The sequence below is a fragment of the Balearica regulorum genome, chromosome 5 (assembly GCF_011004875.1).
Source record: "Balearica regulorum gibbericeps isolate bBalReg1 chromosome 5, bBalReg1.pri, whole genome shotgun sequence".
NCBI classification, from domain to species: domain Eukaryota; kingdom Metazoa; phylum Chordata; class Aves; order Gruiformes; family Gruidae; genus Balearica; species Balearica regulorum.
In genome coordinates this window covers 27,296,396-28,295,147 of record NC_046188.1, presented here as the reverse complement: position 1 = coordinate 28,295,147, position 998,752 = coordinate 27,296,396, and the positions used below count along the sequence as shown (strand labels likewise).

The following is a 998,752-nucleotide window of genomic DNA, read 5'->3' as shown; positions in this document are numbered from 1 at the left end:
TTTTTCGTTTTTTCTTTGAAGTTGAAAGAAAAAAAAATAGGTTTGGCTTTTACCAAAAGTACTAATCCTGCTCCTAGTCTCCTGGAGAAATTCTTCAATTATTACTGAGGGAGGAGCTGCTTTTATTTAGCCTTTTTTTGAGGACAAGGGGAAGAGGTAGGGAGAAAACATATTCAACAGACTTCCCATTTAAATCGCTGAAATCTTCAGTGCTTTTATCCATATCACGTTTGTTGGAGCCTTTCACTGCTCCTTGTGGGAGCTAAATGGGATGTGCTTTCTTCTGTTTCTGCGTACGACGGCCCTGACCAAACACCCTTTTACAAGTGGCCATGTACGCTCTGTTCTAAGGGTACTTGATTGTTCCTAAGGAAGTTTTTTACAAGACCCTTCTTGGTCGGGTGCATGGTTACCATTGGAATTAAGACCAAGTAGCCAATATTTTACCTTAGGTACCTAAGGTACCTCATGAGGTCTGACAGGTAGGATGCTCTGGGTGATGTGTACTTGCAGGTAGCACGCTGGAAGTACTTTGGGGTTTCTGCAGCATGTGGGTAGGTCAGCTGCATGGTACATCTGCAGTAAATCAGCATGGGATTTGCAGTCTACGATTTAATCAAAAGCACAGCATGTATTCAGTAAGCCTGAGATTTCCTGGAAGTGCCAGCCTAACTGTACTTACATGGCATTGTGTATGCTTTTATGTCTCTATGGAAAATACAGTCTTGATGGAACAGATGTGACTTTGGACATATAAGACTCATTTCTGTTTTTTCTGGAACTCTCAGACTGGAAAGCCGAAAGTGATGTGCTGAGCTGACTCCTGTTTCAGTGTGCTGGCTCCTGTAGATCACATTTCTAGAAACCTGGCTTTCCCAGACATTGTATGAAGAGCTTGAATGCTGAAACTGAGCTGAGAGATTCACTAGTGGGCGGAGGACCCGAAGCTAGGTGCAGTACTAACTGCAATGCTGAAGAAATTCCAGCTCCAGAATAAAGATTGGAGGGATAAATGGAATAAATGAATGGTGGAAGTGTATGTCGAACACCAGCATTTAAAAAAATGGTAAGATGAGTAACTTAGCCCTAGTTACCCTGGGCATCGACAGGGACAACTTCTGACAGGAAAAAAGTACTGTATGATTTTCTAAGTAAGGGTTGTTTCACATGGCAATGGCTTCAAAAAAGGGCTTTGTAGGCAAGCTTTGTATTTGATGTTTCCAATCTTTAAAAGTGTCGATAGTCCTCTTCCAGTATGGTTTGTGTGTATGGAAGAATATAAATATATAGGACTCAGGTCACTTAGTAAAGCAGTAATCTCCAAATTCTCCTAGACCAGCATTTTCAGATGTTTTAACTACAGACATGACTTAGTAATAAGACCTGACTTGCTAGATTTTTTTAAAGATCTGGGTTATGTTTTTGAAGATAGTAATTTCTTTGAACAATAGGAAAATACAGAAAGCACCCAGTGTTAAAGAGGTGGTTAGCAGCAGTGGAACTTGTATCTTTTTTTTTTTTTTTTTTTTTTTTTTAGCATGTCAGCTCAATAGGAAAACCTTGAGACACCACCACTCTCTCCATGAACAGAAGCAAACTGGAATAGGGCAACACAAATGAAAATAAGCTGCATTATTTCTTTGAACAGGGCAACCTTAGCGGATCCTCCTTTTCCTGTAAGCAAAATAAATCTGAATGGGTTGGCAGGAGGAGGAATAAGAGATCTGCCTTCCCTCTGTGGCCGTGGGGTGTGTGCTGGGGGTACCCTTGCTCCTGTGCTCGGGAGACCCATGGTGCTGACAGCCTGCAGGTGGCAGTAAATTTATGCTGAAGTTGCTGAACAGTAGTTACAGAATTTTCTGTCTAGATGCTGTTAGGTGGGTTTTTTTAACTCGTTTTCTTTTAGTTGTAGCAGTACTACGACCGGTTTTAATCCTAATGCATACTAATTAAAGGATATTTGGAGAGAACAGATAGTACCTGGAGTTCTAAAGAAGGATTAACTTTTGCTACTGTATCATGAAAGAAAATTGCTATGTAAAGGCTTAGGAAGGAACAGAAATGGATTAGATGCTTTCTAGTTGCTATAGAAACAAAATATGTAATTAAACAAAATGAAATATATTACAACTCTTACACTGATGAAAGTACTTAGGAAAGGTTGGACAATGAACGGGTGCTTTATATTGCAACACCAAACCGAGAAATAAACAGAGGATTCAGGTTTATTTTTCTAATGCAGTTTTCACCTACTGTATTTTTTGTGCTTAACTAAAACCAAAAATGTTTTGTTCCCTAAGATGAATCTATAAAAACGAATGCAATAATAATAAGCAATGCAGTGAGGATTTGCATCAATACTGTTGCAAATTAATAACATTAATATTATGCGATATTAATTAGATGCTGAAATGAATACAAATCTTAAGTACATGCTTTTTTTGGAAAAAAACCCCAAGCATTATTTTATGAGTATGAACCGTTTAATTATGCTTGCTTTAAAATAACTTTTAACACATCACTTCAATGTTTCTTATTCTATAAAAGTATATTAACAACTCCATACCCTTGCTTTATAGCTAGTAAAGGCAATTTCATAACAAAAAATGCGTGTCAAAAGAACTTTAATCGGAGAGTAAGCCCTGCGGGTTGGGGATGCGTTTCCAAAGAGGTAGCAGTTAGTGGCAGCTGCCAGAAGAGGGCACTTTGAGGTTTCGCATGAAATGCTATTTACTTTTAAAGTTTAACTCGAGTTCTCAGAATTTTCTTTTTCTTTCTTGTATCGTAAATTTTCACTGTTTAAAGTTCAGAAATGTAGCAGTGCTTGTTACTTCTCTTTGTTAGCTTAACTCTGAATGTGCCCACATTCTACTGTTGTAAATCGAGGAGGTATGTTTCCATGGAAGGATCTCTAGTTAGCACGTGTCTCTATGTGTGGCCATGGGTGGTGGATGGGAATTGGTTGGGTTTGTATTTTACACCACCACCACCACCCCCCAAAAAAAAAAAATTATATAGAGAGAATTATGGTATATGATTCTTATTTTTATTTGTCAAAATGAAGATCAGAATCTTCCCTATGCAGACAATGTTTTCCTTGGAAGTACTTTATGTGGTACATCTGCACTTGCTTGCCAGGCTTCTACGTGCAATGAACCTGGTTTATCCTTTCTTACAATCCTGGTGAGCTCATTGCCTGCCATGATTTAGCACACCTATTCCCAGGGCTCTGCACCTCCGGGTGGAAGCAAACAGTAGGAAATGTTGAAAGGGGACACAGGGCCAGCTCTGCTGCAGAGTCAGTATGTCCAGTGTACCTGCTCACTCAAGACCAAAAGGGAAATAGAGGAAAAAAGGAAGGAGAAAAATAGTGAATTCGTGGAATTTTCTGGGATAGAAATTAATTTTAGATCTGCCTGCCTTTTATTCCTCCAGCAACCAGTTGCTTCATCTTCCAGTGTGTGTGTCCTGTTGTGTTTGGCTATATTTATGCTGATTTCTAAAGCATCTTAAGCATTAGTCCAGGTAACCAGCCCTATCACTATAAGTATCTTTAAACAAAACTCTGAGTTACTTCAAATGCCCACAAAGAATCATCTCGTGACCACTGCTTTCTCTCTTTGCTGTAAGACTGCAACACCCTGGGCTAATACAACACCCTGCTCACAGGTAAGGAGAAATACTTCACCACAAGCAAGGTATTTAAGTGTTATCACTAGAAATTTTGTATTACCTTGCAAAAATGCAAAATTAACACAATTTACCTCTCCTCTTAAATAATTAACAACATGCTCCTACACTGTGTTCCAACAGTGTGTGCTCAGGATCTGTAAAATACCAAATTCCTAATTTTCTGTGGGCTAGCACTACGCTGATGTACTTGACCCTTAAACCATCTACAACTTCCTAAAGGCTGAGACGATTCACTGCTTTTTTTGATCCCTGGCTTTCTTTTAACCAACCAAATCCTTTCCAACTTTTCTTATCTTGGTAAAATGCTCTTAAAAATAATTTTCCTTCAGTTTGCAACTCAGCTCTTGATGGTTTTGTTGTAAGGTCACAGCTGAAGTATCGCAGTCAGAGTATTTATTTGGTGGCCAATGTGTTGCTCCAAAGCAGCTGGAGCTCCTAGGACAGGCACAAAGCTGTGTGATGATTAGTAGAGCTGTGCCGTGGTGGCTGAGAGAGGAGAAAAGAAACTGGGAAAGGCTGTGGGGTGTAGCTGTGTTGGTTGAGGAGCCAGCTGTGTTCTCCACCTAGTCTTGCTCTGTCCTGAGCAGCAGTACTGCTGGGCAGCTGCTGGAGAAGGTCTCCTCTTCCACTGTCTGGTCTCGGTTGTGTGTGTGTTGTGGATGAGGGAGATGTGCCAGAAGCAGAAGAATGCGGGGCTCGGAGGGATCCGTGTCAACTGAGGTGGATGCCTTGGGTGTGATGTAATTAGTAAATAAATTAAGGTAATCTTCAGGGCTGGTGTTTTCAGCCTTTGCAAGTCCCAAATAGCAGAAATGCAAACCATTGCATCTTTGTGACAGCAGAGATGAACGTACTATGGAGAAAATTTTAAACGCACAAAAGATAATTTACCTCTTGCTGATAAAGAATTAAAGCTTTCCTTCTAGTGCGGAAGAATAGGCATTAATGGTAATATATGCAACAACTTCAAGGAGCTGTGAAAGCGTCAGTCCCTGAGATTTGGTGCCGATGACATTCCCCGCAGGTCTGGGATACGCAGCTTCACCCCTTCAGTACCCGTCCAGACATGGATGCATGTTTGAATCAGGGATGTTGTAGCCACCTGCGGACAATGACTCTGTCTGTGTGCTCACTCTCGCCTCAAAATCCTGCAAGGCTTTGCTGTTTGGCTCCTAAATACCCCTGGGAGTTTGGCTATTAATCTCTGCACGTGTCTGTCCCACTTGTAAAATAGCGCTTCCTCGGTGGGAAGCTGTGAGGTTTAACGTGTTCGACACGTTGTTGGAAGATTTGGTTGTGGGAACCCTAGAACTAACAAAAATAGCCACATATGTCACACAGAATGTATTTTGAGCCCAGCACAATAAACAAGTTATTTTGCATTTAAGACTATGAAGCGTGATCCAGTTTTTGATCATACAAGGACTATTTTGTTGGAACTATTACTGGATTGAAGTACATGAGAAACTTAAGTGAGACAAAGTCTGAGCATGGTATGTAACCGATAGCTGACCATTTTAGGTTTTTTACCATTCTAACAGCAGGAATCAAATCACAAATCAGTTTTGTTAGTGTATCACTTCTGTTTCAAGAACTCCCTTGTGCTGAACAGCCTAAAACTCAGCACCTGTGGAAAAAGTTGTGAGATGATGTGATAAAATTTAGTATTAATTGCAAAATGGGGTTACTAAATTCTCATATTTGTCCAGGTTTTCATTCTCTGATTGTGTGGTCTTGCTGCTTGTATGACTGGAGTATCCATTAAATCTCTAAATAGAACGCAAAGGAAAGCTTTTTAGGCTGAAATGCATTTTTGTGTATTTTTTTTTTAATTCTTTCTTCTAATGTTTCCCTTTTAAATAGTTTGAGATGCATATAAATATTCCTAATGATTAGGCAGTAGTCAGCCAATTCCAACTTGCCTACAAATGAACCATTTTTAATCAGACTTCATCTGAATTGGGCTCTATCATAAAAATTTCATGCGCAACTCAGAGAAAGCTGTTTCTCATTTTAAGTAATTCTCTTTCTTTGTGGGTTTTTGTTTTGTTGTTGTTGATTTGGGGGGGGGTTTTCCCTTCCTGGGGTATAAATAGCCCAGTATTGTTTGGAATAATATAGAATAAAAATGTTTTCCTGGCCCTGTGGGATTCAGGATGTGAGTTGCTTTATTATTGTACTTTATAATACAAGAAAGATTTTTGTTACAGAAGATAAACCATATCCCACTTATACTTTATTTTACGAAGGAGGCTATCACAGCAAGGGTTATGTCCTGATATCTAATATCAGGCTAATCTCATTATCTCCAATTTTAACTTTGGAAATATACCTAACCAGACTGTTGTTAGCAGTCAATCACATTTGGTGATGATAATTTAGAAAAAATTTCAGCATCACCAGCTTTTGGGATTTGGCATCCTGCCCTCGGAAGGAGCGATTCCAGCATGGGTGGGCAGCCGCTTTCTTGGCCCTGAAGTTACAACCCCCCAGCCAGGACTGGACAGCAGAAACACTCCTGATGCTTTAAAGACAAGAGGTGGCAGATGTTGTGGCTGGTGGAAGAGGAGCAAGAATGACCATAAACCTCAACCTTCAGGTCTCCTCTGCCTCCCTCCACAGGGAACAGCAATGATGTAAGCCGTTCTCTCCCACCCACAAGTTCTCACACACTGTGTAGTGAGTGCTTTCTCTGAAACCTCTCGCTGCCTTGTCAGACGTAATTAAAGCTGACGAAGTTCAGAAGTTGTTAGAGTGAAAGGACTGGTGAAAAAACAGGTGGTATAGTTGAATAAGTCTCATTTCCTTAGAAAACTGAGCTAGGTACGTGTGTTCAATATCAAAAATAGTGAGCAAGCAAACCAAAGCCAGGCATAGGGTTTGTTTCTTTTGCATTTTTGTTCATAACTTTTATAATGCTTTGTGTTAATTGTAAATTTAATCCCAAATACTCATACTACCGCCTGTTCTCCATATTAGTTTTCTTGGTATCCTGTGGCCTGAAAGTTACCACAGAAGATGTCATTTCTTTTCTAAACTGGTACAATGTAATCTAATCTAATTGCATAAAGAGTATTATGGAGATATTTTAGGGTTTTCTATGCATAGAGGCATGTTTAGGAATTTAAATTTTATGGTTCATGCAACAAGTTTAGATGTGTGTAATAGATACTGATTTTCTTTGGGAGGTTTTTTCAGCGCCATGAGGAATTCTTCAGTAAAGCAGAAAAATAGGCTTTAGGGATTTGCAGCTTGGCCAAGCGACAGGGGGTTGCTGCGTGAATCAGGAACGCCAGCAGGCGTGCTCCGCGGCTCTGGTGATCCCAGCCAGGAGACAGCTGCGCGCCGAGGAGTTGGCGAGCCACATCACAGTTAACCTGAGAAGCTGCAGACCTGTGCTGCACTTATTTAGGTGTTTATATATTGCATCTATAGCTTTGCTTTCAGGCCTGTGCTGACCCGCACGTCTGCCTTGGCCATAGGATAAACGTTGCCAATGAGCTGCAATGATGGAGCCCGCAGGCAGCTGCCGTTCCTACCTGTGATTACACCACCCCGGTCTCCTTGTCTTTATCTGAAAATGTGGCAAGTTCTCCTGTGAATGTCCTTTTTGTTTGACAGTAGAAGTGAATAGAATTGTTTTCAGAAAATCCCATAAACACTTGAAAGCCCCAAATGAGATAGGGATCCATGCAGCATGCTGTGCACTGATTGGAGACCCATCTGATGCTGTGCAGCTTGGGATTCCCAGCATCTGAAGAGATGTCAAATCATCTATACTATTCTCTGCTTTTTTGTATTAGCTCCACTAAATGACATTTTAAGTGATACTTCAGAGAGTCTGAGTGCCTTTCGTATTGGGATCATAACAAACCAGGACCTCTTGGTGCAGAGCAATGGCACGCTAATTTTGAGGGAGAAATGTAAAACCAAACGAGACCAGTCTGTGTTGCTGGTATGACTTGCAGAGAGTAAATGTACAGAGAAGAGTACTCCTCTAGTTGCTCTGAATGCCTGCTATTAAGTTCCAGATGTTTGGCTTCTATTTTTCATGCCGTAGATAAGCCTATTGATGTTGTTTTAGCTCAGTACACGTTAGCTACTCTCTAAATAGGAGGCCTGGCCCTGTACCTGAGAAACCTGTGGATGAACTTCTGCATTCCTGGAAGGTCTTACTGACATGGAAGTAGTACTGCTGAGGTGTAAATTCTGCTTGTGTGGGTATGCAAGTGCTGGAGGATCAGGGTTTTGGTGTTTAGAGAAGGGGGAGAATTACCTGCCATTTGTCTGATCTTATATTTAGAGCTTCTGTATTGCTGTAGTGCTAAAGCCACTCTGACTCTGTTTGTGCTATTGGTAATATTCCCTCCATGCTGGTAGGTACAGATGTGAGCTATAGCATCAGTTGAAATTGCTGTTGACTTTGCATAATATATAATTTGCCTTCTAATGTTTTGCATAAGATCTGTTTAGGAAAGCTATGGGAATTATTTTCTTAGCGGTCTGCAATTTAAAACAAAAATATTTACCAGTTTTACTTATTGAAAAAGAAAATGGGGACTGACCTGACTAGCTGTAAAGTGCGTGCAAGGTTAATTTTTCTGTGAATTCAGGGTTGAGTGTCAGCACCTAGAGGAGCGTGGAGTCCTGGCAGCGCAGTGGCTGAAGGACCACATTTCCTTCTCTGATTCATTACTTGGTTAGATCAAATCATCTTCCCAGTTTGCCACTGGGTCTTGTGAATGCTGGGGCTGGTACAGTGAGAGAAGTGGGAAGTGAGCTCTTCAGTGCTTAGTGCCTGCTTAAATGTGCCTCAGAGGATAGCCTGAGGCATTCGAGCTTTGGTCCTTGGCTAAGGATGTCAGAGGAAGCCTCGAGTGCGCGCTTCTAAGAGCTGCACAGTAAGTTGGGTTGAATTGCTCTGCAAGGTTCTTGATTTTGTGGAATGATGGAAGTTTTACAGCAGCTTCTCTTGAATAAACAAAATTATTGAATTAAAAGTGAAAATACGACTGCAATTGGTATGTTAGCATTTGTGTATTTTCCTTTTGAAAAAATTTATTTTTCGATCTTAATTTGTGTGCAGTGAATACTTGCTTTTAGCAGCTTTTCTCTGACATCAATTTGTTAAGTCATGTCCTGTAATCCAGAAACGCAAATTTTTGTGATTTTTGGAATAAGTGCATGTGTGGACTTCTGGTATTTTGAGCGTAAATGGATAATTGGTTATTTGGATAATGTAAGAAAATCTGATGCTCATTGTGCAATTTCCTTGCAGCTGCAGACGATACCAAAAAATACTTGACCAGTGAAAGTGTGTGCAATCTCTTTACTGGACTGTTTCTACACATAAGTGATAAATGTTTGCTAGCATTTGTTAGTAAATCCTCAGATGCTCAGCATAGTGTAACAGCCTTGTTTTAAAGGCAACTTCAAGTGTAGCGCACTGTGGAGGGGAGGGAATCCTAATAAAGGCATCGGTGTGTTAGATTCGCTCCACTACGGTGTTATCAGGTTTTCCTGGATTTTGATAAAAAGAAACTGTGAATTAATCCTCTGTGGTTTTGCCTGAAGTATAAAGAGCACATTATATTTCCAGAACCCAAGCTGAAAAACCCACCAAAGGGAAGTTATCTCTGGGTTTTAGTATAAGTTGGAGAGATGACTTTTGATACGTAATGATTCTTGACTGTGCAAGTTGTTTTATGGTATTTTACGGCTTTTCTTTTTCCTGACAGCAGAGAAATATACTTGTCTATTCTTAACAAACGTTTTTGAGTACTAAATTTTAAAAAACCCAACACCTTTTTGGAATGGTATTCAAGCTGCTTCACCTTTTGGTCTTGGCTCTCCATGGTTGCCAATTGCCGATTTCAGCCCGGCTAACTGGGATCTGATACTCGTCGTGGCTGTGGGTGTCACCTCGAGTGCACTTAAAGAATGTGTGTATCAATGCAGTGCATGAAGGTAAAGCAGAGGAATAAATAATGGTAGTGTTCTTTGATGTGTGTCTCCATTTCCCTCTGCTGCTCCTCTCCCTTGAATTATGTATGTCCTAACACGAGATGTTGATGTTGCCAGTTAAAGTCAGTTTAAGTGGCACTTTCTAATTTCTCCATGTGAGTTTGTTTTTGTTTCTTGGTTGTTTGGTTTCATGGGTTTTTTTCCCACTTGGGTTCTCATTGCATGAGACCCTGGCACCTTGCTTTAGCTGAAATTTCAGTAAGTAGGTTTTTCTTAAGATTTAGTCCTAAGTGCCTTAGGTTTGGAAAAGTGAGTTCTAGGCACTGAGGTATTATCGAAAATCTTCTGCCCTGAAATCATTGGATATTTATGAGAACTAGGTTGTTAAACAACAAAAGATGTTTGTAGTCATGTGCCACTTGCGTTATGCTGTTGTTGATCTCTCCTTTATTTTTCTCTTCGTCAGTTGGTTCAGAGCTTTTTTCAATTATTAATAAAAAGTACACAATGATGAAAAAAAAAAAGGTATTCACAGGTAGCTTGGTAATAATTAACTTTTAAAATAATGGTTTAAAGTATTAAAAATAAAATCTTATTATAGAGAAAGCACAGATGCTCCCGCATGCACACAAACCCGAAGGCATTATTGCCTTTTCAGTTATGGTTCTGCTGCTCCAGAAAACCAAATATTATGTATGTTAAATCTGGAGAGACAATTGTTCATTGTCCTTGTCCCTCAGAGTAGCTCTTAGATAATACTAGAAATGACGGCTACGTATCTCATCCTAAAATATCTGTTCCAACTCTTTTGAACTGAAACTGCAGTCTAGATGAAACTATCTCATCCAGTGATCTTTTTATTTATGCCTTTAATAGTCATGCAGTGGGCTTGTGATGTTTTAGCAGTTAAGATGCTTAAAATGCTTCTCAAAACCAAGTCTTCAGAGGATAAAGATGCAGTAGTACATATTGTGTTCATCTCTATGAGATTTCCTGAAAGACCTAACATTTCACACTACAGCAGTTTCTCCTTCTCTTTCTGTCTGTCTCTTCTGGGAATGGAACAAGTTATCTTGCTAGAAAGCGGTTTTTGGTTGGTTGGTTGATTGTTTTTTAAGTCTTTGATATGCTGGAACTAACAGTAAAGATGCTAAAAGGTAAAATAAAATGAAAAGTCTGTTCTTGCTTAAGTCCCTTCATAAGACATCCTTAAATATATTTCTGTTTTCAGGGTCACGTTGGGCTCTAGTTTTCTCACACAGAAAATGAATATATGCTAATTATATAAGTTAACTATTAAATCCAAGGATTTCTATTATTCTGAGAAGAAAGGGCTGCAGAACTCCTATAGAAAAAAGTGCACAAATATCGAGCATTCTCATTACCCCATTCTGATTTATGTCCTGCACTGTTATTTATGAATGGCTTCCCTCTGATTAGATTTGAAACGTAAAACAAATCTCACCGATACAGTAAAGATTAAAAAGCATTGACCAAAATTTTCTATTCTGTGTAACTGATTGTATACCACAGAAAAGTATTTTAAAATATTTTATATGGTTGTTAAGACAATTTTATGGGAAACAGCTTCGATCACTAAATGAAAATCTAACTTCTGTTTCCAAAAATTCTTTTTTTTTTTCTTTGTTTTTTTCCAGGCTGCAATGTGGAAAGTTTGAGTTTTGCTCCATGCTGTTAAAAATAAAAACTCTTGCAGTATTGATCTTTGCAAGACAGAGGGAACACTTTATATTTGTTAGGAAAACTGTGGGCCTAATGCATAATGTGTTTAATCTGCTATATCCAAGTGCTACAAAAATAGAAGCCTCCAGTGTTGTTAGCCAAGTAGGCATTTTCTGCTTAAAATACTTGATAAACTCAAGTTTACATCTCCTTGTGGAAGAGAGGCCAAAAATAATATTATGGCAAAACCGTATTACAGAAGCACAAGTCTAACACTCCAGCGTAATTTACGCTAAGATTACAACACACCTACACATGTGTATTTCCACACACATGTAAACATCCGTGTATATGCAAATACATACCAGTGTGTCTCCAAAGGGCCACTGCAAACCTACTGCGTTACGTTCAATGCACCTCAGGGCTGCACCAAACTGCTTATCTGCTCAGATTTATCACAGCTCAGTGTCCTGGACAACACCCAGCAATAATCTTATTTCAAGAAATGAAGTATTTTGTCTGTGACTTCATGATAGTTTAGTACATTATTATCAAACCTATTTTATAAGCAGAATTACTTGGTGCGGGATGTGCTCGTCTGTAGGAACACAAGTTTGGATGCTTCTTGGTCATGTCAAAAGCTGAGATACCTTCCCACGGGTGCCTCCTGCTGCTTTGGCTGCATGGTGCCATGGGCGTGCATCTGCCTGTATCCTGAGCACGGGTCATCCTGCAGTCAGGTATTTCTGTTCCCCTCCGCATCCCCGTCTCACGTGTGCGTTAGTCTCCTGGTCAGTCAGACAGGCCTTTGCTCTGAGAGGTGACCCCGCCTTGAGATACAGGCAGTGGGAATGGTGACCTTTACTCTGCCGTCTGAATTTGGTACAGATACTTTTTAGAATATTAACAGATGTATGTTTAGAAAAGAGCATTCTTTCCCCAAATAAAATCTGTAAACAGATGGAATGATGACAAATTTAATGAGCTACCGAGTATCGCAGTGTTTCCTTTTTGTTAGATAAGAATTATTCTTACTGAAAAAAGGAGCCAAATGTTGCAGATGTGCCTACGTATATCTTTTTTTAAAAAAAAAAGTAAACTTAGGCTGTTAGACTGAGCAATAAAATGTCACATTTGTCTGATCCTCCTTTTTAATATCAGATTTAGAAGACATCTGTTGTCTTTGCAGGACGGTGGACCCTGAAGGTGATGGTGTCTGGAAATTCTACTTGTTTTCCAGCAGGCAAGAAATTAACTCTGGGCTTCGCCCTCGCCCAGGAACTGAGTGCTGAGGAGCAGGGTGATGTGGAGCCGAGATGCCCAATTGCCTCTTGGAACCAACATAGGAAACCAGAAAGGCTGCCAGGGCTGGAAATGAAACTTCTTCGTGAAGGAATGGCGTTTTTTCCGCCATTTGTGTCACGGGAATGTTTTCTATTTGCTTTCTCATTACAAAAGGATACTTCGTTGGTCTTGTTATAGCTGTATGCTCTAAAGCTTTGAGCAGAATTATTTACTTACGGAAAAATCATCTTTGATTGTTACGTGAGCTGATGCACTTGTTTACAGTTAACATGTCTTTCATCTTAAGCTGCTATGAGCTTATGAAATTAAAACCAGTACCATTCCTGCATAATCGAGCTCTTGCAATTTACTGCGCTTACTGTAATACGGTAAGATTTAAGAAACATATTGAAATCAACTAATCCTAGAACTTTGGTAATATTTCAAAGGAACATATGCATCATAAAGCTCTGTATGTGTTGATCTCTCTTAGACACATGCTTTTCCTTTTTATACCTGTTTCACTTTAACAGCCAGTGCACGTGCTGTTGCTCAGCTACAAAACACTTGAAAAAGTTGTGTGACACAGGTATTCTGCCAGATGACTTTTGCTATGTTTTGTTTATCAGATGCTGTATTTTCATTTAAATTTTCATTACAGATTTCTATACAATAGTTGCATTTTTCTGTGAAGGGCAACTAATGTACTAAGCAGTCAAACCCAGAGCAGTAATTATCCTGGGAGAGATCAAAGGGTGCTCTTCTAAATCCCAACAATTTGATGGGGGTGAGCAAAACCAACAGTCTTTCTTTTACCTTGGTCTCCTATTAATTTTCACTCTCGTTTGCTGCAGAGCAGCTGCTTTCCTGTCAATCCAGTGCACTGCTTGAAAAAAAAAATCCATTTGGATGTCACAAATGCAATTTCAATGGGCTCAGCAAGAACAATTACTCTTTAACTTAACCTTTCTCTTCTGCGAGGGACTCATGGGAAGAAGAAATTCCTTGAGGAATGGTGTCTCCAAAATCCATCGGAACACATCACAAGGGGAAAGCGTATCTGAAGCCAGCGCCACGTCCCAAGACGTGGGTTGGTCTGATTCTTTGCTGAGCGACAGACACAAACCATGTGTGATTTAAAAGGGAAAAAATAAAAGAAAGAAGAGTGAATGACAACCAAATTCTCTGATGAGAAGTTGCAGAGCTGGAATGGTAGTATTAACAGCCTGCCATTAGTATTGTCAGCAGAGAGATTTCTTCCTCAGCGCACACTGCTGAGCTAGATGATCTCTTGAGATCTATTTCAGCCCAGCATTTTTATAATTTCATGACAATATCTCAGTATTTTGGCTAGTACGCAAAGTCTTGTTCTGTCTCCTTTCTCTGCCCTATATTGTCAGGTGGCTAGGGAAAAAAAAAAAAAAAAAAGGTTTGATTCAAGTTCCTTGTTCTTAAAAGCGGAGGCTACTGCTGCACTCTGCAGGAAGATGGGAGCACATCCGTGTTCCCGTCCTCACCAGAGTGAGGTGGCAGAAAAGGAGATCCTTGCTGAGCAAGGGTGAAAAGGTAATATCACCCCCCACCCACACACAGCCGAGCGCTACAGGAGGAAATGATGGAGGCAATTCTACATGCTGGAGAGGAAGATAGCATAGAAGTTGCAGAGTGCCTTAAGATGAAGGGGAATAAAAAGAAAAGAACATCTTACTGCAAAAAACATGCCATGGCCATAGTGTCTCCTTCCCTTTACTGGTTGTCTCTCTGCCTGCCTGGTGAAGGATATTTTTATAGTCCCTTACAGGGGAGTGGGAGGAAGGAGGTGGAGAGGGCTTCTCTGCAGGTTTAGTCAAGGACCTCTGCTACTACATGCTGGTCTGAATTTTGATCCCTGTGGGGTTCTCCCATTCGCTGGTTTTCTGTGAACAGTTGGTAGATTATAGCAGCAGTGAAAGGCTCTCCCCTTGCCTGGCTGGGAACTGGGATGATGGTTTACCAAACTAAGGCAACTGGCAGTGTTTGCTTTCTTCTAGCACTGGTGGACGGTTTTCACTCCCAGATTTAATTCTTGCAGGACAGAGTAGCTGGAGTCAAATTCTTCTATCTGTAACAGTTTGCACCGGAACTATATCCGGAAAATACTAACAGTTCTCAGTTACCTAAATCCATGGAAAACCCCTCTGGTCATCACATCTTTCCCACAGAGATTCTTGACCATTTAAAAGTGTGCACATTTTCTTCAGTATTTTTTTAATGAATGATAGAAATCCAGATAGGTTTTTTCCTACAAGTTATCCATAGGCATTTTTTGCAACAGGATTTTGTTGTTGTTGTTCATGTCTTTGCATTACAGAATGGTCAAGCAAGAACTCAGCCCTGATTTGGCTGGCCAGCTGCCCTGGTCCGTGCTGATGGGAGAACTGCATCTCCCTCCCAGTCTGCAGCACGCCTGTATCCCCGAGCGCCAAAAAATTCTGTGCTCCAGACACTGTAAAGTTGGAGACAATCGTTTTACAGTTGGGTGGGATTTTCTGGGGGGTTTTTGATTGGTTGATTGGCTTTTTTTGGTTTGTTTGGGGTTGAGTGGTTTTTGGTGGGGTATTTTTTTTTTTTTGGTATTTTTTTTCTCCAGTGAATGCAAACATTGCAGTAAAACAGGATTATTGCGTTGTCAAATGCTGGGACAGGGGTTATTGTCTCATTTTTCACCCAGAACAGGTGGGCTAACTGTGAATTCTTACAGCATGCCAACTGCCTGCAAATACAGCCAAATGGAAATGATCTCTGTCACCGCAAATGTTCTAATGTAGGTTGTTTCAGTGGGGATAGCAGTTGCCATTTTCAACATATGAGCAATCTCTTTGAGTTTAATTTTTAAATTATCAGACAATTGTAGAGACATTTAATTCAGGTAGCCATAATGCAGTTTCTTAATGTGATACGAAGGCTTTTAAAAACACCTCTTTAAAAAGAAGCCCATTTGCATTAAAGAAAAAGAACCTTTTCTCTTACTGCTTTTGTTCTGATCTCCTTTGAAGTGACAACGTCTGAGATCTATGTAAAGCTCAAGTGCTGTGTATGATTATAGGAATGACATGATATTAAGTGGTTGACCTACCTATTAGAGAATTTGTAAGGCACAGAACTTTTTTATTACACAGTGATAAATATCACACTATGAAGAACTGAAGCTGCTACTCCCATTTGAAATGGGGCCATCTTTTAAGACAGCTGTAATCTTCTAAACCCAGATATTCTTTGCTTTGTCGTTAGGCTAGAGAGAAATAAATCTTGACCTTTTTTCCAACCTCTTCATGGTACCAACCAGTATTTCAGAAAACGATCCTGTTCTATATTTGGATATATTAAAAATATATTTAAAAGTGTCCGAAAAAAATGTTTTAGCCAAAGCTTGCTATTATTCCTCTGAGTGTAACCGGGTAGGTTTGTTAAGCATGTTTGTAGGGGTGAGGCCTTACACGTACGACCTTCCAGTCCTCATTATATGTTCTGTTACCGGACAACATGGTGAGAAGAGCTGGGAGAAACAGAAGCAATCAGCACTGTAAATCCCAATGTTTTGAAAAGCAAGTAAGGGCTATTAGTTGTGATTTTAAGGAAGATTTAAAATAAGTTTATTCTGAATATAAAAGTTATCCTATAAAACACTTTGGCATGTACCAGAAGATCAAAAATTGTGTGAAAAGAGCTGTTGTGCCAGCTGGTACGGAAGCCTACTGCTCATCCCTCTGGGAGAGGCAGCAGGATCCTCGGTCTGCCGGCCGCGCGGGGCAGCGACACGAAAGAGCAACTTTTAGAAGTGGAGAATTGGAGACATGGAGGGAGAAGGCCAGCTGTGGAATTATTGCAGTTTGTGGTTTTGTGCACATTTATAAAGGCTTCGAAGACTAAAAGTCGTACAAAGCAGCAGGAGTTTCTTTCCCGCTTCACGATTTAAAGTTCCACAGAGATCGGCTAAGCCTTTATGGTCATAGGCATACAGAGTAAAAGAAGGAGGAAATAATGAAAAGCAGGTGATTCTATGCTAAGTAAAAGCAGCTTTCCTTGGGGCAAACTAGTTTGAAAAAGTTTATCCTGGTGTTTTTTTCTGGTAGAATCTTTTAGGATATCCTTTTGAATTTGTATAGCAGCATTTAAGGTGAAACATGAAAAAAAAATCATTGTTTTTTCTGAATGACAAATGACTGACAAGTAATGAAAATTATTATAAAATGCATATGAAGAACACAGCTTAAAAGATTCCTGAAGTCTGCAGGTTAGACCTGTTCTTAGACAAAATTTCTGTTAAATTTTCTGGAACTTTTGCATGTTGAATGTGAAGTAGCAAACAAGGAGCAACAATTAGTAAACAATTAGGTACCAGGGAAAACATTTTTTTTTTTTTTTTCAGGATATCCTTGGCATATTCTTCCATCTTTCAAAAGCCCAGAGAAAGACAAACATGCATGAAGTTTCATGGAAAGGGTCACAGAAAGTCTGATTTAAAGGCATATGTTTTTACAAATGGCTTACTTGTGTCTTATGGTGACTTCTCTATATTTTTATAGAACCTAAACCAAAACCTCCTTTTTCAGTGGAGCTGTCCTATTGTTTTTAATAAGTAATCATATACGCCACAGCCAGGTTGATTTAATGATTATTTGAAAATGTTCTCACTCTGTATCACAACTTTTTATGTTATGAGCCTGAATTCAGAATAAGTTAATTATACATGAATGAAGAACCCATTGATAAATAATGCAAATCATATCCAGACCATTGAACAAACAAGTAAACTAAAATCTTAGTTCAGCGTCTGTATGGATATCATGAATTCTGTATTCACAATAATGGATTTTTTAAAAAGTTACAGCAGCTTGGAAAAAACCCTACCTTCTGACAGTAAATCTAGTACCACGTGATGCCAATGGGGAAAAACCCACCTGTTTTTAATTAATCTTAGCTCTCTGTATCAATTCGGTCATATTAGTGGATTTACTTTGCATTTAAGTGGAGGAATGTTAAATCTGTTGCTTGTACAGGACTGGCTATTGCTTAGTTCGTGTTTCTGGCCCACAATTTCTCTCCTGTCTATATGAAGTGGAAGGTGTCAAATAAGAGCTGAAGTCCAAATAAGAGATATTTTTCCCCCAGGCTGGACTGCTAGGGAATTTTTCCTCTCGCCTTTGTAGCGTGGCGCTCAATTTTCTTCCTAAAATTGTATTTAACCAATACCCTGTAGCATAAAGACCTAGAACATCGGTGTGGTTTCTTCTGTTTCTTTGTGTTTCTGTTCTGTTTTTGGTTTCAGGCTCGTTACAGAGTTGAGGAAAGCTTTCTGGTGAGCGGTCTGTGTCCACGACCTGTGCCCTGTCCCCAGTGACTGCCTGTGGCTGTGAAATCGCTTTTGGAAGGAGTCTTATCTCAGCCTCCTTAAGTGCTGGAGTCTCCCCCAGCAGGGGAATTTTCTTTAGTGGTTTTTGTTTTCTCCCCTTCTGTTCTCATGCGAACAAATTGAAAATGAATGCGAGTCTGCCGGCCTAACAGAGGAAGGTGTCTCTCGTGTTCAGAAGTAACACGTTTTGTGGAGATGGTTACTTCCCTTCTGCTGCACATTTACCACCTACTATGAGCACAGCAATGGAAATCCATTGCCAAAGTTATGAGTTGTTAATTAGAGCAGAAACTGTGGCGGTTCTTTGCCTCCGATGTGCTTTGCAAATTCACTTTGTGTAGATGTTGCATTGAGAATTGTTAGGAGCCCTGTTTTTATTGTGCCCGGTTTTATCTCCAAAACATTAGAGGTGAACATTGTACTCAAGTGAGAAGAAAAGACATTCATGTTCATAGTGGGTGTGAGTTCAACCATATTTTGATTTAATTTCTTTTTTTTTTTAAATAAATCAAAATAATGTGCCCTCTAAGAATTAATGAAATGGTGTAATAATGTGTCCCGTACTGTTGTGAATACTGAAACAGTTTCCTTTCTTGCTTGCAAGGTCCATTCACGCAGCTGAGAAAAAGTAAAGGAAATTATTTATGTGTACCTTAAAAACTAAGTTTTGTGCTTCACGCAAAACGAGACTTTAACATTGCCTACAGTTGGTGTGAATAGTAAAAGAAACAGGAAACAAAAAAGTCCTTTGGAGCCTGGTTCAAGGGGGTCTGACACACTACAAGAGAGCCACATGACATCTGCACATTTTTCTGTACGTTAGCGCTGGAAAGAGGATGGAATTACCAGGAAATGTTGCCCTGTGATTTCTGTATTGAAGTGGCTGCATCTGTGCCACCTGTTGATGACATGATTGGAGCATTAGTTCTTGCTCTGCCTTAGCACTATTGATAACTCTGCTTAACATCACCACAGGGGAGGCTTTGTTGGAGGCTGCAGTCACTTCGCCTGAGCAATGGTGTACATTGGCTCCTCCATTCAACTCTTTTTTTCTGACATTAGCGCATTTGAATGGGCCACCAGTGAAGCCATTCAGTGAGAACATGCAGCGGGGCTCCTGGGTGGCCCGGGGCTGGGCTGAGAACCCCCGTTAATGGACTGCCAGCCGCGGCCCATTGAGCTCCATGAACTCGGTGACCAAAGAAAAGTGAGACAAAGATGTCCCTCAGCATAACGTGTAGGTCAGCGCCGGACAAAGGCAGACAGTGACCGATCAAACCTATTTGATTACTCGGCTGAAAAGGGGATGCCTACCACAACGGGAGCGCTGCTCCGGCCGGGGCCGCGCTGCTCCTGCGCTCCGCCCTGCGCCCATCACCTGGGCGTCGGGACTGCAGACGCGCGGCGGCTCTGAGGACTTCGCCGGGCTCCTGCTCTAATCACGGCGGGATTTGCATTCCCTTTAAGCTTGCAATTGGTATAATAAGTCCTGCGGATTGCTTATAAACATGCGCGTAACCCTCTTGTATATTATTCACCTATAGAGTGATAACATACTCGTATGCACACGAAACGTCAGCGGCAGCTGAGTGAATTAAGTGCAGAATCAAACTTCTCATCTGACTATTTGTGCTTATTATTTTGGTAAAGGTAAGTCTTCATCAAACATTGACCAAAAATTGATGAATTCAAAATGGAAACTGGCAAATACTCTGTTGTGCCACTCTCCTAGATAATAAATAAATCCAATACTAAAATCACCTTCCGCTGAAAGAGGATTTTCATTCCATTTTGCCAGTGATTATGAAATATTTGTTTCCATTTGTTTTGTTTTGTTTTGTTTTGCTTCTAATTTATACCTGCTGGAACTAACAGCTCCTGTTTGCAATCATTAAAACTGCTCTGTTCAGTCAGTCAAACACCAGGTAGTGGGAGCTTTTGTTCTCACAGTTACGGTAAAAAGGCTGGGGGGAGCTGCCGGCTCTGAGCTCTTTACCAGGCTAAAGCTGAGATGGTCTGCTTTGGATCAGTGGCTTGAAAGCCACTGGTTGGCTTGGAATAGGGATAGTATGCAAGGCTGTCCCTGCCCTTGCATCTTTGTGTGCTCTCCCTGAAGTCCTTTGGGCAGGAGATTCTGGGTTTCCATGAAGGTTAACGGTAGAGCTGCAAGAAACATCCTGAACCCCAAGAAGGTGTTGTGAGCTCAGTTGTCAAATTTGCTCGTCTGATGAACTGATGGGGATATGCCTCTACTATTTATGTGTGCGGATCTTTGCTTTCAACCTTGTGAAAATAACCCTCAAAAATTTTTATGGGTGCTGAACGTCCCTGCAGCTAGGGGGAACCACATACATGTTATATTTCCTGCACCTCATTCCCCAGTCACTTCAGGAAAAACCCTTGGGACTGAGCTATCTGGTACCCAGAAGATGCATACTTGTTTTGCAGTCTCCCACAGATCTAACCCTGCCTCTTCTAGATGACTTCTCTTGTCTTCAAAGTGCATGTGAGTTTTCTGCAGCAAAAGACAATACGACAAGCTCTCAGCTTCTTGTAAATAACAAATTTCCATTTTGATTGACAATGAAGGACAGAAGAGAAACGAGTAATTTTCTTTCCTTGACATTGTAATACCTTACAGCAAATATTCTCTACCAAGGTTTTTTGTTTAGTTTTGTGTTTTTATCAAAATTAAGACAAAGTTGACCTAGCCTCAGAGTCCTCAGAGAGAAAATAGGAGGTACATGGATACAGAGGTGGGGGGAGGATGCTAAAGCAGTAAGAATTCATTGAAAAATACTGTGGGCATCTCAATTCCACACCTGATTAATTTTAAATACAGACTGTGTTTTCGGGATTGTGAAACGTACAGTTGAAAGTGAAAATACAAGCTGAGAACTTTACAATGGCATGAAGCCCTTTGAGAATGCCTAGATTGGTTAAAAAAATGGGGGGGGGGGGGGGGGGGGGAGGGACCAAAACAAAGAAAGAGAGGGAGCCAGGTGAGATAGTGGACTGGAAGGGAAGAGATAGCTGAGCCTGATTTGCTCAGAGAAGATTAGAGAGGTCTGATGAAAAAACAAATATATGTGGAGCGGCAGGCTAGACTGAGCCAGCGAGTCAGCTGGGAGTGTTTGAGCCCAGAGTTCTTCCTTCCTAGGCCTGGTGGGGTTTTTAGTGATAAAAGTACTTCCTACAGTACACAATTGTCCATGACTTTGTGTTCCTTTTGGTGCCATTGTGACATTTTACTGTTTTTTCAAAACCAGACATGAACTTGGTCTGCTAGAGAGGCTTTGGAAGCATGAGTGGGAAGCCTTCCTCACCTTGGTACGTTTTCATGGCCACTAAGCAGATAAGATGCAGTCAAATCACTCATGTTATTTTCTTAATGTAAGCACAAAGAAGTAGTATGTGGGGACATGTGATTCTGTGTGGGCAAATAGTAAATAAGCATATTTATTTTTATGACTGCGGATATACTGGAAACTTCAGATACACAGCAAGAAAAAGCATAAGACATTGCACCTACCTATTGCCTTTAGAATCAGATTTGAGCTGTGGCAGTAAAGAAAACGGTTATTTTCCCTCATATGGCTACCAAGGCCTGTAACAGCTCAGAACTAACTAGATCAGAGTTGTTTGGGCCTAGGGCAAAGCAAGGAGGCAAGACTTTTGCTGCTAATATTAAAAAAGAGAAAGCGTTAAGAGAAGCAATCAAGGCAGTCTCGGGGGGGCAGCACACTACCACCTCCTGCGCCTGGATGTGACAGCCACTTCAACTTCACACATCACCTTAGAAGGATAATTGCTTCTACTGCTAAGTCTTCAGAAGACTTGGGTTTAATTTCACTAGGCTTCCTACAATGAGTAACTTGCATTTATTTTTATATACTGATTATAAGACTATGTTACTTACAATCTTGTGGCTTTGCCAGCATCACCAGTTTTATGCACGCTCAGCAATATCACTTTAAGTCTTCTGTTATGCTCTTGTCTCCTGTGGTTACCCTCTGTGGTATAAAATTTGATAAAATTACCTTGATCAAAAATGGTTCTCGTTATTTTTCTCCTGTTTCCTTCTGAATCATTTCCATTACTCTAAAGGATCCTGACATGTGGAAAAGCAGTTCTTTAGCAAGGAAGCTCTTTTGTCACTTCTTGCCAAGGGGTTTCTGTATTGGGTGTTGTAGGATCACTTGTGCACCCATTACTGGAACCCCAGCAGGGCAGGTTGTCTGCTTGACACTCCATAAACCCAATTAGAATCAAATGGGTCTATGGGATTCCCAGTATATATTTGTTCCTGTGGTATTATCAGTAATCGAGAACTGTGCAATGGATAAGGAAGGATCCAGGGGCTAATTTAAGTCAGAATTTTCTTTGCTTGTCAACTGTCGTGTGCTATAACTGAAAGTGAGAACAGGGGAGTGAAGAAGAGAATTTCCCTTTATTCTTCAATAGGTTCCACAGTAGAAACATCCTGCTATAAAGTAGTAAACAGCACTCTCTTTGTAGCTAGCAGATGTTTCTTCAGTTATTAATTATGGTTCTCAAAGCTGAAAGTGAACATATGTGAGTGCCCTCTTTAATTTGATTGATGATTCTTATCCCCAATAGGATCATTTTTTCAGGAGAAAATTTCAAGAGAAAGGGAAAACTTTGCCAATTCCAGTGAAATTTGATGAACTGGTTTTGGTTGAATACAAATTTTAAGGTGGTAGGGAGCATTCGCAGGAAGAGCAAGAAGAAAACTCACAAATCTATTTGTAATCAGTAACCAAGAGTCCCACCAAGAGTGTATAAACCTACGTTCAGGTCTCCTTGTTGTTTGATTCAGGAAAAAGGTTGTAACCCAGGTCTCTTATGTCCCAGTAGAATCCTTTAACAAGCAAGCCAAAAATGTGTGGTTTAGAGTCGGAATCTATGCCTTACTTAATCTTAATTTTTTTTGGTATGTGTTACAAAGAATTTTAAATACCTATTGGGCATAGAAGATAGAGATTAGCAGTTCAATCGCAGTTTTTGGAGACCTGTGTTTCAGTCCCAGTTCTTGGATACTGATTTTTTTAGGTGGGTTTTTTTGGTGTTTTTTTTTTTTTTTAAATATGAAGCAAGGCGGCTCCAGCTGGAATGACCAGAGCATTTGATGGGTTCTTTGGGGACTTCTATAAGAGGTGAAACAGGTAAATCTTAGTTCTAAAGTTGTGCTCTGAATCACATAGCGAGAGGCCGAATCCTGAGTGTGACTGTCCTCGTCAGTGCTGGAGCACCTCCACTGTCTCCTTTTCAGGGTTCTGGAACATTCTGAAATGGCTTTAATCCAAAGCATGCATACAAATTTCAAAGTGCATGTGAGTACCAAGTGATAGGTATACAAATATATGCTTAATTTTTCAAACAGATACCGAATGAATTGTTTGCTTGGTCTTACTAGCAACTATGGTGTGGTCTAAACTATATTAAAAAAAAAATCCAAAGAAAATGAAAGAGAAAATACTGAAATTTGATTCTTCATTTCTAGACCTCAAGGGATGCTGTTAACTTCCTTGGGATGCTGGAAAGCCCTGATGGCTTTCGTGAGCTTGCGAAGGGCACACCGCTTATTAATTATTGTTGTCGGAAAGTGAGAAAGTTGAGAGAGAAGCATAAGACACTGTCATCTTGAACAAATGGAAGACAATAATTCTTTGCATAGCATTTATTAAATCTTTGGAGGTCAAGAGAACAGCATCTAATTTAGGTAAACAGTATGACATGATTGAATAAGGCCTTAATTTTCATGTCCATCATTTCTGCAGGCTCAAACAACATTGAAGGGATTAATTTGCAATGCATAATCTGGGAAAACAGACAATGGATCATGTTAACTAACAGTTAGGATAGAGAGGCTTTTAGTGCTAAGATAGCACAATGCGTGTAACACTTAGCCCTTCTGCTAGTAGTAACGCAAGTCTTAGGAGAGCCCAATCCCCACACTTCATTTCTTCAGGACCTTCAAATCTGTTATTTTCAATAGAGAAATCTTTCTCTTTAAACAGCTGCATCATCCTCTTCCCTGGCTTCCCAGACACATCATTGTGTCCTTCTAGTCCATAATAAGTTCTTCTAAGTCATCTTTCACATCAATTTTAAGTCATCATTGTGCTCTCTAAATTCTTTACGAGGTTTATCAATTGGGTGTTGGAAATTGCCCAGTACAGTAATGTATTAAAGTATTTGCACATAGAGCTCAGCTATTGAATATTGCTGCCTAGAATTATGCCTATCCTACCATTTTTGTATGAAACGCAGAAGTTGTCTAGAATATGTGTCTTCAGCATAACCATTTAATATGCTGTACTGCACTGAACATGGAGTTCTGTTTTGTGCAAGAAAAGCCCCTCTTTAATATATGAAAGCTACAGAGATTTTCTTCAGAAAATGTGATGAACTCAGAATTATTTTTTTCTTTTAAAAAATATTGCATTTCAATATGAAAAATAATTTGAAAAGAATTTAAAATTGGGTCATGTAAAAAGTTTCTGCATCTTTCTTTTGCTGTGAATGACTAAGAATAACCCTTCTGTTAAGAGGGCAAGAAAAATGCTTTTAGAAGTGGATTTTATCTGGGAGTATAAGCACTAAAATCCCCCATCTAAGAGCTTTTTTTCAATTCTGAAAATTTTCAGTTTCTCATGGTCTACTATAGCGTCTATTATTATACTTTTAAGAATAAATTCTTTAAAGGCTATGCTAAAACTATAAGCTTCAACATTGCTTCATGGAACAGCTGTAGGTCTCTTAACTTGGCATTGACAACCATATTTACCTAATCAGAATCTCATGAGTATTAGCTCGTGTTATTCCACGCCAGTACGTAAGGCCTTTGAATATGAAAAAAAGTAAAGCATACAACGATACCTTAGATATCTTCATATATTTGGATTTATTTCAAGCGTGACTTACCCTGATTTTCGAAGGGTTTATAAAGCCTGGTTTTTAGAACAGTTACAGTTAGCCCTGTAATGGTTTTACCCTGTCATCACTGCATACATCTCAACTTCAGCTCCATCTTCCTGTAGTTTTCCTCTGACAATGAACACTGATCTCTGTTGTGGGGTTTCGGAGGGAGATCCAATGCATGTAGGTTTCCTTAGAATTTGCAACATGAAATTCTATGTTTAAACATAACAAAGAAGTGAGGACAAACACTACAGAAATAAGGCTTTTATGAATCTAGACCATGACTTTGTTGCTCAGCACCAATCTTGGGTATAGAACTGTTTTTATCTAGAAGTGATTTTTGCACGTGGTCTATGGTGATAAACCAAGACTTCATCTTTAAGAGCATGTTGAGAGGGGACTTAGCTCTGTGAGAGCAGACATACGGTAAAGAAGATATTTGTAGAACATGTCAGAGAACTGAATAAGGATGTATAAGGGGTCAAAAGCTAGACTAGTAGTGTGAGGGAAGCATGAAAACAGGGCTGGAGAGGGTTTGGAAAGAGGAACAGGCAGCTGAGAACCTGGGAGTGTCAGTATTGCAGGGAATTCAGTGGGGAGGTAGGTAGGCAGCGCTCCTGGAAAAGAGTTTGTGATGCCAGGCTCAATTGCAGTGGAAATCAGACCAAGCAGGGTAAAACAAAAGTAGTAATCTTGTTTAAAGTAGGATGGCAACAAATACATTTCTTACTGAATTAGCAGCTTTTCAAACGCTAAATAGAACTATCCGTGAAACAAATATCCTTCTGAATGCTAGAGTGCTATTAAAGGCAATTAATTTTGCAAACAAACCACAAAACAAAGTTCCCCATCACCTCAAACTGCTCTTTTCTGTAACCCACATATGCAGTTTTTAATAAGCAGCCTGTCAGTAGGGAGAGCCCCAGAAAATGAGTATAAAAGGTTGAGACACTGAAGTGTGGCCATTGCAAGGTTTTTCTGACTGAGACATTGCTAACCCAGCTAGTTTGGGTTCCAGCTCGGCTCCAGCTCACAGTCACAGCTTGGCCCAGGTTTGGGAGGTGCAAGTCATTCAAAGCTGCATCGGATAGTTTGGGGCAGCTGCCTATGTACAGTTTATTAGTTGTATTTATTATTGCACGTCTTGTATCAGACTGAGAGCTGTATTTTAAGCAGGGGGTTGGTTGCATTCCCTGCCGTGCTGAAACATCTCCTGCTGAGAAGCCAAAGCAACGGATCCTGCTGGAAGCCCCGGTACCCGACAGGACTCCTGCAAGGGGCATCCAATAGAGGAAACCATTGGCAAGATATAAGCCCACGGTGTGCACAGCTTGGAGCTCTGGGAAAGGTGTGCTTGGCTGGTTAGGAGGGTCTAGAAGGAACTGATGCTTCACATTTCAGTGGAGAGGTAAGAGTGTCTTTGCATCAGGTATAAGCCCATGCCTGAGTTCAAAATTGCTAATCAGTCACAATCAACATGCAGGCAAAAATCTGGGCTCCACCACAGACTTGAGTTGAGCTTCCAAGAGAAGGCATAAGGAGAATTTTGCTTCGAGTGTCCTAGCTCAACAGCACACCTACGTGCAGTGTGGCTGAGTACGGCACTCCTGGCCCAGCAGTATCACACGCATCATTTCCCCTTGCAGCAAGATAAAATCCTTCAGAAAAAGACCATGACATCAAATGCCATAAAGGCAAGTGGGCTCTACAGACAGCTTGGATTCTGGATTCTGCCATCGCCATACTGGCAGTCCCTGCCACACACACTGGTGCTTCATTGGCATGAGGGCTGTGGCATGGAGCTGGCTGGGGGAGAGTAATAGGGTTTGTCCTCCTGTTTCTCCTGGTTTCCTAAAGGCAATAAGAATGCAGCCTAAAGAATCTTTCTAGGGACCATTTTTTTTGGGGGGGGGACACGACTACACACAACACAGGCTCAATCACAGCAGTCTTGTAGGTGTCCAGCAAGGAGTTTCTAGCAAGCTTTGTGGCACTGTCATCACATAAGAAAACAAAGTTAATGTATTTTTTTTTTCACAAAATGTTCTGTGGTAGTTTAGAGAATGTGAGTTTATGTTGTGGCACACTTAATCTTCACTCTAGTCTTTTGTTTGTGGTAATATTTCCTCATATGCCTGACTGGGTGTAAAGAAGGCCAAAGATCAGTGTTTCTCCAGGAACTCTGAGTTCAGAGCTCTCCTGTCCCTCTGAGACCCTCTTTTGGAAAGGAGACTGTAGTAGGCTTTTGACTAGGGCAATGTAACCTGCCTCCTTCGGCAGCTTCTTAAGTTTCCAAAAGGTGTTTCTGAGCTGTAAAATAAAGCTGTAAAACAGGGGAACATAGAATTGTTGTAATTAAGTTGGGGAAAGCTCAAGCAGCCTAGCTGTTTCATGCGACAAGGGAGCCACCATAGTCAAATTCAGGGTTTGGGAAGGAAAAAAAGTGAGGTGCCAAACCTGCAAGGAGCCAAGAGTTCACTGGTGAAGCCCTCCTTTGGGACAACGACCCTGGGTGGATTTGGCATGTCACTGCCTCCCTGCACTGCGCAGAAGTGCTGCGAAAGGTGGGGTGGCAGAGCAGCACCAGCAGACCAGGTCCTCAGCAGGAAGACCAAGTCCAGCAGACCAGGTCCTCTGGAGAAGCATGGGGTCAGCAGCACCTGGAGGAGGACAGAGTCAGGATCATAGAAACATAGAATGGTTTGGGTTGGAATGGACCTCAAAGATCATCTATTTCCAACCCCCCTGCCATGGGCAGGGACACCCTGCACTAGACCCAAAGCCCCATCCAGCCTGGCCTTGAACACTTCCAGGGAGGGGGCATCCACAGCTTCTCTGGGCAACCTGTTCCAGTGACAATTGCTAGGTACTCTGCTGGGGTGGTGGCATTGTCTATTGTAAGTGGTTGGTATATGGTTTTTCTTTTCCTTCCTTTCCAGTTGAACAAAGTCTGTTTAAGCCCACATGTCCCACTCTCTGCTTGATAGTGGAGAAGGTTTGTCCAGAACCCAAATGGTCCAGGTCAGGATGATACTTGATGAGTTTTCCCTTGTTTCCTCAGTTGCATTCTGCCCCTGCAGTTATGTTAGCAACTATTTGTGGGTTTGTAAATTTAGTAAAATTTGAAAACTAAAGAAGACTCTGTTTTTGAGTGGAAGGACAGCTATTTTCTTGAGCTCACCTCCCGCCTGGCATCAGCAGACGTTCATCATTGCAGCTGCGAGGGAGGAGTGGGCTGGGGTGAGCCTGTGAGGTGCTCCATGTGGCCTTCATGTGCCAGGTTTCTGCAGAAGGGAGAGCGAGGTGGGCTTGTTTTAAGTGTTTTAGTGATTTAAGGATTGAACCTGGCCCTTGTGGCTGCCAGGCAGTGATGCCAGAAGGATTACATGGGAAACTGAATTGCTCCATTGAAAGACCTCTGGAAATGGCTTTGGCCCTCCTGTGAGCACAGTGGCAGCGAGGCAGTGAATATCTACCATAAACCCAGCACAGGAGGTATTTGTTCCACCTGCGTTACACTTTGAGAGCAGAAAAGTCTGAATTGCCCCTCTAATTTACTGCCCTGTAGTAGTGATGGGAGATGTTTTGCCCATGTTACCCTCTTTGATCTGTTTTGAGTCATTTGGTGCTGCCTGCTGAATCACCAGTCTGAATTTCTTTTTTATGACTGTAACCCTAAATTTTTCCATCTAACTCTTTATTTGATTTAACTTGTTGAACCGTTATTGAATTTGTACTATGTAAACATCTACCATGGGACTCAAATCTGACAGAAGAGAAATCAATTAGGGTAGGAACAAAAACCATACTTGAGAAGTCTTGAAGGACACTCAACTATATTTAATATCCATTGTGGGCAGGGAAGCTTCTATAAGGTGACTGTTCCCTGACATTGGGAGTGTATTTACCATTAAATCATAATTGGAATACGAGATTGCGTTTTATTATCCAGAACTGTTAAAATATAGAAAGGTTTTATTTCTTCTGCAGGTCAGAAAGGTATAAGAGTAGGTTGTACATATTTGAACACTGATATCTTGAAAACAGTAGATAACAAGTATATTTTAAATACTTTTCTTCTGAATAATATATTGAAGCCAAACAGTAGTATACTAGGTTCATCCGTATTCACAAAAGGGCTGTATGTTTACTTGAAGCTTTGAATTTGCATGGCATATATCCTATGCAGTCTTATAGAAGAGATATTTCCATTTTAGAATTCAACTTTTGTAACCTTTGGCAACATGTAGTATCAATGGCTCTTTGTTGTTTAAAAAAAGTGAAACTGTAAGCTATCCACAAGGATATGCAGGGCATTGCTATAGCAACACAGCCTCCCTTCCAGCACCAAGAGAGAAGTCATGAATAAAAGATGGGGTTCTAAAGACAACAAAATAGAAAAGGTTGTTTCAACCCTTCTAATACCTGACATTTGCAGTTATTTTGTTAAATGCAAACCACAAAAAATGTTGGGAAAGGGCATGCCTTTGCTGAAAGTACGCATTTATATATTGGGAATGTCACTAAGCAGGTAACACACTTTTTGCATTTATCAGCTCAGGAAAGGGGAATAGAAATCAATAGCAGAAGCCAACAGCATGCAATTTCTTAAAATGTGTATATATACATAAAAGAAATAATCTTCTTAAATGTCTATCTGATCTGAAAAAACGGTGGATGCTTGCTATCTGAATTAACATAATGAAAATACAATGTTGGAAAAATACCACCGATTTTCTGGTCCGTACTTGAATTGTAAAAAAATTGAGATGGAAATTGTCCTTCAGAAAACGAAAGATTCTCAGCCTCAACAAACCCATATTTTCCTTTAGCTGCATAGAGATTATAATGAAAGTAAAGCTCAATCTCATTTTCCTCTGTGCTCTACTCCACTTTCTGGCCCTTAGTATGTTTTGTGGAAATGTCTTAATTAATGAATTAACTGTGAGGCATAAGAACAGCAGTATGGTTTGAAAGCTTCTTTTTAAAAATGCACATTATTTGTTACCGTATTTGAATTCAAATTAAATCCAGGGAGAACTACAGGACCATTTCCTGGCTACAGTCTTGTTTACTAAAAGATTGTTTTAAATGTGTTACTCATAAAGCACTGTATTTGAAAAGTAGAGTAAAAAGGAACTATGAGAACCTTATTTGATTTATTCTTTGGAATAATTTGCTGAGTATGTCTGCACTTGGATATATTCTATTTGAAATGATAACATTGCGAGAGATGACTGTCGGTTATGCTGGCAAATTTTCACCGTGTAACTATAAATGTGATGTAGGAAGCAACGTGAATCAGTCCTGGTGTTAAAACCTGCCTCATCGGTCAGTCCTATAGCTTGGCTTCCCAGCTGGGAAACTCATTTCCTTCAAATCATAATTTTCATTTGCTTTGGGGATACACTTTACTTATAATTACATCTTTGTCTCCAATGAGCTGTATAAGTATGAAGAAAGATTGTAGAACAACATTGCTCCTCACCACTGGAAAACCCAGTTAATTGTTATTCTTTCTTTTTCTTTTTTTATTCCAATCCAGTCACTTTCCTGTGCTCTGAAGTACAGCAAGCAGATGAGATTTCATCCCAGAGAATCCTGAGAAATGTTCTGATCGATTTTTTAGCCTTTAGTGTTTAAATGTGGTGTAAATTGTCCTTGGGCTAGCAAAAAAAACCCAACCCCAAAACCCAAAAAACAAAACACTTTTCAGGGAATTTTTTTACTTTGGCGAGATAAGTCCCCTTTTGCATCTGTGCTGCTGCAGAGCCACTGGTCATTGCCATTGCTCAAAATCTTCTTTATTCTGGGTGGTAGTTCTGCAGCGTGTGACACACGTCGGCACTGAAAGCCTTCCCTTGGGAAGACTCGTGGTTCTTTCACAGCCCTGGACATGGGAGCGCTGAAGTTTTTCTTGAAGACTTGTAGCTTAGTGGTGATGAGCAATGGTGTTATGGTTTTCAGGTGAGGTTTTGAGAGGCAGGGTTCTCCTCGCTGCCTTCAGTTGTTACATTAAGCAATGTAGTCATCAGAGCAATGAGTGGTGCTGCTTAGATCATGTATTAGTCAACTGCCGCTAAACAATCCTCTTCTCTAGAACAGGCGCCTTGTGTGAAATCTCATCAACTTTTGTTTCTTACAGTTTTGACATTTAATGACTCTGGTCACTGACTGGTTTTTTGGTTCATTTCTCAGTGTCCGTGGGAAACAGGTAATATGAGCAAAATCCATTTCTCTGTCTCCCTGCAGAATTCTGGTTTGGTGCAAGAGACCTGCTGTAGGGCAAATTGGAATGGAAAAAAGTATATATCTGTATTCAATAATTTCAGAAATATTCCACCAAGAATTTTGTTGTAGTTTGGACATCTCAGGACATCTCCTATTTTCATAAAACTTCTAAGAGATGTGTTTTTCCAAACAAATATCTCATCATCATCTATCACAGATGGCCTTCACCTAAGCTATTGAAGTTTTTCTAAATGAAGAGAGGTATCTCCCATCAAGCTTTGTTCAGCAATACTGTTATGTGACAGTATTACCCTGCCACAAATAGTTAGCAACATGATCCCATGCCAGTTGTTAAGGGTATTTTAAGACCCTTTCTAATGCAATTTCATAATGATTCCTTTTTCCAGTCCTTCAGGTGATGGGTATGTCAGACAAAGGGCAATCATTTCACGTTCTCTTTGCCACTTTTAGCAAACCTGTAGCTATTTAATCCCACCGTGCCATGTTAGAGCTCTTTGGTGTTTGGACAGCAACTTTAAGTTCCCCCCACAGGTATTTCCTTGCTATCATTGTCCGAATTATCCCATTTTGACTATGCTGTCAAGATTTAATTTTGATCCTCTCTCCTATTAGCAATTGCTGCACAAATTGCTTTTGCAGCTCTCTTTGTGGGAGAAATGGTTAATGTTGATCAAGTCATTTCTCACTGCTACTGCATGAGCCAGTTGTGTATGTTCCAGCAGTGCTGCTTAGCCTCTGGATTGCTCTCCTTTTTTTCAGCAGCCTGCTGTTGAAGGCCCTTATAGGATGCTATACAGTTTACCTTTGTCTTATTCCTCATGCTCACCCATTCAATCCCGAGCGTCCCCTTCACGCGGTGTGTGGAGCAGCTGCCTGTTGCCCGGGGCCGCAGGGCTCCATGTGCCCTGTCACTCGTGACACGGGCACCTTCCTTCCTCCCTCCAGCTGCACTATTAGGTACACCATTGCTTTCTTGTCCAGTCGGATACAATAAGCACATAGCTGTCTAAATCTGCTTGCAAACAGGTAGTAATACTCTGAAGAAATTAAAGATTTTTTTTCATAAACATTTTATTAGGGTATTGGAAACTGTGTTGCCATATTCCATACGTAGTGTCTGCTTTCAAGGCCTAATGATTTTCATTTTAAACATGAAACACAAAATAAAATCCAGGAAGCATGATATATCTATCTTCTCTTTGTACGAGTCTGCATCTGAACAGAGGATGGTTACTGCTTCTTTGTCACAGCACATGGCTTCACTTGAAGTGTCCCTATAAGGAAAACATGCCACAACATATAGCAGAGCAGCCAAGACCACTACAACTTAAATTTGCAAATAGACCTCATTTGACATTAAGGTTAGGTGGAACAATGAGACATAACTTGAAATTTGGTGAACACATACGGATGCATATTGCAAAGGTAAATGTGGAGAGGTTGTTTTCTGCTGTGTCAGGAGGACGGTTCTTTACCAAAAGCCTTCCAGTATAATTGCAAATAAAGCATTACATCAACATACAGGAAAATAAGCTGTAAGCTGCTTTGCCAACATAACAAGAGCTCTAAAAAGAAACTTTGATTATTTAATCAATTACTAAACCCCTTTATTTACTGCTCTAGAAATCATAGAATCATAGAGTGGTTTGGGTTGGAATGGACCTCAAAGATCATCTAGTTCCAACCCCCCCTGCCATGGGCAGGGACACCCTCCACTAGACCAGGTTGCCCAAAGCCCCATCCAACCTGGCCTTGAACCCTTCCAGGGAGGGGGCATCCACAGCTTCTCTGGGCAACCTGTTCCAGTGCCTCACCACTCTCACAGTGAAGAATTTCTTCCTAACATCTAATCTAAATCTACCCTCCTTCAGTTTAAAACCATTACCCCTCGTCCTATCACTACATGCCCTTGCAAACTGTCCCTCTCCAGCTTTCTTGTAGGCTCTGTTAGGTACTGGAAGGCTGCTATAAGGTCTCCCCAGAGCCTTCTCTTCTCCAGGCTGAAAGCAAGCCATGTGGTGCACAGCACTACCTTAACTCCTAATGGCAAGGAGGTTACAGTCAAACAGGTTGCATAAATGTGCAGAGAATGAAGAGACAACTTGCCTGGTCACAAAATCCCACAAGCCTTCGGAAAGGTAATCAGTGGCAATCTAATAATTTAAGCAAGAAACAGGCATAAAAAAGGAGGAGATCTGTTCAAGGAGGGTATCCACACTTATCGCCCAACTGTCTAACAGCCCATCTTGTTATGGCATTTGCTGTTTAGGATTCAGTTATGACTTTGATGTTTTTTGAAGGTTACAATTCTATTAGCAAATTAATGGGGCAATTACTCTATTTTTATGAATGCATTGAGTGGCTCAATTTAATAGGAAATGACAACTTAACAATGAGTTGATTCCCAGCAGAATTAATTGTTATTTTTGCTGTTCATTAAAGTATTTCTGAAGAGGAAATCTCTTGCTGACAAGAATTTCATTCAATCTTTCACTTTTACAGAAATTTCATTAGTTTTTAAAAATTTTATTAAAAATTATATAAACTGGCAACTGTACTATTCTATTAATTTAAGAAAAAAATTATAAAATTAATGTGCTGCTTAATCCAGGGATTTTTTTTTCTCCTTCTTGGTTAGGAGAAACATTTTTGCCTAAATGTAGGAATAAACATAAAGAACCCAGAGTTTCTCAAGCTCATGTACTTCTGGGATATAGGATTTGTCACAAGCTAAGGCAGATTTTTTTTTTGCAAAAACGTCTTGGTAAACGAATTGGCAGAGTATGTTTGAGAAGGTTTCACGAATGCCTTGCTAGCACTCTGTTAAAAGAACCTTCTCTCCTTGTCAATAAGTTTTAATATAATTGAAGATTAATTGTAAATTAATTTTACAAATTTACATTACAAAAATGTAAATTGCAGAAAATGTAGCAAATACCTGTCAGCCTCTGTGAATAGATGTATATTCAGCAATAAAAACTTTCATTCTTGTGTTTTATAGCCAGACAAAATCTTTTCAGAGATTCTCAGCTACACATCCTATTGATTACACTCTGAGTTAATTACATGCAATAATACTAGGGAAGAGTGTTGTCCTTGAAAACATCATGATGTTGGCAAGAAAAGACAGGCAGGCAATTGTCTGATACCTGAGAACTTCTATGGCTTCTGTCTCAACTGGAACCTGGGGCTGTATTTGTGCCAAGTAATCTGAGAGTTGTGTTTTCGAGCATTTCACTGACATTAACATGGCTTAATATTCACCAGAGGACATCTTTTTTATAAATGTCTCTGTGAATTCCATGAAACCACAAAGTTCAATGGTGAAATTGTAAAACAGGGTTTGCAAGACTTCCAGTCTTCCTTCATGGCCCTGCGTTTCCCTGGTTGCTGTGCGTGACTAGTACCTCTCTTACGGATGAAGGGTCCACCGTGGAAGATGTGGGAGGAGGAGATAAGAAGCATCATTTGGAGAAAACAGACACCCAGTTTTATTTTTTTAAAAAACATGCTATTGAACACATCAAGTGCAAACCCAGAGAAGAAAGCTAACACAGGAAGATATCCACTGTTTGTGCTGAACTGCAAACAGGCGTAAAGATGCCTAAGCCAATAGGTTTTCTATTTATATTATTTTTAGACCATGCTGTGACAAGACTGTGCTTGGATATAGTGGACACCGAGGTAGCGGGGAAAAGGCATTTATGCCCCGAGTACCCTCTTATGAAAGCAGTGGTTGTAAACTAGCTGAGGTTGGCTTAGACAGAGGTTATGTCCTAGGCAGCACAGCTATTTGAATGCAATAAAATAAATCAGGAAGCAATAGAAAGAGGAAGGAAGTCAGGTAGGTGAACAAAAGAATACACATGGATGAGGAAAAAGAATCTAAAAATGGCAGGAAAAAATCAACAAGGCAAGGTGTAGAAGGAAGAAGAAAAAAGGTATTAATTTTGAAAAGAGCAGAGGAAAAGAGAGAAAATATTTTTGTTTTCTTTTATTAGAAGTTTGCTGTAAAAATTTATTTAGATGTAGTTTAAACTATTTTCATTGTTGTGTGTACATGGATTTGTAGATGTTTGCCTATATTTTAGATTGTCTAAATTTTATTTCTTTAGAGTTCTTGCATGAGGTAGTTGTGTGCAATATTTTATTATATTTTAAGTGTATTTGAAAGAAAAATATTGCTTTTCCAGTGTGAAGTGCATAGAAGGGGGCTTTGGTTGCAATCCATGTAATTATAGGATGGAAAATTCCTCTTGGCAATGGCGCTGCCATTCTTCAGTTCCTATCATTTAAATTTCAGGCCGTCCTGGAAATTGTTGCTAGTTTCATACTCACTTAAGAAAGTAAGAGCCCCAAACATAGTCTTTAGTCACCTTTATTCATCCTTCAATTCTGTTCAAAATTTGCTACATGGCACAGCTTTTTTAGACCACTCAATACACTTTTACTAATATGAACCTTTTTTCCCACCCACTGTTTCTCATTGTGTTGGGGTGGCCTTAGCGAATTTATATCTGGGTAAAATGATCAAGGCTTGTCTTCATTCAGGGGAGCTCACTGAGCTGGGAGAAGAAAGACTGTGGGTGGCAAAAAAGATAGAGAAGAAATTGTAAAGCACTATCCAAGTATCCCTGAACCAATTTAATTGTGATCCAGGTGATCTGAAGACTCTGTTGTGCTGAATTGAGTCATTTGCTGACACTGACTCTTGTTGCAGCAACTCTCAGTATTTAAAAAGTCAAAAAATGTGAGTCAATATTTATATCACAGAATCAGAATGGTTTGGGTTGGAAGGGACCTCAAAGATCACCTAGTTCCAAACCCCCTGCCACGGGCAGGGACACCCTCCACTAGACCAGGTTGCCCAAAGCCCCATCCAACCTGGCTTTGAACCCTTCCAGGGAGGGGGCATCCACAGCTTCTCTGGGCAACCTGTTCCAGTGCCTCACCACCCTCACAGTGAAGAATTTCTTCCTAACATCTAATCTAAATCTACCCATCTTCAGCTTAAATAAAATACAAAATTGAGGTTTTAAAACTTTTGACCCTCTTTCACTTTTTTTGAAAAAACACACTGAATTGGAACACATCCTGTTAAAACACTGGTTTTGGATTAATATTCATCTGTTGCCTTTGTTTTGCTCCAAGTCTACCAAAAGTGACTTTTGTTGTGCTCAGGCATGGGCAGTGTCTTCAAATAACTTGGGGTCTGCCACAGTCATTGGTTAAAACACGGACAGAGAAGATTGAGATTGTTTAGCACTTTATATATATAAAAATTTGGTGTGATCAACCAAAAATAAACTTCCATTGAATATCATTATGGCCAGTACAATGTGGTAATTATAGAATCATAGAAGCATAGAATCATAGAATCATAGAATGGTTTGGGTTGGAAGGGACATTAAAGACCATCTAGTTCCAACCCCCCTGCCATGGGCAGGGACACCCTCCACCAGACCAGGTTGCCCAAAGCCCCATCCAACCTGGCCATGAACACTTCCAGGGAGGGGGCATCCACAACTTCTCTGGGCAACTTGTTCCAGTGCCTCATCACCCTCACAGTGAAGAATTTCTTTCTAACATCTAATCTAAATCGACCCTCCTTCAGCTTAATTTTTTTTATTTTTTTACTGCCACACAGATGAAAAAATAGTTCAGTAATTCAGGATTTTTATTTTGCCTTTTGATATGCTTAAAAACAAGAATGCAAAGGTATTTCTGACAATAAAAATACTCGCTTTTTCATGTTATTCACAGAGAATGAAAAGAAATTGCTGACAGATTGAAATAATTTCTGTGAGATCATTCATGTTGATAGCAACATGCAGACATTTTTGTTCTTTTAGTGAGAAATTCTTTAAGCTATTTATTTAACTAGAAAACTGCAATTATATTTTTTGCTTTTTCATCTTTAGTGGTGCAAATAACACTGAAGTCTTTGCTGTGTTTTTCATTTCAATAATCTGCAAAACAGAGATTGCTGAAACGATAACAAGGATCTCTTTTCCTTGCAAGATTTTCTGTATTTATGTTGAATGATAAAATGCAATATCTAATCTTTATCCTAGATGAAAGGTTCTACAATTTCATGAAAAAGGCAGGCTTAGTCATGTACACAAATGAAATCCTTTTTTAAGACAACAACAACAAAACCCCCCACATAATAGATAAAAATGATCATAATAATATATTATTTCACAAATAATCCAAGATAACATAGGTGTTATTCCACTTTATTATTTAATGGCAGTGATTTAAATTAGATTTTGATGTTAACTATGTGCCATACACTGCACATATCCATCAGTGGTCACAATTTTCAAGAAGGCAGTTATTTTAATCCAGCAACAGATTATTAGAAATTCATAATGAAAATAAAATTCATGTTACCCTTGAAATTCTTTTTAAAAATCATAACGATGACCTGCAATCCTGGCCACAGCCTTCTCAAATTCAGTATCCCTGAAGGTAATAAAAACACGCCTTCTTGCCCATCTCCCCACCATAATATAATTTCCAGCAGGAAAATACATACAAATGAAGAACCTTTCTCAAAAGAAATTAAAGAGGCAGTCCAAAGGGTAAAATCCTTGCAGGAGACTGTTTAAAGCTGCCAGAGGCATCTTCCTTTGTGGAACTTCTATCCAAATGAGAAAACAGAAAACCCTGGCAAGCTACAGTAAAACTGTTATGAAACAGGCCAAAATGTTGTTGAGCCTTGACTTGCTAAAAACATTAACAACACAACTAATAACAGCATTTAAAATACAAAGGTAGAAAGCCTGACTCTGTAGTTCTGACAAAGTGTAAAAGAAGTGTCCAGGAAAGCTAAGATTTTGGCAAAAAAACCCTCCATACATGAATTATTTCTATTGTTGTTTAGTAAGAAAGAGAAACAAGAAGTTTGGGGTTTTTTCATACTGGAGCCTTTTTGTGTGGAAAACAAACTAAGGACTTCTGACTTAGCTGTCATGAAAAAGTTTTGGAACAAATTGATATATGTATAGTAACAAACTAACAGAAATAAATTGTGTTCGTCTAAGAATGCTAGCAGAAATCAAAACTACGGTGCTGAACTACCCGCTGTGGCGGATAACTATGGCTTACATCAGCCCCGATATCTGAGCAGCAGAAAGTGATAGTCGTGAAGCCGGGTTTTTAAAGAACGTGTAGGGTGTGACATCATTGAAATTCGTTAGCATGTCTGGACTCTGTAGCGAGCAGATTGGCTGAAATTGTCATGAAGACCAGAATTAGTATGCCACAGTGTTTTAATGGGTTATAATGGAGAAGAATCGCCACAACCTGATATTTAATAGGCGTCGCACCAAAGGCTAATAGAAATTAACTGATATGGGATATGGAATAAGTTTCTTCCTGAATTAGCAATGGGTTAAAGAAAAGGGGGGAAAAAAGAATAGGATAGATAATCTTTTTCTAAAATATTTACTAGGGGAATGAACGGACCTGTCTGCTATTCAACATATTCTTAACTGATCTAGAAAAGGGAGTGAACAAAGAAACAATTTTTGGCTGATACAGAATTGCTCAAGATAGCCAAGGCTTACTGTAAAAAGTTGTGGAAGGATTTTACTGTGTTGAGTGATTGGGTGAGAAAAGACCAAATTAATGCAAAGTAATCCTCCAGAGGAAAAAACAATTCTAATGACGAAGATCTCAGTGGTGGACTCGAAATTAGCAAAGATCTTGAAGCTCTTCCTTAATGACATCAGCCCAATTCTCAGCAGCTGTCCAAAGACAAACAGAATGTTAGGAAGTATTGGGAAAAGAATGAAAAAAAGAAACACAAAACTTAATTATGTGTATATTGATGAGAGGGGCACATAGTGCATGGTTTGTGGAAATGTGGGAGGATATAGACTTAGAGAGGGCAGGGAGAAGAGCAGAGGGGAGGGTTAGACGTATGGGACAGCTTCTGTGTGAGAGATATAACTGTAGCAGTACTCTTCAGCTTGGCAAAGAGACAACAAAAGGCGGGTGTGATAGAGGAATATAAAATTATGAATGACATGAAGAAACTGAATAGGGAGTGATTACTCACTGCGGGGTACCCAAGGAAACTATTAGGCAGAAGGTTTAAAACAAACAAAAGAAAGCCCTTTCCTGCATAACAATATTACTTTTTGAGATTCATTTTCATGGGATGCCAAAATTACAAAAAAAAGTTCAAAATGTGATTAAACAATTTTATAAAGGAAAGATCGTGTAGAGCTATTAAGCATGAAATGGATGATTTTAAACAGGAGTAGCTGGCAGCTACCACTCTACTTTCCCTCTTTCATATGTTCTTTTTTCTAAATATCAGCTGCTGGCCACTGGCTGAGAAAAATCTTTTCATTTGACCGAGCATGTCTGTTTTTATGGAAAACAGCATAAAAAATATGGTTTATTCAATACTAAATATGTAAGCTCTGATTCTGCTATCCTTTGTCATGGCCTATTCTCAGTATAAAAGCTAACCAGGTTTCACTGGGGTTCCATAATTAAATGTCATATAGCTGAGCACTTCAGAATCACTAATCTTTCAATAATAATCCAATCAAAACCTTCCATCAAATGATTCCTTTTAGACATTTATGATATTTCTACATATTTCTAATAGTATACAAATATTTTCAAGGTTGCTAAGAATAAGGAATAAAATAGAACATACAGCTTGAAACTCAAAACAATAAGTATAGTATGGGTTAAGGACAAATGAGAGAGATATATTTCCACCACCTAGCAAGGGATGCTAATTCAGTTTCCCTACGGTCTTCCTTTAGTGAAGGAAAAATAGGGAAGGAAGGAATGGTTCAGTATTTTCAATATCTTTGTGTTTATAAAATAGTACCAGAAGAACAGTAATCCAGGTGGTTGTCATCCTTTATTACTGTATGAATGCGGAGACTTCCATTCATTCAAGGGCTGCCCCCACGAAATATGTGGTTTCTGTGGGAACAGAAATCAGCCTGGTCAGAGAACACGGGTGTCTTCACGGGTCTGCAAAGCTAATGTGACAAAGATCCTTTCTCTGTCAAGGCCCAGTGTGAACAAAACCTCAACTCTAGGATCGGCACATGGAAGGTCTGCAAAACGTTAGCAGGGTTTTCCTCCCCCCTTTTCTGAGGAGAGAAAATGAGATTCTCCTGACCGTAAAGCTGAACAAGTTACAGTTTAAATTTGCTAGTTGAGAGTATTGTGCGAAAAAAGCCCTAAATATTTGAGGCAGAATCAAATCCTTACGGCTTGTGAGATGGGAGTAATGACAGAAAATGGAAAGGCTGGCTGTTAATGTTGCCATCAGCAACTGAAATGTTGAGATGAACTGTCAAGAATCAAGTGTTCTCCTATTTATTTAAAATTTATAGACAAGTACTATTGTATTACCTGGAATATTCACTTTTGAAAGCTGAAGAATGAAAGAGCCTGTTTGAACGGGCGCCCCGCTACTCAGGCAGTTTCCTAATGGAGCTGGGACTTGTGCTGCCGTTTGTTTCCAGCACAAGAGGTCTGGTGATGTTAAACTCGGCACTGGCTTCATGTGACGATGCGTGTGCCACGCTCGGCTCTGAGAGGCGTCCGGGTGGGCTCCAGCTGTAAGAGTAGCGTGTCTGGTGAGTCAAGTTGGGCCAGCTGGAAATGCCACGTGGAGGTGGATATATGCAGTGTTGGATATACGGCACAATGGCGACGGGCTAAACAATCCTGTCGCGTTGACAGCCTGTGGTGTAAGAGAAACACTGTCTTGAGCACCGTATCAACATCCTGAACTTTGGGACTTGGACAAACTCTAAGAACTCTTTCTCCTTGTCCCTGAGCAGGGCTCAGGTGCTGTTGCGTGTGCTTCAGTGTCCACATTTAGGTGCTTTGAGGCATTCGTGTCAAAAATTGAAATGCAAATTGAATACAGGTATCAGTGAGGATAAGATTTCCAAATTACTCTCTTGAACTTTTGCATTTAAGTTCTCATCCACTCTGGCAGGCTTGAGGCATCGTGGGCACTGCCAATTGCTTTCTGATCACATTTGATGTATGTTTGCAGCTGGTGGAACCAAGTAGTTATTTGCAGAAATGTTCTGCACTCACTTCTTGAACTGCTGGAATGACAGTTCGATGAAACCAGAATAGAAATGGGATCTGCATTTAAGCTGAAGAAAGAATACTCAAAATGGAAAATTCCTAGCGTGTGGTCTGGATGACCCAGTATCAGTGTAGGTTTGATTTCTATGGGCTAGTGGAGAGAAAGTGTTGGGTGAAAAGAGCAGGCAGTTCCTGTTGTTATTCTGCAATTTTGAATAAAACATCCGAGACCCACAGGCTTTGATTCTTCATGCTGTTAAAATACAGGTAGTAAACTTTGGCCATATTTGGAAATTATTTTGTATTTAAGTTTGATAATACAGTTTGGAAACTATTTTAACAAAGAAAATGAGTATGAATATGACAATGTGGAGAAGAAGTTTCCTCAAAAAATTTGAGAATAGTATAAAAGAAACCTATCTTCTTGGTGTCTGTTACCTCCACAAATTGCCCATGAAGGATGATGGTGGAACAGAGATTCCACCTGCAGTCTGTGGAGGACCTCACACTGAAGCAGGTGGATGCCTGAAGGAGGCTGTGACCCAGTGGGAAGCCCGCGCTGGAGCAGGCTCCTGGCAGGACCTGTGGCCCCGTGGGGGACCCACGCTGGAGCAGTCTGTTCCTGAAGAGTCAGCTGCACCCCGTGGGAGCGACCCACGCTGGAGCAGTTAATGAAGAACTGCAGCCTGTGGGAAGGAATCACATTGGAGAAGGTGGTGGAGGACTGTGTCCTGTGGGAGGGACCCCACGCTGGAGCAGGGGAAGAGTGTGAGGAGTCCTCCCCATGAGGAGGAAAGAGCGGCAGAGACCACGTGTGATGAACTGACCACAACCCCCGGTCCCTGTGCTGCTGGGGGGGACGAGGTAGAGAAAATTGTGAGTGAAGTTAAGCCCAGCAAGAAGGGAGGGGTGGGGGGAGGTGTTTTAAGATTTGGTTTTATTTCTCATTACCCTACTCTCATTTGATTGGTAACAAATTAAACTGATTTCCCCAAGTCAAGTCTGTTTTGCCCATGACAATAATTGGTGAGTGATCTCTCCCTGTCCCTATCTCGACCCAGGAGCCTGTCGTTATGTTTCCTCTCCCCTGTCCAGCTGAGGGGGGCAGTGACAGAGTGATTTTGGGGGGCACCTGGCCTCCAGCCAGGGTCAGCCCACCACAAGCGTAAATACAGGATCTAGTGCTGTTGTACTGCTGGCATGCAGTTATACTGGTGATAATTACTAACTGGAGGGAGGATATTAACAGGCATACTTCCTTTCATTTGCTAGAATAAAACCAAGGGAGATAAGGTGCAAAATATTCTCTATGTTAATACTAATTATATTTTCTCAAACTTTTTCATGTAGGAACCACATTTTAACATGCATTATCCTCTACTAATTGCATGACATTTCTATGGAGAGATAGAGCAATAAGGATGTTGGAGAATGTGACAGGGAATGGTGCTTTTTATTTATCCCCCAGTACTGGCTGGCAAGGTCACTGTCTGAATAGATTCTCTGCTTATAATCTTTTGTGATGTACAAATAAGAGCTTTTCTGATGCAGTTCTCAGAAATTATTAAAAAGTTCAATTAAATATTCTAAATTTGAACACAGGTCTTGTGGCTTTCCTTCTGCATTGGCGTTTTTGGTAGTCTTCAGATTTGTTTCTTGATTTGAAAATGTGCTTTCTGAAATATCCCCTGTCTGGTCGCATGTGGTAGTGTTATGTTTTCCTGAAGCTGTTGTTGTTTGTGATGAATAGGAACTATTGGAATAATCTGTAGTGATGCTAATTCACATTCACTTGTAGTGCTGCTGCCTAGATACATAGTAATTGTTCCAGGAGCCTCCATTCTCATAAGGACAAATATTCATGATGAAGGCATCACTGATTTTTAACTCATTTGTTCTTTAAGCTCAGAATAACACTGGTTTGTTCCTAATGACGAGAAGTGAAAGGATAGGTATATGGATAGAGGTTTTGAGGATGTGTATATATGACTTTAGTAATCCTAAGGTACTGTGACACATTGATTGAACACATATGATGTGTATTTATAAACCAAATCTTGTATGTCACAATGTATTTAAAGTGTGAATGTCTTGGATACCGCAATGCCAACATATCTCCCATATTTTGCAACTGTCTCCGTCCATCCCCAGTATTAAGGCACTGTTGTATAAGAAGGAGGAATTTTCCCTGAAGATAAAATCAGGAGTGCTCTTCAGTCAACTGTTGATTTCATGCGGTAGTGCATCATCTTAGGATGCACAGAACTGCACCAAGCTGGACACCTGTGTCATTAAATTTAAAATGACTTAGTTGCAATCCACCCTGTTGTGTTTTCAGCCTTCAAAAACCTGACGATAATTTATTTATTCCAGAGTGGTTTAGTGTATGGCATTATCAAAATAGTTTTCAATTAAAAAAAAATTAGAATAAACTCTAATCATTTAGGGTTTTTGGCTTGCTTGCATGTATGGGTGTGCACAACTATGCACCTGTTGACTGCAAATGCAGTTGTCTGTTGCCAAGCGTTTTTGCAACAGTTTTTGAGATCAGATTAAAAAACATTGTTCTAGAGTGTTCACTTGGGGTTGGGATATCTGACACGAGAGGGTGGTAGAAAGAGGTAAAGGTAGAAGAGAGCTTGTAGAAAAAGCCATTGACTCAATGCCAGCAACTTTGACATGACCATTTTTAATGGTGAAGGTTAGATGGTGGAATCTGTATTGCCTGGCATTTTAAAATAAAAATAAGTTATCTTTCTAAAAATCTTTGAATGCATAAAATAATTGTCCCTATTTGTGTCATGTGTTCTGTTGGGCTCTGACAGAGTTTTCTTCAGCTGCAGAGGTGCAGGCTTTGCTTTCAGAGCACTCACCTCTGAGTTTTATCTCTAGCGTTGCTGCTAAGCCCTGCATGGCCACGGTGTTCACGAGACCGACAACCAGCAAGTCTTAGAAGGTGAGAGGACTGCTTTGGTATATTAATAATACCATACTTTGTTCATTTAACTGTATTGGAATTTGATAAGCTGGTTATTTGGTTGGCTTTTGCTCTTCATGAGCGATTTGACATGTGTTTTCTCTCATTTAACTTCTCAGCTTCAATCTTCTTGCTTTCGTTGGTAGCGGTTAATTTGAACCAAACTGAGAAAATGCTGGAGAGCTGCTTTTGTAATGGCAGTTTGCTAATCTGACTTCTTTGTCCACAGAGAAGTCGGGGAATTGGCTCTCAGAATAGCTTCTCTTTGTTCTATCTATAGTACCCTTAAAGGCCTTTTAAAAATGGTGATTGTGAATTACCATATAGCAAGCACAGAGACTCTATATGGGAGAAAGGAATGTAAGAGAAAATAAAATTGCATGTCAGAAAAGTTGTACTATAGAACAGAATGGGAAAACAGGAAAAACTGGTTTCGTTTTCATCCTCTAAGACAGAATTTTATAATCTTTCACACAGTTTTGCTCCTAGTTGTTATTGGGAATGAATACTTAAAGTTTGGATGAAGATCATTTAAATTCAAACTAAATATGTATTTATTTTCAGAGTATATAGATTTTAGAGGGCTTATTAATACCTGTTACAATTTAATCTAACACATTTATTTATGGATTACTTCAGGTTTACTGGCCACTACTTCCCTATATCAGTATTTAAATTATTTAATAAGAGAGGAACTTTGTAAACAATAAACAAGCAGTTGCCTGTTCTTACATCAGCAAATGTGGACTGACTGCGGTTTTTCTAACTCATATGGACTGTTACCGTTTACTGGCATTCTGCTATTAGAAACTCATTTTATAAAATAAACTTCTCTACAGTTTAGGACTTAACAGTGGTATCTCTTGGGAAAGAAAACTTCTGTGGGTTGTATATCTAAGAAATCAAACACACTTTTTTTCGAGTTAAAAACTAGACATTTATTTCCAACTTACCCATACGGACTCCATTGCTCTCAGTAACCAGGACTGGTAAGTTATGCCTTTTAAAGTGCTGATGCTTCATTGCAATATCCTTTATTAGAGCATATTAACAAAATGCTGAGAAGCAATTGCTTTGGGATTTCCCAAAAGCTCCAGAATCAGTGACGTAGACAGACATCAGCTCATAGCTGATGGAGGAATTGACTTGCACAAAAGATTGTAGATGGAGTAACTGCAGAATCTTTTCAAATGGATACGTTGTGCTTTCCCAGGTTATTCTCAGATTTGACTTGATTCTGTGCTGACTTTACTCAACCTTTTCTGGAGACTGGTATTAATAAGACTAAAGCAATTTCGAAGCATCCCTATGAAATCAGAAGCTTTTCAGGTAAGCATCTTAGGACTCATAAGCTTTCCCCCTTTCAAAAGTGGCTCTGAAAAGTCCAAACTGTGCGTGAGAACTAAGCAGCAGCCCACTTCAGGAGGTCTCCACAATGCAGGCAATATTCTCAGCAAGATAATTACCAGATAATACCCTGTTAAAAGTTTCAAACAAAAAGAATATAAAAATAGAAGACCATGAGAGGCCATACTCGCATTAAGGGAAAACAAATGTGCGAGACAACAGCAAATTCCTGATGTATACCAGGAGGAGCTGAGGACATGTGCTGCCTCAGCATGCGATGCAGCTGTGGCCATGCAGCTCTTCATCCCCCACACAACTCCAGCTATGTCAGCACAGTGGACTCACCCCCAGTTCTTTCCACATTTCCCACAGGACTTCACCCGTTTCTTGCTGCACAAAGCTGACAAAATGTGATGTAATCTTTTATTCCTCCTCCTCTCTGCCTTTCCCGCTGTTCTCCCAGGCTAGGGAGCCTTCTGTCCTACTTTCTGCTCTACCTGGTGACCACATTTGTACTCTCCCCCAACATTGTCCATAACTTCACATTCTTTCCTCACAATAAAAGCATGGTTTAGATTCCTATTCTAAAATGATGAGACCTTTCTTCCCATTTACTTCTTCCCTCCTTTTCATCTCATTGATATCTGATCTCGTAGATGCTCTATTACTAAACTCTCCTTTCCATTTCTGTCTTCCAGTTCTACCCTTGATCCCCTTGGTCTGGTTTTAGGATCTACGTTGCACTGATATTTCTTTTTGTCACTACAGCTTCTTTTTAGATAAATTTAGTGAACAAGTATTCCATTCTTATTCCTTGGACTTGTTGGCCAAGTGTGACTGTGACATGGTTATTCCTTCTCAGCATTTCATTTGCTCAGATCCTGTCCTATTCTGACTTTCTCCTACTTCTGACTGAAGAATTCCCTTGGAGAAGGTGTTTGATTCACCTTTCTTACAACTTTTATAGTGGTTCTGGACTGTGTCTGTTTTTCTTAACCGTATTTCTGCATGTCTGCCTGTGAAAACATGAATTTGACAACCTTTTCTAGGCTGTTGCCTCACAAACCTGTCTTGGCTTATTTTGTCCAAATTAAAATCTTAGACCAACTTTCTTGTATATCCTCAAGGAGGCCTGTGAACTCCACTTCAGAGATAGCTACAAACCTTTAACTCTAATTCAAGCCTACAATTTCATTTTTAGGAGTACAGACACTGCTAGTCTTGTCAGTGAGACACATAGCATGGGTTTGCTCTGTAGGTTATTGCTCCCATTCAGGCTGTCTTGATCATTCTCACTGCAATATTTCAAATCTTTCCTGTCTCTCTTTCCATGTAGCAGAAGTCAGTATTATGTTGTGACTCAGTTACTATGGCATACTTTTTTGTCTTTTGTTGTGATTTTGTTCCTCTGACACTTCTTCATATTGCTGCAAAGATCGTCCGTCCTGTGTTTCTCTTACATTTAATTCCCTTGCTTTGCAAAATCCACCGCCCTTTGCTTGCCTCACAAAACTTAAGGTGTTGATTAATTTTCAAGGCCTTTCACAACCTCTTGCGCTGTACTTACCACCTCACCTTCAAGACTGAGGCTGAACACCAACATCCAGTTAGCCCGCAAGCAGCCCAGCCTTCTCCATCTACTTGTTGAAGTTCCAGGCAGACACATTTGTTTTGTTCCCTGTAGTATTCCTATATGGCCCCCTAAGCTGGGAAAGGGGAATGTGCCTATAAGCAGCCCCAAAATATGTCATTATCCTCCAAATCCCTTCTTAATATTCTTCTTAACTATGACTAATGCATGAAACAGCATGAGCACGGTCTCCTGAGATCAAGCTGAGCAATGCTGGTTGCTTTATTTCCCCCACTGATCTGTCTGCATTAATTTCCTCTGTACTTGCAACATAAGTCATCTGGGGCAGAGACAAGTAGCATAAACAACTTCAAAGTGCTACAGCAGAAGAGTCGATAAGTAATGATTTTGGAAGGCTGGTACCTCTAGGAGACTTTGAAGTGGTGGCCTACGGTGTGTGAATGCTGCAGAACATGTGCCTCTGGCTGAAGAATGAGAAAGTGTTATGGGATTTACTTTCTATTTCCTTACTTCTGTGAAAGGTTTATTTTATTTTACAGAAACCTTTATTGTTTCTCAATTAAGTTGTTTGTATATTAATGGTATCTATGGATAACATGGGAAGATAAATATTGAAATGGGATGTGGAAGTGATTCATATTTCATGAACTCTGGTCCTGACCTTCTTACAATTACCAGAACAAATTACATTAATTACACCAAATTACATGACAGGTGGAGGAAGTTGTCATTAGTATCCATTACATACAGCAATATAGAAAGAAATTCCCCGGGTTTCTGTGGTAATTGACCGTAAACATGACCAGTCTTACATAACAGCAGTGCGTACTCAGGACGTGATGATAGTTTTGTTTGTGCACTTTTCATGTGAAAAGAGCTTATTTCAGAATAAAAAGGTTGTTCCTGAGTGATAATATCAATGAAGCCTGGATTCCTATGGATTAGAGTCCCCTGCGCCCACTCTTGCAGCACCATTTCCACCTCCCGCCGTGTCCTCTGTAGCATCCTCGACTGGTCCAAAGCAAACCGTAACGTGTGTGCCTGGAGTGACGTGCACCGACCTCCTGCCAGCTGTGTGGGCAGCTGCAGGGGCCGTCTGTCCTCCTCTGGGGCAGCCAGGAGTTCCTGTCTTTCCCTCTCTATTGTTAACTGCTGTTCTTCAGGAAACCTGTAGGAGCGCAATCGTCTATTGGACTTCTAGTACCTTTCAAATTTGGATTAATAATTATTGTGTTTTGGGGAAATTAAATGAGAGAGACATACTGTGGTAACATAAACCTTGCTTTCCTAGGCACAGAAACAAGAAAAAATATTTTGTATGAAGGTCAGCATCTGAAAATGTGAACATGAGAGCCATCTAGCAGGGTCAGACAGTGCGACCCATGTGACAGGCTGCCGTTGCATGACATCATGCTCCACCAGGAGCCCCACCAGCCCCTACCACAGTGTGGACATCACACTCGCTTCGCCTTTTTAGTCACAGTGCAGTGTTGCTCAGGTGAAAGACTGTGATGAAAAAGGGACGTATTCTGATACATACAAGTTTTCTTAATATCTGCCATAGTTGAATTGTTTACTAAGAACATTGGAAATCCACATTTTACCAAAAATAATTTTTTCTTCATTTTTTTCAATGGGAGAAAGAAGCTTAAAGGCACAGATAAGATCTTGTTTCTCCTTCACTTTGTTTTCTAAAGCCTGTAGAGCTTGTAGTGCATGTTTTCCTTTTGCTTTTTTTCCTTGTTCTGTTATTCATCCTTAAATATAGTTTTACCCTGATGATGGTTTTTGTTAAGAAAAATAATTTTACTTTAAATCTTTCAAGGTATTATTACAAAAAAAAAAAAAAAAGAGAGAAAAAATATATGAAAAAGAACTGAATGACTCCCTTTTAATAATTTTTTTTAAATTCTCTGATTGTCTGTGAAGGGTTTAGAGGATGTGACTCTAATAATATAGTCTAAAGACTGGTTTATTCCATTATCTATGTTACTGCATTTGCTTTGTAGACTGTTTTTAATCAGTAAAAAGGTTCAAGTACCTTAGAAAAAATGGAGACATCTTCCTTTTCTGGATGTCTGAGCACAGCAGACTTTGACTTTGAATACGATTTATACATTAACTTTCAAAATATTGGCACAGACTTTCTTTAAAATGCATAGCCAGATTTTTCATCCATCACTTGAACTGATGGGTGCCAGATCCCTCAATACCTCTGAGGACTGGTGCCTGAGACCATGCGAAAGCAGCTGACCCTCGGTAGACTGTTGTGTTGCGATCCATCCAGTCCCGTGGAGCAGCTTCGTGAAGGACCACATGCAAAAATAGCACGCAGAGGTATTTTCTTGCACATATGTACTTTTTTCACGTGGTAGGCATGATAAGAACAAATCAAACTGCTTCCATAAACTCCAGTTTGTTTCCCAGGTAGGTCAATCTGCAATTTGATATATGTAAAAAAACCCTCAGCCATTAACAACAAAAGGGTCTTACCTTAAAAAATGCGATGAATGCCCTATTTGAGTGATGAAACAATCATTATTTTCACATAAGCTCTGTGGTTTCAAAAATGTAGTAAAACCTCGTAAACTAACTTAAGAACATAATCAAGAAATCAATGTATCAAACCTTTGTAAAAAAGACAACAATCTGTCAGAGGAGACAGTGGAGAGGAAAGGTGTGAATGAAGGCTTAAAAAAAAGAAAAAAAATGAAAGTAATGCTTTAAAAAATAGAAGAATGTGGTAAATGCACAGTGGTGCTCAATGCAGCTGCGTAAGAGGGAGTGATGTGGTCAGCACGGGTGTCCGTGACCTTCCAGCCCACCTGGGGCAGCTAGAGGTGGCCTTTGGCTTCAGTCCAGGACCAACCTCAAGCTGGGGACCCCACAGAAATGACGCTGTAACTCCGCTGTCGTCATCGTCTAGAGATCGTCTTTAAACAATTCAGGTTAGCATACGATTAAAAAACCTTTCCTCTCGTTGTTCAATAAAATACTTTAGAATGACGGCCCAGCACTCTAGTTTGTGGAATGAATAACCTATTTCTGCTATAGGTGCACTTTGTCACCAAGATGAAGGATGCTGAGAGAGCCCTGAGGCTGGGGACAGCTGTATTGTGTACAATGAGATTTCTGCGAGAGCTAAATGTTGTAGAGATCACAGGGGTGGAAATCCTGGAGAGAAGAGTGAGGTTTGTGCTTTGCCTTGCACAGACTGAAGCATGTATTTACTGGATCTGTGCAGGGGAAGCTTTTCTTTTTGAGGCTGCCTGACACAATAGGAGAACTTGCCTTACACGTGGAACCAGAATTTAGAAAGGTTTTTGTATTATAACAAATACACAAACGTATTAAACTACAGTGATGTGATCCAGGCCTTCAGCAGCTTAGCCTGAAATGTCATCTGCACATGCCAGCCAAAGATGCAGGAAGACTAGAATATATGGTGCACAGGATTTAGCTATTTCACAGTAAATTAAATAGGACTTCTGAAACCTTTTGGAACTGTATTTTTGAAATTTTGTGATGTTCAGCTTGCTTTATAGATGTTAAGCCTTGCTGTCCTTTTCCTGGAAAACTACGACACTAAAAGAAAATTTACTTGTTTGGTATATTATTACAATTTTTCTTCAACCCAGCATTGAGCTTTAGTACTTAGTACCATTTAACTCTGTGTAATCATTTAAATCCACTTTAATGACTTTTGTAATATAAATGTTTTAAGTATAATAACAATGATTTTAACAAGTGTTTCCTGATTCCAGGCATGTGTAAAGAAGATGGGGTATGTAATATGTCTGACCAGATAACTGCTTTTACAAATTATATTCATTCTTCTTTATTTAGCTGCAAAATGAAGAGAGTTCAGTGTAGTTCAAGGAAAGCATTGTGGTAAACAGACAGCTTAAATGTGAGCAGTGTAAAGAGCAGCAGCTTGCAGAAATATTGCTATAGATACTAAGACCGTATCCTGCCTCGCTACGGACCACACATAATTGAATCATGTTCAATAGAAGGCCATTACAAAACAGAGCTGATTTGCAATGCTAATGTGGTGAAGACAGCTGTCACTGGGAATTAAATATGATCATTCAAAGCCTGAATAAATGAGGTACCCATTATCTTCTGGCTCTGCTGCAGCCTGCTTAAAGAACACAAATAAATGATACTGTCTCAATAACCAGCTCAGTTTTGTCTTCCAGCCATAGAAATATGAAGAAGACAGAGGGAAGAGGGAGGGCACACAACAACATCAACAACAAAAAGCAGAGTCAATTTACAAAGACACGCAGAGAACCAGTGCCCTAGGACTCCATTTTCAACAGGACGGTATCTGTGGAAAAACGGAGAAAAAGCTCTTTAACCAAGCTAACGTGTTTTCGTGTAGAGCAGGCATACTTATTTACAAAGAAAGAGTGAAAAAAACCAGTTGTCTAAAAATCATAGCCAGTGATTTTCCAAAAGAAATCAGTCAGAGAATCCAAACTGTCAGATGAACTAGCACAGAGTCTGCCAAGAGTGATAAAGGGTAGCTGAAGGTAAATTTCTTTTCTTTTTTTTTTTTTTGCCACCCAGTGCTTTGAATGTCATAAGGTATTTTGATTCGATTTGAATGTGAACCATAATCTATACACAAGGAAAATGTTGATTGCGGTGGAAGAAATTTACATTTGTTTGAAGAAGGAATTTCTGGGAAGTTTCTGTCGTTTCACAGACAGCATAAAAACCAACAGCGCTAAGAAGAAGGAAAAAGAAAAGTTAATATAAAAATCAAGGTTATTTCTACTTCAGATAAGTCTGTCACAGCAAACTTACTAGTCCCTGATGTAGCTAGTTTGGTCCTAAGTGGAATCCACCCGGTTTAAGCTGTAGCTGGGCAGAGCTGTGAAGCAGCCGGACCCAAGTGAGAGCTGTGCGGTGCCGGGGATCTGCATTCCGGAGGTGGGCATCCTCCGCTGGCTCCGCGTCCCAGCCGAGCAGCCGCCGGGGCTGCGGTGCTGGGATGCTGCCGGAGGGGAGCACCGACAGCTGCAGTGACGAGCGCTGTCTTAATCGGTATTTAATTAGCAACTCACGCCTATAGAAAATACTCTGTAAAATTTGCACTTTAAAGGAGAGAGAAAACAGAGAAGTAATGTGCAGAAATCATATTGGTGGCATGGATGCATGTGTGCAAGTGTTTCTTTAGACCCATGATATCCACAAAAGATTACTATATATGAAGGACTATAGAGCTGCTTTTCTGCCATCAAATTATTTGCCCACCCACTGCCTCTTCATAATACTTTACATTTTCCAACACAAAAATCATCTGGCAGAGCTTGGAAATAGTCAAAACATGCTAGGCAAAGTGAGAGGAAAGAAGCGGACAAGAGCTATGCCTCAGATCCCTATCGCTTGTAATGCCAGGTCCCAGGGCAATTTGAGACCTTTGGCAATCCCGTGTAAGTGTGTGGCAGGCAACAGATTCCACAGTGGAGCTGGCTGCACACGTGAGAAAATATGCCAGTCTAGAACAGTGAACTAAGTGCAAAGAAAATAAAGGTATGAGCAAGATATTAATGCATTCACTATGGAAAACCAGCAAAACCCCCCGAAGGTTTAGAAGGTATATGACTGTGAAAAATTGCATCTGACATAATACTAAATACCAGCAAGTACAAGGTCATATATATGGCACAGGCAAGCAAATCAACAGGATGGATACAAATTGGGGATTAGCTCTTTAGAAGTCAGCAAATTTAGGAATGATAACAAAAATAAATGTGAAGTTTCAGTCTGAAGCACAGGCTGGTTGTGGTGGAATGTATTGTAAGTCAGTGCACAAACGAAAAGCAACAGTTTGCAAGACATGGCATTAACGCATCCGCACTTGAAATGCTGTGATTTTGTATGTCCTCACATGGACTGAAATGTTAATGAAGACAAAAAGGACATTTACCACGGGGAAAAAACATAGTACAGAGTACATCTGGAATGACCAATAGCACCATATCTCTCTTCTTTAAAAATGAGGAGCTGGGGACACAAATAAGTCAAGCTATACCTGAAGAAGTAGAAGTATTTGTATTTCAAAAGAAATCATGGATGTAAGAGACACCAGTGTAAAGCAGGTGTGAGAGGAGTTTCAAGGCCAGAATCCTTTGAAATCTAAACATTTTGTAGGTAAACTTCTCTTGTGAAATAAAATAGAGCAAGGCCAAAGAAATAGGTATTTGAAATTACTATTTTAAGTTCCTTCATCTATCATTTACTTGATAACTATAGTTTGCAAACCCCTTAGCTGTGAGCCATTAAATAGAAGACCTATTGTGCCCTACTGTGAGAATATCTTTAATGGATTCTCTATTTTCCCAGTTTCGCTTGGGGTTTAGTATTTTTCCTGTTTTAAAACCCAGGGAAGGAAAACCTTACATTCACTGTTTTGAAACCCTGTGGGTGCAATGTAGCACCTGTACATTTAATATCAAAGCCTTTGATTGTGTTTAGCTGAGGGGGTTCTTCTTCCCTGCCCTATTCCTTCCAGTGACTCCTAAATTACCTGTAGATTTATGCATTTTACCACTTCAAGAATTTCAAAATACATTTTAATTGCTAGGTACCTTTGTCTGCAAGACTCTGGTTGATACAGGTGTGTTGGTTTTTTTTAATTTAAATGTGACTGGCAACGCCGCAGGTGATACACAGCCGGAGAATGAACCAGGGCACGGGCAGATTGTCATGCACTGCGTGATGCTGCAGCACTGTGCACATGGGTATGACACCTCTCACAGATAACTGGAACATGCACGGCAAGGCCTTTCAAACATTCCCCTCTGACTCTGGTTGTGTGTATCATCCTTCCTTGGAGAGACTTCGTGCAGGATTCTTCTCAGATCCCTTCATCCCTCCCGTCTCACAGCCCCCATGGCCACAGCACTGTCTTTTCTTTCTCTTTTTTGTTAGATGTTTTTACTACCAAACATATTATTATGTCCATGTGATCAGCACTTTTACTGACAATATTATTGCATTTTTATGCAGGGACTACTACTACTGTGTTTACTTCGCAGCAGGGAATGCAAGTCTCATTTGACAGCTTTATCCTCAGGAAAGCCCTTCATGTGTCACTAGATGAATGAGCAATCCCATTGCTCTACAAAGCAAATGAGGATAATTCAACATTTCCTCATCTTTAGTAAAGCACTTGATGTTTTCATGTGCTGCAATTGTAGCATTTAAAACTGTAGACATGGCAAATGTAGAGCAATTCATGTATTTACCAAATGGAAGCATGGCTCATCCACGTGGGTTGGAATGGACCTCAAAGATCATCTAGTTCCAACCCCCGTGCCATGGACAGGGACACCCTCCACTAGACCAGGTTGCCCAAAGCCCCATCCAACCTGGCCTTGAACCCTTCCAGGGAAGGGGCATCCACAGCTTCTCTGGGCAACCTGTTCCAGTGCCTCACCACCCTCACAGTGAAGAATTTCTTCCTAACATCTAATCTAAATCTACCCTCTTTTAGTTTAAAGCCATTACCCCTTGTTCTGTCACTACATACCCTTGTAAACCATCCCTCTCCAGCTTTCTTGTAGGCTCTGTTAGGTACTGGAAGGCTGCTCTAAGTTCTCCCTGGAGCCTTCTCTTCTCCAGGCTGAACAACCCCAACTCTCTCAGGCTGTCCTCATAGGAGAAGTGCTCCAGCCCTCTGATCAACTTCGTGGGCCTCCTCTGGACTATCTCCAACAACCCTCTTGTGCCTAATTAGTCAATTTAGGGTGATGTCATTTAGCATAGAGAGAAATAAAGAATTATGAAGCATTTATTAGGGAAAGTGAAATTAAATTGGCGCTGGCATGTACAAGGAATCAAGCATATAAGGTGCTCAGAATGAAATGGAGCAGTTATTGCTGTGACTGTAAGATATATATTAGATTTGTACCAGAAAAATAAAACTATGCATAATCTAGGGAAAAAATCAAAACCCAGGAAGCTACATGGACCCTTGTTACAGCAGGCAAGGGTTTTGTTCCCATCCATCTGCCTCCTCTTTGCTATTAATTACAGAGCTAGTGAAGCTTGATTTCACAAATTTTGGGACTTGTGTTTGGACTGCAATACACCTAGCTCCCTCCTGTTCCTCTCATACCTTCCTACCTTGCTGAAGGAAAAGGGATGAAGAAATGTATTTTGACACAGTATTTACCATTCCACTTAAAATCAAAGCACTTGTAACTAAGGACCAGGAAAAAGGGGAGAAGAACGGAGCAATGGGGGGTGTTACTCTCAGTAGCTGGAGCACTTTCTGCGTATTTCAATTCTAAGCCAAGCTGAATCCTCTCACGTCCTTGCTGCTAGCCTCATTTATTTCAAATTCCTCTTGAATGCTACTGAAATCCATGGGAAAATTCCTGTTCATTTCTAGGTGTTGACTGTATTTATTTTCCTGTGTTGTGGTATTTAAGTACTAGAGTCTAAATTTTATAAATATACTCTTCTTCATGATGCCTAGATCTTGTTTCATTTCCTGCTTTATTGAGATATCTAGAACACTTAAGAAAGAAGAGTAAAGATAATGATGGCATTGCTTCCAAATAGGACTGGAGTAAAATCCCATTTGGATCAATCCTCTTAACAGAGTTAAGGAATGCAGCTTGTGTCTACGATGGAAACACGGTTGGTTTTGGTGACTGCTCTTTTTTTTTTCCAGACTTCACAACTCTCGGATTAAACCAACATTTACTATAGTCAATGGTAAGTAATTGATGGAGACTAATTGGAGACTATCTCATAAACAATTATGGTTGTTAAATGTTGATCTTTATTGATTAATTTTTGTATAGCACTGCAGAACGCTTTGAGATTTCACTCGTTATGATAAGCGTCACTGTTTCCTACATTACTGGCTACACATTGCCTCACAGCTCTGCGTCAGGGCTTCAGGTGTTGCCTTGCTCTTATTATCATGGCATGTAAGAGATGTAATGCAAAGTGAGCAGATCTTCATAGAAACCTTCAAGTTAGAGACCCATGTGCTTAGATACCTACATATTTTAGCAATCACCACTTTTTTTCCTGCTATATGTAGATGGATGCATCCAAACGTTGACTAGGTTTGATGTATGTCCTTGAACTTCTGTTGTTAATCCTGTGCATAAGCTGTAATTTATTTCATTTTCTCATTAAACACTAGATTGAATACAAATAAGTGTTGTGCTAAAGTGTTAGTTTCATGTTGATAAGGCTGGATACATAGCTATGAGGTTGTTGCGCGGCAACAAAGTGTATTTTCTTTACATTACGAAGACACTGTAATTTTTGTATGTTATACTCTAAATATGAAAATAAACTGTAGTGAAAGGTCTTCAGTAGAGCTTTGTTCTCAGCTTGCATTTTTTCAGTCATTTTATCTTTCCCAAATGGTCTAAACTGTATTACATTTCCTGTCAAATTTAATTAAAAAACCCCCAACTTCACACTAATTAGCTAATTAGGGGCCATAAAATGTTCTTTCCGTCCCTCTCTATTTTTATTCTTGTTTATTTCTGAAGTGTGAATGGGGTGGAAAATCCATCCACTAAAAGGGAGATGGAGATAATTGAACTCTTTTCATACAGTCTCAGGTAGAAATCAAATCCAAGACCCGGAGGTGAAAGGTGAGCTCTATAACTACTATACCAAACTATTCTTGGTAATTATCAGCATGAGCATAATTATTAACATTTCAATTATACTCACAGTATTATATCTCTCCAAGGGGTTTAACTCCACTGATTTTCAACTTGTCTTGTTTTTTTGGTAGACATCCAGTTGGAACAAAGTTGCTGGATAATATTTTTGACACAAAAGGGTAACATACTTTTCAGAAAACGTGATCTATATGTTTTGTCCTCAATGACACTTGTGCGCTTCCAGATTTTGATTGCTTGGTAACACTACTTGGCATAGTGAGGTATCTATTTCAATAGATTTAAATAACTTATTACACAAGGAAAGAAAAACTGCATCCAGACTCTTCTCTCTTAAAGTCTAAAGTTTGAAATTGCAACCTAGATTAATAACACTGCATCCTTTGATTTTAAAATAATATTCACTCTTTGTCTGCTGTCTAATAACTTTTAACATATCTGTTTCCTAAAATTTACTTAGCCAAAGTAGAAAGCCAAATAATTCATGTATTTTGAAATATTTTATGTTTATATATCTCGTTAACTATTTCTCAGTATTCAAACCTAAAATGTTCAATAAAATAAGGATTTATGATAAGAGGGAATCACATGAGGCATTTCTATGCCTTTAGTAATTTTATATAATCATCTTTAGTGCTTGTGCATTATGGCTGAGCTCTAGTTGCTTGGTGCTTGAGCATCTCCAAGTAAAGATGCAGTATTATTCTATATTTATAGGTGTGGTACTTTCAGAAAATGCTTATGAGAGAGACCAGCCTGTCTGGGAGGGGAATGGAGACTTCAGCTTGAAGACTGAGTATGACGGCGAAAGTGACTCACATCCTAAAAGGCACGCGAACTCAGTACAAAACAAATTAAACAAAACAACTTTAAACAGCAGCAAAGGTAGCATCCTGTATTTCTGCTCCTCATCACATGGGCATGAAAGAGGCTGTTTAACAACTGTAAAATCCTTCAATCTTCACAGAAAAATGGCAAACTTCCAACAGGGCTGGAAGACAGATGACTATAGTGAGCCTGGGAGAGTATTAAAAATGTATCTTTTTTTTTTCTTTTCCTTTTCTTGTGCACTTTCAGAGATATCTGCTTTTGGCCACAGCAAGCTGCATTAGCTGAAGCTTTGGACTGATACCGTGTGGCCATTTTAATGTTTTTGGGTTTGGTTTTGGGTTTTTTTCCCTGTAAGATCTATCTTTCTAACAGTTACAAGCTAAGGCTGCAACATGGCCTGAGAACATCTGCTATACCAGCAGGATGTTGGGTTTAGTGACAGGATTTATGTGTAATCAAAAATCTAGAGAAAAAAAATAGATGGGTGTATTGCCAGCTTGCACAAATTGTTGATTTATGATTAGCACATTTTAAAGGGTGGACCAATTCATCGTACTTTCGTAATGAGCACGAAAGATGTAGAAACCTAATGGGAATGCTCCAAGATCGAACACAAACTCTACCCAATGTTGCAAATATGTGCCTTGCTAGTACAACCATAGCAGAGAAACCGAAAACAAATCACCATTAGTACAAGGGAAGCTTACTGATGCATGGAAAAACATGCAACAATAGCTTCAGAGGACCCTCCCTGCCTCCTCCACAAAAAAAGCAGGATGTCTTTGGGTACTGTAGAAAAAATGGTACTTTTATGAAAAGATAAGTCTTTGTCAAAAGGCAAGGAGGAAGCAAAAAGCACTATATGGAAGTGTATGGTAGTGACTTAAGCTGTTTTGCACGTATCAGTGCCATGCAAATCTTGAAAACCAACCGTATTGTGCAGCTCAGAAAATGAAGGCCAACAGACAAGCTAGGTACACACCTAGCCTGTAACATGTAAGGCTACTGTGATGTCATCTGCTCTTTGGAAGAAAAGCAATCAAACCTAACCAAACTGCAGTTGTACAATGGAATGATAAAATATCATCAGGAGAAATGTAAATAATATTTATAATGCCAAGTAAAATTTTCAGCCTGAAACAATCAGGTAAGTATCAGAACTTGAAAGAATTTATGATTTTAACCTAAAGACTTTGTATAACAAACAATGTAATGCAAAGCAAAACCATCCGCAACAATAATTAGGTACTGGACTGTCCTCCAACTATTAATATAAAATTGCCAAGATGGAGTTGAGGGACAGAAATGTCTTCTGGGCACATTACACCCAGAAAAACACTGAGTAATTCAGCAAACAAAAACTGTCTATCTGCATTACAGTGTACTTATTCGTAGGTTTAAAGAAAATTGAATGGAACAATTATGTAAATTGAAAATGCTGGGTTAACTGGCCATCTGATATTGCCAGCATGTTTGGTGAACAGTGTCTTGCCCAAGTCCAGCCCTGCCACACACCCCTGGCAATGGGCTGGTTCTCAGTCACCACGCTAGTAAAAAAAATTCCTTTGTAACAAATGGCTCTGGCACTAGTTTACCAGGTTGTCCTTCTGCTCTGTCAGAGCTTGCCACTCTTGCAGGTGAGAACGATCATGCTCCAAATCCCAGCTGCTGTAGCTGACACACGAACACGTCCTGTGCTCTCCACCACCGCTGCCGCGGGAGCAGCAACTTCCTACGTAAACTGAAGGTTTGTGATTGCACGAATGATTATGGTAAAGGTGATCCCTCTCTGCCTTGCAAAGTCCTTCTTTTGAATGAAAGCAAGAGTCTCTGATGTGTTTAAATCAAAGCTTTTGCTCTGCATTTGGTGGATTCAGGTCTGGGGGCTGAGCCTGGATCTGGAAACACAGACATCTGATTTATGAGATACAGTGGTACTTTGGTATGAGGAAACTCTGAATATAACTTGAAGGCCTCCTTCTTCCACACAAACCAAGCTGAAATGAATCCAGAGTCCTAGAAAACAAGTGGAGAACATTTGGGCTGCTCTGCATCTGTCGCCAGCAGGTACGGGGTACCATAAACCAAAGGAGACTGCAAGAAATAAGGAAAAGGAGAGATGAAGGTCAGAGAGATAAATGTCAACAGTCACAACAGAGACAGATGATGTGGGACTGGTTGTAGTAGAACAGAATTTTTTTTTTTTTTAAATAGGAGATGAAACTGATAATTGCAGTGTTCTTGGATGTTGCTGAGTAGGGACTAAGCCAGGATATGTTACCTTACCTTATAATACAGATGCAGTTGCTGAAGAAAGACCTTATGAATGAGCTGCAGCCACTTTTGCGTCTCACCAGCAAACAGGTGATTCAGGGTCAAATGCTCCAAAACTCCAAGTGATAAACGCGTTTCCAAAACTCAGTAATTGTTACTACAAGCACATCTCCAAAGAATTAAGAGATTTTTGACTCAGCTATAAACACATTATTTGTCAGCTGAGTAAGCTTTGTAATAACTGAAGGCAGTAAAGGCCACAATTAATTCAGTACTTAACAGTGTAGTTAAAAAAACTGAGTGCGCCTTTTCTCCCTCCCCAAAACCCAACCAACCAACATTGTCTTGTCTCAGATAAAACTCACCTGCTGTTAGCCAGAAATACTTCTGAGTGCTTTTTGCTGGATATTATCTTCATGTTCATTAGTACAAGATAGCTGATGTCACATTTTCCTGGCCTCTACCATTTTAGCAAACTAGGTGGACATTTATTGAAAAACATTAAGGTGATAACTTGTAACAATAATTTAAAAAACAAGTTAAATAAAAGAAAAGTTGTGTGAGTAACCATGAAGGATTAGCAAGTCTATGAAAATAGTTTTAGAATATTTTCTATGGACAAATTAACATGAACATATGCAAAGCTGTTGAGCTGTTGTGTCTGCCAAAAATACAGGTCAACTCACAGAAGAGTTCCTGATAATTGCAACAGAGAATTAGAGTCTGGAACAAAGTAATTATACATTTGTTTATGTGAGTTTGAACCAGATACATGCTAGCCATTATTTCCCTGAAATAGCTCTATTAGAAAATACTGCAGCTAAGGAAGTGATTATGTACCTCATACCTATTGTCCCTTGCCACCTCTATCACCTGCTGACAAGTCACACTGCTACCGGCAAGAAGTCAGGCAGTTGGCCGAGCTGTGCAGTCTCAGGCATTTGGTGCTCCTGACCATTCGCAGCCTAACTAGCCAGGGAAACTGGTGTGCAAAATTGTATTTAAAATAACGGCAGCCACAGATTGCCTGCTGTGTTTATGTCTGATTAAATTATGGCACATTACCACTACAGTAGCAGCAGATTCATCCTGAACCTGATGGTAATGGGAGACATGAGCTGCAGAACCATTTAATGGTGACTTTGCCATGAAATTTGGGCATATATACATTGCTTATGGCTGTAGCACTCTTTTCCCTCTTCCCAGTAAATGCATGCTCACTCCTGGTGCCACCACCCAAGTGTGAGTGCAATGCTGCATGACTACATGGTGTCCATGTCCAGGAGAGCGTTGTAGAGTTGCCCTATTCCAGACAGAGAAGCAGTGCTGTCCCCACAACCAATTAATGAGATGAAGGATAGCAAAGATCTGGTTTTTGCCAGCCTCAGGCAAATGACAGCGGTAAGCTCCTTGAAACATGGGAGTCAGAGCAGATGCACTGACCATCTCTTAATAGTACTGATGTATGATGGGTAGGGTTTGAAAGTCGAGTGTCCACACAAGATCCTTCAAAGACTGTCTTGAAAGTTGTTAAGAAATTCAATTGATAGTATAGGCAGCTTATAATTATTTGTATCACATTCATGTATTCTTCTATAAATGCTTTGTTTTGGTTCAGAAGAGAAGTTGTGACACTGGAAACTTAACTTCAATGTCCACAGTTATTAGGGGTAAATGGTGCCATGGAAGTCTGTTTCATCACAGCTCACTAGATATGACCAAAGAATAAATCAGCTCTTCTGCAAAACTGTATTAAGAGTCATGACTGAATAGCACCAAAGTTGGAGAAGACCTGTTACATGGCCTTCAAATCGAGAGCAGGAGTGTGAATTTTAATGAAGGGTCAGAGGGAGGGAGTGAACAGCACAGGAGGAATGATGTCTTCACTGCTTGCAGTTGGGCAGCGTGTAGAGGGGAGAGCTGAGAGTAAGACATGCTAGAAGGGAAGATGCTGTATTAATAGTTTAGAGGAAAACAAAACCATTAAATGAGGCTGTAATGGTAACAGGAACAGTGGTCTCCTTTTCTTTGTAGAGAGTCTGGAAACAGATGAAGTATTACTAAGGTCAGTGTTGAATGTATTGCCTTGAGTGAGAGCCTCATGAAAATGAGGAGTCTAATCCCGGGAACAAGCAGTGTAATTGAAGTACAGATGCTTTTGCAGTGCACAGAATGGTGAATCTCTCAATCCTCCATAATCATACTTCTGACCTTAAGTGATGTATATGCATAGGCGAGCATATGCGTACAAACGCGCACGCACAATAGGATTGGGCACTGTCATAACTACTTGTTACTAAGCAAAAATTGTCACCCGATCATTTTGCACAATAGGAACGTCCTGTGTCAACAGTAGCTCCTATAGATTGAAACGAGTCAGCAGGTTCTGCCTGTACTGCCCCGAGGCATGATGACAGCCCCTGCCAGCACAGCACCCCAGTGCCGTTGCTTCTTACACCCTCTCTTGTATCTGACCCTGGAGCATTTGGTTTTGAAAGGACACTGTTTTCTGCTGCACTGGAGGAATTAGGATTGCACTGCTTATATAGTCCATCTTTCCTACAAATCCATTTTTGCTTTTAGAAAAGTTTGTTTCCTAACCCCTTTTTCCTCTAATAGTTGCAAGTGTGGTGCTAGTGTCTAATCGAGGATGCAGAGCCACCACATTACACTGCACCGTACCCAGCAAAACCAGTTCCCAATGCAGCTGAGCATTTGGAAACCTGAAAACCCAAACTACTTTCCCTACCATACTTCAAGCTATTTCAGATGGTCTGTCAAAAAAACCCCCCAACCAACACCCAAACAAACGAAAGTCAAATAAAAGAAATTGGGCCATAGACATCCCTGACATAAGATTGTGTAGTTCCACTGCCTTAAGTCAGTGATATTTTAAAGCATATGACGATCTTGCACTAGGATTCATGGCCTGAGCATGCAAGGACACCTGCCTTAATACTACAAACTTCATTTTTTTCAGTGGGTTTTGCACTGATGGAGGGCTTCACAGACTCAAACATAGTAGTTTGCTCAGGGATAGCCCTAAAAATCTGCCTGTTGGTAGCAGCTGACATAAAGAAGTTCAATATTTGCTTTGGTTCTTCAATTCCTTAGTTTAAAACCAACCAACAAAACCCTCAGTATTTCCCTTCATTTTTTTAGTGCATATTTTGATGATATGATGTAATATTTTCCTGCATAGAAAAAAATACTGCCGGGAACTTTTAGAACAAGTGTGCTGATGTTAGCTAGACATATAGGTATGTCTGTACGTGCTGCTCTAGATGGTTTGGCTATATGTCCTTGTGCAAGATGGGCTTGACAGCACTTATGTATTTACGTGCTATATTTGATCGTGAAGCAGTAATGTATTAGGGGATGACAACAAGAGATTTACCTGTAGAAATAAAAGGATGAAAACAGTATCCCTGGATGACTGGAGAAACATAGAGATACTCAGAGCTCTCTACTCTTCCCATTGCCATTGACAGGAGGCGGTGGTATTCTGGGGATTTGTCCTTAACCACAAAACCATAAAAAGAGTTACTAGACTTGTCATGTAATTATTATACTGGATAAGAGCACACAGCTACTCAATAAATAACAGTAATCTTCGGTTTTTTTCTTGTTTCAACGAATTCTTCTGTACAAATAGGTATTTAAATAACACAGGCTATAAAAGCAGCAGCAACCAGCTAGAGTGTATGTGTACAGAAACTCTCTAATATAAATTAGTGCCTTTTAAAAATCACTGTAAACTCTGTTTTCTGTAATTATAACAAACCCTAGAGTTTTACCCATGTAATAGTAATTTTTTAGTGTCTTCACCATTATTTTCCTTTTGATTTATTTAACTACATCTAACTTGAGCAAACAATGTTAAGTGGGGAAACAGATGTGGTTAAATAGCCTGTAATTATGCCTTTAGTCATCTGTTACCATCACAAGGCTCCTCCTGCTACTATGACCAGAAAAAGTGACCTAACTGATTTCACCAGCAGCCTTGCCAGTGCCTGATGCAGAATAGATGGCCTTATTAAGCAATCAGAAAAAAAAATAAATAAAAATCAACCATTACATTGGAATAGTAATCAGCAGTGTTTATACTAGCCCCACAATGCACAATCAGAACCATGAATTCTGCTAATTGGGTACCTTCTGCATCCAGAGGTGACTGCAATAGGAAACAAAAGGGACTTGAAAATTAGTGTTTGTAGCAATTAGCTTCTGTCTAAAGGCTTAGCCCAGTTCATGGAAGCCATGATTCAAACAGGGATTATTATAGTAACTATGGTATTTAAATGTCCTCTGTCATTATTCAGCATCAAATTTAGCATAGCAAGACTAATTTGGATTTACTCTTTAAGACTAATTTGGATTTACTCTTTAAAATATGATTGTTGGGAATTTTTAAAGTCCCAAACTGCAAACCATTTATTTTATGCTTTTTTATATTTCCCACATCAGTTGTTTTCTGTTAAAGATTATGAGCCAGTTTCAGACTAACTGTAGAGGTGATTAAATGTGTTTGCTGTTGAATAGCTGAGATTTAACGAATAGCATATTGGAGGGTGTTGGAGTATTATTTTTCACAGAATGATCTGTACTATACTGGCATGTTGAGGAATTCCATACTTCATATAAATGTAAGGACTGCAACTTTATTGTTTATAAACACAGCTACAAATTCACACCAGTGAGTAGTAGTATACAAATGTTTAAGAAGAGAAATTTGGGCATGCAATTTTCTGAGTAAACTGCCAGTGCATTTACAGATAGGCCTCGGTAAAAGCTCAGTGGATTATACTAAATTGGTTACAAAAAGCCTTTTGCCCTTTTCTTTCCTTTGAATCTTTAGCATTTCTGACGTAATAATCTGATAGACAAATCTCTGTGCTTCAGTCCTTACCATTATAGACTCCCTGCTGTAGGTGCTTAAAGGACAAATTAACAGTAGTACAATTCGAGTAACCTCTTCACCTTCGCTATCAAAGCATCAGCTGCATATTCTTGCTTTGCTAAAGCTCTCCATATGGTTACAGCAGGACTGTGACAATAGCATATAAAAAAAAGCTTAGAATTCAGGGAAAAAACCTCAGGAAGAAATAGGAAAAGGAAGGCAAAAAGTCTTTAAGTCAACCCTCAGTCTTAGCTCTGCTCTTTAAAGGTTACACTGAATAACGGAAATGTATCATCTGCAATTTATTAATAAGTTGCCATCCTCATTAGTTAACTGCTGTTTAATCCGTATGTGATTAACTGTGTGACCTTAAAAAGATTGTTATTAATACAAAACATTACATTATGAAACCATTAAGTTATAGGAAAATATTGGTACTTTGAAGACAATCAGAATGATAAGTGTGATAGTTTTTAGAGATACTGTACCAACATTTCCTCTGACTGATTGCATTACATATTGATATTAGCAAGTATCAGTATGTAGTGCAATCAGTCAGTGGAAAATGAGTGAAATGTGAACTAATGAGAGCTAATTGTCTCATATAATAGCAAGGACACAGAATTCTATCAATTAAATTAGTCTGAGTTGAAACAACTATCAGTGTAATAATGTTGATAATATCAACCAAATTAGATGTAATGAAATAAATGGTATGCTAAAGATCAAGGATACCCATCGGCTTCGACCCCCACCTCCTGCTAACTAGTGTGAAAGCATCGTGACTTTGGGCTCAGTTTGCTCCAAGTTCTGCCTAACGCACGGCCTGAAACACGCGGTTCTGTACTCAGGCCACGGGTACAGAGGGTTTTTTAATTCTTGTCATTCGCGTCTGGCAAATGGGGAAAGCCACCTGGGACGGTGAGGCAGTGAACAACAAATAGTAGAGATATGCTGTTAAAGGGTATTGTTGACTTTGGCACAGCTGTTGGTGAAACCAGGAGATGTGGTGGGTGAGAAATGCTGGCTTCAGCACGCCAGGTGTCGAGGCTTTTGTTTTTTCCTTGGGAACTGCTACAGCTGAACATCTGTATCACCTGATCAGTAATGATCTCATGGTGCTCAACACTCTTTTTTCTCCCCTTGCTTAGTCCCATTCCTTCCAGCTGATGTTGGGCAAGGCTTCTGAAGGTGTTCCAACGTTGTTCATGAATAGGTCCCAGGCCATAAATCCACGTGGGGACCGAATGGTGAGGGCTGGGTTCTCAGAGGTGCTGAGCATACAGCAGCTCCCACTGAGGCCGAGGGAAGCATTGGGATCATCAGTCTTTCAGCCCTGGTATTTAGGAGTTCAGACGGACCCAGAAGCCTAACTTCACCCACTTCTGAGGCTCCAGCCTCTGAAATTTGTGTATTGCTCTGTTTCACCTCCTAACTGTCAGTCTTTCTAATTCTGTGATCGCTATGACCAAGAAATGTCCATTTAAAAACCAAGTAAATCTCAGTCACTCCTTTAACAGGGCTTGCGATTATTAACGGTATGAATTCTCAAAAGGAACAGAGAACATTGATCTGGGTTTATGAAATGAGGCAGAAAGGTATTTAATTGATTTTAACAGTCCTAATCACCTGATTTCTGCAAATCCCTCCACAGTTAACGCCCTAGAAACGTAACCTGATAAAATAAAAAACAACCAAAGCCAGAAATTGAATGTTCAATGGACAGTGACATTTTGGAGTTTAAGATAAAGACCAGACCAGTCAGTTTTTGACTCACGTAAAATTAGTTTCAGTTTGTTAAGCAGAGTCGCAGCTTCTGAACTTTCTCAGAAACACGTGAAACAACTTGATGTCCAGACTGAGTGTGAGCACTGTGAAGGGTTAAAAGTTGAAAAAACCAAATGAACTTTGTGATGCAGTGAAAAGTTATCTGTAAAAGCCACTTTCTGCTCCAAGGCTCTTGGACCATGCAATCATGCAAGTACTTGAGCTGGTGAGATACGGTAAAAATAACTCACACATAGAGAGCAGATATAGGACAGGGGCCATAGAAGCAAGTGGGCTGATAAACTCAAAGCTGGCAAAATAAGACAGAGCAAATGCATGCAACTTGTGACACAAAGAGAGGAGAAATAATGATAAAAAGGTCTCCATGGCCAGACTTAGCACAGCCTCTTTCCTGGCTGAATATAGTAAAAGGTGAAGCGGGCACTGGTGCAGTGTTCACTTTGCCAACCTGCGTTCCTCCCTACTACTCACAGTCTAGGATGGCAGAAACACAGAAAAAAATCAGGGTCGCACAGGCTATCAGTTCTACCAGGGGTGCAATACATGCTAATCTGAAAGTGCAGCTTGGGAAAGCACTGTAGAGGGAGAATGCCCCAGCAAAATTGCAAAATTTGACTGGCAACTGTCATATTGATCTTGCTGAAAATCTGCAACTGTGTATGAATAAAAATTTGCCATACAGCTGGATGAAGGGAATGTTTCTATCCATATCAAAGAAAGTGAACATAAGAGTGTTAAAACTGAGCCATCTTACTGATATTCCCTTCAAGTAAAATTCATCTCCTTGTGTTACAGGATCACAGGAAGCAAATGCTGGAAATATCTCCATGCTGCAGAAGGCTTGGGTCAGAGAAGGGTAAGGCACCTAATACACCCACAGTGCTGAAACCACATCACTGAAAAAGCATGATCACCCACTAACTGCATATTTTATGTATTATTTAGAAAGCATTTAACACCTTTCTCCCTCAAAGGCTTTGGGGGATGCTGACAGATGTCGAGATTCAACAGCATATCACTGAACTCACCACAGACCTCTACTGTCAATATCAAATCACAGTGTGAAAAACAGCAGGTGAGAACAAATGGTTTCCATTGGGCTGGGCATAAAAATCCCACCATTCCAACAGGAATATTGAATCTATTTTGAAACTGCTGTGAAAGATTTTGACACAGGGAAGGAGCAGAAGTTTCCATTGATGGGACTGTCCTAACTGATCTCTGATGCACTAACAGCATGATGCCCTGTACAACAGTGACTGATGCAATACAATCAGTTCTTTGAATTGCATCATGAGACTTTTGCAATACAAAGATGAGATGAGAACAGGCGATTAATCAGGGACATGAAGTGTCCTGAATATGATGAAAAGAACAAGCACATAAACTGACATAAGTCATAAAAATAAAATGCTTTTTAGTAGTAGAAATACAGTTAGAGAAAAAGGGACTCTGTCAAAAACTAGCTGACAGTCTTTGTTAAATTTTGTGTGGGTGGGAAAAAATATCAGGAAAGCAATTACAGAAACACTAGGGATGGAATAACATAGGGAAGGCTAGCCAACAAGAAGATCAGATAGGTGATGGATGGACTGGTGAGGCCACAAAGATACCGGTCTGACTAGAGAAGCACCCAGAAACTCTGCTACGACATCATCACAGGTCATGGATGATTATGCAGATGTACTTACTGAAGTTATAATAATCAGTGAATAAATTTGTTAGCTAATTCTTTTAATACATAAGGATAAATTAAATATCTAATGTGGAGTCTTACATGTGAGTACCAATGGTTATTTTTAGGGGACATTTCAATTCCTTATTGTTCCTTCTACTTTTCATTTAGCAAGACTATTATGTCACCCATTTCTGAGTTACCATTAATTTCATCCCCATCATCTGTTAATGGACTTTCTTTCTCTTTCATATTTACTTTCCTAGCTGTAAAAGCCTTTTTAATCCTCCCGAGCCCCTTTTGATTCATTCTGGGCTTGATTGTAACACTACACTGTGCCCTGGGTAAGTAGCTACGTTGCCCCAGGAGCAGGACAGAGAATTAAGTCGGACTTGGAGCTCTGGTCTCTCCCTGTGCTCAGCTCCTGAAAACAGGCCTGAGTTGTGGCTGTGCGACTTCCAGTCTAACCAGTAATCTGGTCAGCAAACCAGAGAGAAAAGTATTTTGCAGATATAGTGGCTTCTTTCCCTGCTGATCTGCGTGCAGGCGATGGGTCCTGCCCTCCTTTTGCTGCACAAGAGAGCAGGTAATGTAATATTTTGCTGTCTCTGTTAGTCTTGGCTTCAATGTTTTAATTTTCCGTAGCCTTGAGCTAGCTGAGGAGGTCTCAGTGCTGTGGTGGCCAGCAGGCACACATGTCCTCTCAAAATGTCACAGTCAGGCAGCCTGTGTAGGGAAACAGCATCATGCCCTGGTGCATCACCAGTGGAGTAACGCCTAGGACAGTTCACCCTTCTACTTGTTGGCTCCCCTCTGATTAAGTCTGGATGTTTTAAACTGGTTTGCTAAGGAAATGGCCCTTCTGGGATTTTACTACCTGCGTGCGTGTATAGGTCTGTCTGCCTAGCTTTTGGTTATTGCCTTTCTCTCTTTCTCTCCTCCCCCCTCCTCTATAATTTTTCAGCACATTTTCCAAATCCAATCACACAGGAATAGAGAATCCAAAGATGTTAGGGACACAGGTGGTCAGGTAAGGAAAAGAATCCCTGTGAATGCCATCTATGAGGAAAATGCTGTAGCCTGTGTTTAGCCTCCATTAGGGATGAATCCACTGCTTGGTAAAGTTTTACCTCCTGTATGGGTTCTCTAGCATGTAATCAAGGAAAGCTTCAGTTGAAGCATTTCCCATGGCTGGGCCACTGGCAAGGGCTTGTACATGTGCCTTCTCTAATGTCGAGTAAGCTCACGCTGTATATTAACGTTAATTCAGCCAAAAGAACAGTCGGCCACAACTCAAAAAATCCATCGGCTTCCTTAGTTTGGTTTCACTGTGTGCTGAGCAACTGCTTTCTTCTCCACTTTTTTTACATCTCTTTATAATCTCAGATGTATCAGCAATACTTCACAAAGCCAGTGTTTAGGTTTCACTTTTCTCCCCCATTTTCTTTTTGACAGGAACTATCTGTATTACACACATTAAATCAAACTTAGTATTCGCCTTTTTTGAGGGCTCCCTTGCCATCTTTAGTACCTTTGTTTTCATGAAATCAGATGCCCTTTAATTTATGTCTTACTGTTTTGTTTTCAGATAGCTTCTGATTGCTGTTTCTTTATTTTTCTCCAAGAATTAACATGGTTTCTTGTTCTTTTTCTGAGTAATAAAAGTTTGTAACTTGAGAACCTCCTTAATACACGTGTGATTGTATTTGTTATCCAACAGAGAGATGGGAGGTCAGCATTTCTCCATAATGGTTTTTACAGGCTGGAGAAATAATTATCCTTCCTTGGCTCTGTGTGCTTTGTAGTCAGTGCTGTTCTTCCCTCCAGGTTTGCTCAGTGTGTGTCATTCCCCACGCTCAGTGGGGCAGGAGGAGGGTTGCCATATGTGGCCAGTAGTCTGCCTTGTATAAAATCCAGCCTGTTGCACTGTATTGCCATAAAATCCCAAAGCATTGTCCACGTAACCACGTGCAACTTGCGGGGGAAAACCAGTGGGAGTAGTTAATCTGCAGAAGGAAAGGAGAGAAACTAGTCGGATATTTTCTCCATAGTTATTAACGATCAAAAATGCTGGTATGAAAATATGCCAGAATATTGGTGTGACATATGAAAATGTAGGATAAAAAACATTCTAGATAATCTTTACTTGGTTATTTCTGCATTTTTGCCTTTAGCCTCCTGTCACTATTAGTCCTGAATACTCTTGTGAAACAAACAGCAGTTATGACATCTGAACATGATGAATGTAATGACCTACAAAATATGCTGTTTTCCAGTAACTGCTTTCAAGTAACCTTCACATTTGGCTGCTGCTATGTTTTATCATGTATATTGTGGCTCTTTTTTTTCTCCCTTTGCTTTTGTATTGCTTTAAAAAGACAACAGAACATGCTGTGAGTTAATGTTTCACTTGTAAAAGGTTATGGATTAAGCTCAGCTGGTTTCTCAGGCTGACACAGGGTTCATGATTAGAAGAATGAAAACAAACATGAATTGAAAATGTCAGTAACCTTTATTGGGCCCTGAAAATCCCTGAGCCTGCATGACAGGAGGCTTTCCTGTTTTCAACAGGATAAAGAAGATTGAAACAAAACAGCACGGATCTTGGCTATTTACATCTTTTAATGAATGCTCTTCACGTTTGGGTCCCTTTGTCAATCTCCCAGTTTTCAAGGGTTTAGCTGTGAAAAGTGCGGATGGTATCACATACTCTTATAAACCATGGAGTAGACATCTGTCTAGGATGCTTTTTCCTCCAAATTCTGCTTAGTGTAAAGGACCACGTTTTAAGCTTCATTTACGACTATGCATGTATAAGGTAGCCAATTATCCAGTCTGAGTGTTCAATAGCAGAAAGGCTGAATAAAACCATCTCCAAATAAAGCAACTGATTTTATTTTATTAAATTAAATCAGAGAAAATATTTTAATAAATTCTGGGTGACAGTGTAGTTCAAACTTTAAAACTGTTTAATGAAAAACACCCCTTTCAGTTAAAAAAAAAAAAATTCAGTTCTTGCTCTAACTGCTGTGGAAGAGCATGCCCTGTCTTAGCAAAGGCAGGAGGAACTCAAAGCCGACTCAAACTGGCCAGAGTGGAAACCAAAAATGCCACTGATCTGGGGTGCTTTGTTTTATCAAAAGCACAGATTCAGACCCAATATCTTAGACTACAAACTGAAGGAGTCTATTGCATGGTATGACTGCGCTTCCTTAGCACTAACCCTTCCCATGCATTAGGGAAGAATTAAGCATTGCACTTGGCGTTACAAGACTCAGATATTCCCTGCTTCCTTATTACCTTACACTGCTCAGCTCATTTTTTTCCCAGTCAAATTATTGGAAACACAAAAGAATTATCAAATGTTTTTTCACCTAGGTTGTGAAGGAACAAGGCGTACGTTTTTCTTCGTTTTAAAATTTTTAGCTGCATGTTTTAGTAACAGCTGTGCCATTGCTTCACTGATTTCATAGGGAACCTGAGAAAATACTTTATGGAGGAAGAACACCGGGGAATTCCGCAACCAAATGTATTTCCTTCTCCCAATCTATAAATGACTGTTGGATATGGAATTTTTGCCTCACAAAATCACGTTTAACTTTTTCACAAAGTGAAGTGAGGCAATATAGACCCACGCTTAGTACATAATTATTTAACATATCCTACTATTTCATGGTGCAACTCTGACCTGTAACTGAGATTTAATGAAGTGCTTTGGCAGAGAATTAATATTAGGGGGAACATAAACCTGCAATATTTTAGTCTCACTTCATCCAATTAGAGTTTATTCTTACATTACATAATCTATTTTACAGTTTTTGGTGTAGGAGTGGAGTGAGATCTTACAATATTTTAATGAGGACTACGTTTTTTTATCTCTAGCTATTTTAGTCTTTTGCAACTATTGAGGAATGTCCTATCTGATAAAATGTTCTAAGATTTCTCAATGATATAGGACCCTAAACCACAGCTTCAAAATCAGTTGAGGCCTCAGTTTCTAAGGGTATGTGGACATGTGAGGCCTATTTATTGAAAGTGATAAACCAGATTAATTGAATTAACTGAAAATTAAATCAATGGCTCTTAAGTGCTCAAAAACTAGAGTGTTAGCTCCTTAAACGGTTGGGCTTAGGTTGACAAAGCGGGCTTTGCAAGGCAGCATTCAACTTCCAGGTGTTGCGCCACACAGTGAATTCACATCTACCATCCCATGCTCTCTAAGTGGATGGACAAAGTAGGGAGCACAGTGGAGAGCTACCCAAACTACCCGTGGGAAGAAATACCAAGGAATATTAGGGACATGACTACATATCTGATACTGTCAGGGGAGTATCATGCCTTGCCACTTACCGAATTATGTCTCTCTCACCTCTTCAAAATTAGCTTTTGAGAAGCTGAGAGAGAAGGAGAGAAGGATCTAGTGGAGGGTGTCCCTGCCCATTGCAGAAGGATTGGAACAAGATGATCTTTGAGATCCCTTCCAACCCAAACCATTCTATGCTTCTGTGATATGATTCTAGGATGGTGAGTCTCTTCTCCATAACCCTGTAAATCTGTAATTGCATATAAATGGTAAGGCATGCCTCTGATGTGCTTCTACAAAACAGGACAGCTTGATGCAATTTGATGGTTGAGGTGTTCACACAGAGAACAGAAGTAGGATTTTGATCCTGCATCCCAAGGAAATACTTCTAATACTTCTACTAATGATGGGGATGAGAAGGGCTGGAATTACAGGATGGATGGCTTCTCCTCCTGGCTGTGATTTGTCTGAGATTAGACATCCTCGGGTTATATCTGACATTTCAGCTCTTGAACATAAGGCAGGTAGTAGAAAGCCTTGTCTGGGAACGTCAGTGGGTTTAGGTGTGGGATAGACACCAAATTGCTGAGTGCTTTCAGGACTCAAGCACTTCTGCTCATCCCTCGTGCAGAAACTTAGTCTCCTAGGAGATTTCTCTTGTGGAAACTTGAGGAAGTTTTGAGGATCTGAATTTTTGATTTGGGTGCTTAAAGTGGTATTAAGATGCCTCCATTCTTCTCTTGAATCTAATTCACAGAGGCAACTTTTTAAAAGATACATAGTGCATGAAAATACACCTAAGTGCTTTGTTTTGATTTGTCAAAGGTGCATAGGCAATTCACTTTACTTTGGTACTATTTGTCTGGGACACATCGGGATTTTCGGTAGAAATAAGTTAGAATTAGACTCTTGGGCTCTTCAATAACCTTATCTATCTACCTATCTATCTTTATGTATATCTATCTATCTATCTACCTATCTGTCTTAGTATATGTTTAGGCACTGAATACATTTGTTAAATTAGCCATAAAAGCCCAATAGGCCAAGGCTCCAAAGGCACTTATGTGTCTTTGGAAATGTCTTTTTACAGCATTTTACTGCCGCATTATCTGTTCTGTGGTAAGAGAAGATGCGGAAAAGAAAAGAGTAAGTGCTGGGTTTTTCGTTTTGTCTCCAGCTATAACAGTTAAAATCCCATGTTATTTCTCTGGAAACAAGGAAAAGAACCACGCTGAGAGCATTTGGAGTAATGTAACATTGTTTAGTTTAATTTGCTAAGCTCTCGAGAGCAGTTTCACTTAATATATGGTGCTATATAATGTCTTGGCTTAGTTTGTGTGAGAGTGAAGCATGAACTCAGGCATAACTCAGTGACTGCTGTTTTTAGTTTTGAAAATACATGGGCACACCTGATTTACAATCAAAGCGAGGGGTTAGTGATACTTGGCATGTGGAAATTACCGTTTAGCTCGGTGCCAGTTTCTGCTAAACTCTCCCAATGTACTTTTGTCTTGGCCCGAGTACTTTTGACTGTTCAAGCAGAAAGGTCCCCTTCAGCGAAGAACTAAGCCAACTGTTTAAAGGGTGTTTTTTTCCCTAATAAAACTTTACAGCACTTTTATGTGAATTTAGTGTTTGTGAAAGGCCCTGTACTGACAGCCCAGGGAACAGAGGCCCTAAGTTCGTTCACAGACCATGTGCAGGGCAGACAGGGGTGGCAGCGGTGCTCCTGCCCTGCCGCACTCCCATGTGTTCTTCGCAGCCCAAACATCATCACCTGTGGTGGATAAAAGACTGATTTGGTCTCTGATGCTCTTCAGTCATTTGATTTTCACCTGAGACTGTCACAGAGCTGCAGTCTGATTCCAGCTGCGGAGAGGTTTTGTGGTTTGGACGCTTGCACATTACCTTCCTCTTCATAAGGTATGCAACAGCTTTTACCAGGTAGTCTTTTTTTATTGTAGTACTGAAACCAGCTGGATTTGTACCGATAATTTGCAGTGAATGAAACATCTTTCAAGTAATAATCCAGCTCTTTAGCTCAGTTGAAATGTGGTGATTAAAACAATGGAGGAAATGTCCTTACATACTAGAATTAAATAGAAATATTTATGTAGGCATCACCAACAGAGGTTCTAACACAGTGTAGGGGTAAATTTGTATTAAAATGTATTAAAATCAGTATGCACCTCAGAAGTTGGAGATGGTATATTCAAAGACTATAAATCAAGCCAGCAAAAGATGCTAGAGAGACAAGGAGCCCTATCAGGATTAGTTGGGCTGCACCTCCACTGAAGCTTTGTGTCTGACATACGTACCCCCTTGCATTACCTGGACAGGCTGCCCCACTGAAGCCCCATCACTCTTTTCCTCTAAAAAGTGAGGAGGGTGCCTGCTGTTCATTGAGCAGCCCGGTGCTGGGAGCGATGCCCAGGAATGGGGGGAGGAAGGCATTGCCACCACCATCAGTGAGGGAGGCAGCGGGGGACCGGGCAGACCCAGTACCCCAGGCTCTGCTGGAAAAGAGGCTCAAGCATCTCAGGCAGTCTTAGGCAGGAAAATCGGTACGCAGGTGCTTCAGCAAAGACATGGTACCTTTAGGTATAAGAAGTAGCCCAGCTCTGAGTATCTAGGACACTTTTTAAAAGATATCTTGCAGGTTTAAGCATTGAGAATCGATGCAAATTATGGCTGAGTTTTGTGGACTGATCTTAGGAAGTTCAGAGGACAAATTCTCCCATTTTAGGCTTTGTTCTGTCTCTCTTCAAGCATTTTTTAAATTATCTAAATTATGGTCTGTGAAAGAGTTATGGTGAGGTAATTAGCATTTTTACTGGGGCTTTAAAGCACAGGAGGAACGAAACACTTAGGAATGGAAAATGCACTTCTCCCAGTCTGGCATAGGCATTTACTGGAGCTTGCAGGAATATTTTCTATGGGAAAAAAAGATAATATAGGAAAAAAATTGGTTATTTGAGAGAGTAATATCAAGGTGACTAGTTCTCTTGGGGAACTGTCTCATAGTGATCTGAGATTAAATGCCTCGCTCTGTATTTCCCTGGTGATTCAACTCTGAGGGACTTGTGTCTTCCTTGCTAATTTCCCTTAAAGAATCAGTTAAAACTATTAAACCTCAATTAATTTGAGGCTGAACTCAGTACAAGCGACTGTGCTTAGAATTAAATGCAACGATTCAAAGATAAAGAACTTGATGATGATGCTATTTCAAAGTATACACAAAAATACGGCTGAATATTTCCTTAGTTTTTCTATGCTCTGTCTGTACTTCTTAAAGACCTACTGGAATCTTGTATTAATTTTTATGCTTAATTTTGCATATATTGAGAAATGGGGAGCAGAAGAGTTTGACAGAATTAATGTGATGTGCCTCATTTACCTGTCTACCAAAATCCCTCCTATAAAGCATTCTTCTTGGATGGCACTGAAATCTCTCTATGTTTCCAAGCTGCAGCTCATCTTAGACAAGCTTATTTCATTGCATTTCATTTCATGGTTCCCCCTAAATGCCTTGTACACAGTACTCCTATATGTTTTCTCATTTAGAAAGACTTGCCGGGGAAGTTAAGATATTTCAAGTAATTCTGTTCGTGATCCGCAGCAGGATTATTATAGATTGATGCGTGACGGTATCTTGGATTCCTGATGGAGCAACGTCCTTAGGATATGAACCTGCATACGCACGCAGTACTGGGAGGCTAATTGTGTTTGGTTTAACAACACTAATTTATTGAAACAGGCTTATTATCTGGCTCATAATTTACAACCGGAGTTTAATGACTCCTTTTCTGTTTTATTTCACTTTTCTCTCTCTCCTTTCTCTCCCTCTACCTTGGTCCCTCATTTTCTCTTCCTCCTCCTTTCTCTCTCTTTCTCATCCCCTCGCCCCTGCCCTCCCTCTGTCTCCCGCTGAAAGCACGGACAAGCATCATCGTTACAGTTTGAAAGATGAGCATGTGCAGATAACACTCCCTTAGAGTTGTATAGCATCATCAGTGGCTTTTGAGGCCTCTGTGGCATGCATTGTCCTTGGGACACTGTCACTGAGATGACGGAGAACTCCCATAAATCTGGGCCACCTAAAAATAGGGCAGCTACCCAGTGACTAAGCGTTCACTGTGCTTTGCTCCCCGTAAGGGAAGATGCTTACGTGCATTAGGGCCAGCAAAACAGTCCCCGTGCGCTACTTACCAGCCTCAAAATAGAGCTTGCACCACACGTAAGAGGCTCCAAAGACTTATTCTGGCCCTCTGTGCTGGAACGAGTGTCGTGCAGCATGCGTGCAATGACTGCCTCCTGATGAGGAGTGGTGTCATCTGATGCTAAATGACAAGGGAGCAAACCAAACACAGGAAGGTCTTTGCTTGCTGCAACAGCTGCTCCCGCTGCTAATTGATGCTGTGTATCTGTGGCATCATCCCAGTGCCTATTTTAGGTTGTTTCCAGCTGTGAAGGTTTTTGTCTCACAGCTAGTGGTATCTGTGCAGCTGGCAGAGCGAGGTAAAAATAAACACAACTAATTCAGCAAAGCAATGAGAAAAATGTACAAAGAAATGTAAAAATAATATAAGCCAAGGTTATTTGGGAGAGACATCTGAGTTTGCGTGGAGAAAGGCTGATCTGGCATGGAAAAGAGTTGATCACCTGCCTGTGACTGCCAAGAACAGGGAAATATTTTAATGTGAATTTTGGGCTTACAAAATGTGTTGGGTGCTGAAATCTTCTGAAGACCAAGCTCTGATGGCACTATTGACAGTTCCTCTACAATGTCCTACCCGTATGTTGAAATATTTACTGTGAGGGAGGCGTTTTGAAGAACGAGAATATATTTATTCATTCCTCATTTTCCATAAACTCGTTGCCTCTTTCCTGAGCAATAGCAACTAACTACTGCTACTTAGAGGGCTTTTTGTTCCTCTTTTAGTTTGGATATTTCTCTTTCAGAAACAAAACTTGTACCACCAAACTCATTTCTCCTGTTTCCCCACATCTCTTCCAGTAATACATATGTTAACCCAGCTTAAACTGCTAACAGCATTAGGGATGATTATGTAGACATTAGGTAGCACCATCCTTGATGAGACCCTAACCATGAGCTTCTCTTATCTGCAAGGGAAGACAAAACCAACTGGTTTTGTTCTGCTGTTTAATATATAACCTGTTTGAATCCAGCTTGTATGCAGGCAATTTTAGAGGAAAAAGATCAAAGTGGATTTCCTACTAATCCTTCATAATATTTAATTAGGGCATGCAGTGTTAGGACAGGGGGTAATGGTTTTAAACTAAAGGAGGGTCGATTTAGATTAGGTATCAGGAAGAAATTCTTTGCTGTGAGGGTGGTGAGGCACTGGAACATGTTGCCTAGAGAAGCTGTAGATGCCCCTGGAAGTGTTCAAGGCCAGGTTGGATGGGGCTTTGGGCAACCTGGTCTAGTGGAGGGTGTCCCTGTTCATGGCAGGGGGTTGGAACTAGATGGTCTTTGAGGTCCCTTCCAACCCAAGCCATTCTATGGTTCCATGATAGTTAGAGCTTCTGGTTATTGTAGGAACCTTGACTTTGGAAAATTGTCATGAAAAGAGAAAATTTGAGGCACAAATAACCTACTCCTCGGGTCCTGTGTTTATAGACTTTTAAATATCTTACCTGTTGGTCAAAACAGCTATAAATCTGTGTAACCAGAATTAATTTAGACTTCATTAAACATTTTAATATATGTACTTCTGGTAATTTGTCTTGAATTTTAGTGACAAGAAACATAAATATTTATACAGGTATTCTAACAATACCTGTCCTGGTTTACATCTCGGTTAAATGCAAGGGCTTTCCTTTTTAAAATACAATTTGATCCATTTTATTTCAGTAAGTTTTTTCAGAGGTGTTTGTATTTCTTTTAACTCTTTGCAATTGGCTACAATTTTGTGAAAATTGTAGGTCATGTGTTTGTTAATGCCAAAACCACCATGTACTTTCATTAACTTAGGAAATGAATTTTAGTTTTTCAGAAGGAAGATTTTGACTACAACACAAAGAAAATATTTTTAATTCTCTGCTGATGACCTGTTTTTCCTTCCTCTGCTTCTATGTTTCTAAATGTTTATTTTTACTGTTTTTCCTCAGAGTTTTGGATACAACACCATGAGCTGTGCATCGGTACCGCAGGTGGGGAGCTTGCTAGAACAATGCCACATTTTAGCCTGGAAATACTTCCCTCTGCTCATTTTAAATATGTGATAAATTTCTTCCTGCCTGAACTTAGGGAACTGGCATTCTTGAGTCAGTCACATTACCTAGAATGCAAATACATGCTACTTGTAGTAGTGAAGCATGAACTAACAGAAAGCTAAAATAAATGAACCTTACTTGCTTTTATCAAATTGGCCTTGCTCAACTCTTGCTCAACTTACAATGTCATTGGTGTTTTCTTAATACATTCTGACCTGTTCTGTTTTGTAAAGGAGAGACGGTACCTAGAAACGCAGAAACAAACATTGCAACAGAAATGAAGCAAGTTCATAAAATAGTATGTGGTTAATCTGCAAATATAGAGCAGTCCCTACTTTGTCTCTTTATTTCAGGACATCCGTTTCTTAAAGTTTCCTGTAAGACTAGATCCTACACTGGTGTAGAGCTATACTAATATTGTTACATGTCAGTAGAATATGATATGAAGCATATCTATTTATATAATCTGCAAATCGAAGCAGCTTGTCCATCATCACCATGTTTGGTGAATTTTAATAGAAAATAAAATCTTTAAAAGTTGTTAAAAATCAGTGAGTTTAATTTTCTACCACAGTGTCTGCTCTGAAATAGTATCAAGTAGGAAGGAAATTTGTCACGCTTTAGTCAAAAGAATATTTTAATCTTCTCATTTAGAAACAGCTCAATTATAGGTATGTGAGTAAATACGTAGAAGCTTTATATCCACTCTTATCTCGCATTGAAACATCTTCAGTTAAAAAAAAAAAAAATTCTTAGTTTTACAGAAAAGTATGTGGGAGAAGCTTACAAATGGATTTACACTGAATGAGCCCTAAACTGGTAAATGGGACTTTGTCTCTCAGGAAAAGTGTGTACAGTTGTTAAGCTTTCAAAGACATTTATTAAAATCACTTACATTGCTCTGAAATCTTAATTTTTTCAGTGCATCTTTTGAAATGTGTGCAATGTTCTACCTGTTAATGAAGCTTTCCAGACTAGTTGTTTGCATAGCAATAGGACAGATGACATCTTCTATCCACTGCTGGAGGAGTTCTGTCATTAACTCCACTGAGACGGGTTTTATTCAGTGAGTTTAGGCTGGGGGAATAGAGCCTCACATAAGGACGCAGCTCCTGTAAAAGTCACTTGCTGCCTGCCAGGCTGCTGTTTTGTAGCCTGTGAGAAACAGCACCACTGATATGAATAGAAAAGCATCAAAGTGTAGTTTACATGACTCCTTAAATTCTGACTTGTGTTCTACAGTGTTTTCCAAATCTTCTGATGGGGCTGCATCTCACCTGCTTGTGCCAACTGGTCAAAATCCAATGGAGAGATATCCACAGTCTTTGCCCACAAGTCTGAAATTGCTGCAGTGGAATGAGCGCTGCTGAATGAGAGGTCTCCCCATTGCTAAAACTCTGTCCTTAATGCATCCCCTCTCAAATAAATCACGCAGGATGATTTCCACAGATGTCCTACCTAAAGGGACAGTGACCCAAGGAGAGAAAGGTCTGAGAGTTGGGGAGATGAAAAACTTTCTGGGATAAATAAGAATCAATGATTTTTTAATTTATTTTTCTCAGAGCATCCCATTCCTTTTATCAAGCCACCTAGGTAGATTCTTGAATCCACCTCCTGGAAAGGAGGCACAAACCTGCTGCCTGAGCTGTCTTAAGAGCTTGATCAAGCAGTGAGGTAAGTGCCTTTTACTACATGGAAACTACAAGGTCAGAAGGGGAAAAAGTACTGACGAGATGGTGATTATAAGCATTAATCATAATAATATTGAGGTCTTCTATAGCACTTTTCATCAGGAGATTTTAAAGCACTGTACAAAAGAAACGAGTCTCATTATCTCCGTATTTTAGATCTAAAATGTGACCTCCAATACCTTAAGGCTTGTTCTCTGAGGGGAAAAAAGACTTCTGGAAGCAACAAAACTTATTCTCTGTTAAATTTGTAATCATCACAATGAAGACTTTTAAAATCTACTTGTTCTGTGGATTCTGTAATAGAATTTTAATTGCTTTACTAGCAGCTCGAGATATAATGACTGAATAAATGTAATTCTTATTAGGACACTGCCATCAGTTGATTGAACCAGTACATTGGCATTCGCAGGCCATATCCAGATAATTACTTCAGCATGTTGAATTATGTTACTGGTTATTGCCTTATTTGTTGGGGAACGGTAATTGAATATATAGGTGTTGCAATGAACAGTAAAATGGATCAGCTTAACCCACCTTCAGCAAGGGTTTAAGCCAATCCCTCTCCTTTGCCTTTGCAAAGGACCGATACATAGATCTTGCAGAGCATCCTAGCTAAAAGCTTGCACACTAGCTAGCAACCAAGAAGTGTTTTGTTTTTTTTTTTTTTTTGTTAAAACAGGCTAACACTATCATAAACAACTAACTGTGGCCTGAATGCCCCACAAAATAGTTATGCTGAGCAAAACAGGAATATTACTGTAAGCTATTACTCAAGGGCCAGTTTTTACCTTGTGCTGTCATCAAAATATTTATGGTTTATTGTGTTAGAAGATGGACCTTGGCATCTATCAGAAGAATTTTCTCGTAGGAGAAAAGATTTATGCCTGCAGAACAGCAGAGAACAAAATTTGGTGCTCACCTTTCTGCAACGTCCCTGGTGCAGAGAGGCTCAAGCATTTGCTTGGGATTTTGTTCCTCTCTGGGGCCAAGGCTGATCTGCACAAGTGAGTCTTAATGAGAACAGATATTTTCCAGAGGTGTGAGGAGTTTTGAATATCAGGGAGGAAAGTCAGAAAAATAAATAAAAATATAAATTTGTCTGTGTTAAGCCAAATGGCATTAGTGAGGTAGTATTTAGGAAGGTTTAAAAGCCACCCTATGGAAAACGCAGTTTTGAGACCCTGCTCCTTGGAAACTATTTTGTGACTTGATGTTGCTTTTTAGAAGGAGGTCAGTTTTGAAGAATGATGTGGACACTGGCTGTGTCCCTGACTAGCTGCTTCTAGTGTGGGGCTTGTCCCCTTTTCATTTAAGCAAAGAAGATATGATATGTGAAATATACACAGCAAAAACCTCAAAACTACTGGAATATGCTACATTTCAGGGGATTGTCTGTCTTTCTACAAACAGTGAGATCTTTTTGTCTAGGAATTGCAAACATTTTTATCTAATAGCAAACTATCACATATTCTCCTTTTGGCTAAAAATAACACAAATGCCAGACACAAGGCCTGAAGTACCATCTCCTCATTTTTTAGAATTTCTCTTTTCATTTCGTCTTTTTTGTTTGCAATACTGATAAAGAATATATAAGACTGATCATTTAAAGCTCTGCTCATCCAACTTGTCAGCTCCATTGGAGCTGGTGATTGACTTTCTAGATCCTGGACCAGCTGTTCTTAATGCTGTTCATGAACTTTAAGTTTCCTGGCACCGATGAAATGAGATTGTTTTTCCTTTGGACTGTAGCTCAGAAAACTCTTTGTCTATGTGAATGTATTGGGTCTGGCTGAGATGGAGTTAATTCTCCCCACAGCAGCCCTCATGGTGCTGTGCTGTGTATTGGTAGCTAGCAAACTGTTGATAACACACCAGTGTTTTGGCTACTACTGAGCAGTGCCAGCACACATCAAGGCTGTCTTTCCAACATTTCTTTTTCCCCAGCAGCAGGCTGGGGGTGGGCAAGATCTTGGGAGGGGACACAGCTAGGACAGCTGACCCAAACTGACCAAAGGGATATTCCATACCATATGACATCATGCTCAGCAGTAAGAAACTGAGAATAGGGGGAGGAACAGGGCGGGGGCATTCGTTGGTTTTTTTTTTACAATGTTTGTCTTCCAGAGTAAGGGGCACGCTTACTGAAGCCCTACTTCCCAGGAAGTGGCCGGACATCGCCTGCTGATGGGAAGTAGAGAATAATCTTTGCTTTTTGCTTTGCTTCCGCGCGCGGCTTTTTGCTTTAGCTACATTAAACTGCCTTTATCTCGACCCACGAGTTTGGGATTGTTTTTTCTCCATCTTCCTTTCTCCCCTCCCTGCCTTGCTGAGGAGGTGAGTGATAGAGCGGCTCTGGTGGGCACCTGGCCCCCAGCCAGGGTCAACCCACCACAGTGAAAAATGAAAGATACTCAAAACCCCAAACCAAAAGGCCCCCGGACACTGGACTAATACTGGTTCCAGCTGCATAAAGTTTAATGGTATAAAAATGAAAATTTGAGCTAGCACTACAAACACCTATCAAATTTGAATTTGCTACAGAATTCACTACAAGTTATTTAACATATTTGGTTTCCCTCTGGTTTTGGTTATGTGCTGTTTGCTAGCAATCTTTCAAATATACTCGTTCTTCTAAAGCATTTGCAGAACATCTAATAATTTTTGGTGTGCAATTTCTTCAGGTGAGATTTTTGGTATTACAAGTCTGAACTAGTTTGACAAAATTTACTGATTACTTATTTGGATTCCCAGATGGATAATTGCAATTTTAAAAAATCAGTTTTCTCATTAATATTCTCCTCTTTTTTTTCTTCTTCTTCCCCCCCCCCCCCCCAATGGTACTGTGGCTATACCTTATAAGGAATTAATTTGCTAAGATCATTGCAAGAATGGTAATAGTGGATATATAACATCAAAGTGAATGTCTTTTAGTTTTTAGCAAATCCTTCAGGGATCTTTTGGTGTGTTCTGTCCCCATAATTATATCTATATATAAGATGGGATTTGCTTAACATGTGTGATTTCAGTTCCAAGTAGAAAGAGTATGGGGACAAAGCACTCACTGAAGCGGCTTTACATTCCTGGAGTAAGTAGCTACTACATTTATATCAAAAGACTTGGGGGATTATAACAGTTTATGGCTTACTCATGTGATGTGCTGACTACTGTCAGCTTTCAGGAGTCAAAGTGAACTGACAAAGTCAGCATTTCCCGGGATCCAGACCCAGATGAATGCCACTAATCTGAGTACTTCCTTCCAACCTCTCCCAAATGTTTAAAAACGTGCTGTTCATCAAAATAAAGAAGCAAAAAATATTAACCTCTCTGTAGCAACAGGGTGAACAGGAGAAGATAGGCATAGGGAAGACATACTGCTTTGTACCATGTAAAAAAAAAATTAAAAAAATCATCCAGCGGCCTTCAAGAGTCCCTTCAAGTAAGAATCTGGAGGTTTTGAACAAGCTGTGGAGTCAAGAGGCCCACGGAGGTTTCTCTCGGCCGTTGTACGGCCCGTGTTTCACAGAGGGGGTTAGGCTGATCGCACGCGAGGCGAAAGGAAAAACTGCAGAGGATGCAGGAAAACTTCAGAAGATGTAGTGAGGGAGAAGGACTCAATGGAAGAAACAAACCAAAATAAATGAGGCAAATGAAGTGCTGGTGGTTTTCTTAGCAAGGCAAATGCAGCGCTAGTGTTCTAGCTTCTTTTGGTTTGGTCGATAAAACAGATAAGGACTGCATTACTGATGGGAACTGGGATGTCCTCCAGATGGGCAAGTCAGAAATTACTTAGTTGCAATTCTTGTTTTGAAACCTACTTTTGTTTAAGAAGCCATGAAATGAAACCCTGAACATTGAAATGCATCAGAAATTTTGGTTTTCAGAAGAAGAATTGAAGAAAACACTGATTTATGATTAGGAGCACACTGTCCACAGATTTCATGCTGTTGTTCTCCCTTGAGGGCCAGGGTACCATATCCCATGGCAGTAAAGTGACTCTAAAGAAGCGTTAATGGCAGCCTGTTACACCACAAGGTGATGAATGATGTCAGACTTCCTGCACTGACGTAGGTGCACAACACTAAGTGCAGCTGCCAGCTTCAACCTCTGAGTATAGAGGCTTAGGCTCAGTGGAGGCTGGTACTTTCCTGCTGATGTTAAAGCCCAGCCTCTTTGAACACTCCTTGAAGGATGGCAGATATTGTACCTCTTCTTATATTAGCTGTAGCTCACTCTATACCACCTCCTGGACAGCAAAATCCCTCTTGAGCAGCCTCCCTACTATTCCTTCCGTTCTCCTGGTTGTCCCTTGGGAAAGCAAATTTTGGGGACAGACACTGATTCCTCCTTCTCTTACTATTCCACCTCTTTTCAGAGTCTTACAATGCACCATCAGTTACAGTTCATAAGTGAATATATATGGGAATATTATATCTACCCTGGGAGGTCTCCATGCCATTTATTTAAGCACAACCAGTATTGACTTTGCCCTCATTTCAATATGGTATTATCTTTCACTCAAACTGTGAGAATTATCTGCTGTGAATGTTTAACAACTGATTTTCCAGGTTGGTGATCTTGGTCATAAGGTCAGGATGCCATGGTTTCTTGATTAGTTTAGTGTGTCTCCCCTTTTGTTGTCTGATCTGAATGACAATTGCAGGGTAAGTACTCTGTTTTGTCACTGTCCCAATACAGCAAATTATGTTCTTGTTATTTGTCACATTGCTAATTTTGGTGAATGGATAGCATTGATGAAAAGCTACTTAGCAAATAAGACTTATTTTGTGAATGCAATAAGCTTATTCTGGAGGGAATCTGACTTTTTTTTTCCCCATGATCATGGGATAAAATATGTTAAAGAAGATTAATTCTGCTGTGGTACATTACTTTGACAAGACACTGAAATCCTTGCATCTAATGACAAAGGTACACTTAGATTTGCATGAGTGAAGAAAAAATGAACATATGCTCAGAGTATTAGGTCTTAAGGTCAGGTTATTCACCTTCCAGACCCACATTCTGTTTGCTCAACCTACTTAATTTCACAATTAAAACATCGAACAAATGTGCAGTGCACAGGTCAGACAGCTCACTAATAACTCTGAAAAAATAAATTTAGCTTAATATCCTCGAGGCTGAAAATGAAAGTTGGGCACTTTCACGCTAGTGGGTTTGGAAATCTCCCACACATCCCCACAGGAATCCCTCCATTGATTGTCGTGCAGCCAAGGACCTCAAGACCTGGTCGATACTAGACATACTTTACTTGGTGACCTATGGGCTCAAGATAAGGGACACTATGGAAGCGACTCTAAGCAACAGGTTCTGAGTAAAAGAGAAAAAAAATTTGAAATTATTAGTGCATGTGTTGGAATTTCCCAAGTTTGAATTTCTGTTTAACAAAAAGTCTTAAATGGCTGAAATAGTTGGTTAAAGTTTAGGAAAAAACACTCTAGGAGAAACCATCTGAGTCACCTGCAGTATCCAAAATGGCTTTTCTAATACTTTTCCCTTTCTTTGCCAATTAAGCTAACTAACAATTAGGGCTACATTTTCTTCCCAAAGTGTTTTGGAAAATTAATTTTAAAGACAAAATTTACTGGTGCATGTTAAAGATTTTCTGGGTTTTTCCCTGCTGTTTCTATGCTTTCCATGGTTCCCCATCTCTCTTAGCAGGCAACAGACTTCTCAAATATCTGATTGCTTTGCTACTTTTGGGAAAATCAGGTAGATTGCTTTTCTGTGTGCTGAAGAAACGCAATGCAAGTTTTCACACCACTAAAACTCCTTCTGCGAGTCAATCCATTTCTTGAGAGCATGTCTGAGCACCCCAGTTAATTCACTCCAATTGCTACTACTAGCATTTTGCCGTTCTACATTTTCTCTCCAATTATAATCAGCTGCTCTGTAATCATTTGTTTCAAAGTGAAATGGATGTAGCATTATTTTTTTTATTACTATTTATTTATTTATTTATTTGTCTCTGTGTGCTACCATTCCAAACACCAGCAAAATGCGTGCCAGGGCCACAGAGGCATTTTGGCCTTTCGTTAAAGGAGGAAAGAAGATACTAGGCTTTAGAAAATATGCTATTATAAGCCTCACTAAAGGAACCCCCCACACACACGCAAATTTTCTTCTTTTGACATTTGTCATTAATACATTTACAACCTAAAACAAGTAACAGAAACCTACTTATTGCACAGCTGACCATATAGAAATAAAATACGTATGAAATTGTTGTTAAAAGTTAAGCCAACAGAAGGAAGTGTAGTGTAGTGTGGAAATTATCAGGGAAAAACTACAGGAACCAGTTTCTCCATTCTCCAGCTGCACCAGAAAACATTGTGCATCGAAGGGGTAAAACCAGACCAGGCAGCCCTACCACATCAGGGATATTTTATCATGTAACACCAAAGGCATTACATTGCTATGTTTCAAGAGCTTATATGGAGGATGAAGACATCTTGTCATCTTTGATTCCATGGAACTATGGAACAGGACCTGAAATAAAACGCAATCTTATATGTGGGGGACTTGATCGATTTGTTTCTGTGGTAGCCTGTCGATTTTCCATCATTCCCCAGCACGTCTCTTGTATCCGTGCAACCTTTGATAGCAATGAGAGACTCTTTATTCACTAAGGAGGTGTTGATTAATCAAATCATGCAAGGAGTTGCCTGAATTTTCTTCTTACAATTTAAATACTCCAATGCAATTATTCTGTGAAAAATATACACCAGTTTTCACTGGCACTGATCACTGCTGTGGTTGATGTGCTATGGTAAGTTCAAGACTTGCTAGCAATGTACTTGGATCTCAAGTAACAGCTTATTTAATGATCAGTGAAGACTTTTGAAAGCTCACAGTCCTAATACTAAGATTATTTTGAAGATGAACTTAAAATAACTTAGGCTATAATGTTAACTAGTCTAGCATTTTTTACATCTTAGATTGTTTCATTTTCACTCTAAAGTGTCCAGTCACCCAGAAACACAGAGCTGAGCTAACCGAAGCGGTGCTTCCTTTAGCTAGAGGTCAGCAGACGCTACCTGGAGAGACATGATGAAGGTCAGTTGACTGAAGAGTCACGTAGTCCTAGAGGAGATGCTGAGGGACTGGCCATGCCAGAAGGTGCAGGCACCTCCTACAGTCCCATCTGCCTGTGCTGGGATGCCTGGACTATCTGCTGGTCTCTCAATTAGCACTGGGGTCCTACATTTAGGGAACTGACCGGTGCCCTCAGTGTTCAGTAAAATTTGTGGTCAGACCTTTGAATGTGCACATTTGCTGAAAAGAAAAGAGCAGTGGGAGATGGCCAAAATCTTCATTAGACAGCAGTTCTGATTTGGTTAACCAGAGAAAATAAGCAGAAAGCAAATATATAGTAAGTAAGTGGAGCACAGTCAGTGCTTACTCTCTGTATGCTGCTTTGTTTTGGAAAGACAGAAGCCAAGATCTCACAGGTTTCCATTTTGCTGTTCTCATGAATGATGATGCCATGCTGAAATTTTCAATGACAGAGAGAGGAAAGTATCTAAAGTATTTTTGTTAGGGTCCAGTCTCAGTAGAAAGAAAATATAATACAAAGGTTTTGAATAATATTTGAATGGTACATGTTTTAAGGAGAAACTAGCCATCTTCCTTCTGGTGAGGTTTCTACATTCATCTCTTTAATGCAATGCCTTAACTAACTGAACTTCTTTTTCCTTTTAATCTCCACAGCATGGTTTCCTGTAAGTATTCTACTGAGACTATGAGATTAAAAAAATAATAAAATATCTTATCAGACTAGGTCTAGGAATAGAGCTAGCCAAAAATGGGGAATTTCCACTCCATAAGAAATTCTGATACCTTGAAATTTTTGTTTATGAAAAAACCCAACACTCTAATACTCCAACAGTGATATGTTTGTTTCTTTTGGATTAAATATTACTCTATACTTTTCAGTATAGAGGTTTTCAAATGTTCCTGCCCTGGTCACTTCTACTGGGCGGGCTACTCCCAGAGCTGTACTTCTCTGGGCATCTTGTGAAACGTGTCCCAGTGGTTGGGAGTCTCCTCCACATAGGGATGTAGGGGCTACAAGCAACTGACCCATACTTCCTGCAAAGCACAACAGTAACTTAAATAGATGCAAACCCCCCCCCCAAATCCTATATATTTTGACTGGAATCAGCTTGATCCTCAGAGAAATCCTTTTCAGTGGAAGACTGAAAATGACAACAGGATTGAAGTAATTAGGCTAATTCCAGTTCTACAAAAAAAATATTTTCAAAACCAATACTATGTATAGGAAAGTATCTGACCAGCTCTTCTTTAATTGTCTTCATGACATGGCATGTCTAAACTTTACAAAAGAATGGAATGTTTCCCCCCAAAACTGTGTTCTGTTTGTTCTATAAATAATCCAATAGTCCTGAGAGGTGACTCAAGGTGAAACAAGCAACAACCGAAGGACAGAGCTGGAGACCCGAATCTTACCGTAAGTTTATGCACAGCGCAGGGCCGTGCAGAAAACACCCAAGTACAGGGGGCACAGTATGAATCTCTTTAAAGTTTAATCCAAAGGCCACAAGAATCTCTATGAGATTTTGGCTCTGGCAAAACTGACATTATAATGTTAAGTAAGAGTAAGTCACTTGAGTGTGTATCTCTCTCCACCCCCCCACCCCCCCGAAATACACTGAATAAAACTTAAGAAATGGAAAGAGAGAGACTGCAAACCTGCATATGAAGAGTTTGCCTACTGTCAGGTGGAATTCATGTTATAATTGTTTGACTTGGGAAATATGATCTTTCTCTTTAAGTTCAGCCTTAAATTTTAAAGCATAATTTGTTTTGATTGAATTTCTAATGTTAATTAGTGAGGCTTGCACAATTAAAGGCATCAAGAACATATAATTATGATCCTTATAATTATACCATAATTGTTTTAGTATGTTAAATGATCTAATAGATTTTTTCCTGTTTCAACAGCAGCATTACAACCATCTCTGTTTTATGAAATAACTGGCAAACATTCAGTAGGTACTTTCAAGCATTTCAAGTAAAGTTTTGATGGATATTCATCTACTAATGAAATATTCATGCATTATATTTTTCTCTATTAGAAGTGACTTTCCCTGAAGCACCTAATGCTTGGTTTGCTTAGACAGATATAACATTCAATCAAACTAATGGAAACTGTGGAGTACTGTTATTGGTACACTGGATATTATTAAATCAAAAGCTCTTGATAACTATTGAGTCTCTGATGTTAAAAAGCATTTCTAGCCTGATGCATGGCTAGTAAAACAATACTCTGGCCCTTTGTTAATAATGTTAATATTACAGCTGTCATCATTTGACAACTAATATGATTTCCCATTCCTTACTCTGAGAATATTAAAAAAATACTCTCTGTATACTGTTTAAGATTTTCCATATTGTGTACGCACTCACTCCCAATATAGAACAATTGGAAAAGTTTGTATTACCAGCAAAGTACATACATACACTTTATCTGCTTAAAATTGAATATTTCCTTCAAGTAGCAGAACTTGCACCCATGTCAATACGAAGAGATCAGTTCTGGTAATTTCATAGGCAAGAAGCTAATGATCCTCTTACAAAGCAATTGCTAAAGGCCTTTGGAGAATCGTCTGGGCATATTGATGCTGTTTCTCCTACTTGTTCTCTGGATGCTAAATTTCATTAAATGAAACTAAAATAGATCAAATGTTTTCCTGCAATACTTTCCCACGTGAGTTCTTTTGACAGTTTTTGCAAGAAAAACAGGGTGCAAATGTGAAGTAGTTGACAAAGCAATGAATAACACACACCTCATGCCAGGTTTTTAATGAACAAAATTAAAGTTCAGAGCTTGATATTATGCTTAGTTTTACCACTTCTGCACATATGAAAGTCGTGATTCCATCAACTTAATATATCCCCAGTCAACACGAACTTTGAGTTCATTTCTTTTCAGACGACACTGTATCGGCTTCTTCCAGGGACCAGAAGGGACTCGTAAAGTCAGAGTAAGAGCCAGCTCAGCAGGGAAAGTGCCAAAGGAATACTGGGAAAGAAGATGCAGAGAAGATCAGTAATGAAATTGCACTGTTTGATACCAATTATAGGGGTGACCGCACACGTAAAAATATTTCACCAAATATTTCACCTGTTCTGAATCACCCAGAAAACAGACACCTTAAGCCACACTCGCTATAAACACACACTATTCACAGGTCCTGGTGAAAAAACTGTCCTTTCTCATCGTGTGCCATGAAGGCACGTGATTCTCTGCCTTCACAAAAGAGTTTATGATATGTGGATGCTGTGTGTATGCAACGCACGATATTCTAGGATCAGGTAACCCCTGCTCAAAATTAAAAATAAGATCCAGATGTATTCTGAGGCTTGTATGAATGAGTTTGGAAAACCACCTAACATCTAAGCTAACCTATTGAGTCACCAGCATGTAGTAGCTTCCTTTGCCACCTTGCAGTCTGTTGAAACACTGAAAAGGCGTAGATGCCAGGACTAAAACTTACTCCTTCTTGTGGGCCCAATTCTGCTGCTTTTACATTGAGTTATTTGATTTAAAATACTATTATACAGTATTCAGGGACCAGCTGAATAGTTCTTTTGAGATTGCTGGTTTATATTCTTTTTTTCACATTTAATTTTAGAACGGCAAAGCATGGTGCTAGAAAAATTAGGAAATGTGTATAAAATTACGGAGCAGTGACTCTGTAGGGAAAATGTTTACTCTGCAGGCTTTTCTCTTTAAAACACAACTGCTTTAAAGTATCACATTAAATTCCAGTGTGTGTGTATTTAAAGAAGGCACAATATATGTGAGAAAAAAGCATATGAAGTGCGTAAGGGTGGGGCTGCTGTGGCTAAGCACTCCTTCTAGCAGAATACTACAGTGGTGCCATGAAATCCTACGTAAGTGGTCAGAACAGAAGTAAGAGCTGCCAGTGGGTAGTCCCAACCTATTCACAAGCCCTTTTGAACAATTTTCCTACTTTTTTAAATACTGTTTTTGGCAAACATTTGATACTTGAAATACAAAATGCATGAGTCACCTACTGGGATAGGCACGGTATGTGGTTTATTGAATTTAGCTAAATTGTGAGTCATCTATCAATAGTCCTCATAGTGAACATACTTGTAATAATTTCACACATTACAAACAAGAGTAGGTATGATTTTTCAAGATTTTTTTTTTTCAAGTATTTTTCACTTGGAGTCTTTACTCTTTTTATTGTGCTCTGTTTGATGTTGTAGCAAATTGTTAACTTTTTAGTGATGGAGGCTATAAAAAAAAAGGTAGTTTATTGCTCGTCAGTTTAAACAACAAAGACCAGAAACGCACAACCTGACATATTATCAAATACTGTCTGACAAAGCAAAGTCCTCAACATGAGGTTGAATGCATACAAATTCTTCTTGTATGGCTATTGTGATTTATTCTTCTACTAGCATACCAATTTCTGTTGAGATAAGTAGTTTTAAAATTCAGAGGCAGTAGTTCTGAAGGAGAGAGCTGCAGATTACCACAGATTCTGACTTGCCAAAAACATATGGTAATTTTTTGTGGTGGGGTTTGTGTTGGTTTGGTTTTTGGGGTTTTTTTTGTGTGTGTGTGTAGGTTGCTTTTTAAAGGGGAAAACTAGTAAGCAGAAGAAAAAAAGGTGAAAAGTAAGTATGTATAAAATAGCATCGTAACTGTGGTCTGTTGGATACAAGGGAATATAATCTCTTTACTACATAAAACCATAACCATTTAAGCATAACAGTATTAAGGAGCTTTCCAAACAATTTCTTTAGAGGAACAGGAATTCAGCAGCCCTATGATGAAAGCAATTGAGCGGTCAGCCCCCCAAATCCTTCACTTTAGAGCCGGCCTCTGAAAAGAACTTTTCCATTTAGAGTGAATGATTACACAAGCATTTAAATTTGCCCCTGAAGTAGTTATTTCAGTAGCCATTTGAGGACTGGAAGCTGTGAACCCCCTTACTCACGGCACAGAAACTGGCTTCTGCTTGCTTTTCTCTTCTTGATCCCCCTGTATTTTCTTCCTAGGAAGACCAGGCATCCCCCAGAATCTCCTGGGACTCACACAGAGCTCTGCTTCCCGTCCATGACCCTCGGAGAAGGTGTTTGCCCTGACGATGGAACAACTGGTCTGTTGTGATAAACTAGTATCTTGTGGTCAGCTCCCTCCCGGAATCACTTTTTTCCCTGGGCGGGGGAATAAATAAATACATAAATAAAAATAAATTTCTCCTGCCTTTGCCTTTCCGACGAGGCTCTGCCGAATTAACTCCTCACCTTTAGTGCCATCCCTATTCGTTCTGCCCGCAGGTTACTGGGCACCGTTCCTTGCGAGGCGGCGGTGCTGCCGGCGGGGCCGGGGCAGCGGGGTGCCGGCTCCCGGGGCGCCCGGCGGGGAGGGCAGCGAAGCGCCGCCCGCCGCGCCCGCCAGATGGCGCCCTTGCACAAGCGACACCACCGCGGCGGGCGCGGAGCGGGCGGCGGGGCCGGGGCGGCGGGGCCGGGGCGGCGGGGCCGGGGCGGCGGGGCCGGGGCGGCGGGGCCGGGGCGGCGGGGCCGGGGCGGCGGGGCCGGGGCGGCGGGGCCGGGGCGGCGGGCAGCGGCGCTTCTCTGCCGCTCCCGGGTGGGACGGCGGTGTCTCTCTAAGCCAACGGCGGCGTAAAGACCCGTCGTTTCACTTAGGCGACTTTAGAATCGCCCAAAGCCTGCCCCCCGCCCCCCCGCCCCGCGCAGCGGGCTTTACAGAGCTGGGTGTTCACACGGCCTCCGCCGCTTTGCACGCGTTTTTTTTTTTCCTTATAAAATTACGGAATGCTTATCGATGTGGAGGAGGAGCGATTTGACGAGGGGGGTGAGGGCGGCGGGGGGGGTGAGGGATGAGGCTGAAAATGAGGACATGCGTCTAAATTAAGCAAAAAGCGCTGGTGATTCATAAATGCGAAATGTAGGGAGGAAAAGGAGGGACAAACCGCAGCCGGAGGTGTGAGACGTAGTCACCCGGGTGGCACCTCTGCACACACCCTCTGTCACATTCGTCATGTGGTACTTCTTGTTTTATTAAGCTTAATTAAAAAAAGAAAGTGTATTTCTTGGAGTCACTTTTAAGAAGATGTTATTATTTATTAGTGCGATTTCCTGCCCAGAACAGCACTGCTGAATTGCTAGTGTTTTACATTGTTTTGCTATCTTTTTAACTCATCAGAAGCAACTTCTGGTTGTAATATGAGCCAAATAAATGCGCCTGTGGTTGTTTTTTGTTTGTTCTTCTTTTTAAAGAATGATTAACTATTGGGTTATTAGAGTGAAAGAAAGGGCTAGTAGAATGGCATGTATGTACACGTAAATATCTGTGCAATCAAATGATAAAGAAACTCAGGCAAATGTGGCTATTCCTGCTGGTCCTGCAGCCAGCAGCATGGAAACTCGATGTAGTGTGAGCAGATGGAAGAAAAGCAGCATGGACTTTTCCCCCTTTTTCCTATTTAGTCTCATCTTTAACTCTTTAAATTCTTTCATTCATATTGCGGCACAAATTGTCATCTGGACAAAGCACTTTACTTTCTTTGTTAAGCGGTGTGGAGATCTCAGAGGAGATGAAGAGAGCAAAGGGACCTGGAAGACCATAGTTAGACAAGCAGTTTGAAAAACTGCATGTTAAGAATTAGGGGAAGCTGGCTTTTCAGTTTGTAAGCATAACTCTTTGTATGCCTCTTTCTTATTTCATGCCGTTTATGAGTTGCAATGAAGTAATGCTTTACAAGACAGAAAATTGTTTTCTGTTAAATCTTAGAAAATGGCTATGCCAAAACATAAAATATTAATATTGTGGTGTTAAAGGTACAGGTCTCTGGTTAACTTACGTGGACTTGTGTCAGTAATTAAAATCGTGGCTGACAAAAGTTTTGAATTGTACATTGCGGAAAACAGGAGAGGACAGACATGGAAACATTTAAGGAAACCATGGCAACAAATGGCTCAGTAGCTCTATAACAGGTAAGAAATGCATGAAATGTATTCATAAGAGAAAGAGGCTTAGGAAAAGAAAACTCTGCAGCCATAGGGAACCAGGGAAGCAGTTAATGCCTGACAGATAACACCATGAGAAAAAAGACCACCTCCCCTTAGGGTATTTCCTGAGAAAACTTCACACACCATCTCTTTCCCAGTCACGATTTACATCTGCAGTGTCTTGGGTGTGTTGTGAAAGCTGCAATGAATCCGTGCTTACTTACATTGCTGGTCAGAGCAGCAGAGCACAGAGGCTATGGAGTCAGGACCAATGCTCCAGCCTTTCCCAGATCTATGGGACAAGAAGAGTCTGGAGGAGAAGTTATATATTGGACAGAGAGATGATTCATCCTCCTGGAGAAAATGTCCATTCTGAAGGACCCTTACAATGATTCCCTGACCTTTAACTTCTTCATTAGCTGTGCTTAAGCGAACACTGTAGCTCAGCAGTCCTTAAAATTTGTCAACAGCTTTTTAAATGACAATATTCATAGTTTTGTGAGTTAGATTTCAAGCTGTCTGGTGTGAATTGTTTTTGGACTCTGTTTTGAGGAAGGTACCGTCTTCTTTGAGTACTTATCAGTGTGAATCCAGTGGCACATGTGTGCTTAGTGTATGAGAAATCAGACTTCTGAATAGCAGGGTCTTTTGAGAACACATATGTAATCCCTGCCTTTCATGCCTCCATGTGAGGCTGTAAAGAACACAGAATTCATGGCTCTTACCCAGGTCTTTTAAGATGCAACCCAATGACTGCTCAGCTCATCTTTTTTGAGAACTTTAAAACCTGTAAAACCTTTTTATAAAGGTGTGAAGAGCTTTTATTCTCTCGTTACTTGAAATGGATATTTTTTTTAAAATATCTGCCTATCAGGCAGCCCTGTCCAATAGGATTCAGTGTTTTGCACCCATGATGGCTTCTACATCAAATTCTGAACCTTTGGTATTTATGTATAGGCACAGTCTGTCCTAATTAGAGAAAGTCAGACCCCAGAGAATTGTTCAGCATGTTTGTCTTCTGTCTAAGCATGCCAAAAATTGGGTGTTCTTGGCTTAACAGCCTTAACACTAGTATTCTCAATATTTTTAAAATTTAATTCTAACAATTGCTGTGCTGGTAATGTCAGACCAATACCCAAGCTCATGACATTGAAGTCTCCGTGAGGGAGACTGTGGTGGAAAATAAACATAGTTCAAAAAAATCTATGTGGGATCCTTCAAAAAGAGGACTAAGAACATTATATTGCTCTGAAGCTAAAGACACAATGTCCTGCCTTGCCCCCTTGCATGGAGATACAGAATACACTGCTAGGTGATGGATGTGAAGGGAACCTTGGAACTAGTCCCAACATCACTGTCCATCCTGATAAAACAATTAAGGAACAGTGATGCATCCAAACAGAGGATTTAACATCTTGTCCAACGGTATCCTCTACTGCTTGTGGCAGTTGGGTCACTTCGTAAGCCTAATCAACCCCACTCAACTCATTGTTTTCATTGGTTTCAATTGAAAAGTCTTCCTCCCTGTTTGTGGAAAGGAACCCCGAGGAAAATTCTGTTGGATCCCACCGGAGTGATAACCCAGATGACTATTGTGGCTACTGAGGATTCATAATCATTATTGTGCATCAAGGAAATGATCCTACTGTCCACCAGCATCTTCAGCCAGATGATCTATGCTTAAACCAAGCACCATCCTCCCTTGCGTGAGCTGGATGAATTCTGTTTGTCAGTCATCTGCAGTGGGATCTACTCTAGCACACACATGGAGTAATCATATATCCTGTGGTGGTGCTTTGAGGTGCTGCAGCCAGCCTGGACACCCACCCACACCACCATGAGTTTCGAAGGATTTTCAGGAACTTCCTGTATGACAACAGAGACCCAGGATGCATCACCCACCGCAGTGAACATCAGCCCTGGAAAGATCCCATTGTCCTAAGCATCTACAAAGCTGTAAGAGTCCTCGGAGTGCCTGTTACAGCTGGGTAAGTTACTGCTCTCCCACTGCTTTACACCAGCTGCCTCTGTTCTGTCTAATGAACACTTAGGAACTGAAAAAGAGAAGAAATGGAAGCTGTTCATCAGTTGCAATTGTGGCAGCAGAGGCTGTTGTCACAAATGCTGTGTGTAGGTCAGAAATATGGCCTGAAACCACAGAAAATGCAGGTGGAGCGACTGAAAACTTAGGAAGGAGAAAACAAGCTTAAACAAGCTGAAGGCTGGAAAACCACAGGGAAAAGAAAACACTCCTTCTTGACACTGGATTCTAATCTGAATAAAACCAGAGTTCAATGCTTGCTACAAAGGATCAAAGAGATCAGATGACTAACTGGCAAGAATGAAAATGAGGATTAGAAGTGGCAGACGGGAACCTGAACTGGAAAGCAAACCAAAGCTTTCTGCAGCTGAAGAGGCTTGGCAAAAAGGATCAAACCATCACGGAGAACGAAAGCTTCAGGCACAATGAAGATGAAATAATGCTTGCAGAATCTAAAGTGGTGATAAAGGAAGCCGATTGCCTGAAGCCATACCTAGAGTGCCTGTCTCTGCTCCTTGGCTCTTTTGTGGAGTATTTTTGATGAATTAAGGTTTGGTTAGTATACAACATTGAAATTTAGATAATACATTTTCTTGGAATTTCAATGATTTAATTCATACATATCTTAGGAGCAGTTCCATCTGTTACAGGTACAACATCTCCAGGGGGCTTGGTGGTGTTTGAAGGGATGGAAATTGGGCAGCAAGGCTAAGTGGGTCTAATGCACACCTTCATGAACAGGATACGTGTCCCTCTCTTTTCACAGTCTATATAATCCAGGTAGTGTGGGGGAACTGAACTCTTGCCAGCTCTGTTAATTCAGTTCCTAATTAGCCAGTTGATGCTGCTGAATCGGTACTTGTCCTCTACTAGAAAAGTTGCTAATGTCTTTATCTTTGCAGAGTTGTGTATGTATTTGATGAAGCTGGTAAGGGAGGGATCTGTATCTTGGCTGCTGACTGCTCAGCTGCCCCTGCCCAAATTGTCACGTTGACTGCAGCTAATATATTCATCTCAGGACTCGAAGGGACCACCACAGATTCAGTGGAGAGCTTCCCTGCTTCTGGTGTCATTAATAGGCATAAAGTCCATGGGACCACCAAAATGTTTGCAAGGTGTTTGAATTACGGCTTTCTTCAGCTTTGAGCTCTCCTTCTGGCTGTGGAGGCAATCAGTCCTACCTCCAGGTTGCTGACGTTTGATCTCGTAGGAAGCTTCCACTGTTAGCTGGCGTCACAAACAAGCAGGAGAATGTGGTGGTATGAAGGACAGCGTGGAGGAAACTCAGAGATCCCAGCACAGGCTGGGAATTGTGGAAACACGGTACCATCATGAGAGGGCTTGGAGGCATCTCTAGTTGCACAGAAAATTTCAGTAGTAGCTGGACCTGCAGATACCTGTTTCCTTGCAGAAATAGCTAAGTCCTGCTGTTTATCCTCAAGATACCAGTGTAGTGATCTGAGGATCAGAGGTCATAACAGAAAGCCCATTACAGAGAGAAACAGCAGTTTGATCTTCTCTGATGTTTCAGGCATACCTTTGACCCTTTCTGCAGGGTTTTATAACATTTCTGGTCCCAGCTGTGGTTGTCTTGCACAGGTCTTGTTCTTCCCTGCTTCCTTCTGCGTTTGGCATGCTGCGGCGGGGAGAGGCGAGCTCAGATCGCTGCTTTGCTTCGGTTGCCTGCCGCTGATGGGACAGTCTTCTGAGGCTCCTTGCAGATAAGTAATTCAGAAAAACTTCTCTAAATTGTCCTGATGACTGAATTAGCTCCTTGCTTTTTTAGTGTGTGAGAGATGTGGATGGATAACAAGCGTGACAGAAAATTACCTTTTTCTTATCCCTTGATCTGGTCCTGAGTACAGCTCGGCTGTAACTGTGCAATAAAACTGGTGTTGGGATTGATTGCAAGTTATTACATGATCTTTCTGTAAAAAGATTTCTGAGGTGAGCCAGGTGTGTTTCAGCAGGCAGGGAGGGTATGGAAGAAAGAGGTGGTGTTTCTTAGGGGGTTCTTTTTTATATTTAAATTATCTTTAAATACAGTTGCAGAGGCTGGGCAATGGATTCTGCAAGCAGGTGCAAATATAAACCAGTGTGAATAACAGAGAGAACGGAAATAAATATTCCTTACATGGCTGGTTGAAAATTTTTGCCTGAAACAATTCTTCGATGTCAGATAAGATAGTCAATGATAAAATTATGGTGGGTTTTTTTTTTCATAATGTGTAGTTTCCTTAAAAATGTTGAGATTTCTTGGGAAAAAAAGCCCTGAGCATGTCAAAACCCAAACCAAGGATTTGAAGTGGTGCCTTTTTGGTGACTGAAGTTGTTGAGGCTCAAGTTGAACAAAACTTCAAAATAACTAGGGAATTGTAGTTTTGGTTGGACCAAAACCTTAGCTTACTACCAAAATTATGCATCCAGGAATTCCCACATGGAAACTGTGACTTGTTTGTCTACTTTTCTCTCTGAGCTGAACTCTGCTATCTGACTGACTTTTATAGGGCACAGAAATTAAGGCCGGGAGTGATGGATGTTTCAGCTGGAAGGGAAACCACCGTGTACGGAGCCCGGGAAACTTCGTCCCCACTGGTGAGTGGCAACACAAGTCACAGTGGCAATGTTTCCAAATCTGAATTTTCTGTATTTGGCCAAAAGTATTTAACTAAGATTTCTTTTACTCTTCCATTGAAATTGAAAAAATGTTCCAGGGAAAGTGCAGTTACACAAGCTTCTTTTTTTTTCATCCCAGTATTCCAGTGGATCTCTCCCCAACCCAGTCTCTATCAAGCATTTCTGTATTCCTCTCAGCTAAAGGGTCTGTCCTCCTTCATTAAAAAGCAGAGAAACGTGGAAATGCTGCCAAACGGTTGTGGTGTGCTCTGCTCCGGCTGCACGCTGCCGCTGCTGTGTGCCGATTACTGGGGAGCTGTGGGACCAGCAAGTCCTCCCAGGCCAGTGGGATGCTGCAGCTGGGACCAGCAGGTACCACAGACCCAGTGCAAGGTTCCACAACCTGAGAGAAGCTTTCTGGTAGCACAATTAAAAATGACATAGAACTGTAGAGAAATTTTGGGGAATTCAGCTTATATTATTGTGTTACCCATTACCAAAGTGGTGAGCTACCTTGTTCTCCTTACTGTTTGTTCCTCAGCCTGTTTTTGGTGCTGGCTGGTCTTGCTCTTTGTTCTGAACACTAGTCCAACTTTGTGGCAGGATCAGTGCCTCCTTGGATCTGGGAACCTCCTTTTGTGAGAGCACCTTTTTGTCTTCCTCCGAACATCAGTGCAAGGGTACTCTCTTCTGTTTGAGGTGTCTTTGGCCGTCTCATCCCTTGATATTTTTCACTGACTTCTTGGGTCCTTGACTTGACCTCTTTGTGGTTTTTTGATTTTGGTTTGTGTGTTTACATGCTGTATTATCCCAGAAAAAATATATGTAACATGGGAAGGGCTAAACTTCCAATTTATGTTGTGATATATTATGTTGTGAAAGAATATCTGTGCCTTTCAGAATGTCTGATTATGTTCAGATGGTTCAGTTGACTTATAAACTAAACAGTGACAGGGACATGCAGAAGGAGAAGGATGAGGAAGAAGTGTTTGTGAGTAGACAGAGCCGTACAGGTTTATATGTTTCATGATTTGAATAGAGACCATGTGGTCTGAGAGCACTAACACTAGAGTTAGGGCTGTTTTTGTTGTTGGGTTTTTTTCCCTAGTTCAGACAGTGACGTACTATGTGCCCTTGGGTAAGTCACTTTCTGAATTTCTTTCCCTTTCTACTTTGCATTTGCTATTTGGTTTGCAGACTCACCAGGGAAATGGAGCTTCTCCCCCGGCATATTTGTACAGCACTGAACTCAGTAGAACTGTGTTCCTAATTAGAGTGTTCAAATATGGATGTAATACAAATAATAATAATAATTAATTAGGCATTTAATCATCATCAGTATTTACATAACATTGCCAGCATTTCATGTGAATGTTTTATCCAAATATTTTGTGGGAGTTTTCCCATGTACTCTTATCACAGTAGTGCTATACATCTTTTTAAGGGAGAAAGAATATTTAGGGTTTTTATGGTTTTGAATCATTATCTCTCTCTCTTAACTAGAATGTAATGTTCTCTCTTGCAGCTAATAAAATTTCTTCAACCATTTAAAAAGGCTCTCTTTGCTTGAAGGACATTGCACATTGGACCATAGCTGGGCTGCCCCTCATGCCCCTGTCCTTATGAAAGCTCTTTAAGTAACCTACAGCGTAGATTCCCCAAAAGAGTATCTCGTAGATGCTGGAATGCACAGATTTATTTAATTGGTTTTGGTATAGTTTAGCCAGTTGATTCTCTATAGCATGAACTTTATTTTAACAAGCTGAGTATGCTGTTATCCCCAAAAAATTAATTAAGTGCTGCACATATTGTTGCTAACACTGGTGAAGAGAGTGCACAAAAGTGCCAGAATCTCAGGCTGGTGGTCAAACCTGAAAATTTGCATGTATGTGACATCCCTCTGTAGCAGTTGAGAGAAAAAAGAAGGCTTACAAGATGAGAAGAAATAACACCAATACTGCAAATGACAAATTCTTATGAAATGGCAAAGATATACATAGCATATTGCCAGGCCAAAAGCAGTTTTGACCGTATTGATTTAACACTGATGGCAGTGTTACCGCTCTGTGCCTTGGCCTGAGTTCTGCATTACTGCTGGATAACAAACCAGATCCTGTTATTGCCAACGCAACAGAGAAGAAATATTGTCTCGGGCAGAAAAGCAACAACAGGTTTAATTATTGCAATTTGCGTTTGAACCTGGGAACTGCCTGGGGGCCCAGGCACCGGAGCAGCGTGGGAGGAGAGCACGCGCAGCGGGGCACGGTGCTCTTTGCCCTCTCTCTGCAGGAAATCTCTGCGTGGTCTGCAGGTAGTTCCCAACACGCTGGCACAGGATGAGTGGACAAGGCCATCTTATCTGAAGGGTTGGAACAAGGACTCCGATTAAAACCACTGGTTGCAATGAGATTGCTGTGGCCTTCGAGCTGCCCTCTTCTGATGGAGGTGTCAGCACGACTGCCCACCAGAAAATATTGTCCTTGTCAAAATATTCTGAGGCCTGGTTGGGGCTTTCATTTGGAGCTAACACAGGATTTGTTAGCAAAGTCTAGATGGAAATGTAGAAAAGACAAATATGCTTCTTAATTTGCATAATATCAAATCAGGGATTAATGAGATCACATCTGTTGTTTGCTCTGTGATAGTTGGTATATGATGTTTGCATTTCCTATTTCATATGGTGGTTTGGGGGTTTGCTGGAAATGGTTATTTTTCTTTAAATTTGGTTGACTGGTCCCTAGTACTCAGAGGAGTAGTGGGGCAGTGCCTCCCCCTAGCAGACCCATTGATCTGCCACTGCACCTCTCACACAGTTTTTTTAACTTCTCTGCAGGCTGAACCAATTTCCAGAATAAAAACCCCTGCACATTGGTTGCTGTTTTAACTACTGTATAGGAGCGACATTCGCTGGAGTGACATTCATGATGATGGGGGGAGAAAGGAGATCTCTTTCCTATTCCTTCTCCCTTTTTTTAGCTGAGAAGCTGTTGAGAGAAAGCTCCATACTGCTACAATCCAAGGCAGAGTTTCTCAAAAATTCTGGAAACGCTGTAGTCACTAAAATATTGCCCCTCTCTCGTTTGTCCAATGCTTGTCAGCAGGGCTTTGGCAAACTTTGACAACAAAGATTTTTCTCGGCAAACCTAGAATTCAGTTCTTACAGGAGCATTGCACATGTTCTTGGAAATGTATGCACTCTCCAAGTGAATGAGGCACACTGTGTTCCTGGGTGGTCCTGCTTTATCACGACATTTAAGTTAAAAAAGTGATGTTACTTCATTCTGTTAAGATAAGGGGTAAATAATATGGGATCTGCAACCACGGGAACAAATGCAAAAGACAAGAGAACACGATTTTGCGTTGCTTATTAAGCAAGCTTTTTTTTTTTTTTTTACTGCTTTAGCATCTCAGCTAGCTTGAAAGACTGGCTATTAGCTTCTCTGTCCTGCCCCAGGCGGGCACTAGGTCTTCTTAGGGCTACAGCTTCCCTGTTCCTAATTTCACTCTGCCAGCGCATCTTTTCACCTTCCCTGCACTGGAATATCTGACTTCCCAAACCCCTCATAGTAACTGGGCAACATCACCAGTTATTGCGGTGGATTGACCTTTTCTCTTCCTCAAGCTTTCTGAAAGAAAGCTACTATTGTGCTGCTTAATTTGTATGTCTTTCCTTGCCTGGCTGGCTTTTCTTGTTATAATTTCCCGAAGCAATTGTAAAACTTCCTGAATTCTGTATCTTGAATTTTTTTTGTTCTTTTTTTAGACTTACTCACTTTGGTATATGCATCATTAGAAGGTGAAACATGATTCAAGGCACAGTGCCACAGATAAGAGGATATTTGGGCTAAGAAACAGCTATGCACTGTTAATTAAGTGGGGATGAATCAGAGACGTGTTCTACAAGGGATCTCTATTCCATATTCCGCTTGGACAATGAGCAGGTCTGTGGCATTGAAGGGGATGGTTTCTAGCAAGCTTATCCTTGGCAGCCATAGCCAAGCTATTTGGCACACTGGTTCTCCTAATTTTAACTGAACAGAAAATGCAGTCCAGCTCCTTTATAAAAGCAAACAATGAAATAAGAGATGTCTGTGCCCAAAGCAGAAAGCAGTTAGAAATATTGCAGAAAAGCTATCTTGGAAAGAAGGTGGTGATTTATTTTTTTTTTGGAAGTGGGGGAGGGATTACCATTGTTTGGTAGTGCAAAGCAAGGGCAGTGGGTGGAACACAGCTGTGGATGTTTGCTCTGGAAGCAGAAAGGCAAAAGCTGCAGCAGGAGAGGCAGGAGCACTCGGAGCAGCATTGGCCCTGAGAAGAAGCCAAGCCCGAGCTTCTTTTGAGCAGATTGGTGTTTGAAAAGGCAAGCTTGGAAGTGTGCCCAGATGAACTGTTTCTTGTCTGTTCCTATTGTTCTCGGGGAAGCAGAATGATACGTACATTCTTTGTGTACAAAAACAGTTGTGGCAAAGAAATATCTGACTTGAATCACAAGCTTTGCCACCTAATGGAAACAATTCAGCAAATCCCAAACATTGGCTTATTATGACTAGAAGGGATAACAATAATGTAAGCAGATGTAGATAGGTATGGCTTTTCCATTGGGACAGTTTACCGCTGGAAGACACTGTTTCTACAACATGAATGATTTTCATTAGAAAACCCTTATTTGTGTATGGTTTTAATTTAACTAAATGTTTTAACTAGAGTCGGTTTGACCCTAGGTAGAATGTTCTGTTTCATTTTGTTTTGCTAAAACATAAACCTACATTTCCATGGCAGTGAATTGCCTTTAGGAGCAAATGTTCAGGTCTGCACTAGCTCTCTACTGCATCAGCTTGCTGGAGGACTACATCTCTTCTCAGTTTATCTCCCTGTGAGTTGCATGATGTTGGGCACCCCCGTTCCTCCTGCTCCCTCCCTGCACCCGGTGGGGAAAGAAGGGCAGACTTGCAAAACCTCTTTCCCAGAGAGCAACATGTACAAAGCAATTTAGGTTGAGCTGATACACTAGAACGTGTTTTTAAGACATTTGTAGTGGAATTCAAGACAGTGGAAATATCTTCCTTTAGTTAGAAATGTCAACATTTTTGGCATTTCAAATCAGATGGTTTTTAGAGTTTCAATTTGGGAGGAAAAAAATTATTCAGCATGGGTTGTCCTGAGTTTGGACAAAGCCTGTCTCTTCCTTCAGGATGGACATTTCAAGTTGCAATCAAAGTACTCAAATCCTAATGATCCCCACCTCTGGTCTTCCCAATGCATCTTGTATATTCTCTGTTGGTTTGTCTGTAAACCCTTCAGGGAAGGAAGCGTAATTTTTCTTTAGCATCTTCCGAGGCACTGTTAAAGCTCAGACAACAACAGTAGCAGGAAGAACAGTGCCATTATTAACTTCACCTCACTCCTACTTTCTCCCCCTTTTCCTCAGGTGTTTTCTGTCATTTGACTTCTCTTCTAACTAGTTGGAAGAGGAGATCTGTAAGTTGAAAGCTGATGGAGAAAGTTGAAAAGGGAGTCCATCGGTGTTGTCCAGCATTAACAAGACCTGAATACCAGGGAAGCAGAGGGCTTTTCTTCTTCATACACAGACACGGAAACTCGTTCCAGATGGCAGGGATTTGCCTATAGTACCTATTAACCATAGAGTTTCACGTCCTGATGGAAATCCCTAAAAATCAATTAATAACTGAGTTGTCTTAAAATCTGCTGATGGTTCAGAGTATCGTTTAGATGCCCCTCAGGCAGGCTGAGGATGGAAATGCTCAGCTCCCATCTCCTGGGAGAGTGACCTAACCACTGAGAAACATGAGGCTCTCCTTTTCCTTTTGTTGGAAGTTGGTCTGCTGGAATAAATGCAGGATCCATGGCATCTGAGAAAGCCACAGCCAGAAACTTGATGGACAAACAGTGAGGGAAGCAGGGAAGTGGCCAGTTCTTACCAGTATCAGTTTGGTGTAAATTGCTACAGTGCAAAATTGTCTATGCTGGACTTTGGAGCTCTAGCCAGTCTGTCTAGATGAGGCTGCTGGTCATTTAAACTAAAATAACACTGCAATGGCATAAGGAAAATCATAGTTCTGCGAAACCCTCTTTTCCCCTATCCTGCACATAGTTGTCTGTTGTATTAGCCTTTACTAGATCATTAAGATTTTTCAAGAAGGTATTTTGTGGAGAAGGAAGAACAGCAATGCTAAAAAAAAAAAAAAAAAAGGAAATCAGATCAAATCTAGTGAAGATTTTGAGAGGGAGATATTGAGAGGGAGAAGCTGACGTACTCCAGTATTTTCCAAGAAAGAATATGACTTACCATTTTGAAATGGCTTTTGAATTTTGAAATTGGCGCATTTCTAGAAATTCATTAAAAGGCATTGAATACTCCAAAAGATTGAAATAAAATTACTTTTTCATATCTTTTGCATCTTTGGATATCTTATTTTATAACTTCTTTGCTATTTGTCAAGAATATGTAATGTGTATTGAGTCTTGTTTCTTCTTCAGATCCAGAAGAACTTTAAGCAATCCCTGTTCCCACAAAATCCTGTCAGCCCAAATCAGTCTCAAACATGTCTCACCTTTTTTCTAGGAACTGCAGCCAGGCAGATTTTTTTTTCCAGTGAACATTACATTTGCTGAAAACAGAACTTTAGGGATAGGAATCTAAACTTTCTATAAGATTAGGTGAAATTTAGTGATGAGTTTGGACAAAAAGAAGTTCATAGAATCATAGAAAGTTAAAAAAGAAGTTGAAATTCTTTCAATGTTTTCAAAAGTAAATAACTTGATGTCTCATTTTGAAATCATTTTCAGAGTCAAAATGCTGAACCTGGAAGTGTTCTTTAAAAATAGGCTAGAAAAGGCAAGTTTTTAAAAACCAAGGTGAAGCTATTTTCCCCGTTTTTCAGTTCAGCCATTGAACTGGAAAACCAGAATTCATTCTGGTGATCCAACTCCGTTTCCCCTGTCCCTGAAAGTGGCAGGCAACCTTAGCAGGCATTTCTTATTGTCTGAAATGGTGAGTCTAATGATTTTAGATATAAAATAATTATTCTTTCTGACATTCATCCCCCTAAACTCAATACCAAAGCTGTACCTACATGGCGCTCACCCTCTGCCTTCTTCACTCGGCTGGCAGGACGTTAGTGAGCGTAGGTGAGGTCTCATTTACCCCACTTCCCAGCACCCAGGTGGGCATCGCTGCACCCAGATCTAGAACCACCCCAGGCCTGGGACAGGGGTCCCCTTCCTTACCCTGGCACCTGCCTTCTGCTGTGACCTGGGACCCTTTAATTTCCCCTCAACCGATGGCTTTAGTTAATGAAGTGTTTCCTCTAGCTCCTTGCTTTAAAATAAAGTCGAAGCTGTTTCTGAAGCTTTCTTCTTTAAGTGCTGTGTTTCTGGATATTACAAGGATAACTCCAGAACGATCTTGGGGATGTAGTGTAAGCACTTGCTCTGGGGAAGCAAGTGGAGGTAAATTAGATCTTTCGTGTCCTTCAGGTTAAAGATTTTGTTGTTTTGATGGGCTTAATATTTTCAGCAGCTGATGAAAAAACTGTAAGCAATTAAAAACTGATTCTATTAAAACCTCTTGTATGCCTGTTAGTGTTCAGTTCCTATTTCAGATCGAGGTGATAAGAACTTTGATTAAGTTCAATTTTTACACTGTTTGCTGTAAAGTGGGCTTTGCTAGTGGTGATACGTTTTACTAATGACACTGGCAGTCACTCATGGTCCCTAGTGATTTGTTTGTTCTAAAATGAACTAGAGATTACACATATCTCATTTTTTCCTAAGGGCTAACCTAAGACTTTTGATCTGAGAAAAATCCATTTACAAGTAAGAGTCAGACTAGCTTTATCCATTGCATCCAAGGAGATCCCAGAGGTGATCATTTGGGAAAGACTGTAAACAGCAGTAGAACTGGAATGATTTGGAGGAATGCTTGCAGAAAAAGAGGCAGATTTCACTTGGGAAGATGTTCATGGGAATGTCAGGTCATGGACGCAAGAGGTGGCTACTTCTGTTGAGAACTGTGTCCAGTTTTGGACACGGTACTTCTAGAACAAAGCAGGTCACTGGAGAGAGAGGCCACAGGAATGATAAAGAAATCATATTTGCTAAACTGTGTGGAAAGTATGATGGGTCTGGATCAGTTCATGCTATAAAAAGGGAAACACAAAAGGGAACAAGACACAGTTCTTTCAGTATATCACAGGTGATTATGAAGAGCATGACAATCAGTTATTCTTTATGTCTGCTACAGGGAGGACAAGGAGTTTAATAGGTTTTCTTCAAATGGGTCAGTGATAGTCTCTGCATAAAACCAAAAGGCTGAAGCATAACCAGAACACTAATTGTGATTAATTTGCTGGGTTTTTCAGCTTATGCATGTTGTATTAATCATGATACTTCATGGTTTTACTGTTTTATCTTCCTCACTTTTGTAACAACAATAAAACAACAAGTTTTATTAATAATTTCATTAATTATTTGTATTGTTATTCATAATATTAATATTCACCCAAGACATGGTGGAAAGTTTGCTTAGACTCACCCAGATAACTGACAACTGTGCCATTATTCTCATTTTAGGGTGGCACTCATGGAGCTACTAAAAATGGCCACTGCATGGTAGGTGGTGGTTTGTCCCACCTGAACCAGAGCATCGTGGCACCATCATTCCTACTTCTTGGACTCAGGTGGGCAGAGGTGGGTGCTCGACACCCCACTGCGCAGAGCAGGGGTGTTCGAGATGTACAGAGGAACTGTGACATTCAGCAAGGCTTTTGGTTATGCAGGAAGCCCCCGAATCGGGGAGGTGCTCTCAGTATCAGCTGTTGAGCAGGGATAATTTTTAATTGCAGTTTTGGAATTTGGCATCTGAAGCTTGCCTGAGTTTTGTAACAGAGTCTGGGTTCTGTCATAAGCCTGGTCTTAAATGTTGGGCAATGAGAGATTTGGTAAGGAAAAGGCTGTAATAGAATCAGAGACATCTGGGGACATCTATGTGATGAAGTTACAAGCATTTATCCCAAAAGTAAGATTTTGTGTACCTTTTATTTTATTAGAGAATCAGTCATATTTAACTTTTCACAGAGTAACATTCCACGTGGTAATTCCACGCATTGTGCTCATCTTAATTAAAATATTTTAAAACAGAACATTTCATTCACCAAAGGAACATGAGAAAAATGAATTGCAACTGATACTCTAGCTAATTTTTTTTTTTTTTTTAGATTATTAATTCCATGCGACCAGGCTGAACATAGGCTGTGCAAATAATACTGAGCGTTAAAGAACTCTGTTAAAAAGGCTAGTATTTTTACATAAACCACTAAAAAACCAACACATGGCATAAAACCCCTGGAACAAAAGGATTCCGTTCATTCAATGAAAATCTTGTCATTCACTTCAGTGAAGCCAGGTTTTATCTGGCATTTCACCTCACATTATCTTATAATATGAAAATAAGTTTCTGCTACCTATATAACTACAAAATTAGAGTACAAGATAATCTCCTCTGTAAAATGGCAGGCTTTTGCTCAAAATGTCTACATTCATTGCTTTTTATCTGCCTTATCATCTCTTTTCCTCTCTGATGAATGCAAACTGTTTGGGTAATTTGCTTTGACCAGATCTGTGTCTGTGAGATCTTAAGTGGAAAAACTATTTGCATACTTAAGAATCCCGAGAACAGAGAGTGGCATTATAGTTTGGGATTTGGTTGGGGGTTTTTATCCCTGTGCTGGGCCAAGAGAGACACTTTACATTTATATGTAGCAATTACCATTCCTAATTTTTGTAATTAAACCGTCTTGTGAAAAATTTAACATATAAAATGGAGGCTGCCAGGCTAAGCTCCCTTGCTGTTTGCGTTATTCATTTTTAACATACCAGCCCATAAAAGTTTGGATATCTGTTTCTCTCTTCTCTCCTCCTCTCACTTTGGTTCAAAGTTGTTTTGGAAAGTATCTTCTCTTAAAAAATGTGGTCTCCGTAGAAATGGTAGTTCACTGGAACGGATATGCAGAAATACTAAGGGGTCGCTTCCATTAGTTTTTCTAAAGTAGTAATAGAAATCAAGTGTCACACACACACACAAATTGTAATAGAACGGGAATTGCAGCTGATGATACCTTGTGCCATTTTTTGATTGAAAATGTCAGTGGCACTAAAGAAGACTGTGAAAGAAGTTACTGACGAAAAATAAATGCCGCAACAGAACTTGGTGAACTGGCCAGAAGTGTGAGTGTGTTTGACAAAATGCACGAATCTGCTTGCAGGCAGGACCTTCGCTCCGATGGCAAGAGCGATGTGCTGAATAAAGCCCACCGCTGTGGCTACACCAATACAGAGAAGTCCGTGGAAAATGACCACTCTCCTTTTAGCTATGAAAATTTTTATTTAAAAAAAAAAAAATCCAAACAAGAACGTACTATTAGCAAATTTTTTTTCATTTGTATTTAATCATCCGAGTGCAATTCAGAGGCTGAAAGAGCAGTAATGTTAATTGGAGGCATTCTCTCGGCAAAAACTACAAAGCGGAGACTAATAAACTCAAACTAGGAGTGCAGGATGTTTTTGCTCATAATACTCATGCACGTTTCATTATCCTTTTTGACCCTGCTGGCTGGCAAAATGTAAAACCTATGATTAAAAATATAGATTTTTTAATATTAAATTTTATGGCTGTTGCTAATAAGAACTGAAACCGATGCATTAACTTCCACTAACAGGTCCCCGCTTTTTCACAGGGCTACAGTGGTCTTTAAAGAGTGTGGGAATAAACCTCGCATTTCTTTCTGTCTCCTGTCTTTGGGTTTCAGATTATTTACAAGCAAACATATTTTAAATAATGTTTTGAACTTGTGTTCCTACTCTTACTCAGTCACGAGACACTGTAGATCTATGAATTCCACTTCAGGAGGTTTCAGTGCAATTGCCTAATTATTACATTTCAGACTAGAATTATATTTACTTAGAAACTCACATGAAATTTCCATGGTGTATAAGTATTTTATAATTAATTCCCATTATCAGTTATGTAGCATGTATAACTCCTTATGTGGATTTATGATGTTGATAGTTTTACAGATATTAATTTCACAGTCCTTTGATTTTGTGAATTTCAGTAAAAGCTCTATATTCTGCATGAATTTTCAGGAGCATTAATTTTTTCATGTTGCTCAGACTCAGGATAGAATTTGCTCTCTGGTCCTGTAAAAATAGGACTGGCTGTAATGGTAGAGAAAACAAGATCTTATGTCCAGATGCTTTATAATTTATATCTGTTTTTTTAAACTATTGAAAAACTACAGCCTGTGGGCAAAGAAATCTCATTACTTAAAATTTGCACTTCAAGAGAATTTAAAGTTGTACAAATAGATTTTAAGTTTGATAAGAAAATTGATTGGAGATTGTACATTGTGAATACATTAGGTTTATAAAGACAAAACATGCATGAAGTGCAATTACTGCTAGTGTTTCTATATTAGTATGAATGTTAATAGCATGTTTGTTTTTGAAATGGGTTATGCATTCTGGTAAATGTCTGCTTGAATCTAGTCATCTGTGTATCACTTGTCTAAGTACTCTCATTTAAGATGCCATATCCCTTCTTGTAGCAATAAAGGGGTAAAGCAACATTAATATTAAATAATTAGAAAAACAAAAGGGGAATGATTAAACATATTTACATAATTGAAATAACACTGAGTCGCAGTGGGAAATCGGGACAATGTTGTCTCCTTTCAAAGTAATTCATAATTCAGATTTTTAATTATGGCATATTCATTCATTTAAAGATGATTCTGGATGAGAGGGCCACTAATGAAATACAATCATTAGCATCTAAACAAAGTAATTTAGAAAGTCTCCTTTCGGGGAAAAGATTTCTAGAACATCATCAATCACACAAGATATGCAAAAACAAGCAATTAAACCACACACAAGAACTACAACAACCTTATATATTAGTAATGTACACATGAAAACATAACTGATTACAATGATTAGAGTAGGGTAGTGTGGTTAATTTGTATGTTATGTAGCAATTTCATGGAAGAATGTACCAGGACAGACACATCACACAACAAATGAATGCCATGTCATTGATCTCTGTTTTAAATATATTAACATCATTGCAGTCAGTGCCAAGTTATCAATAAAAAAATCCAGTGATGAAAATCTGGAACCGTGTTCTTCAAAGAAGCATAACTCCCCTAGTATGGACCCTGGGCTATGGTTTTGTTTTGGGGGTTTATTTGTTTGTTTCTTTTTTTTCTTTTTTCTTTTTTTTAAATTTGTATTGTATTTGATTTTGTTAAATTGGCAAAATATAGGCTTAGGAAGATATGTCATGAGAGAGGCAGGTGCTGCATTAGTTTCTCATTAACTACTCAAATCCTGCTTTGGGCTTATAGCAACAAAGTGCTCATAGACCTAAATGGGTCAGTGATTTACAGGGTCTTTCCATATACACAATTACAATTCATTAAACATGCAGCAGCATTAAATGGATGGAGTAATTCCGCACGACTTTTAATGTCCGTGTGCAGTGTCCTGTTAAAGGGACACAAAAAGGCTGGCTTTAAACACCTTCTTCTTTGGGTTACATTATAATCTCGTTGGAAGCCCGTACCATTCCTCCCCTCATGTCAAGAAAAGGCAGAAACAGCGGCGTATGCGTGCGGGGAGCATCCTGCCGCAGTGAGGCAGGAGCGGCTGCCTTTGATAACCACCAGGCTTAGAAGCCAAAATATGTTCTATCGGGTACTCAAAGGATAAAAATACTGGTTAATTTTCAACAGTGCTCCTTCATTTGACTTTACAATTTATAGCAGTGAACATTAATGCAAGAATAGCTTGGTCGAGGAGGAGTTTAAAATTAGAGCACCTCTTCTCATTAGCCCCAGCAGCCTGACCCAGGGTGAACTGAGAAGTAATTTGCCGCCAGATCCTCATTTTGCTTCTGTTATCACTCCTTGTAAATGAAGCGCAGCAATTTATTGTAGCACCTCAAGGAGTCAAGAACATAATGTGTAAAACACATACAAAAAAAAATCTTTCTTCACATTCATTAACACCCAGCACATAGAGGCTGTTCACTTTTCACTCTAATGAAGGAGGGGGATCTTAAATCTAAAGCTTTCCAGCCTGTGAAGAAGGCCTCTTCAGGTCATTAGACAGAAGCTGAGTTGGACTGAAGAAAGGTCATTGACAAAAAAGGGAGAATGGCAATATGATGAAAAATAGAAAATGGATAAAAGAAGAGACTTTAGAAAGCTCGGAGAATGGAAAGTACATTTTTGGCATCAGTGATCAACCCTTCTTGTCTCTATGTTCATTTTCTGTTGTTGGTGAAGAAAAGAATATCTGGCTTTTTATTTAGCTGGGAATTGCTCTCATGTTTGGTCAATTCTCATTTCATCACCCTTGATCTGACCTTGCAGGAAGCATTAATAGGCTTATTTTTAAGGGAGCTTTGTCTGGTGGCTATAAATTCAGCCCTTCATTTTTCTCTTTTTTATTAAAAACATGCAGTCTACTAGATTTTAATGTATTCTGATTATGTAACTGACAATTTCCCCTTAGGGAGATCTTTTGTCTCACTAGTCCTGATTAACACTTTGGGTTTATAGCTGTATATTAACACCACATTCAGGAATATTAGGAAGCTCCTATATGCAAATTAATTTATATTGGTAATAGAAATAGAAGAACTTGAAGAGGAGTTAGGAGCACTCCCTGAACATGTGCTGAATGCAGAACGTAACATGTGCTTAGGGGTGGAGGGTACCTAAGCCAAGAGGCATAGCAACTCATAGAAAATACCCTTTTGTTGTATTTACCCTGTCTCCAATGGCAGCAGGGTTGAATCCTGCAGTTTTGTAGCAATCACTGTTAAGTGATTTTTTTTTTTCTTTTCCCCACAAATGCATATAACTTACACTGATATTACACGTTATTGACAGAATAAAGATATAACAAAGTCATCTTTTTTGTGTGTGTTACGATTTTTCTTGTTATGGACAAGCAAACATTCTTTTTCTCATAATGTGTTTTCTTATGTTTGTCCACATCCCATTGCTGGATCTTCCCTTTGTACAAGTTAATCTCATAAATTAGCATGTATATATTTTACAGTAAATGCTTTCCCATTTAGTTAACAGCATGAGACCATTATCTTGTGACAAAACTCTGTTCCAGTGAAGTCTCTTCATTAAGTAAGTAATCATCTTTTACATACAATGGAAACTGGAATTAGTAGTATATAAATATACCATGCTGAAAAGCCATCATTTGACAACAACATGACCTTCATCAAATTATGCCTTATTCTCCTAATCCTCCAGAAACTGGTATGCAGTTATATCGCTTGGATAGTCTTAGATCAAAAAAACCCAATACAAACGAGCTGTCAATGTATTCAGCATATCAAAGAGAAGGTAGAGATTATTTTGGAACTCCACAAGGGTTTGGTTTTACTTTTCTCTAAGAAGCACCCTCGTGAATTATGCATGTAAATAATACTGCAAACCACTTTATTTGCTGCTGAGTTGGAACAGCAGGTTGCCCAACACTAATTCTTCACTGTACCCCCAGTTCTGTCAGCTTTGGTGTTCAGCTGCTGTCTTGGTATTAGGTTGCAGTATTCTTTTTAACCCATATATAGCCTGGCAGATTAAGGTTAGGGAACGGTCAGATGAACGGTCAGACAGGCAAAGCCTCTGGATTGCCGCTACTGAAAACCATGTTTAGGTGAAGAAGGCACCAAACCCCCCAAATCCGTTCATTAGCAGTTAGAACAATTTTTCTATTTGTTTAAGCCATCGGTTTCATCTTACTGCTGATTATCAAGCAGATGGTATGAGTAGAACTAAAGGGAGTAGACATGGGAGGTCTTCCAAAAGCCCTGCGTGTTGCAGAGATTTAAATAGTGTGGCGTAGCTCATGCTGGCACTTCTCCCGTGCGCCCCCCAGGTCCACAAGCATTCCAGCACAGGTGTTCGTCGGCAGGGGCATCCTGAGCCCAGTTTGGCCAAGGCTTTCAACAAAGTTTTGTCCACGCACAAATGTTTTGTGGGGTCAAATAAAGTACTCTTGGGGTACCGTTTTTTTCTTCTTTGCCAGTATTTTCCATGGAATATATACATTTTGTGCCTTTTCCAGGCAGTGCTGGAATTATAATTGTTGCTGGAATTACGGTTTTCTCTCAAAAACCTGCTACATCCCTTTGCTTGTCTGGGACTCAGCTGAGCACGTAACCCTTTTGCTGAGCCCAAAGGAGTACGTCCTGGAGCACCAGAGGACAGAGCTCAGCTGGCTGGAGGGAAGAGAGGGGATGCTATCTGGATTGTATCTAACTGTCCAGACTGGCCAGCTCTAATTGGGAAACCAATGTTGTTCTAAATGCTGTTTATATGGCTCTGTATGTTTATAGCATATTCTATAAGAAGATAACAATAACGTGACAGCAGCAGTACTGCTATCTGTTCAGTGGTGCAATAGTACATTTGCAAGAGCCATTACAATCACGGGAGTTTGCAGAGTGAATTTGAAGTCAGGGTATTTGGTGAAATACCCACATATCCAGTCCCTGACGTTGGCTAGCTAACATTTACGCTGAAAAAAAAAAAGCAGGGCTTCCTTCCATGGCTGGAGGTCCTGTTTGTTCCATGGGTAACTGGGGGATGGAGGAAAGAGGTCACATCACACCCTCCCACCAGGAGCCTGAAGGCACCATGAAGGGGTCTTTCACCCTGGGGGAAAGTGCTTGTGCCCAATGTAGTAAATGCCATGGCAAGTTGTGAGGCTAAGTTATTTAAAACCCCTCCAGAATCAGAATCTCCTTCTTTGTTCCCCTACTAAAAGGTAAAAAACCAGAATGGTGTTATTCAGAGTACACAGCTACTTTCTCTGTTTATCAATTATTATTTTTTTAACTACTCAGTGAATAATATGAACTGAGAGACCTTTAAATGGATGTAATATTTATTCATAACACAGTAGGGCAAAGCTGCAGCATTCTTTTACCTGATATCCAAATGCCATTGTTTTACTTCCTTCAGCGACTTCCTGCTTTCCTAAAAAAATATAAGACATCTCATGTAACTTGTACCTGAGACATACACCTCATTTCTATAGGTACAAATGGACTAGAACAGCTCAGACACTAACTACCAATGTTGAATGAGGAACAGCAACATCTCACAGAAATATCTGCACTTATTGAATAGGACATTAAAACCAAGAAAAAAAAATGCTTCAGAAAGAAGGGACCGACTAGTTTGAAAGTCCTGAAACCTTTGTTCAGCAGTTATCCAAATGAAAGATTTCTTTTTTTTTTTTTTTTAAATACTCAAGAAAATTTCTCAGAATTTCACTTGGGAAATTCCTTTATGAAGTTTTGCTCTTTCCTTTTATTTGAAATTGATGACAAAAAAGGGAAGAGGGAGATGGAAGGGAAAAACAAGAGAAAACTTACCAACCATAACCTGTATTTTTTTCATAGTCCAGTTACAAAAAAAGACAACATTTCCAAAGGCCAAATTATTTTCATGTAACAGTCTTGGTCTTTCTAAGGTCCTAAATACTTGTTATTGAAAACTGCCAGTGTAGTCTTTCTCTTACCATCAAATCATTTTGGAGGACTGGGTGGTATAAATTATGTATTGCAGGTATAAAAGTAATTCTTTTGACAGTGTGTATTCTAACCATGTGTACGTACGCTCACTAAAACGAGGATGTATATACTTACTTTAATTTTCTTGTACGATCCTTTCTGATCCTTGGCTCCATTCAAACCTCCCCTTCCTCCGCTCTCTTTTCATCCAGCTGTTTTTCTACATTTTTAACTCACCTTGAGGTTTAAAACACTGAAGGCTGTCTTCTTTTTTTTCCCCAGAGAGCGGGATATAAAGAGCTTTTATGCTGATTGTCACCCTGTGTGGTGGGGAAGGAAGAGCAAACCGGGAAAGGTGAGCCAGCCAAGGCGCAGAAGGAAGAAATGGTCCAGCTCCTGCCCTCTCTAATTCACACACTGTTTCAGACACTAAAATTGTGACAGCTTGCTCTTGTGGTAAAGATGTTAACAAGAAGAGAAAATGACATTAATTTAATCTATTCTTACAGGTCATGCTGAAATGAGACTGTGATGATACAAAATTATAATAATAAATATGGTAGTAATTTCACAATTCTTTATAGATACTGTTCACAATCCTTTCACATGCAAATGTCCTATCCTGTCCTTCATGACAGTGATTTTTGGTGCCATCCAGACTCTAATTCAGCATCTTCTAATAGTTGATTCCATAATTACTTTATATTGCAAGAACAATATAAAATACTATCCCAGATTAGGATCTCAAGATGGCTTTACTTTTATTACTCTTTCTCTTGGGCCTCTAAGAACATTTCCGATTTAGGCATTTTCCACATTTTCAGAAGCAAATTAGATCATCAGCATTCTCAGCTCATAGTACATTAATAACCAGAGACAAACAGTGTATGAAACACAAAGTATTGTAAAATAAACAAAAGATTTAAAGCTCTTTTTGTATGAATGAAAGTGGTGATTTTCATTTATTGATATCTTCAGTAGCCAGATAAACCCGACACATTAATTCCCAAATCCTGAAAAGTTTGTGGGCAAATGATTATTTAAATCTGAAAATTATTTAGTTATCTAAAATTCAGCATTTTTGTAACTAGGCGCCTCATTCAGTCAGAGAAATACCATTTCTTCTAAGGAGTAATTCAAACAGCAGTATTAAAATTATTGAAAAAATATACTTTTAATTTAATCTCAAATTCTAGTTCTAATCTAATTCTAAAAATGAGAATTGTGTCATCACAGTGCTTCTCTTTTTTCTGGATTAGTTTATCCCAGGATGATTTTTACTAATCAGTGTTTGCGATCTACACTGACAAAGGCAGCATCTCTCCTGAACAAAAGATGCTGAGCTGCACCTTCCAGGCAGGGGGAGCGTTATTCTGACCAGACATGAGTCCTCGTGGTGTAACTTTGGCAGCAGCATCCCCAGCGTGTGTTTTGTTGAGTTTACACCTTCTGTGTAATCTGGTAGATACCGAGGGTGGAGCTCAGCCTCTGCCTTCTGCATAATAGCCTCAATTACAGGTGGAAAAGCATACGGTATGTAAATCAGTACACACTAGATGCGATATAATTGCAAGGTCAGCGTGGACAACGTTTTGCTGAAGTGCTGCTTTAAGTGAATAATTTCAATGATGAAAGTGTATTTTTTCATATTTGAGAGCTAATGTACTGAACTGGTCTTTCAGAAACACTGCTCCAATTGCACTGTAATGTTAGCAGAGAAATATTAACAGCCAGATTTCCCCAACTTCAGTATCAAGCACATATCTTAGTAGGTAATGTGACATGTAACTACCCATAACTGTACCAGGATTTGAAATACAGAGCTCTTAAATTTAGGATGGGGAGTCATAGGAGAGGACGCTGGAGAGATTTGATAGTCGTGAGCAGAGAAGGGAGGGGACGAGCATCTGTTCCGCCGGGATGCTGAAAGCGTTGGAGGAGGCACTGAAGCATAGTGCGGTCGGTGGGCACTGGCCTATGTTCCTCCTTCGAGAGCAAAGCTTCAGGATGCCCATATGGATTTTGAAAAAGATAACTATGCTTTCCTGTAAACAATGTTAAATTGATTTCAACTATTAATATAAGTTATATGTAATGCAAGCGATTTGGTTTTCAGCTGACGTTGGGATTTACTTCAGTTAACAACTTCCACTGACTTTTACCGAGTAAGATCTCACCTGATGTATTCAGGCAGAAATTGCCAAGATATTGAATTTAAAATGCTTTTAAACAAGTTTCACAGGACAGTTGCAGAAATGTCCCCTGCTCTCCTTTGAAGCACCAATTATTCCCATAAAAAGATTAAGCATCAATTTGTTCTTTCATGCAAGTGTAAAATAGGTGATTCAGCAAACAGTTGCTTACAGACTCGTATGCAAAAGTACTAACTTGAATTTAGCGGGATTACTCTTGTGGGGGAAATACATATAATAATGAAGAACAGTAGCAGTCAAGAGCCACAATACAAAAAGAAAATCTGGCAAGATCGTAAGAAAAGCATAAACAAAACCCATAAATTGTAGCTAAATAAATCTGTGATCATGTGGCATATTTGAGAGCAACAAATTCCATTATCTGCAGCTGTCTGTCTTTTTCACCGTAGTGATTTGTGGTGTGAAGACTCTGAGATAACTGTTTAAATTAATTTACTCTATTTTCATCATTCTGATTTATTAAGGTATGTTTAATTAAGCTGATTATTACCCAATAACTTCTGCTGAACACCGCAGTTACTCTTTTGCTTAAGTTAATTTCGCATCCTGTTCCACAGAGATTATTTCTGATTTATTATGAAATTCAAGAAAGTAAGCATCTGGGTAAAAAGGATATTTATCGGCAAGGGCCTAATTTACTACACATAAGTACCATTATTCATTATTACTCTCATTATAGTGCAAAAGACTTGAGTTAGCCTTTCAAGTAACACAATTTGTAACTAGATGGAGCAGGTTAGGAAGAAATACAACTTATTTCTCTATTCAAGCCAATGGTAGCAGGAGCCATTCCTGGAGGGAAGCAGCAAATATGACCTGAGATGGTTACATTTCTTCTCTCCCTCCTCGCCATTCGCTCTTTGCTGTAGTGTAATGACTTTTCCTTACGCTTACCCGGCTGGGAGAGCACAAGACCAAGCCCTGTAGGAAGCTCTATTGGACCTTGTGGTGTAGCCGCTGTTGGGTGTGTGTTATGTACGCTGCGATGAATGGCATGAAACTAAATGCGTTAAATGTCATAAAACTAAATTAATTAGCTAGAGTTATAAAAAGACTGTGGAAAGTTTCTGCTTTTACAGGAAATGTTGATGGAGGGGTGTTTTTATTGAATTTATTTTCTTAAAGTAAAGCTCCCTGATTTTTAATAAAAGACCAAAATTTTACAGATAAAGAAGAAACCCTTCTTTTATCAAAAGAGAAAAAAATGTACATAATAAATTACCATGGTGTCGTGGTTTTGCCCCAGCTGGCAGCTAAGCACCACACCGCCTCTCGCTCATCCAAGAGGATGGGGAGGAGAATGAAAAAAACTCATGGGGTGACATAAAGACAGTTTAATAGGATAACAAAGGAAGACAATAATAATAACAACAACAACAGTAGCAGCAGCAACAACAATAATAATAAAGGCAAGTGATGCACAAATGCAATTGCTCACCACATGTAGGAGGAAAAAAACCAAGCCAATGCCCAGTCTGTTTCTGAGCAGCAAATCTGCCTCCCGGCTAGCTTCCCCAGTTACATAGGGAGCATGACATCATATGGCAGGGAATATCCCTTTGGCCAGTCTGGGCCAGCTGTCCTGGCTGTGCTCTCCCGGCTTCTTGTGCACCTGGCAGGGTGTGGGAAACTGAAAAGTCCTTGACTTAGTGTAGATGCTACAACTACCTAGCAAAGACTAAAAACATCCGTGTGTTATCAACATTATTCTCATACTAAACCCAAACCACAGCACTACACCAGCTATTAGAGACAAGATTAACTTTATCTCAGCTGAAACCAGGACACATGGCTTTCAGATTAATTTGGTTTCCGCTTCAACTCTTTGGTCAGGAAATGAGTGTATTATGCGCCGTGATTACAAACAAAAGCAGTGACACTGACAAATGGTAAAGCTAATTGAGCAAGGGGTTTTTTACCCTACAGCCCAAGCAGTGTAAACAGTCACCCCCTTGAAAACTTCCTGCTGGCATCAATATTCCCCTCTGCATGGCAGCAAGACCCACACTCTTCCCAGCTCAAGGAAGGTGATGTTCTCTCTTAAAAAAATTTACATAAAATTGGTTTTCATGATCTTTTGTAGATAACAAAAATCACTGGAAGAGACAGGGAGACAGCTAGAGACACCAGAAGTCCTATGGTGGCCATCTAGCAGACACATTATAGGTGCATGGAGGCAAAGGATGCACCCATGGCTAGGAGACAATGTTTAAAAGTAGCCACTTGCATGCTGCTATGGCGTTAAAAAGAGGAATACATTTAGGTGCTTGTTTTACTAATGCATTTGGGTGCATTTTGGGTGAACAAATTTCAAAAGATGCCTATTCTCTTGGTGATACCAGCCTCCTCCAGACAGGAGAAAAAATTGCTTAAAATAACAGCTGGTGTTAGAACAAAAGTAAAACACATTCGCCACATAAATGAAATAATTGTAATCAGAAGAGTGGAGTTATCACACTAAGAGGATTTCAGTGAATAGATGAATTCTGTGTACAACATAATCAAATTGTCAACATTGTTTAGTCTAGTCCTACTTTTATTCATTTCCTGGATTTTCTGATTATTTTAAATCATGGTTAATTGAGTAATGAAACATTCAGGAAAGTTCAGCTAGAAGAACAATTTTCTAGAGACAATTTCCACTTGTCTTTGTTAATATACAGTTTACTAGATTCGATACATTAATAAAAAGCCTGAAAAACTATTAGAAGAAAACCGGTATTTTTGACTGAGGGGTGCTTAAATTGTGAAGCTACTCTAAAGGGCTCAGTAACACTTAGTACCAAAGCTCCAAATAACTGATAATATTGGTTTTATCTGTTATACAAGAAATAGAAACCTGGGGAATTTCCCAAAGGGGAATATCCAGAGGCTGGGAGAAAGAGGAGTCTCTTTTATAAAACACCTTTCCTTCTGATAATTTTATTTGCTGATAGCACTGAGTGACAGCGAGGAAAAGCCAGTAGCAAAGTTTATTATATTGTCATTGTCCATCAGCTTTTGTCTTCTCCAAGTTCAGCGATCTCGTTTGGGGCCACGGAATCTATTCATGTTCAATTAGGCTCAGCCCAGACTTGGGAAAAGAACCAATTCTTGCAGGCAGGGCAAGAGGCTAGCTGTGGTGGGGAGGGCAGCAACAAATATTGCAAAATGAGACAAAGAACATCTGTTTGCACAGGGTGGGCAGGCACGTGTGCCCAGAAAGCTACTGGCAATTGTAAATGGACCCCGCAGTTCAGCAGGTTGATTAGGTTAGCTCTGTGCTGGAAATATTGTTCTTGGTCATTAATCGTGATCTTACTTCTTGTCCAGATTTTTTTTTTGTGAGAACTTAATCAAGCTTAAAGAATAGCCTTTCCCACTATGCGGCCGCTTTTTCTTTATCTTACTATATATTCACAGACTGGTCTTAACAAAGCCGTCTATAAAGCAGATAGTGTGCGACAATGCATTTAACCTGATGTTCTGACAAAAGATACCATCGGAAAAATTATAATTCTTTGAAATGGTAGCTGATGAGGCAAAAATGGACAATCTAAATAACATTGCTCCAAATGGTAGAGGTGGACAAACGACGCTAGAGTACATTATTCCACTCCACTGGATGAAGTGACTTTCAAGGACTGATTAGCTCCATGTCTGAGAGGGTTAGCCCCCTGCCTGTTATAACAAGTGCCTATGAAAGGGAGAGCTGATCTGACAACTAGCTGTGCCAACCGTGAAGTTATTTCAATACTTTCTCTGCTAACAAGTTGATTAATCCCATCATCATTTTGAAAACCTATTTTATATTGAATAAATCATTTTCTAATAAAGAGCAGTTAGGAGGTGTAAAACTTTGACTTCTTCTCAACGACGCTGTCGGCTCCTGTGTAGATTTTACCATTTCTGGCTCTCTGCAAGTTCTCTGTGCTAAAGATGATTTTTTTTTCACGCTGGCTGAAAAGTTTTATTTTAAAAGTGCAGCCTTTAACACTCTAGTGACAACATCACATCGTGAATCTTCTGCAGTGAAGACGTGTACAGATTTTACTGTAAACACCAATGTTAAATGTCTGTGTTATTTCTATTCCTTCTCCTCATTTTCCCCCTTGCTACTTCTATTAAGCCAAACATGATACAAACAGATGACTGCTGCCTCTGGGGCCACATGACAAATACATCACTACACACAAGGGAAAGCTCCAATATAATGTCTTGCATTTGCGACATCACATAATTGTTTGGAGCATTTAAGAGACTGTAGACTGCCTGTGAGGAAGAAAAAGAGCTCCAATTAGCTAGGGAAAGTGCTCATTTATGTACTTGGAAATGCAAAGATTTGAAAAATACAGAGCTTAACATTGCAGTGGAACTGCAATAAGGCAAATTATAAACATCACAATAAGCATTTTGTTTTCGTAGAGCAGTTCCTATAATGACATACCATTAAAAATCATCCTGAAACCCAGCAGAAAAAAGGAAGAAAAAAAAAGACAAATTTAAAGACAACTTATATTTTTTATAATATAAATCCACGATTTCACATACATTTAAATACAAATTCCTTTTTTAGGGCAAGGCTATTTTGTACTGAGAAGCTGCTAGCTTAATAATTCAGAGGAGGTAAAACCAGACAAATTTAATAAATAGCATCTTGTGGAGAAAAAGGTACATTAGTAACAATCAGAAAGGGTGAAATTCCTATATTGTATGTAACTGATAAAACTATATAAATCAAATACGTCCCTTGATTTTGGGAAGTAGAGATGTTCTTCCTTTAGCTTTTGTGTGGAGTCCCTTTGTCTCAGTTAAAAGAGAGGTCCTTTAGCTGACAGTAGTTGTGAACCCTTGAAAAACCTCCTGTTCCCAGTTAAGCAATTCTCCCTGCTCACGAGCGACGCATCTGCCCATCTGCCGAGAGGAAGGTTGTCGGTGAAGAGAGGAATGGCAGGTCAGGCTGGGAGAGTTCGGTCCATCTGGAATATGAGGCTCCATACACACTAAGACTTCAGTTGTACAGAGGTTTTCTCCTGGTAGGAATGAGAGTTTCATCCTTTAGTGGGTTATTTTTTGTTTTTCTAACATTTTCTCCAAGCACAGAAGGTGTTTTCGCTTGCCTTCCAAAGGGACAGTAGTCGATCAGAGAACAGTTTGGAAGACGATACTGCAACTGCCATGGAGCATGTGGGGGGGAGCAAGTGGAGAAAGGGGAGATCTGAATTTTAAAGAACACCTAAGCACAATTCAAAGGTGTAGCTATAAAAGATGTCCGTCTTGCAGAGAAGGGCCTTTTCTCGTATGTGCAGTGTAATGATAGGGAATGTGCCCTTGGACCAGAGTGGTCAAGTAAGTCCACACCACTGATCAGCCAGCTAGAGAGAGAAGTATCTGTTTGGTGGGGTAATGGGGATGAGAAAAGTGGAATAAGTGCATTTCTATCTTCCTCGCACTTTTAAAAATCTTTGTGCTATTTTGGAGTTTATAAATAAATAATCGTATTTGCTTGTATTAACAGTGGTTTCAAGGTGACTGGTGCCTCATTTCTGGTCGTGGTGAGCCTTGAAATTGTGGTCCCGAGGCTACTCTGAAGCACGTTGCTCCAAGCAATGTACAAGGTAATTGAAGACACCTTCCCTAAGCCACACATCAGCAGCGGTACTACGGGGGTGGCTGTGGAGGAACAATCTTCTGGCAATCTGATTAGTTAAACAAGGTATTATTTACCTGGGACTCTGAAAAATTTTATGACATGAATGTGGAGACATTCCATTAAGGGCTATTTTGCATTTTTAAGATCTCATATACTTAGCTAACCTTTTCCAGGGCATGAACACACCTAGTTAAATACATATCCAGAATTACAAATTTGTTTCATTTGCCCTATCTTGTTCCTCTTGAACTAGAGGAAAGAAGCACTATCACAGTAATAGCAATGACTAGAAAAGAAGAAAATAAAAGCTGAAAGTTCTAATCAAAACTGTAATCAGAAAGATGACAAATGGTGAAGATTATTAAATTTTCTTTGCTCCCTTGATGAATTTAATAAAGAACTAATCAAAGATCATTAGAAGGCTTTTGTGCTTGGTGTGCATTGTAACCGGATTGCAATTGGATTTTCTGTTTTAGTGGTTATCTAGGGTTGAATTGGACATGTAAATATAGAAAAGAGATATTTTTAGCATTTGTCTTTGAAAATATTTATTTTAAAATGTCAAACCATTGTATGTTGCTTCTAAGCTTTACACAATAAAAGCAGAGCATCTTTCACAGTGGTTAGAAATTTTGAAATTAATGTCAGTGTCTAGTTTGAATTTTCTAATGATCTTTGATTGTTTCTTCCTTTAATTCTGTAGGAAAATTAGAAGAGAGACATTTATTTCCCAGGCAATTATGTAAGTATTCCAATTGCTAGGACAACTGACAACTCGTAGAGTGCCATAATAATATGGAAATTTACCTTTTGCAACTCTTCAGGGTTTAGTGTTCTTAAATTTTAAAGGGTGCTTTCGAATCTCCTTTTCATATCCCCTGTTTGTGCTCAAGTAATAATACTTATTGGATGCAGTAACTGAAGGTGTTATAGTATGAACCATCCCTTTTTTTTTCTTCTGACTCTTGATAACTGCAGTATCAGGTTCAATGATGAAAGACAGATTTCACTTCTCTCCTTTGGGTGAAGTGTAATTGAAAGGGTAGCTAATGCTTGAATATGCTGGAAGAATACCTAATTTCTAGCTAGCAAGAGTAATGTACAAAAAAAAAAAAAAAAAAAAAAAATATCTTTAAGCTCTTTTTAAAGTAACTCTTTGAAGAGTCTAGTTAGCTGGTGATTTATAGCCAACTGGTTGGTTATGACAGGGTATTGATTTCATTGCCACTTGCCTTTTGTGTCATCTGGGCAGTCTCTAGTTTGAAAGCAAGCAACAGTAACGCTTACAATACCTGACCTTAAGATCTGATCTATTTGTCTGCCACTGAATAGAGTTTTGCTCTTACTGTTGCTTTAGCATTTGGGGACATTTTTTGCAGTAAGGTGTAAATATTAAATTGATTAAAGAAATAAGAGTTGTGGATCTGGTGTTACAGAATAGTGTAGAATCTGAAGCAGCCTAATATCATGCTTCATCATTTTTGTGGGAACAACATAAATATTTAAAGTAAAATTGTTAAGACTGTGAAGGACACATCCAAATTCATTAGAGCACTCTGGCAAGAGATAGCAGAAGGCTGTAACAAAAGCGGTAAGCATGTCCCCTCCAGTGGAATCTAACCCAAACCTAGGCATTACATATCAACACATTAGAAATCCTTATTGTTTTTACTAAATGGGATGTTACAGCTTGCATTTGATTTTTTGGAGTTAGGATGTAAGAATATCTGTATGTGAGAGACTAATTTTTAAAAAGCATCAACTTGCTACCCAAAAAGACAAAGGCTACTTGAAGTCTCATCCAACTCCACTAAGGAATGGGAGATTGCCCTTGATAGCAGCGATGGGCACACGATTCTTAAGATATTTATTATGGCATGATTACAGTATTTTTGGAGTGACCGACTCTGTCTGTCATGCAATGAGACCTACAGATATACATGCAGAAACAGATCAGCTGCTCAGGTGCTCAGAAAGAAAGAACATTATTACCCAATATCTATTATAGATGCACCTAAAAACTGTTGTTTGAATGTGCAGTGTCCAAAAGTATGAATGGGCTTTTCAACAGAAAAATTGTTAAAGAAAAATGGGATATTAGCCTCCAAAGTAAGTGCATGATAGTTTCAGGAATAACTCTTTCTAGGACTAATAAGACATGGGATCAGCATCAGAAGGCAAAGTTAGCGTTGGCTTGATTCCATATTATTGAGAAATTGAAAGTGAGAGAAAGCTTGGCCTCTGTGAATTAGCAGGGGATGTAAATTGCTACCTGTGTAACGAACAGGTCAATAATTTCAAAGCTAATGTAACTCGACCGCATCATCAAATCTACAGACATGGAAAATGTCAGATAATGGTGAAATCCTAGCAGAAACACCTTCTGGCATTCAATCTGCATAAACTGTAATTGTCTGCCAAGCAATAAATCATTTCAGTCTTTTTAGCAGTGAAAGACCAGATTTTCAAGTATTACAGACAGAGGATGGAAGGAACATTTTTCTTGGGAACCTGCTTGAAATAGCTGTGATACTCTTCTTAAACAGTAAGAAACAGAAAAGATACAACTTCGAAAAATTTCCAAGATTTGCCAGCCAAACTCTGGAGAATAATTAGCCATCATCATGAGCTTCTAAAATGCTAGGGAGCTAAGAAAAATTCTCATAAACTTATGAGAATTTTCTGTAAGCATGGTTTGTTTAGGTCTTGCAAATTTATTCTGGTTTTGACATTCTGTGTTAAAACAATATATTAGTTGATTCCTAAATCATAGTTGGTGATGAATCCAGCTCTGGGTGATCTGCCACAAGAAGACATTTTATTTCTCTGGATTGGCAAGCCCTAAATGCAGGGAAGTGGGGAATTCTTGTTGTGCCTGGCATTTCCAGTATTTGCAAAATACTTCCATTGGACATTCACTGGGTTACGTAAGTAACAGCACTTCATGAACTGGTTTAAAATCTGGTAAAGCATGAATCTGTGTGAAAGAAATTTCAGTCCTGGCCCAGAAAAGATCCTGCACATCATTAATGCAAATGGGAAAGGTACCTGATGTCTTGGGGTCTGAGAGGACATTGTGAATGAAAATTCTTGCTCCTTCTAGATAGCAATAGTTCATGGAAAGGGATAAAAGAAAGTGATCAAATATTGACAATAGAAAAATAATGTCATGAAAACTGGGGTTTAGGTGGTTTCTAGAAATACTATAAAATTCAGTACCCAAGCACCAGCATTTTTCCAAGTGCCCTCCAAAAACATGTAGTGTGGGGATGATGAGATTCATGTTGACAGTATTCAGCACGGTAGGTGACCGTTTACCACACGGCACAGTACTACAGAAAAGATTTTAGAGGTGCAGCTTATTTTGCATTTTCTTTCCCACATAGAAGGAACCCTCAACTGGAGACGTGGTTCCTTCTGGTTTATAGTCCGTGAATCTAGAAGATATGGAGTGAAGCAGTTATAATTCTGTGTGCAGTTGCATCATGCCCCTGTGTCCTCCTATAATGTGCCAAATGAGAAGAAGGTCTGTGTTGAGAAGGACCTACAGGTAGCAGGACCTACACGATGAAATCCTGCCTGCATAGCACAGAGCTGCTGTAGGGCTCCTCTGAATGTCACCTAGCTGGAAACTGAGCATATTCCCAAGAAAGCACAGTTAAACTTGCTTTTATAATTCCCAGAGTCACCACTATACTCAGCAAAGTGTTTCAGTGGCTGATTAACATCATTATGGAAGTGTCATACCTCATTTCAAGCTTGAATTTGCCTTGGTCCAAATTCCAGCAGTTGGAGCTAGTTGTACCTTTCCTTGGTAGACTGCAGAGCCCTTTATTACATTTTTGGTTCCTACAGAGACACTTGTAGACTGTGATGAAGTTACCCATTAGTATCTACCCCTTGTAGTTAGCTAAATAAATACAACGTATTTAATCTTTTGCTCTAGGACATATTTACTATCTTTTTTTTATTGCCATGCATCCACCCTTGAATCAGGTGAATGCAAATCTTTATTTAAGTCCCAGGTCTTGTGTCCACTCCTTTTCAGTTTGACTAGAAAATCTAGTAAGAAATGATAAACCTGCATCTATTATTCATTTTTATTTTATTGGGGGATTTTCTAAGTGCATCTGAGTGTGCAGGCACTGTGGAGGCCAAGGACTGAATATACCCTGAATCTGAGATGTTAATAGATTGATTTTTTTTTTTTTTTATTTTTCTTGTATAACTGTCATTACTTTAAACCCATTGGGTCTCCTTTCCTCTTCAAGAGGAACAAAGGACATTCCAACTCTCCCCAAGAAATGGAGGGCTTCCAAAGGAAACAAAGAGTTAAGCCATGTAAAATAAAAAATTCTCACCTTGCAGCAGCGGGAGAGACTCAGTGTGTGTTTGTGTGTGGGGTTGTGCCCTCATGAATTGTGTGCATCGCTCCTGCGGCAGCGCCGGCACCGCTCACCTTCCCAGAGCCGTGCGGAGGCAGAGGAACGGGGGATAGGAGCCGGCAGCAGAGGAGGGGTAAAGCCTATCCCCCCCCCCCCGCCGCAGCATGGAAGAACAAAACCACTGCCTTGGATCTACGCTCGGTGTCAGGTTTGCTTTTGCTGTGTCAGAGACGGAGGCTGCACGCTGCTTCGAGCTCAGGCTCCTGTGTGAAACCTGTCCTCTCAGTGGGGATACATCTCCAGCTGTGGAAAGCATCCTGCACCCCCGTTGTGGTACCCATGCTGCCATATGAGGTCCCCATCCTATTCCCCCGTTCGCCTCAGGGCTTTGTCTTCCCTTTGCAAGAGCCAGAAAATTGTCCTGCAGCAGCAACAGTCCGGGGTCATGCCTGGCTCTGTTATAGTGCTTTCTGCCTGGAAATCTCAGGGTGCCTTACCAGCATCACCCTCCCGGGTCAAACCTAAGTTTAACTGGCAGCAAAACCCCAGTTCTGCCTTGCTGTTAGTGTTATGATTGATGATTTTTTTTTTAATTTCTTATCTATAGCTGGTCTGAGATTGTATTGCAGTACAATAAGTAGGAGCACAGCTATTTGTAGATATAGTAGTAAAGGGGTTTGTACCCACTCAGTATTTGTTTCTAATTACTGCAACATTTTGAATTAGAGTAAATGGGGAAAAATATTAAAATTAGTTTTCTAGGTCTGTGTCATTACATCTAGGTAAAATAAGTGATGGCTGGGGAGAAAAGTCTATGTTTAGGTTTCCCCCAAAGCACAGATAAAGTGAAGAGCCAAGTGAGAGGCAGCGAGTGCTCTGGTGTAGCTCTCTGCCTGTGCTTGGGAAACTGCCACTGCAGAAAATACATCTGTGCTGGAGTCGAAGGAGCGATGGCAGCAGGAGATCGAACACAGACTTCTGCAGGATTGCTACAGATCGCTGGGGTCTGGGATGTGCTCTGGTTGTTGGATTGCATACTTGCACAGCTTTCATTGCCGGGGCTTGTTGGATTAAAGCTGGAGTGGGTCTATTTCCAGACACTACAACACTCCCTTCGCACTGCTCTGCAGACACATACACGCATGTGCAGAAACACACACACCCCCTGGCACACATACACAGGCAGAACTTGGAATCACCCATCCCTGCCTGGTCCTCTCCTTCACTGCTGCAGCTACTGCTCTTTGCTTTTCCTAACAGCGTTGCACATACAGGCTGAATGTCATACTCCAGCTGCCTCTTATACCCAGGCTGATCTTACGATGCAAGAATAGTTAGCTACGCAATATGGTATGTATTGTTAAAAAGCACCCCCAGATTAAAAATCGTCACAGAACTTATTCCCACACAAGTCTACCCTGAACTCGGTTATGGGTTTGGTAGACTGTTGCCTTGCATTGTTTGTAGCTGAGCAGAATTAGTGCAAGATGCTACTTGTTCTTTTTTTTTTTTTTTAAATATACATCTGCATGGAGAGGTGCCTTCCTCTCCCAGTTCCTCTCCAGCCTGTGTGCCTCCTGGTACTACCCGGCAGTAAATAAGTGTCTGTTATTCAGTTGTTATTCACCTTTCCCTTTTGTTCTAGCCAATTTTGTTGATACAGTGTGAGAAAACAAGTCAAGAGAGAGGGCTGCAATGTTCATTTCTAAGAGCCATAGTGAGTGTTACATTTGTACTTCTGACGTTGTCTTTTATTGCATAATAAAAAGTGAAGAAGCCAAGTACTTTGTTATATGAGTAGAAAATACTTGTGCTCACAATTTAGCCCTTCGAGCAACATATAGGAATTGAAGCATAATCCGCAGAGTTTTTTTAATTACTGAAGGCATTGTAGTGCAATACTTCCTATAGTTCTACAGTCCCAGAAAGTTGGTTGTAAAATATATCTTACTGCTTTTATACTTTTAACTGACCTTTCTTTACAAAATTATTTATGCTCAGCCTACTAGTAAATTTGGCAGTATAACAGGAACCATGAAGAAGCTTGAGTCTTGGACTGAATGTTTTCACTCCATGTGTCAATAATTACTTTAATGTGTTAATATTGACTTTAATTGAGCGGTTATTACTAGTGAGCATCTTACGGACATTGAAGGCATTTTTTCTTACTCATGTCAGTTACATTATGCAGACAAAATTATGTCCTAGTCTGTTACATACAATCTGAAGAAATAATTAAGGAGTTAAATGAAATATTTCTGTTGAGAATAGAAAGAGTTGTGGCTGCTTTTAATGTAAAATATCTTCTCATTTACACATCTTGTGGTGAAAAATAGCATTTTTTCAACTTCTATCCTGTTGGTACATTTTTAGCATCGGGTAGAAGTTTAACACAGCTCATCAGAGTAATTAGCTATTTACGATTTAAATCATGGTGAAAGTATCTTAAAACTTCTTTTGTGCTCTTATCGCTTTTTAAGGAGCACATTTATACACAAATTGCTTGGCATCTCTGTATCAAGGCTTTGATCTCCTGCACTATCAATTGTTGGCTCAGGTACAAGAGACTGTAAAATATACAAAGCCGTCTCCTCTAGACTCCAGTTGAAATAAAAAAGGAGGCTGTTTATACACAGCCACTCAGCTAAGTCAGTCAATATTTACATGTTGCAAGTATAATGCCTTCTTTATGTTAGATAAATTATTTAATTCAACCTCTATGAAACTTCCTTTCAAGAGACTAACATTTACAAATAAATAACTTTTTAGTTCCTTAACTATAATCATAGCCTGAATGAAATCCTTTTCTGCATTTTCTTTTTTTCTCTCAACTACTTGCCCAGCTTTGGTAAAACATGGTAGAGTGTTTTACAATTGATACAGAAAGCTATTTACGATTTTGTTCCCATAGAACATATTTTTCTGAAAATGTCATCGAAGTGGGCAACTAGCTTTTGTGTTGTGTAACATATATTTTCCAAGTTTGCTGTAAATGCTGTATGATATAGACTTAGTACACCAACATCTGAGAATTAAAGTTCAAGCCTATAGGACCTGGCAGTTGCTAGTACAGCCAACGTGTCTTGCTGACAGAAACACGCGTAATGCATTAGATGACATACATCTGCTGGTGACTTGTTTCTTGATTAATGCTTTCCAACAAATTAAGGCTAGAAGCAACAGTGCCTTTCTCCATTTGGGCCTCTCTCTGTTAGGAGTTTTTGTTGATCTCCAGCCCGACTCCTTTCTGGCCCGCCAGGTCTGCTGTAGGCAGAGGAAGAGCTCAGAGCTTGGTGTCTTCTTATTATTTTAGTACTTGAAATGGCACACAAATGTCATGATTGCAGATGATTATAACAATGAACAAGACAGTGGCAGCATCTTTTGGAAAGAACAGGTGATGGGGGGGAAAGGATCTCTGGCCTTATGTACACACAAGAAAATACAGATATGTGCTCATGTGTTTTCAGATAAAGAGGGTGTTAAATCCTGAGCTCAAGTTAGGTTTCCAATATTCTGAAAAATAGTGTGGAATCTGGGTTTGTTTTATTTGCATTATGATACATTCAGACTGCTTTCAACATGTGGCTCAGAAACTTTTTTTTTTTTTTTTGCATTTGTATATGCACATAAAGAAAAATATTTTCCTGTTATTATGTCTTTCTAGCTGGGTTTTGTATAATGCTATCATCCTTATGACATTTCTGTGGTGAATTATGTTAGTGGCATTTTTGTGTAAGTGTTTCAAAATATGTTTCAGAGATGTAAGAATGCAAGTGACATTATTTGCAGATGTCACCTCTGACAGTTTTAGAATTTTTATGTGTTTCTTCAGTGGGTCTAATAATGACTGTTATCTTCAGCATTATTATATCCAATAGTTGATTGCATATAGCCATTATTTCCTTAGTGAAAGTCCTTAGCAGTATGACACTGAAGCTGTGTATGTCCTAAAGAGATAAATAAGGAGTGTTTTGCATGGGGAACACAGATATAGGTTAGGTTTATTCCACAAAGAAGAGTATAACATAAAGCAGTATTTTCCATTTTGTAGTCCTTAAAGAAGGGAGAAAAAATGGATTTATTCTTCATAGAATCATAGAATGGTTTGGGTTGGAAGGAATCTTTAAAAGTCATCTAGTTCCAACCCCCCTGCCATGGACAGGGACACCCTCCACTAGACCAGGTTGCCCAAAGCCCCATCCAACCTGGCCTTGAACCCTTCCAGGGAGGGGGCATCCACAGCTTCTCTGGGCAACCTGTTCCAGTGCCTCACCACCCTCACAGTGAAGAATTTCTTCCTAACATCTAATCTAAATCTACCCTCTTTTAGTTTAAAGCCATTACCCCTTGTCCTGTCACTCCATGCCCTTGCAAACTGTCCCTCTCCAGCTTTCCTGTAGGCCCCTTCTAGGTACTGGAAGGCTGCTCTAAGGTCTCCCTGGAGCCTTCTCTTCTCCAGGCTGAACAACCCCAACTCTCTCAGGCTGTCCTCATAGGAGAGGTGATCCAGCCCTTCTTGCTCCGCCATGAATCTTCTATTTGCAGATATTCCTAGAAATTCCACCAGTGCCAGTGATTTAATAACACCTGAAAGATTTATGACCCACCTACTTTTCATCTTCTGTTGCAATTCGTCTGCTTACCGATGTTGCAGCCCAGGAGAGCCATATAAAATTAAACGTACGCAGGTGAATTGTTAGAAGAAGGGATGTGACTGAAAGAACACGGTCCAATGGAACCAGTGTGCCCCTAAGCTACCTGAGGGGCCGAGGCAAACCTCCCTCACAAAGCTTTGCTGGTTCCTAGCAAGCTGAAGGGATCACTCGTGTGGCCTGCAAACACAGCGAGTCCTAATGGCTTGGTTACACCCTGATCCCATGGGGGGTCGCGTCTCTATTCTGGGTTCCCCTCCTCCCAGAGCCCAGCCACAGCAGGCAATGAATGGCTGTGGTTAAATGCCCTTGGCTCCCAACTCAGCTTGGATGGGTGAAATCAAGCTGGGTGAAGGAGGTTTGGGAGATCAAATGAAACAGGATAAGCAAAAAAATCTCATGCCTATAGTGAGGGAAAAGGAGGGAGGGAGGAAGGGGTGGGAGAAAGGAGGATTATTTCCAGGCTATCTGTAAATCCACAGTGATTTGGTGTTTGAGACTTCTATCAAAATCGTTGCTTGAAAAAAGACGGATACAAACTTTGTGTTGGTGTAAGCGGTTACCCCTCTCGCTAGAGCACAGAGCTTTCACAACGCCATGAACATCTTGTCCTGCACTTATGTCATGCGTAGGCGGGGGGTCCTTCTTTGACCGCCTAAAATGCCCCCCTTCCTTTTGTTTTCTTTGTGGATACCTAGTGCCAATATTTCATTTCTGACCGGCCTCGGTGTCGAGTGAGCCTCACGGAGGCTGAGTGCAGGAAGCCTGAGCCAGCACGGGGCACTAAACTGGGACATACCTCTCTGCCACTTGAGAGGTTGGAGTGGTGGAGCTGACTCATACCTTGTAGCCATCAGGCTCCTGGGGGCTGGAGATACTGTGGAGCCAATGTACTTGATTTAAAGTGGGAGAGAGCTGCAAGATCCTCTCTTCACACAGCATTTCCTTCTTGAAGTGGTATTACTGTTGGCTCTAAAGAAAGCATGTTCTCATACTAAAGATTACGCTAAACCCCACCATGTATTATTTATAGAGTAGCTCCCAGGGAATATTTCCTAATTTGAAGGAAAAGCTTGTGGATTTTTGATAGCCAAAAGATTTTCTACTTATTTGACCATTCATTTTCTACTCATATTTGACTACTGTGAAATGGTTTTCTATTATTAGCATAAAAGACATCTTTTGTGCTATTGCTCCTTCTGCCTTAAAGACATGAAAATACAGTTTTAAGATGTCTCGTGAAGGAAAGCAAAGTCATCCATTAAGGTCTTTCCTATGATCCTGTGCGATTCAGACTTGTGCTGTATGATGAAATGTAATGATATCCTTTATATTTTATTTATGTGAAAAAATGTCATTACATTTCATGCATGACAACTGATTGGTAGCTGGTAGGTTTGGATTATTTCTCACAAGCCACATGTACTGCATACGGTCTGTGAAAGCACAGGAGCATACTTTTAAGTTGTGTGGACAGTATATCAGAGAATCTCCCCATGCTACCAATTAATCTCATAAAATGTTAATGTAATCCCTTCACAAATATGTAAATGCAGTGCCACTACGGGTCTGGCAAATAATAAACAATAGTTATCTTATCCTGGCCTTTTCCTTCATGTAATTCTCAGCAATAATTTAGTCCTTGTCTTCCACTCTGAAGGATTTAAATGGAATGACCTTAATTCTCGTTTTGTTTGCTCTCTATCTACTAAGCAGCTGCAGTGAAGACGAAGACAAACAGTAGATTAACAGTGGTACCTTTTATAAGGCTGATTAGTTCTTAAAATATGCTCAGTGGAAACAAAAAAGCATGAAATGAGGTCTGAGAGAGAGGCTTTTACTCTTTTCATTGAAACTGCTACATTTCTTTCAGTAACCCACAGATACCGACTTTTCAATGAAATATTTTCTTGGAGGGCGGTTGTTTTTGCCAGCACAGCCTGTATAATATTTCAGAAGTGCAAGGTACGTACTTCTAAAATCATTTTATCTCATTTATTTTTCTGGTTCAGATGAGAACTTCGTGATGGATGAATTTAAAATATTTACTGATATTGCATATCATCCATTTTTTGGATGATTTTATATATATCATCAGCTGTTAAAACAAAAATGAGAATTGATACGGGTGACAGCTGTAATGGGTGCAGCTGGTATTCCTGAAATTTATAAGCACTTTGCAGAAATATATTTTTAATATGTCCAAAGCGTGTAGGACAGAATGACTTGAGACAATGGGTTGACAACATGGTTTATGGTGTGGCTTAACCACATCTGACAACACCCTGCAAATTTAGGACTGGATGTGCATTTATCCATCAGTCAGCAAGGCAAAATGTACTTTCCTGAGCTGGTGTTAGTTGATAAAAGGTGTGATAAAAGGGTAAAATAATACCTCCATCGGGATTTCTGTTATTACACCTATCTCCCCCAAAAGGTTACCCCTTCTGCAGCACATGGTCTGCTCCGTTTGCTGGTGGAGGGGAGAGCAAGCTTGCTGATTTAGCCAGCTTGCGAAATCATCCACATCCCCTTCCTGAAGCACCTAGGCATTCCTTAGATGTCTGCTATCAAAATCCTCACCCAGCCTGACCCTGCTTATCAACAGCTTGTTGTTCTTTCAAAGAGTTGAAAGGATTACGGCAGATTAGCTAACACAGCTCCCTTCCCCATATTGTTCTGTGTGACAGTCAGTTCTATAATAAAAATAAAATAGCAATTTTAAAGCAAGTTTTAAGAGTGGATGTACTTCTAATTTGCTGAAACTCATGTTTCGCTATAGCTGAATCAATTTTTGTACTTTTTTAATCTCTGTTTATCAGCAGCCAACTATTTTTTCCCCTGTTTTTTTACTTGATCTGGTTTAGTTGTAATGAAATTCACCTCATGTCTAGTAAAATTCCATCCTCTGAGAAGACATTCTGCCATCTGATGTAAAATATATGTTTGTGTTTGATACAGAATGTGCATAAATACATTTTGCATCTAGTTCTCATGTCTGTTTTGATTTTTTAAATATATACCTGTTCAGGTACCTAGCACCATCAAGAATAGCCACAGGTATTTGGACATTAAAAATTTGTGTTTCCAGGAAGCACTTCAGTTTGGAATTGTAACTGAGAGTTATCCACACTCTAAATTTTTTTTGGGGGGAAAAAAAAAAAGGAGATAAAATAAAATGGAAACAGAAAGGAAGAAAGTAGCTGCTACAAAGCTGGGACAAAGGCATCATCAGAGAGAAATTCTAAAGGAAAGCCAAGCTCCTGAGCAAGTCGTGAACCTGGATTACTGCGTTTGCAATAATGTCAAGTTTAAAAGAAGACAGTCAGTTTGGACAGTAACTTCAAAGTCTGTCTCTCCAATGAGACCTGAAGAACTCAAGTCCTGAAGTTGCTTGTAGGCAAAAACGGAGCAATATGGCACCAGTTCCTGTTTTGAAAACTAATAAATTAATCCTTTAATTCTTATTTCACATTTGGTTGACTCAGAGGGCTTCAGTGACATTAATCATTGTTTAGCATGGATGTTTATCATCCTGAAACATTTAATGTGTTTCTTCTGGCATAAGTGACTTTCTCGAGATCAGGTCGGAAAATGGGAACCACTTGCACACAAAATTCAATGGCACACGTCAAGCCTTGTTTGAATGTGTATCCAAGGGGGTGGCTTTGAGGTGAACAGACTGTGATGGCCACCAGCCCTCCTGCTTGAAGAGCACCAGTACGTGCCAGCCAACCCATCCTGCCAGCCAGCTGGGCACCTCCTGGGTTCAGCTGTGCCCGTTCCTAGGCTTCTTGTCCTCTTGCCCTGCAGATCTGGCCTAATGGGAGACCCTGGGCCAGTGAGGACATACCCAGAGAGCCAGAGTTTAGTTCTGCATGTCTTAATGTTGTATAAATGGTTGTAACAAACTTTTGTCCTTTTGTATGCCAAACTCCATCCTCATTTTTTTAAAATTAAAAAGTCTCCTTTGGACTGTATTTTCATTTTTCTAGTCAAAGAGAGTTCCATCTGCTCTGGAGAACTGGCAAGTGGTCTTCATTCTTGTCATCTTCAGCCTCACTGGTCACTGTGTTACGTTTGCTGGGTACAGAGCCATGTAGGACTATGGGCTCAGGAAGCTGTGTGTTTTCTGCTTGTATCAGGAGAGATTTTAGAAATTCTGGAAGGTCACCCTTATTTAGAAGTCAAACTCTGGGTTTGAGAGATGAAATGTTGGCAGTAAGGTCTGAAATCACCTTTTAGGCTTGAGCACTTGCATGGGAGCCAACTGGTCACTACCTACCTGGGTGGGTGTAAAGTGTTACACATCACTTTTCATGCACTTCAAGTTCAAGAGATGTGAGACAGCCCTGGTCTGGAAACTGCATAGCTACAGTAGCAGCGTCTCTGCGGCTTGACCTAATAAGTCCTGCTGAGGTGCAGAAACACAGAAGATTTGGCAGTTCTGTCTTTTTCCTTGATCCCTGTCTGGAGCAAGTCCCTTTTCGCTCTCTTTGTCACTTGTGACTGTTAGGTATGCAGAACAAACTCTTATTTCCTTTTTGTTGCCAAGTTATTAATTGATGTTCAGGAGAGGATGGGAGGAAAGAAGCTTTGTCTGGCTCTGAAAAGCACCAGATGTGCGGTTTTTGAATTGAGGAGAAGAATTAATTAAAATGAGGTAATAATATTAATCTGTTGACTGCGGTTAAGGTTGGCTGTAACAGGAGGGGGAGCTCTCAGCGCATCAGGCAGGGGAAAGGGGGCTGGTGGGGAGCTCGGCTCTCCCAAACCAGAGAGGGGCTGGGGGCCCTCCTGCGCTGCAGCAGGAGTGTGTGTGTGTCGGGCAGGCGGGTGTCTTGTCACCCCCTTCACCAAAATACCTGTGTGACTCTGCTGGGCTGCTGCCACACTCAACCCAAAGGCAGAAGCAGGAATGAATATTCAGTGATGAATGCCAGTGGAAATGCTGATGGGAGGAATGAAGTACAAATTAAGAAGCATTGGGATTCTTCTTAAAGTGTGTCTGTTTTGATTGCTATTTCTGTAGATTTTTGCTATGTATTATATTGTTTAACAGAGCAAAAGAAAAACAGAATACATGTTTACTGTGTACTAAGCTGTAAGTACCTTTTTCAGACATCAGTAATCATCCTTTCCAGCTGAGAAGGCAATACACTTGCAATAGAGCTCTCCAAAAAACAGCAATTGTCCTATTTTAATGTTTCTGAAGCTATCCCTTATGGAAAAGCTCTCCTGAATTTAATAAGGGTAAAACGAACAGGGCTATATAGTAATTTCATAGAATTAAAAGAGAATTAGGAATTTAGCAGGAATTATACCTCTGCCGTAGATGAGGCTGGCATTAGCTGATGCGAGGCTGTGTGCAGACCTGCCTCTGCCGTGTGAGTAAATAATCTGTGTGCATGTGTGCGAGCGTGATAAATCCTGATTTCCTACCCAGTCCCAGAGGTTTTTGTGTGCACGTTCTCTGCTGGAAGTGCCGGGCATGTGTCCGGAGCACCTCGCAGCAGAGGAGCACGGAAAGGCAGGATTGCTGCTGTGGCCAGACCCTGCTCCAGCAAGCGCTTGCAAAATGCAGGGCCAAGGTGAACTCTAGTAAGGGAGTCATTGGACTTCAATGTTCCTTGGCAAATTGTATGAAGACTACCAATTTCTCTAGCTTTTAAAAGTTATTTCTGAGAAAATTAGAAATTTCTGAGAAAACTAGAAATGACAAGGGATTTGGGGATGTAATACTCATGGGAAATCATTGTGGCACAGATGCCCAAGTAATTTCATTATTTTGAAATCCCCACTCTTAAGCTTTAAAAGCACATGGACTCCATGATAGGACAATCTTTTTACCCCAAAGGACAAACCATTTTTCTCTTACGCATAATAGTGATTTAAAAAGTTTCATATTTGTGGCAAATTTTTATTTTTTCCATCTTCACCTAAATTATTTTGGCATTAGTGAAAGAAGTACTCCTTGGATTACATGATTTTATTGCTTCCCCTGCAAGGAAATCAGCATCTCCTACTTTTTCTTTTTAGTTTCCCAATCTGATACGTGCAGGTGCTAAGCACCTGAGAGGCAAAAACTTCTTTCAGTTCTTGTGTGCCACCAGTGCAGGAGGCACAGGGGGTACAGAATGGGCTCAATAAACAGTCCTGACAAAAATATTCTCACTAAATAAAGAGGAAAAGGCAAAATGTCATTCTTATTTTACAGATGTGAATGGGTGAAATTTATGTCAACAGGTATTACAACCCAATCTAAGCTGCTCTGTGCAGTTTTTCAAAACAGCCATCACCTGTGCCAGCAGTCGAAATCCCACCTGGCTCCCTATCAGGGATTTTGGGCAGCTGAAAGCCACGGCATGTGAACCGCGGTGGCTCCACTGAAGATGGTGAGCGATGGATCCATAGCTGTCTGAGTGCAAGTTCTGGCCCTGCCAGCTTTACAGGTAAGCTGGGTTACCTGCAATACTCATTTTTGCTTGCTTTCTTTAAGACTCTTGAGTTTTATTGATAAATTAGTGCTGTTTTGCCTGCAAATCCATGGAACTTTGGTGACATCCAGTGACAGGTTCTGCTGAAAGGTGTTTTTTCCCCCTGAAATGACAGGAGAGAAATGCTGGTACCCTGCTGGTTTCCCTTAATGGGATCAGCAGATGAATTTGAACACAGGCTGAAAGTCAGACTCTCAAACCATGTACCATCCATTGTTTTAAGGCAGTTGGGATTTACATTAGGTTTACCTTCAATCTTTAACGTGTATATTGCTGTTGAAAAGGTGTTAATTAATCATAATTTAAAGCCAACATCTTCTCTGGCAATCCATTTAAATAAGCTGAGGGACTTTGAAGAACTTTCTCAGGGCTTCTCTCCTAACTTTCCTGAGGTGTCTCTTAAAGAAATTGTCTGAATGTCAACGTCAAACCTGTGAATAGTGCCTCATGTTTTAATATTTTTTCAGGTAGTTTAATTAATATTGGAGTAAAACCTCAATTGTTGGAGGAAAAAGAAAAGAAAAATCAGTGATTACATACTCTGACAGTGATATAAAAAATAATAAACTAACTGTGGTAATTTACTTAAAGAGGCAGACAATCATAGATTAAATTTTCAAAACCAAATTATTGCATTCACCTCCTAAAGTGTAGTGTTTTAAGCTAAATAGAATCCAGGGTTAAATGACATTGCAAGCTGGAGAGAAATCAATGAATAGTTAAAAACTATATTCAAGCTAAATTGCCAAATGGTTAGCATTGTATAGTAACATTCAAATCACAGCGATTGTTCCTGTAATAAATATAATTTCTATAGCATTTCCTTAGATTATTCAGTTAATCGCCAGCGCTGTTTTACCTCTTTATAATAATGCGCGCTTTCTTTTAAAAAAAAAAAAAAAAAAAGAACTTGGTTATTTCTTTGGTCAGGGCCTATTTGCTCCTTTTTTATGTGAGATTTTCAATACTCTGCAATGATGCCGAGCAAAAAAGGTCCATCCACTTCACTTGTGATGCCTCGTGCATTACCTAAAGCACAACAGAACAATGCCAGACAACAGAGCCTTTCTCCCCGCTAACAATGCAGTCACCATGACAACCAGCAGAAGAACGTTTGGCCAGAAAAAGCTGGGAGCTTGGCGGACCAGCCTAATCAAAAAATGGAATAACATGACAACAATTACACTGATGAGTGAGAGGGAAGCTACAGATGCATTCAGACACCTATGGCACTGCCGGCTGGATGCATTCAGCGTGTTTTTTTTGTTGTTTAGTGTCTTGTGTTTTTTAAGAGCAGGTAAATAGACAAGATCGAATTGTGTAACAGAATGTCAGTGCTCTAGTTAAATTGAAAATTCCTTTTCTTTTGCTGTGCTACTTCAAGCACACTGAAGAGGCTTTAGGAGAGATGAGGTTTTGAAGTGAAATATGTAATAGATACAATATGAGTGTCACAAGCCAACTTTATTTAGCTTTAAAAATGTAAACTCAGATTTTCAAATACACGGATGCAAATAAATATGACCAGATTGTGCAATGAATAACTGATCTCGCCTTTCACTTTAATTTCAGAACACTGAACACGTGTCAAGCATTGATTAGAAGTGATGGCTTGTTGTTTTTAAACCAAGCCCTTCTGCATATTAGTATCCGCTGTAAAATTTATCACAGCATTTTGTGCAGACCTCTCTTCCAGCTCCAGGGAAACTTGAACTGCAACTGTACATGTGCCACAAATCAAGCAGCAGACATAACAATGTAGTTCTTTTAAATATCCCAAATTTAGCGTCACGCTAATAGCCTCCTATTATAAGCTCCCAATTGTATGTTAGAAGTTCTGGTATTTTCTTTATAGGAAAGGGGGGAAGGGAATTTTCGCTGCTATTGCTGAAAAAAAATGTGTCTGTGATTTCTACTGTTGAGAATAATTTTTACATTTTAGGGAAGTGAATGGAGGAGGGAAGCTGCTGGTTTTAAATGGTGAGGTATTTGGGGATAGCCAGGAGGTGGTTTAGTGATTTTAAAAGAGCGGTGGGCACAAAACCCTGGCCATTTCTTTGTGTTTATCTAACAATGGCATGCTGAAGTCCTGCAGCCAGTCCTTTCCGTACTACCCCCTGCCTTAGCCAAAACTGCCTCTATACGCCCTCCTGCCCCCTTTCATGCTCTTGCTGGCTGCTGGGTAAATGTTGCGGCCAGCTTTAGATAAGGTATCGCATGGAATTACTAATGATTTAAATGCGTAATTAAAATCACTATCTGAAAAAATGCTCAGGCAAACCTTTGCCCTTGCCTGAAGCACTTTGAACTTGACTGGTTGTGTAAAGGAGCCTTCAACCATTGCAAAGAGAAAGCCAGGGGATTCTCCTACCGGAAGCAAATCTTTGCCTGGCATAGCCATCGGCACTCATTGCTGAGCCTCCAGCACACAGGATGAGGAGACTGCTGGGCGCCAGGGATGGGCCATACAACTGGATATTAGGAAAAATTTCTTCACCAAAAGGGTTGTCAAGCATTGGAACAGGCTTCCCAGGGAAGTGGTTGAGTCACCATCCCTGGAGGAATTTAAAACACACATAGGTGTGGTGCTTAGGGACGTGGTTTAGTGGTTGGACTTGGCAGTGCTAGGTTAACGGTTGGACTTGATGATCTTAAAGGCCTTTTCCAAACAAAACGATTCTATGATTCTGTGATTCAACAAACTGAGGATGGAATACAAGCTAGCAGCAAAGCTGAATGGTGCTTTATATGCAGTTGTCATTACACACTGGCATCATCCCCATAAGTTAACATAAGTCAGCAGTATAAAAGATTTTAGGCTGCCATCTTCTACTCCTACTCTGCCACTCTCCCACTAAATTCTGCTCTCCCACTTGCCCACCACATTTCTAGCACCATCTTCACATCTGAATTCAGTACTCAGCTAGAGATACCTCCATAGAGATCCTTAACCCCATATGCTACTTGTTTTGTACATGTACAAAACTCCTTCTCTCTTGCTCTCTGAGATGCCTGCATTTCAGTGAAACACCGATGATGATCATCACCTTTGTGCAGCCATCTAAAACCCACTATCCCCACCAGAAATGTCTTAAGCCTAGCTGAGCTCAGGCTTTTGGGAATTAAAGTTCCCAGACCAGCAATGAGCTCTTCTCTCAACATAGAAGTGCTAACCCTCATCACACTCGTCTTGGAGTTGGGGATATTAGTGCTATGAGGAGGGACAGAGGAAAAATAGGAGGTGAGCTTAGGTTGTTTGCTGGGCACCATTTAGGTTAAATTAGAAAAGATGTTGAAGAGATTAGATAGAACAGTTCTGGGTGATAATGGTAAAGCTTAACAGAAACCTTAGGAATAAGATAGAAAAGGGCGGAAATGGAGAGATTAAGAGAATAGGGATTGTATTGAAGACAAGTTCAGGTCAGCCATGCCTAGGCTGGAGAGTGGGGATAAACGGATTAATGCAGAGGAGGCTAGAACAAGGCTGGGGCCTTAATCATGGTTGTACAGCAAGCTACCATGCTTGCCCTGGCACCCTGTTGACCTTGGATCTGTCCTCCTCTTACACCGGTCCTGTACATCTGGCCTTCTGCTTGCCCTAATGAGTGTTAAATATTAGAAGAGTTGGGGGTTTCCTCTCTTCTTTCTTTTTTCTTTCCATGGAAGACCATGTTTCCTTGCTCTGCTTCTGGCTCTCCACCCCATTAAATCCCCTCAGGCATCCATGAAGGCACAGAAAGAAGATACGTTGTAGGAAAGTGAGCCTTCTTTCTACTAGACTTGGGGCAGCAAAGCCTCCACCTGCCTGTGAGTGCCCTTGATAACTTGAACAGGCTGGTATACCCTTGGGGTAGGCTATTTTCTTTAAAAATCTGTCTCTGTAAGAGAATTGTGAAGGTAGAGGCAGGTGCCTGCTCAGGAGATGGGGAGGCTGTGGACAAGAAGGCCTCAAGGTATGTTGGGTTGTTACAACATCTCAAGAGAACAAGACAACAGGCACTGGTACATCAAATCAAAAGAATAAGCGAGATCTTGCAAATTTTAGAACTGGAGGCATGCAGAAAGAGCAAATTACAAGGAAATGAGACTTAAGGTCCCCTCGCAAATCCCTGAGAAAGCAGAGGATCAATCAGGAGCCAACAGAGGTGGCTCCAGCCATGCTGCTGCTCTGGCACTGCGTGCACCTGAGTGTGGGGGGTTAGCACAGTGCCAAGTCTGCTCTCCTGCTGGAGCCAGCCCTCCCTCACTGGTCCTCCTCCTCTTCCTCCTTCCCTGCCTAACCTGGTGAAGAAGGGAGCCGGCAGACAGTGGGCTGTGCAGATGTGCCATGCTGGTTTGGCATGCTGGAATAAGGAACGGGGAAGAAGTATCCCCAAAATGGTCTAAAGAGGATGTTTACTCTAGAAGCCTCTCTTCTGGATCTGAGCTGCCTGCTTACTTCAACGAAATAAGTACTTTTATTACTCGCACATATACACAACCCAAGGGGATGCTCCATAGTAAAAAAAAAAAAAAAAAAAAAAAAAAAAGGAAGTAGCATTTACACATCTTGAAATGTATTTGTTTCCCTTGAAGTGCACAGAAAACTTTACATGCTCCTGAGGTCAGGCTGTCACTGGTCTGTACTAGCCCGGGGCATTTTTTGCTGTTTTAAATACAGGTGTTATGTTTGCTCTTTCTCAGTCAGACAATACCAGCCTGACTTCATAGATTTTTATTTTTACTCCTTTCTGTAGGGCTCAGAATTTCATGTGTCAGCCCTTTCAGTAGTCGGGGAGGAAGGTTATCTCATGTACCTTCCTTGAGCACATTGAGCTCTTTGAATCCTTCTTCCGCCTAAGATATAAAATCCTATTCTAACCATTTCTAGATACTTTTCCTATTAGCCAAGCTGCTTTTGTTCCCAGCTTCTACTTTGTTGTCCTAACTGAAACCTAATGTAAATTAATAATTTAGTTTGGGGGTCGTACACGTGTTATTTTTAACCTCATCCTCTTTTCTTTGTTCCTTCTTCTCTTTTTATTGTTGAGAGCAGGGAACATTTTGACAGCTAATTTTCACTTCCTTTGGAGAAACATTTTGGGTAAAACCCTGATCCTGGTCTTCCCATTACTTACATGTCATGAAAACATTTGCTTTCTCTTTAATATATAGTAAATTACAGGTGTTGAAACATGCTTCTTGATCATGTCTCATTTTACTGAGCATAAAGCTTTCTCTGTGTAAAGGATCCATTAAAAAAAAATCGAGTCTGTCTTTATGCTTAGGACATCTTAGTAATACAAATTAGAGTATTATTGCCACAAATCTTTTACTAAAATATCAGAACACACATTTTTTTCATTGATATCCATAGCTTTTTATATCAATGAGAAAAAAATGTGATTGATGCAAAAGACAGAGGAAAACATCGGTGCCATTGTTGTATATTGTACATAATGTACAATTGTATATTTTTACAAAATGCATAATTGTATATAATTGTATTGTGCTGTATAAAATGTACGTTATAGTTTGCAGTATACATACATGCTAGGTTAGATGCTGGCCCTCTGAATATGAAAACAAAACTCCAGATTACATTCTGTTTCAATTAATGGAAAAGTTGTGTGGCCAAGTTTTTACATATAATACTGTTTCCGTTAAAAATATAGAAATATTTTCCCCTTGCACATCATTCTGATTTTTTTTTTTTTTTTTTTAAAGAAAGGAATGTATTTCTTAGCATAGTATAATCTTTAAATTGCTGTGGGGGCTTGCAGGGTTTGAACATCTCATTTCTTTCTAATTTTTCTTCCCCTGGTATTTAAAAATCATGATACCTGATAAAAAAACCCTGAACTCAAGAAGAGACATGGGGTTTAAGTTAGAAATAGAAGATTGCTTAGTATGTTAGTGGAACCAAATGTTAGTATTTACACAATATATTTATTCTTTCACTTGAATTTTTCCTTTCTTCTTTTTATGTTTATCCTATCCATATAGCAGCCATATTCTGATCTGAGTGGCACTTTTGGGCATCTGATGTTTGAATTTCCCATCCATAATTAATATTACTCTAATAATCTTTAGGAATGACTTAAAGCACCACCCTTCACCACAGGTTGTTCAGGGCTGTTTTTATGGACTAGTGCACTTTTAGCAAGTCAAACCTACTTGGAGTGCAGCAAAGTCCTTTCTTCTCCCGCTCTGCTCCCCTCCTTTCCCCATCCCCCACTGACAGCATGATGACCCAGGGAAGATTTTTCCTCTTTTATACTGTCCCACTCGGTTGCCATCCTTAGGACAAACTGCATGAAGAACTCACCAACCTGCAACTGGCAGGGGTGTTTGCAGGCTTCTGGAACACAATATGATTCTCCATCCATCCATTGATAGTTGGTGAATATCTCATTGACTTTTCAGGGTTGGGTTTTGGGGTTTTTTCTTCCCTTTCTGCCCCTTTTACATCTCCCTGTCCTGTCTTCTCTTCCTTGTCCAAGGCCCCTCACTTTTCTTTCCGTTGAGCTTCTTGTAATTAACATACCTATAAATAAACAATTATGCCACTTGCAGCCTTATCCAGACTGTCTAGCTGAAGTAAAATCTAACCTGGTCCTGCCTAAGGAGTTTGTTCTTTGTAAAAAGCTGAGATCTCTCTGTTATCAAGGGATAGCAGAAAAGTGGTTCGTGTTTCTAAATACGCAAAAACAAGAATTCTAAAGAGGAATGAACAACTGCACTTGCAAATAAGAAGCCTATCTCAGTTTTCAAAGTTTTGGGTCATTGTATCAAGATGAAATTTCCTATAGTTTCATTGGATAAGCTTTCTGGAAGAAAGATAAGTCAATAGTCTTAAATAGTGTGAGGAATGCTGGCAAGAAAACCATCCCAGAATCTGAGAAGAGATTGAAAAGCAACAGTAGGAATAGCAGGCTGGGAATTTGATACAGCCTTTACCTTTTTCATGATTTTTTTAAGTAAAAAGGGGAAAGATGGATGACATTCAGCTGACGGAATATCATCAACAGACACAGGTGCTGTTTCTCCAGGGACAAGAGGCAGCAAGTTTCACACTCTTCTTTGAATAGCCAGCAACAGGAGTGAGTTCCTACTCTGACCAGAGGAGTGGGCTCCTAGGAGGAGTCTTGCGAGACCTGCAGAGGTGAAGTCTGGGCTGTGGGGAAGTTGGAAGCTAGAGAAGAATGCAGTCCTGAGACTTTCCTCACCAGCACCAAGTAAGTATTGCACCATAGAAAGGATCAGCTCAAGTCCCAAGGGTGATGCTGTGGTCCCCAGGACCCCTGTGTGGGTCTTCAGACTTGGTTGGTTTCTGGTAGGAGAAGTTCAGCAAGTATGCTGGGCCTTGAATACAGGACAGTCTAGCTCACCTCTTCAGCTGAAACCTGGTATGTCAGACAAGGACTTTGGTCAGAAGATGTTATTTTTATGTTCTAACTCTCATTCCTGTGGAGTGTATATGTTTGGAGACCCACTGTTGTAAGTCTGCCTTCTTTTTTGGAGACAAACATGGATCCAGTTATTCTGGAGCAGATCTTGGTGGCTTTAGACACTATTGTATTTTACTTGAATAATAACAGAGCAGAAATTGCTTCCCTCCCTCTTATTTCATCCAAGATCCTTCTAATCTATCTTCAGTCCTCACCACCTCGCTAAAAGCTCACGTGACTTCTGCGTGGCCAAATCTCAGAAGACTGCATTACTGCCCTTTTTCTGCCATTAGCAATCGTCTCCTCCTTCAGGTCCAGCAGCTGTCACTTACTTTCTAGGTCTGCAGTAATTCACATGAAGAATTGTTCTGATGCAGGGGTTTTTTTTGTTGTTGTTGAGGTCCGACAAAGCTTTGTGCCAGCCCCTTTGGCTTCTCTTCACAGAAGTTTCTACTACTTAGTTACAGATGTTAAAGGTACTCCCATCACACCTACCTGCAAGCTGCTGTGGCTAACAGATACTAGGAGAGAGTGAGGCATGATGTCACCACAAAACAGGTGACACACAAACTCCTTGTAAGCAGTAGATGGACATTATCTTATACCAAAAAAAAAATAAAATCTTTTTGTAGAAGAGAAGAATTAATTGATGTCTTCACAATAACAAACAAAATATGGGGTTTTCTCTGTTTTTATTAAACTAAATAACAAAATGCACTGAGCTCAATGGTTTTAAATTAAACTCTTACAGAAGATATATTTTTACTCAGTGCAAAACTGGGAATATTTCTCTCCAAAGGACATACAACCTTAAATACAATCTAATGCAACGAAACATCAATTTGAACTCTGAATTGTTTTCCAATATCTGACTATAGAGACATATAATCACTGGTGCTGCATTCTTAAATTGAAGTTAAAAAAGATGGATAAAGAAATAATATCTAAATGGATATCAGTGGAAAATAGGATTATTTAAGGAGACTCATCTCCTAGGTGGATAAAAATAAGATATTCAGGTAATTTTCAAAATGCAAAGCTATCTTATACAATGGAGACAGCTAAAAAGTACCATTTGCTAGCCCGCAGTGAATGATTTGTAGTCATCAGGATCCTGCAGGTAATTGAGGATATCTGCATCAATGTATTCTGCACTACTGCAAGAGTATTGTTGTAATGAACCGGCGCGCATGTACGAGTGTAATTGCCCTCTAGTGCACAGCCTTGGAACTGATCCCAGCTGTGCCATAGGACTGCACTGCTCAAAGGAAAAAAATCCTGGAAAAAAGTCTGAAACAGGGGGAGCTAAATCCAAACCCCAGTGGCGTCAGGAGGCTCTGAGTAGCCATGGATGTGATAAGGCAGGGAATCCAGTGAGTGCTCACCAAAACCATCCTGTGGTCTGAACCAACACGCGGTAAGTGGAGATGACTGGGGGATTTGCCTCAAAACCTCAGTGCTCCTCCAAACCCAAATGCTAACACAGACATGGCCATTAGGAGCCTAGATAACCATGAGCCTGTTCTGCATCACTTCCAGTTGTTTGCGCAGGGTCATGTTTCACGGGAGGCTCAGGCTGGAGCTCCATAACCTCTTAGCAAAATCTGATATTTCTCTTAGTGCTGACAAAAAATGAGACACTCTGAAGGTGCTAATTCTTTCCTCAACTGTGCAAGAGAATGAGCCCTGTGTTCCCTGTGCAAATCAGGTAAAATCCCCTCCGTGCTAGCCAGCAAACGTTGAAATGGTCTGCAATTAAGGTCATAGCTCCAGCTTCCAAGCTGGATATTTTCTTTGAGTTACTTCTCACTACATAAGATGTAAGGATTTGCGGGTAAGGGAAAGGAATGTCTAGACAAATCATTGCACATTGCAGTACCTTTTCTCCTTACGTGAAGAAATGATTTGGTGATTTGTGTGGTTCTCATACACGTCTCACTAGTTGTTTGTTCACAAATTTGAGTCCTTTGTTGCTCCTGGTTCTGTGTCTGGTGTTGTAGTTATTGCAGGTTGTGCACGGTTATCCGCCTTCTCTCTGCTTTACTCAGTGTTACCGGACAGTTATCCCATGGTCTGTAAGGGACTGATTGTCGGCAGTATTTCAGTTCCTTGATTGCTGTGGTAAGCTGCTATGGGTGAAGTAGGAATAAAATAATGTAAAGACTTTTTGTCAGTGTTTTCTAAATTTTCCTTTGGTTCATTCTCTCCTCTATTCCTCACGTTTCCATCTCACAACTTCTGAGCACATTGACCAGTTTTAACCACATTTCTTAGAGTTTCCCACAAGTACTGTAAAAAATTGTGGCTGGGAAAAGGACAGGGAGGCCCAACACTGAACTTCTCCAAGGCTGAAGCTCTAGCTTGAACCCACCAAGGCCTGTTTTGCTCAGCCTGGGAGCTGGCTAGTCAGCAGCCACATGGCTTGAAACCCCCAGTAGTGCAGCTGGGAGACCGTAGGAGGTATCAGGACCATGGAAGCGGTTTGTTTGTGTAAGTGGAAAATTGGAGATATAGCAGATGGGAGTGAGGTTACACAGCAGATGGAGGCGCTGGTGTTATGGCAGCGTGGAGATGTGAGGGTGAGAACACAGATATCTCAGCAATCAGCTTCACTCATTTGACTGCTCATGGAATAGCCTGATGGTGGTCAAAGGCAGAGGAGCTGAGTCCCCACCATCCTCCCCAAGCAGGCGGAGCTTCTGCAAAATCTGCATTAGCACCAACCTTACGGCAGCATCCCCACCCTGGTTCGTCATTCAGCCACGGCCCCCACACTCTCCCCCAGCAGAACTGGTAGGAATAGAAAGCAAATACTAAAGGAATCTTTTAAAAAAAAAATTAAATCTCCTAACCTAGTATTACTGTTCTCGTCTACTCTAGTTGCAAAGTAGCAGTCACTATTGTTTTAATTAATTTGCATTTTCTTGATTGATTCAGTCCTAATTCCAGTTTCTGGGGATGAGCTGCCCATTCGTTGCCCCTCACTACGCTTCCCTATAACAAGCTGGGGTCAAGTTTTTGAATCTTCTTAAGGTCTTTCCTGTATGGGATCAACTCTGGATTCCTTTCAAGTCAGTGGTAAAATTTCTATTGACTTTCACAGAATTTTGTCCATAGCGATTTCAGTATAGGGCATCTCTTCACTATTTGTCTTTATATAAGACCTTATCAAAGTTTTAAATCTGCCAAAGCTGTATCTGAGAGTTTGCACTCTTACTAATAAGATCTACGTGTTCTTCAGTCATCAACTTAAAAGAAAAAGTCAATTTCTACAGATCATTTTCCTGGTTTTCACACCATTGTCCTTCCTTTTCAGAAGGAATAAATACATTTCCAATGCAGTTAGAACCTTTCTACAATAGCATGTAAGAAATGGCCTCTGCCACCAGACATTTGCAGCAAAACTGTGTTATTACATTTAAATTTCCAAGACTCAGTAGCCAGCAAGTTACTAGAGTTCTATTGTAGTTGTGATACATGAACTGCACATTGTTATGGTAATGACTTTTTTTTTTATTCCCTTTGAAGTAGCAGTGTAAATACAAAGAATATCACGTTGGTCTTGGAATGATATCTCCTTTGCCTCAACTCTGTGTACCACGCAGTAATCAGAATTGTGTAAGAAAAAATTAAAACACGATACAGCTCATTCAGTGTTCCTGCTAGCTTAACAAAGGTCAAAGCTAAGCCAAAGCATCTGTAAGCATTAACTTCAAAATAAGTGAAGGAAAATATAAATGATACTTTCCCTGGCCATCAGTCATGACACCCAGGAAGCTGGTCTTCAGGTTCAAAGATGGCCTTGGGGCAGAATCCGGATGTACACAGCTGTGCTCTGAAAGCATCATGGTGGTTTATGGGTGGCAGTAAAAAAAGTACATTGTTTCTTCATATAGTCATCATAAAATATTACAGCTGACCAGATGGTGGAGCAATTACATTTCCATAGTTCTAAATGGCTATTTAGCTTATCCACTTGTGAACTGTTAATTAAAATTGGAAAAGATATCATTCACATTCAAAGGGAAGACATCACTATATGGGACATGCTTAAACAAAGACTCAAAAATTTTATTAAACCAGAGATCCATTTCCTTCACCTTCCCACCCACCTTAGTAAGAAACAAACAAACAAACAAAAAGACTTTGACAATAGGTCTGTGGCGTAACCGGATGAAAAGCAGGAAACTGAGGGAGCTGTGCTGTCCTGAGAGCACAGGTGCCCAACTCGTCGCGTTGTTTGCTGCGAACGAGCTGAACCCCTCCAGCTGCATGGGTGAGCACATGCTGCAGTGAAGATCGCTCACACACACACACACACACACACACAGAGGGATGAGCTGCTGTGTGAACGTAACCCCCTCCCCCAGAACCAGCTGGCATTGACACTGACTGCACCCTGCGCCATCAGGTCGCATTTGCGTGGGTATTTGTCTTCATTCAGTTGCAACATAGATAGTTTGAGGGTTCAGCTTTATGCAATAGTTAGTCAATGTGCTATTAAATTCTATTACAAACTAAGGATTAATTTAGCCAAACAGATATACAGTTCAAAGTACTTATCTATTAGGGTAATGATATATTCCTATTTTGTTATAAAGTGAATTTTTCTGCCATTGCCTTGATATGGGTACACAGGAGCTAATTCATTAACAAACAAAGGAGTCTTAGGGCTGAAGTGAATAAGGCAGGGAAGGTTTTTAGGAAGAAGCAATATCTTTTATTGGTCAATCTAATTTAAATGGAAAAAGAACAGACAATACTTCTTCAAGACTGAAACAGATGAGAGCAGAGAGGGGTTTAATGTACCTTAATGCATTCACTTTAAATCACTCTCTTTAGCTGATTCAAGTTAACTTTCCTGAGTGCCTGCATGTAGACTAACCCTCAGGCTTCTGAAGATGGAGCTGCTGGGAGTCCTCAGCTCCCACCCAGCCTCCACTCAAAGCCATTGGAGTCTCAGTCCCTCTGCGGCATCAGCCCTTTGAGAGGGTAAAAGCCGCAGGTTCCCCACCGCCACCGTGTGCCCCGTGGTACCAGAGGGCAAGGAGGATGTGCATGGTCACCAGCATGGTCTGTCCTATGCCCGGTCTCACGTTTCCCCCCTCCTGGTGTGTCATGACCCTGATTGTGCTGGAGGACTGCAACAGCCTCAAGCCTGTATGGGCTTCTCTTGGCCCATGGAGGGGGAAAGTACGGTCTGCTCTTATTGTCCATAAGGTTGAAAATACCCAAACCAGCTCAAACAAGAAAATGTAAAGAAGAAAAAAGAAGAAGGGAGACCTGTGTCTCAGCCACCATCCAATGACTTCAGGCACCCGCAGAGCTCTGTAGTTAACATGACCTTGGTAACCTGGGTTCACTGGGAAAGAAGAGACTTCAATAACTGGAGTTTGATGGCATTTGAAAACAATTAACATGCTAAATACTTTTATAGTTTACCTACTGGGGGTGCTAAACACACATTGCTGATCATTTCTGCCCATTCGATTTCTCAGCAATTTTTAAGTCCTCCTCCTGTTGAATGTATAATGTTTAAGGAAGCCACAGGAGGAGACACTCATACCGCAGTAGCTGCACCATTGTTGCTTAGGAGGAATCAGCCAAGACTGTAATTCACAATTTTTCTTCTTCAAAGGATTTCTGCATTGTCTCCTGTTAGAGTACCTTAAGGCTGTGCCTTAAAATATATGGAATTATATGTTAGAAATAATGTTCCTCTCCATTACGGAAGGCCTTTAATTTAAAAGGCGCTCTCATAGAGACCACCCTTTAAAACTTGTCCCCTCTTTCTGGGAAGCTCACAGCTTTGTGCCTGCCCTTGCTCCAGACCCCCAGGCTCTGCTGCACTGTCCCTCTCATGGAGCAGCCCTCCTGCACCTGGCTGGGGAGGAGATCACAGCTCAGTCCACTGAGCCAGAACACGGCTCTTTTAGAGGACAGGCGTGATACTTGAATTCCCAGGCAAGCAGTCAGCTAAGGCAACCTGTTTTTTCCCTTGCCGTGGCAATTTCTAAATGCAGAGCCAGAGCAAAAGCTCCTTCTCCCAGCTCCTGGCTCCTCAGCTAGGAGCTCATTAAGCTTATTTCCTGAATTTCCTTAGACTTTGTCACTTCCTGGCTCCTGTATCCTTTCCTTTTAATGCTGTGACTGTCCTATAAGAGTATCTCAGGTAGCTTAAAACTGCCCTGGATGGCACTGCCAGCATGTGGCAAACCTGAGTTCATATCCAAAGTCCTGGATAGACTTGTACAAGTTTCTCTCAAGCCTGTTTTTACCTCCGTGGCTTCACTCCCACATCAGTGAAAGCTAGCGAATGATGAAAATATGAAGAACTGGATTTCTTAAAAGCATTAGAAGGCATGGGCTTTCAATAAAAAATAAGGAACAAAAGTAGAACTAGCTGCTGCCTGGTTTTTTGAGCCACGTCTGTAATACTCCATTACAGGAAAAGAGAGTCTGAGCTCTGAAAGCAGAGCCGGCTTGAGCCTTCACACCAGGGAAGGCCAACTGGTTTGGTTTCTATTTTTAACACTTTGTTTATAGTGAAAACCAAGTGAGCTGGGTCTGGCTGTATTTTACGGAAAATGCATCTTTGAGTGGGAACTATACAAAACATACTAGTACTCAATCCTCCCAAATTTAAGAGAGCTATAATTAGCATTGCATGGAAATGCTTAAGTGATGCAAATTGCAGCTACCTTGCACTTTCCTTCATCCAGGGAATCCCAAGTTCCTTCACAGTGAATTATTGTAGGAAGATTTTGGTGGCCATTTTTTGGTCAGCAGTGTTTGCACTCGTTCTGCATTTAGTGAAGTGGGGCATCCACATGACTGCGTGTGCTTTGAAGAGAACAACTGAAACCACCATACCAAGAGAGTCTACGGGTATGACCTTTACCAATATGTTAACAATCCCACTTGCAGACTGTTTGCGGGAATCAGTTTTCCTTTCCTTGACTTCAAAGTTGGATGCTGAATTATACAACTCTCCAATTCTCTTGACTGGTCTTTCTGTTCTCTGAAGATTGACTCATTTCCTCTGTTTGAATAAGATAGTAAAAGTGGATATAAAATATTATTTTGCAATTGTAATCAGAATAGCTCTCAGTGCAGATATTAATAGTGAATTCTAAGACTCTGCCTGATAACAGCTGAGTTTATGGTTTCATGGGCTGGATTCTGCTCTCATTTGTTGCATTGTAAACCCAGAGTAACTCCCAGAAGTCAACTGACTTTCTCCAGATTTCTGCAGAGATAGCGGAGATCTGCCTCTTGCTCTGTGTTTCTTCTGCGGTGGTGGGGGGTGACATCATCAGTCTGGATATATGAATCAGGGCGTAGATGAATCAGTTCAGGCAAAATTAAAAGCAGCTCATTCTCTAAACGGAAATCTCTGCTTTTTTGATTCATTTGTATAAAGACATCCGTTACCTCACTGCTCCTCTGACCCAGGTAAATCCTATTTAAACTCTATCAGCTTTTACCCGTCATTTTTTCACTGCAGTTCATACAGTGTTCTCCGAAACACTGAAGCATGAAATCTTGCAGAATTCAACACAGAGGTACAGAAACAACAGGCAGAAATGAGGTATCTTTTATCAGTGAGGCATGTGGCTCTTAGTACTTTTAAGGAGAGGCTGTTGAGCAAGAGCTCTTTCGGAATGCAGTTTGGCTGTTAATTCTTGATTTTGCCAGCTGCTATGTTGCTTCAGACTTTGCAGAAGTGGGTGCCTATCCACGTGTGCATGTTTGAAGCAGTGTGGGAGGATCTCGCGCTGAATCTTGTTTTGTTGGTTAGAGTTCAGAGGCTGAACTGCAGAGTGTAATTCTGAAATTTACCTCTCTCATTAATTCAGATCAGAAGTGTTCCTTTGGCACACCTGCCCTAAGCATACGGAGGAAAAACATCAAAACTGATAACACATTGGAATTTCATGAACATCACATGCCAGTTGTTTCCTCTTTTGATGCAAAGGTCTATCATGGCTTCTTTATTCAGCCTCAAGAAGGAAGAGAAAACACGAACCTGTCTTTGCTCAGACCAAGGCAAGTAGAGGAGAGTCTACTCTGCCTGCAGGCTGGGGCAACCACTGCAATGCACATTTTGAGTTACTCCTTGGTCTCAGAGAAGTTAGATGTTAATTACAGAGCTTCACATTTTTACATCCCCCCTTAATTCTGCCATAACTTAAAGATTCCTTTGGTGCCTTTTTCGTGGGCCACAGTGTGTGAAGTACATTGGTGGTCTGATTGTTTCCGAGTGTCTATTTTTTCTGTGTTTCAAAGATTGTCACTTCACATTATAAAATGACCTTCTAGGAGAGCCGGGGTGAAACAAACCACAGAAAACAAATTGCTGTCTTTTGACTAGATACATTAAAGCCAGCAATTAAGTAACTTTTCTGAGCTCAGTATCTTACCCAGAAGTGTCATCCCAGACGTATATTAAGAATACCATTTGTCTTTTTGAAGGTTTGTAGGGCTGCAATAGCATTCTGCAAACTCCTGGTGTGTCTCAGTTGTCCAAAGTGACTACAGGAGTTAGGGTTGAGCTGCAGTTCAAGTTTCCTGTGTATTCCTGGACATTGCAAACCAGCAGATTTTGAAGCATGGTTACAGGCTGGTAAGCTGGATTTTGAAGCAATGCTGTGAGAGGTCTGCACATGTTTAACCTGGTGCTGTGCCCATATCCAAACCGTATCAGTCCTGTGATTAAACCGACAGGACAGACCCAGCAATGTTTATACCAGTTGCACGTTTAAGGTTCTGCATATCCTACCCCTGATGTCTGCATGCCCAATGGATTTCAGGAATCTGCAACTTCAGAGGGAACAAGTTTTAGAGAAAATGAGAAAAAATGCTGATCATATGGGCCAAGATTTGCAAACATTACCTATGATTAAGTTTTGGGACAGGCATAGGTGTGGGATGGAGGAAATGGTAGGAAAGAGGTTCATGGGACTCTAGGGTTCACAGAGGCTTCTAATGAGGTGCCAGAGAGATGAGGCTGCCTGTGTATTTATAGTAGGGCAAGGCTATGCCACAGTCCGCGGACACCTTCTGAGGGAAAGGAGAGGAAAGGCAATCTGGTGTTGAGGTTCTGTTAGAGAGTCCACAAAGGTCAGGCAAGTTCAAGGTTATCTCTTGACACACGTCAGTCTGCGTGGATGACATACAATCCTCCTGCCACCTCAGCTTCTCAGCTGGGTGTCTGGCTCCTGGGCCTTCTAGATGATCCTGAGAGCATTATTGGCATGGCCAATGCCAATGCGACTGCCTCAAATCCTTCACCCAGTGCTAACCCCACCGCCTGCCCTTGCAGCTCTTACAGCCACCATTCATCTGGCTGAAGGCTCTGGTCCTCTTTGGGAGGAATTCTCCCTGGAACAATGAGTATGCAAGACGCACACCAAATAATAATGAACTACTTGATTACCTAAATGGGACTGTGGGAGGTAGAGCTGATGGACCTAGCTGAATGCCAGATCATTATTAAAGCTGGGTTTAAAAATGACACCATTCCAGTGTGTCATCTCTTGGCAGTCTCCCTCTTTTCAGAGGACCCTTGCAAGGGATCTTGCTGGGGGCTACTGTAGAGTGGAGAGCTGTCAATTAACGTGAGGAGGTCTATGGGCAGAAATATTTTATCAATGGAGTGTTTGGCTCTTCTGGATGCTGTGGGAGAGCAAGGAGGCTTCCCCAGTGCTCTTCTCACCTTGAGTGAGACAGGGCAACTGGAAATGGTCCAGTGGCTGCAGGAGCTTATAATCGTGGCAGAGAACAGTTAATGTGATGCTTTGCAATACAGCTCTAAGGGATGGGGAACCTTTTTGTCCAAAAAGATGAGTATGTGTTTCTTGGATGTCATATGTGTATATCAAATAAAATTTAATTCAGGAAAAAAAAAAAAAAAAGCACGCTAAGATATGTTTGGCGCATCCAACAAGATGCACTGATGGACATAATCTGACATGGAGAAAGTCAGGTGCAGTTATTTCTTAATGATATCTGTCTCCTTTGGCTTAGACTGTGAATGCAGTTATATTTCCAAATATGTACTTGCTGATGTTTTCATTTTTTCAGCGCTGATGACATAAAAGATCTTTGCACTGGGTATGCTGTTTGCTGAGGAAAATTCCACTTGAACTCTGGAGCAATCTGAAGAATTCTGACAGAAAGTTTGAGGGGGCAGGATTTTACTTTGCACTCTCTCTTGACTTAAGTCTGCTCCCTTTGAAGACAGCCTTAAAGCTAACATTGATTTAAATGGAAGCATAAGTAAATCAATCCTGATTGCTTTCTGAAGCCCTGCCCTGAAAATTCTGAGTTCACAGAACTTCCGATTTTACTTCTACTGCTACTTTGTGCCTTACAGTTTAAAAGGAAAGACCTGCCTACCTAAATTTTCATTAGTGTGAGTTAAACTCATTTATTATAATCTTTTGTAATGAACAGTGTTTTTTCTCTTAGGTTTGCAAAGTCTGGAAAAAGCAATGCTTTCAAGAGATTGCACCTAGGAAAAGAAAGGAAACACTGTGCTAGTGTTGAAATAACTTGTTTTAACATTTTGGAACATGTTTTGATAATGAATTTTTATATGCATTTTAAGATGCAATATGTAAATAGAAGCAATATTAATTTTAAAATAAAAATTTGAATGAAATGTTTAAATTCTTTAAATAGATAATTTTAACCCAGCAAAATTTTTCTGCCTGAAACTTCATTTGGTAGCTAACTTAAAAAATATTTGCTGTTTGAATTCCATTTTTGAATTTTCTGGAAAATAGAAAATGCTGTTCCAGACAGTTGTAATATGTGGGAGATATTTTGCTTAGCATTGCAGAATGAAAGGATTGTTATATTTGCGGGACTGTACTCTTTCTGACGAGATTTGTTTAAACGTGGTCGAATACAAGGTATTTTCATCTTCTGGAAGAAGGAATGCTGCTCTTATTTTTAAGGAAGGGACGTGCATTTTGAAAAAAAAAAAAGGGGGGTTGAAATAATTTGGGCTAAAAATAATTGAGCTCTTAGTGTGGGAGTTGGCAGCTAGGAAGTTTTTGGATGGGATCAATGGGGAAAAACTAAGTAGGAGGCAGAGCCCTAATATTAAGCATTAGTGAGATTGCTCCTGGAAGAAGAGCTTGTGTTTGTCTAGCTGCCCTTGAAAAGGACCCTGACATAGTGAAATAGTTTCAGTAAAGGGTTACAAGAAAAAAATCTGGGAAATCTGTCTGCAATAAGAAGGTCTGTCTATGGTAAGAAAGTTTATCTGGAAGACGATGAAGAGGAGGCTCGACCATGGTCTGTAATTTCTACAGAGATGATTTCTGATAGGCCAGGGCTCTTGAACTTTGCAGACCAAGACACAAGTAGGTAGAAAAAAATTCAGACTAAAAATAAGGTACTTTTATGGTGATGCTAATTAACTTTCAGAATAACTTGCCAAGAGATGGAGTAGATTTTCTGTCATTTGAAATCTCGAAACCAGGCATTTTTTTAATTTTTTTTTTTTTAACTATGTGTCTTCCAGCTCATCCCTGGGATACAGACAACACACAGGAATTACCAGCTGGAAACCTCTGTCCCGTGTCATGCAAGGGATAAGGATAGTCCCTTCTGGCTGTATATCTGTGCATATACATTTTAGGTAGAGATGACAAATAAAAGAATAGAAAGAACAGGATAGAAAGGTGCTGCAGAGGTTGACAGTAGAATCATATGGTTACTGCAGATATTATGCTTTAATATTCAGTCTTTGATTCATTTCTTTTGGGCTCAATCTCGAAAGGCTCAGGTCTTAAAAATTAAACTACATACGAAGAGAATGTAGCTGGAGGGATCTGGCATGGGATGGGTTTTCTAAGGCACAGCCGACGGGGCTGGGGGGTGGGGAGGGAAGGTGAAGAATTTGTGCATTAAGAGCAGGCAGCTAACCCGCTTATCTTTGCTGTTGTTTTTAAATCTATGGATTCCAAAGGGAGTGGATTATATTTATATAAATGTATAGAAAGAGGCTTTTGCTCTAAACAGCTCCTAATGCAGGTGAAAACTGTGCATTGATTACTTAAAGAAAGTTAAAATAAAAGCAATTTTTCCCCCATTTCCACACATTGCAGCTTTTGGCCTATCCACTCATAGCTAAAAAAGCATTCTTTCCTGATAATCAAGCTTCAGCTGTCTGAATTTCAGGCCGAGCCTCTCATCTTGAGCTCTGCTGAAGAGCTTCTTTAATTAACCATTATACCACAGATGTTATTGATTTTTTTTTTTTTTTTTTCAAATCTGGTTGAAACATCATTGTGCTGGATCGTCGCCAAGACGAAGGCCTGAATTTTTTGTGCACTGCTTTTACTCCTTCTGCATACCTTATTAGTCTCCATGTCTGTTAAGTGCAACCTTAGTATTAACTCAGAAAATATAGCATTGATTTTTAGCCTTGCAGCCATAATCTAAGGGCTCCTAATTTGGAATGTGGAAACCAGAGTTCTACAAGGAGCTGTATTACTGTACACTTCCTACAAGTAAGACCTTTCACTCTCTTTGCCTTTTTGCCAGACTTTTGATGTGGTTTAAAGTTCTTGGAATTGTTTTGTTGCAAGACATGTCCGAAAGATGTCTGCTTACATGTGTGTAAATAAACATGTGTTTATATATATTTAAAAAAAAAAAAAAAAGAATAAATAAAAAGTGTGATTTGCAAAGATGCTGTTCACCACAGTTTCTGATCATTTCAGCCGAGCTGTGGCAGCTCAGTTTCTCTGCAAACCTGTTTGCTCACCTTTAGCTGCATATATGTAACTTGGGGAGCTAAATTTTGCTGCCCAGGTTCCGATGTTTTGACAGCATTGTTTTAAATTTGACTGTATTTTTCTCTTCTAGCCTGTCATGGGGATACTGGGGTCAGTTATTAGCATGGTGTAACATCTCTGGTAGAATTAATTCTTGAATTGAAGGACTCGGTTAAATGAAGTCTGCATTGTCGGGGGGGTGGGGGGGGGCGCGGTGGGGTGCGTGGTAAGGGGGGGTATGCTTTAGCGTGGGGGAAAAGCTGAGTCCAAGCCTTGAGTGAATCTCAGCCTTCCTAACAGCGGCGCATTCCTTTCAAAATACGTCTTCCTCTGACGATGAATTCAAGAACTAAACCAACAACAATAGGTTCTTAAATTCTGATAAGATTTCTCCGAGTTTAGCGATATGTTATTTAAACATAATTTGAAGCTTTTAAAATACTGTAATGGCACCTCTTGACCTTTCTGAAATCACATGGAGCAAGAGATGGTGAAAAATGTTTATTTACTCTGCATTAGAAGCTAAATCCCTGTTCCTTCTTAGAACCGGTAGTTCTTTTATACTGGGGAACTCATGCATGGCACTTCCATTCTTCAAACAAGAGCTAGACAGTCCTACTTGAACTGCAGAAACAATGACCTGCAGTCTATCCTATGCCTGAGTGATAAACAACAATGCAGACCTCTTGACAAGCTCTGGCATCAAGCGTGGAGTCTTGCAGCTCAACATGTCTGCTGAACAGAAGTTAGAAAAAGAAAAGATCATCTTGTAAACAATTAATTAATGTTTGTCATGAATTATCATTTTTACTTCCTTCTCAAGAGGCTCAAAGGGAATAAAAAGGCATTTTTGCAGGTGGTGGCATTCAAAGTAAGGGCAATCAAATGTTTGAGAGCAGTGGCACAGCACTTTGAGTCTCTAAGGGTGAATGGTGCTAGGATTAGAGCACAGCAGGGGGTTGAGGGTTTCAGGTGTGAAGCTTAATGTTTGTGATCAGCAAAAAAAAGTCTTGAATTTATCTAAACTGCTCTTCTGCTAACAGTACTTCTAGCACATAAATGTTCTGAAAGTGACAAGTGTTCTCATTGCTCTTCTAATGCAAACATGATCTGCATTTGAAAGATGCATCCCTTTTGCCTAAATTAGAATGTGCATCACAAAGAGCGTAAGATGATGACCCAAAAACAGTTCTTTACACACACACTCTCTCTCTCTCTCTCTCTCTCTCACACACACACACACACACACACACACACTTCAATTCAAGATACAGCCACAAAAATGCAAACTTCCACTCCTTTTTACATAGCTACCAGAACTGCCGCTCTGTCCATTATTCTGCCTGCACCGCAGGTTTGTAATTAGGATGCTTTACCACCGGTGCTTCAGTTCTTGTCTAGCATCATTCACACAGAGCTTCGTGTCTTTGCAGCGCTGTGCACGAGTAGCTCAATTTTATTTCGGCCAAGCAGTTTTCAGGGATTTTGTGCTGTGCCATCCTGATGCATGCACACTCCTTACCTCCTCCCCCTGCTCATATAGCTGAGCACCACAGAGAAGCTAGCATGATAGGAGTCCTAACAATAAGTTTAAGCTATTCTGAGGAAATAATGGGTTTAAGATTTGCGTAGACTGTTTGCTATCCCTGGGAAAGAAAAAAAAAAGGTTGTAGTAAATAAGACTAATAAACAGATTGTACAAATTAATTTCTGTCTCTCCTGGGATCATCTATTTTGCCTTTTTGGAAAATATTTTTCCTCTATTTAACGTTAAATAAAATCTTAGTAAGCAGCAGGAAGAATCCGTCCCTAAGAGAAAAAGCATTGTGCAACGCAGGTTAGAAATGAAAGCAGCAAGGAAAAAAAAAACAACTCAGATATTGATGTACAAACGCAGGAAAACCTGCATGGATTCTCTGTTTTTGCTTTAAATGTTTTCATGATGTAATAGGCTGTTACAATTTGGCATCCGGAGGGAGCATGCTGTGTTCTAGAATTTGAGAACTATTGAGGCAGACTGCACAGGCTGCAGACAGTAACCATAAAGGTAACTATATACATATATATATTCCTACATCTTAATTGAACAATCAGAAGAAGCAGTGTTGTCTGATGATTTATTTCATGGGCCTGAGCTGGCCATGTAAGATTGGGTGAATAACTTCAGCTTTCAGTTCATAAGCTTGTCTGTTTGTAAAATAAGATTTTTAACTGGTATAGAAGCACATTACCTGGGAACTTTGACATTTGTCTTTGTCATAAATTAATAAATTAATTTCATAAGATACTATGAGATAGAAGAGGAAGAGTGGTAAAGCAAAATAACTTCATTTTTTCCAGTCTCTCACATAAACTGATATGACCTGACAATAATTGATTAGTATACATTTTCATCAGCTAATATCTGAAGTTCAAGGACTAGATTTCTATTCACCCTAAGGTCCTTTCACCTCTCTTTGGCAGAGTGTCAGGGACTCCATGACGTAGCACTTTCTCGTCAGAAAAAAATCTCTATTTGTCAAAACAAATTAGTTTTAATCTGTGCTGCGGAAATACCCGTTTCTAGGCAGTGGTGGCAGGAGAAAGCGTCTAAGCTCTAGTTCAGCCCAGGGGGATGCTCTGCGGGAGTAACCAATCTCCGGCTCAGAGCTCTCACTCCCCTTGATTTAGGCAAGGGTCTGGACGTGGTCTTTCCTACTCCAGTGAGTCTCTAAACCCCTTTTTCAAGTGCCCGTCAGCTGGGCTGGCGGCAGTCTCTCTCAGTCTCTCTGTTTTGGAGTTGTTCCTTTTTGGGTCATCCCTGCCCCTCACTCAAGCAGAGAGCTGATCCCCAGGAACCTTCCACGTATTCTCACCCTTCCTCACTGATTCTTTCTTGTTTGCTTGCTTTTTGCAGAAATAACTAAATAAGAAAGAAAGGTCTTCCTGAATCCCAGTAAGTAATGGGGAAAGTTTTGCAGCCCAGGAAAAGTTTTCTGCCCAGCTTAGCACAATTCCCACGCAAAGACGGTTTTGCATAGGGCACCCATGACTTGCGCCCCCAATTTAAGGATCCTTTTACATCATCAAAGTGGCTGAGGGGTCCCAGAAATGACAGGGATCTGATCCAAAATGTTTCTGCCTGACTTCCTGTTGCCAACTGCTTGTTAAGGCAGAGGCAGGAAATAAAAATATATCAGAAAGAGCTGTGGGATTGTTTGTTTGTTTGTTTGTTTTCCCCCTCTCTCCCACTGCTCCTCCTTGCCTGATTTCAGACGTTTCTGAAATAACTAAGGCCCCCCCCACCCCCGACTCAGAGGGACCGATGTTTGGGGGTGACTGAGCCAGGACCTTTCCTCTCGGTTGGTCAGGCCCCGTGTCAAAACACTCCTGACTCCCGGGAAGTCGGCTCTGCTGAATCCCGAGGCTTGCGGGTGCCAGTCAGCTGCTGTTTGAACTAAGTCCTGACCGCAAAATCAAAAGTGGGTCCAAAGAAAGCTGTAAACAGTGAGCAATGAGCCATTTGAAGGCAGCTGATGCCTCATTTGGGGTGACATGTTGTGGCTGATGAGTGTGGATGATGTGGGGTTTTCGATAAGTGCCTCATCAGTATCCTCATCATGATCGTGTTGCTCAGCCACGGCGTGTGCCCTGACTTGATTGTAATTGCCTGAATCTGCTCCTGCTGCTCAGGAGCGCACAGTAATATGCAATAAAACAGCAAGAAGTGAATGTTAACCATCTGAGTTCTGACATGGTTGCTTGCAGTTCAAGTTTTCCATTAAGGACAAAAAAAAAAAATCTATATAGACACACAAATATGGATATATAATTGCATGTTTAGAATAATTATTGTTTGTATATGTAATAAACTCGTTTTATAAATAATGCATGATGGTCAGATACGGATACAGAGATAGATGTATCTATATACATCTTCCCCCTGACACCTGTATATACTGTATACAAACGAATATCACATGCTCATGGTGTGTAGGTAAATAGTAGAGGGATGAAGAGCATCATGACCGTACCTTGACTCAAATTTATAGGAACGTAAGCAGAACCTGTAGTTAAATCTATGCATAGTCTTCACAAATCTTAATAACACGTGTGCATACAGATAAGTAATTGATTTTTAGATGCAGTTAATCTACTCATGTAAATGTGTGCGTGTGTGTACTTGTGCAGGTGTGTGTAGGGGGGGGTAAGGTACACATGCATATGTGCTTCGTACCCCTAAATTAGTCTTTGGAGAGAACACAATTTATTTTCACAAGTTAGCCGGTTCAGATTAATTCCATAGCATCACTGGCTGGGGAAAAAAAACACAAAAAAAACCAAAACAAAGAAACCCCCCCCCAAACTTTCTGAACCTTGTGCCTGTGAGTCTGACAATACAAAGTACTGAGAACTTGTGCCCAGCGGCAGCTCTTCAGATCAGAGACTTTTTGTTAGGTGGGAACTGTCATTACCCTGTTGGGGTCCCAAGGCACGCGAGGGGTTCCAAGGTGTCGTGTTCATGCCCATCAGTGGCAACAGAAAGAGCAGGTTTGTTGATGACTTGTCAAAAAATAGAATGTAATCAGAATGCGGGCTATGCTCCTTTTTAATAAACGAGTGGCACGGATGGTGTTCTTGACTTTAAAATTATGTTCAGCTTTGGTTATAGGTCAGAAAGGTAATAAACCAAACAGATTACAGTTGTATAATGATAATCTGTGGTGTCTCAGAGTCTAATACTACACCCTTGCAGTCAACAGCTTTGGGGTTTCTGTATGCAGCTGGTTTTTTGACATAGTTTTGGGGGACACTTAAATAATAAAATTTACACAGGTAGACTCTTGTTTGCATTCAGTTAATGCTTGATGGAGTGAACATGTGGGTTTTCTTCATCTCCGCTGTGTTATTTAGGCATTTCAGTAAAAGTGCACAAAAATGTTTCAAAAATGTTATTTGCAGCTGCTGTTGCTACTGTGCATCGTCCTGCGTGCTCTGTGCCTGCGTACAGAGGCTACCGCTGTAAGGTACCGGTCCTGCTACACCGAGACAGAAAGATCAGCGTTAAAGTGAAGGTGGAGAAGAGGGAGATTGTTATCTGCAGACCAAAATGGCCAGGGCATAAGATTTTTGAAACCCTTTAAAAGTAATTCTCTTTCCCCAATTCAAGCGAAATTTGTACTGCCTTGGAAATGTCCTTAATATCTTCATTATAGAAAACAAATCTGTACAGATTAAACACTCTAAGTCTGACCATTTGAGAGGTAAGACAATCATTATAATTATAAATACTTCTGTTGTCATGTGTGATCAAGTGGATTCGCTGTTGTAGCTTAAATATATTAACTTTAACCCTTTTTAATTACGGATTTAGCACAATGCTGACGGAGTCCCTCCTAGAATCCCGCATTCACCCTGGGCCTCTCTTTATGCTCAAAATATGTAGACAAATAGAGAGGAATTCCAAGGAGGATAGAAAACATGACTGAGAAGTTGGAAGGATTTGTTTATGAGGAAAGATTAGAAGAATGAAATGGGGAGCTTTACTTAAATGGGATTAAAAGCAACTAATCTGCCCAGCATTTATAGTTTCAGCGGATGAAACTCATCATTCATATTAAATTAACTATGCTTCATTCTCAAAACTTGTATGTCAGCTGATTATTGCTTTACTTATTAAAAAATAGCTTAAGCTATCAACAATTCTGATTTTTCATCATTTTAAGAAAAGGACCTACATTTGTTCAGCAGAGCAAAGTGATAGATAACAAAGGGATGGGTACAAGCATACGGAGTGTTCAGACAAGGAATGGCATTTCTTGACTTGGTAAATATTGATTCTGACTATCGGCAGAGAGAATTTTTTAAAGGGAATGATAGCTGGGCGAAAGCCCAGATTTTCTCTCAGTAGCACCTACAGGCAATAAAACAGTTTTTCACAAGGGCTGCTAGAATCTCCATTGCAAGAAACGCAGACTACCAGTCTGGATTAAGAACTGGGACAAGATTTAGCATTGAGAGCAACGTGACAGCCCTGAGTTATGCAGTTTTGCTCTTGAATTAAATCAGTCTTGCACCTGGTATTATTTCTTTTTTTCCTTTTTTTTTTTTTTTTTTTTTTAAATAAAGTATGCATTGCATTCACATGCACACAAACAACTTTGGATGTGATTTATTATTACTGCTAAAAATTATCCTGAGAAAAATTTCATTCCGAGTTTTGCCAGGGACTTTCTAGACATTCAGAAAGAGGCAATGCGTGTCTTGAAAAGTTTTGATACTAATTTAAATTAACTCAAAACCAACAGCTTTATATAAGCTTAAGCCCAAATTAATGCAGTGATGGCTCAGGCCCCTTATCTTGGACCATTCCGAGATCTAAATAGCAAGCCACCGAATCTTGAATACAAGGAAGATGCAGCCTGGTGTGAACTGGCTCATTTGTTAACTTTGCAGGATTAACGTATCTTCACAAGAAAAGTTTTCTTAAGAAATGGAGGATAAACAATTCTTTCAGTTTGCAGTTTCTACTTAAAACCCATGACAAGAAAAATTTTTTTTTTCTTCTTGAAGATTTGTGTAGCATCAGGATTCCTTTGCATAAAAGAAATACTCCCTAGTAATAAAATATAAAGGTGAGTACAAAAAAACCCACCAAAAAAACCCACCCCAAAACAAACAAACAAACAAAAAACCCCAAACAAGGTGAAAACCTAAGATTCAGCATAAACCAATTGTAAAAATTATTTTTCTAGCTCTTGTGTTCATAAATAAATGCACTGGCCCAGATTTTTTTATCTGTATTGTTTAAAACTCCTATCTAGTTCTGTCTGTGCCAGATGGGATCAGCCAAGTCAATTTGGATGCCACTTCTAATTCCAACCTGGTGCTCTGAGCCCATCCAGTATAGAAATGTTAATGCAGCATTTCTTGATCAAATAATCAAAGAAATCCTTCCAGATCTGAGCTGGGCTGCAAATTCCTTCTTCCCCCCCCCCCCCCCCCGCAACCCTCCATTCCTGCAACACACATGATATTACCCCCAATTTTGCTTTCCTCTGCCCATGCAGTATTACCAGGAAGGTGGAAGAAACTGTCCCATGGGTGAGATATGTTCACCAGATTGCCATCCCTGAAACAAAATAAATTTTATGAGATCTCAATTTTGCTTGAGCAAGAATAACAATGACCACATAAGGAGGTAGTTGTCAGTAATGGGGGATTTCAGGCTGGGTAGGAAGAATGACATCAGATAAAAATATGATTGTCCAATAGTAATGTTAGAAGTCATTCACATCTCCTGCCAAGTTGAAAGGGGTATTTGACTCATAAAGATATTTTTCTTTTTTTTAAAAAAGGTGTAAATTTAGAACTAAAATCTTAGTTATTCAAAATTACACCTTTTGCACAGCACATGTTCTGGTTGCAAGGAAGAAATGGGCCCATGCTGCACCTCAGGACACGGTTTGCACAGCTTTACTGCTGCTCTGGAACAACTCTGCCAAAGCCAACACACGGGAGGATAATCTGTGACCCATCTCCTCCAGCGGAGTTTCAGGCTCTCCCTTTTTCCAGATCTTGTTTTTCTGTTCCGACCGTAAGCCTCCCACACACCTGAAGCTGACTCCTTGCCACCATGACGCACAGCATCTCTCAGAGCACCAGCGGGGTTGGGTGGGCTCTTTCCATTCTTTGTACACTTCCTGTACAAGGGCCCAAACTTTATGTCTATATTATACCTGTCGGCAACACCCAGCTCCTTCTCGGAGCGTTGCTGGCTTGCTCCTCAGGCAGGGGGGATGCGCCTGGCTCCGAGCGGGGAGCAGAGCTCAGCCCATGCCACAGTGCACAGCAGAGGGGAGGTGCAGCTGCACCCCAGGTGAATTTTTCTCTTGCTAAATATTGGCGAGGGAAGGGATTCTTCTTGCATCACCACGGCAAATGTTCCGGCTTCACCTTGAACGCATGTCTCAAATATTTCCATGTTCTCAAGATAACTTCAGAGATAAGGGGTTATTTAACTCTGGCGTTTGTTCTACATGATGTATAACTGCCAAATATTTATGCGATTAACATCTGAATTCAAGCATACTTTAGTAGTTCAAAGATGTGATTAGTCTCACCAGAATATGATTTTTTTAATGGACGTGGCTCCCACTTTCCAGCAAAGATTTAATAGCTGAGTCCTGCAGGGAAGTCTCCATTTACTGAACTTTCATAGCTTTAAAAATATCCTAGGGTACATTTGCTAGCACGCAGCGTGGCACAACACAGAATTTAAATGAAATGTCATGTTCAAAATGAATGAACAAAGTGCGTAGTGTCAATCACTACCCTCGTCCTTTCCTTCTTTTTAGCCAAAATCATACAAATGACCGGTACTGACAATCGGCACGGTTCTGGTACTTGGGAGAAGCATTTTTCCTCTTCAGCCTGAAGATCTGGAACGGGGGGCTCCGGGGCTCCGACCGCACGTTGGGATAGCTCCTCAGCCCTCTCCCCTCCACAGAGCTCTGCTGGCATCTCCAGCATGCGGCGGAGAGGCTCAGGGGCAGACCGGCTCCCTCGGCTGTTTTTGAGCCTCCTCAATCCCAACGCATGTGCGGAGACAGGAGACAGTGGCAATGGCACAGGCCCTTCCCTTTCACCCTGCCAAATACACCTGCGGCGTCTGCTGAGGTCCAGCTCAATGTGGGCAGGCTCTGACCCCTACCAGGCGTCCCAAGGGACCTGGTACACAAGCTTTGGTGAAAGCTCCAGGGCTGCGGGAGCCAGCCATTGGGACTTCCCCTGGACTTCTCCCAGGCTGGTTTTCTTTTAACCAAATGTACTTTTTCCCCCTTCACATCATTGCCCTCAAGATCAAAAAGTGGGTCCTGAGCCACCTAGCAGAGGGCAGAGGCCAATTTTCATGTTGATGCATTTGCAGATGGAGAAATGTAAAAAAGAAAACAGCAGCATCATCTTAAAACCTAAACCCTGCCACCTTCTGCAATTTCTTCACACAGTTAAGTAAACTATGAAAAATAAACAAGTTGGTTGTTATTGTGGGAAGAAAACCCAAACAAACTAGAACATATGGAACATGTTTCTTCCCTAACGATGATGAGGACGGGCGGTGGTCAGCAGAATTGCTTACCACGTGCAACTGAGGGCTCGGACTACAAATCTGATATAAGTAACTGGGTGTGCAATAACTGCAGAATCAGCATCTTGTTTTGAAAAGACTGCTGCAAATCCTGCAGGAACATTTCAGTACTAGATGGTGTTGCTATGGGCACCAGAAGAAAGCTTAATATAAGAGAAACTGTCTTAGGAATTCATGGGGGATGGGTGTAAACAGAATATGTACATAGGAACCAAAATGTCACTGGCACTAAAAAGCAAGTGGCATTTTGGGGGTTTTAATGTTCTGCTAATAACATTTTTGCGTAGGTCTTTCCAGAGGCAAAATATAACCTGGTACCTTTTTTTCAAGTTGCCTAAAGTGAAAGATAGGGGAATACATAGGTATATCTGCATCCTGTGTAGCATACGCTTAAGGAAATCGGGATGCTCTAGATAGATGTAATTTCTCTTTAAAAGCAGATGTTGAAAACAGGAGTGGAAAATGAGGGAAAGAGAAGCACTGCAGTTCCCACTAGTATTCAGGAATAAGGATCCCACACTGCCTTTGAGTACAGTTCAAACTTTAGGCAAAAATCACGTTGGCAAGGGACAGCGGATGATTTAATTCGTGGCTAGATTTCTCCCATTCTGGCTGTCTCTCTGTCAGTGTAGACTACCTAAGTGGATGAAAAGAAAGAAAAAGTAACCAGTGTAGAATAACTGCAAGTATATCTCCAGACAGACAAAGAGAATGCAAAATTAAATTCTCTATGTGAAAAGGATGGGACAATGAGCCCCTCTCCCCAAGATACCTTCAGAGAAGATTCCATTTCAGCACTTGCTTGCTTGCTTGCTTGCATTATTTTTCATTGACGTGTCCCAAAGAAAGCCTGAAAGCCTTTTATTATTTCCTATTTTCTTTTTCTTTTTAGTATGTGGTATAAGTTCTTTTATATATATATATATATTATTTTCCTGCCAATGTTAAAGCAGTTCCCATTTTTCTAGTTTGTTTCTGACACCTAGCTGTGATCAACAATGCTTCCCACTGAATCACTTCTTTCATCTATTCAGCTTCTGTTATTTCCCTTATCTCCTCTCCCCCCTTCACCAGCTTACCTCTCATTAACCCTCAGGGTTCCAAACATATTGTATCTCTTCCAAAGATACATATTTTTATTCAGACATAAGTCATTTTTGCTCGCTAGCCTCAGTTTCCATAATTCCCCAGTAGAATAGCTGTGTGTAGTACATACTTTTTATGGCACAGTGAACAATAAACCCAGACATTAATTTATACTTGTGCATTGTACGCTGTTCCACTTCACCTTTTTGTCCCCCTCTGAACTGATAGTCACATAAAAACTCATTCTTTTCTATCGTAGGAAATATAGCTCAATCCACATGTAAAAATCTGCTTGGCTAGCAGTTTTGTTTGACCAATAAAACTATTATTTTCTAAGAGTCACTTTAACCCACCGCAATATGTTTAAAATCACGTTTTAACTTTAAAGAGTAATGGCAGTGATACATTAAGCTACATTTCTGCTAGTATAAAATATACGGGGAGGTTCTAGGAAATAAGCTCTCTCTTACGTATACCAATATATTTATGCCTCATTTTCAGAGCTGCCTTTACTTTTCTGAGGATGAAAAAAACAGGCAAAACCTAAGAGATCTAACTCCTGAGTTTTAGCTATAACTTTTGTGATTCAAACTGGTGAAAGCAGCTGGAAATATATTCAACTATTCACGTAGACTTCACTTTTTGCTTTCCCTCCAATTAATTAAACCTGGCTCCAATGGTGAAGTCCTTTCCCAGCTAAAATTCATATAAAGTTTTTGGAGATGTGTGTTGTGCAGCATGAGGTGAGAGTGTCTGTTCAGATACAGAGAAGGCTCATTGCTCACTCTGGGAAATAACGTACCTATGTCAATAAGCTTACGCAGGCATCTATATTTAAGAAAAATTAAGGTCATATATAGAATATTATGTAAATAACTTCATAACTAGTAGTGTGTGTGTAAAAAGAAAACATAATTTGGAAAACGTATTTCCAGCATTAATTTCAAGCATTATTAACATTGGCTATAAACAAAGGTTATTTAACACTCATGGAAAGTATTTGTTTTGTTAATACATTAATGGGTGTTTTTATTGGAATCAGATGGGAGTTTTTATGTATCATATGAAAAGATATTAAACTGTGTGAATGGATTAATCTGTCTCAACCTAAAAACTAACGGTTGGACGATTTGATGTTTATAAAACACAAACCAGTTTTTCTTTTTTAATTTGGGCAACACTTCTCCTGATTTTGTTATGTAAATAATCATTATCACTTGACTGTATATAGTATCTTTCACAACAAAACAAAACAAAACAAACCCTTAAAAAATTAATACAGTTTCCATATTTTAAATGAAATGTTTACGCTGGTCTATTGTAACCTTTCTCAAAATGCAGTAAGATTGTAGCACAATTCAATGCAGTCTTTTGAGCAAAAGCAAATTACACCCAAGGACATTCTTATAGACTTCAAAAATAATTGGCGTCACTAAAAATTTCAAGTTCGTGCCAGGAGCAAAATAAATATTTAAGTTACATTGTGTGCAAGTGGTCCTTGCTAATTTAATCCTCAGAGATAGTCCTGTAGAAACAAATCTCTCCTTCATCTTATATTTATTACTTCAAAAGGTTAGTTTTCTATTACAGAGGAACTTATTGCTGCATCAAAGGTTTAATTGAGCTCCTTTTAAAGTATCGTGATTGTCACTATAAAATCATGCATCCTAGTAAGCACGTTTATAGAGAACTTACAGCTTTAAATTTCACTTAGAAAAAAAGCCTTATACTTTCCTGCAGGTTTTGAATGCAGATTTACTATAAAATAAGTGAATAATAATACCAGGTTATTTTGGAAAGTGTTCTTTCATGCAATCACTGCATTTAACACAATCCCAAAATGGCAGCCCAACAGGTGGTCCTTTCACAGCCTTCAGCCCAAACAATCGGAACAAAAAGGACACCAAGAATCGAATGTTCTTCAGGATTTAAAAAGCTGTTCACTTCCCTTTGTTCATTTTCAGATTTAGCCATGTTCATTATTGTTGAGCCACAAATGCAGGACATTCTTTTTTGACATTTTGCCATAAATAGACACTGACTGAGGCTGACTAGCCAGCTAGCTGCTTTGTCACATGCAAGCGGAAACTACTTCTTCACAAAGCGAATGCATTCCTGGTGCCTCAATGGCCCCGGCAAGCACCGGTTGTGACATGCTGCAAATCTGGCAAAGTCTAGGTTAACAAAAGTATGGGTGACAAAGGCTGAAGTTTCTCTTCCTATATTTTCCTCCACAGTAAGTATTTAATTCTGGCCTAATGAATTTGCCTGGAAGACTGGGTGTCACGTTGACAGGCTCTTGAATGTCTGAAAATATACTTCTGCATTGTGGGCTCTCTTTGGAGGTTAGTTAACCGGTAATGATGGACTTCAGGGCCGAAATCTAAGACAAACTACTTGCTTCTTGGTCTTTTAAAAGTTGTGAAAATTCCTCGTTACAGTGATCTCAGTCTCAACATACGTAAGAAAAGATGGGCACAGTCCTATGAGTCTTTAATGATGCAAGGAGCCTTTACAGCCCCCCTCACCGCGCTGCGAGGAATTACGCACACAAGTAACGGGCGCAGAGGCACAGATCAAGCTTTTTTCCCTCATGTGTGTGAATAAATGTGTAAAACGCATGTTTTGTAGAAAAGGCAGAGCTATAATGGTACCTCACTGTTCAAGTATAGTAAGTGAATTTATCTTCAAAATTGTTAATTTACCAATTCAAATCCTCTTCCGCTACTGTATATTTTAAATGTAGTGCTCACAGCTTTTTTCTTTTTTTCTTCCCCCCCCCCTTTTTTTTTGATATCTCCAGCCAAATTCAAAACTTCCAGGCTTTCCCGCTGCTATTACCTTGGGGATGTTCCAACCCCCATGCAAGTCCAGGGCTTCTGATGCCTGCCAGGCTGCAGATGAGACCTGAGTTTGTAGGCAGTCCTGGTGTGCGGTATGAGGGTCTGAAACTAGATCCTTGTTAACCTGTTTGATTACAGCTAGACTCTGTTAACCTCTTACTTTCAGCATGCAATTTTTGGTGGAAAACATGACTTCCTTTAAATTGTCTTATGGAAAAATATGTTGCAGATATAAATAAAAGATTAATGTGTTTTAATTTTAAAACACCTCTATGTCCGGAATTGCTTGTAACAGTAAAAAACATATTTTGAACACCGCTGGTAACAATTCCAGCACATGCACAAGGAAACGCGAGTCCCTCAAGTCCTACTGCTGCCAAAGACAACAGCACGGTCTAGAAGAAAAGAACCTTTAGGTACAGACACAGTCTTGCCTGTTGGCACAGTAGCAGTTAGGTAAGGTGGCAGCTATGCTGAGCAGTGAATTTTTCCACTTCAGTTCAAAAACTTGAAATCAGTAATGAAAAAACACAGTGTTGGATAGGTTGTTGCACGAAGCCGATGCTCGGAGTGGTTTGCCGTCCCGATATTCATTCCATGGTTTTTGTGAGCCGTTGCACGTGGAGGAGCCAGATTACAAATGAACGGAAAGGTGAAAGCTGGGACTTGCTGTTGAGACCCTGAAGATACTTTGGCAAACTCCTTCACCATGGGTCTCCCCTTCCAGGCTCCTGAACCCACCGGGGTTCTCTCGCAAACGAAGCTTCACAGAGGGCAGGGGGTCCTCATAGCGTTCCTCTAAAGGAAGCGGCTCCTGCTTCTCCTCGTACTAGCAAAGATAAAACTGCTCAACTTTTTAATATATGAATTTTAAATTCATAACCCTCATAGATTTCAGGGGGAATCAGCAGAATGTTTGGGCAACCACCAGCCAAAATAGTTGTTGGGTGCTAAATAGTTAATACATGTTGCAGGAGGACTTCGGCTTATTTTAACCACGAAGTACACGCAGGCCAAAAAAGTCAGTTTGTAAAAAAAAAAGAGTACAATGACACAAAAGTGGGACTTGATGCCCTTTCTAATCTTATCCTTATTTTTAGTTTTATTCCAGCTTTATTATCTTTCCAAAATTCCCTAACAACTGTTTTAAATCAAGGTATCTTTCCTAAAGAAAAGTACTTATGCAAAACGTCTACACGTATTTTTGTAAACTCAAGTCCAAGTCTCAAGTTAAAACTCTGGGAAAAAAAATATCTGTTTGAATAGCGGTGCTGGTTTAGGGGAAGAAAAGTAGGAGTCGCAGGACACAGAGAAACTTCATTAGAATAAATCAAACAGCACTGAAAGTCAATTAATGCGGAGGTAGAAGCAGGGAAGCATCCAGCTTTACCTCTCTCCAGACAGCAATAAGTCTCTTGCAAATTTAGCTGTCAGAAATGATTGCTTTGTTTTCGACAAGTGGCATTACTTCCTCTTATACTGGAATTAAAATTGATTGAAATTGATTCATGACTTTTCAATATTTTCTGCACCCCTTCATTCCTTTCAATTTGAAAACATTTCAGTGAAATAAACACAGAAACAATATATATATGGGGTTTTGTTTCTTTTTTTCTTTTTCTTTGAGATGTCTAAGTATTAAGATGAGAGAATGGTATAACTAGTGTTTTTTGACTGGGTAGTAATTCATTTTCCATGAAAGAAATGCTTTCAGAAATGATGCCTTCCTAAGGGAAGAAAGTTTTTTAAAAAAATTTTTATTCATTTTTCCAGGGGGAAAAAAAAAAGGAACAAAATAACTGTAACTTCTTAAGTGGCCACACATGGAAAGGTTCGAATCAGAACAGAAGTTTTGCTGTGCTGCTTGGAAGGGTTTCCCATTTGAAGTCTTGCCCCTGCTTTTGGACTCTCCTGGAGGAAGGGCAGCTAGCCGGCGGTGATGCCAAGCGCTGGGGCCGGCCTGGGAGCGGGGCCAAGGAGGACGAGGAACCTGTGCCGGGCAGGGACACGGGGGGAAAGCAGAGCCTGGCAAAAGCGCGCCGATGGTTCAAGGAGCTCGTGATGACGTTTGATGGTGAAACCGCCTGCAGCGTAGCTCTGCCTGAATTTCTTTGGCGTCGGCAGCTGTAAAGCTGTGTGTGTTTGGATTCAGCTGCAGGGCCAGTTTCCCTAAAGTCTGGCAGCAGCAGAATACAGTATAATTCAGGCATTTTTACTCTGTAGCATTATTAAAACAAGATCCTATTAGAAAGTCTGCTTATTCTTGTCCTAGATACAATATGTGATAGCACCAGTTTAAGTGCAGGACCCAAACACATCCCGAACATTTCTTAATGTATCATAACAGCAACCTTGTAAGACAGCCAGTCTTTATGATCCCCATTTACCTACAGGGAACTGAGGGGTAAGGCATGGAAAGATCAAATGATTTGCACAGAGCTTCACCAGTAAACTGTGGATGTGTCAGGCACTGGACCACTCCCTGCTAAATCTCAACAGAAAACTGTAACCATGAGGAGAACATCCTTTCCCCTAGAATATAGAAGCTTGTATTCAGTTTAATTGATTTTCAGTGTTTCTACTCCCTTGTATTTCAAGTCTTTCCTGACTTCTGGTCAGCTGTAGACCCCCACATGAAACCAGGGTGCCTTGCTGTGAAACAGAGACCCGTGTGTCACCCTTATATAGACCCACTGGCAGCAATCCAAGGACTTCCCTCACCCCAACGGGCTCTTCCACATGTTCAGAGCAGTGAATAATGAGAAGATCTGAGCAAGGGAGAGCAGGTGGGAAAGGTAGCAGTGATTGCATAGCTAAATTGGCAAGAATGGGAGCGACTGAAATAAAGCAGCTGCAGTCATAGGGAAGGTGTTGGGATATGGTGAGGAGTGTTGGATGGTGGAAGGATGGCAGGGTTTCTTTCTTGCCATGAAGGTATGTCTTGTGCTTGGTGATTACTGCCTGATAAACCTGTTTTTTTAACTCTTGCTGTAGTACATCTCTTCCCTCAGAAGGAAGTATGCAGACAAAATTCACTGTTGTCATGCAGCAGATTCTGGATGACTGACAAATTGGAAGGATGTAACAAATATTTTGTAATTACTTGAATCTGTGGAGTTATGAAAATGACTGTAACAATGTCCTTAAAAAATAGATTGTGAAGCTAATTCCTTCCTTAGTTAATTCTTGAACAGCCCTGAACTCTTGTTATAAGACACAGCATGGATATTATTAGAGAGAAAACCAGTTCCTGTAGCCATTGCAGGCAGAATGATGGGGCTCTGTGTCACTAGGAGTCAGAAACACCTTTTGCACTGAGATGTTCTGAGGGACTAATAGTCTGGTTTTCTTCTGCACGGAAACAGCTCTTCTCCAGACAGTTAATGACCTGATACCCTTTAGACTTCTTGGTGTCTGTGTAACCTTCAGCAGCAGCAGCCTGTCGGAGTCATGTAACCAGAATTGGTTCCTTCCTCTCCTGTCAAACTGCTTTTTCTTTGTTTTCATCTCCTCTGTGCTAACAACCCTTCTGTGTAGCATCCTGCAAGGTCAATCTCTGACACTCTCCTTTGGCCCATCTTGTATCACCCTGGTCTCTTCTCTACCTTCACAGCTATCTGTGTTCTGTAAGTGTCTTCTCTTCTGCAGCTCCACCACCTGGAACAACCTTATTTTGTCTCTTGTTGACTCTCTGTCTTGTTTCAAATTGCCTTTGAAACAGCTTTTCACCTATTTTTCTCATTCTCTGCTGCTTGCTTGCCTTGTAATTGCATTAGAGGCACTCAGTGAAACACTTTGGTACAGCTAAAAGACAAATCCAGATACAAAAATCTTATTGTATTAAAGTGCAATTCACAGGCAAGAACAGTCTGCTCTTTGGTATGTGTTATTGTTGTAAAACCAAAGCAGAGGTGAAATGCTCCCAGTAAGTGTGGGGTTTCAACTGATGCTTCCCTCAACCTGTGCTGGAGGGTGTGTCAGTACTGTTTCTCCATGGGTAAGAAGCAATTGGCATCAGCAATTAATAACATAAGGATTTTTAAATACTCCAAAGCATCTTCATTTTGCAGTGTTTTTCATCCTTTGCTGTTGTAATGTAATGACAAAGAATTGTGACTGTTCACTCTAAAGGAGAATCTCTCTTATCCCCACAATGTAACAAATGTTTTTGTCATAAGCTATTGCAATGTGTCAGTGAAGATTTTCCACTGTGCTGAGGAATTCCTGTGTTTTGCTGTCTCACATTAAGCTGTGGTAGATACTCAAGCAAGTATCATGTTTCTTGTTGTGCTCTGTAACTGAAGTTACAGGCAGTACAACCTGCTTAGCTGTGTCATCTGGTCAGGCTGCCTTCCCACAGCAGTAGTTTAGTCTGTATTAAACAGAAGGCTCTTTTTGCCCTCCTCTCCCGTTTTGTGATGCTATTATTTGGTGACATCAAAGTCTGAAAAATTAATGTATACATGAAGGCAACAATCCATACATTTTCCTTCCTTCCCAAGTTTTGGGCAAAGGCTGTAGTTCAGGATTTGAGCTTGTTTGATACTACCTACCCTGTTAGCCAGAGAAGCATGTGGTTAGTAAAACTCCTCGCTAGTTTTCTTCAGCTTTATCAACCGTGGCTGTTGTGATTGATCACTGAATGATTTCCCTGTGTGGTGGCCAAGCAAAGCAGCTGGCATGCTTAAGCAAACATCTACAGGATGATGCTTACCAAATTATGGGCATGAAAGTGTGCCTCTCATTACGGCACTAACTCTGCAGACATCTTGCTTTCTTGCTATTACTTGTGCAGGTTACATGCATGCAGCTCTGACTGTGTAATTCAGAGGTGGGACCGTGGGGTAATTAAGGGCACTTTGTGCACTCTTTCAATGATTCAAGGTCTAGGGTTGATAACAAGTCTTCTGTCTAAAGACAACTACAGTGCAGCTTATTCAGACTACTCCCTGTCTACCCAGAGGGCTCAGAAATGAAACAGAGCAAGAGCTAGCTTTACAGGCCAGTGCTTGGGGAAGACTTGCTCTTGCTATGTGTTCTCACAGCAAGAGAGGAGACTGTTCGGTGGAAAACATCCAGCAAGCTTCTGTTCGTTTTGACAACTCAAAGGGAAGTGGGAAAGTGTCCACAAATGCAAAAATCTGTATGCATAAAATAATGTAGCATATGCATGTACAGCTGTGTGAGATTACATATAGACTTAGTAGAATTACCATAGAACAGGATACAGAGGCATAGCTTTTATTCTCTCACAAGTGTTAGTAGGGGTATAATTCTAGTTTTGAGCCAAATGAGTTTGTGAGAATTTATTTAGCCTGGCTGTTGCTACAAAACTTCATAATAACAGAGCATATTGTAGAACCGGTGAAATAGGTCATAATTAAGTAAGAACTCTTATTATATTTATGTATAAACAACTTATTTGTATTCATAGTGGATTGTCTTCACAAATCTATTCTTGTCTCAGAGCCAAATAGAAATTTAATGTCATTGTTATGTTTAGGTGAACATCACACTCTTATATATATTCCCCTCTGTTTGGCCTTGAATAAAAATCAGAGTAACAATAATATAAATGGTATGAAAGTAGTCATGAACAGTAGCCCATCTGTACTGGACAGAATTCTACAAATCAATTAGATGGTCATAAAAAGCTAAACAGATGTGGATGAATCAACTCTGGAAATAAAATGGATTGAACTCTTATGTTTATTGTTCATGTCTAACCCTTTTTAATAACCAAGATGGGTAAATTACACTAATTAACCTTTAAAAATCTAGATGATTTCTAAATAATAGCTTCAAACAATGTCTATTCTTTTCATTGTTACTTCTAAGTGGTTTGTCCATGACAAGGCAGTTTCATTGGAAGATCTACAGAGGTAGGTGTTTTAAATGTGTTTTTTTCTTTTTTCTGATTTCTCTGTCATTAGACTTTCTACAGTACACACTCCCACCTCTCCCCCATCAGGTAGCTCTTAGAGTCAGAAGAAATCAAATCCATATATCCTGGGAAGGAATGACAAGAAAACTCATCTGCTGGAGGCCACTTGAGTTGGGTCTTACTGCTCTTGGGTGGGATAGATTATCCACCAGGACACCAAATCCTATTCCTAGCCATAAGAATGTGTTACCTGCGCTAGAGCGCTGCTGGCAGCAAAGGCAACGTGTAGCCCAACGCTTCTGGACAGGTTACCTGGGCCCTCAGCAGCCTGCAGGGCTGCAGGTAGTTTTCAGCCACTTTTTGCCATGCTTTGAGATAAAAGCAATTGTGAGAGGATTGATTATATGGGTTCATGTTATAGCACAGCAGAAATCAGTGTAGAGAGATTCCTACGGCTGCAGAAGCCTGAAGTACTCGGCAAGTCTCCAGCAGGAAAGGTTAGGACCAACGCTTGCTTTTATGGGGAAAGGGAGAAGGTATGTGTAAGGGAAACTTTCTGGAGACTTTTTCTCCCCTTTTTTTCCTCTTCAAAGCCCCCTCCCCATGTCCTCATTCAGGAGAGGATGGTTCAGCACGCGTAGGAAATGTTTTGTTTGTTCTCACTGGTGCAAATGATTTGTAAACTCATCAATCAAAATAGTCAAAATACTGAATAAAAATATCTACTTCTTCCAATAATGTATTTTTGGCCTTCTAGGGTTAAAATTTCTCAGTGGTGTTGTAAGGTCATAATTAAAACAAAAAAGATAACTTATGATGTATTTAAAAAAATATTAAATACAGCACTGATCACAATACATTGGGTGGAATGGTGAATGGTTTGAGTTTCCTAAATTACTGATATTACCTGCTGATACGAGGGCTGTTCAAAAGGGCACTTCACTTTTGGGTTTATTTATTAAAATCCTGCACTCAACTGTAAGAAATTAGCCTCCTAGAGATGAATCGCTCCTTACTCAGGGGATCTTGAAGCAAAGAAACGGATTGTGCACACATTGCAGAACTGCACAGTAACACAAGCTCCGATGTTTTACTACTTCTCTCATGCAAGGTACTAAACAGCAGTGTGAAGCATTCCTAAGGGAGACAAATGTTCTTGGCTTAAAAGTGATGCTCTTAGACATCTTCCTCAGATAATTAATGCCAAATTTATGGTGCTGTAAGATTATTTTTTTTTATCTTGTAACTGGAAGCCCTTAATACCTGAGGTGAAGTGTGAAGCACAGGCTCTTGGACTCTAGCAAAACCTTGAGAGAGCTCTACATTAGCTCTCAGGTAAGCATAAATAAGACAACAGAATGTCTCACTTATCTGTTACATTTTATGTATTGCAGCTGGGATATAAGTGTGTCTTGACTTCTTGCAGCAGAAGCCAAACTATCCTTTCAAATCTTGGTTGGCTACAGAGATTTTAAGCATTTCCTTCAAAGTGTGCATCCTGAAAACATCAGGACAGAAGAGATGCAGCTCAGCCAAGAGCCTTGGCAGCCTGGAATGCTTTGCAATCTCTCTCCAGCAGGACATGCTGTGGTCATTCTCTCTTTTTCCAGCCAGCTTACAGCAGAAGAAGCTTGTTGGTGTTGATAATGTGGAATGGCTGTATGTCAGAAAAATGGTAAACCTTCTCTGGGTAAGTTAATTAAGCAATGTTATTCATAATTACATGTCATTTTAATATATAGAGATTGGACATGTGTGGGAAATGTTCACAGAAGTTCATCTGAACCTTGTGATATACTATCCTGCAATGGGTTGCAGTTATGTTCAACACGAGTTCCTCAACAGGGAAACCTTCTATACAAAGTTACCATTGCATAACCCAAGTGCGGTTTTGGCTACTTTTGGCTACTACAAGTATGGTAGTTCTAAAAGAGAATCAGTTTCCATCCTCTTGTGTGACTCCAGTAATGAAGCCCAGAATCCAGCTATGTAATTCTTGCATGACTGATGTCAATAGCATTTCCACTACTGACTGTGGTGGGGAAAAGTGGAGCTGGGACACCCTCTCCAATGTCCATATCTTGAAGGAGAAATGGATTTCTAACAAACACCACACTTGCTTGTGAGCCTAATTTAATGAAGAATCTGCTCTGCATTTATAATTTTTACTGCAGTGTGCCATCTCATGGACTGAGATACCATCTTGCAGGAAAACCAGCAGCAATAGTTGTCCCAAATTGTTTGCAAATTGAAGAGCTCTGGACTGACAGCCAGGCAGAATGCTTGTTGCTGTACAATAGTTGTTGTTCTCGCTATGCTTCAGGTGCTTCCCCAAAAGCGCTGGTGGCCTTTCACAGGCAAATCTTTAACCTTAATGGGATTATGCTGGAGGATAGTAAACTGGATCACTTAACCTATAAAAATGCTTCTGTATAGTTTTGTCTATTCAGTAAATTATTTTCTGGAGTGAGCGTGCACATCCAAACTATTCCTTTGTCCAGTTCAGATTCAAACCTGGCCTTTTGCTGACTGAGAAATGTTGCTGTGGTAGCAGCAGCAGCCACAGCAGTGCTTCTCATTACACTGGAATTTGTACTTGCCCAGCTGTGTTCTTTCCTCTTAGAGCATGATGGAGGACTGTTTTGTTCTACTCCTTCCCCCAAATTCACTGAACATCAGCATGGTTCTGCTAGAGCTCTAATACCAAAGAAAGGCAGCCAGTAATGCTGGGCTAAACTTACTGAATTCCCACTTCTGTCTGAAATCTCTGACTCAAGAGTCTTTATCTGAATAACCGCGTCATTTCCTTGCAATGCTCAGGCCATTGTACCTCTCTGCAAAACAAATGTAGAGGCTTAGTCAAGCCTGGGATCATCAACTGGAAGAGCTGCTTCCTTCTAGTGCCTTAAGCCCTAGCTGATCATCACTGAGTGCTCTCAGTATTCATATGAGGTGGTTTGGTGTTTTGTTGTTAGAAAATCTGCCTTCTTGTAATGAAAAAGGTCCTTTTTGGAACACCATTCCCCTTTTGTGTCTTGCCGTTCTTCTAGGACTCTTACCTTAAAATGGCTTTAATACAGTTAATTCCTTTTCATGTTTTAAGGGTATACTGCCATGTTACATTGGGTTGGGTGAAGTGTTTAATGCCAAGCTGCCTCTTGCAAAAGATTTTAGGTAACAGCACTGAGAATACATAAGAGACATCAGACATGTGAGAAATACCAATGCTGGGAAATGGAGGCAGCCTTTCTGGATGCCAGGAGCAGCCTGAGAGGAAAACCATTCTATGAGGGAAGGTATCCTCAGCGTTATATTGTACTGCTAGCTCTAGTTGGAAGGGAAAGAAAACATGGTGTTTAACAAAGAAATAAAATTCTGTTCTTATGAACACTTTGCATCCTTTTGGAGGAAAGGGAGGGTAGATCAGCCCAACATTGGTAAAAAGGTCTTGGTCAAAGTGTTGAGACATGACAAAAGTCAATGTACCCTCTGCTTTTGCTTCATTTGTGGTTACCTTGCAGGCTTCCTCGGCTCCTGCAGCCCCACCTATCAGCACTGTAGTGTTTCAGGTGCAGGGGAAAAAGAGCTTAACTGGTAATCTGGAAAATGATAGATGTCTGTTCCAGATCCCCTTTATTATGTGGGTGGAGAGCATTGGGTAGCACATCTCTTACTGCAGAAATAGTCCTTATAGTGGAAGTCAGTTGTAGAAGGTAAAGCCCAAAGAGGCAAAAAGCAAGGATCAACTAGTAAGACCAGTGGTGTTAAATACAGGAACAGTGTCCTGCTTCCCCATTCCTCTATGCATAAAAGTCATACAGCAGAGGAAGGGAAACTTCCAACAGCGGGGCAGCCATCTGAAATCTGCAACCACTTTTAATGTGCAACTCACAGCAGAGAATATCTTTCCAATGAATTTTTATAGGCCATGCACACTGGCATTAAGCATACAAGAAATTATCAACTTGAAACCAAAGAATGGCAAAGGTCTAATAACCAAGCAAGATGAATACCTTGACATTTTTTCAAGTGTATCTATCATCTGTAGCATTTATTTGATAAAGTATATAGGGCTAATAAATTACCATCCAGAGTACTTCTGCTGTTGTGTCCTCAGCTATTGTCTTGTTAGAATGCATCTTCATTATGATTTCAACCCTTAACTGCTATGTTGCTGCCATCTTGAGAAAGAGGAGAAGAATCATCCCATGGCAAGAGATCTTTCAAGTAGCAAGCAATTCACTACAGAAAAAGCCACTTTGAAACTGCTAATGCAGTCTTTTTGTAACCAGTCTCCTTTGAGGAAATCACCAGTGTTCACAATTCATTCCAAGAACTGACCCCAGATGAGGATTAAGCATTATTTTTTCTGTTTGTATATGTATACCTATGCACTTGTTTTAATGTAAACTAACAACAAATAATTTAATATTAGATAAATATTTCAGACCTAGGTATGTGCCACAGGTTAGTATCTTCTAGGGTTTCACTCCAGACTTTTTCAGAGAAAACAGCATAGTGCAAATGTAGTAGACTTGGCCAGCATGTCCCACCAGTACTTGAATTATCATGCACAGGAGTACAGGCTACTGCTTTATAAAAGCAGTGGTCATCCTTCCTGTCCTCAGTTGTAACAGCCACCTCCCACCACTCTTTCAAGTACTACTGTGTGAAGTATGTGGTGCTAGGTCCAATTATATCCACATGGTGCTCTTGAGCTATCGCTCTTGGGACACAGTACAAAAAAACAGTTTTGTAGATAGAAAGTAAAGCTTATCTACTTGAGGTAAAAGTTGCAGCTTACTATGCTGCTTCACCAAAATACCCCTCATAATATGAGGTGTTAAGATTTTCAACAATGGCAATGGTTCATATAACAAAAGTCATCTCTGTGTAGGATACTGTACTCATATGTAGCATACAATCTGAGTAACGGGCCTACACAATGGCAGGCCATAGTCTTCAACTGCAAAAGTACCTCTTTGTATCCAATGTTATATTTGGGGCACTCATGACTGCTTGGGTCAATCTCTTCCTGGGTGGACACTAAGCATTTGAACAGGTAACTACCATACTGTCATCCTTCCCAGAGCCAGGACCAGAGCTCAGGCAGCTTTGCCTCCCACCTCTGCTGGTTCACCTTCAGAGAAAGCATTACGTGCAGTTGCTACAATAAATGTTAGTCTAGATAAGAACATGGAATCACAGAAAATGCCTACTATTTTCAAAGTGCAAGACTGTGTCCAGTCAGTACTGTTCATAGCATCTGTCACAGGGACTGATACAGGGACATCAACAGTATGACTGCTGTAAGCAGAGCAGTTAACATAGGAGACTCCCTCTGTAACAGCTACTTTTTTTTCTAAACTGGAATAAAGACAGAGACAACAAAGAAACTAAAGAACTGGTATAAATAGAAAATGGTTTATTTAAAACAACAAAATCACACTTCAGTGTGTGGCCAAAGGTCTGACTTTAAATTAAACTACGTACCCAGCATCCATGCTTCAGAAGTCATGTAAGCATGCATATGGAAGAAGGGAAGCTGGTGCCTGCTGGCATTCTCCTCAAAACCTCCCCTGGAGTGGTCTTTAGAATATATTAAGTTTGTTAGCAAGGTATAAAGTTTTAATTCCTACAGGACACTGAGGAAGTAAAGAACAGGTGTCTCTATTTACACATATTAGTATTTCTATAACCATCTTTCAAACAGAAATGCAATTTGCTGCATTTCTAACAGCTGTGGAAACAGTGACAAATACAGAAAAAATGCAGGTAAGCATGCATACTGCAAGAGTTTTGTAATTTATTTTTTTCCTAAGACAGTTTACTTATGAGTAAGTATTTCATTTTATTTCACAAGTCTATGCAAACTGCTTACATGAAAAGTATTCAAAAGACAACCCTTTCAAATACTCAGTCATCAAGAATTACATGTGAAATGTAGCTTTTGTATGCAGGTTAAGACTTTCCACATACAAACAATGCTGCGATCCTCCTTTATAACAGAAGGGAATGAATTATTAGAATGCTATTCCTAAAACATTCTTCATTTTAAAATAACTTTCATTATTATGACTGTTTTTAAACAAGTTCTTCTGAAAGCAAGCTTTCAAGATCATCCAAAAGGCGCTTACATGCATGCTTTGTTTTCATTGCTAAAGTCATCCCGAGTGAACACTACTCAGGTCTATGGTTTAGGTGTGTGTAAAGCCAGATGAGGATTCTGAAAAAAAATTTTTTTTTTTTTTTTTATCGAAGAAGCCACTCAGCCTCCTTGGACTTGCTTTCTTTTGTTTTCCTCAGTAATGCCTGTTTTATAGCATTGATCTTTTCATCAAGTTCAGCCAATGAATAGTTCTGCTAAAAGAACAAAATAAAAACCACAATCATTTACATCTTATAATTGCTAGAGAAGTGGCCTAGCACTTGATACTTGAGGTCACTGCATATTGCACTAAATGATAGAAATACTTTTGCAGAATTGTCTGAATCTAGTCTATGGCTATTTAAACTTGAAAGAAAAAAAATATGCAAACTTAGAACAAACTGACAGTCCTAATCATAGATCAATATATCCATGCGCTACTTCCATTAGATGCTTGTTTAACCTGTTCATAAAAAAAACCCATAAATCCTTTGATGGTAAAACACTGGACAAGACTATCTAGATCTTGTAGAACCTGGGTTTACAACTGAAGTGGGTTTTGCATATTGCCCAACATCAATCCCCTCTGTGCCCACTTAACCTGACAATTTTTTTGATCTCTTCTTATGAAAAGAACTGGTCATCATCCTTTTTCTAAAAATATGGAAGATTTTTTCTAGTGTAAACAAGTCTATTTCCTCAAGTCTCAGATGGCCCATATCCTGTTCTAAGCATTCTCCCCAGTCTATCTGTCTCCAAGTGTGACGGCTGGTAGCAGACAGTGTTCCAACTATGGTCTCACTTGCACTTATAAGAAATTCTCTTACACCGATGAGAAATTCTCTCTTGTAGCCTAAGGTACACTGTTAATGTGTCCCTTATGTGATGGTGGTGTGAAAACAGGAAGTCTTACTGACTTAGGTTAATATCTGCTGTAATGTCAGGTCTTTCTGCAACACTTTTGCTGAGCCAGCCATTTCTACTTTTATTGTCTCTTTATAAACAAATAAAGCAAATTAAAAAAAAAAAAAAACAACAAACCAACCCCAACAAAAAAAAAAAACACAAGCCACAAAACAAAACCAGGAGCTGTTACTAGGAGGCCGATCAGAATTCACAAATTGCTTGTTACCCCTAGCTTGATTAACATCATTACAGAATTACTCTATTCTATCATCCTCCTAACTGGTGAAAACACTAACAAACCTACCCCAGTAGAGACTCTTAGAACATTGTGACACCCAATAACCTACTTTCTGCTTCCCACCCTTTCTTTGCCAGCAAACTATACAATACTGATGCAGCTACTTCTGAGAAGTTAGGTATTTGCTTTGTAGAACTTTAGATTACTTTTCACTCAAAACATCCTAAACTAAGGTAAACAAAAGTTAACAGCACTTACGTGGGGAGGTTGAACCTTTCTCCTCTTGCCAGAACAGCTCTAAAGAAAAGACATAATAAAAACAGATGTAATGTTGCACTGACAGAGGACCACAAGTAATTCTGTAACAGCATTGACAAGAGTTTTTAAAGTACAGAAAGAACAGTGACTGCCGTTCCACAGATTAAAGAAATCTTTTTATAATTAAGTGTACTTTGGATCACGAGAAATACTACTGGAGAGCTGTCAGAAGCTGCTGAAGCTTCTCCATGCTTGGCAGCCACAAACTATCAACTTAACCGAAGCTTTCTTCAGACAAAACCAAGATCAATATCCAGCTTTTGAAACTGTCAATATTTTTCTCCCTAAAATTTTCCTGTATCCACACCAATATTTATGCAAAACTTTGGGGAAAAAAAAATACTAATTACTGCACAACTCTACTATTGCAACCATCACAAATTTCTTCCAGATTCCCATTCTGAAGAAGATCCTAAAGCACTTTCCGTGGAAATTTGAGCTTATGAAAGTATATGTTTTAACTTCTGGTTTTAACAACTTGAAAGGACTTTATTGGTCTCCAACACAAAAAAAACAAAACAAAAATTTATAATAACATTATTGACTTTTAAATGCTGACTCTGGCTGGTCTCAAGGGAGAAGATAGATACAAATTAAAAGATGATCAACAGTAAAAGAAGCATTCTTACTGTTACATGGAAAAGAAGGAAGAGCAAGATAACAGACAAGAAATTTCTATTGCCAAGCAGAGCCTGACGCAGTAACAACTAATATTCTCTTTGTCCTAATCTCCTTTGGTGAATGAAGGATAAGGTCTACTATTCAAAATGAGACAGAAGTCTGCCTGAAAACTAGCAATAAAGAAATCTAAGTCACAGAATCACATGAAACAATTTTTAAAGGGTTTGCTCTCTCATCCTATTGGAACAGTTATTTCACATAGTTGATCTTTAGCAATCATCTCATGTACATAAGCCCAAGGGATTTCAGCTGATTTAATCCATTAATGATTTGTTTCGAGATCAAAACTTTACTCAATTTTCTTGTCATTAGAAACACTTCAGATTTTAAGGCAGGGGGGGGGGGGGGGGGGCAAATCCAACCTCTATAATACATTTCTTACATATTAGTTAAGCTCGGGTGGTTGCAATTTTTTCCCCCCCAACAAATACTATTTTCTTTCAAATGAGAAAGTAGGTAGAAACATGAACTTATATAGATGGTCCACAAGAAATGTAACCATTACGCTAAGCCAGAGTTGTCTACCAAAAGCGTCTGCCCTCTAACTCCTTAGGCTTTTGCCTCCACGTCAAAGATTTAAGCACAAAAGTCCCAAATGCATTTAGGCATGCTAGAAGAAGTTGAGAGAATTTCTTACTACAGATTGAAAATATTCAGGAGACAGTCCTTCCAGCTCAAGGATTTTATCTTCAAGCTTCTTAATTCTCTGATAAATGTCTCTTGGTACAGGACCACCTAAATACACCAGTACAAATACAAAGAAATCAGAAAAGTACTTGAATAACTTTTTAAACTAAAGATTGCAAGTTTTACAGGAGAATTCTTCAAGTCCAGCCATCAACCAGTAGCTGAAACAAAATGAGTGGATGGGATAATAAAAATGAAGCGTAATTGATATGATTCAGGATAAAACCCGATTGATAAGCCAGTGCGGTCAGTGAAAGCAACAGACAACTTTATGCAGGTGACTGAAACATGTCTAACAAGGTCCCTGGAACAACTAATGATCACTCTTACAATACATTGGTCACACACCAAATGTTACCACTTCAAAACTGACAGTAGCATCAGGAGGGAGCAGATGGTTTGGCAGACCACACATGAATTCAGCACTGATATCAAAGATTGTTCTGAAGGAAACCTATCTCCGCTGAGCATCAGAGGTTACAGGACACGTGTGAGTTGCGCTTGACAAAGAACAGTGTTTGGCTGGTCATAGATGGGATAAGCAGGGTGAGGTTGTGTGTGGGGAATGGAATAACAGACCTTTGGGGAAAAAAAACCCAAAAAACAACCAACAAAACAACCCCACCCCTACCAAAAAAAGCCCAAACAAAAAACCGCAACAAAACCCACAAACACCACAAAAACAACTGCAACAAAAAAACCACCCACCTCAACCCATCTTCTGTTTGCAACTATGCTACAGCAGCTTGGGCTTCTTTCCCCATGTAAGAACAAAACTGATCAAAAGATCAGCTTTAGAGAGCATCTTATTTATGCTACACAGTATTCTATAAACTGAAATCAGTGTTTATCACAACTAACTACTGGCTATCCCAAACAAAATAATAGTCTGGTTCTTAACAGTAGTAACAACCAAAGCCTTAGCAAACTTTCATTTCTCTTGTCACCTATTCCCATTTCTTTCTAGGTCTGTCAGATAAGACAATTCTATACCACAAACTACTGAAATAAGCATTAATGGGGTTTTTTGCCATTCACCTATTTCCTCACTTCAGAAAGACAATCTTGCAGGTAGCTTCACTCTTTCAGTTCTGCTCTCTACTCATCACTCAGCAACTACTAATTAAATCATCTAACCTCTCTTCTTAACATTGCTGTCTCAATGTAAAGGGAAAGGAGCAGCACTAGCACTAGAAGAAGCTGTTCTGAAAAACAGCAGGTGAGTCAAGAACAACTCTTTCAGTCATCAGAAACAAAAACCTGGTGAGCAGGTAGCTGAGGCAGGTTATCCGCTCAGATGAATACTTTTTGCACAGCTGCTGGGGTAAGTAACAAATGATCTTGGACCTTCCACAGGAATACTGATTTGGACAGGAGTTGAGCTGGAACTGCACACTTCCTCTTCCTCTATAGTGTAGTTTAGCTGACCCGTTCCCTCAAACAAAATTGTCACCTATTATAGGCACAACCTCAAAGCAAGGGCCCCTCCTTAGCTATCTCCAATCATCCCTGATACACCTAAACTCGCAAAGCCACTACATGTTGTCACCTTAATGCTGGCCAGCTACTTGCAAATTCTACTTCCATGCACAAAAACCACCTTATTTTTGAGACAGCTGTACAGCTAAGCATCAAGCTCTGACTGCTGTCTCAACATTATCCAGGAGTATTCTACTCTCCTTGCGGCCAGACGACTTTGATCCAGTATGCATTCACAGGAATCTAGTTTAGTCAATGTTGACCATATTCTTAGAGAACGGATTGGTATCTATTCAGTATTCAGAAGACAAAAAAACCCCATCAGTGTGTGTCAGCAGCGTGATGTGTAGAACATTCACTTTATTAGGTGAAGATCTTGTCTTCTGTTTTGAAAACATTTTTCAGGAAAAATACAGATTCCTCCTTGATTTGTATTCTAGAAAACAGGGGCTCGGGTGAGGAAAACAACTACTTTTTAAAAGTCAGTAGCCTGGTGGCTATGGCATTTGTTTTGGTGAAAGGTGTAGACTCATGTTTGCATGGCGAAAGGGAAGTATTGACACAAGCTTCCCACAATCTGGGAAATAAGCTACTCTACTGTATTTCAAGAATCATCCACCTTTAGGAAAAGGTTTCAGGTTGTCTTTTGGGTTTATCCTATCCGCAGCCCACAGGATGTCCATGAAGCAGGACTGAGTCCTAAACTCAGCTTTTCCTGTTCAGTGGGTCAAGGCAGAAGAATTCCACTGCCTATAGAGAACCCCTACCTCCAAATATTCTAGATTGTTTAAAATCCCATTCTGAAGTGCCTCTCTCTCTTGCCACCACATCAAGTGTGGATTCGCTAACTCAGCATCCTAATTTGGGCATAAATCTGGGTACCATTTTGTGCATAAGAATCTAAACATTAGATTATAGTACTTGGGGTGACTAAACCCTTCAGTGGCTCTACCCAGTTTTTAGAGTCACAGTTTTTATAGACCTGCCCAATTTTACTACAGTAATGATAACTGCAGTACAAACTGGCATGCTGATGTCAAAATTAAAACATGATACAAACCTGTTTGTAACCGTAAGTGTGCTTCAATGTTTTGTAATCTCTCCTCAACAGCTTGGTTTCCACAATCATGAATGGGTACATTGGCTTTGTGACTAGACCCATGTGCTCCTTCAGATCTAGTCTGAGGTCCATATGTATTTACTACCCTAGAAACTAGGTAAAGAGAACACAAATTTAACATATATGCACATGAAAGACAAACTACATCTAATTAAAACAATTAAAAAAATAAAATACGAAAACCTATCTTAAATCAATTTCACACCAGTCTCTCATGTGAAGGGTCCCACACACATTAAGATCAAAGGTTCAAGTAAAAGTAGTTTCCTATTTTTGCATGAATAACTAAACTAAACAAAACCCTAGGACTTTACATATGCAAAGTAAAAGAATTACTCATACATTCACATAGAATGGCAGTATCAAGAATTTGTCATCAGCTGCTGATAAATAGTAGAAAACCCGGTATCTATGTCAGCAGTTGCATATGTGAGCTGCTGTGAATGCAAAGAAGAGGCCAAACCTAATATTACAGGAAGCAACATAAATACATGAAGATGAGGGGATGTATACAATTAAAAGAACTGCTACAGATCTCAACAAGGAAGTTCTAATTTTTGTTATTCAGGTAAGAGCTTTAATGACTCTTCAGCTGCTTCTGGGTCTATCTTTCCCCCCTGCCAAACCATGTCTTCATCAGAAGATTTTGATCACTTCTCTTAAGTCACGGTCACTTCCCAAGTCCGTCCCGATAGGACTACTGCAGTGTACTGCAGATGTAAAGACTATGTTGGCAACTCCAGACACTGAAGCGTACACCTTACTCAATACTTCATGGAGGCCACGTGTTACATTCTTGCTTCAGTTTATGCTGGTTTTACTTCCAATTCCTTTCAAAGTGTTATTCACGTTTCAGTTATGAACTGTTCGGGTTTTAGTCACTTGAAGTGCAAAATTTTCTTTTTTTCCTGTAATATGCTAGCATCCAAGTTACAAACTAGCATTCAGTTTAAAAAAGTGACTACTGAAAAGGGTTCTTAGTAAAAGCATCTAAACTCAAACTCACTTCCTCATCTCCCTCTTAGCTCACCACCCTTTAATGCTTATACCTATCATGTGCTTACAGTATTATTTTGAATTCTAGAATTTAGAATAATGAATTGGCTTCTACAATCAGTATCAAGTGGATAACTGAATACTACTACTCTCAAAAATAGAAGAAAGGATTACTTTTAGTCTCATTTTGGAGACTTTGTTTTTAAACAAAGTAACTTGTGTACACCTAGAGAGCAGTAGATGGACAAGCAATCTTTTATACATAACTTCTGTTGGAGGAGTGGTGGTAAGGTTGGTCTCTAGCTTCTCAGTTCCCATAAATCTACGTCTCAGAATTTCCACTGTGTCCCAAAACTATTTTCTAATTCAATGTACTTGCACAGACTAACAAAAACCAGAAGATAATTTTAATTAATCTCAATTCCTCAACTGGACTGCTGGCTTCACCTTAGAAGAAAAATCAATAATTGCTCAGTTTCTCTGTCCTCCTTTATCTTCTGCATCTTTCCTTTCAGACAATGAGAATAGGCTCCTTTATTTTGGTCTTTAGTGCATAACCATCAGCGTAATGAAGCAGTTATGGGATTGAAAACCTCAGAGAAGTAAGCAAAGATGTAAGAGTATTCACTAGAGTCAAAAATCAATACATTAAATTTGCATTTTTTAAGCATTGTATAAAAAGTTTTTAAGTCAAAAATTCATCAGTGCTGTTCTATCTGGACACTCTTAATAAAAGGGTATTAAAATCCTTGCTTACCCTTTATATGGCTTTTAAATCCAGGATAGGGTGTGAAAATTGCATCTGTTCTGGCACAGCTATTTTCTAAATAAATAATAATAATATAAAAAAGTAAGGTCCTAATTATGTATTAGTAATTAAAAATATTCTAACCATCATCAGCTTTGAGACTTTTAACAAATCTAATTAATTTTTTTCATACAATAAAACATCAGAAATACTTCATTCAGTCTATAAACACTTGTTCACTAATAGTTTCACACACTTGCATGGACCTACTGGTTTTAATTGGGTAAGTCACTTATATAAATGTATGCACACATGTATATAAAAGTTTATTGGATCAGGATCAAATTTCTTCCAATTTACATTTAATTTGTTCTTATATTTCACTGTGTTTCTCTAACTTCTTTCTTTCTTCCTGTACAGAAGTCTTTTCCCTGCTTACCACTGCTATTCTGTTTTTATGTCCTTTTTTGAAACTGCTCTCCTCCTATTTTTAGACTGGTCTAGTTTACTCATCAGCATTCTTTTCTCACCTTCCTGCATTATTCTGATGCCTGTGACTTCTTTATTTTGTTTAACCATAAAAACGTGCAGTACAGACCATCTTAGTTTATTCTAATGTTTATATTTTAATCTCTGTTCATATACACCAATGCTTTGCACATATTTTATTATGCCTGAACATAGAAAGGAAGGTCTTATCATCATTTATTCTGTACGTAATTAACAATTTTAGGAATCAGTATTTTACTATCTAGTATATTCTACTAGACTTTAGGTGTCGTTTTCATTCCAACTAATATTCAAGGAGTTAAACTCTCTTATGGAACAATAAGCTTTAATCTCTAAAAGCATAAATACATCACAGAGACAACGCACATCTGGGTTCACAGATACTTAGAAAATGTCTCTGTAATATTTATGTATACAAAAGTGTCTTCACTTTTAAGACACGTTTGGTTACACAGTTACTGATTGTGCTAATGGGATCCAGCCTACCAGATGGATTTATGATTGTTTGGTTATAAATACAGCCAATTGTGCCAGTTGGTGCATTAAAACCACCAATAGCATGAGTAATGTTGAAAGGAAAAAGTTATTCTAAGTAGCTAGTCATTCAAATTCATTGCAAAAATACTTTTTTGTAATTTAACTAGCATTAAAATAACTTAAATTTGAATAATATGCAGTTCACAAGACATTTCTGAATTATAATTCTGTTGATTTTGGAAGGAACTTCTAGCTAAAACACTGAGAAGAATAGTTACAAAATAATCTGATTTAAGATCACAGTTTTTCAAATGAACACAGTAATAGCTATAATCTTTCTGTATGGGATGCATTAAACATTGGCATCCAGTGACTACTCTCTTTTTTTGTCTATCTGACAACATCTGCAATGCACATGCAAGATCTTCACTTTCAAAGTTACTCTTAGAATAAAGTTCTGTTTTAAATACAGAATAGTGCTTTTGAAAAATAAAAAAATAAAAATAAAAAAACAAATTGCTATGAAGATTAAAGTCTGGCTAGCCAGTTACCTTGATTACAATCAATAACATTGCAAAATTCCCTGACATTATTTTCATTGATCTCAGCTTGTTTCCTCTCGATGAAGGCTGATATCCGCCTGTCAATCTGCAGGTAATAAACATGATGGTATATATCTATTTCATTCTTTAAATTTAAAATTTAGAAAGGTCTTTTTTTTCTAAATTTAAGTAAATCACTTACTTCTGCTTTTCCAGCTTTTATTTGGACCACCTCTGGATCAAAATTAATGTGAGCATCCTTCAGATCTCCCAAGTCATAGCTTGCATACTTTTCTTCAGTCTGACAGTTACCATCATAAACATCTAAACTTGTTTCACAAGTTTGGCCTTCTGTTTTACCTGCAGGTTCAACATGGCCTATATTTTCCTCTTTAATCAATGACTGGAGTTTTTCTAAAAGAGGCTGAACAAAGAAAACAGTATGTTAGGGTTAAAAAAAAAAAAAAGCCAAAACATCCCAAAAACAAAAAGCAGAGAGTCAAGTACTATTACAATTTCTAAAACAGACCAACTGAAATAATTTTAGAAATTACAACATCTGTCTCTGTTGGAACACAGCAATGAAATAAAATTAAAAAAAGGAAAAAAAAAGCTATAGTTTCAAATACCATGCACACCACAATTCTGGCCTTTTCGACCTGTGCCTTTTAGAAGTTTGCATAGGAAAACTCACAAATTTCTGCAAAAATCTGCCTGCTACTCATCTGTTACCACCTAAATCAAAGCTTCAGTCGTTGGCACCAATACCACGTAATTAACATGTCATTCAAATGCCTACTCAGAACAGTAAGGCTTAGTATTTTTCCTCCTTAACATGAAAGCCAATGCTTTCACACTGCAAAGCCTTTACTTTATCACCACAGCACTACATTCTCCACTTGAAACTGCAGTTGCCCAAGTGAATGAGAGAACACAGACATGAAATACATAGGCGTTATCCTGAACACATGCTTTTCTTGACACGGTTGATTATCTACTTAGGTCATGAAATTAAATGAGAGAATGCACTGACATTTGTAGCAGCAAAATAAATGCTTGTTATTCTACTGCAATAACTCTTACACAAGATATAGTAACGAAACCTCACTACATATATAGTCACACCTTTTTTAATTTTTATGTTTCAGCTAGTCTGAATTTCGCTGCTTAATTTCCCTCTAGAAATTATTTTTTTAAAGACAACATTATTTTTACCAGTTACATTTCCTGAAAAGGAATCAAATTCCTACTTGCAGTGTTCTTACAGTTTGATGTAATTTTTACTTGCTTTTATCTTGCATATTTTCTCTTTTTGTTTATCACACAAAGATTTGGTGGATGTCTGGAAAACATGGTCTTTCTTTCACCTACAGACAAGCAAATACAGGAACTTCCTTTTTCACCATCTCAGTACTACACACTTGAAATAATTCATTGACTAGCTGAAGCAAAAAAAAGGTATTAAAATCCCCACCTTTTACAGATGAACTATCAAGGTCAAACCACTGTTCAGTTACCAGCTGACAAAGTGCTCGCCCTCCCTGCCACACAACTTAATTACATATACTTTTGGCAGGGTTGGAAAGTTTCAAATAGTTAAAAGAAATGCCAGTAATGGTGACTGGCTACTTGGCAAGATGAGACATTAATGTCAAAGAAATTACTCTTAAAAAAAAAAAAAAAACTACGCTGAAAATATATTTAATTGCAGTAAGACACTCCAGGATGTGTCATGCTGGGATAATGCCACTTCTTGAACCACTGAAAGCACTCCATGAGCCTCAAAACTCACCCAACGCATGGAATCATTATCATAGCATGACACACACCTGCCGTGTCTTATTGCTTAATTATAACCCACCATAGATGGAAATGTATCACATTTACAATGCAAGTCTAGAAATCAATGAGGCTGCATTTATTCAGCCTGCTCACCTACAGTGGCTATTCCCAACACTAACCTAAAAAATCCGTAAGTGTGAGTACCTATGAAACACAGGGGAATCCCAAGCGTATAATACTTTTGCATTCTATTTTGCTGGACATAGCAATATAAAATCAAAACAACTGAAATTTTACAGTTTAGATGATGTAACTACATTCAGTTGTTGATCACTTTTGTCAAGTCGAATGTGTCCAATGGAATATTTACCTGCAAACATAAAATATGCTGCTGAAGTGCACTAAAGAGTAAGGTTGGCTGAAGCGCTGATGTGCTTCGAAGCTTGCTCCAATCGATTACAACTTTCACGATATCGTCTCCAACGTTAAGCTTCAAGAGGGCAAAACAAACACCACAAAAATTACGTTGTTATGTTGTATTAACATCACAAAAGTACACAAGACTTCTACAGGACAACAATTATGCTCAATGTCAAACCTTTCCTTATAAAAATGGGGTCTGTATGAGATTAACTGTAATTCAAGCAGCTGTCATTTTCAAAGTAAGCTAGTATTTGTAGAACATATTCAAAAATTAAAAATTCCTTACTACCTCATCACACTTTCATTGTATTAATTTGATCTTTACCTCTAGGCAATTCTCAATTCAATTAGCTATCATACCAAAAACATACTGTTCATGTTAATCATTCAAATCTTTTCTTTTAACAAATGATAGAACCACCAGTATGAACAAACATGCACCCAGGATGGCAGTCTCCTCTAATTGCATGTATTTTCTTCTGAGATTCGCAAGGTTATCTATGCGTGTATGACCAAGGTCTTGATACTGCACCATGCCACATTCTTGAAATTTTTACTTGCTGCTAATACAAAGGAGGTTTTATATTAAAAATAACAGTGTTTAAAAAAAAAAATTAAAAAATCTCAAGGTTAAACTCTGGACTACACAGCATCACTATCAAACCCATTTCCAAATCACACTATCTCCCTTTCTATGCATCCAGATCAAAATAACAATTGTCATAGTCTATTCTCTTCGCCAAGGCATTGCAATATTTAACTCCCAGAGTAATAAAGAGAAACACACATAGTGAATCTGAAGTTTTATTTAAAGGAACTATGCACCTTCTGTAAGCTAAAAATAAGTTTTCCATTTCTAATACAAACTTGATTGTTAATAATCACTAATGAACTACACACTTTGACACCCACCTTCGTCATTTTTGTTACATTAAAGCTCTTCTCAAGATCTTGAAGCAATGAGCACTTTCATTTCCCAAAGCGAAGTAGGTTGCTCTCCAACCAAACAACCCATAACTGATCCCCCAAGTTCTAAATACAGGTAAAACTCCTGTTTAAAATCAAGAGCACCTGTAGGTGCTCTCTTTGAGACACAGAATTCCCAAGTCATGTGCATATTTGTATGTCTACATCTCACTCCTTCCCGTTGTTTGGTTGGTTTGGGTATTGTTTCAGTGTTTTGTTTGGCTTTTTTTCAAAAGGAAAAAAAGAGACCTCAAGCAGATGACAAAAGTGACCTTTAACATGTAGTCTAAAGATAGCTAACTTCTAAAGGCATCACATATTATGGGCAAGAACACAGAATGCATATGCACTTGTTTCCTGAATCCACCGCACAGTGTATGAGGAAACAAGGAGAACTAAACACAAGAATGTCTCAATCACTCCGAAGGCAAAGCAGTGAATACTAAGTTGTTCTACATTAGTTTTAAACCCCAGCATTATCACAATTTTGTATGTAGAGAACTGTAAGCCTGAGCCTTCCTTCTTTAAGCAGACAACAGCCTTGTTATATTCAGTGTTAGATTCCAAATTACATTGCAAAGGAGATGGTCTGACTAAAGTATATAATGTATTTTAGAGAGTTTTCTCACAAACTGTTATTCCTGTTTAGTACTTAAACTAATGTAGGAAAAGTAATGTTTTAGGAAATATGAGTTTTGAAGACCTTAGAAAATTGAGAATGTATTAATAATTTAGTAAGAATATAATTTAAGAATTAAACCACTGTGCATATGTGATCATCTGAAGCACATAGCTCTTCCAAAAGTTTCTAGAGTAACATCTGCCACACGCTACATTACAGTGCACTGACAGTGTAAAAAAGGTGTAGATGTAAGTCTTGTAGTGAAACAAAATAGAACAACTGCAATTTCCTAATAAGCCTCCTTTTACAAAAAGAATCAGCTGATATGTGTCTTCATATCTTCGTGTGTGACTCCTGCCCAGGTGGTTCAATGTACAAAACCAGTAGCTTCGGACTTAGAATAATTTAAGGGCAAGTGACACTTTAAAGTCATGGATGTTGGTTTTAAATATAAGTAAAGAATAAACCCCTCCCGCATCCAAACATGTTTCTAGTACAACAGAATTAGTTTTCTCTGTGTTTCACATACTTCTACCTATAAGAACTGTGACAAGCAGGTTTATAAATTCTGTGATTTGGTAACTTCAAAGCTTTCATATATTTACAAGCCCACAGCTTATTCTGTAGCAATTTACAGGGTCGTAAGTCATTTTAGCCCTTTGAAATTGTTTTATGAAAGACAGTAACCGTTGCTCAGGGCTTAAAGAACTTTTCACGATCAGTCATATTGGTTTTAAAAGTTGTTAAACCCAGATGTCCTCCCAGTCACTGTGCTGCAAGTGATTGCTCTAGTAAAAAAATTCCTGTGCCAGAAATATTCCTGTTTACAGTCCAACCTGCTAGCATAAATCCAACTTAAACTACTACAATGGATCACAAACTGTGACAGCTAACAATCTGGCACATGTTCACTCATCTCTATAGAAGAGAAATGAGGAATCAGTAGTTTAAGTCAAAAACGCAAGATAGATTGCTACTGATTCTAAGTCAGTAAGGTGGTAAAACACCACAGTTAAAATCTACCAGAACTCAAGGGCTGGCAGACAAGAGTGTAACTGAACAACTGGAGACCATAATGACTGAGCAATTAAAAGGGCCTTCTCAGCTAAGATGGAGCAACCAGACTACTGCTTATAGTTCAGTGCAGTGCACAGTAAAATGGGTTTGTTGTCATAGAAAGAATACACTCCAAACACCAGCAAAGACAATTTTACTCTACACCATAACTACTGTAACTCTACTGAGGGATGTAGCAACTCTAAACTGGTCACTTGGAATTGTCTATGCACATCCAAACATTGTGAAAAATCACTAAGTTCTCTTCAGAGACATACTAGACACAGCATAACTAGAACAAACTCTGGAGAACAAGTAACCTACTGAAGACGAGAGAGAAACTAGACTGTTTAATGTAGTTTTGAAAACAATTCATTAAACTTGTGATGAGTACTCTAGTTAAGAGCTTAGGAAACATTTCCTTTATTCATCCTTATGTTTTTCAGAAACACAAAAGTTCAACTTTTCACTCATGCTTACACTGTAAGAACAACAGTATGAATGACAATATCGCATCTGGGCAGTCACTAGTTCTTCATTGATTACATTTAGAATTTTCACCAAGAAGAATTATGGGATATGTCATCCTCAATACTAGACAGTTTTCCTGTCTCAGTAATCCTGTGAAGGTGTATGATCAAGTTGTTTAGCACAGCACTCCTGTTCAAAAGCTAGGGTAGTTTTTAATCACTTTAGAGATAGGAAAAACAATACTCTTATCAGACAGTGCCTGAATTTTCAGGCCCTTACTTCTGGATGACTTTTGTTTGAAAAAGGAGACAATTACTAGCAGACTTCGAGGTAAGAAGCAATTACAATACACAATTCTATTCAGATGAGAGGTGAAGTGCTCTAAAAAATAATTTCACATCAGTCAGAAGCTACTACTAAACTGCCTTTCTATCTAACAGAGCCCATTTCTGAGTATTTTTGTGACATAAACATATATTAAGTTATATTATCTCCTGCAGATATCACTCATCATCTGGTCCCAAACCTTCAAAACTGCTGTCTAATTTCAGAAACAAGAGTGTACTTCTGCTGCCTTCACAGAACTACATATATGCTTCCACAGTGGAAAAGGAATTAATCTGTAAATTATTTAAGGTAATAATTAAGTTGTTACTAAAACCTTCTCCTGATAAGGGCCTCCCACCACTACCGTAACATCTGTTAAATAATTCATAGCCACCATTAAACCTAAAGTAGGTGTTTCACCTTAAGTACCACAAAGCAAAGCTGCTTTAAAAATTCTGACCCACTGAGATGCACTGTGTTTCACAGTATGTTATTACCAAGGCAAGGCAAACTTCAAGCTCCTGATCATTTATTTTGACTTAATGCACAGTAATCTCTTAGTAGCTTTTCAATTCAGAATCATTATTAAAATACAGCAATTAGACAGACTGCAGTTTCTCATGAGTAAGATCATCCCTCAGACTACCAAGTGACATGAGACACCTCGTCACTAAGGGGCAAAGGCACTGCCAGGACCATGAGATGCTGAAACGGCAGCAGCAGGGCACGCACCCTGGGGGTGCCCAGGCCCGGAGGGATGCGGTCGGTACCGCCAGCCCCCAGCCCTGACAGGGGTTTCACCGCTCCCGCTGGCAGGCGCGAACAACCTCCAGAAGCGAGGCCGCTCCCTTGTTTGTGGCACGCTTCTTTTCTCCCTGGCGCCGTGCTTTATCCCTGGAGCTCAGAATGGCCCCGCAGGCCGGGGAGAAGCAGGAGCACGCCCTGCCCTGGCCGGGCACCGAGGTGAGGCGATGTGGGCGCGGCGTGGGGCCCACGGCGCACGGGCCAGCCCTGCCCCGGGCCTCCCCCTCCACCCGCCCCGCACTCACCTGCCCCGCCAGCCCGGCCAAGGAGCGCAGGGCGCTGCTCGCCACCTCCGAGGCCGCAGGGTCGGCGCCGATCTCCGGAGCGTTGCCGCCAGGCTGGAGCGGGCTGGGCGCTGCCGCCGCGGCCGCCGCCATGACACCAGGCCAAGCCGCGGCCGCCAGCGACGTCCCCGCCGTCGCTCCGCGATGACGAACCCCTCGGGTGGCCGTGCCCGCCGGTCCCGCCTCTGCGGCTGATGGACAGGCGCGACAGCCTATCGCGAACTGCGCTCTCGAGGCCGGCGCAGCGCGCGAGGAGCGGCTCGCCCTGTGGGCTCCGGCTTCCTTTGCCGGGCAGGGGAGGCCCGCGTTACCGGCAGCGCTGGGCGGGGCGGCGCCTCCGGGCGCCTCCCGGCTCCTCCCGGGCTCCTCGGTCTGGCTGCCCTGCTCGGCTGGGGGCTGCTTTGGCCCCACGCGTAGGAGCGGCGGCTCGGGGCAGTTTCTCGGCTGTGGCAGCTGGGCCCGGGGTGGGGAGGCAGCCTCAGGCCTGACTGTCCAGGCCAGGCTCTGCCCGTCCCCCTCTGGCCCGCTCGGTGTTCGTGCTGTGGTGTGTGGAGGACACCACCAGCGTGATGAGCGGCCCTATTGCCCACACCTAAGGATACATCTTAGCTTTTGCTCCTTTCTCAGACCTCTGGGACCCTGAAGCTTTTCTCAGCTCAGGTCCGTTGCAGCAGTCGGGTGAAAGACCGACTCAGTGGCCACAGTCACAGTGTGTTGGCCCAGGGGTGGAGGCCTGCCTCTGTGTGCACCTTTGGTACCACCAGGCTTTGAACCCTGGACTGCAGCAGCTCCTGTGGGGCATCCTCCCCTTGCAAGGTCACCTTGCCCCCTCACTGTTTTCTTTGCCTCCTGGCTCCTTCCTGTCCTCCAGCAGCCTCCACAGAGCTGTCTGCATGGGCACCTGGCAGGCATGCTGACAGGAGTGCCTCCACTGAGTGCTCATTCATGGAGGGAAGGAAAACGTGTATTAATATTTAAGTATATCAGATTACTGGACTTGTTTCAGCTGTGCTTTTCTGGTTATACCTTCACTTTTTTACATTCATACATGCTTCTCTTCAAAGCCTTGACTCTTCTGGTTACAGCAAGGTTGTTTTCATCAGACCACAAGGAGTGAGTTTGTCAGAGTACTCTCATGATGGAGCTTGCAAGACTGTAATTCCTCTAAGACAGTCTACTTGATTTCTTTCCTAGGACAGTAGAAATGCTGACAAAGATTTTCTACCTGATGTTTTGTAAGCTTCATACATGTTCCTGTTCCCTCCTCCCCAATATTTTTTATTCCATTGGGAAATGGTGATTGCTATTGTATATACAAATGGTAAAACATTCTTAAATAAAAGTGTTAGAATGGCAACTTACTTGACTGATATTGATGCCTCTAAAGTATCCAGATAAAACTTACCTGAATTTAGTGAATATAAATCCCACTAAACTGCAGACATAGTATTCTGTGTCTCCATTCGGCAACCAACTTAAATATTTGAGGAGACTCAAGTAGAGAAAGTCCTGCTCAGTTCCAGAGGAAAATTAGTTACAAAAAGGACTTCAGTGCTAATGATTAGAAATACACTTCATGGAGACTTGTGTTTTGGAAGAATGTCTTATCTAAGGTGACCTAGATGGCATTTGGCTGGATTTGGAAGATGGGAACCACTCTTTGGATTCAGAAATGCCTACTGCAAAATATGTTCCTGACTTGGAAGCTCGGAAATGTAGAGAAATTTACTTAGTTCCTGCAAATATATTGTTACTGTCAAATGGCAATGTCTTGAACACGTACCCAGAACATGATAGTCAGTTATGAATGGTAAGAAAGATTGTGAAATTTTATTTTGCAGTTCTGTCCAACAATGCTAATTCCAGCTAATGGTCAAGGACTCGCTGCTTCTTCCTGCCCTGCCTCTTGCAGTTTTATCTCTGGACAGGCAGTTGAAACAACTCTGCAAAATGTAATCATCTCATTACATCAAACCATGAAGCTTTCAAGAATAAAGGAAAACACAATCTCCCTTCCTCCACCAGCACTATAACATGGAATAAACATGGAAGTAATTTGCTGGCCAGAATAGAATATGGAGCACAGATGTCACACCCTGGCATTGATTGTTGCAGGTCAGTGTCAGCGGAGGCAATTTGCCCTGACTGAATCTCCAATGACCTGCAAAGATAGATCAAGCCCAGGCATTTGAACCAAGTTTTAACTTCAAGTGATGAATGCTCAGCTACTTGATAAATTCCACTTCTGAAAAATGCCGCCTTCCTGGAATGATGGAGCGGGTATATGCCTACTTTAGCAATGGCTGGATGTAGCTTTATTAGTTGAGAGACCTGATATCTTTCCTTCGTATTTGGGCATGTTACCTTTACCTCTAGCAAGAGATTGGTTTGGGATACAAAACATTTCAAATTAAAAATAAAGAGATAAGCACATAAAGATCAGAAAGATACTGCATGTTGTCTTACGCATGGAAATATAAGGGATAATGAATGAATGTGGACAATATCAAGAGAGGCTGGATGTGATGTTCCGTTATCTATTCAGTGATCATTACAAGAAAAGCAGGCAAAAGACCATTAAGTAGTCTGTAGAGTTGTTGATGTCCAGCCATTATTTACTCAGAAAAGTCTGGTGTTCTTCCTGATGATGGCAAATGTCTTCTCTTAGAGAAACAATAATGATTCCTATTTGTAAAGAGGCCACAGATTTTCTTCCTACTTTTCACTATCTCAGAAGGCCTTGATCTTGCAGCTGCTATCTGAATAACTTTGGTATCATCTGAAATTTCACAGCTTAAATTATGTAACGCATTATGCAAGCATGAACAGACCAGAAATAATCCAAAGTGATTTAAGAGATTAGAAAAATGGGAGTGTGTGAGAAAAGGAGAATAAGAAAAACCATGGGGAAATACAGCTAAGACAAACTATGTTAAACATTCGTATCTAATGGAAGAGACAGACCAGAGCAGAATGGTTCCAAAAGATGATCATATGCTCACTGCATGTAGTGCACAGTACAAATGAATACACTTGCAATCCCCTCTGGCAGTAAAGCTGGCCACAGTAAATCCAGGCCTCCCATAAAGACAGAGGAAATTATATGGCATGCTCACTAAAGCTGGTGAAACAATCAAATATTGGAAGCTCTCATTGCTGGAAAGATGCTGGTAATTTGGAGGGAATTTGTAGAAAACTGGCAAGTGGATTGCCGGAGATAGAGACACTGGTTTAGAAAGAGGGATCAGAAGATTTAAATATGTGTAACTTGGCAGGAATGGCCGTTTTCAGATATTTTAATGATGAGAGGGAGGGAATAATCTGGAACTGCTTTCAGCATTCAGGGATAGAGCTATCATGAAAAGATTAAATCCTCTGCAGTTTTTTTTTTTGTGAAATGAATCTCTGAGGTGTAAAAAGCCTCTCCCACAAAAAATGACCTTGAAAAATACAAAGATAAAACCACTAAATTCTTCAATAGCAAATATAGTTGTTTGAGTGAAAATTATTTTGAACTGTAAAGGATTATCTTTTGATTTTGGACCATTGCTCCTTTTTATTTGTTTTGTAAAATGATAAAGATATGCACCTCTTTCCAACTCTAGGTGCTCTTAAACACTTTAAAATCACAGTAAACTTTAATAAATTGACACAACTTGTGTTTGCTGGTCACCGCTGTCATTATTACTAGCACTATTTCTTCTGCTGAATATTACATTAACATAATTTGTGAACTTGCACTTTAGTTTTGTTCCTAACTAACACCCAGAGAAAGGTGGGTGCTTTGCAGAATGTACCAGTGGTTGAGGTTTGTTGTGCTAAAGAATGAAGTGCTGAGCTAAGGAGCCTGTGTAATGTATAAGCAGATTTTTCTCCTGAACTGAAAAGCTCCTGCTGTGTACTTCTGCTTATGTCAGCTGTAGTGCATGGAAAGGCAAAAGAGACAACACTTCAGAAAAAAATTAAGCTGAAATCATTTGGAGCTTCAAAGATAAAAGCAATACCCTGAATTCTGCCCAGAGCCCCAGGCAAGTGGTGCAGCTTGGCACTGACTGCTGTAAATACAGTTTTCCTTAATATTCAGATTATCAGTCCTGCTCTAAATTATCTCAGGTTATAAATAGAAAATTGATAGTATCCTACCCATTGGATTAAAATAGAACAAGACATAACAAAGTCCCCTTCAGAATAAAAGGTTTTGTTTACTTTTCCAAGCATTAATTTCAGAAGAAGAGCTGAAAAACCTCAGCCTGCTTCCCTAAAATGTAGCCATGTGCCTCTTAACTTCATCAAATAAGAGCTCCAAATTACAAATCTAATTATCCAATAGGAGCAGCATTCCTTCAAAGCAAATGTCTTTGCTGACCTTTTGGTGTTTCTCTCACTCTACCAAAATTTAAAAAGTCCCATTCAGACAGAATTGGAATGGAATTCATATGATAAAGAAAAAAAACCCCAATATATTAATATCTTGCAGTAATTTTATCATTCCTATCAAGATGCAAAATCTTCACGAGGCTGTTACCCACTTTCTGTTTAGTGTCCTTACCCTGACAGGCACATAGACCCATGGCCCTTCCTGGCTGAATCCAGCAATTTTTTACCCTTGAGATTTTCTAACACTGCTCTGTGCTTTGCTTTACTTTGGTCATTATTGTTCATGGCTTTATTTAGTAATTTTACACAGTATTTAAGTTTTATCTTCCTGCCTGCCCTCTCACTGCCATCTGCAAATGAGGTTAGCATCCTCTGCACAAAATTCTTCAGTTATATAATTTGGGATCAAGAACTGACCTCTGCAAGGCCCAGCTCAACAGCTCTTCTTAGAAGTCAGTGAACTATTATTATAATTATTCTGTGTTCACAAATTTTAGACTTCTATAGTTACTTTGAAACATTTGATTATAAACCTTCCTATAATTTCCTTTTGAGACTATCATCACATGAAAATGTGTCTTGCAGAGTAGGTGTCTGTGCTCAGTGTTTCCCTTGTCTGTAAACTGTCAATAAATTGACACAAGCATTGTAAAATTAAGCACTCATATCTGAAGATAGTCTAAAAATTAATAATTTTCCACTGCATTAATATGTACATGCTGCACATATTATATATTTAACTCAGGTTTAATGGGATACTTGAAAATCTATATTTAACAGGGAAACAGGAATATAGCATATTTACTTCAGAGAAACTTTAACTTTTGGAATTCCTTGATTGCTGAGTGCTTGATTTTAAAAGCTGTAGCTTGCATCTTTATTAGTATAATTTGACTATTATTTTAAAAGAAATAATAGTGATGGATGTTTAGGAATCCTTAAAATAGGGTTCTTTGGCTGTGCTATGCACAAGCTTTTCACACAGCTTAATTGGGAGCCAAGTCCTTTTCTAAACAGACAGTCTTCCTAGCCTTTTCTGTGGAACTTTTAAGTTGCTCAAATTTAAATTTACCTCCTGCTTCAGCAGTTTAGCTTACAAATGTCTATACTCCAGTAGCAAGACAGTTATCGTCTAATAGACCACATCTGTTATTATTGATCCAATCAATCATTCAGTATCCTAGCAGGTCCCTCCATTGACTTCAAAATCCAGATCCAGATCTGCTTTAGATATGAGATTCGTGGACTGATAGTTGAAATTAGGGACCTATATTATGCAGTTGAGCCGAGCCTCTCGAAATAGCGTTAAGGGGTTAATATATCCATATTACAATGTGAGATGGGCACCTAAATCCTTTAAGCTCCTCTGGATGTATCACTCTGTGTTCATACCACCTGCAGTATTCTTCAACTTCTACATCTGTATGAGTAAATACATAATGCCCTTTTTTGATATAAAGTTACTATGAAGTTATTTGAATGATCCCCATTGTATTATAGTAAACGGACAAAACAAAAGATCACACTCATCTTTACGCTGTCAGTATTTTTCTAATGCAGAAGAGGCATTTGTTAATAGGGAATATGGAGTCTTTGACATTTTGGGTCCCAATCCTTCAGAGAAGCTAGTCAGGCACCTGCTTACTTTGTGCACAAATCATTCTAATGAATTCTAAAGGACTATTCATGTGCATAAAGCTAAGCCTGTGTGTAAAAGCCTTTGCAAGACTGGGCCTAGGTTGTAAGTTTGATAATGACCTGAGGCTGATTCAACAGAGAACAAGCAGTCCTTTTTAAATGTTGAGAAATGTAACACCAGCTCAGCTGCACAGGTATGGGCAGTGCTAAGAAACCTTGTAGTACATGGAACTCTCAAAACTGACCAAGAAAAACTGACAATGGGGATCGTAGATATTTTTTTCATTTACATTTTATAATACTGCATTTTACCTAAATATTTTTAATCCTTGGATTCAGCTTAATTTCATTATGGCTATGAATTCCATTTGAATAACTTTATTGCAGAAACTCAGAAGCTTTCCTGTTTAAAATTTTTATATATATATATATATCCCCTGTATTAAAGAGTAGATCTGGCTAGAGAATGATAATTGTGAGAAATCGTAACTGTGCTCTTTGGAATGTTTTTGCTTGAGGAGAAGGCAAGACATCAGCGCTGTTTCATAAAGAAGTGCACAGAAGAGCTTTCCATACTTAGTTGTTCTAACCATGCCATTTTCTGGCTTCTGCTACAAGTGCTTTGTGCTGCACTGCAGCAGTTTATGTTCTCAGAGACAGCGCATCGCCTGCTGGAGCTTCCCAGCAACATCAGGGCAATTCCAGTCGTTGCAATACATCTCCTGAAACCTTGTTCTCGATATTGCTTCCATCAGGTGCTTCCATCAGGAACTTCCATAGAATTTGATAAAGTTCTTTTTCATGCGGTTAACATTAAACACACAGGCAGTGCTACTAAAATCACCAGGAGAAATCAATTAGATTACTTAAATGTAAACTGAGTTCCTACTTGGGGCTATAGATTTTGGCATTTAATATGTTGACTGTAGGAAATAGGCATGTTTATGCACCATCACAAAAAAGAAATGTTTTCTTTTGCGTAAAGCTAACTGTTGCCTTATCATGATCTATTCACTGCTAAACTGGTCACTCTACTTTGTGGCCTTTAGGTAACATTGACTATGAAATGCCACTTGCTGGTTAGGCTCACTCAAGATAAAGTTAGTTGGTAAAAAAGAGGGAAAGAGTCTTTGTCCTGCAGCTTAATCAACTTTTAGACCAACTAGACTGGTCCATCAGAAAATTCCAGTTTCCTCAGTTAAAGGACGAATTTAATTATCTCAGCTGGGTGAAGAAGTGAGCAGATTAGGGATGGAAAAAAAGCATACCAAAGATGCAGTGGGTGAAGGTGATAGTCCTAGGACCACCACTGCTGGCTTTATTCTAGTTGTTGGCCTTGGGGACAGGACAGATCTTTTGCTCGGTTTGATGCAGGAAAAAAAAATGAAGAAGGTACCTCTTATAAGGCACGGTGTTCCTTTGCCACTCTTTTTTAATTATTCTTATTATTTAAATGAAGATTAAAGTTATGGAGTTGGAAAGTATTTTGCTGTTTTATAATTTAACAGTTCAGGCTGAAGTTCCCTTTATGTTCTTTCTGTTTTTATGCAGGCAGCCTAGAAGATGGACATTTGACAGGCCACAATAGACTGCTCCTTTCCCAGGTATCTCCTGCTTGTTTCCTTTATCTGTGAATAGGAAATGGCTTAAAGGCACCTGTGTTATGAAGGTCCCAGGGGCAGCTGCCTGACTAGTGAATGCCTGATTATGTGTTAACATGCTTTGTCAGATATTGGCAGAATCTGTTCTCTTCTTTTGCCTTTTCAGCAAGGGTACCATTGACAGACTGGCTACCCATTTATAGAAATGTTGTCCATCAAACTGTGAGGAAGGACAATGGTGTTTTTCTGTGGCCAGTGACTGTGGGAAACTTTTCTTTGGCTATTCAGGCAATTTTTGTAGCTTGCTCTGAAGAGGAGAGACTGATGAGTGCAAAAAGTACAATTAAGCAAAGCCAGACTTCAATTGAAGGCTGTAGTGTAGTCTGCTGTTCTCATTTTTTTATTTGGAAAAAAATCTATGGGTTTTCACGTTGCTGTGTGGCATTCAGCGGGGGGCTATTACAATCCTAAATTTTTTTTCTAGACCACCTAATTCTAAGTAAAAATTAAATGTAATGAGAGCCACTTGGAGTTCTGAATATTTTAAAGCATAATTCCCACAGAAGGGATTCGACCTAAACTGCGGAGAGCATCAGTTGGCTAATTATAGCTGCATTTTATATTACAGCAGGTGTCAGATGCAGTCATCTCAATAAAGTCCACATAATACTCTGGAAAATAACAAAAGCTTTTCTTTGAATGTGGGTACTAATTTCTGCTAGGTGTCATATGAGCTCTGATACTTCTTATTGGCGTTAACAAGAGCACTGCAGCACTCAAACATGCTTTTTGCTTAGGATGAATTGATACTGTAAAGCACTTACTAGTCAGCCTTGGCAGATGTCAGTAGTTAATACTAGTGTTGCAGAGGTTGGTGTATAATGCAAAGAGTCTTATGTAAATACTTTTAGATGATGGGCTGGTTTTGAGAATGAGTGTGAGCCGTGCACCAACTTACTTAATGAAAGCTAAATAGACAACAGCAGGATAATGGCATTTCCTTCAGCTTCTATCTTGTTTTAAGACCTCTCTGCAAGTAAAGGGCAGATGGGAAGGCAGTAAACTAGGTGAATGAAAACATTAAACTTAATAAGCACTTCATGCTTTCATACCATTTTCCCAATTCAATGGAAGCAGCAAGTTTGAGTTACTGAAGTGATGGGTGAGAAAGGTCTTTCCTAAGCCTTGAAACTAAGATTCCGTAAAGATTGTGTCTTCAGAACAGCCTGCATGTGATGAAACTACAATCTATAGGCATTTGATGGTCACCTGACTTTTTAATTACAAGATGAGATTCTCTGATTCCAAGAGGAATGTGTTTTAAAATATTCATGAATCAGTAAAATAAATCCTGAAGTGGGTAGCTTGCACAGAAGCCCTTGAATACAAGGAATTGTGATGACATTGAAGTGGAATTGCAGGCACAATGGGCAGGGTGAAAAGCACAGGCAGCAAAGCCTGTCCAGCTGATAGTGCTTGGCCTAACATGCAACAGAGGCACTTCCCAAGCTTGCCAGGTATCCTGAGAAGCAGTAAGATAGGAGAAGTCTCAGTAAAAAACAGCAGGGTCAGGTCATGGGAGGCTTGCTGCTTTTCCTGAAGGGACTAGGACATGCCTGGTCCAAGCATGGATGAGGAGGAGGGCTTCAACAAGGAATAATGCCAAATGTTAGGCTAATCATCCAGGAGGAACAAGCGTCTACCATGTACTAGCGAAACAAAGGAAATTCAACAGATGATGAAACCTCCTCGACATCTGAGTCTTCTGCGAGAGCCACAAGCCACTTCATGATCTACTATCTAGTGCTCTATACCTCTCCCCCACATCGTCTCCACTGAGAAAAGATAATCCCAAACAGCAGGCTGCCTTTGTCTGTGGCATAGAAGCCCATGGAGAATTGCAGAGGTTATAGAAATAATAAATGCAACTTAATATAATAAATCTTTTCTTTTTAATATGCAATAAACAGTCAGCTGAAAAAAACTGAACCACAAGTTCTAGCATGTTACCTTAGCAACTATGTAAGAAAAAACAATCACAGGTTATAAAATATCGTTTAATATTGTGTAGAACTGCAGAATAGTTTAAATTATAATCTTACCACATTACATACTGAATATACTAAAATGTAGCAAGAGCCTGGTTTTGGCCTGAAGACTAGATGCAATAAGTAATTTGTAGAAAACAAGTGAGAGTAAATTAGAGGAATATATTCATATTAAGAATACATGTATTTCTGGACTGACATACACATATTGTTCAAAAAAGTTTCTAAATTCAATAATGAACATGTATGATCCATATAGCCTCTAAACCTGGCCAAAACCAGATACAGAAACCAAACACCAGAGAAGGAAATGAAGGGAGAAATAATTCCTTGCCTAATCTGTGACCGGCATCTGGGGAGCAGAGCGCTGTCTATGAGAGAACTGCTTTAACTCTCACACACGAGGTTACCTCTAAGGAAAAGACATATGAAAAGACCTGAGAACAAAAGCCCAATTATAAAAGCTGAAGGCATGATTGCCATTGTACAAACGAATTTACTAATTTACCCCATTTATTCCACATAGCCCCTTTCTGAAACCTTTTAATATTGAGAGCAGCCCAGCTTAACTTGGAAAGCTCCGAGGAGTTCTGTGAAAGGTTGGGAAGGTAAACAAGAGGTAGAGTTAACTGCAGGAACTGGCAACCTAGTCGTCCTTGGTTATCTCCCTTTTAGCCCAAAAGGCTTGAGGAGACCACCACTGTACTACATTGCTTTTGCACTATTGCTTTCCCCTGTCTTAAATTTCTGGTGTTAGGATATGCTGCTGTGCATGTGATACAGAGCTGGATATTAAAGAATAAAACTTCTTCCTGCCAGTAGACATCCTAATTTTTTTTTTCATTCCAGGGGGAGAAGGTAAGGGTTAGTTATCAGCAAGTAGAAATGCTATTGTAAAAAGTAATTACCAATAGTGTCGCTCAGAATTTATTACCCTCTGCAGACTACAAAAACCTAATGGCTTCTCCTTGTGATATCTCTGAAGGATTCTTTGGAAGCAGGCATCTGACAGACAGTTCCTATGGTAATGACTGTTACTGCCCTATATATAACATGAGGTTTTTTGTGTGTGTAATTCTCCTCGATTATTCTAAAAACCTGAATGAGTCTAGGATAATTTTGTATATCACCTACTGTGAAAATTGCTTTGGTGGCAAGCAAAATCAACTACTCCGTGACCTACACTTCTTGATATTAGAGGTTACATGAAACTTACTGCACTCTCCTTTCTCCACAGTTATTGCTACTTCTTCCCCTCCATTTTTACTCTAAGATTACAGGGATGTGATTGCACAATACAGGCAGCACAGATGGCAGCTGAAGGTCTGTATCTGCCAGGTGTCTGCGTCACAGCTGAGTCAGTGTATGCAGCTGAGCACAGCTCACTTTCTGACATAGATGTTCAGCGCCATTTCTCTGCATCATGGCCTTGCATAACCTTTGGAAGTACCTCTGGCAAATTTTAGGCTATACTCAAGTACGCAGTACTTTGGCAGGCAGAAATCAGAGGAATTCATTGTAAATGCTCAGAAGACAGAAATACTTCCTGCATTTTCTACTGTGGATGCAAAGGATGGACTTAATGATGTAAAACACTGGGAAAATGTAGGCCCTATATAAATACATCACCTATAAATATAAACCGTATGTAAATAATCACCTATACTAAAGAAAGTTTGTAGGAGATCTGCTCATTTTTGCTGACAGACACCAGTAGAGAGAGGAAGCTGAATCTTTAGAGTCAAGGAGGAAGTCATGTAGTCCTATGATAGCTAGGAGAGAAGAACTAGTTCTTGTAGTTTGGGAGGACAGGATGATGTCATTCTGAGCTCTGTGGAATTGCCGCCATCTTGACAGGGCTCAGATACATCCAACAGCTCCTTTCTGATAGCTGAGGTTCGCAAATCAGGTGTCATGGGGAGAGAAGTGGTGCGATGCAATATATGCACCGTCCGGTGACGACACCACAGTAAGGTACCCTTTTCTGTAGACACTGCAGTTATATGCCAGTAGACCGTGCAGATACAAGCTCTTCCAGCCTAATGCTGCTGGTCCCCATGTGCAAATAGATGAAAGAGGTTGGAGACTGGGAATGTTGACTGAAGGGGGGCAAGAAATCTGAGGAAGAAAGAAACCAGATGATGGCTTAATTAAGAAGCAGTTTGGGAAAGAAGAGGAAGTTCTAGGTCCAAGAACAAATAGCTTAGGGAACAGAGGAAGGTAGGAAATGCAAGAAGAAGTTCTGGGCATGGTGCCTACTGTGACTGACACACTAAGGGACCAGAAATGGAGCCAAAGCCATATGTCTGAGAAGGCTTTGTGCTTCTCCAGTAGTTTTATAGGCAACATTATTTCATCTGCATGAAACATTAGAGCTGATTACAATGCTGTAGATCCAAACAAACTGGGGAAGTTTGGGGAGGATGTTGTTCCCTTGAACAGCTTCACAAGATCAGCTTGCAGAACGGGGTGAGTGGTGGGGAGTGGGGGAGAAAGAAAAAACCACATGGGAAAGAACTGAAAATACCCAGAGATTTCCGCTGACCATCATAGCTGTCAGGAACAAGTTCATCCATTACTAGCACTGTGAAAAACTGAGCTATGGAGTCTAAGTGGTGGACAATTTGATTCCTAGATCCAAGCCTATGAGAGTGAAACAATGGTGCTTGCTGCTCCATGTGAAAGATATCTCTTCTTTGGGAGCTCACTTCTTTTCTTTTGTTAGAAGAGAAAATAAAACGATTTTTGTAAAAATTAAGAGTAAAATAAACACTTGCTAATATATCTGTGGACGTAGTTTCATTTTGACTTCAGCTGTGGCATGAAAGACCATGAAATATCTTCATCTGGCCTTTCATTATATCACACTATCTTTAAATACATTTCAAGGAAAGTTAAGATTTTGGAGTATTAAAAACGTATACAAAGATTTTGCAGGTAATGTGTGTGTGGCAGTTCAAGCAATCATCCAAGGCCAGAGTACCTGAAGAAGTGAGGGACTGTTAAATTACTATGATCTTAAAAATAATTACTGTAATACTTTGGAGAATACATTTGCCATAACAAATATAGAACATATTTTCTAATTTCTATTATAGTTATCAAGGTCATTCAGTGCCAGAATGCAAAATCTTTATTTTTCTCATTCAGATAGTCAGATGCATAAATACTATAGCTAACGTAGAAAGGCATTTAAAAATTGGAAATCACTAATGAAGAAATTATGTCTTTGCCCAATATCACACAATAATTTTCATCTTGTGAACAGAGTTTAACAATATGCAGACTCAGGCTGGCTTTATTCCACTAATACATGCCATTTCCAAAAGTGTGTTGCCTATGTATTAAACACAGTGCACACACAAGTATCCTAGCATTCCTTGAAAATGAATTTCAAATCCACATTTATTGTAAGTGCTTTGGGGCAAGAACCATCTTTTGTTATTAAACAATGCAAATGGGATCTTGGCCCATAATTGGGGCTCCTAAGCACTGTGAATTCTTTCACCAATGTCTCACATTCTCTTTCTCCCTCTCTTTGTCCCTCTGCAGATTATGCCAGTGTTTACAAAGGTTGGGATCCCTTGCATCCTCATCAGTTTTTACATTTGCCCAAGAATCAGATTCAGTTAGCCTAGCATTCTTCACAAAGATAAAAGGGTGACAGATCCTGACACATTTGTGCTTTTGAAAAGTAGAAAAGCTGATTTCATGCATAAACCCTATCCTAAAACTGTCTCCAAGGTGAAATTGTACCAATCTTGGTATAAAACGTCAAAGGAGCCAGATATTTAAGCTACATACAGCGATGTGCTTGTACTATAACCAGAAAATGCTGTAATAGCCTTATTTTTCAGTTTTTAACTATTGAAACTTTGCTTTAAATCTCATTTCTTTGTGATCAAAAGACACCTAAGACACCTCATTTGTGTCTTAAGTGATATCCAATCTTCTTCACATGTATGGGCTTCTATCAGTATTATTTAAAACTATAATACTGGGCAAGAAGATATATTATTGAATGCTTATTTTACACTTGCATTACCTGGACAGACATATACATGAGTCATGCATTAATCACTGAATTACTAGACTTTAATGGTCAATTTATACATGACAGATCAGTATGTTCTGTCACAAATAGATGAATGAATTTACTAAAGTATTGATAATTCTTTGTGATTTTATTCAGTGACAGTGATTTAGTAAAACTAGAAAGAAATGTGAAAATATTAGACATACAAAGAGCCAGAATGGGTGATACTGCCAAATTAGAAGTTTCTTTTTAGGGACTGATACTTCAGCCTGTAGTTAAAATGAGCTTTGCCACTGAAAGAGCATTGTGACCATAATGCTTGTTCCCCAAACAGGAGTGGTGTAGCAACAACTATTCAGTCACAGGTTCTTAGGTTGTTTGTATAGTATAAAGCCAGTAGAAACCATTGCAATTCTCTAGCTGGACCTCCCACATAACATAGATCTAAGAATTTCCTGGAATTAATTCCTTCTGGAATTAGAGTGTATGTTTGAGAAAACATGCTATTCTTGATTATAACATTTCCAGAGATAAAAAAGTCTATCAAAACCCTGAATATGATGTTTCAGTGATTATCATAACAAGGGAAAAAAAAGGGACCTTTAGTCTGAATTTATGTAGTCTTTGATTTCAGTCACTGCGTCTTGTTACACATTGATTTGCCCAGACTGAAGACATTGATCAAACTTCATCTTTCTTTAGGAAAAAACTTACAGAGCTTGGACAAATCACTCTTTAATTTTCTTTCTGGCCTTCTATACAGACAGAACTTAGTGTGCAGAAAGCATGGGAGTTCACAGTGCTTGAGCTAGTCAGCTCTAGTTTGCCAGGCATACCCATCTGATGAATGCTAAGTAGCTAAGACACAAACTAGCTTACCTTAAAGACAATTTTAATGTAATATACATGGCATTTTTTATTTCACTTTGAAATGAAACAAACTGCCTCTAAAAAAGGCTGAACCAGCAGCAAGGAAAAAAAGTAATGATGTACACCATCTCCCTTTACTCAATGCTCTTGTACTTGTGCATGCAGATCACATGAGGCCACTCTTATCATTGGCATATATGCATCGGGCCAGGCTAAACCTTGTATTATCGTAAGTATTCAGTATGTTTATACTTTGGTCTGGTCTGGTCAGAGAGCAGAACTGTATCATTTGAGTTATAGTCTGCATTGTACATAGGCTATAGCTGTAGTTAGGATGTTCCTAAAGCTCATGTATTGGCTTTAAATGAATTAAGGGGGATAAAGAAGTTGTCAGGGAAGGAAAACTGTTGATGCCAAAATCTTTTCCAACAAGAAGTTCATTATTAATAGCAAGACATCAGTGGAAGCCTCACCTTCAAGGAAATCACAATTAGAGGCTGGAAAGAGTTAAAGACTTACAAGTACAGCAGAATGTCAAGGGAATCTTGCTATTAATTTATCTCATGGGACATGTTACGCAGTATGGATTTGGATGGTAGAACCACTGACAGGCATGTGACTGCATGGAATTGCCAGGTGATGAGCATAGCTCGTAGGCCCACGTTGAAACCCAGTGTTTTCCTGCTAAAGAGCAGACAGAGATGATAGTGACCCCCCACAAAGAAGCAGACCTCTAGAAAGATCCAACAAGTCAATTTTATAAAATATTGATTTGGACAGCTGATGTTCCCAGCATGATCATGGTATTTCAGAAATCTATCCAAAGCCACACTGAAATGGACCCGATGTGGGCGGTGTATCATTGAGTCCCTGCTGAGCTAGATATGCAGTTCCTGAGAAAGGTATTCTTAAGGTAGAAAATACATGACCATGATTTTGAAGCATTTAGCTACAAATATCAATTATGTCAGTAGCTTGATGTAACTGCCTGATCCGAATTCAAGGCGTCCTTCTTAGAAAAGACCTGAAATTGAGAGCCCAAAGAGCTGTTAGTACTACAGGTTGAGCTTGAGTGCGGTGTTGCAGGGAGAAATTTCATCTGAATATCTGCCATATCCTCTGAGCTGCTAACAACATCACAGATTTCTGATTCAGGGCCTCCCATTGAGAGAATTCCTGTCAGCTTCCTGGTTCCTGTGACAAAACCAGGCCATATGAAACCACGTGTCGTTTCCTTGAACCCCATTACCAAACAATGCAGATGACTTGGTATCTGGTTTCTCCTCAGGCACTTCTGCCTGAGACACTTTTAGGATGGCCCAGCTGCAGGACTACACTCGCAGTTGTAGGGCAGTTCTGAGCAGAAATGTTCTCCCCTTCTGTAGAAGCAGAGTCAGTGTGCATACTGGTGTGCAAGGAGTGTGGGTCAGAGATGTAAATGACCACACAGGTATGGGGGAGCAGGGTCAAGAAACCCAAGCTCATCCTCCCTTCGGGGTCCCCTAATCACGTTAGCTGAAGTCAGACTCGGTCATGCTTTGTCTCTACCTGGGTCGATGACTTTTATATTCCTCACTGTTTTAACAAGAGATGGAGGAGGTCTCCCAGTCAGAAAAGCCAAGGCCTTGTGATGGGATCTGCTCGTACTGGGCCCTTGTAGTTATGCTGCTTGTTTGGGAGGCAGGACCTTGGAGTGAGGAGGCCTAAGCCAAAATTTTCGTAATTATTCTTGGAATTAATATCACCATGAGAGGGTAATACGACTATACCATCTTGGTTTTCCAACTATAGAATCTAAATATTGATATAGAGCTTCTGTTTAATTATAACTAGATCTGCCATTTCAATCTAATAAAGTTGCTCTTTGGATTTCTTTTGTTCCAAATATTTTTAAATGTATTTTTTTTAATTTAACTCTTTGTAGTTTTAATTTTTGTTAGTTTGCTGTAATTTCTCTTCTCTGATCTGTATCCATTACCCTTAACTTCTCTATTTCTCTCTATTTCTCTTGTTTTATATGAAGTGTGAATTTGCTTAGCAATTATTTTTACAGCTGCTTTCACTTGGCTGTGGGCTAGGTTTGTTTCATAATTAGTGTTGCCTTCTTTCCTTGTTATGCGAATGTTTTGGGAGATAACTATTAAAATGTCCTTAAGCAGCTCACAGTTACTGGTCCCTTTTTTTCATTCATGTTCTCATGTTTGATTTGATTGATTTTTTTCCAGATTGGGTTTTATTCTGTTCAGACATCAAATTTCCTCACGATCCCTTGCACCCAGGCAACCACTAATACTTAATTCTGCAAATAATGCCCCTTTACCTCCTCACCCTGAGGTCCAAGATGGAAACCTATGTGGTAGAGGCAACAGTCTGAATAAAGACATCATCATCTAGGATTTCTAGGCAATCCACTGACATTTTTATATTGGAAACATGAGAAACATGACCACTCTTGTAGGGCAGCCCTCTGAAGGGGAGCAGAGGTTAGCCAGTCCCAGCCTCATGGCAGACTGCCACTTCTCCCCTTACAGCCTTTAAATAAGTGATAACATCCCAGTCATGTGAGTTTCCTTTCAGGTCTCAGTAATACCAATGAGATTGATTTTAGGCTCATAATTGACCTATTCCAATTCCCACCCACCCTTTTTTTTTTTTTTTTTTTTACAGTTGGGCTTCTAGCAGTGGTGCCTTGGCAATTCCATAATTTCTTCTCTTTGTGCACTTTGATGTCTTGATTAAATCTGTTCTCAACATCTCGATTTTTTGTCCTGTGTAAGTGCTCTTTTGTTTCCTCTTCCACTCTGTCCTGTAAGTGCAACACCTACTCTGACTCCTGTAGTTGGTCCATCTGCTATAAAGACTGATTCCTCCTCCACAGCAGAAGCCACCTAAACTGTGCGGCCTCCATCCACCTACAAGATAAACTGGTACTCCATCCACCTTGCATCATTTACCTAATAAATCAATTTTTGTTGTACATTTTCTATTGTCTTAGAGTAGGCTTGCAGTATTCTGTGATAAAGTGTAGTATTGCATCAAGCTAATTACCATCTTGTGAGCACTGTGTTGTACTGTTACTCACAGAGTACATTTCTGTTAACTTCATCATCTCAGGATATATTCAAAATAGGGGTATAAATAAGCAGGACTTAGAAGAGTGAGTAGTTATATGATTTATCCTGCACATAGCTTTTAGCTTCACCTTCCTCTATTTAAAGATCATCTGTCAGTCTTCCCTGCCTTCAGCTGGAAATAGTAGTGCTGTTGTAGCAGTGGTGGTCTAAGAATAGGCAGAAATACAGGGCATGGAGAAAGAGGTAGATCAGATCAGATGGTGTAGTTGCAAAAGAGAGGCAAGCTTTCGGGAGCAGACTCCTCACTAAATTGGTACCCCTGCAGTGCTGTGATCGGGGACTGCCTGAAAGCTTGTCCCCCTTTCCCACCTTCATTGGCTTGTCTTATAGAAGATATTCTCTCTCTGTATGAACTGTGTGTATCCTAAATTGCAATGAGATTATGATGTTTGCTTTAATTAATTGATGAGTTTTGTCTTGACTTCTTTATTCAGAACCCGAGTGAACAATTTGGGATCTCTTCTTTGAGAGAGAGGTTGACCTTGTATTCTTCTTGTGATTCATTTTTGGAGCACTGTCTTTAGCAAATGATTTGGAGAATGTTTAAATTCGCAGATTAAGGCTATATCAAGGGTAATTGTTAAAAATCTTCCTACGTATTGTCATTTTTTTAATCCTGTCGGTCTCCCCCATGTTTTTCCCAGTTAGGATTTCTCTTACCAGACACTCAAAAAAAGTAAGAGGTTGAAGGGTAATGTGATGTTAACATGTTTATAATATATTAACTATAGTATTTGTGTCTCAAACAGATGTCTGCATAGGTCTTGGAAGAAATGAAAAGCAAAATGCTGCTGTGCAAACTAATTCACTGTTCTGTCATAATATTTCCAGAATTGCAGTCAGCTTTAAATTAGTTTGAAGGATTTTTTCTGTAATAACAATTTTCAGCATGAAGCTTGACATTCAAGTTGAAATCTCAAACTGCTACTGATATTAGAGAAGAAACAGAAAAGGATTGGAGGAAAAAAATAGAGAATTTTTTAGCTAAATCTGCTCTGGTTTATCTTATGTATTATGTAGTTATGTACTTGGGTCTTGTGGTAGTGATCTGTTTAATGTAAACTGATACAATAATGAATGTTAATGAACAGATTTTATAGTACTCTAAATTTGGTTGATATCTATATATCTCTATCTAAATTTGATAATTCCACATCATAAAAATATATTTCTATTGAGTGTGCTGCACAATTAATCTTAGATATTTAATTACAGTTTGTCTTAGTTAAGAATTTCAAGAATTTTGAGACACTCAAAATTTTCAGTTCTTTTTGAAAAATCTTGATCGTACCACATTTTCATTTTTTAAAGTACACAAAATTTTCTGAGCCAAGGCACAACAAATTGCAGAGGGTGGAATCATGAAGTTGGATGGATCAGAAACTCAGAAGTGAAATCTCAGTATTTTGGAAATGTTGAGAGGGGACAGGTTAAAAAACTGTGTCCTGTAATTATCAGATTAGCTTCCTGGTGAACATGTTGGAGAAATTGCTTCTTTTTTTCATATGAATGACTTTTTTTTTTTTTAAATCTGGATTCTTGGTGCTTATATTAGAAGGGGCTGAGTGTGCCATTCTCTATAAATTATTTAAGCACCTGAGTAATTCCACTTACTTTAGCAATACTGTTTCAGCATCTGCTTAGAGTTATATTCATGTTAAGTACTCTGTTGGGACTTCAATGATGTGGTTTTGGATAGCCTGATCTTGTTATTACTATTGTCACTAAATCTATATAAAAGTACAAAGCTCTATCATTAATACCCATGTTGTTCTGCTCCTCTTTGTTTCAGAATAACAAAGTTTTCCTCTTAGAAAAATTATTTACTTTATTCCTTTACCAACATCCCAGTACACTATATTAGTCCTTGATTTAAAATTTTCCTGAATACTCTCTGAAAATGAAACCCAAATGCCTGGTATCTATTTGTTCCCTTGATTATGTATAACCTGAAATTCAGAAACTAGCGAAGCACGACCTTTCATTCCTGAGGCAATATTGGCTATTCTTCATCAAGCTGTGCTTTTCTAAATGGTACCCATTTAATGTCCAAAAATGCTTTTTAAGATTCCCTCCTCCCAAAAGGCATCCAAACTAAATGGTCTATAATTTCCTGAAGTGTTCCCAGAGTCTGTCTTCAATAATGACATTACGTTGGCCATTTTCCAGCCATCAGGTCTTTTTCTGAATAGAATGACTTTGTAAAATGTCCCCAAAACTTGCAATAATAATAGTCCTACTTTTTAAAAGTAATATTGAATATTGGTAACTATTTATTACTGGAATGCTATTATTAAATGTCAATATATTATTAGTCTGTGTTATAGATTAATTATTAGTTTCCATTTCCCATAACCAAATCCACTGTCTGTGTTTCATCTAGAAAATGCTCACTTGAGACATTTTCTATAAATACTTATTTGAATTCCGTATCTGGTTGCGTATAGTTATTTATAATAAATGTCCTTAAAATGATGTGTTGTTTTACAAATAGGAAAAGAGCTAAATCACTTTGTGTAATACATTGTCTCATAAACTGAAATACGGTCTTCACAGAACAGATTTTAAAAGGAAACTAGCAGGAAGTTAGAGAGATATCCTTGCTATTTAAAATATAATTTCACTTAAAGTGCTTCAAAGCTAAAACAAAAAATAACCAGAAAAAATAGGTGTAGGACATGTGCAATAGTACTACATTAAAAGATGGGTATTAGGAGTGCTTCTTGTACACTTGTCATGGCCTGTATGCTCTAGCTACAAGCCAATAGCTTGCTAACACAGACCCTGAAGTGTCATATTCCTTTCTAAATATGTTTAGTAGTAGTAGTACTATCACTGATATTTCTCTGTACTGGATCATATGTCAGTACAGGAGTTTAAGCCTAACTGTTCTACATCCATATAATAAAGCAGGGGTTACTGCCCCACAGAACCTACGTTTGAAATACTGGAAGAGAAAAAAGTCTGGATACTGCAAAAAGAGGAGGCAGGATGACAGTGAGATGTCAGTCGCTAGCAGTCGCTATGAAACTACTGTGGAGGGTTCCTCATTAAGTCAACGTTAAGTGACTGACCGTATGCATACTCCTGTCTGCACCAAATGCAAGGTAAAATATGCTACGTGAAACTGCTTTCCATGAAAATAAGGCCACGTGCACATACGGTCAATTACTACAGCTCAGTTGATGCTCAATACTTTGCTAAGAGGTGGTACTGCAAGATGTCTAAGCTTTGTGTTTGGGTTAGTAATTTTTGTGAGGTTTTTGGTGGTTTGTTCAATATATTGCTCCAGCACTTCATTTGCAATACAAATTTTTCATTTTAAATAATTCATACTTAATTACAGTAGTTGTCAGTTTATATGGTCCTTTTCATTCTTGAAATGCTTTAGAAGCATTAATTCCCACAAAGTTTTGAGAAGCAATTAAGTATTAATGTCCCATTTTTACAAACAAAAACCAGAAAAATACAGAGGTTGGGCAAACATTTCTGAATATCAACTGTAAAATTAGGCACTGACTAGATAGATACATGATCTAATTTTCAGAGGCACTGAAGAAGACATTTGCATATTCAGAATGGAAACTTTTGTCCTAGTAGTTAAATCATAAAGAATCTTGGATACCATAATACTGAGCATTACAAGTTTTTAACTCTCCAGGATCAAGACGTGGGAGGAGTTTATTAACTCAGAATAATGTGTACAGCAGGTGAGCATGAAGCAGCCTAAGCTAACCCAAAGGAAAGACTGATTTCCAGATTCCGGCTGTATAAATAAACCTTTGCTAACTTCCCTCCACGTGGACTGAAGAACTCTGCATGCTTTCCTGGCATAAACTGCTTAAGTCATTTTTAGAGAAAAAGGAGATTGAGAGAACTGGTGACTGTATGATAATAATAAAATCTATTGCCTTGAGCACTCACAAGACTGGGGAAATTTTAGGACTGCTATTTAACAAAAAATGTGTCCCAAGAAGAGATTTCAGCCAAACAGTGAAGCTGTGGGGAGCTGCAGATTTGACCTTGCTTTTTCTCTCAGCCCAAGGAGACAACTGAACCTAAGGGAAATGCTCTGATCACCAGAGTATGGTACAAAAAGCAGGTCAGTACATGCCTTTATTTTTAATAAAATAAATGGCTAACACTCAGTTTCACACAAAATCAATCTCCTAGACAGACATTTCACATGCTCTGAGCACAGCTACTATTTCAGGCTTCTCAAAAAGCATAGGTGGGATGTGCCCAGTTTCTCAATATAAACAAGGGAAAGTGAGTATGAGGTGGGTGTTCTGCTGCTGAGCATTTGTGAACATGTACAGAAAGAGACGTTTAAGTAGTGAGAATTTTAACTGGTAGTATCTCTGGCCTATGGGACTAAGTTACAGCTTTGAAGATTTGGATGAGTGGTGTTGAGACTGTTAGAAATATATGCCCTAGGGGTATGTCTATAATGACAGACATTCAAGGGTTCGCCTTGAAGTTCTTCTCAAACATTTTGAGCCCCATGAGCTAATATTTCTTGTTTGCATCATATATCTATGGGCTGTTTGGTATAAACCAAAGCTGTTTGCATTGCATTTCTCTTTCATGAGCATAGAGGTAAGATTTATCCCACATTTCCTTGTGTGACACTGCTGTGAATCATTGGGCAGCCTTGTCTCTTCTTCCAGCCGAGCTTCCATTTGTAGAATCATAGAATCATAGAATCATAGAATGGTTTGGGTTGGAAGGGACCTTAAAGACCATCTAGTTCCAACCCCCCTGCTGCGGGCAGGGACACCCTCCACCAGACCAGGTTGCCCAAAGCCCCATCCAACCTGGTCTTAAACACTTCCAGGGAGGGGGCATCCACAACCTCTTTGGGCAACCTGTTCCAGTGCCTCACCACTCTAACAGTAAAGAATTTCTTTCTAACATCTAATCTAAATTGACCCTCCTTCAGCTTAAACCCATTACCCCTTGTCCTGTCACTACACTCCCTGATAAACAGTCCCTCACCATCTTTCCTGTAGGCCCCTTCAGGTACTGGTAAGCCGCAATTAGATCTCCCCGGAGCCTTCTCTTCTCCAGGCTGAACAACCCCAACTCTCTCAGCCTGTCCTCACAGGAGAGGTGCTCCAGCCCTCTGATCAGCTTCGTGGCCCTCCTCCGGACTCTCTCCAACGGCTCCATGTCTTTCCTGTACTGGGGCCCCCAGAGCTTTACTATTATAAATAGTAAAGAAAGAAAGGAGGTACAGAAAGAGTTAGAAGCAAAGAACAGCAAATTGCTGCATTCCTCGTGAAAGTATACAAGTATCTTGTGATGTGAATATCTGAGAAAGTGTAGAAAGACATAGCATAGTGAATAATGTCAGAGTGAGCTTCACACCCTGAGGCATGGCAGAGTTTCCAGTACTGAGGTAGATGACTGGTGATAATGTTTAAGTATTCACAATTCCTAAAAAAATTTCTGGGTCCAGGATTGAAGGTGACTGTAAAATTGACTCCAGTCTAGGCACTACCGGAGTGAATTATCCAAAGCTACAAAGGGAACTTGGGGCCAGAGCTAAAATCAGATGTTAGGATTTCTGACTTCCTCCATCCGTAGCCCAGATCACTGCACCTTACTGCTCCAAAAAGCTAGATCAAAACATAAAAGTGCAGTGTTGCACTCAGTGTTTAAGAAAAAGCAAATAACAATGAAAAATGAGGAATAACTGATGTGCAAATTGTTACGAGCCATTTATATACATACTATTAGCAAAGGATTACATGCATCGATGAATCAGCGGTTTTAATCAGATGAAAATACTTTTGAGCACAGTTCCAGTATGATGAATATGCTAGAGTTGTAGATCACCAGGAAGAAGATTAATATTCTGTGTATAATTATACACATTTCTTCTCGATTCTTTTTTTTTTTTTTTTGAAGACAGACAGCAAATAGGATTTAAAGCAACAGTCATTCACTTCACATGAGCACAAAGAAAACGTACAAGGAAGCATGCAACTGCCTGCCCCCCACCTGCCAGCTTCCAGCATCTCTCTACAAGACATTTTCTACTTTGTTTCCTGTCTACTCCCATCTTGCTCTCCTGAGCCTGGTCTCATGATCCCCTCAACATTATTCTTGCATCGTTTTTTAGGCTCCTGGCCTGTGGCAGCATATGCAGAAGTGCAGTGCTGGATAGTTACCCCCTCACTGGCAGTGGTCTTACGCTCTGTCCCTGGGATGAGATGTCTCAGTGTAGCTGTGTGGTGACCCTTGACAATGGAGGTTTCTGTGGGTCCATTTGTAATGATGCCTGCACTGGATGAATATGTTGAATATTTTATTTGCAACCCTTCTGAGTACATCTGTGTTCAGAGTCTTAGATGCTTTCCTCTTTCTTCAGTGAGCAGCGCTGTACCTTCTTGTACATAAGTACAAACTGTCCATCTTCAGCCCTGCTTGGAGCATCTCTCAGCATTTTCCCTGGCTCACCTGCACACTGGTTTGCCAGAACAGGCAATAATCTCTGTATAGATGTAGCTGTTTTCAAATGTGTAGTCTCTTTGATCCAATTTCCATTTGGAAAGAATCACACGAGCCTCCTACTGGGATGAGAAGTTGTGTCGTCCCTATCTCAGCCATTTGACACTGTTAAGATTAAGCATTTGTGCTGTGTTGTTTTGCATAGTGGCACAGGACATCTGAGGTAGAGTGTGAAGTGCAGTTTGGGCCAAGCTCATGGTTTTGTAGGACAGGGTGAACTTGGGCTTCTGTAGACCATCCAGATATCCATAATGCTCTGCAGGTTGGGTGCTCTGAGGTTCCCCACTTGCGATCAGTTGGAGAGCTCAAAGGGCACCCTGCCGGACAGGTAGTGGCTAGGCAGTGTTGACAGGGAGTGAAGACACTCCCTGGGATGCTGATGCAAGATAACATAGATGTAATTGTTTCTGCATCTGTGGGTCAATGGTCATTAATTTGCATTCATTGACTGCTTGATACTGTCAAAGGTCTACAACATAGCAATCTCAATAATGTAAGAACAGCAGCCAGTCCTATTTCAAAGAACTAATTGGATGACTCATCCTAAACATCAATTAGCACGATCAGGTCCTTAGTGATGATTTTTGAAGCATTATTGTTAATTTTCTTGTTGGATTTTTTATAGCTGTCATCTGTTGCTATCAGACAGTGTTAATGCGATACACAGTGTGCTCTCTTTGTAGGAGCAAAATGGGAAAAACATTTCCGTACTGCACACTGATAGCTACTAATTACCTTTGCTGGGGAGAACTCCATTCTGTGTTGAAGAAGTATTTAAATACATAAAGTGGCAGAAAATCATGTTAGGTAAAATTGAAATAAACTCCACAATTTCCAGTAAAACCCTGGCCTTTGTGGGAGTCGTAAAGGTGACCGGAGTGTAGTTGTTTGCCACAGTGCATCCTTGCATGCCAGTCATCCAGATGAAGAACTTTTTCAGAGAGCAGCCCAACTCCCTCTGCCATTAGAGGTACAATGGGAATGGCGTGCACACTGATTCCCAGCTCAGGAGCACTCTTTCCTTGCTGTTTGCTGAAGAATATAAATAGGCTAGATCCCTGCTGCAACTGTAGTGGGGGATCAAGATAGCTCAGCCACAAAGCGTTCCTACTGATGGCAGCATTTTTTTGGAAGGGAAAATTGATCCAAGCTGACAGCTGTGCTGGAATGGCTAGACTGCATCTAAGTCATTTAAGGCCAGTTCAGATATTTCACCCTGCACTGCAGCCCAGACATGGCACAGACCAGTCCCTATGCAAAGAAGGCACACTTTAACTAAATAGTTATTGTGGGATTTTTTTACTGCAGAAGGACCTTTATACAGTGTGGTTTAGAAGTTAGAAAAAATAGGGATGAGGATAAATAAAGGAACATACTCTGAACATGGACAGGGTCTTTTTGCTCTTGCAGTACAACAGAGCTGTAAAATGGCCCTGAAAACAATAGCTGAAATCACTTTAGATACCCCAAAACTTCTACACAAGTTGCATTGAGACAAGACAAGCTGCAGATCTTGCTGGCTCACTCTGAGAGCACAGAGGGACCGTGACCTGCACAGCAGCAGCCCCCACCGAGGAGCTCAGCCGGCTCTTTCATGTCCAGCTCATCAGGTAGTCACAACCTGGAATGCAGGTCACGAGCATCTACAGGTATTCAAATGTAGCCATCAGTGCCCAGAAGTGGCAGCATCTGAATGCTCATGGGTACTCAACATTAAGTGAATTGATAGTTTACCTTTACTTTTTGCTGGTAATGGTCTACTTTATAGAAAATACACCTGCATGTGGCACTCTTGTTAGTACTTCCAGCAGTGAGACAAAGAAAGGAGTATGTCTGGAGAGTGAGCTGCCCAGGGACGCTATAATAAATCTGTGGTTCAGAAAGATCTACACAGCCTCCGTCCCTAGGTACCTGTAGTTTGGACAAATTAAGGAGTTGGTATCCTTTTATACTATCACCAACTTAATTATCAAAATTAATAAAAATGCTTTAGAATTTTATTTTTTTTTAACTCTCTCCCTCCAGTACATTTATATCTGCTGTCTGGAGCAATGACTATGCCAGACCTTGGCTTTACTCCTAGGCCTAGAGAAAGTTTTATGCAGAGAGGTAGAAAAGTCTGGGATTCATTACCTGAGAGAGGAAATTAATAAAAGGGGACAGATTAGAATATGTAAGATAGTGAGAGGCAGAGAAGACTGAAGAGGAACTTCTGTTCCCTGAGGCTATGTTTAAACTGCAAGATCGTGGAATACTTCTCCATCCTCTGATCCAAGTATGGGATGCAAGTAGAAGCGTACCTCTCAGGTGGAGGCATCTTTGTCTGTCGTCTCTTCTCTATGTTGGTTTCCACGGAAAATGAAGCTTAAGGCAAAGAGCAACAGTGCTGGTACCATACTCTGGACAGGTTCCTACATAGACCACAAAGGAGCAGGATCCTGATGCTTTGGGGTTTTTTTATACATATACATACCTAGAAAGAGAGAACCTACCAGCATCTGCTTATCTACTCATGTTTTTTTCTCTTGTGCCAGATTTTGCCTCAAAAACAAGTGTGATGGCATGGAATAATTTTATCTTAAGACAATGGTCATGTGTTTCTCACCATCAGCTGATGAGGCAGAAGAGGTGGTAGCTATTACATCATCTAATGCTTGTCTGAGCATATGTGATGTTTTTCTAGCACTTCTATATAGTGCCCCACCTTAAACAGGAGGGACAGAAAGTGCCTCCATCCAAATTAACTTGTAGGAGATGACACCTTCCTAGAACATGAGAGGTGAACCATGAACCTGTCAACTTGCTCACACCAAAGGGACCTGTTCAGCCCTGGTAACCCACATGGCCCAGTGAGCACTCTCACTGCTAGACAGCTTGGTTGTGTGAAATTGCAATTAAGTGCTTAATTCACTGTGAGGGTTTTGAGATTAAGCAGTTTTCTTCTGATCTGACAGATTAGAAATAGGTGCCTAAGCATTGAGGAACGGGGTCATTCTGTACTGGTTAGTTTGGGCATCTCTCTCTTACCATCTGTTACGAAGCCCGTTTTGAGATGAGTTTAGCCCAAAAGGTGCTTAAAATCTTGGCACTGCAATAGCTACATATCTGTGGGTTTAGCCTTTAAGCCAAAATCCTCCTTTTTCATTGCCTAAATATGCTTAGTGCCTCTGAAAATCAGGTCACGTACTAACTTCTTATATATGAATATGGCATCTGCAGCCTTTACCAACAACAAGTTTCTATTTTCTTCCATCTCATTGATAAAGATATTGAATAGCACTGAACTAAGAATAGATCTATGTGGAACCCCGTTATATAATGATCCCCTCTGTGCAATTACTTTTTAGCTGTATCAGCCTTTTCACGCCATTTAAAATATGCCACACAGATTTTACGTTGTGTCACTTTTAACCAGAAGGTCAGAGTACAAGGTAAAATATCTCAGCTCAGTTATATTAAGCAACTTCCTTTAGCAACAGAACTTTTTCATTTCATCAAAGATGTAATCAGTTCTATCACTAATTTTCCATGAAAACCCATTCACTGGAATGAATTATACTACTGTCCTTATAAACTTACTGATTAGATCCCATTCTATTCTATATCCCAGTGTTTTGTCTGGAATGAATATAAGGTTACTAGGTTTTTACGTACTTTGGTAATGTTGTTTAGGCATTTAAAAAAAAAAAAGCCAGTGTGTTAGATGTTTTCCAGACCACTGAAACTTTGACAGCATTAGAGTATTTTTAAAAGATTGTTCTATGAGCAGTAGAAATAATTAAACCTTATTTTCTTTGGAGTTACATCTTCCACCTACTCACTGCTATCATCCCAGCTCTCTCCACGTCTTTCCCAGCACAGTTCTGCTGTGTCATCCCCTCCATGTCTCTAGCTCTCCTCCATCACATCACCTAGCCTACCACACCACTGCTGTGCATTCCTTCCAGCATCTTTGATCTCCAATACCGTTGTCCCTGTCCCCAGCTCCCTTCCCTCTCCCGTATGTCCAGTATAACAAAAGCTCCATGTTCTCCATGCTCTCTGTATTCTTCTTCCCATGTTCTGTACCTCTGTGTTTTGCCCTGCCAGGTGGGGAAGAGCCAGCACATCTGGCACAGACATGCTGGCTATCTGGCTAGGACATGTGAGACTACAGAATAACCTGGCTGCTGCTAAGCGTAATGGACAATAAATTCTCCTCTGTGGCATGAACAGTCTTTCTCTTTTACCCAGACAGTATGTTTTTTTCCAATTAAATGTGGAGGAAATTAGTTCTGTTTGCTACTTCTATGCCTGTGCTAAATGTGACTGTAGCCAACCCAAAGGGTGAAAATTATTTGGGGGTAGGGGAAAAGGGTGGGGAAGGAAAGGAGAACTAATGGCCAGCTGAAGGGGCAACCACACAAACCGCGTTATTTGTTAAGCCACACACATAAACCAACCTTAGAATGCTTCTTTGGCCAATTGCTTTAAAACTTGGGGGTGCATATTACACCATCCGTCAGATCTGAAAATTATTTAATGTCAGTGTTTACTGTAAACATTCCCTATCACTGGGAAAATAGAAGGAACGTTTTTATCACTGAGGTATCTCTCAGTTTCTTTCTAGTTGCCAAAAAGAAGAATTTATATCATGCATTCTTATGAATTAATAATATGTTTTTACAATAATGAGTCTAATATAACCTTCAAATACAAAAGAGAAAACTGTAGCACGTAAACTTCGTAACACAACCATGCGATTGAAAGGGTCAGTATTAGTTCAGAGGCTTTTGCTGGAGACCTGTAAAAAGCACAAGCTGTAACTTGTACTGCCGAAGAATGCTCTTGTTAACTTGACTCATGTGAAACCCCTTCAGTTTGCCAGTATTGTGCCCTGCACTGCCCCAGACTAGGAAAGTGCACTTCACTTAATATACATATAAAAATACTAAACAACATAAATTCTTCTGCAAGAGCTTGAAGCAGTATCTGTGCTACAATCACATATCACATTAACATTTGATGTTATTACTGCTTCGCAGGTGCAACAATCCTTGGTCCTTGCCCCTGTGGGAGAGCAGTGGTTGACTTCTATTTCTTTTTTTAACTGTTTACATTTTTACTTCAATCATAGTTTGTCTTATCTCTCCCTCTGCAGGAGGGCAATCATCAGTGAGATTTGCCGCGAATACATTGTGGCTGATGTATCTAATGGAACCTGCACTTATAGCCAGACCTGTCAATAACCCTAGCACCATTACAGTAGATAGCTTTTCACAAGATTGGCTTCTTCTTGCAAAGATTATTCAGTACCATATGCGCAAACAACAGCAGCCATTATTGCCCTTTATTTCCCACCTCTCCTTTCCTTAGACTAGCACATCTCTTTATTATTATTTGACAGCAATGAAGAATAGCCCAATCTTTGCCATCATTTGGTAACAACAATTCTTAGCACTTTTCGTGCTCAAAGGGCTTTGCAGTCATTATCTAATTAATCTTCACAACAGCTCTATGAGGCTGATAAGAAAGGTTTAGCCTCATTTTATAGATGGGGAAACTGAAGCTGTGAGTTTAGCCGCTTGATTTTCAAAGGTGCTGTGCATTCTTGGCTCTCATTGGAGCTAATGAGAGTGCGGAGGGAGCAACATCTCTGAAAATAAAGGGGCTGGTGCAAGCTTGCAGAGATTACTGTCAGCATTCCTTGGTCCCAGACCCGTGCTCAGGCCGTTTGGCCAGGCCTCCCTCAGATCTGGGTTGTCGGTGGCAAGCCGGCCGTTATACCTTGGATATTCCCGGCTAGCTTTTCATTTAAATGTTTCAGTGTCACGGGGGAATATTTCAGCAACTCTGCACTTGAAGTTTCACCGCAGGGGGATTTTATCTGATCTCTCCTCACCCTAGAAAAATGCCTTTAACCTTTTAAAAGATGCCACTGTGCAATGCAGGCACCAGGTTTCACATACATTGATTCGCTTGCAGTTTTATGGCTACATTTTACAGAAATTGCACTTATTTTGAAATACTCCCTAAGCACTAAGGACCGTAGATAGAATGCATTCACTAATGCTTCCCTAATTCATGGAGGTGGCTGCTTTACCAGTCTCTATCAGATCCTTAATCAGTGGAGTTGTAAAGCTTGTAGATATTCAGTAAAAGTGCTTAATAAAAATCATTTAATTCTAAATTACAAGAGTGCACTTAACCCTAAAGATATTAAAACTGATTGTTTGACGCACTGCACTGAGTGGTAGAAATTTAAAAATAAAAGCTTTCCTTACTTGCATCAAAGCGAATAAATCTTCTAGCCTTCATATCCTAGTGTCATGATATTATGCTGTGATAAACTAATCCATTTTAGAGTTTTAAGCTGTAAATACAAAGTACTTCAGCCTGACTGGTGACAACAGGAGGAGCTGAGTTTTGAAGAAAAGAGCCAGCATTGTGGCTGGCTTTCCTATTATATGGTTCTTGAAGGCCATCTGTCTCTGCCGGTGTACTTTCTGCTGTGGATTTATAAATCCATCCTACAGTCTGGCTGGTGGTGCAACGTAGTGGAGCGCTGTAGTGGTTGTTAGATATTTTTGGCAATAAATTATAAAACATCTGTGTCTCCCCTTTGTAAAATATACCCTAAAACATCTATATTCATCCCTATATGCATGGATCAGTCCGCCTCCAGACACGTACACATGCACATGCACTCACCCCCTCCCCATCTTTTCACACCTTCTTTCCTTCTTTGCACACCCCTTCCACCAGTAAACATTCAGAAACTGGACCAGCAAAGTCCAGGCTTTGGGTGGGCGGAGGTGTTGGTATTTGTTTACATGATATGAAAAGTAATACATAAGCATATTTAGACCTCATATCAACTTTTTTTTTTTTTCAATAGAAATGGTTTTACAGTTTGTTTGTTGTCAAAATGTAGCCTTTTTGGAAAATATCGGCAGCAGTGATTCTTCTGAAGAAATTAAAAAATCAACATTTTTTTAGGCAGTTAGTAACAGAATTATTTCTTTTTATCCAAACTCAACAAATGTTAATATTTTATTGTCAAAAAAAGAGAGGAAAGAAAGGTGATGGTTGTGTGTGGATTTTGATAAAATGCAAAAACTTATGAACATCTATTCATTGTTGCAGCGGCAAATACCTTTTAAGTTCCAACTCTTTTCCCATGGGAACAAAAATCATCTTCCTTCCATATCTATTGTGCAAATAACTATCACAGAAATATTTTCAAATATTCTCCCCCTAGCTCTTTACATATTGCCTGTCTTCCTGGACAAGATGCAGGACTTGCCTAAGCGTTGGTGCTTGGCAGCAGGACTGAGCCGGGTGTCAGACTATCACAGTTCTGTATTTCTCTCACTGCAGATATTGTTTGTATTCAGCTTCCTTCATTTTCCAGCTTTATAGCCAGATGTTTCCAGATGCATTTTCTGACAGCTTTAATAGAGCATTCATGAATTCTGGAGTGTTTTATTTGCCTAATTTGGAGGATGTGGGAAGGTGCAGGTTTTATTTTCTCTGAAGTCCTCCAGAGTTGTGATATGAAATCTGTCAGTTCACTGTACTGAGAATTGCTTGTAATAAAAGAGGTTTAATTCCATCTTATGATGTTAAAAATCTCACGCAATTATACGTTATTTGTCTAAAAACGTTTATGTGTTCCAGTTGTTAGGATTTCCCTTATTCCAAAATAGAATATAAAATCTTGGGAACAAAGTCAAGGAGTCATATGCCTTTTGCTTAATTTTTTTTCTTGTAATTTTTTTCTGACAAATTTGTACAGTATGTTTGATTGCTTAATTGTTTAATTTTGCCTTCCATAAACAAGATTAATTGCAACTCGCTAGCCTGAATAAATATATACCCATTATAGTAAATAAGCAAGCACTGACATTCTGCTTCTGAGCTGTAATGAAAACTTAAGACAGATAGAATTGGGTGCACTGCCATCCTCAAACTGTTCCCGTCACCTCATTACACAGCATCAGAATAAAAATGGAAGATTTTGAAAAGGGTGTTGCATAGGCATACAGCCTTGGAGGGCAAGAAGGAGATGACAGGCAGGCACTGATTTAGAGGTCTGCATCTCCTCTCCCATCACTCCTGGATCCACTGGGGCAACCTCCTGTTTCTGGCTGGTTTGAAGGAAAGGAATAGGATCTCACTACCCTTTAAAGTACTCTAAAGAGAATTCCTACCACATTTAGACGTCACTGAGCTTCAAAGAGGCCACGGTCAGGGATCAGGAAGGCTGCCTGGCTTTGTGGATCTCCCATCATATGCTTAAAGCCTCAGTCTTGTCACATCATACTGTTAGACTTCATGTAACAGAATTGACTTAGTCCACATAGCGCATAGTTTGAGAAATAATGGCTTCAATATTATATATCACGAGGGGTGATGCAAAGAAAAAATACTAAAAACTCTGTTGATAAGACCCATACTAATGAAAATTGCCATATAGTAATCACCTAATTCAACATAACGTTCACTTAGCTTAATTTACTAGTTTAACCACTCACACACACGCAAATAATATTTCCATCCCCCTGTCTCCCAAGCATCATGCTGAATTAGTTCATCCAAGTTTGCACACAGCTGGGTGATTCTGAACTCAGTTTTTACCCATTTCACACAAAACTAAATATAAACTTCACTCTTCTATCTGGGATAAGCATTGTGAGTGCAGAATACAGTGGCATCTTTTAAAATACCCATCCAAAATGTTTTAACTGAATTCTACTGCTCTGAGTCTGTTCCCTTTTCTCTTTGGCAAAACCCCAGGTTCAGTGTATGTAATCAAAGTTTACAGTAGATATGCACAGGGCGACCAGCTAGCTTAAGATAATGTTACAACTGCACATCTATTGATAAGAGATTAACAGTTCTGCATTTACTCACCAGAAGAACTAGAGTAAATTCATTAAATATGTGTGTTAATAGTTCAAAGAATTGTTGTTAACTTAAAAATCACTATCTTCTCGTCTGTTCTGCATCTTGCATTATTTTCCACACATGTACAAAGAATTGTCCACGTTCACCTTCTAATAAATTTGCAGAAAGATATGTGGCTATACAAAGGACAAAACAGCTGCATGAAAATGGTTCATTTCCTTGTTTATATTACTAAATATTTTAGATTGCTGAAAAGGGAAAAAAATCCAAAATTTACTGAAAGTGTCATGATGTTTTTCTGCCTGTTTACTTTTTTGCATTTATCTTAGCTTAGACATTTAAAAATTATAAATTGAATTTCACTGCAGCTTATTATGAGCTTTTCTGTTTACTACTTAGATTTTACCAAATACCCTTGCTATATTAAATATTTCTACTGATTATTTTGTTTGGAAAAATGTACTGGTACAAAAAGCAGAAGTTTGTATTACATTTCAGAATTTAGCCCCTTGTAATTTAATGAGTCCCATCAAAATTATTTATCAGGCAATGCCATTCACCAGAGTCCTTTTTCAACCAATACATATATCCTTGATACTCAACATGAATGCTATGCAACACTAATTGCAACTCATCTCTGTCTGCCTGAATTTAAAAATAACTTCATAATACTTGTGTTCCAGAAAAAAAGAAAAAAAAAAATGTTCAGAGCAGCCTGGTGGCCAGATTCTCGGCTCATGTAAATTAGTATTAAAATCACTGATCCAACGTAGTTATTGTTTCAATGGCATGAGAAATAATGTATTGAGTTTTCATTTCCAGGAGTTTTTCTTTATTCAGCTCTGCCAGATGTATAATACTAAACTCTTGAATAATTCCTTTTTAAATTAAATAGTGGATTCGTATCTTACCAGATTTATGAGTCATTTATATTCCACTAAGCCACACTACCCAAATGGCTATGTGTACAATTTTGATGAGCTGGTAGTTTAAGCACAGAGATAATACAGAGAGCTTTTTCTGAAGTGGGTATGGAGATATTAGTATAGTTGCTGTTTAAATATGTTTTCAATGTGAAATAGAAAAGCTGGAATAAGATCAGTTTGCCATTAGAAATCATAAGAAGTTGTAGTCTAAAGTTTTTCAGAATGATGTTGATGTTATGATAAATCCACAGGCACGGTGATGCTAAAGTACTATATATGTGTAGGTAGTGCCTTTGAGGTCACTGAAAACTGAATATGGGTTGTGGTGACAGGATTACCCCCAAATTATGTAAAAATGGAAATTAGAGTTCCACAAGAAATTCACTATTATGGCAGTTTTCTGGAAAGCCACTAGGTGGAAGTTATTTTCCTACTGAGCAACTTTATTCCGCTCACAGAGGCCATTGCTTTCTAATACAAGGCTGTAAAGAAGGCATTTCCCTTCTATAGTATCCATGCTAGAGTTTCAAGCCAAAACTCTGCATAAAAAATTGTCATTTACAAAAGTCCTGGAATATAAAGCCAAAACCTGTCTTTACTGGGACAAGCGCTAGGCAGGAGTTATTCTACTAATATTAGTGCAATTAAATTGATATAACATTTGTCAAAGTAGAAGGGATCAGGCCAAATACAGGTGAAAATGGCTGTAAAACTAATGATAGATGGAGAAAGAAATGAAGCACGATATAGTATTAAATCTGAGCAGAAATAAAGTCTGGTTAAAACTCCAGGAATTACAGAGGAAAAAGGTCTTTCATCAAAAATGCTTCCAGCTAAAGTATACTTTTTTAGATCACTCTTTTTATTTTATAAAATTAATCCTACAGCACAGGCTTTCCGATAAATTGTTCTAAGTTTTACTTTCCGGTCTTTTCTCAACTTGTCGGTATAAAACCCAAATAGCTCTTCAACTGTATTTGCAGCAAAGTTGAATGAGTGTGACTTCGAATCGGTTACCAAACCTCTTCTAAGGAACAGATTTCTGCAGTCCCCACCATGCAGAAGGTGAAGACTGGTCTTTCCTGGATTTGCCCTTTGCTTTCTAGTAGTCCTAATTTCACTAGTGATGATGAAGGATTGTTACTTTGTTCCATGCCAAAGAAGAGATGAATAGCAGAAGGCCATGCTCACGTTCTCCATTGCAGCTATTGCTTTCTGCTCCCGGTTTAGCCTTTACTGAAGAAGAGGGGTGGGATGCACAGCACTAATAACTGGCACAACTTGTGTGTCATGTCAAAAGAAAAATTTGGACAATTCTGAAATATTTTGTGCTGAGATATGTGATGAGGAGCACAAAGAACCAGAGCAGATCATACCACCAACTTTGTGTGGTCTCCAAAAGAAAGGAAAGAACTGATTGTTAAGAATGCAAATATAAAAATCATACCTTGGGTATAATGTGCACTGCTGGGAATACCAGGTGATTAGTGCCGATAGGCTGAAAATCATGACTCTTCATGGCAAAGTGTTGGGGGGCTTTTTTGTTTGTTTTTTTATTGTGTGTGCTTTGGGTTTTTTTAATTGACTAAGCCCACAGTAAAGAATTAATTACCAACCACCCTTAGCATTTGAGGAACAAGCAACTTTACCTTTTTAGGCCTTTTATTTCAAATTAAAAGAAGCAAAATCATTATGTTGCTTTATGTAATATTTAAGCATTAAATACAAAAATATACATAGCAAGAAAAATCAGGAAACTAATAAAACTTGATCTTATAAATAAAAAAATAAATACCTAAAGGAAGTTCATATGATCTTATAATGATTTTTAGCAGGATGAAAACTTAAAGTTCAGCAAATCACTCTAAGATCTACCACCGTTTTCTCGTATAAGGATTTATCCTGAATGAACCATGGTGGTAAAAAAATTTGTAACAATAATATGTCTAGATGATATAATTGTACAAGTCATGGAATCAGGGGGCCTGAAATCCTTTCAATGAATGCTAGCAGTGGTTAAATACATGCTAATAACCAATATGAATATACTTCCTCTTCCCCTACTACTTCATGAGGCAGAAGAGAGAAAAATCTATTGAAAAAGCCAAGATGGGGGCAAGCAGTTTAGAAAGTGATTTTTGAAGGGTTTTCTCCCTTCCTACCTGAACCTCTTCTCTCCAAATAGATTCTTCCATGAATCATTTGGAATAAGAACAGAAACAGATATGGGGAGACAAAAGTCAGAGACAAGCTAAATGGATACTCACTCCAGACTACAATCAGTCCTCGAGAAAAGCCAGTTAATGATACTTGAGACAATGGGCCTGATCTCCTGCTCTCCCATAGCCACACTGAAATGCTGCCACTGTAACAGTTTCACAGCAGCCTGATTCTGCCTCAGCCCATCCTTCATCCTTTGTGGATGTAGTCTGTGGGCCTCACCGTGGGACATGATGTTGTGTCCAGGGCAGAGTAAATGTAAATAATTCAGAAGACAAAGCTGAAGGCATTTTAGGCAATTAAATGTGTTAAGATTTTTTTCTTTGTTGTATTCATATAGCAATTTTGACAAACTGTGTCAGTTTTCCTGGCTCTCCGCTGGAGAAGGAACCCTTCTGCAGTGTCTCTAACCAACAAAATGGGGCTTACCTGGTGAGGAGATCTGAGAGTCCTGGCTCCAACAGAAATGCCCAGGATCTAGGATACCAACTCTATGACAATAATCCTCTGTACTTTGAAAGACTGAGTTGAAGACTGGGCCTTAGGACTTCTCTACTCTCTGTCTCATAGTGGAAGCACTCTGTGACTTTGGGGTCCTTTCTAAGCTGTCCTGATCTAGATGGTCTCTGCAGTAAACCTGCGGCAGAACTGGAGGAGGCTGGGAAAGGTGTCTATTGCAATACTTGGTACTTCAGCTGAGGGCAGGAAACCCCAGGGATTTCCAGGGTGTCGCAGAGTGGGTATGACATGGCAATATGAAGAATGAAGTAGGACAGATAAAGAGAGAGGGACTGGAGAACAGGAAGAAGTTAGGAGCATGGCGGAAGCCGGAGATGGGAGGATGAGAGTAGTGGTGGTTGTCAAACAGCGAGGATGACACAATGAGGACAGCAAAAGAGGAAGAATCTGGGGATATGAGAAAGAGCAGTAAGTACAGAAACTGTCTGTGTGAGGCGGGACCCTAGAGGACCAGAACTTCAGATGACCTTCTCATCCACCTTTCAGTCAGCTCCAGAAGGTTCTGCGGCTCTAAATATTTCAGTCCTACTAAAGAACTATTCCCTGTGGGGTCATGCAATGACACATGATGAAAAGTGTTCTTCCAAACTCTTAAGATTTTATCATCTGGGAAATTATTAAAAAAACCCCAAATTTCAAAAAATCCACATAAAAAGGCTTGTACAAAAATCATATAGTCAAACACTCAAAATAAGAATTACCAGAATTAAGACTGCTTTTATTATTAAGAGCATAATAATACACTCTTTAATTTCATGATTTTGTAAGCTTTCTCAGCATGAGAAACCTTAACCTCATTTCACTGTACATGGGGACTAGTCTGAGAATGAATCCAGCTTACGTGCTTCTGGATATTACCACCTCAATAACCCTATCTCATTAAGTGCTGAAACCTGAGAAGGCATGCACTCGGTGAGAAAGGGAATTGCAGGAAGGGACACAGAGTGGCCTGATGACTAAGGCAATAAAACAAACTGGTTTATATATCCTAACAAACTGGTTCTTATCCCAAATTCTGCCATGGAGTTCCTGTGTGATGCTGAGAAGTCACAAGCCACCATTTTCACAAAATTTGTATTTCGTCACTTTCCAAAAATCATGTTTTACTTCACTGTTGTACCAAGCTCTGACCTCTGCATCCTAGAGCCCTTGGAAGCTCTACTGTGAAAATGAAGTGCTTTGAGAAGTTAAGATACAACAAAATTAGGTTCTTGGTCCTTCAAACCAGCCACTCACGTTTACCTGCCACTGTCAATTTGGGATTTAATGTCGGTGGCTATGTCTGCATTATAGAATTTAAAAGTACTTTTATGCTGGAGAACTCCTTGAGGAGGAGGAAGGGGTGTGCATCAATGGCTTTTCCTAGCCTTATGTTATTCAAAATAAACCCATAGACCTGGTCCACAAGAGAATGTCAGTAAGTAGAGTCATTGCCACAGCGCCTTACATGGACAACCAGGCTGTACCCATGGGATGCACTTTCCCTGCCTTTTGCTTGCCTGTCTGGAACGTAGGAAGGATAATGTCACCCCTCAGGGAAGGAGCAGCGCAGGTCCTAGTGTTTCTGAAGAGCTACACTAGTGTTAATTCATGAGGTTTTGCTTCCCTGCATCCCTGCATTGCACCAGCACAACTAGACTCCTTTCAAAGCTGAGCTGCTGAGTCTACATAAAGCTGTTCTGCATTGTGTGGATGTACTAGGTTAGGTCAATATTGGCGAGCTCAGGGATCTTTGCACTGAGATCCACTGCAGTATAGACATGCCTTTGGGCACGTCCAGGAAATGTCATGAGCTCCATTGTGCCCAAAGTTAATATTGTGACAATTCCTGGAGGTGACTAATCTCCATAAGCACCTTCCCCTCTAATTGTGGCATTCCCAGGTGCAAACATAGACACTTCTACATGCCCAGATCTGCCCAGTTCTGACAGATCTCAGCAGATTCACCCTCAGTTTCCATAGGATACCAGTAGACATTCCTAGAGCACAGCTTACTAGAGATCTCTACAAAATGCAGTTGTGGACACCATTTTCTTTTCATTTTCAGCAGGAAGAGGAGGAGATGCTGCCACCCTTCTTACAATATCCAATTATTGGAGCTATGTATCTTCAGTCAGTGAAAGCCAGAATGAATACAGAGGGAATCCCACTAGGGCCTTTTCTAGAGGGAGATGTTCAGGATTTCAGTCAGTCCCTCATGTCTTGATAGATATATTCAGCATACAGTTGGTGCTGTCTCTGTGCCTTACACAGAAGTTATTTTGTATTAAAATGTAAACTATGAGGTGCCAGAAACTAAAATCCTCATTCTAGTCCAGTGCTTAACCATTAGTTATACTCCTTCCTAAGACTTGCTTTTCTGCACAGAGCTTCACATTCAAAACAAAAGGAGAAGAGCTGACATCTGGATCTTCTTGCTAAAGTTTATGTGGGTTCAAGAGAATATGGGACGATTGTGATTATCCCATTGTATTCAGCATTGGTGCAGCCTCCCCTTCAGTACTGTGTGCAGTGCTGGGCCCCACAATTTAAAAAGGAGGTGAAGGTTCTCAAACGCATCCAGAGCAGGGCAACAAAGCTGGTGGAAGGGCCAAAAAGTATGTACTATGAGGAGTATCTAAGAACTTTGGATTTGTCTAGTTTGGAGAAAAGGAGGCTGAGGGATGACCTCATTGGTCTCTACAGCTTCCTGAGGAGGGAAGGTGAAGAGGGAGGTGCTGAGCTCTTTTCCCTGAGATCCAGTGCTGGGACATGTGGGAATGGTTCAAAGCTGCGCCAAGGGGGGTTTAGACTTGACATTACGAAGCATTTCTTTAGCGAGAGGGTGGTCAAACACTGGAACAGGCTTCATAGAGAGGTGATCAATGCCCTAAGCCTGTCAGTGTGTAAGAGGCATTTAGACAATGCCTTAATAACATGCTCTAACTTTTGGTCAGCCCTGGATTGGCCAGGCAGTTTGACTAGATGATCATTATAGGTGCCTTCCAACTGAAATATTCTATTCTGTTCTGTTCTATTCTGTTCCATTCCATTCCATTCCATTCCATGGGAGACAAATCCATTGGAAGTTAATAAACATAGAGAAATCACATCCAGCTCAGGAATTCCCTAAGTGGACAATGATTGGAGGCTGGAAGAGGGCTCAGAAGTACTATAGAATCATAGAGTCATTTACGTTGGAAAAGAGCTTTAAGATCATTGGGTCCAACCATAAACCTAACACTGCCAAGTCCACCGCTAAACCATGACCCTAAGTGTCTACAAGTCTACACGTTTTTTAAATACCTCCAGGGATGGTGACTCAACCACTTCCCTGGGCAGCCTGTTCCAATGCTTGATAAAAATACACATCTTCTCCCCTCTTCTTGTACTCTTTCCGCAGCATCTGCTTTTTGCCACTGTCAGAGAGCAAGGGACTAAGGCACGGGATACACAGCAGGCAGGGTGGACACAGAGAAACGTTCGGCAGTAACCCATTGCATGAAGGTCGACCATCTCATACCGTGAATGAGGCAAGGCCACATGAGAAAAAAGCTGAGAGTTTTATTTGTGACTGGAGTTATGGGGTTGTGGTTGTAATGGTGATTTAAAGATAGCGACCTAAGGTAAGCTCTGTGGTGGGAGAGGATAACGTTGATTGGATCAGGCTAATACCTTTAAAAATAACTGACTTGTCTTTGGGTACACAGTCCCTTCTGCAGGTGTGAAACAGAAGTAAGGCCCTTCCAAAGCACCAGAGGATCCTGTATGATGAAAGCTGTTGTGTAATGCAGTCACAGAAGATACTGAGTGTGGTTTGCATAGACAAGTGCGGTGAGGTTTTCCTTAGCTTTTGAGGGCTTGTCTTTTGCATTCTTTCAATGCAGCTTTGTCATATAATATCGATAGGAAGGCTATGGAATTCTTCCTTCATACCTGGAGTAAAACCCAGTACTTCATCTCCTCACTGATGAAACTGCATCACGCTTTTTCTGCATTACCCACATTGCAACCTTGCGATCCTTTTAATTTTCATTCCACACCCCAAAAAGCACTGCACACTCTGGACTCACTCCTGCTGATACTCTTCACAGAAATAAAAGTGACAGATTTGGTGAAAGGGGAAGTATTGCAGCGAGCAACATATGAGCATTGAGCAGAACAATGCAATGAGTAAGCAGCTGAACCTTGAAGGGAATCTCCATTGAAGTAAAACACAATAGGAGAGGCTAATTCAATTAGCAATTGATGCTTGTTACTTGAACAAACTTCACTGAATTTTGGAGAGAAAAAAAAGTAGGAAATACACAGCCAGTGAACATGTTGGCAAAAATAGACAAAAACATGTTAATTTCTTGAGTTTGTTCCATTTCCCTTAGACCTTAGCAAGCTTCCCAGCTTAGTGGTGTATTGGGTTTTGTTTTGTTCGTTGGGTTTTTTTTTTCAGGTTCCCTTTCATCTGCTGTATTTTCTTCCATAGATGAAAATCATCTATCATGGCTAAGCCTCTGAAAATATTTTCACACCATCCTGCTATCCTATGTATTTCGAGTACCCTCCTGTACAATCTTTCCTCCAGAACTGCTGCCCTCGAAGCCTTGAGTTACATAAAGACTTGTTCATACTATTTCATTGCTATCGCTATTTCATTTCATTCCACAGAAAGATGCAAGCATTCATTAAGCAGAGGTGTGCCAGGCCACTAGTTGGAACATGCTATTAACCAGACTAGAGCAAAACAGAACTTAAATATCACACAAATACATCTAGTTCTCTAGGAGCCTTCCTACCCAGACCAAAGCATCCTGAGCGCTGACGGCACTGATTTAAATGTATTATAACAGCAAGCCCATTTTTTTCCTACCGAAACCTTATTATAAGGCAGCCAGTCATTCCATATAGTCACTTTGAATAGCAGTGAGAAGGAAATGAGTCAAACGTCAGATCACTAGGTGTGATCATTTTCACTATTAGTATAAAAATCCTGCCAGGGTAAGCCAGAATACTTTAAATCTAGTTAATGTAATTTGATCCGATTTTTGAAAAGGTTATTAAGACAACGAACAAGCAAAAAATAACAAGAAAAAGTTATCCTTATTTCTATGTAAATACATGATTTCATCCTTCTAAGAACACCCCTTGCTGTACCATAAAACCAGTTTCCTTTAGCTTAGCAATAAAAACAATTTTACTTAGCTCATGTCAAAGTTTATCGTGTGACTTTAAAGCATCTGTTAACTTTAACAGCATAAATGAAATCATCACTGAATATGGCCTCACAAGGCAATTTTTTTTTTTTTAATGTTTAAACCATTCTTGTCTATACCCCCTTGTCATTAACTGGTAAATCAGTAATTTATTTCCTATTAGAATTTATATAGTTTGCAGCAATTAAGAAGAAAAGCATAATTGCTGACAAACCCAGGGCACTATTTAAATCACTTCCTTGTTGACAACATATTTCTCCTTCCTAAAACTGAATGTCACTGAAATCTGATTTGTACAGAACCCTTGTGGACTCATCATTCAAATGTACTGCACCTGTCACCTGTGTGCTAGCATTCTGCTAAGGATCAATTTACATAACCTCATTTAATGGTTCATAAATCATACCCATTAAGCCCAGCTAACAGGAACCAAGGGTTCTAATTTATGCTGCCTTTCATAGCAGAAAATTGGGAGGCTGGAGCCTGTGGATAAAGAACCCAGGTCTTGCCTTTGATTGTTGATTGTGATGGTAAATGTATGGATGATGAGAACAGATTTTCACTTTATTGATTTCCTGCCAAAGCACAGCATGCTTTATTGTGAAAGGGGGCCTTTTGGCAGCAGTGCTAAAAGTGGCAGTTGTTTAGGAGCCCTTTGCCAAGATGACATCTAAGACAATACCGAGTGGTAAATACTAAAATAATATCAAGCTGAAATGTTAATTTTTAAAAAGAAACCTCCCCAAAGGTTCATAAAATCAATGATGTTTTCTAGCCCAGATCACCTCTCTAATAAACATGAAGCCAGGTGGTTACTGTGGGGTATTAATTTTTTTAAAATCTATTTTTCTTAAATTCTTTATTCTATTATAAATTATTCATGGTATTTCAGTCAAAGTAATGCAGATGTTTGAAACCCGCTGTAGAGTGACAGTTCAGCCAGAGTTGTGTGCCGGGCCTGTCTTGAGCTTTGTACTCTGATCCTCCCTTTGATTAAATACCTGGAAATAGCTTTTTCTGTCATTTGATTTTCCATTTTTAAGTTCTATTATTTAGTAGGTGGCTGAGTGCCGTAGTGAGCGTGTTGCCAAATGGAATATGCATATGCATAGGCATACAGCAGTCTTCCCACATGAGTTTAGGCAGAGTCTCAAAATACCAAAAATAGTCTTGGTATTACTTTCTAGAATGAAACAAGCAGTGTTGGTTTGTTCCCCTTGCCTCGCTCAAAATTGCACCCCTTCGCTTCAGCTCGCTCTATAATTTTCAGCTTAAAAGTAAGAAATCCTACTTTTCTTTATCTTCACTTGGGACAGACTAATTCTCAACAACTGGGAATTTAATCACTAATCCTGCAGGTGGACAAATAACTCTGCAGGACTGAGAGGACAGTTTGTGTCTTCTACCAGCCTGATACTAATTCGATAAAGACAAACAACCTGCTGGGTTTTTTTGTCTTTCCTAGGAATTAAGAGCTTTCTCTTGGAAGATGCTGGCCATGCTCTGGGGAAATCCTGAAGTTATGCTTACAGTCTTGTTGTAAAAAAACTTGCTCACAACGCAGTGGTTGGGGCATTAGCTGAGTGTTTTGCAATATTGAAGCCTGAATGTTAATTGTTTTGTAGATTGGAGTCCTACATTGCTTTCTTTGTCTCACAGACTCTAATATCATTCTTTCGAGATGGCAACTGTTGGGTCTCCTCCATTTATTGTAATGCACCTGAGTCCTGGGCTCAAACATTCCTACTCTTCAAGTCCTTGGCCTTCGCTTAAACAGAAACCAACAATCCTACTGAAGAGAGGGAAGGCTTTGTAATGTCAGCCTACATGCTAGTAGGTTCATGTCACTGTACTCGTTTTCACTTGTGACATAAATAATATTTCAGCTCAAGATTCCAGAGGTGAAGGGTTTTAAACTTGAGCTTAGCTCTACTAAATAAAAAAAAAAATACTTGGATCCTGGAGTTCTGCTATTCAATTTCAAGGTCCTATTAATCAAAACAAAATAAAGAGCCCATAAAATATCATTCTGGTTGCTATTTATATGAGCACTGTTTTTCAGAGGCAGGAGTGAGCTGAAGCTTAGTGACAGAAGTGTCTCTGCAGGTGTTGGAGGATGTCACTGGCAAATCTTACTGATGTGTTTTAAGGTGTAACCACACACAGGTGTTCCCGTGCCTTCCTGACAAAGGTTGCTGCTGCTGTGATAATGATAGCAGCAGCAAAGATCACATGCCTACATCTTAAGTCCACTGTCTGAAATGTTATCTGTGTCCTTTCCTGTGGAGGTGATAAGCCCAAACAGAGCAATGGAGATGACATCTCAGGAGGTGAGATTGTCACAGGTGTGGTGTTTGGAACCCACAGTTACTGTGATTCTTCCTTTATTTAAATGAAATCACAGTTGTTTTAACAAGGACTAAAGCAGATCAAGACCAATTCTAATTTTGGTGGAATATTTCCTCCCTGGTGCTACTCCTTCAAAGCTTATGCGCACGGTTAGCTTAATGCACTGTAAGTAGTCCACTGACGTGCCTAGATGAGATCCACAACTTACATAAATTCCATTCAGATCAACAGGACTCCCATGACTTGCAATTGATTATGATCTGCATGAGTTGAAGCTGAGTCTGTGAGAGAGATTGTGATCACCAGGTCAATCGTTTCTGCTTTTGACTTCAAGGCAAGCAAGACTTCACTCTACAGTATTCCTACGCAATGTCAGTAGCATTAATGGATATACATCATGGTGCATAAGACTACCCAATGGCACAGCAAGTGTGCGATCTGAATGACCAAGGTACGCTGTACTGATGGACCTGCCCATGTGTGTATAGATCTATTTCAGTCAGTTCATATCAACACTATTCAGCCTGTATTAGGAGAACGTGAATTTGCTGGAGCCATTGAACTGTCATTCTGAGTTACCATATCTCTTACTTCTTCTTTCCTTGTCCCAAATGCAGACAACTCTGTGTGGCATACTGAAAATGGGTTAAATAATTTCTCTCATGTTTAGTCCTTTTTAAATATTGGAATGAAAATAATCCTAAAATATGCCAATATTGATTCAACTGTATTGCTTAACAGGGAAAGAAATGTACTTTTTGAGGTTATGGAAGTCCAAATAATACTTTTTGTTAGCTTTTTTCCTAAAGGTGAAAAAGGTTTGTGTAATTGCTTTGTCTATCATCATGCTACTCCCCACTCCCCTTAGTAATTCCTCAATACGTAGTCTAATTTCAATGAAATTATACAGAAAGGTTGGAATTCTTAAAAAGAGAGATTTCAGATTCAGGTTGAGTAGGAGATACATGAAATAAGGCAGCTGGGCAGGAGTGTAAAATTAAAGTGTTCTCATTGCTAGTAAGACTGTGGTATGACATCAGCCATCAAGCCACAAGACATCACAGCTAACACAGGAAAGAGACCATAAAACCAGGTTTTCTAATTCTTACATTCACAAAACTATTGCTTTCTCTGAAACTTTTAGATTCAAATCTAATCATATATCTACAAACTAAGAAATCTGCTGACTTTCTTTTAAAGAAATCCAAGGGGCTTTTTCCTAGTATCTTACCTCTCCTTTTGGAAGATTTTCTGGCTTCCCAATTATAGTGTCTAAATGAATAAATGTCTGAATGCAGTTATTTCTATGATTACTGAAACCATGCTGATGGAGTTAGTATGCAAACTCCATTCCAACAAAAGTAGGTTGCTCATTTTGTATGAGATAGAAAGATGTAGGTTAGATTAAGTTCAGCAGTGGGTAAGTCCCTTTAGAAATATAACTTTGAACAATTCTGAGGTACCTGAGAGGGAAAAAGGGATATTCATGGTCATGATAAATACAGGATGGGTGCAATAAGCTCTAGTGTTAGCTGCATTTCAAAATAGCTTCACTTATTAAACATATGTATGCATCTGTAAACATAAATCCTACAGAGTGTAGTTAGATATTCTTTACTGATCCATCTGTTCGATTGCTACCGCAACTGATGGGTCTTACACATGATAAATTATGAAAAGAAATTGAATGCCTAGCCCTGTAAGATAATGACTATCTGTAGTTCCTGTTGACTTCAATATCTTTTAGAAATAGTCTTTAAGGACGGTTTTAAGAATTTGATTAAAAGTCTATCATGGACCCTTGCTCTCTTCTTTCCTGAATAGAAGAAAAAGAAAAAGAGAAGAAGGTAGATTTGTCTCAATAATATCAGTACCTTTATCATGCACATGGTATCTTTAGACTGATTTGAAACACTTTTGATGTAACCTACTAGATCAATATTGACCACAGTGCATGTTAATGATGGAGCTTCCTCTTTATATGCTCACGTCTTAGAAAATCCAATTCTTGGCATTCTTCATATATTTTTCTTTGATTCAATTTGGTTTGTATAATATGGGGGTGGGGACTGGATTTTTGGTTGTTGGGGTTTTTTACAATTTGAAGGATTTTAATTCAGCTAATTCAGTTGCCGAAGTACAGGAAAAGCTCAGACTGTCATGGGCCCTATCCATTCATGGTGGAACTGCAGGAGACAACAGAATTACACCAGCGATGAATTTTGCTCATTGTGTTTCTTCCACTTAAATTTAATCAACCCTTTGTGAACCTCTTTCATTTCAATGGCATTACATGAAACAACTCAATGTGATACAATTCTTTTGTTGAAATTGCATTGATTCCTCTGGAGATGCAGATGTCAACACAAGTCTATAAGATCTCGTCTCCTTTAAGGTTACTAAAATAATTGCATTTTTATTTAATGCTTTTAGGCTTTTAGGTAATAAAATATCTAAATGAATTTGTATGTTAAACCTGGAGTTAAATTGCATGAGTTCAGTGTTACATTATTGCTCTCTGCACCAGTATCACTGAGAACTGAATCAAAGCTTTTCTTTTCCAACTATGAATGATTGCACTTCTGAAATAAAATGTACTTATCTAGATTCCAGATCATTATTATATAAAATTCTGACAATTTATTTTTATATATTTGATGAATTAGGGATATTTACTTATTTGGATATAATTTTAAAGTAAATTGGGAATACTAAAAAAATAACACATTTCCATGTGGGGACAAAACATTGTGCTCTTATAGACATTAAAAATTTCATGTTAAAAGTTTGGTTGCTAATAAAAGCTTAGCAGTAACATATAAAAGGGATCACTATAATTATTATCCCCTGCTGTTGGAAAGAAGTCCTTTTGTCACTGCCGGTTTCTGAGGCAGAAAAAAATTATTCTGCGGTTCATCCAAATGATGATGCCAAAGAATTGTGCAAACATTAGTGCTGAAATTAACAATTAGAGCAATTTGCTCGACATAAATCCAAGGTTATTTCTCATTCTTCTCCTTTTCTATGAAGCAAAGGCATGTCAACACGCAAACCAACAGACTGCCTATATCATTCTTGTGTTACTGCAGCCATCTGTTTAAAAGGTGCCCTCCACGCCAGGTCAGTGGTTAAATATGTCTTTAAAATGGAGACACTAGTCAGTTTACCTCTGCTTGTTCTGAGTTCCTTTATTTTCTTCCTGACCTCATTTCCATGCTTTAGTGATTATCAAAACATTCGTGTTGGAGAAGGTGTGGTTTCCTCTAGACCAGATCCCGAAGGGTACATCATCTTTGTGACCTAACTCCAGGGAAGGCTTATAGTTGAGGATCCTGAGCTAAGAGAGGCATTCTCTCTGGCCCACCAACTGTATTCAACAGGTGAGCCAGGAAAGTGCCTCTTCTTCACATTCTGCTCCTTGGGAGCTTAGGAAGTTGTCCATCGGCACGTGCATCTCTGAAAACACTTTCCTCAGTTTCTGACTGTCTCGTGAACATGGAAAGCCTTCATGTCCCCTCAGGGCCGAAAGTTTAGCAAGGAGTAGGTTGAACCTTGAAATGAGTTCTCCAAGAACCTGGAAGGGTCTGGGCTTTTGGCTGCTGCTTGCTAAACCAAGGGTCCAAATACTGCAACACTCACATATATATTCATAATTTTCAGCATATGAATAGCCCCATTGATTTCAGTGGAACTATTCAAATTTAAAAGGAAGGTATTCACAATTGTTTGCACATTCAGTGATGTAAAAGTGATTCACATGCCTTTTTCCTAGTAGGTTGAACTTCCCCTTAAACTGGACTATTAGACTCATAAGTCATTTTATGAATATTAAGGCAGGATCTAAAACTGTGAAAGATTAACAGAAACTGTTCACTTTCATGCTTTTTTTTTCCTAAATAAAGGAATTTGAATTTACATTTTTTAAACTGCTTTGTGTGCATGTCTGTGTAAAATTGGCCAGTGCTAGCAATCTTTGTAAAATATTCGTATGCGATGTTCACTGTATTTTCTTCTTCCCAGATACACTTTTTAACACTTACCTACATTATGATAATAAGAAAATAAATATTATGTTCCTAAAATAACTCTTCAAATGCAGAACAGATAGCAAACCCATTCTTCTTGCAGTGAGCAACAGTGTACTTTCCAGCAACCGCCAAACACTATGAAAACGGTTTCATTTACTTCCAGAATTTGCCAAAAACAGATGATGACTGAAACTGGTAATGACTATTTTCTATTCTCTATCCCTAAGTAATTGACCATTAATTATAATATCAATAGGCTGTGGATAAGTAAAGCAGACACATGTTAGGGCTACATTTCATTTGTAACTGTTTTGTATATATCATAAATCTCTAATATTGGGCTATTGTCACACATGATGAATTATTGTAAGCATGTCAGCACATAGTGGAAGTCAAGTACATTCAAATACTACTCAGTCAGAATTGAATTTGGCATGATAGTCTCATAAAAGGGGACTCAATTGAGAGTTTCCACTTGCCTGCTCTAAACTTGTCACTTGTAGGTGCTAAAGAGCTTGTTGTGTTGGTTTAATTAGTCAACAAATCGGTCCTTACTTGATTGCGTGGTCGTATCACATATGTTAACACTTCACTGTTTGATGGAGATATTAACAAGTGACAAGAGTCTCTTGGTCTATGGACTTTAAAGAAGAGAAGCTCTTCTATATTATTTCATTTGGTCCTGCCAATATTTATTAGATCATGCAGGCTGCAGGCTGCCAGCAAGAGAAAGACAACACAAACATTTTTCAGGGTTATGCTCATCTGTATCCCAAAGAAGGGTCACTAAACAATCGATGGTAGAAGAATATAAGTAAGATGAGTGTTTTCTACCACAGCTTAGAAATTCATTATTTGATACAGTTTGCTGCAGACCTCCTTGGAGCTTTTTTCACTTAAAGATAATTTATGACAAGAACAGAGAGGTTCTTGAAAATGCTATAGCAACTGGAGCTGAATGATGCCACTCTGGCACTAGATGCATAGTCACCAGAGGCCAGTAAAAAGGAAGTTTGCATTTGTATGAAGAACTGTATTAGTTAAGCATTCATCAGTGTTGTATAAAATATTCATATTACTTGGTGGTGGAAGATTAAACAAAAAAATTTCAATAATTAAAATGGCTTATTCCCAGGAGTGGGGGGTAGGGAAAAAGTTGGTCCTCTGCAAGTTTGCAAAAGGGCTTGTCTATTCACTTTTTGTATAGCAGCAAACAAAAGAGGAGTGCATACTTTATAGGCTCCACTTGTTTGACTACCATTCTGTTATAGCTTTTATCTGTGCTTTACCAGTAATCAGGTCTCTGAAGCATGTGCCATAGGAAAGGGAAATATATCATATATAGAAAATCTCCTTAATAATTTTTGGCAAGTCTCTCGGTAGAAAAAGCCATTTATAGCATTTTGATAGGTGCCATAAATGCTGTCATAAATATTGACTGACTGGTCTTGGCAATATGTGAAGAATTATAATGAGAGAGGATCTCTTTAAGTTTGCTACTATAATAGTTTATAGCTAATTTTATTTCTTTTTATTGGAAAGCTAGGGGACAATTTGAATAATTCCCTCATGAGGAAAACAAATAACAATTCACATACCTAAAACCTCATTGCTTCCATCTTCATCAAAATGTTACATCCTCCCGACTTCTTAATTTTCACTATAATGGTCAAGCTGAACTTTTCCTTCCTTTTAATGCACAGACTGATCCTCAAAAGTCAGGGTCTGCTACAAGATAGCTGTCTTAAATCACCCTGAATTTTTCACAGTGATTTTAGGTTTCTCATGTAATGATACTGGTACAGGAAAATTCACAAAACCAGTTAAAACATTTGTAATAAACTTGCTCATTAATAACCGATGATAGAACAACATTTTTAAAAACAGTGGCAGAGAAGTTGCTTGCCTGAATTTCTCTACGCACCATTTTGCAAAAATGTTAGGTGCATTTAAAAGCTTGATCATATATATAAAAAATAAATTTTGTAAAAAATTGAATAATTTGTTAATAGCAATCATGCACAGATATTGGAAATGCAAATGCACAATCTTAGGAATAGAAAGTTGTAATCTTTTCAGCTGCATTGAGGTCCCTCATTAGTACAGATCATTTATTTGTACACTTATGTATAGACACATACATTTTTGTGAAAACAATAAAATTATTTACTAATAAGCATATAAAATGTAATGGCTGTTCTAAACCAATTTTTATTTATGTGACTAGACTGTTGCCAAGTATTTTTGTTTTCTGTTCTCAGATATAATATCTATTAGCTTGAATTGTTTTAATTAGTTTGAAAGTATTGTTCACTTCTTATTCATGTGTCTGGAGTTAATTGCCTTATAGTGTTATAATTATTATTGCAATAACAATGAAGATGGCAAGTACGAATTTAGGGCCCAGATATTCTGGAAACATCACAAACACAGAACAAAAGATGATCTTGCTTTTGTCTTTGCAATATTTACCTTTTTTTATAGTGTAATATTTTTTATGGTCTATGGTCATATTGTGTATGCTTGAAATACAGATTATAAATTTCCAGAGCTTTCAAATTACTCCTGCCCTGGGCAAGAGACCACACCTTTGAGAGGTGTTCTAATAAGATTCTTTGCCCAGATGCCCAAAGTGTCTTAGAGAGTTTGCGGTTGTGCCAGTCCTTCAAATTGTTGGGGAACTTCTGTGAATTAGTAAGGACTCTTAATTTCTATCGATTGCAGTGAGCAGGGGAAAATGAAAATAAATAAAACTGGAGACTTCAAAATGCATTTGAAGCCTTTTCAAGTGAGGGTTTGCAATGTCCCAAATTGGTGACTACTCTGGATTTGGTAGGAGTTAATTTACCTTGATGTTTCTAGAAGTACCTCTCTCCCTATGTACTAGTTCAAAATTTTCTTCATTGCTTGTTAATTCAAAATACATATTTTTTTATTCTAAAATGCTGTTTTACACTAATCACTGGTCAATACCTTTTCTTTCTCTTTTCCTGTCTTTTTTTTTTTTTTTTTTAATCAGATCTGTTTAATTGATTGCCTTTGCTACAGGATATTATTTTGGTTGTGTGGCAGCACTAGCTAAATTCCACCTCCTCTATACAGAGCTGAATGACCTTCCCAGTGCCACCATCATGACTGGCAGCTGTCCTTCCCAAAGCTGAGACCAGAGGCTATTGAGGTAAGGCTGGTAGGTCAGTCCAGAGAAGCAATGCCCACCCTACAGGTACTTGGGGGCTGCTGTTAGATCCCTCCAAAGCTGACTCTTTTCCAGGTTGAACAAGCCCCGATCCCACAGTGTCTCCTTACAGGGCAAGTGCTCCAACCCTTGACCATCTCAGTGGTATTTTGCTGAACTCCTTCTGGCTGATCATTATGTTTCTTGTACTGGTGCACCCAGAACTGGACAAAGTATCTAGATGTGGTCTCCTGGGGCCGAGTAGAGGGGGATAATCACTTTCCTTGGTCTACTGGCTGTGCTCCTGTGACTATTGCCCTGGATGCTCTTGTGCACGGGCACACTGCAGGTTCATGTACAACTCACTGCCCACCAAAACCCCCAGCTCCCTTGGGGAGCAGAGCTGCTCCCCAGCCTGGCAGCCCCCAGCCTGTACTGCTGCAAGGAGCTATTCCTTCCCAGGGGCAGGACCCTGCATTTGTCCTTGTTGAATTTTGTAATGTTCCAGTTGGCCTGTTCCTCCAGCCCATCTTGGGTCCCTTTGGGTGGCAGCCCTGCCCTGCAAGTGCATCAACTGGTCCCACCAGTTTGGTGTCACCTCACATCTGATGAGAGTGCACTCTGCCATCTGCTTCAGATCATTGATAAAGGTGGTTAACAGGACAGGTCACTGTTAGATCCCTGTACTGCTCCATTTGTTACCAGCCTCTAGGTAGAACATGACTCATTAATCACTACCTTCTGAGTCTGATCGTCCAACCAGTTATTTACTCATCCATTTGTACAACAACCTAGGCCATAACATCCCACTTTGGATACAAGAATATTATGGAGACTGTCCAAAGCCTTGCTAAAGGCAAGGTAAAGGACATCCACTGCACTCCCCTCATCCACAGATCTATCCATTTCATCAGAGAAAGCAATCGGGAAAAGCATGATCTTATCTGATGACTTTCCAATCACTACCTTCTTCATTCACTCATAAGTGCATTCAAGGAAGACTCATTCTGTGCTTGTTCTGGAAACCAAAATAAGGCCTGTACTTTCCCAGATGGCCCCTTTGGCCTCTTTTGAAGATGGGTGCAGCATTTGCCCTTCTCTAGACATCATGGATCTCCCCCAGATCTCCATGTTCTTTCAAAGATGACAGAGTAGCCTCACTATGATACTGGCTATAATATAGATTCCAACAGAGATCAGAATAGTCATGCCCTAAAAGCTTTGAAAAAATATGAACTTTTTGCTATTCAAGCCACAATTGCATACAAGGAAATAATATTTAGTTTCAGTATAGGGAATTAGTTCATCAGGACAATTTGGGTGATTGTCATCACCCTGTAAATAGCCTGGAAGAAGCCCTTTCAATAGCCTGGAAATAGCCTTTTATAAAGAGTGGAATTATATGGAAAGTGTTAAAGAGAGTCCCTTTCTGAATGCTCTTTATTCTGTCCCTCTGGATTCTTCTTTACATATGTTCACTGAGACACTGAAGTAAGTTTTTTTCACTATTGAACCAGTGCCGCTATGAGAGGATGAATCCCATCCCCTTTTGACTCATACATTATCAACATAACTGTTAGGTATGCATTGACTGAAACATGTGCAGCTCTATTAGGACCAGTTCTTTCTTACATAGAGAGATGTCTCATCACGGCATACATATGTATATGCATAGTCATTCTTCAGATTAGCCACAGCCACATCTTTGTAAAATGCTTAATTACCAGAACACAAAACACAGATTACATTTCCTCCCTTAATCAACTTCAAGATACAGTCGATTCTGCCTTGGGGCTGGAAGATCAATGTGATGACATCTTGAGATCCCTTCCAGCCCTATTACCCTTGTAATAAACAGGAAACAAAGAAATCCAATTGCCATCTATGTATGCTTGGATTTCCTGCATTGCCAAACATGAATGAGAAAAATGATACTTAGCTGTTAGTACTGAATTGTCTCTAACCATGCACTTAAGAGTCAGCCAAAGACTGAGTTGTCTTAACTATACCAGTAAAAGTGAGCCAAAAATGACAGATGCATTGTTATTTGAAAGTAATGTCGACAATGCAGTAGTCCTCAACTACTCTTAAGTCTTTAGAGAAAATTTTTATTTTGAAAGATAAAGATATTCCAGTAGCATCCCCCTAGCCATGTTCTTAGGGAAATAATAATAAAAAAAATATGTTCTAAACACAAGCAGGGATGCATTGTTTTTCAAGAGAACCTGTAATCTAATATCAAATGTTTGACTCTAACTGGACATTATATATTGGAAATATATGGATAATCTGTGAATATCATGAGTGTTATCTGCTACTAAGGTAAATATTAAATGCACAGTTTGCACAGTGTGGGGCTTAATTATTTTACAGTCTCTGGAATTCGTTGTCTCTCTTCAGTAGCTGCAAAAGGACCCTGAATGGCATCTCAGGTGCCTCACTTTTAGGCAGCTAAAGTGTGGTGGAATGAATCTTTTCTTTAGAAATAATGTGTAGTTCATTGATGTTCTAAGCTGAGAGACTGAGCAGTAAGCCAAGATGGACTGAGGCACAAATACATATCCTGTTCTGATACATCTGCTAAAGGGGTGGTTATCTCTGACATGGGAACTGGAGTGGTAAACCCTGCCATAGCTACAGCCCAGAGGAAGCAACAACTCTGAAAATACTGCAGTTATTTCAGCTTGTCTGTCACAGCCATTAACGACACAGATGTAATTGCAGAGCAAAAAGTTTTGATTCCTACTCAAGTTTGTAAAATGTGAACCATATGTTATTAAAAGAATAAGAAACAGCAATAATGATCCTTAATGCTTGTGTGTGGGTGCTTTCCACATACAGTATGTTCATCGCCTATACCAATATATGCCTCTACCCTTACATGCAAAGTGCAGAGACTCCAAAGTGTCATCTGCTCAGCGGTTTTGGAAAGGTCTATATGCGATCCACTAGGTGTCAGGGCACTGCACGCAGAAGCATCCTCACAACATCAGATACACAGTGGGTTTCTCTGATCCACGCTTGGTTCATGTGGAGTTCCCCAGGAACTCAGGAGTAGTCCTGCCAACAAACAGGACCCTCACCCGGATGCCATGGCATGGAGACAGTTGGCAGATGCTTTCTTTCTTTACCCCAAGATGACTTCTTGTATGTGTTCAGCTTTGCAATACATCTTGCAAACACTTTGCAACACTTGCACGTTATCTATGAAAAATTAAGGAAGTGATGGACCTACCTACACGTGACTTCAATTCCAGTTCAGATCAGTGCTAAAATCTAATAAATGTATAAAATCTGATAAATGTGAAAACATAGGGAGTTCACCTGCAAAGGATCCCACAAAATGAAAAGGCACAATTTATTGTATGTCAAGTTTAGTTGTTTTGCAACAGCCACATAATGCTTACATCTCGGTTACAGGTCTTAAAATGTCCTTTGGCTAGTTTCAGATTCTGTTGTCTTTCAAATGCTGGCAAAACAAGAAGAAACTATATCTAGTTTAGGACATGTTTAAGGTTGCCATACCTGCACAAAAGAATGTGTGTACATAGTCTTAAGTCACATAGGCTCTAAGAAGATAGAAGCACAAGAACAGTATGTCCATTGCTTAGTGGTTACTTTTGTTTTGCCACAAAAAGAATGGACATGAACATATGTTCAAGTTTTCCATCAACGTGAGGGCATGAACAGCTGTCCTACTTTATTAAATATGTTAAGGGCAGATGTTAATAGGTAATTTGTAGTTAATTTCACATTCCTTATTAAGCTCAAGGTACCTCACGGCACTTGCTCTAATAGTCAAAAGGTAGCATTTCTAGCTAAGTGCTTCCAACTAATTTTAACCAATTGTTCAGTCACACTTAATAACATATCTCAACTATTGATGTATGTGTGGTAAAATGTTAAAAATAATTCTTAGTGAACTCTAAATGTTGGCAGGGCCACTGCAGGAGATTATTGTGAACTTCCATTTGAGACTGTTTGAGTTATAAAGTGATTTCAGATTTCTCACCCTCTTAGAAAGCTAAGCATCTGCTCTGTACCGGATAGCGTATGTGAACTGTAAGGTCTATATTAAAACATCGGGAAAAATAATTAGTGACGTATTTTATTGTTTTTATGGTGCCTTTCATGGCTCCTTAATCTGCACTCTAGGGAAAACACTAGCTTGCACAAGGGCCAGAAGGTTCAGGAATACTCGGATTCAGTGGTCCAAAATCTTTCAGACAGGATCTCAGTGTCTGCGCCTGCTAGCTAAGTTGCGACCCTGAGCATTGGGGTCTGTGATGCCGGATTAAATTCCAGTAGACAAAGCTCAGCCACCCTGAGTTTGTGTAAGATGTGAGGAATGGTAAGTCATCCCTGAATTTACAGCAAAACATAACATCTGCATATACATGCAGATGCAGACAAGGTATATATGGTAAAATATGGAACTGTGATCATTTATTATGCTTCTATGATTATTGCACTTACCTCTTACATTTCTATCTCCTGAGCAGCCCTTGATTGCCATAAAAAAAAAAGAGACAAACTTCCAGAAAAATATTCTTCTCTCAAAATTAAAGTTTCATTTCACTAATCCTCTCTGCAATTGGGGAGAGTATTACACCACCAGAAAGGATGGCAAGACACCGGAGGATAGAAGTCTAGCAGGCCTGGCAAGACTGAACATCGAAGTTGAATATCTTTCGATAAATACTTACGGTCACTTTTAACATCTCCAACTCCCTGTAACAGCAGCTGTTCTAAAAGTAATTAAATCAACTTGACACTAAATATAGCCCCAAAAAATGTTTAAAGGCTTTCTAAAATAATTTTGAAGGGGTTTTTATCTGCTGGAAATTAGAAATTACTTCAATTAATACAAAAATATACTCCAACTGAGGCTATAAATATATACATACATATTTAGGCTATATGTGTGTGTAGGCTATATATATATTTAGGCTATATATATTTAGGCTATGTATATTTTTATATATGCACATGTATATACACTGAAGAGTTTACAAGGAATTTTACAGAAGAATGTCACATCTTTAAAGGTCAATGAACAATATAAGGATTTCAAATCACGGCCATTAAAAATAACCCTCTAGACAAGCGTTTTCTTTTTTCCCCTGTGGTTAGAGTTTGTAGGCCAAAATTGTGGTGGATTTAATCCTGGACAGATTGCCAGTGCAGTGTCTTAACCCTGGAGTACCTGCCAGTGCAGTACCTTGCCCCAGTAATCTTAGAAAGGAGAAAGCCCCAGCTATCTCCGGAACTTGTTTTAGGTCCTGGAAACACCTCTGATGCCAGCCACTAAAGGTGTGTAACATTCCTATTTGCCTTTGTTCGCTGCAAGGGCTAGAAATATCGATGCTGTGAGCACGGCAAGGCAGCTAGTCCCCTCTCCTGGAGGTGGCTTCCCGCCAGCTGACTCCATTCCAGGTACATCCCTTTCATCGCAGGATTGCCATGCGCCACGGCAGAGGAAGAGGAGAAAATGGGTTTCATGAGTATGAGATTTACAAGGGGGGAAAGGAACATATATTAAAAGCTTAAATGTTTTTTTAAAATTCTCGTAAGGCCCATATGGCTATGCTATTACCATATTACTGAATAGAGCAGGAAACAAAATATCAAAACATCGCTTTAAACCTGTAGTTAGAGTATTAGGGGCCTGATCCAATGCCAAGGGGAAACAATGGGGAGGGTTTGTATCAAATGCTGAATGCCCTCTGAGCCCATCAAAGGGATTATGGACCATTTGATGAATCTGTGTCATCCCATGGCGGACCATGCTAATCTTATTGTGCCATTTCAATTGTGGTAAACATGCAGCTGATGCAAACATATATAGGACTTACTTTTTTTCCAAATCCCAAAGGATTTATTGAAGGAGGTCTAAAACTTCCCCTCATTCTTGCATATCTTAGTATTGCAACTTACTGAAACATTTAAGGAACTTCAGAATTTCTTCATACAAAGTCTATGTCAATTCCCTTACTTACCAAACTCAACCAAATCTTATAGGATACTTGATTCTTCCTTCACAGAAAATATTTTACCCATTAATGAAAAGTTGTCTTATATACAGGAATTCAAAATTTTTTTTGATTGGCGTTAGACTCACAGACAGACAGAAATAAGCTGCCATTCTTCCATTTGATAGCCAGACGCTGCCAGTTGTTGCTAGGGCAGTCATGCTGTTAAATTAGGTCTAATGAACGAGTAATTGCTTTAGGTATAGTGAACCATTTCAAAGAAAACAAGGATTCTAATTGATTTGCAATTTGTTTGGCACATTGCATTGTCTGGGGCTATTGATTAGTCTTCTGGATTTCACACTGCATGTGTTTCCCTTTATTAAGGGAATAACAGGTTACTGATTACTTTCCTTCTGGGTTTAATGTAGCGGTTAATGTCTACTTTGTTCTTGTGTCATGTCACAGGCAAGGAAGGAATAATATGCAAGTGGGTGGCCCTTTGCTAAGAAACTCCCCTGCTGCTTTGAGCTGTGTACTCTAAGACGTGCTGAAAAGCAGATCAAGAGAAAGGGTTAGAATAGCAGGACTCACAAGTTATGGCCTGAGTCAGGCTAGACCCAGGCTAGAAACTTGGCTTTCCTTCGCTATCAAAGCACAACACAGTATGAAGCGGTTGGTGGTAGATTTGTTCTTGTTTGATTATATGTCTTCATAAAAGGAAACATACTATAGTTTTATATGCCTCGGTTTAAATACAGCAGCATCTTAAATAAGGAAGCTCACAACACATTTATCCTTTTGCTGCAAGAGATTTACTCCATAGCTTACTTATTCTGGAGAACATGCCATTACACATTTGAAATCGATCTTGGTTTGCAAAAAAGTGAGTTCATTTAATTAACAGCTTTGTTCCTTTCATAGGACAACTTTTATAACATAGTAAATGTGTATTAACCTGTAATTCATTTCTAATTTTTTAACATTCTTAGCTAAAAATGTAATCCTTAGCACACCTTTAACAGGTATGATGGTAAAATAAAACAGGCGTCGTGGTTCTAAAATTGATCGTGGCTCTGGACATTATTTAGCTTTGTATTTTGTGCCCCTGTATTGGGAGCCAGTACAAATGAAATGAAACATAGGCATTTAGATTACTTAGAGGGTCTAAGGAAGCATGATTTTGTGTCCTTACTATGCGTCTTCCTCTTTCGGAGGGATCAGCCACGTAACATTCATGTATCTGAAGATCTCTACATAAGCCTGTTGAAATCAACAGTAAACCTCTCATTGATTTTTCAGAAGCTTTTGCCCATGAGCCCATCAACTTTCTTGATTCATCTCTTGAGAACCCATACATCTTTTCAACAAGTAACAGAAGTTTTATTGCCAGGTGAGCCACCATGCAGTGCTCTAAGTGCCTGAAGCTCCAGGTAGCACCAGTGGCACCAAGTGAGTGATCTCAAAAATCTAGACTGCTCCATGTGCCAGGATTTGAAATTTCTAATGCCATAAAGGTATTTTTGCTGAGTCGTTATAAAGATTATTATCAGTAAACTGCCTGCACACTATGATTTATTTTCTTAAAAGGACTATGACACATCTCTGAAATAGAACATCGATCGTGTTCAGGTTCATCCAAAGATAAATTTAAAATTTTGTAGCTCATGAACTTTCATGATACAGAAGTTGCTGATTTCTAAGTATTTGCAGTGGGATATAGAGAAACTGTGACTTATCTTGAATGAATCCTGAATTTCAGGTCATCCCAAATGTCTTTATTAAATCAGTTCCACACTTTCAAATCCCTGTTAGACTGAAATTAATGAAACCATTGGTCTTATAGGCAGAAATAGAATAGTCTCACTAATGGAAACAAAAACATTTTGGTATCATGTTTGGCAACCATTTGGCATGCATCAGGTACAGAATATAGTGCTCTAAAATTGTCACTGCTGTTTTGGGATACCCTATGTAATTCATTTTTGCTACCCCATTCACAAATGATGAACCATTGTACACTGAATGTATATACCAGATGTATACTAAAATAGTTTTTATAATTTAGCAAATCATAATCTATTTATTTCTATATTCTATCATCTTATGACATGAGCATGCCCAAGCCATACAAAATGTGTACTTAGGTATATATTATATTGGTAATTAAATATATTTTATACCATATGGGTGACCTAGTTTAATTGTAAAGTAAGAGAAACCGTAAAATTTTAATTCCCCTGTGTTTGTACTTTAAGCCTTATATGCGGTGGGGGAAGTCTGGGATGAGAGCAAGATGGTGCAACCATTCAATAGTTACGGTGGACCACAGGCTTGAGGCTAGCAATTTAAGGAACTTGCAGAGACGATGTGAGAGAGTTGAGACATTAATACCTCTCACTTCCCCCAGCCTTTGACTCAGTAAGATAAACCTGAAAAGAAACATTTTCAAGCAGGAATGCTCCTAGGAAAATATATCAGTAGCTATTGAGAACTAAGATTAGAGTCCATGTATACTCCAGTTACAACCTTTAAACCAGATTAGAGATTAGACTAAATGTGAGCAGTATAGAAGTATCCTAACATAATATGACTTGAACCTTCCTAAATGGCATGTTACAGCCCATCAGCTGGATCACTGTGTGCTATTGGAGAAACTCAAGATGGCTTTAATAGAGATGATCAGAGCTGCTCTCCTTCAATAAAGTATACACATAGAGGTAGATCACTGTGTTAAGATGATTAATTTTCCCCAATTCAGGGAAACCTTCTATGTGCGATATATGTGTGTTATCGCTATGCAAGCTCAAGCTTTTCATTTCCTCTCTCTTCTTTTTTCCCACCAGGATTGAGTTATGGCATTTAATTCTCAACAAAATGATGTGGAACATGACAGTGAAGCAATGATCAGAAGTGATTCTGCTTTTCTCCTTTAGTTGTAGGGCTTGCTGTGGAACGAAGGCCATGGGATGCATCGCAACTAACAGATACTTCACTGACAAATTCAGTGAAGAGCCAAGATGCTGTTGGCACTTAAGGTTATTATGTAGTTGGTGCATTCCAGTGAAATCTTTTTTTTTTCTGCTTAGTGGAGGGACTTATAGGGGAAACTCTGTTTCCTAAATCTTCTTCTAAATCTTCTTCTCTTGGGTTCAAATAGTCAAGTTTTATGGTCCAGAAAGTTACATATGCTGTGGGGTGGCGCAGGATTCTGGCCTCATAGCCCAACAAAAGAAGTCATGCCAATGCCCCTGAGGAGAGTGTTCCACTTTTTAGAAAATAATTCAAAATATGCTCGGACGGAGAGAAGGAATGAGAGATGCGTGACAGCTGAGCCTAACAAAGTAATTGCACACGTTGAAGAAGTCCCAGGTTCCCTCCTCCTGAGGGTATTTCTGTAGTTTATCCAACAGGTACCATTCATTGAAGAGCTAAAAGTCTCCCTTTTTCTAGTTAGTTAAGTTCTCTAATCTTTTGAAGCACCTGTGAAAATGTACAAACAGTGGCCATTTACCTATGGAAACCAAATTCAAAGGCCAGCACCTATTTGAAGCTTTTTGTCTCTGACACACATCTCCTGGTGAACCAAACTGGGAAAAATTGTACCAGGGAGAAAAAATAGCATTTGTGACACAGTATCAGAAGCAACAAAAATAAGTGTGTATCAATGCCTCAGCCACCTGACACATCGCTCAGTATGTTAATGTAAGTCCTTCTTCTTTTGTGGGTGAAGCTCAAACCTAAGTTTGTGAACTTTGCATCAGCCCTGACTAGCAGAGTTAAAATCACACTCTCCTGTGTACTGGGCTCTGCCTCACAGAGGATGCAGGCAGGATACATCTACCTCGTGGGCCACTGTGAAGCTCAGCTTACCACTACTGCTTATCATTGACAACTGAACGATTCTTCTTAGAGTGATTTAAGCAGCAATCTAGACATGCACAGATTTTTTCCAGCTATAATTTAAGTCTCTATAGACATTGAGCGCCTGTGGCTTTAAGACAGAAACCTTGAGGATTGCCCCTTTCTATGTAGATACTTAAACCACCCACAAGTGGCTAATTCTTTCTGTGGCTATAGAGTTTAGTTGCTCAGCTGGTGTATATGAAAAAAATTTCATTCAAGTCCACAGAGGTTATGGTCATCAAGAATATTACCTTAAATATTCACATAGCTCCTCAGAAACATTCTGATTTTCATTAGTTGTTCTCCATCACTGATTGAAACATTGCATGGAAGTCACAGAACTACTGAGCCAAGTGTGCTGGGTACAGCCGAAACACGCCTGACTCCTTACTCTTGTAACTGATCCTTCAACCATTATTGCCTTAACTAAAGGCTTAGACTCTGTAGTTTAGTCTCACTCTCCTACCTCACTCTGTCTTCTTTGGGTAAATCACACCGATCTCAGAGAATGTTTTCATTGCTTCTTTCTGACTCCATCTGTGTTGAGCTTCTTTATTAAAAAATAAGGTCAAAAACTACAGTTGCTGAAATAGCTCACTTCTCTCTAACATGGCTTTGCTGGTTAGTATGCACAGGAGCAAATCACATTTTAAAATATTTTAAAAACATGGAGGAGCTTTAAAGAACTGTTTAAAAAACTGCTCTTGGTTTGGTGCCAGCTACAGATGCCATGCTGATTACAGAAGATTACATAAATTCCCCAAGCCTTATTATCCTTTCACACCTATAAAATTGGGAAGAATTCCACTAGAGTCACTGGAGTTACATAGGTGTAAGCCTGTGCTGGAGAAGAATACAGCCCTTCTGGTTAGCCAGATACCAGTGTTTTCAGTGGGTCCAGTTATCTCTACCTATCTACTCATACAAAAATAGCCCCAAACTACCAAAGCAAAACATGCAGGGTATGATCTGTCTATGTAAATACTTCAGTCTTCATTGATTTCAACTGAGTTGCACAGATTTATGTGTCAGCTGAATTTCGACCTGAATACATTGGGAAAAAATCCAACTCTTTGGCATCTTTGCTGTAGCACATTAGGGAGATTTTTATACAGCATGTATTGCTAAACAAAACAAAAGATGACTGGAGTAGGTCAAACCAAAGTTTCAACTAGCTCTGGAAGCCTCTCTGTAACAATGGCTTAGAAGGAGGTGTAAGGTGTTTGAGGGAAAGCCGTGTACGTGTGGACAGAGCTTTCCCTGCTACACAATTGCATATCCTGACAGTTTCAGAGACTTTTTGAGCCTGAGGCCACACGAGTAGATATGTGTGGGACCTACGTACTATGAATCCAACCATTTCTTCTTTCAGCCTGTTTAACCATTTGCTCCATGCCATCCTGTGGCAATGAGTTTCACAGCTTAATTATGCACCATAAGAAAAAGTAATGGCCTTTGAGCCTTTTAAACTGGGTGATTTTATTGGGTGTGCCTCAACTATTTTTTTTAAGAAGATGCAATTAGTTTTTTTCACTCACTTTCTTCACACCATCTATAAATGTATAAGCCTATGCTATATCCCAGGTAGTCATCTTTCCCATACTGATCAGTCTGTTTAGTTTTTTCCCAATTCAAATGCCATTCCACACCATTGCTCATCCTTGTTGAACTTATTTTCTATGTCTACTGTTACTCTCTTTTGAGGTGGCTTGCAAGACCAACATACAGCATTCAAGATGAGGGCATACCATTAATTTGCGCATGATAGTCCTTACTCTTTTCTGGAGTTTGGGTTGGTTGTTTTGGTGTTTATTGGTTGGGATTTTTTTATTTCTACAATATGGATGATACACTAGTGATGATTCTGAAGGGTTCCTAATAGGATTGTGAAGGCCTTTGTAATTCAGACAACTTCAGGGATAACACCACCACATGTTTACATGAAAAGCGGTAAGAGGTTGGTATATTCCATGACTCTTTTTGTGTTACTTAGCCGACAGTAGCAACAAAGAGAATTAGAACTTTGTGACCTGCCAAGTTTCCACAGACTGCCACCAAGAGCTCCACAGACAACCAGTGGCCATGAACCAATGACTTGGAACGCAACTGCAAAGAATAATTCATAGTAATTTTTCCAAAAATTTGGGGTGATCCTATGTTCTACCAGTGTAAAAAAGCCTTAATACCTTCGCTGTGGTCCTAAGCTCTCAAATAAGACGAGAAGTTCTTACTCTACAAAAGAATAGTGTGTTTCTTGAACAATACAAAGTTGAGAATAAAAACAAATTTGTTCCTTAGAAATTGCCTAGTGAAGCAGTTGTTTCATACTGCCTGTTGAACATTTGGGTAGACTGATTCAAATGTTAAAGCTGTGTTCAAACCAGAAAAAATAAAAATAATAAGCTGTCAGAATAATTACTAAGAACATACAAGGATTATACAAAGTAAACTGCAGCCTGCAAAAAGAGAATTGCATGTTAGCTAATTGTTAATTTTAGCAATTGCAATGGCTAATTACTGTGGCACACATTGACTATTAGCATGATGCCCCAGCACCTGCTTTCTCCAATGAACAGATTTCTTCATTGCTCGTGCAGGAGCAAAATGTGTAATTATTGGCCATCATTGGGGCGATTTTTCAGTGATTCTTTTGTGTGATGTGAATAAAGCATAATGACATATTTTATTAGAGGGCAAATAGCTGTTTGTTAATGGAAATGATTTGAAATCCAAGAAACTAGGAGCTAGGAGCATGTTTTCAGTATCAGCATGAATTCAAATGTATTTTCTTTTAACTCTTTATAAAAGAAGCATAGAAATCAAATCTAAACTTAGTATAATATATTTAATGATATGTGCAAACACAGCATTGATTAATTGCCTCAAATGTTTTCAATGCTACACCATTTCATTTGTTACAGCAGTCTGCTAAATTTATGCATTTCTTATTTAAACTCTTCTTTCCTGGGCATACAGTGTTAGCAAGATTATGTGGCTTGTTCCTCTTTTACTGGGGAAAAAAAAAAAATCATCTTTGTAACTTAAGCAACAATTATGGGCTTTATGAGGCACATTTTCATTGCACACATTGTAGAACACAGTGCACTGGCATTATTATTCCTGAAAGTACATGCTTGAATGTATCTATCAAGACCCAAATGTCAGCCACTGAATAGATTATGCATAGTTATCCAAAACAGAATATAGATACATAAAATCTCAGCAACAGAATACTCAATTTCTGAGAAAAGATTTTTATTAGATAACTGCACGATACTTTTGAAGAACAATGCAAATGAAAAAATCACATATGAACCTTAGACTACAGTGGTGTTTAAGGTAGCAAACTGCTTTGTCATTTTTGAAGGACAGGTTATGACTAGAGTAAGAAAGCTGGCCTTTGCATTTTGCTTTTATTTGAATACTGTTCAAAGTTGAAAAAAAAAAGGTGGGAGGGGTTACTAGGGGACATATTTTGCTGAATTCCACTGATGTAAATCTGAACTAACTTGATGGAAAATAATGACATGACTTTGGATATCCAAGGAAAGTAGAAGCCTTGTGAACCTCTGTGAAACTTTTACCAATAAGTTGGAAACCTAAGCTTCTTCTAGACTCCTCAGATAATGAAGCCAAACATTTAACGCTACCTTAGGAGTATAGTAATGAGAGATTTTTTGGCATGACTGATTTCATTCCTTTTTGACAAAGATCCAGTTGTTGAACTTTGATTAAATTTGACCCAATTTACAAACACATGAGTTAGTTAGATGAAATGTAGACCTAATGGATACATATGAAATGACTGATTGAAATAAACTCGGTTTTAAAAGCATATTCACATAAATAAAACATGCACATGGTAGGTGTAATAGGAAGATATAGTAAGGGATCGTATCTTCGACATTTCTTCTACAATTGCATATGATACACGTATCGCATTTCAAAACCGCGGCTTCCAAGGCCACCATAAGAAAAATTAAGCCAATTCTACATACACTGAAAATCTGGCTCATCCCATATACCCAGTCTGAGTTATTTACAAACTTGAGGAAGAAAATGTGAATGGGCACTTCCTCTTCTCACACAGGGCCTATAGCTTCTCTGCTGTTGCAAGATGTAGATAAGTTTGGTATTCAGGTTCACTGTTTGACCCATTAAACTGGTATTGAGGTATAATTTGTGTGTTTTCCCAGTACGGTTGCACATAGAATGGGGTTCATTTCCACAAGTTTGAATAAATTTATCCAGTTCAGTGAACCTGTTGTTAAGCTTAGCAAAACTCAGTAGGTGGCTTTAAAGTCCTGTAATTAGCCCATTACATAAAATCTGTACTTTAGATTTTTGCACATTGGTTAATAAGTATAATGTGCTTCGTATATATAAATAACATTACATTAAATGATGCAATATAAAGGAATTAAAGGCCAAAGTAGTTAAATAAAATACTTCAAGGAGATCTCAAATTAGCATGTTTAATTCCAACTCATTGAACAGGAAAAGGCTTTTTTAGCCTTACTGTACCAGTTCCATACAATGTGCAGAATAGCAGATATTTAGTCTCCATTTTACATAAGGTCGCTGTCATCCCTGACCTCTGTGTGACTTTGGAAAAATGTTCTAATTAGCTTGTTTCTTTTAAAATCTAATCATTACAATGTCTAAATATAGTCATGAATTACCAAGACAGCACTTGCCTCAACAATTTTTCATAGTTTGTACATAGCTAATTAATTCTTGATCCTTAATTTTTGCTTTCCAAATTAAATAGGTGAGGAAAATGAAGTCTACAGCTAATTAACCCGTGCAGTGCTTACTGTTTCATAGTAAAAACACTTACCTTAAAGTTCAAGCTTTTCAGTAGCTATAAAAGTAAAACACAGCTTTGAATCCTACTGCAATAGGTCAAAGTTCCACTTCAGTCTGACAGATTATTATATTTGTTAGCTTTAAACATTGAAAAAATTATGTAACTAAAATCCCAGACTTCAGTTTTTCTTTAAATCTATTGATGAATTCCATTATATGAATTAATATATTGAAAGGTAATGTTGCATATATAACCGTTATTATTTTATTATTTTTAAAATTTATATATAATGAATACTGTGCAGCATATAGAGATTCAACATTATCAGTGCATGAAGAAATATATTTGAAAAGTTTTGGATAAATGCACATATGCATACGTACATCTATCTATCTACACTGCATCTATCTATCTATATGGGGAAGCAAAACAGTATTTTGGACTTACATGAAATACTCAGCATTAATACTGCAGCCAAAGGAAACTTGCTCAGATTTGATCTCATGAAAAACTCAGTAGTCCTGGATAGTTTGCCAAGATTCATAAATACACAGATTCTAGTGGATAACCTGTCCTTGTTTATGTGTTTATACTGAACTAATAGTAAAGCGATGGTTTCACTTGATCTCAACCTGAAGCCAGACCTCATTTAAAACCCACATCTCATTCATTTGTAATGTTAGGATTCATCAGCAAATTCACAGAAAAAGCCTAGATAAATGTCTTTACGACGCTCCACAAAAAGTAAAGAGGAGGTTGAAAGTGACAAATTTCACACATCTTATTATGCTTATTGTGATATGGCAAATAAAACTACTCCAATTTCCATTGTGTTCTGTTTATCTTGTGCCATTTTATATCATCATCTTTGAGTGCCTTTGACTTTTTTTTCCCCACTTAATTTATTGCAACTGACCCTACACTGCTCTAAAGTTGTTGCTAAATTGTTCATTTTACTGACAATCTTAGTTTAAAACCAATGCAATTGCTTCTTTTTATATATATATCTCTACATTGTCTCCTTTTTTCTCATATACATTGACATCTGGAGCATTTTTGTCCTTTGGCAAGACATGTCCAGCCTTGGAGCTACTTCCATTCTCAGTCATACAGTTGCATTTCCTGCCGGTTTCGTACAGAGCTGACATCATAAAATTGGAGTAGAATTTGATCTCTGGTATAAGTAATTATATTTCTTGTAGAACTATTTGGACTATGTTTGGAGGTAATAGAAATGTTGAAGAAAATATTGCATATGGTACTTATACGTCAGAAAGACTAAGAGGTGGAATGGCTTGTATTGATTGAGTATTCCATAATTTGTGCAAAACTAATCAATTCAACAGTTCAACAGTTAAAAAAAGACGATCAGAAGAAATTGCAGGAAGGGAAACAATCAGTAGAAGACACAAGACAAGCCAGGTGGATCTTCTTTAACTTGTTTCATCCTGATATATTCCCAACCCTCCATCCTGTCTTGTAAAATACATGTCCTTTGGTTACCTCTGAAGGCCAGGTTAATACTCTGTAATGTTATTCTCCAAGACCTGTTTAGACTTTTTTTTTTTTTCCCTGACAAATTTGAATCGAATCTGTTAAGTACACTATCAATTACACTTCTTTACACTATGGATCTACTTAAGTGAAAGAGTTAGGAGGTCACAGCATATGGGTTATTTTTGTGAATGGAATACTTGGTTCAGTTTGTTAATCGACCACGTGCATGAAGTCTACTTGTGGGGAAAAGTTTCACGTAAGGGTGAAATCTGCAAGAACACTGAAGGGAGGCAGTTATGGACAGCAACTGCAAAGCTGCCTTTTTCCCTCCCTAAATATATTACTACTCATTACCACCTAGCAGTAAGTTAATGAATCAAAGAACTTGTCTACCAGCCATAACTCTCTGTCTTACAAGTAGGAGCCACTAATGACCAGAGCAGACCAAATCAAATATTTTTTCTTCTTATGAAAAATTTACTAGATGGAAGATGAGGAAAAGTGTTTGTGTTCACTAACTCATTTTGTAAATACACATATCATTGTCAAGCAATGCTTGACCACAGTCATCCTTGCACAGCTTTGGAAAGAAACTGTGTTTAATTTACAAGATAGATAGATAGATGTGTCTTATTGTAAATGAAGAGGGATTTTTCCCCAGCAAATAAATTGAGCTCAACAGAGCACTTTTAGTTCCCTCTTTCTAGAAATGGATAAGCATGTACAAGTAGATGACTATTTGCCTAAAGTTAGACCCCTGAATATACACATGGCAATAAATTAAAGTTTTCTCAAATGGTGAGAAATGCGTGTTTATTTTGAAAATCAGCTCTACACAGTGAATTAGGTGCCCATCTTTTGGTTGTATACAGGTTGCTAAATATCATCTCAGGCTTGCCTCTGCATCATTTCTAAGGTTCCCGTATCTCTGAAGCTTATCAGTGGTACCCATGAAGCAGCAAAGCTACAGAATTTTATTTTTGGTTGCTTTTGGATCAAGAAATAATTAGTGACATTGTAGGTGGAAGTCCAAGTTTAAGGACTTTGGCTGACTAGTGGTTACATTATTTTGGGCTATTTACAGAATTAACTATTGAAGCACAGAAATTTATAAATAACATGGTCATAAAGACAGCTAAGGTGGGAAAAACTGGTGTAGAAGAATTGTGGTGCCTTCAGTTCTGTTTTTTGGCTGAACAATACTACTGATGGCTGCCAGGGCTTGCTTTAGTTAAGTCCTTAGTTTTCCTAGATACACACATTGATTTTAAAATGTGTGCTTTTAATAATTGTTGACTACTTTTCCTTATATACTGCATTAAAGACTAAAAGGCACAACAGAGCAAAGACACTGAAGAAGTGGCGTGTTCTCTGTTGCTCCGCTGATTGTGCTTTCCCAAAGTTGAGACAAACAAAAGTCCATTCCAAACTTCCTTTTCATACTGGAGCTTTTGCAATATATATTGAAAACATGTTACCTGGGAACATTTTGTATGGACCTAACACAAAAGACAGATTTTTTTTCTTACAACTATTATTATGAAGGCACTGGTCATGACTGGATAATGAAATATGAGTTGAACTTTTTATTTAAATGTAACAGACTAACCATAAGTGCTCTAGTATATCCGATTACCATCACACTCCCCAGCAGCTGGCAAAGACAGAAGTAATACAGAAGATATGTTACATGAATTTATGCAATGCATGTGATAAATATTGTTTGATCTTTTGAATTTATATTTTGAATTGTAGAAGTTTTAAGTATCCTGGGGAGGTTCGAATATCTTACTGAGTCTGCTGCTTTCTCCATCTTCTGCTAAGACAAGCTTGCTTTCTTCTGTGAATCTAATTATGGATACCTCAAAAAAATGGAACAGCATATAGCTCACATAGCAATTAACTCACGTGATTTCATCTAATATCTTTGGATGGTTGAAAGCTAGAAGCTAGTCCCACAGATTCCATTGGGACAGCTAGAATTTTTATTTCCAGTAATACAAATCTCTGAGAGACAAAGAGTTTGCTAGTGCAAAGTCACTGGCTTCAGAGAATATAGCTCAGCAGAGGACCTCGCCAAAGATTTTTGTTCTAGCTGTTCACACAATGTGAGAACTGCAAACTTAGGGGAAACTAAACAGTGACCACTCTCCAACTCAGATGAGGACACATTGGTACTCAAACGAATACAATGTTTGAATTAGAAGGGAAGTTTCTGTGGTAGAACAAAAACTATCTGAACTTTCACGGAAAATATCATGGTAGGCAGAGAGCACGTCATGCTGCCAAAAATATATGGTAAATATGATGCTGCAGTGTAATACATTATTACCATCACTGATGTGGAGCCTATGCTTCTACCAGCACATAAACTCATGGAATCTGTTTCTAATATCATTGAATAAGTTAAGAGAAAAATTTCTGTATGCAGCATTAATAGCAATACTTTTGATTTATAAAATACTCATTCTAGAAGCTGCTGAAGATCTAAAACTACAATTTTGTTCATTGGTAATTTCTACACTTATCTACTCATTTTGTGGGCTAGTTGTTCATCTATCAAAAAGATCCATTAAAATAGATATCAGATGATAAGAAAAAAGGTTACTAAAAAAAGTGTGACTCCTTAATACAGAATATGATGTAACTGTATTTCTTATGGTTACCAGCAAATTTTATTTTACAGTAATTCCTTCTCAAGGTATATGAAATACAAACTGACTGCTTTTAGCTCAGGATTGCAGCCAAAAATCCCTGCAGACAAGACACTTTAATGAAGTGGAAGGAATTTTGAAACACACAATGACTGCAGAATCAGGCCTAAACAAGATACCAAGACTGCATTATTAATTTTAACCTATGTCAAAAAGAAACTATATTTATTACCAAAAAAAGAAAAAAAAAAAGCCTCAAACACTATTAAAGCACAAAAATTGTGTGCCATTATTATAAGAAAAGGAACAAGTTGTGTGAAAGAATCCTTATTTGCTGAGGCCATTCAGTTTCATGGACCAGGTAAGAGAACAGTGCTTGTCTTCAGACTATGTCATTCCACTACCCAAGAAATCAGACTTTCCGACGCAATCCTGCTAATGTGCAATTTAGAGAAGGGAGAATAGGTGGCTAGGAGGGAATAAGAGTGCAGGGAGAGAACTCACACAGCAGACAAAAGTTTTAGATCAAGTAAGAGGAAGTTATATCCTCTAAATCAGTTATCTAAGCTCTTTTCCCCATCAAATGTTCAGAGGGTTATACTGGAAGATCCACTATTCAGGGTATAAATTTCCAACACTGCTCTAGTGAAATGCGCAATGAAGCTTATTAATTTTTCCGAAACAAACTGTTCCTAATACATTCTAGCTGTCAGAACTTTCCACGCTTTCTCTGAAAGTGTTTTAATTTCATATTCACAAAACTTCTCCCACTTTAGCAAGTGAAGCACAAAAATTTCAATCCACTTAAAACTCAATGCAGGAATCTGGAAGGCCCAAGAGAAAGAATTTTGCATCTCTTTTTTCTGAGCACAAAACCTTTAAAATGTGTAAATAAAGCACCAATTAGGTTTACCATTCCAGAGGATAATGAGAAGTGCCCATCAAATATGCTACATTCTTAAAATGTTTTGATTTAGCAGGGCAAATTCAAAACACCGTAGTAGCTTCTAGAGTAAAACCTGATTGCACTTACATGTCACATTCATAAAAAAAGCAACCAAAAAAAAAAAAAGGGAAAGACACACACACACACCCCCCCAACACACACACACACACAAACCATAAAGCTCTAATTGGAAAGCTTCCATCATCTGAGTACTTGCTTCCTGGCATACATGAAATGATCAGTGGGGAAAGCAGGGTCAATCGAGACAGACTGAGAGTGAAATTAAAATAATAAAATGTCTAAACATTTAACTGCAAATAGGAAATCTTTATACCCACCCACACCCTATTCTGTAGCATAAAACTAAGGCAACAATTATTCATATACCTCCAAGTAATTTGCAGGCTCCATACAAAAATCTCATTTAAAATAAGAAATTGCTATTTCTGCACATTTATTCTCCCCAAATGCTGGCTAATTGCTGCAATGGCCATTATAAAGAATAATTTTCGCTTAGTGAAAAAAAAAAAAAAGGAATGAAGAGAACATTTTCTGGTTTTGTTCCTCTGCGGAGGCTCTATTCAGCAAATCCTGAATGCACAGCGTTTCACTGCTACATTTATTATGCTGAGAGGTCAAGTATTACACAGCATCTTGTATTACGCTTTGCATGCTAAGTATTTCACTTCACAAATTGACCCTTCGGTGTACTTACTACATAATGCTCTAAAAACCCAGCTAAAACGCAGGACAATTAGCAATACTTTGGCTCCCGCTTAACAATGGGAACACCAATGTAGGTGATTGCATTTACAGTGTTGCTTTCTTCACAAAACATTTTTGACACATTAAAGGTACTTTGGAATTGTGCAGTACCAGTCGCCTCTCTCGTGAATGGCTTTTCCAGCATGTACCGAGAGAAACAGTTACTGTAGTTTAGGGCTTAATTGAAAAGAATTCAGGCACGGCCCTATGAAGCACCAATTAGAGGGATATTATATCATAAAAAGCTGTAATATCCATTTTCAGGCTTGTTCACCAGCCAATACAAAGTAGGGCACGGCTTAAAAAGGGACGGAGCTGCGACTCCGGAGAGCGGGATGTTTGGGGAGGAGGAGGACAAGGCGGAGGAGGAGGGCGGCGGCGAGGGCGGCCGCCGCCCGCGGGAGCAGCGCCAGGTGCGGCCGCTGCGGGGGCGCGGAGCCTTGCCCCGGCCCCGGCCCCCGGTGGGAGCGGGAGGCAGAGGCGGCAGTGCCGGCCTCTGGGCGCCAGCTCCTCCTGAAATAAAAACGCGACGGCGGAGCCGGCCGGTGGCGGCGGCGCGCAGGGGGAGCGCTGCCGGGAGCAGCGCGCCGCCGGGGAAACCCCCGGGACACGGAGAATGAAAACACCCGAAGTTGTCGGGGTGTGGGTTTTTTTTTTTTTTAAAACTATTATTATTTATAGCTGTAATCATGGAAACAAACAGAACCCTCCATTAGCGCCGGCGGCTCGGCGCGTTCCCGCGCCTCCCGCTCCCACCCCCCCGCCTGGCAATCCCAAGAGCGGCAATTTCTTTGGGCTCATTGTGAGCGGAAAACAAACAAACATAAACTTATCGCCCCGAAAATTTTTGATTTCTCGTGTCAAGCTGCTAATAAAGCGACATTAATGGATCAGCCCCGCGAAGTGTCTCTTCATCGCCTTTAAAGTATCTTTCGAGTGCCTCGGGGAAGCCGAGACGGGCCCGCTCCCCGCCGGCACCCGCCGCCGCCCCGCCAGGCCCACCGCGCCCGCCGACCCTCCGCGGATCGGGGCGGCCGCCCGCTGCGGAGCACCGCCGCGCCGCTCAGGGAGCGCCACCGCCCCAGATAAAACGCGTATCCCGCAGGGGTAGCCTGAAATTCACTGGCCGTACTTGCCGAAAACTTTTTTTTTTTTTTAACATTTTATTTTATTTTTAACTGGGAGGAAACGGAAAGCACAGAACGGGAGCGCGGGAAGCCAAGAAGCCCTGAGCCGTGCCCCGGCCGCGGTGCTACTCCGTGCCTCTGTGCCCTGCCCCGGGGCGCGCTCCTCCGCAGGGACCGTCTTGCCGCCCCTGGCGCGGCCGGCCGCTGGACGGGTGCCCGACGGGCCCCATTCTGCTGGCTGAGGCAGGGCAGCACCGCACGGCCACCCTTTTTACTGCCCCGCACGGGTGTCATTCCTTTGCCTCCGGCAGGTCAAGGGCCTCCCGGGTGCCATTATCCCACCTCGGGCGGGGCAGCACCTCACAGAGGCCATTTTATTACCTCAGGGAGGGCACCTAACTCCAGGGTGACATCCAGGGTGCCACTGTCCTCCCTCAGCAGGACAACGGACACATGTAAGGATGCCAGCTGTCGGGTCCACCTTTGAATTGGTTAAGCAACAAGACCCCCAAACTTTTTGTGTCCTGCCCAGGAGAGACTCCCCTCCCAACATTTCCTTACTACCTACCTAATGGTAGTCAGGGTGGGCCTTGTGTGGGACCTTATACCGCAGCCCAGGGCTGGGAGAGAGCACTGGAGGAGACTAAAGGCAGTTTTAGGCAAGGCCCCGGGACACGCTCACTTTTCATCTGAGCTGCTGGAAGGATGTGGGCTGTCATATGATATGTCATACGTCCTCTTCGTTCAGCCCCATGCCACTCCTCTGCACCCGGAGGTGCCCGGAGAGCATCCTCGGGGACAGCTGTGCAGCGGGCCTGCCTTTGGCCTGTGAGAAAGGCATGCTGTTATTGTAGCTACATGATTCCCTATCCAGACCATTTCTAAGGTTTACCAGAGTATTTCTAACTGGCATATCTCTTTGTGTTTAATGAATTTAAAAGAAGTGGAAAGAGAAAACTCGGGGGTAAAACTCCACTTCTGTTCAGCACCAGCGAGCGTGGTTTTGACTGGGGCATGCGGCATGTCTCCTGCCAGCTCTTCAGCCCATGGTTACAATAACTTGTTCCTGGCTCCTTCGCACCCAGTGATGAAAGGGTGAAGTCCAGCATCAGCACAACTGGTGGAGAAAAGATGTTCGCTGTGGCTTCCTGACAACATGGTGAATGGGTACCTCAGGCTGTACCCCTGTGAAAATACAGGCCCTCAAGAGGAACAACAAAGGCTGTGTTACAGAGTTGCGACACATCTGATGCCTCTTCTGTTGGCTTTTCTCAATCCATGTATTCTCTTCCTTTCTCTTTTTCCTCGAAGCACTGGCACCGGGTCTTTAGCACTGTCCTGGTAACACAAGTGGTGCTAGGATCATGGTATGAGGGAAGAGGACAACTAACAGCAGGAAACTGAAGCTAAACGCTGTGGAGGGAGGGGACTGCTGGGGGCAGGGAGCTGTTGGACGAGTGTACAGTCTGGGGAGCACTATCCCCCTGCGATCCCAGCTCCTGTTACACACGCTTCATGTGCTTAAGAGACATCCTGTAAATGATAAAGCAGAATTTTTCCTCTGAAGTGAACGTGTAAAATAGCACATGTCAATGGAATATGGTTCCATCAGAGCTCCTCTGTCTTGCTCTCGAGACAGTCTTCATGCATAAAGCACTGTTGTTTGTGAAGAGGAAGAGCTTTGAGGGCTGATAGCAGCTGTAAATTCTAGAGTGGCCCTGCTTTAGCAAGTGCAAAGTCACATGTTTTCCTTTACTAAGGGCTTCTCGGAACTGCACATAGCAGTGAGTCATGCTTTTTTGCCATACTTAAATTTGTGACAGCTCACTTCAGGTCAGGCAACTTAATACTTTCACATGAATGGCTGGTGGTTCAACTTTGGCAGTGCCAGTGGCATCTGATGGCAAACTTTTCAGCACCTGCACATAGCCCTACCTGTCTTAACCCTAAATTAAATCTTTTGAACAAGCTATAAACGAATATAAGGAGCCAAACCTGGATGGGTGACCTTTCTCTGTGGGCAAATGGTATTAGGTGGTGATGCAGGGGAGCAGTGTGTGATAATGGTTTTCATACTCTGCTTAATTAGAATTTAATTAGAAATTAGGGATATTCACCATGGCCACAGAATGCAGCTGGTTTAGCTCGCTCTTCTCAGTGTAGTGTTAGATGGACTGTTGCAAGTACACAGCGGTTATGTATCTCCGCAGCCAAAGCCCTAGAAACCTGCTCTGCTGCATGTGCAGGAGTAACCAAAAGTGCAGCAATCTGGGTTTAAAGTTTGAGGGGGTTGTGTATGGTACAAAATTGGTACTTGCAGAGACCTGCTGTAAGACTCTTGTTGGGAAGCCTACGTGACACATAAAGGGTGTGTTGTAAAATGTGACGTAACTGGCATTACAGTGTGGTTGTAAAATGTGACGTAACTGGCATTAACCAAAACATATTTTTCATATGCCTTCCAGAGAAAAATATTTGTTCTGTAGATCAGTTAATGCGATCACATAGCTGATGAGATGTAGCTGGTCTTGATGGAAAATAATAAGTGTTTGATATTACATCAGTAAACCTATATTGCTCTGGTACAGCACATATCTCATTGCACCTTGTCTGTGCTTTTGAATCCCTGGTTTAAAAGCAACAGTTAACCTTTATTCCTAAGAAAGAGAAGAATTACTTAAACATTGGTAAAGCTTGGTTTGCACCATGACAAGCTAGCTACATCAGTTGACAATAGCCACAACGTGGTGTGGAATGGATAAATGCCTTAGCAACACAACACTTGACAGAATGATGCACATGCTGATGAGTCCATTGAAAATTACAGGCTAGTTGTACTGTAGAGCTTGAGGAAAGCATGATGGAAAATTTTTAAGACACTATTTTTATGCCTGCCATGTTAGAGTCAAGTTTTAATGGGCACGCAAGATAGATGTATGCTGAACATCATGTAGACTTGTCTTCCCTTAGCTGTAATGTTAATCCCAAACCAAACAAACTACAGACACAAAAAAAAGGAGGACGAAAATATCCAATAAGGAAATTCTAAGAAGGAACAAGCTTGCAACAATCAGCAAAAATAAAGAAAAAGACAGAGAATTAAGTATCTTTGTACAATCAGTCAAAATTCTGTATTATGTATGTCTATATTGTTGGTTGCTACATTTGTGATTTTTATTTATAAAGTATTTCAATTACTTATAAAGACTTACACAGCTAATCAGTTAGAACTGACATACATTTTGGCTAAATACCTATAATTACAGTTGTTTCATACCTGAGCCCCTGTTACTGATGTTGTGTAACAAGCAGTCCTGATTGCTGACATCAGCCCACTTAATGTTCCTGCATTTATGTGATAATTAGATAAAATCAAATAAAGACTTTCTAGTAACTTCATAAAATACAGCAAATATATTTACTGAGATTAGTGTAGATCTAAAATATTATTTATGGCTTCATCTTTTTCTGACAGCAAAAAAGAGCATGAAAATACATAAGTGTTTTAGCTAGGAAATGTTACTTTTCAAAAAATGTTTTCCAGTGTAACAGTGTACAGGTCTGTGATATGTGAAGTGAGATTTGTAGACATAGTATCTTTGATTAGACCTGCTATGTAGAAAAAAACCCCAGGCAATTCAAGGCCTTGTGCTTGGAAGCTTTCTGCTTTTCCCAGCTCCATCAGCTCTCACTTACACCCTTAGGCCACCATTGCTACGACATGAACATTACATATTTGTGTTGACCTAGAATATACAGAGAACCAAACTAATGTGCCCTTATAAATGAACATGTGGAAATGATGGTCTGTTTAGAAATGAAGCCTCAAAGATATTTTAGATTATCAGCTTGTTCAGAAGATGCTTCAGATGTGTGAGGTTAGAAAAGCTGACAAAAAGAACCTTCAGTCATTCTAAATAAGGCACAACTGAGTGGTAGATTTGGATTGAGTTATAGCTGTTTCTATTTAAATGGGAATCCTGAAAGTGTCAGTTATTCAGTGCATGCTACAAGTAAAATATACGGGTAGTGTACATGTTACAGAGCATCACTTTTAACGTTAGAGCGATAAAAACGCATTTGTTTACTCCGCGGTGAAATTCAGTGTGGAGCAGTCTGCAAAGGGAGGTTTTCCCTACGTTAACCCGACAGTCTGGATGTACAGGGAGCGTGAGCAAAGTGACCGCTCTGCAGCAGTCGCTCCATGCCCAGTGGAAGCCAGCGGGCAGGGTGCTCTTGCCCAGCATTGGCCGTGCGCACCCAAGGTGACCACTGAACCCAGGAGCGGTCAGTAGTGGCTTGCATTTTCTCCCTCAGTCTGTAGGCTAGACGAGATTAGCACTGGATCCTGTCAGGCTGTATACAAACAGGCAGTCGAATTCCAGTCCTCAAAGCTTTCTGCTCTCCCCTGTTCAAATCTTTATTTCACTGACTCTGTCACTCAGTCCTTCTAAAGCTCATCCCGCTAGGCACTCCGTGATTGGGTCCTAGCCTTTTGGATCAGTTTGCTCTTAAGCTTCCCTTAGTCTGAGTAAGCTGCAGCACTGCTGCTTTCCCTGACATCTCTGACACGTATCCTAGGCATCTGCTTTCTGTCTTTAATCCCTTTACAAAAATGGGTTCTTGCTGGCCACCTGCCATAAGCCTGCAAGAGCAGCTTTGGCTTACCAGGCTTCTCATCAAAGTGAGTCCCCCAAGCTCCAACTTTCCAAGCTCGGGTTTATCACTTCCTGGGCACATGTAAGAGTTAAAGTAAGACAACACAAAGTTTGTGAAGATTTCAAACTCAGCCACTCTATACCTGAACTAATACAGCTGTAGACAAAAATAACAAACATTTACAGGTGTTTCTTCACTTCATCAGTCTTGTGTGTCCTTCATATTCCGATGAGAGTGCCTCTGCAGAAATCTTTGCCTTTCCTATCCTGCCCTCATAAGCTTTTCCTGGAATCGTAGAATTTCCCTTCTGTATATCCATTTTCTTTTTCCTTCAGCTGATCTTGCAGTTAAACAGAACTGTTCTGCTTTGGAAGTATGCCCATCTGTTCTGCCCCGGCATCCTTTGTCCATGTGCAAGTTACCTTTGAGTGACCCTGCAGTCTTTCAAACTGTGTGGTTTAAAAGTACTCCTGTTAGCTCCTGTTCTTTTTCCAAATCCTTCAGAAAGGCTGGAAATAAACGGTTTCAGCCAGGATATGGCCATTCCATTGCCTCAAAATTACTTTTGATTGTTTCTCATTAGGTAGATACATGGTAGAGCCATGTATAAAAATAGCCAATTCTGCAGCCTTTAAGATAAAGCAATGGCATAGTGGTTTAATAAGATCAATGACACTTTTTACATTATATACAGATTCTCCAGGTTGTCATGTGGGCATTTTAACTTCTTGTGATTTTATCAGGAAACTCCTAATATTTATGTTTACCTTAAATTTCTGTTTTCTGGAAGCATATGGCTACATGAAAATACCCGCTTTCATTTTTTCAGAAAATTCTCATGTGAACATAACCAGAGAATGGCTGTGTTGGATCAGATCCAGCTAACCCAGGACACGGAGTCTGACAACATTCAATAGCAAACTCTCAGAATCTAATAGTTAGGGAAGTACAGCGTGGTACTACTGTGGTGTCACTTCCACATCTAAGCAATCAATGGCTTAATGATTTCCTGAAGAGAAAGTTGCACTGAGGTCATGCTGTGGCTAGTAACCACATGAAGATTTTAGTTCCATAAATTTGTCTAGGGTTTTTTTTTAACCCTTTTGTATGCCTGGCCCTACAAAATCCTGCATCAATGAATTCCATAATAAGATTGTGCAGTATTTCTTCTTATTACTTTTAAATCTGCTACTTCATCCTGGATGCCCTATAGTTCTTCTTTATTCACCTTCTTCATGTCATTCTTTACAGGTCTTACAACTGAAGGGTCTTAATGTATTAAACTAAGACTTGGTAAGAAACTATGTTATCCTTGTCATAATTCTCAGTCTTTTTTTTTTTTTTCCTGAATCTGTTGTAGCCTTGCTATATTCCTTTGTGGTGGGTTCACTGTAGGGCTGTTATTTAATATGTGGCTGCAGTATGGATTCATTCATTGACAGGGAGATACTTTCTGTTTTCTCCTCTATCCCTTCCAGTAATTCATAACTTTATCATGTACCGCATACGTCATTTCTGACCACTGAGCTGATATTTTCAGGGGACTCTACAAAACAACTGCCAAGAGTTCCTTCCTGCACAGCTGGATAATTTACAGCCTGTCTTTGTGTACATAGATCTCTATGTAAGGGGATTGCTTTTCTTCAGGTCTGTTACTTTGCATATATCGACATTAGGTTCATCAGCCATTTTAGTGGGCACCTACTAAAAGTCTTGAGATCTTTCTACAACTGTCCATAATCAGCTTTAGTTTTGAAAAACTTGAATATCAGCAACAGTCTTTCTTTTTTTATGGCACCCTCCTTTTTCTCATCATTTATGACTATTCTGGACAGATAACTAGAATGTACTGGTAACCTACTTCCGTATTTTTCATCAACATGGTAAAAGCTAGACATTTGTTCCTGTCCTTTAAGCAGAGAACCTACCCTTTTATACCAGGACAGCTTCATTTCAGTCTTTGGTGAAGAACCTTATCAAAACTTTTTTTTTTTTTTTAAATGCCATACACTGTGTAGCCTATATATGAGCGTTATTTTTTTTTTTTTTCCCCCAAGTAATCCTGGAGTTACTAACTGCTGCTTGCTTAGAAAAACTGGTGGGAAAAACCAAACATTCAAATTTAGTAAATGCATAAACAGGATCCTACACATATGTTAAAAATTGTTATTTTAAAGCCTGTTTTGTAACTTTTCAATGATTGGTGTTGGCAATGCAACTAATTGCATGTAATTGGTAGTACTTTAGTATTATTTATTTCCCTTCCCATTCTGTATGGCTTTTATTATGCACGGCTACTTGTAGTTAGGGAGGAGGTGCCTCACTGAAAACCCATTTCACTGAAATAAACCCTTAGATTTACTCCAAAATTGAAGGGGATTTCCAAAGTTCCTGGACTTTGCATTAGTCCTGCGCAGAAGGCAGAGTACCAGGCGTTGTAAGCCAAAGCTACTTTTCCTATGCAAAGAACTGAATGGTGTGGAATGCTATCATTAATAGGCACTCATAGTATTGGAGATAAATGTAGAGAGGGAAACTGTAAGCATACTTATAAATATAGAAGGCTTAACTGTACCATTAATCCACAGTCACCACTAAAAGACTGAATTGAATCAGAGGATGTGGGGATACTGTGCTTCCAAAAGTGCCAGGCAATATAGCTGCTAACCACGTGGACCTTCCAGCAAGAGATCCTCTCTGTGTCCATATCCTGCTCCAGGTTTCCCATGTGTAATGTGTGATAACAGGTGAGATGGACAGAAATATCAGGAAAATGCAAGGACTGAGATAGTTTCAGTTATGAAGTAGTCTGTGTGCCATGGCCCTCATTAGCCATTGAGCCCTGGCTATGGCAGTACTGATCCTGACACTATTTTAGGAAGCTGAGGTGCAGAAATTTTGTAAGAGCTATAGCGTGTACCTTTTAGAAGCAATCCTGAAATTGGGGATATAGAGAAGACAAGTTTGCTTTCTTAGTGTTTGTGCCTTCTCTGCTATTGCTTTTGTATCACAATTTAGAATATCAATATCTATACTTCACTGCAGCTTGCTATTTTGATAGAGAAATGTACTTGACTCCCTACAGTTATTGCAATTGGAGGGGGATCTGATTAGGATGCTTTTCCTAATTAAGTGATATCACCTAAAGTGAGTTTCCCTACCATTGTCTCACTGCAGTGTAAAAATAACAACAGAGGAGAATCATTTGGCTATTTTATTTTCCTGATTAAAATGTCTTTACTCATTCATATTTTACAGGGTAAAATTCCATCTTAATGAAAGACTGAGGGTCAGTTTTCTAACACAGCTAATTATGTGTCCTCATATCCCAATCACAGTTAGGGCTCAATTTTGTGAATTCAGCAACAGCACGGCTCAGTAGATCCCTACGTAAGGAGAAAGCCCAAGGTGGATACTCAGCCACCAGAGATCAAACAAAGGGTCCTTCAGAGGAATTTTTGTCTGCAGTCAAGGCTGGGAGAAAGCTACGTGTCGTCCCCTCCCCAACCAAATGCATCGTAAAAGTGGATGTTCACAGTGTGCCTGAACTTCTTTGACTTCAGTAGATGCCGTAAGATCTGTGTATTTCCGATTCAATTTTTATGTTTCTGCTTTGGCAATAAACTACTCTCTCCCCAGGGGAAACTCTCCTCTAGAGTTTTCTCCCCTTCTGTGCTCTTTTTAAAGGTCTAGCTGAGCCCGTATCTGACCAAAATTCTGCTCTCCTAACCGATGCAGGTAGTTCCATTGAACTGGTTGGCCAAATAAAGGGGGTTTGGAGCATCTTTCCACATGTTTCTTGTTAATAAATACAAACAGGATAGATGAGCTCTGTATTTTATCAGCACTCTGTCTTCAGTTCCCCATCTTATTTAGGCATCTGCTCATGAAGTTTCACGGGAAATATTTTTAAGACCTTTAAAGTTAAAAGGCATGGTCTAAAAAGAGATGCCTCTCCCAGAAAGAGAAATAGTTTGTCTTGGCAAAAGAGCTGCTTTATTTAAGAAAGTGTTAAAAGTTAAATATTCATTTGTCTTTTTAATTAAAGAATTGCAGGCACAGGTGTTGGATCCAAGTCCTGCAGTTCTTACGGCCAAATACCATATTTATGGAAATCTTGCCCAGAACAGGCTTCAGCATCAGGCCCAGTTAGAAAGATTTTCTAAATAGATTATCAGGTAATGTTCATTCATTCATTTCTTGTTTGCTTACTTGTAACACTAAAATTTATGTTGCTTCTGTTTCTTCTCATAATTGTATGCAGCACACCTTACAAAGCAGTTTTCTTTAATATCAAAGCTGAAGTGGGATTTCATATGGCTCATTCATCTCATTCTGACTTGTAGTATTCCGTATAGAATATTTCATCCCTGTGCTGCTGTCTTCTGTGCCTTTGTGCCTGCATGCTTAGCCATTAATGGAAAAATAGACTTTCCTGCAGTTCTGGGTTTTCTTTCTTCTACTTCCTTTCCCAGTTCTGTTGTTTTTATTGATTCTATTACAATAAGTAACACACAAAAGAGAAGATTAGGGCAGAAAGATTTCCCCAGTCCATCAATAAATTTCCTAGGCTTCATTAGCTGTAATTTCTTGAAAAGATTTAGAGTTACATTTACATTATGTAAATAAAATGTATAATCCAAGGGATCAGCTCTTTCACATTCAATAATGTGTACCAAAAATAATTCAGCTGAAGCCAGTGGCTTAAAATTTGTACGAGAGAGCAGAAAACCAGGCTGGTGTACAAAATGGCAAATTCTTGTCACTTCTGCTTAGGCAAAAATCTAGAGAAAGACAGCTGTGAGAGTTTTGTCCAAATAAGATTTTTGATCATCAGCCAAGGAGCATGAAGAAGACCAGAATTAAGTACCAGTATTTTCTAGATAGAAGTGTTTGACAGACTGCTCTGTGCTTGTGATTTTTTTTTTCTTCAAATGTTTTTCCTTTCATTTGTACACACTGCACCAGATTCTCTCCTCATTAGGGGAAGCGAGTTTTGCCTGTTGAAAATGATGACAAATGATGTGATTGAATCTTCTGTTTAAAAAATTGCTCATACAGTATATCCTCTTGAGCCAAAGTCTAATCTCAACTTTCCAGAACTTCACATCATTCCCCTTACAACTTTGCCTATCCAAAGGATTAAAATATTTTTACCTAAACCATTTGACCTTTTCCTGAGATATATTTGCTTTAAGAAACAATGAGTTCAGAGACAATTCTGTGACTACTTTAATAGTCAAAGTTGGCATTATGACACTGACATTGTATTTACTAAAAAATGGTGTCAGCGATGTAATTTTTCATTAACCACTGATCATAAAATTGCCCTCAGTATTAAGAACATCGGGGTCTTTACAAGCAAGCAATGTCACATTCACAAATGTTTAATTGAAATATGAACATGAATGGCACAATTGTCCTGCTGGTCAATTTTGAATATCTCCTGTAATAGGAGCATTAAATAATTTGAAGGCATATGCTCTATTGTAATAGCAGTTTATTAAATACAAATGAAACATCAGAGAGGCTAAAGAGCAGTCTTTGAAAATGCTTTCAATTTTTGTTGCAAGGGTGTTTGGGTTGGGGGTTTTTTTGTTTGTTTCCTTTTTTTTTCTTTTTTTAGTTTTTTTCCAAAACCAAGCAAACTAATAATACAAGGTAGTTGCCTCTTAAAGTAGGAGTCCTTACATTCCCTCCTCCTAATTAATCCCATCCCCAAACCCCATTCACTTTTGCAATAAAGGTGGCCCCTGTTCGGTTGGCTCTGGTACATTTACAACTGACGGGCAGAAAATGTCTTAGAACTACTGATTTGTTGTTAGAACATGAAGAGCAACAAAGAGTGAACAAATAAGAAATAATGTCTGAGGAAAACATGTTGTCAGGATTCAGAAAGTTCACAAGAAAGCTGTTCCGCTCAGCATGGCTTTTTAGACAGAAGATTTTTTTATCTTTTGCATTCTCTAATACGTATCCTGGTTTAAAAACAAGCATCTGAGCTTGGAAGCACTGGCTGTGACCTCAAAAATAGTATATATTTATAAATAGGTACACAGTGAATAATAAATCCCAATTTTTAAAATCATACATTTTAAAGCAAATACTCTCTTGTGTTGTATTTACTATTAGTAATCCATGGACAAGCTTTGGTGTTCTTCACAAAAGTGAAGTTGCAGTCACTTCTTTGGAAAGAAAGCGTTTTAGACACTTCATCTCAGCTGTTAGGTAAAATGGGAAGCTGTTTGGTGCCTTTCTGAGACTGTAAAAACCAGTAATTTTTATGTGCCTGTTTGAAATGCATGATGCAAAGAGTCTTAATCTTTTAAGTACACATATTGTATGATCAAAATTAAATTAAATAAACAAAATCCATTAAATAGGGTGCTTCTCCCTGACAAGTCACTGGCCTTATACAAGTAAACTCTACAGCCTCCTCTGGGTCAGAACATTAGTTGAATAGTTGCAATAAGAAGAGAAAATCAGACGCTATTTAAAGGCATTAAGCAAAGTGTAGATGTTTAATACAGGTAACTTAGCTGTGCATTCAGTTAATATGGAAATAATTATTATAATGTAGCACTTCATTATTTATAATGCATTAAATGGAGATTTTATATGATGCCTTTACAGAGCAGACAGTTCTCTTGCGTAACAGATAACTAAAGTACCCAAAAATTACAATAAATACAGAAAGGCTGAAAGATCTTTTAAAAAGCAATAGGTATGATTTGATGATTAAGAATACATGTTGTCGCTCCCAACACTAACCAAATAGGATTACAAACCACACCGTTCAGTGGTTTAATCTCTGTTTTTATGGACATTATTTAAAATTTCTTCTCTGGTGTGGGAAAGATTGTCTGAAATACCTCCATATTTTGAATGACTAAGCTATGTATTTTCTAGTTATTTTCTTCATGCAGTGTGGGGAATATTCATTCTAAAGCCCAGATGAAGCACCGATGTGAGAAATGTTGTAAAGCATCTCATGTTGACTGGAGCTAATTAACTGCGATGCTCCGGTGTTGTTCTCAGTTTTAAGCAGGAACACACAGCACAATACCTTTTATTTTGCTATTCAATAGATTTTTGCTTAAAACCAGATGAATTCAATATCTGTACATTTTTAACCCTTTTTTCCCTAAAATGTTCTTAGTGGATACACTAGAAATACTTCCAATGGCATGTTGCTTTTTATGTTTTAAAATAAAATATCATTTAATAAACTCATTTTACTATTGTGCCCTTCTATAAGTACAGTGTGCATGCGAAACATACTACTTTGTGATTACATTTCCAAATCAGAGCTATGTTTTTAAAGGTATATATACAAAGAAAAGAAGCCTAGACATAGAAAAAACTGAAAGAAAATCAGTTAGTTATTTCCTTTTTTTCTCTCATATACAAGCTAACCTTGAATCAGAAGTAAATGCTGTTATCCTATACATCCTATGCTTGCCTCTGTATATCTGTGGAGACACATACATTCAGGGCATTAGAAGCTGGAATACTAAAAAGCCATTTCAGTGCTGGAGAAGCAGGCATTTTGTTATTGTGCAAATCAGATTGTTTTAATATTGAAGAGGTGTGAAATATGTAAGAATTCATGATTTGCCTTTAGCTGGTGCGACTAATATTTTAACATCTAGAGAAAGTTCAGTGCAGTGAATTTTATTTAATATTACAAACCATCACTTCTAAATAATTTGATTAAAAACATCTCATAGTTCCCATCGGCTACACACACACGAAAAAAAACCACCTCTGTAATTTTTCATCTGACTAGCTGCAAAATTACCTATCGTCTCCATGCCACTTTCCAAATCCTTTATCCTTGCTTCAAAAGTGCGGTTTTATTTTTGCTGCAAAGTTTCTTCATTCCTGCCCATACCAAGTCTAAGAAGCAGAGTCAGAACAAGGCATTCACCTAAAACCGGAAGGTCTCAAACAAGTCATCTGAAGATTTTAAATTCAAGGACAGTTCAGCTCTGCATCACGTAGGAGCCTGTCCCCTGCCTGCAACGGGAGCTCTATCCCACTTGGAATCTGCATCTCTTGAGGCCGCATCTCGTGATCAGTCTGTGCTCACCGCTCTCACTGCCCCTCTGGAGCGTCAGATTCTCCTGATGCTTAGGAGGGCTGCGGGGACAGGAGGGACAGACAGCTGGCTAAAACACGCAAAAACAAACTCCAGAGTGAAAACGCCAGAGCGAAGGCTGTCAGCTGTTGGACTGTGGAAGAAATCAATCCCAGCTGAAATGCTATGTATATTTTATGCTAACAGTAGGTAGGACCTAGCTGCTCCCCTATCCTTTCTCTCCATCCCCTGTTATGCCCCTCAGGCAACCATGACATATTCTCAGACCCCTATGAAATCACACTTCTATAAAGTGGAATTGGAGCTGAGAGGCCTCTTCAGGTTTGGGGTCAGTGAGAGCATACTACATCTTTTGTTTCTGTTATGCTGCTCCTGCTGCTTCTAGGGATTTGAGAGCAAAGAGAGGAAGGAGAGACTTGTGACTGAGATGTTAGCTGCACAGCTTGGCAGGCTGCTTTCTCGTTCCACATCATGCTACAGATTTCCAGAGGAGCCTTGAGCCTGTTTCTTCATCTCCCTCTAACTCAGGTTTCTCATTAAGATAAAACTATTTTTCTCCCTCTTTTTCTCTGGTTGAGGCTGGGGCTCTTTCTGGGGTTTAGGCACTGCAGTGAGATGATTAAGTTCCACTTTATGTACACATCATCATCACCTTTACACCAGAAAGTAGGAAACATCGCAGGTCCTACGTGTGACAGTGATCATCTGTGGAGAAAGCAGAAGTCCATTCCAGTTCTGACCATGGTCAGTTTTTCAGTCTTTTTCAGTCCACAGAAGAATATGCAGTGAAATCCCACCTTGTGGGGAGGTTTCCACAGAGATTAAGAAGAGAATAGAGACTACTTGTAATAAGTATCCAATCACCTATTCACATTAAATCCTTTCTATGGTGTTCAAGATTCAGAAAGAAGAATTCTACCCTTCAGGACAACCACTATATTCCAGTTCTTCCACAACCTCCTGCCTCCTCTCTATTTTCTCTGGCTTTATTCTTTTCTTTTGGTTTTCCATCTTCCTCTTTCTCTGCAACCTTTTGAGTTCACATTACTACCACCAGCAATTTTTTTTCATCCTCCTTCCTCTCATTATTTGCTAAGGTTTGGGCAACAACGTAGCTAAAATTGAAATGATCTCTGCAATGGGGAGGGAACATGTGCTCAGTTTCATATTTTCTGAAAGCATTGACTCAGGCTTGTTATATTTGTTTGACTGAGAGTTGGAGGCATTTGAAAAATGCGACTGTGACTCCTGTACAGTCTGAATGTATCCTCTGGGTCACCAAGACATAGTTTATAGGCCATATCGCTAACATCTCAGGTCTCCAAACAATTTTTATTTTTTTTTAAATTAACATGGGTCTTGTAATACTCTGCCTTGAAAGCAGGTGACACCTTTTCCCTATAAAGTACCATATGGCCCTCTTCTAGAAGTACCCTGATTGGAAGTATTGTGTAGGAAAGAGATCCAAAAGCAGCCTTCAAATCTTATTTCAGTAATATTCTTCTGGATGTGAAGCTAGAATCGAATGACAAAAGGTAGTCTGATTCTTAGCATAAAAAGCTAAAGTGAAAACCATGTTTCAGATTAATTGGGATTTCTCCTTTGCCTGACTGTGTTGGGTCTGAAGAACCCCTTTTATGAGTGTTGTTAAAGGCTCATTGCAGCGGCCCATCTAGGTAGACTTTTCAGCCCCAGTTAGCTCCTGGTACACCAGCACGAACTGCCAGCAGAGCTGACTCCTCTGCCCTCTCCCTCCCTCTCTCCCTGCAGAAAGAGTTAGGTTGGAAACCATGCAGAAGGTACGTCGGGAGCAGGACAGTGGGGCAGCTATGGCAGTGTATTCATTCCAGCAACAGACAGGTGGTGAAAACTCACTGGAGGCCTCTCCGCCTTGGGTCACATACCCAAAGAGCCCAGACTAACTGTAGCTTGGATAGAGACTATGAAAGACAAGCTCCTTGTGTTTCCATCATGCATCTGCTTTCTCCAGGTAGTCCTAGACCATCAAGGAACTTGTCTGAGGACTGAGTACTGGAGCCCTGTAACAGCTGACGATAGCAGGCATTATGGATTTATATTGGTTTTAGTGTGGGCTTTTCAGTGGCAATTAGGGTTTCAGTACCTTTGTGTGCCTGTGCGACGGCAGGTTTGGGTTGTTTTGCTGAGAAACTCATGGCTGGTTCCTGGAATTGGAAAGGTCCCAGGATTTCACATGCTGTGAAATGATGGACTTGTCAATAGAAAACGCTGAAGTGAGAAAGTAATGCCTCTCCCTGGGAAGCGAGATGGCTGGGAATTGATTCACTGGCTTGTTGACCCTTCACATGTGATGGATGACACAGTAAGTATAGAGAAGCAGTGTCCCCACGTATACTGAGCATTTACATGGGGACAGAAATATTTTTCTTCAACTGAAACTTTTGTTCCTATTCAATGTTTCAGAGTTTTCTGAGTGTAAAAGCTCTGCAATCTTCTCTCTATATGGAATTCAAGTTGGCTATAGCATAGATGCAGATCTCAGGTTATCAGTGTTAACTTTGTAATTCAGTGGTCAATATTCTTGATCTCCAGTGATACCCTTTCTGAACAGGAGAGTATTGAGTCCTTGCAAGGACACAGAGACTTTGATCTGGGATTCCTCAGAGTCAAAGAAATCAAGAAAAGAAAGAGCCCGTGTTTATCTCTTGTCTTACTGCCTGCACACAGCAGACCACTGTATGTCACCCAGTAATTTCTACATCAGGTTTCTGTCCATGCTCCAGAAAGACATACACCTTTGAGTTAAAGTGGTGGAGGCTCTATCATACCACTCTTACACCTTCACTATTAAAGATTTGCACCTTATTTCACCTGGACTTTGCCTAGCCTAGGCTTTCAGCTGTAAGGTGTCATTATGGGGTTTTTTCCTACTAAATTAAAAAGACATCTAGTATAGGAAATCTTTTCTTAGTTATATGTAGACTATGACTGTGTCATCTCAACCTCTTTGCTACTGCCCTGGAAAAACACAGTTCATTGATTCCACATACTGGAAAAGCCTCTTATATTCCTTAAATAAATATAACTAAGATGTCACTTCTGGATCAGGGTAGAAATGAAGTGCATAAGAGAGAACAAAATGGAAGGTACTGGTTGTATTTGCAATGAATTAAAAAACAATACATTCCTAAGAGCATCATGTAGGGAGAGAAAAGAGTTTGGATTGTGGCACAGATGTGGCTCATGCTCTAAACTGAGATAATAACAGCAACAAGGACATTAGAAATAAGAGCAGATCTTTGGATCTTACATTGCTTACTGAGTCAACAGGAGGAAGAGTGACTCCTCCAGGTCACCCCACTCTCTGCAGCTTCTGGAAAAAAAGTTCCATTAGAAACTGCATGGGAAGATCATGGTGGAAGTGATTCCAAGGTGCAAAGTACTGTGAGAAAGGGCAACCCTAACTTTAATATAACACCACAAAGTAAGTTATGCTATGGAGTCTGCCTGTTTTGAGACCTCAGGAAAAGAGAGACCTTGAACTGCCAAATGTGAATCATGTCATGGATTAGTGGTGTAATGCATTGCCACGAGATACCCCTGGGAAAGTCCAAGAAGTAATGAAGTTCGGAAAGCTACCAGGCATGATTCAGAAAGCTCTTTTCTGAGCCAATTATTCTATACTTACCCGCTTTGAGCACCTTGTTTTAGAAGCAATAGGTAGTACTATTGTCAGATGAAAGGATACTGAGTTACATGAGCTGCTAGTCTGATTTTACTTTGCCTTTTCTATATAAACTTTTCTCTAAGCCTAACAGTTGCTTTATGAATAATGTTCTAGTGTCTGTGAACTTCGAATACTCACACCATCCCCATTTCATTCCCATACCTGCAGTAGTACCGGGATTTTTGTCTAAGCTATAATATCCTCATACATCCCCATGGGCGTTACCCCTTCATTAGAGCCTGGATTTTATTGCGGCAGCTCATTATTGGAAACGAGTGGCAGAAGTTTTCCTCACTTCAGCCAGTAAGGAGTCTAGGCGGAGAACTTCCAGAATACACCATCTCCCTTTCGTTATTTCTCCAAGCTTTGGGACTAGCGTGCGTTACAGTACAAGTTGTTTTTTGCAAAGCAGACTCTGGATCATTCACTCATTTTCCTGACTGTTTTGAACTAGGTTTGTCCAGGTAAGACAAGACACCCAAAAGGAATGTGACCGCAAGGCATTTTTAAAATCTGTTGTCCTCTTTAGAGGCAGCTACTTTTCATGCTATTTGCCAAAATTCAGGTTGTGACCAAGGCATATTTTTTATGCTTAAAAATATGGAAAAAACAGACTAATTTCATCGCTCTGGGCCCATTAGCTCAAAACAATGAATGATAAAGATTGCATATTGGAAAGTTAAGGATGACAAATAATGCATTTCCATTATTTATATTGCTAAAGGACACGACTGCTCTGTGGCTTATGTCCTGTGAAGAAGTCTTGAGGTCTGGGTTTAACTTAACTAAATTATTAGATAAGGGAAACAGGAAAAAATACTGAGATGTTTTTGTCACTGAGGTCTTCCTTTCTACAGACAGATCACTGAATGCTACACTCTGTTGCATAAGAAATCCCAGTGCATTGAATCTATAAGCCAGCACCAGATGGACCATGTTTTACTCTAGATCAGCAGATCTGGCCAAGTGACAATAGCCCTAGCAAAAAATAGCAGTAAAACTCATAATTTGACTTCTTCACAGAAAGATACCTGTAACACAGAGGACTTCAGAGTCATATAAAATAAAAAAAAAAAAAAAAACTGTCTTGTTCTGTGTGCAGCTTTGCTGAGGGTTTCTGTGACTGGCCTGCAACCCTAACCCTGGCCTCTCAGAAACCAAGAAAGCTTTTCCATTAACTTCAGCGTAAGCAAAACAAGGCCATTTCTGGATGTTTTGAAACCCTATCTCGAACTTTTCCACAGATCTGGTTTTGATAACACTGGGTCCACCCTTTCTCTAACTAGAAAGACCTTCTCTGCAACCTAGGAAGCTCTTGGTTGCTTCATATCAAAAGAACCTGCTAGTATCCCTCTTAGCATAATTCAGAGACTTATCACCCACGACGCTTTGCCCCCCTCCTCTATTTCAGTACATAACTTTTCTGCATTACTGTGTTGGAAAACCTTTCCTTCCGCAGTGACAGTGAACCGCCGAAATCATCCAAATAGACTGTGAGCTGAGACCACTTGCATATGGTCTGATCAGCTGCCTCCTGTATCTGGTAAGGACTGGATGAGGAGTCTTTGGAGAACAGGATCATTGTTCTTATCTTCCATATGGTTTTTGCAGAGCTTCGCACATGTTAGCCTTGCTCTGTCTTGTTTCTTCATGTTTGTTCTCCATTCTTAGGGCAGCTCATCTCATTATCCTCATCTTAGGATGAGGATAATAATAGCAGAAAAAAATGGTTACTTGTCTCAGGTTTTTGCCTGTCTATAAGCATTTTTCAGTACAGTCGTGGATTTACTAATATGTTGAGAAAAGTATCAGCTCTACCTGTTAAGTCTCTCCTTTAAAGCTTCTCTAGTCCTGAATTCTGTCTTAAACAGGAACAGTACTGTACATTTCAGTTTCTTTTGTCAAAGTAGAACCTTTGCTGTATTAACTTTGCCTTTCGTTCAGCTGTTTCTGCCTTCTGTTTTCTGTGAATATCCCACATACACACAATCACAGGCACTGCGAGCAGGGGAAAGAGGAGGGGCACCAGAGATACTACGTTACTCTTGGACTGGAACCCCCAGAAATCTTGTCATTCCATCACTCATTCAGCCCTGTTCAAGCCTGATTTAAAACAGATTAAGTTGTAGACTGAGTTGCTTTCATCTGTAAAACAGCCCTTTAAGGCAAGAAGAATTGCCCATTCTTTCAGTCTGCAGGAAGAGAACATATTTTCCTTTTAATAAGAATAATTTTCTTAATGTTAAAATCAGTTGATCTGGTGCATCCTACATTCTGCAGAGAGTATCCTTGAGTTTTACTATTTTATGTTCTTAGAGCAATGATTGTTTGGCAAACGTATCTCCACATTGTGATAGGAAAGGTCTGAAGAGCACTTTATGTTGCAGAAATATAGACATATAATGGCAAACCTCAAGTTTTGTAAGGGAAATTTATGTCTGTTATTATGAAAGGAACAAACAAACCATACATCACTGCAGGTCTAAGGAAGGAGTGAAAATCTGAGGTTTAAAAATAATCCTGCAAGACTGCTGCAAAGTTGTCATTTCTGTTAAAAAAAAAAAAAAAAAAGTCTGGCTCGTATCCCTCTTGCAGCCCTGAAACAAAGTTTTTACAGTGATAATGCTAGACTACTCCAACACTCCCTGTAAAGAAGTTTTCAGGTCAAACAGAGCAAGCCCAGCAGCAAAGTTGTGGAGCAGGATACACACAGGAGCTCTTGAAGTTCCACTCCAGCGCTCAGTTCCGCACTCAGCATCAGGACAGAGATTGCTCAGAGGGTAACTAACTCACTTTTAAAAATGTGACTTTTTGCTTCAGCAGTGACCTTTGGACTGAAACGTTCTGGGCAGTATAGGCTGATGGGGCTAAAAGATGCAGACGGTATTATTATTTTTTTACTCTTACTACCTATTAGAGCAGACTTCCGAGGGGAAAGGATGACAAAAGAGCAGTGGGTTATTGGTATCACTGCCTGTGGGTTATTGTGGGTTGTGAGAAGTGATAAAAAGCCGTTTGCTGTCACCAAGGAAATGCAGGATAACTTTAGGAAGGGTAATATCATTGCACCTGACCGGGTCAAGGTTATAATGGTGGTTGTTGGGCATGTGCTGATGCTATTAAACCTCTGTTCTCATGGAAGAGCTTGATCCTATTCTGCCGAGAGCCGGAGGAAGTCTCGCATCGCAACTTCACTGGGAACAGGAACAGTCCCAGACCTTCTTGACATAGGACACTGATGGCAAATGTGTCACATGGGGAGAAAAAAATAGTCCCCACATTTTTAACGGAATTACCCCTAATTTTAAAGCGTTTTGGAAAGTTTCAGGTTTGAGTCACAGAAACTCTGTAAAGACCTTCTGAAAAGTCCTAATGACTGGGGAGAAAAAAAAAAAAAAAAAAAGAGGAAGAAAAAAAGAAAGGAAACGTTTCAGTTTAAAGAAAATAATTCTGATGTGAGAGGATGGCACTTGAAAACCGTAATTATGTGAATGTCAGTAGTAAAACCATCCTTCTTAAGCTGGCCATCTGAAACCTGAGCACAAATAGAAACTTGCCATCCGAGCGAGAAAGGAACCCCTCCGACTATCCGTTTTTCCCATTTCACCGTATTATATCCTAAATTTAAAAGTATCGGACAACTACAGGCAGGTGGCGTGGTTAGGTGGGTTGTTTTGGGGTGGGGTTTTTTGGAAGCTGCGTTACTCGAGCGATGTGTTCGAGCTGCCCGGTGGTGCAAGGAGAAGCGTACCCCAAAGCGTGGGGCGGCCGGCGGGGGCAGCAGGGCCGGCGGGGATGGCAGGTGGGCATTTTGAGCCTCACGTCGGTACCAAGCCCATCCCAGGCTCCCGCAAACGCCGACAACCACCGCCGCAATCGCTTTAATAGCGATGAACGCCGGGCCCGATCCTGGGACTGGGTCACCCCCCTCACCGCCGCCCCGTGATTTCCCCGCTATAAGCAGAGGGGGTCCGGCCCGGGGGCACGCCGCTGCTCCCGCCTGCGCCACAGAGAAGGGGATGCAGCGGACATCTTCTCCCCTTCGCAACGCGAGGAATTTCAGCTTGTTTTTTCTTTCCTGCTGGTTCCTTTTCAGTCCCGCCCGCGGAAGCCGAGGAGTGCTTTGCACTCCGAACCGCCAAGAGATGGGGCGGTGAGGATAACATTCAGGGTTTGAAAAAATTTGCTAATGCTTGCAGAATATCGCTTAAAAACTGCTCCGAAATATTCCGTAGCTTTTTAATTGAAGTAAACAAAGTGCAACAAATCCTAACTCAAATATGATTGCACTGAGATTAGGCTCTAATTGCTTAAGGTTCAGGTGGAATCTGCAGGCTAAAGCCTATAAGAACAATCTGAATTTCACAATCATTCTGTCAAAAGCAAAGAGATGAGAGCCCACACGCTTCCTAACAAGTCATTTTTAACAGTTACAAGCTTCTTACAAAGACCACACAGGGAGTCTAAGAGATGCAAATCTAATCCCTGGTCATTCTGCAGGCCTTCAACAAAGATGTACTAAAGCCTAATAGAAAAGAAATCAGTTCTCTGTCACCAGCTCCTAGTAAAATCTATTAGAGAAAGTACGGATCTTGTATTTACAGCAGTTGCTTTTAAAGGTTAAGGACAAGTACATATAAAAGGTATATTTTTTTAATGTGAAATATTTAATAAAATCCATCATCTGGTCTTTTTTTATTCCTAAAGCTGCTTTGGTATTTAGGTTGTATTCATTGAGCAAAAGAATTATCCCTTTGTTCTTTAAAATATTAGCAAGAGGTTGTTTGGGGGTTTTTTTGTTTTTGTTTTTTTTTTTAAATCTTAGTCGTTTGGATGGGCGCCGTTTCACTTTATTTTGTTTTCAGGATCCCTCATTTAAAAACGCGTCCAGGGACCTCAGAACAGCGGTCGGTATCTTATCAAAAATACCTTCAAATGTCTCTATCCCATCAGTAGTTTGACCAGTGTCCAGGAGTGACTATTTAAATCAAACGAATATCTAAATAAAGAGGAATAGAAAGTCCGGCTGCGCATTGGCAAACGATGCACAGAAATAGCCAGCCTTTTCCAGGATACTTTCCTAAGTTTTGTTTTTAATGAGATAGTCTTTTTTTTTTTTTTTTCCTTCTCCTCACTTGCTGTATACCGAATTACCTCTATCTCCCGGCAGATCTCGCCCTGATTTAGTAGGGCTCTCTCTTGTACATTTGAATAATTCAATTTAACACGAAAGTCATCACTTTTCTACACGAACACACTTCTATGCAAACACACATCTACGCACATCTTAACGTATATGCATACATCATGCTTTTGCAACATCTGTATTAACGCAGAGGATACACACACACACACGCGCACACACACGTAGCAACACTAATTTTTAGGTCACTCTTGTTCGTGAAATGTTGGCCTGTTCCTTTTGCCCGGGGAAGGCTCTGGGTACGCAGCCTGTAGCTCAGTAATGTCAGTAAATGAGGTCGCAGTCCTGCGGTCTCCCACTTGCCAGGCGCCGATTGGGTTAAGTGGGAATCTCGCCTGCCTAACCGCTGTGGGATCAGACCTTCTATTTCTCCCGTGAAAATCATTGATAATAAAATAAACGGGTCACTTGTTGATGGGCTGCAAGTTTTCTTAGAGCGCAATAGGCATCGGGGGAGCCCAAGTGCGGGGGGGGGGGGGGGCAAGGGGAGGTCGTTCTTAAATGACGAGGGGAACTAGAGTCTCCTTGGGAGAACAGGTGATGCCTCTGGGGGTGACATGGCTGTTTCTCGTTCGGGGCTGTGTTACCGATGTGGGTAAAGATTTGATCCCCGACAACAGGTAATATATCTCCATATCTTGGTGACACCAACACACACACACACACACACAAAGCAAAAAGCTGTTCTTTAGGAATTCTGTATAAAAGAAATCGGATTGGAATCGTTTCCCTGTTCTGCGGGGAGCCCTGCAATGTTTCTCCTAAGCGATGAGAAATTCGGCACGATTCAGAGGGGTGAACAACCAACGGACCAGCGTGGGCTGAGGAGAGAAGAAAAACACATGGGGCCAAAACCTGCTCCTTTCTCCCCGTGATTAGCACATAGGCTTCGGTGGGACACCTCGTGTGAATAAAAACATTTGTTCCCTGGGCTGGGAAATAACTTTTCCCAAGCGGAATAGGTCCCCTTTCACGCTCTCTTTTCGTCCTCCATGCCCACCTCCTCAACCCGTCATCTTCTTGCGAGAATCGGCTCCCGCCGCTGGCCTGGAGCCGGGGCTGGAGGAGAGCTGCTCTCCCCCGGAAACAGCGACGACCACGAAACCTTCCTTCGGCACAGCAAGTGCATCATCCCCCGTCAAGCGGTACGGGCTGCTCCGGGACACTGGCGGGTCGGGAGCCCTCACCCCGCGGGCATCTCTCGCCCGCCGGCTTGGAGGGCCCCTTCCCTCCATCCGGCTAGAAAATGCCTAGCCGTACCCCCGCCCCCCCCCCCTAAATTTGCTTCGTGAGCGTGATGGAGGTCTCCCTGTTCCCGGCGCCCGGCTGGACATCGGAAGGGTCCCACGAGCCATCGGCGCCCACTTTTTTTTTTTGGGGGGGGATACACAGGGGACAGAACAGGTTTGTCACTGCGCTACCACTGTGGGGAGGAAACGTTTCAAAGAGCAGAGCGCTGCCTTTCGGGGCCTCCTGCACCCGGCCCCTTGCCAGGCCGTCTGGCCCGAGCCCTAATTAGGGCTCAGACCTAATTAGCTAGTGCGGAAGGGGGAGTGCGGGGTCTTCCTTGGCGGCCTGGGGGGAGCAAGGTAGAAATCCCAACGGAGAGAAGTTTCTCCACTCTTTCTTTCTTTCTTGCCGAGGAAAGGGCGAATTGCGCGGGGGTGTGGGGGGAGGCGCTGCCGGCCGCGGGGAGCGGAGCGGGATGAAGGGGTCGGGGGAGCAGCGGGGACCCTGAGCTCTGCCCGGAGCTGCCCCTCCCGCGGAGCCAGGGAGCGGGGTACTGGCGGCCCCGCCGCGCCCCGGGTCTGGTCCCCTTGGCTGCCCGCGGGGAAAGCCTCCCAAACGGTGCCGGGGAGAACGGAGCTCTGCACAAACCCACCTGTCATCCTCCTGGGCGTGCGTGCGGTTTGCAAGTCAGTAACAACAGTTTGTACCTCTTATAGGGCTAATTCAGCTTTCTACGACATTGCCTTATTTATTCAAATATTTATTTATTTACTTCCCCCCCACCCCCCTTCCCGAGAGCTGATTTGGCCCTTTGAAGTGGAAGAGAATAAAACAGTGTGGCAGAGGGTGGGAGCCGGGAAAAGCAGGCTGCTGTGACTGGGACGGGCCACGGTATTTAGCTGCAAGAAGCAAGTGTCTGCTTTCAAAATCCAAGCAGAAAACAAGGCGGAGGGCTGGGACCGGGGCTGGGACGCTGCCTGCAGCCACAGCGCGCTGTCAGCGGCGCGCACAGTCACATAAACAAGTAAATGAGGGAAATCGGAAATGCCAATTAATGTGCTATGTGCGAGAACCTTTATTTCGCTATTGGTTACGCGCAGGCGAGCCTCAACTTCCCTGCCCGCTCCTCTGCGGCAGGATGATTACGATGGAGGACGCGCAGGCCTCCTGGCTTTCTCTTGGCTTCGGGCACTTGAGGAATAAGAAAAACGCTCCAGAGCGAGCAGAGGCGGGGAAGTGCGGTGCCTGCTCGGAGCTGGAATTGCTGCGGGGGGCGAGTCGAGAGGAGGGACGGGGGGTGTCTACCCTCGTCTACCCTCCCTGAGGCCAAATCATCCCCCAGGCTCTGCGGTCTGGCTTTTGAGCATCCTTTCCCCCATTCTGTCAGCAGGACAGGACCGCGGGGAGTCCCGGTTTGCCCATTCCGGGATGGGGCTTCTCCGGGGCAGGGCTGGCTTTGCTGCCGAGCTCTGAGCTCGGCGGGCGCTAGCTCCTCTCTGTACCCCAGCGCAACTGCCCTTCCTCCGGGCCTTACTTTAAAAAACAAGTTACCATTTTCTACGGAATCATTTACCCGGTGTATTCTTGATTAACTGACTGTTAACCCTAAGAGATTGATAGGACAATCAACATGCTTTTCCAATCATCATTCTTTTCTTGGTTTTGGTTGTTGTTTTTTTTTCCCCCCAACGGGGAGTCTCTCTGTAGGTCAAAACCTTGCTTTCTAAAGCAATTAAGTCATCTTTTCAAAGACAATATTAGATTAAAAATACATTGTGAATAAAGCATCGTGTAAAAGGTCTGCAGCGGGAAGAAAATATTTGATGCTCGTGTGTAGATTCTCTCACCTACCACCTACTCTGAATGCGTCCTGTATCTTCCAGCATGTCCGGCCCTCATGATTGCAAATAGGCCTGTTTTCAAATGGAAATAGGACTTCCAAACTGATTATGTGTATTGAATCGGAATCACTCGCTAGATCCTCTTGTTTAAAATGTATTGAAAAAAAAAGCATGATGGTTGCACAGCTCTGAAACTGGCTCCTTCTCATCTCAGGGAGGTCGATCTATTTTGCAACTTTTTGCCATTTGAGAATGTTTCAGCTAGATAATTACGCTGCCATTGTGGAAGGGCGATGCACTGACACGCAAACACCCCCCTCCCCCGCTACACACACACACGCACACACACACACACTCCCCCGCCACCTCCCCAGCGCATACACCTTCAGTCACCACCGCAGTGCCTACTCCGCGCACAGCCCACGCCGTGCCCGGACTTCCACGACACGAACACGCCTGCCTTCCCCACGGCAGCGCAGCTTCAGCGCCTCGCCCCTGCCACTGCCACCCAAGCACGGCGTGTCCCAGCGCCCCGCTACCGCCACGCACAGCCTCCCCGTGACACCGGGCACGAAATACACGATCCACCAGCACCCTCCCGAGTCCCACGAGACAACACGTTTCCCACGTCTGGGTTTTGCTTCGTGAGCCACTATGTAAAGACAACCAGGCTGTGTATCTGTGTGTGTGTCCACGGAAAAGCCGGAGCCAGGGAGCAACAGCTATTACTGAAGAATGAGGACAACCTCTGTGCAAAGGTTCCGTCTATTGATATGTAATGAGAGCTTTAAACCCTGTCATAACTGCCAAAGAATATCCATTCAAATTCAGAAGGCTAATTAAAAAGCGAGGAGAGAAAAGGGGGATCTGCACCGGGCAGAAAGCGGGCAGACCCCCGCGCCCGGGTAAAAGAGAAATCGGCAGCAGGAAGCGGGGTTCCCCCGCCGCGCCCCCCCCCCCCCCCCCCCGGGGAAGGGGGGAGGAAGGCAGCCCCGGCCCCGCACGCCCGGCTCGGGCTGCCCCGCTCCCACCCCCCGCCGTCCCGCCGCTGCTCGGGGCGAGCACGCCCAAACTTTCCGGGGTGTTTCCTCGGGGGTTGCTTTCCCCACACCTAAACCAACCAAACGAAACCCGAGCTGGGAGGGGGTGGGGGTGCCCAATCCTGCGTGCCTGGCGGGGCGCGGGGAGCCCCCGCGGCCGGGCTGGCCGGGCAGGCAGGGGCCGGGGCCGGCGCTCCGCCGGACACAGCGAGGGGAGCGGCGGCCCGGTACCACCCAGCAGAGTCCCGCGAAAGTGTCTGCACGGGAAACTCCTGACAGCGCCGAAGATGGCAGTGCTGGGACCTGTCCTCCGTCCTTCCCCGCACTTGCACAGTACCTTTGCGAAGACGCAAATTCATCCTGCCGCATCCCGTCCTCGATGGTTTTTGGGTTACCGCGGAGGTGCCGCTCACTTCCCTGCCATTACCCCGCTAGGCAAGTGTGGTGTGTGTTGCAGTGACGGGGCAGTACCGGGTCCCCGAGCCCCATGCCACTCGCCCTAGCTATGGCAAGGCGCCATAGGCGGTCAACACCTTGTCAGGGCGTTTGGACCAAAGTCAAAGGGGTTCCTGGCCCGGCGTTTGCAGCCCTCCCGCCTGGGGATCGCCCTGCGTGCCAAGGACGAAAGAGGCGGTGTATGCGCACAGCTGGATCTGCCCGGGAGCACCTGCAGCCTGGCAGCGCAGGCAGAGGGCTGCCTTAGCTGGCATTTAAAAAATACAGAGCGAGACAGGCGCTGCCCTCGCTCGCCTGTAGCCCGCGGGCGGGGAACTTTGCTGGGCTGCTCCCGGTTCCCGCGGGCAGCGCAGCACCCGGGGCTGCGGCATTGCCCGTCCTCTGCTTGCGAGAGACCCCGCGGCCGGGGTGCGGGCAGCCCCCGCGGCCGCAAAGCCCGCTGGCAAAGGGCAGGATCAGGCCCGTTCCCCTCGACGGAGAATCGCGATCTGAGCACCGGCGGCAACTTTGACCGTGTCGGGGTTTTTTGGGTTTTTTTTTTTTGGTAGGCGATGGCGGGGGGGGAGGGGGTAGCCCAGCGGGCGCCTGGCTGGGGTCTGCGGCGCTGCTCGCATGGAACCCGGCGAGGCTGCGCTGCGGGGCCGGCTCTCGCCGCCGTCCCGTCCCGCCGGGGCAGCCTCGGGTGGGCAAAGGCAGCAAGTCGCGGGAGGATTTCCTCAGTGTAAAAATAAAGAGCGGAGCGGAGGCACGGGCCGGCGTGCAATGCTTCTTTCAAAGTAAGATTTTTCCCATTCCTGCCCTCCTCTGCTCCCCAGACTCCACGGTTAATGCCGGACACATCAACTCCTACATACGCCATCAGATGCACACATCTATAGGTATATTTCGTATATAGACGCACATATATAGACTAAACCCTCCGCATCGTTCATCCACTTGTTTTTTTCCTCTGCGTTGAGCTAATGCAGAGAGAGGTGCAGGGGACGGGGAGCTTCGTGCCCTCCATTTCGCAGCAGCAACAGTGCGTTTCTGAAGTAACGCACATGTTAAGAGCAAAAGCCCAGACCAAGAAGGTGCTCCAAAAAAAGATAATATTTTTAAGAGCTTCTCTGAGAAACAGCAGCACCGAAAACAAAAAGTTTAAGGAACAAAAGCACCGAGAGAAACCACGAAAGAACCGTGTGCTAGAGTCACGTTATTAGGTCAGTAACACACTGAAATGAACTCAGCCACTTCAGCAACAGCTTTGATATGAAGCAAAAAAGTCTGTTCCCTCCAAGATCCCAGGTGTGTGTAAGTTCGTCGCCTTCTAGTATGTTATTACTTGCCCAAATGTACTTGATCGACAAGGACTCCGGTGAAATCCACCAGAATAGATGGAAGATCTCATACCTTGCTTAGTTTTCTAAGCATTGCAACCATCCCTCTACTAAAAAAAAAAAAAAAAAAAAAAAAAAAAAAAAAAAAAACCCAAAAAAGAAAAACCAAAACAAACAAAAAAACCAACCCCCCAAAAAACCCAAACCAAAACCAAAAACCCGCAACCCCAAACCAACCAACAAACAAACAAAAAACCCCACAACAACCAAACAACAATCCAAACAAACAAGACTCCCCTATCTCCCCCCCCAAAAAAAAGAAACAACAAAAAGAAAACCAACCCCAAACCCCAACCTCACGTGTACATGCGCTTTATTCTTTTCCTATACACTTTACGAAGCCCCTGTATCGATGAAGCGCTACTCAGAATGATATGGGGAGTTCTCATCGAATTATTGCAATAAGTCGTATACGTTCACTAAAATCAGCTACGTAAATTCACTTGCTAAAGAAGCACAACCTACAAACTAAATTGAAATTACTCGGAAAGTCTGGCTGTGTTTAATGAATAGAAATATAACTCAGGAAACAGCAGTCTTCGTATTCAGATTTAGTTGTTGGCGTGACATACGGAGCTAGCCAGTAAAAACAGACCTAAGTATCGTTAGTCACTTGCTAAATATTTCTAGAACATGCATTTTTAACTTTTTTTCCCATTTCTATATACCAGCTCAGGACAGTGGATTCGTACTGTCTTTCATAGGTAATGCATTCAGCCATTTGTAAATGTCTTTGCTTCTTAATGTCTGTGTTTTTGTAAAAAAAAAAAAAAAAAAAAAAAAAATCCCAATTTCCCTCTTCCCCCTCCCCCTAACAAAAACCTTTAAATCGAAGATTAAATGTCATAGTTAACGTTTTCATCTCTAGGTTACCCAAGAAATTTTCTGCATAGTAAGTTGGTTTAAGCATTAAAACGAATTTCAGTTTCTTTTTAAATCAATACATCTTATTCACCGTCTTACTTATATAGCTGACCAGAAGCCTTCGAGAGAAAGACATAGGATATAGAAAACTTTGACCTTACCTGCTCCCTAATGTGGTTGCAGCCAGGGGAAAAAAAAAAAAAAAAAAAAAGAAGGAGAAAAAAGTCATTTCGTATTATTCACCACTTTGCCAGAGACGGTGATCTCTCTACCTCATAGGAACAGCCGTACTGGGTCAGATCTCTGTACACATTTGATACATATAAACAGTATTACCATTTACTTAGGGTTTGGAGGGGTTTTTTTTTTTCCCCCTGAAGGGGATCATGAGAGGAACAGCGGGTCAGACAGAAGAAAAAAAAAAAATATTTCTCAGCTTTGCTCCCGACACGACCATGAAAGGACTGAAATTCTTCAGAAGTCACTCAGTCTTTACCTCTAGGTCCCCTTTGTAAAAGCAGCCGTCACGACAAGTTGGACCGGGGCTGCCTTCCCAGCGAGGCCCCTCTACCTGCGCTCCGCCACAAAACTCCTAAAATACTTTTTTCCCCCCTCCCTGTGGCAACTTCTTTTGGTGTCATCTCAGAGCTGTCTCAGATTACATTGTTTGGGATCTGCACTTTGAACACTGTCTTAGGGCCCTGCACTGCCTTTTGAACCGAGATGCGGGCAATATACTTTTAGATCAGCTCCCCATCGCCTTCCCCCCCCCCCCCCCCCCCCCCGTAGGTACGGTAACGACTCCGCGCTGCTCCGTTAGCGCTGCCGGGGGAGCAGCAGCGCTCGGTGCAGGCCCCGGCGCCGCTGGCTCCTCCGAGCCCTTCCCTCTGAGCATCTCTGCTGCGAACAGGCTGCTGTGAAACAACAACAACAACAACAACAACAACAACAACAAAAACCCAACCCCACAACCCGTTTTGATATGAAACAGCAAATATGAAGAAGCCTTTTGCTATTGTTATTGTTGTTGTGGCGGTGGTAGTGGTGGTGCTGATGGGTTTTTTGTTGTGGGCTTGTTGTTTGTTTGTTTTTTTTTTATTTTGGGGGGGTTTTTTGTTGGTTTTTTTTTTTTTTTCCACAGCCTGCTGTGCCACTACATGCACACTTCATGGCACTCAAGCATGAACTCCTATTTACAGCAGGAAGAAATGCCCTCTGCGATTCTCCTACATTTACAGGCAGTGCCAGGGAGTGGGGGAGTAGAAGGGAATAGCCATTCTTCACTAGATCCCTTTCTCTCTCAAAATACGGGGTGACCACTGTCTCTTGTCGATAAAGGAGCAATTATATTGGGAAACGTGCATTTCTTCCATCATTTCAGATTTGAATCATGCTGGGCCCCCCCTTCCCCTTCTCCAGCCCATTATCCAAGTTCTGCATTGATTACGGGGAGCCTGAAAATCAGCGTATTGGAAGAAGCAGGCATTTAGACGGAGGCACATATTTTAATTTAGAAAAGCTATACAGTGACTAAGTTCTCGTGAATGTTCTCGAGGGAGACTGGAGATTAAAATGTATCCCCCCGCCCCTCCCCCCGAAATATCTTCGTCCCAATCAAGGCATAACTGGTTTATACAAAGAATTTTATGATAAAAGGCAATAACATAATGTCATTAAAAAACTCTATAAAATTGTTAAAGAGCAGTTTGTTTGCATTTCTCCTGATTGATATGTAAATACAGTTTGAACTGTGTTTGCTCGGTCTCTAGTGCTTAATAAAGAGATGAATTCACCTTTCTGTGGAACAAGTAAACAGACTTTAAACTAAGCCGACATCAGACAAAGTGGAAACGAGTTTATTTAATCGAAACTAAATCTAGTTTAAGAAAGATAAGTCAGTGTACATAATAATCCATTACAGTAATTACACCCACCACCAAATATGTGTTTATGAGGTTGTCGAGACACAATAAAATTCATTTATTTCCCCCGAAGTCTATAATGAAAAGTCACTGGCTGGATCTCTATCGAACATGCTAACTCCAATATTGGGGGGGGAGGGGGGGGGAATATTTCTCGGCTGTATTAATGCCTTTCAGTACTCCTCACTTTTCAACGTTCCTATGTTTGAAAGGATAAAAACATTAATTACACCTGAAGGGGAAACGTCGACTTAACCACAGCACTTTCCCCTCGGTCTTGTATATTAACTCCGGGAGAAACTAACCCTAATTTAAAATATCCGTAGAGTTAACCCTGCCCTCGCTCCCTTCGCGGGAGCTGGCAGCACTGTACCACGGACTAGGAATTCCCAGCACTTGCTTCTTTTAGCAGAAATAACAGCACTAAGCTCCAGACACCCCACTCCCCCCCCCCCCCCACCACCACCACCACCACCCCCCCCCGCCATGCTTAACACGATGTTAGAGACCTGAAACGAATATTCTGCGTAGAGAAAGAAAAAGAAAAAGAAAAAAAAAAAAAAAAAACATGAATATTTTTTGGGTTAGTTGAGAATGTCGCTGTATAAAGCAAGACATAATATAAAGAATGAAAGGTCTCGAAATTCCTGTTGACACACGTGATGTTCTCTAGTTAGAAATAAGGGGAGGGGGAGGCAGAAAGAATCCGATAATTTTTTTTTTTCCCCTTTTTCTCCATCCAAACTGGTACTTGGTGTTCGAATAACACCGACTATCTTGTATAAATAAAAGACTGGAGCTTTCGAAAGCTGCTACTTAAACTGGAGGTTGGGTTGTTTCCATCCCGGGCAAACTGCTTTCTTTCTCTTAAAAAATAGGAGCATTTCATAACACCTCTGTAATTCAGAGGTCTTTCAATGACTGCGATTGGCTTCTGTGGTTTAACTGGGGGGATCTGGAGGAAAAAACCGAAACCGAGCAGGAGATGCGAAGGAAAACACGCTACGAGGTCTTTTAGGATGGGGGACTTATTATTTTGTTACACTCACAAGAGGGATATTTGGAACCCGAAAGAGCGAATTACATGGATTTCGGGCTTGTCCGATACGAGCTGCTTAGCTTGATATGCTTCATATATATTTACAGCAAAGTTAATATCTAAATGCGTTGCGTTACCCATAATATTTGCCTTCCTACCAACCGCCCCTCGGTGTCTCAGCCAGGCGCGCAGTCCGCGCACCCACGCACACCCACGCACAACACACACGTGCGCGCACACGCACTTTCTTTTAATCTCCTTCTTTACAAGCTTCCCAAATCACTACACGAAAATCTGCGTTAAACCGAGATACAGCCTGCAGCTAACCTCTCGCCCGGGTAACGAGGTGGACATGTGCAGGAGAAACTGCGTGGTCGTGTGTGTGCGTGTGTGTGTGCGTGTGTGTGTGCTGGCGGAGGTGGGTATGTGTAGAAAATTAAATACAGTCTGATAAAGAAAGTTAATTCAAACTACGTGTCGTACACAATAAACTATCTTTTTATTTTGATTATAAATAAGGTGACTGTACTTCCCTTAAAATACAAGTACATAGGAAAACCTGGTAGAAATTATTATCTTTTTTTTTTTTTTAACAAGGTATTAAAACTGGACGCTCTTTAAATCGGCCGCATGTTCTATACTGTCAGCAGATTCTTCGTTAATTTGTTTCTAGTGGCGTTCGGCTTTTACCTTCTTTCTCCTCCGTGCCTTTGGCATTTGAATTTCTACTCCCGGAATACTTTGCTTTCTCTAACAAGAAGTCTCTGAGGTGCCCCCCGCCCCCCCAATAATCGGGCTAATGAATTTGGACTCGATCCCTTCGCGCTCGAGTTTGTGAATCCCACGCGTTCGGTTGTCACTTTTGCACGCTGAGGACTGATCCCGTATCCCGTTAACTCCCTGGCGCAGTTCCCCTCTGGGAACACGGTCCGGGCCCTGGGAGGGGCAGCAGTTTGGCAGCATCCCGGGTTGTTTTTCCATTAAAAGGGAAAAAAAAAAAAAAAAAAAAAAAAAGGAGAGGGGGAAAAAAAAAAAAATGCGGGGAAGGGAGGGTCGGGAGGGGAAATCAAAAGGAAATTTAAAAAAAGAATATTCATAATGTGTATAATTTATTAGAAGCTTCTTAGGAACTATATTTAAGCCAAATATCTACATAAGTTACAACAGGAAAAGGCGGCGTGCGCAAATAACAAACTGCCAGAGGATTTACGACGGGGCGATCAGTGTCCATAAAAAAAGGTGGGGGTTGGTTTGGTTGATTGTATTTTTTTTTTCTTTTTCTTTTTACAACAAAATATACAGGCTACTAAAAACTATGGGTTTAGTCCAACTTTTGACAGCATTATACAGCTACAGGTTCACATCAAACGTAAGAAGGAAAATAAAAGCCAAGCCTTTGATGACTCCACGTCTCCATCCGCTGGCCCTGGCGGCGGGGCTGGGAGAGGAGACCGGGGGAGGGGGGAAGCTGCTTCTTGTGTCTGGGTGACGCGAATGCGTTTTTTTTGGGGGGGAAAACCACCCCATCCCCCAAAATCTCTATATTTACATGCAAGTCCTAGACGCTGGCAAAGTGTACATCTGAAATCCAAGCCTTCGGACCATTCCTAACGACGGTCCCCTTTCTGCAGACTGCTCCGTGATTATTAGTCATATTTTTTTTTAACACCCCATACAACAACCTTGGGAAAAAAAAAAAAAAAAAAAAAAGAAGAAAGACCCCAAACCATCAAGAATGACAACAAAACCGAACAAAAAAAAGTCTCTCTCTCTCTCTCTCTCTCAGAGGTTCTCAGAGAACCACTCAGTAAAACGGGGGGAGGGGGGGAAGCGTTAAAAAAGAAAGGAAAAAAAAAAAGGGAAAAGAAAAACACCCAGTAGTTTGGACAGGACAGAGATTTGTGTGACTGGGAAAAACTGCGCTCTTTTTTTTTTTTCTTTTTTTTTTTTTCTTTTGCTTTGTTTAATCCTTTCACCAGGTCCTACCGTATAGCAAGGTGGAGCAAGACATGGCAGTGCCATAGTCAGAAGTAGAAGAGTTTAGGTGAGACAAACTGGAGACTTGGCTCTGCAGAGAAGAAGGGCTGGCCGAGTGCTGTCCCATGTCTGGAGACTGCCCCGCACTGTTTGTCTGGTGGCTCTGATGCTGTCCGAGGCTGTTGCCATTGGTAGCCACTGTGATCGTTGTAGCTGCCTGCTGCTGATGGCTCTGGATAGCTGCTGTGGGTGTGTTGGAGCCTGCTTGGCAGGGCTTGCCATCCTTTACAAGCACTGGCACCGCCACCCTTCTGGGAGACTGCTGCTGCTGGCAAGAGCCGTTCTCCTGTTGCATCTGCTGCTGCGCAGCCTTGTCTTTGGCCTGGCGTTTCATCTTGTAGCGGTGGTTCTGGAACCAGATTTTGACCTGAGTCGGGGTGAGATGTATCATGCTGGCTAAATGTTCCCTCTCCGGGGCGGAGAGGTATTTCTGCTGCTTGAAACGTCTCTCCAGCTCGTAAACCTGGGCCTGGGAAAACAGGACCCTCCGTTTCCTCCGCGGTGTGCTCTGGAGCGGGGCCATGCTCTTGCTCACGTCTCCCAGAGAGCCGAGGCTGCCCATGCCGCCCATGTTCATGCCCGAGGACGGCGCCATGAAGCGGGAGACTGCAAGGGAGAAGGCGGCACGTTTTAGGCGGCTCGGCTCGGCCCGAGCGGGGCTCCGCGCTCCCGCGGTTCCCGCCGCCGCCCGCCCCCGGCGGGACCCCGCAGCCCCCGGCAGCCCAGCCCCGGCCGGGGCCTCGGGGCGCCCCCGCTCCCGAACAACGCCCCGCGTCTCCAGGGAGAGCGGCGGGCATCGGGACCCCCTTCTCGCCCGGCCCAGCCCCGGTGAATAAAGACGACCACTCGCCCCTCGCCCTGCCCGGGGGGTGACATCCGAGCAAGTACCTGACGTGACAGCGCGGCCGGAGCGACCGGGGCCAGGGGCTCCGCCGGCGCCGGCCGGGGTGGACTCGCCCGCTCCCCCCCCGCGCTTCCCGGGACGCGGCTCGTGCGGCTCCGGCTTCCCCCCCTCGCCCGCCCGGTGCCGGGCGGCGCGCAGGCGGACGGGGACCTCCGCCTCCCTCCCGGGCTCCCGGGCCGTGCCGCTACCGCCCCGCTGGACGGCGAGCCCCGGGCTCCCGCTCCCAGCCACCGCGGGGCTACCCACCCCCTTCCCCCCGCAAAAGCAGCCCCGGGAGGCTGACACGAAACCAGCCGGGGGAGGAGGGACCGGGCACGATCCTCGGGCTGGAGGAGGAATTGGGGGGGCCGGGGGGGGGGGGGGGGGGGCGGCTGGGATTTGGACCGACTTTTGCCCTGGCGCGGAGCCCCCGGCGCCCGTTGCCCGCGGTGCGGCGGGGCAGGTGCACGGCCACCCCCCGCCGGCCACCCAGCCCCGGTGTGACTTACTTGAGGAGAAGCGGGGGTCCGGGTTGGTGCCGTACCATCCTGTCGCCGAAGCGCTGTTCCGCATGGTGTCCTGGTAAGGCGGGAGTTCGCTCATGTTGCCCAGGTTCCCATTGCAGTAGCCCCCCATCGTAGCATGGGAGAGCTGGGGGACCCCTGCCGCTGTCATATGGTAGGCGGCAGTCACTGTTCCGTTGTGGCCCATGGGGTGCTGCTGCATGGCCGGCTGAGAAACCTGAGACTGTCTGTAGGCTGACAAGGGAGCCCCCAAGTTACTGCCCTCCATGCCCACTTTCTTGTAGCTTTCCTCCAAAGGACTCAAGATGTCAGACACTGAGAAAGGAGTCGTATGCTTTGGGCTCATCGACATGATTCGGCGGCTGGGGAAAAAAAAAAAAAAAAAAAAAAAAAGGAAGGGGAGGCAAATCTTTTTTTTTTTTTTTTTTTTTTTGCCAAATATTCTGGTGTTGCCTTAACGCCGATCTTGTTGGATGTACACGTAACCGAGTGGACGAAGTCCGCCTTAATTGGATTGAGTGGAGGCTCAGGGCTGCCTTTCGTTTGTTTTAGCCAGACGCCAGGTTTTAGGCTGCCACCAGAGGCGGGGCATAGGCACTAAAGCAACAAGACAATAGAAGCCTACATCTTGCCCAAGATAATTAGCTTACATGCTGATGACAAGGTAAACACCTTTAAGTTTTACTTGTCAGGATTTTTTTTTTTTTTATGTCTTAAAAAAAGAGAGAGAGAGCGGGAGAGAGAGGGAGAGAGAGAGAGACCCCGTGAGCACAACTCATTTTATTTTTCTCGGGGGTGGCAATATCGTGGACGGGAAATGGAAGGCAAGGCGAAAAGACCCCCATTTGACTGGGTGAAAGGATTTAAAATCAGCTCCCGGGTGGCAAGGCTGTCAGCCCAGCCTTTGTGAGAGCTGGGGAGACGGGGCTGAATGCCGGTGAGCAAAAGGACTGAGTCCCCCTCTCCCCCCACTAAGTTTGGTCTGGAAAGAGCCACGCTGCCGGGAGGGCAGCTCTCCGGAGGGCAGCCGTTTCGCTCTGGCCCACCGCTCCCAGCGCTCCGCACTCCCCGCACCGGCTTGTCAGGTACCCCGGCCGGCCGGTGGCTGAACAGCACTTGGGATTTAACATCTCGGGAACCTTCTCTATGTCCGCTAAGACCTCCAGTGTGAGACCCCCAGTGCGAGGATCGTTTGTCTCCCTAAAACCCTAAGTTCCGCTCACCTAGGGCTTTTTTCTTTTTTTAACCTCAGGGAGAGGTGGAAGATGCAAGTTTGCAAAAACAAGCAGTAATTGAATTGCCTGGGGCGAGAGGCTGCTGAAAAATAGGTTAGCGCAAAATGTCGCTCGTTATTCTCAAAGGCAAAGACTGTCACAGGCTGTCGTGGTCCCTCTGAACCTGGAGCTGCTTTCTAAGGTTATTTATACAGCACGGGAGCTGGATGGAGAAGACCTCTCAGGTCATCTGCTACACCATCTTGCCAATGAATTCCCTGCAGTTTCGAATAAACTGCGATTTCTGGCACTTTCGGATCTGTTCTCGGATCCGGTGTGAAAACAAAAGCGAGCCCCTTCACAGCCACACACACGTAGATGCAGCCAGCAGCTAATGTCACTCGGGTCTTTGAAGAAATCTCCCAAGTTGTCCAGTGCCTCCAAAGCTTCTGTTTCGGGGTGTTCCTGGGCAGAGGAGAGAAACCTCCCCTGAGTGTTTCACACCCGGGCCTACGGCCCTGGCAAACCCAATGTAATACAGCGATTACCTGAATATTAAGAAAATTACAGCGAAGGTACAGTTAACCCAGTGACTTTGAAGTGTCAAGTAACTATTTAGTAATTGCACTTGTAAATATGTTTGTGCTCGGCTGGTTCGTGCTTAAAAATGCAAAAGTGCACTTGCTACCCGGGAATAACTAAATATCTTTGTCTAAAGTGGCAGCATAAATAGCCGGTCGCTTTGTGACTGTGCTTGATATTAGTACATAAGGATCATTTTGCTTCAATTGGGAGGCTCTCATTCACTAGGCAAGAAACCGTTTAGGAGAAAGTAGGTTCCCGTATGAGAGTTAACATCCTTCAAGTGTAAGCCTCAGCCTTGATTACACTTTAGAGCTCTGCAAGAGGTGAGCTTTTCCACACAAATATAATCGGGGGAACTTTCCTTCAATCAGGCCTCCAGCCTGATCCATCATCTCAGCTGTCTCTTTCGGCACCAGCTCCTTCAAGGCTGAATACCCCGAAGTGGGCTTGTTGTGAGTCTGCTGGGCCACCAAAGGCAGGGAAGGGCGACTTTGGGCTAGAAAGGCGGCTGCTTTTACTTTTTTTTTTTTTCTTTCCTCTTTTCTTTCCTGATCTTTAGATCTTGTATTTCCAGAACCCTGGAACCTTTCTCTCCCCTCACCCCTCTCCCCCTTTCTCTCCCCCCCCCCCCCCCCCGCGTGTTTTTCAGTACGGTCTTTGGTTTTGTTCCTACAGAGAGAGACACTCGACCTTGCCTTGGTGGCTTGTTGGGGGGGGGGGGTTTGAGGGTTTTTTTTGCCCCCCCCGGATTTCTCGAGCACATCATCTCCGTGCCTGTTTTATTAGCCTTAAAAAGGAGGGGGTGGATGGAGGGAAAAAAACAAAAACAAAAGCCAGGATCCACCAAAATGACGCTGCAGTCGGCTCAAATCAGAGACGAACGACAGGGACTGACCGCGCAATTTGTGGGGCAGGAGCAGCGACTCCGTTTCTCTCCAGGGAGTGCGAGGTGGGGCAGCTGGGAGGCCCCAGCGCCGGCTCCGGCGGCGGGGAGCGGGAGCGGGGGCGGACGAGGCGCCCCGCCGCCCGCCCTGCGCCTTCCCGGGGGCGCCGCCGGAACGACCCCTTCCACCGCCGGCTGCAGCTGGGCGAGCTTATTTATCCTCCCGCTGGAAGGAGCGCAGGTTAAATCGCCTCCGAAACATTGCTCAATTAGATTAGCCCGAGCGAGCGCAGCCTTGACTCTGAGCGGGATCTTGTAAAGGGAAGTTAATGCGAGAGCTCTTCATTCCCCTTTCGCTGAGGAGCGGGCCGAACCTCTCTTCGTATGTCTGACCGCTTAGTTAGAAATACACCGACGCGCGTACAGGCACAGCTACACCCCGCGAGGTCCCGACAGCACTTTTTAGCCCCGCTAGATCGACCTAGTGCAAAGGAAGCAGGTCAGCCTCTGCTCCTTCTTTCCCGCCCCAAATGAACTATAACGGGGCGAGTCAAACCGCGGACAAGTGGCGAGAAAGCTTCTTCGCTGCTGTCCTGTCCCGTCCGCTCATCCTTTACTTTCAAACCCTCCACCCAAGTTTCGTCTGCCAGAGCTGGCTCCCCGCAGCCCCCCGGGGAGGGTGGCCGCCCCCCAGGGTCCTGCCTAGGCTGCCTCTAGTGATGTGTTCGTTTACCTGGTGATGCTGCTTAGTAAAACGCTCGAGTTAAAAGGAAATGCTAAGGAGGATAGCTGGGAAGATGAGATGCGTTTTGCCTGGTGGAAGCATTTTCATGAGAAAGGCACGGTCTTCACCCCGTGTTTGCAGAATGCGGCTACACGGACGTCCCTTCAATAGCTTCTGACCCCACACAATCCGTTTGATAACACTCGAGAGGTGCAAGAATGTGAGACTTTGTCAATCAAATGGTGCCAATCCCAATGGAAACTGTGCCACCAAGACCGCAGCGCGTTTCCTCGTCAACTGGATTGCGGGGGCTGGGAACTCAAGGATCAGCTTTTGAAAGTGCGCACAAGGCTCTCCAAAGACAACAATGTCTTTTTTCATACGAGCTGTTGTGCCTCCCCAAGGGGAATCAAATGTGCTCGGTCAGCCCGAGCCGCCGAAGGGCTACGGCTCTGCCTCGCCACCCATTTGGCCGGGCAGGAGCCGCGGAGTGGCATTTCTGCCTGGTCCGGCGCCTAACTCGGCTCCATGCCCCAAAATGCTTTTCCCCTCCTTTAGGCACTTTCAGCTCCCACCGTGCCTCCTCCGCAAGTGGAGCCCACGCAGGAGCGCGACCCCGATTCACCGCAGCGCTTAAGCGTGTGCTTAGGTGTGAGCGGCCGGCTGGGCTGGCTGCAACCCTCGGGACACCGAGGCTCGGAGGGGAGAGGGGAAGGGTCCCACGCAACCCGCAGGGAAATTCCTTCTCAACAAGAGAGACACTCTCTAGGCGCAACTTTTCGATACAAAGAAATGAGGCGCTCCCTGCTCCCCGTGGGCCGGTTCACGGGTGCGTGTCTGGCTGCGCCAAGCACCGGCCCACGAAGCACCCCCTGCCCAGTCCTGCCGCTCCTGCTCTCAGCCCCGGGGCGGGCGGCCCTGCCCGCAGCCCTGCCCGCAGCCTGCCCTGCCGCGGGAGCGGGGCGCTCCGGGCTCTGCGGCGGGGCCAGCCGCTCCTAGGGAAGCCTGAGTTAAAGGGGGCAAAACTAGAGCTGGGACAGAACTCTTTCTTCTCTCCTGGTCATCATCACAAGCCTAACACATCCACAGAGATATTTAAATTACCCTTCCAAAGCCTTGCGCGTGGAAAAGAGGAGAGAGAGCCCGCACCGCCGAGGCAGCTTGCTGCAACTCTCCCCTCCCGACTCAGCGAGCTCATAGAAACTTCACCACTCCTTTCTTCTGCATGTCGGTGTGATACACCCCCTGTTCCCCTATCCACCCCCCCCACCTCCCCCCCAAAAAGGGCAGATGTGCCCAGCACACCATCCCCGGAGCCCACGCCGGGAGGGAGCGGAGCGGAGGTTTCCGCAGTGACCGAGTCACCCTACTCGGACCTGGGTGGCTGTCACTGCCGGGCGCGGACAGGGCGCTGGAAGCCGCTCCCTGCCTGGAAAGCACATGCTTGGGTGGGTAAGGCAGGAGTCCTACCCAGACACGCTTCCTGCGAGCGCTCCCTAGGCACAGAGCGCTCGGGGAGGGGGCGGGGGGGGGGACGACGACGGGGACGGACACACTCTTGCTGTGGCTCATGGGGACCATTTTCCCCCGTGGGAAAGCCCCCCTGCCCTGGTTTTCTCGTTAGGGTGGGAGAAACACCGCACTACACCGGTGGAAATCTCTTCCCCTGGCTTGAGAATCTAAGAAAACAAGTGAAACAGCCAAAGGCTAAAGCCAAAATCCTCACCCCTCCGCAGCGCACGCACAGTTGCTCCTCCAGCTGCTCAGGGCGTGGAGCATCTCGCATCTGGAGTTTCTCGGGGCCCCTTCGCCACCAGCCCTTGGTGGCCACACTCGCAAGGCTCTGAGCGAGGGCAGAGCTGCCTCCTAGCAGCTCTTTTACCTCCTTCCCCAATTCCTGGCGGACGGCTGAGCCCTCCTGCCCTAATCCTCCTCCGACCCCCACCCCCCCCCCCGCGTCTTTTCCTTTGCCGGGCCGTTCCCAGCCAAGAGGGCCAGGGTGGGGCCAGGTACGGGGTGCCAGGGCAGGGCTCCCGGAGCCGCCGTGCCAGGGAGGGGGCGGCGGGGCTCCGGGGCACGCCTCGGCCCGGCGGCCACACCGCACCCCGCCGCGGCTGCCCCGCGTGGGGACCCGGGGGAAGGGGCTGTTTGTAAGTATGGATGCCCCGGTAGCCTGGGGCGGATAGCAGCAGCACTCTCGCCGATGTATCTGCCTCACTCATCCTGGCACCGTTATTATTAGCAATTAATATAAATGTCCTCCAAATCTGTCTTCTTTAATGTCAGTAGACTGTCACTGCCACAAAACTGTCAGAACGCACACACAAGACTTATCGTTGCCCCGAAGCATCTTGGATACACCCAAGACAGACGCGATGTCTGCGGAGGATTTCTGGAAGGTGGTTGTTGAGACAATTTGCAAAAAGTTGTTCTATAGTTAAAAATATAGGCGTGGGTTATATACATAAATACGTAAATACTTGTTATTGGTACATATCTACAAACAGAGTCCTGCCGGGATCGATCTATTTAGATGTTTTTAGATGTAGCTATCAGTGTGTTACATGAGATGGTTTAGGAGTTACGTGCGTTTGTATGTATACCCTGACATGCCTACACACACACGCGCACACACACACACACACACACACGTACATGGACGCGTGTGGGGTGCATACCTCCAGCAGTGGGTACGCATGAGTATATATTTACGCATACATTCACAGTCCTCAACCCTGTCGTCTCTAAGTGTTTCAAAAAGGAACTCAGCTTTTAAGTGGGTCACTTGGCCGCCCTCCCCTTCCCTTCCCTTCCCTCGCCCTCCCCGTGGGCTCCGCCGGGGCCCAAGGCGGCTCCTGCCCTGGCAGTGGTGCCGCCAGGCCCGCGGCCGCGTCGGCGCCGGGGAAAGGGGCTCTCGGCTCCCAGGTGGGGCTTGATGCGGAGCCAACGGACACTCGTGTGCCTGTGGGTGCAGAACGGAGGGGCGGGCTGGGAGCCGGCACCAACGGTTTGATTTACCGCAGCCTTTTTCGGCGGCCGGTTTCAGCGTGGCTGGCGGCGGCGGGTGGGGAGGGGGCGCGTTGCCCACTGCCCCCTGGTTTGGTCCTGAAGCCCCCCCCTTGTCCCCGAGATGCCCCGTCGAGGGGCTGGGGTTGCTGCAGCCTGGCCTGGGCGCGCTGCGGGGCGGGGGCTCCGCGCCCTCCCGCGCCCTCGGGGCTGCTCGGGGGGCTCACGGCCGCGGGCCGGGGCCGGGCTCGGGGGCCCCGCGGAGCTGGCGGCCGGGCCCGGGGGCGCTCCCCCGCGTCCGCCGGGAGTACGTGCGCTGGCGGGAAGGCGACCTTTCCCCCTCGACCTTTCCCTGGGGGTAACCAAAGCTCGCTTTTATTTTCAATGTCACTTCGGAGTTTGCCTTTTGTTCCCCGCTACCTCTCGCTTCCAGGGATACGGGCGGCTCCCCGCTGGCTCGGGGAGGGGCGAGCGGTTGCAAAGATATCTCATTTAAAAACGACAATGGAGCCCTTTCGACCAGCCCGGGTGGTGCCCGAGCTTTATTTTCGGGCTGGGGGGAAGGGAGTTGTTTGCTTTGCTTTTGTTTTCACAGCAAAACTCGAGGGCAAGTTGCAGGAAGGCTGTGAAGAGCCCCGGTCCTTCCTCATTGCCCCAAGGTACCGGGCAGGGCCACCCTGCCGAAGGCCAGCGCGTCCGCCGGCATGCCCACGGCAGCCTGGGAACCCGCGCAAACTGCGCGACTCCCGGCGGTTCGGTCCGCAGCTGTCACTGACTTCGGAGTGACCGAGTGCTCTGGTCATTGCCCCCGAATCCTCCTCCGCCTCCCCTCTGCTCCCCAGTCTGTGGCTTGGTCTGAGTTCCCCCAGGGGCTTTAATTCGGAAGGAAGCTGCCAGCTGCCCCGTTGCGCCTTTGGCTTTTTTTTTCCTTGGCAAGGGCAATCACTGAAAGGTGGGGTGGTGCCTTCGCGCTCCCGCGGCTCCAGCTGCCAGCCGTGCCCGGGGAGGGACGCCTCGGGGCCAGACCCCCGCAGGCCCTCGGGGCGGAGGCGACCCACAGCAGCCTCCGCTGGCCGCCGGGGGAAGTGCAGCGCCGGGCCGCGGGGGCTGGAGCTCCCCTGGCCCTGCCGACCTGCTGCTGCTGTTGAAATTTTGCCCTACCCAGGACAAAAAAAAAAAAAAAAAAAAAAAAAAAGAAATGAATGAGGAAACGGAGTGGGATTTTGCTCGGTCGTCCTTGTAGGAAATCGGAGTAATTACGTGGATATTTGTTCCTCTTCACTGTGTGTTGCTCCAGATCTAGAGGGAAGGATTATTTTCTTTTAATGTTGCTGCAGCTCCTCCTCAACACCCTCCTATAGACGTAGCTCGGCCTCTGAGTAGCATTATCCCCTCTCTCTGGGAAAGTATTTGCACATCGTCTGTTCCTGGATCAAGAGGAGCTGTTTAATAATTTTTGCCCCCTCCAAGTGTTCGCTTTTGAGCGGCACAGCCAAACAGTTTCAAATTGTGCCCTCGACAGTTCATGGTCACTTACACAAAAGATTCTCGCTCAAAAACTGCCTGTTGGGAGTGAGTCTGCCTCTTTCCCATCTTCCTCCTACTCCCTGAGCCTGTAGCCTGCGAGTGCATCCCCTGAGGGCTGAGCTCAGTCCCCCCCTCTGCATGGGCAGCCTGGTTGCCCCATGCTGTTCTCTGAGTGTGGGGAGAGAATTTGCTGTGCCATGGGAGGCTAAAGTCTTCAGAGGTAGAGCTGAGATGACTCAGTGAGCTGGCCTGGTAGGGCCAGACTGATCCAACTGCCCACTGTGAGCGGCAGGTGGATTTATTTCTCACATGAGTCTTAAAATCAACTTTTCCACTGAGTCTTAAAAAAAAAAAATCACAATTCACTCTGCCTTGATTTTCTTCTGTTCCTTTCCTGGGAGAGAGGACACAGAGGTTTCCTAGGCAAAGAGGACCATTTCAGAAGCCCACGGGCAATTCTAGGGATGTTTCAGAAGTCCCCTTTTCACTTCATGGGAACCAGAGTCTCTGGGAAGATCATGCCCTCAGTCTGGCTAGTACAACTGGTAGGTCTAGTTAAAAGCTGACGTAAAAAGCTGCAGCACAAAGGAAGCCATTTGTACGGAAACTCAACAATGAACTTTATTGGTCCTGCTACCAAACCCATTAACAAAGCCATACACTCTGCAGCATTGTTTCCAGGCCTGGGTTTTGTTAACCAGCTACTGACATATATATGGCCCAGGGTGCTGATGTAACAGGTGCATTCCTCTTGCCAGGAAAGAGTTGAGTTCAGTTACCAGTTTCAGCTAGTTCAGTTTCTAGGTACCACTTGTTCAAGAGTTTCCTGCTGTAAATAGGGTCTCAAAAGTTCATTGTACAGTGGGATGTATACATGGCAGACATGGCAGGGAAGCTTTGCTAGGGCCATGAGACCTGTGTGCCACAGAACGCATTTGACTACTCTGACAACAGCTCTCATTGCCTCTAAGGCGATGGGTCAGACATCCTGGAGGCCAGGTCAGGCTCCATCAGCTGGACTACCCTGCAGTACTGTGTTTTTCAAAGAGTGCCGTAAAACCAGCGTATGGGGCTCGCTCACTCCAGCACCCATGGCACCTGTATTGCCATACATAGCTGAGGAAGCAGAGTCCCTCTATTTTATACAAGAAACGGAGGTAGGGGATGGTGAATTTCAACTGTTTGCTATACTGAATTACTACTGGGAGCAATGAGCATCTGTGCGTTTCTGTTACTGCACGTACCCCATATCCTTGCCCAAACACTGGCATTTTCACTCTCTGAAATTAACTCTGTCAAATATGTTTGTTTATATGAGCTGCACAGTATGGGATCTGCCAGGATGTTTTCCTTACCAAAGAAGGTGAAGCAAAGGGTTCATAAAAATGTTTCACCTTTTCTTTCTCCCAAGAACAACCGGTAACCGGCAAAGGAAGGACCCACTTGGAAAGAGGCTTTTTGCCCACTCTTGCAGGTAGAACGGTTTCACTTGCAACTGAGTGCTGACCAAAATGTTTCACAGATATAACAAAAGATGGGCTCAGCCTTGCAGAACCTTTCTTCCTGGAGTTGATCAGCAAGAAGGAAAGAGTGAAGTTCAGCTTGAGATTCAGTTGGGTTGAGGGACTGAGAGTTGGAAAACAAAACCAAAGTCTATTCGTATTGTAACCTAACAAATGCACCTAAGAAGTTTCTGAAGGTCCAGAAGTATTTTACCTTTGAATTAGAACAGCACTTTCTATTCAAATAAAAATCTTAAAACATGTGCTAAAACAGGTCCTTGCTAGCAGCTCTATTTTCTATTTCCCCAGACATTAGTCATTATTAGCATTCTAGTGTAGAAGAGTCTCCACGTAGCAGGACTATCTTCTAAATTACTTTGGATGATAGACATAATGAATTTAAAAATTTCACTCATCTTTGCCCTGTCATAAATGAAAGCACATATTATACTCATTCAAAAAATAGCTAACCATAGAGTTAGGTTCAAGTTACATTTTCAATGTAGAAATGTTTATGCTGAAAAAGCCTAGATACTTTCTTGGAAGTAGTTTAATGATGTAAAATAGTCCATTAATGGATTTTGACTACTGTGCAGTTTTTAAAATAATTTCCCTTATAATTAGTTGTTTCATCATTCCTTTATGTGCCTTGCTTATTTCAAATTCCAGGGAAAGAAGACTGCTAAGCTGATATAATGAGATAATATCCTTCACTGGCATAAGTAAGGCTATGAGATGGACTGCTACCCACATTGGTAATTATACATGCTCCGTTTCCACAAGTAGAACCAGAATGAATACTCTACAGCATTTTACTGTCTCTGAATAACATTAACTGAAAAAAACAAGTGAGTAACTTGTTTACGTATTAGTATTGGAGGAAGCAACCTGAGCTGGTTGTCCTTGAGTCTGTGGAGTCAAACTCATTCAGCAAGCACTTAACACGGGACTAAGGAGGAAAGCCATTTTGCCATTTACATACAATACTTGCTGTACTGACTCTTCTACCCTACAGGGGTGCCAGCTTCAGGTTCTACTTGCCCTGTGAAGTCACCAGAAGGCAGGGAGAGCATCACAGATTTGCCCAGTTGTGAGATACAGGCTTTATATGTGAACAAACTTGACGCTTCCATCCCATCTTCTCCGTAGGATCTCAAAACACTCTGTGAATATTAATGGTCTTAGGGTGAGAGAAGGAAGCGTTCTATGCCTTTTTTTGAGATGGCATAAGAGGCAAAGATTTAGTTCATGGTCATATGGGAAATAGGTGGGTCCAACGTCATCGGTGTGCCCTTCTAGAAACCTGTTTTGACTAATGAATGGAGGCACATCCACCTACTGCCTATCTGGCCACACGGACCTCGCTGGCAGCACAGCTAGCACAGTTTGCTGTCGAGGCCGAGAGGCATGATTTCTGGTAAAAAGTACATGCACAGTCAGAGCAGCTCAATCCTGCAGATAAATGAAGCCCCCAGCGGTCCCTGTGCCTGCAGCAGGTACAGAACAGCTTAAAAAAGGTTGAGAGGAAAAACACCGGGGTGACCCAGCAGCTCCACAGTCCCTCCTTGCGGGGCTGCAAACAGGGCTGCAGGCTGTGCCTCAGCAGCGCGTACACTCTGCCATCGCCTGCAGGCAGGGGTCCGTCCTGCCACTTTGCCGCCTGTGGCCCAGGACTCCCCCAGAGTGAGAAATAAGGATTGCATTTAAATTCAGTGGGAAGAGTCTTTGGTACTTACAGCCTTTAAAGCTTGCACTGCAAAACCTATCAAAGAGTACTTCCTTTTCATTATTGCATTTTGGTGCTTTTTCAGTAAAAAAGCTTTGTCCTGAATGCAGCCTGGAAACATCAAATTGAAATACATATTACATGAAGCAGGGGTTTCCAAACACATCTTGCTTTGGGTACTGCTTGCTGCAGCAACCCTTGCTGCTCGCAGGGATGGCAGCTGGAGCTCTTGGTGCCAGCTGTGGCCAGGGCTCCTGACAGCGATGGTACTGCCAGCACTGACTTTGTACCAGCCCAACGCCTCTGCCCATCCCACCTCCAGCTCCCCAGCCTCTCCTCAACCCTCCCCCAGCAGTAGGATGCCAACCACAAGCTTCCTAATCTTTCCCCAGCCAGACTGCCTTTCTTTTCCCTTCTCTTCCTCCTATCTCACTCTCAGCAGCTGACCAGCACTGGCAGCGTACTGGCAAGAGCTGGCTTTGGTGGCAGAGGCTGTGGGACAGCTTGTGTACAGCTACCAACCCCACAGCTGAGCACCTTTCTACACAGCGCAGAGCAGTTTGAGTGCCACCAGTACTATGCAGGCTGCAGGATCTTCATGCCTAGGAAAATCATGAATCACAGTGACCAACCACTTTGGAAAAAAGAAAAATAAATATTTCTGAAATGTTTGTACCTCTGTGAAACTTTGATTTCTGTAGAAGCTTTTCAATGAGTTTTGTATGCCCAGCTCTCCATGGCCTGTTCCTTGCAAGGTGTAATGCTTTGCTGAATGTGAAACCTCTTTAATTGCTGGGCTTCTCTAAATTTTCCTTTTCTAAGTCATTATCTACACTGCATTTATCAAAAATGGCTAGAAATGCAGGACTTTGCCTTTCTCGCAATCTGCATGTCATTCCTTTACAAAGCTTGAACATATTTTTCCTCTGGTATTTATTCATTTTGCTGCGCTGTATATCCAATTAGACTACTCTGCTGCAGATTCAGAAATGAGAACAGTTCCACCTCCCTCGCACGCAGCTCCATTTCTCTTCAGTTTCATTTCCCTCAGGGTCACTGTTAGGTGATGATATGCAGTAACGTCCCCAGTGAGGTGCTGTTTCCATTAGCTTTCCCCTTCAGAGGTGGTCAGAGGTCTGAATTCTTACACGATTTGTTTTCTTGGCTACTTAGAAAATAAGGTTCAGTTCTGATCTCTCTTCTACACAGAAGTGCTTCATTTTCAGGTATTTCTTCCTTTCTAATAAGACAGTGTCTCTTACCTCTGGTTTTAAAACAAGAAGTATGTTTTGGTGGATGATTCTTTTAATCGGCATTCAATACTATTTATATAAAAATGGTTATAAAAGGAGGAAGAAATCACATGGCAGGATGTAACATGCACATGCATACACCCCTATTAAGAGGACCACAGAAAATGCTCTCAGACACATCTACATGAAATGCAGTGAGAAAGCAAAAAAATACCTCCTCCTGTGGAACACAAAGCACTTTCTGTAGATGGGTAAATGTACAAGCTCCATACTAAAATGATGCAGTCAGTTCAGTAGACGTAATCCTTGCTGAATCAAACATGATTCAACATCCAACGTGCTTTTGGTTGTGCTATTTTGGCAACTGCCTTTGGGGGAGGAGAGCGGACAACAAACTCATTCCTATTCTTCCCTCAATGAAGGGTTGTTTGAAAGTTTATATGCTTTTGAGCACTGAAATGTGTTTTTTTTTTTCTGATCATGAAATTCTGACATGTGAGGGCACTTCAGTGCCTTGCTGCACTTTAGCTTACAAGAGTGGTTATTCCCTTAAAGTTAATATTACTCGGTAGCCTTATATTGGCTCTTCACACCACTTGAGGCCCGTGGTAGGGCTTTGCGAGAGAAGCTGGAGACAAATGGCCCTGTACTTCATCATTATGGACCTTGAATAAACTGTTGTGGAACTGGGTTTGGAGACAAATTAGGGCTAGCATGTCAGGGGAATCCATGACCCAGAAGTTTGGAGGAGGGGGTTAGATGTGCAGTGACTGTTACTGAAAAATCAGAATTATTGCTCATATGGTCAAACCTATAAATAAGCATCATAGCTGGGGTGAATTTCAATCACGTCCTATTTCTTTCATCTTTTTGTTGATCTTTCTATGTTTTCATTGTATATTTCCTACAGTTATCTACATTTAACTAAGTAAAGAGTCATTGATAGATACTATACTGTAATTAAAGCTGGCAAGTTTAAAGCTGGATTAAACCATATAATTTTCAGCAGAAAATATATTTTTTTCTGAATTGGCCTCTTTTTCTCTTGAGCGAATCTAATTGAAACGCCTTAGGGGTGTTGCTTGTTCACATATTTCTCTATCCTTCAGCTCCTTAGGTGGATGCCATCTCCCAGCTTTATTGTTGATTACAGTCTGATGTTATCAGAAGTTGAATTTTCTCTCCCACAAATCTTTCCTCTGTTTCAATACAGAAGCAAAGCAAGTATCAAATGTCAAGGTTTTTTTCAGAGACAGAAATTTCACCAGAACTCCTGATGTTTTGATAAATGGTCTGGATTCAGGAGAAGTATCAAATTCTTCTGTGAGAGAGAAATTTCAGTTTGCAATCATCTCAAATTTAAATAAAAACCCCAATTGATCTGAATTCTTAAAGCTGTTTTGAGTAACTAAAAGCCCATGAGACAACCTAATAGTCTGCTTCCTTCTGGGGAGCAGAAAGCTGTGGAAAAAACCTCTCAAACTCTACGTCTGAACATCAAATGTTTGGCAGAAGCAGGCTCCATCCCACAAGCTAAGTACTTACCACAAATTTTTTCCTGCTATATGAATAACTGATGTTCGTTTATGCAGTTTATCAGAGTGAGAATGGAAAATCAGTCATGTTGTCACCACAGCAGGACTAACTGGGTCTTATTTAGCATCAGGAATGTTATGACTGCTTTCCAGGCACTGAAAGATTCCTTTGCCAATCAATGCCCACATTTGCTACCTGTCAGAGAAGGCCTTCATTCTTAGCTATTAGGGGGGTTTGTATCCAAAGCCCATAGCTTAGATTCTTGCCTTAGAAGACATACACTTGGGAATGGATATAGCTGGGAGACAGGTAGAATCCAATTTTAGGCAATAGCTATATATACTATATACCACCCACCTGCCTTTATAGACACCCTTATGATCTAGACTGCAGAACTCTTCTGTGCAGTACAGAGTCTGGTCAAGCCATACTGTTTCATTGCATTAGAAAGCCTTCAGATAATCAGAGCTGACTATGTTATTCAGCACTGTTGTGGCAAGACTGAGGCATTGGCAAAGGCAGGAATCCTGCTGCTTCTAGCTGGGCAATAGCCCTTGTTTCCCAGAGGGATGGTATTATTGAATTTTACTTTAAAATATGCTCTTCCAAAATGATTGGTCTTCAACAGGGAATCAGAATGCCTCTAGCATTTTGGTCTTTTATTGAAAAACAAAGTCTAGTGTCTCCATATGAAACACACATATTACCATTTTATTTGTCGAACTAGACCTTTCTGTACCACCGCTTTTAAAGAGAACATTGTGCAATACTTTGGATAAGACAACCTATAGCCCACTATAAACTGTCATAAAGCATTTGCTAGCTTAAATTTGTTATTGCTATATAAAGTTCCTTTGTTTTTTGTTTTCAAGTCAACAGCTCTGGAGATGCATACATAAACATCTTCTCCTCTCTTTTTTCCACAGGAAATGTTTTCCACCATTTTACAATGGGCATTATTCTTTGTACACTATAATGTCTCTCTTTGGATTAGTTATCTAAATGAATGCTAGGTAAAGCTCTTCACTTTCACACCTTCCCGTCTTCATGTGCACACATAACTTCCGCTGATCTCAGAGAGTTGTGTACACATAGGGAAAGGGTAGAGACCTGGCAGTGGCCACCATTGCAACTGCCAACACGACCATTCTTTTTGCTTCTTTCTTTACCTTTAAATGCAACTCATCAAATCAATATTAAACTCCTCCTCTCTGTGATTGCTTTTATCTGTTACTTTCTGTTGCTAAGCTTCCTCCTTCCCTTGTCATCTGTGTGCACAGGTCTTCTCTCTCTGGGTTTCATGTCACAGAGCTGAGGAGATCAAGTCACAGTCCAGGAGAAAAGAGTTTTGTGACCATGAAGGACACACAGTTGCAAAATATGTTTCTATTCCAAATCCAGCTGCATGTCCACTTGTAAGAAAGCCACAGAACCGATGAACCAGGGAGAAAAAGAGTCAAAAGAGCAAGTGGTATGTGTAAATCAAAGCCTTTATAGAGGGATTTGTTTTGGCTGCTCAATGGCTGCATGAGTTGCTCAAAGGGCCTCTAAATGATCTTGAAAGTAGAAAGCACGGACATTTCTCTCCAGTCATTTGTGCAGTGGAGGGGACATGCTGTGCTAGGAGGGCTCTGTGTGCCGAGACAGGCTGGAGAGGGGCGGGAGCATCGCAAGCTGTATCTGTCTCTCTGGCATCGACTCCTCCCCAATGTATAGTTACATCTGATGTATAGCTTTTGGATTGGCTCCGGGTGGGATAGCTGCTGCTTGTGTCCATTTACCTTTACCTCAACTCAGCTGTCCTCGGACAGCCTGGAAAACTGGGTCATAAATGGCTTATTCTCCGTCTCACTCAGCCTGAGAGGCAAGTGACAAGGTGAGGAGACGGTATGGCTGACCTCAGCCACCTGATGAAATATGTGTAACGAACAGAGGCTACCATGGGGACTTAGGGGAGGATGCTGCTTTTGCTTGTTTTCACTTGTTGTTTGTGGAGCCAAAATTTTCATGGGGCACTGGGAGAAAATGTGCCTTTACCGTTGGTCTGGGACTTGACTCGATGTGACTGAAGCTTTCCCTGAGTGAATCAGAAAAAAAAATCATCTCCCATATCCACCTACATGATAAAGTCCCTCTCAAAGTGATTGTATGAGAGAGGAACACGGAAGCTTTTAAATAATCTATATTCACATGTTTCTTTCCAGGTTAGTTTCTTTCTGGTAATAATTTCTTTAAAATTCGTTCTTGCCACATCTCATTTCTTTTCCACGTCATATGCTTCATTTTTCTGTTCAGAAAAGGGCAGGTTTTCTTACTCTGCATCCATGTGCATAGCCGAGTCAAAGGGCTGGAGTCTGAAGGGTATGTGGCTGGAATATAACTGCACTGACTTCAGTAGTTACTCCAGGAGTACTTGAGAGAAAAGTCAGGGACAAGTTATTTTTAACAAAGCAAAGCCTATTGTCACAATTGTTTAAAGCTTCGTGGTACAATACAGGATGTATCAGACAATGTTCATTTTTAAAAAGTAGTCCTTTATTGTTTGCAACCTCCTGCTAGCTGAGAACTTTGATATTTTGTTGGATTTCTCCTTCTCATCACCTAGTTTTGCAATTCTTTTCTCCACTAGCCCAGACTAAGAAAGTCTTCTGAATCACTGCATCTGGTAGCTCTGATGGTCTCCTAATTTATTTGTGTACTTATAGATGAATCATGAGTAAGAGAAAACAAACTTGAACTCTGCCATTTCTGCTTGCTCAAATGTATAATTTTAATGAGCAGTAAATTTGCCGGAAAATGCAGTATGAGTTTTCATTGCATTAACCGTGTGTGAATTGCGCAAAATAATAGGACTAGGTGGACAATTCGACTGAGTTGTCTCCTTTTTAACTGGAGTAGAAGACCAAGATTCCTGGGGGGATCCGAATGAGATTATTAGCCCCAAAGGCTAGTGCTGTCACCCCACTGTGCCGGTTAGACAGGACCTCACTTCTTTGTTGGCCTCTCCTGAGACTGTTGCTCTGCCGAAGATGACGTACTGGCCGGAGCAGGGGCAACCAGAGCCCAGCGCAGCAGACTCTCCGTCAGACGGCACAATCGCGGTCACTCAAGTGTCTGGCTCAGTTGTGTGGTTTACATCAAGTACTATAGCTTCAACAGCGGAGGATTGATTCTTCCTTCTCTAATGCTTTATTTTGTCTTGGATGGGTTTTTCATTGCTTTCCCTGAGGGTTCTCCCCTCTCCTCCAATTTTTCCAATGTTAAAACTACTTTTTCTTTCTATTGCAAGCTGCTGCTTTTATTCACACATTTTATTATTCCATCACTTTTAGATATGAATACTCTGTCTCTTTCACATTTTTATGCTACAGATGTCCTCTTTTGCCCTGTTTTACACACCTACTTTGTGAGGAGTTGACTCGCCCTAGAAATTCCCTGTATTGCCTACGAAAAGCAGTTCATACAGCTGTCTCTGCGTAGAAATCTGCACACTAATATCTCCAGTTAGGTGTGTTGAAACTAGTTCTTTCAATCATCACCAGCATCCTTGCCCAATTACTGCTGGGGGGCACAGCAGTGTTTTGAAATGCTCCTTCTCAGAGAGGAACTGCCCCAGGAGCCGAGTGCTAGCCCCTCTGTCCTTTCCCCCTGCTCATCTCTGCCTCTTTGCTCAAAGTTGAAACTCACTCCCTTTTCTCACATGCCTTTGATCAAAGCTTCCTTACCTCTTTTTTTTTCTTTTTTTCTTTTTTTTTCTTTTTTCTTTTCTTTTTTTTTTTTCCTCCCCATCTAGTAGCAATGTAGCTTTTGAAATTACATTCACTGGCTTGGTATATTGCTGTAAAAATTCACATGCATCTTCCCTGCTCTTCTCTTACATGTTCTTTTAAATAAAAATGCAAAACTAATACGTAAGATTCCTTTCCTGAGTTTGTACTTCTTAATTAGCACATTTTTTTCTAGCTTAGATGGCTCTCCTGCTGTTCACAACATCAGTAAGATAGTTACAGTATTTCATTAGTCATATAGCGTAAGAAGTATTTGTTGGACAGCAAGTTTCAGTGAGTACTTTCTGTCCACTCTTAATGTATGCATCATCAAGGAGGACGATATGATTCATCATCCCCATTGAATAGCCTTGTTCTGGGCTTTCCTCCCTTCCTCCAGATTCTCCACCTTCTGGTTTTCCTAGATCACTCTTGTGTTTTTATTTCTATCTCCCCAGACTCCTTTAGTCCTTTCGTATTATACATCTGTATAACATGATGTCCCCAGTGAAGGATGGGAACATTTCCCAGGGAAGAATAATCTGCAAATGCCATCAGTGTGTTTCTAATCTTCTTTTTTCTAATCACACTAAAGATATTAAATAAAATCGGAGCTAGCTTCGGTCTCTGTAAGAACCCTCTAGGCACCTTCCCCAGCTTGTCACATTAGTGCCTATCATTTCAGTCCAACAGCTAATTTATAACTCATGTGTTAGTGCTCTTGAAGAAAATTAATGTAACAAAATGCAATTCTAGACCTTTTGGAAACAAGGGTGATATTTGTTTTAAAGAAAACTGACTGTGGTCCCTTATGCTCCTTCTTCCACAGACTTCACTCACTGATATTCTCATGCCCACATACAAGCACAACAGTGCATGTGTCCCCAGGATCAATTGTGTGTGAGTGGGCAGATAAAGAAGACTAGCTATTGAGTCCTCACTACACCTTTTGGGTTCCTCTTTGTTGGTGACAACAGCCAGGATTTTGAATAGGCCTTTTATACTTTTTAAAGTCAAACTTACTACGAAATGATCCCTTGACTCCAAACCTTGCTTAATTCATCTTTCATAAATCTAAAGTTGATGTCTGTTGTCTTTGGGTATCTTTAAGGCTGCAGCCCACCTTCACACTGGGTAATGGCAAAAGGAAGGACCCATGTCATGCACCGTAACTTTTTTACCCCACTTCCTTGCCATCAGAGGTCTGTGCTGTGGCCTTACTGGAGCAGCTGATCATGTCCCCGGTTACCAATGCAGGTACCTTACAGATTGTTTTATTATTGGTCTGTAAGTATGGCTACTTACAGGGAATTTTCAAAGTTGCCTCAAGTAGTCATTCAAGGGATTTCAATTTATTTTTCGCATTGTGGGCTTATTTACAGGTTTTGTTTTGTGTGTAATCCACTTCCTTTTTATGGAGCTGGTCAACAAATGCTAAATATGTTTTGTTTATTCCTGATGAACTTCTAAAAATCTCAGCCTGAATAACCAGTCATCTTGGACTCTAAGTTAACGTGGCAAATTATCAAAGCACTCAAATAGAGAAGGTCCCATCCTGTGCAGTTCGATTTTGGTAGAGTGACTGAAGCATACTCTAAACACGGGACAAACAAGTTCCGTATCTCGATGGTTTTAGAGTTGCAGTCTGTTGAGCTGAATCAATTACCAATGGAGGGTCATTCAAAGACAGCAAAACATTTAAACTGTAATTTCTCATTTTGCAACAATGAGTCAAATAGTACCGCACAAGCTCATCTTCTGCATGTTTTTGTTCAATGTGTATGGTTTTTAGCACTGGTGGTGTTAGCTATGAACATGTTACATATTTATTCTATTTCAAGGTCAAGATTTCCTGAGAGGATAGAGATATACAAATAACTTACATTTGATATGGCTGGGTATTCAAGCAGCAGTGCTATTGTAAGTGATGACAAAAGACAAAACATAAGTCTGATACTTAAGGCCAGAACATGTTGTTTTTTGAATCTTCTGTAATAATACGAAGGAATAGAAATTTTATCTTCGTTGAAAAAAATGTTTATTTCTCTGTATGTTTAGTTCATTATATTGGCTTTACAACATAATTCAAGCGGTCTTTGCAATAAAAGATAACACATTAGTGTTCCTACAGTATTAAATACTATTTCTTTATACACGTCAGTATCCAGAGGTCATTGCTTTCTTGTCAGAGAGAAATCGGAAGCACTGGATTTTGTGTTTAATGATAAGATCCTTACGCTTCAGGAAACAAATTCTGACCTCGCTTAGATGCTGGTTTAGAGCTCTTTTTGTAAAAATGGCTGTTTGGGGGTTACTGTTTTGTTCATTCTGTGTGTATGCATTGTCATCTCTAGTTTGGATTGTAAAACTTGACCATTGGTGTGCACATACATTGCTAATTTCTTTGTCTTCTGCTAAGTTTAGAATTTCATGGACGAACTAAGATAATCCATACTAGAAAAACATTGTCCTATATATTTTTTTGTTCTATCACATAATTGTCAGCTTTATGTGAAACCATTAAATAGCATTAACCATTTTAAAGGATTTTTGCATCATTTCCTCCATTTAGGGCTGCATTATACCCTGAAGTAAAGCCCTTTGAAGGGGAGGAGATCAGAACACGTCCATGGGGCTGGAGTGCTCACGAAGCCGTGGTGGATGCTGTTGTACTGGCCTCATATTGTTCACAAGTGTGCTCGGAAAAACAGTCATCAGTGGAATTTCATTCAGGTTCATGTTCAAAACCTAACACAATGCATTGGAAACAAAGGCTCCCAAAACCTTACAGCTCAATTCCTATCCTGTTCTGTGAAGAAGGATAAAGAAAGAGCCAATTTTTTTCCCGATCCTTTTCCTTCACCTGTGCTCCCAAGAAACGCATTTGTTGAAAGTTCAAAGGCAAGCATTAGGCCAGCCAATCTGTGCAGTAGTTGGAGAGTGCAGGAGAGAAAAGGTGAGGCAAGTCCTGCAGAAGGATGCTCGTGGATCAGAGCCAGCCTGCACAGCAGAGAGGGTGCACAGGGTCAAGGGACAGAAGACGAATATCAAGTAAGGAAGGAAAAAGAAAGAAAATCAGAGAAGAAGGAATGGACAACACGTGTCCTGGTACCAACCTGCTCTCCAGCACCCAGAAGCACAACACTGGCTGCTATTGCCCCAGAGGGCTCTGCCTTCTTCTCCTGCTTCCCACTCAAAATAAAGGCCTCTGTTCTGATGTTCAAATCCCTCTTCAGGGACAGGTCTGAGCAACACAAAGATGGTTTCTGCTTCTGTGCTACTGATCTGATTCCCCAACTAGATTTCAACCAAATCTTGACTGTTTAGTGGGAACTTCTGTCACCGGGAGAAGAATCCATCAGTCTTGCAAGAAGTGCACTGAAGTTGGAGACCTTGTTCTTGCAAGCAGCAAAGATCTGTCTACAGATCTTAATACACTGAGAGCTAAATGCCAAATGCTGTTCATCTACTTGGTGCCTCTGCAATAATTTTTTTTCGAATACAAACATTTAGAGGTGCAGCACACCCATTCAATCAACCTAGAAGAACAGTTTCCATTTTCTCGCTTGCATTGGGCCATTATATTTTATTTCAGCCTGCTGCAGGCAGCTGCACTCTTGTGTCAGGTTCAGGTACAGTCTTCCACAGAAGAGAAAAAAAACCATGAATTTTCTTTTCTCCTCCCCCTCTGCCCCCCATTTTAGTGTTTTCCCTATCTGGAATAAAGAATTCAGGCTCTGTCAGCATTACTCTAACATGAGCCCTCTGATACTTCGTAGACCCCAAGGTCTCTTTAAACATATGATTGTGTCAGTTTAGTCTTATTTTATCTTCGTAAGGCAAGGTTCTTGCTCTCATACCTGCAAAGGACAGACAGCTTGACAGAACATGCAAGGCTCAAAGAGAGACAGAAGAAAGAACTAGGGATTTCCTATTTTTAACAAGTTCATGTTTTGAAGACAGTTTGAAGATTTTAGAGAGACTGAACCTAAATTTTTGGACTTTCGGTGTTGGCAATCATGCAAATGTATGGGGTTCTTTTTTGAAAGGTAAATTACCCATTCAAAGGAAGTTAGCCTGTTAACCAAAATACGAGTTATTTTGCTGGTGCCTGGCAGGACTGCAACTCAAACTTTTCTTGTTCAGGAAGATTTCTCATAATATCAAACCTTCAAACAGCAGACAAAAGAAGAAAATCAGGGTAAAATAAAGAAAAAATCAGTGTCCAGTCAAAATGGGCAGAAAAGTATAGAAAGAAAAAATTCCAAAGCAATGAGCCTAATCAAATTATCCCTTTGTTCAGATCATGTTATATAGCCTGAAAAATTCAAAGGAAATCCAATTCAATCTACTGAGCTTTGAAAATCCCACCAAATATTAAGGAAAATCCACTGAAATCCACGCATACAGTCCAGTGAAATCTTAACTGGAGGCTGTCTGATTTTCTATTGAAGTATGTTATTGTTGTAACAGGTACACAAACGGTAAGCAATTTCAGGGAAAATTATTTATTTTTCCTCCTCTGACATTTGCAGCAGTAGCAGAGCAGGTTCCATAACTCCTTTTTGCATTTAGCCCCAGCTCTACCCGTTTTGCTATGATCCCTGATTCCATCACAGCAAGACTTAAGTGAGATGGTTTCAGATCCCAACAACCGTGGTTTGTCCCCTGGGGCAAAGCAGGAGGTATGAGTCCTCAAGGTCATGAGTCTCTTTCTTTACTCTATATGGGAAAAATCATTCCATCTTCCTGTTTCTTTCTCCAAACACTCAGAAAAAGCCCAGCACTGTTTCAAATCTTTTCATGCCAGTTTTCCAAGGAAGAGATTAGAGAAGGAAAATAAACCTTGTGAACTTTTGAGCCTGGGAAATCAGATACTTTTCAGATCTGGAACAAGAATCACTATCTGGCTGGAAGAAGTTCTGAGCATGTCTCAGATGACCTAATTTACTTGTCAAACCAGACAGAAACAAAAATGAACTCCTGGGTCTCAGGTAGGAAGCAGAGATAACCCTGCTTCTGCTCAGCCTCGCAGGAAGGAATGGCAACTCTATCCCAAACTGAAGCAGATCTTTCAAGATTTTCAGACTACAAAGGTGTGACTAGTTGTACTGGTTTGGGCTGGGATAGAAATTTCTTCTTAGTAGCTTCTGTGGAGCTATGTTTTGGATCTGTGATGAAAACAGTGTTGATAACATAGGGATGTTTTAGTCATTGCTGAGCAGTGCTTACACAGCATCAAGGCCCTTTTTGCTTCTCACAGTGTCCTGCCAGCTGGGGGTGCACAAGGAGCTGGGAGGGGACACAGCTGACCCCAACTGACCAAAGGGATATTCCATACCATATGATGTCATGCTCAGCAATAAAACTGGGGGATGGAGGATGGAGGTTGGCCACAGCTGCCACTACTTGGGGTCTGGCTAGGCATCAGTCAGTTGATGGTGAGTAACTGAGTTTTTTGCATCACTTGTTTTTCTGGGTTTTGTTTCTTTTCCTCCTTACTGTTGTTTTGTTTTGTTTTCATTTTAAATTGTCTTTAACTGAACCCATGAGTTTTCTCATGTTTAGCTTTCCAGTTCTCTCCCCGATCCCACTGGAGTGACTGTGTGGTGCTTAGCTGCCCACCAGGGTTAAACCACAACACTAGCGAGGTCACTTCAATGACTCAGAAAAAATGGTCTAAACAAAGATATTGACTAAAGACCTTAAATGTAAGCATCTTACACTGCATAAAGCTTAATTTAGCATCATAGATGCAGCACTCAGTTGGGGGTGGGGGTGGGGTGGGGTCTTGAGTTTGGTCAGTCGGTAGTCTTGTATCGTATCCATATTGATCTTCAGTGGTGCATTGCTTTTCCATTCCTGTAAACACTTAAAAAGTACAGGAATGTAAGAAACACCTCCAGAGTCTTCCAGACAGGAAACGGAGCCCATCCCCATGTTTCATTTTCCTCCCATCAAGGATGAAGCCCAGCTCCAACAGACCTATTCTCTTACTTCAACAAGCTGCCAATAAAGAGCCAATCTGCAGTGGAAGCATTAACACCTATTCCCACAGTAACTGACAAAGGAGACTTGCTGCCTTTGCTACATTTCAATAGGTGTTGTGTGTCCTTGGCATTTACCAACCTCTGGCAAATCTTTCCCTTTTGCCATTAGTGTGCAGTGCTGTTGATGTGCCCACGCTCTTGCTTCCATCCACCAGCTGCCTGCAGGACTAGGAATCTTGCATGGGGAGCAAGGAAGGGAATTTGAAAGGGGAAAGAGAAAAAAAAAAAGTTACTTGGGGAAATCCGTTATGGATTCCTGGTCCCTGGCTCATGCACGAACAAATCTCAAATCATGCGTCTAATAAATCTTAGCAGGGAAACAGAGTGGGTTCAAGGTCACCATCTTTGAAAAACTGAATTGTATTTACCAGTAGTATACCCCTACTGCAATTCTTGCTAACTTACATATTCAAAGAAAGAAAAGACCACTGCCAGCTCTTTCAGACAGAGAATAGCTATTAGTGCATAGAAGTGTCCCCTCTTGGGAGTGTTTCTCTTCCCAGCATGAAAATTCAGGGTCTTTTTGAGAGATTAGTATGAACTACCCATGAGCTGCAGGATCCTTTCCTTCTCCTTAGGAGAGATTCAAGAAAAGCCAGTCAGAAAATCAGAAATGTTTTATTTCATTTTGAAAATATTCATTCCTCAAAACCAGAACCCCTCACAAGGACATTTTGTCTTCAGTTAGCATTTGGCAGAAACATTTCTCAGCTCTCTGTTCTCCCAGTAGCAGATTTTAATCCAGAGCCATGATATCTGAAACCAACTGCTTCACTGCCTCTTTTTTGTACAAAAGGAGAATCTGATTTGGAAGATGTAATCTTCCTTTTTCAGAGATTCCATAGGAGATTCTGCCCTAGAGCCACCCTCTCCTGTGTGGAGAGGCTGAGCAGTTCTGCCACATGAGGAAGAGCACAGAAGAGGCTGAGCACACATTCTGCCATGCAAGAAAGAGGATGTCCATGCCCTGAGATATCAGGTATCTTCTCACATTAGATTTGTGCTTCTTTACTTTGTTGTCCCCATGTGGCACCTTGGCATCTCTGGGAGACAGCTGCTCAGAGACATGTTGAGTGTCACCACCGCCACCCAACACCAACACCAGCTTGTGTTGAAGCTAACTTGAGCTGGAGGACTGACAACCTGCCTTCCCTCTACTTATCACCCCCAGCAAACTGCTCAGCCCCTGCTATTCGGATCAGTCCAAGGCACAGCTAACCTTACATCTGCTCCTCAACCTGGCCTGACGTTTTGAAACCCGTCTGTGTTATTCATAAAAATGACAACGCAAGAAATATCATCTTTTCCCCACTGAAAACTTGAAGTTAAAAGCCATCACAGCTGCTGCAGAGGCTTCACCAAAAGCCGTATCAGCAGTTTCTGTTTTAAAAACATTTTTTTTTTTTTACCCAATCACACTGATGCAGCTGCAGTTTTCGGCAGAGCCTTCTCTGTGGCTGATTTGCCGTTTTCTCTCACTTTCCATTAAAAACATCTAGGGCTTTCAACACCTCAAGACTTACTTTTTGAAACTCTGAAAGTGAAGGTTAAATATATCACAGCATCTGGCAAAGCTCTGTTAGACCCAAGGTCAAGTATTTTGCATTTTAGATGGAGGAAAGTCTGTGTTCTCCTACTGCATTCTGGATGCCAGCTGAAATTACCAAAAGTTACCTGACACTTACCATGTCAGTAATGCAGTGTGAATACCTCAGTGTTAATGGGTGCTACCTGATGAATTTGAATTCATCTGCCAAAGGCAATGGCAGGGCATCCAAACCTCCTGTGGTCACAAAGGCAACCAGGAGCCTGTTGGTTTCATAAATAGGTAGGAGCCAGAAGGTTTCACGAATGCCACCACCAGACAGCATGCCCTGGGAGCCAAAGACTTGCTGGAGTTTGTGCTGCTTCCCGAAAGTATTTTCCTCTCTCTAGACACTCACGTCCACTCCCCCAGGAGCCACCTCATTCAACTCCTCCTACCCAAGGTGCAGGTTCCTTCAGAAACAGAGACAACTGTGCAATAGCTGCTCAGGATGTGGAAAAAGAAAAGAGTTGGCTCTCATGAGCATAGTGATAAGAGGGTGTCCGTTGCTGATTTGAGACCTTTCTTAGTAGCCTGGGCTGGGCAGGAGCAGGTGGCCAGGCTGATCCCTGCAGGGCTTTATGAGGGGAGCTCGCAGCAGAACAGGGAAGGCTGTTTCTATGCCCTGAGTGTGTCAGTCCCTCAGCAAGGCTTTGAGAAAACCTTGTGGAAGAGGGAAGAAAATAATGTCTTAGGACTCCTAGTGATGTGATAGGAGAAAGGAAGGGAACGTATCATCAGCTTAAAGATTTTGTTTTCCTTTTCTTCATGTACTTTTGTGCTGTTTGTTTTCTTGGTTGCTGTCTTCTGTGAGTGCTGTTCCCACACATCTCAGAAACAAATGGATGGGTGAAAAGGATATTCTTCTCCAGCTGCCCTTGATATCAAAGCAGAGATGAGTACTTTCTAAGGTAAAAGATACAAAGACTGATTATCTAACACCTCTGCTTGACATCTAGCTTCTGCGTCCATATATGTGTGTGTATATATACACAAAAAGATAACAACCTCTTCCCTATTCATTTCAGTCATTGCCTGTGCTAGTGGAGATGTGGTAGGATGAAAGTAATTTTGTGGATGTTGTGCAATTCATTGCATGTAATTTAACAACAACAAATTGAAACAAAAACATCATTAAAAAATCACCAATAGTGAGAAGACACCAGTGACACTATCCTATCTCTTCATTATTACAGCAGGCATCTGAAACAGTGGTCTGAACAAAGATACAAATCTTTGAAGGTTTGTTATATGATGCATTTTCTTCCCTCTGGTGGCTCCGCTTCATTTCTGTTAAGCCGGACAGATCTGGTCGTTTGTCTGAGGGTATCTCTGACAAAATTCCTACTGAAAGGGCTTCCCCAGAGCGGAATCTCATTTGATATAAGATTGTAAGAATATAAGAGCTTCAATGCTAAGTCACATCAAAGGTCCACTTAGCCAATATCCTATAACAGTCGACAGTAGATGTTTGGAGGAGACCAAGAGTGTAGAGAAAACTGTGTAGCAATGCTTCTCCAAAATAACCTTCTGATCTCCAGCAACTTGTGGCTCAGAGATCTCCTGGGCCAGACAAGGTATTTCATTTTTGATGAGTTTCTGTTACTTGAACTTTTCCAGTCTTTGCCCAAATTCATGCACAGTTTCAGTACCCACAATGTCTTTTGCTTAACAACATTGTGTGGAGAACCATTTCCTTTTTGTTTGTTTATAATCTGCCACCTGCCAATGCCACGGGATGCCCCCTCGCTCTTGTACTGGGAGAGCAACCATCATCACTTTCGATTTGTGCTCTCCTTGGCATTCAGGACTTTATACACCTCAGATATATTTTCCCTCTGTTATTTCTTTTCAGCCTGAATATACCTCCCCTTGTAGGGAAATAATTTCATACCTGTGCCAACCTTTTCTGAGCCTTTTCCAATTTTACTATGTCTTTTTTGAGAAGGGCAACCAGAACTGTACATAGTGTTCAGGATACAATGAATTTATACAACGGTACTATGTTTTCTTTTTTGTTCTCTTTCCTTTCCTCAGCATTTTTAACATTGTTTTCATTACTAAGCATTGAGATGACATTTTCATAGGGCTGGCTGTCGTAACCTTTCATTCCTAAGTAGTCACCTCTGAACCCATAATATTATACATCAAATTATCATAGGATTTTTTTTAAAATGTGCATCACGCAATGTTCATCTACACTACATTTCATCTGCTCTTTTGTACCCAGCCACTCCATCTTGCACAATCCTTCTGGATAGTTCTACCACCCTACTACTTATACTTGAAGCATTCAGCATCTGCTATTTCAAAGAGTAGAACATGCAGTTAATTACTATTTAACTTTAAGAACATATTCAAATTAAATATATATCAGAGAAAGTTATAACCACTTGGTCTAGTTTATATATTCAGTAATGCCAGGCTTCCTATCTATTGCAAACCTGTGAGAGAGGATGAGAAACTTTCCCTGGAAATGGCTGGTGATGTGATGGTGGGTGGGGGAATGCATCTAGGGTGTGAGCTGGAGCAGTCTCATGTAAATAATCCATGCTCTCTCCTTCCTTGTTTATAAATAAGGTACTTCCATTGGCTATTGCTGCAGGGGGAACAGGCTGCCCATTCAGGACATTGCTTGTGCAGCTCAGAGGTGTCTCAGCAGATGTAGCCAACATCTGATGTCAGAAAAAATCTGGAATCCCAAGCCTTGTTCTTGGGATTGAAATATTTTTTAATCTATTTTAAATAACAGTCCCATTTTTTTTCTTGAAAAAAAAAAACCCAAAAACCAACAACCCAAAACACTGTTTGGAATGAACAACTAGTGATTAGGGAAGGGATGGGGGACAATGACCCTACTTTCAGACTGTGGACTTTGACTGGTTAGTTTTTCTTCTCTGCCAGGCTCTGAGCTCCATACGCAGCACAAATGTGCCATGGAGGGTGTACGCAAGGAATTCCCAAGTTCTTTCCCTTGAGCCCCATGATATCATACTAGCATGAGTCCAAAGGAGAAAAGGGGCCCATTGTTTTCCTTGTTCTGAGCCCTGAGAGCTGTGAACTCCCGCATTCACCATGGAAATGGGCTTTAATCTGCAACATTTCAGAAATAGAGTACAAGAAGAATAAAATATGGAAATTGATTAAAAATTATGAGGAGGCAACCTAGACTTCACCAAAGACACCTTGTAGAAGCATAAACTTTTCCCCTCTGGCTTCATAGGGATGATTTAACTGCCAGGATGCAAAGAAAACAGAAGCTAATTATCAAATGAACATTGTCTTAATATGTTAATGAAGCGGTTTTGCTAATAGCGAGAGACCTGAATTTTAATACATTTTAAGAGCTCCTTGATTACGTGTTTGTTAGTTGTTATGATCATTTTAAATTATCTGTGCATGGCTTTATAATGGGTTAAAAACTGTATTAAGCACTGTATTCTAAACAGGCCTTGATGAGGCAGGTGAATAGTGCAAACATTGTCGCTAGGAAATTCACTTCAAAAGAAATGTAAACTAGTTAACCTAAAACGTGTCATCAGATCCAACAGTCACACTTAGCAATGTAAGTAATTTTTGATGTACCTGCCAGCTACTTCCTCAGAAATCTTTTTTTTCTCATGAAAAGATTATTCCGGGAACCTAAGAGTTATTATATCAGAGTGTTTCTGTATAACTGGTCTCAAAACATATTTTGCTGTTGGATTTAGGGGAATGAGTGAAGTAGTTCCAAATATACTGAGTTAATCCATCCTATCCTTGGTGATTACAACCAAATCCTGTTTGGTTTTGTTTTTTTTTTTTTTTTTTTTTTAATTCATTTATCCACAGATACACGTATTTTGTTCTTCCCTGTTCAAAGAATCTGTGTAATAGTATCTAAACAGGTCTGGGACCAGTACAAATCAAAAATACTTTCTGCAATGACACTAGCATAAAAATGTGCACACCTACACGGCACTTTTCTGTTAGACGGCTTCTTTGCCCCTTTTTCCATCAAGTTTATTTCCAATCAAGTCGTCCTGGACCTTCCTTCTCCAGCTTATTTTCAGCCAGCTGGAAAAGCCTTCAATCAAAGGGTTCCCGATGACTGACTCTTGCTCCTACAGAACCTGTTAACTGACCGGGATCTGCTGCTCAAGAAATTAGTGACTGTTACTAGTCCTCTGGCTTCAGTTTCTGAAATTTCTGGAAGCAGCCAAACAGAGATATCATCTCCAGGAGAGAGCCTTCAGCCCTTGAAAACCTGTTTTCAGCCAAACCACTGACAAAAAGCCAGCATGGTGTGGTCAGAGAGGTTGTAGCTCCTGGAAGGATGTTGGTGTTTGCTGGGGGCTGCTCACACTTTCATGTCCATTAGGAGTTCTTTTCCCCCTGTTGTTAAATGAAATAATAATTGAGCTGTGTGTGCCAAACATGCTCTGTCTGCATGCGTATGAATGTGCGTATTCTCCCTGCTCAGGCAATTAAGGAAGTCAGACCTTAGTTTCCCAAAATGAGAAAGTGGAGCTCTGGATGAGAAGGGAATGCCGACCTGGGCACAAATGGGAGCTGTATTTATATTAGACAAACAGCCACTGGGTGGTTTAAACCTGCACCTCATTGCTGCCATTAACATCAAACAGAAGGCTCATGCTTGCAAATAAAGGTGTTTTGTGATCCTCATATACTGTATAATATAAAGGTATGCATATGGGACAGAGGCTTCCTCATTTCAATGGAGACACGTCTCCCTCATTCAGACTCCGAAAGTGCCTGGAGGACTGGGTCATTGTAGCAGTTTGGTGAGCATCTGGGCTACCTTAGAGCACCAAGCCCTGGCAGCGCCTGATTAATGAGCCAGTGCTCCCTATCTCCCTCACACTTGGGTATCTGATTTAATTTAATTCCGCTGTATCAAGCCCATGCAGTGGGAGAGTCAGGCAAAATCTTAAGGCTAGCACGGAGAATGGAGACCACCCAAAACAGAAGCCATAATACCCCTCTTAGGAAACCTCCTGAAAGGATGCTTACCTGAGAGGATGCTTAAGCACAACGTACTTGAGTTTGACAGTTTGCAACATTAAATATATGTATTATGTGAGCTAAAGCAATTAATATAGGGTGATACTGCTCATTTTATTATATTAATTTTCTCATATAATTTTGGAAACTATAAGTATCTCCCTGTTCTTGCACCTTTGTTCCAATTTGTCAGAGGAAGGAGGAAAGACAATCTTTAACATAACCAGCCTTTGAAAAAATCCGAATTGCCTGGCTCGGTTTAATTTATTTTTAGGTCATACTGCCCTCTAGGGGATTAGGCAGATAGCGAGGGATTTTTGCGTAGTAGGAACATTTTGGTTTTTTAATTCACAGGAAAATACATCTCTTCCTTTGTACTGCAGTAAAACATAATAATGCATGTATAGAGCTCGTAATTTAGCATTTTAACTGTAATTTGCATTCATTTTCTTGGGAAGTATCTTTCATAACTAGCATTGGGTCTCTGCTTTCTGGATGCAGGGCTGGCTTCCCATGCACAGGATATTCATCTTTTTTACATTAGGAAATTTGTACAAGGTCCAGTCGATACAGTTAAATCAGAGGAACTTTCTCCCTGATTTCAGGTGGTGCTGCATGAAAAACATACATACTTTAATATCCTGTGTAGAGAACATACATATTTGTACATCAAACGTAATCTCTCATTCAATGTTTTTGGAAAAAAAACAAAACAAAAACCCCCCACATGTTTTAAATGGAACAAACAGCAGCAAACTCACCATATCAACAGTTGTGTGTGCTTTTTGATGGAATATAAAAGTAAAAAGAACTAAAATAAGGAGGAAAATGAAAGTTTGGAAAAAAGAAAGAAAATTATTAAGAAGATTGGCCTTTAGGCGGGCTGAGAAACCTGCAGGCTTTCTCAGAGGTGTCAACACTTGCTAAGGAGGGAGAGTAGCCTTCTGTAAAGGGCTAAAAGGCCAGACATCTAGTTGCCTAATTTGCTCCAAAAATAGAACTCTTGGCCCCGTGGGTGTCCCTTATTGATGTGATGATTCTGCCACTGACTTCTCTTCATCCCATTCTAAATAAATTCCTATTCTTCTCATGCTAAAATAGCATAATCTTGGCTGGCCAGATTGAATTAAGAAACAAGGCTGGGAACTGGGGATGCCTCACCAGGTCATCATTGCAGTTTGTGCTTTGACAACTGAACCCAAATCTGCTTTGCTGCTTGGGTTTGTTTTGGGTTTTGTTGTTTTGGGTGGGTTTTTTGTTTGGTTTTTTTGGGTGTTTTTTTTTTGAAGCAGCTAGGTCATGTATCAGCAAAGTTTCCTCTTTTTGGAAAGAGGATCTTGGTCTAGCAGCTCACTAATCCCTGATCTGGGATGCTTTGGAGATGAGTCCTTCCTCCAGGTTTTCACTTGGCTGTGAGAGCTTTGGCCAATGCTGCCCTCATCCTGCTTGTCAGTATTTGAAGGAGATATGATGGGAAGTTCTCATTTGGCCCTGATTAATTTAATTTTCCTGTGGAGTGAATGGTCTGAGCACTGCAACTTGCCTCCTGTTTCTTGTTTGCTGTCCTCCCTGCAGTGGAGTAGCCATCTCCTGTGACCACCTGCAATTAGAAACAAATCAGTCTGTTCTGATCTCTTCCCAGCATCACACTGGGCTTTTATGAGATTTTAAAGCTGTCAGCTTTACATGATCAGGCTTCTCATTTCAATCTTAGCATGTTCCATGCTAATGGTTCATGAGATATTCACCTACTCATCCTCTAGCTTCACACAGCCATGCTTCCATCTCCTCATTTAAAATCTGTATCCACGTTATAAAGTTTGCTCTTATACCTGGAAGGAAAAACTGCTGAGCCTTCTTAGGCAACATCTCTCTTATATGCTTCCTTGCTTGGCCATGGCAGTGGGGGTTCATCTCTGCAGCACTTTTTTCTTTGATCAGGACAGCCCTATCTTATGATTTGCTTTATTCAGGCTTGTACGACCTGTGTTGTAATCCATGGCATGCCAACGGTTTCTGCTTCCACTTCCAGTGGCCCAGCTATGTCATGCTGTGCTCAGCAGCTCCACAATAAGTGGCTTTTCTGAGTCTCTGCTGATTCTCACCTCATCATATCAAAATTTGAGAAGTGTGTGTAGCCTCATATTCAATTTTCTGTTTAGGAGTAATGATATCTTTATACCCTAGCTCACACTTTCTTGGTAGGTCCTTCTCTTACAAATACTATTAACCACTGATACTAACATTGAATGGTACTTGTCTTGATGTGGTGCAGTGACTCGATGGCTTGTATACCTGCTGATGTGCCAGAACCTTGTCTTAGAGTCACTAACTGGGGAAATGTTTGGCCTGAGTGATTTGAGCAATACCTCCTGTACTAGACTGAAAATTCACTTCAGTGCTCTGTTAAGTCTCTGGTTTGTTCTGGGTTTGTGTAGATGCTCCATTTACCTGGGAGCATGTTCCAGCAGGGGTAGGATAGCTCTTTCTTTGCTAACCTGCTCCACCAATGCAAACAGAAGTGTCCTCACAGGTTACTCACAGGTTTCTAGTATTGCTCGGTAGCTATAGCCATTGCTTTCACCGCCTGTGCTTATCTCAATGTACAGTTTCCATGCTCATGTAATATCAACTGTCTGGAAATCATATGTTCCCACTCACCTTTCTGCAGATTAACAGCAGTTTGCTGTTCTTTCTGGAATTACAGACTGCTCACCTCCATGATTCAGTGGGAATCACTGATTGCACAGTTCAACCCTTGCAAAAAAGGCTGTCAGGTCTTTCCCCAGGCTGTGGACTAGGACCCTCCAGATTTGGAGGTGCTGGCCCAAGTGCTCTCACAGGAAGTCTCTGTGCCCTCCATCCTTGGCTGTGCCAGTCCCCGCAGAGTGTAAAGGGCAAGGTCTTGCTTCTGCAATGTTATCTTTGGAAGTCTAACATCCCCAGAGACGCCCTCAGGTTGTCTGCCAATTCATCATGCTTTTTCATCCCTGTGGGTCCCACCAGCAGAGCTGTTCCAACCATGGTAAGAATGGAGCTGCACGGGCTCCCTAGTGAGATGCCTGCTTTCGGAGATGGTACGTTCTCAGCTAGCATTCCAGGCATGCGCAACCAGACTTAGATTACACTTCTCTTCCTTCCTACAACTGTACTTCTCCCTCAGTTTCCAAACAGGCAACCTCTTTGCAAGGGGTGGTTGCACTTGGGAATCTATATTCTGTAAGGAAATCCAAAATACCAACAAAAAGCCTGCTCTACTTCAGAAAAAGAGTTAAACAATTAGAAATACCCTGCAAAAAAGGATGGGAGTCCCATGACTGCAGTTTGAAAAACCAAAGCAATGCTTTTGCATTGGCATCTTAAAAAGAATTCAGTGAGGCTGAGCAGGTGTCAGAGGAGCTTTGCATACTCCATGCCACTGAGCTTGGTGTGCTGCCCCCAGGCAGGAAGAAGGCATGGAGGATAAATACTAAACTTCAGCAGTCATATAACCAGTTAAGAACCTGCGTGGCTAAAAAGACTCTTTCAATGTAATTTAAGACACATTTTACATAATATATTTTCCTACATCTTGCATGCCTGCATGAAGAACTTCTTGACTCCATAAGTGATTCTCTGATGAAAACAAACAAGGGCTGATGGTGACTAAAGTGCTCCTCAACACAAGAGCAGTGCTGTAGCCAGATTCTGCCACAGCCATTCTCGCATCAAGTAGTGACTTAGGCTACAAGTAGGATGTTTAGTCTCAGCCTGAGCACTGCTGGTGAAAGGTGCTACTCAGCCTGAAAAAGAGCCTGATTTACAACAAGAAATACAAGCCAAAACAACAGCTTCTCCAATCACAATAGTTGAGTGGGAAGGTTAAGATTTAAGATGCAATGCTTGAGTTAGAATTTGCCTTGGAAAGCGGGGTTAGATCCTCTTTTCTGCAGTTCTCCTCAAAGCCTTCCTGCTTGCCTCCTCCAAGGATCCAGTCTGCAAAACAGGACTCAGAGCCATGCTGTGCCTCACAGACCTATCACTAGCATTGCTTCTGCACTGATTTACACAGACAAGAATAAAATCAGAAAGCAATGAATCATCTTGTTCAACCTCCTATATATCAACAGTCATTTCATGCCACTGTTAAGACCTATCTTGAGCCTTGAGTGATTTGAGTATGATTCAAACATGCCTTGCAGAGGGGCCTCCTGTCTTTATCAAAAAAGTCCTTACCTTGGCTAATTGGCCTCACGCTTCTGATGATGTGCCCTGCTCCAAATCTGGATTTGTCTGGCTTTCAGCCTCCTCCTTTCTGCCCTACATTGAAGAGGTTTTTGCCTCTAGGAAGACTAGAGCACAGCTGATCCTGTGGATCAGCCCTCTCACTGCAGAGTGCTCAGCAATAAAATTCCATGTCTCTTCACATAATAATCATCATAATAATCCCATGTGTCTCTGGGAAGAGAACTTTATGGTATAATGAAATTATCTTTCAATCTTGTTTCTGCTAGGCCCAGTAGAAATACTTTTTAAAGTATTTTATCCTTTTATTTTCATCTTTCTTAAATTAGTTTGTGGCTCCCGTTTGCATGCTCTCCTGCAATGCACTTTGAATATAGGGATACAGCCGGTAGACATAGTGACCTAGCACTGGTCTCATCAGAGATGAGGTGGAGACAAATCACTTTCTTTCTTGGGCTTTCCAACTCATTCTTCAAAATCCAAGGTTTACACTAGCTTTTTTTACTCCATAGTTGTACTGGCAGCTTCCACTGAACTCCTGGTCCACTCGATCTCTTTCAGACTCAGGGCTTTCCTGCTCTTTTCCCTATTCCTTCTGTAGGACCAGTATTTGTCAGTCCTTGATACATCGCTTTCCCATGGCAGTATTCAAATGCAGTTTTTAAAGGCCCACCTTTCAAAGGAACATGGGCTGCTTTTTATGGCTGTGTTTTTCCACTCACATTCTGCCCTACACTTGGGGTGCTGGGGATGGGAAGAGAGAAGGGAATAGCATAGCCCTTCCAACAGCAACAAGCTGATAAATTAGCTCAGCTGTCTTGTCATCACATTATTGACAGGACATATAAAAGGTTTTCTATCATCTGTGCATGTTTTAACTTGGGAAAAATAATGTGAGGATCAGGAAGAACACAAAACATTGAGCAATCACCTTTTAAAGGGACTTCAGCCGTGCTGTGCGCTGAATGAGGCAGAGATCTCATAGGAGAAATTCAGTGTGATCAGTTGATTAGAGACTATGTCAGAGTAAATAAGCCCAAGGGGCTACCTCATTTCTGGAATGTCCTGGCTTTTGGAGGTTTGACTTTGCAAATAAAAAGATATTTAAATATATTTGCATATGTAACACTCATTATTTATCTCCCCTAGGAAACAGCCTCTGGATAAGCATGAGGCAGACCATGAACTTTAAATTAAAGTTAAGCAGGTGCTTAAGCATTTCCCTGAATGAGACAGGCCTTAACTATCACTCTAAAACTACAGGCCAATGTAGGAGTTTTCAGACTGCATACTTAGGCTTCCAAGTACACCCCTAATGGTGTCAAGGGCTGGTTTTCTGAAGTGTGAAGTGTCCTGCAACACTTCATCCTCAGCTAATCTGTCTACAATACGTGGCTCACACCTATGCGGGTATCTTCTATACTCGTCCACTGCTCTGTCCGTGAAAACTAATGTTTATTATTCAAATAATAATATTCAAATAGGTTTAAGTATTTTTAAGCAGTCAAGGATGGCTCAATGCATTTAACTTCCTTACTGTACTATTTTTTCCCTTTTTTTTGGCCTGTGAGGGAGGCTCTGACAGTGTCTGGCTATATATTTAGATAGCTCCTACTGTAATGTGGAGCCCTCCTCCTGCTGAGGGGCTTAGATGCTGTTGTGCTATAGATAAATACTGATGGCATATTTACATAGTAAACAAACAAACAAAAAAACAAACCAAGAAGGTTCCCATATGACTAATGCTTAAGAGAACCTGGGAGAAGATGGACTTATTTATTTCCATTATTCTTTCAATCATTTGGTTTCTGAGAGCAAAAGGTATTTTTCTTGAAGTTAAGATCTGCTATTCTTTAATCCCCGGGAAAATGATTACTATCATTTAAGAAAATTATATTCTTTCTAATTAAGCTGTTTTCAGACAATTAAATTGCTTCCTGATTTTCATAATTGTCTCATTGCTAAGATCTACCTCTTTCCTGATTAGCAAGGTGGAAAAACCCCAATGCTTTTACTCTGTACAATATTTAGCGGTTAAGAAAGAAGTCCCAGCAAATATTCTGATTCAGAATCTTCCTCCACATGACCTGCCCTATATATGCTGCTCAGGCTTCACAAAGGCGGATCAAATGGCCAAAGGCACCCAGAAATGTGACCAGAAAAGTAAGAAGAAACCTGTTTGGGATAGTTCTGTGAGTTAACAAACATGGGAGGCACTGCACCCTGGGAAGCCAGGGTGAATCTCTCCATCACCTTCAGCTTTCATGAGGAGAAGACTGGCTTCCCAACCAGTCCCAGAGGGTGGGCTGTGGATGTGCTGTTCAGACTGCCCTTCTCTGCAGAGCAGCAGAGGATCAGGTCAAAGGGGCACGCTTGAAGGACGCTGGTACCATGGCACTGCCTCACAGTTACAGAGTATGTTTCTTGTGCCACTTCAGCCAGTTCACCTGCACATCCCCCCTCCCTGAGACTCCAGATCTCCCAAGAGCTGTACATAGCTACCCCATGTCAGTGCACTCTTGCTTTGTCCCTTTCCATATGCGTGTTCCCTTCTTCTTTCTCTCTTTCATTTGCTTTCTCTCTCCCCTTGATTTCCTTCTTTTTTACAGTAGGGCATTAGCTGTTGATGTAAGAAGTCTAACACTTGTTGTAATGTACAAGTGTCCGAGGGTGCTAGGTGTTATAGGGTCTGGGGAATACCATGTGGCTTTTGGCCTGGGAAAGGTGCACAGTGGAAGTCCTGTGGATCTTTCCACAGTTATGGCATGGTTGCCTGAAACTTCATGGAAACTGTTCCAAATATCCCAGAGGGTCAATACCCTTAAACTGGTTTTTGGAGGAAAATATGTGGACGGGGAGTCACTGTTTCAAAAGCTCTGTTCCTGATTTGGCATGCATACACTGTCAAGGGGTTGTTACGAGAAGTAAAGATTAGTTAAGTAAAGGTTAGTCAAAGACTATGGACTAGAGCTGTGTAAACATCAAGGTGAGAGAACATATGGTAGGTATGTATCAATGTCAGGTGATTAAATTAATCGGGTCAGACCCTCAGCTGGTTATAGAGATGTTCCTAGAGCTACGGTGACAAACACCAGCTGAAGAGCTGGCTCTTGATGTTTTTAAAGGTAGGGTTAAGACTGAAGAGACCTACAGCTAACCACATGAGGGAAAAATTATTTTACAGCTAGGTGGGCCTGCCTCTGAAAATGTAGAATTCATCAACTCTCATGATTTTCACAGGACTGCCACTGTAATTATTTCAGTGGCCCAGTTCTTGAATTCAAATGATGAAGTGACAGCATGTACAAACACGTGCCATTTTAGTTCTCACTGAGCTTAGTAAGCTCTTTTGAAAAAAGAAAAAAGATCAAAAAACATTTAAAATGTAACAAAAATGTTCTTCAAAAAGAAACTGGGAGGCAAAAAAAAGGTTATCCTTTTCTTTTTAAATCTCATAATTCTTTACACTGACCTCATGATTTTTGAAATCTGACTCGCTGATTTTTAATACTTGTGTGGCATGGTCTTGAAGATGTGGCATAGTCTCATAAGCATAAACACATTAATATAGCCAGAAATATTCCTTCATTACAGATATTCATGGGAGTGTTGGATAAGTCCTACAGTCTCCTGCCTTTGATATTCCCAACCAAAAGAAGTCCTGAAAGCACACGGTTTTGCCTTCCTGATGTGAGGAGCTGTTTTGTTACAGTATCAAAGGCCATTATTGTTAACTGCCTCTTTTGTCTTTCAAATCTGTCTTTCAAATTGTTCCATGAGAACTGATTTTATATGAACTTCATTTCTTTATTGACGATTTTGCAAGAGGAAAGGTAGTGGCTGTCAAAGGTGAGGCGGGTGGTTGTGGCACAGCCAGCATCGAGAGAAACACAGGTGGCAGAGCAATGGCTGAGGAGCAGCAGTCCCGAGGGACACAGGAGTATGAAAATAAGGGAAGGATGCAACCAGTTAGTCGATAGGTTTCCTCTGAGAGTCAAGCCTCTGCTGTCAGTCTCATTTTGGTTGTTCTCAGAAGTACTGACACTCTCATACTCTTCAACTTTTTGCCTTTTTCACCTTGCACTTTAACAGCCTGTCTCAGAGGGTGGTAATGAAGTACAAATAAGTTTTGTCTGTGGAAAAAAATCCTGCAGAAAATACCATGTGTGGGAAGCGATCCTTCCCAACACCTGCATGCCCCCTCCGAACCGAGGGCTGAGCTAGCTGGAGTATGTTATGAGTGATACACAGATGATCAGTAAGCTCTTTGCTTGGCATCCCTTTTTCATTATGCTGCCATTTTAGAGAAATGTTTTTATAGCCTCTGCTTGATTTTCCATCAGATCCCTCCCTCCCTGTGAATCCTCCCTTCCTGCTTCCTACAGAATGTGGCCAGCTGGTTACTGCTAAATTTAAACAAAGTTGTTCTACTTGTAACTCTCTCTGCTTCATCCACACAATATTACTAGCCTAACTCAGCTAGCAAGAAGTACTTCTATTTTGATGTGCACAGGGACTGTGAGCCCAGATGAAGGTCAGTGAAGGCCACTGCATAGATAGATAATGCTGACAGGGAGTGCTCTAACTGGTTTTCCGCAGGAAAGTGCTGATTCGGCGGAATTGGGACGTTTGAGGGGTACCTGTGAATTCTGCTCAGTATGTGGGAATATGAAGGGAACTTAAAATTGGGTGACCAGTGGATGTCTGCAGAGCAGCTTCGTGAGCAGCAGCAAAGCACGGCCCAGGTGTCCGTCAGTGCTGTAATACTGTCATGCTGATACATGACAAAACACCCAGCATCTCCTGTGAAATGGAAATCTTCCTTTCTAGACAGCTCTAATTACAAACAGCATACCGTGTTTAAATAACCAATAAAACAGGGCATCAACAAAGAAGCTGCTCTTTGCATCTCTGAGATTCATACAGCATCCAAGAGCTCAAACATCAAGGAGAAAACAGCAGGTAGCTTAACTCCCAAGATCTCTCCCCTGCTGTTGTTATCATTGACAATGAAGGCAGTGTTGTAAGTGCAGAGTGCAATGGACAATTCATGCACTTACCGTATCTTGCACTCTAGCGACAGGCGCGTGATTTTCTGAAGAAATGATGACAGGATCAAACATATTCTGGCAGATGCTCACAAAATCAGAGCCCCTTTCACTCAGTAAATGACCATAAAAATGCTTTGAAGATGACAATAAAAAGTTATTTAATCATGTTCAAAACAGAAGCACCTGCCAAGTCAATATATCATTTTTTACATGATTGGCTGGTACAGTGACAATAGCGAAAAATGCAAAGTGAGGCTGTTAGGAGCAGCTACTGGCCTGATTCTATAGTAGGCATAGCTTGATGGTGGGGAGAGAAAGCAAGAGAAGAGGAAAGAAAAAGCAACAGAGTCAGTCACACATACATTTCCTCAGCCTCCTGATTTTTCAGCTTTTTTCCCAGCTGTTACAAGGTGCCCTTGGGAACCTAGTCTGACGATGTCCTTAGCAGCCCTCATTTTCTGTGAAGTCAGTGCCAGAGGGAGAAAGGACAGTGACCAAAAGGAAACCTAAGACAGCCTGGGTGATCTTCATGCTGCCATAGCAGAGGGGAAAAGGTGCTGGGGGGAGAGGTAGAGATCTGGCCTTTTGGCAGCATGGCTGACCGAGGATGTCTGCAAAATGGTAGGTGGGTCCTGCTAGAAACACAGACACAGAGAGTGTTGTGTGTGGCTGGGCACAGATCTACGGAGCAGCCCAGGAGAGCCGGTGCCTGCCTTTAGCAGTGCGGGCTGCGGGGCTGCATCATGCAACAAAGAAGAGCCCGTGCTGCTGTTCAGCCCCACCGCTACCCTCGCAGCTGCATTTACCCCAAATTCAGCAACTCTTCTAGACAAGCCGTTTACCTGTGAGTTGGCATATGCAGTCGTAGCATTGAAGAGCTTTCCAGCTCTACGTGGTGCAGTTCAAAATCACCTTTGTAATACTGATTGATTGGGTTCTTTCATGATCAGCTGAAATCAAAGGAACCCAAGGGCGGTGATAATTTACCTGGGTTGATGACAGAGGCTATTCTGGCACCTGAAATCCATCAGCATAGCAAATTTAGATGTCCATATTTTAAGGTCAAAAGGGCCTGTTCTGACCAAGCACTGTCATTTCGAATACAACAGGAGCCATGGGGATCCCTGGAATTAACTATCACAAGGCCAACATCTATGATTAAACTAGAACATTTGTGTTCAAATATCCCATGAAAATTTCTCAGAGTCAAGGAATTTGCCACCAAGTTGTGGTAAAAATGGCTAATTATTTTCACTGATTAGGAGTCAGACCAGATTTCAAACTAGGTTTTATCTAACTATCGGACATTATTAAACTTTGCCAGTTAAACTGAAGAGCCTTTTATGACCAAATTTATGTTTACTGTGTGAGTGCTTTAACTTTGGTTGCTTCTTCAGTCTAGCTTTAGTAAGCTAGAATAGACAGCACACCTACCCCAACCTTCATTCCACAGGATGATTGCCAAGCCTTCACCTTTCCCATGGCTCTTGCATGATGGCTCTTGAGTACTTCAACATCTTTCTTAAAATGCAGACACCAGAACAGTATACCTGTAGCGGCTTGAAATTTCCGTGCGCCCAAAATTCAACTCTTTGTTGCCAAAGGAACATTTCAAACTAAAGTACTCAAAGCTGAAAACAATCATAAACTCCAGGTTACTTTGAAGCATAGATAAAGTTAGTTTTCAGTCACTAAATTTGAATAGACAAACATTAAAGTAATCACAAACATACACATTGGTACTGTGAAAACTGGTTGGATAACTGGGTCTGAAGGTTACTCCGTGGTAAAATTAGTTCCTCAAGATTGTTATATTAGACATGAGTGAAAAAAATTAAGTGCTAAATTACTGGTTTAAAAAGAAAAGATGAGGAAGGAAAGAATATTAACACAATCCCATCCTTCGGCAGAAGGCAGGTAAACCAGACACAGAGGAAATACTTGTGGTGAGGAAGGCAGAATTTCACGGCTGAAGACACAAACAGTAACACTGGTGCAGCATCCTGCGGCCAGTGCAGGGCAAGTAAAAGGAAGAGATGAGTAAAAGTCATGTCCATCTTGTAGCTGTATGGGCAAACAGCACAAAAGGACGTTTGATAACATGGTACTCTCTGAAAGCAACTGGGAAATGGAAGAGATCAGGAGGAGGCCCCAACCGGTGCCCGGCTAGCAGCAGCAGATGCATTTTCTGAAGTGTGATGGCAAAGCAATCATCACGGATGATACTGTATTTTGCAGAGAGCAGATGTGTCCAATTAGGAGCTCTACGTGAATGCACACAAACAGAAAGATGCAAATCAACAGCTTCCAGAAAAGCACTGCACTAGCTGCTGGGCACCTTTCCAGACTGGACTGCAGCCTTTTCAGGGAAGTTTACTTTGTCCAGCAATGTTGGAAAGTCATGAGCATATGGGATAGGTGTAGAAGATATCTGAGACAGGATACAAACCTTGAAGAATGGCTATAGAAAGACAACAGTAATAGAAAAAAGAAGTAAAAGGCTTTATGCAGGTTTTATGAAAACAGCAGTTAACACAAATAGTTACATGTCTGGGCAAAAATACAACAGAGGACAGCGATCTTCGGTCATTTCCCACAGCATTCAGATATGGAGAAGTATCAATAGTATGTTTTCTTCTCAGTTGACCTTTTATCACAGCTAAAGACAGACATGATTTACTTAAATACATTTAATGTATATGGGCTAAGACATGCAAACACCCCAACATAGCACCAATATACTGAAATTCTGCTATATAATTCATATGTAATTACATAAATCAATTGATTTCATAAAAATAGGGATTTTTTTCTCTCCAGATTGATATTTTCTGTTTATTTTTAAGTGTCTATATTTATGATTTAGTAAAATCATGATTAGTGTTGAATATCATAAAGTCATTAATTTAGTACCAAACCTCCCATTCACCCACCACAGGAAAATAAGGGGGTAAGAGGAAAACTGCATTCCTAGCATACCGTCTGATGCTTCCTGCCAAGGAATATTGCAAAGCAAAATAGTATGGCTGTTGGGAATGCCAAGAAATCATTTTTGTCCTTGGGGACACTATGAACAAGTGAGCAGGACTGCCCTGCATGTCAGATGCCCCTGAGGAATTTGGCTGACTGCTCAAAAGCAGCATGGACACTCCTGTGGAAATGCACCCTCCGTGCTCCAGAACTGGTGAGGAGATTTGCTCTTTTCATTGTTGCTACTGGCTTGTCTACAGCTTTTTCCTGTTTCTCTCTGTTCCTTTTCTCTTTTAAAGTATTCCTCATACAAAGACAAATTCTGTCAGGTTCTGAAGAGGACATCTAACTCCCAAGTTTAAACATTAGATGGAGAAAAGGCTTATGAAAAAGTAACTAACATGACATAGTCTCTAAATGATTTGGTCTCCTTTTGTTTGGGAAGGCAGTCTGAGACCTGAAATGGACTCATTCTCTGTGTTGGTCCTGAATATAAAGAAAGGTATAGCTCTGCTCTGGAGAGAGGTGTCCCAGCTTTTACTTGGGAGACCTATCTTTGGAGGGTACATTTCCAACACACTTCACGACCTCTTTTAAATAGAGGAGGACTGGAGAAAGGATGAAAACTGGCACAACCGCCAACATCCTCCATCTAGAGAGCTGATTGCCTTCACTGTTTAGAATGCAATTGTAAACCTGAATATGATGAAAAGTAATCCTGATCTCATAGCTTGGTAATCTGTGCTTAGTGGCAGGCAGAGATCTCTTATGCCTGTTAAAACTTGTAGATGTGTAACCAATTTTTTTATCACATTAATGTTAATTACTGCTGATCTGAGCTACTCTACTCCTGCATGATACTTGAGCAGAGCTTTGTGCTTGAGGAGCATAAAGCAACTTCTCTGACCTGGACAACTCTGCATCCACTGCCTTCTTTCCTGCAGGAAGTTCCCTTTCAACTAAGACCAGCTAGAAGCCTCCTGGAAGTTACATGAGGTGCCTGGGGTCCTTCTGTCATTGCTGATGCTGGCGGCACTTGACTCTTCATCTGATTTTTTAATGTCAAGTAGATGGAGTGGAATCTTTGCTTTGCAATTCTTTGGTCATGGCAGGACTTCTGGAAAGAGTGCAGTACCTGATGGCCAGTACGAATGGAACTGGACCAGTGCTCAAGGGCTGGAAGCACCAGCTGAGGAAAAGGAAAATGCGCTATCTAGGCTTTTGGTAAAAGGGCAGAATGCCATTAGTGAGGCCCAGAAACTGCTAATCCTTGTGTCCTAGCTGTTCCCATCTTCTCAAAAAGCAGCAGTTATCAGGCATTTGAGTCCTGTAAGACACTACCTTCATGAATGGACTGTGGCTTGTGAAGAGCACTGAGCACAGGGAGAGTCAGGCCTGTGCTCCTCCACAGACAGTGCTGGGCACCACCCCTTTCCGAAAGCAAAGTGAGCTCACTGCCCCCCTCCAGCATCAGCTGAGCTCTGACCAGGGGGGGAAGGCTTACTCCTACCCAGTGCTGGGGGGTAGGAGGGGGTGAAAAGGCCAGAGAGTTTCCACAGATCTGACTTGTGCTTAGTTAACAGCACAATCCAGATAAGTTATTAACTCAGACGTACATACTGCAAGGCTGTCAGGAGCCTTTCCTAAGTCAGTGATAAGAGAATTTATTTTGGTGCATGGCAGAGTTCTGCTTGGGAGGTGATGTTTTTCATCTGTTGCAATTTTTAAAACGTATGTGTACATCCAAAGACTAACGGTGGACATGCATTGGCAGGGTTATACTCAACTTGTTCATCAATTATTGCAAAGAAGCTTGATCATATCCTCTTTCAGAACTATTGTCCATTTTTTTGAGGCAGTGTAGTGATTTGTTTTAATGCCTTAGTTCTGAGTTAACTAACATGTGCCCAGGGGCTCCCACTGAAACAGGGCTGGGCCTTTGCAAAGTCAATAGTTTATATACTGACTAAGAATAAAGCACCCGGGAAGATGTTTGAAGATGTTAGCAATGCTTTTCATCAGCTGAAGATGGCATTTAGGTCTTGATCGTGGCATGTTTATTCATTAGTTTCAGTGAAATCACAGGCCTGTTTGCAGGGTAAAAGTAACAGTGAGACCTGGTGGGGCAAAAGAAAGGGGGAAAAGGCAGAGATTGTGTGTGCATTCACACCTTCCAGGAGCAGAAAAAAACCCACAAACCAAACCAACAACTGAGGTGATTTCATGCCTTATTAAAAAACAAGTCAAAGTAACAGAAAATACACTGAAAGGCAGTAAGTTTCTTTTGCCTCAAAGCCATTATCAATGACATTTGTTAAGATATGTCTCCTAGACACGGCTTAACCACTAGTAAGGTTAACAAAAAAATTTTCCTTGCTAAACACACTTAGAATTTAGATGAACTAATTAATTTCTATCAGGAAAAATAATATTTTCAGTCCCACCCTATCTTGTTCACAAGACTTTTACTTTTTACTCTAAATCTCCATAGTCTACTGAATTGACTCATTATTTAATACATTGTTTTTCCTACTTGGATGTATCAAATTAAGGGGGGGGGGGGGCTGCTTTTCTCAGTACTTGAACCTGACTCTATCATCCTCCCTGTCCACTGTTGCAGTGATGTCCTCTCAACCTGCAAGGACACAACTTTAGCCTTTGCCAGTGCCCAGGAGTCTCACCTTTCCCCATTTCCTGGGTTTCGTAAAAGCAATGCTCACAAGCCACACATTTTGCGTCAAGAACCCTGCATCAAGGGACATTGCAGCCGGTGACAAGAGGAAATCACTGCAGCCTGGGGCTGGGAAAGGACACCCTAGCACTCTCTGTCATCACCCGTATGAATAATAACTGATAAAAGCAGTAATATAATGAAGACCTATTTTACAGATCCTTCCTATGGCCATGTGTGGGCTCCAGGACAGGAGAGCAGCCCAAATAACCAAGGAGCCAAGGAGGGCACCTTCTGGGTGGGATGCTGCTAAACCCTTGGCAAGCTGATGGAGGGTAGATTTGGGCTGAGGAGGAGGGGGTCTTCTCCTGTTGTCTTTGTTTCCGTTTCTAATGACAATATCACGCTATTTCCATGGCTGATCCTGCTGCATAGCTGGGTCTCAAAGAGTTAAAATGGAGAGCAGTGTGTGCACTTTTAAAACTACATGCGACAAAGTCCATTGCTTGAGGTCCGGGTCCCTTCTCCCCCTGCCCCTCCACAGCTTCCAGCAATCATTTATTATAAAGGGGTTTTATGATACAAATTTGATAATCTCCCATACACATTGGCACTGTTCTAATTGGAGTTGTAAGCCCATAAAATTCAAGCCCTTTGTTTTCATGAAGGCCACAAGGTTTTAAAAGATACTATTGTACCGCCTAAAACCCATAAAATTGTCACTAGGGACTGATTAAACAGTCCTGAATTGAAACAGTGCGGATTTTGTCTAGGTCCTTTTCATGCACAACAATACTCTTTTCAACCCCCAAGACAAAAGGAGGTTTAAGGAGCGATTCTCTGGGAGATTCTTCTAAGATAACCCCATCCATATGGGAGACAAGGTGGCCAGCAGCTGAGACGAAAAAAAAAAAAAAGGAAAAAAAGAAAAAAAAAAGATTTCGGATGGCAGGAGGAAAAATAAAGGGGGGGTGGGGGAAGGGGAAGACAACAACAACACAAAAACCCCAGGTGACACAGAGGCTGTATTTCCCCGGGTCTTTCCTGCCCATCCCAGAAGCCTGGTCCGCTCTGCATCTCCCTCTTGGCACATGGTCCCCTGCCCAAGCGGGGAAGGGGATGCAGCTGGGAGGACCGGCGTCGCTCCATCCTCCCCGCCCTGCCCTACCTTGCAGCTGGGTCTGAGCCTCCCGCACGGGGGCCAGAGGCGACACCGAACCACCGCAGTGGAGGGGACGCAGCCCTGGGGAAGGCAAGGCTGGGAGGGGAGAGGGGCCACGCTGCCGCCGCCGTCGCGGCTGGGGAGGTGACGCCTCGCAGCTCCGCTCCCCGGGGCTCCCCGGGTTGTGTAGGCAGCACGACACATCCTAGGGGCTCCTCTGGTCCGTAGTAACCCCCTTCCAGGGAAAAAACAAACAAACAAACAACCCCCCCCCCAAACAACAACAACACCCAAAAAAAAACCCAAAACCCCCAAACAAACCAAAACCCAAACAGCTTCCGTGGGTCCCTTTCCCTCGACAGCCTTTCCTCGGCCGGCAGGTTGCCTGCATCAGTCCCCGTGGGGTTTTCGCCCCCAAATATTCCCTCTGCGGCTCCCGTCGGAGGGATGGAGGCAGCCGGTCTAGTCTATATTTCAGAGACCTGGGTTTGGTTGTGGGTTTTTTAAGGGTTTTTTCCCCATTGGCTGTTGGCAGGACAATTATATGACACCCCCCACCCCCCCCAAAAAAAAATAAAATCAATAGTTCATCAAGGCATCTCTATTTTCCCTTGGCTATTCTTCCCCAGTCGATCTTTGGAACAGATACAGACTAACGGGAAGATTGGGAAAATTCTGAATCTTGCTTTAGCTGCTGTAAAAAAAGTCGGCAATGAACCGCGGGCCGGGCTGGGAGGAGGAAACCCCGCTCCGGGGCCCCGGCCGGTGCCGGGCATCGCCGCCCTAAACGAAAAGTCGGGGAGCCTCCAGAGACGGGGGGCTCCGGGCTCACCCTTCCCCTAAGAATATACAGCGAGATGCTTGCAGCAAACTTTATTCGCCGTTTACGGGCGCACGTGGGGAAAAATAAACGAACTTGAAAGTGAAATTCCGCCGGCGCTATCAAGACAAGTATTTCAACTTTTATGGCACAGAAGGTAATCCTACGAAAAAATCCCAATAGTAAAAAATACACTTCTCCGCCGGGAAAAATTTATTTGCAAAAAATTATTTTATTAGTCGCTGGACGAATAAGCTATTTTAAAATAAACTAGGTCGCTAGGATTATTATTAATTTTTAACAGGAATCTCTCGAAAAGGAGCAGGAGGAGCGGAGGCTTTACAAAATTAGAGCCGCACCCGGCATCCGCGCCCTCGGGTGAGACCGGCGGAGGGGAGGGCGGCCCGGGCGAGCTTCGTCCCGGCCGGCCGCGCTGCCCGCCTGCCCGCCGCCGCCGCCCCGGAGCCGCGCTCCGCCACCCGGCCCGGCCGAGCCCGGCAGCCGCGGTGCCCCGGCGCGCCCCGGCGCCTTCCCCGCGCTAGGAGCCCGGGGCTGGGGCGGGCATCCCTGCGCCCGTGGGATGAGTCCGGCCCTGGAGGGCGAAGCGCCGCTGTCACCATCCCCAGGAGACGACGGCGGGGTGCCCTAAGTGCTGGTAAGCGGGGAAGACGCCGAGAGCGGCGGCGGGCGGGCAGGCTCGGTAGCCCTGCAGGGCGAGGGCAGCCTGGGCGCTGCAGCCCGCCAGGGCGCAGCCCAGCTTGGGGCGGGCAGCGGGCGGCGGGGGGCTGGCGGGGCAGCCGCGGCAGGGCTCCCCGTCCCGCACCAGCACCGGCACCACCACCCGGCGCAGCAGGGCGGGCGGGCGCGGCGGGGGGCTGCCGGGACCCTCGCTCCGCGCCCGCTTCATCTTGTAGCGGTGGTTCTGGAACCAGATCTTCACCTGGGTGGGGGTGAGGCTGAGCAGCCGGGCCAGCTGCTCCCGCTCCGGTGCCGAGAGGTACCGCTGCTGCCGGAACCGCCGCTCCAGCTCCAGCGTCTGCGCCTTGGAGAAGAGCACCCGCCGTTTCTTCTTCTTCTCCTCGGCCTCCGAGCCGCGGGCGGGGAGCGACCTTTGAGTGGAGTCGGGCAAGCTCAGCTCCGGGCCGCTCTCGTCGGAAGCTGGGGACAGCGAGGGGGGTTAGAGAGAGGGGGCGGCCGGGGACGGGACACGGGGCAAGCACCGAGGAGGCGGCGGGCCGTCGAGAGCCGAAACGCCTCCAACAGGGAGAGCCCCGGCTGTTTACCGGGCCGGATTAATCCCAACAGTCAACAAGATGTGGGCTAACCCCCCGAATACATTAAACCTAACCCACGGGACGGAGCGGGCTTTCCCGCCGCCGGCGAGCGGTTCTGCCTCGGCCTCAGTCCCCGCAGGGGCACGGCCCCTTCGCCGCGCACAGCCCGGGGGTTTGCGGGCTGGTAGCGTTTGTGCTCGCTCGGTGCTAAAGCGCAATATCGGGCTGCCCAGTCCCTTCATCACGGCTTTTCTCCAGCCGCTCGATTACCTTAATATTTAACTCATCCCGCTGGGGTTCCCGCATCCATCCAAAGGTCGGTCTCCCCCCACGCACACCCAGGGATACATTAAACGCCGTATAAACGCCGTATTAAAGGCGGCACAATTTATGTCTGTGAGGTACCACCGATGTGCTACCTAGCTGGGTTTGTAAGCCGGAGCCTGCTCTCCGCGATGGCCAGTGCGTGGATCTAGGCGGTGGCGCCCAGGGCGCGCTCCGCGGCAGGCGGGGAGGCGAGGCACGGGGTGTGTGCTTAGCTCTCCTCCACGGTGCGTGGGGTGACCTGGAACCCCTCCAGCACAAAAAGGCAGTATTTCTTGCAACAGTGAAACGGGGCGGGGGGGGGGGGGGGGGGGGGGGAATAATAATCCGGGAAGCGAGCTTAAACGGTAAGCGCAGAGAGACGGGCGGACACAGCCTGAGGTTTTGCTTTCTGCCGTAGCTGGGAGCATGCACAGACCTACGGGGAAAAAAAATATCTTTTCTCTCTTAAGCTCGTGGCCGGGATGTTCCTGCTGTTTCATTGTTGCAATTCAGTAATATTCTATAAATTTCCCAGCCTGGATCCCCCCGATCTTGTAGGCTACACACGCTGGCGATTCGCTTCTTCGCATCTTCCCCAAAGGACAGGGGGAAACAAATAAAAAATAGCTCTGCGGAGATGGCGAATTCTTGTCCGTTTCATACTCACAGGGATAGTGATTTCTGTCTGTTTCTATCCACCCTCGGTACGGCGAGCCGGTGTAGTTCTCCGCTGAGTGGTGATGGTCAGAGGCTTGCTTTGTGCTATTAGCATCCTGCTCTGGTAAATCCAAAATGCTCCTCACTGTAAAACTGATCCTGCCAGATGTGGCCATGGTAGGTTGTGCACACACACACCCCCAAAAAAATATCGTCCCGATGCCCTGAACCCCCTCCCTTAAAAGCTGCGAAGAAAGGACTGCGCCCAGTTACTGGGGAATCTCCTGGCTCAAGAGGACCTTCCCTTCCATCGCCACCTAACCCCAAATATTAGTGTCGTTTACAGAGGTGTCCTGTTTATATAAACAGTCCTCCCCACTGCAAACACTGCCTGCTTTCAAACCGTCCCTGTCTATAGGATGCTAAGTACCTGAATTAGTCAAGTGCTAAAGCCCTAATGGGAGTAGGTGTAACCCCCCCTCCCGCCACCCCCATGAGAGAATAACCCGTTACCTCCCAAAGACAGCAGGAAACAGGCTTCATCATTACATATTCTGTCTGATTAGCCAAAAGTGGGGACAGATAATGGTAATTGTTAGCAGTGAATAACATCTTGGGTGGCATGTGGATGACCAACAACCACCCCCCTCCATCCGCCACCAAAGCCACCAGCGTCCCTTCTATCCGCAGACAAAGTGAATCCTCCCAGGACATCCGCAGAGCCTGCCGAGAGCCCCCTCCCCGCTTCTCCTTCTTTATTTCTCCTCTCTCCCCTCTCTCTTTAAACCTGGAAGGAATTTAAGTCGTTATTTGTTTTATTTCCCAGGGCTGTTTGCCGTGCTACCTCCAATTCTCCCGCTTGTCATTGGCAGGCTTCCTACCCTCAACGGGGGATTTTTCACACCTCGGCTGAGCTCTCGGCGGGGAAGACTGGCGGGTGTATGCGTTGAGGGGATGGGATCTCCGGGGTTGGGGACTTTTGCCTGTCCTGAGCACGGTGGATGGAAGGGTGCTTTTTCTCGGGAAGGGTGGTGGCGTGAGCTTGGCTGGGGAAACGCGGGGAGCCGGACACACTCGGTCCATAAGCAAGAGTCGGGAGCAGGGGTGGTGGACGTATATATATATATATTTTTTTTTTAGCATAATTTTGCCTTGTCATAACACAAAGAATATCCCCTCGGGTAATATGTGTGAGTGCCTGAAACGATTCCAGCTGGGAGAGACGGAGAAAAGATCAAACACGGCGCGTTTATTTATCTGCGCGTCTCCCGTCCCCGCCGAGCGCCGCTTCATCTGCGAAAGCAGCAGCCAACAAACCCCGAACCCCGGGATCCCCCCGGGAGGAGGGGTGCGGATACCGGCTGGGCACGGCCCGGGGGCGCCCGGCCGCAGCTCTGCGGTCCCCTCCGCAGGACAAGCACCTCGCCGCAGCCTTGCACAGGGTGGCCCCGTTCCCCCCTCCCCGCCCCCGCAAATCTGCGGTCGCTCTTTGCCCAGCCTCGATGGCCGCCGAGGACTTATAAAAAAATTTATATAGAAACAAGAAGCCTGATGAGCCGTTCAAATGCAAAACCCGCAGTGGCAGGGCTCGGTTCCTAGCCGCAGGGCAGGAGCAGAAATGACGGCTGGGCGCGATTAGCTTAATTCACGCGGGTCGCGCAGCGTGGGTCAAGCCATGGGGGCCGCAGAGGGCGGGGGCGGGACACGGTCCCCACCCGCACGCCGCAGCGCCCGTCCCCATCGCTTCCCGCCGGTTTCGCGGGAGGGACCCGGCGCCCGTCTAGAAAACCAGTGGGAGGTGAGTCCGGCTGGATGGAGGAAAGCCTGGAGGGAAGGAGACACCTAACCTCTCCCCAGCAGATCCGCTTTCCCTTGAATGCCGGCCAAAGCCCATACTGCCCAGCCCCGTCGGGCAAACGGCGTGAAACGGCGTGATGATGCACTGAGGGCCTGAAAATAGAAACGCAGATACACACGGAGATACTCTTCTAGCCGGCTGCTTCGTTGTTTCAAATTTCCCTGTCCGAAGAGACATCTATAAGCTATTGTGTATAGATTATATTTATCTGTCGCTGCTTTCGGCCCCCCCCCCCCCCCCCCAGCCCCGCTCCCCCCTGCCTCCGGCCGCCGCCGCCGCCCCTCCCCGCCCTGCTCTGGGTGTCGGTTCTGGAAGCAGTTACACTTCAGGGGGAAAATGTCCATAGAGCAATAACAACAAGGGAGAGGCGAGATTTATATCGGCGAGATTTGTGGGCGAGATGAACGGGGCACAAGGCTCCATTTGGCCAACTTCCCGCATATTTCTTCGGGACTGGACAGGCTCCATATAAACGATTCCCAGGCCGTGATTACTGCAGCCACCTATCAAGCGTGCCTGGTGACAGTAGTTATCTTCCCCGCTCCAAGCACAGCCTCCCAGCCGTCCTGGGTGGTCGGAGCGAGGGGAGCACAAATACATGCCAACTGCTAGGCCGTGAACAAAAGGGAAATGTAGCCCTATGTCCCGGACCTGTTGGAAGCATTTGTTCCAGTCAAGATTTTGCATTTGTTCAGATCTGGAATAATAGGTGATTGACGCCTTCCCACAATGTGCTTTAACTCTCTGGGATAAATCGGAGCTTGTTCCTTGTTGTCATGGTTTTCAATAGGGTTCAATGGGATTGAACCACTATCGACTCTGCTTTACGTCTTCGGCAGCCCCGTCCATACAAATTTATTAGTTATGTCTTTTTAAATGAGATTAAATTGAAACGACGTGGCCGTCCTCGGCGGAGCGGCTCCTCTCGCGGCCGCCCCGGTCCTCCCCGCCCCCCCCCCCCCCCCCCCCCCCCCCGGCTGCCCGTGTCACCGGCGGGGCAGCCCGCGGCCGGCGGGAGGTGAGCGCCGGTCCGGGCCCCCCCCCGCCCCGCCAGGTACGGCCGCGCTCACCTGCCCGCCCGGCGGGCCCCTGCCCGGCCGGCAGCGCCGCTGCTGCCCCGCTCTCCCGGACGCCCCGAGTATAAAAGGAGGCCGAGAAGTGCTTATTAATATCTTGACCCCGCAGGCAAACATTTGCTGAATGCCTGGGCTGGAGCGGAGTTTCGGGGGGGTGGGGGGGGTGGGGGGCGCGGGGGGAGGCGGCGAGGGGAAAGGAGGGGGCTGGGGTTCAGAGAGCCACAAACTTATACAGTATCCGAGGTGGCTCTTAAGAGGAGTTTGCCAAGGACACTCTAAAGAAAGTGCAAAAACTTTGCGAGGAAAAAAAGTCAGGATGAGAGAGAGTCTACTTCAGTGACCTCTCTTAGCCTTTTAATCTATTTAACATCCTAAGCCCACACTGATGTGTAGAAATAAGTAAATGGTACTCTTCAAGCCTTAAGAGCTCTTCAGCATCAAATATTTGCACTTACTCTTAGAGTTTTTCTCAAATAGCGCAAGACACATTCTCCTTGGACGGGCCGAGCTGTCTAAATATACCTACGCATTGTTATCTGCGGGAAATAGTTCGCTTCAAAGGGAGAACGTAATAACCTGAAATGTTTCATCGCTCGGTTTGCTTGGGACCGACTTGGATACTTTTCAGCTGTGGCTGCCCGGCCTCATTTCGGGGTTTGCCGGTTCACATTTCATCCTCTCCCGCAAGACTTCGGCTTTGGGGCCGGGGGACCACTGTCCCCGACGGGAGCCCGGACCCGCGGTGTCCCCCCCCCACCCCGGGGACGGCATCCTTTGACCGAGGGCTGGATTTGCCTCTCGACCCTCCGCACAGGCCGGCGAGTGCCCGATAGCCCCGGGGCGTCACCGAGAGCCGCCTCTTCCCCGACGGCACCCACGGGGATGAGACAGGGCAAGCATTTCTCCGAGGATGTTACACCTACGCGGCAGCACCCACGCGTGTGCCCGACCAGCAGAAGCAGTGGGGCCCGCAGGGCGACCCTATAGCAGGTGACTCCCCGCCCCGCGGCGAGCCCGTGTCCGTGGGCCGCCGGGGAGAGACCATGCCCGTCTCCATCCCGTCCCTCCAGCTAAATCCCCAGAGGCACTTCGGGGTCCCCAGAGCGTTTAAATAATTTTTCACGCTTTCTGGAAGGTAAAGAAAAAAAAAAACACATTTAAAATAAAATAAAAAACGTTTGTTTCTACGGTATTAGCAGGGCGCTTTTCATCCCACTCGCCGACGACCGTGCTTCATTGAGGCTCATGTGAAAGAGGGCAGGCAAACGAGGAGCCCGGGAAACCGGCCGTGTCCCCCGCAGCGGCCGGAGCCGAGAGAAGTCGGGGCGCGGTGGCCGTGGCCCTCCGTGGGGATGTGCGGATACCTGTGGGGCAGCCCCGCAGCGCGGCCCGGGCTGCTCGCACCCCAGCACACTGCGGGGCTTTGAGGGAGACCGCGGGGTTTCCAGCCCGAGATGTGGCCCGGCCATTTTGGGTATCCCGGAGCTGAGTCGGACCGTCCCGTCGGGGCTCCCGCCGCGCTTTTGCCCGGTTCTCCTCCACACCGGCCCGGGGGAACCGCCGGGGGAACGGAGCTGCTAAAAAACACCTCTGACCACCTGAGAAAATAGTGGCTTTTTCTCTCACTCTCTATCTTTTTTTTTTTTCTTTTTCTTTTTTTTTTTTTTGAATGGGTTCATTTATTGTGCTCAGTGGAGGATTGCAAAGCAGATTTATCAAATCGATGTATGTGGGATGTAGAAATCGAGCATTTTCCTGAAATAGTTGATTGTGTCTACACCTCGAGAGAGGAGTGGGGGGAAAAAAAATAAATTACATCGATTCAAGTGGCCGTCTGGCTGTAGCTGATGTAGTCCCGGCTTTAAGGAGGAACTCTCCATAGCGCTGCGCCAGACCAGCGTAGGGCAGCGCTAAGAGCCCGGAGGTAGAAGCCCTTTTGCCGGGAGGCTTCCAGGCTGTGTTCCGGCCTGGATACGTTTGCATGTTAGGTTAAATCCTTGGGATAAAAGCTACCGAGACAGCACACCTCGCCAGGCTCACACCTAAGGGTCAGTTGATGTCTGAGAACTGAGACACGGAAAATGAGTGAGCTGGCAAACATCACAAAAAACCCTGTACCAGAGCTGGCAAATGAACCCCTGCCCGAGAGCTTCCTTTCTCTAGAATACTGGATTTTAACAATTTAATCTGGATAATACCATATTTGAGAGGGAGTTAAAGTCAGTATATTGACGTTCCTGAAAAGAAAACCTGACCTCACAGAATTCAATGTGAATTTTAGAATTTATTCTAAAACAGACAAGATACCACCTTTCTATAAAACCAAATAATCTTCTACCTCATTTTTCCAGTAACAAGCATTTCCATAACTTTACTCCCTTTTCCCTCATCATCTCCTGAAAAGAATATCTTTCCCTCTCAACAAGGAACCAGCTTTGAACTTTGAATTTTACTACAAGCTATTCTTTGTCTTTTTGCTTTGCAACTGACATTCATTATGGTATATTTTCTAACTAGGGAAATATTGTGGAAGATGTGGAATATTCCCTATGGGAAGAATCGGTTTCTTTATATTTCTGTATGTTGTATTTGTCTCTCTTTCCCCATAGAATAATGTAATTTGCTTTTCCCACTTCCTAATACTTCCTTACAATCTACATCTTTTTCTGCAGCACCTTTATTTCTTTTTTTCATGACTATTCCCTGATCTAAGTACATACATACATTGACTTTAACCTATTAAAAACTTAAACAAACTTTAACTAAACTTCTTTCTTTAATGGACAGTTTTGAAGATTCTTATTTTCTGGTGCACTAACTTCCATCCCACCCAAATCATGACTCCCTCTGTTGTCAGTCTTCTTTTGGTTTTACACGGCTCATTAATTAAAAATAAATAATAATTATTAAATCTGATACGTGCAAAGCATGCTATCCAAGGCTTACACTTTCTCTGAAACCCTCAATTTTCTATTCTGCATTTAAACAAGAGACTTTACTCCTTGAAACAGGGATTACCCACATCAGTGGAGGATTCAGTACTGAGCTTTTCATTTGCTCTGTGTGATCATCCTGGAGGAATTATTTTGCAAATTGACTGCAAGCAAAGCAGCAAGGGACAAGCCCTCCCTGCTCTCTAAGTTGTTTTGGGACGAGCTTGTGCAGGGCCAAACCAGCGTGGAGGTGAGCGGGGCTGCCCAGCTGCCTGGGCTTTCCTTCCCTCCGGCTCCTTGGAGCTCAGCTCTCAGGAAAGGCTGAGGGAAGGGGGCTTTTGCTTCCCTGTCAGCACACTCCCCTTGGGCCAGCGGGGAAGGGCCACTGGGGTTACCTGGGTGATGAAACTGCAGCAGTCGCTCAGTTAACAGCTGGCTGGAGTGCAAATTCTGTACCTACCAGCACCGCAACGCCATTCCCCTCCTTGCCCCATTTTCATCCCACACTCTCAGCCCGCATGGGATGTACGGGGAGGCAGGAGCAAGTTCCAGCTGAGGGGCAAAGCACAGCCAGGACTGGATGTGCTCTCGGGCCCGGATTCAGCTGCTGATGCTGGAGTGTGGGACCCTTTCCCCTCCCCGTTATAACACATCTGTGCAGGATGTGCAGGCTCCAGGGTGCAGGTGGTATGTCTGGAGCCCAGAGGGCAGCCAGTAGCACCGATGACCTTGAAAAGGGGCTGCTCTCAGGCAGAGGTAGCAGTCTTGCCCCAGATGCACCTAGTGTTTAGGCATCTAACTACCCTTTATTTTAGTGGGAATCAGGTGCCTAAAGCCCCTTGAGAGTCTGGCCCCAAAACTGAAGTGGGTGGTGCTAGGAAAATGGGGTGAATGGCAAGATGAAAGTCCTTAAGCAGTTGTTGAGAAACTGCACTAGAGGACAGGAGTGTCCCTGAGGGATGCCGTCCTCTTCTCCAGCACCATCGCCTTCGATAGACCTTCACAGAGACAAAAGGCATTTTGTGCTTTGGACAGCTTACAAGGATATATATTGGTTTTCAATGTATAATTCTTTGTCCTGCACTGTAAGATATCAATTACATTTTTAAGTAATCATTAAATTCAGATAGATATCTTCTATTGGTTAAATTCTATTGAATTCTGAGGCATAGCCTTTATTAGAAATTGGCAGCCAAAGTTGCAGACTTTTAAAAGGTTCTTTTACTATTTTCATAAGGCATTATTTTCTTCCTCTGTGACATGCCAAGTCACCAAGAGGTAGCAGTGCTTTGGCTAGGTGCACACCGACTGACTGGCCGTCACATGCACTGACTGGCAAGCTGGTTGCTGCCAAGTCAAATATTTGTTTCCTGTTAGTGAGTCAATAAGTTGGGCTTTTTCTCAAGCCATTAGGTTTCACAAACCTCCTGTGATCATAATTGGTTTTGAGACTTCTGATCATCTATCAAATTTGGTTGAGGCCTTTTTTTTTTGCAGATGACAGGCAGAAAATAAGATTGTGTGAACCTTGCACTTTGGGAAATCAGGCTAAAAAGGCACTCGTAGCTCCCAACTGAAAATGTTAAGGAAAACATGTCCCATGGCTGTTTCCAGAACTGAAAGATTTGTCTCTCATGCTGCAGGTAAAAAGATATTAACACAAAGTCAATTTTAAAATTGCAGTCCACCATTTCTTGCTACTCTCGGTTGAATTCTCCTTTCATTTCCACACTGTTGACAACAGCTGCTTTTAAAATGTTGAGTAAAGTAACTCTGCTGACTTCAGGAGAATTCAGCTGGGTGAAGCAGTGCTGGCTCGGGCATGCCACAAAATAAATGACAGAGAGGCTTTGGCTGTACAAGAAGTTACCATGAGGGAGTTTACAGAGGAAAGAGTCACTTCCAGTCCATAGCAATAAAAATTGGTTTTGATGTTTGACTGTACATGGGCCAAAGCCCAGATCCAAATGTTGCCATTTCCAAATGTGATTTAAAATCTGCATCTGGATTTTTCAGCTTTTCCTCGATTTGATACTGAGCTGCTTTTTTACCCCTACAAATGTATGTTGTAAAGGCGGCTGTTTCAGGTTTGTGTAGCAAGAGGCTATAGGTATGAAAGTGCATACACCCACTTTTGATTCTCATTGTTTAACATAATAGTCTTTAAATCTCCCAGTAGATGATTCATCTTCTTTTCTTCCTCAGTGTCTGTCTCCACAGCTCTCTTCTGGTTTTCTTCCCTTCTCTCAACTCATGATTTAGCTCTGTTTGCCCTCATTTTTCTCTTTCCACAGTTCCCGCTTTAAAGTTCATTTGCAGTCATTTTTCTGACAGTAACGTCAAGTGCTGAACACACTCTACTATCAGAGGTTGCTTTAAGAAGCCTTGAGAATATGTGGTAATTTCTCAATCCTGTTGCAGTTTCTTAAATGCCATTAATAATCAAAACTGAACAGCAAAGCTTCGAAAGATCCCTAAATAATCCCAGACTGGAATATTTGATTGTGAGACAATAGCTGAAAGCTTTTTTTTTCCAGATATGATTTATTTTAAGCTCACAATCAGAGAGTCTGGTAAAGTCACTGGGCCTCAATCTGCTGTCATTATGCATTCTTAGCCTGAAAGGGCAATGAGGACTCCAATGAGGCAGATATAGTTTGAGTCAGGTATAGAAATGTAGTGATTTATTCGAAACAGATGAAAATTAGTTTATACAGCTATTTTCACATATAGTGAGAAGATGATAACTTTCTCCCCAAGTTGTTTTCTTGAAGGTTCTTTTGCACAGCAATTATCAAAGTTCTGCTTTAGTAGGAAGGCAACATGGTCTGAAGGAGTATGTGTTAGATGAGAATGGAGGAAGGGCTGAAACCTAATTTTGGTTCTGCCGGTCTCATCCCACATGGCTTTGCTTCTTTGATCTATTTCCTTGCCCATAAAAATAAGGTTAGATTGTATTATATCAGCTATCTCATGCAACTGTTGCAGCTATACGTGGTGTGACTAGTGAGTATCCATATAGCGCATTAACCATATAAAATGACATCAAAAATTCTAAATAAACACTCATATGAGATTGTGGGGAAGGTATTTCATGATGAACTCACAGCTAAACCTGCACTATTGAAAGCATCTGTGCGTCATTCTGGACTTGTGTGTGTGCTTTTGTTCACTGAAGCTATTTAAATGGCCACTTCTCTTAAGGCAGAGAAGTTACGAATCGTGTGGAAACAGCTACCGCAAGAACTTTTCAAAAGAAAAGTTATTTGGGGATTTTACTCACCTGCAGACCCAGTGACATCATATTAAGTAATAGCTTCCAAAATGTGACTGCTGAAGTTCCCATAAAAGATCCAGGAGCGATTTCTCACAAAGTTTTCAGCCAGGCAATAACACTGTTAAAAAAGGAAAGAGTAATTTTTACTGTCGGGCAGAAATGAACAACGTAGGAAAACCCAATTTGCTTCCTCACCACTTCAGTCCCACTTGTCGGCGCGCTCCTCTCCCAGTGCAGCTCCACGCCGGCGCTCAGCTGCTGAGCACACGACCCGCTGCCTTGTGAGAAGTTAATGTTTATGAATACTCACAGACATACTTCTGGGTTTTTTTTTTTTTTTTTTTGGACTTTGAGTGGATTGTGTGATGATTTAGAGCCACGTACTCCCCTTGAGGTTAGTGTGGGCAGGGGCGGTGTGTACTGGAGAGCAGTTTGAATCCCTGTGGGCGCAGAAGCAGGGCAGAGTCTGCGTCTGCCTCTCGTCCTACAAAAACAGTCAGCAAACCCTCTGGCGGGCTTGTCAGAGAAGGAGCTGGCTCAGGCATCAGGCAAATCCTGAACACACAGGCTCGGTGAAAACGGGAGGACAGAAAGCCAAGGGGTTGGAAGAACACACAATAACTAATAGTGAATAAATGACTGCTGACCCTCCCCATCTCTGCCCTCCTTTTCAAGCTGATCTCAGAGTAAGGTTGTACATCAGCTGTTTTCTTTAGGAGTCTTTAGTCAGCTCCACATAGACAGTTTTAAACTCAGCTGAATCATCTTACAACTTCTTCACTGATTAGTTGTGTGTTAACATCCTTCCTAAATAAAAATACTTGGAATTAATATCTCTGGCAATCTGGTCTGTGATACTCTCTCAGCTTTTCGCAGGACAAATACTAACCACTTTAAACAGCTAGTCGTCAGTTCTGTTAGATTCAGAGCAGTTTACTTTTTGGGTACGGCAGCTAAGTGAGACCTCTCACTGAAATTCTCAAAGTTATGTTATTCCCAAAATCAGCTTTGGGAATATCCCTTCCTGCCTCTGGTCTTGGACATTGGATAAATATAAAAAACAGTTCCAAGATTTTCTCCCTCATGTTGCAGTGCTTAAGCCTACTGACAGGAAGGAAGAACAGTGGATGATTAATTTTAAAACAAAACATTCCTGCCAGCCCTCTGCAGCTAAATGGAAGTTGTGGTGACTGAGGCATTTATGGAGGATATTTCAAAGTGAGATATATTTATCCCATGACAACACTCTATTACCATGACATTTTGTGGTATACCTTTAATAATGAGTAACCTTTGTATAATAGTTTTCATATGATGGAATTTGTTACATCAGTGAAACAAAGCTACTTTACTATTTCTGGAGCAGACACATTCCAATCTTTTTTTTTTCCTTTTTTTTTTTTTTTTAATAATATGCTTTCTTTCCCTGTTCCTCATTCAGTCAGCAAAAACATCCACTGATTAACAATACAGTTAAAATTCCAGCTCACATAATTATTTGTATTATGCCCGACATCAAACAGATTTACAGAACTTAAAGTAATGATTAATAGTACTGACTTTAGAAGGCTGACTTCTGTGAATTCCGATCTGTTGCATTGATTTAGTAGCCATTTAAGGTTTAAAAAGTCAGCATAAGATTGCACAATCCATATATAACTTGATAAATATTTTAAGTTTCTTTACAGCAGCAGCTGGTTTTATTCTTTTAATCAAAGAAGTGTTTTATAAAGCTATTCCGTGCTTTGGTCCATAACAAATGTTTACTTTAGAGCAGGAAAAAGTTTGTCTGTGCTCATGTAGTTACATTATGCATGCCATCCTGCTGTACTGCTGGGGCAATTGCATTTGCAAATAGGAAATAAAAACGGAATGACAGAGGGGGAAAAACCAAACACTATTTGTAGAGCTTTATCTCGCAGACACAAAATCTCAAAGTATCTCTTTAGTATCTCAAGATACTAAAGAGAAATGTTTGAAAAAGGGATGTTAGGAATGATTCTTCAGAAATCACGATGATTTGCATCCAGCTAATGGCCGATGAACACAACCGTCTCTCGCGTTCGGACTTTAACCACAGGGAAGGTAGCGGCGCCGGTACTGTGAGGAGGCAGCGGGGCCACGTGCACAATGGCTGAAAGAGCGACCACCCAAAGTGATGCATTTCAGTATTGAGGATGCACAGAGACCTGTATCAGTTGACCTCAGCCTGTGACCAGCGGAGTAAAGAGTCACTAACTCAGAAAGGTAACTTGGGCTCTGCTTTCCAATGGCTTTGTAAATCAGCATAAGCACCTTATCACAAATGCAAAACTTTCTCGGTAACCAAGTGCAACTGAGATGGGATCGGGAGGCTGGGGGGGTTCCTGTGAGCAAATCTCTAGCGGCGTGCAGAGTCCCAGCTGCTCTTTTTGTACAGTACTGTCTGAAATGCCAGCAGCAAGCAAGCCAGACTGCTAGGACATATCGCAGTGCTCAGTAGAAAAGTGTACATGTGCACCTTCTGATTACTTGGGTCACCAGAATCAGGAGTCTCATAATCCGCCATCACGAGTCTTGAAATGGAGATGTAAAACCAGGGCAGAAATCTGATTTGTATGGTGGCAGCAAGGCAGTAAGAACACGCATTTTAACACCCACAAAAGCAGGTCTTAGCTTCCCTAGACCTAGAAAGGTATTTTGTGCCACTGGGTCCTCCCAGGCTACTTTTTCACGCTCTGAATAAGTATTCCACTTGGGATGCAGAGAAAAGATGCTGCTTCACTTAAATAATATTACAGCTTATTGTGTTTTTTGGTCCTCAGAGGGTTTTAATTTGTTTGGATGTGACAGCTGTATTGCAGCTGCAGGCAGAATATTCTCTGTCTTTCTTTAGTGTCAACAACAACATTTTTAGAAATTTCCTGTGCTGCCTTGTATGGCTCTTTTATTTCTTCCAGCTTTTATTTTATGTAATTAATCTTTGTATGCAGAGTGTTTAAGTTTGTGTTCTTCCTGCCTTATTTTTGATCCTCATATGTTCTGTTTGGTGTTTCACTTGTGCAGTAACTGCAACAGCAACATTCTCCCTTTTCCTCTTCCAGATCCATAAACTCAGGCTCCAGAATTTGCCTATGACTAGCATGTGAAATGCATGTTATATTTTGGGTACCACATCTAGTGAAGGGGGCCTGGCTCAGTGCATCTTCAGATTATTCTTCTGCATCTCCAGCCCAATCATTTGAGTTACACTAACTATAAATCATAGTAGTGCGATACAGAATTAGAGCCTGGATTTTTAGTCCATTGTGAAGATGTAAAACTCACTGGCCAGCATGATCTCTAATAGATTTTATTAAGATACTATTATATTATATTAATAAAATATAATAGCATTTATGCAAGGTGTTTATGACAACTCAAACACACCAAAAATCAATATTGACTAATAAGCTCTTAATACTCTTTTAAATAAACTTAGTGTCTTATCTTCCAAACAAATAAGCCCCCCAGTAGAAACTGAAAGAGAGAGATAAAGTACAGGTAGACCTATGAAAGCCAGTGAGTACTGAGGGGTTTTTTACATAAAGCCAGATTAAGAGTGTGTGTGTATATCTCTATAGCCCCGTTGGCTTTGTGGAGCTGCACGGATTTAAACCAGTGAAGTTGCTGGCTCTAGTTATTTTATTCCTTCCTTTATTGCCTTACCATGCCAGGCTTACAGAAGAGACAGGAGAAATGAAGGCTTACAACACTTGAAAATGAGCTGAAATTTTGCAGTGCTGGTTAAGTGTTTAACTGCTCGTCAAGGTTAACAACGTGTTTAGTGTGCACACATGAGGGAAATCTTAAACAAGTGGATTTAGAGAAACAAGCCCTTGCTAGATTGAGAGTATAAAGGTCTATAGCTACAAGTTGGAAGATAAGTGCTTGAAAATATTGCTATAAAAATAAACCATAAACCTCCATGACCAGCTTCGATAATGTCATGGGAGCAGGCTGCATGCCAAGAAACAGCAGGGAAGGCAAGAGCTAACGCTCCTCGGCGTCCAGCAGCACTCCAGCACGGACCGTCCACTCCCAGCCCGGCTGGATGCCCAAGTCGGGCTCATCTGGCCAGAAAATTGCATCACATAAATGGGAATAACAGAGAAGAGAATCAGGCACTACACCATCTAGACTCCACAGCGTCTTAGAAGGATTCTGCTAAATAGAGATTCCATAATCAGTTCAGAAAGTTCCCTCGCTCCCTTTTAAATTTTTTTTCTTATTTTTCTTCTTCCCTTCAGTGTCGTAACCATCCCGCGGCACGACAGCTGGCACACAGTGCCAGGTTACGGCTCCTGTAGTCTGCAATAATACAGGTCCACAAACTTTTATTGAAAAATCTGCCATGTTTGTCTGTTCCTAAAGAGCTGTTTAAAAGATACGCTTGTCACTACAAAGGTGAAAATACACTTGAGCTGGCAAAGGCAGAGTTTGTACTGGCATTTTGGGCACCAAAGCAGGAATAACAACATACTAAAGGCTGCAGCCTGGCCCTCCGGAGTGTATCGGCCGTGGGTTTTGTTCCTTCTACCAGTGGAAAAGACAGTGCCGGGGTTCCTGCTTTTTTCCTACCATCTTCTTGGTCTTTCCAAATTACTTACCATCCCTTTTCTCTGAGAAAACAGTAAACAGCAAGTGAGCAGCATGGTTTCTGTGTCTGTAGGTTTGAACTTCTCTTCCTCTCCAGCTCTTTGCCTGGGATGTAATCTGAGATATATTTTAGCCTATTAAAAAAAGAATCACTGTAATTAGCATTCAGCACCAATATTTTAGAGGAGTTATACAGTTCAAAATTATATATTTACATGAGAAACAATGTATTACTCTCACTGTAATCTTTGCTTAAGGTCATTACACAAGCAAATATTTTCAAGTATTTTCAGTGTGGGTTTCTTCTTTTTTCAGATATAATACCAAAAAAATTTGCTATAATGTTGCCCTTAAACATGAGCTAATTATAGTCACATTGTAATAGACAACCTGGCTCCTAGGGTCCTTTTGGGAAATGATATCCTGCAAACACAAAAGCTAGAAATGAACCTTTTTTTGAAAGCTGAGTTTCTTTCATGTTCATATGATGTCAGGACTTGGGGCTTTAAAGGAAAAAATCAAATTACTATAAATCTGTGAGACTCACTGACCCTACAAAGGCCTCATCCCTTTGCTCTGACAATATAAAATGCCTTTCCAGGGCATCTGCATTGTGTTTGTATCCACTTTAACATACTTTGATGTTCATTGGCAAAGCGAGGCCCTTAGTTTAAATAACAATCTGCGCTTCTATCTTTTACAGTGATATAGTATCACATTCCAGCCTTGAAGAATGAATGTTGTTCAGGGGCCTCAAATTAAAAGGCAGTGGAGGATCAGAAATATTGGCTGAGCCCTAAATGCCATGAGAGACCGTGACTTTTAGTGGGAATCTATGGTTTTAGGAAGGAAAAATTTGGCTGAGGTTTTCCTGCAACTTGGCTGTTTGATCCTGCTCAGAAAGAAAGACAAACTGAGATGACAGATGATTTTAAGTCCTCTAAAGCCATATGCTGAGACAAATATCAACCCTTGCTAGGTCCACTGGCTTGAACCTACAGCAGCAACATCAAATCCTTCAGGGAATGAAGCTCATTGTCAGTCCTCTGATAGTCCCATGGCAGGTGGGATGAAGGAGATCGAGCCAGTCTGACAGTGATTCAAAACTGAACACTGTGTTTTTAAGATCTCAGTAAAATGGGTGGATGGAAACAGTTCTTTTCCTGGCAAGTAGTGGATTAATGGCCCAGTGAACGATGGAGCTAGTAACATGGATGCTGACTAATCCCCTTTACAGAAGTCAGTAAGGAGCTCAGAGAATGAGGGCTCGTGGAAATGCATTTAGGTTTTTATTGTAAGTAAGCCACTGGGACCTCAACGTGGGAAGAGAACAGTGTGTTTTCATCCTTCCTGCATTTCTTTCTTTGTAACAACCTGAAATATTCCATGGCAGCATGAAGACAACAACAGAGAAAGGGAATCCCAGCAATGCTTATTTTAAAAGTGTCTTTCCTTCGCACACAAGGTCCTTTAAGACTAGCAAGTAAAAAGCTCTCATCAACCTTCCACTCCATTTATTTCTACGGCTCTGCAATGTGCTGCCCTTCCTTGCATCCTTCTGTAGTCCACTGCTGGCTCTTTGTTGTCTGGAGACTCACTAGGACTCTAGCATTTTACCTAAATTGCTCAGTGGAAAAATATCAGAATATTTCATTTTGTCAGCTTGAAGTGCTTTGCTTCTCTGTGGTTGAAGCACTTCAATTTAGCTGTAATATTTTGACTTTAGCAAAATAACAAAATGCCCTGAACTGTAAACTCTGAAGTCAATGCAAAAAGATTGAAGCTTGCTGTGGGTGTATTTTCAAGGCATTTCATGTCATGAGAAATTTTAACTTTTTCTTCTGACTCTAAGCAAGAGGAATTTCTTTTTTTTTTTTTTTTTTTTTAAGGAAAAAGAAGTTTCCCCAAAAATTGGAAACAGAAATTCCAAATTTTGCTCTGTTCTAACAAAAACAGTAATTGCCCAACCACTTGCTGGTCATACCAAAAATATAGTTGCTTCCCCCAGAATTTAGTCTTTTGATTATCATTGACCATACCATGATAATAGACCGACAGGTTCCTGTAAGAGAACTGCTCTTCACAGTGCAGCTGAGAGATTTACCTTTGATTTTAACCATTGTGGAAATTTGCATTTGTCTTTGTCCGACCACACTCCTCTTGGGTTTAAAACATTGCAGAAGACTGAAGAGACTCAACAAAATGAACTCTAAGGTAGCTTGATCTTTCAGCCTACCCAGATGAATAGCTGAAGCCTTGTTCAGACTCCCCGGGTCAAGCACACAGACCCATGGTCTGGCCCCTGCACACATTAGGGTGCCACCTGCCCCTCTCATAGGGTCCCCAAAGCACAGGAAACCACCCAGGGCAAAGACAATGATCTTTCCGTTTTGTTTTAGCCCTGTCCCCATCACACTGACCAACTCCCCGTCGATGCCAGTGCGTGAGCTTGCCAGACCGCATCTCCTCTCAAGCCCCGTGTGGCAGGTCGGGTAACTCTGGATGAGCTGCAAAGTCCATGCCTGGCACCTGAAAGGTCTCTGTAATTAGCAGGATAAATATAGAGCTTCAAGAGCATGTACAGAAGACAAGCCCAGCCTCATTCACTGATGTAACTTCTATCTCAGAGGGTCTAGAGGTTGCAATCAAGTTGCATGAAACGACCTTTGAGCTAAAAGTCAAGGCAACTTGTGTCATCCCAGTAGTCCATAAGCTACTTCCAAACCAGAGCAGAGATTTAATCTGGTTTTTGTTCTCAAGCAAGCAAAGCTACATAGATGAGTCATGCAGGCCACCAGGCTTGTCTTACAGCCTAGAAAAAGCTGAACTTACAATCCAACCTCTTCTAGACTCTTCTCTCTGGGGGAAAAAAAAAAAAAAAAAAATTTACTCCAGTAAACAACTAGCAATTGAAGAGAACCTACTGTCTGAAGCTGAGTGGCTGACTGCAGCTCATTAGGCTTCAGAGGGGTGAAAAGCCCTTTTGTAGGTCAGTGAAATAAGGTGTATGCTTTTCCTCAGCTGGTTCACTCTTTTCTAATTTCCTCATGACTCAATTCAACAAACACTGTATAAAATAAAATGCTTTAAAACCTTAACTGCAGTTACAGCTTCTATGGAACTAGTACTGCTTTAAAATAAATTGGACTGCATTTATCTTTGATTTCTGTTTACCTCAAGTCACTTTTCATGTAAAAAAAAGCATACATATGATCAAAACACAAGCAATTCTGATGTAAATCTGGGAATAATTAGAAATGCTGTAATTTTACTTTCTAGGAAGAATTTTAGCAAGCTTAGGAATTCTTGCTTTTTTTGACTGCAATGTGTCTTCTTGGTCTTTCAAGGTCACAAAAGTAGACATCAAGGGGTATTGTGAATTTCTGGAACTCAACAGCCATCCCATTCTCTGTCACTGAGATTTTCAGCATGGCAGATTGAGACCAAAGGAGTCAATGTGGCCAAAGATCTGTCCTCATTTCTGTAACGTAATTCATGACCTTTGAAAGAGGAATCAGCTGAGGCATCAGGTACAGAGATAAGGAGGGAAATCTTTATTTGTAGATACGGATCGTTGCTTCAAAATCTTACTATGCCCAAACCCAGCCAAATGTACTGCACAAGTGAGAGAACTACTAAATATGAAAGCATCAGTACAAAAATAAGGGAGACATCTTTGGTTCTGCTCATATCTCAATAAAATCAGTTTAAAGCCATAAAACTTCCTTCCTCATTGATGCCAGAAGATCAAGACCTTTAAGAGAGTGGGGAACTGGAGAGTGAAGAGGGTGAAAAAAGGTGCAAAGATATCCTGAAGAAGGACTTTTGAAATATCAACTCTAACTGGCACGTGTTTTATGTTAGCTTCACTTTCTTACGTGGGCAGGAAGCTCCCACTGGACTGAGCTCTGAATGTGCAAAGGAAATGGAGATGGTTGGAAAGAAGCAGGAGATATTGAACTCTGGGCACCAGGGAGGGAAAGAAATGCAGAATGAAGTCTGCACTTGCGTAAGCTGACTGGTCATGATTCATAGGAAAAAAAGAGGAGAACATTTGGGAGGAAAACTTGATAATTTCTTTTCTTTTTTTTCTCCCCATGAGCTGCAGTGAACACTGGAAATTTGGGGGAGGAGGGGGAATGAAAAGGACATTTTATGTGATTTTTTTTTTTTTTTTACATAAGCATTGATATTTTTAAATTCAGTATTAAATCGATGCTAGTCTTGCTGCATTCCAGTCCTCCAAAAGAATATTACAGAACTTAACCATGTTACTTATATTTTTGTAATACAGTATTTGTAAGCTCACAAAGCTTGGAGACTGTGGCTAAATTTTCTATCTTTCGCTGTAAGATTTTTCTTAATGTAGAGGTGTGTCAATAGAAAAATAATTTGTCGATGTACTTTCACATACAGCATAACTCTTTCCATGGTCCCAAGATGTTTTACATGATATAATATTTATTTATTTTAAAACTGTACTTTGCAGGAGTTTCTAAATTCTAACTAAAATATACATAATCCGCTTTCTGTGCTTGAAGAGGCAAAAAAATTTCTGATTTTAATTTTTAAAAAATATGTTTCTTTTAATATTTTTTTTTCTTTTTCCCTGGGGCAGAAAAAGATGAAAAAAAAATGTCAGTAACTTCAGCTTCTGAAAATCTCTAGTTTTGGATATTGGCTGTTATCACCAATAACCTGCAGTTCAGCTTGGGATCTCAAGCAAATACAAGCCAGCAATGTTCCCCACGGCCAAGACAGACCCCAAAAAGATCTCATATCTCTTCCACTGCCCGGAAACGGAGGACCTCTCCTTCTGCTGGGGGAATCCAGGTCTGAAGCATGGATGCAGGTGCTGTGCAGCAGGTGCTCCTGGGTCCAGCACTTGCAGGGTTGAGCAGCTCCGCCGAGCAGCTGGTGCATATATGACCAGCCTGTGCACGGTACGTTCAGCACATTGTGAATAGATCAGACTTACTGTAGTAAGTGGATAAGCCAACGGCGCAGCAGAGATGCATTTCATCTCCGGACACCCTATGCATGGTCTGCGCTGTTAATGTACACATATGAGTTGTCCAGGGCTTCCAACCATCTGGAAACTCCAAATAAGTGGCTAAATTCCTTTTCCATCTGGAGATCATTTATATACAACATTCATACTAGCTGTCATGCTGTTCCCTTATCTCTTGAATGACAGTCAGGAATGAGGAAGGCAAGAGGAATTATTTATATTCATTACTTTTGTTTATATTCCATATCAACAGAATCTTTTACATCACTGACACTCGGGATTTCAGTGGAGCCATGGGACAGACCTTCCCACAGGAGCAACATCTCTGCTCTGCTTTCTCTGCTCATGATAACCCCAATTTTTATCTCAACACCTCACTCCCAAAGCACCTGTGTAGGCAAGCAGACATGCAGTAAATATGGTGTCTTAATCTCATTTTTTTTGGCTTGCCCTTGATGGCATGGCAAGATGCCTTCTGGCCTTGGTAGTGTCGCAGCAAAGGGCGGCTCTTAGGACAGCACAGGAGCAATTATAAGTGAGCAGATTATGGGGATAACCCATCGTCCCCGTGTTCAGCTCTGCCCAGTTTCAAAGCCCGCAGTCGCACTCTAAGCAGAAAATGAAGCGATGCCAAAGAGTCCCCAGTTGGTATCAGAGCAAGGAGTGCTACAAACCAGCAGCTCCAGTTCCGGCAAAACTACGGTGTATTTGCCAGGTGATTCAGTAACATTTACAGGGAATTTAACAGAAAATGCTGTCACAGTGAAGCTCTGGCTGAGTTGTCCCTGCCACAGCCGAAAAGCAGTACACAGGTATCTACCCCCCTCTAGAGGTAAAACTCTGAAGCATCTGTTTAATGAGCAAAAGCACTTGGCTGATCTGAAGCAACTGCAGTGGTCCAGGCTCTCCGGGCTGCTGCACCACTAATATAGCTGTGTCTTGGGCTGCATTTCTTGCTGCAGAGATTGGATGCTCACATCTTCGGCGCTTCCCATCTGTAGAAACCCTGTGTGCCTGTTCAAAGCGGGTATAAACCCTCCGCCGGTTCAGTGGGATTGTAAATTACCGATCTCTGCTCAGGTGTAAGAAACTGTAAAAGGTTTCTGACTCACTGCTCCCCGCACAGAAAGAAAAGTCACCATAAATAGTGGGTTTTAAAAATGTTTCTTAGTATTTTGCCTTCTTTCTTTCAGTCTAAATCGTACAGCCATTGTCCGCGTCTGAAAGGAGTAACTATAGTTGGGGGTTTTGGACATTCATCACAAGACTGCAAAGTTTTGACTAGTCCTTAAGAAATGCAGCACATACATATATTTTATATATATACATATATATATATGTATGTGCGGAGCCCCTGTAGCTGAGCTGCTCTGAGCTCTACCCTCCCAAACAGAATCAGCAGCTCACAGGGACCCTGGAGTCACACAGAAAAAATGCAGTTATCACAATTGCTGTGCACAAACATGTCAGGTTTACCAGTACTGATGTGGAAATATGCTGCATGACTGTTGCAAACCCACCTGAAGATGGTGGGCTGGAAAATATTAGACGCTCAAGAAATTGTAAGATGTTTTACCCCAATGTTTCCCTAAAACGTGGAATAATGCAATGCAAAAAAAAAAAAATAAAAAAAATTCACATTATTGTGTTAAAAATGATTTGTTCAAAAAAGATACCACAGTGTTGAATTTAAGCTTTTCAGGGTTTGTTTGTTGGTTTTGGTTTTTTTTCAGAAGGTTCTGCTGCAGCCCTGAAGTCCCCTGAAGTCAAGGTGAGTTTTGCTGTTGACTTCTGTTCAGAATCGGATGGGAAGAAGTAAATAAGCACAGTTACAGTGTTAAGGCATGACCTTAATTTGGAGGACACAGGCAGGGTTCTCATGATTGGAAGGAGAGAAAGGCTTCGAAACAAGGTGTTTCATCAAAGTGCAAGTATGCAGTCACAAATGTACAAGTGTACGTTTCATTTGAACAGCTTCTGTTGCGAGTTTCAGTTATAGATTGCCCTGACAATGCAGGAATTTGTTATGGCCTTGTAATCAAAGTCTGTAGGTCTGTAAGTGTAGGTCACAGGGCCTTACTCTCCCTGTTCTCATGGGGGTCAGAAAGTTTGAAATGAGTGGGGAGAAGGTACTAAACTTCTGGTATGTGTCCCATTTTTTAATTCCCTTTTTTTTTGCAAGACCACAGAATCACAGACTACTTGAGGTTGGAAGGCATCTCTGGAGATTATCTAGTCCAAACCTAGGCCAACCCCACTCTTCAAAGCAGGGTCAGCTCAGGGCCGTGTCCATTTGGGTTTTGAATATCTCCATTGTGGAGAATCCACAGTGTCTCCAGGCAACCTGTTCCCTTTTTTGACTACACTCACAGTATTTTTTTTTCTTATGTTTAAATGGATTTTCCTGCATTGCAGTGAAAGATGAAACAAAGGATGCTGATGTTGCTTTTACCACTACAAGACATTTGTGAGGCAAAAGACTGTAAAGAAAAAAGTGTGTCCAGAGGAAGGGGAGCATTTGACATACAGCTGATCATCACACATCCGTCTCTTCTGTGCTAGCATTGTATATGTTAAAGAAGAGTCCTTTATGGTGCTATTTTTCCACAAGTTGTCTGCAAATGCTCATAGCTAACTCTGTAAATCCTTCTTACATGGTAAGTTATGGTCATTATTAAATACAAGACGTCACCTCTGGCAAGAGAGCTCCTAACCCAAAGATTGTTCAAGATCTGGAGATTATTCTGGGTACATGTTGTGACATGAGCTCTCTCTTCCACACACAAATATCCTGGGCCACTGCTGAAGACATGATACTTTGGGGTGGCTGGGCCTTTGATCTAGTGCAGAATTGTTCTTCCTCATACTTTTAAATGCTCCGGTAAATGTAGCACCACTAACAGTGTACTGTGAGATCAGGAAACCATGAAGCCCATTAAAACACAACTGGAACCAAGAAGGGAAGCAGGAGCCAGTTGTGTGTCCCAACAAAAGCCAGCGCTGAAGGAAGAGCACATACAGGCATGGTGCTCCAGCCTGGGCAGTCTAAAGTAAGAGTGTTTCTGCAATGGCTTTAAGAAAGTTGTGTTTGTAGAGTGCCTAGCTCACTGAGGTCATGGTTACAACCTGTAAATGCTGTTAAATCACCATTAAATCTCAACTTCCCTGAGGGACAGTCATTTTGCTGTTATGCTTCTGACTGGAATTTAATTCCTTGTTAATCTCTGAGTTTTAAACACAGTGAATCTTGTTTTATCAATGGTCTGCAGAAGAACCTCACTAGGTAACCTTTGGGTTACTCCCTCCAAATTCCTGGTCTAAGATTTCCTAACAGTCCAGGAAGAGATGCCCCTAGGCTTTGAATCACACTGCTTGCGGGAAAATGTGAACACTGACACAAATCCCCGAGAAAAGATGAAAAAATCTCTCAACTGACTTCAGTAAGCTTGGTGCGTTCTCTGGGATTACACATTCTGGCAAATATTGGGTGCCTTCCTATCAGATTTCCGTGCTTTTATTTCAGAAACCTCAGAAATTTGGGCAACAAGAGTGACTGCACTATCATCTATTGATAGGGAATTCTCAGTTTGCTGCTCAAGGTTGAGCCACATTTGTAACATTTATCTCATATTCACCATTAAGAGAAATTTCAGCTAGTCTTGGAGCCAAATAATTCAGTGGCTTTGTCACATCTATTACTCAAGTGTAGAAAGATGAAACAAATTCGTTTTGATTCGGTCAATCCGAAGGAGTATTTCTATGCCCCATTTAGCAGTGTACTTCTTCTGCAGTGTAGAATAAATGGTTTGAGCCTTTTCCTGGAGCATTTTTCCAGAGAAGAGATTAAACTAGGTACAAGTTCATGGTCTGATTGGGGGTATGGAATTCCAGATTGTCCACAAAATTTGATTTTATATGCAGATGCTGGGGGGGGGTGGGGGGTGGGGGTGGTGTCTCCAGAAAGAAAAAGAAAAGAAAAAGAATATTTTCTGCAAGTTACTTCAGAAAATGTGTTCCAAATACACCTGCAGGCCTTCATTAATATGAATGACATAGGAAAACATTCACACTTACACATATACCCACCATTAAGGCTTTCACACGAAAAGCTTGAGTGCTCAGTTCCAGAAGGAAAAATAAGAACTTTAATTGATTATGACTTGTGGTGCTAGTTTAGCCAAAGGCAAAATTGTACTCGGGCAGGAAACAGATTGCACAAAAACGCGCTTTTTCCAAGCTGATCACATGTTCCAATCACAAAATTCACTTGGTATTTGGTAAGAAACACTATGGTTTCTATGGATCTTCAGAGGAAGGCTGAGTCAAAAAGCAGTGATGTTCTGCTTATGCAGAGTCCTCTTCATCAACAACTTCTTCCTCACTGCCTCCTTTACAAACCATGTCCTACAAAATGTTAAATAAATTTATATATGTGTGTGTCCCTGTTAAAAAACAAACAAACTTTGTAAAAAGGAACAAGAAAACAGTTAGAAAGCAAATTATATTGTCTATTAGTATAAAATCGAAAATTACTTTTGTAAGGTCAGATTACATTAAGTAAAAAAATACATTTTTCTAACAAAATAAATCTAATTTGAGTTTCCATCCAGATGAAAAGCGATTTGTAAAATTCTGTTGCCAGGGGCCTGCCTTGTATTGCAGATAATTCTGCCTTCACTTACAGCAAGGCAACGCGCTGGCTTCTCTTATGTTCTATGTTGCTCTGACGCCACTTGACTTACAGGTATAAATAGCATTTTACAGCTGTGTGAGTACAGCTGACATTCATTGAAGCCAGTGGAAGCAAAGCAAATTTGAGCAAAGCATAGATTAGAATTTCAAAGCAAAATCCTTCTTGGTGTCCTTTTATAGTGGGCTAGATCCTTGCTGTAATTCACCCTTTTGCTCTTTAGGACTGAGTCCATCATGGATGATCCCTCATGTCTGTAACTTCAAACCCTGTGAGACGCAGCGTAGACCTGGCTCCAGCCATGTCCAACTCACACACCTGCCTGGTTCAACAGTAAACAAATATGAGCAGGAACATACCGCCTTTATTTTACATGATGCATTCCTAGGGTCCGCGGTGACTAAAGAGTTATCTGTGCAGAGACACAAGAGTTTAATGAGTTTCAGAAGGAAGGTGAATTTATTTTAGGTGCATTAACACTGTTTTATGAATAAAGTAGTTAGAAAAGCCAATGCAAACAGTGTGTGATGCTTTTATAAATCTAGCCTGTAATTGTTAACATATGAAGCACACTTATTTTACTGCAACTTGAATTGCATAGTAAAAGCTTGATTCATGAAGGCATTATGCAATAATTAAGTGGGGTTTCTGTGAACTTAACCAATAAAAAAGTGCAGAAAGGACACGTCTGGAAGTTTCACTGGTCACTAAAAGTGCAGAAGCTGGCAACACACAGGTGTTCCTACGGTATCAGCCAGTTCCTGCTTGCAGCAGGGAAGGGGGCAAAAAGTGGTTTAGACATAACCTCACACACTGCTACATGTAGTTACGGTGCTTCAGGCAAATTAGGGCAAATGTTTTAAGTATCAGGCTTTGCCCTAAAATATTAATGCAGCAAAGGAAATCTGTGGAATCAGCCCTCTTTGGTCACTTTCTGTACGTATAAACATATGGTCTTCACCAAAAGTATCTCTTGGTATGTCAGCCACAATACCTTACATAGATGTTGAAAGCACTAAAATGTACAAGAGTTAGAAATATCTGCACTGTGTCGAGCTTGGATATTTTTTTTTCCCTAAGAAATAGCTAACCCCATATTGCTAGCTCTGTAGTTCTGTTAAGCCACTTAATAAAAGATTCAGTTCTGGCTCTGTAACTAAAATAAATTTAAAATGTACCTGTGGCTAAGAGGCGGGGGAGATATGTTAAACCACCTTATCTTCTCTGGATCTGCAGGATAATGTAAATCCCATCACAATTCAATTAGTCATAAATGAGGTGTCTCCTTGTACCTGACAATCTCTTCTCTCTAATGCTGGGAAGGATGGAAGAATTTCCAGGTCTTTGTTTGCTGCCGAAGCCCTGCAACATATCCATGAGGATGTCTTAACACCTAACACATTGTCTCTTGCAGCTGGAGTGTGCTAAGAGCGCTCGTACACTCAGCTGTGGCAGCCCAGCTGATGGGATGTCACTTGCTAGTACTTTAGACTGTGCAAATCCCTATCCAAACCTGGTCATAAATCTGACTTGCTGTCTCTCCTGCATAAACTAAATCTGCCTTTGAGAGACTGAAAAAAAAAATAAAGGGAAGCAAAAGCCTACTTGTTCTGACAGTCACAGATGCACAGGGTAAGGCTCACGCTCTGGATGTGAGATTTACTGGGCTCCATTCCCACCAGTTCACTGGGCCTGCTGTCTCACACGCTGGGCTCATCATGCCATAATGTTTCCCTGGCTCTGGATTGTGCTGGACACACAAGGTCAGAGGGTGGAAGGTCTACAGGGCTGTGCCACTGTGCTGGGCCCAGTGGCCAGTGGACTGGGACCCGACGTTTAGGAAAAAACAGAGTGTAAACCTTCTGAATGGCTCTGGAGAGAGGCAATAGAAATCCAGGTCACTGATTTTCTTGATCCTTTTGCATTTTTGAATGCATTTTTGTTGTCATTCATTCTTCTGCTAACTGCATAGGACTTATCAGGACACTGCACCATACATGCTGAGTCTGCTGCTGGGATGGTTACTCGAGGCATTACTCAGCTATTGTCTGGTTGTTAGTTAAGAAATGGATATGAGTAGTATAATTGCTGACCACAACATGCTGCTGCCCTCCACACCCATTCCTCCTACAGGAAGTGATGCAGCTAGCTAAAAAAGAGCATATCCCAAGATGCTGGAGGCATTAGCACATACAAGGATAGGAGTAATTTATGCAAAATTGTCCCAGAACACATTTATATTAAATATCAGCTATGTGGAGCAGGACTTACGAAAGGCTGTGAGCGTGTAAGTGCATTTCTGCACCTTTAAGCTTCTGTGTCCAGCAGCCCCTATCCCTGGCTTTCACAACACCCTGGCTCCATACCCTCACAGCTGGTACCTGACCCTGAAGGTACCTCCTGCATTTGGGCCTAAATCTCCTGCATGCCCACACTTCTCTTGCTGGGCAGGTGAGGAGCAGCTGAAATCTCTTCTGTAAGGAAGCATTTCCCACGTAAGCCCCGTGGGATTCGCAGACCAAGCACCCTTTTGCCTATCTCGCCTGGCATCCCTGACCTGCTGAAACAGCATTACCGTTCCTAGTGCTGCCAGTCTCAAGGACACCTCATTAATACCACACCTATTTTAAATACTTTCCAAAACTGAATCAGTTTGATGGTTTTGAAGCTATTCTCCATGTCACTCATTAGCCATAGCTTTGAAAGCAAATGTGAAACATATTAGCTAAATTTTATCAAACTCTCCTCCTGCAATGCTTTCTTACAGAGTGTATTTCAAAGTAATTTTTTTTTTTGATTGCTGGTGTCAGAGCCAGAGAGGGGCCTCCACAGAGCAAAAGGCACTCCCCACTGCTGGTTATGGGAAATAGGGGACCACAAGGGCTCTGTCCCTCTCCTTGTCAGCGCTCCCCACCATCCCCAGCAGCAGACCACGGCAGCTGTGACTCCTTCTAGCTCAGCCTAGAAAACTTCCTTGGATGGAGAATCTGCAGCCTGAGTAATGAATTCTAGTACTGTGCTACCCTCCTAGGGAAGAAATTTCTCTTAAAATACAATCTGAACAAGAGATTTATTTTTTTCTTCTATTGAATAATTGCAAATACTTGCAGAAAATGTGATATCAGCATTTTGTGTCTCTAACATCTTTCAAGTTTTACTGTCTTTGGGGTTTTTTTTCCCCTGGGGTAGTCCAAGATGCTCCTCCCACACAATTTCTAGTGAGTACATGAGAATGGGGGTTTATAAAGGTACTAAAGACTAATATGTGATATGTCGCATTTAAAATAATCAGTTGAGCTGATTATTTTAATAATCCAGCCTCATCTCTCTGTCTTTATCACACCCTTCATTCCCTTCCTCCTGCTAACATAGGAAGGCATCCCTTTTGGTCCTTCCTACACTGCCACCTCAGTGGGTACTGTGTAAACTCCCCTGGAGCTCCTGCACCTGAAATGCCTTCCGGTATCCCTCCACTTCAACCTAATTCAACCTTGACTATGAGTAAATATCTTCTCAGTTGTCATCACCTTTTAATTTCTCCTTATTCTGCATTTATTTATTGCTAAATGAACAGTGCATGTTAACTCTGCAAAAGCGTTTTGGGATGCAGTGGATATGAAAGCTGTGATCCCACACAGAATGATACCTTCAGGCTGATAGGTTCTTGAAATTTCTGTCCTCGGTTCAGAAATATCGGGGATGTCAGGTATAACTATTCTGTTTCTAACAGAGGGCCACCTGCCATGTGAACCAGTCATAGGAAATTTATCAGAGGTGCTTTTCATGGCTTTTTTTAGTCAGAGGGAGGTAACCCGTTTGGAGATTCTCATGTGAAGTGCCCAGTGTAGCACATATTTTCCCTTCATTAAGTACAAGTAGCTCCTAGTGATGCTGATGGAAATTACAGGTGTGTGCACTTAGAGGAGAATATAGATCTATACTGTGCAAATTACTTCAGAAAACAAACTCAATTTATGGACATGGCCTGTGCAGAGCTGAGCGGCAGTATATTTCAAGCAATGTTCCCTGCATACCACATAGTAAAGGGAAGGGGGGGCTGGGAGCGAGGGAGGGCAGAGATCTGGATTTTATAACTACTTTTAATAACAACCATGGAGGATAAAACCTGCAGAGTTTTGACTAGCTCAGAATCACTTCTCACCTCTGGTTTTGAAATCTCCAGCCCAATTATTTGTTTACTTGATAGTGCTAAAGTCTTATTCTCCATCGTTATTTGCTTGCTAGTAAAGCACCAAAAAGAACTGCAGTCCAAAGGTAACCACACAATTAAATCACTTCCAGATGATAAGTCACACTCTGATGGTGAAAGCAGACTTTACAGTTTTAGCGTGCCAGGTAATATATGGCAATCACCCAGTTCCTATTAGGTTTTTGTAACAGTATATACACATACTCTTTTTTTTTTTTTTTTTTTTTTTTTTTTTGAGCTGGATTAGGGTAGGCTAATAGCACATACATGCAATATTTAGCTTGATTTCAATCAGAAAATCTCTCCCCCAAAAGACAATTCTAAAGCATCTATTATCCCTAAGCCTCCAGACACAGAAATCATATTAACAATTTTTGTTGTGACATTAAGTGTGCAGCAGTTTGAATAGCCAGCCTTAGGGGCATGCAGTCTAAATGTGCTCCCTTTATATGCATGCTTGTGATGCCATCTTTAAATACATGACCACTTCATGCCTTTCCCACAGGATCCCGGCCTCATTCACTGCTCAGGATGGGTGGCATTCATTTATTGAAAAGCCATTCAATATTTTGCTTTCTCCATATGTTTAACATGTGGCCCAAACCCCTATTTACCACAGACGGGTCGATCTTGATCTGAAGAAAGATTTTTTAATTCAATTTGGGAAGTTTCCCATGGTCTTAATGACTGTAGTCTCTTAGCAGTTCACAAATGTGTATTTATTTTCAGATTGCCTCTATGATTATCATCCCCATTTTACAGCTGGAAAACAGAAAAACAGAGAGGTGCAGTGATTTCGGGTACCCAGCTTAAGACTCCAGGACCTAATTTGTCAGGGTACTTACCATTATGTAATTCTTCAGATATTCAGAGCAGAGCTCCCATTGAGTCCTGCTGCAGCTGTGAGTGCTCAGCACTCCTCCAAATCAGACCCTGGAGTTTTGAAGTCAGGTATCCGTATAACTGGGAACATGCAATTAGAGACCATGTGTGCAAAATGTGATGTAAGAACTTACTGATGTCCTAGAAGAGAGATGTGGCACAGGCAAGGAGGGGTGCATCCAGTTCTTCAGATTGGCTTTCAATAGCTTTGTGCAAGACAGCCATCGCTGTTTTCCCCAACTCCTCAACTGTATTCAAAGCACACCATTCAACCTGCAACAGATGACTAGGGAGTGAAGAATCTCTCATTACACAATCCTGACTCATCTTGAGCAGGACCCAGGGCTGACACATCTTCTGTGGGAAAAGAGCATGGCTTTCTCTATTCCTAATGCATACGTGGAAAAGGGGAAAAAAACCTGCACAGATAACTTCAGCTCTGGCGCTTTCCAACTTCTGCATGTTTGCTTTGGCAGCTCACAGAGTTCTTTTAAGAGAGTGTTTGTAGGTAATTTCCTAGGGTCTTAATGAAGCAAAGTGGAAAAACAAAAATTCTATTATGTGGCATCATATTAACACCTCTATGCCTCATGCTAGTGGGGTTAGCTCTTAGCTTCTCCACATGGACTTCTGCCCTCTGGGTTAACAGAGTAATTTGTAGCAATACTAAGTTGCCAAATTCTCTGCCGACCAGAGGACACTTTTCCAAGGGGCTGAGACCAGAGGAGTGGCATGACCCAGGGCCCTCACGCTCCTTTCCCTGCCTTGGAATGACCGGGGAAGGGGCTGTAGTCTCTAACGAACCTTTTCCTCCTCTAGCTCTGTCTTACTCCCCTCTAACCATCTCTGTCCCAGTCCCGTTCCTCCCTCAGCTCTGGCTCCTTGTTTCCAGACTCTGTTTTCTCTCTCCCCGTTTCCCAGCCAGTCCCGATCACTCATCCTCTCGCTCAGCCAGCCTCTTACCTGAATGTGCCCATTTCTCCCATCTGGGTTTCACGTCCCAATCCCCCTAGGTGCCCAGACCCAGGTTTCAACCTCCTGAATGCAGCCTCAGCGCCAGGTTTGTGCCCGTGTGCTTAGTTTCAAAGCCTTATCCCTGTTTCCTCGCCCAGCTGCATTCTAGTCACGCTTGATACCTGGTCTGTATTTCTCTCATTTTCCTCTTCTGCTTTCGTCCTCCTGCAGCCACAGAGCCTCCCAAGAAGTGCTGAAGTAGAAAAACCTTCCGCTGGGATAAAACCACTTGTCATCATCCAGCATGTCTCCCCTCCCTACTCCAGCTACTTTTTTTTTTTTTTTTCTAATTACATCCCTTCAGGAGGGTCCACTTACATTTTTACCATAAATAAACGAGGCATTTCTTACCATTATAGCTATGCTGCTCTTTCTGGAAGCAGTCTATCAGGTTAATGTGACTCAACCCTATAGAAGCTAGCAGTCAGGTTTTTAGGGAACATAATTTTCTCTGGCTGGATAAACGCTTATGCACGCGGTGTTAATGCCGATGCTGTGTTTCAGTGGCGTGTAGCTTTCCACCGAGCTTTCAGCGGGGGTTTGCAAGAGAGGGCAGAGAGGTGGGGTTGCTGCCTGGATTTCTTTTTGAGCGATCTCTGAAGAACACAGAACAGATCCTCCTGCAAGGGTCTGCCAAGCCAGGCATTGCTGAAAAAAGAAATAGAAAGATGGGGCAGGGAGGCACATGCTGCTGTTTATAGAGTTCAGCTTTTAGAAATAATGCTTTAAAGTTTGGGTATGGTAAAAAGTTTTTATCTTCAACACAAAAGGTAAGTAGATAAATATATATACACAGAGTCACTGGTACAGCTGCAGACACAGCCAGCCACTGACACACATGCTTATGATTCATTTATGTTTTAAATCTGCAGTTTTTCTTGGTTGGTTGTTATTGACAGTAGTGGGAGCGTTGTCTGCAAAAAAGGAGTGCTATGTCAAGTCCCCCAGCATAAGCAGAATTTGGGTGTTATGTTTGGAAGGGTTTTGAAGAACCTTTTCTTACAGATTTATTAATTACAAATGTGATTTAAACTGAGGATGCCCCATAACCTCTGTTCGTGCTTTGAAGTTTAGTCCATTAACGCCTGAAGTCAGGGGAAGGTTTGCACTCAACTGAGGAAGATCTTGATCGCATCTTCATGTCAGTCCTTCAGTTTGGTCTGTACTGAGCAATGGACAGGGTGAAGCACTGGACATGAGTAAAATTTTCTCTTGCCTGTGTAGTTTTCCTATCACAAGCACTGCGAAAGTCCAGGGATGTGGTTGTGTAATAATCCTCTGTTTTAAAATGGTATCCTATGTGTGTGGCTCTTACCCTTACAGACGTGTACATTCATAAATAAAGTCAAATATAAAAAAAAAAAAAAAGCTGACTAGTAACAAGATAATTAGTCATTGAAATGTTCCAGAACTGTCATAAGGAGGAAGAAATACTGATCTCAAGTTACTTTAGCCCACCGTCAATATCAGCTTGGAGTGTGAGTACGAAGCTAAACTATTTCATATGCTCCACACATGAAAATGGAGATGGAAAGTGATGAGCTCTTTATATACCCCTTTCTAAATAAATTTGGAGAAGAGCTTAGGAGGTTAAGCAGGTCCCAAATGGTTTCTGCTGCTGAAATAGCCTATTGATGCTTTATTTTTCCCTTTAGATTTTCCACTACATTAAACATTTTAAACTACCAAATATTTCTTTTTAAAGGGGAATGGAATGAAAAGATGTCTTACATGATTTATTACATATTCAGAGGGAAATACTCCCCTTGTAAATAGTTTTAAAAAAATTAGCATCATCAATTTAAATGTTGACATGCTTAATATTAAAGGGTCATATTGTACTGAAGGTCTTTAAGGAGAACTTCCCATTCAAAGCAGTTGATTTCAGTGGGAATTGATTGAAGTAGGGCTTGTGCTTTCTGGTAGTTGATCTCTTTCTGGGCTCAGTTCTGTGATTTTCAGCACAACTTGCATCTAACTCTTGGGTTTTGTGGGTCAAATTGTTTCGCCCCCTATTTCACCCCACAGGCTCCCATGCTGCAGCCACCCTCGCGCTGCAGGCACCTGGGCTGAAACCTCAGCAAAAGCGTACTGATGTCTCAGGGACTCATGGCTGCCACGACCTGGGGATGGCAAGTCCGAGCCCTGGCAGGGCCTTACCTGGTCCTTTACCTTCTCTTCGGTCCTGGTCCTTTACCTCGTCCTCAGCGCACGCTTTTCCTGCTCGAGCTTTGTGCTCAGGGGTTTTGTATCAGCGAGTGCAACAAGCACCAAGCCAGGTCAAGTCACATCACCAGCTGTGTCTGGCACAGCCTCCCAAAATGTCCCTTGCCCTCGTGGCCTGGCCTTTCTCTGGCAGCCCGCACAGAGGGCGAGCGCCAGCGCTTCCAGCACCCAAGGCAGCCTGGCAGCCCTTCCAAAGGGGCAGAGCGATGCGCATTCCCCACGCCACAGCGTGCCCGGGTCTTTGATATTTAAAGCATCAAAACCCATAGAGCACCTCTTATCAGAAGCATAGACCAGATTCCACTGAAAAAAAACCAAACCAAAGACAAAAACCAACCCACACTATTTTGATTGGTTTATATTTTATTTATGTATTTATGATTCTAAAGTTCATGTTTATTCAGGGAATTTTTTTGACATTAAACTCGGTGTTCTGGAAAAAAAATACTTCATTTAGAGAAAATATTCAGCCCCTTTTCTGTCTTTCTGTTATTATTCAATATGAAAAGGATATTGTAAGTGCATATTCAGCTGAATATGCGGTTTGGCAGCGAGCGGTTATTCAGCTGCCCTGCTTCTACCTCAGAGTTTATTCAGGTCATAAAAGAGACATATAAGCATTTGAGTTAAGATTTATAGTTACATTAACTGTATCAGAAGCTTTTTGTACTTAATATAAAACACACTCTAGCAGCTCAACATCACTTTATTCCACAATACAGTCAATATTAGACATGTTACCTCCTGTAATTACTGACATTAATAGCCTCAGGAATAATGGAAAGTGAGTTAAGCGCCAATGTGGTAGATGGAAACGGGACTTTACAGTACACATCATTTTGAAATATTGTATGAGTCATGAAATTTGTACTTAATATTTCTGTATTTAGTAATTAGGCAATAAGCCAACAAAACAAAGGATGTCCTCACTTTAACACAGCATGGGTCGGATTTTGTTATAAATTCAATACAGAGGTTGCCGTAAGAATTTAATTTAAATTCCATGAAAGATTCAACCCAGCCCTGACTGAGCAAAAGAGAAGCTCTTGCACACACTTTTTAGGAGAAAGAGAGGGCCAGGATTTGTACGGCTCCCTCCAATACCTCACAGTGACTCTTGCGAGGCTTTAACCAGCATTGCACGGAACAATGTTCTTCTGGAAAGGAGGCTGAAGTCACCAGCAACTCAGGCAGAAAATCTTACGTGTGTGCCTTCAAGTCATCTTCGATTTGCCAATTTAAAAGTGCTATTTTTATCCCAACTCCCTCGAATTATAATTTTATAAGACATCTATTTTGGTAGGCCTTATTTCCTTCATCATTCATTCTATTGCAAACAGACATTAGTTCTAAGTCTTTGCACAGAAGCAGCCCACTGTTGCTTCCCAAAGGTCTTGCAAAGCTGGAAAAGGATAAGACTGCGGTTTCTTAAGCAAATAGTATCTCCAGAATGGCACACTGTCTGAAATATTTAAGATGAGGAATATGCCTGTAACGCATATTTTTCTCTACAGTCTTTTTTCTTTGTCATCTATGTATTAATTAAGCTAACAATATCCAAATGCACACAGTCAACATATTAGCATTCAGATGATCCTGTTTTACCTTGATGTTAATTGCCTGTTAAGGTGAACAAAGAAGAAGAGAGAACCCACTTTTACCTACAGCCCTGATCTATTTTGAGGTCCTAAGGCTTTTCTGCTAATAATAAAACCACCAATAAATCCTCATCTCTTTGCTTTTTAAGCCTGACAGATAGCCTTTGAAGCATTATTGCATTTATTCCTCCAGCCAGATGTGCAATTTATATTACACTTGATAGCAAACCTTAGCATTATAGAAGACACTAGTGCTAAAATAATAACACAAATGTATTTTCCATCACTGGGCTACAACCTTCCCAGGAATGTCTCCAGTCCCTCCCGTATTCCAGTGCCTTGCTCATACTCTTGCAACAGCTCCTTTGATGCTGGCAAGTTGGGTCACCCTCATTTCACAAAGGTCTAAATGGAGTCAGTCTGCAAACAGAATTAATACAGTAGCTTTAAGCAGGGTGACACCTAAGACCCCAGCCTGCATTCGCAAGGAGCACACTGTGAGGAGAATGTTTAATTGCTACTTTTGAAGAAAGTTCCAATTTTTTTCCTTAAAAACAGACTCAAAGAGTCTAACATGTGACTTTTTATACTCGTGCAAGAAACTTTATGCCTTTATGCACATTGGAAATGTGCAAATGGGATACTAGTTTTCTGTTCTTTTACATCTTAAATCTTTACTAGCCTAACTTGGACCCCTGATACAGTACAGAGTTGAAAAGTAAACACTTCAGTGAGCTGTGTTCATACTTCAGCTGTGGTTCCTATGACAGAGAAATGCAGAACAATGCTGGTGGAGAATCCACTGGACTTTACAAGTCCCTTATGGTGGGTCGAGGTGACCCAGCAAGGGCTCCTGACACCGATATTTATTGGTGCTCTGTAGGGTCAGCTACCCACAGAGGTTCAACTCCTTGGAAGATGTTGGTGTGTGGCTTGCAGGGCTAGATACCGGCACCTGTACTTCTAGAATACGGTATTCCCACCTGTCTGCCACAAGCCTTCAGGATTTTCTGGCTGGGAAAAATGATTACTCTTGCCTGATGAAAAATTCCAAAATGGAAGTGGGAGACAGTTACGGACCTTTAGTCCTGCACCTAGAAGAGGCATGCAGCATTACTCACGTTGGGGGCACACAGCAGTCCAAGAGGTAAAACAGGAGGCTGAGCTGTAGCTGTCTTCTACAAGGGCAAGCCCACAGGGACTTTTGGTCTTCCTGAAGGAACACAGCAGTGACAATAACCCCAGAGATCTCCCTTCAAAGGCACCCTGTCTCATTACTCACCTTTCTTTTCCTCTGCTTTCCAACCTGGAGTAGGGTGGCTCTGTGCCATTTTCAGTACCTTAAAGATACAGCTGTGCTTTTCCTAGGGATGAACATCTGCAGAACTCAAGTAGTAAGCCGTGCTTCCACTCCTGACTCCCCATAATGTTATTATTGCTTATTGTTTCTGCTGCAGATTAAGCACAAGGCAGGATGATCTTCTGTTGTGGTCATTGTTGTACAAAACTTACAGGAAGATGTAGAAACATTTCACAAAATTCTACAGTCCTACCTAAAGTGTGTACGTGATGTGGTAGTTATAGTTACTATCCTCTTGGTGGCAGAATGAAGTCTATGAAAATAACATACTGAGAAATCAAAGGATCACAGTAACTTGAGTCAATTTTACCTTCTGATCTATTTGAAAAGTCTTTATTAAAAAGATAAATGGCAAGAGCAAAAATGCTGCCCTGGTGGCAGTTCTGATGTATATTAATTGCAAACAGCTCTGCGCATTCATTACGTATGGTATGGCTCCTCCTAGTGAAACCCTGCACAAACAGTTGAGAACTAATTTTCCTCCCTTCCAGTATTTCCACCACTTCTTGAACTGCAGTTACTTAAGGGGAGGGGGAAAAAAAAATAAAAATTGCAACTTCATAAACAAACTTCTGCTGCTGGTTTCTGTGGCTCCTTTGCATGTGTGTGTTCACCAGTTACCATTTGGGCCATCATAAATCAAAGAACTGTCTCAAGGAACTCCAGAGTGAAAGCATAAGCTGCTAGAGTTCGAGCTACAAGATAATTGTCATCTGCTATAGAGTACAAATCCTCTTTCATACCTTCTGGTAGCTCCTACCTTCTCTGGAAAGCAGAGCAGGTGAATCATAAGGCAGAACTTGGCCCTATGGCTTCTAAAATATTGCACTTTATGGTCATACGGAGAAAATAAATCTTTTATCTGAGTTACTTCATCTGTTTTTGACCATAGCTGGATATTTCATTCAGTTACTAAATAGCATGTTTGCAGCTAGTTTAACCAGTTTTGCTGTAATGATAAGTTAATGTTTTAGTCATAAATAAACACCAGCAGCAGAAGCAGAAAATAAGGTCACAGGGAGAAGAGAATCTTCGTTGTCAGTGAGAATAAAAATGGAAGTGAACAAGCAAAGGATTTGGTAGAATTATGAAGAATTCTTACCTTAGAAATTTCTACTACTTTCTGGTCTGGAAAATTTTAAAACTTTGGGTTCATTACAGGAGATGAGAACAGTTTCACCTTTGAAAGGATGTGATTAAAATAAGCTTTAAAATATTCACCCCCAAACCCTGTAGGAGGCTTTGACAGAGAGAATCTATTTGTAGCAAAAAAATAAATAAAATACTCCAAGCAAAACAAAACCACAACGAATCTATTTGTCTGTCCAATTAAAGTACCTGTCCTGCCTGAGATAAATATTATCTGAGAGAGTTAAAGGCACTATATGCCAGAGTCGGTGCTCTGTAGTGGTACAAAGTAAATTGCACATCCTTAATAAGCTCCCTCATGGTTTGCTCAGTCCTCTTCCACGCACTACGCTTGGCTGCCTCTGGTACTGGAGGTGGCATGGAAAAGGAGATGTTTGGGATGGAGAGGTGCTGCAGTTTAGAAGAAAAGGACATAATTCCTTACACAAGGGATATTGCTTATAGTAAAATCTTACTCCTGTCCTGAAGCTGGGATAAGCCTCAGTGACCAGCTCTCGCCTGTATCCTAAATCTGACAGTGTATCTTTCCAAAGCTGCTAAGCTGGAAGCTGCAAAAAAATGAACTGTAGGCACAACGCTCACACAGCAAGAATCTAAAGCTAATGACAGTCCCACCGAGCAGGAATACTTATCACTGGCACAGAGATCAGGATTACACCAATTGGCTCCTCTATTCATGTTTCAGGAACAGATCCTGAAACAATTGATAAATTAAAACCTGTGTTACAGCTGAGTGACATTTAGACCCCGAAGACATCCCTGCATCCTTGTTTGACCCTGAGTCTTGTCACTGCCATTTCATTGTGTTAGCTGTGATGGATGCAAAGCTCGGATTGATGAACGGTTGTTCTTCCCTTACAATTAGGTACAAATCTGTTATGGAAATCCAGCTGGTTATTTCTAGAACTTTCCTGAAATAACTCTCTAAACACAGCTGCCTTACAGTCATGGTAAACATTCTTCACAAAGGCCAGTTTGCTCTACAGGCCCCAAGGAATGTGACAGCTTGATACCTGGATAAGCCTGGGCTCAGTTTCTGTTTCTACAGAAAAGCTGGAGTCTCTAGTGGATGTTGGTAAACAAACCCTGGAGCCATTACTTGATAGGGTTCATAAGCTGTTACTCAGCACCTTGTAATATGGAGCTGGATGTGACCAAAATGGAAGACAACAAAAAAAATCAGAAGATTATTTCAGAAATACCTGGGATGAATACTCGTGCACAGAGCAAGCTGTTACTGAGGTGCTGTGCCCACTTATTCAGCTGTTACACGTGGCCTGACTTGGCTCACCTTGCACCAGATTGAGGTACTCAAGTAATTGTAGCTGCTAATAGACACAAGACCTCTTCCCCAATGTCCACATATAGGTCTCACAGACTTCAGTACAGGAACGGAAGGAAGGGTAGGAGGGAGAGTGAGATATTGAGCCAAGAGCTATAATCCACTCCTGTTATCAAATATAGAGACTTTTTGTCTAGAAGATTAAGTCATTTTAATTTTTGGTCTCTGAAAGCTGAGGCTAGGTAGATTTGTGTCAGAAGCAGCATACACAAAAGTCAATACTGTTAACCACTAGATAACTTTATTTTTAAAAATGTTTCCTTCTCCATTACATAAAAGAGTTTGTGTCTTCCCAGGAGCTCAATACTAGAAAGGATATGCAATAGCTCAAGCTCTTGGAGCAATCACCACCTGGCAAAATTCACACTGGTGAGGAGCCAGATCTTTCTGAACTTGCTGCTGCTTTCTGGGAGCTCCTGTTTGCTTTTGTGATGAAGAGGCCATGTAGGGAGTGTTGGAAAGGATGCAGGTATAGAGCTATTATTGTTGTTGTTGTAGGACCAATTCCATCTTCGTGACTAAGACTGAGTGAAACTTACTGCCGAATAAGGTACTACTTGCTCTGGTGCATGATGGTGGAATTAAGCTCAGAAAGAAAATACCTGGAAACCTGGGCTTGACTGTGCAAGTGTCGGACACCACGCGTGAAATTCCAGGCGTGCCAGTGCCAGGCAGCTTCCACACCCACTGGCAGCCCAGAGAAGGCTGAGCTCTGCCCACAGCTAGGCACAGCAGACCACCCGGGTGGCTTTAACGCACTAGTTTGTCTGAGGGGACTTGCTCTTTCCACGCACTATGGTCGGCTGGAAGGGATTTTTCTTTTTTTCCCCCTAGATTAGTGGAAAAGTTTGCAGGCTTGTGTCCTCACAGGCAGACAAACATGACCTGAAGGAAGAGGAGAAGAAATTGGAGAAGATTTCTTAAAAGCTTCAATAGGTGTCAGATGGCTGACTGGGAAGGACTACAGGACTTCCTTAGTATTGAAGGGCTGGTAAGGTAAAAAAGGCCTTAAAGAACAGACTATCAGCAAAGAAGCTCTTGTTTGGTTGTAAGCAATTTCATTCAAATGCAATATTGATACCAGAGAAGGAGGGAAAGCATAAAGTTAAAACTGTAATCCTGGGACTGGCAGAAGGAAGAAGGGTGAAAAAAGAGAACACAGCTGTCAGTGAGAGGTACCCTGTTACTTCAAAGTTTATTGATCTTGTTTCCTGTGGTCTTGCGTTACAGCAAATAAGGCAATCATCATAACCAGTATCAACATGACATTCACTGTCTTTCATGCAGATGCCACCAGAAGTTGGATGAATGATAATGCTCAAATCTGTGTTTCATGGCTTACTAGTTATTCTCGAAATTGTGTGACTGACTCAAAAGTGCAGAGGAGTGTTAGATATAAACCCTGCACTTAGCCCAGGATTACCTTCGTGCTTAGAGGGGAGGTGGGGAAGGAGTGAGAGGGAGAGATAACCCTTTGGCATATGAATACTCTGCAAATTACAATGCCTGCAGCCTTGTCATCACCCAGCAGAGTCCCGGTCTCACTCTCTGTCACTGCAATGTCCCATCCCAAATGCAGCAGATGAATTTAATCACACAGAGGCCTGGAGCACTTTCCACATTGGAAACAACCAGTTTCTGTGACTGAAATGAAAGTGGAAAATTCCCAGCACAGTTAAGCTCAGACTTTCCTCCAGCCGAACTGCTCAGCAAGCAAGGGTTATTCTAACCACTCATCACATCGACTTGAGGGAAGCTGCAGAGCTGCTTCTCCATTTTAAATGAGAAGCCGCACTCTAAGAGGATGGCTAGCAGACAGCAGGGGAAGCCCGACGGTTGTGGTTGCAGGAGCTATACAGATCAGGCCACACCGCAGTCACCCCTCGACTATGGGGTAACCCTCCGTCCCAGCCCTGGGCCTGACCCCAGAACCTGACTGGTGAGGCAAAGGTTGCAGCATGATGGTTTTGATGGGGCAGGCACACATTCACTGCCGGGAGAGGGACCTTTCATTAGCCAGCTGTGTCCATCTCCCCGGAGGTGCTTTCCCAAGACATGCAAAAACCAAAAAACACCGCAGCTGGAGGGCACATCTCCCCTCCGGGACGGCCGGGGTTCCCCCCCGGCACCAAGGTCCGACTCTGAGCCCCCTCTCCGGGCTCCCCAGTGTCAGACTCACACACGGGGCATTTTGGGGCGCGGGGCGGGGGGGGGGGGTGGCTGCTCCCAGAGCGATCTCTGGTAAGCAGGACGAGGCGAGTATTACTCCAAATCGCTAGTCACTCTTACTGGCAGCCTTGGCGAGAGAATAAAGCCACGTTTCCCTAAGAAACAAAGACGCGGGGCACCCACAGCTCCTGCTTCCCCTCCCGGCAAATTTAAGCATCCCCGAAGACCGCGGGTGGCGGGCAGAGCTATTTCTCTCGCCGGGTATTTCCCGGTGCTCATGCAACGCGGACCCCTTTTTCCTACCGTGCAACGTGTAGAAATACTGTAGAAATAGCACATTAGCCTCTCCAGAGAAACAACACCTTGGCAAACCGGCGGAGCGGAGCTGCCTCTCTTCCCGGCGGGGAGGGAGGTCTCCGCGCCGCCGGCCCCGGCACCCACCGCCCCCTCCGGCGCGGATATCGAGCTCCTGCTGGGAGAAATGTCACTCTCCAGACTCGAGAAAATATGTTTTTCTCTCTCTCTCGCTCTGTCCACATCGTTGCGGGGTCTCTCCCCCAGCCCTTTCCCATCCGGGTCAAGGAGATGGAAAAAAAGAGAGGCAGAAGCGCCTGCATTTGCTCCATTTGCTTCTGACGCCAGAAGGGATTTAGATATATTACCGGCAGCTTAGTTAGAGAGTCTCAAACCACACCAAGTGAAAAATAAACGAGCAGGAACAAACGCATTGTTTTTAAGCACGCAGTCGGGGAGCACCAGCGCAGGAGCAGGGGCAAATGTTGCTCCGGTTATTCCGGAAAGCTCCTGGGGAAATGAACCGCCTCCCGCTCCCAGAAAACGTCCCGGTTGGTGTAAGACACAACCACACTGAAAACATAAATACGTACATATACATACAACCGTCCATGGATCGTGCGATGGGAAAGGACTGGCACTTACCGCTGTCCTTCCCGCGGGCAGAGAAAGGGGGGGGGCATTTCTCGGCCCCGGGGGCTTTCCCTGCTTCCCCCGCAGCCGGAGACGGGGCTCCCCCTCACCCCCGGGGCCGGGTGAGGCAGTGCGCCCGGGCGAGGCACTGCGCGCAATATGCGCGGGCGACCGCGCTCTCTGCGCCCAGGCGTGCGCTGCCAGGGCAGAGCGATCCCGGTGCCGCGTTTCCCCTGCTCCTCTCTTTACGAGGGGGTGCCCCAGCTGAAGGGGAGGGATGGGGGGAGCAACCTGAGACTACCCGTACGGCTTCCCGGACAAAAACCTGGCGCCTCGAAAGTGATAAAAACCCAGGCTATCGCGAATTTTACCCCGTTTACTGCCGATGTTGCCTCACGGTGTCCCCTGCCTCCGGGTGAGGGCCACGAAAGCGCCACCGAAAGCACAGGCTGCGGCCCCGCGGGGCCTGGGGGGGCTGCTCCGGGGCCCGGGTATCCCCCCACCCCCAGGGCTGGGAGACGGCAAAGAGCCGCTGCAGTAAGCGGGGCAGAAGGGGGGCTGCGAAGGGCTGCAGGCGGGTGTCGCGGCCGGGGAAGGGGGGGCTGCTCACCCGGTTGCTTTCTGCAGTTGTCATACGGTCACCTTGAGCTGGCATCGGGCGGGTGTCGCCCGGCGGGGGGGCTCGGGAAGCGATTCTCTTGGGCGGGAAAGCCCGTGGGGTCCTTCGGTGTCACGGCGGGGGTCGGGCTCCCCCCTACACCCCGGCGCTTGGGGTATTACCTGCGGTTGGCCTTCCCACGCCGATTCACTATACAGATGTCCGAGCCTGTTAAGGTCCTTTCGCCGCTGCCACCGAATTTGATGGTTCTAACTGCCTAAAACCTTTCCCTTAGTCCAACGAATGAGCCCTCGTACGCATAAAGCCACAAACATATATCTAAAGGAGACCAATTTTAACGCGCATCTGTACATTCAAAGAAAATACTACCCGGGAAATACAAGTACAAAAATTTTAGCTGACTTTTAACAAAAACGTTTCTGAAAGTCAAACTAAAGTTCATCTTTATTGTCTAAATTCACACCAACCCTACATCTTTGGCATTGTTTCTCGGAACAGTATGCTCAGATTTGTTTGTAAATGAGAAACTGTATTTTATGTGTATAAGCACAGAAATACTGAAGGTAATAGGTTCAGAAGTTTTAAACCTTTTTTGTTCCTGAAGAAACTACCCGCAATTTTTAAAAGAAAGTTTTACAGCTATTAGTACAGGAAGCCGGCCCTGAAAGTGTTTTGTACCTTCTGCGGTGCTGCAGCTGTCCAAATAGAAAATGATTGTTGATTTATAATAACAATACATTAATAATTCATCTAGGATTATTTTATTCTTCTAAATGAATTTTCCACTCCGAACATCTCAATTGTTTGGCCTTGCAACTATATTTAACAGGAGTGGGGTTTATAATAGAATTTCTTTTTTAAAGTCGCAATTTACTAGTGAAGGATATAGGTTAAAAACAACAAGGTAAAAAGGACACCTTATTCAAATCCCATGAAGCCCCCACCTTCATCCTAAATTGTGTGCATACAAAGAATAAACAAACCCTTCAAATGTGAAGAACAACGGGATGATGTTTGTTTGTTTTTTTTTTTTCTTAAATGACATTTCATCTATTACTCCTATTCTAAGTGAAGGGTGTTTGTATGTAAGTGAAGGGAGCTATTATGTGCCTTATACCCTGGTATCGAGAGACTAAGAGGCTGTTCACAGTACAGCTGATACAAGAGAGACGTCGGACAAATATCTGCAGGTTTTGACAATGAACGGAAGCAGCTGGACTCAGTTTCCTAAATTGCTGAGCAGTTGCTGAGTTCGTAGATACGGGCACCAACCTCTGAACTCGTGCCCAAGCCCCACCTCGGCCGCTTCGCTCTGCCCCTGCCCAGCGACCGGCAGCAGGTCACTGGCCTGGGTTAGGTCTCGCTTCCAGCTCTCGATCCTGGAAGTCGCAGAGATGCAGTAAACCTCTCACTGCACTGCAGCGAGCTTCTGACTCGGCCTCCCGCCGCGGTCACCCGTGGTTTGCCTGATTTGGGATAAGCATCGACCTTTCTTATGGAGACAAGCCCTGGTACAGGGCTGCGGGGGGGGGGGGCGTCGCTAGTAGCAGCATCTCCAGCAAGGCTGTATGGTGACCCTCGTAGCAGCTATACTTTGTAGGTCTCGCCAGCAAACTTCCTCCGGAGGCCTTGGCATCACCTTTCTTCCCATCGTATAGGTCCTAGTCTCCCACAAGCAGCAGGAAAAGCCCACACCTCCCAAGGTCCTTCTGTTCCCCTGCCCCATCGCTGAGCACCTTCTGACTATTGGGCGGTCTGACGTGACCTAAAACACTCCAAGGAAAAAACAACCCAAACGAGAGTATCTCAGATCTCATCTTTGAGGAGAAGGAAAACTGTCAAGGGAAACACTGGTAAAGCCGGGCGGATGCAGCACGCATCAGTCCCGGGGCAGTGGCGGGGGCAGGCGGTGAGCAGCAGCCCGCTGTGACACGGAGCCCTGCCGCCGGGCCCGAGTCGGTGGCACTGGGATGTCCCAGAGGAGTCTGAGCCGCGCTCAGGCAGCGAGCAGCCCCTGCCGCCTGTCGGCGTGGAGCCGCCCGTAGCCGCTGAGACGATGTCTCTGTGCTCAGCACTGCAAAATTCCCTCACCTTCCTCCCTCCAGCTCCGCCGCTTGAAGCAATCCCAGGGCGGTGCATAGACTGCAAAGGCCGGATCCAGTTGTCCGGCCTGGAAGCTGCCCCCGTCGCGGGTGCTCCGGGGCTCCCTTGCCCGGCATGGGGCTTTTCTGCAGTCCCGCCGCTGGTCGTGCTGCGCCCTCTCCCTGAGAGGGGCCCGGGATATGGGGCTGGAGGTGGGCAGCCGCGGGAGGCTGCAAGGGGTCGCCCCGACGTGCCGGGCTGCTGGCCGCAAGCCGCCCCTCTCCCGCAGCCCCCGGGCTGCACACTTCCTCGGGGCTGGGTGGGGGTCCCGGCAGGGGCAGGGGGTCCCTGTAGCGGGCAGCTACAGGCTCTGCAGCTCGGACATCGCAGCCCCTGGAAAAAGGCGGAGGGGGGGCGGGGGAGGCGGAGCGGCTGCAAAACCACAGCACGACGAGGGAAGCCAAAATGCCCCTCAGCGCTGCGGCTGTCCCCGCATTGTCCCTACCTTACTCGTTATTGCTGCGTTTGGCAGAAAACCCACGGAGAAGCCACTCTTAAATGCCGTTTTCTGACGGCGCCAGAAGCCCGAGGGGGGGAAAAAAAAAAAAAAAAAAAAAAAAAAAGCCGAGACAGCATCTACCTCTCCCCGGGAGCGGAGTCACGTTAGGTGGGCAGTGGCGAGGAGCAGAGGTCTTCTTCCCTCGAAATAGCCGTTTTTCTCCAAAGGAAAAAAAAAAAAGTATATTTACAGCACTATTCTACATTAAACATTGAGGCGTTTCAACGTTTGTAAATGCGCTGGGTGGGTATTATCCTCTCCGTTATTATACCGAAGTTACAGGAGAGAAATATTTTGCAAACGAAATCGCGACGGCCCGGTGCGAAACCCGGCCCTTGAGCTCTGCACGTCCGGGGCATCCGCCGTGTAAAAACCACTGAGTTTCACCGCAGAAACCATAAGCTGGGGAGGCAGAACTTTTGTTTTACTTTATAAGAAAACAGCGACTGATAGTGAACCCCACTCTCGGTCCCGTCTTTGCTATTTTACGTCGCAAATAATTTATTTTCGCGTGCGTCACTAATGTCACCGGCCCTTTGGGGGGTGAGGTGAGAGGCGCGACGGTGGGGTCCCCCCGGTGAGCGACCCCGAGCGCAGCTGCAGAGTCGGGCAAGGCAGGAGCGGATGGGGCAGGGAGAAAAGGCCCTTCGGATCGCTCTCCGCGTCCCTTTTTCTCCCCCCCCCCCGTTTTATTCTCACAACGAAAGAAAACTCTCAGAGCGGGAACGATCGAGTTTTCTCTAGGCTGTAAAACATTAAAATGGCTACAAATCTTGCAGCGTAGGCCAAAGAGCTTGCTTTCTTTCATAAATCTGATCGCATGTCCTACCCTTTCAGGAAAAAAGAACTCTGGGGTTTGTGACTATATAATGCAAGGAGAGACGAGGTTTCGGAGGAAAGCGTTAACAGCCCTTTTGCTTTAGAAATGCCTCCGGCCCATACTCCGTTCTGGCGCGCCCGGGCCCTGCGTGTCCCACCTTCTCCCGTGTTTCCACCTGGACTGACTTCCCGCGGTCCTTCGTCCGCCGCTGGCACCGGTATCCCCACCTGCAGACAAACCTCAGGTCATCTCCGAGGTATCTCCCTTCCAGAAGAACAGGGCATCAACGAATAGAACGCATAGTATGAAGGTATCCGTATGCACATTTTTGGTAAGGGCTTTATGCACACGTAAAGCTCTAGGAACTGAAAACCCTTAAAGAGAAAGGATCGAGAGAAAAAGGACGCACTTTCAAACCTTATCAAGAAGGATCGCCACCGCCGTTAAGTCCCGAAGATAAGTATTTATGGGGTCGGTTTAGCCGTGGGAAAGGATTAGCGGACACAAAGTCAAGTGAGGAAACTTCCTCCCCGGCGGAGCCACCTGCGGGGGCGCAGCCCGGACCGCTGCCCGCCGGCCCCGGCGACCCCTTCCCCAGCCCCGCAACGCCCTTCGGGCTCACTCCGCGGCAGTGCACGGCCGCAGCCAAGGAGGAACCCTGCTCTCAGCCGAGGCCTCCCATACCAAAGAGGCGAGGGAGGGGATAATTATTTTCCCCCTGGAATTCCGGAGACATTTGTTATAAATCGTCCGGCGAAGGCAAAGCCCCGAGGTGTGCAGGAGAGCAAGGCAGAGCCGCACTTGGCTTGTAGCTGCCTCTCGTAAAAACACAGCCAGGAGATAAATCGGCATTGATTTGCGGCGCTGTGCGGGCGAGCTCCTAAATTCCCCGCACCCTCAGGTGTGCTGGGCTCCACTGGGGCAAGCGGCAGCGGGCGGCCGGCCGGCCACTGCCCCCCTCTGCTCGCCCCCCTCGCCAGCGACACCCCGAAACACTGCCTGGGGTAAGCAAACAGTGCTGCCCCTCACCTTTGCTTGCAGCGACTCCCCTGCCCCCCGCGGGAAGGGCTCCGTCCCTCCCACCTGCCGTGGCACAGAGGAGCCTGCGTGCCTTTGCACACATGTGCACACCAGTGTGTGTGTGTGTGTGTGTGCGCGATCCCAAGTGAAAGCCACGAAGAAAACCAACGACTATCGGAGTCATAACTTCTGCTGTGTGTCGAGGAAGACGACAAAGCTACCAGGACTCTCTTAAACGCTTCTGGTTACTTGAACGCAGCTCGAAAATGCAATTATTCCTGTAGGTGGCACTGGTACTAGGTGTTGCAGAAGCGAAGGCAGAAATGGAGAAAATTGCCTAGGAATTCCCAATTGGTTCCTATAATTTAATGCAGAACAATAGAGGTATTTTTTTCATTTACTCTGAATTCATGTAACATGTGACAAATGAAAACCCGATTGCTTTATTAGAACAAAATATGCTTTTAAAATCTGGCCCTCTGTAGCTTTATGGCCTGGTCCGTGAGAATTGTCTATTTCCCTATATGTCATTAAACAAATCCTAGTGCAAAGAGAAATTAACTCAGCACCGCTCATTCAAGTCAAATGTTTGCACCAGGAAAGCCCTAATGAGACACTGTCTGGTTTCCAGAGGGGTTGCTAAGAACAAGTGGCGGCAAAGTTATTAAATCTGTCCAAGCAACTAACACATCATTAAGACACTCCCCCCCCCCCCCCCCCCCCAACTCTCCCAACCTCGATCTGAATATTCAAGCAAGGGGGGAAGGAGTAGGACGGTGGCACCGCCGCCGTGGGCCGGGTGGGATGTCCCCCGCTCCGGGGGGCTGCGCTGGGCAGCCCCCGGGGATCGGCAGCGGGGAAAGGCGCGGCGGGGTTTGGGGGGGGGGAACCTCAGTCCGTTCCTTCGCCCATTTTCGCACTACTGTACATTTATTTCACCTGTTCTTTTGTCTGCAGTGTATTCCAGTAGAATGCAGGCGCCTGCTCTTGCCTTCCCTGGAGAGGATCTGCTACGGACCTGAGACGGGGGAGTCAATTCGGACAAGGCAGCCGGGTCGGTCTGTTCCCTCCTGTCTCCCGGGAAGGAGCCAAATGCCCGGAGGCACTCGCTACGGGTCGCCTGCGCTTTTACAGACCTTGCCAGCTCATTCTCCCACCGGGCCGGGGGGCGGCTCCCCGCAGCATCCCCGGGGACTGAGAGTCCCGGCCGGGCCGGGTGCTGGGAACCCACCGGCGCCGAGCCGCGGGGAGCCGCTGCCCAAGCACAGGCGAGATGTTTGCGCCCCAGCGAAGGCGCCGAGACAACCCGACATTGCGTGGACCTTTTCTAACCGGTGAAGTGGAGCTTCCCTGCTCCTACACGCCAGAACGGAGATTTGCAGACGGTTGCGTCCTCATACTAAAAGCATGACGCTCAAAAGCCTTTTGCCTTGATTTCTTGCTATCTTCCTTTTCCCTTCAGATTTTGGGGTCTGTCACCGCCAAGGTGACTCCAAGTCCTGACTGTATTTTGCCCGCCATTGCGTCATAAGGGTGCAGGAAGTGTTCAGACATGGCTTGTTTGTATCCGACGAAACTTCATTAAACAAAACTTGTTCCTATTACATTTCCATTCTCCGTCTTGTCCCTGATGTCAAAACAATTTCTTAAAATTGAAATCACATATTCACACATGGCATTGCCTTCCCTCCACCCCCCAGCTTGTTTGAGGACGGGACAACGTAAAAAAAGAAAAATCTTTTGTGGCAGTTTCGGAGTTGTTGCGAGTATTTCCGTGAACGTTTGAATATTATATTAATTCAATTAATGTAAAAATACTCCCTCCTGGATTCACACGTACTTTCGTACATGAACGCGGACAATTTATGTGAACAGAAACGTGTAAGAGTGCTTTTTTTAGCGAGCTAAAATAAGGCAGCGGGCAGCAATAAGGGACGTGACATCTACCAACGAAGGATCGGCAACGTGTCCCAGGATTATTCCCACAAAGCCTTTTTCCTCGAAGACGGGAGAACAAACGGAAAACGAGGCCTGCCCCTGCAGAATGGTGGGGGCTGGGGGTCACCAAGGGGTTCGCGGGCTGTGGGGAGGCGGCGGTCCCTGCCTGCAGCCGCACGCTGGCTGAAAGGGGCATCTCCCCCGCAAAATCCCCCCTCTCCCTCGCAGCCGCTTCCAAGCAAACGTCTGCCGGGGGCTTGTTTGAAGTGCGCTTGTGCCGGGTTACGCGGGAGGGTCAGCACACCTGAGATCTGGGGGTCAGGCCGGGCATTTTCGAGCCCGCAGGCTCGGAAGGGGGAGCGGGAGCGGCGGACGGACCTGCCTTCCCTCCCCGGGGGAGCGCGGGGTGAGCCGGGACCGGCCCTGCACCCCGCCCCGCGCCCTGCTAAGGCACAGTGCCATCGCTAACTTGCTAGGGTCAGCTATTTTGTCGCATAAGGAAATGCACATGGCAGCCAGTGAGTGATACATGAAGGCCCCTTCATCCTGCATTTGCTTCCTTACACGTCCCGCAGAAAATGGGAGCGATCCTGGGAGATCCCGTGGGATTTTATACGCCCGCGTGTAGAAATAGCTCTGTACAAAATGAAAGCCCCATTTCAAAACTTCTTTGGTCTCATCTCTTTCTACATCACACAGCACCGTTGCTCCGGGATGGGTCACCGCCAGCCACAGCCTAAGGCTGTCACTGTCCTTCCACCTGCCTCTGCCCCGCTTTTCCCTGCCTTTCTTTCAGAGGTGTCCAAAAGCTTCTCTAACCCCCACCCCACACCCCTCCACACACACCCCCGCTCCTGCTCCAAGGTGTTCTTCGCCCTTCAAACGGTCTCATCGCTTGGGCGGGGTGGTGGTGGTGGTGGTGTTGGGGCGTGGGGAGGAATTTCGCGGGTCTGCACTGCATGGCAGGAGCTGGGGGGGGGGGGGAGGGGGGGGAGGCAGGGGCAGCTGCGACAGTGTGCAACAGTCCCTGCGACAGCAGCACTACGCCTGTGTGGCTCTAACCTCTGCCACTCCAAACCCACACCTTCCCCAAACCACCTCGAGAAACCCGGCCACCCGACTACACACACACACGGGGGTGGGGGGGGGCCTTTGTCCTTCGGGAAGTGTCGGGGGGGTTCAACTTACAAAATATGTTGCCGTACGAGCATCCTTGTGCCTTAATAGCTCCTCAGTAGCCACCTCCCCTCGAGGAAGCAGAGGGGTTTAGCTTCCTTCAAAAAAGAAGTCATTAAAGATCTGCAGCTTCAAAGAGGGGCTGGGGGCGTGTGCCGCGTTTTATTTGGCTGATTTCTTCCTACAGTGGGAGAGTGGAGGAAGCTGGGGATCAGCGAGGCACTACATGCAGCGGAGCCCCTACAGAAAGGCCCTCATGGAGGACGGGCTGTCTCTGAAGGCGGCTCAGGGAAGCAGGACCCGGGCACGCCGAGGTGAGCACGGCGGCACTGGGGGCCTCGGCCGCCTCCCAGACCGGAGCCCGGCCGGAGGGGCGGGATGCTGCCGCGCCGGGACTCCGCTCCCAGCTACGGGAGGGGCCGAAACGAGCCCAAGGGCCGGGCACTCTCTGGAAGGCCTCTGGCCCCGGAAAGCGCCGGAGAAGGCCCTCAAGGGCGGGGGGAACCAGGGGCTGCCAGCCGCCGCCTCGTCGGTACCGGCCGCGCAACGGGGCTGCTGCCGTAGAGGCGATTTGCTGCAGGCAACGCACGCCAGGTCCGTTTCGTGGAGGAGAGAGGGCGAGAGAGCTGGGTTTGAGGGAAAGGAAAGGTGGGGGAGCAGCCTCTAGCTGCCCTCTGTGATGCCCCGGTGTCGGGATTGGGCAGGCAGAGGCAGTGACCCCGGAGGGACACCGGCTGCCGGCACCCGGGGCTCCGGCAGCATCGTGCGGGACAGCACAGCTCAGTTCCTCTCTTCGGCACGGAGGGGAAGGAGCGGGAGGGGAAACCCGGCTCTTCGCTGGCCCTTGCCCGAGTCTCAGCCCCCCCCTTTTTGCTTTGCCCAGCCGGGGGGACGCGCGGTGGAAGCGCGGGTGCGTGCCGGGGCGGCCGCCGGCGGAGAGGCCCGCACCTCGGGGGGGGCCCCCTGCCCGGCCACGCGTGCCCTTCCCCGGGTGCAGAACCCCCGACCCTGCACCCTCCGTCCTTTCCCTGCCGTCTTTCCCCTCCGACTCTTCAATGATTTCCTACCTGAAAAAAAAGTAATCTTTTTGCCAGGCAGGTCAGAAGCGATCAACAGGCTGTTGTATATTATAATGTTTTCATATTCCTCTCGGCTCCCCCTGCCCTCTACCGACTCACTGTAGATGTGACCTTTGGTATTTCAGCCCACACTCAGCAGTTGAATGGAAACAAGTTGAGCACGTTCACTTCTGATAAACATTATCCTTAAACCACTGGAGACCCGAGCAGAGTAAACGAGCTTTTCCGACAGGACCACATCGGGAACACACATTGAGAAAGGGAAAGAAACCAAATATCCAGGAGATCAGAGGCGGGCTCAGGGGTGGAGGGGTGGGAGAGGGAAGGAGGGGGAACAGACAGGTTGGAGGACACGGCAGGGAGGAGGGGGAGGTAAGAAAAAGGACACAATTGTGAGCACAATAGGCACAGATGGGGAGAGAAACCGCCCGGGCAGCGTGGGAGAGCAGCGCAGGGTCACGCCCGAGCATCCCAGCAACCCTGGGGGAGCTTCAGGGGCGCCGACCGGGTCCAGGACTCGTGGGGCCAGGCTTACAGCAGCCGTGCGCCCGCAGATGGCCCCCGGCCACACGCCGCTGGACCGGGCTGAAGCGCCGGGAGGGGAGGGGAGGCGTGTGCGGGGCGGCCGGGCGCGGCGGTGGCGGGGCGGCAGGCAGAGCCCGGCAGGCGGGGAGCCCAGGCTCTGCCGGGCGGGGAAGCACAGCCTTGTCGGGGTGAGTCTAGCGACTCTCCTTCGGGAAGAAGCACGGGGTTAATGCGGATCGGAAGTTTTACGGACGCGCACCCACTTCCATTGTTTAATTACATAATTACTTAATTAAAGGCTGGATCCGGGTCCCACTAGTTCAATGCCTCCTGCCTTAAAAATATCCCAAACAGGTCAGCTCACAACACCGAAAATAACTCTGGCTTCAGCAAATGCCTGCGAGTATTGCCTGCGCAGCGTGCCATCGCTTTCGGACGATGGCATTTGCGCGGGGCGGGGATCCCCTTTACCAAAAGTAATTTTATCTAGGTTGAGGAAGCACTACAATTTACAAGTGTTGATATTCTGAATGGGCAAACCACGTTTCTGAAATACAAAACGGCCATAGAAAATTTGTTGTTGTGTTGTTTTGATTTTTTTTTTTTTTAAATCCGCTGTGGAGGAAACAGAAATATCCGCCGATATTCCGATGAAATAAAGAGATACCTGCGAAAGAACCACGATCGCCTTCTTTCCACCACTAAACGTCTGCAACATGCCATTAATTTCTGGGCGATCTCCTGCAACATCCTACTTATTCCTAACTATGCACGTTGATTGCGATATATGCAGGGTCTGAAATCTGGCTCAATTAGGGTTTTTTTCTAAAAATATATTACAAACATTTCAATTAAAAGAATATGTATATAGTGTTCACACACACCAGCGACATCAATTTCATATTTTACTCGCTGATATTTCGTGCACTCCGGTCACTACTTTTTTTTTTTTTTTTTTCCCGTTTTATTTAATTTATAGAGCATGTACCTTCGAGACTCTATTAAAAAAAAACCCAAAAAACAAAACCAAAACCCCAAACCAAAACACCTACAAATAAAACAAAACAAGCGGAAAATTATCTCAGGGAAAAAACCCAAACAACAAACAACAAAAAACCCCACGATAAATTCTTGGTTGGAGCTGGCAAGCCCACGATCTCTGCGTCCAACATGATGTACGTGGGATGTATGTGAGAGACCCACACACAAGCTCACAGATCAGGATCCGTACACCTAATGCCAAACCAAACACTTCTTCCACATACACAAACACGCCGTGACCCACACATACTTTAATTCCTACCAGCTTTGTCTGTTTTTCTTTTAACTGTTAATATGTAGCAGTGTCTTTGACAAAGTTGAAATCAGCTGCGAGGCGTTGACATTTTACAGTTAAGCGCGGTGCAATACTTAGCGTGGGGATTAAAACAAAACCGGAGCCGGGCTTTGACGGCCGGGGAATATCGGCATCCCGATGCCCGGGCGCCGCAAGCCCCGTCCCGTCTCCTCCCGGGGCAAGCGAAGCTGCAGCTGATTTCCCCACCGGTTTGGGGTTTCCACCAAAACTGACTCAAGTCGTATCGCTCACAGCTTTCTCGTACACCGCCCGTGAAATATTCGTTATGAAAAAGTGCTTTATTACAAGAAGACGACCGTAAACAAGCAAGAACTTCTCTCCCGCATCTGCAAAGTCAACGGGGGGAAGCCGCGTGTGTGTCAAGACGTCGCTCTGCTTCTGCCAGGGAAAGGGGGCACCCCTCTGCAAGCCCCGACGCCCCCTTCCCGGCCTCTTACTCTGGGAGAAGGGCCGGGAAGGGCGGCGCAGCAGCCCGGGAGGTACCCTGCCCTGCCCTGCCCTGCCCTGCCCGCCGCGGGCCCCGACGGTGCCGGTACCCCCCCCCCCCCCCCGGTACCCCTCGGCCAAGTGATGCCCTACCACGGTGCCAGCCCCGCTCAGCACCGCCCCGGCATTAACTGGACTTTCCGCGCAACTTACCGCCGGGCAGGTAGGAAATAGTCATTTCTATTGTGGCGGGGACCCAGGTGCCGAGCACGCCTGCGAGGCAGAGCGGAAGGGCCGCCAGCACCGCGCTGTCCGTCATCTCTCCTGGCCATTAGGAGGGCGGCTGGGCGGCGGGGCCGCCCCCGGGGGCGGGCTCGGGGGAGCGATGGGCTGCGGCGCCCTGCCCAGCCCAGCCCTGCCCACGTTGCCCTGAGGTTGAAATGCAGAAGTCAAGGCTCTCTCGTCGGGAAGCAGATTTCCTTGTAGCCCTTTTTCCCTCACGCCCCTGCTGCCTCCTCGGTGGAGATCAGAGAGCCTCGGGGGCTAGTGCAGCCGGGAGCGCAGGAGGCTGGGAGCCTGTCTCTGGGCGTAGGTCTCCGTTTGGGATTTAGGGCAGCCCCAGAGGTGTCCCGCTCAGAGGAATGGGTAAGTGGCTGGGAGCTGCAGGAGGGTTCAAGTGCTGTCAAGAGAGGGGGAGCACCCGTGCGCCGTCATGTGCCGCCGCCGCAGCTCCCTTATTGACTTTGTTCGTGTTCCTACAAGTTGTAAGAACACGTTAAAGGTCAGGAGCAGGGAAGAGAGAAAGCTAATGACTGCTCGGTTTATTATTAATGTTACTGGGCGAGTGCGAGGCAGGATCCCAGCCGAGTGGATGGCTGGAGCCTGTGGCACGTTGTATATTATTCCTGACACCGATCTTAGCAGTTAACATTTTAGCACGTTTGTTTTACAGCCTGGTGTAATTGTGCTGTTAAGCGAGAGGCGCTAACAGCACCAGAAACGGTCTTTAAAAAGTTACTCGCGACTCAGAAGCACCGCGTTGCCCTTGCCTCTCCCAAGATGTAAAAGAATTTCCTCAACTACTTTTCCTTCCTCCCCCTCCCCCACGTCTTCGAAAATGTTTTTCTTTTCTCTTCTTTTTCTCTTCTTCGTGTTCCTTTTTCCTGTGGCAATAAAGCTGACTTGTCTGTTGGGGCGATCTCGTTTTTCATCTCTGGAGTGTGCTTTTTCGGAATATGCTCGATGCACAATCCGGAGAGCTCCGACATTTGGTGCCACAGGTTTTCTTTCTCTTTTTCTTTAATTTTCTTTATTTCTTCTCTTTATTCCCTCTCTTGTGTCTCCTTCCCCCCCCCCCCCCCCCGCCCCTCCAATTTTGGGGACATCCCGCTATTATACAGAAGTGTGCGTGAAGTGACCGGGGGGGTCCCTGCGCTGTGACATCTGCCTTGTGATGAGGAGCAGTTCAGACGCCCCCTTCCGAGCCATTCGCCGTGTCCGACGGGTGTGTTTGTGTGTTTGCTTGCAGAACCTGCCTTCGGGGAAGTGAACCAGCTCGGGGGGGTGTTTGTCAACGGGAGACCCCTGCCCAATGCCATCAGGCTGCGGATTGTGGAACTGGCGCAACTGGGTATCAGGCCGTGTGACATCAGCCGGCAGCTCCGCGTTTCCCACGGCTGTGTCAGCAAAATCCTGGCTCGCTACAACGAGACCGGCTCCATCCTACCGGGGGCTATCGGAGGCAGCAAGCCTCGGGTCACCACCCCCACGGTGGTAAAACATATCCGGACCTACAAACAAAGGGATCCGGGCATCTTCGCCTGGGAGATCCGGGATCGCCTGCTGGCCGATGGCGTGTGCGACAAGTACAACGTGCCGTCGGTCAGCTCCATCAGCCGCATCCTCCGGAACAAAATCGGGAACCTGTCTCAGCAGAGTCACTACGAGTCCTACAAGCAGCACCAGCCGCCCCCACAGCCTGCTCTGCCCTACAACCACATCTACTCCTACCCCAGCCCCATCGCTGCTGCAGGAGCCAAGGTGCCCACCCCTCCCGGGGTGCCGGCGATCCCCAGCACCATGGCCATGCCCAGGACGTGGCCGTCTTCCCACTCGGTGACGGACATCCTGGGGATCCGGTCCATCACAGACCAAGGTGAGGAGGGGGGAGCCGGGGCCGCAGCGGCAGCCAGGCAGGGCCGGAGCGTTCGGTCCCCTGCTCCTGGGCTCCTTCCTCTCCGAGGGTCGGAAGGCGGTTTCGTGGTTTGCCTCGGGAAATCTCTCGCGTTTTCCCAGCCCGAGCCGGGCGCTGAGCTTACCGGAGGATGTGCCTCGGGACGCGGGCATGTCGGAGGTCCCGGGAAGGGCTGCAGGCGGACCAGCAAACCGTACAATATCGCTGCCGTTGTGACCCGAGAAGTGGTGGCGACCTCGGCCAGGGGGAGCGGCCCGGGCTGCGGCGGCCCCGGGGTCTGCTCAGCCCCGGCCCGGCCCGCCCCCACGGCGGTCCCGATCCCGGTCCCGGTTCCGGTCCCGGCCGGGGCTCGCTGCCGCCCTCCAAGTCGCAGGCGCCGCCTTGGCGTTACCGAGAAGTCCATTTTGTCTAGTTTTCGCAATCAGGCCAAATTTGCTCCGGCAGGAAGTTCAAATGTCACCTAATTGCTTTCATTCTGATGCTGTATTTTCCTCCGAAGCGGTGGTCCAGGAAAACCAAACCCCCAAGATTTGCTTCTTTTATCCCTTCCACCTTCTTTCTGTTTCTCCGTCTGGAAACTGCGTCGCGTCTCCCAGCCGCTCGCTACGCTTTGCCGCAAAGAAAGGGACATTTTTTCCATTTCGGTCTCTGCCAGTGAACTAACAGTGAATGTGGTTAAAACAACAGTCTAAAATAACCTTCGCCTACAGCGATCTCTGTGCCCCACTCTTCCCTCCCAATTAGCGGGGGCGGGGGGGGGGGGGGAAGGCTGTGATTTCTGTTTTCATTGCGTTTTCAACGGCAACAATCCGGTTTCAGCAGCAATTCAAATGCAAGTTCATCCTGTAGGCATTGCAGAATAATTTTATTTTTCTTTTTCTCAAAAAGGTGCTATTTTTCCAAGCAATACGCAGGCACACATAAGCATGTTTTATTTGTATTCATACATACAAACCCGTAAGTTTTTGTCCTTCTTTGCCCTTTACTTCACGATACAAACTTTATCCTCAGACCGCACTGGCACAAACAAACGTGTTTCTGAATCGACTTTAACAAATACAAGTCTGGCAATCTCTGCTCTGTGCTAGGGAGAGGTAGTGTTGGCAATGAACGTTAAAAAGAATGAGAACATTACAATCACATAAGAAATGGAGGGGTTTTTTTTCAGTGAGTTCTTCTTTTATTAACACCACATTGGCAGGCAGGCCTCTGACGGTACTGCCCGGTGCCTCGGTTATCTGCCCCGTCTCCCTCAGACCTCGGAGCTGCACGCATCTCTCTGCAGTGTAAAATCTTCCCCCCTCCCCTTCCCATCAGAGAGCCGGGGCTGCTGAGCGGCCGATGCCCCAGATGGGGGCTGCTCGCCCTTGATTTATAGGATAAACTGACCTTGCTGACACGGAAAGGAAGCCCCTATTCATGGGAAAGTGTGAGATCAGCAGAAAAGGGCGCTCACCGAGAGAGCTCAATTTCTTAAGACAACTTCAGATTTGTGCCTTTCCCCAGCCTCGGTGAGGGGCCGAGCGAGGCGGTGTCGCGGGGAAGCCCGCTCCCACGGCGGCTCCGGCGGGCCCGCACGCCACGATGCGGCCGGGCAGGGGGCTCGGGGGAGCCATCCTCCCCCCAGGCTCCCCGGCGGAGGCCCGGGGAATTTGCCCGCCTGCAAAACAGCCCGGTATTCCCATGCCGCGACTGATGCGCCTGTAAAGGACGGGACTTTCATTTTTTTTTTTTCCCTTTTTCTTCTCTTCCTCCTTTTTTTCTTGTCTTTTCCTTTTATTTTTGAATTTCTCTTTGTGTTTTGTTTTCTTGGTTTTTGTTTGTCCCAAACTTGTTTGGAGCCTGGTTCATCTGCAGCCATGTCAGGGTTATTTCTAACAAGGGTTGTCGTTTGTCTTGGGCCCGCCACACACACACGAGGCGATTCCCGTAAATACCCCTTAGGAGATCCCGGGGGACAATTTCTGGGGAGTGGGGGTCGGGGGCGACTCCGTCCCTCCAGTGCAGAGAACGCGGGGACGAGTGACTCGGCCAGCTCCGGGCTCGGCTGGCGATCGGTGCCGTCAGCTGCACGGAGGGAACCGACTCCCTTCTCCCTTCTCCCTTCTCCCCCTCACCAGGGGCTCCCGGGAGGCTTAGCGAGGTGTTGCGGGCGAGGGACAGGCTTCCCCTTAGCTCCCCTCACCGACTGACTCCCCTGGGGAGGGGGAGACCTCTCCGGCCCGGAGCCAAGTGCTCCGCATCCCGATCCCTGCCTCTAACCCTCCGTTCCCCCGTGTTTCACAGCAGTGAGCGACAGCTCGCCGTACCCCAGCCCCAAGGTGGAGGAGTGGAGCAGCCTGGGCCGAAACAGCTTCCCCCCCCCGGCCCAGCACGCCGTGAATGGGCTGGAGAAGAGCTCCCTGGAGCAGGAGGCCAAGTACAGCCAGGTAAAGAGGGAGGGGGGCGGAGGGCGGTGATGCACAAGGCCCCCTGAGCTCGGCCGCGGGCTTGTGGCCCTTGCTCGGGGCCGCCGCTCTCGGTTTGGAGCCGGTGCCGGCCTTCCCTCGGTTTTGGTTTGCAAACGAGTCCGCCAAGACAGGCGACATCGGGAAAGAGCCTGGCTCCCTCCTCCGCTCCTCTCTCCGCTCCCTCCCTCGGCACAGGCGCCGCAGCCCCTCGGCAGCCCCCCGGCAGCCCCCAGCCCGCCTTTCTCCTAGCCGAGAGGCTCCGGGCGGGCGGAGGGCAGGCAGCGCCCGCATCCCGGCCGCCCCGGGCCCCCGGCGCTGCCCCCCGCCGCCGCGGCACAGCCCGCCCAGCAGACACCCGAGAATCGCCGCGTACCGGCCCCCGCCGGCTGCCCGCCCGCCGACCGGACCCCGCCGCGCCGCCCACCGGGGCTGCACCCCCGGCCCGGCCCCGAGCCCCCGCCTCAGGCCGTGCCGTGCAGTGCCGGGCCGTGTGAGCGGGCATGTCCCGCCGCCGCCCTTAAAGCCGCGTTTTACCCTGTAAGCAGCGTGCTCTGTAGGCAGGGGAATAATTTGAAAATGAGGTGTAATTGCTTCCTACATTAAGCATTTTTAAACGCTTAAGTAGACGGCGAATTTCCTACGTTTTAATTACAACACAATATAACTGTTACTTAATAAATCTCTGTCTAAATCTCTGTACTTGCTAATCAAATCCCATGCCAGGGGAAAAGCTATAAAAGGCTTAACTGTTACTAGCTGGGAAAGCACAGGTTTTGAAAACTTTTTTTTCCGTGCGATGGAAACATTTCAAAACATATCACAGGTTTCTCAGATACACTGACTTCCCTGCCCTTCATTTGTTATTGCTTGTAACGAAGCCGAGGTAAAACCGCGATCTCTGTTTAGTGTGTTCCCATTCAAAGACAGAGGTTTTGGACATATTTTTCCAGTTCTGTGTCTGGTTTTGGATTCCATGTCGAGGAGACTTTTGTAGCTCATATTTGGTGCTGAGTCAGAGCCTTTCAAATTCAAGATGTGGAGCGCAAACTGTGGGAACGCTTGCAAGGAGGTGAATGAGGCAGAGCGGGAAATATCGTAGGCCCCAAAGGTGAACAACCATTTTATTCCATATATTGCCTGACAAACAATATACCGCCCTTAATGCTGTCCTATTTGTTATGTATTACATTTATCTATTATGCCATTATTATTCTGTTAATTTCATATCACAGATAATACACACTGTAGCGTAGTCATGACTGTACGGTTAACGATAGAACTAGAGTTAGATTTAGAGTTAATATTCATCCTTCCACAATTTTCTTTAAAAACAAAACAAATAAACTGTTAGCAGTCTTACTAAAAATGATGGAAATAGCTTGTCATTATTCTGTTAAGAACAGCCGTACTGCGGCTGCGTTGTCTTAGGTTCCAGGCTGGGCCTTCTGCACACGATTCTGCTGAAATAGTCACAGGATCCGGCTCATAGGCTATAAATTATTGCCTCTTTTGGAATCTCATTTACCTCAACGGATGTGTTGAGGAACAATGTTATGTAAATCGGGTTATTTTCAGTGCTGGTGTTGGAAACTATTTTTTATCTTTTTTTCACTCTTTCAATATTTATGCTTTCATCTGCATAGTATATCACTGTTCTACTGTCAATACCAGTTTTACTTTAAAGTTTTGTTCAACCTGAAAGATCACCTGATAAATGTAATTTAAACATATTCGCTATCTAAACATGGAGCAAATTGCTATTAATAAAATTGAATTAATTTATCAAAATACATTGTCCAGAGAGTTTAAAAGGGCAGAAAAGCTGAAAAGTATTTATCCAAAAGGTTATTCTCAGAACCCTGCTCACTAAAAGAAGACACAGAGGAGATTTTTCCCCCTTCCCCGAAGTAATATGGGTAAATAGAATTTGATGTTGGGAAGTTCTAACATATATAGATCAGTCTATTCACGTAGTATTCAGACTTGCTTACCAGAGAATTCATTCACATGTACATTAGTTGCTTTGTCTATCACAAATTTACTACCTTTCTAATTTAGAATGTATTCAGAGAAAATTCATGTCAAATAACGGTGTGAAAATGTGGTATTTTGCAGTTTTTGCAACATTCTTTTTGCCAAAAGATTTATTCCAACTAGATGCAAAGTGAAATTTATGAACCGACTTACTTACTAGTTGTCCGTTTGCTGAAGCGCAGTGAGTCTGGAGTGATGGTCTGTGACAGGAAAGTCTCACCCAGAGGCTCCGATGTTCTTAGATCTTTACGTAGTCTCTTGCAACGTGTGATGCTTTGGGTGTAAATAGATGAGCAGGGCACAGGAGAGAACATTGGTTCATTTGTACGGATCTAGCACAGGGGTATCTGGAATGGTGGAAAATAGGGAAGCCACAGCCATAATTTACGTGCCAGAAGGACTACAGTGAAATAGGCTCTGTCTCTGGGCTTCAGGGTAAATGCTGTTTTCCTCATCTCCTTTGGGCAAAGCTCATTACAAAAGCCGGGTGTTGAGAAGGCAGACAGCGGATTTCCCCCAGAGAAGAGAAGTGACTGTTCTGTAATATTCCAGTTTTACGTATTACCAAAGTCAGCGGTGCCTACAAGAGGAGTAGAGCAGCAGGGAATCAAGCGCGCGTGTTTTACTTAGGCTTTCCAATTACACAACAGGAGCAGAGGGAATGTGCTCTGAAACACAGTAACAAAGGATTTTCTGCGAGCAGTAGGGAATTCTGCTGTTTCCAACAAATACCAGCTATACATTTTAAGCATCAGCAACATTCAAGGTTCACCTGTCCACAGCTTGCAAACAGCTCCATAGCTACTAGGCGAGTGAAGGACTTGTTCCCCCAGCCTTAGTCATGGACGATAATATTTTCCTTCTCAAGAAATCCCCTGGAAACTCCCTCTGCATGAGAAAGACTAGAAAAATTGAGCCCAAAGAACAAGGCCTTCTGTACTTTTAACATCTATTTATTTGATCCCTCCTTTTAGATGATACCAATTTGTTTTAACACATGGGATCCTGTAGGCTTTTTTCAGGTGAAATTCTTATTGACCTCCCAGACTTGTCAGCCAAGGCTGATCTCTTTGATGGGTTCGACCTGCTGCTTTTCACCCCTTGCCCTGCACATCAGTGGGAATTCGGCCTGGGAAAGGACTCCATGAAAGAGGCAGGAAGACTTCACGTTTTTGCCTCAGCAATACACAGTCACGTTCGTTTAACACGAAACTGAACCTCTGCGTGTAGAACATTTTTCACTTTAAGTAGTATGAATTTCCTGGTGTCTTTGGGGCCTTTGTTGGTGATGTTGTTCGGTATTTGGGTTTGGGGAGTTGAAAGCTTTGCCTGGCAGACTGCGATTCTGTACCAAACGTTCCCCAGGAAATCACAGAGCTACCTTGTCAAGTTTCTGTTCATTTTAATTACCTGATGTCCCAAGTTGTTGTTTATACGTAAGCAATTGCATTATATTTTCCCAGTGCATCATATTCACAAATTTGCTGTACAGCTTTGCAAACAAAGTGACTGTGAATCAGAGAAACTGAAAAGGAAAATAGATTTTTTTTTTTGAAAGCTTGACAGTTTTGGGTCATACACATTTCATACAGAGTTCAGTTACATTGCAGTATTGAGACCAGGAGGCACATTCAACATGGTGTTGTGGGGATGACTTCTATAGTTAATTATATTATTAAAAAAAGCTGAAATCAGTGAAATACAAACCCATTTGTACCGTGCATTTGAAATGAAAACATTTAATAAATACGTATCATATTTAAAATGCAGTTTTCAGACATCTGATGCTGTGACTTTCTGGACTAACGTCATGGATGTGCAAACTGAAAAAATTGTGGTCTGTATTTACATATGTATGAAAACACAGACAATCTCACATATGTCTGTATGATTTGTTGAGAGGCAAACAGCTTTGGAAATATTTTTTTTCAGAATTATTTGCTGTGTGCATTGCAGGAAGCAGATGTGCACATTGCCAAAGGGAGCTGATACTCGTTAATGGGAAAAAGCTTGTAACTGGGGGTCTAAGAGCAAGTGGTTGTTGCAAGCTTGCTCCTGGAAAGGGTATGCTATTTGGAGTTGCTGGCATCACTCCTCCTAATTCAGAGAGCCTTGTGAACATGGTTTGAGGGAAGTCCTCCTCTGACATATTGGGCAGACCCCAAAGTAGCACCCGCTTCACCTCTGTCTCAGCTGAACTTCATCATCTGTTAGTGGCTTGAGTTTTCGGCTTTGCTGGGACAGCCCTCCCTGTCCTTTGGTTGCATTTGCGTTAGGGGTCATGAGCTCCATGTGCTTACAGCACAGAAAAGAAAGGCTCCATTTTAGGGCAAGTGATTGCAAATAATTGTGGGTGCAATTCTGGACAATTCTTTGCACAGAAAATGTAGGCAATGTAAATATTTAGTTCCTAATCTTTGTAGATGAACAATGAACTGTATGTGTGGTGGCCAAAGCATCTGTATTTGGTTTTATCTGCAGTGCTTAGAACCCACAACATACAATAACTTCTTTGGGAATAAGATGAAAATGTAACCTTAATTTTTATGGCCAATTACATGGCCCTCCTACACAGATTATTTATTGAAAGAATTAATTAGCAGATTACTTACTTGGCATCTTAATATTCTAACTCAGTATTCAGGCAGTTGGATTCCTGCTATGAGTCTGTGCAAAATCCATCAGTGATAAAGGCCCGGACCTCCGGCTCCTCACTCATACTTGGGGTGGGGGGAAGGTGTTGAGGAGAGGTGCTTATTTGCTTTCTTGCTGTAGTACCTAGCAGAATTGCTAGCAGAGTTCCTGTCTGGTGCAAGGGTTCAGACCTTGGCTTGCAGACTGTCTGGTTCTGTGTCACTCTCGTTAGGATCTCCAGACCAGTGCCTGTTATTAAAATAGTGTCACTAAGATGGCTTGCTCGAGGTCTAGGCATCCATGTCATTGCATGTTGTGGGTGAGGGGCATGAGCTGATCCCACTACATGCACCCGATTCCTTCCCAGGTGATCTGGATGGCACCCCATTCGAACCCCATTTGTGAGACCTGCCTCTTACTGGCCACCTGCTTCCACGGCCAAAACACAGTGCCCTGCCCACCAACCCACATGGCTTCAGGGCACTCCACCCGGAGGAAACTAATAAAGAAAGTCAGAGAGGTGAGTGAATGGTATAATGACACTCGAACTGCACTCTGAGCACCCTCTGCTCAAAGAGCCCCAGCTGGCCAGGAGCTCCACCATGACAGACAGGGCCAGGACTGAAAAGGGAGAGTGATGGGAGATACCTATCACAGCCAAGGAGCAGAGTGCCAGGGCAAGGGTAGGACTTGATCTGTTCAGTCTTCTGGTGCTTGCAGTACAGTGGGAAGTAGATAAAGACTGTATGGCGTGTTTGAATTTGTCTGTTGTGGCAATTCATCGGCTCTTAGGAATTGCCTACATACCTAGTCATAATGACCACGGGCATTCAGTAATCGATGGGCTGTGATTTCACCCTCCTTAACTTACTAGCTTTCCATTAATTGCTTCTGTAGCATCAGAGATTTGTGAGACAAGGGCACTGCTGTTTTGGCTCTCCCTGAAGAGGACAAAGTGGGGACTTTACCCGTTTGACCCCATATTTGCCCAGCTTCTAGCCATCAAAAATCCCTGTAGTGTCTCTGTGTCCGTATGTCTCCTTCTTCCAACCTCAGTTTCATTTAAATAACACCATATTGAAATTACAATAATTAAGTATATCAAGAAGGCATTTTTCATGGAAACTATTGGTAATACATTATAGTTTTAACTATCAGCATAGAAAGAACAAATGTTTATTTCTTTCAGTGTATTTGCTTGTTTAATGTCCATGTGTGCCCTGCCCAACTCTAGATTTTGCCAAAATACCAAGGGGGAAATTGTTATGCAAATCTGTTCTAAAACTATGGGAATCTGTTGTTAGTTCCTACTCAAGGGAGTTGGCTTATATGGCATGATTTTTTTTCCCTGAGCTTTCCTTTTGTCCTTGTAAGCACAGTATATCTAAGTATATTGGTATGTCTAAGGGTGACTCAAGTGGTGTCTTTGTCATCAAAATCAAGCTTTGTGCTCAGAGCAAATGAAATTGCTTTTCATTCCACTTTAAGCAGCCTGGTTGTGACATTTGTTAAATAATGGAATATAACCCAAGACCCAGCACCTTCACTGGGAAGGCAGTGACTGCCATTTATATCATCCTTCCTAAACTGGAGTTTGAATGGAAAGCAACCATTCCGTGAACGTACAGACCTTGCGCAACAATCCACGTTTGGGAGACATTTTAAGTGAACATATTAGTGTGTGACGTGTGGTAGATCTCACTTCACTGTGAAAACCATCTAAACCCATCCCTCTCGTGAAGAGGCGTTGGAAACACTTGCTCCCCCCTTTTCCCTCAGAGTGCGCTTAGGGTTTACACAACCTCCACCTTGTCTCCATTGTCACTTTTTCTCCTACGTCCCTTTTCCTCTGCTGTTTTTGTAGTGGATTCCTCAGTCTCTGAGAAAGAAGGGTTTTTTTTTTTTTGCTTTTGTTTCTGCTGTAGTTTGTTTTGGAAAAGGCATAAAATGCCCCTGGCTCCTTTAGGAAAGGATCGGCGATGGTGTGTAAATTCAAGTTATTATTTCCAAAAGTGGGGTTTTATTTCCCTGAAGAGGCTGAGATTTAAAATTTGATAAGAAAACATAATTAAGAGTGATCTTGATGCATGTCGCAACTATAGTTAAAACACTCAATTGATATTATCTGATTTCTGTGTTATTCAGTGCAGCTGGGGATGCCTATAAGTAAAGGAAACAACTTTAAGTTAATAAAAAAGCACATTAAACACGGGGAATGGGATCTGCTCGTTATTAAGGGAATGAACATTATTTTAGAAGGAAGTAGTGTGATTTTCTCATGCAGTACATTGCAATGCATTGAATTTAGTAACAGGAGAAATAATTGTAAAGAAAATGGCATCTTTGTAAGAGACATAGTATAGGACTGGGTAACTAATTACGTTTGGAATCTTAAAGCACTCAAGCATGCAAATAACTCTGGTTTAATTGTGACTTCAACTAGAATACCAGCATTGCTTCGTACGACTTACCGTGAAAGAGAAACACTGTAATTCCCCATTCTTGAAAGGTCTCTTCCCATTTTTCGAAGCTCAGTCTTCTGGGAATCAACTCAGCTCAGCTGAGCAACAGACTGACTGTTGCCCATGTGTTATTTTAAAAGCTGCTCAATTCCAAAGTATCACTGCTGTCCAGTCTTTCTTGAAAAGTCTTTCTTGAAAATAAAGGCATATGTTTCAAAGTAATATCCTACCTACAATATGTTCCCCCATTCTGTTCAAGGTTTTTTGGATGTCAAAATTATTTAATGACAGTGTCCTCACTTTCCAGAATCTGTTCTATTCTCTTTTGCCTGCAGTGAAATTAACAGAAAATGGAAGGGGAATATGTTCAGTAAAAGAAGTTCATTAATCTAAGAATATGGATATATGGTCTGATATGAACTATGAAAAGATTTTTGCAAGAAATTTTTCCAGCATTATAAACAGACAGCAAACACTGTTTTGCAGGGTCATCTCTGACTCGCTTATTCACATATGTCTTGCCATTTTAGCAATTTTATTACGTTTTTCTTAGACAGATTTTAACTAAAAAGTGTTATCATAAACTGGAGAAATTTACGCAGTGCTCACTTTTGTAATCCTTGTGTTTTAGGTAACTCTGACTTACCTGTGTAGGCACATTAATTTTAGTGGGAGACTGATCTGAATGAGTGTTTGTAGGATCATGTCATTTTTCCCGTTGATGCTGTAGCACTAAATAGCAGTTTCAGAATTTAGCTCTAATTTAGTTAACTACAATTTCTACCAAAATATTATTTAAGGTTATTAATTTAAAAGCCTTAAAAGAAACATAGGTGTCTTACATCTCTAGGTAATGCCATTTTCCTAAATGAGATTTCCATTACAGGCCTGCTGATGTTTTACTTGGAAAATTTGTTTACCCTTCCCTTGGGATCCCATGTGTTGGTTTGATTTATAAATCATATTTAACCTCCAATTAAAAAGAGAGATTTAGCATGTTTGCTTCCTTTATGTTTGCAGTTTGTGTTTGATTGCTCCTAGTCTTGTTGCCATAACCTTTTTGTCTGATTATGTGCACGCCACTAAGTACATGAGATATCCTCTGGGTTTTTAAGGTAATTTGCTCTTCTGATTGAAGGACTAGATATTCAGCTCTGCTCCCTGCTATGCTTTTCCCTTGCTATGGAAAAAATGACTTCTCCAGTAGCTACTTTGTGACTGTGTTTTCAGGACATTCAGAAAAGATTCAGCGTTTCCAGAAATTGTTTTAAGTCTTTCATTTTGAAAAATGAGCAGGGAGAGGGTGTCTGTCTGCGGAGCTACGGTAGCGTCCCTGCAGCTACAGCTACTGCCAGCTCTCCACTTCGCTGGGGAGCTGCTGCTCTCAGTAAGACGGTTGTGATACCTCTGCAGATTTGTTTCGTTTGCTCTCGGGGAAAGGCTCCGCACTGAAGGATCAAGGCAACGTGCTGAGCTTGCTGATCCAAGGTCAGGAAGGATTCGTTCCATCCAAGTCAGTGTTAGAATTGAGAAATACAAATGAAACGGCAACCTTATTCACCAGAGGTGTGTTCCCCAAGTCTTGACACAGGCTGAACTCCTGCCGATTCCAGCAGGGGAGTTTTGGCTGAGTCACTGTCCAAGCTCATTAGGGCCAGTGAATTAGCTAACTCGAGCTTGATGCCTCTGTTGTTTCACCAGAAACATTTTTTTTTTGTTTTTTTAATAGACATTTAGAATACTTCTACAAAACATACACTCTTAGTTTATGGAATAAATTATTTAATAAAATATTGTAACAATTACATTACAATGGGCAAGTGATTCAAACAATTGGACATAACTTTAAAATAAGAAGAATCATTTACATTCTTTTGGACACTTTAGAGTTAGACTATAAAACTGAGGTGGCATCCACCTGTGGCGTCAAATCTGCTCTCGTTTGTATTCATGTAAACCTGAAATGAGATCATTTACATTATTGCTATTAATAATAACTAACAAATGCGGTTCTGTGATTTTGAATGGTATTTCTGAGAAAATTTAGGTGACTGTGGGTAATTTTCTGAAACATTTAGAAGCCACATGGGAATGGATCACAGGGAAAAGGTCTAACTTTGATACTCAGAGAACACATGCCTAGGAAGCAAAAGGCAGAGAAGGAAAAGTAGATAGGGGGATGAAACAAAACAAAATAATATCAATTAATTACAAGATAGAATTTTAATTTATACCCCAGTGTCTGAAAGCGCAATGTAGCTTGTGTGATTTTCTGGTATTAACATGGCCAAGGCGGGGGGGGGGGGGGGGGGAAAGTCAGGTAGTTTGTCTGACGTGGATTGATTGGGAAGTTTGTCCAGAAAGCTGGTGCCCTGTCTCTCCTTACAATGCACGAGAGGAGGCTGAAGCTGTATGACTCATTATACTAGCATAACCTTCATAACAGAAATCAAGGTGTGGGTTATCTCTGGTTTGGAGAGGAACTGTTCTGACTTTTAGGAGTCCAAAGAGCTAATAGAAATTACTTGTTCCAAAGGCAATGCTTCATAAGCTTGGTTCTAGACTTGCTTTTCATCCACTCACCCCATCTGTGCCCCAAATCCCAAACAGACTGAAAACAACAACAACAAAAGTCTTCTCTAGTTAGTCTTGTACCTAAAGTGTCTAAAACTAAAAATTCCCTCAGTTAAAAGTACTGAACCAACTCCTTTACTAGTGAAAATACATGCAGCCCATTTGTTTCAGCAGCATCATTTTTTGTGACCTGAAGAGAGACTTTATGTCCACCTTGGCTTTGAATTCTGGCCTGGATGTTCCTTTCGCTGGCACTGGTGCGTATCAGCAGTAACTTGGCAGAAAGGCACCAGACCCAGCTTGTGATCCTGGCCCAACCAGTGTTGTTTTGCAGATATGTTTCCGAGAACATTTTTATCTGGATGTGCAAATTGCTGGGCGGTCGTGTGTTCTAGGTTTTGAACACCCCTCTAAAATTTGGAAATACTTATGCTGTAAGTTGTTTCAAAACATCGTTAGAAGCAGCAATTCAGAGCAAATATTTCTCTCTGGTCTTTGTAGAAGCTGGACAGTAAGTGCTTTCAAACAGGAACCCTTATCATTTGCACAGCAGAGGTTCTTGTTCAGTTAGAACTACATGTTTGTTTGTTTGATTTAAAAAATTAGATTTCCCTTGAAAAGCAATGGTTTAAATTAAGAAAAAAAAATATTTATAGAACTTAAAAACCAGGTTCAAGAAGCTCTGCACTTAAAACAAGTTCTAAGGGTTTTAAAAATCCATAAACACCATGGGGTTCTTGCACTCCTAATTATGAATGTTTAGATTTTGGTGTTCATTTCCTCTGATTGAAATACTGCAGGATGAATTATTCATCCAGTATATACAGGGTCATGGAACTTAATCCCCTCCATTTATTTTAAGTGAATGTCGTGTTTGTAAAAAGTGCCAGATTGACAGACAAGACTCAACCCTTCTGATAACCTATGCATTGTATCTGAAGCTGTTTAGAAGTAAAAACTCTTGTGGTTAAAATTATTGGGTCAAGTCCTTCACTGATGAAAGTCGGAGATGAAAATCAGGGGTTTTTTTTGAGTAGCATACTTTTAAATCACATAAGGTGAGGTTTTCTCTATCCTCTCAGCTTTAAATTCAGACCAGAGGAAGACTCTGGCTGGTTTGCAGCTATTCCTCAAACCTCCCCTGAAGCAGAGCCATGCTCCGTGCCGGGCCAGTCGTTACCCATCCCCGTGCTGCCTGCTTGGCTGGCTGAAAGCACCTACTGGCATTCACATCATCATGGTTTTGAGTGGTAAAGCTTTGTAGCCCTGCAACTAAAATAAGAATGATTCATTAATTCAGTGAGGCAGCAACAACAGCTTTCCAGCATTGGTGGCCTTTGACAGGTTGCAACTGGTGGTCCCTACACAACTACCTCTATGGCCTGCCCTCAGTAGTTAGGGTGAGATCTTTCTCACATTCAAAATAGTTAGAAACTACAAAAACATCTCAGTTGCAATTTACCTAAAGGGGGGTGGTGGTGGGGTAAAAGGGTTGTTCTGTCTGTTATAAATCAGGGTAGGTATTCTTTTAAATTCAGCTTTTACAAAAGCTAGTGAATCTTTAATCAAGTCCCTTCTGTTTTGTCAGTAACAACCCAAATAGCACTTCCAGTGTAATTCAGTAACAATTATAGTTCAAAGACTTTCATTTCACTTTGTGCTCTAAGACCATACTAAGGAAGGCCACACAATGACAAATACAAGTAGAGGAACATACATATGACTGGATTTAATATTCATCAACAATGCCTGAGTTAATGCGAGCTGTTCAGGACCTCAGATTTGCCCCAGATCACGCGAAGTGATCAGTTTCTGGTTGCTGAGAAACTCCTGGCAGCCTTGCCTGTAAGAGCTGCAGGAGGTGAGGACATGGGCTTGAGCATCGGTGGACCGGCAAAGAGGTGGCTTGTTGGTGCATTGCCTGGCAGAGATCTAGCCTGTGCCCACTAGCACACGATCGGCCTCTGTCCCTTGGCACAGCCCAGGGACCCTACCCGACAGCCTGCATGGACAAGGCCACCCTGTTTCTGGCAGAAGAGAGGAGAGACGTAGGGCTGGGTATTGTGTTGCTCACTCTCAGGGCCAAAAAAATGTCCCTGGTCTGTTTTATTTACATGTACAGAGTCATCAGCTCCAGGGACTTTTTTTTGCCCATGCACAGGATTTGGACATAGCAGGAAGTAATTTCTGGAGGACCAAAAGTTGCCTTTGTCACAGATAGCACTACCCATGCACTCTCGGCCTGTGATGGTGGAGTGGGGACAGGTGCTTGGCAAAGTGATTGCTTCAAACAGTATTGTGCCTTGGCATAATGCAGCACTGTGCACAACTTTGAAGGATGCATTTACAGTCTTATTCTTCCTCGGGTGAGATGTTGTTAGATCCTCTGTCTTTTCTAAAGAGCTCTAAGAGGAAATGACAGTGGTTGGAGAGCATCCTACAGCATGGCAGTCTGTACAGCATATGGGAAGCATTTTCTCTTCTCTGTGGCAAACGAGGCCTCTGGCATTTCCCAGAGCCACACGTGGTAGAGGGGAGCAGTGACAACACAGGAGGCTGGAGGTGCATGCATCTCCTCTGTGGCCTAGGAGGAATCTTTTCAAAAGCACAGCCAAGGGTTCATAGGACATGACCACTCCTAGTGAAGATTCCTACTTAAAATGGGGCTTCCAGGCACATCCTTGAGTTCACTGCCTGGTACCAGCCTGCCTGGCAGTGGGCAAGCCTGGAGGAGCAGGGTGGCCTCGCAAAGTCCAGAAAACCCCTCTTCTGAGCCTCAGGGGCTGGAGGTTTGTGCTACCACAATGGCTGTGAGACTCTTCAGGGACTTGCCCCAGGTCTTTTCTCCTTCCAGCTCCCCTTTGGGATTTCTGTAGTTCTCTCTGCAGGATCCCTTTGGGTTGTGGTTCTTGATGTCCCAGTGCTACAAAATGGCTCTAATGGCTCTACCGCCTCTGTGAAAAGCTTTTTCTTGCTGTTTGTTAGAAAAAACAGGGAGGTGCTCTTTTCTTGTTTCACATTCTTCTGAGAAGCACTTTACGCGCTGGAAGAGGCAGGGAGCTTGGAGAACAGCAGCTTTTTAGGGCCTGTCACACTTTTTGCTTTCCAGTAAATTCAGTGAAATATAGTTTTCCCTGTGATTTAAGAAATGTACTAATTTACAGTGCAATTATTTGAAGGTTTATATTAATTAGCATTGTTGCAAACACTGATATCTAGAGCTGAGGCTACAGCGTAATTCTGAGGCACAGTAGGGGACATGTAATTGGAGTTGAAGGTCAGGTCACATATTTGGATTTTCAAAAGAATAAGGCAAGTTCAGCTTCAACAAAGTGTTTATGGATTTGGAATGACAATTACGTTGCTGCTGCAGCTGTATGTTTTGTACTAATTAATATACCTATTGGAGGCTTGTGGCTGGGATCCTGTCACTGCCTCCTGCTGTTTTAGATTGCTGTACACATTTATATTGACTCCAGCAGGATTACTGCTTGGTTTCCCAGTGGCAATGAGAGGCTAGTCTAGTCAGTGGAACTGTGAGTTACACTTGCAGGAAACTCATGAGCCTGAAACCAGGCCAGTTTATGGAGGTAAATACTGGAAAGGTGCAATCCAGACAGGAATTGAACAAGTGAAATGTTAACATCACGTGAAGTTTTAGCAGAAGCAAAAGTATGTTTCATTTCTTAACTCTGCACTATCGAGGTTATGTCTGGTTCTACCAAGTAATTAAAAATGGCAGATACTACATGATTTGCTGAATTGAAACCTGTTCTTTCGTATTTGGATAGGAAAAGTTTCTGGGAAAAAAAATACCACCCCAAATGCTGAAACATAAACACTACACAAATTGAAACTTAAGCAAGATAAATGATCTTAGTTTGTACCTGTTCTGCTGAAGACACATTTGCAGGGTGTGAAATAAACCACCGAACACTTTTTATTTAAATAAGGAGTCATTCATTGTGAAATCCTACCGTGGCAGACTGAAGGACTCTCCCTTCTCTATTTAAATAGAAACCCTTCTCCCCAGCCTACGGAAGGACCTAGGAAAATAGCTCGCAGGAAAGGACCCAGCCCTGCAATTGTTTTGTGTACAGAAGCTCTATTGAAACCAGGAGAAGCTGTGAGCAAAGAACATTTGCAAGGTTATATCCCAAGTACCTAGAAAACAGATTTTTAAAAGACATCATCAGTAATAATAATACTATAGTTCTGACTCATGCTCTGAGCAAACAGTTACCAAAGAGTTTAAGATGTTCCCACCCCCCCCAGCTGCTTGTTACCTGTCCGCTCCGGGGAGCATTGCTCCGGGATCCGTGCCGGTGCCTGCCCGCTGCAGCTCAGGGCTGAGCCCACCCTCCTTCGGGACTGGGGTAGGTGAGGCGCTGGGATGGGTCCTGCTGCTGGTATGGCCGTGGTGACTGCACACCCAGCTTAAACCGTCACAGCACTACCTGCCCGGGCCTCGCCACAGTGGCCAACACCCCATGCGAAATTTGGGAAAGGTGGGTCAGTATTACAACCCATCTGCTCCAATCCATGGGACTCATTGCCAAGAGGATGAATGTGCTCAGCGAGAGTGAGGGGCCAATCTCATCACAAATAGCTCCAGCGGTAGCTCTCAAGTGGAATGATTAGATGCAACCATGGGCTTAAGGACTCCCTGAACAACAGGTTGCAGGAAGGTGGGGGGTGCATGGGGTTCCTGCCCTGCTCAAGGTGTGTGTTCCCTAAATTTCTGTTGCTGGGACAGGCTGCTGCGAGAGGTGTGTAGGGCTGATGCGGCGTAGCTGGTCTTGAAAGCAAAGCACAAGGGGGGGTCACTGTGGCCCTGAAATCCAGGGGAGCGATCGTGGGTGGCTCTCTGGGTGTCCCAGGGGCATCACTGGCCCTGGTTCTTGTACAAAGTCTCTGAGGGCAGCTTCTTTTCTGGCAGGTTCGCTGTGTCTTACTCTCTTAGAAACGTTTCTCCCTTTCCTTTCAGGCACCCAACGGCCTCCCGGCTGTCAGCAGTTTTGTGTCAGCACCAGCCATGCCTCCCTACGCCACACCAGCCCAAGTGTCACCTTACATGACGTACAGTGCCGCCCCGTCCGGCTACATGGCCAGCCACGGCTGGCAGCATGCTGGAGGCACCCCGCTGTCCCCTCACAGCTGTGACATCCCCACCTCGCTGGCCTTCAAGGGCATGCAGACAGCCAGGGAGGGCAGCCACTCGGTCATGGCCTCTGCTCTCTGATGCAGGAGCCAGTCCAGGACCACCACGAGCCCGCTGGCTGGTCGTCCCCTGAGCCTGGCTCACAGACTGTTCTCTTCGTGCCAACGGCACCTGGCATTTCTCCTCGTGACTTGTCTCCTGTAAGGCTTTTGGGATTGAAAGAGCTGAAGATGACATCAGAAACTGAGAGAAGTGTGGTGTTGCGCTCTTTAAGTAAAGACCTTGCATCTCTCAAAGGGCTCGTGGAGCCTTGTCCCACTCTCTCCTGGTCAAACCACACATATTTATTCTTAATCATCACAGACTTTCTAAATGTGCAATTGTTATTAAGATTTGTGTAAAAAAATCAATAAAGAAAAATCACCACAGAAAATTCTGCTATGCCTCGAATCAGCAAAGGCGGCTAAATGGAGGTGTTTGCTGATTGCCTAGAGAACAACCCTTTCATCGATGAGGTTATACAATCCACCGCTTCTGAGAGATCACTTTTTGGTTATTATTTTGTTGGGTTTTGGTAATCAAATATAGAACCAAGGCAATATGTGGCTCTCAGATTCTTCTGTCATGTCACCATCATCAAGCAGTAGTAATACCTTTGTGTTTTTATCCATTTGTAAATATAGGCTTTTGACACATTTGTTTTCACCTTCCAGTACATTTATTTCTACTTTTTTTTTTTTTTAAGTTAAAAAGTTGACTTTCTAGCTATTTTCTGTGTCTTTGTGTGGTGGGGTGATAGCCTCGGGTGATGAGGTTTAGGTAAGGTTTTTTTTCATCGTGTTTTTGTGCCTACGGTGGAGGCTTCAACATCTCATGAAATACAGTTATTTCTTTAGCAGAAGATGCAAAGGCAGAAATCCAACCAAGTAACTCTCCCCAGCTGTAGCCAGCCTCCCAGATTCATGAAACACCACATCCATGTTCAAGTGTACAAACAGAAATGGGTGGAAAATATCTGAACAAAACTGAAAACTGTAGAGAAAAATGCTATTAGCGAGCAACCTGTGCAGAGATGTTTTCAAAGCCAGGACAGTCAAAAAACCCACTGAGAAACAGAATTGTACCATCATTGTTGGCTCACTTGTGTCCAGCGTTTTCAGCCCCAAGATTATATTGTAATTTTTTTAAGAGGATTTTGTCTTTCATTTCTGCTTTAATGAATGTAAAATAATGGCTCTTGGTAAAGTTCACATTGTTGTTCTGAAGCATTTTTTTCCCTTTTAGGTATACTGGTGGTGGTGCTACAAACACAGATATCATTTAATATTAACAAATCCCTTTCTACATTTCTGTATTCAGTGGCAAGTACTCTGTGCCAGTTATTTTGCTTTAAACTTTAATCCCAAGAGAGCTAACGTTCTGATCTTTGAAAATTTACTTGTTTTCCTTGGGCAATAATAAAGTTCTGACTATTATTCCGGAATGCTTTCCACATGCTGTAGGTATGTTCAGAATATGACCGTGGAGAAAAAAGTAATTAAGCCTGGTGTGACATTTCATATCCTTCATAGAATATTAATATATTGTGTATTTTTTAAAAATGTTGTGCAATAACCTAAATTACACTAGAGATAGTTAAAGCAGAGGAGAATACTTCATTCTTCAAATACTGCTCTATCTGCATATCATATTAAACATTCATTCAGTGGGAAGGTAAAATACAGTCCCCTCTTAAAATACAGTCCTCTTTTTGTGGATTTCCAGCTTTCATCACTGAGAAATTTTCGTAATAATCTAAGTAATCAGTACAAATGTTGCTTACAGTGTATCCACTGAAATACAGATGGACTTAACTGGTTGCTGCCACCTTTGCTTTTTGCATTAAAAATAGTTAAAGGATTTCTTTAAGAAATAGTATTTCTATAAAGAACACAGGTATGGTATTATGCCCCTAAGGAAAGAAAGATCTGATCTCGGATGTGATCCCATATTCTTCAGCCTCAGTACAGCAAAGGCATTCGACAGCTGTTTAGCTTTAACGAGATGCTGAAACCCTTGTTATGCAGTAGAACACTTTTTAAAGAACGTTTCTTTGAAACCACTAAAGGTAACGGGCACACAAGTGCATTTCCACGCAGTCACACTGTTAGTGACGTGACGGACGTTATTCTGCCTCTGTGCAGTTGTAGCTGAAATAAGACGACCCTTAACACCATGAAAAAGAAATCAGTTTAATTCCAGACAAGCTCTTCACTGAAAATAAAATGTAGGGGAAAAAAGATAAGAAAAAGGTCAATAAATGATTAAGTTGGCAACAGGATTTTAGCTTTCAACCTAGTTGTTTTACTGGATTATAGAATTATTGAGTATTGTTACCTGTACAGCATAAACAAGGTACATCAAAGGAAAAAAAAACCCAACGAAACCCAGAAAAAAAAAAAAAGAAGCTTTCCGTAGCACAATTTTCTGAGCTCCAAGAATTCACAAGCCTGTAACAAAGTGTGCCTATGTTAAAAGTTTTCAAAATGTTCCCGAGCAACAAGAGGTAATTTCTGGAATAAAAGTTATCTTTTCAGAGATTCCCACGAGGCATTACTGTGTTTTGGGAGATAGACAGATCCTTAGCTTGTATCAGTTGTTTGCATTATCTTCTTTTCAGCTAAATCAGCATAATTTATAAAGCAAGGACAAGACATGATGTTAATTATTCCTCACGTGGGAATACACCATCATGAGCCGTTTTTGTTTTGTGTTTGTTTAGGTGCAGCTCTGTGCATCTGCCTGCTGTATATAATGCCTTACCCCCGAGTGGAGAGTCAGTGGGGCTGTGCAGAAAGTGTTGCTCAGAGTGAGCAAAGGTACCTGACCTTGGCTCTTGGTGAACTGCCCGTGATGGATTTTTTTGGTGTGAATTTTCGTAACTTTTTTTTTTTTTAAACACAAACCTATGACACAGAATACTCCTTTGCCCAAGGACTTTTTTTCCTGCTTATACTCATGGGTAAACTGAGAAACACAACACATTAGCTTATTAACCACACAACTTTAAGCCACTTTACAATAAACAAAGAAGAAAAAAAGAATTAAAAAATCAAATCAAATCAAATCAAATCAAATAAACAAGGGTCAGCTGCTGCTGGCAGGTACAGGGGTATAAATCCCGAGTGAATCCACTGAGGCGAATGGATTAATTTGGGAAATATGCAGTATATGTGATTGCAGAATTTAAGTTTTTAATCTGAAAAGCCTACACTCCATTCCCAGAGTGTCAAATGTTTTCAAAGAAGTCAGTGAAGCTTAATACTCCCTTCTGTGACAGCCCCACTGTGTTTGCGTGGTCCCGGTGCAGAAGACCTCCAGTGTAAAACTGAATGAAATCCCATATTACACCAGCAGTGATGGGGGATTAGGCTGGCACGTTCATGGGTTTGTTTTCTAAAACAGTGCTGTTTTTTCTGCTTTCTAATGGTTCTTTTTTTACCAAAGATCAGGCTGAGCTATTAACTGAAAAAAAAAAAAATCATGTTGGAAAGGATGTAAAACCGAAGGCTATATATGTATATACAGTATGTTTAAAGCCTTTTATTTTTATATTTTGAATGCTCTAAATTAATAAAAGACTAATTATAAAGCATTTTGCTTTTAATTTTCAAAATTATCTTAGTCGTGTCTTCTCTTTGGCTAAGTACCGATAATGAAATGCAACAACAAGGAACATTTGCCTTAAAATGATAAACTGTAACAGAGCTAATTTTATTGATTTTAGCTATGGAGTAGCATAGGTTTGAGAAGTCACTTGTCAAATTTAGACAAAAGAGACATTTATTGAGCATGTCAGTACAAGCATCCTTGAAAGCGCTGAGAATGCATTTCTATTTTTAGGTTTTTGTTGCTTTTCTAATGCATTAAAATCACTTGTAAGACGAGACTTCACATGTGAACTGTCATTTTCAAGTAACACTCTGGAAAGATATTTCTTTAGGATTGCTGGGACAAAGGTTTGTACCTCCTTAAGAGGAAGAACATTTGAAGTTAACAGTATGAATGTAGTGTGGGGTGATACAGAAACTTTCAGCTATTGCAAGATATGCATTCATTTGACAACAAACTGAATTTAGATACTGAGAACGTTTTCGTAACAGAATAATGTTTAATTTTGAAAAGAAACTGTAGAGTGGCACAACTGCACGAACTGAAACTATGTCTTCAATTAGCATAGCAGAAATGATCAGATTTCACAGAGCTAGTTAGAATGGCTAGTAAATACAGGAGTATATCTCTGAAATAGTATTTATATTTACAGTGATTGGGGAAAGCAACAATTTTAGCTTTAGAGCAACATTTTTTATCTATAGAAAGGTGCATTTCTTTGAGGTGTATGGCTAGCTAATTATGACTGCATATGTGTTATCAGTCTAGAACATTGTTTCTCCATCCCACGATGATAATGAAAGGCTAAAGGTGGAGTCAAGGTGCACTGAGCATTTTTATCACAGGACAGCTCTTTAAGCAAGAGTATATGAAGGTGGATAAAAAATTCACAGTAAAATCTCATATGCCTAAAAGTATTTCTTTTTCCTGTCCATTTATTTACTCATTTCTTCTATGATTTCCACTGTTGTTTTGCACTTTTATGTAACTTGATTCAGAATAATGATTTTCAGTATCTTCTGTGACCTGAGTGAGATTTGTATCATATATATGGCTAAGAAGGACATTTAACAGTATGTGTGTTTTTAAGGTTGTGGCTAGTTGTGCTGTCCTTTTCTACCCTAACTCCCAAAGCCTTAAGCTCGTCTATCACTTTTGAAATCGCACTGGACTGAATTGAAACTGGAACCAAGATTGACGCAAGAGTTTGCAGAGTATGGGTCATGTTCTTAACCTGGAGTCGATGGAGCTGTCAGTTTACACTAGCTTAGTATCTAGCCCCACAGGATTATTCCATTTTTTCCTTCAAAATCCCCTGAAAGTTATTATCTTGCTATTTCAGCTGATTTTTTTTAAAAGTGTATGGACTACATAGTATAATTCAGTGTCCAGAATTTTCAGTTTTTCCTTGAAAAACTACCTGGTTCCTATGTCTTCTTTATATTTTCTCTTGATCCAGTAAAACAATTAGAAGTATCACCTGTGCTCTTTACTTACGCACTTACAGAAAAGCACGTGTTTAAATGTTTTCTTGGATCAGGACCTGAAGACCAAACTTGTTTTGAACTGTATTAATGTCAGTGTAATCTGAGGCCATTCAACACCATAAAAAATGTGAAACACTTTTACTTTATTAAAGTGTATTTTAGAATGCATATAATTTTAAAGAGTACATTTTTCAGAAGTGCTGCTTGTGATCAGCTGTGTCCTGAAGCCATGCGTAAACGTATTCGTAAACCAAAAGCATCACTGCACCACCTGGAAGAAAAGATATTATTTTACTACATACAAAATTCAGTGTTTTCAAGATTTTGTAGGGCATTTGTACTGTGTAATCTAAACCAGGATATGGCAAAGCCTTATTTGCAAAATGGATAATTCTACTAATTCCCTAATTCATTAAAAATTCACCAGTTCTTAAACCATACTGATTTGACTTAATATTAGACCATAAAGCTGATGTGAAAAGCTTGTATATGAAATCAATCACCCTCAGTGTGATTTTTCCTAACATTTTTTCTAGATTAATATTTTTCTTTGTATGAGGTGAAGTGAAGCTTTTAATCTGAATATGTGTATATTTGTGTGTTTGTTTAGAGTTAGATTTGGCCATGAAAGAGCAACTTGAATGTTGGAATGACAACAATTCATCACCAGGGTGATGAAAATGCTTCCAGGTAAGATTCAAGAAAGGTTTTCAGCTGTTTGTTTACCATGTCTAAAGCAGAAGATCACAGTATTAAAATGAGTATAATCTTCCTCTGCCTGGCTTTGAATCCACAGGCAAAGTTTTGATCTGATGAAATGGCATTATCTGCTAGAACGGGTAACAGTATGAAAACCCAGCTTGAATGTCATAAAGTATCTTTACTGCTAGTGAAGCCAGGCTAAAGCCCTTCTGTAAGCAGGCTGTAATTACTGTACGAGCAGAAGAAGGGAACATTTCAGAAGGTGCATATATTAAGCATACAGAGCAGCTTCTAGTTGGAGAAGATGGGGAAAGAGAATCAGATTCCAGGCTGCAGGAGTAAAAGCGCATTACAATGTGCTACTTGTGGGTGTCAGCACTGGGGCACAAATATCACAAATATTTTCTTGCCTTTGCCTTTGCCTCTTGGCTCAGTTAGTGGGTCGGAGTGGCATCTCTAACAAACACGTCTTCTGCTGGCCTTTCTAGGTAGGTGGGATAGGCTCAGACAAGCAGGCACACAGAACTACCACATGAATTTTCCCATGTTATTTATCCTAACGAACCATCATCAGACTTGAAACCCTCTACGAACAGCAACTCACAGACAGCTAGACAGAGGAAAAGTTTGCAAAAGGCTTTGACCAACAAACAAATCATAGACACAATGTCTAAGATGTGATGTGAACCCAAATCGAGGCTGATTCCAGTTCTGTGTGATCTGTTTGTGCATCTCTTTCCCTGAAAGCATTCACATGTTGAAAGAAGGAATTACCTTTCCAGTCACAATAAAGATTGCATTATTGTTTCATCGGAAAGCCAAATCTGTATATTAGTCAACAGGACTACAAAAATGTTTAAAGCAAAGTGCACACTTAACTGACTTGCTGGATCTGGGCCAGAACGCATAGTCATTTGTAAGACAGAAAATTTTATTCCAAAATCTGCTGTGCTAACGGGTACCGGGAAAACGAAACCCTGCCTTCTCTTTGTCCGGTATGTAATCTGGTATCTTTGGAGTATGAGAGAAAAGGCTTTTAGCTCCAGAGGTATGCCTAGCTGCCCTGTTTCCCCTCCCCACCTTCTTCCTTTACCCTGCACAATAACCAGGCATGGCCTAGCACTTAGCCAGACGCATTGGATATGCAAACATTTACAGACAAACCTAATGCCTCCTTTATACTGCAGAACAGACTGTACCTACTTGCTTTTAACCATGCGTGTTCTTGCCTATTAAACCACCTTGCACAATTGGAAATACAATTTCACGGGAATGGGATACTGTTCAAATTGGGGCTTCTGCTCTTTTTGACACAGACTGCCTCTGTGGGCTGGCAAAATCTAGGGGCCCAGCGCTCTGCTTTCATGATTAATCAAAACCAGTCAGGGAAAAATTGTCAGTCTAAAAGATCGGAGAAGATCTAGCTCTCGACCACTGTGCTCCTGCGTTTGGAGTATCAACTAGTGAGAAGGGGTCAATCAACAAACCCAGTTTTAAGCTATCCTTATCCTTTTAGACTTCTAGGGTCACACAAGTCTCTTCCCAGCTCGTGCTATCGGCCTTTTAGGGTCTGTTCTTTACAGCCCCTGCACAGCACAGGAGAAGAAAGTAACTGGAATTTGACATGCTTGGGCTATGTCTCGACTAGTTGAGAGCATTTATACTGGAGAGACTCTAACCTGCCTTTTAAGGTGACTTTACATCGGTACAGAATAGTCATAGTGAAACCGAAAAAATCACATTAGAAAGAATAGGACAAGCTTTAAGAAACACTTCCAAAGGTTTTACAGTTCTGGCATTTGCAAGGTTGCATTTGGCTTGTTCACAAATAAAGTAACTGCAGAAACCAGCAGTTATTTGGATCTGCAATCATCTGATATGTACGTGTAAATGATTTTTTTAGACGCATATTTAGATAAATCCATCTATGATACTATTAGATGATGCTATTATCAAAAGAAATCATTCAAAGATGAAAGAGATTTTGATGATTTCTGGTACACTGTTTCATTTATTTGACTGATGCTTACTACATTCTGTCAAGAAACTGAAAAACAGGAAGAGAAAGCAAGAACAAAAGCAATATAGAAATGACAGAGGGAAAATTACCTGGACCAAGCCTCATGATCTTGGGAACCAAGCCTTTGTACAGAGCCAGAAATCTGCAGCAGAAGAAAAAACAAACAAAACATTTCAAACAATATTCTTGCTCTAAAAGAAGAATGGAATTTTAGCATGTGTTTGTTAAAATGCTGGCAGAGCACTTAGAAGCAATTATTTGAAATTACACATGTTCAATAGCAGGCCGTATCTGGATTTTAACATTTTACAGAGGCAGATCAGATGAAGAGAAAAAGTTAATCAATGTTCAGTCACAAAAGCTACGTTGTGAGCCTAGCCAATCAGAAATATGACTTTAATCAGTGAGATGGTTTTACTTTCAAGACAAGTCTGTTAACAACAGCTGCATACATGGACGAAATGACTGCTATAATTGAATATCAAAGCTACAACTCAGTCTCCACTTGAGAAATATTTTTAAAAGTTGGAAAACGTTATTGCCACAAGGATCTGTCCCCAATTTAATTATTTCAGCAGTCATTTTAAAGGTACAGAGGTCTGTAGAATTAGAATTAGATTAAATTGGGAAATATTCTGTTTTCCGTTGATATTTTCCTTTTACAAAATGAAGAGTTGAAAAAAATTACACACGAGATATACGAAGCATTTTTTTGTGGTACATAAATTTTGACAACCCAATAATAATCTTGCAAGTCTTGTAAAAGTTCACACGGGGTAGGAGGCTATCTCCTGGTAATTCTTAAACACATTTTCAAAATGTTACGTTGTGCTCTTTTGATACCTAAGTTGAGGGTGGCTTAATGGTCCTCGTCAAATCTGAAATATAACAACATGGTTTTATGGACCCATATGAACTAAAACAGAGGTCTGGACATTTATTAAAATAAGAATGTTTTACCCTTCCTCTTTATAGACTGTTGCCATAGTTTTAAAACAGGTTCTGTACTTGATCTCTCCGGGAACTGGCTGTGGTCCTTGAATCCTACTTTTTGCAACATCAAAAGGAATGTTAATAATTGAGGCTATTGTTCCTGAGACTAGCCCAATTCCAAATTTCCTCAAAAACTCCAAATTTGGATCCTACAAAAAAAAGAGAGAGAGAAAGAAAGAATAAAAAGGGAAACGGAAGGACCTATGCAGGTTAAGCACTATAAAGTAATATGTATTTAATCAGAAAACTCACACAACACAACACACTCGTGTTATTTTAGCGGAACACATTAGGATTTCCTATGCTGGAACTTGTTTTCTTGACAATCCTATTGGCTATGTTTTTACACATGGTCTAAATTGCTGAAGTACACATTTCCTCACACAGGATTTATAAACACAGTTCATAAAGAAAGACTGGTATGGCATATGGGGATGATTTGTATAATTGGGCTTCACAATGTACTTAGTATTACTGTATCAAAACAGGAGAAATCCAAGCACACTATTAGCTAATTGGCCAGAATATTTTACAAATGACAGCAACTTCCACCATGAAGCCTACTAAAACGCTCATTTGTGTGTTGGACCCCCAAATGCTAAATTAAATAAAGGCTAATCTCAGTCTGCAGCCATTCCCCTCCAGGTTTTTTACATTTATTTTCACATGTAGCTGATTCACTGTACTGAGAAGTGCTAGCTTCCTGTTATTAACAATCCAACTCGGCGCAACTGCAAAGAGCCTCCACGTTCTGCGCATTATAAACGGTGGTAACTCACTCAGCTAATTGGCTGAAGAATTTACAACAGATTGTTTCCGAACCCTACTATATATTCATGGTAAAAGTTAGAAACAGGTTAGAAGTGCATCTAAAAACCTTTGCTCACTCACAGTTCACAGTCCAATGGGATTTTATTTGATCTTTTAGAAAGACCTCCTACCTTGGTATTTTCTGTGACATCAAAGAACTCAGAATTTATCTGGGAGTCAAAGTCCCTTGAAGCAAGTCTAATCCTCTTTTTCTATGTAGTGGAAATCACAGGGAAGTGTGTTCCAGTGCATTTCCTAGGCACATATTTTTTTTTTGCTATTGGTCTTCAACAGCAAGGACACTTTTTTACTACAGCAGACTCTATGTACGTATGCAGTTCCATTTTTTTCATGAAGGTACTTCATCAGTAAAATAACAGACAATCTTGCCATGTTATAACATCAGCACAATATCAAAATGAAAGAGTGCGTTCTTTGTTTTCTAAACCTGTACATTTGTGACTGAGAAAAGGAACAATGGAGAAGTTTTCCTTTCCGGATTAGCAACAAGGAACATAAATTAAAACTTCCATAATATGCATTGGACGAAGTCCATACAGGTGTTTAGAAAGAAATGTCAAAATCAACACAGCCTTTTATTACTTGCAGAAAAACTCAACACCTTGATTTCACAAAACATGAAACATACTGGTAATATCTTTTAACATTTGAATGCCTTGTGGTACATAAAGAATTGCAAAACTTTATTAGCAAAAACATTAGTAGCAAATTTCTGTTTATTCTGTACATACTGACAGTGGTTTAAATGGAAAAAAAGAAATAAAGCCAATGTTTCTGGTACCCAGAGAAGAAAAAAGGACCTCTTTTGAAGTTCGAGGGGCAGCAGTGTGGCAGCCTGGTTCCAGCAAGGTGCCTACCCAGCTCCAGGCAGCAGGCGTATGATTATACCTACACCTGAGAGCTAAGTACTATTCCAGATTGTGCTGACCTCCTCAAACCAGACTGCGGCGAGGAGGCTACCACCACTCTGTTGACTTTTCATAGTCTAGAATGGTCTGAAGTATTTTTGTCTCGCAATTTGGCGCAAGGACGCTTTCTTCCGTAGCGCCAAGCACAGTGGGCTGCCCTCTGGGCTAGCCAATATGTGTCAGGCAAAAATATTTACTTGTTAAACATTGAATCGAAAGTCTTGCAGCTCCTGACAAAGCCTTTATATTTGAATGATTGACTATTTTCATATTTTCATGAATTCCCAATGCCAGCATTGTCTGCTTTATGTCTGAAAGTGCCACAGAGTATAGGATACAGTGGGTGTCCGATCAAGTGAGCATCTATTAAAACCTGATGCTGCACTAATACAACTAAAGGGAAATTAAAACAAATTGCTTTATTTCTATTCCAGTATTTGTGACACAAAAAAAGTTGAAAGGCAGCATTTTGCCCATTCACAAAACCAGATTCTAACCAAATGTGCTATGGTATACACTAGCTTTGCTATGTAACTCAATTTTTTATTTTATGTCTCATGGGAAAGGTTTTTCTATGGCATTCACCACTGTAATACCTGGGTCATTTCATGCATATAACAGATTCAAAATAAATTTTGCTGTTAAAGATAATGAGAAAGTTATTTTTTCTAAAAGCATAGCTTAGTGGCATTTTACTGCACTAATGGTTCCAGTTGAAAAAAAAGAGATTTCCAAACATAATTTATGCCTCTGTCTACAACGCTTACATGAACAAAGGAACATTGGCTGTCTATCAAGTAGGTGCAAGTTGGTGCTATCAGGAAACAGTGTCTTTCTTTTAATACTTAAATTTGTCCTTTTCCTACCCCATGGACAATGCCAAAATATTCCTAACAGTCTAGGATCTTGCGAAAGGAGACATAAGGAGAAGGTATCTGTCTAGTGCTAATGCTGCAACTGGTTAGCTGAGGCAGTTATCATCATGTTATTGTCACTAACTTCTGCACCAGGCAGTTCACTGAGCAAATATTATATGTTTCATATGTTGTACATTAGAAAAAAAGATTCTGACAAGCTCCTTTTGCATTCATAAATGGCAGAACTGCAGGAAAAACATACATGAGTTCTGTTTTTAAGCAAAGGCGATTTTTCTGTAGTATGAGCAGAACATATAGAACAGAAACTTGATTTTAGATGGTGCCACACCACAGTACAGTATACCACAAGGAAGTGAAATACCAATTTGCTTATTCACAATGGAATAACTTTGCCATGGTTGAATAATGTAGTCTGTGATCATCTCACCTTTTTTACTGTGCTTTTCACAATCACATTTCCTGTACACCTGAGTCCCTGCCCTGTGAGAACCAGCAGCCATTAAAAATAAACAGAGAAGTAGGCATCACTAATAAATGCTATATCTATGTATGTCCTGCTGGATTTCCCTGCTTTCTTTGGTAGAAAAAAATTTGAAATGTTGTCTCTCTGCTTTTTATACTTAATTACTCCTATCAGAACATTTTTAAATAAGTGGAGACTCCAAAAGTTCCTCCTGCATCATATGCTGCTTAATTCCTTCTTTTATGTTCCATAATTTCTAGTAACAGAAAATTCTAGCCCTAAATTTAGCACACACACACTTAGATACAAGAGTGTCACCCACTGGAGGCAGTTTTTTCCAGTTTCAGTCTCCAAAGGCCTGGGCTTTCCTTTCCCTACCACTTCTTTCACTTGTTTATTTGCTGGGCACTTTGTCAAAACCTCTGTTTAAATTTTTGATCTCAGTCAAAACCTTCCAGACTTTCTTCATCTGAACTGAAGGAAGGTCACTTAATAAGCAGTATAGATATTAATCCAGCAATGAAATAACCCTTTGGTAAAGGCATGTTTGCTTGGAACTCAGTTAATTTGATTTTTTCAGAATGACTGAAAAATCATTTTAGCATAGATAATGACTCACCATATTAGATATATTTGTACTGATTTAGACACCCATCCTAGGTGCAATGCGAGGGTTCAAAGGTAGGACACCACACTCGCATATGCAGTGGAGAGAAGTAGGTACCTTCAAAGGAAGAGCTCCAAGTCCCTAAGGCTGGCTGCTTGAAGTAAGCAGAAGTAGCTAATGTGAACAGTCTACCGACATGCATAATAGTGTTTAGAAACCTGACCACAGAGACACTCAGGAATATTACTTGCTTTTCCCTTGTAAGGCCCTGTTCAGTCTGAATAAGAGTGGCAGAATGTGTCGCAAAGGGACTTATAATTTAACCCTATTTTTAAGCAAAAAAAAATAAAAATCAATAAAATCAAAAGATCAATAAATGTTAATTAGTCTAAATGAAGCTATTTTTAGAAGTTTGTTTGTTTCAATATTTGCATGTTGGTCTTGAGATCTTTTAACTTTTTTTTTCTTTCCAGTTGAGGGAGGTACACATCTTACGAGAAAGAATACTTCTATATGTTTTAGTACTTCTGAGCACCTCATAGATAAGTTCACTATAAAAGATTAATGCTTACTGGATAAGGAGAATGCCAATTCCTGACATTTTGCATGAAGAATAAATAATAATAGAATAATGTTTGAAGTTGGTAATTGCAAAGTAGTCCATTGACATTAGCCTGAAACTAACACTTACAGTGCAATATTTGCATTAAGTTTCTTAAACTCCTTTGAAAATGTTAGTTATAATATTAGTTTTATAGATGAGTTACACTTGGCACAAAAGTGGCAAAAGTGATTTGAAATGACCGCTAAATTTAAATATGTTTGCTCAAGGTCGCATAACGGGTCAGCAGAGAAGCCAGGAATGGAGCTGAGAGGCTTTGTGCTGTACGCTGCACATTCCACCTCCCTGTGTGTGACAAGGGAGACTTTAAAAGACAAGGCTTCGGTTTGGCCAACTCTGGTTCTGCCCAGTATACCTAGGAATTACGGGACTGAAGAGGGAGATGAGCCAGGAATAAGGGGTAGAGTTGGTTCTTGGCCCTTTTGGCTAAGGCAAAGCGTAATAGCATTGGAACTCCTGTGGCAAGCTAAGAGGTGCCGCAAGACCTGACCTACATTGACTACAATCGAGTGTTTGGCAGCAAAACAGGCTGTAAGGAACAGTTTAGCCAGCCTGATAATTGGTTTTAACCACTAAAAGGAGCTTCCTTTGGCAACAGACAGTGGAAGAAAACAACATGTGGGTCTGAGGAAGGGGAGCTCCCAAGACAGGGGAGAAAAGGTTTAATTAGAGAGAGACAAGGTGGGAGATCACTCTCAGGAGAGCAACAAGGAACAGATGAAAAACTCAAACGAGTTGCTTTAAACACAGACACTGAGCCAGAACCCAGAGGAGAGACAGGATCTGGGTCTTCCTGCTGAGTCCTGGAGGAGAGCTGGGAAGAAAGGCTGTCAAATTCTACCCTTGGAGAGGGAGAGGCTGGTACAGATGTGATCAGGTAGTTTGGAGGCATGTAAACTCCTGGCAGAAATCAGCGGTAAGGAGGAGAAAATGATGTAGACTCACTGCAAGGCTCCAGAAAGGGTGAAAATGAAAAGATGAAAGTGAGTCTTATCAATGTGCTGATAACATCATGCTTTGATTCTTTCAAAGAATACTCACAATTTTTGTTTGTGACTTAATCAAGATTTGACCACAGCTTAAGGAACAGTTTCATAGTATTATTGACCCTGAACTTCTGTCCATCTCATGCATTTACATAGTAAACTCCTTACTGTAAACTATAGCTTGCTGTCTGATTAGTACAATGATGGTCTGATTTTTGTCAAGATGCATAGGGAATGCTGAAATTATAACTACAATAAACATATTGATGAGCAGGAAAGTCATTCCGAAATGCATAGTCACAGCTGCACTTTGTTTGAATTGAACGTGCCTTTTCACACTGGTATTATCTCAGATTCCTCCTTGAGTGCAATCTCATTGCAGCAGACATTTATCTAAGTTTTTAAAATCCACCTGTCAGATGTCTGACAGTATAAGAAGATGAATGACAGCCACTAGGATAAATGTCCTGGCCGGTCTCCAGAGTGACATGGCTGTCTGCTGAGCAGGGTATAAATTTTCAAACAGTCTGCAATCCTCTCAGTGATTTGTTTTTCTCACAATAAAATTTCCTGATAAAATTATTAATTTTACTTCAGATTAATAAGTAGCATTATTAAGTAGCATTATTATCTATTATTTACTCTTTTGCTATAACCTTTTGGACTATAGGGCAAGGCTAGGACTTCATTTAGTCCTAAAACAAACATCTGCATCAAAGAACTTTTGATGTAAACAAAAAACCAGGAGACAACAGAAAACGTGGTCACCAAATACAAAATGTACAGAATTCTGGAGACTCAGCTCTCCCACACAGAGTTGGTCTACACAGGTGATCAGACTGTTCATAAAGTGTTGGGGTTACAAGCAGGCCACCTTTTCATGGCATCATTTAGACATTAACTATGCAGAAAAGGGTGTCCAGAAATGGGTATCTTATTGCTTACCCCTGCAGCCAGTACCCTTTTCTGCACTATCCATCTTCAGTATCAGTTATATAGTAATTTATAAAACAGAAAAAAAAGAGTAGCCCCATGAATACCAGAACTAAAATGGTTTGATGTCTTATGGGTTCTTGTGACTGATCGATACCGATGTCTGGAAAGGTGCAAGCTCACACTAAAGGTTACACGGGCTTTTCCCCATGGAATTCAGTGTTTAATAAGGCATAAGTTCTCACTGAAAATTCCCTCACCTGGGACACTCCTAAGATGCACTTGTAGGATCTCTTCTCCTTTTAAATGATCGTTTCTATGTCTTGTAAGAACTTCGCTATTTTAAGGCTGCCTCTCTGTCAGCTATGGTCGAACCTGGTTATCAGTTTCAGCATTATCTGAATTTCCACAGGAAAACAAAAAAATTGTTTTTTCTTCTTCACATTTTTATTTTGACCGAAGAATCCTCTCCTGAAAATTCGTATCTGTCTTGCCTACAGGAATACTGCAGTACAGGAGCAGTTGAGGTAGCAACAGATTCTCCTCTCTTGATACATCAGCTTTTGGTGATGATCACCTAGGCTGAAGTCTAAACAACACAGGCTGTCATTTCCACAGCCACAGGACACCTCAGATCGGAAAGGACTGATCAATGGGTGGCTTACGGCACTGCCTTTTTTTAGTTGCTAGCTCATAAGTCATCCTGAAACCTGAGCTTGGATGGCAGCTCTGAGGTTATTCTATTTTCCACTCTGATCCAGCCGCCTTCTAAGTCATCTTGGTTTACTATTTTTTCAACTGTGTTACACCACATGTCCTTTTCACCGTCTGTTCCTACATATCACTCCTCTGTTGGCATAGATCTGAAAACAACTAAAATAAAATTGTTGTCTACTATCTTACTTATTTGCCAAGCCGAACGGCCCATTTTAGTCTCCCATCTCTTCTTTGCCTATAGAAGTTCAGGGCCCTTTCTCTGACAAAACAACACACGGCTCAGCTCCCGCTGTCTGATGCAGCAGCCCTTTTACAACAGGCACATCTGTAGCAGCTGGGGCAGGCAGTGCCTGACTTGAAATGAGTTTTGCAGTTGGCCACGTTTCAAAGGGAGTTTTTAACAGACAGTAGGGAAATTTCATGTCGTTAAGAAGTATGACAGCCACTTGGAGGTGGTAGTGAGCAAAGGTTTCAATGAAACTAACGTTTACCATCAAACCTAACTATGATAAAAAATTGAAAAGCGAGAGCTGCTGGAAGCCTATGAAATGTACTATAAAAGCAGGTGCCATAAAACTGAGCCGATATAAATTTGCAGACTAATTTGATTGCTCGTGCAGATGCATAGCTGTTAATGCTCTATGGTTGATACGTTAGCAGCGACTGAAACAAGTCTGGCTCATTCCGTTTTCAGTAAACAGGCCATGAGGTTGGCTGCAAATGGTCTGTTTAGCAGAATAGACTGAACTTATGAAAAATTATTCATTATGAACATTTACAACCCACACATGTAATTTATATCATTTGACCACTCAACATAAAAGGTTTATTGTTTTTGGCAAAATAAGCTGCAAACATCCTTAATTGGGATGCAAATTTAATGCACAGTTTAGCACTGTTGACAGCTAAAAGGCTCATACGGACATTTCCATACATTCTTCCACTTATGTTACAGATGGTGAACAGCAGACACATAGTCAAGAGCCAAAATTATTTCAAAAGTGTAGTATTCTTATCTCACAATTTTTATATGTTTGTCAATATCACAAGACTGACTTAAAGAATTTTTTTTCCTAGTGAAATATACAAAGTGGAAAAATTAAGTTTTGTAATGAAATCAAGTATGTGAGAAATCTTGAAAAGTTACAACCATCTAATATTTTTTCAGACTACTTGCAAAACAGCTTCTATCAAATTAGTTGTACAGGTTTGATAACTCTTAGCCTGTAGTACCTGCTCACTGACAGAAAAGGCTTAAGTTAAATATCACAAGGTATTGTTGAAAGCTTCTATTTTCCAGTCACTGAATGAAGTTCGATGCATGTAAACACCTGAGACACACTGTTGGCTTGCACAAGCCAGATGAGGTCTGATCTGTACCCCGTTAAATTCAGGGTAAGATTTATTGATTTTAATGGGAGTTTGATCAGAATTATTGGTTATACCTGTATACACAGAACTGTCTATGGCAGCGATGCCAGCTGGCCTAGAGCGTCCTATTAACTTTATTAGCGCTATTAAATGCTATTATCATTCAAAACTGCCTGCCTGCATGAAACGTGCCTATTAGGAATGGTTCCTTGTCTGCGCCAGCTCCTAAGCCGTACCCAGGAACAGTGTTGGCTGGCCTGGGCCAAAGCCGTGCCAGGGAACACTTAACAGCACAGATGACTGAGTTTCAGTGGCGCTGCTCAATTTACTAGCACAGATGTAGCCACCGTGCAAGGCACTGTGCAAGCCACTTTGCACTGGTCGAGCACAAGGCAAACCTCTCCACTTGTTTGCAGTTAATGCAATCTAATCCTACATTGATCAAATTGTTTTTTGCTTTTGATAGTATGTACAGGACAGCTGGGCCACTGGCTGACACCATTGAAGTAATTTATCTTTCGTTTGCTAGATGTATTTAACTCTATGTTGTAGATGTTAACAATTCTCTGTATCATGCAAAATCTGTATAAAGGGCTAATTTCTCTCAGATCATAAAGCTCTGAATCTTTCTGATCACGTAATAATTTTTTCCCATTTCTTTTTTTTTAATCTGAAAGGCTGGGAAAGCATGCTTACGCCAAATGCTATTACTATTCTTCAATTGCTATGCAAGAACTGTTCAGGATTTCCATAGAAGTTGCACAGAAACCTCTTTGTCCTTACCTGCACATGATTCTGAATGTTCTGGATAGTAATTATAATTTTTTCATCTTATGATCAACATAAATGTATTTACTCCTATCTTAGAATCAAGCTATGCTTGTGCCTTGAGTTTTTAGAATGTGTGATTAAAGTACATAATAAAGTATGCTTAAACACACTAAAAGAAACTTGTAGAAACTTGTGGGTTAGCTGCTCTTGAACAATTCAATTTACTGTAATGATCTGCAAATAAGAAGTGGAGCTTTTCTCCATTTACACAATGTTGCCAACAAAAATACCAGGCTACTCAGAAGTGCAGAAAAAAAGAGGTGTTACTTCATCTGGGAATAGAAACTGATCCCTTTTGATGTAAAGTGCAGCTTCTTATATGAATATCACTACATATTACACCCGTGACTGTTTAACTGTCATCATCTAAAAATCACATTAGTGAAAACAGGGTTCGGTAAGTAACGTACTGGAGTCATTAATAAACCATTAGCTGTTGCTCACACTGTCATTTAGACAGTTGCCAGTATTACCACGGTTTCCTTAGTAAAATTTCCCTTTGTTGTAAAGGGAAATGTTTCCTTTGTTATGTAAAGGAATATAAGACTATCCAATATAATTGCTTCGAGTGAAATTACAGCTATAAAGTTTGTTTTTTTTTTTTAAACTTACAAACTACATAAGTCCCTGTGCGTGACCCTGTAAGTCCCGTTTTGGGCTGGCTCCCTCCCATATGGATAAATCTGCCCTGTCATCTTCAACACTCTCTTTTGAGTAAATAGGCCAGGTACATGACCAGAATACCCTACATACTGCAGCTCTGCCATCTCCTCAAGCTTCGCCCCATGCTTTGTGAATACTGAAAGAAGTTCTAGAAACTGATTTTTCTCTTCTAAGCCAGTTTACCACAAAAAAGTGCATACGTACCTAACATAAGTGTAACATACCTGTATCCTGATTTCTGCCTTTTTACATTGCTACCATGGTATAAAGAGAAATTCATAAAAATGAGAATTCAAACATGACTACTTAATTTATACTCAGCTTTGCTTAAAAAGTGAGAAGTACAAAAGCTTGGCTTGCTTCCATTAAAATGCTATAGATTTCTGCAAAACCAAGAGCTAGGTTAGTCACTATTTATTACTAAATACAACAGCTTTGCATGGAAAAAAACCAGTGTTATTGCCAAACCTCTTATCTGTTTGTCTATTGCATTGTATGAAGAACTTACTTTATTGACTGGAAGAATGTTTTTCACATTGAAGTAGAATCCAAAGTAAACCATGTTAAAAACTCCGTGACGGCCCAGTGTTGCAGTAAGACCTTTGTTGAGCCCTTGGAAGCCCAGACCATCGGTTTTAATGATCTGCCGAGCTTGAACAAAGCTAGATGGTTGCTACACAAATTAAGCAAAAGAAGGAAGAGATCATCTTTACAAAAATAAAACAATAACCATAGCATCATTTCAATCCTGTTGACAAACACAGTGTTGCCAATTCTTGTCATTTTATCTTGTCTCACCATATTTTCCCTTTCCTATGATCATGTAAAACCCACCCACAATTTTCATAAAAAAAAATTGCTCATTTTTCTGATTGCAGAAAAAAGATGAAAGCATGACTTGAGTACTGTAACAGGCTAAGGATCCCTAAAGCAAAGGAAAAGGTCTTAAAATAATAATTAAGCCAAATATAGATTTTATAGAGCAACATGTGGTTTTGAATGTGTGAATTTGGCAATAGCTTTTTTATCATTGATTCTGTGCTGTTAAGATTGCGACAGATGAAACCCTTACACAACCAGAGTATATAACAATTATTCTGGACAATAAGAAGATAAAACCACCCTCCAGTAAAAGCAATGGCACAGGAACATGCATGGTGAGGGAGTGACAAAAGGGACAGAATTGGAACAGGAAATTTTTGAGCCATCGTGGCTAGGGAAGCACGTCCTTGGGAGCCACAAATTAGAGTGGCAAGGGAGGCTATAAATACTTGTGTTGAAGATCAGTTTGGAAGTTTCCAGATTCAATGTTAGGAATAGGGTTGAAAGGTGACAAAAGGCATACGCGTTGTCTGGGAACCCTTCTGGATCCTCTGAGGCTCCTCATGCTTTAAGAATGCAAACCACTGCTTTAAGACACTGAGTTCTGAATGTATTATTGGGTAGACAACACTTTTTAAAAACAGATCACATGTTAAACTTTCTTTTTGTAGTGCCAAAAATCTTGAAAAGAAGGTGTTTTTATTTTTTTTTTCTTTAGCATCCAACTGGAAATCCTGTTTTGCCCTCCTGATGAATTATTTGACTATAAAAGTGTAGTTAGATTTTGAAAATCAGTACATCAATTTAAATTCCAAGGTACAGATTTGGGAAATTTACTTTAGAAATCCTATTTTCAAAATAATGCCCAAAAGGAAAAGAAATAATTGTAGTCAGCCAATTTCCATTTAACGAAAGGCAGAAAGGAAGAAACTTTCTCAGAATCCATTCATATAATGATCAGTTCCTCAGACAGGATCTGCCTGACTACATACACATTTGATCTATTTTCCAATGTACTGTGATACTCAGGATCAGGCGTTCCCCTTCTAAACATTTTAGATTTCTTTTTAGCAAAATTATAGAAAAGTTCCTTTCAAAAAGGAACTGAGTTGACTTGAGTTTGGCTTTCTCCAAAGCATATAGACAGCTCTGGGTAACCAAATACTCAATTAGAAAGGCAAAACATGACTTCCACTAGGAGGCTCAAACATGAAAATATAGAAGAATTTTGACTACAGTGCTGTGAACACTGCTAATTTCAATACACTTAATTTGTTTATTAGCTTTCCATTTCAAAATATCACTGTGGTAGATCAACAGCATCAGCCAAATGATGCCTATTATATCTGACACAGGATATGATTGCTTATTTAGGTGACTGACAAGTTTAGTCTTTAATATTAAGTTTCATTCTGGTTTTTTTTTTCATATTTGGTAACTAATATTATCCTGTTAATGCTCTGCATACATTTTACTATAGTTTACTTTTCTAACTACCCCCAGGGATTCAGATCAGAATCTGTTCTAAAATGTTGATACCCAACATGGAATATGGTGCAGATACTAGCAATAACATCCTTTCTCATGCACAAAAAATGAGGGTTAGATCTTTAAAAATAACTAGTAGTCCTGAATAAAGTGATTTAAGCTGAATACAGCAACTTTCAATAGCAATGTATCCCTTGGTCTCATCTTGAATATGAATTTATTAATGACTCAGAGGGGAAGTCTATAACTTGCTGAACACCTGAGATGGGATCCATCAGTCCAAATGTAGATACCTGCAATGTCTACATCTACATGTGAGCTACTCAAAAATACTCCCTATTTCAGTCCTTTAGCAATAAAGAGGGCTCTCCTAGACAGCACTTCACTTCATCCAAAGTAGATGTCTACAATGTCAGCTGATCAAGCCATAGGTCTGTGTTTCATCACTGATGATGGAAGGACCTTAGGATGACTAATTCAGATGGAGGAATTTATTGTATAAACATCTGGAGTTTAATTCACTTCACACAACTGTTGACTTATACTTAATAGAGACCTAGTCAGTGGAATCTGGAGTCAGATTCTTCTCATCATAAAGCAGAAACTTGCATTTGTTTAATTAATCACAACTCTTAAGTCAGGTGAGAAGATTTTTATTACCACACTAGTGAATTATCCATGGCTACAGGGAAAAGAAAAAAAAATCAACAAAAAAACCCCCCAAACAACAAGGTGTTAGGCCTTCTAGCAGTTTACCTTAACAAAAAGTCACCATTATTTTTACCTGTAGCAATCCACATTACAAAAGTGACGATATGTGATTTATAGTGGCCTTCCTCTTTAAACCTATCAGCCCTAGAAAGATGATCTGGTACCACAGAATAATTCAGCTGTCACCGTAATGTGTGAATATTTGCTTTGGGGGTGTGCAGGAGTCTGGGTGTGGATGTATGTGTTCATGCTCTTCCTTGTTCCTTTTAAACAAGATGTATTTATTATTTCAATACAATAGTCAAAGAAATATGTGAACTGCATTAGGTTTCATCATATAGTATGAAAGCTACACAATGGGACAGGTACATACTTTACTTAAACCTTTTAGAAAAACAGTGCATGGTAATGAAATGAGTGTACCATTGCCTTATGCTGTATAATACAACATGCACATGCTTCTCCCAATAGGCTTGAGTTTACATGCTTTCGTGTGGAATGTTCTTTAACATATTATTAGTGAGAACTTGAGATCATGGTAATGAAGTCACTGGAGTTTTCCTGACTTACAGCAAAATGTGAAATGCTAACACTTTTTAAAAAGATATATTAAAAGTTGATATGTCTGTGATTTAACTATCTTTGTGATTTAAGAACTTCAGACCCTTGGATTTTTTCATTAGGGCAAATAGACATTTTTATTTATATTTTAGGTGTAAACTAGGTTGCTAGTGGAGTCCCAATACTATCTTTTATAATTTTATTTGTATGATAATACACTATTATTTGGATTTTTGTGAAACTTTGCATTTAAATTAAATTCAAAGAATTTAAGACAAAACAACTCAGAATGCTTTTGAACAGCTACACTGTGATTATTAGAGTATTCTGAAAGTCACCAAGGAAGGGATGCTGTAATTAAAGTAAGTAGCTGCAAAAAAATTTACTAACTAAAACACCCCAGACTTTGTTACAAAGTTTGCAATAGAGAAAAAAAATAAATTGTATGAAGCAAAAGGATATATTGGTCTCTTGCAACTTTACAGGAACTAGTTTGCTCAAGATATAATAATGGTGTATTTACACTCAAAACCAGAGGTTTTATTAAGATGATAGGTTAATTGTATCTTCCCAACTGTGAGGCAGAAAGATCCAGAATATCTGCTTAGTTTACTACTGCTGGAGCGGTAGTAGTCCATAATTATTTTTGTATCACTTTCCTGAGAGAGAGAGACCCTCTCACATATTGCTTTCTCCCACTCTCAGTCTCTCTCCTTCCATGACCCTAACCTTTTCACTCCTGTACTGCATTAGCTCTCTGTTTCAGTGTCTTTGCTACCCATGGGTAAAAAATGTCTAGGCTGGAGACTTGGACCAACCAAACATCTATTTCACATGTATTGAGAATTGAACAGAAATTTGCTAAATCTTTTAAAATTTATTCTGAAAAAGAATGCTTCTCTGGATGAGTAATGGAGTAGGTACCATCTAGTCTACGACATTTGGAAATTTTGCGTTACCTGAGGGTCTTGGCCCAAACAGCTTATGTAAATGGACAGGTGATAAATGTCTTTACTGTACATCCCCCAAAAGGATTCAGTTTGTGTGGATGAGTGCTACAAAGCATGCAAGTATTAACATAGTCAAAACTTAATAGTAGAACATGCAAAAACCATGCCTTACCAGGGATTCAGCCCACCTTTTCATGCCATGCTTATGTGATTTGGTACTTCTACCATGGTACAGCTGATTTCTCAAAAGATTTTGAAAGACCTGATTTGACAATTGTTAGTCTTATTCACTGAGAAAAGAAAGAATGAATTGTGTGACTGCCTTCCTTCACTTTAACCTGGAACATTTTCTACTTTAAAATTAATTGAAGCTGGTGCATCCTAGGAACACTTGATTTTGATGAATCACTGTTTTCCAGTTTAATCTTTTCCCCCTTTCAGCAGTACCCAGAACTGTGGACAAAGTCAGTTTTGCACACTGAAACAATATTTGAATAATAAAACTCTGAAGTGAAACAGGAATTGAAATTATTGGCGTGCTTTATTATGTAACTATTTCCCAGTTTGTGCTTATAAATGTGAAGACTATAACATAAATAATTTCATCCAAGACTCTGTAATACACCAGCTACATTTTTAACATAAAATAAACCAGCTGGACCCTGGCTAGGGCATGGGGTCGTGGTGTTTTACGCTAACCTTTGGTGCTCACTTGAAGTCTGGAGCCTGCTGGGGCAAATGCACTGTGTACATGGGGCTCAGGTTCGTACTTCTGGATTACAGTTCCTCACGGTGCTGGGCTGCTGGCTACTCAGGAGGGATGAAGGCGCACTTTAGGCACAGAATATTTACAATGGAGATGCTGACGCCACTGACAATACTGTATGCATCGCTGCATATCTGAAGGCATCATCTATTGAGTCTCTTCTCTCTTTTTCCATGTCTGTTAAGCTTGTGGGAAAATCATTTGCATCAACACAGAATGTTATAGATGTTGTGCTCTAAGTATGAACTTTGAAGTGCATTATGCCTAATAAAGCAGAAAAGGAATAATGGATCAGTTCTCATACCTCTGTGAAGGCATTCCGATTTGTCTGTAGGGTCACCTTCACTACTTCAAAAGGGTTAACCACAACTGCCTCTGTCAACCCAGATCCCAAGCCAGCAACGGCAAATGCCTAGGAAAGTTAAAATTCAAGTTAAAAATTCAGGAGTAAAATTTCCCATACATCAGATTACAAAACTGCAAGATTACAGTAATGCAGCAGTATTCTATTACTAAACAACTTTAGCCCTTGATTAGATGCTGACAGTTCTTGAAGACAGTATGACAATAGCCATAAACCGCATTTCAAAAACTGCAAAATAAAATGTCATAGCACCGTCAATGAATTCTCTTTTCAGCTGGAAGAAAAATTGTGGTACCATTTTATTACAAAAACATGGAAAAACAATGCCTTCATGTTATCTTTGGGTGGAGTCTGAATAAAAACACAAATATAAATGCAGTTATGCAGCACTGGAAAAAATAAAAACTCTGAGCATTAAGCATATAACACTAACATATTAACTTAAAAAAAAAAAGAAATATAAGAGATTAAAATACTGCAGTACTTAAGCAAGTTGCACAAGTAGAAGAAAAGTCCTCCTAAGAAAGTATTAATCCTGAAAAGGTTTATAGGGGAATGAGTGGCACACATGGAAATGTCAGCAACGTCTGCAAGAATGAATTAAATTCATTTACTTAGAAGCTGATGCTACATTAAAGCCATGGAAATGGAGATATTCACTGCTTTGCTTTCCATCACGACACAGCATTTAAAAATACCTTAATTCATCTGTAACAGAAAAATAATATTGGCATATTTAGGTCAATTGAGAAAATTCAGAGCAGTTAATTTTTGTCATCATTTTACACATTTATTACCTCCATTTAGTATCTCCAAACTTTCTAGGGGCTGAAAAGAGTCCCAGGACCAAAATACAATATATTGAGTACATTGATGAAATTCAAGGAAACTGATGGTAAGGAAAAAGCAATAGAGAGAAAAACAACTTGTTCAATATGGAGAGATTTGAGCAGGGACTCTTGAGGGCTCAAGAAAAAGAAGAACGGTAAGTTAGGAGGGTAGTGGCAAGCTCCAGACTTACCGCATTTGGAAAACACTGTGTTACCAACAAATCTATTTTTCCAGTATGAAATGGGAACATAACATATCCCTTTACCATCAGCCATGAGACTGAAGCCAGCAGGAAGACATTACTACTGTATGCATTTCTCTTTTAACAATAAATGTCTTGATTTAGGGTCTGCTGAGGCACCTAGAAGCATTCTGCATAGCTTAGACCCTCTAGTCTTCTTTTTCCCTCACTACCATGGCTATCTTGGGGCAAAAATGCCTCTGTGGTAACAGAATTGCACTAAAAATGTCAGAGGTATCTGATGGTTGCTGCATCTGCTATATGAATCAGAGCAGGTTTTGGTCAGCTATTGCATGTTTACAAGTTCCCAGTGTATTTTCCTCCAAAAAAAGTGACGGTATACTATGGAACCTTAAACTGTTCTTTCCACTTGCTAGAGAACAAATATCAGCTTCTCTATTTACATCTAAGGAAGAGAAGATCCTGCTGAAAAATAAAGCAAGATAAAATAGGAGATACTGTAAACAACTATAGGAAGAGAGACCTGAATTAAAGATAAAGCAAATATCTCCTTTTTTTTTTTTTTTTTTTTTTTTGGTTGTCATTTTGGTTCACATGGTGTGGAGTTATTTACTCTTACAAGACAAGATTTTACATATTTCCTTCAGTCATCACAAACTTCTCTCTTGAGAGCCAAAACTATAAAACAAATTCCAATTCAAAACTCACTTCACTAAGAAAGCTATAATACAGGTTTTCAGGACTTCTGTTTGTTTGTAATTTAACAAAGAGGGTATTTACCCTCTTCCAGATAATTCATGTTTTCAGTCTTGCTTAACGCTCTGATACACTGATAATTATAAGAAAAATGCAGGAGCCTCTAGAGAGAAAAAAATTTTAACAAATGCCAAAATAAGTAAACTGGAAGGAAGCAACAGACTAAAGTAGAAATATTGCACGGGAACTTACTGAAAATTTTCAAAAAAGAAACAACTTGGTAGTTAAAAATGACCTTTAAAGAAAACCTTATGATTTCGGGCAAAACTGGCCAGCATCTCCCACAGAAATTATGTACACCCTTTTTCAAGATTTTTCTGAAAATATTGTCACAATCACTATTTGGAACCATTCATTACCAAAACCTTTATAGTGTAACCATAAAGATATCAGTTATTTCCTATAGTTGTGATGCCATTATTGGGAAAACATGTATCTACTATTACTTGCATTCTTACACCACAGAAAGCAGTAATTCTTATTAAAAGTTTTTTATTGCAAATGATATGATAGCAGAATTAAGCCCTGTATAGGAGAATGCAGACAACATATGTAAGTTGCATTTTAGCATTAAAACATTTTTGTGTGTATGTATCATAGAATGGTTTGGGTTGGAAGGGACCTTAAAGATCATCTAGTTCCAACCCCCCTGCTGTGGGCAGGGACACCCTCCACTAGACCAGGTTGCCCAAAGCCCCATCCAACCCGGCCTTGAACACTTCCAGGGAGGGGGCATCCACAGCTTCTCTGGGCAACCTGTTCCCGTGCCTCACCACTCTAACAGTAAAGAGTTTCTTTCTAACATCTAATCTAAATCGACCCTCCTTCAGCTTAAACCCATTACCCCTTGTCCTGTCACTACACTCCCTGATGGTCCCTCACCATCTTTCCTGTAGGCCCCTTCAGGTACCGGAAAGCTGCAATTTGGTCTCCTTGGAGCCTTCTTTTCTCCAGACTGAACAACCCCAACTCTCTCAGCCTGTCCTCACAGGAGAGGTGCTCCAGCCCTCTGATCAGCTTCGTGGCCCTCCTCCGGACTCTCTCCAACAGCTCAATGTCTCTCCTGTACTGGGGCCCCCAGAGCTGGACGCAGTACTCCAGGTGGGGTCTCACAAGAGTGGAGTAGAGGGGCAGGATCACCTCCCTCGACCTGCTGGTCACGCTTCTTTTGATGCAGCCCAGGACACGGTTGTCTTTCTGGGCTGCAAGTGCACATTGCTGGCTCATGTTGAGCTTCTCATCAATCAATACCCGCAAGTCCTTCTCCTCGGGGCTGCTTTCAATCCATTCTTCGCCCAGCCTATAGTCGTGCTTGGGATTGCGTCGACCCACGTGCAGGACCTTGCACTTGGCCTTGTTGAACTTCATGCGGTTCGCACGGGCCCACCACTCCAGCCTGTCAAGGTCCCTCTGGATGGCATCCCTTCCCTCCAGCGTCCACACCACACAGCTTGGATCTTGAGACAAAATCCTAATTCCACTGATGTATAAGGAAGTTTTGCCATTGACTTGAAAGGACGTAACAGTTTCCTATCAATAGTTTATGTTTCTGTTATAAAGTCTTTAGAATAAGACTGAGGTCTATATTTTTGTTATTTTGCAAGAATGAAGAATGACAAGCTGCATAGACTTTTCCATGGTGAATATCACTATTCATGTTAACAAATGTTATGACATTGTAGGGAATTATTTTGAAGACATTTGATATAAAAATTAACTTAACTATAATTTTGATAAATTCTGTTTTCAAGGGACAAGTCTATTCTGAAAAACTGTTGGTTGAACTGGCCCCTTTAATTTTGGGATCCTTCTATGGGAGGAAATGGATGGGACTGTTCAGTGTACACATACTAAATCAGCATATGAAGTTCTGTATCCATACATACCAGTCCTGGCGGTAATGATGCATATCCTAGTAGCTTCTTGTATTGTTCGAAGGTGAAAAACTGTAAATAAGAGTTAGAGTGAAAATGTGTTGAAAAAAATTATGTTACTTATGCAAATGAGTAAAACCAAACTACCCCGTATCATGAGTAGCCGTGTGCAGTTCTGCAAAATAAACATAAGCTACTTTTGTTTCACACTCTCTGTAGCAGTGTTAGATGTGCCATAGTAGACAATTAGGCTTCAGAACGGATTTTATTTGTGCATCATGCATAATAGCAGCAGAAGTGCAATTAATGTTTCACGTAAGAGTTGACTTACAACAAATAGTTCATGTTTTCAGTTTATACACTTTTTCTCTATCATCTAACTTTCATCTACTGGTATAAATGTAGTAGCAGATACCACAATTTTTCCCAAGAAGTCACCTTCTGATCTTTAATATAATATACTGCAATCACTTTCACATTTCTCAGATATTAGTCTACTTCTCATCAGAGGGATGTAAATGCAGATTTTGAAGACGGAGTCTGTAGATATTTATAATCTTTTAGTGTCAACAGACACATTTCTTTTAGTTTTTGCTCTTTACAAATAAATCTTTCGCCTAATTGTCTGCTTTCAGTCAGTGGTGCTCAGACGTTCTGAGCATCTGTGATTCCTTAGACGATGAGTTTTGAAAGCTGTACTCTTTTGTGTTTGAACTTGAAATGAAGAAAGAGATGAGAAGGCAACCATCTGTAAATGGTTCACTTTGCAACCTAACACTTCTTGCCACCCAAATCCATTACTTTTCATAACACCTTTTGTGAAATCTTCTAAAAATCAAAGTGGAATAAATTAACAGCTTCGTTCTTCCAAGGACAGTGTTGAGAATAAACCTGACCGCACTGAAGTCAGTAAGAAGCTTCCCACTGACACACGCAGACAGACTTTTATCACAGATTTCCTTGCCTGTGGACACAAGATCTAAGACGCATCAATCAAGGTATACTCTAAAGAAAGGGTATTTGTTACTTTTTACAAATTATTGGTTAGTGTAGCCAAAGACAGGCTGCATGATAATGCAAAACAAGGAAAGAAAGATATGTAACATAAAGTAATTGGGCATAAAAGTAAAAACTACTCGGAAATAGAACGTGGCTAGAAATCTGATGAAACTTTCTCACAACTAAAGGAGTGAAACAGTCTTCTAATAAGAATAATGGGGAAAAATCTTAATCATTTGTAAGGGAGAGTTTGATAAGTTTGTAAAGGAGATTATAGAACAGCAGAGGACTAGACTTGCTGACCCAAGAGATCCTTTCTAGTCCAGGTCTTCTGTGTACAGCAAATTTGAAACGACCCCATGTTGTTTCAAATTCGTATTCTGCAAATATGTTGCTGAAGTCACTGAAAAAGCACTTCGGGGTGATGCCACATAAGACAGTTCTGAGGGCAGTGAAAACCATCTTCTAGCATGAGGAATGAAGATAGCAGAAAATCTTGCGGGTTATAAAGAGTAGATATCTGAATTCCAGGTAAAACCAAAGATATTGGACATGACATTTACACTCATGGAACAACACAAGCTCTGTAACTACAGCTCACTATTTGTGAGTCCTGTCATCTGTCCAAGAAGAAAGTGGCTTTTACACAACAGGTCCTGTATTATGGGACTGAACAACAAGAACCTGTCCCAGCTTCACCTAGACTGCGTTGGTGCAGGTGGATATCTACTAGAGCTAGAGCTGTCACATTCCTGTATAGCAAAAGTAATAACTAGAACCTCTGACTTTCCTGGCTACTTTCCAAAGTTGACCTGTAACTCGATTAGTTTAGAGCAAGCTGATTCAAATGAAGGTGGGATCCTCCGAAAGCCTGTACATTTCGCTCCCCCATATGAGGCTGTGATCCCTCCCGTAGCACCTGCCCACGCATGTGACAATCAAACTGTTTCACCATGAGAGGAAAGCAGTGGAAAATGAGGTCAACGGAGATGTGGGAATTGTAAGAAACATAAGGGAACAGTTTTTCAGACAAAACAGAAAGACTGGGTGACCTGTGCTGGGCCTCAGCCAAAGAAGACAAGCTCAGTCCCTCAGGGCTCAGTTACCACAGACCTATCAGAACAAAACAGCTTTTCCATAAACCACATGTACAGGAACAGGAGTAATAAGCACCACATTGCCTTTTTAACTTGTTTAGAACCCTGTCCTATAGCAAAGTCAATAACATTTTTCAATCAAGACCTGCTTCAAATGAAAAGTCAATAGAATCACACCGAAACCATCAGAGAACCGGGTGTTAATGTGTTAATAATGCCACCACATTTAAAGCAGGAGGGAGTATGTATACATAATGCAAAATTAGGATATTAGTTTCTAAAACCTGAAGGATTGATACTCTGGCCAGTGGATAGATACATTTTTTTTATCCTCAGCAGGGGTTATTATCTCATTTTGCAGAAAACATCCTAGAATTGGCCCAGATTTTAACTGCCCTCCAAATATTGTACAGATTGAACACTAATCTTGCAAACATCCTGCAAATATGTTTAAAATTGTTGTACGGGCCTTGCCAATAATCAGAAAAGATAGAAGTGTTACTTAGACTGTAGGTCTATTTTTTTGAATAACTGAAGATATTTTATAGGCAAAAGGAAGTCTCTGAGAAAGTGTCAGTTGTGGGTGGGTGAGTTACTTCACTGAACTAAATTAATTTCTTATTGTGATAAAGTTTGCTTTATTCTCTCTCCAGCATCTTTCTACTCATTGTTACCCTCCTAACCTTTAATGGAATTTCTGGTATTTCTTAATGTTTTCCATAGTGTTACAGATCTGTAAAATGGTTGTAATAAAGGCAAAAATACATCACCTAGCAATTTTTTGGCCTTAAAAATGTTACCTTAAAAATCAATAGCTTCCTAGAGACATAAATAAAATAACTACTTAATAGTAACTATGTTTTATATAATTTTTTAAAGAAAACAAATCAATAGCAATAAAACTCAATATAAACGTTGTTGGGTGTACTAGAGTGGCTTGTATATATACGATTTTGCCAAAAAGTATCTAGCTATATCATATGGATTTACATCATGTACATCTACCCAAAATGTTTTTAAAAACAGTGTAATTTGTCTTTTTCTCTACAGTTGTATTAAGTTAATAGGTTTGCAAAAAAAAAAAAAAAATCTCAGAATGAATGTATTTAAAACATGCTTTTGTGCATATAATAACCAATATTGTCCATCTGGCAAAGATACACTTTAATTCAAGATACACGAAAATAGCCAAAGTACTTACCAGATGTTTCAATAACTCTAAGGTAAAAATATATGCTTGAAACAAGATGTCTGGGAACACATGAACAATATAAATTTGCCCCAAAAGTTCATCTGTTAACCATTGTATTGGCATCATCACTTCTTTCCTCAAGTTCAATCTAACATAAAGTTATAAACTTTGACTTTTCATCTTCCAGAAATACCAGCTTTCTTTTTAGAAGGGAAATAAAGAGAGAGAAAAAAAGAAATAGCAAGAGACATGAGAATGTAGTTGACTAAAAGTGAAGCTGTATCTTCAACACTTAGCTGAATAGCTGGGGCTAAATAACTTCATTTTTGTAGCTTTATTTTTATTTGCAAATATCTAGACCAGATAAATACAATATTCCAGTAGCACAAGTACGTTTCTCCTTAGTACAAAATCTCCCTTGTCCATTCTTTATACACTTTTATGAGATATAAAAGACACTATAACTTAAAGTTTTCAAAAAAGTTCATTACAAACACAAACCAAGGCTGCTGGAACCTAGAAACTGCCTCTCTACCTTTTATGCTTTCTCAAGTCTCAAAACCATAGACATGGGCATAGTCTTACTCTAAATCTCACTAGTCAGTTTGGCAGTGGACAAGGGAAATCTTGCAGCCTGCGAAAATGAGGAAAACTATTAGAAGAATAACAGGTGGAGAGTGACCCAAAGGAAGTGGTGACTTCTTCATTGGGGTCATATCCAAAGAAGGTTAGTGGAAATTTGAGCCAAGCTGGATTCTCTTCAGGTCAAAGCAAACTCCGCTTTGGATGTTAGAAATTAGAATCCTAGAATCATGGAATTGTATAGGTTGGAAAAGACCTTTTCCAGGCTAGCACTGCCAAGTCCAACCACGAAAACATGTCCCTGTGCACCACATCTACACATCTTTTAAACACCTCCAGGGATGGTGACTCAACCACTTCCCTGGGCAGCCTGTTCCAATGACTGACAGCCCTTTTGATGAAGAAATTTCTCCTAATATCCAATCTAAACCTCCCCGGCACAGCTTGAGGCCATTTCCTCTTGTTCTGTCACTTGTTACTTGGGAGAAGAGACCAACAGTCACCCGGCTACAACCTTCTTTCAGGTAACTGTAGAGAGCAATAAGGTCTCCCCTCAGCCTCCTTTTCTCCAGACTAAACAACCCCAGTTCCCTCAGCCACTCATCGTAAGATTTTCTCTCTAGACCCTTCACCAGCTTCATTGCTATTCTTTGGACACGCTCCAGCACCTCAATGCCTTTCTTGTAGGGAGAGGCCCAAAACTGAACACAGTACTCGAGGTGCAGCCTCATCAGTGCAAGTACAGGGGGATGATCACTTCCCTAGTCCTGCTGGCCACACTATTTCTGATACAAGCCAGGATGCTCTTGGCCTTCTTGGCCACCTGGGCACACTGCTGGCTCACGTTCTGTTGGCTGTTGACCAACACTCCCAGGTCCTTTTCTGCTGGGCAGCTTTCCAGCCACTCTTCCCCAAGCCTGTAGCATTGCATGGGGTTGTTGTGACCCAAGTGCAGGACCCGGCACTGAGCCTTGTTGAACCTCATACAGTTAACCTTGGCCCATCAATCTACCCTGTCTAGATCCCTCTGTAGACCCTTCCTACCCTCCAGCAGATCAACACTCCCACCCAACTTGGCGTTGTCTGCAAACTTACTGAGGGAGCACTCGATCCCCTCGGCCAGATCACTGATAAAGATATTAAATAGAACTGCCCAGTACTGAGCCCTGGGGAACACCACTTGTGACTGGCCACCAACTGGATTTAACTCCGTTCACCACAACTCTTTGGGCCTGGCCATCCAGCCAGTTTTTTACCCAGTGAAGAATATGCCTGTCCAAGCCATGATCAGCCAGTTTCTCCAGGAGAATGCTGGGGGAAACGGTGTCAAAGGCTTTACTGCAGTCCGGGTAGACAACATCCACAGCCTTTGCCTTGCCCACTAAGCAGGTCACCTTGTCATAGAAGGAGATCAGGTTAGTCAAGCAGGACCTGCCTTTCAGAAACCCATGCTGACTGGGCCTGATCACCTGGTTGTCCCGTATGTGCTGTGTGATGGCACTCAGGATGATCTGCACCATAACCTGCCCTGGCACTGAGATCAGACTGACAGGCACATGCTGGCATATAACATCTCACATTGAATTGCTTCAGTATCCAGGTTCTTACAAGGACATTACTGTCCTGCCCTATTCTGTCACTGAATTCTTCTAATGTAGAATATAGCTGATGTCTCAACTTAAAGTCCTCCTGGTGTCCTAGGAACAACATAAAATTTAAAGGAATAGTGTAAAAAATCAAAGAATTAAATGATTTAATTAAAAAACATGTTTAGCATTTAAACCTGATTCTCATGGTTGCAGAAACACTGCCCTCATGTAAATGCCCAAAAATAAGGTAGAAAGCACCCCACTAAGGGAGCCTCAGTAAGACATTTAAGGAACTTTGAGCTTGTGATGTACAACAAGAGGCTGGATATAAGGTAAAATTCCTCACAGTGAAAGCAGTTAAGTACTGGAGCAGGAGCACAGAGAGGATGCAGTCTCCATCCTTGAAGATTTTCAGAACTTGACTAGACAAACTTGTCTGTAATGTAGATGTAGACAAACATCTGAGCAACCTGACCTAACTATGAAGTCAGCCCTGCTTTGAGCAGGAGGCTCGCCAGATGACCTCTGGAGATCCTTCCCAACTTAAATGTTTCTATGATTCTATAATTATATTGAGTATTGTGGGATTTAAGGCAATTCAATCAATTTGAGTAAGAGAAAGTGACTCAATATTTTTGAATGACTCAGTTTGGTAGGAGAGAAATCAAACCTAGGTTTGTATTTTAACTAAGTATATGCCAGAATCTAAAAAGTGTGATCAGATTGACTTTGACCTGTTTCAAATGAAATGAAACGGAGAGACAGAGGAAACACGACAGTCCAAAGAAAAAGTGTTATTAGGAATCTTCTAAATATCATCCATCCATTCTTCACTGCCACTTTGCTATTAAATACAACTGTAGGTTTCTTAGTTGTATTAAATAATTTTGAGTTAGGTGACATATGTCGTTTGCATCTAAAATGCCAATGCAAACAAGAAGATGACATTACCAGAACTCCTTTAGGATTCTGTTACAAGGTCACATCCTGTCACTTTATATAAATATTATTCCTCTGTAAAGGAATTGGAATGTGAATGATTAATTGCAGACTAAGGACCAGAATCATATGCAGCCTTTTTAGAAAGAAACAAAAAAAAAAAAAAAAAAAGAAAGAAAGAAAGAAAGAAAGGAAAATCAAGACATTCTGTATAATAACTGCTTTTAGACACATTTGATGGAACTACAGGAAACTTCAAAGTTCTGAACTAAAAGACAAAACATTTGCTCCTGAATGGATGCTTTAATAGATTTAGAACTTTAAGATGAGGTGCATAATTACTAGGTTTTAATTAAAAAGCTTGCATGACTTAACTGAAAAAAATTGATGTATTGATGTATTTTGCTTAGGAATGTTACTAAAATAATACTCTACAGATCAACATAAAGGATAAAAGAAAATCAACATTTGACAGCAAATACACTTTGATAGGCTAGCATCTATTTCAACTGTAAGACAGCTGGAGTAAAATGCTCTTTGCATGATGATGAATTGTACCCATTACTATGTTCAATCTGTAAAAAAGTGAGAGTATGGAGTAGAGTGCTCTTTGGAGCACAAGAAAACTCTGGGCAGCACTTCAAACCTGCAGATATACTACTCCAAGTTACTGAGTAAGTACTTATTAGGAGTGGCTTCTTTACTGGCTTCTTGTGTTAATCTATTAAGCTGTGCTTAGTTATTTTGCAAGTTGCTAGGAATTTTCAGTAAAACAAAATGTCTAACCCGGAGGTAATTATGAGGCTAAAATATCACTTGAAGTATGTTATTAATTTTGATTGATTGTATAAACTAAGTGTAATTTTTTTTTCAGTAATGTTATGTATACAGGTCAAAAACAGCCTAGCATTTACAAGCCTTATCCTACACTTCTTAATCAAGCAGAGTTTTTATTGTGCTATCAACAGGAAAGTTTCCACCTAGTAAAAATCAGAGGATTAATATCGCAAATAAGTTTAAGATTCTAATGTCAATCAGTGGGGGAGAAATAAAATGTTTTACAGCTGCCACTGTCCCTACTCATATTTCTAAAGGAGAAAGTATGGGGTTTTTACCTTCACCGCCCTTTTGGGTGTCTCAGCCAAGATGGGAGGAAATATTCCTTTGTAGAAGCCAAGCAGTCTATTGAAGAAAAAAAGAAATTATTTTTGTACGGATAAACAACTTATCATTACCATACTGCCAATTCTATTTTCACTTTTGAGTAAAGCAACTAACCTTTCAGCATTTCCAAGCATACAGATAAATAATGATACTCTTTGCTTACTTGCTAACTAATGTCCTACCAATTCTGTTATGTGCTGGTGAGATGATATCAAAATATCAGCAATGACGTAAGTAAAAATTCAATCAATTTCTTCTGAGTAGATAGGAAATTGTATTTAAAGGAAGAGGAACAGTCTTAACAATGACGAGGAAGTACTATTTAATTGTTTTAATTTTCTTGACATAGCAATGATAATATTAAAAACTGAAGTAACGGAATACAGATTTGGAAAAAACTGTGACTTGAGCAAGTTGCATACAAAAAGCCCGTATGCTCATCTTCAGATGCTAGGTTAAGGCATCTTTTAAAGTTTAGTTTTAAATATACCTCAGAATAGATGAAGGTGGGTTTTTTTTGACAACTTAGTTTTAATACAAGTTAGCTCTTCACAGAACCATAACAGAATGTATGTATTTCATCTTGGAAAAAACATTTGGACAATATCTTGCTACTGTACTCATTCACGTCTTTGCCCCCCTCTTGCATGGCTCCATAAACACCTAAGGAATTTACAATAGCTGCTGACTTTTGGAGCTGGCCTGAAGCCAAAGATTCACTTGTTACAATGCTTTGCATCATCTAAATTACACATATATATACACACACATATATAGCCTGCTACAAGCACACATGGCCTTTGCAGGCAGCCTGAGCTCTGCTTACAAGGCCAGTGTAGATGCATAATGCTGGGTCTAGGCAATGCTTAAATAACAGGTAGTTCTCAAAATCCCCAGGTGAGGTAAAAGTAGACGTAGTTCTTGTCTGCTAGATCTCCACATTACCCTAGACAGTGCATGAGGACAGTTCAGAAAGGCACCTAACGCAATCAGCAAGAAGCTATCTTGCCAGCCAGCAAGGGCATATCTTACAGCTTATCCATCTTCAGAGTTTATACACTTCTTTCAGGACTGTAAGAGGATTCTGTCTACAGAAGAAATAACTTCTTAAAGGAAAGCATTTGTGTCTTTTTAAAATGTTGAAAGGTGGTGATGTTGAAATGTGGAGATTCACCTTTCTAAAACAGCCTATTACTTGGAATATTTTTGCAGGGTGTGGAAGAGTCATCACATCAACAGATTCTCCTATAGTTATCCTATGCATGTCAAAAGAAAACAATTATATTCATATTCCCCATGTGAATGCAAAATACCACAAATGCTATACCATTTTTTCCACCCTTGTTCTAATGCTTCTCTGGAGTTCTTTTCTTAAATTGTTCCAATATAAATAAAATAATTTAGGCTTTGTAAGATGCTCCAGAGAGGGAATATCACATATCCTTCCTCTGAAGTAAGTAAGTTATGAATTCCAGTCCATGACAAAAGGAAAATTTGAGCATTTTATACAATGATGGTTTCATGACAAAAGACTGAAAGTCCTTGGGTAGGAGATTTCAGGAATTCAGTTGAGTCGTCAGATGTTTGAATTTCCCTGAAGTCTCACTTTCCAAACATACATGTATATACATACATACGTATATCTCTATCTATCCATATAGATATGGATAAAACTATAGATATCTATAGGTATAGATATAACAATACAGATATACTGGATCTAGTCTTAGTCTTTAACGATTCCTACATATTCAGAGCATATTCTTGCTGATTCAGCAAGCTATTGAAATGTTGAATAACTTTAAGCATGTGATTCATACAGTTTAATGTGAGTTCAAACTGAAACTGAGGTCCAAGTAGGATCAGCTACAAGAACACAGATCCCTATAAACACTTTCTTCCTTTCAGCTCAATCTAAAACACTGTAAGCATATCTACAACAGGCATTCCATTTGGAATTTCTAGTACTTTGGCATGACTGGAATTGGAAAATGAAAAGTGCTTCACTGCTCTACTCACAGGTGTAGCTCTGATCACAAAACGTGAGACCCAAACTTGGTCCAGATTTTCTCATTAGTAAGAGATGCATGAGCAGAGAAATATGTAGTGTAAAGCAACAATTCAGTTCTAAAAACACACAGCAGCATTACCTAGCCTTACACAGCAGTACAGGTTGCTTTTCCAGGTTGCCTTCTTGTATACTCAAATGTCTGCAGCTATTGAATATATAAACCTTGTAACATTCCCATGGTCTCTGAGGATCTCAGGGAAACTTTTCAGGGAGAACGTGGAGGAAAGGATATAACAGAAATTTGAGCAACAGCAATCTTATGAGGCAGGTAATCAATTCTAAAGGGTAATCCACCATTCTATCACAGCTCAGTGTTGAAATACCAGCAATTCAGATGATCGGCAGACCAGGCGGTAGATTGTTTGACAATTCTAGAGAAATGGGAAAATATGAAAAGCAATTACCCATTGCTTCTGAATTACAGAAGGGTTGAGGATGGAAGGGCACTCTGTAAGTCATCTGGTCCAACCTGGAGCCAGTTGTCCAGGACAATGTCCAGACAGCTTTTGAATATCTCCAAGGAGGGAGACTACACAACCCCTCTGGGGACTCTGTGCCAGTGCTTGGTCCACGAGGACCCCTCAGGGCCTTTTCTGCAAATCTGCTTTCAGGTTGGCATAACAGTGGTAAGTGGTTTTTTTGCTCCCCAGGTGCAGGACTTCACACTTCCCCTTGTCGAACTTCATGAGGTTCTTATCAGACCATTTCTCCAGCATGTCAAAGTCCATCTGAATGGCAGTACACCCCTCGGGTATATCAGCTACTCCTCCCAGTTTTGTATCATCAGCAAACTTGCTGAGGGTACTCTGCCCCATCATTCAGATCATTAATGAAGATGTTGAACAGATTTGGATCCAGTATTGACTGCTGGGGTACACCACTAGTTACCGGCCTCCAGCTAGACTTTGTACCACTGATCACCACCCTCTCCTCTGGGCCTGACCATTCAGCCAGTTTTCAATCCATCTCACTGTCTGCTCATCAGTCCATACTTCAATAGCTTCTCTATGAGTATCTTATGGGAGACAGTGTCGAAAGCCTTACTGAAGTCTAGGTAGGCAATGTCCGCTGCTCTCCCCTCACATACTAAGCCAGTCATTTTATCATAGAAGGTTTCAGGTTGGTCAAGCGTGACTTCCTCTTTGTGAATCCATGCTGACTGCTCCCAGTCATTGCCTTGTCCTTCATGTGCCTGGAAATGGTTTCCAGGATTAGTTGCTTCATCACCTTCCCAAGGATCAAGGTGAGGCTGACCAGCCTGTAGTTCTCTGAACCCTCCTTGCCCTTTTTGAAGATAGGAGTGACATTTGGTTTCCTCCAGTCCCCAGGCACGTCCCCGAGTTGCCATAATTTAAAGATAATTGAGTGTGACCTTGCAATAATATCAGCTAGCTCCCTCAGCACTTGTGGGTGCATCCCATCAGGGCTCATCAGGTTTGCTTAAGTATTCTCTAACCTGATCCTCTTCTACCAGGGGTAGGTCTTCCTTATGCCAGACCTTCCCCCTCTCTCCAGAGCTTTGGATTTCTGGAAGTTGGTCTTGCTACTGAAAACTGAGGTGAAGAAGGCATACAGTATTTCAGCCTTTTCCATGTCCTGTGTCACCATTCAGCAGCAGTCCCGTATTTTCCATAATCTTCCTTTCACCACTTAAGATACGCATAGAAGCCCTTCTTGTTGCCCTTGACATCACTCACCAAGTTCTTTGGTTTTCCTAACCATGTCTCTGCAGCCTCAGACTGGCTCTATATTCCTCCCACATTATCTGTCCCTGCTACTCCCTTTTTATGTTTGAGTTTTGCCAGGAGCTCCTTGCCCAACCACACAGGCATCTTGGCATTTTTGTCTGACTTCCTGCATGTTGGGATGGACTTCTCTTGAGTGGAGGTGATCCTTGAATACTATCCAGCTTTTCTGGACCCCTCTTCCCTCCAGAGCTTTATACCATGGAACTTTTCCAAGCGGATCCCTGAAGAGGCCACAGTCTGTTCTCCTGAAGTCCAGGGCTGTGATCTTGCTTTTTGCCCTGCTCCCTCCTTTCAGGATCCTGAACTCCACCATCCCATGGTCACGACAACCAAGGCTCCCTTCGACCTTCACATCCTCAATGTAGAAACCCACTACAAAGTCACCAATACTGGTCTGCTCTTTAATCCTTACCCATAAGTTCTCATCATTCACCCTCAGGCAAAGCTCCATGCACTCCAGCTGCTCTGTCCCATAACGGGTAAGTCCCTTCCTTGTCTTCCTGGCCTGTCCTTCCTAAAGAGTCTGTATCTGTCCATTGAGGCACTCCAGTCATGCGAGCCATCCACTGCATCTCTGGGATCCCAACAAGATCCTACCCCTGCAGCTGCACACAGATCTCTAATCCCTTGTGTTTACGCCCCATGCTGTGTGCCTTAGTTTGCAGGCACTTCAGAGAGACTTCCTCGCTTACATGCAAATGCTTGAGGTGATGCCACTTAAGCCTTGTTTTTGTTCATTTCTTGTTCCTCATTGTTCACATCACCCCAGGCACTTTCCTTGTCAGCCTGTCCATTGCTCCCTCAGAGCTGCGGTAACTGTCTCCCTCCCTTGTGGTTCCTGGTTTAAAGCCCTCTCTGCCAGGTCAGCCCCCCTGCGGCAAAGATACCTGTGCAAAGATATCACTGTGCGTGTCACATCAAGCTGATCTGCTTATTGCAGCTGTAAGGTCAACACTGAAGATTTTCTGCTGGAGGAATCTCTACTGTGAACCAGGAGAATCTGCAGAGCTCAGCACTTTATTCATGGCTCTACAAATCCCTAAAATTTTAAGGGATCTGTAAGTGGGTTTCACTGCTTTACTCCTCCTTTCTTTGGTGGAAGCAAATCTCATCATGAAAAACAGACAGGAAGGAGTTAAGGTCTATTCCTATGGAACACATTAAGTTTAGAAATCTAAAAACACATGAAAACTTTGAGCATATACATCCATATATGCAATATGTAATTCAGTAAACATGGTAAAAACTAGCTCAGTATTTAATTATGAACTGTGGTTTAGGTTTTTTTTTTTCTTCCTCATTTGAAATAGAAACAGAAAAAAGGTTAGTAAGCACAGCCAGTGAGATGAAAGGAATAAAGGAAAGGAGGAAGTAGAAGACAATCCCATCTCATCACTGCCTATTGTCAACTGACTAATTTTTTGCATAAAGTGTAGTCTCTTTTAGAACTTTCTGTGCCTGAGGTGGAGGACAAACAGCTGCCCCCAACTTTTCCAAATAATGCTTTGCAAATCATGCCCATTAAAGATACAATTATTCGAAATCTTTGCAGAATGAGCTGTTTACTTAATTTTAAAAATCTAGCATGATAATAACAAAAACTTGAATGGCTTTGTCAGTCAGAAAGTACATACACACACAACGGTCTTATACTTCTCTTTTCCTTGGTTAGCCTACTTGCACACAGTGTATAAAATTTTTCAAAGTCAGCTAATGAATGGTGATGACATTTCACATTTGAAAGATATTATCACCTGGATTCAGGCCTTCCTTCAGAAAACTGGTGTTTTAGAAAAAATATGGAACAGCAGCAGCAATCACTGCTGCGTGTGATAGAAGAGAGAGGACGTGACATCATATCCCTAGCTAGAGACACTGGAAAGAACAAGTAAATCTCTAACAGAAACACAGCTACATCTTATTTTGTTTCAGCATTAAGGGTCTAAATGAACATCGCCATTCAATTGTATTCTGGGCAGCAGCCCAAACTCATCTTTGCGGCAGTTGATTTTGAAACATTACAGTCAATCATATCTTCTCAATTTGTTTCTTTCAGGCTTTCGCTATCCTTCTGGTTTCCATTTCTTGTTTGGAAGCCTTGAGTCATTCACCCTGGCAAGACGACCAACCTAAATCAGTTATTTTCTCCAAATTATACTGAAATTGGGATCTTGCTTAGTTTGTTGTTTTCTCCCTCTGTCTTTCACATAATTTCCCCTTTAAGGATCTAATAAAGCTGATTGAAGGCATGAACACAATATTCCCTTTCTTCTATTGCTGTCAAATCCAAGTCTCTTACCCACATTGTTTTATAATTGAAACAAAAAACCTCTTTGGTTCAATTCTGCTTTCATTACCTCTGCATTATCCCAAGAATAAATAAAAGACCTGGGTTTCATGACCATGTCAGTTACATTAAACGAATGCGCGACTTTCTGATTTTACAAAATTTTTTATTTCAACACAGGGAAGGAATTTTGAAGACATGCTTGGTAGAAGGGTGGGTGTTCAAAAAGAGGAAGAAAGTATGTCTAAATATAATAAAATTTGCTTAGAGTTTCATTTATACCAGGAAAAAGGTATCTTTTTATTTCATGGCATGTGGCATGTTGTGAATTTATTACTAACAGAAAGCAAACCAATTGAAAACAGGGCAATATTACTTTAATATAGCTATTAGTGTGAAGTAATCTTTATGTTGACCTAGCTGGAGATTTAAAAGATTTTAAATTTCTGGAAGTTTTGGGAAAACTAGGGAATGCTTAGTGAAGGTAGGCACAAATTTGTACCTACCGCTGAGCAAAAGGGGCTTACAATTTAGCCATTTGTTTGGAAAGCAGCAAGCCACTAGCCAGTTCACACATGTAGTTCACCCTCAATCACAGTGTCTACAATCATTTGCCCAGCTGAAGAGGTGTGCTATAGGGAAGGCTGAGTGTCGTTCAGGGCAATGGGCACAGAATTGAAAAGATATTAAAGGTTAGACACATTCATAGAAAACCAGGCTTGGACATTCTGTTGCTCTCCAAAAAGCTTTTTTTCTTGTGAAGTGTGTTATGTATATTATCCTACTGCAAATGTTAAACACATGTCCCTACAGGAACCTCATATAAAGATATCAATGACACAGCCAAGCTAGCTTCTGAATTTCTGTTATGCAAATATGTTTCTTTACCTATTCCATGTCTACTGCAGAGATACCTGCCATTTTAGACACCAGCACTAAATACTAGGTACTTATTTTCATAGCATATTTCACTTTTTTCACTGAGTGTGCATTAATGTAAATCACCATCAGCTGCAACACATGGGAATTAAGGAAAAACAGATTTTTTTTTCACGACAAGTAAATGTAATACAGAATTATATGTTAACATATAACACTGGTATTATACACTGAAAGAAGACCAAGTGTCCAGCTATGAGAATACTAGAAGCAGATCAACTCATGAAAGAAATCCCTCAAATAAGTTAAGGCAACACAGAGTATGAAAAGCAACTGGTTAAAAAGGAAGGGACTGTCAGTGAAAGGTACTCTTAAGATACTTCAGAAAAATACTAAACAGTGGAGGATCTGGCTCAGAAACAATCAGACTGGCCAAGAAATGGATTAATAATCAACATCAATCTACCTCACTTATTCAAAATGACAGTCATCACCATATTTACTGCACGTGGGTCAGATTATGAAGTTATTATGATCCATCATCCATGTGACTTTGTTATTCTTACTGAGAAATGAGTCTTTCTTCCATGACTTTTAATCACCTCTCAATCTCTTGGTCAAAATCCTTGCTAATTTTTGGCTTTCTAGTCTGCACTCTGCATTTATGTAAGTTACAGGACACACCTAAATATAAATCCCTCAAGAGACGGAAAGATGAAACCTTCTTCTTCCTCTCTTGTGTCTTTTGTGCAGCAAAATGAGAGAGTAAAAAAAAGGAATCCTTGTTAAAATTTCTCTCTATTCAAATGAGGGTCTAGCTGTCTCTTATACTACATATTCCTTAAATGCTTTCTGTGTTTTGTTATACTTGGGCACTTAAAAAAAAATTCTAGGAAGGTGAATTTGGAGCCTTGCATTGTAACACACAACATAGCCTCAACAGTTCTCCGTGTGTAAAAAAACAACATCTTGTTCTGTTTGTTTTTTTTTTTCCCAAGGACGATTATAAATTAATTAGTTGTGGTACATTATTACCATGTACTGCTTGAGTAATAGACTCACGTGTATTAAATTAAATTAGATTTTTAAGTACGCAGACACGCTCACACCTCTCTCAGTTACCACGCCAGCGCCAGGGGCCTGTGAAGCTGGGCTGAGCGCTGCTGCCGAGGGAGGGATCGGGCTACCTGGGAGGATGGAGAGAGGCAGGACCCTGCCAGCTGCAGCGCGCTGCTCGCTCCCGCTGCTGCCAGCCCAGCTGCAGGAGCAGCAAGGCTCCCACTGCTCTGCAGGGCTCCCTGGCCACCTTGGCCTGTTCCTTCACAACGCTTTTCTTGTAGCCTGGGCCCCATAGCCAACAAAAGAAATACCAATTTTGCTCACGCTTCTGAGAAACCTGGTCTGTTTGATGTAATTCTTGTTGAAATCAGCGCAAACGGCAGCGTTATTATCACTGGCAGCTGGTCTAGGCTCTTACAAAATTGCCTGCATGTAGTCACTAGCTGGGCTGTAGAATGGGTCTACATGTCTCATTTCTTACAACTGACAGCATTTTCTTCCCCCAAAGACTTTCCCTCTAGCTGCCCCTTTGTTTGCAATAGGAACAAGCTACAGACATGCCAAAACAGCTTTGCCTAGAGCTTCTGAAACAGAAAAATTCTTCATTGCATTTTGGATTGTCAGAACTGGCAGAATGCTTCATTTGTTCAGTAGGAGTTTTAGTTGTTCAAACACTAGAAGAGAATTTAAGGTTGGTTTTTTTTTTTTTTCTTCCCCTTTTGCTAACAGTACTGCCATAACTGGTACAACAGGAAGCAGTCACTGGTTTAAAGTAGATCCACACCTACGTCTATTGAAGCTAAAGAATACAAGAAAATGATTCATTTTTACTTTTGATACCAGAGAAAAAATAGACTTTTGTAACTTTGAGCTTAGAAATCTGTTTCTGACACTAAAAAGAAAAATCATTGAGAGGATAACTAGATGCATTTTCTGAAAAAGACTGACAGCATTTTTCTGTGTTGAACTGATGCTGTGATTCATTAAATGAAAAATCATGAGATTAGCAAAATTTCTGTGCTTGCCCTGGGAGTGTATCCTACTCAGATTGGTTGTGACTTCATAAAAATACAACATGAAGTTGTTTTAATTTCATCAGAAAAAATGTGGCTCAGGAAGGAAATTTTTGATTGCAAGTTAATGTTAGCCTTCATTGGAATAAGTTATACTCTTCACTATCCACATGCGTAATCCCTAGGGAGTTATATGACTATATGTATTCTTTCCCATCTGCTAGCTAAATATGAGATTCAAGAGGCTTTCAGTGTCATTATAGAGATTAGTGACTCTCCCAAGAGGACTCTAGGTTCATGATACAGTGAATAACTTACAATGAGATTTGGAAGACTAACTTTCAGAGATCATTTTGTGTTTGTATGAGTTTTGCACCTGCAATTATTTGTGCTTGTAATTTAGGTTACTTAGATGTTTTAATTTACAGATGCAATCAGTGATGTAGATACTTAAACCAAACTGAACTGCAGGCAACCATAACTGCAGGTGCAAAATTTTGTCTGCAATGATTTGGGTTCATAAACACATTGATCATCTGAAGTTTAAAGTAAAAGTAGGCTAGTAGTGGTTTTATAGTGTTTTTAACAACGTAAAAAAATGTATTCAGAAATGTATTTTTCCCGTTTCTCAAAAAATATCTCAAGGCAGCACTTTTTAGCATTAAAAAGAATAAGGTATCATTAAAAATACACAAACATGCACATAATAATTAATTTGACTCCATCTTTTAGCATCTTGATGTTTGGGGTGTTTTTCTTACTCCCTTTACAGTACCTCTAGTAGGAAGTCATAAAAAATTCATGATTTCATAACAGTAATACTGTTGATAGTTGCACCAGTAGAGAGCAACAGTCTTATATGCACAGAGATCAAAGTGTGCAGAATTTGTAGCACTGCTTAGGTAGTGAACAGCACCATGAATACGTACACATACTGGCACTTGAATTTCCATCTGGCAGACGGTTGTGGTACCTAGACGTACCATGGGAGTGAAAGGTATCGTTACACAGATGTGTGAGAAAACTCACACCAATGGCAACGACCTGCCAGACAAAATACCTCTGTGTATTGCTGAAACTGGATTCTGGTATAAGAAAGTTATTAGGAAGAGTTTTATGTACTTGGGAGCAAGAAAGTAACTCCTTGAAAAAGCACAAGTTTCTTACAGGTTACAGGTACTGTCCCTAGCGTCACAGATCCTTTCCTGCACCTCCGCAGTGCCATCACGCAGTGCCAGTGTGATACAGCGAGGGCACGGCTGTGAAACCCAACTCCAGCCCCTTGCTCCAGCAGGCTCCCCCCAGCCCAGGGTACACTGCTCAGGAAACCTCTGTCAGAGGAAGGAAGATCCGTGTTACACACTGCCTGTCATGGATGCTGCAGCGATGCCCAAAAGGATACCTCCTATTCTTCACGCACCACACACAAACATCCTAAAAACGCCATACGGGTTAACACATTTTTCTCAATGTTACACCAATGTAAGGACAAATAGAGTTGGCAGTTAATACAAACAAACTTACTTTCATTTTTTTTTATCACAATACGTTTTAAACACAAAAGCTCCCTTTTCAGGCAATATGCAGGAATGCTTCCAAACAGATTCCACCTTCAGTACTATGCAACTCCTGCACTATGATGCCATTCCTCTCATCCTTCTCACACAATTTATAAGATAAAGCACTATGATGTCATGTCATTACTTTGGAGAGTTGACTAACCTTCAATCTGAGTTTTAGCAATAATTATTGCTACTTATTATTCAGTGATCTACTCTTGTTTTATGTAGCCATGCTCCGCCTGCCAACAGTCTCCTCATCTGCATAGACATCTGTAAAGAAATCTGACAGATTTTTTTTTAAAAAAGTAATGGAGTCTATGTCTCAGTGATGTGGCAGTTTCTACTGGATTATTTATTTTTTAAAAGAACTTGCAATGTGTTCTTTGAGCAGCAAACCTGCCTCAGCAGGTTTAACTTGAACATCTCTTTTGAAATGTTTTCTTTTTCTCAATATACTCTTCTGATCCAGCACCCTTCTCAACTTGAATTCTTCTGCAGAAAAGAAATTTTGCCACTTTGGCATTGAATAAACAAAACAAATGAACCTTCTCTCCCAAGTTACTTTTAAAAGCATGCAGAGCATTTTACTTTACAAATGAACAAAGTGTTTCATGTTGCAATTCAAGTAAATGCAACACAAGCTATTTTACAGCAGACAGCATGATTTTTTTTTTTTGGTGTTAAACCTTTCTGCATTTTATGACTAAAAATAAATAATACCTTTATAACTATCAATATGTCAAAAAGAAAGTAAATTTGGGTCAAATTTGCTTTTCCTTTAGATCTCTATTTTTCTCTGAATTTGCAAAAGAGAAATCTTTTTCCTTGCGTAGCTCATGAGCATGCCGTGGGGCTTGCTCAGTAACCAGCTCTGAGCACTTAGAACTCAGCCAGATTATCCGGAGATTACCATTGCACCTCTGCAGCAGTATGATTTGCCATGATCTCACACTCTGTAAGCGTAACTGCAGTTTGCAACCACACTACTTCCTCGTTCACCATCGTCAGAGAGCATTACAAAGTCAATATAAACACCATTTCACTAGGCATGACTAAATGATTACCTGCTATCCTGCAGAGTTGGTTTAGAGCCCTCTGAAAACCTTCTCTACAGACAGTACAGCCAGCAAGGACATAAGAACAAATTTATATTGTTTTAACTGGGGTGACACGCAGTCAGAACTGCAGTTTCATTGCAAATCCGTGCCTGGCACAGACAAGAAAGTCTGTGCTACAAGCAGATTTGCAAGGCAAGGGTGGGCAGGGAGCTCCAGGAGCAATGGTTTCGTCTGTAATTGTAGCTGGTCTTGAAGGAACAGGTGGTAAAGTTGTTCAGAGCGCTGGGCATCCTAAGGCAATGCTCCAAGAAAAGGCAGCCAACACTGTCAGCACTGATACACCACACAGTAGGTTCTTCTACAGGTTGTGTTTTGCTGTAAGTTAAAAATGCTGAAAAGGCCACAGCGAGCTTCTAATAACATGTCTGCAGTTCAAGAAAGAACTACACAATTTATGATTTTGTGCTGAAACTACGTAAAACTGGCAATACAGTTAAAAAAAAAAAAAAAAAGAGAAACTCCGCAGTGTTGTCAACAGCCATGTATTCTCCTTTTGGGTTACAAAAATTCAGACAAGGATATCACCTGAGGCCAGCTGAAAAGTATCTAAACAGCTGCATAATTAAAAAATGAGAGAAATCATAAATTCTTGAGCAGTAGTATTTCTGAAAGCAGTAGTCTAACTTAACTTTCTTTCTGCCATGATGTGCTGGTTGGTTTATGATGAGTTTTTCTTCCAAGGAAGAACACACTTTTTACTAAGCAAATTTTTACACTTTCTTGTGTAAAAGTGAGTAACAGAACAGAGCTATGGATTCTTCACTGATTCAACTCCTACAAAAGTCAAAGTAGTTCTCTTCATTTTAATAGAGTTTATAACACATCTTTTGCAAAGAAGTTTTAAGAGAGTTTGGAGAACATAACTACCCCTTTTCTTTCAAAGACAACATGTTCCTTAGTTTTTTCTCTAGGCATTCAAGACCTTTTTGTACCTGTGGTTCTTTCTTCCTATTTTTCTTCTGATTTTATCTATGAAGCCTATAATCCCAGTTCCAAGCAAAAAAGCTTGGTACCATTAGTTTTCCAGAGGCAAAACAGGGCAGACTACTGCGACATTCAAGCTTTAAGCAAAAACAGTGAATCTAATTTATGAATACTGATATACGTCTATTGTCCCATTCAGATCTATACCACTAACAAACCCAACCAGGCTTCCATGGATAACACTGTACATTTTGATTCAGGATTTGTAACAGAAATGATTTTTTGGTTTAGAGACACATAAAAAATGGCTAAATGTACATTCTGATAATGAATGTATAAACATTACACTTGAGGATATAAAAAAATCATAAATAATCAATAGAGAGTGGAAAGAGAAATGTAATGCTTTCCATCGTCTCTGGGGTCTGCCGTACACATGGACCCCTCGGAAACCACAAAGTATAAAGCAGTGCCTCATAATGTAATGAATACTTGCATGTTGTAGGAAAAGTACATTTACCACGCATACGGACTCAGACTGCACCAGTGCACGGAGCCCTGGTACCGCAGCTCGAGCCTGCTACCATTTGAGCTAAAGCAGAACTACATTAGCTGGCGCTAACGGCAGTTCATTTATCCTGTCTGCGGGCAAGCTATCATAAGGCAGCAGCACAGCGCACACACACAGCCAGAATCACTTTTCAAGCAAAATGGGTAGAGAAAGGAGGTAAGAGGAAAAATATGACCTTGTGTTAAGTTTAATGTATATACCCGTCTAATTAATTCATTTTTCAAAATTATTAAAGCCTCTGGGAATGCACCCTTCCTACAAGACGTTATACTCGAATGGCACTACATCACAACAAGTCAAGCACAGAGAATCAGCTTAGAGATGACGAATAATGAAGTATTACTTGAGATTTTCAGCTTATTCACTCCATACTTGTTTGTGATGATGTGGTAAAAAAAAAGCTTTGGATCTCAGTTTTAACTGTTTTACTGGACATCTGGTGTTTGCTGCTTAAAGTTTCACTATTACCAGGGTCATTGTAATTCTATAGCACATCTGGGCCAAATTCCCTGGCAGTTTTTAGTGAATTCTGCGGCAGTGGAAACATCTGTAGCTGTGCACAGTTCCACACATACAGAATTGTGAGGAGCTGCAGAATGTCCTTGGATCTTTTGCATTTCAGTGTCCAGGAAATTACCCACTGGTAATGGATGATCTTTTGGTAATATACTTTTTTTTTTTTTTAATCTTCTGTGGGATATGTCCAAATTGAGTAAAACCACACAGATTCTAATCACTAACATTTTATTTTCATCAGTTATTAAAGAAAACACTGGTGCTGCAGTCTTCATGTTTTCAGAAGTGCACGCAGCCTTTGGAAACATTTTCTTGGAAGTGGGTGGACTCATGCTGGCCTACTGTCACTGAAAACTTTGAGAACTGCAAACAAAGCCTAGGCTGTAAGAGCTGAAGAGAATAAGAAGAGAAATTTAGCAACAGAGTCTCACAACAAAGGACCAGGCACAGTAATCATTAATTCTTATCTTCTAAGGTTAAAATAAAGATTAAAATATAAAATGAAGATGCACCATCATACATCTGCCATTTGTACATAATCAACTTTTGTATTAAAATTATTTTAATAGTCTTTAAGTTTCAGTTATTTGTTTTAAAATGATAGAACAAAACTATTACTTGTTACAAAGAAAGGTCTGTGAGATCCTGAAGTCTTTGTGCCAACTGGTTAGGATTGAATCAATGTATCACAATTGCTTGGACTTGATCCAAAACTGTGCTTTGCAAAACAAAACAAAAAGCCAAACCAACCAACCAACCAACCAACCAACCAAACAAAAAAACGGAAAAGAAAGAAAATCCTAGCACCAGGTTCCTTTCCAGTAGTGTAAGACATCACTGACAGCCACCAGAGGAGTAAACTAAATTTGTTCTGTTATTTGCTGAGTCACTAAGCAGTTCTTGTTGTATGTGCTTGGACTAGCAAAGTATATTGGAAAGCTAAAACCTCATCTATATCTCAGCCTAATCCTAACCTGAATTAAATGCTAAATTCTTAAGCATTATAGTAAAGATACTGAAGGAGGATTGTGCTGGGGTTACAATAAGTTAGCCTACAACATTTTTTCAGCATCAGAAGAGGCTTTGAAAGTAATTTTACAGAAAAAAATGCAATATGCCAAGAGGATCATTTGGAGGTATAGCAAGGATGAGCAATAATATACAATAATAGGCAAGAGAAGTGAAGAACTGGACAACCTATGTATATAGATATATCTATATCTCAAAGGTTGGAGAGGAGAGCATAAGGATGTCTACCGTAGGAGGGAGAATCTATGATAGGAAATAGGTCAGAGAGAATTAAAACACATTTAGTAAGTGCACAAATAACTGCTTGTTACAGGGCAAGCATTCTTCAGAGATGTACCTGATCTAAGAAATGTCTACACCTTCCTAACAAAGCTTTCCCCAGATGCTCATACCATGTCCATACCATGCTCTTCCATACCCATTTATGCTAATATAATTATCAGTAAAACTGCACTGTACACCAGATCACTGCAGCGTGGAGAAAGGAATTCAAAAAAGGAAATCCTGGGAACAGGGAAAATCTTTCTGGAATGCAAATCTTCTGAAAGAAAGAAATGTATGTGGAGATGACAGGATGTGAGCAAAAGAAGCTAAAATGTTAAACCTGTGATGGATGCGTAACCAGAGCATTTATGGTTTGAAATTCTGTTCCAGCTGACTGAAGGGACGCTCAATAGGGATAAAAAGACCTTTCATATTGCTGTATTTGTTCTCATACACATTAAAGACAACATTGGTCTTGAAGGCAGGGAATCTGAGCAGGAGGCTAGGCGAAATGCAGAGAACGGCCAGAAAGAGCCAGAGAGGATGCCTGGAATAGGAAATTTATGATATTCGCTACCAGACTGAGGCAGAAATTCCTTCTTTACCCCCAAACTGTAAATAGGTAAGACTCTGAGCCTTCAAAAATAACCCACCACTCCCCAAATGGATTTACTTTTTACCTCGAAGGACTAATCCATGCTACCACATCTTCATCTGTATCCAATCATGCTTAAAAGGAAGGAAAAAAACCCCCTCTCTATCATGCATCTAGTCAATTGTGCATTAAGAAAAAATAATCCCTCTTGATCCCTGACAGTGACTTGCTGAAGCTCTGAAGCATGATGTAAGTACAGTCATTACTATAATGCAAACCTCCAAGTGTTATGGTAGGTTTAGGGCAGTGCAAGATTTCCTGTTCTGAAAGCTTAATACAAGACAGGGGATGAGTTATGAGAGCAGACTATAAACTCAGAAGGGACCCTTTAGGATACATCACTTTACTGATACAAGCTTTCATCTAGAAACTACATTAAATAATACTTGGAAAGACTTAAGTAATGGCCCGCCAGCAAAAGCCCTCCAGATGATCATTCCAGTGTTTTTCTACATTCAGATAAAGCTGTGTTTGAAGGCTGCGTTTGCTTAACAATAGATTCCAGGTACTGGTTGTGGTGAGCAAGGCTGAAAACCCTTGAACTCACAGGTGCCAGAAAACTTTTTCCATAGGTGAAAAAAATATTTATACATAGCAATCAAGAAACTTTTCAATATTCTCTTTCACAACCAGAAAAACAGCCCCTGGAATTTTACAACACAAGGCTTATTTTCCTCCCAAGATAGCTTTGTGGCGCTCTCCAGTTTCTTCAGTATCTCTGTATTTTCTTTGAAGTGTTGATTTATTCAGCATTTTATCAGTTGTGTTACCAAAGTTATACACAGAGGCAAAATTCTGTACTTCCTTACTATTCTTTAGTTGCACATAGCACTTATTGTATTCTTAGGACTGCATGATCCTTTCTGCTATGGTATAGTCCTATGAGCTCATGTAATTATCTTTAACAACTAATTCTTTCAGTGTTACTGCTTCCTAAGACAATGTTCTCTGCATTGTTGAAATAGCAAGTATAATCTGAATTTTGATTCCCCCTTGAATTACTTTGTATTTGGCCATACAAAAATGCCTTTAGTTGCACAGTCACCATGAAATTGGGTGTAATTCTACAACAATAATCTCTTCTCATTTACTGCCCCACCAGTTTTTGTGTCTATTGAAGCATTTACCAACTTCATCAAGTGTTCACCAGGAATAAAACACAATATTGATTTTAAATGTGTATTTTAATTTTTACTTTCTGTATGTGGCTTCTCCTTTTTTTATATATAACTGAAACTCTTCCCACTCTTAATTATTGTTCTCTACTTGATTCAAAAATATTAAGGGCTGGGCTGAATTATGCATTTGATTCTAGAGATAACAATGGCTTTGAAGCGTTCCCAAACCAAGCTTGAGAAAAAAGAGACTAACTGATAGTATTTCAGCATACTTGTTTAAAGTGTGTGAGAGTATTAGTTTCACATCAGGGAAATTCTGAATTCTGTCATCTGCCCGGCAGACAGAAATTCACCCCGCCAAGATGGCTGGGCCCAGTGATACCACAAATCCACTTTAGCCCATTTACCCCATATCGGCTTGCTGAGTGGGGCAGACTTTTTCAAGAAATGATTTATATAATCAGCATTGAATGTTATAGCACTGAAAGCATGGAAGGGAAACCCTTTTATCTGATTTATGTTGTCTGTCTGGGTAAATTATTTTCTAGGTGTTGTAAATGAATAATGCCAACAATGATGGAAAAGTGTTTCTACTCTTAAACATCAGTTATTTATTACATATCTTGACAGATTATATAATAACTATTTTCTTTTCGTCCAATAGCAACATGTACCACTATTCCTCCTTCACATAAGCAAAGGACTCCCTAGTCATGATTACAGAAAATGCCTTATGAAAATATTGACTATCTAGAATGGACAGGAGTAAAAGAGCTTATATCATGTGGTCAGCTAGTTTTCAATCGAGTAATCACGAAGGCGCTGAAAATGGCTTCTTGGATTAAAGCCAAAGCTATAAACTGCAGTCTTACTGATAATAGCCTTACCAATTCTCTGTCATCTTTTTAATAAACAACTCCATCTACTTCATGTTGGTTTTCTTCATTTTGCATTCCATTTTATGCTATAATCACAGCCACGGTGAGACATTTTGGTGTCCAGAGAGTATGTCCAAACCCTGGGCACCATCCCCACAAGCCTTCCAGCTGCCCTCACCTCCTGCATTCTCAGCTGCGTCTTCCCAGGTGGCAGCTGAGCAACTGGGATTTACCATATCTGCCTCCAATAGCTCTGGCTATTCTTGAATTCTGGTTTCACCCACATTTGGCATAAACTAGCACTGCTGTCAAAGAGGAAATAATCCCACCTCCCTCTTCTTCCTTTCCCAGTCGCTTTGTCCTACCTCCACACTATCCCTTCCTTTCTGCTGGGAAAAGGTCTGTGTGCCTGTGTGACGAGCCAGCCTTTCTGGATTACCAACACATTTTTTTTTAATGGCCAGGTTAATGTTAACCCGATCATTCTTCCAACATCCATGACTCCTGACCAGGTGCAGAAATGCATTTGCTGGCACAGAGGAGAGTGTGGCACAAAAGCGTGAATGTACAGCTCTGGGCACACAACGTACACCATTGCTTCTTCTGGTGGCACTGCTGGTTTAAAACATCCATGAAACTATGGCATTGGCTAGACAGAAATCAGGATGTAGCCTATTATGTTTTCCTCTTTAACCTGATTTTTGATGTATGGTTCACATCTTGCTGTATATTATACTCATCCAGCTGTGCTATAATAATGGCACTTTTACCCTCTCATCAGGCAGTAATTTTGAATTAAAAAGCCTCTTCTAGGGATGGCTTCTAAAGTACAACACATACCACCTCATGAATGTGGTAACTGATATGTCGACATTCCAGAGTGCTAAATAGGTGAGGATGTTGGCTTTCAGGAACAATCTCTTGCCAGATAATACTTCATTATCTGACAGACCATCTGGTTTCCAGTCCGTCAATGCTATATTAATACCGTCAGCTCTCTACGCTTGATTATTGCCCAACATTTCTATTACTTTGTAAATAACAAGACTCAAAAAAAAAAAAAAAAAAAAAAAAAAAGAGTCTTCCAGAGAATGAGCAAGACAAATCACCACTTGCTCATGAACTTGTCATTGTCATTTTTGGATAATGGCCAAACAGTGGATTTTTCTCCATGTGACTCGTGAATTCAGAGTACAGCATACCCCATTGTTATCAGGAGAAAGATCACCAACTTTTAATTGCACAATATATATAAACACAGCTGGCCTAGTGACTCATTTAGTAATGCAATATGTTACTCCCTAAAACTCTGTTTCAGGTGTGACCTCAGGACTCTTTCTATTCCACTTGCTGAAGTCTGTGAGATTTACAGTGATTTACTCCTAGACTACTGGGAATATTTAAAGGAATCTTTCTATTCTGGGATTTCAGAAGGAATGTTTGGACTGTAAATGAGAAGCTGTATCTATTGGATATCCTTTTGGTGTCTGTTCAGAGCACCCTGTTTTAAGAATGACTAAGCACAAGAATGTGCAGTTCATAATTCCGTAAGCAATAATAGATGATCTCTTTACAGTAAAATATACACTCCTCTGGTGGGAGGAATGTCACTGTGGGAATGCAATGACATTACAGGACAATATATGAAGAACAATATTATCTGCATTTTAAAATGAAGATATGTATTAAAATATGAATGAAATTAGTGTTTTAGTGTAGCTAGTAATGGAACAAAATTTTTATAAATATGGTATTAGCTTCTAGTTGAAATACTTCTACTGTGAGCCAGGAAGCTGGTGAATACTCAGCCCTCATTTGTTACCAGCTCTGAGTATTTTCCTTTTGTGTATAACCCCCCTTTCCACAGGAATTGTCAGGAATCTCCGTGTGTCTCTTTTTTCAATAGTCTTGACCTAAAATTTCAGTTATCCCTCAGTAACTGATGTAGTCATCCCTGACAATACATGGTCTAAATTAAATATCTGGTTCAAAATCTAGATGCCTAAGGAAATCCTACAGCTAAATAAATAAACCTCAGAACAAAATATTTTTGAAAAAAGATTGTGGTTAGCTTCCAGTGAAAAATGCATAAATAATCAATTAAAGAAATGTTCAACATTTCTTATACTCTTTTATCCTATTAATTGAATGCTTTTCCAGTGAGTACTCAAGACACTAAGGATCACGCTTTTATCAGGCATGTCTGAAGCCCTTTTTCCAATAACGAAACACAAATATAAATGTAAGCAAGTTACGGTAAAAGAAAGACCAAACTGTTCCAAAAAGTAGTTACAACTAGACCAGATTCATCATAAATGTCTGTTTTAAATTTAATTGTTCTCCATAAGTCAGGTCAAACATGAAAAAATATGAAACAGAAATTAACTAGAATAACTATTTTATTCCAATTTACTACTCAGTGCCTACAAGACTCCAAAACAGATGCCTCTGAGCCTAACTTCAGTGAAGTCTGAGGTACTGACTGTTTCTCTATTTCATAACAATAAAATATTAAGTTAATAGTTTTGTAGACACATATTATGTATCTCAGCAAAGGTGCAGCAGCAGATGCAGCCCTGGTGGCATCAGGTCAAGTTGTGCGGCAGTGGAACGTGCCCGTTACGCTGCACAAGAGCCAGCATGGCCCCAAGGGATGCTAAGGGGAGAACTAAAGCCCCATAAATATCCTTCTAAAACCATGCCAGGCTGCCTTTGTGTCCTAGCAAAATGAGCAGAGATGCTGCTGCCCTGCCTCAGCAACATCTATAAAACCTTGGCAAGAGGCACCACTCTCTACTTCTGCAGTCAATGCTATCCTTGCAGTGCAGATCTGCTTTTACAGCATGTTTTCTTTCCCAGAAAAACCAGAAGTCCCTCTTCAGGGACTCCTGGTAAATGCTCCCTCCAATGCTACAGTCCCCACCGCCAGCTCCTGCGGTCCCAGGACTCTCCCCTCTCAAGTCCCGCTGCTCTGGGACACCCCCTTCAGCACTTGCAGACTTGATGCACTGTGCTGTGCTACAAACTTCACGTGCTTCATCATTCAGTTACAGGGAACCTGAGTCCAAAGCTGAAACTTTTAATAGGAGAATATATCATAACACGCCGTAGCCTCTCAAAGAAGAAGGTCTGTGGCAAGACACCCTGCCTGCTCTCTGATCTCATCACCCGCTCTATACAGCTTTGGGTAGACATGCTGAGTTACATGCTTGAGCTTTTATAGTGAACAACCTCCCATGTTAAAGCAGTGAGGACTGAATGTTCAGGATGCTGTAACTGCTGGAGATGTTGTGACCCCAGGCACCTGATGTGTTCCTATGCTGGGTGAGAAACAGGTTGATGAAACTCCACAGGCTCAAGCTAACAGACAGTTATTTCATACAAGCAGAGGAGAACTGGGTTTCATGAGCAGAGATGGTGCTGCAAAGAATAAGCTTCCCTGCACGGGGTACTGCAAGACCCAGATTCACTCTGCAGAGCAGACACTTGACTGCAAGTACAGAAGCTTTAATATCCCACTTAGGCATAAGTTGTCTAATGGGGAGCACTTTCCTTCACTTACGATTCATGGTTCAGTCACCTCAAGACTTCTTCTTATCAAGCAGATAAACACCTATTATTTTGCAGGGGAAATGGTAGGAAGAATTGGTTATCTCTCTTAAGCAGAAAGTCAGGTTCAGTTGCCCTCTTCTACATCTGCAAGGGATTTTTTTTTTTTTAGTAAACTCAGTGTCATAAAGAGTTTGGGGAAAAGAATTAGAAGCCATGATTCCATCCAGATGCACTGTCACAGAGTCACAAGCCATGCTCTCTGGACTGATACACTTTGAAGTACACAGTTGCAACAGAAATGTAAAATGAGTATTCCCATCTCTACTCTCCCTCCTCGATGACTACCAAAAGAGGCTGTAAAATGGTGGTTAGACCACACTCCAGCACGTGGGAGCTAAGGGTCTGGATTCCTGTGGGTACAGAAGGTGTAGGAATCTCCAGTTCCTGGGCAAGCCCTTTAAGCCATTGCATAAAGGAAAATATTTTTCAGAGGCTATTATTTCTCAAAAACAAGGTAGCAGACACAACTGTATTTTATGAGGAGCCCAATCACATGCATGTGTTTTATGCACGGTCTGGAAATGCCTAGAAGTAGATTTAGCCTACCAGGTATCTCCGCCTGGCAACTGCGTGAGCTTTCTTACATATAAGAGTTTCAGACTTAGGTGATAATATCTTTTTCTGGACATGGCTTTTTTTATTTGTCTCATCAGTATTAAATCCAAACTTTCTGGTATGGTCCAGAAAGAGTAGTTTAACTAAAGTAATCGCAATTTGGAAAAATAGTAGCTCATAGTTTGTTCATGGAATGATGCATCAGTTTTCATGACACTGTAACTACCAGATTTTCTGGTTTAAGTAAAATGTATCTGTGCAGGACTGGTTTTATAAATAGCTTTATTCATCAGCAATTCCTACTGTAACTTTACAGTAACTGTTCTGGTCTTCTCTGCACTCTAGGTTGGAACGCGTTGCCCTTTTTCCCAGGGTCTGTCCTGGTAGGACTTTCTAGAGATATGTGGGCATGCATAGTGATACTCTGACCACATCTTTCTCCACGCAGCTTGATCATGTAGGTGTGCACCGTGTGGGATGATCTTTGGTAGGCTGCTAAGCAAGCTTTGTAGTTGGCTCCAAGGACAAAGCAGATTTTGTCCCATGTGTTTAAGCATGATTTCAAAGTTACGCTAAACCGAAATAGTTGCTTAATTTTTCTGATGAAATGACTGGCAGGCACACATATGAAGTCAGTAGCAAACCCTGAGGGCTAACAGAATTCTTAGTTCAGCTGTTTTTCAGTGATGGGCAAGCAGTGCCATTTAGATACTTCTGTTATAGTTACACATATACGTATGTGCTTCATAAGCATTGTAAGTGCTTTATAATTAACTTCTTCCTCTGAGAGATTTTCTATTCACAGGTGTTTATAAAGTGGTCTCAGATGAATCACAGAAGCAGAAGCTTTGGTCATGCATCAGTTAAGGTAGGAAATGCAGACATCCAAGGCTAGCTGGAATGCTGTCAGGCATCCCCACATTTTACCATTGCTATATCTGCAACATTTTCTATGACAATGAAAACTCTATCTAAAATTAAGAGCAAGATCCTTCAAAAATTAAAAGAATTGCAATTTAAAAAAAATTACGAAAAAATAGTATAACAGATGATGACTAGCCCGTATATTTCAGGTACTGTCTACACAATTTTATCTGAACTCAAGTTTTACACAATTCCCATGTAGACTTGCAGAAATGCCTGTTAGACACCTGTTGGCACAATACGTGCATATTACATGACAGAATTATAGGTGTCTAAATTCTGCTTTCTATGCTGGATATCTTAAAACCTAGGGCAATTGTAAAATTAAGAAGCGTGTCATTTAATATGTTGTCTCAAACACAGGTTTAGGTAATATGCCAGAAAAGACTTAGAAAGGTAGCGCAGAAGAACTTGGTAAATAATCTGTAAATTTGCAGGTCACTAACGAATGTGGAAAGAGTGTACTGTTTGTAGAGAGCCTACGGCACTGTAGACTATAATCACACAGCAGGACAGAAGCAAATTCACGTGCTATGCTCTGGAAGGCAATGTGAGCTTCACTTTGAATGGAATGACTCACCTGGCACAAAAGGAATCAAGGAAGGTCCTATGCAATAGATAAGCAGCAGCAGCTTAAACTCATCAAAGATCCTGGATTTCTTTTTTTGAAAAATAGAGTTTTAAAGCATTTGTATAATCTAAGCAATAAGAAGCAGGATCTGCACACTTTGAGTAGTTTGCATTCAAATTTGCTCTTTTCCTCTACTGAAACCCAAATACTATTGCTTACATAAACCAAAAAGAATACATTCCAGTTTTTAGACTGTTGTATGTTGTACCTTTTCACATTTAATTTTGGAAATGCTTTTATTCGTCCCCTCCTGTCTTTGTGTCATCTTCTGGTATGGAACTATTTCCTTTTCTTTTTGCTTCTCTACCTACCACAGTTCCCCAGACCCTTTCTATGTCAAATATCTGCTAAGAATGCATTCCACATAGGAGGCCTCTCAGCACTAACATACCAAACTATATGAGTTTCAATGTATTTCTCCTGACTGACCTTTCTCTTCTTATTTTTTTGTAACATGTATACTCATTTTCCTTTTTATATCTGATTTAGGTCGTCTCACTGGTAGCACAAAGGAGAGCACTAACAATTAAAAAACAATTTGAAGGAGTAAATCTTTATATAATAATACCACAAACTTGATTATGAAAATGAGGGTTGTATAGCAACTACAGGTTGAACTTGAGGGGATTAATTATCATTTAAACATAAGCATATACATTGAAGCAGCACATATTACTGTCTATACTATGGTAAGATGATAGTCTGTCTCCCAGAAGCAGGATATCTATTATTTCATTTGAAACTGGAGTTGCTATAGCAAACATACTAGCTAGTAAGTAAACAGTTATACAGAATTTTTAGGGATGTGGCTAATATTAACATTTTAGTAGCCCCTGGTCGGCTTAAACTGTTGTGCATACAAAGCTGGTAACAAACAAAGGCTAACACTTGTATGGCTTATTCCTTAAAACAGTGCTGTATTTTTCATACGGACTAGGTTTACTTATATCCTGTAGTATAAAAAGGAAATTGAATATGTCACCAGAAAGGATTTTAATGAATTACAAATTCTGTGGGCACTATCTGAACTTCCCCCAAAACTGCAAACAGCATGAAACGTAATTCATGCTTTGGCCATGGACAGATTCTAATGTCCTCAATAATTTTTGAACTATCTTCACTCAGAGTAACTTCCAGAATAACACAAACAAGTAAGTACAGCATAAAATCAGAGCTCAGGTTTCAAAATCTGGTATAGGAATTACTGGGATCATGAAAAAACCTGTCTATAAGAAATACTGCATGCATTTTTGAACACCTCAATCTCATGTTTGATTATTTCATGAGTGACCTGTCAGGTTGTGTAATCAACTCTCTGTATGCCTCCATGTTTAATCAAAACAATTGTGCAGAACATAAACATTAAGACATAAAGTAAGAGTTGCATTAAAATTACTATTTAGGTGTAAACTTGCGTATAGTGAGAAATGGGGAACTGTATTTTAATGAAAGCCCCGGGTTCTGTTCCTTAAAAGAGAAAGAAAAGGAAAGGCCTGATATAAAGACTTTAGCCAACAGAATACTTTCCGTTGACTTAAGAAGGATGTGAATCAGGCCCTTAAAGTAGCAACTCGTTTAGTACTGACTGCTAAATTTATAGCACTTCTTTATTTTCTCTAAGCATAACAGCATCCATTCATCACACTGCAGTAACAAAGCCGTAACCTGATATATGACAAATATTACAAGCTTAATGGCTGATGTCCATTACTGACGGGACCTGCTCACCATTTAGAAAAGATTGGCACTGAAGGATTACTGAGCAAACATAGCACCTGAAAAAACTTGCATGCAGGAGTCTGTCATCAGGTGTGCGATCGAGGGCATTATCCGAGAACGCTGGCTCTTATCTTCGGTTGGAAACTGCTGCAATTGCCAACAATTCTCAACAAAGAGCTTCCGTCATGGAAGGCTGATACGCCGAGCCAGTCTGGTGATGGTTTACCTTCCCAAGGCTTCATTCCTTTTTATGGATCACCTGAGACCAAGCAGCACACCACTCTTTAATAGCTTAAATAGCAGGACAACCTAGCAAACTGATGACAATCAAGGGAAAACCAATCCTTTTTGGTAGAAAGACAAAATTCCAAGCATTCTCTCACGGTAACTTAGAAAGACCTACTTCTAAAACTGCATTTTCCCAAACAGGATGCTGAGGAGAACTTTCTTGCCACTGATTCCTAGCATTTCGCAATGACAGCTAACTTGCCCTATATTAAACTGCTCACTAGTCAATTTTTCACCTTTTACACCGCTATAGTTGTATAGTTGTTTTCCCCTTTTTCTATGTAATGCTAGATAAAATTAATATCATAAAATTTGGGAGAAAGCCTTTGAAAATTACTGTTTGTACAAAAACATACTGCTATTTTTCTCGTAATATTACAGCTTTGAAAAATTATTAATTATTGGCAATTATTAACATGAGTTCTTGAAATACTGATGGAGATATTTTATTTTTCTCAAAATTGTGACAATATATTTCATTTGCACAAGATTTTTTAAAAGAAAACCTAAATTAGTTTTCATATTTTAATTAAATTACTCATTTATTAAGAAAAGATGAAAAAATTGAGATGAAATACTTTAATATGTTGTGACCCAATAAACACATGAAAATCTGAATATTATTAATAGGTATACTATTTTGTGTATTTTGTGTATTTTTGTGTTTTCAAAGGTAGAGATATATTATGTGAGAATATATTAAAACAAAAGCTCAAATGGTAATTAGTTAGTACTTTATTTTTATCCACAAAATTGATTCTTCTAAATCACAGTGATAATCAAAAGAATAAATATTACCTGTATACCAAATGGTAATTCATACCAGAGATAGATGATATTTTCAAATAGAAGTGGTTGCAAAAAATGAGCTCTTTAAATATCTAAGAGATTTTTTGAAATTATAAAGTATTTTATACAGAAAACAATTTGAATTTATATTTTTATTTTAAGACATAGATGGAATATTTAATTTGTTATAAAATGGGGTTTTGCAGATAAAAGAAGGTGCATTGATCAACACTTGACCTTTGCTAAGTCAGGATATAAAATTATTTTATGTGGGATTCAAATAATGAAAAATTAGTTTTATTAAGAAATGTTTTGGTAGTAAGTAATCTGAGCCTCCACCTAGATTAGGAGGCATGAGGAGTGTAGAAGCTTTTGTCCCTGCCACAGAATTCAATTGCTACAAAGAACAATGCAGAGATGTATTGGGTTTGGCTACCAAATTCCTGTGATGCAGAGGTGTTTACTTATTATGGAAAATTCCATTTATCAGATTAAAATAAACCTTAAAAAATCATTCTGTACTTGAGACACCCAGTGCATGATAGTCAGCTACAAAACAGCGTATATGCAAGTTCAGGCAAAGCCAAAATACGCAAAAATACACAAACACTGAAGGCAATCTGTAAAAAAAAAAGCATGGGAATTGATCTTCTATTCATAACTGGAGCCAATGCTTCAGTTACAGTTACTGCCCCATATGCTGCAGAAATTTACTGTGTAGTGCCTGCCGGCTTACTGTGAAAGAAGCTTTCTACGCTGGATAGACAGAATGCAGCGGGACAGTTGATCTGTGCTTATATGCATGCATTCCTGTAAGGAGATGCAGCATGTTACACACGCACTATGCTTGATGTAGGCATTTTTATAATTAAATAAAATTATTTTTATTGCATTAAAGTTAGTATTATTATTTATAGGGTAAAGAACCACAGCAGGCTGTAAGTAAAGTTGCATAAGCAAAGAACGTGAAAATGAAAAAAACCCCAGCCTCATACGTATTTAGACTTTTATTTTCTTTGAAGAGGCAAATGGCGTAACAGGCAAAATAAACTATTTATTTTCACAGTTTGATTCTCAGAGTCATATGGAACGCAGTGTGCCCTGAAATATGAGTTAGCATTGTACAGAAATACACTCTTCTAAAATATTTCCATACTCCATGCTAATTATTCATTTTAGCTTGTTTTATTTAAGATCAATTCCATGGAAAATCTACACAACTGTCAAATATCCATAGCTGTTTACATTGCCCTTTTATTTTGAGTTGGTGCATTGCTTTAGATGAATAGTTTCTCCTCCATGGTCAAGCATAGATATTCTCAACATCTAGCTTATTACATGTCTTTTAGAATGTGAAGTATGATATACAGAAGACTTCAGCTTGAGTAAAGAATATTGCAAAGAAAGAGAAGAGGGGTTGGTAACGGTGTTAGAGATGAACGATACCTACCAGTTACTGCTGCAGTGGCAGATCTATGACTCTACAAAAAGAAGCCTGCCAGGGAAAGATTGTCTTTCTAACAAAGATGTATTTTAGAAGTTTTTTCATATAATGCTATTCATCTTCCAACATTAAATAAGAAACGAAAGGAATGTTTAGGAAAAAAACCATGGAGGATACCTATGTTTCCAGAGTCTGGCATAATAAAAGTTGTTAGTAAAAATATTATAAGCAATGTGTAATTAACCTACCCTGAAAACCAGAAAATGATGAGTATTGAAAAAATTCTACCTATTCTAATAGGTAGATGTAGTCTTACTACATCTTCATAATTTATAGTTTTAATAATGAGCAAATGTACATAATTATTTCTGGAGTGAAAATGTTTTATCATGGAATGCAATACTTCATCTTGCATGGGATCTCCATCTGCATTTTTTAGAAATTTAAAAATTTTAGGAGTTCCAGTTGAGCAGAATTATATATAAATAAACAACTGAGGATTATAGTAATTAAAAGGATTGGCATAAAAGAGACAAAGCTATGTTTTCAGATGTAACTGGTGAAGAAAATGAAATTAGATGAGGCAAAGACATACAGATTAGAGAGAGGTATTATAATGTCATTATAAATAAGTATGAAATACAGTCTAAGAAATATGCTAAATGTATGGTTTCTGATTAGTTAGGTCAAGACATGAAAAAAATGAGGATGTTTTCTCCTGCTTGCTTCAAACTACAACTTATAAACTTCTATTTTAAAAAGAGAGCTTTTGACCTAAACCAGTGTTGCTCATTTTCACATGCACGCTTCCTACAACGTAAATAAAAATGCTTTACTTTGCATTTTACGCTGTCTGCCAGGTATTTCCTGTGAACATCCCATCTAAAAATCTCTTGGTTCTAGTAACTAATGTCTGTAAAGAAAATCCTGGCAAAACTGTAGTCCTAAGATTCATGAGCATCCATTTTAAACAGAAAGCTGGTTTCGTTGTGTTGACAATCACATTTTAAACTGATTCCTTCCAGATGAAAAGATGCTTTTTCAAACAATGTAATAAAAGTGTAAAGTCAGCTGTTCTAAGGACATAAAAGTGATTTATCTGTTCTCTGGTCACTGTTTTTTCCCTTGATACAATGGAATTTTTCTTTTAAAGAATAGGTTAATGATTAATAGCTACTAGAAGCCCAAATTACAAAGAAGTAAATAACAATTTGCCTTTTAAAGAAACACAACACATAATTGCAATTAATTTTGCATCTCATGATGCATCCACTATTGTGTTTATGAAATGCTAAATGTTGATGGCTAGGTTTACATAACAGATAAATAGTTAATTCTGACAGCTGGCTATTGACGATGTCATCATCAGATTTCAGAGCTATTACCTTTGATAAGAAAGAGGTTTCAGATAGATTTCAAATCCTTTTTTCTGCTTGCAGCTGGGCATGACAGCCTCGTACCGGCTCAGATTTGAGAAATCCCCTGCCCCTCCATCAGGGCTAGAATTAGTTTCTCACCTTTTAAATACAGGTTTCAATTCCAGACACTCTGATGGCACTTTATATATATATATATATATATATATATATATATATATATACACACACACACCCCCCCCCCATTTCAGAACAAGCAAGCTGTGTAGTGGTAGATCCCCCCAAAGTGGCATGATCCAGAAGTATGACTTAAGCTTAATTTAGCCGCTTAGCCTTAACAGTAATTCATGAAATCCTTGCTCAGAGGATACGCACTCCTGGCTGTGACTAATCTCAGAGGGGTCTTGGCTCCTGACCTGAAAGCTTCTCCCTAGCTGAAAATGTCCGTGCAGCCCTGGGTGAGCCAAGGAAGCCCCGGAGAAAGGCAACGTGCACGTACGGCACACCGTGTGCGAGCTCTTCCCAGCTTTCTAACTCTAGATGGCTCTCGGCTCAGCAGCTGGGCTGCCCGCAGAGCACCCCTCCGCCCCACGCAGTGGGGACCGCACCTGGAGACACGGGACGTTTCGGGGCTCGGCTGCGGCACCGCGTCGCTGCCTGAAGCGGGGCGAATGGTGCCGGGCAGAAATGTCCCTATCAGGGCCCCAGGTACTTGGAGCACCGGGCAATGTCACTGTTGCCGCTGTTAAATACTGCAGCCTCTCATGCTGGACCGGTTACTGAAGTGGGAGAAATTTGTGGCTATGATCCTGGGCTACCGAATTTGGCAGATATGTTCTTCACATTCAGAGAACATAAATGTGTTCACAGAATCCGATGATATAGCATAGTATGGTATTTTCCACACACTAGACTAAGAGGATTTTTTTAGAAGGATAATTATCAATTACATTGATCTATTTAAACAAGGTGTTTGGAACCAGCAGGAACCTAATGTGGTAAAATGATAAATATTCTTGAATTTTAAAATTATAAAGACTAAAAATTTTTCTGCTGATCTTTCACAGCTAGGGTAGATAAATAAAAATGGTTGCAAATTCTTGTAGGTATCTTCTTACTGCTGTAAGTATAAGCATCTTATAATGCAATCATCTGATTCCAAACTGAGGCCTGTAGGAACTATTGCTAGAAATACTAATACTACAATGAGTTCTGTTTGTCTTGTATTAGCAGAAAATAGAGATACTCAAGAAACCATAACTTTAAGATTAAAGCAATCTGATTATGAAAATATTTTAAACTTAAAAAAATACAAATTGGACCTTTAAAAAGTACAGAACAGACACTTCCGCAATGTAAATGGGTGTACCTCCAGTGGCCTTAGCAAACGATAATGACTAACGCCACTTAAGGTCTGGCCTGTTTATTTCTAAGGTGCTTATAAGATTTACATGATTTTATTGTGCTCTGTTCTTATGGGAAATAAATAAGCACGTGTTTCATCTTTAAAGCATATGACTCTCAGAGGTGATTTTCTCAGAGTGTCCTTGTTTACTGTGTTGCCATATATACCAGATCAAATTTTGCATGTAAAACGCGTGTCCGTCAGTAATAAAAACGTGGTTAGCCAAGCACTGCCCTTAGTTACATCGATACAACCTCATTGCATTTCAGAGAGCTACACACATAAAACTGGGAATAGAAGTTTTTCACATTCCAGAGCCATTTCTTATGTTTTCAAGTGTTAACATATGAAGATGGGGGTAGGGAACCTCCAGTCAGGAACAGAGAGTTCCTGCCTGAAGGGGATGATGAAAACCTCATGACAGTAACATCACTGTAAATACTGCTGACTATCTGGAGACAGCGTAGGGCACTGAACGGGGCACTAGCCTTGCAGCCAGGGTATCCAGCTTCAGGCTTAAAACTCCCGCTACCTCCACGTATGCCCTCAGACAAATTACTTCACAAAATGGATTGTTGAGTAAGTCTTCAGACCCCTTCTGAATTAGGAGCCTGTATCAAAGAATGCAATTTTATGTCCAACACACATGTTCCTCAGAGCTTTGCTATTAACATGCTACCATGGGGCAAATGAATGACATGGTATCAGGCTGCTCCATGAGAACTACCTGTGTGCACGCTCCAGTCCAGATCTATCGACTCCCCGGCACCTTACACCTCAGTATCCCCATCTGTACAGTTGAGATAATGGTATTTCCTCCTTCTGTGAAGTGTTTTGAGACCTATAGGTTGAAAGAACAGGTATCACCTTTGTTTCATGACTGACTAGTGTTGCAAAAGCATCCAGTCACTTGGGATTGTTGGCAAAACTTCACTGGATTATGAACTGGTTAATTTTTATTTACTTAGAGACTAAGAGAATGCAGCAACATTTTATAAATAGGCATGCATACATGTATGTACACACATTTTAAAATGTAATGAGGCATCAGAATTTCCTGAGATTTTTGCTGTCTTTATTGGGAAATGAGACAAAATTGAGTTATCAAATTTGAATGTTCATTTACAAAGAAAGCAGAATGCACATCACCTTCATATAGATACACAAAAGATGTCTCCTTGGTGGCCATATTTGATCTAAAACCTTGTGAGCATAATATAAATCACAATCTTAAATTATCAGGAAAATTCTGTCAGCTAAATTTTCTGCCTTCCTTTTCTCTAATCTTGAAAGCAGTCTTAATGATGATTTTACTCAAGTCTGTACAATCATTTCAGTTTTAAGGCTCAGCATCCATTCAGAATAAGAACAAAAATTGTGGCTTTAAGTCCAAACAAACTATAGACAACCAAATGAAACTGAAAACAGGAAGACTAGATATTGCACAGAAGTCTGTGTAGAATAAGACATGGGGTAAGGTGAGAGTAAAAGTGGCACATGAACAGTTATGGGGAAAGCAGATCTATTACTCTGGATATATATGTCATGGATTATAAAGACGGCACTCTTGCTAATTACCCAGAAGAAATTCTGAAATTCTTTTATCGTGGGGCACCTAAAGTTTATGCTAAGGCATCTTTTTCTTGCACCGATCACTGCAGACCTGTGAGCTCCATTCCAGACAGGGCCACACGAAACCTGTCTTCCCAACTGCACAGGGTGAGGGTGCTTGCTGAGGAGCATCGCGAGTTGCCTGCAGAGGAACTGTAAGAGCCAAGTCTCAACCAACAGAAAAAATGGCAAAGCTCACTTCCAAAAGTAAACGGACAGATTAAACAGTTGATAATTTTAATTATGTACTATAAGAACTTGCCATGTCCCTACCTAAATTTTGCAAGCTCATGCTCCCTGAAAATATGCAAACACTAGCTTTTCTAACACCGAGCATTTCTTCTTTAAAGATATGCAAAGCAAACACAAGGGTTCAAAAATTCAGCTTTAAGGCTTTATTTTTAATCTTCAAAAGCCATCAGATTTCACACAGGTTCACAATTTAAGCCAATACACTGTCCTTCACAATTTCAGTTACAGTCCTCTATTCAGCAAGGTGTTATAAAGTACAGTTGACACTTTACATTTCAGATAATATTATTTCACACGGGAATGTGATAATTATTTCTGATACTCTAAATCACAGGATTTTAGTGAAGTCTGCAATACACACAATAGCATGGCAGGAAGATGCCAATGTAACATAATGTGACCCACAGAATAATTCCACAATGTGTGAGATAAAGAGGAGAAAAATTAGCAATATACTATGGACTAATGGGGATGCATCAGGGTAGCTACAGATAGACATTTTGGTCCTGTAGTGCCCTTTTTTGCACCTTCAGTCTCATTTTAGCAAGGCTTGGACAAGTATTATGAGTTTGTAAGTGCGAGGCAGATCAGTAGGACTAGAAAAGAGATGGATCTACATATAGATATTTATGAAAGTGCAAGTGCTAGCAGACCTTCCTCTGTGTTCAAGTGGAAGCTACTGTTCCTGTAGTGGGAGCAGAAGAGAAAAGGTTCCTGTACTTCAGTTTGCAAGATCACAGCCTCTGAAACTGGCAGTGCAGGTGGATCTTTGCTAAGAAACAAGAGTCTTGAAGGTAGCAAGCAAGCCTGGGTCCAGGTTCATTTCTGCTCCTCATGGTAGGAAGTACTAACAAGAAAACAGAGTGGAGTAGATAGCTGTGAGGGGAAATAACATCTCAATCTACTACTTCTGCTTGCCTCGGAGCACTTAAAGCAGAGCCTAAAGTCTGGTCTTCTGATAGCACAGGAATTTATGCCTCCAGTAAATGGATATGAATCTCTGCTTCGTAACTGCTCACTGGGAAAAGGGATTTTTTGGCATGACTGACCGTGTCACACTTCCCTGGTCGGCAATTTCATTGAAGGATTTGGGCGCAGGGTAGCCAAGTATTTGTATCTTGTATAACACTTATTTGGCAGCCTATTGGTAGGTCTCCTCAGCCCAGCTGGAAGAGCACACATCCAGCTGGACCCCAGGAACAGGCGGTGATGATTGCTGGTGAGTGCCAGAGGCTGGTGCTTGCCTGCAGGGCTGGCAATCCTGCAAGTCTCCTTCCCTGACCTGTGGCAATCAGAAGCAGCAGAGTATCTTCTGCAGCCAACTGGGAGAGCCAGGACTCAAGAGCACTGCTCTTGTCTCTCAAGCACTTGTTACCACAACAGACAGTTGATGGATAGAGGCAGGACAAAGGAGAGTGCTAGCAAACTCCTTAATACCACGTAAACCAGAAACCTTCCAGCTTCTGCATGTTTGCTGACAACTCTGCACTCATCCAGCTCCTGCTTAGTCTTGGCTGTTCTCCCACCTACTCCACCCATAGCTGACAAGTTCAGTGCAGCTTTACAACCTAATCCCACTGATGTACGAGTCAGGGTGTCATTAAAAAAAAAAAAAGAAACCACTGTGTGGTTGTACAGACACAGGTAGAAGAGAGTGGTAAAGTGGTGCTGAGAAGAAGACAGGAATAGTTATAAAGCTATTGGGCTGTGTAAATATGGAGGTAATTGTTCCTTCCCAAACCAAATTCAACGTAAATAATCAAAAAACGCAGTAGAAGTAATGAAGTCTCAAATGATCAATGACAATTGTGTTTTGCACCTTCCCAGGACCATCTAGTACTAAGAAAGGCTAACAGCACTTTAAACTGTAACTTATTCAAGTATTGAGTTATAAAACTGGAAACCAGGACACTACCACCTTTTCTATTTCAGGCAAGTTAACCAACAAATGAGAAAGTAACAGGTTTCTTGACTGAGTGCCTACCAAAAAAGCCAACTGTAACCCAGAACATTTACTGTTAAAATTATGAGCCCATGAAAATCCACGTTTATAAGAACAAAGTTGTTTACAGACTTGAAATAACAGCATCCATCATTTTAAAGCTGTAACTCCAAATTAAGACAGTGCAGATGGGCATAATTTTCCATTCTTAATATGAGACACAACACCATGTGTCTTTAATACAAGTGCAACATATACATTCAGTTAGGCCGTTGGTATATTACATTTCATATTCAAACTTAAGTAATCATCAAAGAAAAAGTGAGTGAATGCAAATGCAGTAAAGATGATGATGACACAAAAATGAGTCATTAAACATAATCTAACCTCTTTGTAAGATCTAAAAAGAAGGAAAAGTTTTCTCTATTAATGATTTCAGTTAATCCTGTATCCAAACATTTTCCCCAATAAACATCAGATTATTCTTATGTTGGCTATAAAGCTGTCACTCCTCAATAAACAGATATGTTCTTGGTGGGTTGTTGTGGTTTAGCCCCAGCTGGCAGCTGAGCTCCCTGGGGCCGCTCACTCACTCCTTCGCCCCTGGGTGGGATGGGGAGGAGAATCGAAAGAAAAAGGTAAAACCCGTGAGTTGGGATAAGGACAGTTTACTGGGACAGCAAAGGGAGAGGGAAATAACAACAATACTTACAGAAGAATGTGTAAAGTGGGTGATACACAATGCAATTTGCTCACCACCTGAACCAGATGCCTGTCCCGTCCCTGAGCAGCGACTCCTTCTCCTCAGTCAGCCTCCCTTACGTATGGAGCGTGACGTTATATGGTATGGAATATCCCTTTGGCTAGTTTGGGTCAGCTGTCCTGGCTGTGTCCCCTCCCAGCTTCTTGTTGAAATTAACTCTATCCCAGCCAAAAACCAGGACATGGGTTTACCTGTGCTGTCAAAGGTCTGTCAATTTGTGCATCATCTCATAAGCGAAACCAGAGAAGCTCAGACGCAGGCTCCTAGCGAAGCCAGCTGAGCGGAAGTTGCTCACTACCTCAGAGGATTTGCATCGCTGCAGCCCCCGTGCAACTGGCAGTGACTGGACGCTACCAACACAAGTTTGCAAAAGCCCTGAAGTTAATACTCCCGCTGCCTTTAAGAGAAAGCTATGTGACCTTTACTGCTCTGCTCAACTGAGCCTTTCTTCAGTGAGTCTCAATTAAATTTTATGTTTTGTGGCTCCCATTTTCTTGTATGACAAGAAAAGAGTTCAAGGGATGGATCCTTCTTTGAAGAATTTAATTCCCTGTGGAGAAAATTTATTTCCATCTGAAGAGCCACTCAAAGTTTGGGGGAAGAGAGCTTTTGTAGGGCTTTTTTTCTCGGGATTTTTGGTGAAGAATTTTCTTTTATTTTGTAAAGATAAAGGAGCCTTCGGATTCTTTGAAAAGGACAGTGTTCTATTAGTGGTTAGACTGGAAATATTTCCTCTGTCCTTTTCACTATAATGAGGAGAAAATCAGAGGAATGGTTAAAGAAATCCTGACCGTTATTTGTGGTGAAGAAGCTTTCCATGAAATCATCAGATTGCTACTGTGATATTGCAGTAACATAATCGTGGTTAATTTTCAGTATGAGGCATTGCAGCAAATGAAACATTTGCATATGTATTCATAAAAATAAGTACTTCCTTGGCCGATTATGCATACTTAACCTCAACATAATAAGGTCAAAAAATTAAGCATTAGGAAATGTCTTGTGTGAACTGGGCTCTGACATCTAGCTCACTGTATTTGCTACTATTGAAAATACAAGTACAAGTGAGCATAAGCAGTATTCCCAAATGTAAACATTTTCAGGAGCAGACCATTAGTAAAATTTTTTTTCCTACTATGTTCCTTTATTTAATTAGTTTGTTTTGTAGTCAACTTAACATAAAATCACATATGCCGGTAGGGAATTCTGAGTGCTGGAGAGAGATGCCTGAACTCTTTATTGTCAGTGTACACCGAATTAAATATTTCAAAAAATCAGTCTAAAAATGCCACACACCAATGGGGGTATTTCATATTGCCAATATGAAATAAGCATGGGGCATGAATGAATTTCTTATACCCTTCTCCCAGATTTACACAACTGAATCTGAACACCTCACAAATAATTTTTGTCTGTGTGATACCTAAACGTGAAGCCCTTCTTGGTGCTCTCTTCTGCATATTTTTGTGGTCACCCAAGGAGGGGGTTATCTGGATTCAAGGTTTCTACTAACTAAAATACTTCACAGTCACCTCTCTCACTTCCCTCCCAAGTGTCATAATCACCATGCTGCAGAAACTGGACAACTTGTGCAGATAGAAATGCAAGACTCATGGAGTCAAACAGGTTTTTCATGATAAGTTGATTATTTTTTTTATTTTTAGATGAAATTGAAGATTATATTGAATCAGAGATTCTTCGTCTCCTTTTTTCCTAGTGCTTACTACTGATGACTGTTTAAATGTGACCTTCTGCCTCTAACTTCCTGGAAGAAAATAGGTATTTATAGAATATGCTTTTTGTTTAGATCAGTATTGACTGCTTTTGCAACAGGCAAATAAAACTGTGTATTAGGTCTAGCCCGACAGAAATTTAGTGCAATCCACTGCTAAATTGTTATTTGAATCTGTAATAATTTCATGTAATCTTCTTTTCCTGCCTACAGAGTCATGCCTTGATATAAACATAAAAAAAGATTCTGGTTTGGTTCCAGTATTGGGGCACAAGGATTCTACAGAAAAAAAAAAAGAACAACAAAACAACCCCAAAATCTTAATCTCTCCTTTCTGAAGTTCATTCAGAGATGACTACTGTGCTCAGACCCTTTGTTGTTTCTCCACAGTCAAACAGTTTATGAGTGCTAGGCAGCACGCTGTCTGAACACTGGGAAAACAATAATGGGGTCAAATCCACAGAATAAGTGATAGCTATGTCTCTGAGAAGCAATTGAAAAGTACAACACGTAAAACAATTGAAACAGAGAGTTTTTGTTTCCTTCTCCCCCTCCCCCAAAGAGTAAGGGAACCGCATTTTCTATGGTACATTGGCGTTTGCAGTGTCCTGCTACTGTTTTATACACGTGGCTTCTACAAATATCCAGTTACACAATATAATCATACAGGTAATAAAATAAGACCCTAAAATCAATTAACTTGGAAGCCATCTCTTGATTTAGACTTGTTCTCCAGACATGTCTGCCCACTCTTTATTTTACATTTTGTGACTAGTTCAATAAAATAAAAATAGCACTGAGTTTGGATGAGATAAATAGTGTTTTCATGCTCACTGACTTAAATATTGAAACTAGTTCTGTATTTAAAAATAGATTTACATGATTGTAAATATTAATACTTTCTTATTGTGAAAGCATAATTTTATTTTGAGAAGCAATACAAATGAACATATACCCAGCTTAGAAAAGCCCAGAAGCCACAAATTATCATTTTTTGTGAAATCTTTCTAGCTTTTAAGCTTTTTAATGCCTTCTGGTGATAACGCACAACATTAGTCTTTCATTAAAAAAAGAATTTACCACTGACAAGGGCAAACGTGACAACTTTCTCTCTCACCACCTTAACAAAACTTCTCTACATCTCCCTACTTTAGCAACTCAAACCATCCAGTTCTATATCTACGTACTTATGTAGAGTAGCTTACCTAAATGTCACTGCAAGAAACAAAACTGGTTTAGTCCTTCATTTTCACTGCTTGTCTCACCTCTGTTTTTCCAGTACAGCGTGTGGACACAAGAAGTCTGTGCCTCACCACACCTGTGGTGCCTCCGTACGTGATAGTCTATGCCACTATATATAAGAACAGTTCCATTTTGATGAATATATGGATAAAAAATGGGTTCTTATTGTATTTACAAAGTTCTTATGGAAAGCCTGCCAGCTACTCAAAACTGGGATTTACTAATTAGAGTTACCTTGATTAAAGGCTAGCTCCCAAAGAGCTCCTGTGGATAGCAGGCTTAACTTTAAGTATATGATCAGTCCCATTACGTTCACTGGCTTTAACTGGACTGCTCATAAAATTAAGCATGTATTTAGATGCCTTTCTGGATCAGAGCCCAAGTCCCTTAGAGAAGCTCAGGCTCGGAGCAGTGGTACCTTCTGAAGCCAGTACGCTTCGGGTGACTAAGGAGCATAAAGCCTCTTCCATATTCTGTCAAACTGAAAAGCTGTGGCATTTTGGCTCACACGGGTCCTGGAAACATTGTCTACCACCGCTAACTGGGAATGCCAGTTCATCAGAGCTTGGAAACGAGTTACTTCACTGACCTGGCAATGGCTCAGGCTGAGCTAGTTCAGAAAATCAGGACAAGAAGATGCAAGAGCCTAGATACCGCACTATGCTGATGCGACCATCCTCCTCCCAGTACCGGAGCAGTGGTTGTCCCGGTGTCTCTACACAGCTGCGCGTTCTGGTCTTTACACATGTCCTCATTGCAAAACTTGATATTGGGAGTGTAAGTAATGCTAAGGCTTTTCAAATTGTGTTCGTTATGTAACGCTACATGTTTGCCAAATTCTGGCAATTGCAAAAAAGAGTGGAATATAAAGAGGATCTAATGTCTGGAAAATGGGTGATTAAAAAAGGTCACATAAAATTGACAATTTTAAAAACATATACTCTTACCCTTCTCGTTGGAAAATAGTCCTAAAACAGTCCCCCAGGCTCTTGTAACCGGTCGGATCAGTTTTCCCTCTTTGAATTTGGAACCTAAAAAAAATACAATTTACATCACAACATGAGAAGTCAGGGATTTTAAGTCACTTTTAACTTTCCAATTATTATATAAATGGAGTTTTAAAGGGTTTTTTACGTATCTGATTCATTATTATATACTGTTCCTGATATACTTATTAACACTGTTTTCATAGAAGCTGTTAAACTAAGGAAAAATAGAGCTTTAGTAGTAACTTTTTTTGTAGTTTATGGAACTCACAGTATAGCTATCACCTTTGACATTTACACCTCTTTCTAGTTGTTTGAAAAACAAGCTGTTAACCCTGTGCCTGATCCAAAGCCCACTGAAACTAATGGGAGTCAGAGTTAAACCATGTTTTTGAAAATCTGAAATGGAATACTATCATGTGTTTCACTATGAAATGAATCCACTGCGCAGTTTCTTTCTTTTTATATCTGATGCAATCACAATCAAAATCAATCAGAGACATGACCAGAAATTAGAGCACCATTCATTTTTCATAATTTAATAATAAGATGAACAATAAAAGCAAGCAATGAATTATTTTAATTAAAACCTTGTTTTCTCTATCCACATTTTGACAACAATAAAGATTTCAACAGGAAGCTTGTGGCCTTGAAAGGAAAATCAAGATTACGATTTAAGATTGTAAACATATTATTATTTATGATTCATGGATAGCAACAGTGAGTTTAACAAACTACAGTATTTTGCTAAGTATCTCAGTTAGAGTACCCTATTTCTTGCAGTTTTAAAACTGCAGCCAACACAGTCAACTAAATAGTATGGAGAAATTTTGAATGCATTTTTAGCAATAAAGCTTCTTTTTAAACTCCTAATTACTATATAGCACTCAAAAAAATTAGAATATTGATGTTAGCAATTCCAGTCTACGATAGCCCCGTATCAGGCAATCACCAAGTTGGCTTTATCACTAAGTGCAAGAATAATTCTACACAACAAATAGTGTTCAACAGTTTCAGGGGATAACTGACGTCATAGTCAAGCATGTCATATGCCACAGGTATGTTGCTGTTCTGAGAAACATCTACTGTTATTTATTCTAATCATGATACTGAATCTCATTAATATGTAATGAACTAAGGTATTTTTAACTCATTGTTAAACAGTGATGTTCTCCTCTCCCTCAACAGAATTCAGTAGGGTCAAATCAAGGTTTGTATTGTGGCAAAGGCATTCATTGTTTTGACCATCAGTGTTTCCTAAGCTCTGTTCTGTGCTACCACATCTAACATTTTATTCACTTTGAGGAAAAAATTTCCAGTGATGTAATACAATTCTTTGGGCAATTATGAAGGCAAGCCCACACGTTTTTTTGAAAACAGTTAGAAGGAAACACTATGAGCCCCTCCATAGCCCTAATAAAAGTAGTTCAGGCACATCTGGGATCTCTATCTGGGGTAACCTCTTTTATTAGCATGAGAACTTGCTGCCAAGTTGGCAGAGAGGAGAATGCTATTCAATAGGCTTACACTCAAATAAGAGCTGATGCATAACATTTTGTCTGAAAAGAACCCTTGGGAAGGCTAATAGTTGAAAATGCCTCAATGCCATCACACAAAGTCCAACAGTAATATCAGCTACAGAAGCTTTTACATTGTGGCAATCAAGCCATCAAAATTACAACAGAAAGTAGATTCTATGCACATTTTAATATATTTAAGACTTGATTATTTATACCTCTCAGTTCAAAACCAAAAACGACTTTCTTTTGCTTAAAAAAATCTTGCAAGAACTCACCGGTAAATAACTTTTTCCAAGTATTAAAAAAATACAGCTTTCTTAACCCAAGCACTTTCCCTCAAGTTTCAAAATTTGGCCTGCTTGTAAACCCAAAACAAAGCATCACTGTTTCTAAAACATCCCCTGAATAACGCGCCTTCCCTCTCTTTTGCCCTGCAAATGCTCAAGCATGTCCTACTAGCACGTGTGTAAGGTTCCCCACTAAGTCATGCATGTACAACTCTTTGCAGAACTGGGGCTTTAATCCCAGACTCACTATGGATCTCAACAACATGGTGAACATATTCATATAATTTTGTTTTACAGTTAACACAGTGTTGACTTCTCAACTAAATGTAAATGATTTAACAAAACTACATCTTTGATAGCAATAATGAAAATCATAGCAGAAGAAATGCAATAATATCACACGTAATTTATGTGTATCAGATGAAGGATAATTTCTTGCTAAAGAAGTTAAATTCAAGGAAGTTTACATTTATATTAGTTTTCCTGTTTTAATGTAGATAAGACCTTAGTATTAAAGGAGTCTGTTTGTAACACTGAGTCACACAAATAACATATTCCTTCCTTTAGGGTTTTTGGATCCATTCCTTCCCTAGTAAATCTTTTTTATAGCTTTAACAGCGATCCTAAAATACATGCCAATTATGTGCTTCAACCTAGATCTGCAAATTGGGTTCTTTGATTCAGAATTGCTTGCCTCAATAAAATCATGTGTAACTTTTTAATGAACTAGCTAATTGATCACCAGCACTTGTTATAAGAAGCTCAGGGAAGAGCTGAAAAAAATGTTTGTTTGTTTTTCTGGAGGCAGCAGCAGCCTGTATTAGTAATCTTAATAATACAGAAGAGTGAAAGCTTTCACTTCAAAAACAACCTGGCCTGTTTTTAATGATTGTTTAGAGGACTGAACACAACTGGGGGATACATAATAGCTTTCTCTGCTTCGAAGCCATTCCTTTCTAAAAGCATTATAAAACCACTGAATTTCATGCATTTTTGAAAGCTGGATGCCTGCCTTGTATGTTACTAGCTTTGCTAGAACAAAACAGATAAATTCTCCTATAAACTTAATCGGAGCATTACCTTCTGATTTAATTCATTATTTTGAAGTCTGAAAAGAAGAATGTGCAGGGGGTGTTCAGAGGCACACTGGACGGACACGGGCAGCGAGGCTCCTCCAGGACCGGGATGAACGACCTGCTACTCACTGCTAGCATACAGCAAGCGTCAGACTGTGACATGTTTCCCGAGAGCTTTATCACTCTAAAAATGACCATCAGGCTAACTTTCCTCCTCTCTCATCTTCCTGCTTCTTGGCTTCTTGGCCAAAGTACCGAGCACTCCCCCCATGCAGGGAATGCTCATAGAGCTGTGGAGGCACTTTGGCCCCCAGGTTACCTCTTCCCACCCAGGACTGCCACTGGCACCTACTGCCTGCCCTCCTGGCTCCTCCTTGCTGTTCCACCTCCAGCTCCCACACCATGGGGGACCTCACAGTCTCCCTTTCTGGCTCATAGTTGGTCTTTTTATGTTCTGACTGAACAGTACCTTTGCAGTAGCTTTGTTTGATACAAAAGTGTCCTGATATTGTTTTAAACGAGAACATCAGTGTACTTCTGTGTTCACCCCAGAAGACATATGGTTGGGATCTCAAAAAGTGGAAAGCATGTAAAACCATTTGAGGTTTTGGGGTCTGTTCAAAACGCAATGCCTTCATTGAAAACTCTGCATGATCTAAACCCATGAACATATTTTAACTTACCCACACTAATCAGCACTACAACTACTACTTGTGAAATGAATACACCTAAATTATTCTTATTTTGATAGCATGAGAGAGAACATTTTTTATGGTTATAAAAGTCCTAGATCAATAACTCTCAACAGGCTCAGCCTGAAATCCCACAATGCAGAAGATGCTTGGGTCCTTTCATCTGTTCTCCGAACCACTGACCATTTAACAAGTGATGCATATTGCGGAGCAACGACTCTACATAAACACGCGTATCTGTGTAAAATGCCTAACTTACAGTTCGTGCTGGTTTCATAATAGCCAGGATTTTATTCCAAGTTTTATAAAATCCTCAGTCCACAGGATGCTTTCCTGCTCCCCTTCCTATGGCAAAAGTCCTATAAGTAGTCTTTTCTAACACAATCAGTCTCTATAGGAGAACAAGCAGATGTGTGTGCTTTCTGAGGAAAAAAAAACCTCCCTCTGTCAGTTGTTAATTTTTTTGTTCATGTTTGCTGAATCAAAGCTGTCTGGTGGATGTCTGCTAGTACAGTATTCAGGTATTTGGTGTTTAAAGTCTGCTCACCACAATGTTACTGAGAAATCCTCCCCCTTTTATTTACTGATCTGGGCTGCAGAAAGATTTCCAAGTCATGCTGAAATTGTTTTAGTCACCTTAAAGTCTAAAAGGAAGAAACCAGTATTTTCGTATCTAGATTCAAGTAGATAGTGAGCAGTTAAATCCCAGCTATGTAGGACAACCGCAATCTGATGCCGAGCAGACTAGACTCACCAAATTCTTGCCACTGGGTTTGCAAAGACTATACCCTCATGCGTAAATTCCAGAATCTCTTGCCGCTTTTATACAGTGCTGCTGACTAGTTCCTCAACCACAAAGTTCAGAGGGAAAGAAAAACACTGAGTTAGAGAACCAGGCTTTATACCATGTTGCAGTGCTTGCCAACGAGTGGCAGTCTTAGCTGTATTTTCCTTCTCTTCAGATGTCTTACTGGGATTTTATCATATGTTCTACTTTATTTTGAATACAGCTACTAATATTTTTTCCTCCATGATTGGGACTTATGCAGTACAAGAGCAAACAACCTCAGGTACCGAGGTGTTTAGATGCTATCTTTGTAGCATAAAGATTTATGGCATAACAACAAAAGAAATTAAATTATCTGTGCATTGTTAAATTTAAAACAACTTTTAAATAAATGTACAGCCTTTGGAAAACCCAAACCAACATTTATAGCTTTTTTTGCACTTTCAGTAATTCCCATGATTCCAGACACTCCTAGCTGTAGTTACTCCTACCAGCTTAAGTTGATAAAAAATGTATAGTCTGAAGCTTTATATAAATATACATTATTTAACAGTTCACATGGTTATAATAAAAAATAACCGCATTATAATTTAAAAGATTTTGATTTGCTAACTTAAACATTTATTCAGGTGTTACTACTAGTTAGTGCTATCTACTGATGCTCAGATTTAATGCAAAACTTTGCACTGCAAAATGGACCTTGATAATATAATTTATTTCACTTTTTGGCTCAAGTTCTTTGAGTTGCTTATGTTACTTACAGGATAATAACTAAATTGAGAGTATAATTCTGTCACTTATTTTAACAGTAAATCATATAAGCTGTTGAAGAACTGAATATTAGATTTCAAAACAAAAAACCTAATTATTTTAAGCCAAAGATATAAATTTTTCTAGTGCAGTGGTCATATTTTAAGTATTATAGTATTGCTATGATGATTATTTAACTGCAAAACCCATATAAGAATAAATAAAGTAGTATAACAGAGAACGGGCAAAGAACAGAACTTATTCCAATCATTCTCCATAAAAGACATAGATTTGCCTCCATCTAATCACAGTATTTTTCCTACAGTTCATATTTACTTCACAAGTAATAAACCAGAATGATGGGTAGAGAAGTATTACCAAAAATTATTTCAAAATTCATCTAAATTAATTCCACTTTGTTGGAATTCATGTTGCTTGCTAGTTTATTTACCTCTATGACTTTTGGAGGAGCATGGTGTTTTTTTGAAGAAGAAAGAAAGGAATAGTAATAATGGAAATAATTGTAAGGATACCCTGAAAACTCAAAATTCTCTGCAGAGATGACTTTTATGTGAGTTGGAACATCAACTACCAGGTATGACAGTCAAATAGAAAATTACCAAACACAAACTGATGAATTCTCACATTTACCAAAGTATCTGTCAAACACTGACATCAGCCTTATTGTAATCTTGATCCGTTTTTCTGTCCTCTCCCTTATCTGATTGATTGGTTATCCAGCAATTTGCACATTGTCTCTGACAAAATGATCTCAGAAACTGCTATGAAATACAAGTAGGACAAAAGGAGGGAACATTACCCATGGATGAGAAAGAAGCAAAAACTTACCTACATCTGAATAAGGAGTACATTCACAGTAAAAGTTAGAGCTAGATCAACAACAGATTTAGCAATTTACAGCAGAATTTAGATGGAGCAGATTGGCTGTTCCGATCAAAATTTGAATCCATTAAGATCATCATCAGTTGCCACCTCCCTTTAGGTTAGCTAAAAGCAATTTTCTAAACCCTCATAAAACAATTGGTCTAAACTCTTTCAGCCTCAGTGATGAGAACTTCCCATGAGTGGCTCACTCTGAGCTTACAATTTTTCGAAAATATTTCCCCTGAATGAACTGCATTGTTGAATAGAGAAACAGCAAAGTCCTAAACATGACAAAACGGCTCAGGTACTCTCAGTACACCGGTGCTCTCAGTCAGTTCTCTGAATGCGAGTCATATTCTTAGACCAGACAAAACTACACTAATCAGAACAAAAATTTCATCTTTCCCATACTTCCTTTTGTAGATGACTTTTCTCCTATCTCTTGCTTTTATATTCCAGCTAAGCAGCACATCATTCCATCAAAAATATCAGGGGGGAAAAGAAAGCAGTATTATATATACACCGAGAGAGAGTGTAATAAAGTGTTTTAGAAATGAAAGCTGTTTTTTGTCAGCTAGTAATGAAGAATTATTCTACTTTTTCTCCTGCAGCAATTTTTCTATTATGTGCATGGGACAAACATACATTAGCTATAATGTCAGAAAGAAATTTTCCCTTACGTGCAGTTTTAGAAGAGAATATTTAGCAAAAATAAACTTGACCAGAAGCAGGTCAAATTAACCCACCTAATTGTTTCATTCAAATCTACTCTGGTAATTTTGCCAATGAACAAAAAAATAACTAGTCATAGCAGTTACATGTAAATAATTTAATACCTTTCCAAGAAATAAATACAGCAGAAACTAAGTTCAAACCATAAATATTTTTAATAATCTAATTCCATCAATAAGAGTGTGTGTGTGGAGGGAGAGTTCAAAACAACAACAAAAATTTTAGTGAAAACTACCATTTTTTCATTCAATACTAAAAACCGGTCAGAGAAACATCATGCACGCTCGTAGCTATGATGCTGTGCAAGTTCCCTTTTATTTCAAGGGTGAAAATACTGGGAACACTTGCATGTTTCATAGCAAGGTGAAACAATGGGATGAGGCTCGGAGCTGGTGTCCCCCCCACCTATGGCACAAGCACAGCAAGGGTTCCTATCTTCAGCCCCCAGCTGCTAAGTCCTGCTACACTCCTGTGTTTCTGGGGTCCCAGGTACAACTGGCAGACGTGGGCTTCTACGAGCTCCTCACAAAGTACCAGCCTTTCCTCTCAGTTACGGACCTGCAAACAGGGCACACGTTTATTATCCTGTTCTTCTGTCTGGAAAGCCTATCTACAAGTCCTGCTGGAGCAGGAACGGCTCCACCAACCTCTCTGCCAGTGTCACGGATACCTTGAAAGTACAATTTGGTCCTTGAAACTTTGCTTTGGCTGCCTGGATACAACTTCTGAGCACAACTTCAGGTGACAGTGATGATCATAAAGGGACAGCTGTATTTGAAAGATCACACAATATTTTGTTTGAAAGACAGCGCAATATATGTGATCTTAACAACCTTATGAAGGTAAGATTGGCTAGGAAGTGACCACTGTACCTATTACTCAATAGGTAAATTTAAACGCTGCTTGTGTTTTTTTGTCTACATCTTCTTTATAAAGCACTTAGTTACACTGCTAAAAGAATCTGCAGAAACCAGTAATGGTAAACCCACCAGTTTAGTTTTTAAAGTGATAGTTTATTTCTGAAACCTTTTGTAATCTCTATTTCCTAAGTAAAAACAATTCTCCAAAATCTATGAAGTTTTTTTTGCCCCTTATCTAAACTGGACAAATAATTGAAAATGGCACCATAAGGAATAATTTTGTATTGTCAGAGATGATGGAGTTATTTTTATGATTTTAAATATAGGTAGTCACTCATGGCCTAATACATCAACAGAAGTCTGTTTTTCATTAGTTTTGGATAAAGTCTTGTATGTTTTCCTTCAAAACAGCTTATAGAGAAACAACAGACAAAGTGATGAGGAATATAAACTGATGACTAGAAAAGATTTTGCAAGAAATCAGATATTAGATTATATTACATAAAGGCCCCAGTATCCAGTCTCAATTCAGGGAAAAATGAGAATGCGGTTTGGCTGATTTCAGTGTGTAACATGTGCCTGCTTAAAAACTGTCCAGTTTCTTATCTCAGTTGAACTTCTATTACAAAAATGTATATCCTCTCTTGACCTCTCTCTGCTGGACTAGAGGGAGCTTTAGTCTAACTCCATAGAGCCCTTCTGGTGTCCTGTGACGTTACTGCGATCTATGAATCTATTACTGAGTCTCTGCAAAATGGAACCTCTGAAAAATTTCACCTATCATTTAAAAATTGTTACGATATCAACGATACCAGATTAGAGGAATAATTTTGCTGCCTTTAAAAAGTGAGGGTATTCTCTATTACTTCAGGAAGATACAAAAGCAAATCTTAACACAGCTTTGTAAAATAAAACATGCATCTGAGAAGCCACAGGAAGGTTTCAAATGAATAATTATTACTGGTCATTACTGGTCAATACCTGAAATACAAACAGTAAGCATTGTTCTAAAACTCTTCCAGTTTAGGAAAATGTAATTAAGATCTATATCTCACAGGAAAAAGTCACTTTTTTCTTCAACTCCTGCAGAAAAAGTCAAGTATTTCTACATAGTTTTCTCAACAAAGCTTTGATTTCAGTGTCCCCTATGGTGATCGCACAGCACTTTTCCTTCTGAGAAGGCAGGAAAATTGTTGCGGCTTTCTGGCAAGAAGATTTTGGGGGAGGATTTTTTGGAGGGTTGTTCAATAGTTTTCAGTATTCGTTAGCATTTTAAGTTCTTTGATGAGATCAATCCCATCATAGCTTAGTGTATTTTTTTTTTTTTTTGGTAGTATTAAAATGATTTAGCACCAAAAATTTGCAAACTGCAATGAAATATACATTACACTTGCTCCCTATGGTCAAAGTTGGAAAGATAACCAAAAATATCTTTTCTCCCAAAGGAAAGAAATGGTCAAATACAGAAATCCAAATTAATTTTCAGTGGAAAATAGCCAAATTCAAATTGTGAGTTGCTGAAAGAAGTGTTAGTTTTGAGTGTTCACCCAACTTCCTATGCTTGTGCTGGAAAATATTTAAAAGGGAAACAATTTCATTATGATATTGTGGCTGAGGTTTTTAAAATACTGGAAGGGATATAACCAGACTTACTCTACTCAACCCCTGCATTTGAAAACCTTAACTCACATGCCCTGTCTTATTAACAGACAAACAATTTAAAATGACTAATAGCTAATGTACGTAATATGGACATTACCTACTATGCATATGCTGATTCCATGTAAAAATGACTTTTTTCTATCAGGTTGCATGTCTGAGCGACAGAAAACGTACACCCTTAAAGCAGCATTACCTTTTGAAATGAAACTAGTAAAATGAGGAAATTCTGAGTTAAAGACTGAAACTCAACTCTTACCCACCCAGCTGTGCCCCAATATTACAGCTTATATGGAATTCATTATCAGCCAGGGCTGAGCGACCTCAGCAATTCTTAACATACAGTAGGGCATAACAAGGCAAGTTAAGGATGAAATTTCCTCTGAGGAGCTATGACTTTCTCTGCTGTTGTGACTTAAAGTAAAACTAGTAAAATAGCGGAACACTCTTGCTTTCTGTAATGTAATTTATCCAAGTTAGTGCACTTGCCTCTGTAAAAAGCAAAGCAAAAATGTAATCCCATAACTTTACGGAAAGTTTGCTGTGTGTTGAAATGGTAGCTTGCCAGTGTCTTTCAGAGTCCACAGATACATAACTACACTTTCAGCAAATTTTTGTGTAACATTAAAATTTATCCTAGGAAGTGAAGAAAAGCCTTTGACACCTGGGGATACACTCTATTAATTCACCGTATGAAGTTATTACAAAAATAAAGAAGATGAGTTCTCACAAATGCAACGTAGTGAATTACTCTGGAAAAACAGCAGCAGCAGCAGCTATTTTCAGACTTCAGCAGATTTATTTTTATTTTTCTAATAACTCATACTATTAATAGTATAGTATTAATGCTAAACAAAACTCAGGAGAATTTAGAATCCAGGTTGTATGCCGTGGTCAGAAGACTAATTTTGAGTATGCAAAACTGTGAATCACAGTGGCTACAAAGCTGTCAGAATACTATTTTTTCACAGAACTAAAAAGCCCCACCCGATGAGATTATTTTTCTTTTTTATAAATACATTTTGAAAACTACCAAAGTTCAACTTTAAATATTTTACGGCCCAGTTTTAAACACCAGAAAATAAGACGTAATGCTGTAATGGAAACACTAACAGACTCCTCACAACAGCCGTGCAAGGCTGCACCTTTATATCACAACACACTCCCCCAGCTGAAAAAACTCACTAGTTATCCAGGATAGTGTGGAAAAAAAGAGCGTTGTTATTTTAGGAAAGACAGTTGCTTGAAAATTGGCATAAAGTGGTGAAAATTAAAAAGGAAGGTTTCTTTTTTCCCCCAAACTCAACCTAACTACTCCATAAAGCAATGCACAAATCATTCATTATAATGAGTCATAACAATGATTTGTGATCTTCCAAGTTTTCATTTTATGCCCCTCTGTTTTTCCTTAAAGACAGGAGGATAGACAAAGACTGGAAACTTTGGGTCATATGGATCACGGCACCACTGCTATGTCTGGAATTTTCTTATAAATATCCTATTGCTCTGAGGTTCATAGGCCTGACTGAAACAGCAGGGACGATCTCATTTGTACTTTTATAGTTGTAGAGGGATTTGCAAGAGTTAACGCAATTTTCCATAATATTTCTTACCGACTTCAGGAATAAAGGGAGAGTTCCCTTTTTAATCAGTATCCGAAACATTGTTAAGCCTAAAGAAAAACAGGACTTCTTTCAGATTTAACAAGACTTTTCCAAGTGCTGATAATTTTCAAGGTACAAAGCAAGGCAACTTTCGAAAAAGAGAGAGGATTTCAGCAAAGCATTTGTGGGTAGCAGGCAGTACAGTAGTCTGGAGGACATACTTCTCAGCAGATTTTACTGCTTGCTTGCAGCCTTGTGCTTTTTAAAGATTGCTTTTCCAAAACAAAATGTTAAATGATTCTTTTTGATTAAATGAAAATCTCCGAGTCAAGGAAGTATCTTCAGGTTCCGTTACAGCGATGTCTATCTCAGAAAAGAAACCGTTTCACTAACCACCAGTGGGAAGTGAGAAAAACTCCTCCTTTCATTTTGTACATTCACAGAAGTCTTTTAAAGGCATTTTGCTCCTGTTCTTCTCCAGGCAGGCAGGCTATGCTAACATGGCTGATCCAACTCGGCTGTTGAGACCAAGGACTGAAAAACAGGCACAAGAAAAGGCAGTTCTGATGTTGCCATGCAGTATTTCTGGGGGACTACTGCTTTGTTTCCTTACCACGTTCAATACCCCTTCCATATACCCACTTATCAAGTCTCTAGCAGTGCTACACGGACTCAGAGATAAAACTAACTGAATTATTGAATTATTGAATGGCTACTGGGCTTGTTAAAAATATGTTAAGAAAATGTGCTCCAGTATGCTTACACAGAATTAACAGGTAATTACTATCTATAATATTATATATAAGGAGTGGGTTTATGCCTTTATTGGTCTATAAATTGCTATTTGTTGTCTAATGCCAATCTGAATAAGAGTGCAATAAACAAAACCCTAAGGGTGCAACGTGTAGGCATGCCACCTCCCTCCCTCTTTTTCTTAGCACATATGCTGGCTAATGGGAGAAGCAACTATATGGCTAGCTCTTTGGAAGAAGAATAGCACAACTTATCTTCTTCCTAAGCACAACTTAGTTGTGCTGTTCTTCCAAAGAGCTAGCCCTACAGTGTTGCTACTGGTTTGCTATCTGACGTAACGCTGGCAGTAGGTTTAGCTGCTCCATTGCGGGTCTAATCTTTGCGCAGTATAATCTGGGCACATAGATAGGAATCCAAGGATCTCCAGGATCCAACTTTCCCTGCTTTGGATCCTTAAAGGTGCCCAGACTAAGGTATGAGATGGACTTACTCTACCTAAATGTCACAGAGTACATTGGTAGTATCCTTGTTAAAAATCTACAGCTTGTCTGACTTGTGGTCTGAACCTCTCCCAAGAATAAAGCTGACCTTAAAGGTCTGCAGAAAGGAATCTCCAGTTTCATTACATGCAGGGGAGAGTTTTTAGCCTTTTTCTGTTACAAGCCTCTCTTGCAAACGCAAACTGCCACCCTGCCTACCAGCTAAGAGACTTATCACCTGCCAATTTATTAGAGGTCATTTATTAGAGGTCACAAGATGCCAAATTGTCATTGGAACTGGCAGCAGAAACCGCAGCCTCACAATCCACAAACACTGCTACTTTTGTTGTGAGAAGTTTTCACTGTGAGCCGGTGGTCTGGGAAAAGGGCAAACGGGGAAAGTCAGTCACTGGGGAATGACTGATGGATGTAGGGAGTGAGCAAAATTATGAAAATAGGTGGGAGAGAGAAGAGTGTGGTCCTGAAGAAACACTATATATTGAGTAGATGGAAAGCCTTGAGGCAGTCATTGGTTAAAATACGAGCAATGTATCATTGCCTCTGCTCCTTCTTTGTCATCTCTAACACTTATAACCAAGCACTGCAATTCTGCAATTTCCCTTCTCTCTCTACTACTGCATTGAAGGGATAGTCATAATGTAGACATAAATGATATCTGAATTACTACATGGTATTGATTTACTCTACCGTAATGTATCAAATTAAACACATGTATCAAGTTAAACTCATCAGCTTCCATTGACAATAAAAGCAGCTTAAAAATACACTGGAAACCTATGTTTTAATTTTATATAGGTACTTCTGTAGGACTTTCTGTCCTCAGCAATAAATATTACAAACAGGTATGTGGTTTTCAGAGGTTTCCAGACCTACACCACCTCTCATCTTTACTTAATATCAAGTGACATCTCTAACATGTCTTTACACCTTTTTTAGGATCAAAGACACTCCTCTGCTCACTGTTCTGTTTAACATACTTCAGCAACTGCTGTTTTCCTTCTCACCACTAGACTACATGTGTGCACAAAAATAACTTTCCTAAACTACACAGAGGAAATATGGTATGAGTTGAGAAACTAATTTTCTTTTAAGGAATATGTGAAGTGAAAATGGTTCGATCTCTACATCACTGTTATAAATTATGTCTGAAAAATAAGAGGGGTGCTAAGAAGAGTAACGTATTTCCAGATCTGCTGATATAATGGCCTGTAAGTAGCCTGCAAACTTCCTGCCCAGGGTCAGGACTGTGTAGTAAGAAGCACTTGACCTGCTTCATTTCTTGTAATTCGGTTTCCGTCCCAAGGGCTATGACTATGTGGAATTTCAATTAATATCTTGAAGAAGCTCTTCAACATAGATGATATGGCCAATTGCAAACATGTATTAAATATGACTTGCTGCCTTCAGAAGAATTGTCTACCCAATGGAGATGCCAATGGTAAATACTGGCTGAAAGTGGGAAAAATCTTTACCCTGTATCTAGGTAATATCTAGATAGCTATAATAGTATCTAGAACTGCTCATCTGTTCCTATAGACTAGGTTGTACTATGAGTGATGAATCACATTCTAAAAAACACAGAGGAGAGTCAGAATCAGTCAGTAACAAATCACTTTCACCTGTTCTCTCCTTAGTAGAGAACTTCTTTGCATACATAAGAAAAAGAAACCTCTTTCTGAAAAAAAAAACTCCACCCCGTATTTACCCACAAGAAGTACTTTCCAAAACTGTACCAAAAATCCATTTGTTTACCAGCAACAAGCCCTCATTAGACTTCTAAGAAGCTTTACAAAAGAATTCAGGGTGTGAAAAACCCCGCCAAGTTATTTCATATATAAGCCCAGAAGCTCTAGGAAAGTCAGATATGGTCATTTGAATGATTTTATACATGCATGCATATATATACACATTCCTTGTCTTCCCTGTAATTGCAAAGAACAGAATTTTCTGCATTATTAAAGAAAACAGTTTTTCAGGTAGAAACAATGAACACACTACTAATTCACATCTTCAAATTCCTTATTATGCTTGGTATACACTTGCATGTTAGTTAACTAAACGTAAATCAATAGATTGACATATGCCATAGAGTTTAGATACTAATTTAACACCTCTGCATAAAGTTAGAGAGGGGAATTATAAAATCACTTTGAATTTATTATTTCTAGAAAGAGTAGACAAAAGTCTTTGAGGATTAATTTCATGCTGTGGGTTAAATTTCACTCTCACGATAGGCCAACTATTGCCTGGGGCTCTACAGATAATGAACCTGCCAAGGGATTAGCAAGGAAACACTTGTGTTATTATAAATCGTGTACACTTCCCTTTCTAACCAACTTCATCCTTCATGACATTAGCAAATTACACTCTCTGTCCATGTTTCAATATAATGCAAGGCTGTGAATGACTCTGAACCAACAGTACATTAGATAAGATCTTCTCAAGGCATAAATGGCTATTAAATTCGGTTGAAAGATCCAGACCTCCTGAAATGAGAACGTAAGACATTTTGTGTCAGGTCTCTCCAAGACCCAGAGAAACATTTGTATGTAAAATCTGTCTTCAGAATATCAGCTGATACAGTCTAAAATGGCTTACAGAGAAACGTGCACAAAGGAATTAAATGTAACACAGAAACAGAGGAAATTTTAGGGAGAATTAATCTACCACAAATAGTCTAAAACAACCCAAGGAAAGATGTTAATCACTTGGCTTCACTGCAAACAATGGATTTACTAAAGAGCTCAAACACATAATTTATGGTATGTATATTAGACTAGAAGTTCCAATAATGATTTCATGCCTAAGGCCAGTTAGAATATTTATGATGCAAATATAGATTTTTTTCTGTATTTGATACTTTCCTCCTTACTTTTCTTCAACAGCTTCACACTTTACCTGTAAAAAAAAGCTCAGTTTCTAGACAATCCATGCTGAGCTGCACTGGCATGGACTAGTAGTGAAATTGCATAATATTACAACATTAAAGTAGAAGTCTGACATCATGAACTGGATCCTTTATTTATACACTACCATATAAACAGAAAGGCAAGAAAGAAGTCCAAGCTCTGAACCTTCTTTTGCTGACCCCAATCAGCTTAGGACAGCCTTCCCTGAATTTTAGAGATGGTAGTACTACTGCTAATGTCTCCTGTATGGAGAGAGACTCCTAAAACCGGTATGGTTCTAGTAACACAGCTCACCCTTCCGCATCTTTCACAGCAACTGAGCACAAGAACAGAAAGCAATTTTTTGTACCCTATTGCTTTCCCACCTCCTTTGAAGCCAAAGCTTTCTTTGAGACAAACCATCTCCAGGGTGCGGCACCACATCATTTCTAATCACCACATGCTAATCATCCATGTTAAAATATGCAGAGATTTATTCTTTGTGCTGGAGTGTAAAAGATGTGGACAATCTTTTATTTTACTCCTCTTGTCAAACAGCCTGGGCATGACCCCTTGCTAATGCTCCCTTAAACCCTTTGAGGGAACACCACCTGGCAGTTGTTGCTGGACCCCAAAGGTGTGAGCTTACCATTTTGGAAAAGTAGCTAGTTTTGTCTCTTTGCTCCTATTTTTGCAAGCCAGTGAGCTCTGCTCTCACTCACTGTAGTTCCAGATTCCTGCTCTTCCAGCCACCACGAGTCACACTGAGCTGTGCCAGATGATTCAGACCTACTGCGTGGCTGGTATTGTTCTCACAGACCAAAGCAGAGAAAGAAGAATTTTGCCATTGTGCTCTTGCAATACATTGATATCATTTTCTTTACTGCCTACAGTAGGCAAGAGTAGTGTTTGCTGTGCTTCCCTCTTAACTTTCCATCTGGACAGAAAATAATAGAATTGTATTAGGAGGCAGATGATATAGAGTAATAAACATCTCACATTTGAGAATCTGCCATTCTGACTCCTTGGCATCACATAAGGCTAGGCAACTGCTCTCTTAACCTACCCATACAGCTAAACCAGCTCTGCATCCAACGGTGGGACCAGACCTTTGGCCAAAATTATTATTAATGAAGGACAAAAACCTATTAAAGTGACAACTGAGCACTCCCTTATACTAAAGGAATACTTGGACAGTGTAATGAGTCCTACGGCCAGAGCCCTCCATACTTTTCCAGGACTGGAGGTGCTGCAGACTAGACTACTAGGATTCAGGTGGCCTTAGTACTGGGAAGACAGCCAAGGGTCACTAACACCTTACATTTTCCACTTGGGATGTAATTCGGTGAGTGGTTCCTCTAATGGCAAAGCCACCTTAAGAAGATCACTGCTTGTGGTCAGACTCTGTTTCGCTGATGCAAATATTTATGAGCCTATGCAGCAGAGGAAAACCAAACACCTCCACCTGAATCTCTGCTATTGCGACAAATTCAAAGCTGCTCTTGGGTGCATGCATACAATTCACACCAAAATTAACACAGCTTTGCTTTAAATAATTACTTTCATTTTCCTGATGCAGCCTGTTCTGTTTTATGCTATAGGATCTCATAGGCACTATATTCAGCACAGTATCTAAGAGACATATCATCACATGGTAGGTGTCTCCCCATCTCAGCTTACAGCAGAAAGTGATGCCTTCATCTAAAGGAGTCAAAAGGAAACAGAGTAGAGAATAAAATAAAGAACTGCTGTCAAGTGAAGTGGAAATGTATTGGGGAGGAGGAACCTGGGACAGGTTGTTAGAAAGGAGAAAGAAGAGGCACAGAGGGAACAGATTTGGTGGAAAAGGGCAGCCACCAGTGTAAGGTGGTCAGAGAAAGAGACAGATTTTTGGAGCTAGAAAGTGAAGAGAAAAGAGAAATGGGAGGCTGGAAACAGACGTAAATGAAATTATCTGGGCCACGAGGATCTGCAATGATTTATGCACATGCTTTATGATACATTTTAACAAAAACTTTTTCAACATTTTCAGTGAGTGTAATTGTTTCATGAAAATCATGTTCTCTGCCTCTCTGTGGTTTGTTTTCAGAAGTGGCAGGTTCATCCTGTGAAGTTTCTTAGAGGAAACTCTCAACTTTAAACATTCCCACAAGATACAACTCTTCAGGCAGACATATAGAAATAAGAATGTGCAACAAGAAGTTTATTTTTTGAGACCCCCTTCCTCCTTAAGTCCACAGGATACGTAATAGTCTGCAAGTGAATCAGGCTGCATCAGGAATAGGATGCTGAAGTTGGTGTATAACATGCAGAAGTGAATGAGGTCACGTGGCCCATGTTACTGAAGAAACACATTATTATGGATTGTGCAACTTAGAGTTTCCTGAAAGCTAATGGTTTTAAATTCAGACATATTAAGTTGACTTAGGATGTAACAATAATGTATATTTCTCAGTTGGCCATTACTTGAATAAAAAATCTTAAGTCCGCTTAAACCAATTTTAGGCTACACTTCTAACCATGGAATAGTGCACATCCTACTTTGCATTAAACAATTTACATTCACATCTGTCGCATATTACTCATTGCCTCTTTTCCCCCTTCCCTGAGGGGAACTTCTTTTTTGAGAGTATTTTCATGTCCGTACTTCCGGCTAACTCTTGATTTATAAAGGAATAATTAAAAAAAAAAAGTAAATTTATTTATAATTTTGATATTTGTGCTTTTCTTCATTGACTATGAATTGTTACTCTCAGCTTACAGAGGATGAATTTAAAGAAAATCCTGCCAACAAATGGAATAAGAGAAAGAAAAGACATACCTAATTGCTAAACATCACCTGCTTTTATTATCCTTGTTTTTTCTAAAGAAAATCATAATTGGGTGTGATGGATAAGAACTATGTTCCTCATAAGAGATCTGCCAAGTAGCTGTCAGCTGGCCAAACTGACATCCTAACCATTTTTTGCCTTTTATAGACCGAGAACATTCTATTAATATGTGGCACATACAGATGAGGTCAGTGGGGAAATACTTTTTAGTGGACAACCAGGTGGCAAAGATTCTCATTATGAAATGAGTATTCAATGATATTCATCTCCACTCTAACAGGCACAATAATGCAAGAAGCACATTTGACTCTAAACAACTTTTACAATTTTATATAAACACTAAAACCAGTAATTACAAGTCATTGAAATGAATTATTTAATCAGGTGGCAGGTGGTAATAATAATTTACCTAGTGAACTTTTTTGCGTCAGATTTTTTTCAAATGTACAGCTAACCTAAACTTTGAAAAGAGAAGAGCTAGGCATCGCTTGACAAGCTGAATTAATGTGTCTATCAGCATTAAGCGCATGCTACACAGTGACATCTCTCCAGTAGGTAAACTGCCTCTGAGACTAATGTGTCTTCGCTTATTGCTTTGCTCCGCTTTGGCTAAGCTCTGAAATGCCAAGGGATACAAATGATCTTGTCTTCAAAATAATTTAAAACCTGCTGTAGTATAGAATGGAAAACACAGAGAGCAAGGTCTTGTCAAAATGCAAAATCAACAGAGAGTGTCAGGAGGCAGAGCTTGCTGTCCGTAATGCGATCCTTCCCCACACCATAATCTCCATTTTATTTTGCCTAATGAGGCAGGAGTTAAAACAGTTGACCTGATCAAATTCAGATGGCAGCCCTAAAGGATGAGCCCCCTGCTGCACTCTTGTCCCGACACCCTTTGTTACCTCCAAGTGAGCTGAGACCAGGCTGTGAACCATGTAAATAGGAGGTTTCCAGGTTAATGAAAAGCTGCAACACCCTTCTAAATCGGGACAGAAGGTTATGCTTTTCTAATCCAAAGAAAGTTTCATGAACCTCAGTAATAAAGTTTAACGAATGCTGGTCATTTTGAACCTCGCAAATAGAGACTGGACAAAGGGTAATAGTTTCCTTAAAAAAATTCCTTGTTCTATAACCTCTGCTCAGCACATATTATTAGAATAACATGAATTTGTTTTCTTATGACAAATTCAAATATATCAATTAAAAAAGGATGTCTTGGGAAAAGGTAGTTAATGGTTCTTATGAACTGATGTTTTTATTAGGTGATGGCATGTTTGCTGTTTCATTTCATTATTTATCTGCCAAGGAGTTTCTTTCAACACCAAATCAGAATCTACATGCTACAATCATGTAACACATTCAACTTCAGTCCATGTGCTCCAACTGCTGACACAGATAAATCTTTAAAAGTGGGCGAAACGTAAAAATCGTCTACATTATCTTTCATAGCATAATTTGCAGTCACAAAGGAAATAAAAATTGGATTCACCAACTATACTTCTACCTGTCACTTGAAAGATGAGACTGTTGGATAGTACATCTGTAGTGTCTACAGAGAGGTATGGAGAGACAGGGTGTGATAATTTGGGCTTAGCGAGTGCGTAGCTTTTTGTTCAACTTTGAGTGTGAAGCGGGGTGGGGGGAGGGAGCCTCAGATGTGCTCAGAAAAGCTCACGTAGATAAATGCAGTGGATAAGATACACACAAAAATACCTCAGTGCATCTCTGAGTTTCATTAATAAGTTTGAATACATTTCCTAGTTTGGGATGTCTGAATTTTTTCTAACATAAAGCGTTCCATATTATGAAAATATACATACTAACACACAGAGAACACATTAAACTGGATGCCTGCATAGTCAAAAAAATCCAACCATGTATGATTTATGCTTGCCTTGTGCATTTACATCGTTTTAACTCTACCGAAAATTTATATTAATTTAATTTCATTTATCTGTCTTATAGAAAAGTGTGACAGATTTCACATTTGTCATATTTCAGGCTTATCTCCTGGGTGGCTATTCATTTGTTACTTAGTATATATTACAATTTTGTGTTCAGATTTCACTAGACTGTATTTTTAGTCCCTTTTTCCTTTCCTCAATTAGGCATTTGTGACACCACTTTTCATACATTCCAGTAATCAATTCTGAAGCCATTCATCAGGATTTCAGAAGCCACTCTTGAAAAATTAGATACATGTGCTCAGCGTAAATGGGAATGCAATGATTTATGACACAGGTCATTCTGAAAACCCATGAGTTCTTCTCCAGTGACATGCCAGAAATCACAACTATTACTATAGGGCTGTGATCTGTTTATTATACAGCTTATGGGTGGTGCGCCATGTCTAATTCATTTTTAATGTGTTACATTTTTTCTGGTTGATTTTTGAAAACAAGATTTACAGTTGTTTAGAGTTTGACAAGAACAGTAAACTGCTGGTTTAGTTAATACGTTTTAAAATGGATTGATTAAACTATCAGCCTGTTTGTACTCAGTGTTCAAGCTATGAAGGCAGTATTGTTTTAATTGCAACTACAGCAGTCAGCAGTTCTGTAAATCATGTGTTATGCATCCCTTGGGTGAAAAAAACATGGATGTTCAGTCTAACTGGCAGGCAAGAAATTAAATTCCTGGGTTCTCTTCAGTTTACAAAGGGGAGAGGGTGCCAATCACAACAGAAAAAGGGTATTTCCAGAAGTCCATGATCTCGGTTACCTGCTCAGGGGAGGGATGAGTATGTTCCCAAATGATCCAGCTCACAAAGCCTTGTCAGTGCAGCTGCTAGAAAGGTACTTAGTCTGCTCCTTCCCATTGGTGACACGAGAGCAGCAAAGCAGCTGTCACACACAGAGCACAAATCACGTGAGGGTTTTCATGGTGCTCACCGCAGCTAAAAAGCCAGTAAAGTTGTTTACTGCTTTGGTATTGGCACAACGTCTAACCACTGGTTAAGGGTAAGCTTATAGAAAGCATCAACTAACTAGTTTATAGTATAGATGCTGATATGGTTTTATCAAGAATATGAGAGGGCTGTAGTCCTCAATTAATGTTACCTGACACAACATACAATTCTGGTTGCATGACACAGCAACGCCCACGTAGACGTGCACCACAAACGTTCATGCAGAGGGCATCTCTGCTGCTATGAATGCAGGAACGAAGTCGTGCCTAGCAAGTCTAGCGCGGACAGACACCTCAGTGGCACTGAAGGGCTCTGCCTTTAGACTGAGTCAGAATCCGGCCAAAACTCTTGTAACTACGTACAGTCTGTTGGAATTAGATATGCGCTAAAGCAGAATCCTTGCATACATTTTAACTACTTAAGTATTATAACTACTTAAGTATTACCTTCAGTCATCTTTGGGTCAAGTGTCGAGTTTAAGTCAGCTGTCTAGGCTCCCTGCAAAATCAGTGCGGAGACATGCATCTCCAAAGTCCAATTCATCCCATCCGAAGATGGGTATCAAGGACTGACAGAATTACTTGTTCTGTGTAATTGTTCCTCTCTTTCCCTCGACTATAGATGGAGCTGTCTACCTTTGATACACTGCCAAGGCTCTAGCAAGTGCCCTTAAAGAAGGGGCGCACATTTGTCAATGGGCTGTTTTCTTAGGTGGCTGTTTGGGTTTTGATCAATAACAGAGATAATTCACATGAAAATACAACCAACTCTTCATAGGAGAGAGCAGGTCACTTGAACTTGCCAGCAAACTATTACCAAGTGTCCCCAGACTCCTACAATCATATCCTCAGGGCACAGCATCACTGCAGGTGTTCTGGTATTTTGTGGAGGTCACCACTGGAGCAGCAGTGGTGAGCTTTGGATCGGTAGTACACTTTGGTCTGCTCTCTTTCTCCACAAGACTGCAATGCCTGGGGTAGGTTGTGCTCTTTGGATATGTGATGCAATCCAGACCCTGAAGGATGACAAGGAAAGGGGAAGAAGGTCTAGGACAGGGCCAAGGCATAGGAGGAAGTTCAAAGATGGTGGACTCAGCACCTCATGGCTTGAGCACCCACAAACATGTACATGAACAGACGGTTACAATAAAAACTCAGGTTTGATATATAATCGCTGAACTTGTCCACAATTTAAAAGATTGTGGAAAAGAGAGATAAAATAACAAAATGCTTGCAGAAAAATGCAACAGAATTAGACACCAATGTGTACTTTGCTTAATCCCAGAAGAGCACCCATGAAACATAAAATTACTGAAATTTAGTTCATTAAAAACTGAAAACAAGAATGCTCATTTGATTAAAAGCTAATGTCAGAAGCATCCAGATGCCACCAGGAGCAAATATTTTTTTCTTCATTTCATAAGTCTGCTCCGCAGAAGGCTTGGCAGGAGGCAGGAGTCCTGGGATGGTAGGGAAAAAGTTGTGCTGTGGAAGAAGATCTGTGCCCAGGAAAAGAATAGAGACTCTGCACACAGCACCACACTGTGCTGTGGACTCCACCATGGACTGAAACCGCCCTGGGCTAAAGTCTAGGAGCATAGTGGAATGAGATGAAGAGTGAGTGAGAAGGGGAGAGAGAGAGGAGGAGAAATAAGGATCTTATCCATGACCCCCAAAACCTGTTGAAGACCATATCCAAAACATTTCATAGTAATATGCGGTACAACTCCTCTACCAATACAGTGAAAGATTGAAATGGGTTCACCTATCACCTGCCCATTTCTGCAATGCCATTCCACTTATCCCTTCTCTGCCACAGAATACAATAGACATCAATAAGGTTATATTTAAAGTCCAGATTAAAATCCTCAGGTGTTGTAGCACTGTACTGTGGCTCACATAAACAATGCCTGAAAACTTGTTTAAATGCAAGAAAAAATTATTTCCAAGTAATTGCATGAGCAAGTGCAACCTACTGCTTGTGTGCAATAATTGCTTACTTTGTGCTTGATCCAAAGAGGTTGTAATTTTGCAATAGTTTTGGTTTGAAGGTCAGAAAATTTAGATGTAAAATACAATTTTTTAAAAAATAATATTTTTTACTCTAGTAGCTCTTTGTTTAACCTTAGATTAAGACAATAGGATTCATCAGCTGAAAAATGCAGGCCACTTGTAGGGGAGAAAGACAAACGTGGTATTAGATTTTATGTGAATGGCAAGACTTTATTTGCTGGCAGATCAGATCAGAGGATGGTAAAACAAAAAGACTGTGAAACAGGTGTCAGGATTTTAATTGCTAGGTTTTCCAAAGATACATATCAGTAATATCTTAAAGTAATTTTGATTTCAGAAACTTCTCAGATTTAATATAGGAATTAAAAAGAGATCCAAAGGATGAGTTTACATTACTGGACATTAGGTTTTACCTAGATTATGTCTTGTCTGTATTTCCAACTTTAATTACTATTTTATCTATGAAGTACAGAGTTAGTGCCAGTGTTTTTGAGCAGAAGAAGGTATTAGATTGGCTGTTAGAAATATCTTTTCAAATCCTGTCTCCCTCCCCCAAGCCTGAATTATGTAAGCACAACTATGTTCAAACTTCTAGCTACAGTTTTAAAAGACAAACTCTGCTGTCAGGCACCTTAGGAAGACTGGGTTTCCATTCAAATCAAAGAAACAGCAGAAGCCAGTAGGTCCCTGAAGACAGAATCTTTTCTAAACTAGTCAAGAGAGGATTTACTGCACATGAGCTCCTGCAGCAATGACCAATATAGCATACACTCTACATCATATGATGTTTCATGTACACTGCACAGCTCTACCATCTCTGTTTCAGTTATATCCCTCTAATCTGGGTGGAACAATCTCTTCTTCGGCAATATTTCTGGCTACATTACCTACTAGATGATTCTGATAAAATACTAAGGATGGACTCATTTCAAAAGAAAAGCTCCTAGAATTAGCTCAAGAACCCTGTGGGAGTATTGCCCATAATTTGATTTGGTTTTAAGATGCTTACTCTTCTGGTTCTAGTTAAGTGTATCTAGCTGTACAAGGAAGAGTGATTCAGAAAATAAATAATTTTATCTTAATCACAAAAATAAAAATTCATCCCAGAAAAGGCATTTATGCAAAACTGCCATGCACATGCCTTTTCAGCACAGCTAATCTTAGCTCTTTAAGTGATCTATAATCCTTGAAAGTTTAAATTCTTTCAGTATTTCCTCCATAAAGTTAACCAGCAATGATTCACAAAAATTAGGGAAGGAAGAAAAGAATGATCCTCTTGTAGTACATTTATCTACTAATTTATCACAGAATTAAACCATATTAACACCAACTGAAAACATAGTAAAGATATGTCTAGCAACAATGTCAGGAATAAAGATCCTAAATAGCAGACCTTAGTTGAAAACATATCGCAGGAAATATATCAAGCAGTTGGAATTTATGACCATTGATTGTTTATTAAAACATTAACCTGTCTAAAGCTATTGTGAAAAGTGACTGATAGCACATACAGCTGCACTTGCAGAAAGACTACAGGAGAAAGGAATAAAATGAATTAGCCATCTTCAAATTTTCCCAAAACTCTGATTAACATATTTCAAAAATGTCAATTGTTACATCTGTTTTGTTCTTGTCATTACTTTGATTTTATATTCTTTATCTAAAATATATTGCACACATTCTCTGAGCACAATATTTTCTGCACATCTACCAAAAACACATACTTTGTAGTGGGAAGAGAAACACAGAATACCCAGCTCTACACACGGATGATAAGAAGATACGACATTTAGAACATTTTCACTACTAATAGATACTTGTCTGTTGTTACGGTTCCTGAAATAACCCCAAACCACCAGGGAAGAATCTCTATTAGCGCAAGAGTTGAACACTATATGCAAGTCTCACATGTTGTCTGGTAAGGCAGATGGACTCCTTGCTGCTCTTAATCATGATGTTTCTCACCATGATCTAAGAAAAGGAAAAATGCTGTCGTTAGGATAAACACTGATCATCACTGATGACCGAGGTACCCCAAGTTAAAACGCACGTGGAGCTGCTGACGTGAGCACTATGAAAGCATGTCAGACTTAGGCTTGAGAGCCTACCACAAGAGGTGAAAGGACCTCCAGTGCAGTGGCCATGTATTTCATAGATTCATGCAAAAGTTCTTGACCCTCAGATGGGACAGTGAAGGTTTGAACAGAATAACTATGGAAGAAGATTCTTCTTTTGACTCTTGTGAAGAAATGAACAAGGACATGAAATGGTGTGAAGAACAGGATATTCTTCCTGTTTGAAGGGAGTAGAGGTGATGCTGAACCAAACATATACTACAGTCAATGTCTGTGATCACCAGGCCAGATTCAGCACCCCAAGGAGCAATGGTAACTTTTGAAAGAGGAAGTCTGATTCAGTTTTGGGTTTTTTGTTTTTTTTGTTTTTACATTCATTTTTTCAACTAAAATGAGAGCCAGAGGAAAACCTCAAGAATAATACTAGTTTGGAATGACACTCTTGAGGGCAACAGCTGAAGGGCCAGCTCAACTTCTGGCACTTGGACACACGTGCCACACAGACGAGAGGTGCAGGAATACATCATGGATGGTGCCAAGACATCAAAATATTCTGTATCGTGAGTGTGCATGATTCTGCACCTGGAGCATAGATGTACATATGGCAATCGTTTTAAGAATGGATTCATTTGACACAGAAAGGTTGGGGGTTTTTTCATTCCTGTGAGGAGCAAAAATGTGACCTTCCATCTTGTTATTTGGATTAAGGGGAGTTGTAGTTGTTGGAGAAATGAGAGGCAGGATATTGGTGGCTACAGTACTTGCAATAGGATCTGGCAGAGACACACTGAAATTCTCGCTTTCGTACAACACAGTCTCTAGTTGAACCACGTGCGCAAATGAACATGCCGGAGGAATGTCTTAACCAGAGTTTGTATTTTTAGTCTTGCCTAGAGCAGTTACTGAGGTTTGAGTAAAGTAGTATGCCATAGAGACTCAGAGGTCAAGGCACCTGTGTAGGTTTTGGGAAGGTCAAGTCCAAGTCTGACTTCTGATTCAGGAAAGGAGGAATTTGAACTGGTTCTCTCACTTCTTAGCTATGTGCTATGATGATGAGGTTATTGTCTATTCCAGATCAGAGTTTACTCTGTCAATTCTATCTTGAATATATATAATAAATATGTTAAAATATATTATATAAAATATATAATATATATTTATAGTATATATTTATATTATATATAATAAATTTATTGCATAGCTTCTTCATAGATATGAAAATGTATCATTGATGCATATATTAATTTATATTAATTTCAGAAAAAATTGTATAAAAATATATATGTTTCCCCAATGGCTTTGAAGTTTTTCATTGACTCTCTGGATTAGCACCTGAATACTCAAGGAACACATGATGCCCATCATACTTTACTTCAGTGACCATGAAAATGAGGACAAATAGATCAAACTATGGTGAGCTTCTGTTTAACTACATGACGGAAACCAGCACAGCTGGAGGCAATTCTTAGCAAATTGATCAGAATTCCTTTACTTTAACTACAGCTTAACTAATAAATAGACTTCCATAATTTTCTGCAATCAATCTAAATGTATTTGCAAAATTAGTGAAACATTTGATCTTGAAATTTTCACTAAATCTTAAGTATATAACTTTGAAGAACTTACATAGTTTATCTTTCTGCCAAATTGGAAAAGAATAACTGTTTATAATAAAATCTTTTTAACTAAGTAAACTTTGTAGAAGATGCATGTCCGTAATTAATTTGCTATGTAACAAAACCGGTCGCTGTTTTTTCTTTTCAAAATTCAATATTAACTTTTGTTATGGGGTTTGTATTCTGGTCTTTTGTTTGAAGATATTTTTGTATCAATTTCTGGAACTAGTAGTAATCCCACTGAAAATCTGAAAGGACTGTATGCATGTTGATGCTCTTCTTTTGCCATTTTTTAAAGTAAGCACACTTCATCCAGCACTCCAGACATTTTTCTGGATGGATCTGTTTCTTTTAAGGGGCTTTTCAAATATTCTGTGAACAAGACGATCTTGAACTCCCTTTGAACATAATAGGCACTTGGAAAACTTAATGAAAATACACTTTTTAAAAATGTAATTGATCTGGCTTTCACCCTTTTCAGGATTATTTCTGCAGTTACAGACTGGCAAAATCTGAAAGTAATAGAAACATCCTATTTGCTAAAATAAACGAATACACTGAACTCTTTTTCTTCTAAAAGCCCATGTTGCAATCCCTCCTAAGGGACAAAAAAATAACAAGAAAAAGATGGAGTTTGAACTCAAAGCAAACATAAAAGCTTTACTTACAAAAAATCAATTACACACCCCAATTTGTTTTTACCAGCAGCTAAAGGAAAACCTGGTTAGCATGTTGCAGGATCCAAACACCTTGGATCTACATGTTTCACCAACTTTTACATTATGGCTATTTCTAAGAAACAAACTAACAATTAGAGACACCTGTTAAAAGTGCCTGTGCTCTGTTCACACTTCATGTAGTATGTTAAAGTGACAGCATATTAAAATGTCAATGCAATTCTTTTGCGTTACAGAAATATTTATAACAACAGAAAGTGCAATTAAATTTTCTGCTCCTAAGTACTTGTACTCAACTTGCTTAGCATACAAGAAAAGTACTAAAATACACTGGTCTAGAAGGGAAAACTATTGAAAATAAAGATTATAATACTGCACAACACCAAATTACAATAGACATGGACAGACAAAATTCAGTATCTAGATTACGCCCCCCCCCCCCCATTTTATGTACTTATTAAGCACATAATATATTTCTTCTATAGATAGTCCAGCAATTTTAGATGTATAGGCCCATATTGTACAGTGAGGGTTGCAGAAAAAGAAATATAAAGAAATATAACCACACTGAAATGATTTATTCAAAACCTTGCCTTTGATTATGTGCCCAGACACTACACAACTTGCACATCAATGAAATGTTCTTTGAATTTGACCCCTCCAGCATAGCCACACGCACCCAACTCATGTCAGAAGTTTCTGAGTGGGAACTAAGACACATTACGGACCATGCTTGAGAAACAGAACAAGATAACACACCTTCAAAAAGTTCCAGCTTGATAAAGTGGATTGCTATGGGAACATTTCACTTTGGAAAACATTTGTCAATTTAGAGGAAAATTCCAACAAATAAAAAAGTTTACATTTATCAAAATTGAATTTCTAACAAAATCTGTCTTACACATTCCATGCAATGAACTCAATGCAGACAGTCAGAGCAGAGCATCTGAAATTCTCCAGCCCTATTTCAACGCTCAGTGGAGTATGAAGGGTGCTGTACAGTCTTGTGGCAGTGCCCTAGTGAAAAGTAAAATTAGACTGTCCTTTAAAAATGTTTCACATTTTCTCATCTATTTAAAGTCATGGACACATATCACCCTGAATTTCTAAAAAATCTCATGCTGTCATGTCAAATTATCCACCAATACTGGTTGTATGGAATGGATTATTCTGAGCCACAGGGCTTTGTGGAATGGATTTAACAATATTGTAATCAAGGGTATATTACTTTGACCCACCTGTCTTGTCACATTGCCTCGGGTTACCACTTTGTAGCAGAAGGAACAAAATGAACTGCCCCTCAGGTATTTTTGCTCGCAGCCTTCACTTTAATGGAAGTAATGTCAAATAAGTTTGATGGTCTGTAAGCTGTAGTACCTGCACGTTTTCACTTCTGGTGCACTTCTGCTACTGGGACAGTAACCTCTGGCAGAAGGATGGAGGGGACAGCTAGGGCTGTTCTTCAGGACACCCTTGGTAATCCTAATATGCTTCAGGAGAACTTCTCTGTTGAAGGTGTGAGGCTGAGAGAATTTCAGTTCTTGCTCTGTACTGACTACAGGAAGTTGTTTCTATTTTCTTCCTCTCTTTTTTATGCTCAATAGGGATTACAACCTTTATGGTGTTCTTAGAACTGCTGCTAAGACTGCTTGCACAGTGTTCAGGATATATGAAGTACAAGGGGCATGCAGCATCCGTATCACTTCTGAAGTTTCAGTAGCAGAAGCAATAGCTTTATCATTTTGAAATCTGAAAAGTTTACTGAAAATTCTAATGATAGATGTATCTTTAAAAGATGTTTTCTTCTAACATATTTGTCTCCACTTTCTGAAATAGGACTCATCAAAACTTTAGCTGACCAAATTTCTATTTATTCTGAGTTTTATTATGCTCTGGATAAAAATCCTGATCTTTCAAATATGGAAGCTTTCAAACACCAGTATTTCAAGAAAGCTGTCTGTTTGGAAGCTAACTTGTCCACAGATAGCAAAATAACCTCTTTCCAAAGGCTTCTGGCTATTTATTCACATCAGTTGAAATTTGTTGCAAGTGCACAAATTATGCCTTCCAAGAGCACCTGTGAATTGGCCTTGTGCTGTACCAGTTTTATGATTTGTCACCCAAGATTGAAGTTTACATTATCCTTAAGCAATGTGATTAAGTGGGAGGAAGGACTGTGGGCCAAGCTTTTCAAAGCTGTTTCGTGTAGTTCCACTGTACTCAGGCTAGCCAAGAATAGTGGAACTGTTGTAGCCCCAGCACACATAACACAAGTCTGGGAGTTGTTCTAATTGATGCTGAATTCCTATTAGTCACAAGGGTCTGTCCTGGCAGCCACAAAAAGCTGGAGTATAAAAGACATTCTGACCATTGACTGCTTTCCAGAATTACCTATTCCCATATAAGAGTTTGTGAGGAACAGGTGAAGCAGAGTCATTAATCCACCTCTATACCATCTACCACCTAAGGATTTCTGTTCCATTAAGAAAATTTTCCAGTGCCAAAATCTCCCTCAAGGTCCCCTGAGCTGTCAGAATAGAACAAAAAGACAATAATAAGACTTTGCCCTTCCTCTTCAACAGCTCAAAATACTTCTGCTGTATACATTGCTACAAAGGCTGCACAGTAAATAGAAATGGCATCTTTAATGCATCTAACTGATCTCAAAACATTGTTTGGCTAATCAGGGAAATGTTTCATGTATAGTAGCTTCTGTAGCAGAGCCAGCTGAAGATACCTAGTACTATTAACCTTGTTCCACAGGTGTGATTTTCTCTGACATTATGTTGTTTCTGATGGATGAGATGCTTTTCACGTTACTCAGAATGCATGTGAGAATGATACACTCACCATCATTCCTTTATTACTTTTCTGATGATTTGTCATGCAAATCAAATAGTGGACTGAAAGGGACTGGCTGAGTCAGTGAATTTAGCCCCTGCTATCACAGGCAACTATGTCGTTTATGCCTTTAGAAGTCACTTGACACAAGAAAGTGTCAAGTGCTCTACTGTAAAGATAGTTAGGAGGCTTTTACCTCCATAGCACCTACTAGAAGGGTGCCCCACAACATTTTGGAGATACCTTAAACTTAATTCCTGATCTTAAATATATTCAGGAGAACTTAGACTCAAGTTATTTTTGCCCTAATATTATGTATAAGAAGACAAAAGATCAGAAGGACATCTATCCTAATATCTAGCCTTTGCCAATGGTCAAGAGAGGATCATCGGGCCAGCGTATGGCAAGATGACAAGTGTATTTCCAGGATCCATGATTCTGGAGCTCAAGCTTCTTGTTAAGTATGTCCTTGCTCTCTCCTATGTGAGAGCATCTAACTATGGGAAGAAGTTTTATATATGGCCTCATACTTATTTGTATATCCAGGTACACTTTTCTAGTTAGGGCAGAACACTTCAGATTCCATTTTTCTCCTGCTGCTCAGCAGAACTGACTGAAAAACTCACACCACTGCCTAGAGGGAGGTCTTAGTCTACTCAGTTTACTTCCTTCTGTATTCCTCCCTCTCCAACTACGCTTACTCTTTGCTGGACAGTTGGTGTTTGGGTTGTGTTTTGGTGGTGGTGGTTTGTTGTGTTGGTTTTTTTTTTTAATTTTCTTCCTTTTGTTGTTGGATTAGGTTTTGGCCAAGTGAGAGAGCTGAAACTGCTGAATGCAGGGCTGGCATGAGGGACCATGAGGCTCCTTTTAGTAGCCATGAATTATTACGTCTGCTGAAGCTGTAGTACGAAATTTCAACCCTAATTACATGTTTCACAGAAAAGTCAACAGCTTTTTGTAATGTGCAATCATTTGTCATGGTAATAACAACAAGCAACTTTTGCAATATTGTGCAATTTTATTAACAGGCAACTTTAGGAACCCTTTATTCATTCAAATTTGGCAAAGTATTTAGACACATGAATTAAGTATTATAGAGCTAATAAATGAGTACTCTGAAGAACAGGAATTAATATACCCATGATTTAAATGGTTTGATGCCTCTGACTTAAGCTGCTCCATGATCAGTTGAACTGAGTTCAACTAAGAGTTCACCTAAGAAAACAGGGAGGTTTCACCCTCAATTCCTTCTCCCCTATTCCTACTCCTTTCTCACTGTGTGGTCCTGCTCCTTTCTCTGTGATAGTTCTGATGCTCACTGAACCCTTCTAATAAGCTGATTCAATTCACAAATTCATCAGAAACTGTACCAATTAGTCTTCTTCTAGGATGGTATGTTGTATAGGCCCACGGGAAACTACAACAAGGTCTACAGCTTGTGTAAGGAGGAGTGCTGCTGACATGAGGGAGATAAGCATCTTGTCCTTTTAGCAACAATGAATTGCAAAATTGGAATTTCCTGTCTCATGAAATTGAAAACTAAATTTCCGTATGTTCCTAAATTTTCTGAGACATCATAACATAGCTGTTACAATGTATTATCTGTATAACAATGGAATTGTAAGCTGTTTCACTTCGTAGATATGCCAAATATTGTTCAGATAATAAAGCCATTTGGCAAGAAAACCAAAAAGAAGATATATGAAAAAGAAAAGGATGCATGGCTATTAATTTAAAAATTCACCTTTTAATGGCTAAATTAAGAAAGTCTTTTACCTACCTAACATTCTTGCATTATTGTATTCCTCCTGTGGTGGAACTCAACTTACGCCTTCAGAGGAACATTTTTGTCCATACTAACCGGACTTAATATTCTAAGAGAACACTATGAAGTAGTGTAAATAAACAGTAAACAAATATGTATGTGTCTTTGATTAGGATTCAGTTTTGCACTACAACAGAGCGGATACAACAGTATGCAGTGACTAGAAAACAAATACTTTTTAATAGCTTAATTTTCTGATATATCATCAAGCTGAATCAATTTTCCCTGCAGTTTTGCAATTGCTAGATCTGATATAAGGGAATGGTGGGACCATACTATGTACACTAGAGAAGGGAGTTGGGTGGCAGGGAACCAGGAGCAGGACTAACTCTTTTAAAAGTGTCAGACCACCCTTTCACCAGATTAAATGTAACATCATACTCCACTCTAATGACAGCGTATACACACATGCCTTTCATGCATATCATACCATTAGCATACAGTTTGGTGGTTACCACTGACGACCTGTCTGCATTGCCCCCCTTCTTTGTCCTGGTATTGCCTGTTACACAATAGGGTGAGGAACCAAGGAACCAGGAAACCAAGCTGGTCAAAAAGAAACTCAACCAGAAAATGATTAATGGATGTTTTCCACTGTGCCAACTTTCTGAACTGCCACTGTACGGCAGTGTAAGCATCAAAGGAACAAATGTAATTCCAAATGAATTGAGCTTAAAATGCTGTGGAACTACATTTTCAAGTGAAATATGCCTTCATTCGTTTCTCTGTAAGATACAAACAAAAAGTAAAAAAAAGTTTTTTCCTTTTTGCTTTTCCTTTCCTAATTTGTATTCCAATTTAGCAATCTGAAAACTATTTAATTTGATCTTTCCAGTTTGTAGCTGACTCACTCAGGGGAAAGTATAATGAGACAGCAAAATAACCTAAAGACCTGCTGCTGTCTACACGCACTGTTCCCATTTCTCTTGTCCTCCTTCCTCCCTTATATTGTCTCTGACACTTGTCTGATTCTTGCGTGGAGGTGATTCAGCTCACTAACATGCTAAAGAAAGAAGTATCCAATGCACCTCCCGGGAGAAACCATCATGATCTAAGTTGCTCCATCTGGGCAGATGATAGACGGATAGTATCACATGTAGCATGCAAAAGTATATCTCCCTTCTCTGTGTTACAGACCCTGAACTACAGGACGTACATACGGGCACTTGCAGCACTTTCTAACCACTCCACTGCAGACACGTATATGGCAGCCACTACACAGGGGATACTCAGGTCCCATATTGCCCCTGCTCCAGATTTAGGGAAATGGATAAAAAGGTATAAGGAATGGCAGTACTTTTGTAGTTACCAGAAGTTAGTACTGCTCTGGATCAACAATCCATTACTGGGATAAGGGAAAACCAGGAAGGTCACAGCACTTCTGAGGCACAACCCCTTCTGTGTGCTGCTCTTCAGCTGGTGCCGCTGAGCTCTGCCCCTGGCTCAACTCGGGTTGTAAAAGCACAATCTAACCCACTGCCTTCTCACCAGGGAGTCATCAGCTTACTACAACACTGCAGCAGCTAAAAACTTGCAAATATTTCCTTAGATTTTTTTTTTTTTTTCACTCTCTTGAGAAATAAATTCAAAGACAGCTCTATTGTGCCAAGATTATTTTGGAGATGGTATTTTACTTGCATCCTACTCAACATGAAGACTCTTGTTTCTCAAAACCCCCTCTAGACCTAGAATACACACTGATGCATCTGCTCATAAAAACATACAAAATGCATAGTTCATAAAGATATTATCTCTCTTTTTATTTATTTATAGATTTACTTGGCACTTACTGGCCTAATGCAGTTATTTTAGGGACATACTTAAATACAGTATTAATGGCCAACTTCTCTGAGAGAATTATTGGCATTGCTACAGTTACGTTGTGCTTCCAACATATACAGCTTTATTCTCTTGTATCCATAGCTTCTAAAAGCTAGCTCAAATACAAGTAAGAAGAAATGTAAAGAGGTAGAAAATTTCTTTTCTGTTTATTGTAAATGACATGAAATAGTGATTTTCCATACATAAACTACCTCCCACTCATTTTACTACATGACCAAGTACTAATAAAAGTAAACAGAGGGGTTTTTTTTTGTTTTGTTTTGTTTTGTTTGTTTTTGTTTTTTTTTAAGGCAAAGTGGTTCCTTGCTTGTTTTATTTTAGGCATGTTCCATCCATGGTAAGAAATCAGGCATGACAGTGGTCAAATGCAAAATTTTAGTCCATGGAGAAATCAGGCATGACCATGGTATACCCCTGAATGTGATCTTAATGTTTTATACGACTGACAAATCATTAACATCTGTTAATAACTCACCCAGCTGCTTTGTTAGATTGTTTTAAAAAAATCTTATGTGCGCCATAGATGTGTCCAACTTGTAGCCTATGTAACCTTTCCCAGCTGCTTAATCCTTATTTAAAATATTACTTTAAAATGCACGCATTTTTAAAACTAACCCATTTCTTTGTCTCCAGACTACTTTTGTAACTGTGCTAACATCTGCTCATTTCCACTCCCCAATTCCCATCTTAAATACATATTTTCAGCATGTATTTTTCTTGTAAATAGAATCCCATGTACTTTCTCACCTCCTAGCCCTCCACTTTCTGCTTTCTGCTCTTGCTCTCATTCCATTCTATCCCTCATGGTTTCACTTGACTTCTTATTATATTTTAAATACAGGATTGATACAGAGAAAAGATTCTTTAAAGAGCTTCTTTGATTATCTGTCACTAATTTAGGCTTGGGAAAAAGAAAATGGGGGCATGCCACGCATCTACTTTGCCTAAAGGGAATAAAGAAAGGGAAAGAAGAACAATGTGCAGTAAAGGGGGTGTACATAGGTAGGGATGAAACTGCATAGTGGAAATAATGGAATATTAGAAAATACTTCCTGGCTGTGAGAAGCCGTAGGCTATGCAAGAGTCTCCCAAGGGAAGTAGAGGCAGCTTGTCACCTGGCATGCTTTAAAATAGGCTGGACAAAAGCTGCGGTTTGGGACCAGCCAGCTAACAGGCAGGGACTGGAGAGGAGAGGAGAGGAGAGGACATGATGGACGCAGGCTGTAACACCTCATTTGGACACTGGCTGTGATTTTAAGTGCTGGTTCTACTGAAGTGGTCTCAACTGCCTCCAGTACAGCCCTGGATAAAATGCTAGTGGTTTTGGTACCATTCCTCATTGCCATGAACTAGCAGATGAATTAGCGAATAGATCTCCCATGTCCAAAATAAATAAATCAGATTCATAAATGATATACAGGATATTCTACATTACATTGAGCACTAAGACTCTTAACGTTATTTCTTTCTCACTATTAGACTATAAGGAGTACTGAGGCAATTTACATAACTCAAAAAAGGTATGTTACCATGCATTTTGGTAATTACCCTTCCCCCCCCCCCCCCTTTTTTTTTTTTGACAGCAATACAATGGCATATCCTGAGGCTGTGGGAATCTAAACAAATAAAATAACTAAACACATCTATTGTGTTTAATACAAACCATAACACACACTAGAAAACTCACAGGGTATTTTCTGTACAAATATGGCTATATTTTTCCAGATCTGTCAGCTGACCCACATTTCCAAAATGTTTCGAATTGAATTTCATTTTTGTCATGAAGATTTGGTCATGATTTCTGATTCATGTAAACGTCCTGATTATCTGTACAAATCTTGAGATACTACAAAGAGAATCCAAGTGTTTCTACACTGTCTCTTATTTATTTGGTAGGTTCTAACTAGAGAAGCAGCTGACAGTACAATGAACATATTTTAGAGGATATTTAGTTCTAAGTTCTCTCCCTTTTCTTCCTTTCTCCATCAGACAGTACAATGAAAAAAGAATTATTCTGTCATATCTGTAACCCATGGCATGGTTCTTCCCCATAATTACAGTTTTGGAGCTCTTTTGTCACATTTGCCTATTCTGTCTAGAAGACGGTTATTTGTAGCCTCATATTATGAAAGGAAATATTTTCATAAAATTAAGATAAAAACAAAAGGAAGGAAAAAATATTCAGAGCTTTCTTGGATTTAAACTGCGAGTGCACAATGTGCAGCCCATGAAATCACAAAACGCAGTCCACACCACCCTCTTGCAACTGCATCATGAGGACACAGCTAATCAGCTGCAGGTTTTTCCAGTGCTAGAGAACTTAAACATGAAGAAACTTCCCTTTCTCTACCAGGAAGATGCTGTACCAGTACAACCAAATATGTTTGTGTCCATTTATTTTTAAAACATGTAAATATATAGATGCAGATTATAGAAGGGAAACCCTCAGGCTTTTGTCATATTCTAAGTTCTGTCCACATAGTTGCTAGGAAATGTTTCCAAGAACTTTGTGCTATGGCATTAGAATGACAGCAAAAAAATAAATTAAAGGCACCTAAAATGAACTATTTTAGCTCATTGTTCAAATCGGAGGAAAAGGAAAATAACAAGCATAAAATTAAGAGAACAAATGCAGGTTTACATTTTGCAAATGTCCATAGTCAAAAGGATTGTCACTAGTAAGACATTTTTCTCCTGAAAAGCTCATCCCCTCATCTACTACTGCCTCTCTCCTCAATTCTTCTATGATGGTCTCAACACTTGCTTCCTGCGCATAGAGCCATTTATCTTCCTTCTAGTGTAAGGGACTGGACAGCTGCACCCTTGTAGTATGTAGATAGCTAATTAGGCATCTGGAGTTTTCATTTATTTCATTTTATTCACCTAACAACCTCAGAAACAAGGAAAGGATCCTTTAAAAGGGAAATGGAGATTATTGTTCTATCATCCTGAGCACGCTGAAGGTGGACATGGCTTATTTGGTGGGTGTTAGAAATTCCAGGTTACAGCCCACGAGTGACTCAAGAAACAGGATCATTTGGTATGGCCAGTGAAATGGCACAGACAGTGTGTAACCCAAAGTGTGGCATCATCATGTCATACCATCAAATGGAAATTATCATTTTATGGTATTATTTCAGTTGTTTAAAAAAGCATCTACTATTCATTAAAAAAAACCAGAGTAAATGGCAGAATGTTTAATCAAAATTAAGGAAAAGCTTGAGAAAGGACATCTCTGGCAGTCTGATTTGATGATGTGTAAATTCAGTTTCTATCAAAGAAGGGACAGGATTATTCTAAAATCAAAAACCAATATATTATAGTTTTTACAAAAATCTACATTGTTTTGAAATAGGGATATTATTAAGCAGTTCTGCCGTTTGATCACAAATAACAAAATATCACATGAGGAGATGATGAAGCTGCATTTAAACAGTTCCTTTTATCCAAAAGGATCTTGACACTTTACAACATATACATGTGGTATGCCTATGAATACAAAAAAAGCACATAGTAACAGAAATCACTTTGACCCGCACTGCAAATCAGAGCATCTGTTTAACAGTGCACATCAATATTGTTCTTTAATTCAGGGAAGGATTTAAATTGGAATAGTTTATCTAGCAGGAATTATTAGCCTGTGTGCCCTTATTAATTCTTAACAGATTGTATGTAGAAGGAAAACAAAGGGCAAATTACAGAGTCCTGGATCACATCCACATCCAAATTATTGTAAACTTGAGATAAGTTCTTATTATACAAAACTTGGATCTGTAAGGAAATATTCAAAGTATTTCAATGCTGAAATTCAAATGCCAAAACCAGAGTATAAGCTACAATATGCACACAAACCCTACGAACAATTGTGCCAAAGGGCACTGATAAATAAAGTAAAACTAATCCCAGAGAAAAGCCTTGACATTTGGTTGAAATAAGGACATTAAGTTGAGATGGTCAGGGATTATTTTTACTTTTTTTTTTTTCCCCCTCAAAATGAAAAATTTTCTCAGGAAACGATCAGTTTCAATACATTTCTATACACTTCTTTTAGATGACAATGGATGTTATTCTTTACATTTTCAACCCCAAACTTCTGTTTTCCTAGTTCAAAATTACTTAAAAGTTGTTGAAAAGAAAAAAAAGAAATGGAAGTGAAAACTTCCAAAATTCAAAATTAATTAAATGAAGAGTTTCATTGGCCAAAACTCATTGTTTTTCTAACAGTCTTCTGAGAGTTCAACTGTTCATTCCAATAGAGAATTGTTTGGTATCCTGATAATTTTCCCATGGCAGGAAGACTATTTTCTGCTTAAGACTGTTACTAATCTAACTACAGCAGTTTGCATCAAGTAACATGAACTTAATATGGCCTGATGCGAACTGAGCGAGCTGTGGTCATTTGGAAATGGTAACATTGTGCAAGGACAACGAACTCTTCCTTAAACCAACGTTTTTCAGAAACAGGCTCCACTAGCGCTCACTCAAACAAAAAAGACCAGAAATCAAAGAGGAATTAATGATATAAAGGAAGTAGCTCTTGCAAAACAACAGATGGAATGAGATCGGAAACACATGTAGTAAGCTGAACTTTTTTTAATAAGACCAAAATGACAGAATTGGAACAAAGGAACAAAATGGATAAACACGCACACAAATCAGCAGAACTAGAACTGTAACTAGAAACGGGCCTGTAATGTAGAGTCCAAATCTGAACTTAGGTCCCAAGTTATTTTCTAAATTTGGGGCTTTAGTTCCATGATGTTGGTCTAGATTTCTGCAGAAAGAGTGGCAAACCATAAAATCTCTATCACGACTAGATGAAAACTTTCTCCAAAGTTTCTAAGGTGAATTATTGGCCTCGTTTTGTAAATGCTGATATTCTGGATCACACAGAAGACGGAAAGTCAGATTCTGATCTGATGCTGAACTATGTAAAAAGATGTTAAAGTAGAAGCAACATGGACTGCATCTCCCCCAGATTCTGCCAAAGATGAGAAACAGCTTTAAGAAAAAGAACAGGGAGGTCGAATAGGTTGATCAGGAAAACAAGCTATACTTACTAACTTCTCCTCCTGACAAATTGAAGTAAATGCTTTTGAAAGAATGCCTCCTGGGTCTCTCTTAGGCATTGCTTTCCAAATTGCACACCCATCCCAATGTGAGGCTGTGCTATGAAGACACAATTATGTCTGAAAATACAAGAGATTGTTTAAATAAAGAGAAAAAAATTTAAAATCATCTGGAACTGTCATTATTTGAATTAACCAGAGAAGTATTAAAACACTGCCTGTTGAATATATGTTTAATATGTTAGGACACAAGTTAACCTGATTATTCTCCTGATAGAACAATAAACTAGACTTTCTCCAAGTCCTTTAGATGGTAGTCGGCTTATGGTAACATTTACCACTCTTTGGATACATTGCCTGGAAGTTAAAAAACCTTAATCCTCAAGTGGTATGAACTAATCTATCTCCACTGAAGTCAACACAGATCTGGAGCACAATTTTGTCTGACATGAGAGAAACCATCTTTCTTTCAAATATTTGTCTCAAATGTATAGTGATGTCAAATTACTGCCAAAATGAAAGAGATAAGTAAATGATTCCTCTAATCCACATAACATTTTTTCTGTTCACAGGACTTCCAGACACAAATCTTTTCAGATGTGTTATGTATTTGAAAGTTTTTGGTGATGTCTTGTTATTTTTCCTTTATTATTTGAAAGCACTTAATCATACATTTCTTCATATGTGTTTTCTATTAAATTCTGTCATGTAGAAAACTGTTAAAAAAGTTACAAAGTATGGTTTCCATTTCCGAACTACACAATACCAAATCACATCCAAAATGACTGTTTCTACTTCAATATATGTTTCACAGTTTGTATGAATACTCACACAGGCAACTTTGAAATTTGTTTTCAAGAACAGTGGAGTCACTAGAATTCAGCTGCATAAATCTTGGTGACAATCAATGAAAAAGAGAAAGAACAGGTAAAGGTAATCAACTTATACACCTGAGGAAATGTTAGCCAAAATTTTATTTCTAGTCATAGCTAATTTTGCAATATCAATCTTGGTTCCATGCATTTTCTGAGGTGTTAAAATGTAGTAGCAAGGAAAATTGTATGTTAGCACATGTAGTTCAGAAGTTATCAAGCTCCTGAAAATGTCTGTTTTATGCCAGCTACCTAGTAGTAGGGAAATTTAAAAAAAATGATCATTTTTTCCCCCTGAAAATTCAAGCTGTTAAAGGCTATAGGACTACATCAGAACATAACCTGGAGCCATCAGACAGACCACAGTAACATCCTCCAGTTATCTGTTGGGTGTGGTTGACTGATCCCTCAAACAACATCAGCTTTCCCTTCACTTCAGACAACTCCGTGTTAATTCTCTCCCTTTCGCTCACCAACTACACCTGTGAGCTGGTGCAAAAGTATTAATTTTCCAACAATAAAACATTATTAAGTTCTGAAATTTATAAATTTGCTTAAGCCAAAACATATGCCACTAGGACACAAATGATAAAACCTAGCTGGAAAAGCACTTTACTTTTAATTTTAAAGTAATGTAAGTGACAATGTCTTGTCCTATGTATTATGATCTAGCATACCCTTTTGTCATCCTTTGGTAAGTCTGATGGAAGAAAAAAACATTACAGCCTGCGTTACACTTAAGAACCAAAAAAGGGTCCAAAAGAAGCAAAACCCATTCTTTACCCAGATTAAGACACTTTTCTCCTCACTTTCCAGCAAAGAAATATCATCTAGGTTTCTTAATTAAAACATAGACCTTCTATGTCTTGACCGTATCTGTACCAGAAAACTCTTGCTACTGCTCTCCCTGCTTGTACATAGGCACACATATAAACCCTTACCGAATTATCTAATACTTGTATTTAGGACAACAAGAACAGAGATTCAATACTTTATCTAATCTACAGATGGCTAAATTCATCATAAGTTTAACTTTTAAATAAAACAGCTAACAGAGTCTCCGTTATATTGAGACATTAAAAGTTTAGCACAATTTTTTTTGCTAGTCTCTCATCAGAAACTATACCAATATATCTTGTAATTGAGAAAAGAGCTTTATTTCGAAGAATGAGTGGGATTCATAGAGCTAAAACAATGGATAACAGTTATCTCCATCTGGCTAGCTTGTGCACATGAATTTCTTAAAGTAATGATATTTGGTCTTCTAATAGATAACAAAGTAAATTCTTTTCAAATGTACACTTATAAAAACAAACTCCACTAAGCATTTGGCTTGTCTATAGTTTATAAACATGTATCTCTCTCTATATATGTATATTCTTTCTCCCTTGATGTGAGGAGATAAATGAGTCTAGCATTGTCACTCTAGAATAATAGAAAATTACTAAACACATTAAAGATATTGCAAAATATCACAAAAGAGCCAAACCATTTTCCAGGGTTTCAAAATAATCTCTGACAGGAACTTTCTTTTCTCCAATTTTTTATTAAAAACATACATACAAACAAACAGAAAAAAAAAAAAAAATCAACGAAGCAAAGATGCTAAGCCACCAGTCCACTAGAAGTGAACCTTTGGCATCTTCTCTAAACTCTTTCAGAGTGCTAACTTAGATCAAATAAGATTCCACTAATTTGAAAAGGCCACAGGACTCTTTTCACCAAACAAACACTCTATAGAAAAAATCCTGGAAACTCAAAACACCATAAAAATTAAGCAACAAATGGTGCTTGTATACATCCTTTCACCTAACCATAAGGAAAAAACACCTCAAACCCCAAACAAACTACCACAACTGCAATAGCTGGAACTGATTAGGAAATGACAGATTATCAATACCATGCTGGAAAAGAGTAAGTACACTGCAGTATTTAGAGGCACTGCAACAAAGGAATAAAGTAAATGAACATGTATCAGAAAGCATTCTAAATTCAGAATTAAAAACAATGTTTCATTTGAACTTCTCCAAGGCCATCAAAGAATTAATCAATGATAGTAAATTTGGACTATTACAAAATGCAAGGAAGTAGCATGATGTTAGGAACATAGAATGGAATGATGGATGAGATCAAAGGATATTCTATTCTTGGTTTTGTCATTGGCTTTCAAAATGTAAGTATTTTCAAGTACTAACATCTGCTAAGATCAGCAGAAAAGTTACTGCAAAATCTATGTAGTATCTCTGAATAGATCTGCAGCAACAAAACAGAGAAAAACTATCACTTGGGTGCTGCCCACTTCGGCAGAGAGTTGCAGCTAACTCAATGGAATAGTTAACTTCACTTGAAGTTTCTTCAAATGAAAAAAATCGCTTAATATTTTTTTTACTTGATTCAGCCCCTTGGTTTCACCATGATCCATAATCTGACTTCTGCATACCTACTGTTCTTTCATTTTTTTCCTGCTTTCTTCATTAATTCCACTGTTTATGGAGTCAGATTTCACATGTAGGGGTTCCTAATTTTTATTATGGTTTGGTGGTTGTTTGTTTTTTTTTTTTAATATTGATACAGCTTCACAAAGATCCCCATACATTCTTTAATGCTTTCCATTTCTGGATCTCAGATATGATTAGCATTTTCGCTACTAAAAGTATGACAAAACCAGTAAAATCTGGAATAGAAATGGGGAAATCTGTCCTTGTATTCTGAGAGTCCACTGTATGCATGGTGTCTATCAAAAAGCTGGAAGTACATCTGTTGATTGCCAGTTTATCAGAACAGATGCGCAGTTAATGCTTTTTATGATATATGATGTGTGGCATGTCCTAAATCATGATTGATTCTGAGGATATGTATTAAGTTCTTTCAACCAAGACTGGAGGCACGAGGATGTGTAGGATGACAACCTCAAAGGCACCAAAGACGTGAGAAGTAAATCACCGATGATACATTTATCCTAGAAAAGAACACAACTCCTGGTTCAGTACAAAGAGGAAAACAGGAAGTGGTAAAACCAAAAGCTAGAGAGCTATAGGTGAGTTATAGCACAGCCTGCCACAATGAAGTCACTAAAGCACATCCCATGAGGACCACATGACAGCAGAGTGAGACAGATTTTTTTTCTTTTAAATTTGGTTGTGTATTTGTTTTGCTGGTACCCTGTTGTTTCTGAGTCTTTAATTTCAATATTTTATGTAAATCTTGTTTTAATAGCAAGGTCTCAGTGGTACTTGGAGGGGCAAAGGTGACCCTTGAAACTACCAGGTATATTGTCTCTACATGAATCAACATATTCCTTATTATGAAGGCATACAGAAGAGTTGCCCGAACAAACTCTGAGCCCTGAGGAGTACCTACAGCACCTCAGCAGCAGTTAACGTGGATGGAGCCCACATCACTGTCCTCTGGTGTTGGGCAATGACCACAGACAGATGGCCTCCTTCTGCAAAATGCAAGCTATCTCAAGGTCTTAGGCAAACCCCAGAATGTGATTTAAACAGAAGCCAAACATACATCTGTAACGAGTACACACGTTGGGTAACTGGAACTAGAATCTCAAGTTATAATTGCGTCAAGCATATCCCAGAGACCACAGCTGTCCTCATCGTTTGTTTGGGGCTGATTCATCTCCCAGCAAAGCTTTTCTTCCTACATGACTGAGACCTAGATAGAGCTCCAGGAGGAGTATATGGTAATTATTGGCATTGTGTGTAACACACATGGCACAAGAAGTTTACTCCTCCTTATTGTATGCTTCTGCGTTCCGGTTTGCTTTTCATGTATAGTAACACTCATGAATTGATACGAAAACTAAAAAGCATAGAAAAGCAAAAAGATATTCAAGAAACTAGAAACACAACTATTCTTTTTCCATCTGATGTTGATCTAAACAATCAACATTAAAAAAATTAATTTGACTAAATTTTCCAGGTCACTTAATCATTTGTACTCACATAAGCACAAACATTCAGAAAAGAAAATAGGGATAGACAAAAAGATTAAAAAAAAAAGATAAAAGCATGAAGTTACTTAGCTTACAGAGAGAATATGGAACACTTTATTTTATTATTTTTATCAGGTCTCAAAAATCTGTGAAAATTATTTTGGAGGCAATATGTTATTTCCCAATTACATATAAAAGCATTGCCGCAGATGATACATATAGTAAACGAATTTAACTATAGTCCTCTTCGTTATTGGATTTTGTTACAACATTAAAAATACATGTCACAAAACAGATTTAACACCTTTAGATGACCTCTAATCAGAAATGTGTCATGCTATTCAAATTCCATCTGTCAAATGCTGTAGATACAGGTAAGCAAATATAAATGCCATTAAAGCCACAAGTTATCTTACTTGGAGAAGTTCTAGCACTTTGTTTTCTGACAGCTCCTAATTTGGATATCTTCCAGTGTCAACAAAACCTGTTCAAGCAGAATCTTACCTTGTTTTCACTACATCAAGGGGATGCATCAGGCAAATTTCTACAAGACCTATAAAATAAGAAAAAACCTAATAAACATTTGTACAAGTAGTAGTTTAATTTTCATTGACTCCAATAGTTTTTGAAGTTTGAAAAGTAAAGTGAAAATCTAAACGTATCATTGATGATACAGTGCTTATATACCTCAAATATTAAACATACTCTTCCATAGTATATTGGAACCATCATGGATTTTAGACAGTAAACAGTGCTAGTTGACCTTTATAGTGAGGAAAGTGAGGACTTAAGCTATGTGATCAATTTAATCATAGTTTTTGCTCAGTTTTCTGACTTAAGAACAGTGGGAACATTTGACTAGCATCATAAAAGAATACATTAAGTCTTGCTGAGAAGTGAAGGAAAGGAGTTCAGGCTGGCACTAGGTTCTTTGTCATATAAGACCAATCCCTAAGGACATCGCTATTATGGAAGACAGCCCTGGGGGCTCAGATGAACTTGATGTTAAGACGACAGTTGATTCCTGAGCTGGCTATCCGAGCTGCAGCCTTACTGGTTCTTCATCCTGTCCTGCTCTGTGCTGATGCTGATGAGTAGTCCTGGCTTTTCCCCGTCCTGCTACACTGCTCATCATGATCACTTAAATTAACATGCTGGGGACTTTCCATGTCCAAGAATGGAGGGTGTGAATAGCAAGAGGGGAATGCAGAGAAAGAGGAGATCCGGAAGATCCCAAAGGCACCTGCCACCACCAGCTTCAAAGTTTGTTCTGTTACTTTTTTCCACCCACCTGACACCTCATGAAAAGTCCAGAATTTTACCACCCACATTTTGCCCATGCTCCCGGGCATACGTTGCCTGAGGAGAAATTTCAGTGTTTAAATTTTCCAGGCTTGCCTACTCCTCTGTCCATTTCATATATCACCCTCATTCCAAAGAGCAAACAGACAAAAAAAGGATGTATTTATCAGGATCACTTTAAAAGTGTAGTTTTGAGATCTGTGAATGTGCAAAGATAATAAAAGGAACTACACAAATCTTAAAGGATTTTGAAATGCCGAAAAAAATACGTATCTATATGTCCAAGATACTAGATTATCAGGTTTTTGAACTTTCTGTGCCCTGGTTTACTAAGACTCTTAAGTAACACAGTGGCTTTTTATCCAGAGTAATAAATTTAATGCTATAACATGCAAAAACAGTTTGTGAAGACTATACTTACTATAATGTTTGAGTGTATCTATTTAATTTATTTATTATAGCAAAAATAATTACAAACCTTTTATAATTCAAATTGTGTCTTTTAGTGATTCACAGCTAAACTTCTAAAAATCCTGATTCAGAAGAGCATTCTTATTTGAGCTAAAATATCTGCAAATTCCTGTCTTTATGCATACTATACAGTCCCACTGAAATTAAGCAGATGCTTATGTTCCACTAGATGCTCTCCTTGTCCAGATATCGCTGTCTGAAGGTCCAGATCTTGTCCTCTTATTTTAATGGCACAGACTATGGCTGAGCTCAGGTGTCACCAAAGCTAACAGTCTCTAATATCGAAGACAATTTACTACATGCTAGGCTACTCAACCACTTTCTCTTTCTAAGCAAGGCAAAGAAATTACTCTAACACAAAGTGAAAATCTCATTTTGAAATGTTCCACACACAAACTATTGAACTAATGCAATTTGCATTTTGGCCCTGTTCTTTGGCATACTTGATGGAGAAAGACTCTTGGTGGGCTTCATGCAGGAACCAGGCTTTGCCTGGGTAGCGTACAGCATCAGAAACTCGAGTTCTTTTTTTCATTACTGAATATAAATCTAAGGAAGGCTTAAAGTTTCAAATTTCAATTCTTATTTTAGGACTAATAAGTTTAATGTTTCAAGTAGAACAGGAAAACTGGAGGGGGGTTTAAGTTTATATAAGAATAGGTTAAATTCCAAAACATTATCTACTTTCTAGTTCAACTTTATCCAAACTTTCTGAATAATACAGGTACCTACGTGAGCCTTTCACACTGAACCAAAGCATTAGCAGAGGAAAGATTCTCATTATAGTCAAAGGAGAGTTAGGAAAAAAAAAAGCAATAGAATTTTTAGCTCAACCTATGATAAATACCTATATTTAAAAATAATCATTTATTTTCTGTCTGAAATACTTTACATATCAAATACACATATTATTGATAATTGTTATATATTTCTCTTAAGGAAGATATATATATAACAACAAAGGACTGCAAAAGTTTTTGTACACAAACAGAAATAATTTTTGGAGTCAGTAACACAAGGAGGGCATAAACTAATGCTAAAATTCTCAACTAAATGTATTTGAACAGGAGTTTGTATGAAGGTTTGTGAAGATGTTAAAATGTTTAAAGTGAATTCTTGACATAAAATACTTGCGGAGAGTTCTAATTTAACATTTTCAATTTTCCTACTTTCCTGTCATGTCACTCTAATGTATAAAGCTTGCAAAACATAAACCTGGCCAGATAACCCCTTATACCTAGCTTCCTGCTGCTGTGTTTGAATGACACTATCAAGTTAATATTTATGACCATTTTTTTGTCATATTTTCTTTCCACTCCATGCAATATCGTTTTGTTTTTCAGTTCTGGATAAAAGGAAGACCACATAGGTGATTTCAGCCAAAGAATATTAATATGTATAGTAAGGAGAGTCATTAAAAATCATGCAATTTAATTTTTGTTATGTTTTTTTTCCTAGAAAGCAAAGCTGTCATCGTTATTTCTGAACAGGTGTATTTATTGCTGTAATTATCACCCTGGAATGACTTCTATTTTACTAAAATAAGGCCCAATCACATGTCACATAAGGGAACATAGACTATGAGTTTTCTATCCTGATTCTGTCCCAAAACCTATAAACTACTGCAACAGCTGCCAACAGGTGCTTTGCAAGTGGAGCTGCAGTCGAGTGTTTCAGTGCTGGCAGGGGGCATAGCCTATGAGTTTTTTCCTTTCCAACCACCCTCCTTTTCCAACTGCTCCCCTCCCCCCCCCCCCCCCCCGTTTTTGATCTTCTGTTCCATCTTGCTTTGGCAGATAGAGCCTACAGTAGGGGGCCAAGCATGGGGCCAGGGGTTGTTCACCCTATTCTGTTTTTGTAGCATTAATGTCCATTTTGGGAGAAAACTGTACAGTGCCAGAATTTGGCTCTATTTTCTCGGTCCTCATAGGATAATTTTTAATTCAGGCATTTTTCCAGCAACTGAATCAGATGAATTCCAAGGTCCTTGGCAAGAGCTCTGTTTTGATAACTTCAAGATTCTATTGGGTATCTGCCTTTCTCAGTCTTTCCTTTGTCTCATCATTTAATTACGCACTAGGTTTAAACGGTGTATAGTGACTTGATTTCACCAGACAGCACTCTTCAAAAGATGCTGGGATTATGACACAGCTCTCTGAAGAGCACCAAAGGAGCACACACTGTGCAAGACACTAATGGAACAGCTACAAACACAAGCTACATTTTTCCATCTCCTATAGTAGTCATGCAAATCATTACAACATCCTACTTGATAGCCTGCCCAGAAAGTGTGGTGGCCCTGCTAAATTACGAGCACTCTGAGATGTGCTCAATAAAACAAAATATATTGCTCTTTCTTTAGCTAATGTTCATCAGCTTTGTGACAAATTCAATTAGCACTATGAAAATCTAATTTGCTGAACAGCTATATCAGGGTGCAATATATTTTAACTTGTCACACTGTAAAGACTACTGTTTACAAACTTTATTTTTATGATAAAGTAGTTAACATAGCTACAGATAGATTGTCCAAAAACATATTCTAATCGTCCCATTGGGTCTCCTTGGTGATGTCACATGCGAACTAACCCAGAGTGATTTATGACGGCCTAATTATGTTTAAAACAACTCAGATCCAACTAGCTGAACAAGAGCCCAAAGGAAATATAGGAAAGAACAATTACTAGGTCAGTCCAACATTTGTTGTCTTCTGGGTGGGAAAACATTCCTTGTGAAAACTGGACACTAACCATATAACAAGACATAATCAAAATCTGTGTGTTGAAGAAATAACCAGCTGTCATCATTGACATCCTCTGACCGTACACAAGTGGAATATCAACAACCGAGAAGGGAGTCCAGAATTCTATTATGTAAAATATTCTGTTCATTAACCGAGCCCATGGAGGGAATAAAATGACAGAAAATACTGACCCTGATACTGACCCTCCTCAGTAGAGCATTTTCCCTTCTCCAACTAATATCTTCTGGTTTTAAATTGTTTCCCATTATGGATTACATTACATTTCCCTCTACAAGATTCACACTTAAAACTTCAAGCTGGCAATCTTCAAATACATCCCTTCAATGCAAACATTTTGGTGACCAGTGGGTATTTTGAGTTCCTTTGCTCTTTGTTCCTCTATTCCATCACATACACACAAATCTTGTATCAATAATCATGCAACGTGTCCTGAGAATACTATGACTCTGTTTAAAATGTGGTCTAATTATCCATCTGGCAAAAAGTGAAAGTTTGAGATTTCAGCAGCACAGGATTATAGCTCTCCTCATCTCCCCAAGTGTTTCCATACTTATTCACTGAATAAGGAGAAAAAGAATGAAAACTAGCTAACAGTACTTGCTAAACAGCAGAGATAAAAATAGAATCATTATGACTTTGGCTTTCCTTAGGAGTCAAATTCTTGTCTTCAGTTCTTCTTGGACCCTTAAAGCTACGAACTGAAAAGTGTGAAGTGCCTGTGATACACACTGATTTGTCTTTCACAGAAACCTGAGTTGCTTACCCTCTAAATGTTTTCTGCATAATATACCCCGAACACAGATTCCAACACAGATTCAAGACATGTAGAGCATGATCCATGTGTTAGTTCAGACAACCTCCTACAGCGTAGAAGTCATTATGCACCCTCCTCCCCTTGTGTTACTCATTTCCCTGGAATAACACAGTCACTGGAGAAACACAACAGAAAGGAGACTGGTCATAGAAAATGTGGCAATAAACACATCAGGCACTGTATATTGTATAGCTGGAACAGTTGGTATTTATTTTGGCTTTTACATAGATATAGTTACAATGTAAGAAATGATCATAAATATTTTATGCGTACTATGCATTTTCTTCTGAGGATGTATGTCTAACAGAAAGAATCTTGTGTTGATCTTTGTACCCTAATAAAAACAATGACAAATTCCTCTTAAATCTGCTTGTCTGTTGGCTAAAACACTTTATTTGACAAGATGAAGCATGGAACCTCTTCCTGATTGTAACAGCATTATCTGAAGAATAATCAATGCCTGGAAAAAAGTATCCCTGCAGTCAGTTCTACACAGGCTAATTTCTATTAGCCTGCTGTCCCATTCCATCTTCACAGATATATAAAGCTTTTACCTGTTCTGCAAGGGTACTTGTCCCTCAGGGAAGTCCATAAAATGGTAGGTTCACCATGATATGTGTGGCAGCCAAGGCCCACTCCTTTCCCAGGGAAGCAGTCATGTATTGTGCCCATCTCAATTGTAGTATGTGTCAAGGAGGCTCCAAGGAAAACTATACAGCAGTATGCATGGACTATGCTGGAAAAGATCTACATATTAGCCTTCACTTAAGAAAGTGCCGCTTATTCTAACTCTTGCCCAGGATTCTATTTAGCCATGTGGTATGGGATTAACTAATGGTACCCTGGAGCTCCTCACAAACATTAATTAACCGTTTAGGTAATGAGGTAAATCAATGCTTTCCTTAGAAAATGTGGAGAAATGGAAAGTTACTCCAAAAAGTACTCCATAATGGCAATGCTGCATTCATGAGTCATTCTTCCTTAGAGACCTTGTCTACACTGAGAAAATATACTAGAAAACATGTTAATTAAACAAGATGTTGAATATTATTTTTCCCTTGGTGTGGACAAGGATGTCTGAGTTTAAAAATGTGTTAGTTGATCACAATTAATCCCAGGAGGAGCTCTTGGTTTACCGTTGTTACCTAACACATTTTAGAAGAGGGCTTCTGCATGCCTAGAGGAGGAACTGGGTCATGCTCAACATCTTGTTAGGTAACAGTGTTCCTTAATAGATGCAACCTGTCAGTGTAGCATCGCTATCTGGAAACTGAGGAACAGCAGGGTTGGGAACAGCGATTATCTGGCTTTCAAAAAACCCCAGGACTTCAGCAGCAGATGGAAATTTTTGATGTTTGGCCTGTAGCATTTGTGCTGAAAGTGGTCAGTGTTCTTGGAGCTCTCTCTATGAAAGCAATTCAGCCTGTGTTGAATTCATAATGGCTCCTCGATTGTACAGCAAACTAGCATTTTAATCTTCAAGGTTTCAAGTAAAGGTTACTCAAGTGCTGGAGAATCACATCCTAGATGTGTGGAAGACAGGAGCTGGAAATGAGTGTTTCGAGCAGCATGTCATCTAGACCAGCTGTTGCTCAGCTGTAAATCCCCTTCAGCTTCCCAAGTCCCAATCCACAGACCTAGCGAGAAATGTGCTCGTGCTCAATACTTACATTAGACAGTTCAAACTGCTCATCTTTGGTGCTGACAATGCTTACCTAGTATCTGCACAATTTCACTGCTCCTTGCCCAGCTAAAGAAAGAATTATTATTACCAGATGGTAAACCGTTCAGTTCTATTGCAAATAAAAGAGAAAAGCAATTATATTCTATTATTTTTTCTGAGGTTGAAAATTGGATTACAGCAGTTAACTGAAGAAAGAGAGAAAATGGTATGGATCTTCTTAAATAGTCATGCCATGAATACAAACCTAAGTTGGGATTATACTTGGCCACACATGCATAAACCTTTACAGCCTTTGAAAGGGCAAGTTTCACCTTGTGATAATACATGCATATACAAGTATTGAAAGGTTATTGTAGTAATAAACCAGCATGTGCAATGCAGCATTTGTCAATAAGGAATTTATTGTGAAGGCCTTAATGTTTGTCTTGATGTCCCAGGTACTTTGTTAAAAAAATGAAAAAATAAAGGTTGTTAAAAAACTTAAGGTTATTCTTGTATTTTAGCTCCTTTTTGGACTTATTTTTATTGGATTTTAAAATTGAAGATAAATGGTCTTGCTAAGCTATTGTGTTTCCCTTTCACAGTAGTTCTACCATAGTATGGGCTTTTTTTTTCACTCTACCACACAGCCAAGCTGATACATGCAGATTCAATGTGAGTGGAACGGGTATAAGTATGCTAGCCAAAACCATGGGTCCTCAATCCACAATATGTACCCATCTTATATTTAGCAGAATTCTATAATAATTTACCAATGTATTTCTTGCCTTTGCAAGCTTTAATGTTTAAAGTATGTATGCAAACTACTCTAAATTTAGCACAAATTTATTCATTGTTTGCTTTTCATAATGTTTTTGGCACCATCAGCCAAATCAGTATATTATGCTCATGCTGCCAGCAATAACCACATCTTTATACTTACTATTGCCTAGAATACAGCTCACTGAATCTTTAAATATGCTTCAATTAAACTGCTCAGTGCTCATTTCTGTTCTCTAAGAATTGTTTGCTGAGTAAAAAAAAGGGCCATCTTCCAGTTTAATTTGAATTCTTTATTTGCTGCTTATTTTAAAATGAAAAAATTAAGTCCTTGCTTCACTCGATTAACCTCGTGTCTATGACTTGACTGCAGAAATACTTACATATCTGCTATAAGACAAATCTATGACAATTTGGAGGATCAAGTAAGTTTTAAATTATGTATAGTTAAATACATCTCTAGTAAGACTAGGAGGAAACGTCAAATCACCCAAGAAAAGCAGTGGCTAGTCACAGAGGATCTTCTACTACATCTACATCTCTTTGGAAGAAAGTTTCTTCCAGACTCCAGTAGCATACAGCCCTTTCATAGGCAAGCAATTCCAACTGCACTACTCACATAGAGCCTTTTTGAAGTAAAATGCCATGTAGAAATGTTCTTTCTATGGTAAGACCTATGAAATTTGCAATTACGGCATAAAAAAAGGCAGTTGACATGACCATTTTAAAATTCCAGACTTTTCACACCTTTACTTGATTTTAAAATACCAAAGCTGTTCCAGTGGGGCTCAATAGCATGGAGAGTTTGATTATGCAGTCAAATAATGTAACATTTAAGTACTGAAACAAAAGATAATGGAGCAAAACACAGCACACAACATAAAAAAAAAAAAAAAAGCAAGTATTTTCTCTAAGTTCTTAAATATTATTGAGGCAATATGGCATGTATCTCTAGAATTTACCATTTAGAATGTTACAGGAATTTGCTTCACCATAATTTCCACTTAAATTCCTATTTACAAAAGAATAAAAAAAATAAGATATCAAACAATTCTAAAAAATATAGTGAGTTGGACTCGCAAATATTTCTGGACAAAGTCACTTTTTCCAAAATGACTAGCCATAAAGAGTTTCTTATATAGCTGATTGATTTTTTTTTTCTTTATTTAGTCTTTCTACATCCTTTACTGATGTTGTATTGACATTAAAGCTTTGACTTATAAAATAAACACTTGCAATTTACAAACTTAAGTATCTGAGTCTCTAGACACAAGTGAAAGGCTATATATTGTGCAAATTCTCCATAAATTCTTCAGCAAGTATTACGTGCTATTATGTCACTCACATATGACATATTCTTTCCATCGTGTGTGTCTGAAAAGGAAGTTTTTTAAACATGATTGAAGGGACCACTGAGGTCAGCCCTGGGTTACATGATGTTTGTGTCACTACAGCTTTAGATATTTCAATGCATATTGAATCAATATTCCTGCAATGAAAATGTGCAACCTATATTTTCTTTGCCGTTATAGTAAAATGCTTCTCAATAAACTTGTTTTCATAAGAAGTTTGCCCATTCATATGTCCCAGAGCTGTTGTAATCTTCATTGCTAATGCTGATCTAAGAGCATGGACGTTATTCTATTTCTTGACACATTTAAAGTTCTCTAATGAATAAAGCAAACAGCTTATGGCTGCTTGGACTGTCACTCGATTGCCCCGGAGGGCTTTAATGTCTTTAAAATAGGCCTCCTAGTTTGTATTTAACTACCTTGTCCACAGAGGTCTGAGGGGTAGAGCAGATCAAAGATGTGCTGGGAACATAAAAAGCAGCTGTCCTTCATTTACCTTTAATTAGCTACATCTGACCAGATTCTTTATGGCCTCTTTGTCACACATTCACCAGTCTATAAGCCTTCTGACCTGTCCTTAAGGACCGTACCATTACAAGAGTTTCAACAAAATGCAAATTTAAAGTACTAAATACAGGACTTACAAAAAAATCTTTGGTCTCACTATGGAAATAGTACCTGAGGAAATGTTATTTTGGATTTATCTGCAAAAGCTACAAATTGCTCAGTATTTGGAGAGTCAAAATGGAATGGTTCCTGGGCTTAGATTTAGTTATTTATGGTTCTTTGTGTATCACTCAACATTGCAATCAGTAAATATCACACAGCAAGGCATCCTGAAGAAAAGTGAAAGGCAAGCAAGCACCTCTTTGGCTAGCACCATATGTGGCACTTCCAGGAGCTGCGGCACTCTTTATAAAGAAAGTCACATACCTGCCCTCCCCGGTACCCTTTCGTACATAGATCCCATTATTTAGAGACTTTTGTTACTTAGCACAGAATGCACACCAATTTCCAGCAGGATTTTGACTACGGAGAAAGTTCTGCTGTTGCTGCAGGATCAATAAGCAGTTCTGGTACGTTACGGGGCTGTAATGAACGCTTGTATCATCAAACCAAGGCCCTTACGGAATAAAAAAGCTGTTTAACACAGCAGCTAGAGTGCATGCTCAATGACTGAAGTTACTGGTACTTGATCACACCGGGCATTATATAAAGCCACTGAGGTGGATGGAGAGCACCTCTTCAAATTCTCTGGATTTTGGGTTAGGTCCTTTCACAAAGGATTAGCTAACAACAGAAAAAAAACTGTATAAAAGTACATATACAAAGTAGAAAGGTTTCAAAAACTGATTCTGTAGCCTAAACTCTTCCTTGATCTCTTTCTGTGTGTCTAGTAGCAATTTGTAACCTCCATATTCTTTTCCAAAATGTCAACCTTTTAGTCTTCCCTAAGAGAGGTTTAATTAATCACATCTCCAAACAAGTCAGCACGCCTCCAAAGACAGTCGTGCTGAGGTACATAAGCAGTCAAGCAGCCTGCCTCAATGTATGTACGGTAGCTAGCGAGCAGGTGTGGCTAGAAGCCAGTCTTTATTATTCAAGAAAAGTCTATACTATGAGCAGTATGCAGAAGTGACTTTCTCCCGAACTATAAACCTTGAGGGATTATACAATCCAAAAGTACAGGTAAACTACTGTTGTACACATGTCATAAATCCATTCTACATGGCTACATAAAAATTTTCTTAAAAACAGGCTCTTTTTACTGTTTAACAATGAATACTACTTAAAAAACATATTTAAGACAATGTTTTTTCCCATTTCAATTGCTGTAATTTAGACTGAAATTACATTTTCTTCATTTCTTTTATTCCTTAATATCAAAGATTAACATTAATGGGATTTTTCCACTTTACTGGGAAAAACAGTGACAAAACCACCAAGTATAACTGCACCAAAACCAGTTTCACAACAGAAAACCTTCATCCTTTACAGAGTCAAAATTAGCTATTTCAGAAATGCAGCTCCTTGTAGTAAATATTTCACTTCACTTAAAAAAACCCCAAACATTAAGGCTGCAGAAGTTTATATTTTCAGCCAGTGTTTGAATATTCCCTAGATTTTCAAATACACCGTTTGTGGGGTTTTTTGCCTGTACCAGTAGCTATAACATTACATAATGACAAAAGAATACATTACTGTTAAAGTTCGGTTGATCTAGCGCCATTTTAAGATTTGAGTTTTCATTAAAATTGTTGTACTTATGATTTGCAGGCAGTGCTCACCAATTTCATAGTACTTTACATGGGTAACTAGAAAATGTATAATTTTGCAGTACAGAAAAAAAAATAAAATCTCATCTTTGATTTGTTGCTGTCCAAACTTTCCATTGAAGCTGTAAACATTTTTTTTTTCTATAATGGAGACAGGATCAAATTTGAAATGATGTCTCAAGGAGAATATATTCAACCTTCATGTATCTAAGCAAAGTGGTATTGCAGTAGGCATAGTTCTGTAAAGACATCTGAAACTATATGCATCTGTCTTTTTCTTCTCCAATGCCCCACCAATATTAATGACACTTACTATAGGATTACAATACCAGTATTAATCCCAATTACAAGATGAGGCCTAAACCAAGTGCTTTGTATAAAAAGACACTCAGGACCCAATTCCTTGCTTATTAAAATGGAAGCGGCTTCCTAGCAGTTCAGAGAATGCTGCTAATACCAGTAAGGAGCTGGACTCTTGATGCAAAGGCTACTAAAACGCAACAACTGATTATCAAGTATCTGTGGATAGAATAAAGAAAGAGAAAATATTTCCTTGAACGTGACCTGTATACAGAATGCTGTCAAATATTCTGGGGTCTTCTACCGCATGCATTTTTTGTTGAATTCTATGTTGTGGCAACAGGTGATGACAGCACCACTATTTTGTGTTATTTTAGCAGTCACTGGTCTTCCCAGTATTTTTCACCACTCCCATTTGCTGGCAGTATATCATGGCAAAGTTTCAAGAGAAATCTACTCTGAAGCTGTGTGCTAACTGGGAAATGTCAACATGCAAAGCCATGTCTAGAATTAACCTGTCTTTAACATTTTCAGGCACCCACACCCTCTCTTCTTTCCAAAACTTAATTACATCAGCAGCTTGCTAGCATTAAAAAAAAAAAAAAAAAAACAAACAAAAAAATCCACCAAAGAAGAAAAAGAAGGGGAAAAGGTGTAACTGTATTTAACACAAAGATAGAGCAATAATCCTCCAACAGAGGCACAGAGACTGGTAACGCTGAACTTGCCAAGAGACAGATGTCTTAAAAACATAAATACCACCAGTTAAGAAGGAATAATTTTCCACTGGAAGTATGGGGACTTACCACCAACAACTGTACTGATAGACATTTTCAACTTCTTCCTTTGAGAAAAAATCTGATTTTTATTGGTCAGGTAGCAAATACCCTTGTTTTGGTATGCTGAAATTCATTATGAACTCCTAAGGATCCTTTCTCACAGAAGACACATTTCCTCCACTAGGTTTTATAAAATGAGGGGGGTTTTTTCAGAACAAAATGAATTCACAAAACAAGTGAGGAATCTAATCTTTTGTTTATTTCCTTAATGCAAGCTCTAATCACTGATAGGTGGTCAGTTACATGCCAGGTAAAAAAGGATAACTCTAAGTCTCGATGTAGCTATGGTATTTTTAGAGGGACTTCATCAGCTGTAGAGAATGCCTCTGCCATGGTCTAGTGGGCCACACTACTCCTGATGCTAATAGGGAAGCTCTGTGTCCCTTTGTCATGTCCATCCTTTCCCTGCAAAAATACCTGGATCACAGCCAGGTCGTGTGATGCAATCAGCCTCTGAAAAGTATTCTATAGATCCAAGTTTTTGGCATCTAAACAGTGGATATCCTGAAACCTGCACTGCAAAGTCAATCCTTCATTGTCCAAATCTCTCTTTTCTCCACATCACCTTGAGCTAGACAGTACAATCCATCCTCTTCACATAATCATTAAAAAGTCCCAGGAAAATTTGAGTTCCCGCATACCGGCAAGTTCAAGGATTGCACTCTTCTCAAGGTGTGAAGGTCCAACCACGTAGACCTGCAAAATCCACTTTGTGAGGATCAGAACCAGATTGAGTATTTGCAGGTGGCAAATGATGACATGCTTTTTCTACACTATGACATCAAAGAAGCAAAATTTCCTGCAAAGTTCCTAAAGACATAGTATTTGCATTTTACATTATTATTAGAGGACTGCGACTAAAAGACTCAACTAATCCATTTAATTCCTTTTTGGTACCTTGTTATGTCTATATCTGCAATTAATTAAGCACAACAGAAGTGAGTGACAAGACTAAGCAATTAGTGCTGAGGCCCCAGAACACCTATATTACATACACTCTTACTTAAAACCAGATTTTGTCTTATCCTCTGCTTTGGTTTGGACCCCTTTTCCTCTTTAGGGTTTGGAGAGTATTTGGTGAACTGACAGCAAAGCAGCCAGCTATGATTCACTGCAAATGTAGGGAAAAGGTTTTTTTGTGAAACACAGAAAAATAAATTTCTTTGTTTTCCCAAACTGCCAGTGAACATACCCTGCTCTGCATTAGAGCTAATTCTCTGATCAGTTTTGATGTGATATCAAAGAAAAAGAAGAGGCAATCTGGCTTTCGAGCTACTGTGCAGCTCACCTACCGCTGTTACATCACACCACCAGCAGGATGACAGCACTGTGGATTCAGGATGGGCTGCTGTGTGATACTAATGTCCGATTAGAGCCTAGTTCCATAATGTAGTGTTTTGCTGTGTCAGGAAGCCATTGCCATCTTCTATCTCTGAAATTTTCTCAGAGTTCCTTGTTTTCACAGTTCTCTGCACCTTCTGGCACTCAATCACAGAAGGCATTGGCAGTACGTAGATTCGGAAGTCCAAAGGCTGGCCACCCTTCACATGGAATAGGGGGAAGGAAAAGCTAATTTCTGTCAGTAAGAGGCTGTAATAGGAGGAAGGCATGGGAAAACTCTGGGACTGGAAGAAAGAAAATGGAATTCAGTAATGTCAGGTAGCATTTCTATATGAAATTACGCTGAGGGTCTTATGCAGAAACCAATGGTGCAGATCTGGTCAAAAGCCACATAGAAAGCTGAATATAGTGCACTGAGGCAAACACCAACACTTGGGCTGAAGAGAGACTCCCAGTGTCCACATTAAGCTGTGTGGAAAGTGGGAGCTTTCTACTGATGAAGACAGTGTCAGGGCAGCAGCCTTAGAAATCACCTTAACTCAAACAGACATTTGTTCATTGCCTGTCCTTCAGCACAGATGTAGAACTGCAACACTGGAAATTTAGTCTGTAACACAGAGCATTCTCACTGCAACTACTGATGACAACTATTAGCAATATAAGTTTTAAGTCGTTATGCTCTTTTCTTGAATATATGCTTTTTTACACCAAGGGTTCTGTAAATTACTTTGAGAACAGCCACTGTTATTAGTGGGAATAGTCTTACTCTTACTTGCTTAAATAAAATCAGACTTTAATATGTGTTTGCCACTATTCTTATTTTATATGTGATATTACTTAAAGTACTCTTTAAAATCAACCAAAAAGTCATTCAGTGACATGTAATTAATGTAATTTGGGGATACATAGGCTCTTTTATCAACCTTAGCATCATAATTCACTTTAAAAAAATGCTTTAAACAGCTTCACTACAACAGAGCAAATCTCACATTTTTAATTAGCGCGCAAACATCATTTAAAGCTATTAAACCCTTTTGGTTTTAGTTCCCAAATTCCTCTTTTTAGTGTACGCAATCTACATTCAGCATTCTTCAGCCTCCATTTTTGTCTGTATCTGGCATGATAGATCCAGGTAAAGAGAAACATCAAGTTGCAAAATGCATTAAAATCTCACGAGACGGGAAAAACCGGGAAATGCTAGTTGGAAACACTCAGTATCTAATATCTAATTGTTTTGATATTCCTTATATTCCAAACTTGGAACTTAATGCTGCAGATACTGTAAGTAACAACATATTTAATTTGTAGGTTACACGTTCCCATCTTGGATAGCCTATCGGGATAAAACTATTCTGTTCATTCAGAGGTAATTCTGAGAATTCATTCTTGCAGAAAACATAGAAGTTCCTTAGAAGAAGACCACCTCCAGGAGCCTTGCACTCTGGAACCATTCCAGTAGGAAAGCCTGTGAGAAAGCAGTCCTGCACTGCTGAGTTGCAGGAGAGCACTGAAACTTGATACTTAACTGGAGAGGATATCATCTGTGTAGCTAATTACCACCATTTTTATGGTATATGCACAGGTACATGAATAAACACTGTGTATATGTTGCAGGGTCGTTAATTTATAAATGGTTAGATTGCAACTTTTATTTGGTTTCCTACCATGAGAACCAATGAAGAAAACTTCACTGTTTTCCTCAAAAATAATGGCTAGTGATTCTGCACTTGGCTATTTATAATCATTGTACAAGCCTGTACTGGAAAGCCCCCATTTCTGACAAAAAATGTGGGGGGAAAAAAAAGGGCGGTTTTGTGAAATGGAAAACTGTTCTGAGGAAAGTGGCACAGCTTTCTGAACTATTACAGTTTGTTTTAAACAGTAGCATTCATCCACTTAATTTGTTATTAAAGTATTCTTTTTTAGAAAAACAAGCAAGCCTCTGCTGTCAATTTAAAAATAAGATGAATTTTGAAGGAGTAATAAAGTTTAAAGTATTAGGAACAGCAATCTTTCTTCTAACTTAAGTACAGCGTGCTTTCCAATGTTCAACAGTCTCAAGTGCTCTCACAACTACAAAGATATTTTTTTTTTCCTCTCTTGCAAACTAAACCATCAGGACATTTTCTCATTAAATAGTTTTTGAATACTGATTTGCCATGGACATTATAATGTTTCAGAATCAAAGTCCAGCTAGTAAGGTTTGCATCTCTGTAGATCAATGTTGAATATTTGCTATATACCAGACATGCGCAGAGAACATAAACATTAATCAAAACAGTACTCCCCAGTGAACATCAGATGAAGTCACACCAGCAGATATCCAAGGAATCTGGCAATGCATACATCATGCAATGGCACTGAAAGGGTAAAACTTAAGCAACGATAGTTTAATCCACGATGACTGCAGAATTCAGCCTATATTCAAACTTCACACATATGGCATCATCACTGCATTATAACTGCTTATTCTTTTCCCTTTCTTTACATCTTAAATTATCACTGCCATCCACCTGTTGTATCTTGCCATTTTTGTGAACAATAAATCAGACTGTATCTGTGTATGCACAGCCGAGCAGTAGGAACCATAATAACTCACAGAAGCCTTGATTTACTAATGCTGTTACTTCTGAATAAACAGTGTTTTCCAATTTTACATCTTATGCCTTACTGTTTTCTTTTAACTTAAATCATATTTGTTTTCAGTTGAAGGCACTTTTTTTTCTCAAATGCATTAGAAAATACATTGCATATTGTCCAAAAGCACAAATAAATATTTAAGACATGCATATTCTTGTTGTTCCCTGAAGATCTCATGCGACACTGTCATTTATTAGCTTGCTCTGGGCCATTACATTTCCACACATTTTACTTACACTGGCGCTCAGCCAGCACGGACTGTTCAAGTCTAGAAAGCCCACATGTTTTTGTATTTTTTGAAACTAGCATGACAACCATTCTGAAGAGTAGCTCTCTCACCTGGTAAGTTAAAATGTAAAACCATGAACATTGATGCTGTTCTCTCTCTATTTAGTGCTGAAAATGAAACTATTTTTTCAGGTGCAACAAGAGCCATATGAAATCTCCCTAATGTGTAGACGTTCTGTAGCCATATTTTTAATGGAACAGATCCATTAAACTTATCTAGAAATGTAAAAAATAAATGCATGAAGAACAAGCTTTTTAAATCGAGGCCTGCATATATCGCTGGACAAAAATCATAGCTCTGACAAATGCTGGGTAGCACTCATCTCTCTTTCAAATTAAGAAGAAACTGAGAAGTAACACAGTAAGAGGCACTTTGTGCAGACAGAACCACAATAGTTTTCCTCCAACGTATGAATGCATCAAAATTGACTCTGGCACAAACTAGAGAAATACTGAACCGGGAACAGCATCATATATCTGTAAAACTAGCAAAACATATATCATTTACTTAGTTTTCACATTTTTTTGTAAAAACTATTCATTTCAATATATATTCCCCGACTAAATTCTTAGACTGTGTGTCTTTGATTCAAATAATTAGCTAAAGCACTTCAACATTACTATGTGAAAGTTTTTGTTTAGTTAAGGAATCACAATCACCTGTAATTTTAGTTTGAGAAAATCCCAACAGCTTTTTGATATTGAGTTTTTATCTGCCTGAGCTTCACCAGTATCAGTTAGTTCTGCATTTTCTCAATTCATATCCCATGAATCGTGATCAAAAAATCAGCTAAATCAATGGGAGTCAATACTAGTAGATCCTGAATGCCACAAGTTAATCTACACCTGCTTTACCAAACTGAACCACGGACATTCTTCATCTCCCATGATCCTTCATCAAATATTTTTTTTGCTTCCGCTCATGAACTCCCTGAAAAGGGAGAGAGGGAAACTGAATCTTTGATTTAATGAATAATAATCTCACTGGGATTTGTAAAGTAACCAAATGGTGTAAAATGCTTTTCTACTGAAAAATTCTCTATCAGTTCTCCATTGACTACACCCCGAAGTTTTTCTTGCCCTGATGGTTCCTTTCTTACTGTTTCTGAGTCCTTAAGTGGCAGGTACCCTCTTTAAACTATTAGTGGTACTCAGGATTATCACTCAAATAAAGTTAGTAAATCCATTTCCTGTCTGTTAATTGCTTATATTACTCGAGAAACTAGGGACAAAGGAAATTAGAAGAAAGCAGCCCTCATTTGGTGATCTACATCTGTGCATACTGTTCAAGGCACTGATCTCCGGAAAATCTGACCCAATTCCGGGTGCTCAGTTTTACTAAATACTTGGACCTTTAAATTTATGTGCATACCTGGAAAATAAATGAAGAAAAAGTTTTCAGGAAAATGCTGTAATCTATCTGGGTGAGGAAGTAATTTGATACACTATAAAAATAATAGAAAAAAGACATATGAATATGTACATACATATATATATAAAAATTGTTTAAAAACAATTTCTTTTGTATTTCCAATTTTACATTAGCAGTAATTAATTAGATAATTAGTTTATATATTTTTCAAATAAATTAGCTAAATATTAATTAAAGTTCAGAATTACACTGTTTAATTTAGGTCCCTAATTGCAGGTTCACTGAAAATGCTTTGATGCAAGAGAATTCTTCCATCACTATTTGCATATCAAAGTGTATTATGATCAGCAATAATCCTCACACACAATTATCTTATAGAACACAACTTTTTTTAAAAAAAGAATTTCTATTTCTGAGAGGACATTATAATAATATAATATAATAATATAATTTATAATGCCAGTTAGGGCACAGTTCATTATGATTAGTGTAGTTGGCAAAAATGCTATTGCATAAACACATTGCACCATTTATTGAATTAAACAATAGCCAGGCAGCAGTTGTAGATTCAGAGGCTGTTTTGCAACACTAGTTGCTGACCACTGCAAAATTTGAAAATTAAAAGATTTACAGAATTGGACACAACTGGAGAAATCTTCACAGGCAATTTGCTTGGTAGGTTAGAATTGTTCTCTTTCCCATAGGTCTGCCTGACTTTGCTATGCCTGTTCTCTATGCTTTTCTCCTACTTGTCACTTCTGTAGTTGAACACACCGTGTTTTTTTAACCAAGTGACAAAGGTGGAATACAAATGATGATGTAAAAAATCAAACTTGATCAGGTGCAAGTGCATGTAACTCTTACTGGAACCTTTTTTACAACATAAAATTCTAAAACCAGACACAATTTATAGGCATTACATTTGTCCTTCAAATCCAAACTACTCAAATCAGTAAAAAGAATGTTACGCCCATTGTTACAGAACAATTTCTAGAATGGCACAGTGCACAGCTAAGGAATAAAGTGGCATCTTTGAAAACAAGTTATGTGTGAGAGCACAATGGAATCATAAGGGGAGGATTTAAACATTTTTACAGATCAGTTATATATTTATATATTATTTATGGTTTTATATATACAATACGTAGTCAAAGTTATAACTATATTTTATATAGTCATACGTATTACTCATATTGTTCTATTTTTGCACTCACAAACACATTCAGAAAGTTTGAAATGCCACGTGGTCATGGCACTTCTGTGTGAAAGGGAAGTCAGCAGCCTGCATAAACCTCATTAAAAATTCAGGTACAATCAGAAGACTGGATTCCAACTTTTTTTTTCTTCAACATAGTCAATTCCTTTATCCAAATTCACATATCCTGAACAATGAATAGTGCTGTCAGTGACAGAAAAGATGGTGTTCCTTTGCATAACCAGCAAAGTATTCTGCTTACTGTGTCGGCCAGTATTCTTTCCTCTAGCTTCTGCACATCTTACTATGTTATGAACAGGTAAAAATCAAATCAAATATACTTCCAGTCACATTGCCTGATCCTCTCTGGGTTGATGTGCAAAACCAATTATTACCCCTATTGCTTACTAAGTAAAGCTTACATACATTCAACAGTACTGAACTGTAAGAACAGTTACAGAAAACATGTAGAGCCTTGCACATGAACAGTACAGGAGAGAGATGGACAAACCGGAGTGAGTACGACAAAGGGCCCTGAAGGTTATTGAGGGACTGGAGCTTCTGATGTATATACGAGGAGAGGCTGAGAGAACTGGCACTGTTTAACCTGGTGAAGCGAAGACTCTGGAGGATCTTACCAATGTGTATAAATACCTCATGGGGCAGGAGGCTGCCCTTTTTCAGTGCTGCCCAGGTGACAGGACAAGAGGCAAGGGAGAAAAACTGAAATACAGGAACTTCTCTTTCACATAAGCATATTCTGTAAGGGTGAGACTGAACAGGCTGCCTAGACAGGTTGTGGAGTGTATTGGGTCTGGCTGAGATGGAGTTAATTCTCCCCACAGCAGCCCTCATGGTGCTGTGCTGTGTATTGGTAGCTAGCAAACTGTTGATAACACACCAGTGTTTTGGCTACTACTGAGCAGTGCCAGCACACATCAAGGCTTTCCAACATTTCTTTTTCCCCAGCAGCAGGCTGGGGGTGGGCAAGATCTTGGGAGGGGACACAGCTAGGACAGCTGACCCAAACTGACCAAAGGGATATTCCATACCATATGACATCATGCTCAGCAGTAAGAAACTGAGAATAGGGGGAGGAACAGGGCAGGGGCATTCGTTGTTTTTTTTTTTTACAATGTTTGTCTTCCGGAGTAAGGGGCACGCTTACTGAAGCCCTACTTCCCAGGAAGTGGCCGGACATCGCCTGCTGATGGGAAGTAGAGAATAATCTTTGCTTTTTGCTTTGCTTCCGCGCGCGGCTTTTTGCTTTAGCTACATTAAACTGTCTTTATCTCGACCCACGAGTTTGGGATTGTTTTTTCTCCATCTTCCTTTCTCCCCTCCCTGCCTTGCTGAGGAGGTGAGTGATAGAGCGGCTCTGGTGGGCACCTGGCCCCCAGCCAGGATCAACCCACCACATGGAGTCACCATCCTGGGAGATATTCAGAACCTAACCCTGAGCAATCTACTCTAGCTGACCCTGCTTTAAGCAGCAGGTTGGACTAGACAGTCTCCAGTGATACCTTGCAACCTCCACTATTCTGAACAGCCTGAACTCATTGGCCAATTTCAATTACATTTATCAGAGGGACAGATATCTTAAATATATAGGATTCTTTTTTTTTTTTTTAAATCAGCTGCTGGGAAATCAAGCTAGGCACTTTTTTAGACTAATAGTCTTATCAGCTTTTACTAAAAGTGAAAGATGATTAGGAATTGTGTTTGGCAACAGTCACATAGCTAGCTGCAGGTGTTATTTACTGGTCTATTTATATAGTCAGTGCACCCAACCAGCCACAGCTCATACTGCCTTTGCCCAACTGTAAGAGTACATGGGCCAAAGCTAGCAAGAATACAGGGTGGTATTAGGAAGGAACTCAGGAAGCACAGACAAGGCATGAAGAAGAAAGGATTGAAGAATCTGTTATTCAGCTAACTAATATACTTCTATAAATGACTTGAATGAGGCTAATAAAAATTAATGTCACTTACATGTTCATTTTTGATACTTAAAATGGGAGAAAAATCTTGCCACCTTGTCTGTGCGCAAGAAAGATTGCAGTACCATAACATTACTGGTTAGTAGCAAGAAGCTGTTCAGCTAAGGGATGACAGATGGTGCAATGGCTTACATACAGAGCAAGAGGCTCATGCATTGTGGAAGTCTCTGAAATAACGCAGGTAACTTTGCACGTAGATTCTGTGTCCCAGCATTCTGCTGAAAAATGAGGCCAGTGATATTTCTTGTCCTCCCAATGATGCCAGGAGGACAAGCGCATTAGATATTGTGACGTTCTCAGCCATTCTAACAACAGGAGAGGTAAGTGTTGTGGCTGAAAAAACTGCAGTCATCTGCTATCCTTCTAGCTACCACGTTTTGTGTTAATTTTAATATTTCATTTTTTATGCCATATGAACGATGATACTTTTTACCCCTCATCAGCCTACATCTATCCATACCTTTTCTTACACTAAGAAAATTTTCTTTCACATGTTTCCAAATTAATCCATATTTTTGCAAAGAAGAAATAAACGATAAAAATTGCAGAGAATGAAAAATAGCTTTTAAACCTTGATTGTGAATGATGCAACTACAACTTAAAATGGAACCATAACTATAGTAAGTAAAAATACAAATAATGCTAAAACTGAGGGGCCTCAAATCAGCAATGACTTTGCTTATGTGAAATTAATGGATATACAGCAGTATGCACATAAATCCTTGCAGGATCAGAACAAAGGGCTTGACTCGACACCTGCTGAAGTTGACAAAAAAGCCTTGCTTTTACAGATTTCAGCAGGTTCAGAACCAAGGCATCAATTTTCCCTGTAGAATAGAGATGACCAGACTTTAGTAGCAAAGGTATTGTTTCACATCCTATTTTGTAGAAGGAGCTGCTAAAAGCATGACCGATCTGATGTTTCTCTTGCACTGCTATAAATCACAAGCAACTTAACTGAAGTCATTAGTGTAATACGAGGAAGGTAAGAAACAGGCCAAGAGTGTTGGTACATGAAGCCATATTGTACCAGACTCCCTTAAAAAGAAATTTCCAGTTAACTTCTGTTCTGCTTAGAAACTAATGGCATGATATGGCTCAGGAAAGTTTGCCTGGGGAAAAGCCTTCACAGAGGGCAGCTAACTATTTTCAAAAATTAAGATTCTATTTTGTTAACACTGATAATTTTAAGAACTACGGGTTTCTAAAATTGCGTCTTGTAAAATAAAACATTCTTGGGTTTATAAGTTTACAAAAATGTTCCTGAAAACCACTAACTTCTATTTATGTACACCCCAGGAAAGCAGAGCTTTTTTTCCAAATACATATTTTAAAAAAATCACTGCCAAAAAAGACCTCACAGCTTCTCTAGTTTATTTTTAACTGGCCGAGTTCAGTCATAAACACCCCCAAATATAAGTTTATTGTGGAAGTTACACATTCTTAACTATAAAGTTACGAATGGAGTTGCCACTCTGATTCCTAAATTAATTGTGGAAAAATGCAACATCTTTGTAAGTACATTTTGTTTGCAATCTCTTATCTCTCAGTTAAGAACTCGATAACTTTTTTGTTTAACATTAGTGTCTATTATCCACACAACTGCTTAAAATCATGTATGCAAGCTTTCTTATTTAACTGTTTCACAGTTAAACTGAAAGGTACAGAAGTGTTTCTTATGCAGTACAGCCAGAGGATGTATTATTGTGATGTATGCCTAAAAGGAATAGGAAAAATTATTATAATGGGTATGCAGTTGACTATGTAGTAAAATTTATTTGATCTTTACTGTCTGAGAAGAAACAGGAAAGTGACGGAACTTAGGGAGGAACTCCTTCTTTAAAATGAAATACTTATTCATACTCCATGTTGTAATACGAAAACAAATAACAGTTATATACAACACGTATATAAAATGATGTCTCAAAGGTGAACCACAGCATTTTACTAGAAGCACTGAAATAAACCAGCCTTTAATGTCGCTAGAAATCCTAAGTCAATGTACAAAGCAATTCTTTGTAATGCTCTATCATAAATTTTAAATGTGTAAGCCTTACATGGTCCTCAGACATTAAACATAAATGGGCCAAATTCTATTCAGACTTGCACCGTTTTGGGGAAGAAGGCGAGTAACCAGAGCATAAATCTTGTCAAAATTTCAGCTGGCAATCAGTACTGTAAATCATACTGAATTTTTTTTACAGGAATGACGTTTTATGAGTAAGTTATTACAAGTCTGTTTTTTCCTAAATATTCAAAATCGACCTTTCTGTAAGATTTATGTTGAAGGTGCTTGGTAAGAGAACCCATCAAATCAGTAAAGTTATTTCATTTTACTTATTGACTAGTATTTTTTATTATTAATGTGCAATATTAATTTTGTTTATTTAATTTGCGTACTGTATACATTTAGGTATTAATTTTAAAGACTTATTCTCAGAATGCAGCAGAAGAATGATAACAGTAAATAGTTCTATTATGTAACAAAGTCCTCTTCTTTATTAAGAATCAGGACAATTTAGTATGAACATGTAATTATACAAGCTGTAAACAATATGCAAAGCGACAGTGTAACATAAAATAACCCAGTCAAAACCATGTACTATTATCAAATGTATTAAAAATGTTTATTATAAACAGTAAATGTGAAACTCTTGGCTTTTTAATACATTCACTTGGCTTTCAGAACTATTGAAAGTCTCTGTATCTGATAAATGATCATTTTAATTATGTAATTATATGATATATATGTGTGTGTAGTGAAGTTTATTATTACAGTAAGTTTAATCTTGTACGGGGACACTGGCTGACAGAATTCATCTACAAATACTTGGAGACATAACTTTACCCAAGTATAGAGCAGCAGTGAAATGAATGTTAGCCAGGATCAGTTTTCAAAATGCATGCAATTTTGCATGGAAATACAATTCTATAAACTTTATCTTCTGTTTTCTTTCCAGTGCGTGGGCTTCTCAAACATTTACAGAAAGTAAGATGTAACTAAGTGCTGAAGTAAAAGACAACTGCGTTATAACATACATACAGTACTGAAAGTAATTTATCTCTAATTAAACCACTGTAACAAATCATATAAACAAGGGTAACTACACTGCACAATCTATTATTTATTTAAAAGAAAGCTTTACTAATTTAAACTCTTTTCTTAAAGACCAGTACTACAATTAAAAGTATAATTATTCTGCATATCTTACCTTGAGGTTGAAAACTGCTTTTTTCCCAAGTTACTTCCAGGATTTGCTTTTCCATAGCTATTTATCAGACCACAATTAAACCACTCAGTATTATCTTTCATAGTTAAAAACAAACAACTTTGCTCATTGATACGGAATTTTATTTGCCTTAACTGAAGTAACTATACTGAGAAAAATTTCCTTACTATATAAAAAAATTTCTCATTAAAAAAATCATGCACAGCACATACTTTTCGGTTGGAAAGAACACATTAGAAGTTTTTACCGAACTACTTTTTAAAAAAACACCTATGGATAATAATGAAAAAAAGGTAAAAGAGCTGTACTGTCACCTAGTGGATAAAGGTAGTAGAAGAGTACACCTAGGATTACTTTTTAAGCTACTTACGGTTTTACCAACATTAAAATATACCTCAGGTTTTATATTGATTTCCTGGAAGAGACAAGTAAACATCAAGAATTGGACCTATTTCTGTCATAGGTCCTCTGAGTACTTTAAAGACAGACCTACAGAGCCTTTGGCTCTGAATATATCTTTTAATTGATTCATTGTAATGTTGGGTATTACATTCTAAATCTGAATGTAAACATTTCATTTTTAAGAGCTTGGGATGTAGGAGAAAAGCCTCAGATTGAGAGGCTGACTGGTAGTGCAGACAACACAAAGAATAAAGCCAAAAAATGCTGTGCGACCGACCTTTCCTTTGCCTTCTGCTCTTAACACGCCGCCTTGTTTTTGTACTCCAGGATTTCTTTAAGAAAAGTCTGACAGAGAAAGACTACACGTGTGATGTTCCTGAGACACTAGAAAGCATCTACACGAAAAAGTTTAAGCCACTGAGTTCATTCAATAATTCAGTCTAAATCTATGCATGGATTAGACCCCTCACTTGTACAGTTTCCAAATATAAATATATTTTTTCAGAGAATTTCTTAACATAGAAGCAGGCAAATATTTAATTGGAATCTTGCCAAAACTTTTCCCTCTATAGAGCCTGCGATTTAGGACCAAAGGAAAAGCTTTGCTTCAGGACGCTGGTGTCAAAACTGAAACCAAGCCAATGCTGCCACTCTCCCCAACCCTTCTTGTGCAGCAGAAACATGGTGAAGAGTTGCACCAATTGTAGACATAAGATGGGATTTCCCTCCACATAGTCGTATATGGCAGGAGAGGAGAAAGATTTTGTGAATGGTCATTTGTTTATTGACTACTACAATGGATTGTTAAAGAAGGAAAAGTAATACCTCTTATTGAAACAATTAAAGGTATTATCTTCTACTTGCATTCATTCAACAGTCATACTCTCAACAAAATTTTGTATTCTATTTCAGCAATAATAAGTGGCTGAAGCTCCTTATAACCACCTCATCCTTGTCCATAGATTGAGGAACTGCAGAAAAATGTGGCAAGTACAGATTTCTCTTGGATGGCCATTTTTATGAAGTCTCGTTTTGCAGCACAGAATAACTCAGATTAGTTTTGCAACAATTATAAAATTCTGTGGGAACATGCATTAGAGCATGTTACCACAAACCATTATTATCCTAAAAAACAAGGCATATGCACAGGAACTTCTACGAGACGCCTTCATGGTGTTGTATTACCTGACATTAAATCATTTCACCCTTGTTTGCCTTCAGTGAAGCAAACAGATTTACTTGTTCTTAATGCTCCAGTCTGAAGACTGATTCATTCAACTAAGGTTCACATTGGGGGGAAAGAAAAAGAAAGAAAAGCAGATAATATTCTACCTTACAGTACACTTTTCAGAAGACTTAAAAGATGAATTCAACGGCTTTCTAGTACCAGAAGAATTGAAAAATACCAACAACAACATTCTCTCTCTTCCTAGGTTATACACATACAATCCATCTTGAAATGTTTTAAACAAATAAATAGCCAACCAACAAAACCCTGCAAATTGAAATGCTGTGGAAATCAGAAATTGTTCTAAAACTGCAAAATTTTGTTCAGGATTTCAATTCAACCATATTGATAGCTATTCAGTCATTTTTTGGTATCTGTTTTGACACTGAGTATTGTAAGAAAAAGGTTTATTTCCATATGCATTGTAACATGTTCACTAAAACAGTGTTTATCGTATCTAGAGAGGAAATTATTAAACATTTGTAGGTGTCATAGTCACATGAGCTATATAATGCATTTTTACCTAGTGGAAAGTATATCTTTTTTCCTTGCACATCCTTTATATGGTTGACTTCCTAGCTACAAATTGCAAACATGCAGCTTAAAACAGAACTAAGCAAACTTCCTGCACTGAATAAATTCTTACTGAGCATAGGTAGAGGTGAACAGCAAGTTCAATGTGACCATCTGCAATTTAAAAACATGACTGGCAAATAATATGATGAACTACTTTGTTCTCTGTGTGTGAGGCTTTTTTCCTCAGTCTCGAAATTTCCTTTTATACTAAACTCGGGGTTTTGTAGAACTGCTTGCAACACATATTCATAACTCACATTGTGTAAGCAGTCAGCAGTATGTGCTTACAGCTTGTGCTTTCAGTCAATGTTCTTACAAGTAAACATGTTTGCTAGTGTATTCAAAGCTGGAAAGCTAACACCAGAGAGCATGATCAATCAAAGTAATTTGAAAAAGAGGTTTGGAAAAACATTTACAAATTTCTTCCTAGAATGCAACACCTCTTAATCTAGATTTTATAGAATACACACTTTAAACAATATTACAATATTTGCAATATTGACTGATACTTCAAAAGGACTTTACCAAACTTTAAATTACACCACGAAGGGCTGTCTCCAATGATAGATAAATAATAAATAATTTAAATTCAAGACCTACTTTGGATCTAAGAATTTGTTTCATCTAGAGAAACAAGACAGTTAATACTTTCACAACTATGAGGTGGGGAACCATTTTCATCCTCTGGATCTTCTTTATAAGACATTTGATATTAAATAAGAACAGCACATTCCAGAAGTTACTCTATCTAATTGTTTCCTAAAGTTGGAGAATGAAGAGTTCAGCACAGACTCATTCTACACCCTCACTGTATTTTGTGAAATTCTTTAAAAAAATACAGATGATTTAGGAATTTTTAAAAACTGGAAAAGGTACAATACCTGGAAATAAGCAGAAGAAAGAAAAAAATATTTCCCTCCGACAGCAGAAGTACATCTGTTTGGTGTCAAAGCAAATGAGACAGACTGAGCTATAGGGTAAATGTTTATAGACCAAATGAAAGCTGTGCCTTTTATGCTATGTTTTCCTAGATATTATACAATATGCAAAAGTAGAATTATCTGCAACCTCTATTTCTTTGCACCGACTTTAAAAGCTCTCCGATATGCACACTGTGAGGACATGTTGATTTGAGGAAAAAAATTTTTTTTTTTGCCTGAACGTGTGATGGCAGTTGAACCAAGCTCAAAACACGTATGCCCTAAGCCCTAATCAACCATGTTAAGGTTGAGGACAGTGCAAAAATTGTGGAACTACTTTATAAAGTGCCTGAAGCAATGGACAAAGTTCCATAAAAATTGTCTGTGGAAGGCAGAGAAATTTGCTTAGTGGGCTTTTGTACTGCTGGTCACCTGCTTCCCTCACTTTCCCATTAAGGTAGGGCGGTTGTGGCAGGGCTGGACATGTTACTGACATCCCAAACCTATCGAGTTTCTTTCAGCTAAAAATGGACACTCCCACCCCCCAAACTTCGTGGGATCATAATCTCACCACTTGTGCATCTCTTTCCTCTCATACCTGACTAAAAAGGCTCATGGTTGAAAATATCGTGAGGCAAGAATTTCCTGTGAGATTTCCTGCTAGTCCTGAGTTCTGTAAGGTTGAAGATACTGCAGTTTCTTCTTTCACCTCCTCTCTCAGCTAAAGCAGGAAGTTCATAGACATAAAGGCAAAAAAAAAGAAAGAAAATGAAAAAAATTATTTTTTAAAAAAAGAATTTAAGAAAAAAATTCTAACAGAAAACTGCAGCTTTGATCTGGGTTTCATTTTCAGTAAAGATTAGGGATTACTCTGAAGCTTTATAGAAAGCTTTATTTACTTTAAAAGAATCCCAGACTATCATAATCACTAAATGAGAATTAAAATAACAAATGGTTTCATGTATAGCCGTAAACAAAAGATGCGACTAGACCGAGACTCAGGAGACCTTGTTTCAATCCTCAGCCCAACCACAGACTTCCTGCGTGACCTATGCATGCCACTCAATCTAGCTGATGTTAGAGTTCCTCGGCTGGATAATTAAGCTAGTATTTCTCTGTCTCAGAGGGATCCTATGAGGATAAAAGTAATAATTATTTGCTTTTGCTTTAGTATGGTGAAAAAGTTTAAGTAGATTCCAAAACAGAAATTGAGGGAGTAAGTGTTGCAGTTTAATACATTTTAAAATAGAAAATAGGATGTTGAAAATGGAAGGATTTATGATACAAGCAATTTTAAAATTCTCCTATCATCTCATCTTAAGGGAAGAAAAAAAAAAAGGGAGTGAAAACCCCAACAACTTGTTAACAAGCTGATAATTATATAAACCACTAACACAGAGACCAGGAAAGTTGTAAATGCAAAATTACTTTTTTCCAGCTAGGTTAATTCCAGAATTAACCTATACTAATTTTAACAATGAACTGTGACACTTATTCAAATGTACTTGCCTTTTGTAAGTTCTTTTTCTAACATACAATGTGATCAAAGAGCAGTGTTAAGAGCTTTAAATCAGAATCAGCAATCATCTAGTAAATGGCAGATGTCTGTAAGGCTTTCTACTCTTTCCTAAAAGCAGTTGCAACCTGGGAAATGGAAACATCATCGCTTTAGGAGATGACAGGCATGAATACCAAGCAAATACAATTAAGAATGAAGCAAACTTTTCTATGGTCTGTTTCCATATGGACATAACTTCCTATGAATTAAAAGACCATGAAAAAGTTATTTAATTGCATTTAAATATGGAGCAACAGTTGTGATTTCTGCAATTTCCTACCATTGTTAATGGATAAGTTTTAATATCATCATTAGAAGAACAAAAAAGCACAAGGGCTAAAATTCAAAGGTACAGAACTAATACAACCATTCATAAGAAATCACTAAAAATACTTTGTGAAAGCAAAGGCAGGAATCAATCTATAACAGGTTGCTGTCTAGATATAGCAAACAGACAGCTTATCTAAAAATACATTTAACACTTCATATCATTGCAACAGGTCAGTGAAAAAGGGCTCCACTTCAGCAATCTGACTACATACCTAGCTTGCAGTCAGGGTATCGCAGACTGGGCACAGCTTCTGCTATGATAGATGTTCTTAGCATTGCCGTTGACACAGGCTGACTTGCCCAGTCAAGCTTTTAATATTTCATGTGTGTCTCTTCATGTTTCATTACATAACGGCTTCTTTTACGCATCTCACCTCTGATAGCACTGTCATTATGGAAACTTATTTCTTCAGTAATGGAAAACCATAAGGTCCTCCTGAGTCAAAGGTCAAATGCAGTCAATTTACTGCAGAAAAAAAACCCCAACAACCCACCAGAAAATCTCAGCTGCAAGTTACTACTTCACTCCAAGGAGTTTTATATTTTCCTTGTCTTTTGAAACAACCCACAAGTGATAATGAAATGCTTAAAGCAATAAGAGAGAGAATCAGGTTTCATCTACCTGGACTGTCTGGCAGCATACTGTGTAACAATAAACGAGTGTTCTTAAGTCACAGCATTTCACTGGAAATGAGGCAGAACTTGTGTATTTTAACAGCTTTTTACAACTAGTAACCACTCGCAAATTTATTTTACTTTCTCAGGGAAGACCAGTGAACGTCCCTAATTTAAACTAAAGGGCCATTCAGCCTCCAAGACAAAAAGCACTTCTGCTTAGCACCTGAGTAATACATGGAATATGTACAGGTGAATCGAGAGGACTGGAATCAAAGATAGTTTGTCTTTGGCTGGTCTGAAAGGTCTGACTCATTTCCAGTTCTGTGATCATTTATTATCCAGAAAAGAAAGGCCAGCTTTTTGCACTGCAAACACAGTGGTGGTCTGCAGCTCATGATGAATAGATTTACCAGGTCTGCTCTGAATTGCATGACATAGAGTTTTCCAACAGGCTCTGACACATATACACCTGATGTATGTTTAAACTTCCTAGCACAGAAAGGCCTGAATATCTACCTGCATGTACTTTTTCTATAAGTTATTATATACAAAATACATTCTTAGGTGGCATATTATTAAAACAACATTACAATACAGAAATATTTTTCATCAGTAATTTCATGTCAGATAAAGACTTATTTCCTTGCTGGCATTCAGACTTCAGTATAGCATGGGAGTTTGTTTTGGTCCTAAAACATCGGTTTCCATATTTTCCAGTTCTATGTTATACAAAGTTTACACAAGACTGGATTTACATTTGTGGAATAACAGAAAAGTAAAAGATAGCAATGATGGTTTTTCTACTCAAATCAGTGCAGCTACTGAAGCGTTTATCTGCCCTGCCTTGTGATAAATACCAGAAACTCCAGACAATTATTCCTGAACTTGGGAGTTGTATGCCAAACTAAGCTTTTCAAAAGTCACAAAGTCCTAATTAAAATCAAAATATTCACTAGAAGAAGATCAGAAAACCAAGAAAATTTGCTGGCAACACTTATCAAGTGTCAAGTTGATAGCCACACTTATCTTTGCAGTTTACTTGTTTTTGCACATAAAAAACTAATTTTACCACTGCACTGGAAGCCCACACCTCCTTTTAGTTTTAAAGAGCCTGCGGTTTGAGTAGCTTTAAGTGTTAGCACATGGTCAAAAAACCTACTAAAACCAACATTAAAATATTATCATTAATCAAATATTTAGAATTAGCAATTAGAAAAAGCTAAACCAACATTAATAAGCAGTCTTTGATCTGTAAGGGAACGGATCAAAACACTATGCAACTATATATAAAACCACAATAATACAGAAAAGAACATAATTTTAAGTGATTTTTTCACTAACTGTGCTCCCTCTGAAATTTGGTTTAAATGTGCAAAATTTTCTAATTTTTTAAATAACATGTTTTAGTTGATTAGCCTGATGATTACTCAGAGCTCTGCACACACACAAAAATCTGAATCCATTAAAAAGACAAAAGAAAGAACAATAAAATGTCTTATAATTTCATTCATCCTAATAAATCAATGCTGATAAATTCTATGCAGAAATAAGCAAAATATTTATTACTTTCTAAGACATCCTAGAAACAGTGTAAGCATTGTCTATAACATCCAGTATGCAAAAGAAGCACATTGCATTTATAAATGCTGTTTTTTTAAAATAAGTTAAATATTTTTTCACTATCTGAGCTTCACTCTAAAAATTCTTTCAGAATGATCCACATTCAAATATTTAATTCAGTTGTACTGAAGTTTATTTGCCCCAACTCTTGCGGAATTGTAATTTCAAAATTGTGTTGGGCACAGAAAACGCCCTCCAACTCTGCTTTATTAAGCTTAGTTTCCTTTACTTAGTCTTCCCTTTTTACACCTTCAGTTCATGTATCTATGATTCTTCCAGTTCTTTAACTTCCTTCTTACAAGGAAGAGGATGTCTTTGGTCTCAGTGGAAAAGTGCGTATTGTCACTCTCTCAGTACCACTTGTACGTGCACTTGCTACAGCAGTAAGAGAGAAAACAAAAATTACAGCACCCTAAAGGGTAATGAGAGGCTATACGGTGCATCAGGATCACAACTTTATGGATTTGGATTCAGAAGACAGAAGGGGGCAATATTACCTGGTTAAAAGGGCTTCACCTTTATTGTAAGAACATGAAAATCATTGGAACATGACTAGAAAAGATCCTGAATCAATTTCCTTCAGAATTAAAATCAGGTGTATAGAGCAGTTATAATTTAGCTAAATTCTCTCACTTAGTTCCCAATTAGTGAGAACAACTCATGGACAGGTTAAGTCTTGGTCGCCTAAAGCCTGAATGGGACACATACAGAACTGTCACTTTCATACTGTATCTGTGGAAAATCTAAGAATTATAATATTAGACATTTTAAATATAGGAGTCTATACAATGAACATCAGACAGAAATTGTTACCCAAACTAACAGACAAAGGAAATTCTCTTCCCATAGATGTAAGATAATGAAATGAGACAGTTCAAGAGTCTTGGTACTTCCCAAGATTTTTCACAAGTCAAACTCAGTTCGAGGGTGAAAAAACTCAGATGAAAACCACACTTCCCTTGTATCTCTGAAGAGGCCCTTGAGCCAAGACTACCTGATCCATTTGGGTGCTATTAACTTCCCTAATTTTGTTTTTCTTAAGGTCTGGTGAAAAATAAACAATGTATAAAATATTCTGTCTGTATGAAAAATAAGAAGAGAAACTGAGCCTATGGTTTTGGATTCACTGATACACTGTCCTATCTGAAACCTAGATACACACAGGTCTTTTCGTTATTTATTTTTTAACATTATTTGTTAGATTATTTCCAGAATTGGCTGGATTATAACCACATAATTTCATTGATTATGTCTCAATCCATATACCTCAATGATCCAGGACAGGCAAAACAGTTTTGAATTCTAGTTTTTGCTGGCACAATTAATAAAGGGGAAGAAGTTTTTGAGAAGTGGCTCCCTCTTTGTCCTACTCGATTGTCTGTCAGGACAAGTACATTGAGTTTATACATATATAGATCCCCATATTTTGAGACAAAGACGATGAAAGCAGACCAACAAATTACTTAACATCTTCAACATACTGATAGACACTTTTTTCCTTCCTGAACAAACACCATTTATAAGATTGTCTTGTGTGGAGAATGAATCCCTGTGCACAAATACAAACGCGCAGTCTCAAGGAAGACAAGATCCTAGCTTGATCTTTAAAGTCAAAGTTGGTATTAGGATCCTTTAGCTAGTTTTGTTTCAATTTTAGAAAAAAAACTTTCAGAGTCATTGTCAGTTTTGACTGAAAGATATCTAAAGACTCCAACTTTAGCTAATAAAATTGACTGAAGAACCGAAAAGGTTCTCATTTCACACTTATTACAACTAAGAGCAACTTATATGTTGTTTTTGTTAAGATAGAAGCTTAAGTTTTACATTTATTTCAAGAATGGTTTTGAGTGCACACATCTTCATAGTTTTAAAACCAATGTAGTATTTAGATAACTAGCTGCTGCAGTTGAAAATGTAATATTCTGAACTGCAAGTGAGGTTAAAGACATCCCTTCCACTGATCTGATCTTATAAAAGAGACAAATATATTTATTTATTAAATAGTGACGCCATCTTTCCAGTTCTTCCACTTCTAATCATTAGGGGTAGACATCTTCAGATCTTTTTCTTTTTGCAGATTTTTTTCCTGAAGTGAAATCCATCAGAAATAGTCTTCCAAATAGAAGACAGATCTATTCAAATTACATGCCAACTGTTATTTTCATTTTCAGTAAAAAACTGCAGAAAAACTAAGTTCTATAACATTTACCCAGAAGGTCGATCCCAGAATCCTTTTTCTAAAGATTGCTTAAAATTCTGGTATTTTCATCTAAAATTTTCAGCTGAAGTGAATATTTTTAAAGGAAAAATTAGTTCAAGAAAATTATATTTATAAAATAATCAAAGAGCATCCATATGCTGATCATCAGAAGAGAAGACAAATATAGAAAATTTTTCCAGGGGAAAAAAAAAAAAAAGAAAAAAAGAGACACTGTATGAAGTCCCAGATTGGTCATACATTTTGGTACTGGTCAATAAACTACACCACCATATATAAACAAAACATTCCATTCAACATTATGTCAACCTTTAACAAAAAGATCATCAATCAACTGCAAATGCATGTTCTATGCACCTGTAAAATCTGATGGACATTCTTTCAAGTTTTTATTTCAACACTGTGTCTGTCAGAATTACCCCCCACTACAAACTTATTATTAATGTTGGGAGAAGTTTTCCAAATGTCACCAAAATGAATTAGTATCACACTGAGCCCAAGACTTAAGAGAGTCACCATGTGCATTTATGTATTTTCCCTCCCGCAATACTGACACATTTATATCTTTTCCATGTCTGCTCCAGGTCTGGCGGAACTGCACAGTACGTGTCTCATTTATTTTGTTATAACATGGTGACAAATACAGAAATCTATTTTCACAATGTTTGATGAAAAATTGTTAGCAACAACGTCCACCCATAAGATGCTCCAAATTAAAACAAAGCAAACAAAAAGGTTTTTACTACTAGTATGACAAAGTGAGGTAAAATACCTGTTGCACTACACATTGTCTCTAATGTGGTTAGAACTTTGTTGGGTTTCACGTGTACATATAGAACAGTGTGTTTGATAATAAAGGACTCTTCTTCATAGTGGATAATGGTAAAATAAGATCAAATAGCTGGAAACCAAAGCTAGACAAATTAAAACTAGAAATAAAATACTTTTTAACAGCAATATTAGCCTTTAGAACAATTTCCTAAGTGCTTGTGGATTCCCTGTCACTAGGATATATGTTTTAAAAAAATAATAGAGCTAGATAAAGGAAGACATGCAGTGCTTGTTACATCAAAGAACCCTACCACAGAATAGTGCTTTCCTAATTTGCAATAATTTAATTTATATTCAGTTTTCTGCTTATGAACTTAATGTTCGAGAGAGCTATAACAATAGGAACACGCTATCACTTAGTTACCACGCAGTGAGAAGGATACAAATTTCAGGGTGGGACAGGCAATGGTGTTTCAAGGAAAAGAGGCTATTTTCCATTTATAGTTCAACTTCAAACAGCATATGTAAGCACATGCATGATTTTGAAAGCTATCCTCTTGACTTCAGTTTGTCCACTACCTTAATAAAAGGAGGCACAGGACTTAATCTCTAAAGATTTTACAATATTCTGGAGAAACTATACATTTTGGTATATTCATCTGACTTCCTGAAACAAAAACTGTACTTCTCAACTTCCTCTTCACATACACGATGTAAAAAATGCATTCTCCAAGTGCATCAATTAAGTGTGTCTGATTTCCTGTAATCTACCTAGATTTTCTATTTATGTTTTCTCTTACATCACTAATTCAATAATCTACTCTGGCACACTTTAACCATCTACAGTTTCTTCAGTCCTCACTTTGTAACCTAAAAGGCCCTCATTTATGAAGAAAGCAGAATCCTGAACAAATGGATAGTGACTCAGGTCGCAGTTCTACTCATTTTATTTAAATGTCTGTAAATGTTTTATTAAGAAGTCAGTAAAAGTCATTAAAGGTGATAACAGGAGACCCTCATTCAGATTTCACTTGAGCAAAATTCCAGCTTCTATAGACTTCAAGGACATTTTGCCTGAAGAAAACCTTACTGTGGGTTTTATGATTTGTCCTGAACTAAAGAATAGTCACTTACTGTTAGTAAGGACACAGACAATAAGTGGATACATTACATAACTATTAAAAACAGAAAACAAGACTTTCACAAAGCAAGGTTTATGGCTTGTATGGTTTAGGAATTCTTTGCTGGATCCTGGAATTGTTTCACTTGGACTAGGTGTTAGATTTCTCTCTACAGCTGTGTGAATCCTGCAGGGTTCAGTTCACAAAACGAACCCCTGCAGTTTGATTCAGAAGGTTTGGAAAGGAACCAATATTTCTTTGTTCACTTACAGATTCAAGCATTTGGTCATCTCTTGAATTCTTAGCACCTTTACGTTCAAAGATTAATCCCTGTAATCACTACTGAATGAATGCTAGGCAGCCCAAGGACTCCTTACGTATGCGTGTAAGGATGTAATTCACAGAGCTCCACAGCCTTTGAGTCTCCTGAGGATCTGAGCATAAGCTGAAGGAATAGGAGATTTTTCCTGCTCTCATTTTACTCCAGGGAAGTCAAAAAACCCAAAGAGCTTCCGGATCTGGAAAGTAAGGTGGCGAATGCTAAACAGACCCTAAATCAAGCCATTCAAAAGGGCCAGTAACAGGGAAATCACCAACTGGTAACTTGGATAACTCCACTCAAGGAGCGTGACTCTGAATTATGTTCTGAAGAAGCTGGGAATTAACAACTCAACTCAAGTCCTGTAGTTTCACAGAGTTACTCTTTTACAAAAAATTGTTACAGCATTTCAGGATGAATGGAAATTGTTGGCTATAAAAAGAAGACTGCAAGATAGTTACAGTGCAAATGGTCAAAACCTTCACAAGCACAAACTAAGATTCTTCAAAGCATCAGATCTGAATTAAGCTAAATTTCATATCTGATATAAATAATTTGTGCATTTCTTCCATGCTTCCCACTTCACTTCTTTGCTCTGGCCTACATCCTGATTTTTCTTTTTTAGGCAGTAAAAACCTAGCAAAATGTCTCCGGTCTATAAAGTTATTATTTCTTTTTTCTTGGCTTTGTCTGCAAGCGTAGCCATCTGTGGCTATCAAACACTGCATTAAACAGAAATTTACATCTTGCATTTGTGTCTCCTTTCAGCCTCTAGCCTCTCACAGCATCAAATTAGGCTGGAGGTATTAGGTTACACTAGCAAATCATTTGTCCACCAACTCTAGAGCTAAGCTATCATTTATACTAGCAGAGTTCTATATTATATTACTCACATGCTGTGCTGCCTTCTAGCGTTTCTACAAAAATGGCTGAGAAATTAAAGTAAGCGATTGAAACTCATCACCTTGCATTGAAGGGCCTGCTGTTAATCCAAGGGTGAATCATCTCATGTCCTCTCCCTGGTGTGACTGAAATGCCTATACCTTTGCTGGTGATTACGCATGATATTGCAGAAGCAGGGTGAATGTGAAGATTTCTGAGACAATGCATGTGAAAATCTTGATGAGGTTGGCAAAGAAAGTTGTGAATAGCAATGAACAGGAAAGTGGAAGAAGGACATAATATTAAAAACCCAAAATGTCTGTGGAAAAATCCTCCTCCCTCTTCTTCACGAGGGAGGAAGAAATAAGGGGTTCCCAAATTGAAGATTTTCTAACTCCCAGAAGGTTTTAATTCAAGAGAGGGAACGAATTTTAAATTTGTAAAACTCATTTTCTTTTCTGCAGTGAAAGCTTTCCACTTCAGTAGCCCATTCAATCAGTTAACTTTCAGATCAAATTATTATAATGTGATCCACGGGAGCCTGCTTTTGAAAACTACTTGTACACTGGATGTTTTGCAGAACATGGTAATAAAACCAAATCAAGACCTTTGCCTGTGAAACTGTTACACCCAGCATTTGCTATGAGTCAGGGGAGAGCAAGGTCTAGGTTTTTGCAGTCTTACATGATTAGAGATCAGCTTCCCTGGAAAGGAAAGGGTAAAGGGGAGGGATGGATATCTTTGAATGGAAAGAAGATGAGGAGCAAAACTTTAGGGCTGAAGGCCCAGCAGTCTGGGATCACCACTGAAAAATTCACTATCCTCACTGTCAAAGTAAAGCTCTTTGAATTAATCCTTTTGTCTTATGTTTTTATTCTTCTCAGTTATTTCACACTTTTGTTTAATGTGTTGGAACTGTAACAGCTTTTGTGTAATCTCACTGTATAAAATACTGACCATCACATATCCTTTATGCCTGTGTGCCTGAGTGATATTTAATATGGTTAATTTGTATCAAGGCAGCTCGAAGCCTTTGAGGCACTGAGAACAGTGATAACAGTACAAAGTAAGTGTTAATTTATGAGCTGTTCTCTCTGCTTAATATAAAAGAGAGGAATGCTTTTAAATTGGTGTTCTACAAGCTGAAAATTAATCTCCTTGTATGAGATGTCTGAATGAGGTAACATACAGCCAAGAAAAGCGGCATTTAAAAGCAGATTCAGTAGTTTGAACGTCTAATAAAAACCTTTAAGCAGATAGTTCATTGGAAGTAGTTTTCCTAATCAGAAAGGAATGTTGTATTAAATCATCATATTTTGACATAATTTCTGGAAGCATATGTGTTGCAGATTCTCCTCTAATTTGGAAGGCAGCAAGCCTCTATGGATAGGAGAGCACACAAAGCACATGTGGGAAGGCAGAAGAAGTCCTGTGTACGCTTCCATGAAGCATGAATGCTGGCATGAAGCCAGAATTAGGATGGAGTTTAGGTGTTAGATCTAAAACTGATTCACCACATGTGGCCACTACAACCTGTATTCTTTAAAAAGATTACATTTTATCAGTTGCTATATTGGTGCTGCAGATCTATCAGACTGGCCAGGATTCTGCTTCTGTTGCCTCCTGAGCATCAGAGATGAACATAAAAAGCATGCAGAGTTGCTATTTCTGCTCTCATATGATAGCAGGAAAAGAAATAAAAGTGGCGGGTGAAAAAAAAGAGAATATGCCCCTTAAAAGCCATTTTTAATATGAAATGCATCTATGGTTTTGCAGTAATGACATGTGGATCGTTATATTATCATGTCACCAGAAAAAGGAGCATTGTTTGGGCCCGCTAATTGAGCTTTCCATGTCATAAACTATTTGGATTTCCTTCCAATCATCATTTCCAAGATACTTGTGTGTATCATTTGAAGTTCTTGAGTTTCAATCCACGTTTTAAGGAACAACTGCAAAAACTTCAAACTACGGACACACTGTTCTTTAAATTCAGTTATACACAGGCTTAGTCTGCAAGTGAACACACTAGAATAAAGGTGGTAAACTTACTGAAGGTCAGTGCATGAAATAAGGCTGAGGACGGCATTTGTCACTCCTCCTTCCCTATTTGCATAACCTGATGACATCGTGGGCTAATTCAGCTTGTTAAACCACACAATCATAAGACTGGCTGCACTGGGTCAGGTCAAAGCTCCATCTAGCCCCGTACCCAACAGCAGATGTTTGAGGGGTTTAAGAACAGAGTGAGCAGAGTGATACCCTCCCCCCCCCCCGCAACAGATTTCAGTAATTTACAGCTGAGGGATTCCCCACACCAGAGGTGGTTCCTTCTGTATTTCATATTCCTTAGGACTTCTTTACAAACCTAAAGAGTCCTGACTTGTTTAAATGTTCCCTATATGAATAGTGCTTCATGGCGAGCCTTGCCACCATTCCCAGAATCTGGCCAAGCTTTAACGTATCTTTATAGAGGCAGAGGGGGACCATAACTGCATATGGTCTTCAGAATATGGCAACACAACAGCTGTATAAAGAAATATAAATTTTGTTCTTTGTTTTGTTCTCTGTTCCCTTCCAAATAATTACTAACATTGGATTTGTTTTTTTTTTTTTGATTGATACTAAACTAATGTTTTTGCAGGACTATTATTTCTATTTATCTCTTTTGCTAACAGAATATAATACAAATATTTCTACTTCTGTTTAGAAATGTGTCTATTATAAGCCCAAGATCTAACTACTGAGTGATAACAGATGTCTCAAGGTCTGTCTTTTCATATGCAAAGCTAGGATTTCCCCCCTTCCCCGTCTATTAATTTACACTAACCTACACTGATTTTTATCTGACATTCTATCACAAAGCCATTCAATGGACTTTGTAAACTCCATTTGCAGTTCTCTATAGTTGGCCCTTGTTTTAATTTCCTTCTGTAACAGTATCATTCACAGACTGTCACCTCACTATTCCTCCCTTTTTTTGAGAAGACTCATTGGTGATCTCCATTTGCTGTAAGAATTGACCATTTACTCTTAGTTTCTGTTTCTGTTTCCTTTTGGTCAGTTATTTATCCAATGCCAATATTTTTTTCCTTATTCTCTGGCAGTTTCTTAAACAACCTTTGGTGAGGACCCTCATCAAAAGTCTTTTGAAAATCCAACTAGACTACATTCTTTGCACATATTTCTTTTGACTTCCTCTGGACTCCCATAATTTGACTTCCCTTTGCTATGGCCATTTTAACTCTGCCCATATGCTTACTAATTCTGGACCTGATTCTAGTTCCTGCTAATCTGCACAGCTCAGATGCCTAATTCCTTCCTCTGTAGTTTCCTGGGTATTTCCTGAAACAATTTTTAAGTGTCAGGAAAAATTCATCTTACAAACCAACAGAATAGTGTTGTTCTGATTTTGCTCCCTGAACTGGCTCACCGTGGAACCATGCAGGTCCCCTCACTGTTAGTTAGGTGAGGTCTACAGCTAAAGAACAAATAATATATCTAAGGAAAAAAAAACAGGAACAAGACCATCCTTTCCCACAACAGCTAGCTGTTGGTCAGCTGAGGCACAATACTATATAAATTGTTTAAGTAAGTAGGCCGATTTTCAGCAAAAAGTACTGGGCAATACACAGGTACGCTGCATGTAGCAAGTCAGTGCGATGGAGAATCTCAAGCAAACAGCAAAAATATCTCAAAGTGGCACAACTGAATGCAAAATACATTTTAGTCTAAACCTCAGTTCTACTTGCAAAACTACTTTTATGGGTTGGGATAGATGCTACTGAGGTGGATTTTTGTAACAGTCACATTCTTTTAAGCAACTAAACAGGTGAAATGAAAGCAATCTTCACCCCAGACACAAGCACATACAAACACATACACACAAACGTGGGTGAGATGCTTGGTTGTGTGTGTTTTCCCGCCAATAAAAGAAACAGTAAAAAACCCAGAAAAACTCATGAAGAGAGCAACAAAGTAGTGCTGAACACAAGAGGGTGTTGCGTGATCCTGGGGTTTCAGATTTAGCAGTTTCTGCTCTCACTGGTGCGGCTGTACAAAGAGCTGTACTAACGCAAGTGAGGACGAAAGGGGAACACAAAAGGCAACTTTTCTTTGTGCCAATTATGTATTGGAAAATTGCATGGAAAAGCTGAGGGAATGATACTGAGAAGCAGTAAATAAGATATCATACATGGATTGCAGGGAGGATATGCATAACCAGGAAAAAAAATATCCCCAAAGGTCTAACTTCTGTCCCAGGCACAACTCTAGAAATGAATAGTAAAGAATATCATGTTTGTCCATGTACTGCTGATTCTATAAAAGGAGGAGTCAATGTGGCTTTCACAGAGGGAAGTTATATCTCACAAGGCTACCTCAATGCCTGTTGTCAGTCAGCAAGTAAATGAAATTAAGCTGATTGATAGAGATGGGGTGCAGGAAGCCCATAATGTGATAGCCAGAAGCTGGGAAAAAATATACTGGAAGAAGTATCAGTCTTTACTCGCTCTGTTCTGGTATGATTTTCCTAACCATACTCATGGCCGTTGTCAGAGGGAGCTCACTGGACATCTGCTCTGAGCCAGCGCATGCATTCCTGTCTCATCCTGTTCTCACAGAATTTATTGCAAATGAACAGTTCTGAGGCTTCCATCCCTCTTCTAGATCTGGTTAATATTGGCAAAAGAGTGAAGAAGTTATGAAGGAGAGGGAGCAAAAGGCAGTGACACACACACACACACAGAGCAGGATTACATGAGCCTCCTTTCTTCACATGCCTAAACAATTCCAGCAAAAGCTTCTGCTAAAGACTTGGCCATGGTTTTTATCTTGAAACACTTAGAATTTAAAAGGGCATTTTTCATTGTCTTTAAACATATTTGGATTTAATGATAAAAATCCCACGGAAAGCATTTTTCTCTTTTAGCAGTATGTTCCGTTTCCTGTGATATATACAAAATTAAACATCCCAAACCCACACAATTGCAATGGCTTCACTGATACATCAATATTTACATTTCCCTATTTTAAGTATGGAAGAGAAGATAAGTATCTTAATTAGGGTCATCAAATAGTTTGGCTTATAAGATGTATTATCTTAGCTGATCTCATGTAGATTTTTGCTACAGTTTCACATATCTTTGAAAAGTGTTTATCTTGCTAAAGAACATTGTTATTAAAAAGCAAGGACTTCACTCTAAATTAAGTGTACTTTGATTTAATAGGTTAAAATTAGATATTAGGACATATGCAAACACAGACTTTTACATATGAATACTGTGAAAATCAAAACTCTTCTAAGCTCTGCTGTTGATTCATATTATAGTAAGAAGTTAAGTTTCAAAATCTAAGCACACCAAAACTTTGGAAAAATGAATTTCCAATTTTGAGCTCTGCAGCTTGAACCTATTCTAGTAAGAATTTATTGCTGTTTTCAATTGTAAATGGAGATTTAGAATATAAATAGGACTATCTGTAAATAATGGCATTTAAGCACCTATCACAGACGAAAACAAATTCTTTTTAGCATCACTTGAGGAAAACACTTTATTTCGAGAGATCTGTAACAGTATTTAGATATAAGTGTTAGTCAGTGTGTTGAAAGCAACTGGGTCTGGGTAAGAAGTCACAGGGAAAACCTCTGTGGCACAGGAAGTCCTTTCACTTTTCAGAACGTCATCCATCATGCTGGGGAAACGGCAGGAAAGTAACCTACTACTTCTTAATAGGCTTCTGCATAGCGAGTTGCTTTGAAGCAGCAGCTGCCCACAGTAAATTTCGCTGACCCTTAGAGCCTTTCTCCAAGTTTTCCAACTGTTTTGTCTCCTGAGTTACAACTCAGTGTTAGGTCCAAGTCACCAGCACCTGACAAAACTTAGAAGCTCCAACAATGTGAGAATGTAAAGCTTTCAGGGATGTTGTCTTTTCCATACAGCACCAGCAGAGAGACCTGATGCCATTACATTTACCAATAGAGAAACTTTTCTCCCTCTGAGACAGGGACTATTTCAGAGGATGGCATTACACTATGCACATGTGCACTATTACAGAATGTAAGATAAACAAAATGTTAGATTCCTGGCACAGGAATTAGCACTCAGTCGTGACACCACGTGCTATATCTTATTCATTAAACCTTAAATGTTTAAATCTGCTGTTTTCACCAAAGTGGTGGAATTAAATGTTAACATGTAATTATGGAGAATGGCAGAGTATAACACCCTAACAGTGTCCTACAGACATCAATTAATTAAGCCTTACAATACTTATTTATTCATACCTGGCTAATCAAATGCACTCCTGCATTTTTTGTTCCGACATCTGTGGACTCAGTGCCAGCAAATTACTTATTCTGCTTAACTTCCTCCTCAAACCATTCCTTCTCACCAGAGTTTGTGAAACAGAAGACATTATACCAGTGTCCTTCAAACAAATCCTATCGTTGACTCCTCCTGTCCTCACTGACACCAGGTGTCACCTTTTTTCTTCCCTCTCCTTATCTGTTTCCTTTGGATTGCCCTTTTCTTCTCCCAATGCTGCTCATATGTTGCCTTCCACTTTTGTCTTCCCCTCCAGTGTGCCACGGGTTCCGTGCATGCCATAATACTACTCTATAAACGTATACCTTTCACAGCGCCACAGTCCGTCCTTCTAGAGTGAATAAATCACAACAAAATGAAAAGACTGAGGATTTTTCAGAAGGTCCACTTTTCTGTAAATTTTGCAAATCAGGATATTAGTAACTTCTCCCATTTTCCTGTACCTCTGATTTCTTATTCGCTTTTCAAATGGACTATATAGAGAATAAAAGTTTCTTTTAGCTTCAACACTGATGAGTAATCTAGGCTGATATAAATGCTTGGCATGCTTATGTTAGTGTTGGAGCTCCAGCTACTCTGCTAATGTTCAAGGTTAGGTCTTCTGTACTGAACACTGCAAGATTTAATTGTGTTAGACACCAAAAATAGAACATTAGCACACTAAAATACTATGGCAAGATCACCACTTGTCCTTTACACTTGCACATAATAAACGGATTGTAAATGTCTTTTTAGTTCCTCATATGAATAAAACATGGCAGGGGGTCACATAATGGCAGAAAGAATACTCGTTCCAAGATCATCTGTCCCCAAATAACAAGTGGGTGGGAGAGCAGAAGAATATTTGCCTTTCTTGGAAATGTGCCTGGGTGGTTAGAAAACTAATACAAAATGAAAATAAATTTCTACCAGTACAGAGTAGAAACAAATCTGACCAAAAAAGAAAAACTTGTGATGTGGAATCAAAATTCATTTCTTCGTCTACTTGTGAGACCATGCAAGTCAATGTTGTCCCTTAAGCACCACTCTATATAAAGATTCCTGAATAAACAAGTAAAGAATTGCTTCATGAGAAAATGTCATAATTTGTTTTCTCTTTCAGAAGAATTGTGAATGAGTAGGAGACAATGATTAAACAAGAAGAAACCTGGTAGAATGACTTTTAAGGATAGATTTATGCTTCATGAAATTCCAGCCAGTGAATACCTCATGTCTTGTCAAGTAGCCTGAAAGCCAGACAACACTATCCGACCAGCTATGCTTTGAAAAAAAAGATTTCACAAGGTTCCTAACAGGGGAAAAACCCACCCTAATTTTGTTGTTTTTTTAAGAATCTGTGTAAATCACAATTGGAAAAAACTGTAAATATATGAAATTGTGGGATTGCATTGGGTTGCCCAAAGAAACAGCAATATCTTCAGTATTAAGGAAAATAGTGCAAAAATATGTGTATCTGAAAAAATCATGAAAGACATGCCCAAACTAGCTAGCCTTGTTATTGGCTGTGCTTTTGTACTTTTTTGTTTGTTATTTTTTAACTGTGGCAGTACAGAACTCAAGGCAAATTACAAAAGATCATCTCAGAAATGAGGAATAAACTTGGGTGATGAACTCATGGTAGGACTTACCTTGCTGCAGTTAGCATGGTGAAGTATTTAATAAATTTATATTATGACTAGCTTAAGAATATTTCCATTTCAGTGCTATCAACCACGAGTTCAGTGCAGACTTATTCTGTATCACCAAACTACACAACAGAATGTTTCTACATTGGCATAACACAGCCCCAATCACAAAGATTGTGTGATGGCATGCAACTCTAAAACTATCAAAAGATGTCCATTTGTACTAGCTAGGGTGGCAGGAGTTAATCTGGAAAAAAAAGCACTTACTTTGTTGTCTGTATTATGAATGTACAGATTGTGTGGGATTTATGAAGAGTACTCTCAGCTGAAGGAATGCTTCCAAAGGCATATAATTTGCAAGTTATTGTAACAGTCTTGTTACTTGGATCAAATAATCCTTGAATACTTAATTTGCTTTCAATGGCCACTGACACCAAGCACTAAAAGCTTCATCTACAGTGAAAGGGGGAGGTAGAAGATATACAACGTCACAGAGCCATGGGGAGGAAAATGTATCTTGTCACAGTCAAACTTTGACGAGAGCTATGGATCCTTTGACTTCCTTTCTAATAAAAGAATTAGAAAGAGAGTTCTTAAGGAAAATAATTGAAGAAGAATGGTCTCCATGTGGGAGAAGACAGAATATATGAATTCAGATTAGATGGCTTCCCAGAATGAAACAATTCTAATTTGGAAAGATTAACTTTAGAAATAAATTTTGAAATAGTGTTGAAGGGGTGAAGTGCTATTGAGTAGCTCATGCAGTTCTTAGCAAGTGTGGTTTGAGTAAAAAAAGCAAGCTTAGTTTTGAATGACAATACCAAGAAGACCAAATACCACTCAATCAAATCTTTGGCTCCTTCAGTTAAGACACACTTCAGAGAAATCATAAGCAGAAGCTAGCAAAGCACTGGCAAGTAAAAACACATTTTAAATTATTCTCTGTTTTGTAACTTTGATTACAATTTTAAAGTTGAAAATATAACCCTTTCTTTTGTTGAAATCCTCTCTATTATTTTTTTTCTTTACCTTTTTAAACATGTCTAGTGTCCAGAGTGAAAGGACGTGAATCTGACATATGGAGAATCTACTGAGAAAACAAATCCAAAACCCCCAGTATTACTGAAATTTAGTGCAGTATGGGAACCTCAGGAATTACAATTTGCTTCTCATCAAGCTGCAAATGGCATTTTGAGGACTCGTACAAGAATCAGACCTTGCTTGTAGCTGGCAGATATAAGTAAAGGCCCTTTTGGTAAGGATGAAAGAATAATGTAAGCACCTAGAATTTTTGGTTAAACCATTTTGTCACAGCAGCTCTGAAAACTACCATAATATAAGTAATAAACTATGTTATCATAAATCTTCCAGCCAGTGTGATATCCTTAGCCTCATGCACTATTTCAGTCCTTCTGGGTTTTTTTGGCCAGGGTAGTTTTAACCTGGTTGCATCCTCTGATGCAAGTCTGGAGTGAATCCACACAAATCCTCCAGGAATGAAGGTGTCAACAAGGGAGGAATGCACAGCTGTGAGGAAAACCATTTCTTTAGCAGCAAATGCTAAGTCACTGCTTAAAAGCAAACAAACAAAAAATGAACTTAAATGCACTGACAATTCCTCCTCTCACATCAGTCTCTAGGCCATGCCCCTTGGTGGACACAGTAATCAAATCTTTCTTCCTACGGTACCAATAGGAAAAAGCCATAGAACAGCTCTGTGCAAAGGCCATTTCACTACTGCCAGATAGTAGTTAAGTATTCCAGAACAGATTGCAAGACCTCTTTGTCCAACAAAAATGAAAGGTCCTGAGATACAAAAATTATACAGTGAGGGCTGCAAACAGATTTGAAATTAAATTTTTAAGTGATCGAGCCAATTAATTTTGCTAGTATGGACCTATTTTTCATGGCACCTAATAAAAATACATTTAGCTAAATCAGCATCTTTCTGGAGCGTTCTTCTTGAGTAACTTCTACATGGATAATGCAAGTTTCCTTTCTTGATATCTGCCGATTTTCCAACAATTTTAGGATGTGGATAAAATGGCATCTTTTTTTGATTCCCATGTTTATTTTTTAATTGTGCCTATTATTCAATTAAATGAGACACAAATAAACCATATCTATTTCATGTCCATCTGTAAATTTATGTCACTAGGGAAATCAACCTATTATAAAAAAATAAAGTGGCCGGTTTCTGGAGAAAAGAAAGATACCAAAGCCATTTGCAACTGTGTGTAGAAAACACATTTCCCTTTTCTTATTTCCTGGTTTCAATTACAAAGTCAAGTTATATGAGATGTTTAATATAGAACGTCAAGTTCCAGTAAAAAACACAGAACGTTCAAGGCCAATGTTTTGTGCATTTTATCACTTACACAAATAGTTTCTTTTAGAGAAGGTTTAAAATTAATTTTTTAAAAAAACCAAACAAATAAAAACCCCCTGATAAATTAATCTTGAAGTTCTAAAGAATACACAGCAATCAGCAACCAACTGAATATTTGGAAGAGAAATTAGCATTACTGAAATACAATATGATATAAAACTAAATATTAAAGAAGATAAACAATGTAACACAAAATCTTTATAATTATTTGTATACACTGCCTAGGAAAATTCAGGTTTAAACAGAAATAAAATAATAAAAATGATGGCAGCATAGCATAAATAAGAGGAGGCTGAAGGATGAGGCACAATTAAACTTAGTGCGTTTAGAAGAGCTGAAAATAGGATCCTGTGCAAATGCACCGGCGTTTTCTATACAGGACTCCTGCTGACGTCTACCCAAAATGACCAAATGCAACTTAGCAAACTTTGGAAGCAAGATAAAATCACTCATACTCTACTTCCATTAACAGCCTTACAAGTCTGAAGGGACAGAGTGCTCAAAGGCTCCACCTTAAGCTTCCAGGGCAGTTAAGGGGAGTGACATTCCTAACTCCCACAGCAGGCTGACAATAAACGCGACTGAATTGCCCCCAGAGACTGCTCCTATTTCTCTTACTGTGCTCCTACTCCTGTTACTGTCTTATCCGTATCGCACTAATTTTTCTGCAGCCTCCCTTCTCTACAAACTGAGCTTATTGTTATGTCATATTTTCACCTCCTGAATGCAAATTTAATTTCTTGCACTGTTACCCATTAGCAAGAGCAACATGGTCACTCTGTACAGTAAGATTTGATCAGAAAATACCTAAGGAAGTCATATAAATGTATCAGGGTGATAAAACATGAATGTGTGTGTTGCAAAGGGGGTTCAGTTAAAAACTCAATGCTAAATAAAATGGCAATAAAAAGCCTACAAATTTACTTAAACATTTCAAATTGCATACACATTTAGGTGATGAATTGTCTGAATGTCAAAACTGAGTAAAAAGGAAGAACCCTAACCAGAAACCAAGAAACTGCCTTAAGAAATAAAGCTTTCTTCAAATAGAAAGTAGCAAAGGATATGTATATAAAGTTCCAAACTCACTATATACAGAGGCTGAACCACAGAAAAATCAACTCTGAAGAGTAGCATGACCCTTCTATTTCCCTACAATTTGCATATAAATAAAGAGCATTGGTAATGATGATATGGCACTAATTATAACCTCCCATGGCGGGGGGGGGGGGGGGGGGGGGGGGGGGGGGGGGGGGGGGGGGGGGGGGGGGGGGGGGGAGGACGAAAAAACCCAAAAGATCATGACACCTAATAGGAGTTAGGGTCACAAAAAGAAAAAAAGCTAAAATAGAAAGTTGCAGAGAAAACATCTGCAAGTAGTGCTACTGTTGAGAGAAAAGGGAGAAGCAAATGCTCATGTACACCATTACCAAGCAGCCTGAAACTTAAACCAACACCATTGGTATGGGATTTTTCTTGCAAGATCAAAAGGAAGCAGCGATGCCATCTGCTGTTTGCTTTGAAAAACTGTTAGAGCAGATGTTCCCATGTGCGGACCCTCCATCCCTTCTACTAAGCAACCACTTGAAAAATAACCATGAAACAACATGGGGAAAACATCTGCATGGTACACAGCAGACCACCAGTAGTGAAGCACAGGAAAGCCAAGAGAGGAGGAGAGAAAGGGCTGGAGCAATTCAAGCACGTCTAAGACTAGGTCAGAGACAGGCACCCCGTTGCGTGGCATAACCTCCATATGTATACATATGTATAACCACTCACTGGTTGTCTTTTCCTTTCGTTACTCAGCAGGAGGAAGCCAGATCTCTCACCCATCGGACCTATGTCAGGCAAGACACTCTGCGTGTGTAGTTAAGCCAAACACCACAAAGAATGTGCTAAAGAACCTGCATGGCAAGGCACAAGAATGACTTACTCCTTCCTCTCCCTTTCTATAGGCTTATATCCCACCTAGCACAATAAAAACACGGTAGTGCATTTATCATTATGGAGAGAGAGATCGTGTGCTTTCCACATTTCTAAACCTGCTTTTATTTCAAAACTGTGAAATCTTCAACAATTTATATGGATCCTTCTATGTATTCTGACAAATCTCTCAACAATGCAAGTACAGTACAATCACAGGCACCAAGATGTTCTGGTACTATCTAAATACTGTAGGAGACAGACAGAAGATACGAGGTGCACTGAGTGTCTTACGTGTATCCTGGGAGACTTAAAGGGGGCAAGTTTATCAGTCCTACAGCACTTTTAGAGATGATTGCAAAATATATTACCAACAAAGAAACTACCTTAAAAATATATATCACAACAAAAGACATTCTAGAGTGTTGTGATATTAAAGAATAAGTTTGCCTGAGTTTTAAAAAAAGTTCACGGCAGAACATTTTAAGAGGACTGATGGATTAGCACAGCATGGGATTTTAGTGAAAAAATTATACACCATGACAAAGTTCTGAAAGAAGCAAGACAGTGGATAATAAGCATCATTGCAAAAAGTCTGAAGAAACAAACCACATAAATATGTGAATTTTTTATTTCAGTGGAGACACCACAGTGAATTGTTCATTTCTCTTGACCTCATAATCTCACATTTTAGAACCTTATTAAAAAAGTTAACCCAAATAACACTACACTGCACAGATATTCTATGTGCATGCATATAACTCGACATTTTAAGTTGCCCTTGAAATTGTGCTGCCCAATTGCTTTGTAGACAGCAGACTGGAAAGGGAAGCTGGTTTTTTTCGAACTGCCATGTTCTTCAAACTGCCTCAGTCCCATCTCATAACATGCTTGCCCATTTATATATGAATAGACTTATTTTTTTCCTGGAACTGTGGAGGACCAGGATGGACATCAACATTTTTTGACCTATCACGTTTGCTATTATTTCAGGGAAGGAGTAACAACTTAAGCTTCGTTCTTAGCAGACTGCTGAGTCACGATCCATACACTATAACAATTTATTCCTGACTAATCTGGAATGATTGAAGAACAGATTCAGTCTTTCTAAGACTGAGTGATGAACTGGTAGATTTCAACTTTTGGAGTAATTAAATGTTAGGGTTTGGATGGAAATGCAGCCAGCACAGAGACACTTCCAGAAAGGTTCAACAGAAGTTTACAGAAGATTTTCAGAGATTACAACTCTCTTTCTGCTGATCTCCTTCTTAATGCGTACCCCTGACAGATCTCTTAAGGTATTACAATGACAGTGTGGATGTATACTTGTTAAAAATAAAGACTTCATTTTATAATTTGAAATGGCAGCCACCAGGATCACTTGATTTCCCCATCAAGATACTCTGTTATTTAGCTATTCTGCAGCTTTAGCAGGGTTGTGCAGCTCTGGTCACCTCAGACTGGAGACCTACCAGCCCCTGTTTCATGGCATGGCCTTGCAAGGTTTCAGGAACACACTATTGCATCCCTGAGGCAAAGTCAAACACTGGATATGAGGAAATGGCACAAAGAGTAATGGGTGGTTTCTTTTTTTTTTTTCCCCCAGATTGAATTTCTCTTTCTATCATGGCCTGGGAGCCTTCTAGTGCAAGTTAGGCAAAACTCTTCCCTCTCCCCACCACACTGGAGAAAATACCAAGTATGGAAGGTAACACACATTACCCCAAGAAAGAGAAAAATCCTAAAAAGACAGAAGGACCTGTATGCTGAATGCTTCCCTTCCAAACAGAGTAAACTGGGAAAAAAAAAAAAGCCACATGGGAGGTGCTGGTACCTAACTACAGCTAGCCTAAATTAAGCTATCTACAAAAGAAGAGCACAAAACTCGAGAAATTTTCAAAGAATGAGCCTAACTGACCTAGATCAAACAAGTGGAACAAGGGATGTAGTGGGATGAAGCTTATGAGATGAAAGCTGGGTGAATTAGCTCCAATAAAAGGACAGGATTTGGGAAAATATTTTTTTTCCCAACACTCTATAGGACAGTCCTTTTTAGGGTGATCTTCAAAGTACTCTTGTAAGCAAGACTTCAGGGAAAAAACAAGTCAGGCTTTATACAAGAAAGTACAGAAGGGCTGGAATGCTGCTACATAATCTTTCAATACTTTATGATGACAGAATCACAGAATGGTTGAGGATGGAAAGGACCTCTGGAGGTCATCTGGTCCAACCCCCTGCTCAAGCAGGGCCACCTAGAGCCAGTTGCCCAGGACCACATCCAGACAGATTTTAACTATATCTCCAAGGAGGGAGACTTCACAACCTTTCTGGGCACCCTGTGCCAGTGCTCGATCGCTCTCACAGTAAAAAAGAGTTTCCTGATGTTCAGAGGGAAGCTCTGGTGTTTCAGTTTGTCCCCGTTGCCTCTTGTCCTGTGACTGGGCACCACTGAAAAGAGCCTGGCACTGTTCTCTTTGCACCCTCCTCCCTTCAGATATTTGTACATGTTGATGAGATCCTCTCGAGCCTTTTCTTCTTCAGGCTAAACAGTCCCAGCTCTCTCAGCCTTTCCTCACATGAAAGATGCTCCAGTCCCTTCATCACCTTGGTGGCCCTTTGCTGGACTCTCTGCATTATGTGCATGTCTCTCTGGTACTGGGGAGCCCAGAACTGGACCCAGCACTCCAGGTGCAGCCTCACCAGTGCTGAGTACAGGGCAAGAATCATCTCCCTTGACCTGCTGGCAACATTCCTCCTGATGCAGCCCAGGATACCATTAGTGTTCTGATGCAAATGGTCCAATTAAAAAATGCATTAGACTTGTTCTGAATGTGTTCTTCCATCTGTCAAGATCAACCATTCTCAGAAGTATTTAACTTGCTACATCTTGTACAGATATTCCTAACTTCTTGGGCACTTTAACCCATCTATTCAGAGTTTTTACAGGGTCATTTAAGCGGACTGTAATCCTTACACTTACTGTTCTTCTTTTAATCTCTTGAAGTGATTGAGTAATGACTGACCTGAAGTACGACTGAATAGTAAATGTGAATATGTCAAGATTATCTCTTCTTTGACTATTTCTCTTTAATTAAAAAAAAAAAAGTTGGCAAGAATTATTATCTGAGAATTCTCCCCTTAATGATGTCCCACAAGATTTCTATGTGGGTGAACTATCTTTAGAACCTCACAATCCCTCTTCGAATTGTTAAGAAAAGCTTAAGCTTTTTGCAGTTTTTAAAATACATTTTTTCCAATTCAACAATTTGCAGTTTGTGCCCTAATGCTTGTATTTGTCTTATAAACAACTGAGAAGTCGTACTACAACTGCATTAGCATTGTCAGCTATGTAGTTCAGTATGAAAACATCATATGTAGTTCAGATCTTGGAAATACTTGAATCTGGATTTGAACTTTTCAGAAGAAAATATATTTATTTTAAGATACAGAAAACACAAAAGTGACTTTAAGAAGACTGGAAATTAATTTGGCCCAGCTATGTTTCAGATGGCTACCATCTGTGAGTTTCTCAAAGACTAGACACAGATACGTGAGCCAGTCCTTCAAATTACAATAGAAGGGAGAGGAATGTGTCCACACGTGTGCCTAGCCAATATGATAAATAAAAAATAATATATGCAGATTTATCACACAAACATTTCTTCTTTTTGGCAATGCCTTTTGGTATCTTTTTCCCTTCTTTTCCTGCTTGCTCTTACTCTCTTTTCTTTCTATTCTCTATTTCTCCTTCCTTCTAGTGACACAAAGAAAAATGAATCAGAATTACAGTAGGCCATGATAAACATTTATGAGAAAGTAAGAATTTCTTATTTATATATCCAGAGTTTGGTCCCCTGAAAACTCAAAATACAAACTTCTTCCTAAATCTTAGTTAAAGGTTGAATCATTACCCATAGATCAGAAAGGAATGGTTTGATTAGAGGCAGCAAGAAACAACAGTTTGCTTAGAAATATTTAGGGCCAGTTTTTCAAATTCCACATGTTCAGTTAGCAGCATCTGAAACCAGGCAAAAAACCTCAGTGATAACTTCTAGTAATATCCTCTGAGACACCAACACGCTAAATAACACTGTATCTGCCATCTAAACGAATGCTTCTCAGTGATTAAAAACTATATTGTCCAATTTTGACAATCTATTTTTTCCAGAATTAGAAGTCATTCATGGGCAAAACCATATCTTTAAATTCACTGCAAGTATGATGCTTACATGTAGTCTTTTATTAGGAAACTATGGGTAAGACAGAACTTAACAAATGCATACAATATTTTTTTGTTTTCTTTAATTTTATCTAGATTTTCAGACAATAAAAAAGTACAGTATTATTTCTGTGAATGACCACAGCTGAATAGTATTTTGTATTGTATTACTAATTGCTTACACACACCTGTGCATTATATGATCTATTAACAAAACTATATTAAGCCTACTAGAACAGGTTGTTCTGACACGTTCATATAACTAACTTTTACTGTAATTAAACATTTAATGACTCTTCCAGATTTATATACTACTTCCACTTGCAAACTTGAAGTTGTCCCCATAGGCTTGCTTCAGGTGGGTATAACAGATAAAAAAACTTGATGCTTTGTTCCAGAAGATATTCTTATTGACAGAATACGTCAAAAGGACAAAACTTTGTTTCAAGGAATTACAGCTGCAGACAATTATTGCCATTATCCTATCAATGATTGCCTTTATCCTGCAGGGATGAAAAACATCTCTCTGCAAGGGATTCTAGAAGTGGACATGTATGTGCTATCAGGAGGAGGAGAATAACCAATTTCCAAATGTTTGTTCTCTGTGGGACAGTCCCCAAGTTCAAGCAAAAATGTTGCTGCCTTAAAATGCAGAGAAAGTAATAAATTAATGTTACAGGGCAAATTTCAATATTACTGATTTCTAAAGTGAGACATTCATATTCTGAAACATCATTTGGCATACATCTAATGCTTTTATCACTTCAACTTTCTACTCCACTTTTGATTCAAAACTTCAGGTAGGTCAAGGAATGACCATTTTCTTTTGCTGTGGCTTCTCAAGTAGCTATTTCTGTTCATGTTACAAATGTAGCTTTTCTTGTTCACCATGGAACATATTCGATAGGGATAGACAAATATCTACTAAGATATTATTGCTGATGAGGAGTTCTGTGACATTTATTGTTGCTGGCTTCACTTTCAAAGCATATTCTGGCCCCCCATCCAATAGTTACCCAATTTAACATCAGTCTAAATATGCAATTTGTAATCAGTTTACATGTATACATTTCAGAATACTCTTTCTGTAAGTCTTGCTATATACATACCATTGGACCATCTTTTCCTTCCAGTCACCTGGAGATCTACTGAGGCATAATGATAATTATGCGTTTTAGATGCTGGAAGCCATCACTGGAAACAGAACACAAGTTGATTCAGATTCAGACAAATTTTGTTGATCTGTGCAGTATTTGTAAAATATTCTGACTGCTCATCCCTATTGTCTATAAGAAATACTGTTATATAAGCTCAATTCTTCCCTGGAGTCATTAATCTTAAAGTTTTTGGCTGGGAATCTCAAACTGTGAAGCAGCTGCCAATGCTTCAGAAGGAAACGTGATCAGTCAGAATGAACATTAGCGCTGTCGCTTGCTTGTTCCTGCCATCATGCAACAACACTTGCCAGCTCCATAACAATGTTAGAAATGCACATTTAGAGCCCCCTAAAATGATTTAAACAGCTATTAGGTTTAGCCGCAACTTTTCTATTAGTAAATATTCTATATTTTCTGTTTAAAGGCTTTTTAAAATTAAAATCTCCCTAACTGTAGAAGCAAACAAAGTATCAATGCTGAATTTTTTCTTTCTAGTAATATTCCACTATCTCAAACAGAAATTTGATTTTTTTAACTTCTTTGAAAATACAGGAAAAAATCAATTACAAATGGAAAATTCTTCTCAAATTGTGTTAAAGGAGAATTCTTATGCTACTGCAATATTTTCATTTTCATTAACTTATAATTCAAACAGAAGAAAAGCAGTGGGTTTAAAGGACTAGTTTATATCTTTATACTTGCCCAACTTGTATCTACAAAAAGAAGATATGCGAGGTCGTTGACTGTTCTTATGATCTCAGATCCAAGCTGCATGTTTCTATGCAATATTTTACCAGGAAATTCATCACACATTGGGCACTGAAATGCAATATCATAAATCCAGTTCAAATTAAACTGGCCACATATTGTCTATTTTGTTCCTTATCCTTGGAGGCTGCCAAAGGAGGTAGAGAATACTGGACCATACCCAGAACCTTAAATGCACGAGAATTTATGTTTGTGGAACAGCATGCTCCTCAGGCCTATAAGCAAGTGAGAGACAATGAAGCAGAATAAGAAGCCAGCACACTGTGAGCAGATGATAAATGTGTCTAGCTTTGTAAAGAGTCACATCTGGTATTATAACTCCTCGCCTCTCCAAGTTTGGTAACTAACTGAATAGCATATATTCTTCTTAAGAATTTTGATTGAAAAAAAAAAATGGTTTGATGTACAAACATTTTGAAAATATGCTTCATATGAAAGTTGCTGGCTTAGGAGCTGAGTCAGAGATTTAATGATAAGTATGCTGAAGTTTGGTAAGTAAGATATTATCTTCTCTTGTCCCTTTTCCAAAACAAAGACTGTCCTGGAAATAACTAAAATGTTATTAGCTCTTCCATTCTTCCCTCTCACTGTCCTGCTTCTGAAGACATTTTGCAGTTGCTGCTGGTAATAATAAGAAGCTTAGCAAAACAAAGATAGAAGATTTGAAAGAAGGAATTAGACAGCAGTGGGGAATACTGATATAGAAGTTAAGAATCCAAAAGAAAACAGTTTGTAAATAAATGTTTATTGATGTAACAAAGCCAATTATCTCCAAATGATTGTCTGCAAGTCTATCATCTACAAATTCACAGAGGCATTATTTTTAATTTTACAAGTAATTGATGTAATGATTCATTTTCTTATTTTATGGACTGAGAGAATTAAGATGTAAGAGGGACTGCACGCATGGTTTCCACAAAGAAGATTTTGCTTTTCTAAAATAAGCGACTCACCCACAGATACACTTTTATTATACCATGATATATAGAGTAGCATCAGAACACACTGAAGGTTGTCTTGTTTGTAGAAGACAGGAAAAAATAATCTTAAAAAAAAATTAACCTCAAAACAGGAAAAGTAATCTTGCCTTGGAACGATGGCTGAATTCACTTCTGTATTCCCTCCTTTATTCTCTTCATACCTGTTTTATGAGGTAGTGCAGTCTCAGGTTTGGTCTTACCTTACATTGTCAGTCAAAGGAGATGGTCAAAAAAAAGAAAAGATATTTTGAAATGGAATATGTTTTCGTAAAAATATGGTGTTTGCTTTCCAGCTGTCAGGAAAGGTGACAATAACTTCCATCTAATGTGCAATTTATATGCCAAAATTTGGAGCAATAACATCTGCAAAGAAAATTCCTGCTGAAACAAAGTAACTAATAATTTTCTCAGAGCAGAAAAAAAATTATTCACTTCTCCAAAAATCTCAGTGTTAGCTTTATTTCTATGAATCCAAAAATGCTATCAACAAAATATTTGGAATGCTATCAGAGTTTAGCTTTCAGTTCTAGTTTTTTCTAATAGTCGTAACTATAACTAGGGATGATCTTCCCTACATCCACAATGTTGAAAGCTTCACTTTGAAAAAATGATTACAGAAGTATACTTTCAAAGCAGATTTTATGTAGGGAATTTGTTTGAAGAGTCTTTCCACATGAACAATAGTGTGCCTGTTGAACACATTCAGAGTATGAGTCCACAGCCAGAACCATCAAAATCAAGACTGCTGTGAACAAGTCTGTCTGCATAATGATCTTGTCTTCCTTTCTGAGTGTTTGCAGAGGAGATTTTCTCCACTGGCATTGTACAGTTCTGCAGCAGTGCTTAAAAGCCAGTGTTGAGGAAGAACTCTGAAACAAGGTTTACAAACAATGATGAATCTTTGATAATTAGAGCAGATAAATTAGTAAATAAATAATGAAGTAATTGGTGAGGAGGAAATCTCTATGCATGCCTACACTAGAATTCTATGTAATTTTTGAGATATACTGGATCAGTGCAGTCTTATCAAAAGCTACTGAGAAACCCTCAGCTGTTCATCCCATGTATTCAGGAGGAATGCTGGATGGGTATCATTTGTCATAATGCATCCCATGTGTCCTTGCAACACGTCTAGCTTGGCCTTTCAGAATTTTTCTCCATCTCATTTGTCTGGTCCATGAACAGCCTCCTGAGTCAGCAAAACATTGTCTATTAGGAATCTCGCACTGATCTTGCTGCACTTTGCAAAACACTGAGGCTTATGAAACTGATGTAGTCAAGAGAGAGGTGGGTTGAACCTACCAAATTGACATCTACTATAACTTTTGTTATCCAAGGCTAGGCTCCACTGCCATTTCAATCTTCTTTGGAATACAGAACTGCAATGTTACTGCTCTGTAGTATCCCCAGGACAGCCTTTTTCCAAAACCTGATGGCTCTTCATTTCTGCTGTCTTTTGCATTTTGGAAATCAGCAGCTTGCTGTTCTGCAAAAGTGGGTTGATTAACAACATGGCTCCCATGATGAATGCTAGCTGTTCACAGCCAAACTCAAACACAATGGTGTACTTCTATAGTTGTTCTGTTTGCAGATTTGCATGGTTTTGCACAGTATTTTACAGTACGGACATATAATGTAAGGCACACTGAGTCTCAGGTTCACTGTGGACAGCTTATTGAGCTGTAAATGTTATTAATAATTATTTATGGTTTACAAATAATTCACAAGTTATTTTGATTTCTTTCAATCTATTTGATATTCAAAATTGTTTCACAAAGTAGCTTGGAGAAACACTAAAATGTATGAAATCAAACTAATTGCAACATTGCCCTTTTGTCAGCACATATACCACTTATCTCTCTGTTCTCTATATCAGAGCCTTCTCCTTTTCACTAAGCACTATCTTTGCAAGCAATGCCTAAACTAAAAGAATGCTCAAAGAAAACAGCATTCTGTTTTCTGGAATATCCACATATATTTTAATTTTTGTATCATTATGTGTCTATGACTTCATTTTAATACAATTAATTTAATCACCATTAACATTTTGCTAGATATGTCCTGCATTCTCCTGCTACATAAGTTAGTTATTCTAAAACTTTGATCTTTAACCCAACAGTGGTGCACAAATCACACTGTTTATCCACTGCTATCCTTTCTGTATGATCCCTCAGGTTTTTTTCTTGCTCTTGCCTGGTGCAAAACTGTAACAGTGGGGAGGAAATAGTAGCTTAGATTCTACAGGGCACTGAAACATATGTTTGTTGTACTTTACAAGAAAATTTTATGTTCCACTGGGCTGAGGCAAGGAAACAGAATTCAAGAAATGATGCCTAAATGTGTAGTATTAGACTCACCAGAATGATAACCAAAGACATAGAGTAAGCTTTAGGCAGCACAACCAGGCATACTATAGCCAGCCAGTCCCAGCATCCCCGCCTGGGCATGATCGCAAAAGGATGAAAAGTGCTGCAGGCAGAGGTGAGACAGGGCAAGACAGAAATTCCTGGGACTGACAGGATGCAGTGCACACTATCGGGATAGCTAAGACCAGATTGATGAGGATAGACTGTCTGCTTGCTTTATGAAGTCTAGTAAGGCAAAGGTTAAAAACAATAGACTCTCGGAATGAAGTTTATTGGAGTTTGTATGGTTTTTTTTTTATTACAACTAATATGACCATAATTTTTATTATTTGCATTTTTTTCTTAAAATAACTTGCTTAAGATATAAGAACCTTTCAGTTTTTAGGTTGGCCAGCATTTTATTAAAACAAACCCAAAACCTTTATCACTTTCCCAGTCTTGAAAAAAAAAAAAAGATTGTGAGCATTAACCTTTTTGAAGAAGCCATTTAACCAAAAAAGAAAAGGATATATCCTCACATACAGCTTTTCACCAAGTGGGACAGCTTCATCAGAATGCCTCGTAAACAATAAATGAATGGATTCTTAGAATCTTGAGATAATGAAAAATTATTCCTTTTGCTTACGGAAAATTGAGTTTTGCCCAAAGTTAGATGGGAGGGCTTTGAAAGTACTAGGAACCGAAGACAGATTTACTGAATCTCTGTTTAGGGCTTTAACCACAAATCTTATTGCATGTGTACTGACTATGAAGTGTCAGCATGACTGGCTTCAGTATTTGCTGATACGTCTTTTTTTTTTTTTTTTTTTAACAAGTAAATAATACCTATCTGTATGACAACAGCATGCAAACTGCCAATTTTTATATGCTAACATCTAGTTGTGAACATGTAGACTGCTTTTCCCCTGAAATTATAGATTGTCTTAAATAAATGTGCTAACAGCAGCTATTTCTAGCCAAAATACATCAAGAATTCCAACACATTTTCTTCTCTCACAGACTTACTAACACAAATGTAAGCATCCAAGCTGTCCTACCTCACTTCCATTAGCTATACAGGAGCATTAGTCTAATACAGACCCACTTGTTCGGCAGTAAGCTGGACTATAGTTCACCTCGTGTAGCTGCGTATTGCACAGAGGGGAACTAACTGGCTTTCAGTGGACTTTTCGTGTCAGCGGCGCACAGAATAAAATTCAAATTCTTCAAAGCTGTTTTTCTACTACTGGGAATTATGTAGCATGCAATGCTCTGCTCCTATATTTAATCTCCTTGGTTATGTGCTGTCCTTTCTTTAAGCCCTGGTTACTATGCCATTTATCAAATACACGTTTGTCTCAGATGAAACAATTCCCTTCTAAAGCTTCTGTGGTGGCCCTCAGCGGTATCTTGGTTTCTAAATGCTCAGCAGTTATGTTAAGCCAAATTTTTCCAAATCAAGGCCCGCAATGATTTAATGATTCAACAGGAAGGAGTGCTGGATGATCCACAAATTCTTTTACACTTCATTTTCTTCTTGGGTAGTATACATTAAGACTAACATTTTAATAGTGTGAACTATTCTCCTGCACTGTATGAGTCCAATCTACAACATGTAGTTTGAAAAGAAATTACAACTGAGACCCTATTTTCAGTAACACATATACCAAAGCAAAAATTGCTAGCTACTTTCTTCTTTGACCAAATGAGCTCCCACAAAAAGGAAGAATGAGAAAGGAAAAGAAAAATCTTGTTTTTAGAACATGTTTTTTCATGGAGGCACATGGAAATGGATCATTAAGCATTTAGGATGGAGCATGATGTTGAACTAACAGAGAGAAAATAATTTCATAGCCAGAGTCCTCATTTATATGTAAGGAACTTTTCCCATACTCTTCCACCATCTTTTAGTTTATGTGAGAAAATGCCATTGAAAAATACTTTATCAGGCTCTCCAGCATGAGGTATGATCTCCGTATTTCAGACAGCTTCCCTGGTTAACAGTGGTAATTGGGAGACAATTCTTCAGCACAAATCCTGAATTTCTTGTGCTCTGCTCTCAGCTCCTCCATATTCAACATGTGCATTATCTTACTAATAAGAGGATCACAAGTCACACTGAAGGACAGTTTCCATTCTATGGCCCATGACCTTTGCTCTGCCAGTTCATGCCACCTTGATCATCATTTTGGCCTCTTTTCCTTAGGGTGACATAGTGGCACAAAAGAATCCGTCCCTTTACACTCAAAACACCCTCCTGACTACATATGTTAAGCAACCGTCAAACTCCTCTTTTAAGCACCAAATGAGAGAAGGATATTTTCAAATATCATATTTGCACACAGGGCACGTTCAAAAACCTCTTATAACTTTCCTTAACAACATAAACATACTGTTATGTATTTGTCTCGTGATTGAAATCCTCTAACATCCCATGCCTCCTTATGCATCCCTAATCACCCGTCAGTCTTGCTGGGATGCCTCTATTTTAGAGGGAAAGCAACAGTAACCAAAAAAGCACTTTTCTACCACTTGTGTGAGATGTGCCAGGTAGCCCAACACCCATTAAATAGCCTTTGTTGTTGTTGTTGTGTTTTGCTGTTGGCTCAGAGAGAAACATCACGAAAAGAAAGGGGAACAGAGAGAACAGCAAAGGAATACAAAGAAACACCATTATCCAAGAACCTCTGCTAGCCTCAGGCGACAAATCAGCAACTGCGAACCATCCTAATTGGACAAAGGTGGCAGTAAATCATACAGGTGTGCTCCCCAAAAGAACTGCTCTAATACACCATAGGAAAAATGGAAAAACTCAGTCAGAGCCACAGACTCTAATGGAAATAGTATCACCGGAAATGACTTGATAACAAGTTTTAAGACTGGGCAAATTTCCTGCAGTGTTTGATAGTAGGGATAGTCTAAGTAGAACTTTCATTATGTTGCAAACTTGATATAAGTAGAATTTTCATTATGTTGCAAACTTGATACTTCTGAGAGGGAGGGGAAAAGTCAAAATAAGAAAAGGAACATTTTAACAATTTCCACAGAATAAAAATTCAAGAGAAAAAATATCAGGAATACCAAACTAATTTTGCTTTCTATAATGTCAAATTGTCCTTCCGGCAGTATTGAGATATTCAGTTTTCCAAGATTAAAAAAAAAAAAAAAATTTCCTAGCACGCTCATTTTATTATTTTTAAAAACTTAAAATATATTATGATATCAAATGCAATGTTACAAGAGAAATAAATATGTAAATGTTATATATACATATTGAACACGTTGAAATAAACAAGTCTGCACAAAATCATCAAAATAAAATATGTTATCATACCAAAACCATACATTTTTAAAATTAATTCAAAAGATTGTTGGACTCTTTCATTTCTATTCTTATTATTGAGAAGTTAGTTATCAAAAGAAGCTGCTTCCACAAAACTTTTTTTATTGCACTAAAACTGCATTTTTATCTTTTATAGAGAAATCTGTTCCATTAAAAATATTTTACCCAGTTTTAGTCAGTCTGGAAACAGATGAGTTCATGTAATCTGCTGGAACGTGTTACAGAGGGTTTGAACAATTAGTTTTTGTGGCTAGGAAGTCTTGATTCTTCATTTCATGCTTAGAGTTTTGGAGTTTTGGTTCTACTCCTTGAATATCAACACAAGGATCAGGGTGTTGGTCCATCATGTGCATCTAGGACCTCAGGGGCTAAGAATGGAGAATGATCCTGAGTTACATCCTGAAAGCATGCAGGTGACAAACCATAGAAAGGACATGCATGGAAGGGCTGAGACAAAAGGTCTCCTGAATAAAGATTAAGGTAGAAAAGGGCCATTTGAAACCTGTGTTGATGCTTTCTCTGTCTAAATCTAATCAATATGCAGCATAAGTAGTAATGTTAGCAGCCACGTATTCCCTCTTTGTTCTGTAAATACTGAGGTACAGCAAAAAAGAGTAACATTTACCTCTTCTTCTGCAGCTTGTCTGTGGAATAAATTATATATCTTCAAGACTAAACTTTGCCCGGTCTTTAAATATACTTGCCCAAAGATACTGCTAAATACTAACACTAGGCTTGGTCTCAACATCGTTATATCTGTGCAGCAGCCAAAGCTCCTGTGCCAATCTGGCAGAGCTCTGACATTCAATATATTGATGCTTACCTTAGTTGATTTGGGAGAAACTTATTTCACCAGAGGTGAATTCCACTACTGCAAGATGGTCCTAAGACACAGTGTGTGTGAGGATGTGAGGACTGACATCAGCAAAATGGACTACATGTGTATTTTTTTTCATATGCATGCTTATTATTATGCATACATGTTGGGTTTTTAAATTTTTTTTATTTAGCTCTATAGTTTAATGTTTACTTGACCCTACAAGAGCAAGTTGCAGAATATATGCCTATACGTGAACATTTGGCAAGGCATATTTTTCTAAATAAGACATTGTTCTATTCTCACGATTCACATAAAAGATCTCATACTATTGTGGACATTTAAAGACTTATCCAGGAAAATACCTAACTACACAAAAATGTCTGCTTTAATTTATTGATTCATTTTGGACCATCATGGGAAACTCAGGACCTAAAAATATCTTACCCATAGGCTTTATGTTCACATTTCATATGTACTGAGAATGACTGACTACTAGAGGCCCTTGGTACCTGTTGCTGAAGTTTCTGTACTCAGTATTTTTCTTGGATTGGACTTGCAGCCAACTGGTTGTAATTGACCCTCTACTGGGACAAGTTAGGATAAGAACATATGCCTTTCCTTAAAAAAGAGAGGGAGAAAAAGAGAAGGAGAAAGGGGAGAGAAAGAGAAATATCACGAGTATTTATTTTAAAAGTTGCCTTCATTTCCAGCTTTTCTGGCAGAATGTCAAGCTTCTGTCACAATGCAGAACTCCATTTAAAAGCAGCTCCTGGAAAAAAAGACTACATGAGGAACTGTACCTAACTAAAATATAAAATTTAAGAATGGAGCAGCAGAGTTATTTCTGCTCTGTAGGGTAGACAGTCCACCTGATATTTCCATAAGATTTCTGCATATGAAATGCCAGGCTGGCATTTCTCTTTAGGGCAGTCATTAGTCAATTTGTCATACATCATGCAAACATAAATTACTAAATTATAACTGCAAATGTGAAAACCTCCAATGGTTCTTCACCTCAGGCCAACTATTTCTAGGCTAAACAAACTTGACACCAGGCTTCAGCAGCAATTGTAACAATTCCATGAGGATCTCAAGGGAATTATTGGCTGTATCATGTGAAAATATGCAAATTCTATCTAATTTTTAGTGTATGAAAAAGGAACTTTATTTTTATTAAACTCTGGCATGCAGAAAAGTATATTAAAATACAAAGCTAGTGTCTGTTTACATGACTCTTTCTGCAACATGCTATAAGTTAAGCTTTGGTGTACGGAAATTGAAATTACCATCATCTTATCTTCATTGATGAGCTCACGCTCACGCTAGCTTCATTCTCATTTTTGGCATATAAAGTAAATCTCCCTCTGAAATCAGCAGCCCATTCCTAACGGAACCCAGCATTCCCTTGTTCCTGTCCTAGTGCCCAAATACCAGATTGCAGGTGTGAACTTACTAGAAATCATTCTTTTTATCTTTAGATGTGCAAAAGTTTATTATTTTGAAAACTGCCATGCATACATGTCTTCCTACTAAAGGAACACTTACTGGCATCTTTACCAGTAAAGTCCATCAACACTTCAGATTTTCAGACCCAAAGTTAAATACTAAGTTGCAAAACACTGACTGATGAAATCTCATCCCTTCTCAGACAGGTAAAATTCCTTCATTCATCATTGAAATGCTCCAACCTCTATCATAAAATACCACAATGGGGAACAGCCTGCACAGCCATAGCCTCCCGTGTTATCTTTACCAAATACAAATATTTGGGGTCACTATTAGGTATTGCTTCCAAAGACGAATTGCCAGGTAGCTCAGTATCTCCTAACGCCATATTAGGATGCTGATGCAACCTTTAATAGATAATTTAACCTCTCCCAGTGGTGTCCACAACTCCCACACCAAAAGCCATGCATGTCCTGACTGACTGTTCATCCCCAAGACCAGCTTTGTTCGCAACGTAGATGGGTCCTTCTCAAAGTCACTGATTACAGCACTAAAACCAGCACGGTCCTGCTTAGCTTAGGAAAATTCCATTACACCTGAATATAAACTATGGAAGCTAATGGTAATGTCATGCAGAGACTTGGTGGCTTACAATGGATTTATGAATAAAGAGCAGGCATTTGCAACCTAGCAGTTTCTATCTGGATGAAAACAGTTGTTCTTTCTTAGGTGGTAAATCGCTGTTGAGCAGCCACTTGTCCAGACAGACAAAGCAAGGAAAAGCCTTTTCCACAAAGGAAAAGCAGCACTCGTGTGCCATAAACATGCTTCTCACCCTCCTGCATACTGCTCGTCTCGTGCATCTCAGTCTTCCCACTCTTCCCTGTCCCTAGCTGCATTTCTGGGCCTGTAGGAGCTGTAACGGACTTACAAGCTATGTAATTGCTGCGTGTGACTTCAGCAGCAGCAGCAGCAGCAGCCTCCAAGGGAGGTAATATTAGACGACAACAGAGCATCTGTTCAGTTTTATTTTAACATAGCAGCCAGTCATGGAAGAACCATCTTTCCTAATTGTTGGTATGAATGCAAGGATGGCATTAACATGGACAAAATGCCGATGAGCTACACCGTCACATGTGGCAGCGGGTATAGCTGGAGTCTCTGGAAGTACCCGTGAGAAAACTGGGCCCAGCTGTCTCGCAGTCCCAGCTTAGGTATTCACCCATCCACCACCGAGAGGGCTTCAGCTCCTGACACACAAGTAGTCCTGCAGAGAAGAAATTCCTGTATTCTGGGTAGTGCATAGGCACTTTCCACAAGGAAAAAATATTCACCACACGCTTCACTTTTTACACTGATGGCAGGTGAGGATAATTTGAAAAATGTTAAATTATGCAGAATGAGAAAAGTTTTCTCTCCCTCTCTCTGTCTCTTTTTTAAAGCAGAAACTTAACCACTTCCATGGATTTAGTGTCTTAATTTGTTGCAGCCAAGAGGTTTATAAGAGCTATGTTATCAAAACTGGGATCATCAAGAAATTGTATCAGAAGACACTGTTTAAGTACAAGTCTAATTACTCCAATCTTCCCCTCCCCCTTCTTTTTCTTTCCTTCTTTTTGTTTCCTTTGCATAGATCCACTTAATCCCATCTCTTAGTGTGGGCAAAAGCTGACAGTTGCATGACAAGGAATGTTTCCCTTTGTAAAAGCCTACTTCCTCTCTGTGTAGTTTTAGCCTAATTGAAATGTTTCCTATTAAGCTCAATCAAGGCAGCAATTATCTAATTACTCACTTATGCTTTTCCAGTCAAAAATTGTACAACCAAGCATATTAAAGGGCTGCATACATATTTATTATTGGTTTTATATGTCCCTGTTTAGGTTTAAGCAGCAATCAAACATTTTTACAGTACTTTTGTACTGCCCCTAAATCAGCTTGCTACTATTTTCTACTACAAAGAATTGTGCAGGTCACAAAACCACTTCTATGCCTCCTACCAATTCTGCAGTAGGTAAACGGCAATTTCAGAATCAAGTTACTCCTATGTAATATGGCAAAGAGAAAAGAAGGTTACAAACAAATCCATTTCATATGAATGGGCCTTGCATGAATGTTTGCAAGGCTGAAATGATGTCCATAAAAACACACCTTCTATATGTCTAGACATATTCTTTAGAAAAGTCCCTGAAATCAAGAGTAGCAATGTTGCAGATGATCTATATTCTTTACAGCAGTAAATTAATTGCATTTCTCATTTAAAAAACCATGAAGTCATTAATGATTAATTTTTTATTAAAAAGTACAACAGAAACTCAACTACATAAATGTATACCATGCTAGTGTTGATTGACTACCTAGTTCTTGCTCTATATGTAGGCAGCTATAATTTTGTTATTTCTCTGAATAAAAATACATGTTATTGATAAATTATTTTTTAAAAAATTAAAAAACTTTTTAATGCATGATACTTTGATTCAGAATCCTTCATTGCTCTTAAAAGCAGGAACAGAATTGTATTAAAATATCTTTACATAATCTGTATACCATGCAATACTTTCTGGTTGGAATTAATTTTATTGATGCAAATTATCTTTTCAAAACTGATTTGTGACTTTGGACACCACAGTTTCTAGGCTCATAACCTAATACACCATATGGTAACAGCTACATTTTCAGAATGGTGCTGAGCAACCATCCATTGACACCTAGACCTCTTTCCCTATCCCAGTTTAAGAATGTGAAATATAAAAAGTCCTACAGCAATGAGTCTATGTCTCTTTTTTACGGGCACTTGGATCGCATAGTTTGGATCACGAACGCTTAAAGCTCCAGTTGAAGCCTAGAAAGTTCTTCCTAGGTCCAAAGTAGTCTTGTTTTCTAACTGAGTCTTCTTAGACAGGTCCTTCCAACATGTACATGGCTATAAAAACACAGCACTCCTTCAGTAGCCTCATGCTGGTTGGTTTTCATACAGTAGCCTCTTTTCTGCGAGATAGATTACAGCAGAAACACAGCCACAGAAAAACTGCTGTCCTGTGTTGCAGAAATACCACAGTTTCACTCTTCTCATAAGGCCTCCTGCAATGCATGACAAAGACAACTGAGAGATTCCCTTTGACTTCATGTGGTCCACAAACAGAAGGAGAAGCCTTTTTATAACACTTAACAGTGTAAGAATAAAAGGACTGGACGTGCCAGCTAAACGCTTGCTGTTTCCCCCAAATGGTGCGTCAGAGGGGAGGAGACCCACCTCGCACTCTCGCCCACATGCCAGTCCCTGTCTGGGAGATGCTGTGCTCAAGCATAAGGGAACAGCAGTGAGCTCTGTGGCAGGTCATGCTCAGCCCTCCCTCAGGGATTTTGTCCTGGTCCACAGAAGGTCAGCTGGTTCACACACATTCAGTGTCTCCTCCTGCCCAGGGCACATCCAGATTGTGCCCATCAAAGACAAGAACTCAGTACTTCTTTCAAGTTTCAAGTTACCTTATCAGTAAAGACTGCTTAAAAGTTATGGGACCATTTAATCAATATAAAAAGGAGGAAGTAAAAAGTACTAAACCCGAACATTTCATGAAAACAAAATTCAACAAAATCCCCCTATTAAAACTTGTCAGTCAGGTTGTAAGACTTATTGTTACAGGGCATGATGCTAGAATTACAATTGTATTATCCCATGTGCATGAGACATGCTACGTGTACATGGGTTTAAAGCACACACACGCAGCGAGTCTGGAAACACTTAGCAGTGACAGCCTGCACTAGTGTGTAGGAAACCTATCTTTAATTTCTAGACCCAGGACATCTGGGACAAAAGCAGAACTAAATGATGTACATCACATGGCTGCCCTTTATTAACTTGCAGACTATAATACTTTTTTGTCATAATGTTATGACAAAAAATTCTGTTGTCTACTTTTTAAAGTGAAAATGTTCATTGTTAGTAGAAAGGATAATTTTACAGGAAAAAAGAAGTAATTTCAGACTTAATGTTGTCATAGCTAAAATGTAAATGGATACTCATACAGCATTTCATAAATTCATAAAATGCACTCTTTTTCCCACCACCTGTCTGTGATGTTGTTTCACATACATTATCAACAAAAATACAGCTGTCTGGAGTTTCTGAAAGATATATGTATATAGCACACACTCACACCCCATATACATGGAGGTAATATCCATGTGAAAAATTGGAGAGGTATGTGATACTCATGACGGCATCACCTGCCCACTAATCCAGCTCCCTGGGAGTTACTCTAACATTCCAAACTCCTGAGCAGCTTCAAACAGCTGCCACTGGGAGGGGGGGGGGGGGGGGGGGGGAGGAAAAAAAAAGAAAAAAAGGAAAAAAAAGAGCAAGCCCCAAACCTCCAAATACGACCGTGAAATGCTTCTCCTTTTCCTCTTCTCTTACCTCTCCACAAAATATTCCCCTAAAATAAACTACCCCCATCTGAACTACAAGATAAACAAACCAATTTTGAACTGAATTTTGAACTTCTACCTGTAGAAATGATACATTTCCAAAATCCAGCCCTTTCCCCAATGAAGTTGAACATCAGCATGGTATCGAGTAAGAAAAAATTATTCTAATAATTGCAGCTAGGATGAGCAGTTCAAATTTTGAAAAGCATTGAAAGAGTCAGAATTTCCAACATCCCAATGCACTGATTGCTACATCCTTAAGAATGAATACAAAGAAACAGTCTAGTTGCACAGAGGAGATTTTAATTCAAACACAGGAAAAAACCAAACAACCTACTATGAGGCTACAATATATCAACATTCAGGGGAAAACCGCTGTAAATTATACCAAACATATAATCCACATAGTTCTTTACATTGCAAGAGAAAGACATTCTTAATCCCTAGCTTTATTAGGGCTTGTCAATGATAGCAAACTTCTCATTGCCACCAATAATAATCCAGATGGCACTGATTGTTTCTAACGGAGACTCCAGAAAATTTCCTAGATAATATGAACAATGACACATATAAATGTTTTGGCTCACAAAATACTCTCTGGCATCATTGCATTCTCCTGTATAAACAAATAAGTCTGTCTGTGGAGTAGGTACACCTCGGCTTTAATCAGCTCTGGTCCACACACTATACATTATCAATAAGAAATTTTTATAGCAGTGTTTACTATCTCACATGTACCCAATAATATCAAGTCCCGCAAACAGCTCTTATGTGCAACATAATGACATGAGGAGTTCTGCTGAATTCAAGTGTTCAGCTATTTAAGAAGGTAGATGCTCCAGCAGAGAAGACATCAGTCTAGCATTCTGGTACGCAATATTATTGTCTTAGTCGTTCATTCTTCTGTCAATAAGCTATTTGGACAATTTAAAACACGTTCTACATTTTTGAAGCACAATACTAACCCCAAATAGTCTTGACTCTTGATTTGAGCCCAATAGAGCTGCCACAGGGCTAAAAATATTTTTGTCACACCTAAGGCTGTCAAACACTAGAATAGGCTGCCCAGATGGGCAGTGGAATCTTCCCCCCCGCCCCAGAGATGTGACAACTTGCCTGGACATGGCCTCAGCAGTCTGATCTAACTTTGACCCATTTTAAGCTCGACCAGATGACTTCCAGAGGTCCCTTAGCACCTACATGGCTGTATTATTCAAGTAATAGTTGTAGTAGCAATAATATTAACAACAAACGGAGTCTACAAGACAAAAAGCTCATATGAATACGTACACTAATCAGGGTTAAAACATCTTGAAATTTCCTATGAATATGTACACTAAGTGAAACATCTCAAAATTCCATTTACTCATCTGTTTAGATTTCCTTTGTCTTATGAAAAGGTACCTACTATGACTATGAAACAGATACTATAATTGGAAATTCATTCCATCTCATTAAACAATTTAAAAGATACATTTGAATGAGGATAAATCATTAATGAAATTTATAAAGTTGAATTCAAATGTAAAGATTACTTGGATATGTAAAATAAATCTGACTCCTTTTCCAAAGATAAGGCTTTGAAAAATACAAAAGATCAGAAAATTGTGTGGAATAAGTTTTTGAAAAAGTTTTGGTGCATATAATCAATACAAAGCCAGAAAGAAAATGCAACTAAAAGCACATTACAGCTCTGTATTCTGTTATGATTACAGTGACATCATTGTTAAGTAATTAGTAAAACAGTTGATTAAGAATTCTATTTTCATGACACATGTTAATACTTAGAGAATTTTGACAGTTAATACCAATAGCTGTAGGAGAGCAAAATATAAAACACAGTATTTATCCTAAAAACGTTCTTCATACTGCAGAGGATAGATGCAATGGAAATAAAACAAAGATTTATTAAAAATAGCTACTGCTTATTAATTTTTCTTGAGGCCAATAAAATCTAAAGGTAGAAATGTTAAGAGCGGAGAGGGAAAGGACTAGGAGAATTAAAATCCTTAAAATCTTTAAATCATTGCAAAGTCAATAAGGCCAGTGGGGATTGAGAACATTACGAAAGTCCCAACTGTATATGTAAAGTAAAAGAATGGATAAAACATATGTAAAACGTGAACATTTTTATATTAAAAAGAACAGTGTTTCAACTATTATTGCTCTGTCTGATTAGCAAACTGCTTGCTATAAGAATAGTGAAGGCTGGAAAGCATGATCTGTACAATTTACCTCACTGATTCTCAAGAAAAACACGATGTCAGGATCCTGATGGTAGGTGGTCTTTGAAGGCAATATGTTGATTTCGCATAACACAGATTCAATTTAAAGTGTATGTGGAAATAGACAACGCACATCCAAAGCACAAACCACAGTATATTACCTTTGTACGCAGATATGTAACAGTGCAAATTCCTCCAAATTAAAGGTTAAACTGCTCCCAGAGGAAGAGCAGTCTAGCCAGCCCCACAGCAATGTAATCACGTTACAGACCCCAGAGGAAGTTAGAAGCCATTGGGACAATCGCCTTTGGACTCTACCGTAGAGCTAGACGCTGCTGCCAGTAGTCGATTTTCCACAAGCAAGAATCTGTTTTTAAAAACAGCTCTAATCCATTTTGCAGCAAGCACCACAGCCTAAACAGTGAGATGAAGCAGGAAATGGTCAATGTCTAGGTGCCTTATTCACGTGGAACTGTTTCCCATGTTCTCGCTACTAAATATTCACCTAGTGTAGTTTTCCCTTTGTCATTTCATAGAGGATGTGCTGGCCCACTATTGTATCACTTTTGAGACTGCAGGATCTGGAAACTTATTTCTGATTGTTATTTCTTTTTCATCTCTTTTTTTTTTTTTTACTTTAGCCCAGTTTGCAGTTTTACATTAAATGCTCATTAGGTAAAGAGAGAAATGAGTTGGCTCCCCTTCTTCCATTAGTTTAACAACTCAAGCTTGCTTATGTTTGTTTGCCTTCTTGCGTTCCCAGCAACACAACACCCCACCCCGAGCAGCAAGCGTGGAGAACCCACTACTGGTACAGCTGTTCTCTGGGACACAGCACTAAGGGACTCATCTAGCACATGGGAAGCCTGGGGATGAATCTCTTCAGGCTGGAGAGAATTCAAACCACATCTCCTACTTCTTGTACTTGTCAATAGCAATTACACAACAAAGAGCGCAGCCGTGTCCTGCTCTCAGGGGAGACATTCTCAGTCTGGATCCCAGCTGGATGAAATACTCACTGTGCAACTCTAGAACACACATCTCAGCTGAAAAGAGGATCAAGAATCCCCCCCCAAAAATTGTGCTGTTTTGTACTGATTCTCCCTTCAGATACACCTGATTCTCTCCATTGACTGCCCAGTTACTTAACTCGCGCAAATCTATGTTCTTGTGATACTTGGACACCTAATTTTTAAGTATTGTCATTCTCAAGTTGAAGGCATCAGGTAGGTGTTCTAGACGTCCTCCTGTTAGGCTGAGGCTGAGATGCCATTTTTCTGTCAGCCCCTAACCTGAAGTTGCAGCCACGCAGAGCTGTTGATGCCTGCATCCAGCTGAAGCGCATAAGAACACTGCGAGTCTAATGGCAGGATTTGCTAGAAGCTGTGCCTCAAAGGAAGAGGGAGAGAAACAGTATTTTGTGGTAACAGTGCCACACAAAGTAACCATAAACAGCACATGGCTACTTTATTCTGAGTCTATTCCTGAATCTCAGTCTGTTCCTGAGCTAAATGTGTGCTGCAGTTCAACTTCTGGCAGTTAAATAATTAGAGAACTTTCAGTCTAGCCCTGACGAGCCCCTTCCAAAGATCTAGAAACTCACTTCAAAAGAAACTGCCACAGAACGTTTTCTCTAGTGGCTTTTCATTCAGCTTGGCATAGCGATCGTCTTTTCTGTCCAATTGTTTCTCAGCTAAAAGCACATCCTTTCCTCAACTGCCAGTGTATTCATTTAGTTGAGACACACAGCCAACATGTCACACTTTCCAACTTGCTTACAGCTCAGTCTTATAAAAGCTTCTCCTCTCACATCGGGAATCATTACTGGGGTTCAGTATAAAGTCATATTTTCTTTAGATTTAGTCTCAGCATGAATATTTCTCTGCTAATGCAATAATTGCCAAAGCATATTAAAAAGGGATAAATGAAAAAGTAAACATACATATGAAGTAACTGATGATGTAAAGAAGCCTAATGATTAATTCCCTTTTCAGGCACTAAATACAACATATCCTCAATGTTATACACTCTCATATAACTTCATATACATCTACTAAAAAATGTTATTTATAATGGCCTTTCACAAAGGTGCTAAGGATGGGCCCAAAGACGCCAGATGTTGAGAACTCTCAATTCCAATTAATTTTAATGAGAGCTGAAGGTATTCTGAATGTCCACCCCAGTTGCTAGTTAAGTAGTGACCTTGCAGTCACACTAGAATTTCTGAATCCTAGTAAAATTATGCAAAAAGACATACTCAGCACCAAGTTGATGTAGGTAGGTACACCCTATTTTCAATTCACTGTTAAAAATGTCCACGTGCCCTCCATCTCAACAGGTCTGATCCTTTTCTACCTGTTTTCCCTCGTGGTTTTCTTCCACTGCAGTGACCACGGAAGAAAACAGCTGCCTGGCTGCTACACGCTCATGCTAAAAAACTCAAATGTTTTCCCATGCCATTCAAGCTTCACATCATTTCAGATGCCTCACTCTCTCTGCATGATACTGTGGACTGTGATCTAAATTTCGAGAATGTGCTGGTATTAAACAGTTGCATGTTTTTGGAGGATAAGGGAGGAATATTTCCTACTGAGCCAATTTATCTGAGATGCAATCAGTTTCCCACCCTCCCAGCAGGATTACAGAGACAGGCATATTTGGATTCAGAACACTATGAATTCAAAATCTAATATTAAAAGTAAAGTAACAGAACATATAGTTTCTCACAAGCTGGCGTTAATACACAGCAAAAATAGGCTAAATAGACTGTTTCCCAGAGGTAAATGAGATTTTCACCTACATTTCTATGGAAAAGGGGAATACTGAAGCCTGCAGACTGTTTCTTGCCTCTCCTACAGCTGGAAATAGTGAGAGGATCTGTAAACTGAGTTTTGAGAGGGACAGACTGAGGGCATCTGCCTCAAATTATGTTGGGAGCAACTGTTACATAGCATGCTTGTACTTAAATAGATGAATTTCTGTGCACTGCCAAGATTATAATTTCTAGTCTGCCTCAGTCTCTACCTCTATTTCTTTTGGCTCTAAGAAAGGCAGAACCAGAGATGCTATATGACTTTCCTAGAGAAATAAAAAAGGGCCCAAACATGCGGTCCAGTTATCTGAATTCGACTAGAGAACACACATTAGCTGAATCACGGTAACTGCCTTTGTACCCATTCTTAGTCCTAGAATACGTGCCTGTCTGAATTACAGGCCAAACTATTGACAGAAGGTTAAACTGCAAAGTAGTAATAAAAAGTACTTAACACTGAGCTTTCTGAGTCTGAGCTAGAATTAAAATTGAGGATCACTAGCTGCTCATTCTGTACATACTGCTTTTAAGATGCACATGGAGCGATACTAAGGAATACACCACACTCATATTTGCTTCTCCCAACACTCTGATATGATATTTCAAGAGCTGAATGAGTACACAGTAAAGTGCTCTAAAATTACTCTGTAGTAAACAGAAGCCAACTTACTGTTTTGATTTACTATTTTGGCTCTGTCTTGCATGGACTATTCACATGTTTAGCTTTAAAAGAATGAGTAGGCCTACCGGAGCTGGTGGGGCTACCTAAGTACATAAGACTCTCCAAAATCACTAGCCTATTTTCCTTGCACTGAGGAAGCCTACCACTACCATTTATCTCGCCTACCACCTTAGGCAAAAAGTCAGGCATCTAGTCTAAGGAAACAATTTCCGACTCATCCAGAAAAGATACAAATTCAATGGGGGAGCATTTGTTCCCACTCTAGATACCAATCTTAGGACACTTTTGGACAAGATGCCTCTCACTGTGCACTTTATTAATACAGGAAGCTTAGGTAACTAGCTTAGACTAGACTCTGAATTTATACAAGGCTAAAATTAAGGAGAGGTCCAGAAATTCGAACCATGTGTGAAAACTTCAAAATGTGAAATTGGCGACTGAATGTAAGGTTACGTTAATCTCATCAAGAGAGCCAGATAAGAAGCAGTGGAGCTAAAGCAAACATAACCACCAAAAACATTCATTGTTCATGTTTTGGTTTAATTTTCTTTTTTTTTTAAATAAAGTGCATGTGAAGTCAGTACTCCATTAACAAGAATCATGCACACATATATACAAAAGGTATCACACACATATTCTTTTTTTAATATATATTTTTACTTCTTATGATAACTAGAAATGATGCTGCTCATCCCCAAAACATTCATCCCCAAAGAAGTATGACTAAAGCGTTTAGATACAAAATTTCTCAGAACTCTGCTCTCACTGTATGAAACTTGAAAGGCAAGGAGATACAATGGCTACTTTTGCCACCCGATTTTTTTCTTGTTCATCAAAACTGAATTGTTACTTCTTTGAGACTGAGAAACATACAGTCTGCAATCAAGGTACCATCTAAAAAGTAGGTATTAGACTTATGAAATAAATATGCATATATTATTCTTGAACAAACAAAAATATAGTTAGTATGAAGCCAAACTGCATGTTAAAAGACATCACATTCTTTTTAATCATCACTTTAAAAAAAAAAAAGAAAGATAGGTAGAGGGATATTGAAAAGGAAAAGCACCAATATTCTTGACAGGCAATTAAGGATTCATCTGAGGGACTTCAAAATAGTATTTAATTATAAATTCAGTGCTATAATTCAGAAAAATACAAAATAAATTTATGTTTCTCAAAAAATGGTTTGGAAAATGAATATGCCATCCATATTAGTATTTATAGAAACAAATAATACTTATGTGGAATAATGCTTGTTAATGTAGGCACACATACATACACTTCTATTAAAATAAATGCCATTATCACAGCACAACACAAAGGATTAATCAAAAGTGTGACCTCCTGTGTTGGGTTTGTGTGGCAAGGTTTTGGTAGCGGGGGAGGCTACAGGGGTGGCTTCTGTGAGAAGCTGCTAGAAGCTTCCCCTGTGTCTGACAGAGCCAATGCCAGCCGGCTCCAAGACAGACCCGCCGCTGGCCAAGGCCAAGCCAATCAGCGCCTCTGTGATAACATAGTTAAGAAGGGAAAAAAACAAGTTAGGGAGGGCTTTTGCAGCCGGAGAGAGGAGGGAGAAGATGTAAGAACATCGGCAGACACCAAGGTCAGTGCAGAAGGAGGGGGAGGAGGTGCTCCAGGCGCTGGAGCAAGATTCCCCTGCAGCCCCTGGTGAAGACCATGGTGAAGCAGGCTGTCCCCCTGCAGCCCATGGAGGGAGGATGAGGGGGTGTAGCGATTCCACCTGCAGCCCGTGGAGGACCCCACGCCAGAGCAGGTGGAGGCACCTGAAGGAGGCTGTGGCCTGTGGGAAGCCCGCGCTGGAGCAAGCTCCTGGCAGGACCTGTGGACCTGTGGAGAGAGGAGCTCATGCCAGAGCAGGTTTGCTGACAGGACTTGTGACCCCGTGGGGGATCCACGCTGGAGCAGTTTGCTCCTGAAGGTCTGCACCCTGTGGGAGAGACCCACGCTGGAGCAGTTCATGAAGGACTGTAGCCTGAGAGGGACCCCACACTGGAGCAGGGGAACGATGAGAGGAGTCCTCCCCCTTAGGATGAAGAAGCGGCAGAAACAACGTGTGATGAACTGACCGTAACCTCCATTCCCCGTCCCCCTGTGCCGCTGAGGGGGGCGGAGGTTGAAGCCGGGAGTGAAGTTGAGCCCGGGAAGATGGGAGGGGTGGGGGGAGGTGTTTTAAGATTTGATTTTATTTCTCATTCCTCTACTCTGTTTTGCTTAGTAATAAATAAGATGAATTTCCTCTCTAAGTTCAGTCTGTTTTGCTCGTGATGATAATTAGTGAGTGATCTCTCCCTGTCCTTATCTCGACCCATAAGCTTTTTGTTATACTTTTTCTCCCCTGTCTAGTGAATGAGGGGAGTGACAGAGCGGCTCTGGTGGGCACCTGGCCCCCAGCCAGGGTCAACCCACCACACCTCCAAAATAAAAATCTAGAAAACATGAGAAGTCTATTTTAATCTGATGGTTTTGAAGTAAACATTCATTTGAGAAACTTCTTAGGAATAGAAGCACATTGAAGACCCGATCTGCAGCAGCAAGAAAATTGTGACCTTTATGCAGAATGATTTCCTGAATCAGAATTTTTTCTTTCAGAGGGAGCAGCAAAATTTTGAGTCATAAGAGTTTTCAATTTTTCTCCTCCCCTTCTCTCAATGTCCCATTTTTCTTTACCAGGTCTCAAGGAAAGAAGCAGGAGAGAAACTGGAACCCACACACAAAATATTACACTGAAACCAAAAAAAGTGGTGGAGAGGGCACGTTTCAAAAGCTCTGTTTGTCCCCTGCTTCTCTCTTCTCAGCTTTGTTAAAAGATCCCCTAGCAAACTCCAGTGACAGCACAGCAGATGGGACTTTCTCCAACAGACATGCACACTTCTCCATTTATTACTATCCTATATGTATAGAAAGGCACATAAGGAAATAAAATATTTATTTGCTCATGATGCTTTGAGAACATTTAGAACATAAAATATACCAAAATACATGGCATATTACTCAACTTTAAAGTGCTTGGTTTAACCTACTAATCTATTGTTCACCATAAAAACTCACTGCATTAAGGTACAGCAGAGGTGTTACTAGGATTTTAATTGTTAATTCTTCCAGAAAGAGGTAGACCATTAGACTACATTACAATGAAGATAATTTTTCAAGTCCTTAAGTACTAAGTGACTCTCATGCTCATGAGTTAGACTATCAGACAATAACCTAGTTCAACAGCTCAGTCAGCTCTTGTCATGCTCCTGACAAGCTGAAGAGTTGGACTTCTCCAAGTCAAGTATTTAAATTTTGAAAGAAATCTAAGTTATTACTTCTTTCTCAGAATGATCACCTCAGTCCTTTAATTCTCATCTGAGTAGGAACACACTTGCAGAAATGAAAGACTTCTGTGCTGCTTGAAAAAAAAGGGGGAAAAAAAGGGAAAAAATTAGAATATTGGGATTTGGAAAAATTAGTATTAACTAACTTTTCAACTCAAAGTTAAAGTGCATTCTCAAAAATACTACAGAAAAAACAAAATCTATAACAGAAGCAAAAGCGGTTTACTTACACTGATAAAGACACTACTGCTCAGGCTGCCAATCTTCCACTGCTTTCCAGTCTGGAGGACATCCAAGAAATAAGAATTGCAGGAGCTCAGTGCTTCCTTGCCTACACCCATACCCAAGGGACCTCAGCACAGAACACAAAATGAGTTGCCTTTTCTAAATAATTCGTATAATTCAGTTGCGTGTGAACTTGAGTATTTATTACAAACTACATATCTTCCTTCTTGGCTAGGGATGTAGATTCACACCTTGCTGGCTGCACGGTGGGTCAGAATTTGTCTTGACTTGCTTGTTACTGTTTTGTCTTCTTTTATACTGTAGCCTTATTCCATTTCTCTGGATACTCTGATACTGCAGTAGTATTATTTGAAATTAACATGAAAACAACACCTTAAGTATTTAATTTCATTATGATTAAGTATAGGTGAACTACTCTTACACAGCTGAAAAAATTAAAACCATACTGGGCATGAGGACTTCAATGCCAGACTTCAGCCTGCTGTGATGTGATATATGAAGGAGCTGTAAATCTCTGCCTATCTTTGGTTAGTGTCCAACTGGAAACTGATCTCCCATCATTTTTCTTTAAAGCTTGGGTATAACTCCAGGGTCCTAGCCAATGTTTCCTTTCTCAATAAAACAGGATCTAAATACATCTAAAGATGTGTGAGAGCTACAACTGAACTTATGGCAGATGCCACTTCTGCCTATTCACTGCACCACCAGTAACCAAAAACGCTAGTTTGTAAGAGACCTTTGTATTCCTCAGTATTGAAAAATAGTATATAAACCCATTTTTAATATGCATGTATATATAAAATGGATTTTGAATCTATGCAGTTTTGTTTTGGTGGGTCCCTTAGCATATAAGCAGTAAAAGTTATAGGGATGTTTTATATTCCCAGTTCCTTATAGAAATGGATTGGGAAAGCTGTTTCCAATACTTTGCCAGTGTACATTTTAATAGGGAATAATAACTGCTGATTATTATGAAACAATGAGCCACATTTCAAGTAATCCAGCCAATCAGTAGAAAGGATTTGAGGCCTTCTGGTTTATATTTGCGTGCAAAACAGCTGTATTTCATTTTTTAGCCTCTTTGTTTTCCAAAGCTTTTTAACTTTTTGTCTGATAAAATCCCTGTTGTCATGGTGGCCAACACACTAGTGAAATTAGGGTGGATGAAGGGGGTGAGTTATAGGGGAATGGAAAGCCCCCAGTTGAAGTTTGTAAAAAAAAACCACCCCAAAACAAACCAAAAAACAAACATTAACAAAAAAAGAAAAAGTAGAATGTGTAGAATAAGAACAGTTCATCTGTAGGTAAAATATCAACTCCAGAATACATTACTTGGAATTGTAAATACCGGTTATTGTAGTGATCTCAAATCACAACATTGAATAACTCACTGCTAAAAGATAGTATAAAAAATACTCTATCATACAAACTTGACACCATAGAATTCCTAACTTCCTAATTTTGATAACAATTTATAACTTCCTTGGGAAACTGTTCGGATTTGTTTTAATAAAGCAGTCGGGGAAGAATGAACGCCGGAAGAAGTCCAGCTGCAGTACGTGCAGTTCTTAAAAATTATAAAATAATAAAATAATTTCATGACTTCGTAATGGTTTATTGCCTCTTTTGAGATTTACTTTAAAATTTAATAAGTTTGTTGTACTATAAAAATCTGGGTAGAATTTCAGTAGGGTTAAAAAGTCTAAATTTAGTTGGCACTGCAAATGAAAATGAGCTTGGTGTTCTCAGTTCAGACCTCCTGGGATGAAAGTTAATGTCACAGAACTACTGTATGCAGAGTATACAGTAAGTGCTCCATATTCCATGTACTCCATGCATGTGGCTTGCATGCTGGCTTGATCAAGCCTATATTTTAGCATTATGGGACGCTTTGATCAGGAAAGTCCCAAGAAATAATTTCAAGACTCAGCTGACAGCCTAAAAGAAGAACACATCAGGTCAGGCAATGGCCAGAAGTCTAAGCAGAGAGGGGCTTCATGGTACAGAAGTCATTTTGTGCATGAATGCATCCATGCTTTCAATCTCTTTTCAAAGAACAACCACTTCTGAGAACATGGAGAACGTCCAAAAGAAAACCCCAGCATTTAAACTCAGTGGGCCAAATTCAAAGGCTTGCTCAGAACTCTCTGACTTCCAGACATAGTTTTCTCATGTCAAACACAGAAAGCCTTTAAAGTAGCCTTTTAAATCTTTTTTCTCTGATATGGCCCAAGTTGACCTCAAATTCCATGGGATGTTTTGCTACAAACTAATCAGAAATGCAAAATGTACTTGTTCAAAATTGTTTATGTGCTATGTAAAATTGATTTTTTTTTCTTTAATACTAAAATTTGGTCCATCTGTTGAGAAAAAATTATTCTAAATATATACAAAGAGTAGAACTGCTTCATTCCACTCGCTATATCTTGTGGTAGATGCATTTTCATCAGTATGTTTGTCTTGCAGACAAAATGAATATCAGATGGTGGTTTTGAAAAAGGGCAGACCTAACATGAGGTGATTAGTTTCAAAAACAGATTTTTATTCTTGATAAATTATTACCAAATACAATCATCTGTTGATTGAGGATATAAAACAGATTGGTCATACCATAACCCACAGGTTAAATGAAAAACGGAAATAATAAGTTTATTTAACATAGTCTTGCATTAAGTTCTCAAGCAGTGCAAATCTAAGGCAAATAATTAGATTTCCAAATTAAAGATATACATTTGTTAAATCAGACATTTCTTGAGGTCATCTATTTCTTTATTGGCTAGTCTATCTACATTGTCTACTACATATGCACACAGACTTTTACACATGTGCATAAATATATAATTTCAACTTACAATCAATGATTAATATACTTTGTAAAAGACTTATCAACTGGAATTGCCATTGCCATTTTATTCAATTAAAATCCATAATCTATTACATTTGCTGATTATTTGTGAAGAAATTTGAGAAATCTGCTAGCCTACCAAAAGAAATTCTAGTTGAATACTATGGAGAAAAAGAAAGTGACTCTTAAAGCAGTAGAAGTCCTAGAAGAAAAGACCTTTGACTTACTAAAAGCAACTCATAACAATACATGCCTAGTAGATCTCATTGAAGTGGTGGCACAATAAATTATGTTTCAGTAAGAAATCATAGTCCTTGAAAACTACCTTCTTTTATCTTAAAGACAATTATAGCTGAACTGTGTTTAACATGAAGATGTTAAACCTTCTTTAGAGTCTTTAGTCTTTACTTTCTTTAGAGAGATCTTGCTATATTTACTGGAAGTCTTCTACTAACCATAAAGCTTATCCATTCTTCTGTTAAAGGTTCTAAAAATAGTATACTAAATCCATGAAAAGCTATTGGTTTGCTTCTGTTTTGGTTAGTGTGCAAAATTTTCACATATAAAAAAAGCTTCACCCTCACCTATCCTCCAGCTGACAGCAGAAGGTTTACTCCTCCAACATTCAACCCAAACACACTTCTACCACATTGAAGTGGGGAAAAAATAGAGAATTTTGCATTCTTGAGTAGACAGAACTATTTAAAGCAGAAGAAACAAACATATTATTAATTTCACTTTAACTTATTCTGAGATTTTTAAAGCCTTCATAAACAGTTAAGTGTTTTAGGACATTGCTGCTGAATAAGGGCAATTTCATTTTATACTTCCCATACAGTACTTGAGAGTACCCGAGTACATAAAGTTCCAGTGACAGGTAAATGACAAAGAATTGTGGGTTTATTTGGGGTTTTTTTCCCCTGGCAGCCTGTAATTCTGTAGTAGGTATCAGAATTTTCTGAATATATATATTTTTTTATATATATATATTTATATATATTAAATGTATATATTTTGTGAATGAAACTCTCATTTACTGTTTAGAATAGAGTTTGTTCTGGGGATTTTTCAAGTTTGTTTTGTTTTGTTTTTTAATTTTAATTTGTGCTATTCCAACTATCTATGATATTATTAACTTGCCCCATTTTGTTCAATGGTTTTGCTTTTTCACTGCAGACTTTTTCCAGATGGGAATTAATGGGGATCCTTAAGAACTTTATCATGGTTTTTAGCCAGTGAAATCTAAATATTTCTTGTACTGCCTTTTGAGTATCTTTTGTTCAGTCCAAGTGCTATTACTTAGGATTTGATGTAATTGACTCTTAAGCCCAAGACTTCTCTGAATACCATCATTTGCTTCATAAAGCATGAGGCACACTGAAGTAAAGGGATCAGCAATCATCATTAGAACATCATTCATATGAAGTTTAATTCTTTTCCCTCCCTATCAGCCATCTGTATTTATTCTCCTTTTGTGGCCTTTTTCCCTCCCTGATTTTTTGCTCCATGGTCATAAAATAAATTGAGTGCGGGCATTCCTGTCAAATGAACAGGGCATTGATTGGTTCACAGTCTCTTCACTGAAGTGTATTTTTATGTATTCAGCTCTAAGCAACACACAGAAGAGCACCTGGTTGATTAGTACTGGTTTTGCTGGCTTCATAGTATGCAACAGTAATAGTAAAATTATACAATATTACATTTATGTCAGGAAAGGTGGAACGAACAGTATCAATGGGAACACTCCAAAAAAGCAGGATTGAATGAACAGTAAAATTTTAAGTACCCAAAGTGTGTGTGTGTGTGTGTATATACATATATGTGGAGACATCAAACAACAGCAGCTACAAGATCCCACACCAGACTTGTCCAGTAGGTGACTGAATTGTACCAAAAGTACTAAAAGTGCATTACTATGTAAAGCATACAGAAACCTGTTCCTCAAAAGTGAAAAAATATGCACTATGAAACTTATTTCATTCTGCAGAATACACAGCAAACCAACGTTCTGTGGTGCAGTCCATCATTTACCATCAAATGTGTGACACAAGGAAACTTTCACCAGTTCCCTTATTTTTGCTTCAAAGACTGCAGTGCAACATCAAATGATATTCAGAATATTTTTGCAGGTCTTTTCTTATCATAATCACAGAAAGGATTTTAACCAAGTGCCATTACCCTCTATGCATCTACAGCCTCACAAGAAATGTGCATGTATTCATAAAAGCTAAAAAGCCAAAGTTCTGCAATGTCAACGACTGATATTTCCTACCAGTCAAGTAGAAGTTCAGCGAGCATTTCTCGGCATTTACTGTTCAGAAGAACAGAGTTCCTTCACTGAAACGGATCCGCTCTGAGTCATAATTCAGTTCCTTTTCACAGAATGTGGAAACTAGTGCATGGACTCAATTTGTAATTTTCCTGTATATTCACTAACTATTTAACAATGTCCCAAGGAATTTCCATCTTTACATGGGCATGATTAAGTAGTTTAAATGACGATACACTGGTGTTTTTTACTCTCCTTCTCCATCCATCCTCAAATGCCTAAGTTCAGTTTTGAGTATGGCCTGTAATTTTCACAAAATGTATCATTGCTACAGAGACAAAATGAACTATGCTTAACTTAGCAAATACATCACTTGAACACAACATTACATAGCTCCTGAGAATCATAAAGTAGCTCTGGCATGGAGTTGTCACTAAGAAACAAAGACTAATTACATGTCCACTAACCAAACAACTTGCTATCACCTCAGCTGTGACAACAAAAATGTTTGTCGTCTTTTCTACTCTTGGTCTGAGAGCCAAAAGAATGCTCAGTCACCACTGTGGATGCTCCCACAAAAAAAGCTCACTCTCCAACTTTTCTACTTTGATTTCTTGTTTTGTTTTTATTTTTTTACTCTCCAGACAGCATTTGTTTGATCCATCACCTTAAGTACGGTGAGCGACTGGTGAAGTCTGCACCTGCCTCATTGATAAAGTGAGATTCTGCAGTACGTTGACTAAAGAGGCATAGGTTTTTTTGCCAGGGATGAAAGGATGCATGAATAACTTCTCTATAAGTGAAAAAGTACAGAAATAATGTATAACTCTTTCTTACTATAGTTAAGGTCAGTGAAACTTTGAGTAATTCTTTATTCTCTAACCTTAGTGGAGTGTGACCACATCTTTCTGAAAAGGAGATTTCTGTGAGTCTTCTAGTATTGGATCAAATGTTTTCTGACCTTTCCTAGAAAAAAAAAAAATTACCAAAAGCAAAGTCCCCTTTCTTGAAAATTTCCTCTTTAGCTCCCCTGGGTTCCAAAGTGTACTGCCTTTTTTCCTTCCTGGCTCTAGGCAAAGATAGAAACTCTAAAACACAGGTATCTTGGCTAAGTAAAAACAGGACAAGATTTTTTTGTTTGTTTGTTTTGGGGGTTGTTTGCACTATGAAAGATCACATATGGGAAACTAAGAAAGCAAAGAAAGAACCCTCAGATCCTGGCTGTGGCAACTGCAGAGTGATGAACTGCAGGCAGAAAGAATGGAAAGGGACTTCACATCACAAGAGTAAAAAAAAATGAGTTTATGCTTCCTCTTGGCATGCAGCAGTTAGCCGGGGGATGTGGAACAGTCTTCGGCTTCAGGGGAGCCCAAGAATAACTGCTAGGCAAAGATCACACTGTCTTTCCACATAATGTACTTAAAAAGAGGTAAGGAATTAGATTTGGATGGCTATTTTCTGCAGTGCATCATGTAATTGGAAAAATAAAAGCACTCAAGAAACCTCCCAACCTTGCCTGATATATGGCAATTACGCAAAAGCAGTTGAAAGAAAGGAGTCCCTGTATCACGTCATCCTGTCTGTATGTGTGCACAAAAAGTTCCAGAGAGTCAGAGAAGGACAGCTGCTGCTCTCTTCACTAATCAGCTCAAGGCTTTTCCTATTGAAAGCTATTTTACACTCAGAGGGATTATGGGGTTTTAGACCTGATGGATCAACAGCCAATTCCTTTGACTCTAGTGAAAAGGTCATTTTTATCTAGGTTGACTGCATAAAGAAAGATAAAAGATACCCATTTTCAGTTGCTTATCTTTATTTCTCTTTTGCTTAAACATCAACATGTAAAATTTGCTTGACTGATGTTTGAAAGAACTGGTCTTCATAAAAACAAACTGACAGGAAAATGTCTTGGACAGCATTGTCAGAATGCTCATAAATACGTTGCACAACTTCAGTCCATATATGTTGTTTCTGTCATTTGATATTGAACAGGGATTTATCACAACAATGATATTGGATGCCACAATTTTTTAACTACACAGTTAATTTCTCTTTTGAGTATTCATGTGTAACACATGAGCAATAGCATCAATAACACACAACAGTATTAACATAGGATGAAGACTTTCCACAAAAGCCTTACTAAAAGGACAGCACACTGTAAAGATTCTTTCCTAGTAACAATCCTTCAGAATGAAGAATTTCCTGGCTTTGGAAGACGTTAACTTTCCTCAAAAGCAAAAGAGATGTCCTGGCACATCCATTTGTCATACTTTCAGTGCAAGCTTTTCAGTCTTTTGCTTTCAACCTTTCATTAACTACACAGGATAAGCATGGCACAACATACGCAACAGCTTTGAGAAAACAAAACAGAACCACCCACAGCCTGGTAACCAGTGGATGTGATGGAAGTGAACACCTCTCCTTGGTGAAACCCTTGGTCCAAGCCAGCTACACTGTAAATCTCTATTCACTAAGATCAGCTCCCCGCCTGCCTTTCCCCATTCTGGGCTTCTTAGTTTTGCTCCAAACTGTTTCTCCCCTCCTTGGGACAACAGAGCAGTGCTTCTATATTCAGTACCACTGAAGACAGGGTGAATTGGCTGTTGGTCAATCAGAACAGGTTCATACTAAACTCTATTGATTAAAGTTATGATGCAGCTACCTTGAATAACTTTGAGGTCCCAAACTAATATTTGCATGTGATACGTATATAAGCTGAGACTAAAATTCTAATACGAGCAGGCCAACATGTAATTAATTATTGCAAAGTGTTCTGAAGACAAAAAAGGCCATGTGAAAGACTACAGTATTATTTTTCTGTTTCACAACTGCACAGATAAGCAGCCACCACAAAAAGTGCAACATTTATAGCCCCCATTTTTCAGAGGTGTTGACTTTTCCAGAGCAGGACAGTAAAGGACAGAGTACAGAATTGCTGAGTGTGCTCGATGAGGAACTTGAGTAATGAGGCATAGCACTATCTTTTCTAAATGGAAAAACATAACCAGAAAGGGCAGGAAATGCTATTAGTGAAGCTGTAAAAAACATATCAACAATTTTATACAAAAGCAAGTTTTAAACTAGTTCCAAAGATGTGAGATATGTTTAACAGTTTCCTTTTCCCATGCCTGCTTTCTAGACTACCATGAAAGAAAACAGACTGCAGTAACAGAACTGATGCTGTAAATAAACTTATCAGAAACTTCTTGATTTTGCTGTTTCACTTTCAAGCACAAATTCAGTCATTTTTCAAAATTTGCTAAAATGTTCATAGAGTGTAACAGACAGAAAAGCCAGAGAATCAGCAATACTAGAGTAACAATTGGAAAGCCTGTGCAAAAGAAGGAAAAAAAAAAGCCAAAATTTTATGTCTGGATTCTCCTTTCAGTAACACATAATGCCATTGAGACAGTTTCTGACAATCACCGTATTATCAATACATCACATTGGTGTTTTGGTAGCCCTGTAAAACACAACACAGACAGTGTTTGGATACAGACATAGTTAAGTCCAATTGAGTTAAGTGCTAGATAGGGGCTAGCATTAAATTTCAAACTTCACAGCAACAAAACCTGGGAAGTACATAAAACTTCAGGGTGAGATAGCAGAGATGTGCTGACCTTGTAAAATACCACCAACAAAAACAGTGACAATTTGTGTGTCAAACAATTTGCGAGCCAGATATTCACAATGATGTGATCCACCACTTCAGCCGCCAAACCACCAAAGTGTAAGTCAGTGATCTTACACAGGGCATTTTCCGCTCCTCTGCCACAGGAGAGAAAAGTCATCTAGAAATATGTCTAGGGCTGAATTCTACCTACACCCTTTAGTATTAGAAACCACTTATGAAAACTGGGATCAATGTAAAACACAACGGTAGCTCCCCCACATGTTGAGTGGCAGTGACAATTCAAGCATGCAATTTTACAGCAGGCAGCAAACAAGATTGGGAATTGAGGGTTAAAATCTCCAGTGAAATTTTGTCTTATAAAGTAATGAAAGTTGACCAAGAGAGTAAATCAAATGGATCTCCTGACAAACTGAAAACAGCTGTTTGGCTGAGTTTGTCTCTGATTTAAGTTTGGTAATTATTGCCCCACTGTGGCTCAAGGTTATTCTGTATTAGTGAAATAGGATATCATATGAAAATCTTCCAACTTCTTAATTTACTGTAGCATCAAAAATTCCACTGTATAAAAATATGCCGGAAACATAACCTTCTAAAAACTTACCTATAAACCTTTTGAATGCCCATTTATTTATTCTTCTGACACACAATTACACAAAATTTAATTACAATAGACTAGAATATCTAATGCCAAACAAATGGTATGTCACCTCTAGTCACTCCAACTATGTTTTCACATAAATACACTGAAAAAAAACTTTATAAACTTGGAGTCACTGATACAGCATCTTGGCTTAATCGCGCACTCCCTGGACTATTATGCTCTATGTTAGCAGGCAGAAAAATTGCTCCGATTATTACAATAAACCATTCCTACACAGAAAACTTTCTTTTAAGGTCTTCTCATACCAATAGTAGCACAAGATACAAAGCTACTAAATTTAATTTTTCAAAGTTGAAAAACTTCTTGAAAAAAGCATGGTAGATATCTGATTAATTTAAACTGAAGTCACTCAACTAGTACTTGATCCCCTATTAATTCCAAAGTATATTGTAGTTTCATTAGTTGCTTTTATTTAGGTTATTATGTGCCTTTATTGGCTAAAAAACATGAATCAATAATCTATGTTAATAATTACTATGGTATTATTGGTGTGCCTGTTGGACCTCAAACAGTGTAGAAGTTCATGGAAGTGTTTAATTGGCTGGAGCATAATTTTTTAATGACTAAAAAATGAAGAAACACCATGTGTGTTCTGTGAGCAGCATACTAGGATTTCTGTTCTGGAAATTCAACAAAAAATTGGCTCTACCTCACACACAGGCTGCAATTTTTGAGTCAGTACCAATTACTGTACACTGCTAGACCAAATCCTTAATTCTAAAAACACAAGTGTAACACAAAAATATTTTATTAAACAATAATACAATCCTAGTAAATTATTAAAAATCAAAATGGTTATTCTTTCTGAATCTTTCTTTCAAGATCAACTGGAAGTCTCAAATCAAATGATTCAGGCGATTCAAGGTCAACTCCAAGTAAACACTGAATTCAGGTCAGTACATTATTAGAGGAATAATTTGGAGGGTGAGTTATCATAGATTAATTGCAAACAGGCATTTCAAGAGTATCCTTACTTTAGCCAGCACACCATTCTCTTTTTTTGTTTCCCATTTTCTCAGTTGAGACATATGCAAAAACCTTTGCCAAAACAAAATGCGTGTATATACATTCTAAAAATGTGATAATTACTGAGTATATGCCACAGAAATAGCACTTTGAAAATACCACAGTGCTAATAAATTTTTTGATGTCAACAAAGATTGGACAGACTTAAGCAGGAATAGTAGTAAACTGACTGTTTACTGTTTTTTAAAATAGAGTAAGCTCTACACAAGTCTTTCTGAATATGTAACACAAAACAGGCAGTCATCAATCTGAAATCCCTTCTGCATATTCTTTGCCAAGGAGCAATTTCCATATTGACATTGTTTAAATGCTCATACAATAGAAGCCAATAAAGACACTTTGGCTATGAAAAGCATCAAGACACACACCCAGCCAAAGACCCCCCAGCAGCACTGCAGAAGAAACCAATTGGAAGCAAGTGAAGTTCCCACTGTTTTGAATGAAGGGCCCCATAAGAGAAGCAGCTAAATTTAAAGAGAAAGAAATAGAAGGGCACAATAATTCTAATTTATCTGCTGATCTCAAGATGCTTTGCACTTAAGGCAACATCAGAGATGACTCCACCAGCCAACTACCAGCCAGAATACAGTGAGCTCAGCCTTGCCCCTTACAGAAGGATGGGAAGCAGATGACCTAAACCCAAGCTCTACTGGCTTACGTGGCTTCAGAGATTTCCCCTGCACACTTTCAGGCACCTCTTTGAAGTATTTTTCTAGCTGCTTCTCAGGCTGAATGCAGCCCAAATCCATCCAACTTTAGCAGTTTGGCAATACTAGAAAATACAGGGTAGGCCCAAAGAAATCTTTGGGCACCTACAAGCCATTCTTTGGCTCCAGCATCTGATGTAAACTGTCATATCACCTACTGCTTAACATATCATCTTAGGCACAAACACACTCTGGATCCATGAATGACACCAAGTGCTGTCATAGCTAAAGACAGTTATCAACTATGTATTAATAGACTGTTTTCTTCTTGCACTTCAGTTCATAGAAGTGTGTAACAAATATTTTCCTTTAAAGAAGAGGTTACATATGGAAAAGGGTGAAAATAGGACTCCGTGTCATCAAGCAGACTGAGGCAGGCTTACTCTCAATAGAAATGACAGAAGTCTTTCATTGGCATTTAAATTCAATGAAGTTGACTTAATTTAACATATTGACTGTTGATTTCCATGAAAAAATATAAAATAACAAGCAGATGATATAAGCTTCTAAAATAAGACTTGGGACAACTTTATGCATAGATTTCCAAATAGCTCTATTCAGGAGATCCCTAAGTCTAAGCTTAATGTTCCATAAGCTCCCAGTGATGCTTCTGTGCCCATCAAGATCTGCCTTTCACAGCTAAATTAATGCCTGCTTAAGCCTCTTCAGGTTTCAAAACTTAAGTAAAGCAATACACGAGCCACATGAGGGGCCCAATCCAATATGCAAACCCACAACATACCTGACATACACACATAGACCAGGACCTTGTGAAAACATGTCTGTGGTCACTTATAAAACACCAGTAACAAAGGAGGTATTGGTAGTGCTCAGCCTCAGTCACTTTTTTTACGGGAAACCTTAGATATCTGGTTCAAATCTTAGGATTCAAATCATCAACCCAGAAGTGGTTCAACATCTACCTGACAGAAGCAGGTACAGGCTAGCTTCAGTTTGAGGTTGCCTTTCAGCAGTAGCTGTAGCTGAAACTATGACACAATGACACTGGATAGTGTCATTGTGCAGAACGAGCAAAATGTACAACATCAGAAATAGACTATAAAAGATAAAGCATGCCTTTATTACTTAAAATTTCAGACTCACTTAAAAGTACAGAGTGCTCTGTTCTGGTGTGGAGGGCATCAATCCAGGGTGTTTCACTTCCTGAGAAGTGATCTAGCCACTTGTGGATCTGGTCTCCACACAAGAATATAGAAAAGGTCTTTAGCATGACCATTCTACATTATTTAATATAAAGTTCTACTGTGTAATTCTGTATCTTGCAGGGGAATACATAGTCTTGAAAATCCATTGACACAGTTCTACATGGCAACTATAAAGACTGCTGTAATATCAAAGTAACCATCTATTCCAAAACATTATAAAATTGACCATTTCTCAACAATGGCTATCATAGGGCAGAGAATCCAATGCAGACCATTCATCTACAGGCAACAGCTAGATCCTTCCCCTTTTAACTCTGGCATACATGGTGTATGTGACAAGAACATCCTTTTTGCAGTTGTAGATATCTCAACTCTGTTTTTGTAAAAAACCAAAACAAACCAACAAGAAACAAAAACCCCAAACCCAAGCCAAAAAACATAAACCAGTAAAAATAAAACAAGTTTTGGTTTGGATACCCATTAAATGGATATTGTTTCTCCTCAAAAATATCTGACACACAAGACAACTTCTATTGATATTAACAGCAATAGATTGTTAGTTCTTTAAAATATGTTACATATTTTTCCCTGAGGAAACTATTTCCTATTTCCCTATATATGCATAAGGAGTAATGAATTAGCTCCCTAGAATGCTTCTCTCTCTTCTGTCTTTATAATATTCAAATGCTAAACAAAGAAAATAAATCATAGAGATGCAGGGACAGTTATTTTAATCCCTGACAACATTCAGTTGACATTTTATTTTGTGTCCTTCTGTTTGCATGGTGTTTTTCATTTCAAGATCAATGATGTTTTCCTCTTAATTAAATTATGCTTTCACATACTGACTCACAAACTTAAAGATGAGCTCATCTACCACCAAAATCCCCCTGCAGTCAGAATGCCATTAGTCTTACAATAAGTACTTTGAAATTTCAAATGACAAGTTCTTAAACAGTGATTACAAGATCCAGCACTACATGACCTCTGTTGGTTAATATTTTGTATACACTGCAGTCCAACTTCTTTCTTGTACCTATACTAGAGTATATAATAAAAATAGAGGACCAAGGAAAAGAAATACATATTTGTTTCCTCTGCCATTTTGTCATCCACAATACAGAATTCTCCCCTTCACAACACTTCTGGAACAGTGTCCAGCACTACAATGTTTCCAAAACTTTTTGTAATAGGATCCAGAGTAGAGGTGAATTCCTTAAAACTCTTCACCAGTCAAAGTAAGAAAGACCTGTTCTGAATTTCTCCGACGTCTACAGAAGATGATTCAAAAGGGGGTATAAATCTTGGGCTACTTTAATAAAAATGTTACGCTGCTGTCAGCGTGCCAGTGTGTGGCTGTCGACAGTGACAGTATGCAAGTGTCCTTACACATACTAGAAGTCACTGCCCAGCTGTACAGCAGCTGGCTCCAAGTAAGCCCAGGAAAGGTCGAGGGTGATATGAATCCTCAAAGTACTGCTGGCTTGTTATGTTTATCTTTGATGGCCAAAGAGTCCAAATGCTGAAAAAAGAAAACAAACACTTTGCTTCACCTTGGATTTCTTAAATGATTTAACGTCTCTGTCTCCTATAAGAAGCAGTTCAAAACATGACACTTGTATCTGCAGACTGGTCACTGGAGGCCACTGCGCATGAAGCAGAGAGAGCAGAAGCCATTAACCAGGCAGATTTCAGCAGCCTACCTTGTCAAGGACATAGAATTATCCACAAAGACATTTGCTGACCTAGCAGTCTCAACAGCTTCTCAAATAACATTCTACTGATAGGTATGTGACTTCTAATTTGCAAAGCCGAAGGGCTGAGATTTGGCCAATTTTCAATCTTTCACACGCTAAAAGAATTGTTCTGTTCTGAAGCTATATAGCAACACAATGCTGGAGCAGAAATTACTAAAGGAACTATCATTGATTCAGCTGTGGAATGAGCTGGTCAAGTGGATTAAACTGCACCACAATTCACAGTGCTACATAAAACTGAAGAATTTCTTTCTATACTGATTTACACTTAGTACACTCCAAGCAGAGAAAAGTAAAAGCATTACACTCCACCAAAGCACACTATATACTTTACCACACAAATCTAATGGTACAGACAAATGAGTCAGGTATACTGAAGAATTAAAGCCAGATATGCCCACAAAACTTGTTACCATTATAAGATACTGTTAAGGTAGGTACTTCTCACTATTGTTTGTTTTGATTCTCTGCTAGCATAAAAGACTTCATAAAGTTCTGATAGTTTTGCCATTTGAAATCTAACTCTCTTTTGATACGGTATTTGGAATATAAACACGGTAAATAGGTACAGATGTAAACAACCTCCACAATGAAAATATATAGAGCTCAGGGAAGAAAATAGGTGTACTGATTGATTAGCTATAAAGGCAGGAACTCCTGCCAGTTCTGCTCAAAGGAACTCAACACCTGGGTACTGCTCTTGATTACTCACATGGTTATGCCACAAGATGAAGCTAGTCTCATCTGCTTGGGCCTTTCACTTCATTGCCCTCTGTCTACACTCTTTTCCCTCTACCCATGCCCCCTCCAGCCATCCACTTTCAGTTTCATTTTGTTTCTGAAGCACTCAGTTATTTTGGTAAAGGTCTGCAAGACTATTTTCTGTCCTGAGAAACGCTTCGGTAGCAAGACAGAAAATAAAACCCCAAAAATTACATTTCCCATTGCATATGATGGTCCTAACCACTCACTAGCAACCACCTTCCTGTTGTGACCTCAGGAATTCTGCAGTCTTTGCTGCACAGGAAGCTTTACCAGGGGACACAAGGGTTCTCATCCCCTCGAGCCCACAGCCTTGTGGTTAGAGGATAGGCTGTGGTTAATTTGGGTCTGAAGCCTCTGAAACTGATCTTCCAGAAGACAGTAGGCACACAAGTAGTCCTTGTGACTTAAGCCAGACTACTCACACCAGCTTCTCACCAGTGGGCAAAAAAGTTCTGCTGTTTGTCTTTAAAAATAATATAAATCTGGATTGTCACAAGCAGGACCTAAACAAGTTGCTACCAGCATTTCCTCAGACACATGTATTCAGCTGGTCTCTGGTATGGATTTTGTGCTTTGCATCCTGAATAATGAATCCTGTTTGTGTGTTCTGTATTTCCTAGTGGGGCTAAACACCTACATTTATTATTGTATCTAAGTTGTTTAATTGTAATGGAAAGCTTAAGACTAGCTTATGTTTAAACTTTTCATATTTCAGAAATGCCCCCCCACAGGCATCTAAAGTCCATGGATTTAAATCTAAGAAAATCAAAATGTTCTTAATGCCAGGTAAGTATAGTTTGCAGAGAGGATGCAAAGTACCTTAGACTTCTAGGATGGATTATACTGGTAGGTGATTATATAAAATTCATACAGATATGAAAAAAAGGATATGCAAACATACATATTCACAAACAGTTCAGGAATGTCCAGACTGCCTTGTTTGGGGCTCAGTTCTATTCAAATACACATGTATAATAAAGGATTAAAAAAATAAATAAATAAATCAACGTTTTTCACAATATACTTTTTACATGGCCACTGAATTTCTATTTCAACAGGCATTCACACCACTGTAGGCTGTAACGACAGCAAACAGTGCTTATTCAAATATTTTCACTAAAATCAGGTAGGGCCTAGATGAGAGCCACTCACATAAATAGTCCCAGGAAACTCAGCTGGACTAAGCAAGTCAACAATTTTGACAGTCTGGATCTATATAAACAAGTACCATTACACTGACCTTAATTTAACAGCAGCTCTGTTCCTAGCATGCCTTTGCTTAATGTAAGATTGATGTGTTAAGTGTTTTGTCTTAAATCAGTATCACAAGGCTATCAACTGCTAAAGACAGCTGTGAATCCTGACTCATAGAAAACAAAGTGAAGGCTTTATTTTAGCTTTCAGGCAAAGAGAGCTCATCGTTACCTTCCCTAGTAATTTTTTTCCCTCTTTCATTATTCCATTTTAGTACTTTAAGTTAATGCCTGCAAAAGAAATTAGAAAATGTTTTCCACATAACACTTGAATACCTGAATGTAATCCAATGTACTCTTAGGAGATACAAATTGCCACAGATTGCTGTCTTTTAAATAATGTTTTAAAACATCTTGGTTTTTCTATTTTAACATCTAGATTTGGAGGTCCAGTTGCAAGTGTTTACCATAGAAAACTCGGTCAAGCTGGTGTTTGACCTTTGACAGGAAGCTGCCCTCACTCCAGCTAGTCCCAACAAACTAGGCCCAAGACAATAAGCTGCTTTATAGCTATTAGCTAGGCCAATGTGTTTCTCCAGGAAGACCTCAAGCTGAAAAGCCAACACGCTTGACAACCACAGCCAAGGTACCGAGGGCCCAAGCACTAGACGTTAGAAAACAAATGGAAAAGCACACATGGCTACATCTGGAATCCTAATGGGCCACCAATGGTTCCCAGCTAAAGGAAGAATTACCAATGTTATTTTATCATCCCTTGTGCTAACTTAGCTGTTTATGTACAGCAATAAATGATTTTTTAAAAACATATTTGGGTCATTATGTCATATACCACCAGCAAGTACGATTGTTTTATTGTGCTTGGAGTCAAAATACACTGCTATACCCAGATGTGAGGGAAGTTCAAAACCTCTAGTCCTTCTGTATTCATTCCTGTTGGACAAATGGATTAAGTTTTTAAAAGGGAAACTGAGAATTTTTATGGCCTGTACTCCCATCTCACTAGTAAAATTCACACTGATATTTTCCTACAGAAGTTTGCCTTGCCAATGATAACATTAAATACTAACTTAGTAAGCAAACCAAAATTTCAACCAACAGGAAATGCCACACATTTTATTGTCAAAACATCCCCATTCTCTTCCTCCAAAGCCACAATATGTTATATTAAAGAAATAAATTTGATGTGCTTTTTTTACCTGAACACCTATTGAAATTCAAGGCAAAGTAATCATCGTCCTGTGGAACAAAATTAAAAAACATATATATTTATTAACAGGCTTAATAAAGGAGGACTCTGCAGTTATGGCCCTGAATTTATATGTGCAAAACCAAGCTTTTCCAAAATCTACAATCAGAATGTTGTGTTTCCATGTAATGAAACATGGAATTTGTGTAAAGACTCTTGCACAGTATTTCCAACCCTAGTACCATGGCATTTAAGCATTGAGATCAAAGCAGAAAAACCAAGTTAGATCCTTCAGTACTCGCTGCTTGATAAAAATATCAACAACTCAGTAAACAAACAGCAAAAAGTATATTATTTTTAAAAGACACTGTAATAATTTAAACAAAAGGTTCAACATTTGTTGACAAAACTATTCTAAAATAGACTGCATCCCAACAGTTTAAATCAACATTTATCAGCAAAATATTTCACAACTTTCCATTCCAAAAGACATTGAAGATATTTGAAAATACGTGCAATGTAGCAAGTGAGAACTGAATCCAATTATCAGTAAATGTAATTCTAATGGACTTAAATTAATTTTAATGGAGGCTGGATCAATTTGTAAGTAAACAGTTCAAAGAAACCAAGTTTTATCTTCCTCTTCCATTCTCATCCCCTTTTTTCCCTGTTTGTGGCTAGCCCTGTTGCACTTTTGCTCTCTCTTTTTTCACTTTTTTGGGGGGGGGGGGCAGGGCTGAGAAGTTGGGGGGAGCAGTAACTCTCAGCTTAGAAAGCGACTTCTCACAGAAGAAATAGAAAACTAAATAGAAATACACCAAGAATCTACAATTAACTCCAATATAAAATACAGTGTTTTGCACAATCTAAATTTTTTAGTATCGTTTAACATCAAGCTGCAGCTGAACAGAGCTGTAGTATTTTTAAATCTAGCTAGCTTCCTAGGAAGATTGCTAGTGTGCACACACTCCTCACGCAGGTTACGCTACAACCGTCCCAACCCATTCGCAGCGAGTCAAGGGCAAACCCAGTTGGGAAGACTGCTGAGAAGCAAATGATCCAAAATAGAAAGACATCGTGATAAACACGTGCATATCCCAGACATGCGATGCTTGTGACGATGATGCACTGAGTAACATTCTCAACTACATTATAATGAATCAAGATGGATGAATGGGTCAATAATCTATAGATGACTTCCATTAAATTAGCTGGGACATAGCTCAGAAGATTTTAGGGATTCTTCTATGAAATAACTGAAATTACTTCAACAGAAAATGACCAAGGAAGAAGCAATTAAGAAAGTTATTTGCAGAGAAGTCAATACTAAAAGTAGCTTCTTTTCAAAACAGTTTTGATCGCTTTGTTTTTCTTTTAATATTACATGACGGGTAACCCTTATTTGCCATGGAAAAAACAGACGTGTGAATTTGATACCCTATACTTGTTGATGTGTTTTTAAAGCTGACAGCAGAGTGCAGAATGTGAAATTTCCTTGCTTCTGCTGCCACATGGCAGGTTAAAAGCACAATTAAGTAAACAGCTAAGTGTTTCCCCTCATTTCCAGGAACAGCAGAAATATGTTAAACTTGAAAGAAAAAAATACATCCCAGCAACCAATCTCTAGACATTCTAAAGTTGCTTCAGAAGTGTCTGTCTCATTTCCAAAAGGTACGCTAAACAGAAACAAAATACTTAAAAATTCAATTCTGGCACTGCTATAAAGTGCCACATCTCTACATAATGTAGTGTGCTATATTTATAATGTTTGACTTTGGGATTTTAGTATATATGTGTAACTATGTCTATATGTACACATATATACATACATGTATTTTTATATATATGCTAACATCCATACTTAGCAATTTAAAATAATTCAAAATACCTTTTCCTTGCTGCCTTTCCAGATGTTTTTTTACTTAATGAAAGAAACAGAGCAGGGATTAGAGAACAGTTTCAGAGAAACACAAAGCACCTTGACAAATACTGAAAAGATAAATAAATGTTTTCGTCCTCACAGAACTGATATGCCAATTACTCCTTCATGTTATCATTAGGAAAATCTGATCTTTGACAAAAATAGATGTAAAAGATATTTAAATCCCAGTGGACCTTATATCAACAGAAGTGCAAGAAAAACCACAATGTACTCATTTTGTGTTTCATCCGCATACTAGTTCATATTATTTTCTTCGCCTTTTTTTCCACTCCTTGCCTCCATACTCCCCTCCCCTTCTTTTTAAGGGAAGAGAAATGAAATGATTGATTAATCTCACTGCTTGCCACGTTCACCTGTGCAAGACCCTATCTATTCATTACGTTAAAACGAGGTTTAAATAACACAGAAGGCTTTGTGCAAGTATATCATAAACAGGAATTTCATCAGAGGCGGACACTTAGAGAAAAAAATTAGATTTACAAAATTCTTACTGATGAGTCCTGTTCTTACCACAACAGTATTTATATTATTATATACAGAAACTAATTCTAAAAGCATAATTTAAGTATCCCTTTCAAAAACACTGCTGGTATTTATTGGCAGTCTCCATTATAATTTTAGATGTATTTAGGAACAATAATGAGTAATTTCTACAGTTTCTCACTGTACTCTCACAAATCAATTAGAAAACATCAGTTTCTAATTTTATTGGTCTGGCATTTTTCACAATAACTACATTTTATTGTGGAAAAAATGTGTTTTCCCTCTAGTGACTGTTTGGCAAATGTGTGTTGAGTATTTCTACATTAATTAAAGTGGGTCATTTTTGTTTACTTCTCTATGTCCCAGTATCTCCACCAATTTAAAAAAGAATGTAGTCAGCTGGCAAGGGGCCTGTTTAACAGCTTGATACAGCACAAGACATTTCACACATTTTGGGTGAGTCACAAAAATGGTGAGCTCTTCAAAGTGTCTGTTTGAAGAGGAGGGGTGAACAGTTTTGAGAAAAGAATTATTTAGAAGTACATTCCCTATTAGACAATAAGACATATTTAAACCAGTGCGTAAGTCCATTTTTAAAAGGAAAGAGATGTTTGCAAATGGTTATGAAATACTTCCACATGTGATCATATTTTCACAATAATGGTGACTATCAAACGTTATATTGCACATTAATTTTTATTGTTGAATAAGATACTGGAGCCAAGAATACTGTAGACTGTAAAGCACAGCCTGTTGCAGCATATTTCCTGGCCAACACTTCATACCACAGATGTCGGGCTGCTATCCCAGACCATTCCACATATTTACTGGTGCTCTTGTTTTTTCATATTAGAAGTCCTGTATTTAGCTGTTCTTCTCAGTAGCATTAACGAAGCAGTTCATAAAGTCTGTTTTTAAATGCAGCTGCAGATATCTAACTGCTTTGTGAAGCCACTTGTTTCATGTTCCCCTTAAGATCAGCCATCTGCCATTAACAGAGACTAAATGGACTGTAACTTAGGTTGAGAAAGTTGTTCAAAAGCCAACTAACATCTTGTTTCAGAGGGTACTTTTGAAGCAAATGCCTAATGTCAAGTTTAAATATAGGTCTGTGATTAAGTACATGGAGCCATCAGAGCTTAAATACAAACACTGCCAATACAGCGTCCTGCTAGAATTAAATTATAGTCTTCCAAAGACTGAATAGTCATAAAGCCTTTAGGCAATATTAATAGCAGACACCTATGTAATTTCAACACAAAGTAATCACAGGCCAAAGCTTCCAGCAAACGTATCTGCACCATAACTGAAGACTTTTTTCAAGTTCTCAGCAGCCCAACACTGTTCCTACTAACATCAGTGGGCACACAGGCTAACTTTGCATATGTGAACCAAAATGCACTGCCGTCCAACAGAATTTCATAAAAAAAAGGTCCAGGTTTACTCTGGGCAGCCCCAGACAGTGTATCTTACTGAAGCCAAAAGTGCCCAAAATATGTAAAGTGCTAAACTTTGCCATGGGCGTACAGCTGATTATTGTCCAGGTTTTTTACACTGGCCAGTGTATTTTTTGGAGGCAGAGAGTATTTCATTGGCTAGGAGAAAGGCAGGAAATTTTTCTTTGGCAGGTTGATTTTTTTTTTTTTTTTAAAATTAGCAGATGTTTGAAGCTGCTCCAAGGTTTGGAATGTCAAATAAATCCCAGTGGAGATAGATTAGTGGCAGAAAGCAGGTGAGGTGGTCAAAGGTGGATGTAAATACAATTTATCAGATGACTCTGCAATTTGTCACATTGGTATCACCATTGCACATGTGGCATATATAAAAGCTTTGGCAACTAAGAATGAACATCGTTCCTCTAGCCAGTGCAGATAGAGAGGAATTGTGTAGCAACCCAGGGATGTGCTACCAATAAATGAATCAAGAAAAATCCTAGAAAAAAATTACTCCTTAGTTTACAAAAAAATCTACAGTGTGCATCCTTGCCCTAAAAAGGATACAGGCAGGGTTTCTACTAAAAAGAAAAAAACAACAAAACCACAAACCATAAAAGAAACCCCCAAACCAAAATACACACATTGCCCCCACCCTTCAAAAAAAAAAATATTGTTCCATAAACTGGCAAACTAAGCTAGGCAAGTATCAGCTCTCAGACTAAGCATGAGTCATAATGTGACCAGTTTGCCAGGTAAAATAGTTCAGATATGTTCCTAGATTCCTCCCAGGTGCTCAATTCTCACATCACAGTATCTTTAGGTAAAGCTTTCTACCACTTCTAATTGGAAAAAACATGCTACCCTGCTGGATGATTTGTGATTACCTCAGTTATATTCTCCTTTGGTATCCCAATACTACAGCAAAGCAGTATATCCATGCAGAAAGTCATGGCTCATATCTTTAGTATAAAATATTGTATTTCTTCTCAGCAACCAACCAACCAGGAATTTACCAGTGTGCTCTCTGCTATCTTTTTTTCACCTCACAGACTACCAGGGCAACTTAAGTGGAATGGACTTTATCTTTAATATGCTAAATGTTTCCAGACAAAAAGCTAAATAGAATCAGGGCACTGGATGCTTGATCATTAAATTACTTACCTGAGAACACAGGGTTCATTTGTGCATCAGTGTCATCTTTGCTGCAGTAATAAAAATGTGAAACAAAATCCAGCGGAACATACATGACATTACCATCTTCCATGCCATATGCCAGGTATAGTGCTTTCATCATCTTTTCTATATCATAAACACTTAGCAAAACATATGAAGAATTCATATTTTTATACAAAGATCACAGTATCAGTTCCCTCACACACCTGATAGCCAGAATATAAACAATTGTCTTCCTGGGAAGTGAATAAATTAAATTTATCAGAATTATCTAAGAAATACTGAAGTCTGTCTCTACCTCAAAGATCCTAATTAGTCTAATTTAATGTTACAGCCCTAACACCATTTTATCCATCCATACAAATAAAACCATATGATGTTCTTTTAAGTTGTAATGAAATGCTATAGCATCAATATGCTAATGTAGTTAGGACTGGAAGTTTCCCTTCTATGAATGCAAAGATTGTGAGCACCAAGCAGCGCACACCAGGAGTCCTGGTGAAGAGGTGGGCATGAAGAAACTCCCTCTCTCTCTGTAGCCCAATTCAGCAGAGGGCTCTGGTTGAAGTCCAGCTGATACGGGCAGCTGGGAATTACCAGAAGGGTGTTCTCAAACACGGGTTTTTTGGGTTTGGAATCAGTTATCCCCTGAAGTCTGAAGTGGCTCACACTTCACTCACTACCTTAGTAGAAACAGGTTTTCTTAAGTAGCACTACAAACTGATTATGTTAATTGCAGCATGTTCATAATAGTTTTGCTAGATTGCATACATTGTCCAATAGGTTTAATAAACAAGCAGATAAGCAAGATAATATTGCACAAAAATATTAGACGCAAGAGTTTTTTCACCCCAGCCGCAGTGGTGGTAGCAGCTGTCACCACCAGTGCCAAGATCTAAGGTAGACACCACCATTGACAGGAACTTTGGTGTTCCTGGCTCAATTTTAGAATGCAACTGTACATATATCAATTTGGAAAACCTAATTTCAAGAATAGCGATAAATTTAATGACTGAAGAAAATAAAGTGTGTAGCTGAGTATACAAAACTACCAAGATGTAGGTGGAAAACAAGGCGCGTGTATACTTGGAAGTGTTGGAACTGTTACTGTATCCAAGAGCTTCCTATCTTAGGGACCCTGCTATTGTAGGTTGGTTTGGGTTTGGTTTTTTTTTAATTCAGAAGATCTACCCAGAAGTTAGTGTGCACTTTTGGATTCTCCATAAATTTTCATTCATGGCTTACGATTGTGGAGCTTATAATTTATAAGATTCTTCTCGCACATGACAAGGATGAAATAAACATGCAAAAGGAATGTTACATTATCTTGTTCTACCTCCAGGAAAAAAATGGAACAGAAAAGTGTGAAAGCACCACTATTAAGTATTAATGAGATACAGGTCAAAGTATTTCATAATTAGCTCTCCCAGACAGAACTTCTTAGGACTTCAAATAGGAATATGAAAACGGAAAATAAATTACAAAGTGGTATTAACTTGATTGGTTTTCACATATTCCTACCTAGCTACTGCAGATGTCTTCACAGTCCTCTTCAATAAACAAACAAAATCTTTTAACAGTCCACCTCTGAATTATGGCCATCTCTTCCTTCATTGATCAGTGGGATGAGCCCAAATTTAATTATCTTTGCCCTTTTGAGAAAAAAGTAACCCCTAGGCTTCAAAACAAATTATCTCACTTTTATTTCTGACACATCTTCCTCCTCACACATCCATCTCTTTGCTTGTCCTGTTGCCCATTAAAACTTGTATGTCTTAAAACTCTCTGCTTTCCATCTTCCTAAAATAATACTCTTCTAGCAGCCTGGACAGTGTGTGCCAGAACAGCACATTGTCATTACAACAGACAAAAACCCTTTCTATGACACCAAAAATCAGTTTGTAAACTTACGAAGACAGGACCCATTGACGTAATATTCAAGCTTGAAAACCAAACAATACATCCCAAGTAAGGAAGGAAAACATCACATGAAATAATATATGGAGTAAAGTATTAAGCAGTGGTGTTCTAAGTTAGGAGCAGTAATTCATCTTTTCACTGTTAGGCCAGAGAAACAGAGCATGGATAGTTACTGTATATTCTTAATGAATTTACCCTATCATTTAGTGAGGCCCAGATTTTTGGTAATGAAAACCATATCACAACGTCTAGACACAGTTCATACTTCTAGCAGAGAGTCCTTTGCATTTCAAAAGTCATAGCAGAATCTTCTGTATGAGAAGCTTTTCAGAGATATCCTTCAAGGCAAGAGCTGAAAATAATATGATAAATGGAAGGGTAATGCCAGAACAGTCCAGAATGACAGGCAAATGCTCTCAGGGCAAGTGGTGAGAAGCAGGTCTTGCTGCAGAAAAAGTTAATGCGTTGCATTGTTTTATACTGGGGGCCAGTGAAGGACATGGCACAGTACGAAGAAACGTACGTTATGCCAAAAAGAAATTCCGTACTTCCAAAGACCAGTGTGAATTACGTGTGACATCTTTGCTTATTTCAGCTCCTGTGTAAATGTTAATGTATGATACATACATGAAGCTGAGGATATCTACTATAATGTACTAGTAAAAGGAAAATATTCTATTGCGCTCTGCTTCTGCAACAGCACAGATTATAGAACTTAGTCTGATTACTGCTAGTATTACAATTTAATAAGCCTAACCTCCTGAATGTAGCAACAATGCTTTTAATCCCAAAATATTATAGTAATTTTATTAAAATGAACTAGTGTACAATAACTATATATCTATATCTGAAACATCCTGTAAAAGCATCGAAGACTGTGGACCCACATTTCTTTGTGAAGATTACAGGTGAGAAAAAGACTATTAATACATGTGGACTACATATTTTTCTCATTTAAGTGAATTCTGAGCTTCTTTTCTGAAAACAAGAGTAAATCATGCAATGAACTAATTCATGCAAGAAGAGACAAAAGAATGCTAATAGAATTTATTCATTAAAAAATTACTACAAAATTGCTTATACAACTTTTCCAGTTTCAAAAAATAATTTTAAATACAGTGATGGAGATTTTCCTAGTAGTACGTGGTTTTCATAAATATTTTGAACACTCTTCTTTTCCTCCCAACCTTTTTTAATCATTATGGCTCTAAAACCAAAATTTAGTTTCTCAGAAGGCCAAATTAAATTACCTTTTGATGGCTGGAAGTTGGCATATGCGATACAAGCTGTACTTCATTCAAGTCCTCAGTCAGCTTGGGTATTTGTACTATTTTCATTATGCTAGTGTCTACAGTAAAAAAACAAACAAAAAAAAACCCCAAAAAAACCCAAACCAAACTCAGGGCTCCTAGTGCTAAATAGTCTACAGACATAAGGGAAAGAGGGACCAAAAGAGCTTACAGTTCTAGTAAATGAAAGCCACTTGCCATGGCTTGACCCACCTGGAATCTCAGTAAGGCTGTCTTATCACAGAGGGGAAAGAGTGAATGGAAATAGAAACTATGGAAATGTGACTAGGTCAGTGATGGAGTACAGGTGATGTTTGATTGAAAGGTCCTGCTGCTTGCAGGTTGGCGAGTATCTGGCTGCAGAAAAGTATGTAATTGAATTAACAAAAATTAAAGGAAGTAAAATGCAGTCTGCAGACACATCACAATTGACCTGAGATGCAGATCTCAGCTGTATTGTGAGTTATAAGAAAATGGATAGGATAATTGCATGAATGGAAAGAAAAAAAAATACAGTTGTCCCCTTTTTTGGTGTTCCATGCACTGTGTTCTTGCTAATGCAATATACACAGCATTGTGCATGAAGCAATAACGATAGCAAACACTCAATAGCCACTCATCTGTGAGCTGTTTAATAAAACCAGGGCTGCACAGACTCCAAACTAATTTAGGTCCGAGTCAGTTTAGGTCCAGATACAGCCTTAATCCAGAAAAGTTGCACCAGTACAGACCTCTGTAATCTTTAGGCCAAGTCCTTTTATATCCACTGTTGTGGTCACCAAAATTTTCTTTCATTGCTCCATTAAGTCCTCAGTGTACATTCTTGTAGCTTAATTTACCTGTTTCCTGTGGCTTTGCTTACTGGGGTTATTCCAATCCTTCCCTATCCCAAGTTACCCTAGGTGATGAAGAGCTGATTATATATCAAAATATGATTGGTTCTGGCAGCAAAAAAAGGGTTCACATAGTTGTATTTTGTTCTGGGAAGTGAGCTGTCTCAAATCCTGAGCCTAATGTCACAAATCTGCATGTGCTACTATGCTAGAAACCTGCTATGACAATTTATGTTCAAGCAACTCAGATGGATTAAGTTAAAAAAAATAGGATTGCCCTGCTTAAAAACTAGAGGAATTCAGAAAAATAGGTGATAGAGGAAAATAGTTATTCAAAGTGTGGGTTCATGTAAGGAAGTTCCTCTGAACAACAGAGATGTCTATTTGTGAGCTAATTGATCAGACTCACTTTGTAGTCAGAGAAACAAGTGCTGTTTTGCATGGTTTGACTCACCCTAAGACAGACCGCTAAAACAGGTCAGATGACAAGTATCCTAAAGAGACAGACTTACACCTAAGGACTCCTAAGGACTAGAGAGAGAGTGCAGAATGACTAGCACAAATATAGCCATCTAAAATAACCTGAGAGGAATTTGCTTGTGTTGCATATGCTATTTGCACCTGTATATATGCTCTTGGAATACATCACCAGTGAACATGGATGCTTGCTCCTCTGCCATTTAGGGATGCAAATGAATCTACATGCATGAAAATTTTGCAGAGACCAACCAAAACTATTTTATTTCAATCAGTATATTGGAATCTCAGATCCAAAAATCTTGTAAGAGAGTAAGATTACAATTTCTGACACTGTAGTCTAATCAAGCAGGTAAGTAAAGAAGGTGAAGTCAATGCATTTCTTACATGATCAGCCACTCAAAACCAGTGCTTGCTGCAATTTGTATACCTGTCTGCTCACCAGGAAACTTGCACTGGAAATGGCAAAATGAGAAAACATTTCCTCCTCTTCCCCTCTCAAGCTCAGGACCTTTGCTATAAAAAGAGAATTCACTGAATGTGAAGGAATATCAATATAGTGTGATGAATAATATAGTGTGATGAATAATATAGTGTGTCAAATATGAAGACTGCTTAATTCCTTTGTCATTCTCAACAGCCAGTCTCCTCAGGACTCACTAATTGAGGAATGACAATATTGTCATTTGGTATTGTTTTTCATACTAAAGCTGGCTACTAATTGGATATAACTCAATTAACTTGCAATCTCAATCTCCCTTTAATCCCCATGCTGTTTTGATACACATACCCCCAAATACCTGATTGCTACTTGGAAACACTCTGCTTCACCTCACAGACACACCTTCCAATTCAGCACGTCAGTTGTTCAGTGGTCACTTTTTAATAGAACCACATAAAAGATTTAATGTGCACGATCTTTAATAGGTGCCTTTAGAATCACAAATATAGATCAAGATCAATTTATTTGCTTATTAAAGCCTCTGAACACTTACTGAAAGTAAAGCATATGCCTAGAAACAATGAGCTAGAAACAATGACAGCCAAAATTACTGTTTTACAATTTATTGATTTAAAACTACTTTTTACAGCAACAAAAGAAAACCATATTCTTTTGAGGAACTTGCAAAAGATTAGTTTAATTTTTACATTCTGTAAACAGGCAATATTTAATCTGTTTAAAATTAAACTCAGAAGATCAATCAGATAGGCTTTTGAAGGTCTCAGACACTGCAAGTAGTTTAGCATCATATTTGCAAGAGATACAGCCAGTTGTTTAACCACACAGATATCATTTAGTCTATAACTTAAACAAGCATTGATAAAGTTTTTTTATAAAAAGATGCTATCAGCAAAACAAACACAGTATTTTGTACTACTTCAAAGCTTATTTATAATGTGTTTAGAAATATTCAGTGGAAACAGGAAAATAATGTCTTGATTTTCTAAACTTTACAACATCTGCTTTTACTTACTTGCAGCATTGTAAAGTTCTCCGGATTTCAAATGGGTAACTTTTTTCTTTTGTCTGGTCCCAAATTTGAAAGTGTTCACATTATTTTTTTTACCCCACACAATTTACCATTTTTTTCACTTATGAGTGCAGCCATATGAAAATCTCTGTAGCTTTCTAACAGTGGTAAATACTAGTTAGCATAACTTACATTTTAAATAAGCACATTAGAAACCTGCTAGAAATTACTCTTCCTCAGAAGACTAAAATGCCTACATCTTTATCATTTCCCAATGTACATATGTAACAACTCTTTTTAACCAGATCTCATGCTGTTTATTCATACTCCTGTCCCCCAGTCGAATATAACCTCCAGAAAACATTCTTTTTGACAAATGCCATTCTTTTCACTGGTTTGGTTTGTGAAAGTGACTACAGCCAAAGGGTTTCTCCTTTAACATTTTTTCCATGTATAAGAAAGCATTCAACTTGTAATCCTAGACTTTAAGATGTAATAAATGCATCTGAATCACTTGAGTTTACCATGACCTGTTTGAAGATGTACTATTATATATAGCTTTAGGATTCTCCTCCACTATGTAACATTAAAGCCGTTGGTGATTTAGTGAAAAGTCATAATCAAAGTCTTCAAGTATGCAATCACATACTATTTGATAAATATGCAATAACATTATAAGTAACTTCCTCTACCTGCTTAGATTAGAGGTAGACAAGCTACTCCTGCTCCTGAGTTACTTTCTGGCTGCACTTAGGCTAATAAGCTGGGTGCCTATTGCAGAACATTTTATGTTACCCTGTCCCTTGGTCTCCTGATCACCCGGATCAGGCTGATCAGCTATTGCATGGTCTGGCTCCCATCTGGCCTCATACTCAAGTTTCCCTCCCATCAATCAATAGCACCTGGGGGCACAGCAGGAAGGAGAAAGGAACTGGTGGAAAGCTGGGGCTCAGACCACTGTTGGGATACGTGGCTGCAGGGAGAGGCAGAAGGCTTAGCTTGTGCTCGAGTGTTGCTGCAACATGAGATGAGGTCAGAGTCAGACCTGTCCAGGTCCCAGAGGTTGGAAATCCTCCCAGGTCTACTAGCTTAAACATAGCTTCTGTGTGCCTGACAAGCAAAGGCAGTGAAGACAAAGATTTCCTGCATACTCCTTGAAAAAACAAAAGCATGTTTGCTGCTGTGCTGTAAACAGCTTCCTAGCAGTGACACTTCTTTTTCTAATAAATTTTCTAATAAATACTTAGTTTTAATTGTAACTTTCCTCTTAAAGCCATTATTTTTCATACCATTTTTTCATACCTATGTCTGGAATAGCCTATGAAACATGGGGTTTGCCATTGGCAGCATGGTACATGCAGAAATGTAGACTTTGTAACGTATTTCTTTATGGTGGAGTGGAGGTGGAACTAGTCTTCTAGATCTGGCCACCGGTATACTGGGTGATTTTATATTAAATCCAAAGCTGCACCCCAAATTCTCCTTTTCAACCTGTTTTCAAAGCTTGACTCGCACTCTGTATTCCTTTCATCTCAACCAAACCTATGAAGCATTTGGACCCTTTTTAAACCAACTTTTGGCAAAAATTGTTTGAAAATTTTATTTTACAAGTCTTTGCTTAACTACTATCACACAGTAGTAGATTCAGCAACGTCTGCACAAAGTTCTAAGCAGAATTTTTGCACATGTATGTATCAATGGGTAGGTTTAATATTTTTGGTGCATGGTTTACCAGGTTACCATGGTAGCAAGTTAACAGAACACCAGAAATTTTAAAGGGAAAATCCCTGACATGGGATCACTGGCACAGTGATTTGAGAGCTAGATCCACACAGCAATTTACACTCAGATCCCCAAGAACCGTCTAGGGCTCATACCTTTTGGGTAGTCAAATACTGTTAACTTCAGTGACTGTCAGGGAATCCTCCGGCTCCAGTTAAGGAAGATATGGGCAAAAGAATTCAAAATTTAGAATCTCAGAAATGCTTCATACTTTCTGCCCAAGACATCTGACAACACACATTAGAATCTATATTTTGGTGTGTTACAGGCTACATAGGCAGATGAAGTTTGTTTCTCTGTTGCATCCTGTATATGTGATTGTCATGGTTTAACCTGGCAGGCAGCTGCAACAACCGTATGGCCATTCGCTCATTCCTTCCACCCCCAGTGAGATGAGGGAGAAAATCAGAAAAAAAAAGGAAAAAGAAAAGAAAAAAAAAAACAAGTAAAACTCATAGGTTGAGATAAACATATTTTAATAGGACAGAAAAGGAAGAGAATAATAATAATTAAAAAAAAATACAATGCACAGCACAATTGCTCACCACCTGCAGACCACCAATGCCCAGCCAGTTCCCAAGCCGCAGTCACACCCCCGGCCAGCTCCCTCAAGTTATATACTGAGCATGACATCATATGGTACGGAATATCATAGATTCATAGAATGGTTTGGGTTGGAAGGGACCTCAAAGATCACCTAGTTCCAACCCCCCTGCTGCGGGCAGGGACACCCTCCACTAGACCACGTTGCCCAAAGCCTCATCCAACCTGGTCTTAAACACTTCCAGGGATGGGGCCTCCACAACCTCTCTGGGCAACCTGTTCCAGTACCTCACCACTCTAACAGCAAAGAATTTCTTTCTAACATATCCCTTTGGTCAGCTGGGGTCAGCTGTCCTGGCCGTGTCCCCTCCCAAGTTCTTGTGCACCCCTAGCCTCCTCGTTGGCAGGGCAGTATGAGAAGCTGAAAAGTCCTTGACTTGGTGTAAGCATTGCCTAGCAACAACTAAAAACATCTTCTCATTCTAAATCCAACACACAGCACTATAAGCACTACTAGGAAGAAAACTAACTCTATCACAGCCAAAATCAGGACAGTGATGCTCTAAGATCCCCTATTGACCACCTAACTATGGACTTTGATTCTCTATCCACAACTCATCAACTTGAAATCTTTTAGGCAAAGACTATTAGAGCAAAGAGAGAGTGGATACTCAAGACTAATCTTAATGCTTGAGGCAATTCTCCAAAAGCAAGGAGGTGTGGAATTCATTTCTAGATCCAGTAGTTTCAGCATTTTTTATACATGTTGTAACACAAATTCCCAATGAAACAGGAATGGGAACTTATGACTCTTGACAACATATCAGTGTGCCTCAATTATGAGGCTAAAAAGTTATACTGTTCTGTATTCACCCTCTTGGGCCAAAGTCCAGCTGTTTGAAGCTGTCAGAAGTTTCCAGTTCCTCAGTAGGAGCAAGAGAGATAAATCTCATCCTCTGCATTTTCACTTAGGGGGGTCCCCTGTTCTGTTTATAGGGAATAAAAGTATCTATTTCAAAGATGCTGATTCTGCTCTCAGAGCATAGCACTAGTTTACTGTGCAGATATGTCCCTTCTTTGTCAGTCAGTTACATAGCAAATAATTAATGTCAGATATTTGAAGAAAACTGGCTGTGGAATCAACTGCTTGACTTCAGCTATGTATAAGATGCCTGTTCAAGCCAGTGGAGGCAGGAGAAAAAAAAAAAAAAAAAGTTAAAAAAAAAAAAAAAGGTGCTTGAGTGAGCAGTTGCAGTCTTGATAAGCTTGTCAATGTCTCTCCCCCAAAAGGAAATAGGTGACAGAAGTCCTCTTCTCACTGCCTCAGTGTATACCAGGTTGTACTTGAAGACCCCAATTCAGTTCAACACCTGTGGCACCAGAGGGGATTTGTTGTCCTCATGTGACTAAAATCATGTCCTTTGATCTTTTGCAGGGTGTCAAAAGACTCAGGGGAAACTTCTTAAAGCAAACAGCTCATTGACTGAAGTGTACACTTCAGGCATCTTCCCCTTTCTATACCATTGAAGTTGCCAGAAACAGCCCTGGTTCTCCAGTTTTAGCTCCAGCTTAATACATGGCATACTAACTAGCCAGGACAGTAGTGACCTTTAAAAACTCACCCCTTTGTGATATTATTAATCAGCCTTCTTGTTCCTCAAATAAGTTACAGGTGTGGACCTATGCCTCAAAAGGCTGAAGGAATGGTGATAACTTGGGATTTCAGGAACATAAATTATCAAGTCCTAAGCTTCAGCGAGACTGATGGGGACAGCTCAAAACTGCTAATGCTTCAACTTCAGATAAGGCCTCCTTGTGCCATGCATTGCTCTGGGGCACGGCACCTGTAGCTGCCAGTAAAGATTCCTGGACCCCAACCTCAGCTGACCATTGCAAGAAATCCAGCTCCATTTTCCTTCATCTGCCCATTTGAACCGCTCTCGACATTGGTCCATGCAGAGAAGAGAAGAAATGGTGAGGCAGGAGGGAGCTGAAAAAACCTAGCGTCCAGCAGAACACAGGTGTAGACAGAAGTAGAAGGTAAGGGATAGTAGGTAGAGAGTAAGAGCAGAGTTTAACCTCAGCTTTGAAAAACTTTTAGTCCATTAAAGGATGGAATGATCAACCATACAAAACTTCTCTACCAGACAACTTGTAGGACATACCTTTTAAAAACCCCACGATCTTTTTGATGGACCTTGAGAAATGCTTTAGGGTAGAAACAGACTAGTTTTCCCACTATATGGCCCTCCTAAAACTTCCTTTCTCTCCCATCTGTATGCAGCGTCCCATTTTAAGTGGCTGTACAAATGCTACAACAGCCACAGAGCAGAACAGCAGCTGAACTAGCAAGAGAAGCCAGAAAGTCCAACTCGCAGTCCTCTGCATTTTTTATTAGACAAGCCTCCTTAGTCAAATAAGCCATGTAAATGAATGTGAATGAACTGTGTCCTCTTCATCATTTGTTCAGTATGTGTAAGGAGATGCCTAATTGCTACTGTCACCAACTACTTGTGGTCAAGTTCAATAACGAACCACTTGATAGTCCTTGTGGGGAAAATAAAAATCCCTGGATAGCAAGAACTTTTGATTTTTAATTTTTGACTTATTTATTGGTAAAAATAAAATCTCAGATTTTTACTCAAAGCAAGCATGAAATAAGCAACTGATAATTTGTTTTCCCTGCTTGAGTTTCATGAGTCTATAAATCTTGTTTCTCTTATACTGGCATCACAAGCACAACAACATTAGTAATTCAAACTGAAGTTTGCATTTGGAGCCTCTCTCAGGATGGAACTCAACAGCTTAAATCATGGGTAAACATTCTTCTGCCAAATCTCTTGCTCCCCATTCCCTACCAGCCCTAGGCAAGGGTAAAAGATGGAGTTAATTTTTAAAATTAAACAAACAAAATATTTGGTCACTTACTTTCAATGTCTTCTGGCATTGATATGTTGTGGGTACTATATCAAGCCATGAAAAATAAATAAAAGGGAGCTGAACATTTCAAACACTGTCAGTGAACTTTTTTCCAGTTCAGTAAGGTTAATAGGCCCTTTAATTTACAAATTCATAAGAATAGGAATATATTTGGTTAATATGTTCTTTATATACTCATAGAAGTCTCACTACTAAAAATAGAAATTAGTTCCTCATGACAGAAAGAGTAGTCAAGATTAGTTGCAATTAACAGAAAAGTCACATTCAAACAGACTTCAGACAGCAACAGCCAATTACAGCAACTAGAACATACAAGCAAGCAAGCTGTGAGCTTGCAAACCCTTGAACAAATGATTAGATTCCACCATGTCAGTTGGTCCAGAGAATCCATTCAAGCAAGTTAAAAACATACACAAGTAATTTACAGGACTGGGAATAAATCAGTCATTTCTTTTTGGGATCAATCCAAATAAATTTCAGATCCTTCAGAAACTTCTTGCATTGCAGAAAAGATGGGCCCATGTTGTGTTACTCTCTCAATTGTCTACATCAACTCTTCAGATCCAAGCAATATAGAATTACAAGGTTCAATGTTATTTTTATTCTACATTTACTATGTCTTGTAAGAAAAATGTTACAGTGTATCTGTACATCAACTAAACACAGGAAAACAGTTCCGGAGTTCAAAAAAAATTTGCCTTTTTTGTCAATTTTTTGTTTTTCTTAAGGGTGGCAAACACAAGATATGCAGTGCCTTATTAAAACATCAAGGCAGTAAACAATGGAAAACTAAAAAAGTAGGAAGTTCTGTGTCAATTTTCTTCTTGTCATGTGAACTCAGAAGAAGAATTTAACCTGCTGAACATTCCAATTATTTCTTCATGCTGAGAGAAGCTTTGCTCAGTGCAGCAAGCTATAGTTCTCTGGTGCACAGCTATTTGTAGAGAAAATGTTTTATTAAAAGAACCTTCAAAGTGACAGTGCCAGCACGCACAACTTCCAATCCTTTTGTATGCTTTTCTAAACGTCAAATCAAAACATGGGAATGCGATTAAATACGCTGGTAACCATAGTTTTATTATAAAAGTGCCTTATAAATCATGTTATAGTTAATTAATCTAATTAACAGTCCTATGTCCCAGATACATTACAGGAAAAGACCAAATCAATCCAGCCTTGAAGAAACCACTAATATGTCTCAGACACCAATCCTGGACTTATTGAATGTTCATTGAATATCGACCTGCTGTGAAAATATTACTATACCTGCTGCTTTTATGGGACTGGATTTTACTTGCCTTTTTTATTTTTTTCCTTAAAAAAAATTAGAAACACAGAAGTTAATGCTATAAACTAAAGATACTTTGCTAGTGGCTTAGCATTTCAAAGATAACTAGTTAAGCTGATTAGATGAACCTCTTAAAAGTTTTAAGATTCACAGGTTGGAAGTTTAGTATTTTTCTGCCCTTTTCATCTGTCCAAATTAAAACACTGGTACACAAGTAAAACCACACTAAGTCCCTTGAAACTTGGGCTGAAAAGTCTCACATTTTCAGAAGGTAAATAAAGAGCATGTTGAAGCAGAGCAGAGTTTCTAATGAGTTAATGTAAAAAACCTCATGCAAAAGCAATCCGCATCAAAGCTAGCAGGCAATACCCTGACAGTCATCCATCAAACCAAAAGTCCCCTTAATAAATGCCAATTATAGGGCAAATATGCACAAACGCGGATAGCATAAGCCATGGGATCATTTCCTTCCAAGAAAATTAGTGACCAACAAAACACCCATGCAGTGTAAACTACCAGCCTGCCCTACAGCAACACTCACTCCTGACCGGAATACTAACTACTATTATTATTTCACTCCTTTTTATTTTATTTTATTTTGTACTTTTGCAAGAGTTCAGAACCACACAGAATTTTGTTTGGGGTTATACAAATTGTGAAGGAATTTGTATAGAAGTCTAACATAACTTTTTAAAAGCCATGACATGCCTATAATGTATACAGAGTCTCTGACTTCCGCCGTAAGCGAGCCTTTTTCCTAACTTAATCATACTCAAATTTCACCCCTTTTAAAGATCCTGATTCAAAAATGTTCACTCATTCTCCACAGTCCACAAATTTATACCATCTCTTCCTGTGGTATTATATGTGCATAAATTAAAAAAGAATGGTCTTGTATAAGGACCGAAAACGGAACATTCCAAGCTCCCCCTCCCCCCAAATCTAACTTCAATTTATCAAGGAAAATGTTTGATACAAAATATACATTCCTATGAAATTATCGTTTTGTGTATGGATAGGATGTTTTTAATTTGAGCGGAGTTATGTTTCCCAGACCTAAAACCAAAGGGTAGTATAGCATGCTAAAAAGTCAAACGAACAATATTAAAAGCTTCTCTGCTGTTACATTTGCCATACCTCTGATTCATTTCAGGCCCTTTTGCTAACACCTTCTGCATATCACACCTGACCAATGTTTTTGTTCTCCCAAGAACAGATTTTTTAGATTTATTGTATCCGATATACAGTATACTGAAAAGTAGCACATTTTGTCATATGGAGTGTCCATACCTTGAGGTAACAGTTGAGGTCTAAGATAAAAACATTATGCTAATAAGAGAAAGCAGCTTTGCAAGAAATACTTAATACTAGCATCATGACAGAGAGAATTAATTTCTTAGATGAAAACACATTTGCTATATTTATAGAAATGGATTAGAAAATGCTACATTAGTCCTAGTTTGATGTCTTATCTAATTGACCTCTAAAGTGACATCTTCCATCACACAGGCTGGCCCGTGCTACATTCATTTATTTCCATCTTACCTAAAATTATGATGAATGGTCTGAGCTCCATTCAATTATTGAAAATGTGCAAAGAAACAGAAACAATGAAACTGGCAAAGTGCTCTGCATTCTTAGGAACAATTTAGGCTAATTAGCATCAACTTCTCCCCCATTCATCATACCCCTTTAGAAATATAAACAAACTGTCAGCTCTAACCTAACAAACAGATCACTGAGCTACTTAACACAAATTATTCTTACATGAAAAGCTCCTTCTCAGGCAATATTCTCCTCTAGGGCATCTGGGAAGCTGAGCTATTAAAATTGAAGACACATGTTTCAGTCAAACTTAACTCCCAGATTGCAGTGATCGCTGTTGTGACAGTTTTCCGTCAGCATGCTGCTGCTGGCAATGTACTACATATTTAAACAAAGCAATGCAACAATAGACTTCAACGATGCATGTTCATTTAGTACAATATCAGTGCCACCCAATTAGCATCCTACACCTAGAAGTGGAGCTATTAAAATTATTGCTTAGGTACAACTCAAATCTCAGATTTCATTGAGGGTTTCTTTTGGAATTACAAGTTCTTTATGTTCCTCCGAGCATGCAGAAGGCAGCAGCTATTGCCAGTGTCAGCTATGACAATACTTCAGTAATTAAAATCAAGCTGCAGAGGCAATGCTCTGAAGAGACGATAGAGGGGAGCACTGCTGTCGCTCCCGGGTTCTAGCTCGAACTTCTCCGTAGGTGCCACAAATAAAAGGACAGCTGTAAGCTAAAAGAAAACAGGGAGGTTTGCAGAGCTGAATTCTTCCTCAACACTGCAATCCCTGTGCTACTTTGAAAGCCAAAATGATAATGAAATAGTTTCTTCTTCCCTTTCTCCAAAATGCAGAAGGAACTAAATCTGTCCCCACTCCATACCTCATTAAGAGATTTTTGTGCTAAAGCTAAGACTTTTTTCATCACTTCAGTAAAATAGTTCGCTATGTGGTGAAAGGAAGAAATAAACACCGGCCCGGAGCTTCCTGTTTCACAGGTATTTGAGATTTTGCGCATACATAAGAATAAGCCTTTTCCAGTAAGAACTGCAAAATTGGGGAATATACTCCACTGTTTTTTAGAAGCATGCACACTGGCAAATGTAGTCTGGAAACTCCAGAGACATCTGAAATAATCACTGGTGAGAAGCTATTTCTTCACTGCGTTGGGATTTTCTTTTGGATCTATAAAAGAAAATTCCTATTTATTGCATTGGTTCCCTTTAAACAGCAAACTATGTACTTGGAACTTTGGCAATTAAAAGAGGAAGACTTTCCCATCCTTTATCCTTTGATTTTCTTCATTTCTCTGCTTTGCTATTTCTACCTGGCTCTAATTTTGTCTTGCCAGAAGCACCTGTAGTACATGTCATAGCTTGCTAGCTTGCTTTTTTTTTTTCCCCTCCTTTCTTCTGAAGAAGGTAATAAAACCAAGTAGTAGCAGCTTTGTGGCCAGTTTGCCTCAAAAGGTGTAGTCTGAATTTAATTGTTTCATTTTTGGGTGAGAGGAGGAAGGAGGATCTTAACTCCCTGATTTGGCCCTCACTGCTGGCTGCACACACAATTGCTTTTTCCCCTTGGATACAGAACTTCCAAGGCCTGGAGGCACACAATAGAGATGGGAAACAGAACAATTAGATATGAGGTCTCCAAACATCTCCATGGTGATGCACTTCTTACCAGCAATGACGATACACTTTCTGAATCAACAGAGCAAGATATCATTTCTTGCTTCCAAAGAAAAGGCTCTTGCATTATAACAGCCACCTCAAAAAGAGTTTTTACACATTAGTGCTGACCAGAAAGCCTCATCCTAGAAGTGTTATGCAAACAGACTGGTGAGATTTCAAAGTGAGCACCCAGACAAAGGCTCTTGCCTGTCTTATCTGAAATGGTATCACAGCTATGGGCTCAATTGACCCAGAGAACTGGTGATGTAGTTCATGTTTAACAAGAGAGAATGAAGAGGGGGGTTTACTGTGAGTTGACTGAAAACTTGTTTCAGACGTGATGGACATAAATTGATACTTCACAGTAACAAATTGAGATTTTAAGCCAGACAGAAACACTTGAGTTCTGAAGTAAAGAGATACAAGGCACAGCATAGAAACTATACTTAAACTCATCTTTGTAGGTAAGACTGCCTAAAAGCTAGGTGCAGATGTAAGAAGAAACTGCATTAAAAAAAAAAAAAAAAGTCTCATGAGAATCGCAGAGGGCTGAAGTGAAAGAAGAAGGAAGAAATTAAAATATCTGCCTTTGGTCACACTAGAAGACAAAAAACATCTAGGAGAAAAATCTGCAGGGTGACCCCACAGAAACCAAGGGGAAATAAGCATTCAAGACAAGGGTAAGTTCTGACAAGTCAAGAAGATGGGTGTATTGGGTCTGGCTGAGATGGAGTTAATTCTCCCCACAGCAGCCCTCATGGTGCTGTGCTGCGTATTGGTAGCTAGCAAACTGTTGATAACACACCAGTGTTTTGGCTACTACTGAGCAGTGCCAGCACACATCAAGGCTGTCTTTCCAACATTTCTTTTTCCCCAGCAGCAGGCTGGGGGTGGGCAAGATCTTGGGAGGGGACACAGCCAGGACAGCTGACCCAAACTGACCAAAGGGATATTCCATACCATATGACGTCATGCTCAGCAGTAAGAAACTGAGAATAGGGGGAGGAACAGGGCGGGGGCATTCGTTGTTTTTTTTTTACAATGTTTGTCTTCCGGAGTAAGGGGCACGCTTACTGAAGCCCTACTTCCCAGGAAGTGGCCGGACATCGCCTGCTGATGGGAAGTAGAGAATAATCTTTGCTTTTTGCTTTGCTTCCGCGCGCGGCTTTTTGCTTTAGCTACATTAAACTGCCTTTATCTCGACCCACGAGTTTGGGGTTGTTCTTCTCCATCTTCCTTTCTCCCCTCCCTGCCTTGCTGAGGAGGCGAGTGATAGAGCGGCTCTGGTGGGCACCTGGCCCCCAGCCAGGGTCAACCCATCACAATGGGGTATTGCTTCAGCAACTTCGCTAGGAACAGGCTATTAAAGACTTTGGGCTAGAGGAATAGGAAGTGTTTTAATAAGACAGATTGACTTAAGGCGAATCATTCTAAACTGTTCTTCAGCTACCCAACAACAGAAGTACCTACATCTCATTAAATATATCGAGCGTATATCCATGAAAACTGACCTCTAAGTTAGAACACTGAAATACCATGTAAAATGGAAATCTTATGGTTGTACCCAGCTCCTATACCTTTCTGGTTTTGTTTCCAATGTCCACTCAAAGAAAAAGAAAACATGTATAACTCTGCTCTAGAAACAGGGGCATGAAATTAAATTCAAAGGGACAGAGCAGCACTGAACACTTCTTGGATATTAGAGCAGAAACTGGAAGTACACCACGGACACAGCAAGGAGAGTGTCACTTGAGGAGCCAGTAGTTTTCCTTGTGTTATGAAAAAAGATTTTCTAAGGTGAGGGTTGTTTTATATAGGACAGTCTCAAAGGGGGTCATCAACCAGCAGGTTTTGCTACATTATTGAAAAGAACACAAGGGATATGTGCATGCTACCTAAATACCAAGTTGCATATTCCAGTTCACCTATTTTTTTTCTTGGTTCAGCCATTAAAAAGACATTTTCCATATCTGCATCTAATACACACAATTACAGAGATTTCATCTTCAGTTTCAACTGCTGTCTTAACAACTACAACACTGTCCTTATGTTTAAGAAGCTATATGCATGTGAACACAACTGCCTTAGAGCCAAATAAAATAAATATTAAATCACATATCTGGAAGTTACTTCCAAACTGGCATCAGACTTGCATTGAGCTATGCTGAAGCCCAGAGAAACTTGCACACTGTATTTTTACCATTATGTTACATAGATCAAGTGTGCAACATTCAAGGATTAGTTAATTTTTTCCTTACATTTTCAAGTGTTTTCTGTTGGTTCAGAGATGTTTTCTTCCTGGTTGCAGTGCCTTTTTAAGGCACAGCGTCAAGTAATAGAAGCAGACAGGAAATAAGTGTTGTTGCTCTCCAGAGGATGATTAAGCAAGTCTGTGCAAGTTCCCTGAAGTTCCCACAAACAGGCTCTTATGTAACAACGTATGTTTTCAAAGGTATTTTCTCTAAGCAGCGAAGAGTCTTCATGGGAAAAACATAAACTAGCTTTATAATAAACACCATGGAACATGAAATAACTATACAATAAAGAATGTTATGAATGAAGTAAATTATTAGATATTTAAAATACTATAGCAGCTGATTCTCATTTACATTCCTCAAAATTAATCTTGGTCAATAAAGTACCCAGGTCCTGCAGTCTTTCTTATGCAAACAAAGCATATTCCATGTTTCTTAGAACATCATCTGTAATACTCTGGGACCAGTCCAGATAATGGTTTTAATGCAAGTAGTCCAGATGACTTCAGTAGACTGCTTCTGTGAAGAAAGCAGGATCCATCCTTTTCCTCTCACTTATGCCCAGAGCAGAATTTCTTTTAACTTGAGAATTTTTTTAGAAGTCCCCTAACCCTTCCCTTGCATTAGATCTTTCCAGTATGTATTATCATTACATTATTCAGTACAGCTATGGATAGGCTGAAGCCATTCAATATTTTTATTTTTTGAAAAATACACACACATTATAAAACACTAATAGTTTCTGTATTTCTCTTTAATTTTAAAGAAAATTCTGAACCATTTTATTACAAGAATTTTAAACCTATAGAAGTGGTTATTTAGATTCATGAGGAAAATATTTGACTAGCCAGCATTAGACATGAGGATAGACTACAATATACTTTGATTTTTCTACCAATAAATAAAAATTTTGGAATGTGAATATAAAAAAAGTTAACAAACTACATAGCATAATATATTGAGTTATCAAGTTACTTTCATTTCACTTATGATTTCACTCCCCATTCATAAAGACTTGATATTGCAAAGGTACAAAAGCCAGGTCAACAAAAGATGCCAGAGTTAACTATCACAAACCAGAACCCCAAGCTATGTTCCAGTAGAACATCTTGTATGAAAAGAACATCTATTCATCAAAGGACTGGATGCCCTTTTAACCTTTTCAACAAGTCTTTGACACTGCTGCCATATACTGATTTTTAAGCTTTTAAGTTTAACTGTTGTTCCCAAGACATGGAAGAGGCATATAACACAGGGGTTCTCCCAGACAAAGCAGAAGTTTTCTGACTTGCAAAAGTTGTATGGTCCCCACTAGAGAAGTTCACTTCATCTCACAACAGTGCCAAAGTGAGAAATCACACTACAGTTAAAATCTAATCACAATTTGCCATCTTCTCATGTCCATATGTTATGTCTTTTCAGTATTCAAGTGTGTTGGTTTTGCGTGGCAAGGTTTTGGTAGCGGGGGGGCTACAGGGGTGGCTTCTGTGAGAAGCTGCTAGAAGCTTCCCCTGTGTCTGACAGAGCCAATGCCAGCCGGCTCCAAGACGGACCCGCCGCTGGCCAAGGCCAAGCCAATCAGCGCCTCTGTGATAACATATTTAAGAAAGAGAAAAACAGTTAGAGAGAGCTTTTGCAGCTGGAGAGAGGAGTGAGAAGATGTAAGAACATCTGCAGGCACCAAGGTCAGTGCAGAAGGAGGGGGAGGAGGTGCTCCAGGCGCCGGAGCAAGATTCCCCTGTAGCCCGTGGTGAAGACCATGGTGAGGCAGGCTGTCCCCCTGCAGCCCATGGAGGGAGGATGAGGGGGTGTAGAGATTCCACCTGCAGCCCATGGAGGACTCCACACCGGAGCAGGTGGAGGCACCTGAAGGAGGCTGTGACCCCGTGGGAAGCCCATGCTGGAGCAAGCTCCTGGCAGGACCTGTGGATCTGTGGAGAGAGGAGCCCACGCCAGAGCAGGTTTGCTGGCAGGACTTGTGACCCCGTGGGGGACCCACACTGGAACAGTTTGCTGCTGAAGGTCTGCACCCCATGGGAGAGACCCACGCTGGAGCAGTTCATGAAGGACTGTAGCCCGTGGGAAGGACTCACGTTGGAGAAGGTCGTGAAGGACTGTCTCCTGTGAGAGGGACCCCACGCTGGAGCAGGGGAATGATGAGAGGAGTCCTCCCCCTGAGGATGAAGAAGCAGCAGAAACAACGTGTGATAAACTGACTGTAACCCCCATTCCCCGTCCCCCTGTGCCGCTGAGGGGGGCGGAGGTTGAAGCCGGGAGTGAAGTTGAGCCTGGGAAGATGGGAGGGGTGGGGGGAGGTGTTTTAAGGCTTGGTTTTATTTCTCATTCCTCTACTCTGTTTTGCTTAGTAATAAATAAGATGAATTCCCTCTCTAAGTTCAGTCTGTTTTGCCCATGATGATAATTAGAGAATGATCTCTCCCTGTCCTTATCTCGACCCGTAAGGTTTTTTTTGGTTGTACTTTTCTCCCCTGTCTAATGAAAGAGGGGAGTGATAGAGCGGCTCTGGTGGGCACCTGGCCCTCAGTCAGGGTTAACCCACCACATCAAGTATCTTGAAATAAATATACTTTTTATGATTTATTATTGCTGCTTAGCTGGTACTTTGCTGTATTGGTGCACACCTATGCCTGCATGGTTAAGTGTGGCGTTGCTTAGTCAGAAACTGAACTAGAAGTGACCTAACAGGCCATTTTCCTGGTTGAACAGGATCATTCTTTCTATTCTAGTCTAGTCTATTTTCTAAGGAGCTGTTAAAAGACCCAGTGATAAGACTTTCACCACTTCCTTCTTTCACATTTTGTAGATCTCACTGCTCGAAAGCAATACCAAGTCATTCTTTCAAGCATGGTGTTTCATTTTCAACTCCTCTTCTTACATGTGTTATTTTTTGCTCCACAACCAATTATGATTCAGTACCAAACAAAAGCCAAAACAGGCATGATGAGGATTATCACAGCAACAGATATTAAAAGGTGTTATAAGGTATCTATTTCACTCTAAAAATTTGAGCAAAATTAAAAAAAAAAATTGAAACCTTTCACTCACAAACAGCAAGAGCTGAAGCCAATTATTGTTATACCATACTGGTTTGGGTATGATTTGATCTCAGTTCTTACTCTTAAGTGACTTCAAGAAAGTTACGTGGTGAAACTCTTAAGTGAGAAATGGAGCAAACAAGGTACAATTATGTTGATTTTTGCTACTCCTAATCAGAAGAAAAAAGAGTCTATAAAGTCAAGAATAGCATCTCTAAGACATACAAAAAAATTTAATTGCATTGTAACAGCTTTTTAAAAATTAGAAAAGCACTCTTAGAACAGCCCTAGTGAGAAAAACTGAGAAGATAACTGCTACAGAGTTAAAAACAAAGCTTCAAAGATATATAAATGCTGGAAGGCAAACAAATGCCAACTTATGGGACTAGTCTAAAGGTCTAGTAAAAGAGAGTGCTTGCTTCATTCAGTTGTGCATAAGTTTGCTGTGCTCCCTTAATACACATCTTTCCCAAGTAGGGTAATCACAAAGGGATCATAAAATAGATAATCCAAGTTATTTTCCTATCATCTCTTAGGTTTGGCTTAGTACAGCCCTTAATACATTATTCAGAAAAAAAATTAAGGAAAAAACCCCATAAATTTTTTCTGTCTCTCTTAAGCCTAATGGGGTGATCCAGAGCTGAAAAGCTATGCCTTCCAGGTCGCATGAGACTCTGAAGACAACAGATGGAAGCACTGTTGTTAACAGAAGCATCAGGAAAATCCAAAAAGCTGCCAAAGCATTCCTGCTCCTCGGTCAGGAACTGCAGAGCTGCCAAAAACAGGGGTCAGGAACAGAGAACTGACAACTTGTGCAAATGCTTTCCAGGCTATGAGAGCCATGATTCTCAGAGCAGTTGAGCTCCCTAGTTGGGCCTACATAACTTGAAAAAGCATTTATTTTTTCTTTTTAAAAGCCACGGGTGGGGAGGCAGGCCCTAGGCCAGCTTCTGGACTAAAAATCACTTATTTGCATTTTAAAAAACAAAACCTGTCGCTCAATGGGAGCAGGGAAGTTGGCCTCAAGCCAAAGCCTGTTTACAATTCCACCCCAGCTGACAGATGTTCTTTGAACAAGGGAAATTCCTGCTTATACATTAAAGGGCTATCTAACAAACATTGAAGTGAATAGGAGTCTTCCTACCAAGTTCACCTACGTGCTGCATCAAACCAAGCTGTCAGATGATTCAGTGACTGTTTTTCCTAACATTTCAGTTCCTATATTAGCTCAGATGGACTCCCCCAGCTTGGTGCATCCATAGGAAAAGTCAGGTTTGGGACCTGAGTAAATGTACAGTTTTTGCTTCTAAGCCTGTAAACTGGCTATTAACAGATCTTTGCATGCATGTGGATGTTCATTTAAGGGGTAACTGAAGCTGTTCAGGTAGTGAATGCTGGTTAAAAATTGGTTAGTCAAATAATATTGGTTAAAAACCATGTAGCTAACTAGGAACTTCAGGTGCCTTTGTCCCTAGCCAAAGGAAGATACTGAAATTTGTGTTTTCAGTTTAGGTTGACTGATCTAGGCCAATGTATCTTCTTTTGCCTCATATCTCTCTCATTTAAAACCTGTGATAAAAGCAGGGGACTTTAAGCTTCAAAAAATGAGCCACTAAACATCCATGATATCCCCTATTTCCACACGGCCCAATTAAGAAAACAGTTCCCAAAGTCACTGGAATGCAAAATTACTGACCTCTGACAGAAAAAAGTGTCTTGAAAGAAGGGACAAATGCAGGGTTTCCAGTAAGCTACCTTCACTACTTAAGGTTCTAATACTATGAAGAACTGAAGCAGATTAAGCAGAGAACAACACTCTTGAAGCCTTAACCCTGAAATGGAAGTAATCATTATCAGCCTGGAGAAGTATCCCGCAAACATTCAAAGAAGTGTCCAAGAACAGCTGGGTCTTCACTTCTGCTCTTCTGTGCAGTGTTTACATCCCAACAGCCATGACAGCCATGACTTAACATAGTTTCTTCTGGAATTGTCACCTCGCCTAATTCAGCGGGCACAGAATGCTCTATGCTTTTCTCAAAGTGTCATTTTGGAAATGCCCATCAGAAGGAAAGATGGAATACAGTTTACCTTATGTTGCTTCACCACCTGTTTTAGTGACTCTACAGTAAGCAGCTTGTTTCAAGACACGCAACTGAAGAATAGGACAAAGTGCCACTGAAATGGATGCTATACTTGACTCAGTTGGAGACTACTATTTTGTTTGAGCTTTTCTCACCATTGCCAGAGGAATGGGCATTTATCCTTGTCTCAATATCCCCTCACTCACCACACACCTACGACAGTTTCAAGGTCTGAAACTGCTGCTTTGAGGCTAAAGCCATAAAGAACATGCTAAGAAATGCTGTATGCTATTGCACCTGCATTAAATTCTCTGCCTCATTTGTGCAACCTACGCTGGGTGAGGTAGGATTCCTGAATGCTTGATTCACACACAAAGTAAATACCATTGAGGTTCCTCAAAAGAGCCTAAAACCAGAGGACTCAACTGAAGAGAAGCACTGGGTCATGCCAAGGAAAGGGAAAGCCTCCTCCTTCAGTATCAGGCACCCAAATTCTCAGCAGGTATAAGACCTCTCTTTCTACCTGGTATTTTCAGCCTGCAGCCTCATCCTGGAATTAGATGCATTAACATTTGTCCCTCTTTTGAAAGAGCAATGACAGCGATTGTACCCAGAAGCCAACAGGTAAACAAGTCAACAGGTAACTGAATTATAACATCGAGGCAAGGGAAACCAATTCCTTGCCTGCCTCTACCAAAAGGGATTTAAACCTGCCTTTATCACCTCCAGGAGATTGCCCTAAATGCTAAGCTACAATAGAAGAACCATAGGAGGTAAATTTATTCATTCCTTTCTGTTCAAACCAGTCCATTTTAAATAATTAAAGATCCACTTGATCAAATGCTATATACTATGGCCTAGTGGAAGAGGCACTCATGTGGGAGGCAGGAAGTCCAGATTATAGTCTCAGCTCTGAAGAAACATTTAACACTTAAATTGAAACCTCTTTCCTTGCTCCATGGTCATACTTAGTCTAACAAGCACACCACCTTTCTCGGCCCTTAAATATTTCATGCAAAGGTGTTCAGTACAGAAGGCTGAGAGCATGAGCTGTTCCCCACAACACCTTAAAGTGGGCACTACACTACCCCAATGAGGTGAATAATGTAAGCTTGAGTTTTCACAGGCAAAGAAGGAGCTGAACCCAAGTCTCTTGCATCACAGTTAAGTGATCTAACACTGGAGAGCTAGAGAAAGCAGACGCAGGACAAAACCATGGGGAACGATCTTTCTTCCCAGAATGGTTTATACAAAGCCTGATCTTATGAAGCTGCTCTAAACACATCTGCCTAGTGGAGCCCTGCAGAGAAGGTGAAGGATGCCTATCTACACTGTTAATCCTAATATAGCTTGGACATGAGTAAGTCTACAAATCAAACATTGATGCCCATCAAATCTGATTATTGAAAACTGAGCTCTCATTCAAATGAAAACTGAAAGAACTTTTCAGAATCCAAAAATCAGGCACCTAATCTACAAAAACAACTTTTAAATTTAAATTCCACAGGTCTGTAGCCCTTAGAGTCTGTTTGTTTCAAGAATGATCACATGTAGTATTTCAGCCAAACAGTTCTGGTTTGGTTTTAAATGTATGTACATCTGTCACATCCAGGCAGGTAAGTGTTAAAAGCAATGGGAAAACAATAGGAGGTAAAAGTATGCAATGTAATACGAATGTTTAGCATGCCCTGGCACTCTAATTTTCCCCCCTCCCCCCTTCAGGCATCTAATTGTTTGCTTTTCCTCCTACATACAATAATGAAATGAACTACAATCAAAGTGTGATGACAAATGGTCCCAGGGTTTGCATTCTTTGGAATATATTGGCATTTGTAAACCAAAAAAGAAAGATAGATGTAATCAACCACCCTCATACAAGAGAAGGATCTGGAAGAATATGTTGGCAAAATCTTCAAACCACATTAAGCACTAATTTGAAAGTATGTTTGAAAGGAAGAAAGTAATGCATCTAATACCAGTTTATTTGTGTAACAACAACTAGAAACTGAACTTGCTAGACATATTTTGAAAGATGGAAACAATTAAAATACATTAGTGATCTAAACAGGCACCGTGTTTTAAAAGAAAATAACTTTAAATAATCAAGGTTACACATATCCACATTTTGTTGACTAATCCTCACCTTCCCTTGATCTGCTAATATTCAGTACTTATATTACATGGAAACATTGCATCTGTGCTTACAGAAATTCACAGGAGCTAAGTCTGTACGAATACATTTGCCCATGGAAAGGGTGATATGTTCTCATGAGAAAAACCACATCAGCTGCAAGATGGCAATTGTTCTGCCTCCACATTAAAAACTTTGACCCTTCTATCTGGAAAACAAAATACTGCTCCAAACACAGAGTGGCCAGGCTGTACCATATCATCAATGTAACCACTAAATAGTCAGCTCGTTTTACTAGTAAATCACAATCGACAAAGTATGCTGAGAGGACATGTTACTCACGTCTTTCTCTTCGTTAGTAATATCTTGATGAGAAGGGTAAAGGACTCAGTATGGGAGCAGGCTTAGCAAGGAGATGAATAATGAAATATTATTTAAAATAGTTTTAAATATTTAATACTTAAGATCAAATAAGTCTTAAATTAGGGATTAACATAACCTGCACTGTTTGCAGTCATGTTTGAAATGCACTACTTCGGATTTCTGGACACTGACAACCCGTCTTTCAAAACAAGATCAAGTCATTCCAAAGCCTAAGCATGAACTGTTAAAAATAGAGACATCTTTAGATACTCACTTTTGACCTGCTTCAGTCTTACCAGGCCATCGCAGACACATACAAACTTCAGAAAATGCTGGCACAGGTATTCATAACATGATACTTCCTCTCCTTTTTTTTACATGCTTTGATGAGCAGCAAAATTGTTAGCATTTATAAGCATTATCATTAGCATAGTATTAGCACACAATGAAACGAACAATTCATGCCCACAAGCTACGGTTTCTAATTTTCTGAAAACATAGACATCACTACAGTGGTTATGGTTGCTTTTAGTCTTGAGGATTTTATGTACAGCAGAAACTTGGCTATAGAGAAGGATGATACAGAGTTGGAGATTTCCTGAATGATTTTTGATCTCTATTTTACATGAGGCATGGTTCCAATCATTACCTTTGGTGGGAAATTACTTCTAATTACATAAGCTATATAAATGTTTTAAGAGGCCATGTTAATTAATACTGTTAAAAAAAACAACAACAAAACCCCCAACCAAACAAGGGTGTAATCAGTGCATATCAACCACTACTTTAGAGAGCCAAGGAAAAGAAATAATCAGTATATCAGAATTTTCAAATAAGGTACAATATTTGCAGCTAATATACAAGAATTTAAAATACCAAACAAAAAATAGAGGTAATGCTTTCCTAGTACTAGAGTGCTTGAATTTTAGGAACAAAATTATGGTAATTACCCCATGAAATAGGTCATCATTCATTAAAAAAGGTTAAATGGTAAAACACTGAAGACAAAGAATAATAATCTACTTGATAACTCTAAAATCACCATTGATACAGTGAGTAGAATGATTTCAAACACACACATGCAGTGCATTATCAAAACAAAACTATAATAGTTTTGTTTTAATAATGATACACCTTGCTCCACATGGTCTGGAGCCAGTTTTCAGGAAATTCCTGCTTCAGAGGAAGAGAAAGTAAAGTATTGAAATAGGACTTCAACAGGCAACAGAGAATCAGGACTAGAAAACATTAATTATGTCACCTTTTAGATATTGATTTAAGGAACAAACTTCAGACAGATTTGCAGTTGTAAATACAATCACAACCATGAGAGAAACAAGTAGCCAGTATAGACAGAAATCAAATGTATCATATTTGACCCCTCTTCCAACCCTGTTTCACGTATTTTCCTGATGGTTATTCAAATACCTTAAGTATCAAAGTCATCACTTGCATGATAAAATAGGTAAGTTCTGGCAGTAATACAAGCTCTACCACATATTTATTAAGGGTTATGCTCTTAAAATTGCCATTGTTAATGTAAGTTTCCGGAGGAATAAAGAAGTAAAAATGCATACACCACTAATATACAGTATATTATTCTTTCGTACTATATACACCAAAATATTTCTATCTACTCATGACTTCATAAGTGCTCAAAGTTACACAGTTGCCACTGAATTCTACTAATAGCTGTGTGAGTCACTGGGACATAGTGTATTAACAGATGCACATTCTTGTTCAGAGTTAGAAAAATAAAAGTGTACAGTGAAACCATCCAACTGTAAAACTGTTACTGGAGAGGGGAGGAAAACTTAAGGAGGAAAACTAGAGGGTTAAAAGCAAAAGCATCTCAGAATAACAAAGATATCTGTCATCTGCAAGGCTGTGTTAGTCCAAGAGTCAAGAAATATTTGCTTATATAGTTAACATCATAATATGAAAATAAGAAAGCCAAGATACAAGTAGTCAGTAGAGCTTAAATCTTCAAACTTCAGTGTGCAAGTAGACGCTGTGCAAGGTGATGGTGTCTTAGTGGGCACTGTGTCCACAGGTGCAGGACCAGCAATGTCAGCGTCTGGCTGCTCTCCGAACACACGGACCAAGTTCCAGGTGTTCGGAGGCACTGCTCTGGCTCCACCAAGAACACATTTACACTATAGGTCTTCCAAACACAGAACTGGGGGTTTATTGAAGCCAGGGAATTTGTGTGCAGATACCTATAACATTAGTGACATTGTTTGAAAGTAATATTACAGTTTCTATGAGTGTTCATAAAATTTTTGTAATTACTATGAAAGCTTGTAACTTCCTGACTATGAATGGCTCAAAAGCCAATTTTCTTCCCTTTTAATCTAGAACTAACACAGGCAATATTCTATGTGAAAAAGTTATTCTTAATTTAAATATTTTTCAATCAAGTGTTATATACTAGAACCTGTCAATTAACACCATACTTACCTCCAACACCTACAGACTGATCTTTAACTGCTTCCAGTGCTTCTTAATGTCAGTATTTTTGTCAGAAGACATACTTATCTTCCTATAGAAAAGATTGCACATAGCAAACACCCCTGCATGGTTAGCCTTCTGTTTGCACACATGAACTCAGCAACAACACAGCAGCCTGAATATCCTAGTAAGCAATTTGCTTTTATCGCCAAACAAGACAGCAGAGAAGCACAACACTGCCATCTCCACCTTAAATGCTGAAGTACAGGTATCACACACAGAAAGATTACAAAATACAGCAAACAAGAACATATGTAAAGGCTTCTGAAACTTTTACGAGCAAATTAAGAGAAATACTGTGAGGCAGAAAAATTAAGTTTAACCAACCAGTGTAGTGTACCAGAAAAACATCAAAATCAACAGCCTCAAAGCCTAGAGGGAATAGAGCAAAAGTAAGCTGAAAATGCAAATTCCCCTCACATTTCCTGTCTCAGCCCCTGCCTTCAAGTGACCGGGATCAGAAAGGCAGAAGACATACTTGAAAGTGTTTCTTTGCCTTGGTTTATCTGTCAGTGTTCCAGATTAATACAAACTGTGATGTTTTTTCTAGTGATGGGCTTATGTGCCAGGAAGCAGACGATCAATGACTCAACTGCCATAGCTGCAATTTACTGGGTTTTTTCCACACATACAGTCAAGTGGGTTATACACTGAGCAAAGTGGAATACAAAGCCCAAAATACATTCCCCAGACCCTAAACTCAAATTAGTATTAGTGTATGTTCATCAGTGTACCAGTAGTACAAAGAAGAGTTTATTAAGCTCTTTCTTAAAAAGCAGACTGGAACCTTCCTTCTCTTAATCCTCACACAAAGCTAAGCAAAGTCCTTTTTCCCGGTGTGGATTATTTGAATATGTATCTTCCTTTAACCATATTTGTTAAAGCTTCAGGTTACCGGAGAAGCACGTCCTACAAGGGAAAACACAGAAGGTGACAAACAGCTTCATTAGCTGCCACAGTAGAGCAAGCAAATCAAATTGCTGATGTCTGTTGAGCTTTGGTTGACGTTCAGAAGCGGAAGTGTTCTTGGCACTCACTGCAGCCTGACAAAATAGGTAAGCAATCCAACAAGCCTGCTGCTACCAGAACCATTACCTACTCTTCCTCCACTGACTGGGAATTTCTGCCAGCTCCCACAGTTCAGGCAAATAAACTGACAGAAAACTAACTCTACCAAAAGCAATTAGGTTTCTGTCACTTAAGCTCCTTGGATCAGTTCCCTAAGAGGTGAACATCATTTCAAAGAGTTTGCTAACACAATAAGAACAGGCATAGATAAATAGCACTGACTCTTATTCATAGGTCAATGAGGAACATTGCAACAGAAGAATATACCGTCAACTTAAATGCACCCAAAATTTGTGCAGGTTTTAACCCAGATAGTGACAGCCACTGAGATGAAAGCAACAAGTAAAGTGAGAAAAGTGTTCTCGTAAGAAGTCTTTGGCTAAAGAGAGAAACAGAGCTCGCACAAGCAACTTTATCCCTACCAATAACACAAGCTAATCATTAAAGCAAATAAGAAATGGAAAAAATATGAAGTATCAGACTGACAAGAACCCTTTCTGGTGTTTTAGTTTTGCAAAGTGTTGGTACACAATAAGATAGCACACGGGACTAACCCAACCAAGGAATAGTTTGGACTGGAAATTTCCAGGAAACGAGGAAGTTCAACATACAGGAAGTTCATGCTTAGTAAGTAGGGAACTTTCTTCAACAGATAGCCTATAGAGCTTGAGAGTTTATTGCTTTAGGCATCAGAATGAACAGAAGGAACCCAGTGGATATATTTACTTGCTACAACAGGTGTGGAAAATGTTCAGGGCCTTCATTTATTTACCTAGTTTATAGATACAGATATTAAAAAAAAGGAATACTTAAACTACAGAGCAGAGAAGAGACTTCAAAGGAGATCACTGATGACAAATATTAAATATTTTCCCCATCAGCAGGCTTGATACCAGCAAGGTTCTGGCAAGAACACACAGGAAAACAAAGCACACAATTGTATACAGTCAATGCATCCTGCCATTTAGGTCCTGCTTGGCACAGAACATGTTACAGAAAAATATCTCGATCACCTGTTGTTCTACGTAGAAAGCATGACCATCAGAGTTTTAGAAAAAGCTAGAGTTGCTGAGCAGTAGCAAAGCAAAAAAAAAACGGAACTTCCATTGAATGGAAACAGAGCTGGAAGAGACATTAGCACTGTCAGACCACTGCCAACCTACATCCTTCAACAAATGAGGGAGAAATACAAATTTGTGTGCTGGGCACTGAACAATGGACGGAAACTTGTGCTCAGTGTAGCCGCAGGAGACGGAGCTCAGCCTCCAACTCAAAGCCAATCGAAGATGACCAATACATATGGGATGCAAATCTCAATATCAAAATATGAGAAATTGAATTGACTGAAAAAAAAAACAGAGATGTCTATAGAAGCTTCTAAGGTAAAAATTGACAGTCGTCTTGTATCACAGTTTCAAAGTCTAACCTAGGAAGTAAAGACAAAACAGCAATGCTGTTAGATAAACTTAAATAGGCTCAGACAGAAAAGTGCTTAGGTTTTAGCTCACTTTTAGTACAATAAACTCAGGAGGAGTTTTCTTAATGTCTGTAGAGTCCATAAAACTCTGTTCCTCACTCAGCAAGACTACCATTTCCAGACTGATTACAAATAAGAAACCATTTCCAGATGTGCACCCCAGATCCTTCAGTAAAAGGACAATGAAGCCAGGTCCAAAAATACAACAGTATCAATGTGTATGTAAAGTATGTATGATCACCAAGGTGATCAGCTCCGGTGACAGGCAGAGGGCACCTCTGAAGGAGGGGCATTCTACTGGCCAAGTGGGAGACTTGAAGTACATATAACCCAGCAACTGGGCCCTGTTCTGTGACCATCTGCACAGGTCAAGGGCACTCATCCTACCAGACCCTCGAGGCAGAATGGCAGGCACTCGTCTGAAAGCAAAGGCTGCAGCTCCATCTGGGGCGTCTGCACCATCTACTCCAGTGGTGGCTGATACCTCCACCCAGCCAGAGTTGCTGAAGGGAGAGGCTGTAGTGCAGACCTCAGGCTGCAGGAAATGCCTACACCTTTCTCCCAGGGCAGGGATGGGCAGTAGGCCTGCCTGCAAAAGGTGTGCCCAGGTGGAGGACCTCCTGCAGAAGGTGGTTGAGCTGCATGATGTGCTGAAAAGGCTGTGTAATATCAGGGTGGCTGAGAAGGAGTTAGATAGTTGGTTCCAAGTTCAAGTCTGCAGTAGACCCGCAGCCCAAGGCCAAACAGCCAAAAACTCCCTTACTGGCACACATAGAAGGGAGGGAGGCCAATAATGCAGAAGAATGGAAGCTTGCAACAGCAAGGACCAGCAGGAGAAAGAGACTTCCCCTGAAGCCTGAGGTGCGCTTGCAGAACCGCTTCACCACTGCAGACAGAAGAGGAAAGATCCGTCACATCAGGAGAGATACTGGAGCTAAGGCAACCTGATCTGCTCCCCATATAACAACTAAGAAAAGGCGACAGGTGATAGTAGTAGGCAACTCTCTTCTGAGAGATACAGAGGCACCCATGTGCCGACCTGATGCACTCTCTAGCAAGGCGTGCTGCTTACCGGGGGCTTGTATCAGGGATGTCACTGAGAGACTACCAAGCCTCATACAGTCAACTATTATCCGCTGCTGCTGTTTCACGTGGGCACCAGTGATTCAGCCAGGAGCAGTCTAAGGAGCATCAAGAAGGGTTATAGAGCCCTGGGAGAGGTGGTAAGGGAGTCTAGAAAAAATAATTTTGAAGTTATTTGCCTACATACTTTAGGGACATCAGCCTAGGCACTGCAATGCTTAGAAAGTTGCTACCTGACTTCAACTGGACACTTCAGAGTGCCCAAGCCCGCAGCCAGTGAAATAATTCAACAACAGGTCCATTTCTGTACACATACAGGGAGTAGCCACCTAGTGCTAGTAGTGAGTATGTTGACATGCTGACCACCACAGGATACCTGGTGCAGAGCTAGTACAGTTCTGAAGAGATTCAGGGAAAGAGTAACTTCCATTGATTTCAGTGTAACTGTGGTACTGATTAGTCTCATGGTTCAGGCACCTCCAAATTCCCTACAACTGAGGAATGACAGCTCCCCTGCAGGTACACATGAGAAGTTAATGTGTTAGGGCCCAGAAAGCAAAACAGTTAGGCCTAAGGTTGCCCTCAGCTAAAAAAATTAAATCCATTATTTTACTTTTCAGAAGACTTGACTAACCACCAGAGCCACTGCATATGCAATTACTCCCATGTTTGATCTGTACTACTATGCAAAAAAATGCTTGCAAGATTTAAAGACCTAGAAAGAGAGCAAGAATGAAGCCAGTTTTGCAGTCTGGTGAAAAAACACTCTTGGAAAAGAGGATTTTCTTGGTTCATTCTTTCCTTGGGCTACAAGCTAAGCCAAGGAGGGTCCCAATTATTTCACTGGTACCATGAATCTCCTGGGTCTGTTCTGAATTGTTCAATAAGGCAGAGGCGCCCAGTTTTTGCTTATGCAGAATGCAGGCAGTCTAAGTATTGCCCATAGTCAAAACTATTTATACTACAAACTTGAATACTGAAAGGTTTACAAAACAATTAGCAAACATATAAAATATGTTCAAGTTTTACAAACAGTTCAACCATCATACAAAATGTAACACAGTGATTTATTCCTCTGTCTGAATTTAATTTCCTAACCATAGAGTTTGTAGTCAAAATAAAGACAAAGCAAGCTATCCCCACTAGATAAGGCTCCGACCTTACTGATGTCCCACTGAAAAGGGGATTTATAGAACACTGACTCTCTCAAAGTTTTTCAGTTCTTCATAGGTTTTGCAATTAAGGTTCTAGGTACAATTATAAAGATTAATTTAAAAGTAGGAAACAAAGATTAAGACTGAACAGAAAAGGACCAGTTTAAGACTGAGCTGGTAATAATTGTAATACCATCTCTACTTGACTGCAGTGGTTTTCCATGAAGGATGCTACACACAGAGTGCGTACAGCTCAGACTGAGAGTAGGATTTAGTTTTTAGGGTACCCTCTACTTCTTAAAAGTAGTTGGAAGATGCACAGATAAGGAAACAAAGGACTATAGGCAAGGAGAATAATTAAAAAAAAAAAAAAAAAAAAGGCAGTTAAAACCATCTCTTCCTCCTCCCTCCCAGGATTATGTCCCTGCTTCTCTACAAGTTGCATAAAACACTCATAGCATCCCAGTAAACATGTCTACTTTACTTGCAAGTGTCTATCTTGAGGCACCAGAGAGGACTAATCACTCCTGAAAATCTCAGTAAACCAGCTGACGTCTTCAATGAAAATATTCGAGCAGCAATAGAAGATTCATGCATAATCAAGCAAAAAATAGTCAAATGTTGTATGAATAAGTGATAACATATTCCATGACAAGATAATGAATTTTTAAATAAAGAGCCATTATTCTTTCCACTCACTGAAAAAAAGTATACATTGATATAGAGAAAAAAGCAAAGGCTATCATATAATGAAAGGTAAGATCATACTACACAAGCGTAAGAGTTGTTGCCTAAGTTACTTCAGCCCAGTTCCAAGCATTCACTCTAGGGCTGCAAGACTAAGCAAATGACTAGTCCAATTAACAGTCTTAGTCTCAACTGACCAATATTCTTGCAACACTTTTAAAGAACATTTTGGAATGTAGAAAGCCTTTGTGTGTAGACAATATCCAACCACAACACTGCAAAACTGCTTTATCAGAAAAAAATTAGACATTCATTCTACAGTGCCCTTTATCTTCATATGAAGAATTTTGGCAAGTGACATTTTTAGTGGATGTTCAAGGGCTACCTGCTCCAATTTTTTGACCACCTTTTGCTTCTCAGAAGTCTTCAGAAGATACTTGTGTTTGCATAAACTTGAGTTTTAAATCAACTTATTTTCCCTATTCATTTTCAAATTTACTTTTGCTTAGAGTTTGTAAAATCCTTCTGTTTATTACTTAGCTACCAGAGATATTTGCATTTCAGGTAAGTACAATGTTACATGAAAAAAAAATCAAATATTAAACGTCAGTACAGGGGAGATTATACATTTTGCAGATTTTCCAGATCTATAAATAGATTGAATTCTTATGCATACAAATATAGAAAAGGAGTCCCATTTATATACAACTTCAATAAGGGGTCACATTTTCTTTTAGTTCATGCGTGAATTACCAGGTGTCATCCTATTTTTATGCAAAACTGTTAATTTTCATTATTTTTTAGAAGAATCTTTTCCATTTATTTTCCAGAGTTATAATCTAAATCCCAAATCTTGATTCAGGAAAAAAAGAAAAAAAAGCCTTAAAATAATTTCTGCTTACAGTAAATGGCATCACATAGGCTCCACACATTCATTCACTGGATTTTGACTAGATCCATGCTGTGCAAAACAGGTATTGCTCACGCCTAACATACGTTTGTCTATCAACATTCACCTAATAGCAACAAGCCCTAGAAGAACAAGACAGAGCAAAAGCTCCTTTTTCAGGAACAAGACGAGATGTCTTCCTTTCACTCCCTTTGTGAAGTAGAGATCTGACTTTTATGCCAGTGTTGATCCAATATACACTCTTACATGAAAGAAGAGGCTCCAAATACTGCAAAGTTTTTTCCAGGAGAGGGGCTACTCCAGTCCTAACCCAACAAACTTCAGTGAGATTACTGAAAAATGCTGCGTCTGCTGCCTAAACTTAAGGTCTGCTCAGCACAAAACAGATTTCCAGCTCTGCTGGCTACATCAACCTTCCTAATCACAAATGACGGAAAACAATAAAAAACGCTGTCCCACAGAAATGTTCACATGAGATCTGGGCAAAGAGTATTTTGCAGTCCAAGTGCCAAACATCCAATTAATGTTTTAGTGCAACCTTTGCATCAGCCTACAAAGAAAAGTATTCTGCCAGTAAAGTAGTATTTGGGGAAAGAAAGATATTTAGCAGTGACAAGTATAGCTATACGTCTATTAGTACGATACTTCAGTTACAATTACAAATGGCAGAATTCCAGCAACTCAGTAACTTGTTTATCTAACTAAATGCATTAAAAGCCAGTGTTGCCTATATAAACTTCAGAAGACTGAAGAGACTTATTTTTATCTGTGAATTAATACATTTTCAATGGGTCGATTTTGATAAATATGGCTTGATGAAATATTGGAGACTTTTCCCAAACTGTTGTTCAGTGTCACATACGAAACCATCATAGCCATCCACACTATGACATTAACTGCAGCTTCAGAGAAACTACTTGTTCAAAACCAGAAAGTAGTAAAAATACTAGCTACTGTTATGTCTTATTATGCAGTCTTCAACTGATACTATATTTTAAGTTCTACCGTAGTCTTTAACAAGTTTTGGGGGAAGGTATAAATGACATGGTAAATTTACTTTTGAATTCAAGGAACTTTTAAAGTCTGTTTCCCATTTAGCTCTCCAATGAGAAACAATATTTTCATTTGTAAACATATTGTTTCATAATCAGACATTTTGTGCTTTTGAGGGTCCCCTGAAATAAAATCTACTGAACTTTAATAACATTTTAAAAATAAAGCAGTAACTTTTCAATATAAATCTTTCAATACTTTCTGCACCCCTCCGCAATCTAACATATAAGGAAAGATTTTAAGGAAAATTTAATCTAGTGTCCAAATATAACTTTACTTTAAACATGAGGTCATCTAAACATCTGTCTCCAATATATCCCTAGGGATTTAAATCAAAAGTCTGCTAAACATGTACAATCATTTTGAAAATAAATAACAGAACAAATTTAGTCTTGATTATGATTATTGTGCTTTTTTAAAAGGAAACATTTATTCTAATAAGAAAAGTCTGAACTAATTTAAACTTTATGGACATTAACTTAGAAGAGTTTCATACTCTAAATAAGACATTTCTTTCCATTTAGTCTAGTTTCTAACAATATTCATTGTTTTAGATTTGCAGAAATACCATATACTTTCTTTCTCCCTTTTAGAAATGTCTAATCAATAAAGCTATATTTCTTATCATAATAAGAAGTATAATTTTGCAGGAAGGAGAAAAGTCTGCCGATTTGTCAGCAAAAGAGATAGATTGATTTGTTTCCTTTTTGTCATCTAGAATAGCCATCATCATACTTCACACTAAGGAAGAGTATGCCAGACAAAGCATATTACATCTTCATACTTATTTTCTTCACTACTTTGAAAAAACACAGTAGAGGCTGTTTTAGGCAAGGACTGTCTCATTACCCAGTCAGCATTACAGTTTTGCTATGTAAAATTTTTACTAGCAGGTATAATGAATAAGTGGCAGCCATGTCTTCCCTGCTTAATTCAACAGCCCCAACCCCATTCAGAACCCTAATCCCATTTAGGAGAAGAGAATGAAGCTCTCATCCATTCAGTACAATACTTTAAAAGTCCCATTGCTTTGGCTCTTTAACCACAGACTTGGAAATGAGTGAAGAGCAGGACTATGAGAATTCTCAAAGCTCCGAGGTTCTTCCAGAAGACTTTTCTTCTCAGAATACCGTTGATTCCCTTACATAGGGACTCATTTGATGAGGAACTGTTGCAAGGGTGAACTAGTACAGCAGTCTAGAGACAACAGGCTACCAAGGATATGATCGCAGAAACACCTAAAAAGGGTGCTGGACACAATATTTAGAATGTGCAGCATGAACAAGGCAAACACTCTTCTTGACGCTATTATGCAATCTTGACAAAACTAGGGTGTATACACTCTTACAAGACTGTGCTGACACTTGTCAGCATCTGTAATAAAGCAGTGTTTTGGAAAACAAGTTCTTCTAAACAACCTATAAGCAGCCTGAAGCTTTGTTTTCTACTTGTTGCTGTGAAGTTACATTAAGCACACGTGTATGCACCATCATGTCCAAGGCAGCATTGAAAACCTGCCTGTAGAGAAGATATATATAACCAATCTAAAAAAGGCTAGTGTATCATCACCAACCTCAAGCATTCACAACCTCATGGCTCAGATCCCAAATCCATCTAAAATCATGAGAACTGTCTGTAAAGTTTGTTTGAGTTTTAGGTTCCTAAAGCCTCTACAATTCATCATTGCAAGCTTTAATGCCACAACACTGAGAATAAGATTATTGTTTTTTAAAATTCAAGTTTTAATCAAACTTTCATGTTTTGAAACTAAATCACGTAGCCCCACAAGCTGGAAGAGACAAATATAACAAAACCCATAATAAAGAGTTAAATTTGGTTTCTATGTCAATGATTATGGCAGTTAGAACCATCATTTGGGTTTTTTGGGGGTTTGTTTGGGTTTGGGTTTTTTGTTGGTTTCTTTTTTTTTTTTTTTTTTTTTAACCATGCCCTTCATGTTTTACCAAGTTCAGAATGCTATCTGGAATCAGCTGAAAAAACAAAGTTGAGCAATATTTACTATACATTCAAAATATATACTAATTTTGAAAATCAAGCCTCTAGCTAAATATTAAGAAGTGTTGCTAATAGAAAAATAAGTAAAACTTAACTCTGTTGCAAAACCACTTAGAATTAGCTCTAAGAGGAAGTAAAATAAACAGTGTAAAGAATTTTCTCAAACTGAAAGTACTACTAAGACTCTCCTTTTGCTTTTGGGAGTGTTGCTGTTTGGGGACACCAGCCACAGATCAGCACACTTTAGTATAATAAAACCAGCAAAAAGCCCAGGAAACTAGGATAACACCCTGAACTGGGAAATGATCCATTGACTAAAGGCTGAAAGATGACCCATAAACTATGTTTCCTGCCAAAAACTGGCAGATTGAAAAGGATCCAGAGGAAAAACAAAAGCAGCTGTTAACAGTGTAGTTCAATGGCTGAAAAGCAGATCTAAAGGCAAATTACTCCTGTGTTTCCTTTCCTGCTGTATGGGTGGGACTTCTCAACAACATTCAGACTCTCTAATATATAACCATATTTTCTCATCAGAAAATCACCACTATAGACGATTAAAGCTTTCAGATGTTGGTGAAATGATATCTAATTTTAATGAGCCCCCAGGACAAGACATGCTGCAGGAAAAATGGCAGGTCCTTGTCCTGCAACTATTCAACTTTCAACACAACCAAAGCAGTTGACCTGTACTACAGACTTTCAGTACAAAAACTACTATTTTATAGTGACAGACATTTATCAAGTTCTTGCACAAATGATGATTAGGTGTGAGAGAGTGAGAGCTTCTGGTTATAAAAAAACAGTATTGATTTATTTTATCCATCAACAGGACCAGTGATGGTTTCCACAGGCAGCAAATACCAATTCATCGCCTTGGGGGGGGGGGGGAAGTTACACATTTTCAACTACAATTGAAGTAGAAAAGATTTAAGGCCTTTATGATCAAGATGCAGATACTTGAAAATACTTAGAGGCATCCCCATAATGGAACTATTGTCAGTTCTCTCCATTCATTGCAATATTGATTTTCAAGACTTCCAGATTCTAGGAGTCACATCACTAGCTGAAAAGGTAGGGTTTTTTCCTACTTGTCTTCAGTTCTTTTAGCACTTTTAATTCATACCCTAATCATAATACTTAGGCTAGTCTGAGGACTTTAGGTTAATATACCCAATTTTCAGAGAAAATTTCAACAGAGTCAGTCTCGTAACAGATGAGTTCTTCCAGTCTCAGTGGTATGATTTTGAGCATCTCACATCCTGCTAGTTTGAAACAGAAAAGTAACAAGCATAAGAAAGAATGTTCACAAGTATAAGAAGGACATACAAGGTAATGTCACAGAAACCGAACTACAGTTAAGGGAAAATTTGTAACATCACTTAACAGGTAAAAATCCAGACACTCTGCACAGAAATAACCAGATTCAGTTTTCATTTTCCTTTCTAGAACACTGCCACAGAAAACACATATATTGCTATCAAAAGTTGTGCTTTGTTTTTATACATTAGAAGTTTATTCTTATTACATAATTAGCCTTTGTGTTATGACAATTTAATATGGATTTGAACATGAATGGCAATTACTAAGCACAACTGATGCAACCATAAACACAGTAATGACAATGTTCTTCGTCCCAATATAATCTGCTCACAAAAGTTGTATCAACTTCTCAGAACTGCCTTGGCAGACAAAGCATTTTTTTTTCTATAAACTTTAAAACAGCCCTGCTCCAGTATTAATTATTTTACTACCTATTTGCTTTTACATGTATAATACATATTATTCTATAATATTTTTAACTTGGAAATCTACCAACAAACTATTTAGAGTGCAACAAAATATTTAGAGTTTCTTCTTCTGAAGTACATATCTTCAAGCCTTTATGCTTTGCTGTAAGTCTCATTCTTGCCAATACTTGAAAGCAGTTAACATAGGCTTACAGCAGCCTGTAATGCAGCAGTCTTCACTTTGTTTATAGATGGGCATTTGAAGAGATTTCTGCAATATCACATAAAACCTATGTTAAAATTAAAATAATCAAGACGCAAATTCCTCACGGTGTAGAAATCAGTAGCTTGCACGTTATTCCACTGGGCCAGAAGTTTATCCCAAGTTTCCCCATTTATATGTGCTATCTTATCCTTAGCATCATCTTTTGACCTTTACCAGTGATAGACCACCTGTTTACAATTCTTCCTGTTCATTCAGGGAAAGTCAAAATCAGTGCCATTGGTTTTGCAGTACACATACGAAATCCGCATTTACCAATCATTATTTTTTTTGTATCTTTAAGCTTTGCTTTCACATATTATCATCCAAAATGACATATGCTAAATCTTCCCACCTGCAACAGCTTCAACATACATTTTTATTCATTTTCCACCCACACGAAAGACCACATTTAGCATCTTATTGTAGTATTACACTGCCATCTTGTGGGTAGTAGAGCAAATGAGTCTAAATAACCATTACTCCTTGGTTTTTGAGATTTCAGGTTGGTCATTTTGTCAGGGTTTTGTTTGGTAGTGGGTGAGGGGTTTTGGTGGGGTTTTGGGTTGGTTTTTTTGTGGGGTATTTTTGAGAAAAAAAGACTGTTACACTAAAACCAATAGAAAATGTATAACCTTTCTCAATATCCTCAGGCTTAATAGATGTACAAAATCTTAAGAATAAGTGTCTTACTGCACATCCATAGAGGATTCTGTGCATAGGAAGTTTTATCCACATTGGCTAACATGCCAGACTAAATAAAGCTCAGGCCTACTTGCTTTCTCCAGTGTTTCTCTTGGAACAAAGACAGAATGGGGCTGAGGCAGGATGCTCAAACCAACATTGAGTATCAGAGCAAGGCGACACTAGCTTAGTGTGAAATTTAACCCCCAGGTTCAACAAGCAGTTTGTTGTGAGCAATTTCAGAGTCCAAAATATTCTTCCTTTCAAGGTCCCAGTTCCCACAGAAAGTACTAAGCTTAGAACAGGTGTCATGACATGTTAAAACTTACAAAAAGTCTTAGTTTGTTAGTTTGTTTTTGTCACTGTTATATAAACATATAAGAATTACTTCTTCCTATCTTAACTGTCATATAAAAGCTATTACATTTAAAGAATACATAGCTTGAAACACATTTAAGAGTTCCAAATGGGTATCATAACTTGCTAGCACACTGCAATGACCTGATCGAACAACATCAGTTTATCCTAAATACTACATACAGAGGTTTTTATTTGTTCCATTTCAACTAAAACAATATTGCAAGGATATTGTTTCTTCAAATTACGTAACTGTCTGAAAATTTAGAGGAATTTTGCTAGCTGCCAGCCTGGAAAGGTACTTCACATTTTCTTTTTGGCATGTTTCATAAAACACAGCATAGAGAGATGGTTCTCTGAGCAGAAACAGCAATCTTTCCAAGTCTTAGCTTCCTGACTGTTCCTATGTCCTTCAGATTCCTAGGACCATGCTTGAGGAGGCTCAAGATATCCAATATCCCAGCTTACAAACACTTAAACTTATTTTGGGCTTCTCTTCTCCCAACATTCTCTTCACCATATTGCCAACCAAGCAACTCCCCTCCAAAGCTCTAAGTCCAACACCAGGTAGCATGCTATCAATTTCTCAGCCTTGCAGAGAAAATTTGCTTCACTGGTAGGAGCAGCTTTAACTTGTAGGATGTTTCATTGAAACTAATACTATTTGACTGCTTCCCACCCTTAGCTTTTTAATGTAAACAGTCTTTGTTAACATCCAAAATGCCAAATACAGGCAGTGACACACAATAAGCATGCACTGTGATCTTTGATAATATTTAAGCCTTAAGAGACTTCAGGAAGAAGAAGGTTTAAGCACTTTAAAATATTATGGTTTCAAGTCAAATAGTTATGAGGTTTAGCTAAGTACTTAGCTAGTTGAAATCACCTCTGAGCATTAAGTGATTATTTTAGTAACATGTGAACACCAATTTTATGGCTTAAAAGCAAGAAAAAATAGCTAAGGAAACATAGAACACTCATCCTAACTTTAATTCCCAGAAAAATGTCAGCAAAATAATCAAAACAAATCAGTTAAACACCGGGGGGGTGGAGGGTGGGGGGAAGGGGGAGAATTAGCCAATTTTCCTGCTGTTTAAAGTGCTTCCCGTACATCTATCACACTCCCTCTCCCATTCATAGGGACCAAATAACCTAAGGTGTTTCACAGAGTATGCTGGCTAGCATACCTTGTCATGATGTTTGTCTGCCAATGTCTCTAGTAATAGGAAGACCAAACACTGGGTTTAATACTGTATTTGCATCCGACGGTCTTACTCTGATGATTGGTCTTCCTAGATCTGGTTCAAAGGAGTTGCTGCTATCCAGGATAGCAACTTTCTCTACTCCTGAAATAAAACACCTCTCAAAGGAACAGGTTTGGACTTTCAGAGGAGCTTAAGAGAATTAGATTCCCAAATCCTATTAGATTTCAATGGACTTGGAAACCTAAGTCTTTCCAAAAATATCAAAACCAAGATGCAGAAACCCTATTGTTTCATGAAAATATGAAGCATGAGGGGGAAAAAAAAAGAGCATCTCTGGTTATTCTTACAAACTTTTTTTTTTAAAAAAAGCTCATTTTATTCTGACTTTCCCAGATTCATTTTGCAATAAGAGAGAGACAATAGTTCATATTCATTTATTAAATGAAATTAGGAAAAGAAACACACTGAATTATAGCTGAAAAGTACTTAAAGATCAGTTCAGTATTGCAGATTTGAAAAACATGTCATCTTTGTACTTATCACCTACTACATATATTAAATAAATTCTTCAAAATTTTAACTTCAAAATTAAAAATGTTTATGTGTTATTTATTTGCAAATGTCTGGAAGCAAGAGAGGTGAACATACGAAGTAGATATAAATGAAATCATATTTATGTTACCTGTGGTTTTAGTTAATTGTCTCCATCTGCAGCCTTTTCTTATTAAAAAACAACTATTATAACAAGTAGCAGCATTCTAAAAACTTCAAGGTAACTACATTCAGCCACTTCACTCAGCCAAGGGTCATCTGTGCAATTATTTATGATGACATTTGCACTTCATCATCCAAATTGACTCAAGACTCTGTTGCAAGGATGACTTGGCAAATCGACCTGGGTACCACCCAACATACTTTGCAGTATTCAGTTCCTCTCTATGAGAAAAGAAATCTCCATTGACTTTGTATACAACACTTATTTTAATTTCTGCCTGTTCCATACAGGCAGAAAAAACAAGGATATTTTGATCCTTGTGAATTAGAGAAACAATTCTTCCTGTGACTCGAACCCTGCATCAACTGGACTTCTCAAATAGCCTCTTGAAGAATTGCTATAAATCTAAGGAAATCAATTAGAAATTCCCAAGCTGTTCTTTTCACAGTGATTCTTACAGTTCAGAGAGTTTGTTTGCTGTTTATTTTTTTCTATAAATTCCACACATGCCTTAGTCTACTAATTAACAACTAAAGAAAAGGAATATGCCTACAGTTCACTGTACTGGAAGGGACGAAACTTACTAATGAAGTGTCCCAATTACATTTCAGTCAAAGACCTGTCCTTCACTGTTGTCATACACCCAGGCAAGCAAACAAACTCAAGTATTTTCAATTATGTTATTAACCTCCATTCAGGAATCTGAAAGATGGGAGCAAACTGAATGCCAGGAGAAAGAACATAAGCCAAGATCGATTAAGACTTGGTTCATATTTAAGATTGAGTTCACCCTCAGGAAGCAGAGCTTTCAATCTCATACAAAGTCAAATTATGAGCCACGCTGGAGCAGATGCACCCCTTGCCACAGACATGAAGTAGGCATGAAATCCTGTCATGCTTGAGTTCTACAGTTTAATTACAGCAGAGGACATTCAAGTTAAAGATAAACTTAGAAATGTCTCAGACAGCCAATGGTATGTTTAAATCTTTTCCTTTACAACACTGAATACTTTCATTTCTCCTTTCTTCAGCAAGCCAGTATCGTCCATTTTATCAGTCCTGTAGACTAGGGGTCATGCTCGATTTCTTTCTTTCCCCTTCCCCTGTCTTTATTAAGTCCATGAACAAGTCCTGTCATCTTCCACAAAGAATCAAAAATCCCTTTCTTCCTGTTCTGACAGCTTAGGCTTATCTCTAATAATTTTCCACTCGACCTAGCAGAATCGCTTCTTATCAGATTCTTTTGCATCAGATGTGCAGATGCTAAATAATATCTCATTTTGCTTAAGCAGACAATATTTCTGACCCTTCAATTACACCTATTCTGCTGTGCAGTTCATTCCCCATCTGCCTCACTACTTTCCTATCATTTTGACAGAGACATAAACTCATAGCACCTTTCTTACAAACAGTTTCATACATTCCTTGTGCTTAATTGTATGAGTTAAGATGATCAGAACTTCTTAAAAATCTTAAAAACTTCACCATGATTATTTTTTTTTTCAGTTTCCTTCTGAATATCAGGCTGTGGTACAGGTAGCAAAGACACGCAAGGATATCTGTGACATTTATATGAGGCCAGTAAATATGACAAAGCATCTACAAAAGCCCTATGTCCTTCTGTAGAGGCAGCCAAAAGCAATATAGATTGTCTAAAGTGATACTGGAAAACTAAGTTCAGGCAACCAAATCCCTCACTAGAATGAAATACTAAGTACACTCTCAACAACTCATGCCCTCCATCCTTTCCTTCCTGTTTCCACCTTTTCCAGGTTGGATCCACACTTGCCTGAAAAATTTAACCTTTAGACTCAAGACCTCAAAGCTACTGCCTTCCTCTTCTATCTTCTCTATTAATCACCAAGAAAAACACCATTGAGTTTTAAGCATCTGACAAGCAAGTTTTCAAGTTTGATCCATTTTCCTCTAATACCTTAGAACTCCCACTTTGAGCCATACACTTACTAATCCCTCTGGTGCAATTGTAGTGTTGTTCAGACAGAGAATAGTCCTTACTGGTTTATTTCAAAACCAATGAATAGAAATTTCTGTACAGGTTTAAGTCTAGTGATGGAGCTAAGGAACTGCCTGCCAGGAGACTAAGCAAAAGGATGCAAGCATCTTTTAACAGTATACCTCTGGGCTAGATTCAACAGGCTTCCCATATTATACCTTAAAAAAGTGTGAGGTGCAGATCAGTTGTCTCCTTGAACTGAGAATTCTCTCACCTTAACATTTATGCCTAACAGATCAGCAAATAGTTTTCATGCTGTATTTTCCCTACACCACTCTCAAACACACTCATTTTCCAGTTCTAGTACATCTGTAAAACTCTGCCTTTATCTAAATGACAATTTTCTTTCCAGTGTGTTAGTCAAAATGTCTGTTCTTCTGTGAACAAAGAGAACTGTAAAGAAAGCAGGCTACTGCCAGAGGATGAGAAGATACTGAGTTAGATCAATCTGAATCACTAAGGCACAGGCCCACTGCTATGGGCAGATAAATCTGTCATCTTGCAAAACATCTGGTGGCAAAACTCCTTGGTATCCCTTAAGGTATGAAGGGCCTTCAACAGGCTAGTACAGATTAAACCTTTCTCTCCTAAGGGGAAGGGGTAGGGGTGGGGTGGGTACCAAGCAGAATCTAAAAACCTTTAGAATTTCCAAGGCTGCAGAAGAGCTACATAAATACAGTCATACAATACACTGGAGGGGCCAGGACAGCAGACATCTCCACTACTGCTGGGACATTTCTCTGTGTCAAAGCAGAAGGCTGAAAACAAAGGACATGCAGAGTCACGACCATGAAAAGGAAGCGCTCAAATGTGTGTTGGTGGCAGGAATGCATAAAAGTGGATTTAGGGGCAGCAGGGGAATTAGAGGGAACAGAGCACCAGCTCACATGCAGTGTCACGGCCACACAGTACCCACCCACAGAAGAATTTTGCTTGTGCTGAAGCATTATGTGAGATATAGCAGTATTATCATGTAGCCTTCCTCTTTCAGTTAAAACATAACACGGCAAACAGTATTTTGACCCCAAAAGAGACACTGAAGAACACTTAAAAACACACTGCATGGTCGACATGCTGACAGGATTTACATGTATACACTGAAAAAGCAGGATATTGTGTAAATACTCCCCACACTGCAGACTGACATAAATATTTCATATTGATTCTGCTTTAGGGAAAACAAACTGAAGAAATTAACTAGCAACACTTTCACTGCTAAGCAGATGTATTCTGATTTGACGTTTGTAGCTTGCAGTACAAATACTGTGATGAATTAGTAATCTCGACATTCCTAAAAGTGTTATATAGCCCTGCATCGGTTTCTCTATACAGCAGTGACAGAGTGCCGCAGGGAATGCGTTTGATAAGGAGAGTAACGGTTTCCGTCCCGCATCAACGCGCCACTAGCTGATGATGCGGGATCGCGGTAAGCACGTTTTCAAAGTTACCGGGTCCACCTCAAGCAAGGAAAGACCCGCTGCCACCCACCAGAGAAGCTCCCGAGGAGACACCGACGGCCGTTACGGTTGAAGGGAGCCCGCCTGCCACCCTTATCACCCGAGGGGCTGCAGGGTGTGTTTAACGGAGATACACCGCAGACCCAGGGAAGTGTCCCCTCACTCCCCCAGGGGACTGAGTGCCGTTACAGTAGTTACCGCCGCGACCCAACCGCTCCGCTCCCGCCCCCGGGACCCCCGGGACCCCCGGGTCGCCTCAGGGGCCCGCCCGCGCCGCCCGGCGGGGGAGGAGCCGCCGCCGAGTCAGGCCGTTCATCGCCGCCGCTCCTGCGCCTGAGGAGAACGGCGAGGGGGCGGCGGCGCGGCCGCCTTCTTCTCAATTTGGCGGAGCGCCGGCGGGGATGGGCAGACCCTCCCCGCCCAGGAGGAACGCGCCTACTTACCGGCCGAGCCTCCGGCGACGACTTGGTGAGAAGCCTCCTGCAGAAAGCCCCCGGGTTTCCGAGCCATCCTCACCCGCGGCGGCGGCAAGAGGCACCCGGCGCCTGGAGAGCGGTTGCTGAGCTGGGGCCGACTCCGCGCTGGGCGGGTGGGGAAGAGCCGGAGGAAGGCGGGAGCCGCGGTTATCTGCGGGGGCGGGGGGGGGAACGGGGGACACGACGGCTCGGCAAGACCGGGCGGGGCGGGGGCGCGCGGGTCGGTCCCCCACGCAGCGGCCTGTCGTAGCCGGCGGGCAGAGGCGGCCCCGGGCAGGGCCCGGGCTGCAACTGCTGGCGATCGCGGCGGGGAAAGGGGTCTCTGATCGCTTCTAGCCGGGAAACCGGCAGCCTTTCTCTCTCGGGCAGAGCTGGGGCGGCCGGCGCTGGGATCGCCCTCGCTGAGGCGGGGAGGTAAGGCTTTGGCGGCCTGTCAGTGAGCTGACGGGGGAAGGCCCGTCACCTCAGCTTTGTGCCGTTTACTCCTCGCTTCGGGGCTGGTGCCGTACAGCACAGCTTGCAATCCTGCTTCCTACCGCTGCTGGGACAGCTAACACCGGCAGATCCGCTGGTGCTCCACTTCCACGAAGGGTCGGTGGTGCCGTTTGGCTCATCGGCTGCCTTTCTGAAGCATACTGTTCTTTTAAAACCTTTAGACTTTGGTTCCAGCTGTTTTGTGTTCAAAGGACACGGGTATTTTGTCACTTGGAGAATGGCTATTGCATGTGTTATGCGGACCTATTGGCCCATCTTAGTAAATGAAACGGTGCCAGGGCTTGGGCTTGAGCGCTGGGACAGTCAGTGCCATTGCTGACAGTCCCCAACGTTGTTTTTGCCAAGGCTAAACCGTGCTTTTGCAGAGGACACCAGAGTACAACGTGGGCTCATGCCCAGAGGCGGTACCATTGAAGGAGACGACAGTTCAGCCATACGGATGCAGAACATGCAAGGCCGTTTATTCTCAGGGCCAGAGAATGGGCATAGATCTTTTCTGTTTACTAGTACAGACATAGTCTTTTTGACTTAGAGCCAGATTCAGAGTGGCACTCAGGTTAATAAACTACAGCTTAAGCACTTAATCAACAACTGAATATGTAAATGTTTCTATAGATTTGGAGTTTGCAAAAGTTGGGAGCAGATGCAGTATTGCAGATGGTCTTTCACTTTCCGTGCTGTATCACGGACCCTGTTCTGCTAGTCAAACCCCTAGGTTACCAACAGCTATCTGTAAAGATTTTTTTTTTCTCCGCTTCTTCTCTTCCCCCTAACTCTAAATAGCGCTGTGGTTCCTCATACTCTGTTACCTCCTTTTGCACATAGCCCACAGCCTCCAGTACTGCTGATTTTTCTTACCCCAAGGGAAGGCTCGTCCACTCTGAGCTTGACCTTTGCTTCTTTTCTAACAATCGGGTACATACAAGCTGAATTACATTGGTTTGGGGGAGAAAACAGAGCTACTGTTGATCTCAAGGGCACATTTATTAGAGGTAAGAAGATGGATTTAAGGGAGTGGCTCTTGAATAAGGTGCTAGACTGTTTGTTTAACCAGTCACATGGATAATTGGGGAATTATTTTTTTTTTCTTTCTTTCTTGCTGACAGCCCTACAGTGTTAACACAGACAAGGATATTCATTTTGAATCAGAAATCCTTCATGTTATCTTCAAAGCAATTCTGAATACCATGTGTGATCTCGAGCATCTTGATATAGAACTAGAAGGCTAGATTTGCTGGCACCTCTTCAAAAGAGAAGGAAAAGAAAGGTAGTTTTTACATGCTTATTATTTAACTTCCCTCCCCTGGAAAAAAAAGACTGCTGTTGCCTTACAAAGGCATCAGCTTGTGCTAAACTCAAAGCATAGCTAATTTGTAACTAGGTGCATTCATATATTCCTGCAGCACAGCTATCAAAGGCAAATGTTGGTACCCACTTCTCTATTCCTTAAGAAACATACTAAGTTAGATCTGTTTCTTATGTCTGAACAGTATATTTATGCACTGTTTTCCATGTCTAGATAGGCATTTAACTGCAGTCTGCTGTCTCTATACATTTTAGTTTAGTAAGAGAGGGCTTCCAGATGCTCATTTAAAGACTTTGAGGGTAAAATCCTAGGCACACCAAAGGCATTGTGCTAAAATTGAGATTTCATGACTGACTCTAGAAATACATGTAGCATAGCAGAGTTGAAGAGAATATGTGCTGGTTTTCCTTGACCTCCAGTTCTGGAAAGGTACTTCTGAGGTACGAGAGAAATCTGCATTTGTTATAATAATACCACATCTTTTCCTCAAGGAAAAGGGAAAAGTTGAGGAAAAAGACCATTGTGAAGAAAGGCATACTTGACTACTATAAAAGTGAAGATGGAAATACCTAATGTTCATAGACAGGAAAAAATAGCATTCCAGCATTCTCATGGCCAGAATTCCTGTAATCAAAGAGAAAATAAAGGACAAAATATATTTTAGATTAGGATTAAAATGCCATTACTTATTTCATAAAGGTGGAAAGAAGTGCAGTCAGACAATTTGTTCCAGATTCAATGGATGGAAATATAAAGTTTACTGTTAGACTGAGGGAGAGACTCTGGAAATAAATTAAGCACAATAATGAAAACCTATTAGAAACAAGATTCATCTCATTTAACTGTCTGCCTCATCACTGGAAAAGAATATTTTTTTCCACCACCAAAAAACCAATGATTTTTACATGAGGAGCATTTTGAGAAGGAAAGATCCTTCAATAGCTTACAAATGGGGTTTGTGCACAAGGTTCTGAAATGACAGTGTTTTCATCCCTCTCGCAGGCTTTTCTGGGAATCATTTCTCAAATCTTTCCAAACATGTTTTCCTGTTTTGAGAACAGAGTGCAGGCACCATAGTATTTGGAAGGCAAGACTTTATAAAAGTATCTTTGAGAAAGTATTCTCGTGAAGTGGTAATACTGTTCTGGTATGTTAGTTTGTAGTGTCTGTGAGTGTCTTGTGATAGTTTAGCACCAAATGTTGATAACTGAATAGAATTTCCAAGCTTGAAAGGAAATGTAGCCTTAGAACAAAGATTAGAGAAAAACAATGGTTTTATTGCTACTGAAAAGTATGAGAACATAGAAAATACACAGAGAAATTAATAAAGTGTTAAAAGACTGAGACTGTAATTGCAAAAAAAAAAAAGAGTAATATTCAGGTACAACATTCAGTTACATAATTTGCATGCATCAGCAAATAAACAGTAACTTGAATTCTTTGATCTATGCAAGAGCAGAGTGGGGATTGTTGTGGGAATACAGAATAACTCCCTTAAATTAATAAACTTTGAATGTGCTGACCTTTAAGTAATTAAAATCTCAACTTCAATGTTTCATTAACATTTGCATTAGTTCCCTTGGTTTGGTTCTTTGAGACTGCTGCTCAATAAATATGGCAGGATCATCAAGTCTCCAGTGTTCTGTATCATCAAAAAAGCAGATGCTGAAACATCACTACTTTTTTCTTCCAGAGATGTAGGTCTCCCTGTGCAATGTTCCCTTTGATACTAATAGCAAATCTAGTATTAAGGTGCACTTGCTGCAGTAGCTCAACAGTAAAGAGAATTTGGAGTTGATCAGGGAGTGCAGAAACTGGCTGGTTAGATTTGTTTTCTGCACAAGGTGTCACTGCAACAAAAAGAAGGTTTACATGAAAAAAATGAAAAATAATGTTCAGTCAGTGTATAATTTACATAGAGATATGTTTACAGAATAGCATTAGACCTGCTCCTTAAAAAAATAAACTTGTTAGGAAACTATTGTTTCACAGTATTGAAACCCCAAATCTGTTCACCTCAACACAATTAAATTCTCCCACTGAAAGTCTCTTTTATATATCGCACATCTCCCTTGTTCTCCAGCCACCCCTCCCTCCTCCCCCGCAAAGAGCAACCTTCCCGCTGTGCAGGTTTCCTAAAGCACTTCTAGGCTAAATCCCGATTTCGTACGGCCTCTCCCCAAACCAGTCCATGTGCGCCGCTACGTTCTCCTTCTTAACAGCTGGCAGGGTTTCTCTCTCCGTTAGGGATTACTGTATCCCTTAGTAGAAAATACCGCCCGCCTGGGCAGCGCTCCAGTGCTAACCCCCCCAAAAGGAAACAGCCTTTCCCCGTGCGGAGAAAGGCGAGCAGAGACGCCCACAAACCAGCCCCTCCACCCCCGGACCCGCAGGCCCTCGCCGCCCGCCCATCCCCGTGGGTCCCGGCCCGCCGCTGCGGGAGCCTTGCACCGCCTCTCCCGCCCGCAGAGCGGCACCACCCCCAAGACCGAGCCCCTCCCTCGGGCCGCGGCCCCGCTGCTGCGCGCTCTCGGGGGCGGCGCGCCCCCGCCTCTCCTCCCGCCCCGGCCGCGGGGCCCGCCCGTTCGCGGGCTTTGTTGTGGAGGCGGCGGCGAAGGGCCGTCCGCACGCCGGCGGCGGGGGAGGAGCGCGCAGGTAACGGGCTGGCGGGGCGCTTCCCTCGGCGGTTCGCGGCCCGGCGAGGCCGTGGCTGCCCTGCGGCGCTCGGGTTTGAACTTGCGCCGTCTCACGGCAGCGGGGCTTGGCAGCGGCATCGCGTCCTGCCGAGGCATCGCGTCCTGCCGAGGCGGCGTTGGTAGGGGCCGCTCTGCCCTCAGCGCCTCCCCGCGGGCAAGCGGCCCTGCCCGGCCTCCTCGCCTCCCCCGCCTTCGGGGCCTGCTCCGCCGCCGGGCACTCGCACCGCTCACCGGCTGCGTGGGCCGTGGCAGCCCCTTAGCTTGGGTTACTGTTACTTCCCTGTGACCGGTCGCCGCCGTGCGGCCCCCGGCTCGCCCGACATACCGCCCGTTCTGCAGCTGGAGAGACGGGGAAGGAAGTTTTCCGTGCGGGGAAGCGCGATGTGGAGTTTGAGAGTCTTGTCAGCTCGGCGGGGGGGGACGGGGGGGACAGGGTGCCGCCTCCCGGGACGGAGGGAGGGAGGGAGGGCAGCGCTGGAGAGTCAGAGGTGAAACCTGTCCCGAACAAATTCAGGAGGTCGATGCCGGATCTTTAGTGTCCGGTGAGAATAGGCTGTGGAGAGTACTCACAGTAGTGATAAAAAAAGCAAACTCCCACCAAAAAAAAAACCCTACCAAAATAAAGTTTGCAATCTGTGGTGGTTATTTTTTCTGCAAATTTATGACTTTGAAAAAAGACCCTTAGGAAGTCCCAATGAATTGTATACCTCAGCTTCTAATGTAAGTTTCACGTTAATCAGGTTTCTTGATGGTGTTGTGAAGGTCTATTTCGTTTGAGGAAAAAGACTATGGTTTCTCAGTGTGAGCAGTTTGAAATAAAAACATTCAGTATGTGTACCTAGAGGCCTGTTTTATCCCTGACAGCACACCCTCCGATGTTTGCCTCTGGAACAGCTGCAACTGAGTCTTGGTACAGCTTTGAGGGGATTGAGGTGGTTGGAGCTGGGTGCTGTAGGAGTTTGCTTACCCTGAGTTTGGGAATTTAGAGTGCCCTGCAGTGGCATAGTGTCTTTTCTTTAATATTTCAGCAAGTTCTAACTATTGTTAGAACAGTCTTGAATTGCAGTGCTTTAGTCATGGAAGAAAAGTCAGTTAACCACAGAGATGCACTTCTGGCTCAGCAGATCTGAGAGCTGCAAATTCTGGAGGCTGAGAGATCGGTGGGTCCTAGAGAAGTGCAGTGAAGTGCTTGCCTTGTTCTTGTACCTGTCCTCGAGCATCTGTTCTTGGCCAGTTTTGCTCTGGGAATATACAGCTTTGGTTCAACCTGAAACCACCTGGTTTGGATTACTTGCTTATTTAAATATATTATGGCACTAACTCAAATATTTTGCAAAGTTTATCAAGAGTTAAAACTAAGTTGTAACAGTTAAAGTGAACATGCTGTGTTATGTGGTAGTTCTGTTGTTGTTTCTATTGTGCTTTTGAGTATGCTAAATGTAGTCATTCATGACAAGGTCCTTCAGCTCTATGAGATGTGTGAGACTGAGTGAGGTACCATGAGCGTGATGGCTATGAGCTCTTCTGCCCATCACTGGTATAGGGATCACCACTGATTTCAGGTTCTTGAAAGTGATAAACTTGGCTTGTGCATCCAGCTAAGGAGAAATTACTGTAGTTCTGGTTGTGGTATGGAAAGCGAAGGGAGGGACTGAAAGGTAAAATTATGTACTGGATTTGAGAAAGTAGAGACAGCTGCTGCTGCAAGTTTTGGGGGAAGGAGGTGGAGTTGTGAAGCTATGCAGTCACTGCTGCATCCAATCAGTGGGAGTGGCAGCATTATCAGGGAGATCATAGCCCTCCTAGGACCTGGTAAATCTGCCTGTGGAGGGAACATACAGTAGCAGAATATCCATTTCCCCCCGGCCATTTCTTCACTAGTATTAGATGTTTTGTCTAGTTTTCTTCTAAATACCTAGACTGATAAGGCTCAAACCAAACTAACTGCACCTGGGAAGGGGCAACCCTGGCTATACGTACAGACTGGGTGACGAGACACTGGAGACCAGCCATGCTGAAAGGGACTTGGGGGTCTTGGTTGACAGCAAGTTGAATATGAATCAACAGTGTGCCCAGGCTGCCGGGAAGGCCAGCAGTATCCAGGGGTGCATCAAGCACGGCATTGCTAGCTGGTCTAGGGAAGCGATTGTCCCACTTGACGCTGCGCTGGTGCGGTCTCACCTCAAGTACTGCGTGCAGTTTTGGGGGGCCACAGTACAAAAAAGGACATAAAACTATTGAAGAGCGTCCAAAGGAGGGCAACAAAGATGGTGAAGGGTCTAGAGGGGAAGGCGTATGAGGAGAGGCTGACGTCCCTTGGTTTGTTCAGCCTAGAGAAGAGGAGACTGAGGGGAGACCTCATCATGGCCTACAGCTTCCTCACGAGGGGGAGCGAAGGGGCAGGCGCTGATCTCCTCCCTCTGGTGACCAGCGATAGAACCCGAGGGAACGGAATGAAGCTGTGACAGGGGAGGTTTAGGTTGGATATCAGGAAAAGGTTCTTCACCAAGAGGGTGGTTGGGCACTGAAACAGGCTCCCCAGGGACGTGGTCACAACACCGAGCTTGATGGAGTTCAAGAAGCGTCTGGACAATGCTCTCAGTCATATGCTCTGATTCAGCTGGTCCTGTGTGGAGCCAGGAGTTGGACTTGATGATCCTTATGGGTCCCTTCCAACTCAGGATATTCTATGATTCTATGAAACTAGTAGATCTTGTAGTCAGGAAGATTATATACTGTCTTAGATTAAGTAAATGATTCCTTATTGTAGGCATTTGTATACACCCTTTTTGGAGTTATTACAGGTTTTCATATAGTGATATCGCAAATTCTTTAGAGCCCGATTCCTATTACAGTTTGTAACAGGGACTGCTCTGTCCAATAGTAGTGGGCAGCAAATGAAAGTTTAAAAATCTGTTCCACAGTTTTCACATGATAACTAATTAGACTTCTTGCCGGTTTGTTTTCTTTCTGGATTCACTTAATTTCCCTTTTATTATTAGTTTGCCCCTTGTGGAGAAGGAAATGTTACATTTTTCTTTGCATTCTGTTATTCTGTTTCCCTGCTTGTTAGAAGTCATTCTAGATGATGCTGAGTTAGAAATGCACTATTATGGTGCTACCCTCTTTTCTTGACCAGTAAGAAACAAAACAATTGTCAGGCTTACTGTTTGTCTTGCAGTGAGGCAAACCCAGCACATTGTATTACTGGCAGAAACAGGAGTACGGTGCTGATGCCCCATGGCCCAGATCTAGCTTTCTGGAATTTGTGAGAATTTTCAGTTTTGAGGGAGCCCAGGTTAATAAAAAAAGTAAGGAAGTTTCCAGAGCTTACTGAAAGGGGTTAGACGAGAAGCGAAAATATGGGTTTAGTCATTCTCTGTGGAAACAATCATTAAATTATTCACTAGAACTGAAAGCAAGAAGGTACATGTGATCTGAGGGTGAAGGAGGAAAGAGTCCTGCCTATCGATCACCTTTTTGTGTAAAATCAGTCCTGTGAACTTGAGAGATATCCTAATGAATCTTTTTGCTACCTCCTCTTAAAATTTTTAGGCTATCAAACATGGCAGAGTAGATGCTGCATGTTAATGACAGTATGCAGATAGTAAAATGGTTTTAAACTGTGAATTGCTGATCTGACTTCAGGTTCACTTTAGTGCAGATCTCCCAAATCTATGCAGAGGCTTCTTTTCACTTTTACATCTGTTATCCTATATGGGCAATAGATGTTTTGAAACTTACTTTTAAAACAAACAACCCTTCTGTGCTGCAGTCTGTTAACAGAGTTAACTACAGGGTAATGTTGCAACTGACAAATATTCCTTAAAGTATGATTCCTGGCTTTTGCCTTTTCCTTTTAAAAAGAAAACAGTTTTGAAGGGGTAATAGAAACAGTATCCAACCCGTATTTGCAGAACAGCTATGGTAAGAAACAGTGTGCGTGCTCCTTTGTTAAGATGAATCTCTGCTGCTTTGAGCCACCAGTTTTTTAAATGATAGGATGGTCGGCGTGGTCCCTGCAGGTCTCATGAGCTGTGGTACAGAATCCATAACAGCAGGCTTCCGTTTCCCATAGTGAGTCTTGATATGTACTTTTGTTTGTTAAGGACAGGTTAAAATGGAAACTGTCAGTTTCTGCAGAGTGGTGGCCTTTGGTATATTAAAGAATATTATGTATTAGAATTTTGAAAATATTTTATATGAAATATTGCTAGGATTGATTTTTGGTTTTCATAGTATCAGTGAATTCAATAATATTTTTTTGAAATATTCATGTGTATTAGGGATAATTCTCTCAAATAAATGGAATTTCTTGAGCCTCCTTACATGAAGTGAGAAACAGGCACTGCGTGTCTGTCCCAAGTACAGATAATGGAGGCATGATCACTTAAATTGAATGCCAGTGGATAGCTATCATAATGCAGTACATGTTGTTTATGGGTTTCCACTGTAACTGAACATCAACTACATGTGAAAGCAGCTTGTTGTATTTACTGTGCACCACTAACACTGGCCAAGCCTTGTCAGGGATGTTGTCAGATTTATTTCATGCTTTTCAAAGGAATTAAAACTCAGTGGTCTATTTTGAAAGCTAGAGTTGTGGCACCTGTGACCTACGGTCAGTTTTATATTGGCCACCAGAATATGTGTGCAGCTTGTTTTGTTTTGTTTTCTTTTGTTGTTTACCAGTGCTTGTCTGTCATAGGCATGTAAAGGGAGTTTATTGGGCCAGGTGCCTAGTGGGAAGCTATTTGTACGTGTGCTGTGAGTTTGGTGTGATACACATGTGCCAGATGAGTTGCAGGGATGCTTCCTTGGTTTCTGGAGTAGGGAATGGGGTGAAGGGTTGAATAGGGCCCATGATTCTACAGGCTGTTTGTCATTATTGTTGCTGAAATGTATTCTGGAAATTCCTGTTGAAAAGGCATATAATTCTGTTGGCGACTTCATGCATAGTTAAAATTATCATCAATATGTTGCTCTCAGTTTTAGCAGGGAATAGAATACATGAGACTGGTTCATAGTATCTTTTCCTGATTAAAAAGAAGTCAAGACAGCATCTATGGTATCATTTTGCTCAGTATCACTTGCTAGAGTAGCAAACCAATGAACAGATCCAACTTCTTTCTAAGTGAACAGCAAAACTTCCATCGGTCACAGCAGCGCGGGATTACCATGTGGGTTTGGAAGAAATAATTGGTAATGAGTTCGGCTCCTGGAGGGCATTAATTTTTACACCATGAAATCCATAGTAAATTGAGTTAAGGAGATCTACATAACATGCTGGTAGACAAATGTTATCCTTTCTGTCCTTTTATGTAAATCTGTTGAAGACAGAATTTGATCTTTAAGTTATATGTTCATTTAAATAGTAATATTCCAGCTAGCTATGCACTAATTTAAATGTTAAGTGTGAAATAAATTAGAAAAATCTAATCTGCTTCAGTGATGTAGTATTAGGACAAAGAAGGATTAAAATGCTTGGTTATTGATTAGCTCTTTGCAGGGAGGGGGTGGCAGTTACTGTCAGGATTTGTGGAATGAGAGCGGGGTTGTGTCTGAATCAAAACTGTTCTGAAAATGCTGTATGATGCTCTGCTGTGAGAGAACTTAGCATGGGATCAAAGATTGCTCTACTTGAAGCAAACACACTGAATTTTTAATAGTGTTTTTAAAATGTACGAATCTAGTAATTTATGTTGACTTGTACTTTAGCTTATAAATAAAAATGTCCACTAGTAAAGAGAGTATTTAGTGCTGAGGGATTGCTTCATGGTTGCATGTGTATAAATTACACTTGGTAATTTAGACCAGAACTGGAAATTGCCATTAGTTGCCAGTTTACCAAATGAATGGTACTAAGCTTAGATTGGCTTGGGGAAAGGGAATAGGGCTTTCCGAGGCACAGCAGTTAATATGGATGGAAATGAAAAGTATTAAAATATTTCTTTGCAGAGCTTTTATACAATTAAAAATATTATTGTGCATTGTTTCAGTTTTTAATGCACAAAGTTAAATATGTATAAATCTTTATATTATCAACATTGATTCTTATTTTTTGATGTCTTTGGCTTGTTTCCTTTGGGAGTAATCAGCCCTGCTTTAGCTTTCTTTCATGATGCTATTTCCAAATGTATATATTTGACACCCTCTCTTTGGTAATTTTAATGTATCAACAGGTAAGGAAGTGGAACCAGTCTTAGTGCTTACATATTACATCTGATAGGAAATAAAATATCAGTTTGTACTGTATTTGGGATTTTTTCCTATGTATTATAGATTTAACTAAATTTTAGAAGCTTAATTGACTGCTAAAACCAAAAGCCTAGTTACCAAGAAAAGTAGCTTGTAGCTGAGTGTAGTTAGAGAACTGAGAATACTGAGAAAATTATTCCAAGGCATTCCAGTGGCCACTTGAATGCTATTGAAAGAAGTTATGCAAAAGAAAGTGTGTTCTTTTTTAAGTCTTCATTTCTCTCAGTTATGGTATAATACATAGTTATATATTTCTTCAAAAACAGCTAGTCCTGTTTGAGAGAGATTAGATGGTGAAATGTGAAGGTGCTGCATATGTAATGCAGTGTCCTGTCTGGATATTGTCATTGATGCTTGCTGTAGTTGCCTAAATTATACCAACCCTATAAGAAAATCATTAGTGTTGATATAGTAAAGTTATTAGTATCAGTACAATAGTTTATTAAAGTTATGAGTATTACTTTTAGAAAGGCGTAATCTGGTTTTCTCTAGTACAGTTCTTAACTTCAAATTTCTCTGATTTACAGTAGCACTTGCTTTAAGATTCTGTTTCTCAGTGTGTTGTCCTTGTGGTTCACATCCAAATAAATAAAATTTCAGGTTCTGTAGGATTTTGCAACATTAGGTGCTCAGTAAGTGAGAATGTGTTAACTTGGTTATGTAAATTTTTAGATACAAGCGTGAGAAACAAAGCAGTATTTTTCATCATATTTTTCTATAGTGTGTTTGTATGTGTGCCCTGATACATGCTTTTTTTTTTTTTTTTTTTTTTCATTTTCTATTGTGGCAGAGTATTAGGATGTGGTTTTCCTTGTCTGAAGTTTGACATGAGCACTGTATGACCAATTTGCTCCTTGGTACCTTCCTTGTAATGAGGAAAAGGGCTCTATGAAACATCCACCACTATTTTAAGATTTGCTGAATGTTTTGTAGCTCTTCTTGTACAGCTACAAAAATGTGTTCTGATTTTAATTTCTTCAATTACAAATATTACTAGATGAGTGATACAGGTAGTATCATAGATGTTCAATTGCTCAATGTAATCAAAGTAGGACAATCAAATACTCAGATACCAATTTAAAACTGTTTTCACAGATGCTAGTTGACTTTTTTCCGCTTTTCTTTTTTTTTTTTTCCTCTGCTAGTTGTCAGGATACCATGAACTTGCTGACAGTGTAAGCAGTTTAAGATAGAATAAAAATTAGTCTGGAAGCAGTTAAATATCTCAGTTCCCATGATCTGTATCTGAAGAAAAGCAAACAGTATGTAATAAGTCTGTATTCTTGGGTCTGTTTGTAATGGTATTTATTTTCATTAGACCACAGGAATCTTGAAGTTAAACTTTTCTCTTTGCACCTGACTATGTATGATGAAAAAGGATGTAGTTCCACACCTATATCCTTCTCAAGTGTAGCCTGCATTGATGTCATTGTTCCTTAAAGAGACATCAGCAACCCCATAGTTCTGCTCAGTTGTATTTTAAAATGCATTTTGATTAAAATTTGAATTTAGCAAGTGAAAAGACACTTTCAAGGTTTAAATTTTGATCTTCCTTCAAGTTAAAATAATAAAAAATGGCAGGGCAGCATTCTGTTCTCATTCTGTGGTGTTATGCAAGTTAATTGTAGATTTTGTCCATTAGTCCCTTCAATGATCATTTTAGGGGGACAAGCTAAATTGGGAAAACTGGGCCCAAGGAGGAACTGGGTGAATTCCCTGATGTCCTCGTTCACCAGTTCTTCCAGCGTTATAGGATATCCCAAAGTGCCCGGGTTTTATTATTCCTCGCTCCATTCCTACCTTCTAGCTGTGACCGTGTGTCGGTTGTTTCCAGGTGTTCCTGGCTAAATTATTTTTATCTTTTCCTACGTATAGGTACAGTATGAGGGATATGGGCATTTCCGTGGTTCCCTTACCCTGACCCTATTGGTCTTGTGCCTCTGACAGTACTGACCCCCACTTAGCTGCCTTCAGCTTGGTGTTGAGTGTGGGGCAGGGCGTTTAAAAAAAAGAGGTGGAGAGAGTTGTAGAGCTCATTGTCCTTTTCCTGCACTGTCTCTTTTCTTGCACCAGGTCTTAAGGTAGCTGCTGATCTTGCTAGACAGTCCTTGGAGAACAGAATTGGGGTGACCGGTCAGCCATTTGTTGGCCCTTGCCACCTAGATGTGATCGTTGGTTGGGCAGGCGCTGTCTAATTTCTCAGCTTGGCTCCACAGTCGCCACAGTAAACTGCCTCAAACCGAGCTCAGGTAACGACCTCAACTGCTGCACGGAAGTGATAGCGCTGCTGCTGCTTTCTGTTCCGGCTTCTCTTCTGCCGCCTGAGCTCGACAGGGTTGCCTGATGGTCACAGGGGGTTCTGGGGAGAAAAAGATACTGCTCTTTTTTACTACCAAACATGAATTGAAGGCAGAGTGGGGTTAGTAAGGTGAGGGTTAAATGGCTCAATTTGAGAAATGCTGCATATGACAACAGTAGCCAAATTAATCTTTAAAGTTAGACATGCTATAGCTGCACAAGCAGTTGTTATAGTGCAGAAATACCCTTGATGAAAACTGATGGCAGTCTCCTACTGCAAATTTTTTGCTTCCGTACATTTGAGGAATCCTCTTATTTTAAGGAAAAAGGCAACCACCTCTAATGCCTTAAATTGTGCAGGTATTATGCAATTGATTTTCAGTATTTTTTCTGAGATATCTGTGTTTGCTTATTTGCTTGCTTTAAAAAGGAACTAAAGCTTTACATCTGGATCAGGAGCATGTACTTGTGTGTTGCTTCTTGTAGAAAAAGTGGTAGTTCTTTAGAACAGTTACATTTTACCAATATTAAGTGATAATAAAAGATTTCATATGAAGTACAACTGTTTCTACCTAACGTGTGAGTGCATGTATTTGGTTGACTGTTTTCTTCTGAACCAGTAGTGTTTTCTGAATATCCTGATCTCATTAGCAAACAGTGGTGTGAAATAGCTGTGGAGTTTTAGTTTTTTTCCCCCCACCAGCTCTTCCCGTGAGCGTGCAGGATCGCAAACCGGTAGATGGAGCCCTGTGCCAAGAGCAGCCTTGAGCAGGCTGGTGAGAGTACCTGCAGCCTCTCTGCCCGGGGAGCCAGGCAGGGGAGGCTGCTTGAGCATGTCTCTGTAATATGGTTTATTCGTATGTCATAAATAAAGATGGGTTTAAAATTAAATGTTTAATATTAACTGTGCAAGTCAAGGCAGCGACCATAGAATCATGGAATGGTTTGGGTTGGAAGGGACCTCAAGATCACCTAGTTCCAACCCCCCTGCCATGGGCAGGGACACCCTCCACCAGACCAGGTTGCCCAAAGCCCCATCCAGCCTGGCCTTGAACGCTTCCAGGGATGCCGCCCTGTGCTGAGAAGCTTCGGTACAGTTTTGCAGTGTTCGTGGGGCACAGGTGATTGGGTGAATTTTCCTGATCTGCTCTAGAGTGCTGCAAGTATGAGAACTCATCTGGTACGCCACACGCTTTCGCTTTTCAGTTAATTTCTGAGTCAACTGCTTGTCATTAGGCAAATCTTGATTGAGAACATCAAAAACAGGGTCTGCGGGAAGCTCTTAAGAATCTTAAAAACCAGAAGAATTTGCTTTTAAAATTTAAGTTTTAGGATTTGTGTTTTTATTTTTGTTTCTCACTAATGTAAACTACTAATCCTTTTGAAACTATAATTTTGAGTATTGAAATTTGTTGAATAGCGCAGTTTGTAAGTTCAAAATCAGCAGTAGCTAATCTTGCATGTTCTCTGTTTTGTGCAGCGTGTGTCCACGCCCTCAGCCCAGCACTGTGATACCCGGTTCAAGTAACTGATACAGTGACTTGGTTTGTTGACATCTGTGCATACTGCCTATAAAACTATGAAGAACATGGGAGCTGCAAAAACTTCTTTAGAAATAGATTTACCTGATGTGGTTTTGTATGCAGAGTAGTTACTCTAGTGTGAGAACAGTTGCTAAATAGCGGGGTGCTAAGTTTGTTTGAAAATGTGAGGTACGGTTCTTAATTTCAAAGGGAAAAAGGAGGATAATGTTTTAGAGGTAATAAAAGGTAGGTAGTTTTTATTCTGTTGTGGGGTGGGGTTTTTTTGTCTTGTTTGTGCTAGTAAGTATATACTTACTTGAAAAATCTTCCAGATTAGGATTATTCTGTGATTGTAACAGGTACACAATTTGTATAAATATACCCTGCATTTCTTATTTGAAATTCTGGATGACTTAATGTTTGCATTCAAAACAATGGGAAGGGTGTGGGTCCCCAGTGTTCTTACTCTGACTAATATTTCTGTGCAGTAACACTCCTGTACAGTACCTTATATCCCAAAAGAAATATGCAGTCATTCTCAAAGCCTGCAGGTTTGTCTGATGACTATATGAATACCAAGCTAAGTTGCAATCTGAAATAGTCTTTGGAAATGTGTTTCTGCTTGCTGTTCATTATGCATGTGAAACCCGCATTCAGACGTTAGGGAATGGGGTTAAAACTGAGATTGTGAAAGCATAAATTATGGGTTTTCTTTAATATGGCACATCAGCAAACTGTAGTATGCCACTCCAGTCCTTCAAACCCAAATATTTGTTGCACTTTAGAGAGAGAGCTCTAGACAGGATTCCAACTTGTTACTGTTTCAGTGCATTAAAAAAAACCCAAATGCAAACCACAACTATGAACATCCTTGTGCTTTGGAGGGAGAAAATAAAAACAATTGTGTGGTGGGTTGACCCAGGCCGGCAGCTAAGCACCCACACAACTGCTCACCGGGATGGGGGAGAGAATATGGAGAGTGGAAGTGTGAAAACTTAACAGCTCAAGATAAAGACAGTTTAATAAGCAAAGGGAAAAGAGGAATGGAAAAAAAACAAACAAAGAACAAAAAAACCACAAACAAAAAAGTGATGCAAATAGAGCCACTCACTACCTCCCACCCACAAGCATAGCAATGCCCACCCAGTCTCTGAGCAAGAGCTGCTTTGGCAGACAAACTGCTCACCCCATTCTTTATCCCACTTTTTATTGCTGAACACAATGTTATATGGTATGGAATATCCCTTTGGCCAGTGTGGGTCAGCTGTGTCCCTTCCCAACTTCTTGCCTGTCCCACAGGCAGAGTGGGAGGGGGAGAAGAGAAAGCCTTGACGCTGTGCAGGCAGGTAGCAATAGTCAACACATTGCTGTGTTATCAGGACTGGTTTAGCCACAAATTCAAAACACAGTACCATGCCAGCCATTATGAAGAAAGTTAACTCATACAAAGCAGACCAAATACAAGTAGTAACTTGTTTTTCAATAGTAAAAATAGTAGATTTTATTCTAGGATCTGTTGTGAAAAGCATTTTGTAATTTCATAAAAGCATATATTGATAGAAGCTTAGCTGGATATACATCTTCAATTTTTGAGAGAGGAACACATAAATTTATATAAATATAAGCTACTGATGTAATGTCATTTTTAAATTTTTTAATAATTTTTTAAAGAAATTTGACTTCTATGCAACACTTGGTCACTGCGGTGACTTTTCACATACGATTGCAGGTTCAGCGTGTAAATTTGGCATTAACAATGTATCTTAAACTATCTTTGAATTGTTAGAGCATGATAGAGTGGCTGCATTTTTGTGCTCTTTGAATTTTTATTTAGTTAATATCAGAGGTAGTGATATTAGAACAAAAAGGAAGCTGTAGAAGAATATAAATATTTGACTTGAGTGTTTATAAAAATAAGACTTCTTCAAGGGAATTGTTACAAAGTTTTAGCTCATGTTCTTGTTAAAGGAGCATTTTCTTTGGAGAAGGAAGGGGCTTTTTCAGGAGAAGTTTGACAGTAAAGCCTTTGGTGAAATACAGGGTAGAGCTGAAAAGACAAAAAGTCCAGAGAATGACATTCCAATGAATGTTTGCCCTTAGAAGCAAAAGAAGAGCTTAATAATCTTGTATGAAACATGTAATGAGTGGTAGAATCAACAGGGTGGGTTTACTGGTCATTAAAAGGTGGGAAAAAAAGACAAGCCTTCATTAAACTTGGCCTTAAAATATTTTTAAAATACAGAAGACAGAAACACCAAGTCTTGCACCTGCCAGTGCATGGAGAACATCATGACAAGATGACTGGTAGCAAATGTTTTTCTGTGTTTGATGCATCAGTTGAATTTGCCAGTTGCCCTGAAGAAAGTGGAGATCATCTCCGTGTGTGTTCAGCATTCCTTATGTATCAGCACCTGATTCTTTTGAGAGATTTTTACATAATGCCTGAAGCATTTAGCAGGGAAATAAAACACATGTGGAATAGCAGAGATTGTAGTGAGGTCTGATATTTTGACCCAGGGGAGATGACAGAAGTGTAGAGCTAGCAATTGTGAAAAGCTTTGGGAAGAATCAGAGCTTCTAGGCTCTGGTTCTATTTCTCTTGATCCAAAAGATCTCAGGTGGTAACTGAAGCAGATTAATTTCTGATATAAGCAGAAGTAATAGATTTTTCTCCTGACAGTATAGGGTACCTCAAAGACGTATTGATAATTGCCTATAGCATGAGATTTCATCACTGCTATAGTTTTGGAGTTTGTTTGGGGGTTTTTTTGTTAACAGGTTACATTGAGTGGGGAAGGAGATTATGGGAACTGAGCCATTTAAAGAACTCCTGCAAAACACAGAACAAATCTGGTTGTGCAGAGGCTTGTGATCTTCTGTATTGATTTGCTATAGCACAGCAACTGATTGAAAAAGGTCTGGTGGTCATCTGAGTGGTTTATGAGTGCAAAATGGGACACCTAGACAACTGCAGTCTTACATGCAGAACTATTCTGAGTGAAGTCCCTGAACTTTTTATGGCTTAAATTTGCATCTTAGCAGCAGGACCGGGAAAAGCTTTAATATTCTGAGTTTAACGTTCATTCAGACACATAAGCTCACTAACTCTAATGCAAAGCATCTTTCAAAATGCTAATTCTCTGTTCTGGCAGTTAAATACACGCGGTATATACTTGCAATCTGGCCCATGCCTAAGAGCAGCTTTCCTGCTGGGTTAATTACTGCTAATTGTGATACTCTTGTATAGCAGTAAGGGAAACTAGCATGGCAAATTGGTCTACATGCTGGGGAGTTGTGCTGGCTTCCCTGTTCAGCTTTGTAAATGCAGTGTGGTTCAAACTGACGTTACTGCTTTTTATCCACCAATGAGCAGTTTTTCCCATTCCCTATATCTGAGGCACAGATTCCAGGTAGATGTCACAAAATCCTTTTTCCTTATTTTTTGTCTGTAGGACAGATTTGAGTCATTATCTCTGGGATAAGGAGATGGTCAGCACCTCAGTAATTCCTGCAGGAGCTATTTAGAGTCTGATAGAGGAAGGGTATTCCCCTTTGAGCCTAGATCTTGCCAAAGTTTTTGATGCTTGTATGGTTTTTAAAATAGCATAAATTACCCTCCAAAGATTTTTGTCTTATTTTACATTGTTTATATAAGTGTGTCTATGTATATATTTAAAATAATGTGTGGGATTTAAAATTGTTTTCTAGGATTTGGCCACATTAAAACTAGAGTTTGTGGATTTTCATCTATCCCTAGCTATCTGTTGCAGTGTTGGTTTTCTTGATTTTAAGAAACGTCTGAACCTATTTTTGTATAAAATCTGTTGATAATATGAAAAAGATACTACTAGAATGTTTTTCTGACTCAATTAGGAAGGTATTTAATTGCTTTGATAACAGATAAACAATTTGATATTTCTATATATGAAACTGTTCATGAATAGGGCTTAGATAAGCTGCTTTAATCACTTATTGCTTGTATCTTATAATTTTGTAGTTAATTTGGGAAGTAAAAGTAATCATTTTTGTTGTATGCTTTTGTGGACTGGATATAAATTAATTGCAGAAGTACAGTGTCAGCATGAATTAATTATGCGAGTAAGCTGAATGGCTATTTCATTATTTTATTGAAATGGCAAGAGTTTGAGAAGATCTTTTGTCTTAACAGATTAGCCAGAATTCACTGGAAAAAGTCTTAGTATGTTTAAGGTAATGGAAAAAAATTGCTTTCAGTACATCCTACAGAGATCCTGTTTAAAACAGATGACAGTCTGTCACGTTCAGTAGCACATCAGTCATCAGATTTATTCTAATTCCTTAAGCCGAACATTTCATTCAAGCTTGTAGATTGTCTTGTCAAGCTACCAAAAGCCTCATAGCTTTTCTGTCAAGCATAGAGTTGCACCAGCAGTTCACAAATAAATGCTAAGCTGCAAAAATATTGTTTATTTTCTTTAACCTTTTATTCAGTTAACTACAGTGTTCTTTCATGTTATTTTCTCCACATGCGTTTATCACAAGGTATTTGAGGGACTACTTCCTAAACATGCCTCATCCTGACCACAGCCACTTCAGACCAAGGGCCACTCATTTTGGGATGTGTTGTTTTAACTGGTAGCAGTCTAGACCACCATGGTTATGACATTCCTCCTCTAATCACAAAGGCCCGGCGAGCAGCTTCGTTTGCTGCAAACGTGAAGGAATCCCACTGCCCGTGTGCACGTTGGACTGGTGTGGCCAGTTTGGCTTTGTGCTGAGTGGCCGAGGACTTCTGCTCGCCCTGTATGGAAAGTGGCAATTTTGCTATCGACCCGTATAGCTGTGCTGTTCTTTGTTTTTATTCATTAAAATCTCTCTGGGATTTTTTTTTTTCATGCTTTACCATGTATGTTTGTGTACAAGCAGTGTGGCTGAATTGGGCTCCTTGCTTTTGTTGCACATCCGTCACCTTGGAGAAAAGAAATTTTTCTTGTGTCTTTTTTTTTTTTTTTTTCCCCCTGACCCTCTTTAATGCTGAGCCTTTTGCTTTCCTTAAAAGAAAGTTTCTGTGTAAACTGTAGCACTTGCACACAAAGTGTACTTGAGCCTGTGTGGTAGTGAGAACTTGACTTGAGACACAGTTGGCTTTCTTTGAAGTTGACATACGTATGTCTAAGGTATAAAACATTGGGGATGGTTAGTTGGAATAATGTTAATTAATTGTGCTAAGAAAAGAAAGTAAACTATTTGGTTGGTGCATTTGTATAATTTATGTTTAAGCCCAAAAAATTGCCCAGTAAAGTGATTTTTCATGAACCGCTGGAAGGCTCATGCCCAGGTTAGACTAATCTCTACATTAAGCTGCTAATGCTATAGCATTCAATATAAAGTTGTGACTGCCCTTTAATAGGTTCCTTGGTTATGTCTTTCAGCTATTAAAAAAACCCCCTAAGCTGTGTGTTACTAATTTTCCAGAACCACCAGCTTCAGAACTCTGTTTTCTACCTCTAATTCTTCACTGTAACTCGTGATTTCTTCTAATATATGTTTTTCTGTCATTTACATGCAATGCTGCATTTTTCTTTCTAATCTGGTGTTTTTCTTTTTTATAAAATGCTGTTACTCTTTATACTGTTTTTTGGTCTGCTAAATGGCCAATACATTATGTTAGCAGGCTTATTCCTTGAACAGATATTCTGAAAGACACATTGTACATGTCTAAAAAGGAACTGTGGGGTTGAAGCCCTAGATAAAATTAAAGCCTGAGTATATAAAAAAAAAAGATTGTTAAAATGTCAAGATAATGAAAAGTCAGAAAATAAATTATACCTATTATTAATTTTGAATTGTATTCAAACATAGAAATATGTAGCATAGACAAAAACTGGTTACAGAGAGATAAAATTCAATTTTACACTAGGATAATTGTTTTATGTATTTTACATTTATTTATAAGACCAGATAAAGGCTTGGAATTCTCAATATAAATCACAGTGTGGTCCTGATGAATGCCAAGGTCAGTAAATGGAAACCCCTTCACTTGCAAAACACATTACTACTGCTGAAAATACCAAGTGAATAAAATGAAGCTGATAAGCACCATCTTTCCTACTATACATTATTTACTTGCATGTTAGAGCTTTGAGTATTTTTGGTTTTCAAAGAAGCGAATAGGTATTAATGCTCTCAGCATTGTCCTATATATTACTTGTAGCCAAATTAACATGTCTTTGTTAAGAAGAGATTCATGCAAAACTTACTTGAGATCTGCGGGTAAGAATGGAACTGTTGCTGCAATAACATTGAGAAGTTAAATTGGCCCTGTTCAATGGCCTTGCATGTGCTGGAGTTGCAGTTGATGGGATCCAAATGCTATGTAGATGATGGAGCCCATGATTTAAGAGTCCATTTCTGTAATAAATTGCTTCCTATCAGGAGCATCTTCTGTCAGGAAGCTTATTTTATCCAGAATCAGATCTCTGATATGTCTTGAAGAGAAGCAAATTTAACTATTTTTCAGATTTGGCAGGATGATACAATGGATTCTAGTTCCTCGCGGAGAATGTATGCTGTTGATGATTTTATCCTGTAGCTCAGGCAGCTTGACTGCCTGTCTGTGTCAGTCTGAAATAAAGGAGGATACAACCTCTAAGTAACCAAATTGCAAGTCAAATTTGAAACATCTAGGTAGCTAACTGAAATGACTGCCACTCATCTTACCACAAATATTTAATAAATAAACTGTAAGATTCAGTGACAGGTTTTTCCATACGTAGTGTATTGGAGCTTTTGAGTCCCAAGGCGATAAGAAATAAACTTCTTGACATGGCATCCACTTCACAAAAAATATTACTAGACCTGACAAGTATTTTGTCAAGCTGAACATTTTTCAGAAGTGTTGGCTTCCAAAACATGTCTTGATCAGCTGGCCTTATTATACAGAAGCAGTGATTTCTGCATCTGTTGCTTGTTACAGACTCCAGGTTTTCTGGGCTGCTGTCAAAGCACCAGTGTCACTGAGGTCAGTAATTTGCCACTGTTACCAGAGTTAGATCACGTCAGAGAGTCGCAGTGATGAGTAGTAACTCAACAGCCCTACGGTGTTGATCTGGTGTCACTGAACAGCTCTTCTAGGAAAGTGTTGGGATTACAAATGGTCTTTTGTTTTCTTCAGAAGTTGTAGTTCATTTGTAAGCTTGTGACTTGTTCAATTTCAGCAAAGGAAGGGCCACTGCGTGGTCAGGATCTGGTCTTTGGTTTGTCGGGTAGGCTTCAAGGTAAAGGATTTTGCCCACCAAATGGTTTAACTAGTATGAAGTTCTAGTATAGCTCTTGGTAAGCTTCTCCACAGGCGGTAGCTCCGCAGCTTTCATTTGCTGGGCTGGTGATCAAATCCCTGAGGTCTGCCTCTCGTGTGATCGGGCTTTCCTTCCAAATGGCACAGATCGATTAAACTGCAGAAGACAGGTATGGAAATACAGCTCCCTGTGAGAATACTCACCTTCTGGTTTTTGAGACAATGAGATTTCTTTCAGGATCATAATGAGGCCATTTCTGATGCGATACAACTGTGAAAGGGCTCTGGTGGACCCAGTCGACTAGTTTGTTCACAGCACCCCTACAGTATAAAAGAATGGAGCACCCACAAAGGATTCCTTTGTCATAAACATTACAGATTAGGGTGCAATGCTTGTATCCAGAGACTCTGTTATCCTGGGATGTATAGTCAACCAGTTAAGGGTGTCTAAGTTAGTTTTCTGCACGACAGTGGCATAAATGTGGGGTGATATAAATATGCGTGGGAGTAAACTTCAGCTTCTTGCTTTGTGGACTCAGAATTTGATGGTAGAAAGAATAAACACAGTTGTGGGGTGTAACGCTTTTCTCACACTGTACTGAAGGTGACTGCTGTGCAGGTGTACAAGGTAACTCTAATTAAAACAGTTTCCCCTTGAAATGTAATTTTGTTCTTCCTCTTCACTATCCAGTGGTAGACTAATATTTGTCTCCAGAATGTTTTTCCAGGATCTGAAGTGGAATTACAGTATCTGAAGGTTACTAAATATTAGGCAAAAATTATAATTCTCTTCATAGTTTAAAAGTATCTTTCATATTTCAAAAACCCTCCTGGATGTAAAATTCTTTCAGCAAACATTCACTGTCTTGCACTTACGAGAGAAAACTTGCTAAAAATAGCATATGCTGCTATCATACTGAGGTTCCCCTCCAGTTGTATCTGCCCAGTAGCTTATTTTCTACTTGGTGTAATATACACGTTCCAAATTTATCTTAAAAGTTACTCCCCGCCCCCTCCCCCCCCCCCAAATCAAACCAGATACTTCATTAAGAACCCATTTAGTACTACATAATACACTTTCTTTTCAATAATACAGCCATTAGAGAGATGAGGGAAAATAAGAATTATCTGTACATGTGAAGCTCTTGAGAATCCTACATGTAATACAAATAACCCAGTGATGGACCTTTTTTTTTTTTACTGTAATCCTGTGCAATACAATTCTATGTAAAAGTGTCACTGTTTACTAGTGCAGGAATGTGATACTGTAAAAGCAAAATTTTTTTCCAGTTGCTATAGGAATTCATTCAGACTAGTGTTAAACTCCAGTTCTAAAGGAGTTCATAAAAATAATCTAATGTTATCCAAAATGTTTTGAAATAAAGCTGTATCTCATCTGATTTTAAAAAAATTGTGGTCGAATCATGAGTTTGCTAGTTGTAGAGTCTCTGGACTTCTCAAATGTCTTGAGAAACAGATTTTTAGGGAGGTGTCTATTAATGGATGTCTGAGAGTAGGTATGTTTTTTTTCAACCTGGTCTGAAAGCACTGTGGAATACCTTCCAAGTACCAAACTACCTTTTCCTTAGGTTTCTGGGGTTTTTAGTATCTTCGATTAAAAAATAATTTTACTCCTCAGTGAAGTTCAGTGTGATGAGTAAATTAAACTCAATTAACTCTTTTCAGACAGGAACAACATATTGTAATAAGCTAAGTTATGGCAAAACCTGCAACCTTTCCATTGTACCTCTTTTCCCAAACCAGTCTGCTCAGCAGATGCACAGTCCAGCTGAAGAACAGAGTACAGTGAAATGCTTCCTTTAGATAAGAAGAAAATACAAGAAGGCTGTGACTTACTGGCATAAGCTTTTTAAAAATTGAAATAATTGATTAGATGTTATGGCTTTAAAGTCCTGAAGAAATTAAAAGAATATTGAAGACCACTATGAAAGCAGTGTCAAAGTGGCATAACTTTATCAGAAAAATTATGCCTTTTTTTTACAGTAAAGTCTGAACATGTTAAGATTTGCCTTTGACAGCAAGGAGTCATGAAAGCACAACATTAAACCAAAGTTGCCTTCATTCATAATGTTTTTTAAGAAATATTCCAGAAGACTTTCTCCCTCCTTTCCTCCCAGTTTGACTGTGAAATAGGAAGCTATTTAGGAGTTTTTCTAGTGCTATGATTAGACACAGAAGGCATCCCAGTGCACATCCCCAATTTTGTCAGGTGCTCCTTCAATATTAAAGAGGAAGTAAAACTCTGGAGTCTACAAGTCTTGCAGTTTCACGGTGTCTGAGAATGTCCTCAGAGTTGTCCTGAGTATGTGAACCGTTGGCCAGATTTTCCCTTTTTTAATCTTGTGGTTTATCTATACTTCTGTAGCTATAAAGTCTTGATTAATTTTTTTTATTTTGTTTTAGTGATGCCAAGCAGTGCAACTTGTAATGCCTAGAACATCTGACAAACAAGCCTCAAACTGTTCAGCATGATTACGTACAGGAGAAAGCAGTCATCAAAATAAACCTGGGTTTCAGAAGTGCTAAGGAAGGATTTTGTCTCCTTCGTCTAGTAAGTGGATTTAGAACTTCTTTACTCCACCCAGGAATAACTGGTGTGGGGCCAAGATTCAGCTGCTGTCTCAGCTCTTTGCAACCTCACATAATTCCTTCTTTTCACCTCTTGTGTCAAGTGTTTTGGCAATGAAACCATTAATGTAGCTTGATGAATCAAGGAATAATGAATGCAAGATACCTGAATTTATGATGAGGTTGCAAGAAAGAAGATGTGGTGGGTTGACCCTGGCTGGGGACCAGGTGCCCACCAGAGCCACTCTGTCACTCCCCTCATTCACTAGCCAGGGGAGAAAAAGTATAACAAAAAGCTTATGAGTCGAGATAAGGACAGGGAGAGAACACTCACTAATTATCATCACGAGCAAAACAGACTGAACTTAGGGAGGGAATTCATCTTATTTATTACTAAGCAAAACAGAGTAGAGGAATGAGAAATAAAATCAAATCTTAAAACACCTCCCCCCACCCCTCCCATCTTCCCGGGCTCAACTTCACTCCCGGCTTCAACCTCCGCCCCCCTCAGCGGCGCAGGGGGACGGGGAATGGGGGTTACGGTCAGTTCATCACACGTCGTTTCTGCCGCTTCTTCATCCTCAGGGGGAGGACTCCTCTCATCGTTCCCCTGCTCCAGCGTGGGGTCCCTCTCACAGGAGACAGTCCTTCACGACCTTCTCCAACGTGAGTGTCTCCCACGGGCTACAGTCCTTCACGAACTGCTCCAGCATGGGTCTCTCCCATGGGGTGCAGACCTTCAGGAGCAGACTGCTCCAGCGTGGGTCCCCCACGGGGTCACAAGTCCTGCCAGCAAACCTGCTCTGGCGTGGGCTCCTCTCTCCATGGGTCCACAGGTCCTGCCAGGAACTTGCTCCAGCGTGGGCTTCCCACGGGCCACAGCCTCCTTCGGGTGCATCCACCTGCTCCGGCGTGGGGTCCTCCATGGGCTGCAGGTGGAATCTCTACACCCCCTCATCCTCCCTCCATGGGCTGCAGGGGGACAGCCTGCTTCACCATGGTCTTCACCAGGGGCTGCAGGGGGATCTCTGCTCCAGCGCCTGGAGCACCTCCTCCCCCTCCTTCTGCACTGACCTTGGTGTCTGCAGATGTCCTTACATCTTCTCCCTCCTCTCTCTGGCTGCAAAAGCTCTCCCTAACTTGTTTTTTTTTTCCTTCTTAAATATGTTATCACAGAGGCGCTGACTGGCTTGGCCTTGGCCAGCGGCGGGTCTGTCTTGGAGCCGGCTGGCATTGGCTCTATCAGACACAGGGGAAACTTCTAGCAGCTTCTCACAGAAGCCACCCCTGTAGCCCCCCTGCTACCAAAACCTTGCCACACAAACCCAACACAGAAGAGAACATCCATCTGTTTCATTTTACACAAAACTAAAGAGAATAATCTTGATGAAACTGGCTAGATAATCCTAGGTTTTGAATTTTTCCAGGAATTTTTTTTTCCATTTGTCTGTGTGAAAAGAATCTGATTTTAAGGTTCAGAACCCCTAATAAGAACTTTTTCTGTCAGTTGTGTAACCCTCAACTTACATGAACCTCTTTGTAGTTTATGTTCTCAGAGGAATTCTTTAAGGCTTTCTCACTGTAAATTACTTTCATGGTTTTGGCTGAATAATGTGCTTACTAAGGGTTTAAAATTACTTTTCTTCAAAACCCAGTAAAAAAATGTTTTTTTAAAAAAGTCTGTCCAGCTTCTTTATTCCCTGTGTTGTTGTATATCATTATAAATGATGACAAGATTGAGGAATGAGAATGATCTATTTATTCAAACACATATTTAAAAAAAAAAAAAAAAGCTGAACTATTTCATTGGTTGAACAAGAAAAGAAATGACAGAGCTTTTTTATGAGTGATCTGACAGTTCTGCCTCTGCTTAAAGTTGTCCTGCATCTCTCTTTGGAATAGCTTTTTTTCTTTTAGTTTTCCATTGTTTGTAACATCTAAAAAGATGTTTCACAGTAGGCATTTCTTTCCTAGTGGGTGAAGTTGACTTTTCTTGGTAAGTTTCAGCTGAGAGAAGGTTTTGGATATTTTCCAAACTAAGGTTTAAGGATAAATAGATTGTTTTACCTGATATAAACAAAAATATTGCGACAGTTTGATCGGGAACCTGCTATGTGGTCATGTTTTGCATTGCTTTCTTAAAATTTGGCAGGGAGATTGATGCACTGTCAGAAATGTCTGTGATAATGTGACTGATGATCTGAACTTCTTTAACTTTAGCTAATGCCTCTTTTTTCCCTTTTTTTTGTTGTTTGTTTGTAGTTTCTCTTCCAAGCTACCTGGCACTGATTTGGAGTCCATGGCGACTTCCCTTTAATCTTGTACCTTCCTTTGTTGGTGCGAGGAAAGGAAGCCGTGCAACAACTCCATGGTGCTGAATGTTTGCAAGCTTAGCCTCTTTGGGTTTTAGCTTCCATTTAAATTCTGGACATTCTCAGCAGACTTAATTTCACTGACTCCTCTCCCGGTTCTCACTGAGTTCTGGCCCACCTCAGAATATCTGATTCTCTGATGGTCCAAGACCATTTCTGGATATGTAACTTGCAATTTTAAATGGGACTGGCCTTCAGGTTTCTTTGATATTGCATTAAGTTTGAGAGAAGCATCTGGATTAAGTTTCTAAAACCACTAGCCTGCTACTCATACCTAAATAACCAACAGCACATGATAGGGCATGTTATATATCATACATGTTAAGCATGTTGTAAAGCACTTGGCCAATGCATAGGTGCTGAAAACACTCTGAAATGTTGTTGTTGGAGTGTAACAAACGTGTCCTGAAATGTGCCATTCCTCTGTAACTCCCTCTACTTCTCACAAGGATGAAGTTACTACTTGTAGTCAATGAAGGCACTATGTACTAGATATAGTTGCTGGATTTAAAAAAAATAAAAATCAGAAGTTGAGGAGAGACTATATTGAGTCAAAAAGTATGTCTGTGTTCACACCTGATCAACACTGTATGTTCCAATGCTCTTACTGCTGTGCAGGCATAGTTTAGGGAGCAATTATGCTTTATGGTTAAAGGATAGCTTTCTCTTCAGAGTCATCTAAGAAAGTGACAGCTTAGTTAGTTCTCTTAAAAAGAACAAAGCTGAATGATCTGGATTCAGTGTTGGTTTATTTCTCTGCTCTTTTTAGCTTGTGAAATTTCAGGTGACATGATTCTCTTCAGCAGCTCAAGTGTACACTGTTGAGTTTGAGTGAATAAATAATTTGGGGTAGATGCAGTGCACTGGATATGTTGGTTTGCAACAGCAGCAGAGGTGCATTTGTGTTTTCACGCTGTTAAAACAGTCTGACAGATACATAACCGATGCAGCTGTATTTCCCTGCGAGAGACCGATGGGCCCCTCTCTGTCCCCACGCACAGGACTGGGTCTTGAAAGGTTGGCACGTTTCTGACAGGCCTCTGCATGTTCAGCACTCGTGATAGTTCTTGGTCGGGCTCCAATATCCACACTGTTTGTAGCCTTCGTGCTTTTTATTTTTAGTGCGTTTGCTGTCAGGAAAAATGGCGCTATTTGAAGGGACTTTGAGAAATGTGAGTTGGCTGGATAAACTGAGTTAATCTGCTTCAGTGGGCTTTGTTGCCTCCTCTTCTTCGCTAAGTCCCTGTTCGATCTTCCTTCTTTCTGTGAAGGCAGCCAAACAGTTAAATTGGAATGCTTTTGGCAGGAGAAATATAATTTCTGCTTAATGTTATTACTAATACTACTGGTTTATGAATTTGGCACGAAGTTACGGCTTCTCCTTTCTGTGGGCATATAATGTTCTGACTTTATTTTTGCTTTTATGGTAAAATCTAGGCTAGCAACTTATTTCTGTGATAAAAGAAATTATGATTTAGGGATTTGGGAATTTCAAGATAGTGAATATACTATAAAATTAATTTTGCAAACAAGCATTGTAGACTCAAATGTTTCTTGAATCATTTCCATAGGTAGCTTTGGAGCTCTTTAGTCACAGTGACTTTTTCTTAAGTTTGAGGGAGGGAAGGATTTTGTGGGGCTTGAGCCAAATGCTTTCAGAAGAGCAGGTGAAATATCTGTATCAGTAGTCCAGTTTCAGTTTACTGAAGGATGGTGTGCAAATTAGCATTTGATATGGCCTAATGCCACACCATCCAGTCATGTAGCAAACTGGAAAAAATGGGGTGTTCAAAACAAGTAGTCCTCGAAATTCTGCGCTGATGCTGCTGTTGCACCGTTTCCTCCCTGTTGGCATTCTACCTGTCTGCCACATGGATCATCTTTGGTTGTGCTTCACTGCTGGTTTTTGGGGTTTTTGACCTGTGAATATCATCCAGTTCACACCTCTGCTCAGAATTGGGCCATCTCCAAACTTAGATCAGGGTGCTATATCCAGATGAGTTTTGCACATCTCCAGCATCTTCCACACACTCTCTGCGACTTGTTCCAGTGTGTGACCTTCCTCACTGTGAAAAATCTCTTACCCATAACTCTCAGAGGTTTTTGTTACAATTTGTCACCAAGAGAAAAATCTGTCTCTGTCGTCTCTATTTTCTCACAAGGCAGCTAAAACTCAATAAAATCCCCCTTTAGCCTTTCCTCCTTAAAACCAACTAACTCAACTCTTTCAAATTCCTCATAAGTCATGCGCTGCAGACCCCTAATCATCTTGATGGCTCTCTGCTGGACTTGCTTCAGGATACCCATGAGAGGGTCAAACTGGATACAGTTCTTCAGATGTGGTCTCATAAGTGCCAAATAGAGGGGATTAATCACTTTCCTTTGTCTGCTGTCAACAGAATATAATATGCAGGTAGCCCTTACTGCCATGAGGATGTAATGCTGCTTCTACTAAAGTATTCTACTAAATATTCTTTTGGCTCCAGATACGACAACAACTAGTTTAAAATATGCGTATATATCCTTATCCTTAAAAGCTATGGAAATCATAGTCTGGTTGTAAACTGTATAGAAACAGAGATCTGGCTGCCTAAGTGATATATAATAATTGAGCTACAAGAGCAGCGAAGTATTTACAATGAAGCTGAAGGATGGCTAAATGATGGCTGTTCCCAACTTGACCAAAGCATATCATAGTTTCATTATTAGAGTGAAAATAATGTTACAGAAGAAAGCTGCTCCACAGAATGCACACCAAGATAAAAAAAGCTGGAAAAAAAGGAGAGACAGTCTTTGACAAGATCCTCTGCAGTTTTCTTTACATTTCAAAGAGGTGGTGGGCAGGGGGAGAAGGAAGAGGCATGTATTGTCAAAAAGAAGACAAAACTAAGGAAAAAGAAAAGAAATGGAGGACAAAGGACAGCAAAAATTTGGAAAAGAGGAGGACAGAGCAGACTGAAGATTGATTAATAAAATACAAACGAAGATTGTTATTTTGTTTGTTAATGGGAGAGAGAGAATATAACAGAGGGGAGAAGACATATGGGGTTGTCGGTGATCTAATATGCACATAAAACACTTCCTGGTATGTGTAAAGAGAAAATTGAGCCTTGAAGACACTGAACTAATAGCAGAAATTAGGGAGAAAAAGTAAAGAGAAAATTACATGTCCTTTATCCAATTAAATTTGATTCAAGAATAGGTATAACCTGTTGTAAACCATTTGAAACTACATTTTTATGCCTTCTCTCTTGCCTTTGTCAAAAGCATAACATAGAGAATGAATGCTCTTTGACTTAGTGTATGCCATCGTTAAAAGCGTCAGATGCAAATTCTTAATAAGAATATGAGGAAGCTCCTGCAGCAATAGAGTAAAAATACCTGAGCCCTGGTTGTCCGTGTTTTTCTGATTTATGCAGGTTAGTTGGAACCAACTGCAAATGTCTCATCTCCTTTTGGACCAAGAATCAGTAGGGGGGAAAAGCCAGGGATTATTACATGACTACCCTCTGGGGAAATGTTTTTATCAAGATTCCAGATAATGCAATTACTTCTGTAAACCAAAATCTTGAAGTCTTTGTGGCAATGCTGGAGTTTTAAATTTGAAGTACTACTCATGCTACATTCACCCACTTATGGGGTTAATCCACTTGCCTATGTTTTATATTCTTTTAAAAAGAAATAGAATATTTTGCATTAACTGCTTGCATTTAAAAGCATATAAAAGTAATAGAATACAATAAATAACTGTAATCAAATATCAAAGTATGTTTCATTTCACAGCTTTCAAGTATCCAACAGATGGGTGTTATTCCACCTTTGACAAACATTTGAAGGGGCTATTTCAGTTATTCTTTGACTGGTATTTTTATAACTACCCAAAGCTAATTTTAACTTATTTTGTGTTAGATTTCTGATGTGTCATAAAGTTTCTTCAGGTAGTGAGGAAATGTGACTTTTTTTGTGGAGTATATCATTGCATCAAAACTTGGCATCCACCTAGGCTAAGAAAACTGTCGGTTCCCTAGGGAAATGCTTCTAGAAGGTAACTGGTTTTTAGGTAGTATACCCACTAATTAAGTGTTTTCGTTTAGCTTGGCCTGAGGCAAAACGTTTCATGATATTTTAGGAGATCCTGGTAATCTAATTAATCTTATGAAAATAATACTAAAATTCGTTCTTTATTTCCCTATCCATAAAGTATATGGTGTTCCCTCCCTTCCATAGCTCCATCCCGGCACTCTTAGTGGCAACTGTCAACTGCATCGTTAAGGGGGACAAAGACTGGCTTGTTGCCATTCCAAGGGGTGGTGGGAGCTGGTGCCCTGTTCCACCAGAGGCAGAGCAGGTGGGGTAGTCTTCCTTGTGGAAAAACTCCCCCAAGACCTGAGGACTTTTTGTGAAGAAGAGGTGAATTCAGTTGACACCAGCAAGCTTTTGCTTCTTGTCACAGCGGCTACGGCCGTGATTCAGTCGTTGTCTTCAAAACCTGTCAAGGCAAGACCAAGGAATGGTCCAGGGGCTCCATATGGAAGGGTCTCAACAGCCTTTGGGTTCCTGGGGAGGAGGAATCAGTAACTGAACTCTAGCGTAGAAGACGGACTTCCTAATCTCCTGCCCAGGGAGGGAAGGTGCTGGCAGCTATAGCAGACTGTTGCTAATCTAAATACCTTGGGTCAACATCATTGTCCAGATGGTTGAAAGTTGGTGTTATTGTGGGGTGCTCCCATGTGTAATATATATTCTGCAGACATTCCAGAGGTTTTTTCCTCTGAAAGTGGAAATGCTGCCACAGCTGTAACAAAAGCTATTCAGATCTGCACAAGCAAAGCACTGTATGCTTCCTACCTTGCAGATGTATACTATTTTTATGTATCTCTTGTTTTTATTTAATTCCTATTAAGTGTTTGTGTTGATGAGTAATTAGAACTGGGACTGAAATGCCATCCTTTTGAATATGCCATTATTTTGTTTAGGTTTTTTTTCCTCCTAAAATCCATTCATATTTCAAGGTACTGGAAGGCAAAATATTTTGATGTCCATCTTTGCAGAATATATCCCTGAATTAATAAGGAAGTAATAATTTTAGTTAGGGCTCTATTTAAAAAAAAAAAAAAAAGTGAAGGCAGTGCAGTGAGCTTAGTTTTCCATTTTTATCTATCATAGATGTAAATAATTCAAACATATAAGCATGGGAAGAAGTTGACAGTTTAAAACTGTGACTGCATGAGTCTATAGGATAATGTTAAAATTTTCTGTGTGCTTCAGTTTGACTTTCTTTAGAAAAAGCTTGGTTTTGCTGTAAACCAACTAAAAGTTAGTATTGTTTTCCACTGAGCAGCCATGCTAAACTAGAATGTTCATGTATTTCATGAGTATGCGTATGTAATTAAGCAGCCACTAATTTCGTTCTCTTTGGGAAATACTTCTGCAGATCAGCACTCCATATATGAAGAGTTAAGATCGTATCATCTGTTGTTTAAGGTAAGGATAAGGACAGACATTATTATTGTTTTATAATAGATTCTTAATCCTTTGTTCTGTGAAGTGTTGACGTTTTCATTGGACTTAAAATATGTTGCATGTTTACAGAAAGCCTGAAATCTCAATATGTGGCCCTATCAATTTTAATTATTTGAATCATTAGAACATCTAATTTTTTGCTTAAGGGTACACAAATGTACCATTGAATCTGTTTTTTAAGGTTTTTTCCAGTTTAATGTCTGAATCCAAATTCATAAAGAGTTGGAAAAATGAGATGTCTGAGCTATAGGATTCACAGGGATTTTATATGAAGCCTATTTAATCAGGATAACACTGTTATTAATATTCATAAAGTCAGCTGGAACACAAATGACAGACTATGGAGCCTAAAATTTTTTACTTGTGAATTTATTAAAAGCAGCTTAAAAAATTAATGGAATTTAAGTAAAGTTGACAAAAATGAAAATCTTATGTTAGCAGAAAAAATCTTTATTAGAACTTTCTCTAAGACCATCTTGCATTGATATCTTTGACAGATTTCATTGGTACTTAAAGAAGAAAGATGCATGAATGGTCATTTAAAAGGATTTAAACACATTGGCACATTAATTTTTACATGAATAATAAGTAGTTTCCAAAAGCAATTAACTTACAGTGTACAAGATTTGAATAGAAAAATAGGACTTTGACATCAAAGGGCAAAGCAAATGTGCTGTACATTTTAAACTTTTAATAATACGACTTCTTAAAATATTTTATTTCATTTCCACAATGGGTGAGGTAACAGTGAAGGTGTTTGTGTACAGCCTGGGTTTGTTTTGAAATACGCTGAGATCTGGAACAAAGAAATGTTTTGATGCCAAGGTGCTATTGGTAAAGAACAATTTCAGGCTCTTACAGTGATCGGGTGCTTCTGAATCGAGCTTTCTTACAGTCAATTTCTATGTGTGGAAAATAGTCATATACACTGTGGTCAATATGATTTTATTTTTTTTTTTTCTTCCCTCAAGCTGCTATGTGCAGCACTGGGAAGCATTTGTTATTTTTGTAGAGGTTAAAATAGGTAGATCTGGGATTTCTTTCATTAGTAGGAAGATCCTGGTTAATTCACATTCATATTTGTAGGTAGTTTTCTATTTAAATATTTAGTGTGAATTTTGTGTGGCTATTGCTATTATATTCAACAGATAAGGACAATTACTTTCTTTTAGCTTTCTATGCATGATGTTCAAGTAGTCGTCTTAACACTATTGCAGGTTGAATAAATAGGTAGTGAATCAGGAAACTAGTATTTAAAATTAACTCTAGATTTTGGGTTACAGTTTCATTTTGCATTTCACTTTTCTCTCAGTTCACCAGTATATTTTAATCTCCAGCTTTAATTTCTTTTTATTATTAGACAAATTGATTATTAACAGATTGACTTAAAATGAAAGTAAAGAAAAGCTTTAAAATAATTGTATTTAATTCTTCTATGATTCCTCCTGGGAAAATCTTCATGGCTAACTTCTGATTGTTGTTGATGTGGCAAAGTTTAACACTGTCTGAATAATGATGGTTCAATAAGTTTTGGTTCTCAAAATACCTTATGTCTGAAGTACCCGCTCTAAAGGTACATCTTCAATGATGTGTAAGTGCTGTGCATAAGTTAGATACCTATTGCAGCATTTGTGTTCAGAACAACCGATTTACATACTTGGTATATGGAATATTTTGTTGTTCTATGTACTAACATTTTTATTTCTAATTTTTATTAGACATTAACATTTTTATTTTCTAATACTAGGGAAAGTATACTGCAAACCCTAGAGAGCCCAAAAGATCTTTCCATTTGACTTCGATAGGTTGCCTTAATCTGATATCAACAATATTTTTATTTTCTGTATGTGTAAACCAGAAAATTCCTATTAATTAGCAGAACGTATTTCACCTCTGAAGACAAAGTCTGTAAAATGAGCCTCTTGACTCCTGTCTCTAATTATTCCCGTGCCATAGTCTGTTATTTCCAGGAGAGGGCAGCATTTTCCTACATCAGGTACACGAAGGCACATGCCCTGCTTAGACTGTCAATGTTTCTTGTAATTACTCCCAGTATATTTGTTGCTTGCTTATGAATTAACTTGCATTTATGGAACTAAATCATTCCAATCATTTAATTACACCTGAGGAGCTGAACTATAATTGCTTGCTTCCAACTAGGATCTGATATGGCTTGAGCAGTATTAATTTGGTGTTTACTTTTCTGAGTGCTAAAAGCATTAAAATGATTGTGCAATGGGATTACATTTTACTAATTGCTGGCATTCATTAGCTGGGTAAATGGCGAGGAAGAATGACTGTATATTGTGGAGGGATAAAATTATGGTTTTAAATAGTATATTACTAGGCACATTAAGGCCCTAAGACATGTTTTAAAATACTCCAGAGGTTATTAAATACCGTATTTTCTTCATGTCTTGCTATATGAATATCTTATTAAAATACTGCAATTATTATGAACCTTTTTGTGCAATATGTAGGGAAATGGCTTCATTGACAGAAACCTATTTCTTGATATTAATAACCTTCTATATTTTCAGCTAATCCAAAAGTAAATGAGGAACTTAGGAAAAGATTGCCAACTCCAAATCAACACAGTTACACAGAATTGAAAAAGAAGCGTACAGCTTCATTTGAGGGGCTCTTGTAAGGAACTCAGTGTTCTGCAATATGAGGTGAAGTTGTTATTTTTTGTTAAGACCTAAGCGCATCAAATCATACGCTTTTTTTTCCTCATGCATATCTATAGTTAACAACAAATATGAGCTAAATATGTATTTTTTGAATGCTTAATGTAAATGTTAGTGTTGAATCTTAAGTGTTTCCACAATTATTTTACTTTTTTATAATCTCAAAGATAAAAATTAAAACATCTGCCTTTTTGGTGTTTTATAGGAAAAAAATTTCTTCTGCTGCCTTATTAGTTAGAACATATGTCGTGGTATAATATGCTTGAATTTTAAAATGTGTACTTATTTTTTTTTTAACTCTTATATTTATCAGGACAATGACAACTCTCTGGGTATTTTCATGATCCAGCCACTGCCTTTTTGAGGCATATGTTGTATCTTTTTAATAAATGTAGGAAAAAATATAGCAAACATACAAAATAAGCACAACTACGTAGTTAAAGATGAAAAATTGTCCTTTCTACAATGTATTTTAAAAGAGGTGCTTCAGTAAATAATAAAATTTGTGGTAAGCTTACTATATTAGCAAGATTAGTAATTTATTTAGATTTCCTTGAGATATAGAATGTAGTTGAATTTTTAACATATAAGAGACCATATATTTTAACACTCAAAATGTTACCTGATAAGCATAACATTTTACTGTAGGGTCTTATTTTTGAGTAGTAAGGGTTGTTTCTTGAAGATCTTTGATTATATGAAATACCGCAACTGTGTAATTAACTATATAGTCTGAAGCAATATGTATGCAAATATGAGGGTGGATTATTTAGCCATTTAGAAAAAACCTGCAAATTCAGAGTTGGAGTGATCATGGGCCATTTTACCTGTATTTTATCCAGAAAATTAAAGCAGGAAAAAGAATGTTGTAAAGAGAAGCGCATACCACCATCTGTAATAATTACCAAAGTGAGCAGTCGCATTGCCTCTAGCGGGACCACTCAGTGTGATTGGGGCTGTGCTCACTAGCATGTACTTCCAAGACCAGACTCTAGAACAAGAAGAAAACCTAATAAATTTTTCAATGAAGGCATTACAGACAACAGAAAGCCAAACCAAACCATGATAAAAATTAGATGTGTGAAGAAAAAATATTTTACTGAGAACTATAATTTAGCACTGACTGTTAAAGTACACAGACTTTATTCTCCTGTTATAAATATTTTTAAATCATTTGTCTTGTAAATTTTCTGTCAAACGAAGCAAAGTATAGGTGTGTTATAATACATTGTTTCAAGTTTATTTATCTAGAGTTTGCTTTATTTTAGCTCTGAAATCATCAAGCAAAAACTGGACTCAGTGCCAGATCAAACAAGTTCAGAAGAACAAATGGAGAACTGTTCAAAAGGTAAGGACTTTTAAGATATTAATAAGGAACCTCAGGTGTTGTACCAGTGCTAGGCAGTGACTGGAATGTATTTGTTCTTGCCAATATATGACTGACTTTGGAAGAAAAGGAAAAAAACCACACAACCACATACTACCTCTTAAAAGTATTTGGGGTAACAGGAGACCAGCTGCAGGAATGTAAATCATCAGCTTTATTTTTATTTTCTGCGTTATTTAAAATGTTTTTGTATAACTTTGAGAAGTCATTTAAATTCTTACTCTGTACATGGCAATTTACTCTCCAAGCTTTTTTTCTTAATGAGTTAACAACTAATCTGAAGTCTGTCTTAAAGTAACTTTCTTGGCTATTCATGCTTGGCAAGAGTATAATTAAGCCATTTACCAATAGTAACAAGTTTTTCATTATTATCCCAACCAAATATACACAGTAAGGTAGGCTTGGAGGTAGAGGGGGCCTTGATTAAATTCATGGAGTTTTCATCTGCATCAGGATGGAAGGATCTTTCTGTATTTGGATGACCGAAGTTTTCCTCTTAGATACATTCTTCTATGTTTCATGGCAGAACCTTCAAACAAACAAACAAAAACCCAGCACTGCTTTTGAGAGCACATTTTGACATTATGTGACTGACTTTACAGAAGACAATTGTCATAAATTAGCTTGTGACTAGATAATAATGTGTAGATTGAAGAAAGGGAAAGACACAGGAAGCAGACATTCAGTACATCATAAAAGGGTAGATTTTTGCCAATGGCTATGCATAGGTTAAAAAAAAAAATTAATAGGTGTGTCAACATCAAAGATGCCTCCTATATCAGAGCCTGATAGCATCTTGTGTATTTTTTTTAAAAATTTTATACTATGTATACTTTCTCAAAATATAATAAATGTCAAGTTTCTCATGAAGAGTCTGTTAAGAAGAAAGAAGAAATACACCGTCTTGGAGATGATGTATTTCTTACATATGTAAAAGAATTTCTATCTATATTATTGTGCAAAATATACTACTTGTAGACCTCTTTAAATTCATGGAATTTTGAGCTATTACTGAGTGAAGTTAAAAATGGTTTTGAATCATATACTCTGAAAAGAAATAGTCGTGGTGGAGTAACTTAGTGGAGAACTATATTCTGACAATTTAAACTTCAAATGTGTAATGGCTTAATCAGATTTAGTATTTTTAGACCTTTAGGGGTCAGCATACCCTAAGAATGGTTCAAAAGGTTAACTTTTCCAAAGTAGGCAAGTGAATACCATAAACTGATTCTCTGTGAAATATTTTCTGTCTAATTGCATGAAAAGGCATTCTGCTGCTGCTTACAGATACTTTAAAAACTGGGTAATTATTGAGTTTCATGCATATTATTTTTCTGATGCATCAAGTTAATGTTTTATGCTGTTTAGAAAGCTATTTTGTCCAAGCTAACACTTACATATTTGTGTATCCAATAGGAGTTGTTATATAGACAAAAGTAAAATTGATACACTTTTTTTAGATCAGTCATTAGTAAGTAACATAATTATTAATGCTTTTACTCCTAGGGAAGCTAAAAAAAGAGATTATGGATAAATCTTGTGTCATCATATTGGTTTGGATGAGGATTTTTTTTTTCTTAGAATTTTATTTGGGTATTAACAATTAAATTACTTTTTCTTATCATAAAGATAATAGATAAATTACAGCAACATGATGTTCAATGTGTACCCTTGGTAGACATTCTGGCGCATTTTCTCATTGAACCACTAAATCAAAGCAACTTTTAATCTTCTGTTTAAATGTCTATATTGAAGTGTGTACCATTTTGTGTCCTGCTTGCTTTGTCATCTGTGGTATTGTCCTTGGTTGTGGCTTGGAAGTTTAAAAGCAGTTTTTAGAATAACCTATAACAATTTATTAAAACAATATTTTTCGTAACATACTGAAATGTTGGCAATTAAATTATTTGTCAGAAACAATGATGGTAAAGTACATCTGAGATTAAATTCAGCTGACTAGATGAAAATTCAGTCAAGCTATGAGAATTTTGAAAAAACAGCAAAAAATGTTAGGTGCAGAGAGGTGGTAGGTTTATGGCGGTTATGTGGGATAATATGTAACCTGTTAATAGATGTTATAAAATAAAATACTTGAAAGAAAGGTAGTGTTTAAGAAGAGTGTATCTGAAGTGTTTGGTAGTTGAGATTTTCTTTTTAACTTTCCGTGTAGTTTGGAATATAATATGCCTGTCTTGATTGAAGACATTTGTGTGTGTCTGTTCTGGTATATTAGGAGGAGTTAAAGAACAGTCTATGTGCAAGCTTATTATTTTGGGTTTGTATCTAATTTAAATGTACTGTTTGTCTCTACAGCATCTAGTTTTTAATAGGAGGATAGTGACACTTTTATTTCTTTCTAAGAATACTTGAGAGAATGTATCAGGAACATTGGCAGCAAGCCAGTGAAATCTGTATAATTTCCAAATGAAGAATATTCAGGATCCAGTCTAGAAAGCCTACGGTGGTAGTCCACTGTAAAAAGAAACTTATATTGGCAAATAAGTATGTTGCAGTGGCGAGGCTGGAGGGGGGAAGCACACTGCACCTGGGTGGAGTTGTTACTTTAGCAGGGTTTACATGCATGACGAAAACTGCGCAAACATTAATACTGTGAAAACGCAAGACGGAACCTGAAATTGGGTGCTTTTCATACTTACATATACACTTAGGACTTGCTATGTCAATTTTCCAAAAGAGTTAGCAGGCTAGGAAAGTGGTGAGTGTGCAAATACTGAAGTTAAATTTGTGTCTCATTTAACTCCTATCATGTACTGTGTTTGAATGGGTGCAGCTCTGCTTGTTCTGCATTACATAGTCTTTCACTATTTTAATGGTTTTGCTTGTGTCATATTTCTGAGCATCTATGATTTTTAAGGACAGGGAAGAAATTAAGTGAAGTCTTAGAATATCAAGTACTTTTTTGTCTGTTTTGACAACAAAATTATAATTTTGCTGACTCTAAAATGAAAAGCACTGTATAATCTGCAATTTCCTAAAACAAGGTAATTATTTTTAATGGCAAAGTGTTTTGCTTCCTTAAAAGGTGGTTATTATATTTTTCAAGCATAGAAATAAATATATGTACATTGCTAAACCACTACTTAAAGCACATACTGAAATGTAAGTCAATGAACCAATTTCACCTCTAAGCATTTGATGTCAACTCTTAGTTATGATCCATATAGACACTTTCACTGTAAGTTGTTATCCTTCAAAAGAATGTTTGTGCGGCTTGTAAAAATACTTTAAAATTGCGTGTCTGGAAACTAGTTCAGAGGAGACTCTAGCTTTAAAGAGATGTGATAATGCAGATTGGAACAGAACGGCAGAATCAGCTTGTACAGGGAAATTTGAAAAGTAAGTGTTTTATCTGGTGGTGAGCTGTTGTTTTCCAATCTTGCTCCCTTCAGGAAAAAATAGAAGGGAAAGACAGATATGCAAACCTAATGAACAAGTTATGTATATACAGCTGCTCAGACACATGTGCATGTGATAAGCTTACGCATAGACAATTGTCTTAATTGCATTGTGTGTTTGTGCATGCATTGGTCTTGCATGAATGCATGGTGCTTACTGTTAAGAGTCTGGCAATAGCTTTCCTTGTATTGTTATGGTCATAACATGTATATGCCAGTGTATTGCTTAGAAAAATAGGTTTTAGTTCTTTTGCTGTGTAGCGAATAATGTTCAGGAAATAAAACCTCTCTAGAAATATTTTTTCATTTATTTACTCCCATTCATAAATTCCATTGTCAGCCATCCCTTTTGCATTTATGGTAATTGAGGCAATGTACAGTCATATGCGCAGGTTAAATAAAATGAATCATCTTTTTTTTTGCTAACTTCCTAGAAATGAAAATCCTGTTCCTCACCATGTATTTGTAGATGATCTGAGTAGTAGTAGTAAGTTTTTCTAGTTGCCTAATGATTTTAATATACTTTTTAATGGGTTTGGTTTTGTAATAGTAATTACAAGGACTTTTTGTCTGGAATTACTATTGTGTGACTAAGCACACTTAGACACACACAAACATGCAAGGTTAAAGAAAGGTTTGAGAGTAATGTGGTGGTGTGAAGATTTTTCATCTGATGCTCTAGTTGAGTTAAAAGCAACTAATGAAAAAAGTGCTGCTTCCCCTTTCTCCAGAATACACCCATTACACTGCAAACTCTCTGTAAAGAAACTCTCTTTTTCCAAGGCAGTAGTAGAGGCAGAATAAACTATACTTGTCATATTGAAGTCTGTTTCTTCTTTTACGTGCCTCAACAGGAGATACTGTGAGCCTGTTCTTCCTCTTCCTCCCTCTTTTAGCAATAAGGAATGCTGTTTACCCGGGAAAGAAAGACCTGGATATTGCATGGGTGTGTATGCAGAAGAATCTACGAGATATGCAGAGAGGCAGAGTCCTCTTCACACACGTGGGTCAATTGATTAGTGTCTTCCATGTGCGCTGTGCTTTCAGCATCGAACTCTGTGTGCTAGCTGTCAGAGAGCTCCTTGCAAAGTGGGAAGAGTAGTTGCAGGTTTCTCTGCACAGTATAGGAGGCAGAAGGGAAGTTGAGAAGATGATCTTGCATGAGTCAAACATAGGAAAAGTGGCCAGTAACTGTTGAGCAACACTAAGAATGGAAGATGAAGAAAACATCTTGCATGGAAAAAGGGGGAATAGTGTGCCATGACTTAGAAGATAAAAAGGATCTAATGATAACTGAAAAATCATCAAATACTGTTTGGTGTTTCCTGTAAATATAATCACACTTTCATGTGTATAAATTCTCATGTCTCCTTTTTCCATCCCATTTCTTTCCTTGTACATTTTGAATGGTTAAATACAGTGCATTTCTGGCCAGGCTGCATGCAGAAAGGCTCCTCATCAGAAGCACAATTAAGTATCCAGTATCTGCCAGACTCATTGGAGTGTTGTGAATATGATTGTGTTAGGCCCTTTGTAGTACGCTGAAAATGTGTAGTGCCTTATCTGCACCGCGTATTGCAAGCACTAAAGATGGGGAGAATGCATACCTTGAAGTATTGCACTTTGAATCACTTAAGCCTTTAAAGTATGAGTGCAGCTAACTTCAGAATGTCTTGAAATGTCTTGCTTCAGGGAGAGCAGCACTTATTACCACAGTAATTTTTATGTAGTGCTTCGGAAGGAGTTTTAGAAGACCTGGCACAAGTGCAAGAGGAATTTGGTTATTTTCTTCTTTAGAAACCTGCGTTGCTTCTGTTTTAATAACAACTAGAATGAAGCTTAAGTTCAGAGCAAAGACATAAAAAAAAAAAAAAGTATTAAGGTTCTCCAGGGAATGCTTTGGAGACTCTTATCTGAGAGTTCACCTGCATCTTTAGTAGACCATTTACTCAGAGTAAAGAGTGGGTGGGCAAGGTGTCTTACTGGCACTTTCTGCAGAGTGACCTTACTTTTGTGTTGGACACTTAAAATCACAATATTTTTCTTCACTTCTAAAGCTATAGTTTTCTGGGATTTTGTTTAGAACTCTAATTCAGCAAAGCCTTGGTTGTTTGTTTGCGGCAGGGGAGGTTGAGTACATTTGGATAAGAGAATTTTCACTATAATTAATGGGCATCAGGAAACATGACCCTGCCTAGATAAAAGGGAGTTCTGGATCATTAAGATTTAGATAATGGAAGGGGTTATGTGTGAAAAGCAATTGTCTGGTATGACAATAGCAAAAGAAAAATGGGATGGGAGGGTTTACTTTGGTTTTGGCTGGGTTAGAAAACATAAACACAGCATGCTTAGTAAAACTCTAGCAGACACTATGTTTGGAAATTATGTAATAACTCCATATAGGCTGTAATGATATCCTGAAACCCTGTATTTAAACTAACCTGAATTACAATGAGAGATAAACAGAATATTTACCCATCCCTTATGAGCTGCTGCTGATATGTAAATTTATTCTTCTACTTTGCACAAATATACTTTTGAGCTACTGCTTAAACACTTCAAGGTCCTTAGCCAAACAGTTTTAATGATGCCTCCAATATTATGAAAGTGTGACATTTGATGAATGCCTTGTATAGTTGTGATATCAGGGAAAGTGTAAACAAAAAATGCACATCAAGTCATCGTGCAACACCTAGATAATTTATAATTTTACTGTTTATATCCATCTTGACATTTTTTATCTGCCAAAGGCAGGTTTCATTTGGAATCTTAATCTGAGATTTATTTGGTGGATCTGGAAATCATAGCTAGAGTTCCCACAGGAAATGGTCCATCTACCAACAGATTAAATGGCAGTCCTGCAGTTGTTAAGGGAGCTCTGCATTTAACACACATGCATACTCATTCAGTCAGCACTGTGGAGAAAAATTAAAGTAGTAACCCAGGTTTAGGAACAATGTAGCTAAAAAGTCCCATATTTGCTGAATGACAAAGGGTTATATAGCAGCATTTCATTTTATTATTCGTGCTTGAATTTCTTGTTTGCTTTGTTGAGTCTGCTGACGAATACTAATAAATGCCTGCAACAATCCAGACGAGAGATGCCTGGCAACAAAGCTATGCGGTGGACCTCCCTGATCTTCTCCAGTTCACAACCTGACCTTTTGAAAAATTGGCTGGGCTAAGCTGCAGAATTTGGGTGTAATGGTTATTGTTAACTCCAGCTTTAGGATTTATTAATTTGTGTGATCAAGACTTACCTATACTTCAAAGTTTCAAAAGACCAAACACAATCATCCATCCATTAGAACTAACATTGTGTTTCAGTGAATCCCACTTAGTATCTGCCTAGAGATTCTGCTATTTTGATGCATTCGGAATATAAAAATGCTTTTTCAAGTGTGAGACCAATCCAATGAAAATCTGGTGTCTTCTCAGAGACTAATATTTTAAAATAACAATATGTTAATGAATTGCAAACGGAGAGTAGAATGCCAAAGGAAATGTCTGATATTTACACATTAATAAATGCATCACGATTAACTGCAGTGAATACCAAAATAATGATTGGCTGTGTATTTTGAAGACTTAGAAGCTTTTTTCTTTTTTAAATATTCACCAGTTTGTACACAATTGCTGTTTAGATGCAAAATAGGAGGGCAAAAGACTTGGTGAGAGAGATAAGCAAGGGAAACATCATTACTAAAATAATCAAAATCCTTGGAGAATTGTAAAAAAAAAAAAAAGCCTTTGCCAGAATAACTCCAACTGTTCTTAATCTCCTTCTCAATTTATTTCTTTATGAAGGGTGTTGCCAGGGTTCCACACAAGTACAGGTGAATAAAGAAGCATTCAAAGTAACACAGATGTCCCCCTGCTTAAATTGCTAACACAGAATGAATTGACTATTCTCTGTAGATTCCTTTAAGGAATAAAAAAATGAACCATTAAACTTCTGAGTTCTGTCTGTATTTTAGTAGACAAAATATTTTCAAGCTTTTTTTTTTTTTTTTTAGTTTGTGTATGTGTCATATAAAGCAAATTAAGACATTAGTGCAAAATATAACTTAGGTTATTCTTACTTCATTTGCAGAGAACTTTCTCAATAAAGTTCCAATAAGAATACGTTGTTCTCTTTGATCATGATTTTGGACAACATAAATGCTTAGCTGTAGCCAGAGATTGAGCATTTGAATTTTATTGTTCTGTTAACCTGACTGACTTCTAAAATAGTTTTAATTGTTTGGAAGTTTTCTGTATTAGAAAGAAAGTCGATGAAAAAAAAATTTTTAAAAAAATAGTTCTTTCAATTCTTCTGCCTACTATTGAAATTACAGGAAGTTTGTATATACTGTACACTGCACATCTGTCTTCTAATGTAGAAATACTGAAGTCTGTTATGTGAATGAAAATTATCATCATAAAGATAATTCCCAATCTACTTATTTGAAATTTTTCTTAATTTTTTGATTGTGTAAATGTTACTTTATCATTTGTAAGTAAAAATGGTATTTTTTTTGTCTTGAAGTCCAATTGAAATGAGTTGCTAAAGCCTCTCTTGTGTCAGAGAGAAGAATTTGAGGTATCTGAGGAGGAGACAGGAGCAGGAAGGGCCGCCAATGAGGTAGCACAGGCTCCAAGGGTACAGCATGGATACAGTGCCTTGGACTTTTGCAGTTTTACTTCCGCCATGGCTTGCTCAGTGACCTCAATCCAGTTACTTCATTACTGTGTGCCTCAATTTTGGTGGCTTTAAAATGACTATCGCAGTGCTTATCCATCCCTTATAAAATATCTGTGAGAGTTTCCAGAAAACCTTGGTTTTCAGGCTTATTTCAGTGAACCTCTGTCAATTTTTTGTTAAAATAAGAGCAGATATCCTATCTCAATGTAAAATTTGGGACCTTTTTAAAAGTCTTACTTAACTCAGTCAACTTAGCTTAGTCAATTTTAAGTTGATAGCCCTCATTCTTCTGGGTTGACCCATGGTGCTCTCAGCGGGGCCCACAGTTAGGTATCGTTGGGGCACTGAGCATACAATATATCTTTGTGGTGATTTTCTCTTCGTTACTGCTAAGGGCTTGGCTGGGTATATGCAGCATTTTGGCTGGGCATAGAGCGCTGAGAAACAAAAGGAATTAGCTTTGTATTACAAAGCTACTCTGAGCTCAGTCTTCACTTGTTATTGGGTTCCTGTGACTGCCGTTCTGCAATGCTACGGGAGGGATTTAGTGAGATCTTAGAATCCTACTGAATAAGCATCTTAAAGTTTGCCCAGCTCTCTTTAAACGTTAGAAAAAGTGTGTCATGAAGGTACAACCATTTGCTGTTAGTTGCAGGTTATTGGTTCTCAGTATACTACACTGCACTGAAGGGACCTAAATAATTGCTAACGTAAGTAAATCTATAGTAAGTCCAAGGATAAGTAAAGCTGCACTTTTTCTTGTTTGTTTGTTTGTTTGTTTTGGAGAAAATGTGTATTGACTTTGTACTTTTTCCACTGAGCTTTAGTAATTGTTTTCCAGAAACAGGAATTACTTTCTGCTTGAAAATTAAGTATAACATCTTTTCTTGGGATTAACTCTGAAAATTTGTTTGCAGATTATGGGAAAAATAAAATAGTGAGGAAAAAGTCAAAAAGAATAAATACCCTTTGAGATATGCATGTAAATCATGTATGTTGCATCTGTGTCAACTCAAATACGAATGAAAATGGGAATAACAAGCATTCTGAAAATGCATAAAACCAAAACCAACTCTTTTCTTTCCACTTATGCCAGGCAACAGGATCAGATTTCTTCTACTAGCCTCATTTTATTTCTTTGCATATTTATGCCTATAAAATCCTTTAATTTTGGTTTCCCATTCATTTTCAGGATTTATGCCTTTTAATCATTCAGTAAGGGATGAACTGTTGAGCAATCTGAGTCTTTCCCAGTCATTCTATTTGGTAGAATTTCCAGTAGTTATACAGCCGAGTGAATGAATGTTTGTCTTTGACAAAAAGGCTGACTCATCATTTTCAGCTCATGAAGGAATATTCAGCCATAGTACTAATTTCATTTGCATAGCTTGAAAAGTTAGTGGCTACCAGGTTCAAGTTTTCCATTAGACTTAAACATTTAATTTCTATTTATTTATTTTATATGTATCTAAGAATTCAAGTCCAGTGACATTACATCTTACAAACTTAAGATGATTTCGTATTCCATTTTTCACATGAAGGTATTAGAAATTGTTTTTTATTAATGCAGCACCTGTCTTGTGCTAACAGCTTGTTAGAACACTTGCAGGTGTGCGTGCATTGTCATACATGTATGCCCAAAAATTATCTTTTCAGAAATATTGGTAATATTATTAATGTACAAAATATCTAGATAATTTTGAAAGTCAATAATAAAGAATAGCAATTAGTCTAGTGAAAATAAAAAGAAGGTGAAGTTTTCAAATACTGCTCTTATACACTTCATGGTTGTTGCAGTGAGCTGAGGTAGATGTGTGGTTTGCAGGTAAGAGCAAGAGCAGGTATTTTTAAACTGTAGTAAATGTGTCCTTTTATTCCACTGGTATAGGGGTGGGGTGGCTCTTTGCTTTGATGGTTTTGTTGGATAGCAAATACTCCCTCTTGGTGTTTGAAATTCAAGGTTTTGGTATTGTACAAACACCAAAAAACCCCAACCGAAACAAACCCAAAAAACCCCAAACAAACCACACAGAAATTGGAGCTGCATTGTTATTTAGACTGAGGAGAAACTATACATGATTGACAGTAAATTAGAGTTTGTCAGTCACTGAAATTTTTGGGCTGTTTAGTAGTTGACGTTGCGGTTAGTTCTGAAATGTAGCACAATGTTTCGCTCTACTTTTTTTTTTTTTCAGATCTGTTTAATCTGACGGTGTCATGTAGGAAGAGTAGGCTACTGAGTCTGCAGTCAGCTTTGCTTGTGCTCCCAGAGTGCGTATGGCTCAGTCTCTTCCTGGTTTTGCTCTTTCTCCTGTTCTGCCTTCCTGTCATCCCTCTCAGGATTCTTTCATCCAGTCTTTTTCAGGCAGATGAGGACACGCTTTCTCTGTGCTACAGACCAGCTTAAAACAAGTACTAGAAAGCTATAGGTAACAAGCAGTAAGTACTATTACACTTGAAGCTGGTTTGGAGCACCAACAAGGGCTTCCAATGTCCCTACAGTGATCTGCAGGCAGATCTGTAGCCAGCGGTGTGTTTTGCAGTGCTGTGTGCGTGTTCCATTGTGTTTTGTTTGTTTTCCTTTATTGTTATTCCTCAGAGATCCCCCGCAAACCTCTGAGCTGATCAGCGTGGTTTGGCGTGTGGGGTGCTGAAAGGCTGCAAGTGGGGGAAAGGAGGTGCCCGTCCAGCCTCTGCTGGATGACAGGGCTGATGATTATGCTGAGTGGTGCACCAGGGAAGGAAGCTGCTGCCTTCTTAGCCTTCCAGGTGAATCTGCACCTTTTGTGCAATTACATCTTCAGCACTTCTTTCCATGTTACCAGTGTCAGTACAGGATTCCCTAATGCTGTGCTTTCCCTGATCTTGGTGCCAGTCCCCCACTTCTAAGAAGAACCTATAAGAAATAGTGGCTGCCTGCAAAATGTGTTAGGTCCAATGTTTTTACCTGACTTTTTAACCACTCTCAGCTTAACAACATTGAATTCTGTTCTGCCTTTACTATTTCAAGCCGTGATAGCATTATTTTCCCCTTATGTCCCTCACAATCAATTCCCAGCTTTAATTCTAGTGTCTTTATATTCCTTTTTTCTAACATTTGCCTTCTTTCCCTCAATGTGAACCCACTATTCATTCAAGATAAATACATACAGAAGATCAGATGTTCAGCTTCTCCCTGTAGTGAAATATTAGTCTGGGCTACTGAACTTGTTCTATTTTGTATGGAAAATAAGTTGTTTAGTATAGTCATGAACCAGAATCAATGGTGGTCATAACCACTTAATGAAAACTGCCTGCAGGTGTTTTTTCCAAAGCTTGCAAGCTGTTTTACCCTTTCTCTGATGTTCCTTGTGCAGCCTGATTATTGCAAATGCTACTTACTCCCCAGTGTGTCTCTGCAGCATTGGTAATTAGTGCACAATGCAATTTGCAGGAGGCACGAGGAAAAGCACTGAAGTGTTTTCATTGATATTGCTACTGAGTTTAATAGCAAGACAAGAAGCTACCACGTACCAAGGCCTAAAATACTTGGGGTGGGGGCCATGGACTACATGGAGAATGAAGTGGTTTAAAAATAAAATCTCACTACACCCATTGATCTGACGGTGTTCAAAATGTCTTCCCCAAAGCATTCTACTGACAGATTTAGCATGTTGACCAAAAAAATGCATTACAGCTTTCTTAAACAAGTAAAAACCTCTAACCTTAATGCCCTTGGGCAGAGTGCTTCCAATCCTGAGTGGAGAAGGCTGCCATCATCTTCTCTCTTTACAAAGCCAGTAGGGAAAAAACACAGATCCTCTGTGTTTCGCTTGATGTTTCCAGGAATGCCACTTACAGGCTTGCTGTGATGCTGCTTAGTCTTACCTATGTGCTTGAGGGAGTTGAATCTGGATGAAAAGGTGTGCTGCAAATATAAGTTGCTTAAAGAAGGAGCATTAGCATTAATAAATGCCAACGCAGGTCTAGTTCCATTCTAAATTCTTTCTTATTTCCAGCTGCTGTAACGTACAGTTGAAGGCGTAAAAATACATATCTTGACATGGCCTAAGGATTTAGCCTGAAGTACAGCTGCTAACACAGATGTTTACCTCATCATGCAGACATGTTTACTTCATTCTGGTTTTGAAAAAAAAAAAAAAAAATCTGCTGATTCAACCAGTCTTCTAGAGAGCTTTGCTGCTTGTTGGAACCTCAGGATGTTACAGAGAGGCTGCTGAGGCTCATCTGGCTCTGTTACCCCCTGCTGCTGTTCCATGTACGCACCAGTGATACTGTTGGGGTGACCTGGGAAGTATTATGTGTGACTATATGGCTCTGGGAGTGATGGGCGTGGGGACCCAGATGGTGTTATCCTTGATCCTGTCAGTAAGATGGAAGGGCATGGAGGAGAATTGGGTGAAGTAAATGAGACCTTCTTCAGACAACTGGAAGAAGCCTCATGTTCACAGGTCCTGGTCCTCATGGGGGACTGCAACAATGCTGATAATCTGCTGAAAGGATAACAACAAGGTACAAGTGATCTAGGAGATTTCTGGAGTCCATTGATAATGACTTCCTGACACAAATGATTGAGGTGCCAACAAGGAGAGTTGTTCTGCTGGACCTGATCCTTACAAGTAAGGAAGAACTGGTTGTGGATGTTCAAAGTTAGGGGCAACCTTGGCTGCAGTTACCACAAGGTGGTGGAGTTCAGGATCCTGCAAACAGGAAGCAGGACAAAAAGCAGGATCTCAGCTGTGGACTTCAGTGAATAGACTTTGGCGTTCTCAGAGGCTTGGAAGAATCCCTTGGGATACAGTACTGGAGAGAAGAGGGATCCAAGAAAGCTGGTTTGATACTTAAGGATCACCTCATCCAAGCTCAAAAATAGTCTATCTTGACAAGCAAGAAATCAAGCATGGATCAAGCAAGATGTTGTTTTCCTTGACTTTGGTAAGGCTTTGGATTCTGTGTCCCATAACATCCTAATAGAGAAGCAAAGTACGGGTTAAATAAGTAAACAGCGAGGTCGACTGAAAACTGATGGAATGTCAGCACCCAGAGGGTGGTGAACAGTTGCACAATGTCCAGTAGGAGGCAAGTCACTAGTGGCATACTCCTAGAGTCAAAAATGGATCCAGTTCAGTGGCTTCGTTAGTGATCTAGATGATGGAACAGGATATACCCTCAGCAAGTTTGTTGATGATACAAAACTGTGAGGAGTGGCTGATACACCAGTGGGTAATGCTGCTATTCAGAGAGACCTCAATAGACTGGAGAATTGGGCAGAGAGGAACCTCATGAAGTTCAGCAAGGGGAAGTGTGAAGCCCTGCACCTGGGCAGGAATAATCCCATGTAACTGTACATGCTGGGCACCAACTGATTAGAAAGCAGCCCTGCAGAACAGGACTGGGGTCCTAGTGGACAGCAAGTTGAGAATAAGCAGTAATGCGCCCTCGTGGCAAGGATGGCCAACAGCATCCTGAGCTGCATTAGGAAGAGCATTGCCAGCAGATGGAGGGAGGTGATCCATTCTCTCTGCTCAGCACTGGTGAGGTCACATCCAGAGTGTCAAGTCCAGTTTTGAGCTCCCTAGTACAAGAAAGAGATGGACTTACTGGAGTGAGTCCAGCAAAGAGCCACAAAGGGTATGGAGCATCCTGTGCATGAGGAGAGGCTGAAACTGAGCCTCAAGAATGGAAGGCTGAATACAAGGACACAATTTTTTGCAATGAGGGTGATAAAACGCTGGCACAGGCTGCCCAGACAGGTTGCCAAGTCTCTGCTTGTGGAGCTATTCCAAACCCATCTGGACGTGGTCCTGGGCAACCTGCTCTAGGTGACCCTGCTTGAGGCTGGACTAGATGATTTCCAGTTGTCCCTTCCAACTGCAGCGATTCTGTGAGCTCTTTTTCAAGTTTTGGCACTAAAAGCAGCAAATTTGAAAAACAGGAACTGTGAAAAGAAGAAAAGCTTATTCAGTTGATTACTCTCATGCTAACGGGATAGAATTACTTTTTTGATTTGTCCCAGTGTAACTATGGTAGCTAATGTCATCTAACCTTCGTAGCATTCTGGAGTGAGAAGGGTTGTTTTTTTTTCTCCAGCTCTTTCCTATAGCATGGGCCAAAGGAGAGTGCAGTAATGTTAAACAAGCAACAAAGTTTCATGGCAATACAGTCACTGGTTATTGCAACAGATATGTTGTGCTTGAATTCTTCCACAGAATGCAACACACTTCACCTCAGGCGCTTCAAATATATATGGCTCATAGAAAATGTCAATGCCCTAGAGAAGAAGGGGAGGAAAAGTTGTTATGGCAAGTGAAGCATTGCACTTCTCCTTCAGTGTGCAAGAGCATAATTTGCAAAAATATATATATATGTACACATACAGATCACTGCATTTGAAATGGAAGAAGTGGACAGGATGATGTTTGATAGGCAGTTCATTCTTTATATTATGAAATCAAATGGGAAACACATCTTAGCCAAGTGTATGCCTTCCTATAAAAAGCTTTGCAAGTATTGAAATTTATACTAGGTTAGTTTTTGGTTAGTACTAACTGGAGAGGATTCAGAATTTTGCCCTTGTATGTTGCCACTCCTAAGTTGGGGCAAGTTCTCAGAGTATACATGGTGAATTGTTTAACGCCTCTGTTTCTTTAGAGATCCTCACTACTTACTGTAAGGAGGAGCAAGAAATTGAATCCAATTTTAAAATGTAGCAGCACTTAAAAGGAAATCTCTGCTCAAAAACTGCAGGGTTTTGAGTCGGTGAGTAACAGCATACATTTACTCAAAGAGTGCAAGTGGTTGTGGGCTGTGTTCAATTTCTGCATTAGCTGTGAAATGATCTGAGGAACACACTTCAATCGCAGTACTGAAAGCAGTGTTAAGTTATACTTGTTAACGAATATTTTATCAAGTTATGATCCCCACATGCTTATTACTGCTCAGATATGCTGTTGATTGGTGTTCCTCTAGTACAAAAATCAGTGGTTACAGTTTAGGGAAATGGTGAGAGTGGATTCAAGTGGATTTGTGCTGAAGTAGATAAGGAAAATACAGATGAGCAAGTGGGTGCAATAACTTTTTCCTCAATGTAGTAACACATATCTTTGTATGGGAACTTGTTAAACTGACTCCAGCCAATCCACAAGTCATCTTTCTGTGCCCTTGGGATGTTTCCTGGGCCATTGGCTCTGTCTTTCCCTCTTCAAAGAAAGGGGAATGTATTGCAACAGATTTTAGAAAGCCTTCAGTATTTTTGCCTTGCAGTCTGTGCTTTTGTGTCTTGCATGCAGCATGACACCTTGATACTGATTGATGTGTATTTTCAGGCTTTTTGTGGATGATTGCAACTGTATAGAGAGCTTCTTATTATTTTTGAGGAGGAAGTAATAAGTTGGATCAAAGAATGTATACTGTATAATTTATCCAAAATGTTCAGAAACACTAACTTTATTAAATGAGCAAAAGCTTGTGTTTGTTCTCTACTAATTTAAATGAAAGAATGAAGAATATATGCACTTCTTTCCATTTGCAGCTTTTTTAGGCTTCTTCCTCCTCATTTTTTAATATAGTTCTATAATTAAAACTTACTTGTTCTTACTTTATGAAAGAACATTCATGGTATGTAGATCTTTCTTTCCTTTAAATACCTTGATATCAGAAATATGTCCTAAAAATATCTAGTAGCCAAGCTTAAGAGAACTATCACACTCAACATTTTAATCAGATAATTTTTCCCTTTGGCACAATTTGTGCTTTGCATTCTTCAAGTTCTTTAGTTGTATGAGCCTGTACCTTATGCTCTCCAGAAGTGAATAATGGGGCCTTAAATTTGTTGTTGCTAATTACAGCTTGCTGATACTCCTTTTGTAGCCAAAATGGATTTGAAAAAGATCTCGATATAAGTAAGAATCTAGTTCACAACCTGCAAATTTACCTGTTGTGGTTTAACCCAGCTGGCAGCTAAAACAACCATGCAGTCGTTTGCTCACTCCCCCACTCCCAATGGGATGGGAGGGAGGATCAAAAATAAATAAATCATAATTTAAAAAAGTAAAACTTGTGGGTTGAGATAAAGACAGTTTAATAGGACAGAAAAGGAAGATAGTAATATGCAAAACATGTGATGAACAGAGCAATTTCTCACCACCCGAAGCTGATGCTCAGCAAGACCCAGAGCTGCCCCACCTCCTGGCCCACCCTCAGTTACACATGGAACATGATGTCATATGGTATGGAATATCCCTTTGGTCAGTTTGGGTCAGCTGTCCTGGCTGTGTCCCCTCCCAGCTTCTTGGATGCCCCTTGCCTTCTTGGCAGGCCAGTGTGAGAAGCTGAAAAGTCCTTGACTACTCAGCAACAACTAAAAACATCATTGTGTTATCAACATTATTCTCATCCTAAATCCAAAACACAGCACTGCACCAGGTGCTAGGAAAAAAATTAACTCTACCCCTGCTGAAACCAGGTTACCTATCTACAGCAGAAATTCATCATGTCTCACTAGGGTAGAGCTGATTTTTACAAAAGATAGCTATATAATTTCCTAGGGTCAGCACTATTTTAAGCAGTCATTTAAGGGGAAGAGGGATTAGGAAATGGTGGTTAATTTTTCAGGTTTCCATGAGAAAATCCAGTAAATAGGTCATAACTCCTACATCTGTGCTCTAGGTGACACAGCTTTCATTCCTTACTGGGATGAGGAAGCTGTGAATCTGAAACTAGAGTACTTTCTCCTTTCTGCTACAAATAAAAATATAGCAAGCCATTTTCAAGAGAGAAATCTCAAGTTTGTGCTGTTTTCTCAAAATAAAAAAAAATGTGTTCACTTCTATTTCCAATTAGAAACACACATCCTGGAAGAGAAAAAAGACGACTTTTGTGTCGAGTTTCAGTTTCATCAGAATTCTCAAAAAAATCCAGAATTTTTCATCCAGGCAGAAGCCGAAGCACTGAAACTTTCAGATTTATCAGTAACCAGTCAAAGAGGAGCAGCTCCAAATGATTGTAATTCCAGTCCTGAAGAATCAAGGTAAAAGCAAATATCCCTATATACACTTTTTTTTAGATTCAAATTATAGACAAAATACATATGGATTTTTGGATAAAGATAGGGAAGTTTACTTCCTAGCTGAGAATCCGTAAGTCAGCTTTTTGCTTAGGCTCACCATATCTGCCTTTCTTTCCTTGTGGAATGCAGCATTTCACCACTGTATTCTCTAGCACTGATAGAAAATGGTGGAAGTGAGTAGGAAGCAGGAATAAAGCAGGGTGAAGCCCCTATGAAGTTGGAAGAGTAAAGATGAGGAGCTGTAGTAGTAGTACCTTGTAGGCAGTCTGTGACAGGAATCTGGAGAAGGGCAAATATAGTTGAAAAGTGTAATACAAACTCTGGAGATTTTATTCTGTCATTTATTTTGATCAGTTATTGTCATTAATTTCCATACTGAGCTATGGCCCTCTACTCCAGTCTTAAGAAACTTATACAGTCATGCTATATGTCACATAATATATGAAGGTATACCCAGCTGACTAGGGAACATGCTACCAGTATTGAGCGACTTAGGCATTCTGAAGCCCAAGTCTTAACCGAAGAGTGACAGAGTTGCTTTTGAAAATGGGATCAAGGCTGCAGAGCCCTATGATGTACTTAATTCTTCACCTGTCTGGCAGATTCTACACCTGGTTTTGTTATCTTCAGCATGATCTAGTGGTGACCCATTGGGCCCAAACTAGTCCATCATCCTTTCCCATCTGGCTTGTTGCCTTTTTTTGCATTGGGGCCTGAGATATCCTGTTAGGGTGATGCATAGAATCATAGAGTGGTTTGGGTTGGAAGGGACCTCAAAGATCATCTAGTTCCAACCCCCCTGCCATGGGCAGGGACACCCTCCACCAGACCAGGTTGCCCAAAGCCCCATCCAACCTGGCCTTGAACACTTCGAGGTAGGGGGCATCCGCAGCTTCTCTGCGGTGCCTCACCACCCTCACAGTAAAGAATTTCTTCCTAACATCTAATCTAAATCTACCCTCTTTTAGTTTAAATGCATTAACCCTTGTCCTGTCGCTACATGCCCTTGTGAACTGTCCCTCTCCAGCTTTCTTGTAGGCCCCTTTAGGTACTAGAAGGCTGCAATAAGGTCTTCCTGAATCCTTCTCTTCTCCAGGCTGAACAACCCCAACTCTCTCAGCCTGTCCTCATAGGAGAGGTGCTCCAGCCCTCTGATCAACTTCGTGGCCCTCTTCTGGACTTGTTCCAGCAGTTCAATGTCCTTCTTGTACTGGGGCCCCCAGAGCTGGATGCAGTACTCCAGGTGGGGTCTCACAAGAGCAGAGTAGAGGGGCATCCTGCACTAGAAGCCAAATACAATCTTGAGTGCTTAAGTACAGCCCAGCACAGAGTCAGCCAGAGATTGTTGCTCCTGCCTTTCACTGGTGCCACTCGTATTGGCAATCAGGCTGGTCTTCAACACTGAGATTAACCTGCCACAGCAGTCAGCATGTTGAACCATCTCATCTGCAAATACATTGTGTATAGGATCCTAAAGCTATAGGCCAAAACCCCATTGTGGTAGATACTATATAAACGGCACAAAATCTGTCCTTCCCTAAATAGATTGCAGTTAGAATATAGGATGAGAAAGTATCTTGAGATAGACCAAACCAGGAAATATTGTCAGTGTGATTTGCGTTGTAGGTGATGGTCTTTGTTGTACCATCAGTGTGACTTGTCAAGTTTTCTTTTAGTGATCAGGAAGAAAACATTTCCCTTCTAATCCATTCGTCTACTGATTTTGCTCCCATCTGACAAGTGAGATCTGTTATCTGTGAGTATCAACAGATGGCCAAGGAGTTTTATAGGAGACTTAACTTGAGACAGAATTTTTGTTGCCATTGAATCTTGTCTTGTTTTTCCCTGTCTATGGCTAAATAAGTTACCTTAAAACTCTATGAGCGCTATACAGTATGGAATTCCTGTTGTCAGTTATAATATTTAGAATAACACTATCATTTTACAGATTTCTGCAAGATGAGCTCCTAGATCTTGTCTTCTGGATATTTGAATTTCACTTCATGTGGGATTATCCATCCTACTAAATAACTTGGTTTATTTTAACCTGAGCATCAATTTTATCCCCAGATGTTTCATTACTTGGTTGCTCTGTGTTAAGCACAGGTTTTAAATATCTGGTTAACTTAAGTGTTTTCTGTTTATAGGCTTCATAGCTAATTTATATTAATCTGTTTTATGCCTTAGCATTGTAGTATACTTATTTACTATTCCAGATTTACAGATTTCTTTCAGAATTTCGGATTTAAGAAGTGATAGAAGGACATCCATTTTACTGGCTATTTAACACATTTACAATGGTTAACAAAGTTTTATAATTTATTTCTGTGTATTTTATTTCAGAGGGAGGGGGCAGAAACTGGTTTTGCATTATTTTTCTTTCTTTTTTTTTCCCCTCCTAAACACAGCACCATAGAAAGAAAGGCTTACAGGATGCTCCCTGAATTTATATCCTCATGGAAAGATGCTGCAGATCTAGGTGGAAAAACAGAAACTGCATTCCTTTTAAAAGAATTGGACACTCTGAGGGCCAAAAATAAAAAGGTACAATTGAGATATTCAGATCACAGTATTTGCTCTTTTATGGTTGTCTTACAAAACATACATTTTAAACTGTTCCTAATTTAGTTTTGTTATTTATTTTAGTGCACAAATCAATAGCTTTCTTGTAATTTTGGATTCTTAGTGATTGCTTAACAACTGCTTCTCTGGAATTAAAAAAAATCTTTCATCCTACCCTTTGACCTTTTTAATCAGTGACATAGTTCTTGCATCATGGGTAAAAACCAAGGAGGACCAAAAACAAGGCTGGAATTTCATTAATAGAAGCTGGAGCTCACGCTTCTGTACCTGTGGTCTAGATAATGAATGTGCCCTGATACCTTCTTTTTGTTGAGGGGAAGAAAATTCCATCCTACTTGCACGCTGCATTGCTTCTAGCATTAGTAGCGGTTGCACATGCCTAAACAACAGAACAGTCTATAGTCTTTCCATGAAGTGCCATTGAATATTCAATGGCAAGCTCAGATATCTGTCCAAGAACAGATTTAATGAATTCCCAATTAAAAGAAGGGGCTCAACATGTGAAAGAATATCACTTTTCTATCTGGCGATGCACATGAAAAATTATGCATTTACATCACAGTGTCTTCAGGCTGTGATGTCAGTACTCTTGGTACGAAATAGACTATTCATGTAGGCACCACCATTCCATGTAATTCTGAACTTCATTAGTGAGAAGAACCACAGCTGGTGATACTTGAAGAAGACAATCCCAAATTAAAAAAAATGGCACATATGTTGCTGCTTGTCTTGCAGAGCAAGATAAGGTAGATGTTAAAAATATGTTTTTTATAATTTGTTCTTTAAATAAACTTAATTAATTGAACTTTGGTTGTATTGTTTAGTGTTTGTATTTTGGGTGTAAGAAACTACTATGCAAAATTTTGTTGTGGTTAAAAGATCTGGTTGATTGTTTCAGCTAGATAAGAATCTTATTGTCCATTTGTTCAATCCAGCTTCAAGATAAGTTGTCTGAAAAGGACAAGGAGCTGAAGACAATAAAACTGGACTTAGAACTGCAAGACAGAGCTACAGAAGCTAAGATTGCAGAAAAGATTGCAGGTACAGTAGGCAAGCGTTTAACAGATGGCTGTATGGCTCATACAGTACCCGCGGTTGCTATATGACGTGGCCAAGTGAATGTTAGCTTTATTTGCTAAAGGAGGGAAGATTTGACTTTTTTTTTGTGTGTGGCTGTTTAGAGTTGCTTAGAAAATAGGTGGCTTTAACATCCTGGTACTGGTATTAGCAGGAGCTTTACCTGTATTCATACTGATTTGGGCATTAAATGCATTGTTAACACCATGTCAATCCAATCACAAAAAGGTTGTTTGTTTTGTTGGAAGGTCCTGAACAAACAAGGGGAAATAATGATTACCAGTGCCTCTACCTTTCAACCAGCAGTTCAAATACCACTTATTGTTTTAGCTTGTTCAGAGCAATACTACCCCCTCCCCGTGTATGGAGATAGTCGCACATTCACCTCAACTAGAGACCTGCGCTTTTCTTGAAAAATCTGGGGTTTTGGTAGTTAATAAATTTTTGTCTGATGATGGTGTGTCTCCAGTGAATGAAGTCTATACAAATTTGCAAAATGAAAGGTTTTTAAGTTTATAATTGAAAGTGAATGCACGCTTATGTTTGTTGTTAATTGCTCTTTTGGTAGACATACAAGAATGGAGACAGTTTGTGTTCTATGATTTCAGAAATTTCTAAAGTAATGAAGTTGAGTATTTTTAATATTGAACAGTGACTTTGTGTACAGTGTACCCAGTGGATGAAAAATATTCTGAAGTTTCTCTGAAGTGTTTCAAAGAAATTAATGGGAGTGGTTTTATAAATTCTTCATATCATTTGTTCATAAATAGTGTAAGCTAGGTAAAATTGTGTCCTCACAGACCATGCACACTTCATATAGTATTAATAGTACTAATACCTGTCCCCGAAATATTGGTACTGAAGGGAGGAGTAACTGTCTTCAGGAAAATGGAGCAGAAAATAATCTCTCCAGCTGAAAAAACAGATGGCTGACTTTCCACTTAATGTCAAACTCCTGAGAATACAGTATTCTGTGTATATTGTAGGTGGAAGAGAGAGTTCCTACATTTTCTGTGGTGGAGGAAGGGAAAAGCAAATCTAATCTGCATATTAGGAAACATTGAAATATGGGCATAATTTTATTCTCATTTCATTTTACATAAACTACTTGCTTTATTTTCAAAGAAAAAAAGATCCACACTGCGTATCATAGTTACATCCAGCAGCCGAAAGCTAATGCAAATTGTTTTGGTTTAATCCCAACTTTGGGGTTTGTTCCTGGATATTTGTACAGTGTTTTACCTCTATACCTATAATAGAGAAATATTCTCTTTGATATAGGTGTTCATTGCGCGTTAAAACCTAGAAAGAAATGTGTGTCAAAATGTGTGTCAAAACTTGTGGCGAAAATGTGTTTAGCTTCATTTTTATGGATACAGTTGAAATATTTCTTGGTAAATTGGGTTTTTTTCCTACATTGCTGTTTAAACTTTCTAATTATATCCAAAGCTTAATATTCTCTTCAAAACAGTATGGCATGTATATGGATATAATAATTAACATAGTTATTCCATTTTAAAAGGAAGAATAAACCAAATTTTAATGAGACCTGCAATGTGTAAGAAGGATGACCTTTAAAAAAATACCCTTTTTTCTCCTTTACAAGTTCAGGAAGTATAAAATCCTTTAAATGCTGAAAGAGAGGGCAAGAGGCTCCTTAGTACTTAAGCTGTTTGCAAAAAGGAAGCATCGTTAATATTTCATGGGGCTTTTTTGCTTCCTGTCTTACAGTTCTAAGAACGTTACCAGGTTTGGATAAATGTTTTGAAATCTGGAATGATGTGAACCAATCTGAATTTGTGGAGATCTATGTGTGTGTGTCTCATAAAAGCGTTGGAGAGAGTTCTGGTGGACAAGCAGGACCTAATAAAGAAGATTCAGTGTGTTTAAGGAAAAACGTTTTCCCCTTGTGTGAAGTCCTTTGATGAAAGGAGAACACATGCTGTTGTGATTTCATGTTGCCAGTTAATGTTTAATTACCGCACTGTATAACACATGGTAGGTGAAGCTTGTAAATATGGGTGTTTGCATTTTTATTATTACTTAGTTCTAACTTTATGATAAGAAGATGACTCCACAAAACTATATTATAAAAACCATCAGAAAGGTACACCATAAAAATGTTATCTACTTTGAGGAATATTACAATTCTATTTTCAAATGTAACCCTATAATTGATGGGCTTTACCTAAACAAGTGCCATGGAAAGAACAGAAAAGCTGAAGACAAAGGCTATTTTAAAATGAAGCTACAACAGTCTTCAGAAACAAATAACCCAAAGCTTGTCACTTTATGATTTTTACTTTGTTCAGAGGAAGAAGTGAAGAGGAAAAGTGTAAATTTGTGAAATGCTTTATAAGAGAATAAGAAAACATAGAGTTAATGCAGAAGATATACATGATGGAAAAGAATGTTTAATATTGTGTGCAGTAAATAACTTCTTTTCAAAAGGTGTTTATTTTTATATTTTACTAGCCTGGAAAATGGATTTTAGAAATTCCTTGGGTCCCTAACTCTGTGTCAGGTAGCTATGGCTAAGGAAAATTAGGGAATTCACAGTTTCAGTTGCAGGCTTTTAAGCATTAGTTGCAGGCTTTTAACCATTGTTTCTGGTGGTCATAGCTGCCACAGGTTCCTGCTGTTTCTTCATTATTCTCTTTATAAGCCAGTGTCAGAGGGTTCCATTAGTTTCACTCCCTATCATGAAGAGAACAACAACAGAGCTGGAGGCAACATTGGGGAAAATCAAGGGAAGAGCACATCATAGAACTGAGACTAAAATTAATGTAAGGGAAAAAGGGAATGTCACATGCGAAGTGGGCATGAAGAGTAGACAAATTTTGACATGTGGGACTGCAGAATTTTCATGTATTTAACAGAAAAGGGGATGGGTGCACTCTGGGAGAGGAAAGGGAGAAGGAGTATGCATCTTCTGAGGACAGACTGGAAGATAAGGATGGAGGCATTGCAAAGGAGAAAGTCTTCAAAAATAAACAAACTAGCAGAGAGAACAGATCTCACTTTGGATGGACATAAGAAGTGACTTCATTTTTGCCTGACAAAAGAATTACACAGGGGATATATAGAAACTTTTAGAGGAAGGAGCTGGTTGGGTGTAAGCGAGAACTGTAGAACATAGTGGTAGCCTCTCTAGACTGGAAAAAAATATCACAGCCCTCGTCTTCTCACAATAACTCCCAGCATTACTGCAACGAGATTTATCATAGTTGGCATCAGAGCCTTGGCTCTTGGAATATTTTTGTTGCTATCACAGTGCTATATTCTGGGAATAAGAATAATTCTGAAGGAAAATATAATAAAAAATATTTCCCCCTAAATCTTTCTGTAGAAAGGGCTATTCTGTGGGGTTTTTTTGCCAGTATCTAATAGGAATGTTACCAATATTTAATACTTTTCTTAATCAGAGTCAACTCAGCGGGAAGAAGTGGATTGAGTCCAGCCCTGCTAGGTCTGTTAGGTGTTGCACACCACCTTTAATGCCTGAACACTGTATTAGCATTCTGCAAATGCTTTCTGAATGACGAGGGTAATGACAGGAAATAGTGTGGAGAAAAGGGAAAGCAGCACTTCTAATACTGTTGTATATGTTATACAGCTTTTAGTCTCTTGGAAACTACAGCAATATACCTACAATGAAGTCCCTTTTTTCAGGTCTGTTTTTACAAAAATGTTGAGAATTAACATTTGTGGTATGCTGCTGAGTGTGGTATGGAAATGTTCATGAACATTATTTGAAGTTTCCTAAATTAACTTCAAAAATAATTACTGAATGCATATGCAATAGTTTTAATAGCAAAAGTGAAAACAAATATCCAAGTGACTATTAGCTTAGAGGTAGTTTGATTTAATATCCCATAAAGTAAGAGGAAATAAGTAATCTTGCCAGTAATATACTTTGGGTGGCAATAACTTCCAGCACAGAAGTAAAGTATTTTCCATTTCTTCAAAGCTCACTTTAGGGTCCCTTTTTAGATGTTATTTTTCTTTCTTGCATGTCATCCATTAAAGATTAGCTGTGGAAGGTTGGAGCATGGAGAGATTATGAATGACAGAACAACTCCTGCAGAATAATAATCAGTTTTTGGTATTTAATGCTGTTTGACTTTTGCAGACACATTTCTTATTAACCTTTGGTACAAACAGAAATCCAGGTTCCTGATATCTCATGGAGAAGATGAATTCAAGATCCTCTTCCAATTAAACTGAAATAAGGCCAATATTGGGCTTTAGCCAAAAGAACTCAATAGTTCCCAACCCTTGTGTTTATAAACCTAAATATGAATGATATTTTACAGTTTAAGTAGGTAGTGCATATACTTCTCTAACTCAGTTTTCTGTGCATAATTCATTTGTATATATAGTCTATCTAGTTCTTAGGGGGGTTGTCCTATTAATGGTTCATTATGCAAAACAATTTCCTGAATATTTTTTCAAAATATTTCCTGGTAAACAACAGAATTTTGAAAATAGCTGTAGGATTTGAATCCTCTGTATGGGAAGGTAGACAATCCATCTAAAGGAGAAAAAAAAAAAAAAACCAAACACCAAGGTGGAGGTGTTGTGACTGAGAACATCTTGGCTTAATTTTTAACAGCTTAATTTGAAACAATGTAATTCTACCTTCAGATTGTCAGAATTGTTGATTGTCAAAAGTTGTGTGCAGTTCTTTGAAGTACAATATACAATGAGCTGGCATAGGTTAAAATGTAAATTACTGAACTATTTTTGGGTGGAGCTTGTACGTAAAAAAGCAAACCAGTATCTTCTGCATATTTTTATGATTAGTCTGGCCCTTCTCTCTTCCCCACTACAGTGCTAGATGAACATAAAGAATTGGGCTTTGGTCAGGAATAAAAAAGTCTGCAAAAAATCTACTTCCTGGGGTATTGCAAAAACTTTTCTTTAACCTGTCAAATTATAACTTGCAAACTTTAATGCAACATTTATGTTTTTCCTCCTAAAGTAAATATTCAGGCGTCAGCAATTATTCACTGAAAAAAAGTTTAACAGCATTATGGTTTGAGTTTTCAAGTCAGCTGTGTTTAGTGTATTAGAAGCAGAGGCTTAAGTATTGTACAGGGATTGGCTTTCACAAGAACTGCCTTGGGGTCTGTGTATAATACTCTCTCCTATTCTTTCCCACTTTATTTTTTTTTAATTGAATTGGGATCTGAATACACAAAGAAAACCCTATGCAGAGCTGCCACTAAGCAACTTTAGCCTTTTATTAAGAACACTGTTTATAGCATTGGAAATGTAGGAGCAGATGAATGCTATGCATTAAATATATACAACAAGCACAAAGCAATAAAGAAGTCACTGTGTTCTATCAGTGTTTGTTCAGATTGCTTTATCTATAAAGTCACATTTGGGTGTAAATGACTTGTAGTCTATAATTCCTGGTATAGACTGGTGAAAACTCTGCAGTAGTTTTCTTATGATCTTCTTATCACTATTTTGCTTTTATTTTTCAGTTATAGGTCATAACTGAAAGTAAATGAATGGTAGCTTTCAAAAAAAGAGCTAGGAACTTAAGTTGTCTGTTTCATAATAGAGCATTTCAGCACTATTTTTAAGTCAACAGCCCTGGAGCTCATGGTAGTTTGCCATTAACCTGAATGAGAACTGTGTAAGGGCCTTAGGCTTTGAACATTTCTAGGGATTATCTGCATTTTGTAACATGTATGCACAGAGACCAATTAATGACACATTTTAAAAGCTTTGATAGCAATGCAGTAAATCTGTTTTTTTGTTTATTTGGCTATGATAAGACTGACTTCTTATTTAAGAATTGTGAGCACAGTTATTAAATCTAGTAGAAAGACGTCTCGGGATTTTGATTTCCAAAATGACTGGATCACAAATACATACATGTTTGTATTTCTGTAAGGAAAACAAGCATATATCCATGTGATTAAATAAAACTTAATAATAGTGGCCCATCTGGAAATGGCAAGGGTATTTTCCAAGTCCTGTGATTAGACAGAGACCCAGCAATGGTGGACAGGAATGGGAGGAGTGATGAAATGAAATGACAGCTAGTCATTGCACCTCTTTTCCCAGTATACTTCCCCAATTCCTCACGTTCTGTAGCTGCTACTCAGAAATCCAAAGTGAAAACACAACAAAAATCCCTAAAAAGCTTCGGTTAAACCTCTCTGTAGGATAAATTTCAGCTGACAGGTTTTTTCTTGGAAGCAATCGAGCAGGATAAACAAGAAGCTCATTACAGGAATCTTGAATTCTAAGTATGACCTGGCCAAGCAAGTTCTTTCATGTTTCTGTTTTTCCTTCAGAATAATATACATCTCCAAAAGTCAGAAAACAGAAAATATTCTTTGCTTCATTTTTCTCATGAGTTCAACATTCACTCCTGTGCTAGAGCTGTGTACCTGTATGAAACAGAAGTCAAATCATGCAACAAAAATTTTTTTAGTTATTAATTGTTATTATTTAAGTCAATTCTTGAATATTTAAGATGCTCAGAGCCTTTTTTTGTAAAAACGTATAATCTCATTTGTATTTCTTTTGTATTGTTGCTGTAATGGTGTGAGTAACTAGTAAAATTAATTTGAATGTACCAGAATCAATGCCAAAGAAAATCCCAAGTCACTTTATTGTCAGCAACCACTGGTCTTGAATAACTAAATTTTATAACTGCAAAACCCTGACCTTCTGCAACAATACATTGTTATAACAGAAAAACTTCCTCGCCATGTCTTTTTCTTGGAAGTAACTGATCACTATAACTAGTGCTTGTTACAAAAACAATTAGCATAATTTTAATTGTACTATTTCTTGGATCGAGCCAAAAGCAGTATTTCATCACATCTGTTAATGTCAAACGCCTTGCAAAGTCCAAAACAATTGTTATTATTTCTGTAAAACTGACTTATCTTGAAAGCCAATTGTTATAGTGTTATAGTATTTCCTGTATCTTCTAAGATAGTGGTGTGGGTGGTGATTTCATCTTTTTCTTATAAGATCTGGCCTGTATTCTGGATTTTTCATTTTTTAATGAGTAATGTGAAGTGATTTCTGCTGCCATAGATGTTTAAAGTCCTAACAATTTCTTCTTTCTTTTCTCTCCTTATTCAGTTTTTTTTTATTTACACAGATGACCTCTAGGAAATCAGCAAACAGACTTTTTTCCTGGGAACTAATCTTCCCTCCCTTCCCCCAAAGTTCTGTTGTTTGGAAAATCATGAACCACTGTTTAAACTAGAATGATTTCCAACACACCTTCTCACTATTGCTGTATTTTAAAGGTAGTTTAAAAAGTGTAGGAGATAGGTTTGCCAAAAGAATCAGGTTCAACTAAGAAAATATGTACACTGCTTTGACTCAGTAAACTCATACTCGGTATGGTTCATCTTCTTCATATTTACTTTTGCCCATATTAGAAAACAATTAGCTTACTAAACAAATTTGAGTATTTGGGAAGAAAAAAATCTACTTTTAGTCTCTCTCATTTGACTAAGAATTACATGATATTTGATAAGCTTGTTTAAAAATGGACATATCCAAATATTATTGTAAACACCCATTGATTTGTTTTACCTGCAATATAAGTATTTTACTTAGTTGGCTTACATAGTAGCTAATAATATTTGTTAATGTAATTTAACTGCTGTGAACCTTTACTGAACAAATATTGAAATTTATACAAGTCAAAGAAAGAGAATCTCTAATGACTTTTGTAAAAGCTTCCATTTAATAGTTAAGGAGAAAAGTTTATATGACATACCAGATGCAATTAACAGTAGATTTTACATTTAATAAAAAGAAAGAAGCATATGTATTTGCTTTATTCATTCCATCATAATTTGCATTAGAGCTGTGGGTGTTTAATGAGCAAATTCCAGCTAAAATGCTATATTGATTTTCTAAGTGAACTTTGTAATAGCTATCTACCTTACAAAAGCTCTCTGTTTACAATTGTTTTCTTTACTAAAAACTAAAAATGTTTTAGAATTGATGAGTTTAGCATAATGATTCTTTTGAAATAAAGAGCTCTTTTAGAGTATGCAGGGGTTTTAGTTACAAGAGAGAAAGATGTTATTAAATTATTCCAAAGCAAATAAAGTTTATGCAACTAAATAGTAGTGTCATATTTGTCTATATTACAATGTTTGCAAGCGTTTGAAAATAATCCTTTTTTCTTAATTTAGCACTGTGGGATTTAAATATTTTAACTCTTGAATGTCATTATATGTATATGAATTAGTAAATGACACAATTCATTTTAGCTTAACACTTGACTATTCATACTTCATTTTTGTGTGTTATTTTCTTGCTTGAAACATGAGTTCTATAAGAATTTGTGTTTATTGTTGGTCAGGCCTCAAGATAAACAGGATAGGGTTGGTTGGAGCGCCATTGGAAGGTCTCCAAGAAAAACCTCGTGGTGTCGACCAGAGCAATTGATGACTAAGTACCTGGACCACTTTTTTCATTGGATCAGGCATCAAGTCAATGTGCCAGTATAGGGCTGGTATTTTGCTGGATATTCCATATCTTGAATGGGAGTCAGGAGCCTGACCTGTTACTCTCAATTAATTTTTGCCTGGCGTTTTTAAGAAGCATAGGGATGATAATCTGGATGTTCTTTACTCTTTTTAATGTGGAGGATTTTTATGTCACTCTCTCTCTTAGACTTTCCATTGGACAACTCATACTTCACATACTTTCCTAAATATGGCACTGTGGTGGGTTGACCCTGGCTGAGGGCCAGGTGCCCACCAGAGCCGCTCTATCACTCCCCTTTTTCATTAGACAGGGGAGAAAAGGTACAATGAAAAAAAACTTATGGGTCGAGATAAAGACAGGGAGAGATCATTCTCTAATTATCATCACGAGCAAAACAGACCGAACTTAGAGAGGGAATTCATCTTATTTATTACTAAGCAAAACAGAGTAGAGGAATGAGAAATAAAACCAAATCTTAAAAACACCTCCCCCCACCCCTCCCATCTTCCCGGGCTCAACTTCACTCCCGGCTTCAACCTCCACCCCCCTCAGCGGCACAGGGGGATGGGGAGTGGGGGTTACGGTCAGTTCCTCACGCGGTGTTTCTGCCGCTTCTTCATCCTCAGGGGGAGGACTCATTGTTCCCCCGCTCCAGCGTGGGGTCCCTCTCACGGGAGACAGTCCTTCACGGCCTTCTCCAACGTGAGTCTCCTCCACGGGGTGCAGACCTTCAGGAGCAAACTGCTCCAGCGTGGGTCCCCCCACGGGGTCACAAGTCCTGTCAGCAAACCTGCTCTGGCGTGGGCTCCTCTCTCCACGGATCCACAGGTCCTGCCAGGAGCTTGCTCCAGCGCGGGCTTCCCACAGGGCCACAGCCTCCTTCAGGTGTCTCCACCTGCTCTGGCGTGGGGTCCTCCACGTGCTGCAGGTGGAATCGCTACACCCCCTCATCCTCCCTCCATGGGCTGCAGGGGGACAGCCTGCTTCACCATGGTCTTCACCAGGGGCTGCAGGGGAATCTTGCTCCAGTGCCTGGAGCACCTCCTCCCCCTCCTTCTGCACTGACCTTGGTGTCTGCAGATGTTCTTACATCTTCTCACTCCTCTCTCTGGCTGCAAAAGCGCTCTCTAACTGTTTTTCTCTTTCTTAAATATGTTATCACAGAGGTGCTGATTGGCTTGGCCTTGGCCAGCGGCGGGTCCGTCTTGGAGCCGGCTGGCATTGGCTCTGTCAGACACAGGGGAAGCTTCTAGCAGCTTCTCACAGAAGCCACCCCTGTAGCCCCCCCACTACCAAAACCTTGCCATGCAAAACCAACACAGGCACACAATGTTTTGGTTTGCTACTGCTTCACAACCCAAAGATGTATGTATTTCAATGGCTTGTTTGAAGAATCTTGTGATCCTTATGGTCCCGAACTTTTACTTGTGATGTGTCCATACCTCAATGTGAATGGTGAATGTTATTGTTAACAGCATCATATTTCAGGCTACCTGCAATTGTGTAACTTGTAATATTCCGTATAGTATTAAAAAAAGGAATTTGAAAAATATTAAATGCAGTTAGAAATGTATAGGCATTGGATAAAGAAATGTCTGATCTGAATTCAGCAGAAGCTTTGGCTGGTAAAGGAATCAAGTGAGATAGCCTTCTGTAGACCACTGAAATGAGTTAGAGGAGGACTTTAAATATTTTTAAATTAGGAATTTCTTGTGGTCAGTTGTCAGTATTGCTACATGGTATTGAAATACCTATTTGTATTATTGAAATAAATTGAAATACCATGTAGCTAGGTATCTTTTTTTCTTCTTTTTTCTTTTATTTTAAACTTAGATTAACATGCAGGCATCTTACATGATTTTCTACATTCTCCCTAATCTGTTTTAATATGAAAAAATTAACTTGCAATATTACTTTTAAGAAATAGAAGCAAAAGCCAAACAGTTGTAATTCATATGGAACTACTGTAGTATTTTTTTTTTTATGTAGTTGATGGATCTGATCATTAGGATATTTACTCCAATGCCTTAATTTAGTGAAAGGATAAGAAATTACAAGAAAGAGTTGCTCAATTTAAGTCACTTTTCCATAACCAATAGTTAAAAGACAGTATTTTGTAGTGGACCTTTGGGTGGGGGAAGGGTTCACTGTTCAAGACAGTAAGTCTCTGGGCTGCTATCAGGGATGGTAAATTTGAGATAAGCAGGATGTTTACGTAACTTCAAAAATCTCTTTTTCTGAAATTTTTCATACCATTGTATATACATTACTTTGGTTTAGGACAACTAAGCAATAATCTGGTTTTTAAAAGCCTGTATAGTCATTATTACTGCTGGTTATAGTTCCTCAGAGAGGGAGTTAGATATACTAAAACACAGTCCCTCTAAACGTAGCTGTGTGTTCAAGATCCATTGCAGCACTCAGCACATTGTGGTTTTCCGTGCTGAGGTGGGGATGTTATAGGGTTTGACAGAAGAAGGGATGCACTCAAAGAAATTAACTAATCTGGAAACTAATTAATCCCAGAACAGTAATAAGTGCCAAATCTTCAGCTATTTTAGGCAGCTTTCTATTCATTCCAGCAATTGTTTTCATTGTGAAAACTGTATAATGTTTCCGCTTGCAGCTTTATGTAAAGGGTTCTCTGTGCAGTGTCTCTGGCATGATGCTACATAAACTAACATAATTTACTGGAAAAAAATATAGTAAACAAATGTATTAAGGTGCAGATAGGTAATAATTACCATACATAACTAAACTGCTTGTGTATTCCAGATCTAATGAGGACATAGAAGTTGTATTGTGGTTTACCCAGGCAGTCAATGCCGAGGCACTAGTTTCTCTGCCATCACAGATGTCAGCAACCTAAGTGGAAGTCTGGTGAGCTGAAATTCACAGCCCACCCCAGACAATTTGTTCGTGTTCTTGCTGAGCCACCTACCTTTGCAGATATGAGACTTATCCTCTGCAATTGCTGCAAACTTATTCCTGACTACCAATCTGTGTGCATGCAGTTTTGCAGCTGCATTACTCATGCCTTAGTTTTTCCATTCCACATCAAGCAAAGCTTTCTTGTTGCAAACAGGGCAAATAGATCTTCAAGAAAAAAGACACTATTCTTGTGGAACAAGTAAATACTTAAAAGAGAATAAAATCAGTGTTTCTTAAATTTTCTGTACACGTCAAGATTTGTGTTTCTGATCTTTTTTTTTTTCTTTTTTCTTTTTTTTTTTTTTTTGGTGGGATGCAACTTGTTACATGTCTGGCCTGACAACGAGACTTGCAGCTCCTCTGCAGATTTTTATGAGAGGAAGGATTGCACTCCCAGAAGTGACATTTAGACTTTCCGTGTCGTCTCTTGTCCAGTCTGCTGTTATCGTGCAACCTTCTGCTAGACCTGCAAAAGATGCTTCCTTACTCCTCAGTAATGCTCTTCTCCCCAGCTTGAGGACAAGAGGATTGCTTTCCTACCTTGAACGTCTTCCTAATTCATCTCTCTACATTCTTTTTCTGTTCATCTTCTCACTCATCTTACATCCCTGATTATCTGACCTGCTTGTGAACTGTACTGAAACTTCCTACTTTTTGTGTTTCAGTTGATTGGTGTGTTTTGGGGGTGTTTTTTGGTACTGATGTGTATTTTGTGCCAGCGATATAGCTGCTACCAAAATGTACTACTGTGTTCCCATTGTTCCATTCTGTGAAGAACCATAAAGTGTTATATTGCACTGTAAAGTTTTTGTACAATAATGTACAAAGGTGAAGTAACAGTAAACTAACCTATAAAGGCAACAAAGTTGATATCAGTTGAGGCAAGAATGGAGGGGATAAAAGCTCTAGCTTAAAGTGAAGAGGAAGCCTTTCTTTGAGCTGTTAATGACTTGAGCAGTGGTTCAGAAAGGAGCAGCGTTCTGAAGTAGGTAAGGAACCCCGGCAGCAATGGCTTAATAGAAAAAAGCTTGCCAAAATTTGAAGGAGATCGTAGTATGGTGTTAGGAGACTGGGGCTAAACACCAGCTTGATAGACTGGAAGAGGAGCATGGAGAATTATGTAAACTACAGACCTCAACTGAGTTTTTTGGAGGTGTCTGTGACAATCAGAGAAGTTATAGTCCTCTGTCTTGCAGTGACAGTGGTCTTACTATGGCATCCTGAAAGTCCCTAGACATTTTGACTGCAGGGTTTTGTGATGACTGTGAGGAGAGATTTGCAGTATTGCAGAGGGAAATGATGAAAGTATGAATAAAGATTTTAGTGGAGGCAGGGTCGAGGTAAGGATTCTGGCGGTGTGCCAGAGATGGTGTTAGACATATTGACAGGGGAGAGGCAGGAAGAAAATGTAAGCTCAGGATGAGGAATGACTTGAAGGTGTTAGTTTGCTCCCAAGGATAGACAGTAAATCTTAGTTTATTGGCACCTAATGCTCCAAGGTCCATGTATGCCGTAACAGATAATATAGCAGTATATTAGACAATAAAGTAAAGGCTTGGCAGAGGAGAGATGCCAGCTGTGCCACTCTTGTGATACCAGAGACAATGAAAATATTAGAAATTTTAATATTTAATATCAGTGTGCCAACCTGATAGGAAGCAGTGTGATGGTAGAAATAGATTTAATGGATCATTACTTTTAACTCTGTGTCCTAGAAGAAACCTACTAGTGTCTCATATGATTCTGAGCTTTAAGAATTACTTTTCCAGTAAACAATTATTCAGAATGCCAAGCAAATCACTTGCTCTGTTTGATTATACAAGGGTGAATTTGAAAACACATAGCTTTATTTCATTCCTTAAAGTATTCCTTGGAGCAATCGACAGCAATTTAGTGTTGTGTCTGAAGAGTAATATAGACCTTATCCAAAATAATCTGAGGTCAGTGGAGAAATGTTGATTTTAGGAGATTCTGGCAAAGGCCCATGTAAGTGCACCTAATAGTGTCTTTCCCTGTCAGACTTGTTTGTTAAACACACTGGTTACTTTTGCAGCTCTGGTGGAAGAAGTTTATTCTGCTCAACGGGAACGTGACGAGGCTGTCATGGCAAGGCTTAGGTTAGCCAATGAAGAGAGAGATGAAGCATTTCTACGAGTCCAGCGTTTAGAAGAGTCTCTCAGAGAGTAAGTATGCATTTCCTGCCCTGTGCAAAAGGGTTGTTGTGTCAGTCTGTGACTGTCATAAACTGCTCAACGTGGTTATATAGGAAAATTAGCACAAACTTCTCTATGATGAAATACGAGGCTAGTGCTAGTCTTACTGTGCTATTGGTTAATTTGTTAGCCATCCTACAAGACTGTATTTTTCTCTAGAGACTGAGAGCAAGGTGAATAATTTTGATCACAAAAATTAAAAATATAATCAAAACCTTTTGTATTGATTTATTCCAGGATAAATAAGACGAATGTGACATTTTATAGGGATCTTCTGACATGGAGTACCAGCATGTCAGTCAGAAGTTGTAATATATAGGAAATCAATCAAGCCTTTAAGCCCACCAGACATTTTCTTCAGCAAAAAATCTACTAATGATGTGGGTGATGTAGTAAAAATATATGGGTTTTTTCTTTAGCGTAGGAGCAGTTTGTAAGGCGATAAGGTTATAATTAATACTTCGTAGAGTTTTATGTGTGCCATATTAACACAGCAGAAACAGGCAATCTCATGTTAAAAAAACCTGTTACGTTAGGAAAGGAAGATCAAGAACAGTTTCTTTTCTCACTTTGGGATATAGGTAGCTTTGAAGCTACAGTTTGCCTCTCCATGTCATCCTTCTCCATTGGAATTGTGATGATCTTGGTTACCATCTGTGGTAGTCCCCCAAAGTCTAGAGGGGCTGACAAATTTCTCCTGTTTTTCCTACCAAGAGAAATACAAAGCAAACAGAGGAGTTTTTCATGGTAGGAGACTGAATAGGTGCAGTTGTTAGTTAACTAAATGGCAGGCAATTATGTTTTAAGTAATTGATTCTAGTAAGAACATTCTTTATGGCAGAAAACCAGTTGTTGTCTTTTGGGTATTTTTGTAAGTAAGGCCAGAGAATGTTATCTAAATAAATTTCAATAATCTGCACATAGTTTGTGCACCATTACTCTGTGGAATTTACAAGTTGCTAGAGTTTGTCACAGCCTGCGAGTATGACTCAACAGCAAGATTAGAAGATTCCATTCCCACAAGAATTAGTGCAGAATTTCTTTATGTCTCTACAGAGCCCATTATAGGTGTGCATGCATCTGAAATCTTGCTTTGAGCAGCAATCTCTGAGGAAATGACAAGTATGCTTTACATTCCCCTAAGAGGCATCATAACTATGAGCCTTACTCCAGTCTTACCAATTTCTTCTGTCACTCTTCTAATTTTGCATGTTCCAAGAGTAAAGAAAACAAGAAGGTTTTGTATGGCCCCCAAAATAAAATGAAACTGTGTATAAGATGTTAGCATAAACTAAAGATCTTGGAGGTTAAAGCACTCAAGTCCTGCAGAAAATTCATTATTCTGGTCGACAGACTTAGTCAATGACTTTTGGTTTTCTAGAAGAATTCACAGGTTAAGTGTGTGAGAGGCTTATCGCTGCTTTTTCTGCAGTGGAATCCATAGACATGTGTGGCAGGTCTTGACACACATGAATCCCTCAGAACACCATCACTTGTTTTCCCTTCAACCCCTTCTGCCTGCTTGTATTGGGACTGGCTGAGATAGAGTTAATCTTCCCCATAGCAGCCCTCACAGTGCTGTGCTGTGTATTGGTAGCTAGAAAGGTGTTGGTAACACACCAGGGTTTTGGCTGCTGCCAAGCAGTGCTGGCACAGCACTGAGGCTGTCTTGGCAACATTCCCCCCCACCTCACCAGGAGGCTGGAGGTGAGCAAGATCTTGGGAGGGGACACAGCCAGGACAGCTGACCCTAACTGACCAAACGGATATTCCATACCGTATGACATCTGCTCAGCAGTAGAAGCTGAGTGAAAGGAGGAAGAAGTGGGGGGCATTCATTTACTTACGATGTTTGTCTTCCGGAGCAACCGCTACATACTAAAGCCCTGCTTCCCGGGAAGTGGCTGAACATCACCTGCAGATGGGAAGTAATCTTTTGTTTTTCCTTTGCTTCTGTGCACTACCTTTGCTTTTGCTTTATTAAACTGCCTTTATCTTGACCAATGAGGTTTTTTTTCCATCTTGATTTCTCTCCCCCTGCTCTACTGAAGAGGGAAGTGACAGAGTGGTTTGGTGGATGCCTGGTGTCCAGCCAAGGTCAACCCACCACACTGCTTCACTCATGTACTGGAATACCAACTCAGTTTTAAGCAGAAGGATGAGAAAAGAGAAGAAACTCCATTTCTTGGAGAACATACATACTATCTTCCCCAAAAGAACATCTTTGCAGAAGGCACTGGATACACTGGTAATGACAAAAAAGGCCATTATGTGCTCCAAGGAGAGGGTCGGGAACTTCCTTGGCTGATAGCTTGGAGCCAAGTTATTATACATGATTGCTATCATTTAGAGTATAGCAATTGTTGTTGCCGTCATCCACTTGGGATCTTATTCTGATGCTTTATAGAGGGGTCTGATACCCTGGTGCCATTCACAGTCTCAAAATTGGCACAGAAGATTTCCCTGTGGACAACACCAACACTACACAGGTAAAAATTGCAGTGGGCTAACCAGCTACTTTTTGGTTCAATACCTGATACATGTTCCTCTGCCTAAACGAGTGAGCCATTGTTTGTAGCTAGTATCTCTTTCTGTATTTTCTGCAAGGGTGCAGATCGGGCTTCTGTGTGATATTTGCTGTCATGACAGCCAACACCAGGACACAGGACCAGGGACAAAACCAATTTAATTCAAAAGAATTGTCCTTGCCAGGCTGCATGGATACTGTAAGATCATAGTTCCAGTATTTTCCAGGATCTCCTGTTCTGCATTGCAGAGACTGATTGTGGCAATGGCAGATTGTTGGGAAGAGTCATAGCCAAGTCTTTCATGTCGTGGGTGCTGCGTGACCTGTCACTGAAGGCATTCTGCACACGAACAAAATCCTTAGGCAGATTCCAAGCAGGCTTATTCCTCCCATAGGGCACAAAGATGTTGCTGAAGGGTTCTGAAAAATGTCACATGCTTTTATTTCCATTGACAGTTTTAGTGTTAGTTATCAGAGCAGTAAAAGAAAAATCATAATTGACAAAAGCAGAGAGCCCAAAAGCTGCATTTGTTCCCACTGTAGAGTGTGTTAAGTTTGTTAATCATCCATGCAGTAAGTACTTAATGGTAATGAATCACTGGGCATTAATTACCGTATGTAATCCCCGTAAAGGGAGAAAAACTCATTCTTTATGTTCAAGTAATCATCATATTCACTGCATCAGATGTCTTAATATCTGTCCCTTTCCTTACCTTGCTACCCGTTCAGCCAAACTGCAAGTTTGATAGGAATGTCTTAAGGCATATCAGACAATGTAAGAAACTTGAAAGATGTCTTGCTCTGTTCCACCAATTTATATTCAGTATTACCTCATCCCACAGTGACTGCATGCATTTGCTCAACCTGACCAAGGTCAAGCTGACCACAGCTCTTCCCTGACGCATATCAGTCCTCTATGTGACAGCACCTTCTAGATAATGTGATAGTTCTTCCACAAAGAGCAATGATATGGTACAGGGAAGCAATTCCTGTTGTGATTATTGGTTTGGGGGGAGGTTGTGTTCTCTTTCTTGAAAAAAGTTTTTTGCTGTTTTTGAAATCTGTGGGCATTACAGAAACAAGAAGGCAGGATTGCCTTCATCAGACTCAGCTGCTTTTCCTCTGGTCCACTTACTCTAAGCTTACAGGATGCTTATTCATGCAACCGTACACCTTACAAACAAGAAATGGTTGAGGGAGCCAAGATTCCTACTGGAACACCAGCCTGGCTCCAGCACTCAGGCTTTTCAGAACATTGGGCATCTTTACTAACCGTGGCAACTTCTCAGCTGAGGTGACAAGACACACATTTCTGTATCTGCCTGGATGTCTGGCATTTTGCAATGGGAGGAGCAAGCCAGGGCTGTGACTGGGAAGAGTCAAATTGAGGTGCTGCATTCTCAGAAGCAGAGTCAGCCCAACCCCATGAGGAAATTACTTTTCTCAGCCTCTTTATTTGAAGTAGTTTATTACTGTGGCTGAATGGAAATTTTTTTGGAGTTCACCTCACCACTCCACTAATCTTTTGGAAGGAGCAGAGATGATGGGATGAGCCGTGAGGGACTTGGTTTATTTTTTTTAGTTTTGGAGTTTCTTCTGGAATCTTGGAGCTTTTCCAACTGCCACCCTTAATATTTTCTTCCTGATGTTCGTTGTTCAAAAGGTCAAGTTGTCCGTCTGAGACGTGGAGCACATAGAGGTTTGGGGTTTTTTAAAGAACGTTGGCTACTTGTGCCACACTCATCAAGTTTTAAAGCGCGGGTCACTCCTTCCATCTGCTTTGGACTTATTCCAGTCAGAGATCTTTACAAGAGGGCAATATTGAACAGCCTGCCAACCTTTATCAAACGCTTTAATGCTTTCTTTAAATTAGCAGCTGGAGCAATTCTGTTGCCATTATTTAATTGTAACAACCAAAATTCTTTCACTGCTTTTGGCCCTAGGGGTTACATTAGCAGAATGTGTGTAGAACTGGGGGGAAGAGGAATCCTTGGTTACTGCTGTTTAAAATCATGAAAGATCTAAGGGTCACTTATTGCCTGTGCACAGCACAGGGAGAGGTGGCAGGGCAAATACACAGCTCTGGATGGTGCTTTTTAAAAAATCCTGTCACCTAAGGAGATGTACGTACACCTACAGACAGATCCCTTGTGGCAGTAGTATGCTGAAGGGTTATACTTGTGGTAGAAGTTCCTGTTCTTTTTCCCACCCCCAGTTCTCCCTAAAGTATCTTGCTTACCCAGCCTGTTGGTTGGCTGGGTGATTTTGTTGGCCCACACTTTTAGCAAGGTAGAAGTCCTCTGGAGAAGCTGGGTCAGTCCTGCCAATTTACTTTGACAAATACCATTCCTTTCATTGTGAATACAAACTAGCCAGAGATCCATTTTTAAGTCCCACATGAAGTGGCACTTAGAGCAAGGTAAAAACCTAAAGCAGGAACTCTACAAGGAGCCGAGTCAAGGAGCCAGTTCTGAGAATTTGGACTTACAATATGTTTGTTATTTTATGATTTGTGTTACTTTGTGAACACAAGTCAAACCTAGCAAAGGTTAGCTTTTACTTTGTTTTGTTTAGTTCTGGTGCTGACTGTATATGTTGGAGTAGTTACTGCTTGTGCATTCCATATAAATATACCAGCTGTTGTACACTGGTAGTACATTCTGAAATATTGCTTTTTTATTTAAAGAATTGATTTTCGTACAGGTTGATTTACTGTGCCTTATGTACTGTTATCTGGTAAAACTAATGCTTTAATGTAAAAGGTGCTAGTGTGCTCTCAAGTGCTCTATGATGTTTGCTAGCTAACATCTTGGCTTCAAAGCAACACCTGTCACAGCACTGTTGAAAAAGTGTGTGTTGCTGTTTAGTAGATGTTAAATGGTACTATATCTGCCTTTTAAAATATCATATGCTAGTGACAGACCTACTTTTAGTAGGAGTCACCATTAAGTAAGTAGCAATGGAGTGGTAAGGTAACTTTAACATGCTCTTTTTTCCAGAAGAGAGATCACTTCTGTTTTAAAATACACATAAGTGTTTAAATAATATGCTGCCCATATAGCTAACTTTAAGTAAAATAAAATGCATACTGTCCCATTAGATTTTTGTGCTATCACACTGCTTTTGCACAGCCAGTGTTCAATGCTGTATGACTAAATTCCTGGTATCATCTTTGTATTTGACAGGTCAATATATGTTCTGTTGAAATAAAAAGGGGGCAAAGTGCAGGGGGGGGGGGGTGTTCCAGAATTAAATAAGGGCCTTGCAGAGAATTGAATTAGTTTTAAGGAAACTTCAGCTATGGGGGTTTTTCCTCATTTTGGAAGAGAGAGGTGGAAAAATAATTACTTTAAAATGGAAAAAAAAATCTACACAAAAGACCTGTCCTGTTTCATTTGGAGTGCAGTAAAAACAACAAAAATACAACATCAGGTAAAAGTTGTAAGCCCAGAAATAAATAAAATAAGAGCATCAGTCATTTCTATCGCTGGGGAACTTTCTTCATCTAAGCACATATGAACAATTGATCCTTGTAGTCATATATAGCAGTAAACATTAATAACTTAACAGTCTGAAGTCAGTGCTGAAGATATGGAGCATTATTGAAAGATGGAGTCGAGCAGGTGGCACTTTAATATGTTCAGTGTCATGGTTGACTCTAAAGACTAGTAGAATGAAATTACTTGAGGTTCTAAAGATTTAAAAAGCGAACTCATTTTGCTGCACTAAGGAAATGCTACTGATCAGGCTTTCTGTGTCCCTTTTTTCTAGGCTAGAAAATATTAACCCTGAAGAAAATGACATGGTAAGCCATTCTCTGAGGAGATTTCTTGATGTCAGTCTTATATCTTAGAGGCTTAAGTTCAATTGAGTGGGTTTCAAGAACTAAGATGTGGGAAAAAGAAGAATTGACACACTAATAATGTACATCTTTGCTGCAATATGAAAATTCAATAACTTCACTCAGTCAATTTACAATTCACATGTGCCTATTAATTAAAACCCTATATTAAATAAAATATATTAAAACTTCATGTCTGACTAACATATAATGCTGTTGGTAGACATTACAGGAATTACTGAACAGAATAAACAATGCAGACACAGGGATAGATATACTGAAGAATGGAGCTATAATTCTGAATCGAATACACAGGACCAAAGAACGTAAAAAGAAAATAATAGCTGAGGAAATGAATGCAGTAATAGAACAACGGGATGCTGCTTTGTCTCAAGTAAGTCTCTACAAGTATGTAATCACTCAATACCAGATTTCTTCTTTTTTTTTTTTTTTTTATTTTTTTCCTTGCTTTACTGTTGGGGAAGAAAATTATTTTGTTTGCTTTTCTCTGTTGAAAATCTCAAAGATAGCCCTTGTCATAAATGGCTGATTAATGATCAACTGCTTCTTCATGGTAGTAGTGCCCATGGAAATGGCATGAATGCATTTCGTGAGAAAAGTTATTTTTGTATTTTTTGCACCTGATCACTAGCTGTCTCCTTTTTAAAAACAAAATCATTTTCAGTGTATTGGCCAATCTAAAGAGCTATGAAGGGCTTAGTTCTGTAGTACGCTGTGTTGGTATAATGCATTGGACGACAGTTAACTGGGACTCAAGGATTTGTGAAGGGCTATAAATGGCAGAAATATACATTAAAGGAAGATAATGGTACCACATGCAACAATACAAGCAATTCCTCCCTTTGTTGCTTTACATTCAGGAGATAAAAAACCACATGTGGTCCTTGACTCTAAAAGTCTTAATGCTTCTGCTACATGACTCGAAAGAAACTGAGGTCCTTTTTCTGCTCAGATACTCATTCCCTGCAGTTTCCTATTTTCACAGAACAATGTTGTCTTCATTCTTTTCACCATGAAGAGAGTCTCCTTGCTTTTCCTATCTCATGGAAGAGTTCTTCTGTTGTTTTGTTTTTCCCCACAGTTTTATTTCTGGAATTTTTACCTAGATTTAGCTCAATAGGATCAGGCTGTAGGCAGAAGCAGCCTAAGCAGGGAATGTATCTCCTGGAAAAACACAAGATTTTAGACTGGATGAAACTCCTGTATTCATCCCAGGCAAGAAATTTCGTCTGAGTCTTCCAATACTGAAAATTTAGATTATTAATGTGAGTTACCAAAGTTAGCCCACATCTAACTGATTTCTAGTAGATTTAAAGTCAGGTTTATGATCTTGAGTGGTATTGACAATGTTGATTAAATTTATGTTGTATTAAGAAGTCTCCTGGTAAAAGAGTCCCTTCTACACACTCTGTAATTTTCACTTTTTTCAGTTGTTGTTTTTGCATTCTCTCCTACTTTAAGCTTGAAAGTCCCATCTTGCCTGGTGCTTAAAATATTTTGTGTGTCTGTCCAGTATGCGTTGCAAAGGATGTTAATGTTGGAACTTTACTTTTTCAGTCTGCTTTCTTTTGCTTTTATAATAATGATGAGCAGCATAGCTACTGGGAAACATCCAACAGTCCTACCAAAAGTTTATGTTCTTTCTTCTTTGCACAGGGCATTTGAAAAGTGAGCAGCTTTTAAGAGAAAAGCTTTCAGCAAAAGAGAAGGATCTTTTGATGTTTTTTGGTTTTGTTATGTCAGTTTTTGCGTCTTTGTTGGAGTGGACTTTCAGACATACTTAGACCATAAAACTTCTATGAATGTCAGAAGAATGTCGTTGTAGGGCATTTTAATATACATTTTAACTGAATTTATTTTTAAGCTGCCTGTTTAAGGAGTAATCTTTTCCAAGTAATCAGTTTGGAAATTATTAAAGATAATTATTTTATATAGTAATGGCTCAAGTGCCACAACTAGCAAAGCCATCTTTAGGCCTGTCAGCAAAAAGCAGGGGTAATGTTAAGTAAATAGTGCAGCTAAAAAAATAAATGAATAAAATATTAAATCCCTGCCAAATGAAAATTTAAATATTTGGTGTTAAACTGTGCTACTGTGATACCGTTTGCAATTTATAAGACCATTGTTTTAAATTAATTATTATTAATAGAACTCTATTGATCATGTATTGTGTTTTCACATAGGTGATGCTTTTACAGCTGTTACTCTTGAATCTAGAAAAATAGATCCTTGGAATTGAAGCTACCATTTAAACCTATGTTTCTCACTTGATGATTCCTTGGGAATTCGTACCGTACTTGAATTATTAGTAGTCTTTTGTTAACATTGCAATAGCGATAGTGCTAACAGCAAGAACAATAGGAGAGGGATTCCTACACTAGACCACAAAGGGACTAGATATAATTCAGGGGATGTATATGCTTAGCATAACAAATGCAAATTATTGGAAGTTAGATCTGAGGTCGCCTCAGGCATTCATAACATCTGCAAGTTAAATTTTTTTTCTTTTTGATGGAGGTGACATCAAATATGATGGGGGGATTGATGCAAACAGGCTGAGACAAAGCAGAAATAGAGCAAAGCATTAGCGTGCTGTGGCTGTCCTCTGGAAAAAGCATTTTTAAAGTACAGAGGTCACTGGGCAATGGAAACTAAATGCTTCATGACACATTGTGGGAACACCGTGTTGCTCTGCTCCTACTTGACGTTGTGCGGTGCTGGAGAGGGCAATGTCATTTGAGTGACCACCATAACCAGTTCCACATGACAGAGAACTGCATACATGAAAACAAGGGTTTGGGCTGACTGTTTAATGAAACTGCATCTGTTTTCCTTCTTTATGGTTTTCTTCACAATAGGCTGCATTTGACAATTGAGCACAGTGAATATAAGTAGTATCTAGCTTTTGGGGTTTTACTTGTAGGATTTTTGATTTTTCTCAGTAAGAAAGAATAACACAAAAACCTTCACAGCTCAAACGCATTGCTTTGATTTCAAGTAAGGAGTAGGTTACATTCCTAGAGAATGGACATTCTATAAACTGTGCATTTCCTATGACAGATTACTTTCAACTAGTGTTTGAAATGCAGCTTTGCAATACTTTTTCTGGTAGTTATACTATTAAGTTGCATTTAACTGGACTGCTATTGCAGCATTCTTGACAATGATTAACTAGTTGTGATTCTTCTATTTGAATTTTACTTGAATAATTTTTTTATTCTTCAAAAAATGAAGCACACTGTCCATGTCTTGGGAAGGTCATGAAAATGTTTTTGTAACCCATAACACCCAAGAACCTCTGCATATTTTTCTTTGAGATTTCAAATGTGAATGTTACTTCTTACTAGGAAGCAGATAGAGGCACTTCTATCACTGTGTTGAGCTGTGCATGTGTATGTAATCTTAGATCATTGACTAGATTGCTGAGCAAATATGCAAACTACTTTTTGTATGTGTGAAAACAAATAAAATGGTATAAACTCAAATATTTGATACTACTTTTAGTATGTATTTTCAAGTGAATAAAAAACAAACAACTAAAGCGTGGCTAAACATTGACATCCATCTTCTCCTGTACCAACCCCCTTAAAAAAACAAACTCAACTGTTTGGTTGTATTTGCTAAGATATGTTTGTTAGTGAACAGACATTGTATTATACTGGGGAGCTTGAGTCTGTTTTATGACTGATCCTCTGAAAGGAAAATGGAGAAAGATGCTGACTGTCATGAGAAATAAAACATCAGTTTCTTGTCTGTAATGTTCAGGTTTGTCTTAACCCGTTCAAGAAAAAAACTCATTTGTCCAGTTAGTTGTACTACAGTTCTGCCTTTCTTCAAAAGTCTTTCTTCCTTGAGTAATCCAATTAGTGACAGACATTTAATAATGAATACATATGGCATAGTCATATCGTGTGGTCTTCACAAAATACTTTAAAGAAGTGGTTTCCAGCAGGAGGCAATACAGTGCAGTGTCTCAAACTAGCAACCACCTATTAACCACATCACACCTTATGGACAGGAATGTTAATATGATTACAGGGTTGGCAGTTGAAGCTGAGGACTTGAGTAAGTCATTACAATTACTTTTCTTCTGGTTTAGAGAAGAAAGGGGACCTTTTAATTGGTACAGCTTGAAGGAAGTGATTTTTAAAGCTAAATAAGAGATGGTTTATAGTTCAGGAGATCATGTGTTTGATATGTTTTCAGTCCTAACTTTCATTCTGTAAAGTTTTTATTTTTTTTTAATTGGGAACAGTCAGTTCTATGCAGAGTTTTAAATATTAAAGGTGTAGAATTTGTTGTTAAGGAAAAACAGTGGTTTCACGGCTGGCAAAGTATTGTCTGTAATACTCTGATCTTGAAGCAATAACATAACTGGCAAGCAAACCTGGTTTTACAGCTTTGAATAGTTTGATCACATCCTGCTGTGCAGGAACATGCTTATGACTGTTCATGTAAAAAATTGGCATGCACCCAGTTGCTCATCTGAAGCAAGTTTAAGTACCTTTCTCCATTTTGAGGCACTGCTTGGCAGCAGGCAGCAGTTTATCATCATTGAAAACAAAGATGAGAAGCACTATGCTTGACTGCCCATCATTATCAGTTTCGACTAATGACTAATAACTGATAAATGTCTGTACTTACAACAAGCCAGCTTCTTGCTGACTTTTTTTTTTTTTTTTTTACATTCTGCTCAAGCAATTTCCCGCCTTTTACACCAAATAAGGTGTAGACCTCTGTGTTATCTGTGATTCACAGAGCATTAAGGCATTCTCAGCACACATGAGTGAACAGGTCTTATTGAAGTAATAAACCCAAGAGCTGTACGAAATGTAAAAACAACAAAAGTATATGTAAATGAAAAAAATTGCTTACAGATCTTGGGCCCTTAATTGAGGAATAATCACGCAACTGTTTACAATGCCTCATGACTCTCTTAGCATAAGAGTTTGAGTTTGCAACCCAACCACAGTTTGGGATGTTATTTTTAGTAATTTGAATTAGCAGTTCAGTTTAAACTTTGTGTTTTGGTACCCTTTCACACTTCCTGGTTGAGGATACTGGTCGAGTTCTTGGTTGGCAGGAGCACATCTGACAGTGTCCTCTTAGCAGCTCTGCCAGGATGCTTCCCCTACTACCTTTTCCCTTTTGCCACTGATACTTGGGAACAGGAAAAGAAAAGGTAGGAAACTGTATTCACAGTTGTTTGTGAACCAGGCAGCTGCTGTGGGTTACTGATGATTTTGGTCACGGGCTTATTTGAGGAGGGAAGTGAAGGTAAAGGGGATGTTTATTATAATTTGAGGATCCAAGGACCATGCTGGTTCACTCTTATGGCTGGTTTCCTGTGGGCAGGCAACAGCAAGTTCCTGTTGCCCTCATTTGCAGTGCTTTTCTCTGAGAGGTAGCAGCGGTATGGGCATGGGGAAATTACTTGCCAGCAGGATGGTTAAACAGAGGGAGATGTGCTGCCCGCAGGATGCCCCTTTTGCCCTGCAAATTTAGTCCAAGTCCTGAGAGAAAGCAATAGGGATATGGAATAAAACACAGAATAGATTTTTAAAAAAATAATAATTTGAGATATAACATTAAAAGTTGCACTGTGACTGCGGGGAGAAAAGAAACAGGAGTTGAAGAAATGGTTGTCAGTTTTATTGGTATTCACATCAGTGGCCTTGGGTAAACCTTACAGGCATCTCTTTGGAGGTAACGCTGAGTAAAAGGGATCCCAAGGAAACACCACAAAAAGCCAAGTTATACGAGCAATTGTTGTGATTAGCAATATTAGTTTTCCATTTGATTGTGTTGCACTGGAGCAGTGCTTTATAATGTCAAATTTCATTTCCTGTGTACCTACGTAAAGGTAAACCTTTGAAAGTTTGACTAAATCCATGTTTTAGAAAGTCCATGTTGTACTGAATATGGTTAAAACCACATTTTCTTTGCGGCTTCTCAGGATAAACCAAGTGAATCTCACCACGCAGAATTTTCAGTGCCAAACAGCCAGTGACTGTGGTAGTTGGGAGGCATGGAGTAAAACCATTGGGAGTGATGCTGAAGAGCAGCAAGAATCTTTCACATCTCACAAAAGGGCGTGTTCTTCCCTGTTTGGCTGCTTACTTCTTCCTAAAACAAACCCAGCTTGAAAAATTATAATAATTCTTTACTTTCTGAGACAATTAGGTATGCTCTCTCTAGCTCAGATATATTTGTGCTAGCTGGAGCATGAATATTTTCCAGGGGAATACTCAGTTAAATATTTGGCTATGTTCAGAAGGTGTATGAAGTATTTTTTTCTTCTGAAGTAGGAATTTTAGTCCACTGGAGATGAAAATAGAGAGGAAACTGGCCAAACAGAATCCTCTTGATGTCTTATGTTGGGTTTTCTGATTTGTGTAGAATGTTCCCCAAAAGAATAACACCTGTTTAATCTTTTGTCATGGTGCTCTGTTTTCTTTGATCACTGTATGTAAGTCTCAGTTCTGAATTCATTAAGAAAGCTGAGGAGAGGTGAGATGTTCAGACAAGATAATAGGAGAATTTTTGGGGCCATTACAGGTCAGTGTCTGTAGTGTCATTTGGTCTCTTGCATTGATGTAGCAGAGCTGGTGATTTCTCTGTAGGCAGGTATCTGTTAATAGGGTATGAAATTCCCTTCGATTTCACTGGAGTCAGAATTTCACTGGTGAAAGGGAGTATTTTGAAGCTTATACCTTAGTTTGACTTCAGCGAGGCTTTGGTTCCGTGAGGTCTTGTAGGTTTTGAGTTAATGCTTCTCACAGCTGGGAATGCAGGTCAGCTGGTAGGTCATTAGTGGGAGGGAGAGGAGGATCCGAAAGGAATTACCCTAAGGAGCTCTTATACCGAACTTTTGTATTTAGCCCATGAATGCTAAGTATGAGTAAATATGTAAATGTTAATGCAATGTTTCCTTGAAGAGAGGGATTACAGTTTGTCTTTTTGAACTTCTGAAGCAAATTTTTAATTGATGCTACATTTCTTCTTTTTACTGCCATAAGGTTTTGGCTGAATGATGCCCCGAGACACATCATTGTTTGCATTGTTAAATCACCTGTTGTTCCTCTGCAAACAGTGTGTTGTGCAGAATTCACAAAATACATGCCTGTATAGTATTTGAGGGCATGATCAAGCTTTGTGTCTTTAATTGTAAACTTTAATGAATTTCCAGTTGAACATTCATCTTCTCTTCAGTACCTATAAACTCCTCACCCCTTTGAAAATGACAGTAAATTTGCATGCAAGCTTGTTTGATTAATTGCTATTTGACTCATCTATCACGGTGCTAAGCTCTAGGTTCACACGGCTTAGACTTCCAAACCAATTTCTAGAATTAATTTAAATATTTAATGTCAAAACCCTAGGATGAAAGAGAGGAAAAATGTTTTGTATGCTTATTGATCACCTGTTTTAGTAACAACAACCCATAGAGGAAATTTCCAGCGTGACACAAGCAGAATTCAAATAGTATGCCCTCTGAAGAGGAGACTGAATCACTGTCATGCAATAAGTTCTCTAGGTACCAGAACTATTGTAGAGGTACCTAAAGTAAGTTTTCCATGGTACTTAACACTTCACAGTTTCAAGTTAGGTACTGAGTGTTGAATCAGATTTCAGTTTGCTAACCTGCTGGGTAAAATGTCACTGATTTTCTTAAAAAAAAAATAAAATCTGTGTGTTTCATATTAAAAGCTTGTTTTTCTTAGGCAAGTTTCTAAGAAATGTTTCTGTAAAAGTACTTTGTTATTTTGGATACCCGCATGAGTTTGCATAAAAGACTTTTGATAGGTGACAAACAAGAGTTTTGTGGTTTATATTTATATTTAATGTGGACTCTGAAAAGGTGAATGTGTCTGACCTGCATGTTCATTTCCCTCCTTGCTTCTACCCATTTGTCACTTCTTGAATGTTCACCGTTGTAATTTGTGGCTGATTATGTCTGTATTAGCAAGTAGTGTGAACAAATAGGAATGGACCTGGAGTATGAAATGGCTCTCAGCATCTGAAATCCACATTAACCTGTTTCAGGGTGAGAGTATGTGTGTGTTTCTTTTTGTTTGTTTGTTTGTTTTTTACTTTGGACTAGCTGTAGTCAAGTCCTATGAACTGAATACTCATTTGTGTCAGCATGCACTAGGTGTATCTTTGAATTTGCTTTAATCAAAAAAGGAATCCAGTTCATGTTCTCATATAGCGCTCCATAGTGCAAAACAAAGCATAGGAAGTAGGGACAGGAGAGAGAAATTACAAAGTGCACCCCCAGTGCAAAGTAGCATGCAAATTGTGTTTCTTCAGTGAAAATTTCTGAGAGTTATTGAGAACTTGAGATAAAAGTCCAAAGCTTCATTACTTGTAAGTATAGAAATGGAAAAAATCCATTTAATCCAAGCAAATATTTTTGAAATTAGTTATATTAAAGCTTTGCTAGTGTATTACATGAAACTAAGATAAAAAGGAGATGTCTTCAAGAAGGAGAATCAGATTTATTAAAAAAATAAAAGAAATAGCTAAAAGAAAGTAAAAACTACCAGTCGTCTGGGAGAAAGTATTCCAGTATATTCATATTCAGCCTTTTTACTTTGAAAATGATTAGACTGCTTTATATGCAGACTTTTCTGGTGAAGATTTTGGACCTGTCCACAAGACATAAATGAACTAGGTCTCAAACTAGTAGCATAGATCACAAATAAAATGACACACAGGATATAAAGTTTGGATTTAGTTGGACAGTGGAGATATCTTCAAAGAATAGCAGCCAAACTATATTGCTGATAGTGCTACTACCAAGACATCAGTAGTTGACTAAGAATATTGTGGGACATGAAGCTAAGAAGAATTAATAGAGCTGCTTTTTGTTGACTTTTTTTTCCTGCAGAGTCCTTAAAGTGAAATATTGACCTATCTTCTAGCATTGCAATACCCTCCATAGTCATCCTTATGATTTAACATGTGTGTTAAGCTGTAAAGAGGGGTGGTGAGTAAGGAAGCTTAGGTCTGGCAGTAACAGAGGATGTGAGGAAAAATTATTGTAATGATGATATGCTGATTACTCATTTTTAACAGAATGGTAGATGATTGTGACTGAAACGTAGCACTTAATAAACATTTTTGTTACTTCAATTTCTTTTTAGATTTTTGGCTGTTTTTAAATGAACAGGTAACAAGTACCACAACAGCAATTTTCCCTCTTGCTTTGGTCTGGACATTGTGACCTTTTTTTTCGGTTGTGAAGCCACTAATCAATTTCTGGAAGTCCTCAGGCTTGATGATGTTATTTTACATATTCTGGTCTAAAGTGTGTAGTGGCGCTGGCAAAGAAGTAGAACAAGAAAAAATCTATCAGTATTCTCTTTATGAAAGAAAGATTTCACAGTAGCATTAACTTATCTATGTCTCGTTCACCAAGTATGCCTACATTTGTTTGTTGTATGGCTTTACTGTTTCGTGCTTCAGATGGTGAGTATCTAGGATTTACCCTCTTTTCCATGTTCTGTTTATTCACTGCTAATTATTTTTCAAGCTGAGTTGCTTGAGAACAAGAAAAATTTAGCTTCCATTACCCTCTATTGCAAATGAAGGACAGGCTTTCCTATTGCGTGTGCTCTGCATGTGATTGTAAGATGCTGTTATCAGGGAACTCATTAATGCTGTCTGATGTTAATGTTTTGTTGTCATTGTTTTCAGTAGTGTTTTTAAAGTAGTTATTGATGCGTATGCTGTGGGTATACACAAAGCACAAAATATCATATTCTGATTTATAGTTTACTATTGTATTGAAAATACTTTTTTAAATGGCACAATTCAAATATGTAGAAATACTTAAAGGCACTTAAGAAGCTGTGATTGTGTAAAATGTATCATACTTTTATCTATAACAAAAATAATTAACTGTGGATGAAGAACAGTATTAAATCTTAACGACTCCAGAATTGCAAGAAGTTGTCATATTTTTATGAGAAATTCACAATATAAGTGGCTAACTACAGGATATTTCATTGGTGTAATGTACCGACGCAGGATAATTGACAGTAATGCTTCTGAAAATATGCTTTATATTGTTGATAACATAGAATTGATACTATGTTTTGAGAGGGGAGGGAGTTTTAGCATTGCCTTTAGTAAATGAATTAGCAGCTATAAAAATGTAAATCTAAGTATATTAACCAAAGTTCTGCTGCAGTTACTGGTCATCTTTCAGTTACGCTTAGTTGCTCATTTCTTAATTCGCTACAGCATGTTTCTTTGCTATCTGTAGAAGTATTACCAAAGTTTAGATAACCCCAAAACCAGAGTAAAGCTCTGTGTCAGAAGACTGGCTGTGAACACTTTGCTGCTAGTTGTCTCATGAGATGACTTGTCACCAACAGGTAAGGTTTCCTTCCAAGTCATGTTGTAATCATGATGAGGAATTTCGTACCTCAGACAGAGATTGTATTACAGATCCCAGCAACATTAGGAAACAATAGACTTCCCTCTCTTTTGCCTGAAAGAGCTCTGCTGGGTTGTGTTCAGGACAGGAGAGAACACCAGCCCTCTCTGTGAGTTTACCTCCTTCATCTTCTGTGGCTTTAAGACAAAGTATTCTTTGTCAATCTGCAAGCATTTTTTAAGGCTCATTGCTTGAGGTCCTGTTCACAGTCAAAACGTTAGGACTTTAACTGAATCTCAGTCTGCAAAACTAGTCTTGAAAAGCCCACTGTGAAAATGAAAGCATCCAGTGCCAGCCTCCCAGAAGAAATAGCAAAATCCTTGTTAATCCCTTGTGCTAAATAGTCATATCAGCCTTTCTACTGTAGGGCTAGCCAGCAGCTGTGTGTCTTGTTACATATTCTCTTTATGTCGTGTGTGTTGTCTTCTATGGTATCCAGACACTTCTCAGCAGTAGTCATGCATTTACCCGTTTTGTTTGTTTTGGCAGGCAGGCCCATCACTTTGCTTTCAGAAGTTGTCATTATAGTCGTCTCTATTTGTGTTTTTCCTAATTTTTTTTTCCTGCTTGGGGTGTCCTACCCTCTGCACATGAGGGATGGAATTGCCAGGAAGCTTTGAGTTGGATGAGGGCAATGTTGGTAATTGCATGTGTCAAAGGCAGCTGATTTTAAATTTAAGCATTCCTGCTTTTCACTAGTGTATCTGAAAGCTTTTAGGTGGCTGTTAATTCAAAACTGCATGAGAAGTGTGCATCTATTTGAGTAGGTAGTCACATTGATCCCTGTAAAACACTTGAGTGAAGCTAAAACTAAACTATATTACAGAGGTAAAGTCTTCAGATTCAACCACTACTTAATATTTGAAAAATCTTATTCATGTACTAAAATCATACAGACATTTCTCAGTATTACTGAATGTCCTGGTTCTGGCCAGAACCAGGACACTGAAGCTGAGCAACACAAAATTTCTAAATGTGTGGTTTTGGTTTAGTTTGCAAAGCTTTTGTTTACTTTCTTAAACATTTCTTTGTGGGGTGTCTTTGTCTTCTATGTATGATTCATTTTAAGCTTGTGCAACACCGATTAATTTCTTGGTTTTTTAAATTATTGTTATTCCACTTTTCAGTTCATTTGAGCAAATTTTTAAAAGATGTCTGAAATATGGATTTTATATATTTGCTATTACCTACCTAATACTTTCTGTGTTGGTGAGAAAGAAACTGATTTCACAATAGTACTTGAAGATTTATAATTAGTTGCTCCATTTTCACAGTTATTCTCAGACTGTTAAAACACTGATAATAATATTGCTTTCAGATAGTTGTGATCTTCAATACTAAAGTTTCCTAAAAAACCATGTTGCTTGTTCAAAATGTACTTTTCGTCCCTGACATATCTGCAGAGCTTTGTGCTTTCACCTACCTAGTTAGCTGGTTTAGTTTGTTATAATCTCTAGTTTAAAGTAGCTTTTATTACACATTAAAGAAGTTTTGGGAGAACATGTTACACAACAAAAAATTGAAGAACTGCCACTTAAGCAACTGATGGCTCAATTGAGAGTACGGTATTTATCAGGACAAACAGATAGTGTGTACTACAAGGAACACCTGCAATCCCATGATTACAATATCTGAATAAAGAGATTAAAAAGCTGTGGCATCTATACGGTGATCCACGATACTGTTTTCTCAAATAAAGTGATGATATTTAAAAATGGACCAGACATATTCTTGTACCTTTGTGCAGTAAATGCCAACTTAACATTTAGGCAATAGTCTTGTTTGCATATGGATTTTAAGAAAATCCATTTAAGATTATTTAAAAACCAGCTTATTAGAATGACAGATTGTTTACCAAATTTTGTTTTCTTGTGAGCTAATATTGGTTATGTTCAATTAAACAAGGTTACACTTTCTAAAAACATACCTCTGTCAGCAGCCAAGTGCCTTGCATATATCTGAGAATCAGATTCCTAATTTCTAGATCTAGTTGGAAGATCAGGTTGTGAATGTTTCTTTCTAAAATTTCTCCTTTTCATACACCTTTGGTAGTTTAGATGGCTGAACTCCGGTGTATCATCCAACATTACCTCCATTCTACTGTATATATTTTTTGGGTACCAACACTGCGGATTATTAACTGAGGGTGGGGAAGAGGCTTTAAACAAAAGCAATTATCAGCTATCTGTCATGGTGTGTTGTGTCAGATGTTTGACAAGCTGTCTCTTGGCCACCCGCCATCTGGTTGTAATGGAACTGCCTACTCTTCTGAGGACCCAGCAAAACATGTGGCCACAGGAAGCAATAGCACCGTATCTTTTGTTTGAGTCAGTAATAAAGCAAAGGTTTTGGGTGTAGTAATCCCAGTTCTTACATGATCTTGTTGGTTGATTAAGCTTCTTAAACTTTCTGTGCTAATTTCTCATCCCATAAAACAAAAAAGTCCCATTTACTAACTTCATTTAAGTGCTGGGAAAAGTGATTAGACAATGTTAATTGAGAGTCAGAACATCACCAAACACTGTGTATAATTAAAGAAGAGTTATTGAGAAGAATTGCATAATAAAGAGAATATTTATGGAAACAAGATGCATGCACAAATGTAGACAAAAACGAGACACTGCAGTGGAATGGACCTCACACAGGCCAAGATGAGAACTGAGAATTAGAGTATGTGTACATTCTGCCGTGCAAAAGAAAGGAGGAAAGATGCTGCATTTGAAGGAGAGAAGGACTAAAGAAACTGTAGAGGGAAGACTTGTGTTTCTTCCTTTCAACAATGAAGGAGGAGAGATAAAGCAAAAAAGTCAAATAGCTAGTAAAAATAAAGTTCATGGCTTTTTGAAATTCATATTCCTTCCTTTTATTAGGAATACATAGTCTTTTATAGTCCTTTTATAGTCTCCCTCATTGGAGATATTCAAAAACCATGTAGACAGTCCTGTGCAACTGGCTTTAAGTGGCCCTGCTTGAGCAGGAGGAATGGGAAAGATGACCTCTACAAGTCCCTTTCAACCTCAACCACTCTGTGATTCTGTGATTGTATTTCCACGTTAGAAAGAACATGCGTAGGATCTGCAAATTTGCAGGAATAAAACGTGATTGTTTTTTCAGCCCATGTGATGAAGAGGTGACTGGCTACTGACGTGTCTGTCGCTATCTAACTGAAGACCGAAAATCGGTGGTATATTAGGTTATCTGCATTTACTAAATACTGTGACTGTGGTAGCCCATTTCATAATATTACAACTCAGCGTGCTAACGAATCGCACAGTACAGCCTCATGAATAGATGTTTGACTCTGAGTTACTGGGTTTATATTCCAATTAGAAACAACTACAAAAAATGGATCAGAGATGAGATAAGATTGGTAATTTATATGCAATGGATACAGGAAACTGTAAAGATGACCCAGTTAACATGGCTTAGCAGCTCCTACCATTAACTTTCCTCCAGCAGATCAGGAGTCGGTCAGCAATTGCGTCAGCAGAGCCATGGCATGGCCAGCACAGGCACCCTGCTTGAATGACCTGTGAAACACATATAGCTCAAGAACACCACGTTTTCTTTTCTCTTCTTCACCTCGCACATTTTTTATAAGGAGTGTCATTGATTAGGAAAGTCTGTGTGTGCTGAGCTCTTTGAGAAGTAGATCAAGCTTGTCTTGATCTTTGAAATGTCATCACTGAAAGGAAGTGTAAAAATATATAGAGAATGGAGCTGTGTGGGTGGGTATCGCAGGGCTACCCAGTGCTGTGGAATAGCTGCACATGTCAGGATTGTTAACATGAGTGGAAACAGTTAAACTTTATTGTCTGAATTTTCTGAATGTCTTTCTATGCCCTTACAGTTCCTTTAACTGTTCAAATGAAAATAAACGAAAGCTTGTTTTGCTGCATTTTGAAGTGTTCAGAAATAGAAAGGGAAAGGAATGGTAGGAGGAAACCAAGTCATGTATACAGCGTATTATCTGCCTTAATGCCGCAGGTTCCAACTGGCTCGTAGTGACAAGGAAGACAAAAATGTTTCATTTGTATTTTGATGCATTTCTTTTTGTGGCTTCTGATGGAGCAAGACACCATCGTACTGCTGCAAAAAAAGATGTTTATATTTAAGTGTTTCTCTTACTAATAGAATATAAATTTGTAAAGATGCATATGTTTCTGAGGCCTAAGCTCTACAAAAGCACTTCTCTTTCTTGAAATCCCAGTAGTTCTAAGCTGCTGGGCATTGTATAAATAATCATTTAAACACATTTGTTGATGGCTTGCCAGAACTTTGAAGAAAAGTCTTTTCTTTCAGAGGTTAGAAAGCCTTAATTCACAATTATAATTTAATGGAAAAATCCTTCTAGTGATTATTATGTAGAAACTCATTTATTTCTTTATTTCTTTTAAAATTATTATTTTAGAAGAAAAAGGATAAAATCTATTTATGTAAATATAAGTGCTTCCAAACATCTGCAGTTCAAAGTACATAATTCACAGTGACACCAAAGGTTGGTTTGTGTTTTGACTGGATGACTTTGGTATTATTTTTGTCTGCAAAGGAAAGAGTTGTGCAGCATCCAAGTGGCGCAAGATGTTTGCCTCTCCAGAAATCATGATGAATTTGGGACAAGGGGCAGACTGTTACCAAAAAAAAAAATATTGAGGGGAGGGGGAGAGGGGCTGTCAAACTGAGAACACTTGCATTCCATTCAGCATCTTTGAGCTGGGAGCTACTCTGAGGTGCAGATCATTATAAACGAAGTAAGAAAAGGTGAACAAAATAATAAACTAAGAGAAAAATCAGTTGAATTGCTTTTGTTTGCTTTATATGGTTGTTTATTGTATTCACGTTTCTACAAGTGATGACTTAAAATATATAACAGTTGAAAAAGTAGCCATGTTTCTTCATCTTTGTCATGTTTGATGTCTAGAATAATTATTTGTATTCCAGTTGTTCATTGCAGTGAATATGTGTTAACTAATTCCAAAATGTATCTGCAGTTTATCACTTCCAAAAGTATTATGCTCTGTAGTAGTAGGATCTTGGTATCCCATAAGCTCATCTTTTAATGGTATATGTGCGTTTTCCATCAAGATATGGTGTGTCATTTACTTTGCTGCTGAGCATTTTGTTTAAAATGCATAAAGGAAGAAATGCATGTTGGATAATAGTTCATCTGCCATTCAGATGATCTCCTATTTTCCCATAGTTTGGAGGACATAAACCATTTTCCCAAGTTAGTCAGTAGGAACTAGGTTATTTTTATTTCCCTCTAATTCAGTGATTGAGATCCAAGTTCAGCAAGGCCTTCATGCATAAAAGTCCACAGAATGTGATAGAGTACTCGCTGTTTAAAGTGAAGGCCCTGATATGCAATCAAGTAATTATGCACCGGTTAACCCATGGCAGGCGACTATGGACTCACTTTTGATTTTTGTCCTTAAATTTAATGACAGAATGAAGCTATTTGTGGGAGGCTGTGATTATGTACAAGATCTGTTATTAAACTATGGAGAATACGTAAGACTGACTGGATGGGATCAGGTCAGACCAAAGATCCACCTACCCCACTCAGCCAACAGTCCGGGCTTCAGGAAGAATGCAAGAACAGGGCAAGCACATTGCGGTACCTCCACCTCCACACTTTCCCTTCTTTCAGTGATCTCAGCAGTGGACTCTTGTGCGTTTACACCAGTGCTGAGTCATAAGATTCTAAGTATTGAAGGTTTTTACAAGGACTCTAGATGAACAAATGTATTTTCATAAAATACCATCTTTTGTATGTACTAATTGGATGAGATGATCAAATGTAATTCAGAAAAGAACTTTGTGCAGAATTTGGCCTCATCTTAGTCCTAGTACATTTGTTTCATTAGACTTTGACCCTCATATCTGTATTAACAGACACACAAATCAATTCTTTATTTTCCTAGCATATAAATGGCATAATGTGTTGACTCTTCCCCCCCCCCCCCCCCCCGCCCCCAGCATATTGGCATAAGTTCAGGAGGGGTTAGTTTGGATTTCTTTTAATGAAATATGATGGAAAACATTATATGCTGTATAGTAATATTAAAAGTAAATATAGCTGTAACAGGATTAAATAGCCACCAAGACTGCATTTGTACTAAGGAAGTGTTACGGTTTTCTGTTATATTCAGCTTTAGCTGTTGCTTCCTCTGCCAAGGAGCATCACAGTACCCTTTCTCTGAGTAAAACCTGTGCTGAAATACAAAATGAATAGTGCACCTGACATTACCATCTAGTTCAGTAAGATCAGAGCCAGGGACCCCGGTGTAGCAAAACATTTACATCTGTTTGAAAGCACGTGAACGGTCTGATCGACCTGAGTAGCGCAGGGTTGACTACGGTTCTGCGTGAGGCCTCTGGGGATAGGTGGTGTCTTCATATAAACAAACTGCACGGGGACCAAATGCTTGGGGACGGAGGGTTGCTCTGCTCGATGTTAATGCTTTGCTGTATTCCATTTTGTCCCTCGTAATGTTATTTCTCCAATGGTTTGCAGATTTTTCTTTCCTCTTGTGTAATGTCTGTACCTTTACTTTCGGAACACCTCACCGAAGAGTCATGTTAGGTAACGATCAAAAAATAACTCATCAATCTGTGTAGACATGGCAGGCACCGTAACACTGTGTTAACATGTTACAGGTACAAATTGAAGAAGAAAATGCTGAAAAGCTGACGGCATGTTAAAGATGATTTGTTTATACAAGTGCTAAAGTTATGTTTGATATGTTAATGCAACCTCATTTTCTAGTAAAGGCCAAACACTATTAAGTGGTTATCTGCATTGATTTTTCTATCTTCTGAAATACTCAATTCATTCTAAACTATCTTTACTCCTTTTGTGTACCTGCAACTAGGACCATCTTTTAACAGTCTCTTGCTGGGTGAGCCTCAAGGACTTTACTCAGTGATATTCTCCTGGTCCACTTCTTGACCTCTCCATCAGCATCCCTGTTAGCAGGCGCTCCTTTTTGCAGTTTCTCTGGATTTTCCTCCCAGCTGCATAGTCACTGAAAGGTGTCAGCACCTGCTGTGGATTGAACCGGTGCCTCTCACAAACATCCTCTATCTGCTGAATCATGTTAGCTGATGCTTGTTAAAAAAGGCTCACCAGTAGCCTAATGGTTGGAATTGGAAGATGGGAAGGGAGAACAGGTGTAGTTGCTGTCTATCCTTTCTTTCCCGTCTGAACCTCTTCTTATCCTTTTGGTATGTTACCTGCTTTGCTTTTCATTTTGTGTCTTAGCTGCTTGCAATATATCCTCTGCTGGGTACAGAGGCATTTGTTTGGAATGGTTGGGTGCGTTTAGAAGAGCGCAGCCAGGTTGCACTGTGGAAATATGGTTAAAGAGAAGATTGAGTGCCCATTGCTGGGAATGGATGATGTTGTAGTGAAAACTGTACAGCTGGGCACTGATGGTTGCTCAAGGAACGGTTGGAGTAGGCTTAAAGAGGCTCACTGTCTGACAAGTACGTTATCACCTGAATGAGGCTAGCTAAGGTAGGAGACTTTTTCAAAGAAATATATTCAGAGACGAGAACAAACAAGAGGGTTTGGAAGAAGAGAGGAAACCTGTTTCTGGTTTGGGTGTTGGTTTTTTTGTGTGTGTGTGTCTTCAGTATTGCCTCTCTGGTTGCAGAACTCTGAATGGACACAGCAGACCGTGCGATGAAGCTAATTCTTGGTGGATTGTTTGTGTGAAACCTTTATAAAATGACATTACCATTTGTGAGACTTTTATATAATTTACTTACCAAAGTCTTTAGCATTCTGATCGAGGCATATTCTCTTTGACATCCATCTACACTGCTCTCATTTTCTTTGATGTGCTCAAAGTATCTGAGGTAAAGAAGTGGTTTTCTCAATTAACAGCCCATCTTTCATAAAGTGTTAAATTCGCAGGAACTTCCATTTAAGTGCACAATTACACCTCAGATCAGATGTTTAGGCAACCTGTGTTGTGCAAAATATTTTGTCTCTAAGAGGATTCTGTTTGAATGTTTCCCAAGTATGAATTTTCACAAGTTTTGGATAACAGGATTTAGACATTCTTATTTATAATATTTAAAATGAAACACTTCCTTTAGCTTTCAGCTTTCTTAAAAGGATACATCCAACATTTCCTTTTTGCCAGTACTGAATTGGATGATGTCTTCTCTTCGCTGTGCTCCAAAAAGTATTTTTATATATGTTTTTAGAAGGAAATCCAGTTTCTTACTTGCAGCTGTTGGCATTTTAGAGCCCTGGAGTGAACCAATAAAAACACATGTTCTTTTAAAGAACATCTATTTTTACTGGACCTTGCTAGCAACCAATGACACAAAATTCAAAAAATGTTGACTCAAATGAATAGAAGGGCTGCATTGTTTTAAATTCTATTTTTAAAACTTTTCTTTACAGCAAGATTACACAGATGTTTCATATGCTGTTGTTCTTGTGAAAAAGAGTGCTTGCTTTTAGCATACTATTGTAATGTTTTAAAAGTAGTTCAGGTATTAAAGTGTTGCAGAGTATAAAATTTAGTAAGACATACACAATGTTGCCATTTAAGAGTATTATTATAATACTTTCACAAACCAAATAATTAAAGATTTTACTTCCTAGACAGCCAGGAATAAATACATCTTGATTGATATTTCAGAACATTTTCTGTTAATACATTGTTTCCAACACATTAAGACACTTATGTGCAAAGGTCAAATTAGATCACTGTTTCTTTCAATGAGACCCTCAAAATGGATTCAAGCAGTATGCGGATTGAATATGCCCATTTTTTCCAGATATCAACATTCTTAGTGGAAATGAAATTAAAGATGACTTACAAAATGCTACCAAGATTGATGTAAGTGTAATCTTGTCAAGGCTGACTTGACAGAGAGATCCATCCATTTTATGTTACTTGTGTGGCATCTTTATCGCACGTGCTCTATATGCTGCGTGATGCTGGAGTCCCGCTGCTGCTGTATATCTCACTGTCCTGTCTTCACAGGAGTGAAGTGGAGAGTAGAATAAGATTGCACCCATGCCCTTAGTTGTGCAGCCTGCCCCGTACATCAAGATCTGTTTCGATACAGTCCTGTAGCTAGGTTTGCTCTTAGCGTATTTTCACTTCTCTTTAGGAGTCAAGAGAATAGCATGAATACAAATTCATGTTTTAAAGGTAGATTGAGATTTTGGCCTTTTTAATAATATTTACTGTAAGAAACCTGTGCTGTTGTCAAATTGGGAATTCCAAAGCACTGTTGTGAAGAAGATGTTTGGCAAAACCGAAAAGTGAGAGGCCTGCTAATATTACATGATGTAATGTGTAAAGTGTCATGATAATGCCTGAAGTAGTAGATTCATTTTATTTTTTTAAATGGTGTTTAGGTCATGTATGCTAGAGAAAAAAAGCTGCTAGAGAAAAAAACCTGCATAATCTGGGTTTAGTTCTTCATTACTTTTATTAGCACCTTCCTGTCTGCAGACACATAATTTTCATGCTGGACAGGGAAAAAGAATTACAGCTGTGATTCTGTGATTTGTGATATCATGTGTGAAATAAACAGAGACATTAAATGTCTTAAGTCTGTAAAATATTTGCAATCAAATGTATCATAATATTTTTTATGTATTTCCCTGTTTCATGGGAAAGTGTCTTTTTCTCTTTTTCTTGCAATAAAAATGAAACTGTGCATTAAGGAACTTTACAAGAGACACTGAGAGAATGCACTAGGCCAGAGAGATTTGCTGCCTTTAAAATAAATAATCCTTTAGAAATCAGCCCAGATTTCTACCAGAAGTAATCAAATACAACGACGGATATATGAATGGAATTTTTTTAATAGAACTGTCGGACACCTACAATTATTTAAAACTTATGCAGATATAGGATTAAATCATTCTGGTTTATATACTATGCTGGATACCTGATGTGCAGGACATTGTTAAGGACTGACTTTGTGTTTAAAAAGTGTATGTGGTGGTGTGTCTTTAAAATTTCTGCCTTGAGATCCTGTAGTACTCCTTATTTTACTTAGACCTCAGTTATAATTTTTGCAGTCCTACAGCGCTCTGTTTCACAGTTTTTCTTTTTTTAGAGTTGATATGAGCCGCATTTAATTGTCCTATATGCTGAATTGCTCAGGAACAGGCTGTATACACTTGATGGGAAGCTCAGTTCTGTCTCTCCCACAGTCACTAAGATAGCACAACTCACTGATGTTTCCAGGTCTTTCATTTGAGACAGCAATGCTCACATGGGCAGTATATCATGATTCGCGTTCCTTTCTTACTAGTGTGAAAGTATTTATCAAAATACTTTTTATCAATTAATTGTCTTTTATTCCAACAGAGTCTATCAGTTTTGGTGGTGACAGCCAAACTACTTCCTTGTAATGTACTGTTTTAAAATGTTCCTGTTAATATTGTGGTTTTCCCTAGTTCTAACAGTTGTTCCCCTACGTCTTCCTGGTACTTTGTCTGTTTTGTTTTGCCTTTTTTTTTTTTTTTGGTAAAACAGATTTTATTTCATAAGACAATAAACTGTCATCTGACAACTAATTACTCTTTCAAACCAAGATAACTGGGCAAGACCTCATATGGCTACCATAAAAAACAATGAAATATAATTTAGCTCATAGTTTGCAGATCTTTAATCTTTAAAAGAGATGTTTGGCTGACAGCAGTAAGTATGCATGTGTATGCACACAGTAGCAAACGTTAAATTTTTCGTTCTTTGTCATTAAGTTAAATATTTAAACAAAACAATCTTAAAGCTTCTTTTCTTTCAAGATGTGGTATGTGTTTGGGATTTAAAGTAATCTCTTAGCGTGAAAAATACAAATATAAAAAAATTACATGTATATTTTCTAATAAAAGGCTGGGTCCTGGGTTTGGAAGGAGAGTCTTTAATTTGCTTGCTTTTCTAAAAGCACATATTGCTTCCTTTATATCCGCTTAATATACAAAAGGCAAAATACATTGTTATATTGGCATAACTAGGAGCAGAATTTCAACCTGACATCTTTGTAATTTTTAAGACTTTTTAAAACATTCTGCAAAATGTCTTTATCTGATGATACTGAACTTAGCTTTTTTTGGCATACAATTGGACCAGGAAGAAACTGAATAATGAAGCGCATTTGAAAAACATAGCTCTGGTACTGATCTGGGATTGTAACTTGCTTTTGTCTGATGTTTTCTCTACTGCAGAAATGGTGATGGGAGTTATTTACGTTAATTCATTTGGCTTGTTGAAAAAAATATGCCCACACTCCTCTACTTAATGGAATTCTTTCCTCGTTGCAGTGCAAACGGCTGGAGCAGGAGCTTCATCATCTGAAAGAGCAGAACCAGACTTCAGCAAACAACACGAGACATCTGACTGCTGAAAACAATCAAGAACGTGCTCTGAAGGTAAATCTCCATTTCTTCTTGCAGGCAAATTAAGGTTGTAAGCCCCTGGTGCCAGCTTTCTGGGCTGCATATATCAGTTGTGTACATTTCGGCAGAAGTGAGCTATGGTGTTTGCCAACAACCCCTTCTTTAAACACAGATACAGCACCCTTCTGCTATGGTTTTATTTTATTTTGTGTATGAACACAACAAGAAAAGAAATAACATATCCTCCAAATTATTGAGCTGGTAATGAACGCTAAATTCTTGGGGTCGATCCTTGCAATATTACATTTTATAACGTGCAGAAAACTGCAACTATTTGCCTCACGGCACCTTTGCAAAACTAATATTTTAAAGCATGGCTGTTTGATCTGCTCCCAGCAGTGTGTGCTATATTAATAACATTGTTGACCTATACTACTAGTGACCACATAGTTGATACTACTATTTGCAAAAGGGTAGCTAGTTGGAATTGGGAGGAGGAATAATAAGTCTTGTCAATAAGAATAAAAATGAGCAGACAGGCAGGAGAGGGTCAGAGAAAGGACAGTGTAAAGTGACAGGTTATTGCTGCTTTGAGAAAGGGAAATTGTAACATCAGTGGAATTGATAGCTACATAACCAGCAATCTCACCGCTAGCCAGAGTAAGAGACTATGCCAGGTAAGAAGTGCAAGCATCGTGTGCAGCTATTCAACCACTATATTCTTTAAAATCTCTTTTATGGGTAGTGGAGAGACAATATAAATATGGAAGTTACTCTGTTGATACTGTGTTGTCATTTTAAAACTGTGTTTGATTTAGGCAATAAGATCCAAACGTGTCTCATTTATAGGCAGATTTTCCTCTGCCTCCTTTTTCATTTTTTTTTTTCTATTTGGGAAACGTTATTATTCTTGCAATAACTTGACCGATGCAAAGTGTAGGAATTAAGGTAAATCCTTGTGTAGTTTGACATTTCTCAGTAAAAAAAAAAAAATAAAAAAATTTTAAAAAATTATAATGAATAAACGGAGGGAGACTGTGCGCCACACAAATGCTGTATGTTCCATGGGTTTATAATTGCCATCAGAATCTATGATGAATATTACAAAATCAGGTGTGAAATACTAAAGCAATCCATCCTCAGATGACTAGAAATAGAGATTGTAAACATTCAGGGCTGTTTCTGACCCCAGTAATAGTATTGTTTTGAGCCTGGTATCACTAAAAGTTAGTGCTTGCCGAGCATGCTACTTCTTGAACGTAGTATTGTTTTTCATTAATTGTGGGCTGACTTTTTTTTTTCTGTGTCATTGAAAATATTATGGACAGAGTCTTTCTGTTAGAAAACAGCAATGTTTTATTGGAACTACACTTTTTACATTTAATATTGCCTGACATAATGCTTACAGAATAATTATATTTTCAGAGCAAGAAGTGACTTAATAGTTCAGAGTGTTACTAGGATTTCATTCTAAGCCTGATATTGCTCTCCCAGCACCTGATCTTTAAAGAATTTAATTTCTGGCTGTCACAGGCATTTTTTGATTTTTCAAAGTTAGAAGTTAATTGGTTGTGGTCTTTTAGAGATGAGAGTCTGGGGAGGAAAAAAGGAACGCTTTTCAATTTTTGGTAAAGTTGAACTTTTTTCACTATTGTACCTCTGTAGAGTTTGTCTCAGTTCATATTACTGTTGCCTACAGGGAGGACAGGTCCATCGGAATACTTTTTAAAAGGTTGATGGGTCAAGTTGAATTCTTGGCCTTGAAAATTTTAAAATGCCCACATGAAATACTGGCAATAGTAGTTAGCTTTGATACAGAGCATATGAACACTCATCCTGACCTAAGCACCCATGTAAATGAAAAGCTCATTATCCGTTTTTAGTGTAGCTACAGCCTAGAAAATACGGACTGGCTGGTGGGGATGAAAGTCATGCCAGCGACTCCTTTGGAAAGGGGACTGACCGGAGCTCCGGGCCTGGCTGCGGCTGGCCAGGTGCTCCTGCTGCCCTCAGCGCCAGAGCTCACCGACGCAGAAATACCCAGCCGGAGCCCCCTGACAGGTAACGCAACGCTCCCTGGGGTCTCGGCACGCACCTCCCTGTGAAACCCTCTTGTTCCTAGCTGCCGCCTCCGGCCTCTCACATAACTTATTGTAAGTGCGACACGCAGAGTGTGGGTACAGACCCAAGAATCCCCTGCTGTCTCCTCTCCACTGCAGATCACCCTCTGGTCATCTGACTGTTTTCAGAGAAATAGGGCAGGCCGTTTGTCTCGGTGGGGCAGGGTTAAATATCAATGCAACTATTTTTATTTTCACCATGATCCAGAGAACTCCACATGCAAACTGGGAACTGTGCTACGTACTATTAATTCAGTTGTAAACACCTGTCCCACAGAAGGAGTCCAGGTATTCCTTCGATGTCTATCCAGGACAGTTTCTGTTAAGAAAGTTTGGGGATTGGGGAGGTGGGGGTTAAATCTTTTCACTACTCTTTTAAACTTAATTAATGTTGTTTGATTCAGTTTGGCAAAAGATGTATTCTGGTGATAGGTGGCAGATGAGGAATTTGATTTGCTTTAGATTTTCTTCAGAGCGTAATGGAAGTGTAAACATCAGATGTGGTGCAATCTTCACTGGATAATAATACAGTAATCGAGATCAGCTAGATTAAGGATAGCATAAAAGTGTGTGATAAAAGATGAGATTGTTACCTCTGTGGGGTCCTGAAATACACTTAACAGCAAAACCCAACGGGCATTAGGTTTTTCTTACTTTTTAAAATCATCTCACAATGGTGAGTTGCTCAGAAGGAAAAAGGTGTAAGACCAATCCACAGGAAACCCATTTCATTACACTGATAGTGTGGTCTAACAGGTAAGGTATGCAGCAAGCTTTCAGCTTTATTTTTAGTCATATTAGCTGACGGGGCTACTGCCCCCTTCTTTGAGGCAGTCACCGCCCGTGGAGTCCTGAGTGAGGCAAAGCAGCAGAGAGACAGATTATTACTGTGGGAGAGGTGTGGTGGCAGTAAATTGGCCAGATCCAGGATCTGGAAATCACAAAGATACTGTAAGCACTCTTGCATGCTTTTGTTTTTATACATTTAGATCTCATGTCACACCTGAGGATCATGTGACAAATTAAACCTATCACACCTAAGGCATGTTGTATAGACCTATACCGTGCCATTTCATCTTATTGTGCAATATAACATCTGCATGTCTTTGGCAAGATAGCTCTTCTTAACTAATCTCTGTCACACATATTGGTAGTACGTGATTTTAAATTTCCATGTTTAATGTATTTATTGCACAGAACATTCCTTATAGTGACATGGGCCGTTCAATCCCACAAAGCCAAACTGGTACTCCTAATTTTTGTAATACCCTTACTGGTCACAGGGGATTCTATTAATTGAACGAAAAGGCCAATTTCAAATCTTCCCTGCAGGCAATGCCCACAACTGCACAGAGGTCATTCAGAGAAGCATGTGGCTCCCTATTTCCATAGTTAAAGTAAAATAATCCTCCTCTTTGTGAAACCGTTTTTAAAAAATCTCTTATAATATTTCAGATTGAATTATAGCTAAATCTTTTAGGGATAATTGCTTCCTAAGGGCCTATACATTTGCGCTCTTAGTACATTTTCATAAAATAAGATCTGCAGAGTGCTTTGCAGTTCCAATGTGTCAGGGTCTATACGTAAGATTATTCATTTGTGCTTGGCCTTCATAATTAACATTTGGTCTCTATTGATTCTGATAAATTTATTCCCACAATACACTGAAATAGCTGATTCAATTAAACATAGAAAAGTTGAAGAATTGCTATTTTTTCATTAGTATTCAAATATTGTTGTGGATCATTTTATTGTTGTTAGCTTTTTAATGTGTCATTTTGAAATGCAGATTTTTAAGTAATACATTTTCCTAAAGAAAAGTCAAGATTTTGCCAGTGTGAATGTCCTCTTTACTCAGTTGAAGAAGAATAGGAAGTCTTGTGAAACAAATCACTCAATTTGAAAATTCATGGAAAATGTTTAACTGGATTTAAATAAAACAGAGGGATAGGTGACTTTTTTTTTTCCACAGGCCTGATTTATTTTATAATTTTAATTAAGTGGTGCATTCTTCTTAAAGCTGCTATTAAAAACCAAAGAGACATACTAATTTTACTTCCAAGCCAAACTCTCAAGATAGAAAAGGAGGGCTGCTTCATGGTCATACACAAATCAGATGTCCTTTAGTGACTAAATGAGTTTACTCCATCCAAGTATGATGTCATTAGAACTTGTAAAAGTTATTAATCTCCTTCAGACCTGTTAAGATGTTCATCTTTGGTTATGATTGGCTTGTTTTGTTATTTTTTTTCTGACTAATCAATCTTTTTAGTTGTGATTTTCTGTAGAATTCATCCTACATGCTTCCATGATTTTTTTAAGAATATCATAAATTTAGAGTCAGAGGCAAGAAAGTAACCTGAAGTTGTTCTCAGAAATTCATCTACAGTAGTGTCATAAAGCAATTGTAGCTGATGTCATCTGCTTTCTGCTGACACATAACAATTGTATCAAGGGCAGGAAATCCACCATGTCAGCTGCAAAAACAAATCCAGCTGACTAGTCAGCGCATCATCCATGAAGAGCACAATCCTGGGAGAATCTGATGTCATAAGAACTTAAAAAAAAAAAAAGAAAAGCTTTAACATGAAGTTTAAAATGTTTGCTACTGTTGAAAAACTGGAATATTCTTGCTATTTAGGCCTATAATATTGACTATGGAATAAGGTGCTTCTTTCAGAAGATAGTAACTGTGTCCCTTATCTGCAAAAACTAAGTAATTCTAACAATGGTTTTATGTTTAGAGCTTCAGAGCTGAAGTTTCACAACTTCATTTAAATGAGTTTAGAGCTGGTTTATGGCTATAAAGCCTCTGATTTGTTTCTGACAGGGCCACATGCTTTTGAAATGCTCTCTAATCCAGGGACACTTGCTTGAACCAGTGGTGGGAAACTGAGAGGTTCCAATCTCATCTATTCAAATTCCAGTTCAGCATACAATTTTTGCATTTTATTATAGTTATTAATTGCATCCTAGAAAACTCTTAGAGAAAAGCCTTCAATGCTTTCATCATCATTTTATGTGAGGCAACAGAGAGGAGGCTGATTTATTAGAAACCTAGAATGTAAGTTTTGAACATGGCAAGGCCCAGCCACATCCAGAACATCACTCTGCCAACTTCAGCTATTTTGGCTGTTGCACTGTTGTTAACTGCAGTGCTGTGTGATAGCAACTGGCTGCTGATTACCAATATGTTGTAGCTAACAGATGAATAGCTATGTTATCCACTGCTGAGGTGGGTGTCACAGCTTTCTCCAGTTTCTAGCTACAACCTCATTAGACATTACTCTGCAAACAGTTTAAAACTTGCTATTGATCTACTTCTTTGGTAGAAAATGCTTTAAAATATTGTGCTTACCTCAGAGTGGTTGGGGTTTTTTCAATGAAGCACCTCAGCAGTATTCATATGTTGGACAATCCACCCATTTCTCTCAGATTTTGCTATGGATTCTTCTGGCCAGTGTGCATTGATCCCTCTGTATCTAACAGAATATCAACCTGTCAAAGCTCAGCTGGAGAGCTCACTCTGTGGAGTTAACCCTAAAGCAGTCATGCTTTTCATTTTGGATGTCCTCTGCTGCTACCTATAAAAGGGACTGCTGTCACATTTGCAAATGAAGGGTATGTTTGAAGGCTGACATGCCAGCTTCATATTGGAAATAGAAGGGGAGGAGAAGTAGATTGCAGATCTGCTGCTCAGTGTGAGGAGATACACTGTGCCCTTGCATTTACATACAATCTGTATCTATTTTTCTGAAACTACAGGAACCTTTCAGGAGCAATGGGAATAGTTAACAGGCTTCTTGGAGGTTATCTCCAGCAAATAATATGTTGTTACAACTAATCCTGAAAGGTTCTTCATGCTATTCTTCCAATAACTTACACACGGATAAAATGCTAGAGGATTTATCAAAGTAAGCTGCAATCTCTAACTTTGTGCAAGAGCTGTTTCAGTAGTTCAGTTTCTTCTCTTAAGGGTGCCCTTTCACTTCTGTTTTCAGAAGAGTTGTCCAGTTCAGGTTGTAGAAAGCCACAAGTTCATTTCACTCTCCAGTAGCTACCCTAAAGCAGTGTGTGCCCTCATTTAAATACCTGGGCAACGTGAGACAAATTTGTTATAAAGCACATGAGATCACTATTAATTTTTAGAGTGGAAGTTTGCTGAGGTTTGAATGCTTGAACTGTTTTTAAGCACATAGTGGAGGTGAAAATAAAAAGACCTAGTAAAACTTGAAATATGCTGCTAACAATCTGGATGTGGATACGAATGCACAGACGTTTTTCTTCTGTTTTCTTCTTAGACGCTTTATCAGACAGAGTAGATACAGCTGCAATCTTAATTGCATTGAACAGAGCCTTTGCTTGTGCTGCACCCAAAAACGCTTAATCACAAGGTCTGAAAGGGTGCCACTAAGGTCAGACCCAACTCTGTTCAAGCCCTTACCCATGCTAGAAACATGATTAGTCACTTTATGGCTGGTGTTATTAAATAGTACTGTATACCTCAGAGGATATCAGTGTAAGCTGGTGCATTGTGCCATAAACGAACACTAAAATGAGGCTGTGTACAACTCCTGCAGAAATAAATTTGTCCATGTTCCACTTCAATATTAATTTTCTGCATTGTGTCCAAAAGCTATTGCTGCAGACTTCTGACGACCCTCCCAGTTGTCTGTATGTATGGAGAGGGAGAAAATAATTCATATAATCCTACAGTGACCAACATTCCCCCTCAGTCCCGGTGGAAAAAACGTGAGCACTGGTCGAATGGTCTTTAAAGCAGTCATTTGAAGTTTCCTTGGACCCAATTGTTCCTTTGAGCCAGATGTCATAACCTGGTCCTTTGGTCAGCTCGGGTCCGGGGATCCTCAGCCAGGGATTTCTCCTTCATCTGCTGTCATATATTTAGGAGTGTAACAGTTTGCTTACGTGTAGCCGCTGTAGGCAGGAAGTGACTAATTTAGCACATGTATTTGACCATGAGTCCAAAAGCTAAGTTCAGAAATTTGATCTGCTAGTGTCACTTGCAGTGACCAGTTTTGTTCATTGCTTTTGTAGCCATCTGGGCTGGTAGGCTTTATTTAGTTATGTAGATCTTGACAGAAGAGTTGTTAATGAGTGGCAACTACATTCTTAGTGACAGTCTCCTCCCATCTGGTAATTAATGTTTTAGCGCTGATAGACATTTGTATTCATTGACTAAAAATATCTTAATTTGTATAGGGAGATGAAGGTAAGATAATTGCTTAAATGTACCATAAGCAAATAATACAATGTTTTCCCCTGATGGAAAACATGAGAAATAAATTATGAGATGAGACACTTGCCCTTCACTGAGAGTGAAGTTGTCCAGAGTCCCTTTAGAAACCCAGGCTCCCAGAGTCTGATACATCTGATTTATATGAAACATCTGCCTGGGAGCTGAAGAGAAATGATGTTTGGTAACATTAGAACTTGCATGATTTTCAGTGGTCAGCTTGTGATGTCGGTAAACGACTATGTGGATAGGCGTCAGGGCCATGTGTACTGTTCTTGGTTCACTAAGACATCACTGCGGGACACAATTTTGAACTCATTCAAGCGCTGGGTTGTTTTCAGATTGAAGGAAGAAATAGATGTACCCAAGTTCTCGTCTTTACTTCCTCGGCTGCACTGGCCATGCCACCTTCCCCTATCTGTAGGGCTGTCCTTTCCCTGGCAGCGCTGTCCGGCATGGCAGCCCTGTGTGCACAGTGTTCTCTGCACAGCACCTACTCAGGATTTCTTGGACTCTGTTCAAATGAAAGAAGACCAAGCAGTGGTGTTTCTTACTTACCAAGACCTCAAGTCTTTCAGAATCATTTCAAAGCAAAGTAATACATGGATGAGAGTGAACATTTATTGGCAGAACAACATTTGTCCTGAAAATGATCCTGAGAAGAGTAGTATCTGTCTAATTAATTATGCTTGTCTAGAGCACTGTATATCTTAAGGAATTTTAGCACGCTTCATATTGCCTGTAAACAGCTGCATGAGAATGGCACTGAATGTGTCTTGATAGACAGAACAAACAGCGTCTTGGCTAAAAGAGTTTGTTCACCTTGCTGGAGCAGTGTAAGTCTTCCTTCTCTCCTTTTAAGAGATGATGAAAGTCTTTTAACTGAAGCAGATATATTTATTGAACTTTGATTCAGTTCTAAGCATTCAGGAATTCATTACTCATTCCTACTTTCTGTTTGATGTCAGCTTTCATCTGCTCCCCTAAAAATTCTGCGGAGGTCCATTGCTTTTTATTTGACAGCCTTCAAATCTCTCTTGGCACCAGGTTACTCTTGACAATCTTAAACATCAACAAACTGTTTGTATGTATTTAAACGTCCCTTTGTCATTGGGGATGTGGTCATTCAAACCGTTTGACTAAGACTTTTATTTTTTGGTTTCCATTTCATAGATGGAAATTGTGTTCCCATGAGGTCAGTCAGTGTTACTACTTCTGATTAGCAGAAGGTTCTTGGAATGCGATATTTTGGTTTCAGGTTATTCTAGATCTGGATTATCATTCTCACAGTCATCTAGGCTGCTTCCACATCATCACTTTTGGTATGCAAAGAATTATCTCTTTCATGGTAATAGGCTTCTGTGACCATGAACTTTCGGTCGACAAGGCCCTCTCATCCATGTTTTTCATTTAGCCGTTCTGTAATTGTGCATCTGCACATATTATATTAAAAAAAAATGAGCATTCTACAAATACTTTGCACTTTCATGCACCTGTTTTTCCTTCTAACAGGATAGATTCCCCTTTGTGTGGTTGATTCATATGATAGCCATCTGGGTGACTTCCTGTAAGTTTCTTCCTTGTTCCATGACACTGCCACTTGGCCTTCTAGTTTCCAGGACACTTTGTTTCAATTCTAAATGTTCTGCACCATTTTTATTTTTTTATCTAAACTTTGTTAAAGGACCTCGAAACTGGAATGGTTTATGGGCCTGGGGCAGATTTCAGATATATGTATTCTAGAAATACATATACTGAAAAATAGACAACACTTCTGAAGTTGTAGAAAATGGCTCAAACTATGCAGGCATCCTCTGGCCAGATAGAAAGCTGTCTGCTACCTGCTGTTTCACTCCTTATCTTCATAGAGGTGACATCCATGCTTTAAACCAATGATAAAAAATTAATGTGTTCTAAAATACACTGAAATTCATTCATATGTTGTAAATGAGAATCACAGAATTTGATATGTAAGCAAAACATACTGTAAAAACCACAATCATGTTAGAAAAGCTACTTATATGGAAAGATGAGTTCTTATAAATACAAAACCTCTATTTAACTGTAATGCTAAGCTTCGTTGCCATCTCCAGTGATGTAGTTTATCACCCCAGTCATGGGTTCATTTTTTCCTTCCTTCTGCCCAATAACCTGTTAATAGAAGTACTACTATGAACCTTGGTAATGTCTGAGGAGGTGTCATATTGCTGCACTTCAAACAGCTAATAAAAAAAAAATTCTTTTACTTTCCTACTAGTATGGAACTTCATTTCAGGATTACATGGATCAGGAACGAAGGGCATATGTTAATCTAATTGTAAAACAATCATGAATCCTAATCTATCAGACTTACTATAAGAAAACTAGGACTCCCTCCCTCACTTGCCACTTTCTGATACTGTAAAACATATTTCCAAACTTAGTTAAGAGATTCTAAATCTGAAGCCATCATGTACCTAAAAGAGTAACTATTTTCTGCAATGTTTAAAGAAGCTCTTAGCATTAGTTTCTATTAGCAATATTGTCCCTAATCTTCACTGGCATAGTTTTCAAAGTATCTATCAGCATAATACCATAATAAAACAAAGGAAGTACCAAAAATATTTAGCCAAGTTAATTTTTTCCTTTCTCAGAGGTATCGAGTATTAAATGATGCTGGAGACAAGATATCAGATTTCATGAATGAATGTTTTGGGGTTTTTATTTCTTTTTTTTTTTTCTTTCAGCTTATGAAATTTGTTATTCATACATGCAGAAGGAAAGCGTGGTAAATCTTAACTTTCAATCATTTTTTCAGTGTCTTACTGTACACCTTTTTTTATGCTGCACAAGAAAATGATCCTCTTTTGTTTGAGCAGCAACTGTAAACAAAATCTTGAGTCTGAGTGCATGATGCCATGTCAGTTATTTGGCCTACAATAAAATGTATAAAAGGTAGTAACCTAAGCTCTTGTGCAAAAGGCAAGCTACAGGGTCATTAAATAGCAAAGGTCTTGCTCTGACCCATCCATGACCTCCTTATCTGAAACACCTCTCAGAATTGATAGAATCTACTTTAGATCTTGGGTAGAGGAAACCAGGAACAGGACAAAGGATCAATATAAATATTTCAGAATTTTAGGTATTTACTAAAAAGGAGTCTTTGGTCTTAGTATGTTTAAGTTTATCCAAATTTCCGTTCATAATTAGAGAACCCTTTCCTAGCATTTTGCATGCAACTGATTGTATGAAGTATGGTTCAGAGTAGAAGGGGGACAGATGGCAAAGGACGACACTGAAACATTAGGTCTTAGTAAGGCTGTAAGGCTGCAGACTAGCCTTGATTCGGAAGCCTCAAGATGCTACGTGTTTGCTCTTATTTATCTTTCTACTTTAATCTGAAAGTCTCTCCAATTCTGTTCCCAGGTGAGAAACTTTAGGTTTTAGAATGAGATGAAGTCAAAAGAGCCCATGCCCAGAAAGCGCAGCTTGGTGCTAAGCCATCATTTACTCAGAGGAGTCAGGACTCATTTTGCCTGTCCTTTTTAATTCCCATCTATTTATTTGGTCTGGTGCAGAGGCGCATTTTTGATGTTAGGGCACTTGTGCTCCTAGATCACCGAGAGGCTTTTGAAAATCCCTTTCTTTTCCCCATAAATAAGAGCAAAATCCTGATTTGACTTCCATGTGTGTGGCCACGCAGAGGTATAAAGGAAAAATTGGACTCTGCTGTTCACATATTCAGGTTGCTAAGGGGAAGAGATGTACTCCTTGTGTGCCGTAGGTGTGTATTTCTACCCTAGCAGTATACAGGTCATTAGGAGAATGCTTGAAGCAGGAGGAATGAATGGACTTGGATTTATTTTGATCTTTTTATTTTTCTTCTATGAAAGGGGGCTTTATGAAGGAAAATATTCCTCACCTGTCTTCCAGTAGATCACAGTTTTTCTCATGAGTTTATAGACTGGCAACTGGACTTTTCTCTAGGTGTAAACTTTAGAGTAGTAAGTTATACGTTAGGGGTCAAGTAGTAAATTAGATAATTCAGAAATTCTGAGTTTCCAGACCTTCACCATAAAAAACCTGTGCAGGCGCACTGGTGTACCACCTATTCAGAAAGTATATTAATATTATTTTTACTGATTAACACAAGCACAGGTAGAATTTTGGCATATGAAATACATAGCCTTGGTTTTTATGATTTGAAGACTTGAAAGGTATAGAGTAAGCTTCACATCAGCAAAAGTATATCGATGCATTAGGATTTCAACTCAACATATATTAGGTTTATCTTCATATTTAGAAACACTGCATGCATAGCTCTGTCATGTAGCTGAATCAAAATTGCTCGTTACACTTGCACGAAAAATGAATTATTCACTGAAAACACTCAAAGAAGGTCTGATTTCTCCTGTAAAATACATTTGCAATTAAAACTTCAATTTCTTATGCCTCCAAAATTCAGCCAGCTGTGGTGTGACTTCCAAAATTCAGCCTTCCTTAGTGCTAAGGTAAATATATCTTACAAAGAAAAAGCAATAAAAAGGTGAAATTAGAAAAGGACTGCCTTTAAACTTTGAATAGGAAGCTGAAGTAGCAAATGCTATTATGTAATAGTAAATAAGTGCATATCACATTGCCTGAACATGGTATTAATGTGTATTGGTGATTTTGTTAAGCTGCCAAGCAGCCGAATTTGCAATGTAAAATTAAACTCTAAGACCCGAATGTCATTTTGTAGTTAGATTCAATATATAAAGAAACCTTCTGGGACTTCATTTTCTGAACTGTGTTGGCTAATACTGGATTTTCCATCTCCAGACTTGATTCTCTACTGAAGAACAGAGGTCATCTTTCACAGTTTTGCTAGATGTATTCAGATCCCACATAGTTTCATAAATTTGCCATTTCCTTGTGGATCACAGTCGATTATTTCAATGCTCGTTTGTTTGTTAAAGAAATGCCTGCTATGCTGGAGGGGTTATTAAGATGGTGGTGGTGTGACTTGCGCATAGAGTTCTTTCTTTACAAATATCTTGGCCACACATTTTACAAAATCGAGAGAATTTATTTTAAAAAAATTAATACCATTCAAACCACTTTTAACATTAGAAAAGCATCATTTGGACCAGGCTTTCAAACAGTGACGCTAATCTTGCAGATTAGGCCTGATTCTGCCCGCATACGTAGCAGGGACTGCTGGAGAGCAGTTCTGCTGACATTAATAGTTACTGTCATAGGATCTAAATTTTGAGAAAAAATGAACCCTTTCTGCATTGATCTCGAAGCTTGTGAGTTCCACATCCACTTAAATTTTAATGGGACTAGGTCCCAAATCTGTGAAGCTTTAGGCTGTTGAACAGACCTCTAGGCTGTTATAACAATATTCAGAGATCAGAGGAAATTCTGTTCAAATTTGTTGTCCTGGACTAGGTGTCTTACATGATACAATGAGATCCAGTAAGAATACATAGATTTTTTTTGCTAGTTCTTTCAAAAGAGCTTGGGCCAGAAGACGTTTTAATAGGAATAAATCTTTGTTGTCCATGTTAAAATAATATATTATCCTTTCTCAGTGAAAAACATCGTATCACTTCAAAACCTTTCCACCCAAAATCTCATTAAGAGCACCTCTACTTGAACCGTGCTTCTTCCTGAGTTCTTTGGAAATACCTCTTTGCCCTGGTACTTTAATCCTTCATCCCATCTTCTGAAAGGATGTAACTATTTAGTACAGGTTTCTAGTTTAAAAGTGGAACTGTCTTTACTCCACTGTTAAACAACTGAGTAAGTGGTTTGAGTACACTGCTTAGTGTCAACTAGCTGCATTTTGAAGAGACAACAAATTTCAAACTTTTTCCTTGCATATAGTCTAGAGGAGAGACTTATCATAACAAACATCATCAATTTTTGTATTGTGTTAGACTTGTAAGCATTGAAGCATATCACATGAAATGAATTGGTTTTAATTGGTTATCTGCTCCTGTTTCTTAGAGTTGAGCTGTAATTGTCTTAAATGCTGGAGGGAAGAGTGAAACCTTGGAAATGCTGCTGATAGCTCCTTCCGTTTGGAATTGCTATACAATAGTAACAACAAAAACACTCGTTTTCCAAACTAGATAAAATAAAATCTGTTTATCTAGCCTATTAATTCTGGGTGCCAACTTTCAAGCAGATGCAGTTTTAAGCTCTGTAGATGCTAAATCCTGAAACATTTGGTCTATAAACAAAAAGCTAACATCAAATACAGCATTGCTGCTAGACGTAGTAATGGTGTATATATGCTGCATTCACACAAAATAGGGAGATGATTGCTTTATTGTATGTTGCTTAGGGTTTTTTTCTTATGTTAGAGTATTAAAACAGATATTAAATTTTATCATTAATGCGGTGCGTGGTCTCTCTTCAAATCCCCTTAATTACAGATTGACTCCAAGGATTACACAGCATGGATTTTAATTTTAACTGAAACAAAAAGAAAAGCTGCTTAAAAATTATTCTTGCTGAGTGACTTTTTGGACCACAAAACAATTTTTAACATCTTTTGACAAGTGTTGTCAAATTTAAAATATTAGAACAGAGCTAACTGCACCTTCAAACTGCAATTGTATCATGTCTACTTCCCAAATAAAATGTTTTATTAACTTTGTCCTCACAAAGGAATGTCTGCTTCTCATATTTTTGTTTTTTCAGTTATTCTTTAGGAGAAAAAGACTCGCAGTCTTGCTGAGATGTGTTTGTATTTGAAGAAAGTGACATCAGACTTCATATTTCCTTTCTTTGGTAATTTGAGAAAAATTACCAAGCAGAGTTGACGTTGTAGCAGCAACAGTGTATTTCACACCCTTGCGTTGTTTCCCTTCTGACCCCTATCTTTAGGACTGAAGAGCTTCACTATAAAAACTTCATTCCAGCCTGAAACTTAGAATAGCAGGTCTGAGTCCAGAAAAAACATTTTCACAAATTGGGGCCTAATCCAGTAAGCCTCACACAGGAAGCTACTTCTGTGAGTACCAATTATTCATCCGAGTAAAACTTCAGGGATCAGTTTTTAGTTTACGGGGTTTTTTCCCCATTTCTTAAAAGATAAAATCACTTTCCCAATTTGTTTCATTAAGTAAAACTCATTTTTCACAGTTAAAGCTTATTAGTATTTTTTACAGTTTTACTGTGTATCTCCTGCCGGTTTCTTTAAGACACAGAGAAGAAGAAGTTGCTGTCAGAGCTGCATCAAATAATAAATGCCCAAAGCTGAGTGTCCACAACTTCTCTTGAATTTAGGTGCAGCTGAAAATGCTTCATCTCTCAAAATGTGGATGCAAGTTTCTTGCTTCAAAAATCAGCTCCTTTTGTGATTAATAACTTTGAATACAAAAGACTGGAGGAATGAGAAATTAGCTTTTGGCCAGGAGGTCACTGTAATACTGAGAGAGAAATTCATCATTGCTGTTTAATGATAGATAGTGGTTTGATAAAGTTCCCCTAACTCAGTTTATTAGCTTAAAACATAAGACTTCACAGATCTGCAGGGAAATAGCACCGTTTTGCTGCGTCTTTGTACGGGGTGAAATTTTTGCACTTAAAAAGGGTTACTTCAACAAGCTTTTCTCTCCCCCCCCCCATTTTTTTTTTTTTATTTTTTTTTTTTTGGCTGTCTCTGAATCATTGCTATCAGAATGTTTAATGGTTTTCTCCATTAGTGTACTAGTGCACTTTTTTTAATGGATCAGATTAAACTCTATTGCTTTGTATTACAGCCAAGCATAAATCCTTCCTATTTTAACAGAAAAGTATTTCTAATGCAAACCAGTGAACAGGCTAATTTATATACAATATTGTTCAGTCTAATTTGTCCATTACGTGTAATAGTCTCAATGGTATATGATTTTCAAGTCATGTGTTCTTAATGCAGAGGTCAGAAATAGCAACAAATGAGGTGAAATTGTGAATACGCTTGCTCTTTATGGCTTTTGTTGCAATCTTAGCATACGTAGGTTAATAAGCGTGCTTGTGTGTGTGATTTCTTTTAAGTGTTTGCTAGCTAATGCACAGCGCCATGAGTGACGCTGGCTGATGGCAGAAATTCGATGCTTTACATTCATTACAGTTATGTTCTGTTGGCTGTATTCAGTAAATGTATTCAATTAAATGTATCATTGGTTAGACTTTTAATATAAAAGTATACGACATAGTTCATCATTTTTGTCAAAACCAAGATAAAATGGCCTCAAAGAAATAACAATGACTGATTTTTAATGTAAAGTTCAGGTTTGCAAATCATCCTTGGAGGCCTGTTTTGTGAAATTGTGGATGATTTTGAATGCCCGGTGAAGTTAATAGGGGCTGAGGAGGCTCAGGGCTGTTCAGACAGATCCTTTGATAAATAATACTGTCTCTTTACCACACCGGACAAAATCTGGAAAAAAGAAAAATCCCGCTTGTGCCTTAACATAAATAAATGTATGCATGAGCGCTGTCTATCTTATGAAGTCGTTTGTGTTTGTTTAAGTTGGAGCACAGGACACACAGTAAGTCTGGTGTCTGGTTTTTGAAACCCGGGTGTGTAAGCATCTACGTCAAAAAGAAAATTGTTCTGGAATCTGAAGGCTGAGACTGACAGGAAAAATCATCCTTTACAATAAGTAAGACCTGATTTTGATGTGTTATCGTTTCAGCAGCGCTCTATGTTTGCAATACATTCGCTGTTCGTATAGATGTGAGGGTCATGCCGCTCTGAATATAAAATTTCACGATTTTTTGCTGGATCTAGATTTTTATATTTAGATTATGAACCAGTTCTGCATTTGGGGGTGAGGTGTGTTGCTGGGGCTGTTAGTTTCTGTGCAAGTGTAACCATCTCTGTTTAGTTTACTAGTTTTTCAGAAGTAAATTGTAACTGTCGGGAGCTGTTTCATTTTTGTTAATTTATTAATTTATTTTTTCCCCCCCACACACATCAACTGCATAAGTGAAGACTGACTACCCCATTTCTGGGGATTTGTTCTGCTTTTGATTTCCGTACTTTTTCTCTAGCTAGTCAGTATTTCATGGCTGTTAAACAGGATGTGCTCTTCCTGGAACAGCTAATTCACAAGTGAGTACTTTTTCAGTTTTGTACATATTCTTGCACAATAATCAAAAACCCAAGGTTTATTCTTTTGGTTTGGGGGATTTGTGGCTTTTTTTTTTGTTATGTTTTTTTAATTTATCCTCTTATCCACTGGATTAAATCTCTCGTTTAGTTATTGCAAAATCCCCTCGCTGTCTTTTTTAGTTGAACCTGAATCATGAAAACAAGGAGTCTGAATTACATGCGAGGAAGGAAATGTTCAATATGAAACATGGTGCTTGCAGGTAAACCAGTGGACATTGAAAATAAAATAATTAAAAATAGAATGACTATTTTATGTGACTGATTTGGAGTTGGCTACATCTGAAAAGGAATGAAAAAATGATCTCTTTGCTCGAGATTTGCCAAACAATGCTATAAGCTCCAAGTTATTTTGAGGTGGTGAAAGGTGAAACATTTGACATGTTCTTTTTGGGCAATGCTTTAAAAAAAGAGAGGGCGGGAAAGAGGCGTTGCCACATCAGAGTTAAGGGTGTTTGTGGTTGTCCATGACAGCGGCTCCAGTTTTAAAACACCTGTGTTTACTTTCCAGCTTTTCTCAATCGGCCTGAAAGTGGCCTAAGAATTACACAGCCAGACCTGCAGTATGGCTGTGTTGCCTTTGCAACATGCACACACACACAAAAAAAAAAAAGGAAAAAAGACAGAGATAAATCTCTTGTTATGCAGCTAATCATTAACAACATTTTTGTGCCTAGCTGAAAACATTTGGAACCTTTCTAAATTTTTATAGCCTATCAGATAGTGCCTGTATTTTTTTTCCTAATCTATTAAGCTAAGTTGGATCTTTGTTATTTTATTTTCTAGCAAAAATAAAATCAACTTAGTGATGGTTTGTAGTGGTTTTTTAGTGATAAATAATAAAACCAAAAATCAGTATTTTTGTTGCAAAGTGATATTTCATCCCAATATTTGAAAATACGTGTACCGATACTCCAATTAAAAAAAAACAACAGAAACAAAAAACAGGCACAGCCCTCCCTCTGCTGCCCTCCTTGCAAAAAAGAAACTCATCTTACAACTCTTTTCTGAGTAAAAATCCTAGTATTTGATGTGTATTAACTTTCTGTGATGTGCTAGTTTGCATTTTATCACATAAATACTTAGTCCTGCAATGGATTATAGAGTTAGGTTAGGTGTAAAATAGACATCTCTTGAAAACCGGGCAATGGAGATTGAATGTTTTCTTTTAAAAAAAAAAAAAAAAAAAAAAGAGACAAGCTGAGATATCCCATGTTTTCAGTGCTTGCTTAGAAATTTTAAAATCATTTGTGGTTCAGTATTTAAGATACTCATCTGATAGAGGCATATTTTTTTACTACTGCTCCAAATTTATTTATGATTATCTTTAAAATTTGTTCACATCCTACAAACTTTTTTGGCTTTTTAAGAAAACCTCAGCTGCTTTCTCTCATATTTTTTAATTGATGTAACATCTCTTCCACGTTCTACTCCAAATGACGTGCCTGACATTCCTGTTTATAAAAATACGTCTGCTTCATAATTAGGTTTGTTTTTCTTTATGGATCACTCAGTGTAGGTCAGGCTTTGTTTTCTGGAAGTAGGAAGAAAAAGCAAAAGAAAATGTAGTGCTGATACAGGGGCACTGGTGATTTCTCCCTTAGATTTCTGTTTAGAATTGTGAGCTTAATAGACAGATTCAAAGTGTATGGGGATGAACAACATGAAACCCCTTAACCAAGACACCTAGCCTAGCTGGAGCACAATTACTTTAGTACTGTTGGTCTAATGTGATGACTCGACAGAGCAAAGTGAGAATGTGCCAATCCCCTCCAGACCAGGCACCTCTGATTAACTGGGAAATTGTACCAGAATGATCTTCCTTGGTGATACACAGCAGAGCAGCCACCTTTCCACGGCTTTCCCAAGGGGTAGGACAAGCGGTACGGGTGCACGCTCTAACGAAGCTGCCTTCTGCAGAACACACGGCGTGCTATCAACTGACTGCAAGGAAAGGTGCTCAGAAAATAGGAGGGGGTTTAAATCCCCTGTTTTGAGCAATTCAGCCAGAAAATCTGGAGGATCTTCATCTGAATAGAGCGCTTGTGAGCTAGATCCTCACCTGAGCATCTGCACAGCAGTATCACTGAAATCCACATGGCAGTACTCTTTCATATCAGTAAAGGACATAAGCCAGTACCTCGGCACAAGAGATCTAAAGAGTTCATAAAATTTATTCCAGGGGGCAGTAAAAGTAATTAAATTATGTGTTTAAAAACAGGGAAGTTGTCACATTTATTAAATTACCAGGTGTGGATGTGTTTTAAAAGCAAGCTGGATAACATTTATATATGAAAGGAGAAGAAAAAGCTTTGTGAATGTAACTTTTTCTGAAGGCGATGCTGAGATCTTGATAAGAAAGAACTAAATAGAACACTAATATTCAAAATATGTCTAAGTGGTTTGGATGCCTACCTCTCAAGACTTTTAATGGTTGTTAGGTATCTAACCCACTTAGAGTTTTTCGAATCCCACTAAGTACCTATCTTGAGCTGCCTCAGCACCTCTAAAAATCTGATTGTCTGTTTGCTTTTTGACGTCTCTTAAAATTACTCCCCGCTCCCTGTAAAAGGCGATGATTAAATAATAGCAAAATTAAAGATGGCAGTTTCTAAGCAGTTAAAACTTGAGTGACCTTAAAAATGGAATTGCCTCTATGAAATACATTTATTTGGTTTGTGCTTGTGACCATCTAGTAAGTCACTCTAGCTGTTCCCTTGGGGATTTTTAGCATTAAAATATCTGTGAAATACCACTAAGTCTTTACACATTTGTTACAGATGTAAGACAAAATCAGCCAGATATCTAAGAAAAGGTATAATTCTGTCAGCTCTAGTCCAGTTGTCCTTTTAGGGATGTGTACACAAATGGATACAGTTGTTCATGTAGTTGCTCAGACCAGGTGTAGATCGGCTGTCTCTGGTCTAGGCTGTGTAGCGGCGTTAGGGTGGTGCCGAAGCCGACACATCATACCTAGTGTCTCACCTGGGAACACTTTCACTTAGTCTTTCAAGAAGAGATTGTGTGGCCATTTGTAGGGAGTCTGCAAAGCAGGTTTTTGGGATCCCTCCTAAATTTACTGGACTTTGCACTTTTCCTGTTTCTCTACTTGAATCACATCAATATTGAAGGAACTCTTCTGTCTTAAGAAAATACAGCCAAAAAGGGGCAAATACAGAAATTACAGTCTCTGCAGCTTGTTGTCGTTGTTGCTGTCCTACTCAACATTTGACACCACAGATCTTGCATATCTTGCTACAACTGAAATACCATGGATTCCCCCTCACCTCAGTTTGGTCATGGCCTGCATGCTGGCAAGATTGCTTGTATCATCTTGCTTTTAGTCACTTTATGCCTTTCTGATCCCGGGGTAAGGAAACATCTTAAAGGTAGGATACATATTTGTTAGCCTCAGCACCACCTCTTACTGTGTTTCCAGGGGATGTCACATCCTCAGAAGAGTGTAAAAGTGTCCGGAGGCAGTGCATCTAGTTCCACATGGACCACGTGGAGTTGTCTTGCTGGCTCTTATTCAAGGTGCACTCTGACAGAAGCCAAACAATTTATTTGGCTTGTTTCTAAAATATGTCAATATCTGAGAATTGTAAAGCAATTCTTATTTGTAAACATTATGCAGTGGATTTGGTTTCTTCATTCAGTATTTGATTTGGGAAAGTTGCATTCTTAACCACCCGATACATCAACTGCTGCCTCTCATCCTCTCAGAGAGGTTGCCACCTGCAAGGTTTTTACTGGTATATATACTTAATTTATAGAAGCTATGGGTCTTCCACTCACTGCGAAACCTCAAAAATCCATCTGTCTTTTTCACTTTTCAGTCAGACTCTCAGCAAGAACGAAAAGAGGTGGAGGGGTTCACATATGCTCCACATTTATGCCTGTGTTTGCAACAATTGTACGTACAGTCCATGGAAAACAACTGTTTAAAAATGTCCTGGTTTGCAAATATGTGGCTTGTCTTCACCTTCTTGATGACCTTTCCTTGTTCTGTACCAATGTGATTGGAAGCCCTCTGTGGTCGTTAGATCGCAGTCTCTTCTGGCTAGAAATTATTTCTCGAGAGAACACTGTGTGAGAATGTACTTTAATTTTAATATGAAAAGAAAAAAAAAAAGGAAAAAGGATTTTGTATGAAGTATCTATCAAGCAGGTTTTTTAGCCTCATTTCCCTAAGAAAAGGGATATATGATTCTGCAGTCTTTGTTTTCACCTTCTGAATTTTAGCTACTTTGAACTAAATGTGACAGAAGAATAATGGTTGGATCCCTAACAGGGTTTCTCTCTTCTACTCAGTTCCCAATTTTCATGAAACTCCTAATGTCCCACTCCAGGAAAAGTCAGGGAGAACTTTATCAGTAGGCATTGCAGTTTAGCAGGAGACAGCTGTGCAACAGGAGATCACTACTGTCCAAATGATGGACCAAAAAAGTTAAGTAGAGTGAGCTTGGAGGTATTGTAGTAGAAAGCTATAAAGGGTATAGGTAGAATCCATTAACTTTATGAGAACATAAAGGAAGGAGTATGAGGTTGTTATTACGAGGAAAGGTGGTAGGAGGAAAGTATGGGAGGGAGAGAGAGAGAGAGTGTGAAGATCGGTATCAGACAGGACTTCGCTAGTATTGCTGGTGCAGAAGAACTTGATTTTTATACTGTGTTTTAAAGAGATCCTTTTGCCTAAGGAATTGCAAACATTTTAATGTCAATATAAACTTTTTTCTTATTTGTTTTTTTCTTTTATATATCAAAATACTGCATCTGATAGCAGAACAGCAAATTTTAAATCTATCAAGAGTAGTACAGCCATGGTGAAGAGCTTCAATCATTTCTCTCTGTTGCTCTTTTTATGCTACATTTAAAGTGATGACATTAAGCCATGAAGGGCTTTTAACTTATCAAATTGAAGTCTATGCCTTTCATTAGTTTTTAATGGTATGAACACCAACTGATCTCTGGCAGTTTTGGGAGGAGTAGTGAAGATTAGAAGAGATGGTACTTGAATTAAGCTGATGTTGAAAAGATACTGGTACCAAAAACACCTCTCGTAGTTTTAAACTCGTTCACTTTTGTGGCCAAAGATTTGTTCAGTGGCATTTCTGACTTGCGAAAAAGTATAAAAATATTTTTTTTTGTATTATTAACAAAGTCAAAGAGAAATGAGTCTTATTTTCAGATAGTTAGAATAATTTCACTTATTTCTCTTTAGAAGAATAATCTGTTTAATATTTGGTATTAAAACCTTTTTAGATACATTATTTTTATGCAAATACTTCAAAATAGATTCAAAAAATTAAATATAAAAAATCACAGAAATTTTGCCACATAAAAGAAAATGGGGTGTGAAAAAAAATTTATCTTTATTTTTATTCTAATATTATGTTCTTCTCCTTCCATCTTTTGACCTACCTCTGAAAAGTAACTTTGAACCTTGCATTCTTCTCTTCCCCGTTTCCATATAAGTTATTACTTATTACTCTTCTCACATCTTACACCGTACCTTTAACATCACGCAGCTTTCTTTGATTCCCCATTCTCCAAAATGTTTTCTTTTGTCTTCCCTCATTGTTTTCCTAACTTATCCGTCCTTTTTTCAGCCTGGATGTTCGTTACTTCCTCATCTGTCTCAGCCACTTCATTGGGCCAACAAGAGCCTGAACATCCCCAAAGACCTTTGTCCCATGCTAAGAGCTATACCTAAGATACTGGTATTTTCGTGTATGTTGGCTTTAGTTGTTCTGTGAAGCAGAAAGATTACTTCAGGTCCCCACTAATCAAGCGGAAAATGGATGACATGAGCAAGATGTGAAAAGCTCATTGGTAGCCCCTGGAGAAGTATTGCATTCAAAGTTGACAAATTGCAGGGGATTTAAGGAGTGCATGATAGGGCAAGCAAACGGTCTTGCTTTCAGCAAAGTTATTCATCAGAACATTTGTCCTTTCGGGAAGGCAGGTTATTTAGACAATAATTATGAGTATTGTGTATGTGCACAATTGTACAGTGTTATTTGCTATACTAGCAAAAAGCTACACTGAAGTAGCCAGTTAATCAAGAGTTAACCTCAGTTCTGGCATTTCTGAAGCGAGCATCTTCATTTACTCCCCTTTCCCCTGAAACAGTATGTTAACATTTTTCATTACAGGATCATGTGTGCTTTATTTCACAGCATTCCTGCTCCACACAGTATCCAGAGAACAGCCAATCAATATATTTTTTTATCTTCTTTGTTCATTATGTGTGCCAATCCCTTGTTTACTGGATACTGTTCAAACCTTTCCCTGAAAACAGAATTTTGAGTAACCATCATGGGGATTTTCTGTAGTATTCAATGTTATAAGAACCCACGGTTTAACAAACAATGATTTAATGTATTCCTGCAGGAGTGTTTTCTTCATGCTTCATGGGCAAACCATGGCGTGAAGAAATAAAGGTCAAAAGTACCCACAAATTTTGCATGCCTATTTGAGACGTACAAGACTTTACCTTTTAGAATATTTATCATTCATAAATTCCTAGCATTTAAGGCCAAGCCCAGAAGATATTTTTATGTAATTTAATTGGTCTTCTGAATATTGCAGATCACCACTTGATCCTGTATTGAGCCCAGAAATTTATGTTTGTTTAAACCTGCTTTCCAGAAAGGTATCTAGGTCTGATGTAAAAATTCCGAGAGGTGGGGAGACCACCATTTCCCTGTGATAGTTTGTTCCAGTGATTCAAGTTACCCTTCTTTAACTAGATTAAAAATTCTTTCATATCCTGTATTTTCTGCCCTTTTATCGGGGGACAAACAGAATCAGTAGCAACACAAAACTATTCTATTCCTGGTACTTGATTTACCTTGTTCCAAATTAGCACATGTATCTCTGTAGATCTTTACTGAGTAGGCATATCCTCAGGGTTTTTTATAATCTGAACAGAATAAGCTCTTTCACCACACGCCTTTTTCTCTAGTGCTTGCATTACCGGTATGGCTCTTTTCCACGTCTTCTGTGGATTTTTAACATCCTTTTGTTTTAGAATGTGGACACAGATGCAGATGCATTTTTATATCATTGTTTCCCAATGTCATATGTAAAGTAAAATCACTTTTATTGCATCATGAAAATACTTACTATTTTATTGTGTATACACCAAAAGATTGCATTTTCCCCGATTTTTCCACAGCATTATACTGTCACCGTGTATTGAAGTCCCAGATCTTTTTCAGAGTCAGTGCTTTTCAGAATACGGTTACCCTTTCTGTAAGTGTAGCCTGTGTTCACTGTTCTTAGACTGAGAGTTTTGCATTTGGTTTGATTAAAATACGCTTCATTTGAATATGCCTAGCTACCAAGTGGTCCAGAACATGGGTTCATCATCATTATTTCTTACTTTCTTTGTTGTTCATGGACATTACTAGCTGTGTCTACCCAGTTCCAAGTAATTGAAGGATACGGTGAGGATGAGTATGCCTAGTACTGATACCCGTGCAACCTTACTAGTATTCTAGTATTATTCAGTGACAATCGTGACTTGGAACATGGAGTTTTGGTGGGTTTTTTTGACTGTCAGCCCATTCTGAACCCACTTCAGAAGTTTTTTTCTTGATGGTGCGTAGTGATTTTTTTTTCAGTCTTATGTCTGACAAGTCAAAGCCTAACAAACCTCTGTACAACATCCACTTCTGATCTCATCAGAGAAGGAAATCGGATTTGTTTAGCAAGATTTCTTTTACACGAAAACATGTTGACTGGGAGTAATTATATTCTTTCATTAAAATCTGTATTAAATGAATCCAGTGTTTTCACTTATTTGGCCCAGTTTTAATCCCACTGTGTTTTGGGGGGGGGTTGGGGTTTTGGTTTTTTTTCATAATTGACGCAATATTAGTGCTCTTCCAGTCTTTGAGAATGCCCTAATGTTTTAAGATTGATTAACAGGGATCTTCTCTAACAACCCTGAGACAGCTAAAGTGAAACTTGTCTGAATCTGTAAATGTAAAACTTATCCCTCCTTGATTTCTAATAAACTGAAGAGTGCTTAATAATTCCAAATAAACTGTAACTATGCCATCCTGTTTTTTCCAAAGGCAGACCAACTTATATACTGAACGCTCCTGGGGTTTTTTTGCGTTACAACTTACTGTATAGGTATTCCAAACTTGGAATGGGCTTACACATTCACTGTTCCTCTCATAATGGGAAATCCTTATTATCTGTAGTCCTGCCAATGATGCATTTTCCCTTGATGCCTTTATCTACTCTTATCAGTTGGCATCACTTTGGAACTTCTACCTTTTAGGATGTATTTGTACTTTTTTCCTCTATAGTTTTGTGACTTTTTATCATACATTTGCTTTATTTACTTTCTATGTGAAAAAGGAGTTCTACTTTCACTTGGTTGTGAGGTCAGATATATTTCTATAGCCATCCTTAAAGGACTCCCCAGTTTTCTATCATATTTTTCTATCTTTTTTTCTCCCGATTTTGAAGTACTTTGTATACTACTTTGAGTGTTTCTGTACATGAAAAGATTCTGGTTGTTTTTCCCCATGTGGAATGCAATTGGTTTATTATCACTTATCTCTAAGTATTCATCAATCTCCAGTACAGTGATTAACATCTCTTGTGTTATAATGAGATAGTTTACCTCATGCTCATAAATAATATTTGGGTTTTGAAAGTGCATAATACTAGTTTATAATTGTCCACACAAGACTCCCAGAATATGTCCTAAACTGAAGTCCTCTATGGCATCATTATTTTCCTTTCCAAAGATTATAGATACGTGCTGAAGAAAAACTTGTCCTGTGCCCTAGTTAATTTGCTGACTGGCTAGTCTTTCTTAAGTTATGTTAGTTAGCATATTGACCTCTATGTATTCAAGAGCTGTGGTCCTGTGTTACTGATCACTCTAAAAGGAATAATGGCATGGGGTTTTTTTTAAGGTGTCCTGATCCCTTACTGCCTCTCTTATCCTTCCTGTTAATCAGAGATTTTAACATGCCAGTTGTCTACCAGGTTTTAGTAATGCTGGTTATATAAAATTTATTCCCATCAATGAGAGTTTCCTCTTGCTTCTCACCCAGATTCCTAGGATCAATACATAAACAATTGAAGAGATTCTTTTCATTATATTCTTTGCCACATTGGTTCAACTTGCTCGTTAGGTGCTGAATTTGAGCATGCACCTCATTTGCCTTCCAAATAACCTCCTCTTGTGTTGCTGATTTAATATCCTGGCTGCTCCAGCTAGTTTCCAACTGAGAAGATTAGCCTCCTACTTGTGTGGTGTAGGCTGTCCTGTTCATACAGTCCCTTCTTTCACTGATGTGCTGTTTCACGGGTCGAACTCTGCTTCTTTTCAGTCATGGATGACAGGCAGAAAATGCTGGAAGTAAACTTTCTAACTCGTGATAACTGTGGATAGCCACTTATATTTTCATTTTACTCTCAACTGTTTTCAGTGCAGTTGAAGCCTCCAGTAATTGCCTCTCAGGTCTGATGTGGAGGCTTTATATAGCATTTGTGTTGTGTCTACCATTGACTTCAGTTGCAGCTGGGAGTATACGGTACTTCTGCCAATTAGACAGAGGGATTTATCTTGCACGGTCAGAAAATTGGTAAAATACTATGAATCGCTCTGAAAACTTTGTTAATTCCTGCTAAGGTGCCTTGACCAAAGGATAGATAGATTCCGCAACTGCTGAGCAGCATTCAGCTCCATTAAATATGAAGTGTATTTGCGCTCCTTCTGCAGTCCCATTCCAATGGCTGCAACAAAAGAAACAGGAATAAACAGGTAACAGGCTCTTTCACTGGGCAGGGATAATTCATGCCCAGGTATAGGTCCACCCAGTGTAACAATGAGAAAGAAGTCTGGGGAAAAAAAAAGATCATGCAGTTAAAAGTAGAATCATGATGCATATGTACTGGTAACCTTACCTCTGTTATTTCCTATTATTGCTGTACTCAACTTCATGACCTTATTCATGTTCTGCCAAGGAAGGGGTTCATTCACCCAACTTTAGCTGACACTTGTCAGGGCTCCATTTATAGTCAATACAAAGGGGGTTCACCACAAGATAAATGGAGAAGATAGGTGAAATATTCTTTGGAAGTGCCTGGTTCACTTAAACTTTAGGTGCCTGAAGGTAGGGGAGATAAATGGCATCATTTCTCTGTATATAGTATTTTTCTGTATAATTATACACATGAGTTTGTGTGGAAAGCTATACTCACAGATGGGTTTAGGTGTGTGTGGCCCTATACACCCATATATGTACAGTGTTAACATGTAGCTATACATAATATTGTGTGTATCCTCTCCTTATAGTACTTCAAAATAAATCTTAAATCAAGCCTCAGGTGAGTTAAAGTTGCATTTCTGAATTGAGCTATTGAATTTGGACCAGGTCTTAATTTGCTTTGTTAGTCACTGATGGGAGCGAGTAGTCCTGTCCCCCATAAAAATGTTACACGTATAGCAGTGATACGTAGGTGACTCTGGTTGGTGAAGAGTGGCTCCTTCCACTCCATATAAGCCAAGAACTTCTCAAGACATGATGTGTTTAATGGGCTTCTATCAAAAGCTCAATAACACATTGAACAGTGAGAGGCTGGCTGACTTTTGTCCTTCATTGTTTATAATGAAACAGGGTAAAGATGTGTTCCCTGGAAATCCAGGGGTATGTTTATTTTTTTCCTTAATCAGTTGCTAATGATATCTACTTTCTTAAGATACATGTTTAGGAGATTAGGCTAACCTTGAGACAGGTTCCCTGGCATTGTCCTTCCCTTTCTTGTATGTAAAAATATTAAATGTAAAGCCATTAGTTACCTTCTTAGCAAAATGTTCTTCAAGAAATTAAATTCCTAAAATGCATGTTGGCATAGGAGATTTTTCTACTCGATATTCTTGATTTAATCTTTGTTCATTAGTAGTGTTACTTATTTTCTTCCTGTGCAACAAAAACAGCAAAATGTGTATATTATAATTATACTGTAGGAAAGATTATGAATGGTTAGTTTAAATTATTGGGTTTTTTACAAACTTTTGAAAAGTTACATTTTTTTAAGAAATACTAATAATTTGGTTCAGTGCAGTAATAATGAAATAGCAAGATACTTTATTATCAAATGTATTTTGAATTTGTCAATCAATGTTTACTTACTGTGGGTTTTTTACTGAGCTTATTGTAGATACCGGCAGTTAGTTCCAGTGTATGTAGCAACAAATATTTCAACCTAAATACTAAATTACAATAATGATGATATTTGTAGCTACTAGGAAGCAATTATTCCTGACCATAGCTCTCCAAAATATAATAGAAGGAGGGTTAGAAAAAAATCTTTAAAAATAATATATCTGTAAAATAAAGGTTTTTGAAAGGAGTAGGACAAGCAAAAGAGTTTGCTAGTAACTCAGTCCAAAGACTGATTACTTAGGGTTGAAAAGCCATTGCTGATTACGGACTCTGAGCTAGCAGTTTATCTAGGAGTGATAGAAATTTTGTTTTATATAAAAGGGCCTATTTTCAGAGAAACTGGCAATTCAACTGCAGTCTGGTTGATGTAAAAAAAATAAGACTTTTTGTGGAAGGTTATATATCACCTAGATGCTGGATAAAGTTCTCAGGATTTTTCAGAATACCACAGTGCAGTAAATTAAAAAGAAATCTAAGTTCTATAATATGTTGTATTTTAAATTTGTGTCACACTGTGAAGCCTCAGCAGACAGTCTGAGTATTAAATAATGCTTCTTTGACTGTAGAAGTATCATTTTCTTGACAGCTGAAGAATTAATTAATCTTTGTAGGAAATAAGAAGTTCATTAATTCTTGCCAGCAGTGACAACTTGTTAGTGACTAGACCAGAAAGAAAACCCTCGCCCCAACTGAACTTACTGTGACAACTTTTATTGACTTCAGTGGGAGCAGCGTTGGGCCCTGTGTAATTAAGTCCAGTGAACTCTAAATATCCCTATGACATAATTTGGATAGTTACTGTTCATCTTTAATTATTTACATTTCATAAGTTATCACTAACTCTTTGCTAGAAGAATTTATTTGATATTTTGAAGAACCATGGCCTGTTGATGGTATCACTATTCAGCTGCTGTTAATATATTCCTAAGATATATACATGGTGTGAATTAGTACTTTCTTTGCCCTCAAGAGGTGCAGCATAGCTGGATCTCCATCTTCGGGAGATGGTGGGGCTTCGGTGTATCTTCACAAATCATGAACCAAGACTCATTACCAACTTCACTGAAAAACAGTATCTTTTGGGGCTGAACTTGCAAATTTCTTCATTTTGTGAGTACACTCTTTTGGAATATTTGGGTTTAGTGCACAAGTTATTCGTTTTATTAACTCGGATACTTGAATTAAATTTTGGGAATATCTTTTGTAGAAAACAGTTAAATTTTACCAGCTGCCAGGATCCTGGGCAAAGGGCAAAGCAGTATTGGTATAAATGAAACAGTGATAATTTATAGTTTTTAATATAAAAATCCAAAGTCGGTCATATTATGAAGTACAGAAAAAACATGATTTGAGGAAAAAAACCCCTTGATTCTTAATACTTAACTTCAAACTGTATTCTCAAAAGTTTTTCCTGCTGTTTTGACCTCTAGCAGTAGTAGTGGTGGATATTAAGATAGCAGTCCATTTCACCGGAGGCGGTTGATAATTTAGTCATTCGAAACAGCTTCTTCTAAACAGTGTCTCTAGGATGTAGTTCCTCCCTCCAAGGGGAGTGGTCTTTTGTTAGATTATGTAAATCAAGAAACTCATTCATTACCACTGCATTGCTAATTCCTGCCTTAACCTGCAGAACCAGGAATCGCACGGCGCTTTTCCTGCATACGGCAAACATGAGAAGCCACTGTTCCTGCCTTTGCTTTAGTTTCTTGGGGGAATTGAATGAAAGTAGATTCAAATCAGCAGGGGATTTGTTTGTCAAATTTTGCAAATCAGGCTGCAGAAAATGGAGTTTTACAAGCCCCATTGAGCAGTCCAAGATATCAAATTCGCTTCAGCTTTCAATATAACGTTCATACCGACTCTTTCAATCTTAATTTTGATTGATTACTTACCAGCAGAAGTTTATACTGAAATCTTTCCTTTGTCCTCTTTATCCCTTGCTCACCTTTTCATTCTTTCCGTGTCAATTATTAACACCGTGACGTTACTTGTTGCTGCAGTAACTTTGTTTCAATGCAGCTGTTGCCAGGTGAATTTGCTCGAGCGCTTGATTGTCACATTTACAAAGATTTTATGAGATATCAGAAAAGTTTTGTTTCGGGCAGCAGTCTCTAACTTTACATTCTCAGGGAACTGGCCTATGCTGTCTCTAAATGTTTTATTTGAAAACAAAATGCAAAAGGAAACGCACTCTGTGTTGGTTCCATGTTAGGTGCAGTAGGTTTTGTTAGCAAGGTAGATACCAAGACATGGAAATATGTTGGATTAAATTCACTGGGACAGATTTGCTGTGGCCCTGATGCAGTAGAGGTTCACAAGGGGCTCAGCAGACAGAATGTGTCCGATTCATGTGCTAATTCAGATCTTCTTAGGTCTGTTTTTCAGCTGGGAAGTGTTGCTGTAATTAGATGGTGAGTCCAGCGAAGCTGTGTGTTACCAGACTGTGACTGTGGCGTGACACGAGACCAAAGTCCAGGTGCTCTCAACCCCCTGACAGCATGCCAGTGGCCATGCAGTACACACCCTGGGGTGCTTTTCTGCTCTTGGAGTCGGGGCAGGTGGTTAATTCTGCAGAGATACCGTGCCAGTTGTGACCAATTCACAGGCTTGAACTGGTCATCCCAACTGCAGGGTTTAGGCAGCAGAGGCCCTTGCTGTATGCATGCAGTTTGAAAGTTTCCTGGAGTACGTCTTGGCCAAGGTGAAACAATGTTCACCGTCATTTTCTTCTTCAAGGCTTCAAGTTCCTGCTTGCTTTGTGGTAGTTTCTGCCATGGAAACCCATGCAGAACACCAGCTCTGAAGAATTTCCTGATTTCTATCCTGGATTTAGTTAATATCTTTCTACATTGGATACAAACCTTTCTTCAGACCTCTTCCTAAGGCAGAGGAGCCCTGTACTGTCCATTGTTCAAATTAGTTCCTCATTGACACAGTCTAAATGTTAACTTTACATTGGTAGACCAAAGCAGAGTGAGACCAAAACCAAACCACTTTCCCCTTCTCCCCTACTTCCCCCCCCCCAACTCATTCATGGATGACAAACAAAAGGCAAAGAGCCAAGTTTTGCCTTCCAGGGGAAAACCCAGTGTAACGGCCTGAAAACACTGCAAGGGTAGAGAGAAGCAGCTGGAGAAATAAGGAAAGATGAAAAGCAAATGAAAAGCAGTTGCTTAAAACTATTCCTCCTCTTTCCCTTTCCCCATCTTTTTTAGCATTCTTCCAAAAGTAGAAAACTGCCAACTAGGCTCAAGTTCTCTGTTTCTTTTAAAGCGTGCTGTGGATTCCTGTTAATAGATGTGAAGATGTGGGTACAAGGATCCATGTCAATTTTCTTGCTATAACAACATGGTTTTTCCTTTTGAATCTGAAGTGGGAACAGAGAAGTACATTGTTTTACTTTATTTCAAAATAAAAAATAATGCATCCTGCAGTGTATCTTTCTTAAAACATAGCTGCCTTGGGAGTATTACACATTATTACCCATTCCTGTTGTTGAAACTTTTTGGCTAGTTGATTTCTTTACATGTCCCTTAAAATGTTGGTAGCTCCTGTTAATTGCCCCAGTGCCTACTGATGAGCCCAGACCTGATTGTCAAGCTTCCCAACTTAAAGCTCAGAGAACAAGCTGCTTATGATGACCCAACAGAGACATAAGGGAGGTCTATGAAAGGGAGAGTATTCAACCAGCCTTAATCCTTGTTTTCAGTAAGGCAGTGTCTTTAAGTGCAGACTAATTAGTGAATAGACATGGTTGTAGATTCTTGTAGACATGTCTTTTGTTGGCTTGAGATGAACTGAGCAGCTAATAGAAATGGTTTAAAATCTCTGCTTTGCTTTTCTTTTAATGCACTTTAATAGGGAATGGAGATGAGAAAATATAAATTAAAGCAGGAGCAAAAGTAAATACAAACCATCCAACTACCTATGTTGATATATTCCATTTAGATATTAGCAGTTACGCTTGTGGCTCCCATTCGTGGAAATCTGGCCCCGTGCTTCTAAAAGAACTATTCATTTTATAACCTTTGATGTATATCAATACTAGAAAAGCATGTTTTTTTTTTCCTGTTACAGTAATGTATTATGCAAGCATTACTTTGCATTTAAATAGTATGTTAAAGTCATAAATCACAAAGTGATTGATCAAGATAAACATAGTTCTCCCATTTTAGCACTAGGGAAACTGAATTCCAAGTGACATGAATTTCCTTGAGAATTGATGGCATGCCTGAGACTAGGACCTAAATGTTTAGACGGATGCCCCCCCCCTTTAATCATTTGTTTATCATATCTTATTACATATTATATAATAAAATTTCCCAACAGGTAGGAATAACCATCTGCACATTCCAAAAAGTCATTTATGGCAAAATTGAATGCAAGGAAAGGCATATAGGGAAACTGAGTTAATGAAGAATGACATCTAATTATATAGTCACCTGAAAGAGAAAGCATTTCTTAAAGATCAGCAAGACATTTGAAATATAGGAAGAGGGTTAAAAAAACAACAACAAAAAAAGTTGTGGTTTTTTCTGGTTGTATTTCCCCTATTATTTGCATATTGCTTGACCTTGGCACAATGCAGATAAGAAGCAGACGTAGCAACTTACTGTTCTACTCATTTTCTAAAATTAACCATAAATTCTACTGATATTCAATAACAGTATGGTGGTTATTGAAGCTCATAACCTTTTTGCTGCCTTTATCACCTGTATTATCAATAGGAGATAATTACTGCAAAGCAGCTGGCTGTTGGTTTTAGAGAGCATCAATTGTTCTCCTGTCCCAGCTGTTGGCTAATAAGGACAGTCAACACATCTGTTTCAACAGCTGGTAATTAACAAAAGCCTAATTGCTGCAACTCTTTTAACAACAAATCTATGAAAGAGTAGGGATGTGGAGGAATATTATTTACTCTGTGCTCTGCACTTACTGTGACCAGTTTCTTTTTTCTTTTTCTTTTTCTACTTTGAACACCACTGCCTTTGTCTGACACATTGAATGGCAGGAGAACACAATATGGTAATCCAGAGCTTAAGTTTTTCAGATCTTTGTTGGTGTTTCTTATTGCAACATTTCTTTGCTAAGTTGCAAGCTAAAATGGATCAAAAGCATTTTGTAGAGTTTCATACAACAGCTACAATCCACAGCAGTACGCCTACGCAATAGGGCTGCCAATCCAGCAGCCTCCAAAAGAAAGTAATGGGTTTCCCCGTTTGTGTGTGAGTTTAGTAGCCCTGCACCCCTTCCCAAAAAAAGGTGTCATCTTTCTGAAAGTGGTGGTTATTTGAAGAATTTTATTACTACTGTTCAGATGCTCTGCAAAATTTGTTGCACAGACAGTGTCTTTTCCTTCCTCTGATGAAACCTGCATACGTTGGTCAGTTTAAAAGTAAATGCCAGGTGCCACCTTGCACTGCACAAATATCTCACCATTTTATCATTACAGAATTGGAGAGGGTTCTGCGCAATGCTTGTCTAAATATCTACATTCATAGTATCAATCAGCAAACACAAAGTCAAAGACATTTCTCTTAATTAGACTTATTCTGTGTGTTATCCTTGTGTACAGCACACATATAATTGAAATACTCATCACTAAATAGAGAGAATGTGTGTATACAAATACAGGGAAATGTTAATCCCATTGAAGCCAACAGTGAACTTCTGTTGGCTTCAATGGGTCAGGATTTTCCCTGTAAAACCAAATTTTCTTAAAAGCTGGAGACAAATTTGGCATTCATTATGCTACCCATGAAAAGAAAGTGTTTAAGTATTAATGGAACTATTGCCTGAAGTATTATCCAAGTCAGGCATGTATTGTAGGTTGTGTGAATGACTAAGTCAATAAACATTTCTAAGAAATAGCATTGAAAGTGGTATTTTGAAGCAGTAAACTGATGATGAAAAAATTTTGATTCTTTGCTAAAAGTTAGTCAAGATCACTTGATTAAACTTGTCTCACTAACATTTCAGTTGGCAAATATTTCTGTACACTGTGTTCTTAATTGTCTACTGGATATGTTGACAGGTATATAAGAAATTCTACCCAAGTGCTTGCCATTGACAGAATACAGGTTGCATAATTAAAAATATTCTGGCAAGACAAGTTTAGTTCAACAGGTGTTCAAGTGAAGAAATGTGTAATAGGTGCAGTGAAAAAGTATAAGACATGCTATGGTCAAATAAAAACAAAAGCATTGGCTAAAATTCTACCTGTAAGATAGTAATGTAGAGAAGTGTTTACTGTCTGGATTTATCAGGATGTGATTTTTGTATGCAAGAACCTTTCGTGATTGAAATGGTTTCTTTTGTCTTGCACAAATAAGAGGAAAGAAATACACCTTCTGCATTAAATTATACTGTGGAAAATTGCGGGAGCATTTGATAATTGACAAAAATGTTTGTCTTTTCACTGGGTTATTTTGTTTCATTTTGCAAGTTATGATTTTAAAGAAAATGGCTATGGATAACGTATCACTCTTCTCATTCCTTCCTTTGGCGATTACAAGTTATCAGATAGGCAGCAACTACTGTTTTTCCCAGTTGAAATGTAGTTGAATCTGAGTGAGTTGCAACAGAAATTTAGATGTGTTCTGCAACTATGCACCAAAACTTAGGTAGGAAGTGAAAAGAAGGCTTTTGCCCAAGGCAAAGATCTAAAAAAATCTAATTGAATAGATCTGCAGTAGGGGGAAAGATGATTACCTCATATAAAATACAGTAAATAGATTTTTAGCAGAAAGGACCAGAAATCTTTAGTATCAGAACTTACTTTTGAGTCCTGAGTGAAGGTAACTCAGCTATATCAACAGATCTCATCCAACAGTATAGCATCCATAACAATCCATGGAGGCATCCGTTTGCTGATTCAATAGAAAGGTACCGTCTATTGAATCTTCTCCTGTACTTTTTCCATCAGACAGATGGTTCCTATAAAGACTTAAATGTATGTTCTCACAAACACCTCTACTTGCTTTTCTTACTTTAATTTTAAATCCTTAGTCTGAATTCTACTTGGGTGGAAAACATTGTAGTAAGGCTGTGGAGAAAAGCAAGATTCAAGGAATTGTTCTGGTCAAAATCAGCACCAGATATTCAGGCTCAGTATGATTGATCCCTTTTACACATCTAGAATTGCACAGATTGAGAGTGAAGCTGGTTTAAATTATCTGTTGAGGATCCTCTCATCACAGAAGACATGATGGTAGCTTGTTCACAGTGTCTTAGAAATTCACGGTTGCCCCAGTTGCACAAGTGGCCCAAGGTAGTGAAGCCTGCAGCCAGCCTCAGGAGCAGGCACGCAGCTTTGTCTTTTTCTCAGAAGTGCTAGGCACAACATTAATCCAGTTGGAGAAAGAGCTGACATTGTCTTGCTATGTTGTCTGATGAGAACTTCAGATGTCAAAATGAGAAGAAGTACTAGCAGGCTTGCCAGATTCAAATTTGGTTGGAGAATGACTTGGTAGTTAAGGTCTGGACACGTCAGTGTGGGACATACACTCATGGATTCTCTCCTATTCCTAATTTTCCCACTAACAAACAGACACATTTATTCAATAATGATTTATTTTTTTCTTAAGTGTAACAGTTACTGTTAAACTTAGCACTTTGATTCTGAGTTTCTGTATGTATGAAAATAGCAGATAAATTTGAGTGTGTATACATGCTAGTAATTCATTTTCCACAAAGTGAAGACCACAAGGTGAAGTACTAAGTATTAACTCAAGCTCTTCCCTGCCTTTCCTTCCAAATCCTGGAAGAATTATGGACCAAAGTGGTCCCACTGAAGTCATTGGGACAATTCATTTTTATAATCCTGTACAGACTCATGGTTTTTATGAAAGATTTGTAGTTTAATTCTGATAGTGGGATTAGACATTGCTGCCTTCTGCAGAAGTACTGTCTGTCAAGAGGTAACAGTCATTCTGTCTCTTTGCAGGAAAGGTTATAATTTGGAGTATATTATCGCTTAGCATCAGTTATAAGCTTTGGAGCGTGAATTCTTAACTCCTTTTTTGCTCAAGTTACTGCCTTGTGTGATTTTTTCTGCCCCTTTTATGAAGCATGAATGATTTCAATGTACATATTTCTTTATGGAAAAGAGACTTGTGAAATGTTGCAGAGTGTCTCATTTGGACTAAGTGTCTCAGTTGGACTGGTGTCACGCTGAAATCAGGGGTAAGGGACTGTAATGAGTCAATGTCTCATAACAGAGAAGCCAAAGGGTAACCAAGTCCAAATGGCAATGGAAGGGAATGGTCAATGGCTGGTCAAAGGTCAAAGCCAAGGACTTTACTGTAAGGGGGAGTCTGCAATAGAGGTTGGGTAGTGAAGTAAGGTTAGACAGATTTACCTGAGCAAGAATTACTCCTGCATCCTTGAAGTGGAGCTGTGGGTGAAACGCGTTGAACAGTGAGGAGTGCCTCACCAGCCTGCTGGGAGTGAGAAGCAAATTGTCAGTCAAACTCATATATAAGTCAGGTTTATCAATCTTGGTCAAGTTTATTAAGTCCTTATTAGTTGACAAGACCAATTATCTGTACCTACTCTAGTAACTAAAATAGGATCAGGGCACAGACTTGCACAGTGACATGCAATCATCTATGCTTTTTGTTAGAAAGCTCCCTGGCACAGTTTTAACCTGCTGTCCCAGGCAATGCCTTTGAATGATACTATGTACCAGGGCCTATTCCCCTTGGACAATCTGGTGTCAGCAGCTCTTCTTTTAGGGGTGGATGGAAGATGGCTTTTGACATGGTAACACAAGGCAGGTCATGCCAGTAGATCTCAAGGCTGGAGCATGGTTTCTGGCCGGTTCTTTTTAGCAATAGAGAGGTGCCTGCTGTTTGGGGTCTGTTAGCAAAGCTTGAAAATGTACCAGATGGAGAGCCCTGAAAGTGCAAACAGTTTCTGGCTGCAGCACAGATAAAACATGTCTGGCTGTAACATGAACTTTTTTCTGTTCTTCTGCCAGTTCAGTTCCGCCCCGAACTGGATAGGACACTTTTGGGGCTGAGGGGAACGTTGTTTTTATTGAATAGGGTCTTTGTTACTGCAAAGCTTCTGAGACAACATTACAACACTACCTTTTGGATCCTGTGCTGACAACTTGCTGTTTGTGGCAGATACTGACTTGATATCGTAAGTGGCCAAAGTCATTTGCGTGGACAGCGGGTTTGTCGTGGGTGCTGACATTTGTAGCTTTCCCACAGTAATCTGCCAGTAGGTCTCAGACACCACCTAGAAAGCTTCTTCAGCTCACTCCAGCCTACGCAGTCATTTCCTCCTTGATTTCCTTTAAGGATATTGCCAGTAAAGTTTGTTGTAAAGTATAATAGTCTTCATGGTGCACGTGAAGCAAGTCAGGTCTCTCAGAGTTGAGGGAAATGTGTCTGTTGTTGAAGTAGATCAGAGAGGTTTTTTCTTCTTTGTTTTAAACTTTTATTTGATAACCTGGTCTGCCTTAGAGGGATGTGTCTGTTTTCTAGTCCAGTTACCTGTGCAGCCGTGAAGGGGGACATAAGGTGGCTCCCTCAGATAAATAGTAAACAACATGCCCAAAACAACGTGCTTTATTTTCCCTTCAAATAAGAAAAAGTTTGTCTGTATTGCTGATGTCTTTCCATTATTTATTTTGAATTGCATTTTGCCAACTGATTTTTCAGATCAGAAACAAAGTGTGTGATGTCACCAACTGTTACGAATGGTTTTTTGCTTCTCTATTAAAACAAAGTCTTCTTGATTGTTTTCTTTTGATTTTTTTTTTCACAGTGTGCATCATGGTTTAGTAGTGAGACACATATCTACATATCTGTATATGGAGACCTAACAACTTGCTATTTTAAAGCACCTCCAGCTTGCGTTCTTAATAAAATCCCTGCTTCTAAAAGGTCAGCATCTCTGCACATGACATTATTTATGTGCGAAGCCCAATCCAGCTATGAATGTGTATTTTGGAGCAGTCATCCTTGAAAGTTTTCAGGAGTCTTTTTGTTGTCACTAAGGTTATATCTTATATGAAATAAGCTTTGTGGTATCCTTAGGTAGTTATCCATATGCACATAGTAGGCAAGTATGATGGTATCTTTGGGTTTTTTAGCTATGTACTCAAACAAATGGAAACCATAAATGAAATCTTGACCCTAGGAAGTCAATTACAGTTTTAGGTCAACCTCACAGAGGCAAAATTTCAAATTAATCTTCCTCACTCTTGAGGAGGTGTTGAATCATTCTTTACAATAAAATGGTTCCATATATTAGTCTCACACTCATCATATGGCTTGGATTGTCCTGTGAATAGCTAATTTTTCCTGCAATTTCGGTATACCGTATATTGCTTGGAAGAAGTATAGGATATTACAAAATAATAGTGCAGATGATGAAGGTACTTTGTATCAACATTGTATCTAAGGTTAGATGAGCAAATTCTTAATTCTTACTGAAAAATATCATAAGAACTTCATATAGACACTTTCTTGCATAATGTGATAACTGACTGAATCTGCCTGTAATATGTGCTCGTTTGGGCACATCATTAGGTGAAAGAGTAAACTGCTTGTCAAATGCTGCTGGTACAGCGCACTTCCCAGTGCGATGTGACCATGCAGAACAAGAATGAGGCGTTCACATCTCAGGCATAATGGTTCAACTGGTATTGCTTTAAGATAATTAGTAGATATTAAGTTTGCTCTTATTGTAATAAAATGAGCCAGTTATGTACCTAGTCTGGGCAAAAAATGCTATTTGATCCTTTCATTTTCTCTGACAGAGCAGTAAAAAGCTATTTGGTGATTTTTTTATTTTTTTTCTGATTGCACAATCTGCATAATATTTGTTGCGGCCTGTTGCTGTCATTCCAGTTGCAAAAGGACCTCTCAGAATGAGTGACAATACAAACAATATTCATATGGTATGATCATATATTCTTCCTGGGGAATTTGTTGTTGTGATGAAGATAAGAGTCTGGACCTCAGATAGCACCATCTTTTACAAGTCTTATGAAAAGCTCCCTAAAAATATTGAATTAGAGACAGCATAAAGACAGCATAAAGAGTTGAGGAAGGTGACATTAGCTAGACTTGCAGCGCAACACTTCTTGAAAATGATGATTTCATTTTGGAATAAAAGGGAGATTACATGGTTACCAATTTTAATTATAGTAAGAGAAAACATTATGACATTCCCTGTAAAGTAACTGAAAAAGATGCACCTATACATGCTCAAAAGCCAGTGTTGATGCATCATGTATGTGAAAACCCTGATTTCAGCTCCCTGATCCAAGTTGGGCACCCTCAAATGTTTTGATGGCTTGGCTGTGGAGTTAGTCTCCTTTCCCATGATGCATCTTCTGTCAGGATCTGCTTTACACATACTTACAAATTTAATAAAAAATTATTTGTACCAGTCACAGAGAGAGGACATAGACCAATGGAAGTCACCAAATACCTGGGTAATTCACATGAATTTAGAGCAGGGAAGTATTCTCGCTGGTGGGAGTCTGCCATGTCCAGAGTGAGTCAACACGAGACTGGGACTCAGCATTAGGTTTCTGCATCCAAGACGAATAACCTAATCACATGGCTGGGGAGGACTTCTCTCTTCTGTTAGAAATTCTGCCTGACATTCCTCAGAAATATTTCTATCTAAACCAATGCATCTTGAGAGGACATTATTGTTCCAGTGAAACAATGCTTTATATTAAAAAAAAAAAAAAGTTTCATTAACTGGTATTTATTCTAACCAACAATAGTATTGGATTGTAGAGTAAAATCTTATTATAGTTAATTGTTTGATCCTGATGCAAACTCATAAAGGTCATGTTTGCTGTTGAGATCCCATTCCTTTGTGCCCAGAGAGAATGTCAACCTGGGTGTGGTTGTGGCGGTGTGTTGGGGGAAGATGTGCTACCACCACTGTTACCCTGAAGTTCACACACACAAACAGCCCTCAGCTGGTTCTTCAGGGTAGTTTTCTAGCTGTACTGATCCTCCACAGCAGCACAGATTCATCAGAGATCAGTAATACAGTTGCCTGATTTAATCAAAGTTAAGATAGGTTTAGTAAAAACTATTTCCATTAGAAAATGATGTGTTGAGAAACAATTTTTCATGAATTTCTAATGATCTAGGTTAGTATTCCAAACTTTTCCAATTCAAGTTTATCTCCCAGAAGTGTTATTGGGTGAATATTTGAATCTACCTTTCAAACTTCAAAAATTCAACATGAAGTTTTAATTTTACATTTTAAATTTGGATTTATTATTGTTAATTGTGTGTTTCGTGATGTGTCAATAATTTATAACATCTATTATGGTACAGTTCTAATTTTCACTTTTCATTTTTAAAATCGTCCAGGGCAGCTGATGTTTAAATGCAAGTTGAAACATTTTATCTAATTTTCTAGGTCAATGTGTCCCCTGTTTGTATTGTAATGAAACAGTTTGACGCTTCTGACTGTGATTTGAAAAACAAGGAGCTCTCTTAGTGTGTTATTAGAGTGCTAGGCATTTTCAGTCCCCTCCTGTTAGCTGGAGTCTTTTTCTTGACCCTGAAAACCTCTGATCCCCTAATTAATAAGACAAGAGCTTATATTCCTTTCTAGATCAAAGCATCACCTGCTTCTGTTGTTGGTGGAACAGTTTGATATGTTGACACTTTGATATAGAAAATAAGATGAGCTGTTGTAATCTGCAGTAAGTAGCAGCTGCTAATGTAAAAATAACAGAATGGTTAGAAGTTGGATGTCATAATGTGTCACAACATGACTTGCTCTATCATGTGGTGTGTACTTGTCTTATTGGCATGATGTGTAAAATGTAAAAGCATTAAAAATAGTGTAAAATAAAAATATTTCTTCAATGTTTTTCAAACATTTTTCCAGATTTTTTTTTTCTTGCTTATTCATTCTAATTCAGAATGAAAGAAACCTTTGTTCCCCCTCCCAGTCTCCTGGTGCCCTGAGAAGACACCTGACCTCTTGCTGTCCTGCTAACCTGCTGATATCAGCAGAAACATACTTCTGCCGCACGAGAAATGGGGGCAATTCTTAGTTGTCCATTTGTGGCTAGATTCCATTTCAGACTCCAGATAACACAGGACCAAAGGAGCAGAAAGACATCTGATTGCCATCTTTCCCCATTATACAGCTCTACCAACTGCAAATGATTGAGTCCTTAAATTGCAGAAATTACCTTTGAGACTCTCCAGACTTCTCATCCAGCCTTCTTCTAATCCATATGAATATCCTGGATTGGTAGAAAGCAAGCTGTTGGTAGCAACTATTACTGTGTTAAAGAATACCTGCACGTTAGCAGGTATCTCAGACAAGCCGGGGGAAGATGCTTTGGGTGGGAAGGGTGTCAGTTCTAATTGGGTCAATTATAATCTCAATAAGAATAACTCTTCTACAAGAAGAGTACTTATTAAGCAAGAAAGTTATGTCTTAGAAAACAGGAGATATAGAGACAAATGAAAATTGCCAGAGGTTAAGCTAAATCGGCCCTTGGAAAGGAAATTAAAACAAACAGTAGTGTAACAACTGAAATGAGAACAAGGAAAGAGGAAATGTGCCACCTCTCTGAGAATGGCATGGAGATCAAGGATAATCCGGATTAGGTCTGAAAGTGTGTGATTTTATTGTTTTTTCTTTCAGCATTAGGCAATGATGATGTCAACTATGAGGACAGGCGTTACAAAAAGTGAATGTATGGAAATGGAGTACATCATAGCTGTTCAGTAGGTTATTGTGCTCAGATTGAGATCATGGATGGTTTTCATCCCCAGTTCTGAAAGAGCTGGTACCCAAAATTGCAGGAATGATGGTAGAGTTCTTTAATAAATCCTATGAGGCTGTGTACAGTGTAGTGTGACAGGGAATTAGCAGAGGCAGCATCTATATTTAGAAAGGCAAAAACCATAATTCTGACAATTGTAGACCAGTCAGTCTTTATTATGAGGCTTCAGAGTAAATTTGGAAGGAAAATGTTTTTAAAGCATGGATCCATCAACCGTGAATTGAAGTACAACTTTCACCCAAGTAAGATCATGCAAGAATTCTTCTTTGGTATGATAACTAGTTATTTAGACAAAGAAACTTATTAAATATAAGCTGACACATAAGCTTATATGTGGTGCCATATGGAAAATTATTAATTACAGTGGAGAATGTGTATATTGTTATTTTACAAGCAGGCACAAGCTTAATGTGGGAAATGCTGCTTGCTGTTAACTGAGTTCACCTAGCATCTCTTGTTTGGAAGGATGGGCATGTTGAGCTCATGTCTGTCTGCAAAATGTCATGTACCCATGAAGGAGATGAGGGATTAGTCAAAGGCAATAAGGAACTAGTTAGCAGGAAGGCAACAGCAAACAGCTTTGAAAGGAGAAATGTTAAGGTCCAAGGATTTCACTAGTGGAATTTCTCTCCAATTTCTCACCAGTTGGTGCTGAACCAGTTTTCTTTTATGCTGTCATTGAGAACCTTTGGCATGAAAAGCAACAGTGTACCAACAAAATTGCTTGGTGACGCAGAGCTGGGAGATGTTATTAATACAAAGTGGAGATATTATTAATACAAAGTAAGTTCAAGCTATCTTGCAGAAAGATTGGAATGGCCTCAAGCACTGGAAAAATAAAAGCAGTGGGGTGGAATTCAATGGTACCAAGTGTAAGGTATCATCATTTCAGAATGAATAAGAATTTCCACTGTTAGCTGCGTAATACCAGTGGGCAGGAGAACAGACAGGTATCAGAGGGTGACTGTGAGTGAAAGGGATGCAAGAATATATCAGGTAAGATGTTTCCACTGGAGTTAGGACATACTGCTAGCAGAGTACTGATGAGAGATGGGTTTGAGGTGATCAGGAGAATGGAGAGCCTGCTTACTGAGAGGTAGCAGAAAAGGTTGTTTGTTTAGCCTATGTAAGGAAAAGAAAATATATGCTTTCTATATATAGATGGAAATTTATATGCTCTCTGTAAATGCGTGAGAAAAAAAAATCAGTATAAAAGATAAAGCTATGAAGCTTTATTACTCAAGTTCATTGAATGTTTTTTTCCTTCTGTTGGATGTTGAAAAGCATTAGAAAAGCCATCTTTCACCCACAGGGAACCTGACAGCATAGGATGCTGTTCGTTCATACCTCTTTCAATTTAGATGAGAGTTGTGGGTGCTCATGTTTGACCTAGAGAAATTATGAAGAGATAAAAATTAGTTTTACCCTGTTCTCCTTTGCTTAAGTCTTGTATTTTTCCAGCCTTTCTGTTAAGAAAACACATAGCATTGTTCATTTAGATGTTTTGAAACAAAAGCTACAGCAAAAGGATCAGTAATGAGATTTTCTTAGTCAAGATCTGGCTATTTTAAGTTTGATATGTAGCAATTAGCTTTTAGATTTAATTGAAAAATTGAATTTTTCCACAAGTGACTGTTTGCTAAAATGCAAAATAGGACAATTGTAGAAACAGGAATTTTCTTTTGCAGGAAAGTGGGGTGGGGGACAGAGAGGATCTATCCACATTGAACCAAATATGAAAGTGCAGGAACTTGTGGGCAAAACAAAATTGTGAGAAGAAGACCATATACCAGTGATCAGAATACCCTTTCAGGGTTAAACAGGAACTTCACTGAGGGTGGCCCCTGTACCAAAGTGGTGACCGACCTCACCTCTAAATTGACCTTTTTAGGGAAAACCTCCACTAGAGGAACCTGAGTGTAATTCTTTTTCTTCTTGTTGCTCCTTCTTTACCCTACCTTCCAAAACTGATCCATTTCTGTGAAGAGTTCTGATTTCCACAGCTTGACATTTTCCAAAGGAATAATATTTTTTTAAAAAGTTCCCAAGCAGCTATTGTTATTACTAGAGGTGAGCTCATGTAGGATTTTTGCCATGTGCGCTATGGATGGATTTCAATATACATTACAGGAGTCTTCCAAATGTTTTATAGTAGTGCAGGCACCATTGTTTTTGTTAGCAATTTAACTTTGTGATGTGCGCTGTTTTGCTTTCCTTCTTCTAGTGAAGGCAGGCATCTCTCTTTTGAGAGGATATTTGAGTCATTTCTTTGTGTTTACCATCTTCAGGCCTGTGAATGATGGGTCGTCTTGTCGCAGGGCTGCATGCTGTGCACAAAAACTCCCATGCTTGAATGTTTGTTGGTCTCATGCAGTTCCCTAGTATCAACCCCACTACATGCCACTGAGGAGGTTAGCAAATATCTACTTCTCTTGCTTTCAGTCTTTGTTTTTTGTTTTTGTGTTTTTAAATCCAAAGCAGCTGATTCTGCTGTTATTTTTACTGGTGCAGACCCAGATGCAAATGCAGTTAAATCAGTGTAGTTTTCTCTGCTGAAAAACTGATATAAATAAGAGTCTGCAGACTCTAGTGCCTTCTGACTTTTGTCCTGAAAAGCAAGTGGAACATAAGGTGTATTTTTTATGATAGTTCTCCAAAGAGACTAGCCGTTAATCTCTCCATGAGTAGGTGTGTCAGCTGCAAACATTTCCTTCCAGTCTACCATTTCAATCACACTTCACAGTACACTGAAAATTGGCAAGGATGTTAATTATTGGCCTCTAGAACAAACCACCTACTTTGATTCAAGCGTGTTTTCCAATTTTTAAGAATGTTGTTTCACCTACAGAACAGTATAATTACAGAAAATAGCTTGGTTTGGCTAACATCCTTGTGTTCTGTGAGTTCTGCTTGCAAGGCAGCAAGCAGCACTGGGCAAGAGGCTCACCTGCAGAGGATTTTAACCTCTTGCTGACAGGAGTTAGGGCTTGCCAGCATCCAGTACATTGTGTTCAGTATCAGTGACCACTGTCACTCAGAGGTTAAACATTAACGCTTTCTGCTTTTAAAGCTGAAGGAACCCTCCATATAGTAAGAAAGGGTTTTTTAATTCCCCAGGGAACTTCCTGTTAAAATGTTATGAATGTCTGTTACAGGAGCAATTACAGCAGTGGGTCCTGTACCCCGGCAGTGGAAAACCCTGGGTGCAACGTGAGATGCTGAGCAGCACGGTGCAGAGACTGGTTGTGTAGCTGCGTTTCTGCAATGCGGTGTTTAATAAAAATTTGCCAGGAGTCAGCCATGTATCCAGGACATGATTAATCAACCAGCAGAATAAATTGCCCATAGATGACTGGGAGTTGACAGTAAACAGTAAAACACCTGCCTTGAAGACTTGCAGTCTTAACAGACAAACAGGAAACAAGCAAGTGGGAGCCCTGTTTTAGGAGAAAGATTTTGAGGCATACGACAGAGTTATTCATGATTATACAGCGAGTCTGGCAGAGCTGGAGGCTGAACTCTGTGCATTTCCCTTCATGTGTTTGTAGCTCATGTAACAGGTCTTTAATTTACCGAGAAACTTTTCCACAACGCTGTCCTGAAGAGTTGGCAGAATCCGCAGTCAGTGTTTCTCACATATGTGCCTCTTGGTTTGGGGCTCTACAATTTGTACAATTAATAACTTACACCGTGAATTAGAAACATTGGAGAGCAGCCCAATGCTCAGGCTCATGTGTCAAAGAATTGCTGTGCAAGCCCAGTCTTACTTGTTGTTACAATAATTAATCATCCGCTGATTTTAAGATAATTTATATGGTACCTGGTCCCTCAAGGGAGTCCTGCAGTGCTATTGAAACTGGACATTTTAAAATTAATGATGATTAAGCTGTAGAGCCATATTAAATATACATGAGTACTTATTTCTCCTACCTCCTCTTTAACCGTAAGGCCGTGTTGGGGCTGGCTACCTTCCTGACCTTACAAGCCGCATGCTGCAATTTCCATAATGGCCATGACTCACAAGCGCTTCACAGCTCGGTGTGAATAAACACGGGGTGGGGAGACATCCGGGAGGGTTCACAGGTGGGAGATGACAGCAGTTTCTCAGGGATTCCCTCGCTCTGCTATAAACCAGATCCTGGGTGAGAACGCACCCAGATCCCAGAGCAGCCCCCGCTGCTCGTCGCCTGCCGCCGCTCAGGGTGCGGGTTATCCGGCCGCTCTCCTGCCGGAAACATCAGCCAGCGGCTCCCAGCACAGGAACCGCGCTTCACAGCCGGAGAGCCATGTGCAGGCCAAGAGTTGCGCATCAGTAGTTTGTGGCTGAGTGCCTTGCTTCACTCTCTATATGTTGGTCAACAGTTTTGCACTATAGGAATATTGTATCAATATCAAATAAGTTTCCTGAGAAACACTTGGCTGAACTGAGAGGTCTAACCTTAGCCGTTCAAAAAAGTGTACTGTATACATGAGGGAAGCCATTCAAAACATCATCCTGCTGGGTAAAAAAAAACTTTAAAAAATTGTAACACTAGAACAAGAAAGGATTTTTTCATAAGAATTAAATAAGCAGTATTACAAAACAGTATAACTTTATATACGTAATTATAATAAAGCAATGCTGAAATGAATGCATAAAGGATTGTTATGTTTTCAAAGCAATATGGATATTCTGAATAAACAGTTTGTCATTTGTTTACTGTTTTGCAGGCAGACTTGATAGTCTTGCAACAAGGAAAAAGAGGCCGCTCTTCAACAGTGCAAAAAATTAGAAGAAGAAATTCAGACATTCCGTGTTTATTACAGGTAAAATAATTAATACTAATATAAATCAGTGACTCATAGGGGAAATTTTTTTGTACTGTGTCTGACTGTGAGTGAGGAAATGGCCTTATCAAATAGGTATTTGTTGGAAATGTGAATACATCAATGAATCAAGGCCTGCATTTCTGCTTTACTGCTCACCAACCATCTCTTTGAAATAGAAGTCCTTTTCTTATAGCCTAAATTTTCTATTAGTTTCTTCTAAGGGAAGGGGAAGGTTGCTGGCAGTTGAGTCTCATATAAATGAAAAAGCTGGGTTACAGCAATGCATTCACTTAAAAACACGAGGACAAAAGAACCAGTTGACATAAGTGCTTGTTTCTTCCCTGGTTGTTTGCACATGCCTAACTTAATCAGCGCAGATTTTAAAATAATAAAACCAGTAGTTCTAAAAGATTGTTTTCTTTTCACCCCAACATACTATGTATGTTTTAATTCCTTATGTTCTGTAGCAGTGTGTAGAATGAGAGAAATAGCCATTCTCTCATTAATTTAGGTGGGCTGCACTGAACATTTGCATGGATCAGTGGGTTTTAGTCCCTAAGGAAAAGCTCTGTGTGGTCCAGTGAAGGAGTTAGGTTGTTTTATGGAGTGATGTTGGGTTACAGCTCTCATTTCATCCTGACCTCCTGTGTGAGAGGGGATACAGAGCTGCCAGCAGGTTACAGGCAGGAGAATTGGCATCAACACAGCAGAAAATTGTGAATCTGAAGGCTGAATGTCTGTGATGAGGGATGTGGGCTGCAGAGGTAAATAATAAATGTAGTGTGAATATTATGTTCATTGGAAATAAAGAGGACTAGTTAGTTATGACTAAAAAGCATTTGCAGTAGCAGAACTGTGTATGTTTCCAGTGTTTCAGCATTTACAAGTGAAAAATACTCGGGTTTCTAGAGGTTTTTAGAGTTTCCCCTTCTCATTAAGTTTATTAAAACCTTGGAGGGAAGTTTCAAAAACAACTTTTGTTCCTAAATCTCATAGGCATTTATTTAAAGCCTGTTAATAGTGAATAGAAACCCCAAGCAATTTGTGATTATTGCTTTTAATGAATTTGGTCAGCATTTAGTGTGTGCACAAATGGTATGATTTACTAAGCCAGAAAGAATTCATTATAGTGCCCTTGTTACTCACTTAAATGGGATTTGTAGAATAATTTAAAAACAGAAATGCAATTTTTGTATTGATATTTCAGAAATTAAGAGGTTGCTTGTGTTGGTCTCTTCACATTGCAGGAGATTTTTCACTGACTTTTAAGTTATGTTTTTGAGATAGTGTGTCAAGTTTGCAATAACATATAGTATTTAAGAGTCATAGAAAGTGGCCTCAGTTTACTGATGTAAATGCTTTAAATCTCAGAAATGTTAACAATAATGACTTGCAGAAATCACCATTAGAACATACCATGGTATTAACTTATGGCCCTTGTGTTGGGTTTGCGTGGCAAGGTTTTGGTAGCAGGGGGGGCTACAGGGTTGGCTTCTGTGAGAAGCTGCTAGAAGCTTCCCCTGTGTCTGATAGAGCCAATGCCAGCCGGCTCCAAGACGGACCCGCCGCTGGCCAAGGCCAAGCCAATCAGCGCCTCTGTGATAACATATTTAAGAAAGAGAAAAACAGTTAGGGAGAGCTTTTGCAGCCAGAGAGAGGAGGGAGAAGATGTAAGAACATCTGCAGACACCAAGGTCAGTGCAGAAGGAGGGGGAGGAGGTGCTCCAGGCGCCAGAGCAAGATTCCCCTGTAGCCCCTGGTGAAGACCATGGTGAAGCAGGCTGTCCCCCTGCAGCCCATGGAGGGAGGATGAGGGGGTGTAGAGATTCCACCTGCAGCCCGTGGAGGACCCCACGCCAGAGCAGGTGGAGGCACCTGAAGGAGGCTGTGGCCTGTGGGAAGTCCACGCTGGAGCAAGCTCCTGGCAGGACCTGTGGACCCGTGGAGAGAGGAGCCCATGCCAGAGCAGGTTTGCTGGCAGGACTTGTGACCCCGTGGGGGACCCACGCTGGAGCAGTTTGCTCCTGAAGGTCTGCACCCCATGGGAGAGACCCATGCTGGAGCAGTTTGTGAAGGACTGTAGCCCATGGGAGACACTCACGTTGGAGAAGGTCGTGAAGGACTGTCTCCTGTGAGAGGGACCCCACGCTGGAGCAGGGGAACGATGAGAGGAGTCCTCCCCCTGAGGATGAAGAAGCGGCAGAAACAACGTGTGATGAACTGACCGTAACCCCCATTCCCCGTCCCCCTGTGCCGCTGAGGGGGGCGGAGGTTGAAGCCGGGAGTGAAGTTGAGCCCGGGAAGATGGGAGGGGTGGGGGGAGGTGTTTTAAGACTTGGTTTTATTTCTCATTCCTCTACTCTGTTTTTCCTAGTAATAAGTTAGATGAGTTCCCTCTCTAAGTTCGGTCTGTTTTGCTCGTGATGATAATTAGTGAGTGTTCTCTCCCTGTCCTTATCTCGACTCATAAGCTTTTTGTTATACTTTTTCTCCCCTGTCTAGTGAATGAGGGGAGTGGTAGAGCGGCTCTGGTGGGCACCTGGGCCTCAGCCAGGGTCAACCCACCACAGCCCTTAATTTGAACAAGCAGAATTTCATTATAAATTGGATGATGGTATTTTGCAAGATATACACATCTGAGTATCTCTCCTGGGTCAAGAACTATTGTATCACTACTAAGTTATACAAGTTCAGAACATCAAAAATGAAAGATTTTATCTCCTACCTCATTTTTTCTTAGAGGATGGGGTTTTTTGTAATGCATTCTGAAGTGGACACACAGAGGCACAGGTTGAGTGAGGTTGGCAGGGACCTCTGGAGGTCATCTTGTCCAACCTCCCTGGTCAAACAAGGCCACTTAGAGCTATGGTAATTTTATACTGATCTGTCTTTCGCTATCATTAGTATAATCCAGAACAAGTCAATATAATTTTATTTTACAAAATCAAGGAAGAGATATTTAGGTCCAGAATATCTGTATGTGTGGACATGCAATTGTCTGTATACACAGGCATGCTCAAAAGAGGGAAACAAGTGGAGACGTTCAGGAAAAAAACAATCCCCCCTTTTTTTCTCCAGGAGAAAGATTCCTGGTATCTAGAATACTGCATTCAGTTTTGGGTGTCCAGTAAAAATAAGACATCTAGAAATTGGAGCCAGTTTAACAGAGGACCACCAGTATGGTCAGGAAGCTGTAGCATTTGCACTGTAAAGAGGGACTGAGGGTATTGCTCTTGTTCAGTCTGGAAAAAAATAATATTTCTTTCTTTGGTGGCTTTAGGGAGACCTAACAGCTCCCTGACAGAACTTTTTCACCATGAGGGTTGTCCATCATTGGAACAGGTTGCCCAGAGAGCTTTTGCCATCTCCATCTTTGGAGATTTCCAGTGCCTGTCTTTATCAAGTCGTGAGTAACCTGGTCTGATCTCATAGTTGATATTGCTTTGAGAGGGAGGTTGGTTGGACTAAAGACCTCCAGCGATCACTTCCAACCTGAATTATTCTACAATTCTGTGATCTGGTAGCTGCTGCTGTTTGAAGCTATTTGAAATTTTTCTCCAATGGTGAAAGAAGTCTGTGTTGTAAACTATACTTCTCTGTAGATGAAGTGGAAAGTGAATCCTAGCTGAAAGTGGAGAAAGACTCAAACCAAAATTAAAATGAGGCTTTGGGGAATAAATGATGGAACATTGATTTCCATCTGAATTTTGACTTTCTGAAAAGAAAGCACATCCCAGAACAATTCCAGCCTTCTTTAAAATGAAAGAGAAGTGAAAAGGAGGAAGAATCTAGTTCAGGTACAGAAGGGAGAGGAAGTTGGCTCTGAATAATGTTGGACAGTTTCTCTGCTTCTGTTTGTTCTTCTTGTGTTGTTTCTGTGTCCTGTCTCAAAAGGAAAATTGCATTTTCTGGATAGTAACCTAAAAATACATATCAGCAATGAAAATTTGCCTAACAGTTTGGAACAGTATAGAGTTTCTAGCTTACTAATATAATTGTTTCAACACAGTACTTTTTAAGCTGGGGATTAATGCAAATCATAGATCGTCAGTGACTAAAGAAGGCTATATCCAAATAATCAGTTTTGAAGTGTGTGGGAGTGTTAATCCCACTACCTCTTTCTCACATAGCTCTGCTGTTTGAACATCATCACAAGTTTTTTATTTGCATATTTTTCAGTTACGTGGTCTGTACAATTTTATAACCAGTTTCCTTCTATTTCAGTAATACTTCAGAAGTGTACTTCTACGTGTTAAAATGCTGACAAAGACATAGGCTATTGCATACTGATTATTTTTCATATATTAGCTAACACAGTACAACTGTGTATGAGAAAGATATCTCTATACAGGGAAGTACATATATATTTTTCCATATTTTTTTTTAAGTCTAAAATATTTCACTGAAAAGTTCTGGCACCAGGATTTTTCACAGGCAAATAATTTGGACAATTTCTCACTAATACTGCAAAAGTTATTCCTCTAACATATCAACCCCACTGCAAAGAAAGATAGGGGAGCAAAATAAAAATACAGGGCTATCTTTACTTAAAAGTATGTTTTTGATAGATTTCTTGTTGAGGTCAAATGCAGTGATGCTCAATTCAATAAAATTATTGTTTAGTCTCTGGCTATGTAAGATATGTACATCTGCATTAGTTCACACACCTTTGAATGAAGCTGAGGATAAGAATTGGCATGTCCACATTCTCAGGTAAAATTTAGGGATGTTTTTAGTAACTGTGAGTAGTTATTTCAATGACAATTTAAGAGGCTTCTTTGTGATTGAATCAAGTGCTCTAAAACTCATGTATTTGCTAAGTCTGATGTTCACAGGGGAGGAGGGGCAGTGAAAACTTTTCGAATAAAGTCTTCATCCAGAGGTTTTTCCAATTTGCTGTTGAAATGTGTGAGATGCAGAAATAACTGCAGGCTGGAAGCCACAACAGGAAGAAACTTAGATTTATCACAACAAATTTCCTAATGAACAGGTGTTTGAAAATATTTGCAATGTTAAAATGAAATTTAATTTCGAATTATTTTTTTACTCTCCTGAAGTTGAGAAGAAGTAAGGATCTGAAAGAAAGATCATAGTAACGTGGAGAGATGGAGTTTTAATGGCAGGTGCATATCAGTTCCAGGAGTTGCAGAGTAATTGGAATCTGTAAGTTAGGACCATCATGCAAGAAAAGGATAGCTTATTTTAGAGTTACTTGACGGTTTTCAGTAATGAAATAGAAGAGTATCTTCAGCGAAACCCCTTGGAATAGTAAGTACTATGATCTGAAATAAATATTTTTAGCATCAGACATTCAGTCAATATGGGTAGCTTCTCCATCAGAACTGCAGTTTTGTTGCTTCCTAACCAGTTGTATCACTTCTAAAAAGTTATAAACTGCTGAAGAAGTTTAATAAAATTTTAATCTAAAAGCTTCTAATGCTCCTGACGCTTCACTTAAGTTGGAATTCATGTTTAAGTGGCTCAAACAAATAGTCTAAATAACAATAGTTGTTACGAATGTCCATATACTTTTCCCACAAAGTCTCTTGTAAAATGACATGGAGGTTCATCTTTTTAAAGATTGAAATTGATAGACATGAAAGAGAAGACAATCAACAGGTATTTATTATTTCCTCAAATGAAAGACTTATAAACACAGGGACAAACTCAAATTTCATTTTAATTACAGAACTAAATCACCCTATAATAGGAGAAATAGATGAAAAATATGTTTTGCAGGGCATCATTTGCAGTCCTGGGAAAAAAGGCTGTTTTCTGTGCAAGCTCTGAATACAGTGGTGCATGTTTAATTTACTTCCATTCTATAGTTTCATGGCCAATGTTATGGAATATAATACTCTGATGGTACCATTTCAACTATGCTCCATGGTTTCCATGCACGGATATAGATTGGTGTAATTCTTGCTGTTTGACTTTTCCTCTCGTTCCAGTTTTAAGGGCTATTAAAAGCTGTGGTTCACAGCCACTGCAGTAGCAAGTCAGAATACAAGTGCCTAAATATTCAGTCTCCTCTTCTCTGACTGACCCCTGCTCAAACATTTCAGCCTGTTTGTTCTGCCATCTCTCAGTCTTTTTCAGAGATTTCTCCAGTCCAGATTTCTCTCGGGGGAATGTGGTTTGTAGCAGAAGATTGGGCTGCTCTAACATCCAGCTTCCCGGTCCAAATGAACTGGAACCCATTTACAGTGGGATTAGTGAGGCTGCAACCACTAGAGCAGAGTGATGATCTCAGTCCTTCCTCTAAAGCAATAGCAGGATAGCAGGATACCTTGAGCACCTGCCTCTGCAGTTTACCTCAGAGAACTGGTCTTTTCATGGCTGGTTTTTATCTCACTTTTTCAGTTATGGCCGTTGACTCATTTTCCTGCTCTTTTCATCCTGTCTGCTCACTGCTATTCTGGCAGTTGCTGTCGTTGTTTCAGTATTAGTTGCTTTAGACATAACGTGGTATAATTACAGTCATTAAGAAGAATGACCGGATAATGATATCACTGTAAACCTACTGCTCTTTTTTGCAGAACAATTTTGGGGAGATCAGAGAGAAGTTGTGTTTTAAGTATTCTCTGTCCTTGCAGCAGTGGCTTCTATTTTATCCAAGAGTTTCAAACACCTGATGTCAAACATAAAGCTTGAGCTAATTAAATTTCCCGCTTCCAAACAGAAGAGAGATTCTCTTTTATATCGAACAGATGAGGCGCTTGCATCTATTATACAGTAGGAGAGAGTGTGATACGTCTTCTTTTGAAGGAACCTAACCCACTGCAATTCAATATGGCCCAACATGTGGAAAACAATGGCTTGGTGAGGGAACACTAAGTTTTTTGTTTGTCTTTCATTATTATAAAAAACCTCAGATACTATCCAAACTGTATTTCTTAATTTATTCTCTACATATAAAGTCCCACTAATTTCTGTGGGCGATTTGGACATGCGAGGAATAGAGATTTAGCCCTTGTTTGTGGTTTGGGTTTTTTTAATTTTAATGTGCATGCTTTCTTCCTGTTTGTTTATTGAACTGAGTGCTGAAATTAGTCAAAAATGGTTATTGTCTTTTAAATCAGATTGGTTAAAACCACACATTCTCTGAGCAACCCATGGAGGTTTCAGTGAATTGTAGTCAATCTGTGGGGGCGAGGGGAGCCAACACCCTGGTAATTTAGACCTGGGATTTAGAGTCTGCGGGTTCAAGCTTCTCCTCTGTTATCATGCCTCTTTGCAGTGGGGTGCTGCAGCCCCAGAAGAATTGGGGTTTTAGATTGGTGAGTCCTTCTCACTCTGTAGTCCCGAGAGCGTTTTCTCACTGGTAAGCCCCTCTGTCTTCTTTCCCTTTGTCTCCTTATTGCTTGTGTGATCACAGCTCTTGTTAGTGTTACAGGAGCCAAAAGCCCAGGGTTTGGGGGCTCCTTCATGAACTGGATCAGACAGCTGAAGGAGGAAAACAGATCAGTAAGCTGCTCTGCTTTGGCAAAGCAGCTGCATGAAGTTTTAGTGGCGCTGCTTAGACAGCTCTATTTCACAGTGTCTTGGTGCAGGTGGGTGGCGGAGGCAGAGCCCTACCTTGTTATCCTTGTTATCCTTATGTATTTCATACTTTATTGGATTTCTTATCCTCTTCCCCCTGCCCTGTTCCAGGCTTCTTGTTTTCTAGCCTGGAACTGATTATTGTCTCTCCTTCTGCATTTGCTCTACTTTCTAGCAAAAATAAAGTCAGAGAGACTGACTTTATAAATCGGTGGATAGGGAACTTCCTTGGGAATGTGGCTGACCAGACTCACATCTGTACTTCAATTAATATTTGACCATTTGCACAGAAGAGGGATGGTAGAGAGACACTTCAGTATACACCATAGGCTTGGTGGTTACAGTGCCTGTTTGACAGGCAATGAAAAGGCAAAGTGGTATCTGAACCTGTTGGGGATAGTAGGGGGTATCTTTTTTTGTCTCCCAATGCAATATCTTAGCCATCAGAGCGCTCTCTGAGCTGACTCTGTCTCTTATTTAGAGGCACACACAAAAAACACTTTTGAATGTTTCTCTTTTTCACCCTGACATGATTTTGAAAATTTTCCCATCTCACTGGGAAAAAAAAAAATTGTAGCATGGAAAACCGATTTCCTACTCAGCTCTAGTGATTTAGAAAAACTTAGAGGGAGAGGCAGCACTGAAATGTCAGAGATCCCAGCCACCTGATGGAATAGCAAGCCACCCCACGCCATCCCTGCTACCAGCACAGGGGTGAATGCAGTACACTCAGATTGCCTTGTGCTACTGTTCACTCAGGCATGGATTGGTCTGACCTACATTTCATGAAATCTTTGTGCCTAATGTTTCCAGGGGCTGGGTCTTGGCATTCAGAGGTGCCTTGCCAATAGGAAACACTAAGCAGCAGATCTGAGGAGGGACATGGGCAGCGTGAATATGGACCAAAGTGCCTAACATGCTCTGTGGTGCAGTTTTAATTTGTACCGTGTACTGTGCTCGTTCTGCTACTGCTTCTGTTATTAGCTTTGTTATATTAGCAACTTTCTCAAGTTTTTAAGACTAGCGGAGAACCAACCGGTCACTTGTTGTGCCAAGCACATTAAAGCTAGAAGCCCTCAGCAACTCCTTATACTGTATTTCATCAGACTTCTTCCCTACATATTTGCTCTCTTGGGGTAATGTGAACTAAAACAACTCTTACCTCGTCGGTTTTGCTGTGATGGACCTTTTTAGATGAATTTCTGCTCTTCTCTAAGAGCAGGGCTTTGCTTGATGGAAAGGAATTCCTTGCCATCGGATACTGATATGGTCTCACGACTCTGTATAGCTGGCCGTCCTAGCTTTCTGTTAGCAGCTCTCCTTCACCTGGCCGGCTCTCTCCCCTTCTCTTTTACCTGCTCTCTCTGTGGTTTTCTGTTACCACTTCCTTGGTTTCTCGGTGAGCTGAAAAGTCTAGGAAGTGTAATTTTGTTGTGTGCTTTTTGGAATAAGTGCCTAGCTAGAGGTTTCTAGGAACTGTTTTTCAAATTTATTAAAGCCTAATAAAATGGAGTTATTGGAAGGAAGGTTTAAAGTCTCTGGAAGAACTACCTGCGAACAACTGACTGGCTGCTACTGATGGGTTGGAGTAGATTAATAATACAAAAGTGTTCTACTCCTGTAGAAATGCTTGTAAAAATTAGGACTTTGAGATCAGTAGAGTTAATATCTATTCTGTATAATGTAAGGATACTCAAAAGAAACATTGGAAAATCTATAAAGAGCATACGCAGGATTATGAAATCCGTTATCTGGTAGAAAGGGTATGTGACCAGAGGCTACATGATTCTGCCACTGAAATGCTGGATGAATACAGATGAATCACATCACTAAACTCTGCTTCAGCTGCTTTATTTGTGTAATCTGGGTTAGAAGCTATATCATTTTCCCTAACACCTTTAGAGATCTATGACTATGAAAATGCAGGTACTCCTACTTTAACAAGGGAAAGATACAGGATAAGAAGCAGCCCTCTCTAGAGCAAGTTAAAAAAATATTGGAAAACTGTGTGTGTAATAAGAGCTGTTTGAAAGACAAATTTTCCCATGAGAAGTTTGAAAGAAAATCTAAAACTAAAAAAAAAAAAAAAAAAAAATCCGCTTACCCTATAAATATTGTAGGAAAGGGAATGTCTTTTGTTATGAATATGATATTTAGAAATAAAGTAATAACATTGTCAGGAGGACTTTAAATGCCATTTCTTTTTTGTTGATTTTTCACAGGACATGTTTTTATGTTAAAATGTCAATTCAATAATAAAAAAAAAAATTCATTTTCATGTCTTTCAGTTCAGTTCTCTTCAGCTGAAGAACTGAAACAAAATAACATTTCAAGTTGAAATGTCAAGGTGAAAGGAAAATTTTCACTTAGAAATTTGCCACAGGAAGCCAACATGTTTTTTGTGTTGGAATTTACATCTGCCAATAAAATAAAATATTTGTTTGGTGAGAAGACTTTCCACATAAGCAATTTTCAGCCAGTGCTAGACATAACATTGCTTTTCTTACTTTGAGCTTAACCCTGTTCACAGTGGAGTCAATGGAAAACTTCTGTTAGGAAATATCTAGGAATTCAGGTGGCCAGAGAAATCCTCTGCCTGTCGCAGAACACACGCCAGAAGACTGCCCACCTGTTGTGTTTACAAAGAGAGATGCCAAGAGTAAGGCATTTTCTTTATTCAGTTGCTTTTTTAAGTTAGAGCTTTTATTAATTTGCTACATGCATGTCACGCTGATGCCTTTTACTGGAAAATTTTCCAATTTTACATTCCGTCCACGAGCTGCTTTTCTAACTAATGTGATAGAGGGTTTGTGTTTTGGAAGTGAACATTGTGTCCAGCATTGCATAATGATGTGTTACTCATCTGGTACCGGTAATTCTTCCAGCATAGGTGTGAAGGCTGTCATTTTTAGGGAGGGTAGGGACCAACTTGGAAGCTTCAGCCACAGTTTTCCAGAGAAGAAGTGGGCCTGCTGGGATTTGCACAATTCTGAGCCTCTCAAATATTTGAGTAAAATGTAACGTATTAGTAATAGTTTGCTTTTATAAGCTGCAGTTCATATGGTCATGACAGGAAGGAGAACTAGAACAGAGCACTTGGGTTTTTTCCTACCACCACCAAGAAAGCGTGTAAGCAGCGGTACGGAGCTGCTGTCTCACTAGCAGAGAAGCTTTTCTGGCTGAGAGTTTGGAAGGAAAAGCCACAGAAGGAGAGGGAGGGAGGGAGTTACGCGGAATGAATCATCAGCGGTATATTTTCTTTGACAGCAAAGCGAGTTTAAAGAAGCTCTTCCCCTACCTGAGCCACTTCATGTTTTCTTTTTGTCGTCTTTTCTCTTAATCTGTGCTGTATCAGTGATACGGATTAGAGCATGGCCACCCACAAATGCTTTCATGAACAACACAGAAGTGCTGTTTTCTTTCACCTTCTTCACACTGCTCATGAGCCACACAGTATGAAGGCTACTGAATTGGAAAATACAATATTGCAGTGTGTGATAGTAGAATTTTCTTGTGGTGACTAGTGTCCTGAGTAAATAAAAGGGCCAAGAATCAGATCTCGGAAGGAAGAGAAACCCGCAAATCCTGTAATCTCAGGGTTGAACCCACTGAGGTTGCTGAAGATTGGAGCAAATAAAGTCATGGTCTGCCATACAGAATCCACCATTGTGTGTCTCACATCATCAAGAGAGGTATTTTTCTGCAGGTTTTGCCACTTTCTTAAGGCTACTGCTTTCATTTTTGAGAGAAATTTCTTGGTTCTGATAATTTAATTTTTTTTCTTCATGCTCAACATCATCATTGCTTCCAAGCTTTCAGGGTTAATAGCGTGTGTCTGTACCAGCACAAAAACACTGATCACCACAAAATAAGCTTTGAGATGCCCAAATTGTTTCAAGAGTTAGAGTAGGAAATAATTATGGCAATTGTGTAAAATTTGTTCATAAATGTTAACATTGTAAAAGCTATAACTGCAAGTGATCTCTCTCTTTTCAATGTAAATTTGTATTCAGTGCTGGCCAAACTAGACTCATACGTGCAAACAGTATCTACCCAAAAGCCAATAGCCTAAACTATAAATACAGTAGTTTATTTGGGATTTGTTTGCTCGTCTTCTGTATCTTTTTTTTTTAAACAAAGTAGGAAAGTGGGGGGGGGGGGGGGGGGAAGAGTGCTCATTTGTTTTTTTGTATTATTTATTTGTTATGTATTTATTTTGTTAGCATTTCTGGTGCTTGCAGCAAGAAAAAAAATCCTTTTATTTCATTTATCTATTCTTTTAAAGTAACATACTAAGAAAGAAGCGTTGGGTAGAAACAAAGTGAAGTCACAGTTGGATATTACTGTTACAAGATAGGAGATGACAATGGTATCTTTTTAGTGTATCTGTTATCTGTGGTGTCATTAAACCTAATGATGTGCTAAATAATAAAAGCAGCTTTATCACATCCCAAGGCCTTGACTTGTCTCGAAGTTGCCATGCCTGTGGGTTCCCTTTGGCTTTCAGAAAGGGTTTGGAGTCAGAAGAAGCTGCAGTTCAGAGTGCATTTATGCGATCTAAGCTCTTTAGACAGATGGCTGCTAGCACTCCAAAATGATTAAAATATGTTCCAAGCAACATCAGCCTGTGGGCTTGGGGACCCAACCTTTCATTAGTCAATAAAGGGTCTTGAGTTCTTGAAAATGAAATCTTTAAAAGCTAATAAGGCTGCTGGTTTGCTCTGAGCTGTTTCTTTGGATCTGCTGTTGTGGATTGGACTTGGGCCAGTATCTGTCCAATAATACGAGGCTTTAAGAAAAAAAATCTGGTTACAAGAGGCCTCCCAGCAGATCTGCCTATTAAACAGTGTGGCCAAAATTTTCAGTCTCAGATACGTAACTTTAGGCACCTGAGTTTGCACTGTGGCAGCTGGGAAGGAATCTGCAAGTGCCCCTTTGGAAAGCCAGCCGCTTGCTGGAGCATAGTTTAACTGTAGGCACCAAGGCTTGATCATTTTTACCTCTTCCGTTTTATTTTTAAATCCTTATGGTTCAACCCAGGAGTATCTTGAGAATACTTTCAGGGTACTGTAGCTAAGATCATTAAGCAAGTTTTCCAGAGCTTCTAGAAATTAGTAATATGCTATATTACAGCATTGCCAAGCATTGTCAGTGCTTGCTAAATATGAACATGCCACAGTACAGTTTGGTGCTACAGTGAGGTTGTGTTTATTCTCTTGTCTACACCCAGCTTGTGAGAGATAGCAACTGGGGGCTTGTGCAAATGTGAAGTGTCTGTAACCCCTGCATGTCTATGTGAGGGCAGCAGCAATAAATGCCTATTTAATAAGATATTAACAAATCCAAGCCTTCTGTTTCTTTTTTTTCTTTCTCTGACAGAAGAGATACTGCTCTCCCAATTTGTAAACTTCTGAACTTGAAATGTTCTTGCCCTGTAAACTCTTTCCACACAAGTCTCAAAATCTGAAGATATGTAAATTCTCTCAAAAATGCCTCAAGATTTAGCCCATCACTGGCTAAAAGAGAATGTATTTTAAAACACATCAGAGTTTTGACATACACCAACAGAAGCAAAGCAAGTCGCGGTGATCCCATTAGCTCAATGTGATCCCATTAGCCAAATTGTTCAGCCTGTCTTCTTTCACCTTGGGAACAGCTCTCACATTCCTTTTGTCAAGACTTGATGGGGCTGGCAACTGAAGTTCTTCCCTCTCCCACACCATAGTTACTTGGAGAATGTCATACTCCATTTCTCTTTCCCATAGTCTCACTGTGAAGGTTTGCCTGTGCTTCAGCTTGAACAGCCAGTGAATTTTACTCATCATAAGATAGGCAAGATGTTACTGTCTCTCAGTAAATGTACATCAGATTCTGGGTTCTGATTATTGGCAAGTTGATTTTTGGTTTCATTTGTTGTAAAATATCTGATTTGTGTGTTCCAAAGATTTTGTCCACCATCTAAACACTCCTGACATCTACTCTAGTCTTACAAACGACTTCTAAACTGTGTCACATTCTCCCTAGCTCTAGGCATATAGCTCCGGGCATAGGGGTTTAACCTCTGGTTTTCGAATTCCTGTGAACTAATTTTTTTCCTCAGATAAAACTAAGACCTCATTTTCCCTGGAGCAGGCCACACAAGACAAAGGTCTACACTAAAAGCTCAGGACATAGCAGGCATGGCAGTTTCTCCTAGTGTCTCCATTTCTGGAGTTCCTTATGAACAGATGTATTTACTGTGGACTCGAGAGTTCTCCCATTGATTTGTGTTCTGAACTGGTCCTGTTACTTTATCTCTCATTGCTCTGCCTCCTAAAATTTAGAAAATTGACCTAATCACCTAAATGAGTCAGAACTTCAGGGTAAGGAGATCCACCAAGCCTTCATCCAAGTGTTATGATTTTAAGGCTCAATAGGTCATGAAGAACTAGCACTAGGGAAGGAAACTATAAAGAATAGATTCACAGTGTCTTGGGAGCAGACAGAATTCTCCTTAGGAATTATGTCTCTCTCTGTATCTCCTAAGGTACCAGATTTCATATTAATCAATTTTTCCTCTGCTCCAGGGAATCACGTAAACCCTTTCATTAAACAAGCCAGCATCCTACATAGCCAGTGTCACTACTTTTTTGGATCATTTTTCTGAGCTCTGCAGAAGCTCCATTTCCAATAATGCTATGTAACGAGAAAGTGATGCCAAACGTTCCATCCATATACTCAGGTCTGAGGTTTCCAGAGAACTCAGCAGTACTTCAAAAGCAACATGAGTCTGGAGAAGTGGAAGATTTTTACATGCCGCTGAAGTGCTTGGGGAGCTCCTGCTCTGAATATTCTGATTTGTCATTGTTTTCATCTGGAGTTGCAAGCCCCTGAAACTTGTAAACACCAAGTCCTGAAGGTCTCCATTTGGGGAGCAGAAATGAAGGGCCTCTTTCGGAATGTTTTTTCTTTGCCTCTCGATTCCCCTAGCTGTAAGACGTGAATAGTGCTACTCATGCATTTTTTGGGAAATACATTGATTTAAGTTTTCGTTATTAGATTCTGCTAAATGTTAAGTGGGGTAAACCTAAATTTATCACAGTAGCTATTGTATTGCAGCAGTCCTTCTGAAAAGCAAGTACAGAACTGCCTTTTCCAGACAAACCATACACTGTGAGTGCCCCATTAATACATTTAATGTTTAATGACCAACTGTTTCTCCCGCTTCCTCTAAATTACTGTAAAGTTACTATTCCAAGGAGAGAAAGTAGCTTTTTATTCTGGAGAAGACTGTGGCATTCATTGCTTTGAGTGAGAGTGTAATCTCAAACAGTTCATAATATTTCCTCTGCTAAAAGGCAGCAAGAATTTGGAAACCATTGAAGTAAGGATGAGGCTTCAAGAGAGAAAAAAAAGTATCTGCTTTCCAGGTAGGTGAGTCCGATTGTATTAGTTCAGGTTTGGGGGGGTGGTTTTGATCAAATAAACGAATGTGTATACATAACTCTGTTGTAGCAATGTTGCAAAGTTCCTTCTTTCTGTTTGTAACAGTGCAGCTCTTTATGACTGGGGATGAAAAAACTGGTTTAGCGAAGGAGGTGTTGAGCCTGCCAAAGTTGATGGAGGTGCATTTGGATAACCATTTAGTGTGGGACAGCTAGACAGGAACAGAGAAGAATGTAAAATGAGTAGATTGCTACAGATTTATGCTTGCCAGAACAAAACAGGTAAATTGTTTGTGAGTTTAAAGACCCTGAGTTTGCAGACTTAAGTAAAGACACACCTTCAAAAAAAGTCAAGATGATGTTGGTATAATGATATTTCTTTTGAACATTATGTTGGAGGAAGGTTACAAGAATGTTGAACACTTAAAAATGATTTTCACTCAACTAATGCTTCCATAATGGACGTTAATACTGTTGACATTACTCATGGATTGAATGCAAGCAATTTAGACAATAGATAGTATCAGGTGCTAATAGATCAAATGTAATTACTCTTGATGAAATAATTTTACACAGTTTAGCAAAATCGTTTCAATTATTCACTGTAAAAGAAAACATTGAGTAAAAGTGAAAATACTAAGCTTTCTCCTCTAGGGGCATTGTATGCATTTCTGCATCGTGTTTGTTTCTTCATAGCAACCTTTCCTCTGTAACAGCTTCTAGTGCAAGTTATTACAATTCTTTTTGCATAAGATAGGTCATGTGAAGTTCAGCTCTAGGTGGGGCCACTGTGGTAGATTGGGGGACAGTCTTAATAGATCCGTTTCATTAATTAAGTCATGCATTTTTTTATTAACAAAACCTGTATGTCAGGTTTAGCCAGCTGGGAACCATTCTTATGGTTGTTATCTTTGTCAGAAGGAATATTGTGAAAATAAGGAATTACTGTACATGCTTTAACTCCTGATTAAACAGAGGAATGACATCCGTTCACCCACTGTCCATGAAAAAATAACTTAGGGGCATATCACAGGCTTGATTCATAGGTTCTGATCTTGCATATCTCATTAAGGTAAAAACTCTGTACATCACATTCAAAATTTACCATGAAGGATTTGTCTCATACCTATCCCATGGTCATTGATGTAAGCAAGGTTAAGGTCAAAATTTCAAATATCTAGATTATTTATTGGTTTTTTTACTCCTGAAGGAACTTTTTCATCTTTCCCCTCTTTTTGGATTTATAAAGCAATATTTTCTCACTTTCTGTCTCTTCTGCTGTTCCATTCCCAGAGATCAGGAGGAAGCAGTAAGATTTCTGGGAAGTATTTAGTCGTACTAGACACCCAGAACAGTGTAAGCACCTACTGATGGCCACAGCCCTTAGCTTCCGGGTAAAAATAAATTCAAGGCGTTCTTTACTAGGCTTTCTCCTGGTCCTCAGTGGTAAATGCACTCATGACTTCCACTGCCATTAAAGAAGATAGAACTGGGAGAAGCTTTTATCAAAGAGGAAGGAGAAGTGCTGTGAATTTGTCCGTCACCCAGAGGACTGGGAAGGAGGATGGGTGACAAGGTTCATATCTGATCCCTGCCCATGGCAGGGAGGTTAGGACTACATGATCTTTGAGGTCCCTTCCAACCCAAACCATTCTGTGATTCTGTGCTTCTGAGCTAGGCAGGTTCTTAATGTTATCCAGGCATGTCTAACATCATATTCTGTTTGTTTCAATCATACTCTGGAAAAGGGAATAATACAGAAGTTAGACTTCCATCCTGAGGTCTTTCGTGCAGATACAGACATACTTATTCTTCCATTTAGCTCTTCTTCCCTACTGTCTTTACCAAGAGAGTCATATATTATTACACTTCTACAGTTGAGACAATAGAATGTAGGATGTAGGATGTAGGAATTTACTTCTCCCTCTTAAGTAATGTTACTGCTCCCATCAGAGGAGTGTAGTGTCAGTTGAATGTGTATAAGCACAGCAGGCAGTATTCATACTAATAATTATCTTGTCCTGTTCGAAAAATAAATAGGGAATTGAACAGTGTTGAGTTCAGTGTCGGCTAGATTTCACAAGAGCTTTCATACTCATTCAGTTTCCTTGTCAGGTCCTGAGAAAATAATTAATTCTTTGGTTCAGTGCAACCAATACATTTCCTGCTACAGTATTTCACTTTTACCTGCTGGGTATGGAGAAATGATATGCTGGTAAAAAGAAAAAGCTGCAGTTTTTCTTGTGAACTCCTGCTTCATGAAGTTAAAACTGTTGTTTTCCTCTTCATTCTTGCCAAATTAAAGTGCACAACAATATTATTCTTTTACAGATTTTATTTTGGTCGCCCAGTGGTTAAAACTCATGAGTGTAAAAGGAGAGGTGAGGGAAGCTGCTTTAAAAGCTTTAGGATACAGAAATCAATTCAGCATCCGTTTTCAGCCACTTTCCAGCCCCTATGCTTTGGAGCTCTCTCTTCACTGATTTTTCTGCAGCAGCCACCAGTCTAATCTCTCACTTTTCAAGAGGTATGCGAGTTGTGCGATGCAGCTTCCATTCAGTGGACCATATCCAGCTCATGGCCCCTTTTACCTGGGAGGAAGCCAAGAACATCTTCTCAGGTAAAAAGCATCTAGGGCTCACAGCTGCTCAACAAAGGATGGGAGGTTGCTATCGCTGCCTGCACCCACTGGTGGCGATGGTGGCTGAACCTGCAGTGGGGAGGCAAAAACTGCCTCCCTCTGAGAAACTGTTGTGTGTTTTCCATACAGGTCCCAAACTTGGATCCATCTGCTGAGGTTAACCAGGCTGATGTGCATTGCCAACACAGGCATACTGTATCTTCCTATGAATAATAATTTGCACTGAGATCTGAACCAAGATCAGGCCCTCAGGTTTCCAGATGTGGCACACGTAGGTAATAAGAAGCAATCCTGGGCCCCCAAAGCTTAGAATTTAAGGAAGACAAAAAGCAAGGGAAAGGCACTTTGCTCCCAGTCTCAGCATGGCAGGCTGAGGTTTGCATGTTGTGACTTGCTCAGTACCACACAGAAGACGTGAAATAGAAGAGGGAATTCAAGACAAAACTCTGATCCCCAATCCACTAAATCATTCCCCCAGCATGCGTCCTTGTTTCGCATTAAGGAGAATGGCCCAGACAAGTCTGCCCAGTTGCTTCAGTAAGCATTGGTACAATAGGGAAGCAGACTTCCCCTATATTAAATTTCCCAGGCGTTCCCTTTATCATTTAAGCCATCATTTTAACTACCTTGTTTCATAGTGCTTAACTGTCCAAGGAGCTCTATGATTTATATGAATAAGGGTTTGGCAGGAGCAGCTACGTAAGACATGGCTTACTGAGTAGCGATACATTGCCATTGTGTCATTTACATGGCTTTCAGGAGGTGACTTGCTAAGTGTATATCTGCATAGCAATCCCCGAAACAACTGCATTTTTGTATGGGAGAAGCCATGATAGCTTTAAAGTAGACATCACGGACATCTGTACCAGTCTGGAGGAAGGTTTTCAGACTGCAGCACGTGTGGTCCTCCTAGCGACTCATCTGCCATATCAGTGGCATGTGTTGCTGTGCACAGTACCAAAAAAGCGGGGAAACCACGTGCTAGGCACGCTCACCTAGATTTCATTAGTGTACCTCACTTTTTGGCACAATGGTGACCACAGCTGGGCATGTACTGGAGCACAGGACACCTTGTTTGCCTTTGGTCAGAGTTGCTTAATATTTTTCAGTAACACCTTTGAGAAAAATGAGACGAAACTGTTCAAATACTCTCTGTTTTATATTCCTGGGGCAGGGAGGAAATATCCTCAAATTTTAAAAAAAGGTAGGTTTTTGGTGTTTGGGGTTTTTTTAAAGAAATTTGAAGATTTTTAACCAGCTGAATGATTCAGCAAGAAGGGAATGACAAGAGGGCAGAGCCCTCTTGTCATTGTGAATCCCCTTCCCAGGTCAGTCACGCTGAGGGTTTCTAGCTTTAGGGCTACTCAGCTCATCCGTGAGATCATCCCTCTCTCAAATTCCTTATGCATTTTGTTATTCCATCTTAGAAACACGTTTCCATTCTTTGTATTTCTTTTAATTGCCTTCTCCTGGAGAGACTCTTCTCTTCCATCTACTCAGCTGGATGTTCCTGGCCATGCTGGAAGGCAGGGCTGGCTTCCAGCCCTGGGTCCAAGACAGCTTCATCTCTTGCTTTTCTGGTTGAGTGGGGGAGTTAAGCCAAGTGATCACAATAGCAAATCAGGACAGCCATAAAATTCACGATCATGTCTGATTTATAAAGATAACATTGTATTAAGTACCAGATATTTTCTGAGGTTATTAGTAACAGGCTTTCTTCAGCCGGTCAGTCTTGAATGGTGCCATGCGCTTTACTACTTGATTGATTTATATGCCTTTATGATTTTAATTAATACTGTTTTCATCAGAGCCAATTACTAGTGATTTGAAAACTCCAGGCCGTTCAGTTTGTCTGTGGCAGTGTTTGGGAATTATTCCCATGATCTTTATTTTTTAAATCTATTGAATGGCATCAAGAGCACTAAAGAGGTCATTTAAACACTGGGGGGAAAAAAATAACGCTTATACTTCTGGGAAGACATTTATGGTGATTCACATTTTGGAAACTGAAACACTATCAATGTTTTATTCCCAGATTATTTTCCAAGAAAAAGCTGAATCAGTTTCTTCAAAATACTTATGCTCATACTGAAGTTGGATCATGCAGAGAAGGCTGGAATACTGTGCTGGGGGAGGAGGTCAGGAGACTCCTCCATCCTCTGTCCTGTGACATTAGCACCAAGGCATGGAATAAGCCTACCTAAGTCTCCAAGGAGACATTCTGATCCTACCTGGCTGCAGCAGAGGGGTACATGCACTAGATGTTAAAGGATCAGGATAAAAGTGTTTCTCTTCTTAGTGATCTAGACAAACTGTTTTGCACAGAACAGTACAAAATGGTAAAACACTTAATAAAACTCATTAGCTGAGAATATACCTACTTGAAGATGGGAATGTTCATTGTATGGGAACACAAAGTCTCTGGATCTTAGTATAATTATTTTAGAGTTGGGGGTTTTTTCCGCCAGTGAAAAGAGGCTAAAAATGCTACGCCATCTTGTTGTGAGTGAGAGCTAAGAATTTTACAGAAACTGAAGCCTTGTAAGAAAATCTCAAATGTGCACTTGTATAACAGGTTTTGAGCGAGTCTGGCGCAGTATTTACTACTACAGTATAAAGGGCTGGGTTCCTTGATGTATATTTCTAGTTGGCGTTTTATCAAGGAAATAAACTTTGATTTTTCTTTATTTTGTGACATGTGGATTGAAACTACATTTTTTCTGTCCAAAGCCTTGATTTAAAAGCATTAGATCATTAAATTAAGTGGTTTTACATAAGACTAAAATTGTAACTGAACAAATTATTTATGCAGAGAGAAGCAAGATAAAGTTTCTTTCAAGAGTTCTTTAACATATCAGATTGATAAGAGTCAAAACACCTTTACTGCCATTAAATATTTACCAAGACTTGGCTTTTGGAAGAGGGGCAGTTCAGTGCAGTGTGTTTGGCTCCATGCAATGCTATTGATTAGCTATCAGAAGGACATAGTTAATGGGTAACTGGAGGTATTACAGAGCGCTCCACATTCTTGTCAAGTCTTTTCTCTGAAGATGACCTAAAATAAAGTCAGTTACAACTGGCGTTCACCCTGCGACAGATTGCACAAGCTCACCTACGGTATGAACAAAAGGTTCACAAGAATCAGTTGACCAGGGCTTAAGCAATCCTTTCTAGTAGTTGTTGTCATCACTGCTGGACTTTAGAACTGCACATGTTTACATTTAATTAGAAAGAACACACAGTTTACATCGCACAGTAGCTATCAGTATCGAATCAGAATTGATTTCCGCTCTCTTTCTCAAATGACTGTTTCCTTCACACTAATTAAAAAAAGGCACATAACAAAATGACTCATATAAATTTTAAAGCAAAGTAAACACTATTCCCTGGAGACAAAAATAAAAGTCAACAGGACATAGTCATTACATTGAGCTTGTTTTCAGGTGATTCTGATGCCTGCATTATGATATATATCAGTGCTATCAGATTTATTCTGTATGGATGTATATATGAAGCACTCCTTTGCCCTGAGTGAACATTTCACTGACTCTTTCAGTTTTCAGGGTCAGGATTCTTATTTGTTTCATCTGAATTGTTGCAATTCATCTAATACAAGAGGTAATTCACTAGTATTACTACTTTTTGCAGAGGGATTTTGTTAATTTGAAATAAAATTTTCTATGTGTAGGTCACTCATGTAAAATGGAAGTCACAAGCCATTATCCTTGCCGGTGAGAAGTTGCAAAGGAAACCAAAGACACAAACCAAATTAGCCTTAACTTCATGCATAATTTCCAGCAAATAAATCTCTATTAGGTTTTGTTGTTATGCAGGCAAATCTGAATTCAAACTTCGGTGACAGGAGACGTCATTTGAGGCTCCTAGCAGAAATGCCTGACTCCTGAATGTGCGCATTCTTTGTCATCATGGAAGAGTTCTGTGGTTGGCATTTTGAAGAGTAAAGGTTCAAGCCAGCAATTTACTGTGTGCTGTCAAGTCTGTGGGAGGTGAAGGGGCTGCAGTCCAGACCAGGTTGGTAGGTAGGTGTGTGGAGCTGTAGGAGCTGATCCTGAAATGCCTGCTCAGAAGGCCTAATGTCCATTTATGCCATAATACCCTGGTTACCATGTAAGAGACGGGGTTCAGAATGAAGCTCCTGGCAAGGATCATCAAAAAAAGGAACAAAGTAATACATAGTGCATCTATTTTCTACCTGTTTTAGTTGGTATGCCAGCAGCTCTATTATTTTGAGTTCACAGCCAGAGTTACTGCTTTCTTAATTAAGCTTGGCTTTGAGGAAAAAGGTGCACTGTTCTTAAAATCGGTGTTGTCAAAAACACATTCAAAGTATAAAAAACAAACCGCTATGACCTTTAGGACAAGATCCTCCGTCTCTCTTCCACCAAGTTTGTGTTTCTGCAAATCCCTGACATAGGCAATTTCCCTGCTGGCCCGAAGCCAGGGTCGCTGGCTCTACACCACCCACGTACACACCCCTTCAGTGATCCATGTCAACCAAGTGGCCGCCAGCAGCCAGCACACAGGCGCGGGGGCTGCCAGTTCAGCCCGGGGACCGGGAAGGTGAAAATACCTCTTGTCTTTCAACCGGCTGCGCCCCTCCTCCCCGCCTGCCGCAGAGCCGAGCTGGGATCCGCTCTGCCCCAGCCACGATGCTCTCGCGCTTCCTGGGGAGAGCGGCCGGGGTTTTGTGATAACGCGGTGAAACGTGGAGTTGCTGGCACCATCTTAAACATCTTTTGTATTCAAATACTGAGGTCACTCTTGATGACTTGATGCCAGTTCTGTCTTCGATTAATAGATAAGGTTCCCTCTGTATTTGCAGTGTTACCTAAACAATCTATTACTGTAGGGAATAACTACAGTATTACAAATACTAAAGTTAAAGTTATTTTGTTAACTAAAGCTATTGGCAAATATTTAAGAATGGCCAAAGCATATGAATTGGCAATAAAGAACAGATACAAGATAGCAAAATTCTTTCGTGTAAATTCTAGCATGATAAACAGTGTACAAAATGAAATTATTTTTTAAATTTCAGATTAATTTTACTTACTTAGAAGCAAGCCTTCAGGGGTGGATAGTTGGACTCTGTGAATGCTTAGGCTAGAATATGCTAATACAGCCAAATCCCTGTCAAAACATGACGTGAACATTTTATGGCAAGCCCGGTTCTAGGAATAACATGTATCCACAATAGTTGCTGTTGTATTGAAAACCCAGTTCCCTAATTCATGGAAGAAATTTGAGAGCCTGTGAATCTGTGTCTTGCAATTAACACAGATACATTGTGGAAACGTGAAGACGTGTAATTAATGTTAACATGTATCAAGTAATGTTCAGGATTAAAGCATAAAATCTACGGTAGTCTTTTCTGTAAACTCAGATGCACTATATCTAACAGTTGATGTATGTGTGAAAAAAGCTAATGCTAAGTTGTCATCTTCCAGGCTCTCATTAATCAATTAGAGATAACAGGACCCCAGCTCTAGGTGCATCATGTGCTCAGGAAATTCAGGTGCATTTCTTAGCTACAAGCTAGTAACTGTGGAACTTTGGATTGAGCTGAAGAGGACAGTACCGCAGCTGCAAAAATCTCAAAAACACTTCCTTCTACTCATCAGTATCATGTACATTTTGCTCTGTTTCAACCAAACATTATTAATCCAGAAACTATTTTTGTGAGGGTCCTGGACCATTTGATGCTGTGGTGAATGTGAGGAATGACAAGTGGTGCTGGATGTCGTGTGCCTATCGCTGTCGTATGAGTCCCTGCTATCTGAGCAATTTGCCCAGTGGCTGCATGAAGTGAACTGGAGCCATTTGATTACTGTGCAACTCCCTAAATGAGGGGGTTGTAATGCAGGCATGGTTTCCGATTATTTCTTGTTGAGAGCATGTCTCAGCAGTCCTTCAACTTCAAGAAAGGCTCAGATGATTAAATCACATGCCCCATGTCCTTACTACCTCTCCTAAGCTACTCACAAGGGATCAGTGTGGGTACTGCAGTGGTCCTGGAGAGTGAAAATAAGGCCCAAAAGAAAATGTTTGCTGGTTGATGTCATCAGAAGACCGTCTGGGTTTAGTTTTGTCCTGAATTCAGACTGTGCTGCATCTAACTTTGCTCTTCCAACAGTGATGGGTCTCTCTTCGGTAGTGAAGCCCAGCGTACCTTGCCAAGGCAGTATTGTGAATGCTCTTTTTTAAAGATGAGGAGACTGAGGCCCAAGGAGGAAAAATCTGTTTGCTAACAGCCTTTAATTTGTGTTTGTTGAAAAATGGAAGTTCTAAGATGGATGATAGTCAGTTCAAGCTTTCACTGTAGGTAATGAACTTGTGCTTGAATCATCTAGTGTCCAGGCTGTTTGGACCCTTGTACAGGTCGCAGGTTTCTCTAGATCGTTTCAAGGAAGAAGGCTGAAACTCAATCTACTGCTCATCGTGGATTCATGTTCACATGTAATTGAGTTTGGATGGTATGGACATGCATGATCAGCGCTAATCTGTCAACATGTTGTCCTGTTAAATCCTGAGGTTATGGCACCAACCACCACAAAGAAGAAACACGGGCTCTGTTCAACAAGTGCTTATCATTGGGTTTGGTGAGAGAATATAAAATAAAGAGGGTGCCTGAGTTCATCCTAGACTAAGAATGCATGAGTACACCACAGACGAGAGAGCGACACTCTGTGATGGACTGTGACAATGCAAAGAACATACTCTGCATATGCACAACATGCACTACTGTTATAACGTGGTCTGTGGCCTGTGCGCCAGAGAGTCTAAGACAGCTGCTGCCTTCGGTTAAATTAGTGAGAGATGCTTGGGTGGTTGTACTGAAGAGAAAACACAGTCCTCTTAACTCATGTAATTGCAGAGGAAAGAAGGCTAGTAAAATATTTGTCTATGGTAGGGCAATGCCATCTAGTTACCAGTCTACCAGCTGTCGGGCTTCTGACTCACATGTAAGGCAAACTTGACCATTTTATATCATCCGCTTTAAAGCAAAATGTCAAAGTCCTTCTAGGTCTTATGGGCTCTTTTTTAATATCATCTTATTGCAGTGTTTCCTAAGAGCATGTCTGAGGTAGTATTTTCAAGGTATCAGTGCTGCCTGGCCCCCAAGTGCACTCAGCGGTATGAAGGGACCCTCTTCAAAGCCATCCTGAGTGCAGGCTGAGGTCTGAGAGGTCTCCAGAGCTTGAGTGTCAGAAACATTTGTGGTGAAAACCAAGATCAGAACTACATGCCTTTGGGAACATTGGATATGTTTATCACTGGGGTGGGGGAGGAGGGAGGGGATGGATGGGGAATGTTTGGTTTTTGCTGGGATTTGTTTTTCCTCCTTTAGGTGGAAGGTGTCTCTGTGTTGTTCGGTAATTGCTTCAGGTGGAAAATCATTTCCCACCTTGTAGCAAAAGTATGCCTGGCAAGGAGAGAAGTGTTATAAGAGCAGCACTTCATACAGTTGATTTTCAGCCAAAGTCAAGTCCCTCTGGGAGCAGTTACAACTGGTGAAACTTTTTAGCAGGCTTGAAGCTGCTCTGACCTCAGGGGCTAAGGAAAACTCTTGCTATCTCCAGGAGCTGCATAAGTGACATCATCACATGTCACTTTTTCTTCTGCCTGGACACAGTTAAGGTGGACCCTTGAAGCTCTCAGAACCAAATTGGAGCAAGGAAAGGGCCGTGCTGCCATAGTAAAGCAAAAGGCTTACTATAAAGAACATGGGAATTACTTAAAGCACTGAACTGTTTGAATGCTTCCGTGACCCATTCTTCAGGCCTAGAACTCTCATTTATTTTTTATTTATGGCATCAATATTCTTTGGAGAAATAATATTCAGGACATTAATAAAGGAATTTCAAATTAAGAAGTATCAAAAGGGACTAAATAAAAGTATTTTAGCAAAGCACATATTGATGGAAATCTGGCAATGGCATGCTTTAAAAAAATAATAAAAGATCTGTCAGCCACAGTGCCTCTATCTGGAGGAATGACACTGGCTACAACATATATACATGTCAGAATCTATTGATCACTCAGGTGCAATCATTATGAGTTAAAACATGTAATAGTGTGTTGCATACTGTATTGATCATGGCCAGTCTTTGAGAAGGAGCCCAACTGTAGCCACACAGGGACACTATTTTAGAATTTAAATAAATTATTTTTTTTTCATATGTTCGGGGAAAAAACCTCTCAGCTGGTGTGAACAAGTTAGAATATTTAGGCTATCCTCTTTTCTTTTTTTTTTTTTTAATTCAAGGACCCATATATTCACTGAACAGTTTAGCTGCTCATCCGTCTTTTCTTTTAAGCTTGTGCCAGGTGTTTAAGAAGCGAGCAGCAGTGGTATTTCGGTAACCTGCTTTCAGCATTATTTGCATACCTTTGTATTTTTCCATGGTGATCAATGCTCGACCATAGTGGAACTTCAGTCCAGTAAATTTTATGTGCAACTGTTGAAGTAATTTTATTTTTAATGAGTCTGTTCTAGGGATTTTAATGCCCCTTTATAAATATTTATATTTTCAGTATGTCTTCATTTAATTGAAAAGTTTCTTCCCGTTATTTTCAGACAACCGCAGGTAGTAGGCATAATGACATATCAATACTCTGACCTTTTAGCTTCTGGATTTCTATTAGTTCATCCACATTTTGCTTGTCCATGTATATTATATCTTAGTTTGTATATGAGTTTCCTCTATGGGCTGTTGGAATGAAGGGTGTTTTCCATACAAACACCTTAATAAACTGGAAAGGGAGAAAATATGCTACTGCATACTAGCAGCTGTTATGCAGACTGTGTCTTGAGTATTGTAATCAGTCTGCACTGCTAGTGGAAATCCACTGAAATAATGTTTGCTATTTGCATGGTCATCAGTCAGAGGGGTAGTCCCGAGTCATATTCATCAATACAGCAACAGCTTCTGATATTCATGAAGTTGTTTTGAAATTACTTCAGTTATTTATCTAAAAAAACTGCTCATTATGATATCCTGTTGCCCTCACTTTTGTTATAGATGACTTCCACGAATTTCTTCTACTACCAGCATCATTTTCCACTGGTGTAAAATTCACCAAAGCATTATGACTATGAAGAGGTGGGAAGCAATCGTTGCTAATTCTACAGAGACCTTACTCCCCCACCCCCCAGTAATCAGCTATTAATGTGATTTCTACCATTGCACCTTAATAACTCAAGCAGCTGGCTACCTACTGATTCCTAGGGAAATAATTCCACAGTCAACAGGCTTCATTGAGGATTTTTTTACCTGATGCACCATCTTCTTTTTTATTCTCCTTTTTTGAATTTCTTCTCATTATTTATAGGTAACCAGTCTGTCTAAAATCCTTCTTTTCTATAGATATTGTTAGCTGATCCAGGTATATTTATTTCTTTTACCTTCATGAATCCATTGCCTTAAGACCGTATTCAATTTCATTTTTAATTTCTGATCTCCCTTTGATTTGTCCAGAACTTTCTGGCTCAGAGGTACAAAGCATGTGGTACTGTATTCTGGTTTGTACAATGAAAGAGTATTATTTTTGTGTTCTGTGATTTGGTATCTCTATAAATATACGTCAAAATCATGTATAAAACTGAATGGGTTGAATATCCATCCATGGCACTTCAGTGTGAAATAGGTGGTAAACATCTCTACTTTTTGCCTGAGTGAAGCCAAAACAGTGGGTCAGAAAGGACCTTGCAAGAAATTATGGTGGATATTGAAGTGTTCCATGATAAAACCCTGATGCTGGCAGGTAGCCTATCTCTGTCTACTATAGAGAGGCTACTTAAGACACAGTATATTCTAGTACAGGTGTTACTAGCTTATTTAAACCAGCATCAAGAATTATTTTCAACTTTCTCACAAAAAAATTGACCAAAGACCTTTAGAATTGGTTAGCATGTGCAAATCATTCATAATTCTAAGTAATCCTGCTGATTTAATTATTTTAATTTTTGCATTTTATCATTTTTATTCCTTTCACTATATTGAAAAATCTGCAATTTTGCAAATAAACCCCCTGTAGTTGGTGAGTCTGCTTTTTAAAAGAGAGTCCTGTGTAACACGAGTTAAAAACACATCAGTAAGTGACACTGATAAATTCCACTTCGTGAAAATCACTCTAACAACTTTTGGCTGCAGCTGAAAGGTGATCAGGAAGATGCTACAGCTGAAAAACACTACCTTTTAAGTTTTTGTTGAACAGATTTTTGACTTTTTAAAAATTCTGATAGTTGTTACATACTTCTAGAAGAAATGGGACGTTCTTTTTGTTCTCTGTCCCTTTTGAAATAAAACTTGTTTTGGCATTGGATTAGTGCATGTAGATCCATACATGATCATATGAAAAATATTAATTCAGGGAGTGTAGTGACAGGACAAGGGGTAATGGGTTTAAGCTGAAGGAGGGTCAATTTAGATTAGATGTTAGAAAGAAATTCTTTACTGTTAGAGTGGTGAGGTACTGGAACAGGTTGCCCAGAGAAGCTGTGGATGCCCCCTCCCTGGAAGTGTTTAAGACCAGGTTGGATGGGGCTTTGGGCAACCTGGTCTGGTGGAGGGTGTCCCTGCCCATGGCAGGGGGGTTGGAGCTAGATGATCTTTGAGGTGCCTTCCAACCCAAACCATTCTGTGATTCTATGATTCTATGAACTGAGTGTAGTATTCTTGCAGCTCAGCCTTACACTGAAACTTAATGACGTGTATGATTTTGTTTTCCCAGCTTATACAAATCTTTGCCTGAAGGAATGAGTCTGAAGGAGCAGCTTAACTGTACTTTTGGTACTGCTGAAGGTGGACTGCAAGGCAGGGAGGATGTTGTGACCCTTACCTATCGCCAGATTGAAGATCTGGCAGCTCAGCTGCAGCAAGCTCGGTCAGAGCAGAAGGACACAGAGCTGAAGCTCCAGGCAGCCCTGGATGCTTCACAGGAGGCCAATGAAAAAGTTCAGAAGTAAGTCACTTGCCTTCTTTCAAGAAAAATTGCAGTTGAAAACCAAATGAAACACTATTTCTTCTGGTATTTTGTCTATGAGCGAAAGTGTGGCGGTACTCAGAAAAATTCCTTTAAAGCAATTCCTTTTCTGTCAGCCGTTCAGCTCATTACTTAGTGTGAAGCCGATCGTTTTAAGTTTTATAGTATTATGCAAATCAATTGTGCCTGCCATTACTGTTATGGAAACTGCTTTCTACACGTGCAAGGCACAGAGAAAGTGTTTCCATCTCCTGTGAATGGTTTTCACTGTCTTTACCCCATGGCAATCCTATGGCAACAGAGTGTTTGCCTTTATAATTGCATGGTAGAATATTAAGGGTCTCATTTTTGATCTGTTATGCATCTGGCAAGTTTTGGTGCCACGGTAAATGCTGACAGTGTTGTTTAGGGGTTGCTTCAAAATCTCACTGAGACCAACAGAAAGTCTCTGAGTTGGTGAATAGGGATTATATTATCTTTCCCATCATAAGATTCCCTGTTAAAAGGTTACTGAACTCCAAAACCTGAAGTTCCATCTCTACTGAAGTCCTTATTGTCATGAATGTTATTACTAGCACATAAGCCTTTGAACATCTGATTGCTGGGACATAGGCAAACGTGTAGGCAGGGCCTCTTCACAGTCTGGCACTTCTCATCTCTGCATTAAATTCATCAGCTGCAAAATTACCCTCTCGCACCCTTTCAAGGTGGTCGATGCTGAACTGATGCAAATTTTCCTGTCAGTCCATATTTGTCTTCAACTTTAACGTCTGCAGCACATTTCCAGAGTAGCCAGAAATTGGCTTATAATATATTGTAAGGACCTAACAAGAGTTCTTGCCGTTTAAAAAAAAAAAACATGCTGAGTTCTCCTATTAAAAAAAAAAGAAATTGTATTTTTTATATTTTTAATTTATTTGCAAATACATAAAATATAGTTAAGAGAGAGATATATATATGAGAATAGAAATTTTCAGTCATCTCTTTAAAACCTCCAGTGATTGAGAATCATTCAAATCTTTATTCTGAACGCTTAGAAATATTTGAAACTTAAGCAGGTGCATGCTTGATAAAAATAAACCTACAAAAAATGTTAAACCTACAGCATGTTAAACAGAATATTGACTAAACCTTTCTGGACATTGTTAATTCATTTCATTTTATTTATAAACATTTACTAACCATAGATATTTAAGTGAAGATTGGGTTTTGGTTTGGAGGGATTTTTTTAGTGAAGCAGTCATGTTTAATCCCATGTAACCAGGGTGGCTAGCGTAGAAGTGCAGCCACAACCTGAATTAAAGTGATGGTGATGCAGTGCTATAGTGAAAAGAATTTACGCAATTTAACATGCTCAGCTACTTGGGAAAATTTTGGTCAGGTTAGTTTTCATTATTGCTAAGATCAGACCACTGAGCCTATAGCAAAATTAAACAATTGGGTGAAGTCTTTTGATGACAATAGCATGCCCTTTTTACCAAGAAACTGTGGAAATGCTCTATGCGTCTTCCCAGCACCCGGAGTCATCCACCCCCATCTTATAATTCAACCTGCAAACAGATTAAGCAGCTGAGTTTGTGGAAAGTGTGTTTACTTTGAGCTAAGAACCCTTGTGTGACACTATAGAGATTCCTCTGACACCTCTGGGAGAGCTACACAGACAGTTCGTACTCATCAGCAGGGAAACCGGGCTGAGAATTCCCAATTTCTTTGTAACCTCAACCGCTTCATACAAATCAGTGTTTGGCAATTAGGCAGGAACTCATTTGTTAGCTTAGCTTTTTATTTCAAAGAAGATGTAGGATGTTCTACATTTCAAAAAGGAACTGACAATTTATAAACCTGTCAACAGAAAGGCTTCTTGGTATTAATTACAGTAGTATTAATTATTAGCACTGTCTTAAGAGGATGCTTATTGTGATTTAAAATGTGATGCTACAATTCATAGCCTAAATAGGATTCTAAAACATCTGTTTCTTGACAGCTTTTAAATGCTCAAGTAAAATTGAATTCTGACATAGGAGGGAAGTATTTTAGCAGCTATATAAAGTAGTTTCTCCGTATTATTCAGTAAAATATCTGACTAATGTAGCAACAGTTAAAAATCAGAAGAGGAAAATAATTCTGAGGCTCATTAAGAAAGAACATGATTAGAATAATTAAAATAATATTGAAAAAGGATGTACTTTGTATCTTTGTTCCACGTAATTTACCGGTGTTCACTATGCCTTTGCTAATCTGTTCTCTGGCAACACTAAAGAATTTTTTAATATTCTTAAAAAAAACTTCAGGGTTTGCATTCAGCATCATATACAGAGTTTGAAATAGAGATGTAATTTCTCCACGGCATTGCCATCGTGTCAGCCATTTGTGTACCCACCTGCAATTGTTGCTTTCTAAATGTGAGCTCCAAGTCAGAATAGTGGTCCTGTGTTTTCCGTCAGGACGCAAAGCATCTAAAAAATTTCTGGATCCTATCCCACATGAAACAGCAGCTGTGAACCAGAAGGGGAATATATTGGAATCTGCTTATAGAGAACTTGAATATAGTAAAATTCTGTTTATTCTGAAGTAGGGTGAAATCTCACATGGGCTCACTGCAGTGTGAGATGTAAATTGCGACTGTGTGCCTGTGAAGATGATTCTCCATCCTAGCAGGCGTGGTGGTGTGAAACAGAAAATGTGGATGTTCAGAGAGCGACCACACAGATTTTGCAGCGTTTGTTTGAATGTATTTTGATTTTGAAACATTAACAAGATATACATTAGACTTTTAAGAGAGCACTGTTCTAGTTTATAAAGCAAATACACATTCTAACTGTGTGGTGTATGTAAATAAATACATGTATGCGCACACATGACACAGTAGGTATTTATTCAATAGGAAATTACCATCATCTGTGTGATACTTAATATTTTTAACCTGTACTCTGTAGAATGGCTATGACTATAATTTTCCATATTTAATTAATGTTTCTAATTCATGGTTACAAACAAAGAATTAGGACAACGGCGCAGAATACACCAGGAGCGTTGGCTCGGTGCCACTGGCCCCCTGCAAGTTTGTCCTGCCTGAGAAGCCAGGAGCCAGCTGGTGCAGCCCCAGCAGGGAAATGGGCCTGACCTGGAGAAGGTGTTTGGAAAAGCTTGTGAATTAATTAATGCCTCTGCCAGCAGAGGAAGCAAGACATTTTAAAACCGTCCTTCCTGCTGGAACCTCTGGGATTGAGGAGTGGCTACTGATGTCAGTGAGACCAGAGGAGGTTATAATGTAATACCAAATCAATATTAGCCAATTATCAGTAAAGGTTGAGGCCACTTTTGATGTTTTTTCCAGGAAATGTTCTATTTTTCTGCAACAGCTTTGCAGCTGGAGTGAATCTTAATGCAATTTGTCTATTGAGGGCTTCTATTTTTTCTCACAATTTAATGATTCTAGCTCAGTAAAATGTAGCTCTCTGCGTGTCAGCGCAGTCACACTTGCACACTCACATAGCTGCATGAGGTGGCGGCGAAGGGTGCACGTGTAGAATTTCTGTGTAATCCTCTAAAAGTAAACACAAACCCACAAAGTAATGGTGCAATGCTAAAATATACAGGTATGAAAACAGGCATCAATGTTAAGAAATATGCTGCTTGTGCATTTTGTCGAGGTAGTTCTTACTATGAACAAAGCAAATATGTAAGTAAGTGATGTAAAACAGAAATTCGTACTTCATTTGTTCTTAACTGTTTATTAAAGACACCTTTTATTTTGAATTTGGTTTCTTTTCCTTTTAAGGAGGAAATCAGGAGAGTTACAAATTTGGATAAAATACCTCGGTGGATTGAATACAAAAGAAAACTGAGCAATCTTCCTAATAAGCAGATAGTTTTATCAAAGGAAACTACTATCTCTCATAAAAGAAATACTATCCTTAATAACATTTGCTTTACTTCTTAAGGTGTGATTTTTTTGGCCACCTAACTTTCATTGTTGCTGGAACACACCCTTTTTTTTGAGTAGTCCTGGATTTCCCTCCAGCCTTTCTGAACATGCTCCCTCTGCTTTCGTAGTTGCTCACTTAGTTGCGTTCCTTAGCTGATGCTGATGATAAGCCGATCGATGACACAGCAAAACCAAACAGTTCTTACCAGCATTCGACACAGTTGAAAAGAATACAAAAATGGAAAGAAATAAGGAGCACGTATTTATTAAGTGGTTAGCATCCCCCTCTTCTGCAAGTAAAACTAATTTGCCTTCCGAGTACGGGAGCTGTGTGCGTTTCACATCAACGTCCAAGACGTTCTCCCGTGCTGGCTGGAGGGTCTAATCTTTCCCAGAATGATCCAAGCAGTGCAGCTCAAGAACAAGAATGAATATTTGAATAATCACACCACAATGTGAGGTGACCCTCCGACAGGGGACTGACCAGATACACATATGGATTTGGGGAAGACGCTCTGATGCTCTTTTTTAACACAGCTGTGAGAAGAATGTGGCTAAGACCCAGTAGTCTTTCTGGAGTAGAGCTGGCAAAGGAAACCATGAGGAGAAGAGAATTTAACACATGGGTGTAAGAGAGTCCGCTTCATTGATGCGATCTGAGGGGAATGTCTAATGACTGGAAGAATCAAACTTGGCAATGAAAACACAAAGCTCTTTTCATCAATTCAAACGCAGACTCTAAAGCTGCAGATGGTTACCTCCAGCCTTGCCTATTCAGTGCGGGGTTGTATAAAATGGCACTTTGGTGAATACTAATAGATCAAAACAAAGATTTAATAACATAAAGATGTGTTCATTTTTAAATGAGGATACAGGTCAGTGTCTCAGAAAAGAGTGAAATAAGTATCTTTATGTATGGGTCTAAAGTCTCTGGAGATTTTTAACTGCAAACATGCTATCTTTAGTGTGCAGATTGTATTCAGTACAGCACAGCTATGCAGGGAACAGGCTAAAAGCAAGATTTCCGAATTATTATACTAACTGAGCCTCTTTGCAACATGCAAATGTTGTTAACTAGTTATCTCCCTTTTAAAATCATACCTACATATATTTAGTTGAAGTATACATTGCAGCTTGTATGCTTTCAGTCACTCCTTGTAGATAAGAATGGAGCTAGTTAATTAGAAATTGCAGGCAAAAGCACTGCACAAAAGAAACAAGTTTTGCATTCACTGAGACTTAAAGCTATTTGTTTTGGAGGAACCACCAAATGTCAGATAACTCAACTGGCTTTGTTTAAAATTTTACAGATATGTTTCTTTAATTTTCATCTTTCAAAACAATAAATACAATTTAATGTCTTACTTATTAAGATGTTACATTTAGATGTTCAGACTTCCCTATTAAAACTAGACTGCTTTTTTTTTTTTTTACTTACAAAAGTGTGTTCTGGTGAATGTCAGATCAACACGTTAACTACTGGTGGCTAGGAGTACAGCTTCATAGATATTAATAGTTTCACTGATTTGTGTTAGTAAATAATTTAGCAGATGTCAAAAGTGATTTTGCTTTTAATGAAAACCACTGTGCTGCCTGCTGCTGTGAAGTTCTGCTGGTATTGAGTAGTTGGTAATCTTTTAATATCATATAGGGAATAATTTAATTGGTGCTTTACATTTTGAAATGTAAAGTAAGTTCTGATGACTTGTCGAAGAATGTAGACACAGAGCCACTTTTTTAGTTACAGCAAATTGGCTTAGCTCTGTCGCACTGAGTTGCATTCATTTGTCCCAGTTAAGGATACGACCTGTAGTTTACTGAGAAACAGATGCTGGTGGGTACTTTCAAAAGATGAGCGAGTGAGGGCAAAGTGCTAAGAATCTTTTACTTGCCATAGCAAGCCACAGAAGTCAGTGGCTACGAGAGTTTGTACGGAGGGAAATGGGGAGCCGGGGAGGACAACTCTTGTAGCAGTCTAAGATCCCAATGAAAATTGGCAATAGTTCTGGACTTTCAGAACTGGATCAAAAGTTATTAAAGGAGATTCAACGTGGAAAAAACTGCTTGATGAGGACTGATGTGTTGGCTGCCTCGTGCAATGATTAAAAGCAGATTATAAACTCCATGGGGCCCATAAGAGATATACAATCTCCCCAGGCGGGGTTTTATGGTGTTTAGGAAACGCACACTAGCCAGATGGAAGATTCCCAGACACGCAAAACTACCACATACCCCAAAGAATTCTGCAGAGTGCAGCAGAGCTGATGCAAAGTTTCTTTGGCATGCAAGACATGAATAGGAACATGAGAAAGTCTAAAACACAAAATCTAGTAACAATCACATCATGTCATATATGAAAATATTACCATTAACTAGGGTAGCAATAACAGGCAGTGTGAATTTATTGGATTTAGGGGCAATAGGTTTGGAAGTAGCCTGCTTTAGGAATTTAGTGAGGAATTAAGACTAATTGAAATGTGTGAAGAAAGTAATGTGTCATCTAACTGAAAGCAGTACGTAGTAGGGTCAGAATTTATTTTAATACTTGGAATTCTGTGCTAACGCCAATGACTCTTCTCAGAAAAATTCCCCTCAGACTGCACTAATATGCATGGTGAAATGGTGAATTGAAACGTCTTTGAGAGATACCTGTTTGTTGTAATAAAAGAATTGAGTAAGCTAGTGAGGTTATGTGCAGCCTCAGAAATTCAACATACAGAGTAAAATCAGGTTCCTGGGTCTGGTGGAAATAAAATATTGAACTACTATTCAAATCTAAGGGGAGCTGAACAAATTCAGTCACCAGTGGCATGTTCTCTGGAGTGCTGTAGGTATACCACGATTCTGTATCACTGTGCAGATCTTGTTTCCCTCAGTAAGGTTAACGTACTATTCATGCTGTACAAAAGGAAATATATCACTTTTGCAAAGCTGTAATGAAATGTATTTTCTGCATCAGATTGTATTATCTTTATTGGATGACACTTCACTTACCAATTTTTGAATTGCGTACTCCATGTTACATTGCAGGTAAAATTTGGAGGCTGTGATGCAGGGAGAGCCTGATAACTTAGTACAATTAATACTGATAACTTCCTGGCCCAGAGAAGAGAGAATTTGGGTTAGCATATGCAGAAAACTTCTGACTGAAAAAAAGACAAAACAATCGACTTTTTGTCTTTTTTGCCTGGATTCCTTGGAGACCCAAATGGAGAAGCACATGCTGAACCAGAGTGATGCACGCTGGTTGTGCCAAGATCTGTGCAGAGCAGCGTGACCTCAGACGGTTTCTTTCAAAAGCTTCCTTGGCATCTGTGCCCGCCACTGCAGTTTTCTAAGTGGTTGGTTGGGAGCAGGGGTACTCCTCTGGGGTGTGGCAGAATGGAGCTGAGTTTCCTCCTCCATCTGAAGAGATCCTAGTTCAGATCTCCTGTATCTTAGGGGGATGTTTTAGCCACGCAGGTTTGGTCTGGATGCTCTCTATTCCTTGCCTTGAAGTAGTACCACATAGCGGGAAATAATGCAGGCTTCTCGGATCAGAGAGCAGTGAGTAGGCTACTCACCTTTGAGAAGCAAGACCTGGTTCTGACACTTTCCTGTAGGGCTTTTTCTCAGTTTTATATCAATACCTGTTGAACATAAATACAGAGCCAGTATCAGAACACCCATCTCCTATTTTCCAGGTGAGCACCCTCGATCGCCACCCACAGAATCACACGTTCAGGTCTAATAATATTTCAGATGTTTCTTCTGTAGGAATTCATAGCTTCAGAAAGAGAAGTAGAGAAGACTCTTCAGCCCTGGAGTTTACAGCTCTCCTGAGAAGTGGCAGATGTGGGTTAAAACCAAGTTTTCCTTAGCTTGGCTGAATGTTCTAGCTGATAGTATAATCTTTCATACCTGTTTTAAAAAGGAGGAGTGGTAGCACTGCTGTTATCTTCGTCACCTTAAAAGAACAAGTGGCCTCAGGTTAGTTTTAGAGAAGGGCAGCTTGAGGATCTCTGGACAGCTTGGAGCAAGACACTTAAACTGAGGGCCCAAGATTTGAGAAAAACAAAAAACCCGAAAAAAACCCTATCTGGCTAGTTTAGGAGCACCCTTCTCCTTAAACTGGTTGTTGCAAATCCCATCCCAAGGTGCTGCCATGCTCTCTGTGCAGTCTGGAGGAGGAATGCACCAGTGCACGAACGGAGCTGCAGATCCTGTTCTCAGTCCCAGTGTCCTGAAAGACAGCTTTGGTGATGTTCAGAATTACTGCAGCCGAGACCCTAGGCAATACTAGTGATTCATAATATATTTTGACATCTCCTATTCATTTGAAGACGGCCCTTAATAGAGCAGTTTGTGGTATCAATACCAAAAGTGTCATGCAGTTATAATGTGTGATAGTGCCAGAGCAGATTATCATTCTCACGGATATATTTGGTGTCATAAATTATAGCGAGGCCAACAGCATCTGATGGTTTATGATCAATGCCAGGATTATGTTCAGAGGTGTACTTAACAGAATTAAGGCAAAAAATGCCAACCAAAGGGAATGACAGGAAAGTCTTTCCTGCATTCCTTGCACACCCGAGAGATCCACTGACTGCAGGGAGTTTCACATGGATGAAGAATGCAAAGCTGAGCATAGAGTCTAAAAGTCAAGTATTTATTTTCTTTGTGTAGCTACGGTTTACATTTGCTTAACCTCTGTAAATTGTGGATTGCAGTGCAGATATTGTTTTCTTAAAGTATGGGTAGTTACAATATAAACACAAATATTTATCATCATTTGAATATTTATCATCTCAGCCTTTCACGAAAATATAAGCAGTGCTGAAACTTCATTCTCTCAAACACTAAAATGTATTCTATGAAAGTCAAATGTTTTCAGAGTCAACATAATCACAGTATCCCAGTTTTTGACCTGTGTGTTCATTTACAGTTTGCTTATAGCTGCTTCACAGAGATGGAAGTTTGTAGATTACAACATGGTTTTATTGATTTATCAGTAGCAAAATACACTAAGTATACTCAGTAAACTGGATCAGCTAGCTCTTGGGCTTGTATTGTATAATATCAGCTTGTTGTGGAATACTTCAGAACGAAATCAGAATGTTGGCATAGTTAACATCAATGGTGTAAACCAGACTTGCAAAGACTAATATTTAGTAAGACCAATAACACAAACAAATTAGATTTTGAAGTTGTTTGCCCAATAGGAAGAAGCATGCTGACACAGTATTTGTAAGCCTATAGTAAACCATTCTATGACAAATTATTAAATAACTTTGAAAAGCAGATTGAGTGCTCCTTGAAGAACAGTGAGAAAACTTTTTCTCAGACTTGCTTTTTCTTCCAAGACGATAAAATGAGTGTCACAGCAAATAATCATTTACTTTAATATTTTATATCCAAATAAAATAAGTCCATGGCATTTACATTGCCGTTACTAAATAGTATTTGGTTTGTTTGGAAGAGTCATTTATTTGTGGCTTGGCTAAAGGAATAAAAATAAATTTGCGGTTCTTTCTGTTAATACTCATACTGTTTCTTAACATATGCAAAAGATTGAATACTGTAAATGTATGTGCAGAAGCTCAACAAGAAACCCCAGACTTTCTGAAGCTTCTGAATTACGTATCTTTTAGAGAATTGCTGAAACAGTTCTTTACAGCAACAAATAGCAATAACTGACTAGGCCAGCAAGGTATTTAATTTTAAGCAAACTTGAGATCATTTACATTTTTCCACTGCTTAAAATTAAGTGTACATTTACTGAAGCAGGGGCTAGTTCTCCAAGGAAAAAAATTACAGTTCATGTTTCTAATCTAATACTGAGTCATTTATTAATAGCCAGATTTTTCCGTAAGGCTTTTGATTTTTTTAAACAATCTTTTGTAGAAAGGCATCATCAGTTGTGTTTATAGGTATGAGAGCTAACAACAGTTTTAACCCCATCATTGCCACTAGTTTACTGGCAAGTTGCTCAACTTTCCCATTCTACATTTTTGCTGTATGTGATGCGAGTATAAGGATGTGATATAAGGAGTATAAAGATCTAAACACCGAGTTGTTGGAAGGCATAAATCTTTAGGACCAAATTTTGTCATTTTAGCCTTAGATTATGGAATTTTTGCCCATAGAAAGTATCAGAATTCAGCCATTGAGTGGAAGACATTGCAGGTATTGGAGAGGTGTATAATAAAATAAATATATTTAGTACTTTATTCTGTTCCTCATAATATATCCATCTCTATCACCTCAGTCTTTTATTTGAGAAGATACTCATATAAATTATTTGAAGGTTGTAACAGATGAACGTCTACATCAGATAAAAGGGATATCCTAAGTGGTGAACTCAACACAAATGACGTTTCGCCGATGTCTGATTTTAAACACTGAGAAAATATTTTACTCTGTGCTTTTGAAGAATTTCATGAATCTTGATGTAAAGCCAAATTTTTATGCTTTCATCAGCAGACATTAAAAGGTTTTTCTCCTACAATCAGTCCCATTCATGTCACCACCAGGCAGAATTGCCACCAAGGCCTGAGTCTGCAAGCCCACTGGTTCAGAAGAATTAAAGCTGTCCTCAAAATGACCTGAAGGTCCAACTGCTGCTCTCCTGTGTCAGCCTTGCTCAGGAATTCGCTCAGCTCCCAGGAGCAGGAGGAGAAGTGCGTTCCCAGTCGGATGGCAGGAACATGGAGCAAAATAGGCCCAGGAGGCCAGTGAAAAAAACTCTCATGTGAACTGTCTTGCTAGAACAGCGCAGAAGACAGTTGGAGACAGTCTGTCTGCTGGCCACTGGAGAAAGGTTACTGAAGCTTAGAAGTGGGAAGGCTTCTTACCTTAATGGCCTTAAATGGCTGATAACATAGTAAAAAGCCTATGAAGTATTTTAAGGAGCACTATGCATGTGTAGAAGACACTTTGGTCTGCGATGCTGTCTCAACTGGTATTTTAAAAGCCCTTTTTTTGTGTGTAAATGAGCAGTTAGGCATCATTTCTGGTTTTATCCCGGCATAGGAGACCCCGTCACAACATCACCGTGACAGACTTCATGCTTATAACATCTCTCTATAATATATTGCAAATATTAAGAGGAGAGAGGATGTATCACCCATGGATTTTTTTTTTGTTAGTCCACTACTGAGGGAAGACTGCTCTCATTTTTTTCTAAAAATACTTTTCAGAAGTATGACTAAGTGTGAGTCGCCCTGAAACCAGGAGAAGTCTGTGGGCACTACTGGATCACCCCGGAAGGGTGGGGAGTTCACCTACCAGTCTGGGCCCGTTACGAAGGACTTTTATCATAAGTGGGAGCTTAACTAAATGCTTTCCTCTTACATTCAAACCCATTTCCATTGTTACTTGGTCTCTCAGTGGTATCATAGAAGCCATTCTGGTTTGGGTGATATCCCATCAGTTAAACCAGGAGGGCAAATCTATTGAAATACATCAAACCTTTGTAAAAATTTTTATTTTTAATGTAAAGTGGAGGGATTTGATGATGGTTTATAGGAAGGAATTTTCTCCCCGCAAGCTCCAGATTACTCTTGGTCACGAGGATGGGAGCTGTCTAGAGCCAGCAAGTCTGCATCGGGTTTTGTAAAATATTTGTGGAATCAAGAAAAAAGCTCATGTTGTCTTTATTATTTGCAATATCAAGAGGAGTCTGCCAAAGTTGTGCTTTGATGGGAGGTACTTGGGAAACAGCCTGAGTAGTACCTCAGTATTTGCGATTTTACAAACTCATTCTAAACAAGACTTGACCAGAACACACCCAAAAGGTGTGGAACTGGCTTGGAGTAGGCAGCTGAGAGGTTCAGACCTGGCCTTACAAGGAAAGCTTGTTTGAAACGTGCAGAAAGGTGTGATGTGGTGGTTTCAGACTGACACTTTGAGAGTCTCTTAGTAACACCTTTCTCTACAGATCCTTAAATGTGTATTGATCTGCTGGTCCTGCATTTCATGAGGAATCCTGTCTAACTGTTTGTTTGGGGCAGGTTTGAAATAATATTTGGTTTAGATATTCAATATTTTACATTGCTTTTAAATATTCCTGAAGAGGGATTTAGAACAAAACACAATCCACTTAAAAGTAGGTCATTTTTTCATCTCCTAAAATACATCTCAGCTGGATATAGAATAAGAGAACTGGCTAGTTGTTACCAGTTGACATGGTTGAGAGCACAGATCGAGAAGCTGAGAGAAATGGGCTCTGTATCCAATTTTAGGCTCTAATTCTACAGTTATTTATGCCTTTACTTTCTTTGGTGTGTGCTCATGAGGAACCCAGTTCAGCTTAAGACTGCTTACACATAACATTAAACATGAAAAAAAGTTTGTGGGTCTTTTCAGTTTTCTTGATGATTGGTTGAGCTTCATCAAGTCATTTCACTTCTCTGCACGCTGTTTTGCCACATGCAAAATACACATAATGCAAAATAGACCTATTGTCTGCCTTTTGAACACTTCACATAAAAGTTCTGACCGTCCCTCTATGTTGTGAGTTGTGAGCATTCAAAGCGAAGAATATTTGCTTTTCTGAGGTGGTATTGCTCTTAAGAAGAAGGTGGGAAACAGTTCAGAGACAGAATAAGCTTGCCTGTGATTCACGGCGCTCTGATGATACCAAACATCATTACCAATGGGCAGGACTAGTGTTCATCAAGAGGCAATAGGAAGGAATATTTTTCCCTCTCGAAATGGATAAATACTCTGACAGCATATTTTCTATAGGGAAGATATATATTAGCGTAAGGCAAAACTGCTAGCTTTTCCTAAGCAGATGACAGAAACTTCCAAGAAGTATTTGGTAAGAAAATCCAGGAGACCCTTGCCTATTCATATCAGCACAAAGTTTGTGGAAATGCTGTCATCATAATGAGGAGGCTTTGATGTCAAGCTTTCTCCTAAAAAAGAGACCAGCCGTGACCCCAAATGAGTGGAAACAGTAACTGTCAGTGCTAAAAGTAATTCAAGCTTATGGAAGGAGGTATCTAAAAGATTTTTTCTTTCACAAATAGAAGTAGTAAACTGCATAAAATTTGCATATAAACTGTTAGACTCAAGCTGGAGTAATTAGGAGAAATTCTGTCATCTGATTAAATAATCTGATCAGTATTATTTGGCCATCATATGCCAATATATCCTCTATTTCAATTATTGTTATTTTTTTAACTCTTTAATATCAGTCACATACTCAGATATGAATGGTCCATCCAATAGGAAGAGTCTCTGCCTGGTCTAAATGATAAGCATGTTGTAGATCTCAATTTACTGAAACGCAGATGAGGTTATAGCATAGTGATTTCAGGGGTCATTTTTCTTTCTTATAAGCTCATTTATTTTAGGCAATCAGTATATTCTGTCCCGAGAAAGCATTTGAAAGGAAAGGAACAATACCTTTCACAAGGTGGCATTAAATCCAGCATAGATGCAGAGTCCTGATTCTGTATTATCCTGTACTGTGTAGCAATCTCCATCAATGCAAAGTAGGGTGAAATGCTGTCAAAATAGACCAACTGTGTTTACCACTTACTTTCCCTGCTGCTAGTGATGGCACAAGGTGAATAGTAATGGTGAGCTAGCTCATAATCTTCCAAACAGAAGGTAGAGAGCAAACAATTTGACAAGATTAGTTATTGTGGACCACAGATAAAGGCTTAATATTTTAGCCAAGGCCTGTGTAAGCCAGGTTTATTTTGAAATATGTCTGCTGTCAGGAGCCCAACTGGCTGTATTTACTTCTAAGTTTAATCATATACAGAATTACTCTTTTGGGTTGAGAAGACGCTGAAAGGGATTTAATAGGAATGCTTGTTTTGTGACAGTGCTTTTCAGAGGCAGAATGGTTTGCTCTGCCAAATTTAAGGCCTGTAAGTTTAATGGAACATACTTTTTGGAGTGACATTACAAACAGTGTCGGGCAGGCAGGAATTGGCAGTGGTGCCTGGAGTGATTAGATTCAACACTGTGGTCTACCACGGTTTAGAGCTCGCTGATGCTGCTAAATCAGTCTCTAAGACTTGTGTTTTAAGGCCAGAAAGGACCATTAATACTGGTCAGTCCAGCCACCTGTCTAACACAGGGCACCGAATTTTACTCGGTAATTCCTGCATCAGGTTCAAAACCACTGCTGAGCTCCAGCGTGTCGTTTAGAAAGACGCCTGGTCTCCGATCCAGAAGGTGCAGAGAGAAGCAGCCTGGTGCATCTGAACCGCATGTAGTCTTTGCCACTATGATGATTTATGAAGGAATTGTTACAGGCTGGTGTAGGACCGTTAAAAGCAACCAACAATGTCATTAGAGAGTCGATCAAAAATTATTATTGTTCAAAAGGTAGGCTTTTGAGGTGGCAAAAATAATACCTGAATTGAAGAATAAGGATAATGAAAGATTCACTGAACCACCCAGAGGTAAGAGGGTGATGCTCCCGTAGCGTGGTAGATAGGCCACTCACTGCGAGGTCATGCCCTTACATTCCAGGCTTTGATCCAGTGAATATTTAAGCATTTTATTCAATTAGAGCAGCCTCAGTATTTGAAACTCAGAACAAGCCACCCCAGCACCCAGTGTTAGTGCAGTGCTGCTCCCTTGAGAGGGAAGCAGCTGGAGTTCGGTTCCCCTGTACAGATAATAGAGCTGAACCAGTTTCTTCCAGCCTCTTGAGTAAATGATCCTATCCAAGTGACTGGGTGAGACTAGTATCACAGCAGCCTCTCTTCTCTGTGTCGTTTGTTTCCTTGACTTTTACAGAAAATGCCTGAAAATGAGCACTCCGTTTAGGATTCAATGAAATATATCCAAGAGGAAGGCTGAAGGAAAGGAGAGGAAAAGGAAATGAAAGGAATTCTTTATTCTGAGATGAAATTAAGTGAATTTGTTTGTATGACCACTCACCGAGCAGTCACTTACTCACTGAGCTCTACTGCTAAACTGCTTGTAATGCTTTTGTCCAATGCATTTTATTTACTTAATATATTTTCAAATGCTTGGTTTCTAAAGGGAATTAGTGTTAGCAAAACACATTCCACAAGAAGCCAGAAATCACCCAGGTAAGGCCATCTTCATGGCCTGAGCCTAATCTTATCTACTGGAAAGATAACCAAGGGTTATAGTTTAGGTTTATAAGCCTTTATATAGCATTTCAAAATCCAGGAGGGTTTTGTTTTTATCACTTAACTCCTCCATCTGCAGGTAGAAGCTATTGTTTTCGGCTAGTCTATATATTGCTTTGCAGATTAGGACATAGGCTACTTGAAGGATGTCCTTTTCTTTCAGCTGAGTATCCATTTTGGCTATTTCTGGGGCATGATGCCCTGGAAGATCACTCTGTGACTGTATAGCTCTGTCATAGTCAGAACTTGTGGATAAAGGCCGCTGCTGTCCTTTGGGGTGAGTTCCTTTGGCCAGAGATGGAGCGGTGTGGGAGGATGTATGATCAACGTGGATTTATGCAGTTGCAGAGTTTTTACTGATCCCAAGCTACAGTTTAGAGCTAGACTTCTTCAGCAGAATACGTGAAAGAAGAGAGCAAGCCAAAAATGTGCAAAAGAGTCAGCACTAGGGACCAGTACGTAACATTTTTGCAACGATACATCCAGCTTCTGGGCTTCCAGAACAAACTTCTCTGTCAGTAAGGAATTTAAGTCTGCTTTATGGAGGCTGATTCTAAAACCAAAATGATTTATACTCAAGGGAGTAAAGCTCTGTAAGGCTTTGCTGAAAATCAAAGCAGGTTGTCAGACAGTTCAGGAGCTATGTAAGAACACTCCATATAACAGCATACAGTCCATACAGGCATTTTGTCAGATGTATGCATAGGTGGTAAGAGAACACAATTTGAAATAAGTGGAAGAGGAGTTGAGAATGGTGAGAATTTGTCTTGGGGAAGACACACCTAGCAATGTTCTTGTTTAAGTAGCATTCTTCTAAAGATGAGGACCTTCTTAAAGCTTACAACACTTTTAAAAGTACATATTCAAACCGGTAATGTCATAGCAGCAAGCCCCTCAAGGAAATATTTTATATTTCTGTATTAAATTCCGATTAATTCCAAATTTGTATTGAAGAATAATTAAGCCACTGCAATTCAAGACACTTCACAGTGATGCGTCTTTTGCTAACTTAAAAATAATGATGGACCAGATGTCCCTTTCCTAATTTGTGGGGGTATTTTATTTTTCCACTTCATGGAAGCGAGATGAGCATTAAAGAAGGAGGTCGTGTAGGTAAAGAATATTTCTAGCTCTCACCTTTGTGCTTTTCATGGATGCAAATTCTATCTATCCCGAAAAACGCAGGACTTTTTGACTTTGGGTATGTGTCAGTCAGTATAAATAAAATCAAAGTCATACCTATCCATCTGAATACATAGTTTGTTCCTGTATTTTATATGCCATTTTGTACTCATTTTGCATGCACACATACGGTAATTGTGTAGGGAGTGCTGAAGTGGCATTTGCTAAGACAATTTATTTAAGGGACAGATTTTCTAGAATTATTTATGTACCAAGAAATAGCAAAGGTCACCTACTGGGATTTTCCAAAATCTCTAAGCAAGAACTTGCAATCTGTGAGAATGAGGAACGAGATCTTAAGAGGCATTTTGAACATTCCAAAACGTGTCTGTCTGTCCTTGCACATTTGGACCTTCAGCACTGCAGCTGAGTTGCCCATCATATCATTCCTCTGTCTGACATAAAACACCAGCTGAAATACTTTCTTCTGGAATGACTTGTTTGGTTGCTTCATGAAATGCAAATTCAATGAGTGTCTGTCTTACATCTCAGGAGAAGATAGTGTCATAGTGTGCATTTAATTTATACTATGAGGATTGTACCCTTCACAAGCAAAAAGACAAATGTCATTTGTTAAATTTGTGTCTTAGTATATGGTCAAACATAGTCAGTATTGCTTTCAGTTAAGTAAAGTATGGTGAGATTATACTGGCAAATACATCATGATTGACAAAGTAATAAAAGTTGCTTTCTTCAGGTCAGTGTCTTACATATTTTGAATAAAACTGGGCAAACACCAAGACTTTTAGGGTAGTTCCCAGCACCTCCCATTTGTCTGTTTAGATATTTATGTTACCTTTGATCTTGAGGTGTAAGACTATTCCTTCAGTTTTACCGCAGATTAAAATGCTCAGCCTCCGGAAGGAGCTGCCCACAGCATCCCACCGGGCAGGGTACAGAGCCTTATCGACAAGGGTCACCCTCACCCCTTGCAGGTAGCGGTACCTCATCGACACAAATGGCCTCGTTAGCTGCCTTTTATTACTCACAAAGAAAAATGTTGCTTAGTGTGAGTTGGGATGGCAGAGTTGGGCCCTTGGTGAACAAAGAGTCCGGGATTATCGTTCCGAAAAGCCCCCTGAGGCCTGTATCAAGAGTTATTAACCACTGATTCAGCCCATAGCTTTATTTTGTAGGCTTAAGTGGGATTTCAGTGGTATATTGGGTCTTGTGTCTGTGTAGGGGTGAATTTTGCCCTCTGTTTTTTATCTTATAAATAGTTGTTACAGTTTTTCTTTTACATTATTGTTTAAATCTCTTTCAAAGGTATGGTTTCTTAATACCCTGCTGTTTGTTTTTTTTTTCTTTCTTCTAATAAAGAATAAATAAATTTGCAAATCCACACATGACTGAAACAAAAGGCAAATAAGCCCTGCACGGTTTGTGTTTGGTGCGGGATACCTCATTTTGATGATTTCAGTCATCATTCATTTGAAAGGCAGAAGCTATGATTGTTAAGCCTCATTATTTTCAATGAAGCCTGACAGTTTCAAGGTTAAACAGAAGACAGCTACTTTCATCCCAGTGGTATTTCTCTTCAAACATGGGCAGCTCTTCGCTAACTTGTCTGCTCTGGCGTGCAGTGTCATTGCTTGGTCACAGAGTGGTGCACATCTAAGCCCAATTGCAGGACAGTATGTAAGCAGTGACCTCCAACCTGTGTCTCCCCAAATTAAATTTCAATTATTGAAGTAATTTTTCTCCCATTTGTATAAGCCACGCAGCATTTCTTTTTAACTGAACAGTGATTTAAATAAGCAATGAACTCAGATTTTACTATTTTTCTGCTGTCTCCCGGAAGACAATTTGCAGCCCAAACCTTCTGTTTGTCCAGACAGTTTAAAATGTTTCTCCTGTGATTTGTGTCTCTGAAGCACATTAGAGAGGGTGCTAGTGTGTGTGAGAGAGAGAGATCTCCAGTGATAGAGTGGTTGAGAAAGCTGCAAAGCTTCTGAACATACATGCTGCTCAAAGTGAGGACTGACCTGCCATTGCTTTCTGAAATTGCACACAGACTGACTGATTTAACAGGGAAACTTCTCAGTAAGAGAGGCTGAGGAAACCACAACCTACCAGTACCTACCTGTTATCTACCAGTAACTGAGTTAAAACCCTTAGAACCAGGAAACATTGGTTTATCCACTGTGAGAAAACTTTCAGGAGCAAATAGCTTGTGAAAGCCCTGACTTTATACTTGCATGGACTGACCACACTGAGTTCTCATAGACTGTCTGGGTGCTGTCTTCATAAAGACAAAGAAGTGCAGTAGATGTGTGTTACAAAAAGAGGAAAAATGCACTAGTTGGTTAAAAAAGAAAAGCGATACATGGAAAACTGCAGGAGAGGAGTAGCTAAGCATTAGTTTTTCACCTGTGCTTTCACTCCTTTAGAGTCCCTGTGGAACAGCTAGAACCAGCTGAACTTTCCACATGCATTTCCTGGTGTCTGATAATTACATTAGGGTGGTGAATTCTTAATCTTGTTTCAGCAATTAAGTCACCTGGTGAGTACAATGAAAGGTGTAGCTTCATGGTGCTTGGTGGTTCCTGGAAAACAAGAGTGTTTCAATACGTACCATGTGCGTTAGTCATGACTTGTGGCAATAAATCCAAGATGTGTTAACTAGTTTTCATGCACCGAAGTTACTAATGCATCCATGAGATAAAACTAATTTGGCAATTTTGATAAAGCTGTGTTATTTTTATTTCCTATTTGCATTCTTCGTGTTGTATAATATATTGGGGAAAAAACTCCAAAAACCCAAAACTGTCTTTTCAGATAAGAAAAAATGGTCAACATTGCAACAGTGGATACAGCTATTTGAACCTGCACATTTTATCCATTACAGAAGTTGTGTCTATAATATGCTGGACATGGCTCTAAAAGTGTTCCACTACAGACAGTGTCTGCTTTTATATAGTTTATTTGTGGGAGAGCTTTCATTGAAGGATTCCATAACATACAGATAAATTGAAGAAATATCCTAAATGCATGATTACTGGAGTGCTGAAGATAAATGTGTGCAAATGGAAAACGCTGAACAAACTTAGGCCTTTGAATTTGCCTACATAATTTAACAAAAGCAAAGAAAAATTAAGCCAATGAGATGCTGGACATGCTTATAGCCTGTGCCTTAAAACTAAGAGAGGAAGAGGCAGCTCTTTCCTACTTTAGACTGTTAATTTTTCCATAGTTGTGTCAACATAATAATCATATGGGCCACCTTCAAAATATCATCATCCACATCCTCAGAAGCTTGGCCTGTTGAGTATTTTTTAAAAGTTTTTGACATAAATCACATGGAGTTTTAGACATAAATTTATAAACTGGACAATAAAACTATCTGTTGGATAATGGGCAGGGTATTTTTTAAGGGGAAACAACAGCTAAGTGTTACATTTAACAAGAGCCATGGACCACTCATATTTTGAAAAGTGCAAGAACTGAATGTCCTGCTTAGACCGAAGTGTATATGCGCCCCAGGATTGCTGCACAGGGTTTTGTGTTACTGCCTTATGGGGACCTCAGATACTACATGTACTACAAAAGAAAAGTGAGTTGTTATATATCACTGACTGCAAATGGGTTGGGTTGTAAGTTAAAAAGTTTTCCATAAGTTGTCTGAATTCTCCCCGAATGTCTGTCTTTTACAGTAGTGCTTTGTTTCTGAGCGTGACCACCACCAGGACAGCTTGGTTCAGTGCAAACACTGTCTCTTTCAGCCCGAACATTCCTAACGTTAGCTTCCTTTTTTTTTTCTCTCCTCTCCCTCTCCCCTGCCCCCTCTCAGGTTGGAAAGGCTGGTGGACGTCCTGAGGAAGAAGGTTGGAGCAGGGACCATTAGGACCGTGATCTGATTGAAAGCTCTAGTCTAAGGAAGCATTCACATCTGGTGACCAGGCTGCTTCATTCAGCACTGTGTAAACACTAAAGCCTTAACTTAGCAAACAGTTGTTAGAAGTGGGACACTCCAGCGACATTCCAAGCTGAGATAAAATCAAATCATAAATGTTTAACTACTTTGCTGCTGAGTTCTCTGATTTGTTGAAATGTTTCACTGCAAACATATATTTGTTTTTAAGCAGATGCATTGTGGCATTGTGTACTGTGAAAAATGATGTAGATGCTTATTTTAACAGTCTGTCCTCTCAGCGTTACTAGACTATAGTCTGCTGCAAGGCACAGCTTGATCATGTTTTCAAATACTGCAGGCTTCAGGTGCAAAATCCTGCAAAGCAGTTTCAAAATTTAAATCCCGTATGTTATTTGTGAGACTGCAAACAGTCCAGTATTTGTACATTAAATATATTAATTGGTAAAGTAGGTTCCCATTCTAGAAATATCTTTGCCTAGTATATTGGAGATTTTTTTCCTCCTTACTCATTGAATTGCAGCTAGTGACTGTGGCTACATCTAAGGGAAGGATACCTGTATAGCTTTATACAACGGTTGAATAGCTACTGACAGTACATGGCGTTTTAAGCATACATTAAAAAGAAATGTTAGGTTTCACTGGAGATACAGCTTCATAAATTGCAACATGAAAGCCTTGTGACATTGTGGTATCTCAGACAGTTGGGAAGTTTTCCTGTATTGTTTTTAGTCACTCCTCTGTCCTTTCCTATGAGGGAAAGTCTCTCAAATATTCAGAAACCACCTTATAGAGTCAAAATTCACCTTTTCAGTGTAAGGTGGGCCCCTCACCCCTTTCCTACAAGACTTTTCACCTGCTTCTTCTAGACCTCTGATTGCTCTGCAGTGCATGATTACCATCCAGGTTGGGTTTGAGGCCAGACTGCCAACCCTCTTCTTTGTGTACTCCTGAAGTGCCCTGGGACTGAACTCCTTGTCTCTACATTGGAGAGACATGGATTTGATGGATGAACCACTTGGTGGATAAGGAATTAGCTGGATGGTCACAGTCAAAGAGTTGCGGTCAACAGCTCGATGTCCAAGTGGAGACCAGTGATGAGTGGTGTTCCTCAGGGGTCAGTACTGGGACCAGCACTGTTTAACATCTTTGTCAGCAACATGGACAGTGGGATCGAGTGCACCCTCAGCAAGTTTGCTGGCAACACCAAGCTGTGCAGTGCAGTCGACACACTGGAGGGAAGGGATGCCATCCAGAGGGGCCTTGACAGGCTGGAGAGGTGGGACCATGCAAACGTCATGAGCTTCAACAAGGCCAAGTGTAAGGTCTTGCATATAAGTCGAGGCAATCCCAAGCACAACTATAGGCTGGGCGGAGAATGGATTAGAGAGCAGCCCTGAGGAGAAGGACTTGGGGATGTTGGTTGATGAGAAGCTCAACATGACCTGGCAGTGTGCGCTTGCAACCCAGAAAGCCAACCATGTCCTGGGCTGCATCAAAAGAGGTGTGACCAGCAAGTCGAGGGAGGTGATTCTGCCCCTCTACTCTGCACTCGTGAGACCCCACCTGGAGTACTGTGTCCAGCTCTGGAGCCCCTGACATAAGAAAGACATGGGCCTGTTGGATCAAGTCCAGAGGAGGACCACAAAGATGACCAGAGGGCTGGAGCACCTCTCCTATGAGGACAGGCTAAGAGAGTTGGGCTTGTTCAGCCTGACGAAGAGAAGGCTCTGGGGAGACCTTACGGCAGCCTTACAGTACCTGAAGGGGGCCTAGAAGAAAGCTGGAGAGGGACTGTGTACAAGGGCATGGAGTGATAGGGCAAGGGGTAATGGTTTTAAACTGAAGGAGGGTAGATTTAGATTAGATATTAGGAAGAAATTCTTTACTGTTAGAGTGGTGAGGCACTGGAACAGGATGCCCAGAGAAGCTGTGGATGCCCCCTCCCTGGAAGTGTTCAGGGCCAGGTTGGATGGGGCTTTGGGCAACCTGGTCTGGTGGAGGGTGTCCCTGCCCATGGCAGGGGAGTTGGAACTGGATAATCTTTAAGGTCCCATCCAACCCAAACCATTTTATGATTCAAAGGCTGAAGGATAGACTCCTACAGGGAGGGGAGAAATTGAGAGGTGAGGAGGAAAATTTGGGGTACACAGACACTGTAGACCTCACAGATACAGGAGAACCAGACCTAGAGTTATATTTGTGACCCAAACATCTCCCTGTATTCAGTATGTCTTTGTCACATGACCAAAGGTGAGCAGAAAGGTCAGGTCAGTGCTTCTATAAACCTGCTCAAGAAGGCAGCTGTAGTCTCTAAGCAGCCCAAATTCAGCAGTGAATCTCAGGAGCGCGGTGGACTTTAAGCTGCTCCCAGGTCCAGCCAGCTCAGGCAGGGTGGATGTAGCTCCTAAGGCTTCTACTTGCCTACTTCTGCTTTGTGTTTAATGTTGTTATGCTGTTTTCCCTCTTAATGTTTGCTTGTACAGATGTCATGATAGGACAGTCTAGCTGAAGAAAATGAAATTTTAGTTTTTGATGGGGGGAGGGGGAACACGGCACATTTCAATGCCTGTTTTTCCTTTCAAGTATTTCCACGTTAAACCTTCATCGCACACCTAAGCTCCTCCTAGTTTCAGTCAACCAAACCTAACCCCTTGCAGGGAGATAAGTAGCATTCCTCCAAGCCAAATTTACCCAAGTCACTTCTAGAAACTCCTGAAGTGCTCCTTTTTGACCTTTGCTCAATCCTAAGATAGCCAGTGAGTCTGGAGCCTCTCCCCCACACTTATTCAGTGGGAAGAAAGTTTAATGCCTCCAGACCGGAGGACGGTCACCCCGGCTCCCAGCCCCTTCACCATCTCCTGTGTGCTGCTGTCCAGCGCTTGGGTGACTCAGCTGCTCTTCTTCCTACTGTCCTCATCCAGCTTTAGTGCACCAAGTGAAAGAAAGACAAGATCTCCTGAGCTGCCAGTGCTATTGAACCACTTCTGCTCTAAGGAAGTGGTGAGGAAGGAACAAAGATAAAAATGTAAGGACTACCGTACTGTGCTAGACCAAAGGTGCAACTAGCCCAAAGACTGCCTTTGGCAATAACCAGTAGAAGATGCCTAGGAAAGGGTATAAAGTCAGGCCAGCACTAGTGACCTTTCTCCCAAATGGTGTCCCACCAATTTGTTATTCAGGGGCTTTCTGAGCCAGAGGTGGTGGTGTCTTTGTATTTAGCAGCATTTTTTCATGACCTCTTTTTGAATCCATTTCAAGTTTTAGTATCTACTTGTTCCTGTCACGAGGACTTATGGAGTTAATGATGCACTGAATGAAGAAATATGTCCTTTTCCTTGTTATGAACCAGCTCTATTCATTTGCTATCACCTAGTTTTTGTATTAGAGAAACAGTGAATAACCATTCCCTGTTCATGTTGTTTCCATGTCCCTTGTGATTTTATGTATTTGACATCCTTCCTCCACCATGTCTTTTCCAGAGAGAACCCTTAGCATCTTGTAAAAAAGTTGCCTCATGTTTTTAATTTGCCATGTCATGTTAATCTATTTCTTTTCCAGTTCTGCAGTGTTTTTACTGAGATACAACCAGTTTTGTGCCTGGTATTCAAGATATGGACAAGCTGTGACATAATTATGTTGGTTTATTCTCTATGCTATTTGTAATCATTTTTAGCATTGGATTTGCTTTATGACAGATGATTTCTTGGAATTAATATTTCTGTAATAATAACAAGAACTCTAAATCTCATTCCTCAGTTACAATATTCAGCTCAGAGTTCATCATAAGGTGTATGAAGACAGAACTGTTTTCTGAATGCATAGCGTTGCATTTGTGGGTACTGAATGACATTTCTTGTTTTAATGTGCAGTCCCTGGTGACCATGACCTCCTATTCCATCTCTTCTCACTACTCACAGTAACACTGTATCGTCAGCATCTCCATGCTGAATATGGTGATATGAAATATCACCTTCTCCAAATTAACGCCCTTTTCAAGGTGATTTCTTAGTTAAGTTGAACAACATGGGCTCTGGGGCAAAGATGCCTGTAGGACAATAAAGTAACTTTCCTTCACTGTGTAAATGATACATTTATTCTTACCCATTATTTTCATCTAACTACTTATTTTTCCATGTAAAGATCTTTCCTCTTACTCCTTGCCAGGATTGCTGAGGAAGCTTGTTTGCTACTTTGGAAATGCAAGTTTACTAAATCAGGGCTTGTTTTCCATGCATGAATGTGCGAAGTTCCTCCTTCCCCAAGGAGTATCAAGAAGTCCTCACCTTGCCCCAAGTCTTTCCGCCTCTGAGCAAATAACTTTGTGAGAGCAGGCTTCATACAGCAAGACTGTTTGCCCTCCATCCTCTTGTGTCAGCTGGCTTTGTTTAGGAACATAGGATCGGCCAGGCAAAAGCAGTCTAGCAGGCTTAATGTCAGATACATCTGGTTGTGGGTAACACTCGATTCAGTAAAATTAGGTGATAATTTTGCTTCATAATTTTCCTTCTGACACATTGTACCTACGTGAAAAAATATTGCCTGACTCTGTGTTATGTCTTGTACCAAGTAGCTTGAAATTCAGTGAGCTTTTTAGTTAGGGGTTTTTTGTCATCCTGTAGATAAATGACTTTTTGAATCGTAATTAAATTAGGTGTTGATTTTTAAAATTCAGCTAGAAATGTTTGTCTTCTTTAAAAAGGACCTTGGGAAATTTACTGTGCTGAGGGGCGAAGATTCGGAAATGGTTGGGTTCTCACTTCGTTGCTAACAACCTGGTGTGTGGTCTTTGGCAAATCCCTTAGTGACAGTCATAAAAGGTATGCAGCCCCTGAAGAGGTGCCTAGGCTCCTCGGGGGAGTTTGCAAAAGCATCTCTGTGGAGTGAACAGCAAAAGTCACACAGGTCCAGTAATGCAGGCCCAGCCTTTAGTGCCCTCGAGTGAATTTCTGGCCCCATTGAACCCAGTCTGAGTTTTGCTTTTCAGTAAAACAAGGGCAGGAATTCTGGTCTGGCAAGTAGAAATAGGCAATAATGATAACAAAGGTTAATTGGCTTTTATCATATAGTTTATTGATTGAGAACTGATTGATGTCCACAGAGAGCTCTGAAGGTGAAAAGAAGCCTGCCCTATATAGCAGACAAATGCAATTGTCACTTCCGTCCTAATTTATGAGAGAAGGATGGGATTGCATCAGATGATGTACCAGGAGTAGCAATACACTTGCCTCCCAATGGAACAGCAGTTCATGATGAAAGGTGGCTCACCATAGGCAATGCTTATGGTGATGGTTGTAATTACTGGTCAAATTAGTGTCCCTGCTGTCTTGAAGAGCACGGAGATACTCCGAAACGCCCTTCCCCTGTGAGAGTTTGTGTGTTTCTCTTGATGATCCTGCAGCACGTTATGCATTAGGAGCCATTTCTGGTATATGCCAGAGTAAAATATGTAAATAGCATCATGTTGGCTTGGGATAAGAGTGTTATTAATGCTTTTCAGCACTGTAATTATATTCATAGTAAGCCTTCCCTAAGCCCTCACTAATTAACAATATTGTGACAAATCAACTTTAACAGAAAAGAACTGTGGACCTTTAGTCATTTAGTACTGTTTTTCATTCAGCCCACAGCCCAAAATTGGTAGCACAGTTTTCTGCACTATTGTTGGGAAAACTGCTGATATTTGAAAAGTTCAGAGCCAGCTCAGTCTTGTTAGTGGAATCCTGTAGATGAAGTCGGTTTGATTCCTCTTTAAATATATTCACAAGAAAGTAAGATTCATTAGTTAATCATTAATGTAAGGGAATATTAAAACTGCTTTTATAAATAAGCCATCATATTGAAATAGTTTAGTAATGTCAATATGTTGTCACAGGCGCCTTTATTTATTTATTGCAAATCACAAGACATTTTACAAGATACCTTAATTTTCAAATTAAATGGCTTTATAAATATTCTTATCAGGTGATCAAGGCTTGTAACATCTTTAATCCACGTACACAAATGAACTTGCTATCTAAATGTCAGGATTTCTCTGTGCCTTTATTTTCTTCATTTAGAATAATTCCAGATAAAGGCTGTTAGGTTTGTTGGGGTTTTTTCTTTTTAATTTGCACCCCAGAAGATTTTTCCTCCCGTGCAAGAATAAACCGTGAAGCACATGAAATCACGAACCAGCAGTTTCTCTAATACTGTGCTTGCTGCGATTGCAGCGTTACATGTACTGACTCTTATCGCTGTACCATTTCACATCAGGTCTGCAGAACTGGACTTTCTCTGTTTGTTCTTCTCATGCATTGGTAAATAAAATGTATTCACAAGTCCAAAAAACCAAAGTGGTGTTCTCATATTAGGTTGATTATAAGTCAGCTGTTGAGCTTCAGTGGTCTCAACATTTCATTCTTCAGTTTTGTTGGGAGCACACGTGTTCTGGGAGGCTTTTAAACAAATACTTGAAATGGTTGAAAGATTTACATTGCCAGTGCCTAGCTAAATATGTAGTCTTTAGAAAAGACATGGTTTATTTTGGCACCATTTGAAAAACTCAAATATTTTAAACATTTGTTAAGTTCAAGCTTGCACATTTGAACTAAAAGTTTGCATTCCAAAATTGCATCTCAGGTTACCTGTCTCCCTCTCTTTTGTATTTTATAATCCCTTTATTAAAATAGTCTTTGCTAAAGGAGTTGGGTTTTGGGGTTGGTTTTTTGTTTTGTTTTGGGTTTTTTTTTTTTTTTGTTAATTGTAAAATATTGCCATTAACTTGATCAATTTTAAGGTAACATTTACCCAGTAACTCTATTCAACTAAACATCACAAATACAATGCCAGAAGCATTTTCAGAATTTAGGGCTTCATGTTGGTAGCCAAGACTTGGTTGTAAAATTAATCAAATACAGGAATAGTGGCCAAATCCTGCAGTGCTTTACTCTTAGTCATACTGTGTACTGTGATGAGTAAGTACTAACCCTGATGGTGAGTGCAGAGCCAGGCAATAAAGAAAACAATTTGACAAGGTGTACTGAACTGAACTGATAAAATAGACTAGCTCAAGGAAAAGCTGTCTTTCACCTGGAGTTGGTTTCCTTTTCCTTCCCTGGGGGGGAGGTGTGGGGGGTGTGGGTGGGCAGAGGCAATGTTTAGTCTAAGTTTTTATTTTTTTAAAAAAATCACCTTTTATTTTCTCCTAAGTTTGAGATTTGTACTGAAACTTAAAAAGTTGAAAATATATAAATTGAAACCACCATTTTATTTTATTTTTTTCAAAGCCTGCAAGAACCCCAGTTCAACAAGTCCTGGAGCACATCGTTGCAATTGTGCACGTGCTTTGGTGTGTTGCCAGCTGCAAAGGGTCACACTCCTTTCTGAGAAGCTGTCATCAGGAGGAGTTTGGCATATTTCCTCCATGGTTACTTGGGACCAAAGGTCCAAACAGTGTTACATTCACAGAAGCAACTCATTATTTGAATGGCTTCTGAACATGATAGAAGCAGATCCATTGTCACGTGGTAAAACAGCAATATACGTGGTAGAATTGGTCACAACTGCTTGCCAGTGGCTGTGGTAAAGCAAGGATATGATAAACCTTGCGGAATACCTTACATGAATTTACAATGATTAACACTCACACATGAATGTGCACACTGTACTTCACATACAATTGAAAAATTTAATGGTTCCCCAAAGAATTCAAAGGATGGAAACAATGGTATATTTGTTCATGGACTATTAGCAGAACTAATTCCAGAGCCAAACTTATGCAAGCAAAAAAATATTAAGATGCAAAAATTAAAAACTACTTTGGTACTACTCCAATTCATTGTCTGAAGCCTCAGGACTTTGTTCATTAGTATTTGACTTCCACTGATGTAGTGCTACTATTTCACAAGATTTGTAATCAAAGAGGTAAGCTGTTTTCAAAAATCGGTCTATGTGAAATGAGGTTACTGGTGTCTAAGTTCGTATAAATATCAACTTACGGATATCAGCTTGGAAGTTGAAATTTTGCTTAGAAGCAGGATTTCAAATATCTGTAAGTAAAAGCTTTTCAAAAAATTAATTAATTTCTTCACTTGGATATTTCACTTATTCAGAGAACATACTCAGCTCAGATGCAGCCTCTGTGAAAGTATACTAGACTAGAAATAAGAATAACAAACAGCAGGGAGTCTCCATCAACACATGATCATAGCACTAATATCACCCCATTTGGTGCTTTAACACGCTATATAAAATTATCAGCTTTGTTTCTTCCACTTTATATAGGGAAAATTTTCTGTCTCACCCCTAACATTCTACCAATGCATGGAGGACATCAATATCACAGATGATGGTTACTAACATTACCAGCAGTTAAGCAAGAGAGGAAGACGCGCAAAGAGGTAAATATTAGGAATGTGATCAGCTACAGCATTTGTTATATTAGTTGTTTTAAAATGGCAGTGGCAGAAAATTAAATGCTTCAAGCTATGACTGTGGTATGGCAGACCAGTTCAACTTAATTCTCACTGGTGGAGATGCTACCCTCATCCACAGTCCAAAAATGTAGGGCTCCATATCGACATCATTGGATATGGATACGGAGCTGTGGGGCTCCAAAACACCATATCAAACATAGCGTTATGACCTCTCAACGTGTGATCCAGTCAGCAAACTGAGAAAGATGTGGGTAAATCACAGCTTTGACTTGAACTCTTCTTCCCATTAGACAAGGAAGGCACAAATCAGGATACCTGGACTGGCCCTGTTGTTGCTAAAGCAGTCTGGCAGAGAAAATGCAAGATAGAAATTAAATTTTGATCAGAACAGCAGAAAGGAATTGGGTGAAATCCAAAAACGCGTGAGTGTAGAAGCTTTGCGTGCTTCAGACATAGAAAAGGAGGAAAAGCTGTTACAATGAGTGACAGAAATACTTTGCTTTGCTTACATATAGAAGTCTTGAAAACTTTGTGGAAGTCAAAGCAAGACGCAGCTGTTGTAATATTTGAAAGTAGGTGTCTCATTGATGTCAAAGTTGATGTGTGAGCATAAGGCTAGGAAATTCGTTGAAATTTTGTTCAGTTGAAACTGTGTTCAGTTTTTTCACTAAATTCTTGTTTGATAGGGCAAGCTACCTTGGTTCTAAATTTCAAATAAAACAATGCTGCTAATTAACATTTAGCTGTCTTGGTCACTGTATAATCAATATGAAAAGCGGCAGTCCCCCCTCTACTTCTTACAGACTGAGCAACAGAAATGGCAGTTGTCCTATCGCTAACGCTTTCTTGGTACAAATATGATATAAAAAGTTATGATATCAAAACAGTAACTATTGAATTATATTTAATAGGATCTGATCCTTTCTACAATTTTCATCAATAAATCTCAGCACACATCTAAAAGGAGAATGAGTAACAATAGTAGTTTATCCCCAGACTGGTAAAAGGAATGCCTAAATGAGCATTTGCCTGTATGTAAATGCCTGTATGTAAATGAGCATTTGACTGTATGTTGTATTTCGTCACTCTGAGCCTGATTAGAATTGACTAAACTAGACTGAGGATTTTCCAGGCATATGTTACCACCTCTGTTGGTGCTTGCAGCGTTTCCAGATGTCAAAGCACTGTTCTGCCTCAGGAGTACTCGTGAAATGCCACCTCTAGCTATCCACAGCCCTGTATCGCATTTCGAAGGGTTCCCACTCTCTGGCTTAGAAAGTCGTGGCTTCTTCTGTCCGAGTGAGTAGAGAATGAGCAGGACTTGCTTAACCTAGCTGATTTTGGCTTAGCCAAAAGGGGGCTAAGAGGGGCTGCAGCCTTTTCACTGGGCCAGACTGGTGACCACTGGGAATATCTGGAAGATCTGGTCCTTGCTAATTTACAGCTCTAAGGGATTCATTCTGGGCTGTCTCCACTGTTAGTCCAAGATAAAGAGTTGCCACTGTGTGAATAAAAGTAAGGGCTGTGTGTACAACAAAATTGTCATTCGGTGGCTTAAATTTTTACGTGCCTTTACTTGCTCAGTAGTTGCTTTAAGTCAAGCTGTAAAATCATATTTTATATGCAACAAATTTTATATGTACGGAAGGAATTTTGTAGTTTTTAAGAAAAATAATACCTCTGTTGGACTGCTTTGTAGACTAATATTTGGCTACTGGGCCACTGGAAAAAACGCTGGAGCTGGTTACAGCTTCCCAGGAGAGTCAACAAAATGGAATTTTACCATCCTAACATTTTTGCTTGGGTTTTTTTTTTTTTTCCATCTTGCCAGTAGCAGCAATGTTCAGCTTTGCAGAAGTGATACTTGCTCCACTCCTGTGGAGTTTCAGGCCACCCAAAGATATAGCAGTGATACTGTGAAAGGGAAGGGATTTCAGCAATAGCAGCACATCTCTCAGTATCATCTCTGTGGTATCCTGAGTGCATCGAGACTGCTTGGGGATGCGAACCAAAGCACAGAAAGTGGAGCCAACTGGGAGAGTGGCTTTTAAAGTGCACCCCTAACACAAACCAAAACACAAATGGAGATGCATCCTGAGTGAAATCTGCCTCAGGAATTTGCTCTTTGGAGACATCTGTTTTGCACAGAGCAGGGCTCACTCTGCTGCACTGCGATTCCCCTGTTCTGACCCAAAAGCATTACATATGGGACTAACTGCACCCATTTATAGTCCTTCTGGATTAGAGTTTGCTCTCTGAGAGCCTGAAGTGCAGGAGAAGCAAGTACAAAGATGTGCAAACTCACTCTGCGCTCTGTGTTAAGCAAAGATTTGACCCAGGGTTGTGCTGCCGGTGTACAGGGATATCTGTGGAGAGTGAGAGGCACTGCTCGTACCTGCACAACTGCAACCACTGCCACGGCATGTGCTGGAACTAAGGCCAGAAAGCTTCACAGTTTTGCTCTCCTTTGATCGCATGATGGAGAAACTCAGCTCAATTGCTTTTCAAGCAGCTAAATGCCCTGCTTCCTTCACATTTTCCTTGTCTGCTCATGATAACTTTATTTCCCCAGAGCTCTAAGACCCAATAGAGTAAGACTCTTAGAAATCTGAACTGCCTGTGCCTAAAGAAAATACACTTTCATCAGTGTGTGTTTTTGTGAAATCCCACAGGACTGTTCTCAACAGTCCTATACAGCAAATCCACAACTGCCCATTGTAACTATCCACCCTGAATTTCAGTAATGGCATTATCTTTGTAATTTTCCAGTCATTGAAATCTGCATTGATAGTCTGCAAATTACTAACGTTACATGTTACGAGGTGTTTCATCCAGAACTTCACCCTCACAGAGTCCCATTTCCTGTGGAGCCAACCATTTGTTATCAGGTGACCTGCTACCTGCCATGTCATTAAAAGTCATATTTTTTTTTTCAGGGCTATTAACATTTTATCTTCTTAGAGTTCTTCTAAAACCACCTGCTGCAGGTGTCTAACTAGGTGCTGTGACTATTGCTTTCCACTAGTAGTAAAGCGAGCTGAGGTCTGGCAGGCTGAACCACATATTACCCTCTTGACCCAGGATGTGTAGGAGATATACCACCACCTGCCATAGGCATGTCCTGTTCCCTCCTTCCACCCCACCCCCCTGCTTGCAAAACCTGTAAATTATGTCTTTAGTTCCTATTCAGTTACTCTTTTACCTAAGTGATTCATATACAACACATGTATCTATCTATCTAACATGTCAATTTATGGTAATTATAATATATGCATATAATATAGTTCAACCCAAAGAAAAAGATTTCCTTGGCTTGAAAAGCTATTGTGTGTTGTAAAGGTGAGAAACCCTGTAGAATGGTTCAACGTATAAAAATCACATGGCAGGCTCCTCCACCTTGATTTACTGTTGCTTTTCTGGTGCACTCACCCTAGGAAAGCTGGATACCAACCAGAACTGTATTAATTCCAAGCACCCTTGGTCTGTTGGCCACCCCTAAAACAGGTCCCAGGCCTTCAGGTGGAGCTTCAGATGTGTGGGGAGTTACAGATCCCTGATTAAGGACTCCACAGAGAATCTACTGCTGTTATTGAACTTGTTTTCTAGTCTGTCTTCGTCCTCTTTCAACTTCAGACCAGAAGGTTTCATAAAAATGCTTTTTTCTGAGAACTTAAAGAGCAATTTATAGAGACCGTGAAGAAATTGCCATTAATCTTCTCTTGGATAAACTGAATAGGGTGAATTTCTGACGTCAAGTATTATCAAGTATTTCTCAGACAGTAAGGCATTTCTAATTCTTGGGCATACAGATACCTGAACTGGACACAACACCCCTTTCCTGCTCTCAGGCATGGTCTATATGGAGCTGATCTCTCCCTGCCCTTACTGTGTACTTTCCTGATTCCAAGGACCATGCTTGTTCTCTAAGGCACAGCATGACCACAGGACCTCATGCTCAGCATGAGTCCTGGAGTCAGAATAGGTGTATTTGTGGTCCATTCCTCCCTAAAATTTTCTGGATGGATCCAGACAGAAAATAATCTGAGGCAGAAAACAATGATGAAAGAATAAGCTGAAAGAAAGATGGCAAAATAGAGTTAGGAAGCTCATTTCAGTGAACTATTGCTTCATTAACTGTGATGCCTATGTCCTGTATTTTTGTTGCTGGACCATGAATCTTCTCCAGTATGGAAAGAAATAGGTCCCTGTCATAACTGTCTGAAAGTCAAAAGAGCTGAAGCCGGGTAAATGTCTAGTAAGGCTGCTACAAAAAAAAAAAAAAAAAAAAAGTTATTATTGTGTGGTTAATCTTGTTGGTTTAGTTGTGTTCCATGGTGATTTTAATTACACTGTAATTTGAGCTAAGTTAAAGGATGGTAAGAATAGTGGCTGGGTAGAGGTTAGTGGAATGTGAATGGAAAGAAGTGATTTTGGGGGCAGATCTGATGGGCCGGGATATTGCTCCGCTGCCGGGGAGGGGGGCGAGACTGTTCTTGGCATAAGTGTGACAAGGAGCAGTGCCAAGAGGCGGGCAAGGCTGGCGGTGAAGGATGACAGCTGCTGAGTAGGAAGAGCGATACCGCACTGACCATGAAAAGGTGGGGGCGGGGGGAGAAACACTGCACTGATGCTGGTTAAGAGGGAAGAGGTCAAAAGCAGGACTCAAAGTTGTAAGAAAGGATATCACAAGAACAGAACTGCAGAGTTGAATGCCAAAACTAGCATCCGCCCTCTGTGGCAGGCACTTCACAAAATCTATGAGGCTGTACCTTGAATTCATTTGAGTTTTGCCCTACCTGACAGCAGTGTCTGCCCCCCACAGCTGGAGAGATATCCAGCTGGTAACTTAGTTTTCAGGTCCATCAATAATGGCTGCATTTGATCATCAGCTATGGTACTGATGGACCCTAAATTACCACTGTTTGATTAAGCAATGCTGCCAGAGCTGTGTGCTCTGCAGAACTTGAAAACAATGTTACTTAGGTGGACTGGTGAGGAGAAGTAGTAGTTTTGACCAAAGTACTCCTCAGAATGTTAACACTTAGGTTGAAATACACCTAGCATGGCTACCTTGGACACTAAAGCCATATAAGATGCATGACGCAATCACTTCTTGCAGCCTTCTTATGGTAATGAGGACCTGCTGAGGGTCAATTTTAAGACAACTCATCTTATTGATGGGGCAAAATATTTTGGTTTGATGGGGAAAAAGATGCACAGCTCAGAAAAGTTTATGTTTTTGTGGTATGTACTGTGTATGTGGCAAATAAGTCTTACTACTGAGGGGAGAAATGGTAGTTTGTGCTGGCATATAACATATTTCAATATCTCATATTTCTTAAAAGACAAAAGCAGTCACAGGGATGACAAATGGCCCTGAGCATGGCGGAGCTGGCTGCACCCCTCTAGTTAGAGAGCAGTGTGTGGGCGGAGGTCCTGTGGACTCCTTTGAAAGCCAAGAACCCCCCTATAGCAAACTCGTACTATCTCATGGGATCAAGACCACAGATTTCCCCTTTGATTTTCAAGAGCTCTTGTCATACCAAAGAAAAGCCAGCATTAAATGTGTGCCACCTTTGCCCCTGCACTTTGGGGAGCTCTTATCACAGGAGAGACGGCATTTCTGCTTTCAGATTTTGGAAGGACACAGAATCTATTGCACTTTCCTACTGTGCCCTGGAACGTTGGCTCTAAAGCAGAAAACTAATGATGGACAGGTTGCAAAACAAATTCTATGAAGTTTGCTTTGTGAAGAAACTGATCCAACTTTTTTCCTTTTTTTTTTTTTTTTTTTTTTCTTTTTTCTTTTTTCCCCAGCAAAAGCAGGTCTCAGAGTAGCTAGCTGGAAGCCTTGTTACCTTTTTCATATGCAGCACCTAATTTTGTAGATTTAATAGCAAAATTCATATTCTATTTCCTTCTGGTTTATACTCACATAGATGAGATTTTAATTTACTTTTTTTCCAAGGGTACAGGTATGGATTTCCAAGCCATACAAAGTAAGAACAGTACCATTTTAGTAAAAATTACTTGAACTCTGTGTATTATTTTCATAATCCCATCTTCCACTCCTGTATATCAGCATTTTTTCTGTATGGACTCTGTGGCTTGTATGCAGTCTTGCTTTTGCTATGGCCATTTCTTCACAGCAGGATCAATCCTGCTCCTGCCAGGTGCTGAAACTGCTGAACTTGCTTTGGCTGAATAAAAGCTGTGGGTGCGACACCAGCACCTCTTAGCTCCCCTCTGTGGAATGCTACATTTGTATTAACATGTATCTTTCTTTGTGATTTTTTTTTTTTTTAACTGAAAATGATGCCCTTTAAAATCTCTTCCTGGAGAGAGAGAGGTTGAGAGAAAAAAAAAAAAATACACTCCCCTTGGAATTTAACCTTAATTTGAACCAAGATCAGTGAAAGAAAAGCACTTTCGTGCATTGTTCACCAGCTCCACCCAGCCAGCCCCTTATCTAACCTGAGTCTCTATTGCCTATAGCTTTGTAACTTTTGCAGTAGTATGCTCCACATGCTCTTACATGCTTTAAAACCGACCTGGAGACACTGTGACTTTATAATACCAAGAAACACCTAATGATCCTATCTTGCAAGTCCTTAGACTGCACAGTGTGGCAGGAGGGACTGTCCTTCTGTGGGTTTATAAAGGGCCTGGTGCATACTGCAAATAAACAGCCGTGGTTATTCCTGACCACTGGCAAAAGTGACAGCAGCTTCTGAAACCCCTGAGTCAGCCTCTCCCCTACACCCCAAACCAGGGGATATTTAAACATTACTAACTCTTCATTTTAACCTGATTCCTTGGATTTCTTTTGCCTTTAGAGGGAGGCATCCAACCCTTGATTTGCATGACGTCAGCTCGGGGTCAAAATTCAACTTTAAATACACACATAAAAAAGCAAGCTTCCTTGTTTGCTGTTCAGAGGCGGACTTCCACTGTATGTCTCCTGTCATCTGCATGGGGGGGGGAACAGCCAGTAGATTGCTTTCCTATTACTCTTCACTTCCTAGAAAAGGCAGACAGCTGCTCCAGGTGTGGTCCACCTTCATACTATCCCCTATTCCCTATCAGCCATCTGCTCCCTGAAGTCATCTTCCCTTTCCCAGCGTCCCTTAGTTTCTCCTGACTTGTGACCACCTTCCCCCGTTTACTGTCTGCTTTATATCCCTTCCTTCCACGTCCTCAGTCTTTCCTCCAAGCCCTTATTGCTGATTATTCCCATCCCTGCTTCTCTCATGCTCCACAGTCACAGGCCCTCTCCCTGGCTGTCCAAGGTCTTGCGTGAGCCTGGCTTCCCCAAGCCCACGGCCCTTCTTGCTAAGTGCTGTCTCCCTTCACCTGCAGGCAGATGTGGCAGACACCTGGCAGCAGGGGGGGGCCACCCCCGCTAGCAAAAATGGTGTCCATCATCGGGGGGAGAAAAACTCTTAAAACTGAAGGCAGGAATCAGGCATTCATGACAACTGTTCAAAATAAAGACTAAATATCGTGCGGCTCAGAAGCAAAGAGAGGATACTATTAAATGCACCAGTGGCTTGCCATGTAACCTCCCCTTTTTTAACAACCGCCGGCTGCTTTTCTTTTAAAGAGGTGTTTTGCGAAATGCCGTTTGTTTTCATTCTAGATAGCCTAGTAATAAAACCCTTCAAGGAAATACTGCATATGGCATTGTTCTTACACTCCTCGAGTGTTTGAAGGACCCCTTGGAATGAGTGTGCACCAGGAGACAGGAGAGAGGAAGCAGGAAAAATCAGAATAAGAAATATCAAGGAGACACAGTCAAGCATGAATCATTTTGGTCTTTCGGTTGAACCCGAAGCAAGATCAGATTTCACATCCACCCTCGACAGGGCTGGCATTCTCACACACACTGCAACCCTGTTGGCATGGAGGTGGCTTGATTTCATGATTATTACAGGGGCCATTGGCATATATTTAAGCCCAACTTAGATGAGGGGGGTTGAGGGGTTTTTTTTACTCTTTTTTTTTTTTTTTTTTTAAGAAAACCGCTGATCAGAAGAAGAGTTACTCGTGTTTAAAAAAATAAGGAAATAATCTTACAGGCAGGTAGGCACTTTTTAGTAGATACCCAGCCGCCGGGGAGCTGCAGCCCAGGCGCCTCAGCAGTGGCTGGAAGCACAAGCGACACCCCCCCACCGCCGGAGGAGTGAAGGCGGCTGCAGCCCCGCGGAGCGCCGCGGAGGAAGCGCGGGTGCGGGTCTCTGCGCCCCGGCAGCCGCCGCCGCCGGGTGCCTCTGCCCCAGCTCGCTCCGGGGCTCGGTCGGCAGCAGGAAGAGGAGGAGGAGGAGGAATAGAAGGAGGAGCAGGATGAGGAGGAAATCCCCGGCGTGCGGGAACGCTCCGGCCGCTGCCCGCGCCCGCGGGGACTGCCCGGCCGGCGGCTGCCTGCAGCGATGGGCCGGAGCTGGCTCAGCAGCCGGGTCTGGCGGGGCGGGGGGCACTAAGCCCTTGCCTTAAGGAGCTGGGGGGGGGGCGGGGGGGGCGGATTTCAACACAGTCGCGGGCTGACAAATGTGCCAGATCCTTCGATCCCTCCCTAGGGCTTCGCAGCGGGCGGGCTGGCAGGGGAGAGGCACCGCCGGGCCCCCCCTCCGCTGTGCATGGGGAGGCTCCCCGGCCCGCTCGCTCTCCCTGCCCGCAGTCCCCGGCAGCAGCCTCCCCGCCCCCACCGCCCCGGACCGATAATCCCTGTGCCGTCGGAGGCAGCCCACACACCCGGGATTGGTGTGTGCCGGAGGGACGGGGGAGGGACGGGCGAGGGGGGAAATCCCCGCGCGTTGCTGAGGGCGTGGGCTGCGTTTCGGGTCCCCCCGCCCGGCGCTCCCCAGCCGCGTTAGTGACCGCCCGGGGCGCCGGAGCCGGGGGCAACGCCGACAGCAGCCGGCCGGGGAGCCCCTCCGCCCCCCAAAAGGAGCGAAGCCCTATTAACCGCTCGGAAACCGACGCGAGGAGGGGGGTGCCGGGCAAACCAGCCTGTCACCCGCTGTAATTGCAAAGGCCTTTCAGCGGCCCGAGCGTTAATTCCTCCTGTGATCATTTTGAGAAGCCTCTGTGTTTAGTAACCCGAGCAATAATTTTGTAATTAACCCAGTGTTATTTTGGAAAAGATTTTTTTTTTTTTTTTTTTTTTTTTTTTTTTTTTTTTTTGCCACGCAGATCTTTAATTTTCTAAGTATCCTGCTCTGCTCGTACTGGCTCGGGCGTGTTGCCTGTGCCAAACCGCAAAGCCTATAGAGCCCAGGTCCTTGCAGATGAGGAGAGCTCCTGCCTGTGCCTTTGGTAAATTAAAGAGCTCTGTGTCTTCGTGTGTCTGTATATTGACTATTTTCATAGGGGTTTAGCTGTGGTTTGCAGCTCAATATTGAAAGGCGTTATTGATACTTCCAGGGAAAAAATGAGAAAAAGATACATTTTTTTCTTTTTTTAAGTATAATGACAGCTGATGTTTTCTCTGTGGTTTTCCCTCTCCTACTTTTTTTCCTTGCTAAGGTTACTGGCATGGGAACAGGACTGTTGTACTTCACGACCTCATCAACATGTGCTGTGTATTTGCTGCAGTCTGGAGGATCTCACTCATATGAAGTATTCGATCCAAAATATATATATTGATTGTTCTTAGATTGCCCTGTCACAAACAATCTACCTCGTTAAGTACCTTCCTTCTTCTGAAATTACAAATTTGAAAAGGAATGACTCCTTTCCATGAATGTCTTTTCTGATTAATATATACTGTAGTTTTTATTCTATTCCAGCATTTCTAGAATGGAGACAATATATACAATGGGAACACATTCATGCCTTAGAAAACATATTAATGTGTGTTGAAGTCTTATGTATTACCAGAAACTTAAAGGTATTGACAAATCTGCCAGTACAGTAGACTGAAACGTTCTGGTTTCTCAGATGAATATGCATTTGCCAGAAAGTTCAGAACTTCCCTGTTGTCAGACAATATGTGAAAAAATACTTTATCCTTTCTTTATTTTTAGTGAAAGAAACATATTTTCATAACATCAAGATACGTCTGGAAGCACATACAGTTTTTCCAGGCTTTAAAAATCTGAACTACCACTAAAAAATATTGATCGGCTCCTGCAGTTCCATCCTGCAAAGTGTTGCGCATCTCTTAGAGGCACCTAAAATTGCTATTATTTAATTAAGCCTTTCTTACTTATTACATTCCAGTAACTCATGGATTGCAACATGCTTTGTGACAGAGTGAAACAGTGGTCTCTGTTTTAAAGAGCTGATAACCAATGGTTGGAAGTACCTCTGAAGACCCACTGCTTCTGCCACTAAGGTATTTCCAGCCTTCGTTCGGCTTTGGCATGGCAGAGGACCACCCAGTTGTCTCCTGGTGGGCCTGCATTAAGCAGCTGAGTTCTCAGTGCAGCTTTCCCCTTGGGATGCTTTGAGTCCACTTGCGTGTGTGTTTGTGCTTGTATGTGTGTGCATGTGCGTGAGACTGGGTCCCATGGAGGAAGAAACTCATCAGTAGGTCGGTCTCTCCCAGATTCCTAGAAGTGGCAGAAGGAAACCCACCAGCTAATCTACACTACTGATAATGGCAGAGTAGAAATATCTGCAGCCCAGAATTCTCCCGGCCATCCTACAGCATCCTTAAACACCTCTTTGCCTTGTTTAGTGGTGTTAGGAGGGTGATCTCAGATGGCTTCGTTCTTAAAGTAGGAGTCGATACAAGACAGTATCGAGGGAAGGGGAAGCATTTGGAGATTGCTTTCATTCAGCAGGGCACTGCTATGTATGTCTTGGCTGTCTCTCCTATCCATCTTGGTTCTCAAGTGGGTTTGACCTAGTGGCTTGCACTCATGCAGGCACGCAAAAGGTTTTTACTACATCAACTTTCATGTCTCTTGTTTGTATTTATTTAATTTTTGAGGATATCAGTCTGAGCAAGTCATTCCCACCTTCGCTGTTTTCAAAGGGCATCAATAGCCAAGAAGGGTGAGGGGAAAAGCAGGGACATCTGGGGGCAAAAGACCCGGGCTGAGGCTGCCCACAGCTCCCTCCACAGCATCCCCCCTCCAAGGACATGGGTGGGAGCCCACGAGACATTCTCCCCCAACTCTTCTGGCTCGAAGCCACCTGCAACAGACAATGGCCAGGGTGGTTTCGGGACAGGCTGAAGCCAGTGGGTCAGAGCTCAGGATCCGTTTGTCGCTGGGTTTGTTTCCAAAGCTGAAAATGTTCTGAGTGGCTTCGCCACTGTATGTGCACAGGCTGTCTCTTCTGCTGAAACACCCATGGAAACTCAGAAACAAGGCATGTGTCCCTCAGCCACCCACCGCCCTGCAGAGGTGAGGGGTGAGGGTCGGGCCACTGGGATGCTCTGCGAGTGCCCAGCTGCTGGAAGGGAAAGGAGTTCTCTGTCCTAAACCTGGTTGGTTTTTACAGTTTCTACCCGAATTTGGGATATGCAGATATGCAGAGGAAAAAAAAAAAATCACCCATCAATCCAAATGAAAGTGATACTTTTGAATCCAATCACCTTTATACCGGTTTCACTGGAAATACATAATGTTAAACATTAAATCCACAGAGCTGCCTTCGACCTCTGCTTGTTAAATCATGATATTAAAAAAAGAATCTGTTTAATTTGGCAAATCTCTTGTGTTTATTTTTACTTAGCACTGCATAGCATTACATCCAACTTTTGGCCCAGGAAGGGGATGAAGGGTGGGAAACCCTGGACAGATTTAAACCAGAAAGAAATGCAGGCTAACTCATGTCTGGCTGGTCCACTGAGCTGGGGATGGTGCCGTGTCCTGCTTTTTACTAGAAAGAAATCTGGCGTGAAAGCAGGATCTTTGTTGCCTAGGAATTAAGTTGTTGCTGCTGCTTATTCCTTACCTGAATTCCTAATCCTCTGTTTGTGCTACGGCACAAAACAAATTATTTCTCATAGACCAAAGGGCTCCCTTGTAACAATTAAAGTCTATTGTGTAAAAGTATAAATGGCACATTGATCGTTAAGGTAAGCTGACTTGTAAAAAGTAATTCTGGGACATGAAGTATGTGGTCATTTAATGTATACTTTGGAGAAGTCATTATGCACGGCGAGGTAAACTACAAACAGTAAAATAGTGAGCCAGTTAACGTGTATGGTTGGTCTAAACAGACCTCGGCAGAAACAGCATGAGGTTTGCTCCTACTTCTACAGAAGACAAGAGTATTTTGCTACTGCTTTCCCTGGGAACAACCACCTTGTTCTAGATCTTTTTTAATTTCTTCGACAAATAAGCAGCCCCCTCCCCTCAAATAAAAGTAAACCCCTAAGGCACTTTACAAAGTGGGAAATACCCTGAAATCCTTGAACCTCGGACTCTGCTGAGGCCAGTGCAATCTCCGTCCACACTCATTAGGAAAAGAAAAAAAGAAAAAGACTACCCCATGCCCAGGGAGTGTTTAAAAGGAGGAGTGTGGATCTACAGAAACCAGTCCTGTCAAGGTCAGCTTTGTCTTGTGAGAGGAAAGGCGATAGGGTCAGCATTATTGCACATGAGGAAACCCCCACGGGGGCTGGAGGAGGTCGTGTCTCTCTCCTCCCGTCTTTCCCTTCGGCCAACGTGTCCCTTGTTGGGGCAAACCTCCCACCGACGGGGACGGGATTTCTTATTCCCAGAGGGAATTCCTCAGCTGGCCAGTTTAGGGTTCCCGGCTCCCAGTTGAGGGTGGAGTGGGAGGACTCCTGCTCCCCGGAGCACAGTTTGACTCTTGGAAAGCGGGTGCCCCCCGGAGTGCCCCCCTGCCCCCCCGGAGCAGCCAGGAGGTCCCTACGCTTTGCTGGGCAACTGCTAACGCCTAAAGGGCATTGCCTCGGAAAAACAGTTTTGAAGACATCATTTGCGAAGGGTGACAAACACCCAGGGTGTGAGGCGGAGGCTCCGCGGGCCGTCCCGGCGGCTCCCCTTGGTCTTCCGCGCCGGCGTAAACTCTTACGGACCCCTACAGTGGGCCCGCGGAAGTTTGGAAACACAAGTGGGTTCTGCAGTGGGATGGATGCGTGTGTGCCGGTGCGCAGAGACACGTGAGACACGGAGGTCTGCGTCTCTAGTGCATCTCGCCGCCGCTCCGTGTGCCTGCGGACACGCGTGTAACGCGCACCCGCACAGGGCCACCCACACAGGGCCCCGTAACCGCCCGTCATACGTGCAATACCTTTAACCGCTCATCGCTGTATTTTGCTTGGCTTTGAAAATTAGCCTGTTTGGATAACACCCGATAGAAAACATTTACGCTGGAAGCCAAACAGGCAAATATTTTAATCTCTCATATTAACACAGCGGTTTTCCAATCGGTTGATTTTTGTGCCCGATTATTTATTTATTTATGTGTGTTATTCATTCATTCGCTCCGTTCATTCATTCATTCATTCATTCGCTCCGTCATTCATTCACTCCTCCATCTCTTGCCCTCCACCGACGAGACCGAATCCGCGGTAACCCGGGCTGTGCTTGCTGCCACGGGAGGCGGTAACCCTTGGTGGGGTTTGTTTGCACGCCCGTTGCCTGGGATGGTGTCGGGGTGTGATGGTGCTGAGAGACTCCACCCCGATCCCTGCTAGGACAGGCTTCTGGGTGTCCCTGCGGTCCCTGGAGGTGGCGGGGGCGGAGGGGGAGAGGGCTGTTTGCCCGCTTGGCTGCTCTGTGCTTGCGGCGGTTCCCCGTCGAAGTCCCCGCGAAGTCAGCGTGAGCAGGCGGGGACCGCAGGCGCTGCGGCTGCACCCGCGCAAGGGCCGGTGTCCCGAGGCAAGGAGGCCCCCCCGCCTGCAGCCCGGCTGACGCGGGGACGGGCGCCGGGGTGCGCCGGGACAGGTAGCGGAGCGGCGGGCCCCGCCAGCCCCGGGGCCGTCCCGGGGAAGGAAACGTCAAGAACCTCCAACCCAGTCGGTGCCGACTCGGCCGGCGGAGGGAGGAATGCGCAGTCAGACCACCAACGCGCCTTGAGCCGTACAATGCGCCACTTAATACACTTGTGTAATTTAAACTTCTGGGGACCCCCTCCTTCCAAGCCGATTTTCGATATAGGTGTTTTCTCATTCCCCCCCCCCCTTTTCCTTTGAAATGCCCCCACCCCCCTCACCCTCCCGCTCCCTTTCTTCTGAGCCCCGCTCTCTAATTCTAGATGAGTATTACTTTGCTCTTTTCGTTGGCCAAGCACAATTGTGTTATTGGAGATAATGAATTCAATCCCCATCAAAGAGTATTAGGAGCGCCTTGGCCCTGTAGTGCCTTTTTTCAAACCGGGAATGAAAGGCAGAGAGAAAATTCTCTGGGTAGCCTCCGCGATGGCAGCTTTTGAAGTGAAGGGAGGCGGGCATTGTTGTTCACATTTTTGTCCATACGGCTGAAGAAAGATCGGCGGCTTTTGATGAGAAGATGAGAACCGCCTCGTAAGTTGAGCAACAAGTTAGATGGCGAAGTCTTACCGCTGCCTACTGCCTGTGGATAACATATGTCCCGCATTAATAGGGGCTCAAGGGAACAATTGCCCGGGGGGTGGGGTGGGGGAGAGCTCTGCTCGGCACCGGCCAGCGGGTCTTTTTCCCCCCGTCCTCTGGACACCGATGCCCCCATGGGGGTCTTTTTAAGGGAGACTCGGGGAGATGCGCCCCGGCCCTTGGGTTGCTGGGGTGTCCCCGGGGCCAAGCGGTGGCCAGGCAGCGTGCACCGGGCCCGGCCACCCGGGAGGGGGGGCAGGGGGACCCCGGTGGGTGGATGGGGATGAGCGGGGTCCTCTCCGCTCACAGTTTCTGGTGGTTCTGCCAGGGTTCCTGGTGGCTGGGGTGTGATGTTAGGTCTGCTGCCACGTACCTGGAGGCGAGGGCATCACCCCGCTTTAAACAGGAATCTTTCTCTATTATTGGGGGTTTTTTTCCACTAAACGTGGGGTCTGGGTTGGTTTTGTTGCCTTTTTTTTTTTTTTTTTTGTTCCCTTTCAATTTCATATAACGTAATGACATACCTGAAGTTTGTAAAGTACTTCCTTAGATAAAGCAACGAGGCAAGGAAAAAGAGGGAAAACGTTTCTTGGTCACATCAGATAACCTTAGGACTAGAAAACTTGTTGCATACATTTGAATAAGTTCAGACATGCTCTTATTCCAGTCTCCTGCCCCGCAGTTCAAAGATTCCCCGCCCCCGGGGCTTTATTATGCTAAAGAGGTCATTACTGAGAGTCACTATGGAGAGATCCCCGTTTGCAGAATGAGGCCCACCTCCTAGTTACCAACATGTTTACATTTTCCGCCGGTCATAACCGGAGGAAATGTGTGTTAGCAACCGCCGGGCAGGCTCGGAGAAGAGAAGGAATAAAGGGGAAAATGTATTTCAGCTACTGCGCAGTAGATTGCAAATGTGGATGATTCATTAGGGAGCACTTAGAGGTATCGGGCACAAAGGCGGTGTTTGCCGTAGAAATGGTTGCTGCGAGAGGGCCAGATCCTGCTCCCGGGGCAGGCGGCCCTGCTCCTCGGTGCCCGGGCAGGCTAGGAGCGAGGTGAGAGCCCGCTGCGGGCCGGCCGGGGCCCGAGAGCGCGTCTGTACCCCCGGGTCCCGCTAGCGTGGCGTGGGGTGCAATCACGCAGGTCCCATTCTCAGCGGCGTGGGTCAGCTCCTGGAGCCCTCCCGAAGCGGGTGCCAGCCCTGGGGAGACATGGCACCTCCGTCTGACACGGCCAACGGGTGCCCCGTCCGAGAAGGGGATGCCCCCGCCCTAGCTGATGGGGGGTGGTTTTTTCCACCGGACGACGGGGGATTCGGCACCCTTTCGCTGCCAAGAGGCAATGTGAACGGGCCCGATTTCGGAAACAGAAATGCAGTCACCCGAAACATGTCCACCCGGGGACCCCCGCCCCCCGCTATTCCCTTCCGGGGACTCAGTGAAGGCGAAGGACAGGGGTCGCAAACCCAAAGTTGGGCTGGACCACAGGTGGGCAACGCCGCCCGCTGGGGAAGGAGACCGGGGAGGGCAGCGGCACCCGCACCCCGCGCCCGCCGGGGCCCGGTCCCGCCCGCTCCCGTGTCGCCTCCGCGCCGCTTCAGGGCTTCCCCCGCCGCGGGGGACCTCCGAGGTGCGCCCAGGGCAGAGGGGGCACGGCAATGCTCAGGTTCAGCGCCTGTTCCTCCTGCTGGCTGGAAAAACAGTAATAATAATAATAATAATAATAATAAATTCCTATTCTGCCGGTAGCTCCCGCTTGGAATAACGAGCAGGTGTATGGACATTTCGTGGGAAAAATTAGATAACCAACAGTAAAACAGCAGAAGCAAAATAACGACGAGCTTCCTCTAAAATAACCCGCCTGGGCAAATCCCGCAGCAGAGGCACCATTCCAGGAAATGATCGTTTCAATGAATTCAGCTAAATGTAGGAGTTTTGGGGTGGGCTGAAGAGAGGAGATTGCAATTTTTTCTCCCTCTTAAAGACAAATGGATTCTGCCATGAGGCTACATATGTTTTAAATCCTAATGACTGGAGACAAAGGTGAGCGCTGGCAGTTTGATCTGTCCAAAGTTCAAAGATCTGAAATCTCAATGAGTTTCTGTTTGAGGTGAAGGGGAGAAACACAAACACCATGGCACGGCTTGGGCCAGAAAGTTGCACGGTTTGGGAGTGAAACGCGAGGTTATTTACACTAATCTATCCTTAACTGCTACTTTGTCACAATGGGCAGAATAATTAGTAGAAAATAACCAGAGAGAACAAAGGCAGGTTTTCTTCTTATCGCCTCCCGTTTTCCACTCTTCTCTTCCCTCAATTATTTCTCCCACTGAAAAAGACCTTTCGACACTGCAAATCGCAGAAAATGTACAATCTATTTAGTTATTGCTCTGCCTTTGGTAGTAGCTGAGAAGCCTGGGTTTGCATTAAAAAAAAAAAAAAAGAAAAAAAAGAAAAAAGACCCATTTTGCAGCACCGCCCTTGACATTTAAATAATCAAACTAATTGCATTTTTATTTTAGCTGTTAACCATTCTCCTGTATTTCCTAACACAATATTGCAGCGTGGGAGTTTTGCGAGGACTTACGTGTACATTCCGTACCCCGGTCACTCTCTGTGCACTATTGTGGTGTGATTTTCGCCTGGTCATTGTGTGTTGTGTATATTTCCACTTGTCTCCCCTGGAAACAAATACATATTAATTATATATATGTTAATATATACAATAGATGCATCCATATGCCTCCCGAGAGAACTTTCTATCGCATGTTTATATGAAGATAATTTGCTTCTTCACGAATTAAAATTACCACGAAAGTGCACACGAAAAGTATATCTTTATTGAGCCTCTGTTTTTAAACTACTGGTTTTAAAGAAAAAAATCTGGGTTTTTTCAGAGTGATTAATCACATGTACTCACATATATATGCCTAGACCCCGTTTTATCATAATAGAAAAGAAATAATACAAGGTGCATTGTTATCGCAATCAAGCGTTTTATCTGCAATATCGCTGTAAAATTAAAACCGAGTCAATTGCTCTTTTAAAGGCTAGTTGGCGTTACAGCAAGGGAATTCATTTATTTCGGGTTTATGTTGACGAACCAATAACCATTCAAGTATTCAATATCTACTCAACATTTCAAAACAATTTTTGAAGCTATGCCAACGGCTGAAGTGTTTTCTCGCGCCGTTCTTTTACGATTTACTTATATTTTATTGACACCACCAAGTTTCAGAGGGAAAAACTGACCGGGAAATACTGTTTCTCATCTTTCAGTCCCGAGCATTTCAAATTATTTCCTTCCAATAAATGTACACCCTCGGATTGTTTGCCGATGTAGATGTCAGTGTTGTCCATTCGCATTCAGAAAACAACCCAGGAGGTACTTGGGATTTTATTTCTCCCCCCCCCCCCCCCCCCCCCCCCCCGATTTGGGCGGCTGAAGTTGGTTTTATTCCATCGACTCTTCCTTTCTCCGGAGGGAAAGTGCTGCTCGCAGGTGCTCCGAGGAGGTGCCACGGGCGAGGGCCCCATCCTGCCCCCCTTGCCGGGGGACGCAGGGCCGCCGGACCCCGCGGCAGAGGAAGGGCCCCGCTGTGCCAGGGCAGGACCCGCCGCGGCTCCTCGCCCCCGGCTGCGGGGGCTGCCCTTGCCCAGCCCCGCGGAGTCGCGGCTGGCTCCGCCGCGCCGCCTCGACGGCCCCTGCCCCGCCGGCGCGCCCTGAAAACGCGCCCGACACCCACCCACCCCCCCACATCCCCCCCCCCCCCCCCCCCCCCCCGGGCCGGGGGCCTCCTCACCGCCCAAACTCCGCGTAAATCTTTACAGAGATCCCCCGCCGCCCTGAATTACTCCCCGCTTGTATTTAATGACGTTAAATGAGCCGTTTTCGCTCCCTCGCACGTGGCCGGTCGGAGATAATTGCCGTGTAGGAAAAGGCGAAGTTCCCCTATAAATTGCGGTGACGGCCGGAGCCTGCAGCCTGGCGGGCCCCCGCTTTGCCTGTGTGCCGGACGCGGGGCTGAGACACCACCTCTGATACGGGCAAAAACCCCGCACCCGCCAGCTCCTTCCCTCCTGGCACGGAGTGAGCGGTCCGGCTGGAAGGAGATGCTCGTAAGCTCCCTCTACATCTTGCGGGGCGGGGGGATGCACCCTCTTCCTAGGGAGCCTACTTTTACTTTATTTTTGCACTGTGGCTGGGGGCTTCTTGAGCACAGGATTAAAGCAGCAGCAGGGCAGCTAGGAGCGGGACAGAGAACAGGGGACTCTTCTCTCTGTTGACTTCCAGATCTTAAAGTAATCACAGAAAGCTGCGCTCTCTGCGTCGGGGACCAGCATTTTTAACAAGACCCGCATCCCTGTTTTGACAGTGGATGATTGCCCACCACAGCCACCATTTGTCTACGAGAAGAGAGGGAAGGAGTACGATCTTGTTGGCGAGTGGCGAAGGGGCACACGCTGTATCCGTGACAGGCTCCGTTCCTTATCTGTGAGAGGTTTGGAGCCGCGTCGGTCCGCTTAAACCCTTATATGACCCACGCCCCGAGTGTTTCCATTACACATGGTCTGTGCTTCTCAGCTGATATGTGAAACCTGCTGCCTTATCGCTATCGGTCGATTGATATTTTCTGGGTACAAGCCCAAGGCATTAAATCAATGTCTCCACTCTGCAGTGGCATATTCTCTGTAGACTAGTCTGTGGGAGACAAGTGAAGTCCTGCTGAAAACGGGCTTCATCCTGTCTCGATTCGCACGAAGCTCCTTTTGGCAGAAGAAGCGGTACTTTAAATAGGATCCACCTGCCCGGACTTGGTGCCGAGCAACCCCGAGCTGCCCCTGGGGATCCTCCGGTGTTTGCCACTTCAGGGAATATAGAGGGCGAAGGGACCGCACAGCCGGGTCATGGGGTACCCGGCCAAGCCCGGCGTCCCGGGCACAAACCCCGGCTCCCTCCCGCTGCAGGATTCGCAAGCGGCAGCCCGGGAGGGACCTGCGGTAAATCTCCGCCCGACAGAGCGCACCCGCGTAGCGCAACGCCGGAGCCGGCTCCGTCTCGCCGGGAGCGCCGTGCTCGCGTCTCGGCCCCTCGCCGCCGGGCGATCCGGTCACACCTGCGAAGCCTATGGCAGAGGGGCTCTCCAATATTCTTTCTCCCGTTTTTCGATGGGTAGTAGTGCTGGAGGAAATTAGTGAGATTTCTGGACGCTGGCTTAGCTTTTCTTTTCTAAATCGACCCTTAAGTTTAGTTGGTCGCCGCTGTCCCTAACCCGTCAGGGGGCAATTATGTGACAATTATGAGAATTACACAGTTCTTTTATCTGGCGGCCGTACACGAAGGGGGCTGAGCACAGCGAAATCTGTTCACGTTTAAACATACACCCCCTCCCCTTGTGTGATGCTGCTTGCTGGGGACCAGCGCTCGCCAACGCGGCCGCTGTTATTACCGGGGTCGATCCGAGCCAGGGCTACAAAGCTGGGAGCCCGGCCCGGCCTTTCCAGCGGCCCGGGGCGAGGTGGAGCAGCGCTAGGGATGCTTCCCGCGGGCATCGCCCCATCCGGCGGGGAAACGCCGGGTCTGGCTGCCGCCGCCCCGGCTGCAAAGCACCCGGGAGGTTACACCGCCTCGGGTGGCTTTTTCCCTCCCTCCCTCCCCCTACCCCTGCACCGTAAATTAAAAAGAGAGAAAAAAAAAAAAAAAAAAAAAAAAAGACACCACCGCATAAACACCCGCACACGCCGGTGGCTTCACAGCGCCCCGCAAACATACCCTGCGGGGGCGTCCCCTTCCTTCCCGCAGCAAGGCAGCCCCCTCACACCCCCGGGCCCCCTGCACAAGCTTGGCCGTACAAATCGTTCCTTTTCACATTCACGCTTTAGATCTACGTTTGTTTTTCTGGCACATGGCTCCGTCCTCCGTAACCCGCCCCAGAATTTTTGAAAGAAAATAGCAGAAGTATTTAATTGTTAACATTTGATTTATTTAAAGTCCTTAACTGCAAATGATCAAAAACATACTTCACGCATTAAATTCTCAGTTATCGTTTTAAATCAAAATATTTTTTCAATTACAATCACATTTATAAAATTAACAAAATTTCTTAAATTCACGTGTAATTCTTTTTTTACTGTCATTTAAAGCAATTTCCAGCTGTAAAGAAAGAAAAAATATAAACCATGCAATAAATTAAGAACATTGAGACAGCGAACAGGAATAATAATAAAACCCGTCTGGCTATGCTAACACCGTGTAAAACTGTGGAAAGTGCATTAACACTGGATGAAACAAGCTAACGATGGCGATAATTAAACGGCCACAAAAAAAAAAAAAAAAAAAAAAAAAAAGAAAATGGATGTGGAATTTATTAAACAAGTTGGAAAACGGGAGAGAGACAGAGCTCTCCTCTTTTCCTTGCGTCGGTGTAATAGTCAACATTTCCTGGGAGAGGGGGAAAATAACCTTGTTATAGATACACAGTTCTAGCTGGTACACAATGAAGACACTTAAATTAAATAAGCATGTCATCCACATGTTGATGAGAGTTCCTGATGAACGAGAATCTTCAGTAACAGATGGGAAGGAAAAAAAAAATATCCAACTGGCTGTGACCTCTTGTAACTTTATATTACATCCCAAGGCAGGTAACACTTGGAAAAAAATAAGGGTCGCATCCTGCACTCCAAAGCTCCAGTTGGTCCCCTCGGGAGTGCAGGATCCGGCCCGCAGCATCTGAGTGTATGCGGGTTGTACTAGCCGAAGGTTTATTTTGCAAGTATCAAAAGGATGATCCGAGAAAGTAAATAGTCCTCTTGTTGCTTAGAGATTCTCTTAGTGTTTTGCTACTTCACAGCAGTATTGTCCTTCAAAGCCTTTTTAATTAAAAAAAGTCTTAAATGTCTACTCGCTTCTTCATCTCCGTATTGTTAAAGTATTGCCACATACCTGTAAACTTACATGAGATTATAGAGCACAGAAGGGGGGAAGACGAGGGGGCGGAAAGCACAAACAAGTAGTTTACAAGCTCAACAATTTTTTCTTCTTTTTAGTAACACCCTGCAAAGGCTAGGGGGGATCTCCGGGGAGAGGGGCTGGGCGGCGGGGGCGGGAGGGGATATGTACAAGCGGGACGCGGCCGGCTTTGCAGGAGGTCGTGGTGGATCATAACAACACACAACGCGTTGCGAGACAATTAAAAAGTAACAGTCCTTTGCACGCAGCGTGCGGAAACACCTCGGTTTGTCGCAGGGAGAGGGAAAGGGGGGAGAGAAGCCGGGAAAGGGGAGGGGGAGAGGGGGTCGCCCCCGGCGGCGGGGGGGGTGCAGAGCTAGGAGGTGTTTAGCACGGGTCTGGAATACACACCTTGGTAGTAGGAGGGCTCTAGGGCCGAGGGCTCGATGCTGCTGCGGCCTGCCATGGAGGCGCTGCCCAGGGGCAGCCCGCCGGGGATGCTGGCCCCGTAAGAGGAGTATTGCAGCGCCTGCTCGTAGGCTTTGAAGTCCAGCTTGTGCTGCTGCTCCGAGGAGGACATGAGGTTGTTGATGGAAAACGGGTGGTTGAAGGAGTAGTGGGGATCGCCCTTCAGGTGGAGCTGGGGTTCGTGGGCTAAGGAGTGAGGGGGGTGCGGGACGGAGGCCAAGGCGGGGACAGAGCTGATGGTGGAGGAGGTGGCCGAGGCCGAGGTCTTTAGCTCCGTGCTCGATCCGCTGTGGTCCATAGACTGGGGGCTGGTGGACGGGTTGGAGCTGGAGAGGGAGGTGGCGGTGTCCAGCTGCGCGGGTTTATTGTGGCCTCTGTGCAGGGGGGAGTTGGAGCTGGAACTGGAGGTCCCGGCCTGATCTTTCCTGCCCTCCTGAGGGGCTTTGCTGTTCGCCGGCTTCTCGCACTTGAAGCGCTTTTGCCGGCGGAGGTAGCAGCCGTTTTCAAACATGTTCCCGGAGTCGGGGTGCAGGGTCCAGTAGGAGCCCTTGCCGGGCTTGTCGGGGGAGCGGGCCACCTTGACGAAGCAGTCGTTGAAGGAGAGCGAGTGGCGGATGCTGTTCTGCCAGCGCTGCTGGTTCTGCCGGTAGTAGGGGAAAAGGTCCATGATCCACTGGTAGATCTCGCTCAGCGTCAGCATCTTGCTGGGCGCCTGCTGGATGGCCATGGTGATGAGGGAGATGTAGGAGTAGGGCGGCTTGGCGTGGGGGTAGCTCCGCTTGAAGGTCTTGGCGTCCCGCGTTCTGCCGAGGTTGGACTGGGTGTAGGCCATGGGGCTCATGCAGGGGTTCATGCCGCCGTAGGGGCTCAGCCCGTTCATGGGGGCCGGCTGGGCAGACATGGCGTTGATGCCGCCGGGGCTCAGCGCCGTGCCCATGGCAGCCACGCCGGCCGGCATGCCGTTCACCGGCCCCGCCGAGCCCGCCGGCATGCCGGCCACGGCGCCAGGGCTCAGCCCGGCTCCCAGCCCCGTGTTGGCGTAGGACATATTGAAGGAGCTGGAGGTCATGTTGCCGCTCGTCGTCATGGTGTTCATGGTCATGTAGGTGTTCATGGTGTTCATGGAGCCCAGCCCCGAGTTCATGTTGCTCACGGGCACCGAGGAATAGGCCTAGGGCAGCGAGACGGAGAGAGTGGGTTAGGGGGGAAGAGAGGGGCGGGCAGGACCCCGGCGGGGCCGGATCCGTCCGTCCTGCCCGCCGTGCCCAGCGAGCCGTGCAAACGTCCTGCCGCGGGACGCCGTCCGCTTCCCCGACACCCGGGAAAGCGCTTCCCGAAAGCCGCACGGAAAGGCCGCTGGCGCGATGAAATGGTCTAATTCATGTTTACACGTGTTTATAAATAGACGCGGAGGGGAGCGTGTGCTCGGTCCCGACGCGCTCCCGTTTTACCGGCGTGCCGCGGCTTGCGCCGGGATCACCGGGGCGCGCGGACAGACGGCCTTCCCGGGGCAGCTCCGCACCCCCGCAGAGTCGGGGTGCTTTATCCGCCCCGGGAGGAGGTTTTCTCCCGGAGTATTCCCGCGGTTTTGCTGATTTTGTGTCCCGTCTCTAGCTAAATATTTAAATTCATCAGATTATTGAAATTTACGGGTGTACACTGTCTGCGCCAAGGAGAAATTCGAGTACCTGCACTTAGAAGAATCTCATGCATCTCTCCCACCCTGCACTGATTTAAATTTCTATTCTTCCACAAGATGCGATAATGTAAAAAAAAAAAAAAAAAAAACCGAAAAGAAAAGAAAAAAACAACAGCTCACGTCCGCGCATTTTATCTGTGGAAACCTTCCTCCTTTTCTGCGTTTTCTAGCAAGTCAGTCTTTAAATTAAAGTTAAAAAAAAAAAACCCAAACCAAAACTTTCCCAAAGTACGAAAAGCCTGAACTTTTCCTGCCTGAGGTTTTCTACAATTGCCCGACGTGCAAAAATTGTAGTAGCCTAACACATAACACAACTCTTTTAAAAGGCAGAACTGGAGAGGCTGAAATTGTGCTTTCCAGTACGGCATCTGATTTAACAGGAGGGAGAAAGACGTTCCCAGTTTACCTCGAACAAAGGCAATACGGCTAAGAAAAGGAGGTTTAGGCGACGGTTAAATGTATAAAATTCATTACTGTGCACTACAAATTCCACGAGCTTATAAATGCGCTTTTAATTTAGAGGATCATATTCATTACTTGAGATGGTAGAACACAGATGAGTTTCCCCCCTTGCATCCATGCAGTGATTCAAATTAAATAGCAGAGGAGGAGAAAAGATTGAGGCTAAAAAATAGCAAAAGCGAAGGTCGCTTAACTTTATGTTTGTGGATAATGAGTATGGCGAGGATAAACGAGTCTGGAAACGGCACATAATTAGGATGACCCTTATTTGCCCTTAGACGACTTTCCTATATTAAATAAGATGCCAGTAGGGTGACACGTATCTGCCTGTGCCCGCGTGGCCCTATGGGTGCTGTGTGCCAGCTCCGGGGTGCAGGGACGAGGCGTGGGGACTGTGGAGCCGTGTGTCCGGGTGTGCTGATGCAATGCCCGGGTGCGCACACCTAGGTGCCTGCCTCGCTGCCACACTTCCTTAACACGGCTCCTTCCCGGGCGGGAATCCGGAGGGCTGCCGGCGGTGCTGCTAGGCACTGGCTTCTCCCGGGGAGCCCCTCTGCAGACCCGCAGCGGCACAGTGCGAACCCCAGGCCCCCGCAGGGCCTCGGCGCGCCGCGGGGAGGGCTCCGGGCGCTTCCGTGGCCTTCGCCTCTGCCGTAGTTGTTGGCGCTTGGGTCCGTTCTCCCCCTTCTTTTGCACCCTGCTGCCAAACAGGCGCGGGGGACCAAAGTGCCTCCCGGGGTGCCGCGGGCCAGGCCGGGCCGGGCTGAGTCCGGGGCGGCGGGTCCGGATGCGGGCACCCCTCCCGGTCTGGCTCCCGGGGTCGCTCTCGGCAGCGCCGCCAGCCGGCCCGCGGCAGCAGCAGCACACGCCGCAGGCAGCCCGTCTTGCAAAGTACGAGCAAACGGCTATTTCCCCCCCCCCCCCCTCCGCCTTTTCTTTTCGCCCGCCTTTAACAGGTGAGGCCCCCGGCGACCGCGAGCAGAGAGGCCGGCAGCCCCGCCGAGGAGCCCGCGGAAGGCGCTGCTCCCGCCCCGGGACGCGCTTGCGACTGCCTCCTTCGTCCCCTGCCATCTGCCGGGAAGGAGTCGGGGGCCGGCAGCGCGGCGAGTCCTCTGCCCCGAGCCAAGAGTTTACGGTGCGCTTTTGTGCGCGCCGCAAGCGGAGATTACGCTTTTAAAGGAGATCAAGGGCTGCCCCCGGGCCCCCGGCCCTCCCGGCGGGCCCTCAGCCGCCCCGGGTGTCCCTCAAACGCCTCCAGGGGCTCTCGGAAGCCGTGTTTTCCTCGGGGAAGCCTGGCCAGCTTCAGCGCCGGAGGGAGGGGGTGAGGGGGAGGCACGTTTGCGCTGGCAGGATCTAGAGTGCAAACCGATTCCTCCGATTGCTGCCCCCCTCCAGACCCCCAGCCCTTCCCCCTGCCCCCCCTCCCCCTTACAGAGGGGCAGCAGCGGAGCCAGACCCTGGGATTCACTCACCTCCTGAGTGTCGGCGTAGTAGCTGTTCCAGTCGCTGGTTTCATGCCCTTCCATTTTCACAGTCCCTAACATTATGGAGCCAACCTGCCCGGTGTAACCATCCAGCCCTCTTGCAAGCGAGCGACGGGCAGCAGGAAAAGAGCCCGAAAGCCCGACCTAGCAGGAAGCCAGCTTTCAGGAGGGGAGGGGGGTGCTGAATTCTCCTCTATAACCAGCCAAAAAGGAGGCAGGGAGCGGTGTGGGGCGAGACAGTTGAGAAAGTGAGGAAGTGCCGGCTGGGATGTGAGTGGAGTTGAGCTGATGTGGATCTTACGTCGCAGAAGTACCCACCTCCTCCTCCTCCTCTCCCCATTTGTCCGCCGCACAAAGGCGTTCGCACCTACAAAGCCGGAGATGCACCTGCAAACAAGGCAGTTCCCCTCGCCTGCAACTCCCCCCGGGGCGGCACTTTATTTGCAAAGCGGCATAATTGGTTTAAGCTTGTGGGGAAAGAAGGAGAGACAGAGGTGGGAGAGGGGGAGAGAGTGGGAAAGGAGGGGGGAGGAACCCACCCTTTCGGATGGACAGGACAAATGCCTAGGAGGGATCGGTGGAAATGAAATGAGGTAGATAAGGGAAGGGCAGCCCCCCCCTGTTTGAAGAGAATGCAAAAGGCCATCCAGCCTTAAACCCCTGAGATTAGGGGCAATATTTACTGAAGTCCAGTAGATGCTCCTTTAACTCGATGGCCGGGACGTGCTCCAAAGTCCCGAGTCCTGCAGTCCGCAGGCTCCCCCCCTCTCCCGCCCCTCACTTCAAAGCTGGTTACCGCGCAGGTACCTCCGCGGCGACCCCCGCCCCTGCCGCGGCGCCCCCCGCTCCGAGCGCCCTCGGGGCGGGGGACCGGGACTCTGCGTTCCGGGCTGCGAGCAGGAGGGCTCGCCTCCACGCTCCCCAAAGCCCTCCGACCCCCCCCCCCCCTCCTTGGGCTGAACCTGGCCCTGCAAACGGGGCTGTCGTCTATGTAGATGGTGATGATGATATTTCTTTCCTGATGCCTTACGTTTAGAAACCATGTGAGTCACCGCGCTGAGGCATAACACTACAGGCACCCTATAAATGCGGACAGAGGCTTAAATGCGGATCTACCGATATTAACCTCCACTTGGCAAACATCAGGTGAGTCGCTGGAACCATTTTATATCTTTACTGTGGAAAGCCTCCAGCCCAGAAGGCTCCTTTGGAAGCCTTCTCTGGTGCCAGGCACCCAAGAGCAGCAATAATAAGTAGCGGGTATCTCATTACCAACTTCTTGCTCATTAACCTGATTCCTCGCAAAGAACAGGGGAGAAGGAATCTAGACAGGCTGGTAAACGGTAAAAAAGGGCAACACTGATAAAACAGATTGACATTGGACAACACTCTTTATTATGATGGAGGAAATCTCTCAGTCTTTGCAGATTGATCGAATATTTTCTGTTTCTGCTCCTGCCCTGTCCGGGTCTTCGAGCTTATGTCAAGAACACAGACTTTTCTTGGGTTTCTCTACCCTGTCCTTTATGAGTTTGTTCCTACCCAGCTATCAGAACTTGTATCACCCGACAGTAAAAAAAGGACAAAACAGCAACAACAAAAAATCCACTCCACCAAACAAATAAACAACCCGCCTCCCCCCCCCCCCCCCCGCCCAAAAAACCCCCACTTTCCAGGCAATGGGAATTTGAACGGGAAATAAAGTTTCTTGGGATTTTGAAAAAGGCTTGTGTATCATACCACACGAATTAAAATACACATCTGGGTCTGAATTTCTGCCAGGCACGTTTATCGTCCAGCAGGATTACAGTTGCTTCCACAGTGATTTGTCCTCGAGTGGTCTGTGAAAACGCCACCCTCGCAAGAACGATTTTAAAGTTTCTTATACACAGATCCAGGATTCAAATGACGAGATATAGCGTATCTCCGCCTCGACAAATATGTTTTAACTTGTCCTCTAAATGCGTTTTCTGTTATCCCTTTCTTTGTTCTTTCCCTCCTCGTCCTTCTTTCTTTAAATCTGGCAACAGAATTAAGTCAAATCCTCGAAACAAACAAAACTCTGGAATCAGCAGACGAGAATAAGGGATGAAAATGTGTCTTGAAGGAAATAAAATAGATGAAAGCACCGGATTAAAACCCCACTTTCTGAAATGGTCAAAGTACACCTATGGAAATTGGAACAAAACCCAGTGGAAAATCTAAGAGATATTAAAATTGCGGTTTTCATGTATGCACCCTCCCTCCTTGACTAATTGAAGGGGTCTATTCGTCTGAAAATGGAGACGCTTCGGTGGTGGCTTCTTCATTTCAGTAGTTGAGGTCTGTGGGGTTCGGAAACCCCATGGCAGTACAGCTGCATGCGGCCAGGCTGGGAGGGGTGCAGCGGCCCCAGCGACCCCGCTGGCGGCACCTCCCCGCCGGGTGCCCTCGGGGCGGTGCTGCCCCGCTTCCCAGAGCCTAACCCCGCGGGAGCAACACCCGCCGGGACGCCGGGCAGCCCACGCAGGGCTCGCTCCGTACCTGGAAAAGAGAGCGGGCACGAAGCCGGCCACGCTCCTCGGTTGCTGCTACAAATCGCGAAGGCGTTTCGCCGGGCGGAGCAGACGTGACGCCCGGCAAAGCCGCTCTCCGCGCCGGCCGGCCCCTCGGGACGCCCCCGCCGGGATGCCCGCCGGCCGGGCCGGGCTGGGACAGGAGGGGAGGCCGGGGGTTGTGCAAAGTCGCAGCGCCTCCTGTTGTCCGGCAGCGGCTCGGGCTCAGTTCCTTCTTTCTAAGGTTGCTCCCAGAGGTGAGAGCAGAGACGGGCTCCTGTCTGTAACCTTAGAGAGCCTTTTGGCTTGATGTACAAATCAGCAAGCCCGAGGCAGAGTCAGCTGCTGCTGGAAACTCCCTTCAGCCCAGGTTGCTGTGTTGCAGCCCTGGTGGAGAAAAGCCTTCCTCCCGTGAAGAAAAGAGGGTCCTGACGGCTCTGCCCACGGCCACAAGAAAAAGAGGGCATTTCGGTGGTTGCCCTTGCCCCGCACTTGAGCCTGTGCGAAGCCGTATGTGGGATGCGCCGAGAGTCCAGCGCGATTTGTCCGTACCCTTTGCAGGAGGCTCAGCGGGAGGGAAGGAAGGACTCTCCGAGGATGGAGGACGCGTGATAGCAGCCAGGAGCTCTCCAGACGCGCTTGGCTGCTTATGTGTGTTCTAGACTTCAGGACGGTAGCCCTGGCCCGATTTACACAGAGCCTTTCCCCAGCTCTCGTTAGAGTAGCGCCAGTTTCTGATCAAGCTGTACATTGGCTTTTTTTTTTTTTTTCTTTTTTTTTTTTTTTTTCAGGGGGAGCTGTTTGTGCAGCCTGGAGAAAAGTGCAGGCTGAAGTGAGCTATATTTTCCCCTTCTAAACGGGAGCAAGGTGTCAGCTCCTGGTTGCACCGGTGCGCACTGCCAAGGAGGGAAACATAACTGACCTAAAAGAGGAAAGTGTGTGTGTGTGGCTTTGATGTGTGTGGAGCAGGGGGAGGACGTCCACGGGAGCCCGTGTTACCAGCGCTGGCAGTGAGAGCTGGGCCCCACAAAGACCGCTCAGCAAGCGGCCGCTTTTTGGGAAGCGCATGGCTGCGGGTCCCGGCTGTCAGGCCGGGCCGAGGGGCCTCGTCGGTGGGAAGGGGCCTCCCGCCGCGTGGCGGGGAACAGAGCGGGGAACCGCCACGGCCCGGGAGCCCGTCGGCATCCGTTGCCCAGCGCTACTCGGTAGCACCGCCCGCAGGTACTGCCCCACGCGTGGGGCGGGCGGCCGTAGGGCGGGGGCTTTAATTTTAACTTTGGAGCGCTATTTTAGTTCGGTCCAGCGTGAGAGCTACTTTTCCTCTGGCAGGGGCAGCGCCTGCCGGGCACCCTTTCGATTTAACTTGCAGGATCCTATTTGATTTTACCCAAATGCCATCGTCTCCTGTCCGGGAATCTCTCGGCAGTGCTTGTGGGGGACAGATCGGGAAGGAGCTGGGAGGCTGTGTCCCATCAGGATGCCTTCCCTGCTCCTCACTGTACAGCCGCCTTTTCTTTTTCCCGGGTCTGTCTCCTGCAGAGGGTCGCTGGTACCTGGCTTTCCCGGTGGGCCCAACACGAGGAGGGGAGCTGCGCAGCGGGTGGCCTCAAACACCGTGGGACCCTTTAGCTTCTCCCACCCTCTCCCCGTCCTTACTCATCCTCCCCTCCCGACGATGGGAAATGCCTCTTCCCATCTGTTTCCAACCCGGAATCCTCCCCCACCCACGCGGGCAAACAGTAATCGGGTGGGGACGTTCCGCTGCCCAGAGCCGGGTCCTTTGGACAGGGTGGGAGCCCGGGAGGACCCGGGGCGCTCCGGGAGCAGGTGTCGGTGACTGCCGAAAGCGCCCCTCGCTCCAGAGGGAGCCCATCAAGACGGCGGCGGAGTCGGGGGGGCTTGTTACCCTCGCTCACACAGGCAGAGCCGCCCCGGCTCTGTGCTCCTGCCGCTGAGCCCTCAATGAGAAGAGCCGGCGGGGGTTCCCCGCCGCTGCCCGGAGCACCCCTCGGCGGGGCGATGGCTCCCGCGCCCCCCGGACTTCACGAGCCGGTGCGATGCGATAAGGCGGCGTTTCCCTTCCTCTCGCTCAGGAGCGGCGCCTGGGCAGGTGAGGGCACTGCATGGGGTCGACGCTTGCTTCGGAGCCTCTTCTGCGTGAAGTTTTCTATCTACGACCACCACAGCCAAGCGACCCCCTTCCTCCACCAACCAGAGGTAGGAGGGGAGCATCCCCTTTTCTTTCTGCACCCAAGGTCTGTATCCTCCTGGGCGGACTAGACGTGCTCTCCCGCTGTCCCGTCCCCGGCAGGGAGGGCCGGGGGAGGCGCATCCCTCACCCCCCGGGCCCTGCCTCCCCGCTGCCTGCTTTCTCGGCCGCTGGTTTTCCTCCCTTTCAGCTTCCCCCGCCGGGCGCAGCGGGCTCCGGAGCGGCCGGGACCCCGGGTAGGTGCCGCCCTGCTGCCGGCGGGACCGCAGCGGCGGGCGTCCCCGCCGGAGGCCCAGTCCTGCCGGGGCCGCGCCCCCGGGGCACCGGGAGCACTCCTGGGGGGTGCCGGGCCTGCCGGGCTCTCACGGCTCACACTCAGGGTGCGCCTTCCATGGGCGCTGTGCAAGGCCCCGGAGGCATTTTGTGACTCGTTGCAGTAGCGACTTTCCGTTGACGGATATTATTTTATTTTATTTCATTTCATTTTATTTCTTAAATTTCATTGCAATTAATTACATTTCATATTTCTAGACCTCATTCAACATGTAGTGATTTGAGCGACACTCCCGACATAAAAAAATATCTCTCCTCCGACAATACCCATGTATCAGATCAGTTAAAGGAGAAAGAAGTACAAATAAAATAAATGAAAAATTACAAATCAGTTAATATCCAATGATTGAAAAGATGAGAGTAAAGAAGTATCTGTTTTCTTGATTATTTTTTCTTTACTGTAACCAAATAGTTCTTAACTAGGTAAATCACAACCCATTTCATACAATCACTTTATTTTTTGCTACTTGGGCTAGATGTGTGTATGCTGTTTGCAGAACCCCAGTTGGCAGGATGCCCACATTGCAGTGCGTGGTTGGCTAAGTGTGTTTTACTTACTTTATGTAAAAAAATAAAATGCACTTGATATTTCTCATTTGAGTCAAGACCAGCCATGTAGGTACTTATTTCAATTATCAGATGTTTTATTGATGTTACAATTTACTGCAACGTAAATGGAAATGCTTCTGTTGTTTATTTCAATCAGTGTGCTAATTCTTATGCAATTACTTAATATATTTTTGAAGCTTTTGTGTAGTTTCTTTTGTTTTAAAGTAACTGCAGTAATATGGCATGGAAGAAACAGTATCAGAGGAGATGAGAATTTGATTATGCACAGAGATAAACACATATACACCGATGGCACCCACTTTGCAGAATCTCACCCAAATTGCAAAAATGGTATTTCAGGACATATACAGATTTTTTGCAATGCATGTATAAGGAAGCAAGAAAGCAAACTGAGACAGTGAGTGCAGTTAATCTATATAAACCGATATAAGAAACAAAGCTTGGTAGGAGAGACCCTTTTGCACGAATCCTAGAACTATTTCTTTGTTAAAGTTGCCCAAGTGACTTCGTGGACCAAAATCTGCTTCCCCCCTCCTCCCCCAACAATATCTGCTGGTTGAACAAAAGGTATTTCCACTCTCCATGAGTCTTGCTTCTCCAAAACCTGCAGTGAGTTCTCTGTGAGAACATTTGTTTTACTGATGTAAACCGAATATCACCATATTGGACAAGAGATGCAAAGCTGATGAACTGCTTGTCACATACTCCAGTTCTTCTGCAAACTGACCTTCCCATGCAGAAGGTGGACTTGGTTTGGTAATTTGGATTTTGAAGGATGGAGAGTGGAGGAATGCTACCCTTCTTTCACTGCATAGCACCATATTTTCATGTTTGCTCCATTCTCCTTTACCTGCAAAGAATTAAGCATTTCCCTGTCTCTGTCTCCACAGTAGTCTTACAGAAAAGCATTGGGAGAGACCAGTATCTATCATAAATGGCTTTCTCGGCTCGCTTCAACTTTGAAGAATCAAATGTACAAAATCAAGGCTGGCTTATTTAAACTCCTCCCCAGGGAGCAGTTCCACAGCTTTATCCAGCTTGCAGTTCCTAGAGCATAAATTAATTCAGGCTGAATTAACTACACATTTTCTTGAGCTGTATTAACATGGACACCCAGCAATTGTGGGATGTGTGGTAGCATGATCACACATATAAAGAAACACTTTGGCCATTTACTCCATCGGGGACATACATTAACCTGTGTACAGCAAAAAAGATGTTTGCCCTGGAAAAGGATGCCTGGAGGCACATTCAGTAGTTTTACATTGAAATCTGAGAAATGTGAATATCAACTGGTAACACCCTAAAAACATAAGCAAGACCCATAAAATAGGATAGTCAACTAGCGTCCATGGGAAAGTAGAGGAAGGTCTGGATTTGGTAACGTTTTAGGACTCCTCAGGGGCAGCAGCTGTTCAGTATTTTGGAGAGTGGTTGGTCCTCCCAGCAGTTGGCCTAAGCTTCTGCTGCTGCTTCAAGCATTTCAAGGTTGAATCTCCCTGCTGAGCAGATTTAAGGGAATGACATCAGGAAGGTCACTTAGCTCACCATGTGCCTTCCCTTCTGTTGTCACGTTTGCTCAGTTCTCTGTGTAACTACTGGTGAGACAAGAAAAAATCAGATTTAATTCATTCCTCCTCCACCCCTCCCCAGCCAACAAGGCAGCTGCAAAAGTATTTCTGCAGTGCATGCGGTTTCAGGTTTACTCCTTTTAGGTAGTGACTTAATGTGGGATGATTGGCAGGGAATCCAACACCTGACCTTTCCTTCAGTTCCTCCGAAAGAGAGAGATCCTCTCTTCCATGCCAACAATTTCATAGCTGGATCAGGTGGCTTTCCTATTACCCATTGAACAAACAATCCTTTTCCTCTTTTCAGGATCAATATCAAGGATCAGCACCCATCCTGTGCCAGAAGTCCTTTAAATCTTTTTTAGCATTAACCTTAGAGATAGCTGGAACTCTGGCCTCTGCAAACACCTCTTCTCACCCTTTGCAGGGCATTTCCTTGTGCTGAAGAAATTGATTAGATGTGAAGATTTTTCTTGTGATTAAATGGGATTTCTATGTCCCCCAACACTGAGTCTTCAGCCGTGAAACCTATGAGATCTACAAACACACACATATATATCTACATCTATATATCCACAGTCAAGCTGTTGTCCTAAGAGAACAGAAGAGTTAGACCGGTATAGCCAACTGGAAAATCTGCTGTATTAACTGAAAGACAACGGAGAGCAGAGATAATATGATCAAATTTTAAAACTAAAGCAAGTAAAGGGCTGAGCCCAGCAAAGACTTTGGCAGGTGTTTAGCTGTAATTTCTCCGTTTATTGCTTACAGCCTTCTTCAAAGCCAGGAGTGTCTCTGACCTTGTGCCTATAATAAAGGCTATGTGTGATGGGCTTCTAGAAGTAACTCATGTAATTTCTCTTGAGCTATATAATAAAATGGCACATATCTGAAAATACTACAGTCATGTGATACTAAAAAAAATAAATCTGGCATTCATAATCATTCAAAATAGCCAAATTATTTTCTCATTGTAATGATTTTCTCATTATAAAGATGGTTTTAAATAAAAGGGCTTCATCTTGTTTCCAACATTTTATTTATTTTTATTTTTATTTTGAATTATAAAGGAAATACCATTATTTAAATACTGTGTTTCAATCAGGAGGGGAAAAAAAAAAAAGAGCAAAGTCCAAAATCACAGGAGGAAGAAAAATTTTAACTATTTCTGCTGGCATAGTACTGGCAAATACAGATATCTCACAGTCATAATGGAGATTAGTAGACCTGGGTGTGCATATTTGTTATGGATCAAAGATAGGATATAGTGATTAGAAGAAGGCAATGCTTTCAACACTCGCAAAGGGATTGAATGTGTGATTTATAATACTAATTCCACAAAACCTTTCTATGGCTGCTTACTGCACAAGGGATTCAATATGGATTGATCACTGAAAAAAAAAAAAAAGTATTTCCTTCAGCTCAGCTCGATCGAACCCTTGCAACTAACCAAAAAGCTTTGCAATATTGACACTCTCTGATTTAAGAGATTATTTCTCCCCACCCGTTTATTCCACTTTTCTGCTACAGATTACCGTCTCCACAGTGTAACTGTCAGAGATGTTTGTGTGCTACATTCCCAGTGGCCATAATTCACAGTTCAGTATTTTACCTTATAATTAATTGATTTTCTCTGAGTATTTATGGCCATTTTATATATATATCCAGCAGAAGTATTAAAACAAAGATGTTGATGCCAAGAGCAAATGGTAGCCTATAGCCTGAGGGTACATACCTCTGATTTTCTATGTACTAGCAGTCAGAAGCACAGACTCAGTTATGAATCTGCCACTGGTTCTGCTAGGCGATTTTGGAAAGTCATTCAAACTCTCTTTGTTCTAGCTCCTGGTCTCCAAAATGAGACAATGGTACATGGGCACCACAGCAAAACTGTTTTTGTAAATATGCTGTTATCCTTGCTAGGACTATTGCATTGGTGAATAGTTTTGAGTAAGTGTACCGCCACTTTGAGGCAGACGAGACTAGTGCTTTCGCTGCAGCGCACCAAAAAGGAGAGAGCAGCATCCCCCAGCAGTGCTGGGGGGCCTTTGGACTATTTCACGTGAAAAGAGTTTCACAGCCAGCTGGAAAAGGATACCAAGGTGAGGCTTAGCATCCGGCGACAAAATAGATGTAAGCCACAGAAGAACTAGCAAAGTAGTTATGCTCTTGCTTTCCTTTTTCCTTTAAGCAATTGCTATTCAGCTTTCCAAGGACTCTCGCTGGCAATTGCTGGAGAGTCTACACCAGGCTGGATGTATGTATTTCATACGCACCACGCTGTCCTGGTTCCTGATTACCTAGATGAAGGTGAGTATTGGAGAGCACCATGAACTCCTCCTGACTGTGCTCCAGTTTCCTCCCAAAGCCTGTGGGGCACTCCGTGCATCTCAGCCTTCTTCCAGCATGAACTTGGCTCATGGCAATGATGTGCACTGGGGGTGGGACTTCCTACACGGCATGGACTCAGCCAATTAGGAGAAAAGAAACTGCATTTTTTACCTTCGCGAACCAAATAAACAATTTTTTTAATGATCGCTTTTCTTTCTTAAAAGCCCCAAAATTTCCTTGTAACATTAGTAGACTAATAACTTAGATGATACAATTTATGTGATATTAGAAAGCTCAGTGATCGGGTGAGGCCTAATTAAGAAAAATAATAATGTGTATCCAGGCACTGAACTTGCACAAGGTTTTCCAAATCTAGATCCATTTGCTAAGTATAAGGATTAATCTACTGATTAGATTTTGGACTTTGCAAGCTACAGAGATAGGGCGTAACCTGTTTAACTAAATACTTAATAAAACACCTTTATGCTTGAGGCATCACTGTGATCATTAAGAGAGGGGCACATGCTAATAATACCTGGGGAAAGGGGAAAAAGCTTTCCATGTTTTTTCCTTTGTATCTGAGACGAGAATCTCTGCAGCTGTCATCTCTGGAGCTCAAACTGAGGATCTAAAGGATATATTGGCAACACTTACTCCTGGAATGACGGCTAAGCAATGTGTGTGGCTTAGTAGGGGAAAAAAATAGCATTTGGGATTTAACTTGACATCACCCTTGGGTGCTTACTCCCTTTGCTTATGCTGTAGCATAAGTCTAAATGCTGTAAAACAGGAAACATTTATGAACTGAGACTGGAACCTTTCTTGCAGCCATAGTACTTTCTCCAGGAGCCAGCCCCTGGTCTGCTGCAAGCAGAACTGACAAACAACAGATACAGTAAAATAACACAGCATACTCATTTTCCATTTTACCACAATGATTAACCTAAAGAGGAAACCCGTGTCTAAGGATTTTTCCTTCTTCCTAAGATTTTTTTGATGCAAATACTTCTTGCCATTCAGTGGCTTCTTACTGGAACTTCCTGATGCAAATACCTCTTCAAATGCAAGGTCTTTTCTTCCACACCCCACTGTGACTCCTGCAGAGAGGAACTGTTCTAGGTAAATGAAATTGTTGAGGCTTTACTTACTGTTTAACTAGTTTGAAATGGATCTGTTCTCTAGGTTTACAACTGCATTAAACTGCTAATAGGATTCATCTTCAGTGAGGCAATTGAACACTTCATTCCTGTTCTGAACTGCTCTAATGGCCTGGACAGCTACTGGGAATCCTTCAACGCAGATCAACTACTTCATATTCCACCTTCTGCTCCTCCAACTACTGTGGGATTCTTGCTAGAGAGAGGGAGAAGCAAACTAGACGCCAAATAGATAGGCTTCCTAGGATGTATTACAGGGCTTTACTCAGTTATCTTGCTATCAGAAGAAGAAAACCTGCTATTAATTGGGGTGTAATGTGATTGGCTAATGAGTTTCTCATCTTCAACAAGTTTTGAGTTGCAGGAACAAGCTAAAAGTGGGCCATCTAGCCCAGTGTAAGAAGTATTGTTTTCAAGAAGTACACTGGCTACCACCTTGAACTCCAGGAGTACAGTTTGTTAGGGGAAAAAAAGCTACAGAGCTGTAGCTGAAAACTACAAAGAAAGGAGAGGGTAATAGAAGACATTCGTCTGTTAGATTAGTGGAGCCTTTCAAGTGAGTGACATATTTGAATCCAATGCATGCAGTTAGTCCCTACAGTTCCTTGTTATCACATGGACATTTGGGGACACAAACTGCAGGAAAAAAACCCCAACCAACCACGTTTATTTTTACCCACCATAACAGACATGAGCGGCTTACAAACATAATTTTGTAAATTGTTGCAGCCCAGAGATTCATGGAAATTGCAGTGTTTTGAGTTCAGATCATATGTGGGAAACTTCCCCCCCTCCCCCCCTTACCGCTCTCAGCTGCGTTGCTTTGCCCGCGCTCTGGACGACCAGCCCTCTCGGGAACCTGGTCAATGTGACCTTGTAGGTTTGTGCCACAGTTATAACCATCTTGATAGATTAACTTTGACTTTTCACATTTTGTTTTAATTTATATGTTCATTTTAAAAATTTCTTTTCTGCAGTTTGATGATTTTTGGCATATGTTATCATCCCTGCATTTGTTGGACACTGATACGGTCACACATTTTCTCGGTCCACTTTTACTTCACACTTCATGTTGTGAAAAGAACTACTGTTAAAATTTAACTTTCACCAGACAGCTGTCAAATATACTTGATCCCTCCGTTCTTTGAAGGACAGGCTAGTAAAACTGTAAGACACGGAGTCAGGATTCCTCCCAGAGAATCGGTGTGAGACTTTTTGCTGATGTTAATATCGCTAAGCTGGCCAGTTTATGGAGTCTGTCCTGTTGCAGGCAATCCCTACTATTGTAAATTAAATCCCAGTGACAGAAAATGTATTGAAGATCATAAAAATGCAGCTGAGTTGGGCTTTCATATCCAAGCTGGCTCTTCAACAATTAGGAAAATTGGTTTGACAGGAAAAAATGCATCTGTAATTGCGTTCGGGAAGCGGCTGCAGTGCATGCACACAAATTTCCAGCAGTGCCATTTGGTTTTCAGGGCACAACTTTAAAGAGCCCACGAATGAGAGGGGAACAAGGTTTGCCATACACAGAAGAGAAACGAGGCTACAATGATGCGAAAAACCTCGCCCACACCGTGGCCTTCAGAAACTCGTGGTTCAGCTTGAACCTTCCTAATGACGTCTCCGGATGACGCTGAGACTCGCAGACCTTCAAACACAAGCTCACTCAAGGGAGTAAACTCGCACCTCAGCCCCACACGTAAGAGACTCCACGGCCCCGCCTCCCACGGCGAGATCACGGCTGTCCCCTGCGCCCGCGCGCTGCTGCCTGCGCGGAGCGCGCTGCCAGACCCAGCCTGGCGTGGCCCCGGCCGGGCCCTCCCCTCCGGCAGGGGGCGCTCGCTGGGGGTGGCAGCCGGCGCTGCCCGCTCTCTCCCCCAGCGGGAGCCTCGTTGCTTGGTTACGGAGCGCGTCCTTTCCCCCGCCCGCCGCCTCAAGAGGGAGCGGCGGCAGCGGCGGCTCTTCCTGGGGCTGCGGGTCCGGCTCGTCGTCGTCCCCGAGGCTGCCAGAGCCGTGCGGGGGGAGACTAGCAGCCCTCCTGCGCAGGGCCGGTAGCGGGGGCGCTGCCCTGTGCAGTGCGTCTCCTGCCGGCGGCCCGGCTGGGGGCTGTCAGGCTGTGAGGTACTGTTCTGAGGGGAGGGAGACACTTTACCTTCTCGAGAGGGAGAAGTGAGGCTTGGAGGGGTCACTGGTTTTTGTAGGTGGAAAGCTTTGAGTGGTCACTTCGAGAAAACGTTGAACTTTATCCTTTCTCGGTTTTTTCTCTCTTGGGAGTTTCTGTCCAACTCCCAATTTATGCTCCCCAAAAGAGAAATGGCTCAGTTGTTTCCTTGCGTGGAATGCTAATAACCATTGCTGTTGCTTAATTATACATGTTCTGAACAGTCTTGTTAAAATCAAGCCCTTAGCAAAATGAAGTAGTCTTTGCAAGCTTGGGTTCTGTGTTGGTATATAAGATACAAAACCTGATTTCTGTTTGAATTTACAGGCTGCATACAGTAGGAGAAAATTGCTTAGAAAACATAAGTGCTTTGGACTGAGTTATGTGGAAGAGCTGAATATGATTAAAGAACATGAGACTGTATGCAGGGAATCTCAGTGGGATAGTCTGAAGATCAAACAAGCAATAGTTACTGCTCCTAGAAACGTGAGCATTTAGCCCTTATTGGAAGATTTAACACCAGATCAATCGCATCGGTTAAGAACATTATCCTCTCCAGAGGTCAAAGAGTCCACATAAGCTGGTCATGAATATAAATAAAAATATTCCTAATTAATTCATTGGGTGTTCTGAAGTTCACAGAAAATAAGGATATCTTCTGAAGTAAGAGACATGAGAAAACAAACTCCTGATCTCAGGGTGATGACTCAAAGAAATAAATCTGTGGAAGAAGACAGTGCTGACAAAAATCAGAGAAGTTGCTCTGAAAAAGTTAACGGAGAAAATGCCACTTGTAGTTATGAAAGTACAGTTGTAAAACTGCCAGTAATAGCATCATTTGCAGGTACCACTAAAAAAATTGTAATGGTCAAGCACCCAGTACCACCTCAGAAGCCAAGTTATTGCAGGTCTAATTTTCATGTTAATAGCTCCCCTGTCTCATTAGAAAAGACAAAAGCTGTTAGTAAAGTAAAGGATAGAGTGCGCATGCTACAGATGGATTCCCAGAATTTAAAGAGAGATAAAACTGAAGAAATAGATACTCTGATTAAAGTTAGTGATGAATTTAGCCCTACAGATTCTGATACAAGTAAAAACATTTCAAGAAAGGGAAAGATAACCAGGGAAAACTGTAAGACGAGAAGCAGAGTGATTTCAAAAGCCAAGCAACAAGATTTAGATGTTGAATCGGGAAAAGTGCTGAGAAAAGGAAGCAAGCAGCCAAGTGTGAGGTCTGCTCGAGAACAGTTGGAAGAGGCAAGAGATGTGACTAGACCAGACGCTTCAAAAATATACGAGAAGAACTTCCAGCAGAGCAAACCTGAAGAGCCTACTTCCACACCAGCATTGCCTGTGAAAGTGGTTGCAGGGTCTATTGATGAAATAATTGCTTCCCTGCAGTATACTTCTCCATCTCCCTCAGACCAGACGATCAAAGAACTCCTGGAGAGTGTTCTTGGCCAGAACTACAACATAAAAATGGAAGTAGGTGAACCAGAACAAGAGCAATATTTTTCTCTTGGGTAAATATTACTTATATAAGAGCTGTATATTTTTTTTCCAGCTCTTACAATGTTTTACAACACAGAAGCCAGACAAAACAGATGGGTAGAGACACTAATGTATCATAGAATATTCTTCACTGTTTCTTCTGACAGTTTTTTTATGTCCCTTAAAATGAAAATGAGCCAACACAAAAATACATTAAAGTGTAAGCTTCTTTGGGGTGTTATTTTTATTATACTGCTTATAGTGTAATGCATCTTTTTTTTTTACTGTCTTTTCCCTTTTTCAAGATGACATATTCCAGTCTGAAAGATGAAAAAGTGCATTAAATACATTTGGCATATTGTTGGAAGTATTGCTTCTTTTAGTTATTGTTTAGCTTGTGAAGTCTTGATAAGACAAATTCTTTGTTGTCACAGTTAGATTGCATAAGCAGCTGTAAGAGAGTCCTTTCAATTAATTACAGCAGGAGATATCAGTAATACTGGGCAACAGGTCTATGCTACAAAAAACTTCTGTAGATTTTCACCAGAGGGTTGCTGATTCATTTGTTAACTAGACTAGTAACTTACTATCAGATGGCTCTTTGTCCTCTCTTAGCCAGACTGCCGGTTTTGCTCTAGTTCCGAGAGGGCTGACGCTTATGTCACAAAAATCGCTATCACACTTGGTATTCGTGCTGGCACTTGTTAGGGATACCATGGAATGAATAGACCCGTGGAGGGTGAACTGCTCCTTTTCAACTGCCTCTCCAATGAAGTATGGAAGACTCGTGATAAGCATATGAACCTGCATTTTAGGAGATGATAAAGAACGTTGTTTCCCGCAACTATCAAAATGCTACCTTTTATGATCATAGAGTATCTCTCATAGATCGTGAGTGTAGTACCTTATGTTTCCCTTATGTGAGATTGACTGTCTTTTGTATTTAATCAAAAGTTAGGAGAAAAAAGAATCCTGAACTAAGTTAATTTCAATGTGTAAGTCCACGAGCAGCAACAGTCTGAAACTGCATTTCCACTAGATTTATGTCCTCTGATTTGATTTTCTTCTGTTCTGCTCTTCTGAGAGCTGTTTGTGTGGCTGAGGCATTCACAGTGTCTCCCACTCTGTGTATATTTTTTGGCCTATTTCAATTGGGGTTGAAATCAGAGAAGACTTTCCTCAATGTGGCAGCATTAAGATGATCCCTCTTCATTGCTTGACTTGTGTTTTAGTAATGTTTGGGAGAGTTCTCTTTGGTTGAAATTTGCCACCTGGATACAAAACTACTTTGGGCAGATGGGAAGAGGGTTAAAGAAGATCCTGGATCTGGAAAACCATTTCTTGTTCAACTTATCCAGAATAAGTGATTAATAGCATGTGCTGTGTTGTGTGTTTTTTCTTACTCTTTTATAAATTTGGCTTATGTTCTAAGTAAGTTTTAAAAAGTTTGACCTCTAGAAAGTCCTAATGTTCTTAATTTGAAGTGAAGCGAACTGATTTTCTGTTGTTTCTAGTGGGAGCTACTGGGCTCTGAGCTTTGAAAATCTGGCTTCTGGAGTACTGTGATGTTTAAGTCCATATTTCTAAAACTTGCATCAGTCAGGAGCAAAGTAAAATGAAAATTTGAACTTGGTGATGACTTTCTGGTCCAATTGTTTGTTGTTTAATGTTTTTTTAGGTACGGACATATGGACATTAGTGAGGATGAATGACACCCTTGCTGCTTACTTTTTTTCAATCAAAGGCATTTGCAGCAGGTGTCTTTTGAACTTAAGTGACCTTATAAATAAGATGAAGACTCTAGCAATTCTTTATTATTGTTATGCATGATTTATTTACTTTACACTGAGCTTCAAGGCTTGCCTTCTCTAATGAAGTAAGAAATGTATTCTTTTAAATGAAACAGAAATACTTAAGAAAAGCACAGAAGTACTAAAATGAAAACAAGCTCTCAGAATTAAATGTGTTTTTCCTTTCTTACAAAAAAAAAAAAAAATCTGTTCTCCATGTCTTAGTCTTGATCTTGCATTAATAGCATTGATAGCTTATGATCTTGCCGTCGGGGCTGAGTGCTGTTTTTCCCCCAGCATCAAAAAGAGCATTATCTGGGGAATGGAATGCCAGGTCAGTGGGACATTACTACTTAGCTCTGTTTCCTTTGAGGGAAATCGGTTATGAGTTATGATTCTTACCACATTTTCTGTTAAAAAGTAGAATTTTTATTATAAGAATAATATAATTTCCAATGCCTGGAGTAATTTTGTTGTCTTGAGGCTTGTTGCTACCCCTGAAATATATTGAGTTATTGAGATATATGTTGGATTTAGTATCCATAGGAGGGTGTTTATATTCATTTCAGAAATGCATTTTCTTGGTATTCAGCTTGATGTTCAGCTTTCTTGGTGATGAACCTGCAGCTCATCGTCTTTAGTTAGTTATTGTTTTCAGCAGATCAGTTTTTTGGTACCTCAGATAAGCTTGTGAGGGTGGCAACAAAATGAAAAACATTTTTGTTCTTGAAAAATAATATCAAATTTAAATGCTTCTATTAAACAAGGACTATACAGTGCACCATACTAGCAGGAAGACAGCATAAAATATTCTTTAGTTTTAAAAAACACCTCTAGCTCTTGTCAGCTATTCTCAGTAGTGAGCCTTGAGAAGATTTTCTCTGTAATGCATTAATACTTTCTCAAAAGTGGTTTGATGGAGACTAATTATCATTAAAATTCAGAAAGAAACTTGCATTTGCTTTATATTCATAAGCAAATACAAGCAAGTATTTGCTCATAACTTTAGAGTATCTCACTTATTATTTGCTCTATATGTTTTTTATATTTCAGCTGACATCAAAATTACGCAACAGATCATATATTGCTTTCTGATAAAACAGTATTTTTAAGAGGCTTATTGAAAACATTTCATTTTTTCCCCTTTTGGTACTATAAGGTGTATTCTAAGTGTCATGGAAATGAACAAGAGACTTCAGTTTATTTCATTCAGTTCGCTTTAAGTGGGAATATCGTAGCTCTTCCTATTGGTTTTCTCATTTTCTGCTTACAGGTGGCTTATGGAATGTTCTTCTCATGGTCTTAGCATCCATTAAAATGTAGCTAAATCAAGACCATGATGCTTTTTATTATGAGTTTGCTATTACATTATTAATTCAGGAAGCACACATTATTGACTAGGCTCAATAAGGTTAGTCATGGCAAAGGCTATGGCACTTCCTGCCACTTGCTGAAGGAAGCTGCTCAGTCTTCAGGGGTGGACACTACCATTCCTGGATACGTGAAAATTTTTTTCTGGAATAGTTAACTCATATTACTTTAGATTTTTTAAAAAAGGTGTTTTATTTTCATAATGGCAAGAAACTGCCTAGGGAGAGATGTTGGGTTTACATGTGTGAACTTCTGAAATCTGTTTATTTCTTCAGATTTACTGGTGCAAGTAATAATTAAAAAAAAATCCAGTTGTGCAGTTTGTTACATTTTATCAATTTCCAGTTCCTTATGATCATTAGGCCCACATCATTTAAGCTTGTCTTAAAAATGCTACAGGCTTTATGGGGCAAGGACTATCTTTTTACCCTGAAGTCTAACAAAATGGGAAACTAATCCTCATTAGATTAGTAAACTGCTGTTATAAGAACAAATTGGTTTTAATCAGATAGTTTGTAATCTCCCAGAGTTTCAGGCTTTGTCAAAGGGGTACAAGGTGATTAACTATGTTTGTGTATAAATAATTTGTATAAATTCACCATGTTAAAATAATATTTTAAAATATTTGTATGTTCACAAATCTAGATTGACTTTGTTTTGTCATTTATCAGGGCTTTTCTGCACTGGTGGCAGAGACTTTTCTTGTCAAAACAGAGTGGAAAGTAATTTATTTGAATAGCATGTAGCTATCAAATGAGGAATCAAAGAAATGTAAGATGAAAATATTTAAGTAAGATAAATTTAGAGGCAATTATTAAAAAAAACCCCAACCAAACAACAAAGAAAACTTGATTTTCTGTATGTCAGGACTCACAATGAGTCTTTTCAGCTACAAAAGATACCACAGACGTACCAAGATGACTGAAAATGTTAAAATGGTTTCTAATGCACTATCAAGGTGCTCAGGTACCTAAATAGTTTTCTACACCTGCAGGAGGTAGGCTATGGCTAATAAAACTGTTTTTTTTATAGGTGCAGCGGAAGTTTCCATCACAAGGTTAAAATATCAGTGCAGGAAACAGCTTCCTCAATAATGGGCAGAGCACTCAAGAACAGATTTCCACAGGAATTAAGAGTTGGCACAGTTCTCAAAACTTTTATTTCCCAAAGTTAGATCACACCTCTTTGGCCTTGTTTTTGTTAATGCAAACACACAGCCAATAGTACATATATAGACAGTACACATAATTTTATTAAAATAACACAATAGCATTGTGCCTGCGATTCTCCTGTGGGGAGTAGACAAAAGAGAAAACACCGCACCCAACAAAGGAAATCAATCACATAACATGTACAGGTGTCTAAAATGAAATCGAGACAATATTTGCTCATATAATTCTGTTGGTTTTGACAGAACAGGAAAATTAATATGTAAAATTGTAATTTACATATTATGCAAGAGTTTAAAAATGTAAGTTGAGCCAATCTGGTTGAATGAAAGGCTTTCTGAAAATTTCTCTTTGATTCCATGAATTAGATAATAGATTGTATGGGGAAAGAATTACAGTCAGCTAAGATGGATTGTTATAATTAATAGTCCATGCTAATCACCATGTTTGAAAATATGCCTGTGTTGCAAAGAGGAAGAAGGTTGTTCAGCATAGCTTGAGAAGATAATGCTGAATCTGTTCATTTTGTTCTGAGTTGTTACTACATTCCTCTATTTTAGTTCCTTGCTCTCATGGTGATGAAAAAAATATGTAATATGAATTGTTTTTTTTTTTCTTAAGCTGTCTTTTCTGTCAAAGGTAGATAAATTACTAAAGCTTTGGTTAAAAGCAAAACACCAGTGTGTACAATCTTCTCCAAGGCCATAGCTTTTTATTGCTTTATAGTTTACATTTTTGTGGTAGTATATGCATCTATCACTTTGGCCTGAAGACTCCTTTTTTCCTTTCATTTTCTAATATGCAAGGAAAAAATGTTACAGCTTGGAATATGCTTCTTGCATAGTATTAAAGTTAAATGCAAAAAATCCTAGGCATTACAAAAATTATTATTTTTAGATTGCTAGGTAGACAATACATTCAATGGAATAAAAATTGTACTCTGTGGAAGATTCTTACATTAAAAGAGCAAATGAACATTTGCAGTGCTAGCAAAGGATTTTTTCATGACGTGACAGACTTTCTAACACATATTCAACTGATAGCTTTAAGGCATTCTTGCATCAGCTTGTGGATCTGAAATATTTTCTGTAGCAATTGTAAGAACTGTATTCTAAAATGAAATGTAGTTTAGATGTGATACTTCTGTTTGTTACTGTTATCTTTAAAACTTGATTCGTCAAGCCAGTGCGTGGCACAAAGGGTAAAGTATGTGTGTGCTGAGTTATGTACATGTATGCTATCCAGGTGCTTAGAAAGCACCCTGTACTTAAAACTACCATCTGTTTTGAGAGCTGTTGCTGTGTTTTATTTCTTCTTTTTTCATACAGATATACCGTAACCAAAAGAGGACTTGTTGTGCTGGTCCTTTGAGAAAGAATAGCTTGTAGTAGCTTTTCTCCTGTGGAGAAAATGATTAACTGAAAATTGCACTCAGCTTTTAAACTTCTCTACTATAAGCAGTTCCAGGTGGAAGTTAATTTATAATAAAGGGTTAAGGATGGGTGTAAATGTTTGCAAAAAATGAGCCTAAGATCATTTGTCTCTGAATGTACTTGTTGCTTTCAAACTATTTTGTGTAATGAAGACCCAAACTTTAGTTTATGCATATATATTGTTTTGATGTTTTGTTCTGTAAGGTAGTATGAATATTATTTTTTTAGCATTCTTCTTTGACACTAGTTTTCTTCTCTTGCTCATACAACAGGCATCAACTGAACATGAGGAAATAAAAACTGAATCTCAAGTTCTGCCAAGTTTTCGCCAAGCAAGCCTGGTAACATTCTGCATTATCTAGGAATGTTAAAATATAATAAGTTAATAGTGCTTCTATTTGCTTGCAGAGTTGTTAAGATAGGTAGTTCATATTTTAAACTGATAAAACTGGGAAGGAAATGAAATAGTCCTTGAAAACATTTTGGTACTTCATAAATCACAAATATACCTTTATTTTTCTCTCTTTCCCTTTCGTCTCTTGTTCATTCCTTTACTTACGGGGTTTGATTCTCCAACTGCTGGATATAAAGCATTTCGCTTTTATTAAGTAGCATGCCAATTAGGGCAATGGAGTCGTAAGACATTCATCTATATTCATATATATTAGTGCCCATCATTCTATGCCTTTCATTCAAACTGTTTTTAAAATTTAAATATTTAAACTTAGATATGTTTGGGAAATTGCTTAATGTTTAGAGGCATTAATGATTTATTTGCTTTAAAGGATCATAAAATATAAATATCATAAAAAGGACCAGAAATATAATTTTCTGATGTATGTTTCTTCTTATATTTTGCAATTTCTTCTTGCAAGTGCCATTTGTAGAAGAAACAGACCAGATCTTTGATAAGAAATCTCTATAAATACTATTATTTAGTGTTACTCATTGTAGGTCCTTTGCCTATTACTATATTTATTTTTGGAAATCTAGTTAGCTATTGAGGAAATATTTGGCTTAAGATGAAATTGATACAATGTTCTAGGTGCTTCATAAAATACATGGATGATGAAAGAATAATAACATATAATAAATATTGTACTGAATTACCTGTCAGGGAGCACAATAGTGTTTTATAAAATTATTGTATGTTCACCTCGTAAATTGATTCCCCCCCCGCCCCTTCCCTCAGAAGACACCAGTAGTTCAGAAAGAGTCTCAAGCAGCAGAAAATGAATCTCAGCCTAAACATGAGCTGTTAACATATAATAAGCAGGTAAGCACGTTTAGTACTATTGTGAGATGGTATTAGTTTTCCCATGCTTAAGGTTTTGAAGCTTTAGAGCATACAGAGGTCTGCAAGCTGCTTCCTTACCACCTGCCCTTTAAAAGATTTTCTATAAAACAGGTCTTCATACTGGTCTTGCAGCTTAAGGTTAGAGGAAAAAACAAATCAAGGTTCATTCGGTCAGATGTTGGGTTAGGCTTTTCTTTATGAGATTGGAAAGAAGATTACAAATGAAACAATGTATAAATAGAATCCTAATCTACATTTAACACGTGGATGCCTTCCTGGAAAATGGCTTAATGCTCAATATCGTTTTGGTTTTGTGTTATTTCACACATGACAAAACCTGTCACTAGAATATCAACTCTATAAAGCTTAGATTTTTAGTAGAGAGCACTTATCAAGTTTATAGAGGTGGTATCATAGAGGACAAATCTGTTGCTAAGACCAAATAATGTCTTTTTCCCATACGTTGTCAGTTTCTAGCATTCTGGTATTTGAAGGCTATAACCAGATACTAAAATAAACCCCTAACCTGGTTCCTTCTGCAGCTTAGATGTAAATGATTACTTTGCCTTAAAGTTACTGTATGTGCTTATTGTAAAACAGACTAACGCTATTAATTATGTTTTACAATGGATTATACCATTATAGAGGACAACCAAGAATGGGATATGTTTCCACGAGGCAGTGTTACGCACAGAGATACCAGAAAGCCTTGGCCTAAACTTAGATAAATGAGATGAATGCAAGGTTGGATAAACTACATGGGAAGACAGACACAGGTGTTGAAAAGAAGGGGATAAAGGGACCAAAATGAGAAGAGGATGAGACACACATGTGGAGTGCTTGTTAATGGCCCCATATTCCTGAGTATGTTGTTTCAAGGTCTAGTTATCATAAGGCAGAGGTCTAGTCAAAATGACTCAATGTCTAAGGACCTTGCTTCAGCTGCTTCTTCAGCTCTTCCCACTGACTGTAGTTTGGCCCTGATTGTATCTTTTCACGTTGCATGGAGAAAGGGATAGAGGCAGGCACCTAGAATTCCAGAGCATTAGCAACCAACTTTCCTGATCAATTTTAGGATAGCCAAGAACGAAAGATGCACATGGCTTACCCCAAAGAGCTAAGGAACAGGGGAGCTCTGGGAGAGAGTCACAAGAGGAGATGACAAACTCCCTCAGTCCTGGCACTGCATTCTGCAATGGGGCTGCAGTGGACATGAAGTAGAGCCCAAAGTGACCTGGTGATGCTGGTCTGAGCAGTTCCAGTTGGCAGGCATTTTTCTATAGCTAAGGATTCATATTTCCTAGCAACTTTTGTGGTAGCTGTTAAATGGGTTAGAGTTCTGCTGTTGAAGAAAATGGATGAAAATGAAATTATATTACTTTTAAAAAAATCTGCTAAATCAGAAAAAATATTGTGTTTTGAACTTACAATATTTGTCTGTCTATAGATCAGAAATGTTTCTAATCCTTCACTAACTGAAATCTCGTGCCATCTGTACTTGGCTATAATGTTTTATATAATTAATATTAATAATGATGTTTGCAGGTAGTTTTCAGAGTATACTCTGCAACATCAGTTGATCTGTTGGTTACTAAACTAAATATGCTAAATGATGTGTAAACAATACACAGTACAATGTCACTGGTAATTTTTATAATATTCAAGAATATAGTAAGATTATGTATTACTTCTAAATTATATACTATTTGCCAACAGAACAGTTTCCCATTTATTTAAACAGTACTGGGGTACTGTGATGATGTTTTTTAGACAGTATTATTTTGGGCAGCATGCCACTTCTGTAATGCACTGGTGGTGATGTAGCAACAGCACCCATCAGTGTATGTTCAGCGATCTTACAACACAAAGTAGTTGGCAAGATTAGCACCTGAAAAGATAACATACGTTTGGTTCCATTTAACACAAGTACTATGTAATTTAAATATATTATTTAATGTGAAAGTGCATACTTTCACTTTTATACATGGAAAAATAATGGAGACAGAATTTTAGAAAAAGAAACAGAAATGGTTGTAAGAACCCATATGTATTAGCTAAATGCCATATTGCATCCTTAGCAGAACTATTTCTATACAGAGTAATGGCAATGTACTGTGTATTAGTATTTCTATAGAACACTATTCATTAGCATGTTTTTGTGACATCTTATTTTTGAAATTATTTTGCTTTGCTTAGTGGGCTGCAGCGCCCATGCAATTTCATGATAAATTGATTGATTGTGCAGTTGAACTTGCAAATTTGGTTATACACAAAGCAGTCAGATGAAAAAATGCAGATATTTGCTTTAGTTATTGCAATTTTGTTACAGCTGTAACTGAATTACATAAATATTTTGATTTTTAAAGTTGTGTGTTAGTTCACTGGTATTTCTACAAAGAAAATTATTATATACATTTTAAATGTTCATCTAATAGTGTGTTGGCTCATGTTCTATGATTTTGGGCTTAAAGGAACTCCCTTCTACTTACTATAGTCTCCATAATTCACTAGCAAGAGTGTGTTGAAGTCACCCCACATGATTCGTTTCACAAAAGAAGACAAGATCACGGAACTTTGGCTTATGAATTTAAAATACTGATGTAATTTTAGTTTTGGAGGTTTTCATTAGCTATACTGGTGTCTAAGACTGGCAAATGTTGTTGAGTATCTTCTGTTACTTTGAATATCGCTTACATGGCATTTTTTTCAAATTATTTGAGTATCTGGGCATTCCAAAAGCTGGTAATAGCAATGCATTTGATCAGGTTACTTTTTTCCTTAAATTTGACAAGAGGTCATGACAGAAACATTTACCTGACATTCAAAAGCAAAAATCATAGTCTTATATTTGGCTCACTTTAATGATACAGTTTCAGGTAGACATGTTACTTTCAAACTTTTCTGTGTTCCTTATTTTTGTTAGCCTATTTTCTCTACGTAAAATTTTGATTGACTTCCGGTTTCTTTGGTAAACATCAAATATCTGATTTTAGTCCTTCATATTTTTTCATGTTTGTGCTGATATAAACAGTGGTGTTGGTTTCAAAAATAAACTAACAATATATGCAACCATTTTAATTTTGAATAAGCCTTTTCAGAAGGTAGTGACTCATTTAGGTATCTTCTACAGTTCTCAGTATCTTTTGCTTGGTGATTAATATACTTGTTTATGAACTATAAACTTCCCTTATTTTTTTCACGCAGTGATTTCTTCTAAGAACTTAACTGCTGAAGTTATCAGTAGACATAGACATTGTGACCAGTTATATTCTGGGATAAATAAAGCATGTGAGTGGACAAAAAGGAGTAAAATCCTATGCTTTTGTGATTCATTTAACCAGATATGTGACTGAAAATCTTAATTAGAAACGCATTTGGTCACAACAATTGTATTCTTTGGGTTCCTAGAAACTAAGCTAGCCAGCCTTAGAGAAGTAATTACCATGGTGTATCACGAAGAGCTGGGCAAAGGAGTGGCCTTACTTTTCATATTGAGAGAGAAAATTTTTTCAAGACAAAGAACTTTAAAATTCATTTCCCCCACTGTGTTCTGTTTGTCTGTTATGCTGTCATTGTACTTCTTTATTTTCTTGAACCTGCTTTGACGTGTTATGTATACAAGCTTTTAAGTGGAGTTCAGAAGAATCCTTTTTATTGATGGCACTGCTAGTCTGTTCTAGGAAGATGTTTAACAGTTTGCAGGAAACAGAATTGTGGAATGGTTGAGGTTGGATGGGACCTCTGGAGGTCATCGTAATATGGAAAAAGCAGCACAAGGGTATAGATTTTGAAGCCGAGTATCGTTAAACAGATGCAGACACTTTGGCAGCAATGATGACTTCAGTAGTTTCTTTTTCCTTGCTGTTTGCTCTTGCTGCTGGATTACAATGAACTGTCCCAAGCAAAATTTCTGTGTGAGGATGCTCTACAAAGGGAATCAGATCTGGAGTAATTTCTGCCTTCCCTCCACACTTTTTTTTACTATTTTTTTCAACATTGATGAGTTATCATCTGATCTATTTTGCAATGTGGAAAAACAATTTTTAGTACAGCTAAGCATGTGGTGCTCTTACAGATAGGAATGAGTAGCAGTGGGTGGAAATAGCAGGAATTCCTTGCATCTGTATTCCTGCTGAAGTTCCTGTATTTAATAAACATAACCTTGAAGAAACTTTCCTAAAAATGTCATCCTTTAAACTATGTGTATCTGTTTGAATTTGCTTAAAAATATAATGCAAATTTTAGATGTATTCATACTCTTCTAGGTTTAATGCAAATTTTAGATGTAGTCATACTCTTCTAGGTTTAATAGTTCTGTTAGTAATACTATGATTTTGATGCTCTTCTGATTATTCTCTTTGTGATATATTGAAATACACTCATCTGATATACTATTCAGAAATGCAGTTTAGGTAGGGCATATTGGAAATCTTTTATCACACTTTCCTGCTTATTCTATATCCTGAATAGCTGTGGGCGCTGCTGTGATCTGCGGAGTGACAACAGTTCTAAACTACTCTAGTTTAATTGAATTTTCTGATGATCAGAGTTGCTTGTGTGCCATTGCTCCTTGTTCTACTGCGGGGTGGGTGTGAAAATATCCATATAACTTATCAGTTTGTAACACTGTGTTTATCTTTTGTTCATGAACATTTTAGACTCCGTCCTTGGACGTGCTACAGGTGGAAGGAAAAGCAATATCAAAAATTAAACCAGCTGAAGTTCAGAAAGAGCTACAAGAGGGACACGACTTGCAACAGTCTTTGCCTCCTCAGGCTTCAAATGTCAAGTAATTTTAAAATCTTATTTCATTATTTTAAGAAAAATACTGAAAATACATGGTTATTAGTGCACAGCATGATAGATAATTTTGGAGAAGAAATAATGCCATCCCCTTAAATTTGGATCTGAACACTTGAAATTTCTGATCTAAATTATCAATTTTAGTTTGGTATCACTAGTTTTAATTTGCTATTTTTCTCCTTGAAATAGTTCTGATTTACGGTTTTTAAAATCTAGAGAGCCTATTCACTCCAGATGAAACTTCGCTTGACTGCAGCAGAAACTGAAGTTGCTTATGTGGGGGTTGAAGTTGTCCATACAATTCCAAGCATAATCTAATCAAAATAATTAAAAACAAACAATGGAAAATACCACAAATTTAATATAAGCAATGCCAGCTGTAAGTCATCATCTTTAAATAGAGAAGATGTATTAAAAATTCATTAACTTGAATTTGTATTACAGTCAGTGCTTGTCTGAAATTCAGGAGATTTTACATGGAGAGCTGTAATTTAAGGACAACTGCTTATTACCTTGCTCTTGTCATAGGTTGTATCTGTCATTCTGTAGTAGGAGTGCAGATTACAAAAGTAGTACAGACCGTGTCCTAATTTAACTGATCCTGTCCATCCCATGTCAAGTAAGACTCTTCAGTTTTATGGTCTTCACTGCTAATAAGATCTTTATAGATAGCTCTGTTTAGATGTACCATAGGTTGCTGCTTCACTTCTCTATTGAGAAAAAGGGAAAAAAAAAAAAAAAAGAAGCAGCTTTAATTATTGGCTTTTGTTGTTCTTAGGGTCCTGAAAGGTCTATTGGATACAGAAGAGAGCTTTTTTATGGCAGGCCTAAAGTTTGTAAATGGATAATACTTTCAATTAAGTAGCTGAGAATAGTCATGGGAAAAGAATGCTTAAGTTTGTGAAACAGTCAAATTGGCATTTAAGTGACCCTTTGCATGCCATTGCTTATCTGCATTGCTTAAAGATCATTTGGTTAGCAAGATTATATATTAAAACAAATAGTGTCAACAGACAATGAGTGTTTTACCTTCAATAAATACTTACTGTCAGATTATCAATGGTGCAGAAACTGCACGATTTTGTAAAAAACCCATATTTAGTGCATTAAGTGAAGGTAATGTAGGCCACACACGTAGTATTGTTTTTTCATGTCCCCTTTTTTCAAAGAATGATAAATAGTCTGTTCTAGGAGAGTGTGTGCTGTAAAAACATTCACCTTTACCTGCAGCATGCCCCAAGTATTTTGGTTTACATTGATAAAGCATTCAGTTAGTTGATTGAATGAAATTATAAACTTTTATACAAGACCAGTAATGATAATGCAATTAAAATAACATTAACATTGACTTTATTGAATTAAATGACAAAACTTAGAGAAAAAGTTCCTAGAAAATTTTAAAATTTAAATATATATATATGTTTAATTGTGTGGTAATTGCATTGCAGAGAAAGTGAACTGAGTTAGAGCATCCTGTGGTAAACTACTATAAGTATTTATGAAGATTATATACTCTCTATTGAGTTAAAAAAGCAGTGTGAAATATTTCTTTCTCATTTTAAATGAATGTGATCTAATTAAAGCACTGGTCTCTGATTTCACACTCCAGAACAGTTACTTATTTCCATTTATGCTGTAAATATATTCAATTAGTTAAAAAAAATAAATTATCCTTTGTGTTAAATGGGGTTGCTGTAAGCATGCCTTAAATCCTAATCAGTTTCATGTATTGTGTGATTGAATTGCTTTTCAAACTGGATATTTCAATTTTATGTTTAACTTTCACATTTTATTTCATAACCTTGACCCTGTTCTTATTCAGGCAAAAATGCCACTGAGTTCAGTAGAGACCTTGGATTGTAAGATCTGGTGAAACTGTCTTATGGAAGCATAAAGTAACTAGACTCTTTTCTTTATGTTAAAGTTGTATGGCTTGAAAAAAATACTTTGAGCAGTTTTAATTAAAATAAAAAGACTTATTGACACTATTTACTGTTGAGTTGTCATGTGCCTATAAACTTAGCAACTCAAACTATTTTAATGTAATAGGGATATATTTGTTATATACTTGATGTGATAATTTGATTGTGAGTCAAATTTCTGTTATATTACACTGATTTTTGTGGTTTTTTTCTTTATATGTGTGTTTTTTATATTTTACTTTTTTTGCTGTCATTACTTTTCAGGAAATGTAAGCAAATACAAAATATTATTTTTGTAAATTGAATATGTATTGCATGATAAATCAATCCTGTGCTTTTCCTTACTTCATTCTCTATTTCTTGCTGATTTCCCCTTTATAATATCCATTTATAACATAAGGTGTAGTTTGCAGTAAAACAAAAAACCAAGTTGTTGAAAGTTTCATTGTTTCAGGAGAACCTCAGAAAAACAGTTAAACCTGAAAACTATTCAGTGTAATTTCAAAGTGGAATTTTAACAATTTTCATTTGGAATTTTCTCTTAAAATATGAAGGCATGTATGAACTTCAGTTAAAAGTAGCGTATATTTGGGGAGCCATTTCTGAGTTTTTACATCTCAGACATTTTCTGTATACTGCTCCTCACGTTGTAACTGTCTGTACGTTAGACATTTATTAACTTTGTAGAGTTCATACAGTAGCCAGAGACTGTTTTTAGAATTTGATCCATGGCCTGTGGAAGTCAATAGACTTTCATCACCTTCAGTATGACTTAGATTGGAGGGTTAAATAGTACAATTTTTTGGTTATTAACTTTTCAAAGATACTCAAAGACCCAGTGTTTCCTCTAAAATCAACAGCTGAATTGAAAAGCTAGGAAGAAGTTCAAGTGATAGGATACCATAAAACTAATTCAAAGTTTTAAGGGTATTTACAAGGTACTCTGTCATGGGAGAGAATTTGCAGATGAATGTATATGTAACATTTTAACATAACATTTATTCACATACCCAATTTAAGCTGTAAATCTGCATTACTTGGTTTAAGTTTTCAGTGCAGCAAGTGAAAGCTCTACTTAAGTTGGGAAAGTAAAATTGTGACTACTGCATTTATTTTTTACTTTAAAATTACCACCAACATTTTAGCTTTTATCTGTTTTTCTTTTCTAATAAAATGATCTCTGCTTTTAGTAGAAATTACTAGGCACTTTATACCAAGTATTTATGTTAGCAATTTGTATCCTATGGTCTGATGTAGTATTTGATAAACTATGTATTTTAGAATATAGAGAATGGATATTAAGATTCTCAATTTCTTTGTTTTCCTTTCTAGAGGTCAACATTATCCAGGCATTCATCGATTATGTACAGCTTTTCCTAGTTTTATACTGCCTCCTTATTTACAACTGGTTTCTAGAGTTTATCATACTTTAGACAGAAGAGGTCACAATATCTTATTTACAGCAGAGGACACAGACAGTAAGGAGGAAGAACCAACGTGTTCCAACTATATTTATTTGAAAGAGCAAGCTGAAAGGAAAAGGTATGAACTTATTTTTACATAGAGTTACTCTGATTTAATCGATTTTCTATGCTAAAGGATTATGTGTTGAGAAATAACTTCCATGGTGTTTCAGCATTTAATAGTTTCAAAGAAGTGGCAAAGAAAATTATTTGAAAAAAAATTGCCTTATTTGGTAGGCGTGTTTTAAAATAACTAGAACAGTGATTCTAAAAGGCTTGTATTTTGCTTAGAATGTAAAATGTATTGTTTGTTTTTAAAAATGAATTGCATTTTACAGACATATTTTAAGTTATATGTCACAATTTAAGTTATAAATATATGAATTTTTATGCTTCATTCTACTCACAGGAGAGGTCCCATTGAAATAACAAGAAATACAGAGCAAATAGAGTAGGCTTTCTGTGAATGTAAAATTCTGCAATAGTAAAAGGTTTAAAGTGCACACCCACTAGCCCTTTATCACAGAGACAATCTTACCTCAATCCTGATTCTACAAGCACTTAGGAACAAGCATAACTTTAAGTAATTGAGTGTAGTTTTGTTGAGCTCAACAGATGCACAAAGTTAAGCACGTATAGAACTGGGACCTAGATAAACTTGTCAAAAGTATTCATTGCATATGTAAAAAGTAGTCATGTGATAACTGCAGGATCCTTCATCTTTAATGAATGAGGAGCTGAAGTAGAACAAAATGGATAATAGTTAATTTTTCTGAGGGTGATGCAACATGTAAAAAGAGATCTGTCAAAAAAATTGTTCTTTAAGAAGTAGTGAGGAAATGTAAATGGATTTTGGAATAAGCCTACTCAGTTTTATCATGTTGTTATATTAACAATTTTTATATTTGATGGTAGTGCATTTCTAAATATTTGGGCTTTTTTCTTTTTTTTTTGATGTGTTTTGCACTAAAATGATGTGCACATGAATGAATATGAAGCATATTCTTTTTTCATTACTTATTACTTTGGTTACATTTTTGCTTTTTTGTGCCTTTCTAGTTTATATAGTAACGTAAAAAAATTCAGAATTGGAGCCTTAATACTCTCAAGTTTTTCCTGAGGCTTTTTCAGACTGGCGGTTTGCTACTTATAGTTTCTATGTATCACCAGCTCCAGAAATATAAAATTATTGCTCATAAAATCTGTAGTGATCTAAAGATTGGTAGAGTGGTAAATAAGGATAAGGCTAGGTCAGTTTTACAGGGCAATTTGTGTAGCTTGTTAACTTGGGCTCACTTGAAAAACATGTGTTTTAGTGCAGCCAAATGCAAGGTCATAAGGATAAGAATAGGGAATTAGGGTCATCCTTTGTAGGAGGGGAGATTGTATGCTGAAAAGCAGTAACTCTGAAAGGAGCTTTACAGTCTTGAAAGATAAGCAACAGAAGATGGCTGTGTAATACTCTCTGAACTTTAAATTAAACATGTTTATCTTAAAAATAAAGGAGGTGAGACATTAGCAATAATATAGAAAAAAAGTTTTGGGATTAGAAATATTATACAGAGCTTTTCTGTTCCGGGTGAGTGCTCTGACAATGGAGATAGTCATGTTACCACTTGTTCTCTCTTTTGGCTGCATGACTTTTGCATTCTTTTCTGCTCAACAGCACAACTTCCCGTACCTAGAATGGTCAAATAATCTAATGGTGAGTGAGGTTTGAATCCTCAGATAAGCAATGAATTCTCATTTCCTGGCTCTGTGCTTCAATAATGAATTATCATAAAAAGGTGGAAATCACCACTCTGCTTTTTTTCCTGTCCTGTAAAAGCAAAAATAATCACCTTGCCCTTCCTTGAAAGAGTGGATGCATCCACCCTTAGAAGAGGGCTCCATGTTCTGGATTTGAAACGGACAGAAATGTCTGCCTGCAGCCCCTGAAAAGTCTAAGTTCCAGAGAGGGGCGGCAGATTTCCTGTTGGCTAAATCTATGATTCTTCTTCCCTATAAATGTTTGTAGGAATGTTGTGCACTTAATGCACTTAAGTGTTCCAAATACCATTCTAGCAGAAGTGTCAATTCCTGCAAGCGATCTCTTTTTCTTGAATACCAGTTCTGTATTAAGACATTTAAAAAAATCATTATGTTGTTTTTACACAAGAGATATAGAGTTGGTTTGAATATGTTACCTGCATGGTATAGTTTCTGATGCAAGAGGATTTACAAAAAGAAAACATAAGACACAGTAGTTGAGGTTTCAATCTAGACAAATTGAGAGTAGCTGTAAGATTTCAATGTATAGCAATGAAAGTAGCAGCTTCTGAAATTATCCATTGCTTACAGCCTGGATATCCATTGCTTACAAAACTGGATTTCCTTCTGAGGTATATCCTGAGTTTCACCCAGCATTGTGAGCTTGATGCAGGAATACTGATGAAATTTTATTATCTGTATTATTTAGAAGGTCAGGTTGGGTAATTGTGATGCTTCTCTCTGACCTTAAAATATGAATCCATAAATTGCTTTATGAAAGTTTTTAGTTATTGAATTCTGTTGATGTACTCAAGATTACCCTTAACCATCAAGGATGGCATTAGTTCAGGGTACAGGATTAGGCCCTGATGTTTCCCTTCAGTTTTTGTGAGCTTCTGCTTCTGTCAGGAATTTGGGTAGCATATGAATGTCATTCATGGCCATAATTGAAGTGTTTGCTTTTGATTCAGCAGTGTTTTCTGTCTGTTGGACAGATAGAGAGAATATAAGGACTCAGTGAGAATAAGGACACTGATCAGCATTGTAAGCAGGGTTTCAGCATATCAGTAGCCCAGCCATAAACTGTTTTGCAGGTCATGGTGGAAGAGGATTTAAGGAAATTCTGAGACAATAAATTGATAGCTGTAGTGAGCTTTTCTCAGATGTGAGAGGCAGCATGAGGGTGGGCAAAAAAGATGTTCAAAAAGGGAAAAAACCCAACCTAAGGAATTCAGTGATGGAGTCAGAAGTCCCTGCTGATCTAGAGATGACAAAAAAAGGAAAGGCTGTGAAGGCTTTGAAAATGGAGGAGTATCTTATATTTGAATGAGCTTCTATCTTTTTTTATTACTTCAAAGGATGGAATAACATTGAAAGTAAGCAACTATGATCTTTGCAGTAGCACTTTCAATGAATCTGAATAGAATAAGGTGATGCTTGTCTAGGCTAAATAAATGGATGTGACAGTAAGCAAGATATGAAATTAGACACCAGACTTTAGCTTTGTGGAGAGATTAGAAAAAGACTTTAATTTTAGAATGTTGTGAATGATACCTGTGTTCTGAGTCTCTGTGAGTGATGGAAAGCTAACCATAGTGGTAAAGAAAGTTGTGGGGACGCCATGAAAGATGAAAAGGGAAAGGCTCATAAGATCCTTATCTTTCAGCCTTGCTGAGCTAGCACTGGCAGCTTGACATCCCTAAGAGGAAGATCATCTGATATTTTTGTTGATGTAGAATGGAGTGATTCATTACCATGGAGAGGGAACCTCTACGTGGTCTTTGACTAAACACTACTAGAAATAGAGGAAGAAGAGAAGACAGTAGAGGACAGAACCCCTTGAAATACTCAGGAAGTTGAAGGAGTTAGATGGGAGTGGAACTAGGAGAGATGAATTGTAGAAGCTATGGGAGAACAGGTTTGAAGAAGAGAATGGTTTGGTTTTCAAGAAGTAGCCAACAGGTTGAGAAAATTGAGACTGAGTCTGAGCGTTATGAATCGGTAGAAATTTTTGGCAAGAAACTTTTACATTGAGAGCTACATTCCCTGGAGATGAAGAGAAAGTTTAAAAAGAAGCCCACACAAAAATTCCTTGCTGAATTCGTTTAATCCTCGAAATCTAGAAAACTAAATTCTTTGGAGTACTGCCATCTAGTGGCACCATCTAGCACCATCTTCTGTTTTTAATTTTTAGAACTGGTTGCCTTATGTGAGCCTTGAAGGTCAAAAGGTATCATTTACCTGACATTTATGTCTGTTTAAACCGTTCATGTTTCATTACTGACCAATTCCCTGCATTTAGCTAATTTCCCAAGTGCAAAGGATCTATGTGTGGGTAAGCATGATTTCTGTGTAATAGCGTGCGTAGTAAAATTCAAATTACTTTGTCAACTGTTTAGATAGCAATAGATCTTTTTTTCTACTAGTTCTGAGTTCTGTGAAAGAATCTTGTTTGACTGTAACAAAGTCCAAAGAAGTCTACAGTGGCAGTATTTTATGGTAGATCAGATCAAGAAAGCAATAATATTCTTTCTTTAAAATCTTGTCTTCACTATGAAACATATCCACATGCTTAAAAATATATATAACTTTTCATGTCTGCAAAAAACGTCCTGCAGAGCAGGGTGTATCAGTTTATCAAGATGTAAACTTCCTGAGGTCAGCTACAACTCTCCCCTGGGATTGACTGTATTTAGTTCATTTCATCAGATAGCAAAGGTGTCTTGCTTTAGCTCTCCTGTTTAATCTTGGCATATTCTGCAAGCACTGTTACCTGAGAGTTAAAAAAGCTACTTTTTTAGCCATGAAGATAAGTATTAAGCTAAATATATTTTATGAAAGTTATATATGGATAGTCAAACCTGTTCCTGGCAGATATCCTAGAAAAAATTTAATGGGATTTGTAGCTTCATTTTATGTTTGTTAAGATTCATTCATGCAGGAATGCCTGCATCTCCCTTAGACATTCTGATTTTACAGTTCTTTACCAGCAGATGGAAACAGAATGTTATTAGGTGTGTATCATTATTACTTGGAGCTATCCTCCATGTTGCTTCTCTCTCGTAGAAATGAAACGTCTGAATGCTGTTTTGCGTTAACTCACAGTTGATTACTTAGCATAAACTCCTTGAACTGAAAACTGTTTATGACAGAAGTGCCCTAAAAGAAGGACAGCTGTTGTTACATTGTTCACTTAAAACACTTTTAACTACAAATGCTAAGGAATATTTTGATTATTTTACACCTTTTTGTATCCTGTATAACCTCATTTGACATTCCTTTTATGCAGACACCCATCTTGAAGAGTCAGAACCACCAAATACTTAAATGTAAAGAAAAACAAGAAAGGCCAAACACTTGTCAAAAGTTAGGTTTTAAGGTCTTGTTTTCCTTCTCTTTAAGAAATAGATCTTTTGTCAAAGCTTCTACTTGAAGAAAGGAACATTCCAAAAAGAGTTCAAGAACTACTCCCAGATCTATAATCTTTCTCTCTAAGACCTACAACTTCTGGGGTGGTGCTACATTTTAAGGATTCCTTTTTAACTTCCAAATGTACTTCAGAAGGCATTTTGTTTGCTAAATCAAATGGCTGCTTCTCAGTTATGTGGAGACTCGCTGCCCCCCCCACCCCCCCCCGCCATTTCCACAGTATTCACAGTATTCTGATAATTTAAATAGGTCTTAAAATCGCAATACAATTAGCATAGATGAGAACCAAGTCCACCATAGCAGATGTACATCTGACAGTCAAATTGCAAGTTACAGAAGTTACACACTTTAGTTCCATGAATGAACAAAGAGACTTCATTATTAATTTAGTGTTTGCAGAAAAACTACCCCAAACTTGATTAACACCAGTAGATGTCAGTGTTGGCATATGCCAATGTGCCAATGTTTTGAGGAAAGTGTTCCACGTAATATGCGTTTTAGCATACATATGTATATGGATACCTGAATATATGAAATTGAGTGCTTGTTCTTTTGTATATATATTACATATTTCACCATTTATTGCATTCTGTGCTTGTAATTGCTAGTACAATAAGAACTATCTGAGAACTCTAGTAATTGTTGTACTGTAAAGGAAGCTACAAGAATAGGAAAAAATGTAAGTGTAACTTCTACTCTCTGTTAAATAAAAATATTCATTATAATTTTATATATAAATCCTGTAAAATATCTGTTTAAGTGATAAATGTTAATTAGTTGTTGCTACTAATCTCTAAAATAGTTTTAACAGCTTGATAGTACTAATATATCCTTCAAATCTGAATTTCTCTTTAGAGGTGCCAGGAACAAAGGAAAAAGAAGAGTTTTTACAGGATTTTATATATATGCATATGAATATATAAACATACGTATAAGTTACCATGTTGTGTAAAAGCGTTCACTGTTTTTGGAAATTGTAACTAGATAGATAGGAAATTGGAGGGTATAATTACTTCAAACTACAACTTTCTAAAGTGAAATATTCCTTTTGCAAGGTGCTTGCCATAGGTAGATTTATTTTAAAAAATGGCAAACAAAAAATAATCAGAATCCAATCCCCTAGTAATCATATAAGGTGCTGATCAAAACCAGCCAGACATTCCTGCTGAAATCAGTTCACTTTGTCATTTAAGTATATCTGACTATAAACACAGCACTTGAGTGGTGTATTTGCATGAAGTTATGCATTCTATGCGTTTCATACTAATTTAGAGCTTAGTGTAATATTTTTCTTGTGACTTCTATAATATACACCATGGACCTGATCATGAAAGTGAAATTAAAATTATTTGGTCTGTGGCTACAAAAATTACAAGATTGACACCATTGTATATTAAGTTTTTTCAATCTTTAGTTGAGGAAAAAGTTTAATTCATCATTTATTTCTAATTTGATTTACATTTTACTTAATTTTCTTGATCTTTAACAACCAAGCTTTTTCTGTGCTGTTAATACCTGACATAATCAGAGTAATTTATTAATCTTTTATGTTGCTGCAGAATTTGTTATGAAGGAGTTCCTATTTCAGAGCAATTCCAGAATAATCGGACAGATGGGATTCACTTTCTTCACCCTCATACATCAAAAAGTCTACATGAATGCCAAAAAGTAGCTGAATATTGTCTGAAAAAGCCACAACTGCAACTGTTGGGAGAGAAAGTAAGAAATAATTTTAATAAATGTGTACAATCTTACAAATGAAGTCACAAAATCCAGGGGAAAAGTGTTTGTTTTTTTAATTGCGTCACAGAACAAAAGAACAGAACACCTTGGAAATAAAGTTCTGCTGATTTTTCAACATTTGACAATATGCAATATAAAAAATGTACATGGAGTTTTTCATCAGTGGGGAGCATTGTTCTGAAACCTCATGTCTCAATTCTTAATTCCTTCTCTGAAGTAATAAAATATGCTAATGTGCTAATTAATAACAAACAGAAACATTTAAAGAGCAAACCAGGTAGTTCATTCAGGCTGTGGAGCTCTATACGTCTCAGGATTTTGTTGTATTTGGTGGAGTTGTTTTTGACAAAATCATTTTTAGCAGAAACCAGCATTTTATCACCTAATAGTTCAGATTCAGTACAGACATTTATAAACTGGGTTTGTGTTAGTAACTAACTAAATTTTATTGGTTTTGAAGGTTTCCATTTATCCAGAAGCTTTAAAAATGTTTTGGGCTCCAGCTCCACCAAAATTCTCTGCTCCAATTTCTTCATTAAAGGAAATTTTATTTCCTACATATGAGGTAAATGTTTTAAATGTATTTTTAGTGTTCTTATCTTTTGCAGAAATATACACCTTTGTCTAACATTATATTTATTAATTGTAATAGTTATATTTTATGCTGCTATCTTATTAACACTTCTGTATATTGTAAGCATGGTATATAAGTCATTGTACAATTTGTAATAATATATGTTGAATAGTATTGTTTAATTTTCTACAATAATAAAGTTTCTGGTAGTAATTATTCTTAGTTACCACTTGCTGTTATATTATCTTGCTTAATGTCTTTACATTTATGTTGAAAGCTACTTTTGTGTAGTTTTTCTTCTATGCTATGCTGGCAGTGATTTCTATTAAAATGTAAGAAAATGTTTCTTATATTCAACAAAGTCTGTTTTAGAAAATGACAATCCTTTTGAGTTTTGAAATGTTTTCAATGTAAAATCTCCACTATGATTACATTATTGCAAGAGAGGAGCCATTCATGCAAAAGGACGTGCCTGTTGTATGCCTGTATTTGTAGCACTCCGCACCTTCATATGGCAAAGGTTTACAAAGAAACTAGGATTTGTGACCAGTTCACACTCCTGTGCAAGAGGTAAAGCACTCTTATGCGTGGATTAATTGATAGCAGGAATAAACCTGACATAATTCCCTATCTCCTAGTCTTACTATGACCAAATTGAGACCTGTGTTCTTGTTACTCTATGGACTACTGTGACCTGACCTAAATTACCAAAGCTAAAGGTAAGAACTTTAGAGAATCAGGTAGCAATAATCAGTTTCCTCAGGTCTCTGCCCTTTTTGCGCCATGTGATTTTTAATCACATTAAAGAATGTGCTCCATCAGAAGCCTAAGATAAACGGCATCTGTGATGTTGGTCTTGATCATCATAAATCTTTAGCTCAAGTATGTTATAGGCTTTATTTATCAGTTACTATGTTTTCTATAGCTGACTAAAATAAGTGTTGCACATTAAAGTATGCAAATATATTAATATTTCAGAGCAATGTTATTGAGGATGTTGTATTTGAAGACTTTTTCACTGATCATGAAGAAGACTTAGAAGCTGAGCAAGATGATCATGATTTCTGCGGTTATGGAATGGTGTGTATGATGGTACAATTTTTTTAATGTAACACTAAAAATTAAGATAGCAAAACAAGTTTGAAGATCTAGTCATAAGAAAATACTTCTTTACTAGAGAATCTGAGGTACAACTGAGTGTTCTAGTAGCTAAAACAGCTGAAACTTTGCAACTGACCAGGGATATTGCTGAGACCTCAGCTGGAATTGAGGACAACTAATGCATGAGTGGATGTATTTGGAGCCAGAAATGGGCAAACTGAGGTTAGCATATTATTACTGCAACTGAGCTCTCAGGTATAATTTAGTGCTTGAAAGCACTGTTTGATATGAAAATTTAGGGCTCCATCTGCAAGTTTGGACTATTAGAGCAGTTAAGATATGTTGGGTAATGTGTTTCCTATTTGAAGGTGAAACATGCTGGACAAGACATGCTTGCTTTTGTTCTTGGAAGAAGCTTTTTTAATAGTGACTGAGTATCTGAGGATATGTCATTACAGAGAATATGACTTGTAGATGACATTGAAGTGGAACAAAAAGATAAATTCAATTATGGTAAAGGAACACTTGCTGGTTTGAACATTTCTTGCAGGAGCTGGCTAGAAATAATGACGAGAACCATATTCAGTATGTCAAAAAGGAAGAATTTTGCGATCGGCTTTGCACATCTTCTGTGTCCTCTGGCAACAGCAACTTAAAATAGTTATTTTGTGTTTGGCTAAAAACTATTTGGAATTTTGTATCATGTTTGACTGCAGGCACAACGAGGTTATGGCTATATATGTAACTACAAACTGATTTGTAATTGTCCAGCAGAGCTGAAAAGTGCTGGTAGTCCTTGGCCTACAGGTTGACTGGGCCATTAGATGTGATAATGGGAAGTAATAAAGTCTACAGTTACTAAAATATTGTATTTTATTGCACATTTACTTGTGGACTTATTGGAAGTGTCTCTTTTACTGAAAAAAACCCTCCTGTTACTATGCTACAAGTAGGTCTGTTAACAACTATTAAAAACAGATAAAGCACATACAGATTCTCAGGTAGAAGTAATATTCTCATAGGAAATTATGGTTGTAGTGATGTTATGTGGCCATTTTTTTGGTCCGGGATTCCCAATATAGAAATATGTGTGTGGCTAATGTCATTTAATGCGGAGCAAATATGACACTTTTAAGAAGTGTCTGGCTTAAAACATGTTAATTGGAAAGACATTTCCATGCATGCAGTAAATTCACTAGGTGATCAACAGTACGGCATATTCACAATGTGTTCTGAGATTGGAGCGTCTACAGTACATATATACAATATGTCCACTGACTACACTTGCTCTTTAGCATTAATCTATACGAGTGCATTGAATGTGTCTTGGATTTTTGGACATCTGGCAGTGGAATGAGCTTAAGACATCCAGAAATCCAGACAAATGCAGTCCTTCACTCTGGCAAAAGTTGGTTTGGTTTTTTTTTGGTGAAAATACAGATTTCTTTGGATACTAGCTCTATTTTTAGCAGTGTCTGCTTTTAAAAGCAGAATGTATTTGAAAGCTCTATTCATATTAGGCTCAGACTAATTCAGACTTATTTTGCTTTTTTTTTTAAATCTATAGACAAAAAGTTTACTCAGAAGATGCCAATCCTTGCCTGATTTTTCTGACAGTGAGAGCTCAGAGGTATTATTTTATATTTACTTGTATTTGTTCCCGAACTGTGATTTTGTGGAAGAAATTCTTCCACTGAACTGAACTTAATATTTTCCTATTGGATGCAAAAGTGAAAGTCTCAAAGGTTCTTTTTCAAGTGGATTGGTTTTATTAAATAGGAGAACATAGCTCTGCAATGGAAACCCTTGTTAACTTTACAGGCATTTGGGTAGAGATAAGTGTGAGTAATCTGTGCTCTAGCTCACCTGAAATGAGTGGAACAACATATCAGAGTAAAGATTTAGAGTGTCAGTCCTTGGATTTCAGAGATTTCAGGGCATCAGTGTTGTCAAATTTCCAATCTGTAAAGTGCTATATACTTTTAATGGCTATTGAAGTTTAGTTGCTTCACAAAATACATAAAGCAGCAATAAACAGTGCAAATTTTACACTTGTTCAAAGATCACCTTGATAGCATTATACAAGTAATATTTTATTGACAAGTTTGATTTTCAGTAAGAATTTCAGGAGTATATATTTATTTAAAATTTCTATATAGTCTGTAAAGACCTGCTTAAAATGTTGTGACCATGTTATTTTAGGTGGACATGAAGCATGGCAGCAGTTTGTATGCAATGATAACTAAAATAATATAAACACCAGATTTGCAATTAGAACTAGAGCATTGATGCTTGATTTTTAAAATATTAGTTTCATGTTCAAATAGAAGTAGTCTTGTTGAATTCAGATAGCTATCCTTTAACAAAATTATGCATAGTTCAGTAAAAGAATTTATCAAGTAACAATTCAATATTTCTGCAATTTGCAGTCAAACTATTTGATTTGGTGATAAATGACAGCTAACAATAGATACGTGTAGTGATAAATGATAGCTTCACATTGAGTTTCAGCTTTTCAATAAATCAGTATTGAAGCTTAGATTTTTTTAAAAAAATATAATTTTCCTAAAGAAAAGCATCACACTTGTGACATTGAGATTTTTTTTATCTTTTCAAAGCTTCAGAGTTTAATGCATTACCACAAATAAAGATATTAACTTACTTGAGTGGTTTAAATTATTATTAAAATAAAGATTGTCTTTCTAATTTAAAGTTATTCAAAATTATTCAATGTTTCATTTATGTTTTTATTTATTTTATTCATTACTAACAAGTGTAATCCTCTTTAAATTTCAGGCAGTGGACACGAAATGGCATTCTAATTTCTTTGTCAAAGATGTGTTATGCTTACTATTATAGTGCAATTTAGTGAACTGGAATTAACAAAAAGACTGAGAAGCAATACATTTGTTATTGCAAATAGTACTTGCTTAATAATTAATAACAATTAAACACCAGAAGATAACAGTTATTCTTTTGATTTTGTCAGGTGATTCAGGGATGGGGACTTGAAGTATGAGGGTGCATTATTCCATTCAGATATTAACTGTGTTTTCATATAATACACTAGTACAATCTTCCTGTCTTGTCTTCCAAGTTCATGAATATATCTCAGTTCATCTTTTTGTAAATGCCACCGCCAGTGGCATACATTTTTGATTTTAAAATTTAACTTTCCTACAAGGATTGCGGATATTTAATTCAAATTTCTTGTGATGCTTTTTAGAAAAAAATTATTTTAGCCCTTTAGGAGCTTCACGTAGCTTTGAATTAATGTTTCAGATCTCTTTGCTTTGACACACATCCTGAGGTATGCACATCTTTTTCCCATTAAATACTATAATTTTTTTTCAGCTGTGTGGTCCCCATGTTGCTCTCTTTCTTTTTCTTTACAATTTTACATAAAATATAATCCAGTCCATTAAAACTAAGGAAATGTGATATATAAAACTTATTTCAAATGAATATCTAAATAAATTAAGTTTCCTTTTTTTTAACAGACAAGTTTGATTAAAAGATCAGTCTCAGCTCTCGAGATGACAGCTTTCAAAGATGAAACTACGTTAAATATGTCAGCTAATTTCAAAACCAGCATGAAAGAGTTGAAGGTTATGAAGCAACGGATAGCTGAGACAGAGGTTGAGACAGAGATTGGGAAAAGCTCCCCTACCAAGCATCTACTGAATCAACTCTGTGATGATCCTCAGTCAATGCAGACAGACATACCAGTAGAAAAAATGCCTACTTTGACTGGACAAGAGGATAGTGAGAATGACATTGTTCTTGTGGAGCGACCTCAAAAGGCTGGGATTAAATGCACTGTTTTCCCAAGAAGAAGGAAAACAAAGAAATCAAAGAAAATAATAAGTCCTAGAATATTAGAAGCTGTGATTAAGAAATTAAGTCAACCTCCAAAGATTCTTAAAAGGTTTTCTTTAATTAATGTATATTGCCTTTTTAAAGAATATATTTTAATTTGTAGCTGTATTATCTAATTAGAGCTGTATTATCTAATTTATCTTTTTAATATTAGATATTGCTCTGAAATTAAGTAATAATAGTTCAGTTATTTAGGAATAATATATAGTTTTTAATGCAAAGAAAAAAATCCAAACTGCTCAGGCATCTTGAGGACATTTAGTACATACTGCACTTTAAATAGAAATGGTGTTGGTTCATGCAACAACAGAAAAAGTTTTATCTAACTATAAATGCATGATAAAATAGTCAAACTGCTTGCTTTTGAAAGACAAGTTCTTAGGAAACCGAAATGCTAGGCTGGACTAACCTCCTTTGTAGCATGAACTTTGTAGATTACATCAAACAAGTAGTAGCTTTTAACCTTTTGTTTTCATGTTTTTCTAGTGAATGTTTATTATTTACATACTTCAGATATGGGGTACCTTAGAAAATATTCAAGTATTAAAAAAAAAAGAAAAGAAAATAAATTCATGTTCTTGCTAGTTTTTTTTATATTTCTTAAATACTTATGCTCGAAGTGTGACCTGCAACCCCCCACCCAAATGTTGTCTATTTTTGTGTGCAGTCATATGTGTCCACATTGTACTTACACTGATGCTCAGGCGTGGTCCTTCAGACCAGTTTTCCATTCAGACTCTTCTTTTTTCTGCTTTTAAGCATCTTTCAGTAGGTTTATTCTTAAGAAAATCAAAGCTACTTAAATGGTGTGATATACTGGTAGAGAGACCTGTGACTAAGGGAGAAGGTGGCCTTTTTTCAAAGTCTTGTTTTAGACAGGGGTACTGTATGTTCTTTGCTGTCTAAGGCTTTCATATCACTTTTGCTAAACCAAGGGGATTTCATCTTTGTACTATTTTGCACGTCATTTATGCATGAGCCTGCTACATTTTTTATTTAATTTTCCTTTTTTTTCCTAGTAGGATCCTTATGTGTAAAATAAACATATGTATAAATATTAGGTCATAGTATTACAAATATATATATGTATAAAATATTTTCTCCCTTCTGGTATTCCCTTCTATGTTAGCAAGTCTGATATTGTTTGTGATAAAGATTAAGTGTTTCTGTTAAAGACTTTTGGGTTGGGTTTTTTTCACTTTGACGTCTCAAAGTAGATGTTGATATTGAACGTTTATGAAAGGTTCTCATCTTGGAAACTATGAATTTTGCCAGATTATAATTTTGGAAATGTCCTTGTAAATTCAAGTGCTTTTTTTCACCTCTGGGTGGTGCTGTTTCTGCTTGTTATTCTGGCCTCTTCCTAATGTCATTGGGATCTATCATTGATATATTCATCCATCTAGGATTTATCATCATTTAGCCAGGCTGGTAATTGTCCACTCTGAAATATTGTCCTTTCTTAGGTTTAGCATTGTCCTTGTAAACCTGTTAGATTTGGAGGAAATAAGCATGCAACTGCGAGTAAGTGCTGAACTTTTTGGGGACATGAATCATTCAGAACAATTGTGCTTACCTGTGGCTTCAATAATGTTTTTTGATTGAAGACTGATAAGTTAAAAAATCATGATTAACAAGAGAACTAACAGTAGGTTTTTGAATAGTTGACTGGCTTATTGCAATTTGATATCATTAATATATCTGGGAACCTTTAGTTATTTTTAATATATTTTTCCTTAGGTCTGTGTCTCTGGGAAGACTTTGTATTCATGATAAATTCAGTATCAAGGTGTCTGCAGCAATCAAACAATATCAGAGCCACAGCATCCCTTGCTTGTTAGATTTTGAAAAGTTTGCAGAAATGAGGGGTGGAATTCCAAAAGAAACTTCTGCTCGCATGTGGGTCAGTGGAATATGGACCTGCTGGTTTGATGAAACTTTCCCTCCTAGTGGGACTGCTTCTGAGGAGAAGGATACTGAATTACTGAAAGGAACTGAGACAGTGGACTCTAAAGAAGCAAATCTACAAATAGAACTAGTTGACTCAATACAACCTGTTCTTCTTGAAGGTGCAACAGTTAGTATTGAAGATTTAGAAGAAGAAGAAAGAAGGTTGACTGAGCTAATAGAAAAGGAAGAGCGTTCTTCAGCTTTTCACTACTGCAGGCGTGGAGCAATACAAAGAAAGTTAGGCAAGTTAAAGTCAGCTATGGATGACTTGGAAAAAGTAAGTTTAATGCCATGTTTTACTTCTATCAAGCATCTTTTTTTTTTTTTTTTTTGGCTAAGCATCTGAGTTCTTCAACAGGTGAAGAATTAGAAGCAGGAGAGCCGATAACTAGCTGAACACTGCCACCTTTTACCTTTGTAAGACAGCATGATCCAAGTTTAGTCCTGCTAGAATGAAGATGCAGACTCTTAATAAACTGTGTTTATTTACCATAGTGTTGTCCAAGCACCATAATGTTTCTTTGGAGACCATTGCCCAGGATACAACACTCCTAAGTGGAGTTGGAGATAGGATAGACAAAAAGGACAGAAAGTCTTTTGCTTAAAGTTTTGCTGCTGGCAAAGCTGGCAAATATATTTTTAATTTCTGCAAAAGCATAGTAAGCAAATAAATTGAAAAGTCATGTATTTCCTGTTTATAATTAAACCATCTTTTTGTTTATAATTAAACCATCTTTTTGTATAAACCATTTTATACAATAATACTAGTGTTTTTCTATGTATGTTTATTTTTTCAACACTTTTAAGTTCCCATAAAGGGAACTTGTAGCACTGTAAAAGTGCTACAAACCTGCCATTACTTCTGCCCAAGACCCTGCACAACTAGAAAGAAACAACCAAAATAGAATATAAACATTACTGAAAAAAAAGAAATGAAAAGAATATTTTTAAACTCTATAATATAAATGTGGAAGCTGTAAATGCTTTCAAAGCCATTCTTTAAACAATGGTAGAGTTTTGTACGATTGTGAAAACTGGGTGGAGGAATCATGCATTGTACTTTCGGTATGGTATTTTCATTGTCATTTAACATCTATATTACACACAGCTAGTCATAACCAGTTTGGGACCCCAAAGTACTTCATCCTATGTGTAACGTTGTATAGAAAAAGATGTCCTCCTTTACTTAACCAACATCTTGGCTCTTAACACAGCATGTGGTGTTTGGAGAAGTATTCCTCAGCAGCTGCTTTGGGGTTCATGATCCTTGTACTGGAGTGCTTGATAATGCAGAATTGAACCAGATCTTTTGTGTTGATAGTGCTCTGTATGAGTAGAACACCATCAATCTGCCACTGTCCCTGAAAACAATCTAACCAGGCATCTTTAAATAATGTAAATAGTGTTTCTTTTGCTAAAATGCAAAGCTCAGTTGGAGTATTTGGAAATGTGCAGAGGAATGAAACAATGAAGTACAAACCAGCTTGGCTTCTTGTTGGTTTCTGCATTCCTTTCAGCTAACAGTCTCAAGCTGCAATAAATTTTAAGGATGCTCACAGTGTGTCCTACAGTAAGATCCACCCTAAAGATTTTACTCTCTTTCTAGAGTGTGCCTTTCCCAAAATGCATATTTTCTTAGGGTGAAATTTCCTTTTCTAACACCATTTCTGTTAATGCTTCTCTTGGAGATAAATATTTTTTTTTTTAAAATTTTAATGGGACATAGGGACCTATTTTATGTACCTGCAGTCTGTACATATTACCTTCCAAACTTCATAAATTATCTGACCAGAAAATTGACTATATTCGTAGAAACTCAATGATTATCTTGTATCTTTTTTATTCACCCCAGACTTTAGAAACAGACCATAAAGGATCTGAAAGGCTAAAAATCCCACACCCTGGAACTGTGGCCCTTTGACCAATGGGCTGATATCAACTGTCAAAATTGCTTGCCATTCCTATTGCATATTTTAGTGAAAACATTACTGACTTTTCTCTTTAAGACATATGAACACAATTCCTGTGTAGTTTATGGATCCTAGAAATAGTTTACAGACTATATTCTGGTAGCTTGGACTCTGATTCTGCATACGTGTAAGTACACAATGCTTTTAGGTAAACAAGTAACACTAGTCAAATTTTTCAGATTTCTTGGTTAAGTAAAAGTTTGTCAATGTAGGAATTTTCTTAAAAATATAATAATCATTTCAGTGCAAAAATGTTCTTATTTCCTATGTACTATTATTAGCACAGTTGAGAAGTTCCTTCTGCAATATAAATTATTTACTTATTTTGTTTATAGGCTATAAGCTTAGAACCACTGCTGCTTAATGCTTACTGGCATAGACATTTGATTTACCTCTTTCAAGACAGAATTTCTGCTGCTTTGGATGACCTAAATTTTATAACTAAATGGAGCAAAAATAAAGCAGGTAAGTATCATTGAAGTGTAACTTAACAGTTTAATTTTTCATAGTGTTTTTTCTCTAGTTGCCTTTGGCCTTAGTTCTGCAAATATTTCTGTATGTATTTAACCTTGTATCAGTTGTTTTATCCTTATTACAAAAAATATTTTAAAGCAAACATGAATCTTCAAAGGCTTGGGACAGAAGCTGGTTTTTTAAAGTGAGAATAAGAACTTAGTTTTAGTGTGTTCTTAAAAAATGCAAAAAAAAAAAAAAAAAGGAGGGCTGATGGAAATTGTATCCATTAATTTAACAGTGAAAGCTGATAACAATCCTGTAATGGAGACAGTGTGCTCTTGTGCTTGTCAGCCCTGTTCTGCTGTACCCTTTAAACTGGGAAGGAGGAGGTTAAAAGGGAAAGATACCACCTCTGGCTGACAGACCAGGCCCTGCAGGTCAGAGGAAGTGATTCCCCTCTGCCACGTTGTTGTGCTGCACCTCCAATACTTTGTCCAGTTTTGGAACCCCTGGTATGAGAGACAAGCTGGAGACAGTCCATTGGAAAGCCATTAAGATGGTCTCAGGTAGCCAAAGTTGTATAAGGAAAGGCTGAGGGAGATGAGTTACTTAGCCTGGAGAAAGTATGGCTAAGAGGGAAATCTCTTCTCAGCTACATAATGGGTGGTAACAGAGAGGACAGAGTCAGACTCTTTTGAGAGATGCACAGCAAAACAGGAGGCAATGGTCACAGGCTGCAACAAAGGAAATTTTAATTGGACATGGACTTGGAAGACCTCCCCCCACTTCTTCCTCTACCATTAGTTTTTTGTTGCTGGCCACGACGTTATATGGTATGGAATATCCCTTTGGCCTACTGAAGTCAGCTGTCCCAGCTGTGTCCTTTCCCAGCTTCTTGCCCAGCCCCAGCCTACTGGCTGGGGAGAGCGCATAGGGGGAAAAGAAAAATAAGAAATAAAGCCTTGATACTGTGCAAGCATTGTTCAGCAATACTTGGAGTTAAAAATAAAGTTAACTTTATCCTGACCAGACCCAATGCAATGGGATAAATAATGTGTGGGCCCATTTAAACTAAATCTCTTCATATTTGTTTGTGATCAACAGGTCTACACTAAATGGCTTGATGGGCCATTTCTATAGAGCTCTACAGTGAGCAAAGATTTTTAGTACCTGTGAATCCTGCAAGAGCTACCAGTTTACAGCTGCATGGGCTCCATGGTTGAGCACACAGCTGTAGCTTTACACTTTTGAGTTTTGAGGACTTCCTGACCTTTGTATAATCTACTGTTCTATTTCTACTGCTTGTGTTAATTACCCTGTAAGGAGGAGATGACTTATTATTTTGCTGCTAAATAGTGCCTTTTATATTTTGGGTGGTTGTTTCAGATACATACCTGTCAAGGGCTGAAATTTACAGAAAACAGGGTGATAATGCATTGGCAATCCTCAATTATAGCTCTGCAATACAATGCAGTCCTACAGATGATGACATTTATTTTAGGAGAGCTGAGTTGTATTTTGAAGAAAATCAATTGTTATTGGCCATGGATGATTACGCCAAAGTAAGTTCACTTTTTTGTATTGTTATGATAATGTAGTAACTTCTGTGTAACTTTAATAAAAGTAAACAGTATTTGGATATATCTGTTAAGTAGCTTGTAGAACAGATATCCTTTCAAAAAAGTTTGTAGAACAGATATACTATCAAATAAATGATGTTTAAAAAAAATAAGTGCTATGGAAATAAATAAGTAATTTCTGTTACTCCTGCTGGCTCATTCAGTAAATTAATTTGAATGTCTACAAATTATCAGCCATTAATGAGCTTGCATCACATTTTATTTCACTTTACAGTTAATGGAAATGATAATAGACAATAGAGGACAAAGGAATAAAAAAGAATGTCTGAGAATAAAAGAATATGTTCTTTTTATGCTGGTTAAGACTTTTAATCATTAGAAATAAGAATGAGGAATAACATAATGTACTTATTTTTTTTCATTATAGTGTTTTCAGTATAACCCAAAAAGAACAGATGCACTTATGAAACATGGAATACATTTCTTTGACCATTCAGTTTTGACTATAGCTATTCAGGATTTTACAGCTGTGATCAAGGAAGACCCCAGCAATGCTCAGGCGAGGTAGTTTGACAAAAGTATTTGAATTCTACGTGGATTATTAAAATAATATTAATATGTGAAAGACTGAATATGCATTAAACAATAATAAAGAAATTGCATTTCCAAAGAGGTGTCTAATAGAAATAGAAGACAACTTCTAGGCCATGATATTCATTGGGGAATCTTTGTATTGCTTTAATGACTTTGGATTAGTCCCTAGACCTTAATTTAGCTAAGCACAGAACCATGTGCTTAGATCCCGCTGGAGTAATGCAAATACATAGTCAGTTGGACTTAAGCACATGCATGTGTGCTTTGCTCTAAAGAGCTGGATTTAAATACATGCTCAAAATGAAGAATGTCCTTAAGGATTACATAGTTCTATGCCTAATTCCCATTGGTTGCCTTGACACCTCTAGTTTTAGCAATATGCTGAATTAATATTTTCTGTGAAATTTTGAATTATGAATGAGAAGCATCTTCATTTTGGAATTATAATGATGATTTTGAGGTTTGACTTACAAAGACTGAAAAAAATTTATATGATTTCCCTACTAGAAAATGTGACTTGTTTTTAATATCATTCCTGCAAAGATTTACATTCTTTTTATACTCTATTCTGGAATCATGAAAACAGATGTAAAATAAAAATAAAAGCAGATATTCAATACCAAAGTATGATATCTGAATTTAGGTGTCAGCTTGCTGTATCCATGGGATGTAAGTGTCTGAGCAGCCATTGTCACCAAGAACAATCTAATGAAGACAGCTAGTAGACTCTAGGTAGGCTGAATATAGACTCGTCTATAAAGCCTGACAGCTGTTCAGCTAAAGAGCCAGTAAGTGTATATTTTTAGATGAACTGAATTGCTCCCATGTCCTTGGACTATGTTGACTAGATCTTCATCAACTGTAATGGAAAGTCAGACACCTAACATATGTTGTAGACATCTACAAATAGACATCTAAGTTCAGATGTCTTATGCTGGAATGGTTAGAAATGGCTGGGAAAGGATTCCCCTATGTGTATCTTCTACCTGTCAGTCCATGTCCTTCATCACAGGGAACCACAGAATCATGCAAAGCTTTCTTATGACTTTAGATTCCTATGCTACTAAAGTAATTTGCAGATGCTCCTTAAAACTCTGACTTTGAAATAAAAACTTGAAGCAACATAAAACTGCATTTGGCTTCCTGAAATTCACTAGTTCATTGAGGCTCACGTGTTGATGCATGGGCTCTGTGGGTATGATTAGTATCAGTGCCTTGTGTTTGTGTCGAGCTAAGCACGTGATTTAAATTCTTGAGGAACTAACTGACTTTACTGTGTAAGTTTTAAAAAGGAGTCTCAAATATTTTGCATAATTCTGCATAGAAGTGGAATGGTAAGACCTGCTTAATCTTAAAGCTATCTTCAGTAATAGAAAAATGTTTTATATATTACATTTTGCATTGATTAGATAATTTTACAGCCATTGTTGTCTAATCACACTTTTTACCTGTGCTTATGATTTATCTTGTTTAAATGTATTGCTAGCTTCCTGAATTTGAGGGTAGAATAGTGTAAAATAGTAGGATCTGATTTTGTAAACTTGTCTGAAAGAAATATTGAAGAATAGGATGGATGTTTTCAGAAAACTTTAATAGTAATAGGAGCAGTTTTAAATTTTTTCTTTTAAATCAGATTTAACAAAATTTGGTATTTCCCATACAGAAACTGCTGTACCAATAGGCTATGGATGACCTTGAAGAGAGTTCCACTAAACTCTGTGATTCCCAAAGCTAATACATGGTTCTATTATATTGAACTTGATTTGTGCAAGTGCAGTAGGTATAATTTTCTAAGGGAAAGTATATTTAAAGAAAAATTTTCTTCCTTTTTAGGCTCTATCGAGGAAGAGTGTATGCGAAGCAGCAGCAGTATAGAAATGCAATACAAGACTTAGCAGCGGCAGTTCATCTAGACCCTTCTTGTTGGTTAGCATTCTATTATAGAGGTTGCATACTGCGACAGATTGATCCAAAAAGAGCTGTGCAGGACTTCAGTGTTTCTGGTATTGTTTGTTTCTTTTAATGGTGTATATGTTTATCATTAAAAAGATGAATGACCGTTCACCAGTAATCACTATACTGCAATATAACACAGATATTTCATGTTGCAAATATGTCATTCAGTGTTTGGTAATAACTTACTCCTTTTCATTTCTATTAAGTTTGCTATTAGACATTTCTCTTGCTGCTGTTGCTATTCTTCAGTTATTTTGCCTCTGCTTCCTAAGCTTTTCTAATTCACTTTTAACAATTTGAGTGGATGTAATTGAGAAATCTAAATGTCTTGAAGGTATTTTGTGCCACATGAACAGTTTCTCTTATGATCTAGTATGTTATGTTATAGTTTATGATATTTTATAAAACTCTAAGAAACTAAACAGTAACGTGCAAATAAGTTGCATGGAATAAGTGAAATATATGTCAATATCTGAACAGTTGATTTGTATTTTCCCTCTCCTACAGTACTCATCAATGACACTCAGGAAAATTTCTGTTCTTTTCTTCATCGTGGGATCGTTTACTCAGAACAGTGTCAATGGTCACTTGCAATCTGTGACTTTGAAAGTGTCTTAGCTTTGGACAGGTGATTTGACTTGAGAATTTTAATGTATTTTGTTTATATTCTGATTACCTGGTAGCATACAAGTACTAATAAAGGGAAGTGGAATCAGAACTGTTATTCAGCAAATAGACTGGAATTAAACCACGCAAAACCATGTTATCTTCTTTTAGTATCTTTTTCCTCATTTACTATAGTCTGAGTGTAATAAAAATAATTATTAATGTAAAATGAAATTAAAAATGAAATTTTGTTTTGTCTTACATGGCAACTTGGCAAATAAATTATTCAGGGTAGGCAGACAAAAGATGAAACTCAAGTCCTAATTAAAGTTGACTACTCATGCCATAATAATTCCATTGGTCTTTTGGGAGGGAATCTGTCCACAATGCAGGTAAAAAGTTAAACTATTTTTTTTCCCCAAATAAAATGCTACCATAATTTCTTTAGCAAAAGCCAGTAGATGGTATCCCTGAAAGAAAGTAAAATAAAATAGAGTTATTTGGTGACTGAAGCTGATGTGGTTCTTCTGAATTGCATTTTTTCCTACCACTTAAAAATACATCAGAAACCAATTATATCTGCAGCAGCCCTGCCATGCAAATGGTCTTAAAATATGCAACAAGCCTCCCATACCAGTTAACTGCATTAATTTTGTGTTCAAAAAACATGTAGACGTAGCACTTCAGTACATGGTTTAGTAGACATGGTGGTGTTGGGTTGACGGTTGAACTTGATGATCTTAGAGGCCTTTTCCAACCTTAAAGATTCTATGAATTATCTTACTCTAAAGGAATTGAGTTCTTGTTCAGCCTTGGGCAACCTCAACAGTCCTGTCTTGAGCAAAGGCTTCCATTCCAATCTGTGGTAGGCCTAAAGACCCCTCAGCTCTTCCTTTGTCTTGGCTCTGCTATAAGGAGTCTTGAACTTTGCCTAGAAACAGTCTGTAAGAGTGGACTGCACAAGATGTTGCAGATCTTGGAAATCCAGGTCTCCCTAGCAGCTAGCCAAGTGAAATGACAGAAAATAAGGGACCAGGCTAGATGGAAAACATGTAAGCTTTGTCCTTTTTTAAAAACTACAATGTGTTTTTTGTGTTCAAGAATTAAGTATTTCTTGGAGTATTCAGTATATACAATATTATCAGCTAGCTCTATTTCTAGTCCAGCTTCTATAACAGATGGTTGTCATCATTTCCTCACAATTAGCATTTGGAGTGCTGGTTTTGGTGATCAGAGAGCCTCTAGTGTGCAGTCAAACATCACAAGCTACTGAAATGGTGATTTTTTTTTTTAATGAGCTATCATCTCCTCTGCTGGCAATTACAATTCTTTAGTTCAGTGTGATCACAAAATAGATATGTGGTAAATATCATAGCAGTAGATGAAGGCTGTGTATGTTGTGGTTAATACACTGACATATTTCGTACAATAGCAAAAGGAAATACATTTTCTGTTTTTAGCTCTGTCATCTTTGCTTACCTAAATATTGGTTTGATACTGCTGTTGCACCTCAATCAATACTATGAAGCTATTCAACAGTTTACTAATGCCATTGGAATTGATCCTCTCAATGTTCGAGCCTATGTATGCAGAGCGCAAGCATATCAGAAGGTAATACATTCTTTTTGCTTTTGTTTGCCACTTAATACATGTTTATTTATATTTATGATTGTGACTATTTTAATACTTATGCCTTGATGTTACACAGATGTTAGAACCTGCTTATAGCTCTATGTTTCAAGTAATAGAACTACATACATTGCAATTGTATAATATTGTTGGCATGTAATGCAATGACACAAAATATTTCAAGTGTCATTTTATCTTTTCTACATCAGTGTACATCTAATCTGAGCTTTAAAATGGAAGTGAAAACATTTTCAATATATTAATTTACTCTGAAACAATGTTTTTTACTTTTGCATGGGATTTGAGAATAGTTTCTGTTAGTAGTTGTTTTTTTGAGACCCTCTCAGGAGTACAAGGAATTGAGTATTCTATGTGACCTAATTTCTGTAGACTTCATTGGCAGTATTCAAACAACTATTGTGTCTCAGTGCTTAGTTTGTTTTCAAAATGTTTTGAGAAATTGCTTACACTGTTAATTTTTTTTTTATATACTGTTTTTAAGAACTTGTGCCTGATAGTATATATTTGAGATCATCTACTAATGCTCCAGTTGCTTTTGCAGGGTGGTTTTTTTTGGTTGTTTTTTTTGGGGGTGGGGTGGGGTTTTTTTACTTTTTTTTAATTTCAGTGTAAAGCAGTAAAATAAAGTACATGCATTCCATCAATGCTGTTCTTTAATGGGAATTCCAGTTAGCAGCTATGCCAGCGGGATGAACGAGTCCTTGGGATCTTCATTATAATGATCTCCTTTCTCGTCAGCATCTGAAGCACAGTAAATAGGACCACATGCACAGACATTTGAAAAATAAGTGCAAATTCATTACAGCAATGAAGATTCATTAGGACATGTGCATGTGAATGTCACGACCTAGTCTCCTTCCCAATAGTCCAGACTCTTTGGATTTTGGAAAAGTAGAGAAACTGTCTGGAGTTTGGATCTGCCCTGTAGGATAGTATGAAAATATGTAGGATAAATGTTTCAGACCTTTATTAAAAACATTGAGCTCCTTTACAGTAGGTGTATGTTCCTTGTGAGTTGTTACCATGTGGGCATTACATCCTGCAGAATCACATTTACAGAAATAGTAATTGTCTCCAAATTGTGTTCATATTAGCAATTAAATTGCTGTTTTTTTCTTTGTAAATTACAGATTAATAATTTACCAAATGCTCTGAAGGATATAAGCAGAGCCATTCATCTTTATCCAAATAAATCACAACTTTGCATATTAAGGTAGGAAAGCGATTAGTCAAGAACTTCATAGATATCTCAGTTTAAAAAAAAAAAAAGTCCATTTGGAATGCTGTTGGTAGATACCCTTGTATTCTTTGAAACCTGCTCTGAATGGATTTTAAAAATGTAGTATTTTCATAGCATTTTCAAACATGAAGAACTTTACCTGCATAGTGTCACCCAACTATTGTAACGGTTACCTTGGAGGGAGGAACCTTGTTTCATATACAGGATTCTGCTCTTTGAGGTATATATAATTTCTGGGAAAAAAGAAGTAAATAGGTGCTGGGACAAAAAAAGCAAGTCTGAACTTTTAAAAAATTAATAGTTTTAAATGTTTTCCCCAAGTGGATTTATCTGCAGAATCCACATTTATAATCCACATAAATCATCTCAAATTGCATCAGGGGAGGTTTAGATTAGATATTAGGAAAAATTTCTTTGCTGAGAGAGTGGTCAGGCATTGGAACAGGCTGCCCAGAGAGGTGGTGGGGTCACCGTCCCTGGAGGTGTTCAAAAAACGTGATGATGTGATACTTCGGGACATGGTTTAGTAGACATAGTGGTGTTGGGTTGATGGTTGGACTTGATGATCTTGGAGGTCTTTTCCAACCTTAAAAATTCTGTGATTCCATAATGCAAAGAATGTGAAGGAATGAGTCCAGGCCAATTTAGATTTGAACTATTCTTCTTCCCCATCTTCAGCCCAGTGAGAAGTGGTGACCTTTATCCGGACTAAAAAATAGATTACTAGATAAAGCTGTTTCCTCCTCTGACAAGCTGTAAGATCTAAGGAGGACATGCTAGGATAATATTCCGCAGGTGTATTAGGAGAATTAGTTACTATGTTCCAGCCAGTAATACTGTATTTTACCAGTTTTAAGGGTTGGTTTACTCAGCTTGTCTCCATGTGGTTTGACCTCTTATACTGATGCCGATATGTGAAGAGGCAAAATATTACCATTAGAAACAAATGTATCTATCATCAGCTATCAGTCTGTGGTAGATTTTAGAAACAGTATTATTAAGATTATTGTTGCAGTTCTTGAGATTGTAAGGATTGCTACCTGTGGAATCCAAATGTATTTTTGTAACTCCTACAATCTGAAGAGAAGTAAGCATAAAATTTCTTGGTACTGTGATATGAGAGAAGAAAAAAAATCAACAGATACTTCTGATGAAAAAAACCCCAAAACTTTGGATGTTTTTATTGGAAGGCATTATTTTTCCTTTTTCTCTTTTTATACTAATGAAAACATATTTCAGTAGTATTTGCACTTTGAAAGAAATGCCTGAAATAGTTTTACTAATTACATCCAACGAATATTTCATTACAGGGGACAGTATTTAATGGAGTTGAAGAAATATGAGCTAGCAAGTTTATGTATTTACCAACTTGCACAAATGGATGAAGGTAACATCAATTTCCATCAATTTTCCTAGATATTTGTGAACCATGGCAACAGTTTGTAACCAAGGAATTGTTAAAAAAAAAAAAAAGTTCAAGCTTGCAAATAAGTTAGTTATCATGACTCAGCTAAAATATAGGAACATACTATCTATTTTGTTTGCAGGTCTGAAGCCTTCAAAGATAACAGAGTACGCTATTGCTTGTAATATCACTTGTGATTTCAGAATTTCCTTTATCTTTTGAGTTCTTTTTTTTTTATTTCTACCTTCGATATTGGTAATTTCTGGTTTAAAGGAATAGTGAGTAAGGATTCTGTTGTGTACTTATGTGCAGTCTTTCCTAACAAATATCAAATAGCTTTAGAACTGAACCTTCCCAATGCATTTGAACAGTAAAAATCTTGCAGTATAGTAGTTCCTTGTTATGTGTGGGGCAGTGTTCAGTGCGTCCTGAAGCTCTTGGTGAATTCATATGAATAGCCATACGATAGAGATGCATTTCCTGTCTCTGGTAGTGACCAAGAGTGGATGGATACACAGGGCACAAGACTACAAAAAACAAACAAAGCAGACATATGGTGATACTTCTGCAGAGCAAAGCCTTAGATATGTGGAGAAAGAGGTGAATATTTGCAGATGTTTAGCAATCAAACTACATTCACTGATAAATAACTGTTCAATCTCAGACTTTTGTAGCAATTTAGTTTACACTTATATTTTTATGGATGTTAAAACAAGCTGTGATACTCCAAATATTTTAATAGCATTTTAAAGTTTGCATATAACTTAAAGGTTTTTACACTGTAAAACATAAAGGTTGATGTAAAAGACATTGTTTTTCATGGTGGTTTCCTTCCAGATTCCTTTACATCTCAGCCTGTTCAGCAAGGGCTCATTCAGTCATTTTGTCAAAATCACAGTAAGGCCATAGAGTGCTTACAAGAAGCTACTGCAACTCAGCCTGAGCCTGCAATGTTTGTTATTTTAGGAAAAATACAAATGAAAGCCAAGAAAACTAAGGTTAGAAAAATTTACGTTATATACATGCCAAGCCAGACAGTGTTTTTCTTTCTGTATTCTTTTAATATTTTATGAAATGTGCTACTATATAAATAAACCTTCAGAGTACCTCATTGTTTAAATTAAAAGAAGACCCGACTAAGAATTTTCAACAGCACTAATAGTTCAGCATAAATTAGGCCATTTTAATTTTAAAACATTTAAGATGATAAATTGAAAGATACAATTATGTAGATTGAGGTGCATTATATGTCATAATTTTGCTGCTTTTGAAATAAAATAATGCAGAAGTGTGTCTAGCATTTTTTGTCTAATAAAATTCAGTACAAAAGTTTAATTCATATATGTGAACTGAATATATAATCTATAATTACAGGTATATTCCCAGCTTTGTGAATATTCATGTATCATATTGTTTAACCAATATTGTCACTCCTCTTAGACCTGCAGTTAGCCAGTATTTGAGGCCTGCAGAATTGTTGAAATTGGCAGTATGGATTAGCTGTTTCTTTTTGTACAGTCCTATTTGTTTATACAAAATGTACAGAGTCCTGTTTCCCTAAACACAACAGCAGCAGTAAAACGTTGAATCTACTGTTTATTGAGTTCTGTGTTTGAAATGCATGGTCTGTTTCCTCTTAGCCTCGTGTTTGCAGGTTCTTTTTAAAGGTGTGCACTTTCCAAAAATTATAATAAAACCTCTTGATCCATTCAGGTTTTTTTGTTAGGCTTGGGTGTTTCATTTGTCTCAAACCATAATGGGATATTACTAGTTTGGCTGTCTGAAAGAATGCTGAGTTAAAGACTGTGATCCAATTCATCCCATTTCAGTTGACGTGGCTGAGAGAATGTGTATTAGTTATTCCCTGATTTCTCAGAGTGCTTCACCCAGAGGTGACGACTTGCATTGCCACCTCTCTTGGAGAGGAATGACACAATACACTGGGAACATGATCAGACTTCAGGCTATAGCACACTGAGAATCAGCTGTGCCTTTAGAATTATATGTGAGTGAGTTCAGGTAGCTACAGTTCTTTTTCCTCTTCAGAGTATTTTTGAACTGTAGGGATAGAGAAAAATGATTTTTAAATAGCAGTAAATGCAGACCTGTTTTTAAAACTTTTACTCCCTTGACAAGGGAGGCAGGTGTAGTATTTGCAGACAGCCAGCCCTATGGGCACTGGTATTTCAAACTGATTTTTCTAAACAAATAGTTCTTCATCTTGAAAGACTCGCTTAAGAAAAAATGCTATAGTTCTTTTACTCTTGTTGATATTGAAACTTTGAACTGTGGTCCCTTCATAATCCTCAAAGGCTGAGGAATGGCTTATCTTGAACAGTTCTTAATTTTTTGGCTGTTTTCCTTACACCCTTCTTTAAATCAAAGTATTATTAAATATGCATAAATTGTTGCTCAGATCTGTGAGACATGGTAAGATTCTGAGAGGCTATTCACTTAAGTTCCTTCAATGCATATATAGGATTGATCCTTTCCATATATTTCTTAGTGGTTATTAAATTTATGTAAGTTGTCTATAGTTTGTTATTATTTACATAAAGAAACCTATAGCAAGTACTTCATTATCATCAGACTTCATAAAAAGGTATACCTTTTCTTCCTGAGGAAATAAATATAAATAAAATTAATAAATGATTATAATTAACTACATACCTAAATAACAGTATAAACTAACTGCATGATAGCTTTAGATCATGTACATGAGCTGCTTTGTCACATATAAATAAAACTCAAGAATATTTTTTTGTTTTTCTAATCAGTTATTAATATGAACCATTCAGAGATCAAGAGTGTGTGTAACTTCAGTAACGTCAAGGAACACTAGACTAGTCATTTTTACCATAATGTTCCAAAGACTAAGAAGAAAAACATTTCAAAATAATTTAAAATGTCTAACAAATCTTGCAGATGTTCATTTAAGTGCTTTACAACTATTAATATTCTTTGTATTGTAGGATGCTGTGAGAAGTTTTAAAAACGCTATGAAGCTCCTGATGACCTCAGCAAAAATCCTGCCTAATACATTTGAAGCTGCAGAAATGTATTATCTCACAGGCCTGTGTTACATGGAGCAAAAAAGTTTATTACAGGTTGTATTAATTATATAGAATATATTAGCCTTTGATTCCACTGCTTGTAAACAACAACTATGATAACTGAGTGAATGATTTCAATATTTTAAACAGCTTCTACTGCCTTTAGCTGTTTTTTTAAACTCAAGATGTACATTAGACTGTCTTGCAAGTTAGTGAGTAATTTTTCCAGTGCTAATGTTCTGATTTTTTAATGTATGATGTCATTAATTTCCTTTCTGATGGAATAAAAAACCGACATGACTTTCTTATCTATTTATCAATGTCTTCACACATCTTAAACAACAGTCATGTAGTATTATTGGTGGCTTAGTAAATTGGTAGTAAACTTTGACAAAGGAATTCCTAGAATATTGTATTATGGAGTTGGTTGTAATTTGTTAACTATTTTCTATATTACTGTAGCTCATAAAACCCCTAACTGGTTCTCTTTGGCACTTATACTTGAGAAATAAACTGCATTACCTAGGAAAAATATATTTCCCTTCTTTCAAGAAAATCAATACTTTTAACTGTATTAGAGACTTTGTTGAAAACTATTGAAAGCATATCAGTGAGCTTTGTGGCAGGCCTACTCTGAGTCCATGTAAATGTTTTCTATGTTATTTTAGTAAATATGTTTCAGTTGTTGATTTGCTTAAAAGACTCAAGACAAACTAGAAACATTTGAAATATCAGAATTTCACAGGGAAGAGAATAATTCTCTTGCCTTGTCTACTTCCACCCCCATTTGTCATAAATCATATTCTTTTGGAAGCAGACTGTCAAAATTGTCTGAAATATCTACTCTGGTAATACATGAAAATTGCAAAAGGTGATGTTCTGTGTCAATGTACATCTCATATTACAGCTGTAGATCCTGGAAAATCCCATGACGTTGTAAGCTACTGTGCAATGCAGAGTAAAAAACTGTCTGGATGGATTTTAAAGGACTTGCATACTAGCCATGTTAATCCATTGTCCGTTACTAAAAAAAACCCAAACAACTTCACTGTTCAGCTCTTACAGACAGAAGAGATGTGCCTGGTTAAACTTTTGCAATCTCACTGAAGAAATGAGATTAGTAAATGAGTTAGATTGTGCCTCCTTCAGGTAATAATTGCATTAGGGTGTTAAACATTACAAAAATTTAAGAAGCAGTAAATGGATGAAAGTGATAAAAACCAATGCAGGTACATGGTTCCAACTGCAAGAATCAGTCATACCTAGCTGTACAAAAGAGTCAGCCTATGGTTTCAGCTGTACAAACAGTCCATATTTAACCCAGATGATATGTCATCCTTTTAGGCCCGTGATGCTTTTAGTATGGCTATTAGACTACATTCAAGTTACCCTGATGCTTTTTATCAGCGAGGGCTGTGTAGAATGCAGCTCAGAGAAGCTAAGTGCATCCGAGATTTCAATCGAGTGCTTGCCCTTTGTCCATCACATTTCCAGGTAATATAAAGACTCCTGATAGTTTGTTTCTGTGATGCATTTTTGGATGGCTTCAAAGACTGAGAGATTTTGCATTTATGGGTGTGTTGCCTTGTAATCTGCCAGCAAGCAGATGGCAAGCATTAAATAAAAGAAATGGCAAGCTTCGTAAGATGTATGTTTTTATAAAATTTGTAATTTCTGTCTTCTATTTAACTCTTGTTTTATAATGCCAAGCAAAGCTTTTTTTTTTTACCATATCATCATTCTGTCTTCACCTCTGCAGGCGTATATGAGTCGTGCTGCTTACTATGGAAGTAAGGGTAGATACTCTAAGGCAATTCTGAATTGCAATGAGGCAATCAAAATTCTTCCTGACAGTGTGCAAGCTTATTTTTACCGAGGAACTTTAAAGTATCAAAATAAGGTGAGACTGTATTTATTGTACTTTTGCATTCTCCCTTAAAAGCTAATAAAACTTAAATCCTACTAGACACTTTATAATGGTGTCTCTTATAATGGTACTCTTAGAGTGGTGAGGCACTGGAACAGGTTGCCCGGAGAGGTTGTAGAGGCCCTCTCCCTGGAAGTGTTTAAGACCAGATTGGATGAGGCTTTGGGCAACGTGGTCTAGTGGAGGGTGTCCCTGCCCGTAGCTGGGGGGTTGGAACTAGATGATCTTTAAGGTCCCTTCCAACCCAAACCATTCTACGATTCTATGAATGGTGAAATAAAGGTAAAAGTGTTGCTGATGCAAACCAGGAATTCCACTTGATTATTATACTTTCTATTCCCCATTGAAGCTACTCTCTGGTTGTTCTACATAACTGAAAATAATTGGTGGGTTGGAAAAGCTACTGAGCATCTATCTAGTTATTCTCCTCTTAAGTTCCAAAGCACAGATTCTTACCTAGTGATATCAGTACTGAAACTCCACAAAAAATACCTTCTATGTTAGGTTAAGATATAAAATGTAAGCTAGTAAAATTAAGGATTGATTATGTTTTGCAGTATATGGATGTGATGTAAAATACATTAAGAATGTTTGCTTGCCCAGCCTTTGTACAAAAAGAGCTTCTGAAGTGCTCCCACTGCAGTAAGATCTGCAGTAAGTAGTCCATAGAGGGCATAGTGAAATGGTTGGATACCTTCCAGTACTGATTAAGAATCAAAATGTAAAACCATGAAATAAAATTTTACAATAGGCTATTATTTGAGGAAGAATATGTTGTGCCATGAACTCTGAATTACAACTTATACGTAGTGTTTCTTCATTTGCAGACATTTAAAGCTGCAATTGAAGATCTTTCCAAAACTATCGACCTCAACAAAACCTGTATTTTGGCATATTATAACAGAGCCATCTGTTATCATCAAATAAAGGACTTCAGAAAGGTACGTATTAATTTTTTTCAACATCACATGAGGACTCAGGTATTCATATTAGCTAGTAACCTGTTATTGAAAATTAGTCAAAATTTCTGACCTCTTGCAATGTCTTCCTGAATGATTGTGCTCTTCAGGAAACTGTTTAAAAAATATGGCTTTTTGGTCTCTACTATCATATTAACTGCATTTGATATTCTTTTGAAAATATAAGAACTATATCCAGAAGAAGAGTACATCAAAACAGGGATTTGGACTACATCCAACCCTCATTCACAGCCCTGTTTTTCTGGATGTGTTTATACTTCTGTCAACTTGCCTGTGACCTGCCTCTGAAGTGTTTCTACTTTCTACCTTTGTTATAAAGCAAAGACACAACAGGCACCCAAAGGCACCATGCAGCTTCAGACTGGGAACAGCATCACGTTAAAAATGGTCTTTTTAATGAGGCCTGTTTTCCGAGACAGGGCAAGTTCCTAAGTGAGCTCGGATGTCTCAAGTCAAATTGACCTTGGGCAAAGGCTATTTGTGCTTAGAGGTTAATTGGCCAGAACGATGCAGACGGGTAAAGAAAAACTCTTAAGTGGCTACTATATGGAATATTACAATCAAGGACATTTTTGTCATATTAGGTCTAAACTGTCTAGTTATTCTTAAGTATACTATAGAAGTTCATTCTTCAAGTGATAAGAGTTGGGCTAGAACTTCTTCAGATCAAGCATTATGGAAATACTGTTCAGTTTTGATAAATTTGAGAATTGAGGCTTCTTCAGTCTACCTAATAGTGTCATTATTTACTGTTTTACAAAATTTACACCCAAATTTAATTAATCATAGAATGGTTTGGGTTGGAAGGGACCTTAAAGACCATCTAGTTCCAACCCCCCTGCCATGGGCAGGGACACCCTCCACTAGACCACATTGCCCCAAGCCTCATCCAACCTGGCCTTGAACACTTCCAGGGAGGGGGCATCCACAACCTCTCTGGGCAACCTGTTCCAGTGCCTCACCACTCTAACAGTAAAGAGTTTCTTTCTAACATCTAATCTAAATTGACCCTCCTTCAGCTTAAACCCATTACCTCTTGTCCTGTCACTACACTCCCTGATAAACAGTCCCTCACAATACATTAGATGACTAGATTTTTCAATAACAATAAATTATATTTGAAGATACTTACTTTCAAAAGTACCTTACTTTGACATTAAATGATGACTAATGACATCTGGAATAATTTGTTTGTTTTTCAATAAGAATTTGGACATAAAATTTAGCAGATGAAGTAGTTAAAATTTATTTTTAACTCTGAAATTTACATAATGACAAAATAATTTTTAATTACGTTTATTTAATACATTTTCATTATATTTGCTTCTGTATTCTAGGAATGGGTAGCTATGCAATTATAGAAGGCTCCAAATTCAGTTAAATTCAATCTGGAAACAGTGAAACATTAGAATAGCCACATGTGCATATGCACATGATTTGTAGGAATTTGAAAGTGTGTCTCTTAAATGTTAAAGTATCATTGTATCCCTCTGAATAAATGATAGTTTAAAATACATTTTATATTTTTGTAGGCTTTGAAAGATTATGGAATTCTTCTTCTTCTTGAATTGAATAAGGAAATTGCTTTTAAAGTGTTAATTAATCGTGGACTGCTCTACATGGAACTTGGTGATTATGCTAATGCATGTGAGGTACACAAGCCTTTGAATAAATCTAGAGTTTTCTGTTAACTGTAAGCCATTACTTGTAAGACCAACTTGGCAGTTTTTACATTCTACTGAAATAGTTTGTGCCCAGTTCTCATTTGCTCGACACCTATTGAGTGGATGGACCGCAAGATGGGGAATGGGGGAGCAAAGTCCCTCCCACTATAAGAGACAATCAGATTCGTGACCACCTGAGGAACCTGAACATACATAAGTCTATGGGACCTGATGAGATGCATCCCAGAGTTCTGAGGGAATTGGCTGATGCAGCTGCCAAGCCACTCTCCATGATATTTGAAAAGTCAAGGCAGTCAGGTTTCAGTCCCCGGTAACGGGGAAAAAGGGAAACATTGCACCCATTTTTAAAAAGGGTAGAAAGGAGGACTCTGGGAATGGTACTGACCTGTCAGTCTCACCTCTGTGCCTGGGAAGATCATGGAACAGATCCTCCTAGAAGCTATGCTAAGAAATGTGGAGGACAGGGAGGTGATTCGAGACAGGCAGCATGGCTTCACCAAGGGCAATTCCTGCATAACCAACCTAGTGGCCTTCTATGATGAGTAACTACATCAGTGGACAATGGAAGAGCTATGGCTGTTGTCTGTCTGGACTTCTGTATGGCCTTTGACGCAATCCCCCCCTAACATCCTTCTCTCTAAATTGGAGAGATATGGATTTGATGGGTGGACTGTTTGGTGGATAAAGAATCAGTTGGATGGTTGCATCCAGAGGGTAGTGGTCAATGGCTCAATGTCCAGGTGGAGATCAGTGACAAATGGTGTCCCTCAGGGGTCCGTATTGAGACCAGTGCTGTTCAATGTCTTCATCAATAACATAGTGGGATCAAGTGCACCCCCAGCAAGTTTGCAGATGACATCAAGCTGAGTAGTGTGATTGACATGCCTGAGGGATGGGATGCCATCCAGAGGGACCTGGACAAGCTTGAGAAGTTGGCCCATGTGAACCTTATGAGCTTCAACAAGGTCAGGTTGCCCTGACCCATGTGCCGGGTCAGGTATCAATAAAGGCTGGGGGATGAAGGGATTGAGAGCAGCCCTGTGGAGAAGGACTTAGAAGTGTTGGTGAATGAAAAGCTCAATGTGAGCTGGCAGTGCACGCTTGCAACCCAGAAAGCCAACCGTATCCTGGGCTGCATCAAAAGAGGTGTGACCAGCAGGTCCAGGGAGGTCATTCTGCCCCTCTATTCCGTTCTTGCAAGACCCTACCTGGAGTACTGCAACTAGCTCTGGGGTTCCCACTACAAGAAAGACATTAAACTGTTGGAGCGAGTCCAGAGGAGGGCCATGAAGTTGATCAAAGGTCTGGAGCACCTCTCCTATGAGGACAGGCTGAGAGAGTTGGGGATGTTCATCCTGGAGAAGAGAAGGCTCCAGGGAGACCTTAGAGCAGCCTTCCAGTACCTAAAGGGGCCCACAAGAAAACTGGAGAGGGACTTTTTATCAAGGAGTGCAGTGATAGGACAAGGGGTAATGGTTTTGAACTGAAAGAGGGTAGATTTAGATTAGATGTTAGGAAGATCATCTTCACTATGAGGGCAGTGAGGCACTGGAACAGGTTGCCCAGAGAGGTTGTGGATGCCCCCTCCCTGGAAGTGTTCATGGCCAGGTTGGATGAGGCTTGGGGCAACGTGGTCTAGTGGAGGGTGTCCTTGTCCCTGCCCGTAGCAGGGGGGTTGGAACTAGATGATCTTTAAGGTCCCTTCCAACTCAATGATTCTATTCTATGATTCTGCCCCTCTACTCTGATCTGGTTAGACCCCACCTGGAGTACTGCATCCTGTTCTGGAGTTCTCAGCACAGAAAAGGCATAGACCTGTTGGAGCAGGTCCAGAGGAGAGCCATAAAAATGATCATAGGGATGGAACACCTTTCCTATGAAGAAAGACTTGAGAGAGTTGGGGTTGTTCAGCCTGGAGAAGAGAAGGCTCCAGGGAGACCTTATTGCAGACTTTCAGCCACCTTAAATGGAGCTTATAAGAAAGATGGGGACAAATCTTTTAGCAGTTGTGAGGGGACAAGGGGTAATGGTTTTAGCCTAAAAGAGGGTAGGTTCAGAGGGCGCTGAAACACTGGAATGGGTTGCCCAGAGAGGTGGTCGATGCCCCATCTCTGGAAATATTCAAGGCCGGGCTGGACAGGGCTCTGAGCAATTTGATCTAGTTGAAGCTGTCCTTGCTCATTGCAGTGGGAGTTGGACTAGATGACCTTTAAAGGTCCCTTCCAACCCAAACTACTCTGTGATTTTTTTAATTCTCTAATACCAGTCTGGCAGTGAAGATGCAAATAAAATGCAGTTTTACTTGTTATACAGTTTTATGCTGCTGGAGTTAAACATAGGAGTTGCACAAAATTTAATAAGCAAGAACTTGATCTTTCCTTGTTTTTTAATCTTGAAGTAATTTATGTTGTGTCCAAATGAGTACTAATTCATTATAGAAGCCTAAGCAAATGGAGGTTCTGATTGAGTGGGTTTGTTCTGTTCCTGTGCGTGCATGTATGTAAATGATCATTTTTGTTGGAAGAGCAGGAAAGGTCATTTTCTTACATTCTTAAATGTAAGAGAATAGGACATGTTTCTGACACTGACTCACAGTGCAGGTGACTCTTGTATTCAGTGGGACTCCATCTGGTAGACAAATATAGGCTTGAAACCTAACAGTGTTCAACATTACTCTTTCACACACATGGTTTTTTATTTTTCCATTTTAAATAGTTTTAAAATTTTCTAAAAGTTTTAGTTTTTCTTGCCTTAAAAGCAGTCATATTTATTTTCAGTCTAGCTGGTGCATTTGTTGCTTCCATTGTGGACTAGTAACTTTAAAATGTGTTATCTTCTTTATGTGATAGCAACAATTTCAGCATAGGCATTCTAAAAATTGAGTAATGTTTCTTATTTGCAAATAGGAAATGAAGAATGAATATGAATGCCATTCCAATGATCGAGAAATGTCCTATCGGAAGTGCACAACAAAAGCTCTTTACAGTTTGTGGACCTTGCATAGAAATAGTTTAAGTAGAAATATTATGTTATTGGTGTCTTATGCTTCAAGATGCAGTTGATCAGAATAGGTCAGAAAAGAGGCTGAGGTGATGCAAATTGATATGTAAGGTCAGTAGAAAAAGACTAGGGCAGAACCAGCAGGTTGAACAGAAAATTCTTTGCTGGATGGGAACAGTGTGTCTTAGTATTTTTTTAAAAACATACCTATAATTTTATGATAGTGTGTTCACCAAAAGAGATGTTTTATTTTAACAAAATATAAATATATATATGCACATATTATTTTACCAATTCTGTAATTCAAACAGTACTAAAATGTTCCACATCTTTTTTATTTTTACAATTTGAACAAATAAAAAATGCTTTCTAAGTTGTAGTTCAGTGGATGCATCAGCTAAATCCCTCCTACTACATACTGATTGCTTTCCCATGCAGAAGCCTAAAGTGCTTCCTTAAAACACAATTGAAATGATTGTATTTGATTTTAAAGCACCTGTACCATTTTTACAATTGAACCATATACATCAAAACCACAAGCATTTTGAAAAATGTTCTGATTGTTAGTAAAAGGCAAAAGTCAAAAGCCCGGTGATGTCTTTCACTAGAAAATTGTGCATAGTCTCCCAATGCAAATATGAGTTTGGTTTACTACACTTGTCAAAGTAATAACAGAAAGTAACTAGATAATTTTATTACTGGAAGAGTTCTACCGAAATTGTATATAGCAAAATATATTTTCAATATATATGTATTTAATAATAGCAGTCGAGGTACAGTATTTCTATTAAAAACAAACAAAAAATACCTTTCTAGAAAGTTTTGTTTCTGGAAATGTTGCCTCAAGTTTTGTAGGAAATACCATGGTACCACATAACTTCAGAGATTTTATTCTATCTAAGTCTGGGAAAAGAAGTATGAAAACAGTTAAAAACTGTTAAATACTTCTGAAAGTATAATGCCTTTTTCAGAAGTCATCTCCTTTTTTTATATAGAAGTATAAAATTGTTTAGCTGTAATCACAGCTGTAGGCGAAGTGAAACAATATTAATTTGCATGGTTTACTGTCTGTTCTTTTCAGGACTTTAAAGAAGCAGATATACTTAGTCCAGATGATAGCCAGATCTTTCACGCTATTGGTATCTGCTATCATAGGTAAGACATGCAGTTTTGTTTGCAGAGTAGAAAAATGAAATAATTCCTGAACTTTATATTCCTGTTCACCTTTTCATACCAACTGCACTGAGAACTGGGGGAGCTAAACTAGTAAAGATGAATGAAAAAAAAAGAAAATTAGACATTTTTCAAGTTTAACAACTGGTATTAAAATCTTCTGGTATCAGGTAACTATGTTTTCGTGACAGCATCAGGAGGAAATACTAGGATGATAAAATAGAACCAAGAGAAGGTCTGAAGAACAACAAATTATGGGATAAACAGATATTATTCTACACCCTCAGGTGGAATATGAAGTATCTATAAAGTTGTCTTGGCTTGTTCAGAATTAGTTAGGATGCAATTTCTGTTTAAATATGGACTTTGTCCTTTAAAGAAAAGCAAAACCCTCAGTGGTTATCTTTGCCTGAATTTTTAATTTTGAAATTCTGAAGTGTAGTTTCATCAAAATGAAATTTATTTAGAAAGACTAAGTTACATCTGTTGATCACTTGAAAAAGACATAAATTGGAAGAAAGATGATGTACATTAGTATTTCAGTCTACATATCATATTGGCACTTGGAGTTGATAGCTCCTATTTCACACAAATATCAGCTATGATAAAAAGGAAATTTTAACAGCTGTCTGTTAGTTTAGTCTAATCTATTTTATTCTACAGTTACTCTGCCATCTATCACTGCTTAACCTTGTTGTTACTGAGGTGGGGTGGAGGTGAACATATTCAGGATTGTATCATCAAAACTTCTTGTGTTACTATGTCTGTAGTTAAGGCATAACTGGCTCCATCTTTCACAGTGTCCGGGTGATGTACAGCTCACACAGGAATGCTGAATCCTGCTTCTAAGAAAACTGAGCATATGATTTTGGTGCTCATGTCTGTATTCAACTGTTAAAAGGAGTCACTAGTAACTATATAACTCATCTGTATAACCTGTTTTAAGATGCATTTGGGATCCATCCTGCAGTCTCTTTCCTCATGACTGCCTATCAACAGGATGGGAATGAAGCCCTAATTTGTTTTTGCAACAAGTCTTGTGCTTTTAAAAAGCCTTTGGTTTACAACCCTTAAAGTTATTTATTAGCTAAATATAATTAATCTTTCCTCTTTTGGTAAAGAAGTCAGGCTGTGCTTCAGCTAGACATGGGTAGCTTCTATTCAAACAATATCTTATCTTTCAGTATCGTCTTGGTAAAACAGTTTTGTACTTTGACATGTTAAAGTTTTTGCTTTATGTGTAAAGATACTTACTAGTATTAATTAATATTTCAGTTTTTTAATCCTTTTTATTCCTACTCAGTATCCCTCAGATGCATCAAGTTTTATCTAAGGATGGAGTTTCATATTTGGCTTACTCTTAGCCAGAATGGTCTATGCATAGAACCCTGAATATTGTCTCTTTTTACCCTGCAAGTTTAGCATAGTTTGGATAAGTTCAAGAATTGGTATGACAAAAAACAGAGAGAAAGCTTGTATTAGAAGTAAATTATTTATGGCTGAAACATCTATGTCTGAACAGACTACCAAAGACATATTTGGACAGCATGAATAACTCAAAGTTTGTCTGAGTACAGCTGTTGAAAAGGTGAAACCTTGGCCCAGCAAAAGTTAGTAAGAGTTTTGCTGTTTTCTTCTTCAAGGCAGGGAAATCAAACTGAAGTCTGCAAGGTCTTACGCTGACTACCTTCACTGTTATAACGATTAGGGAGCACATACAGAAAGCAAACTTAAGGGGGAAAAAAAAAATGTCTCTCAGTCAGAATTGAATTACTTTCAAGGGGCATTATGGGGTAGTATTTACTGATAATTCATAAATTGAGAATTTTATTTATACAATTTTTAAACAGCAAACATTAATATATCTGATTTTAGACTTCATGAGTTTAAAGAAGCTGTGAGATCGTTTGACCAGGTTCTCAAACTAGATCCTGTTTCTGTGGATGCCTATGTTGGACGAGGAAATTCGTACATGGAAAATGGACATGAGGCTGGTTGTAAACAAGCGCAGAAAGATTTCTTGAGAGCAATTCACCTGAATCCAAAGTGTATAAAAGCCAGAATTTGCTTAGGATACAACTTGCAGGTAACACATCAAAATTTATTGTCAATACTATGTTTAATCAAACAAAATAACATAAATCTTATGTGCAAACATTTATATAATACACAAAATAATCATAATGAATATAAAACGATCCATGTACTTTAGACAAGCCTTATAGCATCTTCTTTCTTTTCATAGTAAATGGATAGACCATTATTTTCTTTTCACTTTTGTGCCCAATCTTGTTAGAGTTCTGCTCTTGAATAATGGAATATCAAGTAACCTTACCCTCATTTGATTTGCATATATGGTTCTCTGATAAACCAACATTAAGAACTGGCATGTTTTGTGTCTATGAGCTGTGTACTGAAGTAAAAAGTAGCCAAAGTGTTGACAAATCTGTGTAAAAACAATCTCATGTCCTATTTATCCAAACTACACTGTTAGCAAATCTGCTAAAATCCCTTGGTAAAGGCCTTATATATAATCATCTCTGAGAACTATTTACGTACATAGAAAATGAACTTCTATGTTAACAAAGGGATATATGATATGACTTGACAGTTTTTGTCTGTGTCTAATTTCTTTCATTTAGTTACTGTGCTTTATTATCTCCAGTTGTCTGAAATATCTTGAATTGTCATGAATCTTGTTGCGAACTACTTTTTGCCAGTGTAAATGAGGGACTACTGTTAGTAGCCTGTGTCAGGTAATCTCTCATAGGTGTCATACAAATTTCCTTTTACAGCTTTGCCAATTCACTTAAATTCTAACTAATACTTTAACAATGCTTTGGGAAGTACTGTGCAAGAGAAAAATCTCGAGTTGACTACATTGTTGAGTAGGTAGGAATAAGACGTAGGTACGAATTAGATATCTTAAGTGCAGGAGGCAACCCAGAAAGTTCACACAGTGGCAGGTGTTTAATGTCTCACTCTTAAGCCTAGTTATACCTTTTAGGTCTTAAACATAGACACAAGTGGAGAAGTATTTTGATGTGGGGAACTAGATGATTCACCTTCCACTTTTGCTTAATTAATACATATATTAATACATTAACATTTTACCTATGGTCCCAAGTGGCCTACTCACCCAGAATGAAGCACTTCCTTGACTGTGTTAAGTCCTTCACAAGGTAAAGTATACCAGAGTTCCATTTGACCATCCAGGGGAGGTACTTTTGCTGAACAACTGAGTGGCTGAATTTTATTGCTATGTGAGGTCCAACGTATAAGTCTTCACATCATAAGCTTATACATAGTCCATCAAGAGTTGAATCTGGTGAGGGACACGAAGGTCAACAAGAAGGGCTTTTACAAGTACATCAGTAGCAAAAGGAAAATTAGGGAAAATATGGGCCTGATGCTGAATGTGACTAGGGATGCAGTGACAAAGGACAGGCAGAGGTACTCAATGCCTTCTTCACCTTGGTCTTTACTGGTAAGACTGTCTTTCAGGAGTCCCAAGTCACTGTGACCAGTGGGAAAAGTCCAGAGCAAGGAAGACTTACCCTTGGTGGAGGAGGATCAGATTAGGGAATATTTATACAAAATGGACATACACAAGTCCATGGCACCTAATGGAATACACCCACAACTGTTGAGGAGCTAGCCAACATCACTGTGATGCTGCTCTCACTTATCTTTGAAGGGTCATAGCAATCAGTAGAGTTTCCTGAAGACCAGGTCAAGGGAGATGATCTTTCTCCTCTATTCAGTACTCGTGAGGCCACATCTGGAGCACTGTGTCCAGTTCTGGGCTCTCCAGTACGAGAGACATGAACATACCCATTGCCCATCCAGGAACGAGCCAAGAAGATGATTAAGGGCTTGAAGCATCTGTCATATGAGGAGAAGGGAAAGAGAGATGAAGGCTTAAGGGGGAATCTCATAAATTGGTATAAATATCTGATGAAGGAATATAAATAAAGTGGAGCCAGGCTCTTAATAGTGCACAGTGACAGGACAGGAGGCAAGAGGCACAAGCTGAAATACAGGAGATTCCATTTAAACATCAAAAACTTTTTTTTTTTTTACTGTGAGGATGATCAAACACTGGAACAGATTGCACACAGAAGTTGTGGAGTCTCCATCCCTGAAGATAATAAAAAATCTAACTATACGTGGTCCTGGGCAACCTGCTCAAGATTACCCTGCTTTGAGCAGGGGGTTGGCCTTAGACTATTTCCAGAGATTCCTTCCAAACTCAACCATTCTGTGATTCTATGGTGTAGAAGAGGTAATACTTGCAGTTAAAACAGTTGTGACAGATACATTACATAGTTGCAAAGACAATGAGTATTGCATAATTAACAAAATATTTGAATTCATTTTTTCTGTAATTTAGTTAGCTGCATTTGAGATACATATAGACATGCTTCCATTCTCTGCTGCAATTTTTTAAGTGGGACCATTAGCATATTTGGCACTTCTTATGTTTCTTATTGTGGACACATTGCAATTCATTTTAGGCCCTTGGAAAGCTTCAGAGAGCATGGAGACAATTTACAGTTGCCATTTGCATTGATCCAAAATGCTATGCTGCATATGATGGACGAGCTTCAGTCTGTCTTCAAATGGGTGAAACTTTTGCTGCATTTCAAGATACTAATGCTGCTCTAAAGGTAGATCTTAGCTTAAAGTGATTTTACTAAAATCAACCTGTTGCTATGAATCCAGCCAATACTGTACATTAATAGTTGCCAATTTGGATTAGAAGGTGCAATTAATTTTTTTAAGGAAAATGTATCTTTGAAAACCAGAATAAATTACTGTAGAAGTGGAAATTTTCTCTGAGTAAGAATGCATCTACATACTCCTTTCAGCTCACTACCACTGCTCCACTGCTAACAAATCGGGGTGTCATCAACCAGTTAATGGGATATCTACCCTGTGCCATGAAGGACTATCAACAAGCAATTTCTGTTGACCCAAACTATGCATTAGCCTATTTCAATGCAGCAAATATCTACTTCCATAATCGACAGTTTTCACAGGTAACTCTACAGTCTATCTTTATACTGTCTTCAGAATATTTTCCTTGAATAAATACTGCTGGAATAAAGCTGTCTTTAAGTATAATTAACATGAAGCTTTCTTACTTTGAATTTCATGGTTCTCTACCAGGAGATGAGTTAATCTGTAGTAATTAATAATAAATAATTGCCCTACTGCTATGTATTTTATCATTGATATGAGTGAACTAAGATTCATGACAGCTAGGATACACATCACAAAAATTTGTAAATAATTGAGATATCAAAACCCTGCTGAAGTTCAGTAACTTCTCCCCCAGCCTAACTCCCATACATTAAATAACTTGCCCAGATTCACTATAGCACCATGACAAGGAGAATGAAAAGAATCTCCTGCTGATGAACTTTAATCAAGAAGTCAGATCTTCCTCCTGTTACCAGAGTAACTTTGGAGTTTTAAATCACTTAATTCCGCTTAAATACAGTGGATATCTTCAAATACAGAAGAGTTGGATACTGAAATTCCCCTTGTGAGAGAATTTGAAATCTGCTTGAAGGCAAGGACCATTTAATTTTCTTGTGTGAGGAAACGCCTGCAATTTTTCCTTTGGTCTTCCAGTCACATTTCCTTGGCATAGGCTCAGGCTTTTATTTGATTGGAGCTTTGTGGTCCAGCAGCTGTGCAAAGCAGCAAGGATGCTTCAGCACATTGCATCTACTTGAATTAATTATCTCCTACAGTTGTATCTGTAAACACTTCAGCTTGCAGTTCACTTATTAAGGAATTCATCACGTATAGTACAGGCTTGGCATATGATTTTAAACCTAGATTATACTTCATATAGCACAAGAAATAGATCATGTAAGAAAAAAATTTAATGTTCTTGTATGTTTCTGAGTTAGGTTCATTGTTGTTCTTGAGTATTAGTTAGACTTGGATGAGAAATTCCTTAGGAGTCTAAGGTCAATGCCCTGTGTATGGCTTCTTCTGTGATCATGTAATCTATTTTCTTATGCATCTCACATCATTCTTCCACGACTGGTGTTGCATTAGCTGTTCTTCCTCTTTACTCTGTTTCTGTGACTGCTTGCTCTCTGAGACTAATTGTGAAGAAAGAAGTTCAAAAATAGGTGTTGCATTATAAACTTTTTTCGATGTTAATTCCAATCTGCCTTAGCGCATTGCTTGTTTCTTCTGCTATAATTGCAATTCAGCATAAACAGCTGTTATTTTTCAAAAATCTGGGTGGCGATTGACCTATTTGTGGATAAACATGCTGATGTTGTGTCTTTTCTGTGCACAAGGAACACTGAACAAAACAGGTAAAGATGTAAGAATACTAACAGCTTAAAGAAACAAGCTGGAATTTACAAGTTGTACATAAGCCATTTCTTCCATTTTTAACAGTGTACTTTGTCTCCAATTCATGTGTTTGTAGGCCTATCATTATTATTCCAAGGTATTACAACTTGACCCAGGAAATGAATCTGCTGTTATGAATCGTGCTATTACAAATACATTACTAAACAATATTGAAGAAGCAAAAAAAGACTTTGAGAAGGCAATTTGTCTGTGCCCATTCTCTGCAGCAGTGTATTTTAACAGGGCAAATTTCTATAATGGATTGAAGCAATATGAACTAGCTGAGAAAGATATTTCAACAGGTAATCTTTATTTATCTGTCATGATTATGTTTGGTAGCATACTAGCTATTACAATAACATATTACTTGGCTTTATTTCATGATTCAGAAAGTATGTGTGTATTTTTGCTAGTACATTTTCTGCCTAATTTGACCAGATATTATGATGTCATTAAAAAGAAGTTAAACTAAACATGCTAATTTATTGTGTTTTTTCCATTCTCAGAATGGAAAGAATACGTAAATTACAAGATAAAATATTTCAGATAATGTCTGTCTTTAGCAGCTGAACAGAGCCCCATTCTAAATGAAATTGTGGCAAGAAGTTATGGGAAAATGCTATACTTACCCAGTCTGAAAAATTTTTGTGAGTTTGTGTGTGTGTGTGTTGAGATACCTAGGTGCCTAGAAAACAGGCAAACTTTTTCTGGTAACTAAACCTATGTTTAGTTTGTATTTTATTGAAACAAAATTTAGTGATGCGACTTTGATTTGACAAGACTTGATTGCGCAGGTAATGATCTTTTTATTAATTCATTTATTTATTTAGAGATTAGTTTACTTTTACAGTGGAATTTGTTAAAATAGTTTTTCTGCTTCATGGCTTTCATGACTACTGTGTTCATAGTGGTGGATGGTGAAAATTGACTAGACCAGGGAGCTGACTGATTTTTAAAAAAATTCTCTCTAAGGCAGAACTTAAAACAAGCAGATTAAGCTTTCCAACAAGTACCTAAATCCTTTTTACACAATGGAGAAACTGAATAAGATATTGGGTTCTTTGCCATGTTCCAGAAGTTGGATGGTGGTAGTTTTGTCCTCTAAGGTTTTGTTTGTTTTTCAGAGGAAAGCATAGTTCCTGCTGTTGGGGCAAAATTAAAGTGGGATTCATAAATGGCATCAAAAAGAGAAAAAAAAATCCGAAGTATAAATAACATAACAAAGTTTCCTACCTCTTGATGTAAGGTATAAATGTATGTAATGTGTTTTCTCTTGTGAGAGCATGTCTGGAGAAGAATTGGAGCACTGACTGAAGGTTTTGAATGATGCTTCTCTTTATAATCATGTGATAATGTTGGGGAAAAAAAAAAAAACAACTAACATTTTATTTCTTATTTTTACAGCATTGTCAATCCAGCCTAATGATGCCTTGATGTATAAATTTAGAGCTGATATTCGTGGTAAATTGGGTTTCAATAAAGAGGCTGTAGAAGACTACAAACAAGCAATCAGCATTCAAGAACAGATTGATGACATGTGAAAAGATACCATTTCTCATACTGCTTGGGTTTTATTTACAGATTGCTCAGACCTGTAATTAAAAAAGTCCAAGATGCAAGAAAATTTATGACTTATCTTCATTTTTATATATTCTATTTACATTTTATTCTCCTAAATAATATCATTACCTTGATTGTGCAAAATTAGACAGAGTTATTTAAGAATGGAATGCCACATTTAATTTTTATGAGTTATAAATTGTTCTTTTTTTGTTAGTGTCTAGAGATAATTGATTGTGTTGTGTGCAAAATGAAGGACAGAAAAGAGGAATTTATAGGCAAAAGACCTCAACTGTATTGGTTATAGAAGGATAAAAGAGACTACACTCCCCCTTGCTCCCAAATACAAATCCTTAGTGATGATAATTATATGTCACCTGGACCATCTGGGAAACAAAAATTCTAAGATGGCTGAAATGCTTGTGATTGCTAACTAGGTCTCTACCAACTGCTTGTGATTGCTAACTAGGTCTCACTTTCTTCCTGATCTTCCTTCCATACCTCTTCATAAGATTTCCTATTCCCTGTCACTCACATGGTAAGGGAAAGCCATTGTGCAAGGTCCATCTGTTCCAGTGTGTGAGAACTACTGGGCGTGATTCACTTTGTCAGTAAAAAGTTAAGGTTACGTGCTTCCACTTAAATGCATTGCACTGTGTGAGCTTGAAGAGACAGGTAAAAATGCATAAATAGATTGTAAGTTTGTGTTCTAAGCTCTAAGAATGGGTTTAAGAACAGGCTCTCACCTAAATATGGAGACTGAAATGTGCATCTATGTGACCAACATTTGAAAATTGTCAGGCCCTACCCATGTACTAAATTAATCCTCCAGGTTTGGGATAGTATGGTGAAGATAGCTGTCCTGGTTTTGGCAGGGATAGAGTTAATTTTCTTTCTAGTACCTGGTATAGTGCTGTGTTTTGGATTTAGGATGAGAATAATGTTGATAACACAATGATGTTTTAGTTGTTGCCAAGCAGTCAAGGACTTTTCAGCTTCTCATACTGCCCTGCTAATGAGAAGGTGGGGGTGCTCAAGAAGCTGGGAAGGGTCACAGCTGGGACTGCTGATCCGAACTGGCCAAAGGGATATTCCGTACCATATGATGTCATACTCCGTATATAACTGGGGTAGACTGGGAGGCAGTTCAGCTTGAGAACTAGCAGAGTATCAGCTTTGGTTGGTGAGCAGTTGTGCTGTGCATCACTTGTTTTTATATATTCTTTTATCATTTTTATCATTATTATTATTATTATTATTGTCT

At 40.0% G+C, this 998,752-nt stretch overlaps 8 protein-coding genes and 7 long non-coding RNA genes across 36 annotated transcripts; 7 read left to right on the top strand and 8 right to left on the bottom strand.

The window, feature by feature from the left end:
- Positions 1-3,563: 3,563 nt before the first annotated feature.
- On the top strand, positions 3,564-67,766 carry LOC142602023 (uncharacterized). 5 transcript variants are annotated; one of them, XR_012835647.1, is made up of 9 exons: positions 3,564-3,669; positions 35,765-35,963; positions 44,128-44,258; positions 45,493-45,608; positions 48,509-56,858; positions 57,005-57,052; positions 57,609-57,776; positions 67,480-67,540; positions 67,659-67,766. It is a non-coding gene; the product is annotated as an uncharacterized LOC142602023 (long non-coding RNA). The 5 variants fall into 5 exon arrangements; XR_012835646.1 differs by lacking the exons at positions 67,480-67,540; positions 67,659-67,766 and adding an exon at positions 57,859-58,117; XR_012835645.1 differs by lacking the exons at positions 67,480-67,540; positions 67,659-67,766 and having other exon boundaries at positions 35,765-35,872; positions 57,609-58,116.
- Positions 67,767-90,417: 22,651 nt separating this feature from the next.
- On the bottom strand, positions 90,418-93,120 carry LOC142602022 (uncharacterized). The gene is made up of 3 exons (XR_012835643.1): positions 92,918-93,120; positions 92,608-92,827; positions 90,418-90,653 (listed from the first exon to the last, which is right to left on the bottom strand). It is a non-coding gene; the product is annotated as an uncharacterized LOC142602022 (long non-coding RNA).
- A 1,420-nt stretch (positions 93,121-94,540) lies between these two features.
- Positions 94,541-116,774, top strand: LOC142601910 (uncharacterized). Its single transcript, XR_012835483.1, has 4 exons — positions 94,541-94,633; positions 98,289-98,414; positions 99,197-99,284; positions 116,212-116,774. It is a non-coding gene; the product is annotated as an uncharacterized LOC142601910 (long non-coding RNA).
- Positions 116,775-134,632: 17,858 nt separating this feature from the next.
- Positions 134,633-159,706, top strand: LOC142602021 (uncharacterized). 3 transcript variants are annotated; one of them, XR_012835640.1, is made up of 4 exons: positions 134,633-134,779; positions 139,061-139,266; positions 156,828-157,158; positions 158,278-159,706. It is a non-coding gene; the product is annotated as an uncharacterized LOC142602021 (long non-coding RNA). The 3 variants fall into 3 exon arrangements; XR_012835641.1 differs by lacking the exon at positions 134,633-134,779 and adding an exon at positions 137,179-137,330; XR_012835642.1 differs by lacking the exon at positions 134,633-134,779 and adding an exon at positions 137,179-137,477.
- Positions 159,707-183,880: 24,174 nt separating this feature from the next.
- On the bottom strand, positions 183,881-200,220 carry MBIP (MAP3K12 binding inhibitory protein 1). 2 transcript variants are annotated; one of them, XM_075753970.1, is made up of 9 exons: positions 200,022-200,220; positions 195,478-195,597; positions 193,528-193,749; positions 193,335-193,431; positions 191,806-191,871; positions 189,993-190,145; positions 187,404-187,501; positions 186,026-186,064; positions 183,881-184,835 (listed from the first exon to the last, which is right to left on the bottom strand). In XM_075753970.1, exons 1-9 carry the CDS (start codon positions 200,151-200,153, stop codon positions 184,728-184,730), a joined length of 1,035 nt encoding a protein of 344 aa, XP_075610085.1. In that variant the 5' UTR covers positions 200,154-200,220; the 3' UTR covers positions 183,881-184,727. The 2 variants fall into 2 exon arrangements, with proteins under 2 accessions (XP_075610085.1, XP_075610084.1); XM_075753969.1 differs by having other exon boundaries at positions 183,881-184,838; positions 200,022-200,219.
- A 105,733-nt stretch (positions 200,221-305,953) lies between these two features.
- On the bottom strand, positions 305,954-313,472 carry NKX2-1 (NK2 homeobox 1). Of its 2 annotated transcripts, none has more exons than XM_075753967.1 (3): positions 313,266-313,472; positions 308,119-308,495; positions 305,954-307,332 (listed from the first exon to the last, which is right to left on the bottom strand). In XM_075753967.1, the coding sequence occupies exons 1-3, from the start codon at positions 313,316-313,318 to the stop codon at positions 306,662-306,664; spliced, it is 1,101 nt and encodes a 366-aa protein (XP_075610082.1). In that variant the 5' UTR covers positions 313,319-313,472; the 3' UTR covers positions 305,954-306,661. The 2 variants fall into 2 exon arrangements, with proteins under 2 accessions (XP_075610082.1, XP_075610083.1); XM_075753968.1 differs by lacking the exon at positions 313,266-313,472 and adding an exon at positions 311,549-311,687.
- Positions 313,473-355,687: 42,215 nt separating this feature from the next.
- Positions 355,688-367,443, bottom strand: NKX2-8 (NK2 homeobox 8). 5 transcript variants are annotated; one of them, XM_075753965.1, is made up of 3 exons: positions 358,475-359,035; positions 357,641-357,751; positions 355,688-356,551 (listed from the first exon to the last, which is right to left on the bottom strand). In XM_075753965.1, the coding sequence occupies exons 1-3, from the start codon at positions 358,494-358,496 to the stop codon at positions 356,007-356,009; spliced, it is 678 nt and encodes a 225-aa protein (XP_075610080.1). In that variant the 5' UTR covers positions 358,497-359,035; the 3' UTR covers positions 355,688-356,006. The 5 variants fall into 5 exon arrangements, 2 of the variants coding, with proteins under 2 accessions (XP_075610080.1, XP_075610079.1); XR_012835636.1 differs by lacking the exons at positions 357,641-357,751; positions 358,475-359,035 and adding exons at positions 366,781-366,892; positions 366,970-367,436 and having other exon boundaries at positions 356,421-356,551; XR_012835637.1 differs by lacking the exons at positions 355,688-356,551; positions 357,641-357,751; positions 358,475-359,035 and adding exons at positions 359,097-359,580; positions 366,781-366,892; positions 366,970-367,443.
- Positions 355,945-380,284, top strand: LOC142602020 (uncharacterized). Of its 2 annotated transcripts, XR_012835638.1 has the most exons (6): positions 355,945-356,048; positions 368,855-369,021; positions 376,010-376,334; positions 377,596-377,964; positions 378,136-378,173; positions 378,818-380,284. It is a non-coding gene; the product is annotated as an uncharacterized LOC142602020 (long non-coding RNA). The 2 variants fall into 2 exon arrangements; XR_012835639.1 differs by lacking the exon at positions 368,855-369,021.
- Positions 380,285-380,335: 51 nt separating this feature from the next.
- Positions 380,336-409,907, bottom strand: LOC142602018 (uncharacterized). 2 transcript variants are annotated; one of them, XR_012835634.1, is made up of 6 exons: positions 409,784-409,844; positions 387,550-387,846; positions 386,319-386,457; positions 382,271-382,322; positions 381,452-381,504; positions 380,336-380,844 (listed from the first exon to the last, which is right to left on the bottom strand). It is a non-coding gene; the product is annotated as an uncharacterized LOC142602018 (long non-coding RNA). The 2 variants fall into 2 exon arrangements; XR_012835633.1 differs by lacking the exon at positions 387,550-387,846 and having other exon boundaries at positions 409,784-409,907.
- Positions 409,908-409,968: 61 nt separating this feature from the next.
- Positions 409,969-432,163, top strand: PAX9 (paired box 9). Of its 5 annotated transcripts, none has more exons than XM_075753959.1 (5): positions 409,969-410,215; positions 411,099-411,725; positions 414,054-414,193; positions 419,250-419,402; positions 428,906-432,163. In XM_075753959.1, exons 1-5 carry the CDS (start codon positions 410,212-410,214, stop codon positions 429,158-429,160), a joined length of 1,179 nt encoding a protein of 392 aa, XP_075610074.1. In that variant the 5' UTR covers positions 409,969-410,211; the 3' UTR covers positions 429,161-432,163. The 5 variants fall into 5 exon arrangements, with proteins under 5 accessions (XP_075610074.1, XP_075610073.1, XP_075610076.1 ...); XM_075753958.1 differs by having other exon boundaries at positions 414,051-414,193; XM_075753961.1 differs by lacking the exon at positions 419,250-419,402.
- Positions 432,164-433,647: 1,484 nt separating this feature from the next.
- On the bottom strand, positions 433,648-694,777 carry SLC25A21 (solute carrier family 25 member 21). Of its 2 annotated transcripts, XM_075753956.1 has the most exons (10): positions 694,106-694,774; positions 547,604-547,652; positions 503,554-503,637; positions 464,581-464,647; positions 457,080-457,139; positions 453,345-453,452; positions 448,251-448,415; positions 437,900-438,081; positions 437,029-437,081; positions 433,648-434,488 (listed from the first exon to the last, which is right to left on the bottom strand). In XM_075753956.1, the coding sequence occupies exons 1-10, from the start codon at positions 694,170-694,172 to the stop codon at positions 434,409-434,411; spliced, it is 915 nt and encodes a 304-aa protein (XP_075610071.1). In that variant the 5' UTR covers positions 694,173-694,774; the 3' UTR covers positions 433,648-434,408. The 2 variants fall into 2 exon arrangements, with proteins under 2 accessions (XP_075610071.1, XP_075610072.1); XM_075753957.1 differs by lacking the exon at positions 448,251-448,415 and having other exon boundaries at positions 694,106-694,777.
- On the bottom strand, positions 510,514-519,332 carry LOC142602017 (uncharacterized). Its single transcript, XR_012835632.1, has 3 exons — positions 519,235-519,332; positions 510,992-511,089; positions 510,514-510,879 (listed from the first exon to the last, which is right to left on the bottom strand). It is a non-coding gene; the product is annotated as an uncharacterized LOC142602017 (long non-coding RNA).
- Positions 693,964-894,585, top strand: MIPOL1 (mirror-image polydactyly 1). The gene is given in 16 exon segments (XM_075753955.1): positions 693,964-694,130; positions 695,740-695,900; positions 726,386-726,435; positions 729,015-729,149; positions 730,433-730,512; positions 747,493-747,679; positions 750,127-750,262; positions 751,237-751,342; positions 764,853-764,982; positions 771,311-771,344; positions 771,604-771,774; positions 793,157-793,264; positions 839,451-839,474; positions 839,476-839,546; positions 867,912-868,142; positions 888,175-894,585. Coding segments are annotated over 13 exon segments (1,350 nt in total). The 5' UTR covers positions 693,964-694,130; positions 695,740-695,900; positions 726,386-726,435; positions 729,015-729,144; the 3' UTR covers positions 888,242-894,585.
- Positions 894,586-917,133: 22,548 nt separating this feature from the next.
- On the bottom strand, positions 917,134-922,597 carry FOXA1 (forkhead box A1). 2 transcript variants are annotated; one of them, XM_075753952.1, is made up of 3 exons: positions 922,225-922,597; positions 918,535-919,762; positions 917,134-918,117 (listed from the first exon to the last, which is right to left on the bottom strand). In XM_075753952.1, the coding sequence occupies exons 1-3, from the start codon at positions 922,294-922,296 to the stop codon at positions 918,065-918,067; spliced, it is 1,353 nt and encodes a 450-aa protein (XP_075610067.1). In that variant the 5' UTR covers positions 922,297-922,597; the 3' UTR covers positions 917,134-918,064. The 2 variants fall into 2 exon arrangements, with proteins under 2 accessions (XP_075610067.1, XP_075610068.1); XM_075753953.1 differs by having other exon boundaries at positions 917,134-919,762; positions 922,225-922,596.
- A 12,299-nt stretch (positions 922,598-934,896) lies between these two features.
- Positions 934,897-998,073, top strand: TTC6 (tetratricopeptide repeat domain 6). Of its 2 annotated transcripts, XM_075753951.1 has the most exons (32): positions 934,897-935,065; positions 935,433-936,590; positions 942,632-942,700; positions 943,552-943,635; positions 948,315-948,445; positions 951,714-951,923; positions 958,582-958,741; positions 959,226-959,330; positions 960,318-960,419; positions 962,008-962,070; positions 963,941-964,368; positions 966,060-966,546; positions 968,575-968,704; positions 970,082-970,257; positions 970,703-970,839; positions 972,703-972,872; positions 973,333-973,453; positions 974,892-975,042; positions 976,212-976,294; positions 977,632-977,708; positions 978,564-978,724; positions 980,699-980,833; positions 982,124-982,273; positions 982,539-982,679; positions 983,534-983,647; positions 985,219-985,338; positions 989,453-989,526; positions 991,420-991,630; positions 994,062-994,214; positions 994,416-994,586; positions 996,005-996,230; positions 997,333-998,073. In XM_075753951.1, exons 2-32 carry the CDS (start codon positions 935,778-935,780, stop codon positions 997,467-997,469), a joined length of 5,490 nt encoding a protein of 1,829 aa, XP_075610066.1. In that variant the 5' UTR covers positions 934,897-935,065; positions 935,433-935,777; the 3' UTR covers positions 997,470-998,073. The 2 variants fall into 2 exon arrangements, with proteins under 2 accessions (XP_075610066.1, XP_075610065.1); XM_075753950.1 differs by lacking the exon at positions 997,333-998,073 and having other exon boundaries at positions 996,005-996,507.
- Positions 998,074-998,752: the final 679 nt, after the last annotated feature.

Coding starts and splice junctions, on each gene's coding strand:
- TTC6 (XM_075753950.1), top strand. CDS start 935,778: ATGAGAAAACAAACTCCTGATCTCAGGGTGATGACTCAAAGAAATAAA. Junction 970,258..970,702: donor CCATGGATGATTACGCCAAA/GTAAGTTCACTT, acceptor TTTTCATTATAG/TGTTTTCAGTATAACCCAAA. Junction 982,274..982,538: donor TTTGTCCATCACATTTCCAG/GTAATATAAAGA, acceptor TCACCTCTGCAG/GCGTATATGAGTCGTGCTGC.
- NKX2-8 (XM_075753964.1), bottom strand. CDS start 357,806: ATGGCCACATCTGGCAGGATCAGTTTTACAGTGAGGAGCATTTTGGAT. Junction 356,552..357,640: donor AGACAGAAATCACTATCCCT/GTGAGTATGAAA, acceptor CGCTGTCCCCAG/CTTCCGACGAGAGCGGCCCG.
- SLC25A21 (XM_075753956.1), bottom strand. CDS start 694,172: ATGGCTCGGAAACCCGGGGGCTTTCTGCAGGAGGCTTCTCACCAAGTC. Junction 547,653..694,105: donor CGTCGCCGGAGGCTCGGCCG/GTAAGTAGGCGC, acceptor CTTATTTTATAG/GTCTTGTAGAAATTTGCCTG. Junction 457,140..464,580: donor CACCCAAAAGGGCGGTGAAG/GTAAAAACCCCA, acceptor TCTTATTTACAG/TTTTTCACCTTCGAACAATA.
- FOXA1 (XM_075753952.1), bottom strand. CDS start 922,296: ATGTTAGGGACTGTGAAAATGGAAGGGCATGAAACCAGCGACTGGAAC. Junction 919,763..922,224: donor ACTACGCCGACACTCAGGAG/GTGAGTGAATCC, acceptor TCGCTGCCCTAG/GCCTATTCCTCGGTGCCCGT. Junction 918,118..918,534: donor AGAGCCCTCCTACTACCAAG/GTGTGTATTCCA, acceptor GTAAGTTTACAG/GTATGTGGCAATACTTTAAC.
- MBIP (XM_075753969.1), bottom strand. CDS start 200,153: ATGGCGGCGGCCGCGGCGGCAGCGCCCAGCCCGCTCCAGCCTGGCGGC. Junction 195,598..200,021: donor TGGCCGGGCTGGCGGGGCAG/GTGAGTGCGGGG, acceptor GCCCTCTTGAAG/CTTAACGTTGGAGACGATAT. Junction 184,839..186,025: donor GAAAGGTTCAACCTCCCCAC/GTAAGTGCTGTT, acceptor TTGTTCTTTTAG/CAGAACTATTCATTGGCTGA.
- PAX9 (XM_075753958.1), top strand. Junction 414,194..419,249: donor AGGAGGCCAAGTACAGCCAG/GTAAAGAGGGAG, acceptor ATTCCTTCCCAG/GTGATCTGGATGGCACCCCA. Junction 419,403..428,905: donor TAATAAAGAAAGTCAGAGAG/GTGAGTGAATGG, acceptor CTTTCCTTTCAG/GCACCCAACGGCCTCCCGGC.
- NKX2-1 (XM_075753967.1), bottom strand. CDS start 313,318: ATGCTCCACGCCCTGAGCAGCTGGAGGAGCAACTGTGCGTGCGCTGCG. Junction 308,496..313,265: donor TGTGCGTGCGCTGCGGAGGG/GTGAGGATTTTG, acceptor TTTTTTCCCCAG/CCGCCGAATCATGTCGATGA. Junction 307,333..308,118: donor GGACCCCCGCTTCTCCTCAA/GTAAGTCACACC, acceptor TCTCCCTTGCAG/TCTCCCGCTTCATGGCGCCG.